The 1,153,433-nt window shown below is 33.0% G+C and overlaps 1 protein-coding gene and 2 long non-coding RNA genes across 5 annotated transcripts; 1 reads left to right on the forward strand and 2 right to left on the reverse strand.

The window, feature by feature from the left end:
- Window positions 1–4,457: 4,457 nt before the first annotated feature.
- DPYD (dihydropyrimidine dehydrogenase) lies at window positions 4,458–972,557 on the reverse strand. Of its 2 annotated transcripts, XM_003769672.4 has the most exons (23): window positions 972,287–972,557; window positions 897,252–897,362; window positions 830,922–831,004; window positions 723,852–723,939; window positions 692,332–692,493; window positions 663,561–663,757; window positions 652,021–652,102; window positions 643,765–643,852; window positions 548,646–548,753; window positions 540,000–540,169; window positions 525,665–525,875; window positions 487,324–487,508; window positions 449,674–449,889; window positions 390,231–390,395; window positions 339,708–339,776; window positions 322,155–322,238; window positions 255,616–255,736; window positions 253,879–253,998; window positions 186,548–186,690; window positions 139,108–139,287; window positions 26,979–27,122; window positions 9,163–9,303; window positions 4,458–6,114 (listed from the first exon to the last, which is right to left on the reverse strand). In XM_003769672.4, the coding sequence occupies exons 1-23, from the start codon at window positions 972,323–972,325 to the stop codon at window positions 5,944–5,946; spliced, it is 3,078 nt and encodes a 1,025-aa protein (XP_003769720.1). In that variant the 5' UTR covers window positions 972,326–972,557; the 3' UTR covers window positions 4,458–5,943. The 2 variants fall into 2 exon arrangements, with proteins under 2 accessions (XP_003769720.1, XP_031824438.1); XM_031968578.1 differs by lacking the exon at window positions 830,922–831,004 and having other exon boundaries at window positions 972,287–972,555.
- Window positions 38,905–81,307, forward strand: LOC116423583. Its single transcript, XR_004234186.1, has 3 exons — window positions 38,905–39,315; window positions 78,908–79,008; window positions 80,836–81,307. It is a non-coding gene; the product is annotated as an uncharacterized LOC116423583 (long non-coding RNA).
- A 162,852-nt stretch (window positions 972,558–1,135,409) lies between the features above and the next one.
- Window positions 1,135,410–1,143,158, reverse strand: LOC116423390. 2 transcript variants are annotated; one of them, XR_004233988.1, is made up of 4 exons: window positions 1,142,612–1,143,158; window positions 1,139,711–1,139,820; window positions 1,139,210–1,139,564; window positions 1,135,410–1,138,219 (listed from the first exon to the last, which is right to left on the reverse strand). It is a non-coding gene; the product is annotated as an uncharacterized LOC116423390 (long non-coding RNA). The 2 variants fall into 2 exon arrangements; XR_004233987.1 differs by having other exon boundaries at window positions 1,135,410–1,139,564; window positions 1,142,612–1,143,147.
- Window positions 1,143,159–1,153,433: the final 10,275 nt, after the last annotated feature.

Consider the following 1,153,433-nt stretch of genomic DNA (forward strand, 5'->3'; position numbering starts at 1 on the left):
GTGCCTAAGTAGGGGGACAAGGTGGAGGGGATGAGGGAGAAAGGACAAGCATTTATTAAATACCTACTATGTGCCTGGGAATATACTAAGTGCTTTTCTAAATATTAGTTCATTTGAACCTCAGTACCACCCTGGGAGGAATAGCATAGAAATAATGCTATTATTTCCATTTTTTCCTACATTTGAGGAAACTGAGGTAGACAGATATTAAGTGATTTGTCCAGGGTCATACAGCTAGGAAGTATTAGAACTTCAGTCTTCTTAACTCCAGACCCAGCCCAGCTTTCTATCTCTCTTTCACACTCACCTGCCTTGAGGTACTTTGGGAAGAGTTCTATGTCTCTACTCCATGATTGCTATTCCCCAGGCTCAGAATACTCTTTATTTTCATCTTCCTGATTTTCTTTCAGTCTCATTTAAAATCCCATTTTCTGTGAGAAGCTTTTTCTCATCCCCTTTTGTGCTGGTGCTTCCCTCTGAGATCACTTTCCATCTATCTAGGATATATCTTGTATATACATGAGTGTTTGCATATTATTTCTTACAGTAGAATGTGAGCTTCTTGAGGGCAAGGATTAGACTTTTCTTTTGGATTTTTATTTTGTGACCTAGTGTCCAAGAACCTAATCAGTTATTGGTGACTAACCTCTGGTTCACCTCCAAATGAGGCTGTTTGTTTTTCCTCTGACATAATATTCTTCTCCTATTTCCATGACTTTATATATCAGTTCCTCTTCTCACCTTTTAAAATCTTTCCATGTACAATCTAAATGCTGCCTTTTCTATAACGCCCTCGTGATCCCTACAAAAGGCAGTGCCACTTCTCACCCTCAATTATTTTGTACCTTCTCTATATTGTATATTCCCTCATGTACAAATTGCTTTCTTCCATTAAAAGGTAAATTCCTTGAGAATAGGGATTGTTTCCATTTTGCCTTTATATCCACAGAGTAATACAGTATTATATATATAGTAAGTGCTTAATATATATATTTGGTGAATAGAATGTATAGAATAGAATAAAATAGAATTTCTGCTTCCCACTTGATTTCCAAAAACACGTTTGCTTACATGAAAACTCAGGTCTTTCTGACTCCATATCCTTGGACTTTCTATGAAGTTGCCCATCTATCTCATGAACTTATTCTTGGCTTTATTCCCAAAGATGAATAAGATAAAGAAAATCCTACATGTAGGATATAAAGTTGTTGTGGTATTTTGAAAAATTGGGATACTCTGATGAAAGATAAGAGGGGGTTAAGGCTAAATCTATCATTTCCCCATCAGGAGGTATAGATTAATGAGGTAAGCCTTATTGATCATCTTTGGTTACTACTCATATCATCAGATAGCTCTAAAAATGGATTTCCCAAATGTTCTTCATATATATCATATCCTGCAATGAAGAAAAAAGTTGGGCTGACTCCATATGCCAGATATCTCTTGAGGGAAATGTCAGTTCAGTATCTTCAACACACTCCCCGATTTCCTATGATCTCGGCTCTCTAGCCTCTCATCTTCTGGCTTTGGGGGCATAATTTCCCCCTCATTTGTTGTATCTTCAAGTACCAAGTCCCAAGTACCATCTGTCACACGGTTCTGAAACAGAGGGTTCAGAACAGGGAATTCCTCACCCTGCTACTGGATGCCATTTCAAATAGTCACACTGATTCAGAGCAAATTCCTCTGGAGTTGGTCCAGGCATGGGGTTGCAAAGGACAAAGTCCTTGAATTTTCAGGGTTTTCTATTACCTATTTGTCTCATGGCAACCAGCTTGAATTTATTGTGTCTTGAAGAATACTATCCACAGAGAATAATCCTTTGGACAAAGTGTGGATCCCTACAAGAAAGGAGGTAAACATATATACATATATACACACACACACACATATATATATGTACATATATCTGTTCATATATATGTGTGTGAGCACACATACACACACACACACACTGCTTTGTTGCCTCTTGTTAGAATATTTTGTCTTTGCTCCCCAGGTGATTTAATATCATTGCAAAGTATCTTTCATTTCCAGCTATCTGCTTTTAATTTTTTTCAGTGTGAACTTTCATATGTGCCTACATCAATACCACTGTTTCTCTAACTTCCTTCAACCCATCATCTGTGTTTAATCTATTTTTTGAGAAAGAAAAAAAAAAGCTGTTTTGCCCAACTGCCAGTCCCAGTTGGGTCCCTCAGTGGGGCAGGTTCTATTTCTACTCACAGAGGTTGTTTGTCCTTGGTTTTTTGAAGGAAATCAAGACATTGGGGGGGGGGGAGGGTGATGTAATTGGATTTAAGTGAGAGAGGATTGTTCAAAGTCACCAGGCTCATCTCCAGAGCCATCTGGGTCTAGTGGCAAGATATAGATCAAGATGACTAGAGATGACCCTGAATGTAATGGGAGACCTTGACCTTTCCTAATTCCCTCAGCTAACAACTTTGACTGATATGAAGAAAATTGAGTCAATTCATTGTGAGCTTCACCTTTTTATCTTACAATATTTTGATATCACTTCCCACTCTCTCCTCTTTTACACCAATGAAAAGGTTGCCTTTCTCCTTGGCAAGGCTAACCCTCTACATATATATTTTATCCCATCTCCTCTAGCAGATTGTTTCCATTATCATTCCTTCTTCCATCTCTCCTTATTTACTTGTCTTCAAATATGTTTGTCTCCCCATCATTTAAAAAAAAAAGGACCTTCACTAGACTCTACTCTGTTCCCAAGCTACTATCTTATAAATAGCCTTCTCTTTCTCAAACTCCTTGTACAAGATGGTCTAGACTCATTGCCTCTACTTCTTATCCTATCACCTTCTTCTAATCACTTAATTAACAAGCACTTATTAATTGACAAAAGGGGAACAATCCTTGTTCTCAAGAAACTTTCAATCTAGCCAGTAGAGACAACATATACATTGGTATATCCAAAATAGATACAGGTTTATTTGGGAAGGAAAACACTCTGCAGCTGAGAGGATCAGAAAAATCTTCATGTAGAGTTGAGGCTTGGATTCAAAGAGACAGAAGAGAGAAAAGGTATTGTAGTGGATAAAGTGCTGGATCTAGAATCAGGAAGACTCATCTTTCTGAATCCATATCTAGCCTGAGAGACATACTAGCTATGTGACCCTGGGAATGTCACTTAATCCTCTTGGCTTCCATTCCCTTATTTGTAAAATGGTCTGGAGAAGGAAATGACAAACCTTTTCCAAGTGTATATATCTTTTTCCATATCCTTTTCCATATTCCTTTTCCATATATATCCTTTTCCATGTGTATATATTCTCTCTTCAAACGGAACGTAAGCCCTTTGAAGGCAAGGTCTATTTGACTTTTGTGTGTGTCCCCAATGTCTTTCCTAAATGTACAAGATGATAATGAGTTTTGATCTGAGAGAATAGCTCTAATGATGATATAATAGGATGCTGGACTGGTTCAGTAAGTCTTGGAATCCAGTCCTGCCTCTGATACTGCCTATTGGACCATTTAACTATTCTGATCTGCTTAACTCCTATGATCTATGTATTCTTCTTTTATTTATTTTATACTTTATATTTAGAACATGGATAAAAACTCATTGAGTAAAAAGCAACAATAACAAAAACTAAAGATCTTTTAAAAAAATATTACCCTGAAACTAACTAGTAAGGGAAATGCAAGGGAGAATCAAAGAAGTACATACACCATCTTGGCAACATGCATCATGACTCCAAGGCCTGGTATCCCCTGCAGAAGCTCTAGCAAAGAGCTTCCTGAAATGTGTCCACTCTTTTTTATGTGTTTGAACCATGATCAGAAGAGGTTGTAGAGGTTATATTACCCTTTTCTCTAAGCCCCATGAAAGCTCATGCTGCCTGTCAGTCAGCTTTCTGAAGAGGATTCAGGGCAAATAAGCATTGAACGTCTCCTTCTAATGTTCCCCAAAGATATGATGAGCTCCCAGGGTGAAAAACATTCATCTGAAGCAAGGAAAATGGATTATGATGACATCTGGTGAAGTTTTCTTCCAAGGGAACTTGTAAGTTTTGCTAAATAAAGTGCTTATACATTATAGCCATCCTTAGAGAGTGTTCCCCTAGCCCCAACTCATCCCCATCCTAATGATATCAGAAAAGGAGGGAGCCAGGGTAGAGCTGCCAAGGGCAGGTTGCCCATTCCCTCTCACTGATTTGTGCCCATGGTCTGTCCCATGGTACTATCTGACATGAACATATTTGGCCAGCGGGGAAGGGATGGAATTCAGTAAGCGTTAAGAGAGTCATCATTGGCAGAGGCCAAGAGAGCACTGATTGTTTGGAGGGTTGGCATAGAAGTGTAGCATTTAATTTAATATAATACTACTTCCTTTACCTGACATTCTGGATCAATTTCAGAAATGAGGAAAGACTGCTTACCAGCAACATTCACGTGAATGCGATCGGGTTTTTGCAAAAGAATTGACAAAAGGCTGAATTGCTTAAAATTGTTTTTATTTCATTTGTGTTTCATTTGATACACAGAGACTTGGTTAAACAAGGATTTATAAAAACATACAATCAGAATTTTGAATCATCTTTTAAATCTTTCTATTTGGCATGGGATTAGGCAGACATGTCATAGCTCATTATCACCTTATTGATAGATTTATCTTTATATGTACTAATGTAATATAGAAATTCCAACACAAAAATAGACTTATAAGACTATTCTAGAAAGTAAAGATTAATACTAAGATATTACTGAGCACTATGTAAAATTTATTTATTTTTGTATATATATACATAGCACTGAAATATAACTACTAAATTAGAGTAGGAAAAGAATCATATTATAAATTTACTTCATTTGTAAAATTTTATTTTTGAGTAATTCAATGCATGAGCCACTAAGTAATTTAAGTTTTGCTCAAATATTAATGAGTATATTTTAATTTTGTATTTGTATATATCTATTAATTTATTAGTATAAAGAACTTGATATAGAAATATTCATTTTTTGACATAGACAAGCATCTTATTTTTTACCTAGTCTTAGAGAGTTTCTTGGGGTCCTAAAAGGTTGTAACTACCTCCAGATCACACAGCCAGTGTGTGGCAGAGGCAGAATTTAAAACCAGGTTTCCCAATTTGCAGGCCACATTGCTTCTCAATATATAATTTTGGAAGTTATTAAAAGTATGTAAAATGAATTCATTATGCAGCAGAACCATGGCTTTAGATCAGAACTTGAAAATTTAAAGGAAAACATATTTTGTATCCGTTGGTACAGATTTTAGATATTTTTCTAAGCAGGAGTGAAGTAATGGTGGTGGTTAACAAATACTCACACTTTGTATCAGTGTGTGTGCCTAGTACAAAGCAGAAGCTAGGTTTTATATTGTGGGAGAGTACTTAATCCACCTTTTATAACCCTATTTAAAGCTTTCTTTCTTTTCTTTCCATAGTAAAATAACTTGCTTCATTTGTGCTTTATGGAGCTAATTACATTTTCGAAGAAACAGTGTTAAAATTAAATGTAATTTTTAATTATAAAATGTTTCCCCGGCAACGGTTTTCTTGTATGTTAAATTGCACTTTGTTCCAAAATACTTAATTTCACTTACAATTAGGAATTAAAGACAGAGCCCAGCACAGGGTAATTTGGAAACTGGAGCATTAATTGCCAAAGAAAAGTTAATGTTTCTCGACAATGGACAGAATTGACAGAAAACATCTAATTAACCAACGGATAGCTTTCATCTCACAAAACTTTTCTCTGAAAAATATTCATTAGGATTTATGACTATGGGCAGCCTGGTCATCAAGGTTATTATTATTATCATCGTCATCATTATTATTGTTACTATTATTATCCCTGTTATTTTTATGCAGAGAGATTTAAAAATAATGATCTAATTAGAAAACATATCCACTTCCACTGATGACTCTGTTTGCCATGACTGTTAAACTAATCACCTTAACAGACTGGATTCACAGCTAAGGGCAAGCCTCTCTTTGGTTCATAAGGTGTTGTCCTGGAAACCATTTTGATGCAGTCAATAATCGGGCAGACACTGAGACACAGAGTACAACCGGTACAACTGTCATTGACAGTGGGCAGGTGGGTACTGGGATCAAACTGTATAGCCTGCAAACAAAAATAAATGGTATCAATGTCATTCTTGGGAAAGGTCAAGCATGCTCCCCATTTTCTTATCTGCTGTAGTATTATGGCTAGAGAAACCCTCTTCAGAGTATTGTAGTGTGACTATAGCAACAGATTAGTTGCTAGGAAAAAAAAGGGGGGGGGGGAGGAGAAAGAGAGAGAGAAAAAAGATCCCTCTACTTTAAAAATACAAGGTTTAATTTTCTTTAGGGTATTTTTCTTCTTGTGAGGAAACATTTCTCAGCCACATTGAAGTTCACCAGTGGTATTTGTTTTTCTCGGTTCTGGAGGGTTCTTGTCTCTGTGATGTGGCTCGGATGCTTTAATGTGACCCTCCCCCCAACTTTTCCTTCCCTCAGCAACCCTTTTATTCTCTTCATAATCTAATGGAAAGAAACAGACATAGAAAATACTTTGCTGGGCCAGATTTGCTTGGCTATTTGATGACATTAGGTACTTAACATTGAAAAAAGATATCTTGGGCTTTTTGAATATACAGACCATGGTCTTTTCTATGTTCCCAAACTCTAGATTTCATAAGCATTTTCAATACGAAAAATTATTACATTTTTTTCAATGTAAAAAGAATAAAAGAACCCCTGCCCAATTTAGAATCGATTTGTCTTTTTGGGGGGGGAGGGGAGAAGGAAACAAAAATTAGTTATAAACCAAGTAAATCTATCCCAGCAGTAAGAGAAATATGCCAAATCCTATGCATGTAAATAATTCAATGTTTTTGATTTAGTGACTATAAGGTAATCTTACATGAATAGCAAAGTACCAAAAGAAAGCTACTTGTCATCATATTATCTGTTTACTAAAAACATATGTGATCCTCTTTGCTTAATTTTTTTGTCTTTCAAAATATGACTGAGCCTGATTATACTGCACCAAAACTCATTCCTGTAGATATTTTAACCTTTTCTCTAAAATATTTCTTCCATGGAAGTAGTTTCCATATTTTGTAAGATGAAATTTGTAGCAAGGGTTTAGAGAGAAATTTTTCCATCAGTTTTTTCCCCCTTTTACATAAAAAGAAATCCAAGTGACATCTTTGAAGGGACTGAAAAGATACTTGTGTCTTAGAAATCTAATGCTTTGAAAATTTCAGACACACAAAACCTTACATGGAATTGAAGATTTGAAATTCTGACATTTAATCCTTTTGAGATGGAAGAAACAAAAGAAGGACTTTCTAAGAAGATCTAGTTATTTTATGCATGAGTTTTACATTTTCCCCATTATTACTGAGACTCCTTTATGTAAGTTATTGCAATGTTCTAGCCTTCGATGGGAACAGAAAATGATCAACTTCAAGGCACAGAACCCTTTATTTTATTAGCTTAGTTAGAAGTCTTCTAGGCCTGTCCATATGTACACTGGCTAATTAATTCATAATTACCTGTGACATTGTTATGTGGTTTACACACACACACACACACACACACACACACACACACACACACCAGACTAGACCTTTTTCAGCAAGAGGCTAGAAAGTGAAAGATTGGATTAGAAACTGGGGACAGAACTAATCTAAAAAACATTAAGTTAGCAAAAAGATACACAGAAGTATATTAAATTATGATCATCAGAAAATTAAAAGCAACTTATAGATTTAATCATTATTTTGATTATTACTAATATAGTTATAATGTAGGAAGTAGGCTGCATCTAACATTTTGAGGTAAAATAACTAAAAAACACCTTGTAGATATGACCATACTTTGGGGCATTCTAACACTAACTCCAAACTTGATCTCTAAAGAAAATTCTGTATCCCAACCAATTAAGCCATACTAGAAAATGAATGTTAAAACAACAATATAGAGACATAAATATCTCACATTCATATGGTGAATCTATTCAGGGTAAACTTTTTTTTCTTCCTTAGACATATAATATTCTAGACTTGTGATTTTATCAATGGGGTGAACTTCCAGCAGGGAAATTCATAACTTCTCTAAGACTACTATATACTGGGACACAGCATTATAGATCTAGAGTTATAGAAATCCCAGATGCTATTTATTCCAATTTCCTCATTTTTCAGAGAAAGAAACTAAAGGTTAAGTGACTTGGCTGAGTGCATATAGGTCTGATATAGGCAGGATTTGACTCCAGGTTCTTTGAATGTTTAGCCAGGGCTCTCTTCTACTGTATCTGATTGCCTCTAATATTGAGAGGCCATATGACCTGTCCATGGTCCCACAGCCAGTATGGGTCAGAGACAAGACTTAAAAATCTTTGAAGTCAGCCTTCTCTGTCCATCTTACCATGCTTCCTTTATCATACCATAGCTGGTATAAAAAATAAAAGGGTTAATTCATATTATTCCTCAATGATTATTTGCTTCACTCCAGTCTGTTCCTTATCTGAAGGCAGAATCCCTGGGGACTTTCATATAGAATTAGTTCTCTGGCAGAGATTGGAACACTGTTTCAGGAGTTTTGGCTACCTGCAAGAAGCAGCAGTGGCCTGAGAGCACAGCAGCAATATCATTTAGCTGTGTTTGAAAATGACAATAAAATTACATGGAATTCACCTGTCCAACAGACAGGTATGTTTAGGCTCACGTATAGTTCTCTTTTAGGAGCTCAGTAAAAATTGAATGGTGAACTCTCTCTTAGTGATAAGGGTTAAGCCAACAAGACAGTTGATATGAATCTTTAGGTAAATAGTATTGAGGTTCAACAATAAAGCACATTGTATTTTTTCAATACTAGCAGCTATCTATACCTTTCTTGTGGCTTGTGTTTCTCCTTCCTATAAAATGAGTGTACCTGCTATTGCTATTAAATTACCATGCTGTAGACACTGAATGATGGCTTACTTAATATTTTTAAGTTATGAATTCTAAATGATTGCTAAAGAGGATAGGAAGATATATCAGAGGTGAAAAAAATACTTGATATATTTTAATACAGTTAATACATTTTTAATCACATGCTTAGTACAGGATTTGTTTTGTCAACACATCCCAAATGATGCTTCCTTGGATCTTTTGGGTAATTTGATCCATGTTCCTACCTGGTATCCAGAGTCATTGCAGGTCATGTAGCATTTCCCACAGTTAATGCACATTTCTTCATCAATCAGAGCCACGACTTGCTCAATTTTGCTAAGTTCACCATATGTTCCAATGTACTGCAGTGCTTTCCCAATTATGTCCTAGAAATATCAAGCATTGAATCACTTACAATGTACATTTTGGAGTATTTCACATCTAAATGAACATCACTTTGAGTTTTAATATGTCACTGGTTAGTAACACAGGAGTTTGGGATGTAGTACTTCAGATTACATGAAGCAGATAAAATGTTAATGCTCATAAAAATTTAGAATGTAGTTACAGCTAAAGTCTCTGTCTTCTGAAGAATGGGCCACCTATATATTTATTTTAGAATAATGAGGGGGGGGGCATTGCATTGGATAGATATTTTACCATATCTTCATCAGGCTACCAGGTCTTCCTTGGAGGAGAAAGGACATTTCTTTTGTATCACTTTCACTTGGGTACTTTAAGGAACCAAGGGGAAAGATAAAAAAAACCATGGGCTAATGTTTTCATACCGGAATACTTTAGTGGACATTTAAGTATATAGAAAAACTAGATAGATGGGAGTAAGGGAAGAAATTCTATAAGTGTGAATGTTATAAATTTTTTTCGCTCTGTTTAGATTCTAATTTTCATTTAGCAAAGCTATCTGGCAATACACCCACCTGTCACATCTTGTTGCTTAATTATCCAATTCTAAAAGAATATATTTCACTATTAAAATATTCTAATTTATGATAATAAATTAGGCTGATCCAATAGTCAGATAAGATGCACTTTTACATTTAAAGAACTAGGTTTTTCTTCTTTCACGGCTGAGGATTTCTAGGCTGTTATATATTGCTTTGTTCTTCATATTAATTGGAAGTGTGCTTAATATGTGGAGCACAGACGATGTTTCATCAACAATAAAATACATTTTGTTTCATAAAACAAAACGACGATTGTAACAATGTTTGTCAATGCAGGGCACTGTCAAGATTTTCTGTTTTTGTTTTTAACTTTTAAGAACAGATACTTTGTGTTTAAGGTCCCTATTCCAAGATACTTGACTTTAACTTAAAAAGGGAAAATGGCCATCTTGGCACATTCTCTATTTTTTATGGAATTCTTTGATCTCTCCTGGTCTTGACTCAATCTCTTACTACTTCTTTTGAACTCTAAACAATATGGCTTTTAAACTAAAAATCAATCAATACTTATTAACTATTTGTTATCTCTCTCTCTGGCAAAAGGCAGGCTTATTTAGGAGAACAGGTTACAGACAAAAATAAGGGGTAAAATAGGCATCGGGCATGGAAAAAAATGAAATAAAGTTGGGAGAGAAGCATATAGTTACTGCAGAAAAAATAAGTTCCCTTGGGGAACCCACAATTAACCATGAGAAAGGAAATACTCCATGGGATGGGAGGAAGCCACTGTTTGGTCAGTTAGACTGACCAGAGATAGCTAGAATAAAGAGAAAGGTGCCATTAAAGGAAAGTTACCATGAGGGAAGAGAAAGAATACCTCATAGGGGGTTTAGTCCTGAAAAGAACTTAGCTCTGCCTCTTATTTCTCAAGCATTGAGTTAAATCCTGTGGATTTAAATATAAGTAATAATAATAATAATAGCTAATACTTATGTGGTCTTCTAGATTTGTAAGGACCTTTATATATTTATCATATTTATCAAATATTTATATAATTATCATACATTGACTTGATCAGCCACAGGCAGACACTATACTTTGAACCTGACAAAGTAATGACATTTTGGTCCTCTTTGAGTAGGAAAGACAATAACCAACCATAGAATGCCCCCACACTACCCCTCACATATATAAATGAAAGCTAGCAAAATTTATATAGCACTTTAAGATTTGCAAAGCACTTTAAATATATTGTCTCATTTGATTCATGAGGAAGTATTGAAACTATGTGAGTTTAAATAATTTGTGTAGGGGTAATAAAGCTAAGTGAGAATCTGAGACAGACTTCAGATCTTTCTGAATTCAATATTCTATCTACTGTAGCACCTAGTTGCCTAAAAAAATCCCTCCTCTCAAGGAGCTTTTATTCTAATAGGATTTAAACCTTGGTTCTTTGGGAAAAAGAAATATATAAGAATGTGATTATTAAAAAAGAGGGAATTTCTACCTTTCCCTCCAGGGCTAACTTTTTCACCTAGTAGCCACCTCTAATAGTGGTAAGTCTCTGGTTAGCTAAACTGGTTCTTGTACAGTAAATAATAGTCCCTTACCAAGGCCATAGCCAAAGCCTATTTGTCTTGGAAGACCCTAGTAGAGCTCATAATTGTCTTGCCATAACTTGCAAGGACCAAAGAGGATCTCCATATCACAGGCATGGGTATGGGACTTTTACCAAAGGTGTCTGCCAGTCTCACCGAGGAGGCACAAAATCCAATCATAAATGGGTTTCCTTAAAATTCCCAAATAACTGGTTAAAGTTTGATATTGGACTAATGGTATCTAGCTCTGGAATAACATAGAGTTTTCTCACTCAGATCCATGGTCATGTAACAGAAGAGAGCCTAGCCACATATAGCAAAAAGTTCTACAAAGAATGTATGTTGCTCGGATTATGACTTAGTTGTGTATAAATATTGGGATACGAGGCATCATCATGGAAATATCACACTCAACAAGTCCAAAATAGAATTGAATATTTCCTTCCTAAAAGAAGTATGGTGTTATAACATGGAATTGTCTTTGGAGCTAGAAGGACCTGGTTTTAAGTTTCACCTGTGATATTTAATAAGCATGTGTCTCCAGGCGAGTAACAGAACTCTCATTTTTAGCATTCTAGCACTGACTTGAATTAGTAGGGGGAGTTTCTTCACATGATCCCTATCCTTCCTCTATCTCTTTAATTTTTTCCTTAATTTAAAGGTTCCCATTTCAATAAAGGCTCCATGATCATTCCAGTCACTTAACCCTTGAACTCAGCCTTAACTCTTCTCCTTTTCTCTTCCTGCCATATTTAATCATTTGTCAAGTTTTGTTGATCCTACCTACAAAACACTCTTGCATTTGTCCTCTTTTCTGAATATTATCCTAATCCAGACCTTTATCACTCCTCATCTTTAGCTATTGCAATAGTCTCTCAAATACTTTCTGTAGCTCACTTCTCTGTTTAATTTATCCTCCACAAAGCCACCAAATCAATATTCCTATAGCACAGGTGTGACCAGGTCACTCCATAACTCAAGATCCTTCTTTTTGTTCCCAATTGCCTTCATGATAAAACAAAAGCACAACTTTTTGGCACTTAAAGCTCTTCACAATCTGATTCCAATCTATCTTTTTCAGATTGATTTCACATTATTCCCCTTTGTGCAGTTGACATTCAAGCCAAATTGACTTAGTGTGCTATTCCCTGTATACAAAATTCCCTCTCTTGCCTTCTGGGTTTGTTCAGACTGTTGCTCATATGTGGAATTATCTCCCTTCTCATCCCTACCTCTCAGAGTCCCTAGATCCCTTCAAGACCCATTACAAACAACTTCCCTTTCAGAAGCCTTTCCTGATTCCTCTAGATGGTATACATGTATATGTTGTTTTCACCCAATAGAATGTGAACTTCTTGGGGGAACAGCATATTGTTTTCATTTCTACATTTTTAGTGCTTATTAGCACAATACCTGGCACAGAGGAAGCATTTAATAAAATTATACTGAGTTGATCTGAAATGTTCTTTGAGATTTGTTAAACATATTTGTTAAACATGAGCATGTATCTGGATCACAATTGGTTAGACCTTGATTAGTTTTTTTCCAATAATCTTGTGGAATAAGTGCATGAAGTGACTCTGGCTTTCAGAGGCTATGCCTGATTGATGGCAAAAACAACCTGTCATTTCTGTAAAGACATTGATCAAAACAGTCATTGGCTGAACTGGTGCACTGTTTGAAATGCTGAGTTGATTCAGTCAAAGTGATTATACAGGTTACTCCACTGACAGTCTCATAAGCACTATAGGGTTCTTTTGGAGAAAGAGCAGTGATTTCCAGATTTTTTTTCCTGAAGGAAGTAGCTACAGAAGCATAGAATTTTTTAGAGTAAGAAAACCTAGTTCACCACATATCTGGAAAGAAAAATCCATATTTCTGACAAGTAGTCACCTGGATTTTGCTTGAAGCTCACTAGTGATGGAGAACTTATTAGCTCTTGAGGCACACCATTCCATTTTTAGGGAGTTCTAATTATTTTTTCACATATCAAGCCTGCATATGCTTCTTTGTAGCTTTCACTTTCTGGATCTATCCATGAAGACCAAGCAGAAAATGCTAATCCCTTTTGAATGCATAAGTCTTTCAAGTACTTGAAGATATTTATGTTTTTCCTGAATCCTTTCTCTCTCTATGTTAATTATTATCCCCAGTTCTTTCAACCAATCCTTATGTAACATGAACTCAAATCTCTTCACTATTTTGTGCTCCTCCTTTCTGGTATCCCCCATCTAACCATTGTTCTTCCTAAAATGTAGTATCTAGAACTGAGCATAGTGTTCCTGGTATAATTATCCAGTGCACAGTAAAATAGGACCTTCTTGTTCCTAGAAAATGTGCACATCAGCATAACCTTCAAATGTATATTACCTGTCTGATTATAACTTCCTTGTCATATATTGAACAATGCACTAAAAACTCCAGATCCCTTTCAGACAAACTGTTGTCTAACCATATCTTGCTATTTTGCATGCATGTCAGTTTTTTGAAGCCAAGTGTAAAACTTTATATTTATCTTTATTAAGTTTGATTTTATTAAATTCATCCCAGTGTTGTAGACTGTCAAGGTCTTTCTGGACCCTGACTCTGTCAATCTGTGTTAGCTGTCCCTCTAAGCATTGTGTCATTGGCAAAACTGATAATCATGCTGCCCATTCCTTTATCCACATTATGGATGAAAGTGTTAAGCTATACGAAGCCAAGGGCAGATTTCTGGAGCATTCTATTGGAGACTTCCTTCTATGTTTATATTGAACTACCAGCAACTGCTAATGGTCCTATGCTGCCTGAGAAAGAAAACTTGCCTCAGATTTAGAGCAGAGCTTTAAAAAAGTTATTAAAAAACATTAGAATGGAATGAGAAATTAAATGGAATAAAAACATTTGGAGTCTCTAGCTCTTATGTGTGGTATGATATAACTTCCTTTTCATCTTCCAAATTTTCTAAAAGAATTTCCATACACTGTTATCTGAAAATGGATGTTTAAATTAAAAAAAAAAATGATGATGATGACAATTTATTAGGTAAAGTTATACTTGCATATGATATTAAAAAATAAATTATTATTTCACATGGTTGGAAAATCTACACATTGGTTAAAAAAAAAAAAATAAAGCCTTCAAAGAGCATTGAAAAACTAGATAAATCTCCTGAGCACAAACCTTGTATCTTGGAGTCAGTTGAAAGACATAGAATCAGTCAAGCGCATATGGTTGGACAGGTCCCTACTGAGTCATATATCTTTGGAGATTAGGAAAACTTGCAATCATTATGCGAAGATGGGTGTGGATAATTGAAGGTCGAGAAATTTGTTCCAGACATCCCTTTTGGGGGAAAGCCCCAAGAATAAGTTATGCTAAATTCTTCACACTGTAGATAAAACGCCCAATTTGGAAGAGAGTATGTAGAGGAAGGAAGATATGTATCCTCACCCATCTGTTCAGCACATGTTGTCAAACTCATATTATGAAGGGTCCTAGGATTCAGTCTAATCATTTTATTTAGCTAATTATGCTAAACAGTTCATCCTTGATTTTGGGGGATCCCTAGTCAATTGATTCCTTGGCATAAATAACCAAAAGCATTTTAGACATTAACATCTTCAGCATTTCTTGGGAACCCTGAGCTGTTGTTAAAAGGTTAGTTCTGAGTTGGGAAAAGGAAGAGGGGGGAAAAATCACACCCCTTCTGGGTTATGCTCATGCTTAAACATTTTGATTAAATATGAATTTCTATGCTTTTACTAGCACTGTAAGATGTGTCATTTCCTGAAAGTTCAGCTCAAGGTAAGTGGATATAAAGGACAGATAATATTTCACTGTAAAATGATAATAGATAAAGATCCTAGATTTGTTGCCAGGTAGTACATAATACATAGAATCTCAGAGACTTTATAGATGAAGAAACTGAGACTAAATGATAGGAAATGTCTTTCTAAAGCTTTAATAGTTAGTAGGCAGGAGAAATAAAAATGTTACCCAAGTCTCTCATTTTCCAACCCAAAATTCTTTGTGTCATCAGGGCATCCAACATCCCTCCTGGTGCCAGAGTTAGATTACACTAAAGGGGTTTGCCTGAGATATCCTGTACTCTTCCAGTGAGCAGGGAGGCAAAGCAAAGCATATGCTGGCAACAGAATGAGCTTAATTTCTTTATCCACCCTGACATCATCAGTCTCAAGAAAAGCCACTCTTGGAAGATGAGCCTAGATTTTTCAGCAAGGCAATTACTAGGGTCCCTAGCCCTGATGCTTCACATCCTTCCTCAAGACAGCACTAGAGAAATTGGAATTATGTTGTTATTGAGAAATAGGAAAATATTCTAAGTTGCTAGTCCTTTCTTTTTCTGAACTCTTAACAATCATAATTCACATCATTATAGCACATAAAGGTTTACAATGCCCTTACCTCAGGACAACTCTCTGAAGTAAATAGTATAAATGTTATTTTAGATGGGGAAAGGAAGATTCAAAGATGTTACATGATTTGCCCCTTATTCCTACCATACCTATAGCAGTACTCAAGTTGAATGATTAGATATTTTTTTGATTGTTTCATGGATGTAACTCTGTCATTTAATTGCCTTAAAAGGATAATGCTTCCAATAAATATCAGACACTCAGGAAAAAAGAAAGAACAATGAGGTCTGTAACAGTTTTAATTTTCTGAGAAATAATCTCCTTGTCACAAATCATATAACCAGGGAAGAGATGGTAGATGAGAATTTGGATGCTTGACTGAAAGACTAGTTCAAACAAGAGGGAGTTGGATTTGTGGGACACTGGGGTGCTCTCTCTGCAGCAGATGGGGAATAATACACTGAGCTAGCTGAGAGGGTAAACAAAGCAGTGTCATGGAGTTTAAACTATCGAACAGAGGAATCTATAAAGAGGCCAGCAGAGAGAGAGGAAGGAAGAAATGAGCTAAAATAAACAGATGGGTGGACAGAGAAAATATTAAACACTAAGACAGAGAATTCAGGCCCTAAGGAAAAAAAACAAAGAAAGGCAAAAAAGAACAAAATATTGTGTAAGTAACTGAAAAAACACTATAGGGAAAATCAAAAAGGTAATAAAGAGTCCTTAGATAGTAGTGCAGAAAGTGCTGGGTAAGGGGAGTTTGTGTGTATATGATGTCCACCAAAGGAATGGGTGGGAAACAAAAGTAGAAGCAGATCAGAAGAAAACTGATATGTATATAGAGAATTTGTTATCAAAGGCACCTCGCTGGCACAGAGGAAAGAAGCCTGGCTCTAGAATTAGGAAAACCTGAGTTCAAATCTGGTTATAGACACTTACAAGCTGTGATGACCCTGGGAAAAAACATCTCCTGCTTCAGTTTCTTTAACTGTAAAATGGAGATCAGAATAGCAATTACCTTATCTCACCCCTACCTTAGTGTGGAGATCAAATCAAATTGAGCTATTTGTAAAAGGCTTAGGCCGGTGCCTAAGGTACTTGGAGGACACTTAATAAATGTTTACTATTCCCTCTTTTCCCCAAAACTAAAATTATTGCTTTTATCAAATGGATCAATAAAACATCCAGGTCCTTCAGGGATGTCAGGAAAAATGGATATGGGAATAGCAGGCAGCATGGTGTAGTAGAAAGAAAAGACATTAAACTAAAATTCCCTCCCCACAGTGATCAGCCCCCACAATGAAGGCTGTTGAGCTTTGCAGGTCTCCGGCTCATAGATGTCTCCACCTAGTTCTCAGGGGAGATAAGAGTGGTTTGATTTGCCTGGCCCATGGCACCTCCCGTTTCTCCTCCAGAATGCTTTTGTTGTTTTGGCTAAGCTGTCTTATTTACGGTGTAGACAACTATGGTTGGTTCCTTTCCCATAGGAATTAATTATCTGATTACCAATTTGGGGGAGAGAATGTTTGGACTTGAGGCAAGATCAGTGGTCTGGAAGATGCTGCCATTCTTAAGGCTCTTGTTTATATCTTCCTGTCCATGGTGGTTGATCAGAATTTGCTATTGGTAGTGAAAAGATAGGGCCTTTCTCCACAGAAATTGTTCTTAGAGATGTCTTGGTCATTGTTAAATTCCCAGTGTGAATGTTTACATCTTGGAAATTAGAAAAAGCTTTAAGTCAGTGCTTGTTTGTTGATTTGTTGATTGTCTACACTTAATGTGATGGAAAAAATATCAATGATGCAGATTAATATTAAATACTTCTTTTAGTGAGAGTTGGTTGTTACAAAATTAGCAGCCCAACATTAATACTGCTCCCTCAATGATATCCATGGAGTCTTGACTGGAAGAAGGATCAATGGACAGAAGGCGATGCCATTCTCAAGGCTTCTGGAGTCTTAGACTATCACTATCAGTGAGGGTGACTGAGGTATTGATCATGGTATGACTTGTCTGGCCCACAATACTTTGAATTTTACCTCAGTTTGGCTTGTCTGCTATGTGGGTGGTCCTCAGTTTGTGAGATTGGCTAATGATGGTTTTGAAGGCTGACATGAAAGTATCTGAGATCTGGTAGGAAGTATGCTCCTCCTGGGGCTCTTGGGCTTATCTCATACTAGAACAGAATTTTTGTCTTCAACATAGCCATTGAAAGACTATTTTCTCTTTTCTAAGAGCCAGTAAGGTGAACCTACTCCTTAACTAAGACAGCCCCTTCTACTTTTGAAATATCTCAATTGTGAGAAAGTCTTACTATATATCAAGGCTAATTCTGCCTCTGTTCTATCCATTAACTGCTAGGTCTGTCCTCTAGGGTGAGACAGAATGTCTAATTTCTCTACTACCTGATGGCCCTTCAAATACTTGAAGGCAGCCAACATGGTGCTGTATCTTTTCTTTTGTACTGAAACCACTCTAGCTAAGTGAGATGTAAGAAGCAATTGCTATAAGAAGCATTTGAAGATCAACATTTAGGAATTATAATGGATCAAATTAAACAATAATAAATTGAATAAGGTGGTAGTGAGAAATTCTTACAGCTCATTTATCTTATCACAGAAAGCAATATGATAGGAAAGGTGATGAAGAAACTTTTAAAAGCTTACAGAAAGAACAAGACAATATTGATGAGGACTTTCAGTCCCTGAGACATAAGCTGGGATATGTTAAGTGAAAGAAATAAATTGAATAACAATTTTATAGACATAGTAAATAATAGCTGCTTTACTGAAGATGGAGAAAAAGAAATTAGTTGCCATAGGAGATGTGACAAGAGGTACTAGAGCTGCAGAATAAGCAGGGTTTGTGAATGATTCCCTTCCTCTCTGACTTTGGAAACAACCCTTCCATTAAGTTCTAAGCTCCTTACTTGCAGGGACAGTCTTTTGCTTCTTATTGTATCCCTAGTACTTAGCACAAAGCCTGGAACTTATTGGGGGTTTGATAAATATTTTTTGACTGATTGATTTATCCTCTATTGTAGGAAATATATAAAACTCCATCTTCCAAATCAGAGAATTTTCATTGGCTGAACTCCTTTCCTCGTTTCTGACTCTTGCTTCTCCTGGCTTCTTTCAAGTATCAGTTAAAAGCTGACATTCTGTAAGAAGCCTTTCCCAGACCTCCTTAATCATAATGCCTTCCCTCTATAATAATCTCCATTTTATTCCATATATCTTAGTTGTTTACAAGTTTCCCCATCAAACTGTGAGTTCCTTGAGAACAGAAATATCTACTGCAGAATATCTACTGCCTTCCCTTATAACCCTATCACTTAGCAGAATATGTAGCACATAGTGGGTGCTAAATAATAAATGCTTGTTAACTTGATATTATCACTTAGAGGGCTCTTAAGAGAAGCATTAACAAAAATTTAAAGCCTCTTAAAATATAGTTCATAATAAATAATAATGCACTGTACTATTTATACATATAAGCATTACCAGATGGATTAATTTATTGACAAACTATTTATTGAACATGTTATATATGGCTAATTCTGAACAAGAAGCTATGATGAGGGTAGGTGGAAAGCAAAGAAATATGACTAGCTCTTGCTTTCGGAGAACTTACAGTCTTATCTGGGAAGGGAAAAAATAATAAACATGAACTCTTAAATAACAAGATGAGGCAGAATTATCAAACTGAATGGCATGGAAAATAAGAAGTATAAGAAGTTAGAGAGATTGAGATGAACTGCCATTCAGGTTCTAGAGAGGCTATTTAGACACTATAATATATTTTAATAATATAAGTCAGTATTCTAATGAAGCAACAGCTCACATTCAGCAAAAACAAGCATTTCTTATACTGCGATATATGTTTTCATATAGCAGGTGTTACAAATATTTCACTTCCTAGTACAAGGGCAATTCTTGCCCCTCTTCCTCTTCCAAGATACATCTGGAATCAGCTTCTGATCATTTAAATAACCCCATCCAGTTGCTCCACGGGGAATCAGAGTGGACTCTGGAACTATGGGGGACTCCTCTAAGTCTCTAGAACTGTAGGAAAAAATGACCTGGATAAGAGGGAGTAGGGAGAGGAGATATTAAAGTGTAAAATTTACACTAAGCACGCATGGCATTCATGCCCCAGACTTGGTAGGTAAGGCCCCAGTGTGTTCGTGACCATTGGCAAGGATAACAAGCATTTATTATTTAGCACCCACTATGTGCTACACATTCTGCTAGGGTTATAAGGGAAGGTAGTAGATATTTCTGTTCTCAAGGAACTCACAGTTTGATGGGGAAACATATAAACAACTAAGATATATGGAATAAAATGGAAATTATTATAGAGGGAAGGCATTATGATTCCGGAGATCTGGAAAAGTTTTAAGAAAAAAATATAAAAATATAATTTCAGAAATGAAGGTACTCTGGTCTGCAACTGTATTTTAAGCATGTAATAATAAATGCTTCCATGACAGGAAATTTGAAGTTCTCTCCCTTTTAACAGTGGATCTTAACCTGATGTCCATGAACTTTTAAAAAATCAAATAAGATAATATTTGTTAAAAACAACAACAAAAAACCTTCTTTAACACAGTGTTTGAACATAATAGTCACTATATCAATATCTTGAAAATGATTACATATAATTGGTTTCCTTTATAATTATATATACAACATATATAATACATATAATATACATACACACACACACACACACACACACACACACATATATATATATATGTTCTATTTTGTTCATTTAAAAATATTTTTCTGAGAGGTCCATAGGCTTTACCAGATTGCTAAAGGTAAAGCAAGACACACAAAAAGTTTAAGAACTCTTGCCATATAGGGACAAGACAGAGAGCCAGTTCCCTAGGAAAGGAATGCTCAAAGCATCTGTGAGTGGCTAAGAGGATCCAACGGCAAGAAAAGGGAAAGGAAAAAAAAGGGAAAGGAAAGAAATAGGGATCACAACTAAGTGCTAGACATTCTGCTGAACACTTTTACCAATATGAACTGATGTGATTCTCACAACAATCCTGGGAGGGAGATGCTTATTATTATTATTCCTATTTTACTATTGAGGAAACTAAGGCAAATAGAGAGATTAAATGGCTTGCCCTAGATCACACAGCAAGGAAATGTCTGAGGTTGGGTCTCCTTGACTCCAGGAACAGTTCTCTAACCATTGGGGTACCAGCTGCTCTATAGTGAATGATGTGCAAGATGAGACATTGTGCAGAACAGCAGAAAAAGACACGAATACTCACTTGCTCCACATACCATATAGAAGGACTATATTGTGATGTTGGCTCAGAGTAATTTTGTTGCCTGATGCTACTTTTTCCTCCTCACTTACAAGCAGGGCCACCTGTCACTCATGCCAATACCAGATAAGATGCTGATCTTAACAGGTGGTAAAATTTAAATTGTCAGAAGGATGACAGTTCATAGAGGGAGTCATATTGCCAGATACCGCCCTAGAAGAAAATTCTTCTCACCTCTTTTTCAATCTCAATTCTAAAACCTGCTTTATTGCCAAATAATTTAGAACTTTCTTGGAAATGATGGTGTGCTAAGCATTTTCCAAACTTGATTTTGGGGAACCAATAACTTATTATATAAAGGTTCCTAAAGGTTTTTTTGGGAATGTTTGTTATATCTATAGAACAAATCTATGACCATTTTCCATATTTTTCTCTATACTTAAATCCTGAAACTAAAAAGGTGTCTTGTACTGGAAGTTTTAAAATATATGAAGAAGGATTTTGGACATTATCTACTCTCCAAATGTCTCACATTTTATAGATGAACAAATTTTGGCTCTAAAGGTTGCTCTTAGTCACATAGTAGCAGAACTAAGATTATAGTTCAGGTTACTTGAGTCTTAGTCTAATTCTCTTTCCATTATTTGTAATTTTTGATCCCAGAAGACTGAACTAATTTATTCTCTTTATATCTTACTCAATTTATCAGAACCTCTTTGGTTCCATTCTGAAATCAATCAATCAACAAACATTTATTAGCTGCTGAATATTTGCCATGAGTGTATAAGGTACTAGGATACAAGTACATAATTAATCCTGTAAAATAGTCCCAAATAATGTGTGGATGCCAGAGGAGGCCTAAGTACCATAGTTTAGTGAATAGACAGCTGGGCTTGGAGCCAGGAAGATAAGATGTACATTTGAACTGCCATTTAGGTGACCCTAGGCAAGTCATCTAACTTATCTTGGCCTCAGTTTCCTCATCTGTAAATTGGAAGGATTGGATTCAAAGATCTTTGAGGAACCTTCCAGATCTTAAAGCTGAATCTTATTCAGTTAGGCAATAATTATTAAGTTCTACATGCCAAGTATTGTAATGAATGCTGGGATAAAAATAGAAGCCCCCCTCTCTCAATGGTTTCTGTAACCTCAGGGAGGTCACAGTCTATTTGGGGAGACATGCACATACATATATGGTATAAATGGAAAATTACATAATGTCAAAGAAAAAGTATTAACCCTATGGACTAGGTAAGTATGATGGGAAAGGTCTCTTTCATGAGGTAAACTTTGAACTGAAGCTTGAAGAAAGGCAGGAAAGCAAAGGGGCAGAAGTAAGGAGGAGCAACATTCTAGGCACAGAACTGGGAGATAATTTCACGCATGAGGAATGGCTAATAAGCTTGTGGATCATAGAGCAAGAAAGGAAGGGCATAAAGTATAAGAAGAGTGGAAAAGGTTTTTGCCTTTACAATGTTATTTTCTAACTGTTTATTTCACCTTGTAAAAGCCAACCACAATTCTAGGGGATTGATGATGCATTCATGCTGTCCCTGACAGAAAACAGGGACTCAAGAGATAGAATAAGATATATTTTAGACATGGTCATTGTGGGAATTTGTTTTGCTTGACTCTGTATATATTTTTTCATTTTTTCTCTGAGGAAGAGAAAATAAATGCTTGTTAATTAAAAGAATAAAAAAAAAAAAAAAAAGAAGTGAAAATAGCAAGAAGAAACCTGGAAAGGCAGGAAGGGATGAAAGTGTGAAGGATGTTAAATAAAATACAAAGTATTTTATATTAGATCCTGGACATAAAAGGGAACAATGGTTGTTTACTGAGTAGAGGGGTGACTTGTACTTTGTTATCTGTGTGGAGAATGAATTGACTCTATAAAAATAAGTCTTCTCTCCCTTCCAATAAGAACACATGAATTTCTACCTCTGTCAGATGCCACATTTCACAATGTGAACCACAGATGAATGGAACTCTGGAAATCAGGAAAACTTAGAAGGAGCCAGAAAGTGTAGTGAATAGAGTATTAGATATGGAATCAAAGACCTCATGTCTGAATCTCAGCTCTGCCCTCCCGGTAGGATCTTAGATAAGAAAAGAGGCCTTTTTTGGTATCATTTGGTATGTTTACCTGTGAAATTAAAGACTTGGTCCCTTCTACCTCTAAATCTATAATCAATTAAGAAAATAACCAATTGCCTCAATATTTTTAATTATTTATCTCCTCAAGGGACAATTGTACCTAAAATGGATGAGTATTAAACATTCCACATCCTTCCCATCTGCTTCCAGACTGCATGCTGCTTGGGCACAATATTTTTCAAGATTCAATAGCACAAGGAATGTGGATAGATAGCCTCTGGTTGGAAATAGTGGGACTGATCCCCTTCAACAGAAGGTTCTTAACAAGTCTTCAGAGATGTGGTTAAAGTTCTGAAATGTCAGTCATTAATATTTTTTTTCTGGGTTTTTTGTAGTTTATTACATTGTATATTTTTTTTCTGAACTGAGTTCTAAAGTGAAATTCTTTCACTTGGGGATTGTGAAGGTGTCTGACTTTCAAAAATTTGGGTTTAATCCTTTCAATTGTCCAACCTTGTCTTCATTTTTTTAGTCCTTCACTTTCATGTCTTTATCAACTCCCTCTTTCTGAACTTTCACTTTCTATGATTTATTTATCTCTTTGTAGCTTTTATTTCTAATAGTGAAGTAGCAGACTTACTGCAAGTAGAGTTGATTCTCTCCCTGCTTCAAATAATACCAAAACTGTACCTGAAAAGAAAATAGGACTGAAAAACCCATAAGGTCAAATTGCCTTTGGAAGTAGTTGACTTTTCCGTTGTTAAAAAACATAAATAACTTTTTTCTTTGGGACTTCTTATATAAAAGAAGAAAGGAGACAAGAAATTGAGACTATACTTACAGGAAAAGAAGAACTACTAATTTATATATTTTAGAAAGATGATGGAAGTTTCTACTAACTTAAAAAGAAAAAGAAAAAAAGATTGTCTTACGACCAACATAAAAAGAAAGTATGTTGTAAAGTACTATTCTTTGTGGATTGAGGTTAATGCACAACAGTTTCTGGTTCTCTCGTCCCCATCAGTATGCACGATGCATTCATTTAATGACACTGAAATGATTTAATGGAAATTCGGTCAGGGTTCCTAGGACAAATAAATTTTCTTCCAGCCTATGCTTTTTGTTCAAGAGAGTGTCTGAAACTATAAGACTATAAAGCAGCTAAAAGTCCCAAGTGTTCATTTTATTTGGAGCCATAGAAATGAAGTGGTGCAGCACATCAAGTATGATTCTGGGTGTCTCTTGACTTTGTTCAATCAAATGAAATTTAAACTCTAAATCTTTCAACCCAGAGAATATTGTTTCACTGAGAGCCAGAAGGGTACATTAAAAGTCCTATCTATTTAGCAGACAACGCCAAACCAAATTTTAGTAAAGAAAGACAAATGGTAGAATTTGGTGGAATTTCATGTATGAGGAACAGCACATAGTCCAGTGTCACTGGATTGTAGAATATGGAAGGAAGCAAAGTGTCTAGTATAAAACAATGGAAATTGGGAACTCTATTGTGGATGAAAGTCTGCTTCACCATAGAAATAAGGAGAAATTTTTGTGTCTAGAACCATGATGCAATCGCCATGAGGATAGAAAATGAGAAAACTAGAAACATTTCCATGAAACTGATTCTGAATGCAAACTCATCTTTGCCAACACACAAAGAATAACCTTGTAAAGAACAGATTAAAGTGTATTTTAAGAAATAAAAAACAAAGTGAAAAAAAATCATAAGATTTAAAGTTTCACTCACTTATGCAGACATAAATTGCCCATTAGACATTAAGAGCCTATAGGATATAAAGAGTACAAAAGAGGCAAAGAAATAATTGAAACTTTTATTTAAAAGTAGGCATTTGAAGATCTCTCCTAAAATTGTCTGTGATGTTTAATTGGAGTATATAGATAACTTTGGAGTTTCATATGTTATACATACTCACAGGTTTTACCCAAGCTTTGAATTCATGCCTGGCTATAGACTGTATGTCTCCCAGCCAAGGGGCAATCTTAGTTAGGATCAGAGACTCTCATTAGCAGAAGGGTATTTAAAAAGTGGTGATTTCTTCAGACACAACTCATGAAAACCAACTTTTAATTTATAGAATAATTCTGGTCTGTCAATGGAGTACCCACAAAGATAAAAGCACTGATCCTCAATGGTAGCTAATTATTATGCACTAAGCTAAGAAAGACAAAATATAATCCCTGTCTTGTCAGAACACACATTCTAATTGGGTAGACAAGATATAATCAATTATATAAATATAAGATATAAACAGTGAAAATGGGAGGTTATCTCAGAGGAATGGAAATAGAAGGAATGGGAACATCCCCTCTTGGGGTATTCCCCAAATTGCTCAGACAGGTTTGTCTAATATCAGGTAGCAAGTGTGTACCCTGGGGCAGGGAAGTATTTTGCAAATAGTCTTGCCAGTGAGTTTCCACCACTGTGCTTCCCTATTACAGTCTACAGACACAATTACCTTTTAGCAAAGAAACCTACAGCACTTTCTCCCACTAATTCTCCTACTAACCCATGAGAAGAAGGGTATAAACTTAGGAGTCAGTACAATTTCAGTAAGGCAGACATAAGGCATACATGTGGCCAGTGTTAATAATTTAGCATTGTAGTACCTCGAAGTAACATCTCTTCTGAAAGAGTCCTCTTAAAGATACCTTATGGCATTTCTATTTTGGGTACCTAACTGGACTCCTAGGGCCTGCTCTTCTCCATAGCTCATTCTCAATTGCCAGATCTAACTCTCTAATCCATAACTAGCTTAGTCTCTAATTCCAAAGGAACAACTCCTTTGAGATGATTTATTTGAGTGATTAACTCTTTGCATCCCTGTTTCTCTGCTCCCACAAATGTGCCTAAAGATGCTGAATTGAATAGGGTTTTTCCTTTTGGACCAAAAATTCTATTGCTAGAGGCAGTTCTTCCTCCTCTACATGGGCCTCCACCAAAAACAATACCTTGCCATCTGATCAAGATCTTGATTATCTCTTGCCAGGGCCCACCTATCTAAAAACACCCAGGGTCATGACTTATTTTTTAAATCAAACATTGTTCTTTCTGATTCACTTAGGGAAAGGTGTTTTCCTTTCATAAACAGATCAAATAAAGTTAATACCTGGTAAATACATTATAATTCAATACTCTTATCTACTCTTTGCTTTCTGTGAGTACATCAAATATGGGAAGAAGGGGAAACTAAATTCCCCCTCATATTTGAAAGGCTTAGCAACAGAGACAACTCTGATGATCTCTGTTTATTAATGGTAGCTGAAGTATAAAACAGAAGAGAGATATTTTCCAAAACTGTTTGCCACTATCATGGAAGAGGGATTCTCTTGAGCAGATTAGGTCTTCCACATGCTTCTGTTTTGGGGTGATATTTATGATGATTACACTAAACGCCTTGAGTAGTCCACATCTGGAACATTTATTGTGACCCGTTTAAACTTTTTTGGGGGTATAATGAGCTCCTCAACACTATGTGATTTGGGATTCTATAGACAAGATTCATTTTTGGGGTTGAGGGTTGGATTAAAATTTTTTTGACGTTTCTTGCATATTTGCAATTCTATGAATTTTACTAGGTCCAGCTACTTTACTAGGTGCCAGCATACAATGGCAGTTTGGAAAGTGCAAAGTGCTAAATAAATGCCAGTAATTATTATGCAATGTGAATGGAATAATAGTAGGATATATCTATGTGGCTTTTTGTGAGCTTACACAAATCATTTAGAGTTAATGAAGACTTGGAACATTGCAATAGGCAACTCTTTCTCTTTGGGGGTTTGTTTTAATTTTGTTACCTTGATTTTTGGAATGGGCTTCTTGGGAACATAGTAGGATTTTTCCAGAGGTGACAAAGCTACATTTTGCTCCTTCAGTTTCATCTTGTTCTCTGCCAATATTTTTTTCCGCAGCTCAAGATAAGGCCCAAAGTTTGGCAGTTTCTAAAGCAGAAACAAACAAATAAGAAATAGTTAGCTCTTTATATAGGTTTGAATGAATTGACAAAACAGCATTTATAAGCACTCCTTATACTTTAAGAATATAAAGAGAAAAGAGCCCCTGATCTCAAGGATTCCACATTCTAATGAGAAGAGACAACAGAGGAGATTTTGGCAACATACACAGAGTTATGTACAAACATTAGGAACCATACCTATTAAGTGGTCTGTGTATCTTGATTTCACTCAAGCTACAATGAGATGGCATTTGACATACTGAATTCAGATTCTATATCTTATATACTAAGTGACCATGGACAAATGCTTTTTTTTTAAATTAAAGCTTTTTACTTTCAAAACATATACATAGATAATTTTGCAAAACCTTGTGTTCCAAATTTTTCCCTCCCTGCTCCCCCAGACAGCAAGTAACCCAATGTATGTTAAATATGTGCAATTCTTCCATACATATTTCCACAATTATCGTGCTGCATAAAAAATATCAGACCAGAAAGGAAAAAAAATGAGTAAGAAAACAAAATGCAAACAAATTACAACAAAAAGAGTGAAAATGCTATGTTGTGCTCCACAGTCAGACTCTCTAGGTATAGATACCTCTCTCCATCACAAGACCATTAGAATTGGCTTGAATCACCTCGCTGTTGAAAAAAGCCACATCCATCAGATTTGATCATTGTATACTCTTGTTGCTGTGTATAATGTTCTCTTGATTCTACTCACTTCATTTAGCATCACTTTATATAAGTTTCTACTGATCATTTCTTACAGGACAATAATATTCCATAACATTCATATACCATAACTTATTCAACCGTTTTCCAATTTAAGGGGATTCACTTAGTTTCCTACTTAAAAAAAAAAAAAAAAAAAAGGCTGCCACAAAGACTTTTGCATATGAATCCTTTCCCCTTTTTTTATGATCTCTTTGGGATACAAGTGCAGTAGAGATACTGCTGAATCAAAGGCACAGTTTGATCGCCCTTTGGGCATAGTTTCATATTGCTCTTCAGAATGATTGGATCAGTTCACAACTCTACCAACAATGGATTACTGTCCCAGTTTTCCCACAACTCCTCCAACATTTATCATTAGCTTTCCTTGTCATCTTAGCCAATCTGAGAGGTGTGTAATAGTGCCTGAGTTGTCTTACTTTGCATATCTCAGATCAACAGTGATTTAGAGCATTTTTTTGTATGACTAGAAATGGTTTTAATTTCATCATCTGAAAATTGTCTGTTCATAGCCTTTGACCATTTATCAATTGGAGAATGACTTGTATTTTTATAAATTTGAGTCAATTCTCTATATATTTTAGAAATGAGGCCTTCATCAGAACTCTTCCGTGTAAAATTTTTCTTCCATGAGCAAATTCTTTAAATTCTCAATGTCTCAACTATTTCACTAAGATGCTAAGTTGTAGGTGAACACCAATCTATCATCTGTGTGAATGGAATGAGTTTCCAAGCCTAATGTGCTTTATACTGATGTAATCAGTTACTTTTGGACTGAATTTCTTCTAAGGTCTTCTTAGTTTTTAATCTATGTTCCTGATCACAAGTCCAATATGGTTTCAGGTGACTGGTCTTCAAAGCATCATATTTCATTTCTACTCACAAGAACAACCCTAATTCCTGTAGCCAATATTCATGCATTTTTAATTCAATAGCAATGATAATCACACATTTATAAATTTCATAAAATACATGACATTGGAACAACCAGTCTATTCATCTAAAATATTAACAGAGACAGAATTTCTATTTCTTTTGAATTTGTTTTTGTATCAAGAAGTGATACCCATGATCATTGACAAAAGAATCGTCTTGGACCTTGCTATCAAACAAAGTTTATTAAAAAAAAATTAAATTCTTATACTTGAAGAAATGTTTCCCCTTTCTCCCAATTTAGTTGAAGAAAATAAAAGTGTATTAATATGCTAATGAAGTTCAAACACACATCTTCCCTTGTTAGCTTTTTATAATGTAAACATTTTCTTTGAATTAGAAGAGGAGCTTGGCACTGGTTGGAAGAAGATTCACCATTCTTAAAAAATATTAAACCTTTCAGCCCTGGCGGGAGTCATTACTCAAGCCAAGAAGCTACTTCAAGAAACTTGATTCCTGGCAAGAGAAGAGAGCTAACGATGGTTTTAAGTGAGAAACTGGGCTGGGAGCCCGGCCAAGTGGCCTACCCATTAAAAACTGCTTCTAGAGGAAAAGGGAAGAAGGGAAGGATATTTGTGTTTATACTGAGTACCTACTAGGTGCTGGGTACTATATTATGCACTTCTTTGTGCATGTTATCTCATTTGATCCTTATGACAACCTTGAGAGGTAAGTGCTGTTCTTATTATTAACAACTATAATAATCATTACAAAGGAGAAATAGAATGAGAATATTATGAGAAGAGAAAAAGACCTTGAAGATCTATAGAACCAGAGCTATGAGTTGCTTTGTTTTTTGTTTTTTTTAATTTATTTATTTAATAGCCTTTTATTTACAGGTTATATGCATGGGTAACTTTACAGCATTAACAATTGCCAAACCTCTTGTTCCAATTTTTCACCTCTTACCCCCCACCCCCTCCCCCAGATGGCAGGATGACCAGTAGATGTTAAATACATTAAAATATAAATTAGATACACAATAAGTATACATGACCAAAACGTTATTTTGCTGTACAAAAAGAATCAGACTCTGAAATATTGTACAATTAGCTTGTGAAGGAAAGCAGAAATGCAGGTGGGCATAAATATAGGGATTGGGAATTCAATGTAATGGTTTTTAGTCATCTCCCAGAGTTCTTTCTCTGGGCGTAGCTGGTTCAGTTCATTACTGCTCCATTGGAAATGATTTGGTTGATCTCACTGCTGAGGATGGCCAGGTCCATCAGAACTGGTCATCATATAGTATTGTTGTTGAAGTATATAATGATCTATGAGTTGCTTTGTTAGTGTTGTATTCTAAGTTTATGACCACTCTTCCTAGAGATGTTGGGTATATTTGTAGAAGAAATGGCCTCCTGTTTATGGCAGGGCATGTTTTGTAACTATATATCATGTTATCTTAGTGCCTTGGCTGTTTTCTAGTTGTGCTTAATGATTTAATACTAATGGTAAATTCACTGGTAGGAAATTACGACTTATAGTTCTGGAGTTGGTACACAGAGAGTACCCTTTGAATTTGAGCGTAAGACCCTCTCCCCCTCCCCAATCTCAGCAGGGTTTTACATAATTAAAGAGTTAGGAGAGACATTTATGACCATCCAGTTCAGTTTCTTCATTTTGCATCTGAGAAAACAACCCCAGAGTTGTTAAATGACTTGACTAAAGTCACACAGTGAGTGTGTTGGTGATAAAACTGGGAAAGGATTCTGGGTTGCCTATATACTATATTTCTCAAGGATACCATGCTGAATCATTACATATATCCCTTTAGTGATCATGATGAATGTTGATTGTGATTTCCCAGAATAGCTGAAAAGCAAAGCAGTAAAAATATCGATTTCTGCATACAGAAAACAACTTTTTTAGTTTGCATAAAAGATGAAAATAGAAACACACAACAGGAAATAGACTCAAATGGCTGCATCAGTATGCAAGATTACACACATATAATACAAAACCTTCAAGGTTTTTCCTTTATGCTTTCCAAAGTTCATTTAGCAAGAGACAAGGTTTAAGGATTTGCTGTGCTTCCGAGAAGAATGCTAAGTAGTATTAAGTTAACACAGAGATGTACTTAGTTCCTTCATTATTCCATAATTATTTTTCTCTAGCCTGTCCTTACCCTTTCCTACAACCTTTGCTCTTCACTTTTCATGGCAAATATGGCTGTTCATAGACACCACTGAATTCCAAATGTTTTGTGTTGTTGCTAACTTGGAATTGCTAGGGCTGTGTTAGAAGACTGCAAAAACATTTTCTCGTTTCCACAGAATAAAGTCTATTTATCTAGCTGATGGAGGTTTGGAACACTGTAATGCTCCAAGGTCAACCTGATCTGGCACCTGGCAAGTGCTTCACCACACCACACTTATTTAAAAAAAACTGAGCTTCATTATTGAAACAGTGTAATATACCAGGAAAACTAGTTTTCCAGTTCTCCAGAGCCCTTCCTAGAGGAAGTAAACTAATATTCAATTATTGTTGAATTATTGAATATTTAGACCACAATCAAACCAAGGTACAGCTGAAATTTCAGTATGCAGTTTTTAGATTGTAAACTGGAGCATTAAAGCATTTCAGTGGAATAAAGGTGCTAAGTAGAAATATGACAATCAGGACCTACTGTACAATTAAGTTAATATAATTAAAGTCCACTCTCCATATCATAGATTTAAAAAAATCCATTTTATTTTTAAATTTTATTTATTTTTTGCTGAGGCAATTGGAGTTAGGTGACTTGCCCAGAGTCACACTGCTAGGAAATATTAAATATCTTGAAATCAGATTTGAACTCAGGTCCGCCTGACTTTAGGGCTTTATTTACTATATCACCTACCTGTCCTGAAAAATTCTTTATTTTAATGATTTTAATGACTTTACATTGCACATTTTATTAGTTAATCATAATCCTTAGACCTCCACTTTCAGAAATGAATCCTTTTAAAAAAAAATAAAGTCAACTAGCTTTCTGTATCACCCACCAACTTTCCTCAAAGTTAATGAAAGTATATTCATAATTTGTGGGGCCAAGATTTCTTATGAGAATCAATCTGTTTTAAATCCTTTAGTCTCTATTGAAGTATTTAGAGTAGCAGATAATACTGCTGGAATTTACCAGTTGTAGGATCATGAACAAGTGACTTAATATCTCAGAGTTTTGTTCCTTATCTTTAAAATGGGTATAATAATGGGTATAATAACACAATATATAATTATCTCAATAGATTATAGTAAGAAAATTATTTTTTAAAGTTGAGCTTATTAACTCATCAGAATTAGAAATTTCCAGTGAGGAAACTCTTTTAAAGCAGTTCTTTATAGACTTACAGGAACACTAAGAAATCAAATGATTGGTACTCATTGTCACATAGCCAAGGCAGAATGACATTCTGGGCTACCCATAAAGCAATGTATGTCTTGAGAAAAATGCTCTATGAATCTGTGTAAATATAAGTTTATTACTATTTTGTGTAATGTAAATGACAATTCATTATTATTTTTCTGAATTAGAAGCCAAAAGTCTGGAATAATATTTTTTTGAAGGGAAGGACCATTTTACAACTATATGTCAATAAAATAAACTGCAGGTAACTTTAGCTAATATAAAATAAATAATATAAGTAAGGTCCTCCTAAATCATTAAGCATATGAGTGAATCCTTCAATTGGAAGAGGTAATCAATTTTGGATTTGTCAGTTCAGACATTTTATATGCAAAAATTATTCCTGGAATCCAGTCAGCGCTTCATCTGTTTCTAAAGATGTGTCTCCAGGACATATATTTGTTTGGAATTTTCTTCACACTTCTTTTATATAATTACTATTACCTTAATAGGTAATTCTCTTGCTGAAATGTATTGTGCTTGATAAAATCTTTAACTACAAAGGTCCCAGCTTTGGATGAATCCATCTAACCTCATTCTGTTTTAGTATTATTTAAATAGTTCTAGACTCAGAGAATTTTAAAACTGGGCATGTTTATAGCATAGATCTTACATGATCAAAATAGCATGACTTTTTTTTTTTTTTTTTTTTTTTTTTGCAGATTAAGAACATTAAGTCTAGAGAGATTCCATGACTTTTGCCCTACGGCAAGCAGTTAGTTTAGAGAAGAGCTGGTACCAGGATCCAGTTCTCATGGGTCCCATTAGTTTTGATTCTAGGCAATACTGGGGTCCAAAGGCTCCATTATTTTTATTTTATTTTTACTACTGAATTTATTGGTTTTGTACATTTTTGTACATTTGTACATTTTGTAATGATAGAGGATGTTTGTGGCTTCACAAGTAGCTTGGTAAACATCAGAAATCTGATGGATAAATTATGTAAAGGTTATACTAAATATATATTTGATGACTCTTCTTTTACTCTGTAACATAAATTCAAAGAATAACTTTTTTTTTTGCTTAAATTACTCTTCTGTTCAAATGGAAGAGGGAACAAAATAGTTCAATCCAAATAGTAATTATCACCAAAAAAAGTGATTTGAAATTCTTCAAGGAAGAGAAATAATATCTACAGGGGCATGGCAGTCTTAAAGGCTGATACAATCTTTCAATGTTTCAGTGCTTTCATCAGCATTTCTTTTCTTCATTCATTCAAGAAGTCAAACCATTTTCACTGTTATACTGTGTACTTAAAACATGATATTTATGTAATTAAGAAGCTCCAGGAATTTTGGGGTGCTTATCATTTTAAAAGTTATTGTTTCTCAAAGCCTTTTTTTTTCATCCAGTGACTCATAAATTTCCCTATATCCTTAAAATTATTTTCACACTACTAGTCAGCTCTCCTTTACTAAAAAAAAAGATTATAAATGAAAATGTGGTCACTGCATATATGTGCAATCAGTGATGATTAATATACCATTTAGCTCAAATCTCTGTCTGAATATATAGTTAATTGATTTCCTATTGTAGAAGGGGAAGCAGTGGGCCAGTACCACGTATTTTAAGTCTCTGTTCATTATTTCCTCTTAGCTAAAGTTGCAGCCAGCAGTAACTCAAAGAAAGGAGTTTTGAGTTAGAAATTCTCTCCATTCTAGCCCCTCTCCCTTGATTTTGATCATACATGGGAGGTCATGCAAACATATTTCCATATGCATGCTATATTTCTTAAACAAAGGGAGGAAAAGTTCATTTTTGAGGCTATCAAAAACTGCCTTGTAACTGATGAACTGTGCAAATCTTGAGCGGCAGTGAGATTTTTGTCTCCGTAGTTTCTCGGGGGATTCATCATTGATGAATTTGTTCTCACCATAGAAGCTAAATCCTACTCATTTAAAGATAACAGTATCTTCCACTAAAATTGTCTCTATCCAGATGTAAAAAACATTACACTGCCAATAGAAAACTGACAATATAATGAATCAACAATGATACCTTAAACCAGCAAAGCTTTAAGGTGAGGAAGCCTGTTTGGTTTATAATTTATTCATGGATCAATCCAAAGGTAATTGAGCATATTATGGAGTAGAAAGGGCTTCTTGTTCTCTAATAGAAACAGACACTAGTATCTCCCAGTTCAAATTGATATCATTTTGATGGAAGCCAAACCAGCTTGGTTTTTCCAAATAGCATTTTGCTTCAGATTACTATTTTCTTATTAATAGCTGATACAAAATGAAGGAAAGAAGTTTTTGGCCCTCTTCTTCTCCTAGTCAGTTTTAAAAATAAGATCAACAATCTTCCCCAAAAGCACCATAGCATCACAGACTTACAACTAGAAAAGAGTACAAATTAAGCAGATTAATCCTCAATTATTTGACCGATAGAGAAACTGAGGGTCAGAGAGACGAAGTGAAGTTCAATATCATATAAAAATATTTAAAATTTATAAGAGAACTCAGTTGCCACTTAAGTTTTAAGATCATAGGGATCACAGATTTAGAGAAGACTATCTCATCCAACATCCACAGAATCATAGAATCCTAGAGTTATAAAGCATAGCAGTAGACAATTTGGTCTAACTCCTTATACTGAAAATGAATTCCCAGTTTGATACACCCAATAAGTAGCTATCTAGCCTGTGCCTGAAGATTGCCAAAGGGGAGTAGGACAAAGCTAAGACCCCTTTCACATGTCAGCCTTTGAAGTGAGCTATAATTTCTACTCATTTCCACCATCCAATCTTTTTTCCTCCAGCTAAATATTCCTAATTCCTTTAATTTTTTTATGAAGTGGACTCTGGTTCCCTTACTATCTTGGGTTTCCTTCTCTGGAACTGCTTTTGCTTTTCAATGTTCTTTGGAAAAGAATGACCATGTCTGGAATTTAAGATGCGCCAAAGTCTCCTTCTTGTCTCTTTTGGGTGTTTAAAGACTTAACAACAATCTAGTCCTAACCTGCGCTCCCATTGTATCAGTTATTATTCCATTTCATTCAATCTGTAATTCAGTCAAATGGACTTTGGTTGTTCTTCACCTACACTAGTCTATCCTCCATCTCTGAGACTATCTATCCAATTGCTTTCCCCATGCATAGAATATGCTTCTTAATTAATTCCAGTCCTTAAAATGTCTACCTTCCTTCAAAGTTCAACCCAAGTACTATCTTGTGATTAAGGCTTCTCCCCATCATTCAAGCTGCTAGGTGCCTTCTCCCTTCTCCATTAATCTTGTATATATTTTGTACATGTTTATATTTTGTATGCTATTTTCCCAGAAAGAATTTAGGCTCTTTGAGAACAGAGATTATTTTTGTATTTGGTTTTTTTATGTCTTCTGAAACAGTGGACAATTTGTAAGCACTTAATAAATGTTTGCTTGAGTCTTAAATAGTGCCACCCATAATAGACATAATACTGTGGTGTTAGGAAAGAGTACAGTGAGGTTTCCTAGAAGCTGTTTCTCTCTTAATGTAGCCCAATAGAGCAAGAGGGATTTTTTTTTGTAGTCACATCAAAGTGGAACTCAATATTGAGGTTACTGTCTTCTGAAAATTCTAAATATTTTTCAGATAAATTGCTGTCTAAAACCCACTTCTATCTCATCTTATATGTGAGACATTTAGTTTTTTTAAAAAATTGTAAGAGTTTACCTTTATTCCTATTGAATTTTCTTTTTTTTAAATATTCAATACAATGATCTAGTTTGTCATAATCTTTTTTCGATCTTGACCCTGTCATTTAGTAGGTTAAGTATCTCTCTTAGCTTTTTATTCAATGAATGTGCTGTCTATGAAATTAATATCAATGACTTGATATCCAAATAGTCTAAATAAAGCCAACCACTGATCCCTGGAGGCACCTGACTGAACTTTTTACCAAATTGACCATGAACCATTTCTTACTCTTTGAGTCTAACCATTTAGTCAATTCTAAGTTCATCTAACTGTATTAGCATGTAGCTCACATCTTTTTGTTAAGCTATGCATTCTATACTCTTCATTCATATTAAGTTTGTAGCACTCTGAAGTCTCCAGATTCTTTTCACCATTGTCTAACCCAGGGGTTCTTAAACTTTTTCCACTAGTGATACCTTTTTACCCAAGAAACATTTTATACAATACTAGGTATATAGTATTTATATATACAAATCAAACATTTACTGATAATCATAATTTTGTTACCTCCACATTCAGTTACATAATCCCATGATCTACAGTTTAAGAAGCTTTGGTCTAATCAACTCTTTCCCTTTGGCTATCGAATTAAATGTTTCCTTCATAATTCTTCATTGTGTAGAAGGGGAGAATTATCATTATCAATAAATGAATTGATTTTATTCATCATTATTAAGTCATGCTTCTGTTATCAGGCTTGTGATTTGTTCCAAGTTCCTTCTCTCTTTCTAGGTGCTCTATAATATTGTGTAGTTTGCTGCTTCTGTTTCTGCACCCATTGACCTTGACTCAAATGTTTTCAGTTCACTTTCCCCCCATTTTGTTGATAGATTTCCTCACATTAAAGTATATGTTAATTACATCATATTATAGTAAATGCTACTGCACCAACTCACTCCATTTTACTTGCTATAACCTATTTATTTTTTATTTTATTAGTTTTATTATTATTTATTAGATTTTATTATTTATTTTATTATTACATTATATTTGTATTACAAATATGTATTTATTATATTATTATAAGGTATGTTTTCAGAGCTACACTCCATCCATGATAGTTAACCCACCAAGTCAGTCATACATCTGAGGTTAACTTTGCTTTTTCACTTTTAGATCTTTCATTCATCATGGCTGTTACAAATGCTTTGTGCTTTTGAGTATAGACACATGAGATCCTTTATTTCATTACTCTCTCCTTTCCTATATTTTGCTACCTGTAAATTTCTAGGTATCTTTACAACTACTTTTTTTCTTTTTATGTTGTAGCTACTCTCTATGAATTTTAGTTTAGTTATATCCATTTTTTCATATAACCTTTCCTTTTCAGGTTAAAGCTCCTTAAATTTGAATTTAAATTCTCTAGGCAAATTCTTAGAGTCTATAATTCTTATATTTTGAAGTTCAGTTCACAAAATCAAATCACATTTGAAAACACTGTTTTAAGAAAACAGATTTATTATTATTATTACCAATAATTACCAGTTTGTGTTAACTTTTAAATTTTTCCTAAAAAACTGATACTTATATATATAGGGAATTACAAATCTTTCTCTCCTTAATAAGTAATTCCTTCCTTTTTTTTTTTCATCTCCTGAATATTCTAGTAAGTATCCCCAGATAATTTGAATCCTCTGAGAGGAAATCAGGAAATTGAGAGAAAAATGTAGTTAGAGTGTGGTCCTTCCCCTTAGGTCCATAGACCAACAGTAATTTCTCACGTAGGTAGGAGGCATGCTTCCAGACATTAGGTAAAAGGGGATTTAAATTTTAATAAATTATCATGAGCCAATTTGAAATTGTGGAGACAGATCTCCTTGTAAGATGAAATGCAAGTGGAGTAGGTTTCTTTAGCTACTAAGAAACATTATTTGAAATTGTATGCCAGGGCCTGGAAATAGGGTATAAAATAAAACTTCAGAAATGTTGGCATTCAGATAAAGAGACATATTTTTTGAACTTTACATATATTCTTTTAAGACAGAAACATCTGTTGCCATCTGCTGAAGGCTGAGAGATTGCAAGGAAAAGGACTGCAGAAAAATGACAGTCAAGAGTGATCCACAATCACCATCTCCTGAAAGTTGGGAGCACAATGTTATGGAACAGTTAAAGGAGTAGAGGCGCGTGATATCTGCTGTGTTCCTAAAGTCAAGGCCTGAGATAAAAAGCAATGTTGTATATAGATCTAGTAGCTATGGAAAATATAATCAAAATGGAGGAGTAACTCTGAACCACCTGAAGGATCCCTCTCCAAAGCAAGAGTGGAAGTGATTGAGAGCATATGAATATCACTTTCATGTGTATTATTTTCTACAATTGTTTTCTTTGACTTGTATTTATAATTATTCAGGTCTTTAGCTTTGTTAGCTTGTGTGTTTTTAGGAAAATATTAGGTACTAAAGTTCTCAGATCATGTGAGATAGAAAAGCAAGTCAGAGTAGTGAGAAATCCCCCAAAGAGTAACTAGCTTTTGTGTCTCACAGAAAAGTCTTACATACAATTTATACTTAATAATCAAATTTAGGAAAAGGAAGTAGGTAGCAAAATAGATTGAAAAATTTTACTTATTTCTATATTGTGAATATCAAGTCATGATCTACTATAGGTTGTAAGGGTATTTTTAGGGTGGTTGTTGGAATATTTATGTTGGATGCATGCAGTTTTCTAAATTACAAAAGGTTCAGAACAGTTTAGACAAGTGAATGGTCTGAAAGGCACACGAAGTCTTTGATCAATCAGCTGATGTCTAATTAGTAAAGTTCAATAGTCTATCATGTTATATAGTAGAACTCTTACTGAGATCAAATTTATCTGACTTCTGAGTGTGATTTTACTCTAAAAGCATGACAAAATCAATGAGAATTTATAAATTTCTCTGCAATGCAGATATGATTAGATTCAATGTTTCTTCATATGCTTTTTAAATTAATTCTTCAGAAAGGGAAAGAACCATTATATAGTTAATGTGACTGGTTAGTAAGATAGCCAGAAATATTTAATTAATCCACTCCTGTTTAAAAGTTTTTCTTACATAGATAATGACAGAAATAAGGTCACTAGTTCTGAAAGGATTTGTGCAGGATCTTTATTTTCATGACTAAGAATTCTGTCTCCCTTTTCCAAACCCGAAGGACTCTCTTATATTTATAAACAAAATCAAAATTCTGTGATTCAGCATTCCAGGCTTTTCCCAAACTGGTTTCAACTTTTCTTGTTTGATTTTGTAATCAGGCCTTCGATACAACTTCTGTTCAAGCTTTCCCTCAAAACAGAAACTTGCACATTCCCACTATTGCACTCTTGTTATTTTTATTTTTTTTTTTGTATTAGATTATACACGCATGGGACTGAGCATTTAAACACAAAGGACCCTATTCTGCTAACAACCAGAAGTAAGTGATATGGAAGCCAGACCTTAGAAATGCTCCTAGCAGAAGACAGCCAGGTAGGAGAGAGAATTTCTTTGTCCTTCCCTAAAATCATCAGGCTAATGACAAACCTATCAGAAGAGGGATGGTTTGCTGGAAGCTTGCTTGCTTGTCCCAACTCCTTGTGAGATTCATTGAGGGGATTCTTACTTATTTTCTATCTCTCAGATCTCCATGGCAAAGTAAAGTATGGGCTTTTCTTTCCCCATTGACATCATCAAATCCATTCCTTTGGCATTAGTTTTATTCTATTGTAGATGGAAACATTCAGAATCTACTCCTAATATCTCTTTTACTATTATATCAGTGAGTAGGGGAAGAAATAAACCACTGGAAATTCTGAAAGCATTATCTGTCCATTAGATCTTATAATTTCATCAGTTGGACTTGACAGTACTCAGTTGATTAAGGATACCCAGATCACCACCCTTTATACATACACACACACACACACACACACACACACACACACGAATATATATATATATATTCGTGTGTGTGTGTGTATACACGTGTATATATATATATGTGTGTGTGTGTATATGTGTATACACGTGTATATATATATATATGTGTGTGTGTGTATGTGTGTATACACGTGTGTATATATATATGTATGCGTATATGTGTATACACATATATATATGTATATATATATATATATATATACACGTGTATACATACATACATATTTGTTACTGTTCAGTTTTTTATCATGTCTGATTACTTGATTCCATTTGGGAAGGAAGGAAACTAGAATAGTTTGCCATTTCCTTCTTCAACTTATTTTTTTTAAAGATGAGGGAACTGAGGCAACTAGAAGGAACCTTAGAGCTAATATACTTTTAATTTTTTTTTCAAACTGATAAGTGAATTGAGGTCCAGACTGTTTAAGGTTTTTACAGTGATCAGGATTAGAACCCAACTCCTCTGACCAGAATTCTTTTATTTATAGGTATACATATTCATATACCTATCTTGAGTTCAAATTTTAGTCTATATAATTTTGAGCAAATCTCTTAAATACCTAATCCTCAGGAAACACACTCCCCCCCATGCCCTTATACCCTTTATATAGGTGTAGATCACATATTGTAATGGACTTCTTCTTTTACTAATATAGTGAATTCTTGATGAGAAAAACCTTCATCAATCCAGAATGCCAACTCTTGAGACTCAGTTTTAGCTTAGGGAGCTCCTGGTGGTACTGATAATAGTCACAAGTGACTTGCCTAGTGAGACAGTCGGTATCTTATCAGAGGTGGTTCTTAAACTCATATCTTCTCATCTTTAAGGCGGACTTTCTATCTTCTAGGCCATCCTATTTCTTTTGCCTAATTCTGAATATATATTTTTAAAAAGCATAATGTTTAGTATGATTCATGATGTATAAATATTGAAATAAAACCTACCATAGTTATCAACTATTACATTATTTTTCAATCATCATTAAGTTTTGAGGAAAGGAACATTTTTTTGTCTGCACTCCTAGAACCTATTAGCCCTGTGCCTGGTTCATGGCATTTAACAAATGCTTTTGGGCTGATGACTTAATCTTTTGATGCTCTAGAATTATCTATCTTATAATGAATCTGGTCAGCTAAGGAATACCCATTTAATAGTTCCTGGCACTTTCACGATCCAGAACAAATTTTATGACTTTAAAGAGGACAAAACTCACCTTTGCATCAGTATTTATACATTTGTAACATCATGTTCTTTGTTAATATATAAATGCTTGTGCATGCTGGTGAATAATTAATTAGGGATAGGAGTAATGTATGGTGGTAACTTAGATAATAAACTACCAGAAGGTTTAAGTTCCTAGGGTTCATTTGTTCAGTATTATGTAGCAATTACACAGCGGGAGCTGTTATCCATAAGTAAGTACTTAGTTCATGATCTTTGATAAGGATAATGATGATCATTACACTATAAAAAGATCAGAAATGAAGATTAAATAACTCACAAATCAAAATTTTAGTTATGAATCATCAAATCAATCAAGAGAAGCTTTCTTTTGTTTAGTGTTGAGGATGCTATCGGTTAAACCATGAACCACTGCTACAAATTGGGGTACTGATCCTGATTCTCTGACTCATCGATGGGAGATGGAAGTCTCACGTGGCATCTACTCCAAGATTTTCACATCCACTAGAAGTTCCACTCCACCATCAACATCCACGTTAACTGACTCTTGCTCCATATATGATGGACCTTGAAACTCATGTTCTATTTTAACACTGACTGTTGATTCAACGTTGGGCTCCGAGCTAGGGAGCAACCTAAAGTCAGAAAGATCTGAGTTCAAATATAGCCTCAAATACTTATTAGCTATGTGGCTCTGGACAAATCACTTAATCTGTTTTTTTTTTTTTTTTTTTTTTTTTGCTTCAGTTGCTTTATCTGTAAAATGGGGATAATATCACCTAACTCACAGAGTTGTTGAGAATGACATGGAATATTTGTAAAGCTGTTGGCATACTACCTGGCATTAATGTTAGTCATAATAAATATTATCAATTTTTAATTATTATTACTCCAAATAGCAGAGATTAAAATATTTGAAGACAGTTATCATGTCCCTTATTCCCCTTATATCTTCTCTTCTCCAAGATAAAAGGCTCCAATTTTTCTTTTGCATCTGTTCCTTATGTAGAACTTCTTAAATATTTTTCACTAGTGACCCCTTTTCATCTGAGAAATGTTTATGGGTATGTAGGTATATAAAATGGTATGTGAATCAAGCATAATATAATAATATTTATGAATAAAAACTATTTGAATAAGATATATATCATGATTTTGCAACCTCCACATAGTTTTGAGACCCCAGGTAGGATCACAAACCAAAGTTCAATAAGCTGGGCCTTATATGATAAAGATTCAAGGCTCTTCCCCATCTTTTTTTTGCCCTTCTGTCCTTAAACATCTAAATGTCCTTAAACCGAGTGGAATGCAATAATGCAGTTGTGTTCTAACCAAAACATAAAGCAGGACTATTGGCTTCCTAATCCTGGAGACTAGGCCCTTTTTAAAGCGGCCCACCACCACATTTTCTTTGGTTGTCACTTTTCATTATTTTCTCAAAGGAGCTTTGTCTATTAAAACAATCAGATCTTTCTTTCTTGTTTTCTCCCCAGGAAAAAAAATGTATTCTAACCATCCCTGCCCTATCTTATACTTGGTGAGGTTGATTTTTCTGTACCAAAGTATAAGATTTAACATCAACCTCAACTGAATTTCATTTTATTAATTTCAGTCTGACACTCTAGTCTTGCAAGATTTTTTTGGATCCTATCATCCTCTCTGTTTTGTATTAGTCTGGAGCAAACTGTGGCCAAAGCCAGGTTTTTTTTGGGGGGATGGTGCAATCAATGGTAAAATCAATGCCTCCATCCTCTATGATCCCTAAATTTCAACCTCTTTAAAACTTAGTCATGACATTCTCTCCTTTATTATTGACTCCTACTCCCCAAACCCCAACAATTACTCCTTTAACCCCATTCCTACTTTTACTTTGACCTTAATCTTTACTTCACAAAGCACTCCTCCATATCACTTCACTTTTCCATGGATCCTTAATTGAGCACTGTTTCTTAATATGACAATAAATCTCATCTCATGACCTAGGCCTGAGAATACAAAAGGAAAAAAAAAAAACATGAAAACTCTCCCCATCCTGTTACATTCTGTTGGATTCCCCTAGCTAACTGGAAATGTCTTCTTCTCAACAGAGGGAAAATAAATAACAGTACATTTCCCATTTTCTCAAAATTCAGAATAATTCAAGGCAACACATAAATCACTTCCAAAGTTCACAGAAGGCATTTTTTTTTCTCCCTCACCTTTAAATAATCCTCATTCCCACAATGTCTCAAATCTGGACAGATTCCCTAGAACCTTTCAGAATCACTTAGGAATTTGTGTTAAGTTAGATTGCTAGCAACAGTTGAGTGATTTTCATTCAAGCAAAAAACAAATAATTTCAGGAGGAAATTGGGAAGGGTGATGTAGCAAGAATGTTCTTTCCTTCCCTAGTTTAAGAGGCCTTCTTTTTGTGCCCTATAGCATCTGTAAGGGAAGGCTAGCTTTATTGATTCCTATGGACTAGGGACTCATATCTTTGTATCCCCTTGGAATGCCCAGGACAATGCATGACATATAATAAATATTCAGTAAGAATCTGTTCATTGAGACACTGATTTTTAAAAGGATACGGTAAAGCTTATATGGAAGTTCTTTAATTTGTTTTCTATTTGTAGCTTCTCAAAAGCTGCCAACTTAAAGTATTTAATTTAGTATATGACATTAAAAGAATTATTGAGTTGATACCAAACAAAACATCTATATTGTTGTACTCCTGTTTAGAATAGAACACATATTTAATGAGTAAAAAGTCAGAATTTTCTGATAGCAATCCATGTATCACTATGAACTGCTATGAAAATGATTAGTCATCAAATGTGAATATAATAAACACCATTCTCTAGAGGCAATGCTTTATTTATATCCAGATGCATATTTAAAAGTTATAAATGAATAAAGGGTGTATCATATCATCTAGTGATAGGGAAATTGATATGAATACAAAAACATACTTTTTTATCCTTATTGGGTTTGGAAATTTTACAGCTTAATTTTATTAACATTCCCCCCCTTTTTTTGGTCCATGTAATTTCATTCCCAGTGATCAGCAATACATCCAAATATTATATTCTTAAGAGACTTTTCTGGGGGTGCTGTGAGGTTGGGACTGTCCATTAACATGTAGATAGAATGTTCTAAAAGGACTTAAATCCAACTCTTCCAGACTCAAGGATAAACTTCTATACATGATACTTTCAAGTGTGTTTTACCAGATTAAAAAGTAACTGGGTGACATTTAAGAAATAAACAAAAATATAACAAATCATAGAAAATAACATTTTTAAAACTAAGGCAATATGAGGCCTGCAAGGATTCTTATGTACAGATTAGTGGCCCATTTCTTTTTGAGTTTGATACCACTAAACTATACTGTACTGCTTCTATCCTTACAATAATTAATTCATGTTTATGATTCTATGATCAGGTTTCTTAGAGATCCATAAATAAAACATAAGACAAGTGAAAACTCATATGAATATTTTTTGTTCATCATTAAAAAAGCTGAAAGAAAAATGAGTTTGCAGAAAGTTTAATGTAATCTAATTAAGCCAGATCATGTCAAAAATATTTGAGACTGAAACTAGGAGGCTAACAGACAAAAAAATGGAAAAAATCTGTTAACATTCCTTTATTGTTCAAATATAGATGAGGATACAGATCAAGGGAGTTTCAGATTAATGAATTCCTTGATAAATTAAAAAGAGCTTAGAGTATTTTGAATATATTTGTTGTTGTTCAATCACATCCAGCTATTCATAATGCTATTTCAGAGTTTTCCTGGCAAAGATACTGGAGTGGTATGTCATTTCCTTCTTCATATTATATTTATGCTTGAGTTATTTTTTTTCTATATGTGTTTATGAACTCCAGTGAAACTTTTCAGTATTTTATATATTAGTTTATGGACTCCTATGAGTTCTTTGCCATTTTTTTTGTATATTTTGAGATTGCTGCAGACTAGATTTTCATATTGTGAACTTGAGTTACTCTATGGGATCTGGGGGCCGTGTTAATTAAATTTGCACAAATTAGGCTATTCCTGACTTAAATTCCAAATATACATTGGGATTTTTTCCCCCTAGATTAAGTCCAAGATGGGACCAGTGAGCCAAAGAGAAAAATGACTCTTTTAGAATCAGGATTCTATCAAGACTTAGTTTTCTAAGTTTAAAGTCTTTGAGGGACTCCAGGATACAGGCTAAATCTAATAAACTATTTTTTTAATCAACCCTGATGGAATCACTATATTTGAACTTGGATATCACAGAATTTGAGAGGTAACATTTGGTTTAAACCATACACCATAGGGATCTATTTCATTTGTAACATACCCACTAAATGACCTGTATTTGAAGACTTCCCAGGATGTATATCTCACTATTGTTGGAAGCAGCTCCTTTCACTTTGGACAGCTCTTAATTGCTAGAGATTTTTCCCTAAGTTTAATTAGACATCTTTGTAACTTCTGCCCATTGCTTCTGATTCTATCTTTTGGGTCTAGTATCTCCCTGATGTGCTTCAAGAAGTAGAAATAATACAAGGAAATGGACCAGGATAAATATAGGCAGAAGAGATCTATGCTGGAGGCAATATGATTTTCAAAATGTTGAACTATTGAATCTCAAGATATCAAAGAGGGAAAGGTATTGGATGATCAGAAATAAAATTCTGAAGAGCATTACTACTGAAAACAAAAAGAATTAAAAAATATTAATAATTATCAGTCCCTATATAGGCAACTAGATGGCATGCTGGAAGTGGAGTTGAAAATATCTGGCTTCAACTTTGATCTCAGATACTTATTGTATGACCCTGAGCTTCAGTTTCCTCATTTGTCAAATGGGGATAATACCATCACCTACCACTCAGGGTTGTTATGAAAATCAAATGAAATAATATTTGTAAAACATGTGGCCTAGTGCTTGGTATATAGTAGATATTAATAAATTCTTATTTTTTCCCTTCTTCAAAGCTACAAAATATTTAGTAATATGCACACTTAGGAACATCCTTGATGATTGTGTAAGAAAGAAAGGACAACTGAAATGTAAGAATGGCTAAAAGGGATTTTAAAAGCCATGCTGGGGGAATAAGGAGGCTTACAGAAGCCTTGAGTCCTACCATGGAACCAAGTAGGTCAGATGGGTCGGGAAATGACGATCTGGAATGGAATGATGAGGGTCAGATCTAGATTGGTAGATGTAACCATATTGAGGATTTTTAAGAGCTAAACAGGACCTTGTATTTTCTCCCAGAGGCAACTCTTGGTAGTGTCTTGAAGTGGACAGTGACATGATGAGAAATGATCTTTCGAAATGGCAATTTGACAACTGAGTAGATGATGGATTAGAAAGGGGAAGCAGGAGGGAGCAGGATTTGCTCCATCTGTCTTCAGCCATACATTTATTTATAAAAATAGGGAAAGCAGATGCTAGGAGAAATCTAGAGCTGGGTTTGTAAAGAGATGGTTGATGCTAGGATAAGAGCTCAAGGGACTTACTGACACAGTAATGATAAAGCTGAATGGGTTAACTGGAAGGTCAAGATACTGAAAAGAGAAAAGTAGGAGCTAGAATCTATGAAACAGAGAAAAGTAGTGACTGGAAATTGTGGTGAAAATAGAGACCAGGTTTAAGGAAGGTGAAGCCCAGGGTGAGATAGAAGCATTGGAGCTTATGGTCAGATAAAGGGATCTCAGAATTATGTACAGTGGCACAAGAGCACCTGTGGATAATAATGAGATCATGAGTATGAATTTCCCTATGAGTGTGATTGTGATGGAGTCAAAGTTCATCTGGAAATTGGGAAAGTTGATAAATTGGGAAGGAGGCGTATTTGAGGCATCCACATGTAAACTGAAATCCCCAAGTATGAATGTGGGGTTTGAGTGGGAGAGAAAGACAATGAGCTAGGTACTGAATACCTGAGAAAGGAGGGTGATGGTGAAGATGGAATATACTATAGAATATTACTTACAAAATCCCAGATATGTTTATAAGGGAGAAAGGGAGGGAGGAAAGAGGCATTTATTAATTATCTATTTCAAGACTTAAGAAATATGGCATTTTATGAAATATGTCATTTCATCTTTCCAATAACCCCTACAAGTTAGATGACATTATTATCATTAATATGATAATATTGGAAGATATAATTGCTGGAAGACATAATTGAACTCAGGCTTTCCTGCCTCCAGGGCTAGTACTCTATCCACTGTGGCACTTACTGCCTAATACCTTATTTGAGGATATCTTCAAGGCGTGTGTAGATTAGTCTAATATAACTATTATTTAGATAGGAAAGCAGGGCTACAGATTTGTAACTGATGTCTTGTCAATTATCTTTTTCAGTATTAATGACATCTAAGATTATTTAACTTGGGTATCATTGATTCTTTTAGATATTATGTGAATTGATATCTCAACACCTCTATCATGATTTCTTCCAGAACTGTGGTGGCACTATTATATTCACTGTTTAACAAGAATTAATTTAATACAATTCAGAATTTAGCTAATCATTGGGCAATTGGTGAATTGGATCAATTTACCATAAGGAACAGCATCTTCTTGAGGAGATAGAAATGGAGAATTCTCTGTTGCCATGTGCTGAAATAATCACTACTTAAGAGTGCCTCCCATTCTTGACTTTAGGTGTTAATGGCTATTGTCTGACAATGATTAGCACTTAGCTAGTGCTAAATACCATTTGGACCTGGTAATAGTTCCTAATGAGGATGTCTGTCAGCAGAACCATCTACAACAATTAAGACAGGTACAGCAGTACTGATTCTCTTGTTTACACCTTCCTTTGATTTACTGGGATTTTCTCTCATTTGAGGGTAAAATAACAAGTATAATATATTATTACCAGGTGAAGATTCTTGGAGAAAGTCCAGGAAAAATCAAATGATAAGAAAATGTAAACAATTTAAAAATATATCTTGGTAAAAGGTGTTAAGATAATTTAAGGCTGGTAATGATAAAAACAACTGAGTTGTTATAGCTTTAGGGATTATACTTTGGGGGTGGTACTGAAGTAATGTAAGCTGGAAGTGTAGCTGAAATTTATTCTAGTTTATCTGACTTGTAAAAAAAGTTTTTGACATATTTGGAACAGAACAACTTATATTAATCACATTCTAGTAAGATTATTAAACTTTTTTCAGAAATTTTTTTATTGGTATGAGGAACTCCTGGTGTGCAAATTCCCTATATTGATGCAGATAATCATCTCAGTAATGTAAGAGTTTTAGAGTTGTCTGGGTCACTAAGAAATAGGGTTTATTTTTAATGGTCACATAGCTAATATGTATCAAGGGAAGAATCTGAAGTCAGGTCTTCATTCTAAGGTTAGACTCTATCTACGTATACCTCACTGCTTCTAAAGATATTTATATTTCTTTAAAAAAACTTAATTAAAATGTTTTCCTTATGCTAGAGCATTCTTGTATTAGACACAAGAACCAAAAATTTTTGTTATTAGATTAGATCTCTAGTTTAATAATGGAAGTCAATGGAAAAACAGGATTTACTAAACAGAAATTCACTTTATGCAAAATTGAAATCCATCAATTAAGTGATGGTTACTTATATTATAACACTATTTTAGATTTGGCATATTTAAATGTTTCTTCAAGAGAATAAAAAAAAGATTTGATAGATGGAACACACATCAAAAGGAAATATAGCTTTTTTTTTTTTTTTTTTTTTTTTTTAAAGAAAGCTGGACCATTATTCTGTATTCTAAAAGTAAATGTTACCATCTGTGGGGGATGGGGGGAAAGATGCTAAAGATTTGAGCACATTACTGTGCTCCTTCATGAACATCTGGCAGTCTGTCACTTAATAGACAACAACATCTTCTCTAAACAGAAGAGACTAGAATTCATCAGGGATTCCTGTAGTACAGTATGTGCTTAACTTAAGTACCTGCTTTCCGTGATTTCCATAGATTATCATATTCATGACACTGTGGAGTGAAAGCATTCTTCTCACTCTCTAACCAGAACATGAAAAAGAAATTAAAACATTGGCAGGCACTTTGTCTCCAGTTTGTTGGACAAGTAAGAAAAGGACTTTCCACCCATTTATGTAAATGAAATTCTGTCAGCTTAGACGCATTTTAACAAAGATGACAGCCGACTGTCTATTAATAAATACCTGACAGAATAACAAATACAACTGTAGTTGAAAAAAAAAATTTTTTTGCCATAAATGTAGTCCTGGAGTTTTTAGGGCTGGGTAAGAATAGTCTAAAATAAATTGTGGGGACCCAATATACAAGTTACTCTTCTTACTTTCTTTCTATATGCAGAAAGAATAATAATTTTTTAAAAACTGTCCTACTTTTTGAAATAATAATTGTAATACATCATAGTCATAAACATGTCATTTTAAAAGTGTGTATATTTATAAACACACATGTATGTTTACATACACAAATTTTATGTATACTTCAAATTCAACTATGTAACTCTATACTCACTATTCTACAATGCACTATAAATATTATACTATATTGTATAATATAAATATTATACTATACTCTAATACTATAAATATTATACAATACTATATTGTATATTCCATATACTATATAATATTATATATTATATTCTACATACTAGAAATTTAGAGTCTTCAGTTAGTTCTTCAGAGCACATTCTCTCCTATGACATAGCTAGTAGCCCCTCTTATTATTCAGTTTTCATGAGTTACTGTGACCATAAAACTCATCACCATGTGTTCAACCAGGTACTGATCTTTCTATTTCACTAGATTGATCCTATAAACAGTCTGTTACCAAGATCAGACTGGATGTACCTGCTAAAGGTTGGATGCCTCCATCATGAACTTTGAGAAGCAAGGGTGGCTAACGCCATATCATGATGAAGGTATAGGGCTAAAATTTTAGTGGAAGAGATTAAAATGATTAGAGAATCATTGAGCAAGAACTAGGAAGGCCTCAGAAGCCATCTAATCCAGTCACCTCTATTTACAGATGAAGTTATTTGCCCAAGATCCCATAGGGAGTGGTAGGATTTGAACCCAGGAACTCTGATTCCAGAGCCAGAGTTGAGCGATTTTGTAACAGGAAGGGTAATAATAGCAAGAGAGAGCAGTTGGTTGAGCTACTTCTTTTTATTCTTGAAGATGATTATCTGTGGATTCAATTATTCTCTTCTGAGTCTCTGCTCATTAATTAGATTTGTAAAAAGTGTTTCCCACCATGGCAAGGATTCATTTTGGAATCTTTTGCTATAGAAGATATTCATATATAAAAGATTCTCATTATTCTGGAATTGCAAAAGAAAAGCACTTATTTAGTGTTTTTCTATGTGCCATACAAAAAAGTAGGGATAAAAATAGAAAAGTTAGAAGTCCTTGCTTTTGGGAACCTATAATCTATTGAGAGAAATAACACATATTTCAGGAATTCATTTATGTCATGGTATAGGGAAAGGTCAAGTAGTAAATAGATTATGTTAAAAACAGGATAGATGGAAAGACTTTAATGTCATTGGAAAATAATGGTAGAACAAATGGTATTTATCCAAGAGAAGAGTAGGAATCCAAGGATCAGGGTGGAATAGGACTCTGGGATACTTAAGGAAGAAATACAAATGTATATCGGGGGTGTCATCATCTAGCTGAAAATGGATTCTCCTATTGTCTCTAGTGGGATCTGGCAATGTGGGAGTTGGGTTGCTGAAGGGGAAGATTCATGTGTCCTTTTTGTGATAATCAGTTGTTTAGATTTTGGTTGCATTTTGATGTGGTGGGGTTAGAATGTCAAGTCCTAAAATTGACAAGATAGCAACCAATTTGTTCTTTATCTACTCCAAGTAGAAAATACTATATTCTCCCCAAATGCTTACTAGTTCAATGCTGTTCCAAAGTTTCATTATTATCTGAAAACACAATAACTATAATTCAATATTCATACTATTAGCAAGTGACCAAAACTTCCCCCTTTAGCCTTATTTGGAAAGCGATTATTTTTCTTCACCTTAATAAAGCTAGCATTAATTAGAAAAGAATGTCTCCAAGTCTTGGAAAAATAAAAACTATCAAAAAGGGGGGAAAACTCAAGCCTTTCTTTATATGAGAGTTCATAAGTGAAAAACAATACATTAAAAATGCATATGCATGTGTGTATTTATGCGAGCGAGGCAGAAACAAAGAGACTAAAAGAGAAATAAGACAGAAAGAGAGGAGATAAATCATTAATGTGTGATTCTGGATCACTGCAGGTCCATGTGTTTTTCTACTTCTTGGACTGTGATATATGTCTTTGGTTATTTTTATTTGCCATTTCCTATCTCTATCTCTCCATCCTTATGATTAAGCTGAGCAATGAGAGCTAATGGAGTAAATGATGACACAGGCAGAGAAGGGAAGTAAAGTTTTAAATTTCTGCTATGCCACAGCAGGCAATAAAAGCTTTCTACTCATGCTTGTAGGCTGTGGAAGTTGAATTCTAGCTCATAGGAAGAAAAATATTTTTTTCTTTTTGATGATACTTTCTTCATTTTTATGAAAGTAAGATCTTTTCTTGTCTCACTGGATGATTGTCCTTTTTCTGCTTAATAATTCACACAATTGCCAACATTACCTCTCACAGTAATTTCTAATCATTGGTACACCAGCACTCCCCCATTTGCAGCATTTTCTCTTGCATGCATCTTTTTTTTTTTTAAGATAAGGTAAGAGATAGGTAGGCAAGAGAGTAGACTAGCTAGTGTCATTGTCCCAAAGTATGTCTGATATTGTAATTGACACCAGCCAGTGACGAAACCAAGAAAAGTTTTCCCTGAAGTAGTCAAAAATGTAGTCATATTTTATGGCATTCAATAAAGTAATGTGCAAATGCTATGTTTTCCTGGTAATCATCCAGTGATGTCACTGTGCATATGATTATACTAATGACTTCCTTAAGTGCAAATTGGTGCTAAATTCTTAAACCTCTTCTCACTTCAGCTTTATTATCATCTCTCTCTTAAGTTAGATGAAATCTAGCAACTTACCCTTTTTACTACATAGGCAACAGTGCTTTCCTTAGTCATCTTTCACACTTGATAATCCTTCTACCTCTTTACAAGTTTTTAATTTAAGTATAACATATATATCAAAGAGGTAAATGCTCATTTAAGTAATGTCCCTTTCGGCTAAATTCAAGGAATCTATTATTGTCTATATAGTAGTTAAATTTCTATGGCAGGGCTGGAAATATAGATATTTGGATCATTCATATGGCACCAAAACTGTTTCATGCTAGATATAGAGAAGTCCAAATTGTGTTTATAATTATGAAATGTCAGAGTTGAAGGGAATCTTGAAGTCAGAGACTCTAATCTATAGGAGATCAACAATTAATTCTACAACTTTCTTTGGAAAGTGGTCACATATTACTTCCTTAAAGACCTACAATGACATTAAATGGCAAAATAACACATGAAACTAATCAGAAAAAATGGTTTGTTCAGATAATACAATCTGTAGCCACAGATTCTTCTTCTGAACCCTACAAATTCAAATACTTTTGGTGGCCTTGGAAGATTAGTTTATCTCATCTATCAATTTCTTTATGGTTCAAATAAAAATTTTAATATTTGTATATTATATAATACCAAAACATTACTTCTTATCATTCCACTCTGAGGTGTTTACATTCAGGCATACATAATATGTTTAATAGGAAATTAAAAACATACAGATAGGTGACAGATTGACAGACAAAGAGGTAGTTGGAATAAAAGTTTGGACATTTAGAGAATATTTTTTCAGATTCATCCTCCTTGAAATATGGAAGTGAATTTTCTTGGTCAAGAGGGATCATCTAGCATCTGCTGAAACTGAACACAGCTCAGATGAGAGAACATTATAATTAGTGTAATGTACTCACTCAGTTTAATCCTACAAAAAGAAAGGAGGTTTTCAGACATTGGACAGTATTTTCTCTATTATAGGAAAGGTCTGGTATGAGTTGTCAAAATCTGTCTCACATCTCAATAACTCTCAAAGTAACAGGCATAGGGTATTTCTTTATTCTTTCTGTGAGAAAAAGGAAACTCTATCTCAATAAGTCCTTTAAGAGATAGCTCATTTTTATAGCAGATTGACAGGCAGGAGGCAGATGGTATGACAAGCAGTTAGAAAGGAAGAAGAAGAAAGCTAGATGTATCAAAGAAGCTATTTTATGATGTGGACTTACATTTATTTTGAAATACAAAGAGTAGAAACATAAAAAGTCTTTATAAACCTTCAGTGAGAAAAAGGGGCAGCTATATGTGACTTGAAAAAGGTGAGCACAGAAAAATGTTGATGGGTCAGTATAGTATAAGTCCATCTCTAATGTGCTAAATTGTACAGTAAGGACAGCTTTTAAAATTCCTTATAGACCCTTTCAAATTGAAACTATGTAGCATCACTACATGATTCACCTATTTAAATCCGTGTAATTAGAATTTTTCAGTATTAGTGATTCTCAGTGAAAAGATCTGAGGTTCCTCCTTTCTCTGACCCAATGTTCACTGAAAAGAGAAATGATTTTTATAAATGCAAAATAACTAATTATATGTTTCTTTACATGAAATTTTGGGTATTTCAAATTGACACATGGCATTAAAATGTGAGATTAGAGGTAGCAAAAAAAAATAAAGAAAAAACTCATGGGAAATAAATAATGACTTCCGAAGATTTTTGTGTCTTTTTAGGGAGAATTCTTTTCTGAGAACAGTCTATTCTCTTAAACATTTTTATGATTCCAGTGAAGCTATTCTGTTTTGGTAATGCTTGACAATGTATATATTGGTTAATGCCACTAAATCAAATCCCTTTGATTTTAAATAGAAAATTGGCAGTTTGACTGTTGCATGTTCTAATGCTACAGATGCTCATAAAATAATAACAGTGGTGAATAGAATAGTTTATTGCTCTAGAGATTTCATGGGTCACAAGTTATACTGTGGCTCACAGAGGACTATCTTATATAAGTTAATTCATGAACAGACAAAATATATTTTTATTAGCCTTATCTTTTTTTGTATCCTCAGTGAAAAATAATTTCAGGACTGCAGAATCAGAGAATGACGGCTAAAAGGAACTTGGAGTCCAGGTTATATAATCGCTTTCTAAAACATCTCCCAACAGAAGTTTTTAAGCTTTATTCAGCATATGGATAGAAGTGAAGCCATTGGATAGTAGGAGTAAACCAAGACTGAGACTTGGAAGGGCAAGATCTAAGATTAGATAAGGGAACAAGGGACTCCAACATAAAGCACAGTGTAGAGTTGAACAAAATGGGGATGGAAGAGAAGTCGTATAAGGCACTGATGGGGAATCATAGTTTTCAAAAGAACTAGAGATTAGAGGGATTGAAAGTCAAAACAAAACAAGAATGAAGAACAAGATTAAGGGTTATAGTCAGGGGCAAAGCTGGGATGATAAAGGATTATGATCACATATAGGAATTTTAAAGTTGATAAACATGATTATGAAACACTTGTGAGTAATCACAAAGTGTCCAATATGACCACTTCTTATCTAGATGTGATAGTGCAATAGATTATGAGAAATAAATAAATGAAAGATCTGAGAAGTTAGAGTGAGGGAATATCAAATATGTATTGAAATCACTTAATATGAGGATAGAAGCTGAAGAAGAAAGAAAATCTGTGGATCAGATTTCTTCAATGAGCAAAGAAGGGGAATATTCTAAGAGTTAGTAAATAGCAGCTGCCAGAATCATATAATAACCAATGAATCAGAAAGTATGAGTAAATGTGCTATCCATGTTGCAGTGCGTGCCCAGGAGGAACAACATCTCAGTGAGTGTAAGATCATCAAGTGAGTGAGTAAGAAAAAGTTTTAAGATAAAAGCCAGTTTATTACAGATGAATCTGGCATTCTAGAGAGCACAGAAGACATAGGAGATAGATCACAAATGGCTGGAGATGGTAAGGTCCATTTGAATGAAATGGGAATAAAGAAGTGGGTAAAGGGGATTGGGAACTAAGTTTGTATAGTGAAAGTCAGAAGTTCAGAATGATTTGGATTGGGAGAGTACAATGAAGTGGTTGGTAGGATGTGTAGGTAGAATAAGCAGAATGATGAGCTAGCAGAGCAGAGTGAGAACAGTGTGGCTGTGCTTTCTCATGATAAGGAAGCTTACTGTTCAATGAGTAGGACAGAGTCAAACAGTAGTATACACATGAAAAGATGAGGTAAGGTAGACCTGTCTGTGGAGAAGCAGGATCAAAGCAGGACAGAGAACATCCTATGAGGGAAGTGAGCGTTCTGGGCAAGATTTCTGAAGATATGGCAGATCTGTAGTTTCACACAGATTTTAAATGGTGGAGGATGAATTTGAGTTTAGATCTTCTATAATTCTAAGCCTCAAATTTAACTTACTATACTACTCACATTATTGACCATTTCTTTTAGCACCCTGGGATATAATTTGTTTGCAGTTGGAGACATGAACTCATTTATAGTGAAACAGCTAAATGCTCCTACTATTTCCTCACATAATTCAGGATTCAATTTCTCCTTAATTATATTTATTTCTTTAGCCTTTTTTTGGTTTTTTATTGTTCTCCTTGATATAGAAGATATAATCATAAGTTTAGCTAAAGATATCAAAATAATTCCATGGATAGAAAATTATGGATATGGCACATCCTGGGGATAATTTGGAGAGAGTATTTTTATATGTTTCTGTTTCCCCAATGCTATTTCAGATCCAACCATGTACCAGGATGTCAGTATATAAAATGCTAATTCATAGGATATTTCATAAAACAAATAAGTTATTCTAATTGGCAGATACCATATAAACATTTCAACCTCATTATATAATATATGGATTTTAAAGAATTGCTTCTATTTGAAAATCTGTTAGAGTCAGAGTTTCAGGCAGATTATGTAGCCAAAATGGTAGAGTAGTAAGAAGAAATAAAGTCAACCTACTCCCATATTTTTTCTAAAATGATCTAGAAAATGTACTAAGCCAAATCTTGATCAGGATATTAAAGAAAAAAATACAGTGAGTCATTTTTCCTAGACCAGGTCAGCATATATAGAAAGACATAGAGGAATGCAGACATTGGCAGTGGGGACTGGTTAGGTGTGGGCTATGCAGAGCACTCCAGATCAGAGAGAGGCTGATAACTTGGCAAAAAGAGGTCCCAGATTTACATCAGATCTCTAAGGCTCTAGTTATAAAGGAATAACATCTATCAAAATGTATGAGTGTGTATATATATATGTGTGTGTATGTGAGATGAAACTTATCTGTCCAATATGACAGATTCATCCCCTGACAATGGCCAAGAGTCACCTATAGTTCACTAGGGATAGATGATAGTGTGACTATTTGATAATGTTAGTGTTAAGGAGATAGCTCTAACACTAGCTATATCCCATCAAGCTTTTTCTGTGTGCTTTGAGGAGTTATAGATCAAAATTACATCTTTTTCTTGGCACAGCAGGCTCCCTTAAGTGCGTCAAACATCATTTTATTACAGCTGGTGAGTATATAAGAGTCTACAAACTACATTTAGTCAAGTAATTATATAGTAGATACAGAATCCTCCAACTTTGTTCATCTTTGGAGATCTATTGGTCTGGAAAGATGACGCTCTTTAGCTCTCTCTCTCTGCATCTACTCATTCGATGGATCAGGAAGCATTTACCATGTAGCAGGTAGTGTGCAAGGCACTGGGGCTACAAATACTAAAGTGAGACAGTCCTATGCCCTCAGGGATCTCATAGTCTGATGAATATATGGTATATTCATTTATATTCAGAAATATAGGATAAATAAAATCTGCCAAGTGGTAGGAGGCACCAACAACTGGAAGGATCAGGAAAATCTTACTGAAGGAGGAGTCACTGAAACTAAACTTTGATGGCCACTTGGGATTCCAATAAGCAGAAGTGAGGAAGGAAAACCTAGGCAAAGGCAAAGGCATAAGAAAGAACAAACAGGCTAAGTGTGTGTGGGGAAGCATTGGGAAAGACAGATTGGAATCAGGGATTTAAATGCCAAATAGACAAACTTGCAGTTTTAAGAAATATAAATTCTACTTATATTTTAGAGGAAATGGGGAACTCTTGAAGATTGCTGAGCTGGCTAGTGCCATGATCAGATCCATTTCAAGGAATGGATCAACCAACTAATTAAGGAATATAGGTACCTACTACGTTACAGATATTCTACTAAGTATTGAAGAAACACATACTAAGAATGAAAGAATTCCTGTTTTCAAGGAGCTCACATTATTTCAGGGAAGACAATATGTGACTATATACACACAAGATTATATACACTATATATTTATGTACATACACATATGTATAAACACATAGGATATATAAACACAAAATAATACAAAGTAGTTAGGGAGGGCACTAACATTTGGATGGTGAATTAGGAAAGCCTTTGTGAGTACGAATGAGCCATGTATTGGAGGAAGAAAGGCTCTACATGAGGTAGAAGTTAGGAGGGTATATTTCAAGCATGGGAGAATAATGGGTTCAAAAGCTTGGGAGATGGAATTCTAGTCATGTGTGAAAAGAGAAAAGCTGGTTCATAGAGTGCTGGAATGAGTCTGAAAAGTCCTGAAGGATTTAAACGATAAAAAGTTTCTGTGTGATCTTAGAAGCAATAGGAAGCCACTGGAGTTTTATTGAGTGGTAAAAAACATGATCACATCTGTATTTAAGGAAATTTAATGTCTTTTCTGGTCTCTATCAGCATGACTATTTATTAAAAGACTTCTTGTCAAATTGAGGAAAATTGAACATTTCCTTTTTAAATGATATTTTGCTGATTATTGTCTCTATTTACCATTTACTTACAAAATTGGAAGCACATCCAACTAGGACAACAAATATTGTCACTGCTAGTTTCATAGTTACCAAAAGACTTTCTTTTGTTTGTTTTTAAATGATTTACACATCAGTGATTAATTTTTGTTGTTTATTTTTTCAGTCATATCTGATTTTTCATAACCTAATTTGGGGTTTTCTTGGTAAAAATATTGAGTGGTTTGCCATTTTTCCCCTTCAGCTCATTTTCCAGATGAGGAAACTATGGCAAACAGAATTAAGTGACTTGTTCAGGGTCATACAGATAGTATGTATTAGTGGTTAATACCAGCCTATAAATTGTAGGCCTTGAGGATTAATGAGAAAAGTGTAGTATATATTGAAAATAGAAACAGATCTTTATACTTCAAGTCATGATTTTAGACTATATAAATCCAAGACATACATTTAAACACATCTGAACAAAAAGAATGACAAAGAGCCACAATTTCTTTTGGATATCATTAAGACTCTCCCTTTCTACCTTTTGTTAGATATTATAATATCATTTGGGGATTAAAAAAACAATACTCCATTGGGTTTGAGGACAGATGGTCCTTGTAGTTATTGGCAATTCTGAACAAATGACAAAAAAAATAATTATGTAGTACAGCTAAGCTGTTATTATTATTATTTATATTTTATTTTAAAAACCTAAATATAACAATTAGTAGAAGAACATGTCCTGTGCTGCAGCTTTTTGCATTTCTAGGCTCACAGAGCATTTAAAAAAATGGGATTCTCATATCTCCAAGCAGCATCTGAATCTTTCAGTTTGTTTCTCAAAATCGTGTAAGGTTTCTCTGTAAGGGTGATGAGCTGGAAGACCATTTGAGGTAATGACATGGGAATTAGCACACCAAGTGTCCTATTTTGCAGGCAGATTCCTTGATTTTCATTTTCTGACCCGAAGATTATATCAAAGGCTGCAGAAAGGTGTTAAGGGATATCTCAAAATGCTAGTGTGTGTGGTAGAGCAAGTGAACAAATAGGATTGTGTGTCACACATTGACAGAAGGGATATCTGTCTACCTAGAGAGTGAACCTGGGATCAGGGGTTATTCCCTGGTTAAAATAGGATTTTTATTTAAAAAATTTTTCCACATTTGGAGGTTGGGGTGCTCTCACTAGCCTGGCTACCTATCAATTTGAGAGGATGTAGGCAAAGGGCTTTTTGGAGTTTATCAGTTCAGGAGCCACTGGGAAGACATGCCATTTCTGGCATTTTCCAGAACACCCTCCTATTATTTTCTCCCCACAACTCCCCCTGCCAAACTCCTTTGGACACTGAAAAAAAGTTTACTGCCCCCTATTGCCCACTAGCCCAAGAATGAGCATAAGGTCTTCCTCTCTTGATATTTCAATTCATTTTTACCCAGAATGACCCAGTGACTAGATGTGCAATAATCCTCTCTGACTGAAGCTCAGGGAGCAGTTTACCAATTCAGAACAAAACAAAAGACAGTTCTCTGAATATATCTTCATCGGACACTTGGCAGACATAAGAGTGTGTGGCTAATTCTTCGTTTTCCCACTGCCCACAAAGGCAAGGCTACGCCACACAGATGGTCAGGGGCCTGCTCCCTACTCTGGGGGGAGAGGCAGTGTCAGCTCTGACTCACAAATAATTATTGGAGTCTTTGTAAATTAAGTTGTAGCATTTCTCTCCCTGGCTATAAAGACCACTGCATATATTTGTTATTAACTTCTTTTCTTTGTCTGGGGATTCTGCTAGAGCTCTTTCTTCATAGAAGTTTGTGCCCCCTAGTTTCACATTTGACACCCACTGAAATAGTCCCACTGCATTTGTGTTTCTCTTTTTCTTCAAAATGAGCACACCTCAATGAAGTCTTCTCTTAATCTCCTCTTTTCAAAAGGAGATGAATTTAACATGCAGAGAATCATCCTAATAGGACCGATTATCAATTTCCATTTCCTTTCAGTACATTTGCCACTTGTAAGACCTCCTAGACAGCTTTCCTTGAGGACAAAGAGAGACTGAAAGGGACAACTTTATTTTATATACTAGTCTCTTAGTGCAAGACAGAGAATCATAGCCTGTAATAAATCCTTCCTCTGACCCTTTTATATAACTCACAGCTGAGCTAAAAAGGAAATCAATGTTGCAATTTTAATTTACTGCTTTCATTGTGTTAATTTATCTAAAAAAAATCCTATGCCATGACTTTCCTTTGTCAAAACAGCCAATTTCTGTCAATGTGAAAATGTGAAAATGCTTTGAGTTTTCTGCCTTGTTTTATAGTGTGGCTGTAAAAACCATGGGTCAGATACTAAGCCCCCTATGTTTTTCTTGTGAGGGCAAAACTCCCTTTGAAATCAATGTGAGCTCACTGTGCTGAAGACATAGTGAGGATCCAAAGGGAAAAGAGAAACCAGACTTATATATTTTGTGAACTCTGCTAAAGCTGCTTGAGAAATGCTGAAAAATAAGGATCCTTTTATCTAGTGGATATTAATGCTGGGTATATTTTTTGGTGAAAAAGCCTGATCTTAAAAATAAACTGAAAATATTTTAAATGATATTAATCCCCAGGAATAGTTGAAACTAATGAGCAAGCAGTGTGTTTTTGGTCAGAATATTATAAAACTACCGTGTAGTTTGATTCTTCCCTTTCTTCTCTTCTTTTCCACTTCCCTCCCCAATCTATTGTTTCAGCACTGGGGAAAAAATAACAGATGGAGCATTACAGTATATTGGGCATTCTACAGTAGCAGTGAAATCTGGCCAAGTTACCATTCATTCCAACTAGTACAGTGATGGTGATTGTCACAGAGATGGAGCCAACTGATTTCCTACCATGCTGGATTTATATGGAAGGCACAAATATCAGGGAAACAAGGAACTCATGATATCATAGAATTTCTTGCCCATCAGGGAAATTAAAAAGTTTCTTGCTCAGTGAATCTTTTTGATGCTTAAAGCATAAGGACAAAGTTGGATGATGGGGAAAAATGGAATCAGATCTAAGTTTGAATTCTGACCTAGCTGCTTGAAGACTTTGGGGGGGTAGTCCTTAGTCTCTCTAGCCCTCAGTTTCTTTCTTTTTCTTTTCTTTTCTCTTTGTTATTGCTTTATTCTTTTTTTTAAAAAAATAATAATAGCTTTTTATTTTTTCAAAATATAGGCAGATAGTTTTCAACATTCATCCTTACAAAACCTTGTGTTCCCGATTTTTCTTCCTCCCATCCCCCATCTCAGACAGAAAGTAGTCCAATATATTTAAACATGTGCAATTCTTTTAAACATATTTCCATATTTATCACATTATACCAAAAAAAAAAAAAAAACAGACCCAAAGGGAAAAAGAAAAAGAAAAACAAGCAAGCAAGCAAGCAACAACAACAACAGTCAAAATACTATGTTGTGAAACATATTTAGTCTCCATAATAATTTTTCTGGATGCACATGGTTCTCTCTATCACAAGATTATTATAATTGACCCGAATCACCTCGCTGTTGAAAAGAGCCAAGTCCATCACAGTTAATCATCACATAACCTTGTTGTTGCTGTGTATAATGTTCTCTTGGTTCTACTCACTTTACTTAGCATCAGTTTATGTAAGTGTATCCAGGTCTTTCTAAATCATCCTGCTGATCATTTCTTATAGAACAATAATATTCCATTACATTCATATACTATAACTTATTCAGCCATTCTCCAACTGATGGGCATACATTCATTTTCCAATTCTTTGCTATCATAAAAAGAGCTGCTATAAACACTTTTGCACATGTGGGTCCTTTTCCCTTTATGATTTCCTTGGAATACAGACCTAGTAGAGATACTGCTGGCTCAATGGATTTGCACAATTCGATAGCCCTTTGGGCTATCCAAATTGTTCTTCAGAATAGTTGTATCAGTTCACAACTCCATCAACAATGTATTGATGTCCCCGTTTTTCCACATCCTCTTTTCTTAATTTTGTTTTTATTTATTTTTTTCCTATTTTTATTTTTTTTTTTTTATTATTTTTTCCTATCAACTTAAACACTCTAACCCTCAGTTTCTTTAATAATCCCACAAAACTCTAAATTGATTGATCTTTTGGGTCTTCAGTGTTAATGGTATCCCATGAGAGGAAGAGAAAAGCAGTGGGTCAATCCACCACCACTCAAGAGAAGATCCCAAAGAGTAGAATAATGGGGGAAACTAGGTGAAGCAGCCTTGAAGTCAGGAGGGACTTGAGTTCAAATCTAGTCTCAGACACTTAACACTTCCCAGCTGTGTGATCCTAGGCAAGTCACTTAACCCCAATTGCCTAAGGGGGGGAAAAAGTAGAGGAATGACAATGAACTGAATCATATAACAATTTTCTCTAGAAAACTCTCTCTCTGTCTCAAAAAAAAAAAAAAAAAAAAAAGAAAAGAAAAGAAAATTCTCTCTAATGCTCAGAACTCTTCATCTACTTTCCAAGATTTGAGCCTTTGGTTGGTGGATCATAGAGCTAGTAAATACTCAAGGTTCTATTTGAACTCAAATCTTTCCAGTGCTCTGTCTACTGTACCACCTAGCGGCTTATTAATATATTTAAAAATGCGATTTTTTGTTCTCTAGGTAAGCTTCCCCCCCCCCCACACACACACAGTTGATTCCATTTTTTTCCTTATAGTACTGATTTCATATCTCCTTTATAACTTTTAGCTCTTTGTGCTTTTATTTCTTTGGATATATTTGAATGCCTATATTAAAATGTGGCTAATGAAGATTATAGAGGAAGGATTATTTTACTGCTTTCTTATATAATACTCTTTTTCCTAAATGCCGACACCAGGTTCACTTTTTTCCTCAAGTGAACAGCACATTCAACCTGCGGGTCAAGTATGAGCCCCCAGTTTTTCTCTTTTGGCTATTCCTTCTTATCTGGTATTTGTGTAGTACAAAATAGTAGAAGTTGCAAAAAAAAAAAAAAAGGTACATTTTGGGTTGGTATTAGTTAAAAGTATTCCTAAGAATTAGAGTTATCAACAAATATAACTGATCGGCCTCATTTGGGGATTTTTCACAAGGAGGGGGATGACTGTGAGTATTTTTTCCCCTTTAGATAGGACTGCCAAACTTCGGAATTTCCTTGTGACTTGAAAATGCAGCAATTCTGTGGATCTTAATTCATGATACTTCATGGAGTGTTAAAATATAGAGAACTAAAAGATGAAATAAAGAATTAGGTAATTCTGGAGCTTTTTATTGGAAAGAAATTGGGCCACAATTTTAAGCTAGCCAAAAGACTTTTGGATTCACATCCATATTTTCCCTTGTGCATAATGCTTAATATGCTTTACACACACACACACACACACACACACATACCATGTATCTCTATCTCTATTTATAAAATGTGTTTATAGGCAGCTAGATGGCACAATAGATAGTACGATCAACTTAGTTCAACACTTTCCTCAAACATTATCTATACTGCCCTGGGCAAGTTATTTATTAACATTTTGGCCTCAATTTCCTCATCTAAGAAAAAGGAAATAATTATAGCACCTACCTTCCAGAACTATTATGATGATTAAGTGAAATAATAATTGTAAACAATTTTGAAAACCTTAAAGTACTATGTAAATGTTAGCAATTTTTGTATGTTCAGTTGAATGTTTATCATTATTTTCTAAAGTCAAGGAAACATATTTGCTATATATTCCTATAAATAAATAGATATCCCCCCAAAAGACAACTATTTGAGTTTACCATGTTTCCTAAAGATAAACTTTATGATTCTAATAAATTTTCTTCCTAACACAGTGGCTAGGCTTTGACCTCTACATTGGGAACTGAACCTTTACTTTCTCTGAAATAGGTATAATCAAATGAATTTAAGAGAAATAATAAGACCTCTACTGAGTAGATTCTGAAATATAGTACCTTAAAAAGCCCAGAGGCCTGAGATACTGTAAATCCAATGAATAAAATAAATAAGTAGAGAGAAATATATGCAGCTATTTGTATTAATGTTAACATAATATGTTATTCATGATTTTTCTCTTTATAGGTCCTTTGAAGGTAAGAAAACTTACAATCTAGTCTGTTTAAACAATCTGTTTAAACAACAGAAATGGGAACATTCATTAATCAAGGAAATCTAGGTGGCAAATTTATACCCAAATTTGCAATTATATTTCTGTGATCTTGCTGTGATCTTTCTTAAATTAAAATCTCCCCCTTTTATCTTTCTCATTCTTCTATGACCCTTTTTTTTTTTTTACTTTTCAACTTCACTTTTGATCTACTTTCTAAGACTATCTTTTTGGTCCCTTGAAAACATCTAAGCATTCTGTTTCTTTTTTAGCCACTGTAGTGTTCTAGGCATTTGCTGTTATTGAGCCATCAGAAGACTGCGAGTTCTGAACCCAGTAGCATACATAAACATAAATAGTTCAGATGATTCTTGTCAACATGCATTATGAGATCTGAATTCATGCCAAATCTGATCGTCCATTGTGCCATACAATCTCCTAATGTTTAAATTCTAGCTGGAGTTGCCTGTGCTTCATTTTGCCTTGTTTTCTACTGCATTAAACCATTTTTAGCAAGAGGTGAATGTCACAAAATTGGTTTCCATTTCCTCATGGAAGTCATTGAGAACAAGTAAATTTGTGACAACCAAAGACACAGTGGCCAGTCTGCAAAGAATGTCAGGATAAACCTCAGAATGGCTTTAGGCCTTTGTACTTTATCATGACATTTTCTCTCCCTCTCTCCCCCTCTTTCTTTCTCCTCTTTTCTTCTCTCCCTCTTTCTCTCTCTTTCCCTACACCTGTTTCTCTCCCCAATAGCACAATTTGAATGTTCTAATGTTTCATTTTACTTTTAATCCCTGAGATGATTATATCTCTAACCATTTGGTTATTTTCCATAATTATTGGTGATGAGGGAAATCAAATAAGTCATTTCTGTTGGGTCATACCTTTATTTTTTATGAACTTTATTAACTTTTTAAAGCAATATTATTCAATTCAGTCATCTGTGATTCTTGTGATCCCACAGACCATCACACCAATGTTGTCTACAGGTTTTCTTGACAAAGAGAGTAGAGTGATTTTGCCATTTCCTTTTCCAGTGTTAAGGCAAAGAGGTTGAAATGACATGCCCACAGGTTCACACAGGTGGGACTTCAACTCAGACCTTCCCAACTTCAGGCCCAGAACTTTATCCACTGTACCATCTATCTGCTTTTAAGATAGAAAGGTGCAATTTAAAAAAAAAAAGCAATAGCCCTCAAAACTGAAGGAACAGATTTAATTCAACCATGGGTACCATGAGGCAGTGTGACTTAGTGGATAGAGAGCTGGCCAGTAAGCCTACTTTTGAATCCCATTTCTGGCATACACTCCATTTATGTAGTCTTGGATAAACCACTTATACTCTCAATGCTCCACACACCTCTCTAAGACAGATAACAATCGGTAATAATCGAGGAAGTATTCCCTAAACTAGTGAATTAACATGTCTAGTCTCTATCCTCCACAGACAGAACAAAGTAGTGTCAGCAGAAGAGAGTACTTTAAAAAAAATTCCTACAATATGGCTCAACCTGGTAAAAGGTAAATAATGTATCTCCATTGTCCTTTCAAATTTTGGTCTGTCTGATGGGGTTGTCTTCCTAGATATAATTGCTTGATAAGAGCAATAGTCCGGCAAGAAATGGCCTGAAGCTCTCATCTTATTTTCAGAGATGCTTACTCAAATAATTTTGTCTTAGAGTCTTTAAATTTATGAATATCTATGTTAAAAATGACATATCATTTTTGACATGGCAAAATTGATCATCATAGAAGTTGGGGTTAATGTGCAAATGTTCCTTCCCCTCGAAGTATATTTAGTTTTGATAGAACAAAATGTTTGATAGTATGGGAAGATAAGAGTACTTAGAATTTCTTGTCAGTTTAGAGATTTAACAATAACTCTGTGAAACAAATGGGGAGATTCAAGTTGCTGATTCAAAGCTTAAAAGCTTCCAATCTACCCAGCCTTGAAAATAGTTTTAATAACCAAGAATTCCTTCAAACTAGGAATATCAAACTAAAATACATTATATCTTTTAGAGGATGTAATTATTTCATCATTTTGTTCCATTGTAATGAAAATCCTAAAGTAATTTCTTAGATCAGAATATAAAGGCTTTTCTAATTGTTTGGAAGTAGAAGGATGCAGAAATATGGATCATTTCAATATTTCTCCCCTCTTTTACACTGAAACATCAACTTTTCTTCTATAGGCTGGTTCTATAAACAAAATATTTGTCTACTAAGTGGATATAAAGGGTACCAAGGGATACTGATTTTACGATTCTATGGGATGATCCAATTTTTCTCCTTAGTGGCTTCAGTCCTTTATTTTTAAAAAAGGAACTAAGTTGCAGCAAAGCTAATTGGGGCAGTGGTAGAAGAGGGGGAGATGATGATTTAATATAATTTAAGCAATTCTAGAATTGTAGAATAGTTCTTAAATATAGGCATTAAAAATTAATATAGTGTTTAGAAAGAACTAGACTTTAAATGTGTTGCCTAGTAAAGTTCTTGAGGAACCTACTTTCATGAAGAGACAAGAACAACTCATGATTAATAGTTAATTTTACATCAATAACTGTCCTTAAAATGTTTTAAACTAGTTTCTCTTAATTAGTGAAACTTTTCATATTGCAAACCAACTTATGCTGTTAAATTGATTAGCAATTTGTTTTTTAGCTATTTAGTGAAGAAGTAAATTTCAGCTTTGCTCCTTTTTGATTTGTGATTTGGGAAATGGTGATACAAATGAAAGAAAATGCTTTCACTTCTCATTCTACCTTCCCTCTTTTTATTTGTCAATAGAATGAATTTTCCTAAGTTTTTGTCCCTGGCCACCTGTATTTTCTCCTACTATATCTATTTACTAGCCAGCTCTTCAGAATCGTAGACCCTTAGAGTTGGTAGGGACCTTGGGGTTTATGTAATCAAAACTCTTAATGAACAATATCACCCCTCTGCATCATTCCTAGAAAATTGTTGTGTAGCTTTTATGTGAAGATCTCTGATGAGAGAGATCTACCCCATTGCCCAGTTCCACATACCTTCAAAACATCCTAGTCTCCTTTTAGAGATTTTATTATATTTATTACAATTATTTTTATTATAAGAAAGATTATCTTCACATCAATCAAAAACTTCCTCGCTTCAACTTGTCAGTTGTTCCTAGTTCTTCCCCCTGGATCCAAGCAAAGCAAATCTAATTTCTTTCAGAAGATAGCCCTTGAAATCATTGAAGATAGTTATCATTTTCCCTTGGATCTTCTCTTCTCCCGGCTAACCATTCCATTTCCATTAACTAATTCTCATATGGCATGATCTCAAGCTACCTCACTATTCCTATCTATCAATTCTGGATACTTTTTAGCTAATCACTATTCTTCCTAAAATGTAACATCTAGAACTGAACACAAAGTTCTTCTATAAACAAGGCAGAATGCAGGTGTAATAATAATAATGATAATGATGATGATGATAGCTAATATTTTTATAGTATTTAATATATGCTAGGCATTGTACTTTGTATTTTACAGATATCTCATTTTATCTTTATATAATCCTGAGTGATAGGTACTATTATTATTTCTATTTTATAGATGAGGAATTGACTGAGTCAAGTGATTTGTCCAGAGGCACATAGCTACTAAACGTCTAAGGTTGGATTTGAACTGAGGTCTTCCATACTCCACATCCATACTATTTCTTCCAATGTTTTGGAAATTATAGGAGAATGCAGTTTGCTGTTTAGTCATGTAAAGTCTTTGTGGACCCAGTTTAGAGAATTTTTGCCAAGAAAAAAATCCTAGTGTGGTTTGTCATTTCCTTCTACAACTCATTTTACAGACGAGGAGTTAAGGCACACATGGCTAAGTGACTAGCCTAGGGTCACATGGTTGGATTTGAACTCTTGAAGAGGAGTCTTCTGGATTTCAAATCTGGGTCTCTATCCACTATGCTACTTAGCTGTTCATTATGGATCTTATTTCTTTTTAAGTTCACTCTTCAATCACCTTCATTGTTTGGAGGGCAGGGGCTATGTCATACTCTTGACTTATAAATCTTGATGTCTACTTAACCATCCATCCCGCTACACAAAAAATGGTTTCATGTCCATATCTCCCCACTCTGTATTTATAAACCTAACTTGAAACATCTTAAATGGAAGATTTTATATTTATACATATAGATTTTTTTTTATAAATAGATTTCTTCAGATCTGTTGAGATCTCTTTTGGGTCAGACTGTCTGTATCCATTAGACATCCTTCCTTCCTAGCTTCATGTCTTTTTGTTGATAAATTTATTCCCATTTCCATTTCTTAGTGATAGATCTAACAACATCTGAGGATTATTAGACATTTCTACATCAATGCCTTGGGCTAGCTAAAAACACAAAATTGTGATATCCTTCTCTAAAATACTTTGCCCTACTAAACTCCTCCAATGTAAGCCCTTCAGGACCTTTAGATCTTTTGATTTTTTTAGGTTTTTGTTAGTTGGATTTACTTTGTATTTAGTGGGCTCCATCTACCTAACATATCTTCCCTTTGTGAATCTACAAAGATTTTTCCCATTAAACTCCTGATTGGTTCTTGCTCTCAGATGAACTACTTTAATGCCAACCTCTATAATCTGTCCTAAATGCTGTTGTAAAGGTTATCTTTGATGTGCATCCCTTCACTGTCCTTGTTAAACTTTATATCTCATGACCTATTAACCAAAGTCCTTATAATGAGTTTACTGCTTTCTTTACCACACTTTAAACAGATTATTTTACTTGATATATTCCCTCCCTTTTTTTTTTTCCTGGAACAAATTCTCCATTTGCTGGGCTCCAATGTTTCTTTCTTGAAATTCCAACTCGGGGTCAGAGGAAGCAAAGTTGATGCTCAACTTTTGCTAGTTATAAAAAATCTTCAACAATGTGAGTATTCATTTCAAGAGCTAATTCCTTTCTGCGTGTGTATATTTACCCATCTTGGATGCTGACTTATCCGCAGGGTGATTTTGAGAAGCTGAGTTTCTTAGTAGAGACTATGTCTTTGTGTTTATATCTTTGACCATTAGCACCAAGACAATGCTAGTCATTCAAAAACACTTATTTAATGAACTCTAAGAATTCCTTTATAAAAGGAAAAGAGATGTTCATGGAAATTCTCAGGAGACTGTATAAAAATTAGGAGTTTCCTCTTTTTGAATTATATAGGGCATCATAGAACCTAGAATAATATAGAAACAGATCTTTATGCTTAAAGAGCCATTTACTGATAAATTTAAAAACCAAACTGAAAGCTCTTATATTCTTTGAACCAAACAAGAATTCCATTTTTATGAGTCTCACAAACAAACAGAAACTATATGTGATAAAGGTATTCATGCCTAATATTTTAATTCACTTGTTCAATAATTCCCTTTCCTTTGCATTATTTTTGCTTTATTATACTCTTATAATACTCTCAAATATATCTATAAAACTTTACAACCCTTTTCCAATGGCATATGGTGTGTGTTCTGAAGAGAAACATGTTTATGAGCTGAAAGATGGGAAGAAAATGTAAAGTACTCTTACGGGACTTAGGAAGGGATTGCTGACTGCCTATGCTAGGGGAACATTACAGTATATCAGCCTCTTGCAACCTAAATTCTAACCCTTCTTTTTCATCAGCTAATAGAATGAAGAAATGCATTATGGCAATTTACAGGCATCCATATTTTTCCTGTGCCCAAGATGGAAACAAGTGGTTCTTGGAGTTGTTCTAAAGCTGTAAATAGTGGAAGGATAATTTACTTGGGCTGATCAGATAAATGTTCACTATTTCCAGATACTAACTGTTCTGGTTACTTATGTTTTAAGATTTATGTCCAAACTCCCAAAGAAGACTGCAGACTTCTTGAAGGCAGGATTATATGTGACAATGTTTAATAGAGTGTAATTATGTTAAAGTAGTAATTTTGTATTTTGTAGATTTGTAAATTGATACTTTTTTGGTAGACTCTCCCCCATTTCTGGTGATCTGGATACATACTAGATGCTTTTGTTGACTAAGATAATGTGCTTTCAGAGTTTTTTGATGAGTTTGTTTGAAATTTCATTAATTCGGGGAGGAAGGTAGCTACACTTGGAGTCAGGAAGGCCTGAATTCAAATGTGACCTTAGATACTCGACACTTATTATTTGTGTGACTAGTGTGTGTCACTTAACCCCAATTGCTTTGGGTCCTCCTTAAATATTTCTGAATTACAAATTAAAATACAAATACAAATTAAAGCAAAGTCAGTAGTACTCTCCTCAAGTAGCTTATATTTTAATATTGGACACAACATAAATGAGTGAAAGAAGACACAATTACTAAGCAATTGCCATTTTTCCAAGCACCCTATAAGGTGCTCAGTTTACAGACAAGAAACTTATATTTTAATGTGGTTGAGACAACATATAAAAAGGAGCTGAAGATCTGGTTGGGGTATATTCAGAATAAATACAGAAGAGGTAGAAGGTAACTTTAGAGGAGAAGGATTGAGTAATGGGAGAACTAGGAAAGGCCTTTTGCCAAAAGTGGAATTTATTTTGAATCATAAAGAAAGCCAGAGATCTTAAGGTGGAAATGAAGAGAAAGAGCATTCTGTGCATGAAGGACATAAAGTGTAAAAAAAAAAAAAAAACAGAGTACACCTTGTAGTTTAAAAGATTTTTAAGTGAAAAAGTTATCTGAATTCTAACATGTTTAGCCTCCAAAACCACAATATTTCTGAATCAATAATACTTAAGGTAATACTTTGCACATAGTAGGTACTTAATAAATATCTGATGATTGACTGATTCTGTGTCCTTGGTTTGATGGTTGAGCTATTGTAAACTTAGAAGTCTTCTTTGGATTCATGCAGGGTAGAAGAATGTGACTCCCATTATTTGAGCTAGGACAAGTTGAGGAAAGAATTAGGAAGTGTGTCTTTCAATGTTTCACAAGATTTTTATTTTAACTTATGCAACTGAAAAATTTGATCCTCGACAAGTAATGTGAACTCTCTGTGCCTTAGTTTCCTCATCTGTAAAATGAGGATGTTGAATTAGATGAATTATAAGATCCCTTCCAACAACGAAGGTATAACCTTCTGAATCCAAGTAATGCTGTCACTACTGTAGTTTTCAAATATGGGAATATCAGCCTTAAAATATAGTTCCTTATACTAGAAGCATGGTATATGAAATGCAGGACTTGGAGTATGGTAGACCTGGATTCAAAATCTGCCTCGGATGCTTATTAGCTGGATAATCCTGGGCAAGTCACTTGACCTCTTTCAGGCTTTCAGGCTATCCCATAAAATAGCAATAAAAAGTAGTTATGAGGAACAAATGGGATAATATACTTTAAATATTTTGCCAGTCTTAAAATGTCACATACTATGTAAAAACTCTGATATATTTTTTTCTTAATACAAGTCCCATATCTATTGACATAAACAAAGAGAACATAAAAATTTCTTATTGGTATCTTAAGGCTTTGAAAAGATGAGCAGAGTTTAACAAACAAGATACATTGATTATCCCAAACCATGAAAATAAAAGGAAGTGCAAGAAGGGGATAGAAAGCAAATATGAACAATTATTCTATGGAAATCCCCAACCAATAAGAAATTCAAAAGTATAGATGCAATCTGAAGCATGAAGGTAAGTTTTAACTTCATTAAAACTTCCTTGTCAGATTAAATAAAGGGTCTACAAGGGCCTGGATACATGCTTTATTATATCAACCCTCCTCATAATTGCCAGGGTATGTGACTTAAGAATCAACCCTTAGAGTACCCAAGTACAATCAGCCTGAATGAGATTCTAAGAAATCAATAATGTCTTACCAGACCCCTTCAAACTCCTTCATAGCCTCAATGCATCCCAGAGTAGCAGATTACAGGTCAACTGTAATTACTCCCTAGAATAGCCAGCATGAGGTCTTGCAATCTAAGCGAGTTTTTTGGATGAATAGGTCGGTGTGATGCAGGCATTTCTTTAATTTCCCAGTATGGAAGAGGATCGACAATATCTGCTACAAGTTGCCTTTAGTCCTTCAGACCATGTGCCTTGGGGCAGCTAAGTGACACAGTGTTTACCCCAGTTTCTTCAACTCTGGAGTGGGGTTAATAATAGCACCTCCCTTCCAGAGTTGTTCCAAGGATCAATGAGATAACAATTGCAAAGTTCTTAGCACAGTGCCTGGCACATAGTAGGCACTATGTAAATGCCTGACACATAGTAGGCACTATGTAAATAACTAGCAAAAGTTGAGCATCAACTTTGCTTCCTCTGACTCCCGAGTTGGAATTTCAAGAAAAAAAACATTGGAGCCCAGCAAATGGAGAATTTGTTCCAGGAAAAAAAAGGGAGGGAATATATCAAGTAAAATAATCTGTTTAAAGTGTGGTAAAGAAAGCAGTAAACTCATTATAAGGATTTTGGTTAATAGGTCATGAGAAATAAAGTTTAACAAGGACAGTGAAGGGATGCACATCAAAGATAACCTTTACAACAGTATTCATTTAATCCCTTAGTCTCCACATGGTAACCATATATAAGCCAGTATGTTTCATTCACTTTATTTCTCAAGCATTTATTGTATATCTTCTATATTCAATACACTGTCCTATATGCTGGATCCACAAAAACAAAGCAATCCATGATCTCTCAAGGATATCACATTTTCCATCTTTTTTTGTTGGCTTTTTGATTATATCCTGAACAACATTCATTCATAAGGCATTCAATAAACATTTATTAGGTAACTGTATGAAAGAGGGTCTACTAATATAATGTGAGCCCCAAGGTGACCACGAAAGACTGAAAGTAGAATATGAATAAATAGAAGAATTTTTTAAAAACTGGTTTTCTTTCTTAGGTGATTATAATAAAAACAGAAATTATTCAATAACAATAGCACTAAGAAAGATTATTGTACTGGGGGGAGGGAGAAATCTTTCTTTTGTAAAGGATGTGCCTAAATTAAAGGTCAAAGAGCACAGATAACTGATCTGTGATCTCTTTTGGAGAGAAAGATCTAAAAAGACTGGCAAAGGTCACCATTAGAGGAAACAGGGGAGGCCACATAGGATTCAAGGAAGCTTGAACTCAGAGACTGGTTTCTCTGACCTGATCACAGGAGAATCAGTGCAGAAGGCCATTTCTTGGCAAGGGCAATAAATAGTAACATGAAGAGTGGACATGTAGCCAGGCCAGAAGGCCAAGAATTTAAAATACAAAGCCCATTTTTGTACTTGAATCTGATGAATGAAAGCCTGAACTGAAGGCAGTCAGCCCCAGGATGATGGACTTTTATTCAACAATGGCCTCTTGAAAATTAAAAGTCTAACCAAAAAGAACTGGAATAATAGCTCCTAGAATGACTCCTTTGGTATTTTTTATCTAGCAAAAGTTTTTTCTCCTTATTTTCTTCAACTTAAATGAATTTTAAATGAAGACATATGGTTGCTAAGGTAACTACAATTTAAAACACATTTACAAAGATTTCTATGACAATTACTAAACTATTAAAAGTAAACACAACCAAAATGAAGAAAAACGAAGTATAACCAAAGAAAATCTCTCTCTCTCTCTCTCTCACTCTGTGTGTGTGTGTGTGTGTGTGTGTGTGTTTATTACCACCCAGTATGCTTGACGGGATATGATGAGGGGGCTAAGATCTTGATATAGTTCCCATATTCTGCTCCATAGCCTTGTCATCATCTCAGCATTCATCAAATCAATTAGTCACTGATAATGATTCCCTCAGCATTAAAATCATGGCCAAAGGCAATCCTCAGAAGCCATTATAATGATACATCATAATATGCAACAATATTTTCTCTGATATTTATGAAGAGTGACATAGTGCGATGTTCCCACTGATAAGTAGGAAGCCTCTTCTCCTTGAAATATTCCATTCATTCATTTAATCGATCAAAAAGCACTTATTAAGTACCTAATATGCAGCATTCACTTTACTAGGTGCTAAGAATAAAATAACAATAATAGTTATAATAGCTATTATTTCTATTCTGATTTATATACAGGATGTCCCAAAAGTCTTAATTCAGTTTTAAGCTATTAAATATTTATGATAGTAAAGTTTATGATTGTAGTAAGTCATAGGATCCTCTGTATATGTTATCTCATCTGATCCTCATAACAATCCAATGCAGGGATATGTTAGGGCCAATTTGACTGGCCTCATGAGAGCTGATTGTTAAATTTTCAGTGTGAAAAATCAGCAATTTCTACAAATCAGGATTTAATCTATTGCTTTGTTGATTATTTAATCTTAGAAAAGGCAGTTATATGGTGTGGTACATAAAGTGCTCAATCTGGAATCAAGAAAATGTGAGTTCAAATCTAGCCTTAGACATTACTATGTGTGACCTTGAATAAGTCATTTAACCCGTCTGCTTCAGTTTCCTTAACTATAAAATGGGGGTAATAATAGCACCTACTACCCAGAAGTGTTGTCAGGATCAAATGAGATGACATTTGTAAAGTGTTTAGCAAATGCCCGGCATATAGAAAAGCACTTTATAAATGCTTGTTTCAAGAAAATGATGAAAAAAATGCTAGCAATCAAAATTGAACTTAGGTGTGTTGTATGTACTTTCCCCAACACTTCCCACTCCTCCCAACAGTCAGTTTTTAAACATGCTTCTGCCTATGATGTAGGTGATGTTATTATTGTTGTCATTTTTATGAATGAGAAAATTGAGAGTGATACAGTTTAAGTGTTGCCAAGGTCACAGTCAGTGAGAATCCAGATTCTAAGTTCAGCTTTGTCTCTTTTGTCCTCTAGCTGGAATATGCAGGAATAAAACATCCCTTTCCTCATATCCTATTGAGAATACAACACACACATACAAAAGTACATAATAATAAATATAATGATATATTTGTTATAATGCCTTCAAGAGAAAATGTTTCATGGAAACTGGACAAAGAATAGATCTATGAAAGAGAACATCAATTATAGAAATTTTTTAAAGTACAACTCTTGTACTCCTTTCTTCATTGTAGTCAGCCTTTTAGTTATACATATATATATATATATATATATATATATCCATATATATGAATATAAAAGAATTATGGTATATAATTATTAGCCTAAATCCAAGTAAGATAAAATGCAGGGAGCTCTGAGATCCAATAGAGATAAAAACAAAAGGGATTTGAGTTGTTGGAGGAGGAAAGGACAGATCTTTAAAAGGAATTTAAATCCAGATGAGGTACTGGCTGATATTAAGCACTCTCTTTGCAAAGAAATCATAGAAGCCTCAATTAAAAGAAATATTATCTTCTTTTTAAAATTGTTTTCACTTCCCATAGAATAACCGCTCAAGTCACAAAAACACTCCCTCCTTTCAGCAAATAAAACAATTAAATATATTAGCTGTATCTAATAAACTCCTTTCATACCTATAGTCTTCTACCTCTTTCCTGAGAAGGGAGACATGTCTCATGCCAGTTCACTGAATTCCTAATTTGTTACTGTATACTTTTGAGTTCCCCTGGCTTTTGATGTTGATTTTCTTTATGTTATTGTTAATAAATTGTTCTCTTGGTTCTGCTCACTTTGCTTTGCATCGATTCTTGCATGTCTTTCCAAGTTTCTCTGAATTCTTCATATATATAGTTTATTAGCAATAAGAACAAGAGGCTTAATTTGCGACTTGTTGAATATACTGTCAAAGGTGACAAGCTGTTTCTTCCTTTTTCAGCTTTACATAGCTTGAGCAAGAGTTATTAACTTGATATCTCAGGCATTTTAAAAAAATGTATTTTGATAACTGAATTTTAATATAGTTAGAAAGCAAGCATTATTAACCTAGTATTTCAGGAACTTTTTTATATTTTGATAACTGTATTTTAACATAATTCATTTTTTATAATCCTATATATTTTATACTTTTAAACACACCATTCTGAGAATGGGACCAAATTACTAAAGAAATTCCAAACAAAACAGGATTAAGACCCTGTGCACTAAAATGATATCCATGCTACTCATTAGATTGAATGAATGGAAAGATACAGCATTCTGGAGGTTCAGAATTCATTAGAACAGTTGCTTCCTTGTACAAACTGAAAATAACTCAACCCAATAAAATTCTGGACCAATGAAGAGATCCAGTTCACAACAGTTCTAAGATTTACTAAAGATCCACTAAAGGTCTGTTACCTGTTAATTAGCCCTGCAGATCATTAGTCCTGGGGAATGAATAAAAAATGACATATGCCCACAAAATGACTTCCTTTCCACTAGGCTTATTTTTGCATAGCTAGCTCCTGAATTCTATGGAGCTCTTGTGAATCTTTTGTAGCTTATTCCATTGAATGAGGCATCTTTAGGGAATGCTTATAACCTAGACTCTCTTCCCAGAGCAGATGATTCTGTATGCTAGCCTCATTTACCCTACAAACCAGCTGACTGCACACCATGTCATCCGATGCCATTGTGCATTCAGACTATTCAGTCATCTGCTTCAGATTTACGGAAAATATTGCTATTGATTTCTCTCAGTGTTTAATGGGGTTATTAAATTTTAAATCACTGCACAATGACCAATACATTGGGTTGGTAATGTGATTTTTCCAGGTTCATCATCCCTTTTGAAGGCTGTGACTGTTTAGTAAATTTGGGGGCATTAAATTCTAGACAGGGGCATATGTTTTGATAACACAAACACTTAATAAAAATAACTTTTCAGTGTGCTATCCTCATAGGAACGTGAACAGGAAAAGACAGCTCCCTTTGACATGCTCCTCTATGCATAGTAATGTCAGCCCTGGGTCTCTATCAACTTTCTTGCAGTATGCTTTGAGAGGGCAGGAGGGTCTTCCTTTAAAGAAATGGTTTTCATCCTTGTTGATAGGTGTACTATTTTGGACACACAAGATGTGCTCTCAACAGGGATAAGTTGATTTTTATTGAGACTTTCATGCCAGAACATATTATTCTTTGAATTATGCTAATGAAGGGGACACACCATTTCACTTTCCCACCTCTAAGATGCACACTTGGGCAAATCCTTAAACTTTTCTATGCCCTTTAGACAATTTTCCAAGACTATAAGTTGCTGAGAAGGAACTTACCTAATAAAATCATGCAAGTATAGTCCCTATTCTTAAAAAAAAAAGAGTCATGCTCTTGTTCAGTTATGTTTGATTTTTCTGACCCCCTTTGAGGTTTTCTTGACAAAGATACTCGAACAGTTTGCCATTTCCTTCTCCATCTCATTTTATACACAAAGGCAAACCGGATTAAATGACCTACACATATCTGAGTATTTGAACTTAGGTCTCCTGATTCCAGTCTTCTATTCACTGCACCTCTCCTTTCCCAAAATCTAGAGACTATTTAATAGGATGACAAAGTCAAATGAAGGCAAGAAGCTAAACTAGTCATTGTGCATAGGCATAATACATTGCCCACATTTGTTTTGTCCTTATTGCCAAAAAGAGAGCATCAATTACATCCTTACCTGTTTCCTGGCTTCCCTTAAGACTCAGCTTAATTCCCATTTCAAACAGGAGGCTTCTCTTAGTCTTCCTACTTCTAGTGCCTTCCTATTCCATTTATACTATCATTATCTTGGATGTATACATTTTTACATGTTGACTCTCTTATTTAAGTGCAAGCTCCTTGAGGTCAGGTACGATTTTTGCCTATCTTTGTTTCCTCAGTGGTTAGTACAGTGTCTGGCATACTTAATAAATGCTTTTTGATTTACTGATGACAGCTACTGTGATTTCCCTATTTAATCTCATGGACTTAAAGGACATTGTTATGAGTCACAGGCCAAGAAAGTGATCTCTAGAGTTGTATAAGTTTTGATGCTAATTTTTTTAGAACTTAAAAAAAATTTTATTGATGATTTTTATTTTTACCACTATCATTTCCCTTTAATCCACTAATTATCCCCTTCCTTAAAACAAGGAGACCAATTAAGGAAAAACAGAATACATCAAAATCAAATCTGACAGGGGTGAACTGATGTTCCTTTTCCAGCTTTTTATACTAAGCAAGAACAAAGACCTAATTTCTTAGACTATTTTTTTAAATTTTAGTAATATTTTGGTAACTGTGTTTCTATATAATTGATTTCCTTCATAATACTACTTATCTTATTTTATGCATCTAAGGACATGATTATGAGAAGGAGCCATCAGCTTCACTAGACCATGAACACATACTCTAACATTTGTAACCTCCCTCCCCCTACTTTACCTTTATACCAAGAGATGAGAACCCTGTTTCATTATAATCCATTCTCCTCTATCTTTTAACCAAAGTGACTTAGACACTCCATTGCTTAATTTAATACCTTGGACAAAGATATTATGTACCTGTCTTGGACAGGCAGCCCTAGACCCCAACACTGGAATAAACAAATACCCTTCTCAGTTCTACCCCTTGGAATCTTCCCAAGCTCAGATCAAATGCTGCCTTCTACACAAGGACTTGCTTGATCCTAAGTTACTAATGCCCTCCATATTTCTTTTTATGTATGCTTAAGTGTATACACATAGAATGGAAACTCCTGGAAGGCCAGGAATGTTTCATTTTTGTCTCTATAGTTTAACAAATCTAAATGTAGAGCAGACATTTAATAAATGCTTGTGAAAAAAAATGAACAAAGAATTGTCCTCTAGAGCTATTTTATTTTACATTTTTATAGTCAACACATTTATTATTTTCGTAGGTCTGCTTACATCATTTTTCATCAATTCATACAAGTCCTATTTTTCTCTGAATTCCTCATATTCTTTATAATAATAATATTCTATCATATTTATATGTTGTGATTTATTCATCCATTTCCCAGTCATTAGAATCCCACTTAGATCCCATGTATCCTCCCCCATCCATTTCTTTCTTTTTCTTTTTTTTTTTAATATCTAGTACAATTCTTTAGCAAAGACTTGTCTGACAGCAGGGTCTGACTATAGCTTTATCAACCTGTCTTAATTCTGGACAAAAGATGCTTGTTAATAAAATGTGTCCTCATGTGTGTCTAATCACAGGTACAATCTGGATATTCCTTCTGACCCCGCTTATAAAGGTTGGCTGTGCACTGAACCCGGCCAGTCTGAAAGCTGCTCAGGAGAACCCATCTACCAGCATGGTAGGTGGAAACCAGGACAGATGGCGGGGTCAGTAATAAAGAATTTGTTTGTTGTCACCAATTGAGGACCATTTCTCCTGCCAGCATGACTCCACAGATAGATCTTGGCATTGGTGACCAGGGGAGACAAACAATGTTGTTCAACAAGCAGTCTGAAAGATAGCATATGGCCAGAAATAAATCTCTGGGGAATATGGAGACATGTTGTCTTGTGCTGTACTATCATTGTGGTCTTGTAGTTTTGCTCCAAAACAGTAGAGGGCATGGTTAGTTCATCTGGTGTACAGTCTAAACGGAAATAAGACAGGAGGTAGGACAAAGTATTGTCTGCATGAGTCACAGCTATTGTGTTGAGTGCAGTATCTTTTATGTCTTCCTTAATAAATTGCATGAGTTCTCTACTTTTGCCCTCTGCTCCCTATAAACGTATACATATATAGGTTAGGTTCAAGGGTGGAAAAGTGTTGGGGAAAAATAAAAATAAATTGTTGGAACTAAGAGGGAAGTATTAATGATGCTAGTCTAGAAGCTTAGTTAATTGGAAGTCTCTGGAGGATTCTGTGAAGTTGGTCTCTTCTAATTAAGGGAAGAGCATTTTCAAGGGATTTAGAGGACTAAGGGTTCTTCTGACTTTATGATTGCTCTTTGGTTAATGTGTAGCAGTGGTAATGAGAATGTCTTTTTCCAAATGCTGATTCTAGTCCACAGAATGGATTTGGGAAAATTAATTTCACCTCCCCAAATCACTGACCATTGTGAAATGATTTGATCTGAAAGGATCCAACTAACCTCGAGACTTTCTGAAATTTGAACATCGAAGTTTTTTTGCTTTATTTTATAAAGAGCCCCAATTTTTATGTCTTTTCTTCACATTTTCCTTGCACATTATGATTTTCATTCAAAGACTAAATTAGTTCTCTTTCTGTCAGAACTGCAGTAGTATTAATCCTTTTCTAAGCTACAGCAATAGTTGGCAGTGCAATGAGGAATATGGTTGGTATTCATTTTGGTGCAAAAAAATCAGCTTCTCAAGATGGAGGATGGATGGTTAGACTGTAGATATTCTGAAAAAAATCTAATATCACTTGTAAGCTAATATGAACCAGCAATTTGATGTAGTAGGCAAAAAAAGCTAATGCAATCTTGAGTTGCATTAAGAGAGTTATAGCTTCCAGGAAACATGAAGTGTTAATCCCATTAACTTGAACAGATCTCATCAGGAGCATTTTGTTCAGTTCTGAGCACATAGCATAGAAAGGGTATTAATAATCTGAAGAAATAAGGACAGACAAGATTGGGAAAGTACTTTGGTCCTTCCCAATGATGTTACATGAAGATGGGTTGAAGGAACAAGAGATATTTAATTTAGAGAAAAGAAGATTTGAGAGGACATGATAGGTGGTCTTCATTAGAATATAAGATCATTATGAGTAGTTTTTTTTTCCCCTTTGTATTTGTATCTCAGTGTCTAGTGTAATGCTTGGAACAGAGTAGATGTTTACTAACTACTTATCAAATGTTTTCATGTATTTGAAGGGATTAAATTTATTCTGTTTGGTTCCAGGGGGCAGAACCAGGAGCAATAGATTGAGATTGTAAAAAGGCTAGTTTAGGCTCAATATGACTTCCTAAGAATTAAGAAGCCCAATCAAAAATGGAATGGACTACCTCAAGAAGTGTTGGTTTCCATTCCTTGGAAGTTTTCAAACAGAGACTAGATGATTATTTTTGGATATTATAAAGATGATTATTTTCATGTATGAGTTACACTGGATGGTACAGAGATCTGTTCCAACTCATATTCTATGACATATTCTTATTTTTCAGATGAAGAGCTGAAACAATAAATTTCTCAGAAGAACGGGTGAAAACTGGGATATTTTCAATAAACATAATGTTTTGAACCCTTCAGAGAAAGATGCTACAAAAACAAATATTCCTTAAACTCTGACTGATTTTATGAATTGGGCTTTTGAGAAAAATCTCAAATCATTCTGGAAAGCCTGACAATTATCATTAACTTCCACGTGTACAGTAGAACAATGAAACAATGCTATATTCCACAGGCTATATTTCCTTTATGGAATTTAACTAATGGGATTAACCAACTGAAGAATTTTTATTACTGTCTCAATGTTATTGGCATGACATTATAAATGCCTATTTTAAAAGGATATCTATACTTCAAAATACCTGGAAAAAGGTGGATAAAAAGATTGAAGAGCATCATGAAGTACTATACTGACCAATTACTTATCTGAAACTTTTTGGGAGTTGCCACATCAGATGAAGAATGAGAAATTGTATAGATGATGAAGGAGTCAGAAAGGAATTCTTTCTGGTCTCCTGACATTCTGAGTGGCTCCCTCATAAACATATATCCTACCTGTGAATCTAAATCTCTGTGGCTTTAATTGCACAATTTTGCATAGTGTGTTGTTTTTTGGGACATATAGACACAGTTGTAATAGAACTGTCTGTGCAGGTTTTGGCCCCTGGACAAGTCATTTAACTTGTCTGGGCTGTAGGCAGCATCTTTAAGACTGTATACCAAAGAAGGACCAACCAGAATGAAGAAAGGGAATTTCTTTACACCAGGTTTCTAATCCTAGTGAAATCCCAGGTCTGGACCCCCAACCCAACAAAAACAAATAGCTAAGGAAATAAGCACAGAAAGGTAAAGGGATTTTGCTGTCATCACCCAGAGTCTGAATGAATTTCAGATGGCTACTGAGGTCAATGGATAGTGTTGGCCGTGGGAACAGATGGCTTTGAAAGACTGATTTCCAATCTTGACACTTACTAGCTGTGTGACCACAGACAAGTCACAAAATCTACCTTTCTCAGTTTCCTCATCCAGAAAATAAGGATAATATTGGCACTTATCTCATAAGATGTTCTCCTTGTTGAGGAGATCACATGAGAGATGATTTATGTCTGGGTTTTGCAAGTCTCTGAACATTACATACGTACTACTTGCTGCTGTAAATCCTACTATTACTACTGCCCATGCTATATCTCCTGAGTCCCTAGAGGCAGAAAGATGGCATAGTAGATAAGAGTACCAAGCCTGGAGTCAGGAAGACTCATCTTTTTGAGGTAAAATATGGTCTTAGACACTTACTCCAGGCAAGTCATTTAATCCTGTTTGCCTCAGTTTCCTCATCTGTAAAATGAGCTAGAGAAGGAAATGGTAAACCTCTTTGGTGTCTCACCAAGAAAACTCCAAATGGGTTCATGAAGATTCAGACATGACTGTAAAATGATAATTTCTGATTCCAAGTGTAATGATCTTTTACTATATATAATGAGACTCAGGGGCAGAGGAGGAAGGTTTGTAGTTGGCAATTAGGACTTTCTTAATGCCCAGAGATGAAACTAGCAGTAAGGAAGAGTTTTTAGTCAGTTCCAAGAAGTTAGAGGGAGGTAGGGGAGAGTAACAGGATTGACAATGAAGGCAAAGGTGGCAAGAAGCTCTCAAGCTAAGCCAATTGACTTCTGTCATATTTTGATCCTTAAATAAACCAATTAGCAAGCATTTATTAAATACTATGTTCTAATAAACACTATGTTCAATAAGCATAGATATGGTTATGACATCTACCAGTGGAACAGCTTAGACCTCAGCCATAACATCTCTACCACAGAGTCGTATCAGAAAGAGAATGAATGGTCTTCCAGGCTAGGAACTATAGAGAGCACTGCAGAACCAGCAGCCACAAATCAAATAACTTAGGAGGCTAACAATCTCGGGACTGCAAGTGAACAAATATAGACTTGAAAATCCAATCACAGAGATGGGAGTGTTGTTTTGCTTTGCTTTTTGCCACTTAAATACTGATGGGTCAGGGTGCTCAGATAAAGTGATATAAGATTAGAAACACCTCAAAGTTTATAGCTTAAAAGCTATTCCTCTAATAGAGAGACCAGAATTTAAAGTCCAGTGAAAAAAAGAGAATAAATCTGCTATGTATTAACTTTGAACTAGGTGTTACACAGATGGGATTTCCAAATTTCAGGATAAAGCAACATTCATGTATTACAGTAAACATTCTCAAACTCATTTCTGTTTTATTGTAAGAAGAGGTAAATCTAATTTCCGTAAGTTTCACCAAATAAAGTATTCACCAATAATATAGTATGAGGCTCAGATCATCTGAAAGTTCTAATACTTTCTCTTATATAACTTTAGATCTTTGAATCGGTATATGTGTATCTGTTTCTCTCTCTGTGTATATGAATGTATTTATATAGATATAAACATACTATATGTATATTTATTTATACATTATACAAGATAGGCTAGGTAGGTAAGACTTTGAATCAACTGTTTGACTAGAAAACCTTTAGAGAATTTGACTCTCAGCCTGGAAACCCTTTGTTCTTATAAATTCAAAGTCAAAATCTGGAAGTAATATATTTTTCACTTGGGCAAGCAGTAGACACACAACTTTTACTTATGCACACACACACGTATATATGGAATATATTGTGACACATGGCACATACATGTTTCTATACAAAAATACCACTTGCATGTGCATGCTACACTCATAGATACATGTTGTGTATACATACATATAAACATACAAAACTATATAAAGATAAACATAAAAAAACTAAAGGAAATACACATTTATGTCTGTATTCATACAAGTCTAAGTATACATGCATGTACATGTGTATATATATGCTGAATGGGATTGTAGCAGATTTGAGGAAGTCACCTGGACCATCTCATTTCCTTGAAGCATGACTGCATCTAAAAATACTTTGGATATTTGAGAATTTATTCTGTTTTCAAGGACCTAAAAGGAAAGAGATTCTCAAAGTTTGGTGACCTAAATACTTAGCTCCTATTATTGAGAGAGCATCCATGAACTTATTTCTAGAAGTTCCTTACATACTCTATGTTCCAGCCGAACTTTATGTTTGCAAAGCACAGCTTTCCATCTCTTATCACTAGATCCCTTCACTTATTATTTCCCATGTACAGAACATTGTTCTTATACAACTCTATCTTCTGTTATTTTCTAGCCCCCTCCAAGACTTAGCATAAGCATCCCATTCTAGAGGAGGGCCTTTCCTGTGATCCCCCTGAAATGACTTTGTATTTATTTCTTATTTACTTACCTGTTTACATAATGTTCTTTCTCCCTACCTTACAACCAGCAGAATCTAAATTCCCTTAGGAAAAGGATTGCTTTGGTTTTGTCCTTGCATCTATCCAGAGGGCCTAGTACAGTACCTGTTATATACTATACAGCTCTTATATAGGTTTGTTGGATTAAATTGCTAAATGCTGCAGTTTGTGTTTATCTCCCCTAATCTTGACCTGAGTACCACAGAATTCAACATTCTCTGTAGAATAGCCCTTCACATTTCTGAAGATCTTTAGCAAGTTTTCTTTTAGTCTTTTAATCTCTAGCTAAACTAATCTCAGTTTCTTTTGCTCTCCAATATAAACAACTACCATTCTCTTAGGCTTTTCTGATAGCTTTGGTTGTTCAACCTTTAATCATCTGGATTTATTTATACTTGGCTCTGGCAGTTGCTATTTTTGATCAACTGTTTGACTGGGAAAACTTGAGAGAATTTTCCCAAGCATAGAAAGTTACTGCTCTTATAAATCCAAAGACACACCAGAGTCATAACTAGTATTTTTCTCACCTAGGGCAAGCTTCACAAAATTCAAGAAAGTAAGCAATAATCATACACACACACACACACACACACACACACACATACACCTCACACACAATTTTTAAAGATAAATTCATTTGTGAGTAGGACCACTGCTAGGGGACACAATAAGGGTACTTTACTGGGACAAAGGTAGATAGAGATGAGGAGTACGATCTAGGCTTTTAGCAGCCAAAGTTAGGAAGCATATGCTAATATGATATTTTATGTAATTATTATTACTAGCTAGGTGCTAAGTCCAGTTGATTCTATTCCACTAAAGTTTATTACTGAAAGCACCTTCCAATTTTTAGTTATCCTGGAGCAAAGTCCCAAACATCCCACCTTAGTTGTGACTTAATTACATTCCATTAAAATTATTCTAGATAATTTATTATTTCCTCTACTTCTTTAAGAGAAGATTTATTTAAAAGAAGTGTGTTATCTCAGCATTATATTAAATCTCGAGGAAACATTCCCCAGTTGAGTAGAGTATTTTTGATTTTCATATTTGAATGGCAGGAACTCCTTTGATAGTAACATTACAGAGAAGACTGTACTAATGTCTCATACCTGATACTGACTAGTTTCTAAAAGCAATGATGGATTCTGGACAGCTAAATTAGGCATTTTATTGTTGTTGTTGTAGTAATTTTCCCCTGTAATGTAACCATAGGCAGACCCTTTCACCTACGTAAAGCAGAATCTTCTTCATCTGCAAAATGTTCAATGTAATGTTAGCATATTTTAAAAAGGCCTTTCTCAGGCTTAGCTGTTCAAGCACTCAAAATATCTGAAAATGACATGAGAGCAAGAGGAGCAGGACCTATCATTTTAGTGTTAGAGAGAACTCCTAGATAAGTTCTAATACACTTTCTCTACAAGTTTTAGTCAAGAAACATCCTAGAATTTTGAGAGGTATCAGGATCACACAGGCAGTGAATGCTGGGAGCCAGAATTTAACCAAGATATTCCAGTCTCTGAGGTTTTCTCTTCATCTATATTGCCCTAGCTAACGATCTAAAAAAAATGGACATGGACTATATACTATTTTGGCAGGCTGCTGAGCTGCCCATTTCTCCCCCATGTACTTTTTTTGAGTCATGTCAAATTTTCAACTGCAGTTAAGTCTAAACGTGAAATTAGGAAGTTAGGTAATTTTCTTTTTTCTTTCTTTTCTTTTTTCCCTTTTTGCTGGCTGTTTTTCACCAAGTATTAGGTAGTTAATGTTGCTCATGAATAAAAATAATAATAAAATCCAGAGAGAAGAGAGAACTATTTTCAATGAATATGAAAAAGCAGTTTTTTCCTATCATCAAGGAGAACCATCCACTGGCAAATGCTGACTGATTACTATGAAGTATGCTTTATCACTGAGATCCAGACATCCTTTAATATGGTAATTATTATTCCCGTCATGACCCTGTGGTCATCAAATCTCACTGTCTTTTGTTATGAAACAAACACCCTGTAAGAAAAAATGAAGGATAAAGCCAGAGCATATTACGTCCTATCTGATTTGACTCCCCAACTTTGGTATTTTTCCACGATCCAAATAACTTTTGCAACACATTAAAACAACAACAATTAAACACATAAGCATTTTCTTAATTTAGATCCAAACCATTTTCTTCCTGGCATCGCATTTGGAAATAAATGGTACCCAAAAGACCCTTCCCATGCTAGGGTAGAAGCCAGGATATTAGAAACTACTAGAAGGGATCTGAAATGCATTTCTGAAGCCAGCTAGAAATAACACTCTTGACATAATGTAAGATAGGGTCAAAACCTTCTAAGCAAAAAAACCAAACCAAAATAAAACAAAACAAGTTATTCAGCAGCCTTTCAGACAAAGTTCACTTGGACTTTGCTGTTGTAAGCCTGTGCTGGTGGTCTTCACAGTTTGAATAGCCACATTCTTGGTCTTCCCTACTAGCTTTGCCTAAATTATTTCCAAAAGAATACTGAATTCCTTATTTCCCAATCCACATTTCATAAGTAAAATGCTCTTATTTCTATAACAGATATATTCAGATTAACAAGTAAAAGCCCCGGGGAACAACAGTTATTGGGAGTTTCCTCTCCATACCCCCCAACCCCCTTCCCCACCAGTGACATTATTATCATCTTATATTTAATTGAATTCAGATAAAGATAATCCTGGCACAATTCACTATACTATTTTTTAAAAAATCACATACATATGCCTGATGTTCAGTAGACTAATAATAGCATAGGTACATAAAATAACAGGATTTTTTTGTGTTTCCTTTTGTAATTGAATAAAAGTATTGGGAGTAAGCTAAACTTCTAGAAGCTAACTTTTTAGTAGGAGACAGAATAACAGGAATGATCTGCACTTTATTCTATTCCTTTTTCTACTAGGTCTCTATATCTTGAGAATTCTTTATTTCACACAAAATCAGAGGTCAAGATTATTTGATCTGGTGATATCTTTAAAAAATTGTTTTTATTATAGTTATGGATATTATCATCTGATTTTTACAAAGGATGTTAAGGTCATGGGGAGATGGAGATGGTCATGGGTAATAATAATTTTTATACAGTGTTCAAGGTTTGAAAATGCTTTACATAAAAGATCAGATGTGGTTTTCTGGGGCAATATAGAATGGGCAGGTTCGTGGCCTGCACTGTGGCCCTGAAGTATACTGGAAAAATAGTGAAGTTTGGAAATGTCACTCCAGTTCAGTACTACAAGTGTGACTAAAACTAACGTATAGTTCCTCTCCCCCCACCTCAGCATATCAATCATAATCTCCTGCTTTCTTCATAAGGTCCAAAATAATAGTGATTACAAACTCCTGTCCTCTCACTAAATTTAACAAACAAAATAATCCACCCCCAAAAGGCAATGGCTAAGAACTGAAAAGTATGAGAGGAAGATGATACATAGCAAGATGTTAGCGTGGCGCTGAGGGGCCAAGTGTGCATGGTTAATAGGAGAAGATGTCAAAAAAAATGAAGCATAATAATAGTGCAATTTATCCTTGCTAAACGTACTGCAGTGTGCTATAATTAAATATGAAAACCTAAATTTATCTCTATGTTCGGTTGTCATTAATTTAACAGGGAGTGCACATGTTCTAATCTAATGGTTGATTTTTTTTTCTCCATGTGCAGCATATTAAAATGTATATTAGCCTCAAGGTGCATAAACACAAAATAATAGACCAAAGGTTTTGGCCTGTGGAGAAAAAAAATCCACGCTCAAAGGCCGTCAACTAGCTGTGATGCAGGGGAGACACTCACTTAGCCTCATTAAGCCCAAGCTCTCTTTTGCTTGTCTTTTGTTCTGCATGACAGCAGCCTCTTTGTTGTATAATAATTCATTCCAAGTTCGTTCCAAGCTACCGAAACTGGTGAACTGTGGCCATTTTAATGAGAAGCATTGGTGGTATGCATAATCTGGAAACCACGTGGGCCAAGCAATCACAGAGCACTGCAGCCAGCAAAATGAGATATTGTCGAAATCACAAATTTGTCAAGTTGTTTTTGGACAGGGTATTATAATAAGCACTAAAATATGCATCCTATTACTCTGCATCTGCCAGTCAAAGATCACTGTAATGAATGCATGCTGCAGGGTATAACCAGGCCGTTTTCCTAAGTAAAACAAACCACAGAGTACAGGAAGGAATTATGGTTGTTGTTGGTTTTTTTTTTTTTTTTGGCAGGGCTTGACTATTCCTTCTTTTTTTCTTTCTTTTCTTTTCTTTTCTTTTCTTTTCTCTCTTTCTTTCTCTCTTTCTCTCTTTCTCTCTTTCTCTCTTTCTCTCTTTCTCTCTTTCTCTCTTTCTTTCTTTCTTTCTTTCTTTCTTTCTTTCTTTCTTTCTTTCTTTCTTCCTTCCTTCCTTCCTTCCTTCCTTCCTTCCTTCCTTCCTTCCTTCCTTCCTTCCTTCCTTTCTTCTCTCTCTCTCTTTTTTCTCTCTCTCTCCTTCTCTCTCTCTCTCTCTCTTTCTTTTCCATCCCTTATTCTTTTCCTCTCTTCTTTCCTTCTTCTTTCTTTTTATCCTTTTGCACCAGAAGTCAGATTCTCCTGGCATGGTGTCCACTGTTAGCACTGAATGTGCTAAAATGGCCAATGCCCAGGAGTCAACATGAATACATGGCTTTTTAATGGGCCCACTTACCAATTGAGAATATAAAACCTTTAACTCACAGCTTAAATTGAGTCTAATGAAGAATACCTTGGGAGAGGGAAAGGGCCAGGAGTGGATAAGGAAATAGGTACTGAAAAATCCACATAACCCATAATACAATTTTAAATTTTCCTCAGTGATCCTGATTCTTAGGTTTTATCCTTTCCTACTTCAAAAGGTTTGGCCATGGGGAGCCATACTTTCTGCAGGTTGGCCTAGAGCTTTGGTAAAGAGGAGAAATGTGTATGATCATAATAACTAAGTCCCCAGCTAGCTCACTTGGTAAAATAACAGCAACATGGAAGTAATTTGACAATGGAATTGCCTGTAACTGTTTCTGGATTGGCAAATGTTGAGGAAGCTTACTGATATCAGAGCCAGCTTGATAAATTCTGTTGGCTTAGGGTTGTGCCTATATTAAACATTTAGTCTTTTTTAATGCCAATTGGAATTTCCATGGCAGATTGGCCAGAGAAAGGAAGTGATTATAGAGCCTGAGTCTACTATTGGATAAGAATACAAAAATATTTCCTGCCATATGAGGATCAGTTCAAGGAACTGAGGCTATTTAACCAAGAGAAGACCCAAGAGGGAGGGGTAGGATTGGATAGACAAGAGCTATTTTCAAATACACAAAAGACTTACGTGGAAAAAAAAATTAGACATGAGGTAAAAATGAAGGAGGGGGGAACCGATCTAACAATTATTGTTTTCCTAAAGTCTGAGTTTCTTGGAAAAAGGTAAGTTCCCCCACATTGGAGATCATCAAGCAAAGGCTGGATGGCTACTTGATAGAGATGCTGTAAAAAGGATTATATTTCCAGTATAAATTGGATTGAATACTCCCAACTGAGTCTCTGATCCCTTCTACCTTTGAAATTCTGTGAATCTAGTCTTCTACTCTTTTCTAGTCATTACTATACTTATTAGGCTAATGTTTTTGGAGCACCAACTGTATGTGAAGCATTATATTGGGAATATCATTGACTTTGTCCATTCAAAAAAAAATAGACAAATAATGGTAACAAAAGGCAAAATTAACATAATGTTCAATACTGAATACAATGTTTTGGTACTTTTAGGGAAGGAGAGATAAAACAGAGGTCAGGGGCTAGGAAAGGACATGGATCAGGAAATCCTCCATGAGGAAGGTCGTCTTTTAGTTGAGTTTTGAATACATCAGAGAAAGGAATGTCATGAACAAAGGTAAAAAGATGGAAAAAATTTAGACTTTGTTCAGGAAACTATGACTAGTTCTATTTAAATTGAGCTTTTGGTATATATGGAGAAGAATAGAAAGTAAGGCCAGAAAAGCAGCTTGGGATTTGATTATGAAGGGTATTGAATAAGGATCTTAATCAGTTAGGCAATGGGAAAACTTACAGATTTTGAGCATAGTAGTGACATAACCATGTTTTTAGGAAGATGAAAATGGCTATGTAATGATAATTTACAAAATGTTTTCCTAACAATAATATGGAGTCAAGAGTTAGCATTTCCCTTTGTAGACATTCGGAGATACAGCTTTAGAGAGGTTGTACCTTGTTTTTTAGACAGTTTTGTTTTTGGACTAGTCCCACTAGGGACTAGTCCCTAGTCATTAGTGTCTGGAACTATGAATGGAGAAACTTTCTCTATCAATTCTTATCAGCATTTTCTCTATAATTTAGTCTTAGAGAATGTACCAAAAAAATTATTAAGCACTTTTTACAATGCTAGGCATATGAAAAGAGAATCGCCTAGGACCACTGAGAAATTAAATCCCAGGGTCACTCAACTTGCACACTTTTTGACTGAGGATAATGTTCTAATTACTGATCTTTGGCTGTCTTTCTTAAGTGACTTTCTCATAGAGCTAGAATTCTAAACCAAAGCTTCTTGGAATTGAAGTGTTTTTTTGAAAGAATTGGAGGTAGGAAGCCTTTAGGAGACTATGTAATAAGTCTACATGAAGGATAAGAAGATCTAAACCAGGATAGGAATAGGATAGAATTGATTGGTTAATACCATTTGCCTGCTTATTATAACACAGTTAAAGGGATGATCTCTCTTTAGAGCATTAAATTTCTGAAATTCCTTCTTCATCCATACCCTGCCAGTCTGACTTTTGAGATTTCTTTCTTTAAAGAGTCCCCTGTCTAATCAGAAGAGAACTTCTTGACTTGTTATCTACCTGGGTACAGACAGTTATAAGAAGAGAGGAACTATATCTTTAAAAATTACTCACTATAGTCTTTGGGGGAAATAGGACGTTAGTCATTTTAACATGATATTGATAAGTGAGTCAATTCACCAAACACTCATGAAATACCCATTGGAAGAAGCACTGGGCTGGGATTCCTAATATCCTAGGGGGAAGATGAACTTTGTTTAACATGAAAATAAGCAGATCCAAGTTATTAGTTATTTTGTTTTGTTTTGTTTTTGTAGAGGACTACCATCCACATGTACATGCCAGAAAAGATGATAGGGAGCAGGTAATCCCAAGGTTTGAGTTTGACACCTGAGCAGTTATACTGCAAAATATGGAAACTTGAAAGGAAGAAAAACCTCTTGAACTATAAAACCCTCCTGCCATCACACCATTTTTGAAAGCTGTGAAGCATGAGGAATGGGGAGGTCAGAAAAGTCTCAGCCTCCTGGGTATAGATATCACTCCACTGCCAGTGTATATCTCTTTAAAAAAAATAGCATAATTCTTCTACTTCCCTTTCCTTATCTCTTTAGGGTTTTGGCTGTGAGACTTGTTCCTCAAGTCGGGGTATTTTGTGGTGAGACTAGCTTTCCATAGAGACAATGTCAACACCTGGCTCAGGTTTGTTCTACTCAGTAAACTGATTTTAAGAGTGTTCTAGGGGAATTCCCTGAAGGTTTCATTACTTCCTCTTAATTTAATTAAACTGTAAATCCATTGGGCAGGAATCTTGTTTTTATAATTTCAGCTACAGAGACAATTACTAAGATGCAATATGGCAGCATAATAGTTATGAGCAGAAGGTGGAACTAAAAAGACCTGGCTTCAAATTCTGTTTCTCACATTTGCTAATTGTGTGATTCTACTGTGCCTCAGTTTCCTTATTTATTTAATGAGGGGATTTGACTCAATAGCTTATAAAGTTCTGATACTTTGATTCTCTTAAGTTAAATAAACCATAAAGCTATTGGGCAGGGACCTTGTTATTATAACTTTGATTATATATGTTATCTTTAAGAGACAGTGTCTACAGTATAGTGAATAAAGGACCTGGACTTCTAGAAAAACAAACTTTAGTTTAAATCCCGACTTTGACACTCCCTAGTTATTTGGCACTGGTTGGGCAAGTCTTTGAATCTCTGAGTCTTTTCTTATCGAAAAAATCGAGATAATAACATCTCAAATACCTCCCTGAGGGTGCTGTGAAACTTAAATGAAATAATGTATGTAAAGCATTTTACATGCCTGAAAGTATTAAATAAATGTTAGTTATTATAATGATGAATATTTCTTAAATAAAATTTTACTTTTACAGTGATTCTTTGCAAGGTCATTGAAGAACAGAAATAAACATTTTTTTATTTTAGAAACTCAAGACTTTATTGTCAAATGTTGACTCTGTTAAACGTCTCCAATATGACTGAACAATCTTACTTATATAGCATTTTTCAATCTTATGATGACCACTTTTAATTAATTGTAAATGCTATAAAAATGTCATCCTACTAAATCATTAAAACTCTTCACTTTCATGACCCAAACAAACTTCCTGTTTCTCAGAAAAGGACAAAATCAGTTCCAGAGTACTAATAACCAGGAAAATCAGAAAAGGCTTTGTAGAGGAAAGTGACAATAGGCACTTGTAAGAACACAAGAATTCTCACGTGTAGAAATGATGAAATATATTCTGGGCTCAGAAAATTATAATAAAAAATATTCTATGTACAGATGGAAAGCACTTCTCACTTTAAACACATTGGGTCCCTCAACCTGGAAATATTTCTATATTCCTGCTATTTTATAACCTCAGGATTCAGGCAAATACTAGGTTTATTTTTTTCTGGATCCTTCTTTCTTACTGCAATACAAATAAACTGAAGTAGATGGTAAATACCCAATGCTAAATTATTTTCCTATGCACCTCCTGTTCTCTTCTGCCAACTAAAGCTGGCTCTGGAAAAGTACACCCAATTAAAGCATTCTGTATCTTTCTGGAGTTCTCCCATATATTACAATGATAAATGTTTAACATTGTAACATTCATTGTATTATGTTCAACTATGTTTTTGCCTGGACAGAACAAAAGTGTAATTACTGGCTATAATAAAGTAATAAAACCAATGGAATTAAACTGTGATAGGATTATGGCCTCTTGCTACAAGATAAATAGCAAAACTAAGTCAATACATATATGGAAAATAAATATTGATACGAAACTTGGCTGTCCTATTTTCAAAATGAGAAATCATTACTATCTCACAATGTTCGGTTTCATTGATCATATCACTATTATAAAATAAATAATAAACAAAACATAAAAATGAACTTAACCTCACTATTGAGAAGAAGAACATTGTGACAAAATATGTTGACTCAAGGAATTATTTTTAAATACTATGTATATTTATCAGGTTATTTGGTAAGATTCTCCTTAACCAACTCCCCATAGCACAAAGTTGGGAAATCACCATAAAGTATATTTACAGAGTAACTTGAGAGATGATAGCTAGGCAGATAGATAGGTAGTATGCACATTATTATATCACATGTAACTATTATATCACATGAATCTAAAAGATATTTTCTTAGTTTTAGATGATAGTTATCTAAAACTAGACTAATATTTTTATTAAAGCTTTTTATTTTCAAAACATATGCATGGATAATTTCTCAAAATTGACCCCTGCAAAACCATGCATTCCAAATTCCCCCCTTCTTTTCCTCCCACCACCTCCCCTAGATAGTTAAGCAATCCAATATGTACTAAACATGTTAAATAAATATGTTAAATCCAATATATGTATACATATTCATACAATTATTTTGCTGCATAAGAAAAATCTGATCAAAAAGAGAAAAAACAAACTGCAAGCAAATAACAAAAAGAATAAAAGTGCTATGCTGTGATCCACACTCTCCCACTTCCCACTTCCCACAGCTCTCTCTCTGGGTGTAGATGGCTCTCCTTATCACAAGATCATTGGAACTGACCTCAATCATCTCATTATTGAAAAGAACCACGTCCATCAAAATTGATTGTTGTATAATCTTCTTGTTGCATGTATACTGATCTCCTGGTTCTGCTCATTTAACTCAGCATTAGTTGATATAAATCTCTTCAAGCCTTTCTGAAACCATCCTGCTGATCTAAAACTAGACATATGTATAGCTACACGTATATCTATGTGCGTATACATTTTCCTTTTTTTTTTCTTTTTTTTTATTTAATAGTCTTTTATTTACAGGATATATGCATGGGTAACTTTACAGCATTAACAATTGCCAAACCTCTTGTTCCAATTTTTCACCTCTTAGCCCCCCCCCACCCCCTCCCCTAGATGGCAGGATGACCAGTAGATGTTAAATATATTAAAATATAAATTAGATACACAATAAGTATACATGACCAAAACGTTATTTTGCTGTACAAAAAGAATCAGACTCTGAAATATTGTACAATTAGCTTGTGAAGGAAATCAAAAATGCAGGTGGGCATAAATATAGGGATTGGGAATTCAATGTAATGGTTTTTAGTCATCTCCCAGAGTTCTTTTTCTGGGCATAGCTGGTTCAGTTCATTACTGCTCCATTGGAAATGATTTGGTTGATCTCGTTGCTGAGGATGGCCAGGTCCATCAGAACTGGTCATCATATAGTATTATTGTTGAAGTATATAATGATCTCCTGGTCCTGCTCATTTCACTCAGCATCAGTTCGTGTAAGTCTCTGCAGGCCTTTCTGAAATCATCCTGTTGGTCATTTCTTACAGAACAGTAATATTCCATAATATTCATATACCACAATTTATTCAGCCATTCTCCAACTCATGGACATCCATTCAGTTTCCAGTTTTTAGCCACTACAAAAAGGGATGCCACAAACATTCGTGCACATACAGGTCCCTTTCCCTTCTTTATAATCTCTTTGGGATATAATCCCAGTAGTAACACTGCTGGAACAAAGGGTATGCACAGTTTGATAACTTTTTGAGCATAGTTCCAAACTACTCTCCAAAATGGTTGGATTCGTTCACAACTCCACCAACAATGCATCATACATTTTCCTTTTTATAATGTACAAAAACTCTGGTCAATACTTCAGTAGCTCTATTCTCTCTGATATGATAAATATCAGACTTAAATAATTTAGATTACAACCCATCCTGTGCAGCTCTTGAGTTCCTCTAAAAGTTTGCCACAGGTTCAATCAATCAATGTTGGGGGGGTGGGGGGGTGGGGGGAGATTTTCTCATGTTCTTTTTATTAACATTGCAAGAATACTGATGAAGCATTAAACTTTTTAGTTAGATGTTGTTATTGGAAAAAAAACATAGTCAAGCTTTTGATTAAATGACACTGGTTTACTATATATACCACAAACAAAGCACTATTTCTTACCTCTAGGGTATTTCTATGGCTGTCTCTCATGTCTGAAATGCTCTTCCTAATTCTACCTAGTGACTTCCCTGATTTTTTAAAGTCCCAACTAAAATCCTAATTTTTACAGCAATCCTTTCTAACCCCCTTTAATTCTAGTGCCTTCCCTCTGTTAATTATTTCCTATTTATCCTGCAAATAGATTGCCTTGCCTATACTTGTTTGCATATTGTCCCCCTTTAGATTATAAATTCCTTGAGGGCAGGGATTGCCCTTTGCCTCTTTTTGTATTAACTGTGTTTAGCACAGTGCCTGTCATATAGTAAATGCTTAATAAATGTACTGATTGATATGATTGGTTGAAGTATAGTTATAGCATAAATTTTAGGGAAGAATTTCTTATTATAAATTCTATTTGCCAGCTCCAAATGATTTATAACACAGAATCATACATTTTGACTTAGAAGGACCTTTAGATTTAGAAGGGGCTTCCTTATACTTTCTATTTCTGTCTATATCCTTTCGCTCATCCTAAGTTGATTATAACAGGGTTGGTCAACTCTTGCTTTTCCCTCAAGCTTAATATTTAATTAGTGGCCATGACTTGTCAATTCTATCTACAAAAAAGAGAGCTCTCTTTTCTCTTCTATTTTTCTCTTTTCACATTACTACCTAAATTCAGATCTATCACCATTTGCCTACCAGGAGTCCTCAAACTACAGCCCGAGGCCAGATGCAGCAGCTGAGGATGATTATCCCCCTCACCCAGGGCTATGAAATTTCTTTATTTAAAGGCCCACAAAACAAAGTTTTTGTTTTTACTATAGTCCGGCCCTCCAACAGTCTGAGGGACAGTGAACTGGCCCCCTATTTTAAAAGTTTGAGGACCCCTGGTAGACTATTACAATGTCTCCAAATTAGTGTCCTCATTTCCAGTCACTCCCTTTCCACTTCTCCACATAGCTGCCAGTATAATCTTCATGAAGCAAAGGCATAACTATATCATTCTCCTGTTTTCAAATTTCCAGTAGTCTTCTCAATGCTTCCATGAAAAAATATAAACCCTTTAACTGGCATCCTTCAAAATCTGCCTACAAGCCTACTTTCCAAATCATTTCATCTTACAGAGGCAATTGGTGGCACAGAGTTGGGCCTGGATCAGAAAGATCTGAATTTAAATCCAGTATCAGACACTTACTAGCTGTGCGATTCACTTAACCTTTTGTTTGCCTTACTTTTCTCAACTATAAAATGAGGATAATAGCACTTTCTCTTTTCTTCCTCCCTCCATCCCTCCCTTTTTTCCTTCCATCATTTCTCCCTCCCTCGCTCTCTCCTTTCTTCTTTCTTTCCTTCTTTTTTTTCCCTCCCTCTTTTCCTTCCTTCCTTCCTTTTCTCCTTCCCTTCTTCCTCCCTCTTTCCCTCCTTCCCTTCCTTTCTCTGTCTTTCTTTGTAGCCTCAGTGGCTAATATAGTATCCTCAACATATTAAGCACTTAATACAAATGTTGATTGAATTCATTGAAACTTCATTGAATTTCCTTGGGATAGAAGTCATCTAGTCCTATCTCCTTATTTTTCAGATGAGGAAAATAAGTACCAAGAGAGCTTATGTAACTAATAATCAAAATTAATACCTTTTCCTTGTTGTTCAGAATATATTTTTGTCTACTTAATTTAACTACATTATTCTTTGCTCTATGTATTCAGGAATTAGAACTTTTACATGTTTGTATCCTTATTTGCTGTCATTAATCTGATTTTAGAGTTACGATTTAAGCTCTTCATTGTTATTATTTCTCATAATTTCCCCTTAATCTGTCAAACTTAATAACTTGATATGAAGTTTTCTAGAAACTGACAAGGTGTGTGTCTTCTTCCTTTTGAATCTAAGTATTGTAGCTAAAATTTCACTTGGGCCAATAAAGGAAAAAAATAGCACTTTCACATACTAGATAGAGTGTTGTCTCTGGGTAGGAGGGCCCCAAACACATTAGAACTGTTTTTTTGTTTTTTTTTTAATTACGATAATATAGTGCAATCTTTATTTTTCTAAAATATGCTATTCACTTTCATTCTTTCTCCAGGACTCCTGATAAAACAGTTTTCCAAAGGGCTGTTAACTATTGTTACATATTTATAAATTGCATTTGTCCAATTATCATCTTATTTTCTGTTACTATATAGCTTCTTAATATTTTGTTATGAATTACCTCCTTTTGAAAAAAAGTTGAAAGGCTATCAAATTGTGACTATCTGAAAGGATTATAATGCCATTTTAACCTTGCTTCTATATAAACAATGGCGATACTAAAAAAAAAAAAAAAAAAAAAAAGTTCTTGAATTTGTATTTTTTAACCCATCTAAACAATTTGAAAATTATAACAGTAACATTAGTCAATTGAATTCAAACTGATTTGAAGAGAAAATTTTTATTTTTCATTCATGGCATTTTGAAAATTGTGTTTTATCAGAAATGCATCTAAGAGGATTCACAAAAACACTAAGATGGAGTGGAAAATTTGGTTTCAACCATTTCAGACTTATACTGACATGATGTAATGAGACAGTGTTAAACAAGGAATTAGGAAGACCTGATTTCGGATCTTGCCTCACACATGTCCTATAAATGTGACTGAGCAAGTCACTTAATCTCTGATACTGAATGTACTGATCTGTAAAACAAGGATAATATGCTACCTGTCACAGAGTTGTAAGGATCAAATGAGATAATAATGTAAAGCACTCTGCAAACCTTAGATGCTAACGCTGTTGTTACTATCATGATTGTACCTGGATGAGATAGTATTTTCTACTTTCTCCCTCAATACTGTCTTGGTGACATCTGGTATTATTGTATATTTGTTCACATTGAAGCTCATATAGCATTTTTTGTGTGTGTTTGGGTGTGTGGCCAGTCGTGGTCATACAATTTTTTTTCCTGCTTTTTTTCTACCACCTTGTCTTTTTGCTTTCTCTAAAATATTGATACCATCTATTCAGGTTAGGATTTCATTATTCACTGTCTCAGATCGTTTACAGTAAGTTAAAATAAACTGTCTTGGGGATTAATACCTGAGATACCCATTTAGAAGAGTATCTTTTTAGTTCCACCTTGATTTCCTGTTTCTAAATCTGTACTCTATCCATGGTGACTCAACAGGAGACAAATTGAATACAAGCTGCAGAATAAAGCATAGGAGAGCTTCCAAGAAGTCCTATCTTTTGTTATGTATGGGAAATATTCATTTCATGGTGAAATGGGGAAAATCAAGTTAAATATATTGCTAAAATATTTCATTTTACCTGAAAGCTGTCTACATCTCACTTTGGATATATTTTCAAGTTGTATGAGTATTCCCATACCTATAGTATTGAATACAAGCTCTCCTTTATTTTTGACATTTTTATTCAACTGTAATGTTACATAAAACTAAAAAAAAATATATGATGAATTTCTTTGACCTAGTCTTGACTTCAGGTGGTGCACATCTACAACCAGAGAATAAGATTTTGTAAATTGAGCAGGGATAAGGAGGCACTTTTTCAATAATTGGGCCTCTCATAAATGAATCTTGATTGTAAGAGTGAACATTCATATATTTATTAAAGCTTTGGTTGCTCATATCATGTTCTACTGCTTTCTGTAGGGGACAGGACTGAATCTGAAAAATATAGTAGTACTGATTAAGACTGCAACAATTGTATTCTTAGATGTATCACACTGAGAAGTTTTTTAGGGGTATTAGATTAAAATAATAATAGCTTGCATTTATATAACACTAAGATTTGAATGTTAATTTCCATTTATTATCTCCTTTGATACTTATGGTAAACCTTTGAAGTTATTTGTGGATTTTACAGATAAGGAAATAAAGGTTGAGAGAGATATTGTGACTTGCCCTGAGTAATACAGATTAGCAGTATCTGAGGCAGAATTTGAATTCAGGTCATCCTGATTGAACATTCTATCCATTAGGTCACCTACCTGCCTGCCTCTCAGCTGAGTAATCACTAACCACATCCAGGGCTTCCCTTACCAAACTCATTATTTTTTCTCATTTTAATTCTAACCTCCCTTGTGGATCTACCACAGTTCTTTCCTTATGAATTAGGTTAAGCAGATAAACATGCTCAAAGGTACTGGATTCCTTTTCTCATTCACTATTTCAGGCTCCTGTTATACTACTACATTGCATTCTTTCCCTCAAGAATGGATCTCAAAAGTCTTATTTAAATATACATACAGGTAAATCAGAATGCATAACAGTATAAGAAATGGCAACCTATTGTCATGTCCCTGATTAATCACACAGGATCAATCTACCATATAATTACTGAACAATTTTGAAAGACTGGAAAGCCTTTAGTATTCTATAAAGAAAAATGTTTGGGGCAGGGAAGACTTTGCAAGCTGAATTTCTAGGGTTAGTGATGGGAAATGATTGTTTATCCTTTATTCTCTAGAAAAACAAAGTACATCACAAGGGTGACATCTTGACTTGAGCACAAATTGGATTTAAGTGATGCAGAGCTGTGTCAAGTCTCAACCTCTTTCTCTCTTCCAGAATCATTGAAGCCTACTGGCAAGACAAAAGTCAATATGACTGGTGATGGTCCAGGATGCAATGGATGACCTTGGCCTTTCTAATTAACGTCTTTCTCAGATATCAATTTGGCCATTTGGTGACTTATGTCTAGGTAAAGATGAAACAAAAAATGGCCTAATGTAGACAATCTGTAGAGAGGAGGAGACACCCTCTGACAATGCAGATTGGCGTCTTCTTTGCAACTCATAATTTTAAAGAGTTCACCAAAGAACTGAAAATGTGATTGGGTTGTCCAGCTCACACAGTCATTATATATCAGAGGCTCGATTTGAACACCATTTTTTTCTGGCTTCTAGGCCAACTGCCTATCAACATATTACTGTGTGTGTTTATAGAATTTTTCTTGTAGAAAAAAATACAGCAATGGGAAATCACAAAAATAGTGCTTTATCAATTATCTAAATGTTACTTTTAATAACTTATAATGGGTAAAAGATCAGTTTTTTAAATGATACAATTCCTTGGATGCTGATGAGAAGATGTGGTTGGTTTTGTTTCTGCTTTAGAAAAGTGTTGCTTGAAATACAGTCATTAAAATTAAGAAAAAAGATAAAAATGTGATTTTATATCAATTTGTATTATTATCATTATTGAAGTGTCTTTTGGTCCAGACTTGCAATTTAATTGGTATAGGGAGGTTCTGTGACAAAATTCCTTCTAAAGCAGATAGGCAACTGTTCTGTGTCTTCCAATCTTAGAAAATTGTTTATGCACTTACTAATTACTTGAATTGTCCAGGATTAACAGCCCCTGCTTAAATCTTCCTAATTTCTAGGTTATGAAGTCAAGGATGGTCCTCTAGTTACCATATGATGTCTTGAGTCTTTTGACAGCAACTTTAGTATTACTTGGTATATCCAAGGAGAAGTGCTAAAGTGTGAAAATAGTTTTGAATATTGGCTCTATTATGCTTACTACATCTTCAAGCCCTTGAAACTCATTTTCCTCATTTGCAATGTGAAGGGATTGGGCTCAGTGATCTTTGGGTTTTAAAAGATGTAACTTGGATTTTTTAAAAATTGCTTTTGGAGGGAATTCATTAGTAGAGAAGTCAGAGATCAAACAGTGGCAAAAATATCTTAGCGATTCCTCTTCAGCTTTTCTGTTCTACCCTTCCTTCTCAGGATGCAGGAACAGATCGAAACACTTTGGGATTAGAGTCTTCAAGTCACCAAACTATTGGCAGACAGAAGGTAAATTAAACCTGATGTTCTTTGCTTTGTAAATTAGAACTAAAAATGGTAAGTAGAAATTTGTTGAGTTGAATTAAAATTATAAAGGGACAAATTTAAGTTTTGTGTAAGCAGAAACTTCCTAATGATTATAACTATTCAAAACTGGAATTTGTAGGTTCTCTCTCCCTCCTCCCCAAAGATTTTGAAGTAAGACTGATTGATTGCCTCTTGTTAGATGTGTTAGAAAGAAAAATCTCGGTTCAGATATGGGTTAGGTTAAACCCATCTAAATATGGGTTTATCAGTATTAAACCCAGTATTAAATCAGTTTAATAATACTGATACTATAAGCCTATAATTATTAAGTGATATTTTAGAGTGGAATATACTTAATCAGTCAACAAGTATTTATTAAGCACTTCTTGTATGCTGGGCCCTGCTAGGCACATATAAAAAATGGTAGATCTTACTCTCACAGAGTTTATAATCTATTCAGTAAAGAGTAATTAGGATTTCTCAAATACACACACAAAAAATATAGTCAATTGTTTAATTTAATTTTCAGAGTTAAAAGTCAAAGTCAAATGTTACAGTGAAATATCAATTGTCTTTTCTGTAGGCTACTAGTATAGTATTTGAACACACAGATGTTCATAAATATACTATATACAGTTAATGCCTTTTGCCTGAAAAGAAGACTAAAAATAGATACCTCTTCATGATACTACCAGAAAAAGTAAGATTAAAGAGGCAACCTCTTTGTTGAAGGCCAAATGATGTGACAATTATTCTCTGAGTTATACTAATTTCTCTTTCCCATTAAGAAACTGATAAATCAGGTTTCATCCCAATTTCATTCCTTCTCTCATCCCACATTCTAATCAATTACATTTTTCTCCAATCATTGGATTTCTTGTTAATGTTCCAGATCTAGAAGTTTTAAATCTAAACCCAATGAGACCTACATAGGAAAAATAGCTTATAGTAAACTGAGGTGCCTGTATACAGCAAAATAAAACAAGAAACTAGTCATGTTATTGAGATTGGATAATGTTCTTATCTTTTAAAGAAGGGTTTTCTTTATTTTTTTACTTTCATTCTGTTTATGTGCACATTATTTCTGGAGGCAAGGGAAGCAAATATTAGCAAAACAGAATTTCAGGCCTGGTCATTTCTTCCTTCCCTAGTTAATTCTTTAAATGGCTCTAGGATAGCCTCAGCTAATTTGGCAAAATTCCAATGAAAACGAATCAGTGTGTTAAACAACTTGGCAGAAAAACATAACCAAAGCTGAGGCATTTAATTTCAAGCGGGCATTTTAGAATATAGGAGTCTGAATTCCATCTTCTCTTCCCCTCTTGAATGAGCTGATTCTAAGGCAGGCAGAATTCCTTCTGCATCCCATGTAACTTAGAAACAACAGCAGACGAGTGATTAAATTGGCTGAACAACTTCTGGCTCATATCAATTAATTTCTCCAAGGATTTTTGCTTAAATAAAGCATCTTTACTGCACAGCTGCAGGGTATGTCTAAAACAGCCCAGCTCTATGCATTACAACCTTTGAAGGCTTTTCCTTTTACCGTGAGGGGGTTTTGTCAGAGAAAACATTGTGGAAACCCTCTTGGGCAATCTGCCATTGTTCTAGCATGTGGATAAAAGTATAAAAATATAGCAGTACCTGTGTTCCAATCAATTAAAGACTCGGGCTAAAGAAGAGCCATTATTCCCTGAAAACATCATCAACCAAGTAAGAAAATTAGACATGTCTACACTAGCCAAGAAGGCACAACATTGAAGCAGTAGACAATTTTCACCAGACATGTGTAGTTTATTTTCAACTGAAAGTAGAAACTTGAAGGGTGTCAATTTCATATACTTTCCAAAATATAAGAAAATAAAACAATCTCATGTGTTCCAATGCTCGACTTTTAATGACTGTTGGGATAATTATGTAGGAAGTCCTGGCTGACCAGTAGTTCTCTTTCTGCATGGAGTACAGGGAAATTCACAGCATATTTTTGGGAGAGAAGCATGTTAAACAATGTGGTAGATTTACACGGTGTTCAGCAAAACTGAGGTTCCTTATTGCTGGTTAGGTGTACAGAGAATAAATTCTATACTGCTCCATCAAGCTGTATTTAAAATTGCTAGCAAAGAGATATATACTTAAGTTGATGGAACACTAGGTTGGTATTCTCGATCATGCCCAGTCCTCAGCATGACAGCAAAACACACACACATATTTCTTTTCTTTTCTTTCTTTCTTCCTTTAAAAAAATAACTTGCAGGTGCATACTTTTGTTGATGCCAGAAATTACATTTTGGGTTAAGAACTCTCTGGATGAAAGTTGATAGCAGGGAATCTAAACCCTTTCCAGACATATTAGTAAATTTCTCCAAAAGAGAACATGGCAAAATTCTACTTATATATAATGCCTATAAGAATTGGATTTTATGAACCTTTGGGCTAAATTCCCTCTACATCTTTCCAGGTGTTTTTCATCACTGCAAAGTGTGGTATTTATTCATGACATTTTCAGCAATAATTATACTTAACTTTTATATACCTCTTTAAAAAGACATTTACATATACCCTTTATCTCATTTGATAATTATAAATATCTGGTGAGATAATCAGGGCTGATATAATTTTCCCCATTTTACAGATGAATAAACTAAGCGAGACATAATAATTTACCTTAAGCATACACATAAAAGTGGTATAATTTAGAGCAGAAACTATACCTTCCAAGCCCCATATCACAATATGAAAATAGCCTCTCTGTTTTGGGTAAAAAATTAATTCAACAAATTATATACTTGATATATACTTCATATAATACTAAGTAATGGTGCAAAGAAGATGGAATGGGACTGGACTTATGATTTTGCTAGGATAAGGAATTTCTGATTAAGAAACTTTACCAGTGTAGGACACTGTTCCGCCCAGCCTTAGAGAATTGTCTGGGAGCAATGAGGTCAAGGATCTTGCCTGGGATGGCATATCCAGAAGGTAACAGCATTAAAATCTGAACTAGGTCCTGTTTTTCTATCTACTATGCTGCACTGCGCCTCCAACTGGGGGAGAAAGTGAGGAAAATACAGAAATTAAATAATATATGCCATCCTAGAAATTACTAGTAATGTACAAGTAGTTGTAAGATGTGAAACTTCCATAAAAGATGTGGACAATGTTCTGTGTTAGGAATCACAAAGGGAAATGAAAATCAGACAAGATTCCCTGGAAGAAGTAGCATTTGGGATCAATCAATTGAAAAGCTCTTTTGAAATATCTGCTATGTGAGAGACCTTGTGGAAGACACTGGGCATATGGAGAACAAAATGGGAGACCCACTCTAAAGAAGCTTATAATACAGCTGAAGAGATATTTACATGTATGTAAACACACATACCTAACTACATACATCTCTCTCTCTCTCTCTCTCTCACACACACACACACACACACACACACACACACACACTCACTCTCCAAATAGGGCAGTTTATGTTTAATCCTTGAAATACTAAGGGATGATTTTAGTTTACTGAATAAGGGAGTGATCTGGTCAGATCTACACTTTAGGAAAATCACTTTGTAGTTTTGTGGAAGATGTAGAGTAGAGAGAGATTTAATTCAGGGAGATCAATTAGGACCTTATTTAAATATTAAAGGTGAGGGTTATAGAACTTAGATTTAGAACTAGGAGACCTATCAGAGTCCATTTAGTCCAATCCCCTCATTTTATAAATGGAGGAAATTGAGGCCCATAGAGATTAAAAGGACTCATCCAAGGTAAAATAGGTAGGGGCTAACAAAGAGATTTGAATTTAGTTCTTTGATTCTAGAGCATTGTTCTTCCCACAGTGCCACATTGCCTTAAGTGATAAGGGTTGTAATTAAGATAATAATTATGTGAATGGAGAGGAGATATGTTGTAGAATGAAAATGTGTTGATAAAACATGTGGGATGAATGAGGAGTCAAAGATTATACCAAAATTATGAATCTGGGTAACTGGAAGGATAGTAATACCCATTGTGGAAATGGAGTGAAGGAAGATGAAATTCTCTTTTGGGACTTGTTGAAGTGAAGATAACCTCTGGGCTAGGACATATTGTTAGAAATGTCCAACAAGTAGTAAATAATGTAGGTTTAGGACTAAGGGAAGAAAGTTGGGGTAGATCTGTAGCTATGAGAGTTATCTGCATAAAAATGGGTGTCTGAAGTCAAGGGTAGAGAAAGTACACCAACAGGTAGGGATGGGTATGTGGGGAAGCATTCCTTGAATAGTGAGTAAAAATAGAGAGGTGAGAAAGTTAGGGACATTTACCTCATAGAAGTCTAACTCAGAAAATTTTAGCAAAATTGACAGTATTTGCAGTTTATAATATTACTTTACAGTGGTCTTTACATAACATTCCCTATTAATAAACTTCAAAATGTCAAGGATCAATACTGTTTTCTCCCTCTAAAAACACAGATCACAGTACTTGTTAATATATTCACTTTTAAATCAAGATTTTTCATATTAAACAATAGTATGCTGTACCCTTCAGAAGCATACGCAGTAGAAGTTTTTGCATTTTCTTAAGGCTTTATTGCTGACTTAAAGTTAAAAGCCTACAAAAGAGAAAACTGAATAAATGTTTGTGGAAGACCATCTTCATGATCTTTTGTCTAGGCCCTGGACAAAACTTCTTTTGAAAGCACATATTACTACATTTACTGTAAGTTACAATTTCTTGATACAATGATTCTTGGACATAATTGCTTTGGGTCTCTGGAGTAAGATCAGTAAGCAACTAATGAAAGATTCCTGGTAGAAGCAGACTGAATGAGACAATGACTACATAACTGAGATCAAATTGTATCCATGGGGAATACTGTAACTACTGTATGAAATTGTACAATGTATATACTACTATGAATATGGACTATAAAAAATGGAAGTGAAAAGTCAGAATTAAAAATTATTTGAAAAGAGCCAAGTTTTAAAGCACATTAGAAGGCATAGTTAAATAACAATAAAGTGACATATTTAGAAGAGCAAAAGAGTTATTGGGAAGTGTGCAGACAGGGATAGGGGATAGGGTTTGAAAAAAACTTCTCTTAAAAATGTTGAAAATCAGTGCAGTGGATAGAGCACCAGCCCTGAATTCAGGATGACCTAAGTTCAATTTTGGCCTCAGATACTTAACACTTCCTAGCTATGTGACCCTGAGCAAGTCACTTAACTCCAATTGTCTCAGTAATAATAATAATAATAATAATAATAAAATCCAATAAAAAGTTGAAAGTCAAAAAATTATTTTATGATATTATTGTTTAGCAATCTTTGTTTAGCAACTATTATCTAGAGATTTTAGTGAAAATTCAATTCAACTATTGTGCTGTGGATATAGTAAGGGCTTAATAAAAATCTGTTACATTGAACAGAAGCCATTAAATTAGTGGAATCTAAATGAATTAGGTATTTGATCAATTCCAATTTTTCAAAAGCTGTCTAAACATTGATATTAAAATTCTTCTTTCAGTTGTAAATAATGCTCATCACTGTATTATTTTAAAGATGTGTGTGTGTGTGTGTGTGTGTGTGTGTGTTGAAAAATTACACCTAAAAACCAGAATTGGCCAAATGGGGAAAAAAAGCCAGAACATTTTTACAAATGAAAATAACTCCTTAAAAGCAGAATTGGTCAAATGGGAAGGGGGGGAGTACAAAAGTTCACTGAAGAAAAAGACTCCTTGAAAATTAGAATTGGGCAAGTAGAAGATAAATGACTTCACAAGACAAGAAACAATTAAATAGTGTCAAAAGAATGAAAAAAAAAATAGAAGAAATTGGAAAAACAACCTACCTCAGAAATAGATCAAATAAAGATAATTTAAGAAATATTGGACTACCTGAATGCCATGAGCAGAGAAAGAGCAAAGACATCATATTTCAAGAAATTATTAAGGAAAACTTTACAAGTATCCTGGAACCAGAAAGCAAAATACAAAGTGAAAGAATCCACCAATCCCCACCTGAAAGAGATCCCAAAGTGAAATCTTCCAGGAATGATAGAACCAAATTCCAGAGCTCCCAGGTCAAAGAAAAAAAATTCTTCAAGCAGTAGAAGAAAAACATTCAAATATCAGTCAGAAGCTCACACAAGAATTATTGGCTTTCATGTTACAGGAGAAGAAAGCTTGGAATATGCTATTTCAGAAGACAAAAGATCTAGAATAACTTGCCCAGAAAAACTGAGGATAATTCTTCAAAGGAAAAAAGTAGATATTTATTTTTGGCAAGGGGGGGAGGAAATGGATATTTATTGAAATAGAGAATTTTATTATTTTATTATTTGTAATATTTATTATTAACAGATAGATATTTATTGAAATACAGACTTTTCAAGTATTCCTGAAGCATTAAAGAGTTAAACATGAAAGAGAATCATAAGAGAATCAATAAAGTTAAATTGTTTGCATTCTCATATGGGAAGATAATATATGTAACTTTTAAGAATTTTATCATTACTAGAACAGTTAAAAGGATTCTAAATATATAAGACTATGAATGAGTTGATTTGTTGGGATGGTGCAAAAAGAAGTAAGGGTAAGAAAGAGGGATGCCCTGACAAAAGGGGAGAAGGAGAGAAAGAAGGGATGGAGGGATATCACACATGAAAAAGGACTGCAAGAAAGAGGTTTTTACAAAGGAGGAGGAGGAAATAGGGGGAGGTAGGGAAGAAATTACAGCTTGAACTTTACTTTTATCTAAATTGACCCAACAATACTACTACTGTGTTTATCCCAAAGAGAACCAAAAAAAAAAAAAAAAAAAAAAGGATAAGATTTAGCTGCACAAAATATATTTATGGCATTTCTTTTAGTGTTGGAAAAGAATTGAAAATGTAAGGATGACTATCAACTAGGGAATGGCTGTAGAAGTTGTAGTGTATTATTTTGATGGAGTACCATTGTGCTATAAGAAATGACAAGCCGGTTTCAGAAAAACCTAGGAAGATTTATATGAAATGAAGAATAGGAAGTGAGCTGAATCTGGAGAATATTATACACAGCAACATCAATGTTGTAAGAATGATCAGCTGTAAAACTTGGCTATTCTATTCAAAAATAATCATCTAAGACAATTCCAGAGAACTCATGTTGAAAATGCTAAATAAAAAATAACTGGAGGCCAAAGTATTTAAATTTTTAAAAAAAATTTCTGTTTTTGTTTCTGTGTTTTCTTTTCCAGCATGGCTAATATGGAAATATATTTTATGTGACTTCAGATGTATAACTGATATATTGTTTGCCTTCTCAAGGAGTGGTGAAGGATCAGGAAAGAAAGAGGGAGAGAATTTGGATTTCAAAATTAAAAAAATGTTAAAAAATTTATATGTAATTTAAAATATTTAATAGAGTAAATAAAATACATTAGAAAGAAAACATGTCACTGATCTGAAAGTTCTTTAAATTTAATCAAGAATAACAAGTTGGAGGCTTTTTTTTTTTTAACGTAAACATGAATGTTATAAAAAATAAGTAACAATCTGATAAAATGAATTGTGCTCAATTTCTTATCAATCAACACCCAAAGAAGACTGGTCTCTGAAAGAGGTAATCATAACATTTTGGAGTTATAGAATCATAACATTTTCAGAATTGGGAAAGACCTAAGTAACTATGTAGTTTAACTCATCCAAGATAGGAGTCTCCACTCCAACACTGTACAATCAGTGAATACCTACCTTATGCTTAAAGCTTTCAGTATTAGAAGAACCAAAAAAACCTCTTTGGCATCTCAACTCACTTTTTAATAACTTCAATTATTAGGATTTTTGTTTTCCTGCTACAAAGCCAGAATTTGCTTCTCCTTGATTCTGGTATTGGCCACTGGAGCCAAAGGTGGGTGAGGGTGGGAATCTAATTTGCCTTTCATATAAACATCTTTCAAATTCAAATACTTGAAGTCAGCTAGATAGTAGTCTTCTCCTGTCTCTCCTGAGTCTTCTCTTCTGTAGGTTTAATAACCTGTTTCTGCAACCAAATTAGCCTGTAAAAGTCAAAGCTCTAAAGACCTTGGGAACATCTTCCAGATGACCCAAGTTCACAAACATAATGGGAAGTTCCTTTTCTCCTCACTTCTCTCCCCTCAAGGAATAGTCATCCAGCTGGAGCAGAAGATAGAATTAGATTCAAGGTATCCAAGGGCTGCACTAAAGAAATATAATTCACACATGAAAAAAAAAAACCTCTATAACATGCTTCCCAAAGTAGTTATATAGGTTAAAGGAAAAAATATCATGACTTCATCAAGAACAGATTATTCCAGATCACCCTCATTTCTGTTTTTGATAGAATTAATAGATTGATATATCAGAAAAATACTACAGAAAGTTTAGAGGGATTTCACAAAATCACACACACTTTTCTTTTAGAGATGTGGACTAGATAATAATGGTTAGATGGATTTTTAAAAAAACTCATTGAAAGGCCAGAACCAATTAGCATTCATCAGTGCTTCAAGAATCAGTCCTTGGTCTTATGAGGTTTAACCTTTTAATCACTGACTTGGATGGCATGGTTGTCAAAATCAGGACATGAAAGAAAAGTCTGTATATGATGTACTTCTGGGTAGGATTATTAACATATTGGATTACAAGGTCAGGCACAGGAAAAAGATCTTGACAAAATGATGGGTTAAATTCAATAAAATGAAGTTTAACAGATAAATGTAATGCCCTATATTTGAATTAAAAATATTCTGTTCCACAGACAAGATTGTAAAGCCTCAACCCATCATTAGTGTGTCAGAGAATAGGTTTAGTGTTTGAGTAGTCTTCAAACTCATTATCAGTCAACATTGTGATATGAGAGACACAAAAATTAATGTGATAGACTATGATAAAAAATATCCTAGGACATAGAAGCTAATGGTTTTATTCTGTTCTTATTTGGAACATTTTATTCTTTCAGTTCTAGAAGGACTATACTAAGTTTGAAGTCATCCAAAGTAAGGTGAAGTTCCTTGAGTCATTCCATATAAACATTAGTTGAAGGAACTGTATTTGTTTAGCTTATAGATGAGAACACTAAGAGGAGACTTGATAGTTGACTTTAAGATCTTTAGAGCTACCTTAAGAAAGAGAAGTTAGTTATTTTTCTCTTGGGCTTCAAAGTACAGACCAGTGAGCAATGACTAGAAGATGTACAAAAGTAGATCTAAGTTCATTGTAAGGAAAATTTTCCTTTAAAAAACAGAACTTTCCAAAAATGCAATGAGAAGCCTCTAGAAGTATTGAGATCATCATTAACAAAATCTTCGAGCAAAATCAAAATGGCCTATTGATGAAGATATTTTAGAAAAAATTCAAGTTTTGGTTTGGGTCAGAATAGACAGCCACTGCACTTCCATCTAATTCTATTCTAAAACTAGGTCAAGCTCATAGCCTTCTCCTATCCCCAGATTAGCACATTCTTTGGATAATCAGTCCTATAGGATTTATCTTATTTTCCATATTCTTTCATTCTCCATTCTCTCTCAAAAAAATCACTACAGCAACTTAGCAATGGCATTTGCAAGTTATTTCAATAGCCTGGAATGTAGTTTTTCTGCAATTAGAGAAATGAATGGATTAGAAGAACTAGATACTCAATTTCAATTCACTCAACCATTATTATTCTCTAATTTCCAGTCATTTTTGTACTAAAAATAGACCAAGAGGAGTCAAGTAGTTTTGCCTTCTTTTTTGCTTTTCATCATAATAATTTTATTTTGAAATAACAATCTTAAGAGAACCAATACTTTGCGATCATCTGATATTATCTTATTATATGATGATAATAGCAACCAGATAAGTCAGAGGTAATTCAGTGACAGCATCATACACCAAAGCCCTATCGTCTCAGTGATCCAACTTAAAAAAGGAGAATGCAGATTCCAGGGACATAAATTAGGCAAAATCTATTACATGGAATTCTTTCCATGAGGCTAAGATTAGAAACTTGGGGAACCACAAACTCAGCAGTAGGACATTAAGTCAGTGCAGGTTTCATTCAGAAACCACAGCAATAAGTTGCTTGTTAAAGCACAGTGGGTCAACCAGCAACTTATCACTGAAGTGATGTGTTCCTCTGTGCTTCAGTCTTGCTCAGGTTTTAACTCCATTCCCCCTGTCCTCTTATATCTTGTCTACAGCTCCAATACACATATATTTTGTATTAACATGGACAAGTCATAACTTTTCCTCAATATTTCTCTTAACAGGATCAGTTAAGTGGTGCAGTGAATAAAGCACCAATCCTAGAGTCACAAGGACCTGAATTCTAATCCAGCCTCATATACTTGATACTTATTAAATGTGTGACCTTGGCCAGTCACTTAACTCTGATTGCCTAACCAATTCCATCCTCCACTCCTCCTCTGCCAAAAAAAAAAAAAAAAAAAAAAAAATTCTCTTAACAGAAACATAGCTTTAAAAAGGACATTAAAAATTGTTAAAGTATTTATGAAAAATCTTAGATTACTCCCAACATTAACACTGTGGACACTATTCTTATGGGTCTTGTCACTTTTTTGCATTCCTCCTGTTATACACATTTGCTTTCACCTTAAGTGAAAGCAGTAATCTTCAGTGATCTTTTCCAATTCTTTTAGAATATACTTCATTCTCAATGTGTTGAAATTTGATCCCCCAAGTGAGTTAGAACTGTTTGACCTGCAGATTATATCTGTATTCCTTGACCCCAGGTTTATTTTGCTTGATGCGAGGGAGAATTTAGACATTAAGGGCTGAAAGTTGCCAAGAAGCAATTTTAGGTTTGATATCAAAGGAAATTTCCTATTAATTTTCACTATCCAAATATTATACAACTACTTGTTTTAGTATAGTGGGGATTATTGTTTAGGTACATGATGGACAAGATGACTTGAGATGCCTTTTTCAACTCTGGAGATTTTGTGATGCTGTGGACCTACTAAAATTCCTTGCGCCTAATTGGCTCTCAATAAATATTTGAAACCTGAAGATTTTTTCTTTTAAATTATTTTATTAATGCCATTAAAAAAAATCACTATTACTTAAAAAATTACTTACTGCTCCTACCATCCTTGGAAATTCTTTCTAACAAATAGGTGCAGTAAATCAACACAAATCAATACAATGGCTATGTCTGAAAGCATATAGCTTATTCTGTAACTACCTCTCTACCATGAGGCAGGAAACATTATCAACAATCCTCAGAGAGGATTTGTTTAATTGCAGTAATAGTTTTATTGGTATGTTAGAGTCCACATGTTTGGTTTTGACCAAAAAAACCCAAAAGTTTCATGATGCATATATACTAGCGTGTCTCAACCATTATTATTCTCTAATTTCCAGTCATTTTTGTACTAAAAATAGACCAAGAGGAGTCAATATATATATATATGATACACTCCCTGACCTCAAGGAACTTGCATTTCAAGTAGAAGAAAATATATTTAGATCGGTTAGGGGAATTCCTAGGATGATTTATCAATCCATAATCAACTAACATGTCCTCGCCAGAAAAAAAAAAATTGATAACAATGGTAGTATACCCAGTCAGAGTGTGGGAAGCAGGAGATGGTATGCAGAGAGATGGCAAAAGTGTCTAGCTTTACAGCAGGATAGCATGTAAAACATGGATTTGATTTTAGGCTCACTAAATATAGTGGATTAGGTAAATTTGAATTCATTAATTAAGGGAACTCAGCCCTGAAGGGAAGATTTCCAATACTAAATAAATTAACTGCACCACTAAGGAAGGGGAGAGTTCTGGAGATCATTTCCCTTTTATTTATGTGTTCTCATACCTACCTTTCAGTCAATTTATAAGACTTTTAAATAATATTTTATATTATTATATTATATTACAATATTATAATTATATTACTAACAATAATTTACATTAACCATTCAATAAATATTTGAGTATCTACTATGAGTAAGATGTCTAGTATTTTTATATATCTCACTTATAGCATTGTGCTAGTAATATGTGAACAATTCATTTGACACAATTCCATATCACTTTTTACTATTATTTAATTTTTCTTCATGTATGGGTATTTGTCCCACAAGCTTAGGGCCACGACTATATCTTAACCTTTTCTGGATCTTCTGTTATGTATAGCACAGTGTACAGTTTGTGGATAATGGATGACTGTTTAATGTTTCAACAAAATATCTTTAATAACTCTCATGTATTACTAAATATATGGGAGGAGGTACCTATCCAAAATATTTTTTTTTTGCCAGAGAAGATGAAAGTACCATAGTTGTAAAGAGCTAAAAATGAATTATTCTAGAGATCAAGCTATGTCTGTCCTGTTTTTGTTATTTGTTTCTTTCCTATGGATCCCCAGGGTTTAGAACAGTGTCTTCCATCTAGCTGGAACTGAATACACACATGTTGAATTGAATTAGAGGAAATCTCTATATAGGAGTTTCAGGAGCAATCAGGGCAATTATAGAACCCCTTTCTGAATTCTGTTTCCTTGCTTTGCTGATGGAAAGATGCTGAAATATGGAAAATGGGAGCTACTGGGTAATAGCCATGCATATGTTGGTAGTGATATGTTAAGGTATAAAAACAAGCTAAAGTTTCATGTAGAAGACTTGGGTTCAAGAACTGGACTTTACACTTTAGCTCCATGATTTTGGGCAAATCATTTAAACTCTGAGAGCTTTCTTTTTCTCATTTTCAAGTAGGGATTACCACTACTTATACTATCTACCTTTCTAGCATTTGGATGGGGGATATTCCATAAACATTAAAGTGCTAGAGAAAGGGAAGTTATTATCATCTAAAATTCTAGCCAGAGCCATTGCAGTGTTTCATATAGACCACTTGGTTAAATGAAATAATTTACTGTTTACCAAAATTAGAACTCTATAGATGGCACTTGGTTAGACCAGGTCTACATTCTCAGTAAATAAATTGTTTTTGCTCAGAAGGCAAAATTTAATCAAAAAGCAAATTTATGGAAGAAAAGTAAGGAAAGAAGGGAAGGAAGAAAGGAAAGGGGAAAAAAGAAAAAGTAAAAGGAAGGAAGGAAGGAAAAAGGGAAGGAAAGAAGGGAGGAAAAAGGAAGGAAAGAAGGAAGAAAAAAATTGTATGTATATCACTTTGAGCACAGAAATAGGAATCTATAGACATCTAGGTAGGAATTAGACCTGCTAAAGAGAAGACCTGCTAAGAAGAGGTTTTATGAGAAACCTAGCATCTCAGGTTTTATACATCGTCTTTCCAGTATATGAAGGTTCTTTTATTTACTGCACTTCCACTCCCCATGAATATTTTGAGACATAAGACAACATGCCAGAAGAATTAGTCTCGTTAAAACAGGGAAGGTGAAGGGAGATGGCAAGAAATAAGGAGAAAAAAAATTATCCCTACACACACATCACGCAACCTCAGGCAGGAAGATTAGTAAAAAATACAAGTAGTCAAGTAAGAACAGAGCAGGGAGCAGGGGAAAACAAAAGGAAAATTTCCCATGACCTTTGTAAAGCAAAGGTCAGGGTCCATGGAAGTGGACAGCAGAGTTGTCAGAGAGCTGATGGGGCTGGTAATATAAATAATGACAGCAGTGGAGCAGCTATGGGGAGGAAATGACAAACCTGGGAAGGTAATGATTTCCCACAAGAACAATGAAAGGAGGTGAGTAGGCAGGTGTCAGGTAAGCCACAGTACCATCTACAGCCAAGGGGAGAAGGGTCAATGAAAGGAGGTGAAAAGGTTGTTGATGTTGCCCACAGGCTAATAAAATCCTAACCTGTCAAGTTCCACCCACAAGGTAGTGAAAAGGGGTGATCAAAGGTTCTCTCTGAAGAGGGAGTCAATCCACCTTGTCTTCAGCTAGAGTAACTCTTCAAAATACATTCACTCATATACACAAGCTGAAAACTTGACTGACTTAATACATTAGTGACTCTCCATCTAACCAATGATTTTGAGTAGCTTAATCAAACTTGCTGGGCTTCAATTTCCTCACAAGATTAGAAAAGATGATCTCTCACATCCCTACAGCTTAATATTCAGTGGGTGTAGGTTTAAATACTTATACTTTGATGGATTGCTGAGCTCATCTGTCATCCTGTTCAATACTTGTCTAATTCATCTATGAATCACCCAATATATTGGTGGCCTTTCTCAATATTTCTTAATATTGAGTGGCTATCAATGGAGCCCATGGACAGTCTGTATATTGGTTATTCCCCAGTTTCATGATTATCCCATGTTGTTTTCTAGTCATGTACCCTTCTAAGAAAAACCTTCCCTTAGCGAGTTCTTGACTGGGGGGACATGGAGAAGTATTGCAGTTTTCTCTTTGCTCTTATTTTTTTTAGAGGGGTTGGATCTTGAAACTTGCTTAATAATATTTTATTTTTTCCAGTATAAAGATTTTCTTCCTTCATAGCTGGAATATGCATTATTTTTTTCATATAAAGATAGTTTTTAATATTTGTTTTTGAGTTCCCCATTTTCTTCCTTTCTCCCATTTCTCCTATCTATTTGCCCTTTTGATGATCCTCAATTGCAATATTTATTTGTATATACTGTAGATTTTTATGATTTGAAATCATATAACAATACTTGAAAAAATTGGTGTTAAAACACTGGGCTTTTGTTACATGGAGAAGCTTGGGGTCATTAAAAGTACTGCAACTTCTCTGAGGTAATTGAGTCTATGATTCTCTTTTCAGACATTTTTCGACCATGTCATGGTCTATATGCAATGTCTGTCTTAGATATGTATAATAATAAACTAAATAGTAGGATTTTTATAATAAGTGATAGAAATATGAATCTTGGCTATAAAATTTGTATGTTCAGTTCTGTGGTCTCACTGGACATGTCATAAATTAATTGATAAGCATTTATTAAACATCTATTATGTGCTAGAACTGTGATACCAAAAAATGTAGCAAACTCTACCCTTAAAAAACATCTTCTAATGGAGGAAACAAATATATTTATAGGTTGATACAAAAAAAAATTAAGAGAATAGAGGCAAATAAAAATAAAATTGTTAAATGAAATGCAGTTTGAGAGATAGGACATGAATTTGGGATGATCAAGAAAGCTTCCTTTAAAAAGAAAAACATGAGCTGTGTTTAGAAGGAAAACAGGAGTTCTGTGAGGTATAGGTGAAAGGATGTACATTCCAGTCATGGAGGAAGACCTGTGAAAAGTCACAAATACAGGAAGAGTAATGCTGTGTGAGGACTAGAAAGAAAGCCATTTTGACTGGATCTCAGAGTAGAGGAAGTTGAGTAATATATAATGATGCTTGGATAGGTGGATTAGAAAAAAAGTTTTAAGAGCCTTAAATGCTAAACAGAACTTTATTTGCTTCCAGAGGAAATAGGGAGCTATTAGAGTTTACTGAGTAGGAGAGTGACGTAGTCAGACCTAGAGCGAAGAATCAATCACTTTGGCTGCTGTGTGGAGGATGAATTGGAATAGGGAGAAACTTAAGGAAGGGAGACCAATTAGGACAATACATTAAACTTGGTCAGAGGTTATAAGGACTTGAACTATTGAACTATAAGGACTGTACAATTGTCAGAGAGGAGAGGTACAACGTAAGAGAAATATGTTAGAAACGGCAAAATTTGACAATTGATTGCATATTTGAGGTACTAGAAAAATAAGAATAGATCCTTCTCAAGTAGCAAACATCAGATCTTAGTGGGTGATGACTGATCAGACATTAAGATGGCAATGATGAGATCTGGGAAACATTTGAAGTAGTTATTTTCAGTGTCAATCTATCAATAAACATTAATCAATCACTTTCTATATGTGAGATAGGCAACTAAGTAATACATAGTGAATAGTATATGGGGGCCAGAATCAGGAAGGCTTGAGTTCAAATGTGACCTCAGGCACTTCCTAGTTGTGTGATCCTGGGCAATTCACTTAATCCTGTTTGCCTCAGTTTTCTTATCTGTAAAATGAGAGGAGAAGGAACTGGCAAACCACTCTATTTTCTTTACCAAGAAAACCCTAAATGGAGTCACAAAGAGTCACTTATGACAGAAGTGATTTAACAGTAATAATGTGTTCTGATGGACCTGGTCATCCTAAGCAATGAGATGAACCAAACCAGTTCCAATGGAGCAGTAATGAACTGAACCAGCTATACCCAATGAAAGAATTATGGGAGATGACTAAAAACTATTACATTGAATTACCAATCCCTATATTTTTACCCACCTGCATTTTTGATTTCCTTCACAGGATAATTGTGCAATATTTCAGAGTCTGATTCTTTTTGTACAGCAAAATAACGGTTTGATCATGTATACTTATTGTGTATATAATTTATATTTTAATATATTTAACATCTACTGATCATCCTGCCATCTGGGAGAGGGGATGGGGGGAAGGAGGGGAAAAAATCAGAACAAGAGGTTTGGCAATTGTCAATGCTGTAAAGTTACCCATACATATAACCTGTAAATAAAAGGCTATTAAAAAAAAACCACAGTAATAATGTGTGAGATCCTGTGCAAAGTTCTAAGGATCAAAGAAAAGACATGATCTCTGCCACACCAATCAGAGGAGTCCCCATAAAAACAACTCTGTTCTTACGCACAATGTAAATGGAAAGTAATCCCAGGGGGAAGGCACTACTAGTAGACTAGAATAACTATTACATGCTCTTAAAATAACAGGAATAGTGGTAGAAGGTAAGGAAAATAAGGAAATTTTAACATAATCTTTTGTCATTGCCCTATTCTTCCTAACCCTCCCTGCCTTCACCTCCAGCTTCTCAAGGTGACAGAATTTTCTCTTCCATCAGTCCTACAAGACTATCTGGGTCTTTCACTGCAGAATACCACACTTAATATTACATACTGAATATTATATTTCTATATGTACATGAGATATTTTAACATCCCAGAATTAAGTGGGTTCTTTGAAGGTAGCGCATATACCATTTTGATATTTGGTGTCTTGCATATTGTAGATTTTATTTAACATTTGACAAATTTGAATTTGCCTTATGGTCCTTATGGAATAGAAGAACCTTTATTATTGAAATCAAAAGGTAATGATGTTTTTAATCATTTCATAATCTGTGGCCACAGAGAGATGAAGAGACAGATAGTACAAAATGCAATGGGAAAGATTCAAAAACTTGAATCTTAGCAAAATCCATCTCTTGAACTTGTTTAGCACAATGTCTGGCACAAAATAAGCAGTTAACAAATATTTATTGATTAACTGATTGATTTAGCTGATTTTAGTTGTTACTTTTAAAAATAATAGAACACTTAAAATATATTTTACTTAGATTGTGATTAGTCTCTAAAAGCTCAAGAGGAAGAAAACAATGAGAAGGAAGGAGAGAAGGGAAAAGTATGATTTCATCAAGTGTGTTACAGATATCTCTATTTAAAAATCCAAATAAATTTGTTTTTGTTGCACTGATTTTGATAACTTGTCATAAACCTTTTCTTAATGCTAAGAGGAAAGACAGGGCTCATGCCATAAATTCACTTAGATAGCTCTGCCTTACATATTTTGGTAGCAAATTAAATTTATCACTTCATTATCCCTTCCTGGCAGTTGGAAGATGTCGGATTTAATGGAAGGTGCCAGGGTTGCTAATAGAATCTTCTCATCACTGATGAAGGAAATATAAGAGCAGAGTCACAAAAATTCAATGGGGATTCACACTAAAAGACAACAGAATCTTTATCATACAAACAAAAACCCCCTAGATTATGCCCTATCAAGAGTATGGGATTGATTGATTATCCATCAGAGTTTTCAATCTTCACCTGCTCTAAGTGAAACAGCCCAGTGCCAACAAATAATCATTCAGCCAAGGCCAATGTGTTTTGATTGTTTCTAATTGGTGAAGACACCTCCAGCAAGCAGAGCATAACCAATTCAGCTAAATGAAAAAAACCTTTTTAATCCAGAATTCAATACGGACATTTACTGATATATGAGTGCTGAAGGAAAAGGCTATATACACATACACCCACACCCACACCCATTACACATGTGGTGTGTGTGTGTGTGTGTGTGTGTGTGTGTGTGTGTATATATATATATAGACATATCTGATTTTAAGTATTAGCAGAAATTTAAATATATATGTATGTGTATGTATGCATACACACATTGCACATGTATATATGTATATGTGTATGTATGCATACACACATTGCACATGTATATATGTATATGTGCAATGCGTGTATGCATACATACACATATACATATATATTTAAATTTCTGCTAATACTTAAAATCAGATATGTCATAGAAATATACAAGGCTAGAAAATATGTGTGATACCTGTTTTGAGTTGTAACATATTAGGTGAAACTTTCATAATAATAGAAAACCCCAAAAAAAGAAAACAGGGAAAATTCACACTCAGAAATGTGATTTCCCCCCAGAGTTCACAACTTGCAATAGTAATCATATGCCAAAAAGTATTGATGTTTACTAATTTAGTTAATAAACATATACAGTAAAGATATTTAAAATGTATTTTATTGTTTATGAATAATGGTATAATTTCAGAGGAGAGGGACTAGACTTGAGATTTCACTGAAATAGATAACTCCCAGGATAAGTAAGCTCCATCTGCCAATGAAGATTGACATTTTTTCTGCAATAGCATTTTAGAATATGCCCCAAATATTGGGATGCCAGGTGTCTTACATAGTGCTAGGATGTGTTACAAATGGGACCCGAGTCCACATTTTCTTGGATCTGAGGGTGACTATCTACCATGTTCTACCATCTCTCCTAATTAAATGTTTGGCTTAGATGTGAGTTGACTGTTTTGTCATGTCATATTTCTCACTGCTTAAGAAGATAAGAAGCTCTTCCTAACTCCAATTCTAAACCTTTATCTAGTATGAAACACCTATTTCTAAGGTTAATCCTTATTGAAATAATCTATTCAACTATTTATGAACTTAGGGTACCCATCTATTACAACAAAAACCTTCCATTATCTGATTCAAGAAAATGTAGGGGCAGAAATTCACATAAATGTAGCTATATCCTTTTTCATTGTCGGTGGGTTGTTTTCTTTTAAAGAAGTGTTGGGGGAGACTGATGCAAATCCATCGAACTGTCCTTTCATGTCCCATGCTTCAGTAACTGGATGTGCTGTAGAATGTTTCACTGAAATCTGATTTGATTTGAGAATATCTGCAGCAGTCTGGAACATATTTTCTCCCGTATTTGGCTTTAAGTCCACAATAGATGTTGGATGTTCTTTCAGAAATTCTGTGACACATCTAAGCTTCACTGAACAAACACCAGTGAGAATTGTAACTTGACTAGTGTCAATCTGAACTAAAAATGTTTCCGTTTTCTTAATATCAACACTGGCAAACTTTTAATTAACCTACCAAAACTTTCATTCCTATAGCTGATACAGTTTTAGACATGAGTTCAGATTTTTATATATTTAAAAAATGTTTTGCCACCTACAAGCTGTCTCCCACCCATTGCAGACTACTATAGGCCCTGTTGTCAAGTTCTTCCACCTAGCTAGCCACCAAAACACCCACTCACTGCCTTGCCTCCCTGTGGAGGTGTTGTTGACTGCCTTTGTCAAATCCCCAGGGCTCATTTGCTTCCATTCAGACCACACTTGATCACATATCACACTTAGATTAGCTCTCACACCCATAATGCCCTACTTCCTAGAAGAAAAATAATTACATTAATTTATAAAGTACTTTATACTTTTAAACATACTTTGTTTATTAAGTATTTTATATACATTCTCATTTGAGCCTCAAAATAGTCCTACAAAATAATTACTGTTGGTGTTGTTAGCTCAGTTTTAAAGAAGAAAAACTCGTTCAGAGAGTTAAGTAAATTTCCCATTGTTCTAATCAACAAATGTCAGAAACAAGATATTAGTTCAGAGTCTCCTGATACCAAGTCTAGCACTCCAGGCTCTGCAAAGGTAGGGCAGGTCCCATTTCATCTGTTTTTATATCTCTCACATAAAACTTTGCCTAATAGAGGCACTTAATAAATGTTTATTGAATAACATGAAATAATAAGTCTAATGAGGAAGAAGCCTAGTCCTCTCGAGGTTTTCATCTTCTGGCTTTTAAATTCAAAAATAATCATATGATTATGATGATGATAGACTGCATTCATGAAATATTTTGAAATCACAATTCTATTGTTTTATAGAGATACTCCCTGATGAATGATCTTTTTTTTTACAGTTGTAGGAAAAGGAGAGAAAAATCTATACCAGAGAAATTAAAACAGAATAACAGACAAGAAAATTATTGAAGGATCGTCACTTTATAATCACCACATGACTTCAAATCATCTATTTTTTTATTTAAAATATTATTTAAATATTTCTTGCTTTTTTCTAGTTACTGTGTTATTCTATTATTCTAAAATTTGAAGTGTGCTTTTCACACGACAGGTTTTTTTTTTAAATAAACTTACTGGAAGCACTTCAATCCTAGTTACATAAAATGACTTTGAGTTCCTTGCCAAGAGTTTAAAGGCTGGCAACCATGAGGTAGACATCCTGAGGCAGTCTGAAAAACTGGAACATCAAAAGTGACTGTTTGGAGGATAGTGATTTAAGCTTAAGTAAGCTTCTGAAACTTCTGTACTTTATACTAAAAAGGGCACATTCCCAATATATATTCTTAGCAGTTTGATGGCTGTCCAGTTAGTGCTTTGAGCGTATAAAAGAATGGAACTCCCCAGAAGGTCCAGAGATTGATCCTGGGATATTAGAGGACCATGTCCTAGCAAACTATAGTTAACCCTCTCTGACTGAAGAGGAAGACTAGACTATCCCCATTTCAACATAGAGTGGCTGGTCTGACTAAGATTCATTCATTCATTTTAAATCTGTGGAGTCTGAAAAGGTGTGTCAGCTGCAAAACTCCAAAGAAGGACTCAATGATAACAGAGGAATTATTGATACATGCTCAGATTTTCCATGCATTCTCCCCCAACACTTTAGAAAAAGCTTAATACATATTTGCAAACTGACTGATTGACATGTTGAGAGGAGGTATGAAAAATGTTGGAGGTAGGGTGGGAAGAAAAGTGGAAGATTTAGAGCAGACATGAGTTCAAATTCTAGATCTGTCACTTGCTGCTTGTGTAATGTTGGGAAGACATTTAACCATTTGGATCTCAGCTTCTTCATTTGTAAAATGATGAAGTTGAACCCAATGACCTTTAAAGTTCATTCAAGCTTCTAATTTATGAGATTCTTATCCTTTGCATGTGTAGACTTTTGTCATATATTGATTTCACATATTTGTCTGATAAGAAAGACATTTGTTGGACTAGGCCTTATTATTTAGGTATTTGATCAAGTAGGAATGAAATCTTGTAAAGAAGTTAGTCATATTTGGACCCTGGCTAGGCAAAGGTGGTGGGAGAATATAGGTCTGCCAGAATATGTAATTGGTACAGAAACTTAGGTGAGACAGTACCAAAGATTGATTTTTCCTTGCTTTGAATTTTTGTCTAGACAATTTTTGTCTGATATTCCTGGTGGCAGAAATCACTAAAAATCTTTCTAAATTATAAGGATGTGTGTGATGGATTTTTGATATCTGCTCCAAAATAAATGGAAGGTCTAAAATTAATTTGTTTTAGTAATATTATAGCTATGATAATGTTTTATATCCTTTAAAATACTTGGAGTTGAGTATGTTGGAGAGAAGATTCTTATTCCTCCTCTCCTTCATTTTTTCTCTTCATCCTTTTTTCTTTCTCCTTCTTTCTATCTCCTTTTTTCCTTCTCCCCTTTTCTCCTTCCCCTCTTTCCTTTCCTCTTCAAATATTCTGTTAATTCAATTCCTATAGGTTCAATTCTCTCAAATCAACATTTCTAATCTTTCTCCCTTCATTAGCTCCTCTTATATTGCTTATATGATACATAGATATCTCAATCATGTCTGAAACAGCATTCATTATCTTCCATTGGCCCTTCTACTTAACATCCTTGTTTCTGTCAAGGGCACAACATCCCTTCAGTCACCCAGTTTCACATCCTCAGAATGATTCTCTGCTCTTTATTTCCTTTCAACCCCCTATAACTAATCAATTTTCATTTCTTGTCAATTCTGCCTCAATAAAGCCCTCTTGTATCCTTCCAATTTTCTGTACTCAAAGGATTATCTCCTTAGTATAGAATCTTATCTCCTTTTACTTGAACTATTTCAACAAACTCCTATAGGTCTTCCTACTTTTAATCTCTCTCCTCTCCAATCCACTGTCCATAGCTGCTAAAGTGATGTTCCTAAAGCACAAATCTGACCAATTTATTCAGGAATCTTCAAGGATTTATTACATCATTCCCTGATTTGGTATTTATAGCTCTCTATAATCTGTCTCCTATCTACCGAAAATACTGAAAATCTATACTCCAGCCACTGTCCTATTTGTCTTTTCCCATGCATTGTATTCCAAGCTATCCCTCCTACCTTCTTTTCATGTTCTGCTCTTTTTTTTTAATCTCCTTATCTATTAGTGATTCCTTTGTCCCTAAATTACATTTTGTATGTAATCTGTATCTCCTTATCTGTATACATTTTGCTTGCCCTTGTTACTTGCTTCAAGTAAACATTTTGAGGGAAGGAACTGTTTCTCTTTTATCTTTACTTTATCTTCTTTACCTAACAGAGTGCTGGATAAAGATGAATAATAAATGCTTGGTCAATTAAGTTATGGTTTTGAGATTCTTTTAGAATTTTCCCCTGCTATCCCAAATCCTTAGGTCATATGTAAGCATCATAATGAAGAGTTTCTATTGGGAATTTTGTTAATTGGAGCAAAACATATATTCATCTAAACAGAATAACTTGAGATCCAAAGAAAAATGGACAGGATAGAAGGTTTTCTCCCCCAAAATGATTCAGTTAATTGAATAATTGTCAAATAGTGATTCTACATGAATTCCAGTGAATTCCAAGTTTCAGTGAGGTTTTATTAAGGATGCTCCACAAATAGTCACAATGTAGGGTGATTGAACACTGATATCAAAATCTATTTTTTCTGCAGTATAGTCAACTATCTTATTTAAAAAATAAGGATGATAAAAGCTTTTAGTGTTTTTTTTTTTTTAATGCTAGCTCAGGACAAACTGACATAAAACCTAATAGAACCAGACATTTGTTGATTTGTTCCACTGCAAAAATGATTTTGTAAAAAGTAAAAAGTCATAAAAATCTGTTCCACATAAAAAAGAATCCTGTGGACTTTGTGAAATGCTTATAATGTAGAAATTAGATTGAGTAATAAAAACTAAAGAGAGGAACTTAAATAGGACATAACAGATGTGTATCAGTCTTAAAGAAAAGTCTAAACAATTTTGCTTCAAACTGTAAATAGAAATATCTCAGAAATAACAAGCACACAAACTTCAGCAGGAGAAGCAAAAGTTCACAGAGATATAATGTAAATGATTTTTTTTCAGGTATAGGTGGAATTAAATGGTCAGTTGGATTTTTTATAATGCTGAAATTTTGTGATTTAGTGACTTGGTTGTAAGGAATGAGTCCAAAGTAGGACAGGGAATTTCAAGAGTTTTCAACAGAATTCTAAGTTCATAAATTTAGAAATGGAAGGGATTTTAGTGGTCATCTGTGCTAACTCCTCATGTTGTAAATGAGGAAATTGAGGTCTTCAGAGATTAGGTCATTTACTTGAGACGCCAGAATCTAAACCCAGGCCCTTTGATTTCCAAATTAGTGTTCTTTTCACTGTACCATTATTTTCTTGATACAAATGGTAATTATTAATGAACTGTAATTTTATTTTATTCAATTAAATAAAACTAAATAAAATTATTTTAATAAATAAATATATATATATATATATATACATTTATATATTTAAAAATGAACCCCCCCCCCCAAAAAAAAAAAAGGAAACCCGATTCTTCCTTTATCACCAGTTTTTATCCTGAACTGCCTCAGGTGCTCTGACACATTTCACCATGCAATGGAGTGTGCTGTTGTTCAGTCATTTTTTTCTGCCTGACTTTTTGTGACCATATTTTGAAGTTTTTGTATCAAATACATTACAGTGGTCGATAATTTCCTTCTCTAGATCATTTTACAGAAAAGGAGCTGAGGCAAACAGGGTTAAGTAACTTGCCTAAGGTCTCATAGCTAGGAACATGTCTGAGGCCAGATTGGAACTCAGGAAGATGAGTTTGATTTCAGGCCCAGAGCTTTTTTTTTTTTCACTGGGCTAGAACAGCTGCCTCAACAAGTGGAATACTGACCTCTATTTCAGTCAAGATCTTCATTGTTCCTAAATTATAAATATCTTGTTAACATAATACCTTATCATCAGTGATTATATCCTGTGTGACTGAACCGGGGGCAAACAGACCAAATCCCCCATTCTTTATAAAATAAGATACATTTTAATTCAGAGAATTATATGACTGAGATATTGTAAATTATACTTAATCATTTCTAATCATTCAAGATAAGAGCTGAACAAAGACCTTAAATAAGATAAAAATGCAGATAAAAAAACTGAGGATCTGAGAAACTAAAACATCTAAGTTAAGACAGGGTGGAATATCAGTGTCAAAGTCCAGATATAAACCCAGTTCTGGTGACTGAGGTTGGTTTCTGCCTTTCTCCCCCCCTCTACCCCCCATTCCCCCCCATCTGATCCAGGCCCCATACTGAATGTATCACTCTAGAATGATCCCCTATAAGAGTAACAAAAGAAATAACTGCATTTATGCCTTGGAAACCTTGTGTGGACAAGGAAATGGAGAATCATGATATTTAGCAAAGTGTTATGATAATTAAAAAGAAAAAAAACTACCATATGGATGGGGAGAGGGGAAAATTAAAATTATAATAGATTTCAGGCACAGAATTGAGGCTTCCAGAAGTCCAGGAGGAGGTGAGAGAGTTACAAAAAAAGTCACACAGACATGTTTCTAGCACTGCCAGCTGGCAGGCCATCAGTATCAGAGAATCACAGAATTTGAGTCAGAAAGAAACTTAGTGGCCACTGAATCCAATCCTCTCCCAAAAGGAATCCCTACCTGACTTATAGTTAACTAGTTTTTTTCTTGAAGAGCTCTAAGAAGAGGGAATTCACCTCCTTCTTCTTGCTCCCTATACTACTTCTGGGAAGTCCGAGTGGCTATCTTCCCCCAATATCAAGTCTAAAATGAATACTTTGCTACTTCTAACCAGATAAACCTTAAACTTCTATAGACCAGGATTGATAGGGGGTCCCTGATATTTTTGGGGAGAGGAAAGTACAACATTCATGCCTTCTAGGGACATCAGGGATTCCTATCCATCTCTCTCAGGCCATCTTCCTTTGTTCTCTTCACAGAAATTCATTGCCACAAAAGTCAGTCATCTCACCAATATTTATTTGTACTTTTAAGCAATAGGAAACATAGTTTATTTTTTAGCCTTCAGTTTACTGAGATTGACTAAGATGACAGGAAAAGATAATAAATGTTGAAGGGGATGTGGGAAAATTGGGACACTAATGCATAGTTGGTGGAGTTGTGAAATGATCCAACCATTCAGGAGAGCAATCTAGAACTATGCCCAAAGGGTTATCAAACTGGTTAAAAACTTTTAACTCAGCAGTGCTATTATTAGGTTTGTATACCAAGGGAATCATAAAGGAGGGAAAAGGACCCACATATGCAAAAATGTTTGTAGCAGCTGTTTTTGAGGTAGCAAAGAATTGGAAAATGAGAAGGTGCCGATAAACTGGGGAATGGCTGAATGAATTGTGATATATGAAGATAATAGAGTGTTGTTATTCCATTAAAAAATGATGAAGAAGCTGGGTTTTAGAAAGGTCTGGAAAGATTTACATGACTGATGCTGAGTGAAACAAGCAGAATCAGGAATACATTGTACACAATAACAGCAAGAATGTATGATGATCAACTATTCTCAGTGGTTCAGTGATCCAAAGCAATTCCAATAGATTTTGGACAGAAAACGCCATCTGCATCCAGAAAAACAATTAAGGAGACTCAATGTAAATCAACAATGCTATATTCATTTCTTTTTTCTGTTTTTTTCTCCCATAAGTTTTCCTTTTTGCACCAATTTTTCTCTTCCAACATGATTCATAAAGCAGTGTATATTAAAAATAAATTTAAAGAAAAGAAAAAAGTCAGTTTACTGAGAAAGAAGCATTTATTGATCAAATTATTTCAAAGTGTTAAGAGTTCCAAAGAATTATTATACCTGTGCTTTTCTTTTCTAATATTAACAGATTTTATGGATATAGCACAAGAACCTCATGAGATGGGAAGCATAATTTCTCTGATTTCTACTGGAACACTAGTTTCCAAATAATCAGAATTGTGTATGAACCAAAGAGCAATCGATGGGCATGTGATGATTATGAAGATGCTGCTACCATCATCAACAATGAACCTATGAACTAGAGTAAAAGATACTATCTAGGACAGTGGGACTGGGTAAAGAGATTGGCTATCCAACATAAAAATGGAGAGCAAATTGGCAGTTCAAGGTTTAAAATGACAGCCATGTAAAATCAGAAGATCTACAGGGAGGACCTCAGCATATTGTATTGTTGTTCAGTCTTTTTCATTCCTGTTTGACCCTTCATGATCCCATTTAGGATTTTCTTGATACTTGAATGGTTTGCCATGTCCACTTCGGTGGAAGGACAGAAAAGTCTTAAGCATATTGGGTGAACATACCCAATGGAAATTTTAGGGAAGTTCTAGTAATAACAGTTGTATGATACAAGAAAGTGTGAATGGGAAAGATTTTACTGCTAGAGGGTGACCCAGAAACCCTGAATTATAGAATCTGAAAGAAAACAAAATGGAAGCAAAGAACATAAAAAAGAGTGAGAATGTTATGTTGAGATGCATATTCAGTTCCCACAGTCCTCTCTCTGGGTGTTGATAGCTCTCTTCATCACAAGATCATTGGAACTTCCATCAATCATCTCAGTTTTGAAGAGAGGAAACTCTCTATATATGTTGTACCTGTACAACCTCTCCTCAGAACCACTCCCATAGAATTATATTGAGAGATTATTGTTCTATATAAAGTTCTAATTGAAAACAGCCTAATAAGGTTAATGTCATCTACGAATATATTACAGATTTATACTAACATATTAATCTGTCTTATCTAGGAGGAGTTGGTACTTTGGGATCCCTGGCTCTTGACACAATGTGGAGAATATACTTTTTTTCAGTTTGACCATATTCTTTTAAATGTGATCTCTATCATTGTGCTTTCTATTCATCATCAGTTACTAATGAAGACATAATATGTGATCTGGCTCTTTTCTAACAATATAACATTACCATCTGGCAGTCCCAGGAAGAATAGTTAGGGAGAGAAAGCAGAAATAAAATCAGATAGAATGGTTCAAATTCCCTGTGATTAAATTGAAGGGAAGAGGTGCCAGTCATGTATCTTCATTCCCTATGCTGTATCTTCTGAGTAATATCTCCAAATACAAGAGAGTACGGACTAAAAGGATCTTTTAGGAAAATTGGTTTTTGCTTTATGCTATTATTTTTTTGGGGGGGTGACTTTTTAGATTTCTCGAATGACTAAATAAGATTCAATGATTTTAAAATGTCATTGCTCAATTAAATAAAAAGTTTGATTTATATCTCACTTTTCATCACATCAATTTCCAGATATTTCCCACCCACTCAAGCTCTACATTGGATTTTATTTTGTGGCAAAGAAAAATAGTTAAGGGAAATCAACCAAAAGGCTTACCATGTCTGATAGTATAAACAACATTCTACAGACATAGACTACTGCCTCTTTAGTGAAAGGAGGTAAGTATATTGCATTATCTGTTCCTTGGGAGTGATTAGTCTTTATGATTACTCAGAGATCAGCTTCCTTTTAGTTTTATTTTCATTTTCATTATTGTAGTTTATAGTGTATGTTGCTTTTCAGCAATTGCTTACTTCATTCTATATCAGTTCATACAAATCTGTCCACATTCCTCTGAATTCCTCATATTAACGATTTTTCTATTATACAATGATATTCCATAAGATTTATTCTATCCTCCAATTGATGGCCACCTACTTTGTTTTCAATTTCTTGCTACATAAAAAATTTTGCTATGAATATATTTTGATGTACATGAGGATTTTTTTTTTTTTTATCTTTGACATCCTTGGTGGCATAAGCCCAGTAGCAGTTTTGGTATGAATGTAAAACAAAATTGATTTAAGTGTTTGCAGTGTGCAAAGCACTGTGCTATATGTGAAGAATAGTAATAGGAAAGCAAGACAGTCTTTGCTCTCAAACAGATAACAGTTAAATGATAGAAACAACTGATGATATGAACAATTTAGTTACTTTTTATAGCATCAATTCAACTTGCTTTTCATGAGATTGATAACAATATCTTCCTGTAGCTCCTCTGACCAGTTTTATTTTTTATTTTTTTGCCAATTTATTGGGTATGACATGAAACCTCATTCCATTTCTCTTATTAGTGTTTTGGATAAGTTTTCATACAATTATTGATAATTTCCAATTCTTTGGAAATTTTAATTTATATTCTTTTATTATGTTTTTTTTTTTTCTTGAATGTGTGTGCTTGAGTAGCAGTATTGTCTAAATGTGTAATTCCACTGGTATAAAGAACATCTGACTTGGAAACTATCTGCTCATGTCTTTGAAAGTTGCCAGCAGTACAAGGAGGTAAAAGATGTGAGGTTACATAATTATGTCTTCACCTCTAAGACTGACTCTTTTTGACTAGATAATTTCTTTCTTACCTAACCTTAATCACTGAATGGGTGTTTACCTCAATCAAACTGAGATCTATTAAAGAATTTAATCTTTAAAAGGCCAAGGTTCCCCATTGCATCTGGGGCAATCTCCAGTTGTCCTGATCTATATATTGCCACTGGATCCAGGTGTCTCTGGAACAGAAAATGAGGCTCGTGACTTTGCCTGGCCTCACTTAAATCCAATTCATTTGTATGTCATAGCATCACCCCTGATGTCATAGTCATCTTCAAGAATGAAGGACAAACAACAAACCAAACCTTCCATAGAATATCTCTCTTCAAAATGAGCTGTGTTTAATGTTCTTCATGACAGTGGTGAATACCACTGACACAATCTATAGGTCGTTTGCTTTGTGCGTTACTTCACAACAATATTCTGAGGCTCATCAAAAAGACCTCTCTCATTACAGAATATTTTGCATATGTCCTTTAATATGTTGTAATGACATTTATTTTAATTTATTAGTTAATTTTATGAATGCCTTTTCTTTTTTGTATTATATCAACATTAAATATATCCCTCCCTACTCCAGGATGCCATATTGGAACCAAGTTTAAAGGGGAGAAAAAAGGGAAAAATCTAGTCCATCAAAACCAAGCATTAACTGAGCCAGACAGTTTCTATAATCATTCTTACTTCTTCTCTTTCTTGTGATATTACATTTAAAACATTTTGTTCATATGATTGTCTTTTTCACCAGGCTACCTAAAGACTCATCCATTTCATTATTATTTTTGAAGAACTAAGAACAAAGTGAATTATAATAGTAATCCTAAGGTCACTGAACAAAGTTCTTTGTTGTTACAGTATAAATTGTATATACCTTTTAAACTGCTATTATGCTATTGCTTTATTTTTAAATTTGAAAAAAATACTTTCCTGATCCTCGTATTTCCAGGTCAGGAAATTTTTTGTGACTATCATACATATCACATATACCATACCATACATCCAATCATATAATCACAGATTTGGAATTGGAAGAGGTTTTATAGGCATTTTGTGTTATATCCCTTGACAGATGGAACTGAGGCACTTTAAGTAATGTCATCCATCACTCCTGAAGAACTCTTTCCATTTTATCTAATTATATGGATATTATTCAATAATTGGCTCTACTAGCAGCAGGCATAAATAATAATATTGGTTATTATTATTTCAGTAACTAGCATTGTATTGTGTGTGTGTGAGTGTGTGTATGTGTGTGTGTGTGTGTGTGTGTGTGTGTGTAACTATGTTAAGCACTTTAAAAATATTTCATTTGCTACCCTGAGTGGTAGCTATTTTATAGTGGAGGAAATGGAAGCAAATGAAAATTAAATGATTTGCCCTCTAAGTCACGATTGAATTCAGGTCTTCATGAGTCTGGGTCCACTGTTTTATCTACTGTACCACCTAGTTGTCTAATGTCTAACACAGAGACATTAAATAGATCCAGACACACATATGAAGTCATTATGAACACATTCAAGGTTTTAGTTTTGGTTAAATCTTGATATTCTTGGTTAAAATACATTCTGAAGAAAGCTCATTTGATATTGGGATGGCTCCAGTAATTTTTGTCCTCCAAACAAAGGCTTCCTTGTTTTGGGAAATGTTTCATAAGTGCTCTGGCAGCTTTTTCTGATTTTATCCTAATAATGAAAGCTTCTTAATGAACACTGATCAGGTTCACCTGTTAATAATATGATATAGATTTCATCATATTTAATGCCGAATGAAAGCAGCTTGGCAAAGTTACAGTATTCTAAAATGGTGGCTGTTCTTGGAAGGTCTAAGCTAATGAGAGATTTTATTTTAAATTGGTTTTCCTTCCCTTTTATCTCTGTGATGCAACATATAGATCACATGACCAATCTTTGTCTATTAAATTCTTACCCTTTTGTTCATTTCTATTTGCTTTTTTTTTCTATTTGTTTCTGGGTCCACCTTTTCTGGCTTCTTTCTGCTCCCATTTGGCATTCCTCTCCCGTATCCTGCTGCTATAGAAGCATTATTTTATGAGTTATGATTAATAGTCCCAACTCTTCCACTAGTTAGGTAATGACCTCAGGAAAATAACTTCTCAGAAAGTTTACTCATTTGTGAAAGTCAAGCAGACAGCCTCTTCCCTTTGCTAGGCTGTGCAGCAGATGTCTCAGTGCTCAGAGAGCCTCTTCCCCCTTTCTTATAATAAGATGCTCAGCCTCTTCCTCGGCACATTTGCCAGTACTCTCTTTTCCCTTCTGTCCATACACTGATCTACCTTCTAGAAGGAACTCAGGATTCCCACTCTATTGAAACTCTTAGTTTCACTAACTTTTTCTAATGAAGGTGGGACTGTCCCTTCCAGGTCTCTTACCTCATGAACAGATATCTTGATAGAATCTAAGGACTCCTGACTTTTACCATCTACTCCATGGTTGAACTTTCTATTATATGTTTTGTTTTGTTTTCCAATTAGTATGTGAACTTCTTGAAACTAGGGATTATCTTCCCATTTGTATTCCTGAGGCTAAACTGAGTGTTTGTTATAATATAAGTGCTAAAGGAACATGTGATTTTTTATTCAATATTGGAGCTGGATTAGAGGATTTCTAAGGTTCTGTCCAGAACCACATCACTAAAGATCCAGATTAGTCTTTTCTTTCCACCAGTAATGGTTAGCATCCAAGAGAGAGATAATGTGCTCTTAGACCACCTTCGTAAAAATATAATGTTCAATTTTTTAAAAAGGAGGTTGTTATCTAATAGGTCTGTATCCTAAAGAGATCATTAAAAAAGAGAAAAAGATCTCCATGTGCAAAAATGTTTGTAGCAGGTCTTTTTGTGGTGACAAGCAATTAGAAAATGCCAATTGGGGAATAGCCTAATAAGTTGTGAATAAGTTGTGCTTTAAGAATATAATGAAATGCTATTATTCTATAAGAGATGATGAGCAGGAAGAGTTCAGGAAAACCTGGAAAAACTTATATGAACTGATACTGAGTGAAATTGAGCAGAACCAGGAGAACAACATAGCAAGATTGTATAATGATCAATTATGACAGACTTAATTTTTCTCAGCAATACATTTGATTTAAGACAATTCCAAGAGATTTAGCATGGAAAATGCCTTCCACATTCAGAAAAGACACACACACACAAACAAAATAACAAAAAATTATAGAGACTGAATGCTGGTCAAAGCATACTATTTTCATATCTTTGTTGTGTTTTTTCTTTCTCATGTTTTTTCCACTTTTGATCTGATTTTTACTTCTCAACTTCATTAATATGAAAATATGTTTAAAATAATTGTTTGCTTGCTGTCTTGGGGAAGGGAGAAGGAAAGGAGAGTGGGAGAAAAAATTTTGAATTCAAAATCTTACAAAAAAATGTTGAAAACTATCTTTACATGTCATTAGAAAAAATAAAATACTATTAATTGGGAAGGTGATTATTCCATAGTTTTCTATATCTCAGACCAGACACAGAATAAGATATTCTTTATCTCAGACCAGATATAGCATAAGATATTCAGTTTTGAGAGACACATTTAGGGAAGGGCATTGGAAAGCTAGAAAATGTCAAGGGGATCAATAAAGAAATTAGAAGACTCAAATGATTATATACAAGGGCTGAAACAATTCCATAAAAGAATCATTTGAATAAATTAAGGGTATTTAGCTTAAACTGGTGAAAGGAGATAATTAATATCTTCAACTATTTGTTGAATTTTCAAGTAAAATGGTATATATATTTTGCTCAACAAAAATCAAAAGAATGAGAAATACAGAGTTCATGTCACAGACTCTCCCTAAGTTAGACCATTCTTACCTCTCTTCTTAACTTTCACTATAGCTTTCTAGTGAGTCTTTTGCTTCATCTAATCCTAGAAACTAAAGTGATTGTTTCAGCTGCCAAAGCTGCTTGTTGTTCAGATCTGAATGTTACCCCAAACATCCCCAATCATTCAATAATGTTCAAAGATAGGCTATTTTTTTTCTAAAAGTTAAATATAAGTCTTCTCTGCTTAACATTAAGGATCTTCATAACCTGGCCCTTTCCACTCATCTTATACTGAACTCCTCCTTATGCACTCTACAATTAGCTATATTGGCCTATTTATTAGTCCTTGCATAACCCCACTTCATCTCTAGATTTTGTGCCTTTGTCCTGGATGTTCACCCTAACTAGAATGTCCTCTCCCCTTTCCTCTGGCTTAGCTTCTCCTCTGTCTCCTTCAAGACTCAGTTTATATCCTATCCGAGTATGAATCCTATCATTTACATGTTCTCTCCTCATTTATAATTCAGCTAATTGAGATTAAGGACAGTGCTTTCATCTTTCTTTGTATATGTGGTAGATATATACATGAATGTGTGTAAATATATATGTATGTGTATACCTATCTATATATACACATATATATCCTGCTTAAGATGTCGATTATTTATTGATTGTGATGGGAAGGAAAAGGAAACAACCATCTATTAAAGAGCTTACTATGGTGTCAGGTACTTTGCAGATATGTTTATATTTGACTTTCACAACAGAGGTAGGTGCTATTATTACCCCCTCATTTTACATTTGAAGATGAGTGAAACAGAGGATAACCCAGCTAGTTTATATTTGAGGCTGGATTTATACTTAGGTCTTCCTGATTCCACATGCTGTGTTCTATCCATTGCACCATCTAACTGCTTGGAAAGATTAGGTGGTGGAAAACAACTACCAAGCTAATTGTAAACGTATAGCTAAGAGGCTGAAGTAGGATGATGGCTTCACATGTGGAAAGGATGAGATGGATACAAACCATGTTATAGATTGGCTAAGAAGACTGTTGCAATTGATTGGGGTTGGGAAAACAAAAGGAATTGAGACTGTTGAGAACGTGATTGACTTGAAGGATGGTGGAGCTATCAACAGAAATGGGGCATTTGAATAAAGATGTAGGAAGAATTTGAGGGGAAAAAATAATGAGCAGAGTAAGATGCTAAATAAACTCAAGGTGAGGCACTTGATGCATCCCGTTCCCCAAGACAATTTATTATTAAGAAACATGGCATTGTGGCAAGAATGTTCAATCTGGCATTATTAGTCTCCTGGATTGGAATCTCAGTTCTCAACCTGGGTTGACATCTCACCTCTGTTGCTCATTAATGCTTTGGCTACAGGCAATATTCCTAGGCTATAGGCAATCCTCCTAATGTCTCTGAATCAGCTTTATCATTAGTAAAGAGAGAATAACTTTACCTGTAGAGTTTATACTGCAGGTGAGAATCAGATAGTATGTGTGAAATATTTGGAAATTCTCAAAAGGGCTCTGTACCCTTCTACCACTGAGACCCAGTTGTGGCACTCTGGAAAGTTCACTGGCTTTGAAATTTGAAATAAAGACTTGAAATCCTAGCTCTACAATTATGATTGCATGGTCTTCACATTCCTGAACCTCAGTTTTCTCATCTATAAAATGGTAGGGTTAAACTTGATGATCTCAAGTCTCTTCCAACTCAAAATCTTATTGTTACTATCAACTAAATTAGAACATATATCTTTTTAATGATCTTCCTCCCCCCCAATCAGCCCTCTGGTTTCTACTTACTTGCCACCCTAAAATGATGCTTTATACTTATTTACTATATTGTAAATGTCTATGTAATGGTAAGAACAGTCCAAAAATGGAATAGGCAACCTTAAAAGGGAGTGATTTAGGATGATCAGCAATGTTGTTTACTTATCACACGTTGGTATGTTTTTATTCAAGTCTGTGTACAAGTAAACATATTGTGTGTCTTCTGAAGAACCTGTCTTTTACATCTCCTTTGTTAGGATACAAGTTCCTTGAAGGCAGGAGTAGTTTAATTTTTGTTTTTGTACCTGGTGCAAAGCCAGGTGCAAGGTAAATACTTAATAAATGCTTATTGATTGGTTGAATTCTTAGGAATGTGTAATTTGCTAGAGTGAAGTACTTCCTTCCTCCCAGAGCCAAGGCAATTGATTAGAGTGAATTTTTTTTAAGATCAGCTTTGCCTCCTTCTGTATCTTTTTGGCATGCAAATGTCACAAGAAAAGAGCCCTTTGTTTCATATAATGCCAGAATAATGTGGGGACTTTGTAAATATTAAACACACAAAACATGAACAGCAAACAATAATGAAGCTACTTGTCAAGACACCTGTATCTCTAATTCAAAGATACTTGGTTCAGTATCAGGAATATTAACCTGAAGGGGATAGTCTTCTATTGTTTTAGTCATGTCAGCTGACACTAGAGAATCCTGGAGCACAAATCTATTACCAGACCATCTGCTTGTTTCTGAACCTGGTGTTGAGAAATGAATTACTAATATCCTCACACAGACAGAATGGGTGCTGTTGGTTTTTTTTTTTTTTTTTGGTTGTTGTTGTTGCTGTTTTTTGAAAAAAAGAAATAATATTGAAGAGCAATATGCTTTCTAATTTGGACAAAGTCTTCCTTGACTCATCCCATTAACCCATTACAAACAGAAAATTCTCTTTTCTGCCAGTTAGTGATAGAAGTATCCTCAGCTCAAAACTTTCACTTCCTTTGAATTTGTTAGCTTGAGGTCAGAGAGCATCTTTCTGCCTTGAAGAAGCTTCAGTTATTCCCCTTAATCTTCAGGATAAAATTTCAACTCCCTGATTTGGCATTTAAAGTCATTTACTATTTGATATCTATGTGTTTTTCCAGGCTTTTACTGCCCATTACTCTCCTTCCCACACTTGATGTTCTAGTCACACTGATCTGTTTCTCTTCTTTGTAGATGGTATTCCATCTCTTTTCTCCACACCTTTGCATATACTATAACTCATGCCTAGAGTGCATTTCCTTTTCACCTCAATTTTCTTTTTTGCAATTCTTTGCCTCTTTCAAAGCTCAGTTCAAGCACTCTCATAAAATGATTTTCTTGATCTCCCCAGTTGCTAGTACCTCCTCTCCCATTAATTAAGATAGTGAAATCACAGGATCAGATTCAAAACCTCAGAAGCCATATGTTCCTATTAATTTTACATATGAGAAACTGACTCTCAGCGTCTTGCCCAAGATTACTTGGATTGCAACAGTTATAGTCAGGCTTTGAACTCAGGTCCTATGAGTATTCTTCTGACTGTATACTCTGTAGAGATTGTGTATTTTTTTACCTGAATTCTGCTATGCTGTTTTCCTCTAATAGAATATAAACTTGTGGAAGTCAAGAGTTTTCATTTTTGTTTTTATATTTCCCATGCCCAATCCAGTGTCTACCATAAGAAGGTACTTAAATTATTGCTGAATGAATGAAACTTCCTTCAAAACAAATTATGTAATGTTGAAAATGCAACTTGGTTCTATGTTATTTCACACTAATCAATACTTCAGAGGCATTTTACAATATGACTCTGGATGTACACTTCTGGGTTACCTTTATCAGGACCATATGTAAATTTCCCCAACTCTATTCCAATAATTCAGTTCTTTAGCTCACATAACAACTATCTGAACTTGAGACCACGTTTTGGAGATAGCCATAAACCACCATACATCAATAAAAAGTACCCTCAAGTACTTCACATCGAAGTAGATAAATTCACTAATAATTTTCAAAAAGTATGTGGACTTTAGCACAGTAACAAATCAAGACAAGAACATGTTCTCTTTTAATATTATCAACTCAGTTCATGATAATAAGTTTAGTTATACTAATAATACCACTTAGGCAAAGTCTTGATAATTATAATATGATAAATATTAATATCACCAAGCCTGTTTGATTGTCATGCATGGAGTCATTCATCATATTTTCCTGAAACTCACCCTTTATTATTTCCTTTCTCTTCTTGTTTCTCATTATTGGACCTACAATCATGTTGCCGTAGGACTAAACTATAGAATCATCTCACTAATAATTTAACCTTCTAGCTTTATTTTTGGTCCTATATTTGTAATGAAAATCCTTCATAGAGGATAACCAAATAAAAAGTCAGGTTCCTTCTGAGCCTTCATTCTTTCTGAAGCCCCAACTTAACCATCTAAACCAGATTACCCAAGGCTTTGTTTTCAATTCTTTTTCATGTGACCTGTTTCAAGTTAAGATTCCTTTGAATTATTAAATGCATCCTTAAAGCTTCTTTTTTTTTAACCATGTCTTTTTTTAAAAGTTAATTATTGATGTAGTGACAAGCTGAAAAGACAGAGAATTGTAATTTTTTTTTCCTTTTTGCATTCAGGACATGAGAAATGTCTTCTGACAATGGCTGACTATTTAGTATCATACAAAGGAAATACAAAGACAAAATACTGAATGTTGTTTTAGAAAAGAGTTGCTAAAATCACTGTATTATACAAAATGTAAATGTAGTGTATATTTCTCTGAAAATAGCAGTTAGTGGCAAAGTTGGGACATAACCTTTTGAGCCTGGGTTTAACCACATACACAGGAGCAGTTACAAAAGATACTGATTAGAATTTAATTTTAAAACATCATCATATTATTCAGAACTCCAGTGATTTGATTGTCTTGAAAATAGAAAGGTAATGTTATAATTTTCAGAGCTTGTTAGAGAATAAAGAACTCTATAGCCTCCCACTGAAAAGAATGCCAGTCATCAGCCATAGGAAGCATGAATTGGGAGACATTTCACACTCAAAACCTCAATCTCACCCATTCTTTTTTTTAAGAACTTGAGCTGTATTGGTTTATACGAGTGGACTCCACAGGCATATCACATGGCTATAATCAAGCTTGTTCAGAACAAGTCTTCTATAGAAATCACATACAGTATCAAGACCCCTTCATTAGTCACTCAGTTTTGTGGTGAGTCATATATCGTAGGAACACAATACTGTAGATGTGTGGTTGGAAGAGATCTCCAGAGGTCAACTAAAACAATCCCCTTTTAGACAGTTGAGATGACTAACTCATAGACATTAAGTGATTTATATAATATCACACAGGCAGAGGTGAAATTTGAATCTAAGACCTCTGATTCAAAAGTCAGTACTTCTACTATTACTTTATATTGCTTCCCAGGTAATGTAAGATAAAAATAAAATGAAGTTTGTAATTTTTTAAGAAAACCCAGGAAAACTATCCATTTACCTTTCCAGTGAGATCCGCAATGCGAGGGACTGGTTTCCCTTTCTGGTGTCGAACAGTGGCTGGGCTCTGACCATCCCAGTCTTTTAACTCCTCGATGCTTTTTAGATAAAGCAGGGCCTTGAGGCCTGTGCAGTAATCCTTAATCACTGTGAAATCCTGATTCTGGATTGCACTGCACACCTGAGAGACAAAAGGACAAGCAATGAGGTCATTAGGTATCAGACTTATTGACGGACAGACAAATTCAGAGGAGTAGTGCAGCTGGAGGCTTCACCATCTAACATGGAAGACAGAGGATACTGGGCTTTAAATGTAACAATGGAGTGGGGAATTGCATGGAGCTGGGAGACACTGAGTGTGAGGGACATTGAAAAAATTCTTTGGCTTTATGAAGGGATTAGTTAATGAACTTTTCTTCTCTTACTGTGTGGCCAAAGAGTAATAATAATAATAACAATAATAATATTTTTATTTCTTTTTTAAATTAAAGCTTTTTATTTTCAAAATATATACATGGGATAATTTTCAACATTCACCCTCACAAACCCTTGTGTTCTAATTTTTTTCCCTTCCCTTCCTCCCACTCTTCCCCTAGGCAGCAAATGATCCAATATATGAATAACAAAATAATAATAGTAGTGGTAGAATTTATATAATTTTATGAGGTTTGCAAATTTCTTTACAAATATTATCTCATTTTATTCTCAAACATAATTCAAGATAGGTCCCATTAGTATTCTCATTTTACAGATGAGGACATAGGACAGAGGTTATATGACTGGCTCAAGAGCATCTACCTTAGTAAGTAAACAAAGACATCCTCCTGTGAATTGTTTTCCCTACAGATCTGTCTAGTCTAACTTCAACCTGGCTCTCAGTAGTAGTCTTCTTTGTTCTTGACCAGATTGATTTTTTAAAACTCTGCTCAGAAGTGTTGGTCTCAACTTTCTTTTCATTCCCTCATTTCCAAATGATCATTTCTATGTGTATGCTTGGGAGGTGAGATTGTTTTGCTTCTTACTATCAATAACCTAGTTAACAAATCTTAAACAAATGCCTATTTGCACAAGGATTTATGCCAGATTTGGGAGAAACAGAAACCAAGTGAAAAGAGTTCTTGTCTTTAAGAAATTTGATTTCGAGGAAACCCCCACCCATAAATTATAGGAAGGATATTGAAGTATATTCTTGGAAGGAGTTTCCTATACTACTGCAACCTCTGGTGTAATTTCTGTGGTGGGGTGAGGAGGAAGAGGGCAAAGGAGGTGGAGAAAGGAGTGGGAGAAGGATCTTGTTGAATAGGAATTGTGCTCAAATGAATTTTAAGAAAATCACATTAGTGACTATGAAAGATGTATTAGGATGGGGAAAGACAAAGTGAGGAGACACATTTGGAAGTTATTTTAACAGTTTTGCGAAGATGATGAAGGCTTTAACAAAGGTCACAACTGTATGAGGGAAAGAGAGAACATATGGAACTAATGTTTAGAAGAAAGAATTGACATGAGAATAAAAAGTCAGAGATGATGCTAGGATTGCTCACTTGAGTTCCTGAGAGTATAGTGCTATAAAATGGTTGTCACATAGTAAGGGAATAATAAATGCTTTTTTAATTTATTCATTTCATTCATTCATCATTTTTACTTATACCGTTTTTCAAATGCGTGAAGAGAGCTATGGTGATTTCTTTCTAAGTTACATATGCAAATGATAGGAGCTCTAATACCCTCATGTTATTCTGGCTACCCTCCTCTGAATGCACATCCACCATGTCAAGATGGGATCCAGAATTGAACACAATACTCCAAATGTGGTGTGACCAGGGCATAGTACAATGGGATTATCATAGTCTTTGTTTTGGAAACCATGCTAATCATATTTCACAAAATAATAACCCACATCATATTAGCTTTTATCATTCACTCAATAAGCATTTATCAAGAATTATGGGTCAGGCACTTTATTAAGTGCTTGTGATACAAAGAAAGTCACCAAACTCCCTCTGCCCAGAGGGAGTTTACACTGTAACGGGGAAAACAACATATAAACACAAACCAACAAAATAACCTTGTTGTTACCTACAAGCTACATCCAGAATATATGGTAAGGAGTATGAGACAGAAAGGTAATCCCCCATGTAGGGAGCCTGGAGAAAATGAGATTTTCTTTTTTATTGAGTCTAGGAGGTGACCAGCAAAACTAAAAAGCGAGTTAAAGGATAGGAACACTCCAAGTGTGGGAGACAGCCAGTACGAAGTCATGGATCCAAAAGATAGAATTTCATATTAAGAGAAATGATAAGTCAATGGCACTGAATTATAAAGTATGTTGAGAAAAGAAAATGTAAGAAAACTGGAAAGAGAGGAAGAAGGCAGGTTATAAGGAGCTTTACATGCCAGAGTAGCTTATATTTGATTTGATGAGAAGAATAATAGGAGCCACAGGAGCTTAGGAAGAAAATATAAGGGAAAAAGTTGGTGAGATGACCTGTATTTTAGAAAAATAACCTTAGCACCTAGGCATATGATGGACTGTGGTAGGGATCCAGTGGGAAAGCTGTGTAGTAGCCTCAGAGAGGGCTCAAGTCAACAACAAGCAATTACAAAATGGCTTCTATAGATCAAACAATGCTCAAAGTAAGTACTAGAGGCAAAAAAATATTTGTGATTAGGGTCTGAACTGTGATGGGAGGTGTGTGAGTAAAGAGAAGAGGACATTATGAAAGATGTAAAAGTAGATGACAATAGCTAGCAGCACATTAGATTTGTGAGGTGAGTGATAGTAAGAAGTCAAAGATGACCTCAAGGTTGTGAGCCTGGGTCAATGAAAAGGTGGCCATGACCCTGAGATCCAGGAAAGACTAGAAGAGGAAACAGGTTTTTTTGGGGGGAAAATAATGAGTTCTGTTGTGAATTTATTGAGTCCGAAATATCTGCAAGATATCAATGAGGCTCTGGGGAAGTCAGGAATGGAGCTCAGGAGAGAGATTGGCAATGTATAGAAAGGTTTAGAAATACTCTGTATTAGAATGATACATGGATCCAAGTTCACCAAGGGAGAGCTTATGAAGGAGTAGAAAAGACCTTTGGAAAACAACCCTAATGAATGGGCATGATTTGGATGAAAATAATTAAAGGAGACAAAGAAGTAGAGTGGTTGGACAGATAAGGGGCAGAACTAGGAGAGGAGATAATATTCAAGAAGAAAATGTGAGCTGCAGGATCAAATGCTGCAGAAAGGTCCAGAAGCTGAGGATTAAGGAAAAGTCATTAGATTTGGCAATTAAGAAATTAGTGTTGGATCTAAAGATGTATTCCATTGTTGACTCATTCATCTTGTAGTCCCCTAAAATTACTATATTTTTTCCCAAAAAAACCCCAAAACAAACTTACTTAATTGTGTTTATTCCATATTGTACTTGTGATAGTTATTTTTAATCCAAACTTTACATTTCTATCAAATAGCATAGGACCAGATATAAGTATCCTTTCTATTAAACAAAACTTTTCAAACAAAAGTACAAATACTTTCAGTACATAAGTGGTAATTTGTCTAGTTCGAAGAATATTTGGGGTGTTATGATAGTTTAATGCCTTACTTTTAGTTAATGAACTAAGAGTTCAGAGTTTGAGAGTTGACTCTCACTCCCCATTAACTATCATCATGATCTTGAGAAGAAAAAAAATCACCACACCCTTCTAGACTTCAGTTAACTAATCTGAAAAAGAGATACTGGAATAGGTTCCTTATGTCTCTAGGTTTCTGTAAACTAAAGTCTAATGCAGTCCAACTTCATTAATACCTGATATCTCAGAACACAAAGGAATTGGCAGGAAAATAGACTTGAATATGGACAATGTTATTTAAATTAAAACACATGTATTAGTTTAATATGGTCAAATGACTTTTTCTGCTTTTCATAAAGATACAGTGCATACCACCTTTAAAACTGAGGAAATGATTTCCTACACTGACAATGATAGCCACAGTTCTTAGAAATACATTGATCATGTGACACATAAATATTAAATCTCTTCTCTTTACCCATCTACTTACTCATTTAATACATTCTATCACTTAGCAGAAGGCCTCATTTCCTATTTTGAAATGTTGTATGTTACAACTGTTCAGGAAAGAGCATGGAGTTACTATAAAATATGAACAAGAACATTTCCTATAAAGCCCATTTACATTGCACCAAAAATCTGTTCCTTAGAGGGAGCAGTTTGAGCATTAATTAGACCTGTTCTACTTTCCATAGAGTTGATGATTTTTTTCAGAGCAATTATAAAGAACATCATTATAATTTCCTCCACGGGTTCTTTAACTGTAAAAGTCAACGGATGCCTTATTTAAATCTCTTTGTTCACTGAAGGGTTCAATTTTTTTTGGTAGTGTATGGGTAATACTTTTACTACATGGTCTTAAAATAGGATGTCCTATTAACATGAGAACTCTGATTTTTGAAAAAAAAATCTCATGATGTCAAATGCTTTGTAGGATGTTGAAGCATGTTGTAAAAGCTTAGCTCTGCGAGAATCCTGAGAATATTATATGAGAAAATGTACAGGAAATAAATAATGCAGTGGGAATATAGTCTAGTCAGAGTCAGTTTGGCTTGCTGCAGTTCAACAGTTGTACTTATTGAACTCCTTAAGGACAGGGACTGTTTTCATTTTTGTTTTTTTCTCCATAGTTGTAGGCCTTTAATAATAAATGTTTGCTAAATTTTCTTTATCTTTTAAGACACTGAGCTAGGTACTGTAGGGGATAAAAAGATGAATGAGATATATTCTCATCCATCCAGAAGCTTATATCATCCATTGGAGGTGATGAAAGAACATCAATAGAGTGTCCTGAATAAGTTAGATGCCACTGTGCTTTGTTTTGGGAAATAACATTAGTATTGCTGTTTTCCATTTAGGATGTCAATCAATCAACAAATATTTCTAAGTGCTCACTATGTCCCAGACACTGAGCTAAGCCGTGAGGATACAAAGAAGGGGGGAAAACACTGTTGCCAAAAAGTTTACTTTTAAATATGGAAGTCAAACTATCAATAATAATGCTGACTAGAGGGCTGGAGAGTTGAACACTAAACTCTTCCCTATGCCTTTCTTTAGAGAGGGCACTAACTGTACTTAGCTCTACTTTGCTTCTGCTGTCTACCTAATTTCCATTCCATGGAACAAGTTGCCCTGTGCTGATACCTCTTGGTTTTCTCCCCATCTTTCCTGACATGCTTTGTGTGCTATCTGTCCCCTTTGGATTATTAAAAGCTCTTTGAGAGCTGTCACTATCTTTTTTTTTAGTTAATTGTATTTTCATTGCTTAGCACAGTGCCCAGAACATATTAGACGTTTATTTGATTGTATTGGAAGAAATATGGAATGACCTTTGGAACCCAGTCCAGGGATAGCTGTTGTCATTTTGTCGTTTTTCAGTTGTATCTGACTTTTTATGACTCCATTTTCTGAGCAAGAATACTGGAGTATTTTGCCATTTTTTTTTTTTTTGATATGGTTGGATTAGAATAACTTCCAAGGGGTTTTCCAGGTCCAAATTTATGATCTTATACTGTCTCAAGTCAAGTCAACAAACATTTATTAAGCATTTACTATATGTCAGGGATATATGATAAGCCCAAAGGATGCAAATACAAAAAGAAAATCCCTGCTTTCAAAGAGCTTACACTTTAGTAGGGGAAAACAACATGTAAATGGAAGTTGGAAAGGAGAGGTTAGGCAATAAAGGTACCTATTGTGAATGTATTGTAAAGAAAATCCCAGGGGAAAATAGGATAGGCAGCTTGAAGAGGAATAAAGACATGGATGGCCTGAGCTTTCCCCTTAAAATGGAGCTTCTAGATGGAATAGCCAATGAGAGGGAGGGGTTAAAGGGGTCATAGTACTCCCAATATATGAAGTCCAGGATTGGAGTGAGCTTCTAGGGGTGGACAGGTTTTCAGGGCAACATGGAAAAAGTCTGGGAGGAGAGTTAGGAATGCAGCCTTATCATAAATACAGAAAGCAGAACTCTAAAGGGGAATATTTGCATTTAGATCATAGGTATTTACAACATAGGTAGACAAAATGTCTTTATTAGGCCAGAAGTATGATGGAATAAAGGTTCATTCCTCAGAACTGCCTTTCTTCTTCCATTTGCATTCTTCCATTCTTTCTACCCAATATATGTGGGTAAGAATATGCTTTAGATTCTAGACTACTAGACTGGTAGCAGTGATGACCCTGAGAGAGTTGACCAAACCAGATATGGTGGCCATTTGCCAGTGAATGTGCAAAGGTTCTTACCCAGGCTGGAAAAAAAAATTCTTTTTTTTTTTTGAGGAAATAGTTGACATCCTAGTGGCTCTGAGATCATATTATGCCTTTCCAAATTGAACATTTTATTTCTTTATTTCTATTTGAATTAAAGTTACTACACTCTAAGTCCAGAACACTGACAGTTGGACAAGGGAATGTGATACAAAAATATGTGTGCTGATACTGAAGAAAGAAGACCTGATTCAAATCCTGACTCTTCAACTTGCTAATCTTATAACTAAGAGCAAGCCATTTATTCTCCACAAATCTAGTATTCTCATCTCTTCAATGGGTGGGCTTGATTAGATAGTCTCTAAAATTCCTTCCAGTCCCAGATCTGTGTGTCTTTAATTCAAAGTAAGATGTTTACAATTTGATTTTTGTCTTGGGTCACAAGGAATTTAATGGTATAAACCACATGATGATTCAAGATCATATTTGGCATTTATAATCCTTTGGAAGTAGACCTACATTATTTCATTTGATCTTCACAATTCTGTGAAATGGCAGAAGTATAGATATTTTCATTCTTCCCACTTTGAAAAAAAAAGGAAGTAGAGAGATTTAATGACTTCCCCAAGTTTGCATAGCTAATAAGTGACAGTCAGAATTTGAGCCCATGTCTTTTCATTCCAAATGTGATCTTTTCATTTCACCTTAGATGCCTCTCTATAAGTGAGCTTTATTCATTTTTAATAAGTATAAAAAAGAAATCTCATATTTTCTTATCCATTCTCCTATTAAATATCAAAGAGATCAATTCTTATCAATTCTCCTTAACAATTTTGGCAATTTATTGGTTATTTTTATAGTTTTACAATTCTTTCTGATGGGATCTTCTTTATCTTTCCTCACATCAGGGTATCAGGTGTCATTAAAAGGGTCATTACCACCTTTAACCACAAATGTGAACTTTTATATTGGTGACTCTACTTGAAGGAGTGTAGAAGGGATTCCTACATTCTCATAAAACCTTAGATTTAGAAGTGGAAGAGACCAGAGTATCAATTTCAAATAGTTAATAAATTGTAAGACTGGATTTGAAATTAGGTCTTCCATAAATACCTGTGACAATTTTCTGGGTGAGAAGTGAAACCTTAGGGTTCTTTAGATTTGCATTTAATTACCACATTTAAATGGGAACTAAAGCAGCAGTCATTAAAAACATTTGGTATAGGGTAAGAAATAGAGTGGTGAATCAGTGGAATGGGTTAGATACACATGACACAATAATCAATGCCTATAGTAATCTAGTATTTGATAAACCTTCAATCTCCAGCTTCAGGGATAACAACTCACTATTTGACAAAAATTGCTGGGAAAACTGGAAAATAATATATTAGAAAATCAGCATAGACTTACATCTCACACTCCATACCAAAATAATGTCAAAATGGATACATGATTTGGGCATAAAGGATGATGCCATAAGCAAAACAGGAGAGCAAGGGATAATTTACCTATCAGATCTTTGGAGAAGGGAGGAATTTATGACCAAAGAAGAACCAGAGAACATTATGAAAGACAAAATGGACTACTTTGATTATATTAAATCAAAAAGGGTTTGCATAAACAAAACCAATAGAAACAAGATTAAAAAGAAAGTACATAACTGGAAAAAAATTTACAGTCAGTGTTTCTGACAAAGGTCTCATTTCTAAAATATATGAAGAACTGTGTAAAATTTATAAGAATATAATCCATTCCCCAATTGTTAAACGGTCAAAGGATAGCAACAGATAACAGATGACAAAATTCAAGCCATCTATAGTCATATAAAAATGTTCTAAATCACTATTGATTAGAGACAGGCAAATTAAGACAACTCTGAGGCAGCACTACACACCTCTTAAATTGGCTAAAATGACAGAAAAAGATAATGATTAATGCTGGAGGCATGTGGGAAAACTGACATTAATGAACTGTTGGAATTGTGAAAAGATCCTCATTCTGGAGAGCAATTTGGAACTATGCCCAAAGGGCTATCAAACTGTGCATATCCTTTGACCCAGTAGCACCATTACTGGGTCTGTATCCCACGGGAATCATAAAGGAGGGAACAGGACCCACACATACAAAAATGTTTGAAGCAGATCTTTTTGTGGTAGCAAAGAATCCCCATCCATTGGGGAATGGCTGCACAAGTTGTGGTATATGAACATAATAGAATATTATTATTCTATAAAAATGAACAAACTTTTCTAAACAAACTTTTTGTTTGTTTTCGGAAGATTTACATGAACTGATGCCGAGTGAAACAAACAGAATCAGGAATATACATTGTACACAATAATAGCAAGTATGTATGATCAGCTATGAAAGACTTAGTTCTTCTCAGTGATTCAGTGATCTAAGGCAATCCTAATAGGATAGAAAATGCCATCTGCATCCAGAAAAAGAGCTAAGGAAACTGAATGTAAATCAACACATGCTTTGTTCACTTCTTTTTTTTTTCTCCTTCTCTCATGGTTTTCTCCTTTTGTTCTGATTTTTCTCACACAATGTATTCATAAAGCAATGTGCATCAAAAATGAATTAATTAATTAAAAATAAAGGGGGAAAATTTTTCTCAGCAGTACACAGAATTTAAAAGAATGTACAAATCTATTAAAAAAAATCTTTGGAATATTGCAACAGATGCTATATTTTCTTGGGTTGGTCTATCATGGGAAAGGAAATTGCCCTTGACATGTTTCCTGACTTTTAAAAAGGTACCCTTACTTTTATCTTATAATAAATGTTTCACTTTAAAACTCAAAGGAAGTAGCATTAGCTCAAGGTAAATGTTCATTTTAGATGGGTTCATTGTATATGACATCTCTTAATTGTTTATTTAATAACTCTAATTAGGATGGCTAGAAGCTGTTAACAAGTTTGTTTAGTATTATTTTTTTAAGTTCTTTCTGATGGGGTCTTCTTTATCTTTCCACATATCAGAGCATCAGGTGCCATTAAAAGGGTCATTACCACCATTAATTATAACCACAAATGCAAACTTTTATATTGGTGAGTCTCCTTGATAGAGTATAGAAGAAAATTCTTATACTCTCATAAAACCTTAGGTTTAGAGCTGGAATAGACTTTAGAATTCATTTTCTCTCTTTTGACAGATGAGGAAACAGACCCAGAGAAGATGAATCAATTTCAAATAGTTAATAAATTGCAAGACTGGATTTGAACTTAAGTCTTCCATAAATACCTGTGATAATTTTCTGGGTGAGATATGAAATCTTAGGGTTATTTGGGTTTGTAGTTTTTTTCTGGATATCCTGGATTATTCTTTCATATGGTTATAATTAGTTATCCCTTGACATTCACAAGTTTTTGCATTTGAGGTTTTGGTTATTCGTGGGTGGGTTATAAATTAAAAAAGAGGAATTTTTGGAGATTTGCCCTGTACTGCAGAAAATCACAAATTATGTATTTGTATTATGTATACAGCAAAAAAAAAATCGTAAATGCATACTGTATATTATTAATCTATTGTATCATTTTCTATAATGATATTTTATATATGTATATATATGTGCATACATATACACACATATACATTTGTTATAAACAGTTAGGTTTTGTTAAAAGTTTTAGTGTACTAAAGAACTATGGGCTACACATTTTCTTTGAGAGCTTCCTCTTTGTCTATCAGCCACTCAGTCACATGACTTCCTTTTAAGTGATATTTGCATACTCTTTTCCTAGGATACTTTTCTGAGGAGAAGGAAATATGAAAAGCAGTTATTGTAACCACATCAGTGGCTGTGAAGACACTGCCTAGTATGAAAGATAATAATACTTCTTGTTATAAACTACAACTAATTTTTTTTTGCGTGCAATATATAATTTTATTTGTTCTGTGTATGAAATAAATATGAGCTGAATTAATAAAAATAAAGGTTTGGAGTGGGGCCTAGAGATATTTGTGGTTTTTTATATTCATAGGAATTCTGTCCCCTTAGCCACCACAAATGTGCAGGGATGACTATACTTTGCAACACTTCTTTTGAGATTTATTTGTACATGTTTTTCAACCATTTGCCAATTGGGAAATTGCTTTGAAATTTGTGTATAAGTATGTGCATAGACACATATAGAGTATATAGAATTTAATGTATATGGATACAAATGTTTGTGTATGTGTATATAGACATGACGAGAGAGAAAAGAGCTGAGGACAGAATGACACAAATCATATATATATATATATATATATATATATATATATATATATATATATGTTCATACACACATACATGTGAATATATATCAGTATTTAATATAACTACATCTATCTAGAATACCAAACTCATTTGAGAATTTTGTTATAGATATTTTCCTCATTCAACCACTTTTTTATTTATACTACATGCATTCATTTTACTGGGTCCAAAACTTGTTGATTTTATGACATCAAAACCATAGATTTTATCATTTAGAAGAACCGTTTTCCGTTGTTAAGACAAGAATACATCTACCTATTGCAGTGAGAGCAATTTGTTTTGCTTCTCTTCTAATTTTTTATAGTGTGATGTTTAATATTAAAGTCACATATCCATTTTGAATTTATTGTGAAATATAGTGGCAGCCAGATGGCACCCAATGCAATGTCAGATCTGGAGTCAGCAAGGTCTGACTTCAAAGGTGGCTTCAGATAACTTAGTAGTTGTGTGATCCTGGACAAGTCACTTAACCTGTTTGCCTCAGTTTCCTCACCAGTAAAATTAACAGTAGAAGGAAATGGCAAAGCCTTCCAGTATCTTTGCAAGAAAACACTAAATGTGTTCTCAGAGTGAACATGACTAAAAGCAAAAACACAAGTAAGGTTCTAATCCAAGTCTAATTTATACGAATCTGTTTTCTAGTTTTTCCAGCAATTATCATCACACAGGGAATTCTTTCCTAAATAATTTATATTTTAAATTCATTGTTTTATTCTCTCATAAATAATTTTTTCTATAAATCTATTTCTCTATTTAAAAAAGGTCCCTTCATATTTACCCCTGTTCATCATATTCCTTGATCCTCTAGATCTTTTTTTTCTCCATTTGATATTGTTATTATTTTATCAAGTTCTCAAAAGTTTTTCTTTGCTAATTTAATTAATATAGCAATAGGGGAAGGAAAAAGGAGTGCAATAAACACTTATCAATGCCTACTATATACAAATACTATCCTAAGCACTATACAGATATTATTTATTAAAATTGTAAGTGAACTTTGGTAGAATTATCATAGCAATTATATTGCCATATCTCAGCCATGAGAACTGAATATTCCCTCAAGCTATTTAAATATTTTTAAAATTTCTTTATTGAACCTTAATGGAAATTAAATTACACAAATATTAAAAGTGTTTTGGTATATTTATTCCCCAATATTTATTCATTTTGTAGTTACTTGGAATGGGATTTTTCTTTCTGTTATTGCTTTTGATTTTTTTATTACTAAACCAGGACATGCTATTAATTTTGGTAGTTTTATTTTTTAGCTTACTATTTGTTAAAATTCTGAGATTTCCCAATGACTGTATTAGATTGTCTTAGATTTTCTAAGTCTTAGGATTTTCTAAGTAAGTCATTATGTCATCAGCAAATAGGGTTAGTTTTTCCTTGTTTTATTCCTGTACTTATTAGGAAGGCTTCTAGTGTATTTTGCAAATGATTTTAGATATTAACGTTTTATGCTAAATAAATTGTCCTTTATAATTTGTAAGGATTTTAAAAAATAAATGAATGTTGTATTTTGTCAAAAACTTTTCTGCATCTTTTGAGACTGCCAGATTTTAAATGTTTTTGTTTTTAATGCGATTAAATATATTCATTGTTTTTCTAATGCTATCTCATCCTTGCATTCTTAGCAAAAATCCAATGTGGTCATAATGAATAATTTCTTGAAAGAATTGCTGTGATCTGTTTGTCAAGATTTTATTTAAAAAACAATGACAATATTCATTGATAATTTGGTCTATAACTTTCCACCTTTATATTAAGACTATTTGTCTTGTAAAACAGATCTCGTAAAGTGCTTTATTTAATATTTTAGAATAATTTGTATAATTATTGGTGCTAATTATTCTTTGAAGTTTGATGGAATTCTTCTTTGAAACCATCGGAAATAACAGTCCTCCCCCCCAATCCCCATTCTCTTCATAGTTCCTTTACGGAAGGTAATATTTCTTCTTCTGACATTAGAATATTTAAGAACTGTCACCTTGAGTATTCTATATTTTTTCAAGTGTATCTTCTTTTCAAATGTGCATTATTCATTCTGGTAGTTCTTTTTATTTCTTTTGCTTTTGTTGTGATTTTTACCTTAATCATTTGTCATTTTATTAATTTGATTTTCTAATTTTTTTCTTTGTAATCAGATTATCAATTTTGTTAGTCTTTTGCAAAAGAACTAGCATTTAGTTTGTTTTTCTCTAGTTGATCAGTATTTCCTCTTCAGAGCTTATATGAGGTTTGTTAGCTTTTTAATTTTCAAAAAGCAAAATTTAAAATTAAAAATTTCAGTTTATTAATCATTTTCTTTCATATTTTATTAATGTAAGTTTTAAGAGCTATATTTCTTGTCCTGAAAACTACATTAGCTGCATTCCAGAAATTTCATGTTATTTCTTGATAATAATATTTTTTCCACATAATTATCAATTATTTGAATAATTTCTTCTTTGACTGACTTGTTATTTAGGATTCCATTACTATGTGTTCGTATATGTCTAAGTCTTTTGTTTTCTATAAACTAATCACTGCTTTGTTTTTATATTACAATCTAAAAAGATTTGTTTACTATTTTTATTTTCCTAAATTTATTTACAATATCTTTGTGCCCTATTGGAAGCTCAAAGTTCCATTTGACCATGTTGAGAAATACTAATATTCTTTAGCAGCACAATTTAGAAGACATCAACATTTTAAATGTATATTTTCTTCAGTTATTTGTTCAATTCCATATTTTCCCCTTTGTTTAAATTTTAATCAGATTTGTCCAGTCTGAGAGGCAAATTAAAATTTCTTACTATTATTTTTTTTTTACTATCTATGCTTTCTTGTAATTTAGTTAATTTTTCTTTATTAATTAAATGCTATAGCATTTGGAGAAATACACATTTATTGTTGATACTGACATTGATATTTGGCATAATTTTTTTGTTTGGGTCTTTATTATGAATTTTGGCTTTTGCTTTATCTGACAGCATAATGGAAACTCCTGTGCCTGATACATACTGAATTTTGTTCCAGACCCTCATTTTTATTCTGTGCATTTCTTTACTTTTAAGATGTGTTTCTTATAAGCAACAGAATACAGTTTTATTTTCTTATTCAACATCACTCTCATTTTATTGGATTATTTAATTCACTTATATTTCAAGTTATGAAAATTTTTATCTATACTTTATATTTTCCTCTTTGAATTCTTTATTAATTCTTTCCCCTCTTAATAGGATTAAAAAATATCTTCCTCTTTAAAGACAGCATTACATCTTGTCAATTATCTTTGTTTAATTGACTTTAAGTTAACTAAGTCCTTAACACCCTTAAGCCACACTTCTTTCTGTTTGATTGTTTTGACTTTTATCCAGTTTTTTGATTTAGTTTTTTCTCTTTCTTGGATATAGCAATTTAATTATTCTCCTCTTTTATTTCACCTATTTAATTAAATCTCTCTTTCCACTGTTCAATATTTTTTCTTAATTTTTAAAAATTTTTTTTCTAAAATGAATTTCATTTTCTGGTTTTCCTCTTTCCTTTTCTTATCCATTCTAAGTTCTGGCTGCATGGTCCTTATATTTACCTATTTCTTTCTGATTTTGTGAATTCCTCATGGTACCAAAGCTTCTAACATCCTGATTTGAATTTCTTCTTATAAATGACTTTTATGCTAATTCCTTGTAGATCTTGCCCTTTCCCTCTCTTTTTAAAATGTCATATCATTTCCTAGAGAGGATAGAAATATTGCTCCATAGCTTGTTTGGTCCAATCCTACTCCCCGCCCCTCCCACCAACCATGATAATTTTCTTTTCCAATTGCTATGGAATCTCCTCTTTGGGTGGTCCAGACTCTAGCACCCTTTTGAATTCCAATTATACTTAATGCTATCTCAAGAAGCTCTTATTTTGCTTCTTCTGAGGTAGGATGCTGACTAATACTATTCTTTAAAAATCATCAAAACTTTGATTATTATCCACCATTCAAAAAGTTAGAGTGTCGAGGTCATTGAATAATTTTTAATTTTACCATTAGACATAGTCACTTTCTTCAAAGTATAAGAGAAATTTTACTTGGAGACCAAATAAATAAAATTAAGTAGAATCAAAGAACTGCTGAATTAGACCTGAAAAGTGATCAGTCAAACGCTGGGTGAAGACTTTAAGTAAGGAGAATTGTATTCTCTTTGAAGGCAGTTAAAAGGTTTTCTTTACATTAAGCTTAAATCTACCTCCCTGCAGCTTCTATACTTTACTCCGAGTATGGGCATCTCAGATGAAACTGAACAATTTTTCCTAGTAATATGTGATCCTTCCCCTATCCCTTTATTGAGTACATCAATCTATTCTCATTTTTTAAAAAAATGGATTATTGAGTACTATATAGTCCCAAAATTATTTAGTATTAAGCCTTGTATTTTAAAGGCTGTACTTTTTTAAAAGTTTGTATAAATCCATTGTTAAATATCTTTTGAAGGAAAAATGAGAAATGTGGTTTAGTTCTGAACCCACTAGAAATCCTAGAATCTGAGCCATATAGCTAACAAAGACTATGAGTTTTCTTCTGTGAAGCTGAACTATAGGTGATGAAAAAATTGCTTTGTTGAAATGGATTTGCTGAGATATCCTTGAACTACTGAAGAATATCACCATTAATATTTAAAGACTTTCCAGAAACACAACTCCATGACCTGTCTTTTGTTGTAGTTACAAATTTAACTATCCTCACTGTCATAGACAATACCTTGCATTTGTGTAATATTTTACAGTTTTCAAGAACTTTCTCATACATTTTCTCATAAGCTATATTTTTCTTTAAGTGATAAGATTTTGGCATTTGCTAAATATTATCATGTTTATTTTATCTTTGCTGAATCACTATGACAAATTGTGACATAAATGAATCCCTGTTATGAAATGCTTCATAATAATCCTGTATGATAGGCGAGGGCAGGCATATTGTCTCTATATTATTTAGGTGGGAACTGAAGTTTGGAAACTTTAAGTGAAATGTACAAAGTTAAGGAATTTGTGAGACCTGAAAGAACTAGAAAGTAGTTCTTCTGATTCTTAGTATGTTGTTCTTTTTATTTTTTTAGGACATCTTATTGCTTCTATAGAAGTCTTATAATAATAAAAGAGCAGTAATGTATCAGCATCATCATCATTATTAGAATCAAAGAATAGCCTTATGTGCAAGGGGCCTGATGCTATTTTTTAAAAAGCATCAAAACTATGAGTAATACAAGCCCTGGGAGTGTCCTGAAGTTATGCATGTTTAAATTTTATCTTTAGAGATAATGTCTGTTTTCATCAAAGTATCAAAGAGACACTAACATCTTTCCATGAGCCAACTAGTGGCATAGTGGAAAGAATGCTGGGCCTAAAATCAAGAAAGATTTGAGTTCAAATTCATCCTTAGACACTTAATATATGTATGGCCTGAGCAAACGGCTTCTGAACATCAGTTTGCTAATCAATGAGATGAGAAGAAAAATAAATGAACTTAATCTACAGGGTTGTTGTGAAAAAGAATTTTGCAAACCTTAAAATATATATCAATACATTATTAAAATGGAAAGGACTTTTTAATCATATAACAAATAAAATACCAATGAAATAAAATACTAAACTTAAAAAAAGGCTTGAAATACAGGCTCATTGACAGTGAAAGTATTCCTTCAGAGATGAAGATAATAATTGTTATAATTATTAAATGATGTTTTAGGAGCTTTTTGGAGCTCCTAAGTTTTGGAGCAGATATTCTGTCTTTTACTTGATGGAGACATGGAGTTGGTCTGGATCTTTGTAAAAACTGACTTTGTTCACCTGCAATGCCAGCAAAGTGATCAATCTGTGCCTTATATTTTACATAGAAATTGGGATGTTAAAGGAAGAAGTGCAGCAAAAATCAGGAGGGTGATATCATTAAAAACCAAAGACAGTCAGCTTTAAGGTATCTACCAGATCTTTCATCAAAAAGAGAGGGTTGATGAGATTGAGAGCCTATTGAGATGTACCATAGCAGCAATTATATAATTATGCAAAGTTTCCAAGGACAAAACAATGTCTACATCCAGGTAGATTTTAAATAGATAATCCTCTGTACAGTGCTTTCAATACTGTCTTGAAACAATGATCACAAAATCAATAGAGATATAAAATGCTATTTTAAAAGGTACTAGCTTGCAACCTCACCAACAGTTGAACACAGGAAATAATAAAAATTGCTTAATGAATTTGCAAAGTTGGTGTATATTATTTTGGAAGTCAGTAATTGAGAATAATTATAATCAATTAATCATTTTATTAATATGTTAAGCACTGGAGAGACAAGGAAATAATAGTCCCTCAAGAAACATATTTTATTAGGAGATACACACATATAAATAAATATACACATATATGTATGTATACACAAATACATACATATGTGTAAACAAAATGTATACATATATACACACACAAATACACACACACACACACACACATATATACATAAAGGTAATTTTTTTTGAGGGGGAGGTATCAACACCTGGGGTTCTCAGAAAAGGCTTCATGCTTGAAGAAAGCTTTAAATGAAGATAAGGATTTTAAAAGCTGGGGGGGAAGGGTATATTCTAGGAAGAGAGGACAGTCTGTTCAAAAGTATGGAGAGCAGAAAAGAACTATTAAGAACCACAAGGAAATATTTTGGTATAGCTGAAAGAATGTTTGAATTTAAGTCTTGATTCTCTGGATCCAAAGCTAGCAGCTGAAACTTACTAGCTGTTTATTTATTCCTGAGAACGTTACTTAACCTTCATGTGTCTAAAACTATTTCCTAGAACTTATCAACTAAGTAATAGGCAAAGTTCTATCTGCATTGGTGGTGAGAATTACCATACCTGAAGTTCCCTACACTGACAAAAAAAAACAAAACAAAAAAAAACACCAAAACAAACAAATAAACAAAAAACACAGTTCCTTTATGTAAGAACAACAATAGCTGCCACCTGCAAAATTCCATATGGCAGAAACATGTTATTCTCTCCTAGAAGACAGGAACAAAACATGGAAATTATAATTTTATAAAGAAACAGGTAAACAGATAGTCACAGGAGCTATGTGAGCATAGCAAGATTGATAGGGTTGTATTTGTATACTCACATAAAGCCACAAATCTTGGTTGTTCTATCATATTAGCTTCCATTTGTTGTAGATGTACAACATCAAAGCTCCAACGTCCCTATATATTGCATTTAGCAGTAATGTAACTGACTACGAGCAGAAATCAAAGTGAGAGTTTCTAAGTAGTTTCCTGGCAATTGAGACAGCAGGCCCTTTCATCTGCTCTGTAACTGTGACAGTGCATTGATTTAAACTCCTTCTGAGATCTCAAATGCTTTTATATTCTCAGGTCTCTCAGGCAGCTATTTTTTTCCAAGTGATAAAATTCAAGCATTCGGCAGAATACCATCTTGTTTCCCCCAAAAGGAGAGGGCTTATTTCAGCTTTGCTGCTAAACGGTCCAGGATCACTAAGTAAAATGGCCTTCCAAATACCAACCTATTAAGAAATCTGCCTTTGACTTTAGTTTCCTATGTTCTGACCATAGCAAATGGGATAAACAACAAATAGCCCCTCAGATGCTTTTCAGAGATTGAGCTCAGAAAAAGCCTGAGTGGATAAGCAGTTCTGCTTATTAATTTTTCAAAGTTGCCTTTGAAATGCTGCTCATTGATAGACCCTAAAGGTAAGAGTTATTTAGCCATTTTATTTTTCATATCATGCATGTCATTGTCAAGCCAACATTACTTGTCTTCTTCAACAACTTTTTAAATGCTAAACTCTTTGCAAATCCTGAAAACATAATGCCATTTAAAAATATATATATATCAGGAATTCATGCCACTTGAAAGATTATTTCTCTATGTCCCTCCATGATCACTGTCAATGGGATTCATTTCTTAATTCAGGTCTTGCTGAAGGCATCCTAAACAAAATAGTGATTTTTATGTTTCTTACACACAATCCAAACCAAAGTTTTGTTGACACAAGAAAGTATCTGCTATTCTCAAAGTCATTGTTTAATGGCAATGTAGGAGACCCTTTCCACAGAGTTTCAGAATATTGGTTTTGAGACTGTTCACTTTGTCAATGGCATAGTTTGGAGGAGGGCAGACCTGACTAATTAGTCAAAGAGATGTGCTTGGCTGACCAGAAAGTCCCCCTCTCCCTCTGTGTAACTATCCTTTACAAGCTGAACTCCAACAGAAGTTAGATCTTAATATTGACCTGAACCAAATAATAATAATACTTCTTTTAAAAAGTCTTACAGAGAGCCAGGACCACTGGCTGTCCTTTATGTGAGTCCAGAAATAAAATATGTGACTCCACGTGTATGGGCAGGGAATGGTGATAATTGCCCTTCATCTTCAAAGTTAGAACTGCTGATGTCCCCACCTCCCTGGGAGTAGAAGTCCAGCTGAAAAGAATGAGGTGAGACCTATCCTTCTGTACATACTGAGCTTGTGTGTACCTCGTTCCTTTGGTCACTGGCTGTAGCTGCTGTTTCCAGCAGCTCCACCTCTGCTCAGTAGACTGGAGAATGCTTCTGCTAAAATGATCTGACTACTGTACTCAGTTACTGCCAGCTAATTCTTAATTATTATGCAATTACACAGGTGGTGGCACAAATGTTTGCAGGCCTGGTTGTGCATGTTCAGCTCCTCCAATGATAAGAGTAGGGCAGCACCAGCAAACTAAGCATCCAAACAATAGCTTCCAGATGACTAAAATCCACAATTTTAGGCAATCTCTCTTTTTTCAATAGAGTCAACACAGCTGGGACAACTTGATTTATCCATATCATTTACTAAAATGCCACATGGAGTTTGGATTGCATAAGAGGGACCATTTATAATGCCCAGAAAGGAAAATCCTATTGGGTAAATTAACCCATTGGAATACTTTTCTTTCTTTTTTTTCTCCAGACCTTGAAGATAGATATGGATAAGTGGTCATTTGGGATGGAGTTCCCAGCACAGAGAGTTAGGAAATAATATCACTTTAAAAAGACCTTTGATAATACTCTCTATCCCAATTTAAAATAACTCATTTCAAGAGTAGATTCTGTGATTAGACTTTTATTGGTCAAAACATCTATTTATGAATTTCATTTATGGTCATGTCAGCAAATCATATCATTTAGTCACAATACATTTACACAGTATTTTTTACTTCTGTCTTGAAGATAGTAAGAAATATACCAAAATAGTAAAAAAGACCAGAGTCAAAAGAGTATTCCAACAAATGCTAGTGAGATCAATTCCAAAGAAAATCACAAAAAACAAAAAGCAAAGGCTACCCTATGGGATTGATGTTCTACTTGCCCCCACACTTGTCTCTTCTGGAGTAGTTGTAGGCTTATTCTTTGTTATAGTAGCTGCAGCAGTTTCTCAGTTAAAGCAAGCTTGAAACTAACTGAAAATTAAGGGTCATCCACACACAAACCACCTCAGAATTCAACAATCCCCATACTATGCCACAGGGAAATAATCTTCAGCATGGGTTGACTCAGAAAGGTGATTTCAGAAGCAACTTGGTCAAAGGAAGTTAAAATTTAAAGAAGAGATTTGATAGAGATCACTGTCAATCACTATTAGTATTTTACTCTCAAAAGAAATTTAATCAGAATTTCCTATCCTTCAAGATGGGGACATTCAAGGATCAAACTTTCATGGCAAAGAGATATAGAACAACAAAGTAAATGAGAAAATGATAAAACAAAAGAAAGTTAATACAATAAAGACAAGAGAAAATCAAGATAAAATATGGAAGAGAATAAGTCTACTATACTAATGAAAAGAATATGAAATAGTCACAAAGATTCTTAGACCTTTAACCTGAGAAAAGGAATCAATAAAATATAAGAAGTAGAATAGATAATCTAGAATAGAAGCCAGGAAACCTTAACATAGCAGACATTTTAAAAATTAATTTTTGAAAAAAAATACTAAACATATGTGTGCATATATAATAAAATTTTACATAGAGAGTAGGCACAAAGAAATGATCCTATGATCCTTGAAGAGGATGATAAAACCAATAAAAATAGAAATGCCATATTCTAAGAAATCATAAAAATAATTTATTTAGAATTCTTGGAAAAAGAAACTATATCAGCAAAATTCACAGGTGACAACAAAAAAGCCCAGATATATTATCCAAAAATATTAATTCAGTGATGCAGAGATAAATGAGATACATGAAATTCAGGTAACTAAATAATTATTAGAGGATTCAACATACATTTTTCAGACTTACAAAAATCTAAGAGACAGTCAAAACAAATAAAAGTTAATGGTTTGAATAGAAGATTAGAAATAGCAAACATGACCAAACCTTAGGGCGGGCATATTAAGAGTAGACCAATTTTTCATCATGCATAGCATTTTTCCTAAAAGTGACCATGTAATAAGGCATAAAAATCTCATGAATAAATGCAGAAAGGCAGAAATATTAAACATATCCATTACAGATCATAACAAAATAGACACTGTAATGAATAAGAGCCATACCAGTAAAGAATGCAAGCTTAAATGGAAGCTAAATAATTTAATTCTAAATAATGAGTGGGCCAAAGTATAAATCATAGAAATGATGAAACTATATAAATTATAACTGAGATAATATATCAGATTCCAGGGAAGCAACTGAAGATAGCCCCTGGGGGTAAAAATCACATTTCTAAAGACAAGTAAATAAGAGAGAAAAAGTTATCAATTGAGCATTCAACTTAAAAAAAAAACCAGAAAAACCTCAAATAAACACAAATGTAGAAATCCTAAAAATCAAACAAGAGGCAGACAAATTTGAAAAGAATAAAATTCAAATATTAAATAAAGCTGAGGTTGTTTTTAGTTCATTAAATTAGACAATTCCCTAGATTCTCATTCTTATTTTCAAAATAAAAAAGGAAAAAAAGGAAATTATGATCAAAAGGGATATAAACTAAATTATCCTAAACTGCTATATCTTATTAATGCCAATAAAATGCCAAAAAAAATTAATGCCAATAAAAAAATGCCAAAATAAATAAAAGGTGTAAAAGAATAAAGGACTATTTACAACAACCCAAAACATCTAGATTAACAAAAAAAAAAAAAAATAGAAAACACAACCTAATTCAGAAATAAAATGGAGTAAATCACAAATGAATTAAAAGAAAAAATATCTTATAGTAGATGACTTTATAAATAAATTCTATAAAATATTTAAATTCAGATTAATTGTATACAATATAAACTATTTACAAAAAATAAAGAAGATCACATCTTACCGAATTCATTAGAGATAATTATGGTTCTAATACCAAGGCCAAGGAAAGGAAGAAAAGAAGCAGAGGAAAATGATAGATCATAATATTAATGAATATTAATGCATTGCTAACTATAGCAATAAGATAAAGTAAATAAATTGAGGGGAGATAATAGACAAGGTCATTCAGGTCATTATCTCTTTTTATAGAAAATATGATGGTTTCTTCAGAGAACCCCAGGGATTCAATGAAAAAATAATTGAAATCATTTAGAAGGTTACAAAATAAATCCACAAAAGTCATTTGACTTTCTGTATTTTGCTAACTAAACCCATGAGGAAAAGCTAGGAAGATAAATTCCATTCAGAATGACTAAAAATGAACAAGTTATAGAATGATAACCCACAAGATATAGACAGAACTTGAGTAAGTAATAATTGCCCAAATATTTTTTTCAGATACAAAATAAGACTTAATCATACAAACATTTCTTGTTCATGGTGGTATTACTTAAATTCACAGGATCAAAATTGCAGAGACATCAGAAGGATTAAGATTAAATAAAGATAATTTTTTAAAAACATAATTAGTAATCATTGAGAAAACAGTCCAAGGAGAGCAGTATAGGCACAGTATAGACTGCAGGAATTTAAAGAAAAAATGAAGGTTATAGAAACAAAAGGTATATTTTGAGCATGTCATCATGTAGCTTAGTCGAGAAAATATGGTATCTGAATACTATAATATCCAAAAAGGATAGTATCTGGAAGGGGCAACTTGGTTCAATAAGAGTTTTCTCAATATTTGAGAGTCTTCAAAGAAGAGGTTGGATGACAACTTTTCACCTATCAGGAACATCACAGGAATTTGTTTCAAGTAAGGATAGATTGTATACTAGATGACCTCAAAACTTTCCTTTATATTCTAAGGTTCAAGAAATCTATGGTCTTATATTTAGAAGCAGAGAAGAGATTAATTGTATGTGAGAGAGGGATGCCCCCTCTCTAGAAGGAACAAAAGAAAGCAGAGAGAAGAGGATATGAGAAAAAGAGGAGAGGAGAAGAAAAGAGGGAGGAAGGAAAGAAGGAAGGAAGGAAGGAAGAAAGGAAGGAAGGAAGGAAGGAAAGAAAGAAGATTGGTTTGCTCATTTATGATAGGCCTGTGCTAAATACTAGAATTATCACAAAAGGAGAAATAGTCTCTGCTCTCAAAGAAGTTACTTTTAAATGAGAGGAAACAATACAAAGGAGAGTGGTATTTGGGGTGATTCTCTGAAAAAAAAGGAGGAAGAAGAAAGGAAGGAAGAGGAAGATGCTAGAAGATGGGGGGGGGGAAGTAATAATAGGCCAAGATTTTTGTTCAATAGACAAGATCCATCAGAACACAGATGGAGATCAGAAAAGTTTCACAGAGTGGGGAAATATGGAGAAGAGAGATAATTAATATCTGTTTCTGTCTTATATAATTTTCTTAGTGAAATAATAATTCTATCAGTAGCTTTAAGGTTGGGAATTTGATGAAAAATATAATGGCTGCTTTATGGACCAAACCAAGAGTTCATGTAATATATGCTGAGCTATGTCAAGAGATAATTAATGGTCAGTAAAGTCTTTCCTTGGTTTATTGGGACTTAAAATATAACTTTCCAATTGGAAAAATGCCAATTAAAACAATTATGAGGTTCTGTTTCACATAATATTTACAAAAATAATAAAAAAGGAAAATTATAAATGTTCGAGGGGCTATGAGAAGACAGAATGGAAATATATGGTTGGAGGATTCATGAATTGACACAATCATTCTGAAAAGCAATTAAAATTATATACAAAAAGTTATTAAATACTTCATGCTTTCTGACCTCATTCTATTACTGTTAATCTATGTTCAAAAAAAGTTAAAAAAGAAATAGGAAAATGTCTTATATAAACAACTACAGTGATGCACATCTAATGAAGAAATAGCTGAATAAGCTGTAATCTATGAATGTAACAACACTATTGTGCTTTAATAAATGAGGAACTAGATGATTTCAAAGAGACATGTTAAGACTTATAATAACTGATGCAGGGTCAAATGAGTAGAGAAACAGAAGAACAATTTATAACATAAAATCAATTTTATAAAAACAAACAATTTTAAAGTTTTTTTACAAACTGATGGAGACTGAAATAAGCTGAAAAGAAGAATTTATACAATAGCAACAGCACTATAAGGATAAATAACTTTAAAAGAGCCAATTAGGATATACAATGCTAATATATTACGATAATATAATATAATATAATAAATACCATGATTCCAATGACAGAAACATATTCGCCTATCTCCTGACAGAAAGGTATTAGAATTTGGGACAAGAATGAGACACATTTTTTATATATAGATAATGAAGGAACTTGTTTTGCTTATGTGCCTAATTCTTATAAAGAATTAGCATTCCACTCCCAAAGGAAAGATATTGGGAGGGAGAGAAATAGATTTTTGCTCATCTTTTTAAAATGGACTTTTTTTTTTATTTAATAGCCTATTTTTTATTTAATAGTAACTTTACAGCATTAACAATTGCCAAACCTCTTGTTCCAATTTTTCACCTCTTACCCCCCACCCCCTCCCTAGATGGCAGGATGACCAGTAGATGTTAAATATATTAAAATATAACTTAGATACACAATAAGTATACATGACCAAAATGTTATTTTGCTGTACAAAAAGAATCAGACTCTGAAATATTGTACAATTAGCTTGTGAAGGAAATCAAGCAGGTGTGCATAAATATAGGGATTGGGAATTCAATGTAATGGTTCCTAGTCATCTCCCAGAGTTCTTTTTCTGGGCATAGCTAGTTCAGTTCATTACTGCTCCATTGGAAATGATTTGGTTGATCTCGTTGCTGAGGATGGCCTGGTCCATCAGAACTGGTCATCATATAGTATTGTTGTTGAAGTATATAATGATCTCCTGGTCCTGCTCATTTCACTCAGCATCAGTTCGTGTAAGTCTCTCCAGGCCTTTCTGAAATCATCCTGTTGGTCATTTCTTACAGAACAGTAATATTCCATAATATTCATATACCACAATTTATTCAGCCATTCTCCAACTGATGGACATCCATTCAGTTTCCAGTTTTTAGCCACTACAAATGGGCTGCCACAAACATTCGTGCACATACAGGTCCCTTTCCTTCTTTATAATCTCTTTGGGATATAATCCCAGTAGTAACACTGCTGGATCAAAGGGTATGCACAGTTTGATAACTTTTTGAGCATAGTTCCAAACTACTCTCCAAAATGGTTGGATTCGTTCACAACTCCACCAACAATGCATCAATGTCCCAGTTTTCCCCATCCCCTCCAATATTCATCATTATTTTTTCCTGTCATCTTAGCCAATCTGACAGGTGTGTAGTGGTATCTTAGAGTTGTCTTAATTTGCATTTCTCTGATTAATAATGACTTGGAGCATCTTTTCATATGACTAGAAATAGTTTCAATTTCTTCATCTGAGAATTGTCTGTTCATATCCTTTGACCATTTTTCAATTGGAGAATGGCTTGATTTTTTATAAATTAGAGTTAATTCTCTATATATTTTGGAAATGAGGCCTTTATCAGAACCTTTGACTGTAAAAATATTTTCCCAATTTATTGCTTCCCTTCTAATCTTGTCTGCATTAGTTTTGTTTGTATAAAAACTTTTCAGTTTGGTATAATCGAAATTTTCTATTTTGTGATCAGTAATGATCTCTAGTTCTGCTTTGGTCATAAAATCCTTCCCCTTCCACAGGTCTGAGAGGTAAACTACCCTGTGTTCCTCTAATTTATTAATAATTTCATTCTTTATGCCTAGGTCATGAACCCATTTTGACCTTATCTTGGTGTATGGCGTTAAGTATGGATCAATGCCTAGTTTCTGCCATATTAGTTTCCAATTTTCCCAGCAATTTTTATCAAACAGTAAGTTCTTATCCCAAAAGCTGGGGTCTTTGGGTTTGTCAAAGACTAGGTTGCTATATTTGTTGACTGTTTTATCCCTTGAACCTAATCTATTCCACTGATCAACTAATCTATTCCTTAGCCAATACCAAATAGTTTTGGTAACTGCTGCTCTATAATATAATTTTAGATCTGGTACAGCTAAGCCACCTTCATTTGATTTTTTTTCATTAATTCCCTTGAAATTCTTGACCTTTTGTTTTTCCATATGAACTTTGTTGTTATTTTTTCTAGGTCATTAAAATAGTTTTTTGGGAGTCTGATTGGTATAGCGCTAAATAAATAGATTAGTTTAGGTAATATTGTCATCTTTATTATATTTGCTCGCCCTATCCTAAAATGGACTTTGTTACAAAAGACACCTTAAAAAGGGAATGATCTGTGAAAGTTTGTAATATTTTTTTTTAAAACCATAAAACCAAAACATAACAAAAAAAGTTAAAAAACACAGAAGCATAATTTAATTAGCAGATAAAGGATTTTTTGTGAAGAAAACAAAAGATGTTTTATAGAAAGTTGTTAGTTCCTTCAGCTTATGTAAGATCGTTACTATGAGTCTAGAAGTGACTTTAGATGACTCATCAGAATATAGCATAGTGTAGAAAAGCTAGCAACAAGCCATTATGTTTAAAGCATGACACCTAATATTAGTCAAATAGAGAAGAAAACTTAAGATCACTTTAAAGACTTCTGGAGATGTATTTTCAATAGGCACTCTAATACTCCAACATATCTGTAATCTTGTTAATGTAAGTATTCTCTTTAATAATGCAGAGATCACTTTCTATTCATCAAATCACAGAATCGTAGTACAAAAGAGCCTTATAACTAAGGAGATAGAAAGTGTAACATATAATTTATAATTATAAAATTTTGTAGAAAAACCACATCTCTTCAACTATGATTATCTTGACCTGCTTGAAAGTTCAAAAGCAATGGTTCATATCCATGTGATTTAAACTTGTACATGGCAGGTCTTCCTACTTCTTTTGGTCATTAAGTTCCTATTAGCCATGATTAAAGATCATTCTCCTTGTTAACTTGACCTTACTGTCCTATCTACCAGAAGTAGTGGTTTTATTTCTTTTTTTATTCCTCTAAGCCTTTGTTTTAAGTTTTCCTTTGCCAGACATAAATTACATGAGGTTTGGGATCCTTGGCACTAGCATTAAGGAACTGTTTGGGGCTTTTGCCTGTATCCTGTTACCTGCTTGCTTCCATATTCTGGGCATATCCTTTTAAAATCTAAATTGGTCACTGAAAAGCAAGGATTCCCCATGTAGCCACAAGTGATCACCTTGCAGTGGTCCAGAAATCTTAAATATTTTTTTATATTCTATTTGAATTTAAAGTGTATTTGTACATTTCTTATCTCATTGTGTTAGGAAATCTTTGATTGGGGTTAAACAATTTTATCATTATATTTTCTTCAGGAGCTATAGTATCTTATAAAGAGTAGATATTTTGTAAATGATGATTTGAACTAAATCTCATCTTTCACAACAAGTTTTTCCCAATCACTATTAATTATAGAGTCTTCCCTCTTTTAATTATTTCATATTCATCCTGCATATAACTTTTTTTTTGCATTTATTTGTTTGCATGTAGTCTCATCCATACTGTGAATACATTGAGGGTAATCTTTTGCTTCTTTTTGTGTCCCCAACACTTAGCTTAGTGCCTGGCACATAGTAGGTGCTTAATAAATATTTATTGATTCATTTTTAAAGTAAACATAACTTTGCAAATTATATTTGTTATTTTATCTGACTATGAGCAGTTTTATTAAGAATGATATCTAATGATTTAATGCGTTGTTCAGATATCTAGAGACCTGCGAAATGAAAGAAGGATGATGTATTCTGCACAGCTTTTGTAGGTAGAAACAGGTGGAAATTGCAGAAGTATATTTCAGCTCAAGATAAGGAATAATTTTCTCCCAACAGAAATAAAATAGATTGCTTTAATGAAGCAGTGAACCCTCCACCTCCATCACTGGAAGTATTCATGAAGAGAGTAAATGATCATTTTCCAGCTATGTTGTAGAGAAAGTAACACCATTACATTGGAATAGACCACCAACAAGTTTACTTCCAATTCATTTGATAAATATTTCAACCAGAGTTTTATACTGAGCATAGTATTAAAGGTTCAGGGAGTCTGTCATTTCTTTTCTCAAAAATCACTACTGCTCCCTGTTGCCTTGTGAGTCAAATTCAAATCCTTTATCCTGGTATTTAAGTCCTAATATAATTAGAACTCAATTTATCCTTCCAGACTTATCTCATACTACAGACTCTATTATACTTTAAGGGAAACTACATCCCCTGGATGGACTTCCAAAGTTTCTTGACTCCAAACTTTCACAATGCTCAGAATAATCTCATCTACCTCTTTACCTCCGGTAGTTCTATTCATCTGTTAAAGCTCAATGCAAAAGCCAGCTACCTCCATGACTCTTTTCCTTTTTCCTCCATTTGTCAATGAGCTCTTTCCCCTGGAACCTCACAAAGCACTTAAATACACTCACCTATCATTTATTTTATATTGGAGTTCCTTTTATCATATTCCCTGTACTGGACCATAAGTTCCATGAAGGGAAGGGTGATACCTTATGTAAATTTTTAATCTCCACCCAGGCCTTAGGAAAATTCCTTTTGCAGAAGAGATCTTAATATCTGTCAAATTGAATCAAATTGAATTAATTGAGTTACACTCATGATTCTATTTTCAAATAGAGAGTAATATATACAGAGCAGGTAAATTTTTAAAAAAATGAATAAAAAATTCCTTCTAGATGAAAATAATCATTACATCATCATCATCATTAGTAGTACTAATTAAATGGAGGATCTCTTCTAATTTTCTGAGCATCGGTTGTTCCCATAGTGGAAACTCTCTCCTTGGATGCAGATAGTAATGGTTTTATGATTTCATAGGGAAGTCTCCAGGAGTTAGTTGCCTGATGCAAATAGAACTGATATATATGCCTTACAGAAAGTTTTCTGGACTTTAAGCTCATTATTTTGTCCACTGTCACCTGGGAGTCACAATAAATACAGTGGGGAATTATGAGCACTTCAAAAGAAGTCAGACTAGAGAAATGTCCACTTTAATTATAATTATTGATTTTAAAGTGAACACTTTCCACAGCTACCGTGGAAATGGGAAGAAAATAATTTTCTTCATCTGTTCCATGGCATGTTCTAAGCTTTCTCAGCAAACAAAACAGACTAAAGATCATGAGTCACAGGAGAACTTGCCTTGCTATGAGATTTTTGGCTCCTGGTTGTCATTGCTAAGACTGGGGTGACTGCCTGTGCTTGTCTGGATGTAGTGGAAACAATAGCATAAACAGCCACAACAATATGAGATGCATGGCCATTTCCAAACTGAATGTGTGGGCAGACTGGCCTCTGGTGTGCTAGGGTAGCCTCTGTTTAATTAAAGAGTGTCACAGTTGGAGACTCTCCCTCTTCCTCTCCCAGATTGCTCAGCATGTCTGCTCAAAATGAGCTAACTCACAACACAGATGGAGATAAGCCAAAGTGTCTGTCCCTGTCCCTGTCCTCTCCTCTCCTCTCTCTAGCAACTGAAAATGTGGAAAGTCTGATTCAGTATACATATAATTCTGGACATTAGCCTTTCCCCCTTGAGCTAGTTTTAGCTAGCACCACATGATATAGATCCAATACACACATACACACACCCTCTCACATTCCCTCCTCCCCACCTCATGAAATACATGCTTCTAAGAGTGACCTACACTGTCTACTTCATTTTCTGTTCTTTCTATCTAAAATAATGACAGCAGAATCTCTTTCAACAAAAGGTCATTTGTGTCAATGGACAGAACACAGAGGATCAGATCACCTGCGGTAATTGCAAATTAATGCTCTCCTGGTAATGCATTAACTACACACTATTGATCTACAATTGACTCATACAGGCTACTTAGAAGTGATTTTTTTTCCTTTCCTTTATTTTTTGTGCTTTTATTGCTTTTTCCATAATGCATCTTCCTTTCAATGGGAATTTTCTATAATTATCTCCATTTTTAATTTCCTACAGTGAGATGACTTCTAACTTGTAATTAGAATCTCTAAAAATTCATATCTGAATCTCAAAAGTCTTTCAGAATTCTGCTGAACTGTAACTCTGGAGCATTAAACCATGTATATAATACGCAGGTACCAATTTCTGTGGGACCACGCTTGTGAAAGATTTTGTTTTTATTTCAATAAAAATCAACATACACATACATAATGGGTGAAGCAGTCAGCAATGATACATTCAAACAGCGCCCCTTAAAAGCATTTAGCAGAAGTTGGATAGAGAAGAAGTTATTGTTATTCTCATCTTTTAGTGCATACTTAAAAATAAATCAACAGTACATTAAAAAATCAGAACATAATGAAAAATCATAAAGGTTGAAAGTACAGGGAAGTAAGATCAAATCAGTAGAATTCAGAGCTAAGACACTCAATACAAATGCACAAAATACCCCTGGTCATTTTATCTAAGAACAACTCATGCTTGAATCACACCCTTAATTGTTAAAAATTCTAACTTCTGCTAACACTGATCATGATATTATTTCAGATTTGTAGGTAATGATGTTCTGTGTCTCACAAGTCTGGGTTGGTCCTCTGAATTAAAAATTGAAGTCACCAGATTTTCCATGAACTTGAGAGACTTTACTAGATTCGTGGACTTGTAGTAGATTTCATAGAAATCTACAGACTTCAGTGACTTCATGAAGACACGCCAACTCTTTCTGAAATAATTTACCCTAAAAATGAAAGCAATGCTTGAGAATTCAAAATGAATGCTTTCAAAGTATTTTAAAGATTTCTTGGGTGAATTTATAGTATTATGTCCCATATAGTCTAATGATGAATTTGAGTCATTGGTTATAGCCTACTTTGGTAGATCATTCTCAGTCATCTCCGTCTTTCATATATAATTCATGCATGCAAACACACACACACACTCACACCATTAAGTCTAGTAAACCAAGTCAGAAGGGACTTTGGAAATCATGTCCAAACTTTTCATTCAATTCACTGATGAGAAAATTGAAATTCAAAGGAAAAAATGACTTGACAGCATAGTGCAACAGAAAGACTCCCAATTTTGAAGCTGGATTCAAATGCTGTTTTTGTCACTCATCTTGTGACTTTAGGAAAAGTAATTACCCTTTCTAGGTCTTATTTCTTTCATTTGTTATATTAGTAAATTGTACCAAATGTCTCCTAAAGTTCATTCTAACTCTAGATCTATAAATTGATGACTTGGCTAAAGTCATATAGCTAGGAAATGATAGAGGGAGGACTAGGGTCTAGATAAGGGGTCCTCAAACTTTTTAAATAGGGGGACAGTTCACTGTCCCTCAGATTGTTGGAGGGCCAGACTATAGTAAAAACAAAAACTTTTGTTTTGTAGGTCTTTAAATAAACTTCATAGCCCTGGGTGAGGGGGATAAACATCCTCAGTTGCTGCATCTGGCCCGCAGGGGCCGTAGTTTGAGGACCCCTGGAGATCTTCTGAGTTCCAGCCCACTAAAAATAAAGACACAAATAAAATTACTGCTAAATCATAGACTTGAAGCTTGAAGGAAGCCTAAAGGTCACCTAATCCAATATCCTTTTAATTATAAAGGAGGAAACTGAGAGTTAGATTAAAAATAGCTAATATAGCACTTAGTAAGATTACATAATGATAAGATTAAATGATACTAATGCCTAGTAAAATTAAATAATAATGGGTTTGTAAAATACTTTATATACATATATATTGTTCCATAAACACTATTATCTATATTTAAATATGAAGAAACTGAGGGTCAGAGAAATTGAGTAGTATGCTAATGATCTCAGAGCTAATTAATTCTGAGAGTAAAATTTAAGACCATGTCTTACAAACTCCAAGATTATTACATTCTTCAGTATGCCAAGTGGTTTAAATCACACTGATAGTAAGAGGAAATTCTAGGATTCCAATTTATACCATCCGATTTGAAATCCAGTACTTTTTCTACTGCACCATGAAGAACCATAAATTTTTGCTATAATATAGAGATTCTCATGCCTGTTTCAAACTTTTTTTTAAGGTAGTCAATGAATGACATACAGTGTTTTGGTAACCTGGCTTAACAGTTTATGATTTAAGGTAGATTTTCTGTGGTTAGCACACATGCATGGGACAAACACACACACACACACACACACACACACACACACATATTTTAACACACTCACATACATATATGTAATTTAGCTTAGGCCCCCATTCATTGTCTAACTGATAATTCCCATTTAACTTTTTTCTCTTCCTTCATGGGCAGTGATTCTCTTCCCCTATTTTCACTCCTAAGGGGAGAAACCCAGCTACCTTACCAGAACTCCGACCCTTAGATCTTTCTTTCCCAAGAGGGGTGGATTAATCTCATCTAGACTCTTTACCCTGGCAGACAGACACACTGAGGACTCCTGTACTTTGCCATCCTCCCTTATAGACAAATTATCTTATATGTGTTGTCTCCCCAAATCAGAGCATGAACAGTGACTGTCTTTTTTTCATTTTGTATCTTCAGTGCTAAGCACAGTGCTTGCCACATGGTAAGTACTAAATAAATTCTTTTTTAGCCATTCATTTTTCATTCACATACTCTAGATGAGGGAAATAAATGTCAAAAGTTTCAACAGAAAAAATAAATGTAAACCCTTCTTCAGAAATTAAGGGAAAAAACCCCAACATTGTTCAAGTTTCTAAAAATGAATCCCACTGAGGATTAAAAGGTAGAGACATAAAAATAGTCAATAGGGTTTGCTAATTTGCTAATGAATCAGATTTTTAAAATAAAAGAGTGTGATATTGTGGCAAGTGTTAGATTGAGAGAATAAGAAGATTATGACACATATCCTTCCTTTGTCACTTATCTATTTTTAAAATTCTCTTGACATTAGTTCCTCATCCCAATTAAGGGAATGCATTAGGTGATTTCTTGGGTTCATCCCAGTTCCAAAGCTATGGTCCTTTAAAAAGAACTCTTTAAAAATTTTAAATATTTAAGTAAGCTACAGAAAAAAAAAGATTTAAGAAGGGACACAAACCAAGAAAGAAGTCATAAAACCACAACCACCATACCAGGAAAGCTAAATTCACAAAAGAAAAGAGGATTGAGAAAAATGCAAATGAGCAAAAAGGGCTTTTAAAATTATGTTTTCAGCTAAAACAACTAGTAGGGGATATGAACCTTGTACCTCACACAACAGAGGGCATGATATTGAACAAATTAGGTTGTAACTGAGCCAATAATGTGATATTAATGGATGTCCTGGAGAGAGGAAGAAATGTTGCAACCACGAAGTCTTAAGACATGAAAGGTGACAGAATTATTATCCTAATAAACCCAGATTAATAACTAGAAAGTTGTGTTCTAGAGCTGACAGATCAGAAGCATTAAGTAGTATCAAAAACTAAAGTTATACTAATGTGTAACTGTAGGATTCAAAGTCAATAGATTCATTACATCCATTTCCTCTCATCTCACAATTACTTTCAATTTGTTCTGATATCATTATTTGATTGAAATGCTTATTGAAATTACCAAAATCAAATATTTAATTGCCAAATTCTATCATTGTTCTGTTACCAACCTCCTTGACCTCTTTGTAATGTGATTTTGTTAACCATCCTTACTTCTTGGATATTTTCTTATCCCTATCTCTTATTATTTATGTCTTTTAAACTTTCTGGACATATTTGCTCAGGTATAAAACATTTCCTTTTTATGATGATGTCTTTTAATGATTCTCTTGCTAGCTAAGTTGTCTTGCCATCCCTAAGTTTTCTTTTTCTTTTCTTTTTTTTCCCCTGAGGCAATTGGGGTTAAGTGACTTGCCCAGGGTCACATAGCTAGGAAGTGTTAAGTGTCTGAGGCCAGATTTGAACTCAGGTACTCCTGACTTCAGGGCTGGTGCTCAATTCTCTGCACCAATTAGCTGTCCCCATCCCTAAATTTTCTATGATAGTATATAATCTGTATATAATACCCTTTGTGTGAGTGTTCTGGCCTGGGATCTTTTCTCTTGCATCCATTTAAACTCTCTTGCTGATCTTATCAGCTTCCATGAATTCAATTATATCAAATAATTCCCAGATCTATTTATTTAGCCCAGTTTTACTTCATCAATTACTCATTAGAAATTTCCAACCACTTATTATTTTTATGATCAGATATAATTACTCTTTTTGGAATTTAAAGTTATTCACAACCATGACCTTTCTTATATTTTTATAAGATGTTACTCTCCTGAATGTATTTTTTGGTCCTTCTATATTCCATTCCTGTTCTTTCTTCACACCTGACATTTCCTCTTTTATCTCTGTGCCTTTCAACTGAGTATCTCTCATGATTTGAATTTGTTTTCTCCCAACTTCCAAACTTCCTATTTTAATCAATAAATCAGTATTTATTAAGTGCCTACTATATGCCAGCCACTCTGCTAAGTGCTAAGATTTCCCAATTCCTTTACTCAGTCCAAGTGCCACATTCTACAGTATGATATTTCTGCTTTTATGTATTTCATTGCTAAATTTTTATGTCCTGATTAATTTTTGTAAATGAGTCATGCAAAATTGAGAATTATGTTTACTCCTTTATATTTCCATTCAATAATCACAAGAGGTCTAACATATCTTTTCCCTACTAAAATTCTATCCAGGTCCTTATTTTATTATTTATTTCTGTATCTAAGGATGATAGAGATAAATTGGGGTCCCCCATTATTTCTCCTTATATTTAGAAGCTATGACATTGGGTTATGATATGGGTATTGCAATAAATTCAATTAAGAAAAGAGATCTATAAATTGTTTTCTTAGCAGTAGAAGATATTGCTAAGATAAAAGAAAATTGAGGGGAGGAGAATACAATTAAGGAAAAAGTATGAAAAGATGGAGGAATTTATTAACATATATAATAAATTTCCTCACATGGAATTGTATATAGACATAGAAAGAACGGAAGGAATGGGAATCACTTGAACTTCACTTTCACATAAACTGATACCAAAAAAACAAATCCAAAACACACACACTTCTTTGGTATGGGAATATAATCAATTTAATAGGAATACACAACTGGGGCAGGAAAAGGGGAAAGGAGGTTATAAAACTGAGAGGTGGATTTAAGCCAAGTTTAGTCATAAACAAACTGTAACTCTGGTGTCATGAAAGAGATCAAAATATTAAAAGGAAAAACAAAGAAAGGAAGGGTGATAACTTCAAATAAAAAGGGAGAGATAAATATAAAGAAGAAAAAGTATGAGATAAATTATTAATATAATTGAATGTGAATGGGATGTATTCACCCATAAAAATGAAGATGTTAACAGAATGAATTAGAACAGTAGTGTCAAACTCAAATAACAATAAAAGCCAGTAATATGTATATAAGAATCCCTATGGGTTATATATTGGCTTAGTTTTTAAATGTCTTATTGCATTTAATAATTTTGTCAAATATTTCCCAATTATATTTAATATGATTCAGGCTACACTAAGGAGTACAGTGAGGTGCACGCTCCTCATTGGTTAGATATTTGACACTTCTAGATTATAAATCAATGTTCTTTACAAAAAACACATTTAAAACATAAAGAATTACACAGAATTAAAGTAAGTAATTGGAACAAAATTTAAAATGCCTTCTATGCAAAAACAACAACAACAACTTGTTGTATGGGAAAAAAGTGTTGTGGTAATTATGATTTCATAAATCAAAAGCAAAAACAGTCAATTAAAGCAATAAAGAGGAAACTATGAGGAAATGTAGCATAGACACATTTATATTACTAAAACATGTATCTGTGCATGTCATTTGCCTCCTCTTTTTTACCTCTAGATTAAATTCCAAATAAATAAACTTGTGTTTTAAGTCTATAATCTGACTGGAGTTTACTTGGTTTTTTAAAAAATTATAATTATGCATTAATATCTTCACATATACGCCAACCACACTGGTTTATTTGTAAACAATATCACATTTCTTAATGTGATATTATATTTTTTGCCTAGGTATCTGTCATATGTCTACATTCATCTTATTCATCATATTAGTCTTTTCTCTGATTCCTAAGTCAAGCTCTATATCTGACTGATTTATCCTTAATATTGCAGTTGGTAAGTCCTTACATGCTATTCTCCCAGAAATTATATTGTGATTATTTTGGGGTATATTTAGTATTTACCTAGCTATATACATGTTTTTCTCAAAAACAATGTATACATACATATATGTGTGTGTGTATATGTTTGTGTATATGGAGGCAGAGAAGAGTGGAGTAAAAGTGAGAAGGAGAGAAGGAAAGAGGGAGAAAGAATGTTAATCCAGAAGGGAGGGATTATGAAATTTTTGCATTTGTATCCTTAGACTCTACAACAGAGTCTAACACATGGTAGACATTTAACAATTGTTTGCAGAACGGTTCAATGAATCAATCATTTAAAAGGCAAGACTGAATGGGGGAGAAGGGTTAGTGAATATTTAGATAACACACAATCATGAATTTAGAGGTAAAAGGAACTTTAGAGGTCGTGTAGTCAAAACCTTTGATTTTCAGATGAGGAACTGGGGGCCCCAAAAGTTAAATTAATTGATCTTCAACAGAAGGCAGTAAGTAGCAGAGCCAACTACAAATCCAAAACTCTTTCCACTATATGATAATAATAAGAAAATATCTGACGATTATAAATTGATTAAAGTCTCTAGGTTTAGTTCAATGACAAATTTGAAATCTTGTGGAAGTCCCATTAATAACCATTCAGAAATCATAAAAAACAGCAGTGCTAAAAGATTAAAAATAGACAAATTTCACAATTTTTTAATGTGGAAAAATAGTAAAAATAAGATTGAAAGGTTTAATTTAAATCCTTAGAAATTTTTTAAATTTAAAGATATGTTAATTTTGAGTATTTTGATGAGGTATATCTGATCAAAAAAGTTGGCAAAGGTTCTCAGAAAATATGACATGCCATCCTAGTTAGCCTTCTAGCTAGCCTTCAATAGTTTTGGCAACCTTTAAGGTAAGTTATTAGACTGGAACATTTTATACAAATAACAGTGAGTCAATATCCAAGATAGTAAGAGAGCACCCAACTGCCTCCTAGGAAGAAAATCTCTTATATGGAGATGTGGTCTTGGTACAGTGGCAATAAATATATTTTTAAATTAATGACTTGAATAAAAAGAGAATTAAGATAATTATCAAATTATCAGAGGATGTGAACTTGGATTGGATGATAGAATCAAGATCCAATAATATTTTAATGGGTGAAAAATGAAGTGCAAAAAATAATAAGTTTTAAACTTGGGTTCATAGAATAAACTCTCCAAGCATAGAGAGATAAAGATATGAAGACAATGGAGATTTTTAATATGGATTAGATTAATATATAAATCAATAATCTGGTATGGCAGGTTAAAAGGATAAAGTAATCTTATTTTTTACTGATGGAAACAATGTCCATAAATAGGGAATCATAGTTTGTTTATTTTTTCGCTATCCTGTTCTGTTCTATCCTGTTCTGTTCATAGCATATCTTTCACATTGTGTTTTATTCTGGGTATATTTTTTGAAAGACCTGAACAAGTTGGAGCATGTTCAGATGCAAATGAATAGGACAGTGACAATAATTGAGATGTGATCATTAAAGGATTTGTTGAAGAAGCTGGGATGTTTTCTTGAGATAAAAGAAAGTTTTAAGGGAATATGATAACTATCTTTACATATTTTAGGACTATTATTATGAGAAAGATTGGACATGGTCTGGTTAGTTCTAGAAGGCAAAGCTAAGAGCAATGGTTAGATATAAAAAGAGGAATGTTTGTGGACTATTCTGTAAGAAATAATAATTGCAAGAATTTCAGAGAAACAAAAGAAAATTATATTACTTAATACAGAGAGAAGGAAGAATGAAGAAAATGATATACATATATATATATATATATATATATATATATATATATATATATATAACATCCAGAGCAATGTAAATTGAAAAAACCAATGAAATAAAACAAAACTGGATAGTAAGTAATTACAAAGAAAGAGATGATAAAATATATTTCTATACATCTGTTGAACAACGGGAAGGATGGTTATGGGTATGAAATGTTACCTATATTGAGAAACACCACTGATGTGTTGACTAATTTTGTTGAACTATTTTTTTTAAGAAAAGGTTTTAAGAAAAAGGTTTGTTGGTAGAGCAAGAAGTATTGTTAGAAATAAATGTAATGCAAAAACAAAGAACAGCAATACAGGTAAAAAGGAAAAATTAAGAGGCATGTGTGGCTTTAAAGTAAGAAAAACTATCAACATATGGAATGAATTGACTGGGAATAGCACAGAGTTAACTTTGTCAGAGATTTTAAAATGTAAAATTGATAACTACTTTTCAGGAATTCTCTAGAATAAATTATTACTCTTCAGGTATGGCTTAGATGAGATGGACTCGGTGGTTCCTTTCTGTCTTGGAAGTATATCTCTAAGATTCTAATTTTTGAGCTTAGTTACTCTAAGGTTGAGGTTAGAATAGTTCTATACTCAGGAACATTAATGTATGATTTAGAATATGGCAAGGAGAGGGACAGGAGTCAGATAAATTAATACAAAAAATTTATGTTATAATAACTTAGATCCTAGGTTAAAGAGGGTTCAGAAGAACTTAAAGGAAAAAAATTTAAAGAAAAAGATTTCTGATGGAAACAGCTACCATAGTGCAGAACTGGTAGCATTAAGCAATCAAGAAGTCATTATTATTTAGTGCCCATGCAAAAGTTCTAAAGAAGCAAAAAGCAAAATGAAATAGTCCCTGTCTTCAAGGAGTTTGTGATCTATTTGGGAAACAATGATCACATAAACAATTGAATATAAAATAAATATTTTTGATAGGAGGAAGGAAGAAAGAAGACTAATAGGGAAGATTAAAGTTGGAGGTACATTTGAACTTCATAGGAAGGTAGGGAATTCTGAGAGGTGGAGGCAAGGGAGTGCATTCTTTGCATGAGCCATAGAAGACTAAAGATTAAATTTTGTATACAAAGAACAGAATAAGGCAGTTTGATGGATCTAGAATTCCAGGAAGAGGAATAATATAGAATTAACCTGGAAAGTGGCTTTGAATAACAAACAGAAGAGCTTTCTATTTTATCCTAGAAGTGACACTATTTGATTAGGAGAATGAAGTTGTCAGACCTGTGCTTTAGGATTATTGTTTTGATAGCTATATGGAAAATATATTCTGTAGCTTGGTGGCACAGGAGATAAAGCTTTGGATTTGAATCAGGAAGACCAGAGTTCAAATCCTGACTTAGATATTTAGCTACCTGACCTAAGACAAGTCATTAATCTCTGAGTCAGTTTACTCTTCTGTAAAATGAGCGTAATTACAGCAACTACTTCACAGGATTATTGTAAAAATAAAATGAGTTATTACCTGTAAAATGCTTTCCAAACCTTAATGTGCAACATAAATGCCAACTTTTTTTTTTACTATGTGTGTTGCTATTATGATTATATAATTATTATTATACTGGAGCTGGGAGCTTGAGGATTTGGTTCTATGTAGATATTAGATTAGAGACTCAAGACACTGGTTAGAGGATTAAGACACTGATTGAATGGAAGCCTCTTGGCCCTCCTATATTTGCTGGCATTCCTTTGGAACTACCACACTTTTTCAGTAACTTCCCCCCCCCCCCACCCATTCTCTCTCGCTTTAGTAGTAACATCACTTCCAAGGTGCAGTTACACTCAGCGTTTGAGGTTCCCACTAAAGCTAGGAGGAAATTACCCCAAATAACAAATCAGGAATTTCTCAGGGACAAAATGATAATGCATATTGTATTCTATTAAAAAAACAAAATAAATCTTTTTGTACATTTACAAAGAAGCTGGCACTCACCATTCTTACTCATAAGCAACTGCCCATGTGGTATGACTTTGTTGGCACTGAGAATAATAAGAGTTAGCATTTATATAGCAACTTGTTTGCAAAATGATTTATAAATATCCCATTTATAAATATTATCCTTATGACCAATAGAAGTCAGTGCTATTATAATCTTCCTCTAAAAGGTAAGTAGTTAGGAAGTACAATCCTTCTAGTGCCAGGTCTGTAGTCAGGAAAACTCATCTTCCTGAGTTTAATCTGGCCTCAAACATTCACTAGTTACGTGACAAATCACTTAACATCTTTGTTCTTCATCTGTAAAATAAGCTGGAGAAGGAGATGGCAAACCACTTCAGTATCTATGCCAAGAAAACCCTAAATAGGTTAAGAAGAGTTGGACATGACTGAAAAATGACTAAATAACAAAATATGGGGAAATCAAAGCAGTGGTCAAGTGACTTGCCAGGGTCACACAGCCAATAAGTTTCTTAGACCACATCTAAACACAGATACACTTGGGAGGGCAAGGAAAACACTTGACATTTTCCCACTTACTTTATATACTGGACACATTACTGAGAAAATATAGATGAAAGAACTTCATTTCCATTCAGTAGTAGGAAAGACACTGAAAGTTCCCATCACACCTACCCAGCTCACGTTTCTCCCCCCCCCCCCCCCCCCCCCCCCCCCCCCCCCCCCCCCCCCCCCCCCCCCCCCCCGAGTCTTCTCTTATACCACATACGTTCTTTTTCTTCCCTGGCTGAGGGGCACTTTATCAGGATCTTCTCTAAAACGTAATGCTAAGAATGAAACAATACAATTCATAATAAATTTAAATGAAGTAAATCATAAGTTTCTAATCAATAGCGATTGTCTCACTTTTGTATTTTGATACCTAGTACTTAACATAGCTCCTGGAACATAGTAGGCATTTAATGTATTTGTTGATTGTTCATTGCAACTTTCTTCCTTCTTGATGAATACATATTCAGCATTCATCTTCTACTTTCTATCCCAAAACAATTTCTTTCCATTGAACCAATAGTTGACCTTTTTTGATGAGGTTTATTTTGTGATTTTGATTCTAGTATTATTATTATGTCAATAAAAATAATAACATCATTTTCCTCTCACTATTTTATCTTTATTCTTGATTTCCTTTGTACTCAATGGCTTTCTAATTCTGGCATATATTACATTTCTGACTAGTTTAATGGGGAATTAGTTGAGGATGAAAGTTTGAGGAAGGAGAGGAACTAGTTCTCTGTCCTTTTCTATAATTTTTAGACAATATTGAGGCCAATATGAAGAAAAGAGAAAAATTAAACTAAAGAATATAACATCCTGTTAAAACTTCTGATTACTACATAAAGATTATATATTACAGGAATGATCATATTTCTTAAGCTTATCATTTTTAGAGTTAAGATAGAAAAGGTCCAAAATAATTGCTGTATTATTGTTCCTTTTTATATTTAATATTCTTCAAACTATTGCTGTTGTGCAAAATGACCGCCCTTTGAGACTGAACGTGAATATTCCATAAAACAATGAAAATATATTTGGGACAACAATGTGGGCAGACTGGACAACATATGGTTTCTGCTACATCTCGATTATTTGGAATGTTTATTTCTATATAGATTAGACATTATGAGTATTAATTATGACAACGTATACTAAAAACATTGATCTAGGTTACTGTTTCTCCTCCATCTTCATCTTCTTTCTCTTTTTTTATATATGGAGTTCTGAAGAAAATGATCCATCATCCTCCTATTAGCCTTTTATATTTGATGTTCTGTCAACTATTATAATACTTCATTGTTTTCTATAAAATAGTTTCTTTTTAAGCTATGTATAAGAATTGGAGTATTTTTTTCCTCCACTGAATGCATTTTTCCAACTCTAGGAATAGACAGTATGTTATATAGTTGATCCTGTTTCTTTGTTGTTATTATTGTTCAGTTGATTAGTACTGTGACTTTTCATGATTCCGTTATGAAGTTTTCTTGGGTTAAGATATTGGAGTGGTTTGCCATTTTCTTTTTTCAGAAGATTAAGACAAAAAGAGTCAAGTAACTTGCTCAAGATCACACAAGATCTGTAACCATATTTGAACTAAAATCTTCCTGACTCCAGGCTCAGAGCTCCCATCTAGCTACCTCCTTTTCCTAAATGATTTTTATTTGTTTTACTAGAAATCTGTATTTGAGTGCTTCTCATTCTATTCAGACTATAAAATTTGAAAATATGGTAGAGGCACCCAAGAAAAATATGGTTCTTTAATTTTAAAGAATAATATTATATCTGAGGAAAGTAGGGAACAGTTTGATTAGTGATAATTCTCCATCTCCAATAATTTGTAGGTCGAGATTTTAAGGATATTTTGGGGGGATAGTATTTGTAATGTGAAAATTTGTTGTCAGTCAGTCCATGGAATATATTAATCATTTGATGTAGGATTCTGGATACAGGTAATGCATACTAAGTTTTTGAAAAGTAATAAATTTTTTCAGTCTGAAATTTTGAGCTACAGAAGTTTTGACTATTTCCTTATCTAATCTACATTGGTTGTTTAGTCATTATTAAGTCCTAATTGCTTCAGGATAATCTTCCTTTATTGAGAAGACTAGCCCTTTATACCCATCTAGCATAAACTGAATAGATTCAGTTCTTGATACATAATCAAGGTATAAATAAGAACACTGAAAGGATTTTACATGATTCCACAGACCTCCCCAAGTCCCCTGTATGTGTCCCTATGTCATCAACTGCTTTTTCTCAGTCAGTAGCTTCTCTGATCTTTTATTCTTTTCCAACTCCTCTTTGTTCACCATCTAATTGTGGTTCTTTCTCAGTGGTCCCTTTCTTTCAATTATGCTTTTATGATTTCTGCTATCAATTATCTGGTTCTTATTTACTATCATAAACCCTTTTGTTTCTATACATGCAGGCTATCAATAATTATATAAAATGCACTAAATCATTATTAGAAAAATGCAAATGAAAACTTCCCTGGGGTTCCATCTCATACTCCTCAGAATGACAAATGTTGTAAGGATTGTAGGAAGACACACACATTAGTTGGTGGAACTAGAAGCTGGGAGGCAATTTATAACTATATCTCCAAACTAAGTGTGCTCTGAAAACCCTTCAACCAACTGATACCACTACTAGGCAGTATATAAGTTAAATTAGATAAACAATAACTTATTATACACTTACTATATATCAGATACTGATAAACGGTGGGAAGGGGGGTATAAGTAGAATAAAAAAAAAAGACAGATCCTGTCCTCAAGTAGCCTATATTCTAATGGGGGAAATGGAACTCAGTTAGGTAACTTTTTCAAAATGAAAGTTCTAGGAAGAACTCATCAATTGGAGAAGATCACTTCAGGAGTGGCAATAGAAGGCTAACATACTTCAGATATTGATTAGAGAATCAATGAAATTATAATTTCCTTTCGTCTGTATACTATACCCCAAAGATGCCAAATTATAGATTATAAACTTGCTAGGCTGGAAGAATGATCTCAAAGAAAATAGAGAAATGGGAAAGAGGTAAGAAAGAATCTGTTATTCTTCTAGCTCTTTCAGTGGCTGTGGAAAGGAAAAGGAAAGAGAAAAGGAAGGGAAGGAAAGTGGAAGAGAAACAAGGTATAGTTTTGTTGATTAAAAATAAAAATTTATTTTTAAAAGAAAAATTATTAATATTTTATACATTAATTTTTCCTTATGCAAAAGAAATCCAAATAATTTGTAAGTATAAAAAAGTTTACAGCTCTTCTGGAATTCCATGCCATGTTTTAAGTCATATAGGAAAAATGTTTCATCAATTTTTAGTCAGCTATAACTTTATTTGCTATCCAAAGGTCTTTCTACATTATGATGAGTCACCTTCTAAACTAGTCTTGATTCCTAATGGGTTTTGGCTTTTTATCACTGTTGAAATCACTCTTGAAGGATGAAAAAGCATATTGCTTTGCCAATAAAATAGAGGAGTATTCAAAGCTTGTTGTGTAAGTATTATAAGATATTCTGAAGGATGAGTTCCCAATATGTTGGCAAACATGGTAGTATTATCAAAATATTTTAAAGATGGCTATTTTGAAGAGATATTTGGAGCAAAGATAATTTATGAAGTTTGTTACAAATATTATCATAGTAATTACTATTAAACATGAAGAATCTGCTGAGAATTCAGAAGAAAGTAAGATATAAGATAACAGAATCAAATGTACTTGTAAGTCATAGGATCATAGAATTCAGAGGTAGTCCAGTAGTCTCTAGTCATTTTATACCATGTACTCCTATCAGTATTTTTTTCTTTGTGGAAACCCCTACTTCTGTTACAGTTATGGAATAATGGTGGGATGGTTAGCTTCCATGGGGTTAAGTTATAGCTATCTAGAGGGACTTATTCATGACTTATAAGAGAAGAATTGGGAGCCTGCATAGCTATAGAGTATAATTGGACATATTGAGCTGTAATGGGCAGATGAAGAGTAAGCATGATTGCTTTGAAGACAACTCCCATGAACACCTATTGGAGTAAGGATATAATATAATCCTTCTTTCTTTTCATTTACTGGTTAATTACATAGCCCTTGGAGTTTCTTTATGGCTCCTTCAAGACATAATGCCCAGAGAACTCTGATCCCCACTTTGGACACCACTGTAGTACAACTGCACCATTCTACAGAAGTAGAAAGTGAGGACTAAGAAGGGATATATTATTTCTAATGTTACTAACACTGTTAGCAAGTGGGAGAGTTAAAAGTTTCTTCTTTCCCCTAACCCCAAATTAAAAGAAAATTTGAAATTAATTTCATAACTATTATCAAGCACGAAAGAATGATCAATTGTTGAATATATAAAGGAAAATGATCAATTTTGAACTGAGAAGACTACTAAGAGGATGTATATTACTTAAAGAATGGATTCAGACTTTTGATTTCAATTGTGTAGGGAACTCTTAGTATGGAACCATCCCTTCACTAATGCAAAATGGTAACTTCCAATAAAGCCTTGGGGATTTTCTAAGGAGTACTAAGTGATTTGGTCAAATGAGTAACTTGATCATTATCACCTGTCTAATGTGAATCATAGGCAATTCATGAAGCCTGGTCTTCTAGGCAGCAAGGATGGCTTTTTATTCACTATGTGAAACTATCTCTCAGAATATATTTTAAAGAATTTCCTGAGAGAGGATCTATTAAGCCAATTAATTGGAGTAAACAATATGATATAGGAGATCAAATGATGACTTGAATCAGAAAATATGGATTTTGATCCTGTTTTTGACACTTGTCAGCTGTGTGACTCTTTGGTTCCTTCAGCCAATGGGGATAAAACTGGCAGTCTCTATCCCATTGGATTGTGATGAGGTACAAATGAGAAACTATTTTTAAAGTGTCAACAAACCTGAAAGAGCTAGCTGAATATTAATTATTATTTAACAATTAATTTCTGCAGGAGGATGGAGTAGATGACCCATGAAGAGATATCTGTCTCAGATATAAAGTTCTTCAAAAGAATTATCTACATATTTATATGGGTTAATCTGGGGCTAGTTTTCTTCCATTATATAATTGCCATCGAGGCTTATTGCTTTTTTTCCTCTGTCAAGGTGAAAAACACATCTTCTAAAAAAGATTAGACTCTTATTTCAATTAATGTCCTTTGGATTTGGGTATTAATCTTTATACCTAGCAGAGAGAGTATAATCATTCAAAGGACCTAGCAGGTGTCCATTTAATTCCTCCTATTTGCTTATAAACAGCATGTGTCACACTGGGATCAAGAGGCCTTTCAAAAATTAAAACCTTCTTGAAAGTAACCTTCCATTAAAATAATTTAAAATAATGTAATATTTGACACAGATAATTAGAATTTTATTGACTATATGCTAAAATCATATTTTCTCATATATCACTTCATGATTATAGAATTGCTATTTTTACCTATATACTAGCATATTGCTCTTAAATGTGTAAATTAAACACTCATTAAATCTGGGAACTAGGAAATTACATAGCAGAAGAAAAAATGATCTATTTTAACTCTAAATAAGAGAAATGGCTCTAATGCCCTTAAAAAAAAACCAAACTTCACGTACAATATTGGAACTTTGGAGTTATTAATGATGGGACTTTTTTTAAAAAAGGTCCCAATAAACATCGTTACTGTAAACCCAAGGGAAATTTTAAACCTAAAACTTTAAATGAAAATTATTTACCTCTTGAAGATACCCTTCAAAAAGAGCCTACCATCTTACCTTGTGTATTTTATGGTTGTCTGAAAAGTGTCAGAAACTCAAAAGGTTAAAAAAAATTAAATTATCACCTTTCTCCACAAGTCAACTATCCTCTACTTTTCTTGTTCTATTGATTGTACCACTATTCTCTTGGTCATCTTCAATTCATTACCTTAGAATCATCTTTGTCTTTTCCTCACTGGCCAAATTGCCAGTCTTATCCATTTCCTTTTCTTTTGATTCTACTGCAGCAATAGAAGGTCAGGTTACCTTCCTTCTGACATAGACTATCATGATGATCTCTGAACCAGGCTCCCTGTATTCAGTCCAGCCATTCACTAATTTATCCTTCAATATATTCTAAGAATAATAATACTAAGACACCATCATGATTTATTCAGAAGCCTTCTATATATCTCCACTGATTCTATAATACAGTATAAGTACCTATATTGATTTCTCCCTATTAGGAAGTAAGCTCCTTGATGATGGGGACTCTCTCTCTTTTAATATTTATATCCTCAGTGATTAAGACAGTGTCCGACACATGGTGGGTGTTTAACAAATATGTACTAGCTGACTTATTAAGGAGCAAAAAATTACTGAAATAACAAATTTGTATGGGGTCCAACCACATTGCTAATTCATTACTTAGTGCTCATCATTTACTTAAAAATAGTTATTATTTCTCCTGCAGCCTTCCCTTCTACAGGCTAGATTCCTTCAACAAACCCTCATATGGCACAAAATTTGCCTTTTTTGCTTATCCCTTTCAACTACTTTGATTTTTTTAAATGCAGGGCCCAGAACTAAATTAAACAAACCACAACATTTTATAAGTCATTAAATGGCCTTGGGTCTCAGTTTCCCTATCTGTAGAATAAGGGGATTAGAATAGAAACTTCTGAATTTTCTTCAATTTCCTCATCTCAATGTTTCTGTGAGGATAAAATAAGATAATATTTGCAAAGCTTTTGAAAATTTTCAAGCATTATACCAATACTAGATCATGATAAAGATATCTGTGATCCTATGTGAGCTGACAGGTCAAAGTATAGGAAATCTATTGCTTCCTTATTCTTGACATTATAGCTATTATTTTTTTTATCAAAATCATACCACTCTCATAATTTTCTTTTGTTTCATTCTTCCTTTTTTTCAATTTATCCCACTAATAATTTATGCACCCTTCTTGGTATTCTGTTTTCCCCTTCAATTTTATAAGCCTCTATAATAGGAGTTGTATTGCTTGAAATGCTATGTTCATCACTTAGTACCTTGAGTCCTGCCACTTGCTCAGCAAAACCATTTGATTTCACATAGCTGAAATTATTGTCATTGAATCAGTCTGAAGAATAACAAGACCACTATCAACATAACTCAGAGACTTTACCTGTAAAACAGAAGCTCCACTGTGCAGAAACTGCAGACCGCTTTCAGCTGAGTCAATTCCCCCAGTGGCTAAAATGGGAAATCCAGGCAAGGCTTTGGCGATGGCTGCTACAGCTCTTAAGGCTATAGGTCTGACTGCAGTCCCTATAGGAAGGAGGAATAACCAAGGGTTAGTAGACTGAGCATTTTTACATATTGCTTAAAGATGATTATCATGTGATGGCAGTGTTGTACTAGACAAAATTCAAATGTGGGTTATCTGTATTTAAAACATACATATATATGCATATTATCTGAATATTCCTATGTTTCCAAGTATGTTAATTTGTAAATGGATGTGGATCTATTTTTAACGAAGCTGACGCTATTATTATTGCATGGAAAAGTGTTATGCAAGTGGGTGTAATAACCCCAAAACTGCAGCTTGAAACATTTCCCTCTTGCATCTGAGATATAGTAATGTGTAAGAAATTGGATGGAACATTTAAGCATCTGTTTTAAAAAGAACAAGGAACAGCAGATTTAGAAAAAGAAAACAATTACATACAGTACATAAATAGACACACAGCTCTGTTATGTTTCTACAAAGTATAAGGCAGCTGGTGTGAATAGAGATTGTGCAAACAAACAAGGTGCTGATGGACTTACATATTCCATATTGCTTTTTACATCTATTTCTCATAGTCTGATTAAAGAGAGTGGGTCTGATCTCATTTTCTTATATTAAGGAAGTTGAGTTAAATTATGTAAGTTAAATGGTGCATCTCCAAGTTCTAGCAAGGGTTTCATTGACATTAGCTCCTTTGGTCCTATCTCAATCCAATAAGGTTGACAGTGAAGGCATCTCCAGTGCTTACTTAGCCCAGTGCTCATAGTAGATGCTTAATAAAGGCTTGTTGAGTGAGAAAGTAAATGAGGAAACTAGGGCTCTGAGAATTTAAGCAATGTGTTTGAGATTTGACCTCTATTTTCCAGAAGCATGACTTATTTGGAATTAAATCTCTTCTTGTTCTAAACCAAGTCTTCATTCTGCTTCATCTTTTGAAAAAAAAAATGAGATCTTTGATTTCATCAAGAGAGGGAACTGCTGGTGTGACAATGCCTTCAAATAATGAAGGCTGGCAAATTAATGTAATTTATAAACTTCTTTAGTTGCACAGTGGCATTAAGTAACTTGCCCACTACACAGTTAGCATGTGGCAAAGTTAGGCATTGTATTTATTTAATCAATCCAAGGAGTGATTAAAAGAACCTGGATAAGAATAAACTTTTTTTTTTCAAACCATCTTATGAATACCCATTAGTATAATAAAGAGTTTCTGGCCTCCAAAGAATTATTTCATTTTCTAAATATGTAATTTTATAATGAGGGGAAACATAGGTTATAAGGTACATATGAAAAGTACTTGGTATTCATTTACTCCAATAAGCCACAGATCTTTGTTGAGATATCTAATTAAAATTAAAATTGTTTAAATTATCCAATCCAATAAGCTAACCTATTCAAACTGGAGCTTCTTGTACAGATGAGGAAACATGTTGGTAGTATAATTAAATGCATATGTTTTATATTTTTTAACCATCTCCACTGACAACCACTATCACTATTATCAATATTTTTGCATGTATTCCCACTGTGTGCATGATTGTGATGGACACAGAATTCACTTTACAATTAGTTCTTTTATCTTTTTTTCATTTACTCAGCTGAAACTTTGTTCTTTATGTTTGTACTTTAGTAAAAAGATAATATCTATAAAATGCTATTAGTGTATGTTGGCTACAAGAAATGCAAAAGCCATTTCAGCAACCCAGCATTTATTACTTAGAAATAATCATGAATAATAACTTACGTTTGATAACACTAAATGATAGCACTCAAATAATTCAATGTAAAGGTGAATATAGGAAAAATAGCAAGAAATATTTTGGAAAACTTGTCACAGAAATAAGAAATGAAATAAGCCAAAAGTTTATATGTGACACAGAAACCTTTTTTTTGTCAAGAATACTTTTTTCAAGAAGAAAATAAGGAAACACTGAACAAGGTGAACTTCAAATAATAATTTAAAAAACTGATTTGATCTTCCTAGGCAGGAAATGACTGGTTAGACATGGTTATGTTAAGAAGAAAATAAAAATAAAGCAAGGATAGCTAGGTGACCAAGTGGATAGAACATCAGAACTCGAGTCAGGAAGATGAATTTTCCTGTGTCCAAATCTGATCTCACACACAAACTAACTGTGTGATCCTAAGCAAGTCATTTAACCATGTTGGCTTCATATGTAAAATGAGCTGGAGAAAGAAAAAGGTAAACCACTCTTGCATCTTTGCCAAGAAAAGTCCAAATGGGATTATGAAGAATTGGAGGAAACTGAAAGGTAATTGAACAATTGAAAAAATAAGAGTGATTTCTGAATCAGATATGTGAAGACCACTGACTTATTAATTCAATATTTTAATCAATACAAATTTGGAACCATAAAAATAAGAGGCATGATATATAATTGAGATGATTCCAACCTGACATATTTAAATAGATCATTTAAAATAGATAATTGATAACTGAATAGAATCAACAAGTAGTATTTTCTAAAATGGGAATTTAGCCAATGTAAAGCATTTGCTATAATAAGAAGGCCAAAAGAGTTGAGAAAACACTTCAGCCATTAAAGATTTTACCTTCTTGAAAAGCAGAGGTCAGAAAAAAGATTTAGAATACAAACTTATTTGAAGTATTAGAGGAACATGGGAAGAGATTTAGAATAGTATTGTCTAATAAAATAATGAAATGATAGAGGAAAAAGCAATCAGTCATAAAATATTCACTAAAAACATATGGCTCTGCTACAATGCATGTCCAGAAGATGGGGGACAGATCTTCTATAAATGGTAAAGGTCTGCAAATGATGGAATATAAGTTCCTTGCATTGGGGCCTGTTCAATTTTTGTCTTTCTTCTAGTTTAATGCCTCATGTTTTCTATGTACCTAATAGATGCTTGTTGATTTATTGATTATGGATGATATCGGCCTGACTGCAGCAGTATTAAAGAGTTTCCTAAAGGACATTCATGATCACTCAAAACCATTTAGCCTAACTATCCATGCAGGAAAAGCCAACCGTGCAAAAAAGCCTATATTCAGTATTATGGCAATAGGATAAAGAGACAACTGATAGGATTGGTCCATCAATACATATATCTTGGATAAACATGGCAAGTAAAAATAATCTGGGCCAAGGACTGAATAAAAGGAAGATTGGACTTGAAAAATAACATGATACTTTCAATAACACCAAAGTTCTTGGGGAAAAAAAAACATTTTCAACATCAATATTCTGTTGATAATATTATATCATTCAGTCATGTAATATGAGTTTCCTACAAATCAAAATTATGAGTCACCAAAGGTCACCTATTAAATATGTACAATTACTTGCAGAAAATTACAAAAATTAACTGTTTACAAAATACAGAATAGTTATCATAGAAATGTATATAGAAAAAGGCATTTGATTCAGTGATGCAGAGAAAATAAGAAAGAACAAATGAATAATCCATGTAATGCACTGGTACCTATTTGATATAAAGATATCTGGAGGTATATTCCTCCAGTATATTGGTTGATTTCCTGTGGAGAATCTATGGGAAAACATAGACAAAAGCTAGAAGGATTTGCACAATTGGAGGATATATTTATATGAATGAGATCAAAGATGCTATGAATTTAAAATACATAGGGCTTACAATGTATCTTTCCAATATGAAATTTATGATTCAAGTAGAGTATTAATGCTAGCTGGGTGATACAATGAATAGAGTGCCAGATCTGGAGTCAAGAAGACTTTCTGAGTTCAAAAATGGCCTCAGACACTTACTAGCTGTGTGAGTTTGGACAACTCATTTAACCTTGTTTGCCTCAGTATCTCACCTGTAAAATGAATTGGAGAAGAAAATGATAAAGTTCTCCAATGTCTTTTCAAACAAAATCCCAAATGGGGTCCTGAAGTGATGGACAAGACTGAAACAACTAAATAAAACAGAGTATTAACATTCCCATTTTTTAGATGGGGAATTCCATACTTTCAGCGTCATATTCTCAATTTGATGTTTAAGATCCAAGACATTAAAATGGGACCAAAATGGCACTTAAGCCTTAATTATGAGACTTTTCCCCCCAAATAACTCTAAGTGCTTTCTTTTCTTTTTCTTATTTCAAGCATACAGAAGCATCAACCAATTTAACTTGGTAAACAGAGGGCAGATGAACATTAAATAAAGGACATTTAAAATCCTAGGGTAGAAAATATGTAAATGGAAAGGATATTGTTTTAAACCGAACCTGCAATTTAAGTATTCTATAGACATTTAGTGATTTGTGCTTATTATTACTGACATTGTCAACCCATATAAGAAGGGGCTTACTTATATAAATATGTGCTTTATAATAACAAAAGAGTATTGGGATTTTTTTCTTATTTAGCTGGCCCCAGAGAATAAAGGAAATATGAGCTAAGGAGTTTAATAATTTATTTCTAACTGCACTATTAGAAGACTATCATTAACACTAAGGGATAAAATTTCAAAGTGGTACACAGGGATTTGGCCGCATATTCCAATTGATATTAATGGACATCAAATGGCAAAATCCCTGAACACAGCTTTGAAAATTTAACCAGTTTTCTTGAAAGGGTAATAGTATTACACAGGTGTTTAAAAAAAATAACATCAGTATACTCTAAATGTCATTTGAAGATGTTCAATTAAGCCAATAAGACATTTTCTGTTACATGGTTTTCTTCCTTTTCTAAAACTTTTTCAGTTCATGTAATGAAAAAGGGAAAAAAAAACTTTCACAGCAATAAAGGTGTCTTTCCTTACATTAAGAGTAATTACATTCTTGGAGAAAATGTAGCTTAAAAATGAAATAATGGGATCTATTGTCGTGGTGCAATAGTAAATTCTGTTTTTATTTCCATTATAAACCCCATTTCATTGGATTTCTTTAGAACTCAGTTGATTTAATGTGAAATTTAGTCTACCTGTTCTTAGCTTTGTTATGTAATGGGTTTTGAAAATGACTTTCATCTACCATGAAGGGTTTCTGGAAAGGAATTGAAGGTATAGAAAAGTATCTGCCTAAATTGTTATATTTGAAATGCATTTCAGGGCAAAGTGAGAGGAAAGAAAAGGAAAAAAGTGAAATGTCCAACAAAGAAACTAAACTTCTGGCTAAAGTGAAATATATTAACCAATAATGAACAGGGCTATGCTATCAATTAAAATGCATAAACAACAGGTGGCATATGCTTATGTTTTAAAGCTGTCAAGACACACAAAAACAATGATTCTAGCAATAACATGATTGGTTTTGAATAGAGAAGTAAGGTGGGAATATATTTGACAGACTAATGGGATATGATTTTGACTCAATTATTTCAAGAAAAAATAAAATAAAAGTTTATGTAAGTAAAATTTAACCTAAAGGTAACATAACAAAGTAATTTAAGGCATGTCTATGTTGTGGCCAGATTGAATCAGAATGATAATATCCAATTAGATACATTTAAACCTGAATGTGGTATCCTTCAGGAAAAATCAGAATATTCCTGAGCCCACAGACCATAACAAAATCTACGGTTTGAAAGGGAATAGACTTGGAATTTTTGTTTCCTCTGTTTGATGGTTGCTAGGCTTTGTCTATCTTAGGCAGGTAAGAGAAAATGATCAACCAATCAGAAATTTGGCTGTATCTAAGCTGCCTGCCCTAGAAGTACATAGCCTAAAATAAAAAGCTGACCCCTGAATTCACAGTTCTTCTTTGATAAACTGTAGATAATATTTTAATTGCTTTGTGTCATATAAAACTATTTTAGAATGTTTAAAAAAATTTCATAATTCCAGAAATTGTTTTCTCAGGAAACTATATTGTTCTAATTAAAAAAAATTAAGGGCATGATTACATTTTAACATTCCATTATCATCAACATAATGACATTTTCTTCAGCTATGTCTGTATGTAATATTTAATGCCACTATCTAAATCAGAAAGAACATGAGCTACTTTAAGGTTGGAACTATTTCATTTTATCTTTATATTACCAAAGTTAATAAGTACTCTTCGGATGAATAAAGGAACAAAAACATTGAGTAATTTGATTTGTTTATGTATTAGCAAATGCTAAGAAGGCTTTTCCTAAAGGGTAGAGGGGTTGTGATATTTATGGGGGGGGGGAGAGGGAACAAAGTATCTATACACATATAGATTCACAGATCCTTGAGAAATTAAAGTAAGTCAGCATTCGAATGATGGCATTTGTAGTTGATGTGATAAATTCCTTTGGATGATAATGGTAATGGTGAGTATGCTAGTGATTTTCATTCTGTAATAATTTATAGCCTTCAGAAATGTCCTTGTGCTTTCCTTGTTTCTTTTTTATCATTTAACACTTCTTACCCAGCAGTTTCAAGTTTGGGATAGGAACATTTTACAAAATTTCTAAGATAAGAAACCACAGAAAAGATATCAGTGCTTCTAAGAATCTAGTTCCCTAGGAATCAAAAAGCTCTAATTACTAAACAAAACATAAGTATAATTGCAGTTTTTATTAAAGAAAAAAAATTGAAATCTAATAGTAATAGCAAAAGGGAAGTAGACCATTATCTTGTATGACTAAATGTTCAGATATAAGAGGAGTTTTTAATGGACACAATAGTTAATGTGGAATACAAGCCAATTTTGGGTAACTAGAAGTCTGAATAATTGAGGTTTAGTTCTATTTATTTTGGCCATATCATTTGACTCTTAGGACTGCTACTATTGTGCAATTAATTGCTAGAACTAAGTCCACAATAAACTCCCTGGTAATAGCTATAGCTGGCAATAAAACAGAAATTGGGTTATAATCCTCACTTGTGTTGACTGTGTATACAAAAGGAAAATGTCATTTTAATTTGCTTACATTAATTATAAAACAATGAATTAAGTGGATAATAAATTCATTAGAATGTGAACTGTGGAATATATAACTGTTCTATTGTAGATTTAATGTTACAGAGAAGAAAATGTAAATGGTAATAAACCAGAAATTTCTAAGATTTAGGTGAATAGAATACAATATTAAAGGGAGCTCCAAATTAAATGCAATATATGTATATTTTAACAAAGCAAACAAATAATTTAAGAGATAGAGCTATTATACCAATAACTATGTTGGAATCAAGGCTCTTTTGAGGATGCCTTTTCATACACTGATTATAATAAGTAATAATAACAATATCAGCTCACATTTAGATCACGTTTTATGATTTCAAAGTGCTTCACATCGGTTATGGCTTTCAGTTTTAATTAAAGCAAGCATGAGATAATAATAACAAAACCTAACATGTTTATAGTATCTTAAAGTATGCAAAGAACATGGTCCTGACAAGGAATCTGTGAGATGGGTGCCATTTTTATTCTCATTCTACAGGTCAGCAAATTGAGAAAGAGAGAGATTAAATGACATGTTTTGGCCTACAGCTAATAAGTGTTTAGAGGTAGGATTTGAATTTAGGGTTCAATTCAACATTCTCTCTACTATGCCACTAGTTGCCTGAGGCCAGAGGAGAAAAAATTGGTTTATTTTTACCACAAAAAAAAAAAAAAAAGTATTGACCCATTCTATGCCATTCTTGTCCGAGTTCTCTTATAAATATATCACTGATCTTATAGACAAACTACAGGTTCTTCTCATATTCTTCTGAGATAATAAAGATGCCTCTGGAATGAGCTGTCCATCATTAATCCCTCAGCTTAACATAGTGACCAGTTTGTCTTCTATAAAGATCATATATATTTCTGATGGCATTGAGGACATGACTTCTTTTGCATAATGTATTTATCTGGATTACCCTTTGGGTGATTATTTTGTATATAATAGGTGATCTGTTGAATTTAATGAATTTTTAAAATATGTTTATGAGGCAAGATATATTCTCTACAAACTGTATGTCTGTTTAAGACATCTTGAATTTTAAAATAAAATTTATAATATTTAGGCTAAACTGGGGAAGATGCTACTTGTTTTAAGAATATAGCCAGGAGTTTCTAATCTTAACAGAAGGAAAAATGGAAAAAAAGGTAACTCCCCACTGTATTGTGAAAATATGCTGTCAGAGAGTGATAGAGAGCTCTGAATTTCAATGGTTGTGTGAACTTTTGCTCGGGGAAATCAGATGCAGTTTTTCATTTGCTTAGGAGAGTCGATTTAAGAAGGACATACTAAATATAAAAAAAGGGAGGATTATGAGGTATTTATGTTAATAATAACTGATTCACACAACACTTCACTTGTATTATCTCAATTGAGCCTTTGAGGCCTACTCTATGCATTAAAACCCTATTTTATAACTGAGGAAATTGTGTCTAACTTAGAGAAACACTGTTAGTGTCACAGATGGGATTTCAAGCCAAAATTTTTTAAAATTATATTTCTATAGAAAAACAAAACAAAACAAATAAAAACTAATGTGTTATATTATTGATCTTTTCAGTTGTCTATATCTCATTAGCCTAATCAGGTCAAACTAACCTAGAGAAATATTACTGGGCAGTAGCCCCGAATGCAGATCTGTTGTTTAAGAGAAATAAATTCAACCCACAGAACTTCAAGTCCACCTGATTCTGTGAAATAAAAAATCACACTTTTCCCTCTTCCAAAATGAAGGGACTGAATTGTAGAGCTAGAGTTGGGAAAACCTCAACTCTATGCTGGCCTCAGAAACTTACTAGCCATGTGATCCTGGGTGAATCTTTTAAACTTATTGGCTTCAGTTTCCTCAACTGCAAATAGAATTAACAAAATGGGGTCAATAGCATTAATTAATAGTGCTAATTAATCAATTAATGGTATTAATAATGGGTTGACTCCCGGAGTTGCTATGAGGATTGAATGAGTATTATCTATAAATTGTTTTGTAAAATTTAAAGCATTAAATAAAAACTATCTATTATTATTGTTTTTGTTTTCCAATTAAATATGACAGAGTTGGAATAATATTTGACTTGGTGTCAAGAGATATGTATTCCAATCCTTTCCTTGATATTTACTATTTGTAATACTGTGGCTAAGTAATAATTTCTCTGAGCTTCAGTATAATTTTCTGTAAAATGGGATAATATCTGCCATACCTCTCAAATAGGGTTGCTTTGAGACTCAAAAGAGATAATGCATCTAAGATGTTTCACAAACTTTAAATGATGAATATAAACAGACATCTGTTTTCATTATCACAATCCTATGATGCCTTTTCCATGATTGGCAAAGTATATTTCAAACAGTATGCTTATAATGCATGTTAATGACAGATTCTATACTAGAGTGACAAAAAAGTAAATAATAAGGAAAATCAATCAAGCAAAGGTTAAAACGCCTGCAAACTCTGCACATAATGTTAAAACAACTAAGTTTAACAGCACATTTTTGGGGTTTGAGTCCATAATATGAATGTAAAATTAATATTGATAATAGCTAGCATTTTATTTTCATAGATGTTAAAAGTTTCTAAAACAGTTTTCATAAATTATTTCATTATTTTATGTCTTCCCATAAAAGTTATATTATATAAAAATTTTTTATAATTTTAAGAATCTTTCTCTGTTTGTGAGCTTGAAAATCAGTCTCAGAACTCTTCTAAAGTTATGTTTTTCCCAGTCCAGAATTATTCTGAATGGATTAAACTTGTTTTGTTTGTCCCATAGGATAAATCTCAGATTAATAGATAAAAATTCTTGATTTTGACTTGATTTGAGGAAATGTTTCTAATAAAGTTATTCAAAATTGAAAATGGTTGCTTTGAGTGATTCTTCGAAAAGGCTGATAATTTCTTGTTGCTGATGATGCAGAAAAGATTCCTTGTTTGAGAAAATGTGGGACTAAATGTGAGGATAAATTTGAACTCAAGAAGGTTAGTTTTCTTCACTTCTGGCCCAGCACTGTATCCACTCCATTACTAGTTGCCTATAGTATATTTCAACAGATTGGACTGGTGCTGTGATAAATACATGTAATGTTTGCACATGCTTACTTACACTTTTTTGGCTTTAATTTGATATTGACTTTTGACTGAAACAACTTCCACTTCTATAACCAATTGTTTTCTGTAAGTAGAATCGATATAGAGTTTTTTGGTTTGTTTTTAATGAAATCATTCTTTGCTCATTAAGTATAGTTCCTTCCAGGTCATCTTGAAGAAAGAACTCTAAACAATGCAAGCAAAAGGCTAGAAGAATTTGATTTTAGATCATGTGTTTTCTTACACAGTGTTTTCTCTTTCATCTTGGGACAACTCTAAAGTCATTAACTAGCAAAGCATTATCTTGATTATATTTGGAACATTTCACCAAACTTTTCATGGAATTTCCCTCTCTCCATCCTAGGCTATAATATCATTGTTATCACATCAGACTCAATTCTCTTGGTGGTATGTTTCTTATGTTCATTGTGAGCTCTATAAGGTAATGAAGTTTCCTATAGCATGCTTTCCCTTTTTGCCTTTAAATGCATTTTAAAAATTTGAAATCATGCCAGCTCGTGTTTCCTTTCTCTGGGAAATTTATCTTTCCATTTCTCTGTGATTTCCTTATCTGAAAGTTTTTATGGTAAAAATGTCAATATCGATGTAGTTCACTTCTAGTAGTGAATCCATTCATTAGCAATTAGATAGATTTCACATTAGATCTACCCACTGTTAAATATAATTTCTAAGTGTTCTCCACCTCTCCAGTACCTTAATATGTTGTACACCCTTTAGTATCTTGATGGATCTCTAAACCCATCAATGTGGATAATCCTTCCAATGGAGTTTCATGTTCCATCATTTTCCATCCCTTTCATTCAGCAATATGAAACTGTCTAGATCCCAGGAATTATTCTACTGTAATCCATGGACTAGAACTGATAGAACAGATAGTATTATGTTCAACTGAAGTGTACAGTTGATACACATCAGATTTGGATTCTGAAGACTCATCTTCCTGAGTTAAAATCTGGCCTCAAACACTTATCAACTGGGTGACTCTGGGTGAGTTACTTAACCATGTTTACCTCAGTTTTCTCATCTGTAAAATGAGTTGGAGAAGGAATCAACAAACTTCTCCAACCCCAAGTTACAAATAGTTGGACACAATTAAACAACAACAATAAAAATTATGTTCAACTTTGGATGAAACATTTAAATATATATTAATGAATTGAAGTCTGTCTACACAAGTATGGTTTTAAAATTATACTAATACAAGGAATGATTGCAGAATTGGATATATTGAATCTGAAGAATAATAAGAAGGATGACAACAGCAATCTTCACATAGCTATATGACTGTCATATAGATGAGGAACCGTTTTATTCTTTTTTCATTCAGAAAATAATTAAGTATGGAAATTTGTGGGTTTTGCCAGTATAAGAAAATAGTAATTACAAGCATAATGATGGATTGAGCTGTTTTTGAAAGCCCAAGCTAGTTCTTTTTCACTAAAAATATTCAAGTAAATATTTCATGATCATGTCAAGAATATTATAAAAAGCTTTATCCATTGCATAGATTAACCCCAAATTCTCCAAACTTTATGACTTATTGATCTTTTTGGTGGGGTTATGGATTTAGATTATATAAACACTGTGTTCTCCTTCAACTCTAAAATCTGGTGATTTTGTGACATTAAATTGATAGCTTTATATCTTATTGAAAATTCCCAAGAGGTTTAGTTTATTAAAATAGCTGGAAAATAATCACAAAATGAATAAAAACATAAATAGCATAAAATTAAAATGAAGTTTCAGTGGTCAAATATTGTGATAATTCGGAAAGAAATAAGTTGGCTTTGTAAGATAAAATATATATAAATTTACCAGAATCAAATCTATTTTGGAATAAGAAATTTATATAATCTGAGTGATATTACAAGCTCTTAATATCCTATTATGTAATATTAATCCAAATATCAAACATTCATGATGATCTAATGAAAATTGAAATATGGCATTCACATGTTTTCACACTTAATTAATCTATATGTTCTTTCTATCTTCTACCTGTAGGTGGCCACCATAAGCTATACTTATCAAACAACTCATTAGTAGCATTTTCAATACTGTCATATCCAGATAATTAGCAATTTATTTAAATAACCAATTTCTGTGGAAATAATTGCCATGAAATGCCCTGAACCTACTTTTTATAAACTATAATAAAAGTGTTAAGATAATCCCTGACATTTGCAAATGCCATTAGTTCACCTTTCCTTTTGATAGTGCTATGGCATTATGTTTAAACAATTACCTGATAATGCAGCAGTTTAATGAAACAGTGCAGTAAAGCACATCCTTCAGAATAGCCAGGGAGGACATTTATATTCAGAAGAAAAGCCAGTATAGCGACATGTTTAGACAGAGGAAAGATGCACAGCTAATACAAAATCCTAAAATTAAATGTCTTACTGCTGCACCCAATAAGATTTGATAGGCTAATAAATGGAACTAAAGTAATAGTGTGTATTCTTGTTTTTGTGGAGAATGGCATGGTGTTAGGAATTGATTTGTAGACAAGGAGAAGAAACTCTAAAAATGGCTCATATGATCAACTAGGCTAGATGCAAATTATAGTCCATCCATTTCTGACCAATCTCAAAAGTGCCATTTTTATGGTTTGTTCTATAAAAGTAATGAAAAAGGGGGGCAAGGGAGAAAGGCCATTCTCATCATCTTCTTAGACATTTAATTATACTTTCAAATATAAAATGGCATCTATTTCCAAACATAAATGCTTCGGAAAACCTATATGTGGATTTTGGAACCCCGATTCTCTCCACACCTCCCAACCCCCAAACTAAATTGGACCAAGGGATTAAGGATCAGGAAAAATTCTGGTACTGAGGGTTTGACATCTGTTTCTAGGAAAGCAAACAGAAAGAGAAATTTGTTGCCCATAGTAGGAATTCTTGCAACTCTTATTTCTAATTGTTTGTTTCCAATATAAGATGTGGACAAACAAAATTGGAGTTCAAATATGATGTCAGTATCATAGAATCACAGGACTGTGGAGGCCCTTGCATCAAATTCATCAACAAAAAAAGAGTTCTCTTCATGATGTGCCTGATAAATGATCATATGATGGGTTTTTAAAAAGAGGAGAAACTCATTACTTTTCAAGGTAGTCCATTCAACTTTGAATAACTCAAATTATTTTTATGACAGTTGCAAAGTCATTTTTACAAATAAAAGTACTGCACTCCTTTTAATAATAAATACTTATATACTATTATGTATATGTAATTACAAGGGGAAAAAGTCTTTAGCTATGAGAATTATTCAAAAATGGAATGGCCTGTCTTGAGAAGTAGTGAGATGTTCCTCATTTTGAGAAGAAACAGGATGATCACTTGTCAGACAACTTCTACAGGGGAGTCTTCCTCAGACAAGGATTGGACTTGACTGCCTGTGAGATCCCTCCCACCTCTGAACTTGCACGGTCATGGGTTTTGGAATTGAAGTCCAATCTGGGAAATAAGTGAGGGTTTTTTTTTTTTTGTATCTTTGTAGTAACTATACAGAGGATATTCTCAGGTAGTTATATTGAATCCCAACCAAAAATCATTAAGAATATCACAAAAAACTTTTTATAGTTGCCATAGAGAGAAGCAATGCAATGACTGATTATATTAACCAACCAAGTGACCATCTTCTTGCTTTGTAAGCTTTTAAACACATAATCATATTGCTAGGGATATTAATATGTCAAACTTAGCCCTTAAGCAAGAGTTGATGAGCAAACCTAGGAAAACTTTATCAAAAATGATCTTCATAAAACATTCAAGAATACAGCCATGATAACAAGCCCCCAAATGTTGGCTAACAGGCCAGAATTCTGCTCTCAGAATAAGGAATAATAACAGGTGCAACAACTAACATGGCCATGGAACTTATTAGTAGTTGTTAGTGTGGAGGACATTGCTGGTGTGGTGAAAGGGAGAAGAAAAGTTAGTAAACAAGGCTTTGATTTTTATAAATTAAATAAGACGCATGTGGAAGCTATGGAACCCAAGAGTAAAGTTAGTTCAGTAACTGAAATGAATCCACATACACTAATTGGCTGTTCCTAGAGACTGAAGGTCAATTCAGGAGGTGACTTTTCCAGACAATCTTCATATGATGGGGAAATTTTTTTTCTTGCTACAATAGATTATTACAACATATTTAACCGATTAGACCCATAGTGTGAATTATCATCAGATTCCTCTGAGCCACCAAAACATTACCAGTGATGATTCTGGCAATAATCACAACTTATTTTCACACTGATACCTGTCTCATAATCACAGGGAAGAAATAATGGTCAGTTATCATATAATAAAATTCTTTTTATTTGACAGTTTCTGTTGCTGACAACACACACAAAGATTTTCCCAAAGGGAAAAATTACTCTCTGGGAATAAATTATTGTAAGAATTATCTTTTACTTTTATAAATCAGTTTAAAGATGAGACCTGGGCCAGTGATTTCATTGGTATAAAGGACCCTAAGACTAGACCACTCCTGTATGAGTTGGCTTTTCAACAACATGTAGCATTACAGAGTTGTCTGTTGGGGCAGTGGATACAGTGCCCAACCTGGAGTCAAAAAGAGTCAGTTTCAAATCCTGCCTTAGACACTACTAGAAGTGTGATTCTGTGTAACTTATTAACTTTTGTTTCATTTTTTTTTAATCTGTAAAATGGAGAAAATCACATCATCTACCTCCTAGGGTTGATGTAAGGATCAAAAGAGATAATAATCGTAAAGTTCTTTGCAGAGTGACTGGCATATGGCAAGTACTACATAAATGTTTATCTATTATGTTTATTGTTATTATTATGTAGGCACTAAGAAATGAAAATAAACTAAAGTAGATAGATTTGAGCCAGGCTTTCCTAATACCAATGCCATCTCCTCTAGATTAGGGCTTACTTTTTTCTACCTGAAAAATTTTTATGTGACCCCAGGCATATAGATACATAAAATAGGTATACAAATCAAACATTTACTGATAATAAAACATAATTTTGTGACCTCCACATTCAGATAGAAGACCCCATATTGGGTTGCAGTCTACAATTTAAAAAGGTAGGATCTGGATGAATATCTATACAATTGTTTATACTAACCTCTGTGCTTTCTAGGTAGAGGAAATAGGTAAAGAATGGGAAAAAGAAGGAATAGGTGGGATACTAAGGGACATATCATAGATTTATATTTGGAAAAAACTATAGGTAGCATAATACTACTTTCCCCTCCCTATTTTTAAATGAGGAAACTGAGACCAAGAGTGGTTTGATAATAATGATAGTTAACTAGCATTCATATAATGCTACTATGTGCCAAGCACTGGGCTATAGACTATAAGTATTGTCTCATTTGATCCTCCAAACAATCCTGGGAGGTAGGAATTATTATTATTATTATTATTATTTTATAGATGAAAAAACTGAGGCAAAGAAAACTTAAGTACCCAGCCTAAAGTCACATAGCTAAGTGTCTGAATCTGGCCTCAGTCTTTCTGACTGGAAGTTTAGCAATGGATAATTAAAATTCCAATTTGGTTGGAGCATGATCTACTCATAAGAGTATGATGGTGCTTAATATAAGGTCAAACAAGATCATGTGTGGTACAGCATGATGAGCCTATGAAGGACACAGAGGGCTAATCTAAGAAGTTTATACTTCATTCAGCAGATTAAAAGGAAGCACTGGAAAATTTTGAGTAAATGAGTAACATAACCAAATATGTGCATTAGGAAGTTTAATTAAAAAGAAAGTTGTATGGAGAGTAAAAAAGCTAAAGGTAAGATAGTAGAATGTTATTTATATGAAATGATAATAGTGATTTTTTTCATTTATATTAAATACACTAATCTCATTTGAAAAAAAAGTTTCACTTTCATTCAAATCTGCTTTTGCTTTAGCTTGCCCAGAATCAGACCTCAATGACACACAGGATACCTTCTCCAAACTATGCTACTTGTCTGCTTCACTTTCTCTGAACAGGTTGTTTCCCTCCTTTAGAATCTAAATTTTGTGAAGGCAGGGGCTGTCCTATTTGGTGTATTTTTATGTGTATTTTATGTGCCAGGCATTAAGCACCATGCCTGGCACACAATAAGCACTTGATCAATGTTTTAATTAATAGACAGAAGAAGTGACCAGGGAAATATAAGGTGAAATTATGATAGATTGGTTTGTGGCAAAGAGAAGGATTGATAGATGAACTATCTGAGTGTTTCACTGGTGCCTTTATGATTTCAGATTTTCAATAGGTTGGTTAGATTCTCTGAAGAAAGTGTGGGACATGAACAACTATTATATAGGATTAGGCAGCTATGGGTGATTTGTGATCTGCATTGTTAGAGGGACCAATCAAACTGATTGGATCACAGATCCATTTGTATAGTTCTAGGATGAAGTGACATAAAAAATGACTGGTGGAGGTTTATTATAGAATACTTAATGGTGACTATAATCCTTTATAAATTTAATTCTCTATTGCTAAATCATGTGATATAATGTATCATCTGGTCCCATCCTCTCTATGGTCACTTAAGAAAAAAAAACCTGATTTAACCTGAGTTTGGTACATTCTTTTTATGCCATCTCTTTACTGGACATCTAGTATTACCTAATCACCAAAAATGAAATGGAAATAGTTAAGAAAAATCAAAACCACATTTCTTAAGTGACTAGTCCAGGCTAAGAACTGTACTAAATCCTGGGGATAAAGGGGATAAAGAGAAATGCAAACAGACAACAAAAACCCCAAATTTTGCCCTCAAAGAGTTCAAAACTGAATGGGGGAGATCAGATAAAAACCACTACTTGTATTCAAAATAACTAAAGACAAAATTGGAGATAATCCCCCATAAGGGGGATCTGGAAAGACTTCTTGCAAAAGATGAGGGTGGTTGTTGTTGTTTTTTTAATTTGTTTTGTTGAGACTAGAAAATTGAGTGGGAAAGACAGAAGAGGGTATTCCATGAATGAAGTGAAAATGCATGGAATCAGAACAGAGAATGTCATGTGCAGGGGATAGCAAGAAGGCTGGGTTTAATTCATGGAAAGGAAACAAAATGTTTCCATGCAAAAATGGAAACAACTCTAAATTTTGAACCAGAACATCTAATCTGTACCCTATCTCTGCCACTTACTATCTGAATGACCTTAATAAAACCTATTGAACCTGTTTCCTCTTCTGTAAGAGGAGGGGATTGAACTGGACAGTCCCCACAATCTCTTTCAGCTCTAAACCTGTGATGACAATGGTGATAAGATTGACAGTGGCCACATTTTATAAGGATATGAAGAAACAAATAGATTTCTCTAAAAACAAAACAAAAGAAGCTTTTCATATTCCTGAAGACCATATTGTTTTATTAAAAAGAGATGTACAAAACTGAGATTTATTTTCCCTCCTCTAAACTCTTTGCTATATTTATCCTGTGGGTGGTTGCTTGGCCCTGGTGTCCATGGTAGCAGTTGCTGCGCAGTAAAACTTATCTTGTCATTTTTGGTTGTATATTCTCTTCTCAGTTTACAACAAATTGCACTCATAAATCCACCTGTATCATGATAAGACCCCATGACTCAGGCTGGTGAAACCATGTTGTGCAACGGTGGTCTGCTCAGCTCACTTTTGTTCGTTTCTTTTGATTAGGTACTCAATGCTCGTGTTTTGCACAATCAAAAATTCCTTTTCCAGCACCAAAAAGAAAAAAATGATATGAGTTCTCATTTATTCTCTGAGAAACACAAGGGTCCATAAAAATGATGTCAATTGAAGAAAAGAACTAACACTATCCTAACCTCTTTAGAACTTCTCATTAACAAAGTAAAGAAGCAAATTAAGCCTTTTTTTCTTTTCTTTCTTTTTCTTTTTAAGAGACAATTATCTGGTGCTCCCGCTAAGAAAAAAAGCAGGTTATGAAACTAATACAAAATGACCACCAATAACTGTGTATTGAGTGTCTACTCTGTTCTTTCCTTCACTAGTTATAACAAAAGCAAAATACAATCTTTGCTTCAAGGGACCTTCAATATGTCATAGGAGAATAAGCTCATGGGACAACAGTATGAGAAGTAATGGTGTTAAGAACAGGATTTTGAATATAATTGTATGATAGTCATATATGCTATAATTTTCAGAATGATTAAAAACAAATGAAACAAAGACTCATGAGGGAAACAATGTTCAAGGATATTTTCAAGTAGGAGGTAGAACATGAAATATGCTTGAAAAATAGGAAGAATTTGGATCTTTAGCATAATTTGGGAAGATTATCTCCAGCAATGGGCACCTTGCATATACAAGAATGTGATATTAAAATTGAGGATGTTAACCTAAATCTGAGATGTTTTGAAATATGATTAGAAAGGAGAATTATAGGCTCTCTCGATTTAGAAATTATTTTTTACAAGCATTTGTCATTTCTACCTCCTATTCTCCCTTATCCAACTGGAAAAGAAAAAAAAACCTTAAAACAAATGTTCATAGTCCAGATAAGCAAATTCTCTCAGTGGTAATTTCTAAAAACACATGTCTCATTTTAGTTTTAAATCTACACATTTCTAGCAGAAGATGGGATCCTTATCTTTGATCATCTTTGATCAGCTTATCATTACACTGATCAGAGTTCTAAAGACTAAAGCTATTTCTCTTTTCAGTAGTAGTCATTATATAAATTGTTCTCAGTACTCTTCCTCTCACTCTGTATTATATGAAAATCTTCCTAGTTTCCTCTGGAGCTATCCATTTCATTATTTCTTATGAGTCAGCTACTGGCATAGTGAGCAGAATATTGGATCAGGAAGACCTAAGTTCAAATTTAGCTTTAGTCACATACTAGCTGCACAATCCTGGGCAAGTCACTCAGTCTCAATTTCCACAATTATAAAATGGGGATAATAATAGCATCTACCTCACAGAGTTTTTGTGACTATCAAATTAGATATTTGTAAGAAACATAGCATAATACAAATATTCCCCTTCCTCTTCCTTTTATAATACAATAGTATTCTGTTGCAAACACATGTGATAAAATAGTCATTCCCCTAAATGTCGACACCCTCTGAGTTTCTACTATAATAATAACTCCTCAAATGTTTGTACATTTAGACTCCCTTTCTGTTTCTTTGATCTCTTTAAAAGTATAGACTTAATAATAGTATGGCTAGTTCCAAGGATATGGATGCTTTACTGAATCTGGGAGCATACTTTGAAATTGCTTTCCAGAATGACTAGACCAATTTAAAACCCTACTGAAAGAACATTAATTAGTGTGCCCACTTTTTCATACCCACTGGGGGCATCTGTAGAACACATTAAAATCCATGTAAGGAAATATATATATTCTCTTCTATACACATATGTACAAATGTATATATGTATACTCATATATATGTAGCGTGTGTAACATGTAGTATATAGGCACATGTCTATACACTTATGAAAAATGTGGATCTATAGCAGAATTAAGGATAGGTATTTTTTATATTTAGATGCATATTCTAAATAGGTAAAGTTATGATTCATGAATCTTGATTCAAAATAGCTTCCCTACTGACAAAGAAGAAAAAAAGAATTTAAAAAATAATAATTATTATTAATTCTAAAGGATGATTATTTCCTTTTGGTTTATATTTATGAGTTTATTAGTGTTGGAAACATACCTATAACTTACTTTATTAGGAAGTTGGCAAGGGGCCCTGAGAAAATGAATGACTTGTCTTTGATTATATAATTCAAACTTCAATACAGGTCTTCTTGACTCCATGTCTGAGTTTGTATCCACTATACTATGTTGCCTGTCCATTGTTTCTCAGAGTATATGACAGGGAATATTTATATTTGTTCATGTCACTATTATAATTACACTAAATACAAGTCTTAGCTATAAAGGTAAGTGACATGAAGACACTGAATAGTTAGGCGAAGAAGCCAGAAGTCTAAGTAGAGAATATATGCCATAAATCCAAAGTATACATAGTTGGTCTTGGGAAAAACAATAAAAATGTCAGTGTTTAACACAACTGCTACTAGAAATGTATATCTTTATAGACAAATCTATACCTTAACAAAGTTAATAAATCTAGAGTACAAAGGAAATGGAACTCATTTTTGGTGCAATTAGTAATAAGAAAATTTCACCAGTAGAGAACAGGAAGGAAAAAACCCCACACCTTGATCTATTGTCTTCTTTCTCCTTAACTCCTTTTTTAATTTTTTAAAACATTTACCTATAAAAAGGAGGAAAGATCTACTGCTTGTCCTATTTAAAAAATATCTTGAGGAGCACCATTGTAATCTCTTGGAAGCATGCTCTCAATTGTTCATTAATGTCAATATATAGGAGGAAGTCATCAATCACCATGATTTTTTTCTTTAACTTTCAGTAAAAATGGTGATGTGAAACTTTTCAGCCAAGTCTAGTTCCTCTGAGAAACACCTCATGATTCTGAAGAAAAGTGCATATGGAGCTAAGTCTCAAAAACTCCACTGAGTTTTCAGAATTATCACTGAGTTCCCCATTCCAATAAAAAATCTATACCAGTAAAAAGTGCTTAAAGGCAACAGATCTCTGGCTAGCTTGTTTCAGGAGATAAATTCAAAAGACTCCACAATCCCATCAAATGTTTCAGCAGGGTAATCAGGACAGGCAGAATGATTAGGAGTTTGGGGACACTGCAGGAGATGATGCATCAAAGAAGAAATCCATGGAAGTAGTCTAATGTCAATTCTGTTGCAAGGTCAGTTCCTAGTCTGAAGGGACCATAGCACTTTAGGATCATAGCAAGAAATCCTGAGCCTAACCACTCACTCAAGGTATAGAAATTGATGCTGGCACAAAATTTCAGTCCAAGTCTTGAGTCCGATGATAGGTCCCAGATCATGCTTCATGTCATTTAATCACCTGCCAGAATACTAGAGCCAAATCAGAACAGGTGTCTTACAATTTCTCCTATTACCAAACACCCTCCAATACATCCTCCACTTTTTACCTGAGGAACATTGATAAAATTCAATTTTTCTACTTTTGGTGGAAAGGTATGACAAGTTGCTGCCCAATAGCTTTGATCTATATTCCTTCCCAGATGGTACTGAATCTCCTCAGAATGTAATGCCCCTAAGGATGAGCATCAACTCACTTATGAATGTAATCCAAGCCCTAAAGTCCCTTGGCAGTCCTTTCCTGATTGGTGAAGATCAATGCTCTAAGCCTGCCTGAAAGGTCAGGATGGGGGAAAGCTCACCCCCAATTTGTGTTCTCCCTCAGGGACTGATCTCCATCAACCAAGAGAATGCCATACCAATGTGCTCTGGAACATGGGTAACATGTATTTATATATTACTAGAGCTCATTGCATTGGCAGATTCATAGTAACTATTTAATAGTGCATGTCGATTCCTAGGGTTTTGATTTTCTTTTTTGCTTCATACATTTATGAATTTATTTTATATCCTGTAAACTTTCTGTAACTATTAAGCATTTTCAAATACTTTTGTTAATTTTTTAGAATTTTTCAAGTGTATCAACATGCCATATACAAACAAGAACAATTTTGTTTCCTATTTGCTAGTGTTTATATTTTACTTTTGTTCTTGACTCTATTGCTAGCGATAACATTTCTGGAATTATGTAAACTAATAGCAGAAGGAGAAGTTATCCTTGCTTTATCCCAAAGCTAACTAGGAAAATAGTTAGTGTTCTGAATTTCAAAGGAATATTAAAGGTTTAACTGCTTATTTTAAACATATGTTTCTGTTGATATTAAAAAGGCCCTTTTTTGTCCTATTTTTAAAAAATTTAAATGTTGTATAAGTTAAAAGTTTCCTCTATATTTATTGAAATAATCATGAGTTTTTTAAATCTAATTTTTATGACTAATCACACATCAATTCTGGCATTATTGATAGGCATGGGATAGGGAAAAGTGCTTAGTTGAATTTTATAATAAAACATAGATTTATAAGCTTTTTTTTTAAAGGGAGGGGAACTTTGTTATAATAAAGAATTGGGGGAGCGGGGAAAGAGGGTTCCCTTGTTTGGAAAAAGATTTTTCTGTTAGATATAAGTATAATAAGAAACTATGGAATTCAGAAAAGCACAGAAAGATTTGTATTAACTGATAAACACAAGCAAAATATATTCTATGCCTTCAGTAATATAAATAAAATATTAATAAAAGCCTAATACTTGAATAATAATAATTACAATAATAAATCAATTATACTTCTGGAGATTAGAAAAAATCCTCCTCCTCTCAATAGAATGACTAGGGAACATGAAGTAAGAATACTACATAAATTATTAGACACAGTTTCTATTGTAGTTATTTTTAACTGATTTTTTTCTTTTTAAAAATATTTATTTTTTTCTTTTTATAAAATTTGGTCTCCTTTCTTATCCTGGCAGGAATATAGGTGAATATAGATGCATAAATTAAGGGAGCTTTAACAGTATTTCCAATATGAGTCACCAATCTAGTGGCTACCTGCTTCTAGGGAGTTCATCATATCGATGCCAGACTTATTGGATATGCTCCACCCACTTATTGCAGAGTAGCTCAATACTCCCAAGCTACAAAAAAAATCTTCCAGACTCATTCTCCCTAGAAGCAGGAATTAAAGACATTCACCACTATGGCCACTATTTAACTATTTTTATGTATGTATACACACACACAAACACACATATAATAAGAAACTATGGAATTCAGAAAAGCAAAGAAAAATTTGTACAAACTGACACAGAGTAAACAAAGTACAGCAAAATATATTCTATGCCTTCAATAATATAAATAAAAATATTAATAAAAAGAAGCATAGTACTTAAATAATAATAATTACAATAATAAATCAATTATACATAAATCCATAAATGCTTATGTGCAAAAAGAAAGAAAGAAAGAAAAGACCACATCTTTTTCAAAGGGTAAGGGTATAAAACTCCAAAGACCTTTTGGATGAGTAAATATGTAAATTCTTCAGCAGCTGTATATCTGGATCATTATTTAAGATTATTTGTATAAGGTCAATGATTTGGAATATATGCAATTTTGTGAGAATTTCTGGAAAATAATGTATTTAAAGGCAATACAAATAGTATATATGTGCATATTAGAGATCTCATTAGTAGCAAATATTGAGAAGGCAAAATGTCTGTAAATGATACAAATCAAGATAGATACTACTTTTTGATTATATATCTAAATTGTAATATCTAATTCAGCCAGGAACACTAAATACCTTTGTTTGGAAAAGCATGAATTTCCCATAAAAATTTTGGCCCTCTGTTAATTGTTATACTACAATTCAGTGCCAAATTCAAAACATGGAAAATACTGATGACAGATCTTGTTAACACCTAATGGGTGTTCACATTTCTCCATGTTATACCCCTAAATGGTATTTGAGCAAATCTCTACCTCTCCAAAATAAGAGACTAAGTACTCAGGAGTGTCATTCCCATTAAAAACATGTCATCATAAACTTATCTTCCCAATTGAATCTTTAAAAGAATATTTGGCTTATTGCCTATGTCAGGTCTCCCATTCCCATGATGTGCCTGCAATGAAATATCCTTTCTCTATTTGCTACTTTTCCAATCCATGGTGGCTTTTGATGAAATTTCAGGACTCATCAAAAGGGGTCATTACTTTGTCAATTGGCACCAATGTTTCAGCTGACTTGGCAAATGTACAAGCCTGGATGAGACTGCCAAATGGCATTTAGCTAATTTTTGCACACATGGAAAAGAAATAGTGTATGATTGGATACAGCTTAAAAGAAATAAGATCCATAATACAAGACGTATATCCAAATGGAAGCATATAACATTTATTGTGTAGTCGTCTTTTATAAGAGGATATGAAATTAATATTGCTACACATAGCTGCTGTACTAAGTTATTACATAAATGATTAGATAGTTCAAGATCATTCTTAAAGGATGAATGGCTATTATAATCCCAAGTACCATAAATACGCCAAACTTATATATCCTGGATGTTCTGCCACCCAGATTTCATTCCTTAGAGTTAATGATCTTGAATCAAGTTGTCACTCTGGCCAAAGCTTTGTCATATTGTCTTCCTTCTGTAAAATCCTGGCACTTATTATGATTGTAGGAAACTAATCAACACCCTATTAGAATTTCTCTTGAAGTGTTTTCAAATAGAAATATTACCTAGTGTCAATAGGGCCAAATGATAGGATTATAAAGATCTTTTTTAAACACTAATATTTTTTCACTTCAGACCAAAAAAACTAAGTCCTGAGAGATGGCATGCTTGGCAGTAGTAATTGACATGAAGAAACAAAAAAGAAAAAAATAGGTTTCCAGATGACAAAGATCCTTTATTTTATGAAATTTAGAATAGAAATCATAAAGTAATCAAGATTCTTATTTTCAAAAAGTTGAATTGTTAAAGCTCTGTAATTTTAAGACTGCAATAGGGTAAATATTCAAAATGTATAGAAACAAACCATAAAAGGAGGTGTTTAGTTGTCTCTAGAATAAACAGAAGCAAGAGAGCATGTTTGCGATTGCCAAGAAAGACTAGCATTCTGAAGACTGTAGGCAAACAAAATGCTAACAAGTTTAATTATTTACAATGGCATATTTATGGAGAGGATAATGTTGCAATCAATGATTACAAGCCCCCACAAAGAGCATTGTAATAATTCTGCAAGGCGTGTTCAGAAGTGAAATTATTCAGAATTCAAAATCAATAGTATTTATGGACACTGCAAAATGCCAAATGAAAAATGAATGCTGGCATTTGTAATCATTTTTTTCTATTTGTTTTCTTTTCAGTTTTTATCACATTACATATTAATGCATTTACATATTTAATATATTTCTATTAAATGTAAATATATTAAATATATTGAGAAATGCTTAAATATATTATTTGTGCTAATGTATTTAATATATTGTTCTTCACTAGAACTTGAGAGCAATAACAAATATTTAAATTTCAATTTCGCAGTTAACTTTTGATAGCTCTGGATTTTCAAGGATCAATGAATTTGGGGAAATGTGACAATGGCCCATTTAAAAAATGTCATTTCTTAAAAGGTTGTAATTTTATATTTCCATTTTTTATACCATGTCTATATGCCTTCCTCATGTCTCTTTCCTTACTTTTTCCATTTCTATCTTTTTCTCTTTCATATTTAAAGTTTTTTTTCTTCTTTCTTTTTTAACCGTTTTCTAAAACTTAAAATGAATTCAATTCTCATGAACCTGTTCCAATGTATCTCCTGTCATCCTTTAAGTTTTCTCACACATAAAATGAGTCTGCTGTCATTAAGTCACCTATTATGGATGATTTCAAGGGCTGACATACAGTTATAACCAGAATATGTTCTCTCTTGTTTCATCAGTTGGAACAGAGGGTATTGGTCAGCAGTGACATCTTGCATCCTTAAAAAAAATTTCTTTGGGGGAAATCATTTTTAGTTATTCTTTCAATTACAACATAGGATGATAAAGGAGACCATTTGGTTGCATTCTAGAAAAACACTGAAGAAAGTTAAATGGAAAGTCCTGAAAGTGCAAATCTCAAGTCCTATTCTTAAAGTCCTTATAAAAAGAAAAGGGGGCTATTTGATGTAAGCAGTGGGAAAACAAATGCAGGTAATTAAGAAGACTCAGTGAATTATATTAAAATGTTGAAAATAATATGGATTTCAGCAATTTCTGCTTATCCATTTTTGTCTTCATTCTTTTTTTCCTCTAAAGTTGCTATGTTTCTGAGGAACAGAAGGAAGGCTTGGCATGGAGTAAGGCCTTTCAATTAAAAAAAAAAAGTGATGAGACTTCAAATGATTTTGACTAAAATCTTTCCTTATTTCTGGTTCTAGAGTTTCAGCACTTCCAGTCAAACCAAAATGTACTGCATTGGTTAATTTTTAAGTGAAAATATGCTTCACGAGACATATTTCAAACAAAAATACTCCTTTTAAAAAATAAGGTTTTAAAAATAGGTTCTTGAGAAACAAGCCTAAAAAAGTATCATACATGATAAACTTTTTTTCCAATTATGATTTATAAAAATTAATACTCCCCTTTATACAGTACTTAAAACTTTTCAAATTGTTTTAAATATACTATCCTATTTGATTTCTCACAGAACTGTGAAGTAAGTATTATTTATATAATTATCATTCTACAGATGAGGAAATTAAAGATCAGAAAGTTTACGAAATTTGTTTGCTCAGAGTTATAACAGAAGTGTACAAGGTGAAATTTGAACTTGGAAAGACAGCAAGATACGAAAATAGCACAAAGAGCAAAGCATGTTCTAAATGTATTTGTGTATCAACTATGTTTTTTTTGTTGATTATTCTGCAAGAAATAGCATGTAACTATTTTGTCCATTAATGGTTGACAAGCAAATTCTTATGTACCCCATCCCCCAATTTCTTTTAGCTGAACAGAGAAGATTAAAAAAATAATTTTAAAATACTCAGAAACTATGGTAACTGGACTGTTTGGCAGTCAAAAAGTGTAAAATCCAGATTAGATAGATGGATATATTTACATATTCACTTTTACATTAAACAGAGTGGATGACACATCCATGGATAAAACCTATTATTTAAACACTTCAAGTGAAAAGTGTTAAAATAAATGGCTCATGACTTACGAAGTGTTAAAATAAACTTTTATTTCAACACTATACATGTCATAAGCCATTTATTTCAACACTTTCTACTTCACAAGACTTGCACAGAAATGAAAAAGAAAAATCGCACATGCTAGGGATATCTGGGTGTTCTAATACACAGACACCAAAAATACAAATGTAGGTGTTGTGTTGGCTTGGTTTGGAAAAACTAAGAGTCATGCGTGGAGAAGACAGAAGATAGCACAGGGAACTATTCAAAATTTAATTGAATAAATACTATGTGCATGGCAAAAGTTGCAATTTATTTTTCATAATCACCACTCCAATGAACTGATAATATATGAATGTTAAATGATTCAGAAATTTTGAGATATTCCTCAATATGAGATTACAAAGAAAGTTGTCATTAGAGAGTATTTTCACAAAGTAGATGATACATGAACACCTTTAGAACATGCTCTGCTGAATTAGAAAGCTGCTTCTTTGTGCCATATTTTTTAATTTGCACTCTGCCTGAATCCATATTTCACTTTGCATACTTACAGTACAATTCTAGACAAATCTCCCAAACTTTCTGATCTTTAATTTTCCCATCTGTAGAAGACACTTTCACAAAGAAGATACTCTCTTTTGATCAGCATCCAACTTAATAGCAATAGAGCCTATTCAGAGAAGTACAACCAAGATGTTGAGTTCCCTCAAGTTTTTGCCACATATAGATGAATTACAGGAGCTAGGGACATTGAACCAAGAAAAGAGAAAACTGGGTTGCAAGAGAAAAATAACTATCTTTAGGTGTGTGAATGCTGTGATGTGAAAGAAAAGAGAGATTAGATTTTCTTGTTTGGTTCTTGTGGCTAGAATTAGGAACAATTTGGGTGAAAGCACCTAAGAGACGAATTTATATTTGCTGTAAGTAAAATCTTCCTACCAAATGAAGGCTGGAAGTGCAGAGTAGGAAGATTGTGCTCTTCGTTTCTAGAGACTTTAAATGAAGACTGAATAAACACTTTTCTGTTATGTTGTAGCAGAAATTCTTGACTAGGTGAAGTTGAACTAGATCTCTGAGATTACTTTCAACCTTGAAATTATGAGAAATTAAATTTTCTTGGAAAGATTATTATTGCTGCCTATTATTATTATTATTATTATTGGACAAAATGACTTCAACATCTTCTGAATCTCAGTCTCTAGCAAAGTATAGCCAATCAATAAATATTAGAGGATGAGGATGATGAATCAAACAATCTTAAAACTTATGAAGTCAACTCTATCACAGGCAGATGCAAATGTGATTATTTTTATTCTTTTGGCTATTATTATTATTACATTTAAATATATCTGAAACATGAGACAAATTTCCTACAAAGAATTAGTATTTTGCTTAGCTGATTAGTCAAGCAATAAGTTTGATTGTCCTTCTCCCTTCTCAGGTTGATCTATTGTTTAAATTGGCTGGATTTATTAAAACAAAATCATAGGAGCATTGAAGTCAGAAATTCAATCCATTGCCCATTTTACAGATGATCAAATTAACCTTAATTTTCTGTATCAATGTTTGATAACTCCTATTTTCAAACTTTAACGCTTTAGGAAGATTCTGATAATTTTTTATAGATAAGAAACTTTTTATAAATCACCTTTAATCAAGCTAAATGAATCATCCTCTTTAGCCTTTACTCATGGGTCTTAACTGGGCAGAATTGTGAACTAGTATATAAGGAATTACCTTGTGATACCTTTTGGTGGATCAGTAAGGCATGATATTTTTGCCAAGACATTGCTATCTCCCTCTCCTTTAGGTAACTTGTAAATCGATCCCCCAAATGCCCTGATAGTTGCATTAACTTCTAGCATGGAACTTCTTTCTTTATAAATTTGATAAGCACCTCAGGGTATGAGTTATTGGAGCTCAAATATGGTGGTTCCATTATCCTTGATGGAAAAAAAGAGGTGTTGAAATAGGTTTTGGAAAGCTCCATTTTTCTTCTCTTTTTTAATTCTCTATTTTCAACTTTGAATGTCCAGAGGATGGTTCCAATAACAGATTATTTTTGTTTTCAATTAACCAACCTGGATAATTATGGAGAAGCACATAACCAGAAAGTTGGTGATATACTAATAAGAATTTTTCTTTTTTTTTTAACAACAAAAAACCCAAATCTCAATTATCTTTATTCTTGAGTAGCTTTCTTTTTATGTAGTAAAAGTGGAAGAACATCAAGAAATAATGCAGAGTATTAATAATCCCACAAGTTTTATTTTATTGACAAACTTTAGTTTCACTGTTGGTTCTCTTAAAGTAAGATACTGGTGCAATAACCTATGAATGGAAACACTGCTGCAAGGGGTAAATCCTATGAAACCATATTCTTGCTACAAGAGAAACCAGAAGAGAAGAAAGTTGTAAATATTAGGAGGGCTCACAGGTTCTCCTTGGAGTTTTACTATAGGCTCATAGACTACAAGAAACATTCTTTCAGGGAGATTTGCTCATCCTCTATTAAAGTACTAATGTTAAGTATTTGCAAAAAGATTGCTATGAAAATAATTATAACTTATGTGTTACTAAGACCTCCAAGGTCTTATATGTATATTCTTAGTGACTTATGTAAAAGTGGGAAAAAGGGAGACTGGGAGGAAATTGTGTAAAAGTGTGGTTCAGGAGCAATGAATGTTATGTAAAAAACAGAGATAGAAATAAAATTTCTAATTTCAGTTCATCATTCCATTTTAAGACCTTTTAGAATATCAATTTTCCCTAAACAATTACCTATTTCTTACTCTGTATTATCTAAAAACTTAATAAGCATATTGTCAATATCTATTTTGATTGATTTTTTAAAATGTAAAATAAAGATGATAATGAAAGAAATACTAACAACCTCCCCTCATATGAGGGCACATGAATTATGCTTTTGGTAAGGTCATTTTACTTAATGATTTAATTAACTAATTCTATTATCTAGTCTTCATTTCATTTTGACCACAAGGAAATTGCTAGATTCTTTACTACATGTTTTGCTTAAATCCAGTTCTACTAATGCAGTGGCCTTCTAACTGATCTTTTAAAAATCTACCCCTTTCTAATTTTTCAAACTATTCTTTATAGTATTGTTACAATTTGCTTTGTGTGTACTTCTAATCATTCCATTCCTCAGCTATCTTCAGAGTCTCCACATGTCTTATAAAATAAAGTTTAAACTACTCTGCTTGATGTTCAGTCTTCTATGACCTGACCTCACCATTTGAGACTTACTCATTTCAATCTTAACCACACTATATGCCTGATACTTTCCTGACTCATGTCTTTACTTTCCTGTTTATTATGCCTAGGACTCCTTTCCTTTCCCTATTATACTATTATCATATATGCCCACTTATACTCAAGATTTGAGAAATACTTTATAGGCATTTACTTATTATCCCTTAATATAGCCCTTTGGACTGATCAAAATTTTCCTCTTGCTGTGTGAGGTTGTGACAAATAATAGTAATAACAGCTAGCATATAACACACATAAACCTTTATACACATGTACATGTGTGTATATGTATACTTAAGTAAGATTTGCAAAATGTTTTACATTTGTTATTTCATTAAATTCTTGCCAATTGTTATCTCATCGAATTCTGTATTGTACTTTTGTGAGTGTAGAAGAGACTTTCTTTTGAGGGGTAGGGAAAAACAGGGAGTAATTTGTGAGGATGAGGAGATGTAACTTTTGATTGATAGACTGGATATCTTAGAATCACAAACGTGTGAGGAAACTGGCTCCCAACTTGCCCCTTCATTCACCAATACCTTCAAACCTGCTGAAGTCAGATACCCCACCTTTTCTAGGTGAGATTGTCCCTTCCTTTATTTAATTGTTTTAAATTTTCTTATTGCTTACCTGGAAGATCATTTGTGTAATTAGCTGCTAGTGAAGCTTCAAACTGATTCAAGAATGTTGAGACAATTTAGAATAACAAGGAAAGTCAGTAAATTGCTCATGTGCTTGCCCAAGTGATCTTGTTGCCATATATGTCTGTGGCTGTCATTATTTTTAGTGCAAATGAACAGAGAGAAATTTAATCCTTGCCCACAAATCCCATGAAGTCCAAGGGAAAGCTGGTGTTGGCTTTTTCCTAAGTTTCTCTCCTCCTTCTTTACAATTTACAGATGAATGGCTCTTTTTTAGTCAACAATTTTCTTTGACAGTCTTTAATCTCGGGGATATGTAAGGACTGAGTAAGAATTACTAGTTGTATTTGCCCTCCATAAAGGGGCCAAAAGGTATCTTTTCCCCACAGTTCCTTCAAAAACTTGAAGTCATATCATATGCCTCCCTATTCTCAGCTGAAATCTTCCCTTCTCCAAGCTGAATATCCCCAGTGTTTTTAAAAACTGATTTTCATGAGACATGAACTCAAGGCCCTTCATTTTGGCTGCTCTTTTTTGGAACGTTTTTCAGCTTATCAACATCCTTCTATAATTGTTGTACACATAACTGTATTCAATATTGTAGATGTATTCTGATCAAGGTGCAATGAAGGGTGATTCATTTCCTTATCTTTGGAAGCTATGCTAATACTTTTATGTGGCCCAAAGACACATTAGCTAGTAAGAGAGATTTAAAAAAAAACAAAAACTTATGTTTTTCCCCTCCTCACCACTTCCCACTTAATGAGTATTCATTGTGAGACCAATTAGATTTTACACACATACACATAATCCCATCATTCTCTATCCTAGTATGCATGGATACATGTATAAAAGTATATATATAATGACATGATATAGTTTATACACACACACACACACACATACACATATACATACACGTATACATACACATCACACCAGTCCAAGTGATCTGCCCAACTATAATCAAGTCGACCTATTTAAAATTTTGGAACCTCTTAGAATTAGAAGGAAAGACAAACAAAAAACAAACTTAAAAAACCCCCACTAAAATTAGTTGTTATAGTTGATGTAGTTAAAAATGAGTTAACAAAAAATATTTTTAACTTTCTTAATCTGTACCTCATTAAAAAAAATAAACTTGTCTTATGTTCAAGTTTTCCTTAGTCCTCCTCCCCACCCCCTTCACCTTTTTCCACTCCTTTTCTCCCTACTTGACTAAGACAGACCACTTAGTCTGCAGCTGAAAGCTATTCCTTGGACAATAGCCTCTCTATACATCTGCAGTGATATAAACACATTTCTCTGCATACATACAAAGTTACCTTTTCCCACTGTCATTTTTGGCAGGTAAAATACTATAATCATTTTATAGTTGAATGACATATAATGTGATGAAAGGTCTTCACAGGGAAAAATATAATGTTTTCACCCTTTTACTTTCTTCAGCAGTGATTAGTTCCAGAAATATGAGGTATCATCACTCCTCAGAAAGCATTGTAGGTTATAGGATTGCTCCTCAGAACTTGGCAACGTGTAATAAATGTGCTTTATTCCTAAACATCAATCAGTTTCAAGAATGGCAGTTGCTTGTAGAATGGTAATAATAGAAATATTCAGCTAATAACTACTATAGGCATTAAAACACTGGATGACAGATGTGAAGTGTTCTCGTTATACACGCACACTCCCTTGTAATTATGGCTTTATAACTAGCTACATCAGTTTCTAAATATTTAGTTCCTTACATTTCTGCAATTGGGGAGAAAAGGGAAATGAAACATACATGATAGTAATCTGTCTTAAAGAAGGGTGGGGAGACCTAAAATTGAAAGATAACAGAAATAAACCACTGTCTGGAATGAAACTATACTTGATAAACAAAGATGAATTAACTACTTTAAATTGATGCTTGTCAGAATGCAAATCAATAGAAAATGGTACATATTCAAGGTATCGTATGTTGAAACTAAGTGAAAGGTGGGTAAGAATACAAAGTTCTATTTTATTATTAAGTGATATATTCACCCATGTGATAGAAATGACAGTTTTAAGGATATATCTGAAGTTTGTTTAAGTTTAAATTATCTAAACAAGTGAGGAAATAATTTGTAGGAATAGAAATTCGAGCTAGAAAGGATCTTAGTGCTCATTTGCTCCAAAATATTTTACAGAGGAAGAAACTAAAACTCAAGGAGGTAAAATTACTTGCTCAAGATTACTCAGTGTCAGAAGCAAAATTCAGACTCCTGTCTTTGGACTTCAAATGAAGTACTTGTTCCCGCTGCAGCACAGCACATCATAATACACCACGATACATCACTCCATATATATATATATATATATATATATATATATATATATATATATATATATATATATATAATTCAGTATCAAATACATTACCTAATTTAACTGGAAATGTATCATACTCCAGAGGATAACTATGAGTTGGAATATCAAGAATCACGAGAATTTCTAGGATGATGAGATTATCTCAATAAACAAGCTGGGGTATGGGGAAGAAATTATAAATTTTAGATGATAAGAGAACATGAAAAAAATACATTTGTACTATGGAGTGACAGATCCACACCAATAAAAACAATGATGTTTTGAAGCACTCAAGACCTGAATGGAACTTTCTATCTTTGCTTTCTCATAGACTATAATATTTCCAATGCACCTTGCTTAACCATTATTCAGGATCAGGAATTTCTCAACTGTCCCAATTTTACCATCTCCCCCTCTCTCTTTCCTCCATTGCCTCTGCCCCTCTGTTTTCTGTCTTTTGTTCAGAATATGACAATAAAATCAATATTACCATTGCTACTGTGTATAGCTTGCTCTGGCTAATACTCTTTGATTAGCCACCCCTCCCCTGCGTCTCCATATCTCTCTGTCACCTCTATTTTGATCTCCTGTGTGTTTATCCCACTCTAAGCTACTCTACCCTTCTGCTTCATTGGGAACCTGATTCCATTGTTAACAAACTGTCCTTCATTCCTTGATCTACACTTTCTCCCAAGAGATCACTTTGTACATATTTTGCTTTTTAATTGCCTGTCTACATGTTTTTTTCCCTCAACAAAATGAAAGCTCTGTTAAAGATAAAGAGACTGTTTCAATTTTGTCTTTGTAATCCACTCAACACCTAGCACAGCACTTGGCACATGGTAATTAATGAAATGCAGTTTTTAACACAATATGCTGGCAGGAGAAGTCATTATGTATAGCTGGTTTGGTTACCAAGAGTAGTTTAGACCAGGGGGAGGCCACTTAGGACAATCCCTTTCTTTCTCTTTGTTCTTGGATTCAGTGAATCAATAAAATGTTATAAATACTATCAATAGTATTGGGTATTTAAAAAGTTTGAGATACACAGTTTCTTGGTAATAAAATTATTTTATTAATAAGGCCAACATAATAAAAGATGGTCAGGTGCTTCAAGAACCAGAATTTTCCTGAATAAACTCTTCTGCTCACAAGGAGAAACTAAAGCACAAACTTTAGAGCAATGTTGCAATTAAGGACAAACTTTCATTGTTAAAATGAAAATCAACTTTCCTTCAGGCTCCATCTAAGCACTAAGATGAAATTTAAACATCTATTAAATGGTTAGTGAGTGCAGAGGTTCCAGGGCAGTACAAAGATCATTGCCCTCAAGGAATTTGTGATTTAATAGTAGAATATACAAATCATAAATAACTATTGTTTATAGGATATGATGAGTAAGAATGAAAAGTTTGAAGTGACTTTTTATCTTCCTTGAATTGGTCTGACTTAAGGATGTGATAATTTCTTGTAATCACCAACCTTTCTATTCTTAAATTTCCTTGCCAGAATTTTCTGGGAAAGCAGACAAAGAGTGAACCACGTACACCCACTGATGGAGATGCATTTAATCTCCATTTGGCCACTATTGAAGCCTTATTCATTTATTGGCTGAGAAGATGACAAGATTTCTGTGTCCTATTCCCCGAGTACAATCGCTCATTTCTCTTCAAGTTTCTTTTAAGTATTAGTTCAGCTTAAGTGCTCCAAAGGAGGTCTATGCTGATAATTCCTTTCCCCAACCTTGTTACACAATTATTTGCTAAATACCCTTTTTTCTATCTCTTCAAATTTGTATAATATTTATCAGTATACTTGTGTGACCCAATTTTCATCACCTGAGTTGACAAGTGCATAGTTCTATCCTTGAGTCCACTTTCTCATCCCCCATATGTAATCACTTATCAAGTCTTGTCAATTCTACAATCACAATATCTCATGTGAGATTCCTTTTAGGTCCTAATATTTCTACTACCTTAGTCCAGAACTTCATCTAATGCCTGGATAATTGTAATTGCCTCTTGATTGATTTTGTTGCCTAAGGTCTCTATCTTTCACAAAGGATTAATACTCTGCTATTTGTGCTGATTTTGGCCTGACAATTAACACTAAGAAAACAGAAGTTCTCTGCCAGCTACCACCATACTGGACTAAACCATCTGCATGTAGAACCATTTTTTACAGCAAATGGAAAAGCTCTGAATTCTGAGGATGAGTTCACTTACCTTGGTAGTATATTTTTCAGGGACGTACACATAGATGAGGTTGACACATACATTGTCAGAGCTAGCTCAGTGTTTGGGAAGCTCCAAAGGAAAGTGTGGGAAAGAATAGGTATCAGACTGCCTATAAAAACTGAAGGGCTACAGAACTGTTGTGCTGACCTTACTGTTTTATGCCTATGAAACCTAGACAGTATAAAGGAGATTTAAGTATATAGGTAGATTTCATATAAAATCTATCTATCCTTCACACATATAAAAGCACTATATAGATAAATTATATATAAATATATTTGTAAATATATATGTACGTATGTATGCATACACACACAAGGTTTTAAGAGACAGGACACTGATGATGAGCAATCACAAAAATTGGGTAAAGTGTAATATGAACAGAGTGTCTTAGTATACAAAGGCTACAAAGAAGTAGAAATGAATTAAGAATGTGGGCTTCAGCAAGAGCTGGTAGAAGGGCATGGAGATGGGAGATTTAATATTGTACAAATTTATGCATTTATAGAAAATGCAACTTTATTTTTAAACACACTACCAATAACTTAGCTTCTGTCTTTGAATTAAGAGGAAAACACTTGTGCTTAAGAAAACACCTTATATATAGGTAATGGAAACCTGTTGATAGAAGAGCCCAGGTAACAACTTCTTTTTGCCCAACTGTTGAACTTTGAATAATAACCCATAGCGAATATGTTGAACCTCAAATAAAAAAAAATTATAGCCTCCCATCCCTTGCCATTAGGACTGAAAATTGAGTTAAAAAAAAAAAAAAGAACACAGAAAAAACCATGGAGCTCCGATCATCTTTACATACCATTGTGTCATAAACCCCAGCTGTATTATCTTGATCCTTGCCAGGATAATTCGCCCTCTGTTTGAGTATTGCTCCTTGCCTTGCTCTCTCCTGTCCTCAACCTTCATCCTGTCAGGATTAAGTTATGATTCTTTTCTGGAGTTATGGCTTGTCCATCCTCCCAGTGCCCTTGCCCCTCTTATCTGCTTTTGTTTCCCCATAAGACTGCATATTCAGATTATGTATTCTGTTTGTAAACCCTAGTTAGCTAAAACCCTATATACATTTCCTGCCTCAGTTTCCTCTGGGCTGGAGGGCCAGAGTCCCATTCGGTCAGCTAGCCTAAACTCTCCACATTAAAATTTAAAAACCAATCTCTGCCTTAGTTTCTCTGGTATTACACAACCAAGACTTATATTTCACTTCATCCTCAAGGACAATAAAGCTTCCTTCTGTGGAATGCAGTCAACATTTTCTAAGTATTCCGTCCATTAGGCAAGAACTTCAAAAGCAGCTAAGGAGGACTTCTTTACACTTATAAAACAAATTCTTTGTTCAAGTAAAATTCGGGGAAGTAATTGGTCTTCCTTAGCACCCAGGCCATTCTCTTCCCTTCTTACTTCCTCCTTCCCTTTTTTGTGGCTTCCTTTGCTTTTCAGGTTGCTCTGAGTTTGAAGGACCATGAACACAGGCAAAGAACTTGGAGGTGAGAAGGGAGCTGGGAGATCTGACACAAGAAACCCTTTCTTTTATCTTTTATTGGTGAGGAAATGAAAACTTGAAGATATTAAATTTGGGAGTTTCCTCAATCCACAGATTCTAAGATTCTCTTGCAGAGAAATTCCTCCCACCCTAAGTCTGTTTGACTATAATAGGTCAATAAATGAAGAGGCTGGTCAGTGCAAAAAAAAAAAAATAATAAAAGAAAGAAAGAAAAAGAAAAAAAAATTAATTAGCACCACCTGATGGACAGTTGCCAGGTGGCTTGCTGTTCTACTCTATAGTGCTTTATTTAGCTTTAAGGCAGGTGGGCAAAGATATTTATCAGGTGAGGCTCATCTGACATGTTCATTTTTGATTTGGAAGGTTGAATAAAACCATGTCATATGATTTGCAGGGGATGGGGAAAAATTGGAGAATATTTTAACTTTGGGATAACCTTGCTGTAGCCCCAAGATCAGGTCTGTTTTGAGGATTGTTTCCCAATAGTCAATCTCATCTGACCATTAAAATGCAGAAGTCTAATATAGTGGAAGCATCTCTTTGAGAAGGAATTAGATTGAGACTATGTCTCCATTTTCACAACTCTGCAAGTTACAATTCTTTGACTTCTTAGGCTACTCTTTCTGGGGAAGTTTTGTCTATTTCCTTCACAAAATGACTTCCACATGTGGTAAATGGCAAAAACTAGGCAAAGGCACAACTTGTCACACACAGATACACCCAGCCCAGATTTGTTTTTTGGTTTTTTTTTTGGGGGGGGGTCAGATTTATTATTTCATCTATCTAGGGGACTCCTGGTTTAGAGAAATTCACTACAGTGACACACATTTGTGACTCATCTACAATTTACATACTGAATTGGATAGGGGACCTGGGGAGAGATTGATTGAGTTGTCCAGAGTCACAAAGTCTGAATGTTTAAGAGGCAGAACTTAAAGTCTGTTTTACACTAACGTATAAAATAATTAATTTCCCAAATACAAGGTGGAGGAACCAAAGCTAACCATTAGTTTGTCTGAAAAAGGGCTATAGTTTTAGTCAGCTACAAACTCAGTATAAGCCAGAAATTGATATGGCAGCCAAAAAAAAATAATGTTACTTTTACTGCAAGAAGAGAGATAATTTCCTTAGATGATAGTTTCTTTGTACTGTACCTTTATTAGTTTAGCTCCAGTAGTGGGCTTCAATTCTGGGCACCACAGATTGGGTATAGGTACGAGTAAGCTAGAAAGGATCCAAAGGAGAACAAGGAGGATAAGGAATGTCTTACAAAGCTTAGCACCCAAGAGACAAGAAAATTCAGAAGAGAATACCAGAGATGAATGATGATGATGATAGTGCCTTAAGGTTTCCAAAATGTTTAAAAATTTTATTTCATGTTATTCTGATAACGATCTTCAGTGCAATTATGACCTCCAGTTTACAGATTAGAACCTGAGGCAGACAGCATTAAGTGAATTTCCCACAGTCCTGCAGCTAGTAAGTGCTAAAACTAAATCTGAATTCAGGACTTCTGGATTCCAGATCCAGCACCTCTCATTTGAGATGCCAAGAACCCTAGCAGGTTATCCTACATATGGTCCTATACTTAGATAATTCCATCCAAGATATGATCATGAATCTATTAGCAATTCATTGATACAGTATTTGGGAAGATGTTACCCAAATTAATTTACAACCATGAATGCATGACAAATATTTTGTTAAAATCAAACCCAATTATTTACTGTCATCCTAAGAAACATAAACATTTAAAGCAGGGTAAATACCTTTTCAATGAATTAATGTCCACATGATTTGGTGAGAATTTCAGATAAGAAAAATAAATATGAAATAAACATGTGTAATATATACATGTCTCTAGAAAAAGATAAACATTTATTTTAGGGAATGTTGATTGGAATATGAAATCTGACAATTAATTTAGTTCAGTGTTCAAACTCCTCTAAGATCAAATAGCATAATATTTTTAATAAGATGTGTAGACAATTAAATGTAAGTTTTGTAAATACCATTGTCATTTGGAGATTGTCATTTGAGTTTTTGGAAATACAATGCAAAATAAATTAGCCTTTAATTATTTTCTGTTATGAATTTATATTTCATCTTAACTTTTGATCAAGGCCTTTTAAGGATTAGTAATTTAGGATGCATTTGTGGTAACTAGTGGGGATATAAAAGATGCATAATTCTATTCATTAATCTTTTTTTCTTTTCCCTTTTTAAGAGGTGGGAATTATAAGATGCTTTATCATGGAAGTGATCATATTAGACTTAGGTATATAACTAGTTTTATTCTGGACCCATGCTGGGACAGAAAACAATGAATATTATACTTCATTTAGAATTTCTACTATGAACATGATAAGGTAGGAGCTGATATATTCTCAAATCAAATTAATCCACAGTTGCAGTACTTAAGATATGGTGGAAATCCCTAATTCAAGTGTATAGTATCACCTATAAAGCTAAAATAAATGGGGGAAGATAATAGTTTCCAGACTTGGGTTACAGCATCAGCATAGGACTTGATCTGGGTTAATTCAGCAAGCTTGATCTTGGTTGCCAAAGCATGCTTGTCAATATTTAGCTCCCAGGGAGCATGTCATGAGCCTTTATAGAAACTAGCTTAAATACAAAATACTATAGCAGGATCTGTGATCCTTTTCCTAACACTCAGATTAAACTGCTGATTTTTTTGAGCTTTTTAAACTAGGAACGTGTTTTCCATACCCCTAGTATAACAAGAATGGAAGGAATTGCGTTGAAGAATTATCAGTATTTTTATTAGTTTCAAACTCTCTCATCTAAACTTGTTGTGAAGCTTTATTTTCAGATTTGAACTAATATTTATTTTTTCATATGATTAAAAACTTTTTTTCATAAAAATTGGGATATATAAAATACTGCAATACCAATTATAATAGATAATGAAAATTTCCTATAAAGTTCATAAAATTTTTTATTCAATCATTTTTTTTTAGTCATGTCCTATTTTTCTGACCCATTTGGGGGTTTTCTTGGCAAAGATACTGTAGTGGTTTGCTATTTCCTTCTCCATCTCATTTTATAGATAAGGAAACTGAGGCAAATAGGACTAAGTGACTTGCCCAGGATCACACAGCTAATAAGTGTCTAGGGCCAGTTTTGAACTCAAGAAGATGATTCTTTTGGATTTCAGGCTCAATACTTTATCACTAGCTGCAAAAAAAATCCTACCCAAAGAGACATGTTTTACTACTATGGCATTGATAATATCAAAACTAGTTTAATTTGATGTTATTTCCTACATAAATGACAATTTTGAGTTACTGAAAGGCCTAAAAAAAGAGTTGATTTTTTGTAGTGATTAAAACATCCACATTGTAAGAATTAACAATTAACAAGAATAATCTAATATATTTTGCTTTAAGTCCTTTGGAGTTTGAAATATATAGACTATCTTTTTTTGTTACTATGTTACCTCAATACTATATATTATGAACTTCATAAATGCTTTTCTGCTTCTGTTGAGAAAGGTAAACATGTGAAACATTTTCACATAAATAAGATGATTAACAAATGACTCTTCTGCTGTGAATATGATGATAGGGTCAGTCAGACATGACCAGTATCTTTATCCGATCACTTAGTTTTGATCATAGAATTGAACTGATAATAGACTCACTCAAATTGGCAAATAATATAATAACTAAAATAACCAGACCAGTCATGCCTTGATCCAGCCTTTTCAGTTTGTCTAGACAGAGCCAACATTTGCTTCTTTGATGTTTAAAGCTTTAAGGGCAAAGGTTTTCTTACTAGTCTGTAAATAAATGAGTTGGAAGGTCCATTAGCCTGACAATGTTGCCCCATTTTAACATTTGCCTTTCACTAAGTTAAGAGAAATGTATAAGATGAATGTCAAAGAGTACTGAAAATATCATAAAAACAAACATAATTAAACAGTGAGACAAGAACCCTTCCACTAAAGTTCTTCTCTAATCAGGCAATCCATAAATCTTTATTAAGTGCTCACTTATGTATCAAACCTTGTAAAAAACCATTGAAGATTAAACCACACCCCCCCAAAAAAACCCAACATGGTCCCTACATTCTCATACATTGTCAAAGTTGGAAGATACTTCAGAAGCAAGATATTCCAATATCTAATTGAAAAAAAAAAGATCCTTTCTAAAACATTCTCAATAAATAATAATCTAATTGCTGATTAAATAACTCAAGTGATGGGAAACAGCTGTCTCCCCAAGTAGATGTTAAAATATTGCTCATCGTTAGAAAGTTTTTGTCCCAAATGAAATCTAAATGTGTCTTTTCAAAATGTTTTCTTTCTGATTTCATAATTATTCCACAAAAGATCCTCAATCACTATATTTACTAGATTCCTTGCATTATATTGATTGTACAAAAAAGTATCATAAAATACGTCTTTCCTTAAATTTAAAGATTATACATAGCTATTAATCATTTCTTGAGTGAATAGGTGGGTGAATTTTTGCTGACTAGGGATGTGGCACTCTGCACTTAATGCCAGACTTTTTTGATAAGTTGGTTTCGTGAAACTTTTTTAACCTCTTGAAAATTTTTTTTATTATAAGGGGTAGGTTTCTCAGAGGTATTGGGAGGGAGGTATAGGTGACATAATATAAAAAGATACCAATAAAATTGTTTTTAAATGATTATGAACTGCACTGAAATATGAGATGAATTATATAAACAAATACAAAATAAAGTAAAGAATAATCAGAGCACAATACACATAGATTACAATAATATAAATGGAAGAACAACAAATCAATTAAATATTGTGAATTTATAACAACCAAACTTGGTTCCAAAGAAAAGACATGAGGAGATACTTCTTTCCCTTTGCAGGGGTATAAGGCTACTGGGATGAAACACTGCATAAAATATCAGACTTTTAAAATGTGTTTATTAGTTTTACTAAACTGATTTCTCCAAAAACACACACCCTTTTTGTTATACAAAATGGCTCCAGAAGAGGGAAGGGTACCCTGGAAAAAAGATAGATGTTAAGATAAACAAAATTTATCTTAAAACTACAACAAAAAAGTATCATCAGAAGTCAGTGGAGTTTTACAATACATGTGCTTCTCCCCTTAGGGCTCAGCAGGGTGCTAATACATCCCCCCTGTGCCAGTTCTAGTGGCTTATTTTACAGAGGGTGGAGAGTAGCCAGCAACTGAAGAATAGCCCAGCTGTGCTCAAGTTACACAGCTGTGAGGAGAGTACAGAGAGATCCACCATGAAGTGAGCACAGTTATCTACCCAGATGGCATCATGAAGCAGTTTTGTATCTAGTGCAATGTTTCTGGTGACTTTGTCATGCCCTAAAGCATTCACTGCTACTTTGGGGAATGCAGGGATACAATTTCTACCACAAAGCATCACTGAATAAATACAACCTTGGGAAGGAAATAAATTTTCTTTCTCTATTTCCCCCCTAGCCTTTGGCATAGGAGGACTGATTTATAAGGCAAAGGGGCAAGCTCCTGATGGGTTCTATGGAGAGTTGTTGGGGAAAGGCTTTTTGGAGATCTTTTTTGCCAAGTTAGTTTTTTTACCCATCAAATTGATCCTAGGATTAGTGCCCTTGCCCTTGCCATGGGCTCTCCATCCTTTGTTAACTTCACTCAAAGACAAACCAGTTTCACATTGTCTCAAATTTGTAAAAAGCTTTGAGTGTGACAATTTGATCTTAATTGTTAGGGGACCTTAGGGAAGTTATTTCTCTGGGATGTTTGGAATAATGAGGGGGATAGACCAGATGATCACTGAAGTCCCTTCTAGATTTAAAATCCCATTTAATAACCATGGTTCCTAACCTTAAATGAGTATTTATAAAACCCAAAGAAACCCTTAGGCAAAAACACTAGATCTTTCTGCCAAGTAGAGCATTATGCAAAATTATTTTTGATTATAATCATCTATAAAAAATTACAGACAAGGGTGGTGGAAAATGATGGGCAATGTCACCTCATAAAATGGTAAAAAAATAATGAAACAGAAAATTAGTCTTTAGAAAGTTTGGAAAAATGGAAGTTTTCCATCCTTTTTTAAAAAATTGTTACACCAATAATATCTGCATGATCATAGATTTTGTTAGGAAGGTACTGCAATACTTGTGACTTCATGAAATCAGTTCAATAAGTTCTGTAAACAAGAATCTGGAGGTTAATCCAGAGTTGTAATTGTTGAAAAACAAAAAAGATGGAAAAGAGAACAAATCTGATAATAATTCTGTAATAATGACAATATTTATGATCGTCAAATGCCATATTTGAACTTTAACCCTTTAAAACCCTAAGTATTACAGAAGAAACTAGAGATCTCAAGTTTGGAAAATAAAATCAGGAACTGACAAATATACACAGAATCCATGCCGGAGGTGTCACAATTTCAAATATATTTAGTGAACAATTTAAAAAATATATCAACTGAGGATACCAAATAAATGGAAATAAAATCATGGATATTATCATTATCAAAAAAGGTAATTGAGAGGGCATCCAGCACTAACAGTCCACATGAGTAATTTCTCATGTCTATGAAATCTCCATGTTAATAGAAATTGAAAATCTGGTCAATAAGGCTCCCTGAGAAGATGCACAGCTTTCCCACACTTATTCCACTGAAATTCACACTAGATCAAATAACAGCAATAATAAATCCAATTAGAAACTACAGTGACTTCTTCCATCCCAGAATTGTACAAAAAGTCAGCCAGAAGCCCATGGACATTAGAAAATGAGGTCAATAGGAAAGCTGAAGTGCCATTACAGGCAAACAATCCAGCTTACCAGTATTACCAACAGTCAGCCAGAGTCAGGGGAAGCCAAGAAATATTCTCTATCAGAAGGCAACTTGAACAGAGTTTGCATTGCATCTCAAAGCTCCAGTCATCAGAAAGCAGCAGAGTGAGGCAGCATTCAGACTTGGAACAACTCAGACTTATGGGCTCCAGGTTTCCTACCACAGTCCTGAGATGTTATTGAAAACAAAGACTCAGAATTCTCAGTCTCAAAGATTCAGAGGAATCTAACTCTAAAATAGAGGGCAGTGAAAATATTCAAGGGATGAAATCAAGCAGAGACCATCACCACACACAGAAGATTGGGGACATATGGGAAGAGTCTGACTTTGACTCAGTCTCAATGCAGGAACTGAAACTAGAAAGATTATTAAGTCATAAGACACCAGCTAAGTATAAGAAAATGTAGTCCTAGAGATTTCCCAAAAAAGGAGCAACTAACTAAAAGTTATAAAATCTAGGATTCTCCCTGTATGTAAAATAAATAAAACCTTTAAAAATTAATTTCTAAAAAGGATTTAATTCAGTAGAAGAAATTGAAAGCTTTTCTCTAAAATGGTATCTCCCATGGATGTATCAGATGCAACCACAAAGTCAACTTAATTCCATGAAAACAGTAATATAAAAAATGACATGTTACATTTCTACCATGTTTAACATACATTGGACTACTTGCCATCTAGAGAAGGGGGAGAAATTATAACACAAGGTTTTTCAAGGGTTAATGTCGAATTATCCATTTATTTTTTATGTTTTGAAAAATAAAAGGCTTTAATTTTTAAAAATGACATGTTAAGCTCATTAAAGGTATTATCCACTGCTTCCAAGGATGCCCTTCTCACAGTATAAATGAAAGAGAAAACTCAGAGAGATGCTGAGAGCCTCAAGACTTTTGTTTATAGAACTTATTGAACTGACTGCCATCGAGCCATAAAACATTACAGAACTTTCCCACCAAAATCCATGATCACACAAAAGATATTGGTATAACAATTAGAAAAATGGACAATTTCCATTTTTTTCAATGACAATATTAAGTTTGATGGGCTGCACCTGAGCTACTGCTTCACATCCATGGAAAGGTCCTCATGATGCACTATGATTCAAGCCCACAATTAACTAGGAGACATAATACAGACCGGATTGTATTAGGGAAACCATTTTTAATAATCTTACACTACTCAAAACTCCCACATTTAAAAAAAATCACTAATATTCTCCTGATGATGTTGTCTAGCTGTGAATTATGGAATGTAACCCAAATTGAAGAATCCAAATTCTGCACACAAGAAGTGAAGTAAGAGATACCATCTAAAATGCATGCTTAGAAATATAAATAAGTTAAATAGACATTGAGAGTAAAATGTGGCTCACATATGAGCAAAGTGAGTCACTGCATTGGTATCCCAGAATATCAAAAGACCTAGATGAAAGATTCTTAGACATTTCCTAAAGGATCTATGCCATTTTTATGGGGGGAGGGGCATGGACAAGAATTGTATAAGCAAAAATACAAACTGCATGTGATACGTGCCAATGGGAAGCCTTTCCATACGGATGAGATTGTAGTTCTATTGAAGTATTGAAGGGTACTTATCAATACCTGAAACCTTGTAAACTAGTTTCCTTACAGGGGTCCTCAAACTATGGCTCACAGGCCAGATGTGGCATCTGAGGATGATTATCCCCCTCACCCAGGGCTATGAAGTGTCTTTATTTAAAAGCCCACAAAACAAAGTTTTTGTTTTTACTACAGTCCGGCCCTCCAACTGTCTGAGGGACAGTGAACTGGCCCCCTATTTAAAAAGTTTGAGGACCCCTGCATGTGAGACACTATTTTGTGATTGAGCACCAGCTTCCTCCAAGATGGATTTCTGTCTGCTCTCACATTTAATTCTCCTTTTAGCCAACAAACACATTTTTCCACATATGAGGCTTACTACCTAGGTGATGACTTAATCTACTTATGCATCAATTTCCTAATCTGTAAAATGAAAGGTTTGGATTAGATATCTCTTGCATCCCTACAGATCTGTAATATAAAATTGAAGCATTGGTTCCTAGGACCAGAATACAATCATGAAATGAGGGTAGCTGGGGAGAATGGGAACTAACTACTAACAGGTCTAAAATTTTCAGGCCTTAGCAATTGGTTTCTCTATAAATAAATATACATGTATATTATACATAAATATATGTATATGTAAAATATATATATATACCTTTATATCTACATATGTATGTGTATGTAATTGTGAAAATCATAGAACACACTGATTTCCAAAGAATTTGGATGATTAATAGGATATTTATGTCACCATATTAAGAGCCCTTACAGGATTTTCAAATAATTTTGATTTTCCTAAACTCAATGAATGAATGAATGAAAAAAAAAAAAAACATTTGTACAGATGCCTACTACATATCAGATACTGTAGTAGGGATTGGTAATATAAAAGGAAAGAGAATCAATCATTGCCTTCTGTAAGAAAAGTTTTTATCCTTAGCTATCAGTTCCTTCCCTTTTCAACTTATCATGAATATATATTGTATGTATTTAGATGGAAACATTGACTTCCTTGGCTAGGCTATAAATTCCTTTGGGGTAGTGATTTTCTCATTTTTGTATTTGTATCCCTACTATATGGTAGGTATTTAATAAATGCTTTTTAGTTAATTAATTCAAAGACCTTACATTTTAATAGAAAAGAAAATATGAACTTCATGAGAGAAGTAGCCAAGGAAGAGCATATTACTGGGCAAATCAGAGGGGTTACAAGTAAAGCCCCAGGACAATGGCTTTTCACATCCTTTCTAGTCACAACGCCAGTGTTGATTTGATTATTGTTCCTAAACAGGAATAAAATGGTGGAACTCAGGATGGTAGGGTATACATGTGCATGGTGTCAGTCAAATGGTTTCCTGGTAGCCCTCTCCGTAGAATGCCTTATACAAAGCAGAGCATGCCCTAGGTGATGAATTCAATAGGATAGTTTATTGCCGATCCTAAACCATTTTTCACATATGTGATCAATCAATTAGTAAGCACCTAATGCCTGCCAGGAATTGTGTTAGTGATACAAAGCCAATAACTTAGTCCCAAACCTTAAGGAGTTTATATTTTATGGAGTGATAATACTTATACATATAGGTATCTACAAAATAAATTCAATGTGATTTGAAGTTCAAGACCTGAAATGATTTCTAATCTTCCTCTTATCTCTGGCAGTTAAAATAGAATTATACTTTCTGTCACTAGTAAATGGATAATCTTTGTTTTTTGGGAAACCTAAGTCTTGAATGTTGAGGACAGACCTCAGTTTGATTTTTCATTCAGAAAAGACCCATGATTCCTGAACAATATTTATGTTTTCTTTTTTTTTTTTTTGTCTCTTTTCCTTCCATCTCCTTGTGCATTTTCGAACCAATTCGAACCATGGCTTTTGTAATTGTTTAACTTTCAATGCAAACATTTCCACTTCAGAAAATTGACTTATTTTATTGTTTTGTTAATTTTCTAGATTTAGGGAAGTATAAAAAATGTTAATAATGCCAATTAAAATTTAAATATTTTGTGTGTTTCCTGGAGAGCTAATTATTAAACATTCACCAGCACAATTCTGTTCATACTTCTCTTAGGCAACATTTCTTAAAACCAATCAACCCAATATGGTTAAGTATAACAGCTGTAGAACCATACAACATTTTAAGATGGTATTTTAAGAAGTGTATTATATTATTTCTCTTTTCAATTTATTATTTTCACAACAATTAATTAGACATGGTATATCTTTAACAAAACAAATGATCAGCAACAACTCTTAAATATATTAAGGAGTCCATTTCCATCTGAATTCACCTGACACATACTGAAATAGATTACTTTAATAAGGCACTAATGAGATCATTATAACTAGTTTTTGTCTGTATTTAAGAAACTGATTTAAGATACACATTAATGATTAGCTACTGAAAAACTTAGTTTATCCCTTGAGTTATTTTTAGATCTCTCTATATACTGTAATTACATATATCCAATCATCAAACCTTCCCTGGTGCTGAACACAAATGAATTTTAAATAAGAACAAGCAAGTAACAAATCTTTGCAGTTTAAAAAGGTTAATCTTTAAATGGATCAATGAAGTGCTACACTCTTCCTCCATTTCAACTGCTTTTATCTAAGAAAAAGACATATTAACAGAAACTATTTCATGTCTTCCTGATAGGTCTTATAAGAATGATTTCCTTATAAGAATGATTACAACACTTGACATACTTTTTTGAACCTTTTGACTACATTGTACACTCGTTTCTGCGATGAGGAAATGCAGCAGTATTGTGGCAAATATTCTTAATTTTAATTGTGCCAAATAGGCAAAAATAAATTTTAAAAAGGTAGAGTATTTTTTTGTTTCTTATCCCTAGAACTTAGTTTTGAAATAGACACTTACATACCTGTCTATTTGAATGGTCCAGGAAACTGGCCTTCTCTCTGTTCACAAATACCACTCAATCGCCTATCTTTAGTTTGACAGTTTTTCAAGCAAGCAAAAAACTCCCTCCATATGTCTACCTCAGAGAATTTGTTTTCTCTGAAACTTTTCTTCATTGCCCAATTGCTTCCTTCCTTAATTACCATGTATTTTTGTATTTATTTAAATACGTATTATCTACTCTGTATACATGTAGAAGTTGCCTCCCCTGTCCTTTACTCCCTTCTTCCCTAGCCTTAAGAGGTTAGAATCACCTTGAGAATAGGTATTGTTTTTTCCTTTTTGCAATTTTTATACCTATTCCCTAGCATACTGCCTAGCATATAGTAGATGGTTATAAATATTTTTGATTGATACATTCATTAAAAAGATTTGCGGAAATTAAAATATCACTGAATATGTTAGACAATTTTGTATAAATAAAAAGAGACAAATCTATGAGGTGTTGTTTCCTTACCATTAACTACAAAATCAATGATCTAAATAATAGTTTATAGTTAACTGTAAAGGATATGATGCCATGTTCACAATAAAACCTGCTTCTAATATTCTACAAAGGTGAGGAGATAAATTTTAGATGTGCTTATTATCCTGCTCCCCCTGTACTCCAACTCCCATTTCTAACTTGTATAGTTATTTTAGAGATCTGAGAGAAAGCGTCCCATGGCACATTTATAGGAAGACAGGATCAAACTTGGTAGAAAGACATGGATGGGTGTGGATCTTTGGAGAAATGCCCACACCTATAAGATCACAGAGCTATGGAAGAATTAAAACATAGTTCTTTAAAATATTGTTTGTCTTTGGTATAAATAATGTCAAGGGCCACACTCAGCACTTTCTGAATCTTGAAGACTCAACCATTAGGGATATTAAAAATGAAAAAGGAAATTGATCCATTCCATGAAAGGGAAAACATATAAAATACTCATATTCTGAGTAGAATGGTCTCTCTCCACAGGACATCATTTTTGAATGTTGTACTGTTACCTCCATGGTGCCTGAATAATGGTAGTTAAATCCTTACCGGTGAGGAGCCTTGCTTTTGTGAATTTATAGCCAGGGCTTTTGGAAGTGGGGAAAATATACTATTTATAAATTTGAAAGCCTTTTGCATTAATCTAGGAATATAGATATTGTCAATATGTGATTAACTGAAAGAACAGTACTACAACAGTATTTTTCCTGAAGGATTTGTATATGTTCATTGCTTTTTGGGGGGACAAGGGGGAATAAAACATTTATGTGGCTCTTTTTATATAACTTTTTCTTACATGAATATACCTATATTAAAATGCAGGTGTCTTGCTTGTCTGATATATATCATTTACATTTATTTGAAACCTTGTAATCCCAAAATTTCCTGGAGGTTGTGAAATAGGAGCATGATTCTTTTATAATTTCTCTTCCAGAAGAAATAGCTTGGCAATGGGATGGGGGAAGAGCACAAGAGAGTATCTGAGTGGGGGTCTTGCTTCTGACACATATTCTATGTGACGCTGGGTTAATCTTTTTGTCTCTCTGAGCTCAGGAGTCTTATCTTTTAAATAAGGAGAATTACATTTGTAATGTCTACCTTGTGGAGAGGAAGTGTAGCAAAATATATAGAAAATTGACCTTGTGACTGATTTTAAATCCTACCTTAGATATCTTGGATGTGAGATTTTGAATAAGTCATTTAACATGCCAATGCTCTAAGCAATTCTCTAAATATATTGATTGTAGAGCACAGGCTGACCTGCATTGGTAGAAGTTGTTTTTTCATTCAGGAGTTTCCTAAATAAATGAAGTCATAGGTTCAGCCTCTATTCTTATTTATTTTAGAGTTCCTGTGAGGCTCAAATGAACTAATATATTTAAAATACCCTACAAACTTTAAAATGCCAAATAAATGTCAGTTATTATTATTATAAGCCAATGTTCAAGGAACTGAAATTCAGTTATAAATTCACAATTAATCTATATAATATTCACTTATATTTTAAGTTTAGAGTTAGAGGAACCATTAAAACTGCTGGGGAAAATGGGATTTTTAGTTATTGCCATCATTACTAATAACAGCAACAACAATAATAATAATAACTGACATTTATATAGTACTTTAAAAGTGTCAAATGCTTTCTATACATTATCTCATTTAAGCAGAAAGCTATTAAGTATCCATTGTGTGCATGACATTATACTAAATATTGCTGGAATGTGACATAGCATAAAGAAAATGAAATCTTTATTCTTGGTAGCTTACAACATATGGGGAAGACAAAATAGACCAACTTTAGTCTATCAGAGATTTGCATAAGTAGATCAGGATATGTATATCTTAATCATAACATTCATATAAATGCATTAGTGGAAGAAGGTGACTTCTGTCTGTTGTGTTATTAATGCTAATCATAGCCAAAATTAAGATCATCTGAAGGTCTATTATTATACTAACAAGAAATTTTTGTTTCTTCCCCAACATGTTTTTTTTTCCTCCTGGATTTGAACAACAGGCCTGAGAAATACAGGGGCAAAAGCAAAACAAACAAACAAAAACAAACAAAAACAAACAAATAAACAAAAAATAACACCACCACCCCTGCCAAAAAAAAAAAAAGTCAAGCTCTTTGTTTATATGTGAATTAGCTTCCTATACGTGTATAGAAGCAAGAAATGAAAGCAATGGGCAGGTTGACTTGGCCTCTAAACCAAGGGATGTGAAAAGGCATGTGCCTCCATTAACAAGAATGTGAGAATGGATAAATAGACATTTAGAATGAGAAGCAGGTGATTATGTATAGATGAGTGCATTTTTGGCTGTATTTGTTTGAAAAAGGAAAAAATCTAGCCCTAAATCTGAATGTTTTGAAATTCTAGTGTTTGGTATTTTATCAGCCAAATGGAAGGATTTAAATAAAACTATTAATTTTCATACCAACACATTATGGGGTTAAATAGTTGCTGGATAGAGCACTAGATCTAGAAGACGTGAGTTCACTATGGTCTGGACTTACAATGGGTGTGTGATTGTGCACAAGTGATTTAACTTTTGTCAGTCTCAGTTTCCTTACCTGTGAAACTATAATAATAATAGCACCTACCTCTCAGACTGTTTATAGGATCAAATGAGATAATTGTGAAGTGCTTAGCACAATGCCTGCCATATTATCAGTACTTAGCAAATCCTTCTTTCCCTTTTTTCCCTTCTACTCCCCTCTCTCCTATTTTTTTCTTTCTTTTCTGACTCCCATTTTATTTTTTAATGTTCTGTCTTTTCTCCTCTACATGATTCAGGATTTAGCTAGACATTTTTTAGGCCTATGATCTAAGGCAAGTCACTTTACCTTTTGGAGTTTGGATTGCCTCACCTAGAAAAGTGAGATAATAAACTTCACACCAATCACAGAACAACCTTATTTTTTAAAAGTGCTTTTTAATAATAGCTTTATATTTTTCACAATACATGCAAAGATAGTTTCAACATTCACTCTTGCGAAACTTTGTGTTCCATATTTTTCTCCCTCACTCCTCATCTCTCTCTTTCTTTTAGACAGCAAGTAATCCATTATAGATTAAACATGTACAATTCTTCTAAACATATTTCCACATATTTCATGCTGCAAAGTGCTTATTTTTAGAGAAAATGCTTGGTTTACTCTCAAGAACTATACTGATACAAGTTCAAGTGGTAATAGATTTAGAATTGGAAGGGGTTTCAGTCTATCATCCATCTAGTCCATCATCTCCATTTTACATATTAGGAAACTGACCCAAAGTTAAAGGGAAAGTTAAAAGGACTTGCCTAAGGTCACTAATATGTAATATGTAGCAGAGCCAGGATTCAATTCAGGTTTGTAGACTAAAATTCTGTACTCTTTTTGATGTGTTCTATTGCCTTTCTAACACTGAAAGATGTCCTCATCTTTGAGTGGCTTATAAATCTGCCATTATAATTTGTGATGTGTTTTGACATCTTTCACGCTCTATTTTTAATCATAGTAAATTAAACATATGTCTAATAATTGTAAGTTCCATGAGGGAAGAGATCCCATTGACCATTGGAATTTTTTTGTTTTGTTTTTAATGAAAATTAAATTGATGGAAAATATATTTTTGAGGCAAGTACAAAATAGTGTGGCACAGAATATACTTGCAAATATAGAAAGGATTTAGAGGAAGGGGAATCTTAAAGTCATTAAAGTCATTCACACCATGAATAGAAGAAAAGGATTTTTCAGCATCCAAGAGCTAGCTGTGAGTTACTTCTTTGCTTATAAACCTGAGTCCATTTCCCCCTGAATTCTGTATACACTGTGAGAAAGTGTGTCATGGACTTTGGAAGACAATGTTTCATACTAACTATAGTTACTATACTTATACTACCTCAGTAAATATCTTTTTCTAAAATATACTATTTGATGCTGACTTACTAAATGATTAGCAACTGATGATCTTCAGGAGACAGCACACTTAGGAAGACTGAAGTCAATAATATTAGAGAATTACCAATAATTACCCTTAAAACCTAGGAAGATGAGTGGATAGGTAAGAATGTAACTAGTCAAGCGTTAGGAACTCAGTGGGAGTTGGAGTTGAGATAAGGTATATATGGAGTATATATGGACCACACACACACAGACAGAAAACAATTCCAGATAATGGAATTTGGAATTTTAGGCAGACATGGTCCTGTTTTAATGTGTCAAACCTCAGAATGTATTCAAGTTGGTTAGGAAAGCTAATGATAACACAAAACTTTTTTATTTGTTTTGAGAAAAAGACTGCTGTGTGGTATAAATAGTACAACATTGTGATAAGATAAAATAAGAGTCACTTGTGAAGTTTTTTTTTAGAGGCTTACAAAGCACTTTACATACATTATCTCATTTTATTCTCACAAGAGCCCTGTGATGCTATTGTTATTATCCCTGTGTTCCAGATAGGGAAACTGAGATTTAGTACCTTAGCTTGGGTCACATAATTTAAAAAATGGCTTACTAGGATTTGAAATTGATTATTCTTGATTTTGAGTGCAAACATTCTAACTTCTTGCTACCTGTTTTCCTAATGGAAACAAGATAGAATTTGCAGAAGACAGGTAGGGAGAACCCAACACAATGTTTATTGGAAGAGCCTTTGGAGGTTATTTCTATCTATATCCAGACAATAATTCCCTTAACAAAACATCAAACAAGTAATTATATATCTATTACTTGAAAACTTCAAGTGAAGATGGAACCCAATATGTATCAAGGAAGCCCCTAAATATTGTATTATATTGTATTGTATCAGGTTTCTTGATTGCCACATCCCACTACTGACTCATTGAATTTTCTGTTCACTAGAATTCCCAGACCTTTTCACATGGAATATGATCTCCCTTATACTTGTGAAGTCAATTTCTATAAGACTTCACAATTATCCTAACTAAATTTCATTTGATTAAATTTGGTCAAGAGGTGGAAGCACACTAGAATAAAAACACTTCAGAGAAAACTATTCTATTTCTTGTAATACCTGAATAACTTGGGATTATAGGAAAGTCGGAAAATAGAGACTTTTTTGTTAGTTTTGTACTGCTTCTACCTGCAACTATAGGGGCTACATCAGTAAAGTTGTTTTCAGTCCAAGAGGCAGAGGGCTTAGAAACTGCCCCTCTCCTTTCTCCCTAGGATGCCAGTTCTCCAAACTCTGGAACTGAGATACTGTTAAGTCAAACCCTAAGCCTTATGCTTCCCAAAATATCGTCTTTTTCTTGCAGAAAACTATGTTTTAGTATAATACTATTCAGGAAATACCTCTCCTCTAATCAAGTAGAATGGCATTATATAGGGACTTCTGAAGCCATGTGAGACAGCTTCTATGTATTTATTCAGGACATCATTTCTTCTTGGGTAAGAAAAATCTACTTTTGAGTCTCTAGTTTCTAGCCTCTGCTCAGAAAGAGAAGAAAAGTAAAAAAGTGACTAGGAATAAGTTTTGTTGTACTCTCACTATCTCTCCAAAAGAAAGGCAATATGGTAGAAGAAGCTAAAGAAGTCTAAGGAGGTTCTCTTTCACAAACAGATGGTTCCTCCCATAAAAATTTATTTTCCCAAGAGCCTGAGCGAACAAAATTATCTTGAGAGTAGTACAGTCATTGAAATCCATCCTCTGGGAGGCACCAAGGGATAGTTCTAAATTACTAAATTTATTTTTGGTGTAGCCCTAGTCACCAAGATTTAATCGGCAATTGTCTTTTTGGTATGGGTATAGTAAGACTGTGAAAAGAGTAGGAAAATGTTGTCCTGAAGAAGTCTATTGTTATGTTCCTCACTGCCAGCAGTCATGGAGTGAAAGAAATGCACTCTTACCACCTCTTTGAATGGTCCATCAGGAGAGGTGAAGAACTTTATAGCAGGAAAGAGGCTGATCACAGAAGTGAATAGGAAAGAAAAAACTACCCCAAAAAGGATGCTGATTAAAATATTGATAGAACCCAATTATTTTCATAAGTATCAAACAACCTGAAAAAAGGCAAATCTTGGTGAACTTTCATTCCAAATATCCTTATATTCACTTGAGGTGGAAGAGTAGGAAAAGGGAATAATCAAACAAGTTATGGACAGATTCAATCAATTCCTGGATGAAATCAGTGCCTTGATATGTTTTGTTCAGGATTCTTGCCTCCTGTGCATCTGACTTTCCATTGTTCCACATGAGAAAGAATAGGTCTTGGTTGACTTTACAGTATGATTGTATCATAAGATGAACATTTTTTGGTAGTACTGATCTGTTTTTAAAGCCATCATCTTTCACTGACTAGAAGTTTTTATGTAAAATTGGGATGCTAAAGATGCCTCTGATCAGGTGGCCTCTGAGGTATTTTATGATTCATATTGTGGGATTCTGTGCACATGACACTGTATCACTATGACTAATGGGCAGGTAAATACTTTTTTAACATGCCCATGACTCAACCTATTCCCAAGAAGGTTTGATATTTTCCCCTATTTCCCTACCTTGATAGTTATGAGAGAACCACTACTATCTCAAGAATTTAGAGAGGAGGTCATAGAAAAAAAAGAATCTAAATCACTATTAATTAGAGAAATGCAAATTAAAACAACTTTGAGGTACCACCTCATACCTCTTAAATTGGCTTGTTATCTTTTCAGTCTTCCACATTATTTCTCTCCTTAAACTCTTTGGCTCAGCCATACTAACTTGCTTTTTCCTCATATATGATACCTCATCTCCTGAATTCATGCATTTGTACTGATTGGCTTTATCCCAGAATGGGGTTTCTCTTTCTTGTCACCTCCTGAAATTCCCTGTCTCCTGTAAGTATTAGCTTAAGTAACACTTTTTTTGTTTATTTTTCAGGAGGTCTTTCCTGAGCGTCTGCCTTTTCCTGTTTTGGATGCCACTTGCAAAAAATGACAGAATAGGAGAGACATTGAAGCCCAAGTCATAATATTTGAAAGGAGTTAATGCTTTCCTGTTAATTAGCTTAGAACTAATTATTTAATTGATGTGATAGTTGCCATGTTTTTGATAATGTATAAGGAAATATCAGCTATATCCTTTCATTGCTTTTGAACTCATTATAAGACTATCAGGTTAATAAATCAAATAATAGGTTGTTGGATTAGGATTGGTTGTATTTGATGCTATGATCAAGTGAAACTTGTTTAGAATGTGTCCTTTACTTTTGATGTGTGTATCTGTAGCTCTTTGATTTGAAATGATATGAAGAGTAAATATACAAACATCTCCTGGAATACCTGAGGGGACTTTTTTTGAATGTTTGATAGAATTCATTTGTGAATCCATTTGGCCCTGGATCTTTTCCCTCTTCCTTGGGAAGTCCATTTAAGGCTTATCTCATTTCTTTTTCTGAAATGAGATTGTTTAAATTCTCTATTTTTTGTTTTATTAACTTTGCTACTTTGTGAGATTCTTTGGTAAATGTTCATTAATTTCACTTAGGTTGTTAGTTTATTGTCATAATTGGGAAAAATAGTTTCTAATAATATCCTTTATTTCTTCTTAATTCATTGCAAATTTTTTCAATTTTATTACTTATAATTTTGTTTTCCTCTTTCTTCATCAACTTAGTTGATTGTCTAATTTTTTAAGATACTATTTGATTCATTAATTATACTTCTGATTTTTAATTTTGTTAATTTTTCTTTATGAAGACTTCTAATTTGGTGTTTAATTGGAATTAAAAAGAAACCTGTTGATTTTCTAAAGACCTTTTCCTAAAGCACTTGTTATCTTTCCAGTATTCCACATTATTTCTCTCCATAAACTATTTGGTCCAGCCATATTAATTTGCTTCTTCTTCCTCATATATGATGCTTCATTTACTGAATTCATGCATTCATTACTGACTGGCTTTGGAATTCATTGATCTAGTCTCTTTTTAATAACATTTTCAGATATATTTCACTTTTATAATATTGTTTGCTATATTATCTTTAATGAAATGATCATTTCTGTGATTTGTTCTTTGATTTAGCAACTTTTAGGGTTAAATTATTTAATTTCTATTTTTTAATACTTTTCCAGTGATTCCTTATTTAATATAATTTTATTGGATTGTGATTACTAAAGGATATGTACAACATTACTGCTTTTCTGTTTGTAAGACTTTTTATATCCTATGACATTATCAACTTTTGTAAATTAGCCATGGACAGCTGAGAAATATATAAACACCTTTCTATTTCCATTCAGTAATTGCCATAGGTCTATCAAGTCTAATTTTTAAAAAAAATTCTAGTCTGGTCCTATACCTTAGGGGCATAATCTCCTTGTTGATTTCAATAATAGCTAAGCTTAATTTACTTTAGTTCCCACATAGTATTGGTCCCATCAAATGCTATAGGCAGGATTTTTTCTGAATGAGTTTCTCATCTGTCATTAAGCTGTAGTCCAGAAGGTCCTGAACAAAGATCATTCCTTGCTCCTCAAGGCAACAGTGATGTGCTGGCTATAAACCTAAACTTTTTGAACTTATGAGATCATAGGCTTTGCTTCTTTTACCTGTTGTCATAAGTGAAGGAGATCCTATGCTCAATAAAACTAAAACAAAGAATTGGCTGATGCTGGCATGTCTTTTTGGATGCTTCCCCACATTATCAGATTATTAGAGTCTCTTCTTTACCACATAGCTAGCCAATCAGAATAATATTTAGAATATCCAAACACTCTGTCTCTTCTAGGCATTTTTACTCCATATCAACATGATTCTTGCAGCATTAAAAGAGTCTTACAAAAATCTCCACTTGGGAAAATAATATCAGAGGCACTCCACATGTGATAGACCTCCATTACATCAAAAAAAAGTGGGAATCCCTATTTCAGGGAATTAGAGAGAATAAGAGTGACACAAAGGAAAAAAGGAAGGAGTAAAACAACTGAACATTTGGCAGCTAAGCAAAAAAATTAAGTTCTCCCTAATGGAAGGAAGTTGAGAAAGAAAGACTTGCTTGTTCTGGAAGGAACAATAATATAGATACTCAGGGAAAGGAAGGTTGTTGTCCTCTTAATAACAGAGAGGGATGCTGTATCTAAATCTTATCCGGGAACCTTCCAAACCTGCTGCCAGTTATGTATGTATGTATGTGTGTATATATATATATATATATATATATATATATATATATATATGTAAGTGTAGACTTACATGATACTCCATGATACTCCAAACAGAACCTAGAGCTTATTTCCATAGATCACATAATTTTAGACAAGAAACTGAGGGATTTAGTGGTAGTGTTTTCATAATAATTGCACACAGAAGACAGAAATTCAGAGGAAACAGGCAGATTTGATAAAGTTGATATTTTGCCTGAGAATTATATTTAAATTTCTAGATCATCATTTAAAATACTGCAACAATAGTCTCTTGAGTAGGAAAAAGATCCACCTACAAGGGCTATTTAGTCTTACAAATCTCATTAAAAAGACTTTAAGCTGAAGAAGAGAGGGAAGAAACTGTCTATGTGAAACTTCTATGACAGAAATAACATGTAGTAGCTACAATGTAAGTAGAAGAGTAAGCAGTAGATAAAATTTGGAAATTCAAATGAGAAAAATCAAAGGAAGATGCCAATAGTAAAAATCATGACCTCTTATGTCAAAGCAAAAATGCACAAAGAATAGGTAACAAGCAAGGTGAACTGGAGATCAAAATTTAAGGAAGAAAATTTAACTCCAATGACCAGATATTCTCATGTTAGTTTAAAGTTTATAACTCTCATTTATTTTCACTACTATTGCCTCAATATTTCCTCCTCAAGGAAGCTTATTTGCATAAAAATTAAACAACATGTAACATTTTTATAAAAAGGATTTTTATTTGTGTTGCTCCTTTCAGATATAAGTGCAACAAAGGAAAGAGGGAGCATTAAGTTTTTTTTTTTGTAATGTTTATTTAATTTTTTTTGGGGGGGGAATCTGAGAACTTTTTTTCTTTTTATTTTCAATAGTATTTTATTTTTTTCCAAACACATGTAAAGAAAGTTTTCAACATTCATTTTTCTAAGATTTTGTGTTCCAAATGTTTGCTTCCTCTTTCTCTTATTTTCCCCTTCTCTAACATAACAAGCAGTCTGATTTGGTCATATATGTGTAATACTTTAAAAATATTTTCATATTTGTCATTTTGCATATTTGTGCAAGAAAAATTAGACCAAAAGGGGAAAAAAACATGAGAAAGAAAAAAGCATATTTCTCTCTTTGGACCCAGAGGGCCTTGTCTATCCCAAGTCTATCGGAATTGTCTTGGACAGTTTATTTTGCTTTGTTTTTCTTCTCCATTAACATTTATACTTTCAATAGAATGTTAGTTATAAAAGACCTTAGCATTTATGTAAGGGATTTTGTGTTTTCCAACTATTGTGTTTTTTCTAGAATAAATAAGAAAGATATGGGTTTGAATTTAACTTCTGAAAATTTCTAATTTTGTGACTATGAATAAGTCACATAAAAATGACTAAAATTATTTCTTCATAGGCCAATTCATATGACTGTTGTGAACCTTGAATGGGATTAAGCAGGTAAAGTATCTTGTTTTTACAAATTTTAAAGCACATATAAATGTCAGCTATAATGATTATGTAGTTTAATCTTATTTTACAATATTAAAAAATGCAACAAAACACAAAACAGGGCTTAGAGAGGAAGTGATCTACTCAAGACCACATAGCAAGTTCTGGATCTTCAGGGAAAATAAATATTTTAAAAGGAGTGACTTTCAAGACACCACTTGTCGCAGGTGAAGCTATTATATTATTACTGCAAAAGATCTCGACTTGATTATATCCCAGGATTCCTTTGCTTCAGAGCTATGATAGTAGAGAAGCCTGAGAGCCTGTTTTAGTTCAACCTGAGGTGAAATGCTTACTTCTTTTATACAATAATCTATGAAATTTTTATGAGTTTGTGAGTGTGAATTATAAAAATGTGATGCTTTATTGACTAAATGAAGATATGATTTTTTTCTCTCAAAGCGAGTTTCCACTGTTTTGTCTTTAATAAGTGTGACACAAAATTTGCTGTGTAATAGAATCTTAAGTCTGTATAATTTTAAAGACAATGTTTACATCTCACCATTAAAATAAGATGAAATGTTCAAGCAAAAGTTAAAATTATCTTTAAAAAACGAATCTCTCAAAAACAAGATTATATATTAATACAGAAATTATTACTCAAAGCCTGATCCAGTGACATGATCCTACTATGTAACATTAGATTTTTATAAACTCTGATCACTGGTGAATCAATGGAGATAGTTTGCTAGCATTATTGGTCTCTTAGCAAGATTTCCCAGTTACTTTTAGCTGGTTTTAGCAGCTAAAATCAGCACTTTTAGATGGTTTTCATTTTAGTTCCTAAGTCTGTATCATTAACCCCTTTACAGCTACTAATTCGCTACTACTGCAAATTAAACAAGCAGATGTTTGTTGAATGTATGCCATATTCATAATTCATTTCAATCAACATTCTATAATTCCTAGCATATGCAAGGCACAAGCTAGGTCCTCAGGATTCAAAGACAAAGATTAAATATTTCTTGCCCTCAAGAAACACCTCTTCTATTGGTGTTTTCAAATCTTACATAATACAGCAATGTGAAAGACTGCAACAAAAGCAGCTCCTCCTGAAGCTTTCATACCTCTGTGAGCTCTGCCACAGAAGTAAGAGAAGTATATTAGTCAGAGGAGAGAACTGGTTATCTGAAAATAATAGTGCACAGTGCTAATCCCTTCCCTATAATTATTTTCATTTCTATCATTTAGTTTATCAATTAGCATTTTTAAGGTAGGTATCTAGGCACTATCATCAAAGTATTAAAACAAATGAACCAAAAAATAACCATCCTCCCACATTTTGTAGTTAGGAATCTTGCTTTACCCCTGTTGGATTCTTATACCTATTTCTTTTTCAAAGAAAAACAAATTAATTTCCATAAAGTATTCTCTGTATCCATTATGAATGAATTTTGTCTACCAGTTGTATGTTCTCACTCTACTCAATATCAATAGCATAATATTTCTTTTTTGAGGAACTCTAGGATTATATGTTCTATTTATTATGTTAGCTGCAAATGAACTCTGACCTTGCTTCTCCCATTTGGATTTAGATTAGATGTATAGGTATACTAGTATTTATAGAGAGAAGAATGTTCTTTTTTCTTCCCATAAGGGAAAGTCTGGCTTTATTTTGGAAATAATATGCTTAATTATCTGTACCCACACAATCAATGATTATAGCCTTTTATCATCTACTTGATCCTATGCTGAACTTCAAAAGAGGATGAGAACATTTTGGCAGTGAAAATAAGGCATTTCTCCATGCTATCATCGGTAAACTCTAAAATAACAACAAAGAATTTTGACTCCATGACGTCCAAAAATGGAAAGTTCATTTAATCCCTTATAAAAAGTAGCACAATAAGTCAGATGTTTGTATCCAGGTACCTTCAGGATGACTGTAGACTAGAGCAAACTAATGACAATTTGATAGTCCTCTAAATGATGGGAATAAATACCCTGAGTTCCAAGTCAGAGGAATGCTGGACATTTTTGTGTGATGTTTTGGGGATTCAAGCCAACTAACGGATAAAGATGGTGAGGAATCTCATTCTAGTCATGCCCTCCTTTCCTAATTTCCCTTTTCACTGTTTTGTCTTCTTTGCCTGTTCCTTGGGGAGCTAAGTGATTGATAGCCTAATCCAATGACTGTATTACAGCTGCCTCAACTTGGACTCTTTTCCTTATCATTAGCAGTTAGCCTATGGTTAAATTCACAGCTCACTGCTTGGTACAGCCCCTGAGATTTCAGGGTCTGGCCTTTAGAAAATATTTAACATAAAACTGAAATCTTGACATACTGAGAACTCAGTTCTCTGCAAGGCTTCTTTAATTAATCCAATGTACTGTAGCATTGTTCTCTATGAGACTGTGACATGGTGAACTGTTTCTGAAGCTTACAGAGATGTGTAGTTCTAAATTAAACAGTCACTGACGTGTACCTACACTGATTTTTTTTTTTTAGTACAGGAGATATGCATGAATCTGAGAATATTTAAATTCAATCTCAGTGATACAATACTCTCTAGTTTTTACTTTTATAATGGAACATTTTTGATTAATTTCAAGCTCGAAATCATCCTTTATAAAACACATACACACACACAGGAAGGAGATTTAATAATTCATTATCACTGCTGCAAAGGTAAGAAGTCTCCTTAATGTGCTTGTCATAGTCTTTTGGTTAACAAAGTCTAGCAAACATTTTCCTGGGAACTGACCGAGCTTCTATTATATCCACTTCCACTTCTAGCCCCCCTCCCAAACTTGTTTTGACTAAGGATTCAGTAAGTCTGTTAGCTTATTTAAGAAAGGGAAAAAAAAGTCGTTTGGTCCTATCAGCTTATCTTCAGAATTATAGTTATATTAAAATAGCTATGGAAAGGATGTAGACCTTGATCTTTGCTTTCCACCTTTGCCCTAGCTCCAGTCAGTCGATGAGCTGTAAGCTTCTATGAATATGGCAGCTGAGTCCCAGATGAAAAATTATGCATCTCATAAACTGCTATTCTGCTGAAATGTCAAGCTATGGCAAGGCTGTACCTCAAACTCAGCACTTGGCATTTTCCTTCTGTCTGCTTTGTTGCCATGAAGCAAACATGAACAGTGAGGATTTGTGTAGGGCAGGTAGCAGGCGAGCTCGCTGTCAAAAATCTATTATTAGGGCTCTGATCTCCTGCACAGACCAATGACGGCCGTACACTGAGAAAATCAGGCAGCAGCAAAGACAATATAATAGAAAAGAGAATTCTTTGTGAATCTCTACATGAATATATTCAAATGAGCATTATTTAAATGAGAGGTTTTTTTTTTTTTCCTAATGTCTGAACTGCTCTCAACAGAACTGATAATTTATAATGGAAAATGGAATGCAGCATCTTTATTTGATAAATCTCCTTTAGACTGTTGTGGTTGTTATTTTTGTCTAAGTACAGCCTTTGTGCTATTAAAGCATTAATAATTATGATCAGTGAAACTTCTGAGATTGTTAGGTCTCCACAAATTTGAATAGAAAGTAGATCACATTTTTAGTTCATGGAGGTGATCAGAAGTCAATAGTCTGAAAGTAAAGGGACTAGACAGTGAAAATTCTGCCCTTTAAATTTTTTTCTTTTATATTTGTTTTGTTTAAATTTTATTTTTATTTTCCATGTTAAAAATGAAATCTATAGCTATTGATAGCAACACAGAAATCTTAATTCTATTAGCTATCATTTAGGTGGCTTTGGTTAAAAGGTAACTATGTATCTAAAATTATATAAAAGTTCTTATGTGAAGTGTTTTGCAAAATTCAAAGCTTTAAAGAAATGTTATTTTTTTTTCAAGGTGCAGCTCAGGTGTCTACTATTACACAAAGCTTTTCCTGATCTACCAATTGTTGGTGTCTCCTTTTCCCCTTTTCCCTTTTCCCCATACTATATATTTAGTTTGTACATAATTTGTATTTACTAATTTGTGTACCTATTATTTCTTCTCCATAAAATGTAAGCTCCTTGAAAGTACATTCTATTTTAATTTTTGTTCTTGTGTATTTCTCTCTCTTTCTTTCTTTGTATCTATATCTCTATGTGTGTCCATATACATACACACATATGTATGTATTACCCATTAAAAGCTATTTAATAAAACTCTTTTGCATGTGGATTTTAAAAAATATTCACATATGATATAAGAACCTCAGCTGACCTTCAGTCTTGCTATTGTTAGTATGCATGAAAGTATTTGTTATACAAATAAAATTTAAGAACAAATCTTAATCTCTTAATTTTCTAAGAGACAATGTGATTTTTTTATTTTTGGTTTTAAAGAAAGGATAATTATAAGATCATCAAGACAACAAGAAATGTTATGCCTTTTCATGTATTATATATGAAATTAGATTATAACAGTGAACAATCAGAGCTATCTTCCTAGAGTTGTTTACTTCTAAAGATTTCTTTAAATAGAACTCAAAACATTGGGTATGAAAGGAAGTTTATTGCTAAAACTCTTATTATCATTCAAATCCACTGATTCAAGTTATTAAGATTTCTTCAAATTGTATAATTTTTACATCTACACTTATAATACTTAGCACAAGTTTGTGAAACTATTAACAAAATGTTCAATTTACCCTTTCTTATATTTGTTCTAAAAGTTTATAAAGAAAAATATCATTATAGGGTGGAACCGTTAATAACTCATAGTGAACAGTTGCCCAGAAAGAGGAAATAATACATTGTCAACAATTTTCTAGTTGTTGTTCAGTTTCAATCATGTTTCACTCTTTGTGACCACATTTGGGGTTTTCTTGGCAGAGAAAATGATGTGATTTGCTATTTCTTTCTCCAGCTCATTTTACAGATAAAGAAACTGAGGCAAACAGTTTTGTGACTTGTCCAGGGACACATAGCTGATAAATGTCTGAGATCAGATCTGAACTCAGGAAGATGAGTCTTCTTGACCAGAGACCCAATTCTCTATCCACTACACCATCTACCTGAAAATTAGACAATTTTCCAGTAATTTGTTATTTATTTGTAAATTATAGCAACTCTGTTTTGAATAAGTCATTAGTTTGCTGAGTAAAATGTATTACTTTTCTACTCTTTTTACATAAATAATTTTTGGTTTTTTATTACATGATAAATATAAAGATCCCAGAAGTTCATACCTTTTCTTTCATTCTAGACTATTTCCCATTCCAGAAATAGTAGTAACAACAAGTTGACAGTTTTGTCATTAAATAAAAATGAATATTGCTTAGATCATTTACATTATCAGAGAGTAAATTCAAACAGGGTTCAAATGTGAAAGCCATAAGAGGAAAATTAATGACATTTTTCAGTAAATTCAACAATTAAGAAACAAGTAAAACAATTAGTCAAATTCAAATTTTTGAAGATAGAATGAGCCATTGAAATGTTTTTTTTTTATTATTAAATAGATTTGCTCAAAAATTAACTTATTTCAAATGTCTTCTCTTAATGGAATCATTCTGTTACTATTTACCTGATGTGGTTAAAAAGCAAAAGCAGATTTTTTTTAATTGATGGTTGGAAGAGGAGGTTATTTAACAGTTTAGCTTTTGTCCAGTTTTGTGATTTCATAGGAATTCTTGGTAATGAGCTTATTTTCCTGGGTTCAGATCAACATCTTGTCAGCATTGCAGGGGCCTTTGAGGGTGTTAAGTTACTTACCCAGGGTCACAAAGATAGTAAATACCAAGACTTGGTCTTTCAATGGCATCTTCTGACTGAAAGCAGCCCCCTGTCTACTGTGCCATAGTGCTCTCTCTCTCTCAGTTATCGTTGTCTCCCTTACAAGGCTTTTGATGCTTAATATGAAGTCTTAATTCTTAAAAACCAAAGGAAATTATGATTTCTTGGCAATGCATGGTGACATGAAAAATAACAAACCTCTGGTCTTTTAAAAAGGCTAGAATGTCTGACCAAAGTACGGATCTAACTAGGTGTCTAACTAATCGACAAAGAGTTACTAGAGAAAACAATTCTTCTCCAGTAATGGAAAGCATAGGTGGTATAACCACCAGAAATTGAGCTGTATTTAGCTTTCAGGCTTTTGATTCTGTGCTTCAGGCAGCTCTTCTAGGACTCAACTACAAATTCCAATTCTCTGGGGAACTCTTAGAGAGACATTAGCACTATGCTTTGGTAAATTTTGTAAATCTTGTAAAGATAAACTGGTCTATTTCATGTGATTTTCTCCTTGAAGGCAGCATTTTGAGTCTTGACAGCCATGTTCAACATTATTAAGAAAGATACTTTGTCACTTTTATTATATAACCTCTTCTAAAATTTGAAAATCATTATTTAACATTTATTTAGCACAAATGGGTTTGGGTCTGTTTTGTTATTGCAAATACTGCAGATATTCAATTATAAAACTGATTTTACCCCCTCTTCCAAAAATATTACCCCTGCCTGAAGTAACTGCCTTTCAGATTCCATTACTTTCAAATCAAATTAGGTTTTTTTTTTTTTTTTTTTTTTTTGCATTCAATGGAAGAAACTCTATTTAGTTGTTGTAGTGCATGCCCTTAAAAAAAAAAAGAGGATGTTAAACATAGAAGGACTTTTCATGGGACCTATTTGAAATAAGCAAGAAACACCTTCAAATGTCATGGTGGTTTGCTTTTTTTGGCATTGCTTTATTTTGTTTTTAAATAAATGCTCCACATAGACTTAGATCTGCTACAGCCTGAGTGAATATTTATATCAGAATTTATAAACCTGAGAAATACAAGATTTTATGGAAATGCTAACTGGCCCTCAGGTATAGCTGGTTTGTTTTCAGGTGCTGCTATGATTTCCAGTGTTTGTATACATGTAGGTAGGTTTAAAAATGGTGACACAAAAGACTTCCCCTAATGCTATAATTCTGTAGTTTTATTAGACTGAGTTACAGCATGGATAATATTCAGAAATTGCAGTATAAATGAGAAAACGTGAATGGTACTACTTATATAAAATACTACTGCAATAGTTGTTTTATTAATTTTTAATGTTCAGCACCCTCTGTGACCTCCTTTATTCTTTTGCTGTCAACATGGCAGGCTGGAAAAATTGAAATGGGCTGACAGAAAACATAGTGCATATTACAGCCCAACCCAAACTGTCTCTTACACACATGCACACACACACACACACACGTGTATATTTGTTATTCTAGCAGTACAATTTAAGACCTTAGGATACAGTCACCGGAACTTAAGTTTGTGGCTATGGACCAAGCAGGTGCCTTTTTCTAGCTTCACTCTATCCTGTATTGTTTGTCCAAATGGTATCCAATTAGAGGCATAATGGGGATTCTTTCACCAGGGTTCCTAGACACACCTTCTGCTCTCCAAACATAATACCACAGCATGGATGGAAGCTTTATTTTGGTCTATACAGTCTCTTCCATATGCACGTTTTGGTTTGATTCAGCACTGTTTTTCTTGAACAGTGGGACACTATTGTGTTATGTATATTTACCACTGTCTCTATCACCAAGGAGACTAATCCCCATACCAGTACAGTCAAGAACCTCACAGCATTGTCTCAGCAAGACCTAGTTCATGTTGTCACAGCAACAGAGTGCACCGGGTCAATGAATTAATACATTAGTGAGTGCAGACACTGAACAGGATCATGGGCTTAAAACTTTTCATTTATTGTTGTTGCTGTTGTTATTACTACTACATTATTATATTTTAATAGGGGCACTAGAAGATTAAAAAAAGACCACATGAAGATACAAAAATTGGATCACAAAAGATCTTGTTCTCTTAATCTCTCAAGGCATTTTTAAAAGTGGTTTTGTTTTGGACGAAATTAGGGCAGAAGAAAGCAGATTTCAGACATGAGAGGAAGAATAAAAAGGAGTTTGGTCTTTCAAATAGAAACTTTAATCAGGATATTTCTCTCTCACATCATCTTTTTATTAGCCTCTGTCTTATATAGAACATGACTATTGGGATGCTGAGAAATTATAGGAAAAAGTAGAAACCATGGGAGAGTAAAATTTCCCAATCCCCAAGTAACCCTACTGTAGTATTCTGTTACGTTGTTGTAACATAAAGGAAAGAGCATCATGAAAGTTTTCACACTTAGTTCTGTTCCATCTGTCATGACTGTGAAGAACCTCGATTGGCAATAAATTTTAAGAGTAAGTATTAGAGAAGATAAGCTATTCTGGTCTTCTATGAGATTACTGAAAGCCTCTCAGGATGCACAACACAATACAAAGGGCTGAACCTACCAGACACGCTACCATATGTAGTCCTTTTCCCCACACCAATTGCCGGCCAGGGTGTAGCATCTGCTCTCAGTCCCATCAAGCCCAAGACAGTGTTGGTGGCGGTAACACCATTTGCACCACCTGTAAATGGAAGAAGTCAATATTCACTTGAAGTTATGGTGATAAAACTAATTAAAATATTTTCTAACTCATAAGCAGAAAAATGGGCAGGGAAGCCCACTTCTGAGAACATTCACTGCTGCTGTCTCCCATCTACTTTCATTTATTCACCTAACAGACATTCATTCAATAAACATTTACTAAATACTTATTGGGAATAACGCATGAGTACAGGTATCGGGGAAGATAAAAATCACACTCTTTGTAGTCTGGTAAGAGAATAATAACAATTAATGGAAATAATGCATACAAAGACTTTGTAAATTTTAAAACTCTTGAAGTGCAAGTTGTTATCATGTTTCCTTTCACTAATAATTTATTAAGGATCCACTATGTATTAGGGATGTCTATAGGGATGAAAAGACAAAGAATGAAATAATCCCTATTCTACCTGTGTGAGGTAGATGCTATTGTTATCTCCATTTGCAGATAAGGAAACTGAGGTTCAGGGAAGGTAAATGATGTGCCCAGTTATACAGCTAGTAAATTCTGGGGAGGGAGTTGAATCTGGATCTTCTTGACCGTTAATTTCAGCATTCTTTCCACTATGGTGCACTGCTGTTTTAAATCAAACACTAATGAATAACTGTTATCTTCAATATTACACAACGAAGTCTTTGGAGATTTATGAAACAAAGTGTCAAGTGAGATCTAAGAGATAAAGTCATTGTAGATGAGGAACATCAGGAAACATTTTAAAAAGGAGGAGGCAATTAAATTGGACTTTAAAGGAAGGGTAGTAATTTAGAAGCAAAAGTGAGGAAAGACATTACAAGTAGAAAGAATAGTATTCAAAATGTGATTCTTGAGATTATAACTCCAAATACTGTAATGAAGAGTTTTTATGGCTGTCTATTATACTCTACCATACAATACAGGTCTACATACAGGTAAGCATTTCTTTGCATAATGTTTTTGTTGTTGTTTTTAAACTGTATCATATATTTAAGACATCAGAAAACAATTCTTGCCTAAAACAAACTCAAAAGATTATTTAAATCATTCATCCATTTGTTATTTCTTCAACAAATGTCTATTGAGCTTCTACAACGAATAGGGTATCATGAAAAGGAAATGTAGCCCACTGTGAGGGTGGTGTAGACTTTTGACATTTTTTGAGATTTGGGAATGTTACTTAGATTTTTGGTTATTACACATGCTAGATCTTTGGTTTGAAGGGTTTGAATGCTATTGCTGCAACCATGAGTTTATTATAGGTTTCTGTACATTTGAAACTTGGATTTATTTTCAAGCATTTTGGATAGGAACTCCAATCTCTAATCCCACACTCAACCAAAGGTGCATTTACCCATTGTTCCATTCTTTCCTAATCAAATAAAGTACCAATTCTAAGTTTCTGTGAATCCACTCTTCATTTTAAGCCCTGCCTTAAAGTATAAAATGTTTTTTTAAAATCATGTCCTTTGAGTTTATTAGAAACAAGATAAAAATTCTGAAAAATCTTATGATTTCACCTAAGCACTTTAGTTTGGAAATTGTTTTCAATACAATTAACATGAAAGTTTGTCTAAGATACATATCTAGGTACAAGACAAGGGAAACAGGCTTATTTCTTACCTTCCTGGGCAGCTCTTGCAACGCTTACAATGTCAGTGATATTTGGGGTCAATTTGGCAAAGAAAGGAATCCGAACAGCCTGTCTAATCCAGCGACAGATGTTCCGCACTATATCTGGATCCTGTTCAAATAGGTCAGATAAGTAGAGTACATAATTAAAATATGGTGATTGAAAGGGGGATCAGAACAACAGAAACACTGGGGAAGTCTAAGGAATGTCCTATACTATATTCTTTTTTTTTTCTTGCAATCTTTCTTTATAATTGTAACTAAACTCAGTAGTTAAGGAAGGTTAACATCAAGTGAACTGCAAATCCATCACCTAAAGGTTAAATTTCTCAATAAAAATTCTGAAAATAAAATTACAAAGAACTCAAGAAAGATAAATATTCTAACTTTCATTTGGCCAACCAGAAGAACAAGACCCCATTTTTAGGCGTTAGGAATTTTAGGGTTCATTGTGGAATTTTCCATCACTGTATTAGTAAAAGCCTTAGTGAAAATCCTTTAAAATACTATTTGCCCCTAGATGAAATATCATAAAAAGAAATTCCATTAGGATTTTTTCCTTTCTTTTTAGTCACGTTAAGATGAATTTCAAATAAAGGACATAAATGACTATATAATCAAGCTAAGTAAATTCAACCTTACTTTGCAATGTGAAATAATCCAGTCTTGGGATATACATGAGCTGAGTAGCACCTCAAGCTTATTTTTTAAAATGTCACTGTGATCATGGCGGCATTTTTCAACACTCACCTCCTTGAAAGAATTGATCGAGATGACAAAAATGAAATGAAATATCAAATGCATGTTTTTAAAAGCTATGGAGAGACATTTTCATGCTTCTGTTTCCTGTGATTTTTTTTTTTCAGGCTTTTACTTCCCTCATGGGATAAGTATCATTTAGAGGGCAATCAGCTATCCTTGCCATTGAAAACAACTTAGCTGCAGTCATGTTCTTTGATTTCAACACACACAATAGTTCTTTTTTTTTCATTACTTTTAGTTCAAAATGTATTCTGACAGCTACTGATAATGCACTTTGATAAATTACCTTAAAATATGCAATAGCAATTCATTATTGAACTTAGCAAGCAATATTATCTTAGCAAGTAAAATGTTTTCTGAATAAGAATCCCAGAATATATGTATATGAATGTGTGTAAGTGTGCTTGTGTATGTATATGTATTCTATAAAAGTAGGAAAAAAGTATATCATTTGCGATTAATTTTTTTCTTACTAGGAAAGTTGCTTTTCATATCTCTTTCCTTTTTTAGATTACATTAAGTCCAGAATTTTATATTATATCCTTTTTTAAATGGTCTTTTGCTTAGAGTTAACAGTTTCTGATCTGTTATCATGAATGACTCAAAGTTGTGCCGATATGCACAGAGCTTCAGCAATGATGTAAAGTTCTGTGGATTGCAATCTTCTCAGTTTAGCAATGCTTAAAATTGTAACGGGAAATCTTTGGCTAGGCTTGTTCTCTTTTCAGAACAGTAATTTCTTCATTAAACATAAATATTAAAAAGCACTATATGGAATGGCTCTAACAGGGCATACTGTGCATTATGAATAGTAAAATCCTGAGACTTAGCTGTACAAATTCTAACTCATAAAAATGGAGATCTGCCCCTGCCCATGCAACGTTCATGAAATATTTATAACTGCTGCATCGGCATTATGAAGGCAGTTGCATCTTTGTGACTTTCATTTTTTTTTTAGTTATGAATTTCCATGGGACTTAGCCTAGAAATGACAGCAACCCTAGAAGATATGAATTGCATGTCCTTTGTGAAAGCTCTCTTTAAGAAAGACTTTGACAATAATTTAAAGATCGCTTGCATTGTATAATACATGGAAGGTGGCCTGATAAGAATTACCATAACAAAGTAAAAATATTCTTTAGCTCCAATAGAATAAGTGCTAATCATCTGGTAGCCTTGCAAGTGGCTCTCCATATTATGGATTCTGGTGTATTTTTAATTTACTTTAGACAATGGTCAGATCTATTGTAGTCCTTTCTAAATAACAGTTCCTTTTGCTCAGTAGAATACATTTTGAGACATGTTCCAAGTTTTATTTCCCTGATCCTTTGGTTTTCATCATTTACCTGATTCTTCTATTTATAGGTACTATAATTTTATCTTCCCTCCTGGTACAATGGGAAAGTTGACAGTGTTCAGGTTTGTTCTCTTTTTGATAGTCTGCCAAGTCAGCTGCTGACTAATCATCATGCCTAGCTGAAATACAAATTTGAATACCACAGAACTTAAAAAAAAATTACCACTGACAAAATGAAATTTGTGAAAATTGATGGCAATTCTCTGAATGTATTAAAGGTGTGGTATGTGTGCATATATGTGTGTATATGTTATTGTTTATATACAAGAAGACTGACATTGTCAGGAATGGATTAAAGTTTATAAAGTATTAAGATGATCTGGTCAACTCTGGGGAATTAAAGGACTGATGGCAGCTCTTCATACTTTAGGGCTCCTCACACTCTGGACATAATTCCTCAATATCTAAGAATATGATTTCCAGTATGTCTACATCTCAACCTTTATACCAAGAGTATCCATAACCGTACCCATAATTAGTGATTTCATAGCAATATTATTTGACAACTTTCCATTTCTGATAAAGTTCCATAATGGGAAACAAAGTTAGCTGCTATTATTTTGTTATTCTTGAGACTTTGACATTGTTAAAATACACTTTAATTCAACAAGCATTTATTGAGTACCTATTATAGCCAGTCACTGCAGTATGTACTGAAAAGAGAAAGATGATGAAATAGTTCTTTTTTTTATACTATGAGGAAACAATATGCATTTAGATAAGGAAGTATGAATCTAATGTGTGCATATATATACATATATACACACATATGTCTGTATATTCATATACATATACATATATACAAATAATAATTTTGTTGTTGTTGTTGAGGCAATTGGGGTTAAGTGACTTGCCCAGAGTCACACAGCCAAGAAGTGTTAAATGTCTGAGGCTAGATTTGAACTCAAGTCATCCTGACTTCAGGGCTGTGCCATCTAGCTGGCCCCATACAATAATTTTGATTTAGAGACATGATGATAATGGAGGGAATCATAAAAGAGCTTTATAGGAGGTGGTTCTTAAAAGTTAAGCTTCATTAAAAGAAATAACCCACAAAACTTTACTGTTCTCTGTTTATTTAAGGCATATTTTCTAATCCTTTTGCATTCTATGCTGATAAAAAGAAGAAAAATTTATATTCTCAACATTATATATACATATATATGGATATATATATATATATATATATATATCCTGAAGCATACATGTATGTAGTGTATATAATATATGGGCATCTAGGTGGCTCAATGGGTAGAATGGTTTAGAGTTAGGAAAACTCATCTTCCTGAGTTCAAATCTAGCCTGAGATACTTACTAGCTGTGTGATGCTGAACAATTTGCTCAACCCTATTTGCCTCAATTTAAATGAGCAGGAGAAGGAAATTGCAAACCATTCCAGTATCTTTGCCAAGAAAATCCTAAATTGTGTCACAAAGAGTTAGACATGACTGAAAAATAACTAAACAAGAAAACATAGCATATTTGTATATAATACATACATGTGTGTCTATATTTATACATACATAAAATTATACAGTTGTAACTTGACTATTAGTGCCACGTCTACATCACTTGTTCAAGAGACAACAGAAGTGTCCATCTGCTTAGACTATGTCATATGTCTAGAGAGTTTTGTGAGTATCTGCATCTTATGAGATGAAAGGCTGTCCCAAAGCTTCCTTGATTAAAGCAGATTTCATAATCTTTGTCATGTGACTACAACATTTGACACTATGGTATCATATTTAGGTACAGATATTTCAGACTTCACTTTCAATATAAGTGTTCTGAATTTCAGAATACTAAACCAATAGTTGCTATTAATATTTTGGCACTTATGTGATTAGCTGTCTAATTTACCAGAAAGACTTTAAAGGACAAGGGAAAAAAATAAATTACTTTGGATAAAGGAGATTCAGTGGGTGCCAAAGGAGAATAGTCAAAGGACATCAGGTGAACACTAAAAGTGGCCAAAGAAAATAAGTGCTGAAAATAGTTAATGATCAGGAACGATAGTTTTCTCTCTTTCTGCATTTTCTAATAAAAATAATATTAGGGATTCCTATTTTTGAAAAGATCAGCAATGTTGACTAAAATGTTTTTTGATTGGTGTAGTCAGAAAAATAACTTTTTTATTTCATATGGTCATAAAATTACTCATATTTGTATAGCAATTTGTGGATAACAAAATACTTTATCACAAAAACTTTGTAAAAGAATTCTTCCTATTTCACGTAGTGGAAAACTGAGTCTCAGAGAGGTTAAACAATATACCGCAAATCACATAGCTCCTTAGTCTAACTTCTTTTTAAGTCTAGTTTGTTTGTATCACTAATATTTTTTAATGGTATCCAGATTTTATTGATTTTGACTCACATGTTCTGTCTATAGATATATGCTAAGGTAGTGCTGGAAGCAATGAATTTACATGACTTTGAGGACTTCTGAATGAGTAGCATTTTTCATCACCCTCAGCTTTGAGTTCCCTCCAATGATTAGTACTTAGGCATGGAATCTCATTTGTGTTATAGATCATGCAAAAGTGTATTCAGGAATTAGTTAGATGTGACCATGACACTTTTTTATACGCTAAATTACAAATTAAACTTTGATGGATTTCATAGCAGCTTCATCAGCATTTGCTGGCCTTTTCCACCCCCAGAATAGCTTTTAAGGTATCTTCTAAGAGTATGGCAATTCAATGAAGCCACTGAAAACAATCTCTTTGTATGAAAATAGTCAAAAGTGCTCTTCACTAAAGAATTCCAAAGTTATTAATTCATACAATGTCCATGAAAAGTATTGAACATGTTTCATTATCAACATTCCTTTGATGAAAGAAAATGGTGTCCTGAGTACAAATATGATTTATATAAGATGATGCCAGAAATGGTAGTGCTAAGAAGTGATTTCTGTTCATTAATTTTCAGTCCAATTTTCATCTACTCTGTCATGATTTTCCTTCATAAAATTAATCCTAATGTGGAATTAATTCATTGCTTATGAATTGAATACACAGAAGAATTCTAAAGGTAGCATTGTGTAATGGATAGAGTTACCCCGAACAAGGTGCACTGGATTTCCTATCTCACTTCTGACACGTGTTGGTCACATAAGGCAACATCTTGCTTTTCTTTGCCTCCGTTGAAAACTCTCATGGTGAAGAAAAGGTGATAAATCTGCATTAGTAAAGGAAGTGCTTCACCAGAAGCTTCTTAAGGCAATGATACTTTGGTTCAGTGCTTATTTTTATGTGAGAGCCTCATGAAATTCAGCTGCAATTACATATATTTGCTCATTTTTGCCAATAATATTCCTTAGAGAAATGAATATATATATATATATATATATATATATGGAATAATGAATATATATATATGAAATGTGTATATAAATATATATATATATATAAATGAATATAAATTATATATATAGTTCTTTAAAGGTTACAATGGACTTTATATACAGAATTTCAATTGAATTTTATATTTTTCTTATTCGTTGTCATTAAGCATCTTCATTTTACAGATGAGAAAACAAAAAGCCTAGAAAACTTGATGATTTACACATGATTTTATAGCCAGTAAAGGAAAAAGGCAGGACTTGAAACAATTTCTTCTTGGCTGCAACTAGCAATCAACTAGCACTGGGATATATTCTGCCTCTTATTAAAACAAGTTGGTTGGTGGTGGTTGGCGTTCATTCTTGAAGATAATCAAAAATTACATCACTATTAGAGTCAGATAAAGTATATCTGATTGTGGCTGGTCAGACTAATACTAACTCAAAATGTTCTACTAAGGTTGGGTGCAAATAGTCCACATAAACATTTGGAATGGAGGTGTCCCTAAATTTCTACATCTCACATTTCTTCTGAGTTTCTGCAAGTCTGCTTCATTCACAAAGAACCGTGTGGATACACCATGCTGGGTGACTATTTGCCAACATTTCTCATGTTCCTCAATTGATTCCAAAGTTCTTCAGAGATGCCTTGAGAGTGTTCTTATATTGCTTTTTCTGACTATTGCATGAGCTCCTTCTTGAGTAAGTTTTTCCTAAAATAATCTTTTTAGGCAAATATATGTTTGGCAATAATTTTAACAATTAAAATAAGTAGTTGTTAGAGACTACTGATCAATAGCTTCCAGGTATGAAAGGTATTTATTTAGATTGAAAAGCTCTGAAATAATTTGTATATATTGGTACTGAATTTAATTCATAGGATCATGAGTTTGCATCTTGTCTTTATTCTTGTCTCTAAATTTATTTAACCCCCCAAAGCCTCCATTTCCTCATTTGTAAATCCTTTCAAACTTTAGATATATTTTCCTAAGAATCCATGTTATTTCTCAGCTGATGTCTGCATCTACTGTGATATGACAAACTTTGATATGATAAATTTATGGCATTCTGTGAAACACAACCTACATTTCCAATGAAATGATGCAGGGTTACAGAATGGGACTCAGGTAGCCATAAGTTAGTGATCATTGGACTTTTTTGGACAGTTTTGAGTCTCTGGGTAATTTTTTCAAACTAACAGACTACAGATATTATTAAAGCCCATGAAGCATTTGGTGCTGAAAACCCATGTCTACATTCTGATATGACAGTGAATGGTTTCACAGTGTGAATGATAATTATTCTGAAGATGAGGAAGAGAATAAACCATCCTGCTATGTCTAAAACATAGCAAATGGCCAAAGCAGTCTTTTGCCAATTTTGAGCTGAAAGCTGCCATAGTATGCTGCAGCTTCCCGATATAACTGGCAGTCATTGTATATTCAGGGCAAAATATAACACAGATAAGCTTTATATATTTCAGGAAAAGCAACGGATGCCATATTAGTATACTAATAAGCCTCAGACATCATAGGAAATCAACACATGCATTCAGACTGAATACTGTAATAGCCATTATGTTTAGCCCTTTGAACAACTTTATCCTGTCCCCTGTTTCACATTGTTTAATAGGGTGCTCTTAGATCCCTACACAAATGGCCCCAGACTGCTATGTCCTTTGAGTTTTCATGTACTTTTTAAAGAATTTTTTAGTTTCTCTATTGCCTACCTTGCTGTCAGGCTATTCTCTCTCCATTTTCAGCACTGTTAATGAGTCTGACTGTTTCTTTTGCATTAGCTTCTATAATCTTCTGTGGTCTGGGAAACTAGATTAGCCAAATTTGCTGAAATTGTATTTAAAGAAAGAATAACTATATTCTGAGTGAAGATCTGCAGAGCTTTTACATAGATAAGTAGACTTCAGTCCATAGCTTTGGGGATAGTTTTCAGTGTGATCCCCTTTTTACTTCTAGTCTCTGTTCTAGATGATGGAAGTTGGACAAAACCTAATCTTGGAACATGGAAAATAGTTCTATTTATTCTTACATGGGGAAAATGTTTTAAAAATGAATTCATAGCGGCAACTAGGTGTGCAGTGGATATAGCACCAGCCCTGAATTCAGGAGGACCTAAGTTCAAATCTGGTCTCAGATATTTAACATGTACTAGCTGTGTGACCTTAGGCAAGTCACTAAACCCCAGTTGCCTCAGGGGGGAAAATAATTTATGTACTACTACGGACATTTAATATTTTCTAGCATTTTAAAAATTCCTTTACAGTAGAAATACTTGTACAATATTATGCTGACACATAGTAGGCACTCAATACATGTGTATCAATTGATTATTGATTGATTGATTGGTTCAGATACTTTCATATTTTGACAAGTTTTATGATAGACTAAAATACCTCTATTCAGAATTAATGAAAATACAAACCCACCATTCCATGTAAGTTGCACTGATTTTTAAAAACATATAAGTGGAACATGTAAGTTGCATTGATTTTTGAAGAAAAATATTTAAGGCATATGTCTGCTGGTAGTATGTTAGCAAACAACAATAAAATGAGCTTTGAAGAAGTGAACAAAAATGTGTATTTCTAGGTTCCTAAACAATGATACCTAGGAGAGTAAATGTTTCCTTTTGGCTATAATTATATTTGAATAATATATTAGCTGCTCAAATACAAGTAGGTCCCAATTAGTGAAAATAATGAATCCTGTGAAGGAGTCATATTATTCGAATTTGCACTGCATATTTCCACTAAGCTGGAACCAATGACTGTATTTTACATAATTATAATTTCAAATACTCTGAATTCAAATACATGTAGCATTCATAAATTAGGACATACCATTTAGGAACCAGCTATATATGTTTTCTTATTATAAGCTTGGTGATCTGGACTGAAGATTTTGACTGGCAGCCACAGTGTAGTTCCCAACTTGAGGATAGATCAAGTATAACTAAAGAGCTTCTATGAAGAAGTCAAAGATTGGTAGAGGCAAATGGATTGTCAGGAACAAGAGGTATATTGTAAAGGAACAGAATGGGGAGAGGTAGAGATCAGAACAATGGTTAGCTCATACTAGGGATTTCAGAATATCTGAAGATCTAGAACAAAGAGACATCAAGGTGCTTCTGAGCTTTTCAAGTAGACAGAATCAGAAAACATAAAATATGTAGGGGCAGTTATAGAGGTATCATGTGGTATATCTTCTATCCATCCCTAGTGGCAGCTGGTGGATGGAACACTAGCTAGAGTCAGAAAGAACTAAGTTCAAAACATCCACAGATATTTACTAGCTGTGTCACTATGGAGAAGCTATTGAATCTTTCTTTACCTTAGTTTCCTCAACTGCAAATGCAGGAGCTGTTTCATCCTGGCCAAGTCACTTAACCCCCATAGCTTCAAAAATAATAATAATAATAGTTTTATAGAGTATTCCATATATATTTTCTCATTTTACAATCATCTTGTAAAGCAGGTATTAGTGGTATAATATGAATTTTACAGATTAAAAAAAAGAAGGCTAAATGACTTGCCAGTGGTAAAATATCAGGTTAAATATTGGGGTGGTGTTATTCTATGAATCTTATTTTCTCATGATCCTAAGTCTGGGACTCCAGCCATGGATTCTTTTACTTTTACTCCTTATATATCTCTGCTTCAAATGTGTTTCTTGCAAACAATATATTGTAGGGTTCTGGCTTTTAATCCAGTCTGCTATGTGCTAGTTTCATGGGAGAGTTCATCCCATTCACATTCATAGTTAAAATTACTAACTCTGTATTTCCAGCCATCTTATTTTCCTTCAAGTGATACTTTTCTCTTTCTTTTTTGCCTTTCTCTTCTCCCCAGTGTTTTGCTTCTGTCTACCACCTCCCTCAATCTGTCCTCTCCTTTTTTAGCTCCTCCCCCTTTCTTGTCCTTTCCCCCTTCTACGTCTGTTCTCCCATCTATTAGCCTCCCCTTTTCCATTCCCCATTCCCCTCCTACTTCCCTATAGAGTGAGACAAGTTTCTAGATCAAACTAAATATGTATGATATTCCCTCTTTGACGAAATTATTAAAAGAAAAAAAATCAGCTTTCCCCAACATCAACGTAACATTATGAACAACACGTCTAAGTTAAGAATATTTAATAGTATATATGCAAATTCAGCCATTATACCAATCAAACAACATCATTTTGAAATAGATTGAGAAGGGCTTGTGAAGTCATCAGTATTCAGTACTTTTCATTAAATATTTGTTACAGTTCCATCAAGAAGTCAGGTTAACAGTGGTTGATTTGCTGAGACAGAGTTTCATTATGTAGAACTGGATGCTTTGATGTGAATTGTTAAAATAGGATATTACCTGGATGATGAAAACATTTCAAAGTGTAGAGTCAAAATCTCCTTATTTTTAAGCAAAAATTTTAAAACGATTCCAAAACAATGAACATACCCTTAAATTTTTTTGTAACCAATTTTACTCATCTTTTATTCACTTATGTTATTTCATTTTTACCATCTTCCTATATTAAGAAAAGGGTATATTTCTATCTTCATCTTAGAACCTAATCAATGCCTACTGTAAAACATGCATCCATCATGCTGTATAGATATTAGAGTATTACTAAATACTTAATTAATTAAGTGTTTCCCTTTACTTCTGTTAGGTCTGTGGTACAGGGACACCTCTGACTTTTTCTAATACATGAAAGTTATTTCTCTGGGAATACAGATGGTAATATTGCCCACCATGCTGAAAGGGTACAAAGCATATCTCCCTGCCAATTATAATAGGGCTATGTAGTGCAATTTTTTAAAATTCCCTAGAAAATCTTAATATATGGAGAAACTCAGCTCCAGGCTGCACACATGCTTTCTGATCCCACCAGAAGGTGTTCAAAATTGCAGGCCAGCTGAGCCAAACTGAACCCCAGCAGGTTTCCAAATCATGGCTAGGAACACACTGAAAAGATTTTAGTGGGTAATGAAGTGCAGGAGTTTTTTTGCACTACTGTTTATGGATTCGTTGTAGATAAGGACAAGTGAGCGTTTAAGTATATAATAAGGAGTTAGGTTTTTTTGGGGTTTTTTTTTTTTTTTGGTTTTGTTTTTTGATTTTTTTCTTTACTGACTTCAGGCAGTTTGGTGTTTGTTTTCTTAATGCACAGTATTAGTGTAAACAGTGTTACCATTGACTTTTTTTATACATCTGTTGCTGTATTTATTTAGCCTATGATGTTGAGTGTTAGCAAGAGTAGGGGGATGGGGAGAAGTATCTTTATAATCCCTTACCAGTGTGAATGATTAACACAACACAGGGAGGAGACCAAGTTTAAAACAGCTTTCTGCCCTGGAGCACCCACTATGCTGTTACATTAAGGATGAAGACAGTCTAGGGAAGTTATGCCTCTGTCCTGGGAATCTTATGAAATCTAAGTAAGAAGGAATTATAGCTGAAGCAATTTTAAATAACGTAATGTAGAAAACTTCAAATCCCTTGGCAATGAATGGTTTCGACTGGGGGGAACTCATCCATAACAAGTTGCAATAGGTCCTTAAGCAACTTCTCCCTCCTGCTGCTGCAGGAATTGGAAAGAAATATCTAGCTACAGTTCCAACTCCACGGACTAATTTTCCTTTCTTATCAAGGAGGATCCCAAGATGCTAAAAAACCTTTTGTTCAGAGGAATAAAAGTTGAGATGAAATGATGGCTTGGGAAGAGTTTGCAGATGACTTTTAAGGATGAATTTCAGAATCCCCTAATGCTTAAAGCTCATGGTCCTTTCAAGGTTTTATACTGTACCTACCTGTCAATTTAAGAGTTCGCAAAAGTAATACTGTTCTGAATTACTTTTTTGTTGAGAAAAGGTTGAGCAACCTTTTGTTGCTGTCTTAGGTATTCTAGAGTTCCACAAAGTTGTGTCATACTTATCCTTAAGACATTTACAATCTAACTCAAATTTCTTAGAAAAAGTATGATCCTTTCCATTTTTGTCAGTAGATTTTATAACATTCTTCAAGAAGACTATTTCATACATCTATGTATTGTATAACATGTGGCCTTTGATCACTTAATAAAGACCATGGCCTCTTTTACAATTAAGGAGGTCCTTTCAAAAATGAAAAAAAAATAGAGGCAGCAATGAACCTTATCCTCAAAAGCTGGGAGATGCAGGGTTCAAACTTATTAAGATTATCCATGCCTTCTTAAAATATGGGTGTATGAGCAGTGACTGGGAAGGCAGCCCAAGAGAGATGATATCTTGAGGCATTACAATTAAATTAAAATGGGATCTTTTAACCATGAATACCTGTGTGACTATCCACTCAACAAGGGTCTTTCATTTCTTTCAGCCCAACTTTATGAATGTGCCTGAAGCCTGCATTGCTGAATAAAAGAGTTGATGAAGCTTGCATAAGGGAAAAAATCCCTTGCAACTGCTTTATATACAAAATCATTATTAGTACTAAAAACAGATGGATATTTACATTCTAAATATTAAACAAATGTGAAATACCCAAAAGATGACTAATTTTAGATAATTTAAAATTTCTCAATGTTTTACATTTAAATGAAAATATATTTTAGTAAATTTTAAATTCACATTGTATATTTCCAAATATAGTTATCTCCTAACTAATTTTATAATGTCTTAGGTAGCAGTGGACCCTGATGTTGAACAAGTAGACAAAATTCAATCATAGTAAGGAAGAACTTTTTTTTTTAAATTTCCAATCATTCTCAGGTGCTTCTAGTATTAGATATCACACACACACACATACACACACACACAGTGAGAGAGAAAGAGAAAGAATGAATAGATTCCTTTTTACTTGTTATTTTCTATGAATAAATGAAGGCTTTATAAGAATATCAATAAACTATGGAGTTTAGATCTTGTGTCCTTGAAATGAATATTTTCATTAATACCTATTTCTTCACAAATATGAAATAATAGGAAATTGATGCTAGTGATTTAAAGGAAAGATGTATAGAAATGAATCAGAAACTATCAACAGTCTTCCACAGTGGAAACTAGAAATTTCTATGATAGGTTTAATTTTTTAATTGAATAACTGCTTAGTAGATAGCAAGCTAGTTAATTAATGGTATGAAGAAAGTGTATTATAAAAGAACACATGTAAGAAATGAAAAGATATTTAGAGATCATATACTCTAATCCCCCCCTTTTTTTTTTTTTTACAAATGAGGAAACTGAGACCCAGAAGAATTACATACAGAGAAGTATTATGTGTACAATAGAAGCAGAACTTTAATCCAGAATATTTTTTATCCCATGGCAATAGAGGAGAGAGAAGGCAACCTTTGGAGTAAAGAAGACATGGATTCAAGTTCTATCCAGGTGTTCTATATAGTACTAATGGTCTGTACTTCCTTATAATAATCTAATTGCTGCGTCTTCCATCCTTCCTTTGTTTTATGCATCCTCAGGTTCTTTGATTTGATATGCTTGTTATATTTATTTTTTTCTTAATCATCTTAATGCTTTCTTTTTCCCATACAGAAAAGTTCTCTACAAAATCTGTTTTTTTTTTCCTTCCATCCATATTCTTCTTCCAGTCTTTTAGATTAAATTAACATTTACTTATGACTGCTGGAAGAGAAAGGTCTTTGCCTCTCTTTCCCTGATCAGTTAAGATTATGGATAGCTCTTTGTTAGAAGGACATTTTCTCTATCTCCAATACAAGAAATATTTCTTTATGAAAAAGGCAGTGAAGTCCCATAGAAGAAGGTCTGTAATTAAGGAGAAGAGACCCACTCCAAATCTAGGTCCTTCATCCATCACCTTTACATCCCAAGGTCCATCATCTTATCCCCATCTCCCATTGAAGACCCTCTCTCTGTACTAGTACTCAGTTATCAAAATCCCAAGGGACCTAATACTGGAAACATCTCCCTTTCCTAGAGAAGAAAATGTATCATAAAATACCTACTCTTTTCAAATAAATATACATCAAATTTCTTGAAAAACTTCAGAGGTAGGTGGAACCCTGTGTAATTCTTCTACATAGAGAATCCCACTCCTTTTTTTTCCCTTTACTCTAAAAAAATTTGCTTTTTGTGAAGTTCCTATACAAATGCCTTCTTTGTTCTCTCAGTCGAACTTGAACAAGGTGAGAGTGAAAACTAGAGTGAAGGCAGTAGCCATGCTTAGCCCTAAGTACGTGGTCAATTAATTAAATTCACAGTATTTTTTCTTACTAGGAAATTTTTTTAAACATGTCTTAAATTTTTTGCTTGGTGAGTTTTCATTAGAATTGCTGTTTCTCTCTAGCTTCTCCACAAAGAAGAACTCAAATCTGTTCCTCCTCTTCTAACATGTAAATTCATGTGTTTGTTTGTTTGTTCATTTTTCCAGTGACAGCTGAGTTCATTTTTGCAGGACATGTTATTTTTCAAAATAAATTGACTTTTTAATATTTTGCTATTAAAATATCATATTCTGATCTTTAATTTGCCATGACAAAGAAGTGGTTATACATGATTTAGAATGTTTTTCTTTAGTATGCAATATATTTTTGTCTACTTCTAAGATTTGTTGTATAATGTTGCACTTCAGAAAACTGACCATGATGTTCTTGAGTAAATGAAAACTGGGATTTAGTTTTTTCATATTATGTTTATCCATTTTTTGGATCATCTTTCCCTAATACTTCTGGGAAACTCTCTAATAATTTTTCAGAGTATTATGAACAGTTATTTTCCTCTTTCATTGAATTTTATGGAAAATTTATGATTTTCAGATGATATATGTACATTCTATCATCAAGGTCAGTTGGCTTAGCTTATAGAGATCATAGATGTTTGCTCATATTTATTGTCTTTGTATTTTAATAAAAAAATTAATTATCATTTAGTACCTACCAAATGCCAAAAAAATTAAAAAAAAAAGGAAACCAGTTACTGTCCTGAGATTTCTTAATCTAATGTGTGAGACAACACTCAAATACATACAAACAAGCTATACATAGGATAAATAAAAAATTATCAACAGAGGGAAGGAACCAGGATTAAGAGAGGTTGAGAAAGGGCTTTCTTTAAAGGATGAGATTTTATTTGGGACTTAAAGGAAGGCAGAGAAGTCAGTAGACAGAGGTTAAGAGGGAGAGTGTTCCAAGCATAAGAGAAAAACTAGAGAAAATATCTGAAACAAGAAATGGAATACCTTGTAGAAAGAGTATATTGTAGGGAATAAGATGTGAGAAGACTGAAAGGTAAGAGGAGAATAGGTAAAGGGCTTTGAATGTTAGATGATTTTGTATTTGGAGGCAAAAGGAAGCTGCTGGCATCTATCCAGGAAGGGAGTAACATGGTCAGATATGCTTAAAGAAAATTACTTTGGTGGCTGAATGGAGGAAAGACTGGAATGGGGAGAGATGAGAGGAGTGAAGACTTAAAAGCAGGCTATTGCAGTAGTCCGGGCATGAATCATGCCTGGCTATGTCAAAGGAAACAAGAGGGTGTATTTGAAAGAGCAAAGGTGAAATCCACAGACTGGCAACAGCTTGGATATGGTGAAAGACAATGGGAAATTGAAGATGACTCCTAATTTGTGAGTCTGGGGGACTGGGAAGATGGTATTGCCATCTATGATAGTGAGAAAGGCAAGAGGTGATTTTATTCTGCCATTCTTGCCTCAATATTTAAATTTATGTGCTTCCAATTTTCCACTGTCTCTGCTACACAATAAGACCATAGGATCATTGAATTAGATCCATAAATCACTTTATACATCATTTAATTCCACACTTCCACTTTACAAGTTAGGAAAGTGAGACCCAAAGAGCTTAAGTCACTTATGAAAGGATATCCATATAGTAAAAGGCAAAACTAAGATTAGAATTCAAGTTTTCCAACTTGATATATATCAATCTGGAATGCCAAAGTTGGAAGCCACAGTTGATCCTTAATTTAATAGTTTGTGAAACTTCAATATCCTTTGAAATCTCATAATTTTTAAGTTTGCATGTAAAGGGGCCAATCTTCTGCTATAATAGGCTATATTAAACACAATAAGAACTGTTAAATGGTTATAGAACAAAGCATTAAACTTTTTATTATTAATATTAAATTTTAATATTAAAATTTGCTTGCCATTTTACTCCAATTCTAAGCAAGATTTTCTTTTTTATAACCTGCATTTTTATATTATTTCCACATTATTAAAATACCCTCAAATTAGAAATATAATTAAGAGAAATGTATATATGCATCTCTCCATACACATATATGGAAATATGTGCCCATAGTATATATGCACATATACAACATATATACTCTATTCCTGGAATGTTCATTCTTCTCACCCCAATTATTGGATATATTGGATATATACATGAACACATTTATTGTAAATGTTTTTGTATGTACAAATATTCATATATAAACATGTACATATAAAAGGGAAAAACTATTTGGTGTAGTGACTAGAGTGTCAGGTCTGGAATTAGGATTCAAATCTTGCCACAGAAACTTACTAGCTATGTGACCTTAAACAAGTCATTTAACCCTGTTAGATTCAGTATCCTCATTTGTAAAAGAAGCTGGAGAAAAAAATAGCAAACCATTCCAATATTTATGCACCCTCCCAATCCCTAGTTGAACAACAAACATGTATATAAAAGTATGTTTTAAATATGCCAGTCAGGTAGTTAGCTGAAATGAATATAATAAGCTTTACTTTTGGATACACAATTTGAAGAAGACATGCCAATATTCTGAATGTTGGCACAAACCAGAGGTTTCAGATATATAAGCCATGAGTACATGTGAAACAAAAACTCCAGAGTGCAGCCCTAGTCAGATTAAAGTGTATTAGGGAAATATATGAAAAAATAAAAATACAATAAAATAGAGAAAATTATTGGTATTCTAGGTCAATACACAACCCACAGGGATCCTTTTGTATGGACTAGTGGCCCTCGTTTCTAATTGAATTTAACACTATTAGTATAGACTACAGGAGATGTAAGAGAGGATAACACAAGAAAGCAGAGATTATGACTTCTCTTAAATTCTAAGATTCTATAAAGAGAAACTACTAATGAAATTAAAAAGCAAACAAACAAAACCATCAAAAAGCCCAACCCATCAGGAAGAGCAATCTGAAGGCTTAACCGGGTGAATAAGAAAGGCAAAAAACATATAACTAAAGATAGCATGGAATACTGGATAGAGGGAAGACTCAGTGCCAAAAAAGGCTAGATTTCAGTTCTGTCTCAGACATACATATAAGTTGGATGGTTATAGCAAAGTAACAATCTCTCATTTTCTTGCAAGCTCTCTAAAGGTAGAAGCTGCAGATATAATACAATCTGCAATGATAGAAGGAGCTACCACAGCAGGAGTTCCATAAACCAGTGAAATTACAGATCTGGACAAAATTTAAAATAAGTGATAAACAAACAACTCCTTTACAAGCTCATATTTCCATAGTACTTTTCGGCTTATAAACTATTTTCTTCTGAAAGTAATATGGATAATTTTAGAATAAAGGAATATAGGTAAAAGAAGTCAGATGAGGTTATTGGTGAGAAGTGGTGATAAGTACTTTAGATGGTGGAAGAACATATCAATATTCCCATCACATGTAGAGATACTGTTCTAGCATATCATCATAATTTCTATGACTTAACTCACTTCCTTTTATAGTGCCATTTTTGGATTCATTCCCTTGATTCACACGTATAGTCCACACTGGGACTTCAAGAAGGTGACTGATATCCCACAGTCTTTGGCTAACATCATGGATGACTACTCCCACTTCTAGAGCTTATGAGGTTCCAACAAGTGGGTTTCTAATGAACAAATCAATAGATCCATTTAACTCTTATTAAAGATAACTTACATGGTATTTTAAGAAGAGTAGTTACAAAATACAGCATCCATGGGGAGAAAGGACTTAAATTTAGAACATAGTGTTAGGAAGGCACATGTGATCTTTTCATTGTACTGTGTCAACTATGTAAGAGTTGTATCAATAGTTAAGGGGGGATTGTCAATAGACAATACTGGAATCCTATGAAATACTGTAAATGGATGTCTTGATTCTTCAGGCACTAATACTTGAGAAAACAGAAGTATTGACTTAATACAATCAAGTTTACTTTTCCTAATAAAATTCTATTAAAGCATTCCAGTATAAACAATATAAAGTTATCAAAAATGCATTAAGAAAATGAGTATGAAAGAAAAATATTAGTAATTTTAAGATCCTTCTAATTTGTGCCGTTTCTAACCTTTTAAATGAAAGACTGTCTTAATTGTGAGTTGCTAAGCTATGTTTATTATTTTTGTCTTTAAAGGCACAAACGAGGCACTTTTAGATTTTTCTTTGCATTAATTCTACAGTATTAGCTTAGAATCAAATAGTTAGGCATTAACTAGAATACCTAAGTTTTTCAAATTATAAAGTATAGCTTATTTGCTACCTGTATAGCAGTAAGAAGAGTGATGCTGAATAATCATTGAAGCATAGAAAAGAACAATACCTTACATGAATCTCTCTTGTAAAAGCACAGAAAAAGCATATTAAAAATTTTCCATTCTCAAATGAAATATATCAGTAACCTGAAAGATTTGGGGAAGCTTTTTCAAAAGAAAAACAACAAACATTTGTTGAATCAATAAACTAAGTGAACAAACAGTATTAAATTTTCTTATGCTAAATGGAAAGGAAAGAGAAATTGATAGAATTAATTGATATTAGATCACAAAAAGTTTATTCAAAAAGATGATCAAGACAGAAAAGTTAAAGCAAGTCCTCACAAAATATCTTAAATAAATTTTACATGGCCTTTCAACAGTAAGAAATCAATGGCAGTGACAGGATATCTACCACTGACTGAAAGAATGCTATGATTATATAGGAGATCCTTGAATTAATGTCACAACATTGAAGCAAAGTGATTTTGAGCCAAGACAAGAAAACAAAATCAAATAATAGCACTGCTATGTATTGGAATAATAGAACAGAAGGTGACTGAAATAATCAAAGTGGTCAGTATTACTACTAGAAACTAGGTATTGACATGTTGCTGAATGTCAAACATAAAATACTTATTCAGCCACTTGTAAGATTTTTTTTTGAGGAGAGTACATAATCTAGAATAAATTCTGAAACAATTAATTTTTCTCAAGCTGTGACATTATATCAAATCTATATAAAGGAAACATTTGTTTCTTACTCCTTTAAGTCAAGACTATTTGCTACAAATTCTCAATCCTTCTGTAGATATTGTAGTGAATAGTCTGGGAGAATTTGCATAACACATCATGGCTGCCCAAGACTTAGAGGGAGAGAACAAGAGTCAAAAGGAAAGAGTATGGGAAGGTGTCTCCAACCCCTCTGCCCGCCAGCAAGATTCACTGGGACATGTGCAAAAATATTTGGAGTAGCTCATTTTGTAGTGGCAAGTAACTGGAAATTGAGTGGATGCCTGTCAAATAAATTATGTTGTATCAATGTAATGGTATATTATTGTTTTGTAAGAAATGACGAGCAGGTTGATTTAAGAAAAGCCTGGAACAACTTACATGAACTGATACTAAGTGAAGTGAGCAGAACCAGGAGAACATTGTATACAGTAACAGCAAGATTATATGATGATCAACAATGATAGACTTAGCAATTCTCACCATTGTTGGAGAGATGTTTAAAAGGGAGCTGGTCACCATTTTAAATGGAGGTATAAATACTGAAGTACTCAGGTTTCACTTGAGTTGCTAGCAAGAAGTCAGAAAAGTGCAAGACACTCAAAAGTGTACCTGGGTCTTTTGTGTAAGAATGGCCCCATACAAATATTGATACATATAAATGACAACCTGTAAATACTTTTTCCCCAAACCAATGAAATTTGTTTTCATAAAGAGTTTTCTTTCTTTTTTCAAAAAAAATTAACATAATTAATACTACAACTAAAGAATTGTAAGGACAGAATTAAAACAAAAGGACTAAATATTGCAACCCTAAGACAGTTATTTTGATGATTAAGAAACTACAGCCACAATAATATCTAAATAAAAGTGGTACACTGTACTAATATAATTCAATGTTTTTTTCTTTAAGTTTTCTAAAAATTAGGAAGTTAAATTCTTTGAGGACAGCAATTGTTTCTTACCCTTTTTTGTAACCCTAAAGCTTAGGACAATACCTGGAATATGATACTTAACCCATGTTTTGATTGATTAAGAATTAAAATTCCAGTTCCAATCTGTGAATTTTTATTTCAAATCTTCCTAAGTGCCTATTCCCTACCAGTTCTAGTATGATATTTGCTTATTTTGCTCAGACTCAGTTACACAGAAAATCTGCAGAACAACTTTATTGACCATTTCTTCAGATTCCTTTCAAAAAAATAAGAATTATATTCCTATGTTTCAAGTTGGTCACCTTTGGATCATCAATAGATCTGTTGTCCCCTCCGATGATTGATTGATGATTGAGAATCTAAGGCTTCCCAGTGATTTTACTTCCTATTTTCAATAAATTATGCAAACTATTTTTCCCCTAAAAAAAAAATCAAGATACACTTATATGTCATTATTTTAGTAAAGCCTTGATAAAAATTTAATAATAGGGTAAGCACAGAGCCTTAAGGGCAAATAGCTGTTCTTTAACAATTGCTTTAAATTGAATTGCAGGAAGTAATGCAAAGAAACTGGCTATATTCAACAGACACCTTTGTATTTATACTAAATTTATTTCTCGGATGTTATGCACTATGTTTTCTCTCAGCTCTTTGCAACATGTTTCATAAAACTAGTGGATACACCAGAAATTTTTTGGAATAGCTTTTTTCCCCCTGTTTTTACCATGAATCCATGTAAATGAAAATCTGAAACACTGCCATTTTTGCCCCACACCTGTTTCTGCTACAATCCTTGCAGTTCTAAAAACCATTCTCACAACTGGAACTTATAGTCTCATAAGGTTTCAGAATTATAAAATTAGAAGAAAAAACTTGAGAGATCTTGTAGAATTGCCTACAAATGAAGAAACTGAGTCTCAGGGAATATATATTTTTGTTTCACTCAAGATCAAACAATAGGGAAAGGCACCCATTTCTGTTCCATAAAAAAATTCAGATAATACCTGAGTTATAAATATTCTAGAATCTAGAATCGCACTATAGAAACCAATGAATCCAAAAGTTGGAGGTGAAAAGGGAAAGATTTCCATTCACAGGTACTAATTAATACAAAGACAAAGGCATAGGAAATGATATATCATACTCCTAATAGGTACCTAATAAGTTCAAAGGCAAGAAGATGGGAGACACTCTTATTCAGTGAGAAAGACCAACCAGATCAAATGGCTTGACTGTTAGGTGTCTCAAGCAGAGTAATATGTAAACATAAGAAAATAATTTTTAATTAGTTCCAATTGTTTTTTAAGGGTTTTTAAGTCACAGAGTAGTGCCTTAGGAGGACTGTATTATTAGTGCCTTCCTCCTATTAATAATTAAATTATCCTATCTATCTATCTATCTTTGTGTATAGTTCTTTGTATGCTGTCTCTCCCACTAGACTGTGAGCAACTTGAGAGTAGAAATTGTCTTTTTTTCTTTTTTTTGGCCTTTATTTGTATGCCCACCATTTAGCATAGTGCCTAACTCGTAATAGGAATTCAATAAATGCTTGTTAATTCACTGATTGTTGTGATACGGGAGCCACCTGCCAGTGGTTGCTAAAGGTCTAACTCAGACCTGTAGAATGGATCTCTTCATGTGAGAGGATGATGATGATGCAAGGAGACTGAGAGGCAGTTGTGTTCTCTGACCTCTCTCATCTTCCCTCTTGTCTCCAATTTATTTCATTCCCAATCCACAAGGAACATCTGAGAAGGCTGCTTTGCAATTTCTTCAAGTGTTATGATCCACAGCTATGTAGGCTCTCAGAGAACTGACCTGCCCCCTTCCTTTGGCAAGGTCCTTAACAACTTACTGACCATGCTTTGGGGGAAAAATAATCATGTTTTCCTGGGGAATTGTTAAGGAGAGGCAGAGATGAGAAACTGCTTGAGAGCAATCCAGTCATATTGCTGTTGAGTTGCCTTTTCTGTGCTCAGCACTTTACAAATATAATTTTATTTGACCTTCACAACTTAGGAGAAAAGTGCTATTATTATCTCCATTTTCCAGTTGAGGAAACTGAGGCAAACAGGCTTTTAATATAACTTTTTCTGGGTCAGAAAACTAGTAAGTATTTGAGGCCAGATTTGATCTCAGTTTTTCCTGACTTCTATCCTGGTACTCTATCCATTGTGCCACCTACTATCAGGACATAGAAGGTGATTAACAGTTTTAAAGACTAAAGAGGGGTCAAAAAGGGTGTGGACTTTAAAAAGGCCATGGGATTCGTATATTGAGAAAAAATTAGTATCTTTGGAAAGAGCAGTTTTAGTGGAATAATGATCAGAAGTCAGATTACGAAGAATTAAGAAGAGAGATAGTAAAGGAAACAAGGGCACTCACTGAATCTATTGTAGATAATCTTTTTAAACTTTGCTTGAGAAGGAAGGAAAGATAGAGGTCACCCACTAATGGGGATGGATGGATCAATGGGTGTTATTGTTGTTGTTGTTCTGAGAATGGAGATAAAGGCAATTTTAGGCAGTAAGTGTTACCTTATATAGCCACTAGGAAAAAATAATTTAAGATTAGTGAGAGAAGACTTATAATAGAGAACTCTGTTGGAGAAGAGAGGATGGAATGGAGTCACTTATGCGTGTTGAGGGGCTTTCTATGGCAAGGAGAAAGCTACATCTATATGTAAAAAAGGAGTGAAAGAGTAGATAATGGCAGAAGGTATTTGAATGATAAGAAATGAGGAAGAGAGGCAAAGAAAAAGCTCTCAGAGAAGGTTTTCAAAAATTTTTCCCCAGTGAAATAAAAGGTGAGATTCACAGCTAGAAGACTGGGCTGAAGAGGAGATATGGCATATTTAAGGAGGGATGAAAGGAAGCTTTGGTGAGTGGGATAAGGAATCAGTTATGGCAGTATAAAAGGATTGCCTTTCCACTATAAGGGCCTAGTTGAGAATATGTAACATAAACTTTTAGTGGACACAGACAGCAAAAATTCATGATTTTCTCCATTTTCATTCAGTAGCATATGAGTGGATGTAAGCAAGGAAAACAGTGAGCAATCTAAAACAGGTGGTTTGCTGGGAGTGGTTTTTGAAAGGATAAAGGGATAAGGGACTTGAAGAGGAAAGTGTAGAATTAAACTTGTTGGTCATAACATCGAGGGAAGCAAAGAGTGTTACCAATGCAGGGATGATGGCTTGGGAAAAAATTGAAAAGTAGATACAATGTAGGTTGAGGTGAAGATGAAGAATAGTTTGAAGTTGAAAGGGAGAAAAAGAGTTGGGATGAGAACATGATCAGAGAGAGGAATTTCAGAGTTTTTAAATGTGAATGTGATGTTGAGATCAAGTATGCTAATTTCTATGTACAACTGTGATGGAGTGGCAATTCATTGAAGAAGAGAGCAGAGTGATTATTGATAGACAATAGGCACTAGAATTTGTATTGATAAATAAATATAAATTACATAAATCTTAAAGGAGAGGGGTTACTAAGTGATGATGGTAGAGAGGAACAGAAAGCAGCAATAAGAACAAGAAAATTCCAACTCTTTCATTATTGCCCAGTGAACATACTACTAGTTCTGAAAAGGGTAACCAGGAAAGTTGTATCATTTGACTGCCAGAAGACAGAATAAGTGAGAAAGGAATAGATTTGATCTAATTTTTTATTATAGGCATCACAGAGAATAAAGTGGAAGGGTTGTGCAGCTTTAGAATATGTTGAAGTAATTTAATCGAGGAGGATCGAAATAAGGGAGCAAGCAGTGTGTGTTGTGGGGAGGAGACGTCAGTGAATGGGGATTCAAAATCAATTGGATGGGGTTGGGTATGAAGGGGTAAAAATATTTTCATTGTTGGGAATGAGTTCATGAAGGTTATCATTGTCTACAGGGATTTGTCCTGGTGGTCGAATAATCCCAGGGTATTTGGAAAATGGCAGTGGGGGAAAGAGGAGTGTCTGATCTGAAGAAAATAAGCCCTTTCACTCATTTCACAGATGAAGAAATGAAATTAAGTGACTTGACCAGGGTCACAGAACTATTAAGTGTCCCAGGTCATATTTGAATTTGTATCTCATTAAAAATCCAGTAGTCTATCTACTACATCATTTTGTTTTGATTTGCTTCACATAGCAAATTTATTAACAATTATATAAGCTAGGTTGGCAGCCTCATACATGTTATGGGGCAGGCAGGTGGTGCAGTAAATAGAGTACTAGACCTGGAGTCAGAAAAATTTATCTTCCTAAATTCAAATCTAGCCTTAGATAATTATTGTCTCTGATCGTTGGGAAAGTCATTTAACCTTGTTTGCCTCCATTTCCTTATCTATAAAATGATCTGGAGAAGGAACTGGCTGGCCATTTCAGTGTTTTTGCAAAGAAATTTCCATTTTATAAATAAGGAGACAGTTTTGATTGTTCTGCAACTTACTCAAGTGATAGGATCAGAGCTAGAACCCAGTGCTTCTGATTCTAAACCTCATATTAGTTGAACTATACCATCCTGTTGTCATCTCTCAATAATAAGAAAACAAAATATATAATTGGAGTACCTAACTCCATAGTTTCTCTGGATCATTCTGCAAGGCAAAGCTGTCCTTCCAATATAATAAGGGAGATTGCCTTGGGCCTTCTGCCTTGGGAAACATTCCATACATCCCCAGGCTGCATGTTTCTCTTCAATAACTTTTTTTTCTCTTAAGGTTCATATTAATCTCAATGCATTTGTATAAAAATGTTGGCAGGTAGGAGGTGACACATGCTATAATTTGCCCTGAGCCCTGTACACCCAGGAGAGTGTCTTCTATAGTCATAACAAAAGTGGTATCAATATTTAGCCCTAAATTTTTAGGCAATGAAAACTGCAAATAGCCACAGAATCCAAGATTCCAAGAAAAAGAATCAGTGCAATAAAACCAATGAGTGGTTGTCCATTCTTTGCTAAAAAACTACTTATCTGCAGAGCCCAATTTCAGTTGATGCAAATGGCAGTTGAGAGATGTACAGTAGGCATGAATAGTCTATACATTACTAGCAACAATTATTTGAACACAAAAACTGGATGAAGAGATGCCATCCAAAAAAAGTATGATCAGAAGAATAGGTGGGCTAGCCTGTTAGCAAGATTGAGGGATAACAGATGGGTAGTCTGAATAATTCATTGATATCCATGGAATGTTTAAAAGGATGCTAAGAAAGCCTTCAAAAAGTTGAGTAGATCCTCTATGAAATATATATGAGAAAAACTGTTAAGGAATCACAAAGGATGGGATACTAAAAGACATAGACAGAGAATATATACCTTTATATAGGTGCATTGCCAGTTTGATGTCTGTTCAATTGGAGGCTATGGTCAATACCATATAGATGGTTTGTAAAGGCCCACTGAATAATTAATATAAGGAGTAAAAATCTATCATCATCTACAATTGTAAAAGTCATTACAGCCAGGTAATGGTCAGATGACATGATATTCCATATCACCTAATTTGTCTTCTATTGTTTAATATGGCAACGCCAAATAATCTCGTTTCACATGTGAGAGTTACAAAATTGTATCTATACAATTAAATTTGTTTAATTCTAACTGAAATTTTTACTGTAATTAGAGTTGTAATCAATCATAATAGGGAAAGAGACAACATTTGTGAATTCAAAGCTAATCATATTGCATCATTTTTGCATATCAAGGGGCTTTTTAATTCATGTGTTTGTCTTATTTCAAATTTAATTAAAGCTAACAATTTGTTTAAGGCTTGTTAAATGAGAACAAATGTTTCCCAAGGTAAGTGACAAATACCTTTTCATGTTCAAATAACACTCTTATTTTTTAAGAAATCTATCTTCTTTTTAAGAAAATTATTTTTTTAGGAAATATATAAACAGGCCAAAATCAATTGTCAAAGTAGAAAGAAAGGAAGAAAGGAACATTAATGGTAAAGCTGAACTCTTGTTAAAAATCCCATGAGTTAGGTCTAACATTCAGGGAAATATGGATTTAGACATATGGCAGCTACCCATTTCATCCCAGCTGTTGTTTATGTGACAGGGAGATACAGTTAACCAAATGATCAATATTAATGAAAATGAAAAGACCCATAAACACATTCAAAATATTTATATTACTATTAAAATTTAGGCAGGATTAGAAATTCAGATTTTTATGTTTTGAACTAACATCATTTAATTTGTTTCTGTCCATCACTACTATTAGAATATTGCTGGTCAGTAGGAGAAATATAAAAGATTTGAAGTCTCTTTGAATCATTATTAAAGTAGATTCTACAGTCATAAATAAAGAAGTCAATATAATTTAACTTCCTTTTCCTAGGAGTACCTTACAGGAGGTATTGAAGCAAACCTTGGCATAGTAGATTACCTGTGAGAAGATTCTAGCAGTAGGGGATAGATTGGTTTGAAAATTACTAAGGTTTGTTCACTACTGCAATTGCATAGCCTGTGATTTTAGACACACAGAAATACTTTCTCACTGTTTCAAGATCCCATGAAGATTCTCAAAGTGGAATATAAGCAGGTTCTACATATGCTAAAAAGATCTTAAATTTGATCACAATAACAGCAAACCAAACTATCAAGGTATAGACAGGCTCATCACCCATCAATCTATCATTCAAAAAGTATTCATTAAACATCTACCAAGGGTCAGATCATATGATGGACACTCAAGTCTAAAAAAAGAGAAAAGGAAACTACCTTCCCCGAAGGAATTTACATTTTATTGATTCTAATGGAGGAGAAAACACACACACATATTAAATTAGTATATGTAAAATATCTATAGCATAAATGAAAAAACTTTTTTTTTTAATATTGGTACAAGGAAACCACTAGATTCTATGGCAGTCACTTTTGCTCTGCTCTTTTCCAAATTAAAAATTTGTTCTTGGTCAAGAAAACAAAAGCAAAAGAAGGTATTAATTCTTCCACCTTTCTGACATTTGTTATCATTATTTCTACTCCAAATATAAATTCTTCTCTTTCTTTGATCCACCCATTTTTGCTATTATAGTTTAAAAAATTAAGCCCACTTTTTGCTGGTCATTCTTTTCCTTGCCACTCTCAGCTTATTTATTTTTATTTTATTTTATTTTATTTTATTATTATTTTTAGTGGGGCAATTGGGGTTAAGTGACTTGCCCAGGGTCACACAGCCAGAAAGTGTTAAGTGTCTGAGGCCAGATTTAAGTCAGGTCCTCCTGACTTCAGGGCTGATGTTCTCTCCCCTATACCAACTAGCTGCCCCTCTTAGTTTATTCTTTGAGGAATATGCCATGTTTTCTCCGTTACTTGCCTTCACTTACATGTCTTTAATATACATTAGTTAGCTCTTTAGACAATTCTCCCTTTCCTTCTCTATTTAGAATTCTTTCTTTATATCTTATAAATTTAATTCTTGAGAGCTTTTCATTAACATCCCCTCTCCACCCACTGACATTCCCTGTGGAATTTGAGATCATGAGATTCTCCCTGTCATTTTCCAGAAACCTTTAAAATCCACTTTTCTAAAACTTTATCAGTATTTCAAATTGTTGCCAGCTTTTATCTCCTCTATCACAAATTCTAAGATAGTCACTTCTTATTCTCCACCCCCATTTCCTCCTCCCCTCCAAAAAATCACATTACTTCTACCCCAGAAATGAACTTCCTTTGGTGAGGATCACATCCAGAATAATATATCCCCTCATCAGTTCCTTTGTCTTTTAATGGATAAAACTATCTTTTAGGCAAGACAATAAATCATTAGATTCTGTTTCTAGAAAAGATCTCCAGCAAATGTTCTGATAATAGAGGTATCTGATCACCACTCTATTGTCCCTCCTCTGCGCTAGCTTTATGATCCATTTCCTGAATTCATCTATTTCTCTCTGTGTCTCTTTGTCATTCTCTCTGTCTCTGTCTCTATTTCTGTCTCTTTGTGTCTGTTTCTCTTCTAGGTTGTCTATAGATAGTGAGCATTGTCAATTGACAATATTGTTTCTGCTTCCATCTCCATAGATCTTCACCTAAATGATCATCATGTTCCCTATGCTTTTCAATATAGAATACTACCCCATGAGCACATCTACAGTCATTTCCTTATCTTTTTTTTTTCCCCTTAAGGAAATATAACTTCCTAAAAGCCTTGTTGAAGTCATGACACTCACCTCTCAAAGTATCTATTATTTATAAAGTCAAATGGGAATACTCTCTACCCCCTCCCTGCCACCATTTTTTGTTCTACTTTCTTCATTGTATGTTTATTTTGGCCTTCATGACTAAAATGATCCCAATCTCACCCTCATAATGAAATATTTTCTTTCTTTTAAAGTCTTATTCAAGTACCACTTTCATGGAGGGTGAGGGAGTGAAAGTAAGGGAATGGAATAAGCATTTCTATGGTACCTATTATATGCCTTTCCAAAGCCTTTTCAACTCTAGTAAACCCTTACCTCCCCATATCTCTAATAGCACTCTGAATTTCTCTTTCATCCTTATATTTTAATTTGTAATATACTTTCTTGAGAACAAGACATGTATCATATGTCATCTTTATATTCTTATTGCTGTGCCTATCTCATTAAGCTTTTTTTTCCTTTATTTTTGGTTTCCATATAAATTGTCTATTCTCCTTGAACTTGTAGTCCACTAAAACCCCCAGATCATTCTCAGGATGAATCACTATTTAGCCATGAACCACCCATCTTATACTTAAGTCAATTTGTGAATCAATCTGTGAGACTTTATCTTTATTTCTTATTACAATTAATCTTTTTAAAGATTCAGCCCAATATTCTGGCCTTTGATATCTTTATGGATTTTGACTTTTTAATATATTATCTGTCCTTTTCAGGTTTCTATTATCCACAAATGTGATGAGCATGCAATCTCTTCCTTTATTTAAGTCATTGCAAATAAAATGAAATGTAAAAGGGACTAAGATTGAAGTCTCACAGATAACCTTAAGAAATTCACTTCATAAGCCATTTATATTTCTGTTAAATAGCCTAAGGTCAAGCACAACTCCCTAGATTAGTCCAGTTGAAGAAAGCCAAGAAAGCTAAACCATGTGTTTGAGGAGATATCAACCTTTATTTTGTAGCGAATCAGAGATTAAATTTGACTTCTCTGCCAGTAACTATCTATTTGTCAAGTCTCAAGGGTCTCATTGAAACTCTATTCAGTGTTAGTTCCTTGGACCCCTCAGCTTTTGGGTGGGAGACAACAGACAGCAAGAAGATAACATGCTTGTGGATCATTTATTTGTTTACTGGTTGGCTCTGAAGTCTGTGTTCCTACTTCCCGATGAGCTCTTGTGACCAGAAACTGGTTATTTGGGTACTCATAGGCCTGAGGTCTGACTATTTTCCTAAGATGGATAATTGAAGCAAGGTGAAAGAGGAACTAAAGGACTCCACTTAGAACGTCCATTTAAGAAGGGTGCCCAGATCAGCTAGCTCTTCATTTCCTAGCAGATTGTGCTTCTTTGGATATCACCTTCTTCTCCAATTCTCCCTCATGTCCCTGTGTACTTTCTCTCCTCCTCTACCATTTTTTTGTATTGCCAACATAATAAGTACTTAATAAATGCTAAACACCTAGTATTTATTTCTCATAGTGAGGATTTTGAATGATTTGAATGTTGCAGAAGTACATTTTGGTAGAAGTGTCTATAAATCAATTTTGTTCGTTTTAATTCTCAAAATTAAAACAAAACAAAACAAAAAACACAATCTCTTAAACAGTGATACTTAAATACAAAGTACTGTTTTATATTTAAAATTATTTTGTTATTTACATAAATATGATAATTTTAAGATATTCAATCATCAGCAAAAAAAAAAAGCATAAAAATTCTTTTGTAGTCTAAAACCCATTTAAGTTCTAACAAATTGATAGGGCAAGATTCACGGAATGGATAAGCTTAAAACTTATGGTTTAATTTAATGACTATACCCAATGTTTGGCATGCCATTTGGAACAGGAATTTTTGATGAAAAATGCAAAAATAAATCACACATTGATTAAAAGTACAAAAATATCAATTTGTATATTTCTCCAAAGTGAAATCTTCATTCAAATGAGTGTTTTACTTATTGGTAAGCTAAATGCAATCACCCTTATCTTTTCTGCTAATGTTAGTAAGTCAAAACAAGTGAAAAGGAAAACAAAGTTAATAGATGTTTTACATGCATTAAATTTTCTTGTTAGATTTTGCAAAAGAAAGCCCTAGCTACACATAAGGAGTTGTGCTTATGAACAATCCAGAAGTTGTTCTTTATTTGTATTATATGCACATGTAACACACATATGAATTTTTATACTAGGGATATCTGGTAACAAAGCACACAAAATTATATATTAGATAATATTTTAAAATATATATTTCTATGACATAAAAATTCTGATAACCACAATGACCAAAGCCTATTCTAGAGGATTAGTCAGGAAGTATGATGCCCAGTTTCATAGAATTAGGTAATAGATTCAAGATATAGAATGAAATTTTTAAAAGTTTAAATGTTTCCAGCAAACACCCAGTGAAAGAACTCTGGGAGATGACTATGAACCACTACATAGAATTCCTAATCCCTCTATTTGTGTCCACCTACATTTTTGATTTCCTTTACAGGATAATTGTACACTATTTCAAAGTCCAACTCTTTTTGTACAGCAAAATAACTGTTTGGACATATATACATATATTGTATTTAACTTATACTTTAACATATTTAATATGTATTGGTCAACCTGCCATCTGGGGGAAGGGGTGAGGGGAAGGAGGGGAAAAGCTGGAACAAAAGGATTTGCAACTGTCAATGCTGAAAAATTACCTATGCATATATCTTGTAAATAAAAAGCTGTAATAAAAAATGTTTCCGGCAAATACATATATATATATATATATATATATATATATATATGTTTCTATTCATCATTATGTATACTTCAGATGAAGAGTGGTGTCTTCTTTCATCAACACTGCACTAAAATCTATACAAATATCTACTTTACAACTGGATTGAATTTATACCAAGCCACTTGAGATGTCCTCACAATTTATTCTTATTTGCAAAACTTAACAAAGAATTTTCTGAAAATTTCTGTGTTTTTTTTCCCTTCAGAACAAGCATGTTTTTAAGAACAAGGTCTTCTTAGGCAATGTAGACTACAAAATACATGGCATTTTTCAGACTCTACAAAGTTTTTAACTTGGGTTTTACTTAAACTATTAAAACTCAAAGTTTTACTTCTCAGAAACAGCATTTTAAAATGAATTTGACTTATCTATTTTTATTTTCTGTGCCAATTTCTGGTTTAAAAGGTAATCTTATTCTTCTATTTCAAAACATTAACTCATAATGGAAAAGTTTTATCAATTGGTTTTGTTATCTAGTACTTTGTTTTCCTCACCAAATGGAAATGAAATTGTCATTTCAACTATGGGGAGATCAAAGCAAGGTCCCAGTTCAGTCAGGCAGTGTCTTTGGGCATAGATAACTCAATCTGACTGCCTTCTAAAATCCACATTATATAAAAGAAGGATACATTCAAGAAAGAGGCATTCATCAGACTGTGATAATGCTGAAATAAACACTGTTCCCCTTGAGTCAATAGTGTTTGTTTAGGAGTCTTATAATTTTACTGAGCCATATTGTGAAGGCGTTATTATTATAGTTTTAATATTATAGTCTCCAAAGAGTTGAAATTGAGGATCACCCAAAGGACAACAGAGAGATCAACAGATTTGCTGAGTAGGTAACAGTCTGTTAAAAATGAAAATTTTATAGGAACAATGGTATGGAAGATTGTTTTAGAATTATGACTAGAAAAAAATGAGTGGATAACATCTAAAAATGAGGGTCAACAAACTGCTTGCTGGCAGCTCTATCCCCATAATATTAGGAAAGTCCCTAGCATATTAAGTGTACTTTGTAGTATTGAATTATGGGTAAACATTAACAAGAATCATGTACGATAGATTGACATAGATGGGGTGAAATCTGCATTGCTGGAGAAAGTATCAATACAATTAGGCTCACAGACCCATTTAAATGGATAGCTAATCTAATGGAGAGACTGTCAGATTTGAAGCCAAGAAGATTTGGAGCCAAATCTCCACCAAACATTAGTATATACCTAGGTAAGTCATTGAATTCTATACTTCATTTTCCTCATCTGTAAAATTAGGGGTTTAGACAAGCAGGGCTTTAAGATCTCTTTTAAATCTTAAAATCTTTGGTTCTATATGATATAATACATCTATATGATGTATTAGAATGGGGATTCTGAAGTAACAATTTAATGCTAAGAGGACAACAGGACTTTAAGGTAAGTTTAATAGGAATCCCCTTTAAATTACCTACAGCCTCAATCTTTTTTAGTTCTAACTTCCCAGAAGAGCTCATTTAATTCTTCAGAAAATATTTATAATGAGATTTCAGGAGATAAACCTTTTCATAGTATACATTAATCCAGTATATCTATAACCACCTGATTTAGGGGAAAGGGAGGGTCAGTGAACTGACTGGGGAACAGTATTAAAGCACTTTTATTACCTAAGTCAGCACAACAATGCCAAACATCAAGGCTTATACTCTAAGCATAGTAACATCAATATATTGGCTGATATGAAATGATTCTAGAATCAGGGTTAGAAATGATATTTATCAAAGTAATGTGTATGAGTACCAGTTTTAGTCCTTTGCAGATAAAATCTGTTTGGCTTAAAAAAAAATCTACTTTTTAATACCTGAAAAGATAAACAAGTTGAAGATGAGGTTAAAAAAGAATATGAAAGTTTTATATTGACCAATACGTAGAACTCTAAAATATAGATTTGTGTGAGGAGTTGAAGTGCTGATAAGGGGATTGTCAGTGGCAGGCTAGGCTCTGACTCTAAAGGTTCTGAGTTATCTTTATTTAAATCACTGCCCTTTTTAGTTCAAGTAAAGACTTTATTGGTTTCCCACCCTCCATCCCCTTTACCCATCCTGAGGATGAATCAATTTATTTTGATGGTAGACTCCTGTATTTGAGCAATGGGTGGGGTCTGATCACATTTCCTTTACATGATTTTTCCATTTCATTTCATTTTCTTTTTAAAAGATTTGAGAGAGAGAGAGAAAGGGGATGGGGAGGGGGGCAAGAAAGAGAAAGAGAGACAAAGAGATCTATTTGAAAACATATTGTTAATCAGCACATTTCCTCAATCTGAGAAAGGTCTTAAGGGCTTCTGTATGTGTGCATTTAATTGTCTCAGCTATCTTCCATGAACTGGGAAAAGCCTTCTTTTGTTTGAATGTGACAGATCAGTTAGAACTCTGGCAACTACCATTTACAGCTATTGATTTCAATGTGACATTAAAGGCCCCAAATTCAACCATTATTCTCTTCAGTTGTCACAAACAAAGGTTAATAATAGTTGAATATGGACTGAAGGAATCAAGTAAGGATTGCCAGCTGAAATTAGCAAGTTGTTTCTTTCTGAGTCACAAGTCAGTGCACAGGTCTAAAAGTCTCTGAAATTACATCCACTCTCTCATTTCTTTACCATAAGCAAGATTTCAAATACAGAAGATGTAGTTTCTAGTGAAATCCCACTGTTTAAAATAATAAATAAATATTTTAATGCATTTCTTTGCACATAAAGTAAAAACATTTGATTTTTTTGTCTATATTGCAGCAAAATAATGTTCCTCATAACTGTTAAAAGTAGTATATGGCATGATTAAACAATATTTCAACCCTTTAGTTCATGCAGAGGTTACCAGCTAGAGGGGAGAAAGGTTTGATTAGCTTTATGTCTTCCATGAGAAATTTTAAAGGAAAGTATACAACTCCTTTAATATATGGGCACTGCAGGTACAAAAGCACAGAGTCCCTTTGCTCTAATAAATAGACAGAAAATAACAAGTAAAAAAATCATAAATTTCCACAGAAGCAGTGGCAAATTAAAGTCTGGAACTGGGATTTTAAAGACAAAAAACTGGGGAGGGGGTGGGCGGGAGAAGGAGCCAAAATGGTGGAGTGCATGCAATAACCCAGCTTAACACTTCTAAAATCCCCCTCCAAATAACTTTAAAATAATACCTCAACTCAAATTCTGGAGTAAGGTAAAGATGATCAATTGTGATCAACAAGACAGTTCCAAAGGACTCATGATGAAAAAATGCTATCTACCTCTAGAAAGAGAGGGCTGAGATACTCTGAATGCAAACTGAAGAATAATGTTCTTGCTTTATTTATATTTACTTGGTTCTCTCTCCTTAAAATTGCTAATATGAAAACATGTTTTACATGATTTCACATATATAATCTATATCATTTTTGTTTGCCTTCTCAATGGGTAATTGAAGTATAGGAGAGAGGGGGAGAATTTGCCCTCGAAATCCAAAAATCAAAAAAAAAGTTAGTAAATAATAATTTTTTTTTTTGAAAATTAAGACAAAAACTGAAATATTGAAAGGGAGAGAAAAAGTCTGTAGTGATTATATTCCAGAGCCTTTCTACCCCCTTATTTTTAACTAGTCATATGACATTTAAAAAGTTTGATAGACATAGTTTCTGGTAATCCAGTCATTTTATTAGTAATGCTAGCATACTTATCAATAAAAAGAGGTTATGTCTAAGATTTCTCAGGATGATAGGCTCACAGTTTATGTGCTCTCAGAAGAGAAGACATTCCTGAGAATGGCAATCAGCTCTTATTTGTTAATAATTAATAAGAAAATGAATATTACAATGAAGAACTGGATTATATTCCAGTGAGGGTCTTGAGATATGTGACTTGGATTACCCAAGTTTGGTCAAAGAGACACTATTTCCATATCACCTGTCCCCAAAAGGGAGAATCCATATTTTCTCAGATTTGTCTGAGTAAACAATGATCAGTAATCTTTGCATTAGCCCAAACTTAGAATTTCTTTTATTGGATAAGTCTTTGAGAAAGATTTCCCACACTGATTGCTTTCTGGATAAGTAAGTAGAAAAAGGAAAAACCTTCTTGATTTAGTAATTAGTTATTAATACAGGAGAGAAATAATCATCTTTCTTAGTCATTAAACTTGCATTTATTCCTTTGATGGATATTGACTCAAATTTCCAGGCTTTTAGATAGTTTCATCCTGAATTACAATTATATTTCTTTTAATGTCATGGCTATTTCAGGAGAAATTTCAAATACATTTTCTTAGGGTAAGCAGCATGGTATAGTAGATGTAGCTTAGGAGTCAGGAAGAACTGGATTCAAGTGTTACCTCTGATTCATATTGACTGTGTAACAAAGGGCAATGCCCCAGGCAATGTTTAAGACTAACATATCCAGCAGATAAGCATTGGTAGAGGGAATTTCTTTATTGAGAATTCTCTGCACTAACAAAATTATAAGAATAAACAAATGAACAAAAAGGAAGAATGGTGTTTCTTTAAATGTGGAATAATGTGGCATCATTTACCACTGATGAAATACTTTAAATCATAGTTTTTAGCACATTAAGAACACTATTTACATGTTGGCATAAATAGGAGTTCTGAAATAAGTAAATGGTTTTAAGATAATGGACACACTACTTACTGAACATTTTTTTTCCTACAAAATGAGCCTCCCCCCAAAACAATAAGTTCTTCTTGTTCACAGCCATATAATATATTTCAGCCAAAGATCAACAAGGAATCTGAACTAAGGGAGTTCATTCATTCAAAAGGACATTCAACCACCTGGAGTTTGGAATATAAAACACCATATCTACCTATTATTTGTTAAGACAAACAAAAAACACAGGCATACAAATCTTATTTGCTATCATTTTCAAGACCTTTTGCATGAAAAAAATATATATGTATGTATATATGTATGTTTAGACTCATAGAAGACAGTAACTGATGGCTAATGGTTTTTCAAAGAAAAAGAAAAGTATTTTCATGACTTCTATTAAAAAACACTAAAAAAAAAACTACCTCCTACTTTCTAGTGGGCTGGTATCTTAGTTGGATTGATACTACATTTAAATTCTTTTATTATTTTTCCTTTTATTTTTTCAAAGATTATTGAATGATAGAATCTTTAAAATTAAAGAGGGCTCACAAAGTATTTGAAAAAAATAATCCCCTCCATTTTATCCCCCAAAAGTTGTCATATAAAATGTGTTTGAAGATCTCCAGATTTAGTGTGTCCTTTGGTGGGAAAGACTCTTTGATTTAAAATCAAATAAAATCAAAATAATAATAATAAAAAACTAATGTTTGAACCATTAGAATATAAGCTCTTTGAGAAAAGGGACTTGGTATTTCTGATCACTCCAGAGCACAATGAGTGTTTAATAAATGCTCACTGATGGACTGATTGGTTGGTCAATTGTTTCTGTCATTTACCAGCTGTTTGACCTTGAGAAAGTCACTCAAATTCTTAGGACCTCAGTTTTTTGCACCTATAAAATGAGTGTGTTTGGCTCCCATCTGATCTAAGGTCACTTTCTCATTGAGGTATTCTATTCTACTTTTAGATAGTTTAGTTAACTAGAATTTTCTTTTTCCTTCCAATAAGTCAAAGTTTGCCTTTTCAACTTCTTACCCATTGTCCCTAATATTGTTCTCTGGCACCAAGCAAGACAAATTTGATTCCTCTTCCTCCTCCTCCCCTCTCCCTTTTATACAGTTCTAGAAATACTTGAAAACAGATGTTTGAAAACAGCTGTCCTATACTAAATCTCTTCTTCAGATTATATATTCTCCAGGTTAATTTCTAAGAGTTGGCTAGATTGGTTTTTACTATAAAAATAAATGATGATGATGATGATGATGATAAGGCCCTCATAAAATATTTTTGTGAATTTAATTAGAAAATGTGTTGAGATAGAAACATCAAACAAAGGCTGAGTCATGGGAATTTGTTTATGGAAATGGAGAGATTTGAGATAGCTAAAGAGGATGAGGTTGCTGCTGCTCAAAATTATAGAAGGCTTACCCTTGAATAGCTTCAATTTAATGACTGGTTCAGATTATGCAAGAATATGGTAGAAACTACAGCTTTTTTAGTCTTACCAATACATAGAAAGAAATGATCAGGTGGCTAGAATTATACACTAGAAACTCATTATTCTTCAAAAACTAGTAGATGATTAATTTCCAAACTAAAATATAAACCTGAAAATTTCCTTGAAAATTCAACAAATAAATTATTATACCACAGTTCCCTAATTGTCCTGCCTCAGTTTCCCTAAATTGTTCTGCCTCAGTTCCTTGAATTGTTCTGCCTCATTTCTCCTGATTGCAGCCCCCTTTTCTGTTCATTAGGACTAAGATAATTAGGGCTGTGTAGATCTGGTCACTCTGGCATTCCAAAAGAGACATAAACTATAATTGTACAATCCAAATAAGGGGGAATTCAGAGATCCTGGCTCCTAAGTCCTCCTAAGTTATCAAGAATTTATGGTCCTCACTCCCCACCCTGTCAGAACCGGATTGATGGTCCCTTTCTGGAAATTGCCGTGCTCACCAGAGTTTGTACTCTCCCTCTTTCTACCCTGATCTATGGAAACATAGATATTTCATTGGAAACTCACATTCCTTGCTGCTGCTGAAGCTGCTGCTGCTGCTGAATGCTTTGAAACATCAGCCCTGAGACCAAAATGGATCCTTTGGTCCCAGAAAAATCTCTCCCTCTCAGAAATCCAAATAAAATATTAAAAACTCTCTAATATCTATCTTGCCTCAGTTTCTCCCACATTACAAACCATTCTGGAATATTATTGGACTAAACTTGTGCTCATAATCACCCAGTTGAATTTGTAAAAATTCGAGAACAATGTTTTAATATATCAGCCTCTATACAGAGTAGTTGCTTCATAAATTTGTTGAATTACATCAAGAAGATAAGTCAAGAATGATCAGATATTCCACAATGAGTAGTCTGTGATTCTATGATTTGAAAACTTTTAAATACCTTATGTCATTTGATCTTCATTACAATGCTGGGATATTACAGATAGCAATATCTGTCATATCTCCAACTTTTATTCAGTGGCTACCTGGATAGAATTGCAGTTTCTTAGGAACGAAGACCAGACTTCTTAGCCTGGCTTTCATGGTCCTTTTAAATTTGGCACTAATTTACCTTTTCACTGCACACTTTAGGCACACTTTGTAGTGTGATTAATATTATGTCTAATTTACAGATGAGCTGATCTAAGACTGAAAAGTCAAATGGTACCTATAGAAGTCCCTGTGTTGGAATTGGGTCCTAACCCATGAATAGATCTACCCTGACTCCATTTCCTGGGTTTGTTAGACTATATACAACACCTTATCTCTCACTGTTTATTAACTATACTCTTAAATGTAGGTTGGTTATTGTATAGTTAATAAGTAAATAAATTACTTTCCCCCCCAACTAATTAGGCTTTAACTAGCATTTGCATGGATTGTATATGCATAGGTGTTAAGAAGGCATTGTTACAATTAAGCTTTATGAGAAAATAATCCCTTCTAAGAAAATGTTTTCCATGAACAAACAGAAACAATTAAATGCCCTTTTCAAAAACATAATGTCCTCTTTAATAATTCTTAGTACTCTGGTAATTCCCTTAACATTACTGTGCTATCTTCAGTCCTTTCTTTTGTTTCATGTTTTAAGTAATTCAATTAAAATACAAAGCAAAAACAAGGGATTAAATGTTGTTAAACTGTAATTCAAAATCACAGTTTAAGTTCTCCATGTGTTTTTTGTTATTGTTGTTTGTTTTGTTTGTTTGTTTAATACAGAACATCTTCTTTAAGCATTTAGGAGTGTTATTGGAATTCACAAAGCATCCAAATAGTTAGCTGCTCATTCTTTCTTTTTGGCTTGGTGTAAATGTTATAAATATTATATATTTTTTTCCTCTTTCTAGAGTATTTTGCAAAATAAAAACACATCTAGAGATGAAATTATTTTCAAAGTTTGTAAGTTTTTGTTTCTTCCAGACAGAGAATGAAGATATGTTTATCTGTAAACTGTCATGCCTCTTTTTGCTTTCTCTGGAATTAGGTAGAGATTCACCCATAAGAGTATCAAAACTAAGCAACAGGGCTTACAGAGACTATTTATGGGTTAGGATTTATCACTACTATCTTGAATTTGATATATTGGTAATCCAATTAGAAGCCAACCCAAGTGAATTCCACAAATGGTTATCCTGTATCTCTTAAATGGAAAAAAAGTGATTTGTATAGTCTAAAAAAGTAAATGATTAAAATAGTTTCTAACCACAAGGACTTTAGAATCTAGTAGATATTCATGGCCATAAAAATAATGCAAATTTGAAAATAGTAGATGCAAAGGAGAAGTAAGATGTGCTATGAAAAGTTCCAGGAGAAGGTCTTTTATCACTTGTGAGGAGGGCAGAGAAGGAGAAAGAAGATACTCTGAAGTGTGGAGAAAATTTTAATGGGAAGGTAGATGAGTAGTTTCTTGCTCTAATAACTGATCTCATTTGATCATGAATACAAAAGCAAGTATTGAAGATAGGAAAGGAGAGGTCTATCTCAGTACAAATCAAAAGATTTTAAAGTAGGGTAGATAAGGAAATGAGGGCCAAGACAGATAAGTTACTTATCCAGAATATTTAAAGTAATTTACCCAGAATATAAAGTTAGTATTTCAGGAAGGATTTTAACACAGATCTTTCTGCTGTTTGCACTCTACTATACCATGCTGTCCCTGAAAGAAATACAATTATTGACGCAGATACCATAAGGATGAACAGATATCAGAAAAAAAGAAAGAAGGAAAGTAAAAATTAGATTGAGTTGCCCAGTAGATTGTAGGGAAAGAAAAAAAAGGCAATTGCAAAGAAGATCAGAAATAATACTTCAACTGAATTTCATTTAATAAGCATTTAATATATACAAAGATCAGGGCAGCTAGTTAATGTAATAGAGCACCAGCCCAGAAGTCAGGAGGACCTGGGTTCAAATTTGACCTCAGATACTTAATACTTCCCAACTGTGTGACCCCAATTGCCTCAGGAAAAAAAAAAAAAAAAAAAAAGAAAGAAAAGAAAAAAAAATACACATACACATACACACAGATCTATGGTAGATGTTGAGGATGCAAACAAGCATCTCTGCCTTCAAAGAGCAATCTACTAGGCCAATATGATATGTGCATAAATAAATACAATATAAGGGGAAATTGTGGGGAGAGGGAGAGAAAGCACACAGAAACTGGCATCGATGCTTGGAGAGCATCATACACACATGTCATAAGAAAATACAGCAGCAGGAAATATGTTTTATCTGGGGAAGAGCTTGTCATTCAGGACAATGGGAATATTTTGCTGATAAAAAAAAAGTAGTATGAAATAAGCATGGAAAGGTAGATGGGAAAATCAATTATACCAAAATAAATAGCTAAAGGATTTTGTTTATTTCTTTTTTTTAAGACTGAGCCTCCCTATGTCACCCAGGCTGGAAGTGCAAGATTCCAACTCAGAATGATTCCACTCTGAGAAGTGCTTAGTTTTCTCTCTGGATCAGCTTGCCTCCCTCTCTTTAAGTGACTTGTTGGCCTCCCTTTTCTGAAAGCTCATTGGATGAATGTTGAACTTCATGAAGATGCTCAATTAGCTTAGTCCACTTAAGTTCAGAACTTCCAAGCTCCAGAGACATGTCACCATGAGTAACATGGGATGACAGCTCTTACTCTTGGCTCATTGCAAGTTTTTGATAGAGGGAATTACATGGTCAGATCTGTAGCTTAAAGGATTATTTTAAAAACTGTGGGGGACATATGGGAAAGGGGAGATGATGGAGACTTGTTAGGAGGCGATTGTAGTAGTACAGGTAAGAGGTAATGACTATGAGCAGAAACCAAGGCATAAACATGAAGGCAGAATGGACTGGGTAATTCACTGGAAGAGTGTAAGAGGTAGATAGGAATGACCCTAAAGGTAGAAATCTGGATGAATAGAATGATGATTGTTTTAAAAGAAATAGGGAGATCTGGAAGAGGGACAGGTCAGGTTTATGAAGGAAAATCATGGCTTATGTTTTGAGTTTGAGATGCCTATATCCAGGTGGATGTCTCCTGTGGGCACCTGACAAGTTATAGCCGGAGATTTTAGAAAGAGATTACGTCTACATAAGTAGATTTGAAAGACATCTCTATAAGGATGATATGTGAACTCATATGAAATAATCTAATCTACAAGAAAAGATATAGACAATTACTAAGAGAAGCCAACACAGAGCCTTGGGGGTTATACTGATGCTAAGAGGTTAGAGATGGATAATGGTCCAGCATAAGGGAGTAAGAAGTAATTGGCAGAAGGGAGGAGGATGACCAAGAGAAGTAAGTGCCAGAAAAGCTAAGGGAAGAGAGAATTTCAAGAAATTACAGTGTTTACTAGAGATCTTTGATATAAGGGGACAATTATAGCTTCAGGTATTAGCAAGATAAAGTTAAGTTGTAACTTATAACTGGAATATAACAATGAAAAGACAAGATATTTTAGAAAAGATAATAAATCAATGCTCTATAAAAAAGAAGATATATCAGTATTGATCTATTCAGCTAACTTGAAGAAAGCATGACACAAAGAATCTGAGGAACAATAAAAAGAATATCATAGTGGAAACATAATATAGACCTCCTTGTCAAAAGGGGGAAATGAATGATAAGTTCCTGAAACACATAATAAAACTGGCATGAAAATAAGTGATGGTAGTGATTCAAGTCTGTGACCAGAAATATATCGGTTGAGGATCTTTCACTGCTGATCATCTGATAAATTCTTGACTTACCTTCCAGATTTAATTCAACAAAGAATTATCAAAAGATTATTCTATATAAGTCTAATCATTTTAATTGTTATTCACTTGTTTCAATTATGTCCAACCCCTCAATGACTCCCATCTGGAATTTTTTTGGCAAACCTCTGAAATACTATTTCTTTCACCAGATAATTTTAACTATGAGAAGTATAATATATGTGATGAGAGTCAGTATTGCATGAAGGAATTGATTAATGGAACTAAAATGATAAGGATTAGGGAATTAAGTGGCTATGTCATTTTAGAGTTCAACATGGATAATGATGGGGATACTAGGTATAAAGTCTTATCAGTGAAATAGCTGGGGTCAGATAGAGTAATGAGATAAAAACAGGAAGGTTAACTGCATTCTTCCAGGTTCCCACATGAACTCCTAACAGTCACAAAGTCCTCTCCTCACTCTCCCCTTTTTAAATGGAAGTATTAAAGGAATGAGGAAAATAGCAATTTTATATATATTAGAGATTCATATGATAAATGATAAATACTTTATAAGTGTTGATGAAATGCTAACCAAGCCAGAGAGAATAAAAGGTTGGGGTCTAGAAAGGGGATAGAATGATCTGGTATGATAATAAAAATCAATGAAAAATAATATGACAATCAAGGTGGGAAAGTTGAGTGTTTAAGAGGAGGGGAGAGGAGATGTATAACCAAGTTATGTCAAAAGAGGAAAAGTCTAGGAGAGGTATGAAATGGATATCAAAGAGAAAGGGAAAAAAGATTGAAAAACAAAAAACAAATTGAATGATAATTTTGTACATTAGTATCATAAGGCTACATCAAAATAAAAATTAAAATATTAAAAAATATAAAAAATATTAATTTATTTGCAGATTTGATTGAATCCACACATTGTTAAGAGATCTGAAAGAGTGCTTCAATTACACTAGGTAGATAGATGTGACATACATTCATGGTAGGATATGGACAAAAATCTCACAATCTCACAAGTAAGGAGACATGAATAGGTTATTATATGTACCACTGGACAGAGTACCGTCATTAATGAGATTCCATAATATTTGTGGAACTATCATCATCCTCTTGCATAGTTCATTGTACATGGTAGGTGCTTAACAATTCTTTACTAAAAAATAGCTAAATATAATAACATTAGCTAACAGTTATGTAACACTTAAAGGTTTGCAAAGCATTTTACATATTTGATTTTCATAACTCTGTTAGTTAGATGTTATTGTTATTCCTGTGAGACAGCCAGGTAGCACAACAGATAGAACATCAGACTTGAAGTAGAGAAAACCCAATTTCAAATATGTCTTCAGACACTAACTAGCTGGGCCATTCTGGGCAAGTCATTTAATCTCTGTCTTCTCCATTTCCCTTAATTGTCAAGTGGAGATAATAATACCTCCCATCTCAGATGGTGAAATAAAATAAAATAATATTAGTAAAATACTTAGCACAGTGTTCATTCTGTCATTCAGTAAATGTTTACTAAATGCTTGTTCCTTTTGCTTTTCCATTTTACAGAGAGGAAAATTGAGGCAGATTTAAACAGTGATTCACCTATGGTTGCAGTCAATCTATTTGAAGTATGATTTGAAATCCCAGTTTATAACTCAACCACCTCACTGATAATCTCGGATGACTAGGCAATCAAAATGCATTCTTTCAATTCTTTTATCTTTTGTAATAAAGACTAAACTTGTATATTTAACTCATAGAGGTATTATAGGGCATTGGCAAAAACATGAAAGAGAAAGGGAGGATCTGAGGCAATAGAACAATTCTGACATTCTAAACCCTAGAGGAATAAAGCAGAAGTAGAGAAATCAGGAGAAAGAAAGAAAAAAATACAGATCATTAGAATGAAAGAAATAGAAAATCAAACATGATTAAAAAAATACAAGCTGAACAGGAAGAAAAATAAAACCAATCAGGTAATGCAAGAAACTGAAAAGGCAGAGTTAGAAAAATTAGACACTGCTAATACTTTTACCAGATCCAAGCCTTTATGTTTGTATTTTGGTTTTTATTAGAATCCTTAGCGTCTTTCAAAACTCCAACTACAGTGGCCATCCTTTAATTCTTTAATGATAAAAAACCCCATCATGCTCTCTAGCCTCCAAATAATTTGTATTTATAATTAAAGTGGCAATGCTAGTAGTAATAGTACAGTGGTAGAGGTAATATTGGTAGTAGCAGAGATGGTACTACTACAGGAGTAGCGGTGGAGGTAGTAGTGGTACTAGTGGTTGACATCCTTGACATAACAATAATCCTCTGTGCTCATCCCCTGGATGACTCAGCCACAGCAAAATCTCAGAACTGTTTCACACCAGCAGCAGGTGGCTGTTGAGCTTGGACAAGCACCTGTAGCACCTGTGCTCTAGTCATGAAGTCCTGCCATGAGTCTAACTTGTCTCATTGTTGTCTTTACCCTTCCCTTGTCAGGGTTATAGCTCATTGCAGAGCCATTGGTATAAGTGTTGAGATCTCTACCAAGGGATTGATATATGTGACTAGTTTCCCTCCTCCAATGGGATAAAGAAAGCTTTTTTGCTTATGATCACTGTTATCTCTTTATTTTATTCTATTTTGTTCTATTATTAGAATTAACTCTTGTTTTGATAACATGTGAGAGCTTTCTGTTTTTGTTTTGTTTTTAGAGTCAATAGAACTTGGTAAGCCATTGTGGTTCTTTGGTCATTTGATAAGGGTTGACAACAACATCTACCCTATAGGACTGTGAGATGAGGCACTTAGGGCAGTATCTGCTATAGAGTCGGCATTATATAAATATTTATTTCACTATCCATCTTCAGAGAAAGAATGGATGGAGTCTAAGTGCAGTTTAAAGCCTACTATTTTTCACTTTTTTGTGTATGTTTGTGTTTTCTTTTTTTTATTCTGGGTTTATTTCACAATATGATCCTTTGTGAAAATATTTTGCATGATTGCACGTGTAGAATCTATATTAAATTCCTAGCTGTGTCAGAGGGGGAAAGGCAGGAATAATGGAAAGGAGGGAATTTGGAACTAATTTTTTTTTTAAAAGCTCATTTCCCCTTAAATGACTTGTCCAGGAGTCACAGAGCTAGGAATTGTCTTAAGTAAAATTTGCACACAGATCTTCCTGACTTTATGTATAGTAATCAAAATATGTTTATACTTAAATAATTCCACTCCTGTAAAGTGCAAATTCTTCAAGGGCAAAGACTGTTTGCTTATGTCCATATCACAATGTCTGGTGATCAATAAATTCTTATAGAATAGATTGGAATTACATAGAAATCAATATGTTTAACCCAGTGGATAAAAAGACGGGTTAGTTTAAAAGATCAAGAGACTCTGCATCCTGTCAAATGTCTTTCATTCACTGGGTCTTACATTTAGGGCAAAATAGTATAGGATAAAGCACTAGCATCCAGAAGAGATCTGAATTTAAATCTATCCTCTGAAACAAACTAGCTATATGACTCTGAGCCAGTCACCCCATCTTGAGGGCTTTTTTGCTTCCTAATTTGTGAAACAGGAATGAAATTACTTATATAGTCTATATCATTGAGTGGTTATAAGGAAAGTGTTGTTTTTTTTTAATTGAAGCTTTTTATTTTCAAAACATATGCAAGGATAAATTTGCAAAATCTTGTGTTCCAATTTCTCCCCCTACTCCCTTCTCCTAGATGGCAAGTAATCCAATATATGTTAAACATGGTAAAAATATATATAAATCCAATATAGGCATATGTATTTATACAATTAGAAGGAAAGTGTTTTGTAATGCTTCTGGAGCGATGTAATTATGAGAGCTATTGCCACTATTTATGTCATATGCCTCAGTTTCTTCAACTAAAAAAGTATAGGACTATCCTCACAGGTTCTTTCCAAGCTTTCTAATTCTACATTTCCCAAAATTCAACTACTTCCGTGTTGCCACAGAAGCAGTTGCCTTGACAAGAGAATGATCTTTTAAGGTCATAAACAGAAGTGGAAAGAAGAATTCAGCATGGTCTGTAGCAAAGAATAAGCCAATTATGATTAATTTTCTAATTTAAAGCAGGTAAATTCATTACAAAAATTCTTTAATTGTTACACTTTTGAATGGAAGGTCAGAGCTTCAAATCAGAAAGAATAATGGAATAGGATATAAGAATGTCAGGATGGAGTGAATGGAAAAGAGGAAAATGAAGTTGTTAAGGTGTTCACAAAGAAGGAATGGAATTTGATGATCCATAATGCGAAGGCTGTGTCAGCAACGAAGGGACATAGTACCAATGGCAACTCTAGTAAGAAGTTAAGACTTTTTACCAACTGGCTAATTCGTTTCACAGATAATAGATACGATAGAATATTCACAGAAATAGATAATAATAATAATAATGATGATGATGGATAATAAAAAGGGTTTAATCCACAGAGGAGAATGGAATCGTCTCCTATAGTTCCTTCTAGATTCAGTCTGGAAACAATTTTGTTTTTTTACATATGTCAAGGTTTGTTGAAGAAAACCAAATTCTAGGAGGTGTGGGACAAATGGCAGAACTGAGTCATTTATTTCTTCAGGGAACAGTCTTTTATTATTATTATAATATCTCCAGCAGGGTCTTTGACATGTATTTAAGGACTCTGCAATCCCATGTAAGCAGTTCACATGATAGAGTCTCTGAACAACCTAAGGGGAAATGTCAAAGGCATAACAGTACAGACAAGAAGTAATTTGTATTTCTGCTTTACACTGAGACAATAAGACAGAAGGAGAAAGGAAAGCAGGCGAATGACAGAAAAGGAGAATGAGGCAGAGAACAGAAGAGATGCACATGCACACACACAAAAGCCCACTAAGGCAGAAACAAGGCAAGAAAAAAGAACTAACTCAGAAGTAGAAAAGAACTGTCAGGCACAAAATTCCCCAAACAATAGATGGGAGGAGGAGGGGAAAAGAACTAGATGACAGGAAAAGAGCAGCATGAAATCGGGTAAGAAATAGAAACAAAAAAAAATTTAAATAACAGATTCTCTAACATCACCATTATTCCTCCAATGCCCTGTGACATGGCTGTTTCACATAGCATTTGAATTATGATGCTTACTGTCATGCTACCTTAAAGGGCAGTAGAGAGGGGCAGACATTATTTGCCATTTGGACTACTTAATGATTTTAACATTTTAGGAAGGGGAACTGGATGATGGTATTCTGGAGAAAGATGAGTCCACATATTTTTTCTGGAGTTTTGGATATTTAACATATTTGTGCCTATGTGTTGGAAGGCTGGGATATCTCACTTTCAACTGCTTTGGCTCCCACCTTCTCCCAAATGATTATGGGCAGCAAATAGAATCCATACCTTGTGCTTGGTAAATCCCCACTTTTGTGCAATGGGGGATGACTAAAATGACTGAACAAACATGGATTTTTTTTTTCATAAAAATGGAAATTGTCAATTAACCCTAATCATTTTATTGAAAAAACATTCTATTCTATAGTAATAATGATTGGAGGAAAAGATGACAGTTTCTCCTTTTTTCTCTTTATTAATGAATTAGAAGATATGAAAACTCAATTAAAATTGAATAAAAGGCTTTGAAACATCATTCAAATCATTTTTTACCCCTAAGCCAGACATCTTCATTTTCTAAAACTGGCATTACCAATGACATTATGTAAAAATAGGACAATGCTGTGTTCATAAGTAGTGCTATCTTTCAAAAACAAAGGATACTAGTAGAATTTTTAATGGTTAATACGTCTAGAGTTTTTCTTTTGTTTAATTATTCCTTACAAAATTAGTTGAATGAAATCTTGGTGTTTTTTTTTTAAAACAATTCTTAAGTATCTGGGAATCCTGGAATTTTGGGTGTGAAGAAAAGCTAGAAATAAAGCTGTGTATTCACACTTGAGGGTAAGGAAATATTGTCACTTTCTTCCTTTTTCTCAGTCCTGGGAACAAATAGTATTCCATACTGGGGTTGGCTAGGTTTGCCACTATGATGTTCTCTATCTGTTACATAGTAAACTCTAGTTGCAAAATGAATTCCTAACTCTGAAAGAAAACTATTAATATTTTCATCATATAATGATGGTTATATTATTATATGATATATAATCAGACATATGTCATATATTTATGTATAATGGGGTTAGGATTAAAGGAAATAGATATGATTTGAACACACATAATTAAAATGAAATTGAGAAGGAAATTGAAAGTAGAAAAGCTAGATACAAGAAACTTATAGTGATTATGAGAAAGGCTAAGCACTAGAAATCTTGTCCTGAGATTGAACTTGGAAGAGAAAAAAAAAGATTTTAAAAAATGTAGATATATAAAATACAAAGAATTAAAAATTGACTCATCAAGTCAGAATTGTAGGACACATAGATTTGCACACTTGGTTGCCTAATAGTTTATTATGCATCTATTATTCAGGATATTTTTTCCTAACCTCTTTGCCTTTCTACCTCAATAAAAACCAAATTTACCTTTCAGATGAAGTAAGACTTCCTTTCTTTTTGTGTCACTCAAATATTAGGTATTTCATAAAATGTATTTGATTATCCAAAAATTCAATGATCTACCTCAAGATATGTTGGGTATCTTCAGAAAGATGGTATTTCACACTGTACTTAGAGTTGTACTCTAATCACTTAGACTTTCTGAGCATCATTTTCCTTTGTAAAATGGATGAAACAATAGTATATATATCGCAGGGTTGACACCCAGATCAAAAAAAAATAAAGTAATGATAATAATAGCTAGCATTAAGATAATGCTTGAAGGTTTTCAAACATCTTTACATGTTACCTCATAAAGTCCTTTACAAATCTCAAAGGCCTTTTGTAAATATAAGTAATGTGATGTTAAAAAGAAAATTCTGAATGACCACTTGTACATAGATTTAATTTTTATTCAGGTGCAGGTTGAACTTGAGGGCCTCTGAGGTCTCTTAACTCTGAGATTCTATGAATCTCTATGAATAATATGATTAAAGTTAGAAGGGATCTTGGAGACTGGTAGCTCTAACTTCTAATTTTTCAGATGACAAAACTGAGACCCAGAAATTAAATAACATGTTCAGGGTCATAGGAAGTAAATGCCAAAGATGTAATTGAAACTTGGGTTCCCTTATTTCAAATCTAACACCTTTTTCCCCCCCATAGCATGTTTTACTGGTTCAGTTTCCCACTTTAATTTCTATTGCTTGTATGCTTCCTGATTCCTGATTGCTTGTCCTTATGGACTACTATTTAATATTCCAAATGTATTCTCTTCAAGTTTAGTATTGTTCAAAATATGTTAAACTCTTTAAAAATCAAACCATCAGTAAGAGAACAAAGGCTGAGGTAAAATAGGAAAACTTCTGAAGACAGTAGCTACCTTGTTTTGTTGTATGCACAAGAAACCCTTCTGGCTCCTGGATTCAGGATCTGAATTTTAAAATTTCCTATTGGTTCTTGCTCCCTAAAGTCTCAGATCATAGACTGGTTAAATAGGAGATCAGAAGGCATTTAATTGAGGACAAGGAAATCAGAAGAATGAAAGGAACAAAGGGAACAGAACTTTGGAGAAAACATAGGCAGTGTCTGAAGGGTTATATGTTAGAAATACATATAATGAATTTATATTTTTTTCAGGTATTTCAGGAACTGGGTAAATAGTAGAGAAAAAGGGGGGAAGTAATATCCTACAGATTTCTAAATCTAGGAAGGGAAAGTCAAGGTTAGGAGACAGCAAAGATATTTCAAGAGCTAGAGTAGAAATGAAAAAGAACCTATACTTTCTGCCAGCAGTATTTGCCTCACAGAAATGGCAGAAATCCCCCTCCCTATCTCTCACCCCAAGAGTTGGCTACAATGTGAGGGTAGTGGGTGGAAATAGATGGAAAGATGAATAATTAACCAAAGCAAGTAGGTTACAAGATGGAAGAACTGTACCTTCTAAAAGGGCTTTGAAGATATGGGAGATCTTTTGTAGTACTTTCTGATAATTCACAAAAAAAAATTTTTTTTTAGTTATTTTTGCATTGTTTTTTGAACAAATGAATTAGAAGCAGGCTTAAGTGACAGCAATAGTTGTTTTAAGAGTTTTTGACAATGCTGGACAGCTCCAGAAATTGCAAACACAGAAAGTTAAACTCAGGCTAGTTCCTCTAAATAAACAGCAATGTAAGATACTTAAGAGCATCTCACAATGTCTAGGTTTCATCAGCATCATTATTGCTGACATCATCATTGTTGCTATAAATTAACATCTCACAGTAAGTTTTCTATTGAGTCTATCTATCAATCTATCATCCATCTATGTATGTATGTATCTTATCTATGTATCTATTTATCTAGCTGTGAAGTAGCTTAAAAAGTTACTGGAGTTAAAGTTAATACAATTAAACAAATAGTTAACAAGGACCTACTATGTTCAATACACTATATGCTATGTACTATGTGTCTGGTGCTGAATATTCAAAGAGAAAAACAAAAGTCCATGTTCTTTGGAGACAAATTCTACCAGATAACTGGCTATTCAGAAAGTCTGTCTCTATCACCTTGGGCTGCATTTCCAAACACCTCCCAGCAAATGTAGGGTCCTTGAGGGTAGGGATTGTTTCATTTTTATCTTTGAATCTACAATATCTGACCCACTGTAAGCACTTAATAGATTATTATCAACTAATACATTATTATCAATTAACAACTCATGATTCAATCAATATATTAAATTTCATGTTAATATCTTTTATTTTCTCTATGCAAGCTTTTCCTTGGTTAAAAGTCCCATTTTTCATACCCAGGCTATCTATGTCAGCTTCCCAAATTGTTTGTTTTCCTAACTACGACTAGTTCCAACAATTACTACTCATAGTTCCAACATGCCATTAGGTTACATATACCCTTCATAATTTCACACCCATCCATATCCCTCAATGGGATCTTCAATGTTCCAGACTGATGGGTTGTTTTTAGTTTTACTTGACATAGCAGTCAATAAAGCATGTAGCGAACGAAGGCAAGCACACTTCTAAATCTCACTATGGTATTGACAATATTCAGTGTAAGATTTTTAACTGTTTGAAAAGCTATCATTGCTATGTTTTTCAATTCTAACAGATGATGGACACAGTAAAAAAGCTACTGGGGTTTAAAAAATACACTTAAAAAAACTATGCTGCAACTATTCACCAGGTGGTCTACATATTTGTTATTACACATAACTTTTATGGCTATGCTATTATTGCTCTATGGAAAATCAATAGCACTCCTTAACCCAGTGCTGAAATTCCAGTTATAGATTTAAAGGGCATTGCCTTCTACTAACAATTTATAAAGAGCTTTAAAAAAAAAAAAAGAAAAATTCATCACTTTATTATTAACCAGCATTAATAACTAAAATGGAAAACTCACACAGAGCCAGCTTCAGGCAAAGTATTGGCAACCATATAGATGCTTCTTACAAATATCCTCTAGCTAGCTACATTATGTAAGCACCAGTGTCTAGTCTAATGACTAGAAATTAAAATCAAATAAAGGGCTGGGCACCATAATACAATATAAAACATTTCTTTTTGCCTAAACATACTTACTCCCATCCTGTACAAAGGGATAATTAATTCCAAAATGCTTCTAAAGGTTTACATAATATTGAAAGAGAAAAAAAAATAGAGAAAGAGATATCCTCATAAGGTATCAGTTATCTTTTCTGAATTCAATTCAAGAACTATCTTTCAATGCTCATCCCTCCTCCCATTAAGTGCAAGACACTGGCTGTATTCCCCAAACTTAAAGTATGCAGCTACATTTGGTGAGTCTCAATATAACTACATTATTACATAATCATGTATAATTTTTATATAGTTAGGTTAATTTTGAAATTTTAACATTTATTCTTCTATGCATGTAAATCTGGTGCCTCTGGATGCCAAACCCCTGGGGTCCAGCCTCTCTCATATTTAACTCAGCAACAATTGACTTTATGACCTTTATATTCCATTTCTAATACTGAAGAAAGCATCCAGATCCAAAATTCTTCCACTAAATGATTCTCAAGTCCAGATGAAAATAATAATTTTCATTTTTATTTTAGTTTTATCATTTCAATACTTTGAAGTGTCTGTGGTTTTTCACTGTGGATTAGATCCTAGCTCATCAAGGTTTTCGCATACTGGGTGACTATTTTTGTCTTCTTCAAATTCTCTTTGGGGGAGGGATTAAATTAATATGTCGGAGATCACCCTCCTCCTTCCATGACAGATAACAATGGAACATGGAGCCTCTCCATGGGACTAGCCTGCCTTCTTCTCCAAATGCATATTTCCATGATAATGCCCTATATTCAACTTAGTTACATGGGGACACTTAGAGCTGGAATAGACAGAGGATGCCACAGTCCAACTTCTTTATTTTGAATAAGAGGAAACGAGAACTTTAAATGGTTAAATGACTTTCCCGGTATCATAAAGGTGGCAGGTAGTAAAGCCAGGAGCAAAACCAAGTTCTTTAACTCTCAACACAAAGCTTTTAATGCTGTGCCATATTGCTTTCATATAATTATTAGTTGGTAATGAGTTGCAGCCTACTCACTCCTACCATGTTCCTTCCTATTGCATTGCATTCTGTGTGATATTCTAGGACTTGAAGCCATCAGCATAGTGTCAAGAACAGACCTTATCTAAAATAAGTTCTTTCATAGAGATTCTCTGCTATAAATCCTCCATAATGATGGCAAACACCTTTGATGAGCATAATCAGCCTATTTTGTCCCTTTTTGATAAAGGGTCCTAGGACAGAATTATCTCTGGTTTTGCATATTTCCAAGGAATCTCAATGAGAGACATCTTGGTAGATGATATGATTTTGTTCTATTGAATCAAATGCTTTGCTATATTTTTAAAAATGGGAGTGTATATTTTCTATACATTTCAGTCAGCTGTGTCACTATAACAATGTGGCCTGCTGTAGGTCTCTCCCACACCTCTGATTTTCATCGCTTTTGTGAAATTCCAGGGAGGAAATCCCTCTATCAAATGTAGATCAGCAATGGCTATATTACTTAAAGTTTTAGAGAGTTGCCTGGGGCATAAAGAGACTGAGAAAATTGCCCAGGGTTAGTATGTTTAAGTAGCAGTAGGTTTAAGAGATAGGACCTGTACCTTGATTTTCCTGCCTCCAAGGTTGGTTCTCTATATTGCTATTATCTTCCCTGAAATTGATTATTCTTTTAAAATGCTTTTCATTTTCTTCCCATGAGTCCATCAGAGGTTTTCTTAATATTTATTTAGATTATGTTCATAACATTTGTGGAGAGATGGGGAAATAACAATATAATAAGGTGGCTATTCATACTCTTTCAATCTTTTCCTTTTTCTTTCTTTTTAGGTAACAAAAATGTCTATGATTTTTTTTTACCAAGTTTATTATCTTCTATTCTTTCAGAATCAATCTCTAAATGCCTTTAAAATTTTATTGCCTCCAGCATGACTTCCATTGCTTTTTCTACTTCAGAAGTTCTTCTTTCTATTTTTGTTTTCTTTAGTGTTTCTCCTCATTCATATATCACCTCAGAGACTGATGTCAGGGTTCAAACATGGTAACTACACTGTCATTGATGGTGAAAAGAGTTTGTTACAAAAATATTTATAGCCTTTTCCCCCTTATCCTTTTCACCGTTTGCTGTCTTCCTTCTAGTTTTGTTTTTCCTTAAATTTCCAAAGAAATCTATGCTCATTTGGTTTTGCTGCCAAGTTTTCTTTACACCTGTTATTTCCCACCATTGCTTCTCTCTATTTTCAGATAATCCTGCTTAAAATGTTTCAATATTTCCCCCTCAAATATCTTTAAAATGACTTTATACTTTAAGCTATTATGACCCGTGGCTTATTATCTTTCAAAGAGAGGAAGTGTTTTCTGAATGAGGTAGTTTTTAGGATCTTTTTGTTGCTTTCCAGTGGAAATTATTTACATTTCCTTAGGAAATGGGCATGAACTCATACATCATATCCACTCATTCTATTTTTTATTTTAAAATTTGATTACATCAACAAATGCTCACCATATACTTTTTTTTTTTTGCTGAGGCATTTGGGGTTCAGCAACTTTTCCAGGGTCACACATCTAGCAAGTGTAAAGTATCTAAGCCCAGATTTGAACTCAGATCCTCCTGACTTTGGGGCTGGTGCTCTATCTACTTGGCCACCTAGCTGCCCCTCACCATAAACTTTTGAAAGGTGAATTGTTTTCTTCTCCCAGAGGACAGTACTAAGACCAAATCTACAAGGAGAAAGAGAGTTACAAGATAATAAGCTTTTGCTTAAAACATAGAAGTCTCTCCTAACAATTAAGGCTATCTGATAATGGAGGTGTCAGAGAATTATCTATTACTGGCATCCTCCAAATAATGGCTGTATTATCACTGTAATGCTATAGAAACTGAGGCAAAACAGAGATTAGTTTTTTTAATCTTTTAGTTGTGCAGAGTTTGTGATAGCCTGTCAAATGGAACTCGTGTTCAAAAATTATTCAACCCTGAGCCACTGAAGCAGGGAACTTTTATATCTAACTAGGATTTGTGAACAGAATAACCTGAGTATACAATCTTATAGGGGAAACAAAGGCAGATTGAAGACACTGGGTGAGTGGACAAGATATAATTCCAGGAAAGGATCATAACTTAGTCCTGATAGGATAGGGGTCAAGATAAGAAGGTCAAGAGCAGGAGACAGCAACAAGAAACAATACTCAAATGGAGGGGAAATTATACTAGCAAGGATGGAGACTTTATGATACAATGGAATGCAAAGTGGCCAGAGCTTCAAGGTTTTTTCTGACTGAATTCTCCCAGTCCCAACGGCAAGGAAAAAAAGGGAGAGGGGGGCTATAATTTTATTCAGGCCATAACATCACTCATCAGGAGTATTCTAGGGGAATTCATGGGTCACATAAGGTTGAACCAAATAATGTTTATGGTTCTTTTCAATATATATCCTATACTGAATATATGATATTCATAATATATATTAATCTATGAATATAAGAATTCTTATCCTGATATCAAATTATAAAAGATAGAGTTAAAAGGTTGATTTTTCTAATTCACAATGACATTCTTCAGCAAACAGGGTAAAGACTGGTGTCAGAGTTGTAAGACTTATAATGTAAGAAACCTGAAACAAGGTATAGTAGATGATCATATAACAGTATCTCCATGCAAGAAGTTTTTTTCTTGCCTTATGGCTCCTTTGCTTAAGTCATTTTTTTATGCTAGCATTCATATAGTACTTAAAGTTATGAAAAGAGTTTTGCATATTATTTCATTTGCTCCTTATAATAATCCTGAAAGGTAGTTACTATTATTATTCCCAATCTATAGATGAGAAAACTGAAGTGTAGGGAAGTTAGATGATTTGCCCAGTGTCACACAGCTAATCAGTATTTTATAGGAACTCCATTCCCAGCAAGAATTATGTTATACTAGTTTATCCCTGGTAGGCTGGGGAAGGAAGAGAGACTATTTCTATAACCTACAGGGTCTTTCTATTTCTTTTCCCCTCACAGTGATGTTTAATATGGTTATAGGTACACACGAACTACTGAGACTGCCAGGTATTGTAACTCTTTGAACGTTGCATTTCATATTATCCCTATATACAGAATGACAATAAAAAAGGAGAACTAGTCCAGTCTATAGCTGTTTTATTTTTGGGCCCAGATACTATAACAGAGTGGCTCTGTTAACCCAGCTGTTGAAATAAGATTTTATTTCCCAAGAAAGTCAACAACACATCTGGTGATATGTGGTCCTTACACTTAAATTTGGATGCTATCCTGGTTAGAAATGTCTGTTGTTTGGCAAGGGTAAGGGCAATAATTGGTGGTTAATATTTTATGAATAACAGTGGAATGCTCCAACACAAAAAATGTCTTGCCCTTTAAACACACATACAATATTTATTTAAATTAAATCTGCAATATGAAAAGACTATGATAAAGATATGAAATAATCCGTTTCTGTAGATCATAATATGTTATCAGGGTCAATTATATTTTAGGTTCTTAAACATCTGATACTTCTAAGCTCATCCTTTTCCCACTTAACCATGTCACTATTAAATCGGGACAATGCATAAAACTTCAAGGTTCCATATTTGAGTTGAATATTTATTTCAGGATTTCCAAATTCTTGCTAAGTTGTATGTTTGAATAGGCAAAATTAAATGGTACACTTTAAAGATGGCAATATTTCTGACATAGTTGAGGAAGGCTGAACTCAGACTCCTTCATCATGTTTCAAAAAACTTCCACATGGAACATAATTTCAGCCTTGGAAGTTCCACTGAAAAGTAGCCTTTGTTCCTGTGTTCCAATTGGTTGGTTTCTTCTAGGACTTTCTTAAAAGGAGGTTGCCTAAGCCTTCTATGTCTTTATTTCTCATCAGGCTACAATCCAGACTCCTTCTTTGAGCGTTTTATTCTTCTTTTCCTTTTTCTTCCCAGTTCCCTTTCCTTTTTTATGTGTTATGGGAGTATACAGACTCCTTTTCTTTTTGCTTTTATTTGTGTTCTCAGCATTGATAGAAAGAACTTAAGAAACACTTGCTGACCAATTACTAGTAGAAAGGTATCTATCTCTTCTGAATGAACAATAGGCAGACATGAAAATTACACAATCTGTTATAAAATCTAGGTCATCATAGATTTGAATAAAAAGTGTTTATCTAAGTCCTCGCTTTCATAAAAATTAGTAGTAGTCCAACTTAAAATTTCTAAGGCCTTTGGAACAGTGGGTCCTGAGTGGTGAAAGCTTTATGTAATAAGGACTTTAGGAAAGAATGTGGGGTTGTCATGGACTATAAAAAGCATATTAAAGGGGATGAAAACCATAGCAAAAGGGTAAAAGCCAATACAAGGACACAGTATCCAGCAAATAATCTTATGTATATTTGGAAACTTACTCAAACCAAGTAGCCCACAGTTTTGAGTATCTGAATATCTAACTACCTGCACTGATCTTGCACCTGGGTTCTGAAACCAGGCCCGATTTTCAAACAATAAATAAAAATATTAGCCAAAATGCATGACTCTCTATAGTTCCTTCTCCCTTTGTCTGATTTCTATAATTACCACAGGAATTTTTGGAGATCTTTATGAGGATCTACTGACTAGTCTGGCTGCTGCCCTGGAGTGCATAGTGGGTATTAGAGATCTAATGAATTGTTTGGTGATACTTCCAAAAGCCCATATGTAAGTAACCCAGATGATTATTAAAGGAATTTTATAATCATACCCTAGCTGCCAAACTCTTTTTCTGGTATTTTTACCCTTTGATGGAGAGGTTGCTCCACCTTGATTACAGGTGGAAGAGGTTCCCTTGGTGGTGGAGTTCTATATTCTACAGGAACAGATAGATCAGTTTACTTGCTTTTATACTTTAAAATTTTCATTTATTTCATCAGCATGATTCTCTATCCACCATCATAGCTTGTACCTCTTCTATATTTACCATCACATGAGCTGTTGCAGACAAAAAGTGCATAAAATACATTTAAAAAAAATTTTTCAGGTAGCCAATCTACTAACAATGAACAATGAACACCACCAAATTTACTTAGGCTTGTCCTGAAAAGGAAATAGATTCCACTGACTGGTTCAAACTCAAAGGCTTTCCAGCTTGGACAGTTCTCCTAGAACTTGGAATCTATATCATAGCCTTCAAGAATACAAGGTCATCCCCCATATCCTGGAGAAGGAGGATTAAGTGGAAAGCAAATTTGATTCTCATATCAAACAAATACTTTCATCCAAGAAAGAAAAATAAATTCCAAAAATATTCAACAGTATATATACACACACACACACACACACACACACACACACACACACTAAAAAAAAATAGATCCAGAGATCTTAGTGAATTAGAACCATTTATGCATAGATGAATATCTCATAACATTGATTCCTATGTTATACAATGTTATAACCATTTTATGAATAATAAAGGCAAGTGCTCAGTAGCACACTAATAGTTCCTGTCACTATAGCATGCTGGTGGGTGGGACAATATGAAGTATAATTGTGTATATGTCAGGAAACAAGTTTAAATCTCTGTTCAAATCTTTGTTCCTATTTTTGTTCAAAATGTTCTTCCCTGTGTATGGGGATACATGCTCTTTTAGGAAACAGTTTCTAAAGAATTCTTCTACCCAGGCATTGTGCAAAAGTTGCAAGTTGCTATGTGTTGCTAGGGAAATTTAGCTGAGAGCTTGGTAATGAAGTTAACAAGCATGGTACAACTATAGCCAGCTCAATTGTTTCCAACCATTGTGAGTACAGGGAATCCTTTTTAACATGGGAAAATTTTGCAGGACCCAAAATTGACTGAGAAAACACTCAATGACAAAAAATCCCCATGCTTTTTAAGAATGTGTTTAAATGAGCTTATATTTTGCTAATCACAACACCATCTATCTACATGTGAATCCTAGTGATACATATATGAATACATTATTGATTCAGCCTACAGAATGAATGTTTGCTTATTTACTTTACAGACTCACACTGCATATTTTGTTGGAACTAAATAAAGATCAAAATGACAAGGCTGGATAAGCATATGGATTCATTACAATAACTCCATAGTTTTCCCTCCCCACAGGGAACATATTCTATATATTAAAAAACACTTATTTAACTCCATAGAAAAAATTATACAGACTTGAATGGTGGAAAGAGCAATAGGAGGAGTACTGAGAAAAGAGTTCATCCAGTATCAGAATGGTTTCTGACTAGCTATGTAATCCTGGACATCTTTCTTTTTTAAAATTATATTATAGCTTTTTATTTATAAGTTATATGCATGGGTAATTTTACAGCATTGACAATCGCCAAACCTTTTGTCCCAATTTTTCCCCTCCTTCCCCCCACCCCCTCCCCCAGATGGCAGGTTGACCAATATATGTTAAATATGTTAAAGTATAAATTAAATACAATATAAGTATACATCTGGACACCTTTCTTAATCTCTGAGGAGCTGGGCTTGTTTGTTTTTTTTTTTTATCTGTCAAAAAAGAGGGACAGGCTAGATTAATGTCGCCTAAAGATCTTAGGGGAATGAAATAAATAGCAATGAGAGGAGAAAAGTGAAGAGTGAAATAAAAAGATACTTTCTCTGAAGGGGAAAAAAAGTCAAGCAGGAATTTATACATGTAGTATGAAGATGCTTAGCTGTGTCCTTTTCTTTCTTCTTTTTGACTAACTCAAAGAGACAATTGGGAAGAGTTACCAGCAGGATAATGTTTTCATTGCTGCTCCTTTTCCCTGAAACTCCCAATCAAGTGCCTTTCCTCTCACAAATAAGACAGGAGATTTAGAAGTGAATTAGGAATTGAGAGAGCCAGAAGCAGCTCTGGAAGAGTTTATCTTCTGTGTCTTAGAGTGAATTCTATGGAATCATATTGACCAAAATTTTGTTAAAATTGTGTTAGAATATGATGATTTATAATGGAACCATAGAACTGGAATCAGATTTTAAAGATTACTTAATTCAGTCTTTCATATAATGTAATAAAGAGAAAACAAACACAAACCCCTCCCATTTTATAAGACTTCAAGGTTTACAATACACTTATCAAAACAAACATATGAGGTAGATAGGTGTACAAAACTCTGACAAATGGTCAACCAGACTCTGCTTGAATACTTCTAGTCAGAAGAAGCTTTCTCCAAATGGTTTCAAAATCTACATATCTTACCCACGGGGTCCTTCAATACAACATCAGCAAGTGCTAATTGGGCATCTCTTGCTAGATATACTAGAGACATCTTAAACACAACAGAAATAAAACAAAATTCATTAGATGTGTTCTTAAACCCATAACTACCTTCAATAGTTAGTGCAAAAGATGCTACCTATAAAGAGAATGTCTTGATCTATATCAGGGGTCCTCAAACTACAGCCCATGGACCAGATGCGGCAGCTGAGGACGATTATCCCCCTCACCCAAGGCTGTGAAGTTTCTTTATTTAAAGGCCCACAAAACAAAGTTTTTGTTTTTACTACAGTTCGGTCCTCCCACAGTCTGAGGGACAGTGAACTGGCCACCTATTTAAAAAGTTTGAGGACCCCTGAAATATCTTGCCACTGGACCCAGATGGTTCTGGAGGGGAAAGTGAGGCAGGTGACCTTGCCCAACCCACCCCCATTCAAATCCAATTCTCTTGAATGCCATGACATCATCTCTTTAATATTATGGTCCTGTTCAAGAGCAAAGGACAAAAACAACAACAGCATAAAAGTTATTTCCTTATCTCCCCAGATGTTAATGTTCTTTTTCTTACCTATCATCCCCAACAAACAAAAATAGAAATAACAAACAAAAACCCTTTGTATTGATCTTGGTTTGAAGTCCAACACTACCCACTCCCGTGTAACAGTCAGGACCTTGTTCTGAACATTCTGTTAATGGCTCTCTAGCTGTATTCCTGAAGAAACAGATGAGACAATGAGGATGTCTTTTGTGGTATCCTGTACTCTTAGGTTACAAAGAGAGCTCTATCCACTCCAGAAATGGAATACTACCTACTTAGACGGTCTCAGAAGACCCTTGAAGTGAATAGTGTATTGTATTGATACGGACAAACCCATTAGTGGAGCAGAGTTAGGTGCCTCTGAAGATGGAGCAACTTCAATGCTATAATTTCCTGAGGCAATTCAAAATTTGCCTTCCTGAAGCAAAACAGTGATTTCCAACTTGTGGCCTTGGATTCCTAGGGGGTTCCTAGAATATTTCAAGGGATCGATCTCATTAAAAAATTTAGGAAAAGAAATAAACAAATCAGTAGATTAGATAACTTATGTTTCAACATGTATAGGAATCTAGATATTATTGTGATTAATAAGATATCTTTTTAAAGATATTATATCTAATTTATAGATGTTTATCCTTAACATTTTAATCAATATTGATTACATAAACATGACATGAAGGTCTACAAACTCTTTAGATATTAAAAAAAAGATTGAATACCACTTTTATGGAAGGATACTTTGTGATTCAATCTGATCCACTGTTCTTGCTATCCTTTTTAATCTCTATGACTATTGACCACAATTAGACATGTTCCCCATGATAACTGCTTAGCTTGTTGGCTTTATGAGAACTTTTTCATGCCTTTCCCTTATCCTTGCTCTTGCTCTGCCCTTTCCCTTCTATTCAGATTCTCTGGCACCAATTTATAAATTCTGTGGTCAATTATATGACCAAGTTTTATATTTTCTAGCCACTGGAATATCTGTACCCTGGACCAATGTCTTTTTTATACTTCTAAAGAACAAAGACCACCAGATGTCAGCCTGACCACGCATATTCCATTTGAGTAGCCAGTTTCCAGGCACTTCCAATAGGAGTTAAGTCTAGATAAACTTAATTCCTCTTAGATAATTGGAACAAATCCTTAGCCATGAAATAAAGAACCCAACAGCCAATAAGCTGTTATAGTGTTATACAGGGTTTACTATAGAAAGCCTCTCCTTCAGAAGAATTATAAAAATAAGTTAAAATCATAGAAACACTTGGATGTTACTTCCACAATGTCTGGCATAGAGTAGGTGCTTAATACATGCAGTTGACTGACATAACCTACATTAATGGCTACATTACTAACAATTGTTTAATGGTGGTCTTTACTTGAAAAAAGGCAAGTGAAAGGGAACTTCACACTTTCTAAGGTTGCCCATTCTACTTTGGGATAGCCTAACTTGTGAGGAAGTTTTCCCTTACATTGAGGTGAATCTGGTACTACTCTAGCCCTCCAGGGTCAAACTGAATCTAGTCACTCTTTCCCATTATAGCCCTTCAAATATTTGAAAACAATAATCAATGCTCTCCTCTACCCCTTGATCTCCTCTTCTTAAAGCTGGATATCCTAGATCTTTCAACAGATTTATGTGTTTCATGGTTTTGATCCCTTTCACTAGCCTTATCACCCTATTTTAGACACACCAATTCTGAAATCCTTTTATTCAATAGTAATCATATATCATTCTATATCTTTCTATGCTTCACTTCTCTTAACACTATCCTTCATTTTGTCCATGATTTTCAAACTTCCATCCCTTGATATTTTCTCAAGTAATCATCCTTGTTCTGATTTCATTTTTCTCTCTCACTGTGAGACTATTCCCTACTCCTGAATCCTTTGTTCCTATCAAAATATATGAAAACATTTTTTGGTGAATCTAAAAATATTTTTAAGCTATTATTTTCCCCTAAATCCTTTTCTATGATCTTGTGAAAAAGCCTTTGGAAAGGCAAGTGACAGGGTGAGATAAAAGAGGAAAAAACAAAAAACAACAAACAAATGACAAAAAGCTACAGATCACTAGGAGAACAGATTAAGGGTAGTAACCAGAAATTTAATAAAGAATAACTTTTGTCTTATTCATTGATTCTTTACCTACTAGAAGTGATTAGAAGTAGGACTACATTTCTCCAAAGAGAAAAGATTATTGATAATTACAGAGTGAGAGGAGTGGTCTAGGAGGAAATGAGATGGTGAATTGGTTCCTCAACAGTTCTGGAATGTTAACTCGTATCTCTTCTTTCTTGAGAATGCTATAAATATCTTTTTTGGAGTTTATGTCAAAGAGAATGGAGGACTATGACAGTTTGTACATCTCTCTCTCCAAGACAGGAATAGCTTATAGATTAACACTAAATTAAATTAAACTTTCAGGCAGACTGATATTTAAATTCAGAATACAGTATTTATTATCAAAATTTTTCTGACATTTTTTATAACTCATGCCTTACTTAACCCCAATTTTGAATTACTTCCATCATCTGCTTTTTATTGATTTCCCTGACATTATTGATTTTTTGTTCTTTCAGATGAATTTTGTTATTTTTTCCAGTTCTGTAAGACAATTATTTGGTAGTTGGATTGCTATGGCACTAAGTAGTAACTTAAGTAGAATGGACATTTTTATTATATTGCCCATGAGCAATTAATATTTTTCCAGTTTCTTAGACCTGTCTTTATTTTGCAAAGTATTTTGTAATTGTGTTCCTATAATCCCTGGCTTAAGGAAACTTCCTTGGAGTTGTCAATTGTTTCTAGTTTTTTGTTTGTTTTTTTTAGCTGTCTAAAGTTCTCTAAGTATAATATCTGCAATAATATAAGTATATAATAATAATATAAGTATAATATCACAATATCTTCAAACAGCGATGGTTTCATTTCCTTTTGCTTATTTCTATTCCTTTGATTTCTTTTTCTTTTCATATTGCTATAATTAGTATTTTTAGTACAATACTGAATAATACTGGTAAAGATGGACATTCTTGTTTCACCTTGATCTTATTGGGAAGGCTTATCCCCATGGTTTATCCCCATAATTGATAAAGTTTGCTCTTAGTTTTTGATAGATACTACTTATCATTTTAAAGAATGGTTCCATTTATTTCTATGCTTTTAGTGTTTTTAATAATAATGAATGCTGCATTTTGTCAAAGGCTTTTCCTGTTTTTATTCATATAATCATGTAATTTTTGTTATTTTTTTATCGATAGGGTCTTTTTTTGCTGCTATTATCTAATATTAAACCAGTCTCCCATTTCTGGTTTAAATCCCATTTGGTCATAGTGTATGATCTTTGTGATATATTGCTGTAAGCTCCTTATTTTATTTTAATTTTTTAAAATTTTATTTAAATTTTTTTGTTGGTATTCATTTATTTGAATTGATTTATAGTTTTATTTCTCTATTTTTGCTCTCCCTGATTTAGGGATCAATACTATATCTGTGTCATAAAATGAATTTGGTAAGACTTTTTCACCCAGTTTTTCAAAACTCTATGGTATTGGAGTTAATTGTTCCTTAAATATTTAGTAGAATTCACTTGTGAATAAATCTAGTCCTAGGTATTTTTTTCTTAGAGAGTTCATTGATGATTTGCTCTTTTTTTTTTCTAAGATGGAATTATTTAAGTATTCTAATTTTTCTGCTAATATGGGCAGTTAATAATTTTTGCCAAATATTCCCCATTTTCACTTAGATTACGAGTTATATGCGTGTATTTAGGCAAAAATAAACTCTTAATAATTGCTATGATTTCATCTTTATTGTGGCATATTCACCATTCTCATTTTTGATATGGATAATTTCATTTTCATCTTTTAAAAAAATCAAAATAAAAATTTTACAGTGTTTTTTTTTCATAAAGCTAGCTCCCAGTTTCATTTGTTAATTCAATATTTGTTTTTTGTTTTATTAAATTTTATTACTTTATTAATCTTTTATTTGATTTTCAGGATTTCCATTCTAGTGTTTAGTTGAGGATTTTTAATTTGTTCTTTTTCTACTGTTTTTATCTGCATTCCCAATTCACGATCTGCTCTTTCTCTCTTTTATTGATGTAAGATATATATATATCTTCAAAGAACTGCTTTGGCTACATCCATAAATTTTAGAATTTATGTTTAATGAAATAATTTATTGTTTCTGTGATTTGTTCTTTGACCCACTCATTCTCTTTCTTTTTTGTTCATTCATTTCAGTTGTATCCAATTCTTCTTGACCCCATTTGGGGTTTTTTTGGAAAAGGTAATAGAATGGTTCATCATTTCCTTCCTCAGTATAGTTTACAGGTGAAAAACTGACTTGTCCAGGATCACACAGTAATAAGTGTCTGAGGCTAGATTTGAACTCACAAAGATGAGTTTTTCTGATGATAGACCTGGCATTTATCCACTGCAGCACCTGATTTCCTCATTCTTTAGGATTAGATTATTCAGTTTCCAATTAATTTTTAACCCATGCTTCCACAGTCTTTTATTTAATATATTTTAAAAAATTCATTAGAGTCTAAAAACATTACACTTAATTTTTCTGCTCTTCTGCAATTGGTTGTGAAGATTTTATGCCTTAATATATAGTCATTTTTCTTTTGGTGAAGGTGCTGTCCTCTAACTACCTAATAATGATAAATTCTTAGAAGTTGCATATATCATGTTCCCATATAGAAAGGTAAATAGTTTAATCTTATTGAGTCTTTTGTGATTTCTCTCTTATCTTTATCTTTTTTTGTGATTCTCTTAAATCTTATATTTCAAAGTCAAATTTTCTATTTAGTTCTGGTTTCTGTTTATTCCTAATTTCCTACTTTCCTTCCTTCTTGGATGCTTTCCCAACCTTTTAAAAATGAAAATGATAACACTGATTGGTGATGGCTGGGTTGCTGATTTAGCTAAAGATTGTGCAAGATTCCATGTTGTCAGAAAGTTCCTTGTTAACTACTAACTGTCACTTAGATAATTTAATATCTAAGCAATGTCATATTTTAGGAGAGCTAAAGTGAAAATTATTTTGTATTCAAAAATGAATTTAAGATAGGTTTTCTTTGGTAGATTCTCTCCAGAATCATTTTCCAAACTACCATACCATATTCCAAACTATCAAACCATCATATTAAGATGGCTAAGTGGTCTAGAAGATTAAAAACTCTGTAGTTTGAGCCAGGGAAAACCCAAATGAAAATCTTGCCTCAAGCAATTTCTAGCTATGTCATCTTCAGAAAGTTACTCTACCTCTTGGCCTCTGATTTTTATATGTGATGTAAAGAGAATGATTTTGATGGTTTTTAAGTGCTTTTGAGAAAAAAAAAATCCATGATTCTAAGCTATAACGTCACACAAAATTGTGTTATTCTAGTATTAGGGGCTTTTATTTTCTCCTGCAGATGAGCTTCTATCACAAAAAGCTGAGATTTAACTTCTCTAAGTAGTGAAAGGGTTAAAGGGAAAATTTTGGCTGCAGTTGGGAAAATATGATTCCCTGAAACAGTTCCTTACTTTTCCCCTCCACATTTCTCTCCACCTGTTGAAATCAGATTTTGTGCTAGATTAAAAAAAAAAAAAAACTTTCAAGTAATTTAACTCACTCGTAGAGTGCTTTTTATCTAATGATTTCTTTTGATTGGAAGTTTTGAGTCTTGTATTTCATTCCGGAATTCTTCACCGTCTCCCAACAAATTTGGCAGTGTGAATCAGAAACTAGGGAAAACATTCCTTATAAGAATGCATCTTGCCTAACTCAAGTATGTTCTGAAGTTTAATAAGGTGTTTTGTAAGATGCTTTTGAATCTTCCTATTTCTATATAAACCATGTTCATTTTAGTAGGTTAAATTAAGTCTAGCAAATTAAGTACCACATGCTTACTTGAAAACCTGGATTCCTGCCTAGCCTCAGAAAAATACTAGTTGCAAGACCATATATAGACAAGTCACTAAATCTCTCAGTACTCTGGGTAACTTTCTAAGACTTTAAATAATGGACAGAATTCTACTTTATATCACTGGACAGTTTCCACATTGGGAACTGTTTATATCAGTGTAAGTATGAGTCCAATTTGCTTTCCCATTAGAAGAAAAATATCTGGAAAAAGAATACATTCGGTAGACATCACCAATCTACCATTACTTAAAATAGTTCTTTTTATGGTACTGATACCATTATGGATTTTTTTCCCCCACAAGATTAAAAGCTAAGTAAAAGCCAAAATGTTTCATTTTTAGCAAAACAATCTTTCGAGATCTCATCCTACAAATCTGTATCTAGGTTATATTTTCACAATTCTTTTGCTTTATATTCAAGTTAGTCCATTAAAAGTAGTATAATGTGGAAGTTTCTATGTATTGTATACAAATATAAAAATAGTAACAAATTCTTTTTGTGACTCCCCAAACACAGTTAGGGAATAATGATCAGATGCTAAAAAAATGTAAAATGCAATTTGTGCTGTGCCCCATTTACTACAAAATCACTATGAACAATGCACTTTGGCCAGGATATTGCTCTAGGGAAACTGGATCAGCATTAAGAATGAATAAAGAACATTGCATTTGAAAGCAGCTAATTCTGCCTCAGCGCTTTTAAAAACTATTTGTTATGATATTACTTCCTGTCAAGCACATAATGTAATTTTTTCCTCAATAAAACTAAACACTTTGTGTAATTTCAGCTTCTCTCATTTTCCACTTTTTAAGTACTAAATATTTAAACAATGCAGACCTGAAACTCTCCAGCCAGTAATGTGTTTCATAGGCCTAGAAGCCTGAGGTGCAATAACCATCAATACACTGACCTGCAATGCTGCTCAGATATGCAAAAGGAAGAAGCAGAAGTCCTTACCTGCCCACAGGCTAAGCCCATTCCTCTTTCTCCCATGCCATGTGAACATGATAAATTTAATTCCAGGGCATCTGCTCCGGCAGCCTTTAAAATATGCAAAAAAAAAAATATCAAGACAGGAGAAACAAAACTTTATTCACAGAATGAGACTTTTTACAATTGATGTCTTGGCAAAGGTCACTCTTGTTCAATTTTAACTGGTTCATAGTAACTTTTTAGACTATTTTACATAAACAAGTACATTCATATACTCTGAAACTTAAGTTTGTTTGAGGACATTATTTGACTTGTTGTTAGGTACATCTGCCTAATTCAAATTAATTCAAAATTAGTGGTTGGACTGTTTGTTTTTTTTTTTGAGAAAACTGTTATTTAATTAATTCAATTTAATTATATTTAAATAGAGTAATCCATTGCTTAGGTGTTTTCAAGTCCCAGTGGGAGGAAGAATCTTTCAAGATGACAAGGTCCTCAAGATGCCACTCTTTGCTCATGAGACCCTGCTATTTTGAGGCCCTATAATATTTCTTTTTTTTTCTTTTCCTCAATTACATGTAAAACATTTTTATTATACATGTACATACATTTCTTACATATATTATATGAATCATATTGAGAGAGAAAAATAAAAAGAAAAGGGAAAAATGATGAGAAAATAAAAACAGGAGAAACAAGTGAACATAGCATGTGTTGATTTACATTCAGTTTTCATAGTTCTCTCTCTGGATGTGAATAGCAGTTTCTATTCAAAGTTTATTGGGACTGCCTTGGATCATTGAACTGCTAAGAAAAATCAAATCTATCATAGTTGATAATCACACAATCTTGTTGTTACTATGTAGAGTGTTTTTCTGATTCTGCTTGCTTCATTCAACATTATTTCATCTAAATCTAAATCTTTCCAGGCCTTTCTTATATCAGCCTGTTCATAGCATGTTTTATAGAATATAGTATTCCATTACTTTCATATCCTATAATTTATTCAGCCATTTCTCAACTGATGGGCATATAATCATTTTTTCAATTCTTTGTCACTACAAAAGAGCTGGTACAAATATTTTTGCACATATGGGTCCTTTTCCTCTTTTATCATTTCTTTGGGATACAGATTTTTTTAATATTATTTATTTATTTGCAAGGCAAGGCAAGAAAATAATAAAATTTATTTATTTGAAGGTAAGTGACTTGACCAAGATCACAGTGAATGTTAAGTTCTGAAGTCTCATTTGAACTCAGTTCATCATGATTCCAGGACTAGCACTCTATCTGCTGTGCCATTTAGCTACCTCCCTGCCCAGGTCCTACTATATTTCTTTTTTAAAATTTAATAAAAAAAACGAAATAAGAAAAACAGAAAATGAATACAAAACAAAAGAGAACATTGTCATGTGCCCAGTAGTACATCAGAGAGGATTCAAAATATATAATAACAAATTACTAGTTCAATAGAGTATGATAGAAGAAATTATAGTCACAAGTATCCATCTTTACTTCCTTATAAATTGTTCTTTTGTTCTCTGATATGCATCTTTAAAATTTTATTTTTCACCTTTCACCCTTTGAAGTAGAGAGACATACACAGAATAAAAATAAGAATCTGGAGTAGAATTTATTATGCTTCCGCAGAAGTGAAGAAGACATATAGAAATCATTATATAAAGAAAAAGCCAAAAAAAAAAAAAAAAGATCTAATTAAAAGAACAAGGAAACTAAATCTTGCTAAATGAAATTATAGACAATGAAACAGTCTAGAATACAGTAGACAATGAAATAGCACCAAGTAGCAAATAGCACCAAATAGCATTCAAATTCTAAAAAAAATGTTAAATGAGTTACAGGAGCAAATAAACAGTAACACTATATGGGGGGGGGGGGACTTCAATATTTTTCTTATAGATTTAGATAAATCTAACCAAAAAAATAAACAAGTAGTTAAAGAGATGAATAAAATTTTAGAAAAGTTAGATGCAATAGATCTCTGGAGAAAACTGAATAGGAATAAAAAGTAATGTACCTCTCTATCAGTGGTATGACACACAAAAACCGACCATTTATTAAGTTTAAGACCTCAAAACCAAATGCAAAATATCATATGAATTAAATCAATCTTTTTTTCAGATTGCAATGTAATAAAATTACATTCAATAAAGAGTAATGGAATCATATCACTGGAAATTAAATAATCTAATTCTAAAGAATGAGTGGATTGGGACAGGTAGGTGGGACAGTAAATAGAGTATCTGTCCTAGAGTGAGGAGGACCTGAATTAAAAATCCATTTTCAGATCCTTATTAGCTAAATAACCCTGGGTAAGTCATTTAACTCAGATTGCCTCACAAAAAAGAATAAATGGGTAAAAAAAATCATAGTAACAATAACATTAAATAATTTTATTAAAGAGAATGACAACAATGAAACAGCATACCAAAAAAAAAAAAAAATCCTCAATTAACATCAAATTTCAAATTGGAAAATTAAAAGAGAGACTGATAAAAATTGAAAGTTAAAAAAGCCACTGTACTAATAAATAAAAGCAGCGATCTGGGCTTATTATAAAATTGATAAATCATTGTTTAATTTGATAAAAAACAACAAAGAAAAAACCAAATTATCAATATCAAAAATGAAAAGGATTAATTCTCACCAATGATGAGGAAATCAAAACACTTATTAGGAGCTATTTTGCCCAACTCTAGTGAGAAATGAATATAAATTATGGTCATGTTCAGAAATTTACAAAAGATTTTGGGGATTTTTTTGCATTGTCAGTCATTTTACATTGTTTTTTTTTTTGTTTGTTTGTTTGTTTGTTGCTGAGGCAATAGGGGTTAAGTGACTTGCCCAGGGTCACACAGCTAGGAGGTGTTAAATGTCTGAGGCCACATTTGAACTCAGGTTCTCCTGACTTCAGGGCTGGTGCTCTATCCACTGTGCCACCTAGCTGCCCCATTTTATATTGTTAATAACAGCAGAAAGATTTTGATAGATTAATTTTAATGGAAAAATATCACTGAAAATAAGGAACAATGCAATATCATTTCTAAAAAGATCTCTCCTAATTGAATTAGATTTTCCATATCATACTTGATTTTTTTACTATCATACTATCATCTCTTTTTATTAATATTTCATAAATAAAACTATTTTCAGATATTTAATGAGATAAAAGTGTAACAATTTCCATAAATTGAATTTTATACCCATATAATCAGTATATGTATTATATATACATAATCAATCAGTTATAAGAGTCTATTGCCTACCACATGATGAAGAGTCAGGAATTTGGATGCTAAATTTAGGCACTATGGGCTACACATTGTACTCTGGAAGCTCATAATCTTAAGAAAAGTACAACATGCAAACAAAAGTGTATAAGCGAGATATACAAAATCTATTGAAGATAATTAATCAAAGGAATATAGTAATGTTAAGAAACAATGGGGAAAACTTCTTGTAAAAGATAAAATTTTATCTTTTGATCTTAAAGGAAGCTAGGAAAGCCAGAAGGCAGAGATGGAGAAGAAAAAAATTTTAGGTTTGGAAGATAACAGATGAAATTGACCCAGTTTCAGGAGATAGAACATCTTCTGAGAAGAAAACATAGGAATAATCTGGATTGCAAGGTTTTGAGGATTGAATAAAATCAGGGATGTGCTGAAGCCAGACTGAATATGTCGAGAGCCAATTATTGAATTGTCAGTATTAGCATTTTATACCTTGGAAATTAATAAACATTATAGGCAAAGTTTGGTTTATTGATTTGTTAGTCTCTAGACTTACAAAAGTGATGGAGACCATGTTAATAATGAAGATTTTAAACCAATTTTATTTTATTTTTCAGTTCCAAATTATTCTCCCTCCTTCTCCCACCCTACCCATTAAGAAGCCAAAAAAACACCCAAACCTATTATCAATGTGTATAGTCATGTGAAAGAAATTATTAACTGAGCTGAAAGAAAGAATCCAAAAAGAATAAAAGGAAAGAACAAAATATTCTTGAATTGTACTTGAAGTTCATTCGCTCTCAACTTGAACAGATTATCATTCTTCATCATGAGTCCTCTGGAATTATGGTTGGTCATGGTACTGGTTAAAGAAGTAAAATCTTTCAAAGTTTATTATCTTTACAATTTCGTAGTTGTTATATTAAATGTTCTCCTGTTGTCTTCATGAGCTAAGGTGTAGAAGGCCATAGATAGTAGGGGAACTTTGGGGTAAGGTCTAAGACCCTTCAGCCCAGAGGGAACCTGCTGACAATGTCTGGTTCGGCTCCCCATCTCCCCTAAGGGCTCTCATCCTTCCTTAGAAGTCAAGGAGGGTGTGACCACCTGTGTTCTATTTGAAGCAAAGGATACTTACAGTAAAGAGATGCATTTACATATTAATAACAGAGTGCTTATAGTTAGCACTTGCTCAGTGTGCTGTAGTGATGTAATCATACTAAGGTATTTAGGGGCTGAGAGGACTTGAAATAAACGGACTCCAGGACTCCATCTTTGACCATCTCTGTGGGTCTTCTGCTTCATCACTTCTTCACTAAGACCAAGGACTCCGGCTGGTCCCAAGATCCTCCAGAGAGCTAGTCTGGATGGTATATTTTGGCCCCCCAGCGTGGGGGCTCTAGAAAGCATAGTATATTTTGGCAATTTGGGGGCTCTATAAGCACACTACACTAAGATTCATACAACTCTTCACACTTTTTTTCTGAAACTTTCTTGTGCATCATTTTTACAGCACAATAGTATTTTATCACAATCTTATACTATAATATGCCATTGTCCAGTTCATGGGTATTCCCTCAATTTTCAATTCTTTGCTAGCTCCAAAACAGTTTCTATCAATATTTTTGTGCATTTTGTGCAATGCATTTTTGTGCAAGAAGGAGGGAGGCATAATTTGGAACTGAAAAATAAAATAAAATTGGTTTAAAATCTTCATTATTAACATGGTCTCCATCACTTTTATAAGTCTAGAGACTAACAAAATCAATAAACCAAACTCTGCCTTATAATGTTTATTAACTTCCAAGGTATAAAATGCTAATACTGAAAATTAAATTCTTTTCTTCTTTCTTTGATCTCTTTGGGGGTACAGTCCTAATAGTGGTATGGCAGAATCAAAGGGTATACACAGCTTTTTGGGCACCATTTCAAACTGTTTTCAAAATGGTTGGACTAGTTTATAGCTATTATTCCATCCATCATCAGTCATTTTCTGTTCTGGGAGGATGTATAATCATCTTAGTCAATCTGATGGGTATGAAGTGATATTTCAGAGGTGTTTTAATTTGCTTCTTTAATTATTAGTGATACACAGCATTTTTTATATGGCTTTTGATAGGTTAGATTTCTTCCTCTGAAAACTTTCTATTCATATCCGACCCCTTGTCAGTTAGGGAATGGTTCTCAAACTTGTAAATTTGACTCAATTTCCAATACATTTTTAAAAAGTGACCTTTATAAGAGAAACTTGCTATAAAGATTTTTTTTCTGAGTTTCCTGTTTTTCTTCTAATTTTGGTTGCAAAGCTTTGGTTGGGGGCTTTTGATATATATTGTATATATGAGGTTGTTGTTAATTATTACCATCATGCCCCTTAGCATAAAATGTATTAAAAGAAGACATGGGGGAAGAAGGGACAACTTATAAAGGTTTTGAAAGTCAAATGAGTCTTCTAAAGAATTATAATTTTCTGTTATAAATGAAAAATCGATATATAATATATTTTTCCTATAAGATCTCAAGATAAAAATACTAACAGTTTATATGTTTATTTGGTAGGGACATGTACTAGAAAATTTTTTTCTCAATGACCTATGAATCATAGGCACAAACTCGGAAATTTTGCTAGAATTATTTTATTTAAGACTTCTTTTTAAGCCAGCTTACTCCTTTAGGCAATTTCTTTAATACCATAATTTTACTGTCATAATTGAAAGTCTCATGAATACTCAGTAGAACAGTACTAGTTCATCATTTCTTATTGACCAATAATTGGCTTAACATGAACTTCCTTCCCATCTAGCTGGCCAACTTTTTGGCTTTCCCTATTCTGACTTAATGATGGATTTTAGTAAAGTCAAAAATTCAGTACCTCAATTGTTTTTAAATAATTGATAATTTTTGACTGTCTCCATTTATGACTGAATTTTCTCCTTCCACATTCAGAAAAGCTGACTTGAACATTTAGACTGTTTCCTAACATTTTCTCTTTACTTCTGCTTTAATAATTCTTTTTAAAATACTTTATTTTATTGGAAATTATCATCAAAGAAATTTCATGTGAGAATTAACTAATTAAGAATTATAAGTGACAAAACAGTATAAGTAGTATATTGATTTAGTTACAAATAAATATTTCTAATCTATCACCATTACTACAATACAGGAAAAAACAGGGGTTATTCATTAAAATTGACAAAAAAATTAAGTCAGAACTATGAGTTAGTATCCTGCTCTTTTTCAGGAGAAATAAATAACAACCAGCATTATTTTGGAGTCATCTAGTCAATAAAATCTTATTCTATGAACAAAATAGCTTTGAGGATTTAAGAAAATATATTGGTTAATCAAGAATACTTTCCTTCATGGGTAACTTCTGTTCTATTTTATCCCATAAATTCTATACACCTAACATAACAGAACTTTTATTTAGCTATATTGACATAGTATGATCACCCAAGGAGCATCTGATTATCCACTGGTCTTATGAATGGCACATTTCCTTTCCTGGTAATTAATTTATTTCTTGTACTTCAAGTTCTAAGAAAATTCAAGACAAGGATCTTTAATGAGATGATTGGTGAACATCTAGAAAGGTAATTGGTAATGACAAAGAATTAGCATGACTTCATGAAGAACAGACCATGCCAGATTAATCTCATTTCCTTTTTTGACAGACAACTAAATGGTAGATGAAGGCAATACTGTGAATCATTTTCTTAAATTTTAAAATGTATTTTCAAACTTTTTCCATGGATAAATTAATTATACTATTTTTTTTGTCTTTGAAAAATACTATTTCTTATATAAGTTGGCTCTTAGGGAGAGAGTGGGAATACCGGAGGAAACTATGATTATATTAAAAAATAACAGAAGAAACAACTAATTCATAGAATTAATAATTATAATTAATAAAATAAACTAAATTAGTTTTGCCATTTTCTGTTTCAGTTAATCTGAACTTTCTAGGTTTTATAATAAAAAACGATGTTGTTTTTAGCCTATAGTACCATAGTAAATGTTAATATGGTAGCCTATAGTACCATACTAACAATTTTCTATTTTGTAGATGAGAATTCTTCAGGCTCAGGGAAATTGAAATAATTTTTCCAAGGTAACAGTTAATGTGTGAAATAAAATTTGAATCCAGGACTTCTTGATCCTATTTAAACTACTTATCTTTTAAAAAAAAAAAAGAATAACAATGGACAAAAAGGATGCTTCAAATAGCAGTCAATGAATAAACAAAGGTCATTAAAGAAAAATCTCTATCATCTCACTTTTTGTGAATTTGAACAGAAAAAGCACTTCTAATGAGTGTGTATATGTGTAAGTGTATGTTTGTGTGTGTGTGTGTGTGTGTGTGTGTGTGTGTGATATGAAGGCATGTTTAAACTGCTTATTTTCTATTCACTTTAAAAACAATCTATCTGTAATATTTTCTTTTTGAATGATTGGTTATAAATGTGCATTTAGTATGATCTACCTTGAGAATTCCTAGGACTGACAATGTTTTTAGAATAGCAGCCTGACCAAGGTTTTAAGTAAGAAGGTACAAATTAAATCTCTAAATCTCATGAAAATGGTATCATATACATTCCTTATGAAGTCAGTGTAGATTTATATTGCTATGAGATAATTGAAACAATTATTTCTATGCAGACTTGCTATTTCATTGGTAAAGGAAACTCCCTTTATTCATTCAGGTCAGCAACTACCTGGAACAATCTTAGAAAGTGACCTGGGACACCAAGAGATTAAATGATTTGTCATCAATCACACAGTTTGCCAGTGGTCAATATATGATATCAGCCCAGTAGAATCTGAACTGAGTTCTTAACTGTAAGATGTTTCTTCCATCCTTTTACAAAGAGATGCTTCTAAATCTCCCACGGACACTCAAATGACTTTCCTATTTTATCAGTGTGGGCATTTTTTCCCAAATCACCATAGTTCACCAAACATTCTGTAGTCTTATTCCTTTTCTTCCTACATTGCAAGATTAAGAGTAGAACACTTGAGTTATCTCCCAGTTAATACCTGCCCTTGACATGCACCTAGTTCATTCGTTTTTGATCAAGCAATTCCCTGTTGACAGGTTTTCCTCCTGTTCGTCTCTGAAATCTCTTATTTGTTATATACTGCAAATTCCTCTCACCTACCGTGGGCTTCTCCAAAGCTTTCAATGTGAATTTTCAGTTCTTTGGAGATTTGTTTCATGTCTCACAGACATATAATAATACTTTCTCCATAAAATGTGATGTTTAAAAATTAAATTTTTTTAATTTTTAAAAATTAAAATTATAATATTTTACTATAGTCCCAACTTTATGCCTTATAATATAATAAAGGTGGAGATGAAGCAAGGACGAGTCCACAAACACTAAAAGTTGCTGACCCAGTGACAACAAGGATCCAGGTTCTTTGGAAACATAAGGGCTTTCCATAGTCAATTATTGAATTAAATTTTCACAAAGTGGTTATTAAAACAGGGGAAATATAATCTGATTCAGAGATCTGTTGTATCAAGAAGTTCTATTCTTTTATATCTTACTTTAAAAGATGCTTTTTCCTACCAATTATATGTAGATTGATAAATAGAAAATAGATGGGATCATTTAGTTGATACTTATTCTGTTAAGTAATACAGAACCTATAGGGAAGCAATAGAAGATATGAGATTGAGAACTTGCATAGGAGTTAAGGAGGTCAGGTTTCAAGTTTGAACTTGACTTTTGGTAAGGTGAGTTTCATCAATGAGAAAATCTTTTACCAAGAAATATTACCTTCTCTTCCCATTAAAAAAGTTTTATCTTAAATTCTTAATTTACTAAACCTTTTAATAAGTCTTGAAGGTCTTTAATATTTTCTATGTTTTAAAAACAAATGTCATAGATTTTGAGAATTCTTTGAGGTTACCTAGTCCTCAATTTCTTAAACATGGTTTGTGACCCCATATAGGATTGATCTCGTAACTGAATGTAGGGGTTGTAAAATTATACTTTCTTATCAGTAAATGTCTGATTAGTATACATTTTTTATATCGCTATATATCTGGGATCACATAAAAATTTCTTAGATTAAAAGGGATTATGAGTGGAAAAAAGTTTTAAGAAGGCCTGACCTAGAACCTAAAAAGGTAGGCAATTTGCTCACACTTATGCAGGTAATATAAATCAGAGGGGAAAAAAACAGCAGCACAGCACGGCCAGTTCCAAGGCTTCTGACACATTCTGGCTGAGTGACCTTAGTCACTTCTTAAATTCTCATTGCCCCAAAGGAACTCTCTAAAACTAAGTTGTTGAAAAATTCCAGTTCTGCATTAATAGAGGGAATTTCCTGACTGGGAATTTTAATAACAATGAAATCATACATTCCAGTTTAGGAAGAACTACAACTCTCCTGGTCGTTAAGTCTGTAAACCAACTTCTTCTATATCATTTTACTCTCCCAACCTGTCACAAAGAGCCCTTTGCATCTTTGAGGAATTAGAAGGGGTCAGAGTTTAATTATGCCCTTAGGACCATGTAGCATTAGAAATTCTCTCTGGCAGTAGACTTCGAAGTTATATCATTGGTATTTAATGACTGATCTCAACTACTGTTGAGTTTGAGAATTTATTTGAAACCATTCTGTTCAATGTTAAGCCTCATTGAGGCAGGACCTATATCTTAATTACCTTTGTATCTCCCTTATCGCTTAACAGAGTGCTTTGCAGATGGTGGATAAATGATTGTTTAATGAATGCATATATACAAAGTACTTCAGTAAGATTTAGGCATAATTTTAATCTTGATGAGAGATTTTAAAACATAAAGATAAACATAATAATTTATTTTGTGTTCTATTGACAGTCGCCCAAAGGGGCAACTATAGCTTATTACCAACCACAACTCACACTAATCATGAAGAAAGCTGCTATATAGAACAGGGCTTAAACTTTTTTCACTCATGACTTCTTTTAGTCTGAGAAATATTTATAGGATCCCAGGTATACAGAGATATAAAAGAGGTAAACAAATCACACTTTTAATGATAAGGAATCATAATTTCTTGATCACCACATTCAGTTACAAGACTTCATTTGGGGTTTCCAACTGCAGTTTAATAAACTGGGGCAATAACTGATATTAGAGAAATATATGACCAGAAAAGAAGGCCATTCATGTGACAAAATAATTGACAAATAAAGTGGATATCCTACTGGTACTAAAATAATGTCAAGAGAATTAGAAGACCCTTGTACTTGGGGAGCATTGCTCATGAGAGGATATTTATGAGAACAAACAGAGAAGAAACATAGAAAGAATGGGCCTGGATATGTTGAGGTCTGCAATATTGTTTTCTTTCCTCCTATCTAGTTCATAACCTGCCCCTATCATCAACAATATTAATAATAATAATAAAAAAACTTTTGAAAATAAGATTTAGTCTCATAAATTAAAAAAAAAGTTTTAAAGTTCACGAATGTTCTAGACACAGGATTAAAGGGATAATTTATAATTATTAGATTTCATCATTATTTATGTGTGATTTGGGGAGATTTTCGTGATCTGACATTGTAGTGAGTTCTATATCATCTCTACCTGGAAAATATATTTAGTTTAAAGTTAGGTGACAGTATTTTGAGATGTAAAAATTTTGAAATACTTCTAGGGTGAAGAAAAACATATTATTTAAAAGTATGTATATGTGTAATAGTAATACTTTATATTTATTCTGTAAACAAACACCTAAATACCAGAATTGGCCCGAAGTCAAGAAGACCTCAGTCCAAATCTGTTTTGACACTTATTAGCTGTATGAGCCTGGCCAACTCATTTAACTTCTATTTATCTCAGTATCTTCAACTATGATATGAAGATATTAACAGCATCTTCTGGTAGAAAGAACACTAACATGGATAGAATCATGAATACATAAAATGTTGAAATAAGCCTATCTATGTAATTATGATATTTTATTTTAAAAGACCCTATGTTTTCAATATTGCATCAAAAGCAGTTTTTTTTTCTTCATTTTGGTAAGGGACGTGTGTGTATATGTAAGTGTGTGTGTGTATATAAGTTTAATTTTTTTCTGCTTATTGAAATTAATTGATATGCTAGAAAAGTCAACTACAGAAACACTGACATTTTTGATATATTACATACATAAACACTAACACATACATATTTATGCGTGCATATATACATGTGCATGCAAATAATCTGTAGCAAAATAGAAAGCTGTCTCATAGTTTCACTCCAGAAAAGAGAATAAAAGAGTTGACAAAGTCAATTTCATCACACTGACAAAGGTAATAAAAAGTCATTTAGATGGACATTTGGTCATATTGCTTTGCATTTATCACAAACAAAGGAAAAGACCACTATGAAGATAATTGTAACATTTATGTCAACACCAATTGCAAAATATGAAGTAGAGAAATTCTACAAAGAACTTGACAAGATCCTTCAAATTAAAACAATTTGCGCTGAGATATTTGGAGACCTATGTGTGAGACTGGATATAACAAAGCATGTTGAAAAAATTGGTTTAGAGATAAAGGGAAGGAACCAAAAGATTACACACTATTCAGAAATCTCTTGCGTGTTTAACATGTAAAACTTCAAGAAGAGCAGATGAGAGTGTTGATCATTGTGAGCACCAAGCATCATAACAGAAAATAAAACTGACTTTATCTTAACTAATTAATTCTAATTCCAGAATTAGCAGTCATTTTAGAAGGAACTGTCTTTGTGCAGTCAGATCATTGACTTGTTAGACCAAAGGTCAAAATCAATACCAAATTAGAGAAAAGGATAAAGATGAAAAGACAATTATAGGAGCACCAATCTGACCTAGTTAAACAAGCTGTCAGCTCTGAAAAATAATGGGAATGAAAAACAAACGACTGATTATCCCACCCCAAGGTTGAAAAACCTCTGAAACCAGCTCAGCCAGCAAACATTTGTTCTTGCCAAGTGAAGAGAAAGACATGATAGCCAAAGATAACACCAGTTTGGAGAAAAATCTCAATTGAGAATTTCACCAGGGAGGTTAGAAGAAGAATATAAATAGTGCCAGTTAAGAAAACAGCCCAAAGCACTGGAGCCTGAAGATATTAGGCTCCTAGAAGCAAGATCACATGCCAGCAGCATTTGTAGCTATGAGTCAAAGAACAACAATAAATCGATGGGAAATGGAACAGATAGACATTACAATGTTTCCATGATGATTTAGTCTCATCTGCTGGAGCCACTAAATTTGTACTCCATCACTTTAGAGGAAGCTGACAATTGTATTTAGGAAGTTGAAGTCAAGAGAGCAGCAGGACCTAAGGAAATGCATATATGACAAATACATCATGGAAGTAAGTATGATAGTGTCAAACAAGGTTATGCTAGTCAATGTTTAACAGTCTTCCTGAAAAAAAAATGTACATGCAACATATTTTTTGAATTTATTCTCCATTATTAACATTTTATTAAATCTAGAAAATCAACAAATAATATATCAAGCCATAGTTTGTAGTTTTTGTCAATTTTTAAGGTACAGATGCTCAAATGAAAAATTTAATAATCAGTTCTCCCAAACTGATTCAAGAAGGTTCTGATACACTCCTGGGGTTAAATACTCTTAGGGAGTGAGGGTTTAAGATTTCAAAGAGGAAAATTTTTTCAAATGAATGGGGAAAATTACATATAGAAAAGAAATATCAGTCTACAAGTGCTAAGTGAATTTTACCAAGTAGAGAGGAGAAATATGAAAGGAACAGTCCTATTTAAATACTTTAAGAATACTCTTTGATCTCATGATAGCACTACTGGATCCATGTTTCAGGAAGGTCAAAGACAGGAGAAATCAGTGATATAAGAACTTTTTGTATAGCAAAGAACTGGGAACAATGTGGGTGCCCATCAGTTGGGAACAGGAAAAAATGTAGCATAAGAATAGAATGATGAAATATTATTGCATCATAAGACATGACAGACACAGAGAATAATAAGATATTTGGAAAGACTTAGGGGAACTAGTAGGAAAGTCAGGTGGTATGGTGGATAGAGAATTTGGTCTGGAATTAGGAAGACTTTGAATCCATATTCAACCTTAGACACCTACTAGCTGTGTGACCCTCAATTTGTGGAGTAATAAAAGAACCTACCTCATAGGGTTATTATGAGGATGAAATGAGACACTTTTTGTCAAGCCTTTGACAAACTATAAAACACTATGTGTTGATATGGCTAGCTATGATAACGAAAAAAGGGAAGTAGAACCAAAAAAAAAAAAAAAAAAACACTCTAGGCAATAACTCCAATTCTATAAAGGAAATTAAAACTTTGACCAATTAAGTTACAAATTTTGACTTCAAAGGACTAAAAATAAAGTATATCTTCTTTTTCAAAATAAGCATTAGACTAGGGTTGGGTGAGAGATAAAGTATAAGATGTAGTCAATGTTTGTTATGCTAAATAACACATTTTTTGTTGGGGGGGACACTGGAAAGTGATGAAAATATTGAAAAGGAAGCATCAGTAAATTGTAAAAATAAATGTAAAGTAAAAAAAGTTTTAAAGCTTTCAAAATTATCAAATACTGGTGATAAATGCCAAGGATAATAAATAAAAGTTGTTATAACTATGCTGAGGACAAGAAAATTAAGTGTTTTAATAGGCATAAAAATAAAATACTCTGTAGTCTATTCCATTATATCTATTATTTCATTTGATCTCATCATAGATGTGTAGAGGAAGTAGAGAAATATTATAGATAGTGTGTCTAGATTATAACAAAGAGTGAAATAAATAGAATGAAGATAATATTGAATACAGTAACGCAATATTATTTTAAGAATGCCTTTGAGAAAATAAGTTATTTTTGTGTTATAAATACCAAATAAACTATAAAGAAACAGCCAAATGGGTACCCAATGTAGTGTCCAACTAAACTATGAAGAAAGATATTATCTGCATCCAGAGAAAGAACTAATAAATTGAAGTGTGAATAGCATTTTCTCCCCCCCCATATATATTTGTGTCTAATGATAGGGTGGAGGAGTAGGTAGGGAAGAAATAAAGCAATTTACATGATAATTTTGTTATGTATTTGAAAGGATTAGCAAATTGTGCATAGGAAATTTTCAGTTTCATGTACAATCATCTTTTTATGATACTAAATTATAGAAATGCTTGTTTTATTCCATAAATTAAAATAAAAACAAATAAACAAAAAGAGTGTTACTCTAGGTAGCTAGGTGGGACTGGAGTGTGGAAGAACTGAGTTAAAATCCTCAGATACTTATTAGCTATGTAGCCTTGGCCAAAAAACCAAACCTGTATGCCTCAATTTCTTCAGCTATAAAATGGAGAGAATAATAGCACCTAATCACCCAATGCTGTGAGGGTCAAATGCAGCAACAACAACTGGAAAATGCTAAACTCAGTGGTTGGTATGTAATAAATACTATATAATTATTAGTTGTTGTTAGTCATTTATTTATTTAATTATCATTTGGTTCAATGCCAACAGAATAGGATATTTTCAGTGTAATATTTCTAAAAAAAATTCATGAGCCCCCTGCTATTAAATACATTTTATTAATAACTCAGATAAAGGTAGACATGATATGCTTGTCAAATTTGCAGATAACAAATTAGAAGGAATAGGAAGGAATAGTTAGCATACTGGACGATAGAAAATGCGAAAAGATCTTGAAAGAAACAGGACTTAACCAACTTTAGCAGAAGAGGCCTGTTTGTCCATGAGCTAAATAATGTTTTTGTGTTTTTAAGTAAAGTTTTATTGTGTATTAAAATGTAAAAACCTTTCTTAACTCAGTGTATAATACAAAAACGGGCACTGGGATGAATTTGGCCCTCATTCTATAATTTGCTGATTCCATACTCTAGAGTATTAGGTTGATTGAATAAGATGAAATTCAATAAAGATAAATGTAAAGTCTTAAACATGTGTGAAAACAACAACAAAATAAAACAATCAACCAACAAAAAATTGGGGAAGCCAGGTGGCATAATTGGTAGACTGCCAATCCTGCAGTCAGGAGCACCTGAGTTCACATCCAGCCTCAGGTACTTACTAGCTGTATGACCTTCCACAAGTTTCTTAACCCTGTTTCAGGTTTCTTATCAGGAAAATGAGCTAGAGAAGAAAATGGCAAAGCACTTCAGTATTTTTGCCAAGAAAACTCCATAAGAAAGGGTTGTATATAATTAAAAAATGACTGAACAATAATAACAAAAAGAAAAATCTGTTTTATAAGTATAAAAAGTATAAAAGCAGTTGTGAACAGATCTGGAAAGAATTGAGTATTTTAATGGACTATAAGTTCAATATGAGTCTGCAGTGTTGTGGGGCACCCAAAAAGTTCATGCAATCTTGGAATATGTAAGAGAAGCGTAACATAATCACTGGGAATGGCAGTCCCACTGTACTCTACCCTCATCAATTGTCACTTGTAATACTGTGGCTTCTTTTCATATAGATTATATTAGGGAGACATGGAGGTGGGTACCATTTAATTCTCAAATTTGGTGATTGTGTAAAACATCATTTTTACCATTTTGTATTTTAAGAAAATGAGTCAGATAAAAGTAATCTTTGAAAATTTATGTGGATAATAAATGTCAGAGTTAAGATATGAATGCAAGATGAACTATTATGGATAGTTTGTGTATGAAATATAGCACTGGGAGAAATACAATTATTGGATTGTAGATCCATTTGATTATGTAGATATATTTGTTTAAAAAAACTCCCCTAATAATTAGAGCCATTCCAATCTGAGATCATACACCCCAAAGTTCTCTTTAACGGACATCTGTAGCTGGAAATTAGATGACTATTTGGAGGTAACTTTGTAGAGAGAATGCCTTCTCAGATATGGGTTGAACAAGATGGTTTCTCAGAGTTTTTTCCAACTCTAAGATTCTTTATCTTGTGGCCATCAGCACTAGGGAATGATGAAATTATTTCAATTTGATGCTTTGAAGGAATTTGTGGAGACCACAGACTATATCTTCCTTTATGACAAAACATGGTCACCTCTACATTTTAAGATGACAGATTTAAATGTTTTAGTACCAAGTTCCTTTACAGATTGACATTTCTGATGAATTAGCTGGTCTCTGCTTTGGTGGTTCAGGAAACCTAGAAAGTCTTTTTATAATGAGTAGAATTCTTAAAATGTGGTACTGAAAAAAATGTCAATTAAAAGGATTTGAGAATGTGAGAATTACTTACCTATAAGAATTTGTATGTTCAATACATGAAGATTCTAATTTCCCAAATACTAATGTAAACACAAGTCTATCTAAATTGATAATCATTTTGGAGAAAATGATTTTTAAGGATTTTATTCTTAGGAAAAAGGAAGAGGATCAATCAGCATGATAAAGCCATTAATCACAATCAACTTAAAATTGACAAGAGTTCATGTCATAACATAGATTTTGTAGATTTCATGTTCAATTAGGTAAATACAAGTATAAAATGGACCTGGTACTGATGATCACAAAGCCCATTACTGAAAATGTTTAATTTCATTTCTCTCTGTAATCAGAAGTGATTACAAGCTTTGTAACACTTTGGAAACAAAACCAATTAATTAACAAGTATCATCAGATACACTCAATTTTTCAAAAATATTTTTTAAAGTTCTATTTAATTGTTGACTAAAGTGCTTTCACGACTGATAGATGCAGGCATATGTTTTTAAATAGGCATTTTTCCCATTTGAATTATCAATTCGAGCTCATTGTTTGGATTTCTGTAAGATTGTATATATTTTATAGGAAATTTGCTGAATAGTATTGTGTACTGTAGCTTTCTGTTCTATCATTTTAAGCAAATTTTGTATTAAAATGAGAATAGTATTAAATGAACTTTTTATACTTTAAATATTCAGGAGTTCTTTATTCAAAAATTTCTTCTGGTGCTGTCAAACTAGTTTGCCTGAAGGCAAGGTAAGATCAAGTTAGACTCTCAAAGGTAGAATTAAATTTTATCATGGCATCCATCATAATATACAGTTTGCTTAATATGCAAATAAAAAGTATACAGATTCACAGAATAAATATTTTTAGGCAGTGTATAAAATACAAGGCACCACTTTTATAGAAGAAATTTCTTTAAAATTTACATTTCCATCATTTTAATGAAAGCATGGGATAAACAAATTATAATGGACAAGATTCAACTTCTCATTTTTCAATTCAATTTTGCCTCCACGGTAGATTCTTTTAACAGGAGCTTTTTATTTAAAACTAATTTTTTTGGATTAAAAAAGGATAAAAGAAATAAAGAAATATATTAAGGAAACCATTACCTCAGCCATTTTGGAAAGTTCAGCCCAGTCATTTTTGTTGTAAGTACACATGAGGCTAGCAATTAAAATCTATAAAAAAAGAACAAAAAAAGAAAATGAGTCCCATATAACAATATATTTGCCAAGGAATATGCTAATATACATCCACAGATACACACACAGATATATATAAAAGCCCCCCAATACCCATATGTATCTTCTCACAAAATATAAATTGTTATGAAATAAATTATCAATTTTATATAAATATAAAATCATTAAAGCCTAAATGTTTTAAATTATGAAAAAAGAAATGCCAGCAAGGTAGTCATCATGTTTCTTTTTCATACCAATTTAATATGCTATAATTAAAAGGAATATTTATACATAGGTATACTTAAACAAAAGTATATACTTATACATATACATGCATATATGGTATACATACTTATACATATAAATGTATATATATATATATATATATATATATATAGTATGGATACTTATACATAAGTATGCATATTTATATGGTTAGTATATATACATATGTATATACCTATACCCATGAAGCTATTGATTGAGAAAACTCCAAGTTTGGGAATTTCCCCCACTGATAAACAGGCAACTCATCTGCCTTCTACAGAGTTGTCATGGGAAAGAGAGGTTAGAATAAGTTGCCGATGTCAAATATCCTAAGAAAGAGGTAAGACTTGAATCCAGGTTTTCTTATTTCTAGACTGATCTACTTACTACATTATTCTGAAGACTTCTATTTTTTCAGGGGAACTCTAGCAATTCCTAGGACAGATTATCATGGCATTTTGCCCCCAACTTCCTTTCTAGTCAAGTATGTCTTTTCCCCTTCTCTGGACCTCTCATAACTAGAATTTTACATTTTTTTTCTTCTTACTCATTGGGATCTATCTGCTTGAAGCTTCAGATTTCAGAAAGTAATCAGATGCAATTCTTTATATAAAAATTTTAAAAAATATGTCCCATAATTACTCAGTAAACCTTTTGGGGATTGAATCTTGACATCCACCTGAGAGGAAAAGCAATTACATGGTATAATCCACTTCTTATAGATCACCGATTCCCTTCCTATTCCAGCTGTGCCTTCACTCAATCCCAAGTGTCCCCATGTTTAATAGATTTACTTTCCTCCTTCAGAAAACCAGTTGTATCCTTGTCTCTACAGCTGTCCTGATGCTCCTCAGCCAGTATGAATATGTGAATGCATGTAAACATACAAGTGTGTGTGTATATATATATATATATATATATATATATACACATACATACATACATATACACACGTTTATGCATGTGTAGGTAGCATAGCATAGTGGACAGAGAGCTGTTTTAGACAGAGAGTTAAGGGTTCAAGTCTTTGTCTTCATGACTATTGTGATGTGGAACTAGGAAGTTATCCACTCTCAATATCCCTCAATGTACACTCAATATTCACTCTTAATATACACTAGGAAAGTTATATACTCTTAATATCCCCAGAGAACTCTTTAAGACAAATTTTTAAAAAAAGAAAAAACAAGTTCAAATCTGTATAGGAGAAAGGAATTACCTCACCAAGATTTCTGACATCAGTGAAAACACAAATAAACATGAACATATGAATAAACATACATCAGAAATGTCACTAAAAGGTCGCTGAAGTTCCTTCTAACTCCACATCCTGTGATTCCAAACATTTCAGCTTTACTCTTGATAAATACTTGTTATGTACAAGGCACAACAGAATTTCTGTCTATTTTTCTCTCTTTACTTTATAGGTCCCTACCATTAAGTGGTTCCAGCTAATCAATACTATCGCTATCTTTCTTGAAATATATGAAAAATGTGATTTGTTCAAGATAAGTTGCAAAAGGCAGAGGGTTGTGTGTATGTGTGTGTGTTTTAATCTAGGGCAGTGGTCCTCAAAGTGTAGTCCAAAAAATTGGTGGGGTCTCTGAAACCCTTTCAGAGGGTCTACAAATTCAAAATTATTTTTTCATTTCTAATATAGTAAATAGGTATAAATATAACCCATCTGAACAAAAACTCTTTGAACAGATCCTTGATAGTTTTTTTTTTTACCAACATGAAGATACTGAGAACAAAAATTTGAGAACCACTGATCTAGAGGAATCACATAAATATGGTTGCTGTCTGATGGAATCCATACAGTGCTTAGCACATACCAGGAACTTAATAAATGTTTATTGACTGGCTGAACTTAACTTTAGAGTATATGGAGTCCCACTCAGAAAGTATTGCAGACATTAAATTAACAGAATAACAGAAAATTGCATAATCATTAAATATATATGGAGAGCAATTTAATTTAATTTGGACCAATGAGGTACAAAAATCCAGTCTCATAAAGAATTTTACTTTATGGTGAAAAACCTTACAATAGCACAAATATGTATATATAACTTTTTAAAAAAATGTGAACATTGAATCATAGATGTTTGGAATTGGAAGGGACTTAGAAACTATCTAATCCAAGCCCCTCAAAAGCTTATAATAGCAAATTCTGTATTTATGAGAAAGAAATCGTATACTATAGGAAAATGCCAACGAGAATGTCATTTTACAAGTTAGTTTCCTCCTTCTTAACATCATTGGGAAAATGAAAATATGAACCTTTGTTCACTGAAAAAAAAATGTACTTTCCTTGAAAATTAATAAAAAAATTAAATAATTTAAAATTATCCAAATTATAGGTCAAACAGTATTATCCTTATAGAATACCCATTATATTAGTTACTAACATTAATCTATAATCTAATTTCCCTGGACCAAATTAAGATGGCAAGGGAATGTGTAAGTTGTCTTCTTAAATTCCCATGTACTTTAAGGAAACTAAGCCAGAAACAGACTCTGACAATAGCTTTTTATATTCTGTAGCCATACTGTGAACTGAATTGGAAATCCAGACAACAATTCAACTTCAAGACAAACTAAATTTTTTAACAGGGAAAAGCTGCAAAGTGACAAAGGTGAACAACTGTAAGTTACAAGTAGCTGAGTTAGGTTTTGTCAGACAATTTAACAAAATCACTCCCAGCTCCATTGGGATTATGTGAAGAAGGATGAATAGCTTGGGATATGTGATGTTTCAAAGACTTGTTAATTAAGAAAACATGTTTATTAAATATTAATTAACTTTATGTTATTCAAATGTTAAATTAATTTTATGCCTGGAACATAAAGGGCACTGTCAACAATGTCACTTGAGCAAAGTCACTGCAATATCACTAAAATGTACACATTAAAAGTAATCATGATAGACTCTTTAAAGTTATATTAATTCATAGTGGTTCTTTTAAGGTCTTAAATGATGACATTAGCATCATCTAAATCACATTCTTCAAAAAGTGACCTTTTCTTTGGAGTCTATAAAACATTTTCTATAACTCCAAAGTGCAAATGTGTACATTTAGTCTTATCCCATTGCTTTCTATGAAAGACAGGAGCTCTGTTCCTAAAGAAAAATGCTGGGGCTCAACATATAATGAGCTAATCATAAAAATGCAGAGAGATCAAGAGAGATAAACAATACTAAAGGTCAATAGAAATGAAGAAGAGTTGTTGAATTCATTGCCAGAAGGAATAAAGGGTTTAAAGAATAGAAGAAATGTCATGATTAACACATGCACCACATTTACTAGACCAACATTCCAAGTTCTAAGAGTACTATATTTCCAAGAACTGTAGGAAAGAAGATAGATAGTTAGTAGGATGGGGAAGTTACAGCTTCCAACATCTCTCCTCAGGAAGCCAAAATCTTCACCATGTAATTGGTCACAACCCAAGTTTTTCAAATTGCCTCCAACAAAATAATTTTGGAGACAAACTAGACATAAAATATGTTTGGTAATATCAAGGTAGCATGTTTTCCAAAAAAGGCTTACCATATGATTATATCTCTTTTTATCTTGTCCTATGAGAAAATGCAAAATTTGATGATGTTCAACTGGGTGATTTTTTTTTTCAGGAATTAGTTTAATTTGATGGCTATAAAAGCCATTTCCAGCTACAAAATTCTATTCTTGTCATGCATTCAAATTTTACTTCTACATAAAGGTTATTAAAGAAATATATATATGTATATGTATATATATATATATATATATATATATATATATATATATATTTGCTGAGACATGCTGACACTGTATGTTTTCTTTCATGACCAAAACATAATTTGTGAACTTTGGAATACTAGTCTTCTTGCCATGTGTACATCCTGGACAAAGGGGCTAAGCTGGATATTCTATAGAAGATTGGTAGTATGGTAGATTTATGCAATAACAAGTCAGGAAAGGCAAGGATGGGAGCAAAGGTTTTGCAGATAGCAGAGATTGGTTGTCAAGAGGCTGGCTTTAGAATTGAGTAGGCACAGAGCCAAAAGGATCAACTGGAAAAGAAGAAAGAAAGGGAAAGTTCCTATAGGACTTGGAAGGTAGTATTTGGAGTCCATTGAAATAGGAAATCAACCTGCCTAGCTCATATTAAGTAGCTAGTATAAGCTAATCACTAAATATACTAGACACTGACAAGTAGAAAAAAGATAAAAACAATAGGGACAACAGGAAGATTAAAACCTAAGATAAAAAAGTAAAAATTAAACAAAAAAATAAAATGCCTCTCTCAAGGACTTCCCATTTTACTTGGGGGTTCAACCTGTTGGAGGCTCTGTTTGTCTGAATTGTGATTCAGTACTCAATCTAAGTAGTATAAAAATCAAAGATTTTATAAGGTTCTTATTTTATAAATGGAGAAAATGTGGCCCAAGTAAAGAATGTATTTATTCAAAGCAAGTTATGAAGGACCTCTGGGGGTGGAACCAAGATGGCAGTTGAAACAAAGAAGCTGTTTGAGCTCTCCCAGTTTCCCTCGAAAACCACATGAACTAAAGTCTCTGAAAAGAGTCTAATGGAATGGAATCATTCTCCATCTCAAGATAGACCTGAAAAACTTCAAAAAAGGTCAGTCTCACTGGGACAGAAAGGATATTTAGTCCAGTGCAGGTAGACTCTGGGAAATCTGATGCGAACGTCTTAATCAGAATAAATCAGTAACTAAAACTCTTAGTCTTGGCTCAGTAGAGAGCACATTAGTGGGGCAGCTCCTAGTCCCAGGTCAGAAAGCAAACTCTGGGAAACCAGGCTGTTTCCTGAAAAAAGCAGGCAAAGCTACCCCTGCAATCACAAGGGGGTGCTGTATTCAAAGCCAAGACTCAGAGATGCATAGGAAGCTTGGAATAGCACCCCTTTATATAACGAGCAGAGCTGAACCATAAAAAGAAGAAAAAAAAAGAAATATCAAAAGAAAAGGAAAGAAAATGAGCAAGAAACAAAAAAGAACTTTGACCACAAAAACTACTATAGTGATAGGGCAGACCAAAACACAAACTCAGACGAGGACAAAATTTGCACAGAAGAAATCTCAAAAAGTTTCATGAATTGTCTCAAGCCCAAAAAAGCATCTTGGAAGTGCTCATAAAAGACTTTAAAAGGCAAATAAGAGAGGTAGAAAAAAAATGAGAAAAGAAATGAGAGGTATGAGAGAGTCAACAGCTTGGAAAAGGAAGGAAAAAAAAAAAACTGACAAAAACTCCTTAAAAAGTAGAATTAACCAAATGGAAAAAGAGAATCAAAAGGAAAATCACGTTAAAAACAAGAACAGGGCAAACAGAAGCTAATGACTCTGTGAGACAGCAAGAATCAGTCAAATGAACTAAAAAAAAAAAATAAGAAAAAATGGAAAAAAAATGTAAAATACCTTACTGGCAAAATAGGTGATCTGGAAATTAGATCCAGAGAGACAATTTAAAAAATTTTGGCCTACCTGAAGGCCGTGATTAAAACAAGAACCTGAACAGCATTTTTCAGGAGATCATTAAGGAAAACTGTCCCAGTATTCTCAATGGAGGAAATTCTCACTGAAAGAATGCATCAATCATCTCTGGAAAGAGATCTAACAAGGAAAATCCCAAGGAACATTGTTGCAAAACTCCAGAACTACAACCTCAAGGAAAGAATTCAAAAAACTGAATTCACCGAACACCTTTTGAAAGAGTCCCCAAAATTAAAATCCCAAGGAATATTGTGGCTAAATTTGAGAACTATCAGACCAAGGGAAAAATACTACAAGCAGTTAGGAAAAAAAACAATTCAAATAGGAGAAACCATAATAAGGATTACTCAGGACCTAGTAGCTTCTACTTTAAAGGATCAAAGGGCCTGGAATCTGATATTCCTGAAATGTGAAAGATCTTGGAATACATCCAAGAATAAATTACCCTGCTAAACTGAGCATTTTCTTTCAGGGAAGATGGACATTCAATGAAACTGATGAATTCCATGTATTTTTGATGAAAAGACCAGAGTTAAACAAAAAATTTGACCTCCCAAATACAGAACTCAAGAGAATCACAAAAAAAATTGAAGGAAAAGAAATCTCTTGAGAATGTATTTCTGTTATGGGTATACATTGAGAATACATGTATAATTTGATTTTTCTGCTTTAATAGAAAAAGGAAACTAGAGAGAGAAAGGGGGTTGTATCAGAAAAAAAGGGGAAAGAATACTACAAACTGCTAGACAAACACAATTCAAATATTAAGGATCAAAATGATCTGGCTTCTACAATAAAGGTTCTGAGTGCATGGAATATCGTATTCTAGAATGCAAAGGACCTAGGGTTACAACCAAGAATTAACTAACTAGCAACACTCAGCATCATCTTTCAGGGGAGGAGATGGAGCTTCAATGAAGTAAGAAACTTTTAGTCATTTCTACTGAAAAAACAGAACTAAACAGAAAATTTAATCTATAAACACAGGATTCAAGAGAAATATAGAAAGGGAAATAGGGGGGAAATGTATATCATTTAAAGGTTTTACTGTTTATATCCCTAAATGGGAAAACAATAACTGTAACTCTTGAGAACTATATCTGTCCCTGGGGCAGACAGAATGGGTCATCACATGGGCTGAGGATGTGGTTGTGAATGGTCCCTGATATGATGACATCAAAGAAAAAAGACATTAAGGGATGGAAAAAGATCTATACTGGAAGAAGAGGGAAAGAAAGATATAACGGGAGAAATTAACTCACATGAAGAGGCGCAAAAGACCTCTTATAATCCAGGGAAAAAAGGGAGGGGGCTGAGCATTGTCTGAAGCTTGGTCTCATCAGTTTGGGCTCTAAGAGGGAATAACAATTATTCAGTTGGGTATAGAAATAAAGAAGTAGGAGGAGAAAGAGGAAAAGAAAAGAGAGGAGCTGGATGGAAGGGAGAGCAGAAACACTAGGAAGAAAGGTAAGATAAGGGGAGGGTTGATAGAAGATAAGGTAATGGGTGGAATGGGTTAAAAAAAAACAACACAGGACTGAGGACAGGGTGGAAAGAGACTACAAAAGTATAGATAGGGGGAAAATAGGATAGAAGGAAATGCAAAGCTAGTAATCATATTAATGTGAAAGGGAAGAATTCCATAAAATGAAAACAAATAGCAGAGTAGATTAAAAAACAGAATTCTACAATTATGCTATTTACAAGAAACACATCTCACAGAGACACATACAAAGTAAAGGTAAAGTACTGGAGTAGAATACATTATGCTTCAGCTGAAGTAAAAAAAAAAATAGAGATAACAATTCTGATCTCAGATAAAGAAAAGTAAAAACAGATCTTATTAAAAGAGATAATGAAGAAAAGTACATCTTCATAAAGGATATAATAAATAATAAAATAGTAATGATATTAAATATTTATGCACCAAATGGTAGAGCATACAAATTCCTAGAGAATATATTAAATCAGAATGTATTAATCAGTTATAGGAAGAAATAGACAGCAAAGCTATATTAATGGGGAACCTCAACCTTCCCCTCTCAGCATCAGACAAATCTAAGTACAAAATAAACAACAAAGAAACTAGGAGGTCACTAGAATACTAGAAAACCTATGTACAATAGACCTCTGGAGAAAACTGAATAGGAACAGAAAGAAACACACTTTTTAGAGGCGGTACAAAGCAGTTTCACAAACATTAACCATGTACTGGGGCATAAAAATCTCACAATCAAATGCAGAGAGTCTGAAATAGTAAATGATTACTTTTCAGATCATAATGCAATAAAAATTAAATTCAATGAAGGGGCAGTAAAAGAGACTAAAAACCAATTGGAAATTAAATGATCAAATTCTAAAAAATAAGTGGCTCAAACAACAAATTACAGAAAGTATCCATAGTTTTATCCAAGAGAATGACAATTATGAGACAATATACAAAAACCTATGGAGTACAGTCAAAACAGTTCTTAGGGGAAACTTTATATTTCTAAAAGCTACATGAATAAAATAGAGAAAGAGGAGATCAATGAATTGGGCATGTAACTAAAAAAGCTAGAAAAGGAATAAATTAACCCCCAATTAAATACCAAATTAGAAATTTTGAAACTCAAAGAAGAGATTAACAAAATTGAAACTAAAAAACTATTGAACCAATAAGTAAAATTCAGAGTATGTTTTATAAAAAAAAAATAGTTAAATTTTAGTTAATTTGATTAGAAAAAAAGAAAGAACAAAAACCAAATCACCAGCATCAAAAATGAAAAGGGTGAATTTACCACCAATGACAAAGAAATTAAAGCATTAAGTAGGAACTATTTTGCTCAAATGTATGGCAGCAAACCTGACAATCTAACCAAAATGGATGAATATTTACAAAAATATGAATTGCCAAGATTAACAGAAGAGGAAATAAATTACTTAAGTAGTTCCATTTTAGAAAAATGAAACTGAACAAGCCATCAATAAACTCCCTAAGGAAAAAATCTCCAGGGCCAGATGGATTCACAAGTGAATTCTACCAAACATTTAAAGAACAATTAATTCCAATACTAAACTATTTGGGAAAATAGATAAAAAAGGAATACTGCCAAATTCCTTCTATGACACAAATATGGTATTGATACCTAAATCAGGAAGAGCCAAAACAGAGAAAGAAAATTACAGACTAATCTCATTAATGAATATTGATACAAAAATTTTACAGCAATTTATCAACAGGATGACATAGTATGATCTAGTGGGCTTTATACCAGTAATGCAGGGCTGGTTCAGTATCAGGAAAATTATTATCATAATTGACTATATCAATAACAAAACCTTTCTTTCTTAGATTTTACAAGGTCCTCATCTTATAAATGGAAAAACTGAAGCCCAAGTGAAGAATGCATTTATTCAAGGTAAGTTATGGAGCATACCTAAGTCTTTCTTAGAGCCATTAAGAGGCACAGTGGATAGAGCAGCTGGCCTTGAGTCAGGAATTCAAATCTGTCCTCAAATACTTACTCTCCTTGGGATCCTTGACAAGTCATTTTATCTGTTTATTTCAGTTTATCTTTGAAATAAACTGGAGAAGGAAATGGCAAAATCACTCCAGCATCTTTGCCAAGAAAATTCCCAGTGAGATCAGAAAGAGTCAGATAGGATTGAAAAATGAGAACAAAAAAAGTAAGTCTCATATACAGTCACTTGATGTTAGATCTGGGGTTGTTTGCATTTTACCATAATGCATTTCCATGTGATTGGAATTATAAAATATATGGGCAAGTCTTGTTTTCTATTTAATATCTGCAGGTTTCTTTTTCATTTGAGAAGCTCTAAATTTGTCACCCTTTCCAATTTGACTCAATCAGTGGTACAGCTTATTGATACTTTAATAGTGTATATAAAAGAGCTAACTTAAGATACACTTAGATATGCCTGTTTCATTAGGAAGTTTTAGCACCCAGAGGCAAAGGGAAAGTGTTTATTTAATGAATTACCTCTTCAAATTAATAGAAGCAAGTAATTAATACTATTTAATGGTTAACTTAGGAGTTAAAAACAAAAGAAAAATAATGAAAACACTCCAGTTAATTACCATGGAGCAATATGCTGGATTAAATATTTAGGGCAATTTCTCCAGAACTATCCATACCACACAGGGGGGCTGTGAAATTATTGAGTTATTTTCTGTAAAGTGTTTTAAATTCTCAGAAGAAAATTTGATATAAATACAGTGTTATTGTTAATTTTATAAGAATTTAGTTATTTTGCTCTCATTAACTATGATTATATATCTAATACACATTCAATCATGTACTCCCCCTGAGTCAGTTAGCCAATTTTAGAATTTCTCTATCTCACTTCATCACTAGCACATATTTATGTAGATCTTTAAGGTTTCACAAAGTACCTTTTTTAATAAAATTGTTTTGTGGTAATGAAATAAAGACTGAGAATGTTATGACTTGCCTAGGGTCTTATTACATCAAATCAATAAATACCTTGAGTAGTGATCATGTGCAAGGTTTTGTGCTAAGAGGTGGGAATTCAAAAAAGAGAAGTTTCTGCCTTCTGATAGTTTACACTTTAAGGGGAGGGAAAGAAAGGGAGATGAAAAGTATATAACTATTAACATCTCAGACATATAAAGAGTAAAGTGGAAGGCAATGTAGAAAGAGAAAATATTAGCCCCTGGAGGGTGTGAGGTTCACTTTGCTTCGATTAAAACCATTAATACCATTAACAAATGAACTGACTAAATTTCACAATAAGAAAACTGCCTCAGACAATACTTTCAGTTATAAATGTGTACCTGGAATGAAGGCTAAAGGTCTTATTTAAATAAATTATCATCTTACATAAGAGGCATACAAACAAAATGAGAACTGGACGAATTTAGTTATGCTATTGTGACTACATTAGTTGATCCTTAGTCATAACACATATATTAAGCTCAATTTTTTAAAATTTCTATTTTCTTTCCCCTTGATTTATATTATATGCCATACTCTTCTCCCTATAACAAGGATCCAATGACTTCTATTACATTATACCATCTCTGTCATGTCTCCCGTCTCCTTTTCTGTTTTCCAAAATAATTTTCCTTGTCTAATAAGCTAACTATGAACATTTTCTGAAGTTCAGACTTTAACTTTATATTTTTTCCTTCCCTGGACAATACATTCTCTCTGAAAATTTCAGTTATCATCAATATGCTGATAATGGATCAATCCATTCTGGTTCTGACCTCATATTAACTGGAGTCCTATATCTCTCCAATAGTCTATGAGACATTTTCATGAGATAGTCTTGCCACCATATCAGACTAACAGTTGTTCAAACAAACAAAATAACAATAAGAGCAAAATTTATTCACTTTACAAGATGCTCAAATGTCTACTCATTGATATCTAGTTAACTGGGACACCAGCCAAATTTTATTTATTTGTTTTCCTATTAGTTTGATCTTCAATGTTACTCAGACCTCAACTTTTAGCAATACTTCTTTTTTTCCAAATAATGTTCTTTTGGACATCCATTCTGTCACCCAAATGCTTATTTCTGATAATTTGGTCTGTTCAGGACTCCTAATATATTTCTTTTCCCAACGATCTCCTTAGGGAAAAACTTCATTCCCTAAATTCTTTCAGACAACATACCTATAGATTTGTTTTTTAAAATTCCTATAATATACATATAAATTCTGCTCTATTTTCACCGTAAATAATATAGATTAAGCCATCAACACAATCCATCAATGAATCAACAAGTGCTTTTTAAAGAACCAATGATATCGGGCAGCTAGGTGACGCAGTGGGTAGAGCACCAGCCCTTAAGGCAGGAGGACCCGAGTTCAAATCTGGCCTCAGACACTTAACACTTGTAGCTGTGTGACCCTGGGCAAGTCACTTACCCCCAAATGCCTCAGCAAAAAAAAAAAAAAAAGATATCGCTAAAACTTTGTTATATGCTAGAGATGTAAAGAGGAAAAACAAAAACAAAAACTAGTGTTTACCCTCAGAGGGATTACAACTTAAAAGAGAGAGAACATGAACATATACAGATATGTGTGTGTGTGTTTGTGTTTGAAAGGCATGTGGTAATGTGTGATTAGAGTTCAATAGTAATACTAGGACAGGACTGTGGATCTGAAAATTATTTGTATAGAAATGATAGACCCATGGAAAAAAGAGAGCAAAGAGCTTTAGGCTGTTCCTCCATTTATGGAGTGATGATCCATTAGAAATGAAAGGAGCAGTCACCTAGGTAAAAAGACAACCAAGAAAACAATGTCATGAAATGTTAGGGAGAAAGAGAATTCAAGAGGAGGGGGAAAAGAAGTATCAAATGCTGCAGAGGTTAAGGAGGAGAGATAAGAAGAAGTCATTAAATTTGGCAATTAAAAGATTATTGGTAATTTTGAAGAAAACATTTTCACTTAAGTTATGATTCTGGAGACCAGTCTGAAGAGAGTTTTGAAGAGGAAAGGAAATAGAATCTATTTACAAAGGATTTTTTTGTTTGTTTGTTTTATAAAGAACTTTAGTCAATAAATGTTAATAGTGAGAAAATGTACATTTAATAGGAAGACATTTTTTATAGTTTATTTGTAGGAAAGACAGCCAGGGATGCAGTAGCCACTGCAGAAACCCAAGTCTCTATGAATAACAAAAAATGGAAACACAATAGAAGAAAAGGATCTAAAATGAAGGGAGATTGCAAATATTAAACAGGAATTCCAGAAAGCCCAGAGGAAGGGAATAGGCAAATCTGGAGTGGGGACTCACACAGCAGAAAGATGGTGGTTGAAGATGATAGAAATGTGAACTAGGAGGTGGGGTGGCTACCTGAATTATCATAAATTTCTAGCTGGATTGTAGATTGCCAAAACTGTCTTACCTCTAATTCATCCTATGTATTTTTTTTTCATCATTCTTCTATTACCAATTCTTATTATTACTCCCTCCCTTCCTGGCTTACTTTAGGCCTTAAGAATAATCTACTTGATCTAACTTTCTCAAGCACCATAATATAGCCGCATTCAACTTATCTAAATTGATTCTCCATTATATCCATATTTCAGTCAGTCTGATTTCCATTTTACCATGTTTTTAGAGAAAGCTATCTCTTAGCCTCTATTACTGTTGTTTCTACCACCTGAAATGTTCTTTAAGTTTTTATTTAACTTCCCCAAGACGAATTCCCTCACTAGTGAAGATCACATTGAAATCTCCTTCTCTGAACTCCTAAAGCAAATGTCACTGTAGTTGTTTATCATTTACATTATTCTCTATCAATCATTTCCTATGTTTGTATTTGTCTTTGGATAATAAAGTGTCAACTATGCTGTAAGCTATTTTTGGTAGACCATGATATACTCATTTTCTATTCTCCACAGCAATAAGCACTGTGCTTGGCACATAATAGCTGTTAAATTCAACAAAACCAAGTAAAAATACCACAACTCTAAAAAATACTAAAATTCTAAAATCAGGGATCTACTCCTTCAGGAAGCGAATACACGCCCAGCTACTTCTCAAGGTCCCAAGCTAGGACTGAGATCCCAGACCAGGATTGTGGAACAAGATAGGTAATGGTCTCAGGTAGCCTTCTTCTTGGAGACATGGGGAGAGCAGCTTCCAGATAATAGCTAAGGTGTAATCTAGTCTGGCTCAGCATCATCCCACCTGGGGTTTAGTAAGATATAGAATCTTGACTTAGCCGCCATGACTGGCAATGTAGATTCTGGCCCACAGCATAAAGATCTAATCCAAAAATAGAAGCCAGAGACCTAAGCAAACAAACAAAAACCAACAAGAAGGGAGGGAATAAAGAAATTATTCATCTATAGGGAATACATGAAATGACTCAGGACTCAGAAGAAAACAAATATAGGAAGAAAATAAAACACAGGACTGACTTCCTTTCCTCCTTTGGTATTTACTTCTGCTTTTCTTGATCTTTTATAATCTAGCAAACTTTTTTTTAACCTTTAATAGCTATTTATTTTCCCCAATACATATCAATATTCAGCTTTGAATTTGTGCTCCAAATTTTTCTTCTGCCCTCTCCTTCTATACAAAAAACAATCTGATATAGGTTAAACATGTGCCAAAACTTTTTTTAACTGGGATTTTGCTCACCCAGTCATTGTGTACTTCATAAGGGGTAAAGAATCTATTATGACTCCAATTTGACAATTACCTTCACCCACCTATACATATTATGACTTGTCTATTATTATAGCATCAAGAGACAATAGATTTAGGGCTGAAAGCAACCTCATAAGCCACTCCTTTATTTTACATGTAAACAAAGTCATGTCAGTGTTAAGTGAATTGTCCAAGATCTTATAAGTAAAACCCTCTTAGACAGGATTTGAACCCAGCTTCAGGAATAGTGAAGAAAAATTCTAGGAAGTCTTCTGAGACACATAGAGATCAGATGATTTGTGGGAGGTCATGAAGATAAGATAGGATTAAAATGAGGTTTTAAAATTAGATCTTCTTGAATCTTAGTCGAATCTACTCGAATCTACCATCACTACACTATACTGTGCTTCATGCCTGGAGATTAACCAGAGTTCACATTTAGTAAGTGAATTTGTACATGCTCTATAATTCAGATTTCTTCATTACATGTTTTTTTACTTGAATTCCAGACCCATAGTCTAGGCATTTGCAATGGAAATAGCAAGAGGACCTTTTTTCAAAGTGATCTGAACCTTTTTGGAACAAACTTTATACAGCATAATGAACATGTTGGCATTTGTACTTTATTTGCATACTATAAAAACAAAACCTGAGTATACAACAAAACCCCTGTTAAAATTGTATTACCTGTTAAATGAGGATTCTCCAAAGGAAATGAAACCCAATTAAACTCAAGAGGAATGAAACTTATGCACTTTGATAAAAATAAATATGGGCTTATATTTATAATGTATATAAAAGGGTATTCTTCATTAAGCTAGAAGAAAGGTGTCTAAAGTGTTTATGTGATATATCATCTGTAGGACAAAAGGTGCATTTGAATAACCCATGTATTACCATTTCTGCTTAAAAAGGAGATTCTCAAGGTCCTCCTCATAATTTTTTAAATCTCTATTTGTAATAATATGTTGAAAACTGGAAATTAAAACATTTATTCCTCTTGAATGTGCTTTTCCCTATTGTTTCTATTCACTGGCTTGCTCTCATGAATTCGCAGATGTGGATGTCAGTGCTGTTTTCCCAAAACAAGGAGGTGTTTGTTTTGAAAAAAAAAAAAGATCCTTCCCCCTTCCCACACATAATTACATGATCTTTAAAACTTGCAAAACAAACAGGAGAAAAGTAGCCTTTTCAAATGATGCAATTGTATGGCTGAATATATAGTGTTTTCAATTTAGATTAGGACCTATATTATCTTCTATTTCTAGATAAAAGAATTTGAATGAAAGGAGTCTGGATTTAGAAATAGAAGGAACCACCCCTTCACTCTAAAGCAGAAGAAACCCAGGTCCTAAGAAGGAAATGTCTGCAATCACAATGATAATACGTAGGTTTTCTTCACAGGTCTTAGATCAAATCCACCCATGTATGTGACATACACATATGTGTATATTTATATATATGTGTATATATATATACACACATATATATAAACAATTAAATACACACGTGTATATACATACATATATGTCTATGTGTGTAGTGGGGCTATGTGTGTGTGTATGTGTATATCTTCTAGAAATTCATTGGCGATCTCTCCGCAAAACAAGGATGAATACAGACAAATTTGCAATAAAACAGATTCTTTCTCAGATGTCAGTTATACTAGGTGATCTGGAAACAGTCATGACACAGAACTGAAGGCCGAAGAGCTGGGTTCAAATTCTACTACAAGACTTATTAGCTCAGTGACTCTGGATAAATCACTTCTTTAAGCCTCAGTTTTTCCATCTGTAAAATGAGGATGGTAATAACTATTGTCTTCTGCAGAGTCACTGAGGTGATCAAATGACAATACATATGAAACATTACATACACTTTAAAGTGCTACATAAAAGTCCATTAGTATGGCCATCAAGATAATTTTCAACTCATAAATGTGGGGATTCTGTCAACTCCTTTCCATATTTAAAAAAAAAAAAAAAACTTCCAAATAGGGCTCAATTCCCTTGGAAAGATGGAAGGCAAAAATTTGGATCCATCTTTTCAAACTCAATTCTTTGTGAATAATATTTTTAAAAATAGCATAATATGATGCATAACTGTTCAGAGAAAAACAGAGTACTTCCTGTTGAAGAATGTCCTTCTTGGAGGTGGACCAGACAACTCTAAGGCAGAACCTTTTGAATTATTTACATATGCTGTCAACTGATGTGTCATTCAACTAAAGAGGGGAAAAAAAAAAAAAAGAAAGAGGTGCTCTCCAAAGAGTTGGTAGGATCTGGTAAAAGCCTGTACTGAAGATTTCCTCTCAAATGCAGCCCACGTCTTCAAATGTCTCATAAATTCTTCTAATGCACTTTCCCATGCACGATCATGAATACCTATTCATTGAAAAGGTTTACCATATGCTGTGTTTTTCAGCTACCACGAACAAAGGGCAAATGGTCCCTGGCCTTGTAAATTTGAAACAAAAAGTACAAAAGAAAAACAAAAAAACTCCCTTGCAATGTTATAAAAGACAAGAATGAATGCAGATTGTACAGGCTGAGGGAAGCTTGTTTTGGCACTGTGCTGTTCTATTCTGAGACAAAAAATAATATTCAATGAAGGAGAGACAAGAGAAAAAGGAGATACAAATGTAGAAGACCTAATGGGTCACCCAATCCATCCCCTCACTAGGAAAGAATTGTTCACTACAATGCAGCTTTGAGTGTTTTGTTCTATCTATTTTTAGAGTGATGGGGCTTTTGCCATTTCTTTAGGGAGAGTTCACATTGTAAGTCACTGCTAGGACATTTTCCCTTATTTTCAATCTAAGCTACTCTTAGTTATACCTCTTGATTCAGTTTAAGCAATTCTTTATCCTCTTGTCTTCTTTATATCTCTTATCTAGAGCATAATTTTTCCTTAGTTATGGTTCAGTAAAATGGAGAATTGTGCATTTTCTAAAAATATGAAGGCATTTTTCCTTTAGGAATTTTGGTTAGGCAAATGTATTCCATTTATGATAGTTGTCAGCCCATCAGCAGAAAATCTCTTGAGACCAATAAAAATATGTTTTAGACACAAGGAAATGTGGCAGTTTCTTTTATTTTCCTTCCTATAATGCTAAATTACTGGTCCGTTTGATTTAGCTAATAACTATTCTCATTAAATTTGAACTTTTAAGAGTTGACAGGAATTCTGAGAGTACCACTTCAGGAAAGCCAAGCAATGTATAGTCTACATCTGATTGCATGTGACATTCCACGCCCATAGCTCTCTATCTTTCCAAATAGAGGGATACATTTTCTCATTTTATTCATGGGGAAATCTGGTTATAATTCTGGTTCCATTTTATAGTTCTTTCTGTTAATTTTGTAATTATCAAGTATACTGTTATCCTGATTCTGCTCAATTAACTAACTGCATATACATCTTCACATATTTCCCTGAATTCTTCATAGTCATCCTTTCTTAAAACATAGTGAAACTCAATTATACAATTTGTACTATAGTTTGTTAAGCTATTCCCTCCTCAGTGAGCAGCTACTTTGTTTCTAGGCTTTTGCTATACTAGAAAAGTGCTATGATGGATATTTTTATATAAATATTACCTTTCTTTTTTGGCTTGGGATTCTTTGGAATATATTCCATAGAAATAGAATTTCTAGGTCAAAAGGTATGGTCATTTCTTCTGCTATGTTTTATGCATAATTCCTATTTGTCTTTAAATGATTGGATCATGACACAGATCTACCTATTGTGTAGAGTTGCCTATATTCCATATCTACTCTGATATCAATTCATCTTGTACATTTGATGGCTTTTTCTCAGTCTGTTTCTCTTGATCTCTTTTTAGCAATGATTTCCTGCTTCCTTTCTGCTCCCCACATTTCCATTACTGGTTCTTCTATCTATCTGGTCACCCCTTCTTCATTTCTTAATTAGCTAATTAACCAACATATAGTTTCTATCATGTCATTCTCCTGCTAAGAAGGTTTAGCGGCAACTTATTATTCCTTCTAAGATAAAATATAAACCTCAATTTTTTTATTTATTGATGAAAATTATGGATTTATTTTATATTACTTCTTTTTTTCATTCACTTTTCATTTCAGACAAATTGATTTGATAGTTTTTCAAACTTGGCAGTTCCTCTCCCACCTTTCCATGCTTTGGTACCTACACCTGTTTGGAATATACTCTTTACTTCCTCTGCCTTTTATAATTAATCTTACCTTCATTTCCCATTAAGCTGCACTTCTCTGGACTTCATCCCGCTCCCATGACTGGTACCATCTTCCTCATCCCCTTTCAATTTATTTTTATGTGTTCTCTTTCCCATTGGACTAAAAGTTCTTTGAAGGCAAAAACTATTATTCTTTTGATTATATCTCCAGTGCTTAGCTCAGTGCTTGTACCATTTTTTTTCAGTCATTTTCAGGTATGTCTGACCCTTAGCAATTACAGTTAGGATTCTCTTGGCAAAGAGTGATTTGCCTTTTCCTTCTTTAGCTTATTTTAAAGCTAAAAAAAGAGAAGTAAACAAAATTAAGTGACTTGCCCAGGATTACACAGCTTTTAAGTATCTCAGGTTAGATTTCAACTCAGGAAGATGCGTTTCCTTACTCCAGGGCCAGCACTTTCTTCACTGTATCACCTAACGGCCCTGACTTAGAATACAGTCAATGCTTGTTAATTCGACTTTTGCCTTGAGAGCTTCCTTTAAGAGTCAGGTACCCTGTTTTTTTGTGAAGTCACTACTGATTTTCAGAGTCATAACAGCCCTCTCCTTCCTCAAATCACTTTGTATTTAACTATCTGGGTAAGTATATCTATTATTTATTTTTAAATATGTCATCACTTGGTCACACTTAAACTAGTTAACCATTTGTCTACCCATCTCCATAGGCTTGTAAATATTATAGAACGACAGAACATGACCTTAGACATCACATAGTCCAACCTCTTCATTTTCAGTATAAGGAAAGCTGAAGAGACACCATATAGTTTGTTCACTATTGCCCACTCAGCTACAAAAGCATGACTATTAACTGCAAAATTCTTTCTGCTAACTATACCAGGATGCAATTCTAATCATAACCCATTCCAATCCAAATCAAGTACGTTAATCACTTCAATCTGAAATCCAATGTATTTCATAAATCACTCATGTAAACAACTTGGAAAGCTGGACAATAAAATTAAATATCACATTATGTACATGGATTCTGTCCCTTTGAAAGCATTTAGGTCTAAGTACCTCCTTTCATAAAGTGGCCAAGTCATCTCTTGCACTTTACCTCATACAACAAAATATTATGTTATGCTTTAGATAATCCTGTATTGCCCATGATAATGGTAAGATATTCTCTCTTTTACCTCTTCTCTCTCAATAGTTTTTCATTTAATTTATAACTACATTTAATTATATATGTTTCTCAGTAGTTAAAATGCATATTATAAATAATACACACACACATATATATATATAATTACATGTTTTGATGATGATGATGATATCTGAAAAATCCAGCAGATACCTTTATCTAACAGAAAATGAATGATTACATAAGGAGGTTGTTGTGAGGATAAAATGACATATTTATAAAGTACTTAGCATAATGTTTGGCACAGAGTCGTGCTTAATAAATGTCTATTGATTGATGTGTTGTTCTAAACCGGTAGTCCCAAAAGCATCAGGTTAGTGGAAACACAGGTATTTGGGGAGTTGGTGATGTGGCTTGTTTCAGAAACTTGCTGATGTAGAATGATTTGGCAACCTTTCTTTACTTGAAAATAGGTGGGCTTAAACACAACAGCCAATAAATATTTATTAAATACCTCCTATGTGCTAGGCACTATGCTAAGAATTAGGATATGAAAAAAGATAATCTTTTGGCAACCTCTGTCTTCAGAGAGTTCACAGTCTGCTGGAGGGAAGCAACAAGCAAACCAAAATGACACCATTATCTTAGGGGTTAATAGACAATTTTTCTGATTCTGAGTAAAGAGCCCTCTCTTCAATAGATTATACTGACTAGAGTCCTGTGCCTCAGAAGGTCCATGTCTTCTTTTGCCCAAACCATGATGTCTGTAGGGATAGAGTTAAGAAGCACAGAATTTTTTTTATCATTGGTTTAGTGGAGTTGGCACTGAATCATTCAAGACATTTTCAGTTTACAAGAGACCCTAGCAAACATGGCTCAGTATCAGAATGATTTAAAAAGAGGACAATCTAGTTTCCAGTAGCTCTGAAAGTACTTTAAATCGTGTCACTCCATCTTCCTAAAAGCAGTGAATTCACATGAATTGGTCTCTCAGTCATGCATTGCAGCCCACAAACCTTATTGTCTTGTCAACAGTTCATGTAAAGCAGCAATTTGAAATGTGTGAAGGGAATGCACACCGTGGCTCACCTTCCAAAATCAGTTGTTCGACTTCTGAGTTGCCTTATCTGATAGCTATCAGACTCAAGCAATCTGCTCATTTTTTTTTAACTCAGAAAATTTTATTTTGTTGTTGCTCCTAGGTGCAGAGTGACATCTTTCCACTAGAACTGGGTCCCAGAATGCCCCTGGCATAGTATTTCTATTGAAGCATAGTTTCAGTAGTCAGCAACTGGCATTGCCTGTGGTCAGAAGTCTCTATGTTATTCTTGGCAAAACAGAAAAAAAAAATCTACCAGGAAATCATTAGGGATCTATGACACATAAAGTTGCTGAGAAATATGACGCAACTAAAGTGTACTGTCTTAAACAAATGTGAAGATACACTTATTTATACACATACACATGTGCAAATGCACATATACATACATGTATATATACATACATGTATGTGTGTATATTTAAAGTCATTAATGACAGCGTAAGCTTCTCCCTGCTTAGCTTGCTCACTCCTTCTGGAATTGCTTTGGCTTTCTTTATACTAAAAGTAACCTGCATAGGAACAATATTTTTCTTCCTTTTTCTTAGCTTTAGGTTTTTTCATTTATCCTCAAATTGAATGTGGCTACAGAAAACCTGATTACCTAATGCCAATTAAATCCATTGCATAATTAGATATCTGGGTAGTTTCCAAAGCTGAGATCAGTATATTGTCTCTAAAAGATCACTTCCTCAAATGCTGAGAAGAACATATGTATAAAATTATTTCACCAAATACAGTATTCCAACATCTGTCTCTGAGCCGAGAGGAGTACATTGGTTGGAGGAAGTGTGGAGGGGGAGACGAGGGTGGTGAAAGGAGAAGGATGTATATTCTATTTAAACAGGCAAAGACAGAAGAAAATGTCTGTAAATTGTCTTTAAAGACCTGTTATTGTGTTGCTTCAAAATCTGATCTTGTTTTACTTTGGTGTTTCTTTCACTGAAATTTTTGTGATATTAAAAATACAAATATGCTTCTTATTAAAAATTAACAACAAACCAAAGCAACCACCTAGAACATCAAACATCATGCAATAAGCAAGTTAACCATTGTAAACCCTGTCATGTCTCTGCGAAGCAAAGGAATTATCTTGTTATCAATTTAATAATGGAACATCGAAGTAAATGATGCCGTCCTCTGACACCAGTAACACTGTCTCTCTTGGGAAATTCATGTCTGTGAGAACTGTCAATCTAGACGGATATGGACATATTAAACACAGTACCATCAATCCATAAAATCTATCCTTTCTGGGATGCCTTAATAAAAAGATTCCTTATTTTGATAAAGACAAGCTATGCAGAATGCCATGACCTATAATCCCCCTTATTTAAACAGGAAAAAAAAAATCTTTTGTGGAAAGGATAGTAAATAATTTAAGAAATTCTCCACCTTTTCTTTTTTTTTCTTATCATAATTTCCATGTCAAGCCTTTGAGAGGTTTCAGGTGAATAAAGTATTAATAGTTACATGTGGATGGGAACAGTGTTATAATGTATTTACTATGCTATTCATCTTTAGAAAGTTCTTTGTTGTTGCTGTTGTTGCAAGAAATCGCAGTTTGCTTTTGTTGCTTTGAATTAAAATTTCTTTTAGTTCTAATTCAGATGAATATAAGATGATGTCATCTATCTAAAGCTCCAAACATCTTCCCAATGAAAAAAATATGACCCCAAAATCAGAAGTTATTAATATAAACAAATCAATCAAACACACAGATATGGAACAGAAGTGAAATATGCTCAGAAGAACATGAGATGCTAGTCCAATGACACTGTCAAATTACCATGATATTACATCCTCTCCAATGACTGATCTAGATTTAATTGCTTTAATGGATACATGCTTTTGGTGAGGCCATGAGGCAAGGGCTAAATAAACTACTCAATGATCGAATTCTAGAGCAGTAGAAAATTGTCTGCGGCAAGAGATTCTCCTTCAGCTACTCCTGGGTGAAATAAAACAATTTTGAAAGCATTTTTAACTCCTAAGTGTTCAAGTCAGCTCATGAGTGTACAGTACTGCATTAAGCAGAGAGAATCACAGAAGCAACAATTTAGAAATAGAAAGTATACAGAGACCATTCCCTTTAGCTTTTTCATTCTATAGATGAAAAATTGAGGACCAGAGAGATTATGGGGCATGACTAATAGAATTGGAGTCCTTGACTTCCCCTCTCCAAGTCCAGTTCTCTACTCCCCAACAGCATGCTGTCTCTTGGGAAGGAAGAGAAAAGGAAAAGGTATTCGAGGATGCTCTCTCTGTCCAAGTGTAAGCTGGTGTTGATCTGCCTTGTTCAAATCTTAATACCTGCAGCTTTTCACTCTCCTGCCATCAGTTTTCTTATGATCTGTTCTTGCTTTCTGAGAATTCAACTTTTGCTCAATGTAGTTGTCTCATGTGGATATTCTCCCAAGTATTTTTGTCTTGGTACTTTTTATTTTCCCTTGGATGGCAGATTGCAAACAAGCACTCAGATAACATGAATACTGGTCTTAGGTACTATAGTACCAATTTCTTTACCATTGAATGTAACTCTCCAGCCTTCTAACAACTGCCTGATAGATTTTGTCCTAGAGCAGTGATCCCCAAACTTTTGTTCTCAATATCTTTATCCTATTAAAAATGATTGAGGATCTGTCCAAAGATTTTTTGTTTATGTGGGTTATAGTTATAAATATTTATCACATTAAAAATAAAAACCAATTATGAATTTGTAGACTCTCTGAAAGGATTTCAGAGATTCCCAGGATGTTCTGGACCAGACTTTGAGAACCACTGTCCTAGAGAAATCAGACTGAAAATGGCCAAATAGATTTTGTTCTACAATTAACCAGTTTGACAATGATTTTGTACTTGGCATTGAGAATTCTTGAGGATGGAGAACTCAGAATAGATTTCATCTTGCATTTTATGTGAATGAAGGGTTCTGAACAGGGTGGAAGGGTACTACTAATCTCTGGAAGACTGATCACTCCTTCCTTTCCTGTGGGACTCTAGCAGGCTGACATTATAGAATGGACAGAAATGAAATTAAAAGGATAGAAAGAGTATCTTAAAATGTGACTTACATGTTGGTAAAGTTTAGCTTCCTGGAGTTGCCTTGGTCCTGGGCTTCTTTATAGTGGCTGGGCTTAGTTTCCAGGCTTTCATTTTCATTTTAACAGTGGGATGTTTGCTATTGTCCCCCCTCTATTTCATGTTTAGTTTGGGGGAACAAGAGATAGGGACAGATAAGAATAATACTTTTTTCAGTTACTGGAAAAAGTAATCAGATATAAGTGTTTACTGCCTGATTATATACCACTTGGCATTCTTGTGAGTGTTCACATATATCCTAAAAGCAAAATCTGTTTGCCATCTTAATTTCACTTTTGTGATTATTGTTGACATGGAGAGAAATTTTGAAGGAAGTGGTCAACTCTTTTAAAAATGAAGAGAATAAGGAATGAGAAAGGAAGAGGGAGAAAAAGAGGGAATCATAGACACATTTCCTACTAACAAATTTAGGAAAGAATAAACTTTACTAGAATTGAAGTTAGGGGATTCTGAGGGGTTACTGGGGTTTCAAAACTAGGTGCTGCTTTTAACTTTTTTTCTAGAAGTTGCCATTTTAGTCTGAGCACAAGCTGGAAGTTTTCCCAGTACCACAGAATTACTAAGCTTTATGTCTCATTTATACTGGATATATTTACATACAACTCTGCTATATTTACCATTTTATGCTGTTGTTCAATGCACCCTCCACATGGGCACTCATAGAAGTGTGAGCCTTACCCATAGAACTAGATAAGCAAAAGAGCTATGTGGTGCAGTGGACAAAGTTCCAGTCCTGGAGTCAGGAAAACCTGAATTCAAATTTGACCTTAATACTATGTAATCGTAAGCAAATATCACTTACTGTCAGTTTTCCTGTTTCCTCAGGTGTTAAATGAGATAATAAGACCTACCTCCCAAGAGTCTATGAAGATCAGATAATATTTACAAAGTAGATAGTGTATAAGTAAATACTTCAGAAATGTCTGTCCCTTCCTTCTTGCCCTTCCTAGCAATTAAGGGGCAATTAATGGCTGCTACTATTTAGGAAACTACTGTAGACAAAATGAAATTACATCTAGAACTACAGTCAGAATTAGTGTGCAAAGTGAAGATGGCTTCGGAGCCAACATGAAGGAACTGAGACCAGATTGAGTTAGGATCAGGTGGCAAATCAGGGCAACTTTATGAAGATAAAATATGTTCACAACAACATTGCTTCCTTGTAGTCTCTCCCCAGTATTTCTCCCTGTATTGCAAAGCTGATCAAGATGGCATCTGTAAATCTCATCTCTTGATCTTTCTCATAACCCAGTGGAGAAGGGGGAAATTTCTGAACTATCTTTCCAGTATTCCGAGAAGACAAGTAATGATTAGAGTGTGGGAAAACATTTTGGGCAACAGTGATGCTGAAAATTCTTTGAGGAGAATATTTTACTATTTCTTTGAATTTTCAAGAATATCAAGAAACCATGTGATTATATAGAAAAGTTGATTTCCAATATCATATTTATATAGAGAATTGGTCTGAACTAAGAAATTTCCCATTCAGAAGGGAGGCAGGCCCCAAAATTTTCTCATAATTTTCCAAAAAATTGTTAACAAATTTTATGTTACTTTTATATCTATGTTAAGATTAGATCACTCAGGATTTCCTTGTTTTTATATGTCTCAAATAGCATGATTTAAAATAAGTAACTCATGTTTATTCTAAGACCATGGATATAGAGAAGTGCTCCTTCACTAGTTCATTAATGAAATTGATATGTTTATATAAGACTGTAGAAAGCATGTTAGAACTGAGGAGGGGTTATCTTGCTAATCCATCTCTTTTTTTCACTTATGATATTCTCTAGGGTATATTTATTCTATGCCAAATCTGTTATTCTGTTTTATATATATATATATATATATATATATATATATATATAAACATCTAACCATAAAATATATTTCTATCTACATATATATCATCTACCCACCTAAGTATATATAAACATAAAATAATTTCAGAGGAGGGATGGAAAATCACTATCAACTTAGAGAAACAAGTAAGGCTTTTTTTTTTAATAGGAGAAAGCATCTTAATTAGCTTTTGAAGGGAGTTAGGCATTCCAAGAATTAGCAGAAGAAGAATTAACAGGCAAGAGGGTAGCCTAAGCAAAAGCATGGAGGTATGAAACAGAATGTCCTTTAAATAAAGGAAGCTGCTCAGTGAGATTAGAACAGGAAAAGTTGAAGGGTCATTTTTGAACAATGCTCTCTATATGTAGTAAATACATAATAATTTTTTTTTGTTTCATTCATTCAGTGATTACATAGCAGGATAGAAAAATTGCACTAAAAGATTTCAAAGAGTGTTAAATATTGGAACATTAAGCCATGCAGTCTAGGCTTTTATTTGTACTGAAAACCTGATGTGGTAGAATGTAGACAATCCACAGGAACCTGTTAGAGACTTATTGTGAATTGAGCTGTGATAAAACAGAACCAGTAGGTTGTTTTATCTAAACTGGCCATTATATCATGACTGCAGAACTGATTGTCTTGTCAAAGAGAAGTGTAGAAGTCAACCGAAGAAAATAAATGTGGAACAATATGGCTCCAAGGGGCTTGGTGATTCCTGGGTGGCTTTCTGTGATATGTGTGTTTATATTATAAACCCCAACCCAAGCCCTTGTTGCTCACTATTGAGATTTTGATAGCTTAAAATGGGTGTAAATAGCAATTATTTTCTGTTCTGACCAGAGACTCTGAGGGTCTTTCCCTTGCATATTGTTAGTTTTGTGATCACAAATTGAACCATCTTTTGTCTCAATTCTTACCTACTCCTTCCTCATTGAATGGGCATTGTCTCTGACAAACTGACACTTGAGAAGATCCTTCATTTAGAAAGGTTGAAGTCATCCACTTCATCCTGGGCCACTGCCAGCCAACTTGACTTTTGTCTTTGTTACTGCACTTTAATGACTCAAGGAGAAAGTGAGGCTGATGACTTTCCACAATTGTCTCACTTAAATGCAATTCATGGACAAGTCAAGATATCATTCTTGTGATGTCACTGATCCTCTCCAGAAAGAACAGCAAAATTTATCCTAGAGAAGTTAAGTTCACTGATTGATAGAATTGCTAAATCCTAGAAAGAGTTGAAGCTGATAAGGGAAGGTAAAGTCAACAAATAAAGGTTTGTAAGGTTTATTTTTTGGGGGGGGGGTGTTAAAGCAATGTTAGGGGAAAAACGAGGATCAAAGAAGGAAGAGGAGTGCTGGAGCCTGTATATCAAGCTTACATATTGTTAAATTTTCAGTATGAGTCTTTACACCATAGGAATCAACAAGGACCATAAATAAAAGCTTGATTTATGGTTTTGTTGACTGTATAGATTTTAATAAAGTGATGGAGAAAATGTCAATCATGTAGATAAGTATAAAAGTATTCCATTGAAACTTTTTAAAACAGCTGTTTGTTAAATATTTTCCAGGACACTTTTGGCTAGGACTTTTCCATTAGGTGGAAGGGACAATGATATTTGATAACAGGAAGAAAGCAGAACTGCTTAATTCTCATTTTATTTATTTTCTATGCAAAGGAGAATGACCTTTGTACTGGAAATGATGATTGAAAAAAAGCCTAACAAGGAGTTCATCCCCAAGATAAAAAAGGGGATCTTAAAAGTATGACAACAAATCCCCTGGCCTGGTGAACAACAACCTCAGGTGCTCAAAAGAACTGAAGTCAGAAAGGCCTGAATTCAAATCTGATCTCAGACACTTACTAGCTATGGGATCCTGGATAAGTCATGCAACCTGCTTCCATTTCCTCATCTGTAAAATGAGGGGATAATAATAATAATAAAATAATAAAATTATTAGGGAGTTTTTTCTCACTCAAATTTATATTTGTCTCAATTTCCACCCATTGCTCTTGGCTCTTCCTACTGAGTCAACCAAGTGGAACAAGTTCAATACTTCTATCACATATAAGTCCATTTTAACCAATCTATAGATGTCATGATTATCTTACAGAAATTATGATAGAATCATTCTAAGGCCACACAGGATTAAGATTGAATTTTCCTTAATAACAATTACCTTTTCTGTCTCTTTTCCTTTCTTAACTAGAGCCTGCTAGAGTGTCATAATTAAGGCCCAGTAATCATTCAACTCAATTTAACAATTTAATCAATCAACTCCTTTTTCCTCATTAGACTGTCCTCCTTCCTTCCCTTCTCAGAAGAAAAGTCCCTCATCTTCAGAGCACAAGCTAATTCCTAAACTTAGGTTTTTCAGGCCTCTTGTATCAAAAGCTATTTGATGCTTGCTTGCTACTTCCAACCCAAAGTAGAAATAGGGGTTGCTGTCTACCGAGGCAGTCACATACACAAAGAAAATTGACATTACTCATTAATGGTGTTGTGAGTGCTTTTCCCTAGGGAAGAATTCAAGGATCAAAATTTTATTTCTAACTTAGTTAAAAATTGTTCAGGTGTTCATTGGCTAGGTAATTCGGACTAATGCAACTTTACTGGGATTTTCAAAATTAGTCATTAACATTAGTCATAACATTGGAAACAGCTAAATTGTTTCAAAGAAATATATTGAAAATATTTAAGGAAAGACTTAATGTGTCAGTTATGTCATACTGTGGATTCTTTATTCCAGTATGGATAATAATAGATTGGAGCTTTCCAACTTTTATTAATCCCCATATACCTTGGCTTACAACTTGCCCATGTATCCAATCTAGCATGAAATAGGAAAGAAACAGAATTCCAGGGTTTACCACACATATGCACATAAGAAGTAAAATAAAAAGATTAAGGTGTTTTCCTAGGAGCAAAAAAAAAATAAATAAATAAATTGCTACATTAACACTGTATTGTGAAGTTGTTAAATGTCTGTCAGAGTTCAACCAAATAAATTATAATTTATTATAATTTCTGACAAACTTCTCTATCTTCTAATGATATTTGTACCCTAGACTAAGAACTTCTGAACAAAATTATAGCTGAGATTACTTGAAGCTATGAAATGTTGTAATCCTTTGAAATGCCTCATGCAAATTGATTCCATAATTATTACCTAAGGAAATCTACATTATCAACTTTCAGACTTAACCTTTTGGGTTCTATTACAATGAAAAATCTTTAAGATTGTGTATTTTTAAATCAGCCAGAGTCAGGAATTCAGGTTAGGGGAAAATCGTCAGTCTTTATTCTCAGTGAAGAAGGATCGGAGGTGGAAGAGAATCGGCGATAGCAATGTGTGCAGCTGAGTCAAGAAGCTAGCTCGACCAGCAGCCACACAACCAGCAGCTCGGAGTCTCGAACCCAGGCCCAATCTCTCCCAGCTTCTCTTCCAGTCTCTCTCTCTGCCTCCACCCCCCAAAAACGTCATTTCCTATACAACACATCAGGACTTGCACGGAGAGTGGGCAGGGACCATTCTTTATCCAATCATATATATTAATAGAGTATAGCCCAATTACTATTTAGCCTCACATACTTGGGACCTCAGTGCATCAACTCAAACCTCAGCCCATTACATCTTTTCATTGTGATTTTTCATGAATTCAGAAAATACATACATTCTTTTACTTATTAATTACAGATTAAAATCAGCCAGTGTAGTCAGGTTTCAATAAGCTGATCAAATGGATAGCACTTAGCATTGGCCGCTACTCTTAAAACAGCTAAGGAACATTTATGAAACTGATCTCTATACTAAGCTATTTCATATAAACGTAAATTATATTTGAAGAACTACATAATAAGGAATTTTGGTAAAACAGTCTATTTCCATAAAATCACTGTCTTTAAAACAAACACTATAGCCATGACAAAAGAAGATAATATTCAGAAATATGATACTGACTGATCAATCGACTATCATTTATTAAATATTTACTAGTTGTCATGCACTATGCTAGGCAATGACTTACAAAAAATACAATCTTTTTGCATGTGTATTTTGCATTGTATAGAGAAATAACATATACATATTGAAGGAAATACAAAACTTTAATTGAATATATTCATGCATCTCAAACCATCTCACTTAGAAAATATACAAAGAAAAATGAAAGTTTGAATTTCTACCATGTTCTTTAAGCACTATTATAGGAAGAAGTGATGTCTTATTTAATGACCTCCTCTGGTTAGGAGGGCTATTTCATCAAAATTCACACATCTGTGATCTGGTGAAACTTCATTTAACAGATTTCAGAAATAATCAGGCCACTAGCTTTACTGTTAAGCCTCACTGGAGATTCAAGTAAATTTAACATTTTGCTGGGTTGATGTCATTGCTACATGGCTTGTCTTCTTCTATTTCAAATATCCCCAATCCAATTTAACTCCCTTCCTCCATATATCATACAACTTCTTGTTTTGCATCTGAACTGTCAGACCATTCTAAGTATGTCATTTTGTAAGAGTTCCAAAGTCTCAATCGCAGTTTTCTGGATGTTCTAAGTCATCCCCACTTTCACTTCCTTAAAGGAGTTTGAACTATTCCTAAACTTGAAAACTTTCCAAGAGCAGCCATGAATCCCTAGTGATTTTCTTCACAGTCTCTTTCATCTATCTATTCCTTCATTTGATTTTCTTCAGTCTTTTTCATCTATCTATTGTTTCATTCTTTTCTCACTCCCACTATACTCATTCAGAATCTTTTCGCCATGTGCCTAAGCTAGCCTTAGAATACAGAAGTCTCCAGGTCTCCAGTATTTCCTCCCTCTATTCTATCCTGCAAGACATTTTTCTTACAAACAGCCTCTTCTGTCATTTTCCACCTCTACCTCTTAGGATCCCTAATTTACTTGTCTCAGTTCAAGTGCTACCATCTACATAAGGCCCTTACCAATTCCCAAAGGTGCTAGAACCCCCTCTTCCTCCAATTACCTTATTTTTATTTTTAAATGTATTTTGTATATATTATATATGCTCATATCTTCTTGGATAGAATATAAGTTACAGAAAGGAGAGGGCTATTTCATTATCATTTGTATATTCTTAGCACCTAGCATAGTTCCTGCAACATTGTAGGTGAACAAATAATAAACACTTATTTTGTTGATTGATGGTTTTTCCCTTTTTTCCTCTTTATTTATATATTTTCTATTTATTACATATTTTATTATTATATTTTATAATTATTTATTTTATGTATAATAGAAAATAAAGAGGTAATATTGGCATATGCACAAAAGAATATGAGAGGATTCAACATATAAAGTAATAAATTTCCATTTCAAGAAAGCCTATATAATATATACTACCCAGTATGTTTAGACCTGTCCACCTTCTGTTTCCTTATAGGTTTTCTTTTGTTCTCTGCTATACATTATTTACTTTGTTATTTTTCCCCTTCTCTCCTTCCTCTAAGAAGGCTACAATTAAGAATATATATGTATGTATGTATAAATATATACATACTTGTAAATCTATATAGGCATACATATATATGTTCACACACATAGATGTACAATCATATACCCATATGTGTATGTAGATTTTACATATATCAATGCACATATATATGCACAATTCATATGAATCCATAAAAGACCATACTGTACTTATTTTTCTGTGTTTATGCTTTTTCCTAATTCTACCAACACATGATTTCTTACACCACAGCAATATTCCAACCATATGCTATTTAGTTATTTTAAATAGTCTAAAATGATATTAATATGACTGACATATAGTGGTTACTCAATTTTTCTTTTTTGACTAAATCTATTTTAGTTTTAATTTTGCCTGAGATCGTGATTACTACTTTCCTTTTTACATAACATATTGTACTCCTGATCTTTATTTTATGTTTGTAACTCATCTCTTATTTCCTATACCTTCTCATTCTTTTACTTTACTTCTACCCACTATCCTGTCCTCCTATTACGGTGATTAATGTTAAAACAAACAAAAAAACCTCCACTTTAAGTGGGCTCTGTCTATTATATACATCCAAATGACAGAAGAGTGGATTAGAAATATGATGAAGTCTTAGAGAAAGTTAAAAAAATTAAACTTAAAAACATTTTTAAATTGGTAAAAAAAAAATAAAAAAGGGAGGAGGATTAAGCTTAAAAAGTTTTTTTGTTTCTTGTGGTAAAGAAGCAAAGAAGGACAGTCTGGTGGCAGGAATTGAAGGGATCTTATATCCTGTGGCTTATAAGATTTCCATAAAATGAAAGGTGAAGATAACGATTGAGAGTGTTGAGGACTGAAAGAGTCAACAGTATTGGACAACACACTTCAGAATGCAATATAATATCCACAAAAATTGAAGATAAGGAATGCTGAAAAACACTTTATGACCACTGAAGCTTTCTAAGTGTTCTTATCAATGGTGGCTAGGAGCCTAGGATTTTAGTAAACATTTCACATCAAAGTTACTGAAGAAAGGAAAAATAGCCTATGCTAAGATATTGTAAGTCACATACAAATAAATGTGGGCTTGCCTGATCCACCTAAATTTAATTATAAAAGTTAATTATAAGTAAATTTTGAACTTAAAATATATTTCCCCATAGAAATTAAGTTACAACTGGTAGAAATTCAAATCCCTATTACTAAGGTCCATTTGTCCCATATAATAATTGAACTAAAGTACCAATAGTATTAAAGAAACTACCCATAATTATTGACATTATTTCCAGGTAAAAATCTATTTCAAATTTTAACTACACACAAGTCTCCCTTTTAATTGGATTCTTTTACATTTCATCTGCCCCAGGTTCCTCACAGTCGACAAAACTGGTTGCAGTGGGACTGAGGTTCTGCCAAGAGAAGACAATGGGAAGAACAGAGGAGAGGTTCCTAAGTGTTATCAACAGTAGTAAACAGAGAATTTTCATCTTATTAACATATCAGTGCCAATGAAAATATAATGGTATGTGAAATGTTGATAGGATTATAGATATAGAATCAAAAGAAACTTTAGAGATAGGATAATAGGATAATACCTTAAAAGCTAGAAAGAACTTTAGAGTTCATAATCCAGTCCTCTCATGTTACAGTTGAGAAAACTGAGGCAAAGAAAGATTTTTTTTTTAAATGACATGCCCAAGGTCACATAAATATTAAATGTCAGAGCCAGGATTTAAACTTATGTTTTCTGTCTTCAAAGCCTGTATTCTTTCCAGTATATTTTACCACCTCTCAATCAAGCACTTTAAATTTGGTATTATTGGAGTAATTCAAAGAATATAAAGGAATAATGATTTATCAAAAAAAAGTTTCTAAAAACAATTCATATGCAACAAACAGCTGTGAGTCAAGGTCTGCCTTTCCTTCAAGCTGATGCAAGTAAATCATCATGTAAATCTTCCTGACAAAATGTGACACTTGAAAGTCACAGGATTAAATACTTGAGTAAAAAAGGTCATTGGTTCAAGCTAGTTACGATAACATAATCATCAGTGATATAAAGAATGTTAGAATATACCTGAGAGACCAAGTCCAACTCCAAATTGTACAGCTGAAGAAACAGATTCTAGATAAGTGATTTGTCCAAAGTCACAGAGTTTAAGAAGTATCAGAATTAAAATCTGAACCCCAATCTTTTGAGGGTTTGTGTTCTTTCTGTTTTATTATAGTAGCTCAGGATAACTTTAGAAGATATATTATTTTTGATCTAATGATAACTACACTATTGTTGATATGTCTATTCTCAGATATCTCTGAAACTGAATGAAAATTCAGACAAAAAGAAATCAGACCATGATGGATTTCTTGATTCTTTGCTATTTTTTTTAAAGAATCTATGATAATCTAAGGGGCTAAAACAATCTTCCTTTTATCTCTGTCCGGTCAAATGACTTTGGCCTTTATGGGATGGATGGAGGTCTCCCAAGATATATTCCTTCATCCCATCCAGGCTGTAATACAAATTCCTGTTTGTCGATTCTAGAAAATTACTAAGAAAACATCACCCCAATCTTTCACTCTACACTGGCTACCAATATAATTTCACAGCTGATTTAAAACTCTTACCCTCATCTTCATGCCCCAAGTGCCCTGTGACCTGACAAGCCTGAAAACTAACAGAGCATTCTCTACTTTCCTCTTTATGTCTTATGTTCCACCATCTACCAGCAGTGATCTGTTCCCATAGTTAACCTTACAGAAACAAAATAAAGCTTTCTTGCCCAATGAAGCAAAACTAGAAATTTCTTTCCTAAAATGTACCAGTTTAAAAAAAATCTGAAATAGATATTAATCTTTGCTTATTCAGCCAATAGTCAAAGAACTCAAGCTACAAATATTTTCCATAATGTTCTATGTGCATTCCACAAGTCTTTTCCTTTTCACATGAACAAAAAAATGGATAAGAAATGTGTTTATTTACCTCTGAAATAATAATTTTTTCCAGGAACTAGAGTCTATTGATTTCTATTGTGTACAACTCATGCCTAAATAAGTCATTTTCTAAATTTCTATTTGTGGAGCAGTTACAAAAAATCTCTTTTGTTCCCCTTACAGTATTTATAGCTTTCCACAATAAATGTCATTATAATAAAAAACCCTATAAAATAAAAAATTCCAAAACTTGGACATTTCAATGGCTTATTTATTCAAACTATAACACAATAAAATTCTATTATAACTAAATAAATTGGTTGATCCTTAAAATATAGAATTAAATTCTAATGTATAGAATTTGAACATAATAGTATCATTTAATTTTAGAGTAAAATGAGAACTTCAGTGAAAAATAGCAATTGTGAGCATAGATAAATGTTTAACTTCTACCCTCAATTTCACATGGTAACTCTCCATTTTTCATCAGTCACCTTACATAGGATAGGCTGATCACCTGAAGTATGGTCACTAGGCTTTTGATATTCAGTGCTTTTCCAACATCATTAATTGCCTCTCCCTTCACCTCTATTTGAAGGTAGAGAACTAAAATTCTAAAGATTTCCAATACAGAAGGCTGTAATCTGAACTTTCCAAATAATTCCCTATTTTCCATCAGTGGCTCTGCTTGGTTTCAACTCCATAGAACATTGCATCTTCATACTTCATACTCCCTGGTTCATTATCTCCATACAGCTTTCCTTTTGTGTTTTGTCTGCTCCTATTATAGTATAAGCTTTTTGAGGGCAGGACCTGCTTTTTCTTTTTCTTATTTGTTTCCAATGCTTAGTATTGTGCCTGGCCCTTAGTAGGCCCTTAAGTAATCTTTATTGAATTGAACTGAATTGAAATTGAAATTGTATAATAGCTAGCTCACTTTTAGTCTGGGTCGTTTTAACTTTGGGTCTTTTTGGAACTTTTGGTCTGATGCTTTAGGGTTAAAGATTGAGACAGAATATTAGTAATATAATCACTATAACTCAGAGCTCCCAATTAAGTTATTGCTCAGTTGTTTCAGTCATGTCCAGTTTTTCATGAATCCATTTGGAGTTTTCTTGGCAAAGATGCTGGAATGGTTTTCTCCAGCTTATTTTACAGATGAGAAAACAGGGATAAGTGACTTGCCCAAGGTCACACAATTAATAAGTGTTTGAAGTCAGATATATGAACTCAGCAAGATGAGTCTTTCTGACTATAGGCTCAGCTCTATAACTCCTCCTAAATGCTCCTCCTAACTGCCCTCTCCTTCATTCCTGTTTGGTCAATTCCCAATATTCATAAAAAAGTATGAGACTTCTAAATTTTACAGAAAAATCAGGATACAAAAACTATCTTAAGTAAAAGAAAGGAATAAACCATATTAGAAGATCCTTTACTGGAGAGCTAAAAGGAGGTTGATTTGGCATCAAATATGCCTTTTTTGTGGAGATCTTCCCTCATTTTTTAAAAAACATGAGTACATTCAATAGCATCAGTCCAACTTCTGTGTTTCCAGACACTTGTCCTGTGACCATTTTAATTTGTCTATACTCTTCCAAATCCTTTTTAACTTTTCTTTATGGTCACTGCCCCAAAGCCACCCCAGATTCTTTCTCCTTGGTCTGTTTTTCCAACAACATTAGGGTGAGAACACTCCTTTGAAAACTGATGTTCCTAGTTGTGAAACTTCTATCTACTACAATCACAGATCCATTTCCTAATAACTGGCTGCACCTTGGCTCGCCATTTTGCAGGCCTTGTTTCATCTTCTTTGTGCCATAGTTGCCATCTGATGAAACTACTTTCCATCTGCACAGTTGCGATCCTGAGCTTCCAAGTTGATGTTTCTCCTCTGTGATTTCCAGTTTTTATTTACAATTTCTCTGCCGAGCAGTCAAAGCTATAATATGGTGGTCTTATTTATGCTGTGGTGCTGTGATCTGTCACCTGCTGCTGTGCCTTCTTCTTCCTCGGGAGTAACGATTTACTTGGGAGCTAATGGGTCAACATGTCTTTGGGACTAACTGGTACATTTTCAGCAGCTTTGCTACTCCAGCTCATAGCCTTACCCAGAAGACAAGCAAAAGTGATTCTCAAGTAACTACCCCAATCCCCCCCTGATACCTCCACCACCATTTTTAATCCTATCTGGGTCAGGGTCCATATTTTTTATTCACATCTTCCACAATAAAATGGGTTATCAATCCAACAAGTTCTACAAATTCCAGATGATTTTTTTTTGAGGACAGGAATAAACAGAGCAATGTATTTACCTTTTCAACTTTGGATATGCTCATATCAACTATATAATGTGTTTGAAACTTCAGGATTCCTTAAAAAATATTAAAAAAGGATCAGCTGAGCTGATGAACTTTGTCCTGTAGTCCTGTCACCTCAACAACTATCTCCTATCACCCTGCTGCAGATATGGGGTATTTAGTTTCCTGGCAATAATTGGGACACTTGAAACTAGAATGCATTGAAAATATTTAAGAATTGCCAATCTGCAAGTTTAGTTATTATCATTAGCTCTTACAAAGGGATCATAGGCCTCTACTATGTGTCACTGGAAATGAATTATAAAAGAATAAAGAATACCCAGGAAAAATTGGAATTGTGACCCTGGATTGTCATCCTAGGAAAACTTGAGTTTGCTTCTAAAGAGATTCACCATTACTATATTCACCATTTAGTCTGATAAACTCTGGGAGCAGTTTCTCAAAAATCCAGACGACATGAGAAGACATGAATTTCTGAATAGGAGCAAGTAAAGGATTTCTGTAATTCTCTTTTACTGTCTCTTCTTTGCTTTGTGCTGCTTGCTTTGATTAAAAAAATTCATAATCAGCATCCTCTTTGACACAAAATTTAATAAGATGTCTGATAGATTATATATGAAAGACAGGAAGCTATGGGAGCTGAGAAAAGAAGGAAAAAGTAGATATAAAGTGACAGAATCTTTTATTGAGATGAAGAAAGAAAGAAAAAAAAGGATCAAGACATTGATAAAAATTGGGCCCAAATTAGAAATTAATCAACATGAACTCAAGGTCTTGAAGGACTTTTTCTTTTCTCTGGTACAACCTAAGTTAGCTGGCTACTGTCAGATGCTGTTGCCTTCATCTGCCTCCTTTCACTGGCTGAATAGCTTGTTCATTCTGTGCAATTGTGCTGGAAATTCAGACCCTCACAATTATTCACTAAAGGTGTCCAAGACCTTCTTGAATAATCTGTCCTGTATGTGGAAGAGGATGTACCTGGGGCATCCTATTGTTAAAAATAATGTTATTTAAAGACATTTTCAAGTGTTTTAAGTGTTAGGCTAGGATGGGTAAGAGGTCAGGCTGAGAAGGATAAATCACAGTGGCTTTCTTTTGCTTCTAAGATCAAATATAAACTCCTATGTTTAGCTTTCAAAAGCCCTTTGCAATGTGGTCCCTACCTTTTCAGGTAGGCCATTACTCCAACTTCCACACTTTTTAATCCAGTCAGAGTAGCCATTTCTTAATGTCTCTCATTTGGTCCTTCATCTCCCTACTCCTTAGTTTAGCAACTTGTCCATTTTCTAGGGCTGGAATGCATTCCCTTCTTACCATTGATTGTCTAACAGAATCTTATCTTTCAGTTCGAGCATTGTCTTAAATGAAACCTTTCCTGAGTGAAACTGTCATCACCTCTTCCTTCTCTTTTGTATTTTATTACATCATATGTACTTTTATTTTTTCTCTTTACTTTTATTATCTATATACTTATATATGTGCCACAGTCTCCCTCATTAAAATATAAATTCATTAAAAGCAGGGATTGTTTCATTCTTTGTGTCTCCGGAACTTAGCACAGGGCATGACACTTAATAAAGGTTTGTTACCTGATTGATTGGTAGGTGTCCTCCAGGGGCAGCTAGGGCAAGAAATCCTGAGTAAACCAAAATTGGGTGTGTAAAAGATATTGAGTATAGTCAAATATTGAGATCATATCAATCACAGGTGTAGAGCAGGAAGCTAGCTCAATCAATTATGTATGGTGGGAAAGGGGTCTGAGGTAACTAAGTTTTTCAGCACCTTCTTTCCACAGGATGCCTTTGTTCACTTTAAGAGCAGCAAAAATAAAAAGAATGATCTTAGACCATTATAATCCAGTAAAACAAAAATTTCATTTTGTTTTTGCATATAATTTACCATGCATTTTCATCAACATGCATACTGCTGAATAGTATGGAGGGCAGAACATTCTTTGCTAAACAACATTTTAGTTACAGGCAAGAAAAAGAATCTGGGGAGGTCAAAAAGAGATTCTAATTGTAACTTAGGACCCTGCAGGAAGCTAATCATTACCCCATATAATTATCACCAATTTATTATAGACATAATATTTTAATGATAATTTCTGTGTAAAAAGGGCAAGATAGTCACAGTTATCATTGAGGGCTGTACTTTAGCATGTGTTATGTAAATAAGAGACACAATAATATCTATTACTTGATGAGAAGCAAAGGTTTGATTGAAAATTGTACACCTCAGTGTTATTTCCAAAAAAGTCTTAAAGCTTAATCATGAGCTCCTCACCTCCATATTGAAAAGGATAAATTATGGTTTTTCTGTCACTATTTTCAAGATATTGATTAAGTGAAGCTTTACTAAAGAAATAATTTTTTTCTAATGTCAAAATATGTTTTCTCCTTTAAGATCTATCTTCTGCCCCAAACCCAACTCATACCTCATACAACTGAACTCACTGGAAACAGGGTTTATACTTAATGATTAATTAGGCATTAAAAAAAACCAGCATAAATCATTTCAGGTTGATATTCAAAAATTTTTAATCATAAAAAATAATGCAAAGTTTCTCTTCATTTAGTATTAAAAGTGGCCAATTTAATTCTATTCTAAAATTTTAATGAATGAAATATTATAATATAATTGCGGGTCATCAGTATTCAATTCACAAAACTGAAAAAAGGTCATAGTAAATTTATTAATAAAGTTAATTTATTACTTAGAAATACTCTTTTTTTGAGTAGAAAAGTAAATAAGATAAATCAAAAAGAATGTTTGTCAGGCTATTCCTTTTCTTCATGTGCACAATGGACAATTAGTTTAGTTTAAAAATCCTTAAATGAAGCAACTTAGCACCATTTGTGAGGCTTACAAATACTTTCGATTTAAAAATGGGCTTGTTGCTCAGAAGGAAGCCACTTTATAGGCTACCAGTGCTATTGGATCTGATACCAGGGGCTCATAACTTCTTTCTATCCATTTACAATACAGTCTTGATTATTTAGAAGATGATTATCTAGTTTATGAATTATCTAGGCCTCATGATTCTCTTCTCTTTCCCTGACTAATTACCTTTTCACCATGTAAGCAATTATTATTATTTCACTCTTCATTAGCACTTCCACTAGACAGTGGGGAAACACCCAGGTGCAAAGTGAAAAGTTCAATCATATGGATGTTTCTAAATTTCCAGATGTTTTGCATTGTGCTAATAAAAAAAAAAAAACACAGTCATAGAATTTTAATGCTAAAAGATACTACTTTCATTTTGCCTGTGAGGAAAATGAGGTCCCAAAAGGTTATTTCTGGAGGTTACACTGCAGGGGAAAGTTAGAATCAACAATGAAAGAGTTTAATATGAAAGACTTCCCCCTCAAAAAAAAATAATTTAGTACATTGCAGAAATTTGTTTTTTTTCTCTGAAAATGCAGCTCACTTTCATTCCCAAATAGGATCACAATACCATAAGACTGTATACATGAGGCAGCAGCCTACCTGCTATTTTAGCTTCATCTCCCTTCCTTAAACTATGACCTTATGGTCAGCTATTACAATTACATGTCTCTACCTTTTTGATTTTCTTCTATTCCTACTCTGCTAATCTGTAGAACTAGAAAACTCTCACCATTTATTTTTTCCTAATATAAGATAGCAATTAACAAAACATAAAACTGAGAGAGTCCAAAAATGTGAGCTACCTAACCTTCATTGGGTTGTCACTGATATGGACTATCATATTTATTTTTTAGCAATTTTCTCACATATTCTTTTAAGAATTTATTTCAAATTTGACTCTTCAACTCCTGAATTCTGTCATCTCCAAGAATCTCTTTTGTCATCAGAGCAAGGCTTCTATTTTTCATCATGTACATTATCTATTACACATCACCATTTGTATACTTGCATTAAATAATTAATAATAAATTATAATCATTTATTATATATTATATATTATGACAGAAATATGTAATACTAAGTAACATAAATGCAGATAATAGAAAGCAAAATAAATCATAACCATACCATTATGTTTACATACTTATGAAATATATTGATGCTACTTTATTTACATAATTAATTATATATTATTTATAAACATTGAAAACAATAAACATTATTATTATTATTATTAACTGCTTTCAAGGGGCTTATGGACAAATATATTCCAATTCTCTGATTCAGTTACATATTTCCCTATGCAATAGCCCACAGAACATCAAATATAAAGGAATAATAGCTGGAGAGTTAACTGTCAAAGGTCCATTTTTATCTAAATGTCATTGAACCAGAGTAGAAAAATTATATAATAATAAAAATAATTGTATTGAGATACATATAGAACTGTACATTTTACAAAGGACTTTATATTCATTATTTTATTTAAGGTCATTCAGAATGAACTCCCTCATCTCCACACCTCAAAAATCTCATTGTACCTATTTTCAAACACTCAAGAAATGAGGCAGCCATTCTCCTTCCATGGCTAACCACTGATCTCAAGTCCTTGCTCCTATCCTCCTCTTTGGAAGTTTTTCTCATCAATAATCCTTACCCCTCCATAATCCCAATTTTCCATTCTTCCTTTGTTAGATCCTTCCCTTCTACCTACAAATATATGTCTTTTCTGTTATAGTATAACAGTAAAACTTTCATTGGCTCTGATAACCCTTCAAATTACTCTCTCTGTGTCTGTCTTTCTGCTTCTCTCTCCCCTTTTTACTTATCATATCAGGTGGATATGCACGAGAATTCTGGAGTCCCAAAACCCTCCCCCCAGACTACTATTCTTGCTTCCAGCCCTTCTCTTATCATCCATCATTGCAGGAAGTAGCTCCTGTTGAGAATGGGCTAACCATTCCCTCCAATTCCCACAATGCAGTTAAACTAACCTGGTTCAAAAAGCAAGTCACCCTAAGGGAGAGAAAGGAAGTATGATGTGTCAGGCAAGTAAAACTATGGCCACCACTTTGATTATCAACTATTCTCAGATCCTAGATTGAGAAAACTCAGAACCCTGAACCCAAGAGCTTTGAAAATAGTAGTGCTTCCAGATCACTGTCGTCTGCCATCATTCTGGGAATCAAACTCTGCAGCTTCTTTCAGAAAAAGTTCAAAGACTTTTCAAGACATGTTCAAATGGTTCAACATCAGAAACTGATGTGATCTTATCAGTGGAAATAAAATTAAAGAAGAAGCATCACCTATTGCTCTACCACTGTGCCTACACTAAGGACCAGAGGACCTATGATTGCCTGTAAAACCTCCCATAGCTGTTTATTTCCCCATTCTAATGTGAGCTCCCTGAGAACAGGGTCTGCTTTACTTTTCTAGATGTATCCCCAGTGCTTACAAATCCTTATTTCTTGATATATACTGCATGCTTGCTGTCATGGTATTTTTCTTCTGGTTCCCCTTCTAATCCTCTGAGCATTTCTCCTTTGTCTTCTTCCCTTTATTATTCATCTTCCTTCCCTTTCCTCTACTCATATACCAACTACTCTATTTTAGGCTATTGTCACTCATTGTTTGAACTATTGGAAGAGCTTTCTTACTGTTTTTTTTTTTCTGTGTCCAGGCTCTCTTTTATTCATTAAAGATGTCAAAATATTTGGATTAAGGCAGAGCTCTGATCATAACACTCTCCTTGCTCAAGAAGATTCAATGGCTTCCTCTTACTATGTCTTAGAGAAAAAAAATAGATTTCTCAGAATGTTGTTTAATGCCTTTCACAATCAGGCTTTTCATATTTATTCCACATTGCTCCCCTTACATAGATTACGTTTTAGCCAAATTGGCCAACGTGAAAATTTCTGTACATGAGATAATTCCTCCCTCTGTAGAGGACCAATACATGGAAGTTGTAAAGGTACACATTTAGGCTTGCTATAAATGAAAAAGCCTCCCAGGGTTATCTGAAAATTAAATAGATTATCTCAGAAAATAAGAGATTTTCCCTCACTTGTGGTTTTTGAGGAGAAGCAAGATGGTAAAAAAATCTTAACGTGCTTAAACATATAAAGTAGTACCCAGACTTGAGGGAGGTCCTATCTTGATTCAAAATAATTATTCATATTCTCAATGCGTGATATCTGTCAATGAGATGACATAATATTAGAAAATATACTTCTCCATCATTGTCTAAGTCATTACCTTCCTTCCATTCACTCAAGTCCAAAACATTAATATCATTTCAATCTTCTCATTCAAAACATCAGTGTTATTTAAATCTCCTCATTCTTATTCACTCCATATACACCATGAGTTGCTTGGCTTTGTCATTTCTATGTCTACAACTTCCCACATCTCACAAATGTCCTTTTCTCTCCATTTTTAGTCATCATCCTTGTCTAGGACCTCTATGCTTCTTGCTTAGCTTATTGCAGTCACCTTTACTTCAAAAGCTTGTCTCTCTTTTCCTTCTACAGCCAAAATGATTTTTCTTAAATGAAGATCTATGTCATCAATTATAGTAGTTCTCTAGCATCTCCTAGATCACATATAAATCTCATCAAAACTATTCCCAAAGGATTATAAAACTGTGCATACTCTTGGATGCAGCAATACCCTGCTAGCTCTCTATTCCAAAGACATCCAAAAAAGAGAAGAGGACCTATTTGCACAAAAATATTTATATCAGCTCTTTTTGTGGTGGCTAAGAATTAGAAATCAAAAGGATGCCCATCAATTGAGCAATGGCTAAACAAGCTGTGGCATATGATTGTAATGGTACATTATTGTACTATAAAAATGACAAGCAGTATAGTTTCGGGAAGACTTACATGAACTGATGTATAGTGAAGTGAACAGAACCAGGAGAACATTGTCCACAGTATCAATATTGTTTAATGAAGAACTGTGAATGACTTAGATATTCTCAGCAATACAATAATCCAAGATAACTACAAAGGATTCATATTGAAACAGACTTCCAGAGAAAGAACTGATATTGTTCTGAAGCATGCTATATTTGCTTTCATAAGATATAAACTTCAGAACTTAAGACTTTAAATAAAAATGTTTAAAAAGCTTAATTTCTTCATAATTTTCCTCCTCCCCTCCTTTTAAGTATCATTTTCCTCTATCTGCTCTATCATCCACCATAATTGTCTGTGTCCTGCTCTGTACACACAATGCTCCAACTCCTGTCTCCATAGTTTTGCAATGACTCCCTCTCCCCTCTACTTGCTTCTTGGAATTTTTGGATTCTTTCAAGACTTGGCTTAAGATGTGACAGTGTAGATTTTGTTACTGTTGTGTAGTTTCAGGCATTGCTGGGTTTTCTTGACAGAAATACTGGAGTGCTTTGCATTTCCTTCTCCAACTCATTTTACAAATGGGGATTTGAAGCACATAGGGTTAAATGACTTGAATAGAATTACCCAAGCATTGCAGGTTGGATTCAAATTCAGGAGGAAGTTTTCCTGACTCTAAGCCCAGTACTCTATCCACTGTGCTGCCCAATAGCCCTGACAGTGTAGTACAGTGACTTAACAAATGGTCTTGGAGTCATGGAAATCTGCATTGCTTTTCATACATACTGTCTGACCCTGAACATGTCATTTAACCTATGCCCCCCAGCAACTTTCTAAGACTTTGAGCTGCAGAACAGTTAATAGAGCTATTTATTTTATTTGGGGTAGGAACAGAATGGCAGTTGAATCACTGTTGTTCCTAGAAAAAATCTAGGATTTAAATTTTGGTCCTTTACATACAAACTGATGAATTTCAATTTGAATTATTTTTGAAATTTGGCATAGTCTAAGAAATTTGGCATAGAAAAAATTCTCACGTTAAAAGAAAGCCTTTTCTCAATCCCCATAAATGGAAATAACATTTTAACTAAGGCTGTTGATGACTAAATCTTAACTATAGGGGGCAACCAGTACATAGGCCTGGATTTTCACAATTACCATTAGAGGCTACCTATAACAAAGGGCACCTTCAGGATTACTGATGAGGATGAACTTTCTTTTGAATCATTCCACATCTAGTGTGTTCTGTGCTGGTCACCCAGTAATTAATGGGAAACAGAAAAAGGAAGGGGGAGAGGGGAGCTTTTTGCAGAAATGTTTCTCATTATAAAAGTATTTACATGCCAATTGTTCTTCCTTTAATAATTTCTGTAACAAAGCCATCATTCCTTTTTCTATAATCACCAGTTGATTCACTGGTGCATCCCCTTCTTTTGCTTAACACTCACGGTGACAGCCAGGAATGATAGAAAATGTCATTCTCTGCTTGCTAATTCAGTACATTCAGAGTGAGTACAGCAAGTATTTTTCTGCTGAGTTTTTTTTCCCCCCTAAGCCTAAAATATATAATGTAAAAGGTTTTCTTTTTTCTTAAGTGGGTAAAGAAAGGATTCGGTTAAAATCGATTTCTGTAAGCCCTAATTATACAGTGCATTTCATAATAAGCATTACAAGATCTCTCCTCAGGAACAAAGACCTCTTCGTTAGTAATGAATTGTCACTACCACAATCAGAGTGCTGAATTTAATTTATGGATAAATAAAAAGAGTCCTCGTAAGCAAAGAAGTCGAGTGTTAGAGTGCTTCGGGACAGCTACGCGGGGCTAAGAAATGAGCTTTATAGTGAGGAAGTTCTTAATGTTGAGCGACATCCCTCTTGCTGAAAGGAAGGTGGTCTCCTGTCCTGCTTAGAGAGAAACATAGGCTCCTGCTACTTGACTTCTGGAGCTTGCTCCCAAGGTTCTTGCTTCTTCTGGAGAGGAGACTTTTGCTCAGTAGCTGCCATGGTTGGGTGAATTATATGGTCTGTCATTGAAGGCAGCAGTCATACACTTGAGAATGATGTGGAAGAACTCCAGTGAGAGTGATAATTAAAAGAGGAAAATGAAGGGTCACCTTCTTTCATTCAGCCCATTGGGCTTGGCATCAGAGCTATTTCAAAACAGTAGGGGATTTTCCAATCTCAGCATGGCAATCTCTAAGCATACATTGTTTCTACGAGTTAAAATCTGAATGGTATTTTAATTGTACTTGGAAAAAAATATATGAAAAGGAAAATATTGGAAATTAGTTTAAAGAATAGAAAGAAACCAAAAATAGGAATATAATCTAAATGGGGAAGGGATCAAAAGCTGAAAAACCAATGTTATTATTTGCTTGGAAAAAATTGGCAAGTACTATAAAAGAGACAAGATGACAAAAGAAAATTGGTGCCAGGATATTAGAAAGGAACATTTAAATGTATCAGCAATGTGTCTCATTTCTAGTTGGGTAGAAGTATAAAGGCAGTCTCTTCTCAGCCTTCTTGTTATTTCACTGTCACTTAGATTATTAAATTCAAAAAGGAACCATGAGATCATAGGAACATGATCTTAGGCCTACAAGCCACATTGGAACTCATTTAGTTCTATTTACTCATTTCCTCAGTCAATAAGAAAAGTCCTATGTGTCAGGCATTGCGTTAGAGATAACCCCAAAATAAAATTAATTAAAATTAAAAACCCTGAACAACTACAGTCCTTCCCTTCACTTTTGGGAAGGAGTTAGAAAGGGGAAGATCAGGAAAGGCCTTTTACACTCTTTGACCCAGTAGTGCTATTACTGGGTCTGTATTCCAAGGAAATCATAAAAGGGGGAAAAAAGGACCCACATGTGCAAAAGTGTTTGTAGTAGCTCTTTTTGTGATAGCAAAGAATTGGAAAAGGAGTGAATGCCCATCAATTGGGGAATGGCTGAACAAGTTGTGATATCTGAAGGTAATGGAATATTATTGTTCTATAAAAAATGATAAATAGGCTGATTATAGAAAGGCCTGGAAAGATTTCTATGAACTGATGCTGAGTGAAACAAGCAGAACTAGGAATATAGTGTACACAATAACAGCAAGAATGTGTGATGACCAATTACAAAAACCTGGTTCTTCTCAGTAGTTCAATGATCCAAAACAATCCCAAATAGGGGAGAAAAATGACATCTGACTCCAGAAAAAGTGCTAAGGAGACTGCATGTAAATCAACACTTGTTACATTCACTTCTTTTTTTTTTTCTGTTTTTTAAAATATCTCTCCATGGTTTTTTCCCCTTTTGCTCTTTTTCTCTATCAACATGATTCATAAAGCAGTGTACATTAAAAATAAACAAACTTACTTCAATTAAAAAAAAAGAAAGAAAGGCTTTTTACAGGAGGTGGAGTTTGAGCTAAGTTTTGAAGGAAACCAAGGAATTTAGGAATCAAAGGTGAGGAGAAAGAATAGTTCAGATACAGGGGACAGGAAGGTAAAAAGTATAGAGTAGGCACAACGTGTTGTGTGTGAGTAAGAGCAAGGCCAGTGTCACCAGATTATAATGTGTTCCCGTCAGAAAAGTCTCAGATAGAAAAGGAAAAAAAAAGGCCAGTCTAAGAAAAGCTTAGGAAACTAATGCCCAGAGAATTTAAGGGATAAATTAATTACTTGATAAATTACTACAAAAGCCATAATTAATGAAACAAACTCTTTCAGCTCCCAACCACTATTTGATAGCATTAGCTATTTAACCAAAATTGTTTTTTTGTCAAAGTAGATAATATTAAAGCCTTAGTTTCAAATGATCAAGGTTCAAATCTTCATGGTCTCTGAAGTGCTTCATAATCACCTAATCATGAGAAGGGAGTGATGACTGTAAGTTATTTATTCTAAAGTAGTGAATAAGAAGTAAGAGCAACTGAGTTGACTTGAATTATGGTTCTGCTTAATTTGTGACTTTGGCCAAGTCATTTTACCCCTTGCATCCTTCATTTCTTGATTTAAAAAGGGTGAATAATATTACCGCCATCTCAGTTTAATTCTACCACTAATGATATGATCTTGTGACCAAAGGCAAGAACAATGGGAACTTTGCAACTTTTGGTCAATAAATATGATCTGTCAGTGTTGGCCAACTAGTAGATAATAAAGACTCCTAGCTTGTAGGCCTTTGAGTAAGCAGGAAGAAAAAAACAAACAAAACAAAACTATACCAGGTGAGAGAGCATGTAAAGATGCTGCAATAAAAAACATATACTAGGGGCATGCAGCTGTCTTGCCATTTCTTTGGTATAGGACAGTAGCTCCCAAACTTTTGGAGATCCTTTTTGAGGATCCTTTTACATCCTTAAAAATTATTGAGGACCAAGAGATCTTTTGTTTATGTTTATTATATCAAATGAGATGAAATATTAATCCAGTCTTCAAATTACAAATTAATCTTTAATTTCACAGGTCTCTAAGAAATTCTACCATACTCTTGTGAGAGGAAGAGAGTGAAAAAAACAAATGATCAACTTTGTGTGGCCTGTGAAAAGGTCTTTGGGACTCCTAGGAATGGATGAGCCATAATTTGAGAGGCTGATACAGAGAAATCCTAATGAGAAAAACCCCTTGGGTAACTGCAGATCTGTACTTGGGTCTGCAATTTAGAGACTTACAGTATAGCCTGGGGCACTTAGAAGTTAAGTGATTAAGATGACAGCAATGGAGAACTAGACTTGTGTCTGTGGGTAAGGAAATTCTCTTTATTAATGAAAATGAGCACTTTTCTTCAATTTATCATGTTAGAGAGTTCCTTGAGAGCACTGAAAGACCCAGGGTCACACAGCCAGCATGACTGAGAGACTAGACTTGAACCCAGGTATTCTTGGCTCTAAGAGTGGACCTTGAGCCACATAATGACACTAAATTGATTTCATATGATCAAAAACCACAGAAACTCATTATTATAAAAGCTCTCCTTCTCTTTGTTATTTAGTTATATCTGACTCTTTGTGATTCTGTGGCCTATAATACAACAACATTGTTTTCTTGGCAAGGATATTGGAGTGATTTGCCATTTCTCTCACCAGCTCATTTTACAGTTGAGAAAACTGAGGCAAACGGGATTAAGTCACTTAGCCAGGATAATAACAGCTAGTAAATATCCAATGCTAAATTTGAATTCAGATCTTTCTGACTCCAGGCCACCTAATGCAAATAATACTTGCAAAAGAATCTTTGCTACAACATATCTGTGAGTGGACATTCTACTTTTGCCAGAAGAGGCCTCCAATGAGGGCTAACCCATAACCTCTCAAGGCAATATATTCTATTTTAAAAATAATTCTAGTGTCTATGAAAACTTTTCTTGACAATAAGCTTCGACTTCCTCTTTTCAACTTAGAGGTATAAGGAGAATTTAATCAATCCAGAATCATATTTAGGGTATGGTGTCTACACAGTGCCTTGCACATCTTGAGTATTCAAAAATACTGGTTAAATGAATATATCAGTTAAATAGTTAAATCTTGAAAAATAGATAATGCAGCTCTTTGACAGTTATATATAAGTAAACTCTATTTGTCTATAGTTGGGTCAAATTGGCCCCATCAAGTTCAGATTGGGTTGAGAAGAAAAGCATCTTAAAATGTGGATTACTTGTGATGCTAGAGAAACTGAGGCAAGATAGAGATGAGAGTTTTAATATTTTATTTATTAGAGAGCTTAATTAATTGACTGGATCAAACTCATGTCTCAAAGCATCCAGTATCAAATATGAGATTCCAGAGATTCTTTTTAGGGTTTTAGCAATAGGGGAGAACAAAGACAGAAAGGGGAAGGCAAAGTGAGCACTGGACATTCTGACAAGTTGAGAAGGTCTGGAACCATGATTGCTAAAATAGAAAATCTTCCCCTTATCTGGAATTAAACATTTATAGTTTAAAACCTTAGAGTAACTAGTTTTAAATTATATCAGTCCTAATGGTCAGGAGGGGGAGGTGTTGCAACCAGGAAGACTGAGGCAGAACAATTCAGAGAAATTGAGGTAGAACAATTAGGGAAACTGAGGCAGAACAATCAAAGGAAACTAACATAACATATTCAAGGAAACTTAATACTCAATATTATGGTATTGAACCACTGGCTCTATGATCCATCAATCAATAGCATTTAACAAATGTTCATTCTTTGTCAGGCATTGTGCTAAATGATGAGGATGTAAAGAAAGATAAAAAGAATTCTTGTCCCATAGGAGATCATATTTTGATTTGGGAGCTAACATGTAAATAATTAAATAAATCTATAGAGAGTAGGTGGAAAATGACTATGACTAACTTACTTTGAGACCTAGACTAAGCTACCTTCAGAATTCTGGCTTCCAGGTTATTCAGCAATATAAATCAATGCTTAGACTAGATTTCTTTAAACCATAAAATATTCTATAATATATAGATAATAATTTAATTTAATAGCTATCAAACACATATTCCACCACCGTGGCTGGAATCAGATTAAAATTCAATGAGGAAATATTTAAGAAAATAAATAAAAATATTATAGTACATAGAAAATGTTAATGCGTACTTTTCCTAGTCAATATTCAGCCTTCATGGATCCTTATGTACCTTTTAGTTGTACCCTATTTCCCTTGGAGCTTGATATCACTCTTTTATTTCACTGGTAGGCCTAGGGAAATAATTGTTGTGTCCTCAAGAGACCCTATGCTGCATTTTGGAGGAAAGGGAGGCTAGAGTCCTATTTTTTTAAATTATTATTAGGTCTTGAACAAAATATTAGTCAGTTTATTCTGCTTTAACCAAAGATGAATTTTTTTTTCAATCAATGGACTATTAGAATATCTTTGAAAACATAGACAAAGGGAGAAAAGAGTATTTTGAAAACAAATTTTAATTGATTTATTTGGGCTTTTTCCTGTACGTCTTTCCTTAACTCCTTCTCTGAAAGCTGTTTCTTTATAACAAATAATAAAAGTGAGGGGGCAAACAATTCAGCAAAACTAATGAATACATTGAAAATTTTTGAAATCATATGCAATGCTCTTTACCCATAGCTTCTGCAAAGAAAAGAGAGAGCATAAGTATTAAGGAGTGCCTAGGGGAGATGAGGAAAGGAAATAAACACTTCTGTCTTGAAAAAAAAAATCTACTCTGTACAAAAATTCCTAAATAGAGTTGAATGCATGTCTTCATCCTTATCATATCCGGCATCATTTCAAAACAGCTTTTTACCAGATTAAGAGAGGGTATTTTTCAAAGTGTTTGACTCATAATAAGAAGAGAAGATTATTTGTAGTGAATGATATCCCAAGGAAAGAGAGAGCAGCAGCAGCTCTGATTCTGGTTCTTACAAATGAAGCTCAGAGCCCACAATCTCTTCCTAAGGTCATCACCTTTATAAATCCTTGCCACACACAGGGGAGAGCAGCTCAAAACATAAGAATTCCACTCCCTATCCCCCTGTTGATGGAGAGACTTTTTTCCATCTGCATATCCCCATTTATAACAAAGCCTCCCGTCGTGAAGGATTTTTATGAGCTCTTGAGTATTCTATCGTTTTTATCTTTCTTAGCATCAGCAAAGCAACTGGCAGATTCTTTAATAAAATATATTATATGTATTAATATTTATGAACCGATAAATTGGATGTTTAAATAAACATTCTCCAACTTACGCCAGTTCTCTTGTTTTAAACGTTAAATTGCACTTACGTTGTCAGGAAAGTCGGCCTTTAGTTCACTGATAGATTGACACCAATATGCTGCAGTTTTCTCACTGATGAGCTCGATATTAAGGAAGGAGCTTTGTCCTGGGCCGTACACAGGGCCTGAGGTGGTGCCTCGGATGATCCTTGGTGAAACATTAGTCACAATGTCCTGTTGAAAAAGAAAGACTTTGGCTATCATTTTTGCAATCTAACATTGCTGTTTTTATTATCTATTCCCTTCAACATAACAATGACTTACTAAGTCTTTTCTCATAGCTCATATTTTCCAGGATAAAAATTCAAGAAATGTGCTTTAAATTATAGTTAAATTGAACATATGATTTCAGATGGAAGGCTAAATTCAAATATGCTATGGACTGAGCAAAATCTTTTTCTATAATCCAGATATAATATAGGGATAGAAAGATATTCAAATACTGCTTACATTGATTTGGAATATGATAGAAATTGTTTCCTTTTTTCACTTACTGGAGATTCAGTGAAGAACAAATACATTGTGGGCAAATTGTAAAAGAATCCATAAAAATCTTTTTCCATTGAATTAAGTAAGATTTAAACTGTGGCTTTATGTTAATTTAGAAAGATTTGCTTTGGAATTCCTTTTTAGCAAAAAACCAAGTCATCCAAGAAATGCTTGAGGCATTGATAGTTTATTGAATTTTGTGCAATTTTTTTTAAACCATTGGAGCTGGGTCAGATTATCTATAGAGTTGCAGTCATAAATGCAAATTCAGTGGGAAGAAAGCCACTTTTCCCAAGACTAAAATGAGGATATCAATAACTTCATGATAAACTATAAACAGTAAACAGTAAAATTAACATGCTTGTTAAGTATAATTAACAATCCACAACTGCTTCTATGGTTATATTAACGAAGAACAGTAACATTTCTGACATTATTTAAAACTAAAAAGAAACAAAGAAGGAAAAATGTTTCTTTTGCCAACTTCTAATTAAAAATAATTTTGAGTAAAGGTCATTTAGTTAAGGATTTATCAGAATTAGTCATTTAAGTACCCCTCCTCACCATCTTGTCACTTTTAGTGAGATAACATGAACCCCCATTAGTATATAGCAATTAAGGTCAATTTACATATTTTAATTAAGAACCACCCCATATAAAACAATTAGCGTAATAGGCATACTAACTGGATTTCATAACATTTGGACGTTTTTCCAACTAGATAGACAGGAAACCTTAATTAGCATTAATTAGTGCTGATCTGCATATGTTTGATAAGGCATACCCTTGCCACAAAAGATTATTTATTCCTGAATCTGCCAAATGCTACAGTTGCAGAGGATAAAAGGACTTTTCTTCACATTGCATGTTAATTTCTGGTAATTTACATCCATTTTTACATTTGAATTAGTATATTATAAAATAAATTGCATAAATGTTACAATGATGCCTTTGCAAATATGTACATTTAGACTTATAGAAATCATACCAGTTAATTTTTATTCATTATCTTTCTACTTCTATTGTAATCATTTTGTAACATCATCAGCCCACACTATGATTTGTCTCCTCCTACCAATTTTCCCATAATCTTTATGGGAAAAAAAGACCTGTAGACTCTCTCCAGAAGGTTCAAATGCAATCTGCCAGATTTTTATTTTGGCAAATGTTGGATTAAAAAGTGCCAATCTTAGAAGATATAGTTTGCATTTCAGTATATCTTGCATTTCATTAGCTACTTTAGAGGAAGATGTCTTTACAATGCCCTCATCTTGTATGCTCGGAGTCAGGAAATCTAGACAAAGACAAATCAAGAGTCCAGAGGAAAGTTTTATTTATCTATTGACTCATTTTCCCCTGAAGCCCAGTCTGAGACTGTTTTCCAAATTTTCACAACTTGGTAGTGAATCCCTTAGGCAACATAAGGCACATAGTACCTTCCAAAGACCCTTCTGACAACTGGGTTACTCATAAATGTGGTCAACTGTAGTTAAATCAAATGAATGCATCTTAGGTTAGATTCATGTCACCAGATTCTTCCTAGAATTCTGGGATTATGTACAGGATTTGGTAATGCAAATTATCAAGAAGATGTCAGAGTTACCGATAGCCTGAGGAATATGAGACCCAATTAATTGCCTTGGACAGCCACTGCACATACTTCTAATGGCAGTTCTAAAAGTTGCAATCTAAGGTTCCCTAAAGGATCAATAAGGAAAGATCAATCTTAGAAAATTGGCAAGCTGTGATTTGGAGATTGCAAGGTAGGTTTTCCTGCTCTACAAACATCTATCTCACTAGCCTGAAAAGGTCTTTGATTCCACAAACAGAAATTCATTTCTTTGGGGTTTAAAAACCTTCAACCTCCTAAGTCCTAAACTAAAATGCAAATATCCCTCAGAGGAGTAATAGTTTAACTGTTTTGAGGTAATACTACTGCTTGGATCCATATTAGTTCACAGTTAGTAATCAAGATAAATGCTTAGAGAAAGACAGAAGAAATCTAACTACCCAAAAGACAAGAAGCAGACTCTTCAATTATAATCCCTCATATTTAAATGGAGCTTTAAACCTTATTAGGTGTTTTCATCACAGCAATCCTCTGAGACCAGGAGAACAAATATTTTTGTCCCCATCTTGCAAATGAAGAAACTGAGGTGCAGAGAAGTTAAATGATTTGTACAGTATCACAATGTTTTGGAGATGAAATTAGAACTTGGGTCTTTTGAATTTATGATCCATAGTTTTTTTCATATACCTCCCTCTTTCCCAAAAATCCACATACCTTTCCAAAAGGAAAGATAAAAGAAAATCTAACACAAATTATTTTTGGTAGAAACTTGACTTTTCTGGTTCACTCTTCTCTGTATCTGTAGCCCTGCCTTGTCTCAACTTCATGGAACAAGATGCAAAGATAGTTTTCAGCAATCACCTTGGCAAAACCTTGTGTTTCAAATTTTTCTCCCTCTTTGATCCTTCTCTCCTCTCCTAGATAACAAGCAATCTAGTAGAAGTTAAATATGTACAATTCGTTTATACATTTCTGTATTTATCAGGCTGTGCAAGAAAAATCAGATCAAAGAAGGGAAAAACAAACACAGGAAAGAAAAACAAACAACAATAATGAGTCCTCTCTGGATACAATAGACTTCTAATGGAAAAAAGTCTATTGAGATTTCCTTGAATCACCTCATTGTTGAAAATAGACAAGTTCATCAGACTTGATCATCACTTAATCTTGTTGCTGTGTACAATGTTTTTTTGGTTCTACTTACTTCACTTAGAATCAGTTCATAAAAGTCTCTCTAGGCCTTTCTGAAATCATCCTACTGATTGTTTTTTATAGAACATTTTATTACATTCATATATTATAACTTATTCCGCCATAGCCCAAATGATGGACATCTACTCAATTTCTAGTTCCTTGCCACTACAAATATTTTTGTACATGTAGGTTCTTTTCCCCTTTTATGACTTCTTTGGCATACAAACTCAGTATAGAGACACTGCTGGAGCAAAAGGTAGCCCTTGGACACTGTTCCAAATTGCTCTCCAGAATGATTGGATTAGTTCACAACTCCATAAACAATGCATTAGTATCCCAGTTTTCTTGTATCTCTTCCAACATTTATCATTATCTTTTCCTCATCTCAGCCAATTTTGAGAGGTGTGTAGTAGTATCTCAGAGTTGTCTTAATTTGCATTTTTCTAATCAAAAGTGATTTAAAGCATTTTTTCATACAATTAGAAATGGCTTTAATTTCATCTAAAAATTGTCTGTGCATATGTTTTGACTATTAACTGGGGAATGGCTTATATGCTTATAAATTTGAGTCAATTCTCTATGTATTTTAGAAATGAAGCTTTTATCAGAAACATAGATTTTTTTTTTCTCAGCTTTTTGCTTTCTTTCTAATCTTGGTTGCATTGATTTTGTCTGAGCTGATATTTGAACCAAGATGTTCTGAGTTGAAGTCTAGTGCTGTATCCACTGTTCCACCCGATAACACAATATTAATTACTTTATGATATGCTTCAAAACATCATTACTGTCAAGACTAGAAAAAAATAAATATTAAGAAGAATCAGAAAAAAATGATGAAGGAGGAAGGGAAACATTTAGAAAGAAGAAAGATGAGAGTTGGAAAAAAAATATTCTTAAACTCTCATGAGATTCTAAAATGAAACTTTTTTTGTTTGTGACAGAGAATTGTTATTGGTCAATGGGAGTTCAGTCCTCATCAGCATGTGCCTGGCCTGATGTAGTCCCTGCATGGACTCAAGAGCAAGTGCATGTATTGTTTCCAAAACTTGGATAAACATTTTCTCACTCAGACTGTAATGGGATTTAAATTTAATCTTCCTGATTGCAGCTCTAGCACTCTATTTACTGTCTTCTGTTCTCAACCTCAATACCCTCCATACTTTTCCAGTAAATCTTTCCATTGACTTCAGAGCACTGAAAAGAAGCTAAACAGAATGAACAATGAATGGATATTTGCATAAAACAGATTTCTGCATGGCTTTCTGAAACAGTGAAATGGGTCTTGGATTTGTATGTCTGAAGAACTGGCACTGACATAATCACGTGATCTTGTATAAGACACAATTCCCATAAACCTTAGCTTCCTCATTTGTACATAAGCACAATTGCCTCATAATATGTTACAAATGATAAAGCATATAAACATGAGTTATTATTATTATTTCAATGAGTTCAGACCATTACAAATCTGACAATAATTTACTCAAGTTACTGGTTTGGGAATATGAAGCTTGGGTACTATCATATATTGATATTTTTTGGAAGGGAGGTTTAATAGTAAGTGGGTAAAATCATATCAATATTGCTTGAGGGATTTAGAATAAAAATAAACAAATGTAATAGCAGTTATTATAATAGATGAAAGTTCATCATACATCATAAATAAAGTGAATTGATTTATCTATGATCTTTACTCTCTCTCAATCCCCCATTGAGATGATCATACTTCACTTTGGACCTACTATAACCTGAAAAGGCTATGTCTATGTCCTCCCAGATCTCTGAAGTTCCCCACTTATATTATTAGATTAAATAGTATTTATTTCTCTTTCACATAAAAAAGGAGGCTCAGTTAAGCTTCTCATTATCCCCTACTGGCTCCTGCTCTTACTTGTTTCACACACACAGATACTTCTCCCCTGCCATGATAATCTGTCTGAATTTATTCCTCAATGGCTAGCGCACTGCCACAGCATCATACTCTCCTCATCCCTGTGATTCTGAACAGATAGCTATCATTGTATAAACCTCATTTCCCAAGCCCCCACTGACAACTCACTTATTCCTGTTCCCCTCACTGGATCCCCACCAACATCCTATGACCCACTCCAAATATACCCATTGTGCTCTCTGAAATGTCTGCTCCCTAGATAACAAACTCAATTTCACCTTAAACTTTTTTTTTCTCCTTACTCACTGAGACTAAGATCCCGCTTTCCCCACTCCCCTTTTTGCAGTCCTAACTGAGCTTTTACTTGTTCTTCTCCATCCCTACTCATCAGAACTTAGTCTTCCATGGCATCTCAAGTATGGGCAGATATATTCAGACCATGATCTCATCATTTAGGAATATTCTGCTTTCCTGTTTTCTATCTCTGAATTTTCTTTATCTGATCATAATCTTTTATCATTCCTGGCTTTACAGCTTTTATCCTCACCATGATCTCCAATCCCGTCATTACAGTCCTTTCCTAAAATATCACCTCAGAACTAAATATACTTCACATCTTTTTCCATCTTGAACTCTTGTTAAATCACAAAGCACTTCAATTCCATTCTATCATATTCTTTCCATTACCTTGACCTACTATTGAACTTGCTGTTCCAAATACATCATTAAACCACCATCTATTGCCTTCACTTTTGTACATTCCTATGAAGTTGGAAATGTTATAAACTATGCTAATGGATGCTACAACAAACTTTGGGCTCTCACTATAATAAGGTAGTCTTTTACACTATCTTGCCTAATTCACTATCCTAATTAGCACAGCAGCTTTTTCATACTTTCTCAACAATCCTCAAACCTCCCATGGTTGCTACTTTCCTCACCTTCCCAGATAAGAAATTTGTCTGATATTTTACTGAAAAAAGAAAGAAAGAAATAAAGAAACTAGGGCCCTTTGCCAAGAACTCACTCTTCTTTCTTTCTCTTTTTTGCCCGATTCAAATATCTTTTGCAACTTTTTCTTCCTTTATTCCTCTTTTACATGAAAAAAAGCGCTCTCACCTGCCTCCCCAAACTCTCATAACATTGACACAAGTTCTCACTCCATTTTATCTTTTCCAAAAGATTGCCAAATCTATCACATCCCTCTCTCACTAATCTTCACTAGTTGCTTCCTCACTGCCTAGAAATAATACCGTGTCTCCTCCACCCTCTTATTTGATTTAAACTTCTCAACTTGCAATATTATTCCATATCTGTCCTTTAGCTTAGAGCTAACCTCCTTTAGAAAATCATCTACAATCAGTGACTCCGCTTTCTATGGTCCCACTCTTCTTAACTCTGCTCAGTCAGGTTTCCAATATCATCTTTTATTAAATATCTACAAAGTTAGGAATGATCTTATAATTACCAAATTGAATGGGCTTTTCTAGTCCTCATTCTTCTTGGCTTCTCTACAGCCTATGACATTGTCAATCACCCTCTTCTCCTGGATATTCTCTTCCCTCTAGGTTTTTTTATGACACTGATTTTCTTCCTAATTATTCCTTCTCAGTCTCTTTTCCTACACCTGGAGCTTCATCCTAGTTTGTACCCACTAAATAGGTATTTTCCTCTATCCTGTTTTGCTTAACGACTCCATTTTCTCCCATGGATTCAATTATCGTCTCTATGCTGGCTTTTTTGTTCATGACACTTCATCCCCTAACACCAAACACTTTCGCAGTCCGTGTACTCTTCCTATATCTGTATTGTAGATTCCCCAATTTCCTCCAGGCCCCAAGTAAAATCCAACTTTCTGCAAGAAGCATTTCTTAGTTCTTAACATCTATGCTTTCCCCAAAAAACTACCTGAAATTTACCCTTTATGTATCTTATTTATGCAAAGATGTTTCTACCTTATCTCCCCTATTACAAAGTGATCTCCTTGAGAATGATGATTTATCATATAAAGAGGAAAAGTCTGAAGCACAAAACTTCTGAATATGATGATTTAATAGCAAGATTGACAATTGCCAATAAATCAGGTCATAATCTCTCAGTGATTAGAAATCCAGAATAGAGTTTATAGAGCATTTTTATAAGTGTAAATGAGGATCGTCACAAACGAAACTGATTGATTGGGACTTCTCCATTGCCATCATGGAAAGTCATCCTATAAAAAGAACAGGGAATTTTCACAGGAATGGAGAAACCTGATGAGTGAACAACACTCACACCATGAAGGTTTTTCCAGCTCCAGGAAATCTATCCTCTCTGTATCTCTAAGTCACAAATTTCCTTTTAGTAAAAATGAAGAACTTAGCCAGTTAGCTGAACTCTGTACAGGAGCTGTGGAAAAAGGGAATTTAGTTAATATACAAGCTGGTTGGAGCCAATTTCCTGTCAGACTTCACAGAATCTCATACACTTCCTAATTTACAATAATTTATAAGAACTAAACTATATCTGTAATTAAAGAACATGATCATCAATAAACAATCAATAATCAAATAATATTTCACAAGGGCATGGCTGTTTTTTGTCTTTCTTTCTCTCTCTATTATATTATTATTAGTGGGAGTAGAAAGTTTAGGGGTTAAGGTGATTAGAATTTGGACACATTGAGACTGAGTTACTGGTAGAATAATTAGGGGAAAAGGCATAATACTTAATAATTATGGCTAATATTTAAAACCCTTTTAAAATATATTATCTCATTTGATCCTCACAACAATTATGATAAGGGCTATTATTTTCATTTGCCTATCTATGGTCACTTAAACTAGCAAGTATCTGAAATAGAATTTGAATTTTGGTCTTCCTGACTCCAATTCTAATATTCTATTCACTATGGTATCTAACTACCTAGTTAGAACTCTATATAAGTTCAGGAAAAAATGTAGGGTTAGAGATACAATTTTGTGTATTTTCTGCATAGAGATGATACTAGAATGAAGAATTTTTGAATAATAAAAACGTTGATGAGATAATTGAAGCTTTATAAGTATTTGACAAACTAGTGAGAAAGGAAAGGAAGGTCAGAGACAAGGACCAGAGAGAAAGGTTCACATATAAGAAAGGGAAGGATGAATAAGATTCATCATTAGACAAACAAAATGAGACATTTGAGAAGTAGCAGAAGAATAAAATGAGTGTAAGATTGAGGACTCCAAGGAAATAAGAATATCAGGGAAAATATAGTAGTCAACAGTATGAAAGTGTTGCAGAGATCTTCATGGTTAAAGAAATGATAACTTAAAAAAAAGTTCATTTACTTGACCTCCTTATACCAAAGAAATATACTGTTATGTTCATTAAGTGGTTTAAGCTTCCTAGTGTTACCATGGTTACTGCTAGAGGAAAAATAGCCACAATGGCCTTATAGTGAATAGAGAAATGGAGCTTTTCAGTGATAGCTTGATAAGTGACTATAAAAATATCTGAGGTCCTATAAAGTTTTCGCAGACAATCAAATGAGGCAAATAAAAAAAGAAAATCCCAGGCTGATTAAAAAATGATTTTGTTCATGGCTTTTGGGGACATGTAGTATATTGAAAACTCTATCACATATTAGCTGAGATAGCTTCTCTCACCCACAAGTCCAAGCTATCCTGGCAGCTAGATGTTCCCTAAACACACTGCAAGTAAAGAATTTGAAAATAAAATTCATATGTAAGCAAAAAATCTCTGGTTATTGTTTGAAGGGCCATTTTAAAAAGCTTTTACATTTATTTGAATAAAGCAAGCTACCCCTCTGCACGTCTTCTTCCTCCACAAATTTTTATCTCTAATTTGAAAGGAGCATAAGCATTCTGATTTTACATCCTTGCTTTTCTTACTCATTACATTCCTGTTTGCATCTTTTACTTTGTTAATATCCTGCTATCTCCTACCTAGGATATGCTGGAGCCAGTTCATACCAGCTCACAAGTACAGTTTATTAAATTTTCAGTGTGAGGATTTATACCATGAAAATTAGCAAGTATTATAAATCAAGGTTTGATTTCTTGTTTTGCTGTCTAGACTTAAAATGATGAAAAAAAGTTAACAACATAGATTAAACTTAAATGTGTCATATGTATGTATAAATGGTATGTGTGTATGTATGTATGTATTTTTTTTTTCTGGAAAACAAATAGTTAAATATTTACCAACACACTCCTGCTGCTATCCTTTTCCTCCATTCGCTACTCATTGATATTCACAGCTTGTCTGTGCCACATGATACAGTTTGAATCCAGGTTTCCTAACTTTCTTAACTTTCAACCATGTCCTCTACTCTGTACCATATGTAGGCCTTGGCATACTATCTAGCTGATAGTGTATATTTTGGCTTAGTGCTTTTGTTAACTGAGTGTATTTCTATGAGGACATGGCCCTATGAATGAATATGTTCTTGAGAGTTTTTCCATTTAATACAATTTATTATAACCAGATCCCCTTCTCTGGGTCATCCCTTTAAACATGGGCATTTTTGCTGAACAGAACTTTTGATATAATAACATTTGGGAATGGGGGATTTTACCAGTGTAATTTTTACAAGAATAGAAAGAGAAAAACATTCAAGGTTGATTTGCTATACATAGGTGCTACCTACATTATTGTGTAGGGAAAAGTAAGTCATCTGTAATTAGGGCAGAATAAAGTAGTCTGAATATTGCTATATTCTTCCTTGAGAAGAAGACTGCCCAGTAGACAATGACACAGAATGGAGGGAGAGGAAAAAAAACAAAAAACAAAAAACCCCTAAAAACAGCACCCCTCCCCCCCCCAGCTTAACTATGTTTAAAATGTATTCTGTTATGTTTAAAATATCCAGTAGGGAAAACAAGGTTTGCCTTCTTTAATCAGAGTGCTATAGGAGGTTGAAAAATGAAAGGTAGTACAATATACTAGATGGCTACTTGCTACATGAGGAGGGAAGTAGAGGTGGGAGAATATAACAGATTGCATTCAGTAGGGGGGCTGGAAAAGATGACCTCTACATTTCCTTTTATCTTTGAATCTATAAACCCTATGATCTTAACAGTAGGAACCTAATTTAAAGTTACTTAAGCACTCATTATAAAGTATGGTTGGTTCAAGTTTAGAGCACAGAAGGGAAAAACATAAGACTTCACTAATAATACAAGATGATACTTATATACTTAAGGAAAGATTTGAATAATCTTTGAGTTCTCTCCCCTCCCCCAACACAACTATCATGGTACTATCCAACGGATTCTCAGAACATTCATTGTAACAAATGCAACTTGATTTAGAATATAAATGCCTACCACCTTTTCCACTATTTTGCAGAACTGGGGAATTATGGTTATAGAATGCAGCATATAGTATAAGTCTTTTTAGTTGTGTTAATTTTGCCAAATTGTTTTCCTTTCTCTTTTTTATTAATATAAGGGATAGTTCTTTGGGAGGAGAAATCATAATAAAAAATAATCTAGTATTATCTATGGAGGTTAGAGAAAAATATGGATGAAAACTAAAGAGAATGAAGTGTTGATAGACTGTTATTGGCTAATGGTAGAAGTAACCATCTGATGAAATCATTATTTGTATATATATATTATATATGATATATTAATTATATTATATATTATTTAAAAGGTATATTATCTCTCCTTGCTATTCTATTTTTGTATACCTTCCTAATCCTCAGTCACTATAATTCATCATACGGGTTATTGGAATGGGGGGGAAGACTTAACATTGATTTTTCTTTTTTTTTTCTTTCATACAAAAGTGAAAAAGGCATGGAAAATACTAAAGAATGTTTTTTTAAAAGGCAGAGAAGGGACAACTTCAAAATTCCCATAATTCTTTTACAATAATTAGTTTAAATAGTTATCATAAGTGTGTGAATTAAGATAATTAATGTACTAGCAAATCAAAGTGACTAGAGACAATATTCATAAAAAACTCACCAGCCTCAGAAGTCTATCTGGCCACTGCATTAAATTTAACAAAGACATTTTTAATTCTAATACAAATTGAGAATAGACTGCAATTTATGTCAGGAAATTAAATCCTGACCCATCAATCAATCAGTAAACATATATTAAGTCCCTACTATGTGTCAAGCATTATGCTAAATGCTGGTGATATTTATTATGTAATAAATAACAATAACTAAAGCTAAAGTGAATTTTTAAAATATGTGAATTTTAAAATACATACCAATATATTTCTTGAAATTTTCTTTGTTTCTATTAATGAGATATATATATATATAATTAATGATTAAAATATTTAATATCCTTACTGAAACAGAAGAATAATTAACTGGCTCATGTTTACTTTTTTCAGTTATCCAAACTTGAGGTAGCTTAACAATGTGGACATTGCTATATTAATCAGCACTCCTCTTTTGATGGTACCTACCAAAATTGTAGCCATAGTTATAAGAAATACCATTCTTAAGAAGCATGCCTTATAATCCAGAGGATTCTTATTATGGGAGTGATTTCATGAAAGTTCCAGTTACAGTTTCAATGTTTCTTCTTTATATTTTCAACATATAAGTAGAAGTAAGGAAAAGATGTCTATATAAATATAAAGATAATATTCTTGACTTCTTTCCTTTTCTGTATTCAAATAACAATCAATCCACCCCAAAATCCAAAGAAATGGAAGAGAATGTGATGTCAGCACTAAGAAGAGCTTTTACTAAGAAGAGTTTTACAGAAAAATTCAGAATTTGTATATATGTATGTAATAAAATTTATATCTCAGTAACTTTTATCTCAGACAAAATTCTGTCTGTTCATTCCTCTTTCCCATACATTTGTGAAGCTGAATTTTTACATCAAAGTGGACTTTACATTTTTTCTTAATAAAATGCATCTTCCTAGATCATATGTTTTATTCTGTCAACACTTCTCTCAACTCTCTCATCCAGTGCTTAGCAATTCCTCTCAGCTCTATATCATCTGCAAATATGATAAACATGTCACTTAAGGCTTTATCCATGAAATCATTAAACAACACAGGCCCAGCAACAGATACATGGGACACGGGATTAGAGAACTCCTTCCAAGATGAAACTTGATGAATAATGACTATATTTTTCATTTGATCATTCAACCATTTCCAAATCCTCTGAACTGTATTGTCACCTAGTCTATAACCCATTATTGGATCTATAAAAAGAGTGAAGAGTTTGAATTTGTGAAGCACTTTGCTAAATTTTAGGTCAGTTATGACATTCCCCTGATCTATTAGTCTAATTCTCCTTCCTAATTATGATAAAGATGAAGATGACAGCTTACTGTATGGCAGGTACTGGGTTAAGCATTTTACATTTATAAGTTTTGTCTGGAATAATGTGACTTTAATGAAGTCTTTTTGGTTCTTCTGGTCAGTGTTACTTTTTCTAAATATTTACTAAACAACTCAACAGATAATTATTAAGTACCTACTATATTAAAAACACTATGCTGTTCATTATGAATTCAAAGCCTAAAATAAAAAAGTACCTGTTTTCAAGGTATGGTTATAATATATACAGAAGTAACTAAACATAAACTAGATGGGTGTGTATAGACATATGCCATATATGGCCATTTATCTAGCCACCCCAGATAATAGGAATACATATAGGAATTTCTATGTAATAGGAATTATACTTTACAAATTAGTCTGAGTCAATATGAATCATGTGCTGGAATAGTGATCTCATAGTTCAAAATTAGACTACTAGGGGGGGAAGCTAGATGGCACAGTGGATAGAGCACTGGCCCTGAAGTCAGGAGGACCTGAGTTCAAAGTGGCTCAGACACTTAAATGTCCTAATTGTGTGACCCTGGGCAAATCACTTAACTTCAATTGCCTCAGCAAAAATAAATAAATAAAAAATTAGGACTACTAGAAGATATTTTTGGTCCCAGAAGTCATTATGAAATCCCAACAGGGTCCTGTTTCTATAAGATTCAATTACTATGAAGATATTTCACAAACTCTATTCTGCCTAAATCTCATATATATCTTAGTGAACCTAGTATATTGCCACATTTTTTGGCTAACATCAAGAAATAAACTTAAGACATGAGTAAGTGTCTCCCAGGCTTATCCATAACAACAAGTTAACTTCCTTCAACAACCTAGATCTACTAATAACTGATGATACATGCAAAGGAAAGGGAATAAGCATTTACGAGTACCTAGTATGTACCAAGTCCTATCCCAAAATTTTATCTCAATATAATCCTATTAGGTAGATGCTATCACTATCCCATTAAACAGTTGAGGAAATTGAGGTCATCAGAGGTGTAGCTTGTCTAGGGTCCAAGGACATATAGCAGTAAATATCCAAACTGAATGTGGGTCTTTGAGATTTGAGGACCAGTGCTTTATACAGAGGCAAAGTATCTTGGTAAATGTATTTCAATAAAATTTGTTTCATTTTTAATCATTCATTTTATGCATTCAAAATGGTGCATAGATTTTGCCAGAATGAAAAGATGTATGTTACACACTAATAGATTAAGATATCCGGTTCTATATCTTGCTGCCATTTAGTGTCCTGCATCTATTTCCCCTTCCCCCAATACCAAAGGAATGGATCATAAAGGTTGATCAGATATTCAAATGATATAAAGCTGAGGGTAATACCTGACATACTGGATAAAAGAGTGGAACTCCAAAGAGATACTGATAGAGTAAAGACTTAGGTTGAAGATTAATATGATGAAATTTATTAAAGATAAATATAATTTTTATATTTCATTAAAACCATTATTGCAAAACCTATAAGACAAAGGAAGTCAATGAGGTCCCTTTTTAAATATAAAAATCAAGGATTCTGTAGTGATGAAAATATCACTGGGAGCTCATATTTGATTGTATGTTCCATCTATGGTGTTCTGTCTCCTTAAGACATCCACATGGCTGGTTCACAAAAGCTGTCTACCCACAAAGAAGTTTTATGAGGAAAAGAGTTTTGTCATTGAGGATGACAGATGGATAAGAAAGTGATTAATTAGCAAACAAACTGATTAGATCATTGAGTTCAATGTTCAGATAGATAAGCGTCTGTAGATACACTATGCAAAACTATAATTAGAAATTTTTGCTAGCCTGTTTTTGAAATGATCCTGTGATTAGCCTTGAAGAAATCTTTCCAGGCTCAAAATAGCAGATGTGAAGGTGTAAGGATGAGTCAGTTTTGATAATGATTAGAGTTCCTCGATGATCATGGCGGACTTTTCAGTGACAGAAACAAATCTTTTCTTTAAATTAACTTGATTTTTACAAAGCCTTAGTGGATCCAATCCTTCCATTTCAAGGCAAAAGAAAGAGACTCTGATATACATAGCAGGAACCAGTAGAGTTCAACTCAAATCAATTCATTAAATATTTATTAAGCAGCTACTAACTACAATTCACTGTAGTAGGTACTAAGGCAAGAGATGACAACAAATGAAGGACTTCCTCTCCTCAAGAAGCTTTCATTCTCCTGGGATGGGAAATAGGCTCAAAATGCTTTAGCATAGTGACTTTGGAAGGCTATATGGTTCTAGGGTTTATAATTCAAGCTCTTTACAAATTTCCCAACTTGTCTGATTGAAGCCTCTTCCCATCTCCAATCTATCCTTCACATGTCTAGCAAAGATGTGACATCCCCAATGCATGGGTCTGATCACATCATTGCCCTGAACAATTAAGCCTAGAAACTCCCTATTATTTCCAGACATTAAAAGCACTTCAGAACCTTCCTTTATAATCTTACTGTTTTTATGTATCCCTTTGTGCCTGCTTTGATCTAATAAATTGGTCTTGTTGCTATTCCTCATTCATGTCACTCCATCTCATCTCCTATCTCCAAGAATAACTAGAATGGACTCCTTTTTCCTCTACCTCTTTAGGATTCCTAGTGTTTTCTGACATTTCTCACCATCCACCCTTTACTACCCCAGCTAGTATTTCCTCCTAATTATCTTATTTCCCTGTTTCCTTTCTCCCTTCCTCCTTCCCTTCCTCTCCCTCTCTCTCCTTTCTAACCATAGTACTACTTACTAGTATAATGATTACTGCTGTGGCAACTGTTGCTGCTGCTGCTACTATTACTAGCTAAAGTTGCATTCTGGAGATGTTCTTATGGGGTTCTAGTGACAATCAGAAAGTTGTGGGGATCCCCTTTTGGTTGGCACAGGTCTTTGGTGAAAGAATTCATGAACCTGAAGAGTTTTAGGTAGCAAAAAGGGCAATTTATTGTTGGATGAGAAGCCAGCTATGCTGGAAAAGCTGACTTCTTCAGTGGCAAAGTCCTGGCAGAGAAATAACAAAAGGTATTTCGCTGAGAAAAGGGTCTCTCCACACCAGGCAGAAGTCCTGGCAGGCTTTGGACATTCTGCAAAGGAATGAGAGAGCAGAAATCTATTTTATGAGCAAATCTTAGCGGGGGAGAGAGGGGATAGGGGCAGTTTGAGCTGATCAGACCAGGATCTCCTAATTGAAATTACTTGGTAGGCTTTTTCAGCCTGAATTTGAATGGAGACCCAGCTATCAATGGGGGCAATTTGCCTTAGAAATGGACCCAGTCTGAGAAACACACTCTCTCATAGACTCTCTGGAGTCTTGGAGGCCAGGAATCAAAGGGGACAGAATTTCAGACTGTTAATTTTACAGATCAAAAGGGAACACAGTTTCACACCCCCATCAGTTCTATGAAATTTCTTCTTCAATCATAATTCAAATTTGTGAGTCATATAAAAAGAAGCATGGCACAGTCACCTTATTTTACAATATTATGTTTTGGGTATGCTGGGAAATAAAAGTACATCCTTTTTTGGTTTTAATGGACAAATACAGCATAGATCAGAAATTTAATTTATGCCAGCAACCTTGAGATTTTCAGAACAATAGAGAGAGAGAGAGTGAGAGACAGAGACAGAGACAGACAGAGAAAGAGAGAGAAAGAGAGAGAGAGAGAGAGAGAGAGAGAGAGAGAGAGAGAGAGAGAGAGAGAGAGAGAGAGAGAGAAATATGAATGGGAGAGGGAGGAGAGAGGTATTTCAGTCAACACACCAAGGAATAAATCTACATTTAAAAAAAAGTAAATGAAGCAGGCAAGTGATTTAATAATTAAAATAATAAAGTTTAAGTCTTATTTTTCTCATAATTCTAACATCTCTACTCAATAACATTCTTTCAGGCATTAGGCCATAAAGATGCTTGTATGATAATTACAAAATGCCATTTAAAAATGTATTATGTCCTACAGCACTTAGCCTTGACAAACAATTACTAGATATCACATTCAACTGAATACAAAAAAGCAATCTTTATCACAAGGTTAAAATTAGCCCTGGAACAATAGATGCTTTCAAAGCAATTTTAAACCCCAAACTGCTTTGCACCAGTTTCTTCTAAAGGAAAGCAAACAAATAAACCAAAGGACATTTGAAAAACTTCTTGTCAATGGTTCTCTCTCTCTCTGTCTCCACATACACATTACATATTATATGTACATGAGGTATATTTCTACATATGTGATTCATAATCTCAAGAAAATATAAAATGACAGAATTAGTTTTAGATTAACATTTCCTATAAATAAAAATTGCCTGCTTCTAATTCCTGACCTCAGAATGTATTATTTATGGTACACCTACAGCTTTGAACTTGGGCTCTCTAGTGTAAGATTGAGGAATGTCTCTAAATCTTCCAAATTAAGAACAATAGATTTATCTTCATAGAAAATAATTAGATCAGTTCAAACTAGTAGTTTAGATCCCTAAATGGATTTTTAAAAGATTTGGTAAAAGGAACTAACAGTACATAATTACCTGATGGCTAAACACAGAGATACCCATCCAGGGTTCATCAGTAACTCATGCTTTTTTCCACTCCACTTTTCCCAAAGGATAAGCATAAGTACTGTATGCAGGAGCTTAGTTGTTTTTAAACACTGGCATTAAACAAAATGATAATTATTTAGAGAGTGACTCTAAAAAGAAATCAGAAACTGTAAATAAGCTAGTAGTATGCTACTACTATGCTAAACTTGGAGTTTGAAAGTTTTTGATTCAAATCCAGCCTTTGTCACCTATGATGAGGTCTAGATTTGGGGTACCTAAATGAAATTAGGGTTTAGTTGAGGTCTAGTGGCAGGTTTGGGCTACAGAGGATCAAACAGAGCTCCCCTGCAACCCCACTGGATTTGGCGTGAGGATTTGGCACAAGGATACAGCAGTAAATGAGGTCTAGTAGTAGCACGAGTCCCCAGTAAAAGCATTTATTGGCCGGAAGAGCTAGATTGATAAAAGAGGCTTGTTATGGGCTTTGGAAGCAAGGTTAAAGCATAGGCGAAGGCAGAGATAAGAAGGGCAGCGGACAGAGGGTCCAGTGGACAGAGGGTCCTGATATGGCTAGCATGTTTGGGACCTCTGCAAAGAGGGGGTCCCAGCTTGTCCCTTTTATAACAGGAGATTTAGCTCGAGGGGCTTTTGGGTATAGCTCCAAAATTGGCTCAGATCTGGATGGGGGCTGAGACAGGTTCAGATCTTCTATTGGAATACAAAGGGACCAGTATTTGTGAGTCAAAGGGTAATTACATTAACTGGGGGTGGGGGTGGGAATCACAAAGAAAGGAATCTTTCCTGCATCAACCTACTAGCTATGTAACCCTGGATATGTTACAGGACATTTTTTTGAAGCTCTGTTTTTCCATCTGTAAAATGGGAATAATAGCTGTAATAGCTATTGGTGAAGTATTTCAAGACCATGTATAATAACATTATCATAGTTTAAACTTTCATGTAGATCATAAGATCCAAGTTTTGGAATCAAAAGGGATGTTTAAGACCTTTAAGTCAAATCTCCCTCATTTTATAGATGAGAATATTGAGGCTTAGAAAGGTTAAATGATTTAACTAAGGTCACACAAGTAGTAGTAAGTGCCTGTGATGTGAATGGAGCTCAGTTCTTCCTGATTTTAAGTTTAATGCTCTATCTACTTGACTACTCAGCAAGTGCTAACAGAATAAATTCAAAGCAACTTGCAGGTTGCTCTGGGGAGAGCATGGTTATAAAAAGCCTTTATGGAAAAGGAAAATAGTAATTTGAGCATAGGGTGATTCTATGAATAAAAGCTAATTGGAAAAAGCTGGTTTCCAATGCCCTCAAATGTCCAAAATTTAAAGGAACTTTCCATTAGTAACAAAATATATTTTGATGAAATGCCTTCAAGCAAGGAGTTCTGAAATGGTGACATAGTGAGAGATGATTTGGAATCCAGTTCCACCTCCACCACTCAAAGAAACAAGAAAAACATGCAAAATGGAGCAACATAAAGCAAAGCAGAGAGAGGAACTTTATATTTACTCACTACAGGATGCTGTAATTCTAACAGAAAAATAAATATAGAAATAAGTAATTGAAGTTGAACTCAGCCAGGCTATTATTTCTGATGTCTCTGTTCTTAGCCAAACTCCATTCTCCCCAAAGCCACATTGGCTCCACTCTCCTGGAAGTTAACAGGCACAGCAAACGGATAGTAAACTTGGAGTTAGAGACACCTGAGTTCAAATACTGCCTCAGATAAAGTGATTTTATGTCTTTTAGTATCAGTTTCTTTATTTATAAAATGGGGAGAACAACCTCAACCCCACAGCACTGTTGTGAAGATCACAAGGGATACAAAATATTTTGCAAATCTCAAAATACTATATAAATGCTACTTATTATTAATTATTAATTTTATGATTGCTATTATTAATCACAGCTGCAGTTTTAGATACTAACTTTTGGAATTAACATCTTGGAAGAATGCCAGAGGAAAAGTTATTTTCAGGGTGGGTTGAAGCTGGAAAATCATTCCAGATTCAAGCCTCAAGAGAAAAGAATGGGTTACTATAGAAGAAACTCTTTTCTTTATAGGCAGTAGGCCATGGATTTACCTATATAGTTATAGTTAGTATAGTTATAAGACCTGGAATCCATCCCAATTGTAGGATGGCTAATTTGTTTATTTTTAATTTTATTAAAGCTTTTTATTTACAAAACATATGCATGGGTAATTTTTCAACATTGATCCTTGCAAAACTTTCTGTTTCCAATTTTCCCCTCCTTCCCTCCACTCCCTCCCCTAGATGGCAGGTAGTCTAATACATGTTAAATATGTTAAAGTATATGTTAAATACAATATACATATACATATCTATACAGTTATCTTGCTACACAAGAAAAATCAGATCAAGAAAAAAAAAAAAACCTGAGAAAGAAAACAAAATGCAAGCAAACCTCAACAGAAAGCATGAAAATGCTATGTTGTAGTCCACACTCAGTTCCCATAGGCCTCTCTCTGGGTGTAGATGGCTTTCTTCATTACTGAACAATAGAACTAGTTTGAATCATCTCATTGTTGGAAAGAGCCATGTCCATCAGAATTGATCATTGCATAGTCTTGTTGCCTTGTATAATGATCTCCTGGTTCTTCTCATTTTACTCAGCATCAGTTCATGAAAGTCTCTCCAAGCCTCTCTATTTTCATTCTGTTGGTCATTTTTTTCCCCTTCGTAATTTTCTCTTTTTTTTTAATTTAAAAAAAATTATTATTATAACTTTTTATTGACAGAACCCATGCCAGGGTAATTTTTTACAACATTATCCCTTGCTCTCACTTCAGTTCCGACTTTTCTCTTCCCTCCCTCCATCCCCTCTCCTAGATGGCAATCAGTCCTATACATGTTAAATATGTCACAGTATATCCTAGATATAATGTATGTGTGCAGAACCGAAAAGTTCTCTTGTTGCACAGAAAGAATTGGATTCAGAAGGTAAAAATAACCTGGGAAGAAAAACAAAAATGCAAGTAGTCCACATTCATTTTTCAGTGTTCCTTCTCTGGGTGTAGCTGATTCTGTCCATCATTGAGCAATTGGAACTGAATTAGATCTTCTCTTTGTCGAAGATATCCACTTCTATCAGAATATATCCTCATACAGTATTGTTGTTGAAGTGTATAATGATCTCCTGGTTCTTCTCAATTCACTCCTGCAGGTCATTTCTTACAGAACAATAATATTCCATAATATTCATATACCATAACTTATTCAGCCATTCTCCAACTGATGGGCATCCACTCAGTTTCCAGTTTTTAGCCACTACAAAAATGAGCTGCCACAAACATTTTTGCACCTGTAGGTCCCTTTCCATCCTTTAAGATCACTTTGGGATATAAGCTCAGTAAAAACACTGCTGGATCAAAGGGTATGCACAGTTTGATAACTCTTTGGGCATAATTCCAAATCGCTCTCCAGAATGGCTGGATGTATTCACAATTCCACCAACAATGTATTAGTGTCCCTATTTTCCCACATCCCCTCCAACATTTGTCATTACCTTTTCCTGTCATCTTAGCCAATCTGACAGGTGTGTAGTGGTATCTCAGAGTTGTCTTAATTTGCATTTCTCTAATCAATAGTAATTTGGAGCACCTTTTCATCTTGAGTAGAAATAGTTTCAATTTCTTCCTGAAAATTGTATGTTCATATAGGATAGCTAATTTATATGGTATTCCCATAAGAGAGGATAGGACATACAGATCCCAATAAATCTTTTCAAATTTCCTGCTGATTTTAATGTTAGAAAGAAATCTGACTTTTCAGGAAAGTCAGTTAATAAACCTATATTAAGCATCTGTCATAAGGAGTTGAAAATTGAGTAGATACCTATGAGTTGGGAAATGTTGAAGTAAGTTATGGTATATGAAGGTAATGAAATATTATTGTTCTGTAAGAAGTGAATAACAGGCTGATTTCAGAACCTACTTCAAACAAGTAGGTTTGAAAGACCTACTTGAATTGATGCTGAGTGAAATGAGCAGAACCAGGAGAAGATTGTACATAATAACAAGATTATGCAATGATCAACTGTGATGGACTTGGATCTTCTCAACAGTGCCGTGATTACAATAGACTTAGGATGGAAAATGGCAATCATATCCTAAGAAAGAGCTATGGAGACTGAATGTGGAGTGAAGCATAGTGTTTTCATCTTTTTGTTTGTTTCTTTCTTTTTCATGTTTTTTCCCTTCTTGTCTGATTTTTCTTACACAACATGATAAACATGGAAACATGTTTAAAAGGATTATACATATTTAACCTATATCAGATTGCTTACCATCTTGGGGATGGAGGTGGGGAAGGAAAAAACTTATAACATAAAGTTTTACAAAGATGAATGTTGAAAACTATTTTTACATGTATTTGGAAAAATAAAATGCTATTATATAAATTATATTTTATATATATGTATTATATTTTTAAAAAGCATTTGCTTCATTTATATACCCCAAGGTTACCTATGATAAGCTATATGAGGGAGCAGAAAGATTGCTCTTATGATTATCAGAAAGTAATAGATACAGAGAGCAGCTAGGTGGCACAGTAGACTTGGAATCAGGAAAACTCATCTTTAAAAGTTCAAATCAAGCCTCAGACATTTATTGACTATATTATCCTATGCAAGTAATTAACTCCATTTGCCTCAGTTTCCTCATCTGTAAAATGAGCTGGAGAAGAAAATGGCAAACTCTAGTATCTTTGCTCCAAAAAATTTTAAAAATATAGTCAAAAATGACTAGTCATACACATCAACAACAACAATAACAAATAGATCCAGAGCTGGAATTTGTCCTAGGTTACAAAGGTCATATGTTGAAAAATAAGAATTCTTACTAAAAAGCTATTTCTCTTTTCATAGAATCATATTGCCTCACTTAATCAGGTAGTTCTTGGTTTTTAACACATTATAGTTAGCAATGACAACATTTAATAGGTTATAATGTTTATACGAATGGCTATACATAAATAATGCATTTGTAAGAATATCAAATTTCTTAATTGCATAATTTAATGCTTATGTCAGTAACTTTTTTTTTTTGGTAATATGATAAATATAGACCCCTGTATAAGTTACCAAAGTCTACCACAACGGGAAATGATTAACAAAGGCTGAATGCTTCATTTGGATGGACAATTGGATCCTGCTATGGATGGACATCATTTAGAGGGGATTCATGTTGAGGTGCAAATTGATTGGATTATTATTGCCACTTTCAATTGTCATCTTCTGATTCTAGAATTTTGGGTATGCTTACTTAGATCTTAGGACTGATTACTAAAGATGAGAGTGGAATTTATATATGATATATTTGTTGAAGAATAACTAATCTGCTAAATAAACCATCAGGGAGGTTAACATTGAAAAACAATTTATGAATTAAATGCCATTATTTTATTTGGGTTTGATTGTAAAGTTTGTATGATTGAAATAACAGTAAAGCAATAGTAATAGTCAACTGTCTTTAATAACAGCTATCCCAAAGAGTCACAATTGGAAGATTGATGAGCGTCTACAGCTAAACTATATGCTAATCATGACCACTGTATGGATATAAATAACTATTACCCATACAGTCTACTGCTTTGTGGCTATAATATAAATGTCTGATTTTGTCTTACAGTAATCAATTATAAAGTCTTTATTAGGGAAGGGAAAGAGAAGGAAATAAACATTTATGTAGTTTCTACTAGATACCAGGAACTGTGCTAAAAGCTTTTTACATATATCTCATTTTACCTAAAAAAGATCTAACATTTGCATTCAGGAAATTGATTAAAAATTTGATTTGGTTAAAAACTGATGTCTGTCTGAACTGTATTATCTCAAACAAAGAAAAAAAAACAAACAAACAAAAGGGAAGGAATAAACTAAGCATTCTATGAAACCAAACTACTAGAACAGATGTTCAATAAGTTGCAGGACCACAGTACTAATCTAATAAAAGAATGAGGTACTATGCCAAGCAGAAAGAGAAGAAAGGAAGCAAAGGAAAACAAATGCTATTATCCTCTGGTTCTGCATCTTTCTCACCACTTTAGCTTGAAGATGTGGCCATACTGAACAGCTACAAAAAGAAATCATCAATATTAAATTTGCAAGCCAATTATAAGTATCCTCCGACATTCTTTCAACCCTGTAAAGGTGTAAATAGAAGATGATGAGATTCTATGGTTGAGAAACTTCTATAAACAATTTCAGACACCTATATTAGGCATTCATATAGGTGGATTAAATATTAACATGCTTTGATCCAATCCATGGTATAACTTTAATTACCATTTTCTCTTAGGAAAACCATAAAATCAATGTACTTATAACTGTTCCTAGCAGCAGTCTGATAAAAACACCATTAGGAAATTGTAATTCATCATGAAGAATATTTTCATCTAAAAATTACTATAAGTAAATCAGGTCCAGAAAATTTTTCCTAGAAAGACTTCTGTTTTCTTTTTTGTTTGTTTGCTTTAAGGAAGACAATTCCAACATTCTTTTTGAATACATGCCTATAATTAAATTCAGTGCCATTTATATTTGCACATATACACAGCCCCTGCAGGGTCCCCACCCACCTGCCCAAACACCACAAAACCCTATGATGTAAAAAATTAGTTTCAATCAACTTTTCCAGGGGTTATTTACTATTTGGACATAACCAGTTCTCTTCATTGCTTTAAACTGATTCATATCCACCCTATTCCCTTCTAAAATTGTTGTTAGCTACCTGAACACATATTCAATTACATTTTCCACTTAGGATGAACTGCTAAAATCAATGCCCACATCATAGATACCTGTATTTTCTTTCTCCATTAGAGTTTAAGATTGCTACAATTCTATAAGTATTGACTGGTATCATTAGATTATTTAGGGTGAAGAATTTGAGGAAAGGATGATGTTTCCATGTAAGTACTCTAATCACAATATATACTTGGATTTTACATCTATCTATTCTTTGGCAGGGCACTACTGGATTCAATCACACATGACTGGATCTACTCCACTTAAGGGATACAAGTATACCTCTTCCATCGGGGTTAACTAGGGAGAATGGTATGAAGGTGCTATGAATCCTAAAGAACAAATCTAAGAATAAAAAATGGGAAGAAGGACAATTGAATTAGAAAGGGGGAAAAAAAGACTGAATTCTTGGGTTGTGACCAACAGGATGGACTTGATATTTTCCCTAGTTCTCCCAACTCTCAAAAATTCTCTTAACAGAAGAATTATATTCAAGAGGAAAAGTAATTACAGATGTCCCCATGGACAAGATCCCAAGAAGGATAATAAATTAACAATCTCATGAATTAACAGAGAAACATTAATCTTCACCTTGCACATTCTCTATCATATCATAGAAACCACAGCCACCAGCTTGTGTTCTGGTCTATAACACAGAGATTTCTTTGATGATATTGTAGTCTATAACCACACACACACACACACACTCTGACGTGCCCTGACTCCATAATTCTGTGGCAATAAGTAGCAGATCTCAACTTTGCTTATATTCTAATGGAAGAGGGGAGGTAGACAAAGGTGGCTATCTATGCTATCTGTAGTGGCTTTTTATCTAACCTGGGCAAGCAGGTCTAATCTAGAAAACTAACATTCTAAAATGCAAATGAACTCAAGAGCCAAATTAAAATAACATGCTGAAATCCTGAGCCTGATCATTCATCAAAAAGATGTTTTTTTTTTTTAAATGAGCAACATTTGAAATATTCCTACAAAGTAGGTTATTTGATTTTTAAATACTCCAAATAACAAAAAAAAATCACAAGAAAGATAAATAGAAGTACTAAGAAACTGCACAATATGGTTAAAAAAGAGGAAAGACACTCACAGGGTAAATATACCAGATTTTATTTAATTGTTGCCTAATGAAAGGGTATTTATTTCCATGGCATCATTCCTGCAAAAAGATCTGCTTTAAATAATTGGGTGCACCTAAGGGACTTTCTTTTTTAAATCAATGACCTTTTTTGGGCTTAGGAATTTCATCTTGGAATCAAAGGAGATGAACATTTTAGTTGGTTTATTTGCAGAATTCTAAGTTGTTCCCAAAATAATTATACTAATTTACAATTCTATTAACAGTGGTCTAGTTTGCCTGTCTTCCCCCAAACTCTCAATACTGAGTGCAATATTCCTATCTTTGGTCATCTTTGGTACACACACATACACATACACATGTGCATATGTGTGTGGGTGTGGGTATGGGTGTTGATTGTCTATAGATATATCTTGGATGCCAAAGCATTATGAAAAAAAATTTTTGAAACTTTATATGAAGATTTCCCCCTATTTTTAAATTGCTTTCCTTCTGGTCCTAGGTACATTAATTTTTATTAATTTGGAAGCTTTTTAATTCTATGTAATCAAAATTTTCTCTTTTGTCTTTTGTAATTAATATTATATCTTACTTGATTACCAATATATTTATCCATGATTATGAACATTGCATGGTTTGATTCTCTTTTAATTTTTATAGTATCACCTTTAATATTTAAGTCAAGTATTACATTTTGAATGTATTTTGGAACATATTTATCAGTCTAATTTATAAAAGATTTCTTTATACTTTTCTCAGCATTGTAAAATAATGAAATAATAAGTTCTTTCCTAAGTAACTTATGTTTTCTGGTTTACTGACCTAAATAAGTTCAATTAGTTCTAATTCTCCTTTATATAATCAGTTTTATGGATCTAGTTCTTTTTAAAAATTCATATTAAATGTTTTTGATGGCTGCCACTTGAAGGTACAGTTTGAGATCTGGAACTGCTATTCCGCCTTAATTCCTACTTTTTCATAATTTCCATTGATATTCTATATTATTTTTATCTCCAAATCAATTTCATTATTTCAATGATTTAATGTGATATTCTTTGAAAAACCTAAACCCTCCCTTTCATAGTGTATATGAGAATTTTATCCAGAAAGCAATCTCACCAGTATATAGTTTGAATTTGTACATTTAACACCCCTCTCTGACATTTACACCTTTCCTATTGTCCTTGCCTTTAAAAAGACAACGCATGTTCCCTTTTTTACCTATTCTCAGAGGATAGAATGGGAGCCTTTTGAGAAGAGTCTTTGTTTCCCCATCATCCAGCAGAGCATCCAGATATAGTCTGAAACATTTAATATTTTTGCTGATAGGATGGTTAATATAATGGAGGTTTAATAAAATATATCATATGATTCAAGCATGTTTTACTACTTTATATCATAAATAATGCAATATGCTTGAAGAACAGTACCTCATTTACCTATCAATTACATAGAAATTATGTGCATCTATTACTGAATTTAAGGAAATGGATGTTACAACTGAAATAACATTTGTTGCTTGACAAATAAAAACCATTCATCACTAGAAGGAAAAAGTGAACCAAGGAAAAGCAAAATGAAATGAAATCTAAGCACATTCTTGGGTATCTTCTTGAGATCTTCTCCAAGGATTGTTTTACTCAGAAAATTGTTGTTACGTTTTATATATTGTCTAAGCAAAAAGAAAACCCAAACTGTAACTAACTTCCCTTGAAAATTCAAAATAAGATAATTATTCATTGAAAAGCCTGAAATAGTATATACCTATATTGGATATATAATTCTTTGTATATAAAAATCTCATCTTTCATATGGCAGTATGCAAAACAAGTTTCCCTCATTTCACTTAGATATTCAGGTACAATTTTGCCGACTCAAATATCTCTATCCTGGTTTAAGTGATACAGGTGATAGCTGTTATTTGTAAACTATCAATGTATCTCATAAACTAAGCACAGATTAGTATGGATCCAGCTATATAAAATTTGAAAGAAATGGACCTAAGAAATGAGCAAATATAATTGCTAAGGGTTTAGACTTATTAATTCACCTTCAATGAGCATCTCTCTATACTTTCTAAGAATGAACCTGTTACATCTCCATTTTCAAGGTTCTAGGGTTACCCTGAGGAGCTTGGGGGTCTTTCTTCTCATGGTAATATAATAGCTAAAACATTGGGGTTTTGTCCTTCCTCTCTCACTCACTTCTCCCAGCCCAGTCACCAGTAATCAGTTTACCATTTTCCCTTAATTATTTAATATCATTTAGCTTTTAAAAGAGTACTTAATTCAAAGACACAGAAAGTGCAAAAATACAATTTCTTCCCAAATCACCAGGGGCACAGTATTTACTATACCTTATCAGTCCTTGGGGAGTGTGGTATAAGACTTTGTTCATTTATGCATAACATTGCTTCTACTGAATTTATAATCAAATTACCTAATCTCAGAGTTGTTAGCTCACTCAGTCAGTCACAAAGCTTAGTAAATGTCAGAGATCTGATTTGAACACAGGTTTTACTAACTTTACATTTTAGCAGTTTTGCATATACTTTGGATCTTAAATCAAAGGTATATCACAGACTCTTCCCAAAATGGTGCTAATTGTGTCTAAATTTTGGGGAAGCCTAGCAGTCCAATTTACAGTCATATAAAATATCCATCAAAGTAGTGGAGATACCAGCTATTCTCCTGAATTTCTTCCCAGAAAGGCCTGTCTACCAGCAGAATCTGTTGATATGTATTGAGAGGGACTAACCATGAAAAATAAAAAATCATCACAAACAAGTTATCATCTTCTCTTTCTCACTCCTCAGTGGCACAAGAGTAGACAAACCAAAAATGACTCCCTTATTTTCTCTTTCTGAATACTTTGGGTATTTGAAGTAACAGGAAAGTTCAAATAGGGTATTTTACACTGGTGATTTCCTCTCTATCCAAAGGTATTCTGCTGTTATAAATTGTATTAGTCTCTTCCTTCATGTATCACCTATTATAAGATTTATCTTTTTACATTTAAAAATCAAATGAAATAATATACATAAAGAATAATAAAATTTTCAATTACTCTTATGATAATTATTACTATTAAATGGCTTTTTAGATTATGATTATAAACTATAAACTCTACAACTGTGTATCAGTTATCTAAGCAATTGAGGAATTCTTAGTCCAGGTCCAAAATTCTCTCATTGCTGAGTGCTGGGCAGTGATTCAGGTAGCCAGTCAGTTATCTAGGATAAATCTGGCTTCATTATTTGGGGTTAAGAGAGATCTAGTTGGAAAGCATTAAGAGGAGAAGGTTACTAAGTTGGTGAATTGCCTCTGAGTCCATGTTATGTGAGGATTCATTAAAGAAAAAAGAGAAAATCAGTGTGAAGGAGAAAATACTCAGGGAAAGAAAGCTAGTTGTTTTCTATTATTTGAAATATTGTCATCTAAAACTAGAATTAAATTAATTCTACATAGTTCCAGGGAATAGGAATTGGAACAATGGATAAAAGTTGTAAAAAGATAAATTTATGTTGGAAATGAGAGGAAACTTTTTAATGATTAGTTACCTTAAAAGTTGAATTGGCTATTTTAAGAGATAATGGGTTTTCCTTCCTTGAAGACCTACTTGATGGAAAAAAAAATATTGTCCTTGGCAGGTACATTGAAGAATGGATTCTTATTTAGGTATGAATCAAATTAGTTAGCTCTTGAAGATCCTTCTAACTCTGAAATTCTTTTAAGTCATAATAGATAACATTTATGTAGTATCTACAATGTATATCAGGCACTGTACCAAATGTTTTACAAGTATCCCATCTGATATTCACAAAAAAACTGGGAGGTAGGTGCTACTATTATCCTCATTTTACAGAAGAAAAAACTGAGGTGAATGAGGGTAAGTGACTTGTTGAAGATCATGAAGCTAAGAAGTATTTGAAGTTGGATTTGAATTCAGGTTTTCTTGACATACACACAGTACTACCTTGTAGTGCTCATGATAATAAACAGGATTAAAAAAAAATCACATCATAGTTTAAAGGCCTTATAACTTTAGAATTATGGAATTTTAAATTACAGGTGATATTCTATATCAATCATAATATATAGGACTTCCCCTTTTATACACATCCCTCTTATTAATATGTTGTCTATTTCTAATTTCTTTTTGTTCTTAAACTGTCTTGAAATTTTCAGATGTATATAAATGATTTCTGAAAAAGGGAGGAGCAAATATTTTGATTTAGTTCTGGTTTCCACACTCCCTGAGAGATCTTAGACTTAAAACTACTCCCTTTTCTCCTTCCTAATTGGTGTCTAATTCCTTAGCAATTCCCCTAGTATATCACCATTGGGAGAGTACTTATAAGTAGATAATGCACTAACTGGATTGCTTGTGCACCCACCTTTCCCTGACTCACCTTTTACCATATTCATTAAATGTGAAAAGACATCTATAACACACAAAATGTATTAAAATGATATTTTCTGATAGAATGTTTCAACTACTTCAACATGTTGTTTTTTAAATAGATCTTATTTCAAATTTGTGTCATCCTATTGCTTTATCATGCTTGACACCACAAAATATGATGCAACTCTCCACATATTAAGCATGATACTACCATAAATTTGTACTCCAAGCCAACATTGACTTCCATGGGGCCTCAGCTCATAGAATGATTGCAGGATCAGGCCATTCTGGTATAATGTAATTTTTTAAAGTAGCTTTTTTCCATAAGTAGAAGCATGCTGCGAATAGCAAAGTACCTGCACGCCACACACCCAGCAGTCAGTAATCTTGCTCCTTGTCAAAACATTTTCTGTTCAAATATGAGTGTTGACTATGGTAAGAGACTTAAAAAGGCTTTAAAAAAATTCTCTGTAACCACAGTGTTACACATTAACAGGACAGTTCATTTGAGAGAAGCTTCTAGGAAAATTCTTTCTTTAAGTTGCTTCAAACCTTTGTTCCATTATGAGTAATTAGTTATCAATTGGTTATTGACCTATTCATCTGAATAGTTGGTCTATTTTTATGTATACCAAAATTGAGCTTTTGTTTCCAAATGGAGATTTATTTTTTCAGCAGACTAGAGATTTGGGATACATAATAAATCACTAGGAGCATCGGATGTGAGACTACATGCCAGTTTCAAGGAGCACATGATCTGCTACTTATGATGTTGAAGACAGTAAACATTTTTATCCAATCACCAGATAGTCTAAAGAAATTTAAAGGATGAAATGTTTTAGAAACATACAGGATTTTTGGATATCAAATTATCTTAGAATCCACCTCTGCACCCCTCTTCTTCCTCCCCTCCTCCCCTGCACTGCCACCACCCAGAAGTATCTCTAACAAAATCCATTTGAAATACTGCTTCGATATTCCAAAAAATCAATAATTTAAACCACAGGTTGAACATTTTTACTGCTTCTACTGCAGACTGTCATTTCTTGAAATGAAAATGCTAATGACACCAGAGGGGAAAGCTTCAGCCAGAAGAGAGAGAGGAATGCACGAAGGAGAGCTGGGATTGGTTCAAGTTGCTGGTTTGATCTCTTCCTCTCTCACTCATGTGTGACAAAATGTCTTTTAAAATCAACAGCTTTCATTTGGGCCCTTCGAAGAAATGTACTTCTCTGTTGTACATAACTTTCTTCTCTATGGGAAGGAAGTGAAGCAATGGGATGCAGCAAGACAGTTTAGAGTAAATATGAATATGGAATGTAATCTGGAAGTAGGATGTATTATTTTAGTAAAATCTATAATGCTAGGATGGTTTTAAAATATTGTCCAGAGCCCTTCTGAGAAGCCAATCCTCTACACTAGCTGTTTTTAGAGTTATAAAATTGAAGGGGAAAGCAAGTGGTGACTGAGCGTGAAAGGACAAAAATCTCAGACATAGCTCACTAAAGGTGAGTCATTGTTCACAGATGGAATACACAGCCTAGTACGTAGTAGAAAATATGGAAAACCAATAACCATTAGTAATTCTGCTGCTAATTTTGTCCATTAGCCCCAGCCTACCAGCGGAAAGATTTGGGACAAAGTCAAAGCACAATCATATGGAGGAAGGTGGTGGTTTATGTAAATAATGGCTTAACATAAAAACAATAACAACAACAACAACAACAAAATCATGAAGATAAGACAAGGAAAATGGATAAATAAATGAATATGATTCAGAAAATGATGATTTATGGAGGGTGGAGTTTGGCCCCAAAGATCAACCAATTAAAAAAGACTGTTCCTTAGACTTCCTTGTCAATCTACAAATGTCACAATTAGATCTAGAAGCAGCCACTAATATACTTTAGTATACCATGCTTTAGTATCCTATGAATCAGCTTATGTGTCTCTTAAGAATTAGACAGTGTATCCCAAAAGTCTAAGTGCAATTTTAAACTTTAACTAAAACTTTAAATTGTATATGCAGAACAGTGGATAGAATGCAGTTCTGTCTTTTTCTTGTTTTGGCATTCTCAAGGTTGCTGGCAAAAATTAAATGTACTAGCTGTAGGACTCTGGACAACTTTTTGTTGGAGGGTCAATTCTTGAAAACCTAAAGGTTTTTCAATGGTCAGGGAGAGGGGAAGGAGAAAGAAGAGGGGAGAGAGTGAGAGTAAGAGACAGAGACCGAGAGAATGAGAGAGGCAGAGAGATAGAAAGATAGAGAAAAGGGGGGGAGGAGAAGAAGGATTAGAGGGAGGTGGGAGGGAAAAAGGGGAGAGGAGATAAAGGGGGAGGAAAGAAGGAGAAGGGAGGGAGCAGAGAGAGGGAGAGGGAAGGAAGAGAGAGAGGTACAGAAAGAGAAGGAGAGACTGACTCCTTGTCTCTGTCTCAATTTCCTTCACACACATAATAGGGATAATAATAAGATCTACTTAACAAAGTTGTTTTGAGGATCAAGTGAGGTGATATGTTTAAAGAGCTTAGTAAGGTTCCTGGCCCACTGTAGGTGTTTAATAAAAACTTCTGGTTGGTTATTTCCTTATTTTGAAAGTAATTTGAAGCTTAAGAGTAATTATCATTTTCTTTTACTTGATATTAGATGAAGTTGATATAAAGTCATTCTTCCACACACGTTATCAAAGAGAATTAAGTATTCTTAAAAATATACCTAAATTAAATATTACTATATATTCACAACACATAGTATTTTATGTATGTATGATAATGCATTGTGAGGTATTATATGTATATTATTTTATATATATATATATATATATATATATATATATATGCATGCATCCATACACACATATATATATATATGTAACAAGTAATTATTATTTGTCCCTTTCATAGCTTTCTCTCTTTGCAATAAAGAAAAGACAAGCATTATAACATATATACTTAGTAAGAAATTCTCATATTAGCCATAAATAGTGATTCATTCTGCATTTTGAGTCTATCATCTTTCTGGCAAGAGGTAAGTTGTATGTTTCATCTTCAGTTCTCTGGACTCATAGTTTAACAGCAGTGAGGAATCTAAAATCTTTCAAAGTTATTTTTCTTTATAATCTTGTCATCAAATAAATTGTAATTCTTGCTCTGCTCATTTCACAGTGTATCAGCTCACAGATGTCATCTCAGATTCCTCTGAAGTGATACATTTTGTCCTTATGGTATAACAAAATACTGTTGTGTTCATATGCAAAGATTATAACCGAATAGGTGGGTATTAAGTTAGCTTCCAGTTTGGGGTTACTACAAAAGGAACTGCTATAAATATTTTTATACATAGGAGCCCTTTTCTTTCTTTGTTCTCTTTGGAGGTATAAATATAGTGATAATATTGCTTTTTCAAAGAGTATGTAGAATTTAGTAACTTTTGCCTCATAATTCAAAATTGTTTTCCAGAATGGCTGGAGAGAAGGAAAAATGTTTTCCAAACCCCCCCCCCAAAAAAAACAAACAAACAAACAAAAAAAAACAACAGCAACACACAAGCAGACACACACACACACACACACACACACACACACACACACACACACAGCAAGGCATTCAATTTAAAACCAGAATGGTAAGAGGTTTAATAATGTAGGACAGAAATTTGAACTTTTCCAAGAAGTTTAAAAGTTGAAAGGTTTTATTTTATGTTTAAATGATGTAGGGTGTTGGGTTTTGAAAGAGAGGAGAAAATATAATCACTGATCATTTGGAGTTTTATTGTTGTGTAGTTCTTTGGGTCATGTTTGATTTTATGTGTTCCATCTGAAGATACTGAAGTGGTTGGCCATTTCCTTGTCTAGTTCATTTTATAGATGAGGAAACTAGAGCAAATAGTCAAGTGACTTGCCCTAGTTAAAGTAGTAAATAAGTGCTGGAAGCCATATTTAAACTCAGGAGGATGAGTCTTCCTGATTCCAGGACTATCCACTGTATTACCTAGCTGCCCCAGAGTCATGTTCCAGGTAAGGAGAATAGTGATACACACACCCACACACACACCCCTATATATAAGCACACACACATATATGTGCATAATACATATATACATGCATGCATACATATATGCACATAGATTCACAGACATATGATTGGTGTGTGTTATATATGTATATATCCATACATATATATTATGCAAACACATTCAGAAATGTGTTGTTTGTTTTTTAAATATCAAGGTAGAATACTTAAAATGTTTTTACCCATATTTTCAATGTGAAAATTAAATACCACGTATCCAATAAGTTGTAGAGACATTAAGCAAAACTGTCATGTAGGGCCATAATAGACAATGATGTTAAATTAAGGATTAGAAATTTTTTAGGACTCTTCTTTGTTCCTGATTTCAAAAATCCTCTCAGACAAGACCAGTTATCCTGACTTAGTGTTCACATGTAGAAAATGGGAATGAAAGCTTTTATTATCTTTTTTTTTCAATCACTGAACCAAACAAAATCCTAAATGGAAATATTTTTGATTAAAGGACAGCTTATAAGCTATGATTCTGATGGATTGGTATCAGGATCTACTGGCCTTTCTTTGGAAGTTTTGTCACTGTCCTCAACTCTATCTTTAGATTTTTTGATTAGAAAATGCCTTCACTGGAATTGGGTCAAACTGTCCCTGATGGCAACATTTCTGGGGCAAGTATAAAGGGGGGGGGGGGGAAATCATAACTTTTTACATCTAAAATTACTTTTCCTAGTTGTCAACAATGATATATTAATAATTATCCATTGTTAGACCATGTTCTTTTTTTGTATAGTTCCATGTTCTCACAATTCTAGTTAGCAAAATCATGCCTTATTTGAAATTTAGTTGATCACAAAAGTGACAAATCATTTATTTCTGTACCATTTTAAAATTGGAGCTTTAACTGTTAGTTTCATAGGGAATCACAAAAAAAAAAATCATTAATACATAATATATGGATGATTCAGCCTGAAAGTAAAATGTTTCATGAAGTTCTGTACAAATGAAAACACTAAAGAGTAATAAATGACATCTTTTGAACTTAAAGACAGCATTTAATTCCATGAATGCTTTAAATTGATAGAAATCTGAGTTTGCACTTAACAGAAGCCACTTTGACATTTACATGGCCATGTAAATACAAAGGAGGGATTTTCTTTAAGGTTACATTCCACCCCCCTCATCCTTCCTGAGGGAAAACAAGTTACAAAGATAGGCAAATCTGTCTGATATTTCTTTTATGCAAAGTTTTTTTTTTTTCCATTGACAATAAATAGATATTTTATGAGATCTCCATAAAGAATATACTAAAAAGATTCATGAATCAAAACACAGAATGTGGTTGGAGATACTGACCTCTATCTCACTTTTTCCCCAGAGGAATATACTTTTAAATAAGCAATTTCAAAGTATCATGTTGCGTTCCTTTAGTAAATTCATTTTTCCTGCAATCTTGAACAATTCTTCTGCAGAGAAGTTTGGAAAGAGACTAAGCTTTCCAAATGTAATATATGTGAATTTTAATTCATTGTTTAAATTGATGTGGAGAACCCTGAAACTCTCTCTCTGATTTTTATGGGGGGGGGGGGGGGGGGGATGCTTGAAAAACTCCTGGAACTCTCCTGAGAAAGACCTGCCTCAGGGAATCAAGATAAAGTAGTTTGAATCTGTTATTTTGGTGGGACTAGTTGAGTCCAGGACCACCCCTACTTAGCCCAGCTGGAAATCTAGATTTCCATAGACCTCTATAGAGCTGAAAATTGGTACTCCCAGTAAGCTGTCCCATTGTACTGGAAATCTAGATCTGGGGGTGGTAATCTCATTCAATTGAAACTTCTATTCAATTAGAAGATTTAGATCTGATTTCTGTTCAAACTAGCTCCAGCCCCTAGCCAAGTTTCAAATTTCTTATAAAAAGGGACACCTTGGCACACTTCTTTCCAGAGGACCAAAAGCAAGTATCATAGCAAGGAATCTCTCTCTCTCCTTGGCATAGCTGCCTTTGAGGACCCTCTGCCCACTGAGAAGGCATTCTCTTTTCAACGGTAACCCCTCTTTATCTCTCTCACCTATTTCCCTAACAAGACTACACCCCTCTTTACCTCTCTGTCAGGATTTCTCTGCTAGGAACTTTATTTCTCTCTCTGCCAGGACTTCTCTGCTAGACTTTTACTTTTCTGTTAGGACCTTGCCATAAAGAAAGTCAGTCTTCCTAGCAAAAGCTGACTTCCCAGTGCTGTTATACCAAAGTTCCATTTTGATGTCCTGACCTAGTTTCCCTAATTGTCCTATTTTGTAATTCTGCCTCAGGTTATAACCTTTCCCTCTTAATGTTTGAGATAAAGGTTTTATATCTTTAGGTTATAGACATTCCTTCTTAATGTTTGACAAGATAAAGCTTTATCCATTTTAGATGTCATTAGAATATCAGTAACCCCCCTCCATTGTGTCATCCTAGGGGCCTCCCCCACCATTAGGTTATCCCCATCTAGATGCCTCCCCACTATGTCATCGTTCTTGTTATCCTATAAAAAAGCTTGCTGTCTTGATACTGGGAGCTAGACTCTTTGAGATGATAGTCTCATCTAGCCCTGGGATCAAACATGGATCCATTGGTCCCAGTATTTCTCTCCATTTCACAAACTATTAAATTGGTCTCTAATCTCTTGTCTTGCTTAGTTTCTTCGGCATTACAGTGCCATTAACTCCTTTTTGACACTCTAACTTTTCAGGTTCATAAATTCTTTTACAAAGGACCTGCGCCAATCAGAAGGGAAGGATTCCCACAACTCTCTGCCCTGCACTGAACTTCATCAAAATGAATATTATTTGTATTTTGTATTTCATATCTATTTTACAAAACAATGTTTCAATTAATTAAATCTTCAAGTTTGAGATTAATATTTTCCTTATTCATCAATATATCTCTGGTATTAATACTTTAAAATTCATTCCTAGAGTTTAGAATATGTTTCTCTGTGACTCTCTGTCTCCCTTCTTTTTCCTCCATCCCTCTCTCTCTTTCCCTCCCTTGCCCCCTCTCTAAATCCATTTATTTACTCCAAATGACAAATAGAACAGGAATGCTTCTCATTCAACTACTTGAGATTTCTTAGATCTCTGATCACAAAAATGTAAGTCAATCAGTGTCTTCAATATGAATAGATAGGCCTTCCATTTCAATGACAACCTATTGAATTATTCACTGTAATGTCTTCAAATTTCTACCCAAAGTATTCCGATCAGGGTGGCAAAATAGTAATGGGGGTTGTCATTGATGTTCAGCTCTATTCTTCTAAAAATGATATTTTTGTACACATTCTACTCCATTTCAAAGAGCCTATAATTTTCCAATGATTATATCTGAAGATAAATCTAAAAATTAAAACTGCATCTCTGTTTATATTCACTATATTAATTTTGGAAAAACCAGTTAAGTCTCCTTAGGTCTAATAGCAACTGACCTAGCGTTTAAATGGTATGGTTTTTAATAAGCAATCAAAATGGAACATATCATATTATTCAAAGTAAGACATAATGGATCAAATGATGATGACAACTTAATGCAGTAGATGCCATCTTGACCTGGAAGTAAAGAAGACCATAGTTTTACTTCAGCCTGTGAATCACAGACATTCATATACTATCTGTCTTGGTGCTGCCCTCCCCTAGGTTCTGTTTGGAAAGTACAAGGCAATTTATTGATCTCTGTAGTGAAATGTATATCCACACTGCAAATTCCTTATATTTATGCACTTATGGGTATAAACAGAAATAATTACTGTAACTGTTGCTACTGCTACTATTACTATTTCTACTACTACTATAACAACAACAATTATGACTACTACCACTATGACAACAATGACTTTGATGATGATGATGATGATGATTACAAGTGTGACTACTATGATTATTACCATAACTATTGCTTTTGGCTGCTGCCGTTACTACAACTATCATCATCACCATTTAAATAATATTTGATATATTCTAATATGTTCTAATATTGACACATTCTAACATATCTAATAAATTATTTGATATATTCTAATTAGAGTCTCTCAACAATCCTACAAGATATTTATTATAGGGTATACCATTCCCAATTTACAGAAGAAGAAAATGAGCCTCTGAAAGGTTGAGAAATCGTTCTTATAGTAAAAATAATAGAGGCAGGATATTAAATCAGTTCTCCTTGATTCTAGGTATAGAGTCTCATTATTTTATTTCTCTACTTTTTCTATTTCAAGATAGTAAGGAATATATTGCACCCTGCTTTATACATAGTAAGTCCTTAGTATGGTTATGTTGAATTCATGAAGCAAGCAAATTTCCATGGATAAAATGCCATTAATGCATTAATGATTAATTTTCCTTTAGTATGCTTATTTGGGATTATTTATTGACTTCAATTTTTTGAAAAATGAAAATTCAGTTCATTAATCTTCTTTTCTATTTTGTTAATGTATGTGTTAGGTATATAACTTTTCCCTGAGGACTACATAGACTGCCCCTTAGAAATTTCAATGTATAATTTCATCATTCTCATTTTCTTCATAATTACTGTTTCTGTGATTTTTGACCCACTCATTATTTATATGTTTATTGTTAAATTTTCATTTAGATCTAGTGTCTTTTGTTTGTTCTCCTTGAATTTATTATGTTTTCATTGCATTGTGACCTCTAAAAGATATCTTTACTATTTCTTCTTTCTAAAATTTTATTTACAATATCTTTATATACTAATGGTAAATTTTTATATAATTTCCATGTGATACTGAGTAATAAGTGTTTTCTTTAGCAGCTCCATTAGAAGATGCCATATATCTTTTGCCTCTTGTTTGTTCAGCAGTTTGACAGTTTAAAAAATATGCAATCTTATAATTCATGGCATGTCATTTGGAGGATTTAAATTGAATATTGCTGTTGATCATTCCTTTCTGCATAATGTAATTTTTTGAGGTTTTTTTGTACATTTTGAATTTTTAAAATTTGTCTGATAGCAAGAATGTACATCCTACTTGTCTGGTTTTACTTGATGCAGAATAATTTTTTTTTTCCAATTCTAAATTTTAATTCTGAATATATTTTGCTTTTTAGATAGCTAACTTTCTTATAAGCAAAAACAGATTTTGGAGTTTTGTTTTATTTTCCATTCTGTCTATCCTTTTAACTTTATTGAACTATTTAATTTATTTGCATTAAAAATTATGAAAGTTAGAAATTAGGTTTATATTTTCCTGTCTCTTAATATTGCTTTTTTTCTTGAACTGGGTTTTTTTCCCCTTCTTCCTTGAAGACAATACTTTTTCACTCCAATTATTTTTACTTGATGTACTCTAAGGAAATCCCATTTCCACAGGTTTTCTTCCCCTCTTTATCACTACTTTCTCAAAAACCGGAGTTTTACTTGACCTATCAAATTTTTTTCCGCTCATATTTTTTATTTTGTATCTAATTTGTACCATCTTTTCCCAACCCAGTTAAGTAACTAAGTAAATCTTTTTCTTTTCCACCACTTTAAATTCTTTTTAGTTTTAGTTTTCATTTTTTACATTTTTCTAAAAACAAATCCTCTACCTTATTCTTTCCATTAATTCTTTTATCTTTTTGTCTATTAAAAATTCTTCTGATTCCTCATCCTATAACTGTTTAATCTTCTTTTAGTGTCTTTCTCAAGAAATTAAAGCTTCTAGTATCTACTTTAGGAATCTTTTTAAAAAAATTTCTATGGTATTGTCTTGTATATTTTGCCCCATGTTTCTTTTTTCTCATGTCTCATTTTTGGAACTATCAATTTTACTGGGAGATAGAGAATATGTGTTCTCAAAGTTGAAAAATTACTATATTCTCACTCTCTCCATGATCATCCTTCTGCTTAGTCTCTCTCCCTGCCATTTGTCATGAAGTCTCTTCTCTGAGTCCATGTTCACCCACTCTTTTTGACATTAAGAGCCCCCAGGAACTGTGATTCTATCTCCCTGGAGTTTTGGAAGAATAAATTTTTTTCAGATATATTGGTCTTTCTTAGCATCCGTTTCTTGCAGATTGTAACCATTATAAGGTCTCAAACTTACTTAAGAGAATACTTATATAGGTACATAGGTAGATAGATGTTAGGCAGATAGAGAGATAGGATATTCAGGTGCTTAATATGTACTAGGCACTGTGCTAAGTGTTCTAAATACCAACAGAAGCAAAAGAAAGACAATCTCTGCCCTCAAGGAGTTTATATTTCTAATGAGGAAAACACATACCAGGGAAATGAAGGGAGGGGCAAAATCCAAAATTAATCCAGTCAGCTATGTCCTCAACTAGATTTGAAGTGAATGTATCTCCTTCTACAATTTGAATGTTCTTTAGTGAACTGTACTCATTGAATAGAGATATCCCATTTTTACCTTCCCCCTTTTCACTCCTTCCTCATCCTAAGAAATCACTAAGAATATTTCCCTTTCATTTAAACAAATAATGATTTTTTTAAAAAAAATTTCTTTTTCTTACATCACCATAGTTATCTCAAGCATCTTCCCTCCTCTTCTTCTTCCCAGAAAGCCAAGCCATAAGACAAATAGTATTTTTTAGCAAGGAAAAAGAAAGGCACAACTAAGCAATATATTGAAAATGTCTGAAAACATGTATAATGTTTAACACCTGTGAACCTTCAACCTGTATGATTTTTCCTTCACTGTATACCATTGACATGCTTTTGGTACACAGACTATTGCTTTATCTTCTACCTCTCATCTCCTCTTTGATTTATCTTATCATTTTGCATATATAGTTTCTGGAGATGGGGCAATTTTTCTTCCTTGAAGCTATATTTATCTATCTTATGTCTCTGTTTTCTAGTGATTTTGCTAAGCAAATAATTTCCTTGCTATTCTTAATTGTAACTGTAATTCTTGTAATTCTTTGTAATTATTGTAATTCTTGTAATTGTAATTCTTAAAATATTTCATTTTTATTAAATGTCCATCTATTTTTTTGGTTACTAGTCTTAAAACTTTTGCTCATCATTTAAAACTGCATCTTATTATATGATGATCAATTCTGATGGATGTGGCTCTTTTCAACAGCGAGGTGATTCAGCTCAGTTACAATGGTCTTATGATGAAGAAAGTCATCTGTACCCAGAGAGAGGTCTGTGAATACTGAGAGTGGATCACAACATAATATTTTTACTTTTTTGTTGGAATTTGCTTGCATTTTGTTTCCTTAGTTTTTTTTTTTTTCCTTTTGGATCTGATTTTTCTTGGATCTGATAATTGTGAAAATATATATATAAAAGAATTGCACATGTTTAACATATTGGATTACTTGCTCTCTAGGGAAGGGGATAGGGGAAAGGAAGGAAAAAATTGGAACACAAGGTTTTGCAAAGGTGAATACTGAAAATTATCTATGCATATGCTTTGAAAATTAACAGCTTTAATAAAAAAAAACTGTATCTTAGGAATATTTGCTCTTTAGCATTCAAAAAATTACTTGAATTCTTTCTAAGTTTCCTATTGATGAAGAATATTCTTGTGTTATTCAAATTTCCTTTCTTTCACATAGGAAGTTATTTTTCCTGTACATTTAAAGAATTTGTTATTTCTCCCTAGAATAGAATACTATATGTCTTGGTTTTTGCAGTACAGTATTTTTCTTCATAGTGTATCTTTTGATTAACACTTTGTTTTTTGGGTTCAGAAGGTCTGGGTAGTTTTCTTGCATTCTCATATTATGGTATCTAGCTTTTTTTTTTTCTTTTTTCTTTTTATTTCATTTGGTCCTCTGGGGAAGTTATGATGCTTAAACTCTCTCTACATATGTCTTTGAGATCATTATCTCCTGTTTTTATAGATATCATTTGTTCTTTTAAAGTTATTGCATTTTGCCTCTCTTTTTTTCCAGATTTTCTTCATTGCATCTGTATTCCTATTCTGTTGCTTTCCCTTTTGTTTCTTTGCAGAGATTCACTATTGTAGATTAAAAGTTTTCCCCCTAGTCTCCCAATTACTTTTACTGTACAAGATATAAATTCTAGCACAATTTTTTCTTCTTTTTCTCTTGAACTATTTGAAGATACCTTGCTGTGATTCTATGTTCTTCCACACTGTCGTTTGTCATCTCAGGTGTTCATTCAATTTCCTTTGTCTTGAAATATGTATTTATAAGTATATGGATTCATTTGGGTGCCTTGGTGGCCACCCCATTTTTATTTAAATATATTTTTTTGTTGATTTATCTCCTCTAAGCTCTAAACTTTTTTATATTTTTTTATTGAAGCTTTTTATTTTCAAAACATATGCAAGGATAATTTTTCAACATTGACCCTTGTAAAACCTTGTGTTCCAATTTTTCTCCTTTCCCCTCACCTCTCCCTTAGATGGCAAGTAATCCAATATATTTTAAATGTGGTAAAATATATGTAAATTGAATATAGGCATACATATTTATATGATTATCTTGCTGCACAAGAAAAAATCTGATCAAAAAGGAAGAAAAATGAGAAAGAAAATAAAATTCAAGCAAACAATAAAAGAAGTGAAAATGTTATGCTGTGATCCACATTCAGTTCCCACCATCCTCTCTCTGGGTTTAGATGGCTCTCATCATCACAAGATCATTGGAACTGCCCTGAATCATCTCATTATTAAGAAGATGCTCTAAACTTTTAATTGTTTTTTTCTTTCTTAAATATTTACGAGTTTCAGAATTTTTCCTTATATACCCCAACTGCTTATTGTATTATTTCTTCTCCTTTGAGGAAAGATTTACAAGGGATGTACCTCAAATCTCACACTCTTTTCCTCTATTGGTTGGTTCACTTTATGCCAGGCCATATCCCTGTCCAAAGTGACTTTTGGGAGGACCAAAGTAATGCTAGATGGATGACAGTTTTCTTGCATTCAGGCCTCCAGCAATGCTCTTCACATGCTAGTGCACTATCACCATTTCCTGTTTTTCAGTTCTCTGGCTGAATAGTGCTATAACATGACATCATCCTAAATAGATCGTGCTTCCAGTTTCCTATGATTTATCCTCTTCCAAAAGGGATAGAGATAAGTTTTGCTATTAGATGCCACAAAAATGGTAAGCAGAGGATAAGAACAGCTTATTCTGGCAGAGAATGTAGTAATAGCAAAAAAAAAAAAAAAAAAAAAAAAAAAAAAAATTCTGGGTAGATTCTAGAGAACAAATTGTGGGTTGGGTTGGGTTGTACATGTCTGACAAGAATATGGAAGCTAGTTCAGGAACAGGTTTGGAGTGAACATATTTGAAACTAAAATAATAGACTTCTCTGTTTTTAATTCATTGGATTGCTATTTTATCAAGTTCCTTGGGTCTTGGACTATAAACATGGTTATAATCACTTTATTCCTTGAACATAATTCTTATTTTGGAGTTTTGAGGATTATTGGTCAACTTTGAAATTCAAAAATTGTACCTACATATATGTATACACACATATTGTATTTGATAGTTAACAAGGCAGGATGGCATAGTTGATGAAGATGTGCCCTAGAAGCTAGAAAGATCCGGATTCAAGTTTCAATTCTGACATATATTTGCTGTATGACTCCAGGCAAGTTTCTTATACTCCCCATATTCTAGGCAAGTGGTTCTCAAACTTGTTTTCAGTATCTTTATCCTATTAAAAATTATTGAGGATCTCTCCAAAGCATTTTTGTTTATCTTGGTTATATTTATAGACATTTACCATATTGGAAAGAAAAATTATTTTTTAATTTGTAGACCCTCTAAAAGGGTTTCAGAGATCCTCAGAATTCTCTAGACCATACTTTGAGAACCACTGCTCTAAGACAATGAGTGGCTAAGAGGTATTGACATACTGACCTACACTGATAGAGAGTTTTTTCATTTAAGATTTTTCTCATACCAATAAAATCACAAGTTCAGTCCCTACTCACTCTTTAGCATACTGGTAGAACTATACTCATAATATAATGATTAAATAACAATCTCAAACTTGGCCAAAATAATTTTCAAAGAATTATGTTGAAATTCACTTTGCCATACTTTTGTTAGATTTAAACAGGTACAAATAAGATCTTTAACCTCTTTTGCATGCAAACAGGTGGTACTATATTTTAAAAGAAGGAATTACCTTCTTTTCAACCTACCTATTACACCTATTATAAGAATAACATATATAATCCTGCACAGGATTTTGTATTTAGAAAGATAATATGTTAGAATATATATTAAGCCTGGTTTAATGATATTATTTTCATTTTGATGGATTACTCAATTGTTTATTTCAATAAAGCGTTAGAAGTCTAATCAAATCTTTGGTATACAATGACAACCCTTTTGTTTCCATTCACTCCTTGTTCTGTTATCCATTGGCAATAAGGAAGGCTTCCAGTCCTGTTCTCTGCCAGTCCTGACCAGTTTGCCAATTACGCAAGCTGCTTCCCAGACATCAGACACAAATTCCACAAGACTGCTGTGCAAGCGTACTCTAATTAACCATCAGCTTAATTAGACAATTTACTGTGTAATTAGCAGGCAATTAGTCAACACCTCTCAGATCTTATTGACTGCTGTGACAGCCTTCCCTTCTCTGCACATTCCAGAACACCACCCCTGCCATGTTTCTAGCAACCTCAAAACCCTGTATGACATGGGTCTGGGCCTAGAGGAGGGAATAATATTACATAACAAAAGGAAAAATCAATAGGTAGCCTGTCCAATTATTGAACTGTTTACCAACTTGACTTCCTTCTTTCCTTCCTTCCTTCCTTTCTTTTTCTTTCTTCCTTCCTTCCTTTTTTTTTCTTTCTTTCTATTTTCCTGACCTTCCCTTCTTTCTTTTTTTTCTTCTTTTCTTTATTTCTGGAACATTGGGAGGACAGCTACTGACATAGAAACTAACTTTTCCATGCCTCAGCTAGAAATTCATGCTCTGAATATATTTCATTTCTTAATGCTTAAACATGGAACCCTTTCTATTACATTGGCTGTGAATAATGTCTCATGATTAGCTATGCCTATAAGTAATTTGAGTAAATTTTCTGATCTGTGTGTAGGAGACTTACCGATTAAATCCCATTAACCTTAATAGCAGTTATATACACAAATCCCCCATGCACTGTTAGTAGAATAGATTCTGGTCGGTGAATAATTTCTCTGAATCTTTTAGTGAACTATGAAGAGACTAAAAATTCAGGAATGAAAAATAGAATTGTACACTGTATTCATTTACAGAGCATATTTACATTAATGAATACTAATACCAACATAAGAAAATTCTCTTTGAATAGTTCCTTTTGTGTTTGTACATGTGAAATAATATTCACTACTCTACACTATTTTTACTGTTTTTTAAAAACAGCAAAACTTTTTTATTTTCATATTTTATGAGCAATGGCTAATTAATTAAATGACAGTGGCTCTAAATAAGAATGGTTTAGCCTTTTTCTTTCAAATTACAATAAAGCAGTAAAGAATGTGAACTTATTCAACACTCATAAAAAAAAATCTAACAAAAGGAAGTATTATAAGCCAGAAATTTCAGAACATAACAAAATGATAAATTTTCTTTTTCAGTTTCCAGTTTCTCAAACTAATACACTATAGTAAATAGAAAACTACATTTCCCCATAGTGAATATTACATTAGCATCAAACTTTTCTGTCTTTTTTTCCCTCCATTCTCCCTTTCTCTAGGATTTTTTCTCTTTTAGGTTTTATATATTCCTACCACTTTTCATGGGTATAGAACAAGCATTATTTAATTTTTTCACCTATGAACCCAACAAAATGTTTTGATATTTGTCACTGACTAGAACTGGTTTCTTTTTCTTTTGTATTTAAAATATTATGCTAATGAGTTCATAGGTTTGGACCAAGATACATCAGATACTATGATCCTTTGATATAGATTCCAATTTTTTTCTCTCTACCCTCGTTTGTTTTCTATGGAGACACTTAAATTGCATTTAAATGCATAAAAAAATTTTTTTTAAATGGGAAAACATTAACAATTGTGAAATGGTCTCATGCCAATGGACAAAACATTAGAGAGATGTACTAGAGAATTATTCCTATGTTCCCAAGTAGATTCAGGGATGAACTACATTCCAACTAGACGGAAGAGTGAATTGAGGGCTAGAATTGGTGTCATGAATATCTGAGTTTTAATCTTGCCTAAGATTTATGTGTGATTTTAGATAAATCAGCTTTCTTGAGATTTTGTTCCTCAAACATAAAATGTTGATAATGACACTTCTATGAGATGGTTGTTGTGAGTATAAGAAAAGAATACAAGATCATATATTTAGAGCTACAAGACACTTACAAATCCAATTTTTTTATATTGAAGATATGGAAACTGAGGCCTAAGGAGGTTAGGGGTCTAGCCAAGTTATATAAATGGTATCAGAAGTCTAATTTGAATTCAGATTCTTTGACTTTAGAAATAATTTTCTTTTTACCCTTGTACATATGTATATGTAATATATATATATGCATAGATATAATTTGCATATATAATTTAAAGTATTTGGCAAACTTTAATGGGCTATAGGATGTTCTTTATTTTAGTTATTATTAATATCTTCTAGTAGTAGAAATCCTAAATTTCAAGGACTATGTATTGGTGACAGGAAGATCTGCTTGACAATTCTAAACTAATCTATGTTACAACTGATAATATTCTACGTCTTCCAGAATCCCTTTAGAGTTGATCAGCATTGGAGAAAATATTGATCAATCTGGTTGCTTACCAAGTGGCTTAATGAAAAGTTGGGGTTGACTTTGGCCCTGAGGAGACCTTAGAAAAGACACAGATTGTGAAATTTCCAATATTATTTGCATGGACCTGGAATGGACTTTAAATTATAAGAGGACTCCATCTAGTATATTTTTGGGCAGTTACAGGAAAATAGAGAACCCATATGTCTACAGGAAATATGTGTGTGTATGTATGTGTGTGTATATGGATATGTATATATATATATATATATATATACATATATAATATATATATATACACAATATGTGTGTATATGTACATATACACACACACATACATACAAAGCAAAAATTATTTCCTGAGTATGCACACACATATATCTATACCTATATCTATAGATACATATATAATAATTATATAATGAATGAATAAACTGAGCATATCAGGAACACAATATTAGCATGTGAGGTAGAAAACTGTATGGAACAAAACAAAGAAATAAAAATTAGGTCCTCATAGAAAATGACAATTAATTCTAGGAATATAACAAAATGGATTAGGCTAAAATTATTTGAGTGATTTGAGTGATTCATGAGAATCACTCAAAAGATAAATTTGACTAAAAAAAAAACAAAAACTCCTTGCATCACATTATTCTGATCTTTTTCTGGTTTAAAAGGCTCTTTTATACTTCTTTTTGTGATATTCTCATCCTGGGTTGGGCTTTTAATTAGGGAAGAGACATCTTGGATATTTAGTTTAGCATTGAAAACATGTAATGGCCTACCACACAGGGCCTAAAGAACATTAAGCACTAAACTCAGAATATAGTCATTTGAATGTCCATTCTATTTTTATGTATTTACTTAATTTGAGCTAATATATCTTTGAAATATCTTATATAAAGTAATAAACTGTAAACATAAAATTGTTTTATATTTAGAGGGATTGTTGCTATTACCATGTTTTGGTAACAGGTATCTGCTGTTTTCTATTAAGAAAGGAAAGATCAGGTTTACTTTTAAATGGGAGGTGCTAAAGTAGCTTTTTGATAAATTCATGTACCACTGAAGCATTTGAACAAATAATTATGGATCTTATTATGTTCTATTGTTTTCTAGTTTTGCAGAAAAGAAAATTTCAGCAACTTCTTTTAACAAAATGATTTTTCATTACTTTATAATATGTGTAACTGAACATTACATTATATACATATATTATTTTATGTCAGGTAGAAACTTTTGACTTCTCCTTTGATCCAACTTCATTATGATGATTTATTGCCTGAACTTTTTGTTTGGATGTAAAGATGACTAGAAATTGTCCATAACCTCATACTCCCTTGTTTCCTTTATTTCTTAAACCTACAGAGTATTGTATTTAACTATTGTTAAATTGTTTATTTTGCTCTTCTTATTGCTTTAAAGTTTATTTTTTTCTTTCAATTGCTCCTTAGAGAAATCCAGAAATCCCGTATGGTTTTGTTTTCTGAAATTCTGTCCAGTTTTTTGCTATTTCCTTTTATTGAACACTATCATATTCAGTTTTTATTTTTCATCTACTAGCTAAATATTGCTATAATTTGCCAAAATTCATTCCCAAATCATTGGCAGCTCCTTCAAGTTGATTCTATCATGGTTGTGTTTGTCATCTGTCTTTAGGAACATTCCTTGATATACTTATTCTTCTTTCAATGGTTCTTTTGGGGTTTTTTTGCGGGGGAGGGGGTTGTTTTTACTGAGGCATTTGGGATTAAGTAACTTGCCCAAGGTGATACAGCTAGGAAGTGTTAAATGTCTAAGACTAGGTTTGAACTCAAGTCCTCCTGACTTCAGGACTGGTGTTCTATCTACTGCACCAGCTAGCTGCCCCTTTTCAATGGTTCTTAATGTGGTAATGGCTACCACTTCTATTGCTGTGAGAAGATTTAGAAATATTTTTACATTTTCCTTCAAATACTATTAAAGAGGACAATTTCATGATGTATATAATAGATGCTGCCTTTTTGAATTGTTCTGTTTAAATATAATTATTCACTGATTTCTTCATATATATTGTTGAAAGATGTATTGGGGAGAGGGAGAGGGAGAGGAAGAGGGAAAAGGAGATGGAGAGAGAAAGGAAGAGAGAGAGAAAGAGAGAGAAGGAGAAGGAGAGGGGGAGAGGGAGAGACAGAAAGCGTTACTGGGAATAAGATGGCCCATTTTATTTTGAAAATCATTTGATATATTAAAACTCTTTTTGTCACAACTTGATAGAGTTTATTGAGTTTTTAGTGACTGAAATTTTAAATGATTTCACTGTCTTCAATTTCTATGTGTTCAGAATTTAGTAGTTCCTCAATTTCCCTCCTCATTTTGTCCAATTTAGATTTAAAGATCACTTTAAAAAATGATTGGCCAGCACTAATAAGCCATACATTGTTCCATTACTTCTTTCTGAAGGTAGTATTAGCAGAAATCTGTGCAAAACCTTTGTCTAGTTTTCTTATGGTATAGAACTTGAAAGTAATGAAATTATTCATTTTTCACTCTATTATATATGCAGTCATGGTTTTCTTGCTTTAGTTTTTAGTGTCATTGGTACTGAAGTATTTCCAGCAAGTTGGGTATTGCTATTTTTGGCTTGTTCTATTTCATTGTGTCTTCCTGGGGTACCAAAAGATAAGTGAGCAGTGAGCATCACTTGTTTTACTGTCATCTGCATCAAACTGATCATAATTTTGGTTTTGAATAGGGCTAGCCCTCAACATTAAGTCACCTTATTTCTTAAATTCATAGGAACGGTTTCATCATATTCTCTGAGATGCTACCCACAGTGGAATTGGCAGAGCCCAATTAGCCAGTATTTAAAGATTTCTGTCAGGCCTTCAATTCTACCATAATGGTCTCAAGACACAAGGAGTACCAGGTGTACATCATACTGACTAGAATTCCCTTACTTTGATTCTCTCCTGACCTGAATTATAAGTTGGACTATGAGAAGGTTATTATTACTCTTATTATTTAAATGACCTCTGAAATCCTTTCCAAGTTGAAGTTTATGTATTCATGACTCAAAGGGAATATCATTACCTCAATGATTAATACCTCAATTGTTTGATGTGAATTTGAATTATAAGAAACAATTAGTAAATTATATCATATGAATTCCAAAATGTCACCTAATTCTACAGATCTGTTTTCCATAGTAGACATGAAATAAAACAATAAACAGGAGATGATGAAGAAGAAGGAGATATACGTAAGTAAACACATCATAATGAAGTGAAGACTATATGGGGAAGGGAATAAGCATTTATTAAGTACCAACTATGCTCCAGGCATTGTACCAAGTTCTTTATAAATATTATCTCTTTTGTATCTTTGTATTTTTTCCTCTTTATAAATATTATCTCAATTGGTCCTCACAAAACTCTGGGATGTAAGTGTTGGTATCTGCATTTTCCACTTGAGGAAACTGAGGCAGATTGAGGCTTAAAGATTTTTCCAGCCTTACACAGCTAACAAGTATCTAAAGCTGGATTTAAACTTAGATCTTCCAAAATCCATGCCCAGTAATTTATCTACTTCTCTATCTAGCTAAAAAAAAAAAAAATAAAGGCCACAACCAAAGTGAGTGAATTAGAAAAGATAGAAAAGGAAATTGATATACCCAAGTTTGGTTTTCTTGTTTGTTTTTGAAAAAAGTCATACATCTATAACTTTCCCTCATTTTATGTCAATTTATGACATATGTCTGTATGTATATATTTTTAAAGGTACTCGACACTTTGAGATCCCCTTCTACTTGTTTTTAGTCAAATGATTGAGGGGTGGTAATTCTATGGTTCAAATATACCCTAAAATAGTAATTTAAATAATAGATGACAAAATGGGTAATCTTTGACCTATCATTGGTAGAAATGTATCATAGCTTCAGTATAAATAAAACCAAATGATACAAAAGGTGGCAGCAAAATGGAAGTATGAGTACAAGTTCTTTTTCAAGAGTCAAAAGAAATAATTGACTTCTTCATAACTTAAGGGCAATATAAAGAAGTACTTGATGAGACACAGATATCTTGCTTTTCAGGGTTCATAACAACTGCAATTTATATACCAAAGTCTACTGCCAAATGAATGAAATGGAAAAAATCATATGAGAAACTTGCTAAGATATACTTCACCAAATCAACATGACACCGGTACAAATTGCAATGAACATTATGTTGAAAATATGTAGTTAACAATAAAGGAAATCTTTTAAGTTTAATGATTATCATAAGCCTACTTTTATTTAAATTTGGGATCTTACAAAGTATGAATTAAATAGAAATAAAATGTGCTTTTCAGGATTCAGAAATGAACTTTAAATTTGTTTTAATTAACCACAACTTTCAAATTTTCTATTAACCCTTGCCACTAATCATTAAAAGTAGGACTTGAATGAAAAATATTTTCCATTACTAGTCTGTTTAATCATTCGGTTGTTAGAACTTTCACACAGTGATTTACATTATTTAAAAAGTCTATTTTATTCACATTGTATCTGTGCTACCAATTAGTAAGTGTGAAATCACTGTCTAAAATGGATAAGCCAAATGCATGCTTAAGAATATTGGAAAATGGATTAGTCTACAACTAGCTATAAATTAAATTGAAAAAGAAGCTATTTTAAATCAAATTCTTGGCAATTTCAGTGACATATGGTTTGACCAGATTTCGTTGGCTATAGTTTCTATGATGGTTTCCATATGCCATTCCCAAAATGTAGAGGGAAAAAAAAAAAACAAACAAATGATGCATTAACCTATATGTTCTAAAAATTCTGGATAGGTCAATGAAAAATAAATCAGCAGAAAATACAATTGTCTGGAACTTGGTTTTGAAGTCCCTTAATATTTTTAGCTTTAATTTTTCTCTTGTAAAATAACTAGGTTGAGTAATAATTAAAGTTTTGGGGCAGAGTGAGGAAGACCTGGGTCCAAATCCAGTCTCAAATACTTTTTATCTGTATGTTCTTGGGCAAGTCTCTTAACTTATAACTGCCTCATTAATAACAGCACTACCTACCAGAGTTGTTCTGAGGATCAAACTGTATTTACAAAGCATTTAACACAGTGTCTGGAATATAATAGGCATTGGCATTGTGTACATTCTTCTGATTATTATTATTACCTTACAGAGTAGTGTGTATGAGGAAGATCAAGGAAATTAGTGTTATTGGATCTCAGAATATGGGAGGGCAGGATCGTCTGTATTATAAAGTATAAGAAGACAGGAAAATTAGGGGAGGGGAAGACAAAGACTTTTTCTGTAATAATTGTACTTACTTCCCTACCGCAAAACACTTCTCTCTTCTACTGATACTCCAAATGAAATAAAATTAATTTTTGTAATGTTCAGCATTGATCACCTGATTCTTCAGCTAATATTTTAAATCCTCTCCATTATCTGATATATAAAGTCCTCAATAATCTTGCAACTTTGAAGATACCTGCCCTTTTCCTCTAGCCTCTGTTGTTCTAATAAAGAAAAAGTGAGCTTCCATAAACACACACACATGCACATAGGTTGTATGCATATATGTATGTGTGCACACGTGCACATAATATATTTGTATATCTATCTGTAAAACTTGAGGGCTAAGATGTCAAAAAAGTAATTTCCAAAGGGAAAATGGCAAAAATTTATGCATTAGCTATAATTATTTAGAATACGAAATTTTTTATAACAAAATTCTCGAATTTGTCATGGCAAAAGACTTTTTGATTAGTTAATTCAGCCGTGAGAATACTCACAGGTTTAAGTAAAAGTATATAACAGATAACAATAGATTTGTTTACTTGAGACCAAATCTCAAGTAAATAAATATTCCCTAGTCAGAATCTTGTATATAGAATGGATACATCAGCTAATCAATCAATGTCCTCAATTTTCTTATGCATAAAATTATAACTTGGGTCACTAGAATTTTTTTTTATTTCAGGTCATAAAAATGCTTTCCATTTTCCAGTTAAAGAAATATAACAAATTATCATTACTTTAGTAGTTCTGATTTTCACATCTAACAAAATTTAAGGGTCAATCCTCTGATAATATCAATATAACAAAACATACATTCTATTTGAAACATAATTGGATACTTTTGCAAGATTTAAAAAATCATTATACAACACAGAAAACTGGATGTTTTAGGAAATCCTTTGAAAGACTTTTTTTGGCAAAGAGCGTAGTTAATAAAAGTCATCTTTGATGTTATTTAACACAAAGGCAAACACAGTCCTTTTTATATTTGACATTAAAAATCTGATCACTTGCCTCCCTAAAGAAAACACATACAGCTTTTATACAGACCACACAATAAAGAATAATAATATTTCTGTTTACTGAGATATCAACTGGCATTTCACTCTAAGTCAATGGTCTATCATTGCTACAGAGTATTAGACCTCAATCTGGAATCTACAAATGTCAAGAGTATAAAAAAAAATATAGGATGAAAATCAAAAGCATGTTCCAGACTCTTCCCCTCCCCCCCAAAAAAAAAGAAAAAAAAAAGAAACAAAGTTCACCTAAACATATTTGCTGGAGAAATCAGTGCAATATTCAGCTGTCAATCTTGAAAAACAACGAGGGAGCAATGCTGTCAGTAGGACAGGATAATAAAATTTCAAGCAGATGTTCAGGCAGGGCTCTAATTCTTACAGAACTCCCTTGGCAAGCATTTAATTTCTTTATCATATGCAAGCTAGGCAAATTGTACTTCATCAAAACTGTATTGTGAAATATTAATATTTTATATGATAACAAAACTCCATAGAATAACCTTTGTCATATTAAGAACATCCAAATTCTAAATGTCAGGGTTTTGAATTTTAATATATTTTAAGTAGTTTCTTGACTTGGCATCATCAGTTGTAACTAGTTAAATCTAAATTAGTATGTTGTAATGTCATGCAAATAAGTACATTTATAAAACAACAACAGCAAAATATCTTTTGTAAAAGTCAGTGGAACTTATATTATGTTTGTAATAGGTGAGAATTCCAACACTCCATGAATAAGAAAAAAGAGATAACAGCACTGTGATTATGTCACACAATTAAAAATTCACAACAGGTTTAATCATTACTTTACTATTAGAACACTATTAGAATATCCATGAATGGATTTATGAGCCACATATTTTAGTTCAGAAAATGCTACAATATAGAATCATCTAAAAAACACCTCCCTCTACAAGTGATTAGTGAAATCCACTACTAGTACTTCCAAACATATGCTTATATGTGTGTGGTATATAATTATAGATATATACATATATATGTATATATAAGACATATATATATATATATACACATATATAATTTTCATACAGTTGTTTTATTAAAGGGCTAAAATTGTTCTTTCCACAAAGACATCATTGTGCTCACTATCAAATGTGGACAAATGTCACTTTTTAAAAACCTTTGTGTGTTACATTTTATGAGCTGAAATTCATTTTGCATTTTTCATAACGTTGCCTTTTAACCAGCAATGCAGATAGCAGAATTGAGAGATTAAAAGAGAATTGGAGGTTTAGAAAGAAGTTAGCCCACACATTTATTTCTGCTGCTGCTACTAATAAAGGCAACTGCTTCTGGGTTATTGAATGCGACAGCATCACAAATCAATGTATGTCACCGACAGAGTAAAGACAGATGTGTCTGATTAATCAGAATTAATTTTTTACAAGCAAAGGAAATGGCAAAAATCAAAGCAAACACTTCTACAATCCCTCCACTTGCACCCCTGTAGCAATGTTTATATATTTTTAAAAATAATGAATAATGAAATCTATGGCCAGTAGTTAATTCTTCCAAATCAGATTCCTCATGCAATTTTTGGACCAACTTTATTCTTAAAAACATCATATGGAAAGAAATGGAAGTAGCATACACTTGTTACCGCCACACATTGATTATGTTCATCTCGAGCTGACTTAACAGATGTTCTATTCAAAGTTAACCTTTCTTTGTTCAATGAAAATATTTCTCCTCCTATGATAATATCTTTAAGATAGTAGTTCCTTATAAATGTCTGTGAATTAAAAATAGCCTATTTAAAATACAGTTTGTCATGCACTGATTACCTATACTTTTTGAGGTCTTTTTAGACTTCCCTGTAATTTCTATACTCCATTTACACATACTGTCTTTGCAAAGCTGTCAGAATAAGACAGCCACAATGTTTGAGTCATTATAGTGCTGCCTATTGATCCTAAGAAAAGGGGAGAAAAGGAGAGAATGTGTTTAATGGGGCATATTTGTTCTTTCTGATTTCCTTTGCCTAGGGAAAATGCTGCTCTAAGCAGTGATCTTCATTTCTGGAAGTCACTAGATTTACAAATTTTAGTCCATTAATTATTACTAACTACTTATGATGCATATTTAAGGTAAATGAAGAAAATATTTTCTCTCCAAAAATATTTTTTAAAAACAATTATATCTTGGTGTATTTACTAAATATGAGTTTTAGATTCATTATATGACAGCTGTCATGAACAAAGTCCTTTGTATTACAATTCTTTATATATATATATATATATATATATATATATATATATATATAAATACTTTGTATTTTAAGCCTCCCATCCCCACCAAAAAGTTTATATTTTATGCCGAATCCAAGACACTATTTTAAAATTATCAATGTAACCTTTAATGGTCTGTTTGGGATATTTTTGAAAATTTGTCTCAATTGGGACAGTATGAGGGGCAAAGGTACAAAGAAACAAATTGTGTCATATTGAAGAATAACAATGATCTAAGGCAAGGAAAAATTTATAGTGGAGGAGGATAATTTAATGCTGATTTCTTCAATTATAAGGTTTTATTTTCCTTCCTGGTAGAAAACATGACTTGGTGGAAACAAAATAAGCAAACAAAAACACAAACAAAAAAGCTATTAAATTCTGCCTATCCTTTACCTGCAAGGCAGCTAAGTAATTCAGTGGATACAGGGCTACGCAAGATTTGAGTTCAAATTTGGCCTCATATGCTTCCTATCCATGTGACCCTGCCTTAATTCGCTTAAAAAGGAAATGAAACACCACTTCAGTATCTTTGTTAAAAAACCTCATGAACAGTATGGTTCATGGGGTCAGAAAGAGCAGAATGTGACTGAAAGACTAAACAATAACCACAATTGTTTATCATAGTAATACTGCTATTAGATCTTTATCTCAAGGAAATCAAAGAAAGAGTGTTAAAGTAGCCATAAATACAAAAATAGTTTTATAAGACTTTTTTTGTGATAACAAAGAACTGGAATTTGGGGAGATAGATGCCTATCAATTGAGGAATAGCAGAATAAGTTCAGGGCTCTGAATATTTTAGAATAATATTAAGTAGCAAGAAATTATGAAGGTGATGGTTTCAGAAAAACCTGGGAAGACTTATATGAAAATGAGCAAAACCAGGAGAATTATTTACTAAGTAACAGCAATACTGTAAATATAACCAACTGTGAAAGCTTTAGCAGTGATTAATACCACCACCATTCCAAAGGATATGATGTAAAGTGCTAGCCACTTCCAGGTGGTGAACTGGATAGGCTCAGCCTTTAGAAGGAAGTATATTTTCCCTCTTTCTTTCTTTTTTATTTTTCTCAAATTCAAAACTTTGTTTTGTATGACTTCATAATTGCAATGAATTTTCCATTTCTCACCTCAGTGGGAGGGGTAGTGGGTAGGGGAAGAGAGAGAATCAGTAAAAATGAATCATAATTAAAAAAAAAAAACTCTAAAATTCAAAGCCAAGGGAAATGTATCATGTATAAAACATGCTGGTCACTGGAATATTGTATAGGGCTGAAGCAATATATAAATTAATCTTTCATGGTTTACGCCTACCCCTGTCAATTTGGGTCAAACTCACCATTTTTTAATTGATAGAAATTGTTCAGAAAAATAACTATTTTCAAATAGTTATCTCAGATAACTGAGAATAGTTATCTTTTCAACCTTAGCATGAAATTTCATTTCCTTTAATCTACTTTTACTCTGTATTATAAGACAGCATGGCATAATAATTAGAAAGTTAACCTCAGAGTCAATTAGAAAGTTATAAGTTCACATACTATCCCTGACACATAATGGATGTGTGCTCCTGAGTGGGAAAAAACTTGTCATTTCCTCAGGAAAGGCTTTAAGAGTGTAAATTATGTAAGAAATGCTGATTTGCAGTAGTAGTGAGAACTTTACATCAGTTGTCTAATCAATAAGTAAACATTTATTAAGTGCCTACTCTATGCCAGGAACTATTCTAAGAACTGGGGTTGCAAAAGGAGACAAAAGTCAGTCCCCACTCTAAAAGACTTTAAAATCCAGTGGGGAACACAATTTTCAAATGAATTTTATCTATCCACTAGAGATATATAGAGATACTATACATATACATACATACATATATATATATATATATATAAAATCTACACACACATATGTGTGTGTATTTTTGTGTATGTATACACATACATATATATCAAAATCTAATATATATATATATCATAGAGATAGATATACATAGATAGATGATAGATAGATACGATGAGGTCTTAAATAGGATATTGGACAGAGAGAAACCAAAGAATTGATTGTTGAGGCAAGCTGGAAAAAGGGACACTTAGAGAGCAGTTTAGCCTCAAGATCCCACCCTGTGTGGAGGTCTCCAGTCTGAAATCCAAGTTCTGTCAAACCCCTGAGACCTACTCTCTGTGAAGGTTTCCAGCAGTCTCACCTCATTATGCCCTGTCACAAATCCCAGTCATGTCCCTGAGGTTAAATCTGAAATCCCTCTGAAATCTACTTATGGGTCATTCCATGGCTGCCGCCTTCCTTTGGGTCAGTCTGCCACATCACTTTGCTTTTCCCCTTTTTCTTCTCCCATGCCACATGATATCTCTTTTAACTCCACTCTGCTTTCCAACCCCCTTTCCCTTCCTTACAGCTAACTAACTTTTTTAGGATGCTAAGTCCCTTTCAGGATTTAACCTGCCAGCTAAGGACATCCCCCGCCTCATGGGGTGCTCCTTTTCTACTAGGTAATTGTGAGTTTCACTGAGGAACTAGTCTTTCATATGCTCTCCTAAGTCTATTTCATTTTTACCATCCCCAGTGTCTATTTTATCCCTTCATTTTGTCTGTAATTTCTTCCCTAAATAAATCAACCTTTTGCCAAAGAGAATGGCCACTGTGAATTCTTCATATGACCAAACACCAATTTTTGTGTCTGCTATCATCTGGTATACTAACTATATCATTTTGGTACTAACTACATAAGGTAGATAGATTAGATAGACAGATAATAAAGAGAAAAATAATGAAGCCATTAGAATTGAGGGGTTGAGAAAGACTTTCTTCTAGTGAAAGAGGAGCTCTTAGTCAATAGACAGAACAGAGAAGGAAGAATGTCCTGGCAGTGATGGCGACCAGCCAGAGAAAATGTTCAGAGTTGTGATGGAGTGTCTTGTTTGTAGAAAGGTCAGAAAATCAGTTTTACTAGATTGAAAAGTGCATTGGGAATAAGGTTTAAGAAGATTGGAAGGGGTGGAAGGAACTAAGTTTATAAAGGGCTTTAAACAAGAATGAGAGCATTTGCATTTGATCCTAAAGGCCACAGAGAGACCCTGGAGTGACTGGGGTAGGGGGTTGAGTGGTTAGGTCAGGGAGGTTGGAGGTTGGGTGGATCAGTCCAGGAGTTAGGTGACTAGGGTCTGTTTTAGGATTGTTATTGTTTGTCCTTTGTTCTCAAAGAGGATCATGGAATCAGGGAGGTGACACCATGACATATGAGTCATTTAAGTGAGGGAGGCTGTGCAAGGTCACCTACCTCACTTTCCCCTCCAGAGCCATCTGGGTCCAGTGGCAAAGTAAGATCAAGAGGACTGGAGATGGCTTTGCATGAAATGGGAGACCTTGGCCTTTTTAAGCTAAGGTCTTCAATAGGTCTCAGTTTGACTAAGGCTGTATCCATCTAGTGATTAAGGCTAGGTAACAACTGAGGCAAATAATCTCCTTTTTCACCAAATCTAAAAGAAAAAAATCTAAATAAATAAATGGATGAATGAATCTGGGAAGAGAAGACCTTCAGAGTTTCTGCCCAAACTGCCATTTTTACTCAAACTGAGTTAATCAATACCCAAACAATGAAATCAAAAGAAAGGGAGCATGTTTAAAAGATCTTCTGAAACTGTTGGACAGTTTCTCAGAACAATAATTTTCAAAATAAACTAAGAAATCTTATAAAGGAAGTCAATTATTATATTGAAATATAATTATCAAAATAAAAGAAAAAATTATTGATCAGAGGTTAAAACATTCTCATTTATTAAATTAATTATTTAATCATTAAAATATCCATTTTAGAGACAAACAAACTGAGTTCCAGATAAATATGACCTTCCCAAAAGACAACTGGGGGAACAGTGGATAGAGCATTGGATTTGGTATCAGGAAAATTTGAATTCAAAAATAGCCTGAATGAGACCAGGTGAAGATTTCTCAAAAAGTCTACGGTGGATTGGATCAGATTCTAGGCCTGCAAGGCTGGAATGTCAGGCCCTAGGCCCCAAGTTGCAGAAAGTCACATAATCTCTAGGACTAGAATTCTGTAGGGCAAAAAAGGTCTCTAGTCTATCCAATGAAAAGACTTGGGTCTTTTGCTATATAACCAGACTCACTATTTGTGGCTCACTAGACCAGGAAAGATTGTGGTTGAAAGGCTTTATGTCTCCCCCCCGTGTACTTGGCCCTCTCCTTGCAAAGACCAAATAAATGCTTTCTCTTTGTATCAGAAGATGTCTCTGATGGTAAGCGGGTCTAGCACCCCTCCCACAGAGGTCTTAGAAATTTCTTAGTCACATGCAGATCACTTAATTTCTATCTATCTCAGTTTCCTCAAATGTAAAATGGAGATAATAATAGCACCCACTTCAGTAAGTAATTGTGATGATTAAATGACATAATATTTATAAAGTTTTTAACACAGTGACTGGAACACTATGTATTTTAAAAAAATGCTTTATTTCCTTTTTTTAAATGCCAACATTTCTGGTATATAAGAGAAGCTTGATAAATGGTTGCTGAGTTGAACTGAATTGAATTTACATGTTCAAGAAGAACAATACAACCTATAGCAGTGAAATGAGATCTTTTTGCTCCATGCTCCAAGGGTATTCACTTTAAAAATATCTTTATTTTAGGTGATCCATCAAATTCCTATACTCCTCCCACTTCTGGATAATGACCAATGCCCCAAATCAAAACTGGGGCCTGGACATTAGAAGGGCTGATCTTCAAACATCCAACAAATACCATAACTCACTTGGGAAGACAAATAGTAGTCTCCATTATGCTCTCTATCTGATGATTAAAAAGACATGAGAGGCTGACACATCATTTTAACACAACTTCAAAAATATTTTCTTACCTTATCAAGAGAGAAAGTTTTGGTCACAGCAAAGCCCCATCCTGCTTCAAAAGCTCTTCTGATCATTGATGCACTGGTAGATGGAGGCGCACTAGCAAGACCAAAAGGATTCGGAAACTTCAGTCCAGCCATTTCTACACTAATATCCACCAGATCAATAGATGTATAAAAAAGAGGAAGCTCAGGTTTGGGAGAAACTGAAGCTCCATATTGTGACTGTAGAAAACAAACAAAAAAAATCAATAAATGATCTTGCTATTTTATTTTTTAATTATCTCTTCTTAATTTAATCAACACCATTGAATCACAAAATTTAAATGAACATGGATTAAATTGGTCTGCTTATAGTGATAGAAACTGACAAAAAATCTCAATTTAGTAAAAGAACAAACATCACATCCCACTTCTCTAAATTATGTGTTAATATGCAGCCTTATTAAGAGAAATAAAATCTACTAAACAAACAAACAAAATGTGAGATTGACACTTAAAAGCAAAGAAAAATCAGAGTTCATGCTCTCTCAGTACTATTAACCCAGCCTATTCGAATTTGATTTACTCTATCTTTAGTACTAAAAAAAAAAAAGAAAAAGAAAAAGATGAGATACAGAACCTAAATTATATTTCTCCAAGACCTATGATTTGCATGATTTTTGGAAACTCACTTAATATTTCTGTCCCCCTCTTCTCTGAGATTTCAGTAGTGTAGGAGGAATGTTTATATTTTTAATTTCTTATTCAAAGATATGCAGGTCAGGTGCCTGCAAAGTTAATTAACCCCAGAATTATCGTTAACTAAGGTAAAGAATCTAATTTATGAGGGCAGACTTCTCATCTAGGTGAGAGGAGTTTACCTTTCTAGGTTAGAAAACCAATGCTCACATAATCACCATTTGCAAACCTTGAAATGGTGCTTGGAAGGATAAATTTGCCTTTTTTAGACGACTATTTTATTCTACTGAGAAAATTATTTATGAGATCAAGCTTGTTTGCAAGGTGTTTCAGCCAAAGTTAATGAATAAGTAATTACTTCATGATTTCGTTTGTGTGTGAATCCACACTAATGGCAGGGGAAATCCCTATACTAAAAGCGATCATTCAGAGAGTTGCTTGACTCGGAAAGGTTAAATTCAAAAGCTAATAAAAATAAGAGGTAGAACTCGAATCCCAGTCTTCCTGACTCTAAATCCAACAATGAACTTTATTCAATAAACACTGATAAAGCATCTATTATAATCTATCTTCTAAACTTATAATGTGCTAGGGATAAAAAAAGATGAAAATAAAACAATCCTACCCTCACGAGTTTATATTCTACTTTAGGCAGAGGGAACACAAATTTGTAAGTGAATATAAAATATATATAATGTAAAAAAAGTAATTTCAGATAAAGAACACTAATAACTGGAAATCATCAGAGAAAAGGTTTCTCTTGAGTCTAGTCTTGAAGAGAACTAAGAGCTCTCTAAAGAAGTGGTGAAGAGAAAGAACAATCCAGTCACAGAAGACAACATGCCCAGAGATTTAAAAAAAAAAGGGGGGGGGGTAAGATGAAGATATTTATTTTTATAGCATTTTTACAAACTGCATGTAAAGATTTTTTAAAACATTTTAATGTTAATTTAAAAAATACATTTAAAAATATTTGAGTTCTAAATTTTCTCCATATTGCAATTAACTCTTCCCTTCCTAAGACAATAAAAATTTTGATAGAGGTTATATATGTGCAATCATGTAAAACATTTCCATATGAGTCAAGATAAAATATTGTAATAGGCACAAGTAGACCAAGTTGGCTGGAATTGAGAGGAGTATTCATATATAATCTATTTAGAAAGATTGACTGGAGTCATATTGTGATAAGTTTTAAATGCCAAATGGAGCTTGCTCATTATTTCTTAGAACACAATAGTGTTAGATTATATTTATATACTACAACTTGTTCATCCCTTCCTTAATTGATAAGTATCATCTCAACATCTGATTATTTACCACCAGCAAAAGAGCTCGTATAATTTTTTTTTTGCACATTTCTTCTTTTTTATGATCTCTTTGTGATATATACCTAGTATTGGGATTGCTGGAGCAAAGGGTATGTGCAGTTTGATTGCATTTTTTTTTTTTTTTTGCCTTTGCCTAATATTTTTGCCTTTCTACATTTGATATTGAGGTTTTTAATGCCTTGTTATTATAGAGGTCATTTTTCTTGTTTTGTTTTTTGTTTTGTTTTACTTTTTAGTGTGTTATGTGTTGTTGACAAAAAGGGATATTCCTTTCTGTTCCCATTCAGTTTTCTCCAAAAATCTCTCCTATCTAACATTACTAATATTCTATTTACCTCCTGATTTCCTGTTTGTTTGTTTGTTTTTTTTTTTGTTTGAATTTATCACATTCTGAGAAAGGACTCTTGAAGGCCTCTACTAATATAGTTTTGCTGTCTATTTCTTCCTGTAATTCACAACTTTTTAAAAGAATTTTAAGGATGCTATACTACTTGGTGGATGTATATTTGGTATTGATATTGCTTTATTATCTGTGGTACCATTTAGCAAGATGTAATTTGCTTCTTAATACTGTCAATTAGCTCTAATTTTGCTTTTACCTTGTCTGAAATCAGGGTTCTTAACCCTGCTTTTTTATTTTTATTTTTTTTACTTCAATTGGAGCATAATAGATTCTGCCCCAGTCTCTTTACTTGGTCTGTATCTGTCTGTTTCAAATGTGTCTCTTCTTGTACTGTTTTTCACTTTTAAAAAATCAATACATTTTAAAATTGTTTGATTTTTCTTGGTTATACATATATATTAACTTTTTAAACAAACATTTTATGAGTCATGATGGGGGAGAAAAATCAGAACAACAGTGAAAAGCCATGAGAAAGAAAAAACAAACAAAAAAGGAAGTAAACATAGAATGCGTTGATTTACATTCAATCTCCATAATTCTCTTTCTGAATGCAGATGACATTTTCTATGCAAAATCTACTAAGATTGCCTTGGATCATTGAACCACTGAGAAGAACCAAGTCTTTTTCAATAGTTGATCATCACACATTCTTGCTATTATTATGTACAATGCATTCTTAGTTCTGTTTGTTTTACTTAGCATCAGTTAGTGTAAATCTTTCCAGGCTTTTCTAAAATCAGCTCATCTATCATCTTTATAGAACAGTAATAATCGATTCTTCATATACGACAACTTGTTCAGCTATTCTCCAATTGATGGGCATCTACTAATTTTCCAATTCTTTGCTACAAACATTTATGCGCACATGAGTCCTTTTTCTGCTTTTATGATTTCCTTGGGATACAGACCAGTAATGGCATTACTGGGTCAAAGGGTATATACCGTTTTACAGCTCTTTGGGCATAGTTCCAAATAAATGTGTTTCTTTTAAACAAAATATTTTAATATTTTTGGATTCTGTTTTTTTTTTTTATTTACTCTATTATCTGGTCCTGTTTTATTGACGAGTTCATTGCATTTACATTCACAATTAAGTTACTAATTGTGTATTTCCCTGCATCCTATTTTTCCTTCTGTTTGTCCTTTTCTTTCATCTTTTACTTCTTCAATAATATTTTGCTTCTGTCCACCACTTATCTTGATCTACCCTTTTTTCCCCACAGTTTCCTCTCCCCTGTCTTAGACCATTGATTTGATTTCTTTTTCTTTTGTTTCCATGTCACGTAATATAGATTTCAATACTGAATTTATTGTGCATTTTATTCCCTCTTTGAGCCAAAACCAAAGAGAGTAAAGCTCAAATGATGAACATTACCCACTCTCCCATCTTCCTCTTCACTGTAATAGGTCTTTTATGTCTCTTCAAGTGAAATAATTTACTCATTTTACTTTTCCTTTTCTTCTTTATCCAATGTATTCCTCTTTCTCATCACTTAATTATTTTTACTATTATTCCCTCACATTTACCTTTTACCTATGCCTTCTACATATATCCCTTCTATTATTAATGGTTCAGTTTTTCAGAAATAGGTTTCATTTTTCCATATAGGGATGTAAACAGTTTAGCTCTATTGAATTCTTTATGTTTCTTTTCCTTTTTTAATCTATTAGTGTTTCTCTTGGGTCTTGATATTGGGCATCAAATTTTTGGTTTCATTTTGATCATCTCCTTATAAAAGTTTGAAATACTTTTATTTCATTGAATGAACATTTTTTTCCCTTGGAGTATTATGCTTAATTTCACCAGGTAAGTTATTCTTGGTTGTAGTCCTAGCTCCTGTCTTCAGGAAAATCATGGTCCATGACTTGCAGTCTTTTAATACTGTAGCTGCTAAATTCTTTGTAAGCTTGATTGTGACTTCCTGACAACTTAATTGTTTCTTTCTGGGCATTTGCAGTATTTTTTTCCTTGACCAAATAGTTCTAAAATTTGGCTATGATTTTTCTTGGACTTTGTATTTTGGAATTTATTTCCTGAGGAGACTGGTAGATTCTTTGAATGCATATTTTGCCCTCTGGTTCCAAAATATAAGCACAGTTTTCCTTGATAATTTCTTAAAAGATGCCATCCAAATTGTCCTTTAGATTATAGCTTTCAGGTAGTTCACTGATTCTGACATGGATTCTTCTAGATCTATTTCAATTGTTATTTGTTTGGTTTTTTTTCCAATGAAGTATTTTATATTTTCTTCTATTTTTTCATCTTTTGAATTTGTTTGATTGATTCTTGATGTCTCATAAAGTCAGTGGCTTCCATTTGCCCAATTCTAACATTTTATTAAAGCTTTTTATTTTCAAAATATATGCATAGTTTTCAACATTAATCCTTGCAAAACCTTTTGTTCCAAATTTTTTTCTTCTTTCCCCTTAAAGGCAAACAATCCAATATATGTTAAACATGTTCAATTTTTCTATATAGATTTCCATAATTATCATGTTGCACAAGAAATATCAGATCAAAAAAGAAAAAAAAATAACAAAATAAAATGCAAACAAACAACAACTATAAAAAGTGAAAATATTATGTTATGATCCACACTCAGTCCCCACTGACCTCTCTCTGGGTATAGATGGCTCTTTTCATCACAAGTTCACTGGAACTGGCTTGAATCACCTCACTATTGAAAAGAGCCACTTCCATCAGACCAATTCTAACTTTTAAGTTGTTTTTCTCCATTAGCTTTTGTAGTTTCTATTCTTTCTGGCCATTTTTTTCCTGAGGCAATTGGGCTTAAGTGATTTGTGCAGGGTCACACAGCTAGAAAGTGTTCAATGTCTGAGACCACATTTGAACTCAGGTCCTTCTGACTTCAGAGCTGGTGCTGTATCCACTGCGCCACCTAGCTGCCTGGGGCATTGAATTTTTAAGAAGTTATTTTCCTCATTGGATTTTTGAATCTCCTTTGGTCAATTTTGAATCCTCACTTGGTCAATTCTGGTTTTGATATATTTTTTTCTTTTCCCAAGTTGATGACCCTTTTTCCATAATTTTCTCACTTCTCTCTCATTTCTTTTCCCAAATTTTCTTCTATCTCTTTTATAAGATTTTAAGTCTCATTTTTTGAGCTCTTCCATGAGTTCTTTTTGGGTTAGAGATCATTTCCATTTTTCTTTTGAGTTGTGCCCATACAGAGATTGTCCTCTTTTGAGTTTGTATCCTGATCTTCCCTGTCACCACATCTTTTTGTGGCCAGATTTTTTTTTTTGTAGTTTTTTTTTGCTCTTTTTGTTTGTTTGTTTTTGCCTTTTTCCTTTCTTTCAAATTTAAGTTCTGTCCCAGATGAAATAGGCAATATCACAGATTTCTTTTGCCAAGTACTTCACACCCTGGCTGTTTGCCTAATACTGCACTGATACTGCCATGAGGCCTTTGAGGGAACCTTTATGTATGGTGCTGTGCTGAGGAAGTTAGGGTGGCAGGTGCTGCTGGAGGCCTTAGGTGTCTGGAAGCTTACCTTGTGATAAGACAAGGATCCTAATGATGATAGCTAGCCTGAATTGAGGCCAGTGTGGTATTTCTGTGTTTTCCCAGATTTATACTGAAGCTCTCAGAGTTCTGGGTTTTAGAAGTTGCCCATTTCCCTGGAACAATGTGGAAGTATATGGCAATTCTCTAAGCTGATGTCTATTTACTCCCCTGGCTATGCCAAGGCACGTGATTCATTCTGGTAAGTTAACTTTTGCTTGATCCACTACAATGGAATTCAGCATTTACTGCTGGTTTGCTGGAGTGGCCCTTGAGACTGTTTTGCTGGGATTATTCCTGTCCTGTACTGTTCTCCTTTTACCCAAATTAGACAGACTTTTCCTGTTGATCTTCAAAGTTTCTTCAATTCAAAGATTATTTCCTGTTTTTTTTTCCTAGGTCTGCTATTCTAGGATTTGCTTGGAGGTATTATTTTATGGTTGGTTGGAGGTGAATATGGGAGAGCTACAGTGATTTACTGATTACCCTGCTATCTTCCTCCCTTAAGTCCCACAGAAAAAAGTCTTTCACAGTTAATTATCCTTACAATGTTGCTGTTTCTTTGTACAATGTTCTCCCGTTTCTGCTCACTTCACTTTGAATCAGTTCATAAATTCTTCCCAGTTTTCTCTAAAACCATCCTGTTCGTCATTTCTTTTTAAATAAAACACATTTATTTTATTAATAAAAAAGCGGAATATTTATTGCAATTAAGAAAATCATCATTAATTATGCCTTTAGTACTTCCATTATTTGTTTTGCTCATGAAATCTTTATCTATTAAGTAAACAATTACCCAAATTACATCAAAATTATGCATTTATTAAAAAAGCAGTTATCTCTAAGCCATGAACAGTCACAATAATTATTTCATGTCATAATATAAACAGTCTCTGCTAAAGCAAGGAAAGCATGGGCATGAGTTTGGTTGAGATCAACATTACCAAAGTTCATAACTTATGGCTTTTTAGAACATTAAGAATTTCACTTCGTTTCAAACTAACATACAATAACAACCTGAGCAATTAGCACTCACACCAGGAACTGAAACCCTCAAACAAACTGTATCATGTTTAATCCATAAATTCCAGGCAGAATGCTGTATAGCTTCCACTTTTCTTATAGCACAATATTAATCCATTACAATCATATACCACATCTTAATTTTCTAACTGATAGACACAACCTCAATTTCCAGTTTTTTGCCACCACAAAATGATCTGTTTATAAATATTTTTATACAAATAAGTTTTTTTTTCCCTTTTATTTCTTTGTTCATCCCTTTGGGATAAAAACTAAGTGATGGCATTGGAGTGTCAAAGTATGCCCAGTTTTATAGGTTTTTTGGTGTGGTTTCAAATTGTTCTCAAGAACAGTTGGATTAATTCACAACTTCAATAACAGTGCATTGGTGGTCCAATTTTTCCACATCCCCTCCAGCATTTGTCCTTTTCATTTTCTGTCATGTTAACCAAGCTGATAGGTATGAGGTTGTACCTCAGAGGTTTTTAAATTTGCTTTTCACTTGTCAGTAGTAATTTATAGCATCTTTATGTGACCATTGATAGCTTTGATTTTTTCCACCAAAAATGCCTATTCTTATCCTTTGAACATTTATCAGATTAGGAATAGCTCTTATTTTTTAAAAATTGGCTTCAATTATATTTATATTTGAAAAATGAAGATTTTTTTTTCTGAGTAACTTCCTGCAAATGTTTTTCCCAATTGCCTTCTAAATCTGGCTGCATTGTTTTTGCTTATGTGAAAATTTTTTAATTTCATGCAATCAAAATTACCTATTTTATTTCTTATAAATTTCTCTTGTTTAAACACAGACTCTTTCCTGATCTGTAGATCTGACAGGTACACATTTCTATGCTTGCCTGGTTTACTTTTTATATTACCATTTATGTCTAAATAATTTATCCATTTTAACTTTATCTTAACAAGCCCTGTGAGATCTTTGGTCTGGGCCTAATCTCTGCCAAATTTTTTTTCCAGTTTTCCCAGAAATGTTTGTCAGATGTTGAGTTCTTACCCTTTGTATTTTTAGAATTACCAAACACTAGATTACTATGGTCATTCACAACTGTCTATATTATACACCTCCTGCACTATCTTGCACAGATTACGAATGCACCTACTTGTTGAATGCACATAAAAAAGGATATATAACAATAAACATAATTTGAAATACCTCTTAAGAAATAATGTCTCTATCCACATATGATACAGGTATGGATGCCCACAATCATCAAAATTTTAATTTTGGAATACTTACTCAAACAAATTAAAAGCTAAAGAAAAAAGTGTCAATTCTATAAGACTGATCAATCAGATTGTAAATTCTATGGTTGATCAATTCTATAAGGTTTTATCTATAAGATTTTACTAGCTTTCCTGAACTTTGCATCTAAGCATTTCTAGAAATTAAAGTCAATATACTTCACTAATAATCTTGTGGCACTAACTTTTGATGCTTTTTATTAATAACACTTTTATAATCTAATTTACTTGTACAGATGATGTGGTAGCTGCATGGCACAGCGGATAAAGTTCTGTACTTGAAATTAGAAAGATCTGAGTTCTAATGTGGCCTCATATATTTAGTAGCTCTATATATGATCCTGGGCAAGTAAGTCACTTAACCTGTCTGATTCATTTACTACAAGTTTAAAATGGGGAATAAAAATAGCACCTATTTCTGTAGGTAGATGAATCATAGAGTTATAGAAAGGGAAATTTATGTAGAGTATAATGATGTTGTTTGAGAGAAGTAGCTCACATAAATCCAAACTTTGTATCTGAATTATTATTATTATTATTATTTTTCTTCTGAATTACCCTACCATAACTCAGATATTACAATAATAAAACAACATGAAGAGTATGGGAAGTACTACACAGGATTAAAAACAACTGTACCTCCATCTTTACATAATTTGAAATGATCTACTACTTTTCATTTGCCCATTTTGTTCATGTTGCCCATGTTGTATTTATCTATAATAGGATTGGAGCGATGCCCCAGGTAAAGAAGAAGGGAAGAAGTATCCATATAAATGGTTACACACTGCTAAGCAATTGAAAATATTATCTCATTTGATCCTCACAACAACTTCATGAGGTAGGTGGTGTTATTATTCCCCATTTTATAGTTGTGAAAATATAAAGTTAACTAACTTGCCCAGGATCGCACAACTAGTATCTGAGGCTAGATTAAAAAATCAAGACCTCCTGACTCCATGCCTAGCATTCTGCTCTGTATGCCACTAGCTAGCTGCCTCTTAATATGATTGTTCTAAAAGAATTTTCTCTTAGATTGTTTTTAAGGCAAGGAATAAACCACTTTACATAATTACTATGTGTAGATCAATTTATAGGTAAAACTAATACATTAATTAGCTCAAGCTCTGAGTTATCTTACACTATAGAGACAATTAATCTATGGAGGACAGATTTGCAAAGAAGAAATCTATTTGGATTTGTTTTTCTCATCCTCAAAAGGCCAATGTATATAATAAATTCAATATTGTCACAGAAAATCAGATTTCAGTTCTCCTTTGGAAGAAGCACTGACTGTGCTGGAAGTTTTAGGAAAGATGGAAGGCCAGGGAAACTTTCTTTAAAAAAAAGACTATCCTCTTCATGCTATTACTTGGAAGGTTTTATTCACACTGTTCTTAAAGAGATAATTTTTCTATTCCAAGGATAGAATAAGATTAGAAAATAATATGTTGTCAGTTTAAATATCATGTAAGAAAGTTAAGACCTCATAATAAACACTTTTGGAATGATTTCATTCAGAGGTTACATATTAATAAAGAATTTATTTTAAATACATAAATGTAATTCAATTATAATATCAATAATTAAATTGATTGATTAATTAATCAATAATCAAATCCTATCAATTAAATGTAAACATTAAATTGTAGTTTGTGGGAAAATGCACAAGAATCTATATTTGTGTACATTATTAATATCAAATAGGGAAAAAAACACAAGGGAAAATGAAAGAATGATAAATATCAAGAAAAGGTAAATTGTAGGACTATAGACAATAGTACTGCATGATTTTGGAAAATGAAATGGCAAACCACTTCAGTATTTTCATCAAGAAAACCTATAGACAGAGTCCATAGATCATGATGAGTCATACTTGACTGAAAGAATGCACAATACAACTGTATTATCTCAATGAAAGAAGCCATATCTGGATCATACATTTTATGAAGAAGGAGATTTTGGCTACAGTGACAAATAAATTGTAATTAATTAATTAATTATTTAATCAGGAGAGTATTCTGATCAAGTTGGTGACATTATAGAATGATTGATGAGTCCATATCTACTTGTTTTGACTTCTTTTATTGTCCCCCACCTCTTCATTAAATGCACAAAAAGGTGAAATTTGCAAATTCTAGAAAAACCAGGATTAAGGACCAAAAATCAGAATGCATGGAACTAAACTTTTTTTTAAACTGATAAGCTCCATGGTATAACCATAATTATTTAGGTAAATAACAAAAACTAACATTATAAAATTAGAAATATGAAAAGATAGATGGACAATTTCCTGGGTTGCTAACTTTTGAAGACAGAAAATATGCTTGAACTTTCTAAAAAAAGTTTATATCTACTCCAGTGTCAAAGTATCCATGTATGTATGTATGTGCATATATAGGTATATATAGATGCATGTTATAACAGTAGATATATGTGGCCTCATTTGATATTTAAAAATCTGTGAGATACTTGTGTATGCACACACACACGTGTGTGTGTGTGTATATATATATATATTTATGTTGGCTATAATGTATTTTGAGAAAGGAGTAGTATCTGGACGGATGCACACATATGATTTTCCTATTTTGGGGGGGATGCTGCTTTGTATATCAAATAAGGGCTCCTTGGAGGTATGATTTGCTCAGGTGGAAGGAGAGACACACAAATTACAAGAGATGGGAACCTTATGACATAAGAGTGGAAGATTGGAATTCCTTGAAGAAGGTACAAACACAACAGTGTCAGAAGACAGCTACAACTGAAGGATGCTGCTAACGAGGATTGATTATAATCTTCAGCAATTGGAGTCTTGCCTGACATAACTGATTTGCTTAAAAACAATCTGCCTCAACAGAGTTGCTTCAACATGCCTACCTAATGCAATGCTGGGACATGGCAAATTAGCACACTTTTCCACTTTTAACTTCCTCTCTTTTTGCTCCTTTCCATCTTCCTTTTGCTTCTTGTCAAATAGCCATGATCATCTTTTAGAGTTTTTGATCCTTTTATAACACAGTTTATTTAGTGTTTTGTATCATTATAATGGACTTTGACTCTAGAAAGAATAAAGCTGACTTTTATTGCATTCTGAGTGTTTGCTATGAAGTGAATTTTTATCTACTTCACATGTATACTCAGGCTGTATTCTATACCTTGGAATACAATTCCTCCACACTGAGTATCTTCTAAGCCTCCCAATCCCAATGCCCCAACTTTCCTGGCTCCTTTTTTTTATTGTCTATTCCCATTGGATTTTTTTTTTAACATCTTGACATACTTTTCCCCATTGGATTATAAACTCTTTCAGGACAGTGACAATCTTTCTTTTTAATTCAATTAAAAGCAGTTAGCACAGTGCCTCACACAAAGTAGGAAATAAATATATGTTTCTTAGGTTGGATTTGATTGAATAGGAGGAGGCTATGTATTGGCTAGCAGAATTGTTTTCCCAGGATGTTCTATAGAACAGAAATACATTTCTGTATAAGTTTTAAGAAATTTAGAATATGTTTTTCATAATATTGAAAAGTATGTACGTTAATTCTTTAGAAAATAATATATTCTTTAAGGGTGGATTCAATTTGGAAAACAATTTTTTTTTTAGCAATATCAAGTTCCTCCCTCTACCAAAAAAACCCAAACCAAAAGCAAATCCTTTTCAACATTATTATTCTCCAAGGAATACTGATTGACTGGATCATAAAATACACTAATTTCTGCAGAACAAAATTTGTAGGTGATCAAAAGGACAATGGGCAGATGTACTATGGGCCTAAATAGACTGTACAGCATTTAAAAAATCAGTCCTGTTATTTCATTAGCATTATTAACAGCAAATGACAGATTTCCTTTTATCAGTGCAAATGGACAACTACTGAATAACTCATAGTCTTAGCAAGTTCTCTGGGAGTCTTAAACAGCTATCCTGGAATAACATAAAATTTGCTAAGGATCATGTAGATATGTGTCAGTCACAAACTGAATTCAAGCCATCTTACTTTCTGAAGTTATCAATCTTTCCATCTATGCAAGCTACCTCTCAGGCTGTATAATCTCGTATACATTTGTCATTTAAGAAGTGTATAAGAAATATATTATAGAAAAACTATATGCATCCATCATGTGAAGAGGGATAGAAGTAGTCTGAATGTTGTTCAGGTGCACAGAATAACTAGTAGAATATAAAGAAATATATCTAGTTCATTGAGTAGATTCTGAATGGAGGATTTATGAGAGTGCATAGCCCTAGGCACCAGTAGGATAATGCAGAATGAAAGTATATTCCATCATCTCTTATCTTAAACTCACCCCTGAAACCCATCCAGCCCTAGTTCTTCTTTGTTTGTATTTGTTTGTTTGTTCATCATATAATTTTATTTGGAGGGGAAGGGTATCTACTTTTCTAAGTTTCTGTTTATGAGTAAAGCTTCTAAAGTGAAAAGGCAAAAAAAAAAAAAAAAAAGAGAGAGAGAGAGAGAGAGAGAGAGAGAGAGAGAGAGAGAGAGAGAGATATGGAAACGAACTGGAGAAATAGAAATTAAGTAGCTTTGTGGTATAGGGAATAAACCATTACATGTGGATTCAGAAGAGCTTAGTTCAAATGGAGCAGTTAAAATCTTGCCTCCAATATTTAATAGCATCTATCCCACAGGGTGGTGGCAAGAATCCAATGTTGTAACAACATACATCTATTGTAGAACTTAAGGTGATATATAAATATCAACTATGATTTTAAAACTATAGGACAGAAAGGAAGGGTCCAGGATCTCATGTTAGGACATAGTCTATCAAAGTCTCCCTGTGATTCCTGTGACTGACACAAGAGGAAGGAGTTCCTGAATAACAGAGTATTAAGAAATGTTTGATAGGCTTCAATTCGCATGGATAAAAGAATTACAGACATGAATGTGATCAGAGATCAAAGAAAATATTGGAATAATCTTAAAACTGTCCGCAAAAGATAATCCCAGCCTAATACTGGGGAAAGGAATAGAAAATTTCAAATAAAATACTATGAAATATCATCTCAGACACTAACTTGTTGTGCTATCCTGAGCCAGTCTCTATATTTCAGTTTCCTTATATGGTACATGCTTGGAGCATCAGATTGACAAATGATTATTTTAAGGATCAAGAGATAAAGTATATAAAGTAATCTGCAAACTCCAAAGTACTATATAAATTACTGCTCCTAACACCACTACTTACTTCTCATTACCCAGCTTTTATATCAAGATTTTCTTGACTACATCAGCAAATACTTTATCTTTTTTCTCTAAACACCTACATTACCAAACCCCACAATTTGCCACTTATATATTGTTTTGTATCTTTCATTATTTCATTTCTACTAGTTTCATCTTCCCAACTAAACTGTAAATTCTTTGATGGTAAAGATTATGCTTTAGGTATCTTCTAACTTTTAAAAAATTTTTATTAAAAAAATATTTATTATTTTTAAGGTTCAAATTTCCCCTGCCTTCCTACGACTGTAAGCAATCAGATATATTTTATACATATGTAAATATACAAAACAATTGCATACTAGTTATGTTGTACAAGAAGACTAGAATAAATGAAAACACTGAAAAAAAGTGAAAAATAGCATGCTTCAGTCTATATAGTTCTTTCTCTAGAGGCAGTTTGCTTCATCATTGGATCTTTGGGGCTGTTTTGGATCATTGTATTGCTGAGAACAGCTAAATCATTCAGAGTTCTTCATTTAGCAATATTGCTGCTAATATATAGATCATTCTTCTGATTCTGTTCACTTTATTATGTATCAGTGCATGTAAGCATTTCCAGGTTCTTTTGAACTCATCCTACCTGTTATTTCATACAGCATAATATAATACTCCATTACAATCATATACCACAGCTTGATTAACCATTCCCCAATTGATAGATATAACTTTGATTTCCAAATTTTTGTCACCACAAAAAGAGCTGTTTAAGTACTTTTGTATAAATAGGTTCGTCCCCTATCCCTTATTTCCTCCTTTAAAAAAATTTCTTTGGGATATAGAACTAGCAATGGTATTGTTGGATCAAAGGGCATGCACAGTTTTATAGCCCTTTGTATATAGTTTCTACAAAGTACGAGGGACAACACCAAGCACGTAGCAGGTAAGTAATAAATACTGTTGTTGTTTAACAAAAAATTGTTAAAAGACACCTAAACATAATCTTCACCATCAAAGGACTTACAATTTACTTGGGGAGATGGAACTACATAAATACAGTCAGCTTGACGATCATCGTGCTATCCACAAATCTCAAAAGTGTCTGCTCACCCCATAGCAAAATTAAGAAAAATACTAAGAATTCAGTAGTCATCATTTTATTTAACACATTTTTTTTGTGTTGTCTGATGCATGTTCATAATTTTTATTTCTTTTTGTCGCTACTATTTTAACATAGTAGAAAGAAATTATGAATGGTTGATTTACTCCTGAACAGAAATCTCAGAAAATGTTGGAGTGATTCATGTTTTTATAAAAAAAAAAAAATCTAATTTTAAGTATGTTGTGAAAGATTGACTTGGTCCCTTGGATCTTAAAGTTGAACTAATAAGGAACAAAAAAATAATTAAATTTTTAAAATCTAGTTCTTCTCTATATCTTGTTGACCAATGAGCCAGGAGAATTGTGTAAATTATACTTTCTGAATGGTGCATAGTTTTTTCAACTACAACCTAGAAATTTTTAAACACTTGTTTGTACTTCCTTCTTTTATAGCTCTGGAAAGAACAGTTCAATTTATTTGTCAACTAGACTACAATGATGCCATTGAGTTAAAAAAAATATCTAACTCATATCTACCTGTGAAGAAACAAAGCTAGCAGTCTATTAAATAAAATCTTTATCTAATATATTATGTGCCTGTTCAACTTTAATGAATGAAACAACTTTAATAAATGCCTTTATGTCAGTTTGGGATAACTGGGATGGGGACAGAAATGAACTAATGAGATTCCCCCAAGAGACTCTACCCACATCCACAAAACACCCGCCTCTTTTTGACATCCCTGATTCACTATAATCCATGACATAGTTTAGAGGAATGATTGATAGGGTGTCTGTCTCTGAGAACTGGAGGAATGATTAAAAACAGCATCAGCAATAACAGTAGTTGTATCAATAATAGTAGCAGGTTATGTTTATATTACATTTTTGTTACAAAGTGCAATATATGAAAACTGGAGGAATAATTAAAATCAGTATCAGGAATAACAGCAGTTATGTCAATAATAGTAGCAGATTATGTTTATGTTGTACTTTGGTTACAAAGTGCTATATATGCATTATATCATTTGATCCTCATAATAATTCTGGGAAGTAGGAATTGTTGCTATCCCCATTTTGCAGATAATGAAACAGACTCAGATGAAGTGGCTTGCCTAAGCTGTGTTTGTGACAGAATTTGAACTTAAGTCTTCTTGATTTCCAGGCTGCAGCATTCTATCTAATGTTTCACTAAGAAGCTTTATTGGCTAATTTGTTTCTTCCATGAAAAACTCAAAAAAGAAGCAGCTATGAGATAAGGATACATGTCAATGTATTTTTCATAACTGTGGAGTTCTACTGATAATCTGAATCTAGCTTTATCATGGCAGTGACACCTTCCTTTTATGCTACCCACAACCCATCTGTAGTACAGAAGATGGTCTTTAAAGATAACTATGGTTGGCAGTTTGTTTTCCTATGTCCATACTTTAAATGAATCTCTTCAAAATTGCCTAAACTTTTTCTGTTGATCCACTTCATTCATGTCCAAATTTTTATGATCTCATTTGGAATATTTGGCAAAGATACAGGAATGATTAACCATTTCCTTTTCCAGCTTATTTTACATAGGAAGAAACTGAGGCAAATGGGCTTAAGTGTTGTTCAGGGTTACACAGTTAGTATGTCCTTGAGGTCAAATTTAAACTCAGGACAATAAGTTGCCTGACTCAGGCCTGGCACTCTTTGCATTGTGGCAACACTTTAGCTGTTCCTATAAGGTAAAGATAATTTATCACTAATCCCCCTGCTAAGATCATAGCAGCCTGGTAGAATGTTTTAGAGCTTTCCTCTTTGCTAACATATACACTAAAAAAATGTCACTTGAATTCTGTAACGAGGCATCATAGAATGGCCTTGGTGCAGAGTTCCTAATGGGGCATCCTGAATCTGCTTTCTGTAGCACGAGAGAGAGAGAGAGAGACCAAGAAAGAGATACAAAAAGACAGAGAGAAAGAGACACAGATAGATGCACACACAGAGAGACAAGGACAGAGACAGAGACACAGAGACTCACACAGAGAGAAAAGTTAACAAGAGGAGAACAACTGTCCTTTCTGTATGTAATACAGTTTTTCCTTTTAAATAGTCATAGATAATATGATTTGCCTTGCAAATAAAGTAGTTTGCTTCTCATCTCTATTTGTTTCAGTTTCCCTATTGCTTAGAAAATCTTACCCATAAATAAATTATGAAAAACAAAAGAAAAAAACCCTTTTTCTTCAAATAAAATAATATATAGATACCAAGAATGGAATTCTAAGGGAAATGTAAGGAGATGATGGAATAGTACTTAATCCTTAATCTTAATATTAATAGTACTATCCTATTAATAGTACTTAATGTTCTAGATGTGCCATGGGGAGATTCTCTTTGGAAATGAACATGTATGTTCATATATACATATGAACATACATATATATATCTGACAGATATCATATATATGTATGTTCATATATATATATATATATATATATATATATATATATCTTCATTTCCAAAGAGAATCTATCTATATTTATATATAAATACTCATTTCTAATCTAGGAAAAAGTGGGAAGAGATGGGTAATGAATTTTTTTTTGCTGTTGTTGGCACTCTGCAATTTAGTCTAATCTCCCTTTAAAGTCCATGTTGGCCTCCTTTCTAGTATCCAACACCAACACAATTTTTGCTTGTCTCTACTGAAATTAAATCAAGTTAAGTATTGTGATTTTACTTCACCCAAGCTTAGCCTGTGACTTGAAGCTTTCTTCTGAAAATGAATCCTAGGAAATGCATAGTTCACGAAAGACCTATAGTTTAAATAGGGAGTCATCCACATACTTAACAAAAAGAAGTGTCAGTTTTCATAGTCCATTAGCAAGAACGATAAACTTCCCTGGGCAAGGTAGAAAGCCTATTGCTGATTCAATGCATGACTTAGAGAGATGTGTTTCCATGGTATGCTTTACAATTTGAATCACATTCAGCTTTTCAGATTTTAATACCTTCACTGTTGGCCAAAATTTTTAGACTGAATTCTTCTGCATCTAGGATTTTGCCACTGACACATGGTGGTGTACTTCAGCTGGTTACCATGGTGTCAGCACCACATTGCCCCAGGCCCCAATACCTGTGAAATTTGTCTAAAGAAGCCAGGAACCGGATAGCCCAAATGCACATGGTGAAATGACAGCAGCTAATTCCACTCATAACTTGTCAACTGACAAGGAGGGCAATTTTTCCCTGACATGGCTCTGATTTCACTAGATCTATTTTTTTTCTCAAAATTCACTTTTTCTTGAAGCATCTGCATGTGATAGCACCTTGACAAATCTGCATTCACAGGATCCTAACACAGAAACCAGTACTTTTAAGGAAATAGTTAATTTTGCATAATGCTTTTGTAGTCATTTTTTGAGGATAGTTTCTTCTCTGTTTTCTTTTCTTTTTTTGATAATCTGAGTTTCCTAAATAAATCAATAAGTGACATTAAAATTTATGATGTTATCATAACATCTACTCTTAACATATACACATGCCCCTTGATTTTCCTTTTACTTGTTTTTTCTCTCTCCTATATCCATTATATAGTATCAATAACTCCCTGTCCATATAAATGGAAGAGGTACTATAATTCTGATGTATTACTTCATATTTAAAATTTTAGTTTCTTAGAACATAGGTGAAATTAAAGTAGATTATAGTCAAAAGTGGCAAATTCTGTGGCTATTACTGTAGCTTTCTTTGCATGTATATTTTTTAATCCTCTCTCTCTCTCTCTCTCTCTCTCTCTCTCTCTCTCTCTCTCTCTCTCCATTTTTTTTTAAAACTGACTTTGACAGTTGTCTTCCCACCTTTCCAGTATAGGGGAATAAAAATGAGATTTCACGAACTCCTGCTCATAGTTTGGCTTAATACTACAGTGTCTCAAAGACATGATGATGATGTTAGCAAATAAGGGAAGGGAAAAAAATTCTAGCAACCTAGCACCAAAACATCATTTAGCCAAGATGTATTTCAATATTAATTCTACTGTGATTCTAATGTCTTACCCAGAATCTAGTATGATTTAAAATTGTCTTTTTATTTATGGTCATTGTTTGCAAATTTGTCAGTGGTCAAAGATTTATACAGATGTTCCTTTAGCCCAGGATTTTAAGAGTAGACTATATATCTTAAATCTGAAAGGTACTTTTTAAGTAGGTCTTAAGATTTTAATAAAGTTGTCATTCTCAAAGCCTTATTATTTTATAGTGAAAGGAGGAAAAAGCCAGTCCATTTGATGAGGTTATTTTTATCCAGAACACTGGGGGATTCCAAAATTAACAGCACACTATTGAGCATACTTTTCTTGATGGCCTATTCACTCTAAGTGGTAGAACACTACAGTTTGGCTTTCAATCATTATCCTTCATACAGAAGTCCCTAGCCAGGCAGGCTAGTTTTGCAACTAGTTCCTATACTGGTAAACTAGCTGCCAAATGATAGCCTTTTATGCCATGGCAGCCAAATATCACAGGGACTGCACACCCAAATAAATGCCTCTTGGCTACCCATTCATCTAACAGCTGGAAAGATGACACTTGACATTTGGAAACTTTCCTGTGAAGACTGCTGCAAGGCTTTCCCATTAGCTTCCTGGGGAGACTGTAAGGTCGAATAAGCTGCCTCAAAACCTGCAAAGGGTAACGAAAAGGCTCTGATATCAAGTTTGTTCAATTTAAATGTCTAATTCTCAAGTCAGGGTTCTTCAGAGATTGTTGAACTCACTAGTATAATTTATAACAAAAAGTAAGTTGTTTGCAGAGAATGAAGGTCTATTTTTAAAAATGGTGAGCAACTATTTGAAGGAGAAGATATCTTGGAATAAAAGAGACCTGGTAGCAGTAGATGTCTTGGGAACTAAATGCAGAAATAGGAAGAAGGTCATGGATCAGGATAAATTCATAAACTCTGATACCCTCAAATTAAAATCTAGTCCTTACTCTGATGTTTGTTTAGGGTTAGAAATATTCTCCCTTAAGATGGTCTTCTTTCTTCATATAACTTATTTCTTTGACAAAATAATTGACAGGATTTTTTTTTAATAATGCTGGTTAAGATAATAACAATATGGGGCCAGGAAAAATGGTTAAGCCACATACTAACTAGAAATGTACATCTTTATTCAATGTATACTTTTATTTTCTTTTTCAAGATATAGATTTTTTTTCCTCTAGCACAAGGACCCAATTCATTTTCTTCAAACTTGCTAAAAATATTTTAAAAGACTGAAAATCAGAAATATTCTTATTAGATAACTCTTTTCTGAAGATAATTCTAAAGTCATGTCCCTTACATAATCTAAAACCATAAAAATGGCAGGAATCTTGAGATTTCATATATTGATAAAAATACATGTATTTTCAATTAGCTTTTCAGGCAATGATCCTTTCTCACCATGTTTAACTTCAAATTCCCACTCTTCAAAGTATTCTTAGAAACTGGCTGTTTCTAATTTATTATCTCTGAAAGTCTTGAGATCAGAGATTGACAATGAATAAGTTTCCCTAAATGTTCAGTCACATCCAAATGTGGATGCAATTAATAAAATGCTCAAAAAAGGAAATAAAAACATTTTGAAAATATGCAGAATAATACTAAAGAACTAGAATAAATGAAAGGTTTGAGATTTGGTTTTGGCTTAATCACCATAGGTAACTGAAGACACTTTTTAAAAAGTCAGTTGAGATATTCTGAATTGCTGCTCATTAGCAGCACCAGCAAAGATAGATTCCTACAGATGTATGTCCATAGCACAGTTATATCACAGGATACCAACAGAAAGGCACAGCAGATTTCCTTAAACCTCCAGGCCAGCTGACTTTAGTTAAGAGACCCAGATTACAAGAAGAGGAAGAATTATTTTGATAATTTAGGTACTTTTTCCTTCAATACTGAAACCTGGGTAATGATTCCTATCACATACTGACTGGTAGTGCCATAGCACAGGTATGTGCCTACTTGGTACTGAAATCACAGGCTTGTTTCACATAGTATATTATTGAACAGCTATCAGATGGTAATGACTTTCTGTCACTCTGGAGCTAGGGCAGATCTGAACTAGTGACCTTGAGGTGAAAGGTTCCATATTTCATTACCAGTCTTTTGAGACATTTACCCTCTTTTAGAACTGGTGATTCCTTCATACTCCAAACAAGCAATACTAAGAACAACAAAGCACCCAATAATCTTCAAATGGTAAAGGAATAAATGGTAAAAATAAAGAATGGGTCCTTAACAAAATCTGAATATTTTAGACTAACATTTAGAGTAACATCTAATTATTCTGAACCTAAGTATGCTTCTGATATAAATATATTTTTTTTAATTTTTAAGGCTTTTTATTTTCAAAACATATGCATGGATAATTTTTCAACATTGATACTTGCATAACCTTGTGTTTCAGATTTTCTCCTCCCTCCCCAACGCCCTCCCCTAGATGGCAAGCAATCCAATATGTGTTAAACATGTTAAAATATATGTTAAATCCATTTTGTATAAACATTTATACAATTCTCTTGCTGCATAAGAATAATCAGATCAAAAAAAGAAAATAAATAACAAAATAAAATGCAAGTGAACAATAACAAAAAGAATGAGAATGTTATGTTGTGATCCACTCTCAGTTCCCAAAGTCCTCTCCATGGGTGTAGATGACTTTCTTTATCTTAAGATCATTGGAACTGGTCTCAATCATCTCATTGTTGAAGAGAGGAACATCCCTCAAGATTGATTTATTTGGATGTATTTTGTATCCTGCAATTTTGCTAAAGTTGAGAATTGTTTCTAGTAGTTTTTAAGTTGATTCTTTAGGGTTTTCTAAGAATACCATCATATCTTATGCAAACAGTGATAATTTGTTTTACTCATTATCTACTCTACATTTTTTTTAATCTCTTTTTCTTCTCATTCCCAAAGCTAACATTTCTTTTTTTTTTTGATGTAATTAATTTAAATCTTTTTTTGTTATAGCTTTTTATATACAAAACATATGCATTTTTAGCTATGATATTCCTTGAGGATTTAATTTGGGGGTCTCTTCTGGAGGTGACTGGTGAATTCTTTCAATCACTATTTTACCTTCTGATTCTGAGATATCAGGGCAGGTTTTTTTTATGATTTCCTGTAAGATAATATCTAGGTTCTTTTTCTCATCATGACTTTCAGGAAGTCCAATAATCCATAGATTGTCTCTACTAGATCTATTTTCCAGATCAGTTGTTTTTCCTATGAAGTATTTCATATTTTCTTCTATTTTTTTGTTGTTTTTGTTTGACTGATTCTTGAAGTCTTTTTGAGTCATTCATTTCAATTTGTTCAATTCTCACTTTTAAGTGTATTATTTTTTTCAGTTACCTTTTTTTTTTTTGCTTCTTTTGTATTTGACCAATTGAATTGTTTTGTTCATTGCATTTTTTCCCATTTCACAAATTTTATTTTTTCAATGAATTTTTTCATATCTATTTTGTAGGGCATTAAATGCTTTTTCCATTCCTTCTTCCAATGATCTCATTTGATTTCCCCATTTTTCTTCTAACTCCCTTTTAAGATCCTTTATGCAATCCTCCAAGAAAGCCTTGTGAAATGGAGACCAGCTCATATTTCCCTTTGGGGCTTCATCTGAAGTTGATTTGCCTTTAGGAATCTCAGGGTTTGAGGTCTGTTTTTCTCTCTCACCATAAAAGCTGTTTATCATGAGAGTTCTTTTTGTTTTTTTTGTTCATTTTTTTAAGGGTTAAGGTCTGCTCTTAATAGAAAGGGGTGACAGCTGTTTTAATTTGCCCTGGTACAGTTCTGCTGATTGACTTCTGATACCGGGTAATGGTGGCTAATTCCAGTGTTCTTCCAGGGCTCAGTGGTTTACAATTTGCCTTTTGTAGCAAATCTGCTAGATCACCTCCTTGCAACCAGAACAGAGTGGCCTAAGAGGTTCACAAAAGATTCCCAGGTGTGTGGAAGCTGCAATCCTCTGACTCTCAGTCCCAGCTCTTTGCCCCAGTCTCCCTGTGCTATGTTCTGGGCTTGGCAGACTGTCCCCCTGCTCATTTGAAACAGACCTGTTCTGAAGTTATTCCAAGGTATCTTCTTCTAGAAATGTGTTGTACTCCAAATATTTGTGGGTTCTTTGACTCCAAAATCAGTTTAAGGCTTAACTGCTGTTGATCTGAGAGAACTACTGCATATTCCATTTTAAAAATTTCATATCGGTTCTACATGAAACTTGATTCTCAAGTACTATCAATTCACTTATGCACAATATACCACTTTCGGTTTTTCAAATCTTTATTTTTTAGTCCTAGCATCTTAATTATCCCCGCTTGTTCCCACTGTGTAAGCCCCTTGTTGCCAAAAGAAAAGGTCTCAACTAGGCATCATTCTTCTGTTTTTCATTTTCTCTTCCATATATAGAACTGGCTTAATTGCATATAGAATATCCTTTTCCATCTATATTTGATCAAAATCTACCTTTTGGGAGGGGTAATATCAGGTTTTCTACCCACTTCCTTTATTTCTTTGCCTCTAATATTCCTTTCCCTAATGGTCACTTCTACGTACTCTTAGGCTTTTTCATCATTATTCTTTCTGTTACCTCAGGCTTTGATAGGGTAACCTGTGCATTAAGTTAAGAATAAGGCATCTTATCTTCAGTATATCAAGAATTTTATAAAATTGTGCTAGGGGATATCTTGAATTGTTAAAGAAAAGTATTGTTGAGCTATTTGAGATTATTAAAGAAAGCTGAAGCTTCTGAGTAATTGGTGAATCATTGAGTTATAATCTAGAATTTCCTACTAAAGGCTGATTCTCCAGTGATATTATAATGTCAGCGACCCTCAATGTCCCTTTTAAATGGTTGTCCTTTTTAATGCTATATTATTAACAGATTCACTATCATCTGAACATTGAGGATTAGAAAAAGAGGAATGCATTTCTCTCCCTTATTAAGAGTTAACCAGGTCAGCTCCCAGTAGCAGCACTATTTTACACACACACACACACACACACACACACGTAGTGTATGTATGTGTGTATTGTATATGTATATACATATATTTATACATATCCTTAGAAGTCAAAGCTACATCTTATACCTTTTTATATGTTGCGAGTTCTTAGAATAAATAATGTATTATAAATGCTCTTTATAACATTTCCTACAATACTCAAATTTGCTGCTGTTAAAGATTTGTTTCTTTACTATTTGGATGTTTCTGGGTTTTTAAAAAATGTTTTTCTTTCTAACAGAAACATAAAAGTATCACAATGTTGAAGGAGGTAAAGTCTTTTGCAGACCATATAACCTGCCTTCATTAGTGTTTCTTATATAGGTTAGTGAGTGGCATGTACCAGTATTTCTTAATTAAGAAAATACATCTATAAGATTCCAAAGTGTGCTTTTTGTATTTTACTATTGTTAATTGTTAATTTTTTTGTTAATATTTTTGTTTTTTAAATATTTTGTTAATATTTTTTCTGATTTTGAATAAAATATATGTAGGAGGACTTCAGTCAATCCCTTTATAACAGAAGAAATACAACTATCATCTTAAAGGTCTCTCCCTCCAACAACCAATCACTTATTCAATTAACAATCATTTTCTAAGAATTCCAAGTATAAGGAATAACCAGAACAAATTAATAGAGTTGTAAGAACTATATGAAAAACAAAACAAAACAAAACAAAACAAGTGAGCATATATGGATGAATCAAAAAATAAGTGTAAATGATTAATGTATTAAAAGATAGGAGTTAGTGTGTTGAAAAATTAAAAAAAAAGAGCAGTATATAAATACATATAGAGAGTTTACTAAGCAGGGGTCAAACTTTCACTATAGAAAAGTCACTTTGGCAGTTATTTGGAGAATAGATTATGCTTTGGAAAGATTTGAGACACAGAGTCGAATGAATAGGTTATTGAAACAATCCAGATATAAAGTTATAAGAATCTGAACTAGGATGATGGATAAATGGAGAGTTGGCATATATATGAAAAACAATAAAGAGAAAGTAATGACAAAATTTGGCAACTAATGGGATAAGTGGGATGAACAAATGAGAGGGATTGAGGATGACATTAAGTGAGCATCAATATGTCAAAATTATACAAGATTTCTTGATAAATAGAAGAATAAAGATAATTTTATTTGAGGGTCCACTCATCACTATTTTCAATTAAAACAGTATTAAACATTAAACAGTCATAAAACATGTATTTGGCATTGCCAAGGACATGATCGAGCACAGAAGATAAACTGAGCCAAATAATTAATTAATCCAACATTTATTAAGTACCTTCTATGCGCCAGGCAATGGACTAAATACCAGGAATACAAACCAGTGACAAACCAGGAACTTATACTTTAAGAGTAGGATGAAATGTTCATAAATATGTATAAACAAAATTAAATGCAGAGTAATATGTAAAGAGCCTTTAGAAGTAGGAAAAAAGAAAGGATTGTAAAGTGCTTTAAATTCCAAACAGATAAACACATTTTATTCTAGATACAATGTGAAGCCAAATGAAAAACATGGGGTTTGAGTGTACCAAAGGAAAATGATTTCTGAAATCTATGTGAAGGAAGGAATGGAAAGGAAAGACATAAGTCAGGAAGACAGTACATGGGACTAGATAAAGAATGATAAAAGCATAAACTAAATCTAGGGGTCATGTCAATAGTGATAAAGCATCAGATGTTAAAAAGGTTATAAAAGTTGAATTAGGATTATTTAAAAATTATTGGAAATGAGGGAAAGTGGGGAGTCAAATACTAAAGTTAGGAACCTGTAAGACTAGAAGGATATTGGTGAACTCACAAAAATTAGGGAAGTTCAGAAGAAAGAGGGTAAGGGTAGGAGAATGATAAATTCTGTTTTGGACATAACTGGTTTAAGATAACTATCAGATATACAATTAAAAATGTCCAGGAGGCTGTTGATGATGTCAATCAAGAGAGACATTAAGTTTGTATACATAAATCTGTAATCACCTGATTACAGGCTAAAGAGGCCATCAAGTGAGAGAGTAAAGGGGAAAAAGGAAGGTACACTCGGGAAAAGAGCTTTGGGAATATACCTACAGATCAAAAACTTGATAAAGATGATAAATTTGCAAAGGGTATTAAGAAAGGGTGGTCAAGTTTGTGGGAAAAAAATTGCAAGAGCAGTTTCACAAAAACTTAACAAAGTGAGAATGTTCAGGAGATCTACAGGGGTTGACCTTGTCAAAAGCTTCACAGAGGTCAAGAAGGGCATTGATAAAATGCTATAGATATATAGATATATAGATATAAATTAAGTGCTCATTCATAAATTTGCAGAGAGTGCAAATGGTTGAATAATAATCATAGAACCCAGATTTCAAAGGACTGAGGAATAAGAGAAGAAAGTATGAGGCGATGTGTCAAGTGAATTTTTTTGCTAGGAGTTTGGCTGTGGAAAAGAGGAAAACTATGGTTTAATATTGTAAGACAATAGTCTCTAGTCTTACTTTTAAAAGGATTTGGGACATTTCACACTGTTTATGACTAGCAAAGAAAAAACAAGGGATAGTAGGAGATTAAAAATTGGAGATAGGAAAGGATAACTGACAGGGCATTTTGATAGAGAAGGAATGAAATCCAGAGTAAATGCAGAGATACTGACAAATCCTTCTTCAAAACCTAGAATAAAGGAGGAGAAAATAGGGAATAATATCAAGAAAAGAAGAAAGAGAGAACTCATGATGAATAGACTCTCTTCTCAGAAAAGTATCAGGAGCCTTGGGGCATTGGAAGAGTGGGGGGAAGAGTAGATGTTTAAAGAAAGAAAAGATTTTCAAATTATCACTCTTTGCAGATGATATGATGGTATACTTAGAGAATCCTAGAAAATCAACTGAAAACTACTAGAAATAATTCAGAACTTTAGCAAAGTTGCAGGATACATCAGTATTTTTGTTATCACCAAAGTCCAATAGCGATACAAAGAGAAATTCCATTTAAAATAACTGTAGATAATGTAAAATATTGGGAAGTCTACCTACCAAGGCAAAGTCAGGAACTATATGAACACAATTCCAAAACACTTTCCATATAAATAAAGTCAGATCTAATCAATTAGAAAAATATCAGGTGCTCATATCATTACTCATGCAAAGACTGAGCTAATATAATAAAAATGACAATATCACCTAAATTAATCTATTTATTCAATGTCATACCAATCAAACTCTCAAGAAATTATTTTACAGAACTAGAAAAAATAATAACAAAGCTCATCTGGAAGAACAAAAGGTGAAGAACTTCAAAGGAATTCATGAAACAAAATGCAAATGAAGATGATCTAGGTATACCAGACGTAAAACTATATTATAAAGCAGTGGTCATCAAAATTATTTGGTATTGGCTAAGAAAAAGAGAAGTCAATCTCTGGAATAGGTTAGGTTCACAAGACACAATAGTCAATGATTGATAAACTCAAAGACACCAGCTTGTGGGATAAAAATCTTACTATTTGACCAAGATTGCTGGGGAAATTGGAAATTAGTAGGGCAGAAACTAGGCACTGACTCATATCTAACACCATATAGCAAGATAAGGTTGAAATGGTTTCATGATTTAGACATAAAGAGTGATTAAGCAAATTAGAAGAACAAAGAATAGTTACTTCTCAGATCTGTGGAGAAGGAAGGGATTTGTAACCAAAGAAGATCTAGGTTATGGAATGCAAAATGGATAAATTTGATTATATTAAGTTTAAAAGAAAAAATAAAATAGAAGGGAAGCAGAAAACTGGGGAAAATTTTTTTTATTACATCTAGGGGTTCTAAAAAAGGTCCTATTTCTAAAATATATAGAGAGAACTGACTCAAATTTATAAGAATTCAAGCCATTCTCCATTTGATTAATGGTCTAAGGATATGAAGAATTTTCAGATGAAGAAATTAAAACCATTTATAATCATATGAAAAAAATGCTCTAAATCATTATTGATCAGAGAAATGCACATTAAGACAATTGAGGCACCACTACACAACTCTCAGATTAGCTAAAATGACAGGAAAAGGTAATGATGAATGTTGGAAGGGATGTGGGAAAAGACACTAATATATTTTTGGTGGAGCTGTGAACTGATCTAAGCATTCTGGAGAGCAATGTGAAACTCTGTTCAATGGGGTCTCAAATTGTACATAATCTTTGATCCAGCAATGTCATTATTGGGTCTGTATCCCAAAGAGATCCTAAAAAAAACAAAAGAACATACATGTGCAAAAATGTTTGTGGCAGCCCTTTTTGTGGTGGCAAGGAACTGGAAACTGAGTAGATGCCCATCAGTGGGTAATGGCTAAATAAATTATGGTATGAGGAAGTTATGGAATATTATTGATCTATAAGAAATCATCATCAGGATGATTTCAGAAAAGCTTAAAGAGACTTACATAAACTGATGCCAAGTGAAATGAGTTAATCAAGAGAACAAGATTATACACTGATTAATTCTGATGGACTTGGTTCTTTTCAACTATGACGTGATTCAGGCCAATTCCAATAATCTTATGATGAAGAGAGCCATCTACACCCAGAGAGAGGATGTGGGAACTGAGTGTAGACCAACACATAGTATTTTCATCTTTGTTTATTGTTGTTTGCTTGTTTTCTTTCTCATTTTTTTTTCTTTTTGATCTGATTTTTCTTGTGCAGCATGATAATTATGGAAATACGTATAGAAGAATTATACATGTTTAACATAGTAGATTCCTTGTCATCTAGAGAAGGGAGTGGGGAGAAGGGAAGGAAAAAAATTTGAAACACAAGGTTTTGCAAAGATGAATGTTGAAAATTATATATGCATAGATTTTGAAAATAAACAGCTTTAATCAAGAAAAAAATATATATAGTTAGGGAAAGGGAATAGACTGAGATTTCATTGATTTAGGGATCTTCCAGGTGAAAAACTACCAAACAGATTGACATAATTTCTGCAACATAGTCTTAGGAAGTTGCCTAGAACAGGGCTTTTAAAACTTTTTCCATTTGTGATCCTTTTTAGACCAAGGAATTTTTATGTAACCCTGAACCTATGGGTTTATTAAATAGATATGAAAATCAAACTTTATTGATATTAAGCCAAAAAGAAGTTTATTTTAACATAATTCTTTGGTATACATATAATTTTACCATTTATTAAAGATAAAAACAAATTTTATACTTAAAAAAAGAAAGAAAAGGTTTTAATGGTAGCAACTTGGAAGTTATGGTCCCCAAATCTGAGTTTCAAACTGGAAAAGAAATATGCAATTAAAATTTTTAATATACTTCCATTAGTTAATGGAACTTTTTCATCCATTATCTAAGTTTTCCTTTTAAGCAAATATTCTGAATGTAGTATTTTACTGAACTACACTTCACTCCTTTTTAATCTTCCCTCTCAACTTTGTCTATTCAAGGTAGATTTTAAAATATAAATTATATATATATATATATATATATATATATATATGAGAAATATATATATATGAAAATGAGGAATATAGATATACGTATACATATATAGATACACATATATATATACATATATATACGTGTCTATATATATATATATGTGTGTGTGTGTATATATATTTGACCAACATTGGCATATTTTACCACTCACTTCCTAGTTTCCCTTTAATTATAAATTTAGTATTGCTGACAATTTTTTTACTTTTGTTTCTTCAGAGTTCATGTGCTAAGCACATAGTGGGCTCTTAACAGTTTGCCGATTGATCTTCAAGTAGGATATCTGCTCAGTGGTTACTGGCTGGTGATTGCTTATAAATGCTTTTGCCCTGTCTAGAGACAACTTCCTGGTCCTGGCTGGGCTTCATCTAATGATGGTAAATTCTCTTCCTTAAAGATTTTCAGCAAAGGCCCGATGGGCTACTACTTCTCAGTTATGGTATAACATAGATTACCTTCCTATACAAGAAAAAAAAATAGGGTGGAAAATGTAGATCAAATTGCTGAAGGCATTTTTGATTCTAAAATTCTGTAACATAATGAAGATCCCTTATAATTTCTAGGAAGTCATGTACAGGAGTTACACAGCAGAGATATGGATGGGCTGTCATCTGATTTTTGCAGAGACCAGTGTTAATTGAGTTAATGTCAATCAGATCTTGATTTGCAACAAACTCTCCAACTACTTTTTCAGCTTCTCTTTTTTTTAATATGATCTCCAAATAAATACTTGAAACATCATCATTCTCCACTTTTCTATTTACCAGTTCTCTTAGTCTTGTAATTTCCAATATTTCTGCAAAGATGAGCTTTTACTTCTTGTAGAAGAGATTCTACAATCCAGGACTTGGATTTTTTTCAAATTTTCAAAGAGAGTTGAGAAAATGGGAATGCTTGGCTTTAACTCTTATATCTGACTCATAGTAGCTCTATAATTCAGAGCAAATTACTCATTCAACAAACATTTATTAAGCACCTACTAAGTGCTATGCCCTTGCTAGGTCCAGGAATACCAAAAAAAGGGCAACTAGTTCCACCTCTCAAAGAGCTCATAGTCACTTAATTTCTTAATGCCCCAGGCAACTCTACAAGACTACAGGTGGTACAGAAAGTACCAACATGTACTGGTAAAGAAAGTTCCTCATTATCAGCTCCTTATAGTTGTATTCACAAGTCTGATTTTTAAAAATCATTTCATCCATTTCTGGATCTGCAATTTGCTCTAGGTCATGTATAATTGGAAGTCTGGCTCTCACTACAATATTGTCCAATTAACGTTGCTGACACCACAGTTCTTATCTTTCACATAAACTTGTTGTCTAGTTCCACCACTAACACTGAAAGCACTTCTATTTTTTCCCATTTCTATTAGGAATATAAAGGATCTTGTTACTATGCATTGTAGATTTGAAGTTTAATTTTTCTGCATAATTTTTCACACATTTAGATCTTTTATTTTCCACAGAAAATCAGTTGCCAAGCACAGATACATTTTTGCTAATGAAATTTAATTCCATAAGTTTTGCTTACCCAGTTTTATTTTATTCACATATTATTCCAGATTACATCTGAATTTTTTCCTTGTTAAAATTCCCTGATTTTTCTCATTTTAAATTCTCCATTTCTCTTCCTCAACAGGATGAGGCTAATAACTTACTCCTTAACAAAACTTTATAGCTAATCTGATTCTGTATTTATTTACATAAATAAAAAAGATTTATGTAGATCTGATAGTTCTACAGAACCTGACACTGCCATGATGTTTATTCTCTTCTAAATTTTCTTCCTTCCTTTTGCTTCTTTGATAATGTCTCAGACCAGTCTCTTTTTACCTTCCCAACAATACCTCATTCTTTCTCTTTTTACCATTTAATTTAGGCATCATACAAGACTTAGACTCAATCTTTTGTTCTTCAATTCAACTGAACTTAATAAACACTTGTTACAGGTCAACTATATGAGAGACAGTGTGGCTTAGTGGAGTAATAGCTGGTACCATGTCAAGAAATACCTAAGTTCAAGTTTGTCTTCTGCTGTATTCTGGTTGTGTGATCCTCTATAAACCACTAAAATTTTCAGTTCCCTGGCTGATTTATAAAGTCCATGCATTTTAGAGAAGGTGTTAAGCTGTTTTGATAGAGGGGATTCCTTCCTGAAAACTCTTTATACTGATGAAGAGACTGAAGAATGTTTTAAGGCATTATGCTAACTAATAGGAACATAAAGACAAAAATAAAACATTGCCTTTCCCTCAATGAAGGATAAATATTATTATTAACAACAAAACTTGCCATCTAGGGGAGATTGTGGGGGAAGGGAGGGAAAATTGGAACACAGGTTATGATTTATTATCAGTGAATGTTTGATTTGTATTCCTGAGGTCACATAAAAATTTCTTTGGAGAAAAAGGAGTAGTTTCAAAAGCATATATGTATTAATTTTGTTAGTGTGGAAGTTTTTAAATTTCATGTAATCAAAGAATTCTGTTTTATCTTTTACTATTATATGTTGCTTGATTACAAATATATTACAAATGCATTTATCCATGACTAAGAAAAGTACATGGCTTTGTTTTTGAAAAAAAATTTTTTTGTGGTATGACCTTGAATATTTAAGTCACGTATTCCATTTTGAATTTATTATGGGATATTATATAAGAGTCTGTAGTGTCATTCTCTCTAAATTATGTGATTTTTTTCAATAAATCCATAATTTCTACTCCAATCTATATCCCACTATTTTGCTATTTTTGCATGTTTTTCTGTTAACAATATTTCCCTACTCAAAGAATCAATATTTTACCAGCATCATTTCCAATTCATCTTTTCCAAGAATTCTTATAATCCCAGTCAACATCAGCCCTCTTCCTAATTATCTTCAAGCCTTTATAATCTACATTATAACTTAAGGTCTCGATGATATTGTTTAAATTTTTATTATAAATTTTATTGTATTATTCTAATAATTGTTTACTAAGTTATCTTTTATCTCACTATAAAATCTTTTAATACAGGGGACATTAACATTTGCTTCTTTTCATCAATTCTCTCCTTTGCCACTTAACCCATTATCTATATAGTGCTAAGTACATGGCAGCCACAAAATAATTCTTGAATAGATTAACTCACTAGATGTGGGTAATGGAATATGTTCTTTATAAGGTAATTTGTTGTTATTTACTAATGACATGATTTTATCTATATTCAATTATTTAGACACATATTTTCACTTCGGGTACATTGTCAGTATTTCTTCAGGAATCAACACTTCCCTAAGAGTGTATCAGCAAATATGACCTTCTTATATTCTTATAAATAATCAAAGTGAAATTCACTTTGCATCCTCTTAGAGAGGAAAGTCAGAAGGACCAGCTTAACATGAAAGAATGATGAACAGTAAATGGAGAAAACAATGACAAGGAAAACTTGCCAATATAGCTAAGAGAAAGTCCAGCTACCCTGCTGAGAGAATAATCCAAATGTCTTAATGAATGTCCTAATTCAAACAAGCTTATTGATGTGGAAGGTATATTGACAAAGCAATCCTAGCTATACAATTGCACTGGTGACATGTATTAATCCATACTATACAGTGTGGATTAATTAGCCCTCAGGGTAGAGCAAACTATTTTCATTCAGTAATATGTCAGATCAAAACCTATTATTTCAATATTCAAAAAGATGAGAAATTTCACTGACAAGAATATTCACTTCCATAAAGTGGTTGGGCATCCTACCATGTCTGCCCATTCTATGGGGCTCTTATCTATGTTCTTGTATCAATTCTATAATATGTCGAGATAAGAAAAGTCTCCATTATATTAGGTATATCACCTCTGGAGAACTTAACTATAAGCACATTGAGAGTATATATTTTCTGTTCCTGTTATGATGGTAAAGATATAGTTACTATGGAACACTACTGATGAAATTTTTCAAGTTTTCTTGTACTTGTATCATGTTCTAAATAAATGTGTAGATTATTTTAAGGATCGGAATAGGGGAGGGGATTGGCAAAATATATACACAGAGAAAAAAGTACAGAAATTAAAATATGAAGAGGTAGTTATTGATGAATAGGTAGTTATTGATGATTTTTTGAATGATCTTTTCATTAACAGATTTTTCGTCCATATATTTTGTTATTTTTATTCAGATACTTTGGAAATAATATCATCAGGTCTGAAAATTAGTCTTTTCCTATATGCATCTCTTTTATGTACATTTTGTCTAATATAGCTGCCTTTCCTATATTTGACTTATTCAGTATAATTTCCATTTATAGGTCTCTCAGGATTGTGACATTAGAGTTCAAAAACAGTGTTTCCAATTTCCACAGGAGTGAAAAGTTGTCTTCAAAAAACAAACAAAAAACCTCTGCAGATCTTTTCCATATTTTATTCACTTGTTTTCCTTTGACTTTTAAAGTTGATTCTCTTATAAGTTTTTTTTTACAATTTATTTTCCTTCACTTTAAATGATCATAAAATGATGAAACTATCTTTTCTATGTGATAACAGCCTTCTTCTTCTGCAACATCAGTGTCCAAGGTTTACTAATGAATGCTTATAATGTTAATATTTTATGTTAAGTACAAATCTACGTAGCAAGGCATTGATAAGCATGCTGCATATACTACACTATAAAATTTCAGGCGGTGATGAGAAACTGGCATTATTTATATTTCAAGTAGTTAGAGATTATATGAATAATTCATTAAAGAATGAGAAAGAAAACCTTCAAATGAGATGGTGAAGAATGAAAAATTATAAAGCTATGTTGCTATGGAAAACAGCTAAAAAAGATTTATGTTAAAAACTTACATATTTGACTTTATTTTTCATTTACTTGATTCATTATTAAACTATATAGGGTGGGTTAAGTAACACACAATTGTATTTTTTTTTGTTCTTTTATTTGTTACTTCTTTCACTGATTTTGCTCATGAATATTTTTCACCCTGTTTAATTCCTTACACATAACACCATCAGGAATGAAAAAAAATTGTTTGATTTATAATTGATTTAAATGCCAGAATGGGAATTATAACTCATACAATCTACTTGACTTAGCTGATTCAATAACACCATATTTTCTTTTGAAGCATTTTTCTTGGTGTTATCAAGGATATCAAGATGGTAGAGATGAATTTTTATCAGCCGAGGAAAAAACCTTCCCATCCCTGAAGTAATTCTCTTTGTCAAATCCTGTGGAGTTTGCCTTGTCCATAGAACTGGTGAGGCTGAACTCTGAATGAAAAACTATCTCCTAATGTCCTAAAAGATTTTGAGTGAGAGTGGGGGAAAAAAAAGTGAGAGAAGCTCAAGAACTTGAGTGGATACCATGGAGGGAATCAATATCATGAGAGGTTGTGGGTGTATTAAATAATTTTTAAAAGTCAAATTAATGAAAAAAGAATACATTTATCTTACATAGTTTTAGAATTGAAAGTTTAATCAATTCACCTAATTTCCTATTCAATGCAATTAAATATCTTCATAATAGCTAAGGGTTGGTCAATTGGATGGTCAATCAGTTACTATCTCAAAAACAACTCATCTCACAGTTTAAAATTGAACCGAAATTTGTCTCTCTCCTATTTGTCTTAGATCTGATATTTAGAATAGCATAAAAAGGCTTTTCCTTCTTATAAATGATGCCTCTCCAAATAATTGAAGAGAATGATTGTCTTCCCTTTGCCTTAACTTCTATAAGCTAGAGATCCCCAGTTCCTTGAACCAATCCTCATATGACTTGCTCGATGGCATATAGATAGCAAATGTCAAAAGGGAGTTTGACTTAAAAATGAGTGGATCAGAATCATTTCTTTTGTGACTAGATACTACTCATTTGTTAAGATTTTGTAAAATCTCTGATACATTGATAACATTGAGTTTTATTAAACTTATCGTTAATGAAAATATGCTGATATTGTGCAAATTAATTCCCACTCAGTTAGGTTTTTATTATTCAATAGTGTCCAACTGATTTTTAAAGTTAAATGGAAAATCTACATTTATTTCTATTAAATTCATCCATTGGTTTGGCTTCAGCTTTCTCACCTGTTGAGATTAATTTGAATATTGATTCACTGAATTACTCTTCCAGCTTTACTTTGTATAAACATTTCATTAATATCGGTTCTCTATTTTCAATTTATTGATACAACTAGATAGATGAATGATAGATTGATAGAGGTTTCAATTGGCTAAGATCAAGGAAAAGGCTCGTGATCTCTAATTCTATGTTGGCCACAAATCCCTGGATATCAATCATCAGCAAATCCACTCAAATAGGTTATTATCCAGGCACATTCCTCCCTCTCATCCAAAACAAACATTTTTCATATATAATATGTCATAGAAATCCTTTGTCCTTTGCATAAAACATAGAAAGAGAAAATCAATGCATTGGGCTTGCAACTAAAAAAAAAAAAAACTAGAAAAAGAACAAATTAAAACCTCCCAATTAAATATCAAATTTGAAATTCAGAAAACAAAAGGGGAGATTAATAAAACTGAAAGTAAGAAAACTATTGAATTAATAAATAAAACTAACAGTTGGTTTTATAAAAAAAACAATAAAACAGATGAACCTTTAGTCAATTTGATTAGAAAAAGGAAAAAAAGAAAATCAAATTGTGAGTCAAAAATGAAAAGGGAGAACTTTCCACCAATGAAGAGGAAATTACAGCAATAATTAGGAGTTATTTTTCCCAATGTTTAGTCAATAGATTTGATAATCTAAGACAAATGGAGGAATATCTACAAAAATATAGATTGCTCAGGTTAACCGAAGAAAAAATAAATTACTTAAATAGTCCCATTTCACAAAAAAGAAATAGAAGAAACTAGTAATCAACTCACTAAGAAAATCTCTCCTGGGTCAGATGGATTTATATATGAATTCAACTAAACATTTAAAGAACAATTAATTCCAATGCTATGCAAACTATTTTAAAAATAAGGAAAGAAGGACTCCTACCTAATTCTTTTTGATATGGATATAGTGCTGATAGCTAAACCACATAGGGTGAAAACAGAGAAAGAAAATTATGAACCAATTTCCCTAATGAATACTGATGCAAAAATCTCAAATAAAATATTAGCAAAGAGATTACAGAAAGTCATCCCCAGGATAAAACACTATGATCAAGTAAGATTTATACCAGGAATGAAGGGCTGGTTCAATATTAGGAAAACTATTAGCATAATCAACTTTGTCAATAACCAAACTAATAATAAAATCCAACACCCATTCCTATTAATAACATTAAAGAGTATGGAAACAAATGGAGTTTTCCTTAAAATAGTCAGTAGCATCTATTAAACCATCAAATAGTAGCATGTGTAATGGGGACAAAATAGAACCATTCCCAATGAGATCAAGGGTGAAACAAGGTTGCCCACTATCACCACTACTATTTAATATTGTATTAGAAATGTTAGCTTTGACAATAAGAGAAGAAAAAGAGATTAAAGGAATTAGAGTAGGTAATGAGGAAACCGAATTATCACTCTTTGTATATAATATGATGGTATACTTAGAGAACCCTAGAGAATCAATTAAAAGCTATTAGAAACAATTCACAACTTTAGCAAAGTTGCAGGATACAAAATAAATCCAAATCATCAGCATTTTTACATATTACCAACAAATTCCAATAGCAAGAAATACAAAGAGAAATTCTTTTTAAAATAACTGTCGATAATATAAAATATTTGGCAGTCTCTCTGCCAAGGCAAAGTCAGGAACTATATGAACACAATTACAAAACATTTTCCACACAAATAGTCAGATCTAACATGGCTAAGATGACAGGAAAAGATAATAACAAATGTTGGAGGGGTTGTGGAAAAGTGGGATGCCAATACATTGTTGATGGAGTTGTGAACTGATCCTACCATTCTGGAGAACAATTTGGAACTACAACAATGTTTGTGGCAGCCCTTTTTGCAATGGTAAGAAACTGGAAACTGTGGATGCCCATTAGTTGGAGAATGGCAGAATAAGTTGTGGTATATGAATGTTATGGAATATTATTGTTCTATAAGAAACAATCAGCAGGATGATTTCAGAGAGGCTTGGAAATACTTTCATGAACTGATGCTAAGTGAAATGAGCAAAACCAGCAGATCACTGTACATGGAAACCACAAGATTATATAATGATCAATTCTGATGGACAGTTCTTTTCAACAATGAGGTGATTCAGGCCAATTCCAATGAACTTGTGATGAAGAGAGCCATCTACATCCAGAGAAAGGATTATGGGAATTGAGTATAGATCAAAACATAGAATTTTCATTATTCTTTTTGTTTATATTTTATTTTCTTTCTCATTTTTTCTTTGATTTGATTTTTCTTGTGAAGCAAGATGATTGTATAAATATGTATGCATATATTGCATTTAACACATATTTTAACATATATTGGATTACTTGACATTTAGGGGAAGAGGTGGGGAGAAATTGGATGACAAGGTTTGCAAGGATTAATGTTGAAAATTTATCCATGCATGTATTTTGAAAATAAAAATAACACAATAGAAAAGAAATCCTTTGCCTTACATTTAATTGCAAAGATAAATGAATAACCAGGTTAGCAAAGAGCAATTGAAACTAAAAAGGTTGACATACCTGTATGTATTTGTGCATATACCAAGAAGCCTGCTTCCCATCATTCACTGATTCCACTGTAGTATTAGCCAAACCAGCAATGTCACCTCCTGCAAATACCCATGGTTCACTGGTTTGCATAGTTTCTGGATCTATTTCTGGAAGACCCCATCGATTAAACTTGATAGGATCCATGGCTTCTTTTACTGTAAGCAAATGAGAGAATCAACAGTGAGTGATATGCATAATAAACTGATAATGTGAAAAACAATCAGAATTGTTGTTTGTCTGTTTTTCAAGTATTTAAGGAATTGTCTATGAAGAGAGATCAGACTTTTTCAGGCTTCACCCTATAGGGCAGAATGAGAAGCAACAGACAAACTGTAAAAGGGCAAATTTTGTCCTAATGTAAAGAAAAATTCAACAGCAATCGTATTTATTATTTCAAAGTGGTATAGTAGTACTATTAGTAGTACAGTAGAGATAATGGGTTCTCTCTCATTAGAGATCTTCAAGGAAAGACTGAATGACTCATTACTGGGTATGAAGTAATTAGAATTCTTGTTCAGATTTGGTTTAAATAAGGCAGCCTACTTAACTGGAACTCATTATATTTTCCTCAAATCCATTCTTCATCCAAACATCCTTATTTTTCCTGAAGGGACAACTATCTTTTCAGTTCCATAGTCTATAACATTGGCATTATCTTTGACTCTTTCCTCTGTTATTTCCACTATGTAATTATTTCCTTGTTGATGTTGTTCCAACAGCAACTTTTACAAGCATCCCCTTCTAATCACTTATCCGATGTTTATTCCAGATCAAAACCTCAACACTTTTTCCCTATATGATTGGAATAACCTCATAACTAATTCCTTTGTTTCTATTCTCTCCCATCTGCAATCCATTCTCCATGCAGCTACCAAATTGACTTTTATCAATTGCTATTTGAAAATCTTTTCTTGGATCCTTACTCTCTGTGGAATAAAATATCCCAGGAGAGCATTTAAGGACTAACCCCTTCTAGTTCCTATCTACTTAACTAGTCTGATTCCTATTTCTCCCTCTTCACATATTTTTCTATTATATTCATTTATGTATGTATTGAATGTATGTATACATTCAATACATACATAAATGAATATAATAGAAAAATACCCATATGTATATGGGTATATATAGCCTGCTATATATTGGCTATGAGGATCTAGATATGTATATAGCCTGCTCCAAACTCCAGAAGAATTTAAGATCTTCAAGAGTAATGGATGTTTCATTCTATCACTCCACCACCCCTGCCCATATCTCCAGTTACTGGAACATAACAGGAATTTAAAAAATATTTATTAATGGTTTATTGATTGAGATTTCTTCCAACTCTGATAAATTGTGATATTCTGTCCCTTCTTATATTCCTGGAGTGCTTTTTCACTTCCTATCTTGCTTTATAGTGATGTGCATTTATATATGTACATATACATATTATTAATTCACATATATATGTATATATTTATATGTATATTTCATATATACGTGTATGGATATACATATACATATGCATCTTCCATCCCTTTTCTGTAGTTGACTGTAAACTCTTAGGAGAAAAAAATTATAAAATATCATGCACAGTATAGTTCCTTTTACAAAGTGATATTAATAAGTATTAAACTATACTAAATCTGAATGGTGATTAGGCTGTGTTATATGAGGTTTGGTTAAGGGATGAGTGATGTTTATCCTCAAGAAGAAAAGAGGTGGGGGAACATGACAATTATCTTCAACTATTCAAATGTAAATATTTATTAAGTAAGCTTAGTTGAATGTATTGATTTACTATATTAAACTTTTAAAAAGTGATTAAAACAGCTTTGTGCTAGCAGAAGTTATTTAACCATGAATTTAAAGTTGTGAATTAAAACTCTGAATTAAAGTTAGTCAGATTCTTCCATAACATAAGATGTGTTTATACCTTTGTTATTTGAGTCTGATAAGTTCCTCAGACTGAGAACTCAATTTATTGTCAATAATAAGAAATTGCATTTGTTTCAAAATTCTTAAATATTATTCTCAAATATTACAAAATTATATCAGTTAAAGGAAGTAGTGTGATTGATTTAAAAAAATTCTGTTTTGGAATCAGAGGATCTATATTCTAATCATGTCTCAGTTATTTATTGCCTATGTGTACTAGGAGAACTCAAATATTTCTAGGCTCAGTTTACTCTTATAAAATAAGGGAAGCTAGACTAGATGATCTCCAAATTACTTTCGAGTTCTAGATCCAAGACACTTTCAAGCATGCAAACCACTGTAGGTACATTTTCTGACTGGTTCTATGAAAACCCTGTGAATTTGGTAGTTATAATTATTACCTCCATTTCACAGATGAAGAGGGTCAGTGATATCAGAGAAAGAAGTTAAAAGAAAAACTCAGTAGTCAGTAATGATAAAAAAAAATAAATTATAATACTAAGGGACATTTTATTTTATTTTCATCTTTGGTCCTACTCTTGGAGAAGAATTAATTGTAATATTTACTCATTCCAGGTCAAAATTTTAATTGAATAAGTATAGGAAAGGGTGGACCCAACTTAGTGACAGTTTATCTGAGGAAAAATGATGTAGAAGTTTAATAGGAAATGCTGGATACAATTAAATTCAAGGAATTTGATATACTTGTTAAATAAACTCATAGCATTAAATAAAAAAAAAAACTGGACTTATATTCTTTTGAATGTATTTCCTAAGTCATTTTACTTTTGCTGTTGAGTGGTTTCCATCACATGCTACTCTCCACGATCACATTTTTCTTGTTTTCTTGTCAAAAGATAGTAGAGTAGTTTGCCATTTACTTTTCCAGTTCATTTTACTGATAAAGAACTAAGGCAAACAGGGTTATGTGACTTCCCCAAAGTCATACAGCTAGTAAGTATCTGAGGGTAGATTTGAACTCAGGCCTATGACTGCAGGACTGACATTCTACTATACCACCTCACTAGTCAAAGTCACTTCATAAGTGTCAATAAATAGTATAGTAAAAACTTAGCATAATCTTAGATAGCATTAAATAGTCATGTTTCTTCATAGAAATAATAGTTATAAGATGACAGACATATCTAGAGTTGAAAGGGATGGCAGATGTCATGCATTCAAATTCTTCTACCCAATTTTGAAAATTTCTCAAAGAAAGAATCTGTAATCAAGTAAAGTTATGAATCTTGATATGGGTAGATAGAATGATTTAAACAGTTTAGGCCTTTTATCTCATATTTCCTGAAAATATCCTTTTAAAAAGTTATAAGAAATTGAATCGATTTTATATTTATCTTTAAGACTATTCTGATAAGAGCTTAAATATTGATTACTTGATCTGTGCTACATAACATAGTATTTTCACAATTTGCTAATAGTGAGTTTTGTTATGGGCAATAACCTCACAAAGATCCAACCAGCCTCAAGAGGTCCATGGTTATTCAATTCAATCTACTCTCAATAATCACAGTTGTCTCATACTATTACTGAACATTTTTAGTAATTAAATTCATAATTAAGAATTAAATCAAAATGCAGATTTTCATATAAACAAAAAACTTTAATATGCTAAAAATTAAGTTGCCACACATAGACAACTTAAACATAAAAATCTATCTTCTAAAACATAATTTAAATTCATTGGGGGAAAAGTGATTATCATTTTAATTATAAGAAATTATTTGTAGAACACTGTGCTTAATGCTAGGTACAAAAAATTATAACATTTTTCCAATTCTTAGAGATTAAAACTTTGTAAGAGTATAAGATACAAACATAGTTATCTATACTACATCATGATAAAAATAAATTCAAGAGAGAGGTGCAAAACAAAAGGGCTGTTTATGATCCATGAGAGGAGCCTTTTGCTATAGGGAGAGCTCAGAAAATACATTGTGGAAGAACAGCTTTGGAAATTTGTTTTTAGAAGATGAGTAAGAATTCAACGGATAAAGGTAGAACATTCCAAGAATAAGGAGCAAGAGACAATGGGATGGAATTTACTTTGCTCCTGAATATAGAATATAAATGGGGGAGTGAGTAATTAAAGAAGGAATCAGAGAAATGGGATGATATCAAGTAGTAGAGTCATTGGAATAAGCTCTTAACAAATATTTATTGAATTGGAGATTCTGCACACAAAGGAATTACTCACTAAGCCACAGAATCACTCTTTTAGATCAGGGCAGGTAGATAGAACAGTGGCTAGAGTATTGAATTTGGGATTAGAAGATCCATTTTTGGGACAGCTACATGGCACAGTGGATAGAGTACCAGCCCTAAAGTTAGAAGGACCCGAGTTCAAATTTGACTTCAGACACTTAACATTTCCTACCTGTATAATCCTGGGCAAGTCACTTAGCCCCAACTGCCTCAGGAAAAAAAGTTTCATCTTCTTGAGTTTAAATTTGATCTTAAGATACATACTAGCTGTGTAACTCAAGGTAAGTCACTTAATTAACCTCTCTTTGTCTTAATCTACTGAAGAAGAAAATGGCAAACCACATTCTAGTGCCAAGAAAACCCTAAAATGGAATCAAGAAAACTAAATGAACCACAAGAACACGTTTTGGAGCAGAGGAAAATCATAATCAAATCTATGAATAAATATGGGTAACAGAAAGGGAACAATTGTGAGGCTAAAAAGGATAATACAATATCAAAATTGATGGAAATGAAAATAGTTACTAGGATATTGGAAGAGAGAACTATAGTAAAGAAGATGGATATGAAACCTTGCAGCTGCATCTTTAGGACTTTAGAAGTGACTGGGTATAAGAGATGATGAAGAATAAGCAATAATCTCAAATGAACAAACAAAAGAGCTTAAATGAAAGACTAGGTAAAAAGAAAATACCATTAATAAAAATAGTGAAATTTGAAAGAATAGTAGGTTGAAAGGAAGATGATAAGTTTAATTTTGGATATGTTGAATTTGAAATGGTAGTGGAAGCTCCAGGTGAGGATATACAATAGATGGCTAGAAATGTGAGTCAGACTCAGAATAGAGAGGTCAAGGCTAGGTTGGAGAGTCAGGAGCCAACTCCTCAGAGAAAAATTTGAAAATATGGGAGGAAATGAAAATATCAAGAGAGTCTAGAGTGGGCAGCACTAAAGTGGAGAGGTTGGGAGGAGGACAAAGAGACACAAGGAGAGAAAACAGGCTGCTCTTAAAGAAACGGAATATGAACCAGGAAAATGGAGCATCTCTAAAGCTAAGGGAGAAGAGAATATCCAATAGGAAGTTTTAGTCAATAGTGTCAAATTCTATAGAAAGGTCAAGGAGGATGAGGACTTAGAAATAGCCACGAGATTTGATGACTATTCCTGCCATTTGAGATTATTTTCAGTATATTAGTGGGGGAGGAAGTCAGATAGCAAGACCAAGGAGTGGAGGAGAGAGTGGGTAGAGAAAATGAGAGCTCTGTCATCTTCTGAAAATGATCTTTTCATTTTCAGGCAGGTCTGTTTCAAGGATTCAAGTCTCTCATACATTTATTGCTTCATCTCATGGGGAACAAAAAAGAATCAAAAGCAAAGCAGTCTATTTCAATGTTCACATTTCAATTCCCTTTCATAATGACATATAATGCCTTATGCCAATAATAACACAGAACATCTTATACCAATAACAGGATCTGGTATTTTATCTTCAAAGCATTTCCCTTAAGGAAATATTTGAAAAGAGTAGGCACAACTGCTGCTTATGAAACCAAGGAGACTGTCTGGTGCAGCATAATAATCACTAGACTGGGAGTCAGAAGACCTGTTTTCAAATCCTGACTGTCACTTACTACTCAATTTTTTCTGAGACTCAGAGATCTCCTCATCTATAAGATGGAAAGGATAATAAAATATTATTGACTTTGGATTTATTTTATGAAAGTGCTTTGTAAATTGTGAAGCAAAATGTAAATACTAGTGAAGATGAAAATAAGAAATGACACAATGAGTTGGATTCATATGAATTCAAATAGTGACCTCAAGGCACCAGTGGTAAAGCAAAGTGTTTTCTGGGACATAACATGTAAAGGTACGAGCAATTGTTTCCGATACCCTTATTTCCCTTTGTAATACATCATGGATCTGTAATTTATGAATTTCTCTAAATCTTTTTTGAACCTATTCAATTATTTCTCATTTTAATCTTCATCTTTTGTACATTTTCTCCTTGTATATTCTATTCTCATAAGAATGTCCTTTAATAGTCCTTTGATCATTTAATCACTTTGACCATCATTTTTGACATCTTCTATAACTCTGCCTTGGTTATTTTTGTGTGCTCAGCTTGCAATACATGTAAATGAAACTCATTGTCAAATCTTCTCTCTCACGATTAACTAATGCAGAAGGAATGAAAATACAGAGTGAAATTTATATTTATATTTATAAATTAAATAATTGCTCTCTATTCCTTATGAATGTAAAATGAAATAATATTAGGAGACACATAAAGTTTCCTATTTATCTAAAAAGTATACAAAAATAGGTCAGCAGTAATCTTAAGAAAGATAAATCTTCCCATATAAACTTTATTGCATTTGAGGTGACTGCATAACACTCGAGGGCCTAATAGTTGGACAGAAATGAAAGTAGATAGGGAAGCCACCAGCACAGTCTCCCCAAATGTAATAATAATGATTCAACCCACATATTCACCCGAGTTTTTAGTCAGTCTTTAAAAGACCTCTGTCTTTCTTAATGTGCATAAGAGGGCCAAGATTCAAGCTTCCTCTTTTTCCCTTGTTTTATTATCACTTATTTAGAATGAGTTATTTTTAAAATGAAGATATAGTAAGGTAGCTTTACAATAATAATTATTTAAATTTTAAGAATAGGACTTTTTTTTCAGTCCTAACGTAATGCATGAACTATTTTTTCTTTCTTTCTTTCAGAGGCCTAATTGTATTGTGACACCTAAGTTCTTCAATAAAAGCTGCAGCTTAAAATTGCAGAAACTGTCCCTCAGGGACACATCACTAGCAGATGCAGATTGCCAAGGTCAATTAAACTGATGTAGCCCTGCTGTCATATATGTAAAAGAGAAACCTGCTAGCATATGACAAGTATATTTCTTAGTATTTATAAATGAATGTCAAATTTGTTGTATTTTTAGTACATAAGTATATCCTGATTCTCCAAAAACAACACATCGATTGTCATAAAAAAAGAAACATGATCACTGTTACTTTTGGATCCTTAATAAGTTATAGGATTCAACGTTGGGTATAATTTTAAAAATTATAAGTTATAATTGAATTATACATTGGCTTTTACTATAGATGAATAGATTTGAAGCATTTTTTAAAAGCTATGCAACTGTTTGTTTGTTTGTTTTTCCTTTTTCCAAGAATGGAGGCAAAATGAAGAGAGTTCAAATGATATTCATTTCAAGAAGGAGGAGGAGGAAAAAAAGGAAGAAAGGAAAAGGAAGAGGAAGAAGAGGAAAAAATGAGGAGAAGAAAAGGAAGAAGAAATAAAGATATGAAGAAGAAACAGGAGAAGAAGGAGGAAGAGGAGGAGGAAGACAGAAAAAGGAGAAGGAGGAGGAGAAGGAGGAGAAAAGAAGAAAGAAGCAGCTGTGAAAATGGTTAGGATCCCTGTGCAACTCTCCACTCATCTTTGTAGTATATTCCCATATTACAAAGCATTCAATATTACAACCTTTCTGTATGACTAAAGCAAGTTTAGGCCTATCTCTACAATTGAGATTCTTGGAAAATTTCCTGAGGCACTAAGAATGCACCTTCTCAGTAAAACTTTCCCTAACACCTTCAATCTATGCTCATCTCCTCCTTCTCTGTCTTTTCAGCCTGAACTCTTTGGGCACTTATAATATAGTGCATTTTTTGGTTAATTTTATTTTTTCTATTCTTCTTCCTTAATTAGTTATTACATTCTTGATGGCAGAGATAATATATACTGCTTTTTGTTCCTTTCAAAGACATTAATAATTTGCCTTGTACAACTCAGGTACTTATGGAGTATCTTTGCACTGATTATCAATCTTAAAGCATTTATTAAGGACTTGTGCCAATAAGTGTACTAAGTGCTGGGGATACAAAGACAAATACATAACAGCCTATGTCTTCTGAGAACTTGCATTTTCTTTGGACCTGTGAGACCATAGACAAATTATTCAACTTTTCAGTGATCCAGGCAATGTTTTAAGAATATAATTTCCAAATGTACTGAATTGTCAATCTTCATCTGTGAAGAGAATTTCCATACTGAAATTACACTATACAAGAAGTGTCAAACTCACGGCTTATAAAACTTCCATGTGCTTAAATTAATTGGGAGATAGATATTTAACAAAATAAATATAAATATACTAGAAAAATGGAAAAAATGCACATACAGAAATTTACATATAACATTCAAAGATAATTTGGCACAAGGAAAAGGTACTAAAAACTGTGAGATCAGGAAAAGCTTGATAAAGTGGTAGTTGGAAATGAAATCTAAAAAGCAGAAGTGAGGATGGACAGTATTTCAGGCATGGAAATATATAAAATAAAGCCACAGAGATGGGAGCTGGTATAAGATGATATAGATTCTTACAGTCTGCTAGTAAAGTGCGATCACTTATATTTGATCCTAGGGATAATATGGATTCATCGAATTTTATTGAATTTGGAAGATTACCAACACATTCAAAATGGCACTTTAGAGGAAAAAATACTTTGTCAACTACATGGAACAGTGATTGAAAATTATTGAGGTTTGAGGTATTCTACTAAGACCCCATGTTGCCTATATAAGTTTCAAATATTTTTACATTAACTTCCTTCATTATTTGCACCATTACCATTATTTTAGATTGTTAACTCCTTGAGGGCAAGGATAATTGCTTGTAATTTTAAAAATACTATTATACTTCTAAGCATAGTTAGTTTCTCATAAATAATTTTTTAATAATTATCATGAGATGGTGAAAATACTTAAACTGTATAGTGCTTCCAAGTTGTCTTATACATATGAATCAGCCAAGGAAGTAAAAGAAAGATTCTGAATAGAATAGAAATAAAAATTACAAAAATGGAGATAAGCAAAAACTCTTTTAATATATAATCTCTATTTGTCACACTTAAAGCACATATAAAAACAAATGGAAAACTAGTAGTAAATTATATCACTTGCAAAAAAACAAACAACAATATTATTAAAATATTGAATACTAAAAAAATTTAATTAACAAAACAAATCAAATGGAAAAAGATTCCCTAAATAAAGCTTTAAAAGTAAGTCTATGTGTGTTTGACTGCCATGACTAATTATGTATCCATGTAATGTGTGTTCAATTTGGGCTTATTTAAATAGCAGAAATGCTCATTAGCTGCAGTATATCTGTGAAGCTTCAGTAAACAGTTTAATGGTTTTTATGTTTAACCAATTTCATAAGTTCCTGTAATTTTAGCTTTAGCAGCTCATTAATGTTATTTTTGATATCCATCTTACTGACTTTTTTTTTACTCTGAATTGGCAGTAGGCACTTCAATGCAAACTTAAAATATACAGTAATAATTCATTTAAATAATTTTAGTATATAAGTAAATGCACAATTCTGAAACAAGGTCTTAAATTAGAGCTAAACTCAGATTATCATAAATCAGAGCATCTCTTAGTTTTAGAAGAGGCTGTTAAAACAGTAAATAAGCCAACTATCAGAACATTTGGGGACTGGTTGAATGGACTATATTATCAATATATCATAATATATACAAATAAAGATGTGAATGGATAAACAGAGAAAATGAAAGAAAAAAAAGGGGGGTCGAGAACTCATATTGACCAAATACTAACAGGAAAAAGAATGAACCTAGCCTGAGTGAATTCCACAGGAGAATTCAGCAAAAGTAACAGGTTACAGATTTCATTTCAGTACAGTGACCTTCCTACCAATTAAAGTTTACAATAAAAAGAGATAAAATGAAAATTTATATTTTCTCTATTATTGGAAGTGGTCTGGGTGGTTTGACCAACATCTTTTTTTTTTTAAATCATTTTTTTTATTTAATAGCCTTTTATTTACAGGTTGTATGTATGGGTAACTTTACAGCATTAACAATTGCCAAACCTCTTGTTCCAATTTTTCACCTCTTACCCCCCACCCCCTCCCCGAGATGGCAGGATGACCAGTAGATGTTAAATAAATTAAAATATAAATTAGATACACAATAAGTATACATGACCAAACTGTTATTTTGCTGTACAAAAAGAATCATACTCTGAAATATAGTACTATTAGCTTGTGAAGGAAATCAGAAATGCAGGTGGACATAAATATAGGGATTGGGAATTCAATGTAATGGTTTTTAGTCATCTCCCAGAGTTCTTTCTCTGGGTGTAGCTGGTTCAGTTCATTACTGCTCCATTGGAAATCATTTGGTTGATCTCATTGCTGAGGATGGCCAGGTCCATTAGAACTTTGACCAACATCTTAATGCTCACAAATATGACATATTATGTTTGACATCTAGAGAAACAGAGGAAAATCTTCAATGCTACATTTTGCTTTTACTGAATTAAATATATTTATTAATAAAAAAAACATCCTGATACTTTAAGATCTTTACCTCAGTCACTTATTTGAATATGCAGACATAATTTGGGATATAATGAAAGTTAAACTCTGCTGGAGCCTTTCTCATGTTTTCATTGAGGTTATCCCAGCAAACAGCTAGACCATTAAAATTTTAGAGTGACAAAAAAGCAATTGTTCCTTTTGAGATGTGTGCTCCCCAAGATGCTTGTTCCTGTCAAGGAAGACTTCCTGGGTAGTATCTTAAAAAAAAAAGGGGGAGATTACTTCTTGATTGTGAGGTCCAGCAAATGCTCCTATTCAAAGATGATTGTGCTAATTACACTGATCCTTGGAAACATACAGAACCCTCTTAGTAAAGTTCTTAGTACTGAAAACAAAACAAAAATCTGGTCTTCCTGATAATGCCTTGGAGATGAAGTAGATGAAAAAAAGATGTTACTTATATCAGTGCATGTGGCTAACTGGGCAAAGTGTCAACTTAGTATAAAACATATATCTTAGACACTGATTCTGTAGATAAACAATGAGGAGGGACTATGTGAGAATAAATGAGATAATGCTGAAAGGCATTTTTGGAAACTGCAGTGTGTTTTCAATGATCTAAAACAACATCTGACATTTTAAAAAACCAATATATTCTTGACAAATGTTATATTACTATGAATCATAAAACTCCATGATCTTAGCAGAATCAAAAAGCTGTCCCTTTTCAAAAAAAAAATTTGAAAGAGAAGGGGGAAGAAGTAGCATTGTTTATTCAGAAAATAAGCTTTTGCCTTATGTTGCTAAGAAGGAGGTCGCCATGATCCTTTTCAGTCACTCTAAGCTGCGTTATCTCTCATCACCTATCTTCATTCATCTCTGGGAACTCTGTGCTCTGATAGGCTTTCATGCTCAGAATTAGACATTTTCCAACCAGCTCTAATAATGTTACTATTCCAATCATCTTCCTCCCACTCGTCTCTTTGCAACTCTGGGTTCTCCTAGGTGAGCTTTCTATTGTCCAGATCTAGGCTACCATGCTACCTCCTGGTCAGCTTCATCCCACAATGCAGTCACTTTGTTCTCTTCTCATTAGAACTCAAAATCCATTTCCTAGGACATTGAGCTCCAATATGTCTTTTTATGGGTTAATCCATTTAACTCAGAATAAGAATGCAATCTCGAAGCCTTCCTTCAAATTGGGTGTCTCTGACATAAATGTTAAAATCAAATAAGGCTATGAACAATATAAAAATGGACATCACTTTTTAATAGTCTTCAGAATATCAGCACATTGTGGATATTTAATTTAGGAAGGAAATTGATAAATTTGAGAATATTTAGGGGAGGGTGATTGTGAGAAACTTTGGATGAATATTATTACAAATCGAATTTTAAAATGCCATATTCTTTCTCAGTAAGACATCTAAAAATGACACTAACATTTTTGCAAGAATCCTCGCTAATGAAAATACATCAAAAGTGTTCAGGCAATACATGGTTTTATTGCTCACATATATAGATAGATGTGATAGATTATCTCTTCATACATATATGTCTATGTATGTATTCTACTTAGACTTGTTTGAACTCGGTTTCAGAGCTCAGCAACTTCTAGCAAGGAAGATGTACGTTCTAGTGAAATATAATGACAAAAATGAAGTAAAGGAAATATACTTCATGTCATAAGACAAAGAAGATTGTGGAGGCAATTAATGAAATCATCAATAAAATAACTATTTGAGTCATAATTCATAATCTTGTAGTTTTTAATACGTACTTAGGGAAAGTCTCAAGTTAATAAAATACAAATAGCTGTCTTCATCTATTGAAAGGTTGCCATGAAGAAGAAAGATTAGGCTTGTCTCGCTTGGCCCTGGAGAGTAGAAATAAGAATAATGGATAGAAGTTTCAGAAAGATTTTATCTTGATGGAAGAAAATACTTGCTAACGATTAAAGCTGTACAATAGTGTGATGGGTTTCCAGTGGAGGTAATAGGGTCTCATACTTGGGAATCTTTAAAGGAAATCTGAGTGACCAATTACAGAGGATACTAGTGAGATATAAGTTAGAACAGAGAAACCTGGATGTTTCTCTTTACACTCTGATATTGAAAAAAAAATGTTCAGAAACATGTGCACAAATTAAAGTTTAGGAAAAATGCTGCAAAGCAAAGTTTTCTCTATTTACCAAACCTGGAAGTGAAATTAAACCAAAGATAGCACAAGGATATCATTTTTTCCAAGAGAATGTTATTGTTCCTGATTCATGACATAGAAAATTTCTCAGTCTCTTCGTGCATGGCCTTTTCTTCAACAAAACAATTTTTTTTATCTTTTAAAAACTCAGATTATCCAATAAAAACAATTAATCATTAATTCAAGTATTATATCAACACTTTCCCAAAGGCAATCAAACAATCATCAAGTTATCAATCTTTAAAAATCAGTTGTTAATCTTTATTGATTTTTGTTTAAAATGTTATACGTGTGTGTGTGTGTGTGTGTGTGTGTGTGTGTAACAAGTTTATCTGTGATGAGTAAGAGTTAAGTAAATCTACTTACTTATAAGGATCAGAAAACCAAAATAAAGACATTTAAGGACTGAACCTGTGATATCAAGAATGAAAAGTATTCCAGAAAAAGAAAAGTGTTTCCTCAAATGCAGTTCACCACTTTCTCAAGAATTTAAAGTCTTTGCAAGTTGCCCAGAGTCCTGAAGAATGAGGTGGCTTGATCTGTCTCTCAAAGACTGTGTATGTCAGAGGCAGTATATGAACTCAGCTTATTCTGGATCTCAGACCTGCTCCCTATTTATCACATCATGTGAACAATACAAGATGATATTCTTGTTATTATAAGAATACCATTTATATAGCATCTTAATTTTTGCAAACAACTTGCAATGTATATTATATTGATCTTCATATAACTTGTAATGTACATATTACTATTTTTTTCCATTTTACAGATAAGGCTTGTCTGAAGCAAGCCAAATGAATTGACTATTTTTGTGTTTGGTGTTTATGTCACACAGAAAAACATCAACCAAACACAAAAAAAACTCTTAAATTGAAAAAGCAAAATACTGCCTGTAAAGTCTCTCTTGCAAAAAGGAGTATGTCATAGAAATATTAAGGACATACAAAATCCCATTCAAAAAGCAATCACAGAAATCAATTACTCACTGAATCAGTCAACTAGCATCTATTAAGGACTTACTATGTGCCATGCAGACACATTGCTGAATGCTCATTATACAAAGAAAAATAGCAGAACAATAACAAAAATCAGGCCCTGCTCTCAAGGAAATCACAGGTTAAAACAAAATGCAAACAAATTAAGTATGTACAAATAAGATACATACGGGACAAAAGAAAGGTCTTAAGTATTTTCTTCAGAGGGAAAGGCACTAAGATTATGGATTGAGAAAACTGAATTCTCAGCTGAGCCTTAAAGGAAGCTATGGAACTCAGAAGGTGAAGATGAGGAGGAAGAGAATATCAGGAAAGGAAAACATACAGAGAAAATCACTGGAGCTGGGAGATTGAATGTCTTAAGGAATAGCAAGGAGTTATTGTATCACAGTGTCACTGTATCACAAAATATGTAAGAATGAATAAGCTGTTAGAAAACTGGAAAAGAAAGAACTGATAAAAGTATGTAAAGAACATCCCTTATTGTTCAGCAAACTCCAAGGTCTTTGTATTACCTCCTGGATCAAACATAAAATTCTGTTTATTTTCAAATTCCTTTGAAAACTTCCGTCCTCCCTACCTTTCCACATTTTTAAATTAAAATTTATGGAATAAAACAAGTATTTCTATAATAGTACAATTTAAAAATGATTGCACATGAAACTGCAAATCTACTATGTACTACTTATTTCTTTCAATATACAAAAAATTATCATGTAAATTTATTTTTTCCTCAAACCTTTCTCTTCCCCTTCCCATCCCAACTATTAGACATAAATAGATATATAATAATAATTATTATTTTTATATTCAAGTAGTGTTTACTCTGTGACAGGAACTATGATAAGCATTTTACAAATATCCCTTTTGATACTTAAAATTCTGAAGCAAAAATGCTATTGTAATCCCGATTTTAGAACTTTTGCATGTGATCCTGTCCCTAGAATCACAGAGATAGCAAATCCCTGAGGTTAGATATGAATCCTGTTCTTTGTAGTTCCATACGTAGTACTATGAGTTAAAGAATATTTATAAAAAGTACTTAGCATATTGCCTGGAAACCATATAATAGTAGTAGATATTTATAAATGTCTGTTTCCTTCCCTTCCCTATAAATGTCTCTCACTTCATAGAATAACTAACTTAGGTAGATATGTTGTCCACATTTTTTTCTATAAAATTCTAACTCATCCCTCTTTTATAAAAATTAATATATATGTTCATATTTGTACATGCATACTTTATATATGCAATGTGTCATGCAATGCCATATATGTATATAAATGCCTATTCTTCTTCACAGACTTATTGAAAATAAAGTGCTTTGTATGTAGAATGTAAAGTACTATATAAATTGGAGATATTATTAATATCTTGTATGATCACATAATATTTCGTATTATGAAAGAAGTATATTTCCCATTCTTATCTTGTTCCCCACATGAAACACTTTAAATTCCATTATTCTATATTTCCCCCTAGTTTAGCGTATGGGAAGAGCATACAAAATCTTTGATTTGGTGTAAAAACTACTGTTTTCTCAACTGTCTCCAGGTAAGGATGGATTTGATATCAACCAGTAGTAAAATCTGGCAAATAAAGATAAGCAGAGGCTCTGAATGGAGATACCCACTAGGGAAACAAACCTATTCTTATGCAGTTATTAAGAAAAATAAAATAATTATAGAAATAGTGCATTGAGCTCCAACCACATCTTCTGCAGTCATTAAGTATTGTGATGTTGGATTCAAAACAGCTTTCAAAGTTGCCATCAGTTCCCTACCCTCCTTATAAACACTCCCAAAGAAAACTTGGGTACTATTTGCATTACTATTAATGTGAGTTCAACAAAAAAGTTATTATATCCACAGGGATTCACTGTTCTATCACCCTGGTTATGCATCAGTATTTTTTTCCAAAAAGGAAAGCATCAAATCATGGAAATACCTTCCTATTCTCACTGAAAAAATATATATACACACACACAACACACACACACACACACACACACACACACACACACACACACAACTAAATAACCTGGTATAAAATGTTACCATTAGGAAAATGTCTCATATAAAATATAGATTTTTTAAAAAAGCTATTAAAAGAGCAGCTAGATAGCACAGTGGATAGAGCACCAGCCCTGGAATCAGGAGCACCTGAATTCAAATCTGGTCTCAGACACTTGACATGTACTAGCTAAATGATCTTGGCCATGTCCATTAATTCCAAATGCTTCTCCAAAAAAAGTGCAAACAAACAAGGCTCATTGTCAATTCTAGTAGTTCCACAGAATGTATCATATATCTCATATTACCTAAATATAGATATTATAAAGAGTAGAAATAAAGCAAAAATTTATGCTATCACTTAACAGGCAATACAATTCTATAAACTTAATAATGTTTACAATTAAATAATTGTGAGCAGGGGACAGCTAGATGTTGTAGTGGATAGAGCAGTGGTCCTGGCATCAGGAACACCTGAGTTCAAATGTGACCTCAGACACTTAATACTTTCTAGCTGTGTGACCCTGGGCAAGTCACTAAACCCCAATTGCACTGGGGGAAAAAAGAATTGTTAGCCATTCTTCTTGACTCCACTGGATATATAGCAATGCCTAATTCTTCATGTATTAGAAAGACTACCAACAACTGGAATCAGAAATCTGACATTTGAAAAAAAAATTCATTAGAAGAGTAGTTATTGAGATTATGAAAATATGAAATTCCTAATAACTTTTATAGAGAGAATATTTTCTCTAGAAAATTCATCAATCAGCAAAATTCTGACCCTGTAATCTCGTGTTTTTTTAAAAACAGATTTTAAAATCCCTTCCTTTATTTTTGCAATGGAGAAAAGAAATTATGTGAGCTGAAAGCCACAAAACCATGGTCTCTTTTTTATTGTCATAAAATTCAATATTTTAGTTGTATAGAGTATCCTTATATAGTTTCATAGACATTCTTTACCATCAGAAAACTATTATTACCATAACATGCTAATAAGAGAATAAGTGGATCAGAAGCAATATTTACATTTCTTTTAGATGTTAGACAGATTCTAAGTTTTTGTTTCTAAGTTTCATGGAAACTCAACCACATGATATATTCCTGGGCTCTAAATTCTTATTTCACTCCTTCCTTTTAAAAAAGACAGAAGAAAAAAAAAGGAAAGGGAAGGAGAGAGAATGAGAGAAAAAAAGAGAGGAATAAGACAGACTAACAGAGAGAGTGAGGGGCCCTGCAGAAAGAGAGAGACAGAGAGGCAGAAAGATGGAAGGAAGGAAGGGAGGGAAGGAGAGAGGGAGGAAAGAAAGAAGGAGGAAGGAAGGAAGGAAGGAAGGAAGGAAGGAAGGAAGGAAGGAAGGAAGGAAGGAAGGAAGGAAGGAAGGAAGGATTTTCCCAAAGTCTAAAAAAATAATTGGATACATTTGAGAAATCCCCAGTTCTCTAAAACTACCATAAGTCATCTGTCTCAGAATCTTGTATAACTGGCTATTTTGGATGGCAAATACTATTTCTATCCAAAGAAGAATAATATTAAATTAATCCAGGAAATAGTAACTATTTCCTATATGGAATCTACTGAATCAAAGCTAAACCTGAATATGATATGGGCAGGAAGCCCATGAGACTTTTCAAAAAAGTTTTCCAAGGGCATTCTAATATTAAGAACTGATGAAGGGTTTTAAAATCTCAATCTCCCCTCTCACTTGAAGAATGCCCCATAGAACTAATTGCAGTTAACATCATCAAGGGAATAAGTTGCTGATAGGTATATTAAAAATTCAGAAATGACTGTGCTTTGGGCTTCCTTGTTATCTCTAATCCCTAGTGAAATTAGGAGAAAAGATGCTTAAGAAATTGCATGAGAAGTCCTCCCAAGAGAAGAAATCATAAATTTCCGGGCTATGTCCTCAGAGTCCAATCACCTGAGAGTTTACTCTTCCAAATGACATAGTAAGACCTCACGCTGAATCGCTATTAGCACTGTCATCAGTCCTATTTTCCCTTGCCTGCCAAAGTACAGTTTGCCTTAAATGATTTGCATCATGACTGACTTTTAAAGAAAAATGAGTTATTAATTGAAGTATTAAGTTTTCTCCAAAGTGTTCTTTATTTCATCCCCTCTTAAAGATGAGTTTTTATTTCCATATTATAGAAATTGTAGGATGTTTTGGATCTACCGTTTTTAAAATAAAATCATGGAAATGACCATATAAATGGCAGAAAAATTTTTATCATCCAGCAAAATTTAACAATGATTTTCCTACAATTTGAACTGGCTGAGAGGCAGTGTTATATAATGAATAGAAAAACTTGAATATGACTTAAAATGGCTTGGCTTCTACTTCTATCTTATATATGTACTAGCTATGTGATTCAGGGCAAGCAGCTCAACTCTTTGTAATTTTCCTTTCTTTCTCTGTAAAATGAGCTGGACTCAATGGCTTTAAAATCCCATCTCACTTGAAAATCTACCTTCTGACAATCCTATGGCTAAACAATTTTTTTTCTTAAAATAATATATATGCGCTGCTTTGCTGCTCTGTGCATTGTGGAAATAAAAATACAATTTAATTATCTGGCAAGACAGAATGTAAACTCCTTGAGGCCTGAGCCTGTTTCATTTCTGTATTTCCCAAGCACAACACCTTGAACCTGATAAATGCTTGCTGATTAATTGGCGTCACCTATTTGCATGTATACCTCTAACACAAAGAATATATAATCAAACTTCACTGTTGAATTTTGAAAGCACCTTGAAAGTGATATTCATTCCCCTCATTTTACAGAGATGGATACTGAGGTCTGCAAATGTTTTGATTGCCCAAACTCATAAAAAAGAGTAATTAGCAAACCTATTATTTGAATCACAGTGTCCAGTTGCCAACCCAACTCTTTTTCTACTATACTGTATTGCTTCTACAACTTAACTGAATTTTATTTTTTAAATAGTATCTTATTTTTCTAAAAACATGCAAAGATATTTTTCAACATACACCTTTACTAAACTTGTATTCCAATTTTTCTACCTCTCTTCCCCATTCCTAGCACTTCAATATAGCAAGCAATCCAATGTAGGATAAACATGTACAATTCTTTTAAACATATTCCTATATTTGTCATGCTGTGCAAGAAAAAAGATCCACAGGGGAGAAATAGGAAAAAGAAAAAAAAAAACAAGCAAACAAACAAATGATGATAATAAAGGTAAAAACACTATAGCTTGATCCACATTCAATCTTGAAAGTTCTTTTTGGATGCGGATGGCACTTTGCATCACAAGTCCACTGGAATTAACTTGAATCACCTCATTGTTGAAAAGAGTCAAAGTCCATCACATTAAGTGGACTTTAATAAGGGCACAGGTATAATATAAAAAGTGGTAAATGACTTTGAACAATAAGTAGCCATCAACAACTCTCTGTATTTTACACCTGAGCAGAGATTGTGAAGTCATTCTTAAGTTAATATTCAATAAATAGTATGTAAAATTGGATAATTGATGAGACTCAACAAAAATATGCTCATAGAAGCAAGAAATGACAATTGACAGTGAATGGAGGAAGTAGACTATCAGCAGAAGATTTTTAGACAAAAAAGTCATGTTTTAGAATAAATGGCTCTAAGTCTCAACACCTGAGGGCATCACTATATGATGCTCTGGTAGAATTATTATTCTTATGATTAAAAATCATAGGATTTAGGATCATAGAACTTAGAGATTAAAGCAATCATTAAGTCCGATTTTCCTAATTAAAAATAATATTATTAATATAATGTGTTAATATTATATAACATTGTTTTATTAGATAATACACAAGAAATATGTGTATGTTATACTGTATGCTCTATTACTAAAATATATAAATTAGATTAATATTTTATTAAAATAATAGCAAGTTATATTGATGCTTTTGGTTTTCATATTGCACAGATTTCTGGATTTATCATAAGAATTTGTATGTCAGGAAGGCTTTCTCATTAATAAAGAGGGAGATAAAAGGTTAAGCAAAAATAACTAATGCACTAATAGCATATGAAACATTCCAAATGTATTGGACCCTCTTTCTCCAACTATACAAAGAAAGAAGTTTACTTCCCCATATCTTCTTTGGAGTCAAATATTATTCAAATGGGGTCATTGACCCTTAATTTTAGATATGAAAACCTGAGGCCTACAGAGGCAAATATAACTTGGTCAAAGTAGTGCATAAAAAGGACATATTTGGAAGAGACAGAAATATGTTCATTTTGTTTGTTGACAATGAAAATAATAGCATGTAGCAAATATATCAATTAAAGTTTTAAATATAATCTTGGTGAAGGAATATGCAACTGCTAGCATAAATTTCATCTAATTACATTTAGTGACAATCTCTTAACTACTTATTACACATATGAGTTTGGACTAATTATTCAATCTTTCTAGGTTTTAGTACCCTTACTCAAAAACTGAAGAAGTAGGAGATCATCGTCAAGGTTCTTTTGACTTTAACAATGTGGTTAGATTTTGCTTTTTAAGGGTTATAACTATACATACAATTATGTGAAATCATTCAGTTTATCAACAAGTGTTTATGAAGTATCTGCTCTGGGTCAGACACTGTGTGAGAAATAAGAAGATAAATACAAAACCGTTCTAGCTCTCTAGAGGCTTGCATTTTTTAACCAGATAATCAACTTATACCTTTACTTATAAATAGGCATCAAGGCATTGATTTATTTATTTTTCTCTATCTAGAGATTTTTGGCAAGAATATTTACTCAGATGTAGAGATGCTGTGATGTACACTAATGAGGGGAATACTCAGAAGTATGAAATCATACTTGAAATATTAATGTTAATGCATTTATACTGATCTGACAATTTTCAAGAACACTTTACATATGTGATTAATTTTTAGAGTGATATTTTTAATAACCTTCTAAGTTATACCATTCAAGTATTATTTTCTCAGATATGAAAGTATCTGAGGAAAAGAGAAGTAACATACCTTGTTTAAGGTCAATGTCACACAACTGAAGATAAGTGCCAGAATATGTTACACCAATGAAAATTTCAATATGTTATGTAACAATTAATTACAATGCCTTAAATAATCAAAATAATATATTATCAGTTAATGAGGCATGTTTCAGTTTTGTAATCAAGCATTTGAAATTCTACAAATATTTGTTAGACACCTGTTATGTGGAAACAATACAAATGGGGATACAAAAATAGATATAACACAGATCCTGCTTGTAAGCCACTTATAATCTAATAGGGTGGAAAGATATGAAAGCAAATAACTATGATACAAGGGATTTATTTTGAAAATTTATTTGTCTGAAATAGATCATTCCCCACATATACTGGATAAATGATGCATTACTTTACATATATTTGCTTATGGTGTTGAGAAAATCATTTTTTTGTGTACATAACAAACCTTGACTGTGATGACATAAATAAGTGTTATTTAAACATATCAAAAGTACCATATAGTATTTCTGTAATGTTAACAGTCGTTTTCTACAATTAATAATTAATAATCTCTTTGTCTCTCTGACCTCATAAAACCTACCCTTTCAAAGTCAAGAAAAAAATGACTAAGATATCTTATAATGGCATTTTTTTTCCCTTTTAGAACTACAATTTTATCAATAAGGATGTTTTCTCCAGAACCACCTAGTCATATTTTCCTGTCCTGATCTTGTTTGACTTTTCTCCTATCCTTTTCATGAACTCTGTGGATAGAGTAGGGGTTCTTAAGCATTGAAGGGGATTTACTCAAAGTCCTTAGCTTCTTGTAGATTTCTTGTCACTATACTGATATGAAGGAAGCATATGCTTTTATTAATGGAACAACAAATCCTAACACAAATTAAACACACCCACACAGCATCAACATATATGTGTGTGTGTGTGTGTGTGTGTGTGTGTATAAAACTATAAAAATTAGTTATCATATAACTATAAATGGGTAAGAATAATTTTATGTATGACTTGTGGAACAAATCATGATTTATAATATTTCTTATGAAATCATATATGTTTAGATATAATATATTATATAAACAGTAAGAGCTAACCAAAACCATATTAGCATTAATATTTTTATTATATATTAATTAATTATATATTTATTAATATTTTATCACATTGATAGTCAAATATTCCTAAGATTCCTAAAAGAAGAGAATTTTGTTGGGAATGTAAATGGATTTTGTTTATTAAATTAGAACGCTATGGTCAGTACGGAGAATCCTGAAAGAAATCATACTAGGTAGGAAATAGATACATGAAAATTAAAATATGTCTCCTTTCTGAGCAATAAAAATGGCAGTTTTCTAGGAAGTGCAAGATTTCTTAAGGAAGTTGTGTATTGTTATTTTATATTTTTAATCTATCACAAAAGTTACAAAAAAACCTACCAAGTAGTTAAGAATTTTAGAGTTTATTTTTAAAACAGCAGATAAAATGAGTAAAATGGTATGATTATTGTATATGTTCCAGGTTGTGTATGAGTGTAATCATTAGATTAAATCATGTGCTTTATTCTTTCACAAGACTGTGAAGGAGGTGCTCCCTAAACTTCTTTATGAGGGCTCTATTTTCAGTCTCTTTCATCCTTGCTGAACATATCATGACACAGTTCATTGCACCACAAGGCAGTAACATAATTCACATTTGGCACCTAAAATGTGGTTTTAAGAGTCTATATACACCTGGAGTGTGTAATGTTCATTCTAATAGGTAGAATGCCCTTAGGATATGCCAAAGACAGAGTATTCCAAAAGAATACAAAGATGAAAGAGAATTCAGCATTTTACAATTTTCTTTTCTTACATTAAGAAAACTGCCTAGGCTTTGTATGGAAAACAAAATAAAGTTAAAAAAACAAAGAGATATTTCATTCATTTAGGACCATACCAGGCAATTGTCAATTAAGATAATTCAATTCTGGGAGGATTCTGAGAAGTTGGTGGAATAGTGGGTAAATTTCAAGTTCTCCAGATTTCCCCCAGAAACAGAACAAATTTGTGCCTCAGGGCGAACATAGACTGGTCAAAGATCAGCAGAATTTGGGGCAGAACAGGGGTCCCTTTGGTACTACCCAAGAAGATTGGAAAAGAGACCCCAACCCAGAGATTAGCCAGCATGAAGTGCAAACACATCTGGGCCACCTCTGCACAACATCAAGTGCAGCTAGCTGGGTTTGGCTGGAGCCTCATCCCCAACCACAGGAATTTTCACCTCCGGGATGGTACTAAGTTAGGAGCTGGAGTCTGGGAAGACTGAGTGAACCTCAGCTGATTGGGAATGCCAGGCCCAGTTGTGCTGCAGAGATAGGGCACTGGGTGAGGAGCCAGCACACTCTTGGGTGTAGGGGCAGTGGGGCAGGGACATTGCTAGCTGTGGGCACTTGCAGGAGGGGAGGGTTGGTTTGAGGTTCCAGGTCAGAGGAGAGAGCTGAAGTGAAGGCAGAAGCACCATCTCCCCCACCCCAGGATTAGATGTGTCTGCACTAGTACTTCTTATTTTAAAAAAATGAACCCAATCATAGAAACTTACTATTTGAACAGAGAAGAAGAGGACACTGAAATTAAAAAAAAAAGCTTTTTCCACCCCAAAGAATAATGTGAAATAGCTCCCTGCCCAGAGAGAATTTACAGAACTCAAAAAAGAATTCAAAAATCAAATGAGAGACATTGAGAAAAAAACTAAAAAACAAACAACTAAAACAGAATATAAAGAATGAAAAAATAAAACAGACTGTGAAACATAAGAAAAACAACAGATCTAGAGAAGAGATCAAGAAGAGAAAATATAAGAATCCTGAAAGGTGTGACCAAAAAAAAGAACCTTGATACAATAATGTAAAAAATAATCCTAGAAAATTGTCCTGGAATGATAGAAATGAAGGGAAAGTAGAAATAGGAAAAAAAATCCATCAAGCACCCTGTCAAAGAGATCCTTTATGGAAAACATATAGGAATGTTATTGTCAAATTTCAAAGCCCTCAAGTCAAAGATAAAATTTTATAAGAAACAAGAACAAAAGAATTCAAATACACTGGAGCTACAATTGGAATTGTACAGGGCTCAGCAGCCACAATAAAAGACAACACGTTCTGAAATCATATATATTGGCAATCAAAAAAACTAAGCCTATGGCCAAAAATATGAAATCCAGCAAAATAATCCATGATACTGAATGACAATAATGGAAATTCAACATATTTGCAGATTTTTAAGACTTTCTTTCAAACAAACCCAAATGCAATCAAAAATTTAACATATAAGAGTCAATATCAAAGATCAGTTTCAAGTAACTTAACATAAATAAAATGCTTATGGTTTTTATGGAAATGTACACTATATGTTTAAGATTGACATCAGCAATTGGGTAGCTCAAAAGAAACAATTTAGCAAACTCTAAAAAGCAAAACTGCCTAGAAAAAGTTAAAATTGTAAAAATAACAAAGTAAAAATGCTATACAAATGAGGTACAGAGGAAGAATAGACACAGAGGCATTGAAGGGAGTGGAGGGCTCATGGTTCTGAAACCCTACTAACTTGGGAATGGGTTAAATAGGTAACACTACATATATATCATAAAGGGTATAACACCCTTCAAAATCTACAAAGAAATAAGGAGGGAGGAAGGGATGAAAATGGATGCAAAAGTGGGGGGGAAGATGATAAAGGAGGGATCTATGGGTGGGGGGAGATTAAGTAATAGCAAGACAAGTAAAGAAGCAGAATTAAAGCAGAATGTTTAGAAAAGATAGGAAAGAAAAGATAAGTGAAAATTAAAAGATTTAATTGAGAGAAATCTACATTACATGTCAGCCATACTGATGTTGTTTTGGACATACGTTTGCATATTAATGTATATGTGTATATATGTATATTTACATGTGTATGTATACATCTATATATGTTTTTTTAAACATAAATCTGTGCTTAACTATAGCTTTCTTTGAGCAAGCAGGAGAGATGAAAAGGGAAAAAACAATATAATAAAAAAAAGTACACAGTAAAGAACAAAAGAATAACTTACAAAGAAGCAAAAAAAAGATGGATATTCATGACTATAATTTCTTGTACTATTATATATACTTTTTGGACTGTAATTTATTGTTATTTATTTTGAAACTCCCCCCCCCCCCCAGATGTTCTTCTGGACACATGATAATACTTTGTTCTGCTTTGTTTTGCTTTTCTGTTTTTCTTAAGAAGAATAAAAATAAACACAATAATTTTTTTTTTAAAAAAAAGATAATTCAACTCAGGTTCTGTCTCCCACAGGAAGCTGGCCATCCTACCATTGTTAAGAATTCTCTGCCCTCCACTCTTGAAATTACTTAATATGCATTTTTTTCATTTAGTTGTTTGAGTATATATCGTTTTTCTCCCAGTAGAATGGAGGCACCTTGAGGGAAGGGTCTTAGTTGTTATGATCTTTTTATCTATAGTCTTAGAAGTGGTCAATGCTTTGTTGTCATTTAGTCATTTCAGTCATGTCTGAGACCTTGTAATTCCATTTGAGGTTTTCTCTAGCTGATTTTATAGAGGAGAAAACTGAGACAAAGAGTATTAAATGACTTACTGAGGGTCACAGAGCTAGTGTCTTAATAGGTAGGTACTTAATAAATGCTTGTTAAATTTAACTGCTTGGATACAGTGATATACTACTATATTCCCTGCTACTGAAGAGGCTGAGGCTCGGGGAACTCCTGAGTAAAGTAGTTCTGAAGCGCAGTGGGTTAAGTGGCTTAAATGTTCGAACTAAATCCAGCACTAGAGTGGTGAGCCCTTGGGGGCTCAGGTGTCAACTTGATGTCTCAGGTGAAGCAAATTGACCTAGGTCTGAAAACAAGCTGGTCAGGGCCTAACTCTAGTGAGATTGAACCATGAATGACCACTGCATTTTAAGCTGGATATGATAGAAAGATTGACTCTCACAAGTAGATTATTTTATTAGAAGTTCTCTCTTACTGCAGAGAATTTAATGAAATTATTCATAAAAATGAATTTCCCCCCACAAAATAAGTAAAACAGACTACAGTAAATCCAGAAATATCTATGAAACATTTATTCTATGATGTGTTATAGACAGCTGAATGACAGTGGATAGAGCACTGAGCCTGATGATCCTGGGCAATCACTTAACACTGTTTGCCTCAGTTAACTCAACTATAAAATGAACCAGAGAAGGAAATAGCAAAGCACTCCAGAATCTTTCCCAAGAGAACCCATATGAGATCATGAAGAGTCAGACATGGCTAAAATGACTGAAGAACTACTATTATATGGTTTGTATTGTGCTGGGTGGCTATGAGGGATATTAAAAGTCTAATATAAGGATTTTTCAAATTAGCTGCTGGGGCAAATAAACAAAAATTTTAATTTTAATACATTTAAAGTCAACCCAGGTTTGTGACACATGCCAGTGTCAATACAAATTAAGATATTTTTACCTACATATTTTTTCATTTTTTTTCCAATCCTCATCTAAAAATATTTACCCAAGAGGAATGCCCAAAGCATTTTATGTAGTTATTTGCTTCTATTAGAAAAAAGAAGGAACTAGAATTTTTAATACAAACTAGAAGACTGTTAAAATTGGTTCTGATATAAGGAAACAACTTAGATGACCCTGATATTCTGTTGGAAAGCAAGCAAATTATTTATTAAGGTAGATAATTTTCCAAGTAAATTTCCAAGAAAGGGGCTTGGCTACGACAGTCAAGGGAGAATACTTTCCACTTGGAGGTGCTTTGTGACTAAATTCCTGTCATTCATTTTAATCAGTCTGAATAATAATATCCCAATTCAATACAATTTAGAATTAGAACAGATACATGAGATTAAAAAGGTGCAAGTGCTTTGAGGTCTATTGGGTAGAGATACTAAATAAGTCTATAGTTCTATTATCTCAATTGAATTTGAAATTGGACATTGATGCATTTAGAATTTGGGACAACTACTTAATGAGGAATTCAATTAAATTGCACTCAAAATATTCATGAATATTTTCTGCATGCAGAAAACCTAAAAATGTAGTCCTTTGTTTCTATTTCCTGCTTAACAGCTTCAAACACAATAGAGTACATAAAAAATAAAATAATATGATGCAAAGTAATGATGTTTACTGATAATAATTATTAAAAGTAATAATAATATAATAATTAGCACCTTTATTCTAAGAAACACAGAATATTTCAAAATGAAATTCCAATTATCCTTCCTTTTCTCTATTGAGACATTCATCTGTAATTTATAATTTCTATGATGAACAAATATTTATTATGCTTAGTTAATTATTTAAAACTAGATTGGCAAATATGGGGTATGATCAAGAAGTAAAAGAATATAAAGATTTACAAACTATCAGGCTACTTCACAATTTTCTATCAAGATTACTATGGGTACCGCCACCACTATTACCACCATCATTATTATTGTCACTAACATTTATATAACATTTTCAAAATTTGCAAAGTACTTTAAATATCATTTCATTGGAATGAAACAACCCATTGACATAGATGTTATTATAGATGACTTGTCTAGTGTCATATAACTAGCAGGAATCTGAGGATGAATCATTCAATTTTTCTTGACTCTAAGTCTAGTACTCTTACCTACTAATCAGAGCTGCCTGAATCATTTTAATTTTCTTTCTAAAGAGAATTTGAAATTGCTAATGATATCTCCCCACCAAATACAGAATTAATTGTCTATATGCAGTCAATATGAACAAAACTCAAAGTAAAACTCACATTAGAATAAGACATCATTTGCAATTACAGCAACTCCAAAATGACCTTATTATATACTCTGTCAATTCCACATGGCAAGAATGGAGTAGGATGGAGTAAATAATTATGACTGTCATTTTTTTCTTATAACAATTTTAATAGCATATAATAGATGCCAATGAGATGGTCAACTGAGCTTGCAACCTACTTCAACCAGGAGAAATTTAATCTCCTTTCCAAAGCAAGAGTTATAGTAGCAAAAGGAACTATACAAATTCTGTAGCCAAGCATTGCAGAGGGGTGATGGAAGATTATGAATAGTATAACTTTGCCAATACAGTAAAAAGCAGTTCAGAAGAAAATAGCCCTGTTATCTCATACCTGCACCAGAGGGCTAGGAATAAAATCCCTAATAACTAACAAAGTTCACATTCCTTTGCCTGAAAAGACACTTCATTATTTTCATAGTTTGATCTCATATTACTTCCCTCCAATATGCTTTACTTAAACTAGATTATTTTCTGCCAAATAGCATGCTTGATCATTCTTGTTGCCAATAACTTTCTTAAACTGCTTCTAATGCTTGGGCTAGGCTTCAGGTTCCATATGTGGTATTTTTTCATTTCCTCTTCAGTTAGAGCAGGGATCTATAAATACCATATATGATAACTGTTTATGAAACTTTATCAAATTTAATCTTAAGAGAATTGACAGGTGAAAAATGGGAAGGAGAACAAGACATATTTAACAGAAGTAATTTGCCAAGACACATACTATAATGACTGGTTCTAATCAAAAATGGTAAAGGGACCTTTATGGATGGCCTCTTTTATATCAATATGGGATGTGCTAATGAAAAAAATGAAATCAATCAAGTCAAATAAACAATTTAACAAGCATTTGCTAAGTTCCTTCTATATGTCAAATAATTCACTAAGCACTGAATGTACAAAGAAAGGCAAAAGATAGTCCTTGAACATAAGGAACTCACAATTTAATTGGGAATCTATTCAGTACAAGCTGTTGATAATCAATGGAGAGAAGGCACTAGAATTAAGCACGATTACGAAAGAATTCTTGTAGAAAGTAGGTTTTGGATTAGTAATTGAAGAAAATCAAAGTAGATGAGACAATGAGAAGGGCCAGGAAAATGTTTCAGGCATGGGAGACTACCAATGGAAATGCACAGAGGAGCGAGATGGAATATTTTGTACAAAAAACAACAAGGATACTAATCTTGCTGGACTGTACAATATTCTGGTAGGGAAGTGAAGAGTAAAAAGAATGAAAACTATCAGAAGACAAGGTTAAGAAGGAATCTGAATGTCATGCAGATCTTATATTTGATCATGGAGGTGATAAGGAGCTATTGGAATTAATTGAATAGAGAGGTGACAAGGTTTCAGAATATAGATAAGAATGTTAGCTAGTGGGGATGGATGAAACATTTGAGAGTTTTAATTTTTTAATTTAATTTAAGAGTTTTAATTGAAGGGAAATTAGTATGTTTGTAGGCAACAGGAAAATAAACAGTGGAGAGACGTATATTAAAGATAAGCAAGATAGAAGGAAAGTTGATAAAGAGGGCAATCTGCTAGAGAAGATTAAAGGAAATGAGCTCACTTATTCATATAGAGGAGTTTGTCTTGGCAAGAAATTGATTATTGAAAAAATTTTGGAAAAGGCTTTATGATGAGTAAGAAAGTGAATTAATTAAGTAGATATAAAAAAATTGCCTTGCTGAAGAGAGGTTTTAGTTGAAATTATGTGACACAAGTTTATAGTGGACTCAGTCATCTGAGAAGGATTGAACCTGAATAAGCACATAAGGAAGAAATCTAATAATTAAGATACCCTTTTTTGATCTTTGATTTCCTTGGTCTGGAGACATATGCTATCAATCAACACTGAAAGTTCTTTCTTTACAATTTGCAGACTTAGTAGCTAACAACATTGTCAAATTCATGTCTTGCAGGCTGCCCACAACGACTCTAAGTACAACCTAAATTATATTGAAAATGTGGGGAAATATTTAACAAAATAAAAATGCAAATAAATATAGATAACATGAAATATTAAAACTAAATATAATTCTCATGAAAATCTTTACATATGGTTTATTGGTCCTCATTTCTATTTGATCTTGACAACACTGGCCTAAAGAATTGATAATTCCAAACTGTGCATACTCTTTGATCCAGCAGTGTTACTACTGGGCTTATATCCCAAATAGATCATAAAGAAGGGAAAGGGACCTGTATGTGCACGAATGTTTGTGGCAGCCCTCTTTGTAGTGGCTAGAAACTGGTAACTGAGTGGATGCCCATCAGTTGGAGAATGGCTGAATAAATTGTGGTATGTGAATATTGTGGAATATTATTGTTCTGTAAGAAATGACCAACAGGATGATTTCAGAAAGGCCTGGAGAGACTTACATGAACTGATGCTGAGTGAAATAAGCAGGACCAGGAGATCATTATATACTTCAACAACAATACTATATGATGACCAGTTCTGATGGCCCTGGCCATCTTCAGCAATGAGATCAACCAAATCATTTCCAATGGAGCAGTAATGAACTGAACCACTACGCCCAGAAAAAGAACTCTGAGAGATGACTAAAAACCATTACATTGAATTCCCAATCCCCATATTTATGCCCACCTGCATTTTTGATTTCCTTCACAAGCTAATTGTACAATATTTCAGAATCTGATTCTTTTTGTACAGCAAAATAATGGTTTGGTCATGTATACTTATTGTGTATCTAATTTATATTTAAATATATTTAACATCTACTGGTCATCCTGCCATCTGGGGGAGGGGTGGGGGGTAAGAGGTGAAAAATTGGAACAAGAGGTTTGGCAATTGTTAATGCTGTAAAGTTACACATACATATAACCTGTAAATAAAAGGCTATTAAATAAAATTAAATTTAATTTAAAAAAATAAAAAAATAATTGATAATTCAAAACTTTTTCGCCAGTCAAAAAACAAATTACTGTTAGCTGGAGAATTAGGAAATCTTTTATGGTGAATAATAAATAATCGGGCCAAGAATTTAGTAGAAGGATACCTATGAGACCTCTGAGAAATTATATTGGATGTTCAATGATCCTAAGTGATTTGTTGTCTGAAAAATCCATATATTAACAGCAATATGCATGTTGCTATTTATCATCTATTATTTTTGATAAAAGTTCTATAAAAGACATTGTAAGGAAATAAAGGATACCTTAAATGTCTTTGCAGTTTTTAGCATTAAGACTTTTGGAACACCAAAAGGAGTTGATTCACTCATACAGTAAAAGAGATAGTAAGTAGACAGTCTGAATGGTGCAATAGTATTCCTAGAAATCTTAATATAATAAGAAGGAAACCTCCAAAGTATTGGCTAAATTTTCTATGGGGAATGTAGGAAACATTACAAATGAGCTGTAGAAGATTCCTAATATGCTACCGTTAAAGGAAGAATGTCACTGAGGTCCTGAGGAGCTAATTATTTATTGGGTATATAATTCTAGAGTACGTTCTTTTAGGATTTGGCAATTATAGAGTTAAAATGTGCACAATTTAATCTTTTTGGATATTTTCCAACATTTACTATTAAATACAAAAATGAAATAGCTTGCTAAAGAGTTCATAGTAACTCATATATATGACAGAACTCTAACTTAAACCCTACTATCCGTCAAACTTCTTAAGAAGTACCTATATATGTGTATATATAGATATATCCACTTATATTTTTTATCTTTTTATGTACGTATATGCTGTGTGTGTATATGTATGTGTAATCTAATAAAGGTCTTAATGAATGGTCTGTTACTTAAATATAACTATAGGTAAAATATAATTGGAAAGAGATTTAATTAGTTAACTTACATGTATTTACTCATATTTATTCCAGTGAACTTATCCATTTGTTAAATTTTAGTACATCTAAGCATGTATTTATTGATCACCTACTATGGAGCATAGTTTAGGTGTAGAAGATGATAATGAAATCCTATAGCAATTATTGTCTTGAAATTCATTTGGCAATTAATCATATTCTCTGTTGTGACATGTTTTCTATTATCTTAGTCTGTTATTTAAAATTTTCATTGTTATTTATCTTTACATCTTTATATGTTGCTTCCTTATTGCCCTTAAGGAAGAGATCAAGTCATGTCTTTTAATCCTATCTTAGTAAACTGTCTTGTTATTGTAGGTGTTCAATAAACAGTTGTTGGTCTTATTAATAGGATACAAATACAAATCAGAATCACTTTTAATTTGAAATGAAGACATGCTGTATAGTTGAAAGAGGTAAATAAGAATGAAGTCCATAACTTTTTCTAGTACATTATATTGTACAATATATTGTCTTTCATTGATAATGTTTTACAATAATTATTAAAAGAGAAGACTAAAATGTGATTACAACTACTGAGTGTTCTCCTCCCTTGGTGGCCGAGATAGCCATATGTTTTAACAAAGAATAAAAAAAAAACAGAGAAAAAAGTTTAGTGAAAACTAATATATCAAAAAATATGACATTTCCTTTAGTTTTCTAAAGGGGTACCACTAATGGAAATAAGCTTCTTTTGCAGGCAGAAGAGAGTGAATAGATTGTTAGGAACTGAAACTATGATCATATTTTTATATTAGAATTAACTAAATCTCCCAGCTTTTGGGATAAGAACTTACTGTTTGATAAAAATTGCTGGGAAAATTGGAAACTAATATGGCAGAAACTAGGCATTGATCCATACTTAACACCGTACACCAAGATAAGGTCAAAATGGGTTCATGACCTAGGCATAAAGAATGAAATTATTAATAAATTAGAGGAACACAGGATAGTTTACCTCTCAGACCTGTGGAAGGGGAAGGTCTTTATGAACAAAGCAGAACTAGAGATCATTACTGATCACAAAATAGAAAATTTCGATTATACCAAACTGAAAAGTTTTTGTACAAACAAAACTAATGCAGACAAGATTAGAAGGGAAGCAATAAACTGGGAAAATATTTTTACAGTCAAAGGTTCTGATAAAGGCCTCATTTCCAAAATATATAGAGAATTAACTCTAATTTATAAAAAATCAAGCCATTCTCCAATTGAAAAATGGTCAAAGGATATGAACAGACAATTCTCAGATGAAGAAATTGAAACTATTTCTAGTCATATGAAAAGATGCTCCAAGTCATTATTAATCAGAGAAATGCAAATTAAGACAACTCTAAGATACCACTACACACCTGTCAGATTGGCTAAGATGACAGGAAAAAATAATGATGATTGTTGGAGGGGATGTGGGAAAACTGGGACATTGATGCATTGTTGGTGGAGTTGTGAACGAATCCAACCATTTTGGAGAGTAGTTTGGAACTATGCTCAAAAAGTTATCAAACTGTGCATACCCTTTGATCCAGCAGTGTTACTACTGGGATTATATCCCAAAGAGATTATAAAGAAGGGAAAGGGACCTGTATGTGCACGAATGTTTGTGGCAGCCCTTTTTGTAGTGGCTAGAAACTGGAAACTGAATGGATGTCCATCAGTTGGAGAATGGCTGAATAAATTGTGGTATATGAATATTATGGAATATTACTGTTCTGTAAGAAATGACCAACAGGATGATTTCAGAAAGGCCTGGAGAGACTTACACGAACTGATGCTGAGTGAAATGAGCAGGACCAGGAGATCATTATATACTTCAACAACAATACTATATGATGACCAGTTCTGATGGACCAGGCCATCCTCAGCAACGAGATCAACCAAATCATTTCTAATGGAGCAGTAATGAACTGAACTAGCTATGCCCAGAAAAAGAACTCTGGGAGATGACTAAAAACCATTACATTGAATTCCCAATCCCTATATTTATGCCCACCTGCATTTTTGATTTCCTTCACAAGCTAATTGTACAATATTTCAGAGTCTGATTCTTTTTGTACAGCAAAATAACGTTTTGGTCATGTATACTTATTGTGTATCTAATTTATATTTTAATATATTTAACATCTACTGGTCATCCTGCCATCTAGGGGAGGGGGTGGGGGGGGTAAGAGGTGAAAAATTGGAACAAGAGGTTTGGCAATTGTTAATGCTGTAAAGTTACCCATGTATATATCCTGTAAATAAAAAAAAAAAAAATAGAATTAACTAAATCTAAGAGTCACCTGCAATGTGGATATTTAAAGTCATTAGACAAAAAAGTAAATCAACCCAATGACAAACAGTTCATAAACTTGTGTAATTGTGTGTATGTATATGTGTGTATATACAAACATACATACATTCATACATTTATACATACATACATAGGAAATAAATAGCCAGAAAGGGAGTGAGGGAATCAACATGCGCATAGAAGGCCAAAAATTGAACTTTGAAGAAAGCCCATAATCAATGATTGGGAAATAATAAAGATGCTTCGCTGAGTACACAGAGAATATCATAACAAGAAAAAATTTAGAAAGATACATGGAAGCTGAGGGAAGAGATTAAAAATGGTTGATAAAAATTCTTTATAGAAACCAAGGAGAATGAGGGCTAATAGGTCATTGAAATTGGCAAGAATGATGTAGAGACCTTTAAGAGTTCAATTTTAGTAGATGGATGAGGTTAGAGCTAAGAGGTCAGATTTAAGAGGTCAAGGAGGGAATGAATTAGTAAGCAAAAGGAGAAGGCAAGTATAATCATTCACTTGAGAAGTCAAACAGTGAAAGGAAGGTAAGAAATAGGGAAGCACTATATTTGACAACAGGGTAAAAAAAAAAAAAAAAAAAAAAAAGAAAGATCTTTTTCCCCCCCACGATGTGAAAGCATTTAAGTCTTTGGATTCAGAAGGGAAAAAAGAAATAGAAAATATTCAACAAATGAAGATGCTATAGAGATGATAGAAATAAATATAAAATCTCACCCTTGTTTAATGAATGCAATATAAGTTCTCAAGTGGATAAGTTGTGAATAGCCACTTCTAGTAGCTCGTATTAATTTTGCTTAGTATATGAAATAGTGTAGCAAAAACATGACATTCTTAACTTTTCAACTCTTTCAGGAATAGTAAAATGTAAATTTCTCACTTTTATAAAGAAAACAATTGTTTCTTGGTTTATGTGTTTTATTTTTACATCACCTATAATTCTCAATCTATCCTTCCTCCTTCAGTGTCCCAGAGAACCTTGTGTTATGAAAAATTATTTTAAAAGGAAAAACAAAAATGAGCAAAACTTATCAATACATCAACAAGTATAGTCTTTCATAGACAGAGTCCTTAACCTCCTAAAGAAGGGAGGGAGAGGCCTTCTCACAGCTTTACTTTAGAATCAAGTTTGATCATTGTAATATTGCAGAATTCAATTTCCATTATTTTGTTGTCATTATCCTTTTCATTTACAATGTTGTAAGTTCTGTTAATTTGTTTTGCATTTATGCATTTCTACATTTCTATGTATCATTACAATAATTATTTCTTATGGTACAGTAACTTATAGCATAATCTACATCTTGTTTAGCCTTTCTCCAACTGATGGCAATCCATTGATGTTCTCTAAAAACTGCAAAAAGTGTGACTATAAATTTTTTTTGGGGGGGTTTATGGACTCTTGTTTTTTATCGTTGATTTCTTTGTTGTAGATACAGCTATAGTAACAGAACCTCAAGGTCAAAAGGTATGACTCTTATAGTCATTATTTTTGTATAATTCTAACACAAACTCAGATGAGAACAAAATGTCCACAGAAGAAATCTAAAAGAGTATTATGAATTGGTCTCAAGCCCTAAGAGGCTTCTTGGAAATGCTCATAAAAGTCTTTAAAAGGCAAATCAGGGATAGAAGAAAAAAATGAGAAAGGAAATGAGAGGTATGCATGGGAGAGTCAATAGTTTGGAAAATAAAGGAACAAAACTGTCTAAAGAAAACAACTCCTTAAACAGTAGAATAACTCAAATGGGAAAAGAGATAAAAATGACAAGAAAATCACATATTAAAAACTAGAACAGGACAAATGAAAGCTAAGAACTTTGTGAAAAAGCAAGAATCAAACAAACTAAAAAGAATGAAAAAATGGAAGAAAATGTGAAATACACTATTGGCAAAACAGCCAACCTGGAAAATAGATTCAGAAGAGACAATTTTAAAAAAATATTGGTCTATCTGAAGGCCATGACCAAAAAATAATTTGGATAGCATTCTACAAGAAATCATTAAAGAAAACTGCCCCAATATTCCAGAAATAGAGGAGGAAATACTCATTAAAAGAATCCATCTATTACCTCTGCAAAGGGATCCCAAAAGGAAAACCCTCAAGGAACATTGTTGTGAAATTCCAAAACTATAATCTCAAGGAAAAATGATACAAGCTACCAGGCAAAAACAAAATAGGATGTAGGGAAATATAGAGCTGGTAATCATAACTGTGAATGTGAATAAAATGAACTCTCCCATAAAACAGAAGCAAATAGCAGAGTGGATTAAAAAATATAATCCTAATAATATATTATTTATGTGACACATACAGAGTAAAGGTAAAAGACTGGAACAGAACTTATTATGCTTCAGCTGAAGTAAAAAAAATGCAATAAAATGCAATAAAATTATGTTCAGAAAAGGAAAAAGGAAAGATAGACTAAAAACCAATTGGAAATTAAATAATCCAATTCTAAAGAATGAATGGATCAAACAACAGATGACAGAAACAACCCATAATTGCATCCAAGAAAATGACAATAATAAGACAACATTCCAAAATCAATGAGTGCAGCCAAAGCAATTCTTAAGGGAATTATGTGGATTTGTTTTGCTTATTTATTATAAGAATTTGGTTATTCTCCAAACTTTTTCCTGGGGGAGGTATTTGTGACATTTTTATTAAAAGAGGGAGGAAGCAAGAGTGCCCTCCCCAAAAAGCTTCTAAGAAGCAGTGATGAAAGTGATTTTTAGCATAGAGGAAAATAAGTGAAATGGCAGAGAAGTGGGACATAAAGTGAGAGTTGAGTTCAAGGTAAAGTGGGATAGCATGGCACTCATGACAAAAACATAAAAAATAAACTTAGAAGCTTTGGAGAATGATTTTAAAAGATGTTAAATGCTGATTCATATTATCTCCTAAAATAAGGCAATTTTCTGGACTCATGTTTGCATTTTATGATAGAGGCAACAAGGAGTTACTAAAGTTTCATATTATTGAGGTAAGAAATGTTTGCTGAATTGAAAATAAATTTAGCATAATCTTCAGTGGTGGAAAACAAAGACAAAAACCAATCACCTCTCAAAACAAACAAAAACCCAACTAATATTATAGAAACAGTTTGTTTTGCTAGGCAAAGATCCATAAATACAATAAGCCCTTAGTAGACAATCAAAAGAAGGGATTTAGATTTCTGTGTTGTCCTCAATAAAACTCTCAAATCTTTGACATTGGGGCAAGTGATTATGCTAGTCTCTGTCTTTATAGAGAGAAATATTAGTGTCTATTGCATTACCAATGCAATTTAGTATATCGGTATCTTTAATATTGATAGTTTTGTACTTTTAGGCTTTTTTATGCTGGCCACAAATAAGTGCCATATTTTTTTATGAACAGTAAAATGTTATCTCTCTCTACCTACAATGACTCAATTTGAAAATGAGGTAACTTTGGCTTCCTTACTGCTTTTTTTGCTATTTCACTTCTCTTAGTATTTCTATCTGATGCTATATAGAAAAAAATGAAAAAAATTAATGCTTTTAAAAAATTAATTCTTCCTCTTATTATGATCTGGCATATATCAGGTTTTAACTGTGACTTGAACCATACTTTAGAGTTATAAATAACTTTAATTTGTATGTAATTCCCATGCCTTTGATTAAGATGAATCATAACACTATGTTATAATTTCTGTATCAGGGAGCTAAATTGTATAGCTTAGACTTGGACCTCAGGTCTTCCTGATGAATTCAAATCTATTCTTAAACATTTGCTGTATAAACCCTTGAAGTCACTAAATTTTTGTTTGCCTCAATTTCCTCAACTGAAAAATAAGACTAAAAATAGCTGTTTTGAGGTTAAAATGAGATACTTGTAAGATCTTTATAAACATTAAACCTATATACATTCTAATTCTACTTCTTCCTCCTCCTCCTTTTCCTTCATTTTTTCTTCCTCTTCCTTCTTTTCCTGTAGTGTCCTTCTGGAGGTCCCTTTTTGGGCGTCAAAATGTAGGGTCTGGACTAGCTCTCTGTAGGATTTTGGGACCAGCCTTGATCTTAGTGAAGAGTGAAGGAGGCAGGAGAGCCACCATGATGGATTGTCTAAGATGGAGTCTCTATTTCCAGTTCTCTCAGCCCTTAGATACCTCAGTATGATTACATCATCACAGCACACTGTATGTATGAACTAGAGAACCATTACATCACCATACTAAGTAATAAGTACTAGAGCACCATCATCTCATTAATCACATTGAATTAACACCTTGTTGTAAGTATCTTTGTTTCAAATATACTTATCCAGAGTTCCTGCTCTCTACATTTTACCTTTTCAGTTTGAAATATGATGACCATGATTAGGGTCAAAAGAGTGGATTAAAATAAGTTACTGTAAAGTAAAACAATTTTGTTTCTTCACTTAGATACAGTACTATCAATGAATAATTCTTCCGGCTATCTTTCTACCAGCTCCTATTTAAAACTAATAATCTAATGCCATTTTTAAGATTTTTCTTTTTTATTGCCCTATTTTCAAGCTAAGGGAAGGACACTAATTATCAAATTGAAAAACACTTCCCTGAAAGCTGGAAACTTTTGTAGAACTAAAATAATGGACAGCTATGCTACACATTACAATCACTGATCACTGTACCTGTAGGATCGCTTAACACTGAGCCAAATGCACTGATCACCACGTCTGCTTTCAGCTGGACTACTTGATCTTCATCTTCTTTCCAGTTTCCGGTTTCATCTTGCTCTGTCCGAACAAACTGCATAGCAACAATTCTTCCACCTTTTACTATGACCTTTCTTGGGGATAGGAAAGGCAAAAATTCACATTTTTCTTCCTTGGCAATCTCCATCTAAGACAAAACAGAAAAGAATAAAATTAAAGAAAAAAGGCCTTCTCCAAGAGAGCATTTAATTTGTCTTCCAATCACGTCTAATGTAATTATATGTGCCATTTAAACAAGCATAAGGCTTTTATTTTTCCTTTCCCCCCTTTTACTTAAAGATGAAAATATTATTTAATTCTTAAGAGTCAGTTATCAAGAACTTAAATGTTGGTAAATAGCTATAAAGATGCATCAATCAGTCAGAAGGAATTGGGCATTATATTGGTATCTGAAGAATAGAAACTTCTCTCCTTTGTCTTCCATGTCCCACCATCAGAAAAATGGATCATGAAGATTCTGTGGACAATGAGTAGGTTTTTATTCTTCATTTTCTGAAGATTCATTTTTATTCTTTTATCATGCCCAAAGTGAAAGTGATACCAAAATCTATCAGCAGGCTAATTTATCTAAGCTGAGGAAAGTCAATATGATTGGAGGGGCCAAAAAATACCAGTGAATGATCAGAACAGTAGATAGGGTTGTAGATAAGAACATTTAAGAGTCAGTGCAAAGGGTTTTTTACATCCTCAGTGAGGAGGCCTCATACTTTGTCTTCCCTATTCTCCCATCCCCCCTTTTTTGTAAGACCATTCACAAAACAGAATTTTATTAATAAAAATATGAAAAAGCATAAAACGGCTTTTATATTGGTTTACTATTTTTCACATAAATCCAAAAAATTTTATACTATTCTTTTTCACAAAAACAAAGGGATTTTTTTTGAGAAACAGAGTTTTAATATGTTACTTATCTAAATGAAGATATTGTCAGGAAAAGACTCCAATTTCTTGCTTACCTTTTCTAGACCAGTGTCCTATCAACTGAGCCTAAATTGGATAGTGACACATTGCCCATTGTAATGACATTCATACATTAATTCTTCTTTAATAGTGAATGGATTTTTAAGAATGTAAAACATTCTCTATATTATTTTATTTGATTGTTCAAAATTATTGAAGAATCACTGATCTTATTAAAACTATCTCTAAACTTTAAATCTTTCTTCTTAAATTCCAAAGAAAAAATATTTCTGCATGCATGAAATTTTTGTCAAATATCCAGAATATCTTATATGTTAAAACATGACTAACTATAGATATCTTAGAAACCATTAACATACATAGCAGTTTGAACAGAAATTGCTAACAACTAATAATATGTGTGAAGACTAGAATTAAAATACCAGATCTAATTCATGCTTCTTTAGATTCATTATCCTCTTTATCAGCTTACTGTACCTACTCAGAGTTCTTTATGAAAGAGAAAAACAGAGAGAGAGAGAGAGAGAGAGAGAGGTTAAAAAACTTTTATAGATTTTTTTCTCTTACAGAATAAGATATTATTGTTTTTGGAAGGCCAGCTAATTCAAACATTTCTAATGATATAATAAATATCATTTAATGAGTATAAATTCCATATATCTTCCTGGGTTGGTTTTGTCACATTTGGATAAAGCGACACCTTTGCAACTCATCAATATAATACTGTTTTATTGTGTTTCAAAAATGTCATCTGATACTAAATTTTAATGATAATGCCACACTTGATTGAGCAACAATGCCAAATGTTTACAGTTTGAATAAATCAATATGTAACACTTATTTATAACAGCACTGTTTTCAGTTGTGAGTAGAAATAAAATATCACGATAATGTAGCACATACTTGAAGTATCTCTCATGTTCAAATTCAGGTTCTCTTTTGCCTCGTCCTGTTTTCTAGTCTATTTATCATACACTACAAAATTTCTTCCTTGCTACAGAAATTTTTGGCATCAAATTCAGAGATAAGAAATACTCAGCCAGATCTTTAAAACCCTCTACAATATAGCTCTTTTACCTTGCCAAATTTATTTTGCACTTCCCTGCTTTGTGTACCCTCTGCTCTTATCAAATTGAATTGTTATGAATTCCTTGTACATGACATTTCATTGCCTTCTTTCCATCCTCTGCTGAAATGATCTCACATGTTTTAAATACTTTCTGACTTTGCAACAGTCTCGAACCATTCCTAACTTTAAGGATGCTCAGTGGGTCTTTCTTGATTTCAATTATTATTGCTTTCTTCCTTTTGTGAGTACTCATGAATATTTGGTGCTGATTTATCAATTTATATGCTATTTTCCCACCAAAAGAGATCTGGAGGTCAAGGCAGAAAGATTGCAGTTCAAACACTGCTTCAGATAATGTAGCTCTATGATGCTAAGCAAGTCATTTAACCATAATCTTCCTCAGTTTCCTCATCTATAAAATGGGGATAATAATATCAGATTCTCAAGAATATAGTGAGAATAAAGTAACATTTGTAAAGTGTTCTACAAACATCAAAGCATTAGATAAATAATGGCTATTAGTACTAAAAACAAAAATCAATATTTTCACTTTTGTATTTATATCATCAGAATGAACTTAGCATCTTGCACAAAGACTTTTATGTTAAATAAATTTTTCAAATTAATTTGCATTTAATAACCACTGAAGGATTACTATTTGTGTCAGAGGAGGACAAGACAAGGGGAGGGGACCAAATAAATATTTATATAATGCCTATTGTTCCAAGCAGTATACAAATCAATTTTTTACAATATGATGTCATTTGAAAGGAATAAGATGAAACATGGTTACTGCTTAATTCAAACCCAGAGTTTATCAGTGCTTGGAACATAGTAGGTCCTTAAAAATATCTATTAATTGAATGATCTCAAATCCCTTCCCCCTCCATAATGCTTCCTGAACTCAGATATCCCTAATTCTAGCTTCATAATCCCATGAATTCATTTTATTTTTGTTTCTAAAGGCATAGATATCTTAATATACAATTAAAGTCAAAATGCTTCTGTGTACTGTAAATTTTCTATATTCAGAAATACTGACGCTCTTGCTATGAGAAAAGCTTATGTCTCAAAAATGAGAATATTAGCATTCAAATAATTGAACATTTTCAGTTATTATCTGCCAATGCATAGAGTTTAGGCTCAGAAGATTTTGGCCACTCACAGAGATTACTCCTCATGCCTGCTGGAGTAATTCCAGTGATATTATGCTCTAATGCATATAGGATACTGCTATTGGATGAGAGAGACATAAATCATGCCAGCTTTTGCTCTTTTGCTGTTAAGTAGCTGGGATTTCCATTTGATTTATCTGGAGAAAAACATTTTTAAGTAGGCATAGGAAGATGTAATTTTGAAGGGATATGTTTACTTGGGAAGGAGTTATATTACACTGGAAAAAGGTAAAGAAAGATCAGAAGATAAGAAAGGGGCTTGGGAGAGAGAAATGTGATTGGGAAAATGAAGATAGAGAAAATGAACAGTCACTGAAAGCATATGACCAGTGAAATGCTCTGAAATTGCTTTTGAAAAAAAAAAAGACTGAATATTCTGTAGTCAGCTGAGGAATTTTTCTAAAGAAGGGCAATAGAAACTATGACATGAGAACTGAGTAGGTGAGACAGAAAGACAGCAAGGAGCCTTATCTCCATTTTCTTTCTCTTATGTGGGGAGAAAAAAAATCCAAAATAATATTATTACCAGGGACTAAAAAGATCCTGGCACATACTATGTAATTGATAAATTTATTTTGACTGACACCATCAAGAAGTATAATGAAAATTTAAAAGAAAAGCTTTATAACTATCTTTCTAAAGCTTTGTTAAGTCTGTAAACATTTTGCTGTTCCAAAAATGGAAACAGAAAAAACTTGAGAGAATGCCAATGAGTTGTTGTCTGGATAGGGTTAACATGAAAGAAGGATTTACAAATATTAAAATTGTTTGCTTTTTCTCAAATATTTCAACACTTCTGCCTATAATGGTGAAAACTATTATCAAATCTATAAAAAAACATGAATAATAGAAAGAACGATGATAGAAAATAGAGCACAGGATTTGTTCACTCCAAATCCAAATTGGAGGAAACCTTGTTCAATATTAGTTCAGATATGTTTTAGCTATAACTTTATCACTTATCATAAAAGGATTCTGGGAAGCTCAAATGATATAGGACATATAAAATGTTTAAAAAAAAAATTAGAGGGGCAGTTAGGTGGTGCAGCGGATAGAGTACATCCCCTGAAGGCAAGAGGACCTTGAGTTCAAATCTGGCCTCAGACACTTAACACTTCCTAGATGTGTGACTTTGGGGAAATCACTTAATCCCAATTGCCTCAGCAAAAATAAATAAATAAATAAATTAGAAATGTGGTTATTATTCTTCTTCCTTGGCTTATTGTAGGGTATTCAGATAGATACTGTCCTATATTAAGCCTTTATCTTGTTATTAGATTTTTATATTTAGAGTCTTATGGAACTCTACATATTTTGATAAAAAGTTCATATTGTGAAGGTTCAATGAAAGTAATTTAGATAGGATTATAGGAATGATGTTCAGATGATTTAAAATTCTTTAATTAGATCTTTAAAATTGGAAAGCTTTTCTTTCCACATAATTTGGAGAATGTATTATAGTATAGAAAAATCTATTTAGAAAGTTGTTCTTAAATTATTTTGATAAATGTTATATTGAATTGATTTTGGAGAACATTTTTTTTTTCTGTGAAAATGCTCCAGTTGCAATGTATTTTATTTTCTAAATTCTAGAATATGTCTTTGGGAGGAGCGTCATGTATTTGTAATAGAGAGATTTTCACCTTTTAATTTATGACAGTAATTTCTGGCATACAATTCTAGATGTCAAACTTTGTGTTTCTAACTACTATATAGATGACAAATTGTTACAATCTGCAATGCTACATGGCATTGCTTCTGTCATTTCCTTGAGTGATTTGTATTGGTCAATATGACTTGAGTACTTTAAAAATATCTGCAATATCTATTGGCAAGAAACTGGTTCTATATTGCTATCATAAATCTCTTCACTTGTGTACAAAAATCTACGTAAAAATCATCTATTCATTGCATTTTTATCTATGTTTTGGGGGATGAGGAAAGGGTTGAATTTGTGTGGATAACTAGCATAAGGAAGTGTTGACTCTATGCTTGCATTTTAATAATTTTTGTTCTATAATTGCTCTTATCTATATTGTTCAAAATTTTATACATTTACGCTTATTAACTGTAACATTTTAAAAATTAACCTAAACTACTATTGCCTTTGGTTGCTGTTTTTCATTTCTTACCATGGGGATCAAGTGTTAGTTAAGGTTGTTCCTAGATGCTTTTTGTCATTTGGGTATAGTGACTTTCCTATTGGTTAATCTTCTCTAGGAAATGGTGGTACTTTGAATGTCTTGAATTTGCCCATTTTTATTTTCATAGAATCAACAATTTGCATTCAGAGGATAGCTTGGAGCTATATTAACCCAGTTATAGTTTCCTAATTTTTACTTTTTATACTTATTTGGTGTTTAATTTGACTTTTGCTCTGTTTGAAAATATGATTACATTTGGAAAATTGATTCTAAAACAACTTCTATTTCTCTACTTCATGTTATTTAAAATATAATTCATATTTTTCTAATGTAGTTAAGTATTTGTCATATCTTGTGTCTTCCAAATCTTAACTTGAGAAATGAATTAGTTCTATAAAAATAAAATTTCTGGGAACTCTAAACATTTGTGACCATTTTTATTTCTTAATTCTAAATCATCTTTTCCCCTATATTTTTGTTCGTTGATATATCATCCTTCTGCTCACCCTTCTACTAAAGTCATTGAATATTCAGATTTTTATTGATGACGCCTGAAAGATTAAAACAAGCAAGACTAGATAAATTCATTGGTCCCTTCCAATTTAGAGGTTATAAAATTTTGCTTTTCTTAAATTTCATCTTCTACAAGGTAAAAATCATCTTGAGTAAACCTGAACTCAATATTAACCACTTCAAGATGGAATAAAATCATTGCTGTCATTTAATTGTCCCAGTCTTATTTAACTCCTTTTTTTTTTTTAACCACATTTGGGGTTTTCTTGGAAAAGATACTAGGTTATTTAGCTATTTCCTTCTCTAAACATTTTATAGATGACAAAACTGAGGCAAAGTGTCATATGACTTGCCTCAGTTCACATAGAAAGTGTGTGAGGCTGGATTTGAATTCAGGTTTTCCTGATTCCAGGTTCCAAGTTTTTCATAATACATATTTCAGCATAAGATTTTTTTTGCCTTCCTTTAGAACCAAGGTGTATTATTTTTCTCTCGAATTAAAATTTTTGAAGACATTATTCAATTTAATTGCAGCCCTTTTATTAATTCTAATTTAATTCATACCAAGAATGTCAATATGACTGTAATTCATTTCATAAAGTAGGGTATCAAGTTTTTGACCATGTGATAAAAATCACTATGTACTCAGAGTTAATTTGTTCAGATAGATAATAGCTTTTAGGCTCTCCTTCCTTTCTATTACTTCACAACTGTTACTTCAGAAATTGAAGGGGTTCTTCAGAGAACTGAGGGCCATTTTGTGTTTGGGGCTATCACATGGGTCCCTAAAGCCAGAAAACAACCTATTAGCTTTTCTATAATTAGGTATGGTGATAGATATCCTACTAACATGGAAATCAATTTATGCTTTTGAATTGGCAAGAGGAAAGGCTAGGAATCTTTACCCTATTCACAGAAAAGGTAATGCTGCTTTCTTAGGATCATTACAAGATTACTCATGGTAAAATCAAGCAAGAATTTTCTATACTTTCCTTTAGAAATAGATACTTTGCTATAACTCTCTTCAGAACTTTGCTTGTGAGCTACATTTTATAGCAATAAATACATAAGAACGGATAATTGTAGTCAAATAATACCATCCACGATCCTTTTTATATAGAAACAAGTATATATTCATGAGATGTTTGGTAAATTGATTTGTAAGTTGAGAGGAATACATACTGTCAGTATTGGAAGTATTTCCCCCCATTTTGGGGGGATTTATTTCAGCGTTTTTGAAAATTGTTAATATTTTTTCCTATAATAATAAAAAACGAAATGGTTTCCTGATGGTTCCTGCATATGTACAGGAACATTTGTGTTTTTGTGTTTACTTAACATTTAAGTGACTTTGAATACTATCATAGCTTTAAAAAGAATTATTTTGTAATAATAATTATAATTTGCATTTAAATAACAAGGTCCCCAAACTACTTTTCATGTATGTTCTCATTTGAACCTTACAAGAGCCCTATAAATTACATTCTATTACTATCCCTATTTTACAAACTGAGGAAATTAAAGATGAGAGAAATCAAGTGACCTTCTTCTAATAACATAATTACTATATGTTTGTGTGTGTGTCTGAAAGTAGAATTCAAATTCTGATCTTACTGATATCCATTCCAGCAGTACTGTATATAGTATCAAATAAATCTCTCTGCAGCACCCCCCCCATATTAATTTACTTGAGCAACTGATTCCAAATGTTAACTTTTACTGACATGATTGCATTTTCAATTAGTTGTAATGAACAACTACCAAGATTCTATTCCTATTACATAGACATATTTTCCTTATCAATTGGCAAACTCTAAAATTAAATAATTTTAGATCTGAAAAAGCTGAGCTTTAAAGACCAACTAGTCAAAACTGATCTTCTTTTAAATAAGGAAACTGTAGTGAAGACAAGGCAAATAATTTGACCAAGGTCAAGATAACTGGCTAAATTGCAGTTGAATCTGGATTTGAGCTTGTCGCTTTTGATTCACAGCCAAGAGTTCTTTCAACTACATTGACCAATCTCCATACAACATACCAAATTCTATTGTAGATTTAGAAATGTTTAAATAGTTGTAAAGAAATTATTTTCTACCAACCCTAATGAATCAAATTTCTACATATTTTATCAGTATAGTCAATTTTGGAGTTATTTGTGTAACATCGGACAAATTACTTTTTTTGCAAATCTCATAGACCAACCACATAAAGCACTGTGATAGACCAAATTTAAATGATTTGTAATTATCCAATATTGTAGAAATGCTATAGATCAGATCCTCATTAATTTTAGTGGAGTTCTTAAACTTATAGTGGCTATTTTCTTATTTGTTTTAAAAAAAGTAAACTTTTTTTAAAAAATTGTAAACTTAGTAATAATCTACAAAAGTAAAATTATCTTTGTATAAAAAACAGAAAAAGGGATTATATCACAAAACCGAACCTCTGTTATATATTGTTTTATATGTATATGAATATACATTCTATGTTTTATAGACTATATATTCAATATATAAGATGATACATTATGCACTGATTTATTAAATAACATTACAAATAAACAATATATTAATGTGATATATATATATTTTAGATATTATATATGTTTTACAAATGCATGTATATCTATAATTGTATATATATATAGTTGAACAAAGTGATGACAAAATTGTCTAATTTATCTCTCCTATCTTTTTATATAGTTTTATGCATTAAAGTATGTTGGATCATTCTTTGATAAGTGATCAAAGATATGAAGAGGCAATTCTCCTATAGTTATTTTTAAGTATGTCCCATTTACATTAATTTAAACAAACTAAAAGATTTGTAAAAATCAACATATCAGATAATATTATTTTAAATATTTAAGTGTATCCAAAGAGAAATTTAGAAGCAATCATATATCACTGTGAGCATACAAATAACCAAAAATAAATTAATTACTTGAATGCTGAATTAAAAGTTTTATTCGATGGCTTCAAAATTTGTTGGTTTAATTCCATAGGAATACGTGAACAAGTCTTAGCTAAGAGATCAGGCATTTTGAAACCTGTTAAATGTATAAAGCAAGGGAACTTTATTCTTTTCACTTAGAAACATCTATCTAGCAGAGTAGCTAATGTAACTCTGGAAGGTGAAGATCATTAAAGTCACTTAGTGATGACTCTTGCAACATGATGGGCAACTCAGTCTTGTATCCCATCAGACATCTTAGAAATCTATCATCTCCTCACGACAATGATAAAAAGCTTTGCTCCTAAATACCTGTCATATTACCAGAAGATTTAGATTATAACAACAGAATCTTGATATCTACCTTGGCTAATCCTCTCTCTGCTATAATAATCAGTATATCCCAATTCTGAGTCATAATAAGGATAGACACAACAATTCTCATCCTCACCCCTTAGTTTTAAATTGTCAAACTGGCACATTAAATATTGACCTTCTTGTTCTCTTCCAGACATTCTGAACTGCTTAAAGCACCCATAAATTTTGATCAGATCTGTTAACTGCTTTTGATACTCATATTTGGGGGATTCTGTTATCTTGAGAAATTTAATCTCATCTGTTTGACTTTGCAGAAAAGACTGTAGGGAATTATTAATGGATTTTCCCTCATCTTCTTAGAAGATAGTACAGAACAATTTCTGAGATCCCTGAAGACTTTCAGCGAGATGCTCTAGTTTGTCAGTAGCATCCGTTTGTGTGTGTGTGTGTGTGTGTGTGTGTGTGTGTGTGATCTGACACACAGAGCAACAGAGACAGACATATATGTGTGTGTGTATGTATACATACAGAGAGAGAAAGAGAAGGGAGAGGGGGGGACAGAAAATACAAGGAGAGGAGGAAGGGGGAGAGGGGAGAGGAGAGGGAAGGGAGAGGAGAGAAAGAAGAGGGGAAAAGAGAGGGAGAGAAGAGAGGGAAAGAGGAGAGAATCACAGAATTTAATTTCATTAAAAATACTATCTTGAGATATAAAATTCATTCATCGAAACATATTTATAGGAAAAGGATTTGATATTTGGTGATCTTCATATTGTAAACTTTCAGAAGGGAAATTGAGATGGTGGAAGAATTGAAGGAGTCAGTATACTACAGTTTTATCAAAAGTTTTATAGTGCAAAAGAATAGCTTCCACCTACCGGAATTCAATGAAAGCTGAGTATATTGCTTGTTGTTGTTTTAATTATGGAAAAGAATGGAATTTGCAAGCTACACTGGATAATCTTCAATTGGATTCCCAGCAAAATCCTAGAGTGCATTTTTAAAGGGATAGTTGGAAAACAACTATAAATTAAGCAAGAATTATGAAGAGTCAGCATGACTTAATGAAGCCACAATGATCAATTAATGTAAGATTACTTTTTCCCCCTTTCTTGGGATGGTTACTAGACTAATAGATTAGGAAACTACTATAATAATAGCTTAACTACATTTTTTTTTGCAAAAAATATAATGCCATTTCTTTTACTATTCTCAAGGGCCAGATGATAGTATGATAAGGTAAATTCAAAAGTGGTTGAATTGCTGGTCTCAAAGAATCACATTAATAGCATTGTGCTAGATTGGAAGAAAATCTCATGGGGATGTGCCAAAGCTCAGTACTTAACCCTATGGAATTTAACTTTATATATTTTTTAAATTAATTATTTAGCACAATGCTTGGTATATGAAAGTTGGTATAGTAGCCGCTTAGTAAAAGCTTGTTGACTGATGGATAGAGGGTTGGACTGATAAAAGTTTAGATGCCAGGCTTCTCAAATTTGCAGGGGGCACAAGACTAGATAATACATAAGATGACTGAATCTGTATTCCAAAATATTTGGACAGTCTAGAACATTGGGTTGAAATTATATAAAGAAAAATTTAATAAAGTTATATATAAAGTGTTATGTTTATACTCATACTTTTAGTATCAAAAATCTAATATATAAGCCAAGGCTAGGAAGCAGTTTTTTCTAAAAGAGAATTAAGGTGTTTTTTTTTTAATAATCTATAAGTTATTTTTGAATTAACAGTGTGACATGGCAGTCTTTAAGAGAAGCATAGTGTATTTATTTGTGGAATCTCAAAGATTGCAGCTAGTTGGTAAAATAGATAGAATGCTAGACAGAGTCAGGAAGGGCTGACTTCAATTCTGGCCTCAGATACTTATTCACTTAACCTTGGTTTGTCTCAGTTCATTCACCAAAAAATTAGAATAATGACAATACCCACCTTTCAGGATTGGTGAGAGGATAAAAGGAAATAATAATTGCAAAGTGCTTAGTACAGTACCTGTCACATAGTAAATGCAATATATATGTTAGCCTTTGTTATTATTATTAATTACTATTGTCATCAGTTTTGGTTGCCACATTTTAGAAAGGATATTTTTGAGTTAGAAAAGATGTAAAGAAAAATAAAAAAATGATTAAAAGCTTCAAATTCATATGATTTTATGGCAATCTTGTTAAGGAACTGTGAAGAAGAGAATAAATGGAAACAGACATGATGATTGTCTTTAAATATCTCAAGAATTGTACAATAGAAAAGTAATTGACTTATTTTATTTGAACATAAGGTATAGAACTGATGCAGTTAGCTCATGTAGTGAATAAGAGTGCCGCCTCCAATATTGGAGGCTTTATTTGAAGTAAAGAAGACTCCTTCCTGGCACTCTTATTCACTCTATCCCAGGATAGTCACTTAACTCTGTTTGCCTCAGTTTCCTCATCTGTAAAATTGTCTGGAGAAGGAAATGGTGAACTACTTCAGTGTCTTTGGTAAGAAAACCCCAAATGGAATTGTAAAGAGTCAGACATGATTGAAATGAGTGATCAGCAACTAAGAGGAAACGTTTTATATAGTGACATTGTTAAGCATTTCTGTAAGGATTGTTTTCCTTGGTAATCATTTTTTGTAAAATTAGTCTTTTTTTTCCTTTATGGATATGGTACCAGACTAATAGATTAGGAGACTATTGTAGAAATAGTTTAACTACATTTTTTAATTTAACTACATTTTTTAATTTACATTTTTAACTGTGAAGAAGAGAATAAATGGAAACAGACATGATGATTGTCTTTAAATATCTCAAGAATTGTACAATAGAAAAGTAACTAAGACTTATTTTATTTGAACATAAGGTATAGAACTGATGCAGTTAGCTCAGATAGTCACTTAACTCTGTTTGCCTCAGTTTCCTCATCTGTAAAATTGTCTGGAGAAGGAAATGGTGAACTACTTCAGTGTCTTTGGTAAGAAAACCCCAAATGGAATTGTAAAGAGTCAGACATAATTGAAATGAGTGATCAGCAACTAAGAGGAAACGTTTTATATAGTGACATTGTTAAGCATTTCTGTAAGGATTGTTTTCCTTGGTAATCATTTTTTGTAAAATTAGTCTTTTTTTTCCTTTATGGATATGGTACCAGACTAATAGATTAGGAGACTATTGTAGAAATAGTTTAACTACATTTTTTTTGGAAAATGTGATGCCATTTCTTCTACTATTTTCAAGGACCAGATAATACAATAAGGAAGATTCAAAAGGTGTTCAATTGCTGGGCTCAAAGAATAAAATTAATAGCATTGTGCTTGTTTAGAAGCAGGTCTTATGGGGCTGTGCCAAAGTTCAGTGGCCCTTTGATATTTATTTGTCTTTTAAATCAATGATTTATCACAGTGCCTGTTGTATCAGGCTTAGTATAATAGCAGCTTAGTAAAAGATTGTTGATTGATTGATGGATAGGTGGTTGGATTGATGGGAATTTAGATGCCACTCTACTAGTGATTCCCTTTTTGTTACTTCCCCATCTTTACTTATTATACTATATATATCATACTATATATGATATATACTTATTATACTATTATTCCCCATCTTGTTACTTATCAGTGACATACATTGAATTTGGGAATTGGAAAGGAAGTTTTCCAAGAATGTTTTTAATTTGAATTGACAACATAAAGTATAAAGCTGGATGCAATTTTGATTTCCCATGATGATTAATTCATTAAATTGTTAATCTACATGTGAGAAATCAATAAATGGCTAAAAAAACAAACATTCATAACATTTTTGAAAAGATGATAGAGCACTGGATTTGGAATCAGGAAGACCTATATCCAAATTCTGCTTTAGAACTGTACTAATTACATGACCTTGTATATGTCTTAAGGTATCTGACTCAATGTCCTCCTTTGCAAAATGAGAGTAATAATAACACCTAAGTCCCAAGGTTGTTAGTTCTAAAGACCTAATATGCCTAAATAATTCCATATGTATGTATCTATCTCCTCAGATATAGTAAGTCTAGCATATTTAATGCAATTATAATAACTTTCTTGAGGACAAGCATTGCATCTTTTTTTGGTACCCCCAGTGCGCTAGAGCATAGTAGTATTTATGAATGGTCATTATTTCTGCGACTTCCACCCCTTCCCTCCTTACTGTATCTATCTAGTTATTTTCTAGTTCAGTTTTTCTTTTTCTTTTTTGAAAGTACTATAGAAATACTGGCTATTATTATTTAAATAATAATGGAATGTTATAAAATGATGATTTACTCATATCCTATTTTAATGATATCATTTCATTCTATGGTAATTCACAGTTAATTTCATTAAGGAATTACTTTAAAAACAGGTGTGAGTATAAAATAAGAGGTAATAACAATTATTCATGGATTATTCAGGAGAATGGGTTGGTAGGAAATTATTTCATGCTTGTTGATCTAAAGAAATAGATTTTATAAGTACAGACTGGTATATTGTTTACTTTTTTAAATGCATGGAAATAATTGAATACCCGAATTCCAAGGAATCTCAGAGGTCAGATAATCTGACCTGTACCTGTTCTTGTTCTATAATGTGTAGAACTTGGCCAGTTGGAAGACCCAGCTTTTCTATCTGAAGTCCTCCAATTAGAGAGTTTTGCTTTTGCAAAGATGACAAAAGACTCTTTACATTGTTCTGACCATTGTTCCTAATTCTTCCCTCTAGTCTAAACCAAACTAGTCAAATGACAGCTCTTTCTGGCTATTCTAACAGGCCTATTTTAATGTTTCCAATTACTAAATTCTAGTAAGAGCCCACACATTTCATGGACAGTGTGGATTATACTGAGAACTTAACAAATTCTAATGCTATTAGTGGGAGATAAGCCATTTCAAAGGTATTAGCACTGAGAACAAGAATCAATCCTATTCATATAGAGATAAATTAAATTCCTCATTTTTATCCAAATCAGTGTTATGGATTTGATTTTGCTTATGAATGCCTGAATTAGATGAAACAATTAGGTATGACTCCAAACCCTTTTAACTCTCATTTGAAAATTTCTAGACCAGACCAATGACTTAAACAGATCACTGTATGTTAACAGTTCATCTCCTAAAATCTTTTCTATTACAACTCCATATTTTCTGATGGTTCCATTTTACCTCCTCTGGGACAGCTCTTATATTAACAAAGCCTTTCCTGAAGACAACGAACACGCGGCGGGCTCCACACCGTAAAGCAGATGTTGCACAGTCAAAAGCAGTGTCTCCAGCGCCAAGTACAATCACAGCTCCCTGTATCGATGGCAATGGGGAGTGACAGGCACACATTCCTGAATGATGAAAGGAAAACCCCATTTTCAAGTAGAGAAACCATTTCTGCATGACAGCTCAAAAGATACTTGTACTCAAAGCAGTGTAAAATTGCATTTTGCAGTTTCCAAGGATGGAGTGTCACTATCAAATTATTCTGCTTCACTGAAAGACAGTTTTATTCCCATTTTAAAAATATGCTCATATATGTAATTTCATAGTCAGTACACTTAGCAGCAGTGCCTTCTCTCTCTTCCTTTTAGAAGGGTCATGGACTAAATTACATTTTAAAGGTTCGAGGCTAAGCCAAACTGGAATCAACCAATTAAAACTACACTCTTTCAGGTTCTGATTCATAGTCTTATAATTGGCTTCATTATATCTTTGTTTGGAAAATGACAAATTGTCCTTATGTTTGGGGAAAAAATAATCCTTGGTTGTTTACAAAAGCCTTTGATTTTGATATTGTCTAGTGAGACTACTTAACAACATCAGTGTCTCCTTGTATTAAGTTTAGCAAACTGCAAAAAAAAAAAAAAAAAAAAAAATTAAAATAACAAGATCCAATTGCCTCAGTAAGTTGCATTTATATAATTGTCCTTACGAGTTGCATGCTTTGACAACTAAATGTGGGACAACTATTTTCTTAAATTGTTCTCTTAAGTAAATTGTTTGAAAGTAAAAACAAATTATACATTCCCTATACGGGCTTTCTTTCTTTAAATAGCAAAATAAAGGAATTATGAGTTACCATGTGTCCATTTGCCAAAGTTATCTATTTCAAGATCTTATATTCTTATAGAGATTCACATGGAAAAGGAGAAAAAAAGGTAAAATGCAGGTGGTTTCTATATATTAGATAACACTTTAGTATTGAGTTAAATATAACTAACAGCTGATTAGATAAATTATAGTAATTGTAGGAATGGCAGCATAGAGAGTTTAAACCTATAATCTCAATAAATGTAATCATTTCGCTCAGAAGTGTTTGTATTTGAGATCAAATAATCACCACCATATAATTCTCAAAATTTTGTTGTGTCCATTGCGAATTTTCACAGTGTGGGTTGAAGAAGCACATTTAGCTATTTTTATTTGGAATATCAGTGAGGGAATAAAAAAAAAATCTTAGTTTTAGAATTTCTGCAGTAAGAGTATCCAAAACATAGAAAGAATCTACTCTTATTAAATAATGTGTATTAAATATATATGTGTATATATATATATATATACACATATATATTTATATAGTCCTACCTAGACTTCACTTAGGTATTTGTCCCTGGGTTCTAACATTCAGCTGTGTTTTCAGCATATATCTCAGAATATTTAAGCTCTATCTCCTGTAAAAATAATTTAGATTCAAAAAAAGTAAGGTATTTAAGATTTTAAATTATTTTGACAAATGAGAGCTTGCTTGGATACAATATAATTTTTCTAGTTATCCTCTGATCAAGATCGGCCATATTTTTATAATGCCCTACTGACATTTTATGAAGTGTTATCACTTGAAGATTGGATAGCAAGGACATTATCTGTATTTTTCTCAAAGCTGAAGTGATTTTATTTTATTTTTTGGTAATCCCAGATAGTGTTTTGTTTTTATTTTCCCTTTCAGTGGCTTTTTCTTTTTTTTTTCTTTCTTTTTCTTCTTTTTTAAACCAAGGATCTGTTATTTTTAAATAGTATTTACTTTTTTTCCTAATTACATGTCAGGGCAATTTTTGGCATTATTTTTTCAAGATTTTGAATTCCAAATTTTTCTCTCTTCCTAAAATGATAGGTAATTTGATGTGGGTCATACATGTTCTTTCATGTAAAATGTATTTTTATATTAGTCACAACTGTAAAAGAAGAAACAAATTAAAAAGGAAAAACATGAAAAAGAAAAAAAAGTAAGTGAAAAAAGTACTATTTGATCATCAAAGTCTCTAAGATTTTTTATCTGGATGTGGATTATATTTTCTTTCATAAATCATTTGTATTAGTCTTGGATCATTGTGTTCCTGATAAGAGCTGAATCTTTCATAATTAATCATCATACAATGTACCTGATAATATATACAATGTTTCCCAGTTCTGCCCATTTCATCTTGTATCAATTCATTCAAGTCTGTCTAGATTTTTTCTGAAATCTGTCTGTTCTTTCTTTCTTTTTGCATGACAGTATTCCATTATATTAACTTACCATATCTTATTCAGCCATTCCTCAATTGTTTGGCATTCCTTCAATTTCCAATGTTTTGCCACCACATTAAGGGCTGCTATAAATATTTTTGCATATGTAAGCCTTCCCCCCCCCTTTTTTAAAGATCTCTTTGGGATCCAAATCTAGTTGTGGTATTGCTGGATCTTTTGGGCAGAGTTCCAAATTGCTTTCTTGAATTCCAACAGTGCATCAGTGTTCCAATTTTCCCACATCTCCAGCATTTATCATTTTCCTTTTTTCATCATATTAGTGAATCTGAGGTGGTACTTCAGAGTTGTTTAAATGGGAATTTTCATAATAAAAAGTAATTTAGAGTTCTTCTTTATATGCTTTTAGATTTTTTTCATCTGAAAACTGTCTTTTCTTAAACTTTGACCATTTACCAATTAGGGAATAAATTGCATTTTTATAAATTTGACTCAGTTCTCAATATATTTGATAAATGATTGATACAGATATAGATATATATAGATATAGATATTTGCTGTATATATTTGTTTCCCAGTTTTCTGCTTTCCTTCTAATTTTGGTTGCATTGATTTTGTTTGTGCAAAAGTTTTTTTAATTTATTATAATCACAATTATGTAATTTAGATTTTATAAATATCTCTATCTCTTATTTGATCATGAAAATGTAACTCACTTGACTTCTTTAAGAATTTGGATGCTATTCTACTTGGTACATATATGTTTAGTTTTGGTATTACTTCACTTCCATGGTACCTTTTAGCAAGATGTAGTTTCCTTCTTATCTCTTTTAATCAGATCAATTTTTTTGCCTTTTTTTTTTTTTGTCTTAGATCGGGATTGCTATCCTTGATTTTTTCTTTTACTCCTGTTAAACCTTAATAGATGCTATTCCAGCCTCTTATTTTTGTATGTCTCTCTGCTTCAAGTGTGTTTCTTGTAAGCAAAATATTGTAGGATTCTGGTTTTTAATCTACTTTATCTGTTTCTTTTTCATGGGAAAGTTCCTCACAATCATATTTAAATTTGTGCTTACTAACTGCATATTTCCCTCTATTTTATTTTTCCTCCTATCTGTCCTGTCTTCTTTTTCACCCTTTCCCTTGATAGTGTTTTGTTTCTGTCTACCACCTCCCTTGGTCTGTCTTCTCTTTTGTCAATCACACTTTAAATAATCTTCTCTCTTCTTTTTCTTTTGAATAAAATTATTCCCTCTTTGTGCCAATGTTGATGTATAATGTTTGGGTTAGCTTTTTGGAGGACCTTGGGACCAGCCTTGATCTTAGTGCAGGAGGCAGGAGAGCCACCAGGAGTATGGGTAAAGATGGAATATCCCATTTTCAGTCCTTCTCAGCCATTAAATACCAAGTACACTCCTCCTCATCCTTTAATGTCATCACCTCAAATTCACTTCATACTCTACCCTCTGTCTGTGAATATTCCTTCTAGCTATACAGTTAGTATCATACCCATGTATTACTCCAATATAGGGATATAAACTTTTCAGGGCCATTGAATCCCTTATGTTTTCTTTCTTCTTTTTCCCTTTTACGTTTCTCTTGGGTCTTGAATTTGGAAATCTATTTTTTTCATTTAATTCTGGTCTCCTTAGAAAATTTGAAATCCCACTTCATTGAATGACCATTTTCCCTTAGTGTTTTATGCTTATTTCACTGGGGAGGTGATTCTTTGTTTTCCAGAATATCATATTCCATGATCTCCAGTCCTTTAACTTTTATAGTTATTTTATCATTTTTATTATTATTATTCAAGTTTTTTATTTATAAAGCATATGCTTGGATAATTTTTCCAACACTGATCCTTGCATAAGCTTTTGTTCCAAATTTTCCCCTCCTTCCCCTCACTCTCTCCCCTAGCTGGCAGGTAGTCCAATACATGTTAAATATGTTGAAATACATGTTAGATCCAATATGTGAATACATATTTATACAGTTATCTTGTTCCACAAGAAAAATCAAATCAAGGAAGAAAAAGAAAAACTGAGAAAGATAACAACAGAGAGAGTGAGAATGCTATGTTGTGTTCCACACTGTTCCCACTGTCTCTCTCTAGGCATAGATGACTCTCTTCGTCACTGTACAGTGGAACTGGTTTGAATCATCTCATTTTTGAAGAGAGTCACATCCATCAGAATTGATCATTGTATAATGTTGTTGAGGTATATAATGATCTCCTGGTTCTACTCATTTCACTTAGGATCAGTTCATTTAAGTCTCTCGAGGCCTCTCTGAGATCATCCTGCTAGTCATTTCTTACAGAATAAAAGTATACCATAGCCTTCAAATACCATAATTTATTCAGCCATTCTCTAATTGATGAGCATCCACTCAGTTTCCAGTTTCTTGCCACTACAAAAAGGGCTGCCACAAACACTTTTGCACATGGAGGTCCCTTTCCTTCCTTAAAGATCTCTTTGGGATATAACCCCAGTAGTAGCATTGCTGGATCAAGGGTATGCACAGTTTGATAACTTTTTCAGCATAGTTCCAAATTGCTCTCCAGAATGGTTAGATCCGTTCACGACTCCACCAACAATGCATCAGTGTCCCAGTTTTCCCACATCCCCTCCAACATTGGTCATTATCTTTTCCTGTCATTTTAGCCAATCTGACAGGTGTGTAGTGGTATTTCAGAGTTGTCTTAATTTGTATTTCTCCGATCAATAGTAATTTGGAGCACCTTTTCATGTGGCTACAAATAGTTCCAATTTCTTCTTCTGAAAGTTGTCTGTTCGTATCCTTTGACCATTTACCAATTGGAGAATGGCTTGAACTATTATAAATTTGAGTCAATTCTCTATATATTTTAGAAATGAGGCCTGTATCAGATCCTTTGAATGTAAAAATGTTTTCCTAGTTTATTGCTTCCCTTCTAATCTTGTCTGCATTAGTTTTGTTTGTACAATAACTTTTTAACTTAATAATAAATAAATTTATTTATTATTATAATAAAATTATTTATTTTATGATCAATAATGATCTCTAGTTCTTTGGTCACAAATTCTTTCCTTCTCCATAAATCTGAGAGGTAAACTATCCTATGTTCTTCTAATTTGTTTATAATATTATTCTTTATGTCTAGATTATGAACCCATTTCAACTTTATCTTGGTATATGGTGTTAGGTGTGGGTCTATTTCTACTTTCTGCCATACTATTTTCCAGTTTTCCCAGCAGTTTTTGTCAAATGGTGAATTCTTATCCCAAAAGCTGGGGCATTTGGGTTTGTCAAATACTACATTGTTATAGTCATTGGCTATTTTGTTCTATGAACCCAATCTATTCCATTGATCAGCTTCTCTATTTCTTAGCTAATACCAAATGGTTTTGATGACTGCACCTTTATAATATAGTTTATATCTGGTACAGCTAGGCCACTTTCATTTGCTTTTCTCTTCATTAATTCTTGAAATTCTTGACCTTTTATTCTCCCAAATGAATATTGTTGTTATTTTTTCTACTTCAGTTGTGAAGACTGAGTTAGCACCATGGATACCTTAGAATCAGACAGAGTTAGGATAAGCAAAAGTCCTTGGTCTTTATTCTTGGTCTTTAGGGGTCTAAGTGAGGGGAATGGATACAGGAATCTCCACGACCTCTCCTCTTCGTCTCCTGCCCAAAAGTAACTCTCCCTTGTCTTACTCCACTCTCTAATCCCTCTTACAATTCTCTGTATACACCAATAGATCGAGCCAGCACAGAATAGTGGGGTGGGCCATTTTCCAAGCATATGCTAATAGAATATTGTCCAACAAGTAATTAGCCTTAAGTGCTCAGTTGTCCAAGTGCATCTGCTCACTTGGACATCCCTTTACAATGAGTAAAATCGTTTCATTAATTTTGTTAGCTGCTAAACGCTGTGCAATTCTGAATGTGGATCTCTGATATTTGAATTGTTTCTTTCTGTCCACTTGCAGTATATTCTCCTTTATTTTATAGTTTATAATTTTGCTTTAATATATCTTGGAGTTTTCATTTTGAGATCTTTTTCTTAAGGTGATTTATTTATTTATTATTATTTTTTTTTACCTTCTGGTTTCATTATATCAGGGTGGTTTTCCTTGATAATTTTTGGAAAGATTCTGCCTAGGCCCTCCTTTTGATTATGCTTTTTAAGTATTCCAATGCTCTGGCACTCTTGGAAATATTTTTCAGGTCATTTATTTTTCTAAAGAGTTATTTTACCTTTTCTTCTATTTTTTTCATTCCTTTGAATTTATTTGAAAAATTCTTAATGTCTGATGGACTCTTTAGCTTCCATTTGCCCAATTTAACTTTTAAGAAGTTATTTTCCTCAGTTTTTATACTTCCTTTTCCATTTGGCCAATTTTACTTTTTAAATATTTGTTTTCTTCAGTGGATTTTTTTTAGCCAATTCTACTTTTTAACTAGTTATTTATTTTTCCGCAAGTTGTTGACTCTTTTTTCATAATTCTTTTGCATTGCTCTCATTTCTTTTCCCATTTTTTTTCCTCTACATCTCATATGATTTTAAGTGCCTTTTTAGACCTCTTCTGTGAATACTTCCTGAGCTTGAGAACACTTCCCACTTTTCTTTAACATTTTGCCCATAGGTTTTATGACATTGTGGTCCTCTTCTTGGTTTTTGTTTTGATTTTCTCTGTCAACACAATAACATTCTAGGGGGGTGAGGCTATTTTCTTGTTTTTTGATCACTCTCTTCACCTTTTTCCTTTCTTTCAAATATGAGCTCTTTTTCCAGGGTGGAAGGGTCACTGTCTCAGACTTCTCATGCCAGGGATTGCAGATGCTAGTCATTTAGCTGGTATTGCACTGATGCAGCCTTGAGGGGCACGGGGGACCTTAGTGGTATGGCCCTGAGGCGATGCGGTGGAAGGGCTGAAGATTCTGAAGGTTGTAGGAGTCTGACAGGTGCCTTATCAGGATCCTAGTGGTGATATCTAACATGTGCTAAGGCTGGTGGGATGTTGCTCCATTTCTCTGGGGCTACCCTGAATCACATAGCAGTCTGGCTGCTGAAGACTGCCCATCTGCCCAGGTTTAGACTAAAGCACTTGGTGGGAGACAGGGCTGGTGACTGCCCATTTGCTAGTAGCTACCAGTTTGCTTAGGCACCAGTCGAATGTCATTAGGTTATTCACTACCTCTTTGTCTGGGGCTATGCTGAAGCATAAATTCCCAGAGTCTGTCTGCTCTACTGGCTTTGCTGAGCATGTGGGGGAGCTGGTGTGAGCATTTGTCTGCTCCACTGAATTATGCCTCTTGCTTGCTGACTTCTGGGGATGCTTCCTCTTCTGGACTGATGTAACCTTTTAACCAAGTGAGGAAGATCTTTCTTGTCTATTTTCCAAGTCTTGTACTAAAAGACTCACATTTTTTACTACTTCAAAGTTTAGTTTGAGGCACTCTTTAATCTTTTTTTTTGGTAGATGAATATGGAAGAATTATGTTGATTTACTGCTGATAAATCATTATTAATACAGTTTACCTTGAAAGTCATGAAATCACAGAAGTAATAGAGACCTTGAATCCCTCCCTGAAACCATTTCAGACACATGTTATTTAACTTCTGGACACAACGGGGCCCAGAAAAAAAAAAAGGAAAAAAAATAGGTGAGGGAAAGAGGGGGAAAGTGTGCTTTGAAGGGTTCTTGAACTCAAATTTTATTTGAATCACTAAAACTATGTTTCTCACAAGAAGGCTCCTTTTTATTGTCCCTTATCAGCAAATATTCTTATGTTGAACATTACATTTTTCATGGTTATATATATAAATATATATATATATATATATATATATATATATATATATATATATATATATATGACTTTTAATAGAATTTAACCCATCTATAATGCTGTCTTGGGGATAGAACACTAGTTGTTCCTGTTGAGCAGTTGAACCAAGGTGTTTTTGTTTTGCCTGTTGTTTTATTGGCAGCAAGGTAAAGAATGTTGGGAGAGTCTTAGAATTGAAGCCAGGAAACTCTGAGTTCATATCCTCTCACATTCTAGATGGATCACTTCAGCTCCTAGCTTCTCTTCCCCCATACATAAAATTGGTATAATAATAGCACCCAAATTTTACAGTTGTTGGGTGGATGATGTAAGACAACATTTGTAAATCAAATTGCAAATTTTAAGGTACTATATGAATGCTATTTGTTAGTTTCATATTTTATTTGACATCTGGTCTATCTAATCCATATAATGATGAGCTGCACTTGAAAAAAGTAAATAATACATATGATAAAAAGAAAACTTAAAATAGCTTCTCTCTATCTACTTTTAAAATAAACAAACAATAAACATATTCTACCTGCTTTGCTTGCTTTGGCCACAAGTGGTAAAAAGTCTTTTGATGTATAAAATCCCTGGTCCATAGTTAGTCCTTGGAATATGCTGTCTTTATTTGGTTCTGGTAAACCTAAGGGAGACAAAATGTTTTCAAATGATTATTAAACGATAATTATGTTTTTCAAATGCAAAAACAAACAAAACTCATGAGGAAATAACTACTTTCATAACAGAAAAAATATTCCAATTTCATTACTTCCATATTTTTACAAATGAAAAATAAAACTCTCCCATTATAGTAAAATTTTGAAAGTTGGACAAATTCCACTTTTTTGAAAATTTCAAGACTTTTCATCTTAAGTTTTACTTTAAATAATTTGAGGTCCAGAGGATAGGATACTATATTTTCAATTGAGAAGACAGAGCTTCATTTATGGCTCTGTAGGTATGGAAGAATAAATGGAAGAATAAACATTGAGACTCAGAAGTTCACAGGAAGCAAAAATGAAAAAAGGAACCAGCAATAAAATTCATGATATCAAATGTCTATAAACAATTGTTAAAAGTTTACTCAATAAAGAAGAGGAAATAGAAGTTGTAATAAAAGCAAGCAAATTTGACTTTATGGATACCAAGGAGGTTTGTTGGGATGAAAGCTATTACTAGACTATGGTTTAAGAAAGAAATTAGTGAACTTGAGAATGTCCAGAGGAGATCAAACAGGAAAAAGATGACGTGAGTCCATATGATATGAGAGTCACATGGATGAACTGGAGATTTTAGCCTGAGGAAGAAAAGACTCAGGGGAGCATAAAAAGTTTCAATTATTTGAAAGGTTGTCATGTGGAAGGGGGAATTGACCTTGTTCTGTTTAGCTCCAGCAGACAGTCTTAGGGATAAGGAGGGAAAAAGTTGAAAAGGAGCAAATTAAGGTTTGGAATCTTCAAATAGAAGAGGATAGTTCATTATGGTTAGAATTTCTTTACATTATGGGTTGACTTATATGATTTTTGAATTCCAGCTGAGGGGCAGCTAGATGTAGTACTATAGAACACTAGTCTTGAAGCCAGGAAGAGCCTGAGTTTAAATCCAATCTCAGGCACTTAACATTTAATAGCTGTGTAACCTTGGGCAAGTTATTTAACACTGATCGTTTTGTCCCACAAATTAATTAATTAATTAATTTAAAAAGATTGAAATCCATCTGAATATTCAATGTCTATCATTATGTGACTGTATTGTTGACCTCATGGTGAGTCAAATTAACTTAATTTTGTCTTTATTTTTTTTGGTATAAAATGAAATTAATAATGATCCCTTTTAGTTTCTAGAAATATTGTGAAATAAAGGATATATGGTAAAGAAGTAAATGTAATTGAAAGCATTATTACATACATTTAATGCAAACTGATTGTCTATGTAAGGACATATTTGTTTTTCATTTCCATTGTATAATAAGATATTATAAATTTGGATTCAGAAAATATTTATTCCATTCATTAATGCCTAGAGAACAGAATAATTCTATAGGATAACTTTATAGATCTTTGAGAGGGTGTCGATAGTTAAATCTTCATTTGATCATAGGATCATAGACTTAAGAGCTGAACTTGACCTTAGAGATCATCAAGAACTGACTCTCTATTTTATACATGAGAAAGCTGAGGGACTTACAAATCAATTCATAAATGAAAGAGCCACGATTGAAACTCAGGTCCAATCACTCCAAATCAATTACTCTTTCTAGTGAGGCATGGGCCTCTGCACTAGATCAGTTTATTCATAATCAAATCAATTGATCATGATCATCCTCTTTTGATGTATATAGTAATCCATTTATTATTTATAATCTTTGGGAATTATTTAGTTACACAAAGGTTAAATAGCTTGTGCCTTCACAGAAAAGATTTGAATCCATGTCAGATACACATTCTAAGTGATATAGTGAACAGAGGACTGGGTCTAGAGACAGGAAAAATTGAGAACTGACTTTGAGCAAGCCATGTAACCTATCTACCTTGATTTCTTTAAATGTAAATAATAAGCATAATGTTATTTATTTCCCCAGGCTTTTTGTGAGGATCAAATTAAATAATATTTGCAAGATGTTTAGTACTGTGCCTGACAAATAGTAGGTGTTTAATAAATGCTTATTTCCTTCTTTGCTCCCTTTCTTCCTCTTTGCCTTTCTTCTCCCTTCCTCTTTCCCTTCCTCTCTCCCTTCCTTCCTTCTCCTTACCTATTTCTTCCTATCTTCCTTCTCCTTACCCATTTCTTCCTTCCTTCCTTTCTTCCCTTCTTTCCTTTCACGTCTGACAATCTGTCCACTACACCAAGCTGCCTTTCATTGAACTGAACAGGTATAAAGTGCATTCAAACGAAGATTGCCAAAAAGAAAATTGTACATAGAGGTATTCAAGAAAAATCAACCCTATTTAGTTATTGCTATTATTGAAATGCCTTTGTTTGAATTTATTTAGCTGTGTTAACAATTAACAATCTAATGGAAGAGAAAACGTGCAAAAACTATGTAAAAACAATCTATGTGGGGAATAAATTGAGTTTGGGAAAGTCTTCTTTAATTAAGTGGGACCATTCTTAGGCTTGAAAGAAGCCAGAAGGCAGAGAAGAGGAGGTGCTTGGAATCAGGAGATGAAATACCATATACAAAGATCAACAAGGAAATGTATTACAGGATCCCAGAGGACATGAAGGGAAGAAAGATATAAAAAATGAATTGAGCTTTTATCCCAAGTTCACAAAATCCTTGACATTAAACTTAGCTTCGGAGAGAATGCCAAGAAAGAAAAAGAATATTAAAAAATCTATTTCACCTATCCTTGCTAAGGAGGGAGACACAGATTAGAGGCAAAGTAATTGTCTCTACCACTTCTTTAAGATTTTGTATACATTGCTAGTGTAGACTAGAGAGAGCAGAAATTGAGTGAGTTAAAGATTACTTCCCCCTTTTTCTTTCTACTTCCTAACCCCCTCTTACTGGGAGTTTAGCCCAAAGGTTTTCTACTTTATCCCTTGCTTGATTGCAAAGCAATTACTTCCTACTTTTCTCCTGCCCAGTAATGGGAATAAAAGAAAGAGGTGGATATAAACTAATCCTTAATTCTTTTTTTGACAGTGTCTAACTTCTATTCTCTATAATCTTTTCATTTGTTTCATATATTAAAAAATAAAGACAAAACACTGACCACCAATCATAGTCTATGTTCATTTTTATCTCATGATGAAATAAGGAGAAAGGAAAGGATATTTTCGTTTTATTCTCTTTAGTAGAGATGGCGGTAGAGGAAGTTGGGTCAGAGTGAAAAAGAGAGAGAAGAGAGAGACAGACAGAGAGACAGGGAGAATATTCTGCATAACTAAATGAATTGTCTTTCAAAAAACACTAAGAAGCAGATGTTTTAATGAGGAGACAGTCGATTTTCTGGGTTCATCTGACAATACAGAGACGTTTCATGGTGAATATTGAATGATAGACTTCAGCCTGGGGGCTGGAGAGGGCATTTTGGGTTTTGAAGTGAACATGATGGCCAGATTTTATGCTATATTCTATTGTATAATTTTCATCATTTTAAGTGTGACTCAAAATAAGTTGTTTTGCCATAGATATGAAATGAAGCAACTTAATAATAATTATTCTGAAAAGGAGAAACATGAGATTTGAAGTAAATTCATGAGCATTGATTAGAGTAGACTAAATATTAATGAAGCTTTGAAGGGTAGAATTAACTAGGGACTCACTAGTCTCTTTGGAAAATTTCTCTTGAGTAGAATTCTTCTAAGTAATTTGAAATATTTATCAATATTTGATATTTTAAAAGGTTTCATAATTATCAAAATGTCTACAACAATCCCTTTAGTATGTTGACAAAATGAGGTAAACAAAGTGGGTGTCCATCTACTGGGGCATGGGTAAAAATACAATAGTTGGATATACAGATAAATTAATTTTATTGTGTGAAGGATTAGGATAAACTTAGAAAAATTATTTGAACTGATGTAAAGACAGCAAAATTAACAGAATAATGCAATGATTATAATGATGTAAAATAAAAGATTCCCCCTAAAATACAACTGGATTATTATCACAGAAAACAGATTATGAACAATCTCACTCTTTTGCGTAAAAATAGGGAGACTATTAGGGCAGAATGTTGCATATACTAAAAGATATAGCTACTGTGGCAATGGTGCTTTCTTTTAAATGTTGCCACTATATGTTACAAAATAAGGTTCTATGAGTATGTATACATGTATGCACACACACACACACACACTATATATATATATATATATATATATATATATATATATATATATATTTCATGGGTGTTCATGGGTGGATTGGTAGTTGATAGCATGGGTAGGTATAACTGAAAATAGCTATGTTACAAAACTAAAAAAGCATCAATAATTCTTGTTAAAATAAAAGTTTAGATTAGCAAAAGAATAAAAATATACTGGATTAAAAAGATATATCTTACTTGTTTTAAAGAAATATTTCTTTGAAAGAGCTATGGAATTAAATTAAACATAAAATAAAATTTAACAAATATTTGTGAAACTTTTACTTTCTTCCAAGACATCATACCATATTAAGTTAATAGGAAACAAAAACAGAAACAGTCTTGCCTTCAAAACATTTCTGTCCTACAATTTGTGAATATTAAATTCATTTCTAGTGTCATTATTATGCTTAGTATGTGTGTGCAAAAAGTGTTTTTCATGAGATCTACTATCATAAATAAGATTTTCTATATTCCTGTTGCCAGTCCAATAAAAAGAAAGAAACAAAAATCTAAAGCTTTGTCTCCTGCATCCAGAGGCATATTTTAAAGTAAAACTTAATTCAGCAGCAGGCTTAAGTCCATCTCCTAACTAGGTCATATATTCATAGTTTCATTTCCCATCAACTCATCACCTGAAATCTCATCAACATGGAGATTGATTCAGCTTTGATGCTCAACACCTTTTCAGCACTTTCCCTTCCCTCTGACTTGTGATTGGAAGGCTGGAGGGCAGAGTAATAAACCCTTCCCCTGGTCTCCCCTTTATAGAGGTCTCTAACATTACCAGATTTTTTTTTTTTTAACCATAAACTGTTCTGCTTGATGTTGACTCCAAGTACATCATGTTCCCAAACCAGAGACCCTCTGATGCTCTCCCTCTCTCTCTCTCTCTCTCTCTCTCAACATACCCACCATTTAGCTAACATATTTGTTAATTATGCTAATTAAAATATAGTCAGTATTAGCACTGAGATTCCTAGTTTTAGTAGAGATCCATCTATATAAATTAAAAATATACAGAAAAACTTTGGTTAATTCCATCCAATATTTCAATCCTTTAGTATTCTCAAATATGGATCCAACTTCTCAGGAATGTAAAACTGATAGAAAATAGATACTACCTTTTTGGAGAAAAAAAGTGGTCTATTGATCCTTCTGATTTTACAGTGTATTGTTTTCTGAATATACCACTATATCAAGAAGGCTTTCTAACAAATAAAACATAATTTATTTCAAGTTCTGCTAGAGAGGAATCTCTAGAATTAATTAATTTCTTAGAATGTTAACCAACATCTAATCATTTTCATAAAGCACTATGTATTAATATAAAGAAAAATAACAGACTGAATTGTTGGATTTATCTCATTTTTCTTAAGTTAAATTAACCAACTGAGCTTGAGGCTATAGAGTGAGGAGTAATCATCTAATTTGGGCTGGATAACCTACGTGTCTGGTTTTTATAATCACTGGGTCTCCCAAGTACTATTAAAAACACACCTTAAAAAAAACAGAATTGGATCAGATAATACTCAAGCTCTGAGGAATAAAATTTGCTGATGCTGACATGACATTTCATGGCAGGCCATCTTTGAGAAGCAGATATTCTAGCACTTCATAAGTCAGGAACAGTATAGGCTTGGATAGGTAGAAGACACCCCAGGGATACATAGGATAAATGCTCCCAGGTTGTTTCCAAAGAAAAGGTAATAAGCAGACCACATAAATAGACAAAGTATTTTGACGGGCAAGCTGACTACCCAGCTATTCGAAGAAGCCTTCCCTGTCTGCTCCCTCACTCTGTCTTCACAAAGAATTTCTCTGTTACCTATAGAATAGAAAAATCAACCTCATCCCAGACACACCATCAGTGTTCACTCTCTTGCTTCTCTAAAATATCCTAGCTACACTACGAATTTCTCAAGGGAATTGCCAAGCAATCAGCCAGCCTTTCTCCAGCTGACACAGAAGAAGCATCTTAAGGTAGTGAACAGTTTGTATCTGCTCTTTTGAGTTTGTGGACCCTGCCTTGCTCTTTCTCCCCAATAGACTGCCATCAAGAATAGTGTCAGCCTACTGGCCCTGAGACATTATTATTGACATAGAACCTCACTTCTACCAGGTGTTCTTATAAATCCAAACTATTGACAAAGGGTAAGAATTTTTTTTGCTTTTTTATTATTTATTGCTCACTTAATTTCTTTTATTTTATAATTTTGTTTCTACTATCAACCATTCATCTTTTATCTTATCCAGTGAAATAGGAAAGAAGTATGTTTGAAAGGAAGAAAGAAGGAAAAAGGGAAAAGAGATAGGGAGAGAGGAATGAAGGGAGGGAAGAAGAAGAAGGGAGAAAAGATAAGGGAGAGGAAAAAACTAACAATCCTTGTATTACATAAGTAAAGTAAAGAAAAACATTCCCAAACTATTTACATTTAAAAATGCATTTCTTATTCTGCATATCATTTTTTTGTCTCTCTAGATGCCGTAGACAGCATTACTTCTTAACCATCTTCTGAATTCATAGGAGATCATTTCTTTTTTATGCTTTTAAAGTATTTTTGCAACTATTAGTTAATTTAAACAATAAAATATCAGATAGACTGGAGAGGGCCTGAAATAAGGCACTGTGTTATGAAAGCTTGATGAAGATAAGTTAAGCTTCTGTGTGAAGAACAAACATCCACACAGAAACATATACAGTTATATATATGTAGATAGAGATACATGTATGTGACAATCCATTATCATACTAAATTTATACCATAGTGATTGAGCAACATGTCCCAGGATATTTTAAATAAGCCCCAGGATATTTACATTAATTTTTTTCTGAATACAGAAAATATGCAACAACGAATAAAGTTGTTATCCCTTTGTTTTATAAATTGGACCTTTCAAAATACTTTCATTTCCTTTTATCTCCTAACCCTCACATTCTCTATGTTTTGTATATAGCCTAGCCAAATGGCAATGTCAAAAATTTTGTATATGAGTGATGGTTATTTTTTCTATTATCCATGGTTTTAGTTCTATCTGCATATCAAAGGATTTAAAACTGAAACAGACTTTAGAGATCATCTAGTACAATTATCTTCACTTTAGAAATAAAGGAATCAAGGCCTACAAAAGTATCCCAACTTAACCAAGTTCAACTGCATTTATTTAATGGCATTGCCAAGGACTTAAATGCATTTCTTCTAATTCTGAAACCAGTATATTTCCTTCTATAATATACTACTTCTAAGGAGAACCTTCACTAAAAGGCTTAATCTTAGTCCATTATCATCACGTGGGGTTATATTGGGTTCTTGGGGTAATGTTTCTGAATGCAATACCACAGAGAACACACTTTAGCAGGTACTTCTCAAATTGTGGGTTGAAACCCCATAACTAAATGTGCAGGCCATGGAAAATTTGGTAAGAGTAAAAGTATCTGAACCAAATAACCAAAACTTGATTCAAAATCAAATGCATAATGAATCTGAGGAGTTTCTGTTAGGTCTTGTGTGTATTATGTCTGCAGACTTGGTTCTGAATACACAACATGTGCAATTTGTACTATGAGTGTGTAAAAATGTCCCTTGCAAAAATGTTTAAGAAGCCCTACTCCTGAGACATACAGGATACAAGTGTGGGCTTTTGAATCCAAGGATTAACTGTCCAAGGATCAGGGTAGTCAATATAGGGAAAGGATGACAATCAAATTGTGAATGGGAAGAGATCCTGGATTTTGGGACCAACATAGTCCATGATATAGAAGTACAGATACACATATCACTCACAAAAATTTTCAGGCCTGTGAAGCTACTTAATTCAATGAAAGTACCATGAATAGTACAAAAGCAGAGAGAATTATAAGACTCACACAGTGTTCATTTAACGGTCAGTAATCTCAATGTGGAGACAGCTAATTGGCTTAGTGTATAGAGAGCTGGGTCTGGAGTCAGGAAGAGCTGAATAAAAATTCTGACCTCAGACACTAAGCTATATGACTCTGGTCAAATCATTTAACCTCTGCCTTAGTCCACTGGAAAAGGCAATGGCAAACCACTCCAGTATCTTTACCAACACAAAACCCCACGGACAATATTTGAGTGCTTTAGTTCATGATGTCACAGACTTGAACAAGACAAAACAACTGAACAATAACAACAACAATAGTAGGATTTTCCTCTGAGGACTAACTTGATAATCTTCTGGAGAAATGAATATTCTCTTTCTTGGTATTCTCTCTATAAATTAAACCAGAAGACTTCAGAAAGCTAAGGCTAAGTGAAATAATGGCTCACAGTCTCCTCAGGTAATAAATAAAAGAATTAGTATAAGATTGGTTTGATTACATCAAGAGATAACAATCATAATAACAGTAATAATAGGTAATATGCAGCTCTTTAATGCTTGCAAAGTCCTTTACAGATAGATCTCATTTGAGTCTCACAAGAATGCTGTAAAAGAGAGGCTGTTATCCTGCCATTCTGGAGAGCAATTTGGAACTATGCTCAAAAAATTATCAAACTGCATAGCCTTTAATCCAGCATAAGCAGGGTTTATGTCCCAAAGAGATCTTAAAGGAAGGAAAGGGACTCATATGTGCAAAAATATATGTGGCAGCCCTTTTTGTAGTGGCTAGACACTGGGAACTCAGTGAGGGGAATGACTGAATAAGTTATGGTATATGAATGTTATGTAATATTATTATCCTATAATAAACGATCAGCTGGATGATTTCAGAGAAGCCTGGAGAGACTTACATGAACTGATGCTAAGTGAAATAAGCAGAATCAGGAGATCATCGTATACCACAAGAAGACTATATGATGATCAATTCTGATGGACTTGGCTCTTTACAACAATGAAATGATTCAGGCCAGTTCCAATAATCTTGTGATGCAAAGAGCCATCTACACTCAGAGAGAGAATTATGGGAACTGAATGAGGATCACAACATAGCAATTTCACTTTTTTTGCTGTTGTTCCCCTGCATTTTGTTTTCTTATTCTTCTCCTTTTTGATCTGATTTTTCTTGTGCAGCAAGATAATTGTATAAATATGTTTATATATACTGGATTTAACATATATTTTAAAACGTATAACATAATATTGGACTACTTGCCAACTGAAGGAAGGGGGTGGTAGGAAGGAGGGAAAAATTGGAAAAAAAGGCTATGCAAGGGTCAATGTTGAAAAATTATCCGTGCATATGTTTTGAAAATAAAAAGCTTTAATAAAAAATAAATTTAAAAAGACAGGACATTGTATGTCCACTTTAGAAATAAAGCAACTTAAACTAAGAGATGTTAAGTAGTTCATCCAAGATTCCATAGGTAATTAGTATCTGAAAGAACATTTGAATTCAGGTCTTTCTGATTTTTAAATAATTTGACTCTAATGCAATGATATCATTTTGGTCCTCTTCAAAAATGAAGGATAAAAACCAATTATCCAATGGCCCTAGAAGGTGGGGCAGAGATATAACATATCAATCCCCAGATGTAACGATGATTCTTGACTTCTCTGCAAAAAGGAGTAATATGGCAAAACCATGGGATAGAAAACAAAGAATGGGACCAATAAAAAAGGGAGGGGTAAAAGACTTATATAGGCTACAAAGAAGCTTCATGTGTACATCACATGTACTTTCTATAAGATGAAGGCCATTCTGGAAGTGAAAAACGAGATTATAAAACATGAAATTGACTGTGCCTTTATAGAGACAGGAAATAAGTGGTCACTGAGGCAGCCCTCATTTCAGAATCAGCTGTCTGTTTGCAGTCATCTCTACACAGCTCTCATCAACTGGTGAGAGCTAAAATCAATACCAAATTAGAAGTAAGGATAAAGATAAGGCGACAACACTGTGTGCAATTATAGCAACTCTGACCTGATCTGTTTAAACAAGTTATCAATTCTGGGAGGGGGGGAGAGTGGGAGGGGAAAATGTACAAAAGCAAAGATATTGACTGTACTATGGTTTCTGAGAGAATATAAAAAATAAATAAATAACTGGATAAATAAATTGAAATATCCACAAAATGAGTAAGGACAAAGATTGCAAGAACTGATTTGCCAGCACTTAATCCTCCTAACAAGTAGAGAAATATGGCAACCAGTGAGCACTAAGCCCTTTCCCTTTCCAAATATAATGCCTCAATTTGTACCTTTGATCACATCATTGCCTTCTTCACGAGCTTGATTCTATTGATCATTTCCCACTGCCCCCTTCGTCGTCAATCTCTATTTAACAGATTGTTAACCGCTATCTACAAATATACCCAGGTCCTCTTCTAGCCTTAAAAATCCTTCCCATTAATGATGTCCTCTTACGCTCTCTTACATTCCTTCCTTTTCCTTGTCATACTCCCAGAATATACATATTTACTGAACACTTCTTGCTTCAACATATTCTCTTCTCTACCTTTTGATGAAATATATTTTTTCATTTTCTTATACCTGTCTGAATATCCCTTATCATTCACCATTGTTTACTGTTGATAAAATTCTTCCTGACTCATACATATGTGTCCTTCAAAGCTTGTTTGTTTGTTTTCCCTTTAGGTTTCATCTCTTTCTTCTTCATTTTATCTTCCAAGTGCAATATTTTATATTTATCCATATTAAGCTAAATCTTAATAGATTTTTCTCCAAGTATCTGGTTTGTTGAATTTTAATGTTTAATTTCACTCTTGTCATATAATAGCTTGGCTATCCTCTCCAGAGTCATTTCATCTTTGATATGCATAGCATTTATCTCCCAAGTTACCTTTATAAGTGATATAGCCCAGTAATTCATGGAACACTCAATGAAGCTCTCTCTCTCTCCAAGTCAATGTTGAGACATAAATGACTACTCTTTGGAGTTAGTAACTTGCCTAATTTACCTAAATGGAACATTTCTCTCACTTCTCTTCCTCTTATCCACAAGAATAGCATGCTTGTTTGTTTGTTTTTTCTTGTTCATAAACTACCAGTTAGGAGTTGAATGCATCAGTCCAGGTAAAAAGAGATGAGAAACAGAACAAGGGCAGGAGTTATATGAGTGGAGAAAAGATAGTATATAATGAGAAAAACTGCAATCTCATAGTTCGTTTAAAAGACATTTTGATGCTGTGAAATACAAATATGTCAATCATACCAACTCTCACTTTTCCATAAAATAGGAGATGCCAGAAGAGAAAGGTATGAGAAACTCACAGTCATGCATCTGTGTCTAGCTTGCAATTGTATATATTAAATTAAAATTTAATAAGATAATTCATTTGGTTCTGACTGTTTCTGATTTGGCTATATCAAGATAAATAAAGAGAGGGATCAAGGTATCAATGTTTTAGAGTTTATTCTTTTCTCAGTTCTTATATCTCTAAAACTGTAATTTGATGTGACTTTGGATTCTTTGAATGAATCTCTAAGGAACATGTTTGGAAAAATATAATTTGAGTAATATGCTTACTTCATTAATGATACACTATTTTTTCATTTATATAATTGGAAAGATTTTTCCATTGATAACTTAGGCAATTTTAAAGATTTTTCTTCCAGGAATTTCATCTGGGCCCTCTTTTAGTCACATGTCCACCATGTACCTCCATTTATGGAGCTTCTTCACATGAAAGTCTGAAGCTTATTTCAATTAAAGGAGCTGACTGAAGAGACCCAGAAAAAAAAAAAGTTCTGTTTTTTTTTTTCCTGAAATAATATATTAAAGAGAAAAAAAGAAGGGGTAGTGTACTCCTGTACTCCAAAGTGCCTTGGAATAGGTATCAAAAGTCTTTGAGTCTTGACCCAGGTTCCCCATTTATTAGTGATTGAACTTAACTAATAATAATATCTGTACTTCCTTGAATGTCTCCCTAAAATATGGCTATGACAATATGTTCATGAAAATTATTCCTATGAATGTAAGCTCTGATAATTACTACCAAGTTTAGAATGGTTTTAGTATTTTCCTGATGCTTGACTATATTTTGGATACATACACATTAATCTAATCAAGTTCAGAAAGGTTCATACTCAGAGTTCTACATGGTAATCAATTATTTGGTTATACTCGCTCTTAAAGACTCTCCAATAAATCACTAAGAAGTTACAGTTTGGTAGTAGGAGGCCCCATACTCATGAAATAGTAGATCTATGAGAAGTCAAAAGGTCCTTGAATATGTCTTTGAATTTCCCTGAAGTAAAGCTACCTAAATAATACAAGTGATGATAATACCTGTCCTGACTGCCTTCCAGAGTCAGTAATGTTCTCTGTACTCTATAAAGCATTGTAGATTTGTACATTATGTATAAGGCAAAAATGTTTGATGCTTTTAAGTTTTCAGATTTTCATTGGTGTAAGTACAGCCTTGTACTTCTTAAGATAACTGTCTCTAACTCACATTTATGAAGCTTGGGATCATTTACTGAACCTATCATGGATATGCATCCTAAATAGTGAAATACTTAGTTTAAAAAAAAGAAAAAGCAGAAGATATATCAATAAAATTATGAATGTAAAGCATTTTGCAAAAATTAAAGTGCTATATAAACATCAACTATTACTCTCATTAGTATTCTATTATTAGAAATCTATATTTTTAATCTGATTCAGGAAAAAAGGATGTCATCTTCTAGTAAGCAAAATCAGTGGGTTTTAAAGTCAAAGAAATAAAAATATCTTGTAAGGCAAAAACATTCCCCAAATTCATTTTTTTTCAGTTGTGCCCTCTAGATCCATTTTGTTATTCTGAGGAGGAAAATGCTATTCCCAATGGACGAATGGGTCCTACAAGTTATCACTCCAGGTTCTATACATTGATTGGGAAAGGAAGACAGATCAATAACTCCTTATTATGGTTCTTTTATCAAAAGGGGATTTCATTTTGTTGTCTAAAGGCTTGCACAGTTCTGAGTGCTCAAAATAAACTAAAAAGAGGTACAACGATTCCATGAAGCACATATGAAATAAGATTAATCAACATTATAACATTATTTGTTTGTTGTTTTTATTTATCTTCTTAATTCCTCAACTAATTATCTTTTCATATTAGAACATTTTCCTCTATTTCAATTTTGCCACTTCTAGGGGTGATTTTGGCTGAGACCCAAACAAGCCAGAATATGTCAAAACTAAGAAGCTCTGCTAACAAGTAGAAGATATGCCTCATTATAGGGTCTTTTCTCCCTATATTTTAAATTAATTAGTAAGAGGAATGGAGTCTGGCTAAATGTAGTAATGCTTTTGGCATTTAGCCTTCTTCAGAATATGTATTTTACTTAAAAAGTTTTAATTTTCATGTGCTTAAGTTTTTTCACCTTTTAAGTTCTTAATTTGCGGATAAGATGAAGAGAGTATAGGATAACTGTAGAAAACAGAAAAATATATATATATAAAGTTATGGCCGCATATGATGGTTCCTACCACAGAAAAGGCATTTAATGAAAGCGTATTGAACCCATTAATAAACAAGATGATTGCAAAAATTATCCTTTTCTTAACAGTGTACTAAAATGGGATTTCTCTAATATGTTGAAGCTATATGCAAATATAATCACACATTTAGAATGTATTCATCTTCATTAGAAGATTATCACAAAAGAAGAGAATTTCTGATGTGGAAACCACTTCAAAGGTCAAATAACTGAATTATAAATTCTCTCTAAAGCATCACCATAAATGACAAATCTAGTCACTGACAGAGAAATTCCCAACATACTACCCCAAAATTCATTAGAGTGTGTGTATACACATGCAAATACACACATATGTACATATATATATATAAAATAAAATAAAAATATGTGTATATAATTTTTCTGTATATATTTTTTCAGTAGAATATACTAGAGGGCAGAAATCATTTATTTTTTCTCTTTGTTTCCTTAGCCCTTAAGATGACAACTATAAGGACAGATATTTAATAAATATTTGTTGATGGGGCAGGTAAGTGGTGCAGTCCAGTCCTGAAATCAAGAGGACCAGAGTTCAAATCTGGTCTGTCAATTAACACTTCCTAGCTCTGTGACCCCAGGCAAGTCACTTAACTGCAATTGCCTCAGTAAAATAATAATAATATTAATAAATGCTTGTTGAATTTAATTAAATAATCCAGTTTTATATAAAGAAAACTCGATTAATAAAATTACTTCCAGAAAATCAAAAATTATTAAAAGGTTTTTGAATATGTAAAGGTTGTTGGAGAATTGATTTCTACATTTTGTGTTGATATATTTCCTAAAATATTTAATATTCTATAACACAATTATGATTGCTTTTAAAATAAATAAATTTTATATTGTTATATCATATTATCTTAACAATAAGCACAACAAAAATAAAAATACCTACAAGAAAATATAGTCCTTAAAATCAATTAAGAAACAATAACTGCCATAATGTCATAATCACAGACCACTTTCCATGTTTATGGTTTATCTTTTGTAAATGGAAACAGTATATGTTTTAACTTTGATAATATGACACCAATATTGATCACAGCATTTGACAAGAGTTGTGTTGTTTTTTGTGATTCTCTTAATTTAGACCACTGATGTACACCACTGTACTTTTGTATACCATTATATTTTTGGCTGTGCTGTTTTTGTTTTATATTACTTCCTCCATTTCCTCCCATGTTTCCATGAATTCTTCAAATTCATAATTTTGTATTAATGATTTTATAATAATTGTTATTATATTATTTATAAAGGCTTTAGTACTTTTATATTATTATTATATTATTTCATTCTTTATATAGCTTATTGAGCTTTTCCCAAGTTATGGGGCATACAGTTTGTTTCCAGATATTTTTAATGTTCTTTGAGAAAGCATTCTGTCTCTATTTTCAGATAAAGATCTTACAAATTCTATTTTTACCCATTGAATTATGATCTCATCTTTTAAATCTGAGTAGACATGTGTCTCATTCTCATAACTCGTTTTCACTTATAAATGATCACCTTACAATGTAACTTTCCAACTCCACAGTTTGGATAAGAAAAGCTCAAATAGGATATATCTTTGGCTAGGTTTCCTTTTTTTTTTTTAATGATTGGACTGCTTAGACATTGTTGAGAAATTATTGTTTAGGAATACATAAGAATGCCATGTCCCAAAGTAAAGAAATTATTAATAATAAAATACTAAAAAGAAACAGTTATATTACAAAATAAATCTACCAGACTTACAAAGAAAACAGATTTGAAACAGCCACCTACTGTGGAGATGAGGCAGTAATCTCAACAGCAGGGAATAAAAGGGAGAGAGAAGAAAAAAAATACAAAAGCACAGACATTAAAAAAGTAATTAAAACACTTATCTCCATCGACATACATAACGAAAAAACCCCTCCACCAACCACCTTAAAACATACTCTATTGAACTGCACAGCAGGCAGAAACATTAAAGCTGTCACTGTAAAAACACATTCTGTGGTCGAGAAAGGGCCCTTTAAAAATATAATCTCCAAAGTATTACTAATATGTTAATCACTGGTAAATATGCCCCAAATACATTGGGTTATATTCCTTTCTGGACAACATTTTATAGTGTCTTTTGGCATTTTGAATCAAAATAAATTCTTAAATAAAAGCAATGGTAATCTCCTGTTTAATTTGTAATTATCCTAGAGAATGCAACTAAAATATTATAGCCCACTAGTATGAATCACATTGCTTGATTTGAGTATTTCTCAAACTTCATGAATGTAGTTTAATGCAATATAGATTTAGATCACTCATTTAAACGGATCCATTCAAAGCAAAAGTCATTATCACTACAGTCTTGAATTCAAATGAGTTGAAATTTAATGCGAGAATCTTTAGATGGGAAAAATAAGAAAATTAAGAACTGCTTTGTTACTCTCAGTAACACATTGGACATATATTATATAAAACACAACCAACTCAAAACAAAACAACACAACATGATCACAAGAGTATTTTGTTTAGCTTTGTGACTTACAATGGATCACATTTTCCAAACTCAGGAAAATTTATTTTTTCTACATTAATCAATTTAAATCAATTCTCAACATTGGTAGAAACATAACATATCATGGAAGGAGTTAATTCTAGGTGTGAAGTAACAGAGAATCTGCGTTCAAATCCAGACTTAACTGCTGTTTGACTTTGAAGAAAAGTCAAAGCATTTCACTTCTTTAGGACTGTTTCTGTCTCTAATCAGCTAGGTGCTCAAGTAGCAAGGAGATTAGACTTCAGAGTCATAAAAACCTGAATTCACATTTTTTCTTATATGCATACCAGCAATATGACTCTGGGCAAGACATATAAATACTTAACCTCAGTCATCTATAAAATGGGAATAATAACAGTACCTACTTTTCAAGTTCGATATGAGTTTCAAGTGAGATTATGTATGTGTGTGTGTGCTCATGCATATAGTATTTTTGCAAACTTTAACATGCTAATAATAACAATTCTCCAATTTGTTGTAAGAGTTACAGTGTGCTTAGCATATTGATTGGAAAATATCTTTAAATGCTTTTTTCCTTCTTTCACTTACTAAATACAAGTTACACTTGATCTGTAAAATAAGCTAATTTGACTGGATGAGCTCTAAGGTCCCTGAGATCAAAATGCATGATTCTATGATCAAATACACAATTCTATCTGACGTATTCCTTCCATTGATGCTGATCAAACTATTTTCTATCACTCACCTTGATAGATCGTTTTTTATTTATAATAAAATAAATTAAAGTTAAAAATCACATTTGGTTGTCCCAACTGAATTCAGGGTTATAATTAAAAAATATTCCATCAAGGTAACCTAAACATAGGCTTCCTTTTTTTTTTTTTAATAGTATTTTATTTTTTAAATACATGTAAAGACAAGTTCAACATTCATTTTTGCAAAACTTTTGAGTTCCAAATTTTTCTCCCTCCCTCCCTAATATACCCCCTTCTCCAAGACAGCAAGAAATTAGTTATAGGTTAAACATCAAACACAGACTTTCCAAATTAAATGAAGAACAATTCCAAAGTGAGAATCACCTATAATGCTATTTTTATTCTGTTATTAAAATGGGTTCATTTCTCTCTGTCTGAATATTTTATTTTTAAAAATATAAACATAGCCCATATATAATATCTTCCTATAATTCTATATCATCCTACCATATTTTTTTATTCCTATGATGCTATCATTAATTTAAATGAAGCTTTACTCATAAATTTCATGTGTCACTTCTGAAAAAGAAGAGATTTTATGACTTTTTTTTTTTTTTTTTTTTACAAAATTATGATTTCCTGAATTGTATGAGGATAGTAAACTATTGAGGAAAAGAAACACAGATTTTGAGCTTCACAATCTACATGGAGTGTTTGTTTAATTGATTTTGGTGTTCCTGAGGTAGGAACGAAAAATTCAAATGAAAGAATACTTCAGGGAGTATAGAAAATGCCATTATTGTGATAAGATAAGCAACTTCTGAAATACAAATTTGAAAAATGCACATATTCTCAGAAATCCATATTAGTTTCTCTACAGACAGCTTGATTATCAGGTTTATTACTAAGGCTGAGTCGTGAGAAAAAAATGAACTTCATCTTTGGAAGACATAGGCTAAGTTAAATGGTCAATAACTATGATAAACTAATGCAAAAGCTCTTTGACTCTATTTGGACTGACTACCAGACATTAGCTCATGTATACATCTATGATGAACCTAATCATCCATTTTATTTAAAGCAAAAATCTATATTCTTTGACCTCATGGTGAATATTCTCAGGTTCGTCAGAAGCTAAGTCCTAAAAGATGAATAAATGCTCCCTCAATGGTATGAAGCACAAGTCAACAATCCTAATGACACCCCGTCTATCCACTTAATATTCAATGGAGCCTGTTTTACAGATATAAAGATCCTCATTTTAAGTAATTTTATCTTCACTTAAAGTTTTCTGAAATTTCCTTAATTATTAGAAGTAATTATGTTTAATATTGGCGTGGATTAGATATGTTTGCCAAAATTATTCTGAAAATCAAAGCAAGTGTAAAACAACAAATTTTTTTTTTCCTTGTTTAGCTTTTGAATTTGGACATCTATTTGAACCTCTTCTGTTTTTTGACCAAGATTACAGAATTTTAGTGTTTGAAGGGACATTACTGGTTATCTGGGATAATCCATATCAGAGAAATCTCCACTATAAAATAATCAACAAATGTTCACCAAGTTTTGGCTTGAAGAACTCCAAGGATGGGCAAATCATCACCTATTGAGGTAGCTGATCTATTACAACTTGGACATTCTGGTATTGTTATGGTATTTCCCTTTACCTTGAACTTAAAACTTGTCAACTTGCACCCACTACTACTAATTTCCTCTTCAGAAAGCATATCTTCTCCTCTTACAGGTGATAGGTTGGTATATGTCAACATGGCTATCACATCCCCTTTTAGTCTCCTATTTTCAACATGAAAAATGCTTGCTTACTTTACCTTGTACTCACATGGCAAATATTCAAAGCCCTTCACCTTCTAAGGAAGCCCTGAAATCTGAAATATCTAAAACTTACCACTATTTCTAAAACTGTGATACCCAGACACAGCAAGAATTCTAACTGAAACCCAGTTTCTCCCAAAGCAGGCCGCTATATTAGAACCTGAATACAAATCAGTATATTCTATAAACATCCAAATGAATTAGCAAAGTAATGGGGCTGGATTTTTTTCAAGTAAATCCCTGAGGTCATATGCTATGCAACCTGGAGAAATCAGTTTTCCAAAAAGCCTTTTCAATTCCAAAATTCATCTTTCTTGATGTCAAATGTAGTCCAAAGGATGTAATCATAGGTTAAAAGTTAGATGTGGGCAACTGAAATGTAGCTTGCTGAAATAATAAGATAAAGCAAAAAATATATAGTATTATAATGAGAATAGGAGAATTCCTCTAAATTGGAACAAATGTAAGGCACTTGCATTCTTGGGTAGAAATAAATTATAGACTGCTGAGCACTGTGTAACATGAGAAGTAATAATAAAAATGGAGAAGATATGTTTATAAGAGGCAGAAAAATACAGCAGCAACAAGAAAAAAGAAAAAAAGAATGTAGCTCCCTAGGAATTGGTGAGAATGGAAAATATATTAACACTAATGGGCTTTCTCAACAAGCAAAAGTCAGTCAATAATGGCTATTCCACATTAATTAAATTCTGAAAGCATAATGCAAGATTGATATACCTTAGCATCTAGAATATTTTTTGGTTAAAAACAACCTTCAGGAGTGCATATCTTAGACGTGTGCGCTTTTATTAGGTTCACTTACGCCTTTCTTAAAACATTTGCAAAAGTAAAGTGTTTTGAATTTCTACCCCCATTTCAAACAGATTTAAAAATTCAGAGAAAGAGTCCACCCACATACTATGTTTTAGTCTGAAAGAGAATTTTTGACCTCCAAAAGCAATCACAAACTGATCAAACCAAAGACATTCCCCTAAAAGGGATTACTGGCAGAAATGGGAATAATATATGGAAGAAAAGAGTAGGAACTAGTAGATTAAGGTACTGAGCAAAACCTGGATGGTTATCTTGAGGTTGGATAGGCTAACAACTTCAATTAATTATACTGAAAATTAGAAAATTCAAAAAATGAAATGTAAATTAAAATATTTGAAAAAATAGTAGAAAGTTTGCTAAAAAAGACATTTCCTTAAGAATATTTGACAAAGACTGTATTTATAATATTCTGAAGGTAATACAAAAAGAAAAAGGAGGAGGGGAAAACTCCCCAAAATCACAAAAGACTGCACTGACTGCATAATGGAAATATGATTACAGTATAATGTAAACTCTCTGAAAGTCGTGATTATTTTCTGTTTCTCTTTGTATCCCTATTCTTTAACAAATTGTCTTATACATAATAGGCCCTAAATGAATATGTAAAATTGAATCATTAAACTGAATATAAGATGTAGGCAAGGCAGCATATTATATTGGATAGCATGATGGACTTAGCATTAGGAAGAACAGAAGTTAGAATCCCTCCTCTAAAACAATATGTGACTATGGGCAAATATGTGACTTAAATTCTCTAGACTCTGGATATTATGTTATTTGCCTATAAAATCAAGAAAATAAATTATGGAAGCTTCAGTACTTTGACCACATAATAAGAAACTCATTGGACCTTGATGTTGGGAAAGATGGAAGGCAAAAGGAAAAGGGGATGGCAGAGGATGAGATGTACAGAGAGCATCATGGGAACAATGAACATGAGCTTCTAACAGATTTCCTGAGGTAGTGGAGAACAGGAGGGTCTGGTATTCTGTGGCCCAAAGGGTCAAAAAGAATCAGACATGACTGCAAGATTGAACAGTGAAAGGAACGATTGGATTGGATGATGTTAAAGGTTATTTTCCAGCTGTAAATCTATGATCATATGGTTCTGTGATTCAATGAATACAAATTATAAAATTAATACATTTGAATCAACTTAAGAATTCTGGTTCAAATTTCCCTAAACTTTTTGGGAAGACACCTGTCTATCTTGGGCCAGATTCTACTATGCAGGAAAATACATGTTCATATAAATATACACAGTAGGAACTAGTGCCAGTCAAGGAAACATTTGTTCAGAAAACTGGAAATATTGAAAACCTGGGGCTAAAGAATGGGGCTGGGGTGGAGGAGGAGAATATGATTTTGTACCCACTAACACCATTTAAACATGAACAGTAGCACAGAGCCCTCTAAGAACTTCAATCTAATGTATCTCTAAGACCTTCATGTTAGAATGTCAGGCCTATAAAAAGTTGTGGTATCCAGTTATTTCTTGATTCGTGTTTTAATATATCATCACTTTTCTTTTATAGCTCTATTCCATGTATTGCTTTATATTATGGTTGTTTTATTTCCTACCCTTTGAACATTATAAGCTTTAAAAATCATGGTGTATAACATCTATTACAGTGAATGAAACTCATTTTTGCATTACTTCTTTAAAAGTTAGAATTATTTTTCCATTTTCTTTTCTACTATTAATAAATTGGCTTGCACACTACAGAGATATGAGTATTATTCTCTGATTTTTCTTTTATGAGATATGAAGAAAATGTAGTATTATAATCCCCAATTTAATCATATGGAAACTGGGGCAGAGAGAGGTTAAGTGAATTGGTCAGATCACACAGCCAATAAGCATAGAATTTATAATTATATCTTTTGCCACTTTTTGCATGTGTCATTCCATTTATCTAAATCCCTAAAAATTTCTGTATTCTATTTTTTTTCCTTTTTTATGATTCAGTCTGTTTTCAGACACAATGAGTTTTTTTATCAAGATATAAATAACATTTAGAGACCTTGGATTATTATATTGCTGAGACCAGACAAGTCATTCATAGTTGACCATCTTACAATATTGCTGTTACTTTGTGTATAGTACATTTACTTTGCACGAGCTCCAGATTTTTCTGAGTACCCTACTCATCATTTCTTATAGCACAATAGTATTTCATCATAATCACACACCACAATTTGTTCAGCCATTCCCTAATTGATGGGTATCTCCATTGTTTCCAATACTTTGCCCTTAGAAAAGAGGTGCTATATATATATAGTAGATTTTCCTTTTAAAAATGTTTTTGGGATGCATGGGTATTCAAAGGTACACTTGGTTTTATAGCCCTTTGGGCATAATCCAATTCATACTTCCAAATTTGGGTGAATCAGTTCACAATCCCACCAACAATGCATTAATGTCTCATTTTTTTCCCCCACAATCTGAGCCACATTTCTCATTTTTCTTTTCTGGTCTATTAACCAATCTAATAATAATTATAGCCTATCTCAATAATTTATGAGGTTATAGTCTAAAATTTCAAAAATATATAAACATAAAACTGTGCTCACTTCATATGTTATTTATACCATTTTAAAAACTCAAAATATTTAACTTTTCCTAAGACACTCAATTTTATAAAATATTAATATTTAAAGGACATTAGATGTCAAGTTCTTTATTTCAGAAATACCAATTTTTTAATCCAAAAACTGTTTCAGTACAAATTGAGAACTTCTTTGTAAAGATTTTGAATAGGAATTTTTCTCAATGAAATAAATTTTTTGTCATTTTAAGTATATTCATATAGAGATTTAAATTTTGTAAAACAATTATCATATTTAATCCTTAAACCAGTCAGGGAACATTTTTTCCTTTTCTACTCCACAAAAACCTATTCATTTTTCTCTTGAGATATATCTCTCCCACACAATTGAGTTTTTTTATTTTTAAGGATTTATCCTAGTTTCTGTTTGTTTTTATCCCATAGTCTTGTATTACCACACAGTTTTACAGATGTGAAAACTGAGGCTTAGGCAGATTATTTTTGTTGCTTATAATTAACACCTTATAAATTAGGGAACTGAAATTAAAATGTATGACCTTTTTTCAGCAAAATATACTCAGACTTTCTATACTAAAACGCATCTCTGACTTCTTTTTAACTTTATCTTTACTCTATTTCCTTTCAGTTACATATAAATTTGGATCATCTTTTCTTTTCATTTGCGCTTGCCTGATTCTATCTCAATATATATTCTTACAACATCTACATATCTAGAATTGACATTAGCCTCTACTATCTTTATTTCTTTAAGCCCCTCGTTTTACTTAACAGCTGTTTGCAAATTCATGCTATTGTTCTTATTAAAGTATTTTCTGATATTCCCAGTCCTTCCCCTCCTCAAATTTTCATAGCACTTTCTCTGAACTTTTCCTTGCATTAGAGTACATTAATCCATGTATTATAAGTCTGTATGTATGAATGACACATTCTTATATTACCTTGTAAATCCCAAGGAATATCTGCCACAACTATTTGGGTGTGTATGCATGTGTGTATGTGTGTGTGTGTATGTGTGTATTCTGTATGGTTCCTTGAACATGAAAGATCTTTACAAATATTTAATAAATTGAGTTGAATTGAATTGACAGTATCAAAGAAGGTTAGCATTATCAAATTCGTATAACCAGTATGATATAATCTGGGAATCTAGAAAAATAAATTCAGCAGATCAGTATGTCATATAGCTCTCTGAAAATTAAACATATACTATTCTTTTATCTTGCTTCAAATCTTTACAATTTTAATGTAGCGATCTTATGCAGAAGAAAGATAAAAAATAAGTCTTAAATATTTGGAGATAAGTAGTCATATATTCTTCCTTCAACCTAGACTGCTCTCCGTAATCACTCTGGATAAACTGACTTCAAACTGAAACAAAGCCTGGTTTAAAAAATATCTAAGCATTTTCCATTTATTAAGCCATAGATATACAACGCAAAATCTATCATCAATTCATTGGGATGAAAGGGCAATAATTAAAGTCTTATTTTCTTCCTTTCATTGAACATCATTTGACCTATGATAAAACAACTCTCCAATTCTCATCCATTATCTCTACATGAAGGCCTCTGCCAGCTCACAAAAAAAATATATAAATCTCCATTTGTCAGATTCAAACTGCACCTGTCCCAATTGCTACAAGGACTCATTGCTCTTGTCCCTTAAAAAATTGCAAAATATTGTCAGGTCCCACAGCCTCCCTACAGCTTCCAATGACCCTGTGCAATCAATAATATTTGTAACCTGTAAGTGCCCGGTTAAGTAGAACAGAAGACAGGCACTCTCCTCGTTAACTACATTGAGCTGTGATAGTACAGCCTACTCCCTTGTGTCGCCTATGATCAATTTTAATCTCCTGACCAAGAATAAAAGAATGCAGACTCCTGTTTCTGGATTCATCTTGAAAGGATGTTATAGATTTGTATGTCTGCAGTGGGAATGAAAGATTTAATTCAACTGGCATTCTAGGAAAGAATACATCTAAACGATCATTCCTTCTCATTACCCTCCCTGCTTCCTGGATCCTCTATTGACAGAACTAAATACTGAAAAATATATGTGCATTGGGTTACAAAGCAAAGCTGTCTCAGTGAAAACGCTACCCACCTACTGCAATATGTGTTACAAAGTGATTTCTTTTAGGCCCACAGTCCTTAAGATGGAATTAAAAATGCCTTTGAAGGAAATAGCACATTTAGGGGTAAAAGACATCATGTACAAATCTGCCTCTTTAAGCAATTAAAACAATTCAGCATTTGCTAACATTTTAAAGAGCTTCTACCACTAGTTTTAAACGTTATTTTGTTCATACTCCAAAATGACTTTGGTTTGAGAAGGGAGAAAGAGTATCAGTTCATAACAGTCTACCTTCTTGTTATTTTTTAAAGAGGAGATATTCATGATATTCTTGTGCTGTAAGTAATAACTGAACAGAAGGAGCTGATTCTACCTAGTTAGAAAACAACATATGACTCTGCGATTAGAAAATAAAACATGAATTGTACTGTCTCCTCAGTAAATACTAAAAATCTATAGAGCAAATTCTTTTATTTTTTTTTCTTTTTGCATTATAAGGGTAAGATCAACTTATTTCAGGTTTCAGAGTTAAACAGTACTGGAAGAAATCTCAAATAGTATTCACACAAAGATAGATGTTTAAATATTTTAAGTTAAGGGTCTGTTTTGTTTTGAGCTTCACATTTCCATTACTGAGTATAATATCTGGTACATAAGAATTTAAATAAATGTTTTATGAATGATGAAATGATTTTATTTATATATATACATATATATATAACACACACACACACACACACACACACACATACATACACACCTTTCCCTTCCATTCCCAAAGAGCCATCTCTTGTGAAAAAATGTTTAATGGAAAAAAAGACAAAATTTTAGTAAAACTGATGAAGACATTGAAAAAATATAAAAATTTATTTGACATTTTACGGCCACTGACTTTCCCTCATTTCTACTTCTGAAAAAGAATTGGAATAGGGGATGTCTTATCTCATCTTTTCTTTGGGTCAAGTTTGTGTTTTTAATTTTGTAATATTTTTTCCCATTTCATATAATGTGGCAGTGCTTCCATTTGCATTGCCTGTAATCATGAATATTGATTCCCTATGATTTCTTCACCTTGCATCTGCTCATTATTATGCATTCACTGTATTCATCATACTTGTCTTTTCTCATTGAACATCAATATTCTGTTGCATTTTTTTTACTACAATTTCTCTAGTCACTTCTAATCAATGGATATTTGCTTATTTTCCTGAGTTTTTGTGTGTGTATATCTATCTATCTATCTATCTATATATATATAGATAGATAGATATAACCACCAATAGTTTTGTCCTAAATTCTTTGGGCATCATTAATTTTTAATCATGAAACATTTATTAAATAAGAAAGCAAAATGAATAATAACTAGCATTTTTATAATGGTTTAAGATTATCATGTCATATTCACATTAACTCAGGATCCAATTATTAGCCCCATTTTATAAATTAGAAAACAGAGATTGAAATTGGTTAAATGATTTGCCCAGTATCACATTGTGTCTAAGGTAGCATTTTAAACTCAAATTTTCCTGAATTCAAATCAGGAACTCCATATGCATTATATCACTTCACTGCATTAATGATAACAATAAGCAAGAACAATAATAATCATAAAATGACATTTATCAACAAGAATAATTAAATCATTATAGTGCATCCATAAATCAAAGACCATAGAAGGGAAGTAGTCACAAACTTACAGAAATCAATTAGTGAAGCACATGAATAGAGTAAATCATACACCTGAGAAAAGTCACAGCTCTTAGTCCCCAAACAATCCTTTGATGTAGAATGTCAGTTAGTCAGTAAATATTTGTTAAATGGTTGCTATATTCTAGGTAGTAAGCTAAGAGATAAACATGAATGAAAGGGGGGAAAATTGCCTCTGCCCTCAAGAAGCTTACATTCTAAAAGAGAACTACATGTAAAGATATGTAAATGCACACAAACACATGCATACATATATTCAATGTGTGTGTACATATACACACATACACTGATACATCTAGAAATTTAAGGTTAATGTGGAGATTTAAGGTAAACCTACCCACAAGTAGACTAGAGAAGACCTGAATCAGGTAGTAGAATCTTTGCTGAATCTTAAAGGAATCCAGACCAACGAAAATGTAGCAGAAGGGGAGAATAGCATCAATGCATGACAAAGAGAGACAAGAAATTAATTTGTCATATGCAAAAGCTTCTAAAGTTTTAGATGCCTAGTCTAAAACCTTGAAAAAGGTTAGATTTAAATGAAATAGAAATCTATCTATTATCAATCATTACTTCTTCCTAATATATCCTTTATTTTTCCCCTTCATTATTTTTCTTTTAATTTTAATTAAAAGAATTTTAATTCTTAAAATTATTGTTTTAATAATAAAGTGTTTTTTATGCCTTCTATGACCCCTGATGTCATTAGGATTTTGAGTGGACATCTATTTTCTTTCTCTTTCATAAAATGGAAAAAATAAAAATCATCCAAAAATACATTCCCATTTGCTCTCTTGCATTTACCTTTTTAATGTTTCTCTTGATTGTTTTGTGTGGATATTTCAGTGTTTTTACTTAGCTCTGGTCTTGTTATCAGGAGTGCTTGAAAATTCTCTACTTCAATAAAGTTCTTCACACACACACACACACACACACACACACACGTAGGGTTGCATTTATTTTATTTGGAAAATTACATTTGGATGTAAGTCTAAGCATTTGATGCTTGGAATAGTATATTCCATGATCATCTTTAGACTGGTACTTGGTAACTCTTGTGTGCTCCTGACTGTGATTTCTTTGTTTTTGATCTTTCTTTGTAGTTGCCTGTTGCTTTTTTTTTAACCAAGAAGCTGTGACATTCCTGAAGTTTTCATTACATACCCACACTTGCATGCACACAAACATATATTCACTGCAGAGACTCTATTTTCATAATGTTATCTTGCTCTAATATGTCTTGGCAGTTTTATTTCATAATTTCTTGAAATATGATCTCTCTTTTCATTGTGACTTTCAAATAGTTCAGATTTAAAATTACTTCTCAATTTTCTTTTTTTTCAGGTCAGCCTTTCACTCTCTCAAAAAATTGTGTCATATTAACATATTAGGAATATAATTATTCTTTTAAAATGACAGTGTAATATTCAAAGCAAAATCTGAAGAATAACAAATTTACCACATTACTACGAGTATGTGTGTGTATGTATGTATTGTGTGTGTATAGTGTCTATACATAGAAATATCTATGTATTATCTATAGCAATGGATTCATAAATGGATAGATTCTTAAAGATTCAGGAAAAATATATTTTTAAATCTTATATTAGTTCAAATTTTAGGATTTTATTTGTGCTGGTAACAAGAGTAGATATGAATGTAAACACAGCAAGCTCATCAATAAAACTTGTGTTATACAGGTTTAGAAAAAAAAATTCCTAACAAATTGAAAAAGCAACAAGTATGGACCCAGTGATGAACTCAATGCGATTGGTCTGGCTAAATTTGGAGGCTCCCTTCATTAAGGTGGTCAGATAATGATGAATGTTCATGCCATAGCAACTTTCAAGTATCAAGTACGACATTACAGATAGGTTGCAATCTATACCAGTGGAGGAAATGGCCAACCCTTTAAGGACTGAAATAAATAACTAAAACTTTGTAATCAATTATAGAATATGAACTATTCTTTTAATTTGTGATTTTCTCTATAGAATGGTCAGCACATTAAGAGTTACTTCTATGTGAGAGAAGTCCAAACATATACCTTCATATGTTATGAGGTACTATGATAAATTTAAAATATAATTTAGACCCCCAACTCAAGAACAGATTTCTTTGAATAGTATATATCTGTCCTCCTTTTAAGAAAAGAACTAGCAAGTAAAGTAGTTTTTCTTGATTATAGCAGAGTATAAACAGTAAGTTATGTGTGTGTATGATAAACCTGCCTGAAAATAGAAAGGGGGAAAGTTATAAAAATTAAAATTAATACAAGAGAGTGGGAGGCATAAAAATCTAGGAAATCACCCATATGCTGCTGACATGTTTGGTTATAGTGAGGAAAAGAGACTCGGAGATCACCTCTCTAAATTTCTCACTTCCCTTTGTCTCTCTGTCTGTCAGTCCCTTTATCTGTCTGTCTCTCTTTTGAATATGTATTCACATAATATCTAATATCTAGATGAGTACACAATTTTCCCAAACAGAAACTAAATGGGAGGACAATTCCAATTAACCCTGGCTAAGCAGCTGATGCTCAAGTATCAGTTGACAATTGGATGATTCACTGAAGCACTTGCTTTATATTTGTTTAAAGACAATATTTGGGCATTCACTTATTCTTTCAGATTTTGTATTTTAATATGCCTTGATATTAAGTGATCTGCTGGTTATTAGACTCATTTAATGTGACCTTAGTTTTAAACTCAAAACTCTACATCACATGATACCTTCTCTGTGAAATTTCATGTGATAACAAAAACAAGAGGCATCTAATCAATAGAAAATCAAGTTACATGTTCCCACCACGTCACTCTAATGAGGATTAATCTCTGAAATGGTGATGCTTGCCTAAGCTGTGGCTTTTAATCTTCTCACACCAGTGGGTCCCCAAATCCATATTATTAGCACTAATGTAAAAAGAATTAATACTTTGTACAAGGTTGTACACTCTCCTCAAATGAAGGGGTTAATGCTAAAATAAACCTTTAAATATGTAAATGATTCCCCCTCTGTAGCTAGAAAACAGTATATGTGTTATTCATTTTAAAATTATTAACATATAAAAACATTATTATCTCCACAGTTAATATACACCTTGCTGACAACCTTTTGGTCCACAACAATTAAGGAAGGTAGCATCATTAATGAAGTTATAAAACACATATCATTTATTAAGTGGCAAATTATATATTTAATTTTGGTTGTAATGATTATGTGAAAAGTGTCTTTATAAATCCCAAGACAAATCATAGGTACAGACCTTGTGTTTTTTCCCCACTCTGGATCGTAAACACCACTTAAATTTATTTTCTACGAAATCCACTTAGCTGAAGTACTCAAGATACTCAGTGAAGTAACCATTAGTGTTTCTTTCTTTTAAGGATTTTTGTTTGATAGTTTGAATTATTTCATATTTTAAAGCATACAGAGCTGACAAACTTAATGGTTGCCTTTTGGATTCAGGAAAAAACATCATAATTCAGATCACTTACAGGTAAATTAAAATTAGCATTTATAAGAATAAAAAGAAGAAAGTGAATCAATCACAGCATAGTATACATATTTATTTAGAATTAGTCATCCATGTCTACTTTTAATATAGCACAATCTACATGCAAACTTTAACCTTGAAGAATCAAAGAATACTTTCTGTTGTGAATAAATGAAGGAATATAGTCTAAAATACTTCCTTGCAAGGGAAAATAATATTTTCATTAGATGAGTATATATGTTGATATGTTAATAGATTTATGATTTCAATAATTTAGTTGCTCCCCCAAAGAATTAAAAGATTTCCTCATGATACAACTAATATCTCTCAGAAACAGAAATTGAACCCAGATTTTCCTGACTCCAACGATTTATTTCTATCCACCAAGTCTCAGTGACTGTCATCTATGTATAATGTAATAAATGATGCAGTGATGTCTTCGTTATTTGAAGCAGATCAAGACATCTTAGTATCTTCCTTCTTATCCCTTCCTTGGAAGATTTTTGACCTTACTCAAGAACCATTTGAAGAAGGGTTTGTGTGGCTATCTGAAAGGTTATGGTAAGAAGTTATGGAAGCAAAAAAAAAAATCAAAAACATACAACTTATACAACTGACAAGAGAAAGCCAAAATTGAAAGGTGTGGGGGATTCAATATTTGGCAGCAAGAAAAGGTAACTACAGCCATAAAGATTGGATGCTTGGGCTCCTAAAACCGATCCAGTATCCAAATCATACAGGAGTAAAGGAATAACAATACACTGATGAAACAGATTGGACTTAGGGCCCATGACACTTCATTTTTTTTTCCCCTAGACAACTGTCTCTGAAAAGAGTAATATCCTGATTCTTTCTCTCCCAACTCTGACTTCAGCCTATTTCTTAAAAACCTACCTATCTTTCATTGTTTATTTTTTTTTTTGCCAGAAATTTTGATCAATAGTGTTATGTACTTAGAACTTAGTTAAACACTTATTGTTAAATCTGGATTTATACTGGACAATTAAATTTGGAGATGGGAATATATCTGGTCTGAGCAGTTGAAAGGCAAATTTGAAGTTGCAGTAATTTAAAAGAATATTCTATGTTTTTGGAGACTTGGGACAATAGAATAGAAATATTGACTCTTTTTAAAAATAGAATCCCCAGGCAAAGAGAGAATATTTACAAAAAGTTGACCAGGCAATGAGTCAGCAGTGACTGGGGAAACAACTAACAGATGAACTAGCTTCACCATTTTCCTTCCACTTATTTTCCATGGCCTGGTTTTTAAAAAAAGGCCAAAGGAATATCTTGAGGGGAAAAAAATCTCAAGGGAAGGAGGAATCCAGCCTACACAAGCATAGGAGTCAGTAAAAGTTATTAACAGCTCTGCCTGCTACCTCCAATTCAGCATAAAGAAGTAACATCAAAGCTGCTAGGAAAACAAAACAAAACAACTAACCAACAGCAACAGAAATTGCAAAGCAGAAGAACTAGAAAAAGGACCTTGAAGTCAATATAAATCTCATTTTTAATAGGTATTAAATCTATGACACTGGGCAATTCACCAAATTGCTCACTGCCCAAACAACAAAATATTGACATAAAGGATAGGAACTACTAATTATTTTTAAAAGACTAGAGACAAAAAATAAAAAAAAGGAAACAGAAGTTTCATCATTTCAATTTTTGATGTGTTGAACAATCCAATAAAACAAATGATATTGGCATGAATGATTAAGAATACAAATCTTCCAAATCTATTGATTACAAAACTAAAGAAGACATACATAGAATATAAATGAGAATGTGAAACAAACTTGTTATGCAGTGCGTGAATTTAAAACAAAGCAAAGAAATTATAATCACACAGTTAAAAACATTCTCCTATGAAATATAAAATATCCACATTTTCAGAATATGAAAAAGAGACCATACTAATTCAATATCAGAAAAAATTCAAACAATATACAAACAAAACAAAATAAATCGAATAAAAATTATCAAAGTTGGGGGAATGTTTGGGGAAAAAGAAAAAGGACTCTGTTATAGGTGAATTTATAAGAGAATACTCTCAAATGTCTCCATCATTCTCAAAAACCAGGACAGAAAACGTCAATTTGTTTAAAATGAAACAAATATACTAAACTAGAAAGGAATAAAGTAAAGAAAGAGAATCATAAGCTAACATCATTACAGAATAATGATTCAAAAATCTTAAAAAGAAAACCCTTGTGGGGAAAAAAATTCTATAGGAATTTTCAAAAGAATAATCACTGAGTACAATCTAGCCAGATCTAAAACAAAGAGTCTAGTGGGAGGCAGGGAGCTCAAAATTAAGGTGGAAAAATTTTTAAATGATCACATAAAAACAAAAGTAAGTAACAATCCTAAAATATACTATTATATTGAGAGATACACAGTGAAATTGATATATATGATAGAAAAATATCTACCTAAAAACAACTGGCATTATTAACAATGAACACTAGAAGTTTTTTGTAATAGATATAGCTGCAAAGAAATGATAACAGCTTAGCTCATTATTATTCATTATAGTTCAGGAAATGTCAGAAACCTGTATAATGCAAAAGAAAAAAATGCATGAATATAGGCAAAGGGGAAGGAAGAAAACAAGTATTTATCAAAAACAACTTTATAAATACTGGCTCATTTGATCTTTACAAATGCTCTAGAAAGTAGGTGCTATCATTATCTACATTTTAAAGTTGAGGAAATTGATGCTCACATTTAGGAAGTATCTGAGGCTACATCTGAAACCAGATTTTCCTGACTCCAACCAGATACTTTATCAACTATTCCACCTATGGAATCAAGGTAAGAAAAAAAAAACCTATTTCTCAAAAGTTGATGGTGTGAATTTAGAAAATTCCAGAGAATCAACAAATATAGTATTTGAGTCAATGAAAAATAGAAACTCTAAAACTTGAAAATGCCTCAAAGGATCAAGCAAATCTTTGGATCAATTGACACTTCTGATCTTTTCTAATATCTTCAGTAAAATTGTAGTCTCCATAATATAACAAAATAAATGAACAACATATTTACATAGGAATAAAAAGCAGGAGGCAATAATAGAAAGGGAGATCACATTTAAAATAGCTAAAAATATGCAAAATATCTGAGTCAATGTAGCAATGCCAGCAATATATTTACAGATTAAATGCAAAAAAAGTGTTCATCTGAACGAATTAAATAGCTGTAAGAACATTCAGTACTCATTACTAAGCTGTCAATATCATAAAAAATTAAGTACTATCAAAGTTAACTTATACTTTAATTATACCATTTAATCTGACAAAGAGATACTTTACAGAGCTAGAAAAATAATAAAATTCACTTAGAGGAAGAAAAGTTTTAGAATATTAAAATAAATAATGGAAAATTTGATGTGAAAAGAAAAAAAATCCTATCTTATGATAAACTATATTATAAAGCAGTACTTTTCAAAATTTTTGGCACTGGTTAAAAATAGAAAAACAAATCAATAAACAAGAAAATTCATAACGAACTGAACTTATAAGCATAGAGCTTGATAAACCTGAAAAAAGAAATTATTCAGAAAAGAAACACTTATTTGACAAGAATTGCTAAGGAAAATGAAAAGCATTCTGGTGAAATTAAGTTTTGAACAACAATTAATGCCATTTATCATAATAAAATTAAAAATTTTATACATGATCTTAATAGAAAGCATGTTACCATTGATAAGTTTAGAGAAGTCAATAATGTACTTTTCAAAAGTATGAGTATGAGCTAAATTTTTAAAGGACAGAAATAATTTAAAAAAACAAAATAGATAATTTTAATTGTATTAAAATAATAAGCTCTTATGGGAACTAAATAAATACAGCTGGCATTAGAAAAGAAACAGATGATTAGGGAAATGATTTTTTGTTTCGGTATATCCAATAAACATCTAAGACATATAGGCCACATATGATTAAGAAGCAATCACTCTTTGAAGTAGTTAAAGTATATAAAAAAGAATTCTGCAAATGTAAAAAATTGAATGAAGATGCCCCAAATAATTAATTTTAGGAACAATGTAATTCAAAAAAATCTTTAGTTTTAATTCACATTCAACAAATTGTAAAAATGACAAAAGACAGGAATAGTAAATATTGAAAGTACTGTGGAAAAACATGCATTCTACTATATTGCTAGCTGAACTTGGAATTAAGACCATTATGTAAAGCAAAGCTGTAATTATATGAATATAAGTAACTAAATTGTTTATCCACTATGACCCACTTTCATATCTAGGTATATAGCTCAAGGAATTCAGTGACAAGAAGAAGGGCCGCATATCAACAAAATATTTATATTTTTTTGTAGTAGCAAAGAATGAGAAAAAAAGAGTCAAGATTTAGGAAAGGCTAAACATGTTCTAGTAAACCAATAAAATGAAGTATTACTGGGATATAAAAAAATCAAAGAATATGATGAATACAGAGAAGTATCAGAAGCCTTAGGATGAAAGATTTAGAACTAAAAAGGTCCTTTTAGGCCATCTAGTCCGATCATTTCATTCTATAAATGATGAAATTGCTGTCTAGAAAATTTGAGGTAAAGTGAGGTGAGGTAAAACAAGAAATAAATGGCAGAACTAGGATTTTTACACAAGTCCTTTGACTCCAAGCCAGAACTCTTTCTACTGTAACTAATAAAAATTAATTTATACAGCTCCAAGAAAGCAAAGATTACAATAATATAAATGGAAATAACAAGCAGTTCAAACTCTCCCAGTTTTCATCGAAAACCACATGAAACCAAGTCTCTGAACAGTTTGACAGAATGAAACCACCTTCCAGTTCAAGATAAGTTGGAAAAACTTGAAGAAAGGTTAGTCTCAGTGGGGTGAAAAGGATGTTTAACCCAGCTCAGAGAGGTTCTGGGAAAGCCAGTAAGAGGGTCTTAATTATAGCAAATCAGCACCTAGACTCAGTCCTAGCTCAGTAGAAGAGCAGATGAGTGGGCCAGCATAACAAAATGAGTGAATCAAACAATAACTTACAGAAACAATACAGAATTTCAACTAAGAAAAGGACAATAATGAAACAACATAACAAAACCTATGGGATGCAACCAAAGCAGTTCTTAGGAGAAACTTTATAATTCTAAACAGGTACATGCATAAAAATAGAGAAAGAGATCTATGAATTGGGCATACAAAAAAAAAGCTAAAAAAAAAACAAATTAAAATTCCCCAATTAAATATCAAATTAGAAATCCTGAAATTCAAAGAAGAGATTAATAAAAAATGAAACTAAAAAAACAATTAAATAGTTTTTCATTCTATTAATAGATTTATTATTATTTAATTAATAAAACTAAGAATTGGTTTTATGAAAAAACTAACAAAATAGATAAACATTTGCTTAATTTTATTTTAAAAAGGAAAGAAAAAAAATCACCAAAATCAAAAATGAAAATGGTGAACTTATCAATGACAAAGAAATCAAAGCAGTAATTAGGAGCTATTTTGCCCAACTCCATGGCATCAAATTCAACAATCTTCCAAAAAATGGATGAATACTTATAAAAATATAAATTGCCCAGATCAGCAGAAGATGAAATAAATTATTTAAATATTAGAAAAAAGAAAAATATATGCAAAAGAAACTGAACAAATTATTAATGAACTCCCTAAGAAACAATCTCCAGGGCAAATAAGTTCTACTAATCATATATAGAACAATTAGTTCCAATATTATTAAAGTTATTTGGAAAAATAGGTAAAGAAGGACTTGGGCCAGATTCTTTCTATGACACAAACATGGTATTGATATCTAAACCAGGAAGAGTCAAAACAGAGCAAGAAAATTACAGACCAATTCCCCTAATGAATATACATGCACAATTTGCATAAAATATTAGCAAAGAGATTATAGAAACTTATCATCAGAATAATACAATATGACCAAGTGGGATTTATACCAGTAATACAAGGTTGGTTCAATATAAGGAAAATTATTACCATTATCAACCATATCAATAACAAAACCAACAGAAATTATATGATAATCTCAACAGATGCAGAAAAAGCTTTTGACAAAATACACCAATAATTCCTATTGAAAAAATTAAAAAGGAGGGAAAAGGAGCCACATGTTAAAAAATACTTGTAGTAACTCCTTTTGTGTTAACAAAGAAGTGGAAAATGAGTAGATTCTCATAAATTGGGAATGGTTGAATAAACTGTGGTATATGAAGGTAATGGAATATTATTGATCTATAAAAATCATGAACAAGCTGATTTTAGAGAAGCCTGGAAAGATTTACATGGACTGATGCTGAGTGAAACAAGGAGAACCAGGAATACTCTGTACAAGAATGTATGATGATCTACTATGAAAGATTTGGTTCTCCTCAATGGCTCAATGATTCAAAGAAATCCCAATAAACTTTGAACATAAAATGCCATCTGCATCCAGAAAAAGAACTATGAAATTTAAATTTAAAGGAAGTTATAGGAAAATGGACATGTATTTTATGAAGGAAGCTTCTTTAGTGGGAGTTCTTTACCCATAAACACAATTCTAGTGCCTTTTTACAAATAAATAGAAATAGAGAGAGCAAGAGAAAGAAAGGAAAGAAAGAAAGAAAGAAAGAAAGAAAGAAAGAAAGAAAGAAAGAAAGAAAGAAAGAAAGAAAAGAGAAAGGAAGGAGGGACCGAAGGAAGGAAGGAAGGAAGGAAGGAAGGAAGGAAGGAAAGAAGGAAGGAAGGAAGGAAAGAAGGAAGGAAGGAAAGAAGGAAAGAAGAAAAAGGATGAGGAAAACATAGAGAGCATGAATATGTACATATGTACATGTATATGCTCATGGTTTTTATGTATATAGATAAATATATATACCTATATATACACATATATAAAGCATGTACAGATACATATACAAAGAAGCATCCTCCCCAACTTTGAAACAATATAAAACAGTGGGAATTTCCAAATTGCATCTAAGTTAATCAATATAGTATTTTATAAATAAATATTAGCTCTTTTAAAAAGATTGTTGAAATGAATTTAACTCACAATGTATTAAATATTGATAATTAAAATATTGTAAAATAGAATTTTAGGAAAATGAGACTTAAAATATTCAAATTAAGCAAGAAATATTGCTCAAAACATTTTTATGTATAAAAACTCATTCCCTTTCAGAAAGGGATAGTATAAGGCCTTTGGATATTTGCTTATTTGTCCAGTTAATTATTCATACAAACAACTTGGATATTGGGTTAAATAAAAATTCCCTGATATACAGATGTTATAAATCCACAAGGCACATTCATTAATAAAGATGTATAAGCATTTATCAGATTTAATTGCTTAAGCCCTAGGATTAAAGAATCATAAAAACAGTTAAGAAAAATTCTTATAATTTTTCTGCCCAAACTAATAAAAAGTGAAATTTAAATACTTCTTCAAATTTCTCAACTATGAAGTAAAATAATAAAAACAAAATTTCCCCCTTTCGTAATGAGAAATCTCAAAGTGGAACAGAATGAATACACTAAATCTTACAATTTTTCCATTGTACAACATATTTATGCCAAAATGTCCTAATGAACTTATTAATCACCTACGATGTACCAGATACTATGTTAATAATTATTGAAGAAAAAAAAAAGATCTTTCCTTTCAAGGAACTTACAAAACAATAACAGAAATAACCTACAAATAATGCTATACAAACTAGATATAGATAGAATATACTGGAGGTAATTAGACAGAAGGTACTAACATTATAAGATATTCACAAAAGCCTCTTCTACAACTAGGAGTTTAGCTTTTATCTTAAATAAGACCAGAAAATCCAGAGGTAGGGCTTAGACAACATAAAATTCAAAATATAGAGCATAGCCAGCAAAAATGCATGAATTAGGTAGCCTTTTGATTCATCCAAGCTTCTCCAAGATTGAAGATAGTAACTGACATTTCACAGATATTTAACACAATGCCTGAGTAGGTACTTCTAAATATTTATTGACTAGTTTATTGAATGCTTTTTATTTGATGTTTCTAAATTTCAAACATTTTTAAAGTTTTGAGTTCCAGATTCTATTCTTTCCTTCCTTTCTACCCTTACCCTTCATGAGATGGCAAACAATCAGATACAGTTTGTACATGTGTAATTATGTAAAATGTTTCCATATTTGTAACTTTGCATAAGACTTGACTAAAAGTAAAAATAAATAAATAAATAAATAAATAAAAGAGTAAAAAATAGGATGCTTGAGTGTGTATTCAATTTGGAGGTAGAAAGTATGATTTATCATTAATCCTCTGGGATTGGTTTCTATCTTTTATCACTGAGAATAGCTAAGTCATTTGCAATTCTTCATCAAACAATGTTACTATTACTGTATACAACATTATCCTGGTTCTGCTTGTTTCACTACGTATTAATTCATGTAAATCTTTTCAGGTTTTACAGAAATCATTCTACTTTTTATTTCTTATAACACAATAGTATTCCATTAAATCATATACCTTTGCTTATTTAGCTGTTCCCCAATGGAAGGGGATTCCTTTGATTTCCACATCTTAGCCACCACAAAAAGAGTTGTTATAAATATTTTTTATACAAATAGGTCCTTTTTGATTTTTTATGTCTTTGAGATATAAACCATCTAACATTGGCGTCGTTGGGCCAAAGGGAATGCACAGCTATAATAATCCTTTAAGTATAGTTCCAAATTGCTCTCCAGAATGGTTGTATCAGTTCACTATTCCACCAAAAGTGCCTTTCCAGTTTCCCCACATCCCCTCTAATATCCCGTATTTTCCTTATTTTTTTTTTTTTGGTCATATTAGCCAATCCTATAGCTGTGAGATGATTGGTATCTGAGAATTATTTTAATTTGAATTTCCCAAATCAAAAGTGATTTACACTATTTCTTCATATGACTAAGGATAGTTTTGACTTCTTGGTCTGAAAAATGCCTGTTCAAATCCTTTGACTAATTATCAATGAGGGAATCAATGAGGGAATGAGGGAATAAATTTGACTCAGTTTTCTATATATTTGAGAAATGAAGCATTTTATCATGTAAAAATTTCTCCCCAGTTTTCTGCTTTCTTTATCATTTTGGTTGCATTGGTTTTGTTTGTGCAAAAACTTTTTAAACTCATACAATCAAAATTATTTATTTTATATTTTGTATTGCTCTCCAAATTTTCTTTGGTTCTAAATTCTTCTCTTATTCATAAATCTAACAGAAGAAAACTATCAGGACACCCATCTCACACTCTAGTTTTCTTTCTGCGATAATACATTTTTATTTCTTATTTTTATTAAAATTGATATAGAATTAATAATTATGTGGGACTTTGACCTGTTTGTATGATTGAGCTTTATTAAATGCAGCAAAGTGTAATGGGGTGCTTTTTGTTTGTTTAGTTCATAATATAATGTTAGCGGTTTAAAAGTATAATTTGTTTATGGAGGTTTTCTTTTTATGAAGTAGCTATTGAGAAAAAAATCCATTCCCCTTGACTTCATTTAAAAATACAGAAGAAACTAACAGCAGGTTTATTTTTCATCCCAACCAATATAGCAGCAATTTTATTAGCTAAGTTCCATATAGCTTTTAGTGGTTATAGTTAACTAATCTTTCTGTTTTTCCCCTCTTTCATACCAGACAAATAATCTCTCTAATTTAATTTAGTTTCTAGGAAATCTGGAGGTGATTTTTAAAAAAGGATATTTAGAGTCTGGCAACATTATTTTCTGGGCTTAAAATCTTTTTAAGTACTGCCAGTGGCATTTGTGTCTAGCCTGTTTGACAGGTTTTCCTTATGTTGGAAAATAGATTTGGGGAATGTTAAATCAAATTCAAACATCTGTGATTAACATGGCTGAATCAAAACATAGAAAGCTGAAAGCTTACAGGGAACATTTTTTGAACCATTAATTTTATTTAATTTTATAGATTGGCAAAATCCCAAACTCTGAACACTGATATAAGTGAAGGAAATTAGGATTCCAGGAAATGCCTTATTGGGTTAAACATAGGTTCCATCCAGTCCCAAGTTTCATTGCCAACAGGAGCCCCAAAGGACTAACTATGGGAGGGCATGATTTTTCTTCCTGAAATCAAATTTAAGAGAACAAATATGTCCCAAATTCTCTTGGCAGTTATTTATGACTTAGTTGTTTATATTTTTTCCCAAATATTTTTTTCCAATTTATTTTTATATCCTGGCAGGACCACTTCTTGGGGAATGAAATATATAACTTTAATACCCATTGTGTAAGAGAATTTCATTTGTTCAGTCAAATTTTATTTGGGATCCTTTTTAAAATATTTGGTGAAAACATCCATATTCACCTTATCCTAATATCATAGTGAGTTTAAAAGCACTAGTCATGGTCCTTGTCATCCTTCCTCTATTTATGTTGAACATATCCATCTAAATCAGTATGACCCAACATATAATCTTTCTATTATATATTATTTTTATTTATCTTTATGTCAGATATTTCACCTTTAACTGGTGTGAACTTCCAAAAGTAAAACTTTTTGTTTCTTTTTATCAATGAAAGTAAAATCTGGCTTGAGTAGACCGTGAGATAGCAAAGTCAGACAAGAACTTAAGTTCTCAACTTATTCTGATATGATGACATTTGATCTCTAGCTTCTTTATTTTTAAACAGATAGAAGCCAGCAGGTCCCATGTCCTAAGATGTTATACTTCCTTCCTCCTCTTCAAAAAACCACTAATTCTGTCCAAATCTCAGCATAAATGTTCACAGGACTGAACAAGGATAAACTGTTTACATTCAATTATGAAGAGATGATTCATACGTTCCTTTTGAATCTTATTTCCATCATGGTTCATCGGGGGAGTTCAATTTGACAAACCTCAGGAATGATTTTTTTTAATACTTCCTTTATTAGATAAATCCAGTACTGGATTTATTTGTGCAATGATACACTGTTCAAAAGGTTATGCCCATGGCATTAAGACAATCTTGAAAACTTTTATAAAGTGGATAATTAAAATGAATGTTATCTTTTAAATTTTTTGCCCATTTCACATATTAGCATATCTCTATAAGAATTTAAGAAATCTTCCCATATCCCAAAATAAATGCCTGTTTAATGATCTTCCATAGTGTACAGTACACGAATCAGCAAAGTTCTGAAAGATATACAGTTCGAGATATCATGTTTCCTAGCATAACAATACAAAGTTCTGTCATTTTCATTGACAAACCATTACTGAAGAGCTATAATTTGTCTTGAGTAATAATTTGGTGTAACATAAAGGTATTGTACAATCATTCCAGATTGCTTTTTGACTTTCAGAATGAGAGATTATTTCATCAGAACAGTCTACAGTCAGCAAATGGAAGTATTTTACCATAGGATCAAGGAGTATAGAAGAAGAGTGAGGGGAAGGAAAGGAAGTTTTAGGGAAATTATCTCACATAATCAGAGTGTATAAGTAGACATCTATAGAAATAAGAAGGTGAGGAGTGGCTGGCACTTAAACCTAATTTTCATATGAATTTGTCAAAAATGTAAGAATACATGAATAATTGAGTACAGAAATATATTTTATTCACTGGGGAAATAGGAGGTAAGGGGAGGAGGATGAGGAGGAATTAGAAGGTTAAATTGGGAGAGAAGTGAATCCTAAACAAAATAAACTCTAAAGATATAAAAAAATATTTATAGTTTTTTTTTGAGGAAAAATAATGTAAACCTTATGAGGGAACCATAAATCTGGGAATGAAGGAATGAGTTATGATATATAAATGTGACAAAATACTATTCTATTATACTCCTATAAGTAGGTTTCAAGAGGACCACACTTCCTGATAGAGAGGTGACAAAGTCAGTATACATACATATACATATATATGCATATTATATATACATATATTAGTGATGGGTTTGAGTTTTCTTTTGTTCACAAAAAGATCTTTGCTGATTAAAAAAATACAACAATTTTAATAGAGGTAAATAAGCTAGAAATATATTTTAGAGTTTCTGAATACCAGATTGATCATTTTCATCTGGATGTGGTATAAAATAGTAATCTATTGAAGGATTTTGTGCAGGTGAAGTCAATATATAAACAAGGACAAAAAAGGCTGAGTGGGTAGGAGATCAGAGTGAAAAGAGCCATGAGTTTATGGGCTATTTGCTATAAAGATAGGTATGTCTCTTTCAGTAAAGCCTGAGTTAGGAAAAGATATGAAACAAAGGACTAGAAAGGAACTTGTGGAATATGAAGCCTTTTTTTTTTTTTTTAAAGAACTAAGTTCATGCCAAGAGTGTGAAGACCAGAAATGAGTCAAAGATGATTTTAAAAAGTTCAGATTAGGGAAATAAAATATTGGTGTCATAAAAATATTGGAACAAATTTTAAAAAGAGAATCTGGTTTGGACATGAGATATTGTCAGTGATATGTTCATTCACTACTAACAATTTTTAGTCTTATTTTAATCTCTGGGACAACTTGACTAATCAAGCTTTCACAAATGATATTTAAGCTTTTCATGGTCTTAAGCTTTTGAACAAATATATGAAGAAAAATTCTTAAAAGAATCATAAAAATAACAAGAATTTACTAATACTCAAAGTATTAATTCTGTAAGTATTGAGCAAAATAAATTTTACTTTCAAACAATTTAATCTGGAAACATTTTTCTCCTGTGGATGTGGTTAGTTCATCTGAGAATCAAAAAAGAAATAAGAACAGTACTTCCCGCCTCCTCCATAAATCTTTCCTAAGTGAAAATGAGGTGCTAATTTTCCTCTTTTCTGTATACCAACCAAAAATTTCTGTAATGCAGTCACACATTCCACAATGGAAACACCACAAACTCCCTAAATGATAAATTATGTAAATGTGCATTCATTATCTTGTACTCTTGCCTTACAATCAATTTTTTCTGAATGTTTCACAAGCTTGTCTGAATTAGCATGTCTATACTGCATGTGTTTACATGGCAGCATGTTAGCATGGAAGCTTGTAAAGAGCTAGAGAAATATCTGTTTCTAATCATTCTGAAGCTATGGAGTTTGAAATCTTATTACTAATATCCTAACACAAAAAACAAAATAACAATAACAACACCAAAAAAATCCCAGTTTCTGAAGAAAAAAGGAATTATACGAAAAAATGAACACTGGCTAGCTGTTATTAAATGATTTTCTTTTCAGTTTAAGATTTATGTCCACTTTACCTAACTAGGCACAGATATACAATAGAATGGAGAAAATTTGTTATTTTGGATGTATATTTTAGGGAGCAAATCAGAAAAACTTTATCATGATGAAAATTAAACAAGAAAATATATTTTAAAGGGATTTGTGAAGGGGAATATATCAAACAATTTAAAGTTATTCCAAACATAGAAGTAAGTGATAATTCAGGCAGGGTGACTCTAAAACTGGAAGATAGAAAAAGACAAAATAAAATCTCAGTAGATCATATAATATACTAAGTAAAAGTCAACTGCATAGGCTAGTTAGAACATACAAAGAATATTCAACAAATTGTTATGTAGACATAATTGTCTTTGATAAACATGAAAAAATAAAATTGGACAGATGAAATGATAGGACATGATAGATCAGATCACCTTCCTGAAGCAGGAAATTTTCATGCTCTTATGTTACAAGAGGAGGTGATGAGAAGAAAAAATGATGGCAGAAATTTGTACTGCCACCTGCAGCTATGTTTTTCTTCCATCCATTCCATCTCCCATGATGTATATGGATGAGTAAAGAAAGCAAAGTTTGAAGTTAAATTGTGTAGTCCTGTATTAGTACATAACTAGGCAACAAAAAAACAAGGTTAAGCACATGTCTTCTAATAAACTATGTCTCTGGTCCTAGCAACATTTAGAAACAATTCTATCAGATGATAGGTAATTATGATATTTTTGTACCACTTAGAAATCTTGCCAATAAAGAAAACAGACTTCAAAATTTCCATCATCATGAAATATAATTTTTTAAATGATAGTCAAATCCTACTCCAATTTGCAAGCATTCTTTTATACACAAAATAAAATGGTAAAAAGAAAAGCTGGCTAAATCTTATCACCTATAACTAGAACAATCATGTATCAACATAGAACTAAGAAGTGTCTTAATGGCATCTGCATCTTTTATTTGTCCATCACTATTAGAATATATAAATAGTATAGAATTATTTTGGATTAACTCTACTACTAACGATAAAAGATGGGGCTGGACTTGTAACTTTACTGGCATAGGGAATTTCCAAATGAGAAAATTCATTCTACAGAGGCATATAGGCATCTTTTCTACAACTTAGAGATATTAGAAAGTTGTCTAGAAAAGAGATTTTCAAACTTTTTGATATTAAGACCCTCTTACATTCTTAAAAAAAGAGTAAGGAGGACCTTAAAGAGCTTTGTTTCTGAGTGCAACACAAATAACATCTTAGTATGATTGTAAGATAGTTTTGCCTTTGAAAGCATGTCAAGAATCTCCAGAGGGTCATGAACCACTCCATGACAAACAAGAGAAGTGAAGGGACTTCCCGAATATTATCCAGCCCTCATGTCTCAGATTCAGGATTTGAAGCCAAATACTTTTAACTTCTTGGTTTATTTCTTGAAGAAAAAGTGTAAAATGTTTTAAATTAAGATAATCCCCTTGGGAAATGCTAGCAATTTTAATCATATTATCTATTTCTTTGGAAATGAAAAAGTTATGTTCTGCCAAATTAGTCATCTTCTGTTCTCCTCCCCATTTTCTTTAATCTATTGAGCTGTTCATTTTTCTCAAAATTGGTCAACAGGATAACATTATGTGTGCATCAATTAAAGAATAATTAATGATAATGATGAGGAGGAATGCAGCATGCTCTTATGTCTAGTACAAAGTTTCTTAAACATCTCCATTTGGAGTCTCATAACAATGTGGGGGTCATGAAATTATGATTTATTCTCAGTAAATATCTAATTTGTATATTTATATATCTATATACTCAGCATCACATAAAAATTTCTTGGGTGAAAAGGGGTCAAAAGTGGAAAAAGTTTAAGAAGAACTGATTTAGAAGAACTGGGCTCATGACACAAGATGACTATAGTTTGTCAAAAAGTTGCAAAGCAACTGATGATCTGCTTTACTGGTAGAGATTGTTTAATCAACAAAAATTGCCTGTTCCTTGAAACTACAGATCTAGACCTTCCCCTTTGCAAGTCATAATCATATGAACAAAAACTCAAGCATAGTTTAAAGTTTGCAAAAAATGATTACACATACATAAATGATAACAACTTGAAAGAAGTTGTGTTGTTATGTTGTAGGTTGTCTTGCTAATATTGGTATTATAATTGCTTAAAAGTACACACACACACACACACACACACACATACATGACAGTGATTACTGAATTTCAGAATTAGAAAGAACATGTTATTTATTCATTGAGATCATGTGGATATTCCATAAGGCTTTGTCTTGGTCCCTCTTCTTTTGTCTCTCTGAAACAATTTCATTGTGGATATTATCAGCTCCTGTGGATATAATTATCATCTCTATGCTTATGATTCACTAATACATTTTATCCATCTACATCTTGATGCATCTACATCTTGAATTGGATGTCTGATAAAAAATTTTTAAACTCAATATGCCCCAAACTGTACTTATCTTTCCTCTCAAATCTTCTCTCTTTGCAGACTCTTACTGTTGAAGATATCATATCCTTTCAGCCAAATATACTCACAAAGTAGGCCATCTTACCCAGTATTCAATCTGTTGCCAAAAGCTATTGATTTTATATCTTAAGGTTCCTTTCTCCCTTCAAACACTGATACCACCCAGTTCAAGCACACATCTTCTCACAGCTGAAATATTCCAATAACTGGCTGGTTGCTTTGCCTGCTAATGTCTCTCTACCTTCTACACAATCTTCCACTTAATAACTAAATTAATACTCTTTAAGCACAGAACTGACAAGTGTCATTCCAGTTCTCCTCCCAATAACTCCAGTGGCTCTCTTTCACTTTTAGAATTAAATATAAAATGCTCTTTTTGGCATCCAAACCATTCTGCCCTCCAGGCCCATGTACTCTGTTCCACTGAATAAGATGCCCCATCTTCTGAGCCCAGGCATCTTTGTGGGCTATTCCCCATGTCTGGTATGCTCTCTCCCTTTTTATCTCCCTCCTGGCTCTATGCCTTTTTCATGTTCCAGCTAAGTTCCCACTTTCTATAGGAAGCTTTTTCTGGATGACTCCTAATCCTAATGCCTTCCCTTTTGATTTTTTCCCCAATGTATCCTATATATAGCTTGTTAGATCTGTTATATACATGCTGTCCCCTCCATTAGATTGTGAGTTCCTCAAGCACTGGGACTCTCTCTCTTCTTCTTCTTCTTCTTCTTCTTTTTTTTTTTTTGTATCCCTAAAATTTAGCTCAATGCTGGACTCATAGCAAATATTTATTAAATGTTATTGATTTTCTTCTGATAAGTGATGTTTTCCAAAATGTATCTGGATCAAGAGCACCTTCTACAAACATTCTAGCCATATTATAAGCAAGTAAGATAATACCTACTCTCAAGGCGCTTACATTCCAACACATTTGGACAAATATATAAAGAAAATTTAAAAAGCAGAATAGTGAAATAACTTTATGGGAATGGGATTGCTGGTGAGGAGGAGAGTTCTAAAGAGTGATGGTGTGATTGAATTTTTAAAGTGCATCTGTCTGTCAGGCAGCCACCAATCATGAAAATAAAACTTCAAAGTAGACGTTTATCCAGGGTCCTAGGACACATTCCAATAGTAGTGAATGACTGATAGATCATAGACTATGATTCATAGGATAGATTTTTCTTACAAATTGCAAAGAAAAAAAACTGAGGCTAATATAAGCAGAGTCTCCTACGTTATTTCTGATGAATCATCAGCTACATTCCATTTAAAAACAAACTTATGCCATTTGATTAGCACCTAAATGATGGTAATACAGCCCATCATTACCTTGCTTTTTTTTTTAATCCCCTCATCATTCATAGTATCATAGATTCAGAAGGCATAATTCCCTTATTTTATAGTACAAGACTAGTTAAGTGATTTTCCCAGATTTACTAAAGTGTCTGAGGCAGAATTTGAATCCAAAATTTCCTGTCTCCAAGTCCAGCAATCTATCTACTGTTTTTTGCTGCTTCTAGAAGCTTTTCTCTTTACTTGATCTCTGTATTTCTTGATAAGATAAATCAACCCAAAAATGTGAAATTTATTTTACAATTTCTGCTTTTTCCCAACTCTTTAAGATTTATTTCACTTCTCCCCTTCTTTGTGCAGTCCATTATTCTCTTTCCCTTTACTTTCCTTTCTAAATATCTTTGGACTTTGTTACAGCTAATGGTAGTAGTTTATTATACTTTTTTTTGTTGTTCTTTTCAACAATTCTTTTCAATTCTTGCACTTTCCATTTTGGTCCCTCTCCCTTTGTGTCTCTTCAAACTCTTACTATATTACTTCTCTGTCATTCTATTTCCCCCCTCCTTCCTTCCTATTTTCTCTGTCCCCATCCCTTTGGTTTCTTTTTCTTTCCCCTGAACATTCTGCCCACAGTGTCTCACAAGGGGCTTGACGTTAACAAGTCTCTGAACGGTTGCTTGTTGAGGACCTCAGAGCTCAGAGTTTTGTTGGCTTCAAGCTGCTTTGGAAGAAGTGTTGGCTTACTCCTCAGCTGCAACATTGACTAACAAGTCTTTCTTCAAAAACTGTAAATAATTCATTTCAGGTCAAGTCTTTGCTACCAGAAACTTCTTTTTTTTTTTTTTTTTTTTCTCAAGCAAATAACAAGTTTCCTTATCTCTAGTAAGAAAGCACGACTTGGTGATAATAGTGTTAAGCAAACTTATTAATAAAAGATAAGTCCTATAATAGGAAGGGATAAGTCTTCCATTTTGGTGCAGCTTTGATTTTGTTTACTATTTGGGATGAGTAAGACAAAGACTTAGTACTAAAACTTTCCAGTGTTTCTTAGGACCTCTCACAAGCTACATTACCAAAAGTTGCAACAGATAAGTCAAATAATTGGGAGTTTAATATATCAGTTACTTGGATTTATTTCATCTAGGATCTCCCATAAATTAAACCTTTGGAAGACTGGAGGAAGTTGATCTCCCCATCTCCTACTTCCTGCCTTTCTAACTAAAAAATAAAGGGGGAGGCAGTGAGCTCCTGGCAGAAAGTTTACTAATTCTCATTTTTCAGTCACTGCCACCAATTTGGTTCCCATCAGGGCTATCAGTCATTCCAAACTGTCATTACTTGAATGTAGGAATTAAGATCATTGTATAAATATATCCTTTTGGACTCCCAGACCAACCCAGAAGAGAAAGATCATTGCAAGGTAGATCAGGCATTAATTCTCTTTGCACTGATTAATTTGAAAAGAAAAATCAACTATTCTTAAATCCCATTGTCTAACTTTTTCTGTCACTCTTAATAAGCTTTATTTGCCACTGGCATCTGGACAGGCAGGATTTATTACATGTAAATTGTCAATCCAGGGCTTTGTTCCACCCTGTCCCAGGTCAATAGGCAACCAAAGCAGCCGCTATAGCAGGTGGCATTTAGTACTCATAAGAGCTGGGGTGAAAACAGTCCAAGGATGATTTATGCTGACAAAAATTAGTATATAGGCAATTCTAAAGGGAGGAAACATGAAATAAAGTGTTCAATAAAAAAAAATATTTTATTTGAAGTCTGAATTGTGAATTTTTTTTTTTAAAGTTTAATAGTCAAAGAATTTTAATTTATTTGGTCTGGAACTATAACCTAGATTTTTATCAGTGTAAGAGCTCTCATTATGGGATTATAGAAACTCCTTTCACAGCTGCAGATTAGGAATCCCAAGGGTTAGTAGAGACTGAGGTTAAATGAGTATGACTCTGAGGAAGCTTTTTAATCCAATTCTCCTTACCTCCAAAACCAGTTTTATATGCTAATCTCATTAACACCTTTAATGTTACTAAGGGGCAGGAAAGAATGGTAATAAGCATTTATTATGCACCTACTATGTTCCAGGCACTGTGCCTAAGCACTTGATAATTATTATCTCATTTGATCTTCACAACAATATTGGGAGATAAATACAGTTCTTTTTTCCCCCTAAGGCAATTGGGGTTAAGTGACTTGCCCAGGGTCACACAAGCCACAAGTCCCAACTGCCTAAGGCTGGATTTGAACTCAGGTCCTCCGACTTCAGGGCTGGTGCTCTATCCACTGTGCCTTCTAGCTGCACCAATAAATACTGTTCTTAACCCCTTTTTGCAGTTGAAAAAGCAAATGAAAATATAGATTAAGTGACTTGGCTAAAGTAACACAGCATAAGTGTTTGAATTCAGGTCTTCCTGACCAGGTTTGAAACTATATCTATTGTTCTACCTGACTTGCCTCTATGACACAGAAAATAAGATGACTTGAAAATTTAAACTACAACTTTATATATTATTATTTGGAAAAGTCCTCTATTTTATCAGTACAACAAAAACATTAATTCATAGGTGAACAATAGAATAGGAAGAGAAATGATTTATCTATAAAAATATATAGTTCAGTTCAATGTGAAAAGTATTTTGAGTGCCTACTCTACGCCGAGTATAAAGCTAATTATTAATGAAAAAAAATCTATATAATTTGCAAAATGTTTCATCTCCATTTTTTCATTCCAACCTCATGATAATCTGGATAATACAGTTATGGTTATTCTTGATTGAAAAATAATGATGACATTTCTCTACCGTCATTCCCTTTTGAATTTGATATTGGAATCAGAAATCAATATGGCCATTGGGCTCTTATGTTAAAATTTCATACCTCTGCTTGATTGTAATCTAAGAGTGATACCAAGAGTGTGTAACCACAGACCCATGTAACTTCTTCCACAGTAAGAAAAACTAATACAAGAGGGAAGGAAGTGAAAAGAGCTGGCAATGCATTCCCCCCCCAGCGTATCAAGCAGGTTTTCATAAGGAAGCAGTGGTCATCAATCACTACCTCATTACCAACCTGTCATCTGGGCTGGGGCTAAATGTATTCTGGCTCACTGCCATACTAAATGTTCAATGAAACATCCTTAAGGCTCTCTACAAGTTCAGCTGAAGTCGCACCCGCTATACATCAAAGAGGAACATTAGCGTTATCATAGCTTAATAAACAGGGCCATTCTGGCAATGTGATCCTGTGCTGAAGCCCTATCTACTATCCCCAGTATTATGCTGCTTAAATAAACAATCTCGCTGTCATGTGTGAAGTTTATTTAATGATAAATGCATGTAAAGATAATTAGTCATCCTGCTAGGGATACAGCTACCATCCTCTCTTAAAGAATGAACTGAGTGAGACAAGCCAAATGTTTTAAAGCACAAAATAATGTTGTTTTCAAGTCTATCTTGAGATACAATATGTACAGCTTCTCATTCATAACTGATACTGTGACTTCTGCAAGAAAACTTTCAAGACAGGTCATAGCACCATCAATGACCTTGAGAACATCAGTGGATGTAAATAGTCAACCATAGTTTCCCTTATTGCCAATTGCCATGATCTCTTAGTGCTATGCAAGTCAGAGCTGAGATGGTCTCAGCATTTATGTCATCAATAAATACCATTGTTTTCCCACAAATAAACCCTGGCATATTTATTAAGTATAAATTGGGGGTACATGATTTTAAAAGGTACTGGGAGTTAATATTGATGTTAATATTGATGTTGTGATTCCTGATGAATCCCAAGTTAACCTTGAGAACTGAAGTATTGTGATTTTATATGAATTACAAAGAAAATATATCCCAGGTCACCTTCCAGGACTAAATTATAAGATTATTTCTATACATAAAATATCAGAGTATTTCTTGAATAGTGCTATAAAAATGAGTCCAAAAATGTCTATCCTCATATTGTCTATTTCAGCCTTATTTACATGTACTCTGGGAAAGGGAGTTAGAATCATACACTTTTGCCTGAATAAATCTTTTAGAATCTGTAGAATGTGCACTACTCCCCAAATGTAGTTCTTGAAGAGGACCCAAATGATATCCCTATGTTAGAGTCTAATTAGTGTGTCTGACTGTGGCTGATCAAACCAAAATGAACTTGGAATGTTCTGGCACAGATAGGACACAAATAGTTGCTATGAACATTTGGGATGGATTCTCTATCTTTGTTTATCTCCTATTTCTTTTTGAGCTAAGTGAATTGTTTGCTCATAGAGCAAGATGCCTTCTTTGATGAGGGCATACCATACATTTTTGCCAGTGTCTCCCATTTCATAAATTCAAATTTAAAGTTCTTTTCTTTTTTTCTTTTTATTTCTTTTTCTTTTCTTTTCTTTCTTTCTTTTCTTTTTTTTTTTTTTTTTGGCTGAGGCAATCAAGGTTAAGGCCCAAGGTCATACAGCCAGAAAGTGTTAAGTGCCTGAGCCAAATTTGAACTCAGTTCCTCCTGATTTCAGGGCTGGTACTCTATCCATTGGGAAAATGTAAAGTTCTTAAGAAAGACTCTTAATAGTGTCAACACTATCCTATTACTTTTTCTGACCACTTTGTGAATGCTTGCTCGGTAAGGTACTAACTTGCATAGGTAGAAGGAGTTTCCTCCCCCAGTAGGAGACCAAGAACTTAAAGGAAATGTAAACCCTAAATGGCTGGACTAGAACCAATGGGAGGAAGTTACAAAGAGACAAATTAAGAACTGATTAAAAAAAAATGTTTCTGATAATTATAGCTTTCTAAAAGAGAGATGGATTGCCTCTGGAGGTGGTGGCTTCCCTCCCACTGGAGGTCCTCAATCAAAGGCCAGAAGACCACTTGATAAATCTGTTGAAGAGTTTTAATGACTTAAATGCTGGTTTTGTACACTGACCCTAAAGCTCTGTTCCTGAATAAGTTTATCTTTTCACCTTACCTAATTGGTGAATAAACAAAGAAGAATTTAAGATATGATACTGATTCTAGTTACATTACACTGTCAATTAGGACACCCACCACAGAGGAAGCAAAGCTTTTGATGGAAATGTTTATAGATGTACATGCATAGATAAATGTCATGTCATTCAAGGTAACAGCTTCTGAATGACATTTTTGAGGTTGAAATGCAAGTGAGTCATCATTTGACTTATATTAATACAAATTATATTCATTTATAATACAAATGTATTTAGGTAATTCATATTTATATATATATATATTCTACATTATATAATAAATTATACAAATAATTTATAATACAGATTATATTAATATAAAATGTTATTTCAATAATATCACAATTGGGGGATGGTAGTAGTATGGAGAAGACACAATCAAAACACAATTCCTAAAGAAAGAGAGAATTGCTTTGGTTTTTGAATGCAAAATTCCAGTGTGCTATTGACATTATATGTCACTATATCGCTCATAACACACGGATAAAGGGTCAAATAGATATAAGGGGAAAAATCAAATCATGTCATGGTTCAATTTATACTCTTAAAGCAAATCTATTCTAAAATAAAATGTAAAACATTTAAAAATATTTTCTAAAAGTTATATGATTAGGAAATTTGAATTATGCTGCTTTGAGTTAATTTTTTTTTCTAGAAATCTAGAAATCCATTTTAAATTTTAATAGTGATGGACCAAATCCATGTTATCCAAAAACTTGCTGATAATCACCTTAATGCCACGGTAGCAATTCAGGTCTTGTTTATCGTTCCATTTCTTGGGTACTTTTCTTTTTCTCCCCTGCTTTCAATGTCTCAGAAATATTCCTCAAAGTAATGATTTTTGTGACAGTAAGGAAGTAGCTCCTAGATTTATGTAATCACTTTCATCCTCTATTTCTATCTCTTCATTTTCAAATTTCATATGATCATATGGCAAGTTAGAAAAGAACTCAAAGGTCACCTTTTTAAAAAGTGATCTCTAAACATAGTCTATAGTGGTTTACTTTTCTTTTTAGCATAGGTTTTCCTACTTCCCCATTCTTTCAATAATATCTTCAGTTTCAGGACAACCCTTGTTATTTATCTTTTCATTTCTTCCATACCGTTTCAAAATAATTTCTCTACATGATCAATAAGATTTTATTATTCTTTTCATTTGCTAGTGTAAAATACTTTGCATAGGATGTGTTTATATTATGCCCAGAATATAAAAATCTCACTTTGCTAATAATAATATCTAATATATTTGACAGCTAACATAACTTTATATAACTATATTTTATCCATATCATCTCAAAGTTTGGAGATTTTCCATGGTTTTGAATTTTTTCTATTTACACAAATACTTGACTTTGTCTTCAAAAATCTATGCTAGCTGATGGCATCCCATGTATACTTATCTCCAAGTGTACCCTCAGTTATTTTTCCAAATGAGTTTGCTTTCTTATGTTGTTACCTTTCTGTCATCAAATATCTTTCCTATTTGCAAGTCTTTGAACAATCAGTAACAAAAAAGAAGCTCTTTCTTTTAAGCATATTCAATACACATTTTCTTTTTTGAAATTGCAATTCAAACTCAATAAGCTTTGGAACATTTCCTTAATTAACTCCATTCAACCAAATACCCAACTTGCATAGTCATCCAACTTCTGTTTCCCCTCAACTCAACAAAAATGAATGGACACATTAAATACCTACAAAGTATAAGATAGTATGATAGACCCAAGGACACAAACACTAATTATGGAATAAATGAATTTTAAAAGTACTTATTAAGTGCAAAGTACTATGCTATACAATATGCTAATCCAATCAAAAGAGACAGATTTCCTATTCAGAGCTAACACTGCTATGGAGAGAGATCTTACACACTGAATGATGGTGAGAGAAGGTTAAAACAATAAGGATTTTAAGAAGAGTCAAGGAGCAATGGAGTGTTTCACCCTTTGCCAAAACAGTTTGATTACTGGTCCAAGAGGTAGAAAGAGATAGAAATAGCAAGAAAGGAAGATATCAATTCAGTATCCGAGAGTGGTGAGATTAGTGAGATCTCTGAAAAAGTACAATCTCCGCCATTCCTAAGGCATGTATATTTTATTAGGAACTGGTGTTCTTCACATAGAATATCTCATATCCCAACTCCATTAATTTTCACTGTTTTTACCCCATGCCTGAAGTTCTCTCTCTCCTCATCCATATATATGTGTGTGTGTGTGTGTGTGTGTGTGTGTGTGTATATATATATATATATATATATATATATATATATATATATATATATTTCTGTAGCTTAATTCAGGTTTCAGCTAAAATTCTGTCTTCTCTCAGAGCTCTTTGCTCATTACTCTTGATGCTAGTAGTTCCTATGTATAAATTATCTTCAGTTTATGCGATATAATCCTTATTTTTAATAGTAGTTCATACGCTGTCTTCCCCATTAACTATGAGATCTTTAAGTTTAGGAGCTAATTTTTTTATTGTGTTGTCTGCTTGTTTTTACTTTTGCCTTTCTTTGTATCTTCGGTACTTACCAAGTAATAGATGCTTAATAAATGATTGATGACTTCTGGTTTATTTGGAGGAGGTTATATATACAGATAATTATCACTTAAGGAAAGGAATGATGGTAGCAAAGAAAGAAAGAGCCAAATTCTATAGCAAAAATGTCACAAGATAGAACATTTTAATTAGGTAGACCAGAAAAGGTTTTAATTGAGTTGTGTCTTGCTGAGACTTTGAAGAAGATAAGGATTCTGAGGAAAGGCAAAGAGAAGAAAGGGTATTCCAGATAAATTCAAGGACACATGAGAAAGCATACTGCGTTTTGGGAAGAGATATTTATAAAGTATAAATGGAATATCGAATATGTATAAGGGAATCATATGAAATAATTATAAGAAAGGTAGATTGGACCCAAATTGAAGACTTTAGATACAGGGCTAAGAATCCCTTCATTTGGATGAGAATATCATCATCTTGTAGCAAATCTAATAATGAGCCTCTCAAAATACTGCTAAGATGATTCTTGTCTTATAGTTATAAAATCAACTTTGCAAGTCAGACTGAAAGCTTTTCTAACTTAGTAGGACCTCCTAGAGCTCAAGATCTAAAGACATAGGCTCGAGTAATCAGTATCATTTCTGTGAGACATGAGAAGACAACTTTTGTGGAGATATCAGATGAAAAATAAAGAATAACAATTAAAGTTTACTGAGACATTATCATGTACATGACTCTATGGCAAGTGAGGAGAAAAAAAGATCATTTTCCCAGGATCTTGAAGTTCATGATGGGAAAAAATCAAGTACATAAGGAAAGTATCATCGATATCTAGGATAAAGATATTTTACATTTTAAAAGGTGATTTTTGAAAGATCTTTACCTCAAATTACTTTAAAAATCCCTTTGTGCTTTGGTGGGGGATAGGAGAGGAAAAGGAATACTTAGAAATAAAAAGCAAACCCTATAATTTAAATGAAAATAATGAGAATGAAAAATGTCTAAAGAGATTGATGTTTCCCATTAATACTGATAAACATGGCTTCATGCACATTTCTACTTCACTGAAATATGTTTGTCAAGGTATAACCATATATACATGCATGCATGCATTTATAGCAAAGCCAAAAATTCAAGCAAGTGTTCCATTAATGCAAGTATATCCTATGATAAATTTTTCTACATTACATAATCTAAAAAGGAGGAAAGAAAAATATGTTTAAATGCAGGAGCAGGTCTTTATTGATTTCTTCAAATGTACCTCCATGGAAACTAATGTAAATACAATGATAGTGATTTAGACTCTTCTGAAGTCTAGCTATATTCTTGTTTTCTTTACTATATCTGACTCTGCTCCACTGGGCAATCATCTGCCATAGATGAGTCCTTCAGAGCAGCTGGCTGGATACCAATAATCTCAACCAATTTGTATATTCAAAGCTCACTTCTTAAGCAGATGACTTACACTATAGGTGGAATGAGTCTATTTACTGTCAAAATTCAGCTTTGTAAAAGATCCTCGAGATGACTGTGGCTTGGCAAAGCAGCCCTGGAAGGAACTCAATTATATTTTTAAGATGATTTGCTAACTGAGGATTTAAAAAATACATAATGTTGTGGGCTTTTTTTCTCCTTATGCAGTGTGAGAAAAGATAATTGCAAATCACACAAGAAGGGTAACTCTATGAGTCTGCTTTGTGCCTACTGCTTCAATTCTATTCAGTTCAACAAATATTTGTCAATTTTCCAGTATATGCCAGCACAGGAAGAAGGAATAAGGAAATAAAGACAAAAATAAGAGTCAATGCCCTTATAAACCATATAGTCCTCCTATCTGGAATTAGGAGGATTTTATACTGTGATCTAAAAAGTCAAATATAAGAGACAAGGGAAAAAGACAAAGAATGAAGTACTCTAACATTTCCTACAAAGTTCTAAGCTTCCTCAGTTTTGACCACCAGAACATTAGGTATCCATCCATGACTCTTTTTCAGCTGCAGAAGATTATACAGGTAATGTAGTAGAGTGTAAAGTCTAGGGTATAGAGGAAGTATTCATTCTAATGAAGTTCTAGGTACTTGAAATCCTAAAATACATTTCTTCACACATACCTTTAGCAGTATAATTCATTAGCTTTCACTCTACTTATAACTCAGTAAATATGTTTTGGGGAAAAAGTGAAATCACATAAATAGTGTGCATGATTAAGTAGATATCATACATAGAAGGCCTGTGTATAGATTATCAAGACACACACCATTTACATTTAATTCTAGAAAAAAAAATATGTGTGTGTGCATATATATATAAAATGTTATTTCTGACTCTTGGGAATACCATCTGAGGGTTTCTTGGCAAAGATACTGGTGTGGTTTGCCATTTCCTTCTCCAGCTTATTTTACAGATGAGGAAACTGAGGCAAACAGGATTAAGTGACTTGTCTAGGATCATATAGCTATTAAGTGTCAGGAGCCAAATTTAAACTCAGGGCTTCTTGATTGTAGGCCTGGTGCTCTATCCATTGCACTAACTGCCCCTATTTATCAAAAAGAATGTAGAAAATAAAGTTGGATACACTCAGAAAATGGGAGATTTTTCAAATTTTAATACATGATAGTAAAAGTGAAAACACTGCGTGCTTTTTCTGCATATTCAATTAAGACTTCAAACCTTAATAGTGTCATATATGAGTATGCAAACACATCATGGAAGGGACGTTCTAAGTATATACAATTAATTCATTTTTGTTAATAAAGCATATGTTCAATTTTAATAGTTGTATATGATACAAAATTTGAACATTTAAGGAATGTTACAGCACATTAAGTTTAACCCTCATTTATGTCTTGGATGATAGATGCAAGAATTCCAACTGAGTAGACTTTATGAACCAGTTAAATGATTTGTATTCAGAACAGCATTAAAAATCCCCATGACAAAGTGTACTCGAACAAAAATACCCTGCTTGTGACACATCCTTTACAAGTAATGTGTTTTCATTTTTCACATGTTGCATCTCATTTATTTTATTCAGGCACACATACTTAAATCTGCAAGATACGGCAAGCTTCCAATACCTTTGAAATAATAAATCACTTCTTGCAGATGTTTTCAACCTGCTGTAAGGCTGCCGTTCATTAATCAAACATTATCAGTTTCTATCAGTGCCCAGTGTTAAACAGAAAATGCACTTCATTTTGAGTTTTGACTTTCATTCACTGGTTAGTCTCTGACCCCACAAAACTTATTGGTTAAATTTTAGAAAGATGAAACACCCTAGGGAGCCATAGATTTTGGTGTAAGGAATTCTACACAGCATTGTTTTTATCCTTGCACATAGCATTATAACAGGCAGAAATCTGATCAGATGCCAAACATTTGATGTTTAGAGATACTCTTCAAAATTATCCTCACGTGGAAAATAAAAGATAATCAGACACTGAAAACTAACTGAATTTTTAGGCACATATCTGTCCTACTGAAACTTTATCACATTGGCATAATATACATGATGAGGTATAGATTTTTTTACTTAACACAAATGATTCAAATAGAAAAAAAATTATAGAAAATAGTAAATTTCAAGTTTTTCCATGCCATCCCTTTAAGAATAAAAGGAAAGCATAACAACATAGGACAAACATATAGAAATAATAAGCAACCTTACTGTCACAATTTACTACCACTGCAAGTCTATGTGTCAATTACATAGGATAGAACTATTTATTGCCTTTATTGAAAATAAATTCAAAATCCAAATATTACTTAAATAGGTATAGTAAAAGTAATTTAATTCCCTTTCATAAAAAAGTCAGTTTTATTTTGAATTTTCTATTATTTAAATCTTTTCATCTAGGCTAGAGAAAGGGTCTGTGTTGTTTAAGAAATAGGTATACTGAGAGATGAAATTAAATAGGGGCATTCTCCTGCAGTGAAGATAATATCACAAGTTGTGAAGTCTGCAGACCTGAATTTGGATCCCAGTTCTGCTAATTACTTTCTCTATCATTTGAGGCAAGTCTTTTATTCTCCCAAATCTCAGCACCTTTTCCTCTCCCTCCCTCAAGGGACTAAGTTTCTTCTTCTATAAAATGAATCTTGAACTAGGTCTCTAATGCCACTTGAAGATAAAAATGCTATGATCCTAAAAACAAATGTTTAATTCAAAAGTGTCTTAATAAACCAAGTTCAAAAACAACAATGTGGCTTGATACAAAAGTTAACTTTAAAGGAATTATGTTTCACTTTTATTCTTCCCAATATACACAGTCAAACATTTCTAAATAATCTTTAAATTGGATGGTGGATAAAGAGAACCTAGTTTGGAGACAGGAAGACCTGAATTCAAATCCAGCCTCATACATTAGCTGCGTGACTCTGGTCATGTTATTTCAAGAGAAGGAAATAGCAAACCACTGTAGTATCTTTGCTAAGAAAACCCTAAATGGTGTCTGAACAACAAGCTAATTTTATAACCAAGCCATTCTAAAAGAAAAACAATGACCTTGGTGGACAATGTCCTGTCCAAACCATATTCTGAGTATGAGATGTGTCACATTATCACCCTGGGCAAATTCAATTAATTTCTCCCAGTCTCAAGGTTCCCAAGTATAAAATAGAGATATTCAGAGCATCTACCTTATGAGGTTGTTGTGAACATCAAATGAGGTAATTGTATAACATTTTTACTTATTATAAAGCACTATATACTTATTTATAAAGCACTATATACCTATTTTTAACCAAAAAAAAAACTTATGTGTTACATTTTTGTCTGTAAACCAGCTAAGCAATATATTTTTGGGGGAACAACAAGATGTCCCTCAAATATTAATAGGCCCAAATGTGATCTCATCTAAGAAGGATACACCTAGAATTCTATATTCATTTTTGGCTATTTTAGAAAGGCCAATAATAAACCGGAAAATATTTGGGAGGGGAGGAGAAAGTAGGATTCTAAAGAATCTTCCCATGCCACATGAAATAGTTTAAATGGATTATTGAAGATTAACTTTGATAAACAACAACAACAAAAGATTTATGAAAAGGTGTGCATGCTATCCTGAATTATTTGAGGAGCTATCACATGGGAGAGAGCCCCACCATATCTCAGTCAGGCTTATGACCTCAGTGCCATCATTCATCCGTCAAATGAACTCACCCCATTTATTCTTTCCCTTGCCATCTTGTCATTTCTACCTTCATAACCTCATTTCTATATGTTGTCTACTTTCTACTCACACAACTGCAAAACCTGGTGTAGGTTCTCATCATCTCATACTCTCTAGTTAGTCTTTCTATTATATATCTTTTCCCATTCCAGCCTATCCTCCATTCATCTGGCAAAATGATCTTCCAAAATTAATTCTGTTGGATATCCATCAACTTTACAACCTGCCCCCTTTCTCAAATTCTAGATTTTATTTTGTTTTTTTCCAAGTACTTTCAAATTCAAAAACACTTATCTTCCCATTTGTGATCCTACCTCTGAACTCTATGCCTTTTCCATTGTTCTCTTCAATACCTGAAATAATTTCTCTAAAGAGAAAAAATATTACCACAGTGCTTTACCACAAACAGAGGGCAGCTCTTTTTCATTAATATGACATTTTTTTTGAAGCACAATACTACAATATTCTTAAGCTCATTTAGGTTCCAGAACATTTTTTAAAAGTTACTTATGGTGGTATTTGTCAAACACAGTAGCTGTCATGGCTTTCAAATGACAGAATTAAAGCATCTCAGAATTCAAAAGGCTATTTTTTAAAATGAAGCATATTTCTAGAATTCAATGAGAAGTTGGAATTCCTAATAGAAGCAAAAGCATACAAATTCCAAAATAAGGATGAATATTTACAAAAATATAAATTGACCAGATTAATAGAAAAGGAAATAAATAACTTAAATAGTCCCATTTTAGAAAAACAAATTGAACAAGCTATTAATGATCTCCCTAAGAAAAAACCTACTGGGCCAAATGGATTCACAAATGAATTCTACCAAACATTTAAAGAGCAATCAATTCCAATAATATATAAACTATCTGAAAAAATAGGTAAAGAAGGAGTCCTGCCAAATTCCTTTTATGACACAAATATGGTATTGATACCTAAACCAGGAAGAGCCAAAACAGAGAAAGAAAATTACATACAAATAAATTTCCCTAATGAATACTTATGCAAAAATTTTAAATTAAATATTAGCAAACAGATATCAATACATCATCAAGGATAATATACTATAACCAATTGGGATATATACTAGAAATGTAGTACTGGTTCAATATCACAAAACTATTATCATAATCAACCATATCAATAACAAAACTAACAAATCATATGATCATCTCAATAGATGCACAAAAAGCTTTTGACAAAATACAGTACCAATTCCTATTAAAAACACTAGAGAGCATAAGGATAAAGAGAGCTTTCCTTTAAATAATAATCAGCATCTATCGAAAACGAACATAAAACATGATTTGTAATGGAGAAAAGCTGGATGCATTCCCAGTAAGATCAGGTGTGAAACAGGGATGCTCATTATTACCACTAGTATTCAACATTGTGCTAGAAATGTTGGCTTTAGCAATAAGGAAAGAAAAATAATAAAAAAAAAATGAGAATAGGCAATGAGGAAATAAAACTATTACTTTTTGCAGATGATATGATGATATACTTAGAGAATTCTAGAAAATCATCCAAAAACCTACTGGAAACGATGCATAGCTTTAGTAAAGTTGTAGGGTATAAAATAAACCCACAAAAACCATCAGCATTTCTATATACTACTGACAAAGTCCATCAGCAAGGGAAAGAAAGAAATTCCATTTAAAATTACTGCAAATAAAATAAAATTTCTGGGTTTCTAACAGCCAAGACAAACTCAAAACTATATGAAACTATTACAAAACACTTCTCACACAAATAAAGTCATATCTAAACAATTGGAAAACTTTCAATTGCTCATGGGTAGGCCAAGCTAATATAATAAAAATGACAATTCTGTCTAAATTAATCTACTTGTTCAGTGCCATATCAATCTGCCAAAAATATTTTTTAGAACTAGAAAAAAATAATAAAATTCATCTGGAAAAGTCAAAGAATATCATGGGAATTAATGAAAAAAAAAATACAAAGGATGATGGCTTAGCAGTACCAAACCAAATTAAAACTATATTATAAAACAGCAGTCATCAAAACCCTTTTGTACTGGCTAAGAAAAAGAGTGGTGGATCAGTAGAATAGATTAGATTCACATGACATAATAATCAAGGCCCATAGTAATCTAGTATTTGATAAACCCCCACACTCCAGCTTCTGGAATAAGAACCCACCACTTGACAAAAATTGCTAGGAACACTGAAAAATATGTCAGAAACCCAACATAGTCCTACATCTCACACTCTATACTAAAATAAGGTCAAAATGAGTACATGATTTGGGCATAAAGGACAATACCATAAACAAAGTAGGAGAGCAAAGGATAATTTACCTATCAGATCTGTGACAAATTTTAAGAATACAAGTCATTCATGTATACTTATATTGTATTTAATTTATACTTTAACATATTTAACATATCAACCTGCCATGGGGTGGGGGGGAGGAGGAGGCAATGGGGGGAAAGAGGAGAAAAAGTGGAACAAAAGGTTTGGTAATTGTCAATGCTATAAAATTACCCATGCATATAACTTGTAAATAAAAAGCTATTAAAAAAAAGAATACAAGTCATTCTTCAGTTGATTAATGGTCAAAAGAATTTTCAGATGACAAAATTAAATCCATTTATAGGCATATAAAAAATGCTCTAAATCACTATTGATTAGAGAAATGCAAATTAAAAACTCTGAGGTATCTTAAACCTCTCAGTGCATCTAAGATAACAGGAAAAACCAATGATAAATTTTGGAGGGGATGTGGGAAAAATGGGATGCATGTGCATGGTGCTTTAAAATGATCCAACTATTCTAGAGAGCAATCTAGAACTATTCCCAAAAGGCTATGAAACTGTGCAACCCAACATTGCCATTACTGGGTCGTATCCCAAAGAAATGATAAAGGAGGGAAAGGACTCACATGGGCAAAAATGTTTGTAGCAGCTCTTTTTATGGTAACAAAGAATTGGAAAGTGAGTAGATGCCCATAAATTGGTGAATGGCTGAATAAATTGTGCTATGTGAAATTAATGGAATATTATTGTTCCACAAAAAATTATGAATAAAGTAATTTTAGAGAAGCCTGGAAAGATATACATGAACTGATGCTGAATGAAACAAGCACAACCAAGAATACACTGTACAAGAATGTGCTATGATACACTAGGAAAGACTTAGTTCTTCTCAGTAGTTCAGTGATCCAAAGAAATCCCAACAGATTTTGGACAGAAAATGTCATCTGAATCAAGAAAAAGAACTATGCAGATTGGATGTAAATCAACACATGCTACGTTCACTTCTTTTTTTCTATTTTGTTTCTCTCCCATGGTTTTTCACTTTTGCTCTTATTTTCTCTCCCAACATGATTCAAAAAGCAATGTGTATTAGAAATAAATGTTAAAAAGAAGTACATTTCCAGAATTCAACAAAATCAAAAGAAGTAAAAGTTGGAATGCCTAATAGAAGCAAAAGTATCTAAATTCCTAAAGAAGTTAGTTTATCAAATTGGCAAAGACAAGCATTACATAGCAAATAAACACATTTCTTTTTCTTTTGACAAGGAGTGGTGAGGAAAAAAAGATATAAAAATTTAAACAAATCAGTATGAATATTAAATATTTGCATCACTCTCCATTCTTATCTAGAACCAATGTGTGGTTTCTATTTAATGGGACTGATGTCTAGGTTCTGCTAGCAGGTTTATAGATAACTTGTTTTTTAATTTTTAAAAATCTATCTGAAAATGCAATTAAAAGACCTAAAAAAAAAAAAAAAAGAAAAGAAAACTAAAGGCAGAAAACATGATATACTTTTCCTTTCTATGGTAAAATACCTTTTTAAACAAAACCACTGTTTCATCAACTAAGCACTCTGGTCAGTTACCCAACCACAACTTTTATCAGGAATTATTTTGAGTCAGTCATTATATTATGCAGTAAGAATTCCAACACAAGCAAAAAGAGCCAGTTTCTGCCTTCGAAGAGTTTACCTTCTAATGGGGGAAGACAACCTATAATAAGAAGCTGAGAAGTCATAAGTCTTATTCCCCAGAGACTATTTCATCTTCATGGTAACAAGGATGTTATAAAAATAGATTAGAAATAAAGCTAAACTAAACTTATTTTTAAGGCATGAATTATTCTCTGAAAAATCTGTTCTTTATAATAATGACAATATTTTGCTACATGCTGAATTTCAAAAAGTAATCTTTAGGGAGATCTGTCTTAACTTGGAAATTTTTCTAATTCCTTTGGACTGGATTTGAATAGGACAGAAAAATAAATTTCTAGGTGACAATTCTCTTTCTTTTCCCTATCTTCTTATAACTATGTGAAATACTTCTAGGCATGTGTCATTATTAAGAGAATTCAAGCACAGCATTCCACAGGATTGTAGCTGCATTCAATGCAAGTTTAATAATAAATCATTAAATCCAAATTCATTCTTCATTAATATATACATGAGCCATTTATCCCCTAATCGTTTAAAGATGCAAATGTTTTCAATAGTTAAAAATTTAAAATTATAAATTTCATTTTAACCTAAATCTACAAAGGATCTAATTAGACCAAAGGATCTAATGCTGTCCTTTCAATTACATAACAGATTTCTTTTCTATCATTCACTAAACTATGGGTTTTATTTAACATATATTTTCTAAATAATTAACTACTTGTTTTTGTGTAGTTACATATATAAGTATTAAAAGATTCTTTCCTAACAAAGAATCTCAAATCTCCACAGTAATCACGACTTGCATTGTTTTCTCCTCTACATAATGAGTATTAATCAGAGAATAAGTCAACTGCATTCACCCTTAATCAAAAATATACTTATGACAAAAAATTATTTTTAAGGTGCTATTTGCAAGGATTCTAATAACCTGCTTATGGAATTCTGTTGACCATCAAATTTTCATCAATAAACTTTCTCAACAATATCTAATTATATTCCACTAATTAGAGCTTGTGAAATCTATAATGGTTTGAATTTTTGAAGTTAACAGAAGTATGATTAATTTTCTTGGATAAATTTTGTTAAAAGAATAATCTATGAAACTAAAATACTGTATTAATAAAACTTCACTTTCCCATTTCCTTACTTGTATTCTTTACATTTTAGGAGCTTCACATGCCTATAATCTTCACTTTCAGGAGAGGCTGGTGGATTGTTTGAGTTCAAGATTTCTGAACCTCAGTGGAGCAAAAACACATGGGATGTCCCTCAGAAGAGTGGGAAGTCAACAGGTGGTGTAATGCAGTCCAGCATTAAGGAAGATTGTACCTTATCTCATAGATCCATCTGACTTTGATTGACATTGGTGTAATTTTTACCCTTTTTTTAGATGCTAAAAAAGCTTCTGTATTGAGTGCCAATTAAAGAAAAGATTTTATGAGTTCTCTATGATAGTTATGAACCAAGAAGTCATAGGTTTTCTTTTTAAAAACAAATCTGTAAGATAAGATTTTAGAAAACAGTTCTACTCCTTTTGTGTATGTGTGTTTATTTATGTGTGTATGTGTATATCTGTATTAGTGTTGTTAATAATAAAATTTTACTGATATTTTGTTGAATATCTTGTAATGTTTACTTTATTTTTGCAAATTTATTTTTCTCATTTTAAGCCGACATTTCTAAAATCAGTATCAGTATTCATATAATGAATATTAACAATAAACATAGCTTATTTGTTTTTAACTAGTTGCAAGGGTAATCTTTCTGTGTAATCTGTTAAGATTCCTTAACGATTATACACCATATTTCAATTGTACCAATACTGAAATAATATTAGTGGAGAATTATTCAATGATTTGTTTTCATTTGTGACTAATGTCAAATTTGATTCTATGTCTTTAGAGATGCAGCAGAGCATGGAAAATATTATGCCACGGGATCTCTGTGAGGCAAACATTATACATCTCTATTGATGATATATTAAGCAACCAATTATTTCCCCAAAGTGTGCTAATTATGATTCCTGAGTGTAAGTTAAAAGAAAGCACCTAAATATCTACTCTGCTATGTGACAGAAGGTAATTTAAGTTTCTCATAGATATGACTATGATTACAACTCAAGACAAAGGCAATGAGATGAATTAGAGATGCAAAATGAAACATGAATCCCAGACAGACCCCTTTGAATTTGATTTGCTCTACTAGTTATTTGTTAAGAGAGAGATTCTATATGAAAAGGAGTGAATTAGTGAGTAGTAATAAATATGTCTTAAAACCAATCAGTAAAACATGTTTTTTAAATGTATATAAAGGATAAAATAGAAGTGTAGAAATGGAAAAAAGAATAAATTTTATTACTTATCTTTAAAAAACAGTAGAAAATGATTTTCTTACATCATCCATTTTACATATAGAAAGACTTGTAGATTTTAAATTTATAATACACATATTTATATATGTAATATGGTTATTGGGGAAAATTACATACATATTGGGGGAAAATACAATTTAAATATCTATGTATTTGCATATTTATGGAAATGAAAGTCAAATGGTAATTAATATCATGTTGTACAGTCAGGCTCAAGTCAGTGATTGCCATGCATTTGGCACAGTGAATATTAAGAAATATTGTTCTCTAACTTAGGGCTCCATCTGCCATTGGCTGATCATTAACATTTTGAGTTCTTCCTTTTAGATCCCCAAAGAGTTACCTCATGCTATATGCTAGTCCAATTTATCTGTTCTTTAGTGCTCCATGGCATCAGTTTTTGAATCTCTGCTTTTTTCTGTATAGATTGGTATTCTACTGGAAACCATCCTGTACCTAATGGAATATTGTCAACTCAAAAAGTACCAAGAGTATATACTACATTATGACTTGTCTTCGGTTAATGTCTTCAAGAACTTGAGCTCCCACACAGAGTATGTCCTTATTTTTTTCCCCCATTCTCCAATGTGGAAATGGATGATTCTACAATTGAACTTTGGAATATATTTAACAAAAATCAAGCTGCTTCTAAACACAGACAATTGGTTAAAATGCTACTTTTCCAACATAAAAGGTAGCGTGTTCAATAGTGTTTTAGTAAATAGCATATTTTGCTTTAGTAATTTCCTAAATGGAGTAATTTAATGGCTCAACAGAGCTAATGTACTTTCCAAGTACCCAACTTACAACCTGAAGTCACATAAAACTGGGGAAAACTGACTTAGTGATTCTTTGTCCACCTTACTTTTAAATGCTTGAAGAGTTGATACTTTTATCATTTCTCTGAAAGTTTCATTTGATAAACTAATTGTAGGTTCTCATTGCCAAGAAGATCAAAATAAAACATTTTATATATATATTAAAAGCATTTACTTGCTGTAATGGCCAATATATACACATTTACAGCAGTGATCTTTTTTTTGCTGCTAAATATAATATACAATAATTGCTTTGGGTCCTAACTTTCTACAGTGAAATATCCTCTCAACCAACCTCGAATTTAATCCCTCATATTTAATCCCCATATTAAAAAACAGTTCCCATTTTAAAATGAGTCACCTTTGCTTGATTCCATTCCCTTGCCCTTTTTTTATTCTTTCCTTCTTTCCTCCCTCCTTCCTATTTTCTTTCTTCCTTCCCTCCCTGCGTCCCTCCTTCTTTCTTTCCCTCCTATTTACTTTTTTCTTTCTTTCCTTCCCTTCCTTCTTATAAACCAATCCTGTCCTCATAGTCATATTTTTTCCCAGAAAAAAGAATTGATTTTTCATCATCTTTTTGTATTCTCTTGTTGATATGATATACCAAATATGATTCAGATTTAGTTTCACCAGGTGAGTGGATAGGAATGTATCAGTTTTAGCCCCCATAGAGTAGGATACATTATGGAAGCAATAATATCTGATAATATTTTTAACTGTAAATAAATGAACCAGAATATAAAGGACAATCTGAAGCCTGGATAAGCTATATCTAAAACAATGTGTGATATTGCTTACATCTAAGCTCTGTTTCAGTTAAAGGATGCGAGTACCCATAACTTATATCTAAGCAGTGTTACTGAAAGCTTTTACAGGTATTGATAGATACGATGTATATGTGAGAATTATATTGCATTAGATTCTCAAGTAAGAGTATTCTTTAAATTAAAAAAAAAAAATCAAAACTAAGAAGTTGGTCCTATATTTCTCAAGAATAAGAATAATAAGGTCATTTATTTTTTCAATAATTAGTCTAAATTTTCTAAGTGGGAAGGAGAGAGCAGAAGGCATTTTAAACATAATGCAGCAAAGTAACCAGATGAATCTACTTAAATGATAAATGCATATGTTTAGTAAACTTTATAACTCAGAAAAAATTACTAAGGATTTTGGTTTGTTTCCATTTCAAAGGGCTTGGGATATCACATATTAGAAACAAATTGGTCCAGACTCATCTAATTAGATTTTACTCATGGGAAGTGAATTTTTAAAATCATATTGGCCTTCATGTAGCTTTTCTGATACCCATTAGTAGATTTTACCACAAATGTAAGGTTACTGCAATGAACTGCTCATTTAAGACATATACCTTAAATAATAGAAACTTAATTGAAATGACTTAAAAAATAAAAATATCACTTTTCAGTTTTTTTCCTAAGCATGTTTTGGTATATCTGATAAATTGCTTTTGCCTAGTAAAAGCTATAGTATTTTTACTGTGTTATATGTTTCTCAGAACTCTAAAGTAATATATAAAATATTTCAAAGTCTAACAACAATATTCAACATAAAAACATAATGTTCATTTTATAGGATTTGAAATTAGAAAAATTCACAATGCAAACTGTTGTTATTATAAATGTATTTTTTAAATAAATTTCTTTAGATGTAAGGAGTATATAAATCATATGATAGGTTACCATGGTGAAAAGTACTTTTATTTAAAGATAAGACCACAATGATTAGTGAAGGTCATATGTTATATTCTTATATGATAAATGAATTAATCTAATCTATTAAAATTTTTTAAAAATACCTCAATAATGCATATTTTGCTTCCTCAGTTTAAGAGGATATATCATTTAATTATGGTCAAAGAAAAAAAAGAAAAGAAAAATGAAAAAACAGCCTCTTAATTTACATGACCATACAAAGATAGGAGGGTTTTTAAAGTTGCCAAGAAATGCATTTCCAGAAAGTTTTCAATAAGCAAACATCTGATGGTTATTTGGAGTCTCCTGGAGTCTCAGCAGTGATCATATTTTTAAAAAATTGAAACAAATGAATCCAGTTGATTTTGAAAAACAGCCTCCCAAACAGTAGATCAATAATACTCATGTATCACAGAATCTCAAAATAATCCAACATTTCTTAGGGCAGCATCGATTATTTTCTAATTATCCAGCCTAATCTCTGAATTCCAAGATGTCTTCTTTCATTCTATATGAGCCAAATTTTCATGTCTATCTTTTTTGCTCCTGCAATTTCTATGACTGCTTACGTGGAAACTGATTCAGTGATAAGTTACAAACTGAATATGCAGCTAGCAAATAAGGCATGGTATTCACCCCATAAAGAAAAGGCTAACTTTGTATTTTCATATAAAAATATTTTTAAGACCATCGTGAATGTTAAATTTTAGTTCACTCTTGGTTAGCCACATATGGATTATTCACAGAAAAAAAAATCTTATTTCAAATGCCAGTCAATATGCTTTTTTTGCTTTTCCCCATACCAGCTTCATATACTTTGTACATAGGGTAAAGAAACAATTTAGTTATTTTGCCCACAAAAAATAACTAAAAATGTAAATAGGAGTTTGGAGAACTGCATTCTAAACATAAGTAATTTGAGTTTGTGTGATACTTTAGAATACTCATGCTGCTTCTTTCCTCCAGGTGCCCAAACAAAATTTACACACACCTACTGGTATACTGCCATTTAGATTTTGGGTATAATTCATGAAAATGTTGCATTTGACCTAATTTTTATAAATCAAGTCAACTATACGTAAGGGATCCATTTAAAGAAATAAAGGTGAGTCTTGTTGCAGAGTCAAGAATCCTTTACTTTGTGTTTTTGTGAATTAAGTTTCATATTTCCTCAAAATGGGACACAGCTATAGGCACATTCTAAAGCATTTTGAGGTAGCACAGAAAGCCCCCTTCACATAACAATAAAGCAAGTTCAACCTTGCTTAACTCCATGTAAAATCTAGGTATGATCGCTCTAGACCTCTCTTAGCTGGCAGTTAGAATGCTGTGCTAATGAGGTTCAATCCCCAAGTGAGCTAGTTAGCTTCCCTTTTTTCTATGGCCGCATACTGCATCCCTAACCCCAGCCAGCTGTCATATAAATACATGCTGTTGGTCAAAAGCAGGATGGAGGACAACTGCATAATCATCACTCAAAGCGTATGCCCTACTGATGCAGACACAGTAATGTCATCTTTCTGTAAACAAAAAATGCATATGATTATTTTTAGTTGTTTGGGTTTTTTATGTTTTGAAACTGGGTAAACACAAGTGAACAAAAAAGAGTAGTAGTTCTAACAAAGAATGTAACTACTACATTATTAAATCCTTATTATACAATCACCCCCCTTTGGGTTTGAAATGTTGACCTTAAGAGTCAAAAGTTTCCTTAAAACTCTCCCTTATTTTGATACTTGTTCTTGCAAATTTCAGTAGGCAGACACCTATGGAACCTTGCAAGTAAGTTTTAACTCTACCTCCCTGTCTTTTGGCTTTTTGGGGTATTTTTGTCTTTATTTAGTGCTTTTTGGCTACAGGCAACCTTTCTGACCTTCGCATCTGCAGTAACAAGGGTCAGGGAATGAAAATAACTTAAGGGTGTTTTTACCTTTACAAAAAGTCACTTTCTCTCCCTTTAGTCCTCTCAGGTTCTATCTCCATAAAAAGGTTAGTATTGGCAGGAGTCAGTCGGAAGCTGAGAATTAGAATTTTGTCTTGAAAGCTTTAGGAACCAAGAGTACTGGTATAAAACAACAGAAAAGTATCAAAAGCTAGAGAGAAAAAAAGTTAACAGGCTTAAACTGGGGATGAGGGAGGGAAGAATAGCTATCTGAGGTGGGGGGTGGATAACATTGTTAAAGAATAAAAGCCAAATATAGGACTATCTATAGCCCAGAAAAAATGTCAAATTATAATGTTTCTTCAAATGTATTAAACATCTCATTTATAAGTGGCCTGTGGAGGGATAGTTCTGCCCCTAACACATTCTAAATGATGGTAGGCAAGCTAATTAACTTGTAAATACCATGAGATGGTTCTCTAAGACTATAAATTCTAGAAGAGGTATAGGTCTTCACTAAGGTTTCCTTACAAGGAATTCCCTACAACAAAATAATCACAGATCTAGTTAAATGTGTGTATGTATACACACATATGCATACATATCTATGCACATGTATATACCACATGTATGCACATACATGTATTATATGTGTACGCACACATATATCTCTCCCTGCTCTGTGCATATGTGATACACACATATGGTATAAGGTCATGGTAAAATAAAAACAGATATGACACAAACATTAAAAAAGTATAATCTAATGGGAAATGTGTCCCCAACCAAAGATGACACAAGAAACAATGTGATAATTTCAAAGTAGAGAACCAGAAAAGGTGAAAAATTTGAGGAGAGACCATTTTCAATTGTAGGGTGGCTGCTGTTGGAGAAGGATTTCATGGGAATGATGGCAAGGAAGTTAAGTTAAAAAGAATAGGAGACTTCAACCCGAGAGACAATGAAGACGGGAGTAGAGGGAGTCTGTTTCAAGCTTTGAGGGCTGATGTGAACAAAAATAGCCTGTAAATGGAGAATACTCAAAAGGTTTTAAAAAGAATAACTGAAGGAAAATTGAAATAAAGAATATTGAATAAAGCAGAAAAGTATGAGATAATGATGGAAAAGTAAATGGAATACTAAATGGCACCCAGAAGTGGATTCAGCATATCAAATGTGTCCAATCAGGGTGGAATATGGCAAATTGAGACAGTTTCCTACCCCAAATCCTACATTCAATGATTCTGTTAATGGAGTCTAAGATTACATGAGCTTTCCTCAGCATCACACTATGCCTTTGGTTGAGTTTCAGCTTGCTTCTATTGATAACAGTGCCATCAATAGAAAAAGAAAAAAATTGAATTTGGAGGAAAATTTAGCTCTGGACACAGTGGCTTTGCAGTGAAATATAAAAGCTAAATTGAAATGTCTGACTGGTAGTTGAAGCTCTAAGACATGGTTCAGTGTCCAATGCAGACTTGGAAACTTGCTGCATAGAGTTGATGATAATCAAGCCCATTGGATTAGAGAGAATCACTCAAGAAATAAATCTGGATAGAAACATATCACAAAAGAACAAGTTATAAAAGCCAAGAAAGAACAGGGTATCAAGGAGAGTATGGTCAACAGTGTCAAATGTTGCATGGATTCTTTGGATTTAACGAAACATTTATCATAATTTTCCAGATATCCACATTTAGGCTTTAATATTGCTACAAATATTCTGAGCTATATAGCTCACAGGTTTCCTCAAAAAAGACTGGCCACATAAATACAAAAACATTGCTGGCACCAGGCAAAACAAAAACCAAACCAAAACAACAATAAAAAAATCATTCATTCACTCTTCCCAAGAATCGCCATCAGTCAGGGGAAAAAGTAATTGGCTAGGTCAGACTTGACTTTAAAAGAACAGTATCATGTTTATTCTGAGCTTCCCAGGATTTAAAATAGCAAAAAAATGCATAATAATAATAGAAATGAAAATTCACAAAGAGACTAGGAAAACAAAACCCCAAATCTTTATTTCAAGTCAATACTGAGTTCTGTGTATCAATGAACACAAATTCATAACCTTGAAAATATTGCATATCTTTGCCTTCATGGAAAGAACTTGATTCTGTTTTTATTATATCTTCAATAACACTAGGAAATATGATGAGTGGCCAACACATATTAACTGATCACTATCTTGTGGACTAGAAATAACATGCTGCTTTATATATCACAGAATTTATTGACAGAAAGTCATCCGACCAGGAAAAGTACCAAGGAATAGCATGTTAGAAACAAATCCCAAAAGCTTCAGCTCACAATAAAGCAACTTAAATGTGAAATGGAAATATATGGTAAATGTTCACTAATTTTTTTCACAATTAAGGAGTTTAAAAAATCAGAAATAAAATATCTCACATGAATCAAATTTGATTATTTTCCATTGTTCACACAAACATGTTAGCAAAAGAGAGGCCTATTGGATTTGTTTTAATAAACAGATCGTGATTTTATGATATGCATATTAATTTTTACTTTGTATATCTGGCCACCAAACTGATTTAGAGGCTACATAACATCATTTTACTTTCTTTCAAATGTGAAAAGTTCACTTTTCTTTTTGTGATTATTTAAATTAATAATTTATTTAGCAGAGTTTTACTTTTCATAATAAAGTAAACTTCAACTTAGCTTATCCTATATCAGAATTATCAGAAAATAATCAGACAGGTGTTAGAGTTTTGTCATACCAAACAGAATGAGCTTAATATTTTACGAGAAAACCCTTTAAGACAAACCAATATCTGTGTGGATCCTTGGAAAAAAGTGTTGGCTTTGGAATCAGAGGCAGAAGGTTCAGTTTTAACTTCTCCCACTTATTATCTATATAATCTTAGGGCAAGTGATTTTAAACTTTTTTCAACTTCAGTTTTCTTGCCTCTAAAATGAGAACAAGTGTTGTGGAGGAAGAAATTGGGTAAGTCGTTTAAATGGCTAGTGGGTGACAGAGTGAATTGAAAGTCTAGCTTGAAATCAGGAAGACTCCTCCACCATTGTTCAAATCTGGCCTCAGAAAGTTACTAGCTAGGCAAATCACCTGGCTCTGAATTGCCAAACTGGAACTGGCCAATGGATCTCCACTAGGGCAGGTACTGCTCCTCACAGGTGGTTGTTTGTCCTTTGTTCCTGAAAAGAACCATGACATCGGGCAGGAAATATCAAGTAAATTTGATTGAAGTGAAGAATGATTGTGTAGTCACTCTCTCTTCCTGAGCCACCCTGGATTCAGTAGCAAGATCAAGACAATAGAAAAGGCTCAGGATGCCGTGGGAGACCTTGGTCTTTTAAAACTAAGGACTTTCTCAGATCTCAGTTTGACTGAGGCAACACCTTCAGTGATTAAGGATAGGTAAAAATGTAAATAGCAATAATTTTTGTTTGTTTGGTTGGTTTTTGTCAGAAACCCTGAGGACCTCCCAGATTTTATTTATTGATTAGATAAAAGAGATTATTTGCCTCTTTTTACCTAATCTTGGTCACCAAATGATCATTGCCTCAGATAAACTGAAACTCTGGAAAAGGCCTTAGCTCAGGGCCATTTGGGAAAATCCCCAGTTATCCTGAGCCATATCTTGGCACCAGACTACGATGACTCAGGAGGAAAAAGTTAGATCGGTGACTTTGTATAGCCATCCCTGACGTAAATCCAATTCACTGGCAAAGCAAGACAACTTCCTGATGTTCTGTTCATCTTCAGGGACAAAGAACAAACAACAGTTAATCCTGTGTGTCTTAATTTCCTCATCTGTAAAATGAGCTGGAGAAGGCAATGGCACATATATATACACATATACATGCATTAGCTATCATTATTAATATTTTTAATTTCCCTACAATAAAAGCACTCGAATTCTAAGTTCCCTTTCAATTAATAAGAAAATATATAGATTATAATTATTATTTTATTAGTCTCTAAATAACAGTTCCACTTTAAGCATGTACATAACATGGATATACTTTGCTCATATATTGTGCATTTAATGACTAGAACTATCCTGTTCCCCTATCAAAATCTTCATATATAGTTTTATATATATATAAGAACATTCAGTGACCACATAACTATTCACTCTTAAAAATGTTTTTCAGTTAGTAAGAAGCTCTTCCCAAGGACTTAATATTTCCCTCTTTTTCTTGGATTCATACACCTTTCACAAAACCATGAGAGATAACTTGGAGTAAGGAGGATCTGGATTTCTATTTCACTTGAGAAAATAAGTATATATGTGAAACTGGGCAAATCCCCCAGTTTTCTTGTATATAAATTAAAGGATTGGAACTTGTTAGCCCTAAGTTCATTTCCAGATATAAATATATGATCCTATGAACCAAGAATGATCCATTTCCAAATGTAAATAAACTAGAAAAAGAAAGATTAAAAATTATCAGAAGCTTACCTCCCTGGTGGCCTATAGAAGAAAGGAATGAAGGAAAGAAGGAAGGGAGGGCCATACAGGTAGGAATCTTGAGATCTTCTTGGTAAGATCATTAGTTGTAAAGGGAGAGGTAGAATTCAAAAGGAACAATGAAGAGAGAGAGATGGAGAGCCACTGAGCAGAAGAGTATATTTGTAGATATCTTATAGATCAAGTCCCATTCTAGAAGCAAAGTAGCGTGCTTTGTCTGTAAGGGAGAGATCACAAAATCCACTATCAAAGTTGGCATGGGATGAGATAAATATAATTTTATTCAAAATGTAAATTAGTTTCTAAGAATTATACTTTTATAACCATAAATTCCACCATTTAAAATTTTATATTATTTCTAATTCCTACTCCTAAAACTTGAACTCATGTTACAATGATTATTAATATAAAAGATCAAAATGACCCTTCTATATTGACAGAATTTATTAGAAGATAAGAACAGTAGTTAATATAGTTCTATGCCCATCTTTCATAAGGAAGACTAGCATTGCCCAATGAGGAGCACAGATTTTTTGAGGTATCAAGGTGGGGAGCCTTTAGTCAGGAAGACCTGGATTCAGATGTGACTCAGACACTTTTCAGTTGTGTGACCTTGTAGAAATTATTTAATTCTGCTTGCCTCAATTTTTTCATCTATGAAATAAATTAGAAAAGGTAATGGCAAAGTTTTCCAGTATCATTGCTAACAAAATTTCAAATGAGTTCAAGAAGAGTTAGACACAAGGGAAATAGTGAACTACATCAAAAACATTATGCAAAATGATAAATATAAATTCAGGATTATCTTTTTGTTAAATTTTAAATTAACTGACAAGGAGACAAAGCACAGGGACTTCTGTTAGAGACAGATATTTGAAAAATCACATTTGGTTACATATTTTACCTGCTATTACATGGACATTTGCTCCATCTGTGCACATCAAAATTTGTCAACATTACATTGATAGTTGATTTAAGTAAAAACAAAAAAAGGCAATCTAAATGTCTACCTCAAAATGATAATTAAAAGATTCCTGAAGTCATTTTAGAAATGTTCAGGCAACAGAGATGAATCTAAAAGCCTAATTTCAACTCAGGCATCTTTTTTCAATGAAAAGAGTCCTGAGAGAGATGACACAAGTTCTAAATTACTGAGTTGAGTTTTAAACCCAAGATTTCTTATCCCCTATTCTCGATAAGCATTAGTGCCTACCTATTGCATTCCAAATCAAAGATATGTTCATTGGGCATTTCTTCCTTTCTTCCTTTACAGTCTTCTTACACTTTATTTCTCTCAAAATACTAGACAAATCAACTCCATTGTCTCTCACTTGTTGCTCCTTGCACACTACAGTCTGTTCCATGACTGCATCTTTTTCACTGACATCCCCCATACCATTTTCTATAAGACTTTTTTAGTTCTTTCTATTGTTAGTGCTTTCTATCTATTCTCACATATATACCATATACATCCTGCAAATACATAGCTACTTATATATTGTTTCCTTCTTTAGAATGAAGCAGGCATCAAGCTTAGACATATTTTGTGTGCCTGGTGGTTAGCACAGAAACTGGAATAAAAGAAATGTTTAATAAATACTTTTTTTTAACTGAATGGCCAAACTGAAATCTCTACTACACAGTGACAAAGCATATTCTGTAATAAAAGTAGTCTCCTAATATTTTAAATAAATCATATTAGCATTTGCATAGTCTTAAAATAAGAAAGGTACATGTTGGACATGAGCTCACATTCTGAAGGAAACCAAATATTTTTTTAAATGTCCACTGGCTATAAAACCTTTAAAGGGATGCATGCAGTTGAAAAATGCTAAGTAAATATGAACATACTTTTCTGAGTAATTTTTAAGTGAATAAGAATGCCCCAGGGAAGATTTTAAAATTTTGTATATTCTGTAAATGTGCTAAGGGGATTAATAATAAATAAGATGATTTGTACAGCTGAATCCTTAACACTTTTTACTATTTGCAGTTTTAAGAGGCAACATGGCAGAGTAAGAAAAATAATGAATTTAGCAACAGGAGAGGTCAGGATTGGATATCAGATTTCGCTACTTACTGGCCACGTGACTATGACCAGTTACTTAATCTTTATGAACTTCATCTGTAAAAGGAAGGGAATGGACAGTTTGGCCTCAAAGTATTTTCTATCTTAAATAGATTTTCCTAGCTTTAAGGTGTTAGGTTACATAATTTGGAGACACAAAAAAAATAATAAAATATTGTCTCTATCTTCATGGAGCTTATATTCTAATACAGAAGATGAACCATATATTTAACTGGCTATATAGCAAATGGAATGTGTTAGGTATCATAAGAAAGTAATACAGAGATGAAGAGAAACAAGAGATTATTCTTATATGTGAATCAAGAAAGGATTCCTGGAGTGACAGAGTTTAACCTGGGGTTTAAAAGATTAGTACCCATTTTAGATATTGGAGAAGCCCATTACAGACAGGGGAAGCAATATAAAAAAAGATCTGGTGATCATTGGGAAAGTAACTGTCAAAATATAGTATGAAAATAGTAACAATATCAAATAGGATTGAAAACATACATTAGAATCATATTGTGAAAGACCTTGCATATAAGTTAAAGAAATTTTATATTAGCATGTAAGCAGTTAAGGAACCATTGAAATATTGGGGGCAGAGGTGTGGGAAAGTTGTTTTATCACTCTAGTCTTATGATATAATAAAAATAATAATGGCTTGAGAATAAAGAAATTTGGGTTTAATTCCATTATTTGCCATCAAATGACCAAATGATTAATGTTCCTCTCCGATATTATGTAAGTTACATCATTTTTGGAGTTTATGCTCTCTCTGTGTCTCTCTTATCTGGCATATATTCTAATATACATATTATAGCTGATTTCCTATAAACTTAGAAGAATGGCTTTATTGACTATTTGCTATGTATGGTCATAATGAAACTGACACCTGATGGGAATGGAAGAAAGCTGTAGATATAAAGCTTGGGTGTATTCCTTCCCTATTAATGGATAATGATCAGGAACTAAGCTTAAATATAAAAATCCTATACTAATTTTCCAAATTACATATAAAATTTAGAAATCATTTTTTAAAATAACTTTTTATTTCCAATTAAATTCGTCTTTCGCATGCCTCCACATGGTTGAAAAGGCAAACAATTGGTTATACATAATTATATTAAAGATATTTACAAATTAGCTATGTAACAAAAGAAAATACCTTCATTTCAGTTAGATTGCCAGTTAATAATTGGGCAAAATAACTCATAATAATAATTTCTTAAATTTCACTTTCATTAGTGATATATTCACCTTTTTTTCATTTTTGAAACTTCACCTGTTTTTCTTTTTTTGAAAATAAAATTTACCAATGATTTACCTCTCCTCCTGTAAAACAAACTCTACTTTTATTTATTAATTAGATACATTTTCAAACTTTAAATTTTGTTAATCTCTCATTTGATTTCAATATTTATATTTGGTGTTTACTTGGGAATTTTAAAATTGTTCTCCCCCCCCCCCCCCCCCCCCCCCCCCGTTTTTAGCTACATTCCCAATTCATTGATCTATTCTTTTTACTTGGCTCCAAAAATAAATAAATTTTGGCGTGCTGTCTCATTGCTATTATTCTGTTTAGTTTTTTATTCTATGCTTTCCTCCTGTAAACATTTAGTATTGTAATTAATTTCAAGTTTCCTTTGAAATTTGGATACTATGTCACTTAGTACATATTGAGAACTAAAATTATTTTGCATTTTTTGTTATTCTTCTTAGAAAGTTGTAATTGCTCTGCTTTTGGCTTTAAATTAGATCTATTTTTGTTTTGCTTTGTTTAAAGTCAGGATTAATACATCTGCCTAGTTCTTTTGATTGTTGTAAATATGATCCCAGGACCTGCAGTCTTTTATTGTGGCTGCTAAATCCTGTATAATTCTAATTGTAGCTCCAGCATATTTGAATTTTTTTTTTTTGTTTACTTGCCAAAATTTCTCTTTCATCTGGGCATTTCAAAATTTGGCAATAATGTTCCTATGTGTTTTCCATAAAGTATCTCATTGAGGTGGCGATCCAAGTATTTCTACTTTCCCCTCATGTTCTATCACTCCAGGACAATTTTCTTGGAATATTTCTTGCAGCATTGTGTCAAGGTCTTTTTTTTTTTTTTTTGGTCACAACTTTTAGGCAGTCCAATTATTCTTATATTTTCTCTTCTTGATCTGTTCTCCAGATTTGTAATTTTTCATATAAGATGTTTCATATTCTGTCTTATTTTTCCATTCTTTATAATGTGTTTTGTTTTTTCTTGGTCTCTCAGAGCTTCACTGGCTTCTGCTTGCCCAATTCTAATTTTCAAATTATTATTTCATCTTTGAGACTCTATATATCTTTTTCTGTTTGGTTAATTTTTTTCATAATTTTCTCGTTTTTCTTGGATGATTTTTAATTTTAATTTTCCTCAAGTCTTTCATTTGCTTTTTAAAATATCTATTTTTTAAAGTTCTATAAATTTTCTCTGAGCATTACTCTTTCGGGTAGAACCTTTTTTTTTTTTTTTTTTTTTTTAAACTTCAGTATCCTCTGAAGATGAGCCCCTATCTTTCCTGTTTCCATAATATGTTTCTATGGCCAGTTCTTCTTTGCTGGTTCATTTTTTTTTTTTTTTTAAATAAAAGTTTTTAGTGTAAGCATATGTAATCCTGGGATGATGGTGCCTCTGGCTTCTCAACTCCTCCCTCTGATCAGGAACTCCAAACCAAGAACTCCTCCCTTCAGCAAGTGCCTGCAGCCAGCAGAGTCCCTGCCCCACCGCCTCTGCCCTCACCAGGTGCTGCTTACTTCTCACCCAGGGCCATATCCCTGCAATACAGCTGGACCTGGCATTCCTAATCAGCCAAGGTTCACTCAGTCTTGCTGGATTCAAACCCAGACTCCACAGTCCAAGAGTTTCTGTGGTTGCTGCTGAGGATCCAGCCACACCCAGCTAACCCCAGTGTTACCCACTAGGTGTTTCTATGGAGATAACCCAGAAGAGCTATGGAGATAGCACATCACAAGAATTAATCTCCAGTCCAGGTCTTTCTTTGGATTTTCTCCAGTTGGATCAGGAAGACTCCAATTCTGCCCCCAAATCTTCTTCACTTGAAGGAGGAAATCTGGAGAGTTTGAAATGTATCAACCTACTCTGCATCTTCCCAGAATCCTCCCCCAAGAAATTATCTTTAGTGAACTTTTGTACCTCTTTTCCATTTACCCAATTCTGTTTTTCAGGAGTTTTCATGAATGAATTTTTGTGCCCCCTTTTCCATTTGCCCACTTTTTTACATTTTAAGTATTATTTTCTTCAAAATTTTTTGTTTCTTTCTTCAAGCTATCAATTAACTTTTCATAACTTTCTTCCTCTGCTTTCATTTTCTTACCTAGTTTTTCTCTGTAATTCTTATTTTTTTTGGAACAATTTTTTTAAGTCTCCAGGAATTTGTTGCCTATTATCCAATAATATTTTTCTTTGTGTTTTTTTTTTTTTTTTTGTAGCTGGTTTGATTTTATTGTCTCCTTGTGAATTTATGTGTTGATCCTCTCTTGACAGCTTTTTATGGTCAAATTATTTTTAATGTATTCTCATTTTCTATCACCATTTTTTTATTTTGAACTTTATGTTAAGATTGTTCTCTATTTCCAGTGTAGTAGAAGGTACTATCTTAAGCTTCAAGTACTTTTTTTTTCTTTCCCAGTACTGCTTTAAGAATTAGTTCTACTTGTTTTGAAGTTTTTAATGCTTCCATGGGGGCAAGTTTTGTGGAGAAGTGTGGTCACTTCCCCTGACCTGATCCTTGTCCAGCAAGAGCCCCTGATTCTTTGGACTAAAGCAATACTGCCTTTAAAAGCTTCTACTTCTCTCTGTTTTTGAACTATGACTCAGAAGTGAGTTTAGACAATGCAGTTGCCAAATAATTGTCCCTCAGAACTCCTGTTCCTTCTAAACTAAAAGTTCTGCTCTCTACCTTTGAATCATACATTAATCAGAAGTGGGTATAGACAATGTAATTGTCAAACAGTGTCTAGTATTGCATTCAGTGCCCCTGTAATCTCTGTGAGACCAATTATTAGGTTTTCTTACTGTCTCTGCTTTGAAAGCTTGAGAAATTGCTGATGCTTCTATTGCTGTTACCTAGTTTCACTACTCCTTTTTTATTCATTTGTCACATGTCTCTTTTCAACTTCCTATGTTGCTGAGGCTAGAAGGTTTCCTCACCCTAAACTTTTGTTTGGTTTGACATTCCAGTTTTTAATTTGAAGCATTATTTTCAGAGTTGGGGGGGAGTAGTTGGGAGATCTCAGCTGAGTCCTGTCTAGTCTGCCATCTTGTATCTTTCCCCTGAAATCCAACCAGTATTTTAAAAATCAATAAGTTACTCTAGCCCAATTGTTCTCTTTACTGCCACTTCCAAGGCTCCCTTATTTGCCAAGATTCATTCCTGACTCAAATGATTATCTCTGTATCTAAATAATTGTGTCTGAACTTTTGTGGTCAGAAATTCTGCTTAATCCTTTATTAATATAGTGTCAAGTATAGTTTCACTATGAACAGGAAGTATGCTTTAAGTTATTGATTCATTAAAGAAAGAAGTGGAATTTGGACATCTCTTTCAACTGGATTATCCTTTCTTTCTTAGGTTTATATTTAATACTTATTCCTCATTATTTTGCTCCTTGTAAATTGCTTCCCTACTTTATTTTAATTTTCTCCTACATAGTGTAAGTGTTCCTTGAGTCTTTTTTTCTTTTCTCTTCTCCTTTTATATTTTCTTTCAAGTATTTTTTTATTGTAATGGTTTCAACTAATAGTTTGATACAAAGAACTCAAAAAAACCCCATCACCAAAGTCTAGCTGTACCAGAACTAAAACTAGATTATAAAGCAGTGGTCATCAAAACCATTTGATTCTTGTTAAGAAATATAGTAATGGATCAGTGGAATAGGTTAGATTCACAATCCACAATAGTCAATGATCATAGTAATCTAGTATTTGGTAAACCATAGACTCAAGCTTCTGTGATAAAATCTCAGTATTAAATTGCTACAGAAGAAAAATCAGATCAAATTACTGGGAAAACTGGAAAATAGTGTGCAGAAACTAGGCATTGAAAACCTAACACACTGTACAAAAATAAGGTCAAAATGGGTTCGTGGTTTAAACTAAAAGATGATCCTATAAGCAAATTAGGAGAACAAGGGTAGTATACCTCTCAGATCCATGAAGAAGTAAGGGGTTTTTGGCTAAAGAAAAACTAGAGAACGTTATAAAATGCAAAGTGGAATACATGGCAACAAGAAGATATAGAACAATCAATTCTAACAGACGTGGCTCTCTTCAACAATGAGATGATTCAAACCAGTTCCACCTCTTCAGTGATGAAGAGAGTCATTTACACCCAGAGAGAACCGTGGAAACAGAATGTGAAACACAACATAGAATTCTCACTCTCTCTGTTGTTATTTTCTTGCATCTTATTTTCTTTCTCAGTTTTCCTTTTTCTTCCTTCTTGATCTGATTTTTCTTGTGCAGCAAGATAACTGTATTAATATGTATGCAGATATTGGATTTAAGATGTATTTTAACATATTTAACATGTATTAGATTACCTGCCAGCTAGGGGAGAAAGTGGGGAGGAGGGGAAAATTTGGAACAAAAGGTTTTGCAACGGTCAATGTTGGAAAAATTACCCATGCATATGTTTTGTAAATAAAAATCTTTAATAAAAAAGTAAAAATAAAAAATGTAAAGGGGATAATTTTGATGATAACAAATTTAAAAGTTTTTGTACAAACAAAACCAATGTAGCCAAGATTAGAAGAGAAGCAGAAAGCTGGAAAAAATTTTTACGTATAGGATTTCTGATAAAAAACCTCATTTCTAAAATTTAAAGAGAATTGATTCAAATTTACAAAAATACAAACCACTCCCCAATAAACAAATGGTCAAAGGATTAAAACAAATAATTTTTAGAGGTAGAAATTAAAGCCATTTCTAGCCATATTAAAAAAAAAAAAAACACTCTAAATCATTATTGATTGGAGAAATGCAAATTAAGTGGTCTGAATTACCACTTTATACCTCTCAGATTGGCTAAGATGACAGAAAAAGACAATGATGAGGGGATGTGAGAAATCTGGGACGTTAATACATTGTTGGTGGAATTGTGAACCAATCCAACCATTCTGGAGAACAACATGGAACTATGGCCAAAGGACTACCAAACTGTGCATATCATTTGTGTTTCTACTGGGACTGTATCCCAAAGAGATTTTTAAAAAGGGAAAAAAATGTTTGTAGCAGCAGCCTTTTTTGTAGTGACAAGAAACTGAAAACTGAATGGATGTCCATCAGTTGGGGAAGGACTAAATAAATTATGGTATATGAATATAATGGAATATTATTGTTCTATAATAAAATGAGCAGGGTGATTTCAGAAAAGTCTAGAAAAACTTACATGAACTGATGGTAAGTGAAGTGAGTAGAACCAAGAGAACATGGTACATAGCAACAACAAAATTATGTGATAATCAATTATGATGGATTTAGCTCTTTTCAACAATGAAATGATTCAAGGCAATTCCAATAAACCTGTGATAGAAAGAGCCATTCATATCCAGAGAGAGAGCTATGGAAACCGATTGTGGATCACAGCATGGTATTTCCACTTTTCTTGTTGTTGCTTTTTTTTTTTTTCTTGTTTTTTTTTTTTCTATTTTTTCCTTTTTCTCACATTGATCTGATTTTTCTTGCAGAGCATAATAAATATAGAAATATATTTAGAACAATTACATATGTAATTGTGTAATTGTGAAGAATTACACATATTTAGCCTATATATTGCATTGCTGGCTATGTAGGAAAGGGAGAAAAATTTTGGAATACAAGGTTTTGCAAGGGTTAATGGTGAATATCATCTTTGCATGTATTTTGAAAAATAAAAAGCTACTATATATATATATTTTTAATCACTAACATAACACAGTTTTCTTTTTCTGGATCTAGACCATCATCTCAAACTACTGAAAGTATATCTTTACTGTGACTCTTCATCAGTTCCTCAAATGAAACATGTTCTTATCCTAAATTTATTATTCATCTCCTCCTCCTAAACATGCTTCTCTTTCTCAGTTCAGAGTTTCTGAAAGTGCCACCACTCAACTAGTTTTTCATATTTGAAACCTTGGTCTTATCTGTGAGGTTTTTTTCCCCTCTCCTTTTCCTCTCATATTCAATTATTTATCAAGTCCTGTCAATTCTACCTCTGAGCCATCTTTCACTGTTCTCTCCTTTATATTCTGACTGTTATCACCCTGGTATAGGTCCTAATTACCACCTACTTGGGCTAATGCAAAAGCTTCCCAACAAATTTTCCCATCTTCACTCTCCACTCTCTATCCTCTCCAATGCAACCTTCATCATGATGACAGTCTAATTGCATAAATCTATTCTTGTCAATCATCTGTCCCAAATCTTCACCATTTCCCTGTTACCTACTGAGTAAGCTTGAAATTCCTTTACTTGACATTCAAAGGCCTCCACAATCTTGTAACACACTAGCTTTCTAGCCTTGCTTAATAAAGCTGCATGTACTCTACACTTTTGACAAACTTAGCCCTTCTCTGTTTCATTAATAAGTCCCTGTACTTTTCCACTTCATATTCTTATATCCTCTAACCCCTATGCCTGGGATGAGTTCTCTTCCTGTCTCTTAAGTATATAGTACATACTCTGTGTATGTAAATGTATGTAGATATTTGTATATGTGTGTGTGTAACACTCAGTATATTACTGTATATTAGAGTCATGTGTCTCCTTGTTCCACTAGACTGTATGTTCCACTATTAACCTTACCCAAATCTGGATATTCTCAAATAACCCTCTCATTTATTGGTAAAACTGAGGTTTAAAAGTATAACTTATTTATCAAAGTTCACAAAGCTGGGAAGAATCAGAGAAAGGATTTAAAGCTTTTTGATAAATTGAAATCCTAGTCTCTTTTCCCTCCACCACAAAATTATGAGAAATTCAAACAGAACAGTTCTCTAGGAGTATGTGCTATTATTTTAGAAAATAATGACAGAGGTAAAGTTGTTATTTACAAATAGATAAGTGACAGCACTTTAAAGTTTACCAACTACTTTCCTCCCAAGTCTAATGGACTTATAGGTACAACCATCCTCATGTTATAGATGAATAACTAGACATCCATAGCATCTGGTAATTCAGAGCAAGAATTCCTATCTTGCTTCTCCTAACTCCAATTTCCTCTCACTGTCTATGGTACCATAGTGCCTCCATACATATGGCAGTTTTATATTTAATTCAGAGACTTATCCATAGTGGGAACTCGATTAATAGATTTGAGTCAATTTGAATTCAATAAGCCTTTATGGAAATCCTATTATATGCCTAGTTCTGTGAAATAAATGTAAGCGAAACATGAGGGCTCAACACACAAAATCTACTGTATCATCTTTGCTGACAGGGAGCTAGGGGGCACATGCTAAAATAATTCAAAGACACAAGGAAGCAATTTCCCCCCAAAATATATTTCCTTTCTAAATGTCTATGTGCTAGCCTTAGTCTAAAGAACTCTCTCTCTCTCTCTCTCTCTCTCTCACACACACACACACACACACATGTGTTATCATCCAATTCTGGTTTATGAATCAAAAGTTGGATGCACAGTTTCTCTCTGTAACACAAGCAAAATGAACATCTGTTAACTTTTTTGCCACATAGGTTTGTGTGTGTGTGTGGGTGGGTGTGAACAGAGCCTATGATGTGTAATATTCTTTCCATCTGCACACCAGGTGGCACTGCATAGTTAATCAGAAAATAATAACAGACATGGAGATTACTTACTTTTGGGAGATAAGATAGTAAATCAATATTAAAACTTCCAAAGAAATTAAATTGTTTTCTCTTCCTTCCCTTATTTTCACATGGACAGTTGGGCTAAGATAGTTAAATAATTTGTTCATTCTTAGGCAACTGGAAGAAAAAATATTTCAGTAACATGTTTTTCATGCCCATTGTTAATACTTCTGTAATCTCTGAGTGTTAGGAATTAGAAATATACAAATGGACAAATTCATGGTTCCCCCAGATGAACTGCATTTGTTCACTTATTTAAATTTGCATTGATGATAGTGCCTCTGGAAGACTAGAACAGTATGACTGTGCCAAAGGTCTTTCAAGCAGGATAAAAGTAGAGACTGGAGGGAAAAAAGGAAGTATTGATTGGGATATGAATGTTGGAAGTTTAACTGCAAAACTATGAATGTAGTTTAAAATAGATTTAATTTTTTTTATAATAGAGTTCTATAGAGTTTACAATTATGTTCATCCATAAAGCACAACTCTTTAAAGGCATCACAGGAAATGACACAGCTACATGATTTTGGAGGTAGAGGGATACTCAAAGAACATAAAGTTTATCAGCATTCCCTATCTTGGCCAGGAGGCACCATGTACAGAGTATCATATCTGGAGTCAAGAAGACAACCAGTGACCAAACCTCTCCAGTGTCTTTGCCAAGATAACCCCCATGAAGTTTTAAAGAGTCGGCCACTACTAAAAAAAAAAAAAAAAACTAAAAAGTAACAATAGCATTTCATTGAGTATTCACCTGAAGGAGCAGAAATGTGTGAATATTTAGTTATCAAAAAGACAAGAATATCATCTCATTATACCTAGTGATATTTGTCAAGTTAGTGTGTGAGAAATAAAAGGATAAATAAATTAACAAACAGATAAATGAAAAGGGACAAGCAAATCATGCTTCTACCTCTGTTTTTGTGCATTGATGAGAACATGCCAAATTAATATAAATTCTACATTATTTCATGACTTACATAATGTTCTTTGTTCATGCCACCATATAATTTCCCATCTCTTTTTCCTTTCTTGTTTCTCATCTACATCTTTGTATAAAACAACAAACTCACTTAAATTCTGCTCTCAATTTCATTATGTCAGAAAGGATACTAGGTGTTTGAAGACATAGTATAAACTCTAGCAAGTATTAGTAAACTGACAGTCTTAGAATCTAGGCCTGTAATGAATGAGGTGAAGGACAAATCTAGATAAATTTAAAGTCCACACTGAAAGATGAATTTTTCACTAAAGTATAATTGATTGCTTTCTGAGCAATGAAAGCATAAAAATATACATAGGGAGACTGAGCCTTATCATTACTCTCCCCATCTTCTATACAGAAAAATTGGATTTATTCTGCTTGGCCAACAAAAGTAGAGCAGAGAGCAATGGGCTTATCAGATTTTGAGTTCAAGGGGAAAATAAATTCCAATATTATATTTTCTTTCCCTCAAAACTATGCCCTTTTCTAACCTATAATATTACTATAAAGGACACCTTTTTTTAAAAAAAAATTTGTTTAAATTTTCCTCTTCTTAGTCGCCCAATCTCAAAGTCTCAGTATCATCCTCAACATCACTTATACATATCCCACATCTACAACATCTTTCACATTACTTGACAGTCCACTCTAGCATAGGCTCTTGTCATTTGTGGTTATTAATGTTGTTGCCAAATCATTTCAATTGTCTCCAACTCTTCTTGACCCCATTTTGGGTTTTTTTTTGACAAAGATACTAGAATAGTTTGCCATTTCTCTGCTGCCCCTTTTACAGATGAGGAACTGAGGCCAAAAAAGGGTTAAGTGACTTCTACATGGTCACAGAACTAGTTAAGTATCTGAGGCTAGATTTGAACTCATGAAAATGAGTCTTCCTAATTCCAAGCCCAGTGCCCAATTCACTGTGTCACATAACTGCCCTGTCTTCTGATATCTGGACAATTATCATATCCTTTTGATTCAAGTCTCTCTCTCTACCATAGCCTTAATAGTCCTATCCCCTCACTCATTAAATACTTATGTCTCCTTAATAATGCCAAGATTAAACAAAAAGTTCTCTTTGCCTTTTAAAACCATTCTCAAACAGATCCAACCATTCTGGAGATCAATTTGGAACTATGCCCAAAGAACTATCAAATTGTGCATAACCTTTGATGCAGCAATGTTTCTACTAGGCTTGAATCCTAAAGAGTTCATAAAGGAGGGAAAGGGATCCATATGTGCAAAAATGTTTGTGGCAGCACTGTTTGTAGTGGCAAGAAAGTGCAAACTGAGTGGTATATTATTGTTCTATAAGAAACAATCAGCAGGATGATTTCAGAAAGACCTTGAGAGACTTACATGAACTGATGCTAAGTGAAGTGAGTAGAGCCATTGTACATAGCAACAAGATTAAGTGATGATCAATTGTGAATAACTTGGCTCTGTTCAACAATGAGGCAATTCAGGCCAGTTTCAATAGATTTGTGATTGAGAGAGTCATTTGCATCCAGAAAGAGGAGTATGGGGACTGAATGTAGATCACAACATAGTATTTTCACCTTTTTTGTTGTTGTTTGTTTACTTGCTTTTTTTTTTCTTTCTCATTTTTTCCCTTTATTACCTGATTTTTCTCGTGCAACATCATAAATATGAAAATATATTTAGAAGCACTGCATATTTTAAACTTATATTGAATTACTTGCTGTCTAGGGGACAGGGTGAGGGGAAAAGGAGGGAGAAAAAAATCAGATCACAAGGTTTTGCATTTTGAAAATAAAATTTTGAAATTTTGAAAATAAAAAATCTATTATCAAAAAGTTTTTATAAGTTCTTGATACATTTCAAGGTTTTTTTTTTTTTTTTAATATTCTACTTCCTCTTTATGTACTCTATGACCAACAATGCTATTTTCCTTCCTATTCCTTACATGTCAACACATCACATCTGCTTACTCAGTGCCTTTTCTGAGACTATCAGCCGGATTTGAAGTGCTGATTCTCCTCATTTTTACTTCCTTACTTGGCTCCTTCAAGATTTAGATCAAATCCCATGTTCTTCAGGAGGGCTTTTTTTGGTCCTTCACATTGATAGTATCTTCACAAGATGATTTCATCTATGCTAGTATACACAAATTAATCAAGTTGTCTCTCCAGTAAAAATGTGAGTTCTTTGTAGCTGAGCATAATCTTTAACCCTTTCTTGGTATCTTTGGTACTTAAGATTAGTGTCTGGGCAGGGTAAGCACTTAATTTCTTATTGAATTACAATTGGAGCCATTAAAAACTGTAATCAGCTGCCTATGGAAATGGATATTTTGTCCTCCCTAAAAATCTGATTTTAAAGTTTGAATGCTCAGATTCTGAGCACTTTGTAGAAGGAATTCTAGTGAAAGCCTTGCCTGAATTAAATCTGAGATTCAGTGATTTTCATGATTAAGGAAACCAAAATTATTTTCTCCTAATTTATCAAGTTGTGACACACTTAGTTTATTCATGAATTCATAAATGCTTAATTACTCTTTAATGTTGGTTTAGGGTGTCCCTGAACTCATTCACAATACTCTCTATTATAGCTAGGTCTAGTCAATATCAAGGTGACTTCTAATTATATTTTATCAAGGTTATACAACACAAGGGATCAGAAATTTGGGACTACTGGGAGATTTCTTTTTCTACCCATAACAGTCTACCTTGTACATATAAGATTTCTATTACCTATCCCCTCCACCGCCATTAGGTTCATAGAGTGTGCTTAGTAATAATGCCCTCCAGCCTAAAATGATAACCTCATCTCATAAAACCGTAACTGGAATCTATAAGCAGTAGTTGAAAGAAAACTTTATGACTGAGCCTTGACTGGAACTCTCTTATCAAATGCAGTTAGAGTTAGTGACACTGGGAGATACTAGAAGACAATTAGTTCTTGAATAAAGAAGAGATCTGGGAAACTCTTTTCTTCTCTTCTTCCTCTCTCTTTTTCTTATCCTATCTTATCCATAAGTTAAATGTCAGAATAGAATGTGAGTTTCAGTTTGGGCAATGTGAATCTAAAAAAGCTTCTCTGTTCCTGGCTCCAAGGTAGACAAATTGTGCTACATTAAAAGTGAAAGGATAAGAACAAGAAAGAAAATAGGAAAGAAAGGGGAGAAATGCTTCAAAATCAAGATAATGTTAAATAGAATAGCCATTACAATTAAAACTTCAGTGGTGAAAACTTTTTTTTTTTTTCGGGGGGGGGGGGGGGGAAGGAGGAGAAGAGAAGGCTGGAAAGTAGGCCTTGAGAACTGAGTATGAGAAATTGATACTCAGCATACAGAGGGAGCTAAAAGAATCTTTCAACTCTTTTTAAACTTAGCATGAACTATTAACTGTATTACTTTTAAGAACATAATCAGAATTTAAGGGACCTCAAAAGTCATCTAATTAAATCTGAGTCCAAAGAATCCTCTTAGTCACATAAACAAGAAATGGTTATGCATCTTTTTTCTTGAAGACGTCAATGAGAAGGAATCCCTTGCTTTCAAGTTTTAGATAATATGAATTATTAAAAACTTTGTTATAGTATTTCATTCATAAAACCTAAACCTGAATCATTTAAACAGTATTCTAAAAGTGCTGCTCTCTGGGGTCAAATAAAACTGGATTCATTTTTCTTCTATACGACAGATTTAAATATTTGAGGATCTATCCTCCAACCTCCACTCCCAATGAGTGTTCCTTTTTTCTCCCCCAAAATAAACACCTCTATTCATTCAAATGATTTTCATAGAGCAATAACTTACATTCCTTTACCATCCCACTTGCTCATCTATGAATATATGCCAGTTTATTCATGTCTATCTTAAAATGTGGCACCAAGAACTGAACATAATACTCTTCGTGAACACCGATTAGAACAAAATATAGTAGAATTATCACTTTTTTTTATTCTTAGAAAATAACATAGAACCACCAGTGGTTACTCTTTTATTTTGGCCATTTGATCAGATCTTGTCTTTATTTCTACCTTCTTTATGTGGTTTTAATCACATAAGTTGATTATTGTTTCATCTGTACATATACACACACATCTTCTCAAAAATTCTGTCCCATTTTAAATTTCTACCCAGAGTACTCCTAATTAATTTTAACCCCAAACAATTATAGTCAACATTGAGAGGAACAGTTCTTGTAAAGAAGGGTTCTCTTCTTGCCACCACCAACACCAACCAAACAACTAAGTTCCACTGATAGGAAAAATAAAATAAATGGTACTAGATACTAGGAAAAACAACTGCTCCAAACCAGTGAGATTGTCTCTATAATCTAAGGGAATAGGAAAAGTGGAACAATGCTTGTGAAAATTCAACTTAGTAATATTCTTTATAGGTCATGAAACTTCCTCATCACTCAGTCACTTCCTCAGAATCCATAGTTACAGAAAACAAAAACAAGAATTTCCATCACCAAAGACCTTGACATCATCAAAAATAATTCAACATCAGAAACTTTTATTAATGGAAATGCATTGTCATCTGCATTTCCATTCTATCCCCAAGAACCAGCAGACCTTTTCACATGACTCATTAAAATCTCCATTATGTGTTTTTCTCCCACTATTACAATGGATCCTCTTTAGAGCAAAGGCTTTCTTGCTTTTCCATTGATGACCTTAGAATTTAACAAGTATTTTGTATGTGATAAATAAGCTATAAATTTAAAAAATATATATTTTGTGCCATGCCCTCTGAAAGGTCTTGGAGATAAGCCCTTTTCTTCTAGAAATTTATATTCAATAAAAGAAGATAATACTCACAAACCTATCAATGTTTATAACATAGATACAAAGTAAATACAATGTATTTCCAGTTTAAAGACAAAGCTTCCCATGAGTATTTCTAGATTCATATTTCAGACAATTAAATGGTTAAATTATATTTCAATGTGGTTGGAATGCTTTAAAAAGATGTATTTATGGGTTTCTTCTCTAAAGTTTTTGAAATAAGCTCATTAAAAACAAAATGTTTCTAAAATTGGTTAAAAAATCCAAAGTATAGACTTTGTTTACTATTATATTTATTTATTTTAATTTTTTTATTTATTTAGAAATAAGATTGAGGATACTAGTTTAAAAATTCATATTTAAAATCAGAGGATACAAGGAAAGATGCTAAGCAGAGAACATTATTGCATTTTTTTCATGGATAAACAGAAACTACTTGATGATATATAATTTAGAAATTGATAATTAAGAAGTTAATTAAGAGTAACTTTTGCAGAGAAGAATTCTGACTTCCAGAAGGCACAAGAGACATAGTTAAAGGCCATATTGAAGTAAATTTAATGCCATAGTGTCTCAATGGAATTTTTTCTTTTTTCTTGTGATTCTCCATTATTCAGTTCTTTTAACATTCGGAAATCCTCACACAAAGATTATCCTTTTCTGACAGTGAAAGCCACTAATGTAACACATTGAGGAAAGGGAGGCTGGCATATGTGGATGACTCCACACATCCTCAGACTAGGGCTGCCAACTTTTTAAGACTGTGAAGTGGGACATCTCAGTGTGGGCCATCTGGCCTCAAATGTCAACATCTCACTTGTCGGGCTTAACCATGGTTGATCCATTTCCCAAGTTGGAATGTAACTGCAAAAGGCTTTTAACTCCTAAGTTGTCTGTAGATTAGTTTTTGCTATGTGATGTTATTCACTTTTCTTTGTGTATCTATCTCTTGCTGAATTTAGTTGCAGAAATTCCATAGTAGAGTCAAAAGTTTTTTGTTTTTGTTTTTGTTTTTAACTGCATTTTTTTTTTTTTTTTTTGGCTTGTGTCTGGTGTTTCAATGTTAATTTGGAATGCATTCTGGAGTAAAAATGGACCTATAGGATCAGTACTTTGGCAGTCCTCATTGTTACAATTTCAGTAAATTCTCAAAATCTGAGTTGGAAGCAACCTCAAATGTCAGTTAGTTCAAGATGGCCTTTGTGAAAGAATACTCTATAAAACTTCCCTAAGGAGTAGTTTTAGGTCCAATTCAAAGATGCCCAGTGATGAAGTACACATTACCTTATAAGGCCATATATTTGCAGAAAAGACTAAATGGTAGAAAGTTTTTTTTTTAAATCAAATCTAAATTCACTTGTTTGTTATTTCCAACTGCAGCTCTTATTAGTGCCTTCTTCCTCTAACCAAAACAAAAAGCCAAGTGATGAAGCAGATAGAATAATGTACTTGGACTCAGGAAAAAGTGAGTTCAAATCCTATCTCAGATACTTCTTAAATATGTGGCTTTGGCTAAGTTATTCACTCAGTGTCTGTTTCAGTATTCTCATCTGTAACCTAAGTTCAATAACAGTATTTACCACCAAGAACTTTTATAAGGATAAAATAAGAACATATTTGCAAAGTACTTTGCAAACCTTAAAGTGCTATAAAAACAACATTATTATCATTCTTTCAAATGACATAAAATAATCCTTTAAACAGCAAAAGGAAAGCATCACATTATACCTTGGTGTTTTTTTTTTAACTTGTTCTTTTGATTTCTAAATAATCTCAATTATTTCAGCTGATCCTTCTAATGGGACATTTTCCAGTGCTCTCACCCTCCTCGTCACTTTTTATATTGCCTTTTGAAGATGACATATATTAGTTTTACATAGTTATGATACTGTAGCTAGTAAAGCAAGATAGTCTCAGAGTTAGGAATATATGCTTTAAAAGTCTTTTTTTTTTTTTTTTTTTCTGAAACATACCAGCTATGTAAAGTTTGGCAAGTCAACTTAGCCCAGTGACCCATCATCTCTAAGATGGTTAGCTGCTGAAAAAATGAGAACCTACCATGTTAGAGAAAATATCCTCATTCAGGAATACCCTATGTCAGGAAATCACAATTTTAGTCCATCTGTGTTAGTGTCTGTAGGTGTGTGGTAAAGATGTATATTCACATACACACATATGTGTGTGTGTATATGGCATAATATATGCCTTTAATGTGTTTATGTGTGTAATGTGTATGAATGCATATGTGTACATATGTAAACACACATATGTGTGATTGTAAATGCATACACACATGTACATACAAATATATGGATATATTTGCAGTACATATATCTATATATTTATAGATGTACTAAATATATAAATAGATTCACTGATGTAGGAAAAATGACGTTTTGGAAATTATTTCCAGTGATGTAGATCTCAGACATCTCATAATTTTTAATTGTAGAGTTTTTCCTGAAGTTTTAGAAGAGTTCATTGTGATACAGCTAAAGCAAGAATGGAATCAAGTTCTATTTGACTTTGTGGCTAGCCCACTACTTGCTATTCCAAGTTGTCTTTCCATTGTTTAATGATAATGGTCAGTAGATTTATTTGAAAACATACTTCTCCAAAATAAATCAAAGATCAAAGTGAACAAAAGTGCCAGTGTTTTGCACTTATGTTTATGAGATCCAATAGATACAATATATAGGATGATAGTCAAGAAATAAGCAGATATAATAATTAGTATTTAAAATTTGCCAAATTAGTCATGAAGAATCTCGAAGAGATATGTGTGTGTATATATATTGTAAAACATTTTGTCTGTCTCTCACACATTTGAGCTTATTACATCTGACATAATCATATATTTCTACAAAATACAGGAAAAAAGCATATGTAACAATGCTCTTCACATCCCCACAATGAAATGTCAAAAGATTCACCTCACAGCATGAAGATAACCAGGATCATAAATGGAAATGACTGTGCGTTATAACTGTGATATTCACACCTCAGTGAGGAGTCAAATGGGGACCATTGGATTGTGAACCATTGTCAAATAGCTTGTATGAGACACTCTAATGAAATGAACAAAAAAACAACTCAAATATGACAGCTTCTTACTGTATTCAGGTACTTTAGTGAACTATCTTTTCAGGCGAATCACCACTGACTTAAAAGTTAGAAACTTTTTTTTCCTTCTTCAATTCCTTGCTTTCATCTGCTTGCATATGCTATTGCACTGGGGGCATTGCATCCCATCCCACTGGCTCTTTAGTTCATATCTATTTAGTGTAGATCCTCTTTGTAAACAGACATAGTAGTTTGTAGTATCTGCTCATGAAAGTTACCATGTCACTGATAGGAAATGTAGACTTTAAAAATCATTAAAAGCAACCAAATATCATGATTGATTTGTCTATTTCTTGGACTTCCTCTCTTGTTCCTCTGATTTTCAAGTATATTTTCATTGACTTTTGCATTACATTTGGAATTAACTTGGTAATTTAGGGGAAAATATTGAGGTCAAGAAACCTACCCTTGAAATGTGTATTAGGTGCTATGGAACATTTTTGACAGATCACCATTCCTATACAGTTAATTATTTTTTCTTTTTAAAATTCCATTTAGACATAAAAAACACATATAATCTATAAGGAAATAGAAATTCAGTAGATTGAGAGTAAAGGATGTAAAATACTATTTAAAGATCTCACAACCACCGACTGTCAATGTGTTACAGATTCTCAATCTAGACATCAAAGATAAAGGAAAGATTTAGGAAGTATTAAAGTATATGAGTTCTTATATTCACCTTTTTTGGATATAGTTTCCTTCTAAATAACACTTAAAAAATCTGTGTATAGCATAAGTTTGCAGCCGGGTTGAACCATTATTAAGCAGTGAGATAGTAATATCTATTGATAAAAGTGAGAAAAAAAAGATTGTCCAATGAGACTACTTTTTGACAGAGCTCTTAGATGTGCTATGCCAAGCTGATTTTACAGGCATGCCCATTTTCATTTGTGTTAATTTGTGTATCTGGGTAAAAATCATGTGCAAGATTCTACCTCAAGTAGCTGTAAGATTTGCAGCAAAGAATTCTTAAGGAATGATAACTCTATCACAAAATCATTCATTTAGAGTTTTATATATTGACAGTATTTACCAAAATAAGGAACAGCAACATTTTAATCAATATTAAAGGAAATATATAATAATAAAACTCACTTACCTATTCCAATAAAAACGGCTTTGTATCCTTCTTCCTTCAAAGTATGGAGGTTCATTCCATTCACTGAAAGACCTTTACCACAAATTACCTATTAGAAACAACATTTAATTTTTTTCTTAGTTTCTGAATTTTATCAATTAGAACATAACTACATACATACAAAGGCATATATAAAACCAACCTGGAATATATACATGCATATATAGATTATATGTGTGTGTGTGTGTGTGTGTATGAAGGAAGGAAATTAATGGAAGAAATCAACAATTAGAAAGTGTCATTTGTTTAGTTTACTCTAGTAGTTATTTTTACATTATATAATTGACATTTTAATTTTTATCCTGGTGAAAAACAATAAAAGATGTGTTCATATCAACATTAACATGCTTGAGAAAAGATTTCACCAGTGCATATAGTAATGAACATTGATTTCTTAAACAGGAGATAATATGAATCAACCATGGATACAAATGGCTGATTTTTCTTGTAATGAAGGAAGATTTCACATCAATATAATTCTCAGGAAAACTTTTGGAGAATTCAAAATTCAATTCAAATTCTGATGCAATAATCTGGAAGTCACTCTTTGTATTTGGGAGTCAGGTAGCACTGATGTCTTGTCAAATTAAAATCTTTAAAATAAATGAAACATCAGTTTGAGCTTTTTTTCCCCTAATAAAAGCATCTTATTTATATTGTCACAAAATTGATTAAATTGGAATTTTACCTGTACAACTGAAGAACATTTTCCTTAAAAACACTCATTTAATTGTTCCTTTTACTAATGCAGATGAGGAATTTATCTACCTTTTCTAATCTTGGAGAGTTGTTTCTACTAGGTCACTGGAAGATAAAGTAATCTTAACATGATCTTTCCTTTTTCTCAAACATAACATATTTCTTTGACCTTTGTTAGCAAATTGCTAACAAACTGTTAGCAAATGACTAATTGTCATTATCTGCTTATCCTCCCCACCTATTGTAATGTAAGCTACTTGAAAGTTCTGTCTTTGAAATTTAGTAGTGTTTTTAAATCTATCAATCTATATTCTGTTTTAAACACAGTCAGGTACTAAAAAGTATAAGAAAGCAACAGTCCTTTGCCCTCAAGGAACTTACATTTTATTGCAGCAAACAACATATATACCTATAATAATAACATATTCAAATTTTATAATAAGATCAAACTCCATGTGAGAAAAATAAACAAAGTGATGCAGTGGAGGGATTAGTTTTTGGTAAAGAAGGGAATCAGAAAAGGCTTTATGTTATAGGTCTTAATTTCATCCAGAGAATAGCTAAGAATCCTAACCTTTCAAAGGCACAGAAATAGGAGATAGAATGCTGGTGTGAGTAATAGCAACAATATCACTTTGGTTGAAAAAAGAAATTTCAAAAGTGAGTAATATATAAGTTAACAAAAATGATTCCTATAATAGTCCATGTAAAAAGTCCTATGGAGTGAAAGACTAAATTGATAGTCGGCAACTTAGAGAAAGTCAGCAGCTGTGGGAAATCTGTGAAAGCCAAAGTGATAAATAAATATTTCTTTATGGAATGAATGCTTGTCAGTACTCTTTTTGCTTCCTATTACTCCCCATGTTGTTAGTCATTTTTTCAGTCCTGTCTGACTCTTTATGACTCTACTAGCTTATTTTACAGATAAAGAAATTGAGGCAAACAGAGAAATGTGACTTATCCATGGTAACATAGCTAGAAAGTATGTGAGATCAGATTTGAAATCAAGAAGAAAAGTTTTCCTATCATTAGGCCTAAAACTATATTCACTATGCCACATAGCTGCCTTTCTTATTCCCTTACAACTTAACAAATTGAAATGTCATTATCCTTCATTGTTCATGTGTGGTTTAATTTTTTCTTAATTTAAATTAATTTTCTTCATGGTGTTAGAATGGGTAAATATTGTGCTAAAATATGAGTTTATTTTATGAAGAATAAAACATCTCCTTTTTATTGTAATTTGATAAAGTTAACTTTAGTCTAAAAGTCAAAATGAGGCAAAACTGAAGAAATGCTTAAATAAATGTAATTTCTCTACACCATCTATTTTATTTTTAGTGGATGTGTGGAAAGGGAACTTATCATGTTGCCACTCCATATGCTGAAGAAAAATACACACAGATGCCTCAGCAGTTCCTTCCATTCTTGAAAATTTCAGCAGGTATAACACTAAATTGGACATCTTTGGAATCAAAGACCAAAATTGCTATTCAAAAGGGCTAATGAAGTCATTGACTTCTTCAGGGAGCACAATTTATCTTAGTAAGCCTTAATATTAAGCTTCTATAAGAGGAAAGTTCCAAAAAAACAGTAAATATTATCTGCTGTCCATCTTAGACCTAAAAATATGATCTTTTCTACAGCCTACCTGATTTATAAACTATACTAATAATATACATATATATACATCTATATATATATATATATATATATATATATATATACATACATACGGATATGTGTGTCAGACATACACAGGGAAAGGAATAATTTTTCATTCCAATATGTCTAAGTCTGATAAGGATCTGATATACCAATGTTTAAACACCTACCCATTCTGGTGTCTCTCTATAATCTCTAGCTTATACATACACACACTCCACACAAGCACACTCCAAATACCCATATAAACATATACATGTTATTTGTATACAGTCCTTGGCATGTTGTCTCATATTAGACTGTGAGCCTCTTGAAAACAGGGAATGTATTTTCTTTTCTTTTTGTTTCAAGAATTTAGCAAAATGCATGTCATAGTAGGTATTTAATGAATATTTGTTGAGTGACTGACTCCCTGACTACAAAAGCAGATAGTCCTTCCAATAGAAAAAGAGATTAATTTTAGTAGGTATACTGGAAAACAAGACAAACTGAATGAGGGCAAAGATTTGTATCAGGTTCTAGGTCAAACTAATTGTATATATATAATCTCTACTTTTAAAAGTATGTGTGTGATCCTAGAAAAAAATGCAATTCTCTCTCTCTCTTTATCTCTCTCTTTATACATATATATATATATGTATATATTGAATATGAGAATATTATTCCTCTGTATTCCACAAAGCAGAGTCTTTGTTCTCTTTCTCAATGAATTTAGATTATTTTATGTCATGTTTCTATTCCTCAAGAATCTAATTCTCACACTTAACCTCTTTTCTTATTTGAATTTAATGAATGTTCTAATATCACTACAAATTATTTGTAAACTAACATTTGTAATGATTATTTGAAGCCCAATGAAGTACACTTGTGTCTAATAACAACATGAAATAAGAAACACACACTTATTCACTCAAGGATGCATACACACAAGAGCCAATTTGGTGAGAGGGGAAAAGAATCAGGTTTGGAATCTATAAAACCCAGATTCAAATTACGTCAGAGAAAACTGGAATTACTCAAATCAACTGATGCAGACAAAGTGAGCAGAAGTAAAAGAACAATTTATATTACAATAACTTTACAAAATCACCTTTGAAAGACTTAAGAACTGTGTTCAATGCAGTCATTAACAAAGATACAAAATGACTAATGATGAAGAATGCTACCCACTTCCCAAAAGAGTGATGATGGACTAAATAGGTAGTGAGATGTAACGGTTTTGCATATGGCCAATATGAAAAATTGTTTTGCTTAAGTATGTATATTTACTACAAGAATTTTGTTTTTCTCTTTTTCTTTTGTAGAGGAGGGGAAATTGAGAGAAAATACATATCTAACTGAAAAAAAAAAGTTATAGTCTAGTAGAACTAGTTTTTTACTCATCCATTAATCTATTCAATAATTTATTATATGCCTATTAGATTTGCATGCATCTAACAAATACTACTTCCTGAGTGTGTTGTCTTGGGTATTCCTTTTATTTATGTGTTAGATTAGATCTTAAAATTTTAAATTTAAAATCTGTGAAGTTTTTTATTTTTTGATAATGTAAGGATACTGCAAGTTTTTTTGAAGTTTTTCAAATCTGTTCTCAAGGGGCAGTTAAATGACATTGGAAAAGTTCATTCCTAAAGTAGGCCATCATTTGAGCAATATTTCATCAATAATCTCTTTGAAAGATGACTACTAATGCTTGGACAAGTTAGGATATGGATTTTTGAAGAGGGTACACAATACACACAAAAAAAAACTTCTTTAGACATTTAGATATATGCAAAGAATCAGATTAGGTATAAAAAGAAGTTCAAAAATAATTAAAATATGATTTTTCATCTCATGGAACATATACCTTAGCAAGAGTTATAAAATAATCTATGAATATGTATATATATATGTATAGCTAAATTTAATAGGAGTATGACATCATAAGTATACATGTCTATGAAAGATCTGAGGAAGAAAGCAAATTCCTAACAGAGGAATCAGGGTATAATTAATATAGAAAGTAATATCTGTTTTGACCTTTGAAGAAAGATTAATGAGTTAACAGATTGAATTTGAAAGCAGTGCTGAGAGGTGAAAGGTGGTCCAGGTGTAGAAATAAAAATAAGATGAGAAAGGCTAGAATAAATAAAAGATATATGTCAGTTTGATTCTTATATAGCTTTTAAGGTTGCCATATTGTCCTATGACTCATGCTGAATTTTCAGTATATTCAAACACTCAGAGCTTTAAAAATATATATATATTTTAAAACTTAAAGTAGTTTCTAGCCATGCTTCTCTCATGCTATATTTGTAAAGTTGATGCTTTGGACCTAAATGTAGGAATTTATCATTATTCACTATTAAATTTAATTTTATAATTCTAAATTTATTGAAAACTCTTTGGATGGTAACACAATCATCCATCATTTTAGCTATTCCTCAGCTGTATTACAGCACCTGTAAGCAAATTAAAAAAAAATAAACCTTATATACCTTTATTAAATTCATTGATTAAAAAACAAAACAAAACAAAATATCAGAGCTTTCAGTGCTCTTGGGAACACAACCAGATTTTTTTCCTAATTAGCATTGAGCCATTTATGATTATTTATTGGGCCCAGTCATTCAACAATTTAAAAATTCTTCTAAATGTACCCAAATCCGACTAGTATAACTCCATCTTATCCAACAGATTTTTTTCAAATGTTATGTCAAGATTTTGATACACACGTCTAAACCTGATATTCTTAAATTGGAATATATGAGTTTGCTTAGCAATAGTCTGATAATAATTTCAATTGTTGTCTTTTGTGATAATATGTATTTTCTTTTATCATTTTACAAACCTCAATCTGATAGAAGGTCTAAGCATTTCACTGGATCACTGGAGGCATCCATAACATAGACAAGGTTAAGAACACCTGGTCTAAAACATTTAGAGTATTTTACACATCCATTACTGTAACTATTTTTTAGAAAAAAGGAAATGAAGTCAGTCAAATCTGACCTGTTTTGATAATTCTATGTGATCCTCAGTGAGTATTCCTATTCTTTCTAAAGACTAATAGATATTTGTTATTATTAAATTTCTAGAATTTTTCCAGGAAAGAAGTAAATTAATCTAGCTTATAATTCTACAATAGCCTCAAATTCTTCATGATCTTTTAAAAATTCTAACAGTCAATTTTTTCCAGCATACTAGATGATGACTCAAATATATAGGTTCTTTTATACCATCTCTTCACTTATCTTGAATTTCAGTTCTCTGTTACATATAAACACATTTACATTTCCATAATTATTATAAATATGCCACATTTTATGCAATATATATTGATGAAATTAGATATATAACATAATTTGATATTATTTTCTGATTAACTTGTGCTATGTTTTGGAGATTATTTTGTTTTCAATTTGATCTCAGAAGTTTTAAAATTGTTATTAAATTTTAAATTTTTTATTAACATCTGCATTTTCCTTGCTTTCATTTCCAAATATTTACCTATTTAGAGTCCCTTTACTTGTAACAAAATCCAGAAAGAAAAAAAATGAAAAATATAGCAGCAAAATTATACGAAATATTCCATAAGCAAAATAATCCACTTGTGGGGGGGGGGGGGAAGATGCCAGTTTATTTTCTCATATCTTGTTCAGGAACAAGTTTGGTCAAGATAATTACAAATTCAGGGTTTTTTGTGGCGGTGTTTTGTTTTGTTTGGTGATGGTAGTTACTGTTATTATTTTAGTCATTAAGTATCAGACCACTAAGCGGTGGACAACATTAAAGTACTGGGCTTAAAGTTAAGAAGACAACTTCCTGAGTTAAATAAAAAAAAAAACAAAAAAAAACAAAAAACCCTCTCAGATATTCACTAGCTATGTTATGCTGGCCAAAAAACTTAGCTCTGTTTGCCTCAGTTTCTTCATCTCTAAAATGAGCTGGAAAGAAAATGGGAAACCACACCAGTACCACTCCAGTATCATAGTCAAGAAACTCCAAATGTGTCACGTTGTATTGGACACTACTGAAAGGACTGAGCAGAGTCCTTCTGTATACTCTTTTCATAGTTCTATTTCTTCACTTTGAATCAATTCCTATGTGACCCCAAACATCTCCAAATTCTTCAACTTCTTTTTTTCATATAAGACAATAATATTCCTTTCCCATTATATACCACAATTAATTTAGTGATCCCCAGTCAATGAACTCTATTTTTAGATAAATTAAAATTTTCTCCATTTTCAATTGGTAGTAATGCTAATTTTAAGCAGTCATAACTATTAATTAATACACCTAGGCAAGGAGTGGAGGTTGGATGTAAAAGATTCCTGGAGGACCCTGTCAGAAAACTAATTGGGAGTGGGTAATAGAATGTGGAAGTCACATGGTACGTCCCCAGTGAGGATGAGTTTACCTCTTAAATTTTCATGAGTTGAAGGAATCAGGCAATTTAGTAGTTCCTCATTTAATTAATTATTCTTAGTAATGGAATAGTAAGCTCAGGCATTTTCCTGATTCTGATAAAAAGTCAGTTCTGTGCTATGATGAAGTTCAGATCTCTTCATTCTAGTTATGCATTTGATTTTAATTTTCTAAGTTTCTATGTTATACATGAATTTCCATCAAATAGATACTCTCTAGAAATACATACACATAGAAAAATAAAGTGTGTGTATGTATATATATATATATATATATATGTATATATATATATATTATGTATTTGTGTAGGTATATATATGTATATATATATATACATATTTGTATATGTTGTGTGTGTGTGTAAATTTAATGGAGACTAGAAATAGTTGGAAGATTTGTCCATAAAAAAGAGTAATCCATAAAGTAATATTTATTAGCATTAAAGGTTTCTTTTTTTTTTTTAAGAATGATATTCTTTACAATGTTCTTACTTTTCAAACATTATTACTCAGTCCTTATTTGTCAGTGTAAGAATTTTTCTTTTCCAATGGCGACTACTTGTGGAAGAATAAATGCAAGATAATAGAAATAGAATTTTGTCTTTTATCTTCAAGTATTAGAAATAATTTATGATGCTAAATGCAATGGCAATGAGCATTTTGTTATACACTTTCCAAAACACCTCCTACTTCTGTAGTTGCAGAATACATTATGCAAATCAGGTTACTTTATTAATGTATTGTGTTATATCTGTTATGAAAACTTAAAAGATTTGAATTAAAATATCAATATGTTCAAGTAAAGAACCACAGAATATTATTCTTAATTGATTAAAAAGGATAGCAGCATCTGGAGTTCTATTTTAAAGCATAATATACACCCTATTAGAACAACACAGTCTTTTGTTTCAATAAATAAAGAAAACATTCTGAAGTGTTGCTTTTTAAGTTATTGAGTTCCTCCTGCTTATGTTGATGGTAGATTATCCTATTAACAATGCTAATTTTAAGCATACAATAAGTAAAATATTTCTCTGTGAAATTGATTGCAAAAAATAAAGAACTAAAAGTGAAATGTGACTTTTTTGAGGGGTAGATTGGTAGGAAGAACCCAACTTGAAAAAACTTGATTAAAGAAATCAAATCCTTCCATTAGCTATACTGAACCCCTAAAGCAATTTAGGAATTTGTTTCTTACAGACAATTAATCACATGCAGGCATGCCAGATGAGAACTATTGATTGCCCTTTTCCAGACTAGTGGCATTCAGACAGTAGACAGACAAATGCCCTAAGCAAAGGGGAGCATCTTTCTGCTGCTGCCTAGTGTAGCTTTTAATTGTTCTTTACAAATGTGTATGGCATTTTGCTATTAATCTTCAGTCGAAGACTTACTTCTTTTCATTTGTGCTATATACAAACAGGTTATATTTTTTCATTACCTTTACTCCAAGGTCCTTCATGAGCTCAATCTCAAAATTCACAACATCATATGGCAGCCGAAACTGAGGGATTTCACTTGTACTAGGATAAAGAAAAATTTGTGAAACAATTACCAATCATAAAGAAATGACAAAATGTCTTTATCGATCAACATTAAAGACCTAAGGACCTATTCGAGAGCATTTACTGTTTTACAAGGGCATTTTTCACATCATTTAATGAGTGCCAAAGACAGTTCAAATTAGTATTCACATTGGAAAGCCTTTCACTAACCTATAACAGTTATAAGGAGGAAAATGATATGTGAAGAAAATGATGTAAGCAAATGGAAACAAAGGTTAGGGAAAGCTAATGGTCACGAATCACTTAAATTTTCTATCTAATGATATATACTATATATTTTATATATGTGTTTATGTAGAAAAAATGCAAGCTAGAGAGAGAGAAACGGAGACAAGACAGACAGACAAACAGAATCACACACAGAAAGAGAGACAGAGAAAGAGAAATACAGAGGGACAGAGACAGACAAAGACAGGGAGAGAGGGACTGAGAGAGATAGAGAAAGACAAAGACAAAGAGAGAAAAATAGAGAGGGGAGAGGATGAAGGGAAGAAGGGAGAGGTAGGTACTACGTTCCTTATAAGAATGAAATATAAAATCAAAGGCTATCATCTTCTATGAATATCTTTGTTTTAATGTTAGTCATAATTATTGTTTAGAGCATTACAAGTTATATTGCATATGTTCTATAAAATAATTTTAAAGGTAACTAATCTTCCATTATTAAAGCTTCAAAATGTCTCCAGTTTAGCACAATGATAAAATAATCCTATTTGACATCAATAGTTTTTGTCAATACTAAAACTGCAGGACCTTTGAGCATAGCACAAACATTTTAAGAGTACAACATTTTTTTTTTTTGCATAAGATTATATCAAAGTAACTTTTAAATTTCTTTATAAATTTTGTTTATTAAAGCAAAAAAAAAGAATCTTTATCATGAACTTCTAATAAAATAAATGTCTTAAAAATTTATGAAATTTCCATTTACACAAACTAGTAACCAAACAATTACCCAGTAATATGTAAATTTAAAGAAGTCACTTAATCTTTTCCATAATATCTTTCTATCTATAATGACAATATTGCATACAAAATAAACTCAGAAAAAGTCACAACATTTTTATCCAGCAGGAATTAACAAAAAAGTAGAATTTAAAATAGTAAGAAATTATAATTACATAAAATAAATGAGAGCCAATCTACTAAAGTTCATTCAAGATACACATACAAGTGTGCACATGTGCACACATGCACACACACACACACACACACACACACTTGCATTGATAGAAAGAGAGAGAAAGGGATCTCTATAAGTACAGAAACACACACACTTTCTCTCTAATTATAAAACATGTTAAACAAATACTTCAAGAACAAGTGAGATATTATATATTCATAGCTGGTCTGTTATACTATAACCAAAAGAAAAACACCACTTAAATTAATTTGTAGTTTTGGTGTTATGCCAATTAAATAATCAAGACCTACAGAATTAATGAAAAAATAATAAAATTTATTTGGAAAAACAAACATCTAGAATTTTAGTGGAAAATGAAAAATTTGGAAAGGACATAAAATAAAACAGATTTCACTATACTAGAAAGCTAGACATATACATTTTTCAAAAGTGATTTAAGGAAAATACATCATTGGAATAGACTTCTGGTACATGGAAGTATTAGAAACAACTGAGCTCACTCAACAAATGTTTAATAAAGAGTAAAAATTAAATTATCTGGGGAATACTTTTCTACATGACAATAATTACTGGGAAAACTGGAAAGCATTTTGACAATAACTAGGTTTGGACCAATATATTACATTTGGATCACCAACATAGTAAAATAAACATAATAGCTATATCACCTGTGTATTGCAAGTCACATTAATAAAATTAATTTACAAATTAAGAAAAATTAGAAGGAAACTAGGTAAGCTATATTTAACTGCTATATTTATTGAATTCCTTAATGAATTCTTAACTAAACAAGGAAGTAATCATAAAAAATCAAAAGATATAATTTTGCTTAGAAGAAATTAAAGAGCTGTCACAAATAAAATAAATGTAACTAGAGTAAGAAGAGAAGTTGCTAATTGGAGAAAAAAATTGATTCAAATATTTCCAATTAGGGTCTTTTATCTATAATAAATAGGCAACTTAATGAAATATATAACTACCAAAAACATTCCCCAAGAGGTAAGTGGTCAAATAATCTAATTTTCATTTTAAAGGTTAAATTCATTTTTGTTATTCTAAATTCAACAAATATGAACATTTATAAATATAATGAAGAGGAAAGTATATGAAATGTTAACCTCTTTATTACATAGAGTTTGTATATATACATAAACATACAAGTGTGTATGCACACACACACATACAAACATCAGAAATTCAATATTACTTCCCAGACTTTTCCCTGTTTGCTTGCTTCTCTCTAAAATCCATTGTTATTTTCTATGCATTAAAATGCTTCATCTGTGCTTTTAATTTTTTTTATTGTTATTGTTATTCTGCCTTTCTTTCCAAATTCTTACTCTCCTCAATAAAAAGTCTCTTTAATAAATAAGGATAAGAAAATTCCTAAATTAGTCATTTTTGAAAATGCACGCTTCTTTTTCTGTACTTCTGTTTCATCTTTCCTCTGTTAAGATGTAGGGATCATATTTCATTTTTGGTCTTTTGAAATCATATAGTCATTGCTGGAATCAGAGTAATTAAGTCCTATAATAATACATATTCAGAGTTCTTTTCTTTTTTTCTTCTTCATTAGATCATTTCACACATTTTAGCTCTAGATTTCTCTGGATGTGCCACTTCTATCACTTTCCATTAGATTAATAAATAGTTCCTTGGCCTTTCCCCAATTAATAGGTACCCCTCTGATTGTTTTAGTTTTTGCTATAATAACACTTCACATTGAACAATTTTCTACATATGTGTTGGGTCATCTCCAATTTTTTGGGGGGGATATAAAACTAGTTATAAAATAGTTAGATCAAAGATGTTGTATGAGTTAACGATTTGGATATTGTTTCAAAATGATTTCCAAAATAGCTACACCACTTCACAGTTCTGTCCAAAATGTACTAGCATGTTTGTCTTATATAAGCCCATATAGAATAATTGCTATTTTCCATTTTTTTTTTGCCAATCTGAGGGGTATACATATGTTCATTTTGAAATTTCATATTACTATTATTGACATATTGCATTTTTCCATATGGTTGTTATAGCTTATTTTTCTTCTTTTGAGAACTGTTTGCTCACATCTTTGGCATATGCTGATTGGGGAATAGGTCTTTCTTATATATTTGAATAAGTAGCCAATATATCTTGTCTATTACAAATTAATCAGAGAAATTTGCTGTAATATTTTCCTTTGTTAACTATTTCCCTTATCACTAAAATTGCAAAGATTTTTTTATATTGGTATAAAATTAATTATAAAAAATGCTTTGGTATTACTAATAATGTAATAATCTGACTTTTATTTTTGTTTATGATATGGACTATTATGGTTATCTTTCCTATTATTTAACTGCATTTCTGGTATAATTTAATCTTGTCAAAATGTTTAATCTTTGCTATATTTGTTTATACTTTCTCTGTTAATAGTTTATTTGACATTTTGATATCAATATTTATTAGTGATATTGAGATGTAGTTTTATTTCTCTGATTTAGGTATTCCTGGTTTAGTTATAAGACTATATTTGTTTCAGTAAAAAATTCTAGAAAATTATTTTTTGCAAATAAATAACATAATAGCAAAATACCTTTACCTTCAATATTTTATGGACAACACTTGAAAATATGATACTTTAAAGATCCTTTATGCCTTCTTCAAAGATATATTCTGATATTATTTTAATATTCTATTTCTCTCATTGTTAATTTGTTCATTACATTTTGAAAAAATCATACATATAAGTTCAATTTTGTTGATATGGTTTTTATAGTTTTCTATTTTAATTGTTCTGAATTTACTTTTTTCATTTTCGATAATAGTAATTTCCACCCTCTTTTAAAAAATCAGATTGGCTAATATTTCATTTCTTTTTTTTTAAAGTCAGGTTCTTAGTATTTCTAATTGATCCACTTTTGTTTCCATTGTTAATATTTAATTTGAAGAAATGATTTTTATATTGAGTCGTATTTCTTATTTGCTTGTTTACCATCATTCTAGTTGCATATAAATAAACCAGTGAGTTCATTCTCTTTTTGTTGATGATAATTTTTAGTGACAATATTTTCTCCTATGGACAATTTTTGGTAGGATCCCCAAAGTTTTAATATATGGTATTGTTATTGTAATTTTATTTTATGAAACTTTCTATTATTTCTATAATTTGTTCTTTGTTTCACTGATTATTTAAGATTACTTAGTTTGCAAATTTGAATCACTTTTCTAATACCTTTATTGTTTATATTTTTATTCTCTTGTAGTAAATTAAGAATATTCTTAATATTATTCTTTTCTGCAGTTAACACTTTAGCACATGGTTAATTTTTGTAAAGAGGTATAAAGGTGTCATGCATCTCTTCACATTCAAAAACCACATAGATATATATTATATTTAACTTTTTAAAAGTTCTATTCAGATTTTTAATCTTCTTGATTTTCTTGATGATATTTTTGTTAGAAGCATCTAGATTTAAAAGAGGGTATATATAGAGAGATTACCATGTATTTTTAATACAGATTCTAAGTATTTAGATGCTTTTTTCATTCAATGTGTATTATACCTGCATGTATATATTATACACACACACACACCCATACATACATACATAGGATACACACATATACGTATATACTATTTTGTTAAGATAGGTTCTGTAATAACCATACTATAAGTTAGACTTCCCTTCTTCACAGGGCAGCAGGACAACGGAGTTATATAATAATCAGTCAGAAGGATTTCTGAAGCTCAAAGCTCTTTGACATACTAGTGATCCTTTGCAAGTGAATTCTAGCCAAATTTGGACATACCTATAGCTGCCACAAACCGAACAGCTCAAGAGCAGTAGCTGCACACTCAAAACCCTGCTCAGGAATTTCTAAACATCATGGACTATAGGGTCTATATATGGCTTCTTCCTTAACCCTGCTTCCTGCTCAGAAGCCTCTAGAAATTATATTATCTAGCTATTTTTTTCCCCACTTTCTTCTGAGCAAGTGAGAATTCTTTCTTTCTTTCTCTTTTCTTCCAGGAACTTCTTTCCCTTGCAAGCTTTTCTCAGACAATGAAACTACGTAATCTATAACCAGATTGTATTATTTCAGGTCCCTCTCCAGGCCTGGGGATCTTTTGTTAACAAAATACACATATGTATCTATATTATATACATATATAGATACATATATATATATATATATGTATATTAAGGAAGAAATAATGAAATAACACAATTACTATGTATGACATACATAATACATAGTATTGGTATATAATGTGTATAATGTTAAATATATTATATATCAATATACTATATAAAATTATATATTTTTGTCATATCATTTTTCAAACATGTCAGACTCATCAGGACCCCATTTCAGGATTTCCTTGTCAAAAATACTGTGTAATTTGCCATTTCCTCTCCAGGCTTATTTTATGGATAGAAATGAGGCAAACAAGGTTAAGTGGCTTGTCCAGAATCACACAGATAATAAAAGTTTAAGGAACTCCAATCCCTCTCACTCCAGGGCCTTCTGTATCCATTGGACTATGTAATTGTCCCAATTTACATATAGCATATTCATATAATAATACAAATATATATTTTACCTAACACTATTATATTTGCATTATGTCATTGTCTATAGTACCACTAAACATGGTGTAATTTTCCTATTTTTCTTTTGTCTTTATGTATTTTTACTTTTCCTTTTTTAAGATTATGTTTATTATCCTTGCCTATCTGAGTATACCAGAAGCTTAACAAATTTTCTAGCAACTCACATTTAGTTATGTGTGAATCTTTATATTTTAAGTTTCATTCTTATAAACAACATCTTGTTAACTTCTACTTTCTAAAACATTTGACTATTTTCCTCCATTGCATGAGGAGGTTTACCACATTTATGCAACAATTGTAAATTAAATGTTTCCCACCACCATATCCTATTATATTTCTTCCTTTCTTTCTCTATCTATTGACATAGAAGATGGTAACAGAGAATTAATTCAACATGTGTGAATTGCCATTAAGATACCATATTTTGCTAATGATAATAGTCTTCCATCTTCTACAATTATTAAAACACCTTTCATTTCCTTAAACTTTCTTTGCCCCATTCTTTCTTATTGAGTTTGGTATATAACTATCCCCAAATTTGTTCATTTGTATGAAAACCCTTTTTAAAATTCAGATTAGATTGAGGTTTATGTGATTCTTTCTCCCTATTTCTGTTTCCATTCTTATATAGTCTTTTTTTTTGGTACTCTAATCACAATACATAGTAAATTCCAACCCCTACTATCTTATTTCTTCTCTAAAATATTCAATTTTCTTTCTTTTTTTCCTTTTATAAGACCACCAAAATACAAATAAATAACTCCAAATTCATCTGTCGTTTACATTCCTTCAGTGACCCATCATATCATTAGGATTCAAAGACAAATTTGTTTCTTTTCCCTTTTTAAAGGGAATAATTTCAAGAACACATGATAGAAACAAAAGACATTTTCATTAAAGAAAACGACAACCATGAAGTCTTATCCCAGAATTTTGATATTCTATAAAAACACTTCACAGCAGAAAATTTATATCATAACATTCATCCAACCCAAAAGAAAAAAAGAATAGATAATAAGTTGATTATGCAACTAAAAAGCACTTTCTGATTACTCAAAAGTATTCAACTTTCTAAGTTTCTTCTGAATCCTGTGTTTACATTTTAAAGTTTCAACTCAGATCTGGCTTTAAGAATAATTGAAAGTCTCTTAACCCAGTAAAATACTTTCCCCCCATATGATAATACTAATCTTGAAGAACAGGTTAATTTTAGTTGTAAGCCTGTAGATTTTCCCTTCTGGGGGTAACATTCCACAATTTTCTTAGTTTTTATTAGTAACATCCAGGTCTTTGACTCTGATTTCTTTGAAATATTTCATTTTGGCTGAATATTTCTTTCACATAGGATTCTTCATTCTATATATGGAATTTACAACAGTTTTCATTTTGGGGGAGTTCCTTTTATGAGGAAAATGTAGGATTCTATTTTCTGTTTTTTTCCTTATGGTTTCAATAGACTTGAGGAGTTGCATTTGGAAAGCAATTTCCTGGCTTAAAAATGTGTACTTGGAAGCATTTTCTCATTCACCTTATTGTTTTTGCTGTCCTCATTTGTAAAGTATTTCTTCATGCACTTACAAGATTCTTCTTACAGAATCTTCAGGGATGTAGAGGAACCTCTTGAATGCTTTAATGATGAGTATAGAAACCTCAGAGATTTCTGTATGTATGTAAAGACTTGTTATATTGCTCACTGCTATAAGGGACATTTGGAAAAGACTTAAAGAGACTTTAAATCTGTAGGCTAATGAAAATGAGTCTTTCCCCATTTTTCTGTGCTCCTTTGATAAACTGAACATCTGTTGAAAGGAATTTCCCATTGTACAGTAGCTCTCTTTATATAGAGAAGTGGTGATTAATTTTAAAAGTCCTGAAGTACTAATATATGATTTATACCAACCCATACTTCTATATAATTCTTTTTATTATTAATAATAGCTTATATTTATATAGCCATTTTCCTCATAGCATAATTTCTAGATTAGTAAGTGAAATACTAAAATTCCTCTTTACAGTCAAGGAAATTGAGATGGAACATTTAAATGACTTGGTAAGGCTCATACAGCTAAAAAAATGTCAGGAATAAAATTCAACCCTCAAGTGCTCTCTACATTACACAATTACATTAAGTCAGATATGCCTGTGTCCACAAGCCATTTTATTTTTCAAAGATGGTGCTGATAAGCCATATGTTTGTTTATACTAACTTTTAGAAAAAAAAACTTTTGGTGCTGATAATTATAAATTCATAAAATATAATTATAATGATCACTACTAGAACTATCAACCTATTTCCTTCACTTAAAAAACAAAGTGGAAAAAAAAGAATCAGCTGTAGTCAACATGCTATGATATGTGAATTCTAACAGCAAAGAAAAACATCAGGGCAATTGATGAGATATATTATTTTAAAAGATGCTTATTATTTTTCTATTTATTTTTGCCCTTGGAAAACACAGATATTGATTTAGAAAACAACTTGCGTGATATTTTCTTCATTATTGCTGTCAAGTTCATTTAACCCTTTTAAACTTATTTCAGGATAGTTGAAACAGGAGGAAACATTATTGATTATATTAAGGGATGGGTAAAGTATTGACATGAAGACAATGATGTTTTTCAGCAACTTTGACAATTCTTTTAAAACTGGTTATAATACTTATTCACCTGGGAAGGAAAAATCTGTTTAGATTCAGAGGAGGGGGAAAGATAAAACCTGACATCACATCTTTGAGACAATTGATTTCAAATATAAAGATAATTTAATCTTTTTAGGCACTTAGACCAAAGAATAAAAATGAACTGTGTAAATGAGAACATAAATTAACAAGGAAATTGTGGCAGCATTGATGGCTAAACTCCATCTTAAAAAAAAAAAAAATCTGCATTAACCACTAGCTTCTTTTCATTCCTTTGTTGTGAGGTGAGCTTAAAACAAGTCATCATAAACCACATAATTGTGAGCCATTAGGTTCTTCCATAAAAATAAAAGAAGGAAGGAGGAAAAAAAATGGGAAAAAATGTTTGGTCTCTGTAACCAATAAAAAATGAAATAAAATAACTTTATATAAAAGTTATACCCTTACTGGATATAAGTGACAGAAAATAAAATTATTTTTTATGACCTGACTCAAAATAAGTAAAGAAAAGCTATTTAGGAAAATAATCTATGTAAATATTCCCTTAATACATTTCTGAATATGTCCCATTTTGAAGCTAGATCTGTTTTTCTCCTAACGAAAAAATTATGAATGCAACATAGGGGCAAAGATCTTCTCTGTAATTGGTCAGTAAATAGGCAAGGATAAACTTTATGTTGTTTAAATTAGAAATTTACATATTCACTCATGTGTATAATTGAAAAAAGTATACAAATACTTCATTTACAGCATGTGTTTCTACGAGATTACGGATTTTCTTCTTTTAAATGAATAAATCTGTGGTAAACTTTTACTTACAAAGAAAGTGACTCATTCTCTTTTAGCAAATCATGAGGTGGGCCCACTACTTCTCTAAATGAATAAATATGCCTCTATAGATTATATGATGTCCTATAATTAGGGATTGATGATCAGAAAAATAGAGTATAGGAAAATGCCAAAAGTGTAATAAAATAATCATCATTTGACAAATAGTCATGTTCTCAAAGAAGTCCACTCAATAGTAGATGATTTATATCTCAAGAAAATACTGGTTTTTTGTATTCATGATCATTGATGTTGGTTTTAGCACATTAATATTTAGCTGTTTTTTAAAAAATTAAAATACATTAGCATGCATTGGGAGTTGCCAGCAGACTTGGAAAACATAAGCAAAAATGACAGTGACAGTATGAATAAATTTATTCTATGTGATCATTAAATATATGAAATTTACAGCTCAGAAACAAAGTACAGTAAGAACTACATTTTAAAAATATTATGGTATTGATCACTGCCCACTGCAGAAGATGGCACTACTAGCTATATTTTTAATTTATGCATTGCGAATGTCAGAGAAATGGAAAGAAAATAACTGTTAAGAAACTTAATTGACAACTATTGAGAAGAATAGTAATACTTTCCTCTGATTTATTAAATCTTCTGTTTATGTTCTGTGTTGTTATATCTTTTATTTATGTTCTGTATTGTTTTAAATTTTCATTTTGCTAGGTTTATCCTATTGGATGTTTGAAAAGCAGAGAGGTGAAATGACCACTCTTTTATGATAGCTTCTGCTAATGTTCCAGAGTATGGTGAGACTATGGATAGAAAAAAAATTAAAATATTTGATTTAAATGTTTTACAATAATAATGTGTTTTGATGAAGTATTGGGAGGCAGATATTGCTTAAGCATAAACTGGATTATTTCTAGATAAGTACTCAATATTTTGTATAATGCTTTAAGGTTTCAAAGCTCTTCTCAACAACTCTGTTAGATAAAATATCACTAATTTACAGATGGGGAAAATGAGACTAAGAGATTAAATGTTTTAAGGACATAAATTTAGAGTTAAAAGAGACTTTAGATGTCATATAGTCTAACATGTGCCTTACCAATGAGAAAATGGAGACAGGTTGGTTAAGTGACTTTGTATGTGTATATGTATGTATGTGTATATATATGTGTGTGTGTGTGTGTGTGTATATATGTATATATAAAATCCATGAGAACACAAAGTGACAGGTAGAACTAGAACTCATATCTCTGGGTTACAAGTCCCTGTTTATTTATTTATTCATTTATTTATTGCCTTTTTTCCCCCTACTCTGTTATAAAATTTCCTAAATAAACTTGCCCCCCCCCCCCCACCTTTTCCTCTCTTAAAGTAATTTAAGACATTTCAAACTGAAGGAACATTAGGGAGAATTGCTTTTTAACCCATTTGAAAAATGCCTTCAGGAAAACCACATTATTTTGCATCACCTACATCATCATGTACATGCATCAAGTGCAAAGAGAGGCAATATGGCAAAGTAGATGGAGAGCTGAACTCAAAATGAAGAAAATCTAATCTCAAGTTAGACTTCTTAGACACATTGAGTCTGTGCATGCTGTTAAACTTCTTGGTGTCCCAGGCAATCTTCTAAGATTACACAATGAAAAAAAAAATTGTCCCTTACTAGAGAACTCCTTACACCAAATCTGAGGTCTCAACCCATAAAATTTCAGGTTCTGACCCAAAAAATGTACAAACTGGTGTTTCAGACATTGACAACACAAAAACAAGCAGTTCCCTTCTGCCCCAATTGCTTGTATTTTCCTAAGTGAAAACAACAAATTCACACATAAAGAAATTTTAATGGTTTCTAAAGCTAAAGATTTCAATTTCTGATGTTTGTGTTCCTTAACAATCACTAGTTTTATATTTTTTAAAAAGTCAAAAAGATGCAAGACAAATTTTTCACTGGACTTATTTGTGCCTTTGTCCAATCAAAAATTTTTGTCAGGAGTAAACCTTGCATTTAGGAAATGAGACAGAGGAAATTTTAAATAACAGAACTTGCAGCCAAGTACAAAATTTAAAGTGAAAACTAATTTATACAAAGTTTGAGAGCTTGCAATATGCAAATTTTAAAATACCATCTGTAAGTCTGTAGTTTCTATAGGAACATGAACCAACTATATTCACATTGTTTGACTCCATCATTTCATACAGTATAAACATAAAATGCATGTAGTCATTACCTTAAACCACCCACATATTCTTGTTTTTCAAATATAGTGATGTCAGAGTAGCCTAATCGAGCCAAGAAGGAGGCACAGCTTATACTTGCAGGCCCAGCACCAAGAAGAGCAATCTTCGCAGAATAAGCTTTAGGCATATCTTCTGGAAGAGGCAGCGAAGGGTTCCTGATTTGTGGAATATTCATTGCTTTGAATACCTGGAAGAAATCATTTCACCTTGTTAGAAGTTTGCAACTAAATTTGTTATCTTCAAAGCATTTTTTTTAAATTACTGAAAAACATCCTTTTATGTAATGGCATTTTCAAATGGATAAGTAATAGCATATTAGTGTTAATATGGAGAGTAAAAGCAAGAAGCATTAGATAAAGGCAGGGACTCTGGTGGCCAAAATCTGTCAACTCTCTTTAGTAAAGACATGTTTCAGGCAAACAGATTTGTTACCAACAGGAATAATCTGATGAGAATATTATATCCTCAGGAAGCAAAGTTCTGTTAATCAAATCATATTTCCCCTTTAGCTGACATTATATAATTTGACCAGGTACCTAAATCCAAAATCCTAACATTACATAAAAATGAAATTATTTTAATATAAAATTGAGTCACAAAATGCAATAATTGGGATAGCTTTGAAAATACTGTGACAGCAAATGGATTCCTATCAAACTCAATACATAAAAATTATACAATCTCAGAGTTGATATGAAACTCGGAAATGGTCCTATCCAACATGCTGCCCTCCATAATCATAGATAGCACTCATTTAATGTTTACAAAGCACTTTATGTTATTCAATTGGCTCCTCATCAGAACTGTGTGAAGGAAGTAATATTATTCTCTCTTTTTACTGGGGGAAAAAAAAGAGGCAGCAGTGGCAGGGTTGAGGTGGGGGGGGGGGGGATTGGTGGAGAGGGAGGGAGAAGGAAAAGGAAAGAGGAAGACAGAGACAGAAAGAAGAAGAGAAAGAGGGGGGAGAGAGAAAGAGAGGGAGGAGAAAAGGAAAGAAGGAGAAAGGGAGCAAGAAGAAGAGAGAGAAAAGGAGAAGGGGAAAGAAGAGAGAAAAACAGAGGGAGACAGAGAAAGAGAAAGAGACAGAGAGAGACAGAGATAGAAAGAGGGAAGGGAGTGAAGGGGAGGGGAAAGGGAGGAAAGGAGGGAAATTAAATGATTTCTCTAGGATTATTATTTAGTTTGTATCCCAGACATATTTAAATTAAGTCTTCCCTGCTCCCACTCCTTTGCTCTATGTACAAACATTACTTAGATGAAAGTGGTTATGAAACCTCTCTCTAAATATTTATATTGATTAGGAGTTCACTGTTTTATGCAATAGTCAATTGTACATTTGTGAAGCTGAAACTATTAGATTTTTTTTTTAATTTCTATTTTCACCCACTTCCGTGCAACTTTCACCATTATTCCTCTTAATATAAAAAATAGAAAGAAAATAAGCCTATCCCTCTTCCCAAAACAACTCTAATGCCTATTTCAAGTCATCTTTCTCCACAATAACCTTCCTTTTTGTTTGAATTTTTATGAAAACAGTTTTGAGTAGTCATGCTTTGGATAAGATATAGCTTATTAATTTTACTTTCTGAAATATGAGAATTACATATATTTCTCCAGTTTTACTCAAAATATAATCTATCTCTTACCTCACTAGGCTTAGATAATATCTTCTGAAAGCAGCAAACTATTTTGAGTTTTTTTTTTTAAACATCATGGTCCATGCCCTTGACACTAAATTTGAAATTCTCTAAAATCCTCAAGTCTTTTCCACACAGAGTTGTCTAAATACACTCCCATTATTCTAGTTATAAAGTTGATTTGTAACTTTTGTAAGATTTTATATTTATTTGTATTTTACTAAAGCTTTTTACATGTAGTCCACTATTATCATCTATCAATTTCTTTTGGAATCATGTTTCTGCTATTCAGTGTTTTACCTATCCAATTCCAGGGGTTTTTTTTAAGTTATCATTTAAGAATTCTGACTTCTATTCTTAAAAATGTGAGGATAGGATAGCACAGAACTTAGCAGAAATCTCTGAAGTATTTACTATGTGAGAGATTTCTCCTTCCAGGTTAAAATCTATATTTCAATTAATGCATTTAGTCATAGTCATTTAATCAGTTTTGAATCTAACATATAATTCATTCCATAATTTTCATTTCTTTAAAAATAATTATCATGAGAGAGATTTTGCCAAATGCCAGTTCCTTTAAAGATGAAAGTTATCTTTCAAATTTGTAAACAAAAAAATCCAAGGCACTGATGATCTAATTCTTTCTATTAGATTAAAAAAAAAGCATACATTTATATAACATTGCATTTGCTTTGAAGAATATAAGTAAGAGATACCATCAAGAAAATGTTTAATTATAAGAGAAAATGGACTGGTTATATTGCTAAGGGTAAGTGAAAAAATCGAGACAGTCAAAAAGCTCAACTGTTAACCTCAATGTCAAGAGAAAGTAAGGACAAGGAAATGAGTAGACATCAGGTGGTGAATTTAGTTATAGGAGCTAGATAAATGAATGGCTTTTCAATCTGTATTACTGAAGGGAATATTCAAATGAGTGAAATCCCAAATCTATTATAGTATTTGAAATACAGGTATGATAAACTTTATATTATTGATCTTATTTGAGTTCCACAATAGCTCTGTGTGCTAGGTATAAGAAATAGTGTTTTCTTAAGTTTATAGATGAGGAAATGGAATTTCTGAGAAGGGAAGTGATTTTATATAAGGGAATTTTCTTCAAAGAAGTGAACTAAATTTCCCTGTCTTATTTTCTTTATATTCTCTTCTTCAAACTGTAATTTTAGCCTTTTGTTGGGCATGTAAACCAACAAGGAAAGGAGGCAGAGTGCTGGTAACTATCAAAGAGACCTGTGGAAGCAGACTATCACTTGCTGGAAGAAAGGACAAGAGGCATAGAACAAACCTTGAGGACTACTCAGTTGAGCCAAGTATTACTGTGTGATTATAAAGCACGATGAACTAATAATTCCAATGCAAGGAATCAAAATTGATGTCATAGTTATAATGAAAATATGATGGGATAAGAATCATAATTGCACACTGACTCTAGAACAGCAAACTTTATTCAAAAGAAACAAGAGAGACAAGCTATATTGGGAGAATAGAAAGAATGCTGTGCATGAGGAAGATGAATGCATTTGAATACAATACTTCCTCTGGAATACTTTCCCAACTTAGCATATGTAGATTTGGATGTTGGATCCACAGTGAGAAAAGTATTCCCTGGTGCCAGTCAACATTCTTTGAACTATATATCTCATGAGCTCCCACAGGTTAGTTTACCTTTAATCATCAGTCAACAGTCATAATTAGCCCAAAGCAAAGATATTTAGTCAGGCAATAAGCATTTATTAATAACTTATTACCTGCAGGTGCAGAAAAGTGCAATAAACAATACCTTCATAATTCTGGGATTCGCTCTCCCACAAGTACACAAAAAATAACTAGGGAGAGTGAATAGAATCTTAGAGCTCACTAACAGAAAACTATTTGTGCAAGGAACACATAGTCAGTGCAAATAATATTTCCGACATTTCAGGGACATGATCTACCTTCTTTTCTTGTGGCATTCTGGAACTGATCCCTATTGGGCAAATAATCTCTCCTAACAAATTTATTTAGCTAAGATCCCTGTCTATTTCACTAAACAGCTTGACTCTAAATTGACAAAGCTAGTTTTCTTCTTGAATTTATAATTGATTCTCTTCTCTGTTGCCATAGATTACCTAATGTTGAAGCAAATTTTCCCTTCTTACTTTGTGTATATTTATGTCTGCACATGTATTCATTTGTATGTGTATGTATATGCATATACACACACACACACACACACACACACACACACACATATACTTTCTCCTAGATCCAATATTTTCACCTGAATCAGTAGTTTTATCACAAGATGCCATGGTATGAAGAGGGGAGGGAAAAAGATGAAATCTCCTTTCTCTTCTCGCAAATATCCTGCTGCATCATTGGATGAGGTGCATTCCAAAATGTTTGACTCCATCACAATGTCAATGAAAAGCAAGCTTGGTTTTTTTAATGGCCATAAGGCACATGGTCATTCTTTGGCTAGTCAGGGGGTAACTGCCCTTCTAATTTTATCAGGAAGAGTTCCTTCACATTTTATTAAGGTATCATAGGACAGAATTTCCCCAACACACACACACACACACACACACACACACACACACAGTTTAACATATAAACACTTTGTTATTTCATTTACATGTCTCTTTTTTTCTGTGATTAATTCAGCTGATTTTGGGGGAGGGACCAATTCCCCTTTCCATAAAAAGAGTCTATGAGGAAAACTGAGAAATAGATGTAGAACATTTGGGAAAAGATAAACTAAAAAAAATAAACAGAAGTGATTATGTCACTAGAGAATACCACCAAGGAAGTCAGAGAAGAATTCACAAACTTAGCACATAAGCATGCATATTATTGATAGGGCATTTCAGAATCAGTTGGAATTCTTTGTTCAAAAAATAAAACAGTTGGAAAGCTATTGAATTATTTTCAATTAGTTAATCAACAATCATTTATTTTCCTTCTATTACACGTCAGTGACTGTGCTAAATACTGAGATACAAACACAAAGGTTAAACAGTAGCTATACTTTCAGAGCTTACATTCCATAGAAAGAGGTGATGTACATATGATGAAAAAATATAAAGACATCAGTTTATCTGAAAAATATGAGAGTTTTAGCAAACAATAAATTCAAAAGTGTTATTATATCTATTTTACAGATGAAAAAAGACAAAAGAAGATTAAATGATTTACCTAGGCATAACTAGTGTATGTGTGTCTGTGTGTGTGTGTGTGTGTGTGTATATAGAAAACAGATAAATAATTAGACAGACAGACAGACAGATAGATAGATAGATAGAGATGGATAGACTTTAACTGAGGTCTTTCAGATTCCAAACCTGGCATTCTATCCCTATGCCAATATGGATAAAAAACTCAGTCCATAATTGAATAGAAGAAAGAGTAGAATAGATTACTTTCTAAAAATTGGGTAATATTTGACAACCATTACTTGACCAAAGAATAGAAGAGTATCATTTAAAACAAGGGTTTGCTCTACTCCATGTATGCTTTTATCAACTTTAATTCCAATTCCTTACTTCTCAATGAGAACAAGTGTCTCTATTTCCCACCCATTCCTTTCTCCCTCCTTTATTTAATTTCATTCTCTTCTCAGATAAATGTGTAGATGGGTGGAAAAGTTGGGAGTAAAGAGGGAGGGATTAGTGAACAAAATTGCTTAAGGTTAACAGGAAAAAAAATAAATGTTTTCATTCTTTTGCTTTTTACTATATCAAAATCTTATTCTTAAAACTATTATTTAATAGTTCAAATTTTAAATAGCTCATTTATTTTGGTAAATAAAAAATTTTGGTAAATAAATACTGAATATAGTCTCTGCATGGCTATATAAAAGATAGGCTGTGGTTAAAGATATATCAACCTGTGGCAACTCTGGTAATGAGTTTCTCTGAAATTAGACTAATCCTGTGTTGAGAGGGAAACGTATAAAGAAACTAGAACCTACCAAAGTTTGCATTTTATTGGTATAGCCTTTGAGAAGCCATGGTCCCCTCCACAAAACTATTAAAAGATTATAATGGTTTTAAAGAATTATAATGTATTCTTTATATAAATTTTGATTTTTTTTATAATTTTCAGTTGGACCGAATGGTGATTGGGATCACTGGGAAAATACACTGATCTTCTCTAGTGGCCAAGAAAATATTATGAATTCAGCAGCTCTGATTCCTAAAGACAGAAAATTCATTACAATAATGCAATATTAAGAGTTTCATTTAAGTATTCTCTCATTCTCTCTCGCTCTTTTATTTTAATTCATGGGACTGGAGAGGAAATCTGTGATTTCATTGTCAGTTTTCTCACCTCCTACTAAAGCCAATGAGCACTCTTTGGTTTATAATCTGACATTATTTCCTCAGACACTATGAGATTATATGTTTTGTCCATTGTCATACAGCCACTACATGACAGGTTCAGGATTCAAGCCAGGTCTTCTAGGCTATAGTATCCTGGGATTCATTTCAATTACTTATTAAATCATAACAGTCAGGGCAAAGTTACTATAGAGATCACTTGATGAGACACAGAGAAGGGGAGCCATTTTTTCCAAGTTCATGTAGCAAGTTGCTTAAATAGTATTTAAACTCAGGGGTTCTGATTACTAATCCCATGTTCATTCCAATATAACAAATAGCATGAAATATTTTCTAATATCTTTACATAGAGGAGCTTCTTTAAATCATAATTCTTGATTATTCCTCATCTTGGCTTTGTAACATTTTTGTGTGGTTTTTGTTTGTTTATTTTATGGAATTTGGCCACAAACTTCTGTTCTAATGATACTAGTGGCAACAAGTGAGTCACTGAAGAGAAGGCATCATGGAAATTAACAATGGGAGACATGTTATATTAAATATTAATATTGATTCTATGTCTAAATTAATCATCCTACAGAAAAGGGAGATTTGAAAAGATACTTTATTTTGAATCATAATTCAAAGAAATAGTTGTATGTGACAAATGATAAAAGATGATTTCTGCTCCATTCACCCAATAGAAGAAGACTTTCAACATGAGTATTTTTTAATGGTTCTAGGCACTTCTCATAAGATTGATTCCTTGGCCTTTAGTCCTATGACTCATAATACTTTCCAATTCAGTCATCAGTCATTTAAAAGAAAACTGCTTTATATCTTTTTTTTTCTACTTCATTATATGGTGATACTATATAGCCCGATATATCAATTCACCAGAATCAAAATTTTAACAAGATACTGAGCAAAGGAAAGCAACATGAAATTAATTTTGTTAGATAGTCCTTCGTGTCTAAAATATTTTCCCTACTTGTTCTATCATCCAAAACACAGTTCATGTTCATAGCAAATGAGTTTGGAGAAGGACAATTTGGGTTCAAATCCTTGCCTTGGTATTTAGTCCCTGTGAATGCTCAGGTAAGTTAGTTTGCCTCATATTTTTCATCTGTGAATGTGGGAAGTGACCTAGATGATTTCAGTGGTGATTCTAGGAACTTTGTAAAGCCTTTTCAGATTACCCCAGTTTCAAAGGTATCTTATTTTCCTGATCTTTTCATAGCATTTCTCTGTACCATACACACTAAGACACTTGATTTTTGTCCTTTAATTTGTAATTGTTTAAAATACTCCTTCAAAGTTAAGTTCTTTCATCAAATGTTTTTTTTTTTCCCTCCCAGACAACCTAGCACAGTCCACTAGTCACATTTTTATCACAGATTATGATTGACTCTTATAGGCACATTCAGATAAAAAATTGTCTAGCTACATATGTAAACTACTCCTACTTTACAACTGAGAGTGTCAGACAATTGCCTGGAGAACTGAGAATTAAATGACTTCCCCATTATCATACAGTCAGTAGATGCTGGGGGCAGAAACTGAACCCATGTCTTTCCGATTCCAATCCTGATTATCTATTTACAATAAAATATGAAACTTATTTTTCCTACAAATATAATAGGTGCTAAATAAATAATTGGTAACTGATTCATCCCGGTAAGCAGGGTTGTACCTAAGGGGAAAAAACTATGGAAGTTCTCTTTTGGTATTCCAACCCATTCCAATTAGACTTTATGGTACTAAATACTAATTCTTTCTCCCTCTCTCTTTCTTTTTACCCAGTGTTCTCATGTTCTTTCATCTGTCTCTCCACCAAAATTTGCTCTCCAGAAAGCATCAGATAAACCAATTTACATGAAGGTACAAATAGCTACTTAGAATTACTGGCTTACCTTTCAAACAACAAGCCTCATGGTTCAGCTATGTTACAATAATAAACATTATGCTTCCTAAATTCTTTTATCAACTTAATGAACTGTCAACTAAATTTTCACGATCTCAAAAAATTATAGCAAAATTAATCTGTTGAAACAAAAGGTCAAAAATCTTAAAGGAAGGAATAGGAAAAAAAAGTAGGAGGGAAGTAGACTTAGGATGAACAGATATCAAACTATACAACAAAGCAATTATCATCACAATAGTTTAGTACTGATTAAATAATAGAAAAGTTGATCAATGGAACAAATTAGCTTTAATAAAAAGGTTAGAAGCAATTGAACATAGTATTACAGTGTTAAATAAAGCAAAGGATATTATCTACCTAGATAAGAACTCCATGGGAAAAAAAAACAAAACACAAAAAACTTCCTAATATAGTTCATGGCACACAGTATATACTTAATAAATATCTAATTGTTTGAAATATTCACCTCAAATTTTCTGGTAAAATCTTAATATCTAAGACATGTAGAAATAATAATACAGGTATATGTAGAGAAAGTACAATTCCCATTATAATAATGATCAAAGGATATTAACAGGAAATGATTCTGAAAAAAACATTCAAGTTATCAACAATCATATTAAAAATGTTCAAAGTCACTAATAATAAAAAAGTAACTTTGAGGTTTTATCTTACACCCATTCAGATTGATAAATATAACCAAAGAAGAAAATTGCAATTATTAGAGTATATTTGACATTAAAAAATTGTTAATGGAATTATGATTTCTGGGATCAGCCATTTTGAAAACAATTTGTAAGTATATCTAAAAAGTCAATAAATCATACATCATTTTTGACTTAATGTCATAATCATTAGGCAGATACTCTAATGGACAAAAGGAAAAAGCTTATATACAAATATATTTAAAGTTCTTTTCCCAGTAGCAAAAATGAAAATAAAATAGAATGTTATCAATTGGCAAATGGCTGAACAAATTTTATTATATGAATGTAATAAAATTTTATTGTACATAAAAATGAGGACTATGACAGTTTAATAGAAATATGGGAGAACTGGGGATAACTTCCTTGATAAGCACAATAATAATAATAATATCAAGGAAAAGTAACTTCAAAAAAAAATCTCAGAACTTTGGCTAAAAAGCTGTCAAAAAAAAAACAAACTAGAAATATTAAGTCAAAAGAATGAATCCTTAACTATAGAATTTAATGTATTTGTCAGTAAGAGAGGGCAAATTTAATTTGGAGAAAAAGGTCTTAATGAATCCAATTCAGCCTTACAGAGTAAAGAAGAAAAAAAAAATCTGCTTGAAATAAGGTACATACAATTTCCACATAAAAAGAAAATAGCATCAAGGTTTGTTTTTTGTTTTTCCTTAAGTATGAGATATTTCTCCAAAATGTATAAATAAATAAGGGGGAAGAGATGGGTATAGTGGGGAAGCAAAAGATTGGGGATGAAGACAAAGAAGGGATCCATGGGTGGGGAGAGATTAAGTAATAGAAAGGCAAGTTAATGAGCAGAATTAAAGCAAAGAATTAGTAGGGCTAGCAAAGATATATGTGCATGTCTATGTGTATGTATATATGTATATATCTATATATGCATACATAAATATATCCTTGCTTAACTTAACCTGTTTTCCTTTATTGATTTTCTTTTTTAATAAAATAAATAAAAATTAAAAAATAATTTCTCTATCCCAAACAATAATGTCAATAAAGAAGGACCAAGAAAAAAGTGAGTTCAAAACTATATGCTCAAGACTGGAAAATCAACCAACACTTGTCAAGTATTAAACCAAAATACCTGTCTATTGCCTTATAACATTTTAAAAATTAAAAAAAATTGAAAGGTTTAATTTAAATTTAAAATAATTAAAATATTTTGTGAAAATGTAAACCTTAAATAGATAGCTTAATTTTATTATATATATTTTTCAAAGTAAGACATCATTTCACAAACCTTTCATAAACACATTTTATAAAGTCATTTAATAGAATCAAGGAGGGTACAACACATTTCATTTAGGCTTGAATAAATGTTAATTTTCTTGTACTCAGTTGAGTACTCTCAGCTATGCAAACTAGTGAATAAAAAAAACTTAACTTTTCCATGTTAAAATTTACCAGCATTTATAAATTAACATTGCATTTTACAAACTGTAAAGGCAGAAGATAGATAATTGTTTTTTTAAAGGAATCATTTATGGCTGACAACTCACACAATATGGGAGGGTTTAATGTGGTTATTAATGCATTCCAAAGACTGAAAAGCTCATATTGCATTGCAAAGCTAGTCTGTGATAAATGGAATTGAATAAGATTTGCAAAATGTTTGCCTTGTTACACAGAAAAAAAGAAACAACTTTTATTATATATTTCCAATAGTTTTTGTGATAGTAGAAATATATGGGGAGGGCTCAAGTTTTAGATAATCATATGTAAATGAAGTTACCCATCCCACTAAAATACCACAGACATACATGTGAGCGGATGCTGTACTCCTCAGGAAGATAAAATAAAATTTGAATGAAGAACAAAATTAACTGGACAGTTTTTTTAAAGCTATTCAATCAAATTCAACAAGCATTTATGGAGCATTATCATGTCCCAGCACTGCACTATATTCCATGAGATATTTATGGGGGTGTGGTTCAGGCTGGGGAAGGGGGGAAAGTGTAATGGGAAATAGCAAATACATAATATCTGCCCATTGGAAGTGAAACTTAAGCTAGAGAGACAACACTGAAGTTTTCATTTTATAAGGTTACTATTGTAGATAAAAAATAATATAGGATTAAATATCATGGGGAACTAGAAAACCCAGTGGATAAAGTGCCAGGGCAAGAGTCAGAAAGATTCAACTTGTTGAATTCAAATCCAGCTTCAGATACTTGCTAGCTGTATTACCCCGAACAAGTCACTTAATCCTGTTTCCACAAATGTAAAACTGAGCTGGAGAAGGAAATGGCAAACCACGCCAGTATATCTGCCAAGAAAACCCTCCCAAATGGGATCATGAAGAGTTAGACACAACTGACTGACTGAATCATGTTTTAGATGTAAGTGAAAGGATTCCATTCCATGCCTACTTCTCCACCCCCATCATAATTCAGTTAATGTAATCAGCTAAAGGGCATGCATGATGGAATTTAAAATATTTAAAGATGGTATACAATCTTAATAACTTTACTAGACTTGACCTCTTTGACTCATAAAAAAAGACGTTGATTGGCTAACCAAACAAGCTGATGACACCTCTGGGGTATTTAAATAGCTGAAATAATTTAAATAGAGATTCTGAAAAGCAATTTTTGAAGAATCCCACTTCGAGATAAGCTCTTAAAATGGAATCACTTTTTGTTGGGAAGAAAGCTGTTTTCTTCTCTTTTGCCTCATCTCTCTCTCTGCTTGTTCTCCTTCCCTTTCTCACTTATCATTCCTTTGTCTCTCCCTCTTCCCTTTCCCCTTATTTATATCGCTCTGATTCTCTGTCTGTGTCTCTCTTATCTCTGGCCCTTACTGTGTCTTTCCCCTTCTTTCTTCTTTCCAGTTGTGTCCTCTTCTCTCCTCTCTTTGCTTCTCTTCAAACCTCTCCTCTCCTTTCCTCTTCCATTCAGTTGCTGTTTCTGTTTCTGTCTCCTTCCTCTGTCTGTCTGTGTCTCGCTTTGTTTCTCTTCTCTCCTCTGCTCTCTTTCTCTTCTCACTTCTCCTCTGCTTTTCTCTTCTCACTTCTCCTCTGCTCTTCTATTTGCTGTGTCTCTCTCTTACCTTCTTTCTTCCTCCTCTCATTTTATCTTTCCTCTTCTCTCCTTTCACCTCTTTTTCTTTCCTTTTAAATTCTCTCTGTGTTTTTGTTTCCCTCTTCTTCCTCTCTCTGTCTCTGTCCTTCACTGTCTCTCCTCTCCTCACCTCTGCTTTTCTCTTCTATTCGCTCTGTGTCTCTCTCTTACCTTCTCTCTCTTCCTCCTCTCATTTTATCTTTCCTCTTCTCTCCTTTCACCTCTTTTTCTTTCCTTTTAAATTCTCTCTGTGTTTTTGTTTCCTTCTTCTTCCTCTCTCTGTCTCTGTCCTTCACTGTCTCTCCTCTCCTCTGTTTTTCTCTTCTATTCTCTGTCTCTGTGTCTTCTTCCATCTCTCTCCCTCCTTTCCTCTTCTTCACCCCTAGTTCCCCATGCCATCTTCCTCTCTCTCAACACATAATTTCCAAGGCTCCTTGCCTCCTTCCAGATCTAAATCTAACAAAATAAGGATGGAATCAATGATAATAATAATGGTTAGCATTTATTCAGCATTTTCAAACTTTTTAATCTATATATAATACACACAAAATAGAATATGATGGGGACAAAAGCATGATCTATGCAAAATGATCTTGGAAAATTTGAAAAGAGATTAATTTAATCCCTTTTCTTAAAATAGAAGTAGCATATAAAGAAAATAGGTATGGTTTAAATCCTTGCTGAAAAATTCTCCTTTCTAACACTAACACACTAACACACACACACACACACACACACACACACACACACACACCTGCAAAAAAAAAAAATTGAGAAGATTCTTCCATTTCAATTCTCTCTGGAACTAACTGTTTCCCCTATGCTCTAGTTGTCATTCAACCCTATTTCTTAAAGTCCCCTCTTGATCTTTTCCAATCCCATCTATTTTTTTATTCCCAGAGTTTAAAATCTCTCCAGAACTCATTTAACAAAATACATCTATTTCACAAACTTCCACACTGTAGTGCATCCTAAATATATCCAAAAAATGATCATGGGTATGCACACAGATTATCAAAGACATTAAGAAAAGTATCTCTTTAATTCATTTCTTAGGACTCATATTTAGAAAGATATAATGGAAAATAAGTCAGTAGATTCTATATGCTGCAAAGCTTCAATTTATTTTGTGAGTGAGTTGAATATAGTGTTTCAGAAAACTAGTGATTAAGAATACCATAATTTATTATCTAGAAAAAGAAATCTACAGTAGATTTTCTTTGAATACAAGGTTTGTTCTTCTCTAGTTTAAAACTGATAGCAAGAAAATTCATCTTTCTAGCTGTCAGGCACTTTTAAAAAGTATAATTTGTTTTCTGAATAAAAAGCTCTTTTGTATGTGAGTGCATCGTTTCAATTCCTAAAATGAAATTTCTACAATCTAAATCAACATAATACAAGAAATTTACTAATAAAGCCAAGAAAGAATATTGGAGTTCAGGTATTACTTTAAACACATTAGAATAGGGGTCCCCAAACTTTTTAAATAAGGGGCCAGTTCACATCCCTCAGACTGTTGGAGGGCCAGACTACAGTAAAAACAAAAACTTTGTTTTGTGGGCCTTTAAAAAAAAGAAACTTCATAACCCTGGGTGAGGAGGATAAATGTCCTCAGCTGCCGCATCTGGCCCAAAGACCATAGTTTGAGGACCCCTGCTTTAGAACATATGATATGTTTGTTTTATATACATAGTTAATAAAATACATTATTAAAGAGTTAATTCCACTGGCAACACCACACATGTCAACACTAAGACTTCAGGAATTGTTAAAAACAAAACAAACAAACAAACAAAATAACACAACAAATAAGAGAGAAAAAACATTAGAAAATAAACAAAATAACAACCATCTGAGAAATTAGGGCTTATATAATTGAATGAATAGGGTAGCACATCCAAAATTGAGATGTTTTATATAGTATCACTTTTAATCAGGAATAAAAATTCTTAAATAAAAGATAAGCTATTGATTTCTAATTATGCAAATATCACCATCCAATTACAGCCCTCCTTCAATGTGATTTTATATTGGTAACTTGCAGGTATGCACCCTTATTGAATGTTTTTAAATTGAACTAACATATACCTGTTTTGTGATTCCCAATCACTCTTTTTCCCAATGATTTAAGGACATGTCTTCTAAGACTTGAATTTCATTTTGTATTTATTTTCTCCATAAAATTTCATGATATAATTGTTGAATAAGAAACAGATTGTCTTTTGAATCCTCAAAGGGTGTGGGATTTTCAACAATGTGAACACTCCACAGATACAGATTGTACTATCTCTTGTTTAGTTGATGTAGCTGCTGTGGCCTAAAAATTCCTCAATTTAAGATCAGACTCAAACATAGCTAGGCTCAACTTATGATTAAAGAGTTACTATCGGTGGAGCCAAGGTGGCCGTGTCAAGTCGGGAAGCTGGTCCAGCTCTCCCAGTTTCCCTTGAAAAGCACATGAAACCAAGCCTCTGAACAGACTCTGACTGAATGAAACCATTCTCCAGCTCAAGATAGACTGAAAAAAAAAAACTTCAAGAAAAGTCAGTCTCACTGGGGTGAAAAGGGTGTTCAGCCCAGGTTTGTTAGACTCTGGGAAAGTCAGTGAGAGGTTCTTAACGACAGTAAATCAGCAACTAAGACCCTAGATCCTGGCTTAGTAGAGGAGCATATCAGGGGGGCAGTCCCCAGTCCCAGCTCAGAAGGCAAACTCTGGGAAACCAGGCTGTTTCCTGAAAAAAAGCAGGCAAAGCTACCCCTGCAAACACATGGAGCATCTGCACTCAAAGCCAAGGCTTAGACCTGCCCAGGAAGCTTGGATAGGGTTCCCTTTACCCCAGGAGCAGAGCTCAACCATAAAAGTAAAACAAAAAAAGGAGGAAATACCAAAAGAAAAGGAAAGAAAATAACAAGAAATAGAAAAGAAACTTGACCACAGAAAGCTACTATGGTGACAGAACAGACCAAAATGCCAACTCAGAGCAGGACAGAATGTCCACAAGAGAAATCTCAAAGAGTGATATGAATTGGTCTCAAGCCCAAAGAGGCTTCTTGGAAGTGCTCATAAAAAACTTCAAAAGGCAAATAAGAGAGGTAGAAGAAAAAATAAAAAAAAATAAAAAATAAATGAGAGGTACACATAAGCGAGTCAACGGTTTGAAAAGGAAAGGAACAAAACTGTTTGAAGAAAACAACTACTTAAACAGTGGAATAAAACAAATGGAAAAAGATGTAAAAGATAGCTGATGAAAATCGCACATTCAAAACTACAACAAGACGAATGTAAGTTAAAGACTTTGTGAAGCAGCAAGAATCAATCAAATAAACTAAAAATAGTGAAAAAATGGGAGAAAATGTGAAATGCCTAAATGGCAGAATAGGTGACCTAGAAAATACATCCAGAAGAGACAATTTAAAGTATGGATAGTATTTATTCTACAAGAGGTTATTAAGGACAGATACATTGATTCATGTAAATCTTTATAGGCTTTTCTATAATCAGTTCGTTCATAACTTTTGTAGAACAATAATATTCCATTACTTTCATGTGCCACAATTTGTTCAGCCATTTATTTCCCAGTCAATAAGTTTCTTTTCCATTCTTTGCTACCACAAAAAGAGCTGCTACAAACATTTTGCACAAGTGGGTCCTTTTTCCTCCTTTCCTTGGGATACAGAGTCAGTAATGGCACTCCCAGATCAAAGGGTGTGTACAGTTTTATAGCCCTTCGAGCATAATTTCAAATTGCTCTTCTGAATGGTTGTAGCATTTCACAACTCCACCAACAATACTTTAGTGTCCCAGTTTTCTCACATCATCTCCAACATGTATCATTATATTTTTCTGTCATCTTAGGCAATCTGAGAGGTGTGAGGTGGTACCTCAGAGTTGTTTTATTTTGCATTTCTGTAATCAATAGTGATTTAAAGAATTTTTTTCATGTGACTACAAGTGGCTTTAATTTCATCATCTGATAATTGTCTGCTCACATCCTTTGATCATTCATCAATTGGAGAATGATGTATATTCTTATAAATTTGTTCTTTATATATTTTAGAAAAGAGACCTTTATCAGAAACACTAGCCATAAAAAATTTTTCCCCAGCTTTGTACTTCCCATTTAATCTTCTTTCTGTTAGTTCTGTTGCTGCAAAATCTTTCTTAATTTATTATAATCAAAGTTGTTCTTTTTGCCTTTCATAATGTTCTCTAGTTCTTCTTTGATCCTCCTTTCTTCAAAGATCTGATAAGTAAATAGCCTCTTGTTCTCCTAATTTGTTTATGGTTATTATGTTTTATTTCCAAATCTTGTATCCATTTTGACCTTAATTTGGTATGGGGTATAAGATGTAGATCTATGCTGACTTTCTGACATATTATTTTCCAGTTTTCCCAAAATTTTTGTAAAGTGGCGATTTCTTATTCCAGAAGTTGAATAAGAAATAAAGTGGTGGCAATTCTGAACAAATTTATTTATTTTTGTATTATCAGTACCTAGTATACTGTCTGTCAAATAGAAAGAACTAAATAAATTAATTTTTGACTTAATTACAAGTCTAGAAACTATTAATTAATACTACTTTAAAGTGCTTACTGTATATCCAACACTTTGCTATATTGGGGATACAAAGAAAAACAAATCACAATCTCCCTCTTTAAAATGTCTCATATTCTAAATATGCCACCCAGCCACCAAAATAGCTGTAAAAGCATCCTTGTTAAAAATATAAGGAAAGACCACAATTGAATATGTCCTAAGTGCTTATACGTTTAAAACGCACTGTATATCAAGATATAAGACTGAGAGGGGCAACATAGGATAATTAATAGAAGGCATAACTCTTTTAAAGTAAGGAATATCTAGGGTCATGTCGTGATTTTCATACAAATCAAGTCAATTAACCTCTGAGTCTCCAAACAGCTGTTTAAATATGTAAGAAAAACATGAGGAATTTCTAGATGGAAGTTTTCTGCAGTTCTACCACAGATTTATGAAAGAAAAAAAATGCAGAAAAAAGCCATAAACTTTTGAAATGTCTAAAATAAAAAAATTAATTGTACCATCATAATTAGTAAGTAGCATTGCATATTTACAAAACACTTTACATATTACCTGATTTGAATCTTCTAATAACTCTGCTAATTAACAGTTTGATAGACATTATTGTCCCCAATTCAAAGTAGGAAATGAAGTCAAAATTAGTTGAGTTGCCAAAGTTCATAAATGTAGTAAGTATTTAAGGCAGGATTTGTGTATAGGCCATAGAATCATAAATTTAGAGCTGGTCGGGACTTAAGAGGTTACTAAGTCCATTTTCATCATTTTAAAAAGATGAAATTGAGGTACATGGAGGTTAAATGGCATTCCTAGTTAAAACAGCTAATAAATCTATAAGTTAGGATTGTGTTTTTTTGTTTTGAAGTCCAATGTTCTCTCCATTATGCCACAAAACATGACATAAAAAGAAAAATAATTGGCATATATATATTGCTTCTTTAGTGTAATGATCATTAATATTCTAACTTTACAAATGAGGTTATAATAAAAATAATAACTGACTTTTACATAGTGGTTTCTGGTTTACAAAGTTTACAATGATATGAGGTTAGCAACAAAATAATTTTACTAAAATAATAATAATAATAGCTAGGATTATATAATGTATAAGGTTTTCAAAGGATTATATCTATGTTATATTGCTTAATCCTCCAACAACCTTGTGAGTGATAGGTTATTATTATTCCCATTTCACATATAGGAAATTGAGCCTGAAATTAATTGAGTAGCTTGCTGCACAGTTGGATTTGGATCCTGTCTCTTGACTATAAAATCATTGCACTCTCTAAAATATCTCATCTCTCTATGAATCTTGGGATATGTTAATCTCCTAAAAATATAGTTAGCTCCTGTATAACTCTTTTGCACAATGCACTTCAATAGTTATATAAAGTTGAAGTTAAGCTGATCATGTATTATCTAAAAATAAGCAAAATATAATTTTCTGAAAAGAACTTAAATTTCTTCAGTATTTGTAAATTTAAATGTCCATTTTGAAAATGTTTGTTTCATTGTTATGTAATTACAGTTAAATATATATTATTATCAACCAAGACTATAACATGTAATTCATATAATTTACATTCCAATTTCCCAAACTTTAATATAGCCAATATTGATTGCTCACATATTCCAAAATGAGATGTAAACAATAAAGATGTTTTCACTGCAAATATAACATTAGCATAAGTATTTCAAAAATCAATAAAATGTATGAGTAGAGTAGCTACTCATATACCAGTAGAGAGCTCCCAAATCTCATCACCAGTTTTATTCTCTGTCTTATTCTATGCATTTATTTCAAAAATTATAATAACAAAATGTCTAAATCTAAAATAGAAATATATCTCAACAAATCTCTCAGTTATTATTCCAGAACTTTACTGTTTGATCACATTTGGACTCTTAGATATTAATATATCACTTTTAACAAACTTAAACATGATGATGAAAATCATTCCAACCTATTCATCCTGTCCTACAGTTTTATTATCAATCATTGTGCCAACACTGAGTATGTTTTAATAGATTTCTAAAAATTTTTGAGGAAGAATGGCAGATATTTAAGAAAATCTACTGAATCTTAATTTCTTTCTATTAATTATGATATTAAAAAAGAAGACATTAAAACAGGAACAAGTCAAACTTTAACAAATGTTACTTGCATTTGGACTGCAAAAATCACATTCTATCATTCTGTAAGTAGTCCATTGTATTTTTTGAGGAACTTCTTCAGTAAGTCTGTTTCTAAAAGAAAATTAAACTTGATTCTGCAGAAAGTGTTCATTTAAAAATGATTTTGCTAATGTTTCAAATGTCAACTGATGATGATAATTTTATTCAAATATGACAGGAAATTAGAACAAGAGAATAACTATCAAAGGTCATTAATCTTACAATTATTCATCAGCAAGCATCCTATTTCTAAGTGACCTGGTAAAGGTAAGCATAAATACAACTTGTGATTGATTATTTTGGTGATTTGTCTTAGTTTTGGATTAGGCACATCACCTAGACAGTCTACCATTTTGTTTTCAAACACAGAGTTTCTGAGATTGCAAGCAAAGAGATATTACAGCAATAGATCAAAAATGTTAAACTGCTCCATTAATTTGGATGGCATAAAGTGCCTTAGAGAGGGATATGATAATTATAATATGTCAAACATACATAGTATATGTCAAGAATACTATCCGATTAAATGATTAAGTTCTTGTGTTTATCCCATAGAATCATCAGTTTCTTTCAAAGCTCAATCCATAAACCACTTTCTATATGTGGTACATTTTCCCTTTGACTCAAGTTTATAATATGTTTCTTTTCCCCCTTTCCTGAAAATTATGATGTACTTGTATTGCATATATTCTGGATCTACTTTATATTTCTATATTGTATGCTCCCAGAGTATATCAGCTTCTTGCTAAGATGGAGGTTTTGGTTTTGTAATTTCTATGTAGATATCCCCAGAGTTTAGTGCACTAACTGGCACAGAGGATCTACTTAATAGCTGATGGGTTCTACAGTCAAAATCATAGATTATATTTTCACTACCTCTTTCTTTATTCTTTTCTTTTTCACTCTGAAACCTTGTAGAACCAAAAACCCAAGACAAGTTATTCAAGAAAAAAGGGAAAAAAACTTTGTGATCAGTTAAATATACCATTCATGGTTAATTAACTGATGTTTATTTTCTAAATGTCTACAATGTACTTATTATATACACCTATTAACATAGAAGAGATTTTTTCAAATATTTGTTCAATAAACACCAATTAAAGATATACTATCTTTATGGCACTGTACTAAATAGAGGGTATAACCTCTGACTTCAAGAAGTTTATGCCACAATGACAGTAGGAAGCAAGGTAAATATACAGAGGCAAGTTAAAAATGTATATACACACTCACATATAGTCATAGAGCATTGCTATACATTGATAAATTAATGTGGGAAAGATATTTTCCATACTTTCATCAATGTAAAGGTCTTCATGAGTGAAAATTTCCTCCCTTTTAGTAGATTGGCAAGTAAGGGTCCTTTAAGTGACTTTCCCATGGTTACATAGCAAGTATGCCCTAGAGGTAGAATTTAAACTCAGGTATTCCTTATGTCAAAAATGTCTGGCCATTTACCCACTATGCCATTCTGTCTCTGTAAAAGGAAGGAAAAGAACAATGAGATTTTTGTAAATCTTTATTCTAATTAACATTATACTACCTTGGACCATATAAAATCTCAGTTATATCTTCTATGCAACATTTATACAGTTTAGATGATTCATTTTTGCCTTCCCCCCTTTTACAACATTTTAACTCCATTCTTATTTAATATTTGGCCTCCTTGCTGTTCCTTGAACAAGACACTCCATTTCTCCACTCTAGGAATTTTCTCCAGTTTCTCCCACTCCTGAAACATTCTCCTTCATCATTTCTGTATATTGGGTTCTCCTTTTTCCTTCAATTCCCAATTAAATTCCCATCTTCTACAGAAAATTTTTTCCTAATCCCTCTTAATTTTAGTGCTTTTTCTTCTCTTAATTATTTTTTATTTTTTCCTCACATGCTTTCTGTTTGAATGAATATGTTAATTTGTCATCTCTCCCACTAGTTTGTAGGCTATATGATGACAGAAACAATCTTTTGCCTCGTTTTGTATCCTAAATGTTTAATATAGTGCCTTTACTTAGTAGGTGTTCATAAATGCTAATTGATGGATTTAGTGTGATATTGAATGATTGAAAACCATTCTGGCTCAACCATTATATGAAGGTTATACATGGCTTTATTATACTACAAATTTAGATGTTTTCATGGTGACATAATATCTATAAAATTATTTGAAAACAAAATTTTTGTAGAAAAACCTGGTAAACGAAGAAATATTCTTCTTTGAGGATGATTTTACCTTATTTTTGGGGGGTCAGGGACCTTTTCTACTTTAATATGCAACTTTTAGAACTCCTTTCCTTATACCTCTTATAGAAATATAAATGCACCACCATCCTTTCCAGTCATACATGTTTATAATCTCATATTCAATCAATACTTCTTTTATCCAAACCCTAGTTTAGATCCTCATTAACTCTTATTTACACTAAAATAATAAGATTCTAAGTAGTTTCCATGACTTCTACCTCTCTCTTCCTCTATTACTACACATTACACATAGAAATAAAAATCATAGGTAAGAATAGATTATATGTCTGAGCCTGTCACTCTCCTGATCAAGAAGTTTCATTGACTCACTATTACTTAGAACATTAGATATAATTTATTTTTTAGTAGGCAGAGGATTCAATTACTTGACTTCAAGCTGCCTTTTTGAGTTTATTCCACAGTTAATTCTCTTCATGATTTCTATGAGTCAACCAAATTGTCCAACTTGATGTTTACCATATATTACATTCCATAGCCCATGCCTGAATCTTTGGCCTCCATGTCTAGAGTGCATTCTTCTCTCATCTTTGATACAGAATATTTAACCCCCTTCAAAGTATCATCTGTAGGAGGCTTTTAATGAAATAAGTGGCATTTTTTCCCCACAGTATCCTGCCCCAGAAACCAGCAGCCATTATAATTTACTTTGTATATTTTGGGCAACTACTTGTATATATTGTCTTATCTGTTACAATGCCCATTGAAAGCAAGACTTATTTTCTTTTAGTGTTATACCCATGTCCAGCATAATATTTCACACAGAATAGGTGCATCATATATATTTACAGGTTATACATATATTTTAACTCCTGTTTAAGAGTTGTCATCCTCTAAAAACTCAGTATTTGAAAAAAAAAAAGGTGATGGAAAAATTGGAAAATATTATGGCAGGAAATAGGCATTGACCAACACCTAATACCATATACTCAGATAAAGTCAAAATGGGTTCATGATTTATACATAAAGGATGATACTATAAACAAATTAACAGAGCAAAGGATAGTTCAGCTCTGATATCTGTGGAGAAGGAAGGCCAAAGAGCTAGAGAACATTATGAAATGCAAAATGGACAATTTTGATTACATTACAAAGTTTTCTATAAACAAAATCAATGCAGCCAAGATTAAAAGAGAAGCAGAAAACTGAGGGAAAAAATTTACATCCACGGTTTTTGATAAAGGCCTCATTTCTAAAATACATAGAGAATTGACTCAAATTTATAAGAATACAAGATGTTTTTCAGTTGACAAATAGTCAAAGGACATGGGCAGACAATTTTCACACAAAGAAATTAAAGCCGCTACTAGTCATGTGAAAAATTCTAAATCACTACTGATTAGAGAAATGCAAATTAAGACATCTCCAAAGTACCAGTCATAGCTCCCAGATTGGCTAAGATGACAGGAAAAAAAAACAGTTTTCATTCCCCCATTAGAAAGTGAAATCCTTGAAAGTAGAAACTGATTTGTTTTGTTACATTTTCTTTGCTCATTTTTATGTATGTAACATGATGTTGTGAGGGGAAAAAAATCAAAGCCATGGAAGCCAAATAGAATTCTATTATATATTATAATAATAGGACTCTATTATAGTAGTTTAGGTAAGAGATAAGGATGATCTGAACTAGGGGATGGATTAAAAAAAAAAAGAGATGTTTTAGAGCCAGACTCAAAGAGAGAATAATAAATATTAATAAATATTTTATCAAGTTAGCTATGTGTAGCCTCACAGATATAAAATGAGAAAACCATTTGAGGCTGACTTATCTAGTCCGGTTCCTCATATAATTGATGAAAAAATTCAAAGTCAGGGCTGTGAAGTTACTTGACTGCACAAAAGCTGTAAATATCACAGAGAGGTTGGATCTCAAATGCTTCAGTTATGGATGCAACATTCTTTGTTCTGTCTCCTTGGTTAATCATTAAATGCTTAAGAATCATTTTGGGTGATACACTTGTTTATTCTTATTTTTTAAAGAACTCATTAAATTAGAAAATCAGTTTGCTTAGAACAGTAACTCAAAAGATAGGCTATATCCAAATTGAGGAGAGGAAAAATTAGGAAACTCTATTCTCCAGTCAGAGATCCACCTTGCTTAATTTCATCTGCCAGAATACAAGAAGACCATTTCTATTTTGTGCTCATACACATTAGTTGCAGCTGCAGTGTCAAGAAATGTACAATACTGAACATTTTGTGTTTAGCAATCGTTAAAATGTAGGCTGCAGAGGCATACATTAAACTAATTATGTATATTGGAAAGGAATAGTGTACTTGAATGCAAATATTAACACATAAGTTTTTATTCGTTATAACTAGAAATTAGTAATGGAATTTTGTAAGTATAGATGACAATTAAAAATTCAATGTTTTCCTAGAAATTTTCAGGCACTCCAATAATTTTGCAAATTTGTATCAGTGTTCTTTTACTTATCATTCCTTTCAAATGGATTTTCAATTCTCAAATAATGGTTAACTTCAGTGAAATGAAACACAACGAGCATGTAAACAGAATTAGGCTTTTGATTGAATTTTAACTCCTCATCCTGTATAGTATCTGTAGAAAGGCACTTTCCTGTATGTATTTTGATGTATAAAGTGGAGCCAATTCATCATTTCCAATATTTTTTTTTTGTAAAGCCTGGATGAGACTATGGATCAAGTTGGTTCTGTAAACATAATGCACTTATAATACTCAGAAATTTCAATAAAAACCTTGAACATTATAAAATATATTTTCCAAGGTTTGTATATGTGCAGCAAATTTTAAAAACACTCAAGAGAAAGATAACAAAATCTACACCGAACTATTATTTTTAACCTATTTTATTGAAGTAATATTGGTACAACTAATTGAACTAGGAAAATCTCTCTCGTATAGAGGTAGATGAATCACCCCTGTAGTCCATATATCCCTGGGGCAAAAACAGACTCTAAAGTGGGGTCACAGTCACTGTACTGACTCCCAGAGAAATGCTAGGAAACAAAACTGGAAATACACAGTGAAAATAAGAGACAATAGAAACTATTGATGGCCAATTCCATTTTCCCTATCTTTTCTTTTCTTCCTTTGCAATCTTATTCTTCCTGCATCTCATTGGAAAGATGAAATGGAAAGTTTACATAAAATAGCATACTGCCTATATTGTTTCTGACTTTTATATTACAGGTTATATCATTTTTAAAAAACACATCCTCTTTTCCTCTACTTCCTTAACCTTTGGTCAATTCACTTGCAAGATGTATTTATATTCCTTTGAATGTCAAATATCAATCACAATTGTCTATTCTAACATTTTTCTTTTATTTTGCATTATGCCATAGCATAAGCAAATTATTTATATCAGATTTTTGGCTGGAGACAATAATAGTATTTTTATAATTTCCTTGATTGAAATTCAGTGTGATTCATAATATAGTTTTCCCCTCAGGTTCCTAATAGTTTTGTGAATGAGTATATTTTAGGTGACTCCCAATTTGACCCAGGGGGCAGGAATGGAATTCTGAAATTCATTAATCTTAAGTAGCCATCCTATAAAATTAGCAGAGAAATGTCCCAAGGAGTCCCAAAGGGAGATACTTGCTGTGGATTGTGGAAAAATTTGGTGGAGGTAATAAATCTAATTCTAAAATTGGTATAACTATGAAATGAATAGAATTTTGAAATAAATAAATATTCTGGATTAATTTTACCTATTTTTAACAACTACATGTATACATCACAAGATCAGATGAGAGGAACTATACCACAATGGAAAAATGTTAGGAAGAACTGAGTTCAAAAATCTTTATTCAAATGCCTATTAGTTATGGCAAGTGACTGAACATTTTATGTTCAGTCCATTTCTTCAGTTGTAAAGAGGAGATAATAATAGTATCTGACCATGAGAGTTGTTGTGAGGTTTACAAAATATAATTTATGCATGATACTTTGTAAACTTACAGCCCTATGCAGTTGGGAGATATTACTATTATTTACTAATAGTCAATAATAACTCATTTATAATCAGTTTGACTCCTATACATCCATTCAAAATAAATTAATTATGCATTTATTGTAAGCCAACCACTCTACTGAGCACTATCACATGAAAAAAACAAAATGAAACTTTTCTCTGTCCTCAAAAGCTTTTATTGGTAGGAAATAACATGTAAATTTAAAAATTTAGAAATAAGATATGTGTCCTACTTAATCTTCTTTTCTCTTTTTTAATGTATTGGCCATGTCCCTGAGATGACAACTGAAAGAGAAACTGGCAGAATGATTTTTGATCATTTTGAAACATGAGAGTAGACCTGATCTTTCAATTCTTACCTAAGATCTGAATGAACTCTAATTCTCATTGGGGATGATATTTTGCATTAAGAGAGAGAAAAAAAAAAACTTATACATGATGAGGTCAAAGATTTGCTTCCTGTCTTCTTTTATCCTAGGACTTAGACTTCTGAGCTTCTTAGAGTAAAAAAAGAGGAGCACCTCAGGCAGGCTGTGGTTGTAGGCACTGCTGCTCCTACTGAAAAAAGTGACTGATGACTGGGACATCTTGGGGAAAACCCAAATCACTGCTTCTCTGGAGCCTCCCTGCCCTAAGTGTAAATAAAGTTGATAGAGGTCAGCACAATAGGAGGTATTCATCCTGGAGAAGGACCAGGAATCAAAAGAAAAATCCATAATTTCACAGACTGCAAACTACTGCTCTTCTCACTGGGCTTTTAAGCTGATGGAATAAAAACCAAGTATTTTATATTTGTTCCTAGAGGCAAAAGAGAGCCACTGGAATTCATAGAGTTGGGAGGTACTAAGAGTGACATGATCAGACCTATGTTTTAGGAAAATCACTTTAGTGGATGAATGGATAATGGATTGGAGTGGGAAAAGATTTGAGGCAGGGAGACCCTTAGCAGTTTACTGCAGTAATCAAGGTGCAAGATGACTAGATAGATGCCTATGTAGCAATTGGAAATGTGAGATTAAAGTTCAGGAGAGAAATTGGGGAAGATAGGTACATTTGTTTTCTTTTTGTTTGTTTGATTTTAATTTTATTTTTTCTGATTATACACGCATATGCATTTAAAAAAATTCCTTATGACATATTGGGAGAAAAAAATCAGAACACAAAGTAAAAATCATGAGAGAAAAAAAAACAGAAGAAAAAGAAAAAAACAGTGAACATATCATGTGATGATTTATATTCAATCTCCATATTTCTCTCTTTGGATGCAGATGGAATTTTCTATCAAAGTTTATTGGCATTGCCTTGGATCATTGAACTGCTGAGCAGAACCAAGTCTTTCATAGTTGGTCAATGCATAACCTTGCTGTCACTGTAGATAATATATTCTTGATTCTGCTTGTTTTGCTCAGCATCAGTTTGTATGAATCTTTCCAGGCCTTTCTAAAATCAGCTTGTTCATAATAGCAGATTTGAGAATCATCACCGTGGATGATATATAAATCCATGAGATCTGATGTGTTGATGAAGTAAAACAACATAGAGGGAGAAGGGACTCTAAGAAAAAACCCTAAGGGTATGGTTAGAAGACATACGCTTATACACAAATTCTGAACGTTTGTGGTCATGAGTCCCTGGAGTTATAACCAAAGATCAGGGAGATTCTCTTTCCACACACACATACACACACACAAACACACACACACACACACACACACACACACACACACACACACACACCCTTCCTTGCTAGTGAATTCCTCCTGAAAATGACTTTCCTTGATGACATTGCTTAAATTTTCAAATAATATTCCTTAAATTCTTCTGTAATGTTAATTTTGCCTTCCTAAAATGTAAACTTGGTAAGACCACAGAGTTTTTTGTATTTGACTTGACAGGGAAAAGTAAATACACAACAATGAGGGGAATGGGGGAGAAGAAATCTAGCAAGATCAATTGAAAGTTAAAAAAAAAAAAAATCTTAGCTTGGACCATGAGCTCAGTTTTAAATACACATGGAAGCCATTTGATAAGAAAACTATTTTAGACACATGTTTAGGCTCTTTCTATGGTAGCAGTTTTATCTGAAGAAAATGGAAACAATCTAAGTGGAAGGCTAATGTCTAACCATTATTTTTCTGAGTCTGGAGCAGAGACACAGCCCTCCCTCACTTAAATCCACTTCACTTGCATGTCATAGCAACATATCCCTGATCTCATGATCCTTTTTGAGAACGAAGGACAAACAACAATCTCTGTCATATTCATCTCTCCACATTGTTTCATTTTATCTTGTGCTATTTGGATGCATGTCTTTTTCATGAAGTTTAACATCAAGCAGTGAATGAAAACGAATTTGCTTTGAATGCTCAATTTACAGAGGAGTGTAAATGAATGTTATGAATTAAGCAAAGGTTCTTTTGAGTCCTTAACATGTTGATCATTCCGTAAAATTATCTGGCAAATCTAAAACTACTTTAAATTTACTTTTTATGAAGGGAAAGGGAGGGAGGGAAACAAAGAGCCATAGAGAATCAGAGAGAGCCAGAGCCAGATACAGAAAAGGAGACAGAGACAGACAGATACACACACAGAAAGACAGGGATATACACAAAGAGAGAGATAGAAATAGGGACACACATACAGACAGAGAAACAAAAATAGAAAGGTGAAGGAAGGGGAGAAGAAAAAGAAAAAAGAGAAAGAAAAATGAAAGATAAGAAAGGAAAAGAACAGAAAAAGGAGAAAAGAAAAGAAAGAAGTTAAAGCCAAAGATTTATTGCAAGTACTCTGGTTCCCAAAGTGTTTCCATTTTTCTCACTCCCTATAGAGCTACTTTAGAATAAACCTGTCAGGAAGCAGGCAGAGATGAGTACTGATTTATTAATAACAGTAAAATGTGACTTAGACTTCAAGATACATTAAAATTGGTGAAGGATCACTTAAATCTAGGGAATGGACCATTGTTTTTATGTTCAAAATGATTCTTTAAGAAAATCAGACATTAGGTAGAGCAAGTGAGCCATTAGCTTAAAAAACAGTAAGAATAAAGAAAAAAAATTAAAATGATAAACATTTCCTTCAAATTTACATCAAAGGATAGGAAAGTGATCGTGTTTAAACCTTCAAGAATCCTTCTGAAATTAGAATAACAAAATAAATGATATCTCTCATTTAGCCATTTATGTTAAGTGTTGAAAGAAAACCTTCAGAGAGGACATTTCAATGTTTCTGATAACCAGAATGGCTAGGAAGGAATCCAAAAGGAGAGACCTGTCCACCCCTTTGCTGACAAATTGTATAACAGCATGTTGCTACTTCATCTTGTAACAAATTTGCATTTTAATATTAGTGATCTAGTTTCCATCATATGGCTACACAAGAGCTAATGATTTTCTTACCACTAGAGAAGCAAAGAATTTCTGTCTTGGGTTATATAAACTTTTACAGACTCTTCAGGCTGTTGCACAAAATATTTATAACTTGGTGAAAGGGAAGATAAAGAAATTCAAAGTGAGCAAAAAAGCATTTAATTTTGATTGGTTGAAGCATAATTAACAGTTCATTTGACTTGGCCAATATTCCCTCCACATCCCCATATTATTTTTTTTGAAATGTTAACAATTTTCTTTAAAGTTTCACATTCCAAATTCTATCCTGTCCCTTCTTCCCTGAGATGGTAGGCAATAAAATATAGATTATATTGATCACTTTTTCCTCATAGAATCATTAATCATTAGTAATGGAAAGAATCATCTAATCTGCTCAATCTGACCCCCTCTTATTCATTTCAGGAAGTTAGCCCTTTAACAATTGGGTTATTTTTCCCCTCCCAATGATAAAGGTCATGCATATTTTCTGCTTCACTGAGCCCCTAATTTATATAACTGTTTGAGTCACAAATGCATTTTAATAAGCTTCTGGTATTATAACTAATTTGACATATGGTTTTATGAAATTCCATTTTGTAGCCAAATTGCTGAACAAGCTGTAATAAAGATACTGTTTATATTATACATTAAACATTTCTTCCAGGCACTCTATTGAAAATCTTAGAATTCAGCAAAGCAAAGAGAGGAGTTATAATCACTTAAAAATCTTGGTGCATTTCAAAGAAAAAAAAACAGCCATCTGTATGGCTCACATACCTCCGTAGCAAACTGCTGCAAGCCACCAATATTAATTGGTCCCTCTTCTGATGCATATAAATTGCATCCACCTACACAAAGATCTGAAGTTGGACACACCATTCCACAACTCAAACCAAGTGGATTATCTGAAAAGATCATCTTAGCTGCTCCATAGTAGTTCTGCAAATACAAAATAAAATAAACAATGCCATTACATAGTGGAAAAGTGAAAGATATAAGGAATATAAATATTTTCAATATTTAATTTATTAGCAATATGATTTAAAAATCATTAAAGATTTGAAAATGTCTCTGTAGTATATACTACTATGTGCCCAGTGAACATTTAATGAATCATCATCATTTAATAATATTTATCAAGCTTCCTTAATTGAATATGATTAGATAAAATTAGAAAATATTAACCATTCATGAGTTTTATAAAATATTTTCAATATTAAATAATTCGAACTGTTTTAAATTTAAGTGTCATCTAAATATATACTGACTGTAAATATCTAATTTCATTTTTAACAAGAGTAACTTCTTTCCCTTATATGATTTAGACTATGAAAATATATGGAGAAAATCCAAAATCTGATATTGTTAGACTAAAATCTTCTGTAGTTTGTCTTGAATTATTCTCAATTCCTCTGTTTTCCCTTGCTAACTTGTCCTGAGCTCCTCATTTTCTTTCTCCTCAGGTTCAACTCAATTCCAGCAATCCATTTATAAATTTCACAACACAATTTTAAAGTTCTGTACGTATATAATGCCAATTCATGTAACCTTGTTCTCTACAAATGTGATACAATTTTTCTGAGTATTCATGAGTCCTTTAACATCCACATACAATCTGACACAGCACTAGAAATCACAAAGAACCAATGTCCACCAATATCCTAAAACAATCTTAAATGAAGCCTGTAAATGCCATTCAGCTTTTCCACCTCACTCTCCTTCTATATTACATGTGTGAATTTCTGCTCCAGTATTCATAGGAAATTTAGAGGATGCAAAGTCTGTCCATTTTTACTTTCACTCTATTTTTTTTTTTTTTTTTTTTTTGCCACAATGAGTATGGATGGCTCTTTGCTTGAATAAAAGGAAGTCAAAACAAAACTCAAATGACCTTTGTTGCCTCACTGGTCATCAGTTCAAACCTCTGCCCTTTACTTCCCCTTCTGAGACTATCCCCCCATCTTTACAGATCACTTTTCCTGCAGGCAATGCGAAATCATGCTCTGCCTTTGAAATTTTGCCTACTTTCAATAAAGGAATCATAATAAGAAAATAATTCCATTCTGAACTATAGCACTTCATGCCTATCATGCAGTTTTTTCCTTGTCAGGAAGATACTAATAATTACAATATGTTAGATTTAAGAACTGTAAAGTCTTAGACATCATCTTATCTAATCAATCCCTTTCCCTATTTTACAACTGAGGAAACTGAGGTTCAGATAGGTTACATGACTGATGAGGTACTGTGTTAAACTGAAGATGCAGGTAATGAAAATAACAACAAATCCTGACTTCAAGTAGTTTATAATCTGTTGAGGGAAGACAATACATGAATGAAAGTTGCTAAGTGGGAGTGGAGAATGAGAGGTGGGAAAAGACACCTAGCATGATAGATGGTGGAATCTGCTCCAAAAGAATGCAGCTGGTAGGAATGAAGAGTTGGCTGAATTCTTGAGCTCTCTTTACATAGCTTAAGAGGAGTATTTTGTTCTAACTTCTAGCCTCCCATATAAGGAACGACTCCCGTTTCTAAAAATCAGGTCTGACAATGTCACTCTCTACTTCAACATTACTCCAGTGGCTATCATCTCAAGGATGAACTTGAAATTCTCAGTTTGGGATACAAACTTTATAACTTGCCCCTCAAACAAACAAACAACTTGCCCTTAGCACTCTTCCAGGATTTTTCCACCTTATAAACCTTCCATCCCACTCCATGTAATCTAGTTTACAATGACACTGATCTCTTTAATGTCCTGCAAATAAGATCTTCCTGTTATGGACATTTTCACTAACTGTTGCTATGCCTGAAATATTTTCCCTCTTGATTTTCACCTCCTTCACCTCCTTCACCTTCACATTCCCCTAACTTCTTTCAGGCACCAGCTAGATTCTCACTTTCAACAGGAAGTCTTTCCCAATTCCCCATTCAAGGGTCTTCCTTCTGTTGATTATTTCCAGGTGACTCAGTACATATATTGCTTTTGTAAAACTATTTGCATGTAGTATAACTTTCTTGAAAGTAAGGTATTTCTTTTGAATTTCTTTGGATGACCAGAGGGTAGGTACAGTATTTTACACATAGTTAGAAATTAATTAATGTTTACTGATTAATTGATTAATCAATTAATCAATCAAACTGATTGATTAAGGAAATCCAAGTTAATAAACATTTTTAAAAGGGCCTAATATATATATATATATATATTTCTGGTGGTATGATAAAAATTAGCTATCATAAAAGACCTCTGAAAAGATTTGAGTTAAAATCCTGGATTGTCCATTTGAATCCTGTGTAACACAGAGTAAATCACTTTTCCCTGTCTCAAATGTCCAAAATAATACAATCGAAATAGATGATATCTAAGGTACCTTCTAGCTCTATTATCTTACATCCTAATTCTCTGGCTAAAATTATATCTTAATTGTTCTTACTTTGCTAAAATTCTGTAACATGTCTACTCAAATTTAGATATAGAAATAAAGTTATTTTATGAACCATAATTTCAAGCATCAGTAAATTAGGTGTGTGTTCTCCTTCTCCTGGCAAAGATATCTAGCACTCTATACCTTGGTAAGTGGCTTTTTTGGATGGCTGTGTTTATAGCGATTCATCAACCTTAGTCAGTCAACATTCTGTAGAAGAGCTTATTTAGGCATAGGCAGTGTGACCTTTATACAAGTGACACAGGCCTATATCTGGGAGTGTTGCAGTTTGGTAGAACCTTTATACAATACACTTACAAAGCCTTGGGAACTCAGGGTCAATTCTCTGATGAGGCATTATGACTGTAATTTACTGGTGAAATAATTCATTGCAGCAGCAAAATTTTGCCTAAGAGATTTTTAACATATGTGTCCTTGATTGTATCATATTATTAGCTAGAAAATACATATACATACACACAAAGAGAGTTTTCTATGACAAATATTCAATTTTGAAATTTAAGTGAATTATAATTTTTCTTAGAATTTTCTTATACTTTTTGAAACACTTATTCAGGATATTTTAGAATCAGTTCATAGAGCACGGGTAAAAAACAAACAAAAACATGTTTTCATGAGTCTAAAATAAACCCTGATTAATTTTGTTTGACAATTTCCAAGGTATATAATGTTCTTCTTCCTCTTCATACTTAAGAGATTGATAGAGAAAATGTTAATAATATAGACTCAATCTGAAAGTATATTATGCTGTTTGTAGAGAGCCGATTGACAAGCATTTTTCAGCTTTACAAGATAAGCTTTAGAAACCAACTTTTGGCTCTTACTATTTTATTCCTTGTCACAAACATGTGAAGGATCTATGTTTTTCAGTTTGGGAAACTTCCCAGGGAAAATATATCCACACTCAGATAATTCATAAGCAGTTGCTTGAAGAACTTTGAGATTAAGTCACTTGCTCAGGTCAAGTGGCAGATTTTGAATCTAGTTCCTTCTTGACTTTAAGAAATTATGGCATTCTGACTATGTAGTTATGCAGAATTGATCATTTTATTCCTAACAATTAAATATACAAATGGCCAAATACTATATAAATAGCAAGCATAATGGATTATTGTGGCAGTATACTATTATGTAAAAATTTTAAGAGGAAACATAAAAATTTAAGAGAAAATAATTTCCCAGTAGAATCTAACAGGAATGATATATGACTAAATTAAACCTGAGACTACAGTCACAGGAATATTGATTTGGTAATGAACCTCAAATTGAGTTCTTCAGTTCATCTCTAAAAAGACAATATTGGTGGCAGGTGTTAAGAGTTGTATAATGTTTGGTACTGAAATGGAGCAGAGAGAGTAGTCTAACTACTTTTTGTAGATGAGGAAACTAATATCCTGAGAAGTAATATGTATTGTCCTGGATCATATACCCAGTTAGTGGGGGTTTCAACTAGAAGCCAGAAATATTTCCCTTTCATTACACTGCTTCCATTTACTTTTTAAAAGTAAAAAGATTCAATGAAACCAAAGAATGGTTTTAGTTTCACATTATATGGGGAGTTGATTATTGTAGACTGAAATATTTTTATTACAAATAATTACTAAGATATCGAGTCAGTAATTATTATTGGCATTGACTAAGCAAATTGTTGTTTTCTTTTTCCTTTTTTGAATTTTTTTATTAAGTTATGCATGTACATTCATTTTTTAAATATATTTTCATATGAGTCATGTTGTGAGAAAAAAAAATCAGAACAAATGGGAAAAAAAGCATGAGGGAAAAAAAGCCAGAAGGAAAAAAAAAAGGTGAAAATATTATGCATTGATCCACACTCAGTTCTCTCTTTGGCTATGGGTGGCATTTTTCATCTAAAGTCTATTGGAATTGCCTAGGATCACTGAACTGCTATGAAGAATCAATTCTATAATAGTTGATCATCACACAATCTTGTTGCTGCATACCATGTTTTGTCTTACTTCTATTTGCTTCACTAAGCATCAGTTCATATAAATCTTTCCAGGCTTTTCTACAATCATCCTATTCATCATTTTTTCACAGAATAATAATCCATTACTTTCATGTACTATAATTTACTTGGCCATTACCTAATTGATGAGCATTACAATTCTTTGCTACCATAAAAGAGTAGGTCCTTTCCCTTCTTTTATGATCTCAGAAACAGACCCAATAGTGGCACAGCTGCATTAAAGGTTTTATACAGTTTTGTAGCCCTCTGAGCATAGCAAGTTGTTCTTAAGTTTTTTCAGTTCCCCACTCACTTTTGAGTGAGTGAGAAGACTTTGTATCTTTATGCTTCTAAGCTTAGCCCACTATAATTCAGGCATTAAGTATAAATGCATGGTTAGATTTCACGGATAAAATTCATTCAAGGATAAAAACATCTCTTAAATATTTACTATATGTAGATATTGAGCAAAAAAACTTCACAAATATCTAACTTGATCATTACAGCTACTCTGGGAGGTGGTTGTTACTATTAATCCTCATTTTACCATTGAAGAAAATCAGGCATTTCCCAAAAATATAGAGAATTTACTCAAATTTATAAGAAATCAGACCATTCTTCAATTGATAAATGGTCAAAGGATATGAACAGACAATTTTCAGGTGAAGAAATTGAAATTATTTCTACTCATATGAAAAGATCCTCAAAATCATTATTACTGATCAGAGAAGTGCAAATTAAGACAATTCTGAGATACCATTACACACCTCTGAAATTGGTTAAGATGATGGGAAAAGATAATGATGAATGTTGGAGATGTGGGAAAACTGGGACACTAATACATTGTTGGTGGAATTATGAATACATCCAGCCATTCTGGAGAGCGATTTGGAACTATGCTCAAAAAGTTATCAAACTTTGCATACCCTTTGATCCAGCAGTGCTACTACTGGGCTTATATCCCAAGGAGATACTAAAGAAGGGAAAGGGACCCGTATGTGCCAAAAATGTTTGTAGAAGCCCTGTTTGTAGTGACCAGAAACTGAAAACTGAGTGGATGCCCATCAATTGGAGAATGGCTGAATAAATTGTGGTATATGAATGTTATGGAATATTATTGTTCGGTAAGAAATGACCAGCGGGATGATTTCAGAAAGGCCTGGAGAGACTTATATGAACTGATGCTGAGTGAAATGAGCAGAACCAGGAGATCATTATTCACGGCAACAACAATACTGTATGAGGATGTATTCTGATGGACCTGGCTCTGTTCAACAATGAGATGATTCAAACCAGTTCCAGTTGTTCAGTAATGAAGAGAATCAGCTACACGCAGAGAGAGAACTATGCAAATGAGTGTGGATCACAATATAGCATTTCCACTCTTTCTATTGTTTGCTTACATTCTTGTTTTCCTTCTCAGGTTTTGTTCTTTCTTTCTAGATCTGAAATTTTTTGGTGCAGCAAGATAACTATATAAATATATATATATATATATATATATATACACATATATGTAAATATATCTATTGGATTTAACATATAGTTTAACATATTTAATATGTATTGGAATACCTGCCATCTGGGGGAGGGGTGGGGAGAAGGAGGGGAAAAGTTGGAACAGAAGGTTTTGCAAGGCTCAATGTTGAAAAATTACCCATGCATATGTTTTATAAATAAAAAGCTATAATAATAAAATTTTAAAAAGACTAAACAACAACAGGAAAAAAATGAGGCATACAGGTTAAATGGCTTATTCATGATCACATTTGAACATAGATTTTCCTGATTCTAGGCTTAAGGCTCTATCTGTTGTACAATCTAGTTTTTTATAAATTGAACAAGTGTCTATTAAGTATCTACTACTTCTATATATGTAAGGTATTGGCTGACCTCCCAACACATTGAACTTCCACTCACTCAATATGTCTAAACCTAAGTGTCTCTTGTCCTGGTTATGGGACATCATCATCTTCTAAGTTATACTGGCTTAAGATTTGTGTTTGTATTTTTTCAACTTTTCTCTTTCTCTTAAATCTCCCCAACTATTTTAACTGCCTTGCTTCCTTTCATTTCTCTGTTGTATACACCTTTTTTATCAGCTATACTATTTACCATTTGCCAAATATGTCTTAAGCTTTACTTAATCTGTACCTTTACTCATGATGCTACCCCAGTTTTTTGTTCTCTCCCTCATGTTGAAACGTTAATCTCCTTCAAGTTCAACTTCAAATGATTCCCTTTTAATAAAACTCTTCTCTCCTCTCTAACAAATTGTAACCTCTCTTTTTTAATGCTTTCATAATAACCTTTTTTTTTTTAAAACCACTTTTGCAGACTTTAACCTTGCTTCATCAATCCATCTTTTAATAATCTCCCTTTGTTAACTATAAGTTCCTTGAGTGTAATGATCAATATCTTTATATGGTCCAAAGCAGTTAGGTCAGGGCCCTACCGAAAGTGAAGGTTCATTGAACTGAAGATGTGTTTGAGAAGATTCGAACTTTTTGAAGGGGGTTACATTTATTATATACTGCTTTTTGTAATAAATATCTTTTGAATATTCCAATGAAAGCTAGAAGAAAAAATAAATAATGACAGCTAGAGAAGATGAAAAGAGAAATATGAGGAAAGTGAAAGATTGGTAAGACCTTCTTGCTTTGCTAATAAGTATTAAAAATGGTTTTGATTCATTTTCACCAAAATAAGAGATGTGATCAGAGGATTAGAAACTGTGGCTAAGGGTAATAATAGTAGTACTTCACAGTCTGAAATGTACTTATCTTTAACAAGCCTGTGAGATGGCTAGTACAGTAATATAAGTACTATTTTACAGTTGAGGAAATTAAAACTCAGAAGTAAAGTGAATTACTCACTTGGCACCATGGCTCAGGACATAGTGTTTGAGAGTTCAGGGTACACACAAATCTCTAATGCACTATGCTAACTCTATTAAAAACAGGAAATATAATATGATATTGTGCAGAGAAAGATATAAATATTAGTTCAAAATGCTTCCAAAACAAAAACACCCAATCAGAAATTTAAAAGTCCCAGTTTTGTACTCACAAATTTCTTTTTAAATGGTCCCAGACTTGGCTTCAAGAATTAGAGATAATCAGAAGCATAATAAAAAATTGATGATAATCAGAACCATAATAGAAAATTGGGAGAAAATATCTCAAAGTAGCTCCCTAGAGTACCTCAAGACCATTTTTGTCTTTCATAACCAAAGAAAAGATTTGGGATATTCTTCTGAAGCCTCCTTCTGAATAGCAGAAGATTCACAATTAAATTTTTTTCTTTCCTCTCCTTTCTTTGGAAGGAAAACAGGTAGAGAAAAAAAAGGATAAAGAAGTTGGAGAAAAGAAAATCATCTAGAATTTTGGGAAAAGAGTAATTGGGAAAATCAATACTCAGCTTCTTATAGAAAACAACCTATTTGCATTATTCAATTTCTCTAATTTTTATTTTCTATGAGATAAATTATATTATGTACTGAGCCTGCATATTTGACGATAAGGTAAAGGAAATGAAAGGCACAAAAGAAACATCTGCTCCTGGATTTCACAAACTTTATCATTTTAAAAAACAATATATTTTACATCTTCTTTTAACAAGAATAAAAATAATAAAAATGTAATGATGTCATGTTTAAGGGTGCCATTTTAAAATCTAACAGGAAATATGGGTGTTAATATTCTCTCCAGACCATTAATTCCCCCATATTGTGCAGGTGCTATATTTCTTACTACTCAATGGAGATTTTTAAAGCATGTTCTTTCATACACTATGTATCATTTGGGTGAGTTAATGTTTTTGTGAGAACTTAAACTTTTTATTCTAGTTTTTTCAACTTTAAATTTACAACCTTAGCATTTCATTATTGCCATTGATCAGGAATTTAATCATTTTCATAGTTATTACCAAAAAGTAAGGAAAACTCACGAACCAGGCCTCCTGTCATATGATAATAATATATTTAACAGAGTCCCAGAGCATTTAGGCCTGTATTTCTCTATAAAATTATCGATACAGCTGGTGAATTTATTTTAAAGTGCTGCATTCCTTCTTCCAAAGACAATTTTCACAGATGGAGCAACCCTTTGAAGAAAAACCTTAGTCTGTTATGTTTTAAAAATAATTTGGTTGAATTTCACTAACTTGAAAATTATTTTTGGTAGGAAGAAAGCAGTATAGAAATTGCTTGTAGTTCTGTATTGGAACACAAAATGGGTATACTTTATTTCACTTCACCAAGAACAATAAAAAAAAAGTTAATAAAGAGAAATGATTCAATCAGTATCTATAAAATGGATAAGATGACCAATCATTATTTAGAAGAATAGTCTCTAGAAAAATCACATAACAGTCTTTCAGTTATTCAACAAGAAGATCTACTGTTTTTCTTTGTCCTGAGAGATTTTACTTATGCTCAGAAAAAAATAGAAGATAAATATCATTTGCACAGGGAACTCCAAGGTTAGGAAAATAAAGCAGCATCTTCTCTGAATTTTATAGTTTTGGTTTCCTTAGCCACTAAGAGTTTATGTGACTTGCCCAGAGTCATACAGAATGTGTCAGAGATGAGACTTTAATCCAGTTGTTTTCCTGATTGTGAGATAATAAATTCTTTTCCACTATTCTATCCAAACTGCCTACAGAAATACAGTTTATTTCTGATTCTTGAAGGCCATGAGTGTTAATGAAGTCATGCATATAGACATAAAACACTAAAATCTATGACACAGTTTTAATATTCCAGATAAAATTTGTTGAGAAATCTCCCCAATGCAAAAGAGCTTTGCCCTTATGTAGCCATGTGGTCCACGTAATAAAGCTATAATGGAATCAGTGTCTATTAACCTTTAATGTTGATCCCTGGCCACAGTTCATCATTTCCTTGTTCATCAAAACTCTTAATTCCCTCACCAGCAATCTCTTAATGAGCTCTTGGCTAGACTTGAGACTAGCTGGATTAGTCCCAATGCACATTTCTTAAAAGTGACACTTTTCAGCTATGAAAAGGCTTTGGGGAGAACATGCACAACATCAATTTTTGCAAGTATAAGAGCTTTAACTGCAGGACTCGCAATGGTGAGAGATATAATGGGTGTTTTAAATTGCAACAAATGCTGACAAAATGGTTCCGTTTAGATTTCTTTTTAACTGTACTTCGTACTAGAGAGATTAATTTGAAAGGAAATTAATACAAATTGGATAGCTATAGTTATGTCTTGGTAGAACATGTCTGGTTTCAACTCAGATACTTTGGTATATCTGATTCTTCATGACTCCCAGTTGGAGTTTTCTTGACAAAGATACTGGAGTGTTTGCTATTTCCTACACCAGCTCATTTTAGAGATGAGGATACTGAGGCAAATATGGTTAAGTGACTTATGCTGGGTCACACAGATAGTGACAGAGGTCAGATTTGAACTCTCAAGGATGAGTCTTTCTGACTTTAGACTGAATCTCTATTTGCTGTGCCAACCTGCTGTCCTAAAACCAAATTCATATTTTATTAAATAAATTAATCAATTGAAGTTTTGAAACATTTGAAAATTAAAGATTATTCCATAATCTGTCTCTACCTGAAGTATCCATCTTAATCAAATCAGAGCAATTCTAGTTTTGTCTGAGTCAAATTAAAATTTCCCATTCTGAACAAGCTTTGTACTTTCTTGTCTCTGTGTCTTTGTTTTTTTGGGCAATTACTAATGTCTGGAATGATCTTAATGCCTACTCAACATATTAACATTACATGATCTTCAAAAAAATTAAATGTGGCATTTATCTTAGGTGGCCTTAATAAAAATATAAAATCCAGAAGTTTTTGAGTTTTTTTGTCAGTCCAATTCTATGTAATCATAAATCTATCTTATCCATACACACGTGGATGGCATATTTTACAAATGAAAAGGATAAATGTGATGTTATACAAAAAAGTAACCAGAGTGAAAGGAAAACCTCATGCTATTTTATTGAGAATCACCTGAACAAGCTAGAGAATCCAAGAGAAGAGGAAGCTTGGTGGAGAAAATACAATACAGAGGATTTTCCAAATGGACTGGAGAGTAATCTTTAAACATTTCACAGCTCCCTCATGACTATGTGCTTTTAAATCATTTCATTTTTTCAAGGTTTTAGATTTCTCATATAAGTTTAAGGTATTGGACTATACAATTTCTATTTTAATCAACTCTAATTCTTGAGAACTTATGACTTTGGAGATCAGAACTAATGAATACAAATTTTATCGAGGCAGATTTTGCCTCAATGCAAGAAAAAAAAAAAACTTTCATAGTATTCTACAAATGAAAGATAATTTAGAACTCCTCTAACTAAAACTCAAAATATGATTGTCCTATACAATATGTCCCACAGCCAACATCCATTCCTAATAAAAACACTTGAGAGTATAGGAAATAAATGGACTTTTTCTTAAAATAGTCAGGAGCATATATTTAAAACCATCAGTAAGCATCATATGCAATGGGGAAAAACTGGACCCTTTCCCAGTAAGATCTGGAGTGAACAAGGTTGCCCACTGTCACCATTATTATTCAATATTATATTAGAAACACTAGCCTCAGCAATAAGAGTCGAGAAAGAGATTAAAGGAATCAGAATATGCAGTGAGGAAACCAAACTATCACTCTTTGCAGATGATATGATGGTATACTTAGGGAACCCCAGAGATTCTATTAAAAAGCTATTAGAAATAATTCATAACTTTAGCAAAGTTGCAGGTTATAAAATAAATCCACATAAATCCTCAGCATTTTATACATCACTCAACACAATCCAACAGCAAAGAATACAAAGAAATTCCATTCAGAATAACTATCGACAGCATAAAATATTTGGAATCTATCTACAAAGGAAAGTCAGGAATATATGGCTAAATTACAAAAAAACTTTCTACACAAATAAAGTCAGACTTAAACAATTGGAAAAATATTAAGTGCTCCTGGATAGGTCAAGTGAATATAATAAAGATGACAATACTCCCTAAACTAATCTATTTATTTAGTGCTATACCAATCAGACTTCCAAGAAAATATTTTAATGATCTAGAAAAAATAACAACAAAATTCATATGGAATAATAAAAGGTCAAGAATCTCAAAATTAATGAAAAAAATCAAATGAAGTGGCCTTAGCTGTTACCTGATCTAAAACTATATTATAAAGCAGCAGTCACTAAAATCATTTGGTATTGGCTAAGAAACAGATTAGTTGATCAGTGGAACAGGTTAGGTTCACAAGACAGAATAGTCAACTATAGCAATCTAGTGTTTGACAAACCCAAAGATCCTAACTTTTGGGATAAGAATTCAGTATTTGACAAAAACTGCTGGGATAACTGGAAATTAATATGGCAGAAATTAGGCATGGACCCACACTTACACCGTATACCAAGATAAGATCAAAATGGATCCATGATTTAGACATAAAGAATGAGATTATAAATAAATTGGAGGAACATGGGATAGTTTATCTCTCAGACTTGTGGAGGAGGAAGAAATTTGTGACTAAAGACGAACTAGAGATCATTATTGATCACAAAATAGAAAATTTTGATTACATCAAATTAAAAAGCTTCTGTACAAACAAAACTAATGCAAACAAGATTAGAAAGGAAGCAACAAACTGGGAAAACATCTTCACAATTAAAGGTTCTGATAAAGGCCTCATTTCCAAAATATATAGAGAACTGACTCTAATTTATAAGAAACCAAGCCATTCTCAATTGACAAATGGTCAAAGGATATGAACAGACAATTTTCAGATGATGAAATTGAAATTATTACCACTCATATGAAAGATGTTCCAAATCATTATTAATCAGAAATGTAAATTAGACAACTCTGAGATGCCACTACACACCTGTCAGATTGGCTAAGGCGCAGGAAAAATAATGATGATTATTGGAGGATGTGGGAAAACTGGGACACTAATACATTGTTGGTGGTTGTGAGCAATCCAACCATTCTGGAAGTAATCTGGAATTATGCCCAAAAGTTATCAAACTGTACATACCCTTTGATCCACAGTGTTTCTACTGGGCTTATACCCCAAGAGATACTAAAGAAAGGAAAAGAGACCTGTATGTGCCAAAATATCATAGCAGCCCTGTTTGTAGTGGCTAGAAACTGGAAAATGAATGGATGCCCATCAATTGGAGAATGGTTGAGTAAATTGTGATATATGAATATTATGGAATATTATTGTTCTGTAAGAAATGACCAGCAGGGTTATAAAATAAACCCACATAAGTCATCAGCATTCTTATATATCACTAACAAAATCCAACAGTCAGAGTTACAAAGAGAAATTCCATTTAAAGTAACTACTGATAATATAAAATATTTAGGAATCTATCTGCCAAGGGAAAATCAAAACTTTATGAGCAAAATTACAGACCACTTTTCACACAAATTAAGTCTGATCTAACCAATTGGAAAAATATTAAATGCTCTTGGATAGAAGGAGCAAATATAATAAAGATGACAATATTACCTAAACTAATCTATTTATTTAGCGCTATACCAATCAGACTCCCAAAAAACTATTTTAATGACCTAGAAAAATAACAACAAAGTTCATATGGAAAAACAAAAGGTCAAAAATTTCAAGGGAATTAATAAAAAAAAATCAAATGATGGTGGCTTAGCTGTACCAGATCTAAAACTATACTATAGAGCAGCAGTTACCAAAACTATTTGGTATTGGCTAAGAATAGATTAGTTGATCAGTGGAATAGATTAGGTTCAAGGGATAAAACAGTCAACAAATATGCAACCTAGTCTTTGACAAACCCAAAGATCCCAGCTTTTGGGATAAGAACTTACTGTTTGATAAAAATTGCTGGGAAAATTGGAAACTAATATGGCAGAAACTAGGCATTGATCCATACTTAACGCCCGTACACCAAGATAAGGTCAAAATGGGTTCATGACCTAGGCATAAAGAATAAATTATTAATAAATTAGAGGAACATAGGATAGTTTACCTCTCAGACCTGTAGGAAGGGAAAGGTTTTTATGACCAAAGCAGAACTAGGAATCATTACTGATCACAAAATAGAAAATTTCGATTATACCAAACTGAAAAGTTTTTGTACAAACAAAACTAATGCAGACAAGATTAGAAGGAAGCAATAAACTGGGAGAAATATTTTTACAGTCAAAGGTTCTGATAAAGGCCTCATTTCCAAAATATATGAATTAACTCTAATATATAAAAATCAAGCCATTCTCAATTGAAAAATGGTCAAAGGATATGAACAGACAATTCTCAGATGAAGAAATTGAAACTATTTCTAGTCATATGAAAAAGATGCTCCAAGTCATTATTAATCAGAGAAATGCAAATTAAGACAACTCTAAGATACCACTACACCTGTCAGATTGGCTAAGATGACAGGAAAAATAATGATGATTGTTGGAGGGATGTGGAAAACTGGGACATTGATTCATTGTTGGTGGAGTTGTGAGCAGAATCAACCATTTTGGAAGTAGTTTGGAACTATGCTCAAAAGTTATCAAACTGTGCATACCCTTTGATCAGCAGTGTTACTACTGGGATTATATCCCAAAGAGATTATAAAGAAGGGAAAGGGACACTGTATGTGCTACGAATGTTTGTGGCAGCCCTTTTTGTAGTGAGCTAGAAACTGGAAACTGAATGGATGTCCATCAGTTGGAGAATGGCTGAATAAATTGTGGTATATGAAAATTATGGAATATTACTGTTCTATAAGAAATGACCAACAGGATGATTTCAGAAAGGCCTGGAGAGACTTACGAACTGATGCTAAGTGAAATAGGCAGGACCAGGAGATCATTATATGCTTCAACAACAATACTAGATGATGACCAGTCCTGATGGATCAGAGCCATCCTCAACAACGAGATCAACAAATCATTTCTAATGGAGCAGTAATGAACTGAACTAGCTATACCCAGAAAAAGAACTCTGGGAGATGACTAAAACCATTACATTGAATTCCCAGTCCCTATATTTATGACACCTGCATCTTTGATTTCCTTCACAAGCTAATTTGTACAATAATTCAGAGTCCTGATTCTTTTGTACAGCAAAATAATGTTTTGTCATGTATACTTATTGTGTATCTAAGTTATATTTTAATATATTTAACATCTACTGGTCATCCTGCCATTTAGGGAGGGTGGGGGGTAAGGTGAAAAATTGGAACAAGAGGTTTGGCAATTGTTAATGCTGTAAAGTTACCCATGTATATATATCCTGTAAATTAAAGGCTATTAAATAAAAAAAAAAAAAAAAAAAAAATGACCAGCAGGATGAATACATAGAGGCTTGGAGAGAATTACATGAACTGATGCTGAGTGAAATGAGCAGAACCAAGAAATCATTATATATGTCAACAATGATACTGTATGAAGATGTATTCTGATGTAAGTGGATTTCTATGAAAAAGAGACCTAATTCAGTTTCAATTGATCAATGATGGACAGAAGCAGCTACACCCAAAGGAAAAAATGCTGGGAAATGAATGTAAACTGTTTGCATTTTTGTTTTTCTTCCCGGGTTATTTTTACCTTCTGAATCCAATTCTCCCTGTGCAAACAAGAGAACTGTTCGGTTCTGCACACATACATTGTATCTAGGATATACTAGGACATATTCAACATATATAGGACTGCTTGCCATCTAAGGGAGGGTGGAGGGTGGGAGGGAAAAATCGGAATAGAAGTGAGTGCAAGGGAAGTTGTAAAAAAATTACCCTGGCATGGATTCTGTCAATAAAAAGTTACTGTAATTAAAAAAAAAAAACAATATGTCCCACAGGTATTCATTTAAACTTGGCTTGAATATCTCTGCTGGTGAGGGATTAATCACCTAATAGTAAAAATCCATTCAAATGTAGAATATAATTATTAGAAGGAATAGTTAAGGGATACATTGGATAAAATGCCAACCTCCAGGGTCAGGAAGATCTGAGCTCAACTCTCGTCTCAGATTCGTCCTAGCTATGTGAACCTGGGTAGGTCCCTTAATCCTGTTTGCCTCAGCTTCCTCATCTATAAAATGAGTTACAGAAGGAAATGGCAAATTATTCTGATATCTTTGCCAAAAACAACAACAACAACAACAACAAAAAATGGGTCACAAAGACCAACAACAAAATTTATGTTTTTTTTTTCTTACACTGAATTGAAATACGTATTAGTGCTAGTTCTCTCATCTCTGAACACATATAATATATCTAATCCACTCTTCCAATGCTGAAGTAATTAGGACGCATTACTTGGTCAAGGAGTGGCTTTACAGAATTGTTATAGAAAATTCTTATTTGGATAAGGGGTTGGAATATACAATCTCTATGGTATCTCTCTAGTATTCTAAATCATTCCTTATTTGTTTGAATTTCTAGAATTGGCATCTTGACAATTTCATACTTTCCATATTGTTATTTTTGCTTTTTCTATAGTTAGCTATTTTTACCTGTTTTCATGCCATTTCCCCAATGAGACTGTAAAGTCCTTGAAGGCAGATACTGTAACTTCTTTACAAACCCCAAAGAACTCAGGCAAAGTGCTTCAAGCATATTACACTCTCAATAAATATTTACTGATTTATTGAGTGGTTGAATTAATGAATGCCAGAAAGAAGGATGGTCAAATAACTTGTATAGTGGGTTATGACAGCAAAATCTCAAACAAAGATAGCTAGAAAAAAACGTTTTAAAGATTTACTGATACAGCCTTCAGCTCTAGCAAACAATTGTAGTCTATAAACCAGCCTGCCATGCAGTTCTAAGGGATGGGATTTTTATTCTTCTTGATAAACACTTCTGAAAGAAGTCCTCTTACATAAGTTACTTAAAGGATAATCTTTACACATCCATAGCCTCAAAAGAACTATTTCTTGATTGGTCTATTCAGCTACTTGTACAGAAAAAAACTTGCTAGTAATGGTATTTTTTAAAACACCAAGAACAATAAGGAATATAACATAGTAATTGAAATAATTTTAGTACTTCCCCCACCTCCTTATGGAAGAAGGCTTACCAAGGCTTTGAAAATGTTTTTCCCAAGTACCTAAGCTGTTAAGACTTTTCAAAAGGAAATTATGTGAGGATGTGGTAACTTGAAAACACACACACACACACACATACATACACACATGTGAGTACACCTGTTTATTAAGATTTGATGTGATGAATTTTTTAAAAAAAATAATACCAATTCCTCTTTTATCTAAGTTGAAAAAAGGAGACTCCCAACCTAATAATGCCTTCCTATGGACAGAATACTTCCCCCTTCCATAAAAATCACAGAGCAGTGACACAATTACAGGATATCCAAGGAGACTAAGGACATTTGATTCTTCTAATTGTCTGCTATATTTAGCATAACTGCTTCCACTCATTGTTTCTACTATGACTAGTTTACTTGCCTTACCTATACTCCTAAATCCCTGTGCTGCAAAAAATACCAGAAACTTAGGAGTAAATCAGTCCATCTCAATTCTCCCAAACTCTATATTATCATCATCATTTTACTTAAAGCTACTACTCCAACAGTCCAGTTAAATTCTATCCATTAATTCTACTAAGTCCTTGTAATTCTCATTCCATAACTAATAATTTTACTTTTTTTTGGACTATCTTTTTATTTTTCTTCTATTCTCTGACACCCATAGAGAGCTACTTTCTCCTACTTGACACTATACCCCTTGGTCATCTTTTCAGCATTAGCTATAATTTTTTTTACCACTGTCACAGTGGTCCTGAAGGGAAATTCAGAATACTCTGGTGCCCTACAGCTACTTCCAGACTTTCTGTTAAGCATCATTACTCAGCAACCACTTCTTTTCTTGGAAGCATATACTACAAAATGTATGCTCCAATTCAGAATATAGTGACATGTCTTCTTTCCCTGGTCATTTCCATCTTTTCTAATGCGGTCAGTTATATAACAAAATTTATTCTTCAAAACTCCTGTATAATATATGCCAAGGGACTTCAATGGAAACAGTGATGGAAGTTCCCTCAAACATCCTAACCTCCCAGTTCCTCATTCTCTACAAATTGTATGATTTATGTCTAAAAATATGGTCTATACTGCTTATACCTTAGATCTCATTATCATCCACATTTTGTCAATTAAAAAAGAACTGTGATATTTGCATTCTAATTGAAACTCCTATCCTATGATTTCTCCTTATATCTTCCTATAACTCCTAAACAATCCATCATGATCATGACCTTCACCTCCATAGTTTCTTATTCATTATCTCTGCTCTGACTTCACTGTCAATAATAATTGAACAGTATTAATAGTATGAGTTAAAGTTTGAATTTTCAATGTACCATACTCTTGAATTTCTTTCCATCTTATCACTACTCATACTTTGTGAGACCCAAACTATGAATTATTCCCACCATCTCTTTCTATTCCTCATCTGCTATCAGTAAAACAAACTTCCATTTGTATGCAGCCATATAATTGAGCTAATTGAATCCACTACAAAGTTAAATTATATAATAATATATGATACATATTAAATAGAATACACAATATAAATATATAATTATGTATAAATTATGTAATCTTACCTGTAACCTTATAGCATACTTTGATTGCTTTTCCCCAATTGATTCTATCTTTTAAGTCTGACATATTTCCCCAAGTCCTCAACCTTTTACCTGAAGAGATCAATTCTTACTTTGCCAAGAAAATTCAGAACAGTTATGAGCTCTCTTTTATTCCTTCTCTTAATCTCAAAACCCCTCTCCCCAAGATTTTAATTCCAGACACAATCTTTCCTGTTTAATACACTCTAAAAGACTAAGTGATATAGATTTATTATTACCTACAAAAAGATAATATCCAGTATTCAATTGTAAATTTGACCATATAGTGCCAGATGGGGCTTCATTAATAAAGAGAACACCTGAATTTGGAAGTTCCCTCTTTAAATACATAGTGGCACTTATATTATTAGAGAACTGAAGAGATCAACGTGAAGTTACATATCTATTAAAGTTACATAACTATTACATGTCAAAGAAAGTTCTTGAATCCAGTACTGTTCTGGTTTATAGCCAGCTCTCCCACTCCAAAGCCATCTCAGATTTCATGATATTAAAAAGATCTTTTTTGTCATAATAGTAAATGTTATTTTTTCTCCTCTCCATGCTGTCTAGAAACATCAAATCATATTCGTGGCTCACTTCCTAGCATTTTAGTGAGACCTTTCCTGATCTCACTCTGCCCCATCTCTCATGTTATTAGTTGCCCTTCACTGAAAACACTGTATATTGTAGAGGACCTCAGATACTGGGGAACTCTGGAGAAGTATACTTGAAACTAGGTGTTAACTCAGTAGAATTGATGAGATAATGGTTCTCTAGTATACAAATACTTAGTACTTAACATAGTGATGTAATGGTTCTCTAGTTCACACATACTCAGTATACTGTAATGATGTAATTGTAATAGGGTATTTAAACTGGGGACAAAGTCAAACTCAGAGGGAGATTGGTTGAGACTGGCAGACTGATGGAGGAGACTGGGTCAGACTATGACAGACACAGACTGTGTAAGAGAAAATAAGACTGGTCTCTATTCTTGTCCATTCTTATGGTGTCTATCCAGCTGAGAGAAGGACCTTCTGGAGGATCTCCAGAAAGCTAGCCCTGACATTTTATTTAAATTAAATTCAGCAAGTATTGTTACAGGTTTACCTTGCCTGGTACTAGGGATACAAAGGAAATATCACTAAATGAAAGAATTGTAAAGTTGGAAAGGGGCTCTAAATTTATTTTGTCTAATCAAAAAAAAAGCCTGATTATATCATATACCTGAAAAATACACATCCCCTCTTGACTGAAATCAGTAAAGGGAACCCATTAATTTAAGATATCCATCTTTTAAGCAGCTATCATTGTAAGGATTGCTTGGTTTTTTGCTAAATTGACTTCTTATTGCTCCTGGTTCTGCTGCAATTTAACACAACAAATCTTATCCCTCTTTTAATATTTGAAGACATGTACTCTGCACCTTCCCACCCCACTCCCAACTTCTCTTTTCTTTGTTAAACATTGCCAATTCTTTCAATTGATCCTTACAGGACATGAATTTTAAGGCCCTTAGTATCTTGGTTGCTCATCTTTGAGCAATTTCCAATTGATCCAGGTATTTCTTATAATGTAGCACCCAAAACCTATGCAGACTTCTAGATGTTGTCTAATTATGAAAGAAAACAAGAGGACCACAAATGTCCTATTTCTGAATGTAGGACCAAATTGCATTAGGTTTTATTTCATTTCTCCCCCCTTCTCCCCCCTGAGATAACACATCATATTGTTCTCTCTTACCAAGCATGTAGTCCATTAAAACTTTGGCACAACAATCACTTTTAAACCTATTTTGTACTTTTGAAACTGGCTCTGGTTTTCATTTATCCCAACTAAATTCCATCTTATTAGATCTAGCCCAATACTCTAGCACAAAGATTATTAACCTTGATTTCAATTTAAAATTGATCATAAATCAATTTGGCCATGTGGTAAAATCCATGGCCACTTTTCAGAAAGTGTTTTTTTTTTTTTTTTTTGTAAATCATTATTTAAACAAATTCTGAATTTTAGTTGGATTTCAGTAAAATAAAGATATCATTTCTTTAATCTAAATACTGAAATTTATCTATGATGTTACCTTATATCTTCTCAGACATACAAACTTACTTTTTCATATTTTGTCAATTTCTAGGTTAAGAAACCCAATTCTATCGTGTATGATAATTTTGCATCCAGTGGAGTATGTATTCTTTTCACTTTTCGTCTACTATTTGATAAGAATATCATCTGAACCTTACTCAAATTATTGATAAAAAGTATAAAACGGCATAGGGAAAGGGAAAGATTCCTGTGGTCCTCCCCCTGAAGACTTGCTATGACATAATCATTTATTTTAATCTTGAATCATGCCATCTAACCACTTTTGAATCCATTTAATCATAATGTCATCAAGATTACACCATGCCAGCACTAGAATAGTATGAGACAAATATGTTAGTATTTTTGTAACTAGTATTAAAAGTTTTCCTAAGGTCTAAGTAAAATTTATCCACAACATTCTCCTCATGTACTTGGTTTGTTATCCTAAAAAAGGATAGCAAATAGACAGGTAATAATAATATTAGCATCTTTTTTTTAAATCATCCTTTCCATATAAAGGAAGTATATATAGTGACAGATTTGTTCAGTATCCTATGTTACCCTATTATACAATCAGAGGAGTAGCTGTATATTAAAATGAGGTTGTTAAAGAGAGGTAAGGCAAGTTTGAAGTATCCTCTCACAACAAGTTCAGCTCAGCTCTCAACCAAGATTAAGTCTTAATACTGAGTAAATTAATCTTCCTGGAAAGGAGGCCAGAAGGGACAAAAGTATCTTTGTTCTTTAAAAAAAAAAAAAAAAAGTAATCAGTATATAGTCATGGGCTTATCCATGTTTTTCCTCAGAACAGAATGTAAGCTCTTTGAAGGCAAGGACAAATTTCGATTTTGGTTTTGTATCTTTAGTCCTAATATAGCACTTGTACATGGTAGGCATGTGATAACTGTTTGTTGAATTCAATGGAATTAAATAATTTATGTCTTTTCAAGATCATATTAATATACATGTGCATTTGTCACATTAAAATGTAAATACTGTTCTATCTTTGTCTTTCAATCCCCAGAAATAACATAATCCTTCACATATGGACACTTAAATGTTTGTTAATGGCTGTAATAATATTCAAACAATATTTAATTTAGAACCGTAAAGAAAGAAATTAGAATACATCAAGTCCAAACCCTTCATTTTTCTCTCTCACTAGATTTTTATTTTTGTTTGCATGTACTGTGTGTGCTTTATAGAATGTGCCCCATAAGCATTGAAGATACTGCAATGCAACGCTCTCAATGAAGAATTGCTATTCTGTTTTTTTAATAGCAAAAATAAGCATGGATTCTTTAAATGCAGACAAAATAACCTATTTCCCAGATTGTGAAGCACCAATTTAAAAAAGCATAATGTGATGATCTGATGCGACGTAAAAAAGAAGAAAAAAGCACATTTTCCTTATCCCACAGAAGGATCTAAAATGTAATGGATTTTTATAAGAATTTGCAGGAGCATAATTTGGTCATTTCTAAAGGGTTATAGCACCACCAAGCAATAGGGCTCTTCATAGATGCATGAAAAGATAAAAATAAGATACTGTGGATTATTTCTCGGGGAAATTAGTGTTCAACTATGACTGCATAAAATAATTTCCCTTGGTTCTTCCACTGAGAGGATATAATCCAACCATGTATGCTATTTTGTAGGGGTTTTTTTACATCACAACATCAATAAAAACTATGTTGGTTTTGAAGAGAACAGGGGAAAATGCTTAAATAGGCATCCCTGATCAGATCTGAGCAGGCAAAAGTAAGAGTTTCTTATATATCACTTGTAAAGATTGCAATTTGAATGCAAATAAGAGTGTAAAACCCTATTGGAACATAGGGGTGGATCGATACTAGCAGAACCAAGGAAAACTCTAGGTTGTGTCAAAGAAAGGTTCAAGGCACCTTCTTTCAGTTCTCATCATCATTCTGGCCTTTTAAATGGATCCAAATCATGACTTTATATCTTTTTTTTTTTTTTAAAGATATAGCAGTGTTAGTGATTGATTCTATTTCAAATGAAAAAGAAAAGTAAAATGTGAGGTATCTAGGAAGTTCAGGTTATTAGGTTACTATTGTATGATAATTTTTATAGACTAAAGAGGGTTTTCTAGTTGGCTGAAGAGAGTTCAGCAAGTAAGGAAACTGGCTTTTAAATACTACTAGTTCTGTATTGAGTAATGGGTAAAAAAATTCTAAGTTAATTGTTAAAAATGGGAAAATTTTAAATATTAGCCTAGTTGGATATGATCTAATTCCAGATGAACTTTTAAGCAATTCTAATTTCTGTCCTATTCCTCCTCTCAAATACAGGGAAATATTTAGTTTAGGGGGGAAAATATCCAGGATGAAAATATTCCATTAAGATTAAAATAAAAGGAAAAAGAAGTCATTAAAGAAATATTCAATTATTTCCAAATATCTAACATATGATTTAATCCCAAAAGTATGTAAGAATCAAGAATAACATGAAAAGGAAAAGGAAATTCTAAAATATTTTTATCCAAACAGAAATTATCTAAAAAGGAAGGGGGGAACAAGCTAGTGATTTGTGTCAATTTGTGTCAAATAGGCAAATTTATTTCCTATAACTTTATTTACATTATTAAAGAAATACTGTACATTTATAATATCCTATCTTTTTATAGGAAAGAATACCTAAGGAATATCTTTTCCTGTGGCTTTGCTCTTCACAGACAAGAAAATGAAAGGCTCCTTAATTGACAAAGTGTCATTCTATCGAGTATAGTTTGTAATTATACTGTGGCTAAAACCAGCTGTCAGCCATCCCCATTACCCAGGTTGCAAATGCATACTTCAAAAAAGTCACTGTTTCAAATACATTAATTTAACCCCATTACTACTTTTTTTTTTTAAAGGAACTCATTGCAACAAATGAATGAATAGTTGCCAAATTATGGAAGTTAATTGTTTTTTTTAGAAAACAGAGTCTATATGTCTTAAAGATGAAATTTGACATGTTCACATAGACATCACTTCCTCTATTATATTTACAATGTTTCTCAAAATCCAATCATTGCATTAAGGATGCTATTTTATAGCACCTTGTAGTTTAACTATGACTACTGTTCTGTTTATTCTCTATTCATTAATAAAAGAAAATTAATTTATTATAATTGTTATTTATCCCCGATTTAAATATTAGTTCTTTTTAATTAAAATGTTTTCTTTGCTTTACAAAATTTTAATTAAAGAATATGGTTTTAAGTAACTACAGTTATTAAAGGGTTATATATATGTGTGTGTGTGTATGTGTAGTATATAAATACGTATATATAGTGTGTCTGTGTGTATATGTATATATTATATGTATTGTGAATATTACATATGATATAAATATAACTAACAAATATTGGCACAAGATTTTACATAAACATAAACAAAAATTCTAAAAATAATATGTTATAAGCAAATTTGTTTTATCAGGAATGCAATTGGTCCAATAATAGGAAAACTAGTTTAAATACATAATACTTTCTCGAATACCATCACCTTCCTAAAAATCCATACTCATAGCCTACATGTCATCTTCAACTTCTCATACTCTTTCACTGTGTTGAATCTATTGTCAAGAAGGGTCAATTCTAACTTCTAAATATCTTTTTTTGTAGATTTCCTGTTCTCTATGGCATTTCTGCCACCTTGGTGGAGGTTCTTGTCCCCTCATACCTTGATTATTACAATATACTTCTAATTGATCTTCTTGCCTCAAATCTCTCCTACTTGGAATAATGCAATAATCATCTTGGTCTGCCTGCCACAAGCCTCTTTCCATTCCAGTCCTTCCACTATTTTGTTTTCAAAATGATTTTTCTAAAACAAAGATCTGATCATGTTATTCCCTTAGTCAAAAAAACTACATTGGCTTTCTATTACCTCTACAATCAAATATAAAATGCTTTGATTTTTAAAATTCATTTACACCCTGTTCCTATACTGCCTTTTCCATCTATTTACACTTTACTCTCTTTTACGTACTCTGCAATATAGTGACACTGGCCTCCCTGCTGTTTCACATAACATGCCATTTTGAAACTATTCAATGCATTTATTTTTAAGATTGGATTTCTCAGGCAGGAAGTACAGGGGCAACTTATGGGCCCATTCTATTGTGATCTTCATGCTTCATTTCAAAACTGAAACTTCCTCCTGTCTTAGGCAAACCTGGTCAGGTCACCCTCTATATCCAGGGATTAAGCATATTAATGATGAATATAATTCAGAGAACAGCTTGATTAGGCTACTAAAATCCAGAACTCCTGAATTCAAGAGATTCACCAGCTTCAGTTTCCTAGGTAATAAATGGGTTATAGTCCTAGACTAGAATGAACAACTAGGGTGAATACAGGATTTCTACTGGCTGTTCCCCAAGACTAGAATTCTCTTCATCCTCATCTTTGCATCCTGTTTCCCCTAGTTTTGCATCAGTCTCCACTAAAATTCTACCTTTACAAGAAGTCTTTTCCAATATCCCTAAATGCTAGTTCCTTATACATATCCACATATATACACATGAACATGCATATATGTTTGCATACACATATATGCATGGATATGAATGCATATGTATATGTTATGTATGTATCTTTGCATGGTCTTTTAACTTTTAAAATTCTCAATTCTTAGTACAATGCCTACCACATAGTATGTACTTGTTGACTTGATATGATTGAAAATACAAAAAAAAAATATTGATAAGTAACAAAAATAATGTAATTATGCCATTAGATATAGGAAAAATTAAATTAATTGCTATAGTCATTTTTGAAAAAAATCTTTGAATCAAATCTCTCTAATAGGATATATACATATACACACAACATATAATGTTTAAATTATATTATATTTATTTGACTACTTGACTACTGGAGAATAGCTTCTGATATATTATTTTTAGGAAATGGCTTTTGATAAAATAACATGCAATATATTAAATAACAACTGTATATACTGTTATATATCTATAATAAATATAAAATATTTGGGAATGATTTTATATACTATTATATGCAACATTTATATGTATATATATATATATAATGTATGTATATATAATCTTATATCTAATATCTAGTAGATAAGTAGTCAAATGATATAATTAAGCAGTCCTTAAGAGAATTACAAACTATTAACAAACACAGGAAAGAATGTTTTAAATCAAAAGTAATAAGGTACAAATCAAAACATGACTGAGATTTCATCTCATATCCTGTAAATTTGCAAAAATAAAAGACAAAAATATGGGAATAGTCAATATTGAAAGGATTATAAGTGGAGAGGTGTATACATTTACATTGTCCATAGAAATGTGAATCAATACAATCATTTAGACAAGTGATTTGGAGTTATTTAAATGAAGACTAAAATCTCTATACCCTTTGATTCAGAGCTTCTGTTATTAAGCTTATACCCCAAGGAAACTGTTGAGAAGAAGAAATCCTTATGTGTACTAAAAATTTTATTTCAACACCTTTTGTTATAGCAATGAATTGGAAAGAGAGCATCAAAAGCAAAATAGCTAAATTGTAGTACATTAATGTAATGGAATATAATTGTGCTATAAGAAATGATGAATAGAATGAATACAGAGGAGGAAGGAAAAATCCACATGAAATGATGCAGAGTGAAAAAGGCAGAACCAAGAAAAATATATAGAGAGAATGAATAATGATGTACATTAAAATTTAAAGTATTCCTTCTCAAAAAAAAACATTAGAAGGGAGACAGTTAAGGAGAGCTGAGGAAAATATTTACACTAAATTTCTCTTGTCAAAGTCTCATTTCCAATAAATATAGAAATTGATTCAAATTTACAAAAATAAAAATCATTCCACTAATGAATAATGGTCAAAGGATGTTAAAAGACAGTTTTCAAAGGGAGAAATCCTTAATTATAGCTCCTGATATAATACATGAGATATACATTTTTGGATATGGTCAGTGCCAGAATTTGGCACTGATCCTCCATCTTTTCATAGAAAGATTTGTCTTTTTGCATTCTTTTTTTTTTATATAGAGAAAGGGAAGTGAAAGGGAAAGAAAATAAATGCTTCATAGTTCAAAAAAATGAAATAAAAAGTCTTTTAAAAAAGACATAAATGAACTCCACATATAAGCATACATCGGAATAGCCCAGCAAGAACTATACACTAATTAAATCATAATATCAGACTTGGTTGTGAAGAACAGGAAAGCAACTCTCAAATACCTCTTTCATATTAATGGTGTATTAGTTTTTCTAATGTATATCTCTTATTAGGGTACTTCCATACTCAAATACAACAGCAACATCAAATTTTCAAAAGATGGCAACTAATATCTCAAGTCTTTCAAGTTCCTATACCATCTAGACTCACTTCATGGAAAGAGAACTTTCATATATTCTGAGCTCCAACCCAAAATGCATCTATCCCCTAAAAACTTTTCATATGTCTCTACTTCCTTATTTTGATTCATTCTCTTCATAGGATCTAAAATTCTTTACTTGCAACCTCATATTCTGGCAGATTATTTTTTTATTGAATTACTATCTATTTAAATAGTCCAACTCAACTAATACCAATTCCAGTAAGTCTTGCCTGTAAATACGTACGTACATATATCTCTCAGTATATATAAACATTACAATATACTTTATATATAATTTAAATTTAAATTATATAAATTTATATAAATATATAAATTAAATTTTCTAGTTATTTTTCAAAATGTGTACATAGTATCCCTATCCAACCCAAATTCAAATCAAATGTTTTATCACTCTACATCTCTATGATCATGTGACTATCATTCTTTGGTTTGTTCTAAATGATTTTGCAATATTAAGTAGAATAAGATTATTATACTGTGTATATATATGTATGTATACATGTATATGTAAATGTATGCTTATGAGTATTATAATGGATAGAAACAAATGAACCATGATCCAAACTCTCAGACCATGGGATACTTTAGAGGCCCTAATGAAAAACTTATATTTTGGGATTCCACAGCAATCCCTAAAGGTTCCTATAGATTTTGTAATGATGAAGCAATACCTTAGGAGCACCTTGGTCTCCTTGAAAAGGGCCAGGTTGTAAGTGATCTTTATCACAGCATATTCTCTACTGAGTCAGGAAGATGATCCATTCACTAGACTTCCCCCTCACACACTCTCTCTCTTCCTATCTGTTGAAAAATTATGATCTGTTCACTTCTCCCTTGGCCTTTCAATAGGAAGTGGGAATTATTCTTCCCCTCTTCTCTTCTTGAAGAGCTAAGGTATTTGCTTACGTACAACACTGAGGACATATATATGTGTAGGCAAATCTGAATCTGATCCCCAAGTCTTTAGGTCCCTTTTTTGCATTGTGCTTTTCTTGAATCCAGAAAAATGAATAATGATCTTGATATGACTATTTGTAGCTTAGACCTCCACCTCATGAAATCAGAAAGTAACTTCAAAACAACTACTCAGAGTAGATGACTACCTTCAAATGAATGAACCCAGGCCATAAACAGGATTGATTGTCAGAAGATACAAACCTTCAGTAAGTTCATACCCAAGGTCAAAATAAAACACCAGTTCAGAAGTCTTACAAAGTCTTTAATCCTTTAAGGCTTTAACTTCAATCAATAACTTGTAAGTCTATAATAAGAGTGATGTTTTACAATTTAATGTTTTAACACTTGGTAGTGTGCACTGATGAGTCTTTTGTACTTTTGTACTTTAAGCATGTCTTTTAATAATTGTCAATCTATTTTGACATCAAACACCTTTCTAGAAGAAACTTTGTTAATTCCTTCTGGGGAAGCTCTAGACAGGAGCCAAATCTAATCTTTAAAAGATTTTTTTTTTAAATCCCCCTATAGGGTTACAGAAAGGAGCCATAGCAAAACAACAAATTGCAGAAAAATTCTCACAAGAGGCAGGTTCATCTAAGATTGAATCACGACCCCATAGGTCTAGAGATGGGTCCTTTAATGAGGAAAAAGTCCTTGAAGTTGTGAATTTATTTATGTGAAATAGTATGAATGCATATAACTGCTAAGTTAACCAATTTCATTTATTCACAGCTATAATGGTTAATGTTTTGTTCCCAAAACTTCACTCCATAAAAGTAACAACAAGTACAATGTGTCAGCTCTTTATGGATTAGAAGATGGTCTTGTACATCATGAAGGGTTAATATATGATTGCTGACTGAGTAACTGGTGACCATTATGAGCCTCCATGAAGTCTTCTTCACTCTGAATAAAAACATGCATAGGTCCTTTAGCAAAACTTCTCACTTAAATCTAAAGAAGCTAAGGCCCAGGTAAGTTAATAAATTTGACCAAGTTCATCCAACTCTTTGGTTTTCAATCTTTGCTTACATTCCAGGTATTAATCTGGGTAAAAGATTTGGTCTAAAGGTCTAATACAGCTGGCCTGCCAGGTCATGTGCATTTTTTTCCACTTTATATAAAAATATGAATAGGTATAACTAATTCTTATGCTGACATTAAAATTACTCTACATTGTCTATATGCATGCCAAAAATATTGATTTGTAATTCAGAAGTTTCATATTTAAGTGAAACATGTTTCAGGAATGGAAGGAAAAAAGTTTTTAAAGGAATAATTTTATTTTTTAACTGATTATAATAAAGGGTTTCTTTTGTAAAAGTGTTTTCTTCTGTTTATCGAAATGCTATATGACTTCTCTGATAAAGAAGGGTGTTTTTTAAAGAAGGAAAAAAAATCCTCAGAAACATGACCTAGTATTCACAGTTTGATGAATCTAAACGTGTATTTCCAATTGAGAAATACAATTGCAAACAACAGCCAATCTGTGCGAAACAGAGCAAAACTGACTGAGGAGATACAAAGGAATAGATTGTACCTTTGGAAACTAGAGCTGTAATCCAGTTTGTAAGAAAAGAAAGAATGGAAGTATTGGTCTAAACTCTCCTGAATCACAGGAGCCTAACACAATACAGCTCAAGTGACATCCTTTTCTCAAAGAGGCCCAAGGCTCATTGAGCCTGGCGATTCAATTACCCTCTCAACCTAGAAAGAACCCCCCTCCTGAGTTGAGGTCTACTGGCAATATGGAACAGCCTACATTGTACACAGCCTGTAAATATCTAAAAAGCCGCAGGCTTTCAAGAACAAGAATCCTTGACCTTTTATGATTGCTACAGTAGTTTTTCAACAAAACATACTACTTTCAATAGACTCCCTTAAATACCTGACAAAAGAATATATCTGCAATATGACCATCTCTAAATTTCCTGTATTTATAAGGAAACCTGTTTAAATGAATAACCAAGTACAGTGTTGCAATATAGATAGTGAGAAAATGTGGACAAAATTAATGAAAAATTTAACCCATATTAAAACTGAAATGAGTCTGACCATATCTAGACATTACACAGATTTCAAAGGATGACCGCTTCTCCCTTTCTATTCTTGCAAACTCCTTACATGAAGAGGATGATAAATTCAGAATGAAAAGGGATCTCAGAAGATGTCTTAGTTTAGTACCTTCATTTTATATGTGAGGCCTTAGGCAATAAACAGACTTGCTCTGGATCACAGAAACGGTGACATATTCAGTCTTTAAACCAATGCTCACCCCATTTTCATATGCAGTTTCTCTAAAGATTCTATTTCTTTGGCATAACTAATATACTGATAAGATTAGTTCAGAATTCTATTGAGTTTAATATCATTTTTCCCTTATATTTTCATGGATATACTGAGTTAATACCACAGAGATATAACTTTTCTCTTACTTATCAATTAATATTTGACAACTGCTAAGTAGCATCTTCTCAACTTGGTAGTAAGGGCATCACAATATTTACATTTTCAGGTAAAACACTGAAGTCAACCTCTGACCATTTTTCTTCAAATATTTTCTGGCACCTTCATAACTTAAAAATAATAATGTACCTAATTTTGATCTCTAGCCAATGTTTTCACTTTCTTGCATTGTGATGATTAGTTTGATGACTACATAGAACATATTTGTAAGCAAATATGTGTAAATGGTTACATTATTTTAAGACCTTAAAGTTGAATACATTTCTTATTTTTATCATTTTTTTTTCTTAGCACAGGGCCTGGCACATAGTAGGTACTTAGTAACTTATCTGTTGGCTGATCTTTTCTTTTGTTGTATTTTAACTTGTGTTGAATGAATGTATTAAAATTTAAGTAAATGTCTTTTATAAGAAGACTTAGCAAATCTTTATTGGTATTTAAAAATTCTATAAGTGGGATTTTTCCTTTACTTTTTCAACTGTTATAAAAAGATAAGTCACATTCAAGGACTCTTTGAATTTCAGTAATAGAAAATGAACAGATTTCATTACTGAATCAAACAAATGCATAATAATTGAATGAATCATTATAGACTCCACACTATACTAGAAGAGGGAGAATGAGAACGCATTTCTAAAAAGGGAGAAGTGAACAAGTATTTAAGTAAGTAGCATGTGCCAGGTACTGTATTAAGTGGCAAATATCTCATTTGAAACTCCCAACAAGCTCGAGAGGGAGATTTTAAATCAAGCTTTTCTTCTTGTAACTTTAAAAAACATTTTTAAAAGAATTGCTATGATGTGTTCTATCAATATTTCACCACTGATACACACACACACAAACACACACATACATACATACACATACACACTGCTGAAACAATTTAAGAAAATTTAAGAAAACTATTTGCAACTTTGGGGATCTATTCCTTTGACACAATATGTTATGATCAAAATGGAATAAAATATTTAAAACAAAACTATATACTTCAAAGTGTGGATAAACACTAATTTATCTTCAACCATTTAATTGGTTACTGATACAATTGAACCATCAAATGAATGCCATTTTAAATTAGATATTTAGATATGCATGCATACATATATATATATATTTAATTCATTACAATCTCTTTTTTATTAACTATGATGACTAACTTATACAATGCATACTCTATTTTGGTATTAGTGACTTTATAACTAGCAAAGTCTAATTATTAAGCTTATCTTCATTTTCCAAATAACTATTAAATTTTTCTTTTGTTGTATTTAAATGAGAGAAGCAGTACATTTTAATCACAGTTCATCAAGTGCTTTAATCAACTTTCATTTGCCAGAGTAAGTCTGATTCTACCTTGTTCGCGATACTGGTGATGAATGATTTGATGTCTAGATTAGTTGGACAGCTCTTCTGACAGGGGGCATCTGCACATTTCAAGCATCTATGGAACAAAGTAATTGAATTAAGGAGACATGCAAAGGCAAAAAGCAAAATCTTTTTCAATACAAAAGTGATAGGACCAGATTTACTTCTCTACATTTACCTTCCTCCTTTGAAATTAAATCTATAATGAGTCAATGTATACACACATTCTTTTGGGTCCTGTTTTATAGCAATGAACATACCCATTAGCATCCTTATTTATAGCTATGTGTCTATATACATACATCTAAATAACAATATTTCTATTTTCTAGTGTTCCTCCCATCTATTACATGTAGGTAGAATGCAGCTATTTATGATAGGTTCCTCACTTAAGCATTCTCATTTTAATCCTATTCCCTCTTCAAGTAGTACTTACAAACTCAAACAGCTAATTTTACTAAAGTTAATAGGGTTGTTATATTATTCAAATTTACAAAGACATTTTCTCCTATCTGTGATTTGTAACTTTTAATTCCTCAGCCTCATATGCCACTTTCAAATCATGGATTCCAGTTACGTCAATTTTTTATAATGATTACTACTTCAGGTATCTTAAAACCACTAGTTTGAATCCTAGGAAAAAATGTCACTGCCTTATCTATTCCTTAATTCTTCCAGAATTTCATTCAGAATTATATGCCTTTCTTAATAAAAGTGACTACCCTATCTTCTGAACATAGAAGCATAAAAAACAATCATCTCCTAGCCTTTCTTTTCTGATTAGTAGATTTTGGTCCACTGTGTGAATCTTGTTTTTAAATCTGATCTCTCTTCTCTGATTAGTGCCTCTAGCCTTCTCTCTAAATTAAATTTTACATAATGAAAACCAAAGGCTTTTCATAAGCAATTGTCGTTATTGAAATGTAGTGATTAAACTTCTAGCCTATTATTTCTCCGAATGCCATTGTTTGATTTGCATCTATTATTGAGTTGAATTCATACACCCCTATAGCTACAGTTCTTTGCAGAAAAAAATAATAATTGTGACTTTAAAAAGAGTTCTACTAAAGTAAATTCTGAAGCATACCTTGTGACAAGAAAATGATTTTGACTAGCTGAAGTTCCCCATTGTCATAATGTACAGTGCACCATTTCTTATGGTATTTATAATTTGAAAAAAAGACTGAGCATTAAAATTTCTGTGAAAGAAATTTCTCTTACCCATGTGCTCAGGGAAAATCAGGCATCAGCTGAAAAGTTAGAGTGATTAATGTCCTAGTTATACTCATGTTTCCCTATTTACTTCAAAGCCATTTTAACAGTTTTACAAATGTCTGCCACCTTGTAAGATTTTCTTCCACATAGGAAAAAGCAAAAGGTATACTTTTCGCCCTTCTTTTGAACTCATTATATCCGATGTATTCACAAATTTCTTATTCTGGTCTTTTCTAGTACCCAAGTGACAATTTTTTAAAAGAACGAAATTATATGATAGGTTGATGCAGATCAGACAAATTAATATGTACCGTAATTCTGTTCTTCACATAGAGAAATCTTAAATTCAACATCAATTGAAAGATCCACTTGGCAGGACTGACAATGCAAGGATTCCTAGTTGTAGTTGTTAGGCACCTTTACCAAATAATTCTCTTTTTATTATTGAGCTGGTTCACAAATAACAGCTGTTGGAAATGTCAGATGTTAATGAGGCAGGGCCATGCAAACCTGCATTGTAGCATTCTTTTTTTTTCCCCCTCTGGTGCCATGAATATGCCAGAAGAGGCAGACTCTTATAATAATACCATCTTGCAATCCTCTAAGCGCTCAGCAGACTCAAGTGCATCAAGCTGCCATTAGTCCCACTTATCACTCTGACAGCTCAGTAATTACACTGCTGCTCTAGCCAGGTAGTCCTAATAAAATACCAACCACTGCCCTGGAATGCATACTGGCGAGATGTTTTATTAAACTTTGGGGGTTGATCATCAAGTGACATTAGTGTTGACCTATTTTTCTATTTGACAATAAATTATCCTTTGACCATGCCATAATAGATATTACAGAGTGCATCTACTGTACCAAGGCAGAAAGGTACTGCATTACAATGAGTTAGGCAAGTGGTGTAAATAAAATTGGAGAAAGGTGTGCCAGAATGTGATTACCTAAATTGCTTTAAATGATTGATACTAGGAAAAACCCCAGATACAATACTTAGAGGAATATGTCAACAATTATTGTAAAACCACTGTTCTACATCAATTTCCTCTTATATGTTGCATTATATTGCATTCGTTTTACCTTAATGTAAATTTTCCTTTTCTTTTTTTAGAGTTCTTTAATCCATTTTATTTTTAAAATTTTACAAGGGGCAAAAAGTTAATTTTGACACCTTTCTAATGTAGTTTTAATCCCTAAACAATTATACCCAATTAATTTACATTAAAAGGAACACATTAACTTTTAGATATAGAATATATGAAGATTTCTTTCTTTAGCAGTGCTAATTTTTATTCACCTAAGCATTAAATATAGAACATAATGCATATCATTGGGAAAAAGAGTAATAGATAAAAGGTGAAAGACCTTTTCTTCCTTAGTAATACAATATAAAATATTAATAAGTGTAAAAACCTTAGTACTTCTTTTTTAAGGAAAAAAGGAACTATTAAAGGAACATATTTACTTAGTATATTACTCTATGGAAAAAAAGAGATTTTTCTCTTCCACAAATTTCATTGTGAGTAAGAAAATGTATTCCATTGTGAATAACTTGTTTTAAATCATGAGTAGGAAGACAGTGCTACTTCATTCTTTACATGTCTTTAAGAAAAATTCATAGAGGGTTTTTTAATAATTGGGAATTTACACAATGTTCAGATTTTTTAATTTAGTATTTTTGTTTGTTACTCCTCAAACTAAAATCCCTGAATTACAATCTGAAGAAAAAGGAAAAAATATTCTATTCTTTAATTTCAAATGATTTGTAAATGTAGTTTCCTTTATTTTTCTGTACTTCACTTCCCTCAAGCAAGCCAGCATGGACCCAGAGGCCCTGGCATTGAAAGAAATTAGCCTAGTCTAAAAGAAATCAGATCATAGCCAAGCTAGAGTATTCAAAATAAAAATAACCCTCGCTGACATCTAGCACAAGTCATGTGCTTTAGTATATTGATGCTCAGGGCCATCATGTGAAAAAGCTAATAAACATATTTCAAGCACATCAGTTCATTCCTCTGGGGTAAAAGATTATAAAAATCCTTCAAAAATATTACATCCAGTAAAACATTCTAACCAAATTTACTAATTTCTCACAAATCTTTAGAGAAGTCTCAGTCTCTATAGAACTACTACATAAGAGTAATCTGTTTACTATAGAAACTATGTTTCAAACATTTTCCACAACTGATGATAATGATATGTAAAATTGGTATAATGCATTTAACTTTTCAAAGTCCTTTTTCTACCTACTGATGTCAGTTTTAGCCTCACAACAACTTGCCAAGCAGGTAGGGCAAGCATTATGTAAACTCTTTTTAAGGAGGAAAAAAAAAAGAAGGTAGAAGTCTCAAAGTGTGGATTATTATGTTATTTCCTCAAAGATCAACATAATGTGATCAAGCAATTAGAGGATAACAGGACTTATATGGGTTACAAAACTTCTACGATCACATCCAGTTCTAAATTTATTTTCCTATTATCTATGATCCTATAATAGGTCACATTCCATCTTCCCTGTAATCTATAATCATTAAATCTGTCTCTAACACAACTATATTTACTATATCTCTCCTGTACAGCCTCAACTTTCTCCTTTCTGAGCCTAGCAGTGATTCCACAGAGTTGCTATAACTTTACCCAAACTGTATATTTAGAGTAGGAGCTGATTAGGTACCACTAGAGCAATCTCCACCACCACAATACACACCAGAAAAAGAGATAAATATACAATTATTTAAATCAGGGTGAAACAACAAATCATAGACACAATTGATAATTTTATCCAAGAGAAAGACGATTAGAAAACATCATACCAAAATTTATGGGATGCAGCCAAGGCACTTCTTAAGTGAAGTTTATATCTCTAAATTTTAATTTGCATAAAATAGAGAAAGAGAGAATCAATGAATTGGGCATACAACTAAAGAAGCTAGGGGGAAAAAAACAAATAAAAAACCTCCAAGTAAATACTAAATTTGAAATTCAAAAATAAAAGGGAAGATTAATAAAAGTGACAATAAAAAAACAACTATTGAACTAATAAAACCAAAGGCTGGTTTTATGAAAAAAAAAAAAAACAAAATAGGTAAACCTTTAGTGAATTTGATTAGAAAAATGAAAGAAAAAAATCAAATTATTAGTGTCAAAAATGAAAAGGATGAACTTTCCACTAATGAAGAGGAAATTGGACCAATAATTAGGAACTATTTTGCCCAACAGTATGCCAATAAATATGATAATCTAAGTGAAATGGATGAATATTTACAAAAAATATAGACTGGCCAGAAGAGAAAACAAATTACTTAAATAGTCTCATTAAAAAAAAGAAATTGAACAAGTTATTAATCAACTCCCTACAAAAGAAACTCCAGGGCCAGATGGATTTACATGTGAATTTTACCATACATTCAGAGAATAATTAATTACAATATTATGCAAACACTTTGGGAAAATGAGGAAAGAAAGAATCCTACCAAATTCTTTTCATGACACAGACATGGGGCTGATACCTAAACCAAGTAGGAACCAAACTGTTGTGTTCTGCTTTCTAGAGCCCCCAAGTTGGGGAGGTAAAAAGTACTGTGCTTTCTACAATCCCCATACTAGGAAGATTAAAATATATCATCTTTTTGGAGAAGTGATGAGGATGGTGGGAAAATGTAGCTTATTTATTCCAAGGACTTTCCCCTTTGTATACCGTCATACCCTTGTGTAACAAGAACAGCACTGGGCATGTGCTAAATATATACTGTGCAAGTGGGACCACATAAACAACTTGCTATTTAATGTAGTTTGCCACCTGGTATCACTCTTAGCCACCTAGTATCACTCTGCTTCAATAACAACAGAGGTTGTCATTGCCCCCTGACTTCTCAGGAAGTCAGAGAACCCTTAGGGAGATGGGAGCCAAACCAGACATTTTTAGCAGGTTCTCTCTGGGTTGAAGGGGCTTTTACCTCACCCAGAGTTTCCTCACTGTTTGTGACTCTCTTCACTAAAACAGAAAGAAAATTATGAACCAATTTCCCTAATGAATACTGATGCAAAAATCTTAAATAAAATATTAGCAAAGAGATTAGAGCAAGTTATCCCCAGCATATTACACCATGAACAAGTAGGATTTATAACAGGAATGGAGGGCTGGTTCAGTATTAGAAAAATCATTAGCATAATTGATTATATCAGTAACCAAACTAACAAAAAAATCACATGATTATCTCACTAGATGCAGAAAAAGCATTCGACAAAATCCAAAACCCATTTTTATTAAAAAAAAAAAAAAAAGAGAGAGTATAGGAATAAATGGAGTTTTCCTTAAAAGGATTGATAGCATCTATTTAAAGTCATCAGAAAGCATCAGATGTAATGGGGATAAACTAAAACCATTCCCAATAAGATTAGGAGTGAAACAAGATTGCCCATTATCACCATTACTATTCAATATTGTATTAAAAATGTTAGGTTTGCCAATAAGAGAAGAAAAAGAAATTAAAGGAATTAGAGTAGATAATGGGAAAACCAAATTATCACTCTTTGCAGATGATATGATGTTATGCTTAGAAAATCCAGAGAATCAATTAAAAATCTACTAGAAAGAATTCACAATTTTAGCAAAGTTACAGGATACAAAATAATTCATCAGCATTTTTACATATTACTAACAAAGTACAGCAGCAAGAGATACTAAGATAAATTCCATTTAAAATATATAATATAAAATATATGTTTTATATATATTACATATATATAATATAATATATGTAAAATATATGTAACATAAAATATTTGGGAATCTATCTGCCAAGGCAAAGACAAGAACTATATTAACATAATTACAAAACACTTTCCACATAAAGTCAGATTTAATCTCTTGGAAAAATATCAAGTGCTCATGGGTAGACCGAGCTAATATAATAAAAATGACAACACTACCTAAATTAATCTACTTATTCAATGCCATACCAATCAAACTCCCAAGAAATTACTTCACAGAGCTCAAAAAAAATTCATCTGGAAGTACAAAAGATCAGGAATTTCAAGGGAATTAATGAAACAAAATGCATATAAAAGTGGCTTAACATACCAGACCTAAAACTACATTACAAAGCAGCAGTCATCAAAATCATTGGGTACTGGCTAAGAAACAGCATAGTCAATCAGTGAAACAGGTTAGGTTCATAGGGCAAAATTGTAGAGGGCCACAGATAGTGGGGAAACTCAGGGCAAGATATAAGACCCTTTAACCCAAAGGAAACCTGCTGACAATATCTGGTTTGACTTCCCATTTCCCTTACTGTTCACACCTTTTCCTGAGAAGTCAAGGAGCGTGTGACCACCTATGTTCTACTTGAATCAAGGGGTACTTATAGCAGCGTGCTTATAGTTAGCACTTACTCAGTCTGATTGATGAAATAATGGTTCTCTAGTTTGCACATACTTAGTGTGATGTAATGATGTGATCATACTGAAATATTTAAGGGCTGAGAGGACTGGAAATGACACACAGATTCCATCCTTGGCCATTCTGGTGGCTCTCCTGCCTCCTTCATCTCCTCCTCTAAGATCAAGGCTGGTCCTCAAGATCTTCCAGATCCTCCTTCTTTTCTTCTTTTTTTCCTCTTCTGCTTTTCTTCTTTTATGTCTTCTTGTTCTCCTTTTCCTACTCCTCCTTCTTTCTTCTTTTCCCTGTACATTCTTATTTCTTCTTCTTTTTTTACAGAGAGGAGATTCAGAGAAATTAGACTTGATATGTGAGGAAAGAAGCAGAAATGGTGGGGTATTTTTCCTCTCAATCATTAAAGGCTTAAGGATTGGGCATATGGCAGAAGAAGACATATTCTCTTCCATGAAGTTCACTACCACAGAGAGACAATAGCTAATAAAGCGACAACTACAGGAGAATTATGAGTCACCTGATTTAAAGGAATTTATGAACTTTAGCTTATGAGGTAACCACCACAATGGGGATGGCAGTGGAGATTTTCTTGAATAATGTCAAGTTTTTCAACCCCAGACTTTTAAATAGAAAATGATACAATTTTATATGTATGAGGATCTAAGAATCTAGCCTTAAGTTCATGGATTCCTTACCTCGGGGGCTGAGATTTGGTTTTGTTTTATGTTCTCATTTAAAGATATTTATTTTTATCCTATATATTTTATTTTATGCTTTTAAAATCATACTTCTGAGATGGGATCATAGGCTTTATCAAATTACCAAATTATTCCATAACACTAAAAAATTTTAAGAACTTCTATTCTAGTTTTGGCTAAGAAATAGATTAGTTGATCAGTGGAATAGGTTAAGGTTCACAAGATAAAATAGTCAACTATAGCAATCTAGTGTTTGACAAACACAAAGATCCTAACTTTTGGGATAAGTATTCATTATTTGACAAAAACTTCTGGGAAAACTGGAAATTAGTATGGCAGAAATTAGGCATGGACCCACACTTAACACCATATACTAAGATAAGATCAAAATGGGTCCATGATGTAGGCATAAAGAATAAGATTATAAATAAATTAGAGGAACACAGGATACTTTACCTCCTTGTGGAGAAGGAAGACATTTGTGACCAAAGATGAACTGGAGATCATTATTGATCACAAAATACAAAATTTTGATTATATCAAATTAAAAAGCCTTTGCACAAACAAAACTAATGCAAACAAGATTAGAAGGGAAGCAACAAACTGGGAAAATATTTTCACACTTAAAAGTTCTGATAAAGGCCTCATTTCCAAAATATATAGAGAATTGACTCTAATTTATAAGAAATCAAGCCATTCTCCAATTGACAAATGGTCAAAGGATATGAACAGACAATTTTCAGATGATGAAATTGAAATTATTTCTACTCACATGAAAGGGTGTTCCAAATCACTATTGATCAGAGAAATTCAAATAAAGACAACTCTGAGATATCACTACACACCTGTCAAATTGGCTAAGATGACAGGAAAAAATAATGATGAATGTGGGAGGGGATGTGGGAAAACTGGGACACTGATGCACTGTTGGTGGAGTTGTGAACAGATCCAACCATTCTGGAGAGCAATATGGAATTATGCCCAAAAAGTTATCAAACTGTGCATACCCTTTGATGCAGCAGTACTACTACTGGGCTTATATCCCAAGGAGATACTAAAGAAGGGAAAGGGACCTGTATGTGCCAAAATGTTTGTGGCAGCCCTGTTTGTAGTGACTAGAAATTGGAAAATGAATGGATGCCCATCAATTGGAGAATGGTTGGGTAAATTGTGGTATATGAATGTTATGGAATATTATTGTTCTGTAAGAAATGACCAGCAGGATGAATACAGAGAGGCTTGGAGAGACTTACATGAACTGATGCTAAGTGAAATGAGAAGAACCAGGAGATCATTATTTACTTCTACAATGATACTGTATGAGGACGTATTCTGATGGAAGTGGATTTCTTTGACAAAGAGAAGGTCTAACTCAGTTTCAACTGATCAATGATGGACAAAAGCAGCTACACCCAAAGAAAGAACACTGGGAAATGAATGCAAAATTTGCATTTTTGTTTTTCTTCCCGGGTTGTTTTTATCTTCTGAATCCAATTCTTTCGGTGCAACAAGAGAACTGTTCGGTTCTGCAAACATATATTGTATCTAGGATATACTGTGACATATTTAACATGTATAGGACTGCTTGCCATCTGGGGGAGGGGGTGGAGGGAGGGAGGGGAAAAATCGGAACAGAAGTGAGTGCAAGGGATAATGTTGTAAAAAATTACCCTAACATGGTTCTGTCAATAAATATTTATAATTATTTTTTAAAAAGAATAATTTAAAAAAAGAACTTCTACTGTAGTGAGATGTATATTTACTGAGCATCACTAGGTTTAAAGTTCAAATCCTTAGAGATTTAATGGTTGGGTGATACTGGATAAGTCATTTAAATTCTCTGAACTGCCTTTTTTCACCTGAAAATGAGGAGTTTATATTGCATAATATCTAATTTTCCTTCTTGCTCTAAATATATAATCTTACTTTTTATATAAAATTGTTATGTAGGATAAAAAGAACTACAAGGCATATTCCCTTCCTTCAAGAACCTTAAAAATACCAGAGACACAAAGCAAATCTGTCTCTCTCTCTCTCTCTCTCTGCATATGTGTATAACACACATTTATGTGTGTGCATGAATATATGTATGTATATAAATTTATATGTGAGTATATGCATTATTTCTCACATATATATGTGTGTAAGAATATCAGTCTCAAATAGAAGTGTAAGAGGAAAAAAAATGAGATATCAGAATAGAATGTTTCATTGTCAAATAAATTATATTGACAAATAATAAGTCCCACGACTTGATGAAAGGTAAAATCATTGTATTAGTCATATTAGCCTGGGAATGTGAAGAGGGAAAATTCTCTTCTCCCTATTATTTCCTGTTTTGCATTTTTTTTACAGGCAAAGCAAATAATGAGATATGACATGAAACTATGTAAATAAATTAAAATACATTAATCTATTTAAGCTTATGTTGAAAAGAGGGTAGCACCATTTAGCGAATAGAGAATTGGCCTTGAAGGCAAAAAGACATGAATTCAGACCTGCCTCTTGGCACCTACTATGTATGTTACTATGGGCAAGTCAATTAAACTTTCAATAACCAGAACAACTCTCTAAGATTACATCCGTGAAGGGAATTTCTACACTGAAATGTCTGCAAATAGATATAACCAAAGGTTCAAATGAAAAGAATAAATAAATAAATTATACAAATAAGTTGACTTGTGGATGCAATTATGAATTATATATTTCTAAGTTTTTTTTTTCTTTTTTTACAAAGTAAAAATACTGGAAGAAATATTGTCAAGTATAGTTTACACACACGCACGCACACACACACATACACACACTCACACTTTAATCATAATGAGTTTTATTCAATCTTTGTTTTTGTACACACCTACAAACAGCAAAGCAATAGAGTGGACAGAATGTTTGACTTGGTGTCAGGAATTACTGATTTCAAATGTAGCTTCAAGTATTTTTACTATGTGACTCTATGCAAATTCATTAACTTCTGTTGCCTCAGTCTTCTCATCTCTAAAATGGGAACAAAAATAACACACCTACCTCAGAGAATTGTTAGGATAAAATGTAGTAACAGTTAAAGTACTTTGCAAGCTATTAGGTACTATATCAGTGCTACTGTCTCATGTTTTTGGTGATGTTGTTGTTAGAGAAGTTTATAGGCTCAGAGTTGTATAACTAGAAGGGATCAGAGAGAGCACCCATGTAAGATGCATCATTTTCTTGAAACAAGATACTGGAGATATTATGACTTTGTGCATTATACAGCTAAGTTTCAAATATGTGATTTGAACTTAAGAATTTCATAAGACATATAGCTCAAGCTGGAAAGGACATCAGGAAGGTTAATCACTTCATTTTACAAATGAAATAATACATAAGACAAGCAGTATTCTCCAGTATCACACAGATGATAGTGATTGTGAGTGAATTTTGACCTCATGTTCTCTGAACAGAGAGTTTGCAGTATGTTTGCTGCCTGGTATATCCTGCCACTAGTAAAGCATGCTCTCCACCATGCTTCTCTAACAACTGTTAGTAGTAATATGGCATTGTATTAGAACAATCTGATTGAATGATGGAACTTGGCTGGTTGCTTCCCCTGATCCCTTCCAGGTATAAAGCTATGATCTTATCAACTCCAGTCTTCAGTTTCCACATTCACAAAATGGTTATTAGTAATAATAATAATAATAATAGGATAGTAAAGTTTCTCAACATTAGAGTTTGCATTAGTTATAATAGAAACTTGATGTAAATCAGCACATCTAAACTTTTGTACACAATGGTCAAATGTTTCAGTAATAAGCTGAAAACTATCTGAAAAAGCAAGCCACCCTAAGTGAAAGATGAGAAGCAATATGCACCAGGCAAGACAAATCACCACCACCTCATTACTTTCCATTTCTCCTAATGGAGAAAACCCAGGATCTTGAATTCAAGAGCCTTAAGAATCATAATGCTTCCAATCTAATGCCATCAGTCATTATTCTAAAAAGCAACTCCTATGAAGATGGGTATCTTTTCCTTCATGTGCTACAGCAACAGATACTGAAGAACCAGAAAAGAATATTCATTCTTAAAACCGATGTCCTTGGTACTGTCAAATCTACAAAAAGTTGATATATTTCTGATCAGCAGAAATGACATTGAAGAAGAAATAATATCAATTTTGCCTTTGTACTCTAAGAACTCTGAGAACTTGCAGTTGACTTGAAGTTGAAATCTTCATCTGTGTTATATCCTTTTAATAGAACATGAGATTCTTTAAAGTTTTCTCTATGTGTCCTCGGGGTTTAGAAAATTCCCTTGCACATATTACATATTTAATAAATGCTTTATTTATCCATTAACTCACTAATTCATTTATTTAATAAAACTAGTCGATTGTTGCATTAAAAGTTACCTGGATTGACTAAAATTTTTCCAAAGTCCAAATGACATATAGCCAACCTACTACATGAATATTTTGCCCCCACTTTATAAGATTTTTGTTTTAAAACCACCATTAATGTTCACCTGAGTATTTTATATAGAAGAAACTTACTTAAAATCCTTTCAATTTTTCCAACAAACATTAGACAAAATACATTGACAAAGGATAATTTTTATAACTTTTCTAGTACAAAATGTCAAAAAAACATCTTTAGATTATTCTCAAAATAATGTGATTATATTGTAAAAATATCAAGGATCCTTGTAGTTCTGAGGAAAAAGAAAGAAATATATTATTTCAAATTATAAAACACTTGTTTTCATTTCGTTAATTTATCTATCAGTAGATGACTTTAAAAATCCCATTCACCTGTTTCTTGAATAAAGGCCTCATATAACAAATATATGGAGAACTTTGTCATATTTGTAAAAATATGAGCCATTCCTCAATTGATAAATAGTTAAATGATATGGACAGGCAGTTTTTGGATTAAGAAATCAAAGATATGTCTAAAAGATGCACACATGTCAAGTAAAAATGCTGTAAAGCATTACTGATTAGAAAAATGAAAAATAAACAACTTTGAGATATATTACTCCTATCGGATAGTCTATAATGTCAAAGGGGGTAAAATAAATTCTGTAGGAGTTATGAAAAAGTTAAAGGAATTATTAATTGAACCAAGTATTTTGGAGAGCAATCTGGAATTATGCCCAAAGTTTTATAAAAATGTATATATCCTTTGACCTAGCAATATCACTATTATATCTGTTGACCAAAGTAATCAAGAACAAAACAAAAAGAACCTATCTGTTTTTAACATTTGTGTGGCAATTCTCTTTGAGGTGGTAAAGAAAAAACTGGAAATTGAGCATATGCCCATCAATTGATGAATCACTTAATAAGCCACAGAACACAATTTTGATAGAGGACTATTTAGTTATAAGAAAATGAGAAGCAGGCTGGCTTTTAAAAACATGAAAAGACTCATAAAATAATGAAGAGTGACATAAGCAAAACTAAGAGAACCTCATATATAGCAAGAGTAATGTTTGAAGAAAAACTGAATGACTAAGCTCTGAAGAGTAATATGAATATTCAAATTAACAACAAAGGATCTATGAATAAAGATGTTTATCCCTCTCCAAAGAAAGAACTGATATATGAAAGCATGTATTATTGTTTATAGGTTCATACACACATACATACATATAAACATATATATGAAATGTCAGCCTTTTCTTATTTAGGGTGGAAGGAAGAGAAGGATACAGCTTGGTACTGAAAATGTTAAAAAAAAATTCACACACAAAATGAAAAATAATTTATATTACTAATTATTGGATTATTAATTATATATTTTTTTCTTTATGAGATCTGCATCTTTTTGTTTAATTCTCAAAATTCATATTCTTAAATAAGAAAAATACCATCATATCGAGAAATAATGTTTATATGCTAAAAAGAGTTACTACTAAAAACATACATTAGTTCAATGCAAAAATGGAATGTCATCTTTGAGGTTTTAAAACTCAAGTTATACTTTTAAATAGTATTATTTTCCTCAATTACATGTCAAGACATCTTTTTATATTCATTTTTGTAACATTTTGAGCTCCAAATTTTTCTGCCTTCCTCCCTCCTCTCTTCTCTTCATTAATAATTTTCAAAAGAATGGTTAATGCTACTTTGCAAACAAAATGCCACTAAATTTGTAGCTATAATTTTGATACTGATCACTGCAGTGAGAAATGATCATTTTCAAGCATCCAATAAATGATGGTGGTACAATGGACATATTAAATATATCCTTGTGCTACTTCCAGTCCATAAAACTAATAGAAGAAAGGATTACCTTCATTCACAGAAGAAAAAGGATGAGTACTGGGCACATTGGAGTTCATTAATTAATACATATTAAAAATAATCAATATGACATTAAATATATTACAAAATTTCATAACAGAAATGTAAAAACTGGATTTGCAGAGTACTTCATTGAGGTCCTGCAGATCAAGATTTTTAGTTCATTGTTCATGAGACTTATAAATAAGAATCAACCTTATAATATATATATATATATATATATATTTTATATATAATTAATCCTCTTTCATTTTGCACATAAGAAAACTAAGGTCACAACTATTAAAATCATCTAAAGTTCCAGAAGAGAGATTATTTAAAAATGTGGAAGTATAATTAAATCCCAAATAATGTCAATGGAAGTTTTTTTTGTTTATGTTTTTTTTTTTTTATATCAGATAATTGCTATTGGGGGGAGTGGGGATGGGAAGGTATAAAGTACAGAAGTGGATTTTGTGTTTAGGAGTTTTTGTTGGCGTTGGTAGTTTTTATTTTTTAGAACTTTTGTATTTATTTGAGAAAAATGAAGCTAGAACAGTATATATTACAACTGTTTTAGAAGCAAGAAAACAAATTTTGGGAGAAGGGCAGTCACTTGGTTTTTCAATTATTGAATTTCAGTTCTGGGATATATGTAACTTCTGGGCAAAACTATTATTGATAAAGATGATATCTTGTCTCCAGAAGAGATTTAGATAAATTGTTTATTAAACCTGTACTCTGTTATATTCTTATGCCCTATATTATATTCAATACTACCATAAATCTGTGGTCCCATTAAAATTGGGATTTCTGAAAAGGAAAAACTACTCGGTCCTACATGTTAAAATAGTGATTTGAAAAAAAAAAAAAAAGGGATCCATTCAAGTTGATAGTATAGTTATTTAACATGCAAATATTATTTATTTTTCTATGTAAATTTTGTTGGTGTTTCCTTCCAGTTCTTATTGATATAAATTTTGGTATTGTTTTGTTGTTTGAAGAGGAATGGAAGGAAGAAGGGAAAAAAAGAGGGAGGAAGGGAGAAGAGAAGGAAGGAAAAAAGGAAGGAATTGAAATCTTTTATACACAAAAGATAAATATCTTATATATTTACATATTATGTATAATTCTATATATAAATGAATATATACACACATATGCATATGCATGGCTGTATATGGCTATATGTACATATACATGAATATATAAGTATATATTATAAGCATATATATATATATATATATATACATATAATATATAATATGTCCACAATGAACTTGAAATGTATGCAAGGGAAATATGTGGGAGAGAAAGGCACTAATTAATGGAATCATGGAGGAAAGGCAATCTTCAGAAAATGAGATTTGCACTTTAAAAAAGCCAGAGGACTGAAAAAAAAAAAAAAAAGAAATGAGGGATCAAAGATTTCTAGGCCTGAGGATAGCTGGTAAAAAGATCCAAAGGTAAGAGATGAAATGCTGTGTTTGAGAAATGATAAGTAGGTTAATAATGCTGAAATATCAACTGTAAGGAGTGAATAAAGTATTGAAGAAATCTGGGAAGGTAGAAAATGGCCAAGTAGAGAAGCACTTCAAATGCCACAGGGGTTTATTTTTGATCCTTGGCTTGAATAGGTACTCATCTGGACTGACTGTCCAAATCAGTGACATACGCTGACCTTGACAATTGAGTGGAGGATGTATTGGAGTGGGATGAGATTTGAGGAAAGGGGATGGATTAGAATCTTCCTGCATGCTTGAACCTCACTCTAATTAGAATTAGTCAAAGAAAGGAAAAATAAGTACATTAATAAACTGCTGGTGAAGTTGTGAACTGGTTCAACCATTCTACAGAACAATTTGGAAAAAATGTCCAAAGAACTACAAAACTGTACACATCCTTTGACCAGTGATACTGTTACTAAGTCTGAACTCTGTGTACAAAAATACTTATAGCAGCTCTTTCTGCAGTGGCAAAAAAAAAAAATGGAAATCAAAGGGATACTAATGAATTGAGGAATGGCTAAACAAGTTGTGGCATATAATTATGTTGCAATATTATTTTGCTGTGGGGAAATGATGAAGAGGATAATTTCAGAGGGGAGAAACAGGGAAAGACCTTTATAAACTGATGCAATGTGAAGTGAGAAAAAAAAACAGATCATTGTGTACACTATGAGTAATGTTATGATGATGATACATTTTGAAAGATTTAGTTGTTCTGATCAATACAATGATCTAAAATAATTCCAAAGGTGTCATGATGAAAAAATGCTATTTCTCTCCAGGGTAGAGAATTGATGAACTCTGAGTGAAAATTCAAGTAAAAAGTTTTCACTTTCTTGAGTGTGTGCATGTGTGCATGTACGTGTATGTGTTACAGCTAATGTGGAAATATGTTTTGCATGATTTCACACATACATTTCATATCAGGTTGCTTGTCTTCTCAGTGGGTGAGAGAGGAATTGGAGGTAGGAATATAATTTTGAACTCAAAATTTAAAATTAAATGAATGTTAAAAATAATACATATTTTAGAAATTTATTTCAATAATTAGGTTAAAAGATGATTGATCTAGAGTAGCCATAAGAAAAATTAGAAGAGGGCATTGATGAGAAAGGTTCCCAAAATATAAATGATTTGACCAAAGACTGGCTAGATGGGCTAAGGGTGAGTAAGAAATTAAAGATGATGCTGAAATTATGAGTCTGAATAACTTGGAAGATAGTGGCGTCCTCATCTGTATTAGAGAAGTTCTAAAGAATGGACAATTTTGAGAGGTAGAAATTGAATTGTTTCATATATGAAGGATTGAAAAATCTGAGTCATATGGTTAATATATCTTAAAAGATAATTAGTAATAATTAGGAGAGAGAGAGATAGTGTAGACATATAAATCTGGAAATTATCTGCAACAGAATGATAACTGATCCCATGGGAGCACTATTGAAAAAAAGAAAAGAAATGTCAGGCCAAAACTTTGGAAGAATTTTGAAAGAATACCAGAGTAAACTGGGAAGAAACTGTACGATGAAGAGGAAAAGGACCAAAACAAAGCAGAATCATGAAAACCTAGACTAAAATGATTATAAAAGATTAACAATGTCAAGTGCTACAGAGAGCTCAAGAATGAGCAATAAGAAATGATAAACAGATCTGGCGATTAAGAGGCTGATGTTAATTTTGTCAAGGGGAATTTCAATTTAATGATGAGTCAACTAGAGTTTGACTTTTGCTAGGAGTTTGGTTAGTCTATGCAAACACATGTATACATGTGTGCACACACACTCAGAATATATGAGAGTATAGATATGAATGAGGACAACACAATTGTTGCTCACTAGCAATTTACCATCTAATCACTATGTTGTAGTAGAAAGCATTGGATTTGAATTTAAATTTGGGTTTAACCAGCTACACCCAGTGAAAAAACTCTGGGAAATGAGTGCGAACCACTACATAGCATTTCCAATGCCTCTGTTTTTTGTCCGCCTGCATTTTTTATTTCCTTTTCAGGTTAATTTTACATTATTTCAAAGTCCGATTCTTCTTGTGCAGCAAAATAACTGTATGGATATGTATACATATATTGAATTTAACATATACTTTAACATATTTAACATGTATTGGTCTACCTGCCATCTGGGGGAGGGGGCAGAAGGAAGGAGGGGAAAAGTTGAAACAGCAGGTTTTGCATGGGTCAATGCTGAAAAATTACCCATGCATATATCTTGTAAATAAAAAATAAAAAACAGTAAAAATAAAAAAAATTGGGGTTTAAGCTCAAATGTTGGATTTAAACAGTCACTTTTTTATTTACTAGCTAATGGGCCTTGCTCCTTCTACTTCAGCAGGAATGATGACAGTGACAGAAAAAAAAAATGGCAAATGATGCCAAAAAAAATGATTTCTAGAACATTTATAAATAATAAAGTATTCCTTATTTCTCAGAATGTAAGCTACTTTTCTCAGAATGTAAACCTACAAGTGAATATACTACAGAAGAAAATTATTTCAATATTGAAATTCTCATTCTTCCATCATTCTTTCTAACTGCTCACCTACCTACCTATCTATCTACCTACTTACCGACCTATTTAACTATTTATCTATCTACATAAATTATCTGTTAGTTTAGTTATTTATTTGTTTATTTATTTTTGAGGCTGGATTACCCTTTCTTCCCCAGGCTAAAAGTGTAGAGGCTACTCATAAAACCAATGCCTCTACTAACTGGCATAAAATTTTTGTCCAGTTCTATTTCTTACATTGGTCAGTTTGCTATTCCCTGGCTTCCTAGTGATCCCTTGCCCTTATGGGATCATCATATTAGTGACAGATTTAGTGTGAACAACAGATCAGTTTGGCCAACTACAGCTCAGAACTTCCGAGCTCAAGCAATCTATTAAGCTCAGCCTCTTTGGTAGCTCAGACTTCAAGGAATGTGTCATTATACTCTGCATAATTCTTATTGTAAACAAAACCTGAAGACAAAAGTAAATGAAAACATAATTGGAAAACAGGTCAGAGGTACTCCTTGGAAAACCAAATAAAGGAGACTTCAAGATTGCTTTTATTGGGTATTTAAAGGCAAAAACAGCTTCATGGGATTTTAATCAACTCATTTCTTTTTTTTTTTTTTCAAATTCCTTTTTTTTTTTGCTCAATGATCTCCTCCTCAGTTGAACTCTCCATAGTAATAAAAGACAGGCAAGCAGAACAAAACAGCACAATAACCATGTCTAACAGTATATTTCTCAAGCCATCCCATATTCTTTACCATCTCTTTATTGATGGAAGGTGTTTCAGAAACAACAGTTTCTGGAGACAAGATTGATTGGTCATGATATTGACAAAAATTACATTTTTTATATTGTGTTCATGTTTGTGGTATTTGTATTAGTTGCTCTCTTGAGCTACTAACTTAATATACTTCAGATCATATTGGTCTGCCCATACTTCTCTGAATTCTTCACACTGTTGCTTAAAGTACAATAATATTCCATTACATTCATATATATTATATATGTATATATATATATATATATATTACATAGGATATATACCTATTTCATTTTGCAATTGATAGGTAACTACTTTGTTACTAGTTATTTTCTTCTTTTTCTTTTAATATTTTACTTTTTCCAGTTACATGTATATTTTTTAACATTCTTTTTTTTTCCAAAAACAATTGAGTTACAAGTTTTATTCCTTTTTCCTTATTCTCCCACCTTGCTGAGAAGACAAGCAATTTGATAGAAATTATACATGTGCAGTCATGCAAAACATTTCATATGAATCATTTTGTTTAAAATATAGATAAAAATGAAGAAAGTAAATATATATACTTTGATCTCCATGCAGATTCCATTACTTCTTTCACTGAAGGTAGATAACTTGTTTCATTATGAGTCTTTTGTAATTGTTTTAAATCATTTGCATTGCTGAGAATAATTAAGTCATTCACACTTGATCACCACATATTACTGTTGTTACTATATATAATGTTTTCCCAATTCTATTCACTTTGTTTTATATCAATTCATGCAAGTCATTTCAGGTTTTTTTCTAAAGCATTCTGACTTTCCTTTCTTATACATAACAGTATTCCATCTCAATCATACAACAACAACTTGGTCAGCGACTCACCATTTTCCTCTTAATTTCTAATTCTTTGCCATTGCTAACAGAGTTGCTATAAATATTTTTGTACTATAGTTACTTTTCCCATTTAAAAAATCTTTTTGGGGGGTACAAATCTAGTACTGGTGTTGCAGGAGTAAAAATGTATACATAGTTTTAGTCTTTTGAATACAATTTCAAATTGCTGTGCAGTATGGTCAAATCAGTTCACAACTCCACCACCAATACATTAATGACCTTATTTTCCCATCTGCTCCAACATTTATAATCTTCCTTTTCTGTCATATTAAGGCATATTCAACTTATTTCTGTGTTCATATATATATTTGAGGGAAAAACAGTAACTGCCATTCAGATTATAAAATAATTTTATGCAAGTGAAGATATTTTCTCTATATATTCTTGTTTGCTAATTATAGAAAAACTTCCAAACATTACAGATTCTACTGAATGAAATCTATAATAACTGAAATAACATGTGGGCCAATTATCTATACAGGAAAATCCACTTACTAATGAAGCCTATTTTCTAATCGATGACATAGTTGCATTAAAAAATCCATAGAACCAGTCCATGTACATATAACTAAATATAAACATGTGTGTATATAGAGGCATCTAGGTTATAAAATGAATAGAATATTGGACTGAGAGTGAGGAAGACCTGAGTTCAAACCCTGCCTCAGACACTTAATACATATATGAACCTGGAAAAATCATTTAAACTCTCTCTTGGCCTCAGTTTTCTCATTTATAAAATGGGGATCATAATGCACATTTATAGAATGGGGATAATAATAGCACCTACCTCCTAGGGAGGTTTTGTAAGTTTTGTAAAGAAAACATGAGATAATAACTTGTAAAATGTTTTGCAAACCTTAAAGTGATATGTAAATTCTCACTATTAGCTATAATACAAACACATACACACATATATATTAATATCCATCTCTCTACATGTTAACATATACATACAGATAGATAGATAGATACATACATACGTACATACATACATGAGAGAGACAGGGAAAGAGAGAAAGATCAATCTTAATAGTAAAAATGGTCGGGGCAGCTAGTTGGTACAGTGGATAGAGCGCCAGCCCTATAGTCAGGAGGACCTGAGTTCAAATCTAAGCTCATACACTTAACATTTCCTGGCTATGTGTGTGGCAAGTCATTTAACCCCAATTACCTCAGGAAAAAAAAAAAAAAGTCAATTAGCTGAGCCAAGAGTGAAATAGGAAGATAGGAGTGGTCAGGAGACCAAGAAAAGGAGAGTTCTTTTAAAGACTAAACTTCTCCCTGAAACAAAGTTCCAATGTTTTAATACCAATGTATTACTGCAATGCAATATGACTAAGAGTCAGAGAAATTATGATATTTACCAAATTTGAGCTGAAAATCAGCTAAAGAGCTATGGAAAGATAAATGAAGTGCATTAGTAGGTAAGAATACATTATAAATAAATAATTATCTAGAAGAAGCAGCATAAAAGATAGAAGAATAAGATATGAAAAAAGACTCAAAAAATAAAAAGTGCTGATCACGAAGCAAAAGCAAGCACTAGAGTGAAATGCCCCATACTGCATTTGTATTCTCAGGATTTCAGGACAACTTACTTTTACTTTCCATAAAATGTGATTTTGTATCCAATCTAATCTAATCAACAAATAATAAATACCTTATATGTAAGCCATCATGAAAAAAAAATTACACACAACAAAAATGTAAATGCCATCCATTCCTTCTGTACTCTGGATATGTGATTTTATTAGCATTGGTATTCTTTCAAATGATTCCGATTACAATCTAGTGACTATTTTGGTTTTCGGTTTGAGCAGATAATTTCAAAGGCTGAAAATATTATCATTTTTCTTGGTTAATATGTCCAAAATTTACTAGCAAAGGCTTTACATTTTGGCATGTCTTTTACCTTAATACTAAAAACTGAAAACAGGATCCAGTAGATAAAATGTACTGAACAGTGGCTTCTTAAAGAGTATAGCATAGCCTACTGGATTCCAAGAAGATGGATAAGGATTCCAGGATGCAATAGTTTCTATTACATGCTGAGAAGTTGTATTCAAACAATGGAAAAAAACAGCAGTGAATCTTTTGCAACAATGCTCTTTAGCAATATTGTATCTTTGGCAATTTATAGTTTGAGGCTGTTTTTTCTGTGTATGTTGATAAAAGACTCATTTATGATGTGATAGCAAATATTCACTTTCATTCTGGCCTTGGAGGATGGAGAGGCACTGCTTGATTAGGGTCCTGAGAGCAGAGCTCATGGGCCATCCTTCTGCATTCATAATTGTTCTTTTGGTCTTCTATTTTTGGCATACATACACACTCAAAACCCTCAGCAGTCTTTGATACATTTGACTGTTATCTGGATGAAGTACCATATTGGGCAATTTTCCATTATAGAGTAAAAATGACACACATATGTTAACATTGGGAGGTGGCTTCTACTTCAGGGTGAGCAGGTTGTACTGATATTAATGATGATCCTGATACTGATTTTGGAAGCAGTTACCATTACCTTAGAGTGGCCCTTAAAACTTCCTCCTCTAAGGTAAGTACTGAATTCCTGTAATATATTTCAGTATGTCCTGATATATGCACAAGTCTTCAGGAACACATCTATTAAGTAAAGCAACGTACACTTGTGCTGACACTTTCTGCAAATGAAAAGTTATTATGTAAATAGAATACCAACACACAACAAAATGAAAATCTTTGAATTCCTTAATAACAATAAAGTTTATTTTATCTCAAAAAAATATAAGCTAGATAAATCACTAAATGAATTTATACATCACTGACTAAAGAAAGTATAATGATCTTCATTTGGAGTATAAAAAGACTCCATTGTACCTCCATAAAATATATTTTTGCTATCAGCATCTTCTCACAAATTTCTTCAAATACATAAACATGCAACCCGCAAAAGTATAATGGACAAGCAGTTCCAAATAAAAATATAAATAAAGGCACATTCTTAAAAATAAGTAAAATATATTAAACTTTCAGAATCTTGTTTTAAAATTTATTGTATAAGCACTTATAAATTCATTTTATAGAAATGAATAATATGTCTAATACACCTTCTCATTTAGCTGATTCTAGACAACAGCAAAAGTCAATTTAGTAAGAAATATTTAACAATCAAATCAAAATAATATATGGTGTCAATCATGGAGTAAATGAGATGAATAAAAAGGGGCCAGGGAGAGCGAGAGATGACTAAAGGTTAGTCCATGTCATCAACTGATAACCATGCAATGTCAAGAAAAGAAATCTATGAGACATCTTCTAGTGTGTGTCTCACTCTTCCTCTTATTGGGATAGATCCTTCTACAAAGAATTTAGATCTTCACAGAATGAGAAGACATATTTAATTTATGATCTATATTATTGGATTGGGTGTTAGAGATGAGATTGTAAATAAAATCAGGGAAATATGGTGGCAAACAGAGTGATATTTTGATAAACCCGGTTAAATGCTTTGGTTCCATTAAGTTCACCAATTGAAATTTAAACTTGAACTTCCATTAATGGAATGTAAACCTAATAAATCTTTACCGCACAATTTTTATTTTTCTTAAAACCAACTCTTCATTTTATTTATTAGTTCAATAGTTTTATTAACCTTTCCTTTGAGTATCAGAATTTCTAATTTGGTATTCAATTGAGAGTTTTAAATTTGTTCTTTTTCTAGTTTTTTAAATTGCATATGCAGTTCACTAATCTCCTCTTTCTTTCTCTATTTTACTCATGTAACTATTTAGAGATATAAAATTTCCTCTAAGAACTATTTTGGCTGCATCCCATAGGTTTTGGGTATGTTGTGTCATTACTGTCATTCTCTTGGATGAAACTGTTTATTGTTTATGTGATTTCTTGTTTGAACCTCTCATTATTTAAATTTCCAATTGGTTTTTAGTATATCTTTCCTTTGCTTCTTATTGAATATAATTTTTCTTGCATTGGGGTCCAAAAAGGAAGCATTTACTATTTGTGCCTTTCCACATTGATTGTGAGGTTTTTTAATACCCTAATATGAATATTTGTGTAGATACCATGTACTGCTGAGAAAAAGGTGTATTCTTTTCTGTCCCTATTTGGAGATCTATCATATCTAAGTTTTCTAGGATTCTATTAACCTCTCTAGTTTCTTTCTTGTTTATTTTGTGGTTAGATTTTTCTGATTCAGAGAGGGAAAAAGTTGAGACTCTGTTCAGAGCCTTAATTTCATGTGGTTTTTAATGGAAACTGAGTGAGCTCAAGCGGCTTTCTGGCTTCACTCAGCCACTAATATAACTTTGTCCTTTATTTCTTCCTGTAACTAGCTTAATATCTTCTCTAAGAATTTGGATACTTTACCACCTGGTACATATACATTTAGTATCTTTACTACTTCATTATTTATGGTAAATAATTTTAATTTATGATAAATAATTTAAGTCTTTAAACAAGATGTAATTTCCTTCCTTATCTCTTTTAGTTAAATCTACTTTTACTTTTGCTTTATCAGAGATCAGAATTGCTACTCCTGATTTTTTTTTTTTTGCTTTAGCTGAAGCATGATAAATTCTGCTCCAGCCTTTTACCTTTTCCTTGTATGTATCTGTTTCAAATGTGTTTCTTGTGAACAACAAGAACAAGAAGCAAATTGTTTCTGGCTTATATTTTATGGGAGAGTTTATCCTATTCACATTCACAGTTATGATTACCAGCTCTGTATTTCCCTCCATCCTATTTTCTCCCATCTATATACTTTTGTTCTCGCTTTCTATCCTGTTCCTCGCTAGTAATGTTTTAACCCATCTTGCCTTTTATGTTGCCTACCTTCTATCATCTCTCCTCCCTTCTTTTACCCCCTTCTTTAACATTTCTTTCTGTCCTTCTATCTAGTCCCTCATTGTTTTCTCCCCTTTCTCTTCCTACTTCTTTATAGAATAGGATAAATTTCTATACTCAACTGAATGATTAAATTATTTCCTCTCTGAGTCAAAACTGATGAGATCAAACTTCAGACCCTTCCCTTCTTTCTCTCCACTGTGATGGGTTTCTTGTGCCTCTTCATGTGATCTAATTTGTCACAATATACCACCCCCTTTCCTCTTTCCTCTTCTCCAGGTTCGATCCTTTCCCATCCTTCAATAGGTTTTTTCTTTGATATCATCACATCAGAGTCCATTTACAACCACACCCTCCTTCCATGTGATGTCTGCTCAAATTGCTCCAATAACAGATGGATTACTCAAGAGTTACAGATTTCATTTTCATTTTTTGGGATGTAAACAGTTTAGCCTTTAAATTTTATATATATATATATATATATATATATATATATATATATATGTGTGTGTGTGTGTGTGTGTGTGTGTGTGTGTGTGTGTGTGTGTGTATACAAATGTTTTTCCTATTTACCTTTCTATAATTCTCTTGAGTCCTGTGAAGATTAAATTTTCTTTTTATTTCTAGGGTTTTTTCAATATAAATGATTGAAAGTCTCTTACTTCATTAAAGATCCATTGCCTCCTTTGGAAAATGATGCTCAGTCTCTCCGGGTAGTTAATTCTTGATTACAATCAACATCCTTTGCTTTCCAGAATATGGTATTCCAAGTCCTTTGACACTACCAGATTCTGGGTAATCTTGACTGTAGCTTCTGATACTTGAATTGTTTTGTCTGGAAGCTTGCAGTATTTTTTCCCCTTGAGGTTATAGTTTTGGAGTTTTATAACAATGTTCCTTGGGATTTTTCTAAAGGTGATTGATGGATTCTTTCAATGACTATTTCCCCCTCTGTTTTCACTATATAAGAGCACTTAAGGAAAACTTATGATCTCTTGAAGAATACTATCCAGGCTCTTTTTTTCCAGTCATGGCCTTCAAGAAGAATAATAATTTTTAAATTGGGTCTTGTAGATTTTATTTTACAGATCAGCTGCTTTTCCAATAAAGTATTTTACATTTTCTTCCATTTTTTTTGTTAGTTTTTTTTAGTTAGTTTGACTGATTCTTGATGTCTTGAACCTCAAGAAAAATATTTCATGTAAAAGAGAAATTTAGGAAGACTATAAAGAGAGAAAAGAAATTCCAGTAACCAGAAATTGTGAGGTGTCCTTTTGTCCTTCGTGTTTTATATATATATATGACTCATTTTTTGCATTTTAAATTTCTTTTCTCTTTTTTTTATTTTTATGGTGGACCTCTGCTCCTGGAGTAAAGCTGGAACTATCCCATTCTTTATTTCCAGCTCTGAGTCTTGGCTTTGAGTGGACACAGTGGATGGAGTACCAAGCATAGAGTCAGGGAAATCTGATTTCAAATCTGGCCTCAAACCCAAGACACTTAACCTTTTTTACCTAAAGGTCCTCAACCATAAACTGAGCTGGAAAAGGAAAACAGCAAGCCATTTTAGTAATTTGATAAGAAAACTCCATTTGGCTTCATGAAGAGTCAGACATTACTAAACAAAAGTTTGTTAACTACTGTTTTTGCTATAACTTCTTAGTAAGACTTTTAAAAATTGCTAAGTCAGGCTGATTATCAATGGGAAGTTCACTCCTCATAGCTCCTAAATGACAATAATAGAATAAAAGCACCTCAGGGTTTCCTATATCCAGAACACTGAAAGTAGTATTCAGTTTTTCTCTGAGAACACAGCTAAACCTATAACTCTGAGTGGGGGAAGGAATCCATAAGGAGGTTTGTATAATGTATCAAAGCTATGCTAGGAAAAAAACAAACAACAAAAAATATTTAACAAAAATAATACTTATATAATTCCATGGTTAATATACATATTTGGAACTTTTAAAAGTATAATATAATAAATCTGCAAAGCCTTCTTAAAATAATAAAACAACAACTATGCAATATTAGTGAAATAGATGACCTCTCATCCTAAAGCAACTATAAAAAGATTAGTACTTCCTTAAAGAAAAGAAAGCGATTAAGATATATTCTTAGAGAATATGATAAACAAGTCATGAACCTAAAGAAATGTTTTTGGGACAGGAATATGTTATTTTACTGAGTAATAGTAAAGGTTTATTGGTAATAAGACATACTCTTGTACTTGTCAAACGTAACCCAAAGTATTTTAACTCCAAATGGAGCCTATGAAATAGTTAAGATGACAGAAGAAAATCAAAATACTATCTATAAGTAACAACAACACAAAATAAAAACAAAAACACTGTTATCAAATAAGCCTTGATTAAATCATTAAATACTGTGGGGGTTTGTGGGAATAGGGTTTTTCATGGAAATATAGAACCAGGTCACTGCCAGAAATTACATAAATTATCCTTAAAGCAACTTGGACTTCACAGAAGAAACTTCAATGTATCAAAGAAAGTTTTTAAAATGTAACATGTGCCAAATACCTAGTGAGGTATAATCTAATGGTTATAGTTATATATCCAAAAGTGACTGTCATAATCTGAAAATCAGAAATAAAAAATCCATATTGCAAGTACAAGTCTCAAAATATTCTTAAAAACTAGAGCAATATACTGTATTATAAAGGAATCATTACTACAGAATGAACTAATAGTCTCAACGTCCTAATATTACTCATTAAAACTTAAGCAAAGCATTTTTCTTATATATTACCATACCAAATATTCATAAACTATCATCTATATGGAATGAAAGGGTTTTTTTAACATAGAGATTTTGGAAAAGAAATTAAAAATATATGATGACATAATAAAATGCACAACATCCTCACAAGTCCATGTGTTAACATAATTATATCAAAGATGCTTTTAAGTGATCCTGTAGAGGTTGACCTTATCAAATAAATAAAACTTTAGTGCTTATTAATAATATGGAGATAAGTAATACATACACATACACACCTTATATATATATGTATATATTTGTATATATACACACACACATATATATAAACATATATACACACAAACAAAATATAAAAGATATAATCTTTGAGAAGAATGAAGTAGCTCTAGGTAGTCCAAATTAATGTATATAAGGTGCTGTTATCTGTATCTTGAAACACACCAAAAAATAGTTTATGCACCTAACATGTCAGCTTATCTTGTCCTAATATCATTTCTATCTGAATTTTATTTTTTCACCTGAATTTTATTTTTAAAAGGTGAATTTATGTATATTTTAGGGACTTATAATTATATAACTTACTCTTTAAAACTTACTCTGATTTGACCTTTTTAACATTATGTATCAGACAATGTATATGATGCAGGTACCCAGTCTGAGCTGTCCCTGACAGCTTGAAATAATACTGAGAAACACTAATAAAGCCAGCCCAATCTCCTCTGTAGAAGTGCACAAACCTACACCAAACATGTCAAAAGTCAAAAAGTAGATGAGAAGAATGACCAAATTAAAAAATATACAAGTAATGCTATCATAAAAGCCTATTGTAGTAACTAAGAAATAATAATCCTTATATAATAATAATCTGGATAATCAAGACATAAATCAAGAAGAAAATAAAGACTCAAATATCTATATACACTATAATCTGAAAGAAAAAATAAAGCTTGGGCAAAGATCCAACCACAGTTACTGGAAGAGAATGAAGAAAAGAGTTTTTTTAAAGAGTAAAATTGTTTTATAAATGAAACAAAAACACTACACAGGAAAGAGAAAATAAATAAGAGGTTTAGAAGAAAACTTATTTTAAAAGATTTAAAAATTTGACACAACAGGTGCAAAGTTTCTTGCCCAGAAAATTTGAAATGATTAGAAATGGAAAATAAAATATTTTAAGACAACCAAAATATTAAAATAAAGTTGAAAAAATAGTAAAAAAAAATTGATCTACAAATTGAGTAAAAGCAATTTAAGAATAGTTCAACAACCTGAAAATAACAAAAACAAAAAATATACCTCACATAATATTTCCAGAAATTCTAAAATAAAACTGTGCAGGACAATAAGAATCATAGAGTAAAATGGAAATAGAAAGAATTCACTAGTCATAATCTGAAAGTAATTCCAAAATGAAAATTCCCAGAAATGCCATTGCCAAAGTTTCTACCTTTGCACTTAAAGGGGAACAAATGCTTTAAGTAGTGAAGTACAAATGAGGCGCAATAAAGAATCACAATTGAGCCCCTACCACTAGAAATGAGTAAAGAACTGTATAATACTACATTCCATAAAATAAATGCTATAGGCTTATAATCAAGAATGCCTTACACAACAAATAAATGTAAGTATATGGGGGTGGAAGTAAGCAGGTAGGAACTGACCTCTTATGAAATGGGAGCACTTTCAAGCATTTCTGATGAAAAAAACAGAAGTTCAAAAAGAGTTAGAAAGGCTAAGAAAAATGTAAAAATGTAAGCATGAATGAAGAATCAAAAAGATTTTAACAATGATAAAATGCTTATATCCTAATAAGAGGAGATGATGCATCATAATATCTGATTAAAGAAAAAAAATAAAAACTTTATCATCAGGAATCACAAAAGGAGTCTTATTTAAATAAGATCTGGAGATTTTCTTACATTTTGATGATTTTAAGGGAAGAATGAAAAGGAAGGAAAACAGAATACATAGGAGCTGGAAAAGGATGGAAATGAAAGGATAGAAAAAATTTCTCACACAAATTGAAGTCTATAAAAAACATGGAGGAAGAGGGGAAGGGAATAGATAATAATTGATTAGATACTTTTATTTAAACTGTCCAAAGGACAGAGGCATAGACACACACACACACACACACACACACACACACACACTATACAGAAATGCATTTGGCTTAATAAGGAAATAAGAGCGAAAGGGGAGAAGAAAAAGGGGGAGATTAGAGGAAGGGTAAATTAAGGGAGGTAAATCAGTCCTACACTAAACATATTCTAAGTATTGCTGCTCACAACTATGAATGATTCTTTCTGAGATAGTACAGAATTGCAATCTGAGGGTTGCTCTTAAAATGGGAAATGGCTGAGCATGTTGTGATATAGTACTATTGTGCTATGAGAAATTAAGTATTTTGTTTGTTTGTTTTCACAAAAGCCTGGGAAGATTTTAGTATGAACTAAAAGTGAACACATAGGAACAGGGCTCCCTCAAGCAGAAGCAACACCACAACAAGCAGTATTACAGTCTACAAGAGATGCCTTCCTAAGGTCCCCTGCCTATGAGGTAACTGTCACTGAATATCCCCTTATTCTTTATCTTACATCAGAGACTCTGGTAGGTGGCAGAAGGGTGGTTGTTAAAAAACAGAGAAAAAAGCAGGAGGCTTGGCAGAAATGTTGAAGGAATTAAACATTTTCATTGACATGGGTCAATGTAGTCTTCAGATGGCTAGGTTCCAGATACTGGAGATGCCCTCAGTGACAGAGGGATACTGGTATATTGAGGTGCTCACTCACAATAAATAACCCTATATGCATATCTATCCATGAATTTGCTATATTTAGTAATGATCTTACAATCATTATTCATTTTCTTTCTTATACAAATCATTACTTCAATTAAACAGCTATCACAGCTCTCTGAAGAAAGTGAACATTCAGAGTATAATCAAATGTTCAACACTATTAAGAATATTCACTATTTGTGAAGGCTAAAATTATTTGTACATGTATGGACTATTCTAATAGGAAGAGGTATTAGGATCTTAGACAAAGTAGAGTTGGAGCATGTAGTAAAGAAAAATTCACGTCACCAAACAAAAGCATCTTGGAAGGGGATTGGAGTCAGTTTGCTTTCACAACGTACTATCCTTGACATGGCATTATCCTATTTGGGATAGTGTTTCATTTTATGTGGGTCTCAAATTATGCCTCCTATAATGGAGTAGGAGAAAAGATTTTTAATCTATTAAAATTATATCTACTTGCTTTATTTCTACATACAACCAAATCAAGGGCATGTTTTCTTGGGATATCTCACCTTTCATTCATCTTTTCATTTTTTAGTAAGAATAAACTGTTTCTTTTTCAGAATAAAATTAAAATAAAACTGAGGCTTTGCAGTTAAGATTTAATCTGTCCATCATTATTTTTCTGGGTGAACAAATTATTTGTTATTGAAAAATATTATGTAAGCTCACACAATAGTGCTGATGTTGATAACACTAACATTTGGAAGAAAAGAAAGAGAACTAACCTTGGAGTCTGGGAGTCAAGGCTTCAATTCCTGTTTCTGAAATACACAAGCTATGGAGCTCTAGACAAAGAAGTTCATTTCAGTGTTTAGGTAGCTCTCTAATTTTCTAAATTCAGAGGAAGACACCACTATAGAGGGAGGAACTTTCCTCACTTTCTTTAGTTCCCAAAGGTCTGGACTTTATTCTTATTCCCTAATGTTCAATGAAATAGAATATGGAAGGCTGGTCTTGGAGTTACAAAGAATTATGTTAACTTTTCACCTATGAAGGATGCTAATGGTTTTGACCAGGTTACATAACATCCTATTTCCCCCCAGATAACTCTTAAGACTTCAAATGATAGATGTTTACTATTTCTTTTAAAGAGTTCCTTCAACTGTAGTTTCTGATACAAATGAAATCATAGGCAGGTCTTTAGTTCCTTTAGCCCAAATAAAATACTGTGTATTTATTTAGGTGAGAATTTTAACTTGGTTTTTGACTATTTACATTATTGGAAAATTGTAATTTGGAGGATAGTTTTTTTTGTTTTGACTTAAGATTCTTAAGACTTCCCAGTGAAAGGACAAAACTATAAAAACTTCAAGGCTGCCTCTTGATCTACTAATTGAATCAAAAAACTGCAAATATTGAGACTACAATTACTCTTGCTATTGAACAAAAGAAGAAATTAGAATCAGTGAGATTAGGTAATTTTCTCAGGGTTCCACAGTCAGTATGACTCTGAGGATCATTTCAAACTTTCCAATTTAGAATTTTTTTTAAAACTATGCTCCATTGGTTCTCAATGACTAAGACTTTCAGATTGATAAAAAAAAAACAATCATTTTTATCAGAAAATATATTCAAATTTAAATTGGCTGTTTTAATAGCAGTAATATCTAATATTTATATAATAAATTTGCTTATCACTTGTCATCTGAAATAAACCCCCAAATGAAAACTCCCAGAAATATTACTGCCAAAGTTTTTAGTTTTAAGCTTAAAGTGGAATAAATGTTACAAATAGTGAAGTTTTAAAACCCCAAGGTTTTAAAATATTTTAATGATAAATACTCAATTGACAAAACAATAATCGTCATGAAACTATGATAGTGCTTGTATCCTTTTTGAATAACCTGATTACTGAATAGGGAAGTTGGGTAATTCTCTGGGCCCCATTTTCTTCTGTAAAAAGATGAATATGATTGCTCTAAGATCTTTTCTCTGTGTGTATTTAAAATTTTATAGAAAAAAATCTATTCTTGTATCAAGGGCTTGCTTAATAAGAGTTTTAATAAGGAACTTTCTAACTTATGCAAGTAATATCCCATGGTAAACCACATCTTTGGCATCATACAATTGACTGAAAAGGGAAAGATTATAAGATTCTTTGATGCCTAATTCTTATTGATTATAAAACATCTCTTTACAAATGATTTTGAAATTATTTGCTTATTTGTTCAGCCCTAACTGCTTTCTTGATCTGCATTTCCAGAAACATTTTAAACATAATAGGTTGAAAACTGCCTTCTTCTGCCTTTCTTCCTATGTTACTATCAATGGGGCATCCAACTTCCAGGTTCACAATCTAGATATGAACTAGTCACGTTTTCATCCCCATTATCCCCATTATCTAAAATTCCTTTTTTTGTAAATTGCTATCTTGGTTATTTCTCTTACTTATGCTCCACTATACTCTTCTGATACTGATAGTATCACTAATAGCAACTGTAGTGTAAGCTCTTATTACCTCATTACTATATATGTAAACTATATAAATAGTCTTCTGGTAGATCTCTTTTCCTAAAATCTCTCTTAACTTGAGTCCATCTACCACTTAGTTGTCTACTTAATCTTGTTAAATTACACATCTGTGTACACACACCCACACAAACACATACATATCTCTTTATTGAATATGCTCCAGTCATCTTTTCTGACTTTCCAAAGCCTTCATAACCTGTTTCCTACCTTTCCAGGTTTCTTACAACTTGCTCCCCTTCACACATTCTATGATACACTGGCTTTCCTACTTTTGCTTAAATAATAATATTCCTTCTCTTGACTTTGGGGATTTTCACTGCCTGTTTGTTTGTAACTCTCCCTCCTTCCTTCTTGGCTTCCTTCTCAAGTTCCAGTTAAAAAATTCTGTAAGAAGCTTTCCTACTCCTCCTTAATTTCAGTGTAATCATCTGAAACTGTTGTTACACAGGATACAGAGTTTAGTTCAATTCTAAGCTACTAAAACTTAAAACTGGACTAAGACAAATCTTGCTTGTATAGTTAAAGTATCTCCATCTTAGATCTTAAACTCCTTGAGAGACTTTTTTGGAGGAAGGTCTTTTTTTCCTCAGCACTAAGCACATAGGCCCATAATAACGATGGTGGCAAAAGCAGTGATAGTTATAGTGATGATGATGATAATGATAACTAGGGTTGATAAGCCACTTTAAACACTTTATAATGTTTTATTTTATGATCCAAAGAACCCTAGTACGTGGGTGCCATAATTTCCCCCTTCAAATTAGAAAACTGAAGGGATGACTTGCTCAGGGTCACTTAATAAACATTTGAGGCTGGACTAATCAAGTCATCCTATATACAGGTAGAACATTCTATTCAATTTGCCAGCTAAATGTTTCATAGCAAGTACTTAATCAATGTGTATTGACTTGACTTGACTCTAAAGTACCTTCCATCTTTGGTGATCCTATTGAGATGGCATGGAAGTGCTGCTATCCACTTAAGTGAAAAGTGCATTCATGCCAGTAAAATGATGGACTCAAATAGCAAAGCGTAACTTATTCTCATTACAACAAATATGAATACCATTGCCTCATTGATGTTTTTCCCTTCTCATTTTTTTAATGATAATTTAGGGACATGATTCATACTGTATGTAAAATATTTATGACTAAAGCTAACTTAAAATGTATATTTCTTCAACAATCTGCTTCTAGGAGAAGAATGAATAAGATTTAGAATTTTTCATTATGTTTCCTAGAGGCTGTACATTATAAGTCTTTTGTTAGGAAAATATAATTGTTTTTCACATAGTGTTATCAAATGAATACCAAAAGAGGCAGCTCAGCTCTCACCATTACTCTTGTCTACATGAGAGAATCCCCATGAAATTCACTGTTGAAAAAGAAGAATGTCTGCCCTTGATTGATTATCCTATTTACAAACATTTTTCCATCACAAAGTGATGTAGTCCTGAGGTAGTCAGGGATGCTGGAGATATGCTCTTGAGAGAGGAATAATTTGAAAATACCACCAGATTTACCCTCTCCATCTTCTGACCTATATAAATCTTTCAAAAATGACAAAAAGGTTAAAAAAAACCAGAGACCTATACATTTACAACTGATTTTTAAAAGTTATTAAATAGGTTTTTAAAATTACAAATAATTTATTGTATATATAAAACATTTCCATCTGCATATATATTTGTGTGTTTGTAGATATATATTACACATATGTGTATATGTACACATCTATATTTACATGCTCAGAACCCCAAAGATTTTTATAACAACTGTTTTCATCATTACAAATGATTAACTTTAATATCATAGTACAATGTGTAGAAGATACACAAGTAGTATCAAATACAAAAAGTAGCTGTGAGTTGAATTAGAATATACGTTTCTCAATTGTGAGGGTGTTGAGGGTTTGATTCACAAGTTCCCTTAAGAAGAAGATACATAAAATGTGGAAAAATCTTGGACCTTATTACAGAAAGGAGGCCACCTAGAAAATATCATTAATTACTAACCTTTATGCCCATTTGCTTATCTATATAAAATTTTATAAAAATCACCCATATATATGTCAAGGGCATATTTGATAAAAGTATTAGTAAGGAATAGGAAAATTTAGCAAGTTATATCTCATTCTAGACTACCTCTTTGGCAACATACGGTTGAGTGGAAAATGGAAATATCTAAGATTCTCCAATGCTTACTGTTTTTTTTAATATAAAGTATTACCTTAAAGGTTCTCTTTCAAGTTATTTCCCAATACATACATCAAAATAATTCAATTCTTGGGGAAAAAACACATAACAGCATGGGAAGACATATGAACTCATTCAAAGTTAAGTGAGCCAACAAACCCAAAGCTAAACAGCAAAAGAAAATGAACAAAACAATATACACAAGAGTATAAATATAAAGAGCAACTAAGGCAAAAAACTAAAATGAATGGTGCAAAATCAGAAAAAATAACCCTGGCCCCAAAGCAGATTAAAAAAATACCTCTCCATACCCTTATAGAAGTATAAATTTCACATATTCTCAGATTTTTAAAAAAATGATTAATTTTTTAATTATTTTGCTTTTTTTCCCAGTTCCTGTGAGTGTTACTAACTTACTTCTATACATGATTTCCAGTTTATCCTGTATATAGCTTAAATAAATCAGATTATTAAAGGCACATGGCATCCCCAAATAAAGATAGGTTAGTCCATATATGACATAACAGCAATCTTAGACAGAGAAATGTCAATTCTAGGTCCATAAATAAGGTCTGCCTGAGACTAAATAGAGTCATTAGGCAGTGAGGCTGGACTACTAACTTGTAAACTTAGAAAATTAGAACATACAAACACAGATCACCAAGAACTAAGAACATGAGAGATTGTAGGAGAAAGCACTGTGGAATTCTGAGCAACTGATGGATAACTAGGCTCCAGTCTAGCTGTAGTTTTAACTGTATTCATTTCTTCTGATGCTATCAATAATCAGTCCATCATCTTAAGAAGTTATAAAGCATCTATTCTATGCAGGACTTCGTACAATGGATTGTTAATACAAACACAAAAACTACCATTTTAGCTCTTTCCCTCAAAGAGTCTATATGCTACCAGGAAAATGAACTATACACATAAGTAAATTTTAAATCTACATACAATAGAAACAATGAAATGTTTATCTTAGCTATGGGACCTCATGTAAAAAAGTATAATTAACTTATATAGATAATCTACTAAACCCATTCTTCCTTTTTACAACTCTTCACTAATAGCATTAATGAACAACACTTTTCATTCTTCCAATTTTATTAGTGCTTCCTTTATATAAATTTTAAAAATTTTAGTGGAAAATTAGATTTTATTAAATATGGTTTAATATTTTGTTAACCTTTAGGATCTAAATATAACAGTTATTTTATAGTAATTCAGAATATTACTAGTTCCTACCAGGAATAACACTTTTAGTATTGTACTCAAAGAAATATATTCAAAAGTGATCAACTCAATTCATTAAACATTTATTAAGACCCTAATATGTGCAAGGCACTGGACTCTATTGTGGTTCACTTGACCTTACAATGAGGTCAATTACATACATCTTTAAAAATAAAATTCAATTACAGATTTTCAGTAATCACTAAAACTAATGGCATGAGCCTCAACCCTATATGAATTTAAGGCTTAACATGAGTTTGCTTGGTATACATGAATTATGCTCAAAAATGCCCTCAAGTATTCCATCATTTTGTATGTCAGTTCATAATTATTGCTAATATTTACTATATATTTTATTAGTTTACCATGAATATAAAGTAAATCATTATTGCTACCTACATAAAGAAATGAGACAACTCTACTGATATAGCAGTGTTCTAGGGAAAGGTACCAATCAGAAAGGATGCAGAGAGGAAAGACACAGGAAAGGGAGAAAGCAGAAAGAGGAGAAAATACACATACATACATGTATATGTATGTATTATATATACATATATGTGTGTATATACACACATAAAAAGAAAAGATAATCAGAGAGATAGAGAGACAGGATGGAAGGGAGAAAGAGGGAGAAAAAGAGAGAGAGGGAAGGAGAGGGAAAGGGAGAGAAGAGGGAGAGGGAAAGAGAAGCGAATAAGAACAAAAAAATGAAAAATTAAAGAATTAAATTAGAGGGAGAAAAATAAAAGCATATATAGCATGGCAGAGGAAAAACTGCACTGGATTTGGAGTCTAGAGAAATTCTACATCTGACTAACAGGGCAAGTGACTGGGATTCAGTTTCTATACCTGTAATTAAAATTCCTATCATACTTTCTCTGTGCCTCATGCTTCCTAAGCCTATTCTTCTTAATCTTCACAGTTACTATCTGTTACCTGTACCCTTGAATTTTGTTCCAGGTTGTCATTCCTGTTGTGACTTTACTGTCTTACCTTCCTAATCTGGATTCTCTAATCGAACAATTCAATTTACTCTATTGTCATCTTCTCCCTCACACCATATTAAACATTAACCATGGATTATTCTCAACATAAATCTAGCCCACTTCTGTTTTTTTGCCCCAGAATAGTGCTAGACTCAATCACTTAGCCACTACTTAATCCAAAAGGAAATAATGTGAGTCCATCATGTGAAGAGAAAGGATATAAGAGTCCTTCAGTAAATGCATGTACTGACTTGGCCACATGTTTTCTCTCTAACAATGCATTCTATGTATTTGTCCACTCTTCTCACTGATGGGTGTATATTTTGGAGGAATATTTATTGCAAGGAAAAGACAAAATCTACTGTTTCGTAGAAGGCAGAAATTAAGCAAAAGTAGAATAGTCTCACTAGAAAGACAGGGGGTTACTTTCACTGGAGTTCAGAGGGCAGAAGCTAGGCAATAAAGGAAAAAGAGCGAATGAGAGAAGGAAGAAGAGGGAATTATTTAGGAGAAAGCAGAAAATAAAAATTACCAGTTTCATTGGCATGTGGACAAAACATAACAAAAATTACAAAACACATTAAATGACTGCAAGATTTCATGACATAACTGTTCAGTTATGCAGTACCTCAGGGTTTTCTACTTAACCATTGAAATCTACACACTATAACCAGGTATAATAGATTACAAATCTTCTGACAGCTTCTCTGTTGGGAAATAAGCTGAAATATTTGATTAAAATTTCCTAACCATTTAGGAAAGCACAAACATTAAGGGACAATTGTAGAGAGAGCTGAGTCCTCATACCAGGCTTCCAGAAATATTCATCTCAAGACAAGGCTCCTCAAAACTGTGGGAGAAAGGAAATAGGATGATTTTTGCATGAACCTACATGAAACTAGGTGGGGGGGGAAGCTCTGCTTGAGAGGGGCTCAGATCCTGAAGTTCTTAGGCATTCTGTTGTGAGGGAAGCTGGCAAATGAAGAAGTGTTCAGTGAGAAACCCAACATTAGGTATTATATAATTCCATTTTGCAGGAACTTTCATCCTATTGTTAACAATTGTGCTAAAGAACCTTTTTTATGTATTTACGCTAAAGAACATTTTAAACATTTACTACAGTAGTCTCTATTTGTAACCAACGATAGTTCCAGAGGTATTTTCTCCAAATTTGACACTGAACATTGTAACAGGAGATTAGTAAGTGATTGATTTTAAAAAAGGAGGAGAAAATAGGCATTTCATAGCTTAGACTAGCAAACTAGATGTAGATTGCTAAAAAAATACTAGAATACATTTTTTTTAAAAAAAAGATAGCTTGTGAGAACTTAGAAAATGATGAAGCGATTATTATAAGCCAGCATAGGTACACTGAGAACAATTCTTATCAAGGTAATCATATAGTCTGTCTGGATAATCAGTTTACCTAGATTTCAACAAGGCATTCAGCAGTGTCCTATGACATCTTTGTGAAAAAATGAAAATGTGAAAGACTTGATTAGGTGAATTTAAAACTGGTTGAATAATTGAATCGAAAGAGTAGTGACTAATAGATTGTTAAGAAGCAGGGTTATTTTTACAAGAGTGTTTCGGTAAAGTCCTATATTGTTCAACATTATTATCAATGCTTTTAATGAAAGCATGGATAATATGATTAGGAAATCGTCTTCAACGATGTGAATATTTCATACAAAAGATTGAATCAGGATGCCAACAGCAATAGTTAACACTTATCTTGCCCTTTAAGATTGCAAAGTATTTTACATGCATTATCTCAGATGAGGGCTATAATGACCTCCTGTGGCTCCTCCTACAGCTATTATTATCTGAATTTTACAGATGAGGAGACTGAGTTTCAAAGAGGCTAAGTAAAGTGTCCATGGTCACAATGATAATAATTATTGGTATTCTGATTTAATGATCCTGTCATCCATGTTATTGTTTATTCCTTTCAATGTCATTGTTAGTTATGATTCATTTTTTCCAGCCTGTCAAAGTATTTTCAGACGCTTTTTCTGCCATTGCATTTATTATCCAATTCTCCCAACTATTGTCAGTTACTTAAAGGGCTTCCATGTATTTGAAGGGCTTTAATTGTTCAGTACTGCTCCTGAAAGCATAAGTAATACCACTGAGTAGAAGTACACTCTATATGAAAGGCCATTCAACAATTACAATTATTCAAAGATAGAATAGCCTATTCATGGGCAATGTTTGGGAATGGATTGATGATTATCTTTTTCAGGTAGAGAGGATATTCTTACAGAAAGTTAGTTTTCATCTTTAACATTCTTTACAACCCTGAAGTTCTATTATTGTCCTATCCCAAGAGGAAAGGGAATATTCTCAATCCACATGTAATTTGGGGGAAGGGAGGATTCATTGAACTTGCCAGGCTCCCTCTGATTTCTATGCTTTTGTCCATATTTTATTTTTTCACTTGAAATACCCTCTTACTCCTCTCAAAGAACCAATACTTTGCCCTTTCTTCAAGGCTAAAGGTGAAAACTCATTTTTCTTATTAAGCTTTCCCACAATAAATCTCAGTTCACAATAATCTTTTCCTCTTTTGAGTTCTTAGATTATGTTAGTATGTGCCATTAGTCTAGAAATTCATTCTATATTGTCTACTATTTTTATTTAGTTCAAGTATTTCTGTTTTGCTTCCCCATAAGGATTGATCTTTATGAATAAAAATATTATCCTTTTATTCTTTTATTTCATTCAAAAAACTACCCTAATTCTAGCCATAAAATAATAGTTTAATAGAGGATTGTTAAATTAATTGACAAAATACTTTCTTGACTTGCATATTGACATATGGTGATGTTTATAAATTCAAAATTATAAAGACACAAATTTATATTAATATGTAAATAATACAATTATCAAAAGTCTTCTTGGATATAAGATGAATTTTTTGCCTAGCAGTTGATCATATGAAATAAACTTGGAATGATGATTTCAGTATTACTGACTAGACTATTTAATTTTCATTTTAGTAAATGTATGATAAAACTTTATGCTAAAACACATAAACTGATGCATGTTTGAGATTTTTGAAATAATTTGTTGATAAGTACAAAGATTTTCCTAATTAGGAAATTATGACAACACATACATATTTGTACCATTATGCTGTGCATGAGAATGAGAAACACTGACTAGAATATAAAGATAATTGTATTGACTAACACCTAACAAAAGAACATACTGTTTTGAATAGCTAGAAAATACACTGTTTTTTCATGAGGGATTTCTTGGATGAGAATTATTAACAGAAAGAAAGGCTTTATGTTGCATGTCTTGATCCCTATGTGAACTCTAAAGAAAGCTCAATAGAATAATAACATCATTCTTGTTTGACTTGTGTCAAACTGTATGATTTCTGAAAAACTATTTGATACTACTACAAACAAATCTCTACAGCTGATAAACCCTCTAAATTTTTATTATTCTTTTTCATTATTAGTTCTTTTTCTAAAACTCATTTTGATAAACTATAGAACAATATCCCAGGCAAATTTAATAACCTAAAATCATTATAGCTGAGTTAATTATTATTTTTCAATTTAAAGCATTTTTTAATATTTCAAGTTGCTATACAGTACTGTTTAAATTCATTAAATTTTTGTGACTAGAGAAACCAATTTTCCTCCAATGAAAATCCCCTTATATTGAAAGAGTTCTGTGATCAAAGTTTCTGTGGAAGTAGTTTAGATCTTTCTATGATTATATACATATATATATACACATATAAATATGTTACATTCCTCTACTATATTTAAAATCCATAATATCAAAATATGAAGCATAAATGAAGGGTATGGCTTTTTCATACTTTGTTCATGACATTAATTAGACATAAAATCTTAAGCTTTTGAAATGGTCATGGAAATTGTAAAAAAATACTTTATTTCCCCAAATAGGAGTAAAACATGCATCATAGAAATTACTAATGGTGAAGAATGAGAGGGAAAGGTTGTTGAAGAGAAAAATAATGATGAAGAGAGCAGATAAAAGGGTATTCTGTGATTATATTCATTGAGATGAGTTTGGGTTTTTTACTCTAATACTTAGAAGATATTGTACCTCATCTCATGAAAAATACAATAAACCATAATTATGGTGATGATTACAAAACTCACATTGTATTCTAATTCCAGGGTTACAACATGCATTTAAAGGAAAAATACTTGATAAGTAAGACAGTATATAATTAAATCCCTTTTATAGAGGGGATATGATTTTTGTCTCTTTACTGAGGTTCAGAGCTACTTACTCATGGCCATATACATAACTAGCAATGGTTAGAAGCAGGATTTGAATCCAGGTCATCTGACTACAAACTGATGGATGGATCTCTCCACTATAATTCATGAAGTCCAGTCTCATATCTACAATTGGCTTTCAGATATCTCAAGCTATCCACTAGACATCTGAAACACCACATATTCTAAACTGAACTCATTATATTTCCCCATAAATCATCTACCACTCCAAAGTTCCCTATCATGCAGGGGTCCTCAAACTTTTTAAACAGGGGGCCAGTTCACTGTCCCTCAGACTGTTGGAGGGATGGACTATAGTAAAAACAAAAACTTTGTTGTATGGGCCTTTAAATAAAGAAAGTTCATAGCCCTGGGTGAGGGGGATAATCGTCCTCAGCTGCTGCATCTGGCCCCGCGGGCAGTAGTTTGAAGACCCCGATTTCGAGGGTTCCATCACCTTTCCAGTCATCTTAGTAATAGAAGTATCATCCTTGATTCCTATTAATTTTCCTCATATACAATCTGTTGCCTAAGAAAAGTGATTTCATCTTTGTGATATCTCTGAAATATGCTCCTTTTTTTCCCTCTGATACTACCTCCACCCTGGAAAAGGTCCATAACCCTTCAAACTTGGACTATTATTTGAGGATCTATCTGCCTCGATTTTCTCTTCACTCCAGTACATTCTCCAATTGGCCAGCAAAGTGGTTTTCTTAAAGTCATCCCCCTCCCCGACTCAATAAACTGTAATGATTCCCTATCACATCCATGATCAAATACAAAGTTCATTCTTTGGGATCCAAACTCTTTCATACCAACTCCCTACACACACATTTTCTGTTACATCTTATTGTCCACTATTTATTTTTTGTTCCAGTGACACTGACCTCCTTTCTGTTACTTGAAGAAGATATTTTCTTTGATTGTACCTCATATATGCAATCCTCTCTTTCCTCATCTCCCATGGCTTCATTCAAATCCTAACTAAAATACCTTTACAGCAAGGTTTTCACAACCCTTTTTACTTCTGGTGCCTTTCCTCTGTTAATTATTTCTATTTATCTAGTTTATAGCTTGTGTGTAGATATTTATTTGAATATTGATTCTCTAACTGGATTATGAGCTCCTCCATGACAGGAAATGTTTTTTGCCTCTTTTTGTATTCCCAGAACTTATTATAGTGTATGATACTGTATGTAAATATCTGGTTTGATGAGAATACAGAATATGCAAATAGAGGTATTTAATTTTTATTGATAAGATTGTTTGAAGGACAGATGAGATGTTCATTTTTCCAAGCTACAGTCAGAGAAAATTCCTGATTCAGGAAAGAAAAGGAAGGCTCTAGTATTGAGGGTGACATAGACAAGACAACACCAAAGATTCCTTCTAGACATTTGATGATATGATCAGTTTAGCAAAATACAAAAAATTATCATGACAGAGGAACAGAAAAAATCTTTTTTAAAACCCTATATTTTCAGGATAAGAGAGATCATGTTTTAGGGGGAAAAAAGTAAATGAGATAACAAAGAAACAAGTTATAGAAACAAGTCCCTGGAAAAGTAAAGTAGGAGTACTAATTAAGAAATAGTTAAATGAATTAGCCCTTGAAAGGAAAAGGGATAACTCTTCATCTAGACTTAGAGAAAGTCATGGATACCAAATGAGCTCAACAATCTCAAAACCTCAGAAGAAAAGGTTGGGATACTGAGATTAATAGCATCATGGCTATAGAGAGCAATGAGGTATACTGCAGTAAAATCCATTAAAACCAAGACTAAGAAAGCAGGGGAGATAGCCAAGTCAGGTCTTCACTAAACTGTCATTTCTATTTGTTAGGGAGGAAAAAGACCAAAGTTTTCTGCTGACAAATGATTGTATTTACTGTAAGTGTGGAGATTTTCAGCAAGAACTGTTGTAAGGAGATAAACAATATTCAAATTCAATTAAATAACCATGTTGGCAAAACAATGTAGTTGCGTTTGGAGGCATCTTCAGAAAACTTCACTGGTGTAAACATGACTCTTTGTGCCTCATCCCAATGACTGAAAGTGAATAGATATCTAGAAGAACATTATCTTAAATCTGCATTTTTCCCTCTCTATAAAATCTTATAAGTTGTGTCTATGCTTGCTGATTCCACCACAATAGATCAAATTAAGCCTTATTATATAATCCCATGATTTATAAGTCCATTTTGAGAAAGCAAACCAAAGTAGATAAGGAATCAGGAAGAAGTATGTGCAAATCCTGCCTCAAATCCCAATTTCATGACCCTTGGCAAATGACTTCATAGTCTGTCATGCAGTTCCTCATCAGTAAAAATGAAGACTTTGACTAGATGGATTCTGTTTCCTATCAGATCTAAAGATATAATATTAAAACTGAAAAGAAAATTTATCACAATAACTCTGAGATAGGTTTGAAAAAACCACATTGTAATATCAGAGAAGCTCTCTTTAAAGAATAATTTATTTAAAAGAAAACTACTTATCTTCTTAGTGAACTATATAATTAGTATGAAAGTAGGTTTTAAACTAATTTTCAGATTCTAATGAAAGACCAGATATTTGTTCTAATAGTAGAAATACTGCCAAATTATGATACATATTCATATATGAATTTCTTTTCCTTTTTTAGAATGGCAAGATAAGGAAAAATTAATACAATATGTGAAGACAAAAATTTCTTTAAATACAAATACTGTATAATCAATGTATTATTGTCATTTGAAATAATCTTATTTCTCTATTAAAATAAGTATTCTGGTCAAATTACTAATTTGAAATTAAAATTTTAAATTATTCTTACCATTTTAATCCTGTTTTCCAATTTCCATTGAAATGGAATATTTGTGTTTTCTACATGTAATTTTTGAACCAAAAAGAATCTGAATTGAGAAAATAGTTATCTCATTAAATATACCAACCTTTCATTAATTGGATGCTATGTATAAAGTTCTATGTCATACACAGAGCATGAAAAGATGGAAAATATCCTAGTCTCGACCCCCAATGAATCTTTTATTTGGTAGGGGAGAAAGTGAATTATGTAACCATAATACAAGTTAGAATATTTTAATTCCATCCAAAGAGTCAAAGCAAATAGCATGAGAGGTTTGAGAAAAGAGGAAGAACTTCAACCTGAAGAAATGAGAGAAGGCTTAACACTTGAATAGGACCTTGAAGGGATAAAAATAATTCAACAAGCCAAGATGTAAGAGAACTATACAACAAGTATAGGCTAGACTAGACTTGTTGCACAGAATGGGTAAATTAAAATAAATAGAGGATAATATATATAAAAACTGGTTTCATGAGAATGTAGAATATGCAAACGGAAGTAGAATATGAAACAGGCCAAACTATATTAAAGACATTTATATAGCTCTTTCTTCTCAAGTATGTGTGTGTGTGGCGGGGGGGGGGGGGGGGGGGGGGGGGGGGGGGGGGGGGGGGGAGAGATGACAAGGGAGAAGAGCATGTCTTGTAATAAATAATTAAACACATGCCATGTCAGATGACACAGAAATAATGAATTTCTTTTTGAGAACTGACTATATCCCTCAAAAGAGAGCTGTTCAATTTTCCTTAAAATGTCCTTAAGAAGAGTGTTGCAATAGCCACACCTAGCCATTGGCTAAGGAGCCACTTGGAGCAAGCAAGACTGAAATTTCAAGATTTTCTACCAACAGTTATCACTGAAACATACTGCCACCTTATGACAATACCTTTAATACCTTGATTTTCAGAAAAATTATAAATTAGCAATAGAAACTGTCCCAAAGATCAAATAAATCTGTAATTGTTCTGAAATTAAAATAGCACATGAATATCAGTTCTATTTGGACCATACCTTGGAAAAAGAAATGTAGTATCCAGATAATATTTTAGATACTAAAGTAAGAATATAATGGGGATATTACCAACATTTGTTTAATTATTAGGTTGGAAGAAATTGATTATTCATTGGTAAAGAATGTCAAACAATGGATATGTTTTTCAAGTTAAGTTTTAATTCTTTATTAGGCAAAAATTATTTTAAGATCAAAGTTACTTCAGTATTTCTTCTAGTACAATTGACTGTCAAGTAAAATGATAAAGGAGGGTAAAGTTTGATGATTTAGAAAAAAGGCATATGAATGCAGGAAAAATTATAATGGCCATTAGGTGGAAGCTAAGGAACTTGCCCTTGATCTGAATTCTTCATATGCTGGTATTTCAAAGTTTCTAAATGTCTTTTTTATGGTAGTTTTACCTTTCCTAGTCACTGACAACCACACACATTAAAAAGGCATTGATAATTTGAGAAATGGCCGTTGAGTGTTATTACAAAGAAAAAGTTCATTATCCTTAGCCTACTTGATAATAAACTTAAGTTTAGCCCTGGGATAACATTCATACAATCTGGACCAATCTGGAAGCTTTTCCGGAATGGTAGAATTATCTAGATATTTTATTCCATTAACATTATCTTTGAACACAGAATGGCCTATATGTCATAATGAGTTATTACAATCTGAAATCAGTGAAATTATTCTTTATGTCTAACAAAAATTATTTCTGTCCCTATCTCTAGGCTAATTTGTTTTTGCCCCTTGCTTCTCTATTTCTTCTAGATATACAGACATTAATTGGTTGTTGTTTTTCATTCTCAAAAAAGACTAAAATGACATCAATATGTTGGAGTCAAGGTACAATATGACTGTGGCTGATCAGATCAATACAAGCTTGGAAGGTTCTACCATATATATACACATATCATTATAAATATGTTTGTGTGTGTGTGTGTGTGTGTGTGTGTGTGTGTATATATATATGTATATATATATATATGTATATATTTACGTATGCTTATATGTAATCAACAAGAATTAAGATTTCATACATATAAAAGACATCTCTTTCCATCACTGCAAATATGCATCTAGTCTGCAACTAATATATATTTTTTATGGAATTCAAAGCCTATGGCACCAAAAAGCTAAATGGCTTGCCCAGAGTTAAATAACTAGTATATATCTGAGACCTAAATGAATGGTTTCCTCTCTGACCATTTCACTATGACTGCTTCAGTCTCATTATAGGGTGATAAAATAACTTTGATTAAATACTCTTATAAAATAAAGAAAAATCATAAAGTATTTGTTAGAAAAACATAAACAGAAAAATGAGCTACTTTAGAATCTGGACCTTAAAAGAAGGCAAAATTGTAAAAAAAAATCATGTAAAAGTATGCATTTTATTCATTTAAACTTAAAAGGAAAAATACAGACTGTTAGTCAATTCACTCTAGATTGACATTAAGTTTAATTACTGATCTATTATTCACCCAAAGTTTTAATCAATGGAGTTCTTTACATGTGGATTACAATGATGACATCTGTAAAAGTTAGTGCCATGTTTAACTCCTTCAGGCATTGTAGCACCTGGTAAAGCCACAGGGAAGGAATCATGGATACTTCTTGAACATACTGCAACAGCTGGTAACTCAGAAGGAGGTATATACTAACTCTTACCAAGCAAGTAGCATTGTACAAAAATCTCATTCTGTCCCTCTTTTAACTGAAAAGAAGCCAGAGGGAAATACAACTTGTCAAACAGCAAATTTGGCATTGCTATGTACTGACATGCATAGTTCATTTCATGTTCAGCAGTCGATTTTTAAATTTCTGATTTTTGAGGAAAAGATTTACTGATATAAAAACATACATAATATGATTTTTTTCCTAGTGGTTTATCAATGTCTATTTTTTAAAAATAAAATACAACATAAAAAGAGAAAGTAGAAATTGTGAGATCTTTTTTGTAATATAATATCAGAATGCTAAAAAAAAATCATATAACTCTGGAAGCTTCAGAATGGACAAATCCTATACAACCACAGAACGACTATCCATATCCCATAACCATAAATGGTGCAATCTGCCTAGAACACACTGCCACAGAAAACTGAGAAAACAAGTTCTATTATTCATGATCTAACAGACCTATCTGTAGGGCGATGGGGAGCATTGTGCCAGCATCTCCATGACAGACTTCTATTTTTAACAGTTGTATGATATTACTATAAGAATTTAAATACATTTTAAGCTTTTTGAATTATAAAAGTGTAAAACAAAACAGGAACTTGTGATTTCTGTTTTGTGTTTCTACTCTTTAAAAAGTTAGAATTTTTAACAGTTTCATAAGCACATTTTCCTTTTATGCCCACAAATTTAACTGATCACTACAATGTACATATAAGCCATATGTCCTAGTGGGTCATTTAAGAAAATACACGTCTTATCCAATGCTTAGAATGATGCATAGCAAAGAGTAGGTGCTTAATAAATATTAGATGTCTAACATCATATAAAATGTATACTGGAAAATATGAAAATAAATGTATCTTCATTTCTCACCTCTCAAAAAAAAATCCTTCCTTTGTCCCTAACTGCTGTATTTCTATTAAATGAACAATTATTCTCTGATACAATCAGGCTCTAAAATCTCAGAACCAGCTTTAATTCTTCTCACTTCTTCATCCACCAGAGGCAATCAGAAACCAATTGATTCTACTTTCATAATAAATGGTATCACTATTAACTCCTCTTTCCTTTTCTTGACTATTTCAAGCTTTTATTTCCTCTCATATTTATGTCACTCTCCTAATATAGACATGTGTATATAAATATGTATATATGTATACATAATATATTTATATATGTATATATATATATATATATGGGTTGTGTATACATATATACATATGTGTGTATCTGGCTTCAGACCTTTATGCCAACATCAGAGTAATCTTCCAGAGTAATGCACACTTCTGATCATGTTACTACTCTCCTCAAAATTCTTAGTCTCATCCTCAAAGTTGTATAAAACCTGACTGCAAGCCCATTTTCAGACTACCAATCATGGTCCCCATAAAATTTTTTGAGTCCCAATTTAATCAAGTCATTCAATTCAAAGAAGGAAAAAGGAAAGAGAATAAGTATTTATTAAGTGACTCTTATGCACTAGAGCTACATAAGCAAAGAAATGCCTGGGTCCGGATTTGAACTCATGTCTTCCTGACTCCAACCCTGGTGTTCTTTCTACTGTGCTATTGAAATCCCCATTATTTATGTCATAGTCTGTGCAGATCACTGTGTAATATACTATTTTGGTGTAAGGGAAAGCACCAAGTTTAGATGAGACTGTTCCTGCTTTGCTGGAATTTAAATGGAGTCAAATATATGACAAAGAAATAAAACTCATCTAGAATGATTTATAAGAATATTAGAAATGTGTAATGTTTTGGGGTAAAGGAATCCCTGTTTGGGGAGTGAATCAGAGATTTCCTATATGACCTGGTATTTTAATTGCCTTTTGATGATTAAGTTGACTTCAATAAAACAGGTAGGAGGCTTTTCACACATAGTGAACATCAGTAAAAGACAAGAAGGTGAGAAAGTTTGAAGCAAATGTGGGATTCCATGATTATCTCAACACTACTGGAGTGTAAAGAATATAGAGGGCACCACTTTACTTAGAATCTTACTTAGAAGAGAACATTAAGACCATCTCACCCAAACCAAACCTAAAAAAGAATACCTTCAACAACATTCCTTAAATGGAATAATCTCATCTTTGCTCAAAGATTTTCATCATGGGGATCCCACTATCACATATTTCATTTTGGAATGAAGCTTATTACCAATTTTTTCCTTATAATTGGATTCTCCTCCTCATTATAAGTATGACTAGAGATTCATGGTGCTATGAGATAATAAAGGTCCTATAATGTCAGTCTAAAAGAATTTTGATATTATTTGTCAGATAAATAGGGAGGAATGGAAGAATAGAGATGAGAGACCTAACCAAATCTATTGATAAAGAAGAAAATTCTTTCACTAGGATAATATTGCAAAGTCAGAAGTCCTGATGGAAGGATATTGCAATAATATAGGAGATAATGATGTAGAAGTAGGCATGAAGAACAGTGGACATATTTAACAGACATTGAAAAGCAAATAGATAGGACTCACTAATATTTTACAAGTTGTGAGACCCTATATGAGCTCATTAACTACTGCCTGCCTTACTCCCACTGAATCTCCTATTTCTCCTGTATTATAAAAAGCATTTTTGGACTCTTTTCTGTGAGATAATTACCTTCATTCTACTTCTCCTTCTCTCGGGACATTCCTCTCTCACCTTTAATTGTATTTTTAAAAAGATATTAAACCATTATATTCAAAGGTTTACAAATAAATATATCTTTCCATTTATGAAATATTTCTTGAAGCCTTCAAATATGGTATTACATATATGAGAGGGAAGAAAAAATAACAAATTACACTGAATCAGATTTTGTTTTTGTTTTTAAGTTCAGGAACATTTAATTTCAAGAGATTTTTTTAAGCACAGAAATTTGTTTTTTCACATTTAGGTGTAAAAACTTATCTGGGGAAGCATATTCTCTTGAGATACCTATTTATAGAATTCAGGGAACATTTATCATCTTTTTTTGAGATACCAAAGATACATACAACTCCACTTTTCCAAGAGATATGAGGTCTCAGTTTCAATGATCCTAACCTTTAGACTAACATTTCAGACTATTAGACCTCTCATACTGGATGTCCCCATAGATATCTTAAATTCATATCTTAAAATGATGTCATCATCTCCTCTTCCTCCTAAAACCTTTTTTATTACTGTCAAGTGTACCACCATCCTCCAGTCACCTAATCTCCCAAGTCATCCTTGATTTCTAACTTCCCCTATCCATATCCAACCTACTGTCAAATTCTGTCACTCTGATATGGCTGTCACTCTGGTGTGGGGTTCTATTACTTCATGCGTGGAATTTTTCAATACCCTTTTGATTGTTTTCCTTATTTCAAGTTCCTATCTCCCCTAAAATCCAAATCTGACCCATGTCATCTCTCCCACCTCTCAACCTACACACACACACACACACACACACACACACACACACACACCACACACACAACCTTAGTCTTCCTATCACTCTGGTACAAATATATGTTCTATTTTGCATGAAAAGCCGTTCATACCTGGGCCCTCTATTTTTTTCCAGTATTTCTACACATTACTCACCCTCACCTAATCAAAGATTTAATGATGCTGGTCTCCTTGTAGTTCCAAAAGCCAATCGTCAGATTCTGGCCATCTTTATTGCTATTTGTCATACCTGGAATATTTCTCCTCTTCATCTCTGCCTCCCAGTTTATTTGGGTTCCTTGAATCCAAGCTAAATTTCTTCTTTGGGGGAAACTTTCCTAATCCTTCTTAAAACTATTCCCTTTAGGAAGCAACAAACTGGGAAAACATTTTTACAGTTAAAGATTCTGATAAAGCCCTCATTTCTAAAATACACAGAACTCTTATAAGAAATCAAGCCATTCCAGCCCTCTTTGTAGGGCCAGAAACTGGAAACTGAGTGGATGTCCATCAATTGAAGAATGGCTGAATAAACTGTGGTATATGAATATTATGGAATATTATTATTTGGTAAGAAATGACCAACAGGATGATTTCAGAAAGGCCTGGAGAGACTTACACAAACTGATGGTGAGTGAAATGAGCAGGACCAGGAGATCATTATATACTTCAACAACAATACTATATAATGATCAATTCTGATGGACCTGGCCATTTTCAGCAATGAGTTGAACCAAATCAGTTCTAATGAAGCAATAATGAACTGAACCAGCTATACCCCAGTGAAAGAACTCTGGGAGATGACTAAGAATCATTACATTGAATTGCCAATCCCTATATTTTTGCCTGCCTGAATTTTTTTATTTCCTTCACAGGCTAATTGTACAATATTTCAGAGTCTGATTCTTTTTGTGCAGCAAAATAACGGTTTGGACATGTATACTTATTTTGTATTTAATTTATACTTTACTATATTTAACATGTATTGGTCATCCTACCATCTAGGGGAGGGGGTAGGGGAAAGGAGGGGAAAAATGGGAACAAAAGATTGGCAATTGTCAGCACTATAAAATTACCCATGCATATAACTTGTAAATAAAAAGCTATTAAAAATAGAAAAAAGAAATCAAGACATTCTCCAATTGATAAATGGTCAAAGGATATGAACAGACAATTTTCAGATGATGAAATTGAAACTATTTCCACGCATATGAAAGAGTGTTCCAAATCACTATTGATCAGAGAAATACAAATTAAGACAACTCTGAGATACCACTACACACCTGTCAGACTGGCTAAGATGACAGGAAAAAATAATGATGAATGTTGGAGGGGATGCGGGAAAACTGGGACACTGATGATGTTGGAGGAGTTGTAAACGAATCTAGTCATTCTGCAGAGTAATCTGGAATTATGCCCAAAAATTTATCAAACTATGCATACCCTTTGATCCAGTAGTACTGTTATGGGGCTTATATCCCAAAGAAATACTAAAGAAGGGAAAGGGACCTGTATGTGCCAAAATGTTTGTGATAGCCCTGTTTGTAGTGGCTAGAAACTGGAAAATGAATGGATGCCCATCAATTGGAGAATGGTTGGGTAAATTGTGGCATATGAATGTTATGGAATATTATTGTTCTGTAAGAAATGACCAACAGGATGAATACAGAGAAGCTTGGAGAGACTTACATGAACTGATGATGAATGAAATGAGCAGAACCAGGAGATCATTATACACTTCAACAACAATACTGTTATGAGAATGTATTCTGATGGAAGTGGATTTCTTCAACAAAGAGAAGATCCAATTCAGTTCCAATTGATTAATGGACAGAATCAGCTACACCCAGAGAAGGAACACTGGGAAAAAAGTGTAAACTGTTTGCATTTTTGTTTTTCTTCCCAGGCTATTTTTACCTTCTGAATCCATTCTTCCTATGCTACAAGAGAACTCTTCGGTTCTTCACACATATATTGTATCTAGGATATACTGTAACATATTTAAAATGTATAAGACTGCTTGCCATCTAGGGGCGGGGGTGGAGGGAGGGAAGGGAAAAGTCACAACAGAAGTGAGTACAAGGGACAGTGTTGTAAAAAATTACCCAAGCATATGTTCTGTCAATACAAACTTATGATAAAAAACTATATTATCTTTATTAATTACCTCTTGTTTATCCTGTCTATATCATGTTTGTCCTTAGGTGTTTTCATGTTGTCTTGCCCATTAGACGCAGCTCCTTGAGAACAGGGGCTGTTTTTTTACTTTCTTTGGATCTTCAACTTTGTATACAGTGTGTAGCACTAATGGATGCTTAATAAATGTTTAGTGACTTATTGAATACTTAGACTTTGCCTCTCTGGCTACCTAGTGTTCAGTACCTTAGGGGGAAGATGAAGCAGCAACTTCATCAGCCAGGCTTTATAATAGCTAGCTCAAAGAACTAAAGTCCCCAGAGTGACCTGAAAGTGAAACTAGCCACTCAAGCACTTAACTAGATACCTGTCCTTGTCCACAAGGAAGTAGGACAATAAAAAGTCACCTATCCCTGACCAGAACTTAATAAGTTGGGAGAAAATATAATCACTCCCATAAAATACTTGTACAACTATGTGAAATAGAGCAAGAGTTTCATGGGTGTTTGTAATATCCAAATAGAATCCCAAATGCCAGAGTCTGCCTGAAAATACATCAAAATAAGTGGCAGAAACTAGAGAATCAGAAAATTTCAGACATAAAAGGAACCATGGAGTTGATCTAGAACATGGTTTTCGTTTTACAGATAAAAAAATTCATGTCTAGAATTAAAGTATTTGCCTTTCATCTCATAGCTACTTACTCACAAGGCTGGGACTAGGAAACTAGGACTTTGACTTCGAAGATGTTGTTATTTTTGTCAATGTGTTCATCCTAATCTGCCATGGTAACACCCCAAACATGATATAGTGATGAAAATCTCAAGGGCAAACATTGTCAAAAATGACAAAGTCTATTGGGAGATATATCCCTCCTTCCATTTCCCACTGAGCCTGGAAGAAGAGAGAAGAATTACCATGTCATCCAAAAAGCATATCAGGGTCTTTGGAATTAACCCACATGAACTTGTTAAACAAAAGAGAAGGTGGAAAGAAAAGCGCTGCATTGTACTAAGGACAGCAGAAGAGTAGGAAAGATAATGGATAGCAGCTCAGAAAAGGCTATGACAGAAAGGTGTGTCCAATGGTAGTCAGAAGTTTCAAACAACAACGGCTACAGTGATTACAGAGTTTTCCTTAACTTAGCTTCCTATTTTGAAATGGGAAGAAGATCTTGAAGGAAGAAACTTCTTCCATTTTGAAAATCTCATCATCCCATTTTAGACATATTTTTCTAAAAAACTCTTCACAGGCAGATGTAATACATTTTTTGCAAGTAATTTTCAAATAAAAAGAAAAACTAAAAAAGAAGTATGTTTTATATTAAATGTAAATAAATATATGCATTTGACAATCTATACATTCAGTTGAAATAATAGATGTACATATATGTCCTTGGTCTTTTCCCCTGAAAGTGATGATCCAGTAGTAGATTCAGAACAATTGAGCTGGAATAAATTTACTATCATTCACAAGATCACAAGGAAAAGATTTTCTCTGAGGTAGGATGTGCTATATAGCCTAATCCAATACTCTTATTTATCATAGATTCTTCTTTGCAAACTCCAAGTTTTGTGTAAAACAGGTAAAGTAATCATGTTACTAGGTTAGGAGATGTCATGTATAATGATATAATAATTAAACCATCTTGTGAAATAAGTTTTTTTTTCTTCTTAGGAAAAGCAATTAAAGGCAAACAACTTAGAATTTGGAAATGGCTCACCTTAATAGTTAGTGTTTCTCATGGTAATGGCTACATGTTAACTGGAGTAGAAAAGACAAAAGAATTCATATAAATCATAACCAAATAATTATAATAAGAAGCAATAGATAGGGGGAAAACAGGACATTTAAGCTTTTAGTAGGTGGAAAGTTATCCTTGTCTCTTTAAAAGTTATAAAAGCAAGAACAATCACAAAAAATATCTTATTTCAGCTTGTTATTTTTGAAGCTAACAAACAAAAAAATTGGTTATTTTTTACTTTTTAAAACAGCTATACATTTAACAATAAATTAATAGATATATATGTATATAGACAACTTTAGCTTTCATTTTTATCAAAAGTAAAATAAAGAATAAAAAAAAACCAATCTGCATCTTCAACTAGCCTTTGACCACCAAAATTGTCTTTAAAGGTTGATTTGAGTAAAACGTCTCTTCCATTGAACACATTCATAAGATTTGAAAAACTTTAAAAACATTTTCCCTAAATAAAAGGTCAAGATTGCCATGTTCAAAGATACAGGTTTGATACTCTATGCAGCCACCATGTCTACTTCTATTTAGTCTGATACAAAGTACTTTTAAGCATTCTTTCAGTACCATGGACATTATTCAATCTGAATACATACTTAGAGTGGTATTTTACAAATGGAAGCAAATAACTACTTGCACACACATTTGTGATTCAAAGCTTTCATTTAAGCAATGACACCCATCCATCAGCAGAATTTCCTGCTGCATGTTTTTATAGCTGTGCTCTAAACATAATGAGAGAGCCTAAATATGCATTGAGTTTATAGCACATCAGACATTCGCTAGCTTTCACTAATAGATCTCTATAGTGAAGAGAAAGAGAAAGATGACCTTTCCTTGCAGGCCAGTGCATTCTGACTGCAATGATGAGTGCCCAATTTGCCCTTTAAATCTTAGGTCAACAACACGTCTCAGCAAAATAAAATTGATTCAACATCTCTCCCAAAACATTCATTTTGAAGACAGTTATGAAAGATGAATGACATTTAAATCCCGTGAGTAAAAATAATATAGGTAATATAAAATACCTCATCAATACACATTTCTTTTAAAAAATATTCTTTTTTATAATCACATATTTATAATTTGATGGCTATTTAAAATGTTTTTGTAATAATTCAATTTCCTCAAGGAAATATTTGGATATAGAATCATATGGGAAAAACCCAACAACAATAGGGTTGGTCTCTGGAAATTTTGGCCATGTGTGACTTATAATTAGGGACAATTCTTATATAAAAAATGTCACATTCATTATTTTGTTTCTTTTTTTTTTTTGGTAAAGCACAAAGATAAAATGTGCTCAGTCCAATCTGAATTATTGTAATGTTCTCATTTAAAACTACCATCTGTCAGAGATTATCCTGTTTTAAACAGAAAGAACATCCATTAAATATTAATCCTATTCCACCAAGAAATGTACTCACACATCAGACTGGGGCTATTGTGAATAAGACAGTAGTGTTATTTACTGTACTAGCCTGTCCTTAGGTGTAACTTCATTTATCTTTGTAGTTCACACACCCAGAGAATAGCACTTTGGCAGTCTGAGGATGGAAATCCTAAGGCCATGTTATATTCTATCATGCAGAAAATAAAAGCTCAATATCCTGTATTAATTTCTATTTTCCAGAGCCAATGACTAGACAAATGCTATCAGTATAACAACAAGCAACGGTGCTCCTGGGTGACTGAGATGGAATTAAACAGGACTGAAAGACAGGATAAAATGGCAAAAACAAACAGAAAATATTCGTTCTCAAGAATCTTGATAGCACTTGGCATTATACCAAGAGAAATAAAGAAACAAAAAACACATAATGGCTCCCTTTTCTCCTGAAGGTTTCTAACTTAAGGTTTATTTTTCCCTTTTCTGATGTTTTTATTTTTTTTATTTCCCAGCCTCTAGATGCAAAATCAAAATGCATGGGTCAGTGTGACCTGAAAAACATTTCTTAAAATGTTAATGTAGCTCTCTTTTCCATATAATGAAAAAACAGAACATTCTTTTAGATTGCAAAATGGACCACTAAAAATATCAAGGGACATATTAAAATATGTAATCCTAGGGAAAAATTGAAAGTCTTACCTCTTATTTCACAATGGAGTACTCACTGAAAATATTTTCAAGTACGACTTACTAAGCCTTAATAGTATGTATAGCTAGAGCAAATTGAAACAAGTCAGATATAGCTCATCCAGGGAAATAGATCATAATGACAACACTTTGGTGAGGAAGAAAAAAGTTTCAAGGTTCTGAATCCCACCTACTACCTGAAATTGTCAACCTAGACTTCTAGTCTGCTTTAGGAATAGAAGCAGTCAGACAAGATGAGGCTCTCCTGCTAGTTTGTAATACATGAAGAAGAAAGAAAGAAGTCTATTTACAAGATTCTGCTTACCCTTAGGCAGAAAAGTGGCAAATACTTTAAAGAGAAATTTCTAGTAAAGATTTTGAGTATAAGACACTAAATCCAAAATAATGACTCTCCTACAATTTTTATGATGTACTTCACTTATCTTTTCTTTCTTTATTTTTGCAAAATGTCTTATGGGAAAGTCAGAACAAATATGAATAGTGTAGAGCTTTCTAAACTATAGCAAACAAGGAAGGGGGGAAATGACTTTTTAAAACAATAAATCCAAAAAAAGTGAACTTCAGTGTGTAAAGGAAGTCTGTTAGGCCTAATATGTAAAAGTGGAGAAAACATGTTCTTCATCATCATTGTAATCACCATAATCATTATCATCATCATCATTAGTATATCCCAATAAATGATTGTAGAGTACAAATGAATGAATACTGGGCTAGAGGTCAAGAATCTGTATTCTAGTACACAGCCATCTTGGAAATATCACTTAACCTCTCTTAACCCTAATTTTTTTTGTGTATAAAATGGTAGTAATTCTTTGTACTCTAACTTCTTCATTTGGTTGTTATGCAGATTAAATGAGTTGACAAAAGTACTTGGGAAATCTTGCAAAAATACAAGCTATTAATGTTAATAGGATCAGGGCCAATACTATTTGTTCTCAATACAGGAAGATAAAAGAGAGGAACTGTCTTCAAGGGGCTTAAAATCTAGTTAGCAAGGCAATGTACACTTAAAAAGGGATAGTACAAGCCAATATCTGTCAAATAGATTTCAAATAAATGCTAGATAAAGGAAATGCTCATCAATTGGACAAAGACTGGATACACTGTAGTAAATGGTTATGATGGAATATTATTTTTATAAGAAAATAATAAGCAGGATGCTCTCAGAAAAACCTGGAAATTCTGTGAATTGAAGCAAAGTGAAACGCACAACACTGTGAAATGATCAGCTGTGAATGACTGCTATTTTCAGCAATACCATGACCCTAGATTACTCTGAAGTAGCTGAATTGTGATAGCCCACATGTATATATAGCAATGTGGGGTTTTACAAAGCACTTTGCCCGTAACAACCCTATAGTAAATATAAAAATGTGTATTCCTTTTTATAGATAAAAAAAAGTTCAATAAGGTTAAGCCATTTACATATATTTATTCCCATTTTACAGATGAAAAGAACAAACATTCAGTAAGGTTAAGCCATTTGTGTGTAAAACTAATAAGCAACAGAACTGTAATTTCAAAACACAGAACTCAAATGAAATATATTTTGTGATTTAGTCTAAAGTAAAGCATGGTGATAAGTGAGCTTGAGCTTGAAGAGGTTACTTGGAAAGTAAAAAGATTATGTTCCAAACATAATGGTAATTTGAAACTGGACATACTGCTACTGTCATAGAAAGTTGCTTTCTAAGAAGCCAGATTAACTCTATATTAAGTGAGGGATCATCAAAGAATCATTCATGACCAGTTCATTTTCAGGTTAAGCTTCAGGTTTTTCTCTTGGCTGTAAGTGACCTAGATATCACAAAAGTAGTAATTTTTCCTTTCTACCCTCTCCTCCTCTCCTTCCTCTCTCTTTCTCTCTCTTCCTCCCTCTCTCCCATCTTTCCCCTTCTTCCTCTCCCTCCTTTTATCTCCTTCCTCTCTCCACCTCACCCCCTCCCTCTCCCTTCCCCTCCCCTTGTTCCCCCTTTTCTCTCTCTCTCTCTCTCTCTCTCTCTCTCTCTTTCTCTCTCTCTCTCTCTCCTCCCTCCCTCCCCCCCTCACTTTCTCTCTTTCACACCACACACACATTCACACACACAAAGGATGCTGCCAGAAGAAGCCAACTAACCTCTATACCAAGCACAGTGGCTTTGTAAGCACCTTCTTGTATATATTGCAAAGCATGGTAACAGAATTCAGCCCTTGGGGACTCTTCATCTGGGGTCCCTAGGGAGAGCTGATTTTCTGCTGAATTTACGCATTTCAAACAAAAATACAATGTTTCTAGGGAGGACACAGAGCATCACTCTGCAACATCGTGATTTATATGGGCTTCTTCCTTTTTTGACATTTGTTGCAGAAAAATTGCCTGAATACATTCTATTATTCTGCAAAATGTGGATAATAACATATTTCGAAAAAGTAAGAACAGCATGGTGATTTTCGATGTTCCCTGTCATTCAGATATTATTTCCACTCTTTCAACATGTCTTCCATATGCTTTTCTTAGATATCTTCAAAAGACAGTTCTTATAGTTCATTCATGCTAGAAAGAAAATGCCTTTTTTAAAAAGGGAATTAGTGTATCTTTAAAGTGTTAAAACCTGCTATGTAATTCAAATTTATAAACAAAATTTAAAAACATTAAAGATTATTATACAATTATATCCAGTGGCAATCATTAGCTATATTACTTTTGTAATACATCATATGAGTTTTGCATTTCCTAATAAATATAGTTGCCATTATATAATGCTTTAAAGATTGCAAAGTGCTTCATAAATAGCATTTCATTCAAGACTCACAACTATTTTATACATGTACAAAAATGTATAATTATGACCCTTTTACATCTGTAGATTGAAAATGATTAAATACATGAATAAATATAATTTTTCACAAAGATAGGTCGATAATCTTATTTTTAAAACATGAACATTTGAATGAAAGATGTATGTGGCCATTTAGTTATTTCTATTCCATGAATTAATAAATACTTACAGCTATTTCATTCATACAAATATGCATAGATAAATATATATACATGAGAACTATGGCAGAGAAGATAGCAGGTCCTTCTCAGGGTCAGGAAGACCTAAATTCAAATCTTGACTGGTGTACTAGCTGGATTATTCATTGGCAAGTAACTTAATCTCACTGTGCTTAGAAACTCTTTGAAACAATGAATCAACTAATAAGAAATGTGCAGACTGTGCCATACACTATGCTAAGGACCAAACATGCCAACGAAATCAAGCAAGACAGCCAGTGCATTCAAGACCAAAGATGTTAAAATGGGAAGACAACACATATAGAGGAGCAATAGATGAAGTGGAAGGGGGTATGTTGCATTACTTGGGTATAGCCAGGATGTATCATAGTGGCACCTCCCTCCCTTCCTCTCCCTCTCTCTCTCCTTTCTCTCTCTCTTTCCTTCTCCCATTCCATTCCCTCTCCTTTCCTTTCTGTCTCTCTCCTTCTCTTTCCCCTCTTTGCCCTTCCCTCTTTCTCCATTTTTTTTCTGTCCCTTCCTCTCTCTCCTCCTTCCCCCCCCCTATTTTCCCAAAAGCCTTAGTAGAGTTTAAACTGTTGGGATTTTAATTTACTATTTCAATGGCAATACCTTTAAAAAGTCACAAAGTTTGGGGATTCCCTATTTTTTTTTAAGATAATAATCACGTTGCTGTTCATTCATTAATGTCCAACTCTTCATGACTGCATGGATCTTGTCACAGAATCAGGAAGAGTTGGATACTATAATACTCATAGTAAGTAATTAAAATTTTCTATCTATCAGTTCATAATGTCATGTACTAAAATTAATAAATATTCCAGATATACACGCTCATATGTATACATATACTACCATATAGATACATCTATAGATCTATAGTCATATCAGTATTTTAGATGTATAGAAGTAAATATATATATATATATATACATATACACACATACACATATACATATATAAGTTCTAACAACAAAGATCAGAACTGCCTTATAAGTTATAGTTTCATATATATGTGTACATATATGTGTAAATTTATATACAAACATATCATTCACTATTTTACAATCTCAGAGTGATAATACACAGACATACATACATATGCATATATAACTATAAAATGTTGCTGCTTGGCATTGGAAGGAGTTTTCTCACCAGGAGTTTCCTACACAGGCTTATCTCCCCCTGACACAAACACACACACACACACACACACACACACACACACACACACCCCAAAGTAAATGCATATTCCTCACCATCAGACAAACCAAGCAACCTCGGAATCAGGTGATTTTTTTTAAAATGGAAGAGAATGTCCATTCTGACTCACCCAGAAATCAAATTGCCTGCTTATAGAATTTCAGCATTCATCATATGATATTAGGTTTTTTAGTCTAGCATGCAACTCCTAATAGCAGAGCTAAAATTATTAGAAGAATGAAAAGTTCACACATCTTGGCAGTATAGACAATCTATCAGAAAAACAAATCTCTTGTGGTCTGGCATCCAGAGGAGGCTCAGTTATCAAATGGCCTTAGTTTTTTCTCCTTTGGCCTTTCAATAATATTCTCTTTTATTTCAAAATATCATAGAAAGAGAATAATGTTATTCTTTCAGTTACAACATTATGAACTGGAAGAACCACTTGAGACCCTTCCTGAGTTTACCCTGGCTTTACTTCAAATCAACCAAACTGTACTGAGGACTCAAGTCTTGTCCCTGAAATAGGATTACAAATACAAAAGAAAAAAAAAAGAAGCTTTCTTAGAAGCACCCTACCTTTTAGTGGAGTGTGATGGCCCACACAAAAAAAACCAGACAAATTAATAAATATATTAATAATATAAAAATAAGTTCAAGAGGAAAAGAAAGGGGTGGATGCGGAATCAAGTGACTTTTAGAAGAAGCATCTTCATCTTGTCTCGATTCCAAAAGGCAAATAAGAAAGGTGTGTCTGAAGAGGAAGGTGTGTGCAAATTCAAAGATGCTGGCAAAATTCTGTGTAAAGAAAACAGTCAGTTTGACTAGAAAAGAGAGTTTGCAAAATAAAATGAAATAAGATTTTTAAAGTAGAGTGGAGGGCTATGTATTTCTCTTTTTTAATTTATTTTATGTTTAATTTATAGGATAAAATAAACATTTCCATAACATAATACAATAAAAAGGATTGCTTATGAAACTGCAAATCTATTATGTATAACTTGCTATTCATTTTAAATATATAATAAAGTTATTCTGTAAGTTTCTTTTTTCTCTCTCCTCTCCTCTACCCTATAGTCACCATTAGACAACAAATGTGTGTAGATACACATATGTACACATGTAAAATAATTCTGTACATACATCTATTGATCTGTTCTTTGTCTGAATGCAGACAGCATGTTCCCTCATATGTTCTTTGTAGTTAATTTTCAAACACGGGATTTTGTGTTTTATCCCAAAGGCAATGGGGAGCCATTGAAGTCTTTTGTATAAAGAAGTTGGCATGGCAAAGAACAAATCTTTGTTTTTGATATATCCATTTGGCAGCTTTTTAGAGGATAAATCAGAGAGGGGAGAAACTAGAAGTGTTAAGAGGAAACTATCGTAAAAATTGAAACAAAAAGTGATAAAACTCTGAGGGATAGTAGGGGTAAATGGGAAAAACATGACTGATATTTACAAAATTTATAGTTGTAGAATCAACAAAACTGAGCAAGTAATTAGATATCAATGGTGAAGGAAATGGAAGAATCAAGAATCTCTTTAAAGTGCACAACTTTTATACATTTACATTGTCAGCGATGAAGAAGATACAATGTAAAAAAAAAAAAAAAAAAAAAAAAAAGATAATCATCATTAAAGAGAAGATCTAGGTGAGAATCCTATTTAGATTCCTTACTCCCTGTGTGGATTCAGGCAAGTCAATGAATTCCTCTGGGGTCAGCTTACAAATGAGGAGAGTGACTTACTCAGTTTCTTAAAATGTAGGTCATGACACTATAATCTCATAACAGAATGTGTGGAGGTTGCAAAATTATGATTTATTATCAGTAAATGTTTCATTTATATAATTATTTTATATACCTATATACTTGGGATTACATAAAAATTTCTCAGGTGAAAAGAGTCACAAATAGAAAATGTTTAAGAATCTCTGGACTACATCATCTCTAACAAGTCTTCAGTTTCTAAAAATCTATGTCCTTATATCATTATTTATTAAAATATTGTTGTTTCTCTTTTTTGTCATTAAGTTTTCATGTTTTACAAATGAAAAATGTAAAAAATGATATTATGTATTTTAGCACACATTCAGTGAATTTAAAGATTCCCCTTTGCATAGAACATTACTAATATAAAAACAGTTTGTATTTATTTCTTTTCTGAGAGCTACAGATGGACCAGTCTTTGCCTAACATCAAAATGTTAAATGGACTCATGATCACTTATTTAAGACAAGAGTAGTTCAGAAAGAATTAGCATATATTGCTTCAGGCATCATTTCCTTATTCACACCTATATAATGTTTAGTACAAGCATTAGACCTAGACATAAGAAATGTCAGGACTGGAAAGAACTTCATAAACCATGTAGCAAAATCCCCAAGTTTTAAAGATGAAGAAACTAAAGCTTGGTAAGGAAAAAGCAACTTATGTAAAATCATATATTGGCAAAACCAGAATTTAAACCCAGAACTTTTGACTTCTGGTGCAATAAGATAAAATTTGTGTCAAGCTCTTCTAAGTCCTACTTCAGTGATTTTTATATAATATAATTACTATACACATAATGAAAATTTTCCACTGCTTTGCCAGTCTCTGGTTTAAAGGTAATTTTTAGTTCTTTTTCTTTGTGTTAGATGTCTGTACTTGGGGAACTAAATGAAATACTTTCATAAGCACTTGCTTATGGAAAAGTCTTTCACTTTTATTTTCTTTGCATTATTTTTATGTTTTAAGTCTGGAACACCAAAATTATCAATATATTACACATATATTTGCATACATCCAATCTTAGAACATCATAAAAATCATACAACAGAAATCATCATACGACAGAAATCATCAGTGCCCTAGTCCATGATCAGAAATCCATATTGTAAAGGAAATGTGAATTTTTAATTTTATAAATAATTATATTCTGATGGTGATTTTATTAATAATAAGAATTAGAATTACACTTTTTATTTTTTTTTATTTTTTTTTATTTTTTTTAGAATTACACTTTTTATAGTGCTTACTCTATGCCAGGCACTGTTCTAAGTCTTTTGCAAATATCATCACATTTGATTCTCACAACAATGCAGGGAGGTAGGTACTATTATTCTCCTCATTTTATTGTTGAAAAAACTGAGGCAGACAGTAAGTTAAGTTGCCCAAGCTCACAGAGGTAACAAGTATCTGAGGTCAGCTTTGCTCTTAGGCAGGCTTATCCACACGAAAAACTGACACATTATAATGATAATTTATCTAAGACTACTAGCATGATATTAACAAATTATCATAAAGGTTCATGCTAGTTACATTAAAAAAATTTCCCCCCTAAAATCCAGGAGACAACCATACAGGGAAAATAACAGCATGAGCATTGTGAGAGGATTATAAGACTTTGAAAAAGTGGACCGTTTATAAAATAAGAACAAGTGATAACTGGACAGCCTATAAGCTACATGAATGACAAAAGAGCTCAAGGAAGCCTCAAGTAATGTGGTTTTAACTCACTTTGTTAGAAATGGGAAATAAAGTTCACACAAGATGAGAGATCACTAGTGGGTTTCAATCTGATTGTTATAGAAAATACCCATATTCAAATCAATCCAATCTCAGACACATCAAAGAACTACAGGAATAATTATGGATTTATTTTGCAGGTATGGAAAACTTAGAGATGTTGTAACTGTGGTTCTACTTCTCTTAGAAATCAGAAGACCTGGGTGTCTATACTCTGGGTTTAACAGCACTAATATTTTCTGGGCAAAACTGGTCATGAGCAAGTAAGCTAGCATCAAAAAGCTTCTGAGGATTTTATTTATTCAGTGGCCATATTTGCACTAATTCACTAGACTAGTATGATAAAAACACTTTGGAAACCTCACAATATCACAAAAGTGTGAAATATTATTAGTAATGTCTGATTTCTTATAAATCATGCATCTCCTATAAATTTTTTTGTTGTTGTTGCCTTGTTTAGTATTGCAGTTTTGTTTTATTTTTTGGTTAGCTCAAATCATGGAAAAGTTATCAAAATTCTGAAAAAAGGAATTTATTTAAAATCTTCTTTAGGTTAGAGATAATAATCATTCTATAAAGAAATTAAACAAAATGGGACAAGAGAATGAAAGGACATAAGAATTGAAATATAGAAAAGCTTACGGCTAACCCATAACTGAACAAACAGCCACCCCTTTACATACATAAGATTTCAAGGCTAACTTCAGTTTTTATCTGTTAAGAGTTCTCTTTCTCTCTCCTTCCCACAAAAAAGGAGATGTTGGCTTTCTTCTTCTGGGAAGGATCTTCCCCTTTTAAAATACAGTACATTTTATTTTAAAATTTCAAAATCATTCTTTATCCAGGTTTCATACAAAAAAAAAACCCTTTAGGTAATATTTTGCTGACTTTTTCAATAGGTGGCAAGCTCCTTGAGAAACAGGACAATCTCTTGCCTTTCTTTGCATCTTTAGTGCTTAACCCAATGTCTAAAACATAGTAGATGTGTTTATACATAGTAGATGTTTGCTGATCATCAACAATGGAATCTGTTTTTTTTTTTAAGTGAATTCAGTAGGAATCTGTTTGATTTTTTAGTGAATTCAGTAAGAAGAGTTTGGTACCTCAACTCAGATCCCCACTATTTGTGTGACTTTATACAAGTCATTTAATTTCTCTAGACCTCAATTTGCCAATTTGTAAAATCAGAATATTGGACTAGATAGCTTCTGAGACTGATCTATGACTCTATGAATACTATTCTTAAAATAGACTCTTGGAATTGAACACTATTTTTGTTATCTAGAAGTAAAACAGTCTACCTCAGCAGACAAATGAGCTCCTGATTGTTGGAGAACTTCAAGCAAAAGATGGATGAACACTTGTTTGGTATTTTATAGAAGAGGTTTTTGGTTGCATACAGGTTGAAAAATGTGGCCCTAAATTCTATTCTTGTTTCAAGATGCCGTAATGTTCAATCTAGAACCTTTTCATATTTGCATTAAGATCTCTAATTATGTGGAAACTACAATCTTCTGGAGCAGCCTATTGCATTTTGGGAGAATCTTTTTTTCTCAGTATTTTATTTTTCCAATTACATGAAAAAAAAAAGTATCCCATATTCATTTTTGTAAGATTTTGAGTTCCATATTTTTTCTCCTTCCTTCCCTTATTTCCCCTTCCCTAAGACAGCAAGTAATGGGATATGTTATACAATCATTTTAAACATATTTCCATATTAGTCATGTTGTGAAAGAAAAATCTGGAACAAAATGGAAAAATCACAAGAAAGAAAAAGGAAATAAACAAATAAAAAAATGAAAATAATATGCTTTAATCTGCTTTCAGTTCTGGATAGCATTCCCCCCCCCCCAAGTCTATTGGGGTTATCTTGGATCTGTATTCCTGAAAAGAGCCAAGTTTATCATAATTGTTCACTGGGATAACCTTATTGACATCTTCATACATGGAGTCAAAAACTGTTACTTTCATAACTTCTACTCTCTTCTTCCTAATTCAGGTCTGTGGGACCAGGCAGAGGAAGACAAATTCCTCTTCCCTATGAGAGTCCTTCAAATATTTGAACATAATTATTGTGTTCTGCAGGGGTAAATGTTGAAAACTTTATCCATGTATTTTGAAAATAAAATTTTAAAATATTTTGAAAAATTTTAATAAAAGAAAAAATACCTATATTTCTTAGTAGTTATGAAGTACAAATTAGATAAAGTTTGTAAAGAGTTTTGTCATGATTAAAGTGAGACCAAAATGTTAATAATGATAGTGCTCATTTAATGTGTAGTTTCGACCAATGAAATCACTTGTCAGGTCCTCCTCTGTTCTATAAGTCTACTCTCTATATTGAATGAACCATCTATAATGATGTTTATGGGAAGACAAGAAATAGAAATATCCATCATGGTCAGGCATGAGGGAATTCTTGTCCACTGCCCACTTGGAGAGAACTTCTAAAGGGATGGGCTTATTAGTCATTTGGGTATGAACTAGTTAATCAAAAGCACATATTTATTCAATATCAAGCATGTGTCATGCAATTATTCCAAGTTTGGGGAGCAATAAATACAACCATAAAGTAGTTTCTTCCCTCAAGCAGCTTATATTCTACTAGGGAATTACAAAATCACAGGTAATTAAATGTGTGAGTAAATATGTGTATCTCTGTGTGTGTGTGATGCAAATATCCCTATATCTCTAGTGAATCTTATCCCCATTTCAGATGCAACCTTGTTTCAGTCTAATATCAAAATCTCTCCAATTGTTTATGCTCATCCTGCTATTTTGGAAACAGCAGCTAGAGAGTTACCAAGCCAGGGAAGGGAAAGGATAGAAAATATCATAGAGTAGTGACATGAGTTGTTTGCATAGTTACCACAAAAGTAATAATTACACTGTAACTCCATGGGAACAACGGTAATTTCACAGTAGCTCACATTATTGTTATCGCCCTATATTCTGATAACTGTGAAATTAATTTGTGCCACCACTGTATGTGTCAGCCATAAGCAGTTCCCTTGGTAACAGTATTATGCTACCATAGAGAAAGAATGTTTGGCAGTAAAATGGGCAGCAGTAAACTAATTATGGGGAGGGGGGAGGAAAAAGAGACAGAGTTCCTATCTAAATATAAATAGCAGAGTAATCACTATTGGAAAGAAAAATGATATTCTTTAGGAAAGAAGTTCACTCAGTTAACTGTCCACTATCTATTGACTAAAGTAGTACAAATGAATACCAAACAAACAAAAAGATCAAATTACTGGTTTATTTATAACAACAGACCCTGAGTATCTTACAAAGCAGATACTGGGGAATAAAAGAAAGGCATATATTTCTCTGACTATATTTTCTTTTCTTCCCCTGAAATGACTGCATTATTAGAAACAGTACAAACATAAACACATCTATACACTTCAATGAAAATCACAAATGAAAGTGATAGTAAGGCAACCCTGAGGTATAAACAAAGATACCAGATGCATTTTCTAAAACAATTTTGCTTAAGGAAAGTCACATAAGAAGAAGCTTTGTTACATCTTAGCTATAACTCCTTATTAAGTTACAGAAGGAAAAAATATATAAATACCTTTGGCTAAAGTAATTGAGAAAGGTTTGGTCAAATCTGTAATTTTCACTTCAAAGAAAACCTTTCAGAAAACTTTCTTATTTTTGAGTTTATAGAAGCCAATTAAATCAGTTTCAAATAATTATATTAATACCTCTAATATCGATTATTAAATATATACTTGTTTTGGATTAGACCTAAAGATAAAATCTGACAAAATATAACCCTCATTTATGCTAAAGAAAAATAATTACAAAGATAAAATATATAAAGGAAATGTGTAACATAATAAAACATATATGTTTAAAAGTCAACACTGTAGAAACATAATCAATAAATATAATCAAGATCTCAGAGATGTTACATTCCCATTAAAGGAAGATACACATAAAAAGTTTGGAGAGTAGAGGGCATAGTAGAGAAGTTCAAAGTTAGAAACAAAATCATGGAAGAAATGGAGAATTCATTTATGGTCTGAGACTTTCCTCAAAATGGAATCCATGAGAGAAACTCACCAATGGCAGAAGAAGGTCATAGGGGTAGAATTATCTTTCAAGGTAAAAAGGACAAATTGCTGCTGTGAGAAGACAAGTGAGACAAAAAAGAAAAGTCCAGAGAGGTCAATGCAGAGCCAGGAAAGAAAGTAAAATAAGGATATAAAATGTAAAAGTAGAACAAATATGCTTCCTTTCTCCCTGTTATTTGACATGAATATAGCTCTATAAATGCTCAGAATAATAATAATCAAAGAAATATAAGCACAAAAAAAAATCCTTATTTGCTTATGGCATGATGGTTTACTTAGAAAATGCTGAAGTCAAAACAAAAAAAAAATAGGTAAATAACTAATAGTTTTTTAAAAAAATAGCAAGAAACAAATTCAAAATAATTAACACCGTTTTAATATAGTAAAAACAGAATACAAGAGGAAATAATAGGTGAAAGTCCAATTCAAATTAACTTACACGTGCCTAAAATATATTAAATTAGATTTAATAAGGTACACTGAAGGAAGAGTTATATAGATGCAATTAAAAGCACAGTTTGAGGGTAAAATGGCATATGATTGGATAGATACTCATTTCTCATGTTTAGCCTACAGAAATGTTATAAAAAATAATTCTATCTAAATTACATTATAATACCAAACCCATCAAACTACCAAAGAGATACTTGAAAGAGTTAGAGAAAATCAAACGAAATTCTTTTTGAGGAAGAGAAATTCTATAATTTCAAAAGAAATAATGGGGGGAAAGTGAGAATAAGATAATTGTACTTTCAGCTCTCAGGTTATGCAATATAGAAAAGCAAAGGACCAGAATAGTTTCAATAAAATAGAATCAACAACAACTAAATTCAATACCATTGTTTAGTAATTCCAAGAACAGAAGCCATCTATTGAAGACCTCTGACTCTGATGAGAACAATCGGGAAAACTAGAAAATAACCTGTAAATTTTTTCATTTCAAAAGTAAAATAGCATCTTTTAAAATATACCATTGTAAGCTGAAAATGGAAACACAATTGAATATTAATGGTCACATCTAAGCATTTAAAGTTACAATAGAACCAGTTTAAGTATCTTTCATAACTATGGCTACAAGAAATTAAACACACAAAAATAGAAGTGATCACAAAATAATAATGAGGATGCTAATTAGTACTTGCATTATATTTTATTAAAATTATGTTAGTTATTCCATTATATATAGTAATGTAATTATAACTTATTATTATTTACACCGCACTTTAAAATTTACAAAGCTCTCTATATATAATATTTCATTTGATCAATACAAACAAGACTTGCACAGTAGGTGGTCTTATTATATCCCCATTGTACAGATGAGGAGTTAAAAGGCGAGAGAGGTTAAATGAGTTGTCTGCAGTCACATAGCTGGTAAGTATATGAGGTGGGATTTAAATTCAGATCTTGTCTCTTAATACAAAGTTCTTGCCTAGTGTACTTCATGGCTGCCTCTACATAAGATATATGATTGCAATTACATGAAATCGAAAATTTTTGCATGAACATAATCAATGCAACTTGCTAGAGAAACTGTACCTGGGGAAGGGGAGGAGAGATCATTGCATCTGAAAACCAAACTTTTTAGGGAAGTAATTAAACTACTCTTCAATAGATAAATGTTTAAACAATATAACATTCTTAAAACAAGAATTGTAAGCTAATAAAATGTAAAAGATTGACTGAAATCATTAACAAGGAAAATGCTAAAATCATTACCAAGAAAAATCAAAACAAGTATGAAATTTCATTTAATACTGAGCAAATTAGCAAATATGTCAAAAATGGAAATATTTACTGTTTGAGGGATTGTAGGAATCACAATAATGTGCTATCAGTGGAACTGTGAATTGGTCTAACAATTCTGGAACAAAATCTATAAGTTTGCTAAGAAAATACAAAAATTGCCTTAATGTTTGACTCAGAAGCTTGCTGTTTAGCACACATCCCAAGAAGACAAAATATACAAGAAAAAATAAAAACTGAATGAACTTGAAAATGTATTCAGCAACTCATTTGTGGCAGCAAAGAATTAGAAACTTTTAGATAGTCTTCAATTGTGTTGTGACTATACAAACTGTAATATGTGATGTAATACATAACCAAGTGAAGGTAAAAGAAAAACAAAAGTTATAAATAATTTAAAATATACATATATATGTATATAGAGTAAGAGTGAATAGTAAGAGAGGAGAAAATTGTATGTGATACTAATATTAGGATAATATATGCAATAACTACAACCATGCAAATGAAATATCAATAAATAATCTGAACACTGAGTAATGGAAAAACCAAAGTCTTGAAGAAGGGACAAGAAAATATACTTCTCTCATCATGACAAAGGGATAGGGGACTACTAAATACAGAGTACTATATTGTAAGACAAGGTTTCTATAACATGTTTTTGCCTAATGTTTTTTCTTTGTCATACGGGAAGATCCAATCTTGTGATATCGAAAATAATTGCCTTGATAAAAGCAATGAATTTTTTTTATTTAAAACATAAGTGAAATACCTTAATTGTACCTTACAATATTTTGTGTATAACTTTTTGGCAATATTAGAAGACCCTGAGTGACATTCTACTTTCATGTGTGCATTGTTCTTATAGAACTCCATGTGTCTATATCACACTTTATAGGAATAGAAATGGCTATTTGGGTTTAAAAGGTTTTAAATATTTTATTTGGGTTTTTTCTAACACCTGACGCTTAAATATTCCTCATATATATGGAATAACTGGCATAAAGACAAACTTAGAATCATCAGTCAACAAGCATTTCTTAAATATTAATTATGTACCAGATACTACGTTAAGTATTAGAAATGCCAAGGAAGGCATGAACATAGGGCCTACAATCAAGGAGGTCGTATTTTTGTGGGGAGACAATGTGCAAATATGAGTGTGTGTGTATGTGTGTGTGTGTGTGTGCAGTATAAGTGGACATTAACTAATTATGACATAATATCAATAGTGATATATGATGATTTTAATCTTTATCTATATACATGTGTATAACATAAACAGACATTAATCAATTATGGCATAAGATAATTATAGTATGTAATGATTATTTTAATTAATAGAAAAATTGTTTTAGAAATGAATGTTAAAGTGATTGAAAGTCAGTTAAAGAGTAGTAAAATAGATATTGTATTAGATTTGGAATATGAAGCAATGGACTATTTCTTACTTGTGGAACTTTTGAAAAGTTATTTAACATCTCTGGGCTTCATTTTCCTGATCTATGATACTGAAAGGTATTTTTACATCACACTCACAAGCACTTCTTTATCTTAATTCTAGGAACCTAAATTTGTTCAACTGTTTAGTTTAATCATTTCCCTGCAATCTAATTTGTGCTATTAATTTGTTTTATTAATATTTTTCCTAGACAATACAAAACTAAAACAAAACCTTTGTAAAATTGCAAACTTTGACCTATTTTCATAGAGGAAAAAATATAAAAATACAGCTAGTCACTAAACATTTAAAAAAAAATCTTCCATGTGGTAGAAACTGGGCTAAGTGCTAAGTATACAAAAAGAGATTAAAAAAAAAATCCCTGCCCTCATGGGGAGATCAGTCCAATAGAGGAGACAACAAGCAAATCATTATGTACTATATATATACACACACACATACACATACTAAATGAGAAATATTAAAAGAAGGAATGCATTGGAATTAAATGAGATTTGGAAAGATTTTCTGTAGAAGATGGGGTTTCAGGTGAAACTGGAAGAAAGCCAAAAAGCAAGGTGGTAGAGATGAAGAGGGATAATATTTCAGGCATGAGGGATAGTTAAAAAATAAAAATGCCTATAGCCAAACAAGAAAGTATCTGTTCAAAGAATAAAAAAGAAGCCAGCGTTATCCTGAGAAGACAGATAGAAAGAGTCAGCAACCCTTTAACAATTGGAATGTTAAAGTTTGAGTTCTAATCAGAGGAATTTCTTGGAGAAGATATTTCAAAAGAAAATATACAAATATAGTCAGGTCAACTGCTAAATTTTAGAATTTTTTCTAAGATTACAAAGAATGGGAAAGAAACCCAAAGATATTAAGAACAAAGAAATATAAATTAGAAGAAAAATAAATCTTCCAACTTCACTAATCTCCACTTAGAAGCATTAAGACCAATTGTCAGTATCCAGGTAGAATTACTAAAGGGAAGGACTTTATAACAGTAAAACTATAGCTATGAGAACATTTGCTGTCACAAGTCACTGAAAAATAGTGAGTTCTTATCCTGAAAGCTGGGATCTTTGGTTTGTCTAATATGAGATTACTATAGTCATTGACTATTTTGTCTTATGAACCTAACCTATTCCACTGATCAAATACTCTTGTTTCTTAACCAGTACCAAATGGTTTTGATGACCATTGCTTTATTTTTTTCCCTATTTTTCTTTTCTTTTTCTTTTTCTTTTTTTTTTGCTGAGGCAATTGGGATTAAGTGACTTACCCAGGGTCACACAGCTAGGAAGTGTTAAGTGTCTGAGACCAGATTTGAACTCAGGACCTGCTGACTTCAGGATTGGTGCTCTATCCACTACACCATCTAGCTGCCCCTGACCATTGCTTTATACTAAAGTTTAAGATCTGGTACAGCTAGGCCACCTTCATTGGCTTTTTTTTCCCATTAATTCCCTTGAAATTCTTGACCTTTTGTTCTTCCATATGAATTTTGTTGTTATTCAGTAAAATAGTTTCCTGGAAGTTTGATTGGTATAGCACTAAATGAATAGATTAGTTTAGGTAGTATTGTCATCTTTATTATATTCACTTGACCTTCCAAGAGCACTTGATATTTTTCCAATTGTTTCAATCTGACTTTCTTTGTGTGGAAAGGGTTTTGTAATTTTGCTTATATAGTTCCTGATTTTCCTTTGGCAGATATATTCCCAAATATTTTATATTATCAACAGTTATTTTAAATGGAATTTCTCTTTGTATCTTGCTGTTGGATTTTGTTAGTAATGTATATAAAAATGCTCATGATTTATGTGGATTTATCTTGTATCCTGCAACTTTGCTAAAGTTGTGGATATTTCTAATCAACTAAAAAAGTTGATTCTCTAGGGTTCTCTAAATATACCATCATATCATATTTAAATATATTTCTTGTAAACAATATATTGTAGGATTCTGACTTTTAATACAATCTGCTACCCACTTCCGTTTTATGGGGGAGTTCATCCCATTCACATCCACAGTTAGAATACCTGATTTTCTATTTACTGCCATCTTATTTACCCTAAGTTATGCTTTTCTCTTTCCTATACCCCCCTTCACTCCTCCCCAGGATTTTGCTTTTGATGACCACCTCCCCCAAACAGTCCTCCCCCTTTAGAGCCCTTCCCCCTTTATTACACCTTTTCCTTTATTCTTCTGTTTTCCCTTTTATTATTTTTTCCCTTTCTTTTTCCCCTTTCCCTCCTACTTTCCTATAAGGTAAGACAAGTTTCTTTATGATACCAAATATGTCTGATATACTCTCTTAGAGCCAAATGTGATGAGAGTAAGATTCACACAATGCTCATCCCCTCCCTTCTTTCCCACATTTTTAATAGGTTTTCTTTGTCTCTTCGTAGATGTAATTTCCCTTATTTTGTCTCCTTTTCCTCTTCTCCCAGTATAATCCCTTTTCCACCTCTAGTTTCTTTTTCATATTATCATAATAAAATCAAATTATACCTGCATTCTCTAAGTATACCTATATCAGAAATATAGTTCTCAAGAGTTCTTTTTTTTAATCTTTTTATACTTCTCTTAGTTCTATGTTTGGAGATCAAACTTTTTCTTCAATTCTGGTCTTTCCATTAGAAATACATGAAATTCACCTATATTGTAGAGGGTCACAGACAGTGGGGAAACTCTGGGTGAGGTATAAGATCCTTCAGCCCAGAGAGAACCTACTAACAATGTCTCATTCGACTCCTCATTTCCCTTAAGGGCTCTTGACCTTCCTGAGAAATCAGGGGTTGGTAACAACCTGTGTTGTGATTGAAGCAGAGTGTTACTAGGTGGAAAAGTGATACCAGGTAGCAAACTACATACAATAGCAAGTTGTTTATGCAATCCCATATGTGCAGTATATACTTGGCGCATACCCAGTGTTTTGTTACATAAGAATATGAGGATATAAAAGAGGGAAAGTCTGTGAAATAAAGGGACTCTATTTTTTCCACCATCCTTGGGAGTTCTGCCTCATCACTTTTCCAATATGACAGTATGTTTTAATTACCCTGGTGTGGGGGTTCTAGAAAGCAATGATATGTTTTGTCACTCCCAATTTGGGGTCTCTAGAAAGCAGGAAACAACACTATATCATTGCATGTCCATCTTCTTCCCTGAAAGCCTTGTGAAATGGGCACCAGATCATGTCTCTCTTTGGGGGTTTGTTCTGGAGTTGCTTTGCTTTTGGGAACCTCAGGATTTGAGGTCTGTCGTTTCTACATCAACTAAATCTAATCACCTCCCCTGAAAGATGAGGCTCAGTGTCACTGGATAGTTAATTCTTGTTTGTAATCCAGGTCCTTTACCTTCTCGAATATGGTATTCTAAATCCTCCAATTCATTACTGTAGAAGCTTGCATTTGAAGCTCTCTTCTCTGGCAGCTTGCATTATTTTTCCCTTGAGATTGTAGTTCTGAAGTTTCACAACAATGTTACTTGGGAAATTTTTTGTGGGGATCTCCTTCTGAAGGTTATTGGTGGATTCTTTCAATGACTATTTCCCCCTCTCTTTCTAGAATATGGAGGAGGCCATTTTCCTTGACGATTTCTTGAAGAATGCTATCCAGGCTCTTTTTTTTTTGGTCATGGCCTTTAGGTTGATCAATAATTTTTAAATTGTCCTATTTTCCACTGTTCAACTATTTTTCCAATGAGGTATTTTACATTTTCTTCCATTCCTTTCATTCTTTTTAGTTTGTTTAACTTATTCTTAATGTCCCATAAAGTCATTAGCTTTCATTTCCCAGTTTTAGTTTTTAATGTGTTATTTTCTTCAGTTAGCTTTTGTATTTTTTTTTCTCATTTGACTAATTCTAATTTTGACAGTGTTGTTTTCTTCAGTGGATTTTTTTTATTTAGCCAATTGCATTTTTTAAGAATTGCCTTCTTTTCCCAAGCTGCTTATTCTCTCTTGCATACCACTCATTTCTTTTCTCATTTTTTCTTCTACCTCTCTTATTTGTCTTTTAAAACTTTTATCACTCTTTGAGATTTTCTTTGTAGATAATTTTGTCCTCTTCTGAGTTAGCATTTTAGTCTTCCCCATCAGCATAGTAGTTTTCTATGGTCATGGTTCTTTTCTATTTCTTGCTCATTTTCTTTTCTTTTCTCTTGATATTTCCTCCTTTTTTAACTTTTATAGTCGACTTCTGCTCTTGGGGCAAAAGGGGGATTTGTCCCGAGTTTCCCATGTACTTCTGAACCTTGGCTTTGAGTACAGGATCCTTTTGTATTTACAGAGGTTAGCTTTAACTGCTCTCTAGGAAACAGTCTGGTTTTCCCAGAATTTGCTTTCTCTAAGTTGGGACTGCATGCTGCCAATCTGGTCTGCTCCTCTACTTAGCCAGGACCAAGAGTCTCAGTTGCTTTTCTAATGTGATTAATACCCTCTCAGACTCTGTCTGAGCTCCTCAATTAGACTGTTCTTTCTTGAAATTTTTCCAATCTATCTTGAGATGAAGAGTAGTTTCATTTCTTTAGACTCAGTTTAGAAGCTTGGTTTCATGGGATTTTTGAGGGAAACAGAGGAATAAATTTAAATATATACATATACATTTTAGTATTTAAAAATTATTTACTCCAGTTACATCTAAAAAACAAGTAACTTTTTTTGTTTATACATGTATATTCATTTAAAAAAAAACACTTTCTTATGAATCATGTTGGGAGAGAAAAATCAGAGCAAAAGGGAAAAACACGAGAGGAAAAAAAAACAAGGAAAAAAGAAAAAGTGAATATAGCATGTGTTGATTTATATTTAATCACCTTCTACATAGTACTTTAATGCTTTTCAGAGAATTTTAATTACTATTTTGAGAATTGCAACTTGTCAGTGATTTAGAACTAAGAGGATCTTGAGATGTCATCCAGAGAAACAAAGGGGGAAACTGTGGTCTTCAGAAAATTAGATTTGCCCATAGTCAATAGAAGTATGAATCTTGGCTTTGAGTCTAAAGCCACTCTTTTTTGCACTACATCATGTTGGCTTGTCCATATATTTGTTTAGCAGAATTTCTTTCATCAAGTTATAATAATTGCTAACTCCAGAGAAACAACATGTGGATGAGGTTTTACTTGAAAAGAGAAAAAAGCCAGCTTCTCACTGTTGACCCACAAGGTCTCTTCTAGCTGTAAGATTATACAATTCTATGTCCAGACTTGTCAACTGAGAAAGCAAAGGTGAAGGGTCCACTTATGATCCTCTCTCTCCAGTTCAGAATGTGCTGTATCAACCAGCAGTTCTGATCTTTATCTCAGTCTGACCTATTCCTTTTGAAATGTAGCTTCCAGATACTGCCCTGACAAGCTTTAACTGAGAATACTTTAATCCATTTTCAAACTGCATAACAAAAATCCATAACAAAACTGCTACAGTCAAAAGGTCATCTAAAAATCATTATACCTCAAAAATGATAAGTGACAAGGATAATCCTCATGGTATGGTAGCTAAAATACATATTTGACTAACCTATTCTATGTGTCTCTAGTGTTATATACTAGGTTAGAGCAGACCTGACAAATTTTCAACTGTCAGGGAAAATTTCCTGTCATTTCTGCATCAACAGCATTAAAATAGGGGCAGGTTAGCTCTACATGTGGAACAGTTAGATGACGCAGTAGAGAGAGTACCAGATCTAGAATCAGTAAGACTCCAACAACATTAATTTAAATCTGGCCTCAAATACTTACTAGCTGTGTGATTCTAGGCAAGTCACTTAACCCTATTTGCCTTAGTTTTCTTAATTGTAAAATGAGCTGAAAAAGGAAAGGGCTAACCCCTCCAGTACCTGTGCCAAGAAAATTACAAAAGGGATCACAAAGAATCATATACAACTAAAAAAAAATCATTGAATAACAGCAAAAGATTTACATAGTCTTCATGTTACTAAATTTTCCTATTTTTCAGCTCTTCCCCTCCCCTGTTTTTAGTACCAGTCTTCAGGTTTACTTCCATCTAATTCTTGCTTCCCTACATGAGAGGTAGCTACAGATCTACATCATTTTCATTCATTTTTTCCTCTTTCTCTCACATTTTCTAATTCTTTTCCCCTCTATATTGACATTTCTTCCACATTCTGAGAAATGAATTTAGAAAAAAAAATCACTGGAATCTTTCAAATCTCTATTCTTTTGAAACCTGATAATATATACGTCTGATTTCTAGTACTAGGGGAGGTTTAGTCTGGTGAAATGCTTGAAGATGGAAGTCCTGAGTTTCAAAAGGGATAAAGTTGATGCAGTTCCTACACTTATTGCCATAGGTAAGCTTCATTTATTTATTTATTTTAAGCAATTTCTCAAATAGTAATGGCACTAATGGACTGTGATGTTTTACCCTTGAACTTTGCTGAAAGGACTATATTTTAAGTGCATTACATCTAATGCTGGCTTTTGCTTTTAGCTTAATATTATATACCATATTGAGGAAGGGTACATTTGTTCCTCTTTATGTTCTTCACAAGAGTGAGTGTTGTATTTTGTCAAAAGTCTTTTTCTATATATGCAGATGATTTTTTAAAAATCCCCATTCTTAAAGTGGTAAATTTAAATTAGGTTTATAGTTTTCCTAATATTGAACCAATCTTGAATTCCTGTTATAATTCTAACCTGTTCACACTCTTTAAACTTTTTATATGTTCTGTAGTTCCTTTGCTCATATTTATGTATTTATTCAAATTTTTGCATCTATACTCATTAGGTATATTGCTCTATAATTTTTCCTATGTTTTTACTCTCTGTACTCTATGTATCATTACCATATTTGTATCAGAAAATGGAATGTAATGAGATCCCTTCTTTTCCTATCTTCAAAAACATATTTAAAAGTATAATAAATTGTTTCTTAAATGGTCAATAAAATTTGCTTCTAAAACCATCTGCTACTGTTTTTCCTTCATTTTGTGAGTTTATTTATGACTTGTTCAGTTTGATTTTTTTTAATTACTGGATAACTTAAATTTATCATTCTGTTAATCTGAAATTTTCCCTTTTGCTTCTACTTTCGTGAAACTATTTTTTTTTTAGATATTTGATTTTATTTTTTATTTTTCCTATATTGATTATCTAAGCTTTTGTATTAAAAGATACCCAATTCACTGACCTGTTCTATCAATAAAAACTGACAAATTTTTTAAAAATACATTTCCCTCAAGAACTATTTTTATTATGCTGCCCCAATTTTATGTTGTTCAATTACTATCATTATGTTAATTTAAAATATTGTGTATATGTGCACATGTGTGAGAGGGATACACAGAAAGACATATACACAAACAGAGGAAGAGAGACACAGAGAAAGAGAGACACACCTTTGCTTGTATATATTTTATAATTATATTCTTCTGCTGAGTTTGTTTCTTTGGAAGTCCTCAAATCATAAGTTTGTTTTTTTTTTTTTCCAAAGGAGTCTTCTTTTAATTATTTTTGTTTGTTTACTAATTCTCCTAGACTTATTTTTAAAACGAGACCCATGACTTATATGTTCCAGGTCCCTCTTGCTGTTTTCTCAAGGTATTAAGTTACATTGCTCAAGGATACCAAGGATACCAGTACAAGTTGATACAAACATTCGATGAACACTAAAGAAGTCTGATCTAGGACAATTCTGCTTCTGACCAAACTCCTGACCAAAAAGGCTAATAGAGAAATTAATAGTGATTGTATCTTAGCTAAAAAACATTAATTCAATTAGTTCTTCCAGTTATGGATCTAAGACCTTATGATAATTTATAAAGAATTTATTGAATGACTATAAGCCAGGCACTGCATACCAGAGGAAGTACAAAAGGGATATGGCATCCATCACATAATCAGAGAAATGTATAACTAAAAGAGAAGATGGGTTAGTCAAGTACCTAGAGCTAAAAAGTTGCCAAGTAGTCATTAGGTTATAAGATATTACTCTACAAGACAAGTAGACATAAGACCCAATATGTATGGTTAAGACCTAGTACATATTTTATGGGACCACAAGAACAAGATACACAGCAGATAAGAAAGATATAGTTGTTTGTGATATGTATCACTGGATAGAGAACATACATTAATGAGATCAGTGACCTATCAAAATATCAAAACAGTCACTAGGGCTGAATGTTGAAGATCAGGATAAGTTTCCACCATATTTTAAAGAAGTTGTTTCAGGTTATTGCTAAGAAAGTCTATTGTTGTATTAGATATACATCTACCATATAGTTTCATAAACAAATATGAACACTTTTTACCAGAAAACATTAAGTAAGCTTAGCACGAAAATTTTAAAAAGGCATAAGCAACATTTAAAGTGTCACAAAGTTTAGATTTAATATTTCTTAAATATGTAAGTTTGCTAAACTTTTCAAACTAAATACCCCATCTTCTCCATCCATATACATAATACTCCTTAACTCAAGGTATGAAATACTTAAGGTAAAATTAAATTAAATATATTACATGCTATATAATTATCTCATTTATATAACCAAGGTTATTAGCTTATATATGATGCCTTTAAAATAACTTCCATTTGCAGTTCCATTTCAAACTGCAGATTTGATGCACTATCTAGGAAAAATGCCCCCGTTTCCTGCTGTGCTAAACTTACTGAGACAAATAGAAAAAACAGCATTATTGTGTTTTGTTCCTGCTTTACTATTTTGTAATTGGGCCATACTATGGCAAATATATTTCTTCATAACATATCACTGAGCTAGTATAATAACTTTCTTGTTTCATGCCCTTTCCTTACATACAGCATAAGACTTTTTGAATCATTGTCTTCTGTCAAGGAGAAAAGGAGTATGACAGAAAAGATTTTAAAGGATATTCATCAGAAATGTTTTCTTGAAAAAGCTCTTCATGATGACAATTGTTCCTACTTATATGATTGAATGTCTGTTTTGACTCATCTAAAATATAATAAACTTATTCATAACCAAGTAACAATGGCAAAAAGACAGAGTTAAACAAGAGAAGGAAAGAAAATTTTCTTGAAGAAGGCCTTTCTAAAAATGTCAATATATCATAAAATGCAAAAGTGGTATATGATATGTAGTGGGTAGAGATGACCTCAAGTGCAAGAAGGCCTGATTGTTCAAGTCTGCTTCTGACACATTATGGCTGTGTGAATCTGGGCAAGGCACTGGATCTCTCTGTGCTCTAGACCAGACATGTCATATGTCTGTAACACTAGACTAAAACATTCTTGAGTGTGGCCCTAAGCATATAAAATAAAATTGGGCATAAATTTAATTTAATTTAATAAAACAAATAAAAATCCAAGAGACCATAGATCTTACTGATGTGGTTTTCTTAGTCCTTATATCCTTATAATTGAGCAACCTCAACGATGATCTTTCTAGATGTTTCAGAGAAAAGTTTAATGTGAATTGACAGAAGAGTTTACATCAACATCAAGTTTTTACACCAATAACATTGCAAGCACAGATCCTGTCTCTGTAAACTTGATACTCCATATATCAGATTTTTTCTCTTTGTTAGTTGCATAAAGTTGACTCAACTTCTTCTTTATCTCCCCCACCCCCCCCCAAAAAAAAAACACCTATCCTTTTCAGTAAAATGCTCTTGATTTGTATTTCTAAATTAAGTGTGCTAAATAATAAATTCCCCTTAGAGGAATATGACATATTGTGGCTGTAACCACACATTATATAAAATTGATAACAGCTTCAAAATAATAGAGTAACTTTCCTTTTGGAGGTAACTTGTATCTTCAACATGACTTGGACCTCAGGAGCTTTGCCTTTTTGCCACCCTGTTGACCAGGAAATTTCTTTGGTATAAATTACAATTTCAGGAAAATAAAAGGCTAATCTAGTTATATAAAATTCTGTCAAGTGGCAAATAGTTTGACTGCAAGATCTCAGTCTATCTTCTAGTGAAAAATACATTTCTATTCTGATCATAATACATTTCTTGTAAACAAATATATTTTCCTTAGTGAAAAATAAGCATGAGAGCATCAAGGAAAATTCTAGGAAATATTCCAATCAAGAAAAAGAACCTATCATGTTTAAAGAATATATTTATTACTTTCATTCTCTCTTATCAAAGATATATTAAGGAAAACAAGATATGTATTATTTCAAATATTTCTGGTTTAGAGTCTGATCTTTATAGAGCTAGCACCTGTGAAATTTAATTGCATTTGTTGAAGAATGGATTATAAGGGCACCATAAGTTTTTATTTCCGATAAAGAACACAGAGAACAAAAGCCCTTTAGGAATAGACTCACTTGCCAATGTAACCTTAATAAAAGCTAGAGGAAGATAAACATCGCAAATATATATAAATGATATCCTGAAGCCTTCTGCCTATAGGCAGTTCTGTCTCTCAAACTGGATATTTTTCAGAGGATTCAGAGATTGTAAAATGCTATAGGAATTCACAAAGAGGGAAATAAATAAATGCATTTATTTGCTAAAACTTTAATTAGACATATCCTATAGTGTATCTTTGATATTAAATATCTCTACAGAATCTCCCTTACATTTATCTTCCTATTGCAAAGTAAAATTCATTTTAATGTGATCACCTAGGTGTAGCCTATTCAATGATATGGAACCCTCTCCTGAGAAAAGAGGAGGAAATTAAAGAGATGAGAAGATAACAAGTTGCATACTCTAGCTATAAAAACAGACACCTTAGGAAAGTTAGCTGCCTAAATGGTCATATAAAAAGGACAATTAAAGCTAATTTAGCCTTGTCTCCTAGGATTTGTAAACCTATACTTTCATGCATTAAATTGAGAATAGAAGACCAAGTTATCCCTAATTGTATCTTGTTTAACTTGACCAATTAACAGCTAATCCCTTTTCCAAATTTGGTGATAAATAGTTATTACATCTTTATAAGACAACTTTTCATTTTCTAATGTGACATTTATATGTGAAGTGTTTTCAATACATTTTTATTCGGGTCTGAAGAATGTTTCAAATTAATTAGTACAAAGCCACATGGTAAAAACATTTCAGCGAAACAAGGAATTCCTCACTGAATTTCAATATTCTCTAAAACAATGAAAAACAAGCTAGATCCATATGTACTGTCCAATTCAATATTATGTTGGGATCATGAGTAGGAAAAAATGCATAAAATGCGCCTGAAGGCCTTGGAATGGAGAAATAAATACATGATCAAAAAAATGTAGCCTGCAAGAGATGGCACAAGTTGGTAAGACAGCAGGAGGCTCAGTAGACTCTGGTTTTGAACACCAGTGATATATCAGGATCAAGAAATGATAAGGAATACAAAAAACCACTAAAGCTTTATGGAATCAAGTGAAATCAAATAGTCAACTTGCTGAAACTCCTTTCCTGAATTTTCTGGTACTGACTTCATGGCTTTGAATCCCTACTGTGACTCTATGAAGGCTTTTAGATTTTAGCACCATAACAGACTTCTTGCTACTTGGAACCTAGTTTTGTCATTCATGCTTGCCATTTAATAAACTCATAACGAGTTAGAAATTTAACATCACTAATATAACGCAGTTGCTACAACTCTCAGATCACAAAAAACCCAGACAAAATCCCCTTATCAAATAAAGAAACAATCCATGAAAACATTGGTTTAGATTCTGGAATAAAAGTTTATTTAACAAAAAAAACTAATAGATGAGAATGACAAAAGCCTGAGACATCCCTGTTTCATAAAATCAATCAATTAAGCAGCATTTTATTGTTTAATTTTTAAGTGGTTTACTTTTTTTCATTAAATTTACAAGTTTATTAAACATTTAAAGAATAGTTACTTCAAAATTATATTAAATATTTTCCTCCAAATAATAAGAAAATACACTAACAAATTATTTCTAAGATACATATTTACATCTTTATTTATCCATCTCTCTCTTTCTAGTAGTAAGTTTATTTATTTTTAATATGCATTGCTTTATGGATCACGTTGGGAAAGAAAAATCAGAGCAAAAGGGAAAACTATAGGAGAGATTTAAAAAAGGAAAAAAGAAGTGAACATATCATTCATTGAAGTATTTTCAGTCTTCTTAGTGCTTTTCTCTGGATGTAGCTAGCATTTTGTCCAAAGTCTATAACAGAGATTTCTTTGGATCACTTAACTACTGAGAGGAACCAAGCCTTTCATAGTTGATCATCACAAATTCTTGCTATTACTGTATACAATGTATTCCTGGTTCTGCTCATTTCATTCAGAATCAGTTCATATAAATTTCTCCAGGCCTTTCTATAATCAGGTGGCTCATCATTTTTTATGGAATAATATTCCAATACCTTCAAGTACCACAACTTGTTCAGCCATTCCCCATTTGATGAGTATGTACTCCTTTTTCTTATTCTTTAATTAAGCAGAATTTTAAAAGAATATACTATATATAAAATATTGTTATAAGATCTAAGGATACAAAGAAAGGCAAAACAAAAAAAAATACTTTCTGCTTTCAAGGACGTCACAGTTTAATGAGCAAGTCAATACAATAAACTACATAAAAATAGTAGTCTTAAAAGGAAGGCATTAATATTAAGAAGGATTGGGAGGGGCTTCCTTTAGAAGCTGTGCTTTTAACAGAGACTTTAAGGAAATAATGGAAGTTAGGAAGCAGAAATGAGGAGAGAGAGAATTATAATTATGGTCAATAGTCCAAAAAATGCTGTGAGGGTAGTGTCACTGGATAGGGAAGGAGTAAAATGCCTTAAGACTGGACCAGTGGAAAGGAATCAGATTATGAAGGCCTTTAAAAGCCATGTAGAGGGTTTTCAATTTTAAATTCTGAAGATACTAGGGAGCCAGTGAATTTATTGATTAGAGTTGGGGAATGAGATCCTCCCTCCTCCCAAGATAATTGGGGTTAAGTGACTTGCCCAGGGTCACACAGCTAGGAAGTGTTAAGGGTCTGAGACCAGATTTGAACTCAGGTCCTCCTAACTTCAGGGCTGGCACTCTATCCACTGTACCACCTAGCTGCCCAAGATCTGCGCTTTTAAGGAAATCAATTTAACTGAGTGAAGGATAGACTGGAGTAGGAGTGGGACTTGAAAGAGAGAGATCAATAAGCAGGTTATTGTAATAGTCCAGGTATGAAGTGATTAATGCCTGTACCAGTATGATGATAGTGTCAGAGAAGAAGGTATGAGGTTGAAACAATAGATCTTGACAATTAGACATATAAGGGATGAGAATGTATGAGTTGAAAATTGCATCTGGGTCAGGAGTTGTTCAGTTGTTTTTAATTACATTTTCTTAATGGCATTTTCTTGGCACAGATACTTAGCACAAAATGGTTTTTCATTAATTTCTTTCTCCAGCTCATTTTACAAATGAAGAAATTGAGGTAAACAGGATTAAGTGACTTGTCCAGCATCACAGATCTAATAAGGGTCTGAGACCAGATTTGAATTCAGGAAGATGAGCCTTCCTGTCTCCTGGCCTAGCACTCCATTCACTATGCTGTCTAGTTCCCCTGTTATGATCCTCGCTGACAAAACAATAAAAGCAGTTGAGGGTATGGGAGAAACTAGGCATGGACCCACATTTAACACTGTACACCAAGATTAAGATTCAAAATGGGTTCATGATTTAGGCATAAAGAATGAGATTATAAATAAATTAAAAGAACATAGGATAGTTTCTCTCTCAGACTTGTGGAAGAGGAAAGAATTTCTGACCAAAGAACTAGAGATCATTATTGATCACAAAATAGAAAAATTTGATTATATCAAGTTGAAAAGTTTTTTACAAACAAAAATAATACAGACAAGATTAGAAGGGAAGCAACAAACTGGGAAAACATTTTTACAGTTAAAGGCTCTGATAAAGGCCTCATTTACAAAATATATAGAGAATTGTCTCTAATTTATAAGAAATCAAGCCATTCTCCAATTGATAAATGGTCAAAGGATATGAACAATTTTCAGAGGATAAAATTGAAACTATTTCTACTCATATGAAAAGGTGTTCCAAATAATTGTTGATCAGAGAAATGCAAATTAAGACAACTCTGAGATACCACTGCACTCCTGTTAGATTGGCTAAGATGACAGAAAAAAATAATGATGAATGTTGGAGGGGGTGCAGGAAGACTGGGACACTGATGCATTGTTGGTGGAATTGTAAACAGATACAACCATTCTGGAGAGCAATTTGGAACTATGCTCAAAAAGTTATCAAACTGTGCATATCCTTTGATCCAGCAGTGTTTCTACTGGGCTTATATCCCAAAGAGATATTAAAGAAGGGAAAGGGACCTGCATGTGTAAAAATGTTTCTGGCAGCCATTTTCGTAGGGGCTAGAAAGTAGAAATTGAATGGATTCCCATCAATTGGAGAATGGATAAATAAACTGTGGTATATGAATGTTATGGAGTATTATTGTTCTGTAAGACACAACCAACAGGATGAATACAGAGAGGCTGGGAGAGACTTACATGAACTGATGCTGAATAAAATGAGCAAAACCAAGAGATCATTATACACTTCAACAGCAATACTATATGAGGATCAATTCTGACGGATATGACCCTCTTCAGCAATGAGAGGATCCAATTCAGTTCAATCGATCAGTGATGAACAGAACCAGCTATACCCAGTGAAAGAACACTGGAAAATGAGTGTGAATTGCTTGCATTGTTGTTTTTCCTCCCAGGTTATTTTACCCTTTCTAAATATAATTTTTCTTGTACAATAAGAGAACTGTATAAATATGTACACATATATTGTTTTTAAGATATACTTTAACATGTTTAACATGTATGAGACTGCCTGCCATCTAGGGGAGGGGATGGAGAGAAGGAAGGGAAAATTTGGAACAGAAGTGATTGCAGGGGTCAATGATGAAAAATTATCCATGTATATGTTCTGTCAATAAAAAGCTATAATAATAATTGAAAAAAAGAAATCCAGCAAGTTCAGAGATTTTTTTCTTAGTCAAGTTCCATGGTTATAGGAGACATAAGGAGTATGGTAGACTCCTCAGATACTACTGTATAGGACCATTTAAATGGTCCATGCATGGAGGATACTTTCTCCTCGTTTTCCAATCTCCCTTTCATCTAAACTAAGTCATTCTATCTTTCTATTAAAACCAAATTCTCTTGAATGAGACTGGCAGTGAAGTATCTATATTCCATTTAGTGAATCTGAACTCTAGTCTTCTTACTGAAGGCAGATATTTAGGGAAATTAGCTCAGAGAATACCTAGCTTTAGCCTAGTTTTAATATGGAAGTCCACGTTTTCTGTATGCTGGATAAAATTTTGAGTAAATAAGTATGAAATAACTAAAATGTCACCTTATTGGCTCAATATCTACAGGGTGAAATTAGAAATTTCTCTGTTGTATATTTCAAGGGTTGTTCTAAAGTGTGTATATATGTATATACTCTAGAAATGTATTTTTGTATATAATTGATCACCTTTGTAATCCTATATATTTTATGCATTAAAAACAACATTATTCTGAAAAGATTAAACTAAGAATAGCCCGGTAATACAAAATAGTTTTTTTTTTTTAAAGCAGTTGAGGAATAAGTGGGAACCTGAAGAGACCTTGGCAAGGGAGTCATCTGAGTTATATAACCCTGTGAGCTTTCATAGATGAAACCAGAAAGACAACAAATAGAAGAGAAATGGAGCAGATCTGCCAAAATTCTAAAATATGTTCCCATTGGCCACTGAAGAGGGGGGAAAAAAACTTGGATTCTACAATCTCAATACTCAATTTGAGAACAAGGCATTGTCACCAAAGATGAACTTAAGAAGAACAGCTGGACATAATTAGAAAGAGAAGGGATCTATTTCAAGAAATTCAATTTTCTTTTTAAGGTATCTTAAAGAAGAATTTTGAAAAGAACACAGACAGAATTTCTTCACCAAAGAGATTAAGAAGTCATCAATAGCTGACTTTATGCATGCTTCTTCATCTCTTTATTTTTGTCTCTAACTATATACCGATGCACACAGACACATGCACACATATTATCTTGGAAACATTGAAGTAGATAATGAACTGAATCCAGAAATGAATAGGAAGAAAGTGGGTTAGCAGACATTTGGAAAGTTTACTTTTAATCACATTTAAGGATCTTAGCCTTTTGCATGAAGTAGCAGTCCATCTTTTTATCCTTTTTTTGATGCTATATGTCAGTGAGTCGTAGGACACTATAAATTGAGAAGAAAATAAAATTAAAAGTAACTAAAAGGCTAAACTAAAATTCCATTCCAAAACAGATATTAAGAAGGTGTCACTTATTACCAATTCATTACCAAGAAATGTCATAAAAGACCAAGTTAAGGACATGGCTAATAAAAAGAAGCAAAGTTGTCACATACTAATATGAAAAATAAACAACTCAAAATTAGCCCCCAAAGACATTAAAATATAAAGTCTCTTATACCTCAGTCTTTCATTTATTAAGTAATAATGAAAAAAATCTGTACCAGTGGAGGAATTGGCTAAAATAATGGAATTGCAGATCCATCAAAGAAGGTATTTAGAAGAGAATTGGACAGACTTCAGGGTAAGAATTTTTCTATAACTACAGAGCAGTTAAAAAACAAACTAATATTTGGTATAGAAGCAATAATATTGAATTAGTAATTAGTAATGCTGTTCATAAAATGAAATATTCAAAGAATCACAATTTCTTAGTTGCAAGGCAATTGCTATCTGCCTAAAGATGCCTTCTTAAATAACAACTCCCAAATGATCACCCAGTCTTCACTTGAAAACCTCACAAAGCAGGTTTTTCTACTTCTGAATGATGGACACAGTAAGTTTGTCCCTATGTAAAGTCAAAATTGACTTTATAATTCCTTTCATCAATCCCAGATTTGCCTCTGAAATCAAATAAATCTAATACTCCCTTCTCCACAAAACAGCCTTTCAAAAACCTGAAGGTAGCAGATCAAGTAAAGTTTTCTATTCTCTAAACAAAACATCTCTAGTTTCTTCATATGATCCATGTTGATAGATATGGTCTCCTTCACCACCTTTCCATCCTCATCTAGATGATCCCTAGATAAGCAGTATTCTTCCTTGAAGCATAGTGTTCCTAAATGAATACAACATTTTAGTAAGGGTCTAATCTAAGAAGGAAGAATACAATGAGATTAGCAACTCATATAATGAACACTATGTCTCCTTTAATGAAGTCTATGTTTGCAGGAGCTTCCTTCATTACTGTTTTATAATACTTTCTCATGTTGAACTTAGAAACCCTTATAATTTTCAAATTTTTTTTTTCATCAAATTCTATCTAAATATATCTTTCCTATCTTGCAGTTCCAAAGCTGTTGTTGATTTCTTTTGTTTTGTGTCCCTAATGTACAGGAGTCTATTTGTGGAAATCTTCTATTAATGATGAATCTCATCATTCTCAAATGTTGAGATCTGGATATTCTGTAATCCAAAGTATTAGCTATTCTCAATTTCATGGTTTCTGAAAATATAATCTGCATGTTCTTATCTAGAGTATTCACTAGGGCAGTTAGGTGGTAGGGCAGATAAAACATTGAGCTTGAAATCAAGAAGACCCAATTTTCTAAATTCAAATCTGCTGTCAGACATTTAAGGTACTTAATCTTCTATGCCTCAGTTTTCACATTTGGAAAATGAGATAGAAAAGGAAATGCTAAATCTCTATAGAATCTTTGCAAAAATATTCCCAAATGAGATTATTAAGAGTCAGACATGACTGAAATGAGTGAACAACAACAAAAGGGTATTGATAAAGATATCCAATAGCATAAGATTCAATAAAACTACTAAGGAAATTGTACTACAGATCTCCTTCCAAGAAAATAGCAAGTAATTATCATTAATTAGTAATAGCATTAAGAAAATTTTATAGCACTTTAATGTTTGGCATGCATTTCATTTTATATATGCATATCCATATATATAGTGTGTGTGTGTATGTACATACATTTGTAAATATACACTGGAATATATTTGTATATATCTATAGCTATAGATGTATGTATACATGTATACATTATATATATAAATGTGATCCTTACAACCTCCCTATGAAACATGTTTATTACCCCCATTCTTAAGTGACTTGCAATGAGATTTGAATTTACATGTTCCAGTATCCACATCTATCATGATAATCATTATTCTCCCTAGTGAATCATTATTTTGATGCTTTACATTTCTATTGTTTAGAGAACAGATTAGTCTGACCTTTAAAAATCTATGATCAGTAATGTGTTCTCCAGGTATGATTGGAAGAGTATTAAGAAGTACTGACAAACTATTCAGTGACTACATGATCAATTCTGATACGAAATAAAATTGTCTTTTCATTATAGAAAATAACAAGATAAAATGACAAAAAATGGAATGTATCTTTGTCTGCTCTCACAACTACTGCCTCTTTTTCATCCAATTGATTACAGTTCCTGGAACCAGGGTAAATTTAATATGTGGGTGTGGGTTGGTTTGGAAGAATAAGGCGGTTAAAGATAAATACACCTACAAAATCATTTCAAACGAATCCTGTGTGGCAAAAGTTATTATAAAATATTATTTCCCCAAAAGTTTCTTCCTTTATAAAATTTTCTTCAAAATTTATTACATATTCTTTTCTACACAAGCTTATTGAACAATTTGAAGAATTCTATCATCTTATTGTATAAATGCATTTAGTTTAGAATATATTTGAAGGTAAATTAAAGACTACATGTTTTAGAATTTTAAGAATGTCTATAAAAGTCTGGTTAATAAAAGTACAAAAAATGTCAGATTCTCAGTTCTCTATCAGTTTTCAATTTTTTTTTTTATCTAAAAGGAAAAACACATGACTTGAAACTGAAGATTATTTCATGGTTTATAGTTTCCTGGTATAAGGGAGGTCCATTGAAGCAATTAATTCATCACCCATTCAACTTATCTTGATCAAGTAAGAATACTTCTTTTGAATCAACCAACCAAACCCATTAAACTACATGAAAACAACTTAGTTAATCAATTTGGTAAAGAAGCCATCAGAAAAAATCATTGGATTAAAAGAAATTCATCTACTCAGGAAATGAATTGGGATTTATCCAAAAGATTCAATCACTACCTGTGGAGCTGGCTAAAATATCATCAGTTTAGATTTAAACATAACAATGGCAAGGTCAGCTTAGAGAAAAGTCTAGAAAATCCACTGAGAAGGAATTACCTATGAGGAAGAAGAATATCATTCCCTGAACCCCTTAACCAGAGGAAGAGCTCAAAGTCAGAAAATTGTATACTTTCCATAGACATATTTTAGGAGAGTAGATGGTAGTGCTTGTATCAAAAGCCAAAGGCAAACCACACACATTGAATAAGGGAAGTTTCAGTTTCCTTCCTGTTGTTCTGTCATTTTTCAATTGTGTCTGCCACTTTGTGATCCCCTTGAGGTTTTCTTGGCAAAGTGACTTACCCAGGATCACATAGCTAGTAAGTATCTGAGACCAGATTTAAATTAAGGATGATAAGTCTTCCTAACTCAAGATCTAGTCTTCTATCCACAGAACCACCTGAACCCTCCCCATCTGTATTCTACAAGGAACTAAAAAAGAAAGCTACATCATGCCTAAAGAGATTATGAAGACTAGGCTAAAAGAGAAAAGGGCCCTTAATACAGTAAGCTGTTATAAATTATCTCTTTGCCATATGTACTCTCAAAACTTAAGGGCCAATTTCCCCTGAACTTTATGCACTTGTGGGAAAATATGTCTATGACATGGGGAAATATTTTGTACCGACTATTCATTTTTCTATTTTGATTAATTTTTGTATTATTTGTATTTATTATATTATTGTATTGCATGTTATTGTATTATTAATTTTTGTATACTTGAGATATGGAAAATGGTTTCATGTTGCAACTATCCTCCAAAACAAAATAAAACTTCCATTAGGGAAAGGTTTTTCTTTTCTTTTCTTTTCTTTTTTTCTTTTCATTTTTAAGCTTTTATTCTTTAATATTGGGTGTATTATAGATAGTAGGGGCTTAATAAATGCTTGTTTAATTGAAACTGAATTGAATTATTCTGGATACTATAATATAGATGAAGATCAATGCTATAATATAACTTTACAATAAAATCTCTTCCTAGCTCTTGAACAAAGAAAAAGGAAAGCTGAGAATTTGAATTATTTTTAATTGATATCTTATTCCAAATAATATAATGAGGCCCTCGTGATGTTCCATTGTTTTATCATGTACTAATATTAAGGATTCTGTATCCTTATTCTTCATCATATTTTTTTTTTCTTTTCACAATATCAGATCTCATGCCCTCTAAAAACGTCCCCTTCTTTTCTCTACTCACCTAAGAAAAGATAGTGGCTCTCAAAACTTCTAAAATTCTGTGGAATTTATCATATAGATATGTATTCTATTTTGGATCAAATGAGACAATATATGAGCAGTGATTTAAAAACATTTAAAGAGCTGCATATATATTGGGATCATTTTGTATGGTTTATTAAAAATCCAGTAATTAATAATGAAACAGTAAATATTTGTGATTTCTTACCAATATATTTGAATACTCTTAGGTTGTTTAAATAGGCTAACAAATTGGCCTATTGTATTGTATTCATTCAATATGTATGAAATTGAAATTGTATTATGAAACCACTGTGAGATATAAAATAGCTAACTAATAATTTTAATATGACACTAATTTCTGTTCTATGACTATAGTTTCCTAGTCTATAGCACATAGAAAAGCAGTTCAGTTCAGTGGAAAACATGTTAAATTCAGAATCAGAAAAACAAAGTCAAATATTATTTCTGATAATTACTATCTATGTGACCAGGAACAAGTAACTTCCCTGTGTTTCTGTTTCCTTATTTATGAAATGTGGGCAATAAAGCCAGTAATCACATACCTGAAGGGTTGTGGTAAGGCTCCAATAAATAAAGTGCTTTGCAAACCTTAAAGCACTGTGTAAATGTCACTTATCATATACTCAGCATTTTAGTTATAGGTATATCATATTTCTTAGCTATCTTTCTAAGTTCCATTTATTTGAAATCTTCCAAATTCAACTGATATTTTTAACTGCTGATCAGATATTGTGCCTGCCCTTAGGTCACCTGACATTATAAAATTGTTCTTTATTATAAAAGGGTGATGAAAGAATCATTATAAAAATAATTATCATTCTCATCCTAAAGAAACAAGATATATACATATATGTAGAAATATATGTGTATATGTATATAATGTAAGAGAAGAAATGCTGATTTTTTCCTTTATGGTTTAAAAAAATAAAACTTCTAAATGAAAAATCTAAATTATACATACTATTTGAATACTGAAGATTATCAAGTTTATTCATTCATAAGGTTATGAGACCTAGGGGGAAAAATTCAGTGTTAAACCTCTACATATTCTCTTTGTAAAATAGTCTCTCTTGCGGACTATCCTTGTTACAATCAAGAGCTGTATGAGACTTTTTCTGTTTCTGTTGATTTGTTGATTTATACTATAAATCTATACAGTGAGGTCAATCACTTTGTAGAACACTAGAGATAACACAATTGGAAAATAAGACACTCAATTGAGCTTTGCTGTAAGAAGAAACTCTATGTTTTCAAACAGTACTGATATTTCCCAAAAGTTTAAATTCAAAATTTGACTACTCACACAATACACCTACATTTAGTTAAGGTGGTTGTAAGGTAATTGGGTAGGGGAAGACTCAAGACAATTTTCATACTCACAAAGTTGGAGAAATGGCTGATAATTGGGGCACAGAAATTCATTCTTGTTCTTAAGTTTGCCCTAGTACGTTTTGAATGCCTCTTTGAGTGAAACAATAACCCTAGTTTTTGAATACTTATTAAGCAAATTATGAACTCTGACATGTCCTTCTGGGCCAAAAGATTTGGATACAGACCAATTATGTCTTGTTTCTTTATTAGAAGAGAATCATTCTGGCTGCATTTGAAGAGGTTCATCAGAATCACATCAACTTAGAGTTGAGTTGAAAATGACCTAAGAAGTTCTCTTCTCAAAGCCCTACCCCCCAAACAAATCCTTCTTTATCACATCTGACTCTTGGTCATTAAAAGCCTTTCCAGGAAAACCTCCAGTGAGGTTTATCTCTGAAATAACTATTTCTGATTTCTGATAGCTCTAAATTTTAAAAAGTTGTTTTCCTGATATCAAGATTAAATTTGTCTCCAGAGTTTTTAGCCACAACTTCTACTTTTGTCTCTCTGTAGTACCAACCATAAATAATCAATTTTATCTTCCTCATGACAACTTTTCAAGTACTTGAAGGCAGTCATTATGGCTCTCCATCCCCTAAATCTTCCCTTCCCTAATATAAACATCTACAGTTGTTTCAATCAATCCTTATATAACAGGTTCCCTTTTGCCTCAGCCCCCAACTTTGTTGTTCTCTTTTGGACTTTTTCTGAATTATAAGTATTTTCTACAACCCCAGTTATGAATTGCCTTTTGTTTGAGCAGCACTGTTTTTAAGTTTGAAGGGATTCATCACCAGAAATCAGTTTATTAGCTAATTCTATAGAAAAGCTTATTAAGGAAAAGAGAAGTTGAAATCTGAGTAGTTAGAATACTGTTGGCAACACAAAGGGAAAGCTTTTGAAATTACTGAAGCAGTGAAGTTAGGCCTATTTCAGCCTCTTATTAAAAAAAAAGAGTCATATTTCTATTTACCATCAACTTTTTGAGTATTTTCAATTATATATAACTTTGGGATTTCAAATTATTTGATATTTTTTAAATATTTTTGAAAGAGATGGTTCTCATTTATTATACTAGCATAGATTTCCCATAGGATTCCTTAGCATATAGGCTGCCAGAGATCTCTTTATTCACAGTTACAACTTCTTCAGAAATAGATATATCTATAGCCATCTTATTTTGTCTCTTAAAAATGGAAGAAACCATGATAGAAATGAGAAAAATGGATTTTCTTACTGCTTCATGGCATCTGGTTCAGCTGGTGGCACAGTGGCTAGAGTACTATGCCTCCTGGAGATAAGATGCCTACTAATATGACCTAGGCAGATCATTTAAACCCATGTTTGACTGTTTCCTCATCTATAAAATATGAAGAGTAATAAAACCAACTTTTCAGGACTATTATGTGGATCAAATGAAATAACTGTAAAGTTCAGGCACAGTGCCTGAAACATAATAAGCTCTATATGTTAGCTATTATTATTCTTAGAATACATACACATACTATGTATCCATGGTAAAGAATCAGATTTAAATATTAACAAAGAATAAAGATTTCAGGTGACTATCTCAAATTAATATTTCCTGCAGGTTTATTTTCATATTTGAATTATATAAGAGTGAATATAATTCAGAGAGAGAAAGAGAGAGACAAACAGAGACAGAGAGACAGACACAAAGAGAACCATAAGTGACCCTGGGTGGGACCTGAGGATGATGAAGGTACTCAAGAAATTGCTGGAGGTGGAGGAGGTAAGGAGTGGTAGTAAAGTCTCTAGAAACTATAGGTTTGTTTTTATTTTCCCTCTGAGGTAACTACAAACCATAGGTTTCTGGGAGAATGTAGATATCCTTGAAGAGAGTGCAGGAATCATTAGAAAGTGATGAAAATTATGTCAATTTTATGGGCTCCTGTGAGTTCCTTATGTCTCTTTTGTATGTCTCTTTTGTAGGATGAACTCAGTGCTGCTCTCAACACCCAATTTGCATTATACCTTTGAATGCTTGTAGAAAATTCGTGGACCTGTTTATTCACACCTCTGCAATCCTAATCATAAGCTTTCTTTTGAGGCTCCCAAACCAAATTTGAGAGTGGTCAAAATAAGCCAAAGAATTATGATTTGGGGTAGGATAGGAACTGTCCTTTAAATTAAAGCAGTCTGTGAAAGTCCAGAGCTTATTTCTAGTAGACTGAACACCAAAGATAATACATATTATAGTTCTCTTTTTCCTCTATCAAAACAAGAACTTCCTTATCCAAACACAAAATTCTTTACCCTTATTCAAGTACAGGGGAAAAACACACTATTTCAAAAATGTCTTTTAAATTCCACCTCTTTTGAGTTACCATCCAGTTACTATACCCCTAGGTAAGAAATGTCTCAGGCAATATCCCTCCAGTGCATATGAAATTAGAAACATCATCTACAGGGATGAAAGAAGGAAAGAAAGATGAAGAAAAAAGATGACAATGACAAATATGATGCTGGTGAGTAATTTAGCTTTCTTGTAAATCATTCTTCTTTCCCATCTGAAAGAAGAAATTACTCTAAACTTGTGGAACATAGGGGAAGAAGAGAATTGGTTTGTAAACATGGCAAAGATGTCAACTGCACATATCACCTGTGTAAACAAATGACAAACACCCAGTTCAAAGAAGAGTTGATGATATGAAGGGCCTTTAAATAAAGCCACTGGAATTTCTATAATTTAGAAGTCAAAGTGGAGATACCAATCACAGAAGCTACTCTCAAGATGGAGTCAGCATTGTAACAAAATGAGTCAAACTTTTATTCCCAAGGAAACTGGAAAGTTGATCAGTAATATGGTACACAGTGTATAAAAGTACTCTTCATTATATATAAATAAATAATGCTTCTAAAAGCCATATTATAGTGCTAAACTATGTCTAAAGCAAAGATCTGAATACTTATTGTAAAATCCAGTATTTTTCTGTGATTAGAATAGTTACTATAAATTGAATAAAGATGAGAAACTTTCATTTCATTCCTAGGAAAAGTTCCATAGGCTTTGGAAATATAGTAGCTATAACCAGATCTAAACTAAATTTCAAAATTTTGTCAAATTGTGCAATCTGGGAAATAAAAATTTTAAAATGAGGGATGAAGCAAATAGATAAGAGTGCTCACCCTGGAATTGGGAACACTCATCTTCCTGAGTTCAAATCCAGCCTCAAGCATCTTTTAGAGTTCCCCCTACCCCCTAGAGGATTTTTGTATTTCCTTTTCCATTTGGTCAATTGTACCTTTTAAAGAATTGATTTCTTCAGAAATTTTTGTAAACTACTTCCACTTTTAGGCTTTCTTATCAAGTTTTTGACTTTTTAAATAATTCTCTTTTATCATTCTCATTTCTTTTCCCAATCTGATTCGATTTTTCTACATCCTTTTTAAACTCTTCCAGGAGCTCCTTTTGGGTTTGAGACAAATTCATATTTTTCTTTTAGATTTTGCATGTAGAACTTTTGAAATTGTTGTCTTCTGAGTTTGTGTTTTGGTCTTCCCTGAAATCATAGTAACTTTTTATGATTGGGATCTTTTTTGTTTATTAATTTTCCAGTATATGCCATGATTTTATGTTAAAATTGTATTCAGCTCCTGTATTAGAGGGGTCATAGTCTCAAATGTGACTGCACGGTTTTGCCACTGGGTTGTGCCAGTGGTCAGGGCTGGCCCCTGGACAATCAGTTATGGAAAAATCATGCTGGTCTGAACTGGGGGCCATGGGACTTTGTTTCTAGGCCATGTTAGAAACTGGGTTGTGCCAGAACTCAGAGGCCAGGATGACTTCATCACTAGGCTGCCCTAGGAAGCTATGGCACTTCACTGCCACCATTCCCCTGGTATGGTATTCCTCAGTCTGGCTGCTGAGTCTATCCTCTAAGTCCTAGCAAAATAAATTCTTCAATATAGATTTTCAAATACCTGAATAGAGGAGTCATGTTTTTCTTGATTGTTTTCATCTCCTGGATCACATTTCCAATTTCTTTAACAAATCATCAAATAACAAAATCCTTTCTAGTTTCAATTCCTATGCTGTTAGAAAGTAATTCAATAAGCCAGGAATGTTCTAATGAGAGCCTGTAATTGAATGGTACCATTAAGGACAGAGAAGAGGGTACCTATGTAAGAAAACTACAAAAAGAAAATTCAGAAAAGATGGTTACAGGAAGTGTATGAGAGGTGACTAAGGGAAAAGTCAAGTCATTGAGGTTTCAAACATGCTAGACTAAGGGTATGGCTAGACTAAGGGCATGGTGCTATCTCCAACAGAAACAGTGAAGTTAATAGGAAGTTCAGGTTTGTGGCACTAAAAGATCATATCCTTAATCTGACATATGAAGATTTTAATGTGCTGGTTGAAACATTCAGATTATTAGGGTATATTACAAACATTAGATTATTCAGGTTATTGCTTACAGATATGTCTGAAATTTAGGAAGGTTGGATACATAAGATTATTTAATTTAGATCAGAAAGATTTCAGAGATCTAGCTCAAAGTGAGTCTCTGACAGTGGCAACTAAACTTAATTTGCTGAGCTGAGATTTAAAGCCAGGCTTTCTGATTTCTAATGTCGACACCTTCTAATACTCCACAGCTTTCCCCAAGTTCTAAGTTAGTTATATTTTGAAAATATATGAACTCTTTCGGGGTCATATGGGAAACAGACTCTACAATAATAAACTCCCAAACCCTGATAGAGCTAGGGAACCTGAGGGAAATGCCTTATAGAGTGAAACCTACTTGAAGACAGGGATCATTTCATTTTTGTCTTTGTATTTCCTACACTGCACAAGTAGAATAATTTGCTGTTATTCAGTCATTTTTTCCAGTCATATCCAACTCTCTGTGGCCCTACTTTGAATTTTTTTGACAAAAATACTAGAGCAATTTGCCATTTATTTCTGCAACCCATTGTACAGATGAGGAAAGTGAGCCAGATGGAGTTAAATGATTTGCCCAGAGTCACACAGCTAATAAGCGTGTGGGGTCAGATTTGAATTCAGAAATCTTCCTGATATTAGGCCTGCCACTCTATCCACTGCATACTTAGTGGCCCAACTAGAAGATAGAAAGTTGTTTAATAAATATTTGTTGAAAAATAATGAAATTATTTTCACAGTGAATCAAGTTGTAGAAACTTCAAAGGATCTCTGTGTCTAAACTAACTAGTAGATAACAGAGACAGGGTGAAGCACTTCTAATGAAATAATGCTTTTCAACAAATATCTGCTTCAAACTATTTTAATACTCAGCAGAACCAGAAGCAAAGACAAGGTAAAAAAGGCTAACTTTGCTCATTGGGTAAACTTGATATTAGACAGCATGGAATGCATTTTTTTTATTTTGTAAAACCAAAAATGTCATCAAAATAGATGGTGGCGAAAAACAGGGGCAATTCAATCTATCTGCAATAATAGTAGACACCTGAAAGAGCACTGATTGTTTGCAAGATTTTGGAAACCTATTTCTACCGTGTATTATCTCCCAAAAGACAAGGCTAACATTTAAAATGTGGTAGAATCTTAGAGTACAAAATGGAATGAGCCCTAATTAATAAGAATGGGCATTAACAAAAGATTCTAATGTTCTTAAAACACAATTAGGCATTATGTATAAATCTACTCTATTGTTCTTCTTAAGTTGTTGTAGAAAATGCCAAATATGATTACAATATATGTATGCAAAACATGTAAACCAATAATTTTCCACTTGTAAAAGCTTGATTCAAAAAGCAATTTAGTTTATAGTTTACTTAAGCTTCGCAACTACATTAAAATATGATAGCATATACACAACGGCATGTTAACAAGATTACCATAACATTAAAATCATAATGTGGCACTTCAATTATGGATACTTAAAATTAAAGCTAATTCTCACAGTACCAATTTTTTATCTCCTAAATAATTTTAACTATTAGCTGCTCATTCAAAGTCAGTATCTAAAAATAATTGGCACTCTATGTTAACAACTGAGCTTTGTAACATTCTTTGGGAGTAAAACAAAAGAAATTTCTTCTTCACAAACCTTTAATACAGACTTTGATGCCAAGTAGAAATGTAAATTTCAATTCTATTTCATCTTCAGTTCAAATAGCTGTGGTGCTATTTGTTTTACCCCACTCTCTCTCCAAAATAAATGAAATAGTGATACCCCACAGGCCAATAATATACATTCCTTCAGAAGCTGAAATTATCCCTCAAATAGTATCAAATTGCCATGAAAATGGCACATTGCAATGTTATTTTAGTTTGTCGGTAAATAACATGGCATTTTTAATATGAAATGACAACAGGTTTCATAAGTAAACAATATAATTCTTTCCTAGGGCTCTATTTCTTTTAGACTGGTGTTTTGCATTATTTAGATTGAATATTGTTTAAATTAATCTCTATCACATACAAATTCTATTATGCAACCAGATTTGCTTGTGGTTGCTCTGTAGATTAAAAGACAAGTTGAGATAATAGAAAAATTATAAAGAAATAGTCTTCCAAGTCCCATTGCATGTATGTGCATATGTGTATTTGCACATATGTGAATACATAGATGAACACTGTGTGTGCATATATTGCATTAGGTGTGTATGTGGGAGAAAGAGAAGCAAATATAATTTAATTTAACAAACATCTTGAAGTACCTATTTTTTGCAAGACCTCTCCTAGACCCTGACTTGAGAAGCTTATATTTTGGGGCAGCTAGTTGATAGAGTGGATAGAGCATCAGTCCTGAAGTCAGGAGGATCTGAGTTCAAATTTGGTCTCAGACACTTAACACTTCCTGGCTATGTGGCCCTGGGCAAGTCACTTAACCCCAATTGCCAGAGAAGGAGAGGGAGAGAAAGAGGGAGAGGGAGAGGGCTCTTATATTTCCCTGGATATGACATTTAAACAAGAAAATGGGTACAAAAGAAGTAAGATCTAATTCAAAATAATTTTGAGAGGACAGAATATTAACAATGGGGAACAAGAGAAGGTCTTATGTAAAAGATGATATCCCAGCTATTTCTTGAAAAAATAATCTAGGAGTTCTTCTCTGAGGTGAGGATAAAAAGGCAGGGCATCCCTGACATGATAGATCACATCTATAAAGGAAAAGTTAAGGATGTTAGTTTTACAGTATAGAAGAAAATTCTGCACTCTTTATTTTAGGCACAAGTCTAACAGAAAAAAAAAAAAAAAAATGGAAGTTGGAGGCCAGATTGCAAAGGTACCTAATATAAACAGCTTTCTCAGATGGTTGATGTCAGGAACCTTTGGGTCAAGTGAAGTCAATAAATGGAGAGATATTCAAGATTAGATTGTGAGTAGAGAAGAGAGTGAGGTAATCTGTTGGAGAAGAAAAGACACATTTAGAGGGGTTGGCTACCTCTATCTAAAACTGGCATTAAGTAGATGCGATATGAGATGAAAATTAAAAGAAAAGAAGAGAGAACCTATTCACATAATGTAAAATATAAGGCTAGATCCTCTGATAAAAGATTAAGGAAAGAGGTGATATAGGAGGCTTGAAAAGACAGGGAAAGGTATGGTATAGTTACTATGGAGAATGGGATAGTGATTCAATTAAGTATAGAATGATTGCCTTGCTTAAGGGGTGGGGAAAGGGGGAAGAGTGCAGATGAGATTAGTTTACATAAATTTTTAAAAGATCTAATCTCCACAGATTCATGTATTTCTCTCTCTCTCTCTCTTTTTTTTTTTTTTTTTGATTCATGTATTTCTCAAACTCTTAGCAAGAGTAATAGAAGTAGAGAAGAAGATAATGGGAATAATTCATGGTTGGATTTTTGGAAAGCATGATTGGGATAAATCTTTATAGATCTTTATATTTATGAAATGCACTATTTTAATAGTATACTTTACCAATTGTTTATCAAATTTTGAATTTTTAGAGAATATATGAGATTATAACTCAACTTGGTTTAACTAAGATTCTTCCAACTTTGATGACATTAAAAGAAGCATAGAATTATGGACCTACCTTCTTTTTACCTTTGTATAACCTAAAGGGAATGTCCAAGATTGTAATATATAAATGATTTTTCTCTGTCACATAAATTGTAGCATAAGAAATTTTGTTAAAATTCTCATAATTGTTTAGGTTTTTTTCCTGAGGTTTGAACCAATTTTCGGGAATAATAATAACAAATACTCTTGATTTTTCACCCTATAAGTCTTGCTTTGTGATAAACAAATATTTTGCAGTAGTTACCTACTACATGAACTCAGAGAGGTGATTTTTGCTCCATAACCATTCTATCTCTTTAAAAACCAATTGCTGTCAGCAGCCAGACCGAGTATTAGAAGTATATAGTCTCCTTATAGGAGACAGTTTTCAAAGGGTATTATGGAGTATACCTATTTCAGAACCTACGGCGCCAGACTTATCCCATCATGAACTATGGCAACATAGCCCTAAGAGGAAAGAATTTCTTATAAGAAATGGAAGTGCATGCTTTCAGCAGAAGTTAAGTTGTTACTAGGTTTAAATCTAGTAAGAAGTGATTTCATTTTATCTTTTTTTTTTTAAATTTCCAGGTGTTGCTACAGAGTCTTGCACTTAGTAAGCAGAATAAATATTTGTCTATTTGAATTCATTGTCATTGGATTGATTTAACAATTACAATAAACAACAATAAAAACTATGCAAAACATATGTACTAAAACTCGAATATATTGATTTTAAGTATTATTGGTTCACTTGCATCTTCCATAGAAATCTCTAAGTCCTCCCAGAAAGCTAAAGTATGAGGCTGATATGCCTCATTAAAATATTTTCTTTAATAAACCACTACCACTAGAAAGCATTTGAGTACACATAATACTATGTTGCTTTCTGTATAGTTTATAAACAGCAATATCCTAGAGGGCAATGACTGAAAATATTGATATCTATTTGTTGACAATTAATCAATCCACTCAAATATACAAGGCCCTTTTCTAGTTCTAATGAATACATAAACATACAAAGGTCCATTGTTATTCTTTGCAGTTACTGTGTTTAATATTTAAAATCTCTTCCTTATGTAGCTGATATTATAAAAACTTGAAAAAATTATTATTAGTCCTTGTCTCTGATTCTAGGTCAATTTCAGATTGCATTCATCTGAGGGGTAGACATGCCAACTGTTTTATTGGTGTCAAGAAATTGAAATGGGGAGATATGAGGATTGACAATTAAAATTAATATTAAAGGTTAATGCAAGGGATTTTATAGCAATACTAGTAGATTGACTCATAGAGTAAAAAACTCCAGAGGAAAAATATCATAAAAAAGTGATAAAAATAAGATGGTATCTTAAAGTGGTTAGATACCAGAAAGGGACTAACCTTAATAAAAGAACAAATTAGTTTTCTTAAGGAAAAGAAAATTTCTTAAAGTACTTAGCTTCTTAAAAACTAAAATGTTAAATTCTTTTATATTTCTGAATTCTCTAAAATTGTTTTTTAGCATAGTCATCTTTATATATACACACATATATACACATATATGAATGTATACACACACATATATATGTATATATATATATATATATATATATATATATATATATATATATATTTCTATTATGCATCTAACCCTCTATCTAAGAAAATATATTCCTAGACAGAGGCCTAGATGGAGAAAATACTGCACATACCTGAAGAGCCCAGCTCTTCAACTCAATATTGCCATCTAGTGCTATAAAGCTCAAATCATCGACAGGGTCAGCCAGAGGCTAAATCAGAGCTCTGAGAGGATAGATCTAGTTGATTCACCCTTTGCACAACAACTTGAACATAATTTCTTTATTGTAAAATAAAATATTCTCTGAGTTTTTTATCTAAAATTCTGATACCTCAAAGGTTTTTTGATTTTTTTAGTAAGCTAGAATTGTGCTCTTATTCTATCTGTAGTCTCAGAAGAAACTAGGTTCAGAGATGGAAGGGAACTTGGAAGATATTCCTCATTTTAGAAATAAGGAAACTGAGGTTTACAGAGATCAAGTGATTTGCCAATGATTTACCAGGATTTGAATCCAGGCTTTTCTTACTCCAGGTTCAGCAATCTATCACCTTAATGGATCTATTTTGTTATTGTTGTTTGTAAGATTACAATTGTCAATAAAGATTAAAGTTCTTTTTATATTTTTTATATTTTTTCCTAGAGAACCACCATTTTCTTTTTTTCCTATTTAATAAACCAGGCAGCTTATAGTATTAGAAAGTGACATGGACTTAGAGTCTAAGACCTAGATTTGGATAATATCTCAGATATTTGTTAGCTTTGTATCCATGAATGTTACTTAACATTGTACCTCAAGGTATTTCATCTGGAAAATAGGAAAAACAAAAAAGTAAAATACTCATAAACCTTAAAAAACACACAAGTATAAGATTATTATTGATGTTATTATTCTATTAAAGAATTAGAGGGGAATATAAGAAATTAAATTCTAAATTCAGTACTATGATTTTCTCAGCCCTTAAAAAAAATTAACCTACTTTTCTTTTTTTCTTTCTTATGGTATAACAGAAAATCTCAACATTGTTCTGTTCTGCTCTGTTTTGTAATGTTTCTTTTAGGCAATAATCTTTGCCTGCTGTAAGACATCTTCTTCTCTTCCCCTATCTTAGGAATTTCTCCCTCCTCATTTGTAATTTTCAAATTAGAAATACATAGCTTTCTAGCCATTTTTAATCTCTGTACTTGTGAAAGAGAATCAAACATGGTTCTCTTCTCCATTGCCCATATTACTATTTTATGTGGAACAGAACCAGTAATCACCACAGAACTCAAGGACTATGGAAAGCCTAAAAGACTCAGACTGAAGGGTTTGAGGATACCTTCCCCATTGGGCATGCTTGAAGATCATCATGCTCAACACCAGGATGCTACAACTCCTTACCATTTGGAGATACTTGAATACTTTGCCCTTGGTTTACATGATCCTACTATTATCTTGCTTCTTCTTGTTGCTCTGCTCATATGATTATCTCCTCACTCTAAAAATTTTAAGTGACATTACTTATATGAAACAAAATGTATTCATGATAAAGATACTGGAACTACTGCTTTTTACTATAATTGGCCCAATTATATATATATATATAGATAGATAGATAGATATGTAATATAATAAATATATTATAATATATAAGTATATATACTTATAAAAAGTATAAATTTACTTTTTTCAATTTTAATCTCTAAGTTTCATTAAGGCAGCCACAGAAGAGTAGTATACAGTCTTAACATGTTTTCTCTCATATGTCAGTACCACTAGAAAGCATTTCAAATGCCTAGAGAACTATGCATAGAAAATGCAAGATCCTAGAATGCCACAACCAAGAATAAGGACAGCTATCATCAGCAATTAAGCAAGAATCTATCAATAAATGTGCCAATTTTGGGCACTCTGAATAAACATACATCGTCTATGGATTTCAATCTACTCTAATTGTTATTTTAAATATATTTTTCTTATTTCCTTGAAGTGTTAAGAACTTTAAAAAATATTGTCAGTTAGTTGGTTATTTAATTGGTCATTTAATGGTTAACTAATTACCCTTTTATGTATCATTAGAATTATTGAATTATATTGTTTCCATCTTGGAAAGGTATATATACCACATAGACCAATAATCTATCAATGTAATAAAATTCTTGAGAGTAGGCATTTTTCAGTATTTGTATTTGCATCACCAGGGTTAGAATTATATCTGGTGTATGGCAGGCACTTAATAAATGTTCTTTGAATGATCAATTAAATGATGCAAAGATTTTTCCTTTCATTTTCCTGTCATTTTTCACAGAGAGTCATTGAGTTTCTTACTGGACATTTCTAGGAATACAGGGCTCATTAATATGAAGGCAGTCAATTCCATTCATAAATATAATACTCAAAAAATGTGTCCTCTTGTAGTTGCTGCTCCTGTAGTGATTGTCTGTTCTGTACTTGCAAATTAATTGGTTCAAGTGTGGAAATACCTTTCACATTGAACAAAGCTGTAGAAAAAAAACACTTTCAAAAACCGTTTTTTCCATTATATTAAAGAATAGATCCCAAGAATCACAGAACATAAAAGTTGGAATATCACTAGGATTTACATTCAATTTCCATTATACAGAATTTAGTTAATAGAGAATGATGATGTTTATGATGAGGAGATCACCAATAAAAATGATGACGATGATAACATTTACACGGCACTTTAAGTTTTTCAAACCAAGGCACTTTACAAGAATTTTATTTGATCCTCATGACACTCCTGGGAGATAGATGATATTATTATTATGTCGATTATATAGGTGGGGAAACTGATAAGATAATATGATTTCTTTGAGATTATAGAACTAATAAGTTTCTGAAAATACCTAGTATTATGGGATTTGAACTCATCTTTTTGATTCTTAGTTCAATACTCTTTCTATTCTTTCCTGCCACACACACTGTACTTTTTACCCCTATGCCTTCTTTTTTCCTATATGGTTCATGAAAATGCAATACTTTGCATTAAAAAGTAATGTTATTAAGGAGTAGTAAAAAAAAAAAAGTATCATTTCAAATAAGTATCCAATGTATTGTAAAGCCATACAATATATTAAAAATCTTTGAGTTATTTGTTAATTTTACTTATCTGGACCCCCTCTTTTACTAGTAATGAAAATATCTGATTTAGCTGTAAATATAATCTCAACTATTGGTCTGATGTTGGAGTTTTTCCATAATAGGACCTACCTGGGGAGAATATGATAAAGGGTACCTGTTGATGTAATTTGTAAAATGGTTTAAAATAGTTAATTAAATGAATAAATATATAAAAGAAATAATTCCTACATATACCCCTTAGGGATGTTTTGCCCTATTTCTATTGATTTTTTTCTCCTTCTTTTTTCTCCTTCCCTCATTTAATCCATTTTTAATAATTCTGTTTCTCAACAATTGTTTTCTTTGGGGTTCTTTAATTCTTTGCTCTAAAGCCCAACTGGCAGCATTCACTTGTATTTTATGTGTCTGAATTTGTAGATGGGTGATTGAGTTGTATAATAAAAACATTAGTAGATACACAGAGAATAAATAGTTTCCAAAAATAAAAATGTTTATTTTTGACTCCAAAAATTGCAAATACACAGGGGTTATTATACAGAAAAACAAATTCATTTTATAATTTTTGTTATTAACTCAAAATTATGTCTTATGTTGATTCTAGATTTATTTTTATGAACAAATTTTATCTCAGTGTATATGTGCTTTTTATTCAAAGATACATTCAAAGGAACAATTTCATTTGTGTATTCAGGTTTACTTTTCCTTTTCTTTTTATTAGTAAAGATATTAACAACAACAACCAAAAAAAAAAAAAAAGGTTCACTTGCTCCAGCTGGTAATTCCTTCTTACGAGCCATATATTATTCCTCTTTTTGTGACATCATAATCATCTATATAGAAAGTACCATGTATCTTTGTGTAGAAGCTACTGTTTCCATTAAATTTAATTACCTCCCCCTGCGGTTTTAAATAGAAGTGGCTTCAAAATGAGGGCAGCTTCTATTAAATTTAATTACTTTCCCCTGCTGCTTGCATGGTAAAAAGGGAGGTTACTAAATGAGGGCAGCTTCTAAACTAAGGTATATGGTAACTATGTATTGCTTTAAATGGAATAGAGTCTGAACTACTTCACTGAGCATTTAGTTAGATAATCCTTGTATGTTAATTTTTTTGTTCATTTCCTCTTTAACCTCCAAGTTTAAGGGGAAAAAAGATGAGGAAAAAGAAATATTTTTAAAAATCAATATCAATTCTTCACACTAAATAAACACTTATAACCATTTTAAAAATAATTATATCATATGTCCAGAACAGAACTTTTTAAAAAATTGATTCACTTATTCCATTTTCTAAGGCCAAGTAATGAATTTTACTCCAAACCCATTTAAAGTATTTCATATGTTTTCTTCCTTGAGTCCAATCAACTATTATGTTTTTAAAATACTTTACTAAAAGTTACCAGAAAACTCCCCAAGTTCATGAGAAATAATAATGATGACATTCACCATAAAACTTCTTACTGTAAAACTTTTTTTTACCCCAAAATATTATATCTGTAAATATGTAGATTTACAAATATAGTAAAAACAAGGCAAAATATTTTAAAAATTTAATGAGAAAAAAAAACTTTTCCCACTATTTGAATATGACCCTATTAAAGTCTAATAATTGAAAATACATAGCTATTTAAAAAAATATAAACATAAATTAATAATACCAAGTCATTGTACAATCCCTCCAACACAGGCAGAATTTAGATGAACAATATTTTCATTCATTCACACAGTTTAGTATAAATATAAAACAAGACACCCCTTAAGCATTTTAAGTCACAAATTAAACATTTACATTTTTTACTGTGCAGCGAGGCTGAACATTTATGCAGCTTCAAAACCAAAGTAGAGCCTCAAGGGAAGCCTCTCCACTGACAAATTAATACCTTAGAGAACAGAGCTGAATGGTGGCAATGAACTCATTTGTTCCCCCAATAATGAAGAATGACTTTTTCTTTACCACATCTGTGACTGTTGCCATGGTGACCCAGACTTACCTCATTGCTTCTCGAAGAGCTCCTCGCTCACCAAGAGTCGTGTGCTTGATGTCATCAAAATTATTTTCTAGCTTTGGACAGGCCTATGATATATGAAAGCATGACATGAATTGCTATAATATGGGAAGGAAAAAGTATCTACATGCTTCTATCTGCAAATATAATTAATAATATTGACTAAGAATTTACACAAATTATGCACACAATTTTAATTGGATAGGATTCATTAGAATTGACAGTGAACTCAGTAACCAAACAGAAGTAGCCTATGATATAGTTGTCATGGAAATCGTTTTATAAGTATTCCAAAATGTGGTAGACAGAATGAATATTTAATAAAATGGTAGAATTTCTAGACTATTTTGAGTACTAACAGATGCTTTCTTCATGTGAACTAAACTGGAAATATATTATTTTACATGAAAGGAAAATCAATACAAGATTCTGGACTCAAAACAACAATCAACTTTCTAACTTCTATACCACACCCATATCAAGATCAAAATGTGTTCATCTGGAGGGAAATTAAAGACAGCAACCCAGCCAAACTCTCCTAACATCCATCTCCAAATAACTTTAAAATAGTTCTTCAAATTGAATTTTGGAACAGCAAAGTCAACAGAAGGTCAGAGTAAATCATTTTTTTTAGCCCAAGACTACTTAGGAGATTGTCACGAGAGATCTGTGATACTAGGATGTAGGCCAGGCTGAACTGAATAGACAGGGCCTTAAACGCAGCTTTGAAAGAAGCAGCAGCTTCTGGAGCTCTCAATCCAGACATGATAAAAGGTTTGATTTGTACAATTGGTTAGAAACAGATTATAGGGGACCCTTTGCTGGGACTAGGCGTAGATGGTATTAATTGGCAACTCTATTGCCCATAAGCAATGCTGGGTCATAGTTCCAGGATGGAGAGAAAAGCTTCTCATTTATCACAAGGGAGCAGGGGTTCTGATTGCAGAACCAAATCAAAGAGGAGTACAAGTTCTTGTGGCTGTAGAAGAGTGGAAGACTTGCTCACAGTCCCACCCAGGGCCAAGAAAAGCACTGGCATTTGCAGCTATGGAAGGGCCTTTCAGTATAAAGACCAAAGTTTAGGCTAGGAGAGCAATGACCACATTTCTTCCCATATTACAACATCTTAAAAGCACTGACATTTTGCAGTGAACACAGCCATGTGAAAAAGCCTGAAGCTAGGGACAATGCTTCTTCACCTCAGACAAGCCCAGCTTAAAAAGAGATTTGAAATCAATAAATAGATTGGAAAAAATTAACAAACAAGAACAACAAAGAATCTAATCATAAAAAGCTACTATGATGGAAGGGAAGACCAAGATACAAAATCTAAAGACAAAAATGAAAACATTTACGACCAAAGTCTTAAAGAAAAAAAAAATAAACAGTAATTGAACCTAAGCTCAACAAGAAAAATGGAAGCATTAAAGAAAGGTGTCAGAGTGATAGAGGAACAATTTTTAAAAAATTAGAGTGATGCAAGAAAAATATGAAAGGAGAATTAAAATTTCTTATAAGAGTTAAAAAACTGAAGAAAATAATACATTAAAAAATATAAGTGGCCACATGAGAAAGAAGCATAGGAGCTCACTGAAGAAAATAATTCCTTAAAAACTAGGAAGCTGACTCCACGAGATCTCAAGAAATAATAAAACAAAGTAACAAAAATTTTAAAAAGAGAAAATTTGACATTAAAAAAAATACCTGAAAAATAAATCAAGGAGGGATCATTTAAAATTCACAGGACTACCTGAAAAGTATAATTAAAACAGAGGCTAGACATAATATTTCAAGAAATTGCCCATGAAAACTGCCCAAATATTTTAGATCCAGAAGGCAAAATAGAAATTGAGAGAATCCAACAATCACTTCCTAAAAGAATTCCAAAATGAAAACTCCAAGTAATGTTGTAACCAGATTCTAGAGCTCACAGATCGAGGAGAAAATATCTAAAGGACACAAAGAGTAAAAAAATTCAAATACTTCAAAGCCATCATCAGAATAACACAAGATTTAGCAGCTTTTATGTTCAAAGAGCAGAGAATTTGAAAGATTATATTCCAGAAGGCAAAGAAGCAAGTGTCAGAAACAAGAAAAACCTTCCGAGAAATACTGAGTATAATCCTTCAAGGGAAAAAAAAAAATGTTTAATGGAATAGAAGATTTTCAATCATTCCTGATGAAATGACCAGACATGAATAGAAAATCTAACCTTCAAACACAGGATTTAAGCATAAAAATATAAACATAAAATAGTGATTCAATAAAGTTAAACTGTTCATATTCCTGTATAGGAGTATTATACACATAATCCCCAAGTACTTTATCATCATTAAGGCAGTTAGAAAGACTACATAGAAGGCATGGGTGTGAATCATTTATATTGAGATAATCTCAAAATAAAATGGAGTTAAAAAGAGAAGGATGGAAAGAAGGATGCAGAGAGAGGCATAATGGAGATTATCTCACCTAAAAGAGACACCAAAGAAAATATTTAATGTAGGAAATAGTGAGTGAATAGGCAATGCTTAAATCTCACTATCATCAAAATTAATTTAAAGAGGGAAGAATATATATTGTGTATATGTATCATAGTATGTTTGCATACACACATACATATACAAACTCAGTTGTATATAGAAATCTGTCTTACCCAATAGAGAAAAAAAAGGCAATAAAAAGAAATTAGAGGGATCATAAAAGACAGGATAGATTAAGAGAGGCAATGATGAGAAGCAAAACAGATTTTTGAGGAAGGGCAAGATAAAAAGATCATTAGAAGAATAAACATAAGAGAATAGGAAGTAGGAAAATATATAGTAATAAGTGTGAATATAATTGAGAAGAGCTCATCCATAAAACAGAAGCAGACAGTACAATGGATTAGAATCCAGAATCCAACAATATGATGTTTACAACAAACTAGAAATACATACACATGGACTCAAAATATGGAGAAGAGATACACACACACACACACACACAGAGGCAGAGTGAGAAAAACAGAGAGAGAAATGGAGCAGAACCTATCATGCTTTAGTTGAAGTATATATATAAAAAAAAGGCAAAAGTATCAATCATGATATCCAAGCAAAAACAAACACAGAACTAATTAAAAGAATATCAAGGAAACCATATTTTGAGAAAAAGCACCACAAACAGTGAAGTAATATCAAAAATTTCATGTTTCCCTGATAAACACACCTTTTCTCAAATATATAAAAATGAGAGCCATTTCCCATTTGATAAATTGTCAAGGGATATGAACAGATAGCTTTCAGAAGAAATCAAAACTAACGAAAGTCATATAAAATGTTTTAAATCACTATTGATTAGAGAAATATAAATTAAAGTAATTCTGAGGTTACCACAAGCACACCTATTAGAAAAAAACAAATGCTGGAAGAGATGAAGGAAACTATGTACACTAATGAACTGTTAGTGGAGTTGTAAACTGATCTTACAATTCTGGAGAAAAAAAATGGAACTATGGTATAAAACTATGCATACCTTTTGATCCATAAATACCATTATTAAAGCTGCATCCCAATTATCTATAGGAACAAAAATATTTATAGAAGCTGTGAAAAATTTAGGTATTCTGATAAATGCAATGATCCAAGGTAATTCCAAAGGAGTGGTGATGAAAAATACTATAACCTCCAGAGAAAGAAGTGAGGGAATTTAATTCTGAAATGAAGTACACTTTTCTCACTTTATTTTCTTTTTTGTTCTTGTTCTTGTTATACAATTAATATTAAGATATATTTTCATAATTTCACTTGTAAAATTGTTATTATATTCCTTTCCTTTTCAGTGGATAGGGCATGGGGTGGGTTTAAGGGAAAGAATTTCAAACTAAAAACCGAAAAAAGAATTGTTAAAAAATAAATATATGTTTTTGCACCAGGACACTATCTGATGTCTATGATAATGACAGAGTAAGGATCCTTTTGAATCAAGAAAAGTTATTCAAAATGACTTAATTAATACTCAAAATCAGATCTATAAAATAAAAATATTGAATTGACATTTTAGAAATTTTAAAGACAAATCCACTTCTCAAAATAAAATGAAATCCATTCTACTATTGAAAGTTGAAAGTAATTTACATTTTGCACTTGGAAATTTTCTATTTCTAAGCAATATTTCAAGAACACTATATTAAATAACTTAATAAATTTTAATTTGATGTCAAGCTTAATAGTGACTTTTGTTTCCCCAAATTTGAGAAAATAATGAGTTAAAGGGTTTTTTAAAGTGAAAAATTAATCAATGTTCTTTTTATATGACTATTATTATATATTGTATTTTACATGTAGCAAAAAATGGAATAAAAAAATTCAGTAAATTGAATAACAATATTCATATTGGAAAATTTTTTAAATGGTGTTCAAGAATGTTTTTGCCATTGCTTTGTTCCTCCTACTCAAGGCTTATGAATTAGCTTGTATGGTTCTTGAAAAGTCACTGACTCTATGACCCTGGGGAAGTCACTTAATCCTAATTGCTTCATTAAAACAAAAAAGATGGATTGAAGGAAGGAAGGAAGCAAGGGAGGGAGGTTGGGAGAAAAGGAAGAAAGAGAGGGAAGGAAGGAAGAAAAGAAAGGAAGGAAGGGAGGTAAGAAGGAAGGAGAAAAGAAGGAGGAAAGGAAGGAGAGAGGGAGGAAGGAAGGTAGGGAAAAAGGGAGGGAGGGAGGAAGAAAGGCAGGGGAAAAGGGAGGGAAGGAGGAAGGAAAGGGGGGGATGAAGGAAGAAAAGGAGGGAAGGAGAAAGGCAGGAAGGAAAGCAAGGAGGGAGGGAGGAAGGCAGAGAAGGAGGAAAGGAGGAAGAAAGGGAGGCAAGGAAGGAGGGAGGGAGGGAGGAAGAAAGAGAGGTAAAGAAGGGAAGGGGGGAGGGAGGAATGAAGGAAAGGAGGAAGGAAGGGTCACTGATTTCACAATGGTTTTCCAGATCTGCATTTGTCTCATTCAAAACCATTATTACAATTAACTTAAAGTGACTCTCAGAGATTATTTAACCAACTACACTTTTTTTCCCTCTAAAACTAGATGTACACGTGGGTAATGACCACTGCACAATTTTATAAATGACCCATTTTTTCATCTCTATAAGATTCTAGTTTGTTGACCCTTGACTCCAGAAACAGAATCTTTCTTTCTAAAATAAATTTAACAAAACAAATTGTTGTTTTCCACAGAAATTAAACTATGACTATCTTGTTCATATGATTCATTCAATCTTTTTCAATTAATAGGTATTCATTTTTTCTTTACCATTCCCCTAAGTAGGAAAAAAGAACAAGAAAAAAGAATCAGGTAACAAATACATTGGCCATGTCTAAAAACATATGTTCCATTCTGTATCTTGAGTCCATCACTTCTCTGTCAAGATGTGGGTTGTCTGTTACATCAATCCTCTAGAATTGGTTATTAATCATTGAAGTGTTCATAGTTCTATCAAAAACTGTTTTTTTCCCCAGTGCTGTTGTTATTATACAAAATGTTCTGGTTTTAGTTACTTCATTGTATACCAGTTTGTTGAAATCTCTGCAAATTTCTCTGAAACCTTTCCTTCCTGAAATCTTGCTTTCATCATTTCATTTATTATTATTCTTTTTAATTTATTTATTTATGAAGTTATACATATAATTCATTTTTTACATTTTCTATATGAGTTATATTGGGAGAAAAATCAGAACAAAAGGCAAAAACCAGGAGAAAGAAGGAAAAAAAGTTGAAAAAAAGAATGCTTCGATCTTTAGTCTCCATAGTTTTCTTTCTGGCTGTGGATGGTCCAAAGTTTACTGGAATTTATTTGGACCACTGAATTGCTAAGTATAGCCAAATCTATCATAATTGATTGTCACACAATCCCTTAATCATTTCTTATAGCCCTATAGTACTGAATTGCTTCTATATATCCCAATATTTTTAGCCCAATCGATACCTCCCTCCTTAGTATCTAGCTATTTGCCAAAATATTGCTATGAGTGTTTTTGTACATATAATTCCCTTTCCTCTTTCTTTGCTCTCCTTGGTAAATTAAACCTAGAATTTCATCACTGTGTCAGAGTATGGAAAATTTAGTGATATTAGGATCAGAGTTCCAAATTGCATTCTAGAATAGCTGTATCTATTCACAACTACTTCAGGAGTGTTTATCATTTTCTTTTTTGTTGCTTTTGAAAATGTGATAGTTGTGAGTTATAAAGTTAGGGTTGTTCTTATTTGGAGTCCTCTAATTATTAGTAATTTGGAGATTTTTTTTTTATCCACAGAATTGTTGATAGATACAAATTTATTGTTCATATTCTTTCCTCCCATTTCTCAAAAAGGAATGATTGTTATTATTCTCTCCAGTCTCCCATGCTGCCTGTTAACTCATTTTGCTTAACTAAATTCTTTTTCAAGGCAGGATCCATCCAGAGTATAAGGATTGCAGGAATAATTAAGAAGTGATAGAAATGTTTTAAAATGAGCATCAATAACATATTTAAATGATTTTTCTGTTAACAATTTCTTCAAAGGGAGACCACAAACATTTCATTAAATAAGGAATCTAACTTTATTTTTCTTGCAAAGACACAAACTAATGATTATGATTGAACATAAAATAAATGTAAATAATTGTACAGTAGCATATTTTATAGAAGATCCTAATCCTATAGTTATACTGTTTATCTTCTTTACTAAAGTCTTTACATTCTTCTAAAGACTGAGTCATTTTTATCATGTTTATTTGTTCAATGAGGTAATCAAATGTGGCTTAAAAAAAACACAAAGAAACATTTCCTTAGCTAGGATAAATTTAGAAACTCTCATTATATCAAATGAGATTAATTATTTGGGAACAATTAACTTGAGTAAATGGCACTATCAAGAACAGGTCAAAAAAAATTTTTTAAAGGTGTGATTTCACTGTTAGAACTATTTCTAGAACTGGTAATTTCATCTATAATAATTAAAGACATATTTTTAGACCTTAGTTTAGCTATTTAAAGGAGAGTAATCATGCCCATGGCAAGATATTTACTTTCTTTCACTACAGTAACACAATACCACTATTTTGATTTTAAGTGAAGTCAACAAGTATTTATTATGCACATATAATGTGTTAAGCACAGTGATGAACACTTGGGATACAAAGAAAGACAAAATTAGACCCTGATTTCAAGAATCTCACTCTAATGTATGTTTAGGACATAACATAAAAACAATTACATGCAACCATAAAATACATGGAATAGAATGGAGAGAATTTAAAAGAGAAGGTAATAGGATTAAGGGGAATTAGGGAAGACAGAATTTTATCTGGTACTTGAAGGAAGGCAGGGGCAGGGTATACTGCAAGAAGAAATGAGGAAGGTGAGAATTCCAGACATAATTGTCAACCAATAAAAAAGCCCTGAATTTAGAGATAATCCTGTCCAAGAAACAACAAGGCTAATAAATTCAAAAGGAATATAAATGGCATCTATAAAATACTCTGCCATTACTAATATTGATACTGAAATTAAGTTACTAGATACTTTAACAAGAATCAAGGAGTAGACCTGAAGAATCCCAAATGTATTTTAGACTAAAGATCTCTGTCTCTTGTCAACTCTGTTCCACCCCTCAAATGGAACAGGGCCTTCATCTCCACTAAAAAGAAATTCCTATACCAATGGGCTTTGAGATAGGATTTACATTTGGAATCCTATGGATTTTATTTTATGCTTTAACGATACTATCAGAGAAGAATACATGGATTTTCAACTGACTGACAAAAATATCCATGACACCAAAAAAAGCTTAAGAACCCCTGGGCCATATGTTACTTAAGGTTCATTTTATCTCCAAATTATGTGATCTTATCAAAGAGAACTAGACTCAGAATCAGACAACTTAAATCTAGAAACTGTCTAATCTACTTCCTTCCTGTGAAACTCTGAGGAAATCATTTTACTTGTCCTCCCTGTCTCACACTAGCTTACTATCTAGTACCAGCAAAGCCTACTACTTCATGGGTAATCTTTCAAAGAATTATGAGGATTGATTTTTTTTTTTCCCTAGGCCATAGCTAATAGAAGTGACTCCATTTTTGACCACTGAATGCCCTGTATATGTATCTATGTCCCATAACCCTTAACCTGGATTGCTCTGCTAAATTTAGGGATAGAAATGAGAGTTTAGGAAACTATTTACATAGCAAATTTCACCTACTCAATATAAGTTTACATACCATCCTGTCATAAAATCCAGGTGCATTATCTCTATCCTTGCTAATTTGAGCATTGCCCCTTACCTCACTGTTTCCTGCCCTCAACCTTCCTATCTTGACTCTTATCCTGTCAGGATTAAGTTATGATCCTTTCCTGGAATTATGGCTTGTCTGCTCACCCAGTGTTCTCACCCTCCCCCCCACCTATTTGCCTTTGTGTCCCCTGTAAGACAGTATATTTAGGTTATGCATTCTGTTTGCAAACCCCAGTTAGCTAAAACCCTATTATAAGTTCCCTGCTGAGTCGAAATGATTTTTGGACATGAGTCCCATCTGGTCAGCTAACCTAAAATCCTCCACATTAAAAGATTAAAAACTAATCTCTTTCTTACTCAGTTTCTCTGGCATTACAGAAATAGAGAAAATCCCATTATCACCACTTCAAAGAGATTCTTTGTTTAGAACACACAGGAATATTATTGCCAAATTTTGAAATCCCCACATTAAAGAAAAAATTTTGCAAGAAACAAGAAAAAAAATCCAAATACACTAAAGCTACAGTTAGAATTTTATAAGACTTATTAGTAGCGACAATAAAAGATTACAGGTCCTGCAATCATATCTACCAACAATCAAAAGAATTAGGCTTGGGGTCAAAAACATCATATCCAGCAAAATTATCTATAATTTTGAATGAGATCAAATGGATATTCAACAAATTTGCAGATTTTTCATGACTTTCTATCAACTGAACCCAAATTTAACTGAAAATTTAACATATACGAGCCAATATCAAGATCAATTTTAAGAATCTCAGCATGGAAAAACTGCTTAAACATGAACAAATTGTTTATGCTTTTTTTACATGGGAAATGCATACTATATGTTTAATATTCACATCAATACTAGGGTAGCTCAAAAGAAAAAATAGCAGAGAAGGTAAAAATAATCATGTTATACAAATGAGGTGCAGAGAAGAAGAGACAGAGACATTAGATGGGGGGAGAAAGCTCATAATTCTTCTGAAAATGTACTCACATCAGGAAAGGTTCAGTATGTAACACTAAATATACACCAGGGTAGAGCACCCTTCAAAATCTATAAATAAATAAGGGGGGAGAAATGGGTAGATGGGCAAGCAAAGGATAAGGGAAGTAGACAATGGAGGGATCCATGGTGGGGTGATCAAGAAGTAACAACAAGGCAAGTTATGGAGCAAAATTTCGGCAAAGAGTCAGGAGGTACAAGAAATACATACAAACATATATGTGTGTGTGTGTGTGTGTGTGTGTGTGTATCTACATATGTATACATATCTTTTCTTAACTGTAGCTTGCTTGGGATGGGTAGATGAAAAGAAGGAAAAGAATAAAGTAAATAAGATATAAAGCAGAGGATCAAAGAACAATTTACAAGGAAGTAAAGAAAAAATGGACATTCATTAATATAATTTCTTCTACTAATATATATACTGTCTTGATCTGGTAATTTGTTATATATTTTGAATCTTCTCTGATGTTCTGCTGGGCACATGACAATGTCCTCTTTTGCTTTAACTTGTTTTGTATTCCTTTCCTCTTTTTTTTTTCTTATTCTGTTTATACAAATAAAATTAAATTGTAAAAAAAAAAAATCATGTTAGATTGCTTATTGTCTTGGGGAAGGGAGAGATAAAGAAGGGAGGGAGAAAAAATTGGAACACAAAATCTTACAAAAATGATAAGGACTGAAAGCTATCTTTACATGTATTTGGAAAAAACAAATAGTATTGAGAAAATTTTTTTCCAAAAATATATATGCTTAAATATGCATTCAGAGCACATTAATTCTCTCTCTGGAGGTGGATAGCATTTTCTTTTGACATTGTTTTGGATCATTGTCTTTATCAGACTAGCTAAGTTTTCTATAGTGATGATCTTTAAAATATTGTGGTTACAGTCTACAACTGGTATTGCTCAATTTTTTTCCCCTGAGGCAATTGGAATTAAGTGACTTGCCCAGGATCACACAGCTAGTAAGTGTTAAGTGTCTAAGGTCAAATTTGAACTCAGATCCTCCTGACTTCAGGGCTGGTGCTCTTATCCCCTGCGCCACCTAACTGCCCCTTTGTGTTGCTCACTTTACTTGTAACAGTTCATATCAGTCTTTATGAAAATGAAGGAGATTATCCTAGAGACAGGCTGGAGAGAAAGAGAGAGAGAGAGAGAGAGAAAGAGGGGAGTGGAAGGAATAGACACTCAGCTATGGCAAGAAGAGGATGGTCAGTACTTATGTTAAATTCACCAAATTTTCAAGTATGGATTAGAGTGAGATCTCTTTCAAACACCCAATTCTCTATGTTCTATGAATTGAAGCAAAGGATATTTAACTGGCACGATTAAATTGACAGAAAAGAAAAATCTCATGGAGCCAGGGGAAAAAGTATCAAGAAGGGAATCATCTTGGCTAATATGACAGAAAAAGATAATGACAAATGTTGGAGGAGATGGGGGAAAACTGTAACACTGATACACTATTGGAAATGTGAATGGATCCGATCATTCTGGAGAGCAATTTGGAACTATGCTCTAAAAGTTATCAAACTGTCCATACCCTTTGATCCAGCAGTGTTTATACTGGGATTATATCCCAAAGAGATCTTAAAGGAGGGAAAGGGACCCACATGTGCAAAAATGTTTGTGGCAGCCCTCTTTGTAATGGCAAGAAACTGGAAACTGGGTGGATGCCCATCAATTGGAGAATGGCTGAATAAATTATGGTATATGAATGTTATGGAATATTATTGTTCTGTAAGAAATGATCAGCAGGATGATTTCAATGAGGCTTAGAGAGACCTACATGAACTGATGTAAAGCAAAATGAGCAGAAAAGAGATCATTATACATGGCTACCATAAGATTATACAATGTTCAATTCTAATGGACGTGGCTCTCTTTAACAATGAGATGATTCAGGGCTCTTCCAATGATCTTGTGATATTGGGAGCCATCTACCAACAGAGAAAGTACTGTGGGAACTGAACATGGATCACAAAATAGCATTTTCTTTTACTTTTTGTTGTGATTTGCTTGAATTTTATTTTCTTTCTCATTTTTATCTGATTTTTCTTGTGCAGCAAGATAGTTGGTAAAATATATGTTAAATTCAAAATAGGCAAACATATGTATACATGTTTAATATATATTGGATTACATGCCATCTAGTGGGGGGAGGAGGGGAAGGGGAGAAAATTAGAACACAAGGTTTTTCAAGTGTCAATGTTGAAAAAATTATCCTAGCATACATTTTGAAAATAAAAAAACTTCAATTAAAAAAAGGAACCATAAACAATGTTAAATGCAACACAAAGGTCAAAATAAAGGTGAGTGATTTTGTCATTAACTTGTATTTTGTTATTTTGGAGCAAATTATTTCTGTAGAATTATGAGGACAGAAGCTATACTACAAGAATATGAAGAATGACTAGGCTTTGAGAATTTGCAACAAAGACTGTAACCTAATTTTTCTATAAATTAAGTAATGAAGAGGTTTTGAGTTAAATCACCAAACACATTTATTTCTGCATACTTTTTATAAAAAGTACCATACTAAGTCTTTGATAAGACTTAGTCTTACAATGATAAGACTTCCACTGACAAAAAAAATGATTATTTTTCTTGTCCTCAAGGAGTTTAGGAGCCTTTGGAACATTACCCAAGAAGGTGATACATGAAAACAGAGGCTACCCATAAGTAACATAAATGTATAATTTAGAATTATTCTATTTCAACTAGGAGGTGTCTATGAAGTGTTCTATTCCAATAAGGTTAATTTGCAAATGAGGAAACAAAGGCCCAGATAAAGTCATTCATTTTATCAGGGTTACAAAATCAAATAGTGAAAAAAGGATTATCAAGTAGAGGTTTCCACTAATTTTAGATTTATGATCCTATCAACCTGACATAGAATTAATTTCTCTTTCCATTTTGCCATGAGATACCCAAGAATTGTGAATAAATAAATCAACAGATTTAGGTTTCAAAATATTTACCCAATCATATGTGAAAATTTCATCACATGTAAAAATGATAAGATAGGTTTAGGAAGAAATAAGGAGAATTACTGATTTTTTAGTTTGCTAAAGGCACATTCCTCTTTTACCTGCCAGTTCCTTTTAATGTGATCTAAAGAAAAGCCTTTAAAAAGCACTGTAATATCCCTCTTTCATCTTTACACTCCAATGATGGTGACAGACATAGAGGGAAATTCCATTCATCAAATTGTAGTTATCAAATTATTTTCCAAGAATGTTAAATTCGTTAATGTTTACATTGAGTATCAAAAAAAAAATCTAGAGGGAAAAGTGACTATCATAATTTATAATATATACAGGCTTCAAGAAAATAAAAAGATCATATACTTAAACATGTATGTATGTACATGAACATATACATACATCTGCCAAATTAATGTCCATAAATATTTTGTATGAAACAGTCTTTATTTGGGGCTTTGACTCTGCAGTGACAAATATAATGAGCAATTAAACTCCCAAGTGCTGAGTTTTTGGCAGCAATTATAGTAGAATCTGGAAACTAAGCATCAAAAAGAAAAAATACACAAACCTAGCTTTGGTGGCCTTCTGCCAAATCATTCCCTAAGGGTTCAATGAGGGTCTAAAGTTTCAATTGTTATAGATTATATTGTATTTTATATCTTCTCTGTGTAAAAATTATATAGATATAATATGCAAAATCCACAGCACATTAGCTATTATCACAAAACCATAGAAATACAAAATATCACAGCTGAAAGGAACCTCAGGGACCATGCAATTTGATCCAGTAAAATAAACTATTAGAATACCAGAATACTCTTTGAAATTTAAACAAAATAAAGAGTGTTAGATCATGAGACAGCTTTCATAGTCATTAAATTAATTCTAAAACACTAAAAATAACAAAATTTGAATAAAACAATTAATTTCTATACTTAAAAAGTTGGAAAGGAACAAAAATATTGAAGTATATTTAAACAATTGTGAAACTAATGGCCAATCTAGAAGAAAAAATATGATAATGTATAAGCTCCTGTTCTCAAAGGTGGGGAACTAGAAGAAGGTTCCCTGCATGTAACATTTGAGTTGTCAGATGTGCTGGTTAGGTTTACTAAAGTGTTTTCTTTTTTCCCTTTTTATAAGTGACTAATGGACTTTTGGTGGTCAGAAGGGAGAGATTTTACAATTATACATTTGAACAAAAGTTATCAGAATTGCCACAGTTCAAACACTTTATCAGCTCTTACTGTCTCCGTTGCTCTTTTCTTTTTTTTTTTTTTTTCCTGGGTAATTTAAAATTTTTATTAATAAGGTCAACATGTTAATGAAAGGATGATCATTTGACTGTCTCTTTTTAAATTTATTTATTTTAACACACATTGCTTTATGAATTTTATTGGGAGAGAAAAATCAGAGCAAAAGGGAAAAATGATGGGAGGGATAATTCATTGTCCTTTTCAAATAATTGTGAAGATTTTTTTAATAGTCTAATTACAATCCCAACTACTTGTGCTATATAATCTGATTGTATCAAATATGGGATTTGAAATCCTAACACTGAGATTAAAGAATTAGAAAACTGGAAATGTTATTAAAGAACATAGCAACAAACTATTATCATTTCCTATTAAATTTCCACTAATGCAAATCAATTGTTACAATGAAAAGATCAAAGTAGACTATCAACCTTGTTAACCAGGAAACACTTGATCTTTTTTTCCCCCCCACAAGCAGGGGAATAGGGAATGTGACAGTCAAGTACAACATCAGTTTAGAATAAAAAACTGAATTATAAAATTCTACCAAAGATGCTACTGCTTCATAAAATAATGGGAATAATAGAAGGAAAATAAATTTATAGAACATTTGATCAGAATCTCAATTAAACCAGATCACTTCAACAATATGTAAGAATTGAAACTATGTGAACAATTAATAAACCAAACAGAGTCTGGGGAGGGAAAAGTAATCTGTTAGGATTTCTTTAACAAATTGTTTTTATTCTTAAGGAGAGTACAATTACCACATATGCACACCCCATTTTCTAACATACAGAATGAAGAAATAGAAATGGTCCCAAAGAAAATAGATATACGAAGACCAATTGGTCAAAATAGGGTAAAAACAGACAAGTTTTGGGCCGAGTTTAAAGAGTTTTGAGGGCACTAAGGAATCAGTTGATCCTTGATGCCACCAAATATGAAGGAGGAATACATTTTAATATTTGAAATAAAAAATCAATTTTGTTATTATGCGAGAGAAGATATTACTTATTTAGCAATATTCATTTCATCATTTCATATGTCATTTTTCTTATCTCTTTGAAATCTTTATGAGAATGAGCTCTAAAGGTATAAACTGCATATTAGATCCATGTGAGTATGAATAGGGAGAATTTGACTTTAAAAATGATGTTCTAAAGTAGATAGCTTATTTATATAATTGACTAAAATATAGAGAAAATAAGATATAGTTATTGCTTGTTGAATATCTTAAATTTTTTTGAAATTAATAATAGCTAGCAATCTTTACATGCCTCTGTGAAGTAGGTGATTTTATTATTCCATTTGACAAATGAAGAAACTGAGACTGATTGAAGTTAAGCAGTTTTCCCAGATTTATATACTAGCAAGTATCTAGAACAGTATTTCAACTCAGATTAGCACTGCTCAAAGTTCAAGGCTCCATCTACTTTATCAAGCTTCCTTCCAACAAACTATATTGCTTCTTGAAAGATGTTCATATAAAGAGTTTGGTTTGGCCAGCCTCTGATTATTAATATCAATAGTGCTATAAAATAAGAAGACTTAGACTTTCCAGTTCCAGCTGTTATGCATTATATCTAGTTCAAGATAAAAATGAATTTCCTGCTGACAATGAAATTCTATAACTGTTCATTTTTCCAGAAGACACTGTGCTAATAGCAGAATGATGCAAAATCTCTTAAAAGGGACTCATAAGCATATGATAGGTAAGATAAATAAGAATAAAACACAAAAGTATATAAGATGCTAATTATATAGATTATGATATATAATTGAATTGACAACCCCTAGAGATGGGTATATGAGTGTATTTACATTCAATTATTCTAATAATATATTTATTGTTCCATAATACTAATTTTATCCATTAATCCATTTCCTTTGTATTACTATTCATCTGTAGAGTCTATTGAAGACATCATCTTCAGTGTCAATAAACACTTATATATGGGTAACAACATAGCGAGCCCAGTATAGAATAATAGCAGAAATATAGGTGGTTTTCCATAGGCCTGTGGGAAGTAATGTTTCATAGATCTAGGCTCCAGGATTACTATAAAGTTAAATTTTAACACTGGCCCCTAACTTTATCAGTTCCAAGATATATGAGGGGAAACTTATAGGAAGCTCATAGCCACATGAGATAGCAAGATTCTTTCCTATACATAAATGAATACCAAAGTCTTATATTTGACCTACTGTAAGTGCAAGAGAGCTATGGGCCAGCATTTTATAAGAAAGTACAAATAAAAAACTGATCTGCAAAAGAAAAAACAACCTAGTAAAAACCACTCAGTAGTTTTGCATCCACTTGAAGACCAAGATCCAGCTAACTATACTCCAAAGTTTCATAGCTGTAAATCTTTCCTCCAGTTACCTAAATTCTGCATGGGTTGTTTTTTATTCTTCTAATATGGCTATTGAGTTACCATTAAAGGCAGTCATTTACAGATCATTTGATGCTAATTGTTGGGGAAGATCATTAAGACCTCCTAGGATCTCAATCCAACAATCCTTGTAGGATCAAGCCAATATGGTATAGTCCATTTGTAATTTCACTTATAAATTATTACCTTAATAAGCCCACAAATCTAAAAACACATAAAAATTATATCATTCAGCATCCTCTATTTATATTAAATTTGAATTACTATGTGGTGGCATTTTTTTAATTTCAAGAGTTTCTGATATGTCAAAAAATGAAAAAAATAATACAGAACAACATTTTGTTTTTCACTTGAAGAGTTGTAATAGCTTTAAAATTTTAGGGTATATTTTCAAACTCATAATTGTTACTTAAAACAAGCACCAACAAAAGATAGCATTTTGCTTATTTTAAATAAAGATGCTTTCTTGAGAGACTAAAATGTTGCTTGTTTAAATATTATACATTTTCTTTGCTATAGCATACTTAATTAATGTGAAACAGAGTAAGAAATGTACTTTAAAAAGAGATATATCTTTTCAGATCCCTAAAGATTATGTAAGATCCTAATTTCTAATTTTTTTATTTAAAAAATTAAATAAGTCCTTGAGGAAATTGTGTGGCTTCATAAAATACATTCTGCTGAACTATATATGTTTGTGTGTGCGTGAGTATATCCAGATACACATATTCAAAAAGCCAGTTTTAATATCACAATTTTATCCAAATTATTAAAAATGATCATATTCTAAAAATATATTTTCTACTGGAGACTATATTCATGTTTATCCAAGTTCCTAAATATGATAGAATTAGAAGCCTATAATCTAAATATTAAATTGAATTGTAAAATTCACGCTTTTTCAATCAAACAGGATAAGAATCACTATAGTAGACTTTTTTTATCTTCAACTACATTACTAATTGCTACCATGGTTAATTTAATAAAAACCATCCTCACTTCTCTCTTGTCTGTTATATCAAGAAAATAGAGGGATTTTATTTAAGTGCCTGTTCCTCTTTTTTTCAAGTACTAATGAGAAAATATGTAGTGATTTTATTTGTTATTCATTTATGTTCCTAGTACAAATCACTGAAAGGCTTTATTTTTTTGGAAGCGGGATAAAAGAATCATTTTTAAATGAGAGTAAAACCACTGTCCTAGTCTGAGATTAGCTTTGTGACAAAATTTTCACCAAAAAAACCCCAACAATAAACGACCTTCATTTCAGCAAATGTCATAGGACTCAATATGTGGCAATGTCAACAGACCCTCTCTCCCATTTGCTCTTCAACTCACTTTCCACTCACATCTCATAATTATACAATAATAATAATAATAAGGATTGGGATGGAGATGATGTTGATGCATTTACTCTGACAATCTAAGGTTCACAAAGCACTTTACATCTGTTATTTTATTTAATCCTCAGACTAACACTGTGAGGTAGGTCCTACTATTTCCCATTTTACAAAGGAGAAAACTGGTAATAACAAGAAGTGAATTGCCCAGAGTAACATAACTAAATAAGTACCTGAATCAGCATCTGAAACCAGCCTAGAACCAAGAACAGAATTAAGCTACCTAGTTTTATAGCAAATACACAAAAAGACAAGAAGTCTTTTTTTTTTTTTAGCCTAACCTTACAAATAAATCATAGTTTAACCCTTTTCTCCATCTGCTTCTTCAATATAGCCCAATCCTAATGTGGTCCACTATGTGCAGTTCTCCATAAGCATAAAGTCATTTCAAGCCAACTTTGATTTGTCTAAAAACAGTAGAAAATAGACCTGGCTTCATCTTTTATGAATACAATTGATCAACAGAAATGAGCATTTGGAATAATATTATTCCCTTGGGGGTCTGTGTCATCAGCTGACACTAACAACGCTAGAAGTGTTTACAAGGCACAAATTCTTAAACAACACTCAATCAGATTGATCTGTGCAATCTTAACAATTAATAATTTGGTTTTGGGAAGATGGCAGAGTGAAGGCAAGAACTCTCCCAACCTCTCCCCTAAATGGTTCCAAATTCCTTTAAATAATGATTCTAAACAAGTTTTAGAGCATCAGAATCTTTTCAAAAGATTGAGCAGAACATTTTCCAGCTGAAGACAATTTAGAGGGTCAGCAAAAAAGATCTGTGGAAGCAGAGTGGGAACCTAGTGCAAGTAGTAATGAGTTTAGGGATTTCTGTCAGTACTGATGATTTTTAGACCTCTCAGCCCAGAGAAACTAAAGATGACTTGGAAGTTCAGCAGAAAAGACCTGTGGAATCAGAGTGGGATCTTAATATGCAATCCCAGTACATGGCACCCTCAGCATAGTCCCAGCCCTAACCAGGTTCCAGTGTCAATTAAACAGGACTCTGTTGTTTTACCACACTATACTTTACTACTACAATGTGTCAGGGGTGCTGCTAACAATTCCAAGGCAGAAAAGAGGGCTTATGGTTGGGTCCCTAGAAGGATGTTTGAAAACATGTTGGGACAATGCACCCTCAACTTTAAAAACAGAGCTCTACCTTATAAAAGAGGTAAAAGCTGAGTAACACACTAGGGAAACATGCATACAACAAAAAACGTTTTTATTTTGATAACAAAGAAGATTATCTATTCAGAAGATAATTAAGTCAAAGCTTCTACATCCAAAGCCTCCAGAAAGAATAGGAATTGGGCTTAGACTATAGAGGAGCTCAAAAAGGATTTTGAAAATAAAGTAAGAGAGATAGAGGAACAATTAGAAAAAGAATTGATATTGGTGCAAAAGGAAATACAAAAAACCAGTGATGAGAACAATGCTTCAAAAAGCAAAATTGGCCAAATGGAAAAAGAGGTACAAAAATTCAATGAGGAAGATAATTAGAATTGAGGGAATGGAAGGTAAACTTTATGAGAAATCAAGATGCAATAAAGCAAAACCAAAAAAAAAAAAAAAGAAGAAGAAGAAGAAGAAAATATAAATTGAAAGAATCTACCGATTATCTTCTGAAAGATTTCTCAAAATCTTTCTGCCAGGAATATTATACCCAAATTCTAGAATTCCCAGATCAAGGAAAAAATATTGCAAGCATTCAGAAAGAAAAAAAAAAATTCAAGTATATAGAGCCATCAGGATAACACAAAATTTAACAGCTTTTTACATTAAAAAACGGAAGGGCTTGGAATATGATATTCTGTACATCAATGAAGCTAGGATTACAACCAATAATCATTACCCAGCAAAACTGAGTATAATCCTTCAAAGGAAAAGATAGAGGAAAAGCATTTCTAATGAAAACACCAGAAATAAATGGGAAATTTGATTTTCATACACAGGACTCTGAAGAAGTATAAGTTGGTTATCAGAAAAGTGATAGCATAAGAGATGTAATAATGTTTATCTGTTTACATCCTACAAAGGTGGATAATACTTGTATTACTTATTAGAACTTTCTCATTATTATGGCTTTTAGAAGGAGTGTATATAGACAGAGGGCAAAAATGTTAGTTGAATATAAAGAGATAATATCTTTTAAAAAGGATGAAATTGAGGAGAAATGTATTGGGAGAAAGGAAAAGAGAAAAGGAGAATGGTATATATAAATTATCTGCCATAAAATAGAGGCAAGAAAAAGCTTTTATAGTGGAGAAGAGGGGGAGAAAAGAATGAGTGAAACTTATTTTCATCAGAATTGGCTCAAAGAGGAAATAACATACACAATTAACATGGGTTTAGAAATTTATTTTACCTGCAAGGGGAAAATAGGAGGCCAATGACTTACAAGAAGGGGGGTGGGTGTTAAAAGGGAGGGCTTATTGGGGAAAAGAGTAGTCAGTAGCAAAACACTTTTGAGGACTGATAGGTTAAAAGGAAAGAAAGAATAAATGGAGGGAAATACAGTTAGCAATAGTAATTGTAAAAAGAATTTTGAATCAAGTTTCTCTGATAAGGCTTCATTCTCAAACATAGAGGGAAATCAGTCACATATATAAAAAATAAATAAAAGCCATGCCTCAAGTGATAAATATCAAGTTATGATCTATGCTCAAAGGGCTATAAATTAATGCATAACCTTTGATCTTGCAACAACACCACCAGGCACAAATAGCAAAAATGGTTTTACAAAATGGAAAATGATCTATAAATACAAAGAATATTTATAGGAGTTCTCTTCTCAGGACAAAAAAAGGAAATTGAGGGGATGCTGATCAATTGGGGAACGGGTAAATAAATTACGGTACATGATTGTGATGTAACATTGTTGTTCTATAAGAAATGATAAACAGGATGTTCTCAGAAAAAAAAAAAAAAAAGCTTGTCAAGTCCTCCATGACCTCATGCAAAGGAAAATAAACTATATACAAAGTAATATCAATGTGTTGGGATGACCAGCTGTAAATGATTTTGCTATTCCCAGCAGTACAGTGATCCAGGAATGCTCTGAAAGATTTATGTTGAAAAATCATATCCATATCCCAGAACAAGAACAGATTGTATCTGAATACAGATTGAAGTATTCTCTCTCAAACTTTATTTTTCTTGAGGGTTTTTTAAATTAAAATGGGAAATTTAGTTTCTTTTACAATATGACTTTTACTGAAATATTTTTTACTTTTATGGATATAGCTTGTATTTTTAATAACTTCACATGTGGTTTCTTAATTGGGAGTGGAAATAAGGGAGAGAATCTGGAACTCAAAAGTTTTAAAAACAAATATAAAAATTGTTTTAAATGTAATTTGGGAAAAAATATTAAATACATTTTTAAAAATTTGGCATGACAGAAAATTATTTTCTTCCATCTCTTTTTTTAACTGTTTTTTAAAGTTCTGGTTTCTAACTATTAGCATAATTAACTATATCAATAACCAAAGTAACAAAAACCTTATGATTATCTCAATAGATGCAGAAAAAGCATTTGATAAACTCCAACACCCATTCCTATTAAAAACACTAGAGAGTATATAAATAAATGGACTTTTTATTAAAATAGTCAGTAGCATCTATTCAAAACCATCAGCAAGCATCATGTGTAATGGGAATAATAGAACCATTCCCGTTAAAATCAGGGGATTGAAGGAATTAGAGTAGGTAATTAAGGAACCAAATTATCACTCTTTGCAGATCATATGGTGGTATACTTAGAGAACCCCAGAGAATCAACTAAAAAGCTATTAGAAATAACCCACAACTTTAGCAAAGTTGAAGAATACAAAATAAATCCACATAAATCATCAGCATTCTTATACATCACTAACAAAATCAAACAGCAAAAAATACAAAGATAAATTCCATTTAAAATAACTGTTGATAATATAAAATATTTGGGAATTTAGCTGCCAAGGTAAAGTCAGGAACTATATGAGCAAAACTACAAAACACTTTTCACACAAATAAAGTCAGATCTAACCAACTGGAAAAATATCAAGTGCTCATGGGTAGGTCGAGCAAATATAATAAAGATGACAATTCTCCTTAAACTAATCTATTGATTTAGTGCTATACCAATCAAACTCCCAAGAAACTATCTTACTGAACTAGAAAAAATAACAACAAAATTCATACAGAAGAACAAAAGGTCAAGTATTTTAAAGGAATTAATGAAGAAAAAAGCAAATGAAGATGGCCTAACTGTACCAGATCTAAAACTATATTATAAAGCAGCAGTCATCAAAACCATTTGGTACTGGTTAAGAAATAGTAAAGTTGATCAGTGGAATAGGTTAGGTTCACAGAAAAAAAATAGCCAATGACTATAACAATTTAGTATTTGACAAACCCAAAGGTTTATTTTGGGATAAGAATTCACTATTTGACAAAAACTGCCGGGAAAATTGGAAATTAGTATGGCAGAAAGTAGGCATAAACCCACACCTAACACCATATACCAAGATAAGGTCAAAATGGGTTCATGATCTAGACATCAAGAATGATACTATAAACAAATTAGAAGGACATAGCCTAGTTTACCTTTCAGATTTATGGAGGAGGAAGTAATTTGTGACCATAGAAGAACTAGGGACCACTATTGATCATAAAATAGATAATTTTGATTATATTAAGTTAAAAAGTTTTTATACAAACAAAAGTAATGCAGACAAGATTATAAGGGAAGCAATAAACTGGGAAAACATTTTTATATACCAAAGAGCCTCATTTCTAAAATATATAGAGAATTGACTCAAATTTATAATAGTTCAAGCCACTTTTAACTGATAAATGGTCAAAGGATATGAATAGACAATTTTCAGATGAAGAAATTGAAACTATTTGTAGCCCACATGAAAAGGTGCTCCAAATCACTATTCATCAGACAAATGCAAATCAAGACAACTCTGAGATACCACTACACATCTGTCAGATTGGCTAAAATGAGAGGAAAAAATAATACTGAATGTTGGAGGGGATGTGGAAAAACTGGGACACTGATACATTGTTGGTGGAGTTGTGAATGGATACAATCATTCTGGAGAACAATTTGGACCTATGCTCAAAAAATTATCAAACTATGCATACTCTTTGATCCAGCAATGTTTCTACTGGGATTATATCCCAAAGATATCCTAAAGGAAGGAAAGGGACCTGTATGTACCAAAATGTTTGTGGCAGCCTTCTTTGTAGTGGCCAGAAACTGGAAACTGAGTGAATGCCCATCAATTGAAGAATGGCTGAATAAGTTATGGTATATGAATGTTATGGAATATTATTGTTCTGTAAGAAATGACCAACAGGATGAATACAGAGAGGCTTGGAAAGACTTACATGAACTGATACTGAGTAAAATGAGCAGAACCAGGAGATCATCATACATGGCAACAACAAGAGTATACAACAATCAATTCTGATGGAAATGGCTCTCTTCAATTTTGAGATGATTCAAACCAGTTCCACTTGTGCAGTGATGAAGAGAACCATCTACACCCAGAGAAAGAACCATGGGAACAGAGTGTGGAACACAACATAGCATTCTCACTCTTTCTGTTGTTATTTGTTTTCTTTCTTAGTTTTTCTTTTTCTTCCTTCTTGATCTGATTTTTCTTGCACAAGATAATTATATAAATACATATACATATCTTGAATCTAACATGCATTTCAACATATTTTACATATATTGGAGTACCTGCCAGCTAGAGGAGGGAGTGGGGGAAGGAGGGAAAAATTTGCAACAAAAGGTTATGCAAGGGTCTATATTGGAAAAATTACCCATGCATATGTTTTGTAAATAAAAACTTCAATAAAAACCTAGTTTAAAAATAAAATAATAAAGTTCTGGTTCCTGTCTCTGTTTTCCTATTTCTCTTATATAATTTTATAGTCAAAATATAAAGTACCTGAGATAAGGGAACAGGTAGTGGGCAACTTGCCTCTTTATGATCCTGTGATGGTGATAATCTCTGCCAGGGAAGAATGCTCCAGTCTTCCACCCTTTCTGTATCAGTATACCTTTCCAACCCTCCACCAAGCACCCTCTAGAGACAAAGCTAAAGCTTAATTCTTCCACAGGAAGCAGAATCCACAGGGGTTCCTTTGACAAAGGGTATACCATAACAGCCTGAGGGGACCATTAGCACAAAGCTGGCAGGCCATGAGTCAATCAGAGACAAATGGGTTTTCTTCCATAGCTCTAAGAACAGTGCCTAAGGTATCTTTGAATCTAGTTCTTTCTTGCATACTAAATGGTGTGTCAGAGTGACTATAAAAGCAGAAGACCCAGGTTTATGTCTTGATACTGCAATTTTCTAGCAGTGGAATCAATTACTTAATCTATTTGAGACTCAGTTTCCTCATGATTAAAAAGGGGAGTGAAGACAATAGTAACTGTGTATCATGAATGAATGAAAAAGCATTTATTTATCACTTGCTATATCCCCAGTATTGTGTTAAGCATGGGAGATACAAAGAGAAATGTAAGACAGAATCTTTCCTCTCATGTATGCATTCTAAAAGAGAGATCTAGCAATTGATCCATTGATAGACTAATAGCTATACATAAATGAATTGATAATTATTGATTGTAATATATAGATCAATATCTATTGATTAGATATAGGTAAATATACACGTACATATATATAATATATACACAGAAACATGCACTTGTATAAAATCTAAAGTCAGATGTTAATAAATGTATTAAAATCAGGGCAAGTAATATCAGTAGAGAGAGTCAAATTCTAACCAAGAAAATCATATTTCAATATATAATTGTATTATTGTATTTCATCACACACACACACACACACACACAAACAGAGGGTCAGGAGGTAAGATTCCATTCCAGGTTTGGAGTCTTACAATAACTTAGCTCACCAAAACTCCCTTACTGAAATATCAGAGACTGCTTGTCAATATAATAAATTAATACTCTAGTGACTGAAGCAAAATGCAAATACTACTCTTTGGATTAAAAGATAAACCTTTGAACTTAGCACAGGAAAGAATGTCCAAAAGGAGACTAAAGGTATTTGGGAGAAAGATACCCGAGTCAATGATATAATAAACTTTACTCTGATGTGTATCTCAACTATTTACATCTCTGTGTAAGTAACCAAGATCTGGGACTTAAGGGGTTTAATCATTTACATCATAGGAGATTTTGTTAGGCTAGAGGAATTTTTTAAAAATATACTTTGTAGCAAACTTATGAGCATTTGAGGTATATATGTCTCTCTGATCAATAAACTTCGAAGAGTCCATAAACAGGACTTCTCCTACTGGCCCTGGTATGTTGTCACATCTTTCATCTCACTACAGGAGGTGGTCTCCAACACACACACACACACACACACACACACACACACACACACACACACAGAGATACATGTACTTGTATAAAATCTGAAGTCAAATGTTAATAAATGGTTCAAGTAATTAAAGCTGTATTAAAGTCAGGGTAAGTATCTAATATCAGTAGGATGGTTCAAATTCTAATCAAGAGAATCATATTTCAATATATAATTGCATTACTCTTTTGTATGTCTTAACTAGTCAAATCCTTTCAGGGAACATTAAGACATAATCATGTTCAACTAATGTCATTTCATTAATGATGGCTAGCCCACAATGAATCTTTGTTTACAATACTTCCAGAGAATCACACAGAAATATATACATACATGTCTTTTTGGAAAGCAAATGGTTTTGATAAAGTTTTGATAAAGGTAGAAAATTCATAATAGTATTATTATATAACAGATAGTACCTTGGTTGTACATTTAACAACAACAACAAAATCATGAGCTATTTAAAATTACTTACATGGCAATAGTTAACCCTTTCTCAAAAGAAAGAAAGAAAGAAAGAAAGAGAACATATGGTCCAACATTGCTACATTGACCCAAATTTGTCACCTAACAATCCTACCATCTAAGAATTATGTCTAAGAATTATGTAAGAATTATGTATTAGACAGACATTTGAAAATCACTTCTATGTCAATTTTAGAAATAAAATACCATACAGGCTCAAAATTAATCTTTTATCCCAAAAGATAAGGATAAGCAATTCAAAAATAAAAAAAATCTATTTAGAGAAAGTAACAATAGTCAATTAACTCTTTCCTATCTTTATTTTAATGTTCCCATTTCTTCAAGATCGTATCATATATGCATAATCATTATTCTCTGTCCTATTTTTTAGTTTTTCTTTTTGCATGAATCTTCTAAATATTCAATATTTTAGAATTGTATTCACAGAATAGAATTGTGATATTTTAGAAATTAAGAAATCTTAGAGACCTCTCTCAGTTTAACAAATGAAGAAATTGAGGACTCAAGAAGATAACTAACTTGTGTAAAGTCACAAAGCAAATTAATAACAACATAACCACAACTATAGGTTCAGATGTCTTCACTCCTGCTCTTTTCAATACAAAAATGAATCAAGAACAACAGTTATTTGGTACACATTGAAGCATTTTCTAAAAAGCAAAAAAAAAAAAAATTAAAATAAAAAGCAAAACACTTTTGTATTTATATTTGTTTAAATTTTTGCAAATTCTTATTGACAAGTCTCAGTGCCACAAATTACAACAATCTCTAATTAATTTTGTACAATAAAACATTGGCTTAAATGAGAAGAATAGGTAATTTTTTTCTTTTGGACTATATTGCAATCAAAGAATCAAAGAGTTAGAGGGACTTCAGAAGTCATTTACCTAAACTTAAGCAGGATATCCTTAGTTAGTGTTAATCCACTTATATTCTAGGAATGGAAACTGTGCTCACTACCAAGATAAAGCCTCTCTATTTTTGCACAGTTATAGCTCTTAGGAAGATTTTCATTACTATTCATGCAAACATTGAAAACAATAACAAACAGAAAGACTAAAATGGTGCAATCCCTATTCAGTGGTAGAATAGGTTAGCACCAAGGAGTTTAAAAACAAACAAACAAACAAAAAAACTTGATTCATCCTATTGCAAAGAAAGTCTGCATGTGTATGTGAGAGAGACAGAGATACAGACAGACAGAGGAGGGAGACAGATGGAGAGAAAAAGGAGAAGGGAAGGAAGATGGAGAGAGAGAAGGAAGGAAGGAGGGAAATAGGGAGGAGGCAAGATAGAGAAAGAGGGAAGGAGTGAGATTATCCTTTACAAGGAAAGTCAACTCTTGAATTTTTCCCTATGTTTTTCTTCATAAATTGCAAATGAATTTTAGACCTATAGTTAGATACACAAACATTTCTATCGTTGCCCTGCTGAAGTCAGATTAAGCCGGATGAAGACAAGTTTAAAATGGTGTTAAAAGTTACCAAAGGTACTAGAAAAAAATATTAACTATTTCTTCTGATAGTTTATATTATCAGAATACTATTCACTCACTTGTGAATTTAAATTTTATTTAAATTATTGTAATGCTGGAGAAACAGAAGCAAGACAGAGATTAGTTTTTAATATTTTAATAGTGAAGAATTTGGGCTAGCTGGTCAAAAAGGACTCTTGTCCAAAAGATGTTCGACACCCTCAAAAGATGTTCGACAAGCAGTCGAAGGCAGGAGACAGCAAATCCAGGGCCAGAGACAGCAAACAGGGGGAATTATCCTAGCAGGCATTAGACATAAGCCACCTGGAGTTTTATGACTCTATAGTATTTCAGGGCCTCCTGTCCTAATGGCAAGGAACAAAGTAGTGGGGCTATAATAATTTTATTCAAGGCATAGTTAATAATTCAGTTAAATTGGGGCATCACATTATGCCCTACCAAGATTGTTTATTGGCTTTTCCTATTTATACCAATTGTTCATCTTTCATTTTCTTTTTTTTGAATTAAAACTTTTTATTTTAAAAACATATGCATGGATAATTATTCAACATTAACCCTTGCAAAACCTCTTGTTCTCCCCCCTTCCCCTACTCCTTTCCCTAGGTGGCAAATAATCCAATAAGCAGGGAACAAATATATATTAAACCCAATATATGCATACAAATTTATACAATTATCTTACTGCACAAAAAAATCAAATAGAAAAAAATTGAGGAAAAAAATAAAACACAAGCAAACAAAAAAAAAAAAAAAAAAAAGAGGGAAAATGCTATGTTGTGAACCACACTCAGTTCCCACAATCCTCTTTCTAGGAATAGATAGCTCTCTTCATCACAAGATCATTGGAACTGGTCTGAATCATCTTATTGTTGAAGAGAGCCACATCCATCAAAATTGATTATCAAATAATCTTGTTGTTGCCATGTACAATAAATGCTCTTTCACTTAGCATCAGTTCATGTAAGTCTCTCCAGGTCTTTCTGAAATCATCCTGCTGATCATTTCTTATAGAGCAATAATATTCCATAACATTCATATACCATAACTTATTCAGTCATTCTCCAACTGATGGGCATCCAGTCAGTTTCCAGTTTTTTGCCACTGCAAAAAGGGCTGCCACAAACACGTTTGCACATGTGGGTCTTTTCCCTTTTTTAAGATCTCTTTCCCTTTTAAGATCTCTTTGGGATATAAGCCCAAAAGAAACACTGCTGAATCAAAAACTATGAACAGTTTGTAACTCTTTGGGCATAATTCTAAACTGCTCTCCAGAATGGCTGGATGCATTCACAATTTCACCAATGATATATTAGTGTCTCAGTTACCCCATATCCCCTCCAACCTTAGTCAGTTTCTTTTCCTGTCATCTTAGCCATTCTGAGAGGTGTGCAGTGATATCTCAGAGTTGTCTTAAAATTTGCATTTCTCTGATCAATAGTGATTTAGAGCACCTTTTATATGACTAAAATGGTCAATTTCTTCATCTGAAAATTGTTCATGTCCTTGGACCATTTATCAATTGGAGAAGGGCTTAAATTCTTATAAATTAGAGTAAATTCTCTATATATTTTAGAAATGAGGCCTTTATTATAACCCTTGAATGTAAAAATGTTTTCCAAGTTTATTGCTTCCCTTCTAATCTTGTCTGCATTAGTTTTGTTTATACAAAACTTTTTTAACTTAATAAAATCTAAATGTTTTATTTTGTGATCAATAATGATTTCCAGTTCTTCTTTGGTCATAAATTCCTTCCTTTTCCACGGAAGTGGAAGACTTTGACTTGACAGATAAATTCCCAAATATTTTATATTATCGACAGTTATTTTAAATTAAATTTTTCTTGATATCTCTTGCTGCTGAACTTTGTTGGTAATATATAAAAATGCTGATGATTTATGTGGATTTATTTTGTCTCCTGCAACTTTGCTAAAATCGTGAATTGTTTCTAGTAGTTTTTCTAGGATTCTCTAAGTATACCATCATATCATCTGCAAGTAGTGATAATTTGGTTTCCAAATTACCTACTCTAATTCCTTTAATCTCTTTTTCTTCTCTTATTTGCCAAAGCTAACATATCTAATATAATATTTAATAGTAATGGTGACAGTGGGCAAGCTTGTTTCACCCCTGATTTTATTGGAAATAGTTCTAATTTGTCACCATTACATATGATGCTTGCTGATGGTTTTAAATTAGATGCTACTGATCATTTTAAGGAAAACTCCATTTATTCCTATACTCTCTGGTGTTTTTAATAGGAATGGGTATTGGATTTTGTCAAATGCTTTTGCTGCATCTATTGAGATAATCATATGATTTTTGTTAGTTTTATTATTGATATAGTCAATTATGCTAATAGTTTTCCTAATATCGAGTCAGCCCCGCATTCCTGGTATAAATCCCACTTGCTCATGGTATATTATCCTGGGGAAGATTTTCTGTAATCTCTTTACTAATATTTTATTCAAGATTTTTGCATCAGTATTCATTGGGAAAATTGGTCTATAGTTTTTTTCTCTGTTTTATCCTACCTGTTTTAGGTATCAGTACCATGTCTGTGTCATAAAAGGAATTTTGTAGGAGTCCTTCATTCCCTAATTTTTCAAATAGTTTGCACAGTATTGGAGTTAATTGTTTTTTAAGTGTTTGGTAGAATTCACATGTAAATCCACCTGGCCCTGGAGATTTTTCTTAGGGAGGTGATTAATAGCTTGTTCTATTTCTTTTTCTAAAATGGGACTGTTTACATCCTTCATTTTCAATGAGGACTAATGATATCATGGGGTAGTATCTTGAGTTCAACATGAATTGTATTTAAATGAGAGAATGTTGAACAAAGTTTTCAAGTCTCACTCTCTCTTTAAGAGTCATTAAAATCCAATGGCAAGACAAAAATCAAGAAAACTGACAATGTCCCAGGTTGCAGTGAATGCCATTGACATCTTCAGTGTCTGACCAATCTGCAATACACTCTACAACACCTGCTTCACAAGCCTTCATAGACACTGGAACAAACTGTAGTCATCTTCCTATTCTACCAGAGGAAGTCATCACATGATTGGGGTAGACACCCCCCTAACTCACTGATAGGTCTGCGACAATCATTTGTCCACAAACTGATGTAACCAGCCTGCCAAGACCAATTTTACCAATGTGGCTGCTGCCCGTGCTACAGCTTCTTGGAGCCACAGGTGAGAGTTTGGTGACAGATGGACAACAAAGGTAGATAAGCAGCCCTCTCACCAGGGAGTAGATCTTCCCTGAATACCCCATATAAGAGTCCTTCATCTATTTTCATGATTTATATATCACCACAGAAAGATTGACATGTTCACCAAACAACCTCTTAATATATTATAACAAGCATTGCTACAGGCCAATTCAAAAGCAATTCATCTTTGCTACTTAGAAATGAAGAGGAAAATAAACATGTATTATTTTATTGCAAATTATTTAACGACACTCACTACTTTATCTATTGCTATAGAAATGACAGAGGTTCACATGGCCAATAGAAAAACTTACTAAGGAGCCATCGCTGAAGAGATAACGATTCAGAGTTCAATCATACATCTCTACCCCTCCCATATACACTATAGATAGATGATAGATGAGAGGTAGACAGAAAAATGATAGATTGATAATACTGAAATGAACATAAAGAGCAGTTTTCAAAGGAGAAATAAGGCACAATATACATCCTGGGGAAGGAAATCAAGTGAAGGAGAGCACCTTTTGGAGAATTTTACTTGTTGATTGCAAATTTGAAAGGTTTAATTCACATGGTTTCGATTCAACAAAAATTTTTAAAGCATCTATTTTATGCACGTATTTTATTAGTATCCAGTTATGTACCTTTATGAAACACACACACACACACACACACACACACATGCGCGCGCGCACACACGCGCAAACACACACCCCTACCTATATCTATACTTTTTTTTAAATTTGCTGAGGCAATTGGGGTTAAGTGACTTGCCCAGGGTCACACAGCCCAGAAAGTGTTAAGTGTGTGAGAAGAGATTTGAACTCAGGTCCTCCTGACTTCAGAGATGGTGCTCTATCCACTGTGCCATCTAATTGCCCCATATATACACATTTTAAAATACAAGATAGAAGTAGCACTTTTTTGTCCCAGTGGATGACTCTCTGAGTCAAAACCCAGCAGCATCAGCCACATTCTACTTTCTCATCACATACTCTAACCTTCTCCTTCAAAGTATAATCATCCAGATCCATCAGATTCTAGAGCGCTGGTTGGGAGATAAGCATTCTAGCTTTATTATAATATCTAGGTTATATTTTTATTACAAAAATCATAATCCCCTAGGTGATGCAATAGAGTGGCTGGATCTAGATGCAGAAAGACTCATCTACCCAAATTCAAATCCAGTATCAGACACTTACCAGCTATGTGACCCTGGGAAACTCCATGTGCTTCAGTTGCTAATTTATAAAATGAGCTGAAGAAGGAAATGGCAAAGCATTCAATTCCAAATGGGATCACAAAAAGTTGGAGATGACTGAAATGACTCAACAACAAATAATAATTTTCATAATCTCACTTTTATAAAATATAATAATACTTGAAGACAGTGGTTTCCAAACTTTTTCCAAATATATGCTCCACATTTAACATGTATTGGACTGCCTGCCTTCTAGGAGAGGGGGTGAGGGAAGGGGATAATTTGGAGCAGAAGGCTTTGCAAGGGGGTCACTGTTGAAAAATTACCCATGCATATGTTTTGTAAATAAAAAGCTTTAATTAAAAAAAACAATTATATGATCCATCAATAAAAAATAAGCATCTATACTCTAAAAAGAGATAAAATAGATGATAGTTATGTATAAATTATATCTGTGCATTATGAGAGTATTATGTACATTTCAAAAACATACACAAAATAGAAATTTTGAAGCACCATATATAATTCAAAATTAAAATATGTTTTATTTTTTTATTAAAAATACAAAAATACTGTTTGCCATCAAGTACCATGAAATTAAATATGCTTCATTATTCAGGAAAACTTCAAGTATATATCCTGAAGGGATAACTAATTTATTAGATACTAATTATTTAGTTAATTTGAGTGATAGCTGACTTTCTTAGATTTTCATTTTAAAATATGCAATAATAAAACAAAAAAGTCCTTACAGTTAAAAACAACTTTTCAATAGGAATTATTCTGGATATAAGAATTAATGGCATATAAAAAATAAAATGTACTGTCTCCGATTTGAATTCAGCAAAAAGTTTTCAACATAAATTCATTCTTATTTCTTTACATTACTCTGTTTAACTGATGATATTCTACCTTTCATTCCCTATTCATGTTACAATGATTAATTGACTTGGTATGAGTATGAGAAAAGTAAACATTCCAATACTACTTTACTGTACAATATAGAGAGGAGTCATGAATACTTATTTTGGAAAGCTTAATTGGAGCCAAGTTTTAAAGGTCTTTAAGTGCAAAAAATAAAATAAAATAAAATCTATTTGATCCATTAGAATCATTAGTAATTAATGTCTGTGAATAACTGGGGGTAGAGAGATAAAAAAGAACATCACACCTCTACTTTAAGAAAAATCAATGATACCTGTAGTGAAGAGAGTTAGAAGTGAGGAGAGGTTTGAAGAAGAGACAGACACCTATTAGGAAATTATCACAATAGCTTAGAATAGAGGTTAGAAAGACCTTCCTGAATTAGAATACTGACTTTGTAAGTAGGAAAAAAAAAACCTTCCTATCACAAATGGAGAGATAGAATACAAAAGACTTGGCAACTGTTTATATATGTGGGGAGAGTGAAAGTAAAACTGGTAGGATGAAAAGGCTGAATATCTGAGCAAGTAAAAGGTTACCATGTCCTCAGCAGAAATAAGGAAATTCAGAAGAGGTTAGGTATGGAGGGGGGAAAATAGTATAATTAGATTTGTTATGTTAATTACAAGTCATCCGTGTTCATACAACTCACTATTCTATCCTAAAATTAAAAAAAAAAAAAAAATAGGAGATTCTAGTTCTTATTGACTGAATATCACCCCCAAAATGTAATGCTTAACATTTTAAAGGATGACTTTCTTGACCAAACACAATATAGAAGATATGGTAGATCTGGGTGGATTATGTTAGGGGAAACAATTTCCCCAAAGGCACCTATGAACCAAGATTGAAGTAGCTTCCTTATACTTATATTAGATTAAAGTTGCCCCGAGGGTCTCACATTGAGCTGAAAAGGACAGGAGAGGAGTTTGCATAGCTAAAAGAGCAGTGGGCTAAATTGGGGATCATTGGGTTATTATGGGTAAAAGGTCGGTAACTCTATAGTTTTAGGGCTGGGGTCCTCTAAGAATGTCTGAGTCAGAAATAGAAATAAGAAAGTCAGAGGAAGGAGCTACTTTTAGAGAAAGATAATGAGTTTAGCTTAAAAAAAAAAAAAACAAAAAAACTCATTAACTGACATCCAACAAGTCAATCAATACATTTTCTTCTACTAATCAATATACCCTAAAGCTCTTTTTTATGATCTTTAATAATAGATTTCTTGTATTTATGTATGATGTGCTTAAAATCTATAAAGACATGTATGTTCAGTATGAGTGCATGGTGCAATATAAAGCTTGTCAAAAAATCATACACGTTTTAGGCATAATGCAATGTTATACTATGGGAAAAGCTGAGAATAAATATTCTCTTTAGGAAAAAAAAAACAAATAACTGCTTGTCTATTTTTTTCTCAGTAAAAATCTAGTTATATGTTATTTTAAATTGACTACACTGTTCTTCTGTTCTTTGGGGGGATTCCTTTCAAATGTAACAAAATGGCTCATTAGAAATTGGGAAAAACAATTTTGTGTGTATGTATAAATATATATATATATATATATATATATATATATAGGTATATTGTTTCATAATCCAAAATTTTTAAGTGAATTAGAAAAAAAGTATGAATAAACTAAAGGACTCAGTAAAGACCACCTAATTTTATGATCTAATTTTGGTTCTTAGAGGGGAAAATATTGGGTTTTCTTTTGCATAGCTAAATAAAATGAAGCAAAAAAATACTGTAAATCTTTTTTTTTCCTGTAGTAGTAGACAAACCTTTAAAATATGTGAGAGAAGATCAATACAACCATTTAGTTTTTGTTGTTATAATTTAAATATAGAGAACTTATCAGTTTTAAACCATGAAAGAAAAAAAAAGTCTTCTCATATCCTTTTAGCTTTAGATGAATAAAGGCTTTTACTTGACAGTTCCTTACGTAAATTTGTATCAAAAAGAGAAGTTGGCAGAAGCTTCTAAATTCATAACAATTGTCTATTAGTCTTGTTTTTAATAATTTTTCTTTGGCATGTAATCCTCTTTAATTAGATTCCACTCTCTGTTGTTTCAAGACTCCATAAACTGGTGTCTTATATACCAGCTGGTAAAGCAGGAGTGACTGTCTAAATGATATTCACAATGAGTATTTGGAAGGTTTACAATTATACCCTTGCTAATAAATTGTGCTATTTTCCCCAACAATTTTAAGTGCTAATCTTCAGAAGGCATTTTAAAATTAGCTAAAATTCTGTCAAGAGATTTACAAAAATTGTTAGCATGAAGATAATTATGTCACAGTCCTTGGACTCCATCTCTGATTGTGTGCATAAATCAGGAAATGTCAGCTGTGTTTTCCCTTAATAATTATCCTTGCAGCAATATATTACAGTTTAAACTCCTATTATAATTTTGTTTCTGGTTTATAAAACACCAGACAGTTATTTCAAAAGTTTTCTCCTGATTAAATAATTCAGATTTCCCAGAATAATAAGTGATTATCAGTACTAAAATTTTAAATATCAGTAATAAGTAGATCAATATGGAAAGCATACACTCAGCATTCATTAGCACAACATCCTTAGAAGCCAAACACTTGAGTGTGATAATGAGTTTTTTAAAAGAGGTTGATTATATGTCACTTTCTTAAGAGCTCAGATACTATACAACAGACATACAGGAGAGGGAGTTTTTGAGCATTAATCTAAGTGATTTAATTTTTTTTTAGTTTGATACATTAATGGCATATGAAGTACAGGAGACTGCACAGTCAGGTAACTCTTTTTAGCTATGATTACCCAATTTGTATAAAGGATTTTACATATAATCAGTGGAAAACCACTTTTTTGGCTTTCCCAAAGTTTTGAATAATGAAATTTGGCCTTCATTCAAGAAAACACAAAAGTAGAAAATGGATATTTCTTTTTCCGTCTTTCTTTCATCCCCAAATCCTAAATCATCAGCTCACTCTGTCTTTCCATGGCTGGATAGATTAGACTTCCTCAAAAAAAAGGCATTAAATTCTATCTTAATTAACACTTTTCCTACTCCCCTCCCCAAAGCAATTAACAATTCTAATATTTACCCAGCTTTCTTTGATACATTTTTGGGGAAGTTGTCTATTTCTCTTGCCATTATAAATATCACATAAGTGGGACAGATTAGAACTCTAACCTCAAAATGGGAATGAGAATATTTTATTAGCCCAGTTACTGGGCATTCTGAATAGCTCCATATGATTTGATCCAAACCACCAAATAATTATTGAGTGATTACTACATGCCAAGCACCACACTATGTACTGGGCATAACAAAATAAAATAAAAAACGCTTTTACATTATGCACAAGGGAAGAGAATATACAACATGAAAAACTGGTTTTTTTATAACTGTGCTTGGTGTTTGTATATGTTCAAGAAAAAAAGGAGAAATTTCTAATATTTACTCTTAGTAATTTGTATTTTTATATAGTAATCCTTGAAATCACTCATCATTAGTACAACAGAAGAATAGCCATAATTAAATTAAACTATGACACTGTCAGTTAGAATATTACAGAAAGTTTGTTCCATCAATTCCCCAGTCTAATTCTCCATTTGACCTTCTAAGGATAAACTATGCAGTAGCCATTATTATAGGTATTTTCCAATCCCTGAAGACAGCATTTCTAACAGATTTTTCTTTGGTTTTGTTAATAGATACTGATGTAGTAGATTTGTGGAGTTTGAGCAGTCTAATGCTTCCTATAATCAATACTTGAATATATGCTACACAAGGATTCCCTACTAAATGTCAATACTAATACTCCTTTCATTTACCTCCTGCTTGACTAAATTACAATTCCCTTAAGCTTACTGGGGAATTGTGTTTTGTCAGCAATGTACATTGCACAGCTCATGGAATTATATCAAGTTCCCAAATGGAAGAACTATCTGGAAATTATAATTCAATATTGTGATTTCATATCCACTATAAAAATCAAGCTTCCCTCCTTTTATCATGATGCTAGAAATACAGAATGAGATCATCTAGATTAAATGGTTTCAAAACATAATTTTAAAATAAAGTTGCAGCCATATTTTTTATTTATATGTTACCAGAATATTTTAAAGAAAAAAACCTAAAGAACAAAAATTACTGTAAGCCAAAGCATGTATTGTATCATACTGATGTAATTCTATCATCTGCAAAGAGATAGGATAAGTATTTCTTTTTATTTTCCATTCCTTGGGATCAGGTTTGTTCTTTATTTTGCAACATTCCATTTTGATTGTTTTGTGGTTGTTCTCTGCATTTACTTTATAGTAATAATCATGCATGTTGTTTTCATGACTACTTTATTCTTTATTAGATCATGAAAAATTTTACATGCTTCTCTGTAGTTACCTTCTTTATAATTTCTTAGAGCATAGTCATATTTCATTAAATTCATGCATCCCACCCGAAGTATTCTAATTCTCTTCTACAATCAAAAATGCTTAAACTTTCAGTTATAAATATTTTTACTTACACAGGGACTTTATTCTTAGCAATGACTTCCTTGGAATATGAGCCTAGTAAAGGAATCTCTGGATCAAAGTGTATGGGGATACTAGTCACTTTACATGCATAATTACAAATTACTCTTGAAATTTGTACTAATTCATAACACCACTAAGAATGCAATAGTGGATCAATTTTCCCACATCATCCTAACAATGACAATTTCCATATTTGTCACCTTTGTCAATTTATAGGATAAGAGGTGAAAACTTGTTATTTTGATTTGCATTTCTCCTATCATTAATGATTTGGAACACTTTTATATTGATATTTATGTTTGGAAATCTTTCCTTAAAAACTATTTGTTCATATTCTTTCACCTTAACTATATAAATATAGATATATGTATATATAAAAATAAGCTTTATAAATTTTAAATGTGACATAAAATATCAACTATTATTATGTTATTCATTTGCTTCTTTTGAAAAGATTCAAAACAAATGGAGATATAACAGTAAAAAACAATCAACAAAATGCTACCTCTAAAACTTTCCCGTTGACATTTCTGCTTTGCTAGTTGATCCAATGATAGTACTTCAGCTCCCTAGAACATGTAGCTTCAAGAGAGAGTTAATAGTTTATCTCAGTCCATTTCCCTACTTCATGGCTCCTTGCCTCATAATGGCCAAAATATATGACCCTCTTTAGTATTGTCCCTATGCTTCAAACTATGTATGCAGCATTAAAGGGAGAAATTGAACTGTATTTCCTGCTTAACCAAAACATAGCCTCAATGTTCTTCATGAAGAATTATGTGTTGTTCTTGTCTAACCTATATCAATTTGCCTTCCATCTCAGGTATAGGAAAGAGGAAAAGAAAAAAAGAGAGTGTCTATTCAACGGGTCAATCAACAAACATTTCTTAAGCACTTACTATATAGAGTATGTAGATCTATTGGGATACAAAGCAAAGAGAATCTGAGCCTTCAAATAGCTTATACCAACTATATATAGGAAAGTAACCTGGCACAATATACATAATATAAGCATATATCTCTTATAGGTATTTAGCATGAGTACTTATAAATATATAAAAACACAATTAGTTGCAATAAAAATATACTCTTATCTCTTCTTTTAAAACTAATGTAGGTTTAGAAAAAATGTATAATTAGAAAAAAACAAAAGAAAAAATTTAGAAAAAAAATCAAAACAGGTAGGTAAGAAAAATGGACTTATAAGAAGTAAAGATAATATGTTGGATGAATGAATAACATATGGAGGGTAAAGAATTCTCAATTCAAAATCTGAAGATCTGGGTTTGAATCCCTATTCTGCTACTTACAACCAATATTTCTTATCTTGGTTTCAGTTTCTTAATATTTAAAATATTAACAAATTTAAATATTTAAAATGTAGAATATTTAAAATTTAGTAGGTAGCAGTAATGGTGATGGAGTAGCCATAGCAGCAACAGCAACAGAATAATAGTAGTAGTGGAATTAACGGTGATAGTGGTGGAGGAAGAGAAGTGGTAATGAAAGTGGCCTTAAGAGGAGGAAAAGAAGTAGAAGGAGGAAAAGAAAGGATAGAGATGGTGGTAGGAGTAGGAATAGTAGTAATAGTAGTGATGGTAGTAACAGGAGGAAGAAGGAGAGGTGATGGTAGTAGTGATGGTTGGAGTAGTAATGGTAGTGTGGGGGGAGGAGGAACAGGAGTAATAGCAATAGTAGTAGTGGTGGTAGTAGTCAGTAGGAATAGAAGTGGTGGTGGTAATACTAGGAGAAGGAAAGATTGGTATGGTAGTGATAAGAGCAGCTGGAGTAATAGCAGTGGTGATGATTATTGGAGGAGGAAGAGGAGGAGGAGAAATACTAGTAATAGTGGTGATGGTGGGAGGAGGAGGAAGAGTCATGTTAATCTTGGTAATTAATATTATAACAGCAGTTAGCATTTATATAGCTCAAATATCGGCACTGGCAGTTAGGTGATACAATGGATAGAGACTCAGACTTGGACTCAGGAAAATTCATCTTCATGAGTTCAAATCCATTAATTAGATAAAATTAATTAGATTTGTGATCCTGCACAGGTCATTTAAACCCAGTTTGTCTCAATTCCTCATCTGTAAAATGAGATGAAGGAAATGACAAACCACTCTAATATCATCAAGAAAACTCAAAATGGGGATCCAGAAGAGTTAAACTCAAGTGAATTGACAACTTTTTTTTTTAAGTATTTGTGAAATTCTATATATTTACATTTTTGGCCATTACTTTTGACTGTCACAATAATGCCCTGAGAGAAATAAGCAAATAACAGTCTTTGAGGCAGGATTTGGATTAAGGTCCTCCTGTCTCCAAATCACTTGTAAAATGAGCAAATTGGACCGAATCAACTCTAATGTTCCTTTAAGCTCAAAATCTATGATCTTCTGGTCTTCTAGGTGAGAGTCAACATTGCATTGGGAGACTAGGTTTGGCTTGAAGACCTTGGAGTGTAGTATAATTGAGTATTCAGAGTTCAAGAGGAAAAAATAAAAATTGATGTTTTTCTTTATGATGAATAGTTAAATAAAGGAAGGTGTCTAGATAAGAAAATAATTTATTTTCATTCTACTAGGGACAGGATGAGAGGAAAAGAACTGGAGTCTTCAAATATCATAGGACGGATGACTTCCAGAATTCTGTGGCCACTGAGAATTGAGCAAATATGCACAATTTTAAATTACAACAAGAAAAAAAAGGAAGAACTCTAAGAGATTTCAATTTATTACTAAAATGGGTCATACTGCTTTCTCTGAAAATCAAGACAACAGATGATAACTTATTAAATGCATTTAAATTGATCCTAAGACGTTAATCCAAAGATTTTATTACAAACAAGATATCACATGCAACCATTATCCACAGAGTATAATCTCCCAGATTTCATGTCTTGAGCAATAAGTGACTAAAAACAGTCAACTAGCAATAAAAGGGCACATAATTGCCTATGACTGACTGGTCTTGAAATTCCCATGTGATAATCATTGAAAACAATAAATGGGTAAAAAGTAAAGGTATTCAATGGAAAGAAGTGCCAAAACAATAGAAATCATACTTTTTGTTTTCAAACTGCTGGAGGGGACTAAGGAAATTAATCTGACTCATACTGGATAGGGAGATATTTGTTTATTTTGAGGGTAAAAATATGGTAATACAATCAAGTGCAGTAATGCCTAGAATATATAAATAGATTTAAGGTTTGTAAAATATTGTACATAAATTATCTCAGTTGATCCTCACAGTAAATATGCTTGAAAGGTGGGTGCTATTATTGTGCCCATTTAAAAGATGAGGAAAGAGAAGTTGGGAGGGGTTTACTGACTTCCACAGGGTCAAAAGACTAGTAAGAGTCTGATGCAAGATTCAAAGTCATTTCTTTCTATTGTCAAATCCAACATCATTATCCACTGTACCACTTTGAACCAAGGGCTTTTTGTGTTTATAGCTATTTTTTTATATGAGATTTTTTTAACCATCTCTTACTAATGTCCAAATACTAAACATTTGTAAGAGATGGTTAAAAATATGTCCCTATGATGATTTACTAATTAAAAGTCAAAAATATATTTCCTCTTTTTATTAAACATTTTTAGCCAAAAATATACAATATCTATGTGTAAAGAGTAGGAGAGAATATTATATATCACTTTTATAAATTAAGTATGCCAAAACTCCTTACCAATAACATAATTTCTCTATATATGTATTTGTGCATGTATGTGTATGTATATACGTGAATGGATGGATATATATGTGTATATATTTATGAATATATATACACACACAATACACACACACACACACACACACACACAAATTTAACTTTCCATTGAAAGTAAAGAATACTTCTAATTGTGCAATGGTTTGGTACAGCGATTTTTCGGGTCCATTTTAGAAATCTTCCTTTCTTGATCCTCCAACTTAGATGTGCTTACTTCTTCCTTAAAACCACCATCACATTTTGTCCCTCACTTACATTTTCACATTATTAGTAGTATTATGAAAAATTGTGTCTATGTATTATTTTCCCCTCTAAGACTGTAAATGATCTCTTCAGATCATTAAATATTATGCTTATTTTCAAGAGAATGAAAGAGGGGGAAAATATATTACTCTATTGCTCAGAGTTTGAAATTGATCCTATGAAAAAGACTGTAGTGTATTGAAAATTATCAGAAATTTTTAAAATGATCATTTTGATCTAGCAAAATAAGTAAGATGAATCCCGACAGATTCCTCTCTTCCTGTTTGCCAAGGGGGATTAGACAACTACTATCCCAAAGGAATGATACGGACAGTAGATACTTTGCATCTTCACATTGATTATATTAGGCAGTTTTTCATTATATATCTCTAGAAAAAATATAGACTGAATGATGGTATAGTCTATTGTATCAAGATGTGATTGTCTGATTTTACCTGAAAAATGATCAATGAATGAGAAAATATCAGCACAGATCATATGATTTAAGTCATGAAGGGATATTACAGATAATCTATTTCAATATTCTCTCATTTTTAAAGATGAAGAAACTCAGGCAGCATCTTAGTCATATATATATATATATATATATATATATATATATATATACACATACATACACACACACCATGATTATCAATTTACCACAATGTCAAATTTAGCGGGAGAATAACTTACACAGATGGTAGAATCAGAATCTTTAAATCTAACAGCTTTAGGGAATTAAATGAATAATATGAGTCATCAATATACCATTGCAGCCAAAAAAAAGCCAACAACATGAGGTTGCATCGATCCAACACTAGTGTATTTAACAAATTAATTTACAGGTCTGTTGTACCTTGCCCTGATCAGATCAAGTCTGGAGTATTATATATAATTCTGGAGGGCTTACTGTGAAAGGATATTGATAAACTACAACATATCTAGGGCTGAGTACACAAAGTGATGAGGAAGTTGAAAATTATTCCTTGAAAAAATTTGATATAGTCAAAGGTATTTAGCTTAACTAGAGAAGATAAAAATTTCCTAGACATAGATGTTTCTACAAATGTTTCAATGGTAATGTGAAAGAGGGATTAGATTTGTTTTTCTTGGTCCTAGAAGGCAATATTAGGAACACTTCTATAACTTATGTGGAAACAGCAGGCCAACATACGGGGAGATTATAATAAATAGTCATATATAAAAAATGTTCTTTAATCTCTTGGGACTATCACTGCAGTAGTCCAAACATAAAGCGATAAGGGCTCTTCTAAAGGCAAAATCATTTGGTCTTGACAACAGACTAAATATATGTTCTGGGTACAGGGGAAGAGGCCAGTAAGAATGAGTCAGGAGTCAAGGGTCAAGGAGGACACAGCTTTAGGCCTGGGAAGGAGGATAGTGTTCAGTAATAGGGAAGTTTGGAATGGGGTAGGTTTGGGGGGAAAAAGGTGATGAATTCAAATTTAAGTTCACTAAAACCTTTGAATCTTTTTTCCCCCCCAGAAGAACTTGTGGTTATATTTATATTTATAAAGTTGATGTTCTGAACCTAACAAAAACTTTAACAAATTTCTCTATTAAATGTCATCTTGTTAGATATGGCTCAAAGATATAGGAGCCCACTATCATTAGGAATGCTGATTCTTTCATTCAACATCTTAAGTATCCCTCTTAGGTTTCTGTCATCTATAAATATAAGCATATTTATCTACATTACATGCAATATCTTTCAACAGTAATGACCTAACTTTAATTTTCCATTTTACTACTAGCTTTCATATTTCATTTTTCCATACTTTTAAAATCCTTTTCATTTTCTTCTATTTTTTATCTTTCTTTTGCCATTCTCTTATGATTTACATGTTTACTTTAAAAATAATGTTAGCTTCCCTTTCACTTGCTTTCTGATCTTTATTTTATTTCTGCCTCTTCTGATTTCTGTGTGCATGCCTAACTATTACCCAAATGATTCCAAGCAGGACTCTCAAAACGAATAATAAATAAATTAAAAGAATAATACTAACTGTGGTAGTATGTTGTTGCCTAGCAACACAATTCACCTCTCTAGCTCTTCCATGGAGAGAGAGAGTACATATTCCTTTTAGCCTCACTGGTACACAGGTATGCAAAATTCTTCTACTATTTGTCTATCCATTGATAAATACTAACAAAGATGAAGAAGGCTAAGGAATGCTCACTTTCTAATCCTGCAGAACAGTTACTTATTATATTGGTTATTCTACAGGGCATAATTTAATCATTTCATCATGTAATAGCTCTTTCAAAAATATTTATTATAATAGGAAAGGTTAGATTTTCATAATTCAAGAAGATCCAGAGGCACCAGAGGTAGTTCAGAAAGGTTTTAATTGGTCATATTTTCAAATGCTACTGATACTACTGGGAAAACAAATTTAAAACAATGACGAAAATAGTTTCAACTGAAAGTTTTAGAAAAACAATATAACAATCCATTTTTAATTTAACCAAAAAATGAACAACAAAAGCTAACTTTTTAAAGACATAAAATGTCTGTAAATGAAATATCAATGGAAAGGAATTATTAGACATAAGTACTTTTAAATAGGCATAAGCATATACACACACACACATATATATAAACATAAAACTATATAGAAAATACTATATTAGGTATTAGAGACATACAAAATTTAGATAAAGCAAGGTCCTTGAACTCCAGGATTCTACAATCTAAAAGAGGGATAAATGGATGTGATATTTCTTTAGATAAGTTTCTAGAAAATAACCAAAGTATTACTTAAGAATTTAGAAGAAAAGTTATTATCCACCAAGAGGATGGGAGAGTCTTTGTGAACATACCTATACTTATTATGCTAATGAGTGTAGAAGTTTTCCTGTGGCAAATTAAGAAAAGAGTACCTGCTATGTTAACATTCAGTAGATTAATTGATTCTAATGCACAAAAAATTTATTTTCCACAATAAATAATTCAATGTTGATATTTTAGAAATCTCTTTGAGTAAATATGTATGTATGTGTGTATATATGTATGTATGCTTGTGTATCTTTACACACAAACACAAATATATTATCGATCATGTTTTATGAATGTGTATATGTACACACACATATACACACATACACACAGAGTCAAATATGTATATGTGTCTCTATAGCTCCACAAAAATTCCCATATATAACACAAGAAATCCAAAGGCCTATACATTCTTTGGGGCTGAAAATATTCCCAAACCATCTAAAGGATCAAACAGACTAAGGACTTTTTTTTTTCATTTTGCTAATTTTGTATTCTATCAATCAATGAGAATTTATTAGGTCCCAATCTATTTGGGGGTAGGTAGGAGTGGTTGAAGTTGTGGTGATAATTTTATTTATATGGTATGTTCTGCTTCCTATCTCTCTCAGAATTTCTTGTCATTTTTACTTCACAAATATAGATTTGCTAAACCATTGGCCCAGTGTCTTGTACAAAATATGCTTTATGTTTTTGTTGTTGTTGTTGTTAAATAGTGTTGCTGAGGCAATAGTTAGTATGGTGTATAGAGGACAGGACTTGGGGTTAGGAAAACATGAGTTCAAATCATGCCTTGGATGCTTACTAGTAGTGGAACTCTGGGCAATCTCTCTTAGTCTCCTCATCTGTAACATGGGAATAAATGTGATGAGCTAGATAATCTCCACAAGGTTATTCACAAAATATCATATGAAGAAAGATATATCAAAGAGTCTCACATAGAATTCTTGTAATACTTTTGAAAATTATCACTTACCAGTGAATAATATCCTCAAGCAAATTAAAACACTGATACTAAAAATAGTATCAGTGAAAATATTTAAAAGTTCTAGTTAGTAGTGAAATGCTAACAATATATGAGGACACCTGCTAAATGTGGAAACGGGATTTTCTATGTAAGATCACAGGAGCAAAAATATATAAAAAGTAGCATATTTATATCTTCTATAATAGAAAGCTAATATCTTGGTTATTTTTAACAACTCAATTTCCAAAAAGGCAAAAACAAAATATTCTGAATTCATGTCCTTGTCCTCTGGAAAGATATAATGATTTTATCATATTTGCCTATTTTGTGAAAATATTTTGCAAAAGGAAAGTGCCTTTATTTTGGATTGCTTGCCATGTAGGGGAAGGGATGGCGACAAAGAGAGAGAAAAAAAATTTGGAGCACAATATTTTGCAATGGTGAATGTTGAAGACTGTCTATGATTGTGTTTTGAAAATAAAAAGCTTTAAAACAAAGCAATTGGCGGACAGCTAGGTGGTGCAGCGGATAGAGTACCAGCCCTGAAGTCAGGAGGACCTGAGTTCAAATCTGATCTCAGGCACTTAATACTTCCTACCTGTGTGACCCTGGAGAAGTTACTTAACCCCAACTGCCTCAGGGAAAAGAAAGAAGGAAAGAAGGAAAGAAAGAAGGAAAGAAAGAAGGAAAGAAAGAAAGAAAGCTTTCCAAAATGCTAATTTCAAACCTCTTGCTTCTTAATGAACTTTTATGAAAATTGTCACTATAACATTTAAATATCATAACAGTGAACAAATGAGAAAAGATAAAAAATATTTCTAATTTAAAAGAGGGCAAAAATTAGAAACAAAATAATAAAGTATAAACCAATTGGTAGCATGTTTGAAGAAACATCATATCCCTTTGTAGTGGGTACAGTTTATTTCACTTCATCAGTAAAGACAAAAATGAAATGACTTTAAATGGATCATTTTGTGATTTCACCTAGATAGGCTCGTCATAAACATTTTCCAAAAGATCACAATGAAAGAGACTGCAGTCTGTGAGTCAACCTCTGTTGCAGAGGATGAGAAAGTAAAAACATTTTAAGAAGAGCCTTGACTAATTTAAGTACAAGGATTGGCATATGAGCATACAATTAAAAATATGTTGGAAGAAAATTTAGAATTAAGAATTAAAAGAGGCTAAAGGCACAAAGACAGTATGGAAACCTCATGCTTATACCATTAGTAATTTGAAAAATGGGGCAGCTAGTTTATGTAGTGGATAGTGTGTTGGACCTATAATCAGAAAGATCAATATTCAAATCTAGCTTTTAGACACTTACTAGCGATGTGACCACAGACAAGTTATTCAACCTTGTTTGCCTCAATTTTCTCACCTGAAAAATGGGAATGATGAGAGCACCTACTAAAGTATCTAAGAATTATGAAATCTCTCCATGAATTATGGTTTCTGAAAATAAGGGCTTCTAAGAATGAGTGAGGAAGAATGGCTAGAGAGAGTTTATCATCTTTTTTTTCCTGAGGCAATTAGGGTTAAGTGACTTGCCTAGGGTCACACAGCCAGGAAGTGTTAAGTATCTGAGGCCACATTTGAACTCAGGTCTGGTGCTCTATCCACTATACCAACTAGCTCCCAGGGAGAAAATCTATCTTAAAACCAGGAAGACCTAAGTTTGTGTTGTCCCACTGATACATCCTGAGTATTTTATTCTGGGCAAGGCAATTAACTCCTCAGTACCCCAGGGCACTTTCTAAAACTGTACTTTTGACAAAAGATGCTGACCTAAATTGATAAAGTGGGATTCTTTCTATTGTACATGTTTAACCTATATTGGATTAATTGCTGTTTTGGGGAGGGAGTGGAAGAAAGAGAGGGAGAAAAATTTGGAACACAAGTTTTTGCAAAGATGAATGTCAAATATTCTGACAATAAAAAGCTACTATTTTTTTTAAAAAGGGGGGAAAAAAAGGCAGGGAGGGTTCTTTCTATTCCAATTCCCAATACCAATAGAATCCTAGGTTCATTCCTATCACTATATAGATAAAAACAAATCCAGAAGGACATGATTATATAAAAAGTGCATTTCCTACTCTAGCCCACTGCCCCCAAAATGTTTACTTCTTCTTTTAATTTTCCTGGAATATTCTGGATATCTTTTTTGTCCCTATTATGTTCTACTCTGTATTGTCCTAATCTACAAACATGTCACATTGGGTTGTAAACACCTTGAGGCAAAGGAACGTGACATTTCTCATCATGGCATAACCACCATCTCCAATTCAGAGGGAGTCCCAACTGTGGCTCAATTTGGCCATGGTTCCTAAGATACTTGTTACATGATTTCCCCAAACAGAAAATAAACACAAAAGATGGGGATTAATCAGGTTTATTTTTTAAAATGTCATAAATAGCATTATGCCAGTTAGCAAATGAGAGGGAGCTTGGAAATTATTCATTCTTGTGAATCGGTATGTTTTAGAAAAATAACTTGGTACTTTCTGACAAAATAAAGGTGCAATTTTTTCTTAGTATACCTAGGAAAGTGCTCTATACATAAAAATATTTAATAAGTATTCATTGAGGACAGCTAGATGACTCAATGAATAAAGTACCAACACTGGAGTCAGGAGGACCTGAATTCAAACCTGGTCTCACACATGTAACACATACTAGCTATGCGACCCTGGGCAACTCACTTAACCCCAATTGCCCAGACCCCCTCCCCAAAAAGTATCCCTTGATTTGAATTAGATGTTAATTGGATTATAATTGTATTTTAGTCATACAAAGAAAACAATAAAGAAATAATGAATACCACTGTCATGTACCTCATATATATATAATCTAATTTAAAAATCATGTTAATGTCTTCCTATACAGAAAATATTCTGCATATAAGTGCAACTAAAATCAATGAGTCCCCCCATAAAACTTCACTAAAGTGATGTTTTTAATTTCTTGACTTTTTGCTAGAAAACCATCATTAGCCCAAAACAAAAAGGTTTCTTACCAATTGAATACTGAATTTCAAGAATTAATGATTTCAAAATAGCCCCTCCCTTCCCATTTGGAATAATGATGTTCAGAACATTTAATATTTTAAAAAAATCAATCCCCTCCTTTTTTATCTTGAGAACTGTGTAACTGGTACCTGTGGTGACTCTGGTGACTCTGGTCAACTCAAATTGTTGTCAGAATCACTAATGAATTGGATGGTACCATATAGATAAATAATAATGGGAAATAAGATAATTTGTAGGAATGGCAGGGGATGGAGAAAGAAGAATAAGACAATTACCTAGAATAATTCTCAACTGCTATTCCATAATTTCATGAGCTCTTAGAGAGTTGTATAAAAATCTACAGAAGACATTTGGATTTTATATATTTTAAAATGTAGAGAAATATAGTACATTTGGCTGGCCTTGAAACTAGGAAAACCTGAGTTCCCATCCTATCTCTGACATAAGCTGACTGCTTGTGGGACCTTAAAATGTCATTTAACTTCTCAGTGCTCCTAACAACTCTAACTTGCAAGAAAAGTTCCAGATGATGTTGGTAAAGAGTTTTCTCATTTGAAAATTCTCCATACCAATGAAATCACAAGGCCAGTCCTGAGCCAGTTCTCATTCTTAAATGTAGTAATCAAGTCTTTTGGATTCTATGCAACAAGAAAATCTTCAATGATAAATATCCAGCAGAAATATTTCCACGGAAACAACTAGAAATGAACCCAAACTCACCATGCAAAGGTTAGAGAATACCTATGGTAGGAAAAAAAAAAAAAACACATTTCATGTGGCTCAGCAAGTAAGTTTACTCAGTATTTTCAATTCATTTCTATTATTACTCTCCATTTGAGTACATAAAAGAAGAAAAAATGCTCCCCTCCCAACAGTGTCAATAAGCAACATTATGCATTATGATTCTCAAAGTTCATAATAACAATCTCCATAAATATATGGAGCATGTTTAGATTGTAAAGTAATCCATGTTCTGCTCCCAACTGTTCTCTGCCTCTTTTTTCCCCTACAGAAATACATAATGTCGTCTTACCCCATACAAACCTTTCAAGTTTTTCATTTAAGAAAAATCAGGTATATTATACAAACACAGCAAGGCCAAGATTACTGTACAATTAAAGAACTGATACACAAAATGTGCCTCTTGGGTAACATTTTTGCTCATTTAATTTTTCATAATGTTTGAGAACATTAATTATATTGCACACAGATACCTATGTAGTTTCATTAGATTTCACATTCACCATTTGGTAATAATAGAGTAGACACTTAAAATGTGGTTTTTACCAATCACAATGAAGGCTGATCAGAAGCTGCTGCATTAGGGAACATTAAATTAAAAAGTAATCTGTTTCCCTTTTCATATTTACCTCTGTCAAGAAAGAAGAATTTTATATTTTTTAAGTTCATGTTAAAAAGAGTATTTTGCAGGTCATATATTGGCCTTAATTTAAAGTCTTAACTGCATTTAATTTAGTCTCCTTGAGTTCTGAAAGATAGCACTTAGGGACATTTCAAAAAAAAAAATTATAGATAGCTCATCAAACTCTAAAAAGAGTGAAAAACCTGCAGGATACAATATGATTAGGACTTATATATTAGAAAATATTCTATTAAGTATCTATAAGATTCTTTTGCTATTTAATAATAACAAGGCTTCACTCTAATTTATGTGTTGCTTCCTACTCATTGCAGAAGTTCTTGACCTGGAATATACTGAATGAGGGTAAATTTCCATGGATAGGTTTAGGAGGATGTATGAATTTTGATGGGAAAAAATATTCATTCCATATAAATGGTTTTATAATTATATTTTATTTTATGAATTTAAATACATTCTTCTGAAAAGGAACCCATTTGTTTTACCAGATTGCCAAAGGTCCCACAACATAAAAATCTGAAAAATCAGGTACTTAAGATTATAAATTGCATCTCCAGAGTATCTTCTTCCTAACTGTTTACATGGGCAAATTTTAAAATTCAGTCTATAATCTTATGTTATTCTTTACCTTTTTTTCACCATTAATAGATATGTTTCAATGATTTCAAGTATTACCTCTTTGCAAATGACTCCAAAATTTGTATTTCTATTTCTGTTCTTTCCTTAAGCTCAAGTTTCATGTTTATTCCTAACTTCTAGACATTTCTGGTGCTATCAGTTCAAATTCAACATGTCTAAGATGAAATTCATTATTTTCTCCCCCAACTTTGTACATAACTCTGAACCTATTTTTCCTGTCAATATAACTTAACATCATTTAAGTTAACCAGGCTTGAAAACTCAGTATCATATGGTTATCCCTTATATATGTCCTTATAGTCAATTAAGCACCAAACTTTAACATAATTTCTTTAAAACATCTTTGGAATCCATTATGTCTTCTTGCCCTTTTTGTTCCTATACCATTATGCCGATTCAGGATTTTATCCCCCACACTGCAATAAAAATCTCTCAGCTGATATTTCTGCCTCCCAATGTAGTCTCCTCTGGCTTTCAGAAAGTATATGCTGCCAGAGCCAAGAATTTAATTTTCATTGTGAATATTTACACAATGGACATCATCAAATGCTACAAATCATGATTTACTCTTTGTTTTTTTTCTAGAGTTAAGAAGGCGATGGAGATCAATGTTAATAATGAAGATTCAACTTAAAAGTATGTCCTATATACATTCTCCCTCATCCCTCAGATTGCTGCTTGTTAAACATTTGCCAGCACACCCTGCTTCTAATTCATCTGGCATACCACTACTTAATTTATTTTCCTAAAGCAACATCTTTATAAAAGACCTTCATTATTAACATTGATCATCTATAGTGGTACTCTTGCCTTTTTTGCAACACGAAACTCTGGCAATAAAACAAACAGCAAAGCAAAAGCACTATTCTCAAAATAATATTTTAAATGCATAAAATATATATGATTGCAAAGAAACCAATTATGTTGAAATACAATGATCAAAATATTTTAACATTAATGAAATTAATAGATTCTTTAACCAGTTAAGAATCCCTAAAGGACAGATGGCAAATTCTTTGGCCTGTCATTCAAAATAAATACAACAAAAATAGCCTCAAGCTGCCTTTGGAAATTCACCCCTCTGTATTCTTTAGATTAAAAAGCTTTTAAAATTGGAATAACAATTACTTGTATTTATATAAATTTTCCAATGAAGAACACACAGATATTATTGACCCATTTGATAGCAAAAGAAACCAAGGCTCAAAAGAGTGATTTGCTTAAGAGTATAGAGGTAATCATTGTCAGAACCAGAATACATACTCTGGTCTTCTCAAGTAAAATAAAATGGTCTTTCTGTTATACTATTTTATCTCCCTTATCTATATGTTGGTCATGCTACTAACCCCTTTCCCAAATGAGAATATGTACAAAATATGCTTTATGTTTTTGATATTGTAATTATGTCACCTTTGCAACCTCATCCTGGAATACATTTTATTCTATCAAAGCCCTACTTTATTAATACTAAAAAAGGATCAGAGCTAAGTGCTGGAGAATAATGTCATTTCCTAACTCAACTAAAGATAAGTAATGCTGGAAATACTTTGAGTTTGGGGGAGGAGGGAGGGAAGGAGGAAGCAGTAAACAAATTACACTTGGAATGTGTTTATCTTGATTCCACTATCTGAAAATCTAAATGTTTAAAAATTCATAAATGCATTTCAATATTGGAGGATCATGATAGCACATTTTCAAGCCTCTGTTCCTATTCCGTTATTAGTATAGCCTGACTATGGCAAAGTCTTTTTTTTTTATCTTATTTTTCAACATTTACTGATATTCAAGGTAATCCATGCATTATTAATGTGCACAGTTCTTTTAGAATACAGTAGACACTGAATCCCTAGTCAGAAGGAGAGAGAAAAAAAAAAAAAAAAACTAAATCCCTAATCATTTCAATAAATTCTAATGTAATATTTTCTACATTGGGAATCATGGCATTTTATTTAAGGAAATCAGTCTGGCCATGATGAGCACTATAGAGTGCAGTCTGAACAGACATCAGTTCAAAGAATCAGATGTCAAAGTGCTCTCTCTAATGTCCCTTAATCATCACACCGATTAGTGTGTGAATAGTGCTGTGATTAAAAAGACTGCTACCATTGTATACCTATTCATACTACTAGCATTCTACGTATGTTCCATCCATTAGCGTCTGAATAGGGCAGCGATTAGAGAGACAGCTGCCATTGTATGCCTATTCGGAAAACAGCTAAACTCAGATATTTATTTGCAATGAACACCAAATAAATGTTTTGCGAAGGTAAAATATACTGTTAGATTGTGAAGACAATTTAGCTGATTTCTTTTGTCCAGAGCATCTTATTTTCCTAGATGTAATAATATTTCTTATTTGTAAATACAGTAATATGTTTTATTAATATATTTTAAATATACATATTTTGTTTTATAGACATACTTTTTACACACATCTGTTTTTATTATAGACTAGTTATTGACCTACAATAAGCCACAAAAATCCCATAGTATAGTTACAGTGATAATCTCAGACTATGACAGAAAATTTATGATTTTTGAATACTTAAACAGTCTATAAAATTAAAATTATTTCCATTTTAGCTCTGTTGATACCATTAAAAATTCTTTGGATACTTTTATAAGTTTTTTAAACAACAGTATCTTCCTTACAAAATCATTTTTTTTCTTAAAATGTTGTATGTTTGACATGTTTATATGAGACAAGGGCCATTTTTTATTCACCTTGTTGGTGCTGTGCTTCACAATGGGGGGTGTAACATAGTGTAGCATAACAAGAAAGTCCTAAATGTCTATTTATAGGTTAGTCCTGAGAACTAAATAAATCTGATTATAAACTAGAGATTAATAACAAAAACAGGAGAGGTGTGAGGGGTGTAAAAAGAGAGTCCTTATATCATTATACAAATTTGACCATTAAAGAAAGTTGGCAGAAGAAGTTTGTACCCCTGAAAATTTGTCTAAAAGTTTATGGACATCCTAATGTTAACAAGTATTGTCCCTAATTCAAATCAACAAATATTTATTTACCATCTATTATATGAAAAATGTTGTGCTAAATATTTAAGAAAATTCAAAGGTTATTACCCTTAGGGGATTTAGATTTTAATTAATGCCCCCTCCCCTTTTTTAGTGTCTCAAACTCTAAACTTAGTCTTCTTTTATACTAACTATAAAAACATAGCAACAAACATAAACTGCCTTACCAGTTACTCTTGCTCATGTCTCTCTCAGAATATTTGGCTTATGAGAACAACAATCAAAAAATCAGTTCCTGTTGATCTACTGCTATGCATTTAAATCCAAATTAAAAGAAATTGAAGTCATAGAGTACAGTTTGTGTATGACTTTAACAACACAAATAGAGGTATTTGGGAGTTGGGATAGATTTTAATTGAAAATATAAAGTTGATTCATTTTTGCTGACAAAGCTAAGGTGACTTTTTGAGAAAGCAGAATTAAACTTCTAGAGGGCTTGATTCTCAGCAATGAAGTCAAATCATGAACCAAGTATTTATACAGTACTCTAACATTCTAATTAGCAAATAGGATAACTCAAATTTAGCATCATTGTTTAAGCATTATCCAACTGAAACACAAGAGAATGGCAACATACAAGTGATATGGTTGACAATTACAAATGAGTTTAATTTGTGTGTCACATGGACAGGGAGGGATTTGGGGATCACACTGAAGTAAATAATTAAAGCTCTCTTGTAACCTTAGCCTCAGGAAATCAAGAGTTGGAGCTACTGTCCCTTGTTGGGCAATTATCATTTTGCAGCACATTTTCTACCTGTGAAAGAGAATCTGTCATTGTAGCATCCTATATTAGTATTCTATAGCATAGGCTGTTCAAGAGAGATTCTAATGTATCATGATACTTGAAGTTATTATAGATCTAAATAGTAAAGCTAGAGGAAGAGATAAGATGGCCTTTTCTTTATTCTAATCAGCTTCAAATGAACATTTGCTTTGGTTCAATCTTTGACATCCTCTGGAATATCTGTAAGATGTAAAGAATTTTTAAGAAAATAAATTCATATTTCGTAACTTGAATCACTTTCAAAATTCTGAATAGTAGAAGAAATCCCTTAGTTCTCTGCTAGTTGGATTAACAAATTTTGGCAACAATAATGAGATTTTTTTCCTGATGAGATAGTTATGTATATCTGCAGATGTAAAAAAACATAATGAATTATAAATTCAAGCTTTGTTTATTGGGCCATCCAAATATCTTGCATTAATGAAAAAAAATAAATATCTGTAAATTTGCTGGTAGCTCTGAATACTCACAAGTGCAAGTAAAAAATAAAAGTTTTGATAACAAAGTCATTATATGATCTTGCTAAAAAGTATAAATGGAAGTATGACACTGCTATCCCATTGAGTGAATCTTGTATTGCTATAAGAATATTAGTTCTCAAATTTGAACATATATGGATATGTATGTATGTATGTATATGTACACACACATATCTACACCTCCCATATACATGATGTACACACATCCTATGAAGGAAAAAAAAGAAAGCAAAAATGATATAAATTCCCTTGTGATACTGTAGAGAAGTTTTTCCAGATGCTCAAAAAGAATGTTTTAGACATCAAATTAAATCCCATCTCTTCCCTATTATGTAAGGATATAGGTATTTTATAGATCAAAATATAAAGTTAAATTATGAGCAGCATACCACCAAAATACATTGAAATCCACAAAAGACTGGGGAAAAAAGCTCTTCTTTTCTTATACTTTAAACTTCCCGCTCTATCTTATACTCCTTGATCAGTGACACGGATCTCCTTACTGTTCCATCAACAAAACTCTTCATCTATTGGCTCTAGACATTTTCTCTGGCTGTGTTTCTTATCTAGAATACTCCTCCTCAGTTTTGACTCCTGGCTTCTTTGGCTTCCTTTAATATACATATAACAAAAAAGAAAAATATCCCACTTTCTACAAAAAGTTTTCGTCAATCCCTCTTAATTCTAGTGCCTTCCCTCTGGTAGTTATTTCTTATTTTTTGTATATAATTTGCACATTGTCTTTCCTAGTCTATGAATACCTTAAGGACTAGGACTATGTTTTTCTTCTCTTCGTATCCCTGGCACATAACACAATTAATAACAGCTATTGACTGATTGTTTAAATCTTCTACTGAAATATTCTACATAAGGTGAATACTATTTCAAATGCTAACAAACTTCAAATAGTTATAGAGAGGGAATACAATACTTTTGCATCACCGAAACATTTGACATATGATCCAGAAATGATAAAAGAAAAAAAAAATAACAATTTATTTAAGAGGTTATATCAAATATCTTAATTCGCATAGGTTTTTCTGCTTGCATTTTTACTATCATGATTTTTTCTGGATCTTTTTCTTTATCCTTATTATATTCTACCTTGCATAATATTTATTTTACTCTATGATATCACAAACTATAAATATCCAAGTCAGACTTTTGCCCCTTCAACCACTTTTAAAATATTCAATTAATAACACAAAACACATCGAGAATATATATATATATATATATATATATATACACATTTATATATACGCACACATAAAAATAAATATGTATATATGTATATGTGTGTTCAAAGCATTTCCAAATTCTGCTAATAAGAGATAACACTAATGGAAAACATGGGTTTTCTGTTGTTACTCCCAAGATACGAGAAGATAGATGCAGAGGAAAAACTTTAGCATATAAGATGAACCCTTACTAGAAGCTTTATGAAAAGGGATTGATAGGTATATAGGATTGAAGATTATGATCTGGAAGGATCCTTAATCTAAACACTTTACTTAGTAGATGAGTAAACTGAGGTTTAGAGTCCCAAAAATAGTAGGTGGTAGAATCAGCAACTAAATCAAAGCCATCTGATTTCAAATCCAGCACATTCCATTGCAACAAAATACACAGAGGAGCTAATGGTCTTCATTAATATAATGACATATAACAGTTAAGGAAATCACAGATCCATCATAGTAAAAGCTATGCTATATTCTCCCAGTAATATTGGTTTATTCCTAAGGGGCAATAAATAGAAAGGCATATAGCCATATTAATAACAATTACTTGCTGCCACTGTTTCTACTAAAAGACATTTTATAATCATTTAAAACTTGTAAAAAGTAGTATATCTATTATGGAATTTGATCCCATTTAAACTTAATCACAACTTTGTGAGGTAGTTACAATCATTATCCCTATGAAAGAAGGAAACTGAGACTCAGGAAAATGCAATAAAATAATCATGGTGAGGCAACTGGTATTAATGTAACTATTGAATTTATAGCTAAGTGTCTCCAGATTCCAGGTCAAGTAAACTTTTAACTCAACTAGGTTGATATAAAATATCTTAAATATAAGTGCTTTTTATTTCATATTCTATAGCTTTTTTGTCATTGTGTACACTAATAGCATCAAAGAATCTTAGAACTAGATTTACAGGTTATTTAGCCTACCCTACTCTCTCCATACTCAAATTAACTTAAGTCCAACAATTAGTAAATGGAAGAATAAGGATTCCAAACCAAGTCCTCTGACTTCAGATTCAACTATCTTTGCATTTCCCCAGATGACAGCTATTGTTGTTGTTCTTCCTCCTTTTTGCTCCTGCTGCTACTGTACTATTATTAAGACTAATAATTAATATTAATTATATATAGTATAATTATTGTATATAATAATATAAAATATTAAAATAATTAATAATATTAAGACTTAATAATAAGCATGTATATAGCACAATTAAGTTTTCAAAGTGCTTCACAAGTATGTCATTTTATCATCACAACAATGCTGGAATGTATATGTATGTGTATGTGTGTGTGTGTGTGTGTGTGTGTACCTACACACTATAATTAACTCCTTTTACAGATGAGAAGAGATTGCATTTAAGTTTCTTGAGCAGAATATCAAGGCTAATAATATCTAAAACAAGACTGGAATTCAAATATTCTGATTTCTAAATCTTGTGTTCCATCTATCACTTAGCTGCTTCCATTAATGAGTCAGTAAATATTTAATAAGCACTTATTATGTGCTAAACACTGTAGTAAGTAAGTACACTCATTGAGGATATAAAGAAAGACAAAAGACAATCTCCATTCTCAAGAAGCTCACAATCTCATAGAAGGAGAAAAAAAAAAAAACTTGAAAAAAGCTCAAAAGTGGAATGGGGGAGGGAAAGCCTGACCCAAAGTGGGGCACTGAAATAAGTGGCGAGATTAAGCTGCATGGGAGAGGGTACCATGCTACTCTTAGTTCCCTCCTTATAAAGAAGGACTAGGAGCAGCTCTCCACTGTCCAGTCTCCATTCTCTCCAATCACAAAAATAGAAAATAAGTAGTAGGGAATGCTGAGGAGATGTGAGATGTAGGGTTTATGTGATATTGCAGAACGATTAGGATCTGCAGGGAGCATAATGAAGTTCAAGAATGTAGTGGATTGGGAAATAAAATTATATCTATGTGTATGTGTGTTACATGGAATTTATATATTATATGAAGACATTATATAGACATAGATTTGCATATAATATATATTGCTTTGTTGTTGTTCAATCATTTCAGTCATGTCCAACTCTTCATGACCCCATTTGGAGTTTTCTTGGCAAAGATACTGGAGTGATTTGCCATTTCCTTCTCTAGCTCATTTTACACATGAGGAAACTGAGGCAGATAGGGTTAATGATTTTCTCAGGGTCACAAGGCCAGTGAGTTGCCTGAAGTTGGATTTGAACTCAGGTCTCCCTGAAGACAGGCCCAGAATTATATCCATTGCTCCACTGAGCTGTCCAATATACTTTTAGTACATAGCATATATGTTATATCTAATCAACATACTTATTCTTTTCTGTAGTAGAAACAGCATTGGACATAACATCCTGAGAAATCTGTATTCTTAAACTAGATTTTTATTAGTCATTTGATACTGGGAGATTTAGTTGAACTCTCTAAATCTCAGCTTCTTCATTTGTAAAATGATTAGATATCTTGATTGTTGTTTTATTTGTGTTTTTGGCTTTGGATTTTTTCTTTTGTTTTTGTATTTAAATATTTTGTAGTCATAAAATTATTGGGGAGTAAGATAATACAGATTAATCATTGAATTGATAATATTTCTAGCTTAAGACTGTCTGCAAGGATGCCACATAGGTAAGTAGGGATCATTGATTAGCTATTGAAAAAAAAAAACCCAACTTGGGAAAAGTATAGAAATATGGTCCCTCTACACTAAAGTTGATTGAAATATTTCCTTTCCTTCAATGACATAAGTTATGAACTTTTTTCTGAAGCTTTCCCTGGGTCTCCTCAGTCTCTTCATATTTCTAAAGAGTCTAGACTTCTCACTATTTTCTTCTTATCACATTTTACATTGTTTTTTGTGCTAGTCATCTTTGTATTCCCAAGATAATGCCTTGCATATATTCCACAGTTGTATAATAGATGCTCAGTAAATAGAAACAGATTAAAGTGAATTTAAAAGGAGATCTTCTATAAAAATTTAATAGGTTCTCTTGGCCTAGACCTATGCAGCATTTTTGATTTATGCTTTGGTGACTGAACTTTGTATAGTGGACTTGATCCATTACAAACATGTTACATAACCTCCACTGGCCCCTAACTACAACAAGGCAATTCTTATTCAACCTCTGAAATTAACTATTTTATTGTCCCACTCACCACAGAAGCTCTCTCAATTCATTCTATCTTTTCTCAGATTTCCCACTTCCTATCTTCTAAATTGAGAACACTGCTTCACATATTAGTAAGAAAATTGAGACCACTTACAAAGAGTTCCCTCTTCACTCAAACTCATCACATATCATCCTGATGTTTTGCACCCACCATTTCCTTCATCCTCATCTAACATAATGAGATGGCCCTCCTCTTCCCAAGGTCAACATCTCTACTTCAACAACTGGTCGCTTTCCATTCTCCCTTCTTTTTTTTTTTTTTTTTTTTTTTTTTTTTTTTTAAGTAGATTGACTTCTCTAGTATTCCTAATATCTTTTTTATATCCAGTCTCTTCATGTCTATTGGCTGTTTCCAACTGCCTAAAAACATTCCCATGTCTCCCCCTTTCTCAAAAAATTCTTACTTCTTACTTTATTTACCCATCCCAATTGGCTATCATTTTATATTTCTCCTCACTTTGGGACTAACCTTAAGAAGGCTTTCTTCAATCTGCAGTATCTTCACTTCCTTTCCCCCTCCTTCTGCACCTCTCCCCCTCTCCATTCCAATCAGAATAGAAAGCAGAAGCTGCAGTCTAGCTTCTGACCTTATCATTTGATTAAAACTGTTCTTTCTGAAGTTACCAGTGACTTTTAAATGCCAAATCTTATAATTTTTTCTAGATCTCATCCTTCTTAACAATGCATGACATTATTCAATACCTTTTCTTGATATTCTCTTCTTTCTAGGTTTTTGTAACATTGCTCTTTCTTCATTTGTTTCTTTACTGTCTGACCTCTCATTTTCAATCTCCAAGTTTGCTAGCTAACGGTGGGTATAGTCCCAAGCCTCTATCCAGGGCTCTCTTCTCTTCTCCCTACTATTCACTTGGTGACTATTAGCTTTCATGAATTCAGTTATCATCTGTATATAGGTGATTCTCAAACCTATTTCCAACCCTAGTCTATCTCTTTATCTCTTGTTTCATAGCTCTGCTAATTGGAGATCTCAAACTTGGTATTTCATAGACTCCACACTCTCTGTCACTCCCTAGATACAATCAGTTACCAAGGTGATGAGAGCCTCTATCAGAGTAATAACAACATCAGAACAGAGAAAGGGACACACACAGTAAAGGGACATTATAAAGGTAAAATCAAAAGGAGTTGGCAATTGGTGAAGGGTACATAAAAGGGACTGAAGTTCAGGATGATATCTGTGTTGTAAGCATTGGAGACTAGGAGGATGATAATGCATTTGAAAGTCACAGTAAAAATAGTAGAATGATCAGTTAGGTAGGAAAAATCAGTTTAGCTTGGGATATGTTGATGCCAACTGGACATCCAGTTCAAAATATCCAAGAGGCAGTTGAAGATGTAAGACTAGAGGTCAGGGAAAAGGTTAAGACTGTAAAAAAACACACCACTGAATTAAAAATCACATGTATATACATAATAATTGATTGAATCCTTGGGAGCCAATAAGATCACCAAACCAAATAACATAGGGAGAGAAAAGGGTTCTGGATAGAACCTTGGAGAACATTCACAATTAGTATGACAGACCTAGATGAAGACCCAATAAGGGAGACTGAGAAGTAGCAGTCAGAGAGGTAAGAAGAGAATCAGAAGAAAGAAATAGCATCCAGAATGAGGAAGATGAGAATATCTCATTAATTCAGGAGGACTAAAGTAAAAGCTGAAGCTAACAAGAAAGACCAAGGACAAACTTTTGATATTGATTTCTTGGATAAATTCTAAATTAGATGATTAAAGAGATTGTAGGTGATCAATAAGACAGGAAAGCAATAATTACAAATAATCAGAATGGTATCATCCAGAACACGTCATGCCAAACTAATCCTTGTATTTTCATGATAAGATTACTTATTACAAAGCAGGAATGTTGTAGATATGAAGCTCATTTATATTTTAGTAAACTTTTCATTAAGTATCTCATTATTCTTGTAGAAGTAGAAACATATTATGTCTGATATGAATTAGACAATAATTTTATTAGATGGGTTCACAACTGATTAAAAGGAGGGATTCAAAGAGTTCAATGTCAATCAATGGTTAAATATCAGTGTAGCAAGAGGTCTCCAGTGAACTGGTTCATACATTTATGCTTGTCTCACACTGAAGTCAATGACTTCAATAAAGGCATACATAGTATATTCATTTGATTTGCAGATGACACAAAACTAGAGGGGGAAGACAGCTAACTCAGTAGATGACAGTTAAGATGGAAAATAACCTTGACAGGTATAGATGATGAATATAATAAAATGAAATTCAAAAGGGAGGAATGAAAAATCTTATACATGAGTCCAAAAAATGCATATGCATTTGAAGGTGGTAAAAAGGATTGTAGCTTCCAGGAAGTTAGATCCCAGTTTCATTATCCTTTGATTCATAGTCCATGTAGTAGCAAATAAAGTGCTTGACCTGGAGTGAGGAAGATCTAAATTTAAATCCAGCCTCAGACACTATTTAGCTGTATGATTTTGGGCAAATATTAACTTCTTCCTATCTCAGTCTTCTTATTTATAAAGTAAAATAATAATAGGAAATCTCTTTTAGGGATGTTGTGAGGATGGTATTAAAAAGTGTTATACAAACCTTAAAGGACAGTATATAATGATGATGATAATTATTATTATAGTGGAGACTATCAAAAAATAGAAAAACAAGATGAGAAAGATTTCTGAACCCATGGTATGTAAGGATCAGTTGAAAGGACTCTATATGTTTAATTAACATGGAGAAGATTCATGAAAAATATAATACTTGCTTCCAATCAACTGAAGGTTTATTATGTGGAGGAAGGATTGGGCTTGTGCTCTTTTACTCTTAAGGGAAGAACTAGGAGTAATGGATAGAAGTTGTCAAAAGACAATTCTTGCTTGATATCAGGAGAAACTTCTTCATAGTAAAAGTCAAACAGTCTTCCAGTCTCTTTAGATATTTTCATGTTTGAATGGCAAACCATTCCAGTGTTTTTGCCAAGAAAATTCCATGAGGTCAGAAAGAGTGAGACAAAACTGAATGACAGAACAATAACAATTATGAATTGTATTATATAGTTTCTGAGATAGTAAACACTTTGATTCTTTTTTATAATTTTTTATTTTTTAAATTATTATTATTATTATACTTTTTTAAATTTACAAAACATATGCATGGGTAATGTTTTAACACTGACCCTTGCAAAGCCTTCTGTTCCAAATTCTCCCTCCTTCCCCCCACCTCCTCCTCTAGATGGCAGGTAGTTCAATACATGTTAAATATGTTAAAGTATATGTTAAATCCAATATATGCATACATATTCATATAGTTATCTTGCTGCACAAGAAAAATCAGATCTAGAAGGAAAGAAAAAACACCTGAGAAGGAAAACAAAAATGCAAGCAAACAATAATAGCAATCCAGTTGCTCAGTGAATAGCCCTATTCTAATATAAAGTATTTTAACTAAATTACACAAAGTATATGTGTGTGTAATATATACATAAACATACATACATACAAAAGGCTTACAGAAATATTGTTACAGTATTTAGCAAGGACTATCTACATTTTTGTTTTGAGAATATTTTAGATTTTTTTATGAATAAAAATCCTTTCATTGCCTCCTTCCCATCGGACAAAAAAAAAAAAAAAAGAAAAATAAGAAAAAAAGTTCTTATGAGATTGTTGTGAAGATAAAATGTAGCAATATTTGTAGAGCACTTTAAAACTTTAAACCCTTTTATAATTGTTATTATTATTAATAGCGTAATAAATATGCCTAGTCAAGCAAAATTAATCTTTCCATTGACCTTATTCAAAGAATATATGCCTCAATCTGCACTTGAATCAATCACTTCTCTACAAGGAACTAGTAGAATATTTTATCATGGTTCCTATGGAATCATGGTTGATCTATGCATTCACTGAAACTCATGTCTTTCAAACTTGTTTGTCCTGTTTCATATACATACATGTGTGTATGTAAAGTAATTTATATCTCTCTCTCTATATATATATGTATGTGTGTATGCATACATATGTCACACAAATATATATTATATAGAGATATAAATTACTTTACATAGTATAATATAGTATAAATTATGATAATAGGGTATAAATATTTGTATTAAATATTCTGGTATAAATTATTCTTCTGGTTCTTCCCATTTTACTATTATCATCAGAAAAAATAATCCTATAAATATACACCTCTCCTTATTAAGTGTTTTTATTTGGAAAATTTGGTTTCAAAAAACCATTTTAGCTTTCATGGCATGGGCATACTATAGTATGGGTCAGTCTCTTTCTTTTCAACTTAATTTTAGACCCTTCCTTTCTTTTCCTTTTTCTTTTTCAGACTCCATTTTAAAGATAAAACTCATACTACCTAGCTATCTAAATAACATCATATTATGTGTTTTTATATATCTGCAAATAAACTTTATATTGAGAACACCCTTTGCCAAAGTCAAAAATTAAATTGACAAATAAAAAGGAGTTTTCCAAGGCACTGAAAATTTGAGTGACTTGCCCACAGAGGTTTTTGTTTGTTCTTCATTCTTGAAGAGGACCATGACATCAGAGAGATGATGCCATGACATGTAAGTGAATTGGATTTAAGTTGGCCACTGGACCTAGTTGTCTCTGGAGGGCAAAGTGAGACAGGTAACATCCCGACACAGATCAAGATGACTGGAGATGGCCCTGATGAAATGGGAGACCTTGGTCTTTTTAACGAAGATCTTCATTTCACTGAGGCAGCATCTATTCAGTGATTAAGGCTAGATAATAATTGAGGCAAAGCAGCTCCTCTTTCTCTAGTCCAAAAAAAAAAAAAAAATCTAAATAAATAAATTAATTGGGGAGGGAAAGATCCTCAGGATCTGTGGCCAAAGTACTAGGTACTTGCCCACAGCCACAAACTATTAAGTCCCAAATACAAATGCCTCTCATTCTAGCACTCCTGACACCTGGACAAAGCTAGACTTAATCATATATTTTTTAAAAAATAAAATAGTTGTATGTATGTGTGTGTTTAAGAAGCATCTCCTCGACTGTACCCTCCACTACTTGAAGTTAGCAAAGTATAAGCTTACTCAATTACAAAGTCATAGTAGTTTAAGAAGCAATCTTTTCCTTCATTGTTCTCTTCTACAACACTCCTGGTATTAAAAAAAAAAAAAAAAAAAAAGCTGGGAGATGTGTATCTAAATACCAACTTGAAAATTTAGGAAAAAATCTAATCAAATATCATTTATTTACTTTCATCACTTTCATGATAATGATTTTTAAAGGAAAAGGACATCATTTCTTATTCACCCTCAGTGATTATTTGTTTGAGTTCTTGTTGCAGGTGGGAAAAAATGAGGCAATGAATTTTTTTATCTTATTTGGAAGGGAAAATTCAGTTTATTAGCATATATGAAAGATAATTATTAGTTACTTTGATTTTCAAATTTATAATTCTTTTATTTTGCTGCTTCCAACATGAAATCTGTGAAAAGTTTTGCTAAGTGAATGATTTGGCTACTGAAAGGGAACCCTTTTTTTCCTGTGATAAAGAAGTTAATCCAATTTGAAATGTTTTCTGTTAAGTGTAGATATTTTGAAACATCATTTCTTTCAGGAAATGTCTTGGATAATTCTGACCTGAATCAATCACTCAATCATAAAGCATTTATTAAAATACTTGCTAAATGGTTAGAATGCAATGAAAAGGGAAATATTGTGCCTGACTTCCAAGAATCTCTCTGTATGAATAAAAACACATACATATGTATACCTATCTGTGAACACACACACACACACACATATATATATATATATATATATATATATATATATATATATATATATATATACACACTATTGTATATATGCATTTATATGTGGATACACATGTATATATGTATATAGAAATATATTAAGGTATATCCCCCTCTTTGTGACTATATTTGGAGTTTTCTTGGAAAAGAAAATGGAATGGTTTGCCATTTCCTTCTCCAACTCATTTTACCGATGAGGAAGCTGAATTAAACAGAGTCTTACTAAGATTATACAGTTGGTAAATATCTACAGACATATTTGAACTCGGGTCTTCCTGATTTTAGAACCAGCATTCTACTATACCACTTAACTAACCCATTATTCCTAGGACTATATTATTATTCATTATCTGGGGCACCTCCCTATTATTAGTCCAGCAAACTGTTATTCAGAAGCTAAGGATTATAACATTCCCAAATCACCACTAACCTGACTTTAGTCCCAAAGTCATTCCACTTGATAACTGTAATCTTTCTGTGAGATTCGTTCAGTGTATAAAAATTATTTCCCACTTTTAAGAGTCTTTGCTTGATGACTAGATCTTACCTGGAAATCTTCCCAGATAACCTTCTATTGCTTTCTACAAAAACAACCAATAGAGGGAAAATTATTTGTTCTTATTGTTTTAGGACTTTATAACATTAACAAGCATTCTTACTTAGATTCTATTAGTAATTAGAAAATGCTCTTATGTTATTTGATAAATGGGAATGAAAAACATTGCTAATAATAATATCGGGATACCTAGATGGTGCAGTGGATAGATTACCAGTCCTGGAGTTGGGATGACACATTTTCCCGAGTTCAAATCTCTCCTCACATACTTACTAACAGCATGATTTTAGGCAAGTAGTCTCTATTTCCTCATCTGTACAATGAGCTGAAGAAGGAAATAGCAAACCACTCCTATATCTTTGCTAAGAAAACCCCAAATGAGGTCACAAAGAGCCAGAAGTGACTGAAAAGATTGAACAATGACAATATGACTGGCAAAAATATAAAATTCTATAGGTAGAAATCAAAGTTCTTGAGCAAAATAACTCAACATACTACCATTTAAATGAATTTTGAGTGTGGAAAATCAGAAACAATTAAGTGATTATCATTATACTTCAACTAAACTTATAAACATTTTGAACTCAAGGAATTTGGAACAATTTTATAACAATTACAGATGTGGCTCTCCAGTCTACATTCTTAAGAGTTAGGCCCTAAGTACCCAAAATGTATACTTTTTTGTTTTAAATCACTGACTGATGCATCTATATGCCAAGTCCCTATATACCTAACAACTGGTTTGGTCAGCTACATCCAGGATTAGGAATACACAAGATAAGCAAACTATCAGTTTAAGAACCTTCTTTCAAATTCAGGTATTCAGCTAGCAAAGTAATAATCACATGGTCCTGGTAGTTGATAAATCCAGTCCATTCCCAAAACTAACTAATCTTAAGGTCTTCCTTTTACAAAGTCCTTGTAAATCTGCCTTGTGATAGCAAACAGATATAAGGCTAAAGGATTAAGTAAAACTGGGATCTTGATCTGGGTAAGTCCAAAGTCCTCATCATCATTATGTACTTTTGGTCCTGTAGGACCTGGAACACATTTACACATATACAATCCTTTGTATAATAAATTGCTTGCCTCACATACCTTTGGATTTATATTCCTTCTCAATACCTCTTCATCTCATTTCCCTCACACTGATTGAAATCTAGATTCTTTGTTTGTGGCAGCCCTCTTTGTAGTGGCCAGAAACTGGAAACTGAGTGGATGCCCATCAATTGGAGAATGGCTGAATAAATTGTGGTATATGAATGTTATGGAATATTATTATTCTGTAAGAAATGACCAGTAGGAGGATTTCAGAAAGACCTGGAGAGACTTGCATGAACTGATGCTGAGTGAAATGAGCAGGACCAGGAAATCGTTATATACTTCAACAACAATACTATATGATGATCAATTTTGATGGACATGGGCATCTTCAACAATGAGATGAACCAAATCAGTTCCAATAGAGCAGCAATGAATTGAACAGCTACACCCAGTGAAAGAACTCTGGGAGATGCCTATGAACCACTACACAGAATTCCCAATCCCTCTATTTTTATCCGCCTCCATTTTTGATTTCCTTCACAGGCTAATTGTACACTATTTTAAAGTCCAATTCTCTTTGTACAGCAAAATAACTGTTTGGACATGTATAATATACTGTATTTAATTTATACTTTAACATATTTAACATGTATTGGTCAACCTGCCATCTAGGGAAGGGGGTGGGGGGAAGGAGGGGAAAAATTGGAACAAAAGGTTTTGTAATTGTCAATGTTGTAAAATTATCCATGCATATATCTTGTAAAAAAAAAAAAAAAGAAATCTAGATTCTTCAGTGTGAATATCAATACAATTTTATATGAAATTATATTTGAGCAGTACTTACAGAGCAGTCTTTATCAGCATTTCTTTTCCAATGTTTCTTGTCTAATTTCTTACTTGATGTGGAATGCACAGTAGCATAATTTTGCATGCGAGGATGTACTCCCAGAATATTCTATATAAGGAAAAAAGAAAGTGAAATATTTCATTTTAAAAGTAATAAAATATTATACAAATCAAAATATTTCCTTGTCTTCAAAAATGAAAATATCATCTATATATTAAAAATCAAATTTAAATATATACATACCAATTATATATATCTTACTAAGTAATAAAAATTTTAATTAAATTCCTCTGTATGCATACAATATTTCCAAACTTTGAAATTTAACACCAATATTTTCATACTGCTACATGGCTGTAACAGTGCCCAAATATGCAAAAAAATCAGGATTACAGGTCATCTGAAAGTAACAGAAAACTACATGCTTTTTGTGTAAAGAGCTTTCACCATAAAACAAGAACTGTTCAAAAGAAGAGTGTAAGAGATACCCTGGAAGAATGGTAAGATGTGATATGACTAGAAAAGAAGACTGGCTAGTCATAATAGAAATAAGAAATTATATTAGAGTTCAAATACATTGTAAGTAGACACTATTTTCATTCCTTATATTTTTCCTTGAACATCTTCTAAAGAACCTGCAACATAATAGGAACTTAATAAATATTTTTGATTATTTACAGATGGGCAGTCTGTATTATCCATTGATACAGACTTGATGTCAAGAAACCTAAAGGAAAACTCCAAATTAGACTCTCTATGAGGGTTCATGGAAAGTATAGGCAAGATTCACCAAGGTTAAAAAGGAATGAATTGACTAGAAATGTCATTTAGCCATCAAAGTTTGAAATGTTCAAAACAAATGGGAGTAATGGGAGTAATATATTCAGGAAAGAACAGCATCTTACATCTAGTTCTAGTAGGATTATGTAGTTTGGTTTCATAGATGAGAGGACAAGTTATCAATATTAAATGACTTAAATTAATAAATATACAGAAAAGATTTAATATCAAATTTTCTGACTCAAAATACAGTAATCTTGCTACTGTTCTACTCTACCTAGTGGCAAGGAATATAAAGTACCAGGTATAGACAACTCATTCAGTAGTTTTGGGAGGGAAAAACAAAGGAGCTGATAGCTTCAGTAAGCAACATGGAATAGGAGATTTTTTAAAAAGATTGAGTAGATAGTATATATTTGAAAGCAGAAAGAAGAATCATTATAGAAGGAGAAATTAGACTACATATATGCTTTAAAGAGATAATAGTAATGTTCTTTAAAATATAATGTTCTCTGGGAGCAGGTTTCTCAGGGGGTTTCTGGAGGCAGCCTTAGTTTCAGTTCAGTGTAATCACCCCAAATGCAGCCAACTGTTAAAGTCCAAATCCTTTATTTTCTCTTTCAAGTATTGTCTCCTTCCTTGGGCCCAGTTAGCTTTCTTAGAAGCCTATCTCTCTCCTTGGTTCTGAGAGCTCTTGCCGCTAGTCCTTTGCCTTTACCTCTGCCAGCTTCAGCCTCCAGCCAGCACAAAGGTGGAAGATGGAATGAATCTGTCTTTGCCTCCAAGAGTGGGCTTGTGTGTCTGGCCCTGAGAGCTTCTAGCTTATATTCTGTACACTGAGTACACACCAATCATTATATCACTGGGAAACCATTATTTGTTATAGGATTAAATCAATTCTAAACTAGATTTAAACATTGTCTCCTCAATTCCACTTAGTTCCTTGTTTCAAGTTCTGGCCCATAACATCTCCTTATAGGAACAGATCAATCATACTGAACCATGCTAAATTAGTTAATTATTGTCTCTATCAATTCCACTGTCTTAGTACCTTATAAGAATCTTAACAGATAATATTTGAATGTAGGTGGGGATGAATAATGCCCACTTCAGAAATTTACTAGCTATAATGACCCTGGACATATTTCTTAATTCTGTTTGCCTCAGTTTTTTTTAATCTGTAACATGATCAAAAGAAGTTTCCTTCTAAAACCACTCTAGTAACTTTGCCAGGAAAACTCCACATTGAACTATAAAAAGTTGACTGAACTTTTATTAAATGATTGCATAGCAACAACAACATTTGTGTAACCCTGGGAAATACATTTAATCTGTTTCCCTCAGTTGCCTCAACTTTACAACAGGGATAATTATAACAGCTATTTCACCTCTGTTGTTGTAAGGATCAAATGAGATATTTGCGAAGTCTCTTAAGATGCTGCTTGGCACATAGCAGCTGCTTATTAATGTTTGTTCCCTTCTTCTTTTCAAGACTGGATTATGGTCTGCTTTGTTCTGGATACTATAGATCCCAATATTGTCTAAAAATCACTATTTTTAGCTGCCATCACATACTATTCACTCCTAATTCAGCTTGCAAATCAAATTCAACAAACAAATCTCTATCAAAGAAGAGTCCTGTCATACTTTCTTGATCCTGTACTTGTGAAATGGGTTTCAAAACTCAAATTTAGGTGAGATACTGAGTACTTCCTGCCATCTTTTTCTATCTTTGTACTGCAGTCATTGCAGATGTAAGAGGAGAACACATAGAACTCAGAATGATTTTAAAATGTTTAATATCATATCCCATTCCATTCCACAAAAAAGTGCAAAATACACATCATCAGGCAGCTGAATTTTTGGTGATGAATCTTTATACACTTAAGTAGAATATGGTGAAAGCATTCATTTTCTCTTTCACTAGACCCACATTTCAAATCTTGCCATTTTCATAGAATCTTCTTGAACTTGTTTTTGTTGTTTTTAATTGTTGCTGTTTTGCTTTGCTTTGTTTTAGTCTCCAAGAGCATAGTTTCACATCGATACATACCAAGATACCACTCTGTGATTTATATGAAGATTTCTGGTGATTCTGAGAATTATTATCTTCAATAAGTCTGAGACCCACTTAAATATGACCATTATAAGAACCCTAAAGAATAATCAATATTTTCATCACAATGATAATTAATATAATACTTTCTCAAGATAACAATGATTAATCTGATTGCATCGGTGTTCATATATCTAAATCATACATTCAAAAAGACTGAAATTACCAGACTGGGTCTGAGATTCAGCTTGGCTATTTTGATTACATAAGCACCGTTTGTATGACATTGCAGTCAACTCTTTATGATATGTCAGTTAATTCAATTTATTGGTGATTTAGAGTGCTGTTTCTACTCTACAACACAAAACCAAGAAACTTAATTCACTATTTCCTCCTTTGCTTATTAGGGAAAAAAAGGTAACATTCCCTATCGTAGTTCAGACTAACAGTTATGTTGAAGGAGGTGTCACAATAGAGTATGAAGGGCAAAGGATTTAGACATAAAAAGACCTGGGTTTAATTTGGGGCTTGTGATTTATAAGCTGTGTGACCTCAGCCAAGTTGGAAGCTCTGAGCTTCAGTCCCTTTCAGTGTAAGATTGTAAGTTGTAATACAAGGATAACTTACCTTTCAAGGTTTTATTAAGATGAAATGGGGAAAATTCATATAAAATAGCTTGTCAATTATAAAATATTATATAAGAGGTTACTGCATACAACAAGGCCGGAAATATGTTATCAATTAGACAGGGATGTTTCCTGCTCCACTAGCACCGAATTCAGGAAAGGTGGTCCAATCTAATTCATTATTTTCATGTGATTTTCCAAAGTGATTTAAATTCCATGCAACTTATTAGCAGTAAAATTTAGTTAACAATCTGAATCTCCAAGGTATCTTTTTTTTTTTTAATCAGAAGCATGTCTTTGTTTAGATGTCTTTGTTAATTGCAAAATAAGCAAATTTTAATCACAGAGGATGGCCATCAATTTCATCTTTGATAGTGGTGCCAGGAAGACATGTTTATTCTTTACATTTTCAAACGTAAATGGATTAGGGAATGCATAATATTTTTTCTGCAGCTGTTATATTCATATTATTTTTTATCACCTGAAATAGTCTTACTTTACTTTCTACACAGTTTGTGAAATAGTACTTATTTTCATTTTATGACTATGCATTTGTTTGAAGCTCATCTGACAGTACTTCAATGTCTTCTCATTTAATATCAAATCTCATGCAGATTATCCTTATTGAACAGCAGACTTGCAGGTATGTTAGGAAAGCCCTTAACAGAGTAAGGAAAGATTTGAGTTTTGATATAGTTTGGTCTAGATGATCACTGAAGTCTTTCTCATCTCTTAAATACTGTGTTCTAAGAACACATAAATACTGTTTCTGTATCTGGCTGTATGAAGAGGGAAGATCATTACAAAATCTTTTAACTTGTTTTCTAATCTGAAAACCAAAGATAGCTCAGTGATACAATAGATAGTATTACAGTGGATAGAGCACTGGGTCTAGAGCTATCTAAGTTCAAATATGGATTCAGAAGCTTATCAGCTATGTGGCCTTGGACAAATCATTTGATTGCTATCTGCCTCAGTTTCTCTATCTTAAAATGGGAACAATAGCAACAAACTCTCATAGTTCTAGAGTATAAAAGTAAGATATTTATAAAGCATTTTGTAAAACTTTAAGTGTTATTTAAATGCTAGCTATTATTATTTATCTTTAAAATACAGATGCTACTACAAATATTAACTACCTCATGGATTACTGGACTTAAAGGTCAGGAAGAGCCGAGTTTAAATTATGCTTCAGCTACTCACTTAGGTGACCTTGGGTGATAATAATGACTACCTCTTAAGATGAAAACGGATATGAAGCACTTTGCAAGCTTTCAAGTGCAAGCTAAGATTCAGTTAGGAGTGATTTGTACATTGTTCTATAGAAGACCCTATTATAGACTGACTAAACAGTACAGGGAATTATAAAGTTCTCTCTTCTTTCTGCAAACAAATCCTTTTTTAAGCTTTTTTTTTTTAAAAATCTAAAAACAGAGAGGATTCTGGGAAGATGGCAGAGTAGTCAGTAAATTTCAAACTCTCCAAATTTCCCTCACAAACAACATAAATTTGTGCCTCAGGAAAAAAAAAATTAAGAAAACTTGGGGCAGAACAGGGGTCCTCCTGATACAACCCAAGAATTTAAGAAAGACCTTTAATTAACCAGTGTAAAGTGCAAACACCTCCAGACTAGCTCTATAGAAACACCAAGTGGAGAATCCTGGGATAAAATTATGTACCTGATGCATGGAGAGTGTCCATCAATTTGGACTATCAGAATTTATATCTTGGAAAGACAATGCACAAGGAAAGTTAAATAGGACTCAAAATAAAGTAGAGGGTCACTGGCACAGAATGCCTTTAGGAAATGATACAATCTAATTTATATTTTAATGTACTTAACATCTCCTGGTCATCCTGCCATCTGGGGGAGGGGGTGGGGGGTAAGAGGTGAAAAATTGGAACAAGAGGTTTGGCAATTGTTAATGCTGTAAAGTTACCCATGCATATATCCTGTAAATAAAAGGCTATTAAATTAAAAAAAAAAAAAAAAAAAAAGGAAATGATACAATGCTGTGGTTAAATACCTGGTTCTTCCTGAAAAAAAAAATCCCACTTTTTCTTTTTTTAAACATTAATATACTCCATTGATGATCTAGTTGATGACTGATGATATACCATTAATGTGCTCCATTAGAGCAGCACATAAGGGAGTAGAGGAATAGTTTTGAAGGAAGGTATACCTAAGTTCAATTTCCACCTTTTTTCAGATCCTGGCTGTGTAATACTGGACAAGTCAGGACTTCTTGATATTCTATGTAACTACAAGGCTTTAAGTTGCAGATAAGCTACAGATCTACAATAATATGGGCATTTGCCTTATTAGAGAATTCTGTATACCAATAAAGAACAGATCCAGTCTCTATCCCTGTTCTTATATTGCTGTGATGTGGCTACAGCTTTGAATATCAAGTCTCTAAAGTATTAGTCACAGATCACTCAAAAGATAATGGGAGATTTCATGGTGGGAATAATTATATTATTATCAGGTAACTTCAGAAAAGAAGAAGCAATAGAAAGTATTAGAAAAATGTCTTGCAAATTCTCTGTGCAGTGTGAATGAGGGACAAAAAGAAAAAAAAGATATCCTTTGTGCTCCACTGGAACTTAAATAATTTTGGAAATTCTAGAGGAAGGTCCTTGTGACGGTCCTTTATAGAAGATATATGGAAAGAAAAAAGAATTATACTGGATCAGCAAGTATAGATGGATTATAACTTATTCCATTATAGGGAATACCCACATCTGTTAGATCAAAATCAGAGCTAAGTATCAAAAGCTCTTGTCTATTATTGTGCTGTGTGATATGTCTAAATCACCATAGGTTCCTCCAAAACTATACTAGAAATTTATATTCCTGGCAGAACCTAATGGTTCTGGAAAACCTTGTTATAGGACTAGGGAGAAATATAAGTATCAACACCTGAAGACCAATCTAGATCATCATTAGTAGGTTATTCACCAAGTGATAATTTTTTTCCCTGTTGTAATTCCTGAAATTATATAAAATTATCTTCCATACTGTTGGGACCACTTTCTGATCTTGCTCACTCAATGACTATGGAAAAAAGTAGAAGAAAAGTAGCCATAACTTGATACAAATCACACTGTTTTAGAATATCAACTAATGGGAATTTATTTGTCCTCTCACTGTGCTTTTTTCCAATAACTGATACAAGAGGAACTGACACAATTCCATATTGATATTTTGTGCTAAATTGTATTAAAGCATATAAAAAGCCATAGCTGAACATAAAGAATGATTCATAGGTTCTGCTTAAAGAGATGAATAAAAAACAGAGATTAATATTATCACTTTTCCAGAGAAAATGAAAATTACTTCATGGGACACTTGGTCATCTTACTGTGAAGTACCCATAATGAGCATAAGCAAAAAAAAAAAAAAAAAAAAAAAATCACTACAAAAGTAATTATTGCTTCCATGCAAACACTATTCTAGAACATGAAAAGTAAAGAAGCTTTATTTAGGGCTTGGCAAGGTCTTTCAAATTCAATCAATCTGTACTTTCATGCTCAACAACTTCAGTGTAAAAATTGTTACAAGGAAAACCAAAATAATTGTTAGAAAATATAGTTTCGTACAAGAAACATCAATAGACATAACCCTTATACATAAAAAAACTCTAAAAAAAAATTTTGGCTTGGGAATGAAGGAATAAAAAATGTAAATACTTCCAGACCATTATTCAAGAAAAGAGTCCAAAGGTAGAGATATAGTCAATATTCAATGATGTAATAATAACTTTGATTATTTCCTAATAAAAAGAAACTGACTGGGTACATAACAAATGCATTTGTCATTTGGGAATCAGTTTTTATATGTAGCCAGATTATTATTTGGGTAGAATAAAGGTCCAAGTAGATGTTAAAATAGAAGAAAGTATAGATTTATAGAATCAAGAAAGGAAGAACTTAGCTGAAAATGAGCATATTTAGAAAAGCAAGAGAAATTACTTAAGCCACATTTATACGTCCTTTAGTGCTGATGTAGCAAAGTTAGACAAGTTAACCTAACGGTCAGATCATTTGCAAAAGTTAGCAAGTAGAATATGAGACAACAGGGAAGAAAACGAGGCTAGACTCCTGGGCCTGGTATTTTTTCCTCATGAATTTTCTAGCGTTTGTGTGGCCTTTGCTTCTGTATTTCTGGAAAGAGCCCCAATTTCTGGGGGAGCTCATGTGAGTGTCTATCTGTTCCCCTCTCCAGTCCTTATGATGTCCACAAATAAATCTTATATTGCTTGAGAGGAAAGAAAAAGAAATAGATATAAGGTGGGCATGTAGGAGTAGAACAGAGATAAAAGCAATAATGCTTTTTCCTACATTTTTTTTTTTTTTTTTTGCCACACAGTCAAGTATCTGATCTTTCTGATCTGAGCTCAATCCCCTATCACTAAGGGACGATGTTCCTTGGTGGGCATGAAATACTACAACAAAGATGGGTTACTGCATATTACAACAGCAACACCAAACAACCTATTTAAATGAGCTGTCAATTACTTTTTAAAATTAGTAAAATGGATAAAAAAGACATTTTATCTTTTATTTTCTAGAGAATTGAAGGATCACAGTATTTAAAACTAGAAGGAAATTTAAAAGTCAACTAGTTCAAGCTTCTCATATTGCCAAGTTAAACTAAGTTCCAAAGACTTACCCTAAGTCACACAGCCAGCAAGAAGGAGAATTGGGATTTAAAGCCAGATAACTCTTGTCTCTAAAGCTTTTACTTTTTCTATTACACTATTCTGCCTTCTTTATCCATTATGAAAATCATCACGATAATGAGGTCCCACTTGCATGTCTTGCTCTTTCCTCTTCTTCTAAATAACGCAAAATAGTCTGATTATATGCCCAGAGGAAAAAAGCTCTACATGGTTTTTAACTCTTTCCTATAGACTGAATCAGAATTAAGCAAGAACCAGGGACTAGTACTTTAATTAGGGCTATTGATAGGAACTGGTGAATCAATTGGGCTGCCCATATTTTAAACAAAAGAATCTAGGGCCCATTTCCTTGTAATTTCTTCCCAAAGGGATCATGATTAGTTCAGTTAGATTCTCAGAATTTCTTATTTATCCACAAACACCAAACAAATGTGTTCTAAGTCAAAGAAACTTTATTGTTGCTTAGGAATAACGTGTCCTAAATCTTGTACAAGGTATTACAGAAACTACACACACAAAACAAACAAATAAAAAATATAGGATATAAAAATACTGAGGCTATGGTTCTGAATAACTCTGTAACCACTGGGCATATACCTATGATCTGGTCAGGTAATTATCATTATATGCCAGTATGAAAGAAACTAGAATTGGGGTCAGTTAGAAAAATATGTAGTACTAATGAATAATGATAGTGAGCTTGAATAGGATTAACTGATAATATCACAAAAGTCAACTGTGTTCTTATAAGAATAGTGCTTAATCATTCAGAACATTAAATAGATACCATCAGATAAGAAGGTAAGTGCATTACTCAGGGTTTCAATTCAGCTTCCTCTGATCCTAATACATGAACAATGCTCTTTTCACTGTATAGTACATTAAACAACAATTTTAGTAACTTATCATCTATAAATCTACCTATCTACATCTATATACCTATCTATCTACCTATCCAGAGATAAGATAGATAGATATAGATATGTTAACAAGAAAGAAATTGAATCAAATACTGAAAGCAGGAGATAACCAATGGACTGCTCAGGTAACCAAATAAATTCAAGAAATCTAAAGCAAAATTTCTAACAAGTCAGGCAGACTGTCTATGGGGGATCTGTGGTAGGATAAAAATGACAGCCACTAAGGATGATCAAGCATATATGAGCTTTCATTTACACAGTCACCCACATCAATAAAATCACAAATCTATCAAATCATTTTATTAAAAGATGCAGCATTTTGTTTTGTTTTTAATGGGCACATTTCCAATTTCCTATAAAACAATAATACAAAGGCCTTAACCTCAAAAAATGTAAAACAAACATCTTCCTGCACTATTTTGATTTTCCTCTGTCTCTAAATTTTGTATCCACTTGCCTCATCTGTGTTATAAACCTGACCTAATAAACAATGATACTTCTGCATTACATTTAATTCTACTTGGTGACTAGAAATAACCCAGAAACTGGGGCCTTTATCATGAAATTCCCAATCTCACTATAATTTTCATTCTAACCTATTTGCAGCATGCTTTAATTAAAAGCCAGTCCCTACCCTCAAGAAGCTGATATTCTATGGAAGAAATAAACATGTGAATTGGTAATTCTATATCTCATTATTTAATTACAATTAACATGTTATCAATTAGTAGACACATGAGCTTAAATGAGCCTAGAAGAAATCCAGAGATTTTAAGAGGCAAAAGGGAAAATGAATTATATTCCAGGTATAGAAGACTTAATACTCTACAAAAGTATGGAGGTAGCAGATGAAATGCTAACTTTGGGAAATGACAAATAAACCTGCTTGTTTGAAATATAGAGTACAAAATATTTCAGAGTCTGATTCTTTTTGTACAGCAAAATAACGTTTTGGTCATGTATACTTATTGTGTATCTAATTTATATTTTAATATATTTAACATCTACTGGTCATCCTGCCATCTAGGGGAGGGGGTGGGGGGGTAAGAGGTAAAAAATTGGAACAAGAGGTTTGGCAATTGTTAATGCTGTAAAGTTACCCATGCATATATCCTGTAAATAAAAGGCTATTAAAAAAAAAAAAAGAAATATAGAGTACAAGAAAGAGGATGATGTGAATTATTACTAGGAAGGTACATTAGAAACAGATTATGATGGGTTGAAATGCTGAGCTAAAATTTTTGTATTTTATTCTGGAAGTAATGGGGAGTCTTGTGCTTTGGGGCCTAGGAAAACCATAAGTGTTTATCATCTTAAACAGCCCAGCCCCTTTATATAGAAAGAAGGTTAAATGAACTACTGTGACCAATTACTATATCATTTGAAAAACTGTGTGTAGTTAAAGGGAAAAGAAAGGGTCATGGTGGCCCTTTCTCTCACTAATTGCCAGAAGATAGATCCCACACACACTCACTTGGATAAGAATACATGATAATTTAAGGAACATGGAAAGTAATATATCTTATTCAACATGCAATATAATATATATGTAGATGTACATATATTATACATGTGTATATAATACTCACATGACATACATAGAATAGGATAAATGTGAGAGATTAGTGACAAGTAATAGTATTCAATTATTAGTCATTTATGAGAATATTTATGAAATGTGTACTAAGGGAGTAGCAACACCAGTTGTTTTTTCTCTTGTTTTATACTTATCTGCACTTTTAAAATGTTTTCTACAGTCCTTAGAAAACATATTTCAGAAAAAGTTGGTTTTATAACATTTTCCTTTTACTATTTTTTGTTATTCACTATCTGCAATAATACTTGTAGCTCAGTGGGGTCTGATTATATGGCCCTTAAGTTCCTGGATAATTTTATGTTTGCAGATATACATCATTTATTTTAACATGCTTATAAGATCCTAATTATATGGGCTATATGTAAAACTTGATGCCAATGGAGCATAGCTATCTGATAGGATTTATTCACTTGAATTTTAAGATATTTTTCTTTTTTATTTCTTTCTTAACTTTACATAAACATCTAATAGTGTGACTTCTGTGTTACATTCAATCCCTTTTATGGAATATGAAGAACATTAATTCTCCAAATGGAAATAAAAATCTCCCCCTGAAATGCTTGTATAATTCATATTTATGTGGAAACTAAGAATCCTTTTAAAATATGAATGTAATAAAGCATATTCTCTCATCAGAAAGTAACACACAAATCCTTGTCATCTAATAATATTGGTGCAGTCATTGCTTCCTTCCTTCTCCACATATAAGCAGCTTTTGATAAAAAAAAAAAAGAATTATGAATCTATATACTAATGATTCGTATAACTATAGTATTGCTATAAAAAGTTACTTTAAAATTCATTTCCAGAGTTCAATATAGGATTTTGGCCATGAATATTATAAATATTTAAATTATACTCTAAAAAAGTTACAAATTTCTAGGAATGTATTGCAACAGATGTATTCCATTGGGTATGACACCATGTGGTCCCATATATGGAACAAATGGTGGGATAAACCAACAAAAGGAGCATACCCATATGTTTATTCCTGTTGGAATTCAGCAACAGAAACAGAGTTCCACATTCAGCACTTGTGGAATTCCAAACAAAATATAATGTGTTCTAGAATTAATAAATAAATACAGTTCACAATTACAAGGAAGGAATAAATGAAAAAATGGATGGACAAGTAAAAATGTGATTGATGTTTGTCATTTATTGTAAGATTAGAGATCTAAGAAAAGTTTTGTATCCTAGAGCCATGAATAGATAGGAAAAGAAATAAATGTAATATTAATGTTCTCCTCCATATCTCACTGTTCCAAAAGGCTTGGAATCTGTCTTCTTAAGAAAGGCTAAAACATAGTTAAATACAGACAAGTGGAATTCTTAAAACAAACAAACAAAAAAAAAAACTTTATAAATAGATAAGAAAGCATCATATGATCATATAGGGAGAACCAAAAACAAACAAACATTTTTTGAGATTATTTAGTTGTAAATACTCAAGTTCAAGACAAACTTCTTGAATTAAAGGCATTATGATCACTCCATTTTTAAATCTTGAAATATAATTATCAGTTTAGTCTACATCTAGTCACTTGATCTCCTCAGCTCTCATTTATTGTCTTTATATGCATGTTTCCCAAACTTATACATTCTTCTTCATACTCTCTCTTGAGCTACAATCAAAATTCATTAATGACTTTCAAACATCTTGACTAGATATTCCATAGGTATTTCAAACTCAACATGTCCCAAATAAAACTCATCTTTCTCCCCCCAAATCTCCTCTGTTCTAAGCTGTCCTATTATTATCAAAGGAACTAATACACTCTCAGTCACTCAAACCCACAGGTCGTGTTTAACCTTGACTCTACTCTCAATCAAGCCACACATCCAGTCTCAACAATTCTCATTCTTTCTACCTTCACATTTGTCCTGTACATCTCTTCACCTACATAGACTCTATCCTAATTCAGGTCCTACCTCATTCTGTACTACAGCAACAGTCTCCTAACTAATCTCCCTATCTTAAGTCTCTCACTAATCCAAATCATTGTTCACCATCTGCCAACATTAGTTTTTGAAGCATAGGTGACCATGTCACATAGACATTCCTTGCTCCCAAGATTTTGTTGCTTTAATGGGTCATTTTTCTGTTCTTTAACACTTCTCTTTTCTTTCTTTCTTTTTTAAATCTGCAAACCCAATAGGTATTAATTAATTAATTAATATCTGATAAAAAACTCAGAATAAATGAGACCTTTGTTTTCTAGACACAGCCAATGCAAGAAATGGTTTTGCTTAACTATGCATTTGTTAAAAATGATTTGTTTTATCTTTTGTCTCAATTAGAAATGAAGAGGCAGGTTTTTTTTTAAAAAATTAAAAGTATAAAAAATTAAAAACCACTAGTTTTTCATCTATTCAAAGGACTTGCTTGTAACTATGATACAACCTAAAAATATAGTAAATAGAGTGCCATCTTTGGAGTCAGGAAGATGAGTTCAAATTCTATCTCTGAAATGTATGAGATGTTGCTTAATTTCTCAGTTCCCAACTCAATTCTCTATCCTTACATATTATAGCTGTTGGTATACATAAACAGGCGGGGTTTCTTCACCAGGGCTTTCTTGCTCTAGTGTCTTGGGTCCATTGGTCATCTTTAACAATAATTTTAATATAGCCTGTATTTTATCAATGCTTTTGATCATTTAATTTTTGTTAAACTACCATAAAAGGAAGAAAAATTTCTACCATAAATTTGGCCACCTCAAAGTATTTCTATTAAATACACTGGAATTATACTTTTAATGATAAAATACCCCATATTGAGGAAATAACCTCCAAATAATCCATTGACCAAAACAAATCCTCATATATTTAGTTATAAAACTACATATTTGGTGAGAAAAAATGAAAACATTTCTTTATCCTAAGCAAATGGAGTCCTTCTTGTTATATAGATATTCAGTTCTGAATTATTATTAATTTCGTATGTTAATTTAGATTGTTCGTTGAAATTTTTCAAGTATTTAAAAAGGCTACTTATTCTGAGCAGAATATAATGTGCATAAGCTGACTGACAAGTATGTAAGATTTTTGAGTTTCATTTTTCATTGCCACAATTCATATATTGTAATAAATGATTATATTTATCTATGTCAGCATAGCAATGTAACTTTGGAGAATAAACATTCTGAATGCAATTTATTGGCTGCTTATCACAAAAGCTTTTCTTTCACATAGCACAGGTAAAAATATGTATCTACACATAAAATATTGGATTAACCTTTTCACAAAAAGCAGTAAGATTCAATGAATCTTGGGTAAAAATAAATTGAATTGGGAAGAATGGCTACAGATTTTACTTAATAATGTCCCAAATGAAAAGTGATGTTGAATAAAAATTCAGTTCATGGCAAGCTTGAGTGTTTTATTAAAAAAAAATTACAAAGTAAGACTGTTTTTAAATTAATATCCAACATAATCGATATCTAGGATACTTGACCAAACACAAAGGTTCCAAATTATAGTTGTTGGTTTGTTTTGTATTTTTCGTTGTGACTGTTCAAAAAATTCAGCTCTCTCATCCCCAAACATATGGCTTCAGCAGGATGTTTTGGATATGGCAATTCCCATGATAAAAAGGACATCTACCACTGCTTTCCTTTAAATTATATCTGTCTCAAAAAATGGTAGAACCACGCGGTATAATATCATACGATGCTCCTTTTGATTAAATTTGGCAGTTAGAGAGTCACATTAACCCTCTTAGCTTCTTCAATGTCCAGCTTACTTCAGGGAGAAGGTAAGGGTGGTATCTTTTAAACCCAAAGATCTAGAATGTATTGCTTCTGCTAATTCTTCAGCAAAGCAGTGAAAATATGTTGTAGCAGTGTCAGAGGCAGAAAAGTGGAATGTCATAAAATATAATTCCATGAATCTTATTTGGCACATAAAATGACAGAAAAGGGGCCAGAGCCAAGTGCAGTATCTAAATCAGAGTTCTGTTGTGTCACTCCTTTGTCTGTTAGCACCATTCTAGGAGGCATTTGGAGTGTTGAAACAGATTGATAAAGATGCTGTGGGGGAAAAGAATTTTTACACCGTTATAAAATAGAATTAAACAGCACAAAGTACAGCTCAACCTGGACATAAGCATGGCCTTTGCTACACAATACTCTGAAGTTTAGGCTTCAGCCACCATGGAAATACCATGATAACTTTGGAGCAAATACTGTTGAAACAGTAGGTTTCCCAAGAGTAGAAGAGCACTTAAATTAAATATCTCCTTTCTAAAAAACAAAAATTTTGCATCATATCAAAATTCAGTGTATTTGAACTCAATATAACATTTCACTTTGCTCTTTAAGGATTTTAATTGTAAATTAGTGTTACCCATTCAATCAATCAATCAGTACTCTTCTTAGAAGAGACTGTTAGATGTAAGGCTCTATAAATATATTTCTGAATTAAATGAGATTTTTTCCCTAATAGTCCTTTCCCCCCTCAAATAACCTTACAATTCTCCTTATTGTTCTTGAGTGGTTTTTGTAGTGTCTAAATCTTTGTGATCGTTTTTGGAGTTTTTCTTAGCAAAGATACTGTTTTGTCATTTTCTTCTCCAGATCATTTTAAGATGAGGAAACTGAGATAAATAGGATCAAACAACTTGCCCTGCCTCACACTGGAAATGTCTGAAGCCTCATTAGAACTCAGGTCTTCCTGACTCCAGGCCAGATACTTTATTTACTGCACCACTTAACTGGTTTTTGACTGTATTGCTTCTCAACTTACTCCCTTTTATATATTTCCTTGCTTTTATTTCGTTTCTTCTTTCCCTATTCCATTCCTAATATGTATGAACACCCATTTCTTAGATTATAATATTTGATATTTACATAGCACTGTAAGATTTAAAAATGGCTTTGCATTCATTATTTCATTTGATCCTCACATTAACTCTGTGATAAATGTAAGCAAGCCAGACATCATTATTCCCATTTTTTAAGATGAGGAAAATGAGATTCAGTTCAGTCAAGAGACAAAGTTGTACAGTTTAGTAGGCTGGGCTTGAATCTAGGTTTCTCCTGCCTCATATTCTTCAGTGCCTCGTGGAATCAGTCATCTTACTCTTATTTTTCCCTAAAGAGGAAGTTTCTTTAGTTCTTTCTTAATCTATTACTGACATACTTCAAAATCCTCCTTACCTAATTTTCATTTTTCTGTAGGATTAATTGGGATGTATCTTCTTCCCTTCTGCCCCATCACAAAACTGCTTGTCATCCCAGAAACCAGCTCAAACCAGAGAGGATTGACCCTCTTACTTCAAAAGGAAAAATGAGGATGAGAATGCAGTAAAACCCTGCAGACAGTAACCTAATTACTCCAGCATCATCACAACCCTCAGTTCTCTGAAAATTGGTAGTGATAGGTATGAAAAGAGAATCAAAGCAAAGGTTTACGGACTATCCTTTCGAATATACTCAAAGCCTTTGCCCTGTATATTTCTTGGCCTTGCAATGGGCTTCCCTTCCCCCCGATAATGCATTTTTCATGAAATTTCCCTTTGTTGGGGCAGCTAGTTGGTGTAGTGGGTAGGTCCTCCTGATTTCAGAGCTGATGCTCTGAGTTCAAATATGGCCTCAGACACTTAACACTTCCTGGTTATATGACCCTGGACAAGTCACTTAACCCCAATTGCCTTAGTGAAAAATAAATGGCCTTTATTCTTCAGATTTGTTAGAACTGTGGCAGATTGAACAAATAATCAATTTGTAATTATTGAAGTTTTAAATTATCAGCACTTGATGTCATATTTCCATTGACCCAATGAGGATTCATATCTCAGTGTGTCCTACATGTGCATAAAATTCAATCAGATATTTTTGAGCATCTACTAAGTATAAAGTATGCACTAGGTACTGAAGAGCTATAGATACAAATTAAATACTTATTGCCCTTAAACATATCTATTACCATGGGAATACAATCCTTGCAAAATTCTACTCAGTTGCCTAGTCAAGAACTAGGAAAGCCTGAGTTCTTGAAGTTTCTTCCAAAAGAATTCAAGCACCAAGATATCCTAAGGAGTGTAGGAGAGCCCTTTAAAGTACCCTGGTGATGGATCTCATGTCTCTCATTTAACAACCAACCTAGCTGATTTCAAAAAGTACATTGGCAATTTGTTCACAGAATAATGAAATATGTTTGGCCACAATAACACTCAAAGATTAAACACCAAACTGGAGAAGGTTTTCCCATATTCATTTTGTTAGGTCTTACAAAACTGGAATGCTCAAATATGTGGTAAGAGGAGGAGACATGGTAACATCTACTAAGAATCATAGAAAGTTACAAGAGATATCATATACCAAGAAACTATAAGAGGCAGTATTTCTTGGAGCCCTATCTAGTACTTGATTTTAAGTGAATGTAGTTATTTTTATGTCTGGGGAAGAAGCACTCTTTGGTCAGATCTTGATATATTTACATGAGTGTTTAATTAAAAGGTTTACTCATTTACTTCAAACTGTATATTAGCATTTTTCCCCATACACTCTCTAGACAATCTCCTTTTGGAAAGCTTTTCTAACTGTCCTGCTCTCTTCCTTCTCTGAACTTTTATAACAGTCTACGTCATTTTAAGAAATTATTTTCTAATTAATGAATTTAATTTTGTCTCCCTAAGTAGGGTATAAGTACTCTGACCAAGATGGTATATTTTTCTTTATAGCCCATCATATCATGCAACAATGAGTGCTGAACATATATCAGGTCCCAACCAATTGTTAATTAATTAACTCTGGCTCTGAAATCATAGTATTACTAGAATTCTACATACAAGCTGTAGCAAGTATTATTTAAATAAAGTTAAATATATATTGTGCTAATTTTCTTAACAAAGAACTACAGAATATACAAAGAAAGTTTTACAGTGTTGCTTCATTTTAGTTTTATTACATGATAATATCACCAAATAGATGAACATTAACTATCAATCTTGTGTTGAACAATTAAAATGGGAAGACAATAATATATACATGGTAATTTTCTATCATTTGTATGTTTTCATTACAGGAACTGAAAATAGTTTAACACCTGTGAATACTTATGAAGATATATTCAGAAAACAAATAAATATGAATATGTGAATTTTTTTACACAAATACAATTTTACCATTTAAAAATTTCATTACTTTTATGAAAGCTACCTTTATTTTCATATTAAATGCTTTTTTAACAGAACTCATAATTTATATCTTTATTCTTCTTTAAAAAAAAACTACTCTTGGGAAGAACAATGATTGTGCAAATGGATGCTTGATTGGTAGGCATAATGTGACTAAGCTGTAAGAGTAAGAGTCTCTTGTGTCAAATTGCACTTAGACTTTTGGAACTCCCCTATAAACAGATAAGATAGAGAGTTATCATGGAAGGGATTACCTACTAAAATTGTTTCATTATTTAAAGTGCTCAATAAGAGGTTATTATTGTTGATATTTGTTTTCTATTAAAACTGATTTCATGCAAATAAGCACAAGAACTATTAAAAATTAACTAAGTCATTGCTGACAGCACAAATAAAGCAAAATTCTATTTTGTTCTTGATGTTCCAGTCTATTTAATGGATGAACAAACAGGATAACATAGTTCATTTTTTATCAGGAGTAACATAACCTTTGGATTACATAATCATTAGCTACTTCATAACATTTAAGATCCCACAGATTTTTGCTTACTAAAAACAATAAATGAGTTAACAAAATAACACTGTTTTGCAGTCTGCTTTAACTGACATTGTTATTATCATCATTAAGTAGTGGAAAATAAAGGAAAGAATTTTTCTTCTTGTTTCTACGGCCAAAACTTTGAACTCCATTTCATATTGTGATGTCCTACATTCTCCAAATGTGTAGAACTTTCAAGAAATCAATTAACTCTGTACCACAATCTAGTAGTTCAAAGATTTGAAATACACTGTGACATTAAAAAAAAAAAGACTCCAAGAAAAAGAGTTTCTTTAAGAAACAGAACTTTTGAGACTGTTAAACTTTTGAGGATTTCAAATCTTTCTAGATAAAAATAATTAATAGAAGGAAGATAATAAAGTGATAAGAAAGAAAGAATTCTCAACATTCTTACTCCAAACCCACCACTTTGCACTCCGCTACACTGATCTTGTCTCTACCTTCTCTACTTGTATACCAACATCAATCAAAAAATAAAATAAAATAAAGACCTTCATGGCAAGCAGGAGAGGAGATGAGGAATCAAAAAACATTAGGATAGGTAAAGGGCAATCACGTAAATATGAAGGAAAGAAGCAATTGTAGATATCAGTGATGCAGACAGAATAGCTGTTCAATATAGGAGTGGCCAGATCAACAGCATTCATTTGTTCTTGAAGGAGCTATGGGACATATAGTCCAAGCCCCATATTTTTAAGATAGGAAATTGAAGTTCAGTCATATGACTTGACCAAGTTAATAAAAATAGTAAGCATCAGAGGTGGGGTTTAAACATATCGCCAGACTCACAATTTAGTGTTTTTTCCATCACATTACACTTTAGAGCATTGCCATCATTTTTTGAAAGGCTAGCACAGCCCATGGAATGCCTCTTGATATGAACAGTAATTCACAGACTGTGCTTTTAAAGTAAGTCTCCACCATTTGGGAGGCTTATTTCTGTGTTTGGCATAGCAGTGAAAGCAATGCTCTTTTGTAAACATCAGTCCAGCTGTAAGAGGCAAGAATTACCCCGTCTAATTGATGAATAGTGTGGGAAATGGCAGAGACAGAAGCCAGTAAATATTCAAGTTTGCCAACAATTCAGGCAAAGCCCAAGGCTAGCTGCCTTTAATCCCTTTCTAGTGTCACTGATTAAAGATAGGCCTCCATAGCTCAGATTTTTTTCAGGTATTTGTGATCTTATGATGGGCCACCTTAGTTCTGAAGCTGGCAGAGCCAATCTATTCTGCAAATGAACTGATTATTCACATAGTATAATTTCTTTAGTGTCACATAAACAGGGGTTCTCATTTCTATTTACATCTTCTTGAGGTCCCTTTCCTAAATATCCTTATATATAAATTGGTTATTTGTTCCTCAAGGTTTTCTTTCTCCATAAGGGAATTCAGACTCCTGAATATTAGTTGTCTGTTTTGAGACATCAAGGATCAATAATTCACTTAGGGCCACTGATCTATCAATAGGAAGTTTTTATTAAGTGTCTACTATATTCGTGGGCAATGTGCCCATGTGTGTGGATGCAAGGACAAAGAGTCATATATTCCCTTTTTAGAGGGAGTTTGCATTCTAATGGGGAAAAATGTCTACAGCCATTAGGATTATATCAGGTCTATGAATAGGAAAAAAGTTCTTGACCAAACAAAAAATAAAGAGGATCACAGAATATAAAGTGGGTAATTTTGATTGATTTTAAGTTTTTATACAAAATCTGTAATTTTTTTTTTTCTGAGGCAATTAGGGTTAAGTGACTTGCCCATGGTCACAAAGCTAGGAAGTGTTAAGTGCCTGAAGCCAAATTTAAACTCAGGTCCTGCTGACTTCAAGGCTGGTGCTCGATCCACTGATCCACTGAACCTCCTAGTTGCCTCCCCTCCCAATCTGTAAGATTAAGAGAGAGCTAACTTCCCCCTTCCTTCTCCCCCTAACTCCCTTTTCCCCTGTCCTCCTCTCCCCCCTCATATAGCTAACTAATATATGTATGTATATGTAAACAATGTTCTGAGATCACTACTGATTAGAGAAAAGCAAATTAAAATGATTTTGAGATTCTACCTCACACTGATCAGAGGGACAGAGAAAAGAAATTGACAAATGTTGAAGCTCTGTAAAAAAATAGGCACATTTATGCTCTGTTGGTGGACACTGAATAAATAAAACCATTATAAAAAGCAATTTGGAATTATACACAAAATAATTATTTAGTTGTATACATCTGGCCCTTCTCTATCACTACTGATAGATCAAATACAAGATCTAGATCAAATACAAAAGAAAGTCATATATATATATATATATATATATATATATATATACATATACACACACACATATGTATGCATGTATTTATGTTCATAGAACTATTCTTTTTGTTGTGGAAAAATAAAAAATAGAAAAAAAATCACTGGAAATTTAGAGAATATCCAACAACAACAAAAAAAGAATAGCTGAATGAGTTATCATGTGACTATCATAGGAACATTATTGTGCTATAAGAAATGATGAAGTGAATTATTTTTAAAAAGGCATGTTAAAACTTACAAGATCTATGTCACTGGCTCATGTTTAGTGCATCAATGTTTCTATACTTGCTATTATAGTGGTTAGTCAGCAGAAACCGAAGAACAATTTATTCTGCAGCAGTTTTTTAGAAAGACAAATTAACAATTTTGAAGACTTTTATCAACTAATCGAGAATGAAAAGTAGAATCAGGAAAACTTTATATAATAATAAAACTGTGAAAACAAATAACTTTGAAAGCTGAAAGGTATGATTAATATAATAAACTGCTTGTGATTCCAGGGGACTGATGATAAACTCTGCTATCCTTTACAAAGAAATAACATATTTAAAGTGCCGAATGAAAAATACATATTATTGTATATAGTCATTGAAGGAGTTTTACTTAAATATGCAAAGAGTTTTACTTCCCCCCCCCTCTTTTTCTTAATGAGTTGGAGTAGGAAGTAGAGAAAATAGATTTCTTTTAATTTAATTTCTTAATTGAGAGGTAGGAGATATTACAAATATGAAATGTTACAAGAAGTTTCAGATAAGGTTACTAATGTTAGTAATTTTACTTAAATGTTTTACTTTGTTACAAAATACAGCAAAAGGAAAAATCTCTAAATGTCTATAATGATAAACAATACTCATAATTAAACTTGAGCATAAATTTCAGTGGGAAGCTTTCCTTTTCATTTCCATATTGGCCAAAGTATTCACTCAGGAGAAGCAGTTTTACAGCTGGGTTGTGCTCACATTAAGGGATGCTGCTCACTTCTTCCCATAAAGATGAAGAGGAGCTATCTCAATCAGTAGTAGGAATTACCTGACACTGTTGAACTGACTTAGGCATTTTGCTTTGAGATGAAAGACAGATTAACCTGGTGCAGGAACTTTACCTTGAAATGAAGGGCAGAGTATTACTGAATAAAATGCTGTTGGAGTTCACATTTGGGACATTCTCAATGATCTGATGGATACAGGGACCACATCTCCCTAGATTTGGGTCTGGGTTTCTGAATTCTCCCCTCCCCCCCCCCCCCCCCCCCCCCCCCCCCCCCCCCCCCCCCCCCCCCCCCCCCCCCCCGGAGCCATCTGAGTCCAATGACAAGATATAGAAAAGGACTATAGCAATGTAAATGGAACAATAATCACTAGGGAAAAAATGTAAACTGATTAGTATGAAATTACAAAGACCAAGTTTGTTCCTCTAAAAAGAGATATGAGAAAATAATGGCCTTTTTTGCAGAAGCAAGTACCCATAGTTATGGAATATTATTAGTGTCAGATTTTTTTGATGTGTTAATTAGTTTTGCTAATTTTTTTGTCTTTTTTATCTCTTTAAAATCATTCTTTGTTATAATGGATAGTTTTCTATGATAAGGAGAAGAGTGATATGTAGACAATGTTTTATAATAATAACCTTTTATTTTTACAGAAGATCAGTAAAATCTATTTTTTTCCCCTGAAAAGCCTGGAAACTGCATTTGTGATTTCATTGCTTTAGTAACATGCAGATCAGCAATCTTCCTTTCCTAATATAGATTAACACCTCTTCTGTAATTTATAATCTTAGAGAATTTCCTAGAACAACAAAGGGTTGTTACTGAACCAGCATCACACAGTCTGTGTCATAGGTTGGATGCTTTGGAGGAAATACAAAACTTATCAATTAAATGTATATATCATTACACTAACAGCTCATAATTATGTAACACATTCCTCTTTACAAAGTTTGGCCTACCACAAGCTTGTGAGATAGATCATTCAAGCACTATTATACTCATTTTACAGATGATGAAACTCAAGGTTCAAGAAGGCAAGTGATTTGTCCACAGATCTATTAAGTGGCAGACCCCAAAATCAAACTTTAATCATTTTAATTAAGAAAATTCACCTTCAGCTCTTTCTGGAGAGCAGAACAGTATTGATGTGGAATATAAGTTACGTCAAATTCAGTTTTTTATGTTGGTTTTGCTGAAATTCTTTCTACTCATAAAAAAATCTTTATTATACAGAGTGGTTTACTGGTAAGAGATGAAAGAGGGGCATATTTAGAAGTGAAGATTATGGAAGACATAAGATAGATAAATGGGTAATTTGATCAAGATCTCTTCCACAAAATATTCCAGATTTGCTCAAAGCTAAAAGGGTTCTCTCCTTCAAGTATTTATAAAGTACCTTTCTGAATCTTTATTTTGTCCATACTATAAACTGTAATCAATAATATTCATTTATCCACATGTCTATTTCCCTTGTAGAATAAAAATTCCTTGAGTGTAAGAATTATGGCATTTAAAAAATAGTTTATCCCCCTAGCCATTCAACATATACTTATTACTTTCCTACTATTTGCAACTTTTTGGGCTAGGTGCTGAAAAAAGAAAATGTCACTGTCCTCAAAAAGGACATTTCACTAAGTAGATACACATATATAAATAAGCAGATACAAAGTGATATGAAGTAATTTCAAAGTTAACACTCATAAATTCAGGAAATGGGCACTAAATGCTAACAGGACTTAGCTAATCCTCAAAACAGAATTGCCAGTGAATTGAAATCAAGGTCAAAAGTACTAGATGTTTACAGCGTAAGGGTTGATTAAGATATCTGACATAAAAAAAAATCATATTTCTTATTTGGAAAGCTAGAAGGATCCAGAGTCAAAGTATCTAAGTTCCTCTTTGGTTTATCTTTATCAGCATGAAAAGCAAGTTCTTTAAATTCCCTAAACATTTCTATATTAGTAAAATAAGAGGTAAGTGAAAGGCCTAGAAGATGATTTCTAACATCCCTTCCAGCTCTAAATCCTTAAAGGTTTTTGTATTATATTTATGTCCTTAATAATTTCTCTATGTGCATGGTAAATTACTTGAGATCAAAGAGCATGGCTCATTAATATTTATTCTGAGCACCTGGTAGTGTCTCTGGGTTCTCAATACATATTTGTTGAGTGAACACATAGAACATTTAATATCATGACTATTTTAAAAGATTGAAAATTCATAGTAACAGTTAAAGAAAAAGGAACAGAATAAGGCACTTTTCTACTAATATTCAACCACTAACCATCACAGATTGGACTACCCAGTTTCCTTGACATTTTAGATCAACTTGATTCAGTTTGTTTCAGACTTTAAAATGAGTTTTCAACATGATAGAAGCACCAAAGGACTAGATCCAGGAAACTCTTTTGCCCTCTACTGATATCCTTACTACAACAGTCTGTCTCCCTGGTCATTTCTCATGGTCCTGGTAGACACTAGATGCTTAATTCTAATTATAATCCCAGCACATAGTCACCAAATTGACAAGTGCTTACTGTTTCAACACCAGTGATAGCATGCTTAGTACTTCTTGATTCAATATGAATCCCATTTTTTATTGCCTTAATTATAGAAACTATAAAATAACATTATAGAAAATTCTTCTTCATATTGTGCTGAAATCTCTCTCCTTAATTTCCCCCAGTACAGTGGTTCTAATTCTCCACTTTTCCACAGGATGCCAGCCTTTTAAATGTTTGAAGACAATGGTAATATGTTCCTTTATATTTCTCTTCTATGAGCAAACCTATACATTATCTCATTCTCATTTTTTTTATTTTAAAAGATTTACAATTTAGAAAAGTTATTCTAAAGTTCCTTATTTTCCACTTATGAAAACTGAGGCCCTAGGAAAGGGCAAGATAGTGAGAATCCAAAGCCTGAGGATGCCTTCGGTTACATGATATGCCTTATAGGATATACATAATGTTTAGTTCCCTTACTACTACTCTCTTCTGGCAGTCTCCAATTTCTTATTATCCCTAATATAATGTCTTATCCAGATCTAAGCAGAGTACTTGTTTCCATTGTGGTTAGAGAATCTTACCTCCACTTTTTGAGCATAAGGTAAAATATATGATCCTATCAGTTTCATATTTCTCTTATTTCATATGAAAGTTTTGTTAACATAACCCCACAGATCTTTGTCACACAAACTTCAGTCAAACAACTCTGTACTTGTCCAGTGGAATTTTTAAAATTTAAATTTAGAACTTGACCTTTATTTTTCAAGTTAAATTTGATCTTTTTGGATCGTTTCCACCATAATTCTGGGTCTCCTATGTACCTGGTCAGCTTTATAAAGTGTCAAAATTCCAACAGCTTTTCAATTGATCCTTTGATTACAATGTTTACTTTAGTATGAACTAACTAAACCTTACTATTCATTTACAAGGGATCAAGGGGTGGGGCAGGGTTAAGAGATGGTTTTCTTTCCTTGCCTGTTTTCCTCTTTCTGTGGGGAGGGGGTGGGGAAGAGGAATCATAAAAAAACAGTAGACTTACCTACTTGAAAACTCCAGGTGTTCCTTTCTCCCATCAAAAGCAAATTCCAAGGGAGTTTCCTTTGTTTTAAAAGCAACCTCCTGCTCTGCCCCCATTTAGAAAATTGAATACAAATGTTTCCCTTTATTAATTGACTCTTGATTCTAACTAGGCTTCTAATACAGATAGGATTAACCTGCCTCCAGGAGAGAGTCTCTTATGTTAAAAAGTACCACACCACTTTTCATATAACTTATCCATTAAAAATATTTAAGCAATTCAATTGAGTTTAAATTAAGTTGATTTAACCATGAATGATCCTATCTAAAACTGGTGCAATAAGGAATATATTAAAGTGTGATTTCTAATTTTAATATATTCAAACCTTTGCCATATGTGAAGTTAGAAACAATTCCTTGGCTTATGGGAGAAAAAAGACAAATGGGAAATTATGTCTTCAAAAGTTGATTTTCTTGTAATCCATCTGGATGACTATTATTCAAGATGTTTTCAAAAAGCATGAATGAAAATGTGCTCATTGTGAAAAATGATCAGTGGGAATTTGGGGGTTGCTGCAGAAAAAAAAATTCTATTTAATATTTGTTGACAACAATCTGCCTACAAAGGCTTCAATGTGTCCATTTCACCTTCTATCAATATTTTTATTCATAGAAGTAATGATTATGTGAACATAAATTTGCTCTATTATTAAGTATATCACATATTCTAAATCTCAACAAAGAACTGCTGTTTTTCTGCTTAAAATTTCATATTTAGTTTTACCTCTTTTTTTTCTAATAGAACAACTCAGTATGTGATTCAGATTGTTAAATTAAAAAAATTTTGGGGAAATAACATGCCTATTTTTCTTTACTTTCTTTTGTAGAATAGACAGGGGTACAGTTAAGTGAGATACAACAATGATAATTTATTTACTTAAAAAATATCTAATGCATTTTTGTTAATATGGAGATTTTTCAGCATCACTTTCAAATGGAACAACTATTCATACACAAAGTAAAGCTAGACTCCTGCCATGCTCAAGGCCTAAAATAATTCAAGTGCCTGCCTTCACAAGGTGTCAAAATGTCAGCAATCTTTCTATTATGTTCTCTACTGTAATCTTCACTTCAGTGGGAAATCCCTAATTACTTTCTGCTTACTGTTTATCAAGGGGAAAGCCCCACATCTTTGCCTTTCTCTCTGGCTCTAACATTAAGGAGAGAAAAAAAATACACAAAAACATGATTTATCTATAACTTAAAAAGATTAGGCCAACAGGAGAGAAACAAAATAATATCCTTTATCTTTTTTTATTATTATTCCATCTTAGTCTGGTTTCCAAGACTTTTTTTTTTGTTGTTGTTGTTGTTGTTTTGAAAATAATAGCATCTTTGTTGCTGACAGGTACAGTATTTGTATTCTACTAGCCTGATACACAAAGTAAGAGGAAATCCAGTTGGTGGAGGAAGGGAAGGAGAAGATAATACTTGTGTGAGCAGAGCTAAGAAGAAATATTTTGAAAGAATGATCTATGTGAATTTTGAAAAGTTTTTAAAGGTTATACTAAATTATCTGATTTACAATTCTATTGAATTATGTTTTATGAATTTGTTACATAGCATACTGAAGAAATATAGCTATATACAAGATATCTCTGAATAGAGATATTTATTCAAAGGTGATATCAATTTATATAATATAATTACTAAAAATTTCATTTGTAACTTAATGCAATGAAAAAAATGCCTTTGAAATCAAAGGACTTCAAGGATCTGAATTTAAATCTCACTACCCAGGTAACATTGTTCAAGTCTCTTAAACTCCATAAACTTTAAACTAAACTCAATATCCACATTTTCAAAACAAGCTGGTTGAACTAGCTGAGTTCCCTTCAGGTTCCATGTTCATGATTCTATTCAGGCTTTTCTTATAGAAAGATATTTCAGAACATTATAGCTAAGTCTAAGGGCTCTTCCTTCTCCATCAATGTAGGGAGAAACCCTGAAACTTGGAGTTCTATTTTGAGAAAAGATCTATAGCTTAAAGTAGTCCTCTAGTCAGAAATAGTATATCTCTTTGGAGAGAAAGGGGGCTCTTCTCTCCATTAGCAACTTAGACACTATCTTCTGTTAGCCTTATAGCCTACAGCTTTATTGTATACATATGTGTGTGTGTGTGTGTGTGTATGTGTGTATAGATACAGATACAGAGAGAGAGAGAGAGAGAGAGAGAGAGAGAAAGACAGAGAGAGACAGAGACAGAGAGAGAGAATGAGAATCTTATAGCATAGCACAACAGCCTCATTTCAAAGTCTTGTCCTGCTGTAACGATTTGACTTTCAATTCTGGCTCCATGAAAATGTGCTGATCCATAGGATGTAGATTAACCCTCTCCTAGTACAACTATATCTGTGATTTGATTGTCCACTTCTGCTCCTCCATTCTCCACTCCATTAATTTTCCCCAAGTATAATAACTTCTAGTTACAGCTCTGCCTAGAAACATGAAGTTCATAAGCACCAGGCAGCTAGGCCCTGAAATCTGTTAAAACTGGAGTCAATTTAACATCCTAATTGATCAATTATCAGGCTTTCTATGAGCCCCAGGTAATTTTCACTATCACTCTAGATACAGGGGTCCTCAAACTTTTTAAATAGGGAGCCAGTTCACTGTCCCTCAGACTGTGGGAGGGCCGGACTATAGTAAAAACAAAAACTTTGTTTTGTGAGCCTTTAAATAAAGAAACTTCATAACCCTGGGTGAGGGGGATAAACATCCTCAGCTGCTGCATCTGGCCTGTGGGCTGTAGTTTGAGGACCCCTGCTAGTGTATCACTCCAGAGGGCCAGATCCTGAGGTCCATGAAAAAAATAACAGTGATATGGCATAATTTAGACTGACCTAAGAATCTCAGGGTCAGATACAAAAGCTAAATCCATACCTTAAACATAGAGCACTGAGTCACCCAAGCCATCCTACCTATCTGGTCAACATCCCCTACAACTTGTGAAACTTGTATGGTGAGGGGAAAGCTCAGAGAAGCTGTTGGAATCTGTGGCCTATACTGGAAACTCTAGACCTGGTGGGAAGCTGCTGATATTCCTTAGGTTCCATCAGAAATGGAGACTCGACAGGTAAGAGTGGAGGATTCCATTTAATCTGAAGATAGATTATAAAGATCAGTGCTCCTTCTAAATAACAGCTCTGTTCCCTGAAGAATGGAAATAACTTTTCTTGTCTTATTTCTTGGAGGAGAATTGAGAACAATCAGGAACTGAGTTCCTGGATTCCCTACCCAGTAGCCAAACACAGAAAATGACTTGGTTAATAAGGGTATGAGTATAGCCCACTATGAAGCAGCGGCTGTTCCCATCATCAGATACATTTATCAAATAGTAATCATTTAAGAATGAAGAAATCTTTTTTGAACATTAAACAAAAATATTTAATGCTAAACTTTGTGAGTACAGAAATATTTTCCAGATAGCCCTGGGAGAAATAGTTTTCCAGATTAGAAAAAAAAGTAGCTGAGGCAACTATGGAACAAGTCAAGTGGGAAGTGACTGGCAGCTAATAATTGTCTCATATTTTCATCATAATTCCATCAGTCAATAAAATGAGACTAGTATTGAATGAATTTATAATGAAGTTTGGCTATTGTTAATTACAATCTTAAATAGCATTCAATCCCAAATTCACTAGTTGTCTCTTTTCAAATTAACTTGTGTTTAGTTTTCAGTATAACTATCATATCCTCCTGACCTCTGTGACTATCAGCTTCTTGAAGACAGGGGTACATATTTTATCTCCCTTATTCCTAGTATCTAGCATAAGGCCTTCTGCAGAATAGACATGTAATGAATAGTTTGTAAATTGTTGAAATTATGCTTATATTTTACCGATGTTTACACAAACTGAATGTGCACATATTTTACATATTCTGACATATGTTACAGTTGAAAGCGACAAAACTCTAATGACAGAATTTACTGTTTTTATCACAATGGAAGAAATGACAAACTTTAAAATCATGTCTCACAGTCATAATTATATGAATGTCCAGTTCTACAAATGTGATTTCATTTCTCTTTCCTATCATTAACCTGAAGATTCTTACAATTCTCTACTTTTGGAGATTTTTTAGTTTGTAATATTCACATTTTCATAGTTATTGCATCTTCAAGAATTTTAAATTAGGATATAATGTTCTATATTCTTTATGGCCCTTAAGGAAGCTGCATCTGGGCCTTCCATCATTTATTGTATTTTCAGAGATTTAAACTTGAAATTGTTTTGTAACAGATAAATTAAAGATATATTTTCTTATTTCTGTAAGCCATTTCTAATTTTTCATTCATAGCATCTATAAACTTAATGCTTGAATCAATTTTACCACATGGATTTGAATGTTTATACAGATTTAATAATTTTAAAACATAAAATTTCTAAGTAACCCCAAAGAAAAGTTTATTCAAAAAAATTGCTATGATCACAAAAAATATAAAAAAATAATTTAATAAAAATATTCAACAGATCCATTGAACAATTGAGAAAATTATACAAATGTGTATTTAGGATATAAATACTTTTTTAAACCAGCTATATTGTCCCCAATATTTAAGCTTCAGAGTGCTATTAAATCCTAAGAAAGGATTTCCTAGCAAATGTACCTAATGGAGTATGCATCAGTTCATCATTTCCCTTAGTCTGCAATAGGTGAACATGAGATGTCTGGAAACTTACATCAGATTTGTGATTAGGGTAAAAATTAAATGAACTTACAATTATTCAAATAAAGTTTGAACTAGTTATCTTGCCTTTGTGTGTGAATCCTAAATAGTATTTTTATAAACTATGCTTTGTATTTCTACCAAGCTTGGGAAAAGATGTGGCTATTTGAAGGAGCAATAGAATAGATTTTTCTGCTGCCAAAAAAAAAAAAAAAAAAGTTTCTGTGCATTTCTCCCTCTGGAGGGAGAAGTGGAAAGATTAAATTGAGACAAAAACAGTGAGGCAGTGAAAGCATCAAAAACAAGAAGTAGCACATGGAGGATGCTTTCTAAAAGATAGATTTGAAGCCTTGACATGTAGAATCTTGTTCTTTTCTGGTCTCATGGATTGGCTTATTCAAAGAACTCAGTAAAGGAACTATGGTGTCATTTGGAGAAGACTCTGGACTCATAATGAATGACCTCTTTACCTGTTTCTCCTGGATAGCATTGGTTATCCTTAAATAGTGCCGTATTTATAAATCTTTTATATTTGCTTATACCATTCTTTTGTATTTTAATACAAAATATTAACTATTAATCAGATAAAGGTAAAATAATCTTTACTGTGACCTAAATTAATCTATCTGCCAGGGAGAGAAGGGATAAGAAGAAAATCAGTGAATAATTGCACCAAATTTAACCAACTGGCAGATCACCTAGCCTGACTGGTAATCATCAGATTGCTTGAGGGTTCAGAATGTTTTGTGAGTTTTATTAATTATTTGTATCTTTCAACTTTCCAACTTTGCAAAGAAAAGGAACCTTAAGAAATCAGGACACTTGCCCAGGGCTAAACAAACAAATAAAAACCCTAAAGATAATCTCATCTCCTAGCTTTGAATTTGATGTTTTCTCCACTCTCATCCCCCATAGAGAAGTAGAGGTGAGGACCTCAGGAGAGTTATGTTGGCTTTAGTGGGTGGAATCAATTCCACCTACGTGAAGGAAAGACTGGAAAGCGCTCCTTTGACCCAATTTAGTCAAAAGTTGCTACTATAGCAATAATTTTTGGGCAACAATGGGGAGCTACACATACACACATGTTTATGCATGCAATTAAAACATGAAAAGATATGTTTCTAGATTAATATGTCTGTATATATATAGACATGAATTTACACACACACACACACATACACTACTCACTGTTTATCACTATAACTTACTCCCTCTAGGGGAACTAAAAAAGGACAATTTTTGAGAAAATAACTAGACTAATAAATCTGAGAAATATCCAAACATAATGCAGACTGATTTTACCAAAGCATTTATGCATCACAGGATTTCCACTGGAACATCATATGACAGGTGACAAACACCTACAAAAAAACTAATGCAAATGCAACATAAAGCCATTGAAGATTAGGCTTTTATTGGACTATATGTGGTTTGCCATTTCCTTCTCTAGCTCATTTTAAAGATGAGAAACTGAGGAAAACAGGATTAACTGACTTGCACAGGGTCACAAAGCTCCTAAGTGTCTGAAGCTAAATCTGAACACTTGGAAGAAGAGTCTTTGACTTTAGACGAAGCATTGTATCTACCACACATAATTAGTGAATACTATTTGAGTTGAGGGGAAAAAAAATCATTCTACAGCCAACCTGGTGATTTCCTTCTTAAGATTAACTAGACTGGTTCTCTGAAAATAAATATGGTTTATATCATGCTTATACTTAAACCTTTTATAACTTAATATGATCTGCCAGAGCTTAAACTTATCTGGTAAAACCTTCCAGAACTAATATGATATGTATGTACATATATGATAATATATGTACTATGATATGTACATATGATACATCTGATAGTACCAAAATTACTATATTAAAAACAGGACTATAGAAGATGAGCCAATAAGTTAAACAAAAAGAAAATGTAGTCAATTAATACATTTTTTAAAAGTATGGGTATCTGTGTATCCACCACCATCTTATGTACTTTGGGCATTGTCAAAATAGTACCTGACATGTATCTGACCTCAAGAAGCCCATAATTCTTTTGAGAGATACAAAACGGCACACATATTAAATAATGAAGATTAATATATAACTCCATAAAGTAATATGCCATTTTTGATTTCCTTCACAAGCTAATTGTACAATATTTCAGAGTCTGATTCTTTTTGTACAGCAAAATAACGGTTTGGTCATGTATACTTATTGTGTATCTAATTTATATTTTAATATATTTAACATCTACTGGTCATCCTGCCATCTGGGGGAGGGGGTGGGGGGGTAAGAGGTGAAAAATTGGAACAAGAGGTTTGGCAATTGTTAATGCTGTAAAGTTACCCATACATATAACCTGTAAATAAAAGGCTATTAAATAAAAATAAATAAATAAAAAAATAAAATGCTCAAAAAAAATTTTAAAAAATAAAGTAATATGCCAAATTTGTGATAGTTAAGTTCTATGAATGTTTAAGTTGGGAAGAATATTAATGTGGTTTAGAATTAACAAGGAAGGTTCCATAAAGAAAATGAGATTTCAAATGAATTTCAAAAGAGTTAAAGGACTTAAATATTCACAAAGGTGTAGGAGAGAACATAGTCTGACTCCCACTATAAAGCTAATACCTTAAAAGAAGATCCAAAACCAGGAATGAAAGTAAGTAAGTACTGTAACAAAATTAGTGTAGCTGTAACGGAGGGTTTGAGTTGAATAGGAGCGGGAGATGTTTGGATAAGTAAGCCAGAAGTAGATTACTGAGGCTTTTGAATTCCAGGAATTTGGAATAAATTCAATTGACATTCAGGAGGCAATAAAGACACTTGAGCAAGAGAGTGACATGATAAAAATAGTCTCTTAACTTAGAGGTCACCTATTCCAATGGTGTCAAATTCAAATAGAAATGAATCCTGCCAGGAAATTTATTGATTTAAAAAACTACAAAGTGCCATTATTTAAATCCCATTATATTTTTATTTATTTTGTTAAACATTTCCTAATTACTTCTTATAATTTTCACCAGCAAGTTTGACATTTCTGATCTAATTCAAGCACTTCAATTTACAGATAAGAGCTCTGAACCTCAAAGAGGTTAAATGATTTGCCCAGTCACACATATGAGATAAACAGTATGGACAGAATATTGATTAGGGAAAACTATTTTTGATAGGGTCAAATGAGTCAAATAGTAGTGAGCAGGAGAAATGAGGTTTGAATCCATATTTTCATGTTCCATTATTTTTTCCTTTTCTATTGCAACTGTCTCAAGTTGTTTTTTAAGAAGATAAGATTGACAAAAGCATGAAAGATGGTTTGATGAGGGGAGACAAGAAGTCAGGAATCCTTATTAGAGTACTATGGAAGTAAGCTATGAGATGACTTCAGGCTTGAAATCCTGGATTCTTTCCTTTCCTTGTCATCTCCTGCACATCCAGTCAGTTTCCAATTCTGTGGACACATCACTTGTTTTCTTTTTGCTCCCTTTATTAGAATATGAGCTCCTTAAGAACAGGCACAATGTTGCTTTTTGCTTGTATCTCCCGTAGTGAGCATAGTGCTTAGCACATAATAAATATTTAACTATTTTTCATTCATTGATTGAATCAATCATTCATAGATTACATAATTTTTTAAATCCCAGGCAAAAAATGAGGATGAGGAAGAGTATGATGATGAAGAAGATGATATGATATACTATATAGTATAGATGATATACTACTATCACTACTAGGGTAGTAATAGTAGTAAAGGAAGTAATATGATACTTAAGAAGACAACATTTAGTTAAGTCTGGAACTTTTGTAGCTTATCTGGGATCAACACAAACAAACAAAAAAAAAAACAGTACTCTTTTGTCTGATTTTAAACACACATACACACACAAGCACACAGTTGTTGTTGTTTTTAATATAAATTACCAGTACATCATGGCACATTAGCAGACTTTACAATCAAAATTATGGAAGACGTATAAGGTATTCACTTGAAGGAATCAGTTTTGAAACTAATACATCCAAATTCCCTTTCTATGTGGAAGGTACAACAAGAGACATTTTCCATTAGTCAAAGACATGAAGTTGCCCATCTATTTTATGAAATTGACTATAGAGAACGTTGGCTTGGGGATGGGGTAAGAAATATAAACAATCTCCAAAATATTACAAAATAAGTTATTTTAAAAATTTACTTTATTATAGGTTTTTATTTACAAAACATATGCATAGGTAATCTGACAACACTAATCCTTGCAAAACCTTCTGTTCCAAATTTTCCCCTCTTTCCCCCACACCTTCCTCTAGATGGCAGGTAGTCCAATATATGTTAAATATGTTAAAATGTATGTTAAATCCAATATATGTATACATATTTATACAGTTATCTTGCTGCACAAGAAAAATCAGATCTAGAAAGAAAAAAATCTGAGGACAATAAAAATGCAAGCAAACAGTTAACAGAAAGAGTGGAAATGCTATGTTGTGGTCTACACTCAGTTCTCATAGTCCTCTCTCTGGGAATAGATGGCTCTCTTCATTACTGAACAATTGGAATTGGTTTGAATCATCTCATTGTTTGAAGAGAGCCATGTCCATCAGAATTGATCATCATATAGCCTTGTATAATGATCTCCTGGTTCTGTTCATTTCACTTAGCATCAATTCAGGCCTCTGAAATCATCATATTGTTCATTTCTTACAGAACAATGATATTCCATATCATTCATATACCATAATTTATTCAGCCATACTCCAATTGAAGGGCATTCACTCATTTTCCAGTTTCTAGCAACTACAAAAAGGGCTGCCACAAACATTTTGCACATACAGGTCCCTTTCCTTCCTTTAAGATTTTTTTTGGGATATAAGCCCAGTAGTAACACTGCTGAGTTAAAGGGTATGCACAGTTTGATAACTTTTTGAGCATAGTTCCAAATTGCTTTTCAGAATGGTTGGATTTGTTCGCAGTTCCACTAACAATGTATAAGTGTCCCAGTTTTTCCCCATCCCCTCCAATATTCATCATTATCTTTTCCTGTCATCCTAGCCAATCTGAGAGGTGTGTAATGATATCTCAGAGTTGTCTTAATTTGCATTTCTTTGATCAACAGTGATTTGGAGCACCTTGTCATATGACTAAAAATAGTTTCTATTTCTTCATCTGAAAATTATCTGTTCATATCCTTTGACCATTTATCAATTGGAGAATGGCTTGATTTCTTATAAATTTGAGTCAATTCTATATATATTTTAGAAATGAGGCCTTTATAAGAACCTTTGAATGTAAAAATGTTTTCCCAGTTCATTGCTTCCTTTCTAATCTTGTCTGCATTAGTTTTGTTTGTACAAAATTTTTAATATAATCAAAATTATCTATTTTTTGATCAATAATGATCTCTAGTTCTTCTTTGGTCACAAAGTTCTTCCTCCTATACAGGTCTGAGAGATAAACTATCCTATATTCTTCTAATTTAATTATAATATCATACTTTATGTCTAGATCATAAACCCATTTTGACCTTATCTTCATATATATGGTGATAGGTATGGGTCAATACCTACTTTCTGCCAAATTCCCAAGTTTCCAATTTTCCCATCAGTTTTTGTCAAATAGAATACTTATCTTAAAAGCTGGAGTCTTTGGGCTTGTCAAACACTAGATTGCTATAGATATCAACTATTTTGTCCTGTGAACCTAACCTATTCCACTGATCAACTAGTCTATTTCTTAGTGAGTACCAAGTGGTGTTCATGACCACTGCTTTATAATATAGTTTTAGATCAGGTACAGCTAGGCCACCTTCATTTGATTTTTTTTCCCCATTAATTCCCTTGAAATTCTTGATCTTTTGTTCTTTCACATGAATTTTGTTGTTATTTTTTCTAGGTCAGTAAAATAGTTTCTTGGGAGTTTGATTGGTATATACTAAATAAAACGATTAGTTTAGGTAGTATTGTCATCTTCATTATATTCACTCGACCTATCCAAGAGCACTTGATATTTTTCCAGTTGTTTAGATCTGATTTTATACAAAATAAGTTCTTGTAAAGCGCTTTCATTTTGTATTTGAACTGAATTTAAAGAAATCAGACAAACCATCATTCTATTTTATAGAGAATGGCATATTCCAACTTCAAAGACAAATCATATGTTTATATGTGTACACAGATCTAAATAATCCATGACCCCTTTTCTGTCCATTTGCATCGATAGTTGAATACTGAATGTGCACAGGAAATGTGGAGGCAAAAAAAGTGATCATTTATAAATACTATCTTACAAAGTAAAAAAAAAACAAGTTATCAGAAGTTCAGTGTTTCAAGTTGTTGCATAAGGTCATGTTTCTTTTATTTCCCTAGGAAGAATTTTGGAGATCAATTATTTGAAATAATTCTTTTAACATTAAAAAATTTCAACTGCCATGGAAATATTCATCTCAAAAAGATGAGCACATTATCAGTGTTCATTTTCAATACAAAGCCTAGTACATTTCAGCTGTCATTTTACAGATTCATATTGAAAATAATTTTTAAGCAGAGTTGAGGCTCACTGTAATAGGTAATAATTTCATCAATTAGCAGCATTGAGAGTTCTCTCACTATTATTTTATTCATAGAATATTTTGCAGAAGGAGCATGCTAAAAGGATCCATTTAAATCTCAAGGCTTTTCATAAATATGGCATGCAACTGGAAAAAACAATTGGCCATTATTTTCTACCTCAATCTAAATAACTGTAATAACTTCCAGGTGTAAAAAAAAAGGCACTTCCCCCCCATCTTCTTTCATCTTACTAGTTCACACTTTTAATAATCCATTCTAACATTTATTTGTTAACAGATTCTAAAAATTTATCCATGGATGATACTTATTAGGCTGGCATCTAAGCTATTACACTAGGAAATAATAGATTTTGGCTTAATGGCCTTCTTTAGTCAAGTCCCACTACTTAATTAGATAATGGAATTGCTTTAGAGCAATATAAGGTACTACTGTGGACACATTTTAGTATCTAAGTGGACTACAACCAGAGTATTGATAAATCTTACATAACATCTGCTTTCAAGCTAAAAACTTAGTTTAAAAAACTAAAATGATTATTTGTTTAACAACTTCTAAAAGACAGCTCCATGATATTATAGTTTCTATTTGATTTATTCTTAGAGATATGGTAAGGGACGACTTTAGTTATGTATCCATACATAGAGCAGTTAGCATTTTTTTCTGGAATAGAATTTTTATTAATAGTTTTATTTAAATTGAATGAAAGTCCTAATGACTTTTACTGTTCAATGAGGGCAACTAGATGGGACAGTGGAAAGATCACTGGGCTTAGAATTAAGAAGACTTATCTCTATGAGTTCAAATCCAGTCTTGTACACTTACTAGCTTTGTAACCCTAGGTACTTAATCCTGTTTGCTTCAATTTTCTCATCTGTAAAATGAGTTAGAGAAGGAAATAGGAATCCCATTGTTTTTGTCAAGAAAACTTCACATGTAGTTATGAAGAATGGGATACAACTGAAATAAATGATTTGTGTTCAATTACTGGAGTAAGGGCTTGTTAATCTTATTTTTTTTTTTTTTGGTAAACTTCTCAAAAGTTATTTATTTAGAACCCAAGCTTGCTCCATCTATTTTTTTTTTTTTTTGAAAATAAGTACCTTCATAGTAGTATGATAGTAGAGAAAGCAATTGATTAGAAGTAAGCATTCTTGAGTTCTAGTCCTATCTCTGGCAATAACTAATTATATGTCTTCTCCAGCAAATCACTTAAACTTGATTAGTTTAATTTCCTTTTTGTTAAAGAAGGTGATTTGACTTAATTGAACCATACATTCACTAATTCCTTGATTCTTTCAGTAGTTATGAAAGATCTCCTTTAGTTTGAGGAATCAAAGTGTTTTTTTCCCCAATGTAATATAGTATTGTAATACTACTGGTGAAGAAAAACAAAAGTGATTGCTCAAGGAATGAAGTATTCTAGGAGACTATCTTCTTGTTAATGGAGAACAAACTAATAAAATTCCTTCAGTTCTGGCCCTTAATTTTGAAAATATGTTACTGGATTGGTAATTTTTATCATAAGTTTGATATACCCATAAAAGCTTAATATATAATTTAATCCTTATTTGTATATTTGCTATCTTGTGTTTTAGAATTGTCACCATTTTGAACCAAATGATGTAATTAGATCATAAAATAAAGAAATGTCAAAGAATGTTAGATATGGAAGGAATTTTATTTTCTAGTTAAAGCTCTTAATTGTATAAGTTAGATAACTATTGTCCATGTCTACAGGAACAGTCAGTGGCAGAACTGGGGCTAACTTGAAGTTCACCTGATTTCTGGTCAATAACTCTTTCTGCTATTTGTCTATAAATACTCCTATGTGTATTAAATCTTAAAAAAAAAAAAAACTGCTATTATTTCACAGATGTGGGTTAGCCCTCCATGGCTACTTGTTTCTTCTGATTCTAGAGTGATTACTTTATGTGTTTCTACAAAGACTCAACTCAATGTTCTGGAGGTGTTACTCTAATTCTTTGAAGATTTTGTGTATGCCAAAAAAGCACCCACATTGGCCATCTGTGGTCCCCCATTTTCACTATGTAACTAATCCACATCTTTTTCCATTCATATCTTTATTTATAATAAAGAATCTTAGAATTGAAAAGAAGCTCAATGAACTTGGAGTAACAACTATTTCACTATATGGTAGTCTGGATTCTTTTAATAGAGTAGTGAAGCTGTCATTTAAATCATAATTTATTTAACGTCCTTATTTCCTGATGCATAAAGGCCAAGTCTATGAGGAGTTCATGTTGGAATTTGGGGCAGAATTCCCAAAGCCCTTTCTGACCTAGTGCTGTTGATTATTGTTACAAATGTGGATGACAAGGGGAATAGAAATGTATCTTAGCGTCCGTAAGAAAACATAAGGAATAGTATCATTTAAAATATTATTACCAGAAAATATCTTTGATTGCATTTTATTACTCATAAAGCTCTTGTTACAGTCTAGAAAAAACCTTGAATTCCTATTATAGCTTCTTAGACTAGCTCAAAACATCTGGCATTGCTGGAAGGAGGTTTATTTTTTTTTTTTTATAATGACTTTGTGGGGGGAAAATTGCTTCTTGAAGTAAAGGAAGAGTAGTGTGAAAAAAAATCCTGAGCTTTGGATGATTGGGTGGATGGCTAAATATATGGCCCTGGTATCCTGTGACTTCACTATAAGGGATAAATTAGGAAACCTCTCATCTGATAAAGAGTCTAGAGAAAAAGACACTCTAGAGTCCACATGATAGATTTCTAATGAACCTAACAATAAATAATAAGGTTTACTCTAACAATAAAAGTAAATTATGTATGTATGTATACAAACATACACATATGCACCCACATAAATTCAGATACTCCTGTACAGGCAATGAATAAAGTGAATAAGGTGGCTAGTACATGGTAACTTAGAGAACATTATCAAGAGATAAATAAAGTTGTGATGTAATTTTTACAACCACTTCTGACTTTGTCATCATAGTACACTAGGTCCTTTGGACTCTAAATGAATTATAGGGGTTCTTGATATTGGCCATGTTTTTTTTCTCCATTCACATGACTAAGACTAGTTAGTAGCTATGATACCGTCACAATCTTTTCTTTGCTTATTGAATTCTCCTACATGTTATCACAATTTTGAATACAGAGATTTGGAAGAGGCCCTACTTTCTTAGGGCAGTCATATCTAACAATATATCAATGATGTAATATTGACCAGGCCAAATGAAGCCATAGTGGCCAAGGCCCTAGGTTAAAATAGATTAGGATAGAATTTAAAGAGAAAATGGGTTGCTGATCATTCTGGGCTCATTAGTCAATGTTTGTCATCGATTCATAAATTTAGAGCTAGAAGGCAGATGATGGCAAAATTATCAGTTTAGAGCTGGTGAGGACTTTAGAGATCATCAAGTCTAACCTATTTGTCTCAAAAACAAAAAGATAAAGTGAATCAATTCCTAAGTTTGGATTTGAATTCAGATCCTCCTGGTCCTAAGTCCAACACTCCACTCATTATAACATGGTACCTCAAGTTATAAATACATCACTGGATTCTTGACAGACTGTCTATTCAACTATGTATCATTTTATGTTTAATAAGTATTCTTCATCTACATGTTTTTTCTTGTGTGTTTTGCTCTTTTAATGAATCAAGTCTTATTGAGCAGAATCTCACATCATCAGCACAAAGACCAATGTCTAATAGCATAACTTCTTATATCTTCTATAATGGGGTCTAACGTCCTAGCAGTATGCAAGGGATACTACCTATTTTCTAGAGAAAATCTAAAAAGCCATTTTGTTCTCACATGTCAAATAATGTTTTGTCATATATGAACAATAAATATAATGAACTTATCTACCCTATACCTGTCTGTTAATTATGTAAGTCTACATAATTATTTTGCTATGAAAACATTCCTATGTTGTTATCATTCACCAAGGACATAATTAGTATGTATACAGACCATTCTTTTAAAGACTTTAAAAAGATGAAAAAATGGGCATATAGATCAGCAGATTCTGGGATTTTTATGGTGACTTTTGGGGAGCAATAACAGTATTTGCAATCTTGCCATTTTGTAAGCAACCTTCAGATAGCTTGAAAAAAAATGCTTAATTGCTTCTAAAATATTATCTCTAGTTCAGATTTCTTCTCCATTAGATCTTGGCAAGGTCCAATTTTCCTTTGAAAATTCATTTGTTTTTAATTGTAGTTTTTCTGGTTCTGCATGTATATTAACTTTTAAAATACACATTCCTTTATGAAATCATGTTGGGAGAGGAAAATGAGAACAAAAGGGAAAAACCACAAGAGAAAAAAAAACTTAAAAAAGTGTGTTGATTGACATTCAATCTCCATAGTTCTCTTTCTGAATGCAGATGCCGTTTTTTAATCCAAAATTTATTGGGATTGCTTCAGAGAAGAACCAAGTCTTTCATAGTTCACTGCCCAATCTTACTGTTACTGTGTACAATGTACTCCTGGTTCTGTTCGTTTCACTCAGCATCAGTTCATGTAAGTCTTTCTGGGTCTTTCTAAAATCAGCTTGTACATCATTTTTACAGAACAATTATATTCCATTACTTTCATGTACCATAACTTATTCAGCCATTTCCTAATTGATGGGCATCTACTCATTTTCTGTGGCCACCATAAAAATAACTGCTACAAACATTTTTGCACATGTGAGTCATTTTCCTTCCTTTATGATTCTTTGGGATAAAGACTCAGTAGTGACACTGCTGGGTCAAAAGATATGTACAGTTTTATAGCCCTTTGGCTATAGTTCCAAATTGTTCTCAAGAATAGTTGAATCATTTCACAACTCTACCAACAATACATTAGTGTCCTAGTTTCCCTATGTCCCCTCCAACACTTGTATTTATTTTTTCCTGTCATTTTAGCCAATCTGAGATGTCTGAAGTGGTACCTCAGAGTTGTTTTAATTTGAATTTCTTTAATTAATAGAGATTCAGAGCATTTTTTCATATGACTATAGATGGCTTTAATTTCATCATCTAAAAATTGTCTGTACATGAAAATTCATCTTCTTAAATGTCATTTCCATTTATTCAAACAGAATTCAAGTACAGAACTAGCAGACTATGAATTAAAATGCCACCAGGTCTGTTGCAATTCATGTTGATTTGCTATTCTTCCAGTATCATCTATATAGTTGCTCTCAAAATGGTCTGGCTTGGGGTTGCTAGATGGTTCAGTGGATAGAGCACCAGTCCTGAAGTCAGGAAGACTTAAGTTCAAATCTGACCTCAGACACTTAACACTTCTTAACTGTGTGACCCTGTGTGACTTAACCGCAATTGCCTCAGCAAAAAAAAGTCAAGAATGGTCTGGCTTAACTAGTTATTAATCTAAAATCTTCTAAAAGTGTGTTTTTCCAATTGCTTTTCAATGTTTTATGAGGTAGTATTGCTTGTAATGTTCCATCATCTTTCTCTATATGTTTGGTGAATTAGCTTATTGTCTAAACTCTAAACCACTGCTGTCCTTAGTTTATGGACTTCTCTGATTAGTAAATATTTTCTCATTTCATTTTTTTAATTTTACTATCCTAAACTATAAATATAGAAATAACGTCTCCAAATTGTAGCAAACTGTAAGCAGAACTCTACATCTACTAAGCCCTAGTCTTACCTTAGCCCTCCCTTTTTTACAGACATTAAATGATCCTTCTTCTTCCTTCAAAAATCACCTACCCAGTCTTCTTTTTGCTGTCCAATCATCAAAGGGAAGCCGATATAAATTAAGCTTCTCAAGATTATCCATTAAATATATGCAAAATATGCTTGTAAAATAAAATCATTAAGCAGTATGAATATGAAAAACATGCTTATAAAATGCAGTTTATTATGCCTCGCATAATTATTGCTCAATAAATGTCTGTTGAATGAAAGAATGAATGAAATGAAACTGTCCTTGAGATCTGAGAAACAAATCTAATTTGTAGCACTGGTCTAAAAAACTCTCATATGCTTTATTTTTTAACATTCTTGAGAGTAACCATTTTCCTCTCTCCACCACAAGGTCTGTATTCTTTCTATAATGAAAATATATCCATTTAAACATAATAAATAAAAATCTGCACTTTAGAAACTCTTTAAATATGATAAATTGGGTATGAAAATGGCAATGTTTATTATTTTCTTTATAATCAGCAATCATTTATAAAGCATTTTCTATGTACTGTACCAAGTACTATGCAAGATGCTAGGGACAGAAGGACAAAAGTAATCAGTCAATGTCCTTGAGGAGATTGAAGTATAGCTAGGGTTAACAAAATGTATATACATAGATATAAACAAATTATAATATAAAAGATCTAGATGGTGATTTTAAGGAGAAAGCATTGACAGCTGGCGTAGATCTATATATGCTATCTTCTACTAGATGGCAGTCTGTCTTGTTTTTGCATTTGTATGCTAAACTCTTAATAAATGCCTTTTCATTCGTTCATTCATTCATTTATTCATTCATCAGGCAACACTTTGTGGAGAATGGCATGCTTAAATGGATTCTTAAGGAAATTAAGTATTCTAAGAGATGGAAGAGATGAGCTAGTAAATCCCTGGCATAGAAAAATACTGTTATGCCTCATTTAAAAGGTTGATTCAATATTTACACATGTAAAAAATAATCAACTTTTCTTTTAAAAATATTGCTTTTTCCCTTCTGCTTCATAAAAATGTTGATTTTAGACACAACATCTCAGGGGATTTTTAATCAGGCCGTATAAGAATCCATGCAGCACCAATCCTTATAGCAGCTCAATGCTTAATTACAAAAACTAAAATACAAATTTCATAACCTAAGGCAGTAAGTAGTTACTGAGCCTATTGCTAGGACCACGAAAAGAACTGGCAACATAATTGTGTGGAATAAAGAGTTAATCAGAGCAAAGCAAACAATAAACAGAAACAAAAGCTATTAACTGAAAGCTAAACAAATTAAATGAATGTGGGTTTTGCTCTGAAGTCTGCCAAGCTTTAGTCCTGGTGACTTATCTGAAATATATTCCAAGGAGTTGAAAAACTTTCTTTTCTCTGCTGAATTAGGATATCATCTCTCTTATTACCGGTCTTCAACCATTTTTTAGAGAAGATTTTTTTTTCCCCTCATGAAATGTTGAATTCACTGAGAGGAACATAAATTGAAAAGCTAATGGTAAAGTCTTTGAAATGGGGTGGGAGGGAAAAGGAAGGGAGTAGCAGAGGAAAAAGAAGTACCTTCCCATTAGGACTTCAAAGGGAAGTCCATTGAGAAAATAAAAGAGATATGATGAAGGGAAGAAGCTTGGCCATTAGAGAAGGTTTTTAAGTGTCCATGTCCACTGAAATCTATTGATTCCAGACTTTTTTCCTACTTGAACGTTAATTGTTGCCCTTTCTGAGATATATAAATGAGACTTCTGCTTAAACTAAAGACATAGTGTGCCACATTGGGAAGAACACTGGATGGAGACTCAGTCCCTTTTTGCAAGCATGTATGAAGCACCTCCTGCCTGTGCCTACATAGAACCAGACAGTATGACAAAAATAATAAAAATGAAAAATTAAAGAGCTTCTGCCTTCCATTCCTGTACTTGAGGAGTTCATCCTCCATTAATAGGTGAAGAAAAATATGTACACAGATGCCAGTTACTACAAAATATTTTAAAAACAAATATAAGTAAATTTCGGAGGGAAAAAAAAACAAGAAGATTTTGCCTGGAACGTGGTATATATTAGGGGAAATAAGGCATAAGTAGACTTGAAGGAAGCTGGCTCCAATTCAAAAGACCTGAAAACCAAGAGGACAATTTGTACTTTCTTGTAGAGAAAGGCAAGAAGAAAGCCCTGAAACACTCTGAGCAGATAAATCATCTATGCTTTAGGAAGCAGTTTGCTTGCAATGTGGAGGAAACATTGAAGAAGAAGGAGTAGATACAGAACCAAAGCAGTCCAGGAAAGAGATGTTGAGAGACTGGATTGAGTGAGTTATGATATGAAGGCATAAGATATGATATGAGGGGACAAATGAGACAGTTGTGGAAGTAGCATCAGCATAATTTGGCAGCTGGTTGATAAGCCATGAAAGCTTATGAGATCACTGAGAGAAACCTGCAGAGAGAAAATAAAGTGTCTCAGGACAGAAATTTGGATTCTACCTGTACATAGGGAGTAAGAAATGAGAGAAGATATTGCAAAGGAGATGAAGAAGTAGAAAGCAGTTAAGAGGAGAGAAAAGGAGAAATCAAGATAGAGCAATGTCACCAAAAAACGCAGGGCAGAGGAAATATCACTGAGAGGTTACCAATGCCCAACTTCATAATGAGGTCAAAGACAAGATTTAGTAATGAAGAAATTGTTAGTGACATTGGAGAAATCCACTTGTAATCTAATGAGGATATTATAAATCAGGCTGAGTGGGATTGAGAGGGGGATAGGATATAAGAAATGGAGGCAACCTTTAAAACAGGTTCTAGGAATTTGGGGGGGGGAGAAGTTATGGAATTATTGGTTGAAAAGAGGAATGATAGATCATATGAATGTTTGGTTTTTTTTATTTTCTTGTTTTGTTCTTTGGTTGTTTTCTTTTAAGATGGAGAGTATATGGGCATATCTCTGGACAAAAGGGAAATGTTCAATGGATTAGGAGAAAAACATTTAAGGAAGGGAAGAGTTTGCTCAAAATCTCAGTCAAGGGAAGGGTTTGCTCAAAGACTCAGTCTTAAATAAGAGAGAATATTTGATTTCTTATCTTGCATTTAGTCAATTTATTTAATCCTTTATGAAATCCAATTACCTTACCTATAAAATGATATGGCAACTAACCACCTTCTTGCCTCGAAGCCACTCTGAGAATTAAGTGAGATGTGTTGAAAATACTTTGAAATCTATAAATTTCTCTACAAACAGATGGTGTTATTTTTATGTCTTTTCCACTCAGGACTCTTACCAACAATAGCAGCATCTCAGTGTAAAGAAGAAAGATATACTTTTGGCTAATTAATTAGAAATGATTTGCCAAAAGTTGCATAACTGGCGAGTATAAGAAAAGACAATGAAACCATGGTTTCTAATTTCCTTGTTCAGTGATCTTTCTAATACAGGTAAGAGAATGTTAAGGAAATATTCCCATTATGATTAATGAGAGGAGGAAAGTTATTGATTTTTAAAAATTGATCAGAAAAGATATTTAATCGTTTTTAAAAAGCTTGATAAATGATGAAAGCATAAGCCCAATAAACATTACTCTAATATCAAATATTACTGTCCTTGTTCTAGATGTTTATTTTTTCATGCTTTTCTTCCTATTTATTATATTTTAGCTATTCAATCTTCTACTAATTTATCAATCACAGATATTATGGAGGTCAAGAAACTAGATTTATAAGCTACTTAATTGTTTCATTTGTTCTTGAATGTGTAAGAGCATCTACTCTAATTAATTATTTTTGGGAGTTTAGACTATCTTAGAATCTAACACCAATATTTATTGGGAACTACTACAGATAAGTCACTCTATAATGATAATTGTACCACTTTAGAAGAGAATTAACTGTGTTGCATTGTTAGAATACCGTAACTACACTGAATTAAATGTGAAATTAAAATATACAACTTGCCACCAACCTATCCTGCTTTAGCAGGATAGCTCATAATCCAGAATTTGTCTAAAAGCACCAATATCAAGTAGGTATTTAATAAGCGATTAAGATCATAAACCTACAGAATCTCAGAACTGGAGGGAATTCAGAGACCATATATTTCAGTAAGTCAAAATGCATTTGTTAAATGCCTACTATGTTCCTGGCATTGTGGTAAAGGCAGAGGATATAAATAAAGGGGAATGGGAACCACAACAGTCCCTTCTCTCAAGGAGAATGCTCAAGGAGAAAAAGCATTAAACTGCTTTTACAGGCTATTATGGGAGACAACATGCAAACAACAATATATAAGGAGAAGAAATTTGAAATAACCAAGAGAAAGAATACACTAGAATTAAGGGGGATCCAGAGAGAGTTCTTGAAGATGGTGCGATTTGAGCTGAAATTGAAATAAAGATAGGAAATCGAGGAAAAAGAGATAAGGAGGGAAAGCAGTGCAGGTAAGAGAGAAGCCACTGAAAATGACCAGACTCAGGAGATGCAAAGTATTGTTTGAGAAATGGCTAGCAGGCCAGTGTCACTGAATGAGAGACAAACAGAAAGTACAAAGACAGAGACAGAAAGAGAGAGACACAGACAGAGACAGAGAGGAGAAAGAAAAGGGGAATAGATGAAAAGGGCCTTGACCAAATAGATTTTATATTTGATTTTTGGAAGCGAGAGGGAGCCATTGGAGTTTATTAAGAAGGGAGTTGACATGGTCAGATCTACACTTGATGTCAGAGTAGAGAAATAGTCTGGAGTGGGGAGATTCTTGTGTCAAGGATTCCAATCAACAATCTACTACACCAGTCCAAGTATGAGATGATGAATTTTATTTGAATGACCACATCAATTCCCTAGTCAATTGTCTCCAGTTATTCCTGTTGGATCTGCAATCTGATATAAGCAGAAGTATAAAGTCATTCACAACCTATTGTATTTTTTTATCCTTATTATACATTAGTACCACTCCTACATTCTACAATCCAGCCAAACAGGTTTTCTTCCTTTTCTTCATGCACAGTATTTCCGTGATATGTATACTTGATATTTCTCTTGCCTGGAATACATTCCTTCATTACCTCCACCTCTCTGAATTCTTGGGTAACTTCTAGGCTCATTTCATATGATTCTACATAAGGCCTTCATGATTCCTTCACTAATAGTGCATCACCTACACTAACAACATTGTATTAATTTTGAATGTACCTATGTGTATCTTGCCCCCTGCTCACAGTAGAATGCAAGTTCTTGAGGGAAGAGTCTGTTTCACCTCTGTATTTGAATCCCCTGCACCTAATATAATGCCTAGAATATAGTAGGGTCTTAATAAATGTAAAATAAATTTGTTTTCCCACCTAATACGGAATTTGTCCATATTAGATGTTTCCCCTAACAATTCTCATACTTAATAGCTTGAAGCCGAACCTTCATTTATCTTGTGAATTGAATCAATAATTTTCTCTAAAATCTATGTATTTCATGTCCCTTCTTCAAGAACTCCTTCCCATCAACCAGCACCAATACTGAACCTTCTCATGGGACCCAAAACATAGGAAAAACTTCCAGGATTGAGATTGGCTAACCATGGGCACAAAAATTTGTTCTGGCAGTCCCCTATCTCTCTTCTAAGTGGAATGTGATATGTTTTATCATTTCTTCTCCAAGATCTTCACTAGTTCTTTCATTCACCATAGTTTATTTACAATGTTGTAAATATTATGTACATTATTCTTTGACCTCTACTTATATCTCTCTGCCTTGGTTCACTGATATTTTTCCATATTTAACTGAACTTTTTATTTGCATCCATTCTTATTGAATAATTATATACATCCATATATCACAGTAATTTTAAGCATTTCTCCAATTGATGGACACTTGCTTTATTCCTCCAGCCCTTTGGAATGAAGAGGCTCAGTACTTTGTAGTTAAATTCAGTGCTAACAGAGCCTAAAGGTTAGAGATAACTCTGAAAAGCTAATATGTTTATGTGAAAAGCATTTAATATAGTAGTCCTGAGGCACAAGAAAACTAGGATTGTTAAAAATATGACTTTCATTCCTGTAGAAAAGCAGATCAAATAAATTCTAAATAACAGAAAAAACACAAAAAGAAGTATACTTCACTTATAGTGATGCCTTAATCACATTTTTAAAAACCCTCATAGAAACATAGACAAATCTTTTAAGAATTATCATTGCCAGGAATTCAAATTTGTAAAAGCTTGAAAAAATAGGACCTTCCATGATATCTGACTATAAATGATGCATTATTTGCAAAAGTTCATTAGGCCACAAGCTAATTTTGACCCTATAGTCTTCCCCTCAATACCAAACAAGAGCAATGAATATTTTCTAAGAATGTGGAAATATATAATTTGGACAGGACATTTTATATACAATGGCAAAAGACATGATTATGGTTGTAAACATTTTCCCTATTTATTCCCAGATTTTTTGCCTTCTCCAAGAAGAAAAGACTTCTTGTTCAGGAGTTGAAGCACAATCATATGGAAGTAGCTTGCCAACTTTAACAAAGTTAGTGAATTCTGTGAGTCCCAGTCAAACTGTACAATGTGGTCAAATTAGAATAAACACAAATACTACTGATTCTTCTATCTTAATTCTTCCCAGTCATTTAATTCTCCTTAACTACCTTAGCAGTTGAATTTTTATTAAGAATGATACCAAGGTGATGGGAAGATTAGCTTATTGGAATGCTGAATTTAGAGTAAGAAAACTGGTTTCAAATCATGCCTCAGAAACCTAGTAGCTATGTAATCCTAAAGATTTATTGCCACATAAAATACCACTACGAATTTTTAAAATATATTTTGAACCTTCATTTCTGATTATGATTTTATTAATACTCAGTAGGGGTAATGTGGGGTCAGAGAGTATGGACAAGTTCTTATTGATATCTAGGATGGTTGGACCACTTTATAACTCTACCCCAATGTTGATTGTTCCACTGTTTTTATCTTTGTCAACTTGCATGAAATAATGTAATATATTATCAATATTATTTTTATCTTAATTTCTTTTACCTTTAGTGATTTGGACAGTGTTTCATGGGTTCATTTATAATTTGCAAATCTTTTAAAAATATTTCATGGTATCATTTTACTATTAGATATAAAGGAATGACTCAATGTTATAAATTAGTATCAAATTCCCCCATCTTTACCTTGTACACTTGATTTATGTGAACCCATGTGTAGAATGATGAAATAGATATAAATGTAAGAATTACATATAGATGAATAATTAATTTAGATAAAACATATATATTATTCAACTCATGAGTCTATACTATTGTGATTTTGTTGAAGTCTGATTATTATCTAAAATGTTAATAATCACTCAAAGCATGGGAATATTTGAAAAGCTGATAAGCGTTATCCAAGACTCTGATAAAAAATTATAAATAGCATATCCCCAGGAGTACTTCTACAAAAACAGTATCAAAAACTACAGAGAAATCAAGTATAATAATCACTGTCAAAACACCATTGGATTTAGTAATCAAGCAAGAAACAAATATTTAGTGCCCAACTATGAGCTGGTTATTTTGCTCAAAGGTAATGAGGATAAAAAAACAAAAGGGAAATAGTTCTTGTTTTTAAGAAGTTTTTGTTCGTTGGAGGAAACAATGTGTAAACATAAAAGTATGTTTAAAATAAGAAAAGTAAATACACAGTAGTATTTTTTAGAACTCATCTAATAGCAGCTAGGATAGATCACAAAATCCTTCATATGTTTAGGAGCTAAATCTTGATGCAATATAGGGATTTTAAGAGGAAAAATGAAGAGGGAATATATTTGAGGCACTGAGGATCATCTGTACTAATATATGGAAATGGAAGATTAAATGTCACATGTAACAAATGGCAAGAAGGACATTTTAGCTGGACAATGAAGTCTGAGTAATATGAAATAAGCTTTATGTGGCAGAAAACAGATTTTCTTTTTCTTTTTGTTTTTGTTGTTGGTGAAAGATTCCTTAGGTACATGAGAACATAACTGTGATGTGAAATTCTAGCTCCCCTCTCCATGCCTTTGCATTAGCTGTTCATGATTACTGGAATACCCTCCCTCCTTAGGTTCTTTTAAAGTTCTGCCCTAATATCACCTCTATGAAGAAGTCTATCTTGACCTACCCAGGTGCTAACTTCCCCTCCATTTTTTTCATCTACTCTGTATTTACACTTTTTTGTATCTATATTTTTCCCAGTTAAGACTGCAATCTCCTTGAAGCGGGACTAGTTCTTTTTCATCTCTATATTTCTGACATCTATCACAATACCTGACATATAAATGCTTGCTCACGAAACGCATAAATGAATGCCTTTGTAACTTTATTTGCCACTACATTTCAACCCTCTTATCTCCTAAATACAGCATATTTATTGATTGATCACAATAACTCTGTGAAGTTGGTATTATTATTATTCCATTTTACAGATGAGAAAATGAGACAAACTAACTTTATGTGACCTGTGTAGAATTATGCACCTCATTAGTTTGTGAGGCTGGCTTTAAAATTAAGTCTTCTTGATTCCAGGCCCAATGCTCTATCTACTGTGCCACCGAATTGCCCAACAACATTTATAAATCATAACATACAAAGTAACTGTAGATAAAGGGATGGCATTCTTAAGACAAGAGGCAACTTGGGTACCACAGTCTTAACTCTAGGACACTTAACTGTGTCCTAGAGGAAGTAGAACTTGCTCTAAGTGTTAAAGGAAGCCAATAATTCTGTTTTCCTTCCTATATACCAGGGACCTCTCCACACACAAATCTGCAACTGTCTGACCAGTACAAATTCTTAAAATATGCAAAAGATTCATTTTGTATTTTACTTCTTCCACAATATTAATGATTATTATGACTAATACTGACTCTTCCCCTTTCTTACAGTCAAAGCACTAGTCTGAATTATGTATTTTGGGATGTGATTGTAATTATTTTATCACTTTATAAGATCCTTTCTTTGTTGCTGCTGCTGCCATTCTCTAACTGATTCAAATGTAAGTTAGGCTAGTCAAACAAGACGTTGGATGATCAAGACTATGCAATGTATTTCTTTGCTATCTACCGCAATAGCAAACAAAGTATGAGACCACATAGCAGGTAAGCAACAGATACATTTAAAAGTAAATTAAAGAAAAATAAAAGGGCACTGGAAAGAAAATTAAACTCAATATTAGGCCCTTAAGAATGTAACATCCATTATACTATTATGATAAATTTCTACTGGTTTTATCAGGAATAAAAACTTTATAAGCTATTTCTATGACATTTATGGTAAATATAATGATCCCCTTTGACTTAATCAGCTCCCACAGATTTTCATCCTTTATCATGCTAATAAATAAACCTTAATCGTTAACTTAAAGTTGCTTTCTTACAAAATTTAAATAGAATGCTTAGCTATTGAAATTAATGAATTACTTTTTTTTATTTTAAAAATCTTTCCAAGACAGAAAAAGAAAACTCATTAATGATGCTCATTTTTAATATAAGATCCACAAAAGATTTTTTTGTTTGAACATACATCCTTATGTACATGAGTAGGTAACTATGCTGAGAATTTATAATAAAGGAAAGTATATGTTTAGTTAAATGAAGCTCTTTTATGGCCACTGGTGGTGTAACATTTTAATTAAAAAACTACGGACACAGCAGTAATTACAACCCTCAGGAAAGACCTAATCTTATTAGTGCTATCTGGGTAGTGTAATTGCCTCCAAGACATCTGTGAATACCCACAGCATCATTGCTGAAGGTCAAAGAACACCTTCAGCCTTGATGTGGAAGATGAAATAAGGGCAAAACAGGGCTGAGTGGTGGTGGGAGTGAAGGGTGATATACCAGCCCTTTCTAAAAAAGATGTAACAGTTCTGCTATTTTCTCTTCTTATACAAAGAAATCTTCTTCCTAGATAAATCTCTTTGTATTTTTAAAGAATAAGAAATTTATGTTTCTTAAAAGCTATTTGTACCTATCCATTCATTCACATATAAACATAATAAAATGATAAACAATGTAAGATTTTTTCATAATCTTCTTGATTAAATGCAATTAAATTCTAGTACCTAATGACATTTATTTTAATTTACAAGCATGATAAGGAGCTACATCTTTTTATAGCTTTCTTTTTTTTCTATAGTATTATAGAAAAATTCTGGGTTAAATTTATTTGGAAATTAGAATTTCTTAAAAATGTAATTTATATGTGGACATATATATATATATAGAAGAATTGCATATGTTTAACATGTTGTATTACTTGCTGTCTAGGGGAGGAGTTGGAGGGAAGAGAGGGAGAAAATTTTGGAATACAAGGCTTCTTAAGGGTGAATGTTGAAAATTATATTTGTATGTATTTTGAAAATTAAAAAGCTATTATTAAAAATAAATAGTAAATGTGAAAAGATAGCATCAGTTCAAAACAGAAAAAAGTAATTTATAAATATGAATTCTGATCCTCACTAAAATTATATGTATTTTTATCACCATCATCATAAATACAGAAGATATCTAGAGCTGAAAGGGGCTTTACAAATCATCTAGTCCAACTCCCTTCATTTTACAAATGAGGAAAGTGAAACCCAAAGAATTTTAGAGATATCAAAACTACAAAAGAAATAAGTGCATGATCTTAAGTGAATTCCAAATCCTCTGTGACAGGGTTCTTAACCTATATCCATTGAATTTATTTTTAAATTGTCTTGACAATTCTGAATAACTTGTAAAATGATCATTAAATTTATATATATATGTGTGTGTGTAAATATACATGTATATTTCATTTGCCTTGTAAACCTATGGATTACATTTTATATATTTAAAATAAGCATTCTTCTGAAAAACATTGTTGTTGAGTCATTTTAGTCATGTCCAACTCTCCATGACCTCATTTGCGATTTTCTTGGCAAAGCTACAATAGTGGTTTACCATCTATTCCTCAGCTCATTTTACAGACTAGGAAACAGGGTTAGGCAAACAGGATTAAGTTGTTTTATTAGGATCACACAGATAATAAGTACCTGAGCCTGGATTTGAATTCAAGTTCTCTTGAATCCAGGCCTAGGGCTGTAGCTGCACCACCTGGTTATCCCAATTCTGAGAACTAGCTTCACTAAACTAACAAACAATTAAATCACACACACACACACACACACACACACACACACGCACACACCAACCCCCAAACAAAAACAAAACCCTGAATTAAGAGTTGTTCCCCCAAGTTTTATTTTTTCTAGATTTTGATTTTAGTGTTAAGATATGAACCTTAATTGACTGAAAGTATAAAGTTTAACCTGATTGAAAAAGAATCCCAGAGGTGTAAGGAGTTAAAAATCTACTTATCTCATTCTTGAACTACTTCAATGTCTCTCCACATCTCAAATTCCAGCTTCCAGAACCACTCATCACTATCCAAGAACTGATAGATTAATTTGTACTTATGTTCTAGCATATGGAATCAAGATTTTCACTAATGGGACTATGTTAACTAGAATAACCTAAACTACCTAAATTTAGTCCTCTGCTTACCTCATTATTTCTATTCCTCTTCAGCAAATTTCTTTTTTCATCCTTTCACCATTTGTTTCACTTGTGCTCCTGTGTATTCTTTCTAGCACTTCCAATGCCTAAACCAGCCTAAAACTATTATCAAATTTCCTCCCTTATCAGTTTAAGGGATTCCCTTGGAATCCTTTTGTCAGAAGTAATTAAAGATGGTTTCCTTATTGTCTTTGGGGCCTCTAATGAGCTACATTTTTAAAGCTCCACTTAAAATGATGCTTATGTTGCTATAAGACAAACCATGTGCTATTTCTTTGAATTTGCCTGGTACCATCCTGGCTTTTTTTCTTAAATTCTCTTATTAGAACTTGGCTTCAGGTTCCCACACTCTTCTAGATTTACAGATGCAGACGAAATCCCTTCCTATGTGCCAGGGTTAAACACAAAATTAATTGCTTAAAGTTCATCCAATTTTCTTGGACTCCTTGGACTTGAGCATTCTTTTTTATTGGTTTTTTAATGTTATTTTACTAAGCTTAAAAAAACTAGTTTTATTTCCCACACACCCAAGTTTAGAATCTTAAATTAAAATATTAAAGGAACATGACTCATTATGACACATCCATAAGCAATTCTTATGGGGTTACTCTAAACTGAAATGCAATAAACCAGAATTATCATTAGTCACTAGCCTTAGTGCTTTAAGTCAGATTGCCAAAATTAGTCAGTAGAGTATATGTAAAACTGGGAATTTTTTTACACTGGCATATGAATGAAAACAATAATTGGATTAAGTATCCAAACAGATATAAATTGGGCTTGAACAAAATTGAAGAAAAATTACATGTCTGTTGTATGCCACACAATAGAAAGTAATATTTCTCTACTATCCCAGCATGTGGTAGACATCTGGAGAAAATGCTAATGCATTTTTAAGAAGATAAAGTCAAAAAGAACATATGGACCTGACCTAATCTATAAAGAAGAAATCCAAATGGGAGATGTCACAATTTTAAAGGCAGCCAGAGATCAATTTTCAAAGTATAAAAGAAGGGGAAAAAAATGAATAGAGGGGAAAATTACAGATGGTTGCTTCTATTTAAAGTTTAGTCAAAAGTGACCAAGAAGGTACCAACAACCATGAACTCATGTATTTGTTTTCTTATCTATATAAAATTCTGATAAAACTGGACTCTGAGTTAGGGTAGTAGATAGGAGGACCTGAGTTCAAATCTGGTCTTAAATACTTAAAACTTCGTAGCTATGTGACCCTGGGCAAGTCACTTACCCAAATTGCCTCCGCAAAAATAAATAAATAAAATTCTGATAAAACATTTGAAAGTCTATCTATGAAGAAATACAGGAAGTATATGGATATAACTACAAAGTATTCTTTATAGAAATAAAGACAGATATAAAATTTGGAAAAGTGTTAGTAGTTCATGCACATGTCAAATTAATATGATATAAATAACCATAATTAACTTAAATCTAATTAAATTAGTTTACTTATTTGCGTCACACTACTTAAACTACCAAAAGATTATTGATTGTATGTAGCATAAAAAAATTTGATCTGGAGGAACAAAAGGTCAAGAAACAAGGGAAATAATGGGAAAAGTGTTGGAAGAAACACAACTTAGCAACAGTTTCTAAAAAATGTACTACAAAAAAATAAACAATAGATTTATTTGATATCTTTTAAACAGGAATGTTGATCATGTAATGGAGTAAGTACATAATATCCTGAAGTAAACGAATCTAGTAGCATAGTTATTTCATAAACCTGAAGGCTCAAACTACTGATAAGAAACTAATATGGCAGAAACTAGGCATTGATCCATACTTAACGTCGTACACCAAGATAAGGTCAAAATGGGTTCATGACCTAGGCATAAAGAATGAAATTATTAATAAATTAGAGGAACACAGGATAGTTTACCTCTCAGACCTGTGGAAGGGGAAGGTCTTTATGACCAAAGCAGAACTAGAGATCATTACTGATCATAAAATAGAAAATTTCGATTATACAAAACTGAAAAGTTTTTGTACAAACAAAACTAATGCAGACAAGATTAGAAGGGAAGCAATAAACTGGGAAAATATTTTTACAGTCAAAGGTTCTGATAAAGGCCTCATTTCCAAAATATATAGAGAATTAACTCTAATTTATAAAAAATCAAGCCATTCTCCAACTGAAAAATGGTCAAAGGATATGAACAGACAATTCTCAGATGAAGAAATTGAAACTATTTCTAGTCATATGAAAAGATGCTCCAAGTCATTATTAATCAGAGAAATGCAAATTAAGACAACTCTAAGATACCACTACACACCTGTCAGATTGGCTAAGATGACAGGAAAAAATAATGATGATTGTTGGAGGGGATGCGGGAAAACTGGGACATTGATACATTGTTGGTGGAGTTGTGAACGAATCCAACCATTTTGGAGAGTAGTTTGGAACTATGCTCAAAAAGTTATCAAACTGTGCATACCCTTTGATCCAGCAGTGTTACTACTGGGATTATATCCCAAAGAGATTATAAAGAAGGGAAAGGGACCTGTATGTGCACGAATGTTTGTGGCAGCCCTTTTTGTAGTGGCTAGAAACTGGAAACTGAATGGATGTCCATCAGTTGGAGAATGGCTGAATAAATTGTGGTATATGAATATTATGGAATATTACTGTTCTGTAAGAAATGACCAACAGGATGATTTCAGAAAGGCCTGGAGAGACTTACACGAACTGATGCTGAGTGAAATGAGCAGGACCAGGAGATCATTATATACTTCAACAACAATACTATATGATGACCAGTTCTGATGGACCAGGCCATCCTCAGCAACGAGATCAACCAAATCATTTCCAATGGAGCAGTAATGAACTGAACCAGCTACACCCAGAAAAAGAACTCTGGGAGATGACTAAAAACCATTACACTGAATTCCCAATCCCTATATTTATGCCCACCTGCATTTTTGATTTCCTTCACAAGCTAATTGTACAATATTTCAGAGTCTGATTCTTTTTGTACAGCAAAATAACGTTTTGGTCATGTATACTTATTGTGTATCTAATTTATATTTTAATATATTTAACATCTACTGGTCATCCTGCCATCTAGGGGAGGGGGTGGGGGGGGTAAGAGGTGAAAAATTGGAACAAGAGGTTTGGCAATTGTTAATGCTGTAAAGTTACACATGCATATATCCTGTAAATAAAAGGCTATTTAAAAAAATAAATAAATAAAATTAAAAAAAAAAAAAAGAAATGTCTATTCATTTGTTTTTTTCCCCTTCTTTTATAATTTGATAATTGCAAAAATTAGATTTAGATCAACATTTCACAACATTTATACCAAGATAAACTCAATGGATACACAATCTAGATATAAAAAGTCATATAATAATCAAATAAAATGGACAATGAAAATTATATCTTTCAAATCTAGGAATGGGAGAAAAGTTCATGATCAAACATGGGAAAGAGGAGATCAAAAAGATAAAAGAGAAAATGTTAATTACATAAAATTTAAGACTTTTTACACAAGTAAAATTGCACAGCAAATTTCTTAGATAAAGATATGATTTGAAAGTTGTGAAGGAAGTGATTGAGTTTTATAAAACTAAGAGACATTTGCCCCTTGATAAATGGTCAAAATGAACCAAATGTTCTCAAGGGAAGAAATTAAAGATGTCAGTAGTTATAATTTTTTAAATGTTCCAAATCATTAAGAGGGAAATTCAATTGAAAATAACCCTGAAATTCCACTGCCATACCAACCTCATATTGATAAATTTGATTTAAAAAAAAGAAAAAATGAGAAATTTTAGAGAAGTTGGAGAGAAAGAGATACACTGACATTCAGTAGAACTGAATATTGATAAAAATGATCCTGAAAAGTAGCTTGAATTATGCCTCAAAAGTTATTAAACAGTGTAGACCCTCTGATTCAGTGATGTCATAACTCAACCTATACTCCAAAGATGAAAGAAAGAAAGTAAAGTCCTACATATAAAAATAGCTTATTTGCATTGTGGTAAGGAAATTATGTGACTATGATGACATATTACAAGAAATGAAGAGATCAAAGTAGCATAGGAAGACCTTTAGAAAAGGCAGAGTAAAGTGAACAAAACCAGGAAAACTATGCATACCATTATGTTAATATAGTAAAAATGGACAATTTCATGACTTAAAAACTTATAATCAAGGTCATGATCAACTATGATTCCAGAGAACTTGATAATGAAGAATGCTATCCACCTCATGAAAAGAAGGTAGGTATTGAACTAAAAATATAGAATACAACATTTTTGTTTAACTACACTAATTTGTTATTAGGATTTTTTTTTCCAGTAGGTGAGAGGGAAATGGAGGCTGGGGTAAGTGGAGAGAGGGAGAAAAATAAAATTTGATTTAAAAAGACTTCGTAAACAACAAAATTCTTTTTGAAAAAGATTTAAAAGCAAATTTCCTCTTTAATATTCTTATGTGACTAATGTAAGTATACAATTGAGGCTCTCCTTAATAAAAATAATATTAAAAAAACATAAAAGGGATGGGGCCAGAGTTCCACAGATGATTTTTTTTAATAGAGCAGATCAAACCTTTTTGGAATTACAAGTCATTGAGAGAAAGAGAAAATTTAATATTTTGTTATACCTGAAATATTTTTTTTGTTTTTTAAAATAATTTTACTTGATAGAACAACATTCTGATTTGAAAGATCTCCTCAAACAAGTCAACAAGTATAAAAGTGATATTAAAGTTATGCGATGTATGACAATAAGTTATACAATATATACAATGTATTGATACTTTGTTCAATTACTCATTTAATATTTATATACTGTTCTGATATTCTAACTCTGTGATATTTCTTGTCTTATAGCAAGATGAGAATATTAGTCGAGTAGTGGTATTAACAAGGGACTCTACAATATTCCAGAACTTGATGCAGTTACTACAAAGCCATCTGCAAATAGAAGCTTGAAGAGGGTATCACATTAATAAGGAATTCCTATTCCATTTGGGTTCTGTACTAGAGATCTTCCATGATGCTAGAAAATGTCTAAGCATAAATCTCTGTGTTTTTGTCTTTGTTGATATTAAGAAATTCATCACAGATAATTCAGATAATTATAACCATTGTTATAACTGTTCAATGACATATCATTTTAGCAATCCAATGGAGATGACATCCTGGACAGGTGATTTTTTAAGGTAAGACTTTGTGGTACTGGATAAAATGTTTGTTAATCTTTCAAAAGAACATTTATTATGTGTCAGGGACCAGGCTAATTAATGAGGGAGGCTTCAAAGAATATAATCCCTTCACCCAAGAATTTCACATCATAATGGAGGATAATATACAAATAATAATAATGTATATGCAAAATAGCATAAATAGAAGATCAACTCACAGGGAGCTGATTAATAGCAAGGAAAGACTAGAAAAGGTGTCCCACAGAAAGTGAGATTTCAGCCAATTCTTGAAGGAAATCAAGTAAGCTATAAATAGAAGGTGAGGGAGAACATTATGGGGAACATACAAGTAGGACAGAGCAGATGAGTAGAGTTTGTATAGTGAAGTGTAAGAATGCTAGAAAGGTTAAGAAGAGGCCAGATTGGGAAGGTTTTAAATGTTCAACCAAAGATTTTACACACATCTACAGAGACAATAAGGAACCATTGAATTGTATAGTGATAGGTCAGACCTGCACTTGAGATATATTGCTTTGAAGCTAAATGGAATTTAGATTATAGCAAGGAAATATTTGAGGTAGGGAACTAAATTAGGTGTATACTATTCTTACCGATAACATAGTCAATTATATTTATAGTTTTCCTAATATTGAACCAACCCTGAATTCCTGATATAAATCCACCTAATGAATATATAATCTTAAAAAAAATTCTCTTTGCTAATATGTGATTTAAAAGTTTTGTATCAATATTCATTAGGGGTATTGGTTTATAGGCTTTTTTCCCTGTTTTTACTCTCCCTGGTTTAGGTATTAACATATTTGTATCAAAGAAGGAATTTTATAGGATCTATCATTTTCCCTTTTTTACATATTGTCTATATAATATAAGAATTCTTTTAAAAGAATTTGGTTGTAAATCCATCTGGTTCTTTTTTATTCCTTTGGGAGTTAATTTCTTTTTTCTAAGATTGGTTTATTAAAAAATTTTATTCCTAGTCCAGTTAATCTGTGCATTTCATATTTTTGTAAATGTCTCCACTTCATTTAAGTTACTGGTTTTTGTTGGAATGTACACAGTCATGTTGACAAAAGAAAAAAAGAACAAATTTTGGAGGGGTTGGGGAAGACAAATACATTAATATACTATTGGTAGAAATCTGAACTGATCAGTCATTTTGGAAAGCAATTTTCATTTATGCTCCTAATCTTCCTAAACCATGCATGACTTTTGACCTAACATATTATCACTAGATCTGTATCCCAAAATAATCAAATAAAGAAGAAAGTAAGATACATGTATACATTCACACACACATATATACATGCACACGTGTATGTGTATGTAATCAAATATTACATTGCCATAAGATGAAGGGGATAGTTGTAGAGAAACCTGGGAATACTTGTATGAGATAATTAACTAAAAATAAATAGAACCAAGGGATAATTTATACTCTAACAAAATATTGTAAAATTAACAACCTAGAAAGATTTAAGAACTCTGATCAGTGCAATGGTCACCCATGATTCTCCAGGACTGATGATGAAGAATGCTGCTCTTTCCTGATTAAGAGATGAAATATATTGTGTGCATGTACACACACATCCAATAAGACACACAACTCTGAATGCGGACAATGTGAAAATCTGTTTTATTTGAATGTGTATTTTTTCTTATAAGGGGGTTTTCTTCTTTTTTCCCAGTTGTGAGGAATAATGGGAAATAAATAAAACAAATGCTGGTTTGTTGAAAAAAATAAAGTTTATTGCTTTTAAAAAGTTCAGGTGAGAATCCAAGAACTTTAATAGGATGAAACATAAAACAACAAAATCAATAACAATAATAGCATTTATACAGCACCAGCAATGTGCCAGGCACTGTGTTAAGTACTTTAAACTCATTATCTCATTTAGTCTTCACAACTTTGTGATAGGTGGTTTTATCACCCCCTTTACACAACTAAGGAAACTGAGGCAAAGATATATTAAGTAACTGTTATGGGCCAGAACTCTGTACTTGAAACAAGGATTCTTATAAGGTGCTAACTCAGTGGAATTGATAAGATAATGGTTATCTAGTTTAGTATGGTGATTAATAGTTCTCTAGTTCAGTACATGTACTTAGGACTTTATATAATTCTACAAGATTGATACCTATTCTACAAGATCCACACCTATGATAGTGTAATTATAATAGAGCATATAAGCTGGAACAAACTCAGCCAGAGAGATTCATTTCATTTCCCCCCTTTGTGGTGGCTGGAAGCTAGAACACAAGCCCTCTGACTCAGAGAGAGATTCACTCCATCTCACACCACTTTGGTGGCTGTCCTGTCCTCCTGCTTTCCCCACTGAGACCAAGGCCTACCTGAAGGGCCTCCAGAAAGCTAGCTGAGCCCCAGGCAAGGAGACAATAAAGAATTTAGACTTTATCTCTGGCTATTCTCATGGTGATTAGTCTACTGAAAAAAAGGCTAGTCCAGAGACCTCCAGAAAACTAAACAGAACATTACAAGTGACTTGCTCAAGATCACACTGTAATTTGAACTTAAATATTCCTTAGTCCATGTCCAGCAGTCTATCTCCTCTATCATCTAGTATATAGAGGATATATCCTCTATCTGACTAGAGGATATATCATAAGTATATCCTCTATACTTATACAAGTATAAATAAGGGAAAATACACAAAAAAATGTTATGAAGATAAAAATGACAAAGCTGAAACCAATCTAAGTTACACCAAGTCCAGAGTTACACCAAGGTTGCCAGTCTAGATGACTGACAGAATGATGATACCCTTGAGAGGTACTGAAGTTCAGAAGATGAAGTACTTTGGAGGGAAAGAAAATGAGTTCTTTTTTGAACATAATCAGTTTGAAATGCCTATGGACATTCAAAACAAGATGTGATGCTGGACTGGAGCTAATGATAGGAATCAGTGATGAACATATTGATCTTGGTATCATTAGCATCAGTATAATAATAATCGAACCCTATAGCAACTGCTGAAATCACTGAGAGTGATTCAACAGAAAGGAAGGATGAAAAAGTCCTACATAGAACCTTGAATGAAACTTTTAGGTTGTGAACTGTCTCTGGATGAAAACCCAGAAAAAGAAACAGAAGAGGAACAGTAATATAGACAAGACAAGAAACACAAGAAAGAGACATTATAAAAATGTAGAGAAGTGAGAATATCCAGAAGTGGAGGCTGAACAATAGGGTCTAAGGCTACAAAGAAATCAAGAAAGAGAAATGTTGATAAAGAGCCATGTGATTTGGCAATTAAGAGACTATCAGTATGGAGAGCAGTTGTGAACGCCATCATGTAAAGAATTTAGAAGTGAGGGAGTAGATTGTGGAGACACCTAATAAAAATGGTTTTCTCACATAGTTTAGTTGAGAAAATGAGGAGAGGTGTAAGATGACAAGAATGGTCAAATGAGTCTCTTTTAAAGATGAAGGAGACTTGTTCATTGTTTTAGGGAGTAAATAGTAAATATGTAGTGAGAGATTGAAGATAAAGATCACTTGATCAACAATAGAAGAGTGCTGAAAAGAATTCATTCATCTTCAAGATGTTTGTGAAGTGAGGAGAGTGTAACTTGTGCAGGGATAATGACCTGAAAAAAAACTGAGAGGTGAAGATATTAATTATCACAGGATAGATTTTTAAAACACAGGCAAAGCATAAGAAAAAGGTGAAATGATAAAAGAATATGATCTTTTGGAGTTTAATAATTCATGGTCATGGAAATAGATAATATGTCATGGATGGCAAGATGATGTTTGTGACCATCTTTGTCTGTTGCTGTGGGAGAGTAAAGAAGAAAGTCACTAGGACTTAGTAAATTCTGGAACTGGTATATGAGGAAACATGAATATGTATGTTGAGGTAGGAATTATGGTAGAGTATTAGCTTCTATGATCTGAATCAGGAGATAAATTTTGGTAGCAGGAAACTCAAAGAAGGAATGGTCACTGAATGATGGCAGCAAGAAAATATTAAGAAAGTAGCAATGGAGCAATAAGATATATTCTAACTTCCCTATTTTATTTTAATATTTAAACAATAAACACTGGAAACTATATTGAATGAACCTTTCAGTCACTTATTGTGTCTATAAGGATATGGTCTAGTCTGGAATATAATTTATAAAAGCCTGTCAATTCCCTTTTCATACCTTTATCACAGATACTATTTTACATATGTTGATTATTCTCAAAGACTTTATATAGTTAATACATATAAATGGACAATGGTAGAAAAATTAACATACTGTTTCAATGCATGTTCCATGCACTGTCATAAACAATGCATAAAGAAAATAAGAAAAAAACATTTTGTATGATGGGAATTTTAATGTAGTTGTGATATCTGTCAACTATCTAATTATCTATAGCACTTGTGTGTATATATCCCAACGGTAGAACAGTATAGTTATCCTCTGTTGCTCTTAACCCTGGTTTTCCTGCATATGGAAGCCTCAGAACAAAATATTTATGTAACAATTTTTCATACTGAAGAAGAATAATAGGAGCAGGATGTTAAGCCATCCAAAATTCATTCATTTTGGTTAACGTACAGAAATGAACTCAAGGGCATGCAGTGAAGGATGAATGCATATAACATTCTTCTTGGAAGAATGATAAACTGACACAAGGAAATGTGTTTTAACTACATTGGGATAAAAGAATTAGAGGAGGGATAGAATTATTTTCCATGATGCATGAAACCACAAGAACAATGACATAGAAGACAGCTTTACTCAATGTTTATTTTAATTCTGTTTTCTCTGCCAAGAAAAATGATCTTTTGCCTGGAAAGGGCAACAAAAATGACTAATCAGAAGTTAAAACCAAAACCCTTGATTCCCATAACAAGACTCAGATGTATTCTTTGTTATTGAAAGAACTGGTAAATAATATCAGTGATTGTGCCAAAGAGAAGATGTACCAAAAAATTTAAGTAAAACAACTATGATAATATTCAATAAACTTTAATTCCTTGGTAAAAATTATGGAATTTATCATTAAAGAGAGGGCTAGTGAACATCTTGAAAAGAAAATAGTAAGAACAAAAAATCTATATGGAGCTATTAAGAACTAGTCATGACAAACTATCATATTAGTGTTAGATTATGTAGTAGATATGCACTAGATTAAGGCAATGTATCTAGATCACTGCAAAAATTTTTGACAAGATCTTATAATTTATTCTGCTGGATGAAATGGAGAGATGTGGACTAGATAATACTACAATTAACTAGATTTAGAAATGGTTTAAATGTTTTTAGTTAGAGAATTATCAGTAATGTTTTGATGTCAACTTGGAAGAAAGTCATAATAGAATTCTGACCTCAGAGACAGGTATTTAGCATTATGCTATTTAATATTATCAGTGACCTAGATTAAGATTTAGATGGCATGCTTATCAAACCTATACTTAATACAAACCAAGGAGGAATCATTAAGACAGGAAGGATTAAATGCAATATTGACAAACTATAATTTAAGGGCAAAATAAAAAGAAATCTAAATAAATATCTTACACTTGGATTTAAAAAAAAATAACTTTAGAGTGCAGGATAGAGCAGGTATAGCTAGACAACAATTTGCCTTTAAAAAGTTCTGAGGATTTTAATGGATTGTAGGTTTGATGATTAAATAATATATAGCAAGCAAAGTAGCTCATTTTAGTTTTAAGCTATTTTTAAAAGGTGTAGTATACAATGTTAGAGAGAAAGTAGTATTCCTCCCTGATCATTTTTGATGCCATATTTTAGGAGTGAAAAGACTTGGGTTCAAATCTTACTTCTTAAAGATACTATTTGTGTGATAAGTAGCAACCTACTTAATTACTGGGAGTCTCAGTTTTTTTATCTGTTATATGAGAATAATGAAATTAAAGAGACCTCATTTCTCTTACCTAGCCTTAATTACTGATTGAACATTGCCTCAGTCAGACAGACTTGACAAAAACCTTAGTTTAAAAAGATCAAGATCTCCCACTGCAATGAGGGCAATCTCCAGTCATCCCGATCTCTTATCTTGCTATTGGCTCCCTGATGACTCCACAGGACAAAATGAAGCTGGTGACCTAGCACAACCTTTCATCACTCAAATCCAATTCACTTGCATGTCATGGCATTATCTCCCTGATGTCATGGTCCTCTTGTAGAATGAAGGCCAAATGACAACAATTAGAATATACTATGAGAATAGCACCAATTGTACCTACTTCCAAAGGTTGCTAAGAATTTCACATGGGTACCATACATTAACACTGTTCTTCAAATGTTAAAAGTGCTATTAAAATCTCAGTTATCATTATGATGGAAGGAATATACAAGACAAAGAATAAAGAAGACACAAGAAAAATACAGAAGCAGTGGTGAAAGATCAAAAATTCCTATCACATAAAGCTGGCTGAAGAAATGGTCGCTGTTTAACCTAAAGAAAAGAACCCTTAGGAAGAACATGACAAACATATTCAAGTATCTGAAGGACTGCCATATGCAAAAGGGACCAAACTAATTCATTTAGTATTATAGGACTAAGATAGTAGCAACAGGTAGAAATTTCAGAAAAGCAGATGAGCTTAGGACACAGAAAAACATTTTAGCCATTATATGATTCAAAAGCAGAAAGGGCCTGACACTTGTTCGTGGATCATAAATCATTGATCCTTTATCCAAATGTGATTTAATAATTTCTCATTTGGGTATAGGTGGAAATGATGGTTTCTGAAATATTTTCCAAATCTGAGATTCTATTCTCTTCCAAATATGAGATTTAGACTAATTTTCTTTATTAATATTTGAATATGGATATTGCTGATTTGCTTTGACTTCAGTTTAAAATAAATTATGATATTATACTTTGAATAAACTCCTGAGAAGACTCTATAAAACTATCAAATGCCCTTCTTTTGTCTTTACTCAATTTCTCTTGGTAACTCCGACCATGGTAGGGATAAAGTTCATGTCTCAGAATTAGACTGAAAAAAAACAAAACAAAACAAAACCTCAGCAACTTTAAAAATAACTGTTTTCTTTCCAATCTCACCTGAAGTAGGAACAGTAGTTGAATATGCATGTAAATAAATGGTCAACAAAGAAAATGACTGAGTGGAATACCACAGTACTATGAACAAATAAAAGTACTTATGTCAACAATATTCCTAAGAATAACTATTTCTTTTTCCATATTTGTGTTCTATTCTCTGTCATTTTATGACATTTATTTTTGCAGATCTAGCAACAGCAGTTTCCCCCTACCCCTTTACTCTTTCTTCACTATGCATATGCTGCCATAATTTGGAGTTGGTTAGTTGGCAAGAAATCTCAGATGGGAATATTTGGGGGATTCTAATATAGTTTTCTGCTAAAGGCCACCCATATTCATAACCATAAAGTTCCACACATCTTAATATCACAATATCTCTTTATTAATAATTAAAAATAAACTATAAAAAATCGAAGCAATTTTAAAGTAAATTTCAAAAATATTAGACTACAGTCAATCTGCATAGTTGTCTGAGAACAAAATATGATAAATCTATTAAAATTAAACTGTGTAATAAGGAACTATTAAACTTGGGTCCATGACCTCAGATTCCATGAAAAGACTAATATGGACATATTCCATGAAAGAATATTTTTTAAATTACATTTTATTTAAATATAATTGTTTCCTTTATAATACTATGCATTTATTCTAAGTATTTAAAAACATCATTCTTCGAAAGGGTCCATAGGCTTTATCAGACTGCCAAAGTGGTTTATGACACCAAAACATTTAAGAATCCCCACTGTGAATTCCTTATCACCACCCAACACTTTCCGAAGCATTGCCCTAAGATACTAATTAAATTTCTGGCTATAATCTAAACTAGTTGAAAACCAATGGCATTGTTCCTCCATTTTTCCTGTTTACCACCTACACATTGAAAAAATATTGATAATAATTGCTGATTTTTGTATAATTCTTAAGGTTTTCAAAGTCTTTTATGTTTTTCATCTCATTAGAGCCCTACAACAACCAGTGAGACAAGTATTATTATTCCCATTATGCAGGACGAAATAGTGATGCTCAGAGTACTTAGTTGTCTTACTTAAGGTCACACAGCTACCAACTTTCAAAGTCTTCCTAACATTATGGAACTGTTGGATCTGCATAAGTGTTTTGCCTATAATCAAGTTTTTGTTGACCTAATTAAAAGGTGGGGGAAAAGAGCTGTATTTTGAGTGAGAAGAACCGAGTTTGAATTACATGTGTTAACCATTACTTCTGTGACTTTGGGGAAAAAAATCTTTGAAATTCTCGAGGCCTATTTTTTTTAATCAATAAAATTGTGTAGGCAGACTGTATCTAGATCATCTCTAAGGTCCTTTTGCACATTCTTTGATAAAAGTGTTTGCTGGATTGCCTACACTAAGATATAGAAATCATAGAAATGTAGTATCAGTGTTTTAAATTTAGAAGAGTCATCTACTTTCACCTCCATATTTAGCAGATGAAGTACCTCATGAGGCACATTAAATGACTTGCTCAGGACCATACAGGTAGTAAGCAATGCTCTTTCCATTCTACTATGTTGTGCCTTTCTCTCTTTATTCCTGTCTTCGTTTTATATAAAGGCTCTGATTAGAATTTCAACTTTTATAATTTACTTTTTGTCTTAACTTTTTGTCAGTTTCATCTTGGCAATGTGTCTCTGAATTTCAGAATATAAATTCCTGAACTCTGTAATGAGACTTCAAAATTTAATACAAAATCTCTGAGCCAAATTTTACTTACTTCCCCTGAGAAATCTTTTTTCTGTGATCTTTCACAAGACAGACTTTTGCTGGTCTTTCTCAATATTTTTTTCCAGTCCAGACTTCTCTCTTCTTCCAGCTATCCTTGTCAAAACCCTCTGCCAGTGAGGCCCCCTAGTGTCTTGCTGCTAGGAGCTATGAAAATATTTATTTTCTACCAATCTCAAAGAGAAGTAAAAGCACCCAATACCTTACACCCTTTGAGATGAGTAGCCAAATCTATATATTAAAATTGGGGTTAAAGTAATACACAACCTTGTAGCTAGAATGTCTTAACAATTCATTGGAACTCCTTTATTTAAATAAACTAATTACAATTACAAAATTTAAGGAAGGTACCATCCTTAGAACAAAACTGCAAACTGAACAAGAAGTTAAACAGAAATAAAGAAGTCCTATTGCATCATCAAAAATGAGTCAGAAAATGTGCTTTCAATTTCCTTTGTAATATTTCATAATATCTACAATCACTTTCTTCATACTGTGGACACTTAACAGATATTACTAATAAAAGTTGCATAATTTTCCAACAGATTAAAATCATCATTACTCTTTGTTCCTGATAATCATGAACATTTTTAATTAATCAACAAGCATTTTTTAAAAATTAATATCTATTGGGTAATAGTAGCACAATACCAAGCTATGCTTAGGGGTACAAAGATAAAAAATGTAGTCCAGTCTCCCAAGGAGTTTAATCATTAAACATTTAATTCTGAGGTTTTTCATCAAACATTGAGGCTTTGATATTCATCCAATTAAATAATATAAATACATATTAAACAATCTAATATGAACAGAGAGAATTGTTCCATAGACTAAGGAATATCCAAAGTTTGGCTAACACATGGTCCAGATCTTGCTGGTGCTCATGTACTTACAGAGAGATACTACACATGCAAAGATAATCTATATATATAAAATACACGTGTGTGTTTATGTGTGTATATATATATATATATATACACACATAAACACAAATGTACATATATGGATCTGTGCATATGTGTGGGTATATGTAAATATTCATATATATTCATGTATACAAATTTAAATTTATATATAATCTTTAGAGAGATGGAAAAGTAGATTCTATATGAATCTCAGAAATAAGTAAATGGGAATTCTTTTTTTTATTTCATCTGCTCTTATAAATTCAAGATTCCTATCCATATAAAAAGTAGGCACCGAGACACTTAATCATTCTCCCGAATTACACTTATACTTTTAGAAACTGTAAATTTGTCACATATTATAGTATTTATCTCCCATTGCTTGGGAGAAAAATGATAATATTTAGAGTTAAAATTAACCTTAGGGACCATAAATTCCAATCCAAAATACTACCAAAACTTAAAACTTAGTCCCGAAATGAATTAACTATCTTCCTTAATGTACTTGATGGATACATCAATTGCTTTACATTTATGAATGATTCATCCTAGCTAAGAAGCCTGGTGGATAGAGTGCTGGGACTGGAGTCAGAAAGACCTGAGTTCAAAAGCAATCTCCAACATTTATTTGTTGTGTGTGACCTTGGACAAGTCATGCTATCACTGTTCATTTCCACTTTCTGATCTCTAAAATGGGGATAATAATAGCTTCTACCTTTTGACTTCCTAGGACTCTTATAGGTATCAAATAAGATAATATTTGTAAAGCACTTACCATATTGACTGTCACAAAGTAGGCACTATATAAATGCTAGTTACTATTCATATTGTTGTTATGAGTAGTAGTAGCCTAGGATCCAGATCTTTAGCTTTTCCATTTGTCTCCCTCTCCTTTCTACTTAATTAGTTCACAGATATTGTCTATGCTATTTCCAACATATCTTTTATAGTTATCCCAGTTTCTCCATTCATATCACATCTCTACCATTGTGCTTTCGACACTGGCCAGACTATTTTAATAGTTTTCTATCTTCTTCCTGCCTCTATTCTTTTCTTCTATGAATTCATTATGCACATAATTGTTAAAATAGTATGCAAAATTCTCACACACACACACATACACACACACACATGAATGTCACTTCTGCTCAAAATTCTTCATTGTAACCCTATGTCTTTAGAACAAAGAATAAATTTTCCAGTCACATATTTAATGCCCTCTACTACATAGCTCCAATCTGCTTTTTATTTTAACCTAATCCCCTTCATGTACTTTATGTTTAAGCCAAACTGAACTATTAGCCTTTCCCAATTTAAACCTGCAATCTCTTGCCAGCATAAAAGTAAACATCCATGCCTGGAACGTAATCCTCCTCCTTCAAAGCTCAATTAAAACAGCAGTTCCTATATTTCCTCAGAGGACTGTATGCTCATTGAAGGCAAGGACTATGCAATTTTTTTTTTTTTTTGTATTTATAAGTGTATGGTTGAATTGACACGATTTGGAATAGTAACAGACTTTAAAAGATGATTTGGTATTTAACAGGAAAAGGGGGGATTAGGAGATATAGCAAGGATTATGAGCACATGCTCTTGTTACAGAGGCCAAGAACACCAAATATATGAGAGCTGTATAAAAAAGGCTGGATTACAGATATCCTTAAATACTGATGAAAGTAAATTGAACTATACTTAAAGGAGTTTAAAGTTGTTTCAGAAAAGGAAGGAAAATGATTATTCATAAGGGATTAATTTTGAAGTTTCAACTTTAAAAGTGATGCATGAGCTTATTGAGATTGGATTTGGAGACACATAGAACATAATAGTAAAGCAAATATGCTGACCTGCTTTTAATATTTTTTGGACCAGATCACTTATTCCATTGCTATGGGAAATCAGAAGCTGAAAAGTCTTCCTTAAGTAGACCATAACCTGCTCTGCAACTGTGTATAGTTTTAAAAGAGCCTGGGGCACAGAGGCATTAAGTGATTTATCTAAGATCATACAACCAGTATGTCTTAGAGGCATAATTTGAACATAGGGCATTTTAACTCTGAATCTAGCTCTTTCTCCACTCTGTCAGGAAGCATCTTCTAATGATCATTTATTTTAAAATTTTTGTTTCCTGTAAAATATGTTATCACTGTTCTGCAGTCCATCCAACTCTTTGTGATCCCATTTGGAGTTTTCTTGGCAAAGATACTGGGAGTGGTTTGTCATTTCCTTCTCCAGCTTATTTTGAAGATAAGGAAACTGAGGCAAGCAGAGTTAAGTGACTTACCCACGGTCTCATAGCTACTAAGAAAAGGAGGAAAAAAGATTATATATAAGCAATTATTTTTGAAGCGTCAGCTTTGAAACTGATACATGATCTGATTGAGATTGGGCTTGGGGATGCATGGAAGCATCTTCTAATGATCATTTTTTTAAATGTCCGAGGCCAGATTTGTACTCAACAAGATGAGTCTTTCTGACTCCAGGCACTGCCCTCTATCCACCATGGTGCCACCGATCTGTTCTGATATTTTGAGGATAGATACTTTTTTCCTCTGTTTCATCATCTACACCAGGGGTCCTCAAATTACAGTCCGCAGGCCAGATGTGGCAGCTGAGGACAATTATCCCCCTCACCCAGGGCTATGAAGTTTCTTTATTTAAAGGCCCACAAAAACAAAGTTTTTGTTTTCACTATAGTCCAGGCCCTCCAACAGTCTGAGGGACAGTGGACTGGCCCCCTATTTAAAAAGTTTGAGGACCCCTGGAATCTTGCAACTTACATGTCATCCTGTGTAATGGGTCAGAACTCTGTACTTGAAATAAGGATTCTTACAAGGTGCTAACTCAGTGGAATTGATAAGACAATGGTTATCTAGTTTAGTATGGTGATTAATAGTTCTCTAGTTCAGTACATGTACTTAGTACTTAATATAGTTCTACAAGATTGACACTTATTCTGCAAGATTCACACCTATGATAATGTAATTATAATATAGCATATAAGCTGGGACAAACTCAGCCAGATTCATTCACTCCATCTTACACCACTGTGGTGGCAGGCCTGTCCTCCTGCATTTCCTCCACTGAGACCAAGCTAACCTGGGCCCCAGGCAAGGAAACAATAAAGAATTTGGACTTTATCCCTGGTTATTCTCCTGATGATTACTGAAAGAAAGGCTGGTCCAGAGATCTCCAGAAAACCAACCGGAACACTACAATCCTGAGTGCTTCAGTGTCTCTCATACCAACCCACATATCCAATATTGTGCCAAAGCTTGTTTATTTAACCCTTCATAACATTTCTCATTCATGCTACCTTCTCTTTTCTGACATTTCCATCCCCATCATCTCAAGCCTGAACTGTTGTGAAAGCCTGTTGGTTGGTTTCTTGTGTGAAATTTTTCAACACTACAATTAATTCTCCAATTTAATCTTCTTAATGTGAAGTTTTGACTATGTCACATGTATTCCTCTCTACTCAATAAATTCTAGGGGATCCCTATTATTTCCATGGTCAAATAAAAAAATTGATTTCTCCTTCACAACAAGGACTTCTATCTTTCTAGCTTTCCTACATACCTTATGTTCTTCTTCCCCCAAACTCTTGCATTCCATGACACTGACTTTCTTGGTGTTCCTTAGAGTTCTAGCTAATCACCCTATACTCAAAAAGCTCTTCCTCATCATCTCTACCTCCTGGCCATCTTCAAGTTCCAAGTAAAATGCTATCTTCCTCAGAATGTTTTCTCAACCCCTTCACTCCATAGATTATTTCCTGTTTACCCTGTATATAGCTTGTTAGTATACAGTTACTTTCATGTTGCTTCCCCATTACACTGTAAATTCCTAGAAGCAGGTAGCCTTTCTTTTTATATATTCAAGGCTTAGCACAGTGCCTGGCACATAGTAAGAGCTGAATAAATACTTATTGATTGACTCATTATCTGGATAAAAGCTTAATAAGTGGCTACTGAATGGAGCTGAAAAATAACTATTGGACTGGGCTTCTATTACCATCATACTTAATAAGTTATGGCATAGTTAGAACAAAATCAGATAAAGCTAGTTACATTTGTTTCACTGGCATCTTTTTCCTCAATGAAATAAAGTAATTGCACTTAGAAAATGAAAGAAGAAAAAGAGGAGGAGAGGAAAGAGAAGGAGGAAAGAAAAAGGAGAAGTAGAAGAAAAGGGGATGGAGGAAAGGAGGGAAGAAGGGAGGGAGGACAAGTAGGAAGAAGAAAGGGAAGAAAGAAAGGGAAAAGAAAGGAAGAAGGAAAAAAGAAAGAAAGAGAAAAGGCAAGAAAGAATAAAAGAAAAGAAGGGAGAAAACAAGACAAAAAGGAGAAAACAAGAAAGAATGATAGGAAAGAAGGAAGGAAGGAAGGAAGGAAGGAAGGAGAAAAAAGGAAGGAAGAAAGGAAGGAAGGAAGGGAAGAGAAGGAAGAGAGAAAGGGAAAAAGAAAGAAGGAAAAAAGAGAAAGAAAGAAAAGACAAGAAAGAAGAAAATGAAAAAAAAAAGAATAAAAGAAATAAAGAAAAAGACAAAAAGAAAGAGAAGATCAAAAGGAAGGAAGAAAATAAGAAAAAAAGAGAGAGAGAAGGGAAGGAAGGAAAGAAGGAAGGAAGGAAGAAAGAAGGAAAAAAGAGAAAAAGAAAAGATAAGAAAGAAAAAGAATAAAAGAAAGAAATGGAATGACAAGAAAGAAAGACTAAAAGGAAGGAAGAGAGAAGGGAGAAAGAAAGAGGAAAGAAAGAAAGAGGAGAGAAAGAGAAAGAAAGAAAGAAAGAAAGAAAGAAAGAAAGAAAGAAAGAAAGAAAGAAAGAAAGAAAGAAGAGAGAAAGAGAGAAAAAGAGAAAGAGGAAGGAAGGAAGGAAGGAAGAGAGAGAAAGTAAGAAAGAAAGAGAAAAATAAAATTAACCAGAATATCATGATATTTACTCTGGAGTAAAGTCTCTCTTCCCCTTTGACAATGGACTCTGAAAGCAGGTGAGTGATAGAGGTGTATTCCCCACAAGCTTCCCAAAATAAATTATACATAATTGAATTTACTGATTAGTAAAATGTAGGGAAATAAGAATTGAAATCACAAGTTCTAGTCCTTGAAAGAAAAAGTCAAATAATGAAAAAAGATAAGAGTCCCCTCCCACACACAAGATTTAGTATCCAATCCAGAGAATATCAAGAAATGAGGTTTCTACAGAATACAATTGTTAACTAAATAAATTTTACTTTAGTAGGAGTGACTGGTTGCAATAATCCCAATCAACACACTGGAGAGATTTGAAGTTTCCCTCAAATGCAAGACAAGATACAAGTGAGAGAATTCAACAGTCCGGAAAACAGGTGGTTTAAGAAGTTCTGAGCTGTTTTACATTAAGTACAGAAAAACTATGCCATTGAAGTGACAAAAGGAGTTTTGTTTTGCTAGTTCTGATAGATGAAGAGAAAGGGAAGAATGAAGGTCATAACATCTCCCTCCCTCAGGGTAATAATACTAGAAATCTAAAAAAATCGGTTTGTTCCGATCCCTAGACGCCCAACAGTATGAAGGGGAGTCAATCAAGTCTTGAATTATGACTATTTGAGATTAAAAGAGGTTCCCCTCACATCGGCGAGTATAGCTAATAGAAAATGACTATTTCAGTACAGTACATTATCTATATTACATTTATAAAAACGTGGATTGGAAGGAGAAAGGAAGGAGGAAGGGTAGTGGGAGATGGCTAGATTTGCCTATGCCCCTCCTTACTGCAGTGCGTTCTCCAAATCCTTAATTTTTTCACTCACTTCTTTCCTGAGTGACATTATTCAATAGAACCAGTCCAACCTCTCCCTTGGATCCTCTCTCTCTGGTCCACCCCTCCTTTCCAAAGTGCATGAAGGGCAAGGGGAAGCAGATGAGCTGCCAGTTCCAGGTCCCCGGGAAAGTGTGCCTCCACAATTTCTGGGGTCCCGAGAGGTGGCTGGCTTCTCCCTCCCGCTCACCTCCCTTGTTCTCTCTGCCCACCTCCCCTCCCCTTTTCCTGAGTTTGTCACACATCGCGGACAGGACCACAGTTCTTGGTTCCTCGAACAACAAAGAATCAAGTACCAAGCAAATGAGAGCTCCCCCACAGCACAGCTCGGTCTTGAACTTTCCTCTCTCTAACAGCCCGGGGCAGTGCCCGTGCCAGCTTCCCCATAGCCCTCTTCGGTTTACGCAATACCCCCCAGATTTGCTGCTGAGCCAAAGTTTTCTGGATCTCTGCTACTTGGTCTAAGCTTGCTCCCTGTCTCTGTCAGTCTTTTTCCTGTCTCTCTGTCTCTATTTCTCTGTCTCTGCGAGGCTCTCGTTTTAACACACACACACAAGTACACACACACACACACACACGCCCCCCAGCCAGTGCCTCGTTCCCATTTCCATGGGAGGGGGTCCTCCATCCTCAGGGAGCGCGCTGTATGTACCTCTATGTCCACGGGATCCTTGCTCAGAACTGGAGCCATGGCAGCCGCTCAGAGACAGTGCTCCCCCTCCCTTCGGTCCTTGTTCACCCCTCCTGGAAAGAAAGCAGCGGCGTCTTCGCCTCGGAAAAGCAAGTGGCAGAAAAACAGCCAGGGCCGGGGAAGGAGGCGGGGGCGGAGCGGCGGCCCTAATTGCGACGCCCCCGTGGGCGGTGCTGCTGCTGGAGCTTCCCCGTTCCGCGGCTCGCTAGCCCCAGTCTCGGGCTCTCTCCTCTCTCCCGCAGCAGCTCCGGTGCTCTCCGTGGTCTGAATAACACGAAGAGCTGGGGGAGAGGTCAGCCAGCCCCTTCCTCGCTCCCCGTGGCCCGCCCGGAGTCAGCTGGACCCGCTGCCACCGGAGACCGCCCTCAGATCGTTTGCCTTCTGGCTGACTGGCTGGAACCCTGGGAGGGAAATGCAGCCCCCGAGAGGAGCCGAGCTGGGAGGGAAAGTGTGTGCTTGAGAGCTGGGGAAGGCAGAAGTAAGTGGGCGGTGGCAGCCAGGTACTGAGGGTTCCCGAGCCCCCCAGGAACTCTCATGTTTTTTAAGTAACAGCATTTGCCATCTTTCCTCTTTCTGACCGAAACCACGGGCCACCCCAAGGGCTCATAATCCTTAACGCCTTCAGTCATTCCTCAGAATAAAGAAGTAGGTATTTATTCTTTCTTTAATTAAGCAAATATTTGCAGGGCGACCGTTATGTGCAAGACATTTTCTTCTAAGGCAGTTGTAGTGCAATAAAAAAATACCTGTTCAGGGATCTAGGGACGCGTGCTCTACTCATGGTTCTCAAGCTTGCTAGTACTGTAATTCGGGGCAAGTTATTTAGCTTTCTCAGACTCATCAACAACCACGTACCGGGCACTGGGGTAGGTCCCGGGAATATCGAGATAGAAATTAAACAAGCCCTGACTTCAAGGTGCTTACGTTCTTTGAAGGAGGAAAACTACATGTGATTCTTTCCAGAGATCTTACTCTGCACTAATAGGACCCAAGGTTTAATCCTAAAAGTCCTTAATAAGCAGAGGAACTTAAGATTTTCTTCCCTCTCTAAATCACTTTGCAAATAGAATCCCAGAAGTACAAAAAAAATTTCTAAAGTAAAACTTGGGTTGTGTCTAACTAGGCTTCCCTATTAACATATCAATGAGACTTCTAGGAAGAGCATTCATTATAGGTACCTGGTATGACAGGTCCTTAATTCCTTCATAACAAAAACATCTAAAATACATAAAATATTTAAGCAAAAATTAACACACACCTAAAATGTAAATCAATAACCCATCATCATCATTATTATAATGTCTCCGAAAGAGAAAGGAGTTTTGAGGACTGATTAAGAGATACTTTGGAGTATAAGGTATTCAATGAGGACCATCACCTCTGAGTGAAGATTTGCAGAGCTCTTTCCAAGGTTTCTCATCCACCTTTAGTGTCCACCTTTTCATTCAACTCTTACTTGTGGCTCCAAGAAGCTGCAGTATGTACAATAGCCACACTCCAATAAAATCACCTTGGCAGGCCGGCCAAGCCATGCTGAGAAGAACTAACAGGCTTCAAATCAATTGGTGATTCGGGGGATGGATATTTATCCCAAGATGAGAATGATTTGCTCCAACAGCCATGAAGATGGCTAAGGGAGGCACTATGAAGCACTGAGAGTTTGATTAGGCACTATCCCAGGCCATCACTTTTGTCTGGACACGGGACTTCAGTGAGTCAGGAAGAGAGGGTGAGGTCCATGACATTGAGCAGCTCTATCTCACTTAAATCTAATTCATGTACAAGTCAAGACATCACCCCTGTTGTCATTGGTTCTCTTTGAAAAACAATGACGAACAACATCAAGAGAAAATTCACTTTCATCTTAGGCTACTTTGCCTAGTTAGAACATAAAGTACTGATCTCTTTGTCATACCATCCCTGTTTAGATCCTTGTTTTTCTGTATAATCTTGTATGTTGTCATCTTTTCCTCTAAGAAGCAATGTTGTTGCAGGAAGCAACACCTACTGGGAAGAAAAGACCTCAAACTCAAAAGATATCCATCAAGTATGAAAATATCCATATCTTAACAGCTTTGTTTAGCAATTTATCCTCAGAAAGAAATACAAAGCCAAAGAATCATCCAGGTGTTTGAATTTCAATTCCAGGCTTGCCTGGAACAGAGCTTGTTTCCACTGATTCCTTAAAACTGTTATTTTCCTTTCCCAATCTGCTAGGATTCCAAGCGAGAATTGATAGGAACCTAACATGCTCAACTGAACAGAAAAAGGCTGGTGAGGTTATTCAACTTCTACTTTGACCTAACACTATAACAAATCATCTTCTATTCCCCTTCAGTTATGAGAATCAAGAGATTACTTGTGAGGCATTGGGTAAACATAACCTTTACCAAGGTACCAAAGCACATCCAGAATATATAACCAATTCTTTGAGAAATTCTCTAATTCAAACTAACTATACTGATATATACACAATAAATGCAAAACAGATGCAATTTTATAGCTTTGGAGAACTGAGAAAGGTTTCATGTAAAAAGTGATATGAAAGATTGGTCTTGAAGGATACTAGAAATTTAAAGAAGCAGAGTTGAATTAGAAGGATATTTAAGGAATGGGAGAGAGAGAGAGAGAGAAGATACAGAGAGAGAGAGAGAGAGACAGAGACAGAGACACAGAAACAGAGAGACAGAGAGAGACAAGAGACAGAGAGAGCAGTATCACAAACGTCCAGAGAGAAGAGAATATCAAGAAGAGAGAGAGAGATAAATATGATGCAGATCAGGTTAAAAAAAAAAAAAAGATGACTGGGAAGATGGTGGTGCATTTTAAAACATTATTCCTTTGACTTCTCTAGTTTCTTTTGGATGAGTACAGAACACACTTGTCTTATTCAAATTGTTGAGCACAGCAAGGAGAAAGCACACCTCTTCATCTGAGAACAAAGTAAAGGGAAAGATAGTAAAGGAAGATGTGGGAATGATAGGATGTTAGATGAGGATGAAGAGAGAAGAGAGAACTTTTGGTGAATCACCAATTTTTTTCCTTTTTTTTTCATTTAAAACTTAAATAGAAAATAGAAAGAAAACATATAAGAAGATTCAAAATTTGTCACAATTTAATTTCCATTTTAGGAAAGTGCATATAATAATATTATATTATATCCAGAACTCCCCAGCTTTGCTTTCTTGTAGTTTTTCTTTTGTTCTCTACTGTGCACTTTTTTTCTTAATTCTTATGGAGGAGTATGTCATGGAAATGGAGCAGAATGGGCAATTGAAAAGTTAGGGCTTTTGAGTAAGTATTTATTTGTATGTTTAAGTCCTCTCATGTGAAGTTAGGAGACAGGGAGAAGAAAAACATTGTGAAATAAAAATGAAATTATTGATGAAGGATGAAAAATGTCCTGGGAGTTGGTAGATAATATCCATCCAGATTTGGATTGAATGATAACCTTAGTTTATGGATATGAATGATAACCTTATGATAAACTCAAAGAAAGAGAAGTAGTTTAGTTTAGGTAGTAGATGGATAGTATCCTACAGATACAGATACAGATACAGAGTATTCCAGTTCCTTATCCCATCCAGTAGTTGGGGGACTATGAGACAAAGTATAACCAGTACTCTAAAGGTTACTGAGGAAACAGAGAGTCATGTTTTAGTGAGTTGCAGATGATGGAACAAGTGAGAAAAGAAGAGGTTTAAAACAAATTAAAATGTGTTAATTTTAGAGCTGGCATTCCAGAGGGCCCAGTAGAATAATCAAGTAGAGTGAGAAATTGTCAAAAAAGAGAAGTTCTGATAATAGTGTGAGAGGATAGCCAGAAAAAGATGACTACAGAAGAAAATCTACAACCAGGAGTTCATAATCAATGAAATGGGTCATATAAAAGGGAATGGAATTATACTAGCTATTGATTAGTGAGTCAAAGAGTATCAGTGCTGGAAAGAGGTCTGAGGAGGGACTAAGATTTTCTCTTGAACTTTAATCTTTTGGCAGATAGTAATGTTGTGTTTTAGGAGGGGCACACTTAAAAGTATGCAGGAGCACATAGAGGTATAGGAGTTAAGTTAGGAAGTGGAAATATCTTATTTGTTCAGATTTAAGCCCTAATATCTTCCATCTGAATTATTACAGTAGCCTTTTAATTGGTTCCCTTCCCTCAAATATCTCCAATTCATCCTCAGAGCTACCAAAGTGATTCTCCCCAAATGTAGATATGACTATATCATTTCCTCTCCTCAGCAAACATTAATAGCTCCTAATTATTTACAGGTTCAATTATAAATCTATTGTTTGGTATTTGAAATGCTTCACAAATCTGATTATATTCCTGTCTTTCTAATATTCTTATATTCCAGGCCTCTCCTCACCCACTGTGAACCCATCATACTATTATACTTCCTATTGCTTGCATATGACATACAACTCCTCTTCATTATCTTTGGACTATCTGTTTATTAATGCCAGAAATAATCTCCCTCTCAAACTCTTGGAATCCTTGGTTTCTTTTAAGAGAGTATTACATCCTCCAGAAAAGCTTTAGTGTTCCCCTCAGCTATTATTGGTATCCCCACTAATGTTACCTTCATCTAGTTTGCATTTTTCTTGCTATGACTGATATAGTATTATCCTAATTAAAATGTAAACTCTTTGAGGTCAAGGATTTATTTACTTAAAAAAATATTCCCCTTAGCACAGTTTAGCAAGTAACAAGTGCTTAATAAATACTTGTTGATTCTACCCTCATGGACAACGACACTTTCAAATATGAAAATGTGCATAAAAATGAACACTTAAATATATTATCTAATCTTTTGTGGCAATTTTCTTTTTTTATTATATTTATTTATTTTATTATAATAACTTTTTGACAGAACCCATGCCAGGGTAATTTTTTTACAACATTATCCCTTGTATTCACTTCTGTTCCTATTTTTCCCCTCTCTCCCTCCACCCCCTCCCCTAGATGGCAAGCAGTCCTATATATGTTGAATATGTCGCAGTATATCCTAGATACAATATATGTGTGCAGAATTGAACAGTTCTCTTGTTGAGAGAGAGAGAATTGATTCAGAAGGTAGAAATAACCCAGGAAGAAAAACAAAAATGCAAGCAGTTTAGATTCATTTCTCAGTGTTCTTTCTTTGGGTGTAGTTTCTTCTGTCCATCCTTGATCAATTGAAACTGAGTTAGATCTCGTCGAAGAAATCCACTTCCATCAGAATACATCCTCATACAGTATCGTTGTTGAAGTATATAATGATCTCCTGGTCCTGCTCATTTCACTTAGCATCAGTTCATGTAAGTCTCGCTAATCCTCTCTGTATTCATCCTGCTGGTCATTTCTTACAGAACAATAATATTCCATAACATTCATATACCATTTGTGGCAATTTTCTTGCACTGTTAGGTACATTATATAGTATTACAGGGCTACCATCTTTCTGTCCTCATGCTTCCAGTTCCCATTATTTCTCTCCAAACTGCTTTTGACATTTATTGATTCTTTCAAATGTCTAACCCATTCTTCCACACCAATTTTTTAAATCATACTTTGACATTCTTCCTTTTTGGGCATAATAACCATACATTGTGATAATATTTGTAACACCTATCACTAACATATTTTCCCAAATTGGATTTTTTTTTTGAAGTAGGATCATATCCCTACAATCTCCTATTTATTTTTCCCAACTTTTAAAACTAGAAGTCTATATATAATTTACTTCTTGCATCTTTAATTATCATGTCCACAGCCTTTAACAAATAACTTATTGAAGGCATATACATATTTCGTTATCTCGAAACGAAACGAAATATGTTATCTCCAGGTAATAGAATCAAACTAACTTGGTAGAAGTTAGCTCACACATACCTCAAATAATTTTTGTTGAAAAAGTGCTGTGAATTCATGAACACACCTCCATATGTAGGATTTAGCTCTCTGAGAAACAGTACAAACATGTCTAAGACTAAAATTTTGCTATTTAAGATATGCCTTCCCACCTAAATTCTACAATGCTGTTAATAATATCAATAATCTCTTCAGTAATCTATGTTCCAAACTTCAGGGTCATCTTTGATTCTTCTGTCTTACTCCATGTATCTAATATCAACATAATCTCCAGTAATCTATGTTCCAAACTTCAGGGTCATTTTTGAGTCTTCTGTCTTACTCCATGTAGCCAGTCATTTGTGAATTCAAGTCAACAAACATTTTCTTACCACATACTATGATCCAGACACAGTACAAAGTGCTGAGGACATGAAGATGAACTTTAAAAATCTATATTCTCTACCTCTTAAAAGTTTAATGAATAAGAAAATTGTGCATAAATAAAATATATACATAATAACATGGGAAAAAATAAACACACAAAGGGTACTAGCCTTAAGGAAATAGGCAAAGGGTAAATGTAGAAAATAGAATTTACTCCTGGGAATGATAGGAAAGTCCTTGGAGTTTTCTGAATAGGAAAGTGACACAGTTGAATTCCTATTGTTTTGATTTTGATAATACCTACCCATTCCACCACCTTCTTTTTCTTCCCAATACCACCATTCTAGGTTATCCTCATTCCATTTTACCCGGTCAGTTCCAAAGTGTCTCAATTGTCTCCATAACTTCATTATCCCTAGTATAATCTGTCAAGGATATATTAGAATAATGATTTAAGTGTAAGTAGAAAAGTTCAGAGGTTAATCTCCTTGTTATTCTAGTTGTTAACTAGATTTCAACTAGAAATAAAGTGATCTCCAAATCAAACAAACAAAAAAACTCCCAATAAAACCAGAATCCAGGGGCTTTCCAAGTATTGTTACATAGCCTTTAAAGCTGATACCAACATTAAATGAGTCGATAATTCAACTGATAAGGAACCAGAACATTTAGTGCATAAAATAATATAATTTGAACCACAAAATAAACAGCACTTACCCATTTCAGTGTGTCAGCTTTTATGTTAATTTTTTATCTTATATCTCTACATATATATTCTAGATGTCACAGAATACAAACAATATTTTTGCCTAAGTTATTTTCCTGATGCCCACCAACTCCATATGAGCCATTAAGATCTTCAAAAAGAAAAAAGAAAAAAAAATCTTCAAAAAGAGGACTCTAATCTACCTTTTCAACCTTTTAATAAATTCTTCTACTTTAAATCTGTTGTCCAAGAAATTGGGGTTACGCATCTCTAGAACTGTCCCTACCCTTTTCCAACTATGTTATCCTTCATGCTATCCTTAACTCCTAAAATGCACTTCCTATTGAAATTTTTCTTCTTTTAGCAAGACTAAGATCATGAACATACACTTCTTTTAAGCATATCCCACAAGTCTGATTAATTAGAGACTTTGGGGTTTAGAAGTAGTGTGTTTTCAAATACTTAAAACTTCTTAAGTGTCTACCATGAGCCAGTCACTGTGCTAGATGCTAGGAATAAAAAGAGAAAAACAAAACTGTCCCCATGTATATATTTTTTTCATTTAAAAAAATCTCTTTTTATTAAAAATATGAATTAAAAAAACAAAAAGCAGAAAATAAAATGAAATAAAATAGAAAATTGTCATGTGCCAGCAGAATATTCAAGAGGATTCAAAATATATAACAATAAATTACCAGTTCAAGAAAGGATATATAACAGTAGAAGAAATTAAGTGCATGAGTATTCATCTTTTCTTTACTTCCTTGTAGGTTGTTCTGTTGTTCACTGCTATGTAGATTTTTTACTTTATTCTTCTTTTCCCCTTTTTACCCCCTGACTACTCCCAAGAAGGCTATAGTTAAGGAAGGACATATTTGTGTATACATAGGTGATATATACACACACATATACATACACACATCCCATATATATACACACATATCTTTCCTATCCCTAGTATTTTTATTCTGCTTCTTAATGTGCCTTGCTATTACTTAACTGCTCTGCATATATAGATACCTTCTTTGTCTTTTCCCACCACTCTTTGCTTCCCCCTCTGCTCATGCCCTTGTTTCTTTAAAGATTTTGAAGGGTGTGGTACCCTTCATGGTATATATGTATTATTCAACCCATTCCTGATATGTATAGGTTTTCAGAACTATGAATCCTCCTTCCCTTTCCAATTCCTCTGTGTCTATTCCTCTGTGTTTTCCACAAAGTATCTCTTCAAGGTAGTGATTGGTGAATTTTTTCTATTTTTATTTTCTCCTCATGTTCTATCACTTCAGGAAAATTTTCTTAGATTATTTTTTTACATTGTTGTGTGAAGGTTTTGGGGTTTATTTTTATTTTTGTTTTGTTTTGTTTTGTTTTTGGTCCCAGCTTTCAGGTAGTCCAATTATTCTTATATTTCTCTTTTGACCTGTTGACCTGGAGAGATCTGTTCGTTCTATTTTTTCATTCTTTTGTTTTCTATTTTGTTTTTTCTTGGTCTCTTATAGCTTCACTGTCTTTCCCTTACTCAATTCTAATTTTCAAAGAGTTATTTTCATCTTTAAGATTCTGTATCTCACTTTCTGGTTAGTTTACTTTTTTCATAATTTTCTTTTTTTTCCTTCAATGTGTCTCATTTGATTTTTAAATCCTTTTTTGAATTTTTCTATTAATTCTCTCTGATCAGAGAGCCATTTAACATTACTCTTTGGGATAGAAGAGGTTTTTTTTTATTTCAGTATCCTCCTCTGAAAATGAACCCCATTTTTCCCTGTTCCCATAGTAAGTTTCTATGGTTGGGTTTTTTCTTCTTTGTCAATTCATTTTTTTTTAAATGAGAAGTAATGGTGTAATCTTTAATTGTGGGGTTAGGGGATGATGCCTCTAGTTTCACTTCGCCTCTCCCCTCTGACTTGGTACTCTAAATCAAAAGTTCCCCCGGCCTACATGTGCCCACAACCAGCAGTGACCTTGCCTCACTGCCTCAGCAGTCACCAAGTAGTCTGGTTCCTTCTCATCCAGGACTCTGTCCTTGCAGCACAGCTGGACCTGCCAGCTGAAGTTCGCTCTGTCATTTCCGACTCAGATCTTGGACTCCCATGCTGTAGGGAAAGTAAAAGTTTCTGAGATTTCTGGAGAAGTTCCATACAACCCAGCTTGCCTCAGGATCCCCACTTGCTGTTTCTGAGGAGCTATCCTATAGATATTTGGACTTCACACAGATTAATCTCTAGCCTGGGGGGTCTTTCTTTCCTTTTTCTCCTGCTGTCCCAGGAGGACTCCTGTTCTGCTCCATGTCTTTTTCATTTTTCACCAGTCTATGTTTATCCTGAGAAGCAAATCTGTTCTATTTGTGGGGGAAATCTGAAGAACATGAAATTTACTGATCTACTTCACCATCTTCCCAGAATTTCTTCTTCCCTCATGTATATTTAAGGTGCCTACACTGCTTTGGGGGGAAATAACATATGTGGGAATTCACAATACATGAACATAATTTTGAAGGCATAGAACCTAAATAACTGTAGGAATCTGCTTACAATTAGCATACATTCTCGCAACTGTTTCTTTTAAATTAGGTGAAGAGATGTATTATATATGAAAAAATTGAAATACAAATTCATCATTCTAGAAAAATTATAACTCAAACCAATCTGTAAATCAAAGGAGGAAATAGATAATGACTTTGATTAAGAACTTAGCTCTCATAAATTCTAATAGTACTTCATACCAGAAGAGGGATAAATAAGGCTAAAGAGAACAAATATGTTTGCATATGTATACACACATATATGCACAATATTGAAAACAAAAGTAGAGCCTGCAATTTGCATTGTAAGCATCATCCAGAAGATAAGATAAAGCAAGAAATACTTTTTTTTTAAGATTCCCATTTGATCATTCTTATTGGGCTACTTGTTGAGTTTTAGATATGTGGAAAAAAACTGTTTCTGAGGCTCCAGTTCTGTAATCAAGAAGGTTGGGGTAGGGGACAGGATTATTCTACAATCCAGAGAGAAAAGAAAAAGGAAAAAGTAGAATTTTCTTTATTGAAAAAAGCCAAAACCTATTGAAAACAAGTCACAGCTTCAACAAAGTTGCAAGATATAAAATAAACCCACACAAATCATTAGCATTTCTATATATTACTAAGTCCATCAGCAAGAGATGGAAAGAGAAATCCCATTTAAAATTACTGTAGACAAAATAAAATATTTGGGGATCTACCTGCCAAGACAAACCCGAGATTTACATGTAATTTCAATTACAAAACACTTTTCACACAAATAAAATCAGATCTAAATAATTAGAAGAAATCAATTGTTCATGGGTAGGTCAAGCTAATGTAATAAAGATGACAATTCTGTCTAAATTAGTCTACTTGTTCAGTGTCACACCAATCAAGCTGCCCAAAATATTATTTTATAGAACTAAAAAAAATAACAAAATTCATCTAGAAGAATAAAAAGTCAAGAATATTAAGGGAATTAATGAAAAAAAAAAAAAAAAAAAAACAAAAGATGGTGGCTTTGTAGTACCAAACCTAAAACTATATTTATAAAGCATTAGTCATCAAAACCATTTAGTACTGGCTAAAAATAGAGTAGTAGATCAGTGGAATAGATTAGATCCATATGACACAATAATCAAGGCCTATAACAGTGTAGTATTTGATAAATCCCAAAACTACAGCTTGTGGAATAAGAACTCACTTTAAAAAATTTTTCTGGGAAACCTGGAAGATAATATGTAAGAAAATCATCATAGACCTACATCTCACACCCCATACTAAAATAAGGTCAAAACAGATACATGATTTGGGCATAAAGGATGATACCATAAACAAATTAAGAGAACAAAGGATGATTTTTGGAAAAAGGGGGAATTTATGACCAAAAAAGAACTAGAGAACATTTGGACAACTTTGATTACATTGAATTAAAAAGGTTTTGCACAAACAAAACCAACAGAAATAAGATTAAAAAGGAAGTACAAAGCTGGGGGAAAATCTTTATAGACAATATTTCTGATATGTCCTTATTTCTAAAACATATAAAGAATTATGTCAAATTTAGAAGAATACAAGTCATTCCCCAATTGATAAATTGTCAAAGGATATGAACAGTCAGTTTTCAGATGATGAAATTAAAGCATCCCTAGTTATATGAAAAAATGCTCTAAATCACTATTGATTAGCAAATGCAAATTAAAACAACTCTGAGGTACCATCTCACAACTCTCAGATTGGCTAAAATGACAGGAAAAGATAGTGATAAATGTTAGAGTGTTTGAGAAAACTGAAACAGTAATGCATTATTGGTGGAGTTGTGAAACAATCCAATCATTCTGGAGAGCAATCTAGATTTATGGCTAAAAGCTATAAAACTGTGTGTGTGTATTACTGGGCCTGTATTCCAAGGGAATCATAAAAGAGGGAAAAGGACCTACATGTACAAAAAATTAAGTGCAAAAATGCTGAATGAAACAAGCAGAATCAGGAATCCATTATATACAATAAGTGTAATAATGGGTAAAACAACTATGCACAAATAACTAGATGCAGAACAAAGTAGAAATAATCAAGAGGAAAAGCATTAGAATGTAGGAGAAAAAAGAAAGACAGGATTTCTTAAAATATATTCACTTTTGCCTGAAAACTTTTTACTTGACCCTGGATATATAGTATATAAAATAGGTATGTAAATCAAATATTTACTGATGATAAATCATAATTTTACAACCTCTACATTTAGCTCCAAGACCCCATATGGAGTTGTGAACCAGTTTAAAAAGCTTTGCTCCAGAAGGTGAGATTTTAATTAAAACTTTCAGGAGATAGAGATGAGGAAGAAGAGCATTTCAGACCTGAGGGACAGATAGAAAATGGCTGGAATGAAGACACATATTCTTTTCTGTAAAGAACAGCAAGGAGGCCAGTATCACTTGATCACAGAATATGTAGGAAAGGGAAGTATAAGGTGAAGAAAACTATAAAGGTGGAGAGAGACTCTGAAAGGTTTTGAACACCAAACCAAAAAAATATATTTCATCTTCATTGTATAAGAGAACCACTAGTTTGTTAAGGTTTGGGATGAGGTGACAGATCCATGCTTTTGGAACATCATTTTGACATAAGAATACAGAATGAGATAGACTGAAAAGAGAATTGTCTTAGGGGCCCCAGCTTTGGAAATTATCCAGATAAGAGGTCATTAAGGCTTGTGATAGCATTTTCAGAAAAAAGAAGGGTGCATATGTGCAAATTCTTAAGAAAGTAAAATTATAGATCTGCAAGCTGATTTCATGAAGGCCTATGTAAATTGAAGCTAAGTGAAGTGAGTAGAACCAAGAGAACACTGTACAAAGCAACAACAAGATTTTATGATCAACTATTATGAATATGGCTCTTTTCAACAATGAGGTGATTCAGGCCAATTTTAATAGGCTTATGATAGAAAGTGCCATCTGCTTCCATAGAGAAAACTATGGAGTCTGAATGTGGATCAAAGAATAATATTTGCATCTTTTTTGTCGTTTTTTGCTTGCATTTTTTTCTTTCTCGTTTTTCCCTTTTGGTCTGATTTTTCATATGTTTAGAAGAATTGCACATGTTTAAACTCTATCGGATTACTTGCTGTCTAAGGGATGTGGGAAAAGGGATGGAAGGAGAAAAATTTGGAACACAAGTTTTACGAGGATGAATGTTGAAAACTATCTTTGCATGTATTTTGAAAAAATAAAAAGCTACTATTAAAAAAGAAAGTAAAATTACAGGCCTTTGCAAGTAATGAAAAGGAAGAGACAGGAAGCAGAGGGAAATACATAAATCTATCTCCAATTCTCCAAAAAACTAATATCTAGAGTGCTGAGTTTGTGACCCTGTAAAAACTACTTAGCCTCTCATTGCCCAGGAAAATCTCTAATTCTAGTAATTGCAGTGTAAGGACTGATCTCCATTAGTGGAGCAAGTTTCTTCATCAGGTATTCTCTTTATTAAAAAAGAATCAAAATAAATAACTAAAATGACAGTTTCAGGTTTGTTTTGTTTTATTTAAGTGGCAGTAGCAAATAGGGAAGATAAAACAAAAAAAAAACACAAAAAACCTGTTTCTAATCTTCGTTGTACATATTTCAAATTGCAGAAAGCATAGATAACATCATCACTCTTTACTTTCCCAAGGTGGAGATGTATATAGAACTATTCTCTAATCTAGCATATCTTTCTATTTCAGTCTTTCTGCACTTACAAACATTTGTTGCTTCTTTACATAGACAAATTAGTTGCACGAAAGATCATTATAGAACACTTAATAATTTTTTTTCCAAGGACCATCCTAATTCACTTTGGAAGAAGAAAGAATGGGCTGTTAGCAGGTAGAACACCTGTGAGACCAGCTATAAATTATGTTCTACTAAATCCTAATTTGGGGATTATAGATTGATTTTGTTTAATTTTTTCTGGGTCCAGTTTTTTTCAAAACTATTTTAAACCCTTGTGAAGTGTGACTCTGGAATTGTTATTCCATAGAATATGTCTTTATCAGCTAAAGAATGTGTTGAAATAGATAGATGATTGGCCATGAAACTAAAAAAGACATGTGAATTCAAATCCTATTGCTGATAAAGTCTAGCCTTGTGATCCTGGGTAAGTCCTTAAATTTTCACTGCTCTAGACACCTCTCTAAGATAATTATTTGCAGAAGAAGTCCTGATCTGCTTTGGAAAAGGGAGTTTCATTGTAATGAAATGATCATGAAAAATAATTCTGCAGTCATTCTGCAAAGCTCTTTGGAACTATGCAGAATAGAGTCAATTACAAAATATAATTAATTTTCTCAATTGCAAGTATCTGATAATTGTTGAAATATTTACAGTGGCAATTGTCCAAATTAAATTTGTCAAGTTGCCTTCCTTTTCCCTCCCCACCTTTCCACCAAAAATAGAACACCTTTTGCTTCCACGAAAACTGTTGGAAATTGCCTTTCCAAGGATAGCTTTTTCTAACCAAATTCATTCTATATATTTATTATATCCTTGGTATTTCTAAGAATGTCCAATTTTTTCTAGTTATGATTACCATCATCCTACATTATAGTAAATTACTTTATAATAGGAATTTCTGCATTTTCCTTAACATTCTTCAACAAATTCACATAGGTAAAATGACTCAAGCTTTTTTCTTAGTATTACATTTCATGGTGAATAGTGAGAAAAAAAACCATTATAGAGAATATCATGATAAAGGTTTGTGACCTTTGCAAAATTATGATCTCCAAAGAAATATCACAATAATTAACTATGCTATTGATAATTTATTTTACCTACAAATCATATTTCTAAAGTAGATTTGTTTTTGTAAAAAAAAAAAAACTTTCATCTAACTGTGTTTTAATTCCATCAATTCTGCAACAAAATTATAATTCAATTTTGTTAACTCTAAAATGCAAAATAAAGGCTAAAAAAAGGTATAAAGCATGCTAGTATTTGTTAAGCTGTTCTCCCATCTGGAAATATCATCTTAACAAGAGGTCTATTCATGTCCACATGTGCTTCAAGAAAATCCTTTACACAGATAAACTCATATAATGATAGACAAATTTGAAATAATTTATATTATCATTTATTTTTATTGATTTATAGAGATGAAAGTATTATTACTTTTTAAAAAATAGCTTTTTATTTTCAAAATACATGTAAAGATAGTGTTCAATGTTCACCCTTACAAAACCTTGCATTCGAAATTTTTCTCCCTCCCTTCCCCTCATCCCCTCCCTTAGACAGCAAGTAATCCAATACAGCTTAAACATGCACAGTTCTTCTAAACATATTTCCTCATTTATCATGCTGCATAAGAAAAATCAGATAAAAAAAGGGAAAAATGATCAAGAAAAAAGAGGAAGCAACTAACAACAACAACAAAATGAAAATACTATTTGTGATCCACATTCAGTTTCCACTGTCCTCTTTCTGGATACAAAGGGCACTTTCCATTACAAGACTATTGGAATTGGGCTGAATCACCTCATTGTTGAAAATAGCCATGTTCATCAGAGTTGGTCATCACATAATTTTGTTGCTGTGTACAATGTTCCCTTGATTTTAATCACTTCACTTAGCATCAGTTCATGTGAGTCTCTTCAGGTCTTTCTGAAATCTAAAATGTGTGAATATTCAAGTATTTAATGTTAGCTTCTTGGGATTTCTACACATAAACAACAGCAACAGTAAGGAAAACAACAACAACTTGCTCATCTTTTGGCAAACAAAAGAAATGACAGTGGCCAGTGATATTGTGGTCCTAATAGCTCGAGGAGCCAAAATAAGATGAGAATTTGTGGGACTATTTTAAATACCATGACTGATTAGTCAGATTTAAATTTCATAAATGGAATCAACAACCTGGAAAAAGGTATAATTGCTTATGTACAGAGCAAAATGATTTACTCTATAGTTTTCATGATTTCTTGAATGATGTATTACAGAATCTCTTTACATTTGGAGTTCACAGCAAAGTCCTTCATTATGTGACAGTTAAGTGAACAAAATTTGACACTACCGCACCATTTATAATGACCAATGGACCTGCCTTTTTAGATACTCCAGAAATAAAAGAAAATTTCGAAACACAAAAAATAAGATTGTCCTTAACAGAAAAAGTTTTCTTGCCCATAGAATCAGTTGGACATAGATGCATGTGACACATTATCATCAGATTAATTCAATTTCATCAATCCCTTTTTCAAATGTCAAAAATTATTCTGATGTTCTTGTTATAAATTTTATATTATGAAAATTCCTTTCCTAAAATACATGAATTAAGCTGGATAGAAGGGAGAAATGGTGACATTCTGGGAATCAATAAAAGTATTTTATTTTTGAACTAAGAGCATTAGACTGAATCTACTAAGATGAACTAAAAGGGAACCTTATGTAAAGGCAATGTATAATACAGAGGAAAAGATAAACTTGCTCATAACATTAAAACATCTAACTACTAATTCTTCCCCTTAAGACCAAAAACAAATACTCTGCTTTGATGCAGGAGATATGATGATCTGCTCAGTGATATACAATTTGTCACCATGAACAAATTTAGGTACATTAGTGGGAAAACTAATTCTAATCAAAATTAATTAATGAATATTTTAAAATTAACTACATATACATACGTACAAATAAATTAATTTGTAGGTACAATGCTATAACAATGAAACTATCAAGTAGTTATTTTACAGAATGATACACAACAATAATCCAATATATTTAGGGAAATAAAATGTCTAAAACTTTGAGGGAAATAATGGGGAAAAGTAGGAATAAAAGAGGAATAGCATTACTAAATCATAAGGTATTTTAAAATATACAATGATACATTATTACATATAATATATGTGTATACATATAGCATATATAAACATATAATATGATAATGTAATACATTATATGTTATAATATAATAATGAAACATAAAACAAATAAAACAATTTGTATTATAAAAACCTATAAACTAAAATACTAGCTGCTGGTGTCATTTCCTATCAGATTATTTTACATTTACTAAATGAGTATTTGTTATTAGTTTTTAACACATTTTCTTACAATTAGAATTTGAGTCCCATCGAATCCAGGGCTAATTTTTCCTTTCTTTTATATTTTCATTACTTAGCACAATGCCTACTACATGGTAAATGCTTAATAAATACTTACTGTCTGACTGAGTTATTGCAAGAGGAAGGATGACCTTTTCAGTAGGCCTGGAAAAACTAGAAAGTATTTTGATAAAAATTAGATTTAGACTAGAATTTTATATCATCTTCTCTAATGAACTAGAAAATAGACATAGTACTTAAATATAAAAGCTGACATTATTTAAAAATAGAGTAATTGCAAGAAGATACCTCATAAAGATATATAGAAAGGAAAATTTCTTAAGTTAAAAAGGATAAATTGGGTCAAAAAGAATATCATATTTTAGTTATTTAAAATGAATTAATGAAATAAATGAAACTAGAATAAGAAGCACAAAATTAATGAAGCTAGACCAAGAAGACAAACAGTAGAGTGGAAAATATGCATAAATTATCTCTGAATGGAATCTGATATCCAAAATGTATAAAGAACTAAGATAGATGGATAGATGTGAGCAATCGTTATTTCCCAATGGATAAGGATCCAAAAAAGTTGAACAGTTTGCTAAAGAAGAAATCATTGCCAAAAGGGTAGAGAAGATTATAAAAGATAAAATGGATAATTTTGATTACACAAAATTAAAGTGTTTTTGCTCCAACAAATCCAATAAAACTAAGATTTTTTAAATAATGTTTTTTTTTCTTTTCTTTTTTATTTTTTTCCTAGTAAATTTATTTATTTTTAATACACACTGTTTTATGAATCATGTTGGGAGAGAAAAATCAGAACAAAAGTGAAAAACTGTGGGGCAAAAAAAAAGAAGAAAGAAAGAAAGTGAATATAGCATGTGTTAATTTACATTCAGTCTCCTTAGTTCTTTTTCTGGTTGCAGATGGTATTTTCTGTCCAAAGTCTACTGGTATTACTCCAGATCACTGAATCATTGAGAAGAACCAAGTCTTTCACAGTTGATCATTGTATATTTTTGATGTTATGTACAATGTATTCCTGATTCTGCTTTTTTTTTTTTTTTTTTTTTTCTTTTTTGCTCAACCTCAGTACAGGTAGATCTTTCCAGGCTTTTTTAAAAATCAGCTTGTTCATCATGTTTTAATAAAATAATAATATTCCATTATTTTCATATACCACAACTTGTTCAGTCATTTCCCAACTGATGGACATCTACTCATTTTCCAATTCTTTGCTGCCACAAAAAGAGCTGCTACAAACATTTTTGCACATGTGGACCCTTTTCCCTCCTTTATGATTTCCTTGGGACATAAATCCAATAACAGCACTGCTAGGTCAAAAGGTATGCACAATTTTATATCCCTTTAGCCATAATTCCAAATTGCTTTCCAGGATGATCAGATCATTTTACAGCTCCACCAACAATGCATTACTATTCCAGTTTTCCCACATCCCCTCCAACATTTATCATTATCTTTTCCTGTCATCTTAGCCAACCTGAGAGATATGAGGTGGTACTTCAGAGTTGTTTTAATTTGCATTTCTCCAATCAATAGTAATTTAGAGGATTTTTCATATAAATATTGATAGCTTTAATTTCATCATCTGAAAATTGTTCATATCCTTTTGTCATTTATCAATTGGGATATGGCTTGTATTCTTCTGAATTTGACACAGTTCTTTATAAGTTTTAAACATGAGATCTTTTTCAGAAATACTATCTGATTTTTCCCAGTTTTGTATTTCCCTTTTAATCTTGTTTCTGTTGGTTTTGTTTGTGCAAAACCTTTTTAATTTAATGTTATCATAGTTGTCCATTTTGCCTTTTTTAATGTTCTCTAATTCTGTGGTCATAAATTCCTCACTTCTCCAAAGATCTGATAGGTAAATTATCCTTTGTTCTCCTAATGCATTTATGGTATCATCCTTTATGCCCAAATCATGTACCCATTTTTACCTTGTTTTGGCATGAGTTGAGATATAAGTCTATGCCAAGTTTCTGACATATTATTTTCCAGTTTTCCAGCAATTTTTTAAAAGTGAGTTTTTATTCCCGAAACTTGAGTTTGGGAGCTTATCAAATACTAGGTTACTATAGGCTTTGATTATAGTGTCATTTGTATCCTAATCTATTCCACTGATCTACCATTCTCTTTCTTAGCCAATACCAAATTTTTTTTTTAATGATTGCTGCTTTATAATGTAGTTTTAGGTTTGGTACTGCTAAGCCACCATCCTTTGTAGTTTTTTTCCATTAATTCCTTTGATATTCTTGACCTTTTGAAATCTTCCAGATGAATTTTGTTATTATTATTTTCTAGTAAAAACTAAGGGAAAAAATCAACTGGAAAACATCTTTCTAGCAAGTTTCTTTGATAAGCATCTCATTTTCAAGATATATGAGGATCTGATACAAATTTATCAAAATAAGAGCTAGTTCTTAATTAAGGAATGGTTCTAATTTCTAGTTGTATGAATAGGCAGATCTCAAAAGAAGGAAGATGGGATAGAGATATAGATATATAAACATAAACACACATATACATACACACATACCTATAAATGGAAAAATTGCCAAATCATTATTAATTAGATAAATGTCAATTACAGAAATTCTGAGATTCTTTATCATACCAATCAGATTGGCAAAGGTGATCAAAAAAGAAATGACAAAAGGAGGGGAAGTTGGAAAACAGGCACATGCAGAGCCATTATGGAAATCAATTTGGAAATATGAATTATTTAACATCCCATTTCCTTAGCCCAAACTAAATCTTTATGTGATAATACCTAAAGAAGATCAAATAGGAAATTAAAATTGGAATCATCTATGTAAAATATGAATAATAATTCATTATTATAGTAGAAAAATTTGGAAACTAGGTGGATGCCTATCAATTGAAATATGTGTGGATAAAATGTGATATAAGGATGTCGTGGAAAATTATTATGTAGGAAGAAATAAGAGCAAATACTATTTTAAAGAAATATGTAGTCTTGTATGAAATGATAAAATGAGAAGCAAGAAGAACTAGAGTGTATACTATAATACTGACATAAAATGAACAATTTTGAAGTCTCATAAACTGAAAAAGAATGAAATGAGCAGAAATAGTAAAAAAAATTACATGTTAACAATATTTTTAAAACTTTCAAAATTGTTAGAACCATAATCAACAGAACAAATATGTATGATTCCAGTAGGTTAATGCTGAAACGTGCTGTTTAACTCCTGACAGAATGGTGACAGAATCAGGAAGCAGAACTGTACATCTACAGTTCTGCTTCCTGAATTAATAGTCAAGCAAAGCAAATTCTCTCACTGGTGATGTTAAAATATATCTATATATCTATATGTAGAGAAATAGAAATTGTATCTATATCTATAAAGAATCAAGAAAATTATACATAACAACAAATGAAAATGGCACACAAAATAAATCAATTCTTATTGATTTCAATTACAAATTTTTATCTCAATATTTATGTGGGGAAAGTAGGGGTCTGTGTGTTTGGGGAGTATATTTTAACATGACCAATGTGCTTTGCTTGACTTTGTATATTTGATACAATTTGTACTTTTTTTCTGTGGGTAAAGGGATGGGAGGGAAAGAAAAGATATCTTTGTTAATAAAAAAGTAATTTTTAAAAATCAATAGATTTTAAAAATCAATTTAAAAATCAGTGAAGTAATGATCCAAATCCCCAAATAAAAAGAGACATTCAGATTCAAACAAATCTGAAGTTTTACCTCCCGCCACTCAACGTGTATAACTATAGTAATCTAACTGAAAATGCACAGAATAAAACAATTCTTGTTGATTTCATTGATTGCTCTTTAGCCTAAAAAAACTTGATGATGAAAAAAGGAGTCAATGTATTTTGAATGTGGTATATAGTTTGACATATTTGCATGCCTGTATGCTTTGTTTAGATGCTTTTCATTGCTTTAAAAACGTTTGTAGTGGAGTTGGTTAAAAGAAAGAGAGATATAAAAACAAAAAGTATCAAACAAAGTGAATGAAGTAAATACCATAACAAAATTATAATCATTCAAAAAAGGAAAATGGAGTCTGGGGGAGGCAGAGTTAAGATGAAGGATTAGAGAAAGCATTCAGTTGAGCTCTTCCAACATTCCTCTCCAAACAACTTTGAAATAATAATTTAATTGGAATTCTAGACTGACAGAATCAACAAAAGGTCAAATTGAAACATGATTTGTTATTAAGATAACAAAGGAGGTCAGAAAGAGAAATCTGTGATATGAGGAATGAAGCTAATGACAAGACAAGCAGTAGAAGCTTTGGGAATGCTCTTTTGGGGACCTAGTTTATAGGTGGGAGAAAGAAAGAGAGAGAGAGAGAGAGAGAGAGAGAGAGAGAGAGAGACAGAGAGACAGAGACAGAGACAGACACAGAGAGACACAGACAGAGACAGAGAGACACAGACAGAGAGACAGAGACACAGACAGAGACATAGGCAGAAACAGAGACAGACAGAGACAGAGACAAATAGACAGACAGAGAGACAGAGACAGACATGGAGAGACACAGAGAGACAGAGACAGAGAGACACACAAATACAGAGACAGAAAGAAAGAGAGGGAGAGAGGGAGAAAGAGGGAGAAAAAAGGAGAGAGGGAGAAAAGGAAAAGGAGAAGGATCGAGACGGAGAGAAGGAGGGAAGGATGATAGGATTTCCCTGTGCTGACATTACACATAGGATCAGACAACTTCATTACCTATACCGATTTGTGGGTCATATATCAAGGGCAGAGAGGAGCACTTCTAATAAGGAGAAAGTGAAAGCTTCAAGAGGCAAATAGTTGGCCAGCCCACTGCCTATATCAAAGGTTCTCAAACCAAACCGTGAGTCATTTCCACATAGGGGGTCTTATAACTGAATGTGTGGGTTGTGAAAAATTTGGCAATAGTAAAAGGTATTAAATTCTTCCAAGATTGAATTCATTATGTAAAAATAAGTAAGCACATCCATTTCACTAGTATGCAAATTTGCTTTAAAATTATATGTGTACCAAAGAATTATTTTAAAATAAATTTCTTTATGACTTATAATCATTAAATGTTTGATTTGTGCACCTGGTTTATGTATCTATGAATTGCATAAAATGTCTCAGGCAAAAAATCATCACAAATGGAAAAAGTTTAAGAATCCCTGAGTTATATCAAACACTTTCTGATCAAGAGGGAGTAAAAAACCTAAGAGGCAGTATTACTTCCAGCCCCAAGGAATTAGAGATCTTGAGGAACAGCATTTTTTCTGGTCTCAAGAGTGGAGGAACTTTAGGTATCAGTTGAAATCTTAAGAGATCAAGGGTCTTTTCTGATAAGAATCACAATGCAGAGCAAAAAAAGAATTACCACACTTCCTCCCAGATCACATAACCATAGAAGCATGAAAAATTTGCAGGGTCTCAAAAGTAGCTCTGAAAATGACAGTGTGAAAAAAGCTTCTCCCCCACCACTGAGTAAAGAGCACAATATTAACATAAAATTCCAAATAAAGAGTAGAAAAATGGTCAAATAACAAAAATGAATAAATAAGTAATAACTTGATCATAGAAAGCTATTGTGGTAATAGGAAAAATGAAGATTATCAATTCAGAAGAAGGCAATGAAGTCAACACAGCTACAAGTAATGCCTCAAAGAAATATGTTAATTGGACACAAATCTAACAAGAATTTTTGGAAAAGCTCAAAAGGATTTTCAAAATTAAATAAGAGTGATAGAAGGAAATTTATTCAAAAAATTAAAGCACAGAAAGAAAATAATGGAAAGACAATTAGCAGTTTAGTAGGAATTCTGAAGAAAATATCACCTTAAAAAAACATATAACCAGCCAAATGGAAAAAGAAGTTTAAAAATTCACTGAAGAAAATAAATTCTTAAAAATCAGAATTATGTAAGTGGAAGTTAATGACTCCCTGAAACAAGAAGAAATAAAACAAAGTAAAACAATGAAAAGAATAGGAAAAAATGAACATTGTAAAAATAACTAGCTTGAAAAAAGGGAGGAGACATAATTTGGGAATTATTATATTATCTAAAAGCTATGATAAAAGAAAGAACCTAGACATCATATTTCAAGAAATCATCAGGGAAACATGCCCTGATATCCTAGAACCAAAGAGTAAAAATAGAAATGGAAAGAACTTATTGATTATTACCTGATCCAAAAATGAAAACTCTGAGAAATATCAGAGCCAACCAGGTCAAAGAGAAAATACTTCAAGAAGCAATTAAGAAAACTGTTCAAATACCATGGAGTTATAGTCAGGATCCCACAAAATTTAGCCACATTAAAAGGGCAGCTAGTTGGCACAGTGGATAGAATACTGGAGTCAAAGTGAAAAAAATACATCTTCCAGAATTCAAATCTGTCCTTAGGCAAAATTATTTAATTCCCTGGCCCAGGGAAAATTATTTAATTCTATTTGCTTCAGTTCTTCATTTTAAAAATGAATTAGAGAAGGAAATTTTTAGAGAAGTGTTCCAGGATCTTTCCCATTTAAACCCTAAATGTAATCACAAAGAATAGGAAATGACTAAAACGACTGAATGCCAACATGAAAGGAGTGGAAAAGTTAGAATATGATCTACTAGAAGGCAAAAGAGCTGAGATTGCAACCAATCATCTACTCAGCAAAAATGAGCATAATATCTTCAAGGAGAAAATAGATATTTAATGAAACAGAGGATTTTGAAGCATTTCTGATGAAAAGACCAAAAGTGAATGGAAAATATAACTTTCAAATACAAGAGTCAAGAGAAATATAAAAAGGTTAATATGAAAGAGAAATCATAAGGGTGTCTACTTTTCTCTATGAGATGGATCTTTTAAGAAATTCATAATTATTAGAACAGTTAGAATTTCACATAGAAAACGGGTACAGTAGTGAATTAATTATGTTAAGACGGTGCAAAATTATATGGGCAAGAAAAAATTGGCAGAGAAGAGGGAAGGGAGAGGAAGAATTGGGAAAATTATCTCACACAAAAGGAAACACAGGGAAGAATTTTCATAGTAGAGGAAGAATTGGGGGGACAAGTAACACTTGACTCACATTGAATTGTTTAAAAAGGACACATACATACAAAAGGATATATACATATATTGAATTGGCAGAAATAATAGTAATCATAACTGTGGCATGAGATGGGCTCACTCTTAAAACAAAAATGAATAACAGAATAAATTAGAAACCACAATCCAATAATATGTTATTTATAAAAAACATGAAGTAGACATACAAAAAGGTAAAATAAGGGATTATATTAGAATATACTATTATTCAGCTGAAATAAAAAAGGCAGGGAAAGGCAGATGATATCAGACAAAATAAAAGCAAAAATATATCCAATTAAGAGGGATTATCAGGGAAACTATATTTTACGAAAAGACACCAATGGAATAAAATCAACACTAACATATCCTCTTTGAATATGATAGCATTCAAATTCTTAAAGGCAAAGTAAAATGAATTACAAGAGGAAATAGACAATAAAAATATACTAGTGGGTGACCTCAACTTCTCTCTCCTAGATTAATGTGACAAAAAAAAGAAACAAATTAAGGAGATGAATAGAATCTTAGGAAATAGATATGATAGCTTTCTGGAGAAAATTGAATGGAAATAGAAAGTCTTACCAGATAAATAGAGAATTTAACCAAAACTATCAAAATAAAAGCTATTCTTCACTTGAGGTAGTTTTCAGGAAAATAATCAAAACTACCAATATTCACATTAAAATGTTCTAAATTATTACTTAATGTGAAATGAAAATCTAAGCAATTCCAAAATATCAACTCACACCTATCAGATCAACTAACATGACAGAAAAGAAACATGACAAATGCTGCAAGGGATATGAAAATTGTGCCACTAATGCATTGTTGGTGGAGTTATGAACTAGTCCACCTATTCTGGAGAACATTTTTGGAACTATGCCTAAACCATTATAAAACTGTAGGTCTGTATCCCAAAGAGAAAAAAGGGGAGGGGGGAGAAATGACCCATTTTTTGATGTGTGTATATATATATATATATATATATATATATATGTGTGTGTGTGTGTGTGTGTGTGTATACATACATACATAATATATATATAAACTGGGAAGGCTTATATGAACTCACATAAATTGAATTGATTAGAACTAGGAGAACAAAGTGCATAGTACCAGCAATATTGTAAGACTAATCAAGTGTAAAACACTTAGCTTCTCTGAATAAGACAATGATACTTCCAAAGGATCCATTATAAAAACTGCTCTTCACCTCCGGAGAGTAAATTGATAAACAGATTCAAACATACTTTTTGGTTTTATTTTGTTCTTGTTTTCTTTTGTAATGTGGCTAATAATGAAATGTTTTGCATGACACATATATAATTGAAATAAAAGTTCTTGCCTTCTTAGAATAATAGAAGGAGAAAATGAAGAAAAATTAAAACTCAAAATTGAAAAATAATTGATAAATGTTTTTCATGTAATTGGGAGATAATGAAATAAATAAAATAACAATAGTAAATATACAATAGTAAAACAAAAACATTACCACAGTTATATTACTGACAATAACTCAATATTTAAGCAGATTTGTGATTTCATTAATACAGCAAATAATATATAGTATAGATATTTATCCTGGCCATTTTAGATAGTGCATGTCCATGTCTTCCCACAAGTTTGACAGAGTCATCATCGCTCACTGCCATCCTCCTTATCATCATCATCTTTATATTTACTAATATTTAAACACAATGAAAAATCCTTATTCATTCTATATTAAATGCAGATGGTACACGTGCTTACACAAGAAAGTCATAATTAAGTTCAGTTCTATATTTTTGTCTTTTAGCCAATTTGTGTACTGTCACTCACAGGAATTAGACGAAAATGTATTTGTGCAGGAACCTTCAGTTACAAGGTCTTACCAATAAAATTAGCAATATGATAAATTGTCATCATATATCATACAAATTAAATCTAAGGGTTAGTGACATATGGGAGTTTTTTGCATTTTGTATTTGCTTCTTCTCTTGTTTTTTTATACCCAAACTGATTGAAAAATCAAATCAAGAAGAGCAATTCTCAGAATGTGTCTCCGTAATCCTCTACTTGTAACAGCAACATCCATATCCTGCCAAAAATGTCAATAAAGAATAAAGTACTCAAATCTCTCCCCTTTAACCCTTACTTGTGAGATAGCATAAGCAACACCCACACCCTGTCAATAATGTCAATAGAGAATAAACTAGACAAATCTCTCTCCTTTAATCTTTAACCCAAAATTTCTTTCTGCAACAATATAGAAAAGATAGGCAGAGTTGTTTGTTTACTTTTGGTTTAAATAAAATTAGTGCTATCAAGTGCTGCACAAAGAAGAATATATTTGAAAATGAATTAAAAAGAAACTTTTGGCCTAGAGTACTGAGAATGATTTGCTGTAAGCCACAAAGTCAGTATAGGTATACCTCCAAGATATTGCAGGTTTGGTTTCAAACCACCTCAATAAAGTGAATATCATAATTAAGTTAATCACATGAAAAATATATCTACATAAAATGTAAACTCTTTCAAGTTATGTATTATATTCCTTTTTTTTACTTTCTAAGGTATTCTCAATCAGGAATAGTTTGTTAATAAACTATGTAGTTCTTGTTTTTTTAAGAGATTTGTAATATATGGAATTCAATTAAATATCATCTCTTATATGCAACCCATACATAAGCATACACATTTGCTACAATTTTTTCTTGAGCTTTTCTATAAGTATAAAGCATCATCAGTAGGTGGTACTATTATATTTTTTGTTTATTTTTCTGATGAGTGAAATGAAAACATTTGTGATTTTTTTCTATTTAGTAAGAGTACTCTCAGTATAGAAATATCTTTCTCCAATGGAATCTGAAACTTTTCTATGACTTATAGTCTTCTCTATAACTACTGCTTCAGGTCACAAAGTCTGTGCATAACTTGATCTTAGGTCCAAGACCATTCCTTAATCCATTATCCCTCAGTATGGTATAATAGCCATTCCAAAAGTTGTGGTTTTAGTGGCTAGCAATCTCTGGGTAAAAAGATCCTTTGTATAGTATATGATTCAATTTCTCCAGAAAATTCTATTTAGAGGGATTAGTAAATAATTTTAGTCCAGAACACAGTTTAATTTCACAAGAAGCAGGACTAACATACATTATAAGTATAATGTATAGAGTTGAAGAAGGAAAAAATAGATTTTCATTTGAAGGAAAGGATAAACCTACATACACAAATGATTTTGACTACATGAATAATTTATTTGTTATTAATAATAAGCATTTTTCTATGATTTATTTTTTTAAATGCTTTGTATCAGTGATCTTACATGGTACTCACAGCAATCCTATAAGGTTGATATTACTATTGCCTAATTTTTACGCATAAGAAATTTGAGGTTAGGGCAGGTTAAATTATTTATCCAGAATCACATGGCTAAATTGAACTCATCTTCCTGACTTCATGCCCAACACTTTCTTGACAACAGTAGCTAACTGCCACTCACTCATGATTTGGTTAAAATGAATGGCCATCACTATCAATTAACTACAGCTTTACTATAGTTATCTAGTTCCCTAGCAACCAGCCAATTAGTTAGAACAGTGGAATTGGATAATATTTCCAGAACTAACAAAAGGGTTAAAAATTACTTTCCCACAGTTTCCATTACCACTGCTTTTCCCTTGATACTTATAGAGGGAAATCCATCACATAGATACATGTCAAAGGAATTCTAACTTGAAATTGTGAGCAAAATTATTTTCCCTTTTTTTCTTTTTCATTTATGTTCTATGACAACATTTGATGACAACAATTATCTACGGAAAATGTATATCCCAACACATTTGGACATATTATTATCGTTGAATACACAACAAAAGTTTCATGAATTTGCTTAATGCCAATATTTTAATGGTTTTCTGTTTATTTAAACTCTTGTCTACTGGTGTTTTATGTGTATACACTCAATTTGTGAAAGACTCTTCAGTGTTTTGGAATAAATGTAGAGGCCTTTGCAATTCATTGATCTGTAAGAATCAATCAGGGCAGTGCTAAGGAGGAGCCTATCATCTTTTGATGAGTTTTCCAATCAACTTATTAAGATTACGGGCATGGAATTTTGTTTAGGGATGTCTATAGGATACCTCTCTATGGCACAGTGGTGATAGGACATTAGGAATACAAGATTAGCTACCTGGGACTCAGGTGAAATGACTCACTTTGAAGGATTACTCCTTCCCATGGTATATAAAAGCTGAATGTCCAGATTGATCCTTTCTCTCTTCTGTTGTACTGTTGTATCCCTCCTTTTGTATCCCTCCCTTTTCTAGAGAGGGATAAATGGAATTGCATAGGCTTCTGAGACTTGGAGTTTTTCATTTGTCTCCTAGGGTAAGGAAATATCACATAGTTGGAGACAGGAGTGGAACTAAAAGAAACACCCTCAACAAGAGGAGAACACAGAAAAGAAAGGGTGAGAAACTGTCCCCAGAAGCCTGGAGGGTCAAGGAGTACAACAGAAGAGGGACTGTAGCTAATATATTTGTTTAGAGGCCAAATGGGAGCTGGTGCAGTTGAGCAATGACCAGAAAAAAAATCATTTTTCTCTTCCCAGGCCAAAGGGAAAGAAAAACAAGATGAAGGAATTGGCCAGAGGCAAGGATAGTCATTATTGACAATGGCTGATCAGAAATTGAAGTATACTTTTAGGCTTAACGAGACTGGCATGTGTTTTAAAATTTCTTTATACTATTTTAAACTGTGTTTTATGAAAACTACTCATCATCCACTTCTGCGATCAGCCTAGGTATTTGTACTTTCTTTCGTCCAATGGTTCATAGTATGAGAGAATAAAGAGCTCTGGAAGCAATATAAGAAAAAGACTTGTCCTAATGTGGATCTGAGATGCTCCCTATTAGGAGGTTTTTTCTCTTTCAATGGGGGCATAATTGTGCAGTTATTGCTATACTTCATATTAGACATTCAAGAATGGAATTAACATGGACTCCAGTTTTTTGAGGTAAAGTGAACATTGAGTATTGTTAGCCACATAATTCATGTTTAATCTAAGAACAGTATGTCATTTTCCTCCCACCATAATGACACTAACATCTCTAAGACTTTCTTTGCCTTTTATATTTCACTTTCTTTTGGAGTGCATCAAATGAATAGTGCTTTCCCAAGAGAAGCCGATAACTACTTAGAGCAGATACATGTAGCAGAAGTAAACTTGTACTTGCCTAAGAGAAGAAAGATTATGAGAATCAACTTTCTTGCCCAATAGACAGTCAATTACCACTATTAGATTTCTTAAAGAAGCACATTACAGAGGTATCCATCTTGGAAATCCAATTCAATGTGAAAGCATAGTTAATGACAATATTTTTGAATTCCAACTCCTGGAAGAGGTATACTGAAACAGAAGTTCAATTCCACTGGGGATATGATCCAAAAATCTAGGCTGACCAAAGAAGGAAGATTTTCTGGGAAGAAATTTGTGGGTACTATCAAATTTAAGATTTAATAAGTTTAAGGGTTTAACACATAGACCTTTTAGAATAAATGTTCTTGTCATCAGTGAACTTTTTGTTAAAATTGGTAACTGTATTTTAATATAATTGTTTTTTTAATCTTATACATTTCGTTTTGTGTCTGTAAAAATAATATTCTGAGAAAGGGTCCATAGATTGTCCTGGATGTCCAGAGTAATCCATGACAAAAAAAAACCCAAAATCTTAAGAATGCCTTGATTCTTGAAGAAGGAAAGACATTACCTGTGCCACCATTGTGATTGAACATCTTGTGCAATGGGTCACTTGTTCCCAAGGGTTCATATAAACAGTTTCTTTGATAAAGCTTTTCAACAACTCCTGGGTGAAAATAAACCCCTAGGTAATAAAAAGCAGATCTGCTGATAGAAGCAGGAAAAAAAAGTTCTACCAAGAAGCGAGGGGGCAAAAAAACAGTCAGCAAAGCAGTTCCCTGGAGTCTCCTGAGCTTCTCCACTAAGTCTGAAAACTGTTTTTCCTCTCCTCATTGTCCAAACAGCTTAGAGCTGAATCCCACAACAGGCTGCCTAGGGGCAAAGTTAAGTCACCTCTACTGCACAGGGTCATTGATTATAACAGTGTTCCTTGGTGTAGTGAAAGCTTGGAAGTTAACTTAGGTTTTCCCAGTACTATGAGTGTCCTAGACAACCATAATCTTTATAGTCCCTGAACAGTATCCCATATAAAGAACAAAGTTAATTTGAACCCTAATAGTCTGAGAGAAAGTCAATTATTTATTCAATACTCTCTAAAATGTGTTAAATGTAAAGTTTAACCCATGTGTTGATGCTACAAATCTAGAAGAAATATGAAAGAGATGATGGTCATCAGAATACTAGGGCATTTGCCCTTTTTGAAGTTAACACATGATATATTTGAGTTTTTTGTATCTGTTTATGATCCCTTGTGGATACTTTGACTCTTATACATATTTTGTAGGGTTTAATAAAGTCTAACTTGAAGCAATATACACTTTTGCAATACATTTTAAATTCCTGAGTACTTGTATGGGAGCTAGGGATCTCTTATACATCCTCAGGACTATCAAAATGAATTTCCTAAAGTATATATCTGACCATATCATTCCCCTACTCAGTAAATTCCAGTAGTTTTCTATTACTTCTAGTATCAAAAATGAATTCTTCTGTTTGATGTTTAAATCTCTTCATGACTTGGTCCTTTCTTACTTTGTCTGTATTTTTATATATGACTCTCTGTATTTTAATTTTTAAAAAAAATTCACATTTTATCTTTCCCCAACTACATGTTAAAATAATTCAAATTTTTTTCAGTTTTGAGTTCCAAATTTTATCCCTCTCTTCTCCTTACGTCCCTCCTCCCTGAGATGCCATTCAATCCTACATAGATTATATATGGGAAATTGTATAAAACACTTCTGTATTAATCATTTTGTATAAGAGGACTTGAAGAGAAAGAAATAAAAGAAGGGGAAAAGGAAGGAAGGAAGAGAGAGGAGAAGGAAGGAAGGAAGGAAGGAAGGAAAGAAGGAAGGAAGGAAGGAAGGAAGGAAGGAAGGAAGGAAAGAAGGAAGGAAGGAAGGAAAGAAGGAAGGAAGGAAGGAAAGGAAGGAAGGAAGGAAGGAAGGAAGGAAGGAAGGAAGAAAGGAAGAGAGAGAGAGAGGAAAGAAGGAAGGAAAGAAGGAAGGGAGGGAGGGAGGAAAGAAGGAAGGAAGGGAGGAGGGAGGGAGAGAGGGTAAGAAGGAAAGGAGGGAGGGAAGAAGGAAAAAAGGAAGGAAGGAAGGAAAAATAAGAAGTGAGATCATCTGCATTCAGACAATATCAATTCTTTTTCTGAAAATATTTTATTGTCAAATACACTGGCCTATTTGGTATTCCTCATGTGCAACATTCAAACTCCTATTTCTTTGCCTTTTTAGTGATTGTCCTCCCCCCCCACCCCATTCTATTACTCTCCCACCCCTCACCCATGTTGTAAGGTTCAAATGAAGTAAAACACTTTGCAAGATTAAAAGCACTATGCAAATGCCAGTTATTTATTGTTGTTTGTTGTTGTTATCAACCTATAATAAACAGATTTATAATCTGGTGATGATTTCATTCATTGATACTTCTACTACACTACTTCTAAGCTCAATTGCAGTAGAATCCAGAAGTTTTAACATCAGGATCTCTTGGATAAAGAAAACTATGCATTTTTAAGTTTAAAGGGTCCTATAACAAACAATTTCTAAAATTCAGACTATCAACAAAATCATTAATCAAGCCTGACTGGTTGCAATTGTGGATTGTTGAGATTTAATTGCTTACGCTGATAATTTAACAATAACTCCAAGTGCAACCTTTGCCCTTCTCTTATCTGGGATGCATTCCCTCCTTCCTTTTTTATTTTGAAATCTCCAGTTTCCTTCCACAATTAACTCAGGTGCCACAGTCTCTAGAAAAGACTTCCCTGTTTTCCCTACACCTCTTAGCTACTAGTGTTTTCCCATCCAAGGTTACCTTGCACCTGGTTTATATGTGTCTCATACATACTTTAAATGTCTCATATAAGCTACATATGCTATATGTTGTCTCTTCCATTAGAGCATAGGCTCCTCAAAAAAGAATAATTGGTTTGCTTTTATGTTCCTGTGTTTCATACTTAGCAATTGTCTGGTATGTAGTAAATGTTCAATAAATTTCTATTCCTCAGAGAGTCCAGGGTTCATTTCTAGGCCAATGGGAAAGGAAAGCAAAGCTAATCATAAACTGAACTTTTTTTTTCTCACCCCTGATATGACATGGTATGACTTACATCTAATTTGGAATTTCTTCATAGTCTTTTAAACTGTATTTTATGTAAACTACTCCTCATATGCGTCTGTCAAAGGTCCAGATGATGAGGGCACAATTGTTGAAGAAAGCTGAGGAAATGCTCAGATGCACTAGGAAAAAAATCTTGAATTAACTCCAGATGAAAGCAATGAATAAAAAGGCAATAAATAAAAGATTAATCTATTTTATTTTGTTCAGTGTGGAGAAAAATAATTAAATATAAGTTATTTTCTCCAAATAGGTATTACTGCTGCCCTATTTGGTGAAACTTAAGCTAGAATCAATTGACTTTCTGTAGCAGTTTTCCCAGCAGAATTTTTAAATCTTTTTACAACTCAGCATATACATAGAATTTAGAGCTAGAAGGGAGTTAAGAAATGGTTTTACAAAAAAATGGGGAGAGTGCAACATGGCATACTTTGAAATTTAATCTTCATTATTATTGCCAGTCACTTTCTTAAGTCTAGACAAATAACAAAACAATAAATCAAGTCCTATTCTAAGATCTAAATGCTCACATTGAAAAATTAATAATCAGTTTTCATGTGTCTGTTTCAGCTGACTTCAGCCTGTCTCAGGTTGAAATTTTCTTTGTCTAAACTCCTTTTAAAATTAAGCATTTTAAATTGTGGACTTAAATTTGGATCCAAATACATATTGAAGAAATACTCTGAGGTTATTTATAACACTAACCTCACAAATTGTTTGTATACATATGATGTACAATCCCTGCCCTCCCAAAATAACCATCCATTATAAAGATCGACTGAAAAAGCTTAATCATTTTGCATGTGGTTTTTCAGAACTCTTTCCCAAGAAACATAAACAGATTTCACAATGTGATTTTTGATAAATGTCCAAATGGATTTTAAAACTAAGTCAATTGAACTGTTCTTTAGAGAGTCCAGTGTTCATTTCAGCCATCTGTATCACTAAAAAGACAACAAAACAACACACTTGTCCCTTAAGGTCTTCATAGATATTTTTTTCATTAAAGATGTAAAAAGGATCACATATTTCAACTTGATCTTAGTTGTCTAATTAAAATTAGATGAAATACTTGAGAAATAATTTTACAGTGATATTATGCAACTTTGAGATTTATGCAGAAGTGTGGAAGTAAAAACAATCTTTTGGCATAATAATTTCTATTTAAAGGCCACCAAATGTTTCTTTCTAAGAGATTGTATTTGCTGGTTAGGATCTTGGCACCCATTTTTGTGCTGTGGAAAGATTTTTTTCTGGCCAACATTCTTAGTTGTTTGGTGATGAATAACTGCTGTCCCTGGACAAAGCCATCTTCCCATCTGTAGTAACCCATAGTTTTCTGGTTGAGTTTTATTTTGAGCTGTTCATACTTAATCATATCTCTTACTGTGTTTATCATCGGAGTGTAGTGTCATCAATCACTTCTTTTTGTGAATACAATTAACATGGCAAATATATTTTTGTTTTTCTTGAATTTATACATGTACATATACATATATATATCATATATGTATATTTTATTTTTAAATCCAGACAAATCTCAGATGTAAAAACTAAAATGTACATCTTTATCTTTTTGTAGCAGGTTCTTTTCCTTTTCTTTTTTTGTTTTAGACTTGTATCTCATTCATAAAAAGACTCTGGTGTGGAAATTCCATCTATAACTTGTCTTACAGAGCTAAAATGTCACAATGACAAGCTAAGTCATTTGCCCATAGTCATACCTTTATTATGCCAGGACGAGAATTTCAAGCCTTCCTGACTCCACAATTAATTCTTTTATATCCTATGCTAGATTATCTCTTTCCACTAGTATATGAATATAAAAACATAGATTCTATAAATGTTCTCTCTTGAAAAATCCACTTGCTGAGCTCAGACCATAAAGAATAAAATCAATTTTACGTCTAAGCAACCAACATGAAAATTATCTATTGATAAAAGTAGTACTTAATGATTTTATTATTTGTTCAAATTGGAGAGTTTCAACAAACAGCAAAAAATAAAAATTAAAGAGATGTAAGTAAAGGAAAGATCAAAGAGGGTAGGACTCTTTAGCCTAGAAAAGACAGATCTAAAAATGCATTTTTTTTCTAGTGGATTAAGGTTGTTTTTGTAAGTATCCTCAAAAGGTTGTTTTCTATCTTTTTATAAGACCAATCAAAGAAGGATAGATTTAAAAAAAGAAGGAGGACTGCCAATTCAATTCATACCTGAGTAATTTGAAGAAATTAAGAATGGTTAGTCTGGAGAAGAAAAGTTTTAGAAGGATATGGGAAAATGGGTTCAGTCATTTAAAAAAAAAGACTATCTTGGGGCAGCTAGGTACACAGTGGATAGAGCACCAGCCCTGAAGTAAGAAGGACCTGAGTTCAAATTTCATCTCAGACACTTAACACTTCCTAGCTGTGTGACCATGGGCAAGTCACTTAATCCCAATTGTTTCAGAAAAAAAAAAAAAAAAAAAAGCAAAACTATCTTTTGCAAGAGGAATGAGGATTGTTCAGTTTGTATCCAAAGGACAGAACTGGAACAGTGATTAAAAGCTGAAATTTAGACTTGCTGAAAGGAAAATACTTCCTAAAAACTAAAACTATTCAAAAATATAATGAACTTTTTTTCACTGGAGATCTTTTAAAAAGGGGATAGGATAGATGCCAGGCATTAAAAAAAGAGATTCTTAAACATGTCTAAACTGTCATAAATGGCTTTGCAATTCTGAGTATTTATGATGCTATCATACTAAGTTTTCAATCTTCAGGCTGAAACACCTACAATTCTTTTAACTGTTTCTTTTATGATGTGGTTTTAAGTTTCTCAAAATTCTATTTATTGTCCTCAAAATATACTCCTTTTGTCATTGTCCCATATAAAATTAGGCACCCAGTACTGGACCCAATACTCTAGATTTATATTGAAACCATGACAGAGGCCAATTTACTATCAACTCCTTCACTCTGACTACTGTCATTTTTTATATGCAACCTAGGAATACACCATTTTTGAACAATATAATACACTACTGATTTATACTGAATCTGTAGCCCACTAAGATCTTAGTTCAAAAAATTTGCTTCTGTTATAGAATATATTATTTATTCATCCAAACTTTGTTACATTCAAGTTTGCTTTATTATTAAAAATGTGGATTAATTAGAAAAAAAACTCTGGCAAAACTGAAGAAAAAAGACAAGGGCAGAACTCTGAACACCTTTACTACAACACACCAGTAAAGTCTGCTTGTTAGATTAATATTGATCAACATTCTTTTGGTAACGTCATTTCTTAATTCTAATGTCACTTAGTCTACATCTTTCCATCTTGATTACAGGGGTGTTGTGAGATATTTGGTTAAATGCCTTGCTGAAATTTTTTCTACATTCACAGCATTTATAAAATTCACTGCTATTCTAATAACTTATCAAGAAAAGAAGTATAAATACTTTTCATGGAAATTGTGGGCTCAAGAATACTTGGTAGTTTATATTCATCACTTCTCATCTAAGTTTTATAAATTGTTCTGAATTTTGCTTGAAATTGATGTTGAGCCCCTTGGTTTGTTATATTCACTTTCACAACAAGTCTAATCTTTTCCCCCCACAAAACAAATATTTGAATATTGTTATCATAGAACTTTCATGTCTTCTCTTTTTCAAGCTTAACATTAACAATCATTCTGCTACAGATATTTATGTATTAGGCATTATACTAGATCCTGAGAATATAACAACAGCAACAGTTCTCGCCCTCAAGAACCTTATATTCTAATGGATCTTATGATAGAGGTGCTTGAGCTCAGTCTTGACAGAAACCAGGATTTCAAGACATCCAGGTGAGGTGGGACTACATTCAAGGTATAGGAAAGATCCTGAGAGAAGAGATGAAATGTAATATATAAATGGCATTCAGTGGATAAACATGGTTAAATTATAAAGTCTGTGAAGAGGAATAACATGTACTAAAACTGAAAAAATAGGAAGGAACTAGGTTATAAAGTGTTTTGATTCACCAAAAAAGGAGTTTGTATTTGGTCCTTGAAAGTATAGGGAGCCAGTGAAGTATATTGAGGAAAGGAGTGATGATTTTTGGTATCTTTGTGGAAAATGCATTGGAGTAGATGGTGGGAATGGAGTCCAAAGAGACCATTGCACAATTGTAATTAACCAGGAAAGAGGCATTCATAGTGTGAAGAAAGTTAGTAACCTTGTGAGTATAAAGAAAGGGACTATGAAAAGGAAGTTTTGGAGGTAACCAGGATTGAATATTAGGGATTGGGCAGCTAGGTAGCACAATGAATAGAGTGTCAGGCCTGGAGTTAGGAAAATTCATTTTCCTGAGTTAAAAATCTGGTCTAAGACACTTACTTGGTAGCTTTGTGACCATGGACAAGCCATTTAACCCTGCTTTCCTCAATTTCCTCATCTATAAAATGAACTGAAGAAGGACATAACAAAAATTATTTCAGTATTTTTGCTGAGAAAACTCCAAAAGAGATCACAAAGAGTCATACACAACTGAAAGGACCGAATAACAAAAACAACATGTAGAATTAGTAAAAGCAAGGAATTCTGAAGATACTATGGGTAAAAATCCAGACAACTTGGAGAGTGATTCCTCACAACAAATTAGGAAAAGTGGACAATGACTGGGCTTGAGGAAAAAAATAATGACTTTTTTTTTTTTTTTAAACATATTGAGTATGAGATTCTACAGTTTGAAATGTCTGATGATTACTAAAGGGGAACTGAAACTTGAAGAAGAGATAAGAATTGTTTCTGTAGGTGAAGGAATTAATGAACATTGATCGATTGATGTTCATTTGGTCAATACTCAATTGATCAATGAGCAATACATTTTTTTCAACTTATCAAGCACTGTCCTAAGTACATGGGATATAATTATAAAAGTAAGACAGTCCCTATTTTCAATGAACTTACATTCTAATGAAATAATATACAGCACATATAGTTAAATAGTGGCTAGAGAAGAGTACTTTGGGGCAGAAACAGGGATTGTAATGGGAACATTAGAGCATTTGCTTGGCATTCTCTTTACAGAAATGATAATAATTCCCCATAGAAAAAGCAAAAATGTTGAGTATCTACACCAAAATGCATGATTCCAGGGACTCAGTGATGAGTCATTTAGTTTTTCATCAGAATGTTTTTTTCATAAATCTTGATACCATCTAAATAAAGTTTTATAGATTGTGAAGCTAAATAGCTCATCATTAAAACATATTAAAATTTTCAACTAATTCTAATAAGATGGAATTTCCCTTCTCTTCACCATCATGGTTATTCTCCTCTGAACATACTCAAATGCATTAAAATCCCATCTAAAACATGCAAACATACATACATATATGTGTCTGTATCTATACCTAAATATATATATGTATACACAAATATACATATGTGCATATGCATTATGTATTCTATGCATATTCTACATAAATGTATTCTAGATAGACATATTGTTTTCTTTATATTTATATTTTATAGAAATGTATATATAAAGCATTTCACATACAATTTGATCATAATGGAGAGACTAAATCTCCCACCACTCAAAATTTACTTGTATAATAAGAGTGAGGGTTCATGCTACTCCAGTCCAACACAAACGTCTTAGACTTCTCAAATAAGTCAAATAATAAATCACTCATTACAATGAATGAAATTAACAAGATAGTCTATTCACTAATACATCTATCAATCAAAGATGAAAAATAAATAACACAATTCTAAAATACCTTTCTTGAATCAGTCTGTAAGAGACATATATTAGGTGCCTTAAAAAACCTTTATTCAATTGGTGGAAGATAGATATTTTGACCCATTGAATGGAATGAGATGAGAACATAGAATGTGTATTAGTATTGGTTGAAGAAAATTAAGTTATGCTGTGTGGTACTTATGTAAAATAGAAAGTCCGTTTGGGATTCAATATTCCAATAATATAGCAGTTTAGTACTGGGGTAGTTCCAGACACCTGGAAAATGAATTTCTTAAATGGGGATTGATGGAAGAAACTATTTATCTCCCTATTCTACTTGTCTAGAGGAAAACCTTGATTATGGTTAGGTCAGAAGTTGCTTTTTAAAGACAGTTATTGGTTGGTATTGTGCTATGTTTTTTCAAAATGTTTCTTAAAGATAAGTATACCAATGAATCATTTCAATGAATCATCTATCAAGCTACATATCATAGAATGGACAATGAGTAATCTTCATCTACTTAGTTTTTTCCTTGAACGTAGTTTTAAATAGTAATTGCTTTTGTGTAGGAAGTTCTGCACTATTTGGAGAATTTTTACAAATAATACAATATCATGTCCAAATAGGAGCATTTATAAGATCTCATCATAAATGAGGAGTCCTTTGTCCATTTGGACCCTACATTTGACATGTTCCATGACTACAAGAAATACATTTGGTGAGCATATATCTCCATCTCCCTCCATGAAGTTTTTATATGAATAATCAAGACAACTGAGCTGAATATGTATTTATAGAGGAGTACATTGTAGCCTTTTGAGAGTTTGCTTTAAATCCTATCACCTTAGTAAATACCCCTCTCAAAAAACTAAGTCCTAATGACCATATGATAATCAACCAGTAATCATAATGTCAAAAATAAGTATGAGGGCTCAAGTGCTATAGCACTAAGGAAGACATCCTCTTAAGCTCACAGGGGGTCATTTAGAATAAAGTTTCTCCCCTACAATGATATTTTATTTTTCCAATTACATGTAGTGATAATTTTCAATATTCATTTTTGCAATTTTTTTCTCCCTCCCTCCCTTACCTATCTTTATCCACCTCCCAAGTTAGCAAGCAATCTGATATACTTTATACATGCAGAATAATTTTCAATATAGTTCTTCATTTGTCATGTTGTGACATGTTCTGTGTCATGTTCTGAAAAATCGAAACAAAAGGGAAAAACCATGAGAAAGAAAAAGCAAACCCCTCCAACAGATGACAATAGTGTGCTTCAATCTTCATTTCATCTCCATAGTTGTCTCTCTGGATGTGGATGGCATTTTCCATCCTATCAATTGGAATTGTTTTGGATCATTGTATTGATGAGAAGAGCTAAGTCTGTCATAATTGATTATCACATAATCTTGCTGTTACTCTGTACAACGTTCTCCTGCTTCTGTTCATTTCACTCAGTGTCAGTTCATATAAGACTTTCCAGGCTTTTCTGAACTGACCTGCTCATCCTTTCTTATAGGACAATAACATTCCATTATGTTCAAATGCCACAACTTATTCGGCCACAATCCAATTGATAGGTATCAATTTCCAATTCCTTGCCACCACAAAAAGAGCTGCTATGAAACATTTTTGCATATATGGTCTCTTTGGTATATAGACGATAACCCAAATGTGTAATTGTTGCATCAAAGGGCATTCACAGTTTTATAGCCTTTGGGATACTGTTTGAAATTGTAAAGCAAAACTTAAATTGTGAGTTGTGACTCCATATAGAGCTTTAAACTGAAAATGGGGAGTTCACAAATTTATGGTTTATTATCACTGAAACTTTGGCTTATGTACCTATTTTGTATATTGGAATTGGAATAATTGTCTCAGAATATGTGTGCACAATTACATATTATTTTTATTTTTATTGTCATACTACTACTTATAGTATTTGTTACTATGCATGTTTTTTTTTTTGCTGGTTCACTTTGTATCACTTAATATAAAGCTTCCAGTGTTTATCTGAATTCTTCCTATTCATTTTTCTTACAGCATAGTATTATTATTACAATATGTTCTTGTACTACAGTATTTGTCAATCCCTAATCTACAAGTACTTAGTTCATTTTAGTTCTTTGCTATTACAAAAATTGCCGCAAAGAATCTTTTGTTTCTATAAGCCCTTTGACATTATTTGTTGCTAAAGGATATATATTAACTCTTAGCCATTACTACCTCAACTTATGGAAATAGTGACAAAATACACTTTAATAATCCTTTCTAGAATTTTATGGGAAATCAAAGTCATTATTCAATCTGTAGTACAAAGCTTTACCCTCTTTCTGTTTCCAAAAATACAAACAACCTGCCCCATTATTGGTTACCAAACCATTTGAGCATTGTTCCCATTGATTCCACCAATCATAAACCAGAACTTCATCAGTTTTGACCGTTTGGAACTTTTTTTTCCCTTGTTGAGGGATACAGATTTCACAATAAGTCAATTAAGGGGAAAATGTTGAGTCATCTGTGACAGTTACACACTTGTGCAATCCTATATGCATAGCCAAAAAATGAAATAGCACAGACCAAAAAAGACCAAGGTTAGAATAAGGACAAAAAACCATAAATCTGGTTGGTATGCAACTGTAGAATTGTGATGATAGTCACAAAATGAATTTTGCAATTCATTAAAGTAAATAACTAACCCAAAAGTCATTTTCATCTAGCATGTTATGGTGGAAAAAGAAAGAGATTTTGGGTCAGAAGACCTGTGTTACTCATCCCTGCTTTTCCATTTACTCCTTATGTGCCATTGGATAAAGTTATTTAACCTCTCTCCTATCCATTTTCCTCATCTATAAAATAACTGAGTAATTCTACTCAGATGATCTATACGAATCAATCCTCCTCTAAAATCCCATGTTCTACCCTGAAGATATTTGAGACCAAGAAGGATTTTCATTCATATATTCATTTCAATCTGTCAATTCACTGGAATTGAAGCATTTACAATATAATTTGTACTTCTCTGTGACTAAAGTAGCCGATATGAAAGGTGAAAAATTCAGTCAATCATTGATATGTTTTCTCTACACAATATTTAGCATTGTTAGTATGGACTGAAAGTCTGGATAATGGACTGAATATTTTATTTTCTATCCAGATGGTTTGGCATAGTGAAGAGGCAGCTGCAGTTTAAAGGTGAATGGAATAGTAGCTTTCTTCACAAAGGAATGATTACAAAAATTCATGCCATTCTTTCCTTCTTTCAAAAGCTGTGTCAGGAACTTGTTTTTAAAAGCCTAATTGGCTTTGCAAAGAATATAATTATTTTTTAAAAAGCCCTCAAAGGCTACTCTTTCTGCTATGTCTGAATGTGTTTTGTACTTGGAAAGTGTAATACTCTTATCTGCTGGAAGAAAACTTAATTTTAAGCCTTCCTTGTATGAATGTCTCATTTCCATTTGCATGTTGCTACGAATACAATTTTTACTTAGTAATCAATCAGTGTTTAATTACTGCTCAAGTAAACCCTTGTAATCAGACTTGCTGTAAAAATGTTAAGGTGTGCAGAAAAACATAAGGTAGTGTGTTTTCCCCCTCCTCTCCTTGATATGCCTGTGCAGCTCCTATTAATACTAATAGGAGGCACAGCTGGTCATCAACAGGATTATAGGTTGCTGTTTAAATAACATTTTATTTTTATACCTTAGCAAGATTCGCACATTGAAATCAGGTAGACAGATTTTTTTCCTCTTGTTGAGCAAGCTTCACTCACTGAAAAGAAAGAGATTCAGGGGGGAAATTGAGTCCAGCATTTTTATTTTTATGAATAAAAAGGCTCAAAATCAAGCAGCAGCATTTCCTTCTATAGCCAGTCTGTTGTATTCTTTAGCACCAGCTGGAGTTCCATTTCTAATTTGCTGTGAAGAATTAAGTGATTTGAGACCTATACCCTGGAGTATTTGACCTCAGAAACCAACTAGCTAGTTCTCAATTCCCTTGGTTGGAAAATTTCTCCAAAATTTATTTGAGCTAACATTAGTTAACATTCTCTATAGAATAATAGTAAACATCAGGTAAATATGAGTATAGCTTTAGAGCCATAAAATAAGTATTCAGTTGAATATTAAGGAAAACATTTAAGGAAGTCTGTAGAATCCAAGGGATCAATAATGGAATAAAAGAAACAATCTCAACATCATTAGTTCAAGTGCAAAAATAAAGAGTAACAATGAAATTGATTATTGGTTCATGATAGTAGTTTGTTAGCATATGTAATTGTACTCAACTCTAGGTCTTTGAAGTCAGGTAAAACTTTGCCCCGAAACAAAAATAACCATTGCAGCTGGCGTGGGGTTGCCATGTTGTATTGGTTCCTGGAAAAGAGAACAAGAAATAAAATCAGAATTAACAATCACCCTAAATAGGTAGTCATAGGACAACTAGTCTTTTTCACTTGTTGTTGTTAGGGATTTTTTTGCCTCCTCCTTCCCTGCCAGTCACTCAGTCAGTCATTGAATAAGTATTTTTAAGCGTGTAATATGTGCCAAGAACAATAATAAACCCTAGGGATACAAAGATAAAAGCATATATATATATATATATATATATATATATATATATATATATATGGTTCTTGTCCTCAAGAAGTTCACATTTTAATGGAGGAGACCACTTTCATCAGTGCAGATACCAAAACTAATTATTTAATATTTCTTTAAGCCTTCCTTCCAGCTTCTAGAGGTAGTGTAGTGACGTAATTGATAGAGCACTAGACCTGAAGTTGAGAACTGAATTAAGATGCTCTGGGACTATATGAGCCTGGAGAGTCATTTAGTCACTGTCTACTTCACTTTTTTAACTGAAATTTTTTTATTTAAAAACATGTATCTAACAGGGTTTATGTCAGGATAAAATGAGTTGTTTGTAAAATGCTTAGCACAGTGCTTGGCACTTAGTAAACTCTTAATTAATACTTATTCTCTCCTCTTCCCTAATGTTCCTCTTGTATTTTGTTCTCTGACTCCTTCTTACTTGGCTCTAATGCTGGTATATGACAATGTTTGCAGTTGCAGGAAGAGCTATGATAATGGGTAAAGAGAAACAAAATCAAGGAATAGAAATAAAACTTTATCATGTAAGCATTGAGAAACCCTAGATACTCCTCTTCATATCTTTGCTGATCCTTAAACAACCAAGGAATCTAATAGGGATAGTTTGGACAAATGTTGATGGAAATTCAATATCCTTGTGGACAAGATGGAAAGTTGATGGCTGTTTAATAGCTTGCACCCAGGAAATTTGGAAACTTTGCTGTAACAAGAAACCCACCCTCACCCCAGAGACTTTAAGCTATTACTTGGTTTTACATGGTATTACTATTTATTTTATTCTACTTTGTTCCATTTTAAGATGCCTGTTGTCAATCTGCTGAAGCAGCCCAAAGGTTTTTTTTTTTTTTTTTTTTTTTTTTTTTTTTTTTTTTTTTGCTGAGGCAATTGGGGTTAAGTGACTTGCCCAGGGTCACACAGCTAGGAAGTCTTGAGTGTCTGGGACCAGATTTGAACTCAGGTCCTCCTGACTTCAGGGCTGGTGCTCTATTCACTTCACCACCTGCCCCCGTAGCCCAAAGATTTAAAAAGGAAACAAAGGACAAATTTAGAGAATGCCATGGTATAATGGAAGAAGTGCTGGATTTATAGTCAGAGGACTTAGGTTTGAATCCCAGGTCTGTCACTTAGTGCTTGTACTAATTTGGGCAAAGTACATAATCTTTCTGGGCCTCAATTCTTCATCTATAAAATGAAGGGGTTGTTCCAGGTGATCTCTGAGGTTTCTTCTAGCTCCAAATCTGTTGTTGCATGACCTAAGAACTAGTTTTTTCCATTCTGTCTTGATATAGGAAGATTAAAAAATAGATTACTTAGAGATTTATGAATCCATCAGCATGGGGAAGTTGTCTTAAAAGCAATTGGATCCTCTGCCAAATCATTGAATATATTTGTTCCATAAGTGGAACACTATAGAAAATAACTGTCATATTCAGGAGGGATAACTCAAAAGATAAAGTATATCTGAGGCATGAAAGGACCATCATGGTACCCTATCAATGTTTACTTTAAACCTAAGAACCTGGAAGATGTTCAGATTGCCCAATAAACTAATCCATGGTAAATGGACTGCGTTTGACCTTATCCAGTCTTTTTTTCCCAGAGATCTTTGTTAACAGTAGCCCACCTCAATTGCAAACAACACGCCCTACATTTTTTCTTCTGCTAGTAATTATAAATTGGCTGGGAGATTTCACCATTCAGGACATTCTAGATTCAGAGAGATAACAGGGGGTTCTCCAAAACCTTATGAATTTACAGGAACAAGGTCTTGAAGAGAAAAGAAATTTGCCAACCTACAACATACTTGTTCCTAAAGTTGATGGGAGTACTTCCATCAATGTGATCTAATCAAGCTAAAGGAATAACTATTGTTGTGTATAGAGGAATATATTCCCATAGCTCCTCTGACACAGTATGTGGGGAAGGCCTCCAACTTATGACTATTAAGATAAGAGCTTAAATCTCTACTCTTGTCTATAGCTTCATATTTTCATCACAACTTTGAATGTCAGGTCTCCAAAAAAAAAAAAAAAAAAAAAAAACCAAAAAAAAAATCTTCATTCTGATCCAGCTTGATCTTTGGTTTAAGTTCTTCATATATTATGTGCAAAATTTAACCTTGGCCCTATTTCAGTATTAGTTGATTACCTCTAGGCTCAGAAATTGCCCTAATCATTGACATGTATTTCTACCATCCTTCTCTTATCTCTATGAGATCTTTAAATTATTGCTTTGAATAAGTATGTGTATGTTTGTGTTTGTATGTGTAATAATTTGATGCCATAGGAACAAAATCAAGATCTGTTCTGTTCTATAGTTCCAAACAGAAAGTTAGGATCAAGTCAATTTTAATAGAAATTCTGTACCCTAAGGCAGGTGGCAATAAGCCAATACTGAATAAACAAGCAATTTCCTCTAATTTTAGCCACTGTACAGTATATTTCCCTACATTGTAAATTAATAATGAACATATTAAAATAAATTTAGCACAACTTAACTGTTTTAAGAAGCTTGTGTGTGTGTGTGTGTGTGAGAGAGAGAGAGAGAGAGAGAGAGAGAAAGAGAGAGAGAGAGAGAGAAAGAGAGAGAGAGAGAGAGATATGGGGTGGGGAAGGGAAATTATATTTTAAATTCTGGTGGAAAAGACACTGGATCAGGATCCAGTAGGCAGATTGCCTGGCTTCTCATTCTAAATAACATAAACTTTAAAAAAAGACTTAAAACACCCCATTTTAAGATTTTATTGAGGCATTTTCTATTTGTTACTAATTTTCTGCGAAACATTTTTCAAGGTGCTAAAACCACTGCTCCATAGTTTTCTCATCTGGAAAATTAGAAAGATTGATTAGATTATCTCTAACATCTCTTCCAACTCTAAAATGATGTGATTCTGATTATAGTGCAATAAAGTCTATTCTCCTCCTTTCTTTATCTGTCATTTTCCATCATGTAATTTATTGTGCAAAAATAATTTCCCTTCATAAGAATGCTAGTGTTTGAAACAGATTTTGTAAAGCTGTAAATCTTTCTGTGGGGCAGCTGGGTGGCACAGTGAATAGAGTGCTGAGCCTCGAGTCAAGAAGATTCATCTTCCTGAATTCAAATGTGCCCTCTTGCTAGTGGTGTTCCCTAAGCAAGTTACTAAATCCTGTTTATCTCAGTTTTCTCATCTGTAAAATGAGCAGATAAAGGAAATAGCCAAACCACTGTAGAATTTTTGCCAAGAAAACCCTAAATAAGATAATTAAGAGTTCGATATGACTGAAGTTAACTCATCAAAAACAATAAACCTTTGTCTGCATTGTTCCTTTTCAGTACTTCATTAGGTCCGTGATCTCAGTAATATGGATATATTTTCCTATACAAATTACAAACCACCTACATTTTCTCAATTTGTACAGTTTTTTAACCTGTGTCTTCCTGCAAATTCTCTAGATAAGATGTAGCCAATGACTCAGGGACTTTTTATATTTTATTGATATCAAAGCCACCCAGGTCTCCATCTATATCTTTTATACTCTTGCTACCATTTTCTTTCTTAGACATACATGTCTTCAAGAATGTCTTTTATGCCATTTGCCACCATTGGTAGAACACTAAAGAATACATATGCACATCATGTATTTGTCTTTCATTCTTTGTCACCTGCAATATTTTATAAGGAATTCATATTCAAGCACGGGCTGGAATAGATAATCTCTGAGGTCTTTTCCACTTCAGATTCTATAAGTGTCAGAAGGAGAAAAAAAAAGATTATCTTTTAGTGGTTTAGACTGTAGCAAGGATATTAGATTTCTCTGATAAGACAAAGAATGCAATTTTCCAGAGAAATTGTGGTAAATCAATAATATATTTCTACTATTCAACTATATTATAGATTAAATGAGTTTCTCTTGGCTGTCCTAAGAACTTAACTACCATTTATGGTATTGTTTCCATGAAGAAAATCAATTCTAAAATATGTGTTTTAGTTTATAATCATAAAATTTCAGAAAAGGGAAAAATAACTGTAGACACAAAGAATCAATTAATAATAAACCAATAAATATTTATTAAGTGTCTACTATATGCTAGGCATTGTGCTAAGTTTTGTAGTTATAAAAAGTCATTCCATTTTAGAGTTGCAAGGCATCTCATTGGCTAACTCAACTAATCAAACTCTACCTTGCCTTACCCACCAAAAAACCCCATCATTATAGAACACTAGACACATAGTCATCTAGCCTTTACTTGAAAATTTCTAAGTTGGGGAAACTTATTACCTTAAAGGCAGTTTACTCTGCTTTGGGACTACTCAAATTATTAGCACCTAATAGGGAGCTATTGTAGATTATTATGCAGAGGAGAGAGAGATGTTGAAAGTCACATTTTGAAAAGATTAATTTGGCAACAACATTAAAAAAAATTTGCTAAACTCATGGAAACCTTATAGACCTTCACTAGATTACAAAACTATCTGTTTAGTTCATTTTATAATTAAGATTTCGATCTAAAAAATTCAAATACAAGAAAAAGTTCTAGAAAATTAGTTAATTATTTCTTTTCCTGCTTCAGTTTCTGTCAAATTCTTATATCAGACATTTTCTTCCTCTGACATCCTAACAATATTCAATTTGAGAGACCAGACTACTTACCAAAATGCTAAACTCATAAATCTACAAATAACCCATATGAATATTCTGCATTATCATTTCTTGAATAACCTTATTTAAAAGATGGAATACTTTGTCACATTCATCATTTGAAATGATAGAAGACTTTTGTCACAGCATGTTTTCCTGATGTTTAGTACATAGTCTCTTTTTCTTCCCTACTTATTTGTCTTGTTATATGAATGTGTTTTTCTATAAATAGATTAGAAGATGAATAGAATGTCTCTTTGCTTTTAGAAATGATTTTGAAGATGAGAAACAAACTAAAAGGAAGGGAGTAATAGATTAAGGTTGAGGAGAAAATATATCTATTTTCCATGTGTTCCAGACCCAATATTTGTACTTGAGAACATTAATATACTGCAATAGAGATTTTAGGGATATTTGGAAAAGTATAGGAAATGGCATAGAGACTCAAATGTAATGCATCCTGATATTGTAGTTAGGATGTCGCTTTGGAGTATTGGCTGAGGACTGGAAATGATTTACTCATCTATAATACTTCCTTCTACCAACAAATTTATATCACTCTTTATCCATATAGTCTAAACCTAGCTTCTTAAACTGTGGGTTGTGATCCCACATGGAGGTCTTGTAATTGAATGTGAGAGTTAAAAAAAGTTATGATTTATTAACAGTAAATGTTTTGTTTATACATCTATTTTATATCTCTATATGCCTGAGGTCACATAAAAATTTCTTGGTCAGGGTCCTAGGTAGTACAATAGATAGAGCACTAGATCTGGAGTCAGAAAGGTTTGAGTTCAAATCCAGACTCAGACCCTTGGCACTAGCTATTTGACCTTGGGTAAGTCACTTAATTCCATTTATCTCACAAAAAAAAAATTGGGGGGTAGGGAGGCAGAAAAAATTACAAGTGGAAAAAAAGTTTAAGAAGCTCTGTTGTAAAGGTGCTGTAATATAGTAGCCAGGGTGCTGGACATGAAGCAAGAGGTTAACTGAGACACATATTATTTGTGTGACCATGGGAAAGTAATCATTTTTCTGATCTTCAATTTCCCATACCTTGCAATAAGGTTATTTTTGTTAGGCTCAAATGAAATAATGGACATAAATGATTTTTCAAACTTTAAAACAATATTAAAATTTAAATGGTTAGATACTAAATTTCAAATATCCTCAGTTGTAAGGGCATTTTCTTTTTCCTTGGGCATGAGACATAAATAATAGAAATACTTTTATTATAAACATAATATATAATAGACATATATTAATATAGAAATAATAATATAAATACTTTTATTGTATAATAATATACTTTTATTTATGGGAGATAATCGATGTGAATGTCTTTCCTGGAATCACATAGATAGTAAATATCTGAGATTGGACTCAAACTCATGTCCTTTTGACCCCAAGACCAGTGTTCTATTCACTGTGCTACCTAGCTATACTTTTAGATAAGATCTGAACTAGTCTATTCTGGGGTTCAGGTTTCATCCTAGCCCTTGTGATCTGCCTGGCTTAGGATAGTGCCCCATTTTTTCTTGCTACCCATGAATAGGCAAAGACAGAAGGGAAGTCCCATTCAGCAGACACATCCCAGCAATAGACATAAGTGCTTAATGTTGGTGATCAAATGTTTGTGTTCAAATGAAGATACAGCAAAATATTCTTTAATGACAGTGGGTAGTATTAAAGCCTTTTGGGTTTGAGTGTCTTTTGGGGTCTATTGTTAAATTTCAATTTAATTCCAATTTAAAAATTATAAGTATCTACTTAAGCACCTAAAAGGCTCAATGAATAAATAGAGTGCTGGGCTTAGAGTAATGAACTCATCTTTCTGAGTTCAATCTGGCCTTGGATATATACTAGCAGTGTGACCTGGACAAGTCACTTAAACCTGATTTCCTCAGTTTCCTCATATGTAGAATTACCTGGGGAAGGAAATGGCAGCATCTTTGCTAAGACAACCCCAACCAAATTTCATGAAGAGTTGGACACGACTGAACAACAGAAAAACAAACAATATCTACTATGCACAAGGCATGTTAGCTAATGGGAATTGAATGACAAAAAAAATCAATTAAGTTATATTCTCTTAGGGTAATATAATGTATATATCAGAAAGTAAATAAAAACACACACTATATAAAAACAAAAGTAACTTCATGGGGACAAATACTACTAACAACTATGGAAAAGAGGGAAATTAGGAAAGACATTAAGTATAAAGTATTTCCTGAGCTGTTCTTTGAAGGGCTTCTTTCTTGAGTTTCTGGGTTCTATTACTCAGTAGGATCACTTTTCTATTGCGTATTCTTTTGAGATGTTGAAGCAATATTAAGATCTTTTAAGAAAATAGAACTTCTAGACTTGAGATCTGAAAAGCTTTTCTAGATCTGCTATCCTGGATTGACTTTGACATATTCCCAGGGTTGTTGTGAGAATCAAGTGAGGTAATAATTGTAAAGTGCTTAGCATAGTACCTATCACAAAGTTTTAGATAGAAATATATAGAGATATGGATATATGTTATATATAATACCCATAATATGCAATACTATATGTTACATAATGCTATATGTAATATATCATGCACACATGTATGTTAGCTAGTATTATTATTATCCTCATAAGCAATAAGACAGCACCGGAAAAGTAAAGACAAAGCTTGTTTTCTAGTTCATTCATCAAGCAGCAAATTCCAGTATACATTCTGAGGCCTATTGTCTGATAATATTGGATATCTGTCCTGTTCTCATTTGTAAGGATTCTACTTAGACCCTGTTCTGAGAGTTATTCGAATCCAGTGGTTCTCAAACTTTTGTTCTCAGTATCTTTATACTTTTTTCCCCTGAGGCAGTTGGGGTCAAGTGACTTGTCCAGGGTCACACAGCTAGGAAGTGTTAAGTGTCTGAGGCCAGATTTGACCTCAAGTTCTCCTGACATCAGGGCTGGGGCTCTATCCATTGTGTCACCTAGCTGCCCCCCCTTTATACTTTTAAAAATTATTGAGGATCTTTCCAAAGAGTTTTTGTTTGTGTATGTTATATTTATAGATATCTACCAATCAGAAATTAAAAACTAATTTTGAATTTGTAGTATCTCTGAAAAGGCTTCAAAGATACTCCCTCCCACTCCTGACCCCTGAATTCTTTGGACCACACTTTGATAACATCTGTTCTAGTCCATTCAGATATTTGGTCTTGCTGAACTTTATTATTCCAAAACATCATCCCTTGTGTAATATGACTTAACTCTCTCATAGAAAGAAAACAAAGTTCATTTTCTTTTACCTAAGCACAACTAGGCAATATAAAAATTTCCCATAGTTAACAAACAGTTTTCCAGCTATCAACTTTAAAATTCTCATATCAGATATATGAAAATAAGATTCTAGGAAAAAAGAATACATCAACCACCTCTACTATAAAGAAGTGTCTTTTCTTTTGGGGGTGCTTTTTCAATGTTTCTCTGACATTAGTTATTCTTTCTACCCCTTTCTATTAATAAAATTGTCCAGATCAGAAAGGGATTTGTCTAACTTTCTCTTCTCAAATTAGTTTATGCCATCTATTTCTTATTCCAGTTAATTTGGGCATTCTACACTTTTTGTAAATAATTCATTTCTTCTAACTCATTGATATTGTCAATATATAGTCGGACAAAATAGTTTCTATTAACATTTCTTTTTGTAAATTGCAATTTCTTCTGTTTAATTTTTATGTAGGCAATTTGTTTTTTTCTTTGTTCATTTTAGCCAATCTAACTATTGGTTAGTCTAATTTTATTTTTTTATTTTTATCTAACAGTTCCTAATTTTATTAATTCAATTGTTTTAATCTATAACATTGTTAATTTCTTTTAAAATTATGATTTCTGTTTTGTATTTAATTGGGAATCAGCTCATAGGTAATAGAGACAAAAGGTGTTAAACTATGATTTTAAAAGAAGAAGAAGATAGAAGAAATAGAAGAAGAAGAAGAAGAAGAAGAAGAAGAAGAAGAAGAAGAAGAAGAAGAAGAAGAGAAATGAAAGAAATACTATTTCCTCATTGTGGAAAAGTTCAAATTCTACTAAAAGACACAAAAATCTGATTATGGGATCATAGATTTTGAGCTGGAAGGGACCTATCTCAGAGCTAGTTTATAAATAAGAAAATGAAGCCAAGAGGTTCAGTGACTTGCCAAGTGTATAGAACAAACCAAACCAAACCAAAACAAACAAATATCCAAAGTAAGTCATTATTATTTTTATAGGGAAAATTATTCAGAAGGTTGTACTAGAGCTCTGTTTTCTATAAACAGCTACTGGTTTCAACCTTTTATCCGAGTTGCAATGCTTTTTATGTTCATTTTCATTCGATATACTGCTCCTCTGGCTCTGTTTTCTTCATTCTTCTGCAGTTCCTGTAAGTCTCTTCCAATAATTATCTTTACAATGTGGTGGTGAAAGTGTTTGGAGGAATGAGAATTTATGATGATAACCTATACTATGGATATATCTATAGTTGGTTCTCTTTGCCTTCTCAACCACCTGAGCACTAATCTTTTCTGTACTAATTTTAACAAGGTCATAGGGCAGGGAGAGGAATAATTAATGTGTTTTACATATTAATAACACAAATGTTTTGAGTTGTGGAAAGTGACATAACACTGAAGCAGATACAAAGTAAATTGTACTGGAACCAAAATATTTTAGGATAGGTCTGGCTTGGGTTTGTATGGGAAATTGTAGTTTGTACCAGGTTATTTCCAAGGTTATCCAGTTTTGTTTGAGGCAGCTTTGTAGAACTGGATAGTACCCCTTGGGACAGATGCCTATGAAACAAGGTCATATATCTTGGAAATGCCTAAATCCAGGTTGAAGCCCTTATGTTTGTCCCAGAGACTGAGGACACTAGCTAGTTTATGTCTTGGTGAAATAATAATACTAATAAGAGCTTACATAAATAAACTAGTGACATGTATAATTCCCTGTGGCCAGAAGTACCATGGCATACAATTCCTCAGCAATGTAATGATATATCATAGCACTGTCTTTCAGGCAATTTAATTTTAACATTGGGTTCTGGATAAATATTGTTAATAAATGTTTAGCTAATATAACCTGATATGTAGAAGAAATTTTATAGTACAAAAGCCCTATAAATCTAGCTATACATTTTTATACTATTGTATTTTTTATCTAAAATTTCATAAAATATAGAATTCCAATAAATTGGAAAACATTGCATGGTTTTAGAATACTTCAGATAGAATTTATATATCATATATTATTAATTACTTAAAAGTGATGTTTAACTTGAAATATTTTATAGAGATGTCCGTAGGATTAATTTTAAAATTAAAACTCATAATCACGTTATTGTTAATTCTTATCATTATCATGTAAGTGTAAAGTTGTATTTTTATCTCTAAAACATATGAATGATGGCTCTAAGATGTGAAAACCTGTATCTTGAGGTTTATTTTATTCATTTTGTGGGAAGGAGCTTTACAAAAAGATTCTATAAGAATGGAGAATCTCTTTTAATGTTTTAGTAGCAGCAAATCAGTGAATTAGAAATATATTTCTTAATGGAACAGAAACCTAGGAAATCTGAAGTCTATTCAGCTGGATACTAGGAAACAAAGACAACTGTTTTGAGAGGCAAATTATTGATTGTATATTTTTAAACATTAAAATACCCCCAAATCCTGCTTCCTATATAGTTCTCACCACTGCCTTTTCCTTGTTGTCTAGTTTCCCTAAAAATAGGAAGAGGAAGTCAATAATGAAAAGGAATTTAGAAAATAAGGTTTGGGATTTTAAATAAAAGAAAGTCAAAGGCTTATAAAATCCTAAGAAGCCTCAAATTTGTATATCAGATGTATGTCCTTCTAGAATGAAGTTGCAAAATTTTAGATATAGAGACTGATTAAGCAACATTATAACATTTACTGGCTACATATATATATATATATATATATATATATGTCTTTTTATCTTAAAATTACACACATATGTATGTGTATTCACACAGTATATATGCATAATATATATACACACATATAATTATGTACTATATATAGCTTGTTTAAATATTTAATTTTTATTTTTCTCAATTATATATAAACAATTTTTAAACATTCATTTAAAAAGTTTTGAGTTCCATATTACTTCCCTCCCTCTACTCCTCCTCTTTGAGAAGGTAAACAATTTAAGGTAGATTAGATATTTACAATCAAGCTAATTTCCATATTAGCAAAGTTGCCAAAGAAAACTCAGGACCCCCCCCCAAAAAAAAAGACATAAAACAAAACAAAACAAAAACCTAGAAGACTTAAGTCTTTTTAAAGACTTGAAGTATGCTTCAATCTATATTCAGACTATTTTGGAGGTGAATTGTCTTATATCATTCTATTGCTTCTAGTGAGCTAAATAGCACGGTGGACAGAATGACAAAACAGGAGTTAGGAAGATGTGTGTTCAAATCCAGCCTTGGATATTTACTACTTGTGTGACCCTGCACAAGTCACTGAATTATGTTTACCTTAGTTTTCTCATCTGTGAAATGAGCTAAAGAAGGAAATGGCAAATAATCTCAATATCTTTGGTAAGAAAAACTTAAATGGGATCACTGCCAGACATGACTGAAAATGACTGAACAACAGCAATAACAATATATTGCTGGAAATAACTAAGTAATTCATAGTTGATATTGTTTCCATGTATAATGTTCTGGTTCTGCTTACTTTACTTTGCATTAGTTCATATAAGAGTTTTTTGGGGATTTTTGGAAATCATCCTACTTGTTATTCTTCTGGTATTCCATCATAATCATATACTATAACTTGTTCAAGCATTCACCAATTAGTGATTATCCCTTCAATCTACAATTCTTTGCTGTCACAAAAAGAGTTGCTATAAATATTTTTTGTATACAAAAGTCCTTTTTCTCTTTTTTTAAAATTTTGATCCTTTTGGAGGTACAGACCTAGTAATGGTTTTGCTGGGGCAAAGAGGATATCCAGTTTTATATCACTTTGGACATAGTTTTATATTGCTTTCCAGGATGTCAAGATCAGTTCACAACTCTCCCAACAGAGCATCAGTGTTGCAAATTTTTCATAATCCTTCTAACATTTGTCATTTTCTTTTTCTGTCATATTGGTCAATGTGATAGGCTTAAGGTCGTACATCAAAGTTATTGGGATTTACATTTCACTAATACATAGTGATTTAAAGCATGTTTATATAACTACAGATAGCTTTGATTCCTTCATCAAAAAACTGCTTATTCATTTTAGCATTTATTTAGTTCATCCTTTTAGCATTTATCAATTGGGGAATAACCCATATTTTTATAAAGTTGAAATAGTTCTCTATATATTTAAAAAAGGGGTTTTTAATCTAAGAAACTTGCTATAATTTTTTCCCACTCTATTTCTTAGTCAGTACCAGATTGCCACTTTGTAATACAGTTTGAGATTTTATATTGTTAATCCACCTTCCCTCACATTTTTTCCCATTGATTCCGTGGATGTGTTTGATCTTTGTTCTTCCAGATGGATTTTGTTTATGTGCTGTATAAATAAAATAATTTGGGTAGAATTGTCATTTTTATTACATTGTCTTGTCCAAACCACAATTAATTTTTTTCTAATAATTTGGATTTGACTTTATTTGTGGGGAAAGGATTTTGTAATTGTGTTCATATGATTCCTGAATTTGTCTTGGTAAATAGACTTCCAAGTAATTTATATTGTTTCCAATTATTTTTAATGAAGTTTCTCTCTCTCTTCCTGCTGAAATTTGTTGATAATATAGAGAAATACTGATGATATATATGTAAGGATTTTTATATCCTGTAATTTTACCAAAATTAATTATTTCAACTAAATTTTAGTTAATTCTCTAAGAATACCATATCATCTGCAAAGAGTGATCACTTTCTTTCCTCAATGTCTAATTTAATTCCTTCACTTTCTTCATTTTCTGTTGTTGTTATAGAAAACACTTCTAGAACAACATTGAAAAAATTATGATAATAATGGACATCCTTGCTTCACTCCTGATCTTATTTATTTAAATAAAATTTAAGTACCAAATAGAAAAAGAAAAAAAAAGGAAAAAAGGAAAATCAGAAAAAGAAAAAAAAAACATTGCCATGTGCAGAGCAGAATATGAGAGTATTCAAAATATGAAACAACAAATTTCTGTTACAAGAAAGCCTATATAATAAAACTATACACATTGTGTTTAGAACTATCCATCTTCTCATTGCTTCCTTGTAGGTTTTCTTTTGTTCTCTGCTATGCATTTTTTACATTATTCTTTTTTCCCTTTCTCCCCCTTTTTACGTCCCCCTAAGAAGATTACCATTAAGCATGGGTATAGTTAAACACATACACACACACACACACACACACACACACTTCTACATGTGTATGTACACACACACACATATATATATATATACATATATATGTTACATATATGTGTATACACACATTTACAGTCATATTTATGTAAACCTGTACTATGTTTGTCCTCTCTTTCTTCGAAGGTGGATAACAGCATCCTTCATAAATCCAAGTCATTTCATATTTTCCTAAATCCACTAAGTCATAATTTGCTGCACCACAGCAATATTTCAACCTTATATTATCTAGTTATTTTAAGTAGTGTAAAACAACATTGAATAATATGACTGATATATAGTGTAGTTAGCCTATTATTCTCATTTGACTAAAGTAATTTTATTTATAACTTTGACTGAGATTAAAGATTATTACCACTTCTTTTTTTCTTACAAATTCTGCATCTGATCTTTATTAGTATGTTTATTTGCTATTCCAGTTCATTTTGTAAATGGGGAAATTGAGGTAAACTGAGTAGATGCCTGAGACTGGATTTAACTCAGGTCTTCCTGAGTCCAAATCCAGCCCTCTCTCTACTGTGGCACTTAGCTGTACCTTGCATGCTTAAATAACTAAAAAAAGCTATGTTTTTTATTTTTCTATTTTTAGTACAAATTGGTATGTTTAACATGCAGAAAGGAATAGGGATGAACACTTGTCTGGCTAGGAACAAAAGTTTCACTGTTTCTAAAGTATAGTTCAGCATCATCAGCATCACTGCCATCATCATCATCATCACCATCATCAATCAGAAAATATCTATTAAGCTTCTATTATGTGCCAGGCATTTTGCTAAGTTCTAGGGATACAAGAGAAGGCATAAAGGAAACAAGCACTAATAACCACCAATTATGTGCAGAGCATTTCTACTTCACAACAACCTTGTGAGGTATGTGTTTATTATTATTCCCATTTCACATTTGAGGGAACTGAAGTAGAGAACTGTTGAGTGACTTGCCCAAGATCATACAACTAGTAAATATATAATTCTGGATGTAAGCTCAAATCTGAATTTGAATCACTAGAGTTTATTGAGTAATAGGACTGACATGATTAGACTTTCACTTAAACAAGATCTTTTTGACAGCTGAGTGGAGAATGGATTTCACAGTAATTTGATATTTGTGGCAGGGAGAGAATTCAGAAGGTTATTGCAATAGTACAGGTATGATGATCTATACCAGGGTCATGATAATGTCAGATAACAAATGGGATTATATGCAAAAGACGACAGAAAGGTAAAATCAAAAACCTTGGCAATAGATTGGATGGGGAGGGAGAGGAGGAAAAAGTAAGGAATTGAGGGTGATACCTAGGGCATGAGCCAGGGTGACTGGAAAGATTGTGCTAAAATCAATAGTTAAAGAGAAAGTAAGAAAAAAGAGAGAATTTATGGGAGAAAGATAATTAGTTCAGTTTTAACCATGTTTAATTGAATGTCTATAAGATATGCAGTTTGAGATGTCCAATAGGTAGTTAGAGATGAGACCCTAAAGGTTAGCAAAGGGATTAGGACAGATTAAATAGACTTGAGAATCATCATCATCAAAAACAAGAGATTATTAAATCTCTTATTTTGTGTAAGCTAATGTTTTAGGAATTGTAGATACAGACATATAAGAAGTAGTGCTAAAAATTGGTAGGTTTTTTTGTCCCAGTGGTGGAATATAATTTATAGATACATAGATGAATAGATGGATGGATGAGTGAATTGGTAGGTAAGTGGAGAGAGAAAGAGAGAGAGAGAGAGAGAGAGAGAGAGAGAGAGAGAGAGAGAGAGAGAGAATGGAGATATAGTTATATAATGATTTTCAAATAAATAAAAATAAAAAATCACAATGCTATGTCGATTGCCTAGTGAGAAATTGAAGCAATATTTGAATTTGGTCTTTGAAAAAATTAGAGCATTTAAAGAAATGAAAGGATAAAAGAAGGAATTTGAAACAGAAGGAACAATATGAGCAAAAAGATAGAAAGTAGAATGTGCCACTTGTGTTGAGGGGCAAAAAACTTTCTACCCAGTTTGTCTGCAAGAGTTTGTGAAGGTTGAATAGTAAAATAAAAGAAATAATTACAAGTATGGATAAGATTGAGAAAAATATCTAATGAATTTGAGATTTACTTTTTTCATCAGTGATAAATCAATAAAGGTTTTTGATGAATTGGATTGTGTGAAATGTCTTGTAAGAAAATTTATCTAGTAGTAGGATTAAAAAAAGATTATAGTGGGGAGAAACTGGGGACAAAGGGACCAATTACGATGGTATTGCAATAGACAAGGCATTAAATGATAGCAGCCAAGTTTAGGGCAGTTGGTGTGGCAGTCAAAAGAGAGCAATGAATCAATCAGCTAACATTTATTCAACTCCTATTTTGTGATAGTGTGATAGATGCTGTGGATACAAAAATAAAAATAAAGCATTTTTTGCCTTCCAATAGAACATATGAGAGCTCAGAGACAGAAAGCTAACTGCTCTCATTTTAATTATTGTTTCTTGTAATAATCTCTAAAGAATTAATTATGAATTAAATTTTAAATTTTGTCAGCTATTCAAAACTAGTTACCTAAGTTATAAAATTATATTTTATCAATAGGGAGCTTGATCTATCTAAGGATGTGTATATTTTCTGGGTATTTAGTTATTTGACAGAAGAGAAATAGTCAATTTATCTTAACAAAAAGCAAGATTGCCATCTACTGTTATCTCAAGCAAACTGCAAGCACATGATCCTTTTAAAAAAAAAAAAAAAGAAAAGGCATCTTTTAAGAATATCTTTCTGTTTTTCCCCAAATCCTTCTATTATATTTATTTTCTCTAATAATTCAGAATCAAAAGGTAGTTTTCAAATGCTTTCACTTTCTCCTCTAGCAAGGAGAACAATTTGAATGTGCAATATACATAATCTTAAAATCTTTTCTTATTTGTCCTAGCTCTTCTTTGATCTATCTGCTATTTTTTACATTCTTGACTACCCCTCCCTCCTGATTATTCTCTCTAATCTGGATTTTAGTGATACTATTCTCTCCCTATGATTCTATCTACATGGCCATTTCTTAGTCTTCTTTGCTGGATCTTCATTAATATCAGTTGTTTCCTAAAGGATCTTTTTTTTTTCTCTTCTCTCTTGGAAAATATCAGGAACTCCCATAATTTCTATGAAGACTATTCATAAACCCATCTTTAACTGCAGTCTATCTTCTAAGATTCAGTCTCAAAATACCAATTACCTCTTAAATTTTTGAACTGGATATGGTGGAGATATCACCAGCTCAATACATCTTCACTATCCATACTGTGAAACATACCCCTCTATACATTTTATCTATTTTTGAAGGCGTCATTATTGTACCAGTCTCCTCTATTTATAATCTTGGTTTCCATTATCTTGGACTATTCATTCTTTCACTCCACATATACAATAAGTTGTCAAATGATGTGATCTCCCTGCCTCAAATTGCTCCCTACTCCAATCCATCTTCCACATAGATACCAAAGTATCTCTCAAAACATCTAGAATTATCTGCCCGCATTTATGTTTAAAGGTATAAAGTAAGGAGGAAGAAATGAGATACTCTCTCAGGCTTTCACCTTTGGAATGTGAATAGAACTATTCTTTTACTAACTACCCTTTCTGTCCCATTCTAAGTGTGCTACTTATAGCCCAAACTCTCCATTGGAAAGTACAGTATGGCTCAACATCTTGTCCAAGGTGGCAAAATAGCACCTTGATTCATTTTTCAGACTAGGAAAAAAGAGAATAAAATCTGAATTCAGTTCAGTTCTGTCATCTGTGTTCATAAATCAAAACCATAAAATTTCTTTCCATTTTTAGCTCGGAAGCCCCCAATTAGAAAACAGTATGAAAAGAATCTCTTCTACTCCAACACTCAGAGAAGGTATATCCCCCTTTAACTCTATCTCTATGTACCATTCTCTTCTTCCTTTTTTTCTCCTGTTCCTTCCATTCTGAATTAAGGACATACACAAATCTTGTTTTAATCTGGCTAGGAATTACAAAATGACTCAGAGAATAGTGAGAGTAATTTGGGAGTAAATTTTTGACACCTCAATGAAGGGATAGACAAGAAAAGATGAAGCATGTCATCACTTATACGTAGTCATTCAGAGACAAGCGGTTTAGCCATTTTCAATATTCTATTCCAGATGTACTCTTCATTAGAGATCCCAGCAGCTGGAAGTAGCAGCTCATTGGAGTATGCATGTTGGAGGAAGGAGCATCTGTCTGTGACTCCAAGTGTCTAGGCTCTAAACTCAAACAATAATATGAAGAATGAACACTTTCTCCATCTTTCCATCCATCTCTTTCTATCTCTCTATTTATTTCAAAGCACAAAATAAAATAGGTATCCAATGTGAAATGTGAATTAGATTTGGGACAGAATTTTATTTCCTACAAACAAAAGAAAGGATATAAATAGAAATTCTCTGTGTGAGGGGTCATGAATGAGGAAATACCAAGAAGGGACATAAGAATTCAAAAGATCACAAATCTGATAGTCATAGAAATATGTGTAAAACTCCTTTGGCTTGCAGACTTATTGGCACACAATAAACAAGGTAATATCAAGGATACAGAAGACTGGTATACTGATCAAGAGTCAAAATTTCCTGGGTCTTTTCTCTGCTGTGTTATTGTTGTTGCTAGGAAGATTCATAGGCACTGACCAGGAGGAAGGGAACCTTAAGAAAAATCAATCAGCAAGTGGTCTGCTCTTTGATTTTTCTCCACTATCAACTACAAGGACATCATAATTAATAAAGTTTGATACTTTTACACACCTGGATAAGATGAAGTTTGCCAAATTGATAATTTGCTAATCTTATATTTCTAAATCTAAACAACGCTGACCAAGAAAGTTGTTGTTGTTGTACATAGAGACTTTCTGATAAACAAGAAGATCAATCAACCCAATCCAATATAATCCAATCCATATATTTTTCCCCAAATCCTTCTATTATATTTATTTTCTCTAATAATTCAGAATCAAAAGGTAGTTTTCAAACGCTTTCACTTTCTCCTCTAGCAAGGAGAACAATTTGAATGTGCAATATACATAATCTTAAAATCTTTTCTTATTTGTCCTAGCTCTTCTTTGATCTATCTGCTATATATATATTAAGTGCTTTCTGATGTTCCATGAATGTTTCAGTAGTCAAATGTGTAATCTGCATGTTTTTCTGAAAGGTTGGTCCTTAAAACCAACTGAAAATAGAGTAGTTTGCAGAAATCTAATTAGGCATTTTTATATTTCACTGGGTATCAGTACTGTCCACCCTCAAGAAGACATTTTCTGGCAAACTTTGAGAGGTGATCCTCTGGTTGCTGGTCATCTCCAGTTGCAAAGTACTAATTGTCAGAGTTATCTTCCCTTTGCTGTAAGATATGTCTGACCAAAGATTTCAGCACCTGGCTGTAGATGTCTTGAACTTACAAACATGCTTCCAAGATTTATTGTGACCATTTCAGAACAGATACTCATTTACTTTAGTTGAAGAAACAATAAATACAAAAGGGGGAGTCCCAAGGTCAGGTTTACCTACAGAGGGCATGTATTTTGTTTGAAATGTCTTTATGGCTCTCTAAGGGAAGGATTGTGAACAAGTCCAGTGTATTTGGATAATTTAAAGCATCCCTATGTGTATAAGAGACATATTTTTGGAAAATAAATCAGTCAAGTAATATTTTAAGCACTTATTATTTTCCAGGCATTGTGCTGAAGTCTAGGGATAGAAAGAAAGATAAAGGAGCTCACATTCTAATGGAAGATCCATGCTCTCCAATTTGGAACACTTGCAGACATTCTGAAACTGGTTTCAGTCTACTAACCATGTATCTATTGGCTCTTGATCTGGAATTGTGGTATGTTCAGAAGGCATTAGCTAACCAAAATTACCCTTTCCATATTCACTTTCCTTGTTGGTTGGGTCAATTGAAGAAAGAAAGACTGCTATAAGGCCCAGAAGACCCCACTGGGGATGCTATCATGTGATCTGGGAGCACATGGTCCTGCTATTACTTTTGTTTCTATTGTATCTGCTATTTCTTCTGCTTTTTAGTGAAGAATTTTGAAGATAGCTATGATTTTGTGAGCTACAGTGAAAACAGCAGCCGTGAGAAGTCTGGAAGATGGAGTAAATTTCCATTTTTGTGGGAGATTGAGCACAAGTGAGATGACAACCAAAGAAATGAAGAACAAACTTTTTGACCCAGCCTAGCCAAGAAGAAGCAGACATGTCCATCCAGCTACGGCACTTTTGGAAGTGAACTTGAAGATGTGAATACTAGGTATAAACTCCTTTAAATACAAGCTCATCTTCCTTGGAAGAAGAGATTGTCTATAAAAGAATGACTTCTCACATATTTGGAGGAAACATTTACACTTCTGTTCTTGTAATAACTTTTCAGTAAATATTACTTCATAAAAGCTAATTGATGAACATTGATAAAATGACCCTGGTATTCTAATAATTTGTAATTAGCATTAGGGAGAAAAACAATAGTTTGGGGCTTATGCCAATGAAATTAGATAAAAATAATCCCACTTATTTATATCACTAGAAGACTGAGAGGCAGAAGTAGAAGTGCACACACACACACACACACACACACACACACGATTTGAGACAAAGTCTGTCATACATTCTAAGGGCTAGTATCTGCTGACTGCCAAAGTGGAGGATAAAGGAAACAATTCTTCATCCACCCCTCAAAAAGAACAATAAAAAAGGGCTTTATAGGATAAAAAGCTACAAGCCAGAGAGACACAGATTAAGGTTATTCAACTTCAAATGTTCATTAAATTTTCAGTTTTTCTTGCTCAGCAGCCAACAAAGAGCTGACAAAATAACAAGCCCTCTCAGTATTGAGACTGTATGTGATTGGAAGCAACCAGGATGTTCGTAAACCCTAAAAAGTCCAATATCAAAATCATCGTGTCTCTCCCCAAGAGTTCTGGGCACATGGATTCCTGAATTGGTCCTTATAAACCCTAATACACACAGATATGTGAACATATCATTCTGTTCCTCAAAAAATTCCAATCATTTCTCTTGGGATAAAATTTATATTCCTATGTTTAGATCTTAAAGTTCTCTACAAACTGGCCCTTGAACATGCCTGGAATGCATTCTTCTTATGCATATCTAAAATAATTATTTTTCCCCATTAAATATATGATTCAAATATTTCATGGAGACTTTTTCTAATTTCCCCTCCCAAATTCTATTCCCTTTCTAACTATCATGTATTAAGTATATTTTAATGTTTTATTCAACATATACTTATATTTGTGCACTTTAAAATCTTATAACTTTTGCATATTAAAATGCAAGCTTCTGGAGATGAGAGATTATTTCTGTGTCACCCTTGTATCTCAAGTACCTAGGAACATTTAGATAATTAATAAATATTAGTGGTTAATTTATTGATATTAGATAGGAAAACAAAATCTTAAATATTATTGCAATTATCCCTTTAATGTCCATTATTCCTGGATATCAAGATGAATTATAATGGCGCCTGATTTTAAAAATTCTCCATAAAAATTACTGGCAATTGTTGAATAGAAATAAAAAGAAAGGTTGTCATAATAGATCTCTTGCAATTATTGAATAAGAATAGGAAGAAAGGTTTTCATGGATTCTGAAATATATTTCTTATATTGCAGATTGCATAGTACTTAAAAAAAACTTGTTATATATTAGGGTATCAACAATATTAGGGTATGAACAACTGCAGAAAAAACAGTAATATTAAACAAGTCTTTTACTAATCACAGTACAATTAAAAATTAGATTCAATAAAAGTCCATTAGATAGAGGCAAGATGGCACAATACAATTGAACTCTCTCAACATTTCCTCCAAATAACTTAAAAATAATGCCTCAAAACCGATTTTGGTTTTTTTTTTTTCCGTCTAAGACAACTGGGGTGGTGAGCAGGAGAAGTTTGTGATATGATGTCAGAGGCCTGGCCAATACACACGCTCATAGCTACAGCACCAGAGACAAGCTTTGAAGGTTGGAGGAGCAGCTTTGGGAGCTTTCAAATCAAAGACTGCAAGGGAGTCAGATAACTGGTCAAAATAAGATTACAGGGAACCCTTGCAGGCACTGAATGTAGTTGGTGCTGATTGACAATCCTGTTGTACATAAGCAGTTCTGGGTCACATTTCCAGGAAGGAGAGGAGCCCTTGTGGTGAGTCACAAGGGAGCAGAAGCCCTGGTTACATTTTTGAACAGATAGGAATGTTAGGACCTGCAGCTGCTGGGGAACAGGGGACCTGATTACAATTCAAGGGTCAAGAGATATGCTAATGCATCTGCCTGCAGGCGAGCAGGGGCCCTTCCTGGGAAAAGATGGGAGCACAGACTGGAAAATTAGTGACCACAGCTCTCCCCTCATCATACCACCTTGGAAGCACTGAAAACTTTCACTCTTCCAGAACTTCAGCTTAGGACAATGCCTTCCCACCCCAAGGTTATTAGAGTCTAACAAGTTCAACATCAAGTGAACATAAGTTCAACATCAAGAAATAGGCTGAAAAAATGAGTAAACAATAAAAAGAATGAACTTGACCATAAAAAAAAAAAGCTAGTATAGTAGCAGGGAAAACCAAGATATAAATCCAGAAGACAAAACCTCAAAGAAAAATTCTATTAGAACTTAAGTTCAAATTTTTTTTGAAAGAATTGAAGAAAGATATAAAAGTCATAGGAGGAAAACAGAGAAAAGAAATGGGAAGAGATGTAAAAAATATGAAAAAGGAATTATAAATTGGTAAAAGAAGGAAAAACTACTGAAGAAAACAGCACCTTAAAAAAACAGACTTGGCTTAATGGGAAAATAGATATAAAATTAATTGAAGAAAAGAACTTCTTAAAAGTGTATTGGTCAAATGGAGAAAGAGGTAAAAAAAAGTTTGTTGAAAATAATTCCATAAAAGTTACAAATGAATCAGTGGAAGCTAATAATTCCATGAGACATTATGAAACAATAAAACAAAATCAAAAGAATAAAAAAAACTGAAGAAAATGTGAAATATCTCTTCAGAAAAATAATTGACCCAGAAAATATGTTGATGAGTCATAATTTTTAAAATTATTAGATGATATGAAAGCCATAGTCAAAAAAGAACCTAGATATTATGTTGTAAGAAATTATCTCAGAAAATTATTTGACATTTTGGAACCAGAAAATAAAATTGAAATTAAAAAAAAAATCATTCATCATCTCCTGAGAAAGATTCCTAAATGAGTAACCTCAGGAAAATTCCAGAGCTTTCAAGGAGAAAATATTCAAGCAATCAGGAAAACAAAACATAACAAAACAATCAAATTATCCAGCCAAAGTCCGCATTAACAGCTTCTGTGTTAAAGAAGCAGAGAACTTGGAATATGAAATTCTGGAAGGCAAAAGAGCTAGGTTTACAACGAATAATAACCTCCTCAGACCTCACAAAATAATTATACCCAGTATAATCCTCCAGAGGAAAAAATGGATATTGGATAAAATAGAACTTTTAGGTATTCCTTACAAAAAGATCAGAGTGGAATAGAAAATTTTATATGCAAACATAAGACTCAAGAGAAATATAAAATGGTAAATATGAAAATAATTATAAAGGATTTAATATATTTAAATTGTTTACATTTCTGTATGGGAAGATGATACTTGTAACTTCTAAGAACTTTATCATTATGGGGTTAATATAGACCAAAAAACCTGAGTTTGAGTCAATTATTTTGGGATGATCTCAAAAAATCAAAAAGAAAGAGAAAGAGGGATTCACTGGGAGAAGGGAAAGATATAATGGAGAAATTTTCTCATATAAAAAAGATGAAATAAAGAGTTTTTACAGTGGAGAGGAAAATGGGGAGGGGAGCAATACTTGATTCTTACTCTTATCAAAATGGGTTCAAAGAAGGAAGAATACACAACCATCCACACAGTATATATTCAATTGGGTATCAAAACTTAACAGTCTCAATAGGGAAATAGGAGGGAAAGGTGCTAAGAGAGATGGTGGAGAGGATAAGAGGAAAGGCTGACTAAGGGAAATGATAGTCAAAGGCAAAACAGAAATTTGAAGAGGGACAGAATGGATAAAAGAGCAAGAGGAAGATAAAAAAAACAGAATAGAAAGGAAAGATAATTGTGAATATGAATGCAATAAAGCTCACCAATAAAATAGAAGATAGCAAAATTCATTAGAAACCAGAATCCAACAATATGGTTTTACACGAGATGCATTTGAAACAGAAAGACACACATAGCGTTCAAATAAAGTACTGGAAAAGAATCTACTATGCTTTAGCTGAAGTGAAAAAGGCAGGGATAGTAATGATATTCTCAGAGGAAAAACAAAAAAGACCTAATTAAAGGAGATAATCAAAGAAACCACATTTTGCAAAAAGTACCCTAGACAATGTAGTAATATCAAAAAATTTTATAGCAAGTTTTTTTAATAAAAGCCTCTTTTCTCAACTATATAGGAAACAATGAAATTTATAAAAATAAGAGCCATTCTCCAATTGATAAATGATCAAAGGCTATGAACAGGCAGCTTTCAGAAGAAATCAAAGATATCTATAATAATATAAAAATGTTCTAAATCACTATTGATTAGAAAAATGCATATTTAAACAACTCTGGAGGATGATTTCACACTAATCAGAAATTACAAATGCCAGAGGGATTGAGGGAAAATAAATACACTGATAAACTATTGATGGAGTTATGAACTTGCTCAACCATTCTAAAGAATAATTTGGAACTATGTCCAAAAAAACATAAAACTCTGTATGCTTTTAAACCCAGAATTACTGCTACCTAGATCTTCACTCTAAAGAGACTAAAGAAAAAAGAGAAATAAACCTATAGCTACAAAATTATTTATAGTGGCTCTTTTTGAGGAGGCAAAGGATTAGAAATTGAGGGAATACCCATAAATTTGGAACTGACTAAACAAGTTGTGGCATATAATTGTGAAATGAAGGGATGATTCCAGAAGAAAAAAAAACACAGAAGGGTTGGGAGGGAAGAAGAGAACTTGAATTTAATATTTAAAAATAAAAAGTTTAAAATATATAAACAATAATTCAATTTTTTAAAAGCTCCATTTAAAATAGAAATGATTAAATAACTTCAAACAATCCTATAGAATTGGTGGGATCAAACAACAATTCTCTGAAAAAATATAAAATTTCATTAAAGATAACAACAACATATATCCATAACTATGGCATTAAGAAAAGGGGGAAAAATTAGGGAACATGCATGGGCAAAGAACAAATGAAATGATTGGATTTTGCATATCACATGCATTACATTGTAATGTAATTACTTAGAGACCTCTCGGTCAACTAAAAATTAGTTGAATGAGCAACTTATCAAAGTTTCAGGATATAAATAAATCCATACAAAGCATGAAAATATTTGCACACTGTCAATAAAACCCAATAGGAAGATATAGAAAGAGAAATTCCATATAAAATAATTACAGAAGATCACATACACACATGTAAATAAATGTATATAGATATATACATACATACATATATGAATCATTGAAAAGCAATAATCTATGAATCTATTTGTACTGGTAAAAATATAAATATCAATTTATGGAACAGATTTAGTACATTCTATATTAAAGAAAACAAATTCAGCAGTCTAATATTTGATAAGTCCTAAGACCCTAGATAATGGGAGTGTATAGTCATTATTTAACTGGAATTGTTAGGAAAGATGGATAACAGTTTGGTAGAAATTGGGTAAAGATGAATATCTCACACTATATACTAAAATAAGTTCCAAATGGATATATGAAGTAGACATAAAATGTAACATGATAAAAAAAATGGGGAGAGAAGAAGAATTTACCTTTAAGATATTTTGATGAAAGAAGGTTTATGATCAAACAAGAGTTAGAGATTATTAAAGAAAATATATTTGCCATTTTGAATATTGTTGTTGTTCAACAGTTTGTCATTTCTAATTCTTCATGACTTCATTTGGGATTTCGTTGGCAAAGGTACTGGAGTGTTTTGCCACTTCTTTCTTTAGCTCATTTTAAAGATGAAGAAACAGGCAAATAGCTTTGTGACTTCTTTAGGGATACTATGCTAGAGGCTAGAAATGAACTCAGGAAGTCTCCCTGACTCCAGGTCCAGCATTCTCTATTTCCTGCACTATCTAGTATGTCCATTTTGATAAAGTAAAATTAAATATGCTCTGCACAAAGAAATCTAAGACAACTAACTTAGAAGAAAAATGGGTAATTGGGGGGGATTGCAGCAATATTTTTTTGGGGGGGAATTTCATTTCCAAGATACATAAGGAAATGATTCTGATTTATAAGAGTATATAGAAAGAGAAAAGAAATAGTTCTAAGACAGAGTCGTGCAGAACACCCACACTTTGTGGTAGGAGATGACTAAGGATCTAGAAAGGAGAACTGAGTAGTCAAAGAGGTAGGAGGAAAGTAGGAGAGAAAAGCATGACTTCACATTTATCCACGTAAAGTTTCACAGTAAGTTCAGCCCAGTACTCTAGCCTTCAAAATCTCTTTAAATCCAAATTAATGTCCAATGTGTTAACTATATATGTGGATTTTTCCACATCAAATATTTTGATAGACATGTATTCTATGCCCTTATGATCAACAGAAATTAGAAAGTCAACAAGGATCATGAGGACAAAAAATGACATCATACAGGTTCATTAGTGACACTTAATAAAGCACCTTTACTAAAATGAAGTCTTTCTGGAAGTCATGTTGTGAGGAATTAAATAGGGAGTAGGGAGTAAGGAAGCAGAAATATTAAGTATAGTCAAAGTTTGATAAAGAATATTTTGGAAGAGAGAAATGGGATAAAAGCTAAATGAGGTAAAAGAGTTAAAAGAAAATGTGTATCTGTAAAGATATATATATATATATATATATATATACACACACACACACATAGATAGATACACATGTGTGTGTATGTATATACTTTCTCTCAAGACAAAATCCTGCAAGGCAAGGCACATATAAGATACATAAACAGATATATGGACAAATATATTTTTGCTTTACTCTTCTATCTCATTCACTTTCTGTCCCATTTCTCTTCTATTTATTCACTGCCCAAAATTGTCAATATTTAATATATATGCAGAGAAGTCAGTATGTGTATATGTATGTGTATTGTGTATTGAATGTATTAGGTCATAGGGAGAATAGGTGTTAAATGTGTCCTGGTCAAATGATCCATAAATCTAAAGTGTAGATTGGCTACCACCATCACTAATTAATTGATTGATAATCTGATTTTCTGTGGGTTTGTAAGGAAGCAGGAAGTGATCTGGAATAAGTTGTTCATGCTTTTATAAAATGCCATTGTCATCTGAGATGCTCACAAGTATATATTAAACCTTTATCACTCACATACATATATGTATATTAATATGTATATATGAGGCAACATTACACAGTGGTTAGAAAGATGGTCATGACCAGAAAGACAGGTGCAAAACCTTACTCTAGTACATGTTTGCTGTATAATACAGGACAAGTCAACTTAACCTTTCAGTTTCTCAAGTGATTCTCTAAGACTATATGTTATAGGGAGATCTGAATTAGTAGAGGAATTTCATTATGAATCTAGTCCCTATTCATCCATCCATATACATACAAACAAAAATACACACATATTATATATATATATATATATATATATATATATATATATAAAATATGTGTGCATGCAATATATGTGTTTGAAAATACAAACATTACTGCTAAATAGAAATACCAGTTGTTACAGAGAAGAAATCATAAAGAAATAGTATTTTAGGAAAACATGATTTCTTTGGATTTATGGAATCTCTTCTATGCATAATCGTATCTTATTTTGCATTCTGCTTTTTCTGTACTTCGCTTATGACACTGCTTAAATTGTAAGCACTTTAAGATCAGGAACCATGTCACTTCACCATTGTACTCTAAACACACAGTTCCTTTAACAGCAGCTTCTTGATATAAGTATGTTGAATTGAATTAGGAATATTCTGCAGTGTTTGGAGAATATGACCTTTAAACTGAATAATATATATCTCTCTCATACACACACACACACACACACACACACACACACACACAGTACAAGCAACAATTCCTCTTACTGCTTTTAAGGTGACTTAAATAGATTTTTTAATCTGTTGACTAGTAAAATGAATATTTTATGACCTAGAGCAAAAAAATTAGTTATGAGGTTTTTTTATCTGAAAAGATTGGTGTAATTCTAATCCAAGAAGTCAGAAAGGGAAGCCGAGTTTTCAGAAGTGAAGCCTCAGTGGCGAAGACTACGTAGATGGGAAAGTAGTTAGCTAAGCTACTAAGCAGGGTTATCAGTAGACTCTTTCATCTTTTCTTAACTTCTATATTTCCCTACAGTTCCTACCTTTAAAGTTTTCAGGTATATTTACTGTCTATCATCTTGATAGTCTTACTGGCCTCTGGCTCAGAATTTTCCATTCAAGCTCTCTGAACAGCAGGGTGTATAGCTAGCAGCTTTTGTGGTGCTATCTAAGGAGTTTTGAAGTAGTTAGGCTATAAATTTAATCTAATTCAGTAGGGGTTTAAAGCCCCAAAGAGGAACCTTTGAGCATCCACATGTATGTGAGAGACTGAGTATAGGGACAGAATTACAAAATCTTTCTAAACTGGTAGTATAGAAGAAATACCCTTCAAGAATAATTGTAATTGAGTTTCTCCTCATAAAACTATTAATGCCATTCCTTTTGTCCAAAAAAATAAAATAAATAAGAATGCCTTTGTCTGTTCTCCATTTTCATGAAAATTTCATTGCATGCAAAGTTTTTTTGGTTGGTTCATGTAAAAAAGTGCTTGATCATTTATAAAACGTGTAGCATTATCTATTATGAGGCACTGGGAATATAAGAGGGGAATAACTTATTCTGACCTACCTTTAAAAAAAAATCTGATTTAATTGTCATTAGATCCAATAATAGCTGGGTTCATTAACTTTTATTCTTCATTGAAAATGTTTGCTTTTTTAAAAATTTTCTTCCCTTAGTACCTTAAACGAATCTGTAGCACTTTCCCCTAGAGGAATATATAGTGAAGTAATAGGAGATGAGCACAATTACATAATCTATATTTTTCTATCTTTTAAAAAAAATGTCAGTTTCACCAGAAAGAGACTAGAATAACCATTGATATAACGCTCACATGTACCAGGCATTTTGCTATGTTGCTTTTACATTTTTTTTGTATTCCCCATTGCCATTTTCCTTCCTCAGATTCTGAGCTTTACCCTGAAAATGGATTGGTATTTTTTTTTTTTTTGGCCATTACTTTTCCTTATTTCTCATTCCTTCCATCCTTACCTTTCAGCAAGATTTTTCTTTTCTTTCACAATGTTCTATCATTCCTGCCCCAACTCATTAACTTTTTGCTTCTTCATTATCCTATGCCTTTCCATTTGTGTGCCTGTGTGTGTGTCCCTTTTTGTGTTTTTTTTTTTTCTCCCCATTATCATATCCAGAATTACTTACTTTGACTTATTCAATCTAGGGAACTTCACTGAATCAAATGTTTCTTTAGCAGCTGCTTTTCAAAAGTAGGTGAGATGTTATAAATAAAACTGTGAGCCTCAGGAATAGTCAGATATAGGCCTCTTATCTGTTAAAGTAATGTAAATACACTCGGCTGCTTGCATAATGTTTGATGCCAAAAATACAGTTTATTTTGATGGGTGCATACTTGGGGATTTGGAAACTATAGAACATGAAAGTAATTGAAGATTTCCAGGAGCTAGTTTGTGTGCACAAAGTTGTACTTGGATAGCTTCCTTTTGGCCCAGATTTAAAACTGACCATCTCCTTAGTGTGAAAACAATTACCTAAAGTAATCAGGAAAATGATCATTTGCCTACTAGGCTGGACCAAATAAATAGGACAAATTAAAATCTTTTCCACTGGCTTAAACTAACTAGGACTAAAGGCAAGCATGATGAACAAAATCCAAAAAACTTCAAAAGTTGAGACAGGGACTATTTTAAGAATCGAAAATGGTTTCTGCAGTTCTCTATTGCCTCTAGTATAAAAGACAAACTTCTTGGTTTTACATTTTAAAACTTCCACAAAACTGGCTCCTCTCTACCTTTTCAGAATGGTATGTCATACATATCTATGTCTATATATATGATAGATAATTCTCCATGCCTGGAATTCTCTGCTTCCTCATTGTTACCTACTTCTCTGACTCCCTTCAAGTTTCACTTTGTCTTCTTTGTTTCTTTCTTTTCTGCTAGTAATTGGAATTAAGTGACTTGCCCAGGGTCACACAGCTAGGAAGTGTTATGGGTCTGAAGACAAATTTGAACTCGGGTCCTCCTCACTGTAAGACCAGTGCTCTATCCAGTCTGTCATTTAGCTGCTTCCACAACTCAGTTTAAATATATATATTTATATATATATATATGTATATATTGCTAAGGCAATTGGGGTTAAGTGACTTGCCTAAGGCAGTGTTAAGTGATTTAGTTTACCTTCTACACCACACCTTTCCTGATCTTAACATATTTGTTTAGTCCCTTCCAAATTACTTTGTATTTCTCTTGTATATATTTTATGTGTATTCAACCTGGTATAAATTGTTTTCCCTAAGTAGAATGTAAGCTCTTTGAGGGCAGGAGCTATTTCTTGTTTGTCTCTATTTCCCCAGAGCTTTGCATACTAGATACATAACCTACACATAGATAGGTTCTTGTTGAACTGAATTAAATGTTTGTTTGAATGGATAAATATGTTCCTCTGAAGGAAGGCTAGTTCGTTTGTTTGATCCTTTCATGCCATTGTTGTCTACTTTCAAAATCAAATTTCTTCTTCAATAGGCAAGGCATGTGAAGATCATTTAACACAAAATAACTGAAGTGATTTGCAACCCTTTAAAAACAAATTTTTCTTAGATATTATAGCAAAGAGGGGAAAAAAAGAAGTTGGGATTGTCTCCTCTTTTCAAACTATCTCTCTATATTTTGTGTCCACAGGAAGGTTGGGATCTGTACTCTGAAATAGTGGGGTTCATAATGGATAATGATAACTGCCAAGAAGGAAAGGAATATGTTTCTTGAGTCTGATGTATTATTTGGGCGGGTTCTTCCCACAATTGAATGGCATTTTGATTTGTGGTTGAAATTGTTATTTTTATTATGTAGCATTTCTTAGAATGGTGGATGGGAGCTGTACAGAATGGTTAAGTGAGGCACTTCTCCAGCCTGATGCATTTACAATATCAACTAGATAGCAAAAGCTGCAGATCAGTAGCACCAATAATTCTGAAGGGAACATGCTCAACACACAGCAAAAGTGGTAATGGTGCCCAAGCAAACCTGGACCTAGAATGGAAGGCAGGTGTGCAATAGGCTTTATAAAGCTATTAATTATAATTAAAATTCAAAAGCAATCTGGGAATCACACTGTCACAGTACTGGGGAGGGGATATTCAAAGTATGTGTTTTTGTTTGCATTCCTTTATTCATGTCTTAACTACTAACATTATATTATAGTTGTGCCGTAGCCAGCAGAATTTAGGATGAACATTAGGAGACAGTTTATGACTGTAATAACCATTAGTGGCTAGGAGAGGAGGCTGAAAAAAATCATTAGCTCAAGGTTAGCTCCAACATCCTTCTAATGGGGAGGAATCAGTGATGATGAAGCAAATTCTGCTACTGCATAAAGAGATTCAATCAATGGCTTACTATATAGACCTCTTTAAAGGATTCTCTATTTATTCCAAACAGATTTTTTTTCTCTTAAATTGCATTTATTCCATCAACACAGGAAGAACCATTTGTCAGGAAAGTAGAAGTTTGGGCTGTGTTTACTTCACCCAAACAAAGAACCTACATTTTCCCGTGAATATCATATTACATAAATTTCTGTTAAATTACCTGTTCTATTTCTCCTCACAATTTCAAAAGTGGTATTGAAAGGTGTTAAATGGGATAACTTAATACCGAAATACTGGAGGGTGTTAAGTAGGGTAACTTAATAAAAATATATTAATTGCAAGCATTTCTCTCATTTTATTCATGGAGCAAAACAAAGAAAAATTAATAATTTTTAAATAAAATAACAAACTGAATTGAATCCTATTCTTTTCATCGAATTCCTGGGAAAGATCACTCTTAAATGCATTTTCCTTTGAAAAGATGATTTAAAAAAAAAAAGTCACTGTTGTATATTAAAGCAAAAACAGACTCTAGGTTTAAGCAGATTGTAAAGCAGAAGTTGTGAAAAAGTAAAAAAAAAAATAAAAATAAAAAATAAATTGTCAAGGAGTGAGGATTAGTCACCAAGTGAAAATGAAGGCTCTAATAATGACAAGGTTGTGAACAAAATATTTAAAGATGATGCAAAATACATCACTTGCATTTCTAAATTTTGATTTCTCTCTATAATTATACCATGTTTAATTAGTTAATTATTGTATTTCATTCCATAAAGATTAAGCATTCTGAGTGCATGAAAGACACTGTCCTCCTCCCCAGAAAGGTACCTTCTCATGTAAAAAAAAAAACTGAATTATAGGGAATTCATATGCTCTCATCCAGAGATGGTCAAGATATTATATATAAATATTTTTAATTTGTTGAGAAGTAAATAAGGAATGAAACATAGATTGATATATTATATTTTATATTATGTCTTTTTTTCTATTTTTGAATGATTAATGAAAGCATGTTAAATTTTGAGTGGTCATTTATAGATAAATTTACTAAGCATTTTATGTAATACATGTTAGTCATGAGCAATATAAAGAAATACGTTAATTATCTTATTACATTTTTTTCCCTGACAGATGGGTCCCCAGGCACAAAGCCTAACCTTTTATTTTGACACCTGCTACTTTTTCCCAGACCTGGTTCTTTTCCGTTGCCAGTCAGTGGTGCTGTACAGTTCACCATGGTTGCACTAATCTCCGGCTTTCAGATAGCATAATGTAGAGAGCCCTCAGAGAATCACTGCTAATATCAATCTGCTGGTCCCACAACCTAAAATTTCTGAATTGGACATCCAGAACCCTTTCCCTCCTGAGCATCAAAACCAATTTGTATACAATCTCTCTCCTTCTTATCTTTTCTCAACTCAAAACATATGCACCTTGAGAGTTTTAACCTAGAGATTGTGAATTTCACCCTCTAAATTTAACAATAATTAAAACCTATAAATCCACTTGGAGAAAAATTGTCAGAGTTTGGAATTAAAAACCCTAAGTCAAAATATCACTTGTGTCATCTTGGGTCTATCACCTAACTTCTATAGAACTCAGTTTTCCCATGTGCAAAATGAAACAATATTAACAGTTATCTTCTAGCTCTAAAACCTGTGATTTCCAAGTTCCTAATTCTTTCAGATTCAAAAGAGGAAAAGTAATTTGTCCCTCACTTACTTTGCAGGGTTATTGTGAATAAAGAAAAATAATATTTATAATGGTACTTTGAAAGCTTTAAGCCCCAATTAAAATGTTGGTTATTATCATCAAAATTCTATCAACCACTATTAGAATTTGCGATATCCTGTACAGAAATATAGACTCAATTTCCCATTAATTTTTTCCCCTCTGCTTTATCCACACTGAAAAATCTTCAGTTTTCATAAAGCAAAGTGGCCTTCTTGGTTAGGTAACATTTGCTAATATTTGTGAAAGACAGACAAATCAATATTTATTGAATAGCTCTCCTAAGAGATTATACTACAGCCTATAGTAGTCATGAAGAGGAACAAATAGCAGCATGATATAGAAATGGAACTGAGATTTAGTTTCAGAGGATTTAGCTTTGGATTCTGGCTTTCTCAATGTTTGTATGACCTTGGAGAAGTCACTTAACCATTCTGATTATCAGCTTGCTGCATTTGCAAAATGGGAGATTTGTACTTTCGTGACATACAAAGTTCTTTTCAGTTTGGAGTACCATGATCCCTTGAAATGTCTCTTGACCTCAAGGAATTTGTAGTTTTCTTGAAGAGACAACACACAAAATAATCATATAAGATTAAATACTTAGATAACAATAGAAGTGTCACAAGACATTTTGGGAGTAGTTGGCAAATGTAGGATATGGTTTTGAAAAACTGCTTTTATTTGGTTCATATCTTGAGGGATATATATATATATAAAGATGCAGTAATAATAGATAAAGTTTATATCACACTTACTATGTGCCAGATACTGTGCTAAGCACTTATTATACCACTTGACTCTCACAACCACCTTGCAAGAAAAATGTTATCATTATCCCCCAGCTGAGGAAACTGAGGCAGAGATTACATGTCCAGGACCACACATCTGGTAAGTTTCTAAGACTGGATTTGAACTGAAGTCTTCCTGACCTCAGGCTCAGCTCTCTATCCATGAGGCAAACTAGCTGCCCATTATAGAGGAAAAGAAAGGGGAATCACAGACAGAGAAAATAGCATGAGCAGAAATGTAAAAGTATAGGAGAAAAAATATATATATAGCTAATCAGATTGGCTAATATAAAAGAAAAATAAAATTACAAATATCATAGGGAGTATGTAAAAACATTGACACAATTGTAATATTAGTGAAGTTGTGACCTGTTCTATTCTAGATAATAATTTGGATTCTAGTTCTAGATAGTAATTTGGCAGATACAGTTATAAAACTATATGTAAACTTTGACATGGCAACAGCACTACGAAGTTTGCATCCCAAAGAAATCAAAGAAAAAGAGAAAGAATTTTTTATGTACAAAATATTTATAGCACCTCTTTTTTATGGTAGCAGTTTTGGAAATTGAGGGGATGTCTATCAATTGGGGAATGGCTGAACAAGTTGTGGTATATGATTATGATGGATTACTATTGTGCTATAAGAAAGAGCAGGATGTTTTCAGAAAAACAATACTGGGAAGAATATATGAAGTGATAAAAAATGAAGTAAGCAGAACCAGGGAAACATTGTACACAAGAAAAGCAAAATTACATGATCATCAACTGTAAATTACTTAGCTATTCTCAGCAATGGTCCAAGATAATTTTGAAGGCTTACAATGAAAAAATACCATCCATCTCTAGAGAAAGAACTTATGGGATCTAAATGCTGAACAAAGTATATATTTTTATAAAACTTTATTTTTATTTTTATTTGGTCATTTTTTTCTTTTGCAGCGTCACTAACATGGAAATACTGCTCATGGATAAACTATATAAAATTTCTTGCTTTCTCAAGGAAGGCGGTGGGACAGAAATGAGGGAGAGAATTTACAACTCATAATTTTAAAACATTAATGTTAAAAAAAATCTCTGACAGATATTTGAGAAAAAAAAGAAAATAAGAGGAAAAAATAAAATTATAGCTAGAAAGGCTGGGTGGACATGAGACCTTTCTTTTAAAGAATTCTTCCTTTCAAAGTTTAAGAAACCAAGGGCCTGAGAAATTAAGTAACTTACCAAATTCCACATGGGTCAGAGGCAGGATTTGAATCCAGGTCCTTTGACTTTAGAATCATTGCTCTTCCTCTGTATTGTGCTGCCTCCTGGAAACTAAATCTACATTAGGTGACTAAATCAAAATTAGGAAACTTAGAAATCACTTTCCTACAAAATCATGTTGTCCATAATTTCACCCCCACCATGGTTCTAACTGGAAATTTGTGTCTATTATAAGTACCACAAACCCTGTTAAGGGCACATTTATGTGTTCTCATATGAGTAAAGGAGGGAGTAGGATAAAGTGGGGAGGTAGGGAAACTTAACCTCACTCCTACTAACTCAAGGGAAATGTCTATTTTAACTGATTTTTCTAGCTAACTAGGTGCTAAATTGCTATTTCTAATCTTCTAAAAGATTTTAAATACTCTAAATTTGGTGTCCCTGCCAAAATCCTACTTCATCACTAGTTATGATTCTGTCCTTCTCCATTCTCCAGAAATGAATCAAATATGGTGCTTTTGTTCTTTCCAAATGTAACTTTTGATTAGTACAGGTATTATTTCTTATCATAAAAATGTTTGATTCTCTGTTTTAATTGTTTCTAATTCTATGTTCCACTGACACATAATGTTATAAGATAATTAACAACATTAGGTATTGTGGATAATAAGAATATAATGTAGGTTTCAGTTCTTTTGTCATGAATGACCACAAGCTTGTTTATAACCCAGAATTTAAACTAGAATTTTCTTAGCTGAAAACCACAATATTCAGCATTATAGGGGTGGGTAGGGAGGGGAAGATCTTAATCCCCTTAATCCTTGTCAAGTGGCCTGATGTTTCTGTATTTTCCTTTTGCTCTCCTTTTAAACGTGTACTTAATGTGCCATTAAATGTAATTTTTATATTACAGTTCGGACCAAACATAACAGAGTAACATAGCTTAATCAATACTTCTTGTTTTAAATGTTACTTGACAGGTCTTTAACCCATCCATCTTTAAGTACTCTAATTCCCATTCTCCCATATTAAATAGAAAAGAAATGCAAAATAAGAATAACAAAAAAGAGATTGGCTACAAATAACTAACAATCCATATTACTTTGTGAAGACTTAACTTCCAAAATTGAAGTAAATCGTGGATTGAAATGATAAGGACCAGTTAACTAAAATTCAGATGACTTTATAAAATTATCTTTTGAATATAACTTCTTGCTATTATTGAACTGTTCACAGTAGTAGATTCCATGAACAAAAACAGGTCAAATTTCTATCACAATTCCTTATTTTTATTTACGTTAATGTTATGTAGTCCTTTAGAAAATACTGTCTGCTAATAAATATGCCAATTTGAGCTTTAGATTATTTTCAGTCACATTGATGTTTAAATGTGCCTTTCTCTCATTGTTAATGTGAAGTTGATTTTTCCTCCCTAATAGTTAGAAGGCCAGCCACAGAAGAAAAATGATAGCTTCCCTAGTCGCCCAGATACAGTGAAAAAAGTCTGAGGAGTAATATAACAAAGACAAGGGTTTGGAGTTTGGGTTTTTTTTTTTTGGAAGATAGAAATCAGTCATTCTCCATTTTCACTTGAAAAAGAAGAGAAAATTGAAGCAAGATGGATTTGGGTTAGATATTCTTGAAAATAAGAGTTATTAGACTGTGGATTTTTTAAGAACAGGATAGATACTCATATGTGTTATGATTCCTTCCTTGAAATAGGATGTTGAACAAGTGAACTTATTGGGTTCTTTTCAACCTTTCTATTCTGTAGCTGACATTTTCTCAGCTTGCTTTGATATAACAGCCGATCTTTAAATAATGACTATATTCACAGTCAGGAAAAATCCATCACTGTTTATAGGCATTTCTTCGTCTCCCAGCTAGCCTGGTATTTTGCTCAAACTGAGCTCATATATTGCACTTATTGTTTCTAGTTAGTCTGGCCTTTCCTTTGTAATCATTTCCTAGAAAATATTTTATTTAATGTTCAATTTCTGACAATGTATTTTAAGCATTTATTTTTTTACCAACCTTATGAATAAATCCTTACCCTTCTTTGCCATCTAACATCTGCTCTGATGTATTAAGTATACACAGAATGTTATTCTTATTATGTGTTCAACCCTGTATGAGTAACTTGCAATGGGTATAGAATTGTTGCATTCTCAATCTTTACTGATGAGTATTAAAAAAAAAAAAAGTAAAGTGTACATGTTTAGATATTTAATTTGAATATCTCTCAGAAGCCTAATAATGTAGGTTATAAATTTGGCTTCAGATCCTCTCAATCTGTGAGTTAGTAGCAACTCTTAAAGACTTTTAGATTATCTTAAATGTTGACTGCTCACTATTTTTGAAATGACACAGCATGGAATTTGCAAAGTTTTTGAGGTATAATATTTTTGGGGAAATGCATTAACATGTTGCTACTACAAAAGCTCAGTATCTATGACAGTTTAAAACTCTGAATTAATAATTAAGAAAGAAGAAACTTAAGTATAACATCCTCTGGTTGGAAAGGAGATTTCAGATGCCTATTTTTATTATTATCCTATATATATTTTTTTTCAATTAATAAAATGCACTAAATATTAACAAAATATCCTGTAATAATCTGGTGACTTTTATAACTTTCTAAAATTCATAAAGAAGTTCAAGTTCTAAGCAATAGGGGAAAAAAACCTATTTAATAACCCTGGAAAAAAAACTACAGAACCTTTCATTAGTTGGGCAGTGCCTTTACTTTGGTTTCACTTTCCTGCTAGAAATATGACCTTATCATCTTGAATAAAAGTTCTTTTTGTTAAAACATTATGGTTTCTTTTTTCCTGGCATTCCTACTATTTAAATCCAGGACCTTTACGGGAGACAGCCAGTATGAGGATTACTAGAAAGAAATTAGGATTGCAGTTTAAAAGGAAAATGACAAGCAACAATTGAACACCAGCATCACTATGGCAACTTGTAAAATTTAACTGTCAAAGATAGAATTTCAAAATCAAGAAATGATTTGTCTTCCTCAGTTTCATCTTTGCTTCTCTTTCTTGAAACCTCTTTAATTTGGCTACTGTCTCTCACCATCAAGTTACTTGAAGTTCCTGATGACTTGACAAATGTAACTGATTTCTATTCCTTCTTCATTTTCCTAAGCCTCTTGATTTCGTCAGACACTGGTTACCTGTACCCCTCAACCTGTCCTTCCTTCTTTGATTACTACAATAGTTTTATTGTCTTGAGTTTCTCCCTTTATCTCTATTTTTTCCTGATTTTTTTCTTTTGGTTCCTTTTCCTCTTCAAATGGATTGCTTGTGGACATTCCTCAAAGCCCAAGCTTGTTCTTTGCTTTCTGTGCTCTATCCCTCTGCTAACTCATGATTTCTCATTGTGTCAATAAAAACAACAAATGCTAAAAGACTTAGTACCAAACATCTTAGGTCACACAAATTTGAATGAAGACTTTTTGGGATACTACTTCTACCTCCTCTAATATCTTCTCACCTAAACTTCAGTGTCATTATCTTCATCTGCTTATTATTTATATTCACTTTGATATCTCATCATGACTTCAAATTCTACATATCCAAAAAATAAATGTTTTCTTGTAAAAAGCCTTTTGACTTTTGTGTTTCTCTTCTATTTACCTTTGTCACCACTCTTATATCTTTTACTGCTTCTTAGTCATCTACAAGTTGAAGTAGGTTGACATGTCCCAAATTGAAATCATAATCCTTCCCCCTAAACTCTTTTTTTCTTTCCCTATCAATATTGAAGGCAACATCCTCCTCGCAGGCCCTCAGGATCAAAAATTAAATACCATCCTCAATGCCTCACTGTCTCTTATTCCCCATATCTAATTCCCCCCTAATTGCTGGGATTATCCATGTCATCTTTATATCTCTTGAACAGACCCTTTTCTCTCTTTCAAAAATATAGTTCAACCACCCTCCCAATAATGTTCAATAACTTTCTAATGCCTCCAGAACCAAATCCAAGATTCTCTGGCATTCAAAACCCTTTCTGACTTATTCTCATTCTGTCTTTCCAGCCTTCTTATACCTTGGTCTCAGTCATGTATTCTTCTGTCCAGTGACACAGGCCTTCCCTTTCCATGACCAACACTTGCTTGCAGAGCTTTGTCTTACTATCCCTTATGCCTGTAATGTTCTCCACCCTCATCCTAACCTTTTGGTTTCCCTGTCTTCCTTTAAGTTCCTTCCCAACTAAAATCTCATCTTATTATATATCTCTTAATTCTATAGCCTTCTTTCTTTTAATTATATACTATAGTATACAGCTTATTTGCATATATTTATATACTTATTTTCTCTCTCATTAGATTTTGATCTCCTTGAGGACAGGAACTATCTTTTGCCTCTTTTTTGTGTCCCCAGTACTTAGCACAATAACTGGCACTTTGGGACAATTAGGTGGTACAGTAGATAGAGCACCAGCCCTGAAGTCAGGAGGATCTGAGTTCAAATCTAGTCTCAGACACTTAATGCTTCCCAGCTGTGTGACCCTGGGCAAGTCACTTAAACCCAATTGCCTCAGCAAAAAAAAAAAAAATCATCAATAACTGGCCCTCTGTAGGCACTTAATAAATCTTTATTAAGTGACTGACCATGACTATTCCTTTCACTTAGGATCAAACCTTAGAATCACCATTGACTCTTCCATTTTCATAACTTTTATCTAGGCAATATTTATACTTTGTCAGTTCTTACTTCAGAATTTAATTTTCATTGTCACTTTTCCTTTGAAATTTTATTTTTATATTTGTCCCTTTTATATTCCTATTAACAATACTACAAAATAAACCCCATAAAATTAAGCATATCATGCTTGATTCTGGCAATAATTTCCTAATATCAATCTCCCTCATTCTAGGCTTTATTCCCATAAATATATCATGCCAGGTTAGTATTCTTTCAACAAAATTTTTATCAGGTCATCCTGTCATTCCCTCCTCCCCCCAAAAAAACCCACCCAACAATGACTCCTCATTACCTATCACTTGGATTTTATTGAATTGAATTTGTCAATTCTTTGATGATCCTCCTTAACTTATTCTCAAAATATTCTACCTTAATTGGATGAGTCTCAATGCATATTGTGATAATTCCTACTCCTAAGACTTCACTCACATTGTTCTTTTTAATTAAAATATTAATTTCTCTGTCTTCTGCCTACCCAGATTCTATCTATTAAGTTCCTGCTTAGAGTCTCTTTTCTCCACAAAGTCTTCCCTGAGCAAACCAGCCACTTATTGTCACAATCTTTTTTTGAATGTGAATTGCATTTGTGGTTTCTACTATCTCATGTAACAATTATATACTTTTTTATAGATATAAATTATATAACAATAATGACACCTTATGTGGCTATAGTTTCCTGATCATTACTACAGGTGGGAGAATAGAGAAACTTCTCATAGTCAGAAAGGAGAAATCAACCCCAATCTTATAATGGAAGTCAAAAGGGTACTAGGTTTTGGTATAAAGAATTTTGTTTTGTAACCAATTTTTATTCCTATGTAAGGGGTTAATTGTATTAATTATTAGAAAATAGTAAGAGAATGCAGTAGAAGGTAAGTAGAGAAGAAACCTGCTCCAACTGTTGATGACTTTGGACTGGCACCCCAAAGCAGAGCTCAGATCTCCTAGATCCTTATACTTGTTACTAGACTGCTTCACAGGGACTGAGTTGGAGAAGTTTTTAACAGTAGTTAATCAATTGTCAGCTGTTCTGAATTGTAACAACTCCCCCCCATCAACCACAGGGACACTGTGATTAGCTTTTGCTACCCTTAGACACCCAAATTAGATGAAAATTGTTAAGCTAATAGTTCAGTAACCTTGCATTCCTAAATACAGCCAATAAAGCCATTTATTGAGTACATAAGAATTTCCTGGTATAACGGAATCATTTCTGTCATGTAATACCTAATAGGCCAAATCTAACAATAACCTCTGGGGAATCCTTAAAACTAAGAGTCATGATTCCATTGATGATATTCATTGGGTGAAAATCACAAAAAAAGGTGCATATTAGGAGAGTTGTAAACTTTAAAGTGTTATATAAATATCAGTTGTATCCATTTCCATTGGAAAAGAAAAGTCTGGAGTTTAGAAAAGAGATTTGTTAGAGAGGATTTGGATGCCACTGTGAAGACCGAGTATTTTAAGATCAGCACAAGACAGGAATTCAGGTTAGGGGAAAATCGTCAGTCTTTATTCTCAGTGAAGAAAGATCGAGGTGGAAGAGAATGGGCGATAGCAATGTGTGCAGCTGAGTCAAGAAGCTAGCTAGACCAGCAGCCACACGACCAGCAGCTACCAGCATAGAACCCAGGCCAATCTCTCCCAGCTTCTCTTCCTGTCTCTCTCTCTGCCTCCACCCACCAAAATCTTCATTTCCTCTACAACACATCAGGACTTGCACGGAGAGTGGGTGGGGGCCATTCTTTATCCAATCATGTATATTAATAGAGTATAGTCCAATTACTATTTAGCCTCACATACTTGGGACCTCAGTGCATCAACTCAAACCTCAGCCATTACATGCCACCCCCAAATATAGAGATAATAATTAAAATCCAGGGTTTGAGGTAAACAAAAAGAGAGGAAAAGCAGAGAAAGAATAGCAGAAGTAGGCGAAGGTAAGAAAGTTGCCCACATCTAGAGGTAGAAGAATGAAGCACTAAGTATGTCTATATAGACATGAATAGATAGTTAAACATTAGGGTATTTATGAAACTGGTAGAAAATCTGACTATGAAATGTGAAATTATGAGAGGATGGATGAGGTAAGGTAAACAATGATTTGATGTAGTTACATATTTATTAGGTTGTAGTCTTCCAAATAGTAAGCAATACATCATTCTTTGATTAATAGGGTTTAGGATCGTATGTCAATTCATGCAATGCTAGTATTTAATCATATTTTCATTATACTATTTACATATCATCTTTCTAGAAAATCAAAGTGGTTTTTTAAATCCTCATTCCATTCATCCCGTAGGATTCTTTATATTTGATATGTGGCATATATTATCTTTATTATGCAGATGAAAAAAAGATGATGTATGAAGTGACTCACTTAAGGACTCTAGAAATACTCCAACAATGTCAAAAGAAATTTAATAGTTTTGTTAGAGATGTTTTAATTATTAAAATTATGTATTGATACATTAGAAATCAGTTGGTTTGGGATATTAGAGCTTTAGCTGTTTATATATGAAGTCAAGTTCCAAGATATTTGGGAAAATATGAACTTTCAAATAAAAAGCTTTTGGTTTTCTTCTATATAATTAGTGTCAAACATAGAACTAAACCCATTACCATCTGGAAAAATGCTCTTCTGCCTCCCTGCATCCCTGGCTCCCTTCTCTTATTCTTCTTCCTTTTCCTGTCTTTGTCTTTGTCTTTCTCCTCCCTTTTCTACTAATTTCTCCCTCTTTATGATTATTTTTTGCCATCCATTAGTTGGCTCTGACTCTCTGTTTCTTTCTCTGTTTTCTACAGAGTGTACAAGTGTGCGTGTATGTATATACACATACACACATGTGTGTGTGTGTGTGGTATCATATGGGAAGATATTTTCCAAAAAGAAATTAGAAATAAAGAAAATGTTTGAGAGTTCACATTATGCTTTACTACATGCCCAAACTTAAAATATAAATAAGTAAATATCAGCCACATTGAGTCCCTTTTAAAACTAATTCTAAAATATTAGCATTTAGTAACACTTTATTCAGATGCATTGATACAATTACTATATTGTATGTTTCTAGATTCAAATATTGCCACAGGTTAATAGTTTCCTTTTTATGAGAAAAAAAAAACATTATCAGAACAATAGTATGTTTTTTTTTCCTCTTGTCAAAATGTCTATTCTGTAATCCTTCTAGTGAAAGCTTGGATTTATATTAAAAGCTAAAGTAGGGACATAAAAAATTCTTGATTTAAATTTTCTAATAAAAACAGAAAGTTAAATTTATGTGGCATTTCCAGTAATCTTCAGGTCTACCAGAAGTCAAAAATGAATCACAAGACAACAGTCCTATGTCATGGATAAAATTTTTGACTGGAATTAAAGGATCACTTCTTTCTATGATATAATAACTATAAATTCATGAAATCTTTTATATCCTACTTTACTTTTTTAAAAGAAAACAATTCATAAGTAGCTTAGGGTGACCTATATATTAACTTATAAAAATTTACTAAACTTCTTCTGTAAGGTAAATTACTAATAGGAAATTTTGTAGGATTATAAACATAGGAGTAGAAGGAACCCTAGAAACTATCTAATCCAATTTCCTTATTTTATGGATGAAGAAACTGAGACCCCACAGGAGTGAGGAAACTTGAAATTGGTTACACACATAGTAAATGGGAAAGGCAGAATTCAAACTCAAATATTTTAACTACAAAATCATTGCTCATTTCATTAGAGTACATTTTTTTCATTTTTTCTCCTGTTGAATTCCCCACTTAAGGTAGATATTTTGCTACTTGGAAGAACTCAAGGGGAAGCTAGATGGCATTGCAGATAGATTACCAGCCCTGAAGTCAAGAGGACCTAAATTCAAATCTGACCTCAGACACTTAACATTTATGACCCTGGATATAGCTTCATGATTAGTATATTTATTTAACCAAATAAGAATTATCAAGATTTTTGTGGGAGGAGGAGGAAGTGCTTTAATGATTATTTTATCAGTATGTGGGACTTCTAGTATATAAATTCTCCTCAATGAAGCAGCAGGGCAAATAGTTAATAAGTCATGATCTTAAAGCGTTCTCTCAGACCCAAAGGGGTTAAATGACTCGCCCATGGTCACATACAGAGAAATGTGCCCTATGCTTGATTTGATCCTGAGTCTCCCTTTAACCAACACATTCCCTTTCAGCCATCACTACTGGTTGAAAAAATATTTTGATCCTTCGGGCTGCCCATAAGATTCTCAATATTAGAATATTGCTAAAACCACAAAACTTGGACATCAGTGCATTGAGGGAAAAAGGAAGGTGATATATAAAATGTTTTTGCAGGGATGATAGAAAAATAAAAAACACCCATTTCTCTCCCAATTCAATTTCTGACTCTTCAGACTTCTGTCATTCCAGCAGCTTTCTCACAATGTTAATGCCTGCCTCTGCTCCTGTGGTCTCCCACTTCAGATGGGTGAATTTCTTGCCAGGAACATTATTTAAGGAAGTCCCCAGGCTATCCTTGTTCAGCGCTCTCTGAGTTTCACTAGAGATGCTGTGGATTTTTCTGTCTGGTCTTATTTACCTTTTCCCTTTCCAGTTCCTTTTAATATGCTATCTTGCTTCATTAGGATATAAGCTTCATGAGGGTAAGGACTATCTTTTTTTATATGTACATATCACACAGAGACATGTATATATATATATATATATATATATATATATATATATATTTCCCAGAACTCAATAAAGTATCTTGCACATATTGTTCTGCACTTCAATCATTTCAGCTGGTTCCAACTCTTTGTAACCCCCCACTTGGGGCTTTTTTAACAAAAATACTAGAATGGCTTGCTATTTTCTTCTTCAATTCATTTAAAAGACCAAGGAAACTGAGGCAAACAGGGTTCAGTCACTTGCTCAGGATCTCACAGCTAGTAAGTCTCTGAGACCAGATTTAAATTCATGGAAATGAGTCTTTCTGACTTCAGGCCAGGGACTACTGTGCCTTCACTGTGTTACCTAACTGCCAAGCCTGACACATAAAAAGTGCATTAAATGCTCTTATAATCTGCAGAAGGTGAGGTATATTATATAATAGGAAGAAATCTGGTATAAAAAGACATATATGATGGAACATACAGGAAGGATAATGGACAATTGATGCAACTTGGCAACTGAGTTTGGATCCTATGCTACCACCAAGTGCAGCATTCTAGCTTTGGGAAAGCAACATAAAAAACATGATTGAGGTCATGTATTCTTATGTTTGGTGCATCTGTACTTAGAAGGGAATTTTTAATCCAAAATTTGATTGAAAATACTTGGAGAATTAGAGTGTTGATTGATTTTAGCTTAAATAATTCATGCAGTTTATGTTTAAACTATATATTTTTAAACCTTAAATCCTAATATAATATCTCAGTGTAATGCAGAGTGATTCTGATTTCTTAAAAACTATGACAAAAAGTGGGATAGCAAGTCCTGATGTGGACAGCATGCATATCATCAGAGAATGGGTAAATCTAGATCATTTTGGGGAAGGCTGGTCCCCAGGAGGTTGGTCAATGTAATTTTCAGCCTTGCTGATTAATGAAGGTCAGGTAAGGTGTGAAGATGTTGTATTCTGTGTCACTGTAGGGAATACCCTAATAATGAAATCATGGGTTTTAAAAATAGTAAAATAATATAAAAATAGGACATTTGTTTCCTTTACATGTCTCATTTCATCTTTTTAAAAGTCATTTCTTTTCTTACAATGCTCTTTTCATTTCCTTTGAAGGTTTATTTCTTTCCTTGCTGATGCTATGATACTGCTTTTGTTAGAGACTAAATGTCTTATGTTAAAAGGGACACATATCTTGACTTTTCTGAGTATTATCTTATTTATAATTTATTTTTATTCACTGAAGAACCAAATGGTTCTTTGTACATGAATACTGGACACATTTCCAAAAGTGTCATTATTAAACTGTTGGCTCAGACAGAGAAAATAAGCACTTACCTTAAAAATAGTATTCACATAGCTAGAGGCAGTAATGAAATATAGAGGGAATTATAGTGCACAGAAATTTTCCGCAAGTATAACTTTGGAACTTGTAGGTTCAAAAGAAACATTGCACTGTAATTGGTCAGCAACACATACCATCTCATGTCTAGATTACTGCATCAGAATGCTGGTTGGTTTTCCTGACACAAAAATTTTCTTGTTCCAATCCAAAATGATCAAAGTAATCTTTACAAAGCACAGGTCCAACTATGTTACTTCATACTCAATATACTCTGAAGATTCCCTACAAACTTTAGGCCCTCTCCTCTCCTTTCTTCTCCTCCCCTTGTTTTCCCTCTTCTTCTTCCTTCCTTCATTTTATCTTTACTTCATTCCTTCCTTCTTTTCCTCCTCTTTCTCTGGCTGTCTGTGTGTCTGTCTCTCTCTGTGTCTGCATCTCTCTCCATATCTCTACACCTCTCTCTGTTTCTCGATCTGGTTTTGTTGTATAGTGGAAAAAGCACTAAACTGACAGTTTTTCTCTGCTACTGATGAGTTTTCTTACCTTGGACAAATCGTGTCATTTCTCTGGGCAAGAGTCACCTCTGCCATAAAATGAAGAAGTTGGATTAGATGTTTCCACAATATTTTAAGATTAAACAACTCTGTTAATTGAAAATCTATTGAAATCCCTTATATAGATGTTGCACTGATGTCAAATGGAAGGAAAATACTTTAAGTGTGAGTATTAGGTCCATTCAATTCAAATATTCATCTTCCCCTCAATTTCTTTAACTAGATGATTTCTGAGATTCCCTTTTAGTTTAAAAAGTCTATTAACATTATGTCAGAATTTCCTTCTTTCAACTCCCCTACATTTTGTTGCCTTTAAGATTTTTGTGAAGGAAAATTTTTGTTCTGTCATCTACTTTTTAATGTACCATTTACTAGGAATTGTTGGTTTCTAGAATTCATATGAAAACTGGAGTTCTAGGTTTAACAACATTTTATCCTGGAGATCTTGTTAAATGGACAGCAATTCATCCTATCTCTTTGTATCTTTGTTTCACTTATAACTGGGGGAAAGTTGAGAAAAAGAATATTGTGATTCATTGAGTAATCCTGCTCAACAGAATATATATGTGCAAGGGTTGGTATTATTCATGGATTATTTTGGAAGAATTGGAAAGCATTTTATAAAATTATTTGATTTAGAAAGGCAGGTAGAAATGTAAGATCTAGAGTTATTTATAAATCTAGAAAATTGATGATGGAAGAAGAAAGTAGAGTCTAAACTGAAAGAAGCTGTTTCTTTAAGGAAGAGGAAATATACAATGGCTAAAATGTATTAAGTTGAAATTAATTACTCTTTGGAAAAGCCTTGAAATTCTAAGTAACTCTCCCCTTCACCAAAAAACAATTGTAAATTTTGAAATTCTGTGATGAAATAGATAAATTATGCCTATTTGGTCATTTACTCTACTGATACACCTTCCATTTCAAGGTAAATGAAACTTTACTAATGTCAAAAGTAGTTTCAAAAATTGGAAATATTTAGGAATAGATGGAAAAGCTTATATTAGACATCTATTTTTAAAAAGCTTTGAATTTAGTTTTCTGGTATAATAGAAATATAATGTAATCCAATTTAACTTGATATCTATTTTGTATAAGATGACAGTTTTATTAAGCAGAACCAATAATCATCTTTATTCAGAGTCATAATGACCCATTATAAATAGTCTCATTTTCCCTAATTTTAATTTTGTTTCTTAGATTGAGCCTTTCTGGAACTGTAGAAGTGGCTATAGTTTCTTTCATAAATATAATGTTAACAATTATTATGGAAACATAAGTTATCTGGTAGTTAAATACAACAGTTCTGCATCTTTGATACAAAAATATTTTTATGTCCTAGTTTCTCTTAAGTAAATTTCAGGAAGGAAAATGCATCATTTTCTATTTCTTGGTGCCTTAGAGTGACAGCCTTTGAGGATTACAAAATATTCCTTTAAAGACCTCCTTAGAGTTCTTGCCCAAAGAGGAAAAGAGCTCTTTCACCCTCTACTTTTGTACCAGTGACAAGGAAGGAGATTTAAACGGCATATTTATCAAATCTGCAAAGCTCATTAGCTTGAATAAAACTCTGAAATTTCAAGACTTTAAATTTGTAATATAGATTAAAATGTATAGTTAGTTCATTTAGATTATAGTCTATGAAGATGTTAGACAATGAACTGTTTATATTTTTTCATAAACTGTGAATGTATTCTGACATTGATATATCACATTGAATTGTCCCTTCCTTTTTTTTAATATCACTTGAAACAACTGATTCACTTTGATCCATAAGACTAAATGTATTCATGTAAATTTAATATGAGATTTACTTATTCATAATATTATTTATGTGATTCATATCCTTTTTAATTGGCCCATGGATTGCCTCTGAAATAGAAGAATCAAAACTGAAAGCTTAGTGATGGAACAAATAACAATGCCTATGTTTGTAGAAACTTGAATTATGGACAGGGATAGATTGGTACTGAAAAATTCCTCAGCTTAAAAGTGTTCTAGGCCCTCTTCAGCAATTAGATCAAAAGGTAAAATTCTTCTTCCATTGAGATTCTGTTGAAGTTTCACCTTCTCAATGAAGATGAATCTCTCTATGAGATTCTTCTTCTTTCTCTTACTACTAGGGCTAACCACTTTACAATTACCTTCCTTCTATTGTTTTTATTTATAAATATTGTTTCCTCCATTATAATATAAGCTTCTTGAGGAGACTGCTTCTCTCACTACCATCTTTTTATCAGCAATTAACATTGAGCCTTAATCATATTACTAATTCATAAAATAGATTGATGATACTTTGCCATGACTTTTAAGCAGATAAGTCCTTCCAAAAATGCTCAGGAGCAAGGGGATGTTAACATTTTATGAGTTTAACAAAATTTTCAGCATCTATTCAAAACCTATCAAGGATAAAGCATTGAGCTAGTCCACAGGGATAAAAAATAGATAAAACACAGGTCCAATTCTCAAAAAATTTACATTTTAGTAGGATTCAGGAAAAGGGAGAAAATAATTTATGAAAAACTATAATATGATAGAGAGTGAGATATACAGGCAAAGAGCTAAGAAAATTTCAAGGAAAAGGGAAATCTCTTTACCTAGGGAACTGGATGGGAGTGGTATGTGGAATGTTTGGCAAGACTTATGGAAGAGACTGCATCTGTTTTGATTTATGGGAACAACAATTTATAAACCCATTGGGTATTGATAGACTAAATCATTTTATTTCCTTATGATTTCAGCTCACCCTGCTTGTAAATTCACCCTTCTCTTACCACTGTATGTATGATCTTGTCTTCTATCAGAATGCAATCTCCTTAAGGGGGAGAATTTTGCCCTAATGTGTTTTAGCCCCAGCACTTATAATATCTAGAAGAAAAGCAACAAGTATTTCTTTCATTCATTTTTATGACTTCAAAGAACTGATAATCTAGTTAAATGCTAGCTTGGTGATAGGGTATTCTTAAAGAGTACATATTAAAATAATACCCCCTTCCAAAATCAGAAAACTTGAAAAAGGCATAAATAGGAATCGTTATAGGAATCTAAATTTAGAGCTGGACAGGACATTAAAAAGAGTCTTGTTCAATTATTTTATCTTTCAGATACTGAAGCAGAGCCCCTGATAGTCATAAACATTGTCCAATGTCACAATTTGGTTTCAAGTTCAGATTTCTATCCATTCCACAATGACAATGCAGCATCTCATTTAATTAATCCACAAAGATCTCATGAGGCTAAAGCAGACCAAATATCTATCTATCTATCTATCTGTCTACCTATCTATCTATCTATCTGTCTGTCTCTCTATCTTATCTGTATGTCTATATAATATATGATACATGCATATATATTGTTAAAATGTATACATATATCACACATATATGTCAGTAATATATATGTATATGTATCTATATATATGTATATATGCATGTATTTATATCACTAGAAAATGGTATAAATTCCTACCCACAAAAACCAGTATGAAGAACTGGAATCCATTATCCTGGAGAAGAGAGTATTTACTGTTTCCAAATAATTCTGCTGGGAACTAGGCATGAGATATGAATCAACTATTCTTAAGTGTGTAAACGGCTGTTATCTGGTACTGGGGTTTGCCTTGGTCTGCTTAAACTCAGAGGGTAGAACTACAATCAAAGATTAAAAGTGGAAGCCGAGAAAGTTTTAAATCAATGCAAAGAGAAATATCCCAGCAAAAAAGAGCTGAACAAAAGTGGAATTAGCTGCTACAGGAAGAAGTATTTACAACAGGAAAATGATAAGCAAAATGGAGAAGACCATCTCTGAGAGTAGAAATAAACAGAAAACCATTTACACACAGCATTAAATGATTTGTGAAGTCCCTAACAACTCTAAAATTCTGAAGTAGCATGTTGCTGTTAACAGTAACTCTTGTAGATTCTCCTCCCTAAATAACGAGCTTTAAAAATTTTTATTTAGATCTTTCTTAAACTGAAAGCTTAGTTATATTAGTGAGGGTAAATCAGTTCCCTGTATTTTTCAGATTGCCAAGTATATTTTATTTATATTAGCTGTACATGTATCTATGTCCATATATATTTATGGTTATCTTCACTCAGAGGAAAAAAAATCTGACTTTTAAAATGATACCATTCAGTATTGTCTTTTCTCCTCAGACAAATATTTTAGAGATGTTTGTGTATTGTCACAAGTGTGCAAAGGGAATTTTCCATGAAAATGGAGCTAATGTTAAAAAATATTAATTTTTAAATTTAATTTTTAAAATAAAAAAATGATTTTTAAATTAAAATATATTTATCCTTGAAAGGGTAAAGGTTTGTAATTTGCTAAAGATCTAATAGAAATTTGGGGGATATCTTGGTAGTAGCAGAAAATAGCACAAGTTTCTTTTTCTGAGTTCATCACCCTTCTCAAATCTACTGATACTATCTACCTCCATGATCTCTATCTCAATCATATCTATTATCTATCATATCCCTATCTACCCACCTCTCTTTCTCTCCCTTCTTCTCCCCCTACCCTTCTCTTTCTTTCTCCTGTTCCTCTTCCCCTCACCTCTCTTTCTCTTTACCTCTTCCTTTCTTTCTTCCTCTCCCTTTTCCTCTCTCCTTCCTTTCTTTCCCCCCCTCCCTTTTCCTCTTCCCCTTCTCTCTTTTTCTCCCTTCCTTCCTCTTTCCCCCTTTCTCTTTCTCCTCTTTTCTCTCCCTTTCCCTCTCTCGTTTCTTTTCCCTCTCTCCCCTCCTTGAGGTGACAGATATCTTAGATTCCTCCATCAACTGATTTGTCTCCAACTTGAAAATATTGAGCTTTCAAACTCTCTTTTTTTGTCTATAATCTCCTGTTTTTTCACTCCAATCTAGTATAGGTTAATCATGTATAATTCTTCTAAACCTATTTCTACATTCATCATGCTGCTCAAGAAAAATCAAAGCACAAGAAGAAAAAAAAAGAGAAAGAAAAAAATAAGCAAACAAACAATACAACAACAAAAGGCAAAAATCCTATGTTTTGATGCACATTCAGTCTCTATATTATAGCTCTCTCTCTGGATGCAGATGGCTCTTTCCATCATAAGTCTGTTGGCATTGCCTTGAGTCACCTCATTGTTGAAAAGAGCCATGTCCATCACAGGTGACCATCATATAATCTTGTTGTTGCTGTGTACAATCTAAACTAAACTTATTACATGACAGTTTTATTAATTTTTCATTTCCTTGTTATCACCTTCTATCATAGCTCTTAGAAAAGCTGGCCATCCTTTTGATGTGGCTTTTTACTTTACTGAAATGATTAGAAGGATCTGTCCTGGATCCTTTATCTCACTTCCTCTACCCTTCAAACCATTTTTCTTTACTCACATATTATTCCTTCTTTCAATTGTAAAAGAGCAGAGACCCTTCTTTATTCCTTCATATGCCCTTGAATCTGTATTGGTCTTCTTTTGGACTGAAATCTATTAATCATTTTTTTCTCATTCTCTTTGAATCATCTTTGACTCTCCTCTCTCCATCATTTCTGCATCCAGTCATGCACTAAGTCCTGTAACTCTACTTTCACCGTTTCTTGAATCTTTTATCCCTTCTTTTTGCAAGCACATTTGAATTAACAGATGTTAAAATATTTCCCAAATCTTAAAGTACTATATGATAGTATTTGGTTCATACTATCTATATTACTTTGATTTGAACTATTCTAATAGTCCCCTAATGGTCTTCTAATGGTCACCCCAATTCCAAATCCTTCATTTCTCAGTTAATTTTTCATGCAACTTCCAAAATGATTCATCCAATGCACTGATTGCTCACTTCCCCACTTAGAAATCTTTAATATTTGCTTATCACCTCTAGGATAAATATAAAGACTTTAGCTTAGCATTTAAGTTCTATAGTCATGTTCTTATCTATCTTTCTTAATTTATTTCATATTATTCTATTCCACTCAAGACATGTGCGAGTCAAACCACTTAATTTTATCCTTTTCTCTCTTCAATCTATAAATTTATGTAAAATGTCTAGAATGCATTCCTCCATACATTCCTCTTTACTCTTATTTTCTTAAACCATTTCCTTGGATCTTAAATCTGCTCATTTGAGATCCAGGAGATTGAATTCTTATTCAAATTCAGTTTGGACTATGATTTCCTAGAGTGACTTTAAACTCTGAAATTCAATGATTCTATGTTTTCTTATTTACCCTTATATTTTTAATGTTTCCACTTATATCTGTCTTATATTTCCTAATAGATTAAAAACACCTTGAGGGCTAAGACTGTCATTTATCATGTGCTCAGTGCAGTGGCTTGACTGTACTAGCTGTTTAATAACTAACAAATATTTTGAATAGCAATTCAAATTATATATCTCCTTATTGAAGAAAAACCTCATTACATTTGATGACTCATATTTTTAGATAGCATTTTAAGGCTTCCAGAGCACCATCAAGTTAAAAAATAGATAAGATGAAAGGCTTGTCTTTGGCTATTGATAACTAGAGGCCCTAGGATTCAAACCCAAACCCACTTCTAACTTTAAATCTAGAATTCTTTATATTATACTACCTTGTCTCTAAAAATACTGAAACTATCTATTTATCATCCCACGCATTCATCCATTCATTTTCCATTCATCTATCTATATCTTATCTATATGTCTATATATGATATATGCATGCATTATTATAAAATTATAAAAATATTATTGTATATAAAACATAGTTATATATAAATATTGATATATAATGTATAATATTTTATATTTATATACACATACCACATATATCAGTGACATATATATGGATATTTGTGTATTTATCAATATATGAATATATTTATTTATATCACTGAAAAGTGCTATAAATTCCTTTCCACAGTACACTATGGAATATATTTCAAATATATTCAAAATATGTTTTGAAATATAGTCTTTAGAAGAAGATCTCATTATGTCACCAGTTTCATAGGAAATCATGGGTCAGGAAAAGAAAATCTTATCCCATATAAAATAATATATTCCCTGTATATATTAGGGAAAAGAAAGGAGAAGACAGGAAAGGAAAGGTGAGGAGAAAGGAAGAGAAGGGAGGAGAGGACCGGGGAGAGGAGGCAAAAGGTAGGGGAAGAAAGGAGAGAGGAAGAGAACATATGCAGATGATGCAAATAATTCACAAACACCTCATCATAGGTAATTTAGAAATATATCTTAGTACAATGCTCGGCTTCTTATCATTATTTTCAGTGAAAGTAATGACAGAGGTCATAAGGAGACAGTAAAAATATTCTATATTATTATAATATTGCTAGATTAAAATACAGTGACTGTAGATTCTGACATCTTAGCTTATTATGCTATTTTATCTGTTGGTTTTAATGTTCATTTTTGGGGGGATAGATCTGGCACAGCTATTTCTCTTACTTATTCTTTCCCTTGTTAGATTGTTTATTTTCTCTGAGGGGCAGAGTACAGCTTTTTTATTTTATTATGTTGCTGCTAAGTATTTGCCTAATTGCCCTTTAGAGAGCATTAGCAGACAATGCAGTAGAATAACTGGATGGATTCAGGAAAGGAATTTCTGAATAATTATTTTAATTCTGGAAACCTCACTGATGGCTTGTTATCTTTTTACCTTTGCATACTTTCTCACTAGGTTGCTATTTATTTTCAAGACAAGTTTTCAAGCTCACAGCTGGTAATTTGATGTAATTTTTTTTCTGTTTTGGAAAATATGCCATTGGGTGTATAGATAAATATTTTTAAATTATGTATGAATTTAAGAACCTATTAATGTTCTTCTTTATTTATTTGAGTGAAATTTATAGTGTTCTTATCCATGCTCACTGTTTTTAGCTCAGGCACCAATTATTAAAGGTGAGCCCTCTTGTACCCTTGAAGACAAAAATATAATATAATAAAACAATCTAGGAAGTAAGGGTTTAAGAGCTAAGCTACAGTGCCACAGGTCATCCAAAAGTTATTTCTATTTTTTAAGTGAGTTGTGTGTTGTTTGATGATAAATATATATTCTTTATTTTTATTTTATTTTCCAATTAATTTAAATTTGATTTTTAAAAGAATTCAATAATATAGGCATGTGGGAATTGGGGAAGTTTGAGCAGAAGATACTGAGAGATGCAAATGTATGATTGAAATTTTGCCACAATAATATTTTATATAAGTAGAAAACAAAATAATATTTAAATACCAACGACTCATACACTCTGTATCAATGACTCTGTAACCAAGTTGGTTCAATGAAAAGATTGTTGAGATTAGGTTTTAAAAATCTTGCTTTTGAGGATTGAAATCCAAAGCTTGACTTTGACCCCCTGTGCCAGTATTACCTTGAATAAGTCATTTAAAGTTCCAGGCCCTCAGTTTCCTCAGATGTAATTAGACTTTGAACAAAATGACTTGTAAGGTTCTTTCCAGTCCTATAACTGACTGACAGTTTGATTCCTTGAAATTATACCTGTGTGCATATATACATACATACACGCGTATCAATTTCTACTAATGGTTTAGATGTGTGGTGATCTATCACAAATATATCATTGATAGCAGAATATCTGCTATTATTATCAAGAAACTAAACAAATTACTTTGACTAAATGGTCACAGAATCTCATCTGACAGGTTTGTCACTTCTTAGCTAATATCAATAGAATAATATAGGAAAGTATATTGAAAATCAGTCAGTTTGAATGACTATTTAGTAATTATATTAATCATGTACTTGAACAATTTTTCCTTCAACATTTTCAATTTCATTTTGTATATTGTTTACCTCACTTTACTTCTATCAGCATCATCCCTTCAGCCACTTATCTCTCCTCCAAAAGTGAATAGCATGTAAATAAATTCATGAATAGAAACCTCATTTGTTATTTACTAAGACTATACAAGAAATAAGTAATTGCAATCTTCTCAAGAATTAATAATAATGTTCTCACATAAATGTTTTCTAATGAGAAATCTTATTGACATCTTGTTGTGTTCATTAGAATTCTACCAGTTATGGTTGCATTTTAAGATGGGAAAGCAAAATAAATTCTACTTATTTTCTGTCTACATATACGTTTTTCAGCATGATTTCTCTGTGTTTAGTCTTATAAGAAAGAGTAGCATTATTAAGAATAGGAGAGGAATAGTTCATCATTATTTCTGAGTTCAAAAAGAAAAATAATCACGATCAGAGCATAATTTTATTAATTGCCATTGGGAATTTTTTTGTTTATTTTTTGGAATATGGCTTCCAGTTCTGTCAGGCCTTTGTAGGCATGTGTAAGTAATCATCAAAATTAATATAAACATACATGGGAGGACGTATTTTGTCTAAGGCTTGATTGAGGCCAGAGCATGGGTTCGGGTGCAGATCACCAATATCAATGACTGTTATTTTTATTTGTCCTTTGTTCTTGAAGACCATGACTTTCTCCTCTGGAACTAGCCTGGTCCAGTGACCAGATATAGATCAGGATGATGGAAGATGGCATTGAGAAACTTGGATCTTTTTAAGTTAAGATTTTTAATAGGTCTCAGTTTGATTGAAGCAACCACCTGATGCTTTCGGTAATTAAGTCTGGATAAGGAAGAAATTAATTAAGGAATGAATTTTTCTACCCAGTAAAAGGGAAAAAGAGGAATCAATCTGGATGAGGAAGACCTTCATTTTTTTTCTGGCCAAAACAATAGTTGCTATTTACATTCACTTAAAGGCAATCAAAGTCTAAACAAAGACCAAATGGGCTTGGCCAAGGACTTGAGCTAGATTTTTTTTTTTTTTAATTAAGGATCATTCCTTGAACTAAATCACTGGGACCCTCAATGAATATCAATGATAGGTGAATTTATAAAGGCAAGGTTCCAGCCAAGAATAAATAATAATTAAATAAAGAAAGGATATTCTGTTCCATTGGGTCAAAGATTATTCAGATCTTGGTGGTCCAATTACCAATAGATCCAATACCAATAGATGTTTTTAAAACCAAGGTTTATTTGTTTGATGAGATAGATGAAATAGATACTATCTATGGAAATTTTCAGTGGTTAATGAGACCTCATTCTTTTTATGTAGGACTTAAATTGGTCTTATACTTATTGAATTATTAGTGACCTAGGTCACCCACATACTGAATAGGAAACCCAATAATGACATGGGTTTGGGAAGCTTCTCTATGCTTTTAAGTAGCAAGGACACTGCCTTCTCTTTTATTTCATTGTATGGTTACATCTTTCACAATTTTTGAAAAATCTTTACCACAATCTTTTTCCTTGGTATGTCTCTGATTATTACCATTTTAATTTGTGCTATTCAAGATCTATGAATAAAGTCCCTAATATGATAAAATGCAATTTTGAGTGCTCAATGAAAGAATGTGGAGTAACATGATATATTAGTTATTCCATGACAAAAATATTTCTAAATTTTATGAACTTTATGTGAATCCAAATATTCCTTTGGAATATGGCAAACCAAACCATTATCATTACATTCTTTCTACTACCTTTCCTTTTGGTACTGGTTAAAGATTGAATTTTCTGCTCTCTTATACAAAATCAGTACTAAACTCATTTTATGGAAGCAAAACAACTATGAATACATATGAACACATCATCATGCTCTTAAAAGCACCTTCCTTTTAAGTTATGGAGTGCAAAACAAAAATCTATGGACACTAAAAGGCCTGTGCTAAATTAAGCAGTTATGGTTGCATTTTAAGATGGGAAAGCAAAATAAATGCAATGACAAAAAATGACAGCTGTCAGTGGTTTTCAATTCACAAGAAAAGCAAACTAGCAAGTATGGCTGGCTATGCAGCTGGAAGCACTTTCATCAGCATTCAGGTTCTTGAAGTCCCCACCCACTGCATCAGCTCACGTCCTCAGGCTGGTTTATGTGGATATATTCCTGGATGGCAGCAGTGTCAGTCCAAAGAATACTAGATGGGAGGAATTAAGAAATATTTTTCAGCTAAAAGGTCATAAGACCCAAAAGTACAACACATATCTGGTCTACTTTCACTAGTATACTATACTTCTACACTTAAAACCCATTCTTGTCTCATTTGAAAAAGAAAACAAAATATTTAAAAAATAGTTTGCTTATCCACAATACTCTAAAATTCCACAGAATTTGAATATAGTCTCAATAAAATTGATATTGAAGGTTTCAAAGTCTATAGTTATGTAACTGATTTTCAGAAATAGAAAATTAGAGTTTTTTCCCCTTCATTTTGAGATAAAAGTATCATTTAAAATAGGATCAGCACTAAGGAGCATAATAATAAGCATAAATGGATTTAACAATGTCCAGAAAAAAGAAACTTCACACAAGCTCCCCTCAAAACTTCTAAGACTTAACATTCTTTTTCTCTGAAAGCTGTTGTGTGTGTGTGTGTGTGTGTGTGTGTAGCTTTAATCTCTCCCACTGCAATGAAAGCTAATTTCCTCCTGTTATTTCTTTGAGGGCAAAGGGCCCCAAGAGTGTAAGTGAAGTGATAGAATAACTAGTTCTACAACTACTACTGTGTAGTGTAGACGCTGCTATAAAATGAAAGCTATTCCACTTGCTCCATAGCACTTAAAGACTGGAGACAGAGTCCTTTTGGAAATAAAAAAGTCTTGTTTTCCGGAGGAATGGTATCATGAGTCTGTCTCCCCATGATTGATTAGGTCAATTGCCTTTCTTTCCAAAGCTTTTAGAAACACAAAGGGAAAACTAAAAGAAGTTATAAGTCATCATTATGATGCCAGTGGACTATGACACATAAAACAATTGATTCTGACTTTCAATGTGTTCTATTAATATTTCCTCATGTATTTCCTATTGCATTACCATGCTTGTACTTCCTTAATCATCACTGCTGTTTTCAAGATTGCTTCATCACAACATCTACTCATGGCTGCAGGTTTCAATTCTTGGAGATTGAGATCATGTATCAGGAACACCTTTTGAGCTTTGGTGACCTTAAAATCTAGTGTGAAATTGAATCCCAATTACAGAAAAATACCCAGGCTGTAACTGTATTTCTCAGACTACTTAATGGCTGCTCTTGTACTTGAAATGACTTACAGGAGACAGTTTAGCAGTGAGTCTTTTCTAAGGAACTTATTGAAGTACATTTGAAGTTTATTATTCTCTTAAAAATCATAGGAAATCTTGGGAAGAGACATATGGTGGTTTCATGTATGGTGACCTTGTTGATACCTCTTTGTGTGTGTGTGTGTGTGTGTGTGTGTGTGTGTGTGCTTCACATGGATGAGCAAAGGGATTTTCTTCTGCTTATAGGAAGCATCAGATCAATTTCTTTATCATTTTGACTTGCAGAGATATGAAAATCTGCTTCCTATTTAGCATTATCTCCAACATATTCATGACATTCATGGTAATGCTCAATGATTTCATGCATAGTTTATAAAACAAATACCCAGCATACTCACTCTCCATGACAGTTTTATTCCAAAATCTGAACTAGCTGGAAAAAAAATAGTAATAACACCTTGAAGCTGTTCAACCTTACAAAATTAACACTAGTATTACCATAGAGTTAAAGTGATATTTAAAGGAAAGTGCCACACTAATTGCTCAGGAGTCTATCTTCCTGTCCTATTTGTAGGACTGAAAAAAAATTCAATATATCACTGCCCACTAGTAGGTTACTATTACTATTTTATTTGAATTTTGACTTTATGTTATCTGTCAATAGAAAAATATCCCAGAAACTAAGGAATCTGTGCCTCGGGATGAAATTTTAGTAACAAAATGTAATTTCATAACATTTTGAAATTTTCAAAGTACTTTTGTCTCTCTTATCTGCTCATTTTTTACTGATAGAATTTGTTACATTTGCTGATGATCATCCCCCTTACTTAATATTAAGTGCTAAGTGAATATATTATTTTCAAACTTGCTGTGAAAAAATATTTTTTTTCTGATTTATTTCTTTATGTGTGGCTTGGGCCACCTGATGGTTTATCTATTTGTTCCCTTTCTTGAAGAACTGCTGGAATATTCAGTGGAAGCTAAAGTTTTTCTGCAATCAAATGGTCCTATCAGGAGACACAAAAGAATTGCCAGGGAGAAATAAAACATAGTGATTTAAATCTAGTATCATTTCTGTAACCCTTAAGTAAAACTGCTAAAATGTTTCAGATGATATTCCCTCTGGCAAGAAAAATGACCCTATAGTAGAAATGAGCCATAGGGAAGAAAAAGTACCTGCCATAAGCATTCTCTTGGCAATATTTGAAGATCACATGACGAGTACCACTCTAGCAATAAAATGTGAAAAAAAAAACTCAGCTTATTTTGGGCTTGATCAAATATCTAGTTAGACTGAATGGACTATTCTTTTATTAATCAGCTACCTCAGTATTATATAGACATAAATAATTTCATATCACTGAGGAATTGAGATGAGCGGATCTATTTGAGTCATTAAATACATCTTAGATGCTGTTTAAACCTTGTGATGTGAATCTCTCCTGACAATATGACCTGTAGGTCCCAATATACCAAAACAAAGAGTCAATAATTAATACTTAATTCATTGAGAAGTATAAGTAGGAGGAATAAATTTCTAATTAGCAATATTTATTTTTTCTGACTACACATATCCAATCATGTCACATACGACTATATCTTCTTGCCATTCTCCATTAACAACCAAGACTTTAAGGGCATATAATATTACTCATTAAGAATTTTAAAATACATGTAAACCAATCATATTAATTTCATATTATTGGTTATATTTCTTAGTTAATACATGAGCTCTATTCCAAATGCTTTTGAAGTTGTAAGATCAAAAGTCACAGAATAATCTGGTTGTAAAAAAAAAAATAATAACGTCCATAGTGACATTGAGTTTCTTTAGAGACAAAATCATAAATATCATTCAGAAAGCAAATGTTTACTATTAAATAAAGAAAAATGTTTTATTTCTCAAGTAGAATATGGTTGGACTATTTCCTGTTTTTGAGCAACCCAATGACACATTTCTATTTTCAAATAATCATGTATATTTTCATCTTGAAATTATGTTCCTTGTAAGAATAATGCAATAAATTAATATATAGGTATACTAATTTCCAAAGAAAAAGACTTATTTTGTTGTGTATTCTGGCTTTAAGGCCTTTTCTTACCCACTACCAAGAGGATTAACTTATTTAGTTGTCATCTCATCCCATGATTTGAGTTCTTAGCAAATAAAACATAGCAGCATTAGGCACGTCCATTCCAGAGACCTTACTGAAAGTTGGATCAAAGGCCCAATCTTAAGAAATGCAAAGATGATCAAGTTAGTTCCAGATTTTTCTTAGTAATTCAGATACATTTGAAATGAATTAGAAAGGACCTGGAGCCACATTTCTAAGATATACCTTCACTTTACCTATACTGGTTTTATATCTTTGAGATGAAATAATATGGGTCTGGAACTGACTTAGATTATGAGGGTATGAAGAATGTCCTTAACTAGATTAGATAACCATCTGCAGAGCAGTTACAATAACCTGGAATATCCCATCATTGATGTTTGGATATGATGTAAAACTTCTATCTGCCTCAGTTTCCCCACCTATAAAATGGGGATAATAATAATATTTATATCATAGGGTTGCTTTAGGGATCAAGATAATATTTGTAAAGTGATAGTAGGTGTGATATAACTTTTAAGAATGTGATTTAAATTAAATCTCTTAAAAGATACACACACACACACACACACACACACACACACTATCCAGAGTTTGAGCACTTGGCTTAATCTACTTAAAATTAGCATTAAAACATATCTGCCAAGACTAAAAGAATAAGATTTTTTTTCTAGGCCCTTAAGTGGGTGTGAAAATAGAAATTAAGAAATAATTATAAAATTCTACTGAGAAGCGTCCTTGTAACTCTTGGAAAGTTGCAATAATAGAATATAATTATGAGAACAGAACTTTTTTCCATGTGTATTTGAAATACTTTTACATATGGATTATTGATAGGAAAGGCCTTTTACCCTACTCTATAAATGGAGGCTAATGGATTTTGAGAATATTAACAAGTCAGAAACAAAAGGTCCTAAAGGACAGAAGGTCTATCTGACCAATCTCTGCCCTCCTCCACTACCTAAACCCCTATTTCTACTATTTAATCACAATTGACAATATCTTCTGCCTCTGTTTCCCCACCAAGTCTCATGATATAGAAGGGAGAGGGAAAGAGAAAAGGAATATGTGCTAGACGTTATGCTAAGCACTTTTCAGATATTATCTCATTTGATTCTCACAATAACCCTATGAGGTAGGAGCTATTATTACCTCCTTTTATGGTTGTATAAACTGAGAGAAGTGATTTGCCCAAGGTTACAAAACCACTGAGTACCTGAGATGGGATTTGAATTTAGATCTTCCAAATTCTAGGTTCAGTGCCACCTAGCTGCGTCAGTGGTAATAATTCCTGAGCAATAGGAGTGTCTTAGAGAAGAATTTGCTGTAGAGGCAACTTGTACTCCTCATTCCATTATGCACCTCAAAAATACTATCCAATGGAAAAAGTCATCCACATCTACAGAGAGTGAATGTGGGTCAAACCATAATATTTTTTACCTTTGTTGTTGTATCTCGTGTGTTTTTTTTTTCTTTTTTGATCTGATTTTTCTTGCACAACATGATAAATGTAGAAATATGTTTAGAAGAATTGCACATGTTTAACTTATATTGGATTACTTGCTGAATAAAGAAGGGAGGGAGGGGGGAGGGGGAAAAATTTGGAACAAAAGGTTTTGTAAGGGTGAATGTTGAAAACTATCTTTGTGTGTATTTTGAAAAATAAAATAAGCTTTTATAAAAAAAATAAATCAAGATGTTTTTGATAAAAAAAAATTACCATCCAAGTCAGCAAGATAATGTCCTTTGTGGAAAATGGGCTAAGTGTAGAATTAGCATGCCTGCCATCTCTTATTTGGGCTTTATTATATGTCCTCTTTGGAGAAAATGAAATTATACACTACATTTAAGAGATTACATGGGTCAATTGTTTCAATTTTAATACCTGAACCCAAAGGTCAAGTCCAAATAGTGGCCTAGAAGATTTCCATACTTTTCTTTTTAAACAAAATATAAAAGCTATCTAATTGTGTCAGGGAAGAAGGCTAATTATGCTACAATTAATTCCTTTTTTTGATATGGAGTTTAATTGGACACAGTGATATAAACTAAATTAGTAGGGAAAGTAATATAGGGGTAAGATTGTTGTGTGTTTCTACAAAGGAGAAAGTTTCATCTATGACTAAATAATCACCTTATGAGAAATGAGCTTTTGATCATCACATGAGAATTGATTATAGGTCCCTACACAAGCACTATCCAGAGCTGCTATCATGATGAATTTCCATGCAGAATACAAATTTTATTTTTCCATAGCAATATAGTAACTTTTATCCCATGTGGCTATTACATTATTAATTGATGTTTAGAAACTAAATCAGTAGTTTTCATTCAGATAATGTCTGTTTTAGGAAGCTACTCACAGTTAACAGGAGTTAGAATAAAACTGGGTTTTCATATTGATTGATGTATATTAATAGTTTACCAAGATAAGCAAACATACTAAAGACTCAGCTCCTGAATAAATCATTTCTAAAATTGTAGGGAACTCAAGCTTAATTGATGGAATCTGGTGTCCAACAAGTGACTTGTGATTTGAATTTTATTTGCATTTCAAATATATTAGTTTTATGAGAAACAACAGCTGAATAATAATACATTTACCTTTCTCTACTTTGCTATCCAACAAACTGAATGAAGAAATATATCTCTGATGTCTCATTGGAAGGAAAAAAATCCCTTTTTCATAATTTTAAAAGAATTCTCTTTATCTGCCTCCCCTATTAACTATAAAGTTTTAAAAATAACAAGACAAATGCAAAGCACTTGAAATGCTGATCATTAAAGAAACAAAGGTATGTGGGGAAAGGCCTGGTTTATTTTTCAGTCAATATGCCATTGCTGATTAAAGGAAAATATGAGTTTCCATTGTGAACTACAGAAGATGACTTCAAAGTCTCCTCTCAGTAGCAGGCTGGCCATATAATTCATGAAAATGAGAACACTGCATAAAAATGCAATGAATTGAAATAGTCATTTTTCAATGTTATGTAAATATTATAGACATTTTTAATTCAAAGATAAATAGGATCATCAAGTGGTGACAGTTTTACATTTGCTAAAAATCAGTGGTACAGATCTAAAATGCAATTTTCCTAAACCATTGTGCTAAAATGTTTCTTTTATAATGGAGATATTCTTTTAAGGGTCTCAGAAAAGAAAAATTTAACTCCTTTTCATTTTCTTAGTATGAGAGGAATATAAATGTGCAATGCATTGAATTAATCTCATTTATATGTACATTTACATATGTACACGAATGTACATGTATATATGGGTACATGCATGCATGTACCCATATATGTACATATATTTAGCAACAATGCTTTATATATACATGTTCCTTGCTCCCTTTAGAAAGTAGAATGATACTGTCATCATTACGGGCTGGCTATAGGTCACTTGTCATCTTCAGAAAGACTGGTCAGGAGTTTCCTGAGTAACACAAACTGAGGATTATTTCATGTGGAGTTGCAGTTACTCAGTATGCATTCTAGTCTTTGGTCTCTCACAGGGAAAGATTTAAATAATGTATGAGAGCTTTCTTTGTAACAAGCAACTCTTTTCTTATATTTGTTGTGATTTTGTCATTTTTCCAAGAAATCTCTATAGTTAAAGGTTTACAAATCATGTCAAGAATTTCATCAATGCCCTATAATTGATCTCTCTATTTTTTGTCAAGGGGTGTGATTTCACTGCAGGCTTAGTGGCATTTAATCCAAACAACTGAATTTCAGGACCAACAGCATATTGATGAGATATGAAAGAACATGCAGCTCCATGGCCCCAGACAAGACCAGGGTGAACATCTTTTCTCTCCACCCCCCACTCTTCTCATTAAAGATTGATCTGAAGAATTTTTGTGGGGCTCATATTTGATGGCACTAGTTACTTTGGTTCCCTGAGTAGCAATAAAAAGACCACTCAATAAAAACACAATCTTTCTCTTCCTTCATGCACAGTGAGTCCTACCACCCCCTCCTCTCTCTTCCCTCTCCCCCAAATACCTGCCCTTAGAAAATGGAACCATATCTGTAAAGCTTCCCTCAAAACTAAAGAGAATAATGGGAGGAAGACATGATTTCTAATGAACACTCTATAGTAATCAGTGTATAGCCAAAGACTGACTCCCAATCCACAATATTTCTTGGGAAAAAAAATTGATAAGGAAGAGGTTCCTTAAATTTATCTTTCATTAATAACAAATTATATAGTTTATAGCAGTTTGCAAGTAATTTTATATTCATTTTCTGCTCGTGAAATGCTTGTGAGATAAGTATTTTAGGTAATCATTCACATATAGATGAACAGAATGAGATTCAAAGAAATCTAGTGACTTGTGATTGCACAGCTAATAAGCATTAGATAAGATTCAGATTCAGGTCATTCCTGACTCCAAGTCTGTTTGACTTCTCTATAAGATTAAATATTATTCTTCCACTGCCATTTATTTTTTAAATGTTTCCTGAACATCAATAGTTTAAATATGCTCCAGTATTCTTGACCTACTCAGGTTTGGCAATTTTTATATTGTCTACATAGTTAATTATTCCACATTGATATGCTTCCATCAGGTTCCCTATCAGTTTACTTGGAAATCCTACGTTTGACCCATAAAATTATAGTTATGGCTCTAACTCTAAATCTGAACTCAGGGGTCATCTAATCCAATCCTTTGATTTTATAGATTTGGAAAGTGAAGTCCAGAAAGGTTTAATGATTTGCTCATGATCACATAAGTAGGAAGTTTCACAGGTGACCTAAGTCCTCTGATACAAAACCGGGTTCCCTTCTGCTTTAGCATGATGGCTCATGGTATCAGAAACACAATAAAGAACAGCACAAATATCCAAAAACAACTGGCAATCTCATTTACAAGAATAAGAAAAAATAGACTACATTTCTGGAAATTTCATAAGGAAAACAAAAGTGAAATTCTTAAACTTGCCATGAGCTTGCCATACCTAGTTATGAATATACTCTTGTTTTTATGAAAGAGAGGGATGGGGGGGGAGACAGGAGAGGGAAAGAGAGGGAGAGAGAAAGACATACACTATGGGGGGGGGGGACAAAGAAAGGCAGAGATAGACAAAGACAGAGAGAGACAGAGGGACAGAGACAGAGAGAAAGAAAGAGGAGAGACAGAGACAGAGAGAAACAGATGAGAAAAAACAGAGAGAGCGAGAGAGACAGAGACAGAGAGAGAGAGAAAGAGAGAGAGAGAGAGAGAGAGAAGTATCTATCTATTGCCTGTCTATATAAAATAAAGCTAGGCCTTGCTCTTTATAATTCTAATTTGAAAACCTATATGAAGACTTATTGTTAGATCTTAAGAGACTCTCCATTAAACATCAATCAGGAGACAGAGATTTATTTGGCAATGCAAAAATACTCCAAATTTTTTTATAGATTATAAACTAGCCCATTACCAAGATCGTTAATTTGGGGGGTTCTGTAAAACACCAAAAGCACTAAAACATACTTTGCCGATTATAATTTTGATATGGGTTTATCCAAAGCAAAAGAAAAATTGAAAAAAGCACAACAAATTGTAATTTTGCAAAGCTATAGAGAAATCAAAAATTGTTGTGATTATATTATACTCAATTTCTTCTTTGTATCATTTTATAATAAAAACTTTCATAAAGTATATTTCTTAAGTTTTATTCTGTCAACATTGTAATGAGATATTACATTTAAGTTTATGATTTAATATTTATTATCAAGTGAAAGAAAAAGCTGGATTAGAAAGACTAATAAAAATATTTGCATTATACAAAGACACCCCAAAAAGCTAATTAAGAAGAAGGGACTTAGTCATACGGGACTATGAGTGAGGAAAATATAGATTCATATCTTGTCTCTGACACCTCCCTCTTAGTTATTTTACTTCTCATCTTCAGGCAACTTCCTAGAGTTTGAACATAATCAAGTTGAGATTTGCATTGGCAAAGAGACTTCCAAGATGGGATATTTCGATATGTTAATAAAATTACAAGTCCTCTTCTTTCTATATAGTTCATTAGAAAATAGTATTTAATACTTTATCAGAGGATCTGACAGCTGAAAGGAATGTCATACACTATTTCTCATTTTACAGATGAGGGAATTAAGGCACAGAGATATTAAGTGACTTACCCAATAGGTAAGTGATTGGTAACACCACAGGCAAAATTTGAACTCAGGTAAATTAGCTCCCAAGCCAGGTCTCTGTCCATTGTACCAAACTCTTGGCAGGTTGTACAAGTATATGGTATCTGTTTTAGAAAGGGACAAGACTTGGAAACAGTGAAACACCGAAGTAGAAATACCTCCAACATCTGCTTATTTTAGAACATTTTAATCCTGTTTCCTGTAAGCATGCTCTCTGCATTTTTCAATAATGTGTATAAGCTACCTTTATGAAGCTATTAGCCGGCACAGTGAAAAGCTAAAATCTCTAAGTGAAGACAAGGTCTACATCTTCAGTATATAATGTGAGCACTTTTATGGATTTTAATTATTGTAGAATTGCAGTTGATATCTATTACGTTTGATTTATTCACTCTCACATATCCCATGCTTGCCCTGGCGGTAGGAAGTATGTTCAGTCACTGTATTATGAACCCCCTAATGAAACTTGGCATCAGTAGTTTCCTCATCAGTAAAATGAGGAGGTTGGGCTAGACAATCTCTAAGGTCCCTTCCAGTGTTCATATTCTGTGCCTCTAATTGTTCTTGGGTCTTTTACGCTCAGTCCACACTAGTACCATTATGTTGACAAAAACAGGCTTGGGATTTTGAATTTCCCTGATAATCTCTCATTCACGAAAGGGTTGATTGCTGAAAATGTATTGATAAGAGCCTTGTTTGGAACTTTCACCCCACTGAAATAATATAACAGTGGGTTCTTGAATTATTCCACACAATTCTTGATAACATACAGCACTGGGATTTAGTAATCATCATGCATACAGCCCAAATAAACAGCAATGTGTTTATGGAAAAATGTATTCAGAAATCCATCTTGGGATGCTAGAAGTAAATTCTCACCTTTTATCCTGTACCCCAAAGTGCTAGTCGGAGCAATTAGCTGCTTGGTCATCACTCCTCAATCCACCTGCCAAGGGAGTATGAACATCCCTCAGTTAACTGCCACTAGTGGGGGTTCCAATGAACCACAACCAAATTAGTAGGTTTGTCGGAAGGATGGGCTCTGGGAACTTCAAGTCAATGTAGTCTGAGCAAAGGATGAAAAGAATGATAGGGAGGGTAGAGAGATATGAAAAGGAAGATTTTCTTTACTATGAAAGAGATAAAGGCTGAGATATGGAATTAAAGAAGTGGGAAGAGATAGGGTGATGTTGGTGGAGGAGAAGAAAGAGATGTGACAGAGCTCCTGCAGCAGTAACACATGATTCATCCCCTTTTCTTTCTTTCTCTTCTTTCTCTTCCTCATGACAGTATGAATCAATAAGACTAATTCCAGGACACAGGGAGGGTCAGTAAGAATTCTATGGAAGAAGCAGAGGTAAGATTTATCCCTTCATCACCCTCCTTGCTCTTCCTCACACTCAGGATCTGGAAGTGTACAGATCTTACAGTGGCCAGCACTGAGGTGAGGGGCAAGAAGCATCCAAAGGAGAGATCAAGGAAGGAAGGACTGTATAGATGGCTTTTCTTCTTCTAAACCTTCCCCCATCAAGCCACATGTAGAGAAAGTGGGTACATAAATATTACATATATAGGACAGGTGTTGTCTATACAGAATAATGTCTACATTTATCTACTTTAGGGGAGTAATTAATATAATTAGGGACTTTAGCATAATTTTATGAGACTCTCCTCAGTATTGAAGACTAATTATTTTATGTTTCAGACTATGTTTCAGAGAGGGGCAGAATTGGAAAGTGTTTTGGGAGTCAGTCAACTAGCATTTATTTAGCACTTATATATTAAGCACTGTGATAAAGAGTAGGGATATTATTTGTCCTTGTTCTGGAAAAGGACCAAGACATTGGGGTGATTATGTCATGATATGCACGTGAATTAGATTTGAATGAGGGAGGGATGTGCAAAGTCACCTGCTCCACTTTACCTTTCAGAGCCATCTGGGTCCAGCGGTCAGATATAGATCAAGATACCTGGAGAGAACCCTAGATGAAATGAAATCTTGGCTTTTTTAAGGTAAAGTCTTCAACAAGTCTCAATTTGACTGAAGTCATACCCATTCAGTGATTAAGGTCAGGCAGTAATTGAGACAAAGAATCTCCTTTTACCTAATTCAAAAAATCTAAATCTAAATGAATGAATGGATATAAACTAAAACCAATCTGATTCTAATTGGCCATCAATAGGTCCTAAATCAAGTTCCATTTGGTTACTGTTTGGATCCTGATTGACTCAGATTGAATGTAAATAGCAATCCTTCCTCTCCCATATTCAAGGGCTAGGGATAGAAGAGGAAAACCAAGCAACAAACAAACAAAAAGTTGTCTCTCTTCTCAATCACAGTCCAATGGAGGAGACAACATTCAAATTATAATATAAAAACAAGATCTTCACAGAATAAATTGGGGATGATTTCAGAGTCAAAGAACTAAGATTATGGAGAAAGGGAGAAAGGCTAATTGCAGAATTTGGGATTTAACAGACTTGAAAGAAGTCAGGGAGAGGCAGCGAAGTGGTGCAGTGGGTAGAGCCTGGGCCTTGGAGTTCAGAAGACCTGAGTTCAAAAAATGGCTTCAAATACTTGACACCTACAGCTATGTGATCCTAGGCCAGTCACTTAACCCTTATTGCCTCACAAAACTAAACAAACCAAAGAATCCAGGGAATTCTAAAAGCAGAGAAAAAGGTCCAAGTGTGGAAAGAGAAAATGTGTCACGTTTGAGAAAGAACAAGGAAGCCAGTGTTACTGGATCTTACCATCTAGTCCATGGATGGAAGCAAGATGCAAAAAGAGTAGAAAGATAGGAAGGAGTCAGGTTATAAAGAAAGAAGAATGATTATTCTTCTGGCTTTTAACTGAGAAAAGAGATGAATGACTCCATATTTTCTTCAGGAATAGATCCTAGAAGGAAAGGAAATATTCTAGGAAGAAATCAATCTGTCTTTTTAAAAAGCTATTAGCCAAAGAAGGATTTCTCTTCTCCCAAATTCTTGCCAACTTCATGGCTTACTCAGTCATGGATCACTAATAACCAATCTCCAATCATTAGAAAAGTCTATTACAAATGGATTTGAAACTCAGGTTACATTTCTATGGTTACACTGATAATCTTTTTTCCTTTTTTGTGGACCTTTTACTTGTCCACAAAGTACAATAGATTTGATCATCTGCATTTTGCATTATAACTTGTAATTATAAATTACTGTATTATAAGTATTACTTGCTTTGGATTGTTAGTTTCATCTTCTTACCAGATGGTTGTGGGTAGTATTATTTTGCACATGTGTCACATGTATCCCTAGAATAATTCTGAGGATAAAATAGGCTTGCTGGGGGGTCTCACCTTATCAAGAAATGAGTCTGTTGGAGCCATCTCATGGAGTGTGTACAGATGCTCCCCTAAAAGCTTTCAAAGAATCTTGGATTAGATGGGACTTCACACTGAAAGCCATGGCACTTTCAATTGATGAGGCAATCTCCTTATTGGCCACTGAGCAGGAAGAGCTACTGATTTATTGGCCCTTTAAAAAGGAGAAATCCATCTAGCTTTGTCTCCTCCTTCAACTCTACAGATGGCATCATGTAACTCAGGGTTTTACTGAGAGAGATATGAAAGGCATGAGTCTCTCCACCCAGGAAGCTTTCTCAATCTTCCCATATGGCAGACAGTGCTGGAAGTATTGCTTGCAGATTTTCCCTAGAAAGGCAAATAAAGGAACTGCTAGAGTTGGAAGGGTGTGTGTGTGTGTGTGTGTGTGTGTGTGTGTGAAAGAAAGAGAAAGAGAGAGGGGGGGAGAGGGAGAGAGGAGATTGAGAGAAAAAATAAGAGAGATTGAGAGAGAGAGAGAGAGAGAGAGAGAGAGAGAGAGAGAGAGAGAGAGAGAGAGAGAGAGAGAGAAAGAGAGAAAGAGAGAGAGAGGAAGATTGTTTAACCAAAGGCAGGAAAAAAAAAACATTTAGTAATCTCATATTGCAGCATTTGAGATAAATATTTTCAAAAGATCAAACTAACATGGAAATAATTGGAGTTTATGCTCCAAAATCCATTTTGAAGGAAGCTTAAAGACTTTATAAAGTAAATCAAGATATTTTTTGATATTTAGTGACTTTAATAAAGGCTGGGAATAAGTGAGGTGGTGAGGGTTATTGGAAAGTAATAAGTAATTAATGGGAGAGACCATAATGGAAACTCATACCTATAGATATAGGTTATTTTCTCCAAGAATAGAAATGGAAAATGAAAGAAATGATAAAGCATTGAATAACATAAAAAATGAAATCAAATATTTATTAACTAACAGGCAATGTCACTTTGTTGAGGGGGGATGATTTCTAAATCATTTCGTCAAAGCACTGACTTGTTAGAAGAAAGATAAAAATAGAAACAAAACTAGAAGGAATAAAATGGGGATAATGCATTATGAACAATTAAAACCCCTGCCTGATTTATTATATATATATATATATATATTATACATGTTATTGGTGATAAAAAAAAATAGAATACAGATAAAAGAAAGGACATAAACAAGGACTACAATCATTCCATGTGGGGTAAATAATTTCCCCCAAGAACAAAAGAGACTAAAAAGATGTGCCTCAATCAGTAAACACTTATTTTCCCAGCAGACAGACTTGGTAGCCAAAGGCAGGCACAGCTTAGAGAATACATTCATTGGGAAAATCTAATAATAAAAGTAGCTAACTTTTATAAGACATTTTGAAGTTTTGCAAATGTCTTATTTTGTCTTTATAACAAATTTGAAGGGAGTAGATGCTATTATTATACTCATTTTATACATGATGAAAGTGAGATAAAGTTTAAATGACTTTTCCGCAGTCACACAACTACTATGTGTTTAAGGATGAATTTGAAAATAGGTCTTCTTGGTTCCAGGTCAAGAACTATATTCACCAAGTCAACTAGCAATTTTTTATGGAGTCTGATAGAAAATTATGAACAATATTGCTACATAAAATAAACAAAAGCATGGGGAAATAAATCATTTGTTAGAAAGTTTGGTTAAGTGATTCAGTGACAATAATAGCTAACATTTATGTAGCCTTTAAAGTTTGCAAAGCACCATATATATTATCAAATTTGGTTTGCAAAACTCTAGGAAGTAGGTGATATTCTTATCCATTCTTTTACAAAGGAAGGGACAGATTGAGAGAGTACATTAAAGGCTCTCTTCTGACAAGGTATCTCCCATGCATAGATCAAAATTATTCAAAATTCCTTGAATGAGATATAACAAGAGAGAAGACTGATTTATGAACTTTAGGTCGTTAATGTTAGATGAGGCTTAACACTTCATTATGGAAGAGATGTAAAGTAAGTCCAGGTTGAAGAGGGATTACTTGTCATTGATAAGGTTCTTTAGATGCTATTTGTGATTAACATTCTGTTGTTTGCAACAAGCCCTAACACAAACCCTGAACTTTGGAATGAGATTGATCCAATACTCAGTCAAAAAGCATAAAATGCTTAATATCTATCTACATAAAGATATGTATACACACACATATAGTATGTGTGTCTATATCTATCTATCCATCATCTATCTATATCTTCTAACGGACAAGTGCTTTGGGTTACACTACTATGTCAAAATCTAGAAAAAGAGACACACACATATATATATTTACACACACAAATATATATATATATATATATGTACATACATATAAATATATACATATTCAAAGAATTTGGAAGTTTCATTTATATTTTGAAAAGAGAGAGCAAATGGAAGAATCAAGCCCATATTAAAAGTTAGAAATGATTGCTAGGATTGCTATAGGTTGTACTATTAGGTCAAAATCTGAAAAAGAGACACATTTGTGTATATGTATATATGCATATATTTATGAACAAATATACATATGCATATTCAAAGAATTTGTAAATACCATGTATATTTTGAAAACAGAGAGCAAATGGATGAATTAATCCCATATCAAAAGTTAGGAAATATTTGCTTGGATTTCTTCAGAAAACTTCAAAGGTTTTTTTCATGACGCCAGCCTTCACTCAAAAGTAAAGGCCCATTTTATAATGACCAATATTTTATTGCTGTTGGTGGATGAGGATAAATTATGGAACATGATAATTTCTGAAGAAATAAAAATGAGTATCATTTAGATCATTTAGAGAGCAGTGTAGGGGTGCATGATGGGTGTGTGTAGGCTGCAACGCATACTAAAGCACTATGAAGAAGAACTGAATGTTCTAAATTATGTCATCAAAAGCATAAGAGAAAAGCAACAGTTGAATTGAACAGAAGTAACTAGTTTCATTTTTGTTCACATTCATTCTCCAAAAGTATAATAGAAACAGACCTATAGATGATGGTGCCTCTTAAGAAATATATTTGGCTATATCATTTTTTATTCTGTTATCCTTATTAACACACAGTGTTTTTTTCTGATTTTCTAGTGATACTTGTTCCAACTTTTGAGGCTCAGTACAGAAAAACAACTATTTTGTGTTCATAAGTATGATTAGCAATTCTGTAAGACTTGCCTTTTAATATTATAACTACCATCAATTCAGTTCAATATATCTACTAGAAAATACCTAATTGCAAGGTCCAGATATATAAAAACAAGATAGTCCTTCCTAACCCCTATACTACATACATATATATACATATATATATATATATATATATATATATATATATATTTTTTTGCTGAAGATGTGGTAATATGCCTAATACATTGGGTAGAAGTTGAAAGTGGAATTGGGAAGTCTTGAGTTACAATCTAGTCACTTGATGACTATGTGACCTTGGGCAAATCACTTAACCTCTCTGCTTCAGTTTTTTTCATCTGTACAATGGGACAATAATGGTAACTATTTTCCTAGGGCTACTGTGACAATAAAATGAAATGATCCTTGTAAAGTATTTTTAAAATCTTAAAACACCATACAGTTAATTGTTTTTATTATTGTTGCTATTATTTTATTATTAATCTAGGGCTTTTGTACACATAAGAGCAAAGGAAGCAAGGATATTATTATATCACAGATAATCCTATAATTTTCCTCCTATAATAGCAATATGAATAAATAGAAGATTCTTAATTTCACTGGAGTAAGTCTTCTTTCCACAGAAACAGGTCATGACCCTGCCTTGTCTTATTAGGTAGCCTGTGGTGAATCATTTAGAAAAATTAATCACTTGATGGACAATTTTCTTGTAACAAGATTCTCTGAATTTAGTTAGGCTAGTGCTCAGATGGCAGACACACAGTCTGACTGCATTTCTATTCAAAGTATATACAACTTTATGGGACCTTCATAATCACTGGTATCCAATCACTCGAGAATCATTTCATCCATTCCAGGATGAAGTATCACTGTAGAACTTTAGTGGAGAAATGGAAGTGTATATAGAATAGAAAATACTAACAAAAGTCAAGAAATGAAAATAAAATTTCTAGAGAGGCATTAGGAATGTAGAATTATTGATTCATCAACTTTAGTCTCCCCTCTTTGAAGACTGCTTTTTTTTTTACCTTTCATTAAAGTGAAAAGTAAAAGTGCAAAGAATGCAAGATTAGACTTCATTCTTTTAGTCAATATTTAACAAACTTCTATTATCTGAAAATCGCAATTAACAATCAAAACAATAAACTTCATCAGTTTTCACCAAGATTAGCCAAAAAGGTTTCAACTAAAGGGAAAACATCTTTACAGCCAATGCTTCTGATAAAGATCTCATTTCTAAAATATATAAATAACAGTGTCAAATTTATAAGAATACAAGTCATTCCCCAACTGATAAATGGTTATAGGATATGAATAGACAATCTTCAGATTGATGAAATTAAAGCCATCAATAGTTATAGGGAAAAATGGTCTAAATCACAATTGATTAGAGAAATGCAAATTAAAACAACTCTGAGGTACCACCTCACATCTCTCAGGTTGTCTAAAAATGACAGGAAAAGATAATGACTAATGTTAGAGGGGATGTGGGAAAACTGTGAGACTAATGCATTGTTGTGGAGTTGTGAAATGATCCAACCATGCTGGAAAGCAATCTGGACTATACCCAAAAAGCTATAAACCTGTGCATACCTTTTAACCCAGCAGTGTCACTACTGGGTCTGTATCCCAAGGAAAATATAAAAGAGGGAAAAAGGACCCACATGTGGAAAAATGTTTTTAGTAGCTCTTTTTGTGATGACAAAGAATTGGAAAATGATAGATGCCCATCAAATAGGGAAAGGATGATAAGCTGTGGTATATGAAGGTAATGGAATATTATTATTCTATAAAAATGACAAACAAACTAATTTTATAAAGGCTTAGAAAGATTTACATGAAGTGATGGTGAGCGAAACAGGCAGATCCAAGAATATATTGTACACAAAAACAGCAAGAATGTACAATGATTAACTAGGAAAAAACTTGGTTCTTCTCAGTAATTCAGTGATCCAAAGCAATCCCAACAGACTTGGGACAGAAAATGCCATCTGCATCCAGAAAAAGAACTATGGAGATTGAATGTAAATCAATAAATACTATGTTCACTTCTTTTTCTGTTTTTCTTTACTCTTCTGGAAAGGCTTTTCCTTTTTGTTCTGATTTTCTCTCATAAAATGATTCATAAAGCAATATGTATGAAAATAAATTAATTAAAAAAGATTTCAACCAAAGAATTAAAAGTGCATTTGAGGGGAACATAGTAGATGAAAATGATTGCAGTAGCCAACATAAGCATTGAATTAACAAGATGTCAACTCAGAATTTTCTTATAATCTATTTAGATATTGAGAGTTTATTGTATTCTGATGTAATGGGCTGAAGCTTGAGTTGATGCACTGAGGTCCCAAGCACGTGAAGCTAATTAGTAATTAGACCATATTCTATTAATATATGCTTGGAGAAAGAATGGCCCCGCCCACTTTTTGTGCAAGTTTTGGGAGGTGTTGTGTGGGAAATGACGTAGGGATGATTTTGGTGGATGGAGAGAGAGCGGCAGAGAGACTGCTGGTTGGGTTTGTGTCATGACTGCACATATGCCTATCACCATCCCCCTTCACCTCCACAAAGAATAAAGATCGAGGATTTTTCCTTAACCTGAATTCCTGACTCTGGCTGATTTTAAAATATGCAGTCATCACACTCTGACAAGAGGAACATTGTATTAAATTAATTTGTAATAGATAACTTAATTAGAATACAGGCTTACCAATGAATACATTGTCAAAGGTATCCAACTTAGGCATTTTTCATATCCAAAAAAGGGAAAATATATCTTAAAATAATCCATGTTTTCAACAAAATAAATCTACATGTAAAGCCTAAATAAAATTTCCAAGTTAAAGGAAAGAAATGTTCTTATTCAAAAAGCATGCTAGGAAACAGTACTAAATATAACATTCAAAGGACATTTAAGAATGAAACTGGATAGTAAACAATATAGCAGCAAATGGAAAAGATCTGTGAAGATTTATATAACAAAATATTTTCCCCATTAATGATAGTGGAGTACAATTAGAACTAGCAATAAAAACAATGGAAAAAGGAAGAGCAGCTGGACTAAGACAAATAAGTACATTGATGTCTGTGCTGGAAGCATCACATTTTTGAGGTTATTGTAAGATTATTTACAAAGATTATATGAAAGAAGGAAAGATAATAAAAATTTAGAAAAATTCAAGAACTTTATTATTATCAAATTTTCATCTGTACAAAAATCTTTAGAATTATCTATCTATATTCAAAGAATTTTAATAAAATCTAGCTAATGGGAGTAAGCAGGTTTTGAAAATAATATTCTATAGCTTAAAAACATCTATACAGTGAAATATGATGGCATTGTGGATAGAGTGCCAGGACTGGAGTCAGGAAGACTTGAGTTCAAATTCTGATTCAGATATCGACTAATTGTATAGCCATGGGCGAATAACTTAATCCTGTTTGCCTCAGCTTCCTCATCTATAAAATGGGCTGGAGAAGGAAATGGCAAACCACTGTAGTATCTTTGCCAAGAAAAACTCAAATGGGATCCTGAAGAATCATACAGGACTGAAAAATGACTTTTAAAACCGATTGAAGGATTGTACAGATCATAATACCATAATTATATTCTATTAATTTTTTTAGAAACTGAATTTCTAGATCAAAATACCTCTTATTTCCATGGAATTTGAAAATCATATAAAATTCCTTAAAAATTTAATGAAAGAAATAGTTTTGTTGGCCCTAGGATAATTAATAAAACCAAGGTATAAAATTTAGTTTAGTTACCAAGTGTTTTTTTGCCACTATTGTAAAGAAATCTCAACATATTATCCAAATTTTTAAAAATCCAACATTTTCTATAGATTATAGGATCACAGATTATATTGCTTTAAGGGAAATCAAAGGACATAGTGAGCTCCTACAGATATTTATTTTTGTTAATAACATTGTTCTAATTGTATCAATCCTCTGATGTAAAGTCTTCCAAATGAGATCCTTAATCACTCAAAAGAATGATTTATAACTGAAAGAAATGTGAATATACTTATTCCTAGATTTATATTCCACTACTGGATAGTGTGTGTTTATCTACTTCAACAGGACATATATCTTAGACACTGTAAATAGAAAATAAACTAAACTCAGATTTGAAAAGGAGGAAGATGCTAAGTGAAATGAACAGAACTAGGAGATCCTTGTAGATGGCAACAAGATTATAGGACAATCAATTCTGATGAAAGAGACTCCTTCCAACAATGAGATAATTCAGACCAGTTCCAATGGTCTTGTGATGAGGAGAGCCATGTTTATTCAGAGAGAGGACTGTGGGAACTGAGTGTGAATCACAACATAATATTCTCACTCTTTTTGTTGTTGTTCACTTGCATTTTGTTTTCTTACTCATTTTCTTTCCTTTTGGATCTGATCTTTCTTGTGCAGCAAGAGAATTGTACAAATATGTTTACATATATTGGATTTAATATATATTTTAACATGTATAACATATATTGGATTACTTGCCATTTAAGGGAGGGAGGTAAAGGGAGGGAGGGAAAAATTTGGAACACAAGGCTAGGCAAGGATCAATGCTGAAAAATTATCTGTGCATATGTTTTGAAAATAAAAAGCTTTAATAAAAAGAAAGAAAGAAAGAAAAGGAGGAAAGAGAGGACTGGATCATTTTTGGAAATTTCCCAATGCTTCTAATGACCCAAAGTTTAATGAAACAAAGGCTTTCTCTTTAACAAATAATTCTTCAGTCCCATGCATTTTATGATAGTGAGTCAGGCAAGAATATGTCTCAGAAAAATTAAAATTATGATTTACCAAAAAGATATTAGAAAGGCACGTGGGGTCATTTAATTAAAGATGTAGAGCTAGAAAGAATCTTAAAGGCTAGTGAGACCTATCTCCTCGATTTTTAGGTGACTGGATCACAAAGCTAGTAATTATTTCTGAACCTTTGTCTTCTCAATCCAAATCATACTTGATGTTGGGCACAGGTAGGCTAAAGCATCAATATCAACAAAGAACCGAACCAGAGAAGTAGGAAGAATATCATCAGAGTGATGAAAAATAGCAAAAGGTGGTTATCATGAATTGAAAGGTATGACCTGATATAGAGACCACAAGCTCCATTGGTATTTACACTATTTTAAGAGATTTACAAGAAGATTCCTAACATGTTGCTTGCGTTTCCTATGGAGAATTTGTGAAAGGATATAGGCAAGAATCACATAGGAAGAGACAGTTTACCCCCTTCGGAGAAAGTATAAACAATGATGAGATCACCGATTCATCAATGAAGTATCCAAATCTTTTTGAGAAATTTGATTTTTTTTTCATAGAATTTTCCATTAATACTGCAGTTAGGGCTCAAAAATCTGCCCTGATGATTAAGGGAGACTTATTTATCTCATCTCGAATGATCTGTCCTTGCCTCAAGCACTTTTTTTCTTTTAAGTTATAAGGTAAAGATATACAAATATACTACATAAGATAATTTTTCACCGAACATCCTTTATCAAAGTGTTTTTATTAAACATATCCATATATCTCTTTTATTACTGGATATCTATCTATTTTTGTTCTTTCATCTAGTTATTTCAAAGAACCGGCATTCATCTCCCCAATGAAATTCACCAAGAATTTATACAGTAACTGCTATGTGTAAGGCAGGAAGATTATGTTAGAGATGCAAAACTCAAACAAAAAAGAAATCTCATCTTAGAATATCTTAAAGAATATGTTTCAGAAAAATCTAAAAGTTTAATAATCTAACAAGAGTAAAAACAGAGGATCAAGTGAGATATGAGAACAGGGAAGTGATCTCCAAGTCAGTAATAAATCTTTACCAGCCATTATCATCCACATTACCTTATTTCTCAAGATTTTTCATGATTCCCTACTGTTTTCTGAAAGAAATTTAAATCAATCTTCAATCTCTAGGCTTTCCATCAGATATTTTTTTATCCTGTCTGCATTTTTTTTATTTCCCTTAACTACTTTATTTCATTCTACATATAATTTGAATGCAATTAATTCTTTTTATTATCTTTCTCCTGTTGTCTCTGTCACCTTGTAAGCATATTTATGTTTATAATATTCCTATATGAATGTTCTTATCTGGTAAAATATTTCCTTTTCAAAGTGCAAATAAGAACTTTGTATCTGTTGTACCTCAGTTTTATACTCACATGCACACATGAATACATGTATACACACACATATAAATAACACTCATATTGTTGTCTACATCTGATTTTTCATACCCCCATTTGGACTATCTTGGCAAAGATTTGAACAGAGGGAAATAAGTCTTCCTCCTCCAGGCTGCATACTATCCACTGGGCAATTTAGCTGCTTGTGTGTGTGCACGTGCATGTTCATATATGTATATACATAAAAACGTATACATGTACACACACACCGAGGGATCACAGATTTATTTGGAGCTAGGAAGGACCTCTGAGGTCATCTAGTCAAACTCCCTTTCTTGACAGATGAGTAAATAAAGGCATTAAAAGATTCAGAAATTAAGTGACTTAATCAGGTCCACAACATAGTAAGTATTTGAAATAGGATATGAATATAAGTCATAATGACTTCAGGTCCATTTCCCTATCCATTAGATAATGTTTTCTTTCTAATGGCATTAAAAATGATTTAGTAGAAACAATTATTAAGAAGAAAACTTATCTGCAAATCTAAATATTAATGTTTCTATTGTCGGTGATTGACTACCAACTTAATAAAGAATTAGAATTTTCCGAATCCCTTATCCATGTGCTTAATTTCAAAGAACTAAGGAAGTTATACCAAGGATTTCTACTATTAATGTCTATTATTAATTTCTACTATTAATGTGTACTATTTTTGTCTGATTCTCCATAACCCAATTTGGATTATCTTGGCAAAGATTTAAACCCCAGGGAAATCATAAGTAGAATGGTAATAATCACAATAATGATAACTCCTTCTTTTTAAAAAGTAATGAATTGGTCACCAGAAGAACTAAAATGAAATACTGCTGTTTCTACTTGTTACTATGTGACTCTAGGTTAGTTACTTAATTTTTCTGAATCTGTTTTCTAATTTCCAAAATCAATAGGTTGGACTAAATGATCTCTAATGTCTCTTTTGGTGTGAAATCCTATGATCTTTCCCATATCCTTATATATCTATAGTATTTTGCAGTTTCCAAAATGCTTTCTCATATATTAATTAACCCATTTGAATCTTACTCTAAGGCAGGCCAGACAAGAAAACAGAGGATCTATGATATTAAGTGATTTATCCAAAATTATATGACCAAAAGTAGTGCAATTAGCACTAATATCAAGTGCATTTCTCCTATTTTTCACATATGTAATGTGTCATGATTGTCATCAAAAGAGATAATTTTCTCTTATTCATTTGCTCTAATCCATCCCTATCTCTAATTCCAATAGGGAATGTAGAAGCAAGACCATCCTCCCAAACCCTCAGGCTAGCAACCTAGTTGTCATGCTCAATTACTCAGTATCACTCACCTCCCATATCCAATCTGTTGCCATTGCCTGTCAATTTTGCCTTGAAAACATCTCTGGAATATTCCCCCTCTTCTCTCCTCAGATACCATCACTACCCTAGTACAATTCCTCATCACCTTACTTTTGGACTATGATAATAGCCTGCTAATAGGTCTGCCTTCCTCAAGGTCTCTCCACACTCCAATCCATACTCCATTAAGTCACCAAAGTGATTTTTCCTAAAATAGAGGTCCAATTTTATCACCCCTCCCCAATTCAATTCATTCCAATACTTCCCAGTTATCTCCAGGGTCAAATATAAAAATCTTTTCTTTGATAACTCTACCAATCTACCCCCATATCTTCCTTTTCCTTACTCCCCACCACATGCTCTTTAATCCAGTGACAACTGGCCTTGCTGTAACATAAGACACTATTTTTTTAACTTCAGGCATTTTCTCAGACTTTTCCCCCTTCCTGGAATTCCTCCTCAGCTTCATCTAGGGCTACCCTTGTTTCCTTTAAGTCTAAGAGCTACAAGGGACCTAAAGACCATTTAGTCCAAACCCTTTCGGATGAAAATAAGATATTTTATCACTTCAAAATAAAGGCTATATCTACAGTCTTAAGAAAAGTCACAAATGTACAGACAAATACACAAAGGATGAAGCATTTCCAAGACTCCCTTTAAGGATCAAGGTCCTCTCTATTTAGTCCATCCACTTATAGAATGGAATTTTTAGTCTTTTTTGGTTGGCTTTAAAAAGGATGTTGCAACTGAGACTACAAAAGTTCATCCACTGAGTCTGACAGATATTTTTGTTTTGTTAGATTCCCACAGATGATAAATCTGCCCAAAGTGCATATGATTGGTTATGGATGATTAGAAGGGGACTAAGAGAACATAAGTTTACTGGCATGAATGGGAGGCAGCATTTTTCAGTAGAAAGAACACAGTATTTCATCAGAAGACCTGGGCTGGGCACAAATGCCTTCTCTGGTGTTTACTATCTACTTGACTTTTGGTAAGTCACTTGTTCTCTCTAAGTCGGTTTTCCCATTAGAAAAAATTAGGAGTTTGGACTAAATGGTCTTTGAGGTCCCTTGAAGCTCTTCTATAATAATATGGTAAGATGAAATTCCAGACATAGCTTTAGAACTAGAAGGGACCTCAAGGGATATTTAATCTAAATCTTTCATTTTTTAAATAAGGAAAATAAATCTCAGGAAGTTTAAATGACTTCCCCGATTTCAAATAAGTATCATATGTTAGAAATGGGATTTGAACTGAAGGTATCTGACTTCAGAACTCTTACTTTTTCTTTACTATCGCTGGAAAGAGATCTGAGTGAATGTGGAGTTTTAGAGAATGGAGTTTTAGAAATGGAGTTTTAGAGAAGTTAAATGGATTGCTAATAATTACAAAAGTAGTTTAAATGTAGAAGATCTTTCTAAGTCCAACACTATCCACTACGACACATTTCTTCCATGTGTATATGCTTAAGATAAAATATGAATGTGTACCTCATGACATAGCCCTTCCCCTATAACCTGTCAACCAAACTAGGGGATGTCTGTGTTTGATTGATAGCACATATATCTTCTGAGAATTTGTCTAAATAGATCTATGGTGCAATATATGAAATAGATACATTTTACAACCTGTCGATGACTTATAGTAACTTCAGAAAAGTGGGCTGCCAGGACAAGAGATGGAAAGGAAGGCTAAAAGAAGGCATATTAGCTGAAAAGAATGCATCAGTTTTTCCAGACTCCTCACTATACTATAACTATACTATACTATACTATACTGTATATATTATACACTATAGTGTATCTATAGCTAAAGGTAGATAATAACTCATGTGAGAAAATTCTCATGAAAATAATATAATTAGAATCAAAAGCAAGATTATAGATATAGAATTAGAAGATCAGTTATCTAGTCACTCAACAAGCATTTATTAAGTATTTACTATGTGCCAGGTTTTATCTAAGAAGTCATCTATTCCAACTCCCTCATTTTACAAGGAAGGAAACTGAGGTCCATCAACTTTAAATTATTTGCCCCAATTCACAGAAGTGATTTGCAGGCAAGGTAAGATAGGAATTTAAATCTTTTGAGTCTAGAGTCAGCTCATTTTAACCATTCAAGTCTTTTGTTTTACAAATGAAGAAAAATAGAATCTGAATTCCCAGAGAATTGTGGTATGATTGGTTTCAAATAAATTATTAATAGTAGCAAAGTCAGATTTGAACCTAGATAATAAGATCACAAGATTTAGAGCTAGGAAAAAACTTGGATAGTTTTAATGTGAGTAAACATAGAAATTAAATGACTATCTCATAGGCAAAAAGTAGCAGAACTTGGATTCAGCTGTGTCTTATTCCCAATTCATTGTATTTTCCATTATATCATGCTGTCTTACCAGTATATAATCAAGAATACATTTATATATTATTTCACTTTTACAAAATATATTTCCACTTTAATCAGTATAGATTAAAAAGAACAAACAAAATAAGAGATGAAGAAGATGACAATTTCCTTGACTTTCTAATTAAAACTTTTTCTGTTCTATGGCTCAGTATGATTGGGTGACATGAATATATAGATAGACTTGGGTTTACACAAATTCCCATTCATGAATAGAAACTTTGAAATCTGGATTTGAAAATCTCATTGGAGATAAAAATTCTGTCTTTTTCATTATTCTTCATGCATCTACTCATACTTTCTGACAATAGGTCTGCATTAGAACATGCTCCCATGATTTTAACCTAAGATATTTACTCAGATTAAATTCAACTTTTGCTATTAAAAAATAGATCTCAGAGGTTGATCAGTGTTTTTAATAAGTATCTTAGAAGAGAAGCAAGAAAGATTTTCTCCTCAGATCCAATAGTCCTATATTTACTTCATTGGTCTCTAGTACCCTCCAAGTTCTCTCCCTAATACAATTGATAGTTGTAGGACTGTTTTGGCCACCTCAATATTTAAGGGATTATTGATGGGAGATTTTCTGCCTAAAGTTTAACAGATATATAGTTTCTTTTTGAGATTGGATAAATTTATTTTGGTATTCTGGATTATGAAAGGTAAATAAAGAAGATCTATGTAAAATAATTGTTAGGATGATAAGAAATGGATTCCAAATTACTTCAGTAAAACAACTCATAACTCCAGTAAAAGAATAGGATTGAAATGAAATTTACAGATCATCACTCTTTCTTGTTTATAATAAAAGCCAGTAGAAAATTATAAAAAAAAATCTATTTAAAATAATGACAAAAATAAATGGACAGCTAGATGGTACAATGCATATCAGAAAACTTATCTTTATGACTTCAAAGCTAACTTCAGATTGCTGAGTGACCCTAGGAAAATCACTTAACCTTATCTTCCTCAGTTTCTTCATCTATAAAATAAACTAGAGGAAATGGCAAACTACTCTAATGTTTTTGCCAAGAAAACACAAAATGGGATCATGAAGAATCAGATATAACTGAAGGAACTCAACAATAATAATAAGACAAACAAATAAAATATCAGGGAGTTAAAACACTTAGGACATATATGCATATACTTATCAAAAATCTTTATAGAAATAAAAGAAGACAAAAACTAGAGTAATAATAACTGTGCATGGTTGAATTGTACTAGTTAAAAATCACTATGATACTATGTAAATTAATTTAAATATTTATGCTCATACCATTTCAAATATCAATGAATTATTTCATAGAACCAGACATAATAATAACACATTTCATCTAAAAATTCTAAAAGCTAGGAACCTTAATGGAAACTTTTTAAGAATGAAGAGGGGTTAGAATTAATATATTCAAACCATAGCACAAATCAAAGGTTAGCAAAACTATTTGATAATGGTTACAAAATGTAAAGAAATAAATTAGATAAACAAGACCCAGAAGTCATCATAATAAGTTGGATAAGGAAACTCACTGAACCCACTACAAGATTCAGAACTCCTTGTTTAGCAAAAACATCAGCAAAAAAAATGTAGAAGCAGTCTGGAAGAAATTTATTTTAAACCAACAAGCTATATCATATACCAAATTAAGCCAAATAGATACATGACTGAAATATAAGAAGACTGTGGATCAATAGTATAAAGATGGAAAGGACATCAGTAACCATATAGTTCAAGACCTTCAATTCATATTTGAGGAAGCTAAAGTCCAGAGAGAATAAGCAATTTACCCAGAGTCTCACAGGTTGTCATCTGAATCAATAACCTGGTTCTTTCCTCTATACCACACTATCTCATAGAGACAGTGAGAAAAGGAGAAGGTAATTATTTTTGCAACTTTGATTAAAGGAATATTTCATGATTAATCAAGGGAGTCAAGGTAATTAAAGAAGACCACATGTACAATTCCAAATAGATGAAATTGAAAAGCTTTTGCACACATAAAACCATGAAGGTTGGAGAAGATATATAGTAAGGAAAAAAAACTGCTGTAAACATAATAGCAAGAATTTATATAATGCTTTAAGATTCATAGAGTGCTATAAATATTTTATATCATTGGTTATACATAATAACCTTGTGAAGTAGATGCTATTATTATTCCCATTTTATAGATGAAGGCTGAGAGAGATTAAGTGGCTGTCTAGCATTACACAATTAGCAAGTATCTGAGGCAAGAACTGAAGTCCAAGTATTTGTACCCATTGTACTACCAAAAATTCTGATAAAGATGTGACAGCTAAGATACATAGGGAATTGATACAAGTCCATAATCAAGAGTCACTTCCCAATATATACATGGCAATAGTTTTCAAAAGTAGAAATATAAACTATCAACAACCTATTAATGGATGCTTCAATGTACTTACATATTCATTTATGTAAAATTCTTTAACAAGATTATCTATATTCACATTGCGTGTATGAGGTTATTATTAGCAAATAGGCAAACTTGTACAGGAATTTCCAAAATGGTTTACAGCTTACTGTCACATAACTCATTGAAAGCTGCAGAGAATTCACAATCCCCCCTGTATTTATTGTTTTAATTGTTGTTTATAAAGAAGCATTTGATTTTGAAAAGCAAAATCTGATCTTCAAGTTCCTATTTCTCTAAGATGTCTCCAATCCATATATAACAGAACAACTCAACAACTTTGTGGATAATAATGTTAACTAAGATATAAAACAGGAGTGCATAGTGGATAGTAGATAGAGCATCAGATCTGGAGTAAGACCTGAGTTCAAATGACCACAAATATATTAGCTGTGTGATCTTGTGCAAGTCAATGAATTCTGTTTATCTCAGTGTCCCTATCTTTAAAATGAACTGGAGAAGAAAATGACAAACCATTCCACTGTTTGCCAAGAAAACCCCAAATGGGGACATAACTGAAATGACTCAATGATAGAAATAGGCCATTTGCTTGCCCACACCACGAAGGAGACTAGAGCAGAATCCACTTTAAAAAGGAATTACCTTTCATTAGTGAGGTCATCCAAATGCTCCTGTTTACAGATGGCGTTATGCTGGTTGCATTAAAACAGAACATTGCTGAATCCCCTGGAACTCAACTCAACTTAAAAAGTCGGCATAAATGTCAACCCAGAAATATTTGAATGGATGAAGAATGCCGAGTGTTCAGTTCATGTTCAGTTCAGTAGCATTAGAAGGACAAAAAGAGAAGATCTGAAAAAAAAAAATGTTCTCTCTTCTTTGCAAAGGCAGAGAATACTGCCTTTGGATATGTTTGGAAAACTGACCTTTTATTTCCCCTGAACAGTTTTTTCTTCTTCATTTTATTTACTACTCTTCTTCCTTCTTCTTTTTCTTCTTGTTCCTTCTTCTTGTTCCTTCTTCCTCCTCCTCTTCCTCCTCTTCTTCCTCCTCCTTTTTCTTCCTTTCTTTTTCCTAGCTTAATGATTAAATGAAGAATAGATTTGGAAATAGAATTTAAAAATGCATTAGTCAATGTAAGATTTTTTTTACAATAGTTCACATAATTTAAATTCAAAGCAGCTGTAATATCATCAGTATGAGTTCTTCCTTCAATAATGTAAACACAGTTCAATTGTCTTCACACTATGTGTTTCTTATTCATGTTATTACAAAATTTCTCCAAAGAAAATCTAAACAACTCACTGGAAGATTTTTTTCCAGGACTTTTAACATTAAGCAGGTTTCATGTCATCTATTTGACTGTCCTTCTCTTAGTACAAAAACAATTTCCTCTTTTCCTTATGGTCTTAAATCTACTGCATGTTCTCTTTCACTGATCTTCCCATACTCAGAGATGTGTTGGTAAATATTTAAAAATCAGCTCTATAAAATAAAAATGTGCATGATATACTTTCAAGTTTAATCTGTATTATTAATATTTTATCCATTACTTTATTAAGTCTAGAAATTGACAAAGCAATTAGTCAAACCCAGATTCGTAGTGTTTGACAATTGCAGGATATAAATGCTCATGATGAAAATTTAACAATTTTTTCTCTTGAAATTCTGCAAGCTGGCTCCAGCAACATCTCTCTGCTTGCATTCCATTCATCATTAGTAATACACCAAAGTTTGCTTATACCAAATGCACACCTTTACATTGTCCTTTGGATTATTTACATTTTGATTCTTCAGACTTGTGGCATGGCAGGATTTGTAGCTATATGTAGTATCAATTTAAAAATACTAATGTGAGAAAATTGATTTTTAGTTCAGTATGGAGCTTAGGATCATTGAAAGTCTCTCACAGTTTCTAAAAAGCAATCCTGGCCATTCTTTTTTTCTTCTTCTTCACTTCTGGGACCATGCAAATAATTCATTAACAGTGTCCATCTGAGATTCAGATACTAATATACCAACTCAGTGATCTGTCCATTCAGCTGTACTATACCATTCAAGACAATAGGCATTGTTTAGACACATTTTCCTTTGTAGTTGATAACATCATCCTCTTTAAACTGATTGGAGGCCTCATTTAGGAGATTCTGTAGTATTATAGTACTTCATATAACTAGCATAGTATCATCCACAGACATGAACTTCTTGCATATTTGAAATAGGATGACGAGAAATTCATCGCATCATCTATGAACTAAATATTCCTGTCAAGAATGCATCTCCCTATTTTATGATTTATTTGACAATGATAATCAGAGGTTCAGTAAATATTTATATAACGCATTATAACTGATAAATTGTTTATTTCACCACAGTTTTCTGTTTGGACATTATTAATTCCATTTTAGAGAGGAGAAAACTGAAGTTCAGAGAAATTAATTGTAGTTGTTAGTTGTTCGGTTATAAATGACTCTTTGAGACCATGTATAGAGTTTTCTTGGCAAATATACTGGAGTATTTTGCAATTTCATTCTCCACTGGGTGAAGGCAAACAGTAGCTAAGTAACTTGCCCAGAATCATCCAGCTCATGAGTATCTGAGGCGGGTTTTGAATTCAGGTCTTCTTTCCTCCAAGGCCAGTGTTCTACCTACTGAGCGACCTAGCTAACTCAAAACAAATTAGCAATCATTTGCTAATAGTCACATGGCTAATAAGTAGCAGAAACAAGATTTAAACCCAGAATTTCTGATTCCAAGTTCATAGTTTCCTCCATCTCATGATGCTTATCTATATATCAAGTTAGTTAAAAAAAAAAAAAAAAGAAGAAGAAGACATCTGGTAACCATGAGCTCCCTCTATACTAATACTAAATTTTCATATTTCCTTCTTACTAAATTGTCAGGACAGGAATTTTGTAATAAATAAAAATAGATAAATAATAAATAAAATAGAAAACAGATAAAATCAAAGACTTGACTACATTCAAATCCTGCTTCTGACTTTCAACTAGTGCTGTAGTTTTGGGCAAATCATTTAACCTCCATGATTTTTTCATTTCCTCATTTGGAAAATGAATATGATAGTACCATTAGTTTTCAGTTTATAGGATTGTTGTGAGACCCAAGTGAGAAAGTGAATGTAAAGTGACTTTCAAGCTTTCTAAGTCCTGTGTAAATATTAGTTGCTATTAAGTAATGTTCCGAATGAATCACTTGTTCTGTATTGACGTAGTCTCCTAGTTCAATAATTTTATTTGGATCTGGGAATTCTTTTTTTAATGTATCAGAAACACACAGAACCAAATCACTCTGAGGGGATGACACCTGAATTCTCACAGCAAGGTTTTTTGTTCCAAATGAACCTGACCTTTGAATTGCCCCTTGCTCTGAAAATGTTAATGAAATCCATTTTCTAAGCCATATAAGCCACTAAAACCATCTCCCCACATCAACAACAGCAACAGCAGCAAAACAACAAAACTAGAAATATCCAAGGAATTTTTAGGTTCTATTTACAGAGAGAAAGTCATCATGCAAAAAAAAAAAATAAAGCTTATCCAGATGCATGGTTGGGCATGTACATGACTAATTCAGCAAGTGGCAAAATATTTGGGTAATTTTAGCCAGGAAAAAAGGAGCCAAGTGCCATAATAGAGCTACTAATTATTAATTTAACTTAAACATATTTTTCCCAATTTTAAAGTTAACTATTGCAAAACAAAGACTGCTTCAACTTTGATTGCAGATTAAGGCAGAATGATTTATTTTTCCAATTTCAAGAACATGATATGAATTTTAAAAGTAGCACCTAATTTTCATTTAATGTTATATTTCCCAAACTTCCAGTTTATTAATCATATGTGCATTAATTTTGAAAAGCAGTTTTAGATTTGTTAAGGACCTTATAAACTCTATTAACTCAACTGATTTTACAGAAGAGGAAACTGAGCCCCAGAAGTTCATTGATTTGTCTGAGGTCATGCAGAAAATGATGCACAGGTGCTACAATAAAATTTGAGTCTCAGGTCTCATAGGTCATTATCGTTTTCATTCCAACTCCATTTGTCTCTATGTTCCAGAACTTCAGTGGGATTATTTTTCATTCAACGAAAAAAAGTGCTGATATTTAAAATGGTTGTTATTTTAATAAAATTGTTCTAATATTATTTTTAATTTTTAAAACAAATTCTATCTTTTAAAATTACTAAATAATTTATTCTTACCCTGGAAATATTTTAGCAGTTGGAGAAAAGTGGGGAAAATGCAAAAAGAAAAACAAACACACAAACCCAAAAACATTATGTACTTAGGAGCCTGGAATAGTTCCAATGCAAGTTGATTTGTTCTTTACTGGGTAAGTGTATAATTATGCAATATTGTGCCTCTACTAAAATGCTATTCAGATGTTTTATCATGGCACTGAAGTGATTTGAGATTCTCAAAAGCCATACTATCAAAGAACAATCCCTGTTAGGTTTTTGCCAACCTAGATTCAAGGATTCTGTATCAACCATCAGTGACCAGGTTAGGTAAGGGCAAGAGGATCCACTATCCAAAGGCTGATTACCAGGTGATCAATTTTCTCTTGGTTGTATCAATTAATAAACACATGAATTGATACACAAAAACACAAAACAGAGAATCCACAAAAACAGAGAGAATTATAATCTTCATGGATGGATGTAATGTGTATGCTGAATTAAAGATGGGCTTTTTGAAGTACTACAAGTTAAAAAAAAAGTGAAGTACTCTAAAATCTGAACATGCATTTCATGAATTTTTCAAAATATCTTTATAGCCAAACAGTGCATAGATGCCTGCTATATATTCATTTCCTTTTTACTATGACTATGGGCAACAATATTTATAACATCAACATTCTAGTGATGTTGTGCACAGCCTAGAAGTTCCATGAATGCTCATAGGTCAGTCTCATTGCTGATTGTATGGAAGCTTTGCCCTTTCCCATTTGGATCAATCCTCCCCTCCTTAGGCATCCTGATGGCCTTTCACTCCCAAGGTCTCATCAATGTTATTGACTTCTGCCCAACTACAGTTGGAACTCACGTAATTCAAGTGATGAAGGAGACTCCTAGTCTCCTCATTTTCAAAGATTACAAGTATTCATTTTTATACCTTAATTTTTAAGGTTGATCATGAAATCATAACATTTCTTCTAACAAAATCAAAACAGAATTAACGTTGCTCGGAGATTACTTATTTATTGGATGAGACAGTCAAGATTCAAAGAAATCTTTCAATAGGCTAGATTGTTGAGCTTAATACAATAAGATGAAATTTAAAGGGATCAATATAAAATTGAACACATGGATTAAAATCATTTTATCTCATGCATACATTGAGGAAACTATGGCTAGAAAATAGCCTGAAAAGTCCGTCTGAAAAAAATTCATCTGAAAAAAATTAGTAACCTTAGAAAATTCAAACTACCTGAGACTGACTCCATTATCCCATTTGTAAAATAAGGCTGTTGAAGCCATAACTTCTGAATTTCCTTTCAGCTCTAGATATATGATACTTTGAATCTTTTGCAATCAGTAAGTCAGTGATAGGCAGCCAAAAATATTAATGCAATCTTAGATATTAAGATACACACAATATCTAGGAATAAATAAGGAAATAATAGTTCTATGATGCTCTGTACTGAACCTTACTTGGAGCACTGAGTTCAATTTTACATGTCACAATGGAAGAATAATATGGATAAGTTGGAAAGTATCCAGGAAAAGACAATTAGTATGATGAAAGGCCCTGATAAGAGGTTCCATTTAAGAAGCTGGAGATGTATAACTAACTTAGACAATATCAAATTTAGGGAAAATATAAAAAACTGTTTTTAAGTATTTGAAGGACTGTCATGTGGAAGAGGTATTAAGCCTCATAGGGAAGAAGTACAATTAATGAATAAGGATTGCAAAAGAGGAAAATTTAGGATAAATGTCAGTGAGAAAATCTTCTGTTTTAATTATAGCTATCCAAAAGTAAAACAGACTGTTACATGAGGCTGTATTTTCTACCTTGCTGGCAGTCTTCAAGCAAAGGCCAAATGGCCACTTGTCAGGGATGCTGAAAAAGTGATTCTTGTTCAGATTCAGTTTGTACTAGATGGCCTCTGGGGTCCCTTTCAACCTTAATATTCTATGACTTTGTAATAGGACTTAACAAGTAATTGTTCCTAAGAGTTATATTGAGTAAGGGCTGGTATTTGCAATTAATTGGCTTTTGGGATCACTGGACTAGAATTATGCTTAATAATCATTCCTTATGTGTTCGTTTCCTCTAAGTGATATAAATAATATATCCACAAATTTGAGAAATTGAATTTGAAACTCAGGCTCTTCCTGAAAATCATTTGGATATTATGCATTTTTTGTATCAGTTCCTACTATTTTAAAAGGAATTTTATAATTTAAAATGGTTAAATAAATTGGGACACGCGAATATAACAGAATACTATTGTAATTGTAAGAAATAAGGGGAAAGACAATTTCAAATACATAGGGAGAAACTTAAATGAACTAATGCCAGGTGAAGTGAGCAGAATTAGAACACTGTATATTACTGCTGTTGCTGTTCAGTCATACCCAACTCTTTGTGACCCCATTTGAGATTTTCTTGGCAAAGATACTGGAATTCCTTCTCTAGTTCATTTTGCATATGAGGAAACTGAGACAAACAGGGTTAAATAACTTGCCTAGGATCACATAGTTAGTACCTGAAGTTGATTCCACGTCTGGAATTCAGTATACCATCTATCTGTCCACTACTATCACTATTATAAAAATAAACAATATGAAAAAAATTTTAAACTCTGAAACTCTGATTAACTAAATGAGTAATCATAATTCCATAGGACAGAAAAAAGATTAACACTGAGAGAAATGTTATATGAATATGCAGAATAAGAAATGCACTTTTGGATGTGGGAATATGTTTTTTGTGATATAAAGTTTTCCCTCCTTCCCTCCCTTCTGTTTTCCTTCTTTCCTTTTTCTTTTTAGTGGTGAAAGGAAATGGAAGGGGAAAAAACCAAATGCTTGATTATTGAAAAAATAAAATTTATTCTTAAAATCATAAATGAATTATTTATCCTGATAATAACATTATGATATAACTATGCCCCTTCATGGCTATAACTTCTAAGCTAAAATTCCATTAGGGATTCTCCATTTGTGGTGCTTATAGCATATGTTCAGAAGCATAAGAAATCACGATGATGGAATCTACTCTCTCTGGCTCATCTCATCATAGTTGTGACTCAGCTATGTGGAAGGAAGGCAGAATTTTCTATTGCAATAAACTTTTCTCCACATTTTGCTTTTAAATATAATGTCTGTATTTTAATATTTCTGTTTTCTAGTATCTTGATTTTTTTCCATAATGACAGTTATCTCTTGCTTGCTTGTAAAAGAACTCCATGTTCTTAATAAGAAATAACATAATTAGAAGTTATCATTTTATTAGTTATTAAATGTATTAAGATACATACAACTAGGAAAATATGTTATGGATAGAGCAGTTCATTTTTGAGTAACAATATTGGGAAATTTGTTAAAATTCTAAATATAAGTAAAACCCCAAACTAGTAAAATTTCCTGTATTTAATCATTTTTATCACTGATTTAAGTACAAAAATTCTTTATGTTACATTTCACCCAAAAGAAAGCAAATATTATAACATTTGTTTTTATAAAGGAACATTATTCCTTTTCAAAGCTTTAAGTTGCCTTTATATGCAAAAGATTATTCAGAATTCTTTAGGTAGATTTCTTTAAAATTCTGAGTTGAACACTGCTGAAACTGTTGAACAATGAAAACAAAATTAAAAAAAAATTCAGGCAAACAACTAATTCAGTAGGTCTTAAATCTGTGGTTTGTTTTTTACAATTAGTAATTTCTTTGAATTGGATTTAGTATAGATACCATATTTTATGGAAAAAAATCATTAACAGAAATTTTCTTGGGCTTGTTTGTGTTACAGATTTCTGAGTTGATTCTTAGTCATCCTCATCATAACTGAATTTTTTCCCTTGATTTTCCCCCCCATCTTTTGTAAAACTAGAAATCTGTCATCTCTCTCATCTTAAAAAAAAATATTTAGCCTTACTTTAAGGACAAACTCCCTTATGACTAGAATTGCTCAAAAGTAAAATGGGCTGCTTTGAGAGATGGTGAGTTCTTCATCATTGGCAGTCTTCAAACAAATGGATGACTATTTTTAAGGTATACAGAGTATATAATTCTTTATCAGGGACAATTTAAATATTATGTTGAGTACCAAACAGCAATGTTTATAATGTCCATGATAAATGGATCAGCAAAAATAAACACAGGCATAAACTATCACAGATTTAATTCTTATTAGAGATATCTATCTTGATGAAATATTCCCAATTGCTTTGTATGTAACTGATCCAATTTTGAGCAAAAACCCCAATTCCATAAAGAAAAAAAATGTTATGCTCCTTTGATTTCCTGCTTAATCCTATATTCATTGCTTACACTTTTCAGTCTCTCATAATTGGGTTTGGAATTTACAGTAAGTTCAGGTAAAATGTCATTTAATCGCCTTGGTGGTGATCTTGCTGCTGAGGTAGATTAATTAAATTAGAATTCCATTATTTGATACTTAATTAAGCATTCATTGTTTATTTTCAGTAACCAATGAATTTCCAGTTTTCTAGATTTCTTTAAAAAATCTATATATGAGTTGCAGTCATTTGCTCTTTTTTTTGAGATCTTTAACTGTTCTACAATCCTATCCATTTAAATACTTATTCAGTTAACTGGATTTTATATTTCCATTGCAAAACTATAATGAGCTTTCTGGGAGATAAACAACTCTTTAAATGTATTTTTAAAATTTAAATTTTACTTCAATAAATAAATTTAAATAAAATTTTAATTTTTAAAAAAATTAGATAAATTCATTTGATTTCTGAATTTTGAAGTATTATATGATCCTATTAAGTTACTAATATGGTAAAGCTTACTTGGGTCCTGATTATATTTAGTTCATATTTTGGAGCCACTTTAATTAATTAAATTTTTAAAGAGTGACTGACCTTAACTGTATAAACTTTTAAATCTTACACCCAGGCAATGCATATAAAGCTATAATACTTTGTAATACTTATAATCTTTAAATTAGATATGTCTTAAATAAATTCTCATAAAACTATTGAAAAATATTACAATCAAAATTCCACTAATGACAGTTTTTAGTGGACTGAATCTGCAGTATTTCAATGAATACAAGGTAAATTAATTTTAAAATAGTGAACAACAAAATTCAAATAAATAAACAGAAGGGATAAGTCACTCTAGTTCATGTGCATATTGGAACCATATATATATGGTCATATATATGTGTGTATAAATATATCAGTGTCCTTCAAATATCTGAATATTGCTTTATATGTCCATATGGTTTTGAACAAGTGGTGCAAGCATTCAGTATTTTCTGTGTGCCCACACTTGTATAGTTCAGCTGGAATGCCATCTGGTATCATACTCTTCTTGTTTTCATCAATTTTATTGCTTTTTCAATCTAGAAAATAGTAGATTGGTCATCCAACATGTCTCCAGATGGCTGTTAGATGAGTCTATGGAGTAGACATTGGATGAGTTCTCTAAGGTTCATCCTGGGTGTCTTTTCTGTATTTGTAAGTTAATCATTTGTCTGTGAAGAACCATAACTTCATCTTGGGGGTAATACTAGAATACTAGGCTTTATGAAAAGAAAGTATTTAGATAACCGATGAAAGGAATAAGAAAATGCATTCATATCTCTCTGAGAAACAGATGGCTACTCATGCAGTGTTAGCTATTGAAGGCTTTATCTATTTTTATATTTCTCCAGCAGCTCAAATGACATTTTAGTGGAAATTATATCCTCAGACAGAGACCATCATTATTCTTTGAAGGACAACAGGTGAAATAAAGATGCACATATATGAAATTGAGTTTTTGAAAAGCAATGGTATACAAAAAAAAACATGGTACAATGTGTAAGGACATGGTATGCAAAGGGACAATGGTATGCAAAGATTAATGGAATGGAATCCCAATTATAGCAAAATGATTATAAGATTGTCATTAGATCCACATTAAATAATTGTTATATTTGTCAATTTTAGGCACTTGAAAAGGCGTTGTATTAGGCACTGAAAATAAAAGGACAAAAGTAAAATAGTCCCTGTTTTTGAGAACCTTACATTCTACTGCAAGAGGCAATACAGACAGAGACAAATGAAAGAAGTTCAACAAATCAATTTCAGAGGAGAGAAAAAATTAACAAGTAGAAGAATTGAGATAAATAAGTAGGAAGAAAGGGATTTTAAAAAATATACAAAAGGGTATGTATTCTAGATAAGATATGTAGTCTGTGCAAACGTATGGAAGCTAAAGATGGAAGATGGAATAATTTGTAGGGGAACAGTTTGTTTGTTTTCATAAGAAGGGGAACTCATATAAAAATAATGAAAGAATTTGTGCTGTAGAGCCTTAAGACCCCCTTAAGAATAGAAAAGAAATGGATTCAAATTCTGAGCCTTATTCATTCAAGTTGTGTGAACACAGTCAGATTATTTAATTTCTTGATCCACTTAGCAATTTTTTAACTAATATATAGCTAATAAAATCATCATCTATATAATGTTTACTATGTGCCAGAAATTGTGCTAAGGGCTTTATAGATATTATCTTCTTCACAACAACCCTGGGAAGTAAAAGTTTTTTTTTTTAAATAGTTAAATTTTACAGTTGAAGAAACTGAATAAACAAAGGTTGTGATTTCTTCAGAGTCACATAGCAAGCATCTGAGGCTGCATTTGAACTCAGGACTTCCTGACTCTAGGCCCAGCACTCTACCTACAGCATCAGTGATTTAATATCACCCCAATTCACAGTCCAATCAACAAGAATTTTAAGCAGCTACCTTACCAGAAAAATGCATTTTATGTTTTTTATAATATTCTTTGTTCTTAAATACCGCATGAGAAAATGATGTTGAAAAACAAAAACAAGCAATTTTCTCTTTATCTTATTCCTTATTATTTTAAACTGATTTGTTACTTCTGTCTTTAATTTCCCATATTCTGTTTTCTTTTTCTGAATAAGGTTCTGCCTTCGAAACATTCTTTCAGTTCCTTTTTTTTTTAACTTTTCCTTAATCAATATGCTTTAAGACATTGATGCTGTAGTTAACAGATCACTTTTTATTTTAGTTCTTCATGAATATTCTGTCAATGATGCACCTTACATAAATGAAAATTCTTCTTAAAGAGTTAAAAAAAATAAAGTCAAAGAATGATGGAAGTAGGAGTATGATTGTCAATTCTTCCTCATTAGTAAATGACCTTAATTTAAATGTGCTTTTATTGTTCAAGATGTTCCAGTTTTAACTGTTGCTTCTTTCTCAATACTATGAGACTCAATATAGGAGAGGGCTTGAATTCTTCCACTCTATTAGTTCTTTGAAGAAAGCTTTCTCCAGAATACAGTCAGAATATAGCCTTGACATTCACAGGTTTTAGCCTCCAGGTTTGATTATTGCAATGTCCTATTTTATGACCTTCCTGAGAACTTTTTTTTTATAGCTTTAACTTTTGCAGAATTGCTTTTCTAGAATATAGCTTCTTCAAAATGAATTCATACTATTTCTTTAGGCCCATGAGAAATGTGTTTGCTTTGCTTACTGGTTAGCTTTGAATCCATTTTGAAGTAATTTGCTGATGTTTTAAAACTATGACACCCTAATTGGGGCCTGTGTATTTAGCAGAACTGTAGTCTTTGAAGAAGAATTACAAATGTCAGAAATTATCAAAAAGCTGATGAGTTCATCTTTTAATATATTCATTCTAAAAATGCCAGTTTCAAAGAACAGATAGAAAAATGTGAAATAAATTAATTTATTTGGTTTTGAGATAAGTTCTTTTTACTTTATATTATGCCCATGACTAAAAGTAATGTGGAGAAGTAGACAGAAAGCAGGCCACAGGACAAGGGCCAGGCATAAATCCTACTTCTGGCCAATCTTCAGTTTGTGACCTAGACAAGTCTCTTAAACTCTCTCTAAGGTGATAAGTTGTACAAAAGATGCTAGCCTACATTTCTAGAGTTTCCTCATTGGAGAGATTCTTATGTAAAAAAATGAAAATGAGAAAAATTATATATGGAGTAAACACGAAATACACACATATATTTATATTTATAAATGAAATCTCTCCACATACATATCTATATATATATTCATACACTCAAATATATATATATATATTGTAAGTATACATGTGCACACATGTATTCTATGAGGTGGACATGTAATATACATACATATATTGATATTTACAGATGAAGTTATTATATATATTCATATATACATCATTATATATATTGTATATATGTACATGTGTATACATACACATATACCCATCCATATGTATTATAATCACTAATCCATCAAGACAATTTGGACAAAGTTCAGTACAATGAATTAAGAATAAAAATGTCTCTCAACATTATTTACTTAAAACCAGTAAAATAAGTTTCTCCTCTCCCTACCCCAAAAGTGTTATTATATAGACATACCTTAGACTTATACTATCAAGTTAGGCATTTTTTCCATTTGAGGTTTCATATAGAATTTCTTAAATTTCATTTTTAAAAATAGCCTTTTGTTTTTAGTTTGTGAAATGTAGCAAATAAATGAAAGCATGGAAATATTCTTTCTTTGCCTTTATCTAAAATATAAAGCAAACTGATTTTTCTCCCTAAGATCCGTGTCAAAAATTTTTTCCAGGTATCAAGTTTGTTTTTTTCTTTCTTTCCAAAAATACGTTTTTAGACAGAAATAGCATGACATCATACATATAATATTTAATTCAGATTTAGTTAAGTCTTGGATATGAGCCCCATTTTGGGCACTCAGCTTCATGATCTTAGAAAAGTTATTAACCTCTCTGAGCCTCAGTTTCTTCATCTGCAAAAAGAAGATATTAACACTTTCCTCAAAGGGTTGATGACATGATACGATCAGAAGGTATGATGGATATAATATACTTTGTAAATCTGATAATGCTATAATGATAATAGCATGTGAGCTATTATTCTAAAATGTTATATATATATATATATATATATATATATATATATATATATATAGAAGTTCACTCACAGATTTTTAGTGGTTATCACTCAATTATTCCACAGTCTGTAAATTTTCCTAGCCAAATAACTGTTTTATACTTGAGGTATCCAGCACTAGTCAATATTTGTTGATGGTGGCTGAGGAAGAATAAAGATAAAAATCAAATCATTATGGCCATACAATTCAAAGGATAGAAAATTGTTAAAAGTTGATTTTATCATGTATATGAACATAAGCAGATCCTCTAATAGCTCTCCTATTTAATAAACCTAAACAGAGCCTTTGAGAAAAATTTGAACAGAAATCCCTACTTTGAAGGAAATTTATTCCCATATAATTTTATATTTCTATAGAAATATATTCCTCCTTTGGGAAGCCTATGTACTCCTTTTCAGGGTAATGTTTTAAAATGAATAAGTACAATGAATTTCAAAATTAACAAATTATGTTAAAGGTTATGAAAATATGTTTTTTTTTTCAAAATAACGTCACACCCCAAGTTAATAAATAGCTCTACCATAGAATTTATTCCTATTATTAATTGAAAAGCTTGCTTTAGAATGAACAAATGCAATGTTACTGATATGCATTCTAACCATTGAAACAGAAAATCTATAGTGGTAGTGAACAGCAAGGTTTTCTATGTGAGTTTCTAGGAAGGACTGGAAATTTCTGAAATACAGAAATAAGTTTCTTCCTTCACTTTTCTTACTGTCAAGCAATGGTTTTTTTTTATATGATATCACTCTTCATATAAAAAACAAATTCGATAAGAAAGAATTGTAGATGCTTCCTGATGATTCAAGAAGGAATTGTTTATCCTGTTTTCAGACACGGAAATTAGAGAATTTTGCTTGCATCTCGGTGCTAGCAATTATAAGTTAGCAGAGAGCAATACTGTTGAAGAGAATGATAATTCTTTTCACTTTGCCATCATTTACATTTTGTCATCTTTTGAAAAAGAGAAAAATGGAAAGAAAATCTGTATAGAGTTTACACACACAAAGAGGATTGCAGCATAGGGAAATATGTCAGTTTACTGTACCATATTTTGTTCTCTCAAAATATTACAGAATTGACACTGGGCATAATGGTGTTTGATGTTCAAAGAAAAATACAGTATGTCAACAGAACTATATGGATGATGTGGATGGCCTCTTACAAAAAGAATATGAACCTTTATACTGATAATATTCTCAAAAGCATAATTTTTAAAAAAGGCAGCGGTATATGTTATATTTGTGTATATGTGTGTGTACTCATGTTTAAGTAAATTGTTGAACACCAAAACGTCTGTAGTTATTAAGCAGTTTTTACAAAAATCTAAAGACTCATTTCTTTCATTTTTTTCTTGATCATCCATTAGTATGAATCTGTAGAGAAGTTATGATTAAGGTAATAAATTTAGAGGGGCAGTATCAACACTGTTTTAAACAAGCAACGCATACAGACAGGCATTTTGTATGAACACACCTTTCCCACTTTTTAAAAAAAGCAGAAGAGAATTTTATACTTCTTCTTATCCTATAAATATTATTTACAGGTCTGGGCTATATATGGCTTCAGTCTATTCCATGATATATTCAGAGTAGAAAATCTGATTTGGAATAGATTTAAGTTTCTTATTTTACTTCATGCTCCAGTGATCAGTGTGTAAAATAAGTAGAAATTTTAAATCAGGATCACAGAGTCAAAGATTTAGTTTTTAGATTCATTCTAGAACAATTCTTTGTGCAGATATTTAACTTTTAAATAGAACTTTAAATTTTGCAAAGTGCCTTAAATATACAATGTCATTTATTGCTCACCTCCTTTCATTATCCTCAATTTACTAATGAGTCAATTGAAGTCAAGAAAGTTTATCTCCAGTGTCATTAAGTAAGGTAGTAAGGTTCTGTGGACAAATTTGAAATTGGATCTTCATGACTCCAAAGTCAGGTGCTTTACATACTGTACCACTGAGGGCAAAGAAGCATAGAGTTTCCCCAAGATCACACAGGTTGCAAGAAGAAGAAGTAACATTTGAATGTCTGATTACAACTCCAGCATTTTTTAACTATTACATTCTATATTCTATATTTGTGGAGCCAAGTGGGACCATGATGAGTAGGAAGTGGAAGACCAACAGTCACAGTAGAAAAGTCACTCTACTTTTATTTGTCAGAAATTCAATTCAATTTATCTATCAGGCATCTCCTGTGTTCTAGACACTGGATCCTAAGAACATAAATTTAAAAATAAGACACTTTCTTATGTTATGTGAAAAACTACATTGGCATCACTTGAGATCTTATATATTAAGGAATATACTGTGTTACTTGAAGCTAGTAAAGCAAATAGATTGGCTATACATATGTCATCGCTTCAATTTGTGACTAGGTCATGAATCAGAAGACTTGGATTCAAAAATCACACTTTCAATATGACCTAGGGCAATATAGTAAATTAATGTATAATTAAATTAACATATAGCAAATTAATTTCCATGAGCCTCAGTGTCCTCATCTGCAAAAAAGAAGGGATCTAAACTAGATGGTCTCTCTTTCCCTTTCCTGTTCTTGATCTTTGATCTTGAATAGAACAATCGTTGGATTGAAGTCAGTTAGGAATAAAATAAGTAGGGCTGCTTCTACGGGATCTGGTAACATCCAGTTTAGAGGTAATTATTCCTACTCAACCAAGGTAATCGGGAAATTGGCCCACAGACCATATTTGCAGTCTTATGTAAAGAATAATGATTCAATATTCAGTAATGGTTAGGTACTTTTCCTGCTCAACCCTGAGGTCCTTATGCAAATATAATTGCTGTAGAAATGGAATGGAAGTTTTGTGTGCAAAATGACTGCAGGAGCAGGTCCTTAATCAGATTTACACAGAAAAGGGGCAAAAAGCATCTCAGCACATGCATGCCAAATGAATTGATGGGCTGGAATGTGAAAATCAGATATTTTTAGTTTTAATACAAAGATTAGCTGTAATAATGATATGCCCTTTATTCTCTGTTTGGAAGATGATTTGTATTCTTTGAAGAATAAAAGGCCTGAAGAGTTTATTGTTTATTTGTTTATCATTTTATTTGTGAAGGAAATTTATTATAAGGAGCTAAAAAGTATGAATCTTTAGCTTTAACTTTAGCTTTAAAGTAGAAAGTAAGAAAGAGGAATTCCCAAATATAGCTCTTATTTGCAAATATACATTTTTGTAAATAATGAGAAATCATAATTATTTACGAATATATGTTTTTGTAAATAATGAGAAATGAGGACCATTTATTGATGTTAAAAGGATCTTTGGACAAAAAAAAATCATGACATTATGAAATGAATTTGATCAAAATATAGGTATGATAAGCAATCAGGTAAAATATAACTTATCCTAAGCTCTGTAAACCAAGTCAGATCCACATTGTATCAACCCCATTAAGTTCAGATAATAAGAGTCCTAGAAGCAGACCCAGGAGTTCAGGTCTATTTTAAGAGCAATTTTAGCATTTCAATCCCTTTAATATCATGTCGAATTAATATCCTGAATGAAAGGCAATGGATACAGGGTTTGAACTTAGATTGTAACACTGAAACTATCCTGAATTCTCATGACTTCCAGATTTGGCTTGGTTTGAGCTCGTGCTGTACTTGCTTGCCTAGGATGGCAGCAATATGATTTCTAGGCCAGGGAAACCAGATTCTGTTTGCTGACTGATTTGTGTCCATTGGTTTGATACAGGAATATACCCAAACAATTAGGTCTCACTTGTATTTAAAGCACCTTTGGCTCTAAGTTTATTTTACTCCAAGACATCATCTATCCATGCACTCTCTGGAATATGGCCCAAATATGAGGCAAGTCTTTAAGCTTCAAAACTCCATTTTTGCCAGATTTCCAAGTGACATCCACTACAAATTTTCTTTGTTTAACCTAGGCCAGAAATTGAAGTGCCCCTGAGTATAAATGACAGGAGAATAGGCTGGAAATCTTTTTTTTTCCAGTGAACAATACACTCTCATTTTACACAATAAAGCTTGGAATGTCTCATTTTATGCTGATGGTGGGCACTTTTGGAGTTCCTCATCCTCCAGTAGTTAAAACCTATCACGAAGAAGTGGCCACTTGCAAAAAGAGATAAAGCAGATTAATGAGCATGAAATTCAGACAAGTATAGACCTTGATATGCATGATAGAGCTGCATCTCAATCTAGCTCTATTTGTTGATAAATAAAAATTCCAATAAAAAAAAAAAGCTTACATTTCAGGGTACTTTTTCTTTAAGTGTTTTTTTCATTAATATTAGCAGTCTTGGTAAAGAAAAAAATGTTTTCTATAATAATCTTAGTACAATCAAATACAAAGTGAGCATTATAGTGAAATTGATCCAAATATATATTCTCGACAACATTACCAATGAATCTCCCTCCTAATAAATAGCAAATGAATACAGAACTTTTAAATCTAAGTAAGTGCTATTTCAGGGAAATAAGGCAAAATGCAGAAGGGGAATAGTGTTGGAAATTTTAAAGAATAATCAAGTTGTTTCCACAAGCTTAAACCTCAGGCTACATCTGGCTTTTGTCATAGAATGCAAATTAATATTTGTTTTTACATCAGTGATAAAGGAAGACCTTTTCCTCCTCCACCTGCTGCTCAATGCTTAAGTTACTGTTTCATAATTATAATAAAAAGTAAAAATGAAATCTACATTTAAGTATGTCCCATTTCCACATTCCCATCACCAAAATAAACAAGTGAAAAGGATCTTTAAATGATCGAATTGATTTGTTGTTGTTTTAGTTGTTAGTAAGATTAGAGTTTGATCTATAAATTCTCTTCGTTTAGGGAAATATCATGTAAACTCAAGGTATTAAAAACCACACAATTACTCAATCCAATCCAAGCAATTCACCTAATGTTTATTAAATACCCACTACATGTTGAGGCCTGTATATCAGGCCCTGCCTGAGAATAAGAAAGGTTAGCTACATTTTTGATCCTGGCCTACAAGCAAATAGTTTGCATTTTTATTTAGTTTGAATGCTTTAGCATCAAATTATATTTTTATTTGTTGATTGAAAATGAGTACCTCTCTAATAGCCTACGGGAAAACCAACAATAATTTTGATCAGTATAATTAAGAAGCATTGCTAACATGATTAGAAAGGAAACATTTTGGAATATTATTCATACCTTGTGAGAGGTCTTCAAAAACATTTAATTAGCTATTCCACTTAGCCCATCTGTAAAGGATTTAGATATCCCATTTTATAGGTCAAAAAATTGAGAAAGCTGAAATGATAACCTATGGCTAAAATATTTGGCTTTCTTTTCATATTTTCAGCCCAATTGCTGATCTGCCTTTTTGAAATGATAATAGCACTTCCATTTTTTAACAGATGCATACAACTTCATTTTGAGAAATGCTACTAAATGCAGTGATCATTTAGAATCTTTTGCATTTTATCTTTGTTTTCAACTCTAGCCCAAGATAGGAAATCATAATGAAGAGTGGAAATGATGTGTTTTTTCCCTAATATTATAGGCAGAATTTTAATTAGTTTCATTTTCACAACTCAGTGTCTGATGATCTCTGATCATGGCCTAGCTTTGATTTGTGATGCTTAATTTGCTTTCATTTTTCCATAATGAAATGCTTTGGGATATTGCTATTTTAAGTTTTTTTTAAACATAACTAGTAAGGTTGATAGTAGCAAAGGTTTAGAAATCTTTGAATATCCTATTTTATTATCACGTAGAATTGCCTTGTAATTAGTTTTTTCTCTTTTATTATTAGCATTTTATAGAATTCTTTGCACTATCATATCAATCCCATAGTTTCATGAACCATTACTAAAACATCAGGGTGTATCATTTATAATGTATAGCAATCCATTTTGATCCAAGAAAATAGGCCTGGTTGCAGTATGCCACTTTTGGATTCTTTTTTTTTCCCCACGTAATTTGAGGTAAATGCTAAAATTATGATCTTGCTTGATTCCTGCTATTGAGCCAGCCGTGACACAAAGGAAGATGCATATCAAAAAGAAGGTGGAATAACTAGGAAATAAGAATACCTTGATTTAATAGGCAAACTACACCTATATCCTTCCATACTAATATGTCAATTTTAGCTCCTATGCTTAATACATGTCCTGAATCTGATTCAGGAAATAAATTTACTTAAATTTACAAATAAGAGCCATGAAAATGGGAGACTTAGATCATTCCACAGAATAAACAAACTATTGAATAGATTAAAACATTTGTTCACATTGGCCTTCATGACTCTTATTATACATTCATGATGGTTTATAGTTACCATATAATTATCATTTTAATAATTCTCTATTAGAAATAACCACAAAAGAAAACAGAGCTTGTAAGAGTTTCTATGGAAATGCCTTGGTTATCATCAGTTGGTGATTTTATGATAAATACATAAATCACCTTATCTATTTGTTTTAGTCAACTGAGAAATCAATTAAGTGACCTTCAATTTCAAAACTACTACTTTCTTTTGGAGTGGACTGGTCATGTATGTCTAAATGGAATATACAGTGGAAGATTCTTCAGGCAAATAATTGCTTGAAAACTGGTTTCTAATACGTATACTTTCTGAAGAACTCAGAAAAAAAATGAAGCCATATTAAGTGAGGATACCTTATAAGATGCCCTTCAAAATTTGAGTTGATTCAAAAAATATCTGGAGTTGTTTAGAAGATAGACAAAAAAAGTAACAACAGTTACTTATGTTAGCCTATTTTCCTTTGATGACTGGAAAACGGCAGGCACAGATTATTATGCTCAATATACATCCTAGTGAAAGGATTATAAGGGCTACAGGCTTACAATGAGTCCATGACCAGATTTGTGCCAAAATAATTCTATCCATATGTTCAAATGTTATGAATCTCATCATATTGAATTTTTTTCAACTACTAAGAGCTTAATTAAAAATGGAACAGAAAAATAACCATTTGTAATATTTCTTTCTTTTTAATTCTACCACAACAAAAACTAAACTACATAGCACTTGATCTATAGTCCTTATATAGCCAAACACTTTAAGTATGATATCTGAACTACTGAGTTTTTAGTTGCTATTATTGTTATTTTTGTTTTATTCTGAATCTGTGGTATAGTGTCTATAGTGGAAACTCTCTTCATTGAGGTAAATTAGAAATTTGTCTGTAATTTGTAGTCAGAGAATTGCCTTGAGCACTGTGTCATAGAGTGGTTTTCTTATGATAACACAATTAATATGGAGGCAGTACTTGAATACAGGGTTATTTAATTTGAAGTTGCGACTTCTGTCCATTGTCACGTTACTTCTCAAAGTTTTAGTTAGTACCTATTTTAAGTAAAAGTTATCTCCATCAAAATACTGATTTTTAAGACATGTTTCTAGATCTTGTGAAATGAAGTTCTTAATCTTAAAATGTGAGCTTGTCAAAATGATAGATCTTTTTATCTTCAAGAATATCTAGACTTCCTTACATATCACTTGTCCATCATTTTACATAGAGCAAGAGTGCACAAATTGTCCCACTATTGACTCTAATGTTCAATTCGCTTTGGTGTTTAAATTTGAATAATGCTGTTCAACTATGACACAGAAGGAAAACAAAATCAAGTTGAAAATCACATCAAATATCGAATTAATAATTTAGAAGTATCTGAAGAGGATTGGATATTCCTGTCAAGAAATAAACTGACAGTAGATAAAACCAAATGTTAAAGAACACTGAAAAATGAAGCAGATGAATTAAGGAATATGGTTCATATTACATATTGCTATATACATACATTTTCATGAAGAAGATTATTTGTCATATTAAACTTTTTTCTATTTATATATCCACATATGGGAAATATTAATTATCCCTTTAGTCTAATTTAATTCAAAGTGACTCATTGAATGTTCTTCAACTGAAGCTCCCAAACATAATTTTCCCTTAAGCAGCGATTAAGGTACTAGGATTATAGATAAATATGTAACAATACCTTTTTAATGGTGAAAAACATTTTTTCTAATCATTTTCTCTAGATTTCACACATCATAAATTAGCTATATTTGCATAGGCCAGAAAATATTGCTTTTCCTTTTTATTTATATGTTCTGGCTCTTTGGGGCTTTACTGGGCTAACTATTCTTTGCCCCTTTGCCAATAAATAAGTTCCTTTTCTTTTTTATAGTTTAAGTTTGAGTGGATTCTATTTAAATCATTATTTAGTGAGCTAAATATCTAGCCTTATATATGTTTAGATTTTAATTTTGGTGCAGCTCTCCCAGAAAACAATATTAGTATAAGCAGATGATCTTTTCTTAGTCCTTAACATCCAGAATCAAATACTCTTAACAGTCATTCTCCCTTTGCATTTGTATTTTAAAGTACTAAACAGGATGCAATTCACTGCATTTTAGAGCTACATTTTAAATATTTTTAGCTTCTGAATTTCTAATATTTCCATAATGGCTTGGATGAAAGCAATGGTCTGATAAACTAAGAACATATTAGCATCCTATGAAACAATCCCCAATTAGTGTCATGAGGACTCATGCAATCTCTTTACCAATAAGAAGATCATGTTGTCATTTTATAGCTCATCTTGTACATTTTAAAGTGATTTTTATAAGCACCACATTTAGGAAATTCTTTTGAAACTACTTTGGCACTCGAACATTTTCTTTTAGATACTCAAAGCATCATCTTAGGCAATTCACTTGCACTTTACAACTGAGATTTTATTTTTTTTAAGGTGGATGTGACACAGAAGAGGGAAAATGTTTTATCAGAGTTCTAATGTTCAAAAAATACATCCAATACTCTGCAGTCTGCCTATCATCCACTTGTTACGCAATCAACCTAATTTTCTCAGTGTCTAGGATGGGAAATATTAATTACTTCCTTAGTCTAATTTAGACCAGAGTGGCTCATTGAATGCTCTCATTGAAATTTACAAAGATAACATACATCCTAGTAGCAACTCAGGTACTAGGATCATAGGATCAGAGACCTAGAGCAGAAAGGACATAAGAGACCATCTAGTTTAAACTTCTCATTTTACCAGTGGAAAAAAAAAATAGGTAGTTGCTGGCAAAGTCAAATTGAAACCCAGATTCTTTGACTTAAGGGCATTTCCCACGGCACCACACTAACTCAGAATAAAACAAAACAAAAACAATAATGCACAATAGCAAAAATGATGATATTAATAATATTAATCAGTTTGGAATCTGTATTTGAAATCAAATGAAAGATCATTGTTTCCTTGTCAAGGAGCATAAAATATTCTGCTTGTTAAGGGGTTAAATGAAAGGCTTGAATTTGTTCTGTGGACAGCCTTAGGATTTTAAATACTGAAAGTAAAATATAAAATAAGTATCTAACTGAATATAATATTCTACAATTTTAATCAGTATAAATCTAAAATTTACACCTTCCCAATTGTCTGAATCATCTATTTATGGATCTTGAATTATTTGGTTAAATATATATGAATGTATACCATACACACACACACACACACACATATTCAAACTTTATGCTTCTCTTTCTGCTGTGTAGATTAGGTCTCATCCTAAGAGGATTTAGTAAAGCAACAATTGATAGAGAATTATATTTTCAACATTGTGAGCAATGCATTTCTGCATAATAAGATGGCTAAAAAAGTCAGTCTAAAGTGAAAATCTTCTAAAGAGCAGAAAAATGTATTTTGATCAGGTGCATATTTTAAAATCACATTTGTAAAGCACCTTGAAGATTGTTGATTTAATTTTTTCAGAGACTATAGGACTAGATCATCCTCAAATAAAATTCATCCTCAAATAAAATTTCCTTTCATAAAGCCTACAGCCTTAGGTGCAGTGCCAGGCTTTTAGCACCTTCTTCAATAAATGGTTTTGTCAAGTTAGCAAACTACTCCCGTTGGCTCTGAGCCCTAGTTCTACTAATGGATTTGGGAATCATCTATATGCATTATCATGCTTATCCCTAGCTTCCTAAAAGCACAGGTATTATGGTGGTCCCAGGTATTGTAGTGCTCTTCCCCCCCCCCCGAAGGGTAGCATCATTATTCCATGACTACACCTTCATTTTAATTATAAAAAATAAAGTAATTTTTGACTGCTGGGGCTTTATGCAGTACTTAGTCCTTTCCATGTTGGACATATCTTGTCCTAATCATTCTGAGAGACTGTCTACACCACAGAGAAAGCAAATGAAAAAATCTCTCTGCTGGAAAATGTTTTTCACAGTCACTGTCTTTTTATAGCTTCCTCCATGAAGTCCACTCTGATCAGCTAAGACCTGCAGCACAATTTTATTTGTAAGATATATTTGGTATTTATCACGTCAGGCCTTATATTTTCAATTCTTTTTATACATACAGATAGACAGACAGACAGATAGATAGATAGACATCCTATCTACTGATTATGTGTATTTCGACATATGCATATGTGTATATATGTATATATATTAATACAATTAGTATATTTATAATATACATAAATATTTATTTATTTTAAATTTATATTCTTTCTTCCAGTGGATTTAAGCTCCTGAAGAGCAGAAAATGTGTCTTCTACATCTTTGTCCCTTTCACTATGCTTATTGCAGCAGCAGGCACATATAGGTTATCAGAACCATTGCTGAAGACTTCTCAAAGTATTTGGAACAATTCCTTTCTATATAGGACAAATTTGATGTATGAAAATTTCATGGTTTCTCTCTCTTTTTTCTTAAATGAAAAATTGTGTAAAAGAAGTAAAAACAAGTAGCAGACTTTTTAGGTGCCTTAGACATAAAGCAGCTAACTTATTAATTTAGTTTTAAATAATCATTTGTACCCAGGTCTATGTTATAGGTGTGTTAATAAAATAAGTTTTAAAACTTGCTCTTTGCACTGAATTAAAATACATGTGAATCTGTGAAAAAAAATGAAAAAAACAATGCAGCTTTTTAAAACCTCAAAAGGAAAGCTATTTCTATAATATGTGTTTAGCCTTTCCATCTAGCCTCTCCCTTGTCCCATTATTGTTTTGGACCTGAGAGAGGTTCCAGTATGGAAACTCTTTCCATCAGTGCTGATTGGCAACTCAATTTGTGACTCATAACATTAGTTTTCAGGGCACTGAGACATTAATTGCTTTAACATGATCACAAGCCAGTATATATAGAAGACTACTTGAACTCTATTCTTTTTGATTGTAAGGCTTACACATATATATGTGTAAGTTCATATGTGTTTATATTATGTATATACATCTATATCTGGATGTATATACATATATACACACATATACACATATATACACATATGCATTCATGTGCTTATTACATAAAACTTCAAAAAAGTAAAATGGCAGAAGATAAATTCAATATTGTTTCTGGTTTTGAGAAGGTTCTTCATGAACCCAGTCCTATAACTTAATACACCTACTAATTACCCTGTAAGATTCATCTAATTTCTCCTCCAAATGTATTACCTCAAATATCTGGGAAATGTCCATATATACATTCAACAGAACAGTAAGAATGGTCAGGGAAATCTGCTCTCAGTTAACTGTTATTTTTAGACACCAAGGATTTATTTTTTTTTAAAAGGATCACAAAATTCTGAAATATTTCCCAACTTCCTTCTGCAATTATAAGGAAAAGCCCAGGAGAAAGGAGGAAAGCAATTTGTAGCAGCTGGGATATATAAGAGGAAAGATCTAGAGAACAATGGAAAACCAGGTGTCTTGAACGAACCTAGACTAAGTTATCCTAACACAGCATGTTAGGCTAGGGAATCCAAAAAAAGAAACTCTTTTCAACAGAAAGCATATCAAAGTCATTTTCAGGACCCTTAAAAGAAAAATGAACATCTCTGCCCTGTGTTTATTTCCAGCTGTTACCCTGATCAGGAAGGTGATGGTTATGTTGCCCTTTTTTCAGAAGAAAATGATATATAAACAGGGAAAACAATCCCATCATACTGGAAGCCAAAGCAACACTTCTCATATCCTTATCAATGCCTCCAAAAAAAGAAAGAAAGAAAAAACGTAAAGAAATGCTGCAGAGATGTTTTAACATGAAAGACTGCATCTCTACTTCCTTCCTCTTTTTCCTCATAAACTGAATGGAACTGTTGTTATAAGACAACACACTGCTGAGTTAATGTAACTTAAAAATTTACAGCAGGTTGTATGCCTGGAGGCACATTATGGTGCCACCTGTAGGCATCTAATTCCACTGAAAATAATAAATAATTGTAAAGAATTCCTCAGAGCCTAGAGGATACTGGATGAGAATAGTGTTGCTAGTTCCCTCCAACACTGATTCTGTTGTGGAGGAGGATTAGAGGATTGTGCTCTTGCCAACAAATATGAGTAATCCTTCTCCCCACAAAAGAGTCCAGTGAATAAAAAACCCAACACCTGGGTTCCAGATATACCCGGCAAATTTCTTTTATTTGTGCCATTGCTAATCCACCTGCAGAAAGTGCCACATGGTAGCTGCTTAACTTAGCATGTTGATTCCATTTAAGGAGAACTTTTCATCACCATAAAGAAATCTATTTTGTCCACCTCTTTGCTTCCCATTTATTTCCTTGCAGCCTTTTCCTTATTCTCTGTCAAAGGGATAGAGGAACAGTAGGGTAGGGCACTTGATTGTTAAAATTCCAAACATTCATTTGAGGTGTATCAAGACAAGCATTTTAGCAATATCATCAACCTTAACTATCTTGACTAAGAGATGACAATTAATTTATTAATTTGTTAGTATGTTACTTTAAAATAAACAAAAAGAAATGACATATTTTGATACAGAAAAATGAATGGGTTGATTCTTGTTTTATATATATATATGTACTCACACACACATACATATGCTCAGATTATGTTCTATTTCTTGGATCAATAGCAAATTGTTTCAAATTTCTATGCTTCTTTCTTTAGGATTAGATTAAAAAGCAGACTTTATTTTTATTTGACTAAGTTTTAAATTCCCCACTAACTTTAATTAAAATCATCCTGTCCACATGAGGCTGATAGATGTCATAAACCTGTGACAACCTTTATCCACAGGTAGAATCACATGATTTAGGGTGAAGTAAACTATGTTTAAATTACCATTCAAAGAACTAAAGATTGGATTTCAGGTGGTATTAAAGTTGACATTTACTTTTTTATTTATATTACACGAAGGGTTAATAAGGTTGACATAAACCTTATTCTTTGCCAGCTCTTCTGCAAAGTATTTCAGGATCACTGCCAAGATAAATTTTAACCCTTTTAATCTTGTTAATAATCCATAGGGCTCTTTATATTGCCTATATGAAAAGAGAGTTGAGAGCACAATTTGACCTGATATCCAAACTAGGGAGGAGAGGGAGAAAAGCCTACTTGCCCTTTTGGTTGCTATGGTGAGTTTCATATTTTGAGGAAACCTCTGTTAGATGTCTTAAAATAGACCTCTGCCAAGAAAAACATTGGTCCAGTAGCATATGTTGGCTGAGCTTCACAAGGTTGCTCAAATTCCCTTCCTTTGTTTTTCCCTCTCTGTGCCCCCCAACCCCCCCAGGGCAACTGCTCCAAGAATCAGCCCACTAGTCTGGCAAGATGAGAATCCAGAAACTTGCTGCTAATTACAGTGTTTACAATTCCCAACCTGTTTATTGGCGCCAGCAATCAAACTGTGTCCTCTTGAGTGTACCCAAAAACACTTGCTGGCTTGAGTTTACCAAGGTTTCAAGCTGGCTACATTAATTATTGTTAACTTAAATCATGTGTTGCACAGAAGCTTTAATTGGCTGATTTAAGGATAAAAAATCTGTCATTTAATTTTTTTTTGAAAAAATTCTGTCTACGTTGACAGAATTGAAGGAATTTGTAAAACATCTTTTCCTTGATAAAATTTATGATGATTTTAGGGACAAGTTGCAATGGTTAAGATAGAGTCGGGTTAAGATATATATGGAATACACTAGCAATCAAAGGGTGGGGATCGGGAAGTGGGAATATTATTGGGATAAAGGAAAAAAAGGTTGTGGTATAAGAAGACATTTTTAATAACTTAGTTCTTTCCACTGGATAACTGTCATTAAGTACAAATAGAAATCCAAATCATAAAACCTTGGTTTATGTCTAAATTATCCTATTCTAGGTAATACATATATATTATAGAATTATTCATAGTTAATAAAAATTAAACTTCCTTTCTTAAGAGGACATTGTACATTGCAAATTTACAAATTCAAATATTATGGGGGGCTGTTTTGCTGAGAAAAGTTGAACTCTAATTATCCTTCTTAGCTGCAAGTAAGCAATTGATATAACAAGACTTGAAATTTATAACTGAAAGGATCACATGATCACAAATTTAGCATTTGAAGGGACGGGATGTCATCTTATCCACTTTTATATCCATTTTATATCTGAGAAATTAAATAACTTCCCCAAAATTGTGGCAGTGGTCTTTGGCAGGGTAAGGATTAGAACTAGTTTCTCAGACTTCAAATCCATAATTCTCTCCTCTACATCACAACGACTGTTCCTTTGATTTCTAGGATGGGGGAGTACAAATCAAAAGCTGAGTTTTCATATCTGACTAAATCATTAGTACTAAAGATGCTATAGATGGAATCAACTTATTGACCAATGAGGCAATGTCTTTTTTTAAAGATCAATTTTGTAGTAGAAGTAAGAACTTGGAAATTCAGATACAGATCTTTTTCCCCCTTAAAATAAAGCTCTAGGGGCAGCTAGGTGGTGCAGTGGATACAGCACCAGCCCTGAAGTCAGGAGGACCTGAGTTCAAATGTGACCTCAGACACAACGTTTCCTAGCTGTGACCTTGGACAACTCACTTAATCCCAATTGCCTCAGGAAAAAAAAATAAATAAATGAAGCTCTACATGGATAGGTCAACCAGATTCTCTATTAGTGTTCATATAATGTCATCAGATTGTAAAGGATACCTTCACTGGGAAGAACACTGTAGAGATACATAGGAGGACATGAAGAAGAGTCACATAAGATGGGTTCTGATTGGTACAATTAAGAATATCAATACAGTGTCAAAGAACAACCTCAAAATGAGAGCCCATGTTTTTTCTTTTACTCAGGGAAATGGTATTTAAACATTTCATATTTGTTTACAGAAACAAATATTGGTATGTATGTTCTGAATTCATTTTAGCTTTTTTTTTTTAAATAGTGCATTAGGATAACAAAAAATAAATATATAGGTACTTTCTAATTTTAATGATTGTCATTTATCAAGTCATAAATGATAATTTTTTTGTTCTGACTTGTTTCAGTTGGTTTATATCCCCTTTCCCACATAGTAGGAGACTTTTATTTGCTCCTAATTCTAGAAAAACAAATTAGAATTGGATACTGTAGATTTTCTTAAACTTTTTGAATTTTAGGAGCATGAGACTGTCATTTATACCTGCCAATGAAATAATTCAAATAAGTGCAGCTTGCAGTTGATTTTTGACTCTGTTCCTTAATTGAAATATTTGTAAGTTGGATAGTTCAAAATTTAAGATATTTATTTAAAGTTACTAAAATTGTTTTACAATTTAAGCTTCATTTGCTGCCTTTTATGGAGATTTTAATAAAATATGACATTTTTTCTGAGTCTTTTAAGTAGACAGTAATATATGTGCACATCTACATGGTTATATTCTCCGAATCTATGACACTTAGCCAAAGTCATGGAATCATAACTTTTCAAGCTAGACTGGTCCTTCGAGACTACCTAGTAAACTCTACTTATTTTATAAATGATGAAAGTAAGGCTCAGAAATGATAGGTGGCTTGTCCAGGAACACACAGGTAATAAGTGACAGTGCCAAGATTCAAGTTTTAAACCCAGGTCTTTGACTACTAGTCCTGTTCCTTTTCCAGAATTTCAGGAAATATGTTAGGGATCATTTAGACATCTCCCTCATTTAGCAGATAGGGAAATTGAAGTCTGAAAAATGTAAGTGAGCATTAAGTAGTCCAATCAGGATTCAAATATAAACTGTATAGTTTTGACTTGCACGCTCCTTTTATGATACCAAACTATTTAATTACTGTGAATGATGATTGTTTAATGTATATATATGTATGTATATATATACACATATACATTAAATGATTAAAGTTTTGGATAATTTTCTCAGAATTGACTGCATGTATCAAAAAATTTGACATGAGACATATCTTGGTGACCTGGTTATTAACATCTGCAAGGAAGCCAAAGGATTATAGAAATGGGGTATGTCTCCTGATTCTTAGTTGTTTATTTATAAGGCTTGAAATGTGTCAATGAGGCAATATGAAGAAAAAACTGCATTACTCTATGAGCTTATTCTTTCATAGATAAAAGATCTCAGTCAATACTAGATCTTGATTTGCCAAAAGGAAAAGTTGTGTTCTTTCTTCAAGTTACGGTCAAATTTAATTAGGACAAAAAATGAAATGGCTTTAATTACTTTCTAGCAAGTCAAATAAATATCACAGGATAAAACATTTATCACGTAATCTCTACTGGCAAACAAGCAGAAAGTTATACTACATTATATTATACTATACTATAACCTCCCCCCCATCGCCCCCCCCCACATATACAACAATTCCTTGCATCTGTCAGAAAATGTGTTTGTTCAACATTGTGTGCTTAATGAGTATTCTTAACTTTCGGGACCACATGGGATCTTATAATCCCTAAGACTTCTAAAAGTGTTTTTGATTTTAGGTTGTGGGGAATAAAATTCATCGTGGTAATGACAAAATGGGTAGGGAAAGGAGTCTTTAGTTATTATAATTTATCTCCTTATTAACTAAAACTTTGTCCATTGCAATCTAGTTTTACATGATACACATTTCATACAGAAATATGCTTTACTTCCCTTTGTCACACTAATGGGTTTGCCTCTTTCTTTGAATATATATACAGACAACTTTATAGGAATTTCTTTTAAATGCAGAAAATATAAATTTGAGGAAGATCCATGCATCTAGTTTCTTGCTACACATAAAACTGTATTAAGCAAAGATAAAAATCGTTATTTGCAACTAGTCTTAAATGAAAAAAAAGTGTTCTTGAAGTCAACTTGATGAATTAAGGAAAAATATATTGAATTCTAACAGGACAGACAAGGGAATCTTGTTCATAGAAAAGCCACACCTACAAAGATAATTCATCTTTTTTCATGAACTACAATGACTAAGCATATATCAAATGCATAGTATATATATGATTATTATGTTTGGGTATTATTTTACTCAGACCTCTTCTTTAAAATATCCAACTGAACTAGTTTGTACAAATCTAAACACAAATAAATTCAGTTTAAAGAACTCTTTATCATCTACAAAATGAAAACAAGTCCAAGACTACCATTTCAATCACATTGTGAAATTTTGACAATTTTTTCACAACCCTAAGCAACCCTTAAACTACACAGATAGTGGGATGGAAGGGGAAAGGAACAAGTACTTCTTAATAACCTACTATGTATCAGGCATTGTTCAAAGCACTTAAGAGAAAGTTCTTGATCCAATAAAATAGCTAAAGTTTTTGGATTTTGAAAACCTCCAATCCTCATATCTTCTGTTCTATGGCTGATTCACAAATGACCAGAACACACTGCAAACATGACACAGGAGAAATTAAATTTGTGGCATAGATATGTGTGTTTTAAATCAGACCTTGTTCATTTCTTCATTTTACTTTATAATGAATTTATCTTGCATTGTTTGCTGGAAGTCTATTACATCAGGAATATATTGATGGGTAACTTTGTAAAGGCACAACTGGACATTAAGTCTTTTTTTCTCCCTCCCTTTTGAATTTAACCTTCTTAAAGTCCATCTTTGTAGACTGATTTACTTTCTATTAACATGCTTAGATCCAGATTGCCTGCCTCTCCCAATTGCTTGCTTACAATCTGTGTCCTTCCTACTCAAATGTGATTTCATTTTCAAATTGATTCAGAGCCCTGTACCAGAGAGACAAATTTACTGAAATTATAAGAAGAGCTGCTTTTGTATCACTGGCTAGAAAAGACTCCAGTTCTCCCTTACCAGGTTGCCAGCCATCACTCCTTTCTACAAAAAGTAAGAGTTTCAGTATTTGAAATCAAAATTAGCCACCGTAGGTGACAACTATGAATGAGGTATTAAGGAATAAGAAACCTTTCAGGTATTTCCTTGAAATCAGCTACAGCTCTGTCCACAGCCCAGAGAAATGTCACTCTTGTCAATTCTTTAACAGCTCTTCTACACGATTACAGGCTTAACATTTTTAGTATTTTTCCCCTGGTTTTTAATATTCATTTGACTAGTCAAAATCAAATCTTTTCTGCACAAGTATGGAAAAGATTTCAGTAAATTTAGGTTCAACTGACGGTACTTACTAGAGAACTTAGTGAAATTCATTATACACCACCAACGAACTCTGTCAAACCCTCTACAATGGAACCTTATAATTCAAATGTGACTAGCAATTGACACTGAACCATCTTAAACCAGGGACCAGATTCAACTACAATACCCTGAAACTTTCAGTATTTATGTAAAAGTAAAATTACAAGTCTGATAATTTTGTTCCTTTTTATCTACTCAAAACAATTTGCTTTGGATGAGCATTTCACTACAGCCAGAGTTTCAGCTAGACATAAAACTGTATGTCTTTTCTCAAATTGTGGGCAAATATTATAAGAAACTGAATAAGCAGTAGTTATAGGACTATATAATTTTAATTTTTTAGAAAATACTCTCTCTTGGGTCTACAGAGGTCACATTATGTTGAATGTTCCTGGAATAAGCATATGAGTCACCTTTCCAAATAAAATTGTACTTTTATTTTGTCCTCCAAGCTAATAATGTGCCAATTTGCAAATTGCTACACTGTTCTGATCTAGATATTTGCCTTTAAAAATTAATAAATCATAGTGGCTACTATAACTTTAAAATTAATTTTCTATTTCCAGTCATTTTTTTAGTTTAAAAAATGGGAAGCTTCATAAGTTAGTATTATTCCTTGATGTTAAATAAGTTATACAAGTCCTAAAGTTTCTACATTATTAATTACATAAGATGCAATAAAATACTCCTATATCTATAATAAATTATTCCATTAGACAATGGTCATTGAACTCTCTGAATATTCTTGCTTATAGTCCTCCTTCCCTCCCCAAAACAAAAAAACCCCAACACAACAATGGCCAGGGTGATCATATTCTCATTGATTTTCAGTAATTTAAGAGATCATTTGAGAACAACAGCTAAATGAATTTCCTAGAATATTTTTAAAAAGCTAAACTATTAATATCACAAGCAAATTTGTGATTCAGCATTTCCCTGAATATTAAAGTAAACAGCTGTACGATTTCAACATTAATTTCAAATGTAAGATTTAATTTGAAAGTGTTATGTGTATTCTGTCAAATTCATACAGAAAACAGTACAAAATATTTTTTAACAACTCTCCTTGAAGACTATCATCATTTATGGGCAGTACCTGAAAGACTACACATATAAGTCTATTTACTACTTTGACACTAAAAGAACAATAATACTAACAACAAAGTCTTATGAAGATTTTGATTTTTTTTTAAAGAATAAAATAACAGTTACTTTGTTGAGATTTTTAAAAATTGAAACATTAAGGCATCTTTTAGCAAATGTGAGAAAATGCCCATTCCCCATGAATTCATTGTTGAACATTTATATATAATTTACTATCATTAATTTATTATATTTTATTTGGAAAGATTGCATACTACCATAATGACTGAATATTAATAGAAGATGAATCTGGTATAGACACCATTTGGGATCCTCAGTTTATTTCACAAAGAGAATGCTCTATCATATGGTGTTTGATTAGTAAATAATTCCCTTTTTCCTTCCCTTTCTTTAAATAAAACTAAATTGAAGATAAAAAATCATTTTAAAATTATGAAATAAATGTTTTCATGGAGTCTATATTTTTGAAAATCAGGTAAACATCTTGAGAAGACCAAGTGATTTTGTTAGAAAGATTGACACGTCAATATGCATATTATGAAGATTTAAGTAGATTTTTTTCTGTTGTTAGTTTTTCAGTTATTAATGAGTACTATGTCAATATACATGAAAAGATGAGGGTGAACAATAACTACCACCACAATCTTTCTTTCAAAAGAATAAATTTTTTTCTGGACTTTGGAAATGGACATTAGAAATCTCCTATTCCAGTATCATTTGCAAATATGCAAACTAAAATAGCAAAAATGGATATGATTAGCTCAGTCACTCAACTAGAAAGTGGTAAAGTGAAGGCCGGAAACTATTTCCAAACTCAAAGTCTAATTCTTCATCTCCATACCTTAGTATACCATACTTCCTCTCTACTTAAGTAGCCAAACAACTAGGACAAATTTGATGTGAGACTTGACTTATACAGCTATTTGTCTCGATTTCCTATTTTGCTTTGCATATATAAACATGAGCACAGTTTGATACAAATGACTAGATAGAAATCACCTACAAATGAATCTAGAGTCATGAACTATATACTTAAATTATATCATTTAAAAGCTTATAAATGATAAAAAAAAAAAAAAACCCCAAACCTATGGGTATAGTAAAGTCAGTTTATGCTTTTTAATTCATTGATTTTTGCGTATGGCATAATGAAATTATCAATTCATCCTTGTCCCTGATGAATTTGTATGCATATATTGAGAAGGATCCCGAGTTAATTTGAAGGACAAGAGTTTATAGAATATTTGTTAGTTATATAGAAATGATCTTAATGAAGAGTTAATCATACGAATATATAAGATCTTAAAACTGAGTCACACTTACTTAAGATCCAGTGATTTTTTTGTCATTTTTGACCACTTAGTAGAGTGTGAATTTTTTTTAAAGGAAATCTAAATGGATTTCTAAAAAGTTTTATTTATTTCAATTGAATTGTTAAGAACACACTTTAAGTAAAAGGACTTGCTCCAAAGCACAGTTTTGTCTCAGGGGGAATAGAAATTGCTTCCTGATTATGCAATAATGTTTTTATTTTAGTAAGATAAAAATTTTTTTAAAAAGCTCATTATAGCTTAGATTATTATCTAAGCTACCAACCAACAACATGATGTCAGTAAATCCATTATAAGAAATTATGTTTTTCAGATTAAAGTTCAATGCGCAAGATTCGGTATTGATTTGATACTAGCAAAATAAATGCAATAAACCTTGTTAAATCCCATTGAACAAAATATATTAAAATGCATAGATTATTTGCAGCGAATGATTGGCTTGTTACTTTTACATCTAGCTTTATCTGGAATATGTATATTTATGTTTGTTAAATCCTGTATGTTAAGTCTTAAGGAGTATTTCATATACAAACAATTGAGAAAAGTAGCCTTTATGTTTTAAAATTATTACATTTTTTTCAATGATTTCATAACCATTTTGCCTAACACAGCTTAAACTATTATTAATCAGGATATAATAGTTCTCAAAAGAGTTAACTAGTCAAACAATGACAATCTGGCAAGGACACAAACAGAATACATGAATTAAAGATGCATCAGTTCTATTGTTAACAGATTTCTGAACAAAAACAACTAGCCACTGGGTACTAAAAATTTTCAAAAAAACAATGTCAAAATTTCCTTATTTTTAGATGATGGCTTCCTTGGTGTACTACAGTGTTTTCTATTTAGAAAAATCTTTACTCCCAAAGAAAAGGGAGGGGGCTTTTGTTTTAGTTTTAGTTTTTGGTAAACTGTTTTTGGCAAGCTTATTATGTCGTTATTCAAGAAGAAATGTCAACTAAAAGCTAACACCATTAAATATATACATATAGGTGTGTATATATGTGTCTGTATACATATTTATGTGACACACACACATACATACACATGCACATATATACATACTTGTCTTACAAACCAGAAGAAATATTTGTCGAAGTTGCTGTGGTTGTCGCCTTTTTGAAGATATAAATGAAACTATCCCTAACTAAACAATTTAACAAAAGTATGATGTTCAGGTTAACATGATTCCTAGTCTTTGAAAATAATTACCTTCAGAGGAACTTTGATTTCCAGTAGTATCATAAAAACATGAGAATTACTGTCCTCTCTACCAATCAAAGAACAACAGGTCTAACATATCTGCAGTGCATTGATAGTTAACACTGCACAGTGACAAGTGAAAGGCCTCAAGAGTAGCCAAAGAAAAGTGAGTCTTCAACATCACTTTTCAGTTTCTATGTTGTTCTCCCTTTTATTTTGTGCACCATCCCCACAAGACTACTTAGGTGGTGGGAAAAATCACACCTCCAAGTTTTTTGCCCTTCTGCACAGTTAAGATTTCAATGCTGCTGATATGTAATATAATTTCTGGGACTCTGAGATGAAATACTTGTCAAAAATAAGAGTATAGTTTATGGAAAATAATTTGATTTCTGGAAGCATGCATCATTAAATGATTTCTTTGGGTATCATTCTCCTTTTCTTAAAATATATGCTCAACACCACCAAGAGCTTAATTTTGATTCTAGATCCCCACTTATCCTATAGAAGAAGAAGAAGAAGAAAAAGAAGAAAGAAGAAGGAGGAGAAAGAGGAGAAGAAAGAAGAAGGAAAAGAAAAAGAAAGAAGAAAGGAGAAGGAGGAAGAGGAGAAGAAAGAACGAAAAGAAAAAGAAAGAAGAAAGAAGGAGGAGGAGGAAGAGGAGGAGGAGGAGGAAGAAGAAGAAGAAGAAGAAGAAGAAGAAGAAGAAGAAGAAGAAGAAGAAGAAGAAGAAGAAGAAGAAGAAGAAGAAGAAGAAGAAGAAGAAAAGACAATGTTTTTTATCTATTTAAGAGCTAACAGCAGCCTCTGGTGAAGATCTGTTGTTCTAACAGGACAGTGTTAGTCTTTGAGAAAATACACTCAGTTAGCCTTGCTGGATCCTGAATCCTGAAAATAGGGTGTGTCGTGAACAAAAATGAAGCCTTAAAACCACATTCCACAATTTTCTTGGATTCTTCTCAAAGGAAATGATCAGAGCATATTTACAAGTGTGAAGAATTCCAATTATCTGACCTGTATCTTTCACAGGAACCCCTTACCAAGTGTAATCAGTAGCCAATCATTAACTAGGATAGAATTTTTTCACACCATTAATAAATATCAGAACACAAAATTCAGCATTCCTAAATATCATGTAAATTTCTCTAGAAACTATTAAAACTTCCATTATAAACCATATATTTTATGAAGAGAAGGTGGAGTATTTAGGCCTGACCAAAGTGACTAATATAGTACCACTATTAGGTGAATAGCCAAAGAAATAACAACTGTCAAGTCATGGCTCAAAAATATATATTAAAAAAAATTAATTCTTTTAAGGAAAAAAAAATTTCTCACTTTCTTGATGTTTGGATTTGGTAAGAAAAAATTCCCACCTAATACGAATACTTAAGATCACTTAAATTTAGGATGAAAGAAAGAAAACAAGAAACTCTGAAATTCTTTAGCTCTGGCTATGGTTACTAACCTGACCAAGCCAGACAGACTGTTGGTGACGTAATTTAAAATTCTATTTTCTGAATAGAAAAAAAAAAAAAAAACTGGTACAAAGAGCAATTAAGTATGGTGATTTCAATTTAATAAAATTGTGATATATTTTTTTCTTCCATATCTTATAAACGTCCTATCTTGGTAAAAATAAAATCCCTCCAACTTAGATAGGAAGCACTACAATGAGGCTGACATCTAATGGGTAAGGATTCAGCAAAAGGAGGAAAGTAATACAATTATCTTAGATCACCATTTCCATGAAAATACAAATCTCTTTGTAGACTACAATTCTTTGGAACTGACTTTACCTCTGACAGACATTCACAATACTTAGTTTCAAAACTCTTATGATGCATTTCTAACTGAAATATTTCAAATGTTAAATTGAAGTACAGGATTATTATGGATTTTTACTTTCCATGGGCCTCGGTTTCCTTATCTACACAATGAAGATGACCACTAAAGTTTCTGGCAGTTCTAGCTTTATTAATTCTAGAATTGCGTAACATCTATCCACTTACTTTTTTTTTTTTTTTTTTTTACAGGAAGCTTCCATCTCTCAGTAAGTACACCAGCATGATATATTTTAAAGATAAGAAAGCCCATCCTTAATGATATCCTAGTCTGCTTTCTGTTTTTCAAAACTCATATACAACAATCTATCTCAGACCAATATATCTTTCCAGAGATCACCATGTAAGTTAAACTATCTGGATCTGATTGCTTTCCATGCTATGTTATGTCTACAAATTAAAAAAAAAATACCAGAAGTTAGTATCTTGCTGACCATTCACTGTTACCGGATGGCCCTGACTCCTGACTGGTGGACCCCACGAAAGGCTAATGACAATATATAGAATGATGAGAAAAAGAAACACGAATTGGATATGCTTTTATGTTTTGAAGAAAAGCAGGATGTCAGGATTCTGTATTCCTTCTACCTTCAGAACATCCCTAAAATGGAATCTCCCAAAGAGGCTTCTCAGAAGAGCTTCACCCCACCTACACTGTAAACCTTTTGGCATTTAAGCCTTCCTTAATTCACCCACCCCACCACACTCATAGGTCAAAGGCCTTTTATGTGATGTGACCCTGAAGAAAGAAAAATGTTTCCAAGTGTGTGGGGAGGTTGAGGGGGAAAGGTTTCCATTGTGGATCTGGGAAGGGATGGAATGAGGGTGGAGGAAGTAGAAGAAGGGCTCAGAGAATTACCCCTCACCAGATTCTAAAGTTCTTCCTCTATTCCATGGGTTCGTTGGAGTTATTTTTTCTTCAGCAAGGTACTGAAGTAAAGTGAGAATGGCTAAGATAGCGCAGAAGAGTGTGTCTAAATCGGACAGCGCCTCGCCCTGAACTCCCACAGGGCCCAAGATCGTACTCGGTGGGAAAGAAAGACCAACTTGCTGGAGAGGCAGTCCTTCAGCCCTGGAAAAGACTTATTTGTGCTCGGGGAACAATGGTGTCTGAAACGCTTCTTGGCTTTGGCTGTCCGGGAAGGCAGACGCTTTAATTTCATAGGAATTCAAATCGTAGCCGCTGCCATAGAGGCTCCGGTCCAAAGAAAGGGAGCTAGCAACCACCACAACACACACACACACACAAAACCCAGTCCTCGCTGCTTTCGCTTAAAGCCCCGGACACTCCTCGAGGAGCAAAGCGGGGTCGTTATCCAAGTTGAACTGGAGGGGTTTTATCCTTCCAGTTTTCAGCCATTTCCTTTCGCCTTCGGAATAGTCACGGCTCTCAGCATGTTTGAGTATGTAAGAGAGGATCGTAGAGTTTAAGAGAGAGAGCGGTTCAAGCTGGGTGGGAACCGCTCCACTCCGAGGCTGCCACCACCCCTGTCCACTGCTTTCGGCCACCTGCTGAAATGTCTTCCATCAGCACCTCCGTCTGAGCCAACTCCCACAAAGTCCCAACGCAGCTACAAACGCCCGCCTGAGGTTTCGGTGGGGGCTTGGGTACTTTTCTGCTTAAAGAAGCGAGGGAATCCACGATCCCCCGCCACCACTTTCAAAAGTAATTAAAAAAAAGAGAGAGAGAGAGCCGGGAGTCAAGTGGGGTACAGAAAGTCCATCCTTCCAATCTCTAGGCATTGGCCATAGGTTGGGGACTAGGGGTGGGTGGGGAAATAAGGGGTGGGGGCGGGAATCCTTACACGTGTTTTATTAACACTTTAATCCCATTCCGAGGGGCAAAGAAGATAACACGAGTTGAAGAGTGAGGAGTCTCAAAAAAAATGGCAAAGTGAGCAGCCATCGCCTGGCCTTTCCTTCTTGACCCCATCTTTTACAAGCAGGGTTTCAATCTTGTGTCGCAACATAGCCAATCCAGTTAATTATTCTGTGCCTCCACCCCTTCCCGGGGAATCCAAACCGATAAGCTTCCATCTGGAAGTTGCAAGGGGCGTCAACGCCCCAACCCTGCTCCTCCAACACAGCCTCCGTCTCCTCCCACCTCTACTCCTCCTCCCTTCCCATCCTCAGCCCCGGCCGCCATGTCTGGCTGCCTGAGTGACACAGCTAGGGGGTGGGGCGACAGAAGGACAGCTTCCTTGCAGCCTCTTGGCACCAGATTCACGAAGTAACAAAACTATACAGCACTGCTGAGAGAGGGATCCTTCTCCCCAAAGATTCCTTGCCACTTCTCTCCTATGCAAAACTCTCCACATCTGCCAAGTTACCACAGATTAATTTTTTTTTAAATAATTCACAACTTTCAGGAAAGGAAAACAGGTAGAGAAGTGCCTCAATATTGTGCCACATGCACTGGTTCGACACACCTTATATCCCTGTGGCTGAGATGGACACTTGTCCACATGATACCACTTCTCTCTTAGCTCTCGCCTTCTCCACCCTGAATTCACCCACCCCACACTCAGGGGACAAAGTCTGTGACTGACAGAGCACTACTGTGGTGGGAAGAAACTTTTTGTTCACTTACACTGAGGAGAGGGCAAAATAAAATAGATAGTAGGAAAAGATAAGTAAAAGATGCTACCTTGATAACCACAGTAGTTTAGAGGCCAGTTCGTGATCTGGGAGGGGGAGGATGCTGCCTGCTTGCCGCAGGTACTCTCCTCGACTACGCGTATTCTTAAGCAATAACAACGTAATCCGTATTATCCACCCAAGAATACCCGTCACCGAAGAGAGTCAGAAAGATGAAGCTGCTGTTGCTGCTGTTGCTGTTGCTGCTCCTGCTGCTCCTTCTCTTCTTCCTCCTCCTGCTTCTGCTGCTGCCGTTGGACTTGATCCGGTCAATAAATCCATAACTCTATGTCCCTAAAGAAGAATCCAAAGAGTTGCTCAGATGCTTCTTTCACAAATCCAACCCGAATGATGTATTTCCATTTCTGAAAGACAAACCAAGAAGCAAGTATTTAAAACCAAAGAAAAGAAACAACACATGCAACTCCGTGAAGAGATGCTGTCTTATCAGGTGGGAAATATTTCACAAGGCTATGGATTAAGTAAAAGTCAAAAACAATATCCACTTTACCTGCTGCTCTCCTAATTTCTTCCTCCGTACTTGCTTGACTTCATATCCCACTGTAGTCCATCAACTCACTCTTGGTCCCTTGATTGAGTGTCACTGCCAGCAATAGATCCCTGTAAAAGACATGCATAGTTAAGCACACAAATATTACAAATATATTTGCCTAGGCAGGTTGAGAAAGAAGTGCAGTTCAAATAAAGATAGGGTCACGCATGGGTAGGATTTTCAATGGTGTGTTTTGGAAATGCATTTTCTCAAGTCCAGGATCATAGAAAATAAGCACTTGTTCAATTTACCACTTGAAATCAAATGCTTATAGATCTACAAGATTAGGCATCTTTCCTTTCCAGGCCCCTAGAGAAACATGATCTAATGATTTTTTAAAAGTCAAAGAACAAAATAATTAAACTCATTTCCCATAGTTCCTGCAAAAGAGTATCAGAACTCACTGAGTCGACAAGCTGCTTAGATTTCAGTGGTTTAGGCATCATTTTGTAGTACCCTAATGTGTGATTATACAGCTCACATTTTAATATACACTATAAATGCATTATTGTGCAGCTGTTGAGAACACCTCAGCAAAGAGACCTTTAGAACCTGGTCTCCATTAAAAAAAAATTAAGAAGCAAATAACCAAAACTCATTCCCAAAGTAGCTGCAGTTCTAGCTTTCAGGGAGAGTAGCTCTGTGACTCTTCTGTGATCAATATGGCTCTTACTGGAAAAGCTTTGTCTTAAGATCCTGCGGCGGATATTCTGATAATAGGGGTTTATTGTTCACTAACTAAATGGAACAGACAAGTGCAACGTCACTGCCCAAGATATGTTGTGCTTCCATTAGAAAGTTCTCAATTTGGTTTTCCTTAACTCTCAAATACATAGGAGAACATCCATGTGAATGGAATGGGGAGGGGACAGAAAACATGGGAAGTCACTTCAATTCTACAAATTATGTAAGTGTAAACAGCTTCCCAACAAGGAGATAATTATGTAACAATTACCTATTTGACTACTCCAAGTTATCTCCAACTGACCAGGTTGTAATTTAAAGTAGTAAGTACATTTGCCTTTAGTTGTTAAATGGAACACTTGTTCAAAGCACCTTAGCTATTCCTTGGACTTGGATGCTTCCTTGCAGATAGAGGAAATTACATTAATTTTTTGTTATTTCCTGACCTGCTCTTTAATAGCTAAATTACTTTGTTACCTGGGATAATTCTAGAGAACAGTAGCAGGGTCTATTTTATCTTCTATTTAATGTACTTTCCAACATACCTTAAAAAAGCACATGCAAAATAATCAAACAGTTATATCCTTTCCCCCCTTGTCACCCAGCAGATCTACATTGTAAGGCTATTCCCTGATAGTATTCCCCAGAAGACAGAAAGCTGACAGGTCTCCTTCAACTTGAACTCTTAGAAACCAAAGCCCTTAGGGAAAGTAATGCACTAGTGTAGGAAGAAAATATACCTCTGATTGTTTGATGTATATATGTTTTATTTAAACAAAACTAATAATAATTTTAGGTCAATAAATACACTACTCTGGGTATTTAAGATTTTTTCAAAGAAATTTTTTTCTCTTGATTCACAAGCATTACCAGAGCATTTTAACTCTCTGAAAATAAAGCCTCACGAGAGACGACAATACATGGGTCATCAGAATAACACCATAAATACCCACACAGGTTTCCAACGTTTTCTAATGCCTCCCGAGAAATTTCCTTTAGCTTTGCCTCCTCACAAATGAAATAAAGGACACACACACGCGCGCACACACACACACACACACACACACACACACATACACACGCACAATCACACTCACACATACAGAAAGAGAAAAGGAACGTTAAGAAACCAGAACACGCAATCCCTAAGCTTCCTTCCCACCGACGCAGTGACAGCCTTTCTCCTACCTACCCAAATGGTCCAACAGCTTCAGCACCTGGGCGAGTGGACAGCTCAGTTCCTGGCAGGCTCCCGGCAGCACTAGCAGCAGAACTGACGCTCTGAGCACTAACCAAAGCTCTCTCTAGTGCTTCGGCGGGGCAGCCTGACTTACGAGAACACCATTTCCTACGAGACCACTGCCGCTGGGTGCATATTCAATTCAAACCTCCTTAAGCTGTCGGATTTCCCCCACCCATTCTTCCTCCCTCTCCCCCCCCTCTCCCCTTCTCCACCCTCTACACAACAACAGGAGGAGGAAAAAGCCCATAGCATCAGGGAGATGTTGATCAACTTACACTTTGCTTTTGAATATTCGGGTACTACTAGCGAAGCGATATTGGCGGAGGCTCACGTCCGCATTAAGTACCTTTGTTCATCGATTCCTGCAAGCCATGTTTATTAGAATCTACATTCTTCCTGCTTTGCAATAGCTACTGGTATTTTTTTTTTCTCTCCAGTGTAGGGTGCTTTTAGCACCTTTGATCAGCCTGGACCACCGGGGCTGCCTGCCCCTTCTACTTTTTTTTCTCCTTTCTCCCTAAACTAACCATCCCTTCCCCCTCCAGGATATTCGCCCCAGTCAAACGTTTGGTAAATTTTAGTCAAATATACAGAAGGCATCGCCGCGATGCTATCGGTTTGATGGAAGTAACCAATTAAGCAGAAACAGAATTACATTATTATTATTATTATTATGTAGAAAGGGGCAAACACCGGCGAGAGAAAAATGGGAGGGGGGATGATAGTGGTTTAACAATCAATGGAAAAACACTACACACAATTTCTCCCCTGAATATTACTCTCGTTCAATGGTTAACAGGCAAAAAGAAGCACATTTATCGATGTAAACATAGAGACTCACTCGCACACACTGCATCCTTTACATTTGCTCAGATTTGCCTTGCGGTATAGCAAAGTAACTGCCACAAATCCACCTCTATTGAAGTGCTTACCCTCTAAATCCAGGTTTCAAGCAGAACTCCAACTGTGTGTAAAAGCCAGGGAGTCATCTGATGTGTTTTGGGGATAGGCTTTGGGCAGTGAAAGCTGATTTCCGCCGTGTGCCGGGTTACTGTGTTAACAAGCCCTGGGAAGGGACCTCGGTGCCTTTCGCTGGCTGTGCCCCAGTGCCTTCGCGTGGCGGCGGCTTGCTCATGCTTCTGAGTCCCAGGCGATAGCCTTCAGCTGATGCGAGCTTCCAGAAAGGAGTGGGGAGGGAAAAAATCATCTAATGCAATCAAATCGATCTGATCTACACCATCTGTCGCCTGCCACTATACACAAACGTTAAAATAAGAAAACGGAAAACACTGACAGCTCAAGAAGGTTGGTCTGCAAAGAGTTCATTTTTAGCAGAGCATAATTGGCCATGGACAGCATACAGTCACCAAAGCTGCTGTTACCCATCCAGTAGTGGATCCCAAACATGCTAATGGTGGATTAATTGAGGAAGATCTGACGTGCAAGCTTCATAGTCTCTTATTCATGACTTCCCAATGGGAAAGGACCAATGCCTTGTGGGACTATGGTAACATACAGTCAAAAAGCTGCTAAGAAAATGGCTCTGTGTTCACAGCACCTCTCTCTGATAACAAACATATGTCGACCAAAACCGTTTAGTAGAATGGGGAAAAATGAAATTTTCCTTCCTAGTGTAAGCAGTTCCCATCACTTGCCCTTAAAGAAAAGCAAAAATAGATACCATATCTTCACTGCACTGGGGGAAAAAAAGGAATATTTTAAAAGGTTTTTATCAGGATCAAACCCTACCATCTGAAAGAAACAGAATACTCCTGTGCAGGAACTATATTAAAAAATCTATTATCTTTTTTTTTTTTCCTTACTGTGATCAGAGTAGATCCATAGCATGTGCAGTATATAGAAACTCAGTGCAGTTAATCCCATCAGGACTGACTCAAGGTTGCTTTAATGCCAGGAGCCCTTTTGACTTTTTGCAATGGGAATGACTTTTGGGCAAGGCATTTCTGATCACTGAGCTTTGACATAATCTGAGTTCAGTATGATTTGGACGATATGGGAGTAGAGGGGAGAGTAGAATAGTTTTAAGCGCTACAATCACTCCCACATGCCACCCCCCTTCTTTGCTCTATTTCCCAGTCTTTTTTGACTAGCTGGTGGGGGTGGGGGTGGGAGTAGAAGCTTAAAGGAGGGTAGACAAAGTGTAGTTTCATGCCCTCTGGTAAATTCTCATGAATCTCTAATAGAAAAAAAAAATCTTTGGTAATATAAAAAAACTGATAAATTATCAAATAACTTTAAAACGTTAAACATATAGTAACTTCTGTGAGTGAACATCTTGTATGAAATGATGATGTCATGCAAATAAGTCAGTCACTGACCTCTTTGGAAAGGCTGAGAGTGATGATGAAAAGCTAAGAGAAATTAGACAATAGCCACATGTAAAGTGGACTTATTAGCTATTGCCATTCTTTTTTTTAATGAACGTAGATTGAAATCTACAGATTTTCGTCTTTGTTATTTACTTGAATGATTATGAAATCTGTTTGTTTTTAACCTTTCCTTTTGGGGTAGAGAATAAAACCTAAGGGAACTGTCTCAACATTGTGGAAAAACAATTAGTCTTTAGGATAATTCTTGAGATAACTGAAAGTGCCTCCTGGAACTTTGGTAATCTCTTTAGGATAAATCTAACAGTTATGAATTAGATTAGCCTAAAATATAGCCCAAAGACAAATCAAACAATTTACCCAATCTTTTGTTTCAATATACATTAATTAAGCACTGTTGCCAACCTACACAGCATTCCTGGGTCATAGTCACAGATTCAAGTCTAATATTGCTGCAGCCTTTGTTGTCATTTGCGTCAAGCTATTGCCCTCTGCAGGTCAGGCTTAAAGTACAATCAAGACTATTCTATATCCTTAGGAAATTTATGGCAGTCACGTTTTTTAGACTCTGTCCCAATATTTAAATAGATTCAACTTTTTAGCTTTAGATTTGTTTTCATTAGGGCTTAAACTATTTATTTAAAGATAGCTAGTAAATTAAGAAAAATGGGTTTTAAGGATAGGTGCTCTTTGTTCTTCAAAAGGATATGCTTTATGGAGTAGACATGCTTTGTTTGTTTTTGAAAATATAAAGCATCTTGAAACTGGTCATATAATAGTCTCACTTTCACTTACACTTACTCCTTTTCTAGACTGGCCAGATGAACTCCATAGAGAATATGATGGTGCTGGTATTCTTATAGTTTTAGGAATAGAGAAGAGCTTCTTGAATCATTTCCTGCTCTTGTGTGTGTATGCTTTATAACAACTCAAAAAAATGCATACATTCAGAAAATAACATGCAATCCTTTCTACTTTCAGTGTAATGGGAACACTTCAATTTGTTCTCCAGTGTGAAATTAGACCTAATCAACCTCCTTCTGATCCATGTCTGTCTGTCTTCCCCCTTGACTTTTCTATGGTTCCACTCCTTTTTTACTTTTAATATTAAGGAATAGAGTTTATAACAACAACTGTTTCCTAATAATGCAAAAATAGAATAAGCAACTGAGTCTTGTTGACAGATAAAAGCAATCCTTCAAGTATGTAAGTCACTAATCTAACTCTGAATTATCAGGTATTATTCCTATAGTGGTGTTTTCTCAGTTCTAAGCTCTCCTTTCAAACAAAATGTCTCATAACCCTACTGCGAAATTCAAATTCAAATTTCATTTCAACTAAACAAATATTAGAGATCACATGTACATGCAGTAAAAAGGGGGGGGGTTATAAGGAAAATGTATTTTGCTTAGATTCAAGTTATTTTGAAATGATTATCTACCTTCTTTGGGAAGGTGTTTTTTTTTTCCCCCTCAAACTACTACAGCCTTCCTTTGAATCTTCAAAATGAAAGCATTCAAGGGAAAGAATAATTTTGTCATCTTTAATAAAGTGAAATGCATATTATGATGTTTATCTTTTTCTTGTTTGTTAAGTTCATTATTTTTCAAAATTTGGGAATATCATGGGTGTAATACTTTAGGACCTATATTTAAAATAATATAAGACTGCTTCTTCCAGTCTCGTGTAGTTTTAAGAATTGGGAAGAGAAGTATTGAGCAGAGGAGGAACACTAATCAATGCATATGCACACCGAGATCACAACAATACTTGTATGCAGTTTTCAAAGAAAAAGAAAACCTCTCCTAACAAAGTATCTTCTTTGGACCACAATTCTTCAAATTAATGCTATTTGCACATGTTTTATTTAATCACAGCTCTGATAAAATAACTTGGTGCCTGGATTTGGGATTTTGGCACTTTGGGAAAAGTTTAGTAGCCTTTCATAGAGTCTCTCGTTACCAGGCTAATAATTTTCCAAGTAATGCTATGGCCAAAATTCTTCTTGAATAGATTTTCTCATATTTATGATTTTTTTTCTAAAACAGAATAGTACAGAAATAGAAACCAATGCAAAGCTGCAATAATTCTGAGAAATGTGAAGTATTCAAGGTTAATCTTTGCGTTGTGAAGAAGTATTTTGCAGATTTCTTTTTGAATTTGTGTACTTGGTTTGCTGTCTGTCTTCCCAGTCACCACAGCATCATCTAAGAAAAGGTCTATCAGATACAAATGTTATTATGTGATTAAATTAACTGCTGACTTTAAGTGTGTGTGTGTGTGTGTGTGTAAATGTATTTATGTATGTATGGATGGATGGATGGGTATGTGTGTTAAGTCTTATACTTAGTGGATGTCCAGACAAACCTAAGTCAGAGAGAATCATTAAAAAAAAGATATGAATAACATCATTGATTAGAATATAGAAAAATTTATATATGATACAATGAAGAGGAGCTCAAGTGCTTAGTTAGTGATCTCAAAGTCAAGTGAAGTGACATTCTTAGAAACTGTTCCAGATGACTAGGAGTGTATCTTAGCTTTTGATACAAAGTTCCAATAAGAAGAATTAGCCCCACAGGGTCCCCAGGGAAATGAAGACAGCTCTTTGATCCCTCCCTGACAACTCTCCTCTCCCAGAAACCTGCAGAGAGCATAGGTAGCTAGTAGGCTGAAGGACTATGTGAACATTTGGCCTCTTGAGATGCAAGGCATAACACAGATAAAGCGCAATCCTTTAGATATATCATATATTCCACAGGAACGGACCTCCCAGTACGTGGCCTGTTAGGACTGTTGGGCTAGGGTGGGATGAGGAAGAAAGAGTGGGAGACAGAAAGGCAAAACAAATCAAATCTTTTGGATTTGGGGGGAAAAAAAAACCCGAAGGCTACTGGTCAAAACTAAAAGAAATCAATACTCTAGACTTTTAAGATTATTGCTGAGTAACTATGCGTAGGTATTGCATACCCAGAAATTATACAGATGCGAACAGAGCTTACAATGTGTGTGTGAGGATGTGTATATACTTGGTATCTGTGTATTGCTCACTGTAATATCTTGTATTTTTTTTAATGGTTTATTTAGTTGCGGTTTTTTTTTTTTTCCTTCTAGCCAGGATCATGTTCCCCTGGTACCTGTTTGTTTCTCAAGCATCCCCAGAGAAGTCTTCCATTCAGGGGCTTCTTTGACCCTCCATCCAAAGGAGGATCAGACACTGAGTGCCTTTAGGACCGAAGTTGGCTTTGAGAATGTATGACGAATACAGAGTCTGCAGGTAGAAGGCTGAGGGGTCCAGGCAGACCTTACTGCTCTCTCTCACATCCCTTCCTTCCCTTCCCCACCCCCTCCCCCATCTCTTTTCTCTCCTCTCCTCCCCAGCTCCCAAACCCAGAGGAGCGAGCCTCTTTCGGCAGAGCGAAGGGGCCCCCTGCTGGCCAGAAGGGAGGAAGCGCCCAGAAGAAAACCTGGCTCCCCCCTTGCCTCCGCGCTCCCCAAATCCAAACCCGCCCACGCGCGCCGCGCTCCCCAGCCCACCTCCAGCCACCTCCCTCTCCAGGGGCTCGGGAGAAGGCTTGAAACTAAGACAACATCGCAACCCTTCTAACCTCGGCTGCGTTGTCTCCTGGAAACGCCCAAGAAGGAGGAGCGGCTGCGAGGAGCGAGCCGGGCTCTCCTCTTGCAGCCCAGGCTCAGGCGCCGCGGGCTCAGCTGGGCGGCCGACCTGCGGTCTGGGAACGCGAGCAGGAGGAAAATGGGCTTCCTCGCCCGCTGCTTCTGAAAATACCCACAGCCGGCGCGCCCCAGACTGACCCACACTCCCCGAACCAAACCCGCAGCAGCCATCCCCGGAAGGGGGCTATTGATAGGCATGTTTCTGGATGCTTTTCATTAGCTGCCAAAGGAAATGTTGACTAATAACTCAGGTTGCAAGACAGCAAAAAAAATAAAAAAATCACCCTGAGGGCTGGGCTGGGGAAGAAAAGGGGACTTCGTTCCCCCTCCCCTCTTTTTTTTCCTGTACTCATTAAAAAAAAAAAATAATAATCCTCAGCCAAAACTACAAAACCACACCCTAGGATGCAGGAATTATTAAGTCACTGCCAGATGCCCTAACGTCCAGATCTGGAAAGGAAAGGTTCCTTCCTTGGGTTCCTGGTAGCCAGAGATCCAGAAATTGGGTTTTCTGGTGCCTCCCTCCCGGCTCTAGGAGACCCAAGGGGTATTTTGCTCTTCTAGACAGTTCCCGACTCTGGATGGAAATGGAATACCATCTGGATTGCGTTTGGGAAATGAGTTTATAATCTTGAAGTAGGCTACTGCTTTGAATGACAGATAGCCTCCGTATTCTTCAGTAAAGGTTATTAGAAACTGCAATGTTTCTCCCTACTTAGGCAACCTTGAGTTACTGATAGGGTGTAACTATGCATTAATGTGACATACAGTAATGTCTATTGCCTGTGGATGTTTTCTGTCTGTGAAGAAAGAGAAGAATTTTTCATAAGTTCAGGCAAACATTAAATGCAGTCTGAGCGAGGAATCCAAGTTATTTACAGACATCCTTTCTTCATGTTCCTTCCAAAGGAAATAAAACAAAGGGGTTTTGATAGTTAAAATGGATGGAACCTAAAAGGGCATTGCTCCCTCAGCATTCTCCCAACTTTCTTTCTTAATTTGTTCAGAATATAGATTGGGGAATACTTTCGAATCTAATAACAAAGACATGAGGGAAACGGGTAGCTTTATTTATTTTATTTGAATGATCATGCAAGCAGATCTAGTGACCAAGAAAGTGTGAGCAGAATTTCAGCTCTGACAGCAATAAAAAGAATTTTGAATTTTACACACATCGTAATCAGATCCTCACCCAAAAGTCTGTGAAGAAACCGACATTTCCCCTATTTCAAGATGATGGAATTGAGCCTCGGAAAGATGATTGTACTTGCTTTAAGTTACATAGTTAGTAAGAAGCGGCTAAGACTTGAACTCAAATCTTGACTGCAAATTATTTCTCCAATACTACTGACTGCTGCAGTTATTAATTACTGCTGCTGCTGCTGCAGCTGCTAGCATTTACATAGCATCTTAAGGTTTATGAAGTACTTTCCACATGATTTCATTTGATCCTAAAGATGATAACTCCCATTTGAAAATTACCCCACAGTTTATCCACTACTTCTCACAACAATCCAGTGAACCATTACAAGTATTACTTTTCCCATTTTACAAATGAAGGTACTGTGTGTCAGAAAAGTGAATTTATTCCCTGTCATGAAGCTGGTTGGAACTTGAAGCCTGTCTTTCTGACTCAAGATCCAGTGGATACCTTTGAAAGCAAATTTAATTTATACCTATAGAAACTTCATAGTCCTGGATTTCAATGAAGGAGAAAATGCTTTTGTATTTAGGATGAAATAAAAGTATTTTGAAGAAAACATTATTTTCCATGGAGCCATATGCCTTGGACAAAAACGAGGTCCTCGGTTTATATTTTCTGAAAAAAACTGTAAAACATTGAAATAACAGGTATCAGTAGAGAGGCTTCTTTCCACCTTATTGGAGAATGCCTTTTTTATATTGGAAGAATGTAAATGTGGAAATAGTGCTTTTCTTCGTGGTGAATTAAATGACTTATAAAAATGACAAAAGACTAAAATAGCTCTACAGCTTTACTTGAAAGCAGTTAAGAGATATCTGAAAGGCCTGTCTCAGCATAACCTTAGTCACTCCCCCATGAAAGTCATTCAGCATTACATTTTTGCAAGCTTTTGTTCACAAAGAAGTTTAGACCTAGCATCATTTTGGTGAATTTCATCTCCATTCATATATTTCTCCTTTACAATTGTGAATGGTTATAGTTTAAAAAAAATTCAAAACAGATCTCCAGAGACCTCATTTTTATGGGGGGAAAAAAATCTATGCAATATTAATTAAAGATTTTTGACCAGCATCCACAAGTTAAGTAAGACTTAACTTACAATGTACTGAAAGTTGAGTTTGTAGGATTGATTTACTCTGTCAGAAAGTTCAGTTCAGGTGCAAAATCAGGTTTTTAACAAAGTTTTAAGATTTCCTCAATTTTCAGAAGAGTTGAATGACTCACAAGGAGACTAAAATGAACCAGCTAACCTCACACAGTTGGACAATAGCCCAAACTTCTCTGCATTCTCATTCATTTGTGTAAATTATTTGGCCACATGGCCTCCTGTCATGTTGGAGCTCTGTGACTTTTCAACATTTTAATTTAGTTTTAAATAAATCTCTATGCTAAGTTGGGGGGTTTAGTTTTCTTTTATATTTCCCCTCCTTTGTAACTATGATTCTTAATCTCAGCCCAGAATTATCATGATTCTTGATTTATCTTCTTCTTCTTTTTTTTTTTAGAATAGATTTGTATTAAAATGATAATATTTTAGAGCTGAAAGGGCCCTTTGAAATTATATTATTCAATTTGATAAGCATTTATTAAGCAGTTACTATGTGCAATGAGTTGCATTAAGTGCTGGGGGGAAAAGGCAAAAATGAAATAATCACAGCGGGTATCTAGTTGAAGCACTTCAAAGTACATATGAGGAGACTGTGGTCAAATCCCATCTCAGCTATATATAATCTATGCAATTTTGGGTGAGTAACAAGGAGTTATTACATTTGTAAAACAAAGGATGTGGACCAAATGCTATCTCTACTCCTTTCTAGCTCTAAATCCTATTACCTCCTAATTGGGTTAGCAGATAGTTGATGAGGCAGAATCAGAAGCTAGGACATCTGAATTCTGTCCCCACTCAACCAGGCTAGTAGGTATCATGACTGGTTGAACTCTGAATAGTATAATCTACCAGTTTTAGCTTTAACCAACCTAATCTCTGCTGGTTTATAAAAGCTTATTTTCTTCAGTAATTTTTTTTTAATCTATTGGGCTATTTAAGGGGACCAAACACAGACATCCATGCTGGTATCCTGCCAAATGTCCAGCTAATGAAGTTTGGGGGAAATAGGGCAAAATAATAAAATTACTTTCAAGCCTGGTTAGTAATGGAGATACTCACCATTAACCATACTAATGGTATATTTAACCACCCTTAACCACACTAATAGCACATTTTCAGGTAATGGGTATAACCTTTTTGTGATTTTCCCCTAATTATCAGTACACTCTTTCTCCTCTAATAGTCATGTACATATTTATCTGTCTATAGGGTACCATTCCCCAAATGAATTATAAATTTTTTGAAGACAGAAAAAAAAAAGATTTAATTTGGCCTTGTCGCGATTGTATTCCAGATTATGCTGCATGCAGTAGATGTTTAATGCATGTTTACTGACTTAATTACATTGTATTTTATATTAGTCCATTCTATTATAATGGGTGGATAAACATTGGTTCATATAAAGTGTTGCAAAAGTCTTAGTGTAATTTTATACTTTCATACCATAATCATGATTGAAAAAAAAAGTTAATATAGTTACAAGTAGCTTACCACTAGGTAAAGCAAGACCCAAAAACACATCAAGTTTTTCCCATAAGATAATTACAATGCATGTACACGTATATAAATGTATTTTTGCTTGTCATAGTAGCTAAGAAAGGATCAAAATTATAGAGATTGGAAGCTACAGAAATCCAACCTGATCACTTGCTCTGATCAGAATTAATAAAATAAAAATAAAAATTTATTTAAAATAAATTAATAATAATTAATTTTAAAATATACTGCATTATTATATATAATAAATAATAAAAATAATCAATTAAAAGAATCTGAGACAAAATTTAATGCAGTTGCTTTTCACTTCAAACCCTAAACTTCTTTGCTAATGCACACTGTTCCTACAGGAGAGAGTCTGCCAACTGTGAGAATGCCAGGTATCTATACAACAATCCACTCTTTGTCCCTGTTCCCACCTGAAACTACCAGAACATTGACTCTGACATCAGAGAATATGATTTCAAGTTTGGTTTTTTTCACTATTATGTTATTCAAATAACTTAATCTTGTAGGGTCTTAGCTATTCATCTGTAATGTTCCTTCTAACCTTAAATCTAAGTAGTTATGAATATTTTTACTATATAATAATAAAAAAAGGGGGTGGTGGTGGTGGAGGTTTTTCTTGATCTCCCTGAGAAGAGTAAAAAGAGCAGAGAAGAGCAGAAGGAAAGGAGACAATTGAAGTAGTAAAATCAAATACATTCCTCCTCTGATTCCTAACCCCTCAAAAAAATCAGTAAAATTATCAGAGTTGCCATTTCAGGAAAGGACAGTAGTTAAACAGTTCTATTTCCAAGGCCAGTTAAGTGGGTAGACAATAGCCCAAACTTCTTCAGCTTATGAATCTTGATTATAAAATAGAAAGCATTTCCAGAAGGATAGGAATTATGAGGTATCCCTTCTTTAAAATATATATATATATATATTATTTTTTAAATTTGAACAACAGTCAGAAAAACAGAAAAGGAATAGAAAACAAAACAAAAGAGAATATTGTCTATCATGTGTCTATCGTATTTATCAGTTAGGACATTAGGGAGGATTCAAAATATATAACAACAAATTATCAGATCAAGAAAGTATAATTATTAATAGAAGAAATTATATTCATGAGTGTCAATTTTTTACTTCAATTGTAAATAGTTTCTCTGATGCACACCTTATTTACTTTATTCTTTTTTCCTCCTTTTATCCCCATCCCCCCCAAGCAAGATACAGTTAAGAAAAAATATATTTATGTATACATATGTAAATATATATATATATATATATATATATATATATATATATACATACACACACTTTCACTGACACACATCTCACATAAACATGTCTTTCCTTTCCTTGTTGACTCTCTAATTAAATTCTGCTGCCTAACTTACCTTACCATTATTTAAGTTCCCCCCACCCAAGGATCCCTCCCTTCTCTTCTTCCCTTACCTTTTGCTTCCTTATCTGCCCAACCCTCCCTCCTTATTTCTTTATAGATTTTGGAGGGTGCTATAATCTTTATGGTATACAGGTATACACCATTCCTGATGTGAGTAGATTTTCAGAACTAAGAACCTCCTCTCCCCTCTGATGCCTCTGTGTCTATTTTTCTTCTGCACCTCATTTATTTTAACATGATTACTATTTTTACCTTAACTCTTCCAATCTTTTTTTTTGAACTACTCTGTTGTTGATGTGAATCTTAAACATAAATATACATTTCCCATGTAAAAATAATGACGCATCCCTTCTGCACTGGCCAACTTGGTGCTTCATTTTAGGTCACTGAGACCTAATTGACGCAGCTTCTCTTAAAAAAAAATAATGGTGGCATTTATATGGTGGTGTTAAGCAAAACATCTATGGACACAGGACTGGAAAAAAACTTTAAAAGTGACTTAATTCCTTCCTTACATTGAAGGGTGAAA

This window comes from Sarcophilus harrisii, chromosome 4 (assembly GCF_902635505.1).
Source record: "Sarcophilus harrisii chromosome 4, mSarHar1.11, whole genome shotgun sequence".
In the NCBI taxonomy this organism is placed as follows: Eukaryota; Metazoa; Chordata; class Mammalia; order Dasyuromorphia; family Dasyuridae; genus Sarcophilus; species Sarcophilus harrisii.

Coding starts and splice junctions, on each gene's coding strand:
- DPYD (XM_003769672.4), bottom strand. CDS start 972,325: ATGGCTCCAGTTCTGAGCAAGGATCCCGTGGACATAGAG. Junction 449,890..487,323: donor ATATGCACAAATACATACAG/GTATGTCAACCT, acceptor TGTTTTCTACAG/TCACAATATGGAGCTTCAGT. Junction 27,123..139,107: donor TTGCGGATCTCACTGGAAAG/GTAAATGGATAG, acceptor TTTCTGCTTTAG/AAACTGCCAAACTTTGGGCC.